The sequence below is a fragment of the Triticum urartu genome, chromosome 7A, assembly GCF_056163025.1.
Source record: "Triticum urartu cultivar PI428250 chromosome 7A, HENAU_Tu73, whole genome shotgun sequence".
NCBI lineage: Eukaryota > Viridiplantae > Streptophyta > Magnoliopsida > Poales > Poaceae > Triticum > Triticum urartu.
Window position 1 is genome coordinate 504,210,160 of NC_141879.1, and position 1,153,433 is coordinate 505,363,592.

A 1,153,433-nucleotide genomic window follows, 5' to 3' on the forward strand; every position below is an offset into this window, starting at 1 on the left:
AGCAAGTTTTAGTCCCTAGTAGTCCCTCCTGTTTGGTTAAAAAGTCTCTAAGAGGGACTTTTTCTAGTCCCTACACTAAAAAGTCCCTGGAAACAAACACCCCCTGCATAAAGTTGAGAAACTTATTTTGGAACGGAGGGAGTACATATTTGCTATGATCTTTCAATCATTGAGATGCAATAGCATGCATGTTAGTCTCCTTTGTATTTGATGAAGTGTTGCAACGGGCAACCTTGGACGCAACATACATGTAACTGAAGATGGAAGCTTCATCGCATTGTACTATCTCGCTCATAAATTACAGTACGTACTATACTATTACTTCCTCTGTTCCTAAATATAAGTCTTTCTAGAGATTTCACCATGAACCACATACAGATGTATATAGATGCATTTTAAGTGTAGATTCATTCATTTTGTTCTATATGTAGTCCACCAAGTGGAATCTCTACAAAGACTTATATTTAGGAACAGAGGGAGTACTATGTAAAGAGTTAGGTGTCACACGGTGTCTAGAAAATATGGTGATGGTGTGAGGTGGGCCATGTAATCACTAAGCCTGCGTGTTTTCACTGCTCTTGCACTCCTCCGCCGTAAGAATGGAGAAAATTGTAATCTAGCAGCACCTCCTTTTTCTGAAAGCGTGGGACATCCAGCAGTCCTACCACCTTAGTAATAATAAACAATTAGCCATCAAATCACATAGACCCAGCAGTAAGTTGGACGGACGAAGCAACCATCACTCTTGAATCCGCTTCTCCCTTCAACGCATGCGCTAGTGAGAGGTCGTGTCCGCTCAGCCCGAGCATGAATGCGGCACCAATTCTGTGGAGCTGCACTGACCATTTCAGGCAGGAAGCGCGCGCGGGCGATGGAGGGGCTTTGGGTGGGCCAGGCTCGTCAGGAGCAGGCGTGGCAGCTCTCCGCATGTCCCTACCGGACGCCCGGAAACGAGAGGATGCACCAACTCTTGCGGCTAAAATCGTACACTACACACCATCTCTCTGTAGGAGTAGGTCGATCTGTCGCTCTCTCTAACACACACATGCTGTTAAACACACACACATGCACACGCACACACAGGTTCATAGAATAGGAAAATCGTGCGCGTGCGAAGCCACAGGAAGTGAGATACAAATGGAGTACGTACAAGAAGCGAAGAGGTGACGAATATTCCATCAAACTTGGACTGAGGAGTAGTACTCTCTTCGTCTAGGTGTTAAGTCATCTTACGGAAATCAGATATTCCCAAAATGTTTAGGCGTCGTCCATTAACTTCGCATCTCAATCCCCTCCTGACCTTGTTTGCGTTGTTACTTAGGGAGTGTTTGGATCCTTAGCAAGAACAGCATATAGCATAGCCGGGCAAGGTTAGGCATTTGGAACTGTTAAAATATGTTAGATTTTGTGGGTCAGCTAGCTTGGGTGGGCTAGAAAAACCTTGCTAGCTCAGGACAGCCAGATCGTCTCGCTTTCGACGGCAAACTTCGCGTAGTACTAGTAACATAGACTAGTAACATATGCATATTACTAGTCTAAGTTACTCACCACTATGACTATCCTAATCAATGTAACCAAATGCTCCTTACTCTGCCTTGTTATCTCCCCTAGAAACCCAATGCACGGAGCGCAACTACGCGTTGATCAGTCAAGAAATCAAAGTCGGCTTGCATGCGAGTTAATACGTCGCCCTGCATGGTAGCTAAAACGGCATCTCTTAGTTGTTTGGATTAATTGTTGTGTTTAGAGACAAAAATCAGGGCTTTGATTGGAGGAATGGCCGGTCAAGTTTCTCCTTCTCCTCCAATCTGCTTGCACCTTGGTCCCGCTGCACCTTCTAACGTGACTTATTACACCTAGATGGCGGGATTCGTACAAGATACGGTGGCACACTGACGTAGGTCGAATACAAGTGCCCAAAATTGTGTGCATGTTATAATAAGGATTCACTTAAAATAGTACGTGAGCGAACAGAGGGACCAATTGGACAGTGTTCCCGAGCAGTAGCGAGATGTGTGAGGTAACATACACCGCTGGCGCTTTTAATTTTTCTTATTAGTTTGTTTGTTTCACCCTCTGACTGGTGGGACCCAACGTACTACATGGAGAGAGGTAATGTAGCGACCCGACCTCAAACCGTCAAGTCTCTGTGCTTCAGAGTCATCCCTGGATCGGTAATGCTGACACACACAGTACTCAAAGGATTTATAATAGAGTAGCAATCACACACTTATTACATCGAATGTCTCAAAAGAGAACTTATTACAATAAATATGGCTTATGGCCATCTAACACGATAACAACGAAAGGCTTGGAAGATAAAGTGAGTCCATCAACTCCAACGGCATAGCTGAGCTGCACGGCAACGACCTAACGAACCTTACTCCTCATGTGAAAAGTCTGCAACATAATACATTACGGCACAAAAACGGGTCAGCACATGGAATATGCTGGCAAAGTAGCACAGTAGAGCAAGAACAGAATAATGCTACCACTACATGCATTTTTGGCTGGTGGAAAGCACTATGGTTATAGTTTTTGCGAAAAGCCAATTTTTCCCTACAACAAAGGAATAGATTTTATTTAACTATCATGGTAGTTGAAACATCATTGAGAAGGTTCCTCCAACTCAATCCCCATTAAAAGTAATTATTAACCCAACAGTATTAATTTAGAGTGATGAGATACACATGATAATCCAAGTACTAGATACTCAAGATTGTCCATAACCGGGGACACGGCTAACCATGATTAGCTTTTACACTCTGCAGAGGTTTGCGCACTTTTCCCCACAAGACCCGATCTCCTCCATTGGATTTCTCGCATTGCCAGGTGTTTGAGAAACGGATGACCGAGACACAGTCTTTCAGAAGCATTAACTCCTTACTCCGGGCAGACCATACCAACCTACGTCCCTCTACCTGCTCATCCACCTCTTCAAGAGCTTCACGCAACTTACTCAACTATGCTAGAGCGCATAATAGCTTGTGGCTGCACACGGAAGTTTCTAGCATGAAATATCTTAGTTCCCTTTGAGCCTGGGTGGCGGACCTTAGGATTATCACACGGGTACTCCGGGATATCCTAGGATAACACTGGATTCTCCAGGTGCCCAACAAACAATCCACCCAGATGTGTATTTAAGTTTCCACCTTAAGTTGAACCATTAATTAATAATCTCACATCTGTCAAGGATTCACTCGCCCAAACCACATCTACAAGCATAGCATAGCAATATAAGCAATAAGTAGAAGTAACTCCCAAGGGTTTGATAATAACAGGGAAATAGGTTCTACCTCATCAACTACTTCCCATCCCACATGTTAATCACATCCTAATCATGCAATGTTTGAGGATTGGAGCAAATGCATAAAAACTGGGTATGAAAAGGGTATGATCAAAGTGTTACTTGCCTTGCTGATGATCCGCAAAACCTAGAGACTCGTAGTAGCACGCTTCGCACTCTGGGTGTTCTATCGCAAACAAACAATATCATACATAAGAAATCAAGCAAAGAAGCACGGGTAAAACTCAAATAAGAGACCTAACCAGAAATTTCAACTTAAGAACTCCGTTTTGCAAAAAGAATCAAATCAAACGGAGCAACGAAACTCAAACTGCGAAAGAAACAAGATCCGATTACTAATATGGACTAAAGTCAAATTTTACAGTACCAAAATCTTATTCAAGTTGGTTAAGCAGAAAGAGGGTTTCGAGACGAAGATCTAGGCGCTTGAATCACCTGATTCCGATAAACGAGTGAAAAGATAAACTAAAACGAAAATCGGATCAGAGATCGCGATCGAAAATAATCGTAGAAAAATCCGAGAAAAAGAAAAGTGACGAACAGACTAACGAACGAACGTCCGCTGTCTGCGGCTAACGGGTGAACACCGTTCTTTAAAACGAATGTACGGACGAACGTCCGCTAGATAAACTAAACCGAGAAAACCGACGAACCGATCTACTAAAAAAACAAACCTAGGGTTTTAAAAAAAACCAGATCGGTTTTTCTCTCAAAACCGACGGCGGCGTGGCGACTACCTTAGCGGGGCTCCGGCGGTCTCCACGGGGTCCAGGTGGTGCTGTGGCGCGGCGGCGGGGCAACGGCGGCAGCCGGCGGCGGCTGCAAGCGGCGGGCTCTAGGCGGCGGGGCGGCTCAGGTTGGGTGGCGGGGTGGGGGCGGCATTTATAAAGGAGGGGGGCTTGCTTGGGGGTGGGGGCAAGGCGGCGCAGGAGAGTCCCGGTCGGACTCGGCCTCGGGTGGCGGCGGCCTCCCAGTCTCCTGGAGGGAGACGAGGCGCGGGGAGGTGGGCCGGCTCGGCTGGGCTCCGGCCCAGTCGGGCACAGAAGAGATTTTTTAAAAAAAATTAATTTCACCAAAACTTAAATAAATCCTAGAAAAATAAATAAAAATAAAAAAAATTCACCGTCTAAATAAAATATTTAGAACGAGATGAACATTTTCTTGGGCGTAAAATGCAATTTTGAAAAACGTGCAATTTTTCTAATTCAAATAAAATAGCAATAAACTCCGAATAAATCCAAATATTTGACTTTAATATTTTTCTTCCAATATTTCATTTATTTTGGAGAAGTCATATTATCTCCTCTCATATATTTTAATATGAAATATTTTCGGAGAGAAAAATAATTAAAACCAAAAATCCTCGTTTCAATATTTGATAAAACTCAAATATGAACACGGTGAAATCCCAAACTCTCTCCGAGGGTCCTTGAGTTCCTTAGAATTTCGAGGATCGCGAAACGAAATGCAGCAAAATATGATATGCATGAATGATCTATGTATAACATTCCAAATTGGAAATTTGGGATGTGACTAAGGCTGCATTATTTCTGCACCGCTTTGGATAGTCTTACCACCAAAGCCACATGACACGATTATGATTTAAATCTCAATGACTCCCACAAAAAAACACGGCATGCTTGTCACTCGAATGTAGGAATGTATAAAAGGTTATTTTCCTCTCGTTAAACATAATGGGAGGGTTGTGTAGCTGGTCAGCATGTTCGCTCATCAAACTTGAGTCTCGGGTTCGATAACTACACTTGAGCATAATTTGTGCCAGGAGGATTCTTTGACTGCTCAAAATGGATGGATACGAAGCTATACGATCAGCTGCAGCCTCAACGCTTGTTTTCTTGGGTTTGCACTCTTCACACTCTCTCCAGTATATATATACACGCTGGAGCCTCAGCGCTTATAGTTGCCCTCTTCACACTCTCTCACCCTCTCCAGATCTAAACAAGACTTCGTTGGCCTCTCTCTCTCCCCTCACTGCTGGTATGCTTGTAGTTGCTCTCTTCACACTCTCCCACCCTCTCTAGATCTAAACAAGACTTCGTTGGCCTCTCTCTCTCCCTTCACTGCTAGTCAAAGAGCCGGCAGGATCCGTCTGCCGGGAAGGGAAGGAGGCTTAACATTGTCGCCGTCAGCAAGGGAGGGAATCCACTACCGGCGCAGCTGTTCACTTTCACCCAGCGGCGGCGCAGGAGGGCCTCCGACCCCTTCTTCTTCTCTGCCGTACATAGTGTGGGCCGAACGGTCTTCGGTCGCCCACCGAACCACACCCCAAGAACCTTAAGGTATAATTTACTTATTCCACATGCATTGCTCTAGCTGCTTGTGGGATTTTTCCACTTCTGCACTCAAATCTAGGTGTTGGATCAAACAGGAAAGTAGTGGGGAAAGTTGTATACCATGAATCTAGGACGTGGTTCAAAGATGAAAGGATTGGGGGAAAGTAGTGGGAAAAGTTGTATATCATGAATCTTGGACGTGGTTCAAAAAGGAAAGGAAGGGAGAAAGTAGTGGGGAAAGTTGTATCGCATGAATCTAAGACATGGTTCAAAGAGGAAAGGGGAATGGGGGAAAGTAGTGGGGAAAGTTGTATAGCATAAATATAGGACGTGGTTCAAAGAGGAAAGGAACGGGGGAAAGTACTAGTACAGACTGTCTATCCAGCACCTACATTGGTCAAAAAGGGAAAACAATGACAAACGTAGTACGCACATCTGTAACAAACTGATCTTTTGTTTTGGGGGACAAGGCTGTAGAGTTTGAGCAGGACTAGATTTGTTGCGCTCACATAGGGAAAGGTGTCTAAAGATAACAAAATTGGGACCAACACAAATATGCTCCTTGGTTGTTTGTTCTTTGTTGCAACAGACTATGCATCACCCCAGTACATCAGTAGATGCACATGGTGCTTGTGCATCCACTATCCCCGTGCAACTCTTTAATTGTTGTTAATCTAAGGCCATGTTTGGTTAAAAACTCCCTAGTCCCTACCTCCTTGGTTCCAGGGACTAAACATGGACTAGAGGTTATTAAATGACGTGCTAAAAGACGATGTTACCCCTAGTAATGAACTAATAGAGAGAAGGTGCGATGCGTGGCAGGGGAAACTGTTGCAAAAAGTCCCAAAAAGACTCTCCCTCGGGGTCTTCTTTCTTTAGTCCCAAATGCCCACTTTTAGTCCCTAAAAGTCCCTCCTGTTTGGTTTAGATGGGACTGACACGATGTTTTTTAGTCCCTCCACCAAAATGTACCTGTAAACAAACACCCTCTAATAATGTCACTCGAAAATTGATGCAATGCCACAGTTAAAAGCAAATTACATGTTTAACGAATTTTATTGTTAATATAATCTCTCTGTTAATATTAATCAATTCCACTATTTGAGAAATGCTACGGTCTTGCTTTCTTTCCCAGTTAGATAAGGTAGATGCATCTTCTTCTTGGCTTCTGTGTCATCCACCGTTATGGACCACTAGTTGTTTCCTTTGCACCTCTGTGTAAACAGGGTTATCTACTTCACCTCATTGCCATTGTGACCTTTTGTTGCACTTCACAAAACACTTTTTTTTAAGAGTGTTTTGTGCAGTTCTACCAAAATGTCACTCCGACGATGTTGCTTGATTGCTTGATCTTAGTGGAACTGTACAAGAGATCTTACTTCCTATCCGTGTTGGAAAATTTGGTTCAGATCTTCTTCTTGTGAGTTATTTGAATTTCGCGTCATGAGAGGTCAGTACTAGCCTTCTTTCACAAGATTCTACAGTGTGCTTTCATATGTTGTCCTACTTGTACGGTAATGTTGCTTGATTTTAGTGAACTGCACAAATGGAGACAAGACTTCCAATCTGTATGTGCACAGTAATATCCCATTGAGGTAACACAAGGATATTTCACAACTGTTGACCTGTATTTTGCCACTTTCATCAAAAAATTAATGTCATTGTTTAGTGCTATACTTGTGCAACCTAATTGACATGCCAAATCTTACATTGAAGGAGAAGCTTGTCTGTTATTGAATTAAGTGATGAAGGGGAAGAACAAGTGGAAGAAAAACAAAAATCAACTCCCGGTGTTGTAATGAAGCACTGGAACTGTGATGACACAAGTATTGATATAGTTTTGCATCTCAATTTATTGCTATGGCTGGAACGAGCAATTGTTTTGCCACTGATTTGATGCCTCTCTTAATGTAATACGTAATTATCTCTACTTGTTCAAATAGGGATCTTCTTTGAAGATACCATATATTTTAGTGGAACTGCACAAGAAGATGTTGGAAACATTAAACTAATCAAGGAGTATATAGTAAGCATGGCCACCACAGTAGATAGCAACAGATGGTTTCGGAGAAGTTCTTCATCTCTATGCTCTACACAATAAGCCTCCTGATAAAGATTGGTACTCGCCCACTGATTTCATCCATATGATTGAGCGTTGTCATCTCTATTGGTGTTGTGCTACTCTTTAGATACTGTCATCAAAAAGTGGTATTGTCCTTGAGAAGTGCTTCATCTGTGTTGTTTTAAATATTTCCTTTCCTTTTTTTCGAGCAAATAGGAATGCTAGCATTTAGTTGTTCTCTTGTCTTTTCACAACAGGATCATCCTCCTCTAAAGAAGAATATGGAGTACGTGAAGTGACTAGTTCCGATTATGCCAGGATGAGGAAGCCCTGTCTATCTTCTCATCAGAAGGAGCAGTTGAAGGATGGTTACATTACCCCCCACAAGACCAAACTAACTTCAGCTCAGAAGGACTGACAAATCTCCATTTTCTTGCTATGATGCACGAGTACAATGTTGTTCTAGGATTCTTTCCGGTGAGTTCCATTTTTCTAAAAGTGTGCTCTACATGGACCATGTAGGTGCCTGTTTAAACTGTCAATTCATAGTACAGTTTGCTTTATACTAATCACTTTTTTGTATTTGTGCAAACAGGGGTGCTCAGCTTGATTTCAATGAGAACTGCACAAAATGTTCATGAATACATCGAATCATTCACTTCCACCACAAGAAAGGAGGTGCCGCGCGAATTTGGTTGATTTTGGTGGAACTGCACAAGAAGAACAACTGGTTTATTTAGCACGAGGTGCCATGTCAATGTCCGAACTGATGGCAACCCCTGCCCATTCCACAATCGTAGGCATTTGATATTTTGGAATGGGACAACCTTGTCAAATTTTGCTAATTGATTTTAGCACGAAGACATGCGTTTGATATTTTCGAATGGGACGCCCTTTGCTATCAGCAATGTCAATACATTTTTTCTTTATTCTTTAGTTGTGAAGTAAATATTGGCTCTGACATGTGAATAGCTGAGATGCATAATCATCGATTGTTTTGAATGTTCTCTGTGAATTGCCAGGGTTGTGTATTTGATTGCAATGTACAGGAACGCTAAAAAGCTGCTCAAACTCTTTGTACTCCTTCTGTTCCTTTTTACTTCGCACATTGTGAAAGTGCATACTTTTTTCTATAAGATTGGTCAAACTAGAGATACTTTGACTGCAGACAAAAGTTGTATGCAGACTAGAAAGGACCAGAGGGAGTACATGTGAAACTGCTGCAAATGAGGTGATCACCCTAGGAATAATGCTAGTACGTATTGTTTTGCATGTTCATCCAATGCCAGTGATACAAGAATTCGAACTAATCGAAATATATTCATTCATACATGGTCGGATTTCATATAAACATGCCGAATTTCATTACATTTCATACATTCTTCAACTAAAAAGGGGTGCGCTGGAGGTATAATTAATTAACCAAAGCTACCCACTTGTGTCCGGCTGAGCCGAACAGAAGCTTCAATGACTTAACTGCAACTGTGGTTGCGTAACTGACATGTGGCCCAGATGCCTGTTGGGCCCACGCGTCAGTCAGCCAACTACACCAGCAGTTAAGTAGAAGCAGCGTCCTTCTCCAACATAGCTCTCCGACTCCACGTCGCCGCCAAGAAGCTAACCGGCCGTCAGTGGCCAACCCGCCTAGGTTGTCATAGCGATTAGGGAAACTAGGAGCCCAATGATCAGGATCCCCACATGACAAACACCTTTCTTCTTGTCATTCTTCTTCTTGAAGTTCGTGTGTTGCACATCCTTGTTCTTCCCATCAAACTTGCCCTTGTTCTTGAAATTGTGGGGCTGGAAGTTCTTCTTCTGTACCAGATTGGCACTAGATCCTCCCTCAATTCCTCGAGCACGTGTGTCCTTTGGTCTCGCCTTTTCTTCCACATTAAGAGTGCCAATGAGATCCATGAAGGAGGAAGCTTAGTGATGATACCTCCGGCAACAATCTTTTTTGGTAGCATACAACTAAAGTGCTCAAGTTCTCTAGCAAATGACTGTATCTCATGAGCTTTCTCAACCACGGAGCACTTGTCAATCATCCTGTAATCATAGAATTACTCCATGATGTACAGCTCAGTGCCAGCAACCAGAGGGTAGCAGCGGTGGCCTTACTTGGACCCGAGCAGCGGTGACCTACCGTGTTCTACTCTTCCTGGTTTTCTGTGTGGCGCGGCCTCGTTGGCAGCGGGGAAAGGCCTCGGCGGAGCCGGCGATGTCCTCTGTCTCGTTGTCGGCTGGCGGTGCCTTGGCAGAGCAAGGGAAATCCTCCCCCTCGTTGCCGGCAGGGTGGGGCCTCAGCGGAGCCGGCGGTGTCCTCTGCCTCGTTGTTGGCGCCACGGGGCCTCGGCGGAGTAGGGCCTCGTCGACGCCAGCGGAGCGGGGACTCGTCAGAGCCGGCATTGTCCTCTGCCTCGTCCTCGGTCTCGCCAAACAGTGCCTCGCCCTCTTTGTAGGCGGTCGCAGCCTCTGCCACCTGCATGTGGTACCGCCAGCGCTCGAGGCGGCCCTCGTGGGCGGAGCGGTACGAGTCGAGCAGCGCCTCCTGCTCCGCGGCAATCTGCTCCTCCGCCTGCAGGTGCTCCTGGAGGAGATGGTGGTTGTAGGCGGCGTTGGCCTGCGCCTCCCGGAACTGCTCCTCACGCTTCTGCCTCACTATGTCCATATATTGGGCACGGGCCTCGCGGATGGTCATGGTGCAATGCACCGGCGAGGATGGCGCGGAGGAGGGGGTTGGCGCCGGATCGTCGACTACCATGTTCTCCATTGGGACGTCATCGTCCTCCAGCTGCCTGTCGGCTAGCCAGTCGGAAGCAATGGCTGCCATCTCCTTGTGGTGCGTTGTCAGCCCGTCCCGAAGAGTGCTGGAGTGCGAGGAAGCCATGGTGGGCAATAGTGGTGTGGACAATAGAAAGGGAACAGATGCCCATGACTGCGGCTATGGCCGGCGCATCGGTTTATATAGAAATGGTGGGCGGCGGAGGGACGGACATGTGGCGCCGGAGTAGCCGCCTCGGCAACCGCGTATCATTAATGTGGGCGGCAGAAGGACAGACGGACGGCACTTGTTTCATTTAAAGGCGGAGCAATCGCCTGCACCGGGAAGCGGGGCGGGCGACGCTGACCATTTCGGGTGGAAAGAGCGCGCGGGCGAGGGAGGCGGTCTGGGTGGGCCAGGGCAGTCAGACTCGTGCTTGGCAGCGGGTCAGTCCAGCAGCTGAGCGACGACAATCAGACGATGGACGTAGCTTCCGACCAGGAGTCGGCGCCACTGTCCAAGCTGGTTCATGCCGTGTTCACCATAGAGCAGGTGCGGCCGCACTTCGACGCCCTAATGACAGAAGAGCTACCAGCATAGGAGGACCTGTGCTGCAACCTCTGTCTCCTCAACGAGCACCGGTGAACCAGCGAACAACAATGTTGTACGAACATGTGGCCCTATGATCCTGGCTTCCCGAATGAGCAGTGGGCGCTGTATCAGACCATCCGTAGGGCCCGCAAGACCCTCTCCGTTGTCCTTCGAGTTGTTGCGCTCGCCGTGGCGCCGCCGTCTCACGTTGTCAACATGGTCAACGGACATGAGGATGAGGAGATGAATTTACTTGGAGAGGATGATAGTGGGGACCCACCAGGGCCATAGCTGCACGTCTGCAAGTGCCTCCTTATTAGTATATAAAACTATAAAAAAAATTGCTTCCTCCTGGTTTCCTGACATCACGGTCCCACACCATTGTCAACCTATGTAGTCAATAAACGAGAGAATTGCACAAGAAGCGGCCGACACCTGGGACCAAGCAGCTCGAGCGGTATTTGTGTTTTTGAGGTGTGAGCACTTTAGAGTTTTTCTTGAATGATGTTTAGCCCAGATATTAATTTTTCTCCTCTAAAACACAACGAAAACATCGCTGCAGGTATTAACTGGGCGGGATGTGGCCCGTCTAGCCCAGGCCAGATATCCAGCCCAGATATTAAAATTTTCAAGCAGAAAATGGCTAGCCCAGCTATACTTTTTTTAGGAATACCCAGGCAAGGTCAAGTTGTCATTCTCTGCCCCGCTGGGCTGCAAATCTTTCCTAGGAGGGATGCATTAGGCTTAACAAGAAAATGGGCTTTAAGAAATAATAAATGGGATGCAATTATAAAAACTTGGCAGTAACTATAAAAAATGCACCAAACACGTAATTACTTTATAAAAATTATTTTTGGATATTTAAAATTTTAATTTCATTAATTTTTGCGAGCGCAACGTTTCATTTGATTTTTAAGTAATATAAATTTATATTGAAATTGTATTTAATCTGACTAGAAATTTTGGGATAAAAATATTTTTGATCCCATCAAAATGTGGGAAATTTTATTGAATTCTCTTTTGAACGGTTGGTTGAAATGGGCTGTACTTTTAACAAACTGTAAATGGGCTGTAGTAAATTCCATTAGAATTCAAAAATTGGCTGCACATTCTTACAAATCTCAAATGGGCTATAAGTTCTCTACCACATACTTGTGGCCTTACTAAGTTGACGCGTCCCCTAGAAAAAGAGAGTTGACGCGTATGCAAGGCTTTGTCAACTTATAATCAACACACGGTTCTAGCAGTAGTGGCCGTTGGGTGTCCATCCAATGGATGTCTTGCTTCTTCTTCAATCTCGGATATTCTAGCTTCACCCGCCCAAAAAATGATTCCTCCCCCTGACATCTAGGGCGCACCATTTCGGAAGCTGACCTGTGGGCCTACTAAGTTGACGCGTACCAAGGGCTTTATCAACTTAGTCAATATAAATGATTCTAGTTGTAGTAACCATACGATGTCCATCCAACGGCCATTGAGCTTCTTCAACCTCTGGTGTTCTTGCTCCAGCCACCCAAACCATCACCGGTCGTGCCGCCTGCTCCTGCCTCCCGTGGCTGACTTTGCTACCGCGGAGGCCTCACCACCCCCTACTACTCCCACCGCTGGACAGGCCCTCCCTCCACTCATCCACACCCCCTGTTATTCTGTGGCGACGTCAGCCTCACACCGCAGCCGAACAAGTGAACCCCCGTTCTCCTCTCTGCGTGGGTATCCACTGTCGCGTCTTCCCCGGCTCCGCGTCGTCCCCTTCCTAGGCCTCGCCGTCGTCCACCGCCGTGGTGCTCTCGGCGCGGCGTGGTCAATGTGGTCAACGACCGACTTCCATCGGAAGAGTACGGTACGTGGAGAGACTGACAGCTGGGTCCACGGCAGCCGCAAGGAAGTGCCTCCTTATTACGCGCAAAATAATTATTCCTCCTCCCGACAGCGGGGACCCACCGGACGAGCCCCCGTATTTCGCGAAAAAATGTTCCCCCTGACTGCTGGGACCCACCAGCTACATCTTCGCATGCAAGGAAGTGCGTCCGGTCAAAAAAAATGATTCGCCCCCCTGACTATTGTGACCCACCAGCTACATCTTCGCACGCAAGGAAGTGCCTGACAGTCGGGACCCACCTGGTCAAAGTGTATGTAGCATTGTCATTCTGGTCGCGAACGTGTACGTACATACTGTTCCAACATACTGGTCCATGTAGAGGCGCGCACGTGTTGTAGTAGAGGTGTGCACATAGCATGTACACGTACGTATAGCGGCCAGTGTGGAAGAAAGAAAATACGGCCACGTACGTACATATAGGTAGGGTCTAGAACGCCTACTTGCGCATACGTATGACCAGGGCTTGTGTACATGGCTGGGTCGGAACGGAGAAACATCGTCGTCGTCGTGTTCATGGGGAGCCAACCGGCTGGGTCGGAACGGAATGCGTCGTCGTGCTCATCGGGAGGGCTTGGATGGAACAGCCGATGGAAATGAGGCATGGCATACCGCACAACGGAGGAAACGGCCTTGTGTTCGACCGCAAAACGGGATCATGTTCATCGGGAGGGGTCTGGCGTACCGCAAAATGGAGGAAACGGACCTCCTATGGTCGAAACGGGGTCCTGTTGATCGGGACGGGTGTGGCGTACCGCAAAATGGAGAAACAGACTTGTGTTGGAGCGCTATGATCGAAACGGGGGTCTTGCTCATCGGGAGGAGTGTGGCGTACGGCAAAACAGGACTCCACGGGATACTGTTCATCTCCACTGTCGACCCCCTCCAGCCTCCATGGGCTACTGTTCATCCACCATCGACCTCCTCTAGCCTCCACCTGCGACTATTCATCCACGGGCTCCTGGTCATCCAGCCTCCACCGCGCGCTACTCCACCGGCTACTATTCAACCAACCCTCTCCACATGGGCTCCTGTTCAACCACCCCTCCACGGGCTACTGTTCATCCATCCCTCCAACGCCTACTGTTCATCCAGCCCTCCACTGTCTACTGTTCATCCAGCCCTCCACGGGGTCGTCCTATTCATCCAGCCCTCCATGGTGTCCTATTCATTCAGCCCCAACCTGCTCGATCGATCAGGGTCCTGTTCATCCAGAGGCAACACCACGGGGTCCTGTTCATCCACCCCCACCGGGAACTGTTCATCCAACCCCCCCCCAGCAACGCTCACTGTTCATCCAGAGGCAACATCAATTGGTTCAGTTAGCAGCAGTAGCGAAGGAATCGCTCGATCGGTTAACAGCCATCGATCGATCGCTCGGGTTCAGTAACGCGTAGCCTGCAGTGCAATCGCTCGGGTTCAGTAGGCGAACGCCTCACTCGGGTTCAGTTAGAGCCCAACGCCTCGCACCCACGTGCGTGCGTGTACGAGAGAAACGGGCAAACCTCTGTGCATCGCTCGGCCCCGACCACCCACTGTAACCAGGAACACCCTGATATTTTCCTCGCCCTCGCTTATACCATGGTTTTTTCTGTCATGGACGGCCCAAAGAATGTCATGCAGCTGCGTGTCTGGCCCAAAGGACGAAAAGCCCATTTTTTGTCATGATTTTTTGTGATAGAAGTAGGAGCCCACCACATCTATGATGATACCGGGTTTTGTCACAATTATCATCATAGAAGTGTCATAAATATGACAGAAAAAAATTCGTTCAGCCCAAAATGTCACGGATGTGTCTTTTTGTGTAGTGTAAGATGAGTTTCTTTAGGAAGCTTGCTTCCAAGAAGAACTCTAAGGGAGTCATTGGGGAATCATCGGATAGAGACCTCCATACTCAGACAATGGCGGAAGTGCGCACATACGAATGGCCGCACAACCCCTTCATGGATGGAGAAGGAATCCGTCAAGAGTTCGCACAATTTGCTGCTAATGTTAGCCTTACCGACTTCATCGCAGCTGAGTGTGAACAATACCATCTCCTTACAAATTCCTTTGTGCAATTCTTCCATTTTCTGAGTAGGAATAACCCTCCCGGGGTGTAGTTTAATTTATATGTTAAAACCCATTAGATATCACTTACTGAATTTTGTGATATATGCTTGATCCCTTCTAACGGGGAAATAAGAGAGCCTAGGCCTGCAGAGTTCAAGGACTTTTGTCATACTCTATCAGTGGGAGATGAGAGATCGGTGTGCACTATTTTGCTCTATTTATTGCGAAGTGTTTACTTGCTAGAGAGAAGGTTGGTGCACTTAGTGCTCCTGATTTCACCATCTTAAATGTTGCACTATACAGTGATAACACTTATAGCCTGGGAGCTATTGTTGCACATCGTCTACACCTTAACAGGACCAAGGGTAAAATTCATGGCGATATTTGTGCCACTCATTTAGCGAGTCACTTTAGCATTCAGATACGCGAACATGATTATCGCTTGCCCAAGGTTTACTTAGATCTCCAGGCTATGGCAGCTCATCAATTTATTGATGGCGAGAACACTACTATTCCTTTTCCTTACAATCTGGTTGTCAATGAGGATACCAGTGATATTAATCAGTTGCCTGCACCTGCTTTGTTTGATTCTATTGCCAGGAGCAGATACAGGATCATGCCAGATGACATCATTGCCTACCGGAACACCCAGGCAGTAGCAGAGGAGGAGCCCTAGGAGTGGGACGCTCAGGTACCTACTCCACAACACTTCAACATGGGACTGGATGCCTACTATGGGTGGTGATTACCAAGCTAGACCAAAAGCCTAAGATTGGGGGAGTATGTGTTTCCACCGACATTATATTCATGCTCATACATTTTATTCCATTTGTCGGTGTTCCCACTTTTTCATTGTACTATCCATTTTATATTTGTTTTTCTCGCTTTCTTCTTGTTTGTTTGAAAAAATTTGAGAAAAGCCAAAAATATTTCCTGCTTCTTTTGGGTTTTTCTTTCTAGTTTAATTAGTTGTAGTACTTAAAAGAAAACCCAAAATATTTCTTGATTCTTCTTTTGCTTATTGGGAGCTATCCAGTGTAAATAGTTTTTCTCGTTTTTGTTTTTCTTCCTTTCGATTTACCTTCTTCAAGAAAAACTAAAAACTCCAACAATATTTCAGTGTGTTTCTCTGAAATACTTTTATTTTTATTGAGTCATACCAAGGAGAAGACCACGATGAAAATGTTGAGTGGCTCTCATATGCATTATTGTTGATATAACAAAGAGCCCAAATTATCTTGTCTTCTCCTTTGAATAAAATATTTGCAGATTCCAGCTTAGTCCACGTCATTCTTGCACTATTATTATTTTTCCAATCATTCGGTCGTGCAAGTGAAAGGCAAAAATGACGATATTGGGTGAACTGGCTGTGGCAGAGAGAAACGGGTATGAACTCAACTTGTTCTGTTTTTGTAAATATGTTTAACCTAGTATCCATGACTCAGCATATTATGATCAAACATGTTTGCAATGACAATTAGAGATTATAGTTTCTCATGCCATGCTTAAGTAGCTAGGAGTGAATAATGATTTATCTTGGATGTCAACCTTGCGTTAATATGATTGTGATGTAGTATGATGATATGGTATCCTCCACCGAATGTTTCGAGTGGCTTGACTTGGCACATGCGCATGCATGTAGTTGAATCAAAACGAACATAGCCTCTATGATATTTATGTTCATGGTGTTCATATCCTACTCATGCTAGTATCCAATGTTCAGTATGCATAATGCATGCTCATGACCGTTTTCGCTCTCTAGCTGGCCGCTTCCCAACCTATTTCCTAGCCTTCGCCTGTACTAAGCGGAAATACTGCTTGTGCATGAAAATCCTAAAACCCTAGTTATTCTAGATGAGTCAACCATACGTACCTATATGCGGTATTACCCTACCATTCTAAGTAAATTTGCATGTGCCACCTCTAAAAACTTCAAATAAATATCCGTTTTGTGTGCCTAGATTGCTCATAAAATGACAAGAGGTAGTCGGTATCTTCCATGCTAAGCGCGTTATTCTGATGATGAGTGTTTATTCATTTGTGATTGCACAAGAGGGGTGTTAATAGGGATTCCCAGTCCCGAAATTAAATTACAAATACTTAAATAAAACTCCCCCGGGACAAATGTTGGTATGGACGATACCCGAGGATTTGGCTAGCTGTGGAGTGTGATTATTGGTGGAGGGGGAGTAAACTTTTAGTTTATCGCTTGGGAACCGCCACTAATGTGTTTAACATGGAAGATATCAATAACTAATGGTCGCGAAGTAAACAGGAAGGGTGCATTTCTCAAAATTTCATTTACCTCTGTTTCAAAAACTGAGCTCTGGCACCGCTGCAAATCCCTCCTTCCCTATGCGAACGGACTATCTGTCGGATCACGGGTTCCGGCAAACCCTTAAGGTTCGAACTCTGGGGTGCGCGTGAAGTTCTTTCTGTCCTACCGATCTACTCCCTAGCTCGCTAAAGTCTCGCGGACGAACTCGACGCACTTGCAACACAAAGACACAAGGTTTATACTGGTCCAGGCCCCCGTTGTGGTGCAATACCCTACTCAAGTGTGGTGGTGGTGGATTGCCTCTTGGGCTGGTGAAGAACAGTACAAGGGGAAGAACAGCCTCCTGAGGTTGAGGTGTTCTTGTGCTTGGTGTGGCAAGGTTCAGGTGAGATGCCTCTCCATCAGTTGTCCTCTACGGTGGTGGCTAGTCCTACTTATATAGGCCCTGGTCCTCTCCCCAAATATTGAGCTGGAATGGAGCCAACAACGGTGGCCAATTTGAAAGGGGACAGCTAGTACAAGCTATCCTGACAAAAGGCGGTCTTCACCTGCCAAAGGCTCTGGTGGTGACGCCGTCCTGGGCTCCATGGTGACCTCCGTCCTGTCGTCGTTCTGGTGTTGGTCTCGTTGCACCGATATGGAAACCTTTGCATGATGCCTCGGTACTCCGCACTTGCGCTTTCCCCCTTGGCACCAAAGAGGAAACAAGGAAGCTGTGCATGATGGCGCCCGCCTGGTGTCGATCGTCATGGCTCACGTCACGAGAGCCTCGTGAGGTTCGCCCCGCCTTGATATCTCCGGTGCTCGCGAGGCGGCCTGGTGAGGCGCTCTTGAGGAGGTCTTGCGTCGTCCGTCTCGCGAGGCTTGGCCCCTCGCGAGGGACTTGAATGCCTTGTTGATGATGATGGGCCATACAGACCTGTCAGCGCAGCCACACCATGGGCCGCAGGCAGGCAAGTCTGGGGACCCCCGTAACCAGAAAGCTGACACTATCTATTTGATTTTATGTTGAGTCATCACCTTCTCAAATAAGCGCCAGATGATGAGAGCACTATTGTCATCCTCATGTATTGTGTATAGTTAATGTTGGATGCATCATGAATGGATCTTTGCTACCATGAATTACAATGTTTAGTTGTTGCTTGAACTTTGGAGGTGCTCTACGGGCAAGGTTCAGGTGAGATGCCTCTCCATCAGTTGTCCTCTACGGTGGTGGCTAGTCCTACTTATATAGGCCCTGGTCCTCTCACCAAATATTGAGCGGGAAGGGAGCCAACAACGACGGCCAATTTGAAAGGGGACAGCTAGTACAAGCTATCCTGACAAAAGGCGGTCTTCGCCTGCCAAAGGCTCTGGTGGTGACACCGTCCTGGGCTCCATGGTGACCTCCGTCCTGCCATCCTTCTGGTCTTGGTCTCATTGCACCGATATGGAAACCTTTGCCTAATGCCTCGGTACTCCGCGCCTGCGCATGCCCCCTTGGCACCAAAGAGGAAACAAAGACGCTGCACCGCTGGCGCCCGCCTGGTGTCGATTGTCATGGATCACGTCACGAGAGGCTCGCGAGGTTCGCCCCGCCTTGATATCTCCGCTCCTCGCGAGGCAGCCTGGTGAGGCCGCTCCTGAGGAGGTCTTGCGTCGTCCGCCTCGCGAGGCTTGGCCCCTCGCGAGGGTCTTGAATGCCTTGTTGATGATGATGGGCCGTACAGACCTGCCAGCGCAGCCACGCCATGGGCCGCGGGCAGGCAAGTCTGGGGACCCCCATTCCTAGAACACCGACAGTAGCCCCTGGGCCCAAGGCACGCTCGGGCTTGGCTTCGAGGCGAAGCCAAAGGATCAAGCGCGTAGCGCCGCGGGCCCCAAAAGCCTGCGGCCTCGGTTGACGCGTGGCGGTTGATTAGATGTGGGCGTCTCTGCTTCCCCACGCTGCCTCGGCAACTGCCCGAATTGACAAGTCCCTGCAACATGCAAGGAAAATCATCATTACCTGTGATCGTGGGAGGCGCCGGTTGGCCTTCTTCCGCTATAAATGGAGAGGGGGGCGGAGCCCCCGTCGCCCATCTCTTCTTGCTTCACTTGCCTCTTCCTCCTTGCTCCACCGCTTACAGCAATGGCGCCCATCTGAAGGTTCTCCGCCGAAGAGAAAGGAAAGTCCCCCTGCGATGATCCAGAGCTGCTTCCGACGAAGAAGAGGTCGGTTCGCCATCGCGATGAAGCGACGATGCAGGTGGTGACGAGGCCTCCCGTGGCCTACTGTTGATGATGGCCTCCGCCTCGGGAGGGTGTATATAGGATTCCTCTTAGTTCTTGCTCTGGTTCCCTGCGAAGAATCATGAAGTACCCCGTTGGGGCGTGTAAAGGGTCTGTAATGTCTTTTGCATATATATGGTCCTTGTTATGGAATTGCGTGGGCGCATATCCTGCCGAGTCTCAACCTCCCCTTTCCAATCCTGCGGCGGCTTGATGCTCTACGCTGACAGGTCCCAGTCCCCAGGCAGGCTGCAGCCGTCGCTAGTATGCCAGGTCGCGATGTCGTGGTCAAGGCCAGGAGGTGAGTGGCCTGAGTACCAGTAAGAGCTCCTGAGGCGCGATGCTCAGGAGGTCCCCTTGAACGCTCAAGCGGCTGCCTTAGAATGGGAAAGGAAGAGAGTATCACCACAGCAGGGAAGCGAAAGGAGCAAGGCCCGCTTCGGCTCAGTATCCCCTTTCTATCCTCGTGACGGCTTGATTCTCTGTGCTGGCAGGTCCCGGTCCCCAGGCAGGCTGCAGCCGTCGCTGGTATGCCAGGTCGCGATGCCGTGGTCAAGGCCAGGAGGTGCGTGGCCCGAAGTACGGTAAGAGCTCCTGAGGCGCGATGCTCAGGATGTCCCCTTTAGCGCCCAAGCAACCGTGAAGAGGCAAGAAAGGGAGGCGACATTGCCGCAGCGGAGCCGCTGCGAAGGTCTGGTGTCGTGGTGATAGGTGGGTTTCATGTGTGAACTTATCTGGTCTGTCTGGAGTCTACTCCTCGTGGCACGTCCGGGCTCGTGCGTTGGTCAATGTAGCGTAGCCATGCCAGGCCCGTGCGGGTTTCCCCCTCCCCTCCATGCTCTTCTTGGTGCTCTGGGTCCTCAGGTCCCGGCCCTCGAGCGAGCTCAGCCGCCACTGGTATGCCAGGTCGCGATGCCGTGGTCAAGGCCATGGGGTGAGGGCTGGAGAGCCAGTAAGAGCTCCTAAGACGCGATGCTCAGGGGCCCCCCTTTTAACGCGCAAGCGAATCTCATGAGAGAAGAAGGAGAGTCTGCAGTACCGCCCGCCATGATCCTCAGGAAGCCCCTGCAAGTTGTCGTGAAGAAGGGCGTTGGACCGCTGGTTTGCTTCTGGAGCAGGCGAGGGGACTCCCTACTATGGCGAGCCCATGAGGCGTGTACAGCCCCACCCTGACACGTGGCTGGCACGGTAGGGTTTAGCGAGGTGTGCTTGGGCACTCTTGAGCTAGCGCAGGACTCACGAGGTCCTACCTCAAGGCGGGTTGCGCCTGGTCTCGACCCTAGTTTATTGTCTTGGTCCTGCGAGATGGTCAGACAATGCAAAAGGGGCCTTGAAGAGGGGTGCCAGCGCGCGGCCCCCGTAGTGGGCAACAATCAAGAAAGTGATAGCCATAGGTAGGTTAAGCATGGAAGGCAAATCAGCTTGGGTAAATGCAGAAAGATACGTGCCACTGAGTCAGGCCCGAGCGATTTGGGGATGATGCGGCCAGAGGGGTGCCCCCAACAAGGTAAACTAAAAGCATGAGCAAAACGGATACATGCCACAGGGACGGACCCACGTGGCCTGGGAATAATGCAGCCCGAGGGGCGCTCCCAGCTAAACGAACTTGGAAAATGTCACCTGGTTCTGTCGACGAAGGAGAGTTGGTGCAGCTGAAGGCACGTGGCGAAGGGGTCGTTCCTCATGAGCCTCCGGGGCCCTGAGCCTCAGGAGGCTCTAGGGGCTTAGGTGGTTCCCTGAGGGCCATCTCCATTTCTGCCAGGACGACGTGGTGCCTGGCTTCCTGAGCCGCCAGGACACGCTGCAGGTTGCGCTGATAGGCTGACGACACGCTCGGCAAGCATAAGGGCATGCGAATGTAGCTGTGTGGTAGACCCTCGCAACGGTCCACACGCGAAGGCCAGGAAGGCTCCTGAGATGCGGCCCTGTTGAGCCCTGGTACGTCGATGCAGACGCGCAGCCCGGCATCCTCGCCTGGATGGGGAGCTGCGCCTCGTGAGCGGCAGTCGCCGCACATGGCCCTTGCGTCTTGCAGTTCCTCAGTGGTCTTGGTGATGAACTCCTAAGAGGTGGGCGCTCCTTGCCCTGTGTTCTCCTGAGGGAATCGTGCCGCGAAGCACGCCTCCAAGTGGTGCCCGAGCGCCTCCCTTGTGATGTTGGCAAGGTCTGAGGCCCTCCAGAAGAGAGCCCTCGAGCCCTGCCCAAGGAGGGCGCTGGGCGCGCCTTCCTATGCGATGGAGGGAGGCGCCCCTGGAGCGGCGCTGATCCTGAAGAGATTCCAGCCGCGACGCTACACTCCTGAGGTCCGGCACGGCGCAACTACTTCTTCTTCTTGGGGATGGCCTCGGGAGGATCCTCGCTCTTGCTGTCGGGGTCGTCGATTGCTGCAGCTTGAAAGGCGCACTCGAGGGAGCACACCGCATCCCTCTCTTCGCACGGGACCATGATGATTCCGCCGCTTCCTGGCATCTTGAGGACATTATAACCGTGGTGTGTCACTGCCATGAACTTGCCCAGGGCTGGATACCCGAGCATGGCGTTGTATGGCAGACGGATGTGTGCAGCGTCAACATCGATGAGCTCGGTGCGGTAGTTCTTGCGTTCCCCAAAGGTGACAGGGAGGAGGACCTGCCCTATCGGTGTGGTGGAACCGTCAGTCACTCCTGAGAAAGGCTTGGTAGGCTGAAGCTGCTCGTATGGCACTTGGAGGTTGTCGAACGTGTCGACGGACAGGACGTTGAGCCCTGCGCCGCCGTCCATGAGGGTCTTGGTAACTTGCACGTTGCTGATGACTGGTGACCAAAGCATCGGGAGGGCGCCAGCGGTGGCTGTGCACTTGAGCTGATCTGCCGAGCTAAAGGTGATGGCGCACTGGGACCACCTAAGCGGGCGCGTGGCCTCGAGCTTGGGGAGGACTACATTCACCTCACGAGCGAACTGTTTGAAGCTATGCTGTGAGGATGGGGCATGTGCGCCGCCCAAGATGCAGGTGATTGCGTGCGGCTCTTGGAAGCCCCCAGCCCCCTCGTCTTGATGGTGGTCGTCATTCCTTCTTGGTGGTGGCGGTAGCGGGGGAAGACCGACGTTGCCCTGAGGACGATCCTCACGAGGCTGGTCCTTCCAGGCGCCCTCGCGAGGATGATCTTGCCATCGGTCCTCACGAGGCCTGTCGCGCCACTCCTGGCGCGGGCAACGGTCGTCCCAGCGTCCGCCTCCACTTCCTCCTCCTCGGTCGTAGCCCCGGTCGCTGCGCTCGGGGCGTCGACCGAAGCGTCCTTCACGAATGGCTCTGAGTTCTTGACAGTCGTTGGTGTTGTGGGTGTTCAGGTTGTGGAAGGCGCATAATGGTCGGCTGCCCTTGGATGACTCGGGCTGGCCCCTGCCTCACTTGGTGTCCAGCTCTTCTGCGAGCACAGCTGCTTCCTTGCGCTTCACGTCCTTGGCCTTGGCCTTCTTCTCCTCTACGCCCGCGGCTGGCAGCTCGAGGAGGGAGAGGCGCCCCTCCTCAGCTCTTGCGCACTTGCTCGCCAGGTTGAACAACTCCTGAGATGTGCATAGGTCTTTGTGGATAGAGAGCTCCTCCTTGATCTTGATGTCGCGGACGCCGTCAAAGAACGCGGAGATGATGGCCTCGTCCATAACCTTGGGGATCTTGAGGCGAGTGTTATTGAAGCGCTGGATGTACTTCTGGAGAGTCTCTCCTGGTTGTTGCTTGATGCGGCGCAGGTCACCAGCGGCCGGCAGGCGGTCGCGCGTGCCCTGGAAGTTGGCGACAAAGCGGTCACGCATCTCGTCCGAGGAGGAGATTGAGCCTTGCGACAGGTTTAGGAGCCAGGAGCGGGCACCATCCTTGAGAGCCATAGGAAACCAGTTCGCCATGACTTTCTCGTCGCCGTTGGCCGCTTCGATGCTCAGCTCGTAGAGCTGCAGGAACTCCGCGGGGTCGGCGGTGCCGTCATAGCAAGGAGGTAGCACTATAAAAAAATACACTTCCGTGATGATACGTGTTTGTCACAGTAGGTCGCATTTTTTGTCATGCATGTACATCCATGATGATTTTATGACAGAATCAATATAGTCATACCTGTGCTATCATAGAAGTGGTCCATGACATTACCTAAATTATCATCACGTAAGTGTCAACTTCCATGACGATAAATTGCGCGTCACAGAAGTGCTTTCATCAAGGGTTACCGACATGTGGCATCCACCGTAATGGAACGCCGTTAAGCTATCGGGTCGGATTTTGGATCCGATGACCCGTTAATAGCCCTAACCAATGGGAAATTTCCACGTGTAAAATTCTGATTGGCCGAAGGGAACACCTGTCAGCTCGTCAGTGGGCGAGCTGTCGCCCATCCATTGGAGGAGACATGCCTATGATACGTCGACACGTGGCTGGGCCCAATAGAGGCCCATATAGGTTAAAAAGGCCGGCCCAGTCAAAGGCCCGTAGAACTTAATCAGGTACTAGTGGGCCAGCCCAATAACGGCCTGCTTAATAAAGGCCCATTTACGGCCCGAAGCCAGATCTAGCCCGTTAATTGTTCGCCCAATATTTGGGCCCATTTATGGCCTGAAGCCAGATCTGGCCCGTTAATTGTTCGCCCAATATTTGGGCCCATTTGCGGCCCGACACCAGATCTGGCCCGTTAATTGTTCGTCGAATATTTGGGCCCAACTACAGCCCGGCGACTTTCGGCCTGTTAGAGGCCTGATGTAGACATGGGACCATTTCAGCCCAGTGTGACTTTCGGCCTGGGAATGACCCGTGCTGCCCATGGGCCATATATGGTCCGACGGGACATCGGGCCCACTAAGGGCCCATGCTAAAGGTGGCAACAGTTAAGCCCAATGTGACTTTGCGCCGGTTAAAGGCCTGTCGCGTAATTCGGCCCGTGGATGCCTGTGCTAAGCTTTCGGCCTCTTAAAGGCCCCTGATATCAGTGGGCCAACTAAGGCCCGAGATATGTTTCGGCCTGGTAATGGCCCGTGAGCTAACAGGGCCCAAAATGGCCTGGTCTACATTTCGGCCTGCTGAAGGCCCGTCGACGACTAGTGAAAATTGAGGCCCAACATGCATTTTGGCCTGCTAAAGGCCCGTGGTTTCATCTCGGCCGTAACAGGCCAGTACAATATTCAGCCTGTTAATGATCCTACACTACCTGGGCCAAACTAAGCGCTGGGTCGACAAAAGGCCCAACTAAAATATAGGCAGGTGTAAGTTTGGGCATGGCGCAATATGTGAAGGCCCCAATCATTCGGGCCCAAGAAAGATGCAGGCCGGCCCAATTGTGGCCCGCTAAAAACCTGGCCCGTTAGAGTCGAATGTTTCGATTCGGTCGACTACATCTGATTTTTTTCAGATAGCGAATGATGGCAGTAACTAGTAGGAATTAAGAACAAACCTACTCTATACAATAAAGAAATTACGGCCTAGTAACTAAGAATAAACCTACATTATACAATAAAGGATTTAAGGTATATTACATCCATTGGGCATCGAAATTCGCCACCAGTGATCATAAAGCGCAACGAAGAAATAGATTACAAAAAATGGGCACCATTGCAGCGTAACAAAATAATACTGAACCGAGACCACTTCCAAGACATTTCAAGAAAAGTTAGCCTTGCGGGGGAACTGCTGCGCAAGCTGCTGAGCAAGGCTGTGAGACCGGCCTAGCATGTCGGTCATAGCTTCCAAGTGTAGCTGTTTAGCGATGAGGTTCTCATTGGTGTTCTCCGCAATCTTTCTTAGAGATAGGACTTCAAGTCGAAGTTGAGTTGCAGAATGCCTTTCTGCTAGAACTTGGGACTGAAGAAGTCGAACTGATTCAGACAACGAATTCTGTGAGCTTGTCTGACTATTAGTCTCAAGTAACTTGAACACTGCATCAAGACAAGACTTTGGGGTTGTCTCGCTATCTTCAAGATGTTTTGCCTTCTTTGCTGCAATATATGTTGGGTTTGTCTCACAGCCTTCAGCAGACTTGTGCATGCCATCAGGCATATCACCCTAAAACAAAGCAGAGAGATGACAGGTTTTGCACATGTATAAACAAAGATGATAACAGTTATGTCAATTATATCCAATTTCAAATTATAAAATAAAGAGTAAGTTCAAAATATCAATAGCATAATTTGGCATTGTTCATAATGCAGGGAGCTTCACCACACTACTGGATTACCATGTCAACATAACAAGCATAGATGAAGGGCAAAGAAAATCATTGTATCTATTTTGGATAATGTGCATGGCATGTTGTACATATCATCAGCCACATCAGTAAGATAAAACAAGAGATGACATGGTGCAAACGTGGGCTACTTCACCACACACTTGATTATAGATCCACAAAAACAAGCATACATATAGGGAGTATTAAGTAATGTGCATGGTATGAATAAGGAATTTGGTTTTACAAGTAAAACTTAGAACTTACGGTTCTTATGAACATGCATTTTGGTAGAAACAACAAACTAAACAGCAGTAAACGATAGGGAGTATGAGCAAATTAAACAGCAATTGAGGATAAAGGCTTTAGAAGGACTGACTTACATTAACAGTTAACACCGGCTTAATAATGCCCTTCTCCATGTCAAGGGAAGGATAACTCAAGAATTTCAGCGCAGAATCTTCTTCATAAGCATTGCATGTACTCTACATTTTGTAGAGAGTAATTATAGATATGATAATACTGGAAGGGATAGAGGAAAATGAAGATAAGATGCAGATTGATGCTACATAATCAACTACCAATCCCTGGAAGTACAAGCATTACAGGACAAAATGTACTGACAAGAGCAATGGCCTACACTTCTGCACTGGCATTGTGTGTGTATTCTACTTGTTGGTAAGATTAAATATAGATCTAATCTTCTTTAGTAAATGGTGGGCGAGGGAGATAAGATGCAGAATGCTACAAAATGAACCAATCCCTCTTCCCATTATACCAGAGTGTTTTGAACACTGGTGTACTGTACAAAACGTTCTTATATTATGGGACGGAGGGAGTAGTTGTTAATGTAAGTACAGTGATAGACCACGTTCAGTCCTTACAAGAGGACTGCAGAGCTAAACCTCTTCAAAAGAATTGGGTTGATTCTAAATTTATGTATGAGTCCATACGGATCTTATAATGTCCACCAAATGGACGATTACGAGGCTAACATGTGCAGTGATGCTACATAATCAAACAGCTATGAAAGTAAGTATGGTCATACAGGGCAAGATGTACTCACAAGAGCAATGCAGTGTGCAGTATGTTCCTTGAGAACGAATGTTCTTCTGCTAATAGTTTTTGTACAAGTGAGACATTAAGGCAAATGCAGAATTTAGTTCAAATTGTGATGTGATATCATAGACAGTACCTTACGCTGCAGCCGAGACCAATGTGTAACAAGATTATTCCATTCACCGTCGGATAAATGTAGCACTAGAGACTTTACAGAAATTTCATTCAGAGGCTTGCCATCGATGTGCGCTTGCCTCAAGTAGGAACGATACTTCATCAATGAGTGCTTGAAAAGCGCAACCAACCCTTGCTCGTCATCACAATCCAGTTTGCTCCTTGCCTATTTAAAATAATGAAATCTTGTGTCTTCTGTCAGCAGAAACATATGCAGTAATGACCATGAATAACATTAGTACATTACTTACGCGTAAGTTGCGAGGAAGACTGGAAGTTGTTCTGGGTCTGCGGTATAATCTTTCCATGAAGGAAAGATGCGCACAAAGTTCCTGACAACAACATAAGCATCATCTTCTAAACTAGGAAGAAATGGAACAGGGGTCCTATTTGCTGCAATTGGGGCTCTCTCTGGTTCGAAAAGGGATTTGGCAACTAGATTTGGTGTACTCTTTGCTAGAATGGGGGTTTTGCATCGTAGAGCTGGTGCTATGTCAACTGGCATAATCATACTGTTTGCTGCAGTTGGGGTCTGTTGAGTTGGGGCATCAGAAATGACCAGTGTAGTAGGGCTAGAGTCTGCTAGAGTTAGGGTATTTTGTGGGTTAGGTGATATTGCGACTACAACTAATGGGCTATTTGATTTATCAGGTGCCACTACCTTTTCCAAATACTTTGCTTATGCTCCTCCACGATCAGCAATCGCCGTCTTCCTTTTGAACGTCTGATACACAAGAACAACATTTGAATGGATAAATATGGTATGATGACAGATGGAATATGTACTGAAAATGGATATGCAGGGCGTATTCACATACACGGTGTGTAAACTAAGCTAATGGCAGCTCAACAAAGTAGAAGCAATGCAATGCATCAGTTGCAACATATGTGCGAGCAATGTAACCTTGGAAAGTTACAGCAAGTACCTTGATGGGTGAATAAGATAGGGCATCTTCCTCTGACTCCTCCACTAGGGAGCTACATTGACTAAGGTCTCCCTCTAGCTCAGAATCACTGTTAGGATCATATCCTGAGCATGAATCTATAGGTGGAGAGCATTTGCATTGCATCCACACTTGATTTCAGTCCCTTAATGCCAAGTTTGAAAGCCATGGCATTGTTCTGCTTTATTCTTTTCATGCGCGCAAGCTCATAGTCATTATGATGTTGTTCAGAATCTGAGATTCGTGAAAAGATAAAAAGTAGTCAGATTATCTATGGAATGCATTGCGGATTCAACTCGGAGAGTGTCTCCCTATAAACCCCTGCACATGCAAAGTTCACCTCCCCAACCGTGCTGACCAGACCACACATAGAAATACAAACCCCTTATGTCTCTATAACAGGCAGGCACACATTTCAAAACTGAAGTAGGAACATTAGAATCATATGAAATTCGTATTTGAACAAATAAACTAAGCAATTATGAGTGGCATAATGTTTAGCTTCAAAGGTGGAGTGTTGGTAGTGCGACACAAAGCAAGTAGGCAGATTGTATTCCATGTAAAATATCAAAACCTATGTAAAAGCTAGAAATGACACTTTCTTTCTATACAATGCAGTGTTCATTACCCACACATGATGGAAGAGATCACATAGAGAAATACTATTCACTCATGTCTACGGTTCCAGTATTTAGAAACAGGGTGGTCCACCCTAAAAGAATATTGACAACAAATATGACAAGGCAAGCATAGATGTAGTGAATCAATCATTTACTTGTGAGCTTACTACGACAAGTATGCAGAATTGTAACTGCAGTAAGAGACCGTCCAAAATCTGAATGAAAAAGTTTGTCTAGCACTTATTGTTTGCAACTAATCGACGTGAACAATTGGATATTATATCAAATGAGTAAGAAAAACAAGTAAAATTGTCAACAAACCTGGCTTGCAGTAGTAATCTGGGTCAATGTCACTATGACCAACAATCCAAAATGACTAGTTTCTGTTCCACGGGCCGGAATTTTGAAAACCCTGTGAACTTTCGAGGTACTAAAGATTACCGAAATACATCTGAACCATTAAGTGTAGGTAGCACAGAGCACACAACAAACCCTAATGACAGTCCTGCCTAATGAGTAATGAATCAATTAGAAATGGGTGATGAGGAGTGGTTGCTGAGTGTTGAGGACGTATCTCAGGATAAATCAGGTTGGCTTGGTGGGTGCTGCAAGCCTGAGCCCTGAACGGACTGGGAAGGCAGGCACGGCGGCATGCCCGTGCAGCGGTGACGCTGTTGGGCAAGCGGCTCCTGGCCTCCTGTTAGTCCGGCGTCTCCTCCTAGAGTCATGCCGTCCGGGGACGGCAAGTCGCCGGTGAGGCAGGCAGCTGGAGGCGAATAGAGATCGGAAGCGCGCAGCAGAACAGAGGGGAATCGGGGCCTGGGACGACCCAAAATCCCAGGGTGGGCCGGCCCACCGTGGGCACCCTGTAGAGAGACACACCCGAGCAGCGAACATGCATTTTCAAAACTAATTTAGGAACATTTAGCTGACCAATTAAACAACTCTGTTTTAATAATATCATATTCGTATTTGAACAACTAAGCTTGTTTAGCTTGATGGGTGGAGCAGTGTTATTATGACACGAAGCACGTATTCTGATCGTATAGTGATCATAAAAGGGGGAAACTCTAAGCATATTTTTTTAGAAAAAGAGTGTTTCCCTTCCGATTTCTATTAAAGAAACCACCATGAAACCAACATGATCAATTAAACCCTAAGCATGATCAATTAAACTATATTATGGCTGTGCCATGGCAGATTTGAAGCTGCAAACCGGAGAAATGATATTTAGCATCCATTGTTTCCTTCGAACTAAGAACTAAATTCTAAGAGCTGAAATGCAAGTAGAATAACCAAGTTAAGATCTATTTTCTAGTTGAGATCAAAAAGTTGAGGAGATATGAAGTACCACCTCTCTTACGGCGCCGTGTAGGCATCGGGGGTGCGATGGCTGTCGGTGGCATTGAAGCAGATCTGCGACGGTAGACGGGTGCATCGGGGGATAAGTCTCGTTGCGGTGGAAGAGAAGGTCGTGTGAGCGGCCCCGGCAAAGAGGACGGCGACGCCGATGAAGCGAGAGGACGCGATGCAAGGCTATTGGTCTGTCACCGTGGATGAGAAACGTCCATCTCTAGCAGTGGACGACGCGGTCTTGGTAGGCGCTCCGTCATGGTGGAGGACGGTGGCGATGGATGTGGTGGAGGACGGCGGCGATGGATGGGATGGCGGACGGAGGCTGGTGTGGGGATGCGGTGTTCTAGCGCGAACGGTGTATGAATGGGAAAATGGAGGGAGAGGTACGGGGAACCATGTTTTTGGGACGGGCATGTCTGAAATATGGGAAAGTTACGAACTTAGCCCCCGTTTAAAATTTGGATGTCTCGTCGGTTGGGGATAGGACGGTAATCTCGCATCTTGCCAATATTTGCCCAGAGCGATTTTGGGCGAGGAGAGGGTGGTTGGCGCCCATGGTTGGCGCCCATGGTGTATGAACGGGGATGACAGGTAGGGCGGTTCTGTCACGTCTGAGTGAAGTTACAAACCTGCCCCCATTGAAAATATTTGCCTACATCGATTTCGGCCGAGTCGAGTTTCTTTTGTCGCCCACTATTCATCCACGGGCTCCTGGTTATCCAGCCTCCACCGCGCGCTACTCCACCGGCTACTGTTCAACCAACCCTCTCCACATGGGCTCCTGTTCAACCACCCCTCCATGGGCTACTGTTCATCCATCCCTCCATCGCCTACTGTTCATCCAGCCCTCCACTGTCTACTGTTCATCCAGCCCTCCACGGGGTCGTCCTGTTCATCCAGCCCTCCATGGTGTCCTGTTCATCCAGCCCCAACCCGCTCGATCGATCAGGGTCCTGTTCATCCAGAGGCAACACCACGGGGTCCTGTTCATCCACCCCCACCGGGAACTGTTCATCCAACCCCCCCCCCCCCCAGCAACGCTCACTGTTCATCCAGAGGCAACATCAATTGGTTCAGTTAGCAGCAGTAGCGAAGGAATCGCTCGATCGGTTAACAGCCATCGATCGATCGCTCGGGTTCAGTAACGCGTAGCCTGCAGTGCAATCGCTCGGGTTCAGTAGGCGAACGCCTCACTCGGGTTCAGTTAGAGCCCAACGCCTCGCACCCACGTGCGTGCGTGTACGAGAGAAACGGGCAAACCTCTGTGCATCGCTCGGCCCCGACCACCCACTGTAACCAGGAACACCCTGATATTTTCCTCGCCCTCGCTTATACCATGGTTTTTTCCGTCATGGACGGCCCAAAGAATGTCATGCAGCTGCGTGTCTGGCCCAAAGGACGAAAAGCCCATTTTTTGTCATGATTTTTTGTGATAGAAGTAGTTGCCCACCACATCTATGATGATACCGGGTTTTGTCACAATTATCATCATAGAAGTGTCATAAATATGACAGAAAAAAATTCGTTCAGCCCAAAATGTCACGGATGTGTCTTTTTGTGTAGTGTAAGATCAGTTTCTTTAGGAAGCTTGCTTCCAAGAAGAACTCTAAGGGAGTCATTGGGGAATCATCGGATAGAGACCTCCATACTCAGAGAATGGCGGAAGTGCGCACATACGAATGGCCGCACAACCCCTTCATGGATGGAGAAGGAATCCGTCAAGAGTTCGCACAATTTGCTGCTAATGTTAGCCTTACCGACTTCATCGCAGCTGAGTGTGAACAATACCATCTCCTTACAAATTCCTTTGTGCAATTCTTCCATTTTCTGAGTAGGAATAACCCTCCCGGGGTGTAGTTTAATTTATATGTTAAAACCCATTAGATATCACTTACTGAATTTTGTGATATATGCTTGATCCCTTCTAACGGGGAAATAAGAGAGCCTAGGCCTGCAGAGTTCGAGGACTTTTGTCATACTCTATCAGTGGGAGATGAGAGATCGGTGTGCACTATTTTGCTCTATTTATTGCAAAGTGTTTACTTGCTAGAGAGAAGGTTGGTGCACTTAGTGCTCCTGATTTCACCATCTTAAACGTTGCACTATACAGTGATAACACTTATAGCCTGGGAGCTATTGTTGCACATCGTCTACACCTTAACAGGACCAAGGGTAAAATTCATGGCGATATTTGTGCCACTCATTTAGCGAGTCACTTTAGCATTCAGATACGCGAACATGATTATCGCTTGCCCAAGGTTTACTTAGATCTCCAGGCTATGGCAGCTCATCAATTTATTGATGGCGAGAACACTACTATTCCTTTTCCTTACAATCTGGTTGTCAATGAGGATACCAGTGATATTAATCAGTTGCCTGCACCTGCTTTGTTTTATTCTATTGCCAGGAGCAGATACAGGATCATGCCAGATGACATCATTGCCTACCGGAACACCCAGGCAGTAGCAGAGGAGGAGCCCTAGGAGTGGGACGCTCAGGTACCTGCTCCACAACACTTCAACATGGGACTGGATGCCTACTATGGGTGGTGATTACCAAGCTAGACCAAAAGCCTAAGATTGGGGGAGTATGTGTTTCCACCGACATTATATTCATGCTCATACATTTTATTCCATTTGTCGGTGTTCATACTTTTTCATTGTACTATCCATTTTATATTTGTTTTTCTCGCTTTCTTCTTGTTTGTTTGAAAAAATTTGAGAAAAGCCAAAAATATTTCCTGCTTCTTTTGGGTTTTTCTTTCTAGTTTAATTAGTTGTAGTACTTAAAAGAAAACCCAAAATATTTCTTGATTCTTCTTTTGCTTATTGGGAGCTATCCAGTGTAAATAGTTTTTCTCGTTTTTGTTTTTCTTCCTTTCGATTTACCTTCTTCAAGAAAAACTAAAAACTCCAACAATATTTCAGTGTGTTTCTCTGAAATACTTTTATTTTTATTGAGTCATACCAAGGAGAAGACCACGATGAAAATGTTGAGTGGCTCTCATATGCATTATTGTTGATATAACAAAGAGCCCAAATTATCTTGTCTTCTCCTTTGAATAAAATATTTGCAGATTCCAGCTTAGTCCACGTCATTCTTGCACTATTATTATTTTCCAATCATTCGGTCGTGCAAGTGAAAGGCAAAAATGACGATATTGGGTGAACTGGCTGTGGCAGAGAGAAACCGGTATGAACTCAACTTGTTCTGTTTTTGTAAATATGTTTAACCTAGTATCCATGACTCAGCATATTATGATCAAACATGTTTGCAATGACAATTAGAGATTATAGTTTCTCATGCCATGCTTAAGTAGCTAGGAGTGAATAATGATTTATCTTGGATGTCAACCTTGCGTTAATATGATTGTGATGTAGTATGATGATATGGTATCCTCCACCGAATGTTTTCAGTGGCTTGACTTGGCACATGCGCATGCATGTAGTTGAATCAAAACGAACATAGCCTCTATGATATTTATGTTCATGGTGTTCATATCCTACTCATGCTAGTATCCAATGTTCAGTATGCATAATGCATGCTCATGACCGTTTTCGCTCTCTAGCTGGCCGCTTCCCAACCTATTTCCTAGCCTTCGCCTGTACTAAGCGGAAATACTGCTTGTGCATGAAAATCCTAAAACCCTAGTTATTCTAGATGAGTCAACCATACGTACCTATATGCGGTATTACCCTACCATTCTAAGTAAATTTGCATGTGCCACCTCTAAAAACTTCAAATAAATATCCGTTTTGTGTGCCTAGATTGCTCATAAAATGACAAGAGGTAGTCGGTATCTTCCATGCTAAGCGCGTTATTCTGATGATGAGTGTTTATTCATTTGTGATTGCACAAGAGGGGCGTTAATAGGGATTCCCAGTCCCTAAATTAAATTACAAATACTTAAATAAAACTCCCCCAGGACAAATATTGGTATGGACGATACCCGAGGATTTGGCTAGCTGTGGAGTGTGATTATTGGTGGAGGGGGAGTAAACTTTTAGTTTATCGCTTGGGAACTGCCACTAATGTGTTTAGCATGGAAGATATCAATAACTAATGGTCGCGAAGTAAACAGGAAGGGTGCATTTCTCAAAATTTCATTTACCTCTGTTTCAAAAACTGAGCTCTGGCACCGCTGCAAATCCCTCCATCCCTATGCGAAGGGACTATCTGTCGGATCACGGGTTCCGGCAAACCCTTAAGGTTCGAACTCTGGGGTGCGCGTGAAGTTCTTTCCGTCCTACCGATCTACTCCCTAGCTCGCTAAAGTCTCGCAGACGAACTCGACGCACTTGCAACACAAAGACACAAGGTTTATACTGGTCCGGGCCCCCGTTGTGGTGCAATACCCTACTCAAGTGTGGTGGTGGTGGATTGCCTCTTGGGCTGGTGAAGAACAGTACAAGGGGAAGAACAGCCTCCTGAGGTTGAGGTGTTCTTGTGCTTGGTGTGGCAAGATTCAGGTGAGATGCCTCTCCATCAGTTGTCCTCTACGGTGGTGGCTAGTCCTACTTATATAGGCCCTGGTCCTCTCCCCAAATATTGAGCTGGAATGGAGCCAACAACGGTGGCCAATTTGAAAGGGGACAGCTAGTACAATCTATCCTGACAAACGGCGGTCTTCACCTGCCAAAGGCTCTGGTGGTGACGCCGTCCTGGGCTCCATGGTGACCTCCGTCCTGTCGTCGTTCTGGTCTTGGTCTGGTTGCACCGATATGGAAACCTTTGCATGATGCCTCGGTACTCCGCACTTGCGCTTTCCCCCTTGGCACCAAAGAGGAAAAAAGGAAGCTGCGCATGATGGCGCCCGCCTGGTGTCGATCGTCATGGCTCACGTCACGAGAGCCTCGTGAGGTTCGCCCCGCCTTGATATCTCCGGTGCTCGCGAGGCGGCCTGGTGAGGCGCTCCTGAGGAGGTCTTGCATCGTCCGCCTCGCGAGGCTTGGCCCATCGCGAGGGACTTGAATGCCTTGTTGATGATGATGGGCCATACAGACCTGTCAGCGCAGCCACACCATGGGCCGCAGGCAGGCAAGTCTGGGGACCCCCGTAACCAGAAAGCCGACACTATCTATTTGATTTTATGTTGAGTCATCACCTTCTCAAATAAGCGCCAGATGATGAGAGCACTATTGTCATCCTCATGTATTGTGTATAGTTAATGTTGGATGCATCATGAATGGATCTTTGCTACCATGAATTACAATGTTTAGTTGTTGCTTGAACTTTGGAGGTGCTCTACGGGCAAGGTTCAGGTGAGATGCCTCTCCATCAGTTGTCCTCTACGGTGGTGGCTAGTCCTACTTATATAGGCCCTGGTCCTCTCACCAAATATTGAGCGGGAAGGGAGCCAACAACGACGGCCAATTTGAAAGGGGACAGCTAGTACAAGCTATCCTAACAAAAGGCGGTCTTCGCCTGCCAAAGGCTCTGGTGGTGACACCGTCCTTGGCTCCATGGTGACCTCCGTCCTGCCATCCTTCTGGTCTTGGTCTCGTTGCACCGATATGGAAACCTTTGCCTAATGCCTCGGTACTCCGCGCCTGCGCATGCCCCCTTGGCACCAAAGAGGAAACAAAGACGCTGCACCGCTGGCGCCCGCCTGGTGTCGATTGTCATGGATCACGTCACGAGAGGCTCGCGAGGTTCGCCCCGCCTTGATATCTCCGCTCCTCGCGAGGCAGCCTGGTGAGGCCGCTCCTGAGGAGGTCTTGCGTCGTCCGCCTCGCGAGGGTCTTGAATGCCTTGTTGATGATGATGGGCCGTACAGACCTGCCAGCGCGGCCACGCCATGGGCCGCGGGCAGGCAATTCTGGGGACCCCCATTCCCAGAACACCGACAGTAGCCCCTGGGCCCAAGGCGCGCTTGGGCTTGGCTTCGAGGCGAAGCCAAAGGATCAAGCGCGTAGCGCCGCGGGCCCCAAAAGCCTGCGGCCTCGGTTGACGCCTGGCGGTTGATTGGATGTGGGCGTCTCTGCTTCCCCACGCTGCCTCGGCAACTGCCCGAATTGACAAGTCCCTGCAACATGCAAGGAAAATCATCATTACCTGTGATCGTGGGAGGCGCCGGTTGGCCTTCTTCCACTATAAATGGAGAGGGGGGCGGAGCCCCCGTCGCCCATCTCTTCTTGCTTCACTTGCCTCTTCCTCCTTGCTCCACCGCTTACAGCAATGGCGCCCATCTGAAGGTTCTCCGCCGAAGAGAAAGGAAAGTCCCCCTGCGATGATCCAGAGCTGCTTCCGCCGAAGAAGAGGTCGGTTCGCCATCGCGACGAAGCGACGATGCAGGTGGTGACGAGGCCTCCCGTGGCCTACTGTTGATGATGGCCTCCGCCTCGGGAGGGTGTATATAGGATTCCTCTTAATTCTTTCTCTGGTTCCCTGCGAAGAATCATGAAGTACCCCGTTGGGGCGTGTAAAGGGTCTGTAATGTCTTTTGCATATATATGGTCCTTGTTATGGAATTGCGTGGGCGCATATCCTGCCGAGTCTCGACCTCCCCTTTCCAATCCTGCGGCGTCTTGATGCTCTACGCTGACAGGTCCCGGTCCCCAGGCAGGCTGTAGCCGTCGCTAGTATGCCAGGTCGCGATGTCGTGGTCAAGGCCAGGAGGTGAGCGGCCTGAGGTCCAGTAAGAGCTCCTGAGGCGCGATGCTCAGGAGGTCCCCTTTAACACTCAAGCGGCTGCCTTAGAATGGGAAAGGAAGAGAGTATCACCACAGCAGGGAAGCGGAAGGAGCAAGGCCCGCTTCGGCTCAGTATCCCCTTTCTATCCTCGTGACGGCTTGATACTCTGTGCTGGCAGGTCCCGGTCCCCAGGCAGGCTGCAGCCGTCGCTGGTATGCCAGGTCGCGATGCCGTGGTCAAGGCCAGGAGGTGCGTGGCCCGAAGTACGGTAAGAGCTCCTGAGGCACGATGCTCAGGATGTCCCCTTTAGCGCCCAAGCAACCGTGAAGAGGCAAGAAAGGGAGGCGACATTGCCGCAACGGAGCCGCTGCGAAGGTCTCGTGTCGTGGTGATAGGTGGGTTTCGTGTGTGAACTTATCTGGTCTGTCTGGAGTCTACTCCTCGTGGCACGTCCGGGCTCGTGCGTTGGTCAATGTAGCGTAGCCATGCCAGGCCCGTGCGGGTTTCCCCCTCCCCTCCATGCTCTTCTTGGTGCTCTGGGTCCTCAGGTCCCGGCCCTCGAGCGAGCTCAGCCGCCACTGGTATGCCAGGTCGCGATGCCGTGGTCAAGGCCATGGGGTGAGGGCTGGAGAGCCAGTAAGAGCTCCTAAGACGCGATGCTCAGGAGCCCCCCTTTTAACGCGCAAGCGAATCTCATGAGAGAAGAAGGAGAGTCTGCAGTACCGCCCGCCATGATCCTCAGGAAGCCCCTGCAAGTTGTCGCGAAGAAGGGCGTCGGACCGCTGGTTTGCTTCTGGAGCAGGAGAGGGGACTCCCTACTATGGCGAGCCCACGAGGCGTGTACAGCCCCACCCTGACACGTGGCTGGCACGGTAGGGTTTAGCGAGGTGTGCTTGGGCACTCTTGAGCCAGCGTAGGACTCACGAGGTCCTACCTCAAGGCGGGTTGCGCCTGGTCTCGACCCTAGTTTATTTTCTTGGTCCTGCGAGATGGTCAGACAATGCAAAAGGGGCCTTGAAGAGGGGTGCCAGCACGCGGCCCCCGTAGTGGGCAACAATCAAGCAAGTGATAGCCATAGGTAGGTTAAGCATGGAAGGCAAATCAGCTTGGGTAAATGCAGAAAGATACGTGCCACCGAGTCAGGCCCGAGTGATTTGGGGATGATGCGGCCAGAGGGGTGCCCCCAACAAGGTAAACTAAAAGCATGAGCAAAACGGATACATGCCACAGGGACGGACCCACGTGGCCTGGGAATAATGCAGCCCGAGGGGCGCTCCCAGCTAAACGAACTTGGAAAATGTCACCTGGTTCTGTCGACGAAGGAGAGTTGGTGCAGCTAAAGGCACGTGGCGAAGGGGTCGTTCCTCACGAGCCTCCGGGGCCCTGAGCCTCAGGAGGCTCTAGGGGCTTAGGTGGTTCCCTGAGGGCCATCTCCATTTCTGCCAGGACGATGTGGTGCCTGGCTTCCTGAGCCGCCAGGACACGCTGCAGGTTGCGCTGATAGGCTGACGACACGCTCGGCAAGCCGAAGGGCATGCGAACGTAGCTGTGTGGTAGACCCTCGCAACAGTCCACACGCGAAGGCCAGGAAGGCTCCTGAGATGCGGCCCTGTTGAGCCCTGGTACGTCAATGCAGACGCGCAGCCCGGCATCCTCGCCTGGATGGGGAGCTGCGCCTCGTGAGCGGCGGTCGCCGCACATGGCCCTTGCGTCTTGCAGTTCCTCAGTGGTCTTGGTGATGAACTCCTAAGAGGTGGGCGCTCCCTGCCCTGTGTTCTCCTGAGGGAATCGTGCCGCGAAGCACGCCTCCAAGTGGTGCCCGAGCGCCTCCCTTGTGATGTTGGCAAGGTCTGAGGCCCTCCAGAAGAGAGCCCTCGAGCCCTGCCCAAGGAGGGCGCTGGGCGCGCCTTCCTATGCGATGGAGGGAGGCACCCCTGGAGCGGCGCTGATCCTGAAGAGATTTCAGCCGCGACGCTACCCTCCTGAGGTCCGGCACGGCGCAACTACTTCTTCTTCTTGGGGATGGCCTCGGGAGGATCCTCGCTCTTGCTGTCGGGGTCGTCGATTGCTGCAGCTTGAAAGGCGCACTCGAGGGAGCACACCGCATCCCTCTCTTCGCACGGGACCATGATGATTCCGCCGCTTCCTGGCATCTTGAGGACATTATAACCGTGGTGTGTCACTGCCATGAACTTGCCCAGGGCTGGATACCCGAGCATGGCGTTGTATGGCAGACGGATGTGTGCAGCGTCAACATCGATGAGCTCGGTGCGGTAGTTCTTGCGTTCCCCAAAGGTGACAGGGAGGAGGACCTGCCCTATCGGTGTGGTGGAACCGTCAGTCACTCCTGAGAAAGGCTTGGTAGGCTGAAGCTGCTCGTATGGCACTTGGAGGTTGTCGAACGTGTCGACGGACAGGACGTTGAGCCCTGCGTCGCCGTCCATGAGGGTCTTGGTAACTTGCACGTTGTTGATGACTGGTGACCAAAGCATCGGGAGGGCGCCAGCGGTGGCTGTGCACTTGAGCTGATCTGCCGAGCTAAAGGTGATGGCGCACTGGGACCACCTGAGCGGGCGCGTGGCCTCGAGCTTGGGGAGGACTACATTCACCTCATGAGCGAACTGTTTGAAGCTATGCTGTGAAGATGGGGCATGTGCGCCGCCCAAGATGCAGGTGATTGCGTGCGGCTCTTGGAAGCCCCCAGCCCCCTCGTCTTGATGGTGGTCGTCATTCCTTCTTGGTGGTGGCGGTAGCAGGGGAAGACCGACGTTGCCCTGAGGACGATCTTCACGAGGCTGGTCCCTCCAGGCGCCCTCGCGAGGATGATCTTGCCATCGGTCCTCACGAGGCCTATCGCGCCACTCCTGGCGCGGGCAACGGTCGTCCCAGCGTCCGCCTCCACTTCCTCCTCCTCGGTCGTAGCCCCGGTCGCTGCACTCGGGGCGTCGACCGAAGCGTCCTTCACGAATGGCTCTGAGTTCTTGACAGTCGTTGGTGTTGTGGGTGTTCAGGTTGTGGAAGGCGCATAATGGTCGGCTGCCCTTGGATGACTCGGGATGGTCCCTGCCTCGCTTGGTGTCCAGCTCCGCTGCGAGCACAGCTGCTTCCTTGCGCTTCACGTCCTTGGCCTTGGCCTTCTTCTCCTCTGCGCCCGCGGCTGGCAGCTCGAGGAGGGAGAGGCGCCCCTCCTCAGCTCTTGCGCACTTGCTCGCCAGGTTGAACAACTCCTGAGATGTGCATAGGTCTTTGTGGATAGAGAGCTCCTCCTTGATCTTGATGTCGCAGACGCCGTCAGAGAACGCAGAGATGATGGCCTCGTCCATAACCTTGGGGATCATGAGGCGAGTGTTATTGAAGCGCTGGATGTACTTCTGGAGAGTCTCTCCTGGTTGTTGCTTGATGCGGCCCAGGTCACCAGCGGCCGGCAGGCGGTCGCGCGTGCCCTGGAAGTTGGCGACAAAGCGGTCGCGCATCTCGTCCGAGGAGGAGATTGAGCCTTGCGACAGGTTTAGGAGCCAGGAGCGGGCACCATCCTTGAGAGCCATAGGAAACCAGTTCGCCATGACTTTCTCGTCGCCGTTGGCCGCTTTGATGCTCAGCTCGTAGAGCTGCAGGAACTCCGCGGGGTCGGCGGTGCCGTCGTAGCAAGGAGGTAGCACTATAAAAAATACACTTCCGTGATGATACGTGTTTGTCACAGTAGGTCGCATTTTTTGTCATGCATGTACATCCATGATGATTTTATGACAGAATCAAGATAGTCATACCTGTGCTATCATAGAAGTGTTCCATGACATTACCTAAATTATCATCACGTAAGTGTCCACTTCCATGAGGATAAATTGCGCGTCACAGAAGTGCTTTCATCAAGGGTTACCGACATGTGGCATCCACCGTAATGGAACGCCGTTAAGCTATCGGGTCGGATTTTGGATCCGATGACCCGTTAACAGCCCTAACCAATGGGAAATTTCCACGTGTAAAATTCTGATTAGCCGAAGGGAACACCTGTCAGCTCGTCAGTGGGCGAGATGTCGCCCATCCATTGGAGGAGACATGCCTATGATACGTCGACACGTAGCTGGGCCCAATAGAGGCCCATATAGGTTAAAAAGGCCGGCCCAGTCAAAGGCCTGTAGAACTTAATCAGGTACTAGTGGGCCAGCCCAATAACGGCCTGCTTAATAAAGGCCCATTTACGGCCCGAAGCCAGATCTGGCCCGTTAATTATTCGCCCAATATTTGGGCCCATTTATGGCCTGAAGCCAGATCTGGCCCGTTAATTGTTCGCCCAATATTTGGGCCCATTTGCGGCCCGACACCAGATATGGCCCGTTAATTGTTCGCCGAATATTTGGGCCCAACTACAGCCCGGTGACTTTCGGCCTGTTAGAGGCCTGATGTAGACATGGGACCATTTTAGCCCGGTGTGACTTTCGGCCTGGGAATGGCCCGTGCTGCCCATGGGCCATATATGGTCCGACGGGACATCGGGCCCACTAAGGGCCCATGCTAAAGGTGGCAACAGTTAAGCCCAATGTGACTTTGCGCCGGTTAAAGGCCTGTCGCGTAATTCGGCCCGTTGATGCCTGTGCTAAGCTTTCGGCCTCTTAAAGGCCCCTGATATCAGTGGGCCAACTAAGGCCCGAGATATGTTTCGGCCTGGTAATGGCCCGTGAACTAACAAGGCCCAAAATGGCCCGGTCTACATTTCGGCCTGCTGAAGGCCCGTCGACAACTAGTGAAAATTGAGGCCCAACATGCATTTTGGCCTGCTAAAGGCCCGTGGTTTCATCTCGGCCGTAACAGGCCAGTACAATATTCAGCCTGTTAATGATCCTACACTACCTGGGCCAAACTAAGCGCTAGGTCAACAAAAGGCCCAACTAAAATATAGGCAGGTGTAAGTTTGGGCATGGCGCAATATGTGAAGGCCCCAATCATTCGGGCCCAAGAAAGATGCAGGCCGTCCCAATTGTGGCCCGCTAAAACCTGGCCCGTTAGAGTCGAATGTTTTGATTCGGTCGACTACATCTGATTTTTTTCAGATAGCGAATGATGGCAGTAACTAGTAGGAATTAAGAACAAACCTACTCTATACAATAAAGAAATTACGGCCTAGTAACTAAGAATAAACCTACATTATACAATAAAGGATTTAAGGTATATTACATCCATTGGGCATCGAAATTCTCCACCAGTGATCATAAAGCGCAACGAAGAAACAGATTACAAAAACTGGGCACCATTGCAGCGTAACAAAATAATACTGAACCGAGACCACTTCCAAGACATTTCAAGAAAAGTTAGCCTTGCGGGGGAACTGCTGCGCAAGCTGCTGAGCAAGGCTGTGAGACCGGCCTAGCATGTCGGTCATAGCTTCCAAGTGTAGCTGTTTAGCGATGAGGTTCTCATTGGTGTTCTCCGCAATCTTTCTTAGAGATAGGACTTCAAGTCGAAGTTGAGTTGCAGAATGCCTTTCTGCTAGAACTTGGGACTGAAGAAGTCGAACTGATTCAGACAACGAATTCTATGAGCTTGTCTGACTATTAGTCTCAAGTAACTTGAACACTGCATCAAGACAAGACTTTGGGGTTGTCTCGCTATCTTCAAGATGTTTTGCCTTCTTTGCTGCAATATATGTTGGGTTTGTCTCACAGCCTTCAGCAGACTTGTGCATGCCATCAGGCATATCACCCTGAAACAAAGCAGAGAGATGACAGGTTTTGCACATGTATAAACAAAGATGATAACGGTTATGTCAATTATATCCAATTTCAAATTATAAAATAAAGAGTAAGTTCAAAATATCAATAGCATAATTTGGCATTGTTCATAATGCAGGGAGCTTCACCACACTACTGGATTACCATGTCAACATAACAAGCATAGATGAAGGGCAAAGAAAATCATTGTATCTATTTTGGATAATGTGCATGGCATGTTGTACATATCATCAGCCACATCAGTAAGATAAAACAAGAGATGACATGGTGCAAACGTGGGCTGCTTCACCACACACTTGATTATAGATCCACAAAAACAAGCATACATATAGGGAGTATTAAGTAATGTGCATGGTATGAATAAGGAATTTGGTTTTACAAGTAAAACTTAGAACTTACGGTTCTTATGAACATGCATTTTGGTAGAAACAACAAACTAAACAGCAGTAAACGATAGGGAGTATGAGCAAATTAAACAGCAATTGAGGATAAAGGCTTTAGAAGGACTGACTTACATTAACAGTTAACACCGGCTTAATAATGCCCTTCTCCATGTCAAGGGAAGGATAACTCAAGAATTTCAGCGCAGAATCTTCTTCATAAGCATTGCATGTACTCTACATTTTGTAGAGAGTAATTATAGATATGATAATACTGGAAGGGATAGAGTAAAATGAAGATAAGATGCAGATTGATGCTACATAATCAACTACCAATCCCTGGAAGTACAAGCATTACAGGACAAAATGTACTGACAAGAGCAATGGCCTACACTTCTGTACTGGCATTGTGTGTGTATTCTACTTGTTGGTAAGATTAAATATAGATCTAATCTTTTTTAGTAAATGGTGGGCGAGGGAGATAAGATGCAGAATGCTACAAAATGAACCAATCCATCTTCCCATTATACCAGAGTGTTTTGAACACTGGTGTACTGTACAAAACGTTCTTATATTATGGGACGGAGGGAGTAGTTGTTAATGTAAGTACAGTGATAGACCACGTTCAGTCCTTACAAGAGGAATGCAGAGCTAAACCTCTTCAAAAGCATTGGGTTGATTCTAAATTTATGTATGAGTCCATACAGATCTTATAATGTCCACCAAATGGACGATTACGAGGCTAACATGTGCAGTGATGCTACATAATCAAACAGCTATGAAAGTAAGTATGGTCATACAGGGCAAGATGTACTCACAAGAGCAATGCAGTGTGCAGTATGTTCCTTGAGAACGAATGTTCTTCTGCTAACAGTTTTTGTACAAGTGAGACATTAAGGCAAATGCAGAATGTAGTTCAAATTGTGATGTGATATCATAGACAGTACCTTACGCTGCAGCCGAGACCAATGTGTAACAAGATTATTCCATTCACCGTCGGATAAATGTAGCACTAGAGACTTTACAGAAATTTCATTCAGAGGCTTGCCATCGATGTGCGCTTGCCTCAAGTAGGAACGATACTTCATCAATGAGTGCTTGAAAAGCGCAACCAACCCTTGCTCGTCATCACAATCCAGTTTGCTCCTCGCCTATTTAAAATAATGAAATCTTGTGTCTTCTATCAGCAGAAACATATGCAGTAATGACCATGAATAACATTAGTACATTACTTACGCGTAAGTTGCGGAGGAAGACTGGAAGTTGTTCTGGGTCTGCGGTATAATCTTTCCATGAAGGAAAGATGCGCACAAAGTTCCTGACAACAACATAAGCATCATCTTCTGAACTAGGAAGAAATGGAACAGGGGTCCTATTTGCTGCAATTGGGGCTCTCTCTGGTTCGAAAAGGGATTTGGCAACTAGATTTGGTGTACTCTTTGCTAGAATGGGGGTTTTGCATCGTACAGCTGGTGCTATGTCAACTGGCATAATCATACTGTTTGCTGCAGTTGGGGTCTGTTGAGTTGGGGCATCAGAAATGACCAGTGTAGTAGGGCTAGAGTCTGCTAGAGTTAGGGTATTTTGTGGGTTAGGTGATATTGCGACTACAACTAATGGGCTATTTGATTTATCAGGTGCCACTACCTTTTCCAAATACTTTGCTTGTGCTCCTCCACGATCAGCAATCGCCCTCTTCCTTTTGAACGTCTGATACACAAGAACAACATTTGAATGGATAAATATGGTATGATGACAGATGGAATATGTACTGAAAATGGATATGCAGGGCGTATTCACATACACGATGTGTAAACTAAGCTAATGGCAGCTCAACAAAGTAGAAGCAATGCAAAGCATCAGTTGCAACATATGTGCGAGCAATGTAACCTTGGAAAGTTACAGCAAGTACCTTGATGGGTGAATAAGATAGGGCATCTTCCTCTGACTCCTCCACTAGGGAGCTACATTGACTAAGGTCTCCCTCTAGCTTAGAATCACTGTTAGGATCATATCCTGAGCATGAATCTATAGGTGGAGAGCATTTGCATTGCATCCACACTTGATTTCAGTCCCTTAATGCCAAGTTTGAAAGCCATGGCATTGTTCTGCTTTATTCTTTTCATGCGCGCAAGCTCATAGTCATTATGATGTTGTTCAGAATCTGAGATTCATGAAAAGATAAAAAGTAGTCAGATTATCTATGGAATGCATTGCGGATTCAACTCGGAGAGTGTCTCCCTATAAATCCCTGCACATGCAAAGTTCACCTCCCCAACCGTGCTGACCAGACCACACACAGAAATACAAACCCCTTATGTCTCTATAACAGGCAGGCACACATTTCAAAACTGAAGTAGGAACATTAGAATCATATGAAATTCGTATTTGAACAAATAAACTAAGCAATTATGAGTGGCATAATGTTTAGCTTCAAAGGTGGAGTGTTGGTAGTGCGACACAAAGCAAGTAGGCAGATTGTATTCCATGTAAAATATCAAAACCTATGTAAAAGCTGGAAATGACACTTTCTTTCTATACAATGCAGTGTTCATTACCCACACATGATGGAAGAGATCACATAGAGAAATACTATTCACTCATGTCTACGGTTCCAGTATTTAGAAACAGGGTGGTCCACCCTAAAAGAATATTGACAACAAATATGACAAGGCAAGCATAGATGTAGTGAATCAATCATTTACTTGTGAGCTTACTACGACAAGTATGCAGAATTGTAACTGCAGTAAGAGACCATCCAAAATCTGAATGAAAAAGTTTGTCTAGCACTTATTGTTTGCAACTAATCGACGTGAACAATTGGATATTATATCAAATGAGTAAGAAAAACAAGTAAAATTGTCAACAAACCTGGCTTGCAGTAGTAATCTGGGTCAATGTCACTACGACCAACAATCCAAAATGACTAGTTTCTGTTCCACGGGCCGGAATTTTGAAAACCCTGTGAACTTTCGAGGTACTAAAGATTACTGAAATACATCTGAACCATTAAGTGTAGGTAGCACAGAGCACACAACAAACCCTAATGACAGTCCTGCCTAATGAGTAATGAATCAATTAGAAATGGGTGATGAGGAGTGGCTGCTGAGTGTTGAGGACGTATCTCAGGATAAATCAGGTTGGCTTGGTGGGTGCTGCACGCCTGAGCCCTGAACGGACTGGGAAGGCAGGCACGGCGGCATGCCCGTGCAGCGGTGACGCTGTTGGGCAAGCGGCTCCTGGCCTCCTGTTAGTCCGGCATCTCCTCCTAGAGTCATGCCGTCCGGGGACGGCAAGTCGCCGGTGAGGCAGGCAGCTGGAGGCGAATAGAGATCGGAAGCGCGCAGCAGAACAGAGGGGAATCGGGGCCTGGGACGACCCAAAATCCCAGGGTGGGCCGGCCCACCGTGGGCACCCTGTAGAGAGACACACCCGAGCAGCGAACATGCATTTTCAAAACTAATTTAGGAACATTTAGCTGACCAATTAAACAACTCTGTTTTAATAATATCATATTCGTATTTGAACAACTAAGATTGTTTAGCTTGATGGGTGGAGCAGTGTTATTATGACACGAAGCACGTATTCTGATCGTATAGTGATCATAAAAGGGGGAAACTCTAAGCATATTTTTTTAGAAAAAGAGGGTTTCCCTTCCGATTTCTATTAAAGAAACCACCATGAAACCAACATGATCAATTAAACCCTAAGCATGATCAATTAAACTGTATTATGGTTGTGCCATGGCAGATTTGAAGCTGCAAACCGGAGAAATGATATTTAGCATCCATTGTTTCCTTCGAACTAAGAACTAAATTCTAAGAGCTGAAATGCAAGTAGAATAACCAAGTTAAGATCTATTTTCTGGTTGAGATCAAAAAGTTGAGGAGATATGAAGTACCACCTCTCTTACGGCGCCGTGTAGGCATCGGGGGTGCGATGGCTGTCGGTGGCATTGAAGCAGATCTGCGACGGTAGACGGGTGCATCGGGGGATAAGTCTCGTTGCGGTGGAAGAGAAGGTCGTGTGAGCGGCCCCGGCAAAGAGGACGGCGGCGCCGATGAAGCGAGAGGACGCGATGCAAGGCTATTGGTCTGTCACCGTGGATGAGAAACGTCCATCTCTAGCAGTGGACGACGCGGTCTTGGTAGGCGCTCCGTCATGGTGGAGGACGGTGGCGATGGATGTGGTGGAGGACGGCGGTGATGGATGGGGTGGCGGGTGGAGGCTGGTGTGGGGATGGGGTGTTCTAGCGCGAACGGTGTATGAATGGGAAAATGGAGGGAGAGGTACGGGGAACCATGTTTTTGGGACGGGCATGTCTGAAATATGGGAAAGTTACGAACTTAGCCCCCGTTTAAAATTTGGATGTCTCGTCGGTTGGGGATAGGACGGTAATCTCGCATCTTGCCAATATTTGCCCAGAGCGATTTTGGGCGAGGAGAGGGTGGTTGGCGCCCATGGTTGGTGCCCACGGTGTATGAACGGGGATGACAGGTAGGGCGGTTGTGTCACGTCTGAGTGAAGTTACAAACCTGCCCCCATTGAAAATATTTTCCTACATCGATTTCGGCCGAGTCGAGTTTCTTTTGCCGCCCACCATGTATGAATGGGGAATGGAGGGAGAAACAGAGGTCTTTCGGATGAGCTTGAATCAAATGAGTTTTGCCGCCCATTTTTGACACCCACCGTGTCGGAATGGGCTTAGAGGCAGTCGTGTCACGTCTAATTGAAGTTACTAACCTAACCCTATTTAGAGCAGTGGAAATCGGGCCGATGGATTGTTCGTGTAATGGGTAGACAGTAATTTCCATCTCCCAAACACTTGGCTTCGGGCAGCCGACGTGGGAGTGGACATTTTGCTGCTTCTTTCGAATTTTGGGACAATAAGCATCCACGTTTACCCTGCCAACTAAATTCAAATCCATTTTGTATTCCTATATGAATCTTTATAAATCATTCCATGTGTTTTCATATATCTTCAAAAGGACGACAAAGATGTATTCTAGTGTCATATATGAATATGGTTTAAAAATGCCGATTCTCAAATTCAGAAACTAGAATCCAGTTTAAGGTGAATTCGAATATTTGGAACACTTCATGTCCAACTCAAATGTCACACGCAGCATACTATGTACTCCCATTTAGATATGTACACAAGTGATGTATCAAGATTCAAATACCGAGTCAATCAACCAAGAATGTATAGAACTAACAGACATATAAACACTTATAGAGTATATGGATCAATAATATCAACTAACATACATAAGCCAGGCCGCTGTACTTTTTTTTGGCTAGATCAGCATCCTTTTTTTAGTCAGCATCTTGGCCCTTTATGATGCATGCCACTTATGGTCCATCTATACTACTACTATTGTTGAATGCACATTCAGCCCGATTGGCATATTTGTAGGTCTGGCACAACAATCCAGATGAAATGTCTCCGAGTCTTATCAATTAATACAGACTTGTGCTCAAATAAAATTACAAACCAAAAAACAAAAAAATAATTATTACATGATCTCTAAAAAAATGGTTTGACTGATTACATGAACAGATAACACAAAGGTTATTCAACTATGGAAAGAACATTTCACATATGATTTACCAAGTAGGAATTTAATATCCTTTTTTCCTTCAGGACCTTAACAATCTGGTAAGTCTCAGCTTGCTTCGTTTTGAAATCCACCAAATATTTAATGGTTGTCTTGAGTACTGCTTGTGGTTGTGTTGTTTGCTTCCTCAACATGTCAACTTCATCTCTAAGTGCAGAAGCAGAATCTCTTTCTACCACTAGTTTAGCCTCTAGAGCATTAACAGTTGGCAATTCATAATGCACGATTGGGACGGTGCCACTGCTGTGGGATGATGCAACGTCCATGGGGACCTCGCTCTTTGATCTTGGGCTAACCTGTTTTGCCATTAAAGTTCCGATTGGATTCAGAAAAGTTGAAGTTAGCAAAACATCTCAACTGGGAGTTATAACAAAAAACCAGTTAAACAAACAAGGAATTAAAGAGTTTCAATTGGATGCTGAAAAGTAGTTATTAACATCATTCTAACCCGCTGTTGCAGCAACAAAGCAGTTAAACAAACAAGTAGATATTTAAGTTAAGGCAAACAAGTAATTCTTAACAGTAAGTATCAAACACATAGATAGGCGCAGTCTACAATATGATTAACAGGCTGTGCCATTATGTAATTAGTAGCAAACTAAATTAAGCCAAGCAACGTAATTGAACAATTTTGCAATAAGTGGCTAACTAAAATTCCAAGAAGCAAGTAACTGAACTTACGCTAGTTCTTTGTACAGGCACACTGCAACTTCTTTTTCACTGACAAGGTTGTACGAAGGAGTCCATGGCATCAATTGCTTGGATACGCAGTCCAAATACTTCTTTCTTCCCACACTGCATGGGTAAGTCGAATGGTTAATCTGGTAAGATGGTGCGTCCTTGATATGTTATATGAGGACGTGTAGTCAGACTAGTTGTAGCCAAACACATCACACTGGCTTTTACTGTATATTTCATGCGATTACTTTTGGCATATCGAGATCTAAGCAATCTACAATAGGATGAAAAGACTGGCATCCTTCACATTATTGGCGAACTCAGTTCATAGAAACAAGCAATTCAACCATTCTGTGGGTAAATCAAAAGCGCCACTGGAATATTTTTCACTATCCAATCATACACGCAAAAAGGGGCGACGCCACCATAGGGGCTGGTATGGGCGGCCGCCTCAGGTGGCTGGAAAATGTGCACCTAGTTTGAGTCATCCAGGTTGGCCCATGCTAGTTTTGTTCGTCCCAACGCACGAGCAGGCAATGTAAAAAATGAAGAAAAATTATTCAATTTGGATGGGCTAATAACATAAGTGCAAGGCAGGCCCTATAGCAGGCTCGCGGCCCAAACGAGCGCCTCCCATATCAATCGGCAGCAGGAAATATCCCAATTCATTCGCTCCAGCCTCCAATCTGGTTCGCTCCTAACCTAGCCGCCGCTGGACAGACCGACACAGCACTTCCTCGCGCCCTCGTTGGAGGGCGGTCGCCGGGCTTCAAGCGAACGGAAGGACAAGAAGATGAAGATCCAACCCTGGGTGTAGCCTGCGTGGGAGGCAGCGGCGGCAGCACGGGCATGGCATTGAGCTTGCGCAAACGGACAGTCGCAGCTTACAAGAGTAGCATGCGCAACGAGCAGGTACATCACATCCCTGATTATATCTAATTCAACTCTTCAATTTCTGGCCAATAGTTAAACCTGACGGTGTTGTAAAACGGCTTGTATGTAGGGAATCTAGGAGAAAATGAAACCAATTTCTACTTATTTTATAACTCCCCCAATCAATACTGAACTGACTGAATCTGATGTATCTAATCAAGTTTTCGGTGCAAACATACAAGCTCATGTTGTTCTTGAGCCTGAAGTGTCTAATGAATAGACTGCTAATGAAGGATTTGATGCAAACATTTTACATGCTCCTGGTTATGAACATATAGTGTCTAATGAGGGATCTAATGCAAGCATTTTGCAAGCTCATTGAAGGATTTAGTGTCTAATGATGATCTACTATGTTGAGAGAGACAGAGATTTGCAGGCATTGATGACAAGCAAATTATAGTGCATTTTCATAGCTTGAGGAAACGTCGAGGCCATCTACCAGAAACTCCCTGTACCATGACAATAGAGCATAAATACTTTTCTAATCTGTTGTTTGAAACTATTGGCATACTTGTGCAGGATAGATATATTTATATGCAGTTTGCGCACTGGTTATATGTGCAATTACACTTCGATATTTTCAGCCAGAGAACGAATAATTCAAGCAGGTACAGACCATGTTTGTAGTCCTTGTACACCATGTTGCATTTTGTGTTTTTTGGTGCTTGCATCATTTAGTGTTTATAATCTGAACTACTTTGGATCATTAGCTGGTTTTCAAAGTGCATGTAGCTTCACATTTCTCAAGTTGTGTTGATTTCCGGAGTGCAAGTGCCTTCGTATTTTTTAAGTTAAATGTTCGCCCCTGGTAACTTGAATTTTTGGATCAGCCACTGCACACAAATCATACACGAATGCCAGTACGAATTAAATGAAATGCAGGGATTACGCTAGCTCGTTGTACAGGCTCACTGCAGCTCTGCTTGCGCTTGGGATGTTCCATGTAGAAGTCCATGTTACCACTTGCTTGGATGTGCAGGCCTTGTGCTCCTTGCATCCCCCTCTGCATTTTTGATACGGCGAATGGTTGATCAGATAAGAGGAATCGACCTTGATGTTGTACCGGAGGACAGATACTTACAAGGTTATACGGGTGTGCAGGATGTGTACCAGATCCCGTAGCGCCGTCATGCTTTGCTAAAAAATGGATTTGCTTGTTTCAGATGATATCTCCAGAAGAAATAAGAGTTAAAGTCAGAGTTGCATAGGCATGTAAGCTAACAGAGCAGTGAAAGGATATCCAAACATCGTCGGAACAGTGCACAAGGGAGTGATGTGTGGATACCTAGTTTGGGCCGGCGTTTGGGCATGCTCGCCTAGCTAGAGTACGGGTCACTTAAGAGCCATTGAGTGTGATGCGCTAGCGTTGGCTGGCCACACACGGATGCAGATCTTGAGTGGCAATGGAGCACTACGATGCGGTGGACGAGACCGTTGGTGAAGCCCCAACGGCCTCGGGGGGCGGAGGTGCGACAATGTGCTTGGTGAAGTAGCCCTGGTGAGCTGGGAGACGGCGTCGGTGAAGCGCACCTGATGCGGTGGAACTCGGTGTCTGTGAGGCACGACGGTTGCGGCGGCCGACATTGTTGGTGGACCACCCGGTGCGGTGGACGAGGGCGTAGATGAGGTAGCTCCGGTGCGGTGGTGAAGCGCGACCGTCGTCTTCGTCGTCGTCGTCTGGCACAGAGGTGGGGAACGGTGGGGAAAGAGACGAGACAAGGGGCGATTCGAGGGTTGGCGGCCAATTAGGGATTTGAGCAAAATCTGGGCGCGGAAGGGGACGGTGGAGAAGAGAGATTTTGCAGGGCTGGAATTGGGGCCGCCAGATATTTCAATCCGAAACGTGGAAGCGCGAACTTATATTGTCGTCGTCCTTTATTTGGGGCGAGGGGGGCTGGGTGGCTGGGTACTACGCGTCCGTCCGACACATGCGACGACCGTGACAGGACTATGCTTCGGTGCCTTAAGGCACCTGCCTTTGTGTCCATGACAGGTGGGCCCAATAGGTGGCTGGCCCACATGTCAGTGACCCAAAGGCAGTTGCCTTTAAGGCACCGAAGCAGCATCCACCCCGACACGACCCTTGTCTGCCTGGTGCGCCTACATTTGAGAATGCAAACGAATCTTCTTTCATTTGCAAACGAATCTGTATGTATTACCATGCCCGTGTTTTCCTTGCAATAATTAGTCATTCGAAACGAGATACTCCATCCATTCACTTTTGTAAGTCGTTTCAGACAACTTAAAATGAACTATTTTGCACATTGTCTGAAATGTCTTCAAGGTCTTATAAAAGTGAACAGAGGGAGTACTATAAATTAATTAATGAGGAGTTATTTGAAAAAAATCAAAATGGTACCCACGCTAACATGGATTAGAGTGTGTGTCACATAATTAGTTATTTGAATTAGAGTGTGTGTCACGTAGTTAGTTATTTGAATTAGAGTGTGTGTCACGTAGCGATCTCCAATTCTAACGTGGATCTCGCATTTCACTGTATCCACGCTACTTTTTTAATACAAATTCATATGTATATGACGAACACCATGGTAGTGAGAAAACTTATGGATGGATTCAAACATATGACCTACAAAATAGCACAACAAACTGAGTCAATGTCAACTTTTCGAAACATAGTATGGCACGAATTCGAAATAATTGCCCGTATGCCTGGTCCTCGGTTCAAATCTTACAATGTACACCAAATTGAAACATCGATATTAAGTCTCGTACTATGTACATTCAAATGTTGTTTTTAGCCCCCCCCCCCCGCACAAACGCTACATACTTCCTGTATCGGTCAATATTCCTCTCCTAACCACCTTAGGAAGCTATCGGTTTCCAACACACGTTCATTCTTTCTCTCCATGTTTCGATATGTATGTCTCTCAACTACACAACCCCTTTTTCCACTCTGTTACCAAATGTATTTACCTCACACACCCGCCATTGCACCCCATGTCGACCTCTCTCTCTCTCTCTCTCTCTCTCCCCTCTCCCTCTCACCCTCTCGCGCTAAATACATGCATTGCCTATCTAGCCCCCCAACCTCTCGTGCGCACGCACGCACGTTGTATATCTAGGTCACTCCCTCGAGACTGTCTCACTCTTTCTTCCGCACAGTGGGCCACACTCGCTCAATCTCGCTCTCTTTATCTAAGTCTCGTTTAACCTCGTTTTCTTTCACACACAAATGATATATCTCCCTGTTCGGGCCTAATCGACACACTATACACTCTCACGCAAATTGTCTATCTAGGTCAGTCCATCCAAGCCGCCGCCACTCTTTCGACCTCATGGTGGGCCACGCTCACTCAATCTCTCTCTCTCTCTCTCCGTATGTCTCGATTGACCTCGCTCTTTCTCGGACAAAAACGATATATCACCATGTTTGAGCCCAATTCGACCTATTCACATTGTATACTCTCTCACGCACATCGTCTATCTAGGTCACTCTCTCCAACACGTCTCACTCTTTCGATCGCACGACGACCCTATGTGATCGGTTGACCTTGCTTCCTCCCACGCACAAAATATATCTACACGTCTGTGACTGGATCATCTCTCAAGCTCTATCTTACAACCCTCACCCTTGCCAAAAAGCTCAATCGGACAATATCTCTCCAGAGCATATATATTTGTTCAATGAATGTCGGACCACACTCCCTTTGTCTCTCTATCTATATGTCTCTCGATTGACCTCGCTTTCTCACACTGTATCTTCCACGCGTTGAAGCTACTACCTCTCCATCCCTCACAAAGCCGGAGCTATTTACATTGCGAGGGGCACTCCAACCTTGGAATAATTTGTGTAGGCATTTATTCCGGTCGGTTTAGATTATATTTTCATAGCATTCGGCCCACAACTACTCCAAACACCGTTGCAACTCATGCAACTCCCCTAGTTGATTTCCCTTTGGCTCGTTCATCGCTCTGTCGCACGTCCTTTCTCGCCTTCAACGTCGCACCATGGTATTATTGAAAAAACTATGTTGTTCTCTTTAATTATTATAAATAAGCTACAAAACTACACACCGATAGTCCACTTCGAATGGAACAAATTCCGACCCACAAATTAAAGTGCTACAAACTACAAACCGAGGGGCCCACTTGTCATGAAACAAATTTGGACCCATATACAAATTAAAAAATAAAGGACGAGGATCGAACATGCGATCGGGCCTTCAAGCCGCACGTCAACAGGCAACATACGTAGAATAGCAATGTTTGTTGTACCCCTTTTGTTCACATAATGTTTTTATATTACCACAGCCTGATTAGTGGATAACACATAATATTATTATTAGTACTATTCGCCTTCACTTACTGGTGGGTTCCATGTGTCCTCTCTCTCTCTCCTCCCCTTCCGCGTTTAGACACACGGGCAAACAGGAAGAACTCGCGGGCGATGTTGCCATTGACCATATCTGGACGCGTTCACAAGTCACGGCACCAGTTTCACGTACTAGCAGCACTAGTCAGTGTGTACGTACAATGCACGTTAATTTGGAAGTATATTAAGTGCATGCGGATATTAACTACTAGGATATTATTTGTGTGTTGTCATGTGATTAGCACTATTTTTGGCATGAAATTAACTGCACACTAAACGTGTTGAGCGCTCGACATTGAAGTAGTCTAGGTCGTTGGATGACAAGGAATACATGTGGCTTGATGACGTTTTATATTTAATTTGATATGGCTCTAGCAGAACATTCAATTGATCAAACCATGCATTTCGTTTAGTCTGACTCCGATTTTAAATTATACGACGATCGATATAAAATAAACGGAAATGATAAATGTTCAGATTTTAAGCATGGCAATCCGAACGTTTTTCATGGCAAATTTAGATTACGTGGCGGTGGCGGGAGCGTCTCGCGGTGGGAAGTGGCTCCGCTGCCGTGCTATGTGTGTCGTCGGGCCACTGACCGACGGCGACGGCGGCGTCTTGCGCTGTTGTTGGCGTACTCCTGGACGTTGGCCTAGCTTCAAGGAAGGCCAAAATGTTCTGGACTTCGGAGCAAGTCAACTGGCGGGAGGAGGCGACTGGCGTTGGTGCAAGGAAGCGGTCGACGGCGGCCATCCATGCCGCCGAGGGGGGCATTGGCACCCGCGCGGGGACAAGCGCTGTCAACGGCACGGCGGAGAAATTTGTGTGCACGGGTACCGGCACGGGCGCGCACGTCAATGCACACGCAGGCGCATGCACTGGCAGGTGCACGCGCAGGCGCATGCGCTGGCGGTGCACGGGAACGTGAAAGTCGGCGGGGACCTCATGGAACCCCGTGGGATCAAGCTCGTCGACAATGTGCGGCTCCCAGCCCATCAATGCCACGGGGATGGGCGCTGGCATAGTTGGGGCGACGAGAGCCGTAATGGGGGCGGGGACAGGCGCGGCGTCTTCCCGCAAGGCCGGTCCAAGCTCATCCCAAAGCGCCTTATGTTCTTGAGACTCCGGCTGGGTGTCTTCCTCAGGAAACTGGAACACTAAGGGCAGACCATCGTGATGCGGCATGGCGTACGTTTAGGTCAGGCTAGTTGGAGGTAGATGACAGGAGAATCGGAGAGGAAGAGAGAGGATTGTAGCGATACCGGGTAGTGCGGGGTTGATTTTAAACTGCGGCGCCACCGACATTAAAAGTGGGAGCAGTTGGGACGACGGTAGGTGGCGGAGCTTGGTCAAAGGGCTCGCCTCCCGGTGAGCCTGCAAAGCGGTCTGCTCACACGCCTCCCTGATAGCCGGCGCAGCGGTCTGCTCGCACGCCTCCCGTCGACTCACACGCTTGCTCGGAAGGCACCTGCCGATGAGAAGCGGGGACTCGTGGCGGCACGTAAACTCCCACTGTTTCAATAGTGAAAGTGTTCGCCTTAACATGACAGGTCTTTGTTCCAAAATACCTTGGCTCTTCATTTATGCAACTTGTCATAAGCAGCTTGTCTCAAATTGAAGAAAAAACTTACGAAGTAATATTTGTGCCATATCACATGACCATGCTTAGTTTCAAGAATTTATGCTCACTTTTGGATTTTCTAAAATTTAAGATCCAGGATTCGAAACAATATCATAACCTGCATCATGCAATAAATTTTCAAGCCGTACATCTGTCATGTTGTATTTCTTAAGAAAGGATTTGGTCAAACATTTTTCTTAGTTAGACTTCAGACAAGTTATATATGTAGAGTAAAAGGATAATACATCTATACCAGTGCATTGCCTGATATATTAACTCAAGTACTAGGCACGAACAAACGGGCTCAATTCTGTGCTCATCCTATGTAGTAGTAGTAGTACTAGGCAATGCAGTTGACGGGTGACCTTGACGAGCGGCGACCGAGGGAATTGAACCGTGCTCGGCACGGTAGGTAACGTTGTCTAGTTACTAAAGCATCCCTCCGTTGTTCATCGGTAGTCATTATGGACCGGGGACATCAGGGGAATTTCCTAGGGCTGGAATTCTGGCCGCCAGATATTTCGACTTGAAACGCTGAGGCTCGACTGGTTGGGGTTGCCTAATGTGCGTACCGCGCACGCCACCGAAGGACACGAGCCCGTTTTTTTAGGATCAACACGAGCCGAGGTCTGGTTGGTACGCCGTTGGGTCCTACCATTCGAGAATACGAAAGGAACCTTTTAAATTTCCAAACAAATCTATGTGTATTACAATACCCGTATTTTCCTTGCAAATACTAATCTCAACGTGGTAATTGATTTATGACGAGTTGTTGAATTAGAGTGAGTTTGTGATATAGTGATCTCAACGTGGATTTCACATTTCATGGTATCCCTAGTAAGTTTTCCAATGCAAATTCAAATTTAAAAGATGAACAATATGGAGGTGAGAAAACTTTGTATGTATCAAGCATATGACCACACACACACACAGACACACACGCACGAACATAACAACAATCCAATAAGTATAGTGCATCTATTTTTCCAAACCATGCATGTATGACACGAATTCAAAAATACTCCTTCTATTCCTAAATATTAGTCTTTTAGAGAGTTCAACAAGTGACTACATACGGAGAAAAATGAGTGAATCTAGACTCTAAAATATGTATATATATACATCCGTATGTGCCAGTCCATTTGAAGCCTCTAAAAAGACTAATATTTAGGAACGAAGGGAGTAAAATGTAAAATATCCATGGTCCTCAGTTCAATATTTAAAATGAACATGAAACTGAAACATGAATATTAGGTCTAGTACTAGAGTACATGCAAATGTTGTGTTTAGGCGGAGCTATGATTGTCGGGGGTCAACCCCTCGACCTTAGATAAAATTGTGGAGCTCTGTTTAGGGTTGTTTAGATTATATTTGTCCCCACCCTCCCAACCACCGATTGGTTGTGCACCCCCACCCCACCTCCTCGGGAGAATACCATGTGCCCCCATACCTTAGATGCTATATGTCGATACGAGTTGCTTGGAGCTTGTAGATCTGACATATAGCAGCTCACATGATGTGTCTTAATATTTTTGCAGGAAACCTTGATGAGTTTGAGAATTGCACACAATTTGTACAAAAACTACTTAGATGCCCTTTGTTCCCATATCCAACGACCTCAAAGCTTGTATCACCGTAGCATCTAAGATGAAGGAGGACATCATATTCTCCAGTATGTAAGAATATCATGTGGTACCACACCTTAGATGCTTTGGTGATACAAGCTCTTCGGAAGCGTTGGATTTGTGACCCAACACCTCCTCGGTGGTTCGAATGGTTTTTTGCAAAAATGCCCCAAAAGAGTTCGGCCACTACTTACAAGCACAAAGACTGCTTAGATGCCATTGGATCTCAGATCAAACGACCTCCAAGCTCGTATCACCGTAGCATCCAAGCTGCGATAGCACCTTATGTTTTCTCGCACGGGAGAGTATGAGGTGCTCCCGCATCGTAGATTCTATGGTGATACGAGTTCACTGAGATCTAATGGCCCACAGTAGGAGGTTTGAATGTTTTTGCAATATACGGCTAATAGAGTTTGGGAAATGCGCAGAAAGTACAAGTACTATGCATGTGCCATCTGATCACTGATCATACAACCTAGATGCTCATATCACCGTAGCGGGTAATTAAGCTACGGGGAGCACCTAATATGAGCACAGGGGAGCCGTTGGATCAAAGATGCAGCGGCACACACGAGGCCTGAATGTTTTATTTGCAAAAAAACCTTTGGAGAGTTTGGAAATTGTGCATAATTACAAAGACTACTCCCAAGCCATTGGATCTCACTTCCAACGGTGTAAAAACTCGTATCACCATAGTATCTAAGCTGCGGGGTGGATGTGATATTCTATGACGCTGTCATTTTTGTTCGTAAACTTGCAAAAAACGTGTAACTCGTGTCATTACTTGTCTAACCGCGCAAAGTATTTGTTCAAAAAAACCATCCTACACTGAAATATCGGAACAACACACGGGGGTCCCACTTGTCATTAATCAAATTTGGACCTAAAACTAACAAATCTGAAAGACGAGATTTGAACTGGCAACCTGGACTACAAAGTGTAAGTCGATAGCCTGAAAAAACGAACGGTTGTTGGCTTTGTCCCATAGATTGATTTTATACAGTACTTGTGTTGAGTAGAGTAGAGGGAGTACCTCGTCAACACGTGCATGACCGTTGTCTCACTTACTGGTGGGTCCCAGGTCTGCGATCTCAATCTCTCTTCTCTCCATCGTCTAACCTTTGCACGAGCACACACGAAGAGCGGCGCTAGCTTGCCATGGTGTTACTACAACAAAAAAAACTTGGAAAATAGAAGAATCGCCTAGAACAAGAGACGTTATGGCTGGTCGAGACGAAGTTAACCACATCTATCCTCCGTGCCATGTTTGCATGATGAAGCTGTGTGGCTAGTGGGGTGTTTTCGACCGACTTGCTGGGTCTCGAGGTCGAACCATAGGTACTACGTCTGATACAGTATATTTTTACACACATTTTTCCTCCGTGCCGAGACGTGGCACACCCTACCACGCGGTTTCGGGGTCCTCCCGGGTGGTGCACACATATATTCTTCCTGACGTGGGACGCCCTGCCGCGCGTTTTCTAGGTCCTCCTCGGTCGTAGCGCCGAAGCAAGTAAATGAGTCGTCAAATCACGAAAGACCACCTTTCGCGCCGAGTACATCAGTGAAGCACGGTGGCTAGCTAGTTGGGCTAGTTCGACCGATTAGCTAGGCCGCCGCCACATTTTTTTTTTCCACCCCTTTTTTATCTACTTGCCGGCAGGTAAATTTAAATATCCACCGCGGCATTGCTCTGGTGTTTGGGTGCGGCAGGATTTTTAATTTTTTGATTGACGGGAGTAGGCGTGGCATGATTTTTATTTTTTTGATTGACGCGAGCAGGCGGCGCAGCAATTAGTCACGATGACTCCGCCTGTAAAAACCCACTGCTCCCTGATGTGAGAAGTCGTCGACTGGTGTTTTACCGTGGTGAAAACCAAAATATTCCCCGCTCCCTCCGCCTTCCCATAGATTGCATTGCCTTTCAGCTGTTTCTCCCCCTTTGCTTCCTCTCCCCATTGCTTCTACCTAGTGCCATGGCGGCGCAGCAGATCACGGAGTCTGAGGTGAGGTGCCTGACACTGGCTCCCGTCGACCGGGAGCGGGCTCTGCGGGCGATTGCACCCTGCATCACCAATGTCGTGCGCCTCGAGAAGCAGAGGGACTTCGGTGGTGTTTAGACGCCCTCTGCATGGGCATGTCCATGTCTCGGCGCAACATGACCGTTGGATCAAACTCAGACGGTGTAGATCAGTCACTGTAGCACAAAGCGTGTGGGTGTGTTTGGTTGCATTCTCATCTCAATATAGTTGTTTCCTCTTCGTGTATTTTTGTCAACCTACTAGTGTGGACTCATTCACCCTTCATGCACTCTGCCAAACACCCAAAAGTGGGCCGAGAAGGGAACTTTTGCTCCCATCCCATGCACCCTTCATACACCCTGCCTAACACTATTCGTGCTTCATATGGTTCATGTTTCGTGGAGTACTGTAGCACCGTACTATCCGTGCGCTGTGGACCTAGTTCTGTTAACATTTATCTCACCGTTCATTCTTGACCGGACAGTCAAAAAAGCGGTACTATGTTACATATAGGAGTAGTTGACATGCGCACAACATCATTTGTTATCGTCATATATTACTACACTAGCAACAAGATTGTGTAGTACTGACGTATGAACCGCTGCACATGCCTAGTGGTAGGAGCACTGTGTATGTTCAAGTGGCCGCCGTGTTTCACACTCCTCCGTCGTAAGAGTGGAAATGCTTGTTGTAATCATTTTTTTCTCCAGAAAAAAAGTGGACACACTCTACCGTGCGGATCCTCCTCCAGCCATGCACTAAATTACTCACTTTCGCCGACATGTGGGACAGCCAGCACCTGGGTCCACCAGCCATGCACTAAATTACTCCGTAGTAGAGTGATGGTAGACTACCCCGATCGAACCGCCGTAGTAATGCCCAATGAGCCGTCAAATCCCAAAACCCCCTCCTTTCCAGCAGTAAGTTGGACGGACGAAGCAACCATCATTTCACTCTTCTCTCTCAGCTTCCTCTCTTGAAGAAAACCCCCACTCGCTTTGCTTCTCCCTCATCGTGTTCCTCCTTTCACTCTTCTCACTCAGCTTCCTCTCTTGGATGGATGCCGGAGCACCGGCCGACGTGATGTCTATGGCTCTGGCCAAAACCATCGAGGCTCATGGTACGAAGAAGTGCAAGCACCCCGCCAAGACTACCGCAGACAAGCTCAAAGCCATCGCCCTGTCCAAGCCCCCCTCTCCGGGATCCCTCATTAAGCAAGTCCAGGTAATGTCTCTTGTTGACGATCTTTTTCTCGATCTTGATCGTGTTTTTTCATCTAACACGCAGTACTAGTACTGGTAGTACAACTTTCTGGGTGATCTTGCATGTGATTTTAGTGTGCCAAATGACGGTTCTAAATTCCTCTTTTGACCAAAACATGCGAGAGGTTGACACTGATTTCTTATATATTACTTTCAACTACTCCCTCTGTCCCAAATTTCTTGTCTTAGATTTGTCTAGATACGGATGTATCAAGAAGACAAGAATTTCGGGATGGAGGGAGTACTTTATGAACATCAATGCTACCTTTTAAGAGGGTATATTTGCCTCAGTAACTTGTGTTATGGATATTGCATGTAATCCCTCTGCTCTCATGCCTTTGAAGACATGTTCTAATGTCTTTGTTCACTCATTTCTGTGCGTATATGTAGTCATATATGGAGTATAATATCGAAAATCATCTTATATTTCCCAATGGAGGTAGTAATAATATATGGTTTCTGTTTGAATTAGAACTAGGTCCGCAGTGGAGATGAAGTTCTCAAAGTCATGAAGTGTGAACTGGAAGACCTGATGATGAGTTCTACTGCTGAACTATCCAGCTGCTATGTCCTTGTCGCCACATGTCCTGAACTAGTGTTTTCCTCTAGCATTGTTGTCAAGCGTATTCTCAAGGCTGTACTTGACCACAACAATTTCCTGGTTGTGCCTTCGATTACAAAGGGTGTGGTTCTTGTAAAGCTTCCCAACAAATCTGATGCGGCCTGTCTTCATCATCATGTTTATGAGTGGAAAGACCACTCTGTTAGGTTCTCCAAGGTTAACAAGATGGTGATGGTGCATGTAGACATCTCACACGAAGTCCATGGCCTAGTCAGTTATGCGGGGTTCATCCCGTAGGTCTGTGGCAAGATATAGTCTGTAGATTTTAGTTAGTGCAACTTTGCTTGTCTGTAGTAAGTACTATTGTTCAGTACTTGATTTGTGTTTGTGAACCCTGTATTGTTTATTAGTACTGCCGCTTTTGGTGTGTGGTCAATCCTGAGAACGGTCTATGTTAATGTCTGTCCACTCAATTCAGTCTGTATATTTTGAAGTACCCAGATCATATTTTTTGTGAGGACGGTTTATCAATTATGGTTACACTCCAATATCTGTATGCATTGTAGGGTTTATCGCACCCACTAGGATTTCCAGTCCCATGGATGTTCGGTCCATATGATTTGTCATGACCTTTGGACTGTCCTGCTTGTGGAAAAGGCGGGGCCCCTGCATGCCATGTGTAGTTGGACGATCAATCTCCTGTTTAGTACTTCAAATAGTGATTTCCTAGTAAGGATTCACTCATGTCACATCAAGTAAATCTTATTGATTTACTGTCTAAATCTTATTGATTTAATGTCATGTTTTTTCTTTTCCTGTAATTTTACGATGCAGGTTTTGCCATGTGACATTCATCACAGAATAAACCGTTTGGTTTTCTGTACGATGGCTATTTTTGTAGGTTTCACTTCTTATGTCGTGTCAGTAACAAAGGCAATGTCCATCACTTATATTACTGAAAAAATTGGATCCGTCTGTTGTCTGAGTACAAGCTGAATCCCTATGATGAACTGCAGTTTGGTTTAACAAAAACGCCACAATTTGTCCTTCTCGTGTTTAAAAGAAATGAAGAAAAAAACTGGATCACGGTCACGGATCCTAGTCAAGTTAGAAAGCTGATCATAGCAGACCAGACACGATCATCACTGTCTCGCATAGATCGAGCACCGGCAGTTGCTCTAGCACTGACAACGGCAGCAGCTCAGTCTGATCCAGCTGAGGATTGGGCACCGACTGCGTCAGCGGATCAGTCTGATCTACCGGAGGTTCGGGCATCGACACCGGCACCTGCTCCGACACCGGCACCAGCTCTACAAGGAGCACCATCTCCGGCAGCAGCAGCGGCTTCGGCACCTGCACCAACACTTGCACTTGCATCTGCTCCGTCACGTGCAGTTGCACCGGCAACAGACTGGGCTATAGTTCGCACTTCATATACCAAAGTCCTTACAAAAACCGACATGTCCACCTTCTTGGTAAGCATTGGCCACCCAAGTGCTTCGTTCTTTTTTCTTTCCATGTTGTTTCACATGATTCACTGTGTTGATCTAACTGTTTGGGTATGTCTTCTTGTTTGCAAACAGAGAATTCCTAGAGCAACGGGGAGTCTCTCAACAATCCGGGCGACCACGGCCAAGTTTCTCTAACCATGCGCAGCCTTGGTGTGAATGAACCTGCTCAATATACCGTAAGTACAAAGGATGGTCGCATGATGATTGATGCTAAAGGATGGTCAAGGTTCAAATCTAAATCATATCTTGCGGTAGGGGATGATGTCAAAATCAAACTTTCTCGGCAAGGAGAGCTGGTCCAAATCAACTTTGAATTTCTTCAGTAGCAGCACACAACTGCCGAACTGATCTATCCTCTGAGAGATTTTGATGTAATAATCTGGCATGGTGAAACAAGTGTCCTGTGTGTATAAGTAGTACAACAGTATTATTTATCACATGGTATATCGTTGATAGAATTGCAACTCTGATTGCCGGTTAGGAATTTTCGTTCGATTTCATTCCAACAGCTGCCGTGCTTTATTCAATTTTGTGTATTCGCCTTGTGACAGCATCTAAAACCAGCACCGTACCGATCGCTTGCAATATGAAAAGTGCTGAGGTAGAACACATGGGCCCCCAAACATGCAGGGTCGGCCTGCGGCCCAAAGTCCAGAACCGTGAGCCTATCTGAGTATTATATTCTCAGCTGAACCCCCATAAAAAAAAGCTGACCCCCATAATGCCCGTGCGTTGCAGAGGGAGTATATTTCTCGGCAAGGTGAGCCTGTGATATAAAAGATTTGTATATTTCTTTACAGAGGGAGTATCTCTCTGTCAAATGCCCAATGAGCCTGGAATATATTTATGTGTAACTAGTTACTCATGTCTTTCTACTTCCTTTCGCTGATATGTGGGGCAACCGGCAACGGGGTCCACATGCCATATGCACAAATTAGAGTGCACAACTTCATGGTAGACACACCCCAGTCGTGGCGCCGCAGCAATGCCCAATGAGCCATCAAATCACAACCCCCCCTTTCCATCTTTAGCAGTAAGCTGGACGGACGAAGCGGCAATATTTCACTGGGAACGAATCCCCTTCTCCCTCGTCTGCTTGTTCAGAGAAAACCCCCTCTCGGCGATTGCATAGGGTTTTCTCATGGAGAACCAGGTACGAATTCTTCATCCATCCTCGATAAATCCAAGTCCCTTGGTCGCAGGTAATGCTAGGATGGCAGCCGCCGTCGTTGATGCATTTTTCTTCCTACTGAATCTAGTGTATTTCATTTGCAGTGCCCAAAGTGCGAGTACCCTACAGGTTTCTGCGCCCTCGGCGAGACGCCACACTTGTTCCTTCTCATCCTAACACAGCATTTTGAAACGCGCACAGTATGTTCCTAGAATCCTCTTTCCTATCCGGGAGGGTGGGGGTTTTTTGAACATGCTGTGTTCTCATATTATTTTTCCTGCAGTGTATTATTTGCTCTACCAGAACACATGTACTCAAGATGCTCGGCCTTGCCATAACTGAATACACTAGTTTAATGGTCACAGTGAAGACAAGGCATGGATATAAGTTTCGAGTTGGGTTCATGAACCAAGAAGATCGCTGCTTTTTTATGGCCGAACTTGGATAAACTTCCTCAAGTGTTACGGACTGAAAGTTGGCGCACGAATGTTGATGGAAATAGCAGAACCTGGTCTCATCTTCACTACGATCTTCCACCCCGACGTCGTTCCAATTGTTCATCCATGTTAGTTTTGTATCTGGTTCTTGCTTGTTGCCTCGATTACTTCTTAATCCACCAATTCTGTCTAACTAATCACAATTTAACTTTAGAAGTAGCAACGAATCTCTCACGAAGATGCTACTTCTAACTAATATTTTCTTATAATTGGTGGCACGTGTAGGTTTTTTCAGAGTTAAGCAGTCTGCTCGTTTGTTACTCTGTAATAACTCGGCTGTTACTAATGGCACTGAAGTTGACTGGATCGACATCCACAAGTTCCTACACTTTATTGATCGTCTTGAGGTCCTTGTGGGGCGTTTCAATGGTGGAAGGCCACATGGGATATGTGTGCCATTGCTGCACTCGTTGAACAGGTCCAACTGTGTCGAGAAACTTATGGTATGAGCTGTTTTCTGTTATATATGTTGTTCATAAACTATTGCTTATACACGGTTTTACAACTGTGATCTTCTTGAAACAGGAACTGCCGAGTTCTATTGTTCCTATACAGATGCCTGACCATGGTCGGGTCAGACTTGCGGTTGGTCACAACATGATGTTTATGTCGACCTACTCAATTCCCCTTGGAGGTGAAAAGATACTTATTCATGGGTGGTCTCAAATAATGAAGGCCCGTCCATCTTGGAGAATAGCACAGAAGATTATGTCCATGCTTTTCCATGGCTCTAAAGCGAATATCCTGTTTATTGACCACGTTGCAAGATGAAGCCCCTTTCAGAAGGTTGTGGATGCGTGGGGTGCCGCCTGGGCCTTGTCCTGGGGCTTGGCGGCCTCATCCTTGGTTAACTGTAGGAAAAGTAGCACTGTTCGAGGCGTGCTTTGTACGGTTGAACCTGTATAAGTACTCATACTACTTTCAGCTTTTGTTGTTAAGTGACCCTGCTAGTTTCAGTTATGGTTGTTAAGTACTCCTCCTGCTTTTACAGTCTGTCGTGTTTCTTCAGTCCTGTCTTCCTCCAGCCGCCAAAACCAAACCAGCGCCGACGGGGCCGCCTGCTTCAGCCTCCCATGGCTGGCTGCGCCTCAGCGCACGCATTGCCGCCCCACTGTCTCCTAAATCATTAACGCCGACGCCCTCCGCGCGCTTTGGTGCGCTCACCGCGGCGCTGCCCTCTCGCTTTGTCAACATGGTCAACAAACAACACGAATCGGCAGAAGTATGTGGAGAGGATGACAGTAGGGGCCCACCATGTCAGCGTATGGAAAAATAAAATGCTTCCTCCTGGTGTTTTCCTGACATCTGGGACCCACGACATTGTGAGCATATATAGTCAATAGACAAGGGAACAGCACAAGATCGGCTGACACCTAGGACGTAGCTACTCGAGCAGTATTTTTTTGTTTGGTATTGTTGAGACGGAGCAGGGTTTGAACTGGGCTGTAGCCCGTCTAGCCCAGGCTTATAATTTATGTTCACCATGTGACCAGCCCAGCTATTTTTTCTTTGTGAAAATGAGTCCAGTTTATTTTTTCTGAAGAATACCCAATCCAGGCCTACTTATTTTTCTACGCCCTGATGGGCTGCAACTCTTTCAAGACGCCTACAAATCTTGAAAGTAATATAAAATGGGTTGTAAATATAAAAATAGATGAAAAATTGGCAATTACTTTATAATTTCTGATTTTTTTCACATTTTCAGATTCCTATTTCACTGGGCATTAACCTAATTTAAATATATCTTCCAAGTACTTTAAATCTGGCTCGACATTTCGGTATTAAAAATAGTTTGGAACCCACAGAAATATGTGAAATTGGCCCTGGCCAACAAAAAACAACTGCAATAAATTGCATAAGAAGTTACCATGAGCTATATATAAATTATTAAAAAAAGAGGGAGTGGTCTGACTTGTGGGCCTGTTTAGTTGACGCGTATGCAAGATTTTTTTAGTTATTTTATACGTCAACAAACGATTCTAGCAGACGTAACCATTGGATGTCAATCCAACGGCTGTCATATTTCTTCAATCTCTGATCTTCTTGCTCCAGCTGCCAAAGCAGCGCCGGCGGGACCGCCTACTCCCGCCTCCCGTGGCCGGCTATGCTGCCGCGCAAGCCTTAGCGCCCCCTACTACTCCCATCGCTGGCCAGGGCATCCCTCTACGCACCCACACCCCCTGTTATTCTGCGGCGACGGCAGCCTCACACCGCAACCGAACCGGTGAACCCTCGTACTCCTCTCTGTGCGGGCTTCCACTGCCACGTCTTCCTCAACTCCTCGTCATCCCCTTCCTAGGCCTCGCCGTCGTCCACCGCCATGGTGCTCTCGGCGTGGCGTGGTCAATGTGGTCGACGACCGACTTCCATCGGAAGAGTATTGTACGTTGAGAGGCTGACAGCTGGGTCCACGGCAGCCGCAAGGAAGTGCCTCCTTATTATGCGGAAAATAATTATTCCTCCACCTGACAGCAGGGACCCATCGGACGGGCCACCAATATTTCGTGAAAAAAATGTTTCCCCCTGACTGCTGGGACCCACAGGACGGGCCATCGTATTTCGCGAAAAAAACGTTCCCCCCGATGTCAGCTCGGACCCACCGGAAGTGCCTCCTTATTACGCATAAAAAAATTAATACCCCTGCTAGATGGGACCCACCTTGGTGGGAGGCTGACTTGTGGGCCTACTAAGTTGACTGGGACAGAGGCCTTTGTCAACTTTAGTCAATATATGAACGATTCTAGCTCCAGTGACCGTATGATGTCCATCCAACGGCCGTAGTGCTTCTTCAACCTCTGGTCTTCTTGCTCCAGCCGCCCAAAGCAGCGCCGGTCGTGCCGCCTGCTCCTGCCGCCCGTGGCTGGCTGTGATGCCGCGGAGGCCTCACTGCCCCCTATTACTCCCACCGCTGGCCAGGCCATCCCTCTATGCACCCACACCCCCTGTTACTCTGCGGCGACGGCAGCCTCACACCGCAGCCGAACGAGTGAACCCTCATACTCCTTGAGGGAGTCCTGGATTAGGGGTTGTCCGGATAGCCGGACTATACCTTCGGCCGGACTCCTGGACTATGAAGATACAAGATTGAAGACTTCGTCCCGTGTCCGGAAGGTACTTTCCTTGGCGTGGAAGGCAAGCTTGGCGATACGGATATGTAGCTCTCCTACCATTGTAACCGACTCTGTGTAACCCTAGCCCTCTCCGTTCTCTATATAAACCGGAGAGTTTTAGTCCGTAGGACAGACAACAATCATACCATAGGCTAGCTTCTAGGGTTTAGCCTCCTTGATCTCGTGGTAGATCTACTCTTGTACTACCCATATCATCAATATTAATCAAGCAGGACGTAGGGTTTTACCTCCATCGAGAGGGCCCGAACCTGGGTAAAAACATCGTGTCCCTCGTCTCCTGTTACCATCCGCCTAGACGCACAGTTCGGGACCCCCTGCCCGAGATCCGCCGGTTTTGACACCGACATTGGTGCTTTCATTGAGAGTTCCTCTGTGTCGTCACTTTTAGGCCCGATGGCTCCTCCGATCATCAACGACGATGCGATCCAGGGTGAGACTTTTCTCCCCGGACAGATCTTCGTATTTGGCGGCTTTGCACTGCGGGCCAATTCGCTTGGCCATCTGGTGCAGATCGAAAGCTACGCCCCTGGCCATCAGGTCAGATTTGGAAGTGTAAACTACACAACGGACCTCCGCGGAGACTTGATCTTCGACGGATTCGAGCCGCAGCCAAGCGCACCGCACTGTCACGATGGGCATGATCTAGCTCTGCCGCCGAACAGTGCCCTGGAGGCCGCACCCGCATCAGCTCCGGCCCTTAATTCGGAGCCAACTGCGCCAATTGAGGATGGGTGGTTGGACACCGCCTCGGGGGCTGCAATCTCTACGGCGATCGAGCCGAGCACCAGCCCTATTCTCTGCGAAGCCCGTGACTCCAAGGAGCCAGACTCCTCTCCAAACTTCGAGCCCTCCGCGCCCCTACCGATCGAACCCGATTGGGCGCCGATCATGGAGTTCACCGCCGTGGGCATCTTTCAGCACTCGCCCTTCGGCGATATTCTGAATTCACTAAAGTCTCTCTCTTTATCAGGAGAGCCCTGGCCGGACTATGGTCAACAAGGTTGGGATGCGGATGATGAAGAAATTCAAAGCCCACCCACCACCCACTTCGTAGCCACTGTCGATAATTTAAACGACGTGCTCGACTTCGACTCCGAAGACATCGACGGTATGGACGACGATGTAGGAGATGAACATGAACCAACGCCTATAAGGCACTGGACAGCCACCTCATCTCATGATGTATACATGGGGACACACCCAAAGGAAGCGACGACGAGTAACACAGGGATGCAACGAGGGATCGTTCACTCGAAAAGCAATCAAAGCGGCGACGTAAGCGGCGCTCCAAGCCCCGCCTCGACAGAGACAGCAGCCATATAGACCCAGCCATAGAGCAGGACGAGCCGGCGGACAACGAACATGCCTTCGAGCAATCGTCCGAACAGGGCAACTTGGATAAACAAACCGAACACCCCGTCCCCAGCGAAAACAATAGTCCGGACGACATTACGCCGGATAGGCTCATGGAGCAGAAGAACCTCCACAAAAGGCTCGTCGCCACTGCGCGTAGCCTGAAAAAGCATAAGCGGAAGCTCAAAACTGCGGAAGATGCACTCAGCATCAGATGGAGCAAAGTACGCAACACCGCAGACAAATATGGCGGCAGTCGCCGCACAAAAAGCTATCCAAAGCGAAAGCTACTGCCTGAATTTGACGAGGAGGCCTTAGAACCCCCACTGTCAAAAAATAGGAAAGCCACCCGGTCGGATAGACGACCACATGGCCAGCATGGAGCAGCAAGCGGTGCCGCACACAAGCCGGCACGCGATCCACCAAAGGATCCGCATCAAAAAAAATGGCCCAGCTAGATCTATCTATGGGCCAAGAAAGCAAGCTCTAGTAAGCAGTGCAACACAATAAATATCCGAACATCATGGCACACCCAAATACAGGGGTGCCGCACACCCCCTATGTTTCACCGATGTGGTGCTGGACCATGAATTTCCAGTGGGATTCAAGCTCGTAAACATAGAGGCGTATGACGGAACAACAGACCCTGGGGTTTGGATCAAGGATTATATCCTCCACATACACATGGCTAGAGGAGATGACCTCCACGCCATAAAATACTTACCCCTCAAGCTTAAAGGGCCAGCCCGGCATTGGCTCAAAAGCCTTCCCGAAAACACCATTGGAAGTTGGGAAGAGCTTGAGGATGCTTTCTGGGCAAATTTTCAAGGGACCTATGTCCGCCCTCCGGATGCAGACGATCTCAGTCACATAACTCAACAGCCCGGAGAGTCGGCCCGGAAATTCTGGAACAGATTTCTTACTAAAAAGAATCAGATAGTCGACTATCCGGACGTCGAAGCCCTAGCAGCTTTTAAGCATAACGTTCGAGACGAATGGCTCGCCAGACACCTTGGCCAAGAAAAGCCAAGAACAATGGCCGCATTAACAAGCCTCATGACCCGCTTTTGCGCAGGAGAGGACAGCTGGTTGGCAAGATGTAGCACCAGCGAACCAAGTACATCCGAAGTTAGGGATGGAAACGGAAAACCCTGACGCAGCAAGGACCAGCGCCGAAATAAGGGAAACAGCCCAAAGAGCACGACGGTCAACGCCGGATTCAAAAGCTCGCGGCAGAATCAGAGAAAGCCGCCCCTCAAGGATAACAGGGACGAGCTATCAAACTTAAACAAAATCTTGGACAAGATATGTCAAATACACAGTACTCCCGGGAAGCCTGCGAACCATAGCCACAGAGATTGTTGGGTTTTCAAGCAATCCGGCAAACTCAATGCCGAACACAAGGGGCTCGACACACCAAGTGAGGACGATGACGAACCCCACAAGCAGAGCACCAGGAAACAAAAGGATTTCCCACAAGAAGTCAAAACAGTAAACTTACTTCACGTGACGAACAGAATGGAGCCAACAGAGATACGCGCCATACGGCCTATCCCAAAGGAGTCTCGCCAATGGTTGTTAAAACCGATCACCTTCGACCATCAGGATTACTCTAGGAGTATCTGGAACGCAGGCTGGACTGCCTTGGTATTAGATCCAATAATCGGCGGACTCCACTTTACAAATGTCCTGATGGACGGCGGCAGTGGTCTAAACCTGTTATACCAGGACACAATCCGCAACATGGGGATAGACCCAAAAAAAATTCGCCATAGCAAAACCTCCTTTCAAGGGGTAATGCCAGGCCCGGATGCCCGTTGCATGGGTTCTCTCCGGCTAGAAGTTATGTTCGGCTTCCCCGATAACTTCCATCGCGAATAGCTAACTTTCCACATCGCCCCATTCTCAAGTAGCTATCAAGCACTGCTGGGACGCGAAGCTTTCGCCCGCTTTAACGCAATACCGCATTATGCATCTCTTACGCTTAAGATGCCCGGTCCACGAGGCATCATCTCATTAAAGGGAAAACATTGAGTGTTCCTCCCGCGCGGAAGACAGTGCGGCTACCTTTGACAGCCCCACAATAAAGCGGCTTCATCAGCCAAAGCACCTAAACAGGTCGTCAAGACCACGGACACGGCTAGACGAGTCCGGCATAAACATACAATTGATAAAGGCTTAATAGCCGTATACCCCTATACTAGGGGCTCTGCGCATATAAAACAAGAGACAATAAAGCTCAGTTTTACCCATTTCGATTTATACTTTGTTTATTTAGTATAACTCATGTTCGGCATGATCTTTCTTTAACTAAGTTCCTCTCTTTTACAGATGAACACCGTGCTACGCCCGTCCAGGATACGGCACAATGAAGACATAGGCACAGACGTGCAGCAGGGACCTGTTCCAAGGATTCTTTTCAGATTAAGACCATGCGTAAACCTTTTGTATTGTATCTTGTTGATACACATCCCCTGGTTTCTTGGTATAACCAAGGAGGAGGCTGGCGTTTTGGCATGTGGCCACGTCAGAGTTTTTGCGCGTACCTGGACACTAGGGGCTTATTACTAAGGGCGTTATCCCGCCCGCCCTCATAAAGACCGAATACCTTAGGGAGTGTTCGGCGTCGCGAGTTTGGCCTTATATGCATCAGCTCTGAATCATGTCTTTGGTCAAATGTTGGGTTTGCCCGGCTCCTGTGTTTTTCTACCTTACGTTCCGCTCTAGCGGCTAAGGCGGCACCAGGAGAACTACTGCGATTGTGCCCCGGTTCGGCCAGGCGAGCACCTCAATAGAGAAAGCCGAAAACTGACTGTCATGATATAGCGTGAGACTGGTCAACCACTCGATGACTTACCAGAATCTTTAGGATTCCTCCGCATTAACGAAGGGCCGCTTCCCGGCTAAGCACATACGCGCCCCGAGTTCAGTGAGCGCAGGCGCCACCAGGGGCTATATAAGTAGCCTCACTGTCAAACTCCTATGGCTAAGTGAAAGTGATAAAGCATCATAGTCTGATTGCCTAGTTCGCTGTGCTATCACCTCCTTTGTAGGACCAAGACGTTGGATCAAGTGTGAAAATGCGCCTTCTGCGAACACCCCCGCATTATGTGCGTGGGGGCTGAAGCCGACGACTGCCATCTTTCAGATTATATATACATATATGTTAAACGGCCGCACAGGACGTATAATGATACTTGCAGGCACAAGTATAAAAAGCTTCTAGAATTTATCAAAATATTGTTTTACAGTAATATATGCTATTCGAATATAGTATCCTTCGAGAACTGCGTCTCTATTAAACGAGCGCCTTGCAGAACTTCCTAAAATAGTGCTCGGCAGGTACTCGGCTTCCATCCGAGTCTGGGGATGCAACAGCGGTGGCCTCCATTTCCGCCCAGTATGTCTTGACACGGGCAAGAGCCATCTGCGCACCCTCTATGCACGCTGACCTCTTCATCGCATTGATATGCGGCGCCGTACCGAGGAACTGCTACACCAAGTTGAAATAACTTTTCGGCTCTGGCCTCTCTGGCCACAGATGACTCATGACATACTTCATGGCGAGTCCGGACAACCTATTTAGCTCGGCCCATTCGGCCAAACGATCGGCTAATGACAGCGGACGCTCCGGATTGTGGAACTGTGACCAAAAGAGCTTTTCCACTTCACGATCTTCTTGATCTCGGAAGTGTTCGGCCGCATCTGCGGCACTCGCTGCCAAATCCAGATAGGTGTCTGCCGTACTCCACATCCGATCTAACGGAGCATGTTTAGGATCACAGAACTTCCTCCGCCGCATAAAGGGCTTTCCAGCCGCGATCTCTCTAACCTGACGCAGCTCCTCCTTCATAGCTCTCATCGTAGAGCGAGCATCCTTGGCATCGGCAACGGCCTTCTCCAGGTCCGTCTGTTCCGCCCGATCTTCTTTTTCAAGAAGCTTGCAACGGTCGGCAGCATTCTTCAGCTTCACGGCCATCTCGGCCATTTCCTTCTTGCTTCGGCAGTGAGCAGCCTGTTCGGCTTTCAGCTCTTCAATTGCCTTTCCGGCAGCCGCATCATTTTTCCTGGCTTGCTCCTTGGCTCGGGCAAGTTCCGCCCGAAGATTCTCCATGGCAGCAGCACCATCTGCATCAAGCGCACACATTGTAAGATACTGGCATAAAGCTCCTCTTACCAGGTGCCGCCGGAGGAATTACATACCTTGTGCCTCGTCAAGCCGCTTGTTGACAAGCGCGATGTCGGCATCTGCTACGTCAAGTTGGCGCTTTAGCTCAGCAAATTCATCAGTTCGGCTTGCCACCGGACACTTCGCCACCTACATATGAAGGCGGCATATCAGACCTGGGATTATGATCCTCTGTGCGTCGTCACTTCTGACAACGCACAGAGTCTCAGGGGCTACTATCTACACAGGGCGCATCTTATTTATGCGCAACTGTCCAAAAAAGGTGCATTATTTCGCGTACCTCAAAACCTGTCAGTAAACTCCTGACAGCCTTGTGCAATCCGCTCTCCGCGGATGAAATCCTCTCAATCACCGTACCCACCAATGCATGGTGCTCCTCTGAGATAGATGCTCGCCCTAGCAGATCCTCCAGCTCCTCCGACCGCGCACCAGACAGTGCCGGACTCGTTTGATGGCCCTTTTCGAAAGCCGGACGCGGAGGGCTTTGGGGGGCCATATGACCACCTTCTGGCCCTGCCGGATTCGGAGAAACCCTCCGCGATGATACCTCAGGATCGCCCGCCTCACAAGGCGGTACGGCAGGGGGAGGCATTCCGCTCTCCATCATCTCCGGAAGAAGATCCCCCGAAGATGAGCTCTGCTGAGAAGGGCTAAGGTCCGAGCTACAAGGTAAATTTTCGATTACTCTTCTCAGATATAACGCAAGGATTTCTCTCATTTCTTAAAAAGAAAAACTCCTCTCTACTTACGGCTCGGTGGAGGGCTGATCCCCTTGAGGGCATAATTCGGCCGAAGTATCCCCCGGCGCAGGACCCTCTGACGAAGATTTCTTCCCCCGCTTTGAGGCCATGGTCTCCGGGTCGTCAGAGGCGGTCCTCTTCTTCCCCTAAGGAGAGGAATTTTCGGTTCCTCCCTTCCGGACAACCTTCTTCGAGGAGGCTGTAGCTTCCTTGTCCCCTCCCTCACTTTCCTCCGAAGGCACAACCTCCAACATCCTGACTAGCACAGGACCCGGCGTGGTCTCGGGGAGGGGAGCCGGACACCTGATTAGCTTTGCTTTCGCTATCCACTCCTGTTTAAAGGATAGCTCTTTCAGGGGCAATTTTATGATAAATATACGGATAGCGAGTCCGGGCACAAGGCTACTTACTTGAGTATCCGGACGATTGCATCTCAGACCTGCATCCTCCGTAGAATCCGGACACACTACTTGTGGTCCTAAGAACAATTTGTACATCTCCACGGGCATCATGCCAAGAAAATGTTGGAGAACTCCTGGTCCCTCTGGGTTGAACTCCCATAGGCGGAGGGGGTGACGTTTGCAGGGCAGAACTCGACGAATTAACATAACCTGTGTCACCATGACCAGACTGGTGTCTCTTTCTAGGAGATCTCGGATGCGGCCCTGCAACAGGGGCACGTCCTTTGCCGACCCCCAGTCCAGCCCCTTATTGACCCATGACACCAGTCGTGGCGGGGGACCCGAGCGGAAAGTAGGCAGCGCCACCCACTTGGTGCTCCTGGGAGCTGTGATATAAAACCACTCTCGCTGCCATAAGCTGGAATCCTCTTGAAAAGAGCCCTCGGGCCACGGAGCACGGAGCACCAGCATTCTTGCTTATAAAAGCACCTCCGCACTCCGCGTGCCATCCCTCGATCATCTTCGGCTCTACTTTGAAGGTCTTGAGCCATACTCCGAAGTGAGGAGTAATACGGAGGAAGGCTTCACACACGACGATGAATGAGGAAATATGGAGGATGGACTACGGAGCTAAGTCGTGAAATTCCAACCCATAATAAAACATGAGCCCCCTCAAGAAGGGATCCATCGGGAAGCCTAGCCCCCGAAGGAAGTGAGACATGAACACCACACTCTCACCAGGCTTGGGAGTGGGAATGACCTGCCCTTGAGTAGGAAGCCTGTGCGAGATTTCGCTGGTCAAGAACCTGGCCTCTCTCAATTTCAGCACGTCCTCCTCTGTGACGGGGGAGGGCATCCATCGGCCTCGAAGGTCGGAACCGGACATTGTCGAAGGTCCGAAGCGCCTGAAATCTGGAGCCTTAGGTGTTGGAACTCGATGCGGAGGGCGAACTCGTTTGAGATTGAAAGAAAGGAGTAAGGCCTTGGTCTCTTTATAAGAGGTTGAGTACCAAGGGCCCTCCCCGTGACCGTTTGGGACTCGCCTTTGATCGAGAAAACATACCAACGGGTACGACTGGGTTACCCATGCCCGTATTGATGAGAATCCCGGAATAAGGGGACACGATCTCTGCTTTGACAGGACGTGCCAAGGAAACCGCCTCGCTAAACGCGCTGAGGTGGGACAGTAAAACGATTCGAATAAAGACTTGGCCGTGGTGTGATGTCACGCTACGGAATATGTCAGCGGATTAGATTTGTGTAAATATTATTCTCTCTATGGCAATATGTGGAAACTTATTTTGCAGAGCCGGACACTACCTTTGTGCTCAAAATCTTCTATGAAGTACTTGGAGGAGGAACCCGCCTTGCAATGCCGAAGACAATCTGCACGCCGGACTCGTCGTCATTGAAGCCTGGTTCAGGGGCTACTGAGGGAGTCCTGGATTAGGGGGTGTCCGGATAGCTGGACTATACCTTCGGCCGGACTCCTGGACTATGAAGATACAAGATTGAAGACTTCGTCTCGTGTCCGGAAGGGACTTTCCTTGGCGTGGAAGGCAAGCTTGGCGATATGGATATGTAGATCGCCTACCATTGTAACCGACTCTGTGTAACCCTAGCCCTCTCTGGTGTCTATATAAACCGGAGAATTTTAGTCCGTAGGACAGACAACAATCATACCATAGGCTAGCTTCTAGGGTTTAGCCTCCTTGATCTCGTGGTAGATCTACTCTTGTACTACCCATATCATCAATATTAATCAAGCAGGACGTAGGGTTTTACCTCCATCAAGAGGGCCCCAACCTGGGTAAAAACATCGTGTCCCTCGTCTCCTGTTACCATCCACCTAGACGCACAGTTCGGGACCCCCTACCCGAGATCCGCCAGTTTTGACACCGACACTCCTCTATGCATGGGCATCCACTGCCGTGTCTTCCCCGGCTCCGCGTCGTCCCCTTCCAAGGCCTCGCTGTTGTCCACCGCCCTGGTGCTCTCGGTGCGGCGTGGTCAACGTGGTCAAGGAATGGCTTCCATCGGAAGTGGATTGTACGTGGAGAGGCTGACAGCTGGGTCCACGGCCGCAGCAAGGAAGTGCCTCCTTATTACGCGCAAAATAATTATTCCTCCACCTGACACCAGGGACCCACCGGACGGGCCACCGTATTTCGCAAAAAAATGTTTCCCCCTGACTGCTGGGACCCAATAGCTACATCTTCACATGCAAGGAAGTGCGTCCGAAAAAAAATGATTCGCCCCCCGACTACTGGGACCCACCAGCTACATCTTCGCACGCAAGGAAATGCGTCCAAAAAAACGATTCGCCCCCCAGACTGCTGGGACCCACCAACTACATCTTCACATGCAAGGAAGTGCATCCAGGCAAAAAAAACAAAACGATTCCCCCCTGACTGCTGGGACCCAGCAGTTACACCTTCGCGCGCAAGGAAGTGCGTCCGGGCAAAAAACAAAAACAAAACGATTCGCCCCCCTGACTGTTGGGACCCACCAGCTACATCTTCGCAGGCAAGGAAGTGCCTAACAGTCAGGATCCACCTGGTCAAAGCGTACGTAGTGTTGTCATTCTGGTTGCGAACGTGTACGTACATATATACTGGTCGACGTAGAGGCACGCACGTGTCGTAGTAGAGGCGCGTACGTGTCGTAGTAAAGGCGCGCACGTAGCATGTACATGTACGTACAGCAGCCAGGGTGCAAGAAAGAAAATACGGCCACGTATGTACATACGGGTAGGGTCTCGAACGCCTACTCGCGTATACGTACGGCCAGGGCTCATGTACATGGCTGGGTCAGAACGGAGAAACAGCGTCGTCGTTGTGTTCATGAGGAGGCAACGAAATGCGTCATGTTCATGGAGAGGCAACGGAATGCATCGTGTTCATCGGGAGGCAACGGAATGCGTCGTGTTCATCGGGAGGCAACGGAACGCATGGGAGCCAACCGGCTGGGTCGGAACGGAATGCGTGGTCGTGTTCATCGGGAGGGCTTGGACGGAACAGTCGATGGAAAAGAGGCCTGGCGTACCGCAAAACGGAGGAAACGGCCTTGTGTTCGACCGTCCACGTTCGAAATGGGATCATGTTCATCAGGAGGGGTCTGGCGTACCGCACAACGGAGGAAACGGACCTCCTACGGTCAAAACGGGGGTCTTGTTGATCGAGAGGGGTGTGGCGTACCGCAAAACGGAGGAAACGGACTTGTGTTGGAGCGCTACGGTCGAAACGGGGGTCCTGTTGATCGGGAGGGGTGTGCCGTACCGCAAAACGGGACTCCACAGGATATTGTTCATCACCACCGTCGACCTCCTCCAGCCTCCACGGGCTACCGTCGACCTCCTCCAGCCTCCACGGGCAACTGTTCATCCAGCCTCCACCGCGCGCTACTCCACCGTGCCCTACTCCACCGGCTATTGTTCAACCACCCCTCCACGGGAACCCCTCCATCGTCTACTGTTCATCCAGCCCTCCACACCACGGGGTCCTGTTCAACCACCCATCCACGGGCACCCCTCCATCGTCTACTGTTCATCCAGTCCTCCACACCACGGGGTCCTGTTCATCCAGAGGCAACGCCACCGCTCACTGTAAATCCAACCCCCCCCCCCCCCCCGCGCGCGACGCTCACTGTTCATCCAATCGATCGGCTTCAGTTAGCAGCAGTAGAGAAGGAATCGCTCGATCGGGTTTAGTAAACAGGCATCAATCCATCGCTCGGGTTCAGTAACGTGTAGCCTGAAGTGCAATAGCTCGGGTTCAGTAACGTGTAGCCTGCAGTGCAATAGCTCGGGTTCAGTTAGAGCCCAACGCCTCGCTCGGGTTCAGTTAGAGCCAATGCCTCGCACACACGTGCGTACGTGTACGAGAGAAACGCGCATCGCTCGGCCCCCGCCCTCCCACCGTAACCGGGAACTCCCCGAAATTTTCCTCCCCTCGCTTCTACCACGGTTTTTCCGCCATGGACAGCCCAAAGAATGTCATGCAGCTGCGTCTCCGGCCCGCCCAGGACGAAAATCCCATTTTCTGTCATGATTTTTTATCATAGAAGTAGGAGCCCACCACATCTATGATGATACCGGGTTTTGTCACAATTATCGTCATAGAAGTGTCATATGTATGACAGAAAAAAAATTCGTTCGGCCCAAAATTTCACGGATGTGTCTTTTTTTGTAGTGCAGATCCGGCTTGAACATTCCTGACCAGGCGACGCTACGCCGCTCGGGTGTGAAAGCGCGGCAGCCAGCCGTGGTCGCCGGGGCCCGTCTCGGAGGTGGAGCTTGGACCTGATGAGGCCCGCGTGCCGCCACCGCGAGTAGCGCGCGGGCTTGGCATGGTGGCGCGTGGAGCGCAGGTGCAGCTTCTCGCGGCCGTGGAATCTCTTGGCAACTTCTCTATTCGCGCGCGGGCACCGGGCGTGGTGGATCGCGCCGTGGGGCCGTGCGCCTTGGCGCCAAGGCACCGTCTTGGGGCAGAGGTGGTGCAGGCGCTCCTCGAGCCACGTCGCCTGTGGCTGGAGGAGGGCAAGGCAAAGAGGGGGATGGCGCCGGGGAGCCCCCTGTGGCGCGAACGAGCTCGACGACGCGGTCGAGCCAGTCCTCGTAGGTATCGTCGATCGGGCGGTAGCGCAGGAGCTCGTTCGCCATGAGGAGCGCGGCCTGCGCGTCCATGGCAGCACGACGTGCGTGGGACAAGGAACCGGCCGGGGTCAGCGATGGGGTGGCGGTGCGGCCGTCCTGCTACACCGACGGGTGCAGCGAGGACGCTTGCTGCTTGTTCCCCGCCGGGCCGTTGGCGGCAGGTGACGGGGAACGACAAGGTGGCTCGCCGACGGGAGCCGTCTAGGCAACGCGGGCAGTGAGGGCAGCTAGGCGTTCAGCTCGAGCGCCGCGAGCGCCCGCCATGGAGACGACGGAGCGACGTAGCGCCGATCGACGGAAGGGAAGCTACGGCGCACCCCTACCTGGCGTGCCAAATGTCGGATCACGAGTTCCGGCAAACCCTTGGTTCGAACTCTGGGGTGCGTGCGAAGTTCATTCCCTCCTGCCGATCTACACCCTAGCCCGCTAAAGTCTCGCAGACGAACTTGACGCACTCGCAACACAAAGACACAAGGTTTATACTGGTTAGGTCCACCGTTGTGGTGCAATACCCTACTCCAGTGTGGTGGTGGTGGATTGCCTCTTGGGCTGGTGAAGAACAGTACAAGGGGAAGAACAGCCTCCTGAGGTTGAGGTGTTCTTGTGCTTGGTGTGGCAAGGTTCAGGTGAGATGCCTCCCATCAGTTGTCCTCTACGGTGGTGGCTAGTCCTACTTATATAGGCCCTGGTCCTCTCCCCAAATATTGAGCGGGAAGGGAACCAACAACGGTGGCCAATTTCAAAAGGGGACAGCTAGTACAAGCTATCCTGACAAAAGGCGGTCTTCGCCTGCGAAAGGCTCTGGTGGTGACGCCGTCCTGGGCTCCATGGTGACCTCCATCCTGCCGTCCTTCTGGTCTTGGTCTCGTTGCACCGATATGGAAACCTTTGCATGATGCCTCGGTACTCCGCACCTGCGCTTGCCCCGTTGGCACGAAAGAGGAAACAAGGACGCAGCACGCAATGGCGCTCGCCTGGTGTCGATCGTCATGGCTCACGTCACGAGAGCCTCGTGAGGTTCGCCCCGCCTTGATATCTCCGGTGCTCACGAGGCAGCCTGGTGAGGCGCTCCTGAGGAGGTCTTGCGTCGTCCACCTCGCGAGGCTTGGCCCCTCGCGAGGGTCTTGAATGCCTTGTTGATGATGATGGGCCGTACAGACCTGCCAGCGCAGCCACGCCATGAGCCGCAGGCAGGCAAGTCTGGGGACCCCCGTTCCCAGAACGCCGACACTATCTATTTAATTTTATGTTGAGTCATCATCTTCTCAAATAAGCGCCAGATTCTGAGAGCACTATTGTCATCCTCATGCATTGTGTGTAGTTAATGTTGGATGCATCATGACTCGATCTTTGCTACCATGAATTACAATGTTTAGTTGCTTCTTGAACTTTGGAGGTGCTCTGCGGGCTCAGAAAGGGCTAACGAGATACCACTGTTGTCATATTATATCATGATTGTTTTGACAAGGTGTTGTCACTTGAGATATTTCATTATTTCTCGCTAGTTGATTATGTCATTAATATGAGTCAATATAATTTTTAAGAGTTATTATTGACATGGTTAGTTATAATCTTTGCTGAAAACCTAGGTGCTACTTAAGCTTATTTGTGTAAACAAGAGCTAAAGAGTTCGTAAAAGTTTTTCTTTTCCACTTTCTGTTTATCAACTAAATTGCTTGAGGACAAGCAAAGTTTTAAGCTTGGGGAGTTGATATGTCTCCATTGTATCTACTTTTCCTAACGCTTTTCCTCTTGTTTTGGACTCTAATTTGCATGATTTGAATGAAAATAACCTGGACTGGCGCTGCTTTTAGCAGAACTACCATGGTGTTGTTTTTGTGCAAAAATAAAATTTCTCGGATTGGGACGAAACTTTGTGGAGAATTTTATGCAATAAAAGAAAAGTACTGGAGCCAAGAACCACCGGAGGGGGCCCTGGTTGAGCACTACCCACCAGCCCCCCCCCCCCCCCCCCCGCACGCGCGCGCAGGCACGCCCAGGTGGGTTGTGCCCAGCTGGTGGCCCCGCAGTACCTATTTTTCCAGAAAAAAATCAGGAAGGAAGAATTATCTCGTTTCGCGATACGGAGCCGCCGCCGCCTCATGTTCTTCATTGGGAGGCTAGATCTAGAGTCCATTTGGTGCTCCGGAGTGGGGGATCTTCAATCTTTGTCATCACCAACCCTTCCTCATCGCCAATTCCATGATGCTCCCCATCGGGAGTGAGTAATTCCTTGGTAGGCTCGCTGGTCGATGAGTAGTTGGATGAGATTCATCACGTAATCGAGTTAGTTTTGTTAGGGCTTGATCCCTAGTATCCATCATGTTCTGAGATTGATGTTGATATGACTTTTCCATGCTTAATTCTTGTCACTTTGGGCCCGGGTGCCATGATTTCAGATCTGAACCTTTTATGTTATCACCATTATATCTATGTTCTAGATTCAATCTTGCAAGTTATATTCACTTGTTACGTGTTATGATCCGTAAACCCCGGAGTGACAGTATTCGGGATATTTTTTGGTAATGACTGTAGTTTGAGGAGTTCATGTATTCACTATGTGTTACTGCTTTGTTTCGGTTCTCTATTAAAAGGAGGCCTTAATATCCCTTAGTTTCCATATGGACCCCGCTACCACGGGAGGGTAGGACAAAAGATGTCATGCAAGTTCTTTCCATAAGCATGTATGACTATTTACGGAATACATGCCTACATTACATTTATGAACTAGAGCTAGTTTTGTATCCCCTAGGTTATGACTATTATATGATGAATATCATCCAACGAATCCACCAATCCAATGCCTAGGATTTTCCTATATATTAATCTTGCTAAGTTACTACTACTGCTGTTATTGTTTCACTTACTACAAAATCTTTGCTACCACTGTTACCATTACTATTGTTGTTGCTACTAATATCAAAACAATCATACTACTTTTGCTACCTCATCACTTGGCTGTAGATAATTAATCTCCAGGTATGGATGAATTGACAACTCAGCTGCTAATACTCGCAAATATTCTTTGGCTCCCCTTGTGTCGAATTAATAAATTTGCGTTGAATACTCTACCCTCGAAAACTGTTGCGATCCCCTATACTTGTGGGTTATCAAGCTCCTCCTTGCACTCTTGGTCGCCTCGAGGAAGTTGCGCCACTATTTCCAGGGCCACCCCATAAAAGTCGTATCCGCATACCCCTTGGAGAGGATATTGCACAGCCCCAACGCCGCCGACAGGGTCACCGAATGGAACATTGAGCCGCAGGCCTTCCAGCTGGAATTCAGCATGACCAGAGTAATCAAGGGAGCGGCGCTCGCCGACTTCATGGAAGAGTTGACATATGCGTGCGATCAGGAGCTGCGCGAGGATCGGTCCTTGGTGCCGGTGAACGAGGCGCCTGACGGCTGGGTCATGCACTTTGATGGAGCCTTTGCGCGGCGAAGCACAGGGGCTGGGGTCATGCTCGTCTCCCCAACCAATGATAAGCTCTTCTATACCGTCCAGCTATGCTTTATACGCGGTGAGAAGGTCTCCAACAACATCGCGGAATATGAGGGCTTGATCACTAGGCTCAAAGCCGCAACCGCCCTGGGGATCAAGTGTCTCACCATCAAGGGCGACTCCCAGCTCCTGGTCAACTTCTCCAACAAGGAGTACAAATCCGAGGACGAGCGCATGGCGGCATACCTGGAGGAGGTATGTAAAATCGAGAAAAATTCTTGGGTTTGGAATTGCAGCATGTCCCGAGGGGCGCGAACAAGGAAGCAGGCGACATCGCCAAGCGGGCATCACGCCGTGAGCCCCAGAGCCCTGGCGTCTTCGAGGAAAGGCTCTTCAGGCAATCAGCCACGCCCCCGACATCAGGGACGATTATGCATCAGGAGGAGCTGCCCCTCGCGCCACCAGCGGGCACCCGGGCCTGTGGCCCGACCACGGGGGCCCGCCTGCTCCTGGCGATGGAGCCTCAGGAGGGTAGCTGGACCAAGGATTTTGAGGCGTACTTACTCCATGGCACTCTATCCGAATGGAGGGGGATGTGGAGCGTGCAGCCTACCAGGCCACCGCCTACTACCTGCGGGGTGGCAAGTTGTACCGGAGGTGCCCCAAAAACGTCTCGTTGAGGTGCATTTCGGAAGATCAAGGGCGTGAGCTACTGGCAGATATCCATGGGGGAGATTGCGGGCATCATTCATCGGCATGCACCCTTGTGGTGAAGGTGTTTCGCATCGGGTTTTACTAGCCTACGGTGCTCCACGATTCCACCAAGTTGGTCCAATCCTGCGAGGCCTGCCAGTTCCATGCCAAGCAGATCCATCAGCTGGCGCAGGGGCTCCAGACCATTCCACTCTCGTGGCCTTTCGTGGTCTGGGGGCTGGATATACTGGGCCCATTTCCCAGGGCGCCTGGGGGCTACCGCTACCTCTATGTCGCCACTGACAAGTTCATCAAGTGGGCGGAAGTGGAGCTGGTGCGCACCATCCCCGCCAAATCGACCGTCAAGTTCATCAAGGGCCTTGTGAGCCAGTTTGGTATCCCCAACCGCATCATCACTGACAATGGCTCGTAGTTCACGAGCAGTCTTTTCAGGTCATATTGTGCTAATCTTGGAACGCAGATATGCTACGCTTCGGTGGCCCACCCGAGGAGCAACGGCCAGGCCGAGCGTACCAACAAGGAGGTCCTGAGGGGCCTCAAGACCAGGAGTTTCAAGAATAAGCACGAGGCCTGCGGTAGTGGTTGGCTCGATGAGTTGCAATCTGTTTTGTGGTTGATAACCCACAAGTATAGGGGATCACAACAGTTTTTGAGGGTAGAGTATTCAACCCAAATTTGTTGATTCGACACAAGGGGAGCCAAAGAATATTCTCAAGTATTAGAAGATGAGTTTTCAATTCAACCACACCTGGAAACGTAATATCTGCAGCAAAGTATTTAGTAGCAAAGTAATATGATAGTAGTGGTAACGGTGGTAAAAGGTAACGATAGCAAAAGTAATGTTTTTGGTATTTTGTAGTGATGATAGCAATAGCAACGGAAAAGTAAATAAGCGAAGAACAATATATGGAAAGCTCGTAGGCAATGGATCGGTGATGGAGAATTATGCCGGATGCGGTTCATCATGTAACAGTCATAACCTAGGGTGACACAGAACTAGCTCCAGTTCATCAATGTAATGTAGGCATGTATTCCGAATATAGTCATACATGCTTATGTAAAAGAACTTGCATGACATCTTTTGTCCTACCCTCCCGTGGCAGCGGGGTCCTAGTGGAAACTAAGGGATATTAAGGCCTCCTTTTAATAGAGTACCGGAACAAAGCATTAACACATAGTGAATACATGAACTCCTCAAACTACGGTCATCACCGGTAAGTATCCCGATTATTGTCACTTCGCGGTTAACGGATCATAACACATAATAGGTGACTACAGACTTGCAAGATAGGATCAGGAACTCTCATATATTGATGAAAACATAATAGGTTCAGATCTGAAATCATGGCACTCGGGCCCTAGTGACAAGCATTAAGCATTGCAAAGTCATAGCAACATCAATCTCAGAACATCGTGGATACTAGGGATCAAACCCTAACAAAAATAACTCGATTACATGATAAATCTCATCCAACCCATCACCGTCCAGCAAACCTACGATGGATTTACTCACGCACGGCGGTGAGCATCATGGAATTCATGATGGAGGATGGTTGATGATGACGATGGCGACGGATTCCCCTCTCCGGAGCCCCGACCGGACTCCAGATCAGCCCTCCCAAGAGAGTTTAGGGCTTGGCGGCGGCTCCGTATCATAAAACACGATGAATCCTGCTCCTCTGGTTTTTTCTCCCCGAAAGTGAATATATAGAATCCAGGTTGAGGTTGGTGGAGCGTCAGGGGTCCACAAGGCAGGGGGCGCGCCCCCCACCCTCGTGGATAGGTGGGACACCCCCTGACGTGGATCTTCCTTCCAATATTCATTATATATTCCAAAATAATGCTCCTTTGATTTTCAGGACATTCCGAGAACTTTTATTTCTGCACAAAAATAACACCATGGCAATTCTGCTGAAAACAGCGTCAGTCCGGGTTAGCTCCATTCAAATCCTGCAAGTTAGAGTCCAAAACAAGGGCAAAAGTGTTTGGAAAAGTAGATACGACGGAGACGCATCAACTCCCCCAAGCTTAAACCTTTGATTGTCCTCAAGCAATTCAGTTGATAAACTGATAGTGATAAAGAAAAACTTTTACAAACTCTGTTTGCTCTTGTTGTTGTAAATATGTAAAGCCAACATTCAAGTTTTCAGCAAAGATTATGAACTAACCATATTCACAATAACATTTAGGTCTCATGTTTACTCATATCAATGGCATAATCAACTAGCAAGCAATAATAATAAATCTCGGATGACAACACTTTCTCAAAACAATCATGATATGATATAACAAGATGGTATCTCGCTAGCCCTTTCTGAGACCGCAAAACATAAATGCAGAGCACCTTTAAAGATCATGGACTGACTAGACATTGTAATTCATGGTAAAAGAGATCCAGTCAAGTCATACTCAATGTAAACTAACAGTAATGAATTCAAATGACAATGGTGCTCTCCAACTAGTGCTTTTTAATAAGAGGATGATGACTCAGCATAAAAGTAAATAGATAGGCCCTTCGCAGAGGGAAGCAGGGATTTGTAGAGGTGCCAGAGCTCGGTTTTGAAATAGATATGAATAATATTTTGAGCGGTATACTTTCATTGTCAACATAACAACCAAGAGACGGCGATATCTTCCATGCTACACACATTATAGGCGGTTCCCAAACAGAATGGTAAAGTTTATACTCCCCCTCCACCAACAAGCATCAATCCATGGCTTGCTTGAAACAATGAGTGCCTCCAACTAACAACAGTCCCAGGGGAGTTTTGTTTGCAATTATTTTGATTTGATTTGCATAAAGCATGGGACTGGGCATCCCGGTGACCAGCCATTTTCTCGTGAGTGAGAAGCGGAGTCCACTCCTCTTGATAATAACCCTCCTAACATGGAAGATACAGACAGCCCTAGTTTATACATGAGCTATTCGAGCATACAAAACAGAATGTTTATTTGAAGGTTTAGAGTTTGGCACATAGAAAATTACTTGGAACGGCAGGTAGATACCGTATATAGGTAGGTATGGTGGACTCATATGGAATAACTATGGGGTTTATGGAATTGGATGCATGAGCAGTATTCCCGCTTAGTACAGGTGAAGGATAGCAAAGGACTGGGAAGCGACCAGCTAGAGAGCGACAACAGTCATGAACATGCATTAAAATTAATCAACACCGAATGCAAGCATGAGTAGGATATAATGCACCATGAACATAAATATCGTAGAAGTTATGTTGATTTTGTTTCAACCACATGCATGAACATGTGCCAAGCCAGGCCACTCGAATCATTCAAAAGAGGATACCACCCTATCATACCACAGCACAACCATTTTAATAGCATGTTGGCATGCAAGGTAAACCATTATAAGTTCCTAGCTAATTAAGCATGGCATAAGCAACTATAATCTCTAATTGTCATTGCAAACATGTTTATTCATAATAGGCTGAATCAGGAACGATGAACTAATCATATTTACAAAAACAAGAGAGGTCGAGTTCATACCAGCTTTTCTCATCTCAATAAGTTCATCATATAGTCATCATTATTGCCTTTCACTTGCACGACCGAATAGTGTGAATAATAATAATAGTGCACGTGCATTGGACTAAGCTGGAATCTGCAAGCATTCAATTCAAGAGAGAAGACAAGGTAATATGGGCTCTTTGTCAGATCAACAATAACGGATATAGGAGCCACTTTAACATTTTAATTATGGTCTTCTCCTCTCGACCCCCAAAGAACAACAAAAGAAATAAAACTATTTACGCGGGAAAGCTCCCAACAAGCAAAAGAAGAACGGGAAATATTTTTGGGTTTTCTTTTTAATTACTACTACAACAGGCATGGAAAGTAAACTAATTAAAAGCTACAACTAATTTTTTGTTTTTCTTAAGGTTTATTAAACATACAAGAAGAAAGCATAAAAAAGGAAAATAAGCTAGCACGGATGATACAATGAAAAAGTATGAGCACCGACAACTAGCAATGAGTGTGTGAACATGAATGTAATGTCGGTGAGAAATACATACTACCCCAAGCTTAGGCTTTTGGCCTAAGTTGGTCTATGGCCACGGCTGGCCTGGCGGATATCCAAAGTAATAGTTGGGGTCATACTGTGAAGAAGCCTCGGATTGCCACTGGTTGGCAATCACCTCCAGATCCCACTGGTAATCAGACTGTCGTGGAGGATCAAATTGTGGTTCTGGCTCTAGCTCTGTAGCTGATGTAGGGTTCTAGTAGGTGTGAATGGCCTCCAACGGAACAAGGTACTTGCTTGCAGATAAATCAAACAAGGAAGGAGCAGGCAAGGTAATAGTCTCACGATGATTTTTACCAAATATTATTTGTACTTAAACTCCTTTTCCCTATTCTTAACAATAAAATCATGTGCTACCATACTCTTATAATCTAAATAAACAGGAGGCAGCAATTTTTCTTCTTCTCATAATGCCTAATAGGTATGTTAAAATGTGCAGCGAGGCGCGAGGCGAAGATGCCTCCAAGGACGGGGCCCTTAGTACGGTTAAGATTTAACCGCTTTGCAATAATAGCGCCCATGCTGAATGTATCATCACGAAATAAGGCATGGCACAAAATATCAATATCAGGGGTACTCAGGTTTCCATAGTTTCCGCGCCCAATTAAGCATCTACTAGCAAATATAGCAAAGTAACATAGAACGGGAAAGTGTATGCTAGTAATTCGTGCATCGGAAACCTTCCTCGTTTCCCCTACAGTAATGGTATCAATGAACCCATCCACATCGTCACGATGTGGTTCCTCTACGCTGCCCTCAAAAGGGAACAAACAAACCCGACAAAAGTCACGAAGTGACATCTCCTTATGCTCATCATATAAATAAAATTCCACCATATGTGGTGAGCTCCTAGCAAGGAAATGAAAATTTTGCACAAAGATATTGGTGAGTAAGAGATACTGTTCGCGTTGGTCGTGGAGGAAGGCGGTGAGGCCTGCATTCTCAGCCAACTCATAGAAATCACCATAAATCCCGGCCGCTCTCAGGAAATTATCACAAAGCCATTCACACGGCCGGACCTCCACGGTGCGAGGGAGATCATACTTGGGCCTCTTATCCTCCTCACTTTGCTTATCCTTCGAGCTTCGGCTCGATGAGCCCCTCAAAAATCTCTTCAGCTTGTTCTGAAATTTTTAGTAACTTTAAGATAAGAGTGAACCAAACTCAACAATTTTTAGCAACTACTCCTACAAACTTATCATGCATCAAAACTACTTTTGACCATATAAATTTGACATGCAATCTCAAGAACAGGGTCACCTAAGCTGCAAAAATATGAAATGAATGAAGCACTAGAACAAAAACTAATTGGACCATTGGAGGAGTCACATACCAAGGAACAATCCCCCAAAGCAGTTTTGTGAGAGCTGCTTTGAGCAAGGAGATCGAAAATGGCAGCAAAATGAGCTTGGGCTCGGGTTTGATCTGGTTAGTGGTGTTTGCTGGAGGAAGAAGGAGTGTGTGGTAGCTGGAATAAGTGGAGGGGAGCCACCGTGGGCCCACGAGGCAGGGGCGCGCCTAGGGGGTAGGGCGCACCCTCCACCCTCATGGCCAGGTGCTTGCTCCCCCTGCTGTGTTCTCAGTGCCAAATATTCTCAAATATTCCACAAAAAATCATATTTAATTTTCAGGGCATTTGGAGAACTTTTATTTTCGGGGTATTTTTTTATTGCATGGATAATCCGGAAAACAGACGGAAATTACTATTTTTTCTTTATTTAATATAAATAACAAAAAGTAAAAAAAAAGGGTACAGAGAGTTGTCTTTTCTAAATTCACCCATCTCATGCTCATCAAAAGGAATCCACTAACAAGGTTGATCAGGTCTTGTTAACAAACTCATGCCGAATAACATGGAACCGGAGAATTTTTGAATAACACTAAGTTACCTCAACGAGGATATGCACATCCCCAACAATAAGAATATCATATTTCTTCTTGACAGTAGGAAGAGGAGATTCAAAACCTCCAAAAATAATCGATGGAATTTTTCCAATAGAGTTTATACTATGAACTTGAGGTTGTTTCCTCGGAAAGTGTATTGTATGCTCATCACCACTAACATGAAAAGTGACATTGCCTTTGGTGCAATCAATAACAGCCCCTGCAGTATCCAAAAAGGGTCTTCCAAGAATAATAGACATACTATCGTCCTTGGGAATATCAAGGATAACAAAGTCTGTTAAAATAGTAACGTTTGCAACCACAACAGGCACATCCTCACAAATACCGACAGGTATAGCAGTTGATTTATTAGCCATTTGCAAAGATATTTCATTAGGTGTCAACTTATTCAAATAGAGTCTACGATATAAAGAGAAAGGCATAAAACTAACACCGGCTCCAAGGTCACATAAAGCAGTTTTAACAATGTTTCTTTTAATGGAGCATGGTATAGTGGGTACTCCGGGATCTCCTAGTTTCTTAGGTATTCCACCTTTAAAAGTATAATTAGCAAGCATGGTGGAAATTTCAGCTTCCGGTATCTTTCTTTTATTTGTAACAATTTCTTTCATATACATAGCATAAGGATTCATTTTGAGCATATCAGTCAAACGCATACGCAAGAAGATAGGTCTAATCATTTCAGCAAAGCGCTCAAAATCCTCATCATCCTTTTTCTTGGGTGGTTTAGGAGGAAAAGGCATGGGTTTCTGAACCCATGGTTCTCTTTCCCTACCGTGCTTCCTAGCAACAAAGTCTCTCTTATCATAACATTGATTCTTTGATTGTGGGTTATCAAGATCAACAGCAGGTTCAATCTCTACATCATTATTATTGCTAGGTTGAGCATCAACATGAACATCATCATTAACATTATTACTAGGTTCATGTTCATTACCAGATTGTGTTTCAGCAACAGAAATAGAGATATCATTAGGATTCTCAGGTGTGTCAATAACAGGTTCACTAGAAGCATGCAAAGTCCTATCATTTTTCTTTTTCTTCCTTTTAGAAGGACTAGGTGCATCAATATTATTTCTCTGAGAATCTTGCTCAATTCTCTTAGGATGGCCCTCAGGATACAATGGTTCCTGAGTCATTTTACCACCTCTAGTCATAACTCTAACAGCATTATCATTTTTCTTACTATTTAATTCATTGCGCAAATCATTCTGAGCTTTAAGTACTTGTTCTACTTGAGTGGTAACCATAGAAGCATGTTTACAAATAAGTTTAAGTTCACCTTTAACATTAGCCATATAATCACCCAAGTGTTGAAGCATATCAGCATTGCGTTTTAATTCTCTACCAAAATAAGAATTAAAGTTTTCTTGCTTAACCATAAAGTCATCAAACTCATCCAAACATGGGCTAGCAAACTTAGTAAATGGGACTTCAGCTTTATCATATGTATAGAGAGAGAATTTACCTTTACTACCTATGTCGGGTTATCAAGACCATGTATTTCTTCAACAGACGGTAAATTAAGACCATGTATTTCTTCAACAGGAGGTAAATTCTTAAATCTTCAGCTTTTATACCTTTTTATTTTATAGATTTCTTTGCCTCTTGCATATCTTAAGGACTGAGAAATAGAATACCCCTCTTCTTCGGAGTTGGCTTAGGAGTTGGTTCAGGAATTGGATCATTAGTCAACATATTATTCAATAGAATTTCAGCTTCATTTGGTGTTCTTTCCCTGAAAACACAACCAGCACAACTATCCATGTGGTCTCTGGAAGCATCGGTTAGTCCATTATAAAATATATCAAGTATTTCATTTTTCTTAAGAGGATGATTAGGCAAAGCATTAAGCAATTGGAGAAGCCTCCCCCAAGCTTGTGGGAGACTCTCTTATTCAATTTGCACAAAAATATATATTTCCCTTAAAGCAGCTTCTTTCTTATGAGCGGGGAAATATTTAGCAGAGAAGTAATAAATCATATCCTGGGGACTACGCACACAACCAGGATCAAGAGAATTAAACAATTTCTTAGCATCACCCTTTAATGAGAACGGAAACAATTTAAGGATATAATAGTAGCGAGTTTTCACATCATTAGTGAATAGGGTAGCTATATCATTTAATTTAGTGAGATGTGCCACAACAGTTTCAAATTCATAGCCATAGAAAGGATCAGATTCAACTAAAGTAATTATATCAGGGTCAACAGAGAATTCATAATCCTTATCAGTAACAAAGATAGGTGAAGTAGCATAAGCAGGATCATAATTCATTCTAGCATTCATAGTTTTTTGTTTCAGATTAGCTAATAATTTCTTAAGATCACTCCTATCATTGCAAGCAATAAAATTTCTAGCAGTTTCTTCATCCATAACATAGCCCTCAGGCACAACAGGTAATTCATATCTAGGGGGCGAATCTTCATCATCACTCTCATCAATATTATCAGTTTCAATAATTTCATTCTCTCTAGCCCTAGCAAGTTGTTCATCAATAAATTCACCAAGTGGCATAGTAGTATCGAGCATAGAAGTAGTTTAATCATAAGTATCATGCATATAGCAGAAGTGGCATCATCAATAACATGCGACATATCAGAATTAATAGCAGAAGCAGGTCTAGGTGTCGCAAGCTTACTCAAAACAGAAGATGAATCAAGTGCAGAGCTAGATGGCAGTTCCTTACCTCCCCTCGTAATTGAGGGATAAATCTTGGTTCTTGGATCTTTCAAGTTCTTCATAATGATAAGCAGATATAAATCCCAAGTGACTCAAAGAATAGAGCTATGCTCCCCGGCAACGGCGCCAGAAAATAGTCTTGATAACCCACAAGTATAGGGGATCGCAACAGTTTTCGAGGGTAGAGTATTCAACCCAAATTTGTTGATTAGACACAAGGGGAGCCAAAGAATATTCTCAAGTATTAGCAGCTGAGTTGTCAATTCAACCACACCTGGAAACTTAATATCTGCAACAAAGTATTTAGTAGCAAAGTAATATGATAGTAGTGGTAACGGTGGTAAAAGGTAACGATAGCAAAAGTAATGTTTTTGGTATTTTGTAGTGATGATAGCAATAGCAACAAAAAAGGTAAATAAGCGAAGAACAATATATGGAAAGCTCGTAGGCAATGGATCGGTGATGGAGAATTTTGCCGGATGTGGTTCATCATGTAACAGTCATAACCTAGGGTGACACAGAACTAGCTCCAGTTCATCAATGTAATGTAGGCATGTATTCCGAATATAGTCATACGTGCTTATGGAAAAGAACTTGCATGACATCTTTTGTCCTACCCTCCTGTGGCAGCGGGGTCCTAGCGGAAACTAAGTGATATTAAGGTCTCCTTTTAATATAGTACAGGAACAAAGCATTAAGACATAGTGAATACATGAACTCCTCAAACTACGGTCATCACCGGTAAGTATCCCAATTATTTTCACTTCGGGGTTAACGGATCATAACACATAATAGGTGACTAAAACTTGCAATATAGGATCAAGAACTCTCATATATTGATGAAAACATAATAGGTTCAGATCTGAAATCATGGCACTTGGGCCCTAGTGACAAGCATTAAGCATAGCAAAGTCATAGCAACATCAATCTCAGAACATAGTGGATAATAGGGATCAAAACCTAACAAAACTAACTCGATTACATGATAAATCTCATCCAACCCATCACCGTCCAGCAAGCCTACGATGGAATTACTCACGCACGGCGGTGAGCATCATGAAATTGGTGATGGAGGATGGTTGATGATGATGATGGCGACGGATTCCCCTCTCCGGAGCCCCGAATGGACTCCAGATCAGCCCTCCCGAGAGAGTTTAGGGCTTGGCGGCGGCTCCGTATCGTAAAACATGATGAATCCTTCTCCTTTGGGATTTTTCTCCCTGAAAGTGAATATATGGAGTCCAGGTTGAGGTCGGTGGAGCGTCAGGGGGGCCGCAAGGCAGGGGGCGCGCCCAGGGGGCAGGCGCGCCCCCCACCCTCGTGAACAGGTGGGACCCCCCTGACGTGGATCTTCCTTCCAATATTCATTATATATTCCAAAATAATGCTTCGTTGATTTTCAGGTCATTCCGAGAACTTTTATTTCTGCACAAAAATAACACCATGACAATTCTGCTGAAAACAGCGTCAGTCCGGGATAATTCCATTCAAATCATGCAAGTTAGAGTCCAAAACAAGGGCAAAAGTGTTTGGAAAAGTAGATACGACGGAGATGTATCAGTGGTCCGTTCGTACCACCGCAACTAAACCTACCGACGAGACCCCATTTTTCCTCGTCTACGGGGCCGAGGCAGTCCTTGCGCTCGAGATTAAGCATCCTTCCCCGCGGGTCTTGGCATTTGACGACGAGCGTCAGGATGCCTCATGGGGGATTGAACTTGTTCTCGTAGAGGAGGCCCGCTGCCAAGCCTCTCTCCGGGCCGCAAGGTACCAGCATGTATTACGGTGCTACCACTGCCACAACATCCGCTCCCGGACCCTCGAAGTTGGTGACCTCGTCCTGTGGCAGGTTCGGAGGGCTCATTCAGGGTCACCCGCATCTCCAGGCCTGGCGCCGCGCGCTTGGAGATGAAGCACGGGGTCCCCATCCAGAATGCCTGGAATATGCAGCATCTCCGCAAGTTCTACCCGTGACACTCTCATGGAATAATGAGTGGGATTGTACACGCCCCATAGTCTCTCGGTGCGTCGTTCCAAGGTCACACGGGAGCTCCCACCCACGCCCAAGTGGAAGCCCCTTGCTACGCGCTGGCAGACGAAATGGTCGAACAACGACTATGCCCACACCCAGTGGAGGCCCCATGCTCCGCGCTAGTGGGAAGACTAGCTTAGGCGCCGAACGCAGCTGTTCTTTCGTTCTCTCTTGTAACCAAATTTGCTACTTCTTGGAATGAAGTTTGAAGTTTTCACGTATTTTTTCGAAAGGGGTCGGATTTTTGCTTGCAATGTTTTCCTTCTTGAATCTCGCTTTTACAAGAAGTGACAGCTGCCAGTTGCTCCCTCCCGCGCATCTCGCGAGTGGGGGCTGGGTACAGTGTGTACGCTTAGGCCAGCCCGTGCGCACACCTCGCCAAGGCTTTGGCGCCTGAATCCTTGTGCGACGCTCTTGAGAGAGCCAACAAGCACCTGTTGCCTACGGCCCCTGGCCTCAGGGGCGCTCGCCTCTTGACCTTGTTGGGCATCATGAACCGACATACCAGCAAGATTAGACTCTTGCTCGATAGCTCTAGACGAAGGATGGGCGTCGAGGAAAGGTGGCCTGGGAAAACACAATCATAGGTCAGGCACATCATTAAGGAGTCCCTCGCCAAGAGTTCTTCATATCTGCACGAGGCTCGATGCCTGATGAAGGAACCTCCGGAGGCCCCGAATCCCTGCAAGACCATGAGAGGCTCACGGCTCGCTCTCGACTCCGGAGCCATCTGATCCGCGAGGCGGGAGCTCCCCCCCCCCTCGACAAGCTCCTTCGGCCGCCTCGGTGCTCTAGCAACATCACGCTGAGATGAGGGGCGTACATAGGACCAAAAGCTTCGGAGGAGCGCGCCTCCACGACGCAGGAACTTGCCAAGGGTCATGAGCGCGCCGAGCTAAGTTATTCTAATCATGCCAGGCATGAACCCTTCAATTAATGGCAATATAATACCAGAATATGAGCAAGAAACAGTAATGTAAAGGCGCAAGTGCCGCAGTTCATTACACGCCCCAGTGGGGCCCTTCGCGACTCTTGATGAAGGAAATAAAAAACAAGGCAAAATAAGCGGCCTCCCGGGGGCCACCGCTCCTGAAGCCCGGGCTCCGACGCCACCCACCCTTAGTCGGAGTCTTCCTCCTCCTTGACGGGGGCACGACAGTGTGGTGGCTCGTCGTCCTCCTGGACCCGGGCAAAGTGACGTGGCGGCTCATCGTAGTCGTCGTCGCTCGAGCTTCCCCCGGAGGAGGCGCCGCTGCTACTGGTGGTCTCGCAGCTGTCGCCAAGGGCAAGTTCACCGCCGAGGACGTCACTGCCGCTATGATCGTCATCATCGGAGGAGCAGTGGCCGCCGCCACTGTCACCCTCTAGGCAGCACCCTAGGCGCCCGTGATACGTCTCTGTCGTATCTATAACTTTTGATTCTTCCATGCCAATATTCTACAACTTTCATATACTTTTCGCAACTTTTTATATTATTTTTGGGACTGACATTGTCGGATTTCGGGTTCCGACAAAACCTGGGGTGCGCACGAAGATCTCTCCTTCCCCCTAGCTCACTCACTCACCACGATCTCAAAGCTCAGCTCGTCGAACTCGAAGAACAAGGGACACAAGAGTTTATACTGGTTCGGGCCACTGATGTGGTGTAATACCCTACTCCATTATGGTGTGGTGGATTGCCTTGTAGGCTGAGGATGAACAAGTACAAGGGAAGAACTGCCTCCTGAGGAGAGGTGTTCTTGAGCTCAGTGAGCTTGTGTGGTTCAGGATGATCCGAATGATCCGTCCCCTTCCTATGGTGGTGGCTAGTCCTATTTATAGAGGCCCCGGTCCTCTTCCCAAATATTAGGAGTGAAGGGATCCCACAATGGCCGATTTAAAGGGGGAAAGCTAGTACAAGCTATCCTGACAAAAGGTGGTCTTCGCCTGCCAAAGGCTTCGTGATGACCTCCGTCCTACCGTCCTACTGGTCTTGGTCTTGTTGTGCCGATATGGAAACCTTTGCCTGATGCCTTGGGACTCCTCACCTCTTCCTACTCCTTTAGCACCAAAGAGGAAACCAGTACTCTGCGCCCACTGGCGCCCGCTTGGCCTTGGTCGTCGTGGCTTACGTCACGGAAACCTCATGAGGTGCCCCTCGCCTTGATCTCTCCGCTCCTTGCGTGCCAGCCTAGCGAGGCTGCCCCTAAGGAGGTCTTGTGTCGTTCGCCTCGCGAGGGTCTTGAGTGTTTGCTGTTGAAGATGGGCCGTACCAGGCCGCTAGAGGAGCCACGCCGTGGGCCGCAGGCAGGCAAGTCTGGGGACCCCCGTTCCCAGAACACCGACAGACATATTGATCCAGTGCCCAGTGTTAGTTCCTATTTGTTTCATGTTTTTTGTTTCGCAGAATATCCATATCAAACAAAGTACAAACGCGATAAAAACATACGAAGATTTTTTTGGAATATATGTGATTTTTGGGAAAAAGAATCAACAAGAGACGATGCCCGAGGGGCCCACAAGGGTGAGGGGGGCGCCCTGGGCCCTTGTGGCCACCCCGTAAGGCGGTTGGTGCCCTTCTTTCTCCGCAAGAAAAGTAATATCTAGATAAAACCGTGTTAAAATTTCAGCCCAATCAGAGTTATGGATCTCTGAGAATTTAAGAAACGGTGAAAGGCCAGAATCTGGGAGCGCAGAAAAAGAAGGAAATAGTGAGAGAGATCCAATCTCGGAGGGGCTCCCGCCCCTCCTCCGCCATGGAGGCCATGAACGAGAGGGGAAACCCTTCTCCCATCTATGGGGGAGGTCAAGGAAGAAGAAGAAGAAGGAGGGGGCTCTCTCCCCTCTCTCCCAATGGCAACGGAATGCCGCCGAGGCAATCGTCGTGTGACAGCGATCTACACCAACGCCTCTGTCATCTTCCTCGACATCTTCATCACCTTCCCTCGCCTATATTCAGTGGTCCACTCTCCCGCATCCCGTTGTACCCTCTACTTGAACATGGTGCGTTATGCTTCATATTATTATCAAATGATGTGTTGCCATCCTATTATATCTGAGTAGATTTATGTTGTCCTATCGGTGATTGGTGAATTGCTATGATTGGTTTAATTTGCTTGTGGTTATGTTGCTATCCTTTGGTACCGATCATATGAGCACGTGTGTGGATCACACCATAGGGTTAGTTGTATGTTGATAGGACTATGTATTGGAGGGCAAGGGTGATAGCAGCTTCAACCTAGCATAGAAATTGATGCATACGGGATTGAAGGGGCACCAATATATCTTAAATGCTATGATTGGGTTTTACCTTAATGAACGTTAGTAGTTGCGGATGCTTGCTAATAGTCCCAATCATAAGTGCATAGAATTCCAAGTAAGGGATGGCATGCTAGCAGTGGCCTCTCCCACATAAAACTTGCTATCGGTCTAGTAACGTAGTCAATTTCTTAGGGACAATTCCACAACTCCTACCACCACTTTTCCACACTTGCTATACTAACTTAATTGTTTCCTTATCTAAACAGCCCCTAGTTTTTATTTACGTGCTCTTTATTATCTTGCAAACCTATCCTACAACACCTACAAAGTACCTCTAGTTTCATACTTGTTCTAGGTAAAGCGAACGTTAAGCGTGCCTAGAGTTGTATTGGTGGTCGATAGAACTTGAGGGTATATTTGTTCTACATTTAGCCCCTCGTTGGGTTCGACACTCTTACTTATGTAAATAGGCTACAACTGATCCCCTACACTTGTGGATTATCAGCCCGCCGTCCTCGCCAAAAATCCTGACGAAGAGCATCGCCGCCCCGTCGTACTTGAAGTGGAGGGTGTGCCTCACCGTCAAGACGCGGACACAGGCGAATGTCTGCCACCCACGGGTCAGGTATACCAGGCCCAAGGAGGTGACCTCAACCTCCGCCCACAAGGACCGGTTGCAGCAACCATCGGGTTGCAGCCACAGCCCGATGCGTCCTCCGGCCGTCAGCTCCTCGGCAAAGGAGCACGGGAGCTGGATCGAGGTGCCGGGCGGACCCTCCATCCACACCATGAACTCATGGGTTGTGTCGTCCGAGCGGGCCCGCGGGCGAGGTTGTCGGGCGGCCACCGCGTGCCTCCCACCTCGGCCTCGTCCAACACGGCTTCCATGGCCGCCCCCGCGGGAAGGACCCTTTCTACGAGTGCTGGAGCCGGCGCGGACCCCCAGCGGAGCGTGCTCGCGTCGAAGAGGGGCCGTCGCAGGCATTGCGGGCATCTTGCGAGGGCGGTCGTGCCCTCTCTTCGGCGGGGGAAGCTCCGGCTCCTCCTGTGGAGCCTTCCCCTTCTCGGCGGCAGAGAACCTTCTCACCGGCCCCATGGCTGTTATGGCGGAAGCGTGGAATGGAGGGACAAGAAGATGAAGATGGGCTAGGAGCTCTGCTTCCCTCTCCCTCTTATAGGCGATCAGAGGCGAACCGGCATCCACTCGAGCGATGATGGCCCGGCGGTGTGCACTTGTCTTTTGTCAGCCTGGGCAGTTATCGAGGCAACGTGGGGAAGTGGGGGTGTCCCCGTCCCATCACATGCCACGCGTGAAGGCTGGCCAACAGGTGGTTGGGGCATGCGTCGCTCCACCCTTCCTTCCTTGGCTTCGCCTCAAAGCTAGCCCGAGCACGCCTTGGGCCTGGGGGCTACTGTCGGAGTTCTGGGATCGGGGGTACCCAGACCTTCCTACCTGGGGCCTAGGGCGTGGCCCCCTCGCCGGCCTGGTACAACCGAGTTACAAGACCCCTAGGACAAGACCCTCGCGAGGACCCCCGGCCTCGTGAGGCGGACGATGCCAAGACCTCTTGAGGGACAGCTCCCCGAGCCTGCCTCCCGAGGAGCAGAAATTTCTATGCAGGTACCCAGCCTCACGAAGCTCTCGATGACGTGAGCCATGACAACCAAGGCCAGGCAGGCGTCAACGGACGCACAGGAGGACAGTTTCCTCTTTGGTGCTAAGGAGGCAAGGACATACGCAGGTTCCCAAGGAATCCCCCAAAGGTTTCTATTCTAGTGCAGCAAGACCAAGACCACGAGCTCGATAGGACAGATGTCATCGCCGAGCACACCTCTACGTCACGACCAGATGCTTTGCAGGCGAAGACCACCTTTCGTCAGGATAAGATGTACTACTTGTCCCCTTTCAAATTGGTCATTGTGGGATCCCTTCCCGCCTAAGCTATGAGGGAAGAGGACGAAGGCCACTATAAGTGTAGGCTAGTCTCCACCGTAGAGAGGGGATCGAATCCATTCCACCATCACTTCCAGAGCCCTCGCCTAGCAGCTCATCCACTGTACTAGTTCATCCATAACCTCCTCGTGAGGCCAATCCACCACAAAGCAAGAGTAGGGTTTTATACCGCAAGGTGGCCTGAACCTGGGTAAATTGTCGTATGTATCCTTCCCTGCTCGCACGAACTCGATGAGGCCAAGCCATGAGGTGATAAGCGTGGGACTAGAGCTTGGGTAGATCTTCGCACACGCCCTAGAGTTTGAACCTTGTTTGGGTCTGCGGAGCCCCGATTCCGAAACAAACACATAGAGGTCAAACTGCAGTATGAGAGTTGTCAGACATACCATGGTGGCGTGCGAGCCGAGGACGATGTCTATCGTGGTGAGCATAGATGGAAGGAGTGTTGTGCTAGTGTTGGCGATGCTGAGGCTGAAAACGACGGTAGAGTAAGGGTGGCAGCAGAGCCAGGAGATGACCGACACGGAGGAGAGAAGAGAGGACAGGAGCAAGTGAAATCAGGCGGCTCAGGGGAGGAGGGGCTCTAGTGGAATTTTTGTTGGGGTTAGGTTGTTAGGTCCGACGTGGCGGGCACTCCTGGTCGTGCCTGGGCCGCCCATGTTGGCCCCGGATTTGGGCTAGATATGAGGAGGCGGTCAACCCACGCGTTTGAGGCTGTTTTGATTGGCATGTTTGGAAGTTTTTTACCGAACACTAACTGAGTTGTCGGCCTAGGCATTTCAGGGGGGTTTGAGGTGCCCGACTATAGGTGCTCTTAGTTATCTAGCTAGCCAGTTAGGCCCTGCATTGATCTGGTCATCGTATGGCATGCCGCGGTGAGCGCACGCACCTGCCCACGTCGAGCATCATGGGATGGCGTGGCCAGAAACTCGGCTTAGGGCATCTCCAATGGCGACCATCAAACCGCCCGCATATGTTCGGATCATGCAGTCCAGACGAGTTATGCCATTCATCGTTGGCTTGTATCGGTCCGCCGGGCGGTCCAGAAGTACTTTATCCCACAAACCGAAGACAAATGGGGGCTTTTCTTGCGTCCGGACCGCTCCCAAGCCCTCAGCTGACCACCCTGGCCCACCCCAACACCCCACCCGCTTATCCTGCACTTTCCTTCCGATGCACGCACCGCTTACCGCGCCGCAGACGCACTGGCCGTAATTGATACCACGATGTGTTGTGACCAGAAGGTGGGCGGCGCTGACCTACATGACCTCTCGGGAGCCGTCGCTTCAATGCAGATGCAAAGGAACCAACTCCGACCGCTGTGCCGCATTGAAGCGGTTGACCGGCCGTTTGCATGGCCTAGCCGCGACTATTTAAGCCGCGCTCCGGCGCTATCCACATCACAATCTACCCACTCTTCTTCATCCTCCTCCTCCTCCTCCCCTGTCGCCGCCCATCTCCCTCCACAACTCCAGCGATGACAAGTTGTTGGTCTCGGCGTCGGCAGGCAGCGGTTCCGGGATGGGCTCCAGCGGATCATGGCGATGCCGCCCTCGAACTCCGGGGTTGTCGTCCTCATCAGTGCGCGGCTCCTTGACGAAGGCAGAGATCATCATATCCTCTGGCTACAAGGAGAACCAGCCGCAACGGTAGCAGTCCACGATGGCGGTGGCTGACTAGGTGTACGCCGCCACTGACGCAGAGTACGAGCAGCAGATGGAGTTGATGCTCCATCGCTTCGTGCTCCACCTGAACGGCCCAGCTCCGCCACTAGGGACGCTCCTCCCCGTGAAGACGGAGCCGGAATCCCCCCGCGCTCTCCGCCGCGCAACCACGGTGTACAAATCGGACGCCGCGTGAAGCAAGAGCGCCTCTCACCGCCGCCCCAGCGTGTGAAGGAGGAGCGTCTCTCACCGCCCCTGTCCAATGCGATCGCGACGAATGTGCGCGGTCGCATTCTCCACTACCCAACAGCGGCAGCGGCGGCTGTTCATCATCGCGGAGCGCCATGACGGCGCAGGAGTACGCCGACAGGGAGCAGCGCCGGCGTGACAGGCTCAAAGCACGCGCAGGTCCAAGTTCGCGGATTCCGACGTCTTGCCGCCGCACATCGCGGCGGACCTGGACCTGGTGTACGGCTGAGCCCTGGACCGCTCCGTGACGACGTCAGAGACGTCCAAGCGTCGTCTCCGCCACAATGACGGGGAGATGGTCAAGTACGGCGAGGAGTGGTCTCTCAGCGAGAACATCGTCGCGAACACCGCCTCTTTCAAGGCATGCCGCCCTAATCCCCTGCTCACATAGTCGGTGGCCGCGACCGCACTGCGCATGCCGCAGGAGGAAGTGGAGAGGATCATCCGCGAGCATCACGCGCCTGCCAGGAAGCCGTGCCGCGACCCCACCACCTTTCGCAGCTGGAACCTGATGATTCCGACTCCGACGTTGGATCGAGCGATGACCACGGAGACCGAGCCGTCGGCCAGCCCGACATGGCCTACGAGGTCGCCGTCAAGTATAGAGTAGTTTAGGGTTTTAGTTTTAATGTTTTGAGTTCACCGGACAAAATATCGTCCGGTTTTATGTAAAAATTATCCTAGTTTAAATGAACTTCATCTGGTTTATATGAATCCACCGTGTTTGCACGAATTTCGTCCGGTTTGTTCGAAAAGTTGTTGAAATGTAGGTGAATAGCGTTGGATAACGGTCTCCTGCATTTGTGTCCGCAGACAGGTCCTCCTGTCTGTGGACAGATGCGGGAGGAAATTTACGAGTCACCGTTGGAGATGCCCTTAGGCAGGTTTTACCTTCTGTAATTCCAAGTACAAATAAGAAAATGAGAAAGGAGAAAAGCAGCAAGTCTTACACTGCACATACTCCATGCTTTGCTCGTATGAATCTCTTGGTTCAAGTGGCTGGGTTACCATCCCCACTCGTGATCTGATGCATCCATTTGAGATCCAATGTATGAAAATCAGACATTTCAGATTTACCCCAGGAGTGTCTTCCAAAAAAAGATTTACCCCAGGAGAGAGTTTTCACGTGATACCCTTATATAAACTACCTTTCTTTCCTTTTTGCTTTAAAAAAACTTTCTTTCCTTTTCGATTCGGTGATGTTCATTTTATGGAGTTTGTCTGAAAGTTTCCTCCTCGAATCCTCCTCGCTATCTCCGCGTGTAACGTCGACCAACGAAAAATGTCCCGACGGCGGAAAGAGAGACTGACTTCGAGGATCCCAGGAACTAGCTAGCGGAGCGCACCAAACGCCGCGATCTTGTCGAGGTTTTCCTGTGAGACCGTTTGCAAAGCGCGATGGGACGAAGCACGTAAACGTAGTACATACGGACAAAATTAGTGTTCTGACCTATAGGGCTAACTAAATCCCGATTTGACCTCGTTTCAAAATAAATTTCGTTTCTGACCTTTTTCGGTGACGCCAAGATCCCTGGCGTCTGGGTTACGAAGCAGACGCCAGGGACCCTGGCGTCTGGCCCCTGGCCCGCACTGCCCGCGTGCCCGTTGACCTGCTGACGTGGCAAAGGGGCCAGACGCCAGGGACCCTGGCGTCTGGCCCTGGTAACAGAATAACCCTTGGGGAAAGTGTGTGGGACCCACCCCACACACTTTCCCCAATCCACAACCCGAGCTTGAAGAACACTTGGAGCTCTCACACTCTCTCCTACCCCTCAAGCTCCCCCTCAAATCCTCTCCAAAAGGTACATCCCTTAGGTGGATCTTTCCATCACTTTGTTGCTCTTGTTAATCTCCCCCAAATCATCCAATTATTTTTTGTCAAATCTTGTTATTTTGGTTGCATTTTATACATGTTGGTGGAACCCTAGTTCATGTTTTCTCCCTTATGTTAGTGTGAATGGCTTGGTTAACTTTGATAATATAGTGCTATGCATGGTGTGTAGTAGGAATATATGCTTGTTGAGTAGAAAGATTGGGGGTTAGGGTTAGTTAGTGATTAGGGTTAACTTTGCTTAGTGTGTGTTAATTAGTGATACTTTTGTGGACATCACCAATAATTTAGTCTTGATATGATTTGGATAGAATTAGATGTATTTGGATAAACACACCAATTCTCATTGAAGTCTTAAATCCATTCATGTTATTTTTAGATGGAGAGACTTGTTAATGTTCATTACATGGACAAGGAGGCATTCTTGAGTAACAATGCCGACACGGGTGAGGAACCATTGGTTTTTGATACAAGCCCTAGCTATGAGGATGTTGTTGCAAAAGTGAGACAAGTCTTAGAGTGGATGGACACCAATGTTGATGTTAAGTTAATAGGAAGGTATGATGTTGGAGTTGGAGCCAAATCTCGCTTGAAAAGTATGCCTATCACCTCGGATTTGCATTGGGATGTATACAAGGAAAAGGTATCCCAATCGGAAGACAAGTCACTTGAATTGTTTGCCACCAAGGTTGAATCTCCTCGGTTTACCATTGATTTGAACCGGCATGTCTCTTCCCCAATGGATGACATGAGCGAGAGGACAATGGTGCCACTTGTTGAGCATAGGGTTGTGGTTGATGCCCCCAATGTTTATCCCCCACCACGTCCCCGTGTACCATCTATCAGAGCAAATGAGGTTGAGTTGTATGCCCCCAATGCTTCTAGCCAACCACCAACTAGCCAAGCAAATGAAGTTGAGGTGATTGCTAGTGACGAAGTAATTCAAGAGGATGAAGATGTTTATGATGACGACGAAGAGCAAGAGGAAGGGTTTCATGGTAATGATGTTGGTGACTTGAATGCGTACATAGCGCAAAAGGACATGGATCGTGACTTGCCTTTTAGGCGTCAATATGCGTATGACTCGGATGACGAGGGTCCAGTTGAACAGTTGGACGAGGATGGATTCACAAAGGAGGAGAACCAAATCCACTTTCAGCTGACGGGCTTACAAAAAAGAACTCACTTGTTTAAAGATCTCAGCCTTGCCCATAAAGCTGTTGTTGACGGTGGAATGAGAATGACGGCGATTGAGCCAACACCATGCCCGGATCCAGGAGAACCAAGGGTGGAGAATGAGGACGAGAATGCTTATTTGAAGAAAGGATTGAAGTTTCTGAGCTTGCCTATGCTGAAGTTTTGGTTGGCTGACTATGCCATTCGAAACCATAGGCCAATTTATGTTGAGCACTCGGACATGAAGTTGCGTTACACCGTGGTGTGTGAGCAAAAGGAATGCACATGGAAGGTTCGTGCAAGAAAGCTTAAAGAAACCGAAGAATGGGTGTTGAAAAGTTGTGATACCACTCATAGATGCAAACCGCCATCGAAACGACTTAGAAAGACACACCGTCAACTCACATCTGAGTATCTCGGATACAAATGGATGAAAGACATAGCCTTTGATCCCACTGTGAAAGTGAGGTTTCTCATGCGGACGGTGAAAAAACAATTTGGTTATGAAGTCAAGTATGGGAAGGCATGGAAGGCAAAGGCAAATGCTATTAGGATGTTGTATGGTGGTTATGAAGAAGCATACAACCAGCTCCCAAGGTTGTTGGCCGCGATTGCACATAGGAACCCGGGCATGTTTCATGTGGTCGAGGATCACGAGGGAGTGTTCCACCGTGCCTTCTGGAGTTATGGACAATGTGTGGAGGCGTTTCAGCATTGTCGTTCGGTCTTGTCTATAGATGGCACGTTCTTGACCGGTAGATATAAGGGCACACTAATGGTAGCAATGGCGCACTCATCAAACGACAACGTGTTGCCGTGTGCATTTGCTTTGGTGCCTTCCGAGCACCAAGACAACTGGGAGTGGTTCATGGGTCATGTTAGGCACAACGTGATTGGGGCTAGGGAGGTATGCATCATATCGGACCGGCATCATGGCATACTCAAGGCAATGGACATTGTTATTCCAGGATTTCCAAAGCTTCACCAGAGATGGTGCATGAGGCATTTCGTGGCCAACTTTTACCAGGCATGTAAGAGCAAGGAGCTCAGCAAAGACCTTACCCATGTATGTGTGGCCTTCACCACGCAAGGTTTCGATGCTCGGTACAACAAACTCTTTGCAGCGGTGAACGAAGGGGGAAAAGAGTTCTTAACTAGGAATTTAAGCGAGAAGCACAAGTGGGCACGCGCTCATGACGATGGTGGTTGGCGATATGGCGACATGACAAGCAATCTCGTAGAATGTTTCAACAATGTGTTGAAGGGTGCTCGTGCATTCCCGGTGACTGCAATAGTGGAGTACACCTTCTTCAAGCTTAATGAGTACTTTCAGAGGCATTCTGAAGAGACTGCAAAATGGATAGGTGAAAAAAAGGATTATCCAGAAAAGGTTGATGAATGGTTGCAGTTACAAGCAAGCAAGTCTTCACGGCAAGAAGTTATCATATTCGATAGACTTGAAATGATCTATCAAATTGATGAGCCAGGTGGCACAACACGAGACGGTAGACAATATGATGGTGCTGCATTTGAGGTGAAACTGAAGACTCGGTGGTGCCAGTGCGAGAGGCCTAGTAAGTATCATTGGCCATGCTCGCATTTGATAACGGCGGCGAAGGCGAGAAACATACGTGTTAATGATGGAAAAACCGTGAGGATTCAAGAGTTCCATGTGGAAGCTACTAGGTTGACATGGGCGCCAAGATTTCACCCTTTCTTGGACCAATCACAGTGGCCTGAGTACCATGGCCCTCATATTAGGCCAGACCCTCTTCTGAAGGTGGAGACGAAGGGTAGAAGGAGAACTAAGAGGTTCAGGGGTGATATGGATGACCTGGCTGGATACACTGGCATGAAACAATTTGGTAGCGGTCATTTCATGGAGGCTCCTGACATTATCAACTGTGGGGTGTGTGGTGAAGGGGGACACAATGAGCGGACATGCAAGAATAAGAAAACCAAAAAAAAGAAAAACAAGTCGTGGAGGCGGCACCGATGGTGAACGAGGTGGAAGAGGTGACGGTGGTGGTGGTCGAGGAAGCACAAGTGTCAGAGGTGGTAGTGGTGGTCGTAGAGGGAGCACAAGTGCTAGAGGTGCTAGTGTTCGTAGAGGGAGTACAAGTGCTAGAGGTGGTGGTCGAGCTAGCACAAGTGCTAGAGGTGGTGGTCGAGCTAGCACAAGTGCTAGAGGTGGTGGTCGAGCTAGCACAAGTGCTAGAGGTGGTGGTCGAGCAGGCACAAGTGCTAGAGGTGGTGGTGGTCGGAGAGGAAGCACAAGTGCTAGAGGTGGTGGTGGTCGTAGAGGAATGGTTGATAATGGATCGGCCTTCGGTTATTTGCTTAATCCAGATGGTTGATCTAATAATAATGGTATATTATTTGTTCATACAATTCCTAGCATTTATTCATTTACTGTATTTACGCATTTACTCTCTTTATGTCTTGTGCTAACAATTGTTCTTTTTGTAGGCATGGCTTCATCTGGTTCCAGGACGAGGCCGGCGTGCGCGGACCAAGAGGACATGCCGAAGACGTGGATGGAGGCCAGTTTGGACAAGGAGAAGGAGAAGGATGTGCCCACACCACCATGTTGGTGTGGTGATGTTTGCAAGCTGAAGGTGTCCACTGACCGCAACGAGTCATGGACAGAAGGTAGAAGGTTTTTCGTGTGTCCCAACTATGCACATGATCATCGAAGGCCAACTAACGCATATGACATACCACCGGTATGTTAGGTGTACATACAAAAAACATCAACAAGTTGTCACTCATATGTCTAACAAAATCATGGTTTATATGTAGTCCCCTCCTCCACTTTGCAAGTACTTCACTTGGATAGATCATGAGGTACCAAAAGATGTCCAAGAGGACGAACGTCGAGATTGGTTACGGAGGCAGCGCCTATTCGAGGAGTCCTATGCACGGGGATTGGAGCGGGAGCGTCGTGAGAAGGAGGCTCATGAGCACAAGAAGCGTGAACAAGAGAGGGCACGCAAAGAGAAGGAGGCTCGTCAAGAAGAGAGGGCAAGAAAACTTGCAAGGGCTCGCGATGCACGAGAGGAGGACGAGGCACGTGACAAGAAGGGGAAGTGGCCCCGTACTACTCAGTAGACAAATGGAAAGGCACCGGCGTCGATGATGAACTGTCGAGACTTTGTTTAATGTATGAACTTGTTATTCGAGACCTTGTGTGGTCATGAACTACTTATGTCATTCGAGACATCGTGTGTGAACTTGTTATTCGAGACCTTGTGTGGTCATGAACTACTTATGTGCAAACTATGCTTTGTTCATATTTTTGTTTGATTTCCAATGTTTAAAAATGTGTGCAACAATTTTAAAAGAGAGCACTTTGCCTAGTTTGCAAATGTGCACACCCAGACGCCAGGGTTCCTGGCGTCTGGGTCCCTATCCAGAGAGCATTTTCCCAGTTTGCAAATGTGCACAACCAGACGCCAGGGTCCCTGGCGTCTGGCTGTGCACTTATGCAAACAGGAAAAAAGCTCTCTGGATAGGGACCCTGGCGTCTGGGTGTGCACACTTGCAAAATGCTCTCTGGATCGGGCATTAGACAGATCAGACAGGTGTCTGTTTACCTGCGCGAGCAAAATGATCCAGACGCCAGGGACCCTGGCGTCTGGGTCCCTATCCAGAGAGCTTTTTTCCTGTTTGCATAAGTGCACACCCAGACGCCAGGGTCCCTGGCGTCTGGATGTTTTGCTCGCGCGGGTAAACAGACACCTGTCTGATCTGTCTGATACCCGATCCAGAGAGCATTTTGCAAGTGTGCATAGCCAGACGCCAAAGACCCTGACGTCTGGGTCCTTATCCTATCCAGAGAGCAAATATCGTGTGGATAAGATTCTTTGGGCCCACCTCTACCCCTCTCATCCATTCATCTCCACCCCACCTCTACCCCTGTCATTCCTTTCATCTCCACTCACTCTCACTCTCACCTCTAGCCCTCTCGTCCACTCACTCTCATCCAGTACCATAACCCCCCTCAAATCTCTCACGAATCGGTCTAGTTTCACCGTTGGATCTTCAGGATTTCGAAACTAGAAGGTAAATCAACTACACCCCCACTTATTGGTTGGTTTTAGGATCTCCAGTATCATAGTTTTGTGTAAACCCTAGTTTGTTTGTTTTCCTCGTGGTTTAATGTATCATAGGTTAGGTACTAAGAGATTTGTGTGTTGTAGATGGCTAATGGTACTCAGTGGGTGCTTAGCCCTGTTGTTCATGTCCAAGGCTTTTCTCCATGTGTTGTGCAAGTTAGTGAAGTGGACCTTACTTTTGATTGGTTGAAGACTAAATTCATGTTGAAGCAAGGGTTGAAGGAAGAGGATTTTGTGTACTACGTCAGCAGGAAGCAGTCAGATGGCCCCGGAGAAAGAAAATTGGTTGACATAACTGATGATGACAAGATTCAAGAAGTGCTGCAAGAATGGAAATGGAAAAGGGTTATTGACTTGCATTGCTACAGGAAACCGAGTTATATGTGATGTTCATGTCGTTTCAACTATCGTGGACCATCGTGGTCATGAACTACTTATGTCATTCGAGACTATTTGTGTAATTTGAGATTATGTGATGAACTTCTCATTCGAGACTATTTGTGTAATTTGAGATTATGTGATAACTATGCTTGTCATTTGCTATTATGTGAACACTAATGTTTGTCATTCGATACTATAGGTGTTTGCTAGAACAAAATATCTATGTCATTCCATACTATAGGTGTTTGGGTGCTAGAACAAAATATGAACAAAATGAAAAAAGTACTACACCAGGTCCAGACGCCAAGGACCCTGGCGTCTGGGTGCCCTGTTTCTGCTGTCCAGGACTCTGCTTTTGCTTCCAGTTGACCCCCAGACGCCAGAGACTGTGGCGTCTGGTCCCCTGACTTGAAACCAGACGCCAAGGACCCTGGCGTCTGGGACCCTGTAGATTATTTTGAACTTGCTGTTTGACACAAGAAGATAGCACATATATATTCATATGATAGGTTCATACAACATAGAAGATAGCACATTTCACACAACTTTCACCATGACAAATGTACGCATACAAACGACAAGTTCATAGATTTTTCATCACAACAAATTCAAGCATACATAAGACACCAAGTGCATACATATGGTACCAAATGCATACATAAGACACCAAATTCAAGACAACCTAAGAAGTTTTTAGCACGACACCAAGTTCATGCATACAAACGCCACCTAGTTCATGCACTTCCAAACAAGAAGCTCACTTCCTCCTTCCTCTCTTCACAATGGTTGCAAGTGTAGGCTCCTCCTCTTCGCTAGCCTCCTCCTCCTCCTCGTTGTATGCCTCCTCCTCCGCCTCAATGTTGGCCTTATATCTTTGCATTCCTGTTGGGATAAGCTGATGAGGATACTCCGGACTATGGAATTGTGTATTCCATGTCTTCTTTCTACCTTTCTTGCCTGGTGTCTTAGCTATGGCTTTGCCTTTCCTAGAGCGAGCATTGCCTTGTGTCGGTTGTGTAACCTGTGATGGTTGTGGAGCATCAACATCATACTCATGATCCTCTTGATGTGTTGCATCATACTCATGCTCCTCATCTTGTGTTGGCTCCTCTTGATGTGATGGCTCCTCTTCATGGACCTCCTCCTCCATGTCCTCATCGTTCTGGATATAACGCCGTCTATTAGCTCTGGCGCGAGTACCAGGTGCATACACGTCACTGGACTGAGCACCATGGCAAGAAAGCATTGCTGCCATCTTATGGAACCGCTTCTTGAACTTCTGCAACAACACAAAATATGCTATGATATGAGATACAAATAAATAATCCGCGAAAAGAAACTTTTATAATATATTGATCACACCTCCATCGTGCTCCTAAGAGTCCTCTCAGATAATACACCACCAGGTGGATGACTCAGTGCAACATTGGCATCGTTGACGCACAGAAGCAACGATCTGCCCTGCAATTCATGAACAAACCAAACTTATGTATTTGAAAGAAGACAACATGATGCATGCAAGTTTGTTAGAATAGGTCAAACAGACTACCATTTCATCATGCATCAGTGCATAGTCAATGTGAGCCCCTCTGGTGTCTCTCACAGCCGTGTTGAAGGTATGATAACCTTCTGCAGTCTCCGGGTCTTCAGACACCAACTCCGACCACTCCTCGTGAGTCCAACCAGGCTTTAGCTTTAACCGATAACGATCCGCATACCACACTTGATACTTCTGATATGCTGACTGATTGTGAGGTCTATTCTCTGATTGCACTAGTGTGTCTCTTTGATTCTAAAATTCTATCCATGCACGGTGTTTGTTTGCCCAATCCGATATATCCTGATTGTTCTTTCGATCGAACCTACAAATGATGCACGGAACAAAGCATTAGCAAACATTGACTTATTCAATACTCTACTACATACTCAAGGCATGCTTGCTCACCGATGCAGAGATAGCATTTCCTCCTTGCTCTCCTCAATTGGAATATCTTGTCTTCTTCCAAATTGTCTTGCCACACGGTCTACAAAGTGCCACTCGACTGCGAAGAAGCATATCATTGGGCACCTCGCCCGCCAAAGATGGCTATCACGCGTGCACATCTCATTAAGATCAAAGTCACGATCTTCCGCATAAGGCAACCAATATACCTGCAAAACAAAGAGATACATTGTTAGCTACAAGTTTCATTCTTGACTAAATTTTATCTCATCGAACTTCTCAAAACCTGCTCAGCTGTCAAGGTGTCCAGCTCGTTCATATAGCACTTGTATCGCACATGCGAGCTTCCTGTGTAGACTGTCACTTGTTCCCAATAGTAAGCAAGCGTAGGGCGCCGATATGGATCATCATCATGCAACCCGTCATGATTACCCCGTGGGTTTGCCATGAGGGGGTTCTTGAATTCGGGTCGTCCAACCGGGATCCGCTCCCACATCCACACGGATAGGCTCCAAACAAAGCCAGACAATGAGGATGTATCTCCCTTCCTCCGACACGCCAAGTCAAGCTGCAATCAAACAAACATGTTAGATATGGAGGCGCATGACAAATGCAAGATAAATGGTTGCAAATATCTCTTACCTGACGATACAAATATGCTAGTGCGGCCGAACCCCAGCTATACTGGGTGTCCCAGTTATTGAGTAGCTCCAAGAACATCTAGAGGGCTGAGTTCCCGGTTTCATCTGAGAAGACTACCTTGGTTAGTACATACCAAAGATAGGCCCGCGCGTACTGCTGCACAACCACGTCATTGGCATCCTCAGGGCACGGATTGGTGTTTCCTCTGACCATTTTTAGCCAAGAATGCCTCACTTTCGTGGTATCGGCCTTGCCTTCCTGAGGGCCCTCGGGCTGAACGCCAATTAAATCGGCAGTCCGTTCTCGCCAATTACCCACGCTGACACGACCGGTAACAGCTTGTCCGTTGATAGGAAGGCCGCTTATCATAGCCATGTCCTGTAGGGTCATCCTCATCTCCCCACATGGAAGGTGGAACGAGTGAGTCTCCGGCCTCCAACGATCCACAAGTGCGGTCAGCGCCGCGTGGTTCACCGGCGGAGCGCGTCGCTTAAACTGCAACACGAATGGGAGAAGACCCAATCTCCGAATGTAAGCCTCATACCGCGGGTCGTAATCAAAGTCATCAGCGGAATGACCCCTCATGCGCATAGCAACTACTTGCTGCAAATAAAGTGATGTTTTAATAATCAATACAAGAACACAAATGAGAAACAACGAAAATTGACCCAGTCTTGCTTCTTACCTGTCCATTCTCAATGGCACGAGCACGATGCTCCTTATCCCACTCATCGATTAATCCGTCATACCAAGGACCATCACCATCCGCCATCCTACAAAACAAATCACAAACATCTATGAATACATGAACAATATCAAACAATTATGCCATATGAAAACACCATTCTTCTCAAACATAACCACATCATTTCTTTCTTCTACATATGCACACATATCATCTAGAGTACCAAATTTCACCATCAAATAAATTTCATAATCATCATCCGCCATTCTATTGAACAAATCATGTCACACACAATAATCAAATTTCATCATCTCTTTTGCATAAAAAAATTTGCCATCTATATATTCAACTATATTGTCATACCACTTCACATTTTTATCTTCTTCATATGCACACATAATTATTCTCAAACATACCAACATCATCTCAATCAAATAAATTTGTCAAATAATATGGTGTCACATATGCAAATACATATCATCTAGAGTACCAAATTTCACCATATCTTTTGCAAATATAGTATGCCAACAATAGGATTATCTACACATACACACATCATCTATCAAACCAAATATAGTATGCCAAAGTCTATTTTACATACACAAATCATATATTCATCACCCCTCTTAATTCAAAAAAAAAATCCTATGGACAACATATACACAAAACGGAATTGATTTTACCTACATGTTCAACTACACATCATCTACTCCCTACCTAATCATCTATCAACTACAAAAAATTTCCTAAAAAAAAGAAACCATCTACTCATCTAACATCACCTAGTGTTGAATAATGCATCCAACCAAAGAGGGGAAAACAAAAACAAATTGGAGGGAATGGGGGAGAATACCTCAAAGAAGTTTGGGGGGGTCAGATCTGTGAGTTTGAGGGGTTGATGGAGTAGATCAAGGGGGGTGGTGGTGGGAGGAAGAGAAGGGGCGACGAACTGCCCCTGTTCGTCGAACCAGACGCCAGAGAAGATGAGATTGGGATGGGTGGGCTGGCCCCGCGGCGTTATCCACTTACCGGGGCCAGACGCCACGGTCCCTGGCATCTGGCCCCTTTGCCACGTCAGCAGGTCAACGGGCACGCGGGCAGTGCGGGCCAGGGGCCAGACGCCAGGGTCTGCTTCGTAACCCAGACGCCATGGACCTTGGCGTCACCGAAAAAGGTCAAAAACGATTTTTTTTTTGAAACGAGGTCAAATCGAGATTTTCTTTGCACAATAGGTCAGAACAGTAATTTTATCCACTACATACTGCTGGAGTAGTGGTATCGGCGCGCGAGTTAACGCGGATGGGAGCAAAAGAGAGCGTAGGGCATAGCGAAGCTAGCTAGGGGGACAGAAGGGCTGTGTTGGAGCAGCGACTTGACGAGTCACCCGCCGGCCATGGACACGTCGAGTCGCCGGTCATATCAGCAATAAGAGGGGCCGATTAATCCCAGGTCTCAGCCATTGGCTGCCAGTGCCCGAGTCTTTATTCGGTCCGGGTATCCCTCTCCATCCATCTTGCACTACACCTGGCCCCGTACCTGTGCGTGTTTTGCGGGCCATGAAGTAGTCGCTGTTCATGACTTCGATGTCGATCAATTCATCAGGTATTCCATTTGTCGATCGGGACGTTTTTAAGAAATCATATAACCTGTAAACTCGCGCGCCGTCGATGCGCATGTGTTTGTCCAACTGCTCTCGTATTAGGGGTATCCGTTGTACAATTTTTTTGTACCGAGGGTTCGAATACCTCTCTTTCCGCTCCCTTGGATCATTTGGAACTTTCGAATTGAAAAGAATTTTGACCTCCGGATTTTCTCCTAGATAGATGTACGAAACAAATCAAATAAGAAAAAAAACTGAATTTTTACTCCTCGCGTCCAGGATTCCGTCCTGGGTCATTAGATAAGAATCCAAAGATAAAGAGTGAAACAAAAAATATCACTACTGTATAAACAAAAAGTTTGAGAGTAAGTATTATAACACTGAAACTTATAGAGCGTCCAAGTGATGGCCTTTGAAAACGAACCAACTCTTTCAGGTATTTCTAAATGATAGCTTCAAGAGTTTTCGCAAAGACTGGTTGCATCGACAGTGGGCCGAGTTTCAGTCGCTACAGTCACACGCCAACGAATCGACGGCAACTGCTGGACCAGCTAAGTGACAACCATCCTAAAAGGCGACAGAGATTTAGAGTAGTATCAAATTTCGTTTTTCCTCCCCTGAATCACACCTAACCAATCCCCTATCGGTGTTAAAGGAGGATATTTTTTACTTAGAGTCGCCCCGACTCTCAAATATACTCGGCTGCCCATCTGGGGAGTAAAAGTTTTGGCCTCCTACTCCGCACCTACGCATTCCTCACCCCGTGTTGCCTTGTTGCCGGCATTGCTTCTAGCAACCGCGGAACGCCTCAGCCGACACCTCGCTGCCTCCGCCACCCTTCTGCCCCACTCTGATACGCTCGCCAGTCACTATCGTCGTTGGAATCGAGCTTTATCGCCGTCGTCGTCGTGTGAATCCTGTCGCCGGTTGCACACACCAGATCTTCTACCTCGTAGCCTCTCCGTCGACTGTCGGCTGCTGAAGCCCCACCGCAACTTGGGCATCGGCTCAACGTCGACGACAGGACGTGACACCCCCGTCATCCTTCAAATGTTCGATGATTTGCCTAGGTGAGTTTTTTTTTTGTGTGCTTTTTCATCTTGTTTTTTCTTTTGGCAATTGAATTGAACCGAGTCAGTTCAAGTGATGAAGAGGTTGAGGGCGTTGATCTTCGGCGACTCTTCATGATCGGAGGAGGAAGAAGACGATGACGTCTTGAAAATAGCCGTTGGCATGATCTTCAACGAGGTTTTCCTGCGGCCAAGAGTAGGATCACAATTTGTTCGTATACACATCGATGAGACAAAGCAGAGAGCCAGAGAGTATAATACGCTGTTGTTTGGAAATGCGATATTAATAATACGGCAAAGAAAAACCTACTGACCAAAAGTGTCACTCATAAAAAAGTGTCAGATTGTACAAGTACTGTATAAGCAAGAATGCAGGATGGGTGGTGCCAGTTAAATCTTGCTGCAAGTAAAGATCAAAAGAGTTGAAGGACTTTGATTCATGGAATCATCATAGGTTGTCTGCCAGGAGATCCGATGTTGATGTTTCATGGTCTGCGCTTTGCAGAGTTTGTGATTGCATGCATAAAACTGCGCTAAACTCGAGTGAAGTGCTGCAGCTATTCCTCTACTACTAGCACGTAGACGTAGTACTCTAGCGAGTCGCCGTCGCTGGGCACCTGCCTAGCATGCAAAGCTGCGGCTTAGCTCAGTCTGCATGCGGCTGCACCGATCGAATCATCGATATCGCTGGCGAGATCACGGGCCAGTGCGGTGCAGTTAAACTCAGTTCCCCGTTCTTTTACATCCGCAGGCGTAGGCTACGTAAGATTGCGACACCCTAATTGCACCCAGGCATCATTGCTATGCATGCTATGCTCTGCCACGCCTGCCCTGCCCTGCCCTGCCTGCATGGCGCATGCGTATTCTTTCTCACTCAACAGAATAATACACGTATGAGATCCATTTTGTCCCTTTGTGCACTCACTCTCGCTCTCTCTCTCGTCTAATTCGAATGGGACCAGCAACAAAGCAGTAGCAACAGATGATCTTTTCCGTGCTGAAAATGCTGGGAAACCTCTCGTTAGAGATGGAACTCGATTTTCTTTTTCCGATAAAGCATTGAAATTATCGTGCTTTTGATGGTGGATGACGAACGGCTTCCGTCACTCGATCATGGTTTTACCGCGTTATCAATTTGTAGGTGCTCGGGTATTTTTCACTTCACGCGCGAGTGCATACCAGTTTTGTAGCCATCCGATTTCTTTCATTGCAAGGCGAAAGGATAACTGAGGTTGGCCCTCTTTCATTTTTGTTTCTTGGGGACGATGTTCTTGAACTCTGCCGACAAAAACAGGCGATAATATGGCGCGTCATCACATGCCCTGAAGATCGCCAATGCCAGCCCTCTTTCCACGACGATACTCCGAAACGGTCTGCCACATTACACATGCAGTAGTGAGTAGTCTATCTCCGCTGAGAGAGAAATCTACAGACGAGGAGGCGTCGACATTTACGGAGCACGAGGCGGACGTTGGGCATGCAGCTGGCGGCCATGGATGGAGCTGTTCCGCGGCGGGGGACTGATGGAGATGATCGATCGGGCGAGAGGCTATGTATTAAACCTGTATCCCCCGTCACGTACCACCCGTCCGTCCGTCCATCCATCCATCATCCCTCTCCTTCCCCTGGGATCCAGCAGGAGACGTCCACATCTCGTCGGCCCGCCCGTCACATAAAATATTACTCCGCCTATTACCACCACCCTTGTTAGCACTGGTACATTGTGGCAGAGGGAGGGGCATGGGCATGGAGAAGTGACGGCTGGAATGGACGGATGGATGGACGCATGCATGCAAAAGCGGGGCAGGGAATCATGCCGCGCCAGGGAAACGGCCGGGTGGACTTTTAACTCATCGGGTTACGGAACACCACCACTTCCGTTACGTGCATGTACTACGCACAGGCAGGCCGCTGTAGCTCGCTCGATCTTCCCGTCTTTGGCCGTCTCGCGTTGCCACTTGGCCAGCCGCAAGGATATCATCTTTCATCTACGTACGTCGATGAATGCGTCGACGCTGTTCAAATTCAATAACATATGCAGAAGCTTTAGTTAAGGTTTGCATGCACGTACGTGCTGCTATTTTCCTCTTGGTTTCATGTGCATAGCGTTTGTTTTCGAGATTACGGAAAAGAAGCTCTTCGAATCCACCAAATGTGCATTGTGTTTGTCGTAAATATGTGGCGAACGTTCATATGGTGATGGCATCACCACTTGATATATTCGACATACTAACTTTTTCACACACAACAACAGATGCTCTTGGTCGTCTAACCGACCGATCTACCACTGAGCTATTGAAGAATAACAGACTTAAGCTGACTCCAGTTCTTTGGACTAACCAACCACAGTGCATGAGATTTGGTGTGTGGTGGTAAGGGCGTCTCTAATCCTTCCCTATAATTTAACTCCCAAGAGGTGTTAATTCTTAAGAGTTAAGAGCATGGTTAATAATACAGCCAACAGTCGATAATTAGAGGTTCAAATATGTACTAGTTTATCGATAGTTGGCTCACCTTACATCCTTACAAAGCGTTTTCGGTCTCGTGTTGCAGCTGGCTACTAACTAAGAGCCCGCTTCTCTTCTTTCCTCCTTCTCTCTCCTCCAACTAAATAAAGATATATTATTCTACTTTTTGTAGCCTGCTTATGTCATCCTATTGTACTTGCTCTAAAAAATCCAGGACTTAAAAATTGCTCACCAAATCCTCACCTCAATCTTACCTCCTCAAATAAACTAGACCCAACATGAAAGACTCTCTCCCTCTCCTTTGTCCTTCTTCCTTCTCCCTTCTCCCTTCTCAGCAACCAACGAGGACTTCTAAACTGTAAATGTTTTCGAAGAGCTACCGAGGGCCTAGAGTATACAATCTGCAAAGGTAATTTGACATAGGCTCACCGAGCACGACTTGCGAGGAAGGGGGTCATCGCAAGCTGTGAAATTCATCCTCCGTGGACCACGATTTGGGCGATTCTTTGCCGAATGGGTTCCTCTCATCTTGGTTCTTCTTGTGGCACGATGTCATGGCCCGGTGATTCACCGAAATTGACGATGGCGGGCAGCAGCCATGTAATTTCTCATGTGTGCATGCTTTTCTCTTGCACATACTTTTTGTAGGTGTTGGTGTGCATGTGGTTGTGCTCTAATTGTAGCCAGGCACGGCAGGGAGGAGCGCAACCGTAGCCAAGGACAATGGGGGACGAGCATGGCAATGGCCAGGAATGACGGGGAAGACAAGAAATCGAATAATATCTCATCGGAAATGCCGAATGTTGGCGGTGTTGCACGCGAGGCCACGTACCTGCAGGGTGAGGCTTCGGCTTGGAGTCTCGCCATGGGGGAAACTGACGCTTGAGGAAGCAGACAGAGTCGCCCGAGGGAGATATTTTTAGGGAGAACTTGTTAGGCTGGTCAAATTTGAAGTGTCTTCGTGCGGAGTAGTTCTCCTTATATTATTGAGGAGTTAAGCATTTCGAGAGAAAATTTATATAGTGTCTAACTCCTCAAAACAGGTGGCGACGTGTCGTTTGTCATGCCACTTTCCTGCATCATTGAATCAGTAGGTACTAATATATTTCTTAGCGGTCATTATGTAATAATAGCCGACAACACTGGTTTGTTCAAGTCCTATAATTCAAGGTATCTAAACACAAATGATAAGTTATAGGATTTCAGGTGAAGGGTTAAAGATACTCTAAGAATGGTTAAATGGCAATGTGAACACATTGCAATCTTAGGCACGATAAAAAATCCCAGAGCCAATTTGTGACGAGAAGTGCTATGCGCACGACAAACTTCGGACGATGCACAAACGAGGATTAAATCTGGCCAGACATGTGTATGATTGAACAAGTCGCCGGCGGCTGGATTGTCATGTCGTCCATAAATCGTGCATATGTATCATGCATGGAGCAGTTTCGATTTGGGATAGAACGCGAGTCTGACAGAGTAGATGAAAAATGAGAAAGATTTTCGGCTCGTGGGTGCATCAGCACAAATGATTAAAAAGATTAGAAAAACTATTTTGCAGCAAACATTTTTAGTGTCCCACATACGTGCAAACTTTCATGTAAAAGAAATACTCATAAAGCTCCAGGCAAATAAAAAGCCAATGCTTCCAAAAAGTTTGTTTTAAAAGTATGTTGGAGGGTTGATTTTGTTTTAAAAGCGTGCAGCTCCAAACATGGCAGCTGCTATTTAAAAAAGCATGCAGCTCCCGCAAAAAAACATGGCAGCTGCTGGAAATGTGGGAGTAGTATTGTTTAGCACGCGAACATACGGCGCCGTGTCACGCTGCGCCACGGCCTGTGTGCGCCGTGTGCGATTGGCCGCGCGGGCGCGCGTGCTCTTTCACGGTGACGACTGACGACATGAGCTGACGATGGGAAGCATCAACGAATCAACCGAGTCCTGACCCGAATAATCTGAAATTTTAAGGGCTCCTTTGATTCAAGGGAATTCAATAGGATTTTTGGAGGATTGAAATCCTTTGAAAGTTTTCTTACGTTTGTCCTTTGATTCATATGATTGAATTTTATCGGATTTTTTTTAATGGAATCTTTTGTACTACATTTTATAGAAAATTTAACATTCATTCTAATTTTTTTTTGCAATTTCTTTGCTTTTCCCGTTAAATCAAACGCTCTTTTCCTATTTTTATGGATTCAAGTGGGCATGACACTCTAATCCTATACTTTTCCTATTCCTGTGTTTTCAAAATCCTGCGAATCAAAGAGGTCCTAAATATACTTACCCAATTAATTATCAATATGTGAATGTTATACTATATCTGCCTAATAGATGTGACTTATGCTTATTATTGTACTGGTTTGTTGGGGGTAGTATTTTCCTGCCCTAGTGTTTGAAGTGTGCTTAGCTTATTAATATTTGCTCATTATTTATGTATAATAATTTTAGCCCAGAAGCTCCCCTCTCTGTATTTACGGCGCGGATCTTTTGGTCTCAGGTGCCAATACACCTTAGTTGAGATTTTTCTTTAGAAATTGCTTAAAAAAATTAAATTTTCCTGAAACATTTTGGGAACAAACATGATCTACTATTACACTCGTGTGAAAAGTTTCGCTAAGGAATGACTCTTTTCTTTATCGTACACAGTAGGGTAAAACTCTAAGGAATGACTTTCATGGTATTCTGGGCAAAAGAAAACAAAGTCCACACTATGTAAAAATACTACACATTTTTGGAATTCATAATTTTTTTGGGTCCGAAGTCATTCCTTAATGAAACATTTCTTTATTCGAGTATAACACTAGATCATGTTTGTTTCTAAAATGTTCAGAAATTCACGACTTTTACAATTTCTAATTTTTTTCAATTCAGGTGCACATTGGGACTGAGACCCATTGGGGTATTTTCATTGATATATTTTCTATTTTCCCTACCAAAATGACTAATAGTTCACGCAGTTGAGTGAAAAATACTAATATACATTATTATTTTTCAGAGTTTAAAGCTTGGTAAGCTTGGAGTATCATTGTTAGTTTCATTAGCAAGCTTCAATTTTTATTTTATTTTTGCAAAAGAGTTTGAAGTTTGGTACCGAAACTACAATTGTATCATTGTTCATTTAGACTTGGAAGTTTGGTTATCCTGGTTTTTGCCATTCTATGCACTTGGTAAAGTAATTTAGTACTATTGGTAAAAGAGCACATTTAAAAAAGAGCACATTGATCATGTTGCTCTTAAATATTTACTACTAGAGTTACTCTAGCACCCAAGTCAACAAATGGGTTTTTCAATGAAATAGTGGCGTGGACAAGAAAAGCAAGCATGCATATGCTACTGCATCGTTCCCACGTGATAATAAAGATACACATACATTGATCTCAACTAACTAGTAGTCTCATACAGTGGAACCGGTACACATCTTGATGGACTTACTGATAGCTAGTCTGACACACCATACGACTAACAAATTAACAATACATGAACTAGGCATACATAGTCTGATACAACATACGACTAGCTAATAATCAACTATAAACTATAGGTAACTTAGCTAGTGATCCAGTACATGGCTCCTGAAGTCGTGTGTCCTGTTATTACAGTAGGAACACACGACGATCAGAGAGCATAAATAATCGAAACTTACTGCAGCTAGCATAATGATCGATATAGCTACGTGCTTAGCTAAGGACACATGCATCTAAGCAAAGTGATAAGCAGGCTAGAATGAGAGAGCATAATCAGCACACGATGAAAGGCATGCATGCATACTGCTCTAGAAGCCCCAGCCGTAGGCGCCGTCAAGCTGGCCAGGGCCCACGGCCATCTGCGGCGGCGCGCGGCTGCCCTCCAGCTTGATCTCGTAGCCGGAGGACGGCCAGTGCTGGAAGGCCCCTCCGCCGATGCCGAGCGGGGAGACGCCGGACTGCAGGCCGCCTGGGAGGAACATCGGCAGGCTGAGGTTGTCCGCCGCCTGCACCAGGCGGGGGGCCTGGAAGAAGGCCAACGGCTGCTCGACGGCGAGCGTAGCCGGTTCGTACTGCCCGATGCCGAGGAGGGTGGCATCCATGTGGGCGGTGGAGAAGCAGGGCACGAGCTCACGGCAGTTGCCGGCCGCGTTGTTGTTGTTGGCGGTGGCGCCGTAGGAGCTGCTCTCGCCGTCAGCGGCGGCTTGCGCCGCGGCCAACAGCGAGCTGGTATCCGGGAGGTGCTGGCGCGGCGCGGACGAGGCGGAGGCGCCGCCCCCGCCGCCGATGGAGACGGAGGTGGAGTCGGAGAAGCACGACGTGTCGCCTGCGCTGCTGAGTCCGTAGCGAGCCTTGCGGGAGGGGGGCACCGCGCCTGGCTTCACGAAGATCTTCGCGATCACCCACTCATCCTGGATATATACATCAACGCGTGAGCAAAAAGTGCTGAATATCTCACACCGTCGACGACGTCGTTGAATGCTACTACGAGCCTACGAGTTCTACATTCAGGTGCATGTTACTGGGAGTAGTATTATTTTTCTATTGTGAAAAAGGAACATCGTTCAAAAGTTAACTCTTTATTTAACCCAACATTTTCCAACCTCCACTTGTCCATTTATATTTTCATTGCCTATGATCAAATGTCACCACCTAGCATTTTTACATGACACCAGCGAAGAACATTAAAACAACAGCTATGAAGCAAGTAAGCCAGACTTCATCTCTGAGTAAAAAGAGAAGGTAAAAGAGAGAACTATCTGATGCATGAGATGAATGTAGAATGGGTTCAAGAGAACGCAGTAAAACACCCAAACATGGCATGCATTTACGCATCTGTAGGAATATAGTAAGCTGTGCATGCACTCGCAGCATGCGCGGGCAGTCACCGGCCAAGAAAAGATTCGTATACCTCTGCAGCAAATCTTTCACTGCACTTAAGCCCCTCGCTTACCATATCCACGCAATGCAATCTGCATTGCAACAGGCACACGTACGTACAGAGCCTGCTGCTCCAGCACCTCTAGTCTACTCGTCACTAGCTTAGCTTATCCTTCTAGCTCGTAGCCATGACTTCACACGAGAAACGTAAGCTCGCAGGTAGCAAAAATCTGCCCTAAAAACCCCCGTGACTTTACACCATTGCATCATTGCCGCCAGTACTACTACCACTACTTCCCCGGAGAAAAAACAGTAAAAATCAGGCGGCATAGGCGATGAAAAATGCAGATCAATGCTAGTGGAAAGGAAGATGAATGAGGTGATTGAAGATGGAATGTAGCTGACCCTTGTGGTGTTGTTGGGCAGGAAGTGGTAGGCGTAGACGCCCTCGAGGCGGAACTCGTGCATGACCCACTGGGTCTTCTGGCCCTTGGGGGCGCGGCCGCGGTAGAAGACGAGCGTCTTCTTCATGCCGACGAGCGCGCCGTTGCGGGCGCTGCGGATCTCGCGGTCCTTGCCGGTGGCCTTCCAGTAGCCGGCGCCGGTGGCGCGGTTGGTGCGCAGGCCCGTGGGGTACTTGCGGTCGCGGAGGCTGTAGAAGTACCACTCCTTCTCCGCGGTGGTCTTGCAGGCCTTGTCCGGCAGCTCCCACGGCTCGCACTTGTTGAGGTCGATCTCGGCGATGGCGCGGGCGCCGGAGAAGCCGCAGTCCACCACCTTGCGGAGGAGGTAGTAGGTGATGAGCTCCTCGTCCGTCGGGTGGAAGCGGAACCCCGGCGGCAGATCGCCGCCCCCGCCGTCCAGCCGCATGCCCAGAGCGCTGTACCGCTCCATCCCGGTGCCGGCCGCGCCCTCGCACTGACCTGCAAGCAAGCGTGCGCGCACCATTAATGCCGGAAGCTGCAGAACGAACGGACCCAGCTGGGCTGAGCGATCGAGCAGCGCAAGGGCCAAAGGAATGGGATGGAATGGAAGGATCAGGGCCAGTGGGAGCGTTTACCTGTGGCGAGAGAAGTGATCGAAGAGGGAGTGGTGGTGGGGAGGGAGCGGCTGTCTCGCTGGTAGCGGAGGCGCGCCCTTGTTTTATAGTGCCTGATGGCCGCGTGGTTGGGGGAGGTGGGTGAGGGGGAGTAAATGTGGGATTCGACGAATCGGGGAGGGTGTCAGCGGCAGAGGCTGCCCTTGGCCTAGGCGGGGCCCGGCCATGGGGGAGGGCTTGCTTCGTCGAGGGAGAAGTGGTGGTGCTGTGCTGCATGGAGCACTGTGGGACTGATGGAGCTGAAGCTGAGATCAGATGAGACGACGAGATGAGATGATCAGGGACAGAGAGATGCAGCTGCAGCTCCATCGATTGCTTCCAGCAATCCATCATATGCTCACGCGTCGCCCTCTGTCGCTCGGAGCTGCGCACGCGCCGTGCTCTCCTACTTGGCACGAGGTGGATAGCCTTGGTTGGGGTCGGGATTTTATGTGGAACGAACGAACAAGGCTAATCATGGGGGCGTGTTTGGTATGATGTCACCCATCGCTGGAAACAACGCCAACTCTAGTGAGGCACCGTCTTCGTTTCCTGCATATGCTAGCGCAAACTTCAGGCATCCGAGATAGGGAGCATCTAGAACTCATCTAGATGAGATATAATTTGGTTTTATTCACTTTGAAAACAAGAACAAATACAATCCACGTCAGCATAACACATCTTATAGCATCACATTCAATGGCTATAAAAGATGAATGAGACCAAATTATATCTCATCTTGATGAGTTCTAGCAAAACTGTCCGAGAAACCATTCAAAATGGGAATCGTAACATGGTCCACTGGTCCGAGGAAAGAGCTGAAGGGGTGTTTTTCTTAGGGGAACCTGCTGCATTTTACTCTATTTGTTATAAGTTCACTGAGAACCTCCGACGCAACAATATCATGAGTCCAGAGAATTTCAGAAACATGAAACCATGCTTCACAAAGCTTATTTAAGCAGCAACTAGTGTAGAACCCTACTAGGAAGACACACATATCGCACACTCTTGGACCGAACTATGTACGATCCATGCATCGCAAATGGTAGAAAATTAAACCGTTTGAAAGAAAAAGATATGTGTGCGAAGGCCGATCCACCAGGCACGACTCAGAAATGAGATGCGTGTGCGATATACAGTATACAGTTAAGTCAGCGGAACTATTACGATGAGCGAAAATAATGCAGACGATTCCCCAACTCAAGACGTGTGTGTTGTACGGCATACAGTTCACTCGACCGGACTGTTACGATGACTGAAAATAACACAGATGATTTCCCAGCACAAGTTGTTTGCCTTACGGGTAAACTGTAGCTAGGAAGAGATTGTCTACGATTGTGGGAATCATCACACACGTGTTCCTTAGTTGAACTGTTGGTGATGTGACTTGCTTTGTCCGCGGAATAACAATATATATACTTATAAAACATGATTGCATAACTGAACAAAACATCCATTGCATAAGTAACTAAACGTCACATTGCACACCTCAATGCATAATTACAAAAACTAGGAAACGATCATCGATCATCTACCACTTTTGACTTCTTGGCATGATTGCCACCACGGGTGCTATTACTGCCTGATCCCTAAGTGGCAAGGGGGAGGAGGCATGTCCTTATGTCAACGATCCGCCTATACATATCGTATCTTGTGTAGACATATTTGGCCGCGTAGGTGAGGTGGTCGAAGTCTAGTTTGTCCTTGCAGATCAAGTGCCAGACACGCTTGTTCTTGATGTCTTTCTTCATGATGACATTGAAGGGGTCAATGATGGCCGCGGCAAGGTAGGCCAGGGATCCTGCTTCTTTCCATTATCGATCATCTTTTTTTTTTGACTATATACTGCAAGGCAACAACCTCACATCTCTTTATTCAATTAAACAAAAGGAAACAAAAGTCCTGTACAAGTCCTTTACAACAAAAGAGGAAAAGAGAAAAGACTTACTTACAACCCAAACAGGGCAAGATAGAACTAACTAGGGGAGGTTAGAAATCCAAGTGAGAAGGCTATCCTTGAATTTACATTTTATCCTATGAGAGAGCAGAGTCATGTCATGAATAAAGTTGTGTCTCCAAGCTCTGAAGGTAGGCCTTTCATTCCTAAAAACCTTGCCATTCCTTAGAATCCAGATATTCCAAGCAGCTGTAAATACCACTTCAGTGAAGAAATTATACCCAAAATCCTTCCTAGCCTTTACTGCCATGTGATAAATAGTCATCCCAGGCTGAGGGTCCCAGTTTATCTACAAATAATTCCAAACTCTGAGGCTGAAGTTGCATGAGAAAAACAAGTGGGTAACATCCTTATGGATGAGGTATGGACATAGCACACAGGAATGATCTTCCACATGCCAGTGTCTCCTCTGAAGCATATCTCTAGTATTCAAACGATCTCTTAACATCAGCCATCCAAACATTTTAATTTTCAGAGTGCATGAACATTTCCAAATCCAGTGGAAAATAGGATCAACAACAATGTCTTGGTGCACATGCACATAAAAAGATTAGGTCTGAAGCACCCCTTATTGAAAGGCCAGATCCAGGAATCATGTTCCTGAGAGCAAGCATATCCATTCATCATTTGCTGCAGACATTCCAGCTCATTAAACGCTTGGGTAGACAAAGGAAGATGCAAGGCTGAGAGGAGCTCCTGGGAGAGAACATCAAAAAATGAAAGTTGTCCATCAATAAAAATGAAAAAATCCTGGGAAAATTTTGACTGATGGAGGAACCGTTACGCTCGACAACCCAACTATCAGTCCAAAACATTATAGACCTACCATCTCCCAACTTTGGAGATGCCAACTGACAGTATTTGTGTCCTAATTTGAACACATCACGCCACCAAAAGGACCCACATAGGCTGGTAGTATGGGGGACAGAGTCATCAAAATATGAATCTCGATGAGACCAATCCAGATTATCGATCATCTTAAATAGCTACTAGATGTTGAAGAGATTCAGGTAGGAAATGTCCGAAGTAAGGAGCACCTTTGCATTGTTGGCGGTGTCCACCATGGCGAATACGTAATCAGGGCTATTGACAAAAATTCCAAAACTTCGACAAAGCCTCGTGTGTTGGCAAACATAATAGAAACAAAAAAATTTGCCCTACGATCACCCGGGAACACTATGAAGATACATAAACAGTTTGGATCATGGTATTTACCCAATTTTCCCTCCACCTCTTGCCTTTTAAGGCCCGTTCATATTAAATTATATATAAAAACCTCCTAACAGTTACTAGAGCCTTTTATTATTAATTTAACATCATCAGCAACATTTTTCACATATATAATATTTATCGGTAATACCCGGTATTGCCCGATAAACTCTGAAACCCTTTCAGTTACCCCGAAATGCTTCTGGTTCCTCTCCGGACTATTTCTAATATTAATGAAACAATTCCACAAATAAAACCATGATAATCTTTTCCTACTAACACTCGGCGGAAAATGATCACATTAAGCTTGTGACCCTGTAGGTTTGGTAAAACATAGACATGAACAAAACCCCTTCGTTCAATGATCGATAGCTGAACCATGGACGTCCATATCGATCCCTATGATTACAAGAATGACATTCGAGTGAACCTATGGTCATCATGTTGATGTTCCCTTTGCTTCGTGATACTTTACAAAACCTAAGGCGAGATGTGTCGGTATCCTCTTGAGTCAAACACATGGTCACTATACTGGTCTTCCTGTTGCCTGTTTTGTTCTTCTTTCTCGTTGACATGTTCCGGCATCCCCGTGTCGTAGTCACCTATGTCTGCCAACACACCGTGAGGGCCCTAAGAATATCTCTCCATCGTAGGAGGAGCAAATTTCACTCTTTAGGTATCGAGTCTCTTGTCAAACTTTTCAATGAACCTGTACGTTCACTAGTAGGAAAAGGGCCTAATGTGAAGCACATTAGTCTCGGTTTGCAGCTGAATTGGCACTAATGTGACCATTAGTGCCGGTTCAAATGGCTAGACGGGCGGTGCTCATTAGTACCGGTTCGTGGAGAACCTTTAGTACCAGTTCGTGCCACGAACCGGTACTAAAGAGTCTGTGGCAAGCTGTTGGCAGGCTGTGGCCCCACCAGCCCCTTTAGTACCGGTTCATGCCACAAACCGGTACTAAAGTTTCGCCATGCAGTGGTTTTTTAGTCCCACCTCGCTCCCCTAACAGGGTTTTTACCACCTTAAATATGTTACTGCTCAAACTATCACAACCACTTGGTCTTCATTGAACTCTGTGTGTAGGATATGTGGCCGCAATAGGAATCTTTGCCGGTTCTTAAACCGGGGAAGATTCCTATTAACAATTCCGATTCTACACAAAAAGATCATTGATGATCAATGTATTTTTTATGTATATTTTTACATGTTTTTAAAACTCCAGATTTTTTTGTGTTCAGTATGCACCATTCAAAGCCACGTCATCAACTTTCAACCCTTTCTGCCTTCATTTTCTATTTTTCATGCATTTACTGATTTGTTTTGAGCTAAATGGTGCTGAAATTGAAAAGCACTACAAATGAACTCTGAAAAGGTTGAAACTTGGCATGGTATCATCATTTCACCCACATAGCATGTGCAAAAAAGTAGGAGGGTTACGGCAAAAACTGGATGCACTTCATGTACAAACTGGACAATCTCTTTCGAAGTATCAGGATTTCGGACGGAACTCTGTTACAAAGGCACTTCATTTTTTTTAAACTTATTACAACTCTAGACTTTTTTGCGTTCAATATGCACCATTGAAAGCCACGTCATCAACTTTCAACCCTTTCTGCCTTCATTTTCTATTTTTCATGCATTTACTGATTTGTTTTGAGCTAAATGACGCTGAAATTGAAAATCACTACAAATGAACTCTGAAAATGTTGAAACTTGGCATGATATCATCATTTCACCCACATAGGATGTGCAAAAAATTAAGAGGGTTACGACAAAAACTGGATGCACTTCGTGTACAAACTGGACAATCTCTTTCGAAGTATTAGGGTTTTGGACGAAAACTCATCTGTTATAAAGGCACTTCATTTTTTAAAACTTATTACAACTCCGGACTTTTTGCGTTCAGTATGCACCATTCAAAGCCACGTCATCAAATTTCAACCCTTTCTGCCTTCATTTTCTATTTATCATGCATTTACTGATTTGTTTTGAGCTAAATGACCCTGAAATTGAAAAGCACTACAAATGAACTCTGAAAAGGTTGAAACTTGGCATGGTATCATCATTTCACCCACATAGCGTGTGCAAACAAGTAGGAGGGTTACGGCAAAAACTGGATGCACTTCGTGTCCAAACTGGACAATCTCTTTCGAAGTATCAGAGTTTCGGACGAAAACTCATCTGTTACAAAGACACTTCTTTTATAAACTTATTACAACTCCAGACGTATTACCAATTTGAATATAATGATAAAACACACTAATATTAAACATAAGAAAAAAGAATCACTGAAAAATCTATTTTTAAAGTTAAGTTATTCACAAACTAGTGATTCAAACTAATTTCAAATAATTCAAATTTAAACTATTCAAATTTGAAAACTACTAGCACTAACAGAAAATTTGTAATTTTTTGTACCTAAAACAAAAATATTCACAAAGAAACTCTAAATACAGCAAAAAACTACTCAAAAATGAATAGAAGAAAATAAATAAAGCAGAAAAGAAAAAAAAATATTTGCACGTTGCCCAGTGGGCCTGCTTGGCCTTGGGCGTGGATATGCAGGCCCATGAGGCCCAACAGGCTAACAGGTGTAGCGACCCGACCTTAGACGGTCAAGTCTCTGTGCTTAAGTGTCATCCCTGGATCGGTATGCTGACACACACAGTACTCGAGGATTTATAACAGAGGTAAATCACATGTATAAAGTAACGTAAATACTATTACCTCAATCCAAATAGCGGAAGTAACAACAAGGTTGTGGATTCCCATCAATATCAACGGCAAAGTTGAGTATATAAATCGTAACTCTAACGTATCACTTACTCGTCGTAAGAAATCGTGCAACATGAGACGTTGCAGCCACAAAGGGTCAGTACATTGAATGTACTGGCAAATTCACACCATAGGATAATGATGAATAATAGCTATCACTATATGTATATTTGGCTGGTGGAAGCTCTATGGTTATAATGTTTTTGCGAAAAGCCAATTTTTTTCCTACAACAAAGGAATATACAGCAAAGCCAATCATGGTTAGCCGTGTCCCCGGGTATGGACATCTTGAGTATTTGGTTCTTGAATTATCATGTTGATCTCATCACTTTACTTAATTAATTTGTTGGGTTGTTAATTATTTTTTACTTGGGATTGAGATGGGGATTTACCATTCTCAATGTTTTTCAACTACCATGATAGTTAAATGAAATATATTCATTTGTTGTAGGGAAAAATTGGCTTTTCGCAAAAACATTATAACCATAGAGCTTCCACCAGCCAAATATGCATGTAGTGATAGCTATGATTCATCATTATCCTATGATGTGAATTTGCCCGTACATTTAATGTACTGACCCTTTGTGGCTGCAACGTCTCATGTTGCAGGATTTCTTACGACAAGTAAGTGATACGTTAGGGTTACGATTTCTACACTCAACTTTGCCGTTGATGTTGATGGGAATCCACAACCTTGTTGTTACTTCCGCTATTTGGATTGAGGTAATAGTATTTACGTTACTTTATATATGTGATTTACCTCTGTTATAAATCCTCGCATACGGTGTGTGTCAGCATACCGATCCAGGGATGACACTTAAGCACAGAGACTTGACCGTCTAAGGTCAGGTCGCTACAACAGGGCAACACGGCAAAGTTAGGCCAAGAAGCCTGCTTTAGAGAGGAGCTCGAAGGAGCAGCCGCGGCTGGGTTTATAAACCAGTGTGGCTGCCCTTCGCTCGGCAAGGTGGAACTAAACTTTGTGCACCGCAGGATGGGAGCGCACCCCTTTAGTACCGGGTCATGGCTCAACCAGTACTAAAGGGGGTCTTTAGTACCGGGTTCAGCCACGAACCGGTACTAAACGGGATCGCTTCCCGCCGTTCAGCCTGGCCAAATTTGACCTTTAGTACCAGTTGGTGGCTCCAACCGGTACTAAAGGTCCATCCTATATATACAACACTTCAAAAAAAATTTCAGTTTTATCTCCCACTTCTCCAATCTCTTTCAACATCGTCGCCGCCCGCCGCGCCCCCGTCCCGCGCCGTCGCCTGTCGCTGTCCCCATCGCCGCCCCCGCCGTGCGCCGTCGCCATCGACGTCCCCGTCGATGCCCCGGCCCGTCGTCGCCGTCCCCGTCATTGCCGTACGTCTCGCGCCGCCGCCCCATACGTCGTCGCCCCGTCACCGCGCGGTGTAAGACCCCTACGCGCGCCATGGCCCGCTCGTACACACACACACGTACACGCGCGCGCACACACACACACATTTTTTAAACTTATTTTCTGTTTTCTGGTTTTTAGATTAATGTCAAATTGTTAATGTCAAAGTTTTAGCTAGTTAAATGAATCAGATTAATGCATGCCAAATTGTTAATTAGATGATTGAAATTAGATGAATTAGCTAGATAATTAAGAATGTTAGATTAATGTCTAATGTTAGATGAATTAGAGAGAAAAGTTAGATATTAATGTCAAATGTTAGATGAATTAGATAGAACTAGTTTATTTTTACTTATAGTATAAGTGCTTAGTTGAACTATTTGACTTAATAGAACTAGTTTATTTTAGTAAGAAAATTTAGGTATATGAGATTTAATGATCTAATTAAAATTTTACTATAGAACTAACTAGTTTATTTTTAGTAAGAAAATTAATAGAACTAGTTTATTTTTAGTAAGTGCTTATTAGTTGAATTAGTTGAATTAATAGAACTAGTTGAATTAATTGAATTAATAGAATAGTAAGTGTTTATCAATTAATGTTTCAACTATGAACATAGGAAATGTCGTCTGACAACAAAAACGTTTTCGGTATGTGCGAATACTGCGAAGACGAGCGCGACCTGTGCGGCAGAAATTTCCTAGTTGATGATAGGCGCTTCAGCATCAAGCTGGATGAGACCTTCGAAGTGTGTTGGGGATATTACTACTGGAGGTAAACCGGCCTTCTATAGCCGGGTTAACTCCTTGAAGATTAGAAGCCCATGAAGATGTAAGGATGATGGCGCTTCACGAAGGCCCAAGGCCCAAAGGCGGGTTAAAGCCTGTAAATATAAACCGACCTAGTCATGTAACTTGTATTATAAGATAGGAAGGATAGAGACCAAACCGGATACATTTATGATCGGGCTTTGGGACTCTGTAGCCCGGCGGGCGTCAACCTATATATATAAAGGGACGACCCGGCCGCGGTTTAGGGACAGACAACAACTCGAGAGCCAGACAAAGCGGATTCGCTCCCTGGCCTTCGAAACCCTAGCAATACCAATCACAACTAGACGTAGGCTTTTACCTTCCTTGAAGGGGCCGAACTAATATAGAATCCCCGTGTCCCCTTGTCCGGTTTAACCCCTTTGAGCTAACCCGTAGCGATGGCTCCAACACTAAGTCCTTTCACAAGGACATCTGCCATGACAAACCCACGACAAAGTGGATACAGTAAGTCACAACGACAAGTCTTTTTTCGTAATTAAGCATGACTTATGCTTCATTTGCTTCAATTTATAATTTATAATTTTTACTATTCTACTAGCGTATCCCCTGCCATGCAAGAATTTTTGTCTTGGATAAGATAGGTTTCAGTCCAAACAAAACTATAGAGGTAAAGAGAGTTTACTTGAAGACCGAGCATGGTTATACCTTCGACATCAAATTATACAATGCAGACACCTACACCTATTTTGAATGCAAAACTTGGCAAGCACTATGCAAGGCTTATGCATTTGAGCCTGATGTGGTTATCACCTTTGATATTCATTCGGAAGATGATATTGAATGTAATAGAGACATTTGGGTCGATGTGCAGACGCCTCCATTTCTACCATTATGTGAGTTTCTCAACCATATTTATGCCTTCGATATTGTTTATTCAAAAATAGTTGACAACATATTTCTATTGACATCTTATTTCCATTCAAGCGAACATGTCCGACGCTTGGTAGACAGGACCGTCCGCTGTCCCGGGGCTGAACTAAACTGCGAGGACATAAGTCATTATGTTTCATGGCCTGAGCATCTTGATGCTATCAAGAGAAATTATTTTCCTGAACTTGAAAATCTTAGTACTCAAAACATGTGACCAATAGTGTTCGTATTGAACTATGGTCACATCTATTTAGGAAAGATGGTAAGGTTTTTGCTATTTGTCCTCACTATTTTTTAAGCTAAACTTCATTACTAAGTATGTTACTATACGATGCATGTTCTTCAACAGGTACTCCTGATGATAGTTCTGCCTTAGTGGATCGAGACTAAAGGTTGCATGCCAATGGTTAGATTACGGCCAAGACATCCTACATCGCACATGAGTGCATTCAGGATTTCTAAAACCGAGGAATTCTTAATAGTGAAAGACTTGAGCAAAATTATGAAGGATCGCAGAGAAGTACTAGGGGGCAGCAATGAGAAGCGCAGCCCACGATTAGGAGACAGGTTCATCTCCATGCTCCAATATGATGAATCAGGAGAGCTACACATGTCCTATGCTATTTTACCTAAGAGAGAGTAGCAGGAGTGATTAGCTTGTTCATGCTCTTAGTACTTGTCCTTTCATGTCCGTGTTCTTCATCCTGAACTTAATCTCAAAGTGATTTGCTTTTATGGTCTTACGAATGCTTATAATCTCATGACCATGTTGAACTCGATGATATCTTTGCTTCTGGTACAAGTGAATGTTTCTTCTTTAAGCTAGTGTTGGTGGTGATTAGATAGCGGTAATGACTATGATGATTAAATAGTGGTAATGACGACTATGATGATTATTAGCTAGCTAGTGTTGTTGGTGATGATATGATGCAAGTGTTTTTATATTAATATGATGATGATTATGATGAGTTATTTATATCATTTATGAAAGAAACCGCAGATTAGTTTGAAGTGGATATGGATCGTCCTAAGTGATCAAGTAATATATATGGATATGGCATATTACTTGATCACTCTTACAGCGATCAAGTAATATGCCATATCCATATATATGGATCGTCCTAAGTGATCAAGTAATATATATGGATATGGCATAATACTTGATCCATATCCACTTCGAACTAATCCGCGGTACTTTCACCTAGTGATTTAGCAACTCATTTTATAATGTAAAAGCAATCTCTAAATTAAATGGAAAACACAAAATTAAAGGAAAAATAAAAAATAAAACCAAAACCCCCCAACCTTTAGTACAGTTGGTGTTACCAACCGGTACTAAAGGTCTCCATGCCCCCGGCCCTGGCTTGTGCCACGTGGTGGCCCTTTAGTGGTGGTTCGTGCTGAACCAGTACTAAAGGGGGGACCTTTAGTCCCCACCCTTTAGTGCCGGTTACAGAACCAGCACTAAAGTCCCTTACGAACCGGTGCTAAAGCCAGGTTCTGCACTAGTGGTTGTTGTTATGATCACCGTGCTACAAATGACGTTTGAACAACCCCAAAGCTCACAGTACCGTAAGAAGTGACTTTCATACTCTCATGGTCTAAGGAACTAAAACACATGCTAACCCCCCGTGTTATAACAAATGACTTGTGACGATATCACCTCAAAGTATAACAAATAAGTATGGATCGATTCATTACTCTCAATGGTGTTTTAGGACTATCGTTGCACTTAACGACATCAAGATCCAGAAAACATGATCACTAACAACACTTGAGTCAGTCTTAGAGGCGAGATTAGGAATCTTATTTTGCCGTATACTGTTCTTGATACGTCTCAGTTGTATCTACTTTTCAAAACACGTTTTCTCTTGTTTTGGACTCTAATTTGCATGATTTGAATGAAACTAACCCGGACTGATGCTGTTTTCGCAGAACTACCATGGTGTTGTCTTTTGTGCAGAAATAAAAGTTCTCGAAATAGGATGAAACTTTTTGGAGATTTTCTTTGGAATAAATAAAAAATATTGGAGCAAAGACCCACTGGAGGGGGCTACCTGCTACCCATGAGGCACCAGGGCGCGCCCTGGTGGCTAGTGGGGCCCATAAGGCTCCCCTAACCCTAATCTTAGCACTATAAATTCCTATTTCCCAAGAAAAAAATAAAAGAGGAAGTTTCATCATGTTTTACTATACGGAGCCGCCGCCACCTCCTGTTCTTCATCAAGAGGCCATATCTGGAGTCCGTTCGGGGCTGCGGAGAGGGATATCCTTCGTCATCGTCATCATCAACCATCCTCCATCACCAATTTCATGATGCTCACCGCCGGGAGTGAGTAATTCCTTCGTAGGCTTGCTGGACGGTGATGGGTTGGATGAGATATATCATGTAATCGAGTTAGTTTTGTTAGGGCTTGATCCCTAGCATACAATATAGTATGTTCTCAGATTGATGTTTCTATGACTTTGATATGGTTAATGCTTGTCACTATAGGGCCCGAGTGCCATGATTCCAGATCTGAACCCTTTATGTTTTCATGAATATATTTGTGTTCATGATCCTATCTTGTAAGTTATACACACCTATTATGTGTTATGATCTGCATACCCCAAGGTGACAATACTTGGGATTCTTTCCGGTGATTATTGTAGTTTGAGGAGTTCATGTATTCACTATGTGTTAATGCTTTGTTCTGGTTCTCTATTAAAAGGAGGCGTTAATATCCTTTAGTTTCCCTATGGACCCCGCTGCCACAGGAGGGTAGGACAAAAGATGTCATGCAAGTTCTTATCATAAGCACGTATGACCATATACGAAATATATGCCTACATTACATTGATGAATTGGAGCTAGTTCTGTGTTGCCCTAGGTTATAACTGTTACATGATAGATGTTATCCAACATAATTATCCATCACTGATCCAATGCGTACGAGTTTTTCACATATTGATCTTGCTAAGTTACTACTGCTGCTGTTGCTATTGTCACAATTGCTACAAAACTATCACTGCTACTGTTACCCTTACTGTTGCTATCGCTACTACCGCTATCAAATTATCAATTTATTGAGCTACTGATCACTCTGCTACAGATATTTAGTCTCCGGGTGTGGTTGAATTGACAACTCAACTGCTAATACTTGTAAATATTCTTTGGCTCCCCTTGTGTCGAATCAAGTCTCCAGGTGTGGTTGAATTGACAACTCAACTGCTAATACTTATTCTTTGGCTCCCCTTGTGTCGAATCAATAAATTTGGGTTGAATAATCTACCCTCGAAATTTTTTGCAATCCCCTATACTTGTGGGTTATCAAGACCTTTTTCTGGGCCCATTGCCATCGAGCATAGCTTTATTTGTTGAGTCACTTGGGATTTATATCCGTCGATCACTATGAAGAATCTTAAGGATGATAGAACCAAGATCGTTCCCTCGAAGACGAGGGGAGGTAAGGAACTGCCATTTACCTCTACACTTGATTCACCTTCTATTTTAAGTAAGCTTGCAACACCGCCACCTGCTATTAATTCTGATATGTCGCAAGTAATTGATGATGCTACTTCTGCTATGAATGATGTTATTCATGATGCTAGTACATTGCTTGATGAAACTGTGCCACTAGGTAAATTTCTTGATGAACAACTTGCTCAAGCTAAATAATTTGAGAATGCTGAAACTGATGAAATTACTGAAACTCATGAAGTTACTGAAACTGAAAATTATGAAACACCCATTCGGCCAAGCTCTCTTAGATATGAATTGCCTAAGATGCCTGACGGTTATGTTATGGATGGAGAGATAGCTAGGGAATTTCTTGCTTGTAATGATAGAGATGTGATAACCCACAAGTATAGGGGATCGTAACAGTTTTCGAGGGTAGAGTATTCAACCCAAATTTATAGATTCGACACAAGGGGAGCCAAAGAATATATGAAGGTATTAGCAGATGAGTTGTCGATTCAACCACACCTGGAGATTAATTATCTACAACAAAGTGATCAGTAGCAAAGTAATATGATAATTTTGATAATAGTGGCAACAGTAACGGTAACGGTAACGGTGATAGCAATAGTTTTGTAGCAAGTGTAACAGTGATGATAGCAGTAGTAACTTAGCAAAAACAATATAAGGTAAATTCGTAGGCATTGGATCGGTGACTTGTTGGATGATATTCATCATGAGATAGTTATAACCTAGGGCGATACGACACTAGCTCCAGTTCCTCAATATAATGTAGGCATGTATTCCATAAATAGTCATACGTGCTTATGGAAAGAACTTGCATGACATCTTTTGTCCTACCCTCCCGTGGTAGCGGGGTCCATATTGGAAACTAAGGGATATTAAGGCCACTTTTTAATAGAGAACTGGAACAAAGCATTAACACATAGTGAATACATGAACAACTCAAACTACGGTCATCACCCGGAGTGGTCCCGATTATTGTCACTCCGGGGTTGCCGGATCATAACACGTAGTAGGTGACTATAACTTGCAAGATCGGATCTAGAACATGCATATAATGGTGATAACATAAACGGTTGAGATCTGAAATCATGGCACCCAGGCCCAAAGTGACAAGTATTAAGCATGGCAAAGTCATAGAAACATCAATCTTAGAACATAGTGGATACTAGGGATCAAGCCCTAACAAAACTAACTCGATTACATGATGAATCTCATCCAACTCCTCACCGACCAGCGATCCTACGAAGGAATTACTCACTCCTGGTGGGGAGCATCATGGAATTGACGATGGAGAAGGGTTGGTGATGACGAAGAACGAAGACCCCCCTCTCCGGAGCCCCAAACGGACTCCAGATCCGGCTTCCCGATGAAGAACAGGAGGTGACGGTGGCTCCGTCTCGTGGATCGTGATAATTATTTCTCCCTAATTTTTTTCTGGAAAAATAGGATTTAATAGTGTCGCTTTCAGGGTCTGCAGGGGCCACCAGGTAGGGACAACCCACCTGGGCGTGCGTGGTGAGGGGGCGCGCCTTGGTGGGTTGTGCCCACCCAGGTGCCCCCCTTCGGTAGGTCTTGGCTCCACAAATTCTTATATATTATATAAAAATTCCTCGCAAAGTTTCGTTCCATTCTGAGAACTTTTATTTCTGCACAAAAACAATACCATGGTAGTTTTGCTGAAAAGAACGTCAGTCCGGGGTTAGTTTCATTCAAATCATGCAAATTAGAGTCCAGAACAAGAGGAAAATCGTTAGGAAAAGTAGATACGTTGGAGACGTATCAACTCCCCCAAGCTTAAACCTTTGCTTGTCCTCAAGCAATTCAGTTGATAAACTGAAAGTGAAAAAGAAAAACTTCTACGAACTCTTTTCCTCTTGTTTGCATAAATAAGCTTAAACAACACCCAGGTTTTCAGCCAACATTATAACTAACCATGTCGACAATAACTCTTAAAGATTATATTAACTCATATCAATGACATAATCAGCTAGCGAGCAATAATAAGACATCTCAAATGGCAACACGTTGTCAAAACAACGATGATATAATTTTACAATAGTGGTATCTCGCTAGCCCTTTCTGAGACCGCAAAACATAAATGCAGAGCACCTCCAAAGTCCAAGCAGCGACTAAACATTGTAATTCATGGTAGAAAAGATCCATTCATGATGCACCCAACATTAGCTACACACAATGCATAAGTCATGACATCTGTGCTCTCAGGTTCTAGCACTTATTTTAGAAGGTGATGACACAACATAAAAGTAAATAGATAGTCCCTTCGCAGAGGGAAGCAGTGATTTGTAGAGGTGCCAGAGCTCAAGTTTTAAAACAGAGATAAATGATATTTTGAGACATGCACCCTTCTCATTCAATTCACGACCGTCAGTTATCAATATCTCCCATGCTAAACAAGCTAGTGGCGGTTCCCAAGCGATAAAAAGTAAAAGTTTTGACTCCATTGGGAGTTTTTGTTTGATTATTTGAGAGATTAACTCTTTTTGTGTTTGCAATTTGGGACTGGGCATCCCTATTACCGCCCTTTTTCTCGTGCGATGGCGAGTGAATAAATACTCGACCTGAGAATAACCCGCTTAGCATGGAAGCTACCGACCACCTCCTGTAGTTCCATGAACAATCTAGGCACACAAAAGGATAATTTTTTTAGAAGTTTTTAGAGGTGGCGCATGCAAATTTACTTACGATGGAAGGGTAATACTGCATATAGGTAGGTATGGTGGACTCATCTGGAATAACTTTGGGTTCAGGGTTTTTTATGTACAAGAAGAATTCCCACTTAGTACAGGCGAAGACTAGCAATTAGATTGAGAAGCGGCCAGCTAGAGAGGAACAACGATCATGATCATGCATTATGCATAAGTAACATTGGACACTAGCATGAGTTGGATATGATCACCATGAGCATAAATATCATAGAGGCTATGTTGGTTTTGATTCAACTACATGCATGAACATGTGCCAAGTCAAGCCACTCGAACATTTAGAGGAGGATACCATATCATCATAGTGCATCACAATCTTTTAATGCAATGTTGGTATCCAAGATGAATCATTCTTCACTCCCAGCTACTTATGCATGGCATGAGAAACTATAATCTCTAGTTGTCATTGCAAACATGTTTAATCATTAGGGGCTGAATCATGGATACTAGGTTAAACATATTTACACAAACAGAACAAGTGGAGCTCATACCAGTTTCTCTCTGCCACAGTTAGTTCATTGAATATCATCATTATTTCCTTTCACTTGCACGACCGAATGATATGAAAATAATAATAGTGCAAGAGTGCCATGGACTAAGCTAAAATCTGCAAAACATTTTATTCAATAGGAGAAGACAAGGTAAAATGGGCTCTTTATTAGTTCAAAAGTTATTCATATGAGAGCCACTCAACATTTTCATCGTGGTCTTCTCCTTGGTACAACTCGAATAAAAATAGAAATTTAGAGAAACACACTGAAATATTTTTGGAGTTTTTGGTTTTCTTGAACAAGCAAATAAAAGGGAAAAGCAAAAACGAGAAAAACTATTTACACGGAAAGCTCCCAACAAGCAAAAGAAGAACAAGGAAATCTTTTTGGGTTTTCTTTGTAATATTACAGCTAAGAGCATCTCTAGCCACGCCCCCAACAAGGACCCCCAGGCGAGTTTCGGTCGCCGGCGCCCAAAAATCGGCCCAGTCGCGCCCCCAAGGGCCTAATTTTCGCCGGCTTGGGCCGAAAGTGGCGCCGGCGGACCCAACCCGACCCCGGCGTGCTGGGGGGCGCTCGGGGGCGCCAGACGAATCTTTTTTGGCGCGAAAGAGCCGTGGGCCGTCCTTGCCAGCGACTCATCTCACTTCTCGCCGCCTCGTCGTCCTCATCGCCTCGTTTCCCGCGGCGAATCAATGCCGAACGCTTCCCAGGCGACGGCACGGCGGCGAACGGCTTCGGCCGCCGCCACCTTCACGAGAACAAAGCTCGGCTTCTCTTCGAGGCCGAGTACCCGGTCCCGCCGGACATGCGGGTGCCCAGGGCCTGGAGAATCAGCGCCCAGCAGGGTCCCGGTGCCGCCACCACCCACCGGGGCCGCGCGGCGTGCGGAGATCGCGCGTATCCGCTCCTCCCTGCCGCGGGGGGCGAGGGAGGGGCCACACTACTGTTGGGGAACGTAGCAATAATTCAAAATTTTCCTACGTGTCACCAAGATCAATCTATGGAGTCATCTAGCAACGAGGGAGGAGTGGATCTACATACCCTTGTAGATCGCGCGCGGAAGCGTTCAAGAGAACGGGGTTGATGGAGTTGTACTCGTCGTGATCCAAATCACCGATGATCCTAGCGCCGAACAGACGGCACCTCCACGTTCAACACGCGTACGGAGCGGCGACGTCTCCTCCTTCTTGATACAGCAAGGGGGAGGAGAGGTTGATGGAGATCCAGCAGCACGACGGCGTGGTGGTGGAAGTAGCGGGATTCCAACAGGGCTTCGCCAAGCGCTGCGGGAGGAGGGAGATGTGTCAAGGGAGGGAGAGGGAGGCGCCAGGGCTTAGGTGAGGCTGCCCTCCCTTCCCCCACTATATATAGGGCCAAGAGAGAGGGGGGGGGGCGCAGCCTTGGCCCTTCCTCCAAGGAAGGGTGCGGCCAGGGAGGAGTCCATCCTCCCCAAGGCACCTAGGAGGTGCCTTCCCCCTTTAGGACTCTTCCTTTCCCTTATCTCTTGGCGCATGGGCCTCTTGGGGCTGGCGCCCTTGGCCCATATAGACCAAGGCACACACCCCTACTGCCCATGTGGCCCCCTGGGGCAGGTGGACCCCTTGGTGGACCCCCGGACCCCTTTCGGCACTCCCGGTACAATACCGATAATGCGCGAAACTTTTCCGGCGACCAAAACAAGACTTCCCATATATAAATCTTTACCTCCGGACCATTCCGGAACTCCTCGTGACATCCGGGATCTCATCCGGGACTCCGAACAACTTTCGGGTTACCGCATACTAATATCTCTATAACCCTAGCGTCACCGAACCTTAAGTGTGTAGACCCTACGGGTTCGGGAACCATGCAGACATGACCGAGACGTTCTCCGATCAATAACCAACAGCGGGATCTGGATACCCATGTTGGCTCCCACATGTTCCACGATGATCTCATCGGATGAACCACGATGTCGAGGATTCGATCAATCCCGTATACAATTCCCTTTGTCTAGCGGTACGATAGTTGCCCGAGATTCGATCGTCGGTATCCCGATACCTTGTTCAATCTCGTTACCGGCAAGTCTCTTTACTCGTTCCGTAACACATCATCCCGTGATCAACTCCTTGATCACACTGTGCACATTATGATGATGTCCTACCGAGTGGGCCTAGAGATACCTCTCCGTCACACGGAGTGACAAATCCCAGTCTCGATTCGTGCCAACCCAACAGACACTTTTGGAGATACCCGTAGTGCACCTTTATAGTCACCCAGTTACGTTGTGACGTTTGGCACACCCAAAGTATTCCTACGATATCCGGGAGTTGCACAATCTCATGGTCTAAGGAAATGATACTTGACATTAGAAAAGCTTTAGTGAACGAACTACACGATCTTTGTGCTAGGCTTAGGATTGGGTCTTGTCCATCACATCATTCTCCTAATGATGTGATCCCGTTATCAACGACATCCAATGTCCATGGTCAGGAAACCGTAACCATCTATTGATTAACGAGCTAGTCAACTAGAGGCTTACTAGGGACATGGTGTTGTCTATGTATCCACACATGTATCTGAGTTTCCTATCAGTACAATTCTAGCATGGATAATAAACGATTATCATGAACAAGGAAATATAATAATAACCAATTTATTATTGCCTCTAGGGCATATTTCCAACAGTCTCCCACTTGCACTAGAGTCAATAATCCAGTTCACATCGCTATGTGACTAACACTCAAGGTCACATCCCCATGTGACTAACACCCAAAGAGTTTACTAGAGTCAATAATCTAGTTCACATTACCATGTGATTAACACTCGATGAGTTCTGGGTTTGATCATGTTATGCTTGTGAGAGATTTTATAGTCAACGGGTCTGAATCTTTCAGATCCGTATGTACTTCGCAAATTTCTATGTCATCTTGTAGATGCAACTACTACGCTACATTTGGAGCTATTCCAAATAACTGTTCTACTATACGAGTCCAGTTTACTACTCAGAATAATCTGGATTAGTGTCAAAGTTTGCATCGGCGTAACCCTTTACGACGAACTCTTTTACCACCTCCATAATCGAGAAAATTCCTTAGTCCACTAGTTACTAAGGATAACTTTGACCGCTGTCTTGTGATCCATTCTTGGATCACTCTTGTACCCCTTGACTGACTCATGGCAAGGCACACTTCAGGTGCGGTACACAGCATAGCATACTGTAGGGCCTATGTCTTAAGCATAGGGGACGACCTTCGTCCTTTCTCTCTATTCTGCCGTGGTCGAGCTTTAAGTCTTAACTTCATACCTTACAACTCAGGCAAGAAATCCTTCTTTGACTTGATCCATTTTGAACACCTTCAAGATCATGTCAAGGTATGTGCTCATTTGAAAGTACCATTAAGCGTTTTGATCTATCCTTATAGATCTTGATGCTCAATGTTCAAGTAGCTTAATCTAGGCTTTCCATTGAAAAACACTTTCCAAATAACCCTATATGCTTTCCAGAAATTCTACGTCATTTCTGATCAACAATATGTCAACATATATTCATCAGAAATTCTATAGTGCTCCCACTCACTTCTTTGGAAATACAAGTTTCTCATAAACTTTGTATAAACCCAAAATCTTTGATCATCATCAAAGCATACATTCCAACTCCGAGATGCTTACTCCAGTCCTAGAAGGATTGCTGGAGCTTTGCATACTTATTAGCATCTTTCAGGATTGACAAAACCTTCCGGTTTGTATCACATACAACCTTTCCTCAAAAAAACGTCGAGGAAACAATGTTTTGACATCCTATCTGCAAGATTTCATAAATAATGCAGTAATCGCTAATATAATTCCAACAGACTCTTAGCATCGCTACGAGTGAGAAAGTCTCATCGTAGTCAACTCCTTGAACTTGTCGGAAAACATCTTAACGACAAGTCGAGCTTTCTTAATGGTGACATTTACCATCATTGTCCGTCTTCCTTTTAAAATCCATCTGTACTCAACAGCCTCACGACCATCGAGCTATTCTGTCAAAGTCTACACTTTGTTTCCATACATGGATCCTCTCTCGGATTTTATGGCCTTGAGCCATTTATCGAAATCCGAGCCCACCATCGCTTCTCCATAGCTCGTAGGTTCATTGTTGTCTAGCAACATGACTTCCAAGACAGGATTACGTACCACTGTGAAGTAGTACGCATCCTTGTCATCCCACGAGGTTTGGTAGTGACTTGATCTGAAGTTTCATGATCACTATCATAAGCTTCCACTTCAATTGGTGTAGGTGCCACAGGAACAACTCCCTGTGCCCTGTCACACACTAGTTGAAGAGACGGTTCAATAACCTCATCAAGTCTCCACCATCCTCCCACTCAATTCTTTTGAGAGAAACTTTTCCTCGAGAAAGGACCCGATTCTAGAAACAATCCCTTATTGCTTTCGGATCTGAGACAGGAGGTATACCCAACTGTTTTGGGTGTCCTATGAAGATGCATTTATCCGCTTTGGGTTCGAGCTTATCAGCCTGAAACTTTTTCACATAAGTGTCGCAGCCCCAAACTTTTAAGAAATGACAGCTTAGGTTTCTCTAAACCATAGTTCATACGGTGTCATCTCATTGGAATTACGTGGTGCCCTATTTAAAGTGAATGTGGTTGTCTCTAATGCCTAACCCATAAACTATCGTGGTAATTCGATAAGAGACATGATGGTATGCATCATATCCAATAGGGTGCAGTTATGATGTTCGGACACACCATCACACTATGGTGTTCCAGGCTGTATTAGTTGTGGAACAATTTCCACAATGTCTTAATTCTGTGCCAAACTCGTAATTCAGATATTCATCTCTATGATCATATCATAGATATTTTATCCTCTTGTCACGACGATCTTTCAACTTCACCCTGAAATTACTTGAACCTTTCAATAATTCAGACTCGTGATTTATCAAGTAAATGTACTCAACATCTACTCAAATCATCTGTGAAGTAAGAACATAACAATATCCACTACACGCCTCAACACTCATTGGACTGCACACATCAAAATGTATTTCTTCCAACAAGTTGCTTTCTAGTTCCATTTTACTGAAAAACGAGGCTTTCAGTCATCTTCCCCATGTGGTATGATTTGCATGTCTCAAGTGATTCAAAATCAAGTGAGTCCAAATGGTCCATTTGCATGGAGTTTCTTCATGCATATACACCAATAGACATGGTTCGCATGCCTCAAACTTTTCAAAAACGAGTGAGCCCAAAGATCCATCAACATGGAGCTTCTTCATGCGTTTTATACCGATATGACTCACGTGGCAGTCCCACAAGTAGGTGGTACTATCATTACTATCTTTTGGCATGAACATGTGTATCACTACGATCGAGATTCAATAAACCATTCATTTTAGGTGCAAGACCATTGAAGGTATTATTCAAATAAACAGAGTAACCATTATTCTCCTTAAATGAATAACTATATTGCGATAGACGTAATCCAATCATGTCTATGCTCAACGCAAACATCAAATAACAATTATTTAGGTTTTAATACCAATCTCGATGGTAGAGGGAGCGTACGATATTTGATCAACCTTGGAAATACTTCCAACACATATCGTCATCTCACCTTTTAGCTAGTCTCCGTTTATTCCATAGCCTTTTGTTTCGAGTTACTAACACTTAGCAACCGAGCCAGTATCTAATACCCTGGTGCTACTAGGAGTACTAGCAAAGTACACATTAACACAATGTATATCCAATATACTTCTATCGACCTTGCCAGCCTTCTCATCTACCAAGTATCTAGGGTAATTCTGCTCCAGTGGCTGTTCCCCTTATTACAGAAGCACTTAGTCTCGGGTTTGGGCTCAACCTTGGGTTTCTTCACTAGAGCAGCAGCTGAATTGCCGTTTCATGAAGTATCCCTTCGTGCCCTTGCCCTTCTTGAAACTAGTGGTTTCACCAACCATCAACAATTGATGCTCCTTGATTTCTACTTTTGTGGTGTCAAACATCGCGAATATCTCAAGGATCATCATATATGTCCCTGATATATTATAGTTCATCACGAAGCTCTAGTAGCTTGGTGGTAATGACTTCGGAGAAACATCACTTTCTCATCTGGAAGATCAACTCCCACTCGATTCAAATGATTGTTGTACTCAGACAATCTGAGCACAAGCTCAACAATTGAGCTTTTCTCCCTTAGTTTGCAGGCTAAGAAAATCATCGGAGGTCTTATACCTCTTGACGTGGGCACGAGCCTGAAATCCCAATTTCAGCCCTCGAAACATCTCATATGTTTCGCGACGTTTCAAAACGTCTTCAGTGCCTCAACACTAAACCATTTAACTGAACTATCACGTAGTTATCAAAATGTGTATGTCAGATGTTCGCAACATCCACAGACAACGTTCGAGGTTCAGCACACTGAGCGGTGCATTAAGGACATAAGTCTTCTATGAAGCAATGAGGACAATCCTCAGTTTATGGACCTAGTCCGCATAATTGCTACTATCAACTTTCAACTAAATTTTCTCTAGGAACATAACTAAACAGTAGAACTGAAGCGCGAGCTACGACATAATTTGCGAAGACCTTTTGACTATGTTCAGGATAATTAAGTTCATCTTATGAACTCCCACTCAGATAGACATCCCTCTAGTCATCTAAGTGATTACATGATCCGAGTCAACTAGGCCGTGTCCGATCATCACGTGAGACGGACTAGTCAATCGGTGAACATCTTCATGTTGATCGTATCTTCTATACGACTCATGCTCGACCTTTCGGTCTCTTGTGTTCCGAGGCCATGTATGTACATGCTAGGCTCGTCAAGTTAACCTAAGTGTTTCGCATGTGTTCCGAGGCCATGTCTGTACATGCTAGGCTCGTCAACACCCGTTGTATTCGAACGTAAGAATCTATCACACCCGATCATCACGTGGTGCTTCGAAACGATGAACTTTCGCAACGGTGCACAGTTAGGGGGAACACCTTCTTGAAATTTTAGTGAGGGATCATCTTATTTACTACCGTCGTTCTAAGCAAATAAGATGTATAAACATGATAAACATCACATGCAATCAAATAGTGACATGATATGGCCAATATCATATTGCTCCTTTTGATCTTCATCTTCGGGGCTCCATGATCATAATCGTCACCGGCATGACACCATGATCTCCATCATCATGATCTCCATCATCATGTCTCCATGAAGTTGCCTCGCCAACTATTACTTCTACTACTACAGCTAACGGTTAGCAATAAAGTAAAGTAATTACATGACGTTTATGTTGACACGCAGGTCATAAATAAATTAAGACAACTCCTATGGCTCCTGCCGGTTGTCATACTCATCGACATGCAAGTCGTGATTCCTATTACAAGAACATGATCATCTCATACATCACATATATCATTCATCACATCCTTTGGCCATATCACATCACATAGCATACCCTGCAAAAACAAGTTAGACGTCCTCTAATTGTTGTTTGCAAGTTTTTTACGTGGCTGCTATAGGTTGCTAGCAAGAATGTTTCTTACCTACGCAAAGACCACAACTTGAATTGCCAATTTCTATTTACCCTTCATAAGGACCCTGTTCATCGAATCCGATCCGACTAAAATGGGAGAGACAGACACCCGCCAGCCACCTTATGCAACTAGTGCATGTCAGTCGGTGGAACCGGTCTCACGTAAGCGTACGTGTAAGGTTGGTCCGGGCCGCTTCATCCCACGATGCCGCCGAATCAAGATAAGACTAGTAACGGCAAGATAATTGACAATATCGACGCCCACAACTACTTTGTGTTCTACTCGTGCATAGTAACTATGCATAGACCTAGCTCATGATGCCACTGTTGGGGAACGTAGCAATAATTCAAAATTTTCCTACGTGTCACCAAGATCAATCTATGGAGTCATCTAGCAACGAGGGAGTAGTGGATCTACATACCCTTGTAGATCACGCGCGGAAGCGTTCAGAACGGGGTTGATGGAGTTGTACTCGTCGTGATCCAAATCACCGATGATCCTAGCGCCGAACGGATGGCACCTCCGCGTTCAACACACGTATGGAGCAGCGATGTCTCCTCCTTCTTGATCCAGCAAGGGGGAGGAGAGGTTGATGGAGATCCAGCAGCACGACGGCGTGGTGGTGGAAGTAGCGGGATTCCAACAGGGCTTCGCCAAGCGCTGCGGGAGGAGGGAGATGTGTCAAGGGAGGGAGAGGGAGGCGCCAGGGCTTAGGTGAGGCTGCCCTCCCTTCCCCCACTATATATAGGGCCAAGAGAGAGGGGGGGGGCAGCCTTGGCCCTTCCTCCAAGGAAGGGTGCGGCCAGGGAGGAGTCCATCCTCCCCAAGGCACCTAGGAGGTGCCTTCCCCCTTTAGGACTCTTCCTTTCCCTTATCTCTTGGCCCATGGGCCTCTTGGGGCTGGTGCCCTTGGCCCATATAGGCCAAGGAACACACCCCTACATCCCATGTGGCCCCCCGGGGCAGGTGGACCCCTTGGTGGACCCCCGGACCCCTTTCGGCACTCCCGGTACAATACCGATAATGCGCGAAACTTTTCCGGCGACCAAAACAAGACTTCCCATATATAAATCTTTACCTCCGGACCATTACGGAACTCCTCGTGACGTCCGGGATCTCATCCGGGACTCCGAACAACTTTCGGGTTACCGCATACTAATATCTCTATAACCCTAGCGTCACCGAACCTTAAGTGTGTAGACCCTACGGGTTCGGGAACCATGCAGACATGACCGAGACGTTCTCCGGTCAATAACCAACAGCGGGATCTGGATACCCATGTTGGCTCCCACATGTTCCACGATGATCTCATCGGATGAACCACGACGTCGAGGATTCAATCAATCCCGTATACAATTCCCTTTGTCTAGCGGTACGATAGTTGCCCGAGATTCGATCGTCGGTATCCCGATACCTTGTTCAATCTCGTTACCGGCAAGTCTCTTTACTCGTTCCGTAACACATCATCCCGTGATCAACTCCTTGATCACATTGTGCACATTATGATGATGTCCTACCGAGTGGGCCCAGAGATACCTCTCCGTCACACGGAGTGAAAAATCCCAGTCTCGATTCGTGCCAACCCAACAGACACTTTCGGAGATACCCGTAGTGCACCTTTATAGTCACCCAGTTACGTTGTGATGTTTGGCACACCCAAAGTATTCCTACGGTATCCGGGAGTTGCAAAATCTCATGGTCTAAGGAAATGATACTTGACATTAGAAAAGCTTTAGCGGACGAACTACACGATCTTTGTGCTAGGCTTAGGATTGGGTCTTGTCCATCACATCATTCTCCTAATGATGTGATCCCGTTATCAACGACATCCAATGTCCATGGTCAGGAAACCGTAACCATCTATTGATTAACGAGCTAGTCAACTAGAGGCTTACTAGGGACATGGTGTTGTCTATGTATCCACACATGTATCTGAGTTTCCTATCAGTACAATTCTAGCATGGATAATAAACGATTATCATGAACAAGGAAATATAATAATAACCAATTTATTATTGCCTCTAGGGCATATTTCCAACAGTCTCCCACTTGCACTAGAGTCAATAATCCAGTTCACATCGCTATGTGACTAACACTCAAGGTCACATCCCGACAACCCGCTCTGGAAGCCATACTTCCGCCGCCACCACGCCGAGCAGCTCGAGGCCACCAACGGCGTCGTTCCCTCCGGCAGGCTCAACTCCGAGGGGAGGCGTCGATGGTGGGGCGTGCCCGGCCGCACGCTGGAGGCCGTCCTCGAGTATATCGAGGGCGGCAACACGTCGAGGCTGGAGTACCCCTCCCCCCGTCCTTCTCTCACCGTCGTGGGAGGTCGTGGATGCCGAGGCGCATGGACCCCAGGGCGTCCTCCTCCTCGTCAGGTCGGTCGACCGGCTCTCCCTGCCTCCGCCCCGTCAAGCCGGAGCCCCAGGACACGCCTGTCAGTGCGCGCACCCGCAGCTTCGGCGTCCACATCGACGACTCTGCCCCCGCCTCTGGCCGCCTCGTCCTTGTCAGGCCGAAGCCGGAGCCCGGCCTCCCTGCGGAGTACGAGGAGATAGCCCGGCACAGCTTCTCCGACGAGGACGCCCTACGGTGGGCGCGTGACGAATACCTCCGTGATGAGGTGGTCCGGCAGCGCCGGGCCCTAGAGGAGATAGCCGCCCGCAAACGTCGTGGTCCTCGACAGCGACGATGACGACGCCCCCGGACCGTCCAACCCGCCGCGCCAACCGGGGGAGGGTTGCAGCAGGGACGGCGGCTGCGGCGGAGACGACGACGACGGCGGTGGCGATTACACGTGGTTCTACCGCCTCCTCGGCATGTAGATCTGCAAGGCGGCCGGCGGCGAGGAGCGGCGAGGGAGACGGCGAGGAGTAACCTAGTAGCTTTTTTTTTTCTTTTTGTAAAATATTTTAAATACGAACAAACTCGCTGAAGTTTGGTTGAATTTGCGCCGTGTTTGTGCCGTAATTTATATTTTCAAAAAAAACGTGGGCGCCGTGACTGGGGGCATCACGCCCCCAGCGCGTCGTTTATCGCTGGTGCGCCCCTAGGGGGCGATTTTTAGCGCCTCCTGGGGGGCCAACGGCTGGAGATGCTCTAAGTGTGCATAGAAAGTAAACTAACTAAAACTAATTTTTTTGTTCTTCTAAAGTTTTTCAAACACACAAGAAGAAAGCAAGAAAATAAATAAATTTAAGCATGGATGATACAATGAAAAAGTGTGAACACCGAAAAGATGCAAATAAGTGGACATGAATGTAATGTCAATGAGAAACATGTACTACCCCAAGCTTAGGCTTTTGGCCTCACTTGGTAATTGATCAGTAGCCTGGATAGTAATTGGGGTATTGAGGAGTGGGCATCCACTGATCCCACTGCGGAGGCTCCTCCACTGCCTCTACAACAACCTGAGCGTTTCGGTAGGCGATGATGTCCGCATGAATAATCCTATATCCACCCCTGGAAACAGAATCAAACAAAGTAGGAGCAAACAATGGAATAATATCATGAGTTTCGATGCTAAAAACCAGGTTATAAGGAATAGGAATGTCAGGGGATTTATCATTAGTAAAATGGTGGTGATCCATGGCAGCATGGTCTAGGTAAAACTTGGTCAAAGGGTAATCATGAGGGCGTATCTCAACCTCGAAGTGAGCCACCAAACGAGTAAAATAAATCCCACCATGGATTTTACCCTTGGATTTATTAACGTGGAGGCGACGAGCCACAATAGCTCCCAATCTATAAGTATTATCACTCTCTAATGCACGAGCAAAACAGTAAGGTCTGATGAGCTGAGCGCACCCACCTTATCCCTAGCAAGCAAGCATTTTGCAATGAAAATAGCAAAGTAATGAACACCAGGAAAATGTAAGCCAGCGGCAGTGATAGTTGACACCCCTCTCTCATCTCCCACTGACAAAGTATGATAAAAGGCCTCAAACTCAGCCGGCCCAGGCTCGGCTAAGCTCCCATCAGAAGGGATCATGCATATGTCACAAAATTCAGTAAGTGGCATCTGATGGTTTTCAACATATAAATCAAAGCTCATTTCAGGAGGATTATTCCTAGGAAAGAAAGTAAAGCTTTGAACAAATATTTTTGTGAGGATTTGGTGCTGTTCACACTCATCTGCGATGAAGTCGGTGAGGCCGGCATTAGCAGCATATTGTGCGAACTCTTGAAGGATCCCAGCTGAAGGAAATATGCCCTAGAGGCAATAATAAAGTTGTTATTTATATTTCCTTATATCATGATAAATGTTTATTATTCATGCTAGAATTGTATTAACTGGAAACTTAGTACATGTGTGAATACATAGACAAACAAAGTGTCACTAGTTTGCCTCTACTTGACTAGCTCGTTGAATCAAAGATGGTTAAGTTTCCTAGCCATAGACATGAGTTGTCATTTTATTAACGGGATCACATCATTAGAGAATGATGTGATTGACATGACCCATTCCGTTAGCTTAGCACAATGATCGTTTAGTTTGTTGCTACTGCTTTCTTCATGACTTATACATGTTCCTCTGACTATGAGATTATGCAACTCCCGAATACCGGAGGAACACTTTTTGTGTGCTACCAAACATCACAACGTAACTGGGTGATTATAAAGGTGCTCTACAGGTGTCTCCGATGGTACTTGTTGAGTTGGCATAGATCAAGATTAGGATTTGTCACTCAGATTGTCGGAGAGGTATCTCTGGGCCCTCTCGGTAATGCACATCACTATAAGACTTGCAAGCAATGTGACTAATGAGTTAGTTGCGGGATGATGCATTACGGAACGAGTAAAGAGACTTGCCAGTAACTAAACTGAACTAGGTATTGAGATATCGATGATCGAATGTCGGGCAAGTAACATACCGATCACAAAGGGAACAATGTATGCTGTTATGTGATTTGACCGATAAAGATCTTCGTAGAATATGTAGGAGCCAATATGAGCATCCAGGTTACCCTATTGGTTATTGACCGGAAATGAGTCTCGGTCATGTCTACATAGCTCTTGAACCCGTAGGGTCCGGACGCTTAACGTTCGATGACGATCGATATTATGAGTTTATGTGTTTTGATGTACTGAAGGTCGTTTGGAGTCCCGGATGAGATCGGGGACATTACGAGGAGTCTCGAAATGATCGAGTCGTAAAGATCGATATATTGGAAGGCTATATTCGGACATCAGAAAGGTTTTGAGTGATCCGGGTATTTTTCGGAGTACCAGGGGAGTTACAGGAATACGGGAGTACATATGGGCATTAGTGGGCTTTAAGGGAAAAAGAGAAGAAACCACGAGGGCTGGTCACGCGCCCCCCATGGGCCTAGTCCGAATTGGACTAGGGGAGAGGCTGCGCCCCCTCTTTCCTTCTCCTCCTCCTCCTCTCCTTCCTTTCCCCTCTTAGTAGGACTAGGAAAGGAGGAATCCTACTCCTACTAGGAGGAGGATTCCTTCCCCCCTTAAGCGCGCCTAGAGAGGTCGGCCGGCCTCCCCTCCCTCCTTTATATACGTGGGGAGGGGGCACCCTAGAAGACACACAAGTTGATCAGTTGATCTTTTAGCCGTGTGCGGTGCCCCCCTCCACCATAATCCACCTCGGTCATATCGTAGCGGTGCTTAGGTGAAGCCCTACGTCGGTAGCATCATCATCACCGTCATCACGTCATCGTGCTGACGGAGCTCTCCCTCGAAGCTCTGCTGGATCGGAGTTCGTGGGATGTCACCGAGATGAACGTGTGCTGAACTCGGAGGTGCCATATGTTCGATACTTAGATCGGTCGGATCGTGAAGACATACGACTACATCAACCACGTTCTCATAACGCTTTCGCTTACGGTCTACCAGGGTACATGGACGAAACTCTCCCCTCTTGTTGCTATGCATCACTGATAACCCACAAGTATAGGGGATCACAACAGTTTTCGATAAGTAAGAGTGTCGAACCCAACGAGGAGCTAAAGGTAGAACAAATATTCCCTCAAGTTCTATCGGCCGCCGATACAACTCTACGCACGCTTGACGTTCGCTTTACCTAGAACAAGTATGAAACTAGAAGTACTTTGTAGGTGTTGTTGGATAGGTTTGCAAGATAATAAAGATTACGTAAATAAAAAGTAGGGGCTGTTTAGATAAAGAAACAATAAAGTAAATATAGCGAGTGTGGAAAAGTGGTGGTAGGAGTTGCGGAATTGCCCCTAAGCAATTGACTACTTTACTAGACCGATAGCAAGTATTATGTGGGAGAGGCCACTGCTAGCATGTCATCCCTGACTTGGAATTCTATGCACTTATGATTGGAACTATTAGCAAGCATCCGCAACTACTAATGTTCATTAAGGTAAAACCCAACCATAGCATTAAGATATATTGGTCCCCCTTCAATCCCGTATGCATCAATTTATATGCTAGGTTGAAGCTTCTGTCACTCTTGCCCTCCAATACATAGTCCTATCAACATACAACTAACCCTAGGGTGTGATCCACGTGCGCAATCATATGATGGGCACCAAAGGACAGCAACATAACCACAAGAAAATTAAATCAATCATAGCAATTCATCAACCACCGATAGGACAACGAAAATCTACTCAGACATCATAGGATGGCAACACATCATTGGATAATAATAGGAAGCATAAAGCACCATGTTCAAGTAGAGGGTACAACGGGTTGCGGGTGAGTGGACCGCTGTAGATAGAGGGGGGAAGGTGATGGAGATTTTGGTGAAGATGGCGGAGGTGTTGGTGAAGATCGCGGTGATGATGATGATGGCCACGGCGGCGTTCCGGCGCCACCGGAGGAGAGGGGGAGAGGGGCCCCCTTCTTCCTCTTCTTCCTTGACCTCCTCCCTAGATGGGAGAAGGGTTTCCCCTCTGGTCCTTGGCCTCCATGGCATGGGAGGGGCGAGAGCACCTCCGAGATTGGATCTATCTCTCTGTTTCTCTCTGGTTCTGCATTCTCAGATTTTTCCCTTTCACCGTTTCTTATATTCCCGGAGATCCGTAACTCCAATTGGGCTGAAATTTTAACACGATCTCTATTCGGATATTAGCTTTCTTGCGGCGAAAGAAGGGCTCGAACTGCCTTACAGGGTGGCCACGAGGGTCAGGGGCGCGCCTGCCACCCTGGGGCGCGCCCCCCTACCTCGTGCCCCCCTCGGGCACCGTCTCGCGATGATTCCACTTCCCAAAATTTATAAATATTCCAAAATAAATATTCGTCAGTTTTTATTCCGTTTGGACTCCGTTTGGTATAGGTTTTCTGCGAAACAAAAAACATGCAACAAACATGAACTGGCACTGGGCACTGGATCAATATGTTAGTCCCAGAAATAGTATAAAAAGTTGCCAAAAGTATATGAAAGTTGTAGAATATTGGCATGGAACAATCAAAAATTATAGATACGACGGAGACGTATCAGCATCCCGAAGCTTAATTCCTGCTCATCCTCGAGTAGGTAAATGATAAAAAAGATAATTTTTGATGTGGAATGCTACCTAGCATAATCTTGATCATGTAATCTAATCATGGAATGAATATTAAGATACGAGTGATTCGAAGCAATAGTCTATCATTTGACATAAAAACAATAATACTTCAAGCCCACTAATAAAGCAATCATGTCTTTTCAAAACAACATGGCCAAAGAAAGTTATCCCTACAAAATCATATAGTCTGGCTATGCTCTATCTTCACCACACAAAATATTCAAATCATGCACAACCCCGATGACAAGCCAAGCAATTGTTTCATACTTTTGATGTTCTCAAACCTTTTCAACTTTCACGCAATACATGAGCGTGAGCCATGGACATAACACTATAGGTGGAATAGAATATGATGGTGGAGAAGACAAAAAGGAGAAGATTGTCTCACATCAACTAGGCGTACCAACGGGCTATGGAGATGCCCATCAATAGATATCAATGTGAGTGAGTAGGGATTGCCATGCAACAGATGCACTAGAGCTATAAGTATATGAAAGCTCTAACTGAAACTAAGTGGGTGTGCATCCAACTTGCTTGCTCATGAAGACCTAGGGCATTTGAGGAAGCCCATCATCGGAATATACAAGCCAAGTTCTATAATGTAAAATTCCCACTAGCATATGAAAGTGACAACATAGGAGACTCTCTATCATGAAGATCATAGTGCTACTTTGAAGCACAAGTGTGGTAAAAGGATAGTAGCATTTCCGTTCTCTCTTTTTCTCTCATTTTTTATTTGGGCCTTTTCCTCTTTTTTTATGGCCTCTTTTTTTTCTTTTTTTATTTTTCGTCCAGAGTCTCATCCCGACTTATGGGGGAATCATAGTCTCCATCATCCTTTCCTCACTGGGGCAATGCTCTAATAATGATGATCATCACACTTTTATTTACTTACAACGCGATATTACAACTCGATACTAGAACAAAGATATGACTCTATATGAGTGCCTCCAGCGGTGTACCGGGATGTGCAATGATCTAGCGTAGCAATGACATCAAAAAACGGGCAAGCCATGAAAACATCATGCTAGCTATCTTACGATCATGCAAAGCAATATGACAATGAATGCTCAAGTCATGTATATGATGATGATGGAAGTTGCATGGCAATATATCTCGGAATGGCTATGGAAATGCCATGATAGGTAGGTATGGTGGCTGTTTTGAGGAAGGTATATGGTGGGTTTATGGTACCGGCGAAAGTTGCGCGATACTAGAGAGGATAGCAATGGTGGAAGGGTGAGAGTGCGTATAATCCATGGACTCAACATTAGTCATAAAGAACTCGCATACTTATTGCAAAACTCTATTAGTCATCGAAAGAAAGTACTACGCGCATGCTCCTAGGGGGATAGATTGGTAGGAAAAGACCATCGCTCGTCCCCGACCGCCACTCATAAGGAAGACAATCAATAAATAAATCATGCTCCGACTTTGTTACATAACGGTTCACCATACGTGCATGCTACGGGAATCACAAACCTCAACACAAGTATTTCTACAATCCACAACTACCCACTAGCATGACTCTAATATCACCATCTTTATATCGCAAAACTATTGCAAGGAATCAAACATATCATATTCAGTGATCTACAAGTCTTATGTAGGATTTTATGACTAACCATGTGAATGACCAATTCCTGCCATCTCTCTAAATAGATATAAATGAAGCAAGAGAGTTTAGTTCTTTCTAAAAAAGATATACCCACGCTCTAAAAAATATAAGTTAAGCAAAAGAGCATTCTACAAATGGCGGTTTCCTATGTAAAGAGAAACATGCAATCCAAACTTCAAATGATATAAGTGAAGCACATGAAGCATTCTATAAAGCCATACTCAAAAGATATAAGTGAAGTGCATAGAGCATTCTATAAATCAACCAAGGACTATCTCTTACCATCATGGTGCATAAAAGAAAAATGAAAACTAAATGCAAAAGACGCTCCAAGATTGCACATATCACATGAACGAAACGAATCCGAAAACATACCGATACTTGTTGAAGAAAGAGGGGATGCCTCCCCAGCATCCCCAAGCTTAGACGCTTGAGTCTCCTTGAATATTTACTTGGGGTGCCTCGGGCATCCCCAAGCTTGAGCTCTTGCCTCTCTTCCTTCTTCTCACATCGAGACCTTCTCAATCATCGAACACTTCATCCACACAAAACTTCAACAGAAAAGTCGGTAAGATCCGTTAGTATAATAAAGCAAATCACTACTCTAAGTACTGTTGCAAAACAATTCATATTTTGTTTTTGAATTGTGTCTACTGTAGTATAACTTTTTCATGGCTTAATCCACTGATATAAATTGACAGTTTCATCAAAACAAGCAAACTATGCATCAAAAACAGAATCTGTCTAAAACAGAACAGTCTGTAATAATCTGAACATTCACCATACTTCTGATACTTGAAAAATTCTACAAAAATTAGGAAAAATAAACAATTTGTATAGAAAGACAGTGCAGAAAGAATCAGAACCATTTGACGTTCCAGCTAAAAATGTAAAATCGAGCACTACAGCCAAAGTTTCTGTCCTGCACCATACAAACCATCAAGCAAATGTGAACATCCTAAAGGCAAACCTTGGCACATTATTTTTATAATACAATGGAATTTTATAATGGGATAATTATTTTTATTGAAAAGTTTCTGTAATCAAGATTCACAAAGTTGCCGTGAGCATGAACAAAGTTCAAGGAGCTCTCCCACTTCAACAGTGCTTGTCTTTCTCACTTTCACTTTCCTTTTTGAAAAGTTTTGGGTTCCCCTCTTTATTTTTGTTGTTTTTAAACTATATGAAAGCACTCAACAGAAATACATGACTCTCTAAAACTTCCGGGTTGTCTCCTTAGCAGCGCTTTCTTTAAAGCCATTAAGCTAGGCATATAGTGCTCAAGTAGTGAATCCACCCGGATCCCAAGGTATATCAAAGCCAATTTTAATTAACAATGATTTTTAATTTAGTAGTGAGCACAAAGCAACATATATCAAGCAATGATGAAGTCTAACTCTCTTCCTATGCATCGGCATGTCATAAAAGAACAATTCATGCACACCTAGTAAAGGCCAATGCATAGTATAAACAGTTTCTTGCAATTTTATCATGTTGGAAACATAGAGAGGTGGAGATATAGTTCCTCTCTCATAATAATTGCAAGTAGGAGCAGCAAGCACATGCATATTATATTTATCGAAATCATCATGTGCAACGGTAAAAGGCAACCCATCAATATAATCCTTAATAAGTGCAAACTTCTCCAATATAGTGTAGTTGGGAGAATTCAAAAAGATAATAGGACTATCATGTGTGGGTGCAATAGCAACAATTTCATGTTTAACATAAGGAACTATAGCAAGTTCATCTCCATAAGCATAATTCATATTGGCATCTTGGCCACAAGCATAGCAAGCATCATCAAAAAGGGATATTTCAAAAGAATCGACGGGATCATAGCAATTATCATAATATTCATCCTTCGGTAAGCATGAAGGGGAATTAAACAATGTATGAGTTGAAGAGTTACTCTCATTAGAAGGTGGGCACGGGTGATCAATCCGCTCTTCCTCCTTTTGTTCTTCGCTCACCTCCTCATCTTTTTCATCCAATGAGCTCACAGTGTCATCAATTTCTTCTTCCATAGACTCCTGCAAAATATTAGTCTCTTCTTGGACAGCAGAGTATTCCTCAATATATTGTTTAACATAGGTATTAGAAGCATAATTATAATAGCAATATTTAAGTATAGCAAAATTTTCAGATTTGTGAAAAGTAGCATCATACTTTTCAATCAAAGAAGCAATTTCATAAGCACCCTCAAAAGCAACAAATTCTTCAATTTGTTGAACATCATAGTAACTATAAACACCTTTAGCATAAGAAGATAAGATTCCATTATCAATAAACTCACATTGGTAGGGAAGGTGTTTCTTAGGGTTTTCAGAACAACAAGTAAAATCATATAATTCACATAAATTCCAAGCATAGCATTCCAAACGTTGAATTTGACTCCATAATAATTTCCCTTTTTCAGATATACGGTGTCGCACATAACAAGCATGCTCATCTAAAGATTTGCCCTCAACTAAGCTAGTTGGGGTTTCGGCACGAGCACAAAGGGATCGAAGATGATCCAAGTAAAAAGCTTCAGCAGTGTGTTGAGTGGTTCTTCAACCATTGGTTCAGTAGGTACAACTAATTTTTTTTGGTATTTTGTGTTTCCTACCCATAACTAAAGGTATAAAACAACTAAGAACAGCAAATAAAAATTACTTAGTGATAAAGCAAACAAGCACACACGAGAATATTCACCCCACGCTATTGCTCCCCGGCAACGGCGCCAGAAAAAGGTCTTGATAACCCACAAGTATAGGGGATCGCAACATTTTTCGATAAGTAAGAGTGTCGAACCCAACGAGGAGCTAAAGGTAGAACAAATATTCCCTCAAGTTCTATCGACCACCGATACAACTCTACGCACGCTTGCCGTTCGCTTTACCTAGAACAAGTATGAAACTAGAAGTACTTTATAGGTGTTGTTGGATAGGTTTGCAAGATAATAAAGATTATGTCAATAAAAAGTAGGGGCTGTTTAGATAAAGAAACAATAAAGTAAATATAGCGAGTGTGGAAAAGTGGTGGTAGGAGTTGCGGAATTTCCCCTAAGCAATTGACTACTTTACTAGACAGATAGCAAGTATTATGTGGGAGAGGCCACTGCTAGCATGTCATCCCTGACTTGGAATTCTATGCACTTATGATTGGAACTATTAGCAAGCATCCGCAACTACTAATGTTCATTAAGGTAAAACACAACCATAGCATTAAGATATATTGGTCCCCCTTCAATACTGTATGCATCAATTTCTATGCTAGGTTGAAGCTTCTGTCACTCTTGCCCTCCAATACATAGTCCTATCAACATACAACTAACCCTAGGGTGTGATCCACGTGCGCAATCATATGATGGGCACCAAAGGACAGCAACATAACCACAAGCAAATTAAATCAATCATAGCAATTCATCAACCACCGATAGGACAACGAAAATCTACTCAGACATCATATGATGGCAACACATCATTGGATAATAATAGGAAGCATAAAGCACCATGTTCAAGTAGAGGGTACAACGGGTTGCGGGTGAGTGGACCGCTGTAGATAGAGGGGGGAAGGTGATGGAGATGTTGGTGAAGATGGCGGAGGTGTTGGTGAAGATCGCGATGATGATGATGATGGCCACGGCGGCGTTCCGGCGCCACCGGAGGAGAGGGGGAGAGGGCCCCCCTTCTTCCTCTTCTTCCTTGACCTCCTCCCTAGATGGGAGAAGGGTTTCCCCTCTGGCCTTGGCCTCCATGGCATGGGAGGGGCGAGAGCCCCTCTGAGATTGGATCTATCTCTCTGTTTCTCTCTGGTTCTGCGTTCTCAGATTCTTCCCTTTCACCGTTTCTTATATTCCCGGAGATTTGTAACTCCGATTGGGCTGAAATTTTAACATGATCTCTATCCGGATATTAGCTTTATTGCGGGGAAAGAAGGGCTCCAACCGCCTTACGGGGTGGCCACGAGGGTCAGGGGCGCGCCTGACACCCTCGGGCGCGCCCCCCTACCTCATGCCCCCCTCGGGCACCATCTCGCGATGATTCCACTTCCCAAAATTCATAAATATTCCAAAATAAATCTCCGTCAGTTTTTATTTCGTTTGGTATGGGTTTTCTGCGAAACAAAAAACATGCAACAAACAGGAACTAGCACTGGGCACTGGATCAATATGTTAGTCCTAAAAATAGTATAAAAAGTTGCCAAAAGTATATGAAAGTTGTAGAATATTGGCATGGAACAATCAAAAATTATAGATACGACGGAGACGTATCAATCACCATGATCTTGCATGTGCGTAAGAATTTTTGTGAAATTACTACGTTCCGCAACAGTGGCATCCGAGCCAGGTTTATGCGTAGTGTTATATGCACGAGTAGAACACAAATGAGTTGTGGGCGTGGGTATATACATATTGCTTGCCGTCACTAGTTGATTCGTTCAGCGGCATTGTTGGATGAAGCGGCCCAGACCGACATTACGCGTACGCTTAGGCGAGACTGGTTCTACCGACGTGCTTCGCACACAGGTGGCTAGTGGGTGTCCGTTTCTCCAACTTTAGTTGAATCAGATTCAATGAATAGGGTTCTTTCTGAAGATCAAAAAGCAATCACTATACCTTGTTGTGGTTTTTGATGCGTAGGTAAGAACGGTTCTTGCTCAGCCCATAGCAGCCACGTAAAACTTGCAACAACAAAGTAGAGGACGTCTAACTTGTTTCTGCAGGGCATGTTGTGATGTGATATGGTCAAGACGTGATGAGATATAAATTGTTGCATGAGATGATCATGTTTTGTTAAAGTTATCGGCAACTGACTAAAGCCTTATGGTTGTCTCTTTATTGCATAAGATGCAAGCATCATACAATTTGTCGGGTGGTTGGTGCGACATATGCCAATGGGTGGCTTATCGTTGTGGGAGCCAGTAAGACGTCGCCGGTGCCTGGAAGCGGGATGAGGCGAAGACATGCACGCCGGCGAATCTTACCCAGCTTCGGGGCTCTCCGTGGAGATAACACCCCTACTGCTGCTCTGCGGGGTCTCCGCATGATCACTAGATGAATGAGTGGCTACAAGATGCTCCTTGAGCTGCTTGGCGAGAGGAAGAAGAAGGGCACAGCTAGCTCTCCTCTCCTCTCTATGTGGTGTCTCATGCTAGCTCCGATCCACCCCTTGTATGGGTGCCCCGGGGGGTTTATATAGGCTCACCCCCGGGGGTAGAATGGTAATCCGGCTGGGCATGGGCCCCAACCGTCTGTGTCTACGCTCGCCGGCTTCTGCGCCGGCTGCTGGGGCCCGCCGGCTGGTGGGTCCCGCCGACTGCCGGCTCCTTGGTCGATAGGCAGGCCCCACTGTCCAGGGCCTTGCCGGTGGCTGGTTACTGTTGCCTCAACCTGGTGACGAGGGCTTCGCCGAGGTGGGCGTGGCTACAGTGCCGCCGCCCGGCGGGCGATCGCTGTACCCTCACTGCGTCTCGTCTCCTTAATGGGGCGTCTCCTTCGAGGGAGGGGGCAAGCCGGCTGCGGGGTGCCGGCCCCGTCTCGGGCCGACTGGGGGAGGCCTGGCCACCTTCGGGTGTCTCTCTGCCTGAAGGGGCCCACCGCCCGTGGGCCGCGCTGGCAGCCCGTCGTGGGTGACATCAGGGTCAACATGGCAACAGTGCCGCGCCGGACAGGTCATGGCCACCCCGTACGGCGCACTGTGCCAGGCGTGCTCCGGGATTCGGGAGTGGCAGGCTTTACTGTAGCCACGCCCCGTCACATCGCCGTTAGGTGGATGCAGACTTCGAGGGTACGATCTTGACCGCTTTGTGGGAGCCGGCCTCTTGAAGTCGGCCTTCTCATGGCCGGCTTCTTGGAGCCGGCCCTACCGCGGCTTTCTTCATGAGGGCTAAAGCCGGGTCGCCTTCCGATAGTCGGCCTGGGAGACAGTCGGCAAGGGGAAGGCGGCCCCATGTCTTGGATTCTTGAGGGCCGGATCGGCTCGTAATTTTTTCAGAAGGGCCAGGGGGAGCTGGCTAGGCTACCCGTGGTCATTTACTCTGACAGTAGTCCCCGAAGCTGATCGAGCTTCGAGGCTGACAAAGGGACAAGAAGCTTGGTCAGCTTCCTATCCTGAGGAGCCGGCTTTGCTTAAGCGCACCGTCTTCGGAAAGCTCCGTTTCTCGTAGGTGGGAACGTGGGTCGGCCTGCGAGCTGACCGCGCGCCATCCCGCGGGCCACGTGGCAAAGAAAACCTGCCAACGCACGCGCGCGATGGGACGCCGCCGCAGGCCCGGGCCCGCCACTCCTAGGCCTCGGCCCGAGCGAGGATCTTCTGCGGCCCATACGGACCGCTCGCCTCCCCGCGGCGGTTTTATTACGCCATCAGGGCGCAATAATCGCGGGACATGGGGGAGTGGGCGCAGTTGATCCCACGTTCCCCCGCACCATGCCTCCTCGGCTCCGCCGCGCGGGTCTATAAGTAGGGGGAGGAGGGGGAGCGGCAGAGGCTCGCACGCTCTCCCTTGCTCCGCCCCCTCTCACCTTCCTTCTTCTTCCCTTCGCCGCCGCAGCGACCCATTGCCGCGCCGCTCCGTCGTCGGACCTCTCGGTTCCTTCGGTCCCGCCGTAGCGGGGTCGTGCGTGTCTCCGCCGTCGCACCGTCTTGTTCCTCGCCGCGTCGTTCCCATGGCGTTGTCGAGCTCGTGGGATGGCTCCAACGTCCACGAGGACCAGGTTGAGTTCCTTCGCCGGACGCGGCGTTTGCCGGGCGAGAACTACATGCGGGTTCGTCAGGCGCCGGCGAGGGAGATTTCGCCGGCACCAGAGGAGGGCGAGAAGGTAATCTTCCGCTCGCACTGCCTGCGCGGCTTCGGCCTCCCGGCGAGCGGATTCCTTCGAGCTTTTCCTGAATTTTACCACCTCCAGCCGCATCACCTCACGCCCAACGCGGTGATGCTGCTGTCGGCTTTCGTCACCTTGTGCGAGGGCTTTCTCGGGGTTCTCCCCACTCTCGAGCTCTGGGGAGAATTCTTCCAGAGCAAGCTCAGCACTGTTGTCGCGGGCGTGCCCGCCCCTGCGGAGCCTTCATTGCCATGAGGCGGACGGGCGAGAACAATCCGTTCCCGCCCATCCCGCTGATCCAGTCGGTGAAGCTCTGGCAGAAGTCCTACTTTTACATGAAGAACGTCGCCCAGCAAGGCGACTATGTCAACCTGCCGGCTTACGTAGCCGACCCGCCGGCTGGGAGGCAACCCTCATGGAGCTACCGGGCCAGGTCGTTATCTCAGGACGGGAATGCAGCCATCTCCCGGCTCCGGGTGATGATCCAGTCGGAGGGCCTGACCGGAGCCGACCTGGTGGCCGCCTTCGTGGAGCGCCGAGTACTTCCGCTCCAAGGCCGGCCTCACATGATTTGCCAGATGAGTGGCCACTTCGACCCATGCCGGCTGAGCACCAGGGAGATGCCTCATGCCGAGGTGTCTTACATGGTGAACTACATCTCCAACTGCAAGCTCGCCGAGGATTGGCGATACGGCAAGGGGCCGTATTCTCGCGCCAACCCTCCGCCTGCCGTAAGTTTTTCTTCTTTTTTGTAGCCGGCCTCATGATGGCCGACTTCTGATCAATTTGTTTGCCCTTAGCAGAACCCTCTTCTTCCGTCGACGGCCGGGGCCGCAGGGGTAGAGCGCCAGCTCCTCCCCGACCGCACGGTGGACGACGGTGATGATCCGGACCTGGGAGTAGCCGCCATGGAAGATGCCATCATGGGGGAAGGCGACGAGGAAGGAGGTGCGGGGCTCGGGGCCGGCCTCGAGGACTGGGCGGACGATGACGAGGTCGAAGCCCCCCGCACCGCCAGCCGGCACTTGATCATCAAGGCGCGGGTCCGTCTGCCGCGCCGGCTGCCCGTGGCGGCGCGCAGAAACGCCGGGCCGCATCGACCTTCTTCGGCAGCCGGCCAAAGAAATCAAAGGGTTCCACGACGGCGATCAAGCGGGATGAGGCGGCCGTGAAGGCGGCCCGCTTCCGCAAGGCGGTGAAACAGCCGCAGGCGATTTCGGCGTAAGTCATCAAATGTTTTGTATATATATTTTTGTTGTCCTTTACGATTGAGGCTCTTCTAAACGTTTCTTTGCTCGCCGGGCAAGGCACCGCTTTCCCTCGAGCGAGGTCCTGGCGGCTCCGTAGTCGGGCCGACTGGAGGGTCCTCAGGTTCCCGCCGCGTGGATCCCCACGCCGACCTCATGGAGGCCACGGAGCGGAACGCACGGGAGGCGCGGGAGGAGCGGGAGGCGGCGGAGCGAAGGACCGCCCAGGCGGCGAAGGAGCAGGCCGACGTGGCGGCCAAGGCCCGGGCGGAGACGGCAGCCGCGGAGACGGAGGCGGAGGCCTCGCACAACCAGCCTCCGCTGCTCGTCGTTCCCCTCTGCGCCGTGGCCCCCGACATCCCCGTGCCCCCGTCGGAGGAGGTCGACCAAGACTCGCCGGTGATGGAGAGGAGGGAGGACCACGTGGTCTTCGTGGAGGAGGCGCCGTTAGAACGGGCCAAAGCGGCCAACCAGCCGCGGCGCCAGAGCAGCCGGACGGGGGCGAGCCGGGGGCAGGGGCCGGCCTCGAGGTGCAACCGGCATTTCGCCGGTGCACAGGGGGAGCTACCTCCGCGCCGGAAACGCACTGAGCTGCGGGCGCCAGCCAGACGGCGGAGGCCCTGGAGGCGGCCAGCGCCAGCACGTCCGAGTGGACGCCCAGCGGGGGGACAGCCGAGCTGAACACGACGGCCCAGGAGGTCCAGAGCCGGCTTCAAGCCCAGGCCGCCTCGCTGCAGCGGTATAACCAAGAGTTCCTCGCGACGCGGGCCATCATCCGGGTGAGCCCTCTGGCCTTGGTTGTTTTGCTTTTTTGATTTCTTCCATGGGGGCACGTCAGCGCACCCATTGGGTGTAGTCCCCGAGTTCCGAGCCGGCTGCTGAGCAGGCGGCTTGGAACTTACTAGGTCCTGACAGCTATCTTATTCTTGCATCCTGTCTGATCTTCCAGGAATACCATAACCTCCGCGCTGCTGCCTTCAACTCCCAGGCTCAGGAGCTGGGTCGGAGAACCGAGGACCTGACCAACAGCTGGAGTGCGTGCTTTGTCTCGTTCATCTCCTGTGGGGGCGCGTCAGCGCACCCACTGGGTGTAGTCCCCGAGATTCGGGCCGACTGCTGAGCAGTCGGGTCGGATCTTCCCTGACGACTTCTTCCTTATTGATTTTTCCTTTGTCTTCATGCTTGCAGGAGCCAATGCCGACTTGAGGGGGCAGCTCAGCGGGGCCCAGGCCGCCCTTCGTGCCAAGGAAGCCGAGTACAACGCCTTGGTCCTGGAGCGTGACCGCCTGGCCAAGAAGTTGGCCGACCAGGAGGAGAGCCACAAGGCGGCCCTGAAGAAGGCGCAGGACAGCGAGGACACCTTCAAAGCTGAGTTCGAGACCGAAGCGGCGGGCTGGGCTGAGGCAAAACAAGCGCTGAGCGAGGGCTTCAGCCGGATTGAGGATCTGATCGATGGTAAGCCGCCTTCCTCACTCCTTGCTTGCCCCTTGCCCCCTGATTTGTGTTCTGACTTGTGCTGCTTTTTTTTCTTTGTGCAGACTACTTCCCTGGCTACTCCGTCTTCGCCACCCAGACCATCGAGGCCCACCGCGAGCGTGCCGGCAGGTGGGGGCTGAAATCACGCCGAACGCGAGCCGGACGCTTGAGGAGCAACTCTTGGCGGTCCAAGCCCGGCTGCAGCCAGCTCACCGCATGCTCCGCCGCCTCCAGCGCGCCGGGGCGCAGGTGTTGGCCGCCCTCTGGCCAGGCGAGACAATTCCCCGCACCCCGAGTCGGACTGCCGACTGGCCGGAGGTTGCGGTTGGCCGCTTCGAGGCCTGGAAGGCATCAGCGGCCCGGCTTGGAGCTGGGCAGGCGCTGGAGTTCGTCCGAGCCTGGTATCCCGGGCTGAACCTGGACAGCTGCGCACCTGGCGGCTGGAGGCCGACGAGGAGATGGAGGAGGTACGGCCGGCTATCGCTCAACGTGCCTCGACGATCGCCGGGTGCACTGACATCAGCGTCCTTGCTCCTGAAATAAATGACAACGGCGTTGCCCAGCCGGAGGAGTGGTTTGGGCTGGACCCGGCAGCAGGTGAGGACTCGGCGGAGGAGATTGCTTCCAGCGATGAAGGTGAAGACGACGAAGGAGAGGAAGGCGAAGACGTCGAGCCGGCTGGTGAAGCGGCCAGCCAGCCCCAGCCTGATCGTGCCTCCAGCAATGAGGCGCATGCTAGCGCGCCCTCTGCCAGAGGTGGTGATCATGCCGAGGTTCGCCAGCCGGCCACTCCTCCAGCCAGCACTACCGTCTCTACCGACCTGCCCGACTCGCCAGTCGCTCCCTTGGCTTAGTCTGCCGTCCTTGCTTTTCCTGCTTGTTACTCTTTGAACAATTTTTGTTAAACTTGCAGAGTTCCACCCACTGGGGGTGTATTCAAACTATGTTGAATGCTGGCCTTTCGAAGGCCTTTTGTGTAAATATGATCGTGTATGTGTTTGGCTTCCATTCACGTATGCTTTTTATCTTTAGGCTGTTTTCTTTGCCTCCTTCCCCTAGCTGCTGCCTTCCCAACCGGCAGCTGCTCTGCAGCCTGCGGCTAAGGAAGAACTTGGCTATATTTATATTTTTTTATTGGGGAAGGCAAGTACTCGAGCTTTCTTAGATTGAAGCGAGGTGAATGGAAGCTGGCCGGCCGGCTACTCTGGTAGTCGGTCGGTGGTGGGAGAAAAACCAGCTTTTGTTATATTAGTCCGTTAGTCCCTAGCCGTTTTTCGTGTGGGCATCCTTTCCTGCCTTTAACTCTTGCCAGCCGGACAGCCGGTTCTTCGAACTACGACTTTTGGCAAGAGAAGGCTTGGGTGCCGGCACACTAGTCTGACCGCGGGTAGGACTTCTAATATAACTCAAGGCGGCCAGTCCCCGGGCCGACTAGTCGAACCCGGTGCCGGACGAAAAAAGTGAATGTAATGACATGATCATAAGCATGATACTCTTCATTTATAGATAAAAGATGGCAGTCCCCGAGCTCTCCTCGGGGGGCCTATTGTCTCGTACTTAGTACAAAAGTTAGCGTGATACATACTGTATTTCAACTATAAAATCTTCGGAGGAGTTTGGCGTTCCATGGTCGTTCCGACTCTTTGCCGGAGTCGTTTCTCTTTTGTGCCTTCGGCTTCTGTGCGTCGATCAGGTAGTAGGAGTCATTTCCCAGCGCTCTGCTGATGACGAAGGGGCCTTCCCAAGGGGCCGAGAGCTTGTGCTGGCCGGCTGTTCGCTGGATCAGCCGGAGCACGAGGTCGCCCTCTTGGAAAGATCTTGGTTTGACCTTCCAGCTGTGGTAGCGGCGCAAGCCCTGCTGGTAGATGGCGGACCGGCTGAGGGCTAACAGCCGGCTTTGTTCCAGCAGGTCGATGCCGTCTTCTCGTGCATCCTTGGCCTCCGCCTCTGTGTACATGATTACCCGAGGCGAGTCGAACTCGATGTCGGTTGGGATGACCGCCTCGGCACCATACACGAGGAATAAAGGAGTGAAGCCGGTTGACTTGTTTGGGGTAGTGCGCAGACTCCAGAGGACGGCCGGCAGCTCATCGAGCCAACAGCCGGCCGAAAATTCCAGTGGTACGACCAGTCGGGGCTTGATGCCGGAAAGGATGAGGCCGTTGGCTCGCTCGACTTGGCCGTTTGACTACGGGTGGGCAACGGACGCTAAGTCCAACCGGATGCCCTGCGTCGCGCAGAAATGTGCCAATGCTCCCTTGGCGAAATTCGTGCCGTTGTCGGTGATGATGCTGTGTGGCACGCCGTACCGAGTTGTTATATCTGCAATGAATGTCACGGCAGTCGGCCCATTCAGCTTCTTGATCGGCTTTGCCTCAATCCATTTGGTGAATTTGTCCACGGCGCCAAGCAGATGTGTCATGCCGCCGTGCGCCGTCTTGAATGGGCCCACCATGTCCAATCCCCAAATGGTGAAGGGCCAAGTGAGGGGAATGGTTTTGAGTGCCGAAGCCCGCATGTGTTTCTTGGAGCTGAAGAGTTGGCACCCTTTGCAATGTTTAACTAACTCCTTGGCGTCATCCAAAGCAGTCGGCCAAAAGAAACCATGGCGGAAAGCTTTGGCGACGAGTGATCTTCAGGCCGCATGGTGGCCGCACTCTCCTTGGTAGATGTCTCTGAGGATTGCAATGCCCTTCTCTTGCTCGACGCATCGCTGGAAGACTCCAGTGACACTGCGTTTGACGAGCTCTCTGTTGACGATTGTGTATGCTCCGGGTCGGCGTTGGACTTGTCTTGACTCTGTTTCGTCAGCCGGCAGATCTTGATTTATTAGGAAGTTGAGGATGGTCTGGGCCCATGATGGAGCTGCGACTTCTTCTATTGCCAACACGGCTACTGCAACCAGGGCAGGCGGGCTGGGTGGTGAAATGCTGGAGTCGGCTGCCGGCTGTTGTGTTGGTGCAGTCCCCGGGCCGACTACCGCAGTCCCCGAGCCGGGTGTGGCAGTCCCCGGGTCGGCCGTAACTACGGAAGTCCCCGAGCCGCCTACTGACGTCCCCGGGCCGACTATCGAAGTCCCCGGGTTACCTGCTTGGTTCTTCGAGCCGGACCCGGCCGCGTCGGGGTCAGGCGGCACGAAGATGGAATCGGACTCTGGAGATGGCTTGATAGACGGCTTGAGGAGGCATTGTAGAGAGACACCGATTGGTATTGCCTGCCGAGTGGAGCCTATTTGAGCCAGGGTATCCACTGGCTCGTTGTCGGCTCGCGGTACGTGGAGGAACTCGCATCTTTCAAAGTACCCGCTGATCTGCTGAACGAGGAAGCGATAGCTTGCCATATTTGCGTCCTTGGCGTCCCAGTCGCCGGATGACTGCTGGACTACCAAGTCCGAGTCGCCGTAACATAGGATCCGGCAAATGCCGAGTTCTTTGGCAAGCCGGAGCCCGTGTATGAGCGCCTCGTACTCGGCCATGTTGTTGGAGGCGGCAAAGTGAATTTGCAGCGTGTATCTGAGCTTGTCGCCTTTGGGAGAGGTGAGGATGACGCCGGCTCCCAAGCCGGTGCGCATCTTGGACCCGTCAAAGTGCATGTGCCAATGAGGGGAGTCGGGAGCTGGCGGTAGGTACTGGGTCTCGGCCCAGTCGATGAGGAAGTCGGCCAATGCTTGGGACTTGATGGCGGTGCGAGGCTGGTAGAAGATCGTGTAGGGGGCCAGCTCGATGGCCCATTTCGCCACCCGGCCGGATGCATCCCGGCTGCCTATGATCTCGGCAAGCGGGGCGGTGCATACGACCGTGATGGGGTGCTCTTGGAAGTAGGGCTTCAGCTTCTTGGCGGCAAAGTACACGCCATAGCACATCTTCTGGTAGTGCGGGTAGTTCTGCTTCGAGGTAGACAGCACCTCGCTCAAATAGTACACCGGCCTCTAGACCGGCTGGGCTCGGCCCTCTTCTGGGCGCTGGACTACGATGACGGTGCTGACCACCCGGCTGGTTGCGGCAACGTAGAGGAGCATGGGTTCTTTCTCAGTCGGCGCCGCCAGGACAGGCGGTGTGGCCAGCATCTTCTTCAGCTCGTGAAAAGCTTGGTCGGCTTGGTCGTTCCACTCGAAGTGAGTGGTCTTCTTCATGAGGCAGTAGAGGGGGAGAGCTTTCTCTCCGAGCTGGCTGATGAAGCGGTTCAGGGAGGCCAAGCACCCGGTGAACTTCTGGACGTCTCGAAGTTTGGTGGAAATCGCCATCCTCTCAATGGCCTTGATCTTTACTGGGTTGCATTCGATGCCGCGTTCGAAGACCAGGAAGCCTAGGAGCTGGCCGGCTGGCACTCCGAACACGCATTTCTTGGGGTTGAGCTTGATCTGGAACCGGCGCAGGTTCTCAAATGTTTCCTTGAGGTCTTCCAGCAAGGTGCCGCGCTTCTCCATCTTCACCACAATGTCGTCTACGTAGACGTGGGTATTTCTGCCGAGTTGCTTGAGGAGGCACTTCTGCATGCAACGCTGAAAAGTGGCACTGGCATTTCTTAAGCCGAATGTCATAGTCAGGTAGCAGAAAGCTCCGAATGGCGTGATGAAGGCGGTCTTTAGGCAGTCAGCCGGATCTAACTTTATCTGGTGGTATCCTGAGTAAGCATCCAAGAAACTCAATAGCTCGCATCCAGCCGTGGAGTCTATCACTTGATCAATCCTTGGCAGGGCAAAGGGATCTCTGGGGCAGGCCTTGTTGAGGCTCGTGTAGTCTATGCACATGCGCCACTTGTTGTTCTTCTTTAGCACGAGGACAGGGTTGGCGAGCCACTCTGGAAAGAAAACCTCCATAATGAAGCCGACCGCCAGAAGCCGGGCTATCTCTTCTCCTACAATCCTTCTTTTCTCCTCCGACAGTCGGCGGAGGGGTTGTTTGACTGGTTTTGCGTCTTCTCGGACATGTAGCTTGTGCTCAGCGAATTTCTTCGGAACACCCGACATGTCCTTGGGGGACCATGCAAAGATGTCCCGATTCTCACGGAGGAAATCGGCGAGCTCGCCTTCCTATTTGTTGTTTAGGTTTGCCCCGATTACGGCAAACCTTTCTGGATGCTCGGGGTCAAGAGGTATCTTCTTTGTCTCCTTGGCCGGCTAGAAAGATCCTTGGGCATCACACTCCTTGGGATCGGGGGACAGGGCCGGCTGTTTGCCGGCCATGGCCACGACTCGGTCCAACATCTTCTTTTCTTCGGCAATCACAAGGGACTCGGCCAGCCGGCTGCTGGCTGCCGCGCACTCGGAAGATTTCTTGTAATCGCCGGCTATGGTGATGATGCCCTTGGCGCTCGGCATCTTCATCTTGAGGTAAGCATAGTGGGGAACAGCCATGAACCTGGCCAAGGCAGGTCGGCCAAGCAATGCATGGTAGGGGCTCTCCAGGTCCACCACTTCAAACCAGATCGCTTCCCGGCAGAAATGATCCTTGTCCCCAAAGAGTACATCAATCTTGATCCTGCCAATGGGGGCGCAGGACAGGCCAGGTACAATGCCATGGAACACAGTCCGAGTAGGCATGAGTTGCTTCGTCTTGATGTTCAGCTTCTCCAGGGTGTCACGGTACAGGATGTTGATGCTGCTCCCGCCGTCTATCAGCATGCGGGAGAAACGGGCGGCGCGTCTGTCCGTTGCAAGGGTGGCATCCAAAACCAACGCATAAGAGCCGGGAGATGGCATCACCTCTGGGTGGTCGGCCCGGCTCCAGCTGACAGGTTTTTCTGACCAGTGCATGTGCTCGGCGGGGTTGGCAGCGACCATGTTGACTTCCTGGTCCTCTCGGCGTCTGCTACGCCGGTCTTCGGGCTGGCTCATAAAGACGACATAAGCGGCATGCTCGTCGGGGAACTCATCGTGCACGGCTCCGACTGCAGGCCGAGCGGTCGACGGCTGCGGAGCCGGAGGTGGCGGACCGGCAGGCGGAGGCGGCGCGAGCCCTTCGCCTTTGGAGATTCGGGTGAGCCAGTGGCACTTCCGGGTTGTGTGGTTGGATGGCTTCGCGCCGCTGTGGAACTTGCATGGGGCGTCGAGAGTTTGCTCGTAGGAGAAGGCCGGCTGCCAAGCCGGCTTGCCGCCCATTTGCTTCTTGGGTGCGGGCCGCCCTTCGGGCTGCTCGTCTTTGACTGTGGCCACCTGCTGACTGGTGGAGGGCGGCACGGGGTCCTTGCGCTTGTGGTCGTTCTGGTGTGGGCGTCGGCCGGAGTCCCCAGCCGGCGTCTTGGGCACCGGGTTGAGTACCTTCCCGGATGCGTCTACCCGGAGTTTGGTCTTCATTGAGGAGTCGGCGGTGGCGTACTTGTCCGCTATGACCAGAAGCTCGTCGAGGGTAGTCGGCTCGTCACAGAGGAGCTTGTGCTTGAGGAGGGTGCCTTCTCGGCACCCGGCAGTGAAGTATTCTATGGCTTGCACCTCGTGCACCCCTTCGCAAGAGTTGCGGAGCTCGGCCCAACGCGTGAGGTAGTCGCGAGTGGACTCGGCGGGGCCTTGTACGCACAAGGAGAGCTGTCTGGACTTGGGAGCCCGTTTGTAGGTGCTGGTGAAGTTGCGGACGAAGGCTTCTGTGAAGTCTAGCCAGCTGTTGATGCTGTATGGCTTGAGGCTGTTGAGCCAGGTCCGCGCCGTGCCTTGCAGCATGAGGGGCACGTACTTCACGGCAACGCGCCTGTTGGCGTTTGCTATGCTAACCGCCGTGGAGTAGTCGATCAACCAATCTTCCGGCTTCATGGAGCCGTTGTACTTGGGCGTGTCTCTTGGGAGGGAGAACCCTTTGGGGAAAGGCTCATCACGGATGCGGGGGCCGAAGCAAGGCGGGCCGACATCATCTTCTTCTTCTAGCACCAGGGATCGCGCTAGGCGGTCGATCCGATGGCGGGCGTCGTTCTCGCCGACTCCTTCATGGCGACCTAGTCGGCCGCTAAGAGTCGGATGCGTGACAGGCGGTGGGGTGGGATATCTCTCCCCACGAAGCGGAGGCGGAGGCAGGTCGCCCTGCCGCTCCACAGCCCGGGGATGGCCTTCTGCGTCTCGCTCGATGGAGGTCCGGGTTCGGCTTCGGCTGGCAGCGGCTCCTTCTCGTGTCACACGCGGGTTTTACCCGCAGTCGGCGTCCGGGACGTCGCGCCGTGCTCTCGGCGCGGGGAGGGCTTTTCGCGCGGGCGTCGGCTTCGTGCCGCTGTGCGGCTGCATCGATTAGCTGCTGGATGCGTCTGGTCATGTGGGGGAGTTCTTCGGCCCCTAGTCTGTCTAGCTCGTCTACGGCTGCCTGGGCGGCGCGCAGGTTCTCGAGTGGAGTGGCATGGACTGGGCGGTCAACTCCCAGCGTGTCGGCGAGGGCAGCGCCGCGCTGTCTGACAACGCCGGCCCGGCTTGGCCCGCCTGGGGGCGGTGTGCCAAAGGCGGCGCGGTCGGCTTCGCGCCGGTGGGCCTCAGTGAGGCGTCTCATGGAAGCCAACTTCCCGCCCTCCGCGAGGAGGGCGAGGCGGCGAGCCTCCAGTGCTTCGGCGTCGGCATCGGCCGGGAGGGGGATGGACAAGTCGTGGGCCGCCGCATGCGGGGCCTCGTGGGCGTTCTCGCCAGAAGCGCCGCCGTGGCCAATGACCATCACCTCGGTGGTGACGGCGTCGCAGCCATCGGCCCGGGGAAGCGGGTCGTTGTAGATCGCGACGTCGGTGGGGAAAGCGTCGAGCGAGGCCGTGTCGGAGTCGACCGACATCAGATCGGTGGAGCCAATAGACTCCAAGTCCACAGCAAGCTCGCCGGAGACGTGGAGCTTGGCGAGGATGTTGACGAGGTGGTCGGTGCCTGCGTCAGAGGCGAGCTCGTCGGAGATGAGGGTCTTGTCAAGGAGATCGGCGAGGCTCCTCGCTGCGTAGACGTTGGCGACGCCTTGCAGCGCGTCGTGGCAAGCACCATCGGGCGTGCCGGGCTGGCTACGCTCACTGGGGAGGAAGAGGGTTCCCGTCCAGAACAGGTCTCCGGACGACGGTGCACCTGGCCCCACGGTGGGCGCCAAATGTCGGGTGGTAGGTGCGACATATGCCAACGGGTGGCTTATCGTTGTGGGAGCCAGTAAGACGTCACCGGTGCCTGGAAGCGGGATGAGGCGAAGACATGCACGCCGGCGAATCTTACCCAGCTTCGGGGCTCTTCGTGGAGATAACACCCCTACTGCTGCTCTGCGGGGTCTCCGCATGATCACTAGATGAATGAGTGGCTACAAGATGCTCCTTGAGCTGCTTGGCGAGAGGAAGAAGAAGGGCATGGCTAGCTCTCCTCTCCTCTCTATGTGGTGTCTCATGCTAGCTCCGATCCACCCTTTGCATGGGTGCCCCGGGGGGTTTATATAGGCTCACCCCCCGGGGTACAATGGTAATCCGGCTGGGCATGGGCCCCAGCCGTCTGTGTCTACGCTCGCCGGCTTCTGCGCCGGCTGCTGGGGCCCGTCGGCTGGTGGGTCCCGCCGGCTGCCGGCTCCTTGGTCGATAGGCAGGCCCCACTGTCCAGGGCCTTGTCGGTGGCTGGTTACTGTTGCCTCAACCTGGTGACGAGGGCTTCGTCGAGGTGGGCGTGGCTACAGTGCCGCCGCCCGGCGGGCGATCGCTGTAGCCTCACCGCGTCTCATCTCCTTAGTGGGGCGTCTCCTTGGAGGGAGGGGGCAAGCTGGCTGTGGGGAGCCAGCCCCGTCTCGGGCTGACTGGGGGAGGCCTGGCCGCCTTCGGGTGTCTCTCTACCTGAAGGGGCCCACCGCCCGTGGGCCGCGCTGGCAGCCCGTCGTGGGTGACATCAGGGTCAACATGGTAACAGTGCCGCGCCGGACGGGTCATGGCCACCCCGTACGGCGCACTGTGCCAGGCGTGCTCCAGGATTCGGGAGTGGCAGGCTTTACTGTAGCCACGCCCCGTCACATCGCCGTTAGGTGGATGCAGACTTCGAGGGTACGATCTTGACCGCTTTGTGGGAGCCGGCCTCTTGAAGTCGGCCTTCTCGTGGCCGGCTTCTCGGAGCCGGCCCTACCGCGGCTTTCTTCATGAGGGCTAAAGCCGAGTCGCCTTCCGATAGTCGGCCTGGGAGACAGCCGGCAAGGGGAAGGCGGCCCCACATCTTGGATTCTTGAGGGCCGGATCGGCTCGTAATTTTTTCAGAAGGGCCAGGGGGAGCCGGCTAGGCTACCCGTGGTCATTTACTCCGACACAATTGCTTTACTTTATCGCTATGCGATAGAAATAGTTGCAAAAACAATAGTTGGCAAGACGACCATATGATGACACATTGATAGAGATCAAGATGATGGAGATCATGGTGTCATGCCGGTGACGATGGAGATCCTGACGGTACTTTGGAGATGGATATCAAAAGCACAAGATGATGATGGCCATATCATGTCACATATTTTGATTGTATAAGATGATCTCTCACTAAATTTCAAGGTATAAGTGTTCTCCCTGAGTATGCACCGTTGCAACCGTTCTGCATGCTGAGACACCACGTGATGATCGGGTGTGATAAACTCTACATTCACATACAACGGTAGCAAGCCAGTTTTGCACATGCGGAATACTTGGGTTAAACTTGACGAGCCTAGAATATGCAGATATGGCCTCCGAACACTGGAGACCGAAAGGTCGAGCGTGAATCATATAGTAGATATGATCAACATAGTGATGTTCACCATTGAAAACTACTCCATCTCACGTGGTGATCGGACATGGTTTAGTTGATATGGATCACGTGATCACTTAGATGATTAGAGGGATGTCTATCTAGGTGGGAGTTCTTAAATAACATGATTAATTGAACTTTAATTTATCACGAACTTAGTCCTGATAGTATTTGCATATCTATGTTGTAGATCAATAGCTTGCAATGTAGCTCCCCATTTATTTTTGATATGTTCCTAGAGAAAACTATGTTGAAAGATGTTAGTAGCAATGATGCGGACTAGCTCCGTGATCTGAGGATTATCCTCATTTCTACACAGAAGAATTATGTCCTTGATGCACCGCAAGGTGACAGACCTATCACAGGAGTAGATGCAGACATTATGAACGTTTGACAAGCTCGGAATGATGACTACTTGATAGTTTAGTGCACCATGCTTTACGGCTTAGAACCAGGACTTCAAAAATGTTTTGAACGCCACAGAGCATATAAGATGTTCTAAGAGTTGAAATTGGTATCTCATACTCATGCCCGTGTCAAGAGGTATGAGACCTCTGACAGTACTTTGCCTACAAGATGGAGGAGAATAGCTCAATGAGTGAGAATGTGCTCAGAATGTTTGAGTACTACAATCATTTGAATCAAGTGCGAGTTAATCTTCCCGATAAGATAGTGATTGACAACGTTCTCCAGTCACTATCACCAAGGTACTAGAACTTCGTGATGAACTGTAATATGCAAGGGATAACGGAAATGATTCCCAAAGCTCTTCGCGATGCTAAAATCAACGAAGGTATAAATCAAGAAAAAGCATCAAGTGTTGATGGTTGACAAGACCACTAGTTTCAAGTAAAAGGGCAAGGGAACTTCAAAAAGAATGGCAAGCAAGTTGCCACTCCCATGAAGAAGCCCAAAGCTAGACCCAAGGATGAAACTGAGTGCTTATACTCCAAAGGAAATGGTCACTGCAAGTGGAAATGCCCTAGATACTTGGCGGATAAGAAGAATGGCAAAGTGAACAAAGGTATATTTGATATACATGTTATTGATGTGTACATTACTAGTGTTTATAGCAAACCCCTCGGTATTTGATACTGGTTCAGTTGCTAAAAGTAGTAACACGAAACGAGAATTGCAAAATAAAGAAAGACTAGTTGAGGACGAGGTGACGATGTGTGTTGGAAGTAATTCCAAGGTTGATAAGATCACCATCACACACTCCCTTTACCTTCGGGATTAGTGTTGAACCTAAAATAAATGTTATTTGGTGTTTGCATTGAGCATAGTATGATTGGATCATGTTTATTGCAATACGGTTATTCATTTAAGTCAAAGAATAATTGTTATTCTATCTACATGAATAAAACCTTCTGTGGTCATACACCCAAGGTGAATGATTTATAGAATCTCGATCATAGTGATACACATATTTATAATATTGAAGCCAAAAGATGAAAAGTTAATAATGATAGTGCAACTTATTTGTGGCACTGTCGTTTAGGTCATATTGGTGTAAAGCGCATGAAGAAACTCCATGCCAATGGGCTTTTGGAATCACTTGATGCTTGCAAACCATGCCTCATGGGCAAGATGACTAAGACTCCATTCTCCGGAACAATGGAGCGAGCAACTGACTTATTGGAAATAATACATACTGATGTATGTGGTCTGATGAGTGTTGAGGCTCGCGGCGGGTATAGTTATTTTTTGACCTTCACAGATGATTTGAGCAGATATGTGTATATCTACTTGATGAAACATAAGTTTGAAACATTTGAAAAGTTCAAAGAATTTTAGAGTGAAGTGGAAAATCATCGTAACAAGAAAATAAAGTTTCTACGATCTGATCGTGGAGGAGAATATTTACGAGTTTGGTCTTTATTTGGAACAACGCAGAATAGTTTCGCAAATCACGCCACCTGGAACACCATAGCGTAATGGTGTGTCCGAACGTCGTAATCACACTTTACTAGATATGGTGCAATCTATGATGTCTCTTACCGATTTGCCACTATCGTTTTGGGGTTATGCATTAGAGACATATACATTCACATTAAATAGGGCACCGTCTAATCCGTTGAGATGACACCATATGAACTATGGTTTGGCTAGAAAGCTAAGCTGTCGTTTCTTAAAGTTTGGGGTTGTGATGCTTATGTGAAAAAGTTTCAGCCTAATAAGCACAATCTCAAATCGGAAAGTGCGTCTTCATAGGATACCCAAAAGAAACTGTTGGGTACACCTTCTATCATAGATCCAAAAGGCAATATCTTTGTTGCTAAGAATGGATCCTTTCTAGAGAAGGAGTTTCTCTCGAAAGAAGTGAGTGGGACGAAAGTAGAACTTGATGAGGTAATTGTACCTTCTCCCAAATTGGAAAGTAGTTCATCACAGAAATCAGTTCTAGTGATTCCTACACCAATTAGTGAGGAAGCTAATGATGATGATCATGAAACTTCAGATCAAGTTACTACCGAACCTTGTAGGTCAACCAGAGTACAGTCCGCACCAGAGTGGCATGGTAATCCTTTTCTGGAAGTCATGTTACTGGACCATGACGAACTACGAACTATGAGGAAGCGATGATGAGCCCAGATTCTGCAAAATGGCTTGAGGCCATGAAATCTGAGATGGGATCCATGTATGAGAACAAAGTATGGACTTTGATTGACTTGCCCGATGATCAGTGAGTCACTAATAATAAATGGATCTTCAAGAGGAAGACGGACGCCGATAGTAGTATTACTATCTAAAAAGCTAGACTTGTCAAAAAAGGTTTTTGACAAAGTTTAAGGTGTTGACTACGATGAGATTTTCTCACTCGTATCGATGCTTAAAAGTCTGTCCGAATCATGTTAGCAGTTGCCGCATTTTATGAAATGTGGCAAATGGATGTCAAAACTGCATTCCTTAATGGATTTCTTAAATAAGAATGGTATATGATGCAACCAGAAGGTTTTGTCAATCCTAAAGGTGCTAACAAAGTGAGCAAGCTCCAGCGATCCATCTATGGACTGGTGCAAGCATCTCGGAGTTGGAATATATGCTTTGGTAAAGTGATCAAAGCATATGGTTTTATACAGACTTGCGGTGAAGCCTGTATTTACAAGAAAGTGAGTGGGAGCACTACAACATTTCTGATAAGTATATGTGAATGACATATTGTTGATCGAAAATAATGTAGAATTTTCTGGAAAGCATAAAGGAGTGTTTGAAAGGAGTTTTTCAAAGAAATACCTCGGTGAAGCTACTTACATATTGAGCATCAAGATTTATAGAGATAGATCAAGACGCTTGATATATTTTCAATGAGTACATACTTTTACAAGATTTTGAAGTAGTTCAAACTGGAAAAGTCAAAGAAGGAGTTCTTGCCTGTGTTGCAAGGTGTGAAGTTGAGTAAAGACTCAAAACCCGACCACGACAGAAAATAGAAAGAGAATGAAAAGTCATTCCTTATGCCTCAGTCATAGGTTCTATAAAGTATGATATGATGTGTACCTCACCATAAGTTTGGCAAGAGGGTACAATAGTGATCCAGGAGTGGATCACTGGACAACGGTAAAAAATATCCTTAGTGGAATAAGGAAATGTTTCTCGATTATGGAGGTGACAAAGAGTTCATCGTAAAGAGTTACGTCGATGCAAGCTTTGACACCGATTTGGATGACTCTAAGTCTCGATCTAGATACATATCGAAAGTGGGAGAAATTAGCTAGAGTAGCTCCGTGCAAAGCATTGTAGACATAGAAAATTTGCAAAATACATACGGCTCTGAATGTGGCAGACCCATTGACTAAATTTCTCTCACAAGCAAAACATGATCACTCTTTGGGTGTTAATCACATAGCGATGTGAACTAGATTATTAACTCTAGTAAACCGTTTGGGTGTTAGACACATGGATATGTGAACTAATAACATAAAGATGTGAACTATTGGTGTTAAATCACATGACGATGTGAACTAGATTATTGACTCTAGTGCAAGTGGGAGACTGAAGGAAATATGCCCTAGAGGAAATAATAAAGTTGTTATTTATATTTCCTTATATCAAGATGAATGTTTACTATTCATGCTAGAATTGTATAAACTGGAAACTTAGTATATGTGTGAATACATAGACAAATAGAGCGTCACTAGTTTGCCTCTACTTGACTAGCTCGTTGAATCAAAGATGGTTAAGCTTCCTAGCCATAGACATGAGTTGTCATTTGATTAACGAGATCACATCATTAGAGAATGATGTGATTGACTTGACCCATTCCATTAGCTTAGCACAATGATCGTTTAGTTTGTTGCTACTGCTTTCTTCATGACTTATACATGTTCCTCTGATTATGAGATTATGCAACTCCCGAATACCGGAGGAACACTTTGTGTGCTACAAAACATCACAACGTAACTGGGTGATTATAAAGGTGCTCTACAGGTGTCTCCGATGGTACTTGTTGAGTTGTCATAGATCAAGATTAGGATTTGTCACTTCAATTGTCAGAGAGGTATCTCTGGGACCTCTCGGTAATGCACATCACTATAAGCCTTGCAAGCAATCTGACTAATGAGTTAGTTGCAGGATGATGCATTACGGAATGAGTAAAGAGACTTGCCGGTAATGAGATTGAACTAGGTATTGAGATACCGACGATCGAATCTCGGGCATGTAACATACCGATGGCAAAGGGAACAACGTATGTTGTTATGCGGTTTGACCGGTAAAATCTTCGTAGAATATGTAGGAGCCAATATGAGCATCCAGGTTCCGCTATTGGTTATTGACCGGAAATGAGTCTCGGTCATGTCTACATAGTTGTCGAACCCGAAGGGTCCGCATGCTTAACGTTCGGTGACGATCGATATTATGAGTGTCGGTTCAATATCCAGCGTATCTCGTAGTAGGGGTCCTAAGCTAGGTGTCTTGGAGTGATGGTAACATGGACGCAGGATTTTACCCAGGTTCGTGCCCTCCTGATGGAGGTAAAACCCTACATCCTGCTTTTGATTGTATTCATATGGGGTGTAGTACAGAGTACATGTGTCTACCACAAGATGATAATGAATATGAGATCTTGTCTATTGACTAGCCTGGCCTCGGTTTATATATGCACCGTAGGCCTAAGGTTTAGAGGAGTCCTTGTCTTGGGCGCCAAGTCTTGTGGAGTCTTCCTTGTATGCGACATGGGTTGTCCGAACTGGCCCATGAGTATGCGGCCATGGGGTCCTCGGCCCAATCTAACTGATCGGGAGACGACGTGGTGAGTCCCCCTAGTCCAGGACACCATCAGTAGCCCCCTGAACCGGTCTTCAAGTTGGGGACGCTCCTCGATTCTTCCGAACTGTTCTTCATCTTCGGTCGCCGGTCTTGAAAACTGGTTCAACAAATCTTCCCATCTTCGATCTTGAGGATCGCCAAAGTGCATCCGAAGAGTTTACACGTCGGGTACCCGAGGAGCCCCTTTAAGTTTCCGGCCTTTATCAATGCCTTGTTATTTTCATGCCCACCTCGGGTTTGAAGTTGTCCCCGTGCGCGGTGTCCTCTTGCATCTGAGATCCAACGCCGGACTGCATTTGAGGTATCTTTTGCAGCCAAGCACCAATGGCGGACTGTATCTGAGCTCCAATGCCGGACTGAATCCAAACTCCAACGCCGGAGAGTATCCGAGCTCCAACACCGGACTATATCCGAGGTGTCATAGATCACCTTGGCTCAAAAAGGTCGAAGGAGTTTAGCTGAGCTTAATGCCAGAGATGCCCTCTACGGAGCAAACCACTGGCGTCTGAGCTTTATGCCGGACTGCTTCCGAGGTGTCTATTGTAGTCGAGCACCAACGTCGGACTGTATCCGAGGTAGTACACCACCTCGTCCATGGGCTAATTTTTATGAATTTAATCTCGAATTGTGCAATGTAATCTCTGCTGAGATGTATAGCTAGTAGCCCTCAAGGTGTGTGTTGGCCTAATATCCGGGATGTACCTGAAGGAAAAAATCAAACCGCTGACCCTAATAGCCCCTGAGACTCAGCTCGATTCATAAAATCAGCCAAAGGATCAATTCCCAGCTCGGCAGCATATTTAGGAATAGAAACGCGGTGTGCAAAGTCCTCAAGACTCAGGTTGGGTGTGGCCGACCAACCTGAGGATAACAATCTCCTCGAAAACTATATTGTACTTTAAAATTTCTGCATTGGATTGTCAATGCAATAGCCCCCGAGGCACTGGTCGGGTGGCCAGACCAGATCAGGGGATCGATGTACCCCTTTAATATTTGTAAATAATAAGCACGAAGCCCAGTAGCCCCCGAGCCTTAATGTGGGCATGGGTGGCCGAATTAAGGATCGATATCCAAAGTAAAATCACAAATTATGTGTAATGATTCTATGTATCCAAATAGTTTTCATCATCAATGCTCGGATCCACATTGGACAAAACTTTGCTGACCGACCATCGGCTTCCACCTCCTTGGCCAGTAGCCGAGGAGTGTTTGTCCTACTTTATAAAGCCTTTACAAGGGCAAAGATTTACGACAAACAAGGCAATCCGGCCATACAGTTTTATAAACAAAGGTACGCAGAGTGATATGTTATATAACCTTTGGGTTGTCTTCCAAAGAAAAATAGTCCCGCTATCGGTTCCTTTCTTTGGGTTGTCATGCTAAGAATGATCATGAAACCTCAGCTCTAATGTAAGAGCAAAATATTGAGGATTTAGTTTGGGAGGCCAGTTACTAGCCCCCGGTAGTGTTCGGCGACACTCGAGGTCAAGCCGTAAACACTTCGGCCAATGTTATGAATGGCCCGTCATTTAACACAGTCATCGGATCGCTGACCAGTTTACGCTTATTGTGACAGTCAGTTTTCGGCTTTCTCCACTAAGGTGCTTAACCATGTGAGTTGGAAGCACAATCGCAGTGGTTCTCCCTTTGCACACCTAGCCGGACAAAGCAGAACGTAGGAGGCAAGCATAGGAGCCGGGCAACCCAACTATTGACCGAAGACACAATTCAAAACCGATGCATATATAGCAATATCCGAGAATGTCTTTGTCGAATCTATAAAGGTGTCCGGCATTGCACTATGAGACTTGTGCTGAAAACACACAAAAAGTTTGAAAGTGCCATAAGCTTGGAAAACCAAAAAATTCAGTAAAAACTTGACGTCCGAACAAGATCAAGTGTCTGGTGCCAATCCGAAAATTGGAAGAAAAAAATTGTGCTTCTGTCGTGCTTTAACATGACACATCCGATCTCAAGACTTCACGCGGGTCAGCCTACGGCTTCAAGCTCCTTATCCCAAAGGCGGAGTACTTCTCCAAGGTTAGTTTAGCAAACTAAACTCGACTGGCTTTCAGAGAGAAGATAGGATATCCGGCTATTGACCATAAACTCGAGTCGAAAAAAGAGCGGTAGAAAAAGACTTTGCAACGACCAAGAAGAAAACACATTTACTATAAAACAACTCATATAAGTTTTAAGAGCCCCCAAGTGACTTGGCTAAAGACTTTTATGTATAATGATTGTATGTACCGAAGTACTTATATCATATATGTGTTCACCCGAACTTTAAATGTGTCTTAACCGACCATCGGCTTCTCCCTCTTCGGCCAACGACCGAAAAGTTTCATGTACTCCACCTGTCGAGAGTATCGACGATGTTTCCGATGACCAGGCAATCAGGCCATAAGGCTGTAACAGACAAAGCGTGATCAGGAAACTTATGCTATATTACTGACGAAGTGTAAGAAGCATCTTCGAAGAAAATAGTACCCCCACCGATACCTTTCTTCGGTGCTCATTATTACTATGAGACTTGTGCAATATATTTTTTGTACTCATGAGTTCCATTGTGTGCCGACCATGATTGAAAACAATAAGAGCGCTAGCTTTCGGCTTCACCCAGTCTGAGGTCAGAGATCGGATGACCCGGTCGTGACAATTGCAGAGGTGCTCCCTTTACTCCCTAGCCGAACAATCGGGAACGTAGGGGTAAGCACAGGAGCTAGGCAACCCATCTTGCGAATCGCTTAGGTCAATATGGTGCATATTGTGGTGTAATACACGAACAAGGAATGAAGCCGTACAAGTATAATCATATGCAAGAGGAAAAGCTTCATAAAGGAAGCCCCCAAGTGAATGAGGTATTTGAATTTGTGCGTCACAAACAAAGTTTTGACAAGGAAGTTTTTCACATAAAACTTTTTACCAAAAAGGTATAATGCTTGGTCGAACCGAACAAAATTTAAAACTTTGAGCATGAAAGCGACTTAGCTGGTTAATGTGTTCGGCATTGATGACGCGGTCCGAGCTTGATGCGGGGCAAGGTTCCAGCCCCCAGGCTGGTCCCGAGGTGTCCGAGCAAAGAGTTTGGCACTCCGAAAAGGTGAAGCCCCTTGTCCAGTCACGGTGATGGAGCAGGTCGGCGGGTGACACCGGTGTCTCCGGCTGAGTATCTAGGTTGGCGAAGCGACGATGCGGGGTTGCCAACAAAGGGCAACGTGCCAAGGTGACAACACAATTTGGTCAACGGAGGCGACAGCGCGGCTCAGTCTAAGTCGATTGGCTGCAAAGATAAAATAGTGCCAACCAAAAGTAATGACAGATAATAATGTATATTAAAAAAATTCTTCTACTTAATTAATATAAGTGAAGTAAATAATGAAAGAGATATGGCCTGAGCGTCGAGGTCGGCCCGGTGAAGCGGTCGCGTGGTAATGCTGACAAAGGGATGTGCTCATGTGTTGGCGCGGTCCAACCTAAATAGATTGCCTGCACACACAAAGTAGTGCAACCAAGAAATAATAATAGTGAAAAAAGGGTGCATAATTAATTTATGCTAAGTGAAAAAAGTTTGGTAAATATGGCCTGAGCGCTGAGGCTATCTCGATGGTGCGATGGCGTCGTGGCATGGTGATGTCGACGAAGGTCGGCCTGCCCAGGCGACAGCGAGAGGCAGGTCGGACCGATGCCGGGTACAGACGTCGGTAGAATTTCTCTGCCAAGATAATGCAGTACACGCCAACAAAAAATATTTTGGGTATAATAATGATAAACGAATAATTTGGAGAAATAAAACCTGAACACCAGTAGCGACGACTGCCGACCGAAGCAAACGGACGAACTGATCTGTGCCGAACATGTGTGGTGTGCTACCATCGAGCCGTGTCAGAGGCGCGAGGTGCGCGACGATGTCTGCCGGACTATGGGCAAAGAGGACGGCTTGAATTTGCAATACGGTTGGGATCAGGTAGACTGCAAATGTCGTACACTCGTGTAACCGCCTGAAAATTTCCTGCGAAGAACAATACGGTGAAAGCCCCAGAAAAATACTTTAGAGCAATTTAGAGAACCACTCTTATTAAGGAAAAATATCACCTGAACGTTCGCGTGAAGCTGTAGTAATGTGTACCCAGAGTACTAATACTAGTTTTGAAGTGACAATACGAAGACGTCACTGTAGGTACGCGCGCTGAGGCGACGCCAACACTAGGTTGACACAGGCCGGACTGAAGACAGCTGCTCGCCGAAGTGGCGTAGTCGAGGTTGATCATATCATGCAGCACGTCTGATCGCCTTTAGAACTAGTGGACAAAAACTCCACACGCAGCACCACCCCTGACACTTTGAACTTCACGTGAGGTAGAACTCAGCCCGAATAGTGCTAGCACCATCAATGCTAGTCTTATGCATGCTTAAATTAGTGGTCCACTATCGACAGTGTTGATACTAGTAGATTAAAGAAAAAAGGGAAAGGAAAGAGAGTCTCCCTGTTGCTGCCAATTTGATCTTTAGTCAACATGCCCACCTACGCCGCATTACGTGGGCAGTACGGGCTGCACGCTTGCCTCGGCTAGGTCGCCGTAGCCCTGCAGCAAGTCTAATAACTGCGCCATTGCAACTCACCAGGGTCTTTATGGTATAGGAAGAGGGTTCCTGCGAAGGTGATGTGGTATGCTCCTATAATACCACGGTTGAAACGACTGTTCAGAAATAAAGAGCATGCCAAGTTTATGCGATGGCACAGTGAGGACCGTAAGAAAGACGGGAAGTTGACAGCACCCTGACGGGTTGCAGTGGAGAAAAATCGAGAGAAAGTACTGGGCTTAGTTTGCAGGTGACCCAAGGAACGTATGGTTTGGTTTAAGAGCGGATGGCATTAATCCTTTCAGGGAGCAGAGCAACAATCACATCACCTGGCCCATGACTCTATGTATGTATAACCTTCCTCCTTGGATGTGCATGAAGCGGAAGTTCATTATGATGCCAATTCTCATCCAAGGCCCTAAGCAACCCGGCAACGACATTGATGTGTACCTAAGGCCATTAGTTGAAGAACTTTTACAGCTGTGGAATGGAAACGGTGTACGTGCGTGGGATGAGCACAAACATGTGGAATTTAACCCGCATGCGTTGCTGTTTGTAACCATCAACGATTGGCCCGCTCTCAGTAACCTTTCAGGACAGACAAACAAGGGATACCATGATAACCCACAAGTATAGGGGATCGCAACAGTTTTCGAGGGTAGAGTATTCAACCCAAATTTATTGATTTGACACAAGGGGAGCCAAAGAATATTATCAAGTATTAGCAGCTGAGTTGTCAATTCAACCACACCTGGAAACTTAGTATCTGCAGCAAAGTGTTTAGTAGCAAAGTAATATGATAGTAGTGGTAACGGTAGCAAAAGGTAACAATAGCAAAAGTAGTGTTTTTGGTATTTTAATGATGATAGCAATAGCAACGGAAAAGTAAATAAGTGAAGAACGGTATATGGAAAGCTCGTAGGCAATGGATCAGTGATGGTGAATTATGCCAGATGTGGTTCATCATGTAACAGTCATAACCTAGGGTGACACAGAACTAGCTCCAGTTCATTGATGTAATGTAGGCATGTATTCCGAATATAGTCATACGTGCTTATGGAAAAGAACTTGCATGACATCTTTTGTCCTACCCTCCCGTGGCAGCGGGGTCCTTGCGGAAACTAAGGGATATTAAGGCCTCCTTTTAATAAAGTACCGGAACAAAGCATTAACACATAGTGAATACATGAACTCCTCAAACTATGGTCATCACCAGTAAGTATCCCGATTAGGTTAACGGATCATAACACATAATAGGTGACTATAGACTTGCAAGATAGGATCTAGAACTCTCATATATTGATGTAGTCGTACGTCTTCATGATCCGACCGATCTAAGTACCGAACGTATACGACACCTCCGAGTTCAGCACACGTTCAGCTCGATGACGTCCCACGAACTCCGATCTAGCAGAGCTTCGAGGGAGAGCTCCGTCAGCACGACGGTGTGATGAAGGTGATGATGATGCTACCGATGCAGGGCTTCGCCTAAGCACCGCTATGATATGACTGAGGTGGATTATGGTGGAGGGGGGCACCACACACGGCTAAAAGATCAAATGATCAACATGTGTGTCTTCTAGGGTGCCCCCTCCCCACGTATATAAAGGAGGGAGGGGAGGCTGGCCGGCCTCTCTAGGCGTGCCAAAGGGGGGAGGAATCCTCCTCCTAGTAGGAGTAGGATTCCTCCTTTCCTAGTCCTACTAGGAGGGGAAAGGAAGGAGACGGGGAGGAGAAGGATAAAGGGGGCGCAGCCCCTCCCCTAGTCCAATTCGGACTAGGCCCATGGGGGCGCGCGGCCAGCCCTCGTGGCTTCTCCTCTTTTTCCCTTAAAGCCCACTAAGGCCCATATGTACTCTCGTATTCCCGTACCTCCCCTGGTACTCTGAAAAATACCCGGATCACTCGAAACCTTTCTGATGTCCGAATATAGCCTTCCAATATATCGATCTTTACGGCTCAATCATTTCGAGACTCCTCGTCATGTCTCCGATCTCATTCGGGACTCCGAACAACCTTCGGTACGTCAAAACACATAAACTCATTAACAGTATCCTGGACTAGGGGGGACTCACCACATCGTCTCCCGATCAGTTAGATTGGGCCGAGGACCCCATGGCCGCATACTCATGGGCCAGTTCGGATAACCCCTTCCGCATACAAGGAAGACTCCACAAGACTTGGCGCCTAAGACAAGGACTCCTCTAAACCCTAGGCCTAGGGTGCATATATAAACCGAGGCCAGGCTAGTCAATAGACAAGATCTCATATTCATTATCATCTCGTGGTAGACACATGTACTCTGTACTACACCCCATATGAATACAATCAAAAGTAGGATGTAGGGTTTTACCTCCATCAGGAGGGCCCGAACCTGGGTAAAATCCTGCGTCCATGTTACCATCGCTCCAAGACGCCTAGCTTAGGACCCCTATTACGAGATACGCCAGATATTGAACCGGCATTGGTGCTTTCATTGAGAGCCTGGTGGGTGATCGCTGCGGATCGATGGATGATCAAGTGATATTTTTTCAGTCGGATCTATTCTATATAATTTCTCTCTCCTGCAAAGTCGTCGCTATCGTGTTGTGCTATTTATCTGCAGTTAGATTGGATCGAGAATTCCTTTAGCGTCAGCGACCGTATCCGCCGCATCCGAACTACCGTGTGCGGGGCTCGCCCTCAACATCACCAGGGTCATCTCGTCTGATCTTATACCGCAATGCACCGCATACCGGGCATGCATTCAAATCCTTGTACGCACTGTGGTACAGGATGCAGTCATTAGGGCATGCATGTATCTTCTCCACCTCCAATCCTAGAGGGCATACGACCTTCTTTGCTGCGTACGTACTATCGGGCAATTCGTTATCCTTTGGAAGCTTCTTCTTCAATATTTTCAATAGCTTCTCAAATCCTTTGTCAGGCACAGCATTCTCTGCCTTCCACTACATCAATTCCAGTACGGTACCGAGCTTTGTGTTGCCATCTTTGCAATTGGGGCACAACCCTTTTTGTGATCCTCTAACATGCGATCGAACTTCAGCTTCTCCTTTTCACTTTCGCAATTTTCCCTTGCATCAAGAATGACCCGATGGAGATCATCATCGGGCACATCCTCTGGTTCCTCTTGATCTTTAGCTTCCTCTTGATCTCCAGCTCCCCCCGTTGCAGCATCACTGTATTCAGGGGGCACATAGTTGTCATCGTCCTCTTCTTCTTCGCTGTCTTCCATCATAACCCCTATTTCTCTGTTCATCGTCCAAACATTATAGTGTGGCATGAAACCTTTATAAAGCAGGTGGGTGTGAATGATTTTCTTGTCAGAGTAAGACCTCGTATTCCCACAACCAGGGCATGGACAACACATAAAACCATTTTGCTTGTTTGCCTCAGCCACTTCGAGCAATTTACGCACGCCCTTAATGTACTCGGAGGTGTGCCTGTGAAAGGATTGAGAAGAGGTGTCTAGAGGGGGGGGGGGTGATTAGACACTAAGTACCAAAAGTTGCAGTCTTTAATTTCTTTAAGTTGAAGTGGAGTTTTGGCGCAAGTTTAACAAACACAATACATATCAAGCAAGCATGCAAAGAGTATATGAGCAGCGGAAAGTAAAGCATGCAACTTGCAAGAATGTAAAGGGAAGGGTTTGGAGAATTCAAACGCAATTGGAGACACGGATGTTATTGTCGTGGTTCCAATAGGTGGTGCTATCGTACATCCACGTTGATGGAGACTTCAACCCATGAAGGGTAATGGTTGCGCGAGTCCACGGCGGGCTCCACCCACGAAGGGTCCACGAAGAAACAACCTTGTCTATCCCATCATGGCCATCACCCACGAAGGACTTGCCTCACTAGTGGTAGATCTTCACGAAGTAGGCGATCTCCTTGCCCTTACAAACTCCTTAGTTCAATTCCACAATCTTTGTCAGAGGCTCCCAATTGACACCTAGCCAATCTAGGAGACACCACTCTCCAAGAAGTAACAAATGGTGTGTTGATGATGAACTCCTTGCTCTTGTGCTTCAAATGATAGTCTCCCCAACACTCAACTCTCTCTCACAGGATATGGATTTGGTGGAAAGAAGATTTGAGTGGAAAGCAGCTTGGGAAGGCTAGAGATCAAGATTCATATGGTGGGAATGGAATATCTTGGCCTCAACACATGAGTAGGTGGTTCTCTCTCAGAAAATGTGTATTGGAAGTGTAGGTATGTTCTGATGGCTCTCTCCACGAATGAAGAGTGGGTGGAGGGGTATATATAGCCTCCACACAAAATCCAACTGTTACACACTGTCGGCGTTCTGGGAACGGGGGTCCCCAGACTTGCCTGCCTGCGGCCTGCGGCGTGGCTCAAAAGGGGGGCCCAGCGTGGCCCATCTTCACCAACACAAACCCAAGACCCTCGTGAGGGGCCAAGCCTCGCGGGGCGGACGACGCGGAGCTTCCTCAGGCACAGCCTTGTCAGGCTGGCTCATGAGGAGGCGAAGAGATCAAGGCGGGGTACCTCAGGAGGTACCCGTGACGCAAGCCATGACGACCGAGGGCACCAGGCGGGTGCCAGCCCTTGCAGTGTCCTCCTTCCCTCTTTGGTGCAAGGGGGCAAGCACAGCCGCAGAGTACCGAGGAATCACCAGAGCTTTGCGCAGGCGAAGACTACTTTTGTCAGGGTAGCTTGTACTAGATGTCCCCCTTCAAATTAGCCCGCCATTGTTGGCTCCCTTCCCGCTCGATATTTGGGAAGAGGACCAGGGCCTCTATAAATAGGACCAGCCACCCACAGAGCAAAGGGGGCAAGGGAAAAGAGAAGCACGGACGACGACGACAACGACGACCACACGAACACATAGGGAGAGAGACCGAAGGGCAAAAGAGAGAGAGAGAGAGAGAGAGAGAGAGAGAGAGAGAGAGAGAGAGAGAGAGAGAGAGAGAGAGAGAAGGCTGACTGAGCTCCTCCCAACAGTTCATCGCCCCAGCCAAGAACAGACCCTCGCGAGGCTGTTCTTCCTTGTATTGTTCATCATCATCAGCCCAAGAGGCAATCCACCACACCACACACTAGAGTAGGGTATTACACCACAACGGTGGCCCGAACCAGTATAAACCCTGTGTCTCTTGTGTTGTTCTTTCCTTAGTTTAGATCCTAGCAAGGCGGAGGGGTGCAGGTAGGTAGGAGACGAAAGCTCCGCACGCACCCCAGTGTTTGAACCTCAAGGGTCTGCCGGAACCCGAAATCCGACATTTGGCGCGCCAGGTAGGGGTGCGCCGGGATTCGTCTTCCACCACCCCATTCTCCTCCGACCATCACGCCCATGTCTGACGCTCGTCGGGCCTGCGCCGAGCGCTGGGCCGCGCTCGCTTCCCGCGTCGCCCAGACGACCCCTGTCGGCGGGAGTCCTCGCCGTTCCCCGTCACCTGCCGTCAACGCCGCCAACGTCCCGGAGGGGGACGAGCGGCAAGCATCGTCCCAGCATCCGTCCGTGCGGCAAGACGGCCGCACCGCAACTCCCTCGCTCACCCCAGCTGGTTGTTCGTCCCACGCGCTCCGCGCGCCCATGGAGGCTCGAGCTGCACTCATCGCGGTGAACAAGCTCCTGCGCTACCGCCCCATCGACGACGACTACGAAGAATGGCTCGACTGCGTCGCTGAGCTCGTCCGCGCCGCAGGGGGCTCTCCTGCGCCATCCGTTCCACTGCACCGCACCCCGCCCAGCACGGGCAATGAAGCTCCGGCGGCACCCCGACCGCCTCCTCCTCAGGAAGGCGCCATGGATCCAAGGCACGTGGCCCCTGGGCGGAACCCGCTCCGTCAGGCACCAGCGCAGCAAGAGCAGAGCTGTCAAGAAGTCCCTCGCCCGCAAGAAGCTGCCAGGGCGCTCCCTGCTCCAGCACGTCGCGACCATGCTCCTGCTCCCGCGCATCAAGACCCCGCGCTGCTCCCAGCTGCAGCGCGTGGGGATATCCAAGACCAAGCTCCCCGGCATCCAAGACCTCCCGTGGCCACAACAGGCTGCCGCGCCTTCACCGCCGAGCTACGCAGCGTCGCGTGGCCCGGCAAGTTCAAGCCGGACTTGCCTCCTCGCTACGACGGCACGGCTGACCCTGCGGAGTTCCTCCAGCTCTACGAGCTAGGCTTCGAAGCTGCCAACGGAGACGAGAAGGTCATGGCGAACTGGTTCCCCATGGCACTCAAGGACGGGGCCCGCACCTGGCTCCTGAACCTGGCTCCAGGCACAATCTCCTCCTGGGACGAGATGTGCACCCGCTTCATCGCCAACTTCCAAGGCACTCGCGACCGGCCACCCGCCGTAAGGGACATGCGTCGCATCAAGCAATAGCCCGGGGAGACCCTGCAGAAGTACATCCAGCGCTTCAACAACGCATGCCTCAAGATTCCCAAGGTGACCAAGGAGGCCATCATCTCGGCCTTCTCCGACGGTGTGCGCGACGTCAAGATGAAGGAGGAGCTGGCGATGCATGAAGACCTGTGCACCTCCTTGGAGCTGTTCAACCTGGCAACCAAGTGCGCCAGGGCCGAGGAAGGGCGTCTCTCCCTCCTTGAGCTGCCTGCCGCGGACCCAGAAGAGAAGAAGCCCAAGGCCAAGGATGTGAAGCACAAGGGGGCTGCCGTGCTCGCGGCAGAACTAGACACCAAGCGAGGCAAAGATCAGCCCGAACCTTCCAAGGGCGGCCGGTACTGTGTGTACCACGACCTCCACACCCACAACACCAGCGAATGTCAAGAGCTCCGAGCCGTGCGAGAAGGAAGGATCGGTCATCGCCCTGACCGCAGTGACCGGGGCTACGACCGAGGAGGAGGAAGGAACGCAGGACGCCGGGAAAACCGTGGCCCGTGCCAAGGGTGGCGCGACCAACCTCGCGAGGATCGCTGGCAAGACCCGCCTCATGAGGGAGGCTGGAGGGATCAGCCTCGCGAGGGGGACTGGAGGGATCAGCCTCGCGAGGATCGCCCGCAAGGCAACGCAGGCCTCCCACCACTGCCGCCGCAGCCAAGAAGAAACGAAGACCGCCACCAGGACGAGGGGGCTGGGGGCTTCCAGGAGCCGCGCGCGATCGCCTGCATCTTGGGCGGGGCGCAAGCCCCAGCCTCTCAGCGCATCTTCAAGTAGTTCGCCCGCGAAGTGAACGCAGTCCTCCCTAAGCTCGAAGCCACGCGCCCTCTCAGGTGGTCGGCATGCGCCATCATGTTCAGCTCAGCAGATCAGCTCAAGTGTGCGGCTGCAGCCGGAGTCCTCCCGATGCTTTGTTCCCCAATCATCAGCAACGTGGTGGTCACCAAGACCCTCATCGATGGCGGGGCAGGGCTCAACGTCCTATCCGTGGAAACATTCAACAACCTCCAAGTGCCCTACAGCCAGCTTCAGCCAACCAGGCCTTTCTACGGTATCACCGATGGCTCCACGGTCCCGATTGGGCAGGTCTGCCTCCCTGTCACCTTCGGGGCACGCGACAACTACCGCACCGAGCTCATCGACTTCGACGTCGCTCACATTCGCCTACCGTACGACGCCATCCTTGGGTACCCAGCGCTGGCCAAGTTCATGGTTGTAACTCACCACGGCTACAACGTCCTCAAGATGCCAGGAAGTGGCGGAGTCATCACGGTGCCCTGTGAAGAGAAGGACGCGGTGTGTTCCCTGGAACGAGCCTTTCAGGCCGCATCACTGGAAGACCCGGATTGTGGAAGCACAAGGCCTCCCGATGCAGCCCCTAAGAAGAAGACATCGTCTGGCCCGACCACTCAGGAGACAGGCCCCTCTGGGCCCGCGCCTACCCAGGGGGAGCCTCCTTCCATTGCATAGGAAAGCGCGCTCGGCGCCCTCCTCAGGCAGGGCTCGGGGGCTCTCCCCTGGAGGGCCACCGACCTAGCTAGGGTCACGAGGGAGGTGCTTGGGCACCACATGGGGGCGTGTTTCGAAGCACGTTTCCCTCAAGAAGGAGCAAGGCAAGGAGATCCAGACCCTCAGGAGTTCATCAACAAGGCCATTCAGGAGCCACAGGAGTCAAGAGTCATGAAAGGTGGCCGCCGCCTGCCAGCAGTGGCTCCCCATCCAGGCGAGGATGGTGGGCTGCGCTTCTGCATCGATATACCAGGGCTCAACCGAGTCGCCTCTCTGGAGCGCCTCTGGCCCTCGCGAGTGGGGCGCTGCGGAGGCCCACCCCACAGCTACGTTCGCATGCCTTACGGCTTGCCGAGCGCGACTGACACGTACTAGCGCCTCATGAGGGGCATCACAGAGGCACGAGAGGCCAGGCGTTCCGCTGCCCTGGCGGGGATGGAGATGGCCCGCGAGGAGCCGCCAGCGCCTCCGGAGCCTCCCGAGGCCCCTGGGCCTGGGGGCTCGTGAGGATCGGCTCCCGCAGCCCACCGAGCCTGCTACATCAACGCTCCTTCGTCCTGAACATCATTAGGTGACACCTTTCTAGTTTTACTTCCAGCTGGGAGCGCCCCCCCAGGGCTGCATTATTCCCAGGCCGCGTGGGTCCGTCCCTGCGGCGTGGATCCCTTTTTATTCCATGTTGTTAGCTTACATTGTTGGGGGTGCCCCTTAGGCTGCATGATCCCCAAGCCGCTCGGGCCAGGCCCAGTGGCATGTATCCCATTTGCGTTTATTTCTGATTATGCGTTAGACCCACCATGCTTGATTATTTGATGCCGGTCCACGGCACCTCTTCTTCTCCATGCCGACCACTTGCACGTTAAAGGGGGGGGGGGTACCTGAGCATCGCGACTCAGGGCTCTTACTGGCTCTCCAGCCCTCACCCTCTGGCCTTGTCCATGGCATCGCGACCTGGCATACCAGCGACGGCTGAGACCAGCTCGAGGGTCGGGACCCGAGGACGTAGAGTGCCGACATCTAACCAAATTTGCAGGAACGCGTCACAAGATAAGGCCCAGTGCCAGGCGCAACCCTCCTAGAGGTAGGGCCTCGTGAGTCCCGCGCTGGCTCACGGGTGCCCAGATACACCTTGCCAGGCCCTACCGTGCCAGCCACATGTCAGGGCGGGGCTGTACACGCCCCGGGGGCTCCTCCCGGAGGGGGCCCCCGCCCACGTACCAGTGGAAGCACCATGCTCCACGCTGGCTGACGACACTGCCGAGGAGCGGCTATGCCCGTACACATACAGTAGCACTATGCTCCGCGCTGGTGATAAACAACTGAGGGTGGCCCCCGGGCCGCATCAACCTCAGGGAGCCCAGAGATCAGTGTCTAGCCTCATCGTAACGCCTCCCCTCGGGAGTGCCGCGTGAGGGGGCTGGGCACGGGGGTTGCGCCTCGGTCACACCCAGACGCACGCCGTCCAGCCAGGTCCCCCCGGGCCTGGTTCGTCGCGCGTCTCTCCCCGAGCGGAGCCAAGGTACGAAGGCCGTTTGAGCGTCAAGGGGGACTCCTGAGCATCGCGACTCAGGAGCCTAACTGGTCACGTAGCCCCTCACTCCGTGGCCCCATCTTGGTTTCCGGTCGGGACCAGCGCTGGGTGAGGCACGTGCGCGGCCGGGCTCTGCAGACGTAGAATGGTAGATCCACCCGCATCACACCTCCCTACTTGCTGTTCGTGCACCAAGGGGGACTCCTGAGCATCGCGACTCAGGAGCCTAACTTGTCACGTGGCCCCTCACTCCTTGGCCCCGTCCTGGTTTCCGGTCGGGACCAACGCTGGGTGAGGCATGTGCGGGGCCGGGCTCTGCCGGCGTAGAACATAAGCAAGTAGGAAGGAAAGGCGCAGATTTCAAGGAATTCAAAAGCAAATATTATAGTCCACACTGTTATCTCGAGCCAAATGCAAGTTTAAACGCCTCCCCGAGGCATGATACATGTGCAGGAATTAAAAGCAGGACATGAGCCGCGACGGAGTCACTTGTCGGCGGTGGAGCAGCGCGGATCGGGCACGCCTCACGGGGCGGTGGAGTCGACGGCGCCTTGCTTCGGCTTGGTGCCGAAGGCCCGGAACTTCCCCAGCAGGGCCTCTACGCAACCCTTCACGGCCTCGGCAGCGGCAGCGGCACGCTCGCCGCTCACTGGCTCCAGCAGGCTGTCGAGGTCGATACCGGGATCGCGAAGGTAGATGTGGGTGAGGACCCGCGTCAGTGCTGCAGAAGATAGGACACGTGCCTTGGCCTCGGCCGTGGGGCCAAGGCCAAGGGCGACATCTTCAAGAGCGTGAACCAGGAAGGGAAGCAGCTTGGCGGGGCCGTCCTCGGCGCCAGCCAGTGGGCTCTCCCGGCCGCTGTCGTAAAGCGTCCTCAGTGAGGAGCGAGCCTTCGCCTCCATCTCCGTGAAGGCCACGCGGTCCTCGGCAAGAACCAGGGCCTCGTCGTCCATCTTGGCCTTCCTCGCCCCCAACTCCTGCTCCAGCGTGCCTAGGCGGTCGCGGCGTTTCTTGAGCTTGACCTCCCTCTCCTCGAGAGCCGCCTCACGAGCCTTCACGCCTTCTTCCTGCTCTTGGCGAAGGCGGACCTCGTTCGCGAGCTGGCCCCGCAAATCTTGCAGCTCGCCCTCCAGCGCCTTGCAATGCCCACGGACGTCGACCACCTCCCCCAGGGCTGCGTCACGGGCAGCCTTCGCCTCAAGGACGGCCTGCTTCTCCTCGTCGCATGCCATTGAGGCCTGGACCAGCGCCGCCCGAATCGAAGCGTCAGAGCGAACCCATCCTGAAGCCAGCTCCAAGTGCCCGGCCACCAAGCGGGCGTCGGCGCCAAGAAGATCCTGCCGCAGTCGGTCCAGCTCAGCAACAACACGATCCAGAACGACAGAAGGAGTCGGAGAGACATCAGCCGGTGGAGTAGGAGGAGAAGGCGGCAGCGCGGCCGCAGCATCCTGAGGCGGAGTCTGCCGCACCCCGACAGCTGTGGTGGCGGCGGCAGGCGACAGCACTTTGGGAGCCACCTGGGCCGTGGGGGCTGAGCTCACCCCAGCCGGCTCAGCCAGGCCTCGCGAGGACGACTGGGCAGGAGAAGCCTGTGCGTCGCGGTCACCCTCCTTTGCAGGCAGAGGCGCTGCCACGGATGGAACCTCGGGAGCCCCCTTCGGCTTATTTGCTGCGGGCGCCAGCCTATCCAAGAGATGCGGACGTCAAGCCTCTGAAGCAGAGCAAGAGATAAAGACAGGAATCGAATGCTTACGGGTCGTCGCCAGCGAGCTCAAGCGGCCTCCGGCCAAATTTGAAGCCTGAAAGCCGGCTGGAAGGGTCAACCTCGGGAAGCTTGGAGGAGGAAGGTGCATCTGCGGTCCGCCCTGGGGCCGGGGCCGACCCTCAGGAGATCAGCCCGGTCCTGTCCTTCTTCGGGATCGGGGGTGAGCTCCCGCCGTCCTGCTCGTCATCGTCTTGATCGTCATCCTTGTCGTCATCTCTTGGGGAGAGGCGGAGAACGCGAGACCTACGCCGGGGATGGGAGCCCTCGACTCTCCGTCAGTCGCCTCAGAGTCAGGCCCTTTTCCCCGCTCCCCTCCTTCCTCCTCTTCGCTGGAGTCGTCGGAGGGCACGTCCACCGGTTCCTCTGGAGTTTCCATGGGCACAGGCCCATCCCCGTTGCAGACGGGCATGGACTCCACTACCTGCTCCCAGTCGTCGCGGAAGAACAAGGGCGTAGGAGCGCCCACCGACCTCGCCACATCGCCCCCGACCAGAGATTGGAGGACAGCAGCCAGATCTCCGTCGGCTAAGGCCGCGGGGCTCGGACGGGGCCTCCACATCGGAAGCGAATACTGCCGAAGCGGAGCCAGCTGGTGCTCCAGGAATTCCCTCAGCAGCGACGCGCCGATCAGCTTCGCCGCCGCCATATTGGCCGGCTTCAGATCCGCGTCCATCTTCTCCAACATCAGCTTCGCGCGGGGGTCCGTGAGCTCCGCTCGACCCCAATTGCTGGAGCTCGTGGGCTGCTCCGTTGGCAAGATCAGCCGAGGGTGGATGCACCCAACATCCACCAAGACCCACTTTCTCCTAAAGCCCTCAATCCTTTTCCCGGGGTTCGAAATGGCAATGGCGCCACCGTACACGATGAAGCTCACGCACGCGGAAGCAGTACCATGAGAGGTCCGGAGGTAAAAGTAGTGGCGCAGCAAGGCCACTGAGGGTTGCACCCCTACGTGAGCCTCGCAGTAATAGGCGAAGATTGCCAGGAGAAGGACGGAGTTGTGGTGGAGATGCAGGGCTTGCAGCTTATAGTGGCGGAGGACAGAGAAGAAGAACTCGGAGAAGGGAGGCACCAGGCCAGCAGCGATGGCACTTACGAAGAGCGGATAGAAGGTGCTCCCTTGACCCTCAGGGGTGGCGGAGCCGGCTTTAAACACCTTCGCCCCGTTGACGCCCCGCGCTGTCGCCATCCGGCGCAACCGAGCAAGGCTCGCCTCCGACACGTTTGGCGGGTCCAGGGCGGACGAGTACCAAGCTACAGCCGGGGGCTGGCGAGGCGCCATGGCTTCCTAGGTCACACGGTCGGAGCGGATCTAGAAATTTTGGAGGAAGGAAGGAGAGGCGCAAGAAAGGGGATCTGAGCAGCAACCGGGGAAAGGAAGGAGCGAAGCCTAGGTGGGTGCCGCTCCTTAATCAACTCGCACGGTTGCTAAGGCGCCCACGTCCAATCAACCGCCACGCGGCGCCCAAGGCCGCAGACTGTTAGGGCCCGCGGCGCTTCGCTCTTGCCCTTCCGCCTCCCTGCACGGCCAAGTCCCGGCGCGCCTTGGGCCCGGGGGCTACTGTCGGCGTTCTGGGAACGGGGGTCCCTAGACTTGCCTGCCTGCGGCCTGCGGCGTGGCTCAAAAGGGGGGCCCAGCGCGGCCCATCTTCACCAACACAAACCCAAGACCCTCGCGAGGGGCCAAGCCTCGCGGGGCGGACGACACAGAGCTTCCTCAGGCACGGCCTCGTCAGGCTGGCTCACGAGGAGGCGGAGAGATCAAGGCGGGGTACCTCACGAGGTGCCCGTGACGCAAGCCATGACGACCGAGGGCGCGAGGCGGGTGCCAGCCCGCGCAGTGTCCTCCTTCCGTCTTTGGTGCAAGGGGGGCAAGCGCAGCCGCAGAGTACCGAGGCATCAGGCAAAGGTTTCCATTTCGGTGCAACGAGACCAAGACCAAGAGGACTACGAGATGGAGGTCACCGTGGAGCCCAAGACGGCGTCATCACCAGAGCTTTGCGCAGGCGAAGACTACTTTTGTTAGGGTAGCTTGTACTAGCTGTCCCCCTTCAAATTAGCCCACCATTGTTGGCTCCCTTCCCGCTCGATATTTGGGAAGAGGACCAGGGCCTCTATAAATAGGACCAGCCACCCACAGAGCAAAGGGGGCAAGGGAAAAAGAGAAGGACGGACGACGACGACGACCACACGAACACACAGGGAGAGAGACCGAAGGGCAAAAGAAAGAAAGAAAGAGAGAGAGAGAGAGAGAGAGAGAGAGAGAGAAGGGTGACCGAGTTCCTCCCAGCAGTTCATCGCCCCAGCCAAGAACAGACCCTCGCGAGGCTGTTCTTCCTTGTATTGTTCATCATCATCAGCCCAAGAGGCAATCCACCACACCACACACTGGAGTAGGGTATTACACCACAACGGTGGCCCGAACCAGTATAAACCCTGTGTCTCTTGTGTTGTTCTTTCCTTAGTTTAGATCCTAGCAAGGCGGAGGGGTGCAGGTAGGTAGGAGACGAAAGCTCCGCGCGCACCCCAGTGTTCGAACCTCAAGGGTCTGCCGGAACCCGAAATCCGGCACACACAACTTGCCAATCTCGGTGGGACCGAATTGATAAACTCGGTCGGACCGATTCAAAAAATCTAGTGACCATTAGGGTTTTCGGTGGGACCGACTGAATCAACTCGGTAGGACCAATGTGCTAGGGTTAGGGTAAATCCAAAACTCGGTTTGACCGATTACTCAAACTCGGTGGGACCGATTTGGGTAATAAGAAAAACAGAGAGTTGGCCAAACAAAATAGGTGGGGCCGATTACATATCTCGGTGGGACCGAAAATATTGCAACAGGTAACAGAGAGTTTGCAAGCCCATCTCGGTGAGACCGAGATCCCATCGGTGAGACCGAACTGATTAGGGTTTCTGGAAGTGGCCATGACATCTGAACTCGGTGGCGCCAGATAGAAAGAATCGGTGGGGCCGAGTTTGACTTTTGGTTTAGGTCATATGTGGATGTGGGAAGGTAGTTGAGGGTTTTGGAGCATATCACTAAGCACTTTGAGCAAGCAAGCCATTAAGCAACACCTCATCCCTTCTTAATAGTATTGGCTTTCCTATAGACTCAATGTGATCTTGGATCACTAAAATAGAAAATGTAGAGTCTTGAGCTTGGAGCTTGAGCCAATCCTTTGTCCTTAGCATTTTGAAGGGGTTCCACATCCTCTAGTCCATGCCACTTCATTGTTGAACTTATCTGAAACATACTAGGTAAAAGTGTTAGTCCAACAAGAGATATGTTGTCATTAATTACCAAAATCACCCAGGGAGCACTTGTGCTTTCAATCTCCCCCTTTTTGGTAATTGATGGCAACATACATCAAAGCTTTAGATGAAGATATAGAGAATAGCAAGTAAAGCTTTGGAAAGACATGTAACAAGCATATGCTCCCCTTACATGTATGCAATCATGTGAATATGGAATATAGAAGCATGCGAGCATAACCATGACAGAGTAGCAATGTGTTACATGTATCTTGGCTATATGCATCAGAGCAAATGATGAAAAATGTACCTTCATGCTCATGAGTCCTTCTTGCAAACAGTATGTACATCAACAAGATTTCTCATACACATGACTATGATGCATATACTTACCTTGTGGTCTTGAGTTGGCTAGGATGGGATGAGCCTGCGTAAACAAGGTTAGATAACACAAATGCACCCACTAGCTAGAGCAAACAAAAGAAACCACAAAAGTACCAAGACTGGGATGACATGTAGAGTGAGTACAGAGTACCACGATAGATATTGACATGTTCCCAAAGAGAAAGATATGCAATGAATTTAATAATTTTCTTTCCTTGGATGTCTTGCTCCCCCTGAATCTAGCATGGGATACTGGGAGAAGATAGGGAACAGAAAAATAGAGATCAAAGAACCAAATGAACAGAGCTAATGCAAATAAGCACATATGAACATGTCTTTCCCCCAAGAAGACATGTGGCATCTCTCCTCTTGAACATCAAGCATCTGGGATCCTTGAAGATTACTCTTTCCTGGAGTATTCCCTCCCCCTAGAGATCTCTCCCCCTAGAGATATGATTAAGCTTTGATGTGATCTCTCTCTCCCCCTTTGACATCAATTTCCAAGAAGGGTCTTCTGGAATTTGTTGTGAATGGGTACAGTCCTTGAATCACAGTCAAAGCATTAAGGTAAATGTGATGCTTGCAGAGGACAAGATTCATTGAGTGGAGCCGGATCAAGAATAAAGCAGGAATAAATGGCAAAGTGTTTTTCCTGTAGTGAAATCGGTGTCACCGAGTTGTATGCTTCGGTTGCTCCGAAAATCTTCGGCTAGACCGGAGACATGAAACTGGTGGAACCGAGTTCATCATAGAGAAGAACACTTGTCACCTCAAGGCACTGGACAAATGAGATCTCACAAAGATTTGCAATGAATTGGATGCAGAAAAATGCGGAACAGAAAGTAAAGAAAAGAAACTAAAAGATCTCGATGAGGTTTTTTTTCAAAGGGGAAACAAATATGCATGAGAAAAATACAAGAACACAGAGAAGAACACAGGAGAACTTCATCTAGAGTTGGGCTGTGACAAAGTCACCTATGTTAGAGTACATTGACTTAGGAGTCAAGTGAGATCACTTGATCATAGGTCGTACTCATCGTTTAAGCTCAAAATGGGGTTACCATTTTTCGTTTAAGTATCTTGATGTATTCACATCTTGTCGAGTTGCTTTGACTCATGACTTGGAGTAAAGCTACTCTAAGATGGAATAACATACCTTGGGTGGCGGTGTTGATCTTGATCATGTAGTTGAACTTGTGTGGGTTGCTCAAGATTGATGTAGCCCATCAAGAGTTGGGAGCAACCTTTGGATTTTTGAGTTCATCTACCTACATGGGTTAGTTTTCGCAAGGAAGAGCACTTGTGTATCCAACATGAAAATCATGAAACTCAACACAGAATTTGTCAAAGGATATGTTTGAAAGGTTTCGTGCTTCCTTGTCATCAACCACCATTGTGTAGAGACTTGGTGATGTAGAGATTGCTCAAGATATGAGTGAGTTGCAATCTCATAGAATTAGATTCATCCAAGTACCTACAAGGGTTAGATAACATGCAAGATGCAAATTTTCAAGACATAAGATAATAATCATAGTTGAAATATCAAGTGATTAGTCGTAAGCTCAAGTCTTGCATGTATCCAATGGAGTTCCTACTCCAAGTTTGAAGCATCAATGATGTTCAATTCACCTCTTAACCTGCAAAACACTTTCTCATCAAGTGGTTTAGTGAGTATATCCGCTAATTGCTTATCGGTGCGAACATGCTTAAGGTTTATGTCACCCTTAGCAACGTGATCTCGAATGTAATAATGACGAACTTCAATATGCTTAGTTCGAGAGTGTTGCACAGGATTGTGAGAAATCTTGATAGCACTTTCATTGTCACAAAGTAATGGAACATGTTTCACATATATCCCATAATCTTTAAGAGTTTGGGTTATCCAGAGTAATTGAGCACAACATGAACCATCGGCAATGTATTCCGCTTCGGCGGTGGATAAGGATACCGAGTTTTGTTTCTTGGAAGACCAAGACACAAGAGATCTACCAAGGAATTGACAAGTACCCGAAGTGGACTTTCTATCAACCTTGTAACCGGCATAGTCCGAGTCGGAGTAGCCAACAAGATCAAAGGAAGCCCCCTTTGGATACCAAATGCCAAAATTTGGTGTATGTATTAAGTATCTCACTATCCTCTTCACGGCCTTAAGATGACATTCCTTAGGAGCAGCTTGATATCGTGCACACACGCACACACTTAGCTTGATATCAGGACGTGAAGCACATAGATATAATAATGAACCAATCATAGAGCGGTAAACTTTTTGATCAACCGATTCACCATCTTTGCTCAAATCAAGATGTCCACTAGTAGGCAAGGGTGTAGTCATACCTTTGCATTCTTGCATATTGAACTTCTTGAATAAGTCCTTGGTGTACTTCGTTTGAGAGACAAAGGTACCTTCCTTAGTTTGCTTGATTTGCAAACCAAGAAAGAATTTGAGTTCACTCATCATAGACATCTCAAACTTCTCTGACATTAGCTTCCCAAACTTTTCACTAAAATGAGGGTTAGTTGATCCAAATATAATATCATCAACATAAATTTGGCATATAAATAGTTCTCCATTAACCCTTTTAGTAAAAGAGTAGAATCTATTTTTCCAATTTCAAATCCTTTTTTAATAAGGAACTTGGTCAAGCATTTATACCATGCTCTAGGAGCTTGTTTAAGACCATAAAGGTCTTTGTGAAGTTTGTAGACATGATTAGGTTTCTTAGGATTGACAAAGCCGGGAGGTTGCTTAACATAAACTTCCTCCTCAATTTCACCATTTAGAAAAGCACTTTTAATATCCATTTAGTACAAAGTGATATCATGGTGATTAGCATAAGCAAGTAAGATCCGAATGGACTCAAGTCTAGCAAAGGGAGCATATGTCTCACCATAGTCCATACCTTCGACTTGTGTATAGCCTTGGGCGACGAGACGTGCTTTGTTGCGAACCACTTGTCCATCTTCATCTTGCTTGTTGCGAAACACCCATTTGGTACCGATGATGTTGTGGTTGTTGTCGGGCTTCTCGACCAATGTCCACACTTGATTTCTCTCAAAGTTGTGTAGCTCTTCATGCATAGCATTTATCCAGTCCGGATCCTCCAATGCTTCTTCAACCTTCATAGGTTCAATTCTAGAGATGAATGAGTAATGTTGACAAAAGTTAGCCAAACGAGTTTTAGAGCGAGTGATTCTCCCGGTTTGGATATCATTGTAGATTTGCTCCACGGGATGATCTTTAGCAATTCTTGCTCGAACTCGTGAAAGCTTTTGTTTGGGTCTTGGTTGAACGTCTTCTTCATCTTGTTCTTCTTCTTGGCCTTCTTCATTGTTAGCGTTGTCATTCTCTTGTCGTGGTGGAGAAGGAGGTTGTTGGCGTTCGTCTTGGTGCACTTCCTCGTTTTCTTCATCTTGGTGTGTCCCACTCATGGATGCTTCCGTATTAACTCTTGGTTCACCTTGTCATGAGGTAGAAGCTTCCACTTGGACGGATGAGGTACTCTCCTTTATATCCGTTGGATGAATCTTGCCAGTAGACAAGTCTTGGATTGCTTCTGAGGGATCTTTGTCTCCTACATCAATTGGCAATTGCTCTACTTGCGAGCCGTTAGATTCATCAAACTTCACATCTACCGTTTCTTCAACCTTTCAGGTGAAATTATTGTAGACACGGTATGTGTGAGAGTTTGAGCCATAACCAAGTAGGAAACCTTCATGAGACTTAGGAGCAAATTTAGAACGACGATGCTTATCAAGAATGTAGCACTTTGAGCCGAATACTTGAAAGTATCCAACTTGGGGTTTGTTACCGGTGAGGAGCTCGTATGTCGTCTTGCCGAGTAGCTTGTGAAGATACAAGCGATTTGTTGCATGACAAGCTGTCTCAACCGCTTCCGCCCAAAAGCGTTTTGGTGTCTTGTACTCATCAAGCATCGTTCTTGCCATCTCGATAAGAGTTCGATTCTTCCTCTCAATGACTCCATTTTGTTGAGGTGTGTACGTAGCCGAGAACTCATGTGTAATCCCTTCTTCGTCAAGAAAGGTGTCCACATTTGCGTTCTTGAACTCCGTTCCGTTGTCGCTCCGAACCTTCTTGATCTTCATGTCAAATTGATTTTGGGCCTTCCTAGCAAAGTTTTTGAAGATCTTTTGGACCTGCGATTTGTCATCAAGAAAGAACACCCACGTAAATCTTGAAAAATCATCAACTATGACTAGACCAAATGAGTTACGACCGAGACTCTTGTAGGCATTTGGACCAAAGAGATCCATGTGAAGTAGCTCGAGTGGTCTTCTTGTGGTCATGATGTTCTTAGCGCGATGACTTCCTCCAACTTGTTTCCCTGCTTGACAAGCACTACAAAGTCTATCCTTGTCAAATATGACATCGTTAACGCCAAGGATATGATTTCCTTTAATGAGTTTGTCAAGGTTTCACATGCCCACATGGCCTAGCCTTCTATGCCACAACTAGCCTTTAGAAGATTTAGCAATTAAGCAAGTTCTAGGTTGAGCCTTTTTAGTGAAATCAAAAATGTAAAGATCTCCTCTATGTATACCGGTAAAGACCATTTTATGATTATCTCTACGAAACACTTGGCAGTCTACTTCAGTAAATAGGACATTGAAACCGAAATCAGCAAGTCTAGATACTGAAAGTAAGTTGTAGCCAAGAGATTCAACGAGCATGACATTTTGTATGGAGCTATCATGTGAGATGGCCACCTTACCAAGGCCAACCACCTTACCCTTTGAGTTATCACCAAAGGTGACATATTTTCGAGGGTCGTCGTTTTTAGCAAGCTCACGGAACATATCTTTATCTCTGGTCATATGATCAGTACATCCACTATCAAGAACCCATTCCTTTCCTCCAGCCATGTAGCCACGAAGATTTGCCATAAGACCAAAGTGTCTCATCGCATCATCGAGATCATAATCACTATCATCATCCTCATCATAGTATCCATGTTCAACATCATCTTGTGATTGATCAATTCCTAGAGAGGGTAATTCATTAGATAAATTATCATTTCTATAGTTATCTTTATGAATTCTAATAGCTTTGGAAATGATATTGCTAATGATTCCAACATCTCCTTTGGCACTCGTAAGATTAGTAAGCTCAAATAAGCAGTCACCAAATTTGGGATCATTGGAACTCATCTTAATCAAGGCAATAGACTTTTGGAGGATTTCATCTAGATCTTTCAAGGAATAATTTGGAAAGATTTCCTCGAGAAATTTCCATATGGTGTAGGCACACTTAAGAGTAGGCAAACATCCAATCAAGTTTCTAGGCAAGCCTCTAGTGATAAGATTAACAGTTCTAAGATTGTGAATCATGTCAATTGACTCATCAAGGGTAGGATGCATGGGATCAACATGAGGTGCACAAGGGCTAGCAATATACTTGCTCAAATGATATTCATTGAAAATCTCAAGCATTTCATTTTTCCAATCATGAAAATATTCTCCATCAAGAATAGGCACTCTATGTCTAAGACTCCCCAAAGTAGACACATCCATCTTCCTCCAAAGGTGTTTAAACCAAGGCAATGGGGACCAATGCTCTGATACCAATTGAAAGGATCGAGAAGAGGTGTCTAGAGGGGGGGGGTGATTAGACACTAAGTACCAAAAGTTGCAGTTTTTAATTTCTTTAAGTTGAAGTGGAGTTTTGTCGCAAGTTTAACAAACACAATACATATCAAGAAAGCATGCAAAGAGTATATGAGCAGCGGAAAGTAAAGCATGCAACTTGCAAGAATGTAAAGGGAAGGGTTTGGAAAATTCAAACGCAATTGCAGACACGGATGTTTTTGTCGTGGTTCCGATAGGTGGTGCTATCGTACATCCACGTTGATGGAGACTTCAACCCATGAAGGGTAACGGTTGTGCGAGTCCATGGAGGGCTCCACCCACGAAGGGTCCATGAAGAAGCAACCTTGTCTATCCCATCATGGCCATCACCCACGAAGGACTTGCCTCACTAGCGGTAGATCTTCACGAAGTAGGCGATCTCCTTGCCCTTACAAACTCCTTGGTTCAACTCCACAATCTTTGTCGTAGGCTCCCAAGTGACACCTAGCCAATCTAGGAGACACCACTCTCCAAGAAGTAACAAATGGTGTGTTGATGATGAACTCATTTCTCTTGTGCTTCAAATGATAGTCTCCCCGACACTCAACTCTCTCTCACAGGATATGGATTTGGTGGAAAGAACATTTGAGTGGAAAACAACTTGGGAAGGCTAGATATCAAGATTCATATGGTGGGAATGGAACATCTTGGCCTCAACACATGAGTAGGTGGTTCTCTCTCAGAAAATGTGTATTGGAAGTGTAGGTATGTTCTGATGGCTCTCTCCGCGAATGAAGAGTGGGTGGAGGGGTATATATAGCCTCCACACAAAATCTAACTGTTACACACAACTTGCCAATCTCGGTGGGACCGAATTGATAAACTCGGTCGGACCGATTCAGCAAATCTAGTGACCGTTAGAGTTTTCGGTGGGACCGACTGGATCAACTAGGTAGGACCGATGTGCTAGGGTTAGGGTAAATCGAAAACTCAGTTTGACCGATTACTCAAACTCGGTGGGACTGATTTGGGTAATAAGCGAAACAGAGAGTTGGCCAAACAAACTCGGTGGGGCCGATTGCATATCTCGGTGGGACCGAAAATATTGCAACAGGTAACAGAGAGTTTGCAAGCCCATCTCGGTGAGACCGAGATCCCATCGGTAGATCGAACTGATTAGGGTTTCTGGCAGTGGCTATGACATCTGAACTCGGTGGCGCCAGATAGAAAGAATCGGTGGGGCCGAGTTTGACTTTTGGTTTAGGTCATATGTGGATGTGGGAAGGTAGCTGAGGGTTTTGGAGCATATCACTAAGCACTTTGAGCAAGCAAGCCATTAAGCAACACCTCATCCCTTCTTAATAGTATTGGCTTTCCTATAGACTCAATGTGATCTTGGATCACTAAAATAGAAAATGTAGAGTCTTGAGCTTGGAGCTTGAGCCAATCCTTTGTCCTTAGCATTTTGAAGGGGTTCCACATCCTCTAGTCCATGCCACTTCATTGTTGAACTTATCTGAAACATACTAGGTAAAAGTGTTAGTCCAACAAGAGATATGTTGTCATTAATTACCAAAATCACCTAGGGAGCACTTGTGCTTTCAGTCTGTCACCGTACATCCATTGTCGGTTCATCTGCGTGCATTATGTATAATTATTTGTGTCAAAAGTAAAAAAATTGGACAAGTATCTATCTAAAGTAAGATTTTTTCTTTCAGAAAGAAGATAAGAACAAGAGGCTCACCACGGTGCTGCCGGCGACGAGACCGCTAAACCTAGACAAATCTCGGAAAAAATGGAGCTCTGAGGTCGAGCTTCGAGAGGATAAATCTTAACTAATGTGGCTCGGGCATTTCATCAAACACCTCACATGCATAAGAGGTGAGCTAGAGCACCCAAATGCCCTTCCTCGCCGGCCAGCAAGAAAATAGAGCACTGTGGAGTGCTCTGCTCGCCGGCGATGGGGTATATATAGGAAGCTCATTTGTCCCGGTTCGTGGCTGGAACCGGGACTAAAGCCCAGCCTTCTGTCCCAGTTTGAGCCAAGAACCGGGACCAATGTTTGTGGGCCAGGAGCGAGGCCCATTGGTCCCGGTTCGTGCCTAGAACCGAGACAAATGGGTCCATACGAACCGGGACCAATGCCCACGAGGCCCCGACCGGCCCCCTGGGCTCATGAACCGGGACGAATGCATCCATTGGTCCCGATTCGTGGCAGAACCGGGACTAATGGGCTGGCCAGGCCCGAACGAAAGCCCCTTTTTCTACTAGTGAGTCTAATCATCATAATTTTTCAATATGTTATTCAATAATTCTTCAACTTGACCAATAGTTCATTCCTTGAAAACACAACCAGCACAACTATCTCGGAAGTCCCCAGAAGCATCGGTTAGTCCATTATAGAAGATATCACATATTTCATTTTTCTTAAGAGGATGATCAGGCAAAGCATCTAGTAATTGGCAAATACCCCCCAAGCTTGTGGGAGACTCTCTTCTTTAATTTGAACAAAATTAAATATTTCCTGTAAGGCAGCTTGTTTCCTATGAGCAGGAAAATATTTTTCAGAGAAGTAACAAATCATATCCTGGGGACTACGCACACAACCAGGAGCAAGAGTATTGTACCAAGCTTTAGCATCACCCTTTAGTGAGAACGGAAATAATTTGAGAATATAGTAATAGCGAGTTTTCTCATCATGAGTAAAAAGGGTGGCTATGTCATTCAACTTAGTAAGATGTGCCACAACAGTTTTAGTTTCATAACCATGGAAAGGATCAAATTCAACCAAATTAATTAACTCTGGGTCGACAGAGAATTCATAATCCTTATCATCAATAAAGATAGGTGAAGTAGCAAAATTAGGATCACATTTCATTCTAGTATTCAGAGATTTTTGTTTATACTTGCATAATAATTTCTCTAGATCATCTCTATCTCTGCAAGCAACAATATCTCTAGTTGTCTCCTCACTCATAACATAACCTTCCAGTACCTTAGGCAATTCATATCTAGGAGGGCTAGTTCTAGTAGGTGTTTCAGGTGTCTTAGTTCCAAGCTCATCATCAGATTCAACAACAGCATGTTGTATAACTCTAGCAATTTGTTTATCAAGAAAATCACCAAGTAGCACATCATCATTATAAAGCAAGGTACTAGCATCATCATAAGCATTATCCATAGTAGAAGTAGCATCATCAATAACTTGCAACATATCATAATTAATAGCATGTGGTGGTGTTGCATGTTTACTTATAACAGAAGGTGAATCTAAAGCAGAACTGGATGGCAGTTCCTTACCTCCCCTCATCTTTGAGGGAAATATCTTAGTCTTGGCATCCTTCAGATTCTTCATAGTGATAATATGATAATAATCCCAAGTGACTCAACAAATATAGCTATGCTCCCCGGCAACGGCGCCAGAAAAATGTCTTGATAACCCACAAGTATAGGGGATCGCAACAGTTTTCGAGGGTAGAGTATTGAACCCAAATTTATAGGTTCGACACAAGGGGAGCCAAAGAATATTTGAAGGTATTAGCAGTTGAGTTGTCGATTCAACCACACCTGGAGATTAATTATCAGCAGCAAAGTGATCAGTAGCAAAGTAGTATGATAGTTTTGATAATAGTAGCAACAGTAACAGTAACGGTAATGGTGATTGCAATAGTTTTGTAGCAAGTGTAACAGTGATGATAGCAGTAGTAACTTAGCAAAAACAATATAAGGTAAATTTATAGGCATTGGATCGGTGACTTGTTGGATGATATTCATCATGAAACAGTTATAACCTAGGGCGATATGGCACTAGCTCCAGTTCGTCAATATAATGTAGGCATGTATTCCGTAAATGGTCATACGTGCTTATGGAAAGAACTTGCATGACATTTTTTGTCCTACCCTCCCGTGGCAGTGGATTCCATATTGGAAACTAAGGGATATTAAGGCCTCCTTTTAATAGACACCGGAACAAAGCATTAACACATGGTGACTACATGAACTCCTCAAACTACGGTCATCACCGGGAGTGGTCCCGATTATTGTCACTCCGGGGTTGCCGGATCATAGCACGTAGTAGGTGACTATAACTTGCAAGATCACATCTAGAACATGGATATAATGGTGATAACATACACGGTTCAGATATGAAATCATGGCACCCGGGCCCAAAGTGACAAGCATTAAGCATGGCAAAGTCATAGGAACATCAATCTTAGAACAGAGTGGATACTAGGGATCAAGCCCTAAACAAACTAACTCGATTACATGATGAATCTCATACAACTCCTCACCGACCAGCGAGCCTACGAAGGAATTACTCACTCCCGGTGGGGAGCATCATGGAATTGGTGATGGAGAAGGGTTGGTGATGACGAAGAACGAAGATCTGCCTCAGGAGCCCCAAACGGACTCTAGATCTGGCCTCCCAATGAAGAACATGAGGTGATGGCGGTTCTGTCTCGTGGATCGTGATAATTCTTTCTCCCTGATTTTTTCTGGAAAAATAGGGTTTTATAGTGTCGGTTTCAGGGTCTGCGGGGCCACCAGGTGGGGACAACCCACCTGAGCGCGCCTGGTGAGGGGGGTGCGCCCTGGTGGGTTGTTCCCACTGAGGTGCCCCCTTCGGTAGGTGTTCGCTCCAAAAATTCTTATATATTATATAAAAATTCCTCGCAAAGTTTTGCTCCATTCTGAGAACTTTTATTTCTGCACGAAAACAACACCATGGTAGTTCTGCTAAAAACAACGTAAGTCTGGGGTTAGTTTCATTCAAATCATGCATATTAGAGTCCAAAACAAGAGGAAAAGCGTTAGGAAAAGTACATACGTTGGAGATGTATCAAGATGATCTTAAGAAATTACTATGTCAGCTGAAAGAAAAATATTTGAATGCTAGAATGAAATATGATCCTAAGTTTGTTTCTCCACCCATCTTTGTTTCTGGTAAGAATTGTGAATTCTCTGACGATCATGAGTTAATTACTTTGGTTGAATCTAATCCTTTCCATGGTTATGAAACTGAAACCATTATGGCACATCTTACTAAATTAAATGATATAGCCACCCTATTTTCTCATGAGGAAAAAGTTTGCTACTACTATATTCTTAAGTTGTTTCCCTTCTCGTTAAAGGATGATGCTAAGATATGGTTTAATACTCTTGCTCCTGATTGTGTGTGTAGTCCCCAGGATGTGATATATTACTTGTCTGATACTTCCCTGCTCATAAGAAACAACCTGCTTTACAGGAAATATTTAACATTGTTCTAATTGAAGAAGAGAATCTCCCTCAAGCTTGGGGGAGGCTTCTCCAGTTACTTAACGCTTTGCCTGATCACCCTCTTAAGAAAAATGAAATACTTGACATCTTTTATAATGGACTAACTGATGCTTCTAGGGATTACCTAGATAGTTGTGGTGTTTGTGTTTTCAGGGAACAAACTATTGAACAAGATGAAGAGCTATTAAATAATATATTGAAGAACAATAATGATTGGACACTTCCTGAACCACCACCTAAACCAACTCTGAAGAAGAGAGGTATTCTACATCTCAGTCCTGAAGATATGCAAGAGGAAAAGAAATCTATGAAAGAAAATGGTCATAAAGCCAAAGATGTTAAGAATTTACCACCTATTGAATAATACATGGTCTTGACACACCGACACATCTGGTAGAGGTAAATTCTCTTATAAAGTTTGAAGAAGGTGATATTCCTTACAATAAATCTCCTAGTCAATGCTTGTATGAATTTGATAATTACATTATTAAGCAAGATCATTTCAATGCAAATGTTATGAAACAATTGAAACATAATTCCTACATGATTAATCGCATGAGTCACTTGTTGTTTAGAATTGCTAATGATGTCAAAGGTGTAGGTAAACATGCATCTATGGTCCACACCCAGTTAGAACAAGTTGCTAAATCTCAAAATGATTTGCTTAATGTGATGAATAATAATATGAATGATCATGCTGTTAGATTAATGACTAGAGGGGGTAGAATGACTCAGGAGCCACGTTATCCTGAAGGTCACCCTAATAGAATTGAACAAGATTCTCAAAGATTTAATGTTGATACACCTAGTCCATCTAAGAAGAAAAATAAAAAGAAAAATCATAGGACTTTGCACACTTTTAGTGAAGCTGAAATAGAAAAACCTTTAGAAGATAGTAATGATGTTTCTATTTCTGATGCTGAGATACAATCTAGTAATGAACATTCACCTAGTGATAATGATAATGACAATTATGATGTTCATGTAGACGCTCAACTAGAGAATGATAAAGAACCTGATAATGATGTTGAAATAGAACATGTTATTGATCTTGATAACCCACCTCCTAAAAATAAACATTATGATAAAAGAGACTTTGTTGCTAGAAAACATGGTAAAGAAAGAGAACCATGGGTTTAGAAACCCATGCCTCTTCCTCCTAAACCATCTAAGAATAAAGATGAGTAAGAATTTAAACGCTTTGCTGAAATGCTTAGGCCACTCTTTTTGCGTACTCGTTTGACAGATATTTTGAAGATGGCCCCATATACTAAATATATGAAAGATATTGTCACTAATAAAAGGAAAACACCTGAAGCTGAAATCTCCACCATGCTTGCAGATTATACTTTTAAGAATGGGGTACCTAAGAAACTAGGAGATCCAGGAATACCAACTATACCATGCTCCATTTAAAGAAATTATGTCAAAACTGCTTTATGTGATTTAGGAGTCGGTGTTAGTGTTATGTATTTCTCTTTATGTAAAAGACTTAATTTGAATAAACTCACACCTACTGAAATGTCATTGTAAGTGGTTGACAAATCAACTGCCATATACCTATCGGTGTTTGTGAGGATGTGCCCATTGTAGTTGCAAATGTTACTATCTTAACATACTTTGTTATATGATATGCCCGAGGATGACAACATGTCGACTATCCTTGGTAGACCCTTTTTGAATACTATAGGGGCTGTTATTGATTGCAACAAAAGCAAGGTCACCTTTCATATCAATGGTAATGGCTATACAGTGCACTTTCCGAAGAAACAATTTCATGTAAATGGTATTCATGTTATTGAAGACTCTGAAAATTACTATTAGAAGTTTTCAACTCCCTCTTCCTACTGTCGAAAAGAAATATGAAACTCTTATAATTGGGGAGATGCATATCCCCGTTAAGGTAACCTATACGAAGATTCTTTGGTTTCATGTTAATCGAAAATAGTTTATTAATAAGACTTGATCAACCTTATTAATGGATTCTTTTCGAGAGACATTGCTACCTCTTGAGCACTGCGTTGGTTTTCCCCGAAGAGGAAGGGATGATGCAGCAAAGTAGCGTAAATATTTCCTTCAGTTTTTGAGAACCAAGGTATCAATCCAGTAGGAGGCTACGCGTGAGTCCCTCGTACCTGCACAAAACAAATAAATCCTCGCAACCAACGCAAATAGGGGTTGTCAATCCCTATAAGGCCATTTACGAGAGTGAGATCTGATAGATATGATAAGATAATATTTTTGGTATTTTTATGATAAAGATGCAAAGTAAAATAAAGGCAAAGTAAATAGCAAAGGAAATAACTAAGTAGTAGGAGATTAATATGATAAAGATAGACCCGGGGGCCATAAGTTTCAATAGTGGCTTCTCTCGAGAGCATAAGTATTCTATGGTGGGTGAACAAATTACTGTTGAGCAATTGACAGAATTGAGCATAGTTATGAGAATATCTAGGTATGATCATGTATATAGGCATCACGTCCGAGACAAGTAGACCGACTCCTGCCTGCATCTACTACTATTACTCCACTCATCGACCGCTATCCAGCATGCATCTAGAGTATTAAGTTAAAAACAGGGTAACGCCTTAAGCAAGATGACATGATGTAGAGGGATAGACTCATGCAATATGAAGAAAACCCCATCTTGTTATCCTTGATGGCAACAATACAATACGTGCCTTGTTGCCCCTACTGTCACTAGGAAAGGACACTGCAAGATTGAACCCAAAGCTAAGCACTTCTCCCATTGCAAGAAGGATCAATCTAGTAGGCCAAACCAAACTGATAATTCGAAGAGGCTTGCAAAGATAACCAATCATACATAAAAGAATTCAGAGAAGATTCAAATATTATTCATAGATAGACTTGATCATAAACCCACAATTCATCGGTCTCAACAAACACACCGCAAAAAGAAGATTACATCGAATAGTTCTCCACAAGAGAGGCGGAGAACATTGTATTGAGATGCAAAAAGAGAGAAGAAGCCATCTAGCTACTAACTACGGACCCGTAGGTCTGTGGTAAACTACTCACACTTCATCAGAGGGGCTATGGTGTTGATGTAGAAGCCCTCCGTGATCGATGCCCCCTCCGGCGGAGCTTCGGAACAGGCCCCAAGATGGGATCTCGTGGATACAGAAAGTTACGGCGGTGGAATTAGGGTTTTGGCTCTGTATCTGATCGTTTAGGGGTACATAGGTATATATTGGAGGAAGGAGTACGTCGGTGGAGCAACAGGGGGCCCACGAGGGTGGAGGGCGCACCTGGGGGGGGGGGGGGGGGGTAGGCGCGCCCCTACCTCGTGGCCTCCTATTTTCTTTCTTGACGTAGGGTCCAAGTCTTCCGGGTCTTGTTCGTTGAGAAAATCACGTTCCCGAAGGTTTCATTCCGTTTGGACTCCGTTTGATATTCCTTTTCTTCGAAACCCTAAAACAGGCAAAAAACAACAATTCTGGGTTGGGCCTCCGGTTAATAGATTAGTCCCAAAAATAATATAAAAGTGGATAATAAAGCCCAATAATGTCTAGAAAAGTAGATAATATAGCATGGAGCAATCAAAAATTATAGATACGTTGGAGACATATCAAGCATCCCCAAGCTTAATTCCTGCTCGTCCTCGAGTAGGTAAATGATAAAAACAAAATTTTTGATGCGGAGTGCTACTTGGCATAATTTTAATGTAATTCTTCTTCATTGTGGTATGAATATTCAGATCCGAAAGATTCAAGACAAAAGTTTATATTGACATAAAAATAATAATACTTCAAGCATACTAACTAAGCAATTATGTCTTCTCAAAATAACATGGGTAAAGAAAGTGATCATCCCTACAAAATCATATGGTTTAGTCATGTTTCATTTTCGTCACACAAGAATGCTCTCATCATGCACAACCCCGATGACAAGCCAAGCAATTGTTTCATACTTTAGTAATCTCAAACCTATAAACTTTCACGCAATATATGAGCGCGAGCCATGGACATAGCACTATGGGTGGAATAGAATATAATGAGAGGGGTTATGTGGAGAAGACAAAAAGGAGAAAGTCTCACATCAACGAGGCTAATCAATGGGCTATGGAGATGCCCACCGATTGATGTCAATGCAAGGAGTAGGGATTGCCATGCAACGGATGCACTAGAGCTATAAATGTATGAAAGCTCAACAAAAGAAACTAAGTGGGTGTGCATCCAACTTGCTTGCTCACGAAGACCTAGGGCACTTGAGGAGGCCCATTGTTGGAATATACAAGCCAAGTTCTATAATGAAAAATTCCCACTAGTATATGAAAGTGACAAAACAAGAGACTCTCTAACATGAAGATTAAGGTACTACTTTGAAGCACAAGTGTGGCAAAGGATAGTAACATTGCCCCTTCTCTCTTTTTCTCTCATTATTTTTTTGGGCCTTCTCTTTTTTATGGCCTTTCTCTTTTTTTATTTTTTATTTTTCCTCACCTGGGACAATGCTCTAGAAAATGATGATCATCACACTTCTATTTATTTACAACTCAATGATTACAACTCGATACTAGAACAAAAGATGACTCTATATGAATGCCTCCAATGGTGTACCGGGATATGAAATGGACCAAGAGTGACATGGATGAAAGAATTATGAATGGTGGCTTTGCTACAAATACTATGTCAACTACATGATCATGCTAAGCAATATGACAATAAAGAATGTGTCATGATGAACGGAATGATGGAAAGTTTCATGGCAATATATCTCGGAATGGCTATGGAAATGCCATAATAGGTAGGTATGGTGGCTGTTTTGAGGAAGATATAAGGAGGTTTATGTGTGAAAGAGCGTATCATATCACAGGGTTTGGATGCACCGGCGAAGTTTGCGCCAACTCTCAATGTGAGAAAGGGCAATGCACGGTACCGAAGAGGCTAGCAAGGATGGAAGGGTGAGAGTGCGTATAATACATGGACTCAACATTAGTCATAAAGAACTCACATACTTATTGCAAAAATCTACAAGTCATCAAAAACCTCGGTACTACACGCATGCTCCTAGGGGGATAGATTGGTAGGAAAAGACCATCGCTCGTCCCCGACCGCCACTCATAAGGAAGACAATCAAATAACACCTCATGTTTCAAATTTGTTGCATAACGTTTACCATACGTGCATGCTACGGGACTTGCAAACTTTAACACAAGTATTTCTCAATTTTACAACTACTCAACTAGCACGAATTTGATATTATTACCTCCATATCTCAAAACAATCATCAAGCATCAAACTTCTCTTAGTATTCAAAACGCTCTTAAGAATTTTTTTACTAACTTTGAATACCTAGCATATTAGGATTTTAAGCAAATTACCATGCTATTAAGAATCTCAAAATAATCTTAGTGAATCATGAGAGATCAATAGTTTCTATAAAATAAATCCACCACCGTGCTCTAAAAGATATAAGTGAAGTACTAGAGCAAAAATTATATAACTCAAAAGATATAAGCGAAGCACATAGAGTATTCTAACAAATTCCAAATCATGTATGGCTCTCTCAAAAGGTGTGTACAGCAAGGATTATTTTGGTAAATAACAAGAAAAGACTCAAATCATACAAGACGCTCCAAGCAAAACACATATCATGTGGCGAATAAAAATATAGCTCCAAGTAAAGTTACCGATAGAAGTAGATGAAAGAGGGGATGCCTTCTGGGGCATCCCCAAGCTTTGGCTTTTAGGTGTCCTTAGTTTATCTTGGGGGTGCCATGGGCATCCCCAAGCTTAGGCTCTTGCCACTCCTTGTTCCATAATCCATCAAATCTTTACCCAAAACTTGAAAACTTCACAACACAAAACTTAAAGTAGAAAATCTCGTGAGCTCCATTAGCGAAAGAAAATAAAAGACCACTTCAAGGTACTGTAATGAACTCATTCTTTATTTATATTGGTGTTATACCTACTGTATTCCAACTTCTCTATGGTTTATAAACTATTTTACTAGCCATAGATTCATCAAAATAAGCAAACAACACACGAAAAACAAAATCTGTCAAAAACAGAACAGTCTGTAGTAATCTGTATCTAGCGCAAGATCTGGAACCCCAAAAATTCTAAAATAAATTTCTGGACGTGAGGAATTTATCTATTAATCATCTGAAAAAAGAATTAACTAAATATCACTTTCCAAATAAAAATGACAGCAGTTCTCGTGAGTGCTAAAGTTTCTGTTTTTTACAGCAAGTTCAACAAGACTTTCCCCAAGTCTTCCCAACGGTTCTACTTCGCACAAACACTAATTAAACACAAAAAACACAACCAAAACAGAGGCTAGATAAATTATTTATTACTAAACAGGAGCAAAAAGCAAGGAATAAAAATAAAATTGGGTTGCCTCCCAACAAGCGCTATAGTTTAACGCCCCTAGCTAGGCATAACAAGCAAGAATAGATCTAGGTATTGCCATCTTTGGTAGGCAATTATTCAATTAGGCATCTACCATATTCAGGAATTTCTTTATTTTTATTGATTATCAAACTTCTAGGCACAAGATCAAAAAATTCATTTGTAGCAAATGGTTCCTTAATGATAGCAAAAAGATTGGGATGAATACTTATAGATTTGAGATCCGCATTTTCCTTACTCGAGGATTCACCCTTATTTTTAGGAACATACATAAGCTTGGCAACTTTGGTGGAAGGAATTGGAGTATTCTTTATGAAAGAAAAAGTGGTTCCCAAGTTGGTAATAATATCCTCAAGTTTATCGATCCTAGTAGAATTGTGATTTATTTTCTCATTAACTATGGGTTCCTTTCCTTTAATATTTTTCAAAGTAACTCCTACTTTAGATCCATATTGAGAGATTCAGCTATGGATCTTTTTTATCCAAATTTTCAATTAACTCTATGGTAGCAACCTTATTTTCAATAATTTCAAGCCTTTGCATTACATGCTCCAAAGTTAATACAGTTCCATTAACCAATAGAGGGGGTCAGCCAAATAAATCTATCGTAGCATTATAAGAATCAAAAGTATGGCTACCCAAGAAGTTCCCTCCGGTAATAATATCAAGAACATATCTGTGCCAAGGAGTAATGCCTACATAAAAATTGCGAAGGAGAATGGAAGTAGATTGCTTCCTAGTAGATCTATTTTGAGCATTGCAAATTCTATACCAAGCATCTTTTAGATTTTCTCCCTCCCTTTGCTTAAAATTTAGAATTTCATTCTCGGGAGACAACGGAGAAGATAAGGGACTAGCCATAACGACAAGCAAACAAACTAACACACAAGCAAATAGAAAGCAAGCGGGCAAAAAGAGGCAAATAGAGAAAGAGAGGGAAAATAAAACGGCAAGGGTGAAGTGGGGGAGAGGAAAACGAGAGGCAAATGGCAAATAATGTAATGCGGGAGATAAGGGTATGCGATGGGTACTTGGTATGTTGACTTTTGCGTAGACCTCCTCGGCAACGGCGCCAGAAATCCTTCTTGCTACCTCTTGAGCACTGCATTGGTTTTCCCCGAAGAGGAAGGGATGATGCAGCAAAGTAGCGTAAGTATTTCCCTCAGTTTTTGAGAACCAAGGTATCAATCCAGTAGGAGGCTACGCGCGTGTCCCTTGTACCTGCACAAAACAAATAAATCCTCGCAACCAATGCAAATAGGGGTTGTCAATCCCTATAAGGCCACTTACGAGAGTGAGATCTGATAGATATGATAAGATAATATTTTTGGTATTTTTATGATAAAGATGCAAAGTAAAATAAAGGAAAAGTAAATAGCAAAGGAAATAACTAAGTAGTAGGAGATTAATATGATAAAGATAGACCCGGGGGCCATAGGTTTCACTAGTGGCTTCTCTCGAGAGCATAAGTATTCTAAGGTGGGTGAACAAATTACTGTTGAGCAATTGACAGAATTGAGCATAGTTATGAGAATATCTAAGTATGATCATATATATAGGCATCACGTCCGAGACAAGTAGACCGACTCCTGCCTGCATCTACTACTATTACTCCACTCATCGACCGCTATCCAGCATGCATCTAGAGTATTAAGTTAAAAACAAAGTAACGCCTTAAGCAAGATGACATGATGTAGAGGGATAGACTCATGCAATATGAAGAAAACCCCATCTTGTTATCCTCGATGGCAACAATACAATACATGCCTTGCTGCCCCTACTGTCACTAGGAAAGGACACCGCAAGATTGAACCCAAAGCTAAGCACTTCTCCCATTGCAAGAAAGATCAATCTAGTAGGCCAAACCAGACTGATAATTCAAAGAGACTTGCAAAGATAACCAATCATACATAAAAGAATTCAGAGAAGATTCAAATATTATTCATAGATAGACTTGATCATAAACCCACAATTCATCGATCTCAACAAACACACCGCAAAAAGAAGATTACATCGAATAGTTCTCCACAAGAGAGGGGGAGAACATTGTATTGAGATCCAAAAAGAGAGAAGAAGCCATCTAGCTACTAACTATGGACCCGTAGGTTTGAGGTAAACTACTCACACTTCATCGGAGGGGCTATGGTGTTGATGTATAAGCCCTCCGTGATCGATGCCCCCTCCGGCGGAGCTCCGGAACAGGCCCCAAGATGGGATCTCGTGTATACAGAAAGTTACAGCGGTGGAATTAGGGTTTTGGCTCTATATCTGATCGTTTGGGGGTACGTAGGTATATATAGGAGGAAGGAGTACATCGGTGGAGCAATAGGGGGCCCACGAGCGTGGAGGGCGCGCCTGGGGGGGGGAGGGGTAGGCGCGCCCCTACCTCGTGGCCTCCTCTTTTCTTTCTTGACGTAGGGTCCAAGTCTCCCGGGTCTTGTTCGTTGAGAAAATCATGTTCCCGAAGGTTTCATTTCGTTTCGACTCCGTTTGATATTCCTTTTCTCCGAAACCCTAAAATAGACAAAAAAACAGCAATTCTGGGCTGGGCCTCCGGTTAATAGGTTAGTCCCAAAAATAATATAAAGGTGGATAATAAAGCCCAATAATGTCCAAAATAGTAGATAATATAGCATGGAGCAATAAAAAATTATAGATACGTTGGAGACGTATCAGACATGTGGTCAATGAATTTAGTAAGCACAACTTTCTATACTCGCTTTTTGTTTTCTATTATTTTTAGTTAAATGCAATAAAATTCCATGATTATCCTGTTTTTTGAATTATCCGTGCAGTAAAAAATAGCCCAAAATAAAAGTGCTCAAAATGATGTGAAAATTTTACATGATTTTTATAGAATATTTAAGAATTTATGGCACTGAAAACATCCCAGGGGTGTGCCCCAGGTGCCCACGAGGCACCAGGGCGTGCCCACCCCCGGGCATGCCCGGTAGCTGGTGGGCCCCACAAGGACCCCTCACTTATTCCATCAGCCCACTTCGTCTCTTACCTCTAGACAAAATTCTTGGTAGCTCTCTCTCTCTCTCTCATGTTCTTGCTCACAAACCTGAGATTTTCGATCTCTTTGCCCGGAGCTCCATTTCCGAAACTGTTTTGGGGGATTGCTACTTGGTGTGTGACTCCTCCATTGCTGCAATTAGTTTTTGCTCTAGTGGATTATATTTTTCATAATTAGCTGCTCTTGGTGCTACTGAGAATGAGCTTGCATGTTGAATTCTTTGTGTTCCAAGTAGTTTGAATGTTTGATATATCCTCTGGACATCCATATGAGTAGAGGCTATCAATCTTATGAAGTTTTGTTGATATCATTTTGTGGCCGAAAATTTTCAGAAATCTGTTCATAGGAAAAATGAATTTCTTCCAGAGGAGTTCCTCAAAGCGAAATACCAAGGGAGTCACTGGGGACTCCTTGGACATTGACCTCAACACTCCACATAGGACAAAGGTCCATCCATGCGAATCGCTACACAATGCCTTCATGAACGAAGCCAGATTCTACCAAGAGTTCACGCAATTCATTGCAAATGCTGGATTGACCGACTTCCTCATAGTTGAGTGTGATTAGCACCTCATCCTTATGAATTCCTTTGTGCAAAATTTTCATTTCCTGAATAGGCTTGAACCCCCCATGGATCATTTTGATTTATATGTTGAACATCATCAGATACCACTTGCCGAATTTTGTGAGATATGTTTCATTCCCTTTGATGGGGAAATAAGAGAGCCTTGACCGGAGGAGTTTAAGGGTTTTGTCCACACTTTAATGATGGGTGAGGAAAGGGGCGTGTCAAAAGCCCGAACCACTAGCTCACAATTTCCCGTTGTGCATTACTTTGCTTTATTCATAGGGAAATGCTTGACTGCTAGAGAGCAAGGTGGCACACTATGTGCCCCTGACTTCGCCATTTTATGCTGTCCACTTCATAATGACAAAACTTATAACCTTGGAGCTATCATTGAACGCCACGTTCACACTAATAGGACTAAGGGTAAAATTCATGGTGGTATTTATGCTACTCGCTTAGCGAGATGTTTCAATGTCAACATACGCCCTCATGATTACCTGTTGCCTACAGTTTACTTAGATCACCAGTTGATGCAGGACCACCACTTTATTGATGCTCCTGAGCCTCCTCACCACATTCATTATAACTTGGTTTTTAGTGAGGATACTCGTGATATTATTCCGTTGCCTTCACCTGCTTTGTTTGACTCTCATGCCAGGAACGGATACACCAACCTACCAGTAGACATCGTTGCTTACCAAAACGTGTTGGCAGCAGCAGAGGATGAGGCCCAGGATTGGGACGCAGGTAAAGCCGCCTCAGCACTTCCACATGGGACCAGATGGCTACTAAGGATGGTGATTACCAAGCTAGGCAGAAGCCTAAGCTTGGGGGAGTACGTATTTCTCACCGACATTACATTCATGTTCACACATTTCAATCTAGTTGTCGGTATTCATCCTATTTCATTATACAATCCATGTTAGTTTTATGTTCTCGCTTTCTTCTTATGTGTTCGATTTTTTTTGAGAAAATCCAAAAATATTTTTTGCTTATTTTCTACTTTTCTTTCTAGATTAGTTAGTTGTAGTAGTAATAGAAAACCCAAAAAAAAATTCTCGTTTCTTCTTTTGCTTGTTGGGTGCTTTCTCGTGTAAATAGTTTTTCTTGTTTTTCTTTTTCTTTTGTTAATTTGCTTCCTTCAAGAAAAATCAACAACTCCAAAAATATTTCAGTGTGTTTCTCTGAAATGCTTTTATTTTATTGAGTCATCGTAAGGAGAAGACAATGACGAAAATGTTGAATGGCTCTCATATGCATTATTGTTGATCTAACAAAGAACCCATATGACCTTGTCTTCTCCTTTAAATAAAATGTTTGCGTATTCTTGCTTAGTCCATGGCACACTTGCACTATTATTATGTTCATATAATTCGGTCGTGCAAGTGAAAGGCAATAATGACGACAATTTGCTGAAGTGATTGTGGCAAGGAAAATCGGGTATGAACTCAACTTGTTTTTGTTTTTGTAAATATGTTTAACTCGGTATCCATGATTCAGCATATTATACTTAAACATGTTTATGATGACAATTAGAGATTATAGTTTCTCATGCCATACTTAAGTAGCTAGGAGTGGATAATGATTTATCTTGGGTGTCAACATGCATTAAAATGATTGTGATGTAGTATGATGATATGGTATCCTCCTCTAGATGTTTTGAGTAGCTTTACTTGGCAAATGTTCACGCATGTAGTTGATTCAAAACCAACATAGCCTTCACGATATTTATGTTCATGGTGCCTATATCCTACTCATGCTAGTATTCAATGTTAATTATTCACAATACAAGATTATGAATGTTTTCGCTCTCTAGCTGGTCGCTTCTCAATCTATTTGCTAGCCTTCGCCTGTACTAAGCGGGAATACTGCTTGTGCATCCAAACCCTTAAACCCAACTTGTTTCATTTGAGTCCACTATATCTACCTGTGTGCGGTATTACTCAACCATTCGAAGTAAATTTGCATGTGACACCTCTAAATATTCAAATGAACATTTGTTTTGTGCGCCCGTACCACTCATCGAGCGATAGGGGGCGGTCAGTATCTTCCAAGCTAAGCAGGTTATTCTCATGATGCGTGTTTATTCACTTGTCCTTGCATGAGAGGGGATGGTAATCGGGATGCCCAGTCCCATGATTAAAATAGCAAATAATAAAACAAACTCACTTGGAAATTTGTTGCCATGGAGGCACCCGATGATTCGGCTAGCCATGGCTTGTGTTTTTTGGTGGAGGGGAGTACATTTCCGCTTTGGAACCGCCGCTAATATTTTGGCATGGAAGATATTGAAAGCTCTCGGTCATGACGTTGACAGGAAAGGCGTACCTCCCGAAATTATATTTATCTCTGATTTAAGCTTCGACCTCTGGCACCTGTGCAAATCCCTGCTTCCCTCTATGAAGGGCCTATCCATTTATGTTTATGTTGATTGATACGTCTCCAATGTATCTATAATTTTTGAATGTTCCTTGTTATTATATTATCAATCTTGGATATTTTTTAATCATTTTATATCATTTTTGGTACTAACCTATGGACATAGTGCCAAGTGCTAATTGTTGTTTTTTTCCATGTTTTTTACATCGCAGAAAATCAATACCAAACGGAGTCCAAATGCAACGAAACTTTACGAAGATTTTTTATGTACCAGAAGACACGTAATGGGCCCTGGCTGCCCCTGGGGTGCTCCGAGGAGAGGACAACCCACCAGGACGCGCCAGGAGGCCCAGGCGTGCCCTTGTGAGTTCTGCCTTCCTCGGGTACACCCCGAACCGCCTCTTTGCTCTACAAATACCCTAATATTCCCAAAACCCTAGGGGTGTCGACGAAATATTCATCCAGCCGTCGCAGAGTCCAGAACCACCAGATCCAATCTAGACACCATCTCGGATGGGGTTCACCACCTCCATTGGTGCCTCTCCCATGTTGCGTGAATAGTTCTTTGTAGACCTTCGGGTCCATAGTTAGTAGCTAGATGGCTTTCTCTCTCTCTCTCTCTTGATTCTCAATAGAATGGTCTCTTTGAGATCCATATGATGTAACTCTTTTGCGGTGTGTTTGTTGGGATCGATGAACTTTGAGTTTATGATTAGATCTACCTTTTTATATCCATGAAAGTATTTGAGTTTCTTTGATCTCTTTTATGCATGATCTCTTATAGCCTCGTATTTCTTCTCTCATATTTGGGTTTTGTTTAGCCAACTTGATCTATTTATCTTGCAATGGGAAGAGGTGCCTTGTAGTGGGTTCAATCTTACGGTGCTTGATCCCAGTGACAGAAAGGGAACCGACACGTATGTATCTTTGCTACTAAGGATAACATGATGGGGTCTATCACTACATAGATAGATCTTGTCTACATCATGTCATCGTTTTTATTGCATTACTCTGTTTCTCCATGAACTTAATACACTAGATGCATGCTGGATAGCGGTCGATGTGTGGAGTAATAGTAGTAGATGCAGGCAGGAGTCGGTCTACTAATCTTGGACGTGATGCCTATGTAATTATCATTGTCTGGATTTTTGGGGAACATAGCAATAATTCAAAAAAATTCCTACGTGTCACCAAGATCAATATAGGAGATGCTAGCAACGAGAGATAGGGAGTGCATCTTCATACCCTTGAACATCGCTAAGCGGAAGTGTTGCAAGAACGCGGTTGGCGGAGTCGTACACGCAGCGAATCAGATCACAGTCGATTATGATCTAAGCGCTGAATAACGGCGCCTCCAAGTTCAACAAACGTACAGCCTAGGGACGTCTCCTCCTTCTTGATCCAGCAAGGGGAGAGGAGAAGTTTAGGGAGAACTCTGACAGCACGACGACGTGGTGGTGATGGAGCTCGTGGTTCTCCGGCAGAGCTTTGCCAAGCGCGCCGGAGGAGGAGAAGGTGTTGGAGAGGGGGAGGGATGCGCCAGGGGAAGGGTATAGCTGCCCTCCCACCCCTTCCACTATATATAGGGGCAAGGGAGAGGGGGCCGGCCCCCTAGATGCATCTAGAGGGGGCGGCGGCCAAGGGGGAGGCTTGCCCCCAAGCTAGGTGGGGGCGCCCCCTCTAGGGTTTCCCTCAACCCTAGGCGCATGGGCCCTAGGGGGAGTTGGAGCCTAGTCCACCTAGGGGCTGGTTCCCCTCTATATTCAGCACATAGGGCCCTCCGAAGCAGGTGGACCCTCCCGGTGGACCCCCGGAACCCCTTCGGTGGTCCCGGTACAATACCGGTACCCCCCGAACACTTCCGGCGACCGAATAAGGACTTCCATATATAAATCTTCATCTTCGGACCATTCCAAAACTCCTCGTTACGTCCGGGATCTCATCCGGGACTCCGAACAACCTTCGGTAACCACATACTATTTCCCATAACAACTCTAGCGTCACTGAACCTTAAGTGTGTAGACCGTACGGGTTCGGGAACCATGCAGACATGACCGAGACATCTCTTCGGACAATAACCAACAGCGGGATCTAGATACCCATGTTGGCTCCCACATGTTCCACGATGATCTCATCGGATGAACCACAATGTCGGTGATTCAATCAATCATGTATACAATTTCCTTTGTCAATCGGTATGTTACTTGCCCGAGATTCGATCATCGATATCCCCATACCTCGTTCAATCTCGTTACCGACAGGTCCCTTTACTCGTTCCGTAACGCATGATCCCGTGGCTAACTCCTTAGTCACATTGAGCTTGTTATGATGATGCATTACCGAGTGGGCCCAGAGATACCTTTCCGTCATACGGAGTGACAAATCCCAGTCTCGATTCGTGCCAACCCAACAGATACTTTTGGAGATACCTGTAGTGCACCTTTATAGCCACCCAGTTACGTTGTGACGTTTGGTACACCCAAAGCATTCCTATGGTATCCGGGAGTTGCACAATCTCATGGTCTAAGGAAATGATACTTGACATTAGAAAGGCTTTAGCAAACGAACTACACGATCTTGTGCTACGCTTAGGATTGGGTCTTGTCCATTACATCGTTCTGCTAATGATGTGATCCCATTATCAATGACATCCAATGTCCATGGTCAGGAAACCATGACCGTCTATTGATCAACGAGCTACTCAACTAGCGGCTTACTAGGGACATATTACGATCTATGTATTCACACATGTATTACGGTTTCTGATTAATACAATTATAGCATGAACAATAGAAAATTATCATGAACATAGAAATATAATAATAACCACTCTATTATTGCCTCTAGGGCATATTTCCAAAAGTCTGCCAGTTGCACTAGATTCAATAATCTAGTTACATTGTGATGAATCAAACACCCATAGAGTTCTGGTGTTGATCATGTTTTGCTTGCCGAAGAGGTTTAGTCAATGGATCTGCGATATTCAGATCCGTATGCCCTTTAAAAATATCTTTGTCTCCATCCTGAATATATTCACGAATGGAGTTGAAGCGACGCTTGATATGCCTGGTCTTCTTGTGAAACCTGGGCTCCTTGGCATGGGCAATAGCTCCAGTGTTGTCACAGAAGAGAGTCACCGGGCCCGACGCATTGGGAATAACTCCTAGGTCGGTGATGAACTCCTTCATCCAGACTGCTTCCTGTGCTGCCTCAGAGGCTGCTATGTACTATGCTTCACATGTAGATCCCGCCATGATGCTTTTCTCACAACTGCACCAGCTAACTGCCCCACCATTCAAAATGTACACGTATCCGGTTTGTGACTTCGAGTCATCTAGATCTGTGTCGAAGCTAGCATTGACGTAACCCTTTACGACGAGCTCTACGTCACCTCCATAAACGAGAAACATATCCTTAGTCCTTTTCAGGTACTTTAGGATATTCGTGACCGCTGCCCAATGTTCCATGCCGGGATTACTTTGGTACCTCCCTAGCAAACTTACGACAAGGTTCACATCAGGTCTGGTACACAGCATGTGACGGTGTCCTGGACTAGGGGGTACTCACCACGTCATCTCCCGATCTATTAGATTGGGCCGAAGACCCCCATGGCCGTATACTCATGGGCCAGTTCAGACAGCTGCCGCATACAAGGAAAATTCCACAAGACTTGGCGATCAATACAAGGACTCTTCCCCACCAGCGTATTCGGCTAGGACTCTTGTTATCCTAGGCCTCTGGTGCATTATATAAACCGAGGCCAGGCTTGTCGATAGACCAGATACAACATACAATCATACCATAGGCTAGCTTCTAGGGTTTAGCCTCTCTGATCTCGTGGTAGATCTACTCTTGTACTACCCATATCATCAATATTAATCAAGCAGGACGTAGGGTTTTACCTCCATCAAGAGGGCCCGAACCTGGGTAAAACATTGTGTCCCCTGCCTCCTGTTACCATCCAGCCTAGACGCACAGTTTGGGGCCCCCTACCCGAGATCCGCCGTTTTTGACACCGACATTGGTGCTTTCATTGAGAGTTCTGTTGTGTGTTCGGCAAAAGGTGATGGCTCGCCTGCAGATCAACTGCGACTTCGGCATACTGGTCACCTTGGTTTGACCAAGGACTGCGCCCTACCTCCGATCGTCATGTTCAGATGAGGACCTTTATAAACATCAACTCTAATCTCTATCAAGATCATGAAGGAATCAGCCAGGGAGCCCGGGGGCTCAGCGTCAACATTGCCCTCGGGCGACCGTGCTGTTTTTCTGGACAACAAACTTGTGTCCGCCGCCACCGCCTCCTCAAGTGTCTTTTTAACGATCACTTTGGTGGAATTGTGCGGAATTGAGTCTACAACAACACTGGAAAATTTCGTCGAGTTCCGTTGAAGGAATCTCTGGCAATCAACGATATACCGGAGCCCTGTCAAATCTGGACGGCAATCGGGATGAGTTTAGGGCGTGGTGTTCAGATTCTAGCTCGGACGTCCTTTGGAATATCCAACCGTTGATCGGCTGCGGAATTCCTATATCTACCACCTCTCAAAATTTCAGCTCGATCCGACCGTCCAAACTCCGGGAACCTTCCAATTAGTGCATCACTTTTTGGATCTGTTTCTGCGCGAAAACGAATCCGACCCGAGTTCGTCTTTTTCATAAATAGGATTTTGGACATCCCTTTTGAAGAAAGTTTTGTATGGGGTATTGTGTTTTGTTTCCGAACACATCCCACTAACTTTAAGATCTTTTGAACATGATCTTCAACATCATGCTGGTGTCAAACCACTCCGGCAATATTGCTCCACAGCTGCCGACCTGCGCTAGACACGTCGTCACTTTGTTGAGTCGAGCTCAACTTCTTCGGATCATCATCTCGGCAAGCCGAACAAGAGTCCGACATCGAAGGATAAATCATCACCAACATCGCCGCCCCACGGATTACACAGAGCGGGCATACCGGCATCGCCGCACGGTCGCTTAATCAAGCTGGCATCGACCACGTCACGAGCTGCATCGGCAGGGCCGCGCTATTGCTTCTTCAAGCTGGTGTCCATCACGCCGACCTACTTCGACTCATCGGCTGACATCGAGGCTCCGTCACCTCGGCTAGACCGAGGACTTGGCTATTTCTTCATCAACATAATCCGGTGACTTCGGCATCACCAACCGACCAGCTTCATCACGTTAGCTGGACCGAGGGCTTCGCCTCGGCAAGCCAACCTTTGCCAGCATCACCGGGCCATCGCTTTATCGCCCATTAGGCAATGGGTGTGCGGATCGATTCCCGATTTTGGGAGTCGTTTTTCTTCGGAATGCTACAACAAATAAACCAGGTGCTATTAATCCTAACAATTTTTGGGTTTATTTTTCTTAAGGAATTATTACTCTGTTTTGTTTCATCATCTGTACACAGGTCTATCAAATGGCGGCCACATTAAAAACGGTCGCGTGGTGGTTCGGTCAGTTTTCATACATTGTTCGGCGAACGCCGCATGCGGAGCCCGGACCGCCCTGCAAATTCAGGCTTTGTCACGCCTTCACTGCGTCACGCCGACGCCCTGCATCAACATTGACTTTGGCGCCAGGCCATATTTCTTTTATTACTCATTTTGCATAAATTATTTACTATGCAATGATTTTTTTAATTATCATTATTACTATTATCTCCGGTTTGCACTATTTTTTGTGCACAGGAAAATGATCCGGGGACTTCGGCGTCACTCTGCCGGTCGGCATTGACCGTGCTATGTCACCACTTCGGCGTGTCGAGCTCTCCGCTCCACCACCTCGGGACCGGCTTGGGGGATGGAACCTTGTCCCGCATCAAGCTCGGACCGCGTCATCAATACCGAACACATTAACCAGCTAAGTCGCTTTCATGCTCAAAGCTTTAATTTCTAACTTGTGTTCGGTTTGACCAAGCATTATACTTTTTTGGAAAAAAGTTGCTTGTAAAAAATTTCCTTGTCCAAACTTAGTTTGTGACGCACAAATTCAAGGACCCAATTCACTTGGGGGCTTCCTTTATGATTTTTTCCTCTTGCATATGATTATACTTGTACGGCTTCGTTCCTTGTTCGTGTATTACGCCACAATATGCACCATATTGCCTTAAGCGATTTGCAAGCTGGGTTGCCTCGCTCCTGTGTTTACCCCTACGTTCCCGATTGTTCGGCTAGGGAGTAAAGGGAGCACCTCTGCGATTGTCACGATCGGGTCATCCGAGCCGGACCTTAGACTGGGTGAAGCCGAAAGCTAGCGCTCTTATAGTTTTCAATGATGGTCGGCACACAACGGAACTCATGAGTACAAAAAATCTATTGCACAAGTCTCATAATAACAATGAGCACCGAAGAAAGGTATCGGTGGGGGTACTATTTTCTTCGAAGATGCTTCTTACACTTCGCAGTAATATAACATAAGTTCCCTGAGCGCGCTTTGTCTGTTACAGCTTTATGGCCTGATTGCCTGGTTATTGGAAACACCGTCGATATTCTCGACAGATGGAGTACATAACACTTTTCGGTCCTTGACCGAAGAGGGAGAAGCCGATGGTCGGTTAAGACGCGTTTAAAGTTTGGTTGAACATAGATATGATATAAGTACTTCAGTACATGCAATCATTCTTTTACCCAAGTCAGTTGGGGGCTCTTAAATTTATTTGAGCTGTTTTATAATAAGTGTTCTTCTTCTGAGTCGTTGCAAAGTTTTATTATTATTATTATTATTATTATTATTATTATTATTTATCACTCCTTTTTTCGACACGAGTGTGTGGTCACTAGCCGGGGAGCCTAATTTCTCTCTCAAAGCCGCTAGAGTTTAGTTTGCTAAGCTGGCCTAACGAGAAGTACTCCGCCTTCGGGATAGGAGGTTGAAGCCGTAGGCTGACCCGCTTGAAGTCTTGAGATAGGATGTGTCATGTTAAAGCACGACAGAAGCACTTTTTTTTCTAAAGCCAATTTTCGGATTGGCACCGAACACTCGATCTTGTTCGGACGTCAAGTTTTTACTGACGTTTCTTGGTTTTCCAAGCTTGTGGCACCTTTAAACTATTTGTGTGTTTTCAGCACAAGTCTCGCAGTGCAACACCAGACACCTTTAGAGATTCGGCAAAAACATTCTCGGATATTGCTATATATGCATCGGTTTCGAATTGTGTCTTCGGTCAATAGTTGGGTTGCCCGGCTCCTGCGCTTGCCTCCTACGTTCCGCTTTGTTCGGCTAGGTGTGCAAAGGGGGAACCACTGCGATTGTGCTTCCAGCTCACATGGTTAAGCACCTCAGTGGAGAAAGCCGAAAACTGACTGTCACAATAAGCGTAAACTGGTCAGCGATCCGATGACGGTGTTAAATGACGGGCCATTCATAACAATGGCCGAAGTGTTTACGGCTTGACCTCGACTGTCGCCGAACACTACCGGGGGCTATTAACTGGCCTCCCAAACTAAATCCTCGATGTTTTGCTCTTACATTGGAGCTGAGGTTTCATGATCATGCTTAGCATGACAACCCAAAGAAAGGAACCGATAGTGGGACTATTTTATTGGGAAGACATTTCTTCTGTTAAACACTAATATAACATATCTCTCTGCGTACCTTTGTTTATAAAACCGTATGGCAAGATTGCCTTGTTTGTTGTAAATCTTTGCCCTCATAAAGGCTTTATAAAGTAGGACAAACACTCCTCGGCTATTGGCCGAGGAGGTGGAAGCCGATGGTCGGTTAACAAAGTTTTGTACAATGCAGATCCGAACATTAATGACGTAAAGTACTTGGATACATAGAGTCATTACACATAATTTGTGATTTTACTATGGATATCAATCCTTAATTCGGCAACCCGTGCCCGCATTAAGGCTCGGGGGCTACTGGGCTTCGGGCTTATTATTTACAAATATTAAAGGGGCACATCGATCCCCTGATCCGGTGTTGCCACCCGACCAGTGTCTCGGGGGCTACTGCATTGCCTGCCGAATGCAAAAAAAATTAAGTGTAATACAGTTTCCGAGGAGATTTTGATCCTCAGGTTGGTCGGCCGCACCCAACCTGAGTCTCGAGGACCGAGCACGCCGCTTTTTGTGTCCCGAAGTATTCTGCCGAGCTAGGACTTGATCCTCAGACCGATTTTGCAAATCTACCTGAGTCTCAGCGGCTACTGGGATCAGCGGTCTTATGTCATCCTTCATGTGCATCTCGGGTTTTAGACCGATACCCACCTTGAGGCTACTGGCTATATATCTCGGCAGAGAATAAATTGCACCAATCAAAAGTATTGACAAAAATCGGCCCACATTCGGGGTGGTGCACCACCTCGGAAGCAGTCCGGCATAAAGCTCGGGCGCTAGTGGCTGGCTCCATAAAGGGCATTTCCGGCATTGAGCTCGGCTAAACTCCTTCAAACTTCTTTGAACCAAGGTGATTTACGACACCTCGGATACAGTCCGGCGTTGGAGCTCGGATACAGTCCGGCGTTGGAGCTCGGATACATAGTCCGGCGTTGGAGCTCGGATACAGTCCGGCGTTGGAGCTCGGATACATAGTCCGGCGTTGGAGCTCGGATACATTCCGGCGTTAGAGCTGGGAAGCGGTCCGGCATTGTTGCTCGGCCGCAAAAGATACCTCGACTGCAGTCCGGCGTTGGAGCTCGGACGCAAGAGGACACTGCCTCCCGGGAACAACTTCAAACCCGAGGTGTGTCATAAAAATAACAAGGCATTGATAAAGGCCGGAAACTTAAAGGGGCTCCTCGGATACCCGATGTGTAAACCTGTCGAATGCATTTCGGCGATCCTCAAGATCGAAGATGAGAAGATTTGTTGAACCAGTTTTCAAGACCGACGACCGAAGATGAAGAATGGTTCGGAAGAATCGAGGAGCGTCCCTAACTTGAAGACCGGTTCAGGGGGCTACTGACGGTGTCCTGGACTAGGGGGTACTCACCACGTCATCTCCCGATCTGTTAGATTGGGCCGAAGACCCCCATGGCTGTATACTCATGGGCCAGTTCGGACAGTTGCCGCATACAAGGAAGATTCCACAAGACTTGGCGATCAAGACAAGGACTCCTCCCCACCGGCGTATTCGTCTAGGACTCTTGTTATCCTAGGCCTTTGGTGCATTATATAAACCGAGGCCAGGCTAGTCGATAGACCAGATACAACATACAATCATACCATAGGCTAGATTTTAGGGTTTAGCCTCTCTGATCTCATGGTAGATCTACTCTTGTACTACCCATATCATCAATATTAATCAAGCAGGACGTAGGGTTTTACCTCCATCAAGAGGGCCTGAACCTGGGTAAAACATTGTGTCCCCTGCCTCCGGTTACCATCCAGCCTAGACGCACAGTTCGGGGCCCCCTACCCGAGATCCGCCGGTTTTGATACCGACAGCATGGCATACATAATAGACCCTATGGCTGAGGCATAGGGGATGACACTCATCGTTTCTCTATCTTCTGCCGAGGTCGGGCATTCAGCCGTGCTCAATTTCACACCTTGCAATACAGGCAAGAACCCCTTCTTAGACTGAACCATATTGAACTTCTTCAATATCTTGTCAAGGTATGTGCTTTGTGAAAGACCAATGAGGCGTCTCGATCTATCTCTATAGATCCTGATGCCTAATATGTAAGCAGCTTCTCCAAGGTCCTTCATTGAAAAACACTTATTCAAGTAGGCCTTTATGCTTTCCAAAAATTCTATATCATTTCCCATCAATAGTATGTCATCCACATATAATATGAGAAATGCTACAGAGCTCCTACTCACTTTCTTGTAAACACAGGCTTCTACGTAAGTCTGAATAAACCCAAACGCTTTGATCATCTCATCAAAGTGAATGTTCCAACTCCGAGATGCTTGCACCAGCCCATAGATTGAGCGCTGGAGCTTGCATACCTTGTCAGCATTCTTAGGATCGACAAAACCTTCCGGCTGCATCATATACAATTCTTCCTTAAGGAAACCATTAAGGAATTTCTTTTTGACGTCCATTTGCCATATCTCATAATCATAGAATGTGGCAATTGCTAACATGATTCGGACAGACTTCAGCTTCGCTACGGGTGAGAAGGTCTCATCGTAGTCAACCCTTGAACTTGTCGATAACCCTTAGCGACAAGCCGAGCCTTATAGATGGTCATGTTACCATCCGCGTTAGTCTTCTTCTTAAAGATCCATTTATACTCTATGGCTTGCCGATCATCGGGCAAGTCTGTCAAAGTCCATACTTCATTTTCATACATGGATCCTATCTCGAATTTCATGGCTTCAAGCCATTTGTTGGAATCTAGGCCTGCCATCGCTTCTTCATAGTTTGAAGGTCCACTGTTGTCTAACAACATGATTTCCAGCACATGGTTGCCGTACCACTCTGGTGCAGAACGTGTCCTCGTGGACCTACGAAGTTCAATAGCAACTTGATCCGAAGTTTCATGATCATCATCATTAACTTCCTCTCTAGTCGGTGCAGGCACTACAGAAACATCTTCCCGAGCTGCGCTACTTTCCGGCTCAAGAGGCAGTACCTCATCAAGTTCTACTTTCCTCCCACTTACTTCTTCCAAGAGAAACTCTTTCTCTAGAAAGGATCCATTCTTGGCAACAAAGATCTTGCCTTCAGATCTGAGGTAGAAGGTATACCCGATTGTTTCCTTAGGGTATCATGTGAAGACGCATTTTTCCGACTTGGGATCGAGCTTTTCAGGTTGAAGTTTCTTGACATAAGCATCGCATACCCAAACTTTCAGAAACAACAGCTTAGGTTTCTTTCCAAACCATAATTCATACGGTGTCATCTCAACGGATTTCGATGGAGCCCTATTTAAAGTGAATGCGGTAGTATCTAAAGCATAACCCCAAAATGATAGTCGTAGATCAGTAAGAGACATCATAGACCGCACCATATCCAATAGAGTGCGATTACGACGTTCAGACACACCATTTCGCTGAGGTGTTCCAGGCGGCGTGAGTTGTGAAACAATTCCACATTTCCTTAAGTGCGTGCCAAACTCGTGACTCAATTATTCTTCTCCACGATATGATCGTAAGAGCTTTATTTTCCTGTCACATTGATTCTCTACCTCACTCTGAAATTCCTTGAACTTTTCAAAGGTCTCAGACTTGTGTTTCATTAAGAAAGACATACCCATATCTACTTAAGTCATTTGTGAGGGTGAGAACATAACGATAGACACCACGAGCCTCAACTCTCATTGGACCACACACATCAGTATGTATGATTTCCAATAAGTTGGTTGCTCGCTCCATTGTTCTGGAGAACTAAGTCTTGGTCATTTTTCCCATGAGGCATGGTTCGCACGTGTCAAATGATTCATAATCTAGAGACTCCAAAAGTCCATCTGCATGGTCATGTGTTTGACACCAATGTGACCAAGGCGGCAGTGCCACAAGTATGTGGGACTATCATTATCCACCTTACATCTTTTGGCATTCAAACTATGAATATGTGTAACATCACGTTCGAGATTAAACAAAAATAAACCATTGACCAGCGGGGCATGACAATAAAACATATCTCTCATATAAATAGAACAACCATTATTCTCGGATTTAAATGAGTAGCCATCTCGCATTAAACGAGATCCAAATACAATGTTCATGCTCAAAGCTGGTACTAAATAACAATTATTGAGGTTTAAAACTAATCACATAGGTAGATGTAGAGGGAGCGTGCCGACGACGATCACATCGACCTTGGAACCATTCCCGACGCGCATCGTCACCTCGTCCTTCGCCAGTATCCGCTTATTCTGCAGCTCCTGTTTTGAGTTACAAATATGAGCAACCGCACCAGTATCAAATACCCAGGAGCTACTACGAGCGCTGGTAAGGTACACATCAATAACATGTATATCACATATACCTTTGGCGTGCCGGCCTTCTTATCCACTAAGTACTTGGGGCAGTTCCGCTTCCAGTGACCATTTCCCTTACAATAAAAGCACTAAGTCTCGGGCTTGGGTCCATTCTTTGGCTTCTTCCTAGCAACTGATTTACCGGGCGCGGCAACTCCCTTGCCATCCTTCTTGAAGTTCTTCTTAGCCTTGCCTTTCTTGAAACTAGTGGTTTTATTCACCATCAACACTTGATGTTCCTTTTTTATTTCCATCTTCGCTGATTTCAGCATTGAATATAACTTAGGAATGGACTTCTCCATCCCTTGCATATTGTAGTTCATCACGAAGCTCTTGTAGCTAGGTGGAAGCGACTGGAGGATCGTGTCAATGACCGAGTCATCTGGAAGATTAACTCCCAAATGAGACAAGCGGTTCTGCAACCCAGACATTTTGAGTATATGCTCGCTGACAGAACTGTTTTCCTCCATCTTACAACTGTAGAAATTGTCGGAGACTTCATATCTCTCGACCCGGGCATGAGCTTGGAAAACCATTTTCAGCTCTTGGAACAGCTCATATGCTTCGTGCTGCTCAAAACGCTTTTGGAGCCTCGGTTCTAAGCTATAAAGCATGCTGCACTGAATCAGGGAGTAATCATCACTACGCCACTGCCAGGCGTTCATAACGTCTTGAGTTGCTGGGAAAATGGGTGCGTCACCTAGCGGTGCTTCAAGGACATATGCTTTCTTGGCAGCTATGAGGATGATCCTCAAGTTACGGTCCCAATGCGTATAGTTGCTACCATCGTCTTTCAGCTTGGTTTTCTCAGGAACGTGTTCAAGTTGAGGGAAACATTAGTGTGGGCCATTTGATCTACAAGACATATTGTAAAGACATTTTAGACTAAGTTCATGATAATTAAGTTCATATAATCAAATTATTTAATGAACTCCCACTCAGATAGACATCCCTCTAGTCATCCAAGTGATACATGATCCGAATCGACTAGGCCATGTCCGATCATCACGTGAGACAGACTAGTCATCAACGGTGAACATCTCCATCTTGATCGTATCTACTATACGACTCATGTTCGACCTTTCGGTCTCTCGTGTTCCGAGGCCATGTTTGTACATGTTAGGCTCGTCAAGTCAACCTAAGTGTTTTGCATGTGCAAATCTGGCTTACACCCGTTGTATGCAAACTATAGAATCTATCACACCCGATCATCACGTGGTGCTTTGAAACAACAAACCTTCACAACGGTGCACAGTTAGGGGGAACACTCTTCTTGAAATTTTAGTGAGGGGTCCTCTTATTTATGCTACCTTTGTTCTAAGCAAATAAGATGTAAACATGATAAACATCACATGCAAATCATAAAGTGACATGATATGGCCAATATCATCTTGCGCCTTTTGATCTCCATCTTCGCGGCGCGGCATGATCACCTTCATCACCGGCATGACACCATGATCTCCATCATCATGCCTTCATGAAGTTGTGTCGCCAACTATTACTTCTACTACTATTGCTAACGGTTAGCGATAAAGTAAAGTAATTACATGGCGATTTCATTGACACACAGGTCATACAATAAATTAAGACAACTCCTATGGCTCCTGCCGGTTGTCATACTCATCGACATGCAAGTCGTGATTTCTATTACAAGAACATGATCAATCTCATACATCACATATATCATTCATCACATCCTTTTGGCCATATCACATCACATAGCATATCCTGCAAAAACAAGTTAGAAGTCCTCAAATTATTGTTGCATGTTTTATGTGGCTGCTAAGGGTTTCTATCAAGAACGTTTCTTACCTACGCAAAACCACATCGGTGATATGCCAATTGCTATTTACCCTTCATAAGGATCCTTTTCATCGAATCCTATCCGACTAAAGTGGGAGAGAAAAACACCCGCTAGCCACCTTATGCATCAAGTGCATGTCAGTCGGTGGAACCTGTCTCACGTAAGCGTAGGTGTAAGGTCGGTCCGGGCCGCTTCATCCCACAACGTCGCCGAATCAAGATAAGACTAGTAACGGTAAGCAAATTGAACAAATCATCGCCCACAACTACTTTGTGTTCTACTCGTGCATAGAAACTACGCATAGACCTAACTGATGATGCCACTGTTGGGTAACGTAGCAATAATTCAAAAAAATTCCTACGTGTCACCAAGATCAATCTAGCAGATGCTAGCAATGAGATAGAGGGAGTGCATCTTCATACCCTTGAAGATCGCTAAGCGGAAGCGTTGCAAGAACGCGGTTGGTGGAGTCGTACACACAGCTATTCAGATCATGGTCGATTCCAAACTAAGCGCTGAACAACGACGCCTCCGTGTTCAACACACGTACAGCCCGGGGACGTCTCCTTCTTGATCCAGCAAGGGGAGAGGATAAGTTGAGGGAGAACTCTGACAGCACGATGGCATGGTGGTGATGGAGCGCGTGGTTCTCCGGTAGAGCTTCGCCAAGCGCGACAGAGGAGGAGGTGTTGGAGAGGGGGAGGGCTGCGCCCGGGGAAGGGTATAGCTGCCCTCCCACCCCCCGCTATATATAGGGGCAAGGGAGAGGGGGCCGCCCTAGATGCATCTAGAGGGGGGCGGTGGCCAAGGGGGAGGCTTGCCCCCAAGCTAGGTGGGGCGCCCCCTCTAGGGTTTCTCCCAACCCTAGGCGCATGGGCCCTAGGGGGAGTTGGCGCCCAGACCACCTAGGTGCTGGTTCCCCTCTATATTCAGCCCATAGGGCCCTCCGGGGCAGGTGGAACCTCTCGGTGGAGCCCCAGAACCCCTTTGGTGGTCCCAGTACAATACCGGTAACCCCTCGAACACTTCCGGCGACGGAATAAGGACTTCCCATATATAAATCTTCATCTCCAGACCATTCTGAAACTCCTCGTTACGTCCGGGATCTCATCCGGGACTCCAAACAACCTTCGGTAACCACATATTATTTCCCATAACAACTCTAGCGCCACCGAACCTTAAGTGTGTAGACCCTACGGGTTCGGGAACCATGCAGACATGACCGAGACATCTCTCCGGCCAATAACCAACAGCGGGATCTGGATACTGATGGCCCACAAGTATAGGGGATCTATCGTTATCCTTTCGATAAGTAAGAGTGTCGAACCCAACGAGGAGCAGAAGGAAATGATAAGCGGTTTCCAGCAAGGTATTCTCTGCAAGTACTGAAATAAGTGGTAACAGGTAGTTTTATGATAGGATAATTTGTAACGAGAACAAGTAACAAAAGTAAATAAAGTGAAGCAAGGTGGCCCAATCCTTTTTATAGAAAAGTACAAGCCTGGACAAACTCTTATATAGAGAAAAGCGCTCCTGAGGACACATGGGAATATCGTCAAGCTAGTTTTCATCACGCTCATATGATTCGCGTTCGGTACTTTGATAATTTGGTATGTGGGTGGACCAGTGCTTGGGTACCACCCTTACTTGGACAACCATCCCAATCAGCCCCTTACGAAGCAACGCATAAAACACATGGATCCAAATCAGCCCCTTACGAAGCAACGCATAAACTAGGGTTTAAGCTTCTGTCACTCTAGCAACCCATCATCTACTTATTACTTCCCAATGCCTTCCTCTAGGCCCAAACAATGGTGAAGTGTCATGTAGTCGACGTTCACATAACACCACTAGAGGAGAGACAACATACATCTCATCAAAATATCGAACAAATACCAAATTCACATGACTACTAATAGCAAGACTTCTCCCATGTCCTCAGGAACAAAAGTAACTACTCACAAAGCATAAACATGTTCATAATCAGAGGGGTATTAATATGCATATAGGATCTGAACATATGATCTTCCACCAATTAAACCAACTAGCATCAACTACAAGGAGTAATTAACACTACTAGCAACCTACTAGCACCAATCCCGGACTTGGAGACAAGAATTGGATACAAGAGATGAACTAGGGTTTTGAGAGGAGATGGTGCTGATGAAGATGTTGATGGAGATTGCCCTCTCCCGATGAGAGGAGCGTTGGTGATGACGATGACGATGATTTCCCCCTCCGAGAGGGAAGTTTCCCCGGCAGAACAGCTCCGCCAGAGCCCTAGATTGGTTCCGCCAAGGTTCCGCCTCGTGGCGGCAGAGTTTCATCCGAGAAGATGGCTTGTTATTTTTTTCCATCGAAAGACTTCATATAGCAGAAGATGGCCACCGGAGGGCCACCAGGGGCCCCACGAGGTAGGGGGCGCGCCCAGGGGGGTAGGGCGTGCCCCCACCCTCGTGGGCAGGGTGTGCCCCCCTGGTGAATCTCTTCCGCTGAGTATTTTTTATATATTCTGAAAACGTCTTCAGTGAAGTTTTAGGACTTTTGGAGCTATGCAGAATAGGTCTCTAATATTTGCTCCTTTTCCAGCCCAGAATCTCAGCTGCCGGTATTCTCCCTCCTCATGTAAACCTTGTAAAATAAGAGAGAATAGGCATAAGTATTGTGACATAATGTGTAATAACAACCCATAATGCAATAAATATCGATATAAAAGCATGATGCAAAATGGACGTATCAACTCCCCCAAGCTTAGACCTCGCTTGTCCTCAAGCGAAAGCCGAAATCGAAAAATATGTCCACATGTTTAGAGATAGAGGTGTCGATAAAAATAAAATACGGACATGAGGGCATCATGATCATTCTTAAAACAACAACTTACATAATTCTTGTCATATAATTTCTTATGCTAGAGTAATAATTCAATCAGAATTTCAAGTACGAATAGTAAAATTCATTGAAAACTAACAAACTATAATCTCAGTCATTGGAGCAATTGCAATTTATCATAACATAGGAAAGAGTCAATATATAAGAGCTTCTCAGCAAGTCCACATACTCAACTATCATATAGTCTTTCACAATTGCTGACACTCACGCAATACTTATGGGTATGGAGTTTTAATCGAACACAGAGAAAGATAGGGGCTTATAGTTTTGCCTCCCAACGTTTTACCTCAAGGGTAATGTCAATAGTAATAGTTCATGAAAACTAACATCTAATTAACCATATAGACCAGGATCTTTCCAACATACTGTGCTTGCCAAAGGATAAAATGTAAAAAGGAAGGGTGAAGATCACCATGACTCTTATGCAATGTAGGAGATAAAAGTAAAAGATAAGCCCTTCGCAGAGGGAAGCAGAGGTTGTCATGCGCTTTTATGGTTGGATGCACAAAATCTTAATGCGAAAGAACGTCACTTTATATTGCCACTTGTGATATGGACCTTTATTATGCAGTTTGTCGCTTTTATTTCTTCCATATCACACGATCGTATAAAGTTTATTTTCTCCCACACTAATAAGTCATACATATTTCGAGAACATTTTTTATTGCTTGCACCGATGACAACTTACTTAGAGGATCTTACTCAATCCATAGGTAGGTATGGTGGACTCTGATGGCAAAACTGGTTTAAGGGTATTTGGAAGCACAAATAGTATCTCTACTTGGTGCGATGAATTTGGCTAGCACGAGGGGGAAAGGCAAGCTCAACCATGTTGGATGATCCATGACAATATAATTTATCTCAGATGTAAGAAAACATAACCCATTACGCTGTCTTCCTTGTCCAATGTCAACTCTTTTAGCATGTCATATTTTAATGAGTGCTCACAATCATAAAAGATGTCTAAGATAGTATATCTATATGTGAAGACCTCTCTTTCTTTATTACTTCCTATTAATTGCAACGATGACCAAAACTATGTTTGTCAACCCTCAACAACTTTTTATTCATCATACTTTTTCTATGTGAGCTTATTACTCTCCATAAGACTCACATGATCTCTTTGTTTCTTTTTATTTCTTTCTCTTTTCTTTTATCCACTTAAGATCATGGCAAAATAATCAAGCCCTTAATTCAACACTAATCTTTATTATATAGCTCACGGACTCAATTACATAGAAGAATTATAAAGCAAAACTCACGACTAGATCATACTAAGAACTTTTATTCTACTAGATCAAGATATTACCAAAAGGATCGAACTAAGAAAAAACGGTAAAGATAAAAGTGATGGTGATACGATACCGGGGCACTCCCCAAAGCTTGGCAGTTGCCAAGGGTAGTGCCCATACCAGATACTCAATTCTTCTTTTTGGTGGAGACGGTGGTGATTTTGTTGATGGCGTAGGCTTGTCGTCCTTCTTCCAAGGCATAGGCTCACCATCATAGAAGGATGACCGAGTCTCCTGGAACCTCAAATCTGCAGCCAAACTCATCCTCTTGAATCTATATTCATACTCATAGTTTTGATTTTGCAGATCATAGATCTGGGCTTGGAGGTGCTCGTTTTTCTCATGAAGCTTGAAGATCGCCTCCCCAATGTCCTTGACGTCCAGCTTGTGCTTGTTGGTGAACTCCATGATCATGATGTGATTGGAATTGAGTCCACACTCCACCATCTCCTGACACTTGAAAACTTCTTGCTCCAATGCCTCGAGCCTTGCCTCCGTGCTTCCGGTCTTCCTTCGTCCCTCAGCATCGCGGATGTGCAACAACCCCTCACGCATCTCAATGGTTTGAGGGTGTTGCAGCACTTCTGCAAGGTAGGGGTTGATGACCTTCTCGAAGAACTAGTCCTTGGGGGCGCTTGAAGACGACATGACAACCTGGATCTGTCAGAAAAACAACTCGAAACAAAAATAGGAGATTTTTGCATGATACGGGAGTCAAAACCCCCGGGAGATTATATAATGAATTTTTACCGACCAAAATGCGTAACGTGTATGAAAACGGAGTCCGCAGAGCACACTTGGTGCCCACGAGGTAGGGGGGCGCGCCCAGTAGGGTAGGGCGTGCCCTCCACCCTCGTGGAGCCCTCGTGTCATTCCCGGACTGCTTCTTATTTTTCTATTTTTCTAAATATTCCAAAACAGAGAAATATTGCCTTAAAAACTGTTTTGGAGTCGGTTTACTTACCGTACCACATACCTATTCCTTTTCGGAGTCTGAAACATTCCGAAATGTATCCCTTATGTATTCGTCCGGGGTTACGGTTTCAATAACATTGGTTTCAACATTTATGGGATTACCTGAGATATAATGTTTGATTCTTTGACCGTTCACCACCTTTGGATTTGTGCCTTCGAAGTTGTTGATTTTTATGGCACCAGAACGATAGACCTCCTCGATAACGTAAGGACCTTCCCATTTAGAGAGAAGTTTTCCTGCAAAAAATCTTAAACGAGAGTTGTATAGCAATACATAATCACCTACATTAAACTCACGCTTTTGTATCCTTTTGTCATGCCATCTTTTAACTTTTTCTTTAAACAACTTGGCATTTTCATAAGCTTGGGTTCTCCATTCATCAAGTGAGCTAATATCAAACAACCTCTTCTCACCGGCAAGTTTGAAATCATAATTGAGTTCTTTAATAGCCCAATATGCCTTGTGTTCTAGTTCGAGAGGTAAGTGACATGCTTTTCCATAAACCATTCTATACGGAGAAAAACCCATAGGATTCTTATATGCAGTTCTATAGGCCCATAATGCATCATCAAGTTTCGTGGACCAATTTTTTCTAGATCTATTAACAGTCTTTTGCAAAATTAATTTGAGCTCTCTATTACTCAATTCTACTTGACCACTAGACTGAGGATGATAAGGAGATGTAATTCGATGATTAGCATCATATTTAGCAAGCATTTTACAGAAAGCACCATGAATAAAATGTGAACCACCATCAGTCATTAAATATCTAGGGACTCCAAATCTTGGAAAAATAACTTCCTTAAGCATTTTAATAGAAGTTTTATGATCAGCACTACTAGTTGGAACAACTTCTACCCACTTAGTAATGTAATCAACAACAACTAAAATACGTGTATATCAATTAGAGGAAGGAAAGGGTCCCATATAGTCAAAGCCCCAAACATCAAATGGTTCAATTACGAGTGAATAGTTCATAGGCATTTCTTGACGTCTACTAATATTACCAATTCTTTGACATTCATCACAAGATAAGACAAACTTATGGGCATCCTTGAAGAGAGTAGGCCAATAAAAACTAGATTGCAATACCTTATGTGCAGTTCTATCTCCAGCATGGTGTCCTCCATAAGCTTCGGAGTGACACTTGCGTAGGATATGTTCCTGTTCATGCTCAGGTACACAACGTCTAATAACACCATCTACTCCTTCTTTATAAAGATGTGGGTCATCCCAAAAGTAATGCCTCAAATCATAGAAGAACTTTTTCTTTTGCTGGTATGTGAAACTAGGTGGTATAAACTTAGCAACAATGCAATTAGCATAATCAACATACCATGGAGCAGTATGAGAAGCATTTATGACATTTAATTTCTCATCAGGAAAGCTATCATCAATAGGAAGTGGGTCATCAAGCACATTTTCTAACCTAGACAAGTTGTCTGCAACGGGGTTCTCAGCTCCCTTTCTATCAACAATATGCAAATCAAATTCTTGTAGCAAGAGAACCCATCTAATAAGTCTAGGTTTAGCATCTTTCTTTTCCATAAGATATTTAATAGCAGCATGATCAGTGTGAATAGTTACTTTAGAATCAACAATATAAGGTCTGAACTTATCACAAGCAAATACAACCGCTAAGAATTATTTTTCAGTAGTAGCATAATTTCTTTGAGCATTGTCTAGGGTTTTATTACCATATTGAATAACATTTAATTTATTATCAACTCTTTGTCCTAGAACAGCACCTACAGCATAATCACTAGCATCACACATAATTTCAAAGGGTAAATTCCAATCAGGTGGTTGAACAATAGGTGCAGAGATCAATGCTTTCTTAAGTATTTCAAATGCTTCTACACAATCATCATCAAAAACAAATGGTATATCTTTTTGTAATAAATTAGTCAGAGGCCGAGAAATTTTTGAGAAGTTCTTAATGAACCTCCTATAAAATCCGGCATGACCAAGGAAACTTCTTATACCTTTGATGTCCTTGGGACATGGCATCTTTTCAATAGAATCAACCTTGGCTTTATCAACCTCAATACCTCTTTCAGAAACTTTGTGCCCCAAGACAATACCTTCATTAACCATAAAGTGGCACTTTTCCCAATTCAAGACAAGATTAGTTTCTTCACATCTCTGCAAAACTCGATCAAGATTGCTCAAGAAATCATCAAAAGAAGATCCATAGACGGAGAAATCGTGCATGAAAACCTCACAAATCTTTTCACAAAAGTCAGAGAATATAGCCATCATGCATCTTTGAAAGGTAGCAGGGGCATTACATAAACCAAAAGGCATACGTCTATAAGAAAAAGTACCAAAAGGGCAAGTAAAAGTAGTCTTTGATTGATCTTTGGCTAACACAGGTATGTGAGAGAAACCAGAATAACCATCTAGAAAGAAAAAATGTGTATGTTTGGATAATCTTTCTAGCATTTGATCGATAAAAGGTAAGGGGTAATGATCCTTTTTAGTAGCCTTATTTAATTTGCGGAAATCAATTACCATCCTATAACCTGTAATAATTCTTTGAGGAATCAATACATCTTTATCATTAGGAACAACAGTAATACCTCCCTTCTTAGGGACACAATGGACAGGACTTACCCACTGACTATCAGCAACGAGATAGATTATACCTGCCTCAAGGAGCTTTAGTATTTCCTTTCTTACCACTCCTTTCATTTTAGGATTCAACCGTCGTTGATGATCATGAACCGGTTTAGCATCTTCTTCCAAATTTATTTTATATTGACATAGAGTGGGACTAATGCCCTTAAGATCATCAAGAGTATACCCAATAGCAGCATGGTGCTTCTTCAGAGTTTTCAATAATCTCTCTTCCTCATGCTCTGAAAGGTTAGCACTAATAATAACAGGATATATCTTTTTCTCATCAAGATAAGCATATTTAAGAGTATCAGGCAACAGTTTAAGCTCAAACACGGGATCACCCTTGGGTGGAGGAGGATCCCCTAAGGTTTCAACATGCAAATTGTGTTTCAGAATATGTTCCTATTTAAACAATACTTCATCTATTTCCCTTCTTTCATTCATAAACATATCATTTTCATGGTCTAGCAAATATTGTTCTAAAGGATCACTTGGAGGTACGACAATAGAGGCAAGAACAATAATTTCATCCTTACTAGGTAATTCTTCTTCACGGTGTTGTCTACTAAATTTAGAAAAATTAAATTCTTGAGTCATATCATCTAAACCGGTAGTAACAACATCCCTTTTGCAATCTATGGTAGCATTAACAGTGTTCAGGAAGGGTCTACCAAATATAATGGGACAAAAGCTATCTTGTGGGGAACCAAGAACAAGAAAATCAGCAGGATATTTAGTTTTCCCACACAAGACTTCAACATCTCCAACAATTCCCATTGGTGAAATAGTATCTCTGTTGGCAAGTTTAATTGTGACATCAATATCTTCTATCTCAGCAGGTGCAATATCATGCATAATTTCTTTGTATAAGGAATAAGGTATTGCACTAGCACTAGCACCCATGTCACATAAGCCATGATAGCAATGATCTCCTATTTTAACAGAAATAACAGGCATGCCTACCACCGGTCTGTTTTTATCTTTAGCATAAGGTTTAGCAATTCTAGCAGTCTCATCAAGGAAATGAATAACATGCCCATCAATATTATCAGACAAGAGATCTTTAACAATAGCAATATTAGGTTCAACTTTAACTTGCTCAGGAGGTGTATATGTTTTAATATTGCTTTTACGAACCACAGTTGAAGCTTTAGCGTGATCCTTTATCCTAACAGGGAAAGCTGGTTTCTCAACATAAGCAGTAGGAACAATAGGATCATTATAAGTGAAAATCTTTTCTTCAACTTTAATAGGTGCAGCTACTTTTACTTCTATGGGAGGATGATATTTAAACCACTTCTCCTTGGGGAGATCAACATAAGTAGCAAAAGATTCACAAAAAGATGCTACTATCTCAGAGTCAAGTCCATATTTAGTGCTAAATTTACGAAAAATATCGGTATCCATAAAAAATTTAACACAATCAAAACTAGGTGTCATACCTGACTCCTTACCTTTGCCAAGGTCCCAATCTTTAGAGTTGCGTTCAATTCTTCCCAATAAATCCCATTTGAATTCAATAGTCTTCATCATAAAAGAGCCAGCACAAGAAGTATCAAGCATGGTGCTATTACTATCAGAAAGCTGAGCATAAAATTTTTGAATAATCATTTCTCTTGAGAGCTCATGATTGGGGCATGAATATAACATTGATTTAAGCATCCCCCAAGCTTGAGCGATGCTTTCTCCTTCGCGAGGCCAAAAATTATATATATAATTGTGATCACGATGAACAAGATGCATAGGATAAAACTTCTGATGAAATTCCAATTTCAATCGTTTGTAATTCCAAGACCCCATATCATCACATAGCCTATACCATGTCGATGCATCTCCCTTCAAAGATAAAGGGAAGACTGTAAGTGCATCTAGTGCCACCCCTAGTTGGTTTTGGAGTATTGACGACAAACCTAGTTGAGGGACTAATGTGTTTGTGAGAATTGCAGGATAACACAGGTAGAAGTCCCTCATTGATTTGGTTTTCCTACCAGAGATGACTCCTAAAAATGTATGAAGACATTGAAGTCAAAGGTGGTATATGAAGATATTCACATTGAAGACTATGACAAGAGAAGACACCACATGAAGCCTATGGAGCTCGAAGACTTAGATCTTTCGTAGTTCTCTTTCTTCTGTGTTGAGTCACAGGAACCACCGTACTGTTAAGTGGGGTCCAAGAGAACCAGTCAGAATGACTGAAGTGATGCTTAAACAAAACCTATGTCTTCGAGTGAAGACTATGAGAGCGAATCTTGTCCAGAGTCAGACAAGTCAGCTTTGCTTGTAGCCCAAGTAAAGTTGCCGTGTGAGTTTGAAATCTGACCGTTGGAACACGTGTCAGTTCCTTAGTGACCCAGGGTCATTTCGGACAAATCAGGTCGGGTTGCCAAGTGGCTATAAATATCCCACCCCCTACAACCATAAACGGTTGGCTGCTCAGATTCAGAGTACGGCTTTTGTCGTTTGAGAGCAACCCACCTCGAAGCCTTTGAGAGAGAATTCCTTGCGAGGATAAAGCCCTAACCACCCAGAGCCAAAGAGAATTAGGCATCACTTAAGTCTTCTTGTCTGTGTGATCTGAAGACTTATTACACTTGAGGACTGTGCATCCTCCAGCCGGTTAGGCATCGCGTTCTGAGCATCCAAGAGACATTGTGGATTGCCGGTGAACGAAGTCTGTGAAGGTTTGGGAGTCTACCTTGAAGACTTACCAGAGTGATTGGGCGAGGTCTGTGTGACCTTAGCTCAAGGGGAATACGGTGAGGACTGGGTGTCCTAAGCTGCGTGTTCAGGACTGGGTGTCCGGGACTGTGTGTCCTAAGGTTTAAATACCTAGCCGCCCTAACCAGACGTACAGTTGTCACAACAACTGGAACTGGTCCAACATATCATTGTCTTCAGCGAGTCACTAGTTTCATCTTCCCTTCCCTTTACTTACTGTTACTCCTTGTGAAGTCATTGTATGTTCGAACTATCTTTTGTCTTCACTGAGTGACTGTGTGTTCTGTGTGGCTTCACAATATCTTCCTATCTGATCCTTACTACATTGCTTCTATTAGTCATTGTGCTTTCACTCTATTGAATACTTGACTATGGCTTGCCTAGTGTAGTCTACCTTCCGCTGCAGGGTAATAGGTTTATTTCTATCGTTTGTCTTCATAACATCCACGTTTTGAAGACTTCCATAAAAATCGCCTATTCACCCCCCCTTCTAGTCGATATAACGCACTTTCAAAGACCTTCTTCTTAACAACATCTTCGGGTACACGTGCAAGCTTAAATAATCCACAAACTTCATCCACATATATTAGATGCTCATCAGGATGTTTTGTTCCATCTCCTAAAAAGGGATTAGCTAGAAGTTTTTCTATCATACCCGAAGGAATTTCAAAGCAGACATTTTCATTTTCAGTAGGTTCAGTAGGTTGAGGAGAAACTCTTTGCTCTACTGGTCGGGGTGAAGATACCCCGAACAAGCCCCTCAGAGGATTACTTTCCATAGTAACAAGTTACAGTAAATTTCAGCACACTATATAAATTTTTCCTTACCAAATTCCACCTAGCAAAGGCGCTTCACTCCCCGGCAACGGCGCCAAAAAAGAGTCTTGATGACCCACAAGTATAGGGGATCTATCGTAGTCCTTTCGGTAAGTAAGAGTGTCGAACCCAACGAGGAGCAGAAGGAAATGATAAGCGGTTTCCGGCAAGGTATTCTCTGCAAGTACTGAAATAAGTGGTAACAGATAGTTTTGTGATAGGATAATTTGTAACGAGCAACAAGTAACAAAAGTAAATAAAGTGCAGCAAGGTGGCCCAATCCTTTTTGTAGCAAAGTACAAGCCTGGACAAACTCTTAGATAGAGAAAATCGCTCCCGAGGACAAATGGGAATATCGTCAAGCTAGTTTTCATCACGCTCATATGATTCGTGTTAGGTACTTTAATAATTTGGTATGTGGGTCGACCGGTGCTTGGGTACCACCCTTACTTGGATAACCATCCCACTTATGATTAACTTCTGTTGCAAGCATCCGCAACTACAACAAAAGTATTAAGGTAAACCTAACCATAGCATGAAACACATGGATCCAAATCAGCCCCTTACGAAGCAACGCATAAACTAGGGTTTAAGCTTCTGTCACTCTAGCAACCCATCATCTACTTATTACTTCCCAATGCCTTCCTCTAGGCCCAAACAATGGTGAAGTGTCATGTAGTCGACGTTCACATAACACCACTAGAGGAGAGACAACATACATCTCATCAAAATATCGAACAAATACCAAATTCACATGACTACTAATAGCAAGACTTCTCCCATGTCCTCAGGAACAAAAGTAACTACTCACAAAGCATAAACATGTTCATAATCAGAGGGGTATTAATATGCATATAGGATCTGAACATATGATCTTCCACCAATTAAACCAACTAGCATCAACTACAAGGAGTAATTAACACTACTAGCAACCTACTAGCACCAATCCCGGACTTGGAGACAAGAATTGGATACAAGAGATGAACTAGGGTTTTGAGAGGAGATGGTGCTGATGAAGATGTTGATGGAGATTGCCCTCTCCCGATGAGAGGAGCGTTGGTGATGACGATGACGATGATTTCCCCCTCCGAGAGGGAAGTTTCCCCGGCAGAACAGCTCCGCCAGAGCCCTAGATTGGTTCCGCCAAGGTTCCGCCTCGTGGCGGCAGAGTTTCATCCGAGAAGATGGCTTGTTATTTTTTTCCATCGAAAGACTTCATATAGCAGAAGATGGCCACCGGAGGGCCACCAGGGGCCCCACGAGGTAGGGGGGCGCGCCCAGGGGGGTAGGGCGTGCCCCCACCCTCGTGGGCAGGGTGTGCCCCCCTGGTGAATCTCTTCCGCTGAGTATTTTTTATATATTCTGAAAACGTCTTCAGTGAAGTTTTAGGACTTTTGGAGCTATGCAGAATAGGTCTCTAATATTTGCTCCTTTTCCAGCCCAGAATCCCAGCTGCCGGTATTCTCCCTCCTCATGTAAACCTTGTAAAATAAGAGAGAATAGGCATAAGTATTGTGACATAATGTGTAATAACAACCCATAATGCAATAAATATCGATATAAAAGCATGATGCAAAATGGACGTATGAGATACCCATGTTGGCTCCCACATGTTCCATGATGATCTTATCGTATGAACCACGATGTTGGGGATTCAATCAATCCTGTATACAATTCCCTTTGTCAATCGATATGTTACTTGCCCGAGATTCGATCGTCGGTATCCCCATACCTTGTTCAATCTCGTTACCGGCAAGTCTCTTTACTCGTTCCGTAACGCATGATCACGTGGCTAACTCCTTAGTCACATTGAGCTCGTTATGATGATGCATTACCGAGTGGGCCCAGAGATACTTCTCCGTCATACGGAGTGACAAATCCTAGTCTCGATTCGTGCCAACCCAACGGATACTTTCGGAGATACCTGTAGTGCACCTTTATAGCCACCCAGTCTCGATTGTGACATGTGGTACACCCAAAGCATTCCTACGGTATCCAGGAGTTGCACAATCTCATGGTCTAAGGAAATGATACTTGACATTAGAAAAGCTTTAGCAAACGAACTACACGATCTTGTGCTACGCTTAGGATTGGGTCTTGTCCATCATATCACTCTCCTAATGATGTGATCCCGTTATCAATGACATCCAATGTCCATGGTCAGGAAACCATGACCATCTATTGATCAACGAGCTAGTCAACTAGAGGCTTACTAGGGACATATTACGATATATATCTATTCACACATGTATTACGGTTTCCGGCTAATACAATTATAGCATGAACAATAGACAATTATCATGAACATAGAAATATAATAATAACCACTTTATTATTGCCTCTAGGGCATATTTCCAACACGGATATTGTCATGAGTATTTGAAGTTCTATCAATTTCTCAACAATAATTTGTTTACCCGTTGTTTTCAATTTTTCTCGAGAGAAGCCACTAGTGAAACCTAAGCCCCCCGGGTCTCGTTCTCATATTATTTGCCTTTGCGGTCTATTTTATTTGCCATTTATTTTCAGATCTAGAAAAATTAAATACAGAAATACCTTGCTGCAATTCATTTTATTTTGCGTTCGATCTGTCAATGTTTACAACTTTCTCCCGGCAACTCACCAATTTCTAGCACCGTTACCCAAAAGGGATTGACAACCCCTTTAACACGTCGGGTTGCGAGTATTTGTTATTTGTGTGCAGGGGTTGTTTACGTTGTGTTGCTTGGTTCTCCTACTAGTTCGATAACCTTGGTTTCATATCTGAGGGAAATACATACCGCCGTTGTGCTGCATCATCCCTTCCTCTTTGGGGAAATACCGACGTAGCTTCAAGCGACATCAAAAGGAATTTCTGGCACCGTTGCCGGGGTGGATCTTCAAAATATCCCAGGTTCCTAATCACAAATCTCATCTCCTCGCAATTTGCATTATTGGCCATTTGCCTCTCGTTTTCCTCTCCCCCACTTCACAAAAATTTGTCATTTTATTCGCTGCTCTTTTTTGTTCGTCGTTTTCTTGTCAGATCTATCCTTTGCTTGCAATCATGAGTGATTTCGGTATGGCACCAACATATGATGGCCTAACTCCTAAGATTGGACGTGCGTGCAATCTGGATGCTAAAACTTTTATCTTGGGGCAAGGGAACGTTATGAGAAAAGAATGTATCCAAGAATTTTTCAATTATGTGGGGAATCTAAGTCTTGATGATGCTCCTATACTTAAAACTACTAGATCTTATGCGGATGCTATTTCAGCACTAGTTCTGAGACTTGAAAGTAAATTTATTCGTACCCATCCTACTTTGCAAAGATTGTTTTTTGAGCTTCCCGTTATAAAGAAACCTAGGGCTAAAAAGTTATCCAATCTCGTTCTTATGAGTGAGTTTGACTACATAATAGGGGAAGCTAGGGAAATCTTTGATTTTTATTGTATGAATCGTGAGAAACCTGTGATAGATGAAATTCTTTACAACTGTGACTATGCTTTAAGACATTTTCTTGGGGATAATAAAATCTTTGATGAGAATCTTCAAAAGGAAGTCCTCGCTTTACATATAATCCAACAGGTTTTCAATAATGTTAATCAACATTACTCTTGGATTGTTGCGAGAATTCAAAAAGGTTATGATGAATACAAACTTAGGAATGCTAAGGTTTCTACGGATAATATGTTTTATGTTGTGTTTACAAAACCCCATGATGAAAATACCTATAAGAAAATTAAGAAGAAGGATGACAAAACTTAGATCCTTGCTTTATGCCTAGCTGCTAAGGGCGTAAAACTATAGTGCTTGTTGGGAGGCAACCCAATGAATAAAATTTATTTATTTTCTTTTTGCTTTCTGTTCTTGAGTGTTAGCACAATTATGCTACTATTATGTTTTGCGTTTTAGGATCTTCTTGGGTAATAGTTGTTTGATCTTGGTGGAAAAAACAGAAACTTTTGTGCTCACGAAAATAATTCTCATTTTTAACCAGAGAGCGATAAAATACCCAATCCTTTTGAAGTAGATCAAAATACAAATTTCTCAGGCCCTCCTAATTTTTTAGAATTGTTGGACTTACAGAAGTATTTGAAATAGTCAGATTGCTATAGACTGTTCTGTTTTGACAGATTCGGTTTTCTTTGCATTGTGTGCTTATTTTGATGGCTCCATGGTTTTCTTTGATGAGTTTTTGCCATAGAAAAGTTGGAATATGGTAGATATTATGTAGGAACAAAATATGAATTGGTTTGTTAGAGTACTTATAGTTATGATTTGCTTTCTTTTACTAACGGATCTCACGAAGGTTTTGTTGAGTTTTGTGTGATTGAAGTTTTCAAGTTTTGGGTTATATTACGATGGATGAAGGAATAAGGAGTAAGAAGAGCCTAAGCTTGGGGATGCCTGGCATCCCAAGCTATTATCCAAGAATGAGCAAACAACTAAGCTTGGGGATGCCCCCGAGTGGCATCCCCTGTTTCTTCTAACGACCATCAGTATTTTACTTGAAGCTATATTTTTATTCGTCACATACTATGTGTTTTGCTTGGAGCGTCTTGTATGATATGAGTCTTTGCTTGTTTTATTTTGTGTTTTAAGTCTTGATTCCTTGCTGGACACACCTATTTGAGAGAGCCAAAATTATGTCATGACTTGTTAGAATTGCTCTCTATGCTTCACTTAAAATATTTATGAGCTATGGGCTTGCTCTAGTGCTTCACTTATATCTTTTTGAGCACGGTGTGCTTTAGTATTGTTGAAGAAATGCTCTCCTGCTTCACTTAGATTTATTTGAGAGTTAGTAAAAGTTTCAAGATATTCTCTCTTGCTGCACTTAAATTAATTTGATAGAAAGAAAAAATTATGCTCATGATCTTCACTTATATTTGTTTGAGCTTGTCAAAAGCAACATATGAAGATTAGTTCCAAAGTGATAGATATCCAAGAAGGATATAATAAAAACTTTCATGAAGATCATTGGACAAAATAAACTTGATTCGTAGTAATAGTTTTGAGATATGATGATGTGATATGTGAGTTATGTTGATGAGTAATTATGCTTTAGTAAGAATATTGGTGTTAAGGTTTGTGATTCCCTATGCAACCACGAAATTCAATAATTATGCAATGAAATTATATCCTACTTGTGGTGCATTATTCGGTGTTAATTATGCTTAATGCTCGCTAATGAGATTATCCGTTTCTTGGTTGGTCGCTTCTTAATCTTTTGCTAGCCTTCATTTTGCACTAAGTATGATCTCTACTTGTGCATCCAAAAACCTTTAACCCATTTTTGCCACATGAGTCCACTATATCTAGCTATATGCAGTATTCCTTTGCCATTCTAAGCAGATTTGTATGTGCCATCTCTAATTTTACAAAATAAAATTATCTTTTGTGTGTTCGTTTCGCTCGCGGAGCGGTGAGGGGTGGCTAATATTTTCCATGCTAGATGTGTTATTCTCAAGATGAGTGTTTATTCACTTGTCATTGCACGAGAGTAAGGCAAAGGTATTAGGGATGCCCAGTCCCAAAATGAACAATGAATTTACTTTATGTTGTCAAATAATAAATTCCTTGGAAAGTGTTGGTATGGAGGGCAACTGTGGGTACGGCTAGCCATGAAAAGTGAAAGTATGGTTGAAAAAGGAATAAACTTTATTTTCTATTTGGGAACCGCCTATGATATATCTAAGCATGGAAAGTATTGGGAACTCTAAGTCATTTTCGTTGGTTGGAAGGATACACCTCCCAAAAAAATTTTAACTCTAAGTTTTTCGCTTTGAGCTCTGGCACCTCTACATATCCCTATTCCCTCTATGAAGGGCCTTTCTTTTACTTTATGCAATTTTTATTTTTGAATTTGAGTCTTCATCTTCTCTTATAAAAGCACCAACTAGGAGGCAATATATCGTACTTGAGCATTGCGTGTAGCTAATATGCGAGTGTGTTTCATGAATGGATCAATGACTGAGCATGATGGGCCGGGGATAACTTATTTTAGCGTTGATATTTTGAAAGACATGGTTGCTTGTTGATATGCTTGAGTATTTAAATTATCATGTCAAAGCTATACTATTATTTTGAATAATATAAAAGTCCAAATGCCCATGCTATAGAGAAAAGAAATATGATATGACATGATAGGCAGCATTCCACATCAAAAATTCTGTTTTTATCACTTACCTACTCGAGGACGAGTAGGAGTTAAGCTTGGGGATGTTGATACGTCTCCAACGTATCTATATTTTTTGATTGCTCCATGCTGTTATATTATCAATCTTGGATGTTTTATAATCATTTTATATCATTTTTTGGTACTAACCTATTGACATAGTGCCAAGTGCCAGTTGTTGTTTTTTTCCATGTTTTTTACATCGTAGAAAATCAATACCAAACAGAGTCCAAATGCCACGAAACTTTACGGAGATTTTTTATGGACCAGAATACACATAATGGGCCTTGGCTGCGGCTGGGGGGTGCTCCGAGGAGAGCACAACCCACCAGGGCGCGCCAGGAGGCACAGGCGCGCCCTGGTGGGCCCACCTCGGGTGCCCCCCGAACCGCCTCTTTGTTCAATAAATACCCCAATATTCCCAAAACCCCAGGGGAGTCGACAAAATATTCATCTAGCCGCCGCAGAGTCCAGAACCACTAGATCCAATCTAGACACCATCTCAGATGGGGTTCACCACCTCCATTGGTGCCTCTCCGATGATGCGTGAGTAGTTCTTTGTAGACTTTCTGTCGTGGGTTTGTCACGGCAGATGTCCTCGTGAAAGTACTTAGTCGTGGAGCCATCACAACGGGTTAGCTTAAAGGGGTTAAACCGGACACGGGGACATGGGAGTTTATACTAGTTCGGCCCCTTCGATGAAGGTAAAAGCCTACGTCTGTTGTGATTGGTATTGCTAGGGTTTTGAAGGCCAGGGAGCGAATCCGCTTTTTCTGACTCTCGAGTTGTTGTTGTCTGTCCCTAAACCGTGGCCGGGTCGTCCCTTTATATACATAGGTTGACGCCCGCCGGGCTGCAGAGTCTCGAAGCCGGATTATAAACGTATCCGGTTTGGCCTCTCTCTTTCTATATTACTATACAAGTTACATGACTAGGCCGGTTTACATTTACAGACTGTAACCCGCCTTTGGGCCCTCCGTAAAGCTCCATCATCTTTACATCTTCATGGGCTTCCAATCTTCAAAGAGTCAACCCGGCTACATAAGGCCGGTTTACCTCCAGTAGTAATATCCCCAACATTAGTCCCCAGATTGGTTTGAACTTGTTCATGTCAATCTTCCACACTTTAGAAAAAATCTTTTCTCTTATCTTCATTTTTGATCTTGTAAACCGTCGTGACGTCATACTTCAAAATTACGATAAACCGCCCTGACGTCATCCAACCGTTGATGTCGGAGATTTCCTTCATTTAATATATATCCAGTCATCGAGGCGACACCTTTATTAACTTATCCATTTTTGGGGCTCCTCGATTCCCGTACTTGCCATTTTATCAATTCACCTTATAAATAGGACCGAGGGGTCATTTTCACCATCTCCCCCTGTGCCTCTTCGCGTCGTCTTCCTCGCGCCGCTCAGCCTCTGGAGCTCCGCTGCCACCGTTGACCATCGCCTCTGCTCCGACTTTGGCCGCTCCATCACCCTGAATGTACCAAAATACTACGGCACTCTTCCGCTTCCTCACCAGCTCCGGTAAGTTCTCTGCTTTTTTCACCATAGATCTGTTCTAGGGCTTCGACATTCTTCGCAGTTCTTCCGAAGTTCATCAGTGCTATTCTTCCCTGTTCTTCCTTTAATAGATGGACACTTCATGCTTGATGCATCTCTTGCCGTAGCTTACCTACCATGGTCATCACAAATCCTTATGCGCAAAGAACCGATCTAGTCTGTCAAAAATTGCTTCAGTTCTGCACCCCTTCAAGATCCAATTATTTTTGCTTTTCTGTCTTATCTTTAGAACCAAAAGTTTTATAGGTCACTGTGAGATCTGTTTCTATGTTCCTGTGAGGTTTGTTTCTCCTCGCACCAATATAAGCGGTTTAACATGGTATAAATAGTCTATGCCATTAGCCCTCTGATAAACCGGAAGTTATGCTCCGGTTTAACAGTGTCTGATAAACCCTGTGCTAGCATTACCTTTCTCTCTCATTATACTAGTCTCTGGGTTGTACCATTTATCATATCAGCATGTTTCTTACTCCCTTGTCTTTTGTGTATAATCATGCGTAATTTATAAACCGGCCTTTTATTTTCAGTTTGTTCACTTTGCAATGGCCAAACAATTCACTGCCTGCAACTGGGCTCGTTCCCGGGTTACTGAGGCTCAATTGAATGAGATGGTTAGCATCGGCTCTCTGCCTAAGAAAACTGAGATCAAATGGCGAGTTTCAGGAACAGAGAATCCTCCAACCCCAAGACAAGGCGAGGTGATAATCTTTGTTGACCATATAGGCCGTGGTTTCAAACCGCCAGGGTCAAAATTTTATCAAGATGTGCTTGCCAACTTCCAACTACATCCACAAGATATTGGTCCCAACTCAGTCTCCAACTTATGCAATTTCCAAGTGTTCTGTGAAGTCTATTTACAAGAAGAACCAACTGCAGAATTGTTCCGGGATTTCTTTCACTTAAACCGACGCAAAGAGTTTGTGAATGGCCCGAACACAGATCTTGGTGGTGTCTCGATTCAAAAGCGGAAAGAAGTGGAATTTCCTCATGCCAAACACCATATCCACCCAAAGGAATGGAACCAAACATGGTTCTATTGCAGAGACACTTCGCCTGAGGATGAAAATCCCCTCCCCGGCTTCCGTGATCATAGATTATCCAATACTCACCCAATGCCACAACGCCCGAGCTCTTCAGAAAGGGCAAAATACGCTCCTCAAATCTCCAAGCTGCGGGCCTTTATGGCAAACGGTTTAACAGGCGTGGATTTTATGTGCTGTTGGATATCCTGGAGTATCTTGCCGCTAAGCCGGCGTCCCGGTTTAATGCGCGAATATACTGGTGAAGTTGACGATCCTCAACGCCACTGCAACATCCAATTATCTGAAGAAGAAGTTACTGAAGGTGTAAAGAAAATTCTGAATGAATCGGAACTGGTCTGTAGTCAAACCGGTCTAAGTCCCTTCTATACCAAGAACAAACGCCTGCTGTAAGCATTACACTTCCTCTTCATCTCTAATATCTTTAACTTATACAAGCTGTAACCCTTCTTCATTATATATATAGGGTGATGACCCTTTCTGGAAACAGAAATCCATAGAGAAAGCGGCAAAGCCAACTGGAGACAAAGTGGTCAAACCAACCCGCCCGAAGACCAAAGCTGTAAAACGGACGTCAAAGCGGAAAACGGCTGACCGGAATAATATGGAACTTGATGATGATACTGATGACCTAGAAGTTGAGGTAGAACTTGACTCACTTGGCTCTCTTTTTATGCATCTTGTTAACAATGATCTTCCTCAAGAGGAGGCAGAAGCTAGTCAGGCTGATGACGTAGAGGTAATTACCCTTTCCTCCGGTTCAGACTCTATGCCAACACAAAAAACTCGCCAAGCAATCCGGAAAGTAAGCTTTTCTCATCCTCTTGCTCACTTGGATCCAACATTTATTTTGAAGACTCAACAACATGAAGCTCGCCGGACAACCCGACACAGTGGCCAATAGGTCACCTCTACCGGTTTACCTGATACTTCGGTTTGGAAGCGCCGGTCTGGGGTCTCTCCTACTTCTGACCATTCTTACCCCAAGGCAGGTTATTTCAGACAGCCTCTTAATCCATCCGATTCAAATTATCAGGTGACACCTCCTTCCTCTTCTGGTGAATCGACAACAACTCAACTCCCCCCTTTGAAAACTTTGGCCGGGTGAGTTATGAAAAATCTTTCCTTTCAATGCGCCCTACATCTTTTGAACAGGATGTTAATCCTTTTTTATTCTGTTTGCAGGGCCAAAGCCAGACCTAGCAAGAAAGCTCGGGTCACCAATCCGCCAGAAGACCCTGTTGTCGAAGAAGAAGAACCAAGAGGTGAACCGGAGCAGACTGGTGAACCGGAAGGCCTCCATCCTGAAACGACTTTTGATGATTTGCCCCTTGACGGCCAACATACTGACGAACCAACAGATACTGAGCCTGCCGCCCCTGATACTGAACCGGCAGAACCAAACCGGGCTAATCCAGTGAAAGACACTAAAATTCCATCATCATCCACCAAAGATCCTGAAGGCCAAGGTGATGACGTTATTATTACTGGAATAGGCCACAGCTCTCCTGGTCATCCCGTCATTTTGGCTCAGCATAGTGCCAAAGAAGAGCAAATTGCCAGGGATAAAGGTAAATGGAGCAGCGACTTATCAAACTATGCTCATCTTAACACTGATGAACTTCATTTCGGCTTCTTGAACCGTCTGCACTCAAACCGGGATTATGAAGCCGGTTTGGTGAATTTGATGAAAGAACGATATGAGGTAAATGCTTCTCCCTTGTACATTGATTTATAGCTGAAATACTATTCCAAGTAGCCCCCAAGAGCTGTTTTATGATTGTCAATCATAAACCGGGTCTTTGTAACACTTCAAGCATCCCATCATTGATCCTTGCAAAGGCGTGTCCTCAATCATAGATAAGACTCATGTTTGAAAAAAAATTAGATAACGTTCTGCAGCATAGCCCCCAAAGGCCGGTTTAACTTGGCAAGTTTAATCCGGTTTTTAATCCACACCGCTGGTTTAGAACAAATGTACGTTAGCCCCCAAGTGTCAAGGATAATGCTTGCATTGTTCTGGAGACTTGTATAGAGGGTAGTATTTGAGAGCAAATAGGCATTAGCCCCCAAGTATGAAGTGGATAACTTGTTATATGCTTTATACTTAGTGCATAAATATGTTGTTTTGTTGAATATACCTTCAATGTTGCAGGTTGAACTGAGAAGCAAAGATTCCCAAAACTCTGACTTGCAAGAAAATGTGAGGTCTCAACAAGCCGAAGCTGCAAAAGCCAAAGAGGAGCTGACGCAGGCCCTGTCCGGAATGGAAAAATTGAAAGAATCCTTCAACCGAGATCGTGCTGAATGGGAAACCGAAAAAGCCGGTTTGACCAAAAGAGCTGTAGATGCCGAGGAAGCCCTAAAACCGGTGGTTGAAGAACTAGCCGGTTTGAAGCGCCAAATCAATGCTATGTATGTTGCACCAGTCAATGAATCTGAAAACTGACCAAAATGTTGATAAAATCTTTGGCAGGAACTCGGATCACTCATCTTGGTGCAGATATGCGGATGAAGCTCAAAGCGGCATATACATTGGTTGAGCAGCTATACTCTGGATCTCAGCGAGCCATTAGTACAGCGGCTTATAACAAACCGGCGCCAACGTTGATTAAGGAGACCCTTGAGAAGCTGGGCATGTTACCGGCGCGTATTGTCGAGTTGAAGAGAGCCGCTGCGAGAGCAGGAGCATTAACTGCCCTTATTCGAGCCAAGGCCTGGATTCCAGACCTTGAAGCGGAGGATATCATTAAAGGATATCCAGGCGTTAAAGAAGACGGTTCAAACTTTGACAATGATGATCTTCGGCGGCTGACCAAACAGATGCGGCCAGCGGCCAGCAAATTGGCTGAGGACACCGATTTGTCCCATTTTCAACCGTTTTATGATGCAGAAGGGAAAAGATAGTCGGCCGATATCCATGAAGTCAAAGAACTTGTGCCTCCGATTCGTAAGCACACTTATGCCCCTGATATTAACCCTTCTGATCTTATCCATGAGGAAGCAGTGTTCCAAGCTTTAACTGGAATCGATTGGTCAACGACTGATTTCCAGCGGCTGGGGAGGGATGAAGATGTGCCGACACCAACTGATCCGCAACCGTCAAACCGTCGTGATGAAGAGTCCTGATCTGGTCGCCGATTTATATGGCTACTGTGAAAAACAATGGCACTGTTTGAACCGCTTTGAAGCTTCATGTAATAGGATAGCTGAAACTTTGTTTATCTGCCATGCCATCGAGCATGTTTTATAACACTTTGTGACAATCTGTGCCGCCCTTCAGGATATATTTTATGCATAGCCTATGATGACTTGCCTTCCTGTGTCCAAAAAACTTAAAAATGTCTAGCGGTTTACCGCTAAACATGTCATAATATCCAAGAAGTATATAGTACTTCAGCTGAATAATCAATTGTTTGTACAAAAAATAATGTACAGAACATACCTCATTGATTGACCAAACGTGTATACAACAAAGGTGTTTAACACCAACCCGATACATTTGATAATTTCAACTTCATAATGCTGGTCTATCTATTAAACCGGACCGCTATAACTACCGGATTTTCTTTATAACACTGGTGATTTAGTCAAACCAGACCGGGTCAATGACCATCGGTTTATAATTGATCATGTGCCAACAACTGGTGTCGGCGTTCTGGGAACGGGGGTCCCCAGACTTGCCTGCCTGCGGCCTGCGGCGTGGCTCAAAGGGGGGCCCAGCACAGCCCATCTTCACCAACACAAACTCAAGACCCTCGCGAGGGCCCAAGCCTTGTGGGGCGGACGACACGGAGCTTCCTCAGGCACGGCCTCGTCAGGCTGGCTCATGAGGAGGAGGAGAGATCAAGGCGGGGTACCTCCCAAGGTGCCCGTGATGCAAGCCATGACGACTCAGGGCACCAGGCGGGTGCCAGCCCGCGCAACGTCCTCCTTTCCTCTTTGGTGCAAAGGGGGCAAGCGTAGCCGCAGAGTACCGAGGCATCAGGCAAAGGTTGCCATTTCGGTGCAACGAGACCAAGACCAGGAGGACTACGAGACGGAGGTCACCGTGGAGCCCAAGACGGCGTCATCACCAGAGCTTTGCGCAGGCGAAGACTACTTTTGTTAGGATAGTTGATACTTGTTGTCCCCTTTCAAATTAGCCCGCCATTGTCAGCTCCCTTCCCGCTCAATATTTGGGAAGAGGACCAGGGCCTCTATAAATAGGACCAGACACCCACATGGCAAAGGGGGTCAACCAGTTGGAAAGAGGGAGAGAGAGAGAAAGGTGGCTGAACTCCTCCCAGCAGTTCATCGCCCCAGCCAAGAACAGACCCTCGCAAGGCTGTTCTTCCTTGTACTGTTCATCATCATCAGCCCAAGAGGCAATCCACCACACCACACATTGGAGTAGGGTATTACACCACAACGGTGGCCCGAACCAGTATAAACCATGTGTCCCTTGTGTTGTTCTTTTCATAGCTTTGATCCTAGCGTGGCGGAGGGGTGCAGGAAGGTAGGAGGCGAAATCTCCACGCGCACCCCAGTGTTCGAACCTCAAGGGTCTGCCAGAACCCGAAATCCGACATTTGGCGCGCCAAGTAGGGGTGCGCCGGAATTCGTCTTCCACCGCTCCGCTCTCCTCCAACCATCACGCTCATGTCTGACGCACGTCGGGCCCGCGCGAAGTGCCGGGCCGCCCTCGCTTTCCGCGTCGCCCAGACAGCCCCTGTCGGCGGGCGTCCTCGCCGTTCCCCGTCACCTGCCGTCAACGCCGCCACCGGCCCGGCGGGGGACGAGCAGCAAGCATCGTCTCAGCATCCATCCGTGCGCCAAGACGGCCCCACCGCGACTCCCTCACTCGCCGCGGCTGGATCTTCGTCCCGCCTGCTTCGCGCGCCCATGGAGGCTCGGGCTGCACTCATCGCAGCAAACGAGCTCCTGCGCTACCGTCCCATCGACGACGTCTATGAAGAATGGCTCGACCGCGTCGTCGAACTCGTCCGCGCCACAGGGGGCTCCTCCGTTCCGTCCGCTGCGCTGCACCGCACCCCGCCCCGCGCGGGCGACGAGGCTCCGGCGGTGCCCCGGCCGCCTCCCCCTCAAGAAGACGCCATGGATCCAAGACGCGTGGCCCCTGGGCGGAACCCACTCCATCAGGTGCCCGCGCCGTAAGAGCAGAGCTGCCAAGAAGTCCCTCGCCCGCCAGAAGCTGCCCGGGCACTCCCTGCTCCAGCTCGTCGCGACCATCCTCCTGCTCCGGCGCGTGGGGACATGCAGGACCAGGCTCTCCATCACCCAAGGCCTCCCGTGGCTACAGCAGGCTACCGCGCCTACACCACCGAACTGCGCAGCGTCGCGTGGCCATGCAAGTTCAAGCCAAACCTGCCTCCTCGCTACGACGGCACGGCCGACCCAGCGGAGTTCCTCCATCTCTACGAGCTGGGCATCGAAGCTGCCAACGGAGACGAGAAGGTCATGGCGAGCTGGTTTCCCATGGCGCTCAAGGACGGGGCCCACACCTGGCTCCTGAACCTGGCTCCAGGCACAATCTCCTTCTGGGAAGAGATGCGCACCCGCTTCATCGCCAACTTCCAAGGTACTCGCGACCGGCCACCCGCCGTGAGCGACATGCGCCGCATCAAGCAACAACCCGGGGAGACCCTGCAGAAGTACATCCAGTGCTTCAACAACGCACGCCTCAAGATTCCCAAGGTGACTGAAGAGGCCATCATCTCAGCCTTCTCCGACGGCGTGCGCGACGTCAAGATGAAGGAGGAGCTGGCGATGCATGAAGACCTGTGCACTTCTTTGGAGCTGTTCAACTTGGCGAACAAGTGCGCCAGGGCTGAGGAAGGGCATCTCTCCCTCCTTGAGCTGCCTGTCGCAGACCCAGAAGAGAAGAAGCTCAAGGCCAAGGAAGTGAAGCGCAAGGGGGCTGCCGTGCTCGCGGCAGAACCAGACACCAAGCGGGGCAGAGATCAGCTCGAACCTCCCAAGGGCAGCCGGTACTGCGTGTACCACGACCTCCACACCCACAACACCAGCGAATGCCAAGAACTCCGAGCCGTGCGTGAAGGAAGTATCGGCCGTCGCCCTGACCGTGGTGACCGGGGATACGGCCGAGGAGGAGGAAGGAACGCAGGGCGCTGGGAAGACCATGGCCCATGCCAGGGGTGGCGCGACCAACCTCGTGAGGAACGCTGGCAAGACCCACCTCGCGAGGGAGGCTGGAGGGATCAGCCTCGCGAGGATCGCCCGCAAGGCAACGTAGGCCTCCCACCGCTGCCGCCGCAGCCAAGGAGGAACGAGGACCGCCACCAGGACGAGGAGGCTGGGGGCTTCTAGGAGCCTCACGCGATCGCCTGCATCCTGGGCGGAGCTCAGGCCCCGGCCTCTCAGCAAATCTTCAAGCAGTTCACCCGCGAAGTGAATGCAGCCCTTCCCAGGCTCGAAGCCACGCGCCCTCTCAGGTGGTCGGCGTGTGCCATCACCTTCAGCTCAGCAGATCAACTCAAGTGTGCGGCTACAGCCAGAGTCCTCCCGATGCTTTGTTCCCCAATCATCAGCAACGTGGTGGTTACCAAGACCCTCATCGATGGCGGGGCAGGGCTCAACGTCCTGTCCGTAGAGACGTTCAACAACCTCCAAGTGCCCTACAGCCAGCTTCAGCCAACCAAGCCCTTCTCCGGTATCACCGACGGCTCCACGGTCCCGATTGGGCAGGTCCGCCTCCCCGTCACCTTCGGGGCACGCGACAACTACCGCACTGAGCTCATCGACTTCGACGTCGCTCACATCCGCCTGCCGTATAACGCCATCCTCGGGTACCCGGCGCTGGCCAAGTTCATGGCCGTGACTCACCACGGCTACAATGTCCTCAAGATGCCAGGAAGCGGCGGAGTCATCACGGTGCCCTGTGAAGAGAAGGACGCAGTGTGTTCCCTGGAGCGAGCCTTTTAGGCCGCATCACTGGAAGACCCGGATCGCGGAAGCAGGAGGCTTCCCGAGGCCGCCCCCAAGAAAAAGAAGACATCGTCCGGCCTGGCCCCTCAGGAGGTAGGCCCCTCTGGGCCCGTGCCTGCCCAGGGGGAACCTCCTTCCATCGCATAGGAAAGCGCGCCCGGCGCCCTCCTCAGGCAGTGCTCGGGGGCTCTCCCCTGGAGGGCCACCGACCTAGCAAGGGTCACGAGGGAGGCGCTGGGGCACCACATGGAGGCGTGTTTCGAAGCACGTTTCCCTCAAGAAGGAGCAAGGCAAGGAGATCCAGACCCACAGGAGTTCATCAGCAAGGCCATTCAGGAGCTACAGGAGTCCAGAGTCATGAGAGGCGCCCGCCGCCTACCAGCAGTGGCTCCCCATCTAGGCGAGGATGGCGGGCTACGCGTCTGCGTCGATGTACCAGGGCTCAACCAAGTCGCCTCCCTGGAGCGCCTCTGGCCCTCGCGAGTGAGGCGCTGCGGAGGTCCACCCCACAGCTACATTCGCATGCCTTACGGCTTGCCGAGCGTGGCTGACGCGTGCCAGCGCCTCATGAGGGGCATCACGGAGGCACAAGAGGCCAGGTGCTCCGCAGCCCTGGCGGAGATGAAGATGGCCCGCGAGGAACCGCCAGCGCCTCCGGAGCCTCCCGAGGCCCCTGGGCCAGGGGGCTCATGAGGATCGGCCTCCGCAGCCCACCGAGCCGGCTACACCAACACCCCTTCGTCTTCAGCATCATCAGGTGACATCTTTCAAGTTTCACTTCCAGCTGGGAGCGCCCCCAGGGCTGCATTATTCCCAGGCCGCGTGGGTCCGTCCCTGCGGCGTGTATCCCTTTTATTTCGCGTCGTTAGCTTACCTTGTTGGGGGCGCCCCTTGGGCTGCATGATCCCCAAGCCGCTCGGGCCAGGCTCGGCGGCATGTACCCCATTTGCATTCATTTCCGGTTATGCGTTAGAACTGCCATGCTTGATTATTTGATGCCGGTGCGCGGCGCCTCCTCTTCTCCATGTTGACCACTTGCACGTTAAAGGGGGGGTACCTGAGCATCGCGACTCAGGGCTCTTACTGGCTCTCCAGCCCTCACCCTCTGGCCTTGACCACGGCATCGCGACCTGGCATACCAGCGACGGCTGAGACCAGCTCGAGGGCCGGGACCCGAGGATGTAGAGTGCATGCATCTAACCGAACTTGCAGGGACACAACACAAGATAAGGCCCAGTGCCAGGCACAACCCGCCTAGAGGTAGGGCCCCGTGAGTCCCGCGCTGGCTCACGGATGCCCAGATACACCTCACCAGGCCCTACCGTGCCAGCCACGTGTCAGGGTAGGGCTGTACACGCCCCGGGGGCTCCTCCCGGAGGGGGGCCCCCTCCCACGCACCAGTGGAAGCACCATGCTCCGCGCTGGCTGAGGACACTGCCGAGGAGCGGCTATGCCCGTACTCATACGGAAGCGCTATGCTCTGCGCTGGTGATAAACAACTGAGGGTGGCCTCTGGGCCGCATCAACCTCAGGGAGCCCAGTGCTCAGTGTCTAGCCTCATCGCAATGCCTCCCCTCGGGAGTGCCGCGCGAGGGGGCCGGGCACGGGGGCTGCGCCAGGGCCACACCCAGGCGCACGCCGCCCAGCCGGGTCCCCACGGGCCTGGTTCGTCGCGCGTCTCTCCCCGAGCGGAGCCATGGTATGAAGGTCGTTTGAGCGTCAAGGGGGACTCCTGAGCATCGGGACTCAGGAGCCTAACTGGTCACGTAGCCCCTCACTCCTTTGGTCCCGTCCTGGTTTCCGGTCGGGGCTATTGCTGGGTGAGGTACGCGCGTGGCCGGGCTCTGCAGACGTAGAACGGTGGATCCACCCACATCACACCTCCCTACTTGCTCTTCGTGTGCCAAGGGGGACTCCTGAGCATCGCGACTCAGGAGCCTAACTTGTCACGTAGCCCCTCACTCCTTGGTCCCATCCTGGTTTCCGGTCGGGGCTATTGCTGGGTGAGGTACGCGCGGGGCCGGGCTCTGCCGGCATAGAACGTAAGCAAGTAGGAAGGAAAAGCACAAATTTCAAAGGAATTCGAAAGCAAATATTACAGTCCACACTGTTATCCCAATATTAGGCGCAAGTTTAAACGCCTCCCCGAGGCATGATACATGTGCAGGAATCAAAAGCAGGACAGGAGCCACGATGGAGTCACTTGACGGCGGGGGAGCAGCGCGGCGTGGGTTCGCCTCACGGAGCAGCGGGGTCGACAGCGCCTTGCTCCGGCTTGGTGCTGAAGGCCCGGAACTTCCCCAGCAGAGCCTCTGCGCGACCCTTCACGGCCTCAGCAGCAGCCGCCACACGCTTGCCGCTCACGGGCTCCAGTAGGCTCTCAAGGTCGAACCCGGGATTGCGAAGGTGGATGTGGGTGAGAACCCGCGTCAGTGCTGCAGAAGACAGAACACGCGCCTCGAGCTCGGCCGTGGGGCCGAGGCCAAGGGCGACATCTTCAAGAGCGTGGACCAAGAAGGGAAGCAGCTTGGCGGGGCCGTCCTCGGCGCCGGCCAGCGGGCTCTCCAGGCCGCTGTCGTAAAGCGTCCTCGGCGAGGAGCGAGCCTTCGCCTCCAGCTCCGTGAAGGCCGCGCGGTCTTCGGTGAGGACCAGGGCCTTGCCGTCCAGCTCGGCCTTCCTTGCCCCCAATTCCTGCTCCAGCGCACCTAGGCGGTCGCGGAGTTTCTTGAGCTTGGCCTCCCGGCCCTCGACGGCCGCCTCGCGAGCCTTCACGCCTTCTTCCTGTTCTTGGCGAAGGCGAACCTCTTTCGCGAGCTGATCCCGCAGGCCCTGCAGCTCTTCCTCCAGCACCTTGCAGCGACCACGGACGTCGACCACCTCTCGCAGGGCTGCATCGCGAGCAGCCTTCATCTCAAGGACGGCCTGCTTCTCCTCGTCGCATGCCATCAAGGCCTGGACCAGCGCCGCCCGAATCGAAGCGTCGGAGCGAACCCATCCAGAAACCAGCTCCAAGCGCCCGGCCACCAGGCAAGGGTCGGCGCCGAGAAGATCCTTCCGCAGCCGGTCCATCTCAGCAACAGTGTGGTCCAGAACGGCGGAAGGAGTCGAGGAGATAGCAGCCGGTGGAGTAGGAGGAGAAGGCGGCAGCACGGCCGCAGCATCCTGAGGCGGAGTCTTCCACGCCCCGACAGCTGTAGCAGCGGCGGCAGACGGGAGTACCTCGGGAGCCACTTGGGCCGTGGGGGCTGAGCTCGCCCCAGCTGGCTCAGTTAGGCCCCGCGAGGATGACCGGGCAGGAGAAGCTTGTGTGTCGCGGTCACCTTCCTTCAGGGGCGCTGTCATGAACGGAACCTCAGGAGCCCCCTTTGACTTCTTTGCTGCGGGCGCCAACCTATCCAAAGATGCGGACGTCAAGCCTCAGAAGCAGAGCAAGAGATAAAGACAAGAATCGAATGCTTACGGGTCGTCGCCAGTGAGCTCAAGCGGCCTCCGGCCAAATTTGAAGCCTGAAAGCCGGCTGGAAGGGTCAACCTCGGGAAGCTTGGAGGCGGAAGGTGCGTCTGCGGTTCGCCCCGGGGCCGGGGGAGACCCGCAGGAGATCAGCCCGGTCCTATCCTTCTTCGGGATCGGGGGCGAGCTCCCGCCGTCCTGCTCGTCGTCGTCTTCGTCGTCATCGTTCGGAGAGAGGCGGAGAACGCGGGACCTGCACCGGGGGAGGGGAGCCCTTGACTCTCCGTCATTCGCCTCGGAGTCAGGCCCTTTTCCGCGCTCCCCTCCTTCTTCCTCTTCCCTGGAGTCGCCGGAGGGCACGTCCACCGGTCCCTCGGGAGCCTCTAGGGGCACGGGCCCTTCCCCGTTGAAGACGGGCATGGACTTCACTACCCACTCCCAGTCGTCGCGGAGGAACAAGGGCGTAGGAGCGCCCTCCAACCTCGCCACATTGCCCCCGACCAGAGATTGGAGAACCGCAGCCAAGTCTCCGTCGGCCCAGGCCGCGGGGCTCAGACGTCGCCTCCACATTGGAAGCGAGTACTGCCGAAGCGGAGCCAGCTGGTGCTCCAGGAACTCCCTCAGCAACGATGCGCCGGTCAGCTTCGCCGCCGCCATGTCAGCCGGCCTCAGATCCGCGTCCATCTTCTCCAACACCATCTTCGCGCGGAGATCCGTGAGCTCCGCTCGACCCCAGTTGCTGGAGCTCGTGGGCTGCTCGGTGGGCAAGATCAGCCGAGGGTGGATGCGCTCAGCATCCACCAAGACCCACTTGCTCCTGAAGCCCTCAATCCTCTTCCTAGATTTCGAGATGGCAATGGCGCCACCGTTCGCGACGAAGCTCGCGCACGCGGAAGCAGGACCGCGAGAGGTCCGGAGGGAGAAGTAGTGGCAAAGCAAGGCCACTAAGGGCTGCACCCCAACATGGGCCTCGCAATAATAAGCAAAGATCGCGAGGAGAAGGAAGGAGTTGGGATGGAGATGCAGAGCCTGCAGCTTGTAATGGCGGAGGACAGAGAAGAAGAACTCGGAGAAGGGAGGCACCAGGCCAGCAACAATGGCACTTACGAAGAGTGGATAGAAGGTGCTCCTCTGACACTCAGGGGTGGCGGAGCCGGCCTTGAACACCTTCTCCCCGTCGATGCCTCGCACCGTCGCTATCCGGCGCAACCGGGCCAGGCCTGCCTCCGACACGTTCCGCGGGTCCAGGGAAGACGACTACCAAGCTGCGGTCGGGGGCTGGCGAGGCGCCATGGCTTCCTGGGTCGCAAGGTCAGAGCAGATCTGGAGATTTCGGAGGAAGGAAGGAGAAGTGCAGGAAAGGGGATCTGAACAGCAACCAGGGGAAGCAAGAAGAAGGGCCTAGGCGGACGCCACTCCCTTATCAACTCGCGCGGCTGCTAAGGTGCCCACGTCCAATCAACCGCCACGCGGCGCCCAAGGCCGCAGGCTGTTAGGGCCCATGGCGCTTCGCTCTTGCCCTTCCGCCTACCTGCACGGCCAAGTCCGGGCGCGCCTTGGGCCCGGGGGCTACTGTCGGCGTTCTGGGAACGGGGGTCCCCAGACTTGCCTGCCTGTGGCCTACGGCGTGGCTCAAAGGGGGGGGCCAGCATGGCCCATCTTCACCAGCACAAACTCAAGACCCTCGCGAGGGGCCAAGCCTCGCGGGGCGGATGACACGGAGCTTCCTCAGGCACGGCCTCGTCAGGCTGGCTCACGAGGAGGCGGAGAGATCAAGGAGGGGTACCTCGCGAGGTGCCTGTGACGCAAGCCATGACGACTCAGGGCGCCAGGCGGGTGCCAGCCCGCGCAGCATCCTCCTTTCCTCTTTGGTGCAAAGGGGGCAAGCGCAGCCGCGGAGTACCGAGGCATCAGGCAAAGGTTGCCATTTCAGTGCAATGAGACCAAGACCAGGAGGACTACGAGATGGAGGTCACCGTGGAGCCCAAGACGGCGTCATCACCAGAGCTTTGCGCAGGCGAAGACTACTTTTGTCAGGATAGTTGATACTTGCTGTCCCCTTTCAAATTAGCCCGCCATTATTGGCTCCCTTCTCGCTCAATATTTGGGAAGAGGACCAGGGCCTCTATAAATAGGACCAGACACCCACATGGCAAAGGGGGTCGACCAGTTGGAAAGAGGGAGAGAGAGAGAAAGGTGGCTGAACTCCTCCCAGCAGTTCATCGCCCCAGCCAAGAACAGACCCTCGCGAGGCTGTTCTTCCTTGTACTGTTCATCATCATCAGCCCAAGAGGCAATCCACCACACCACACACTGGATTAGGGTATTACACCACAACGGTGGCCTGAACCAGTATAAACCCTGTGTCCCTTGTGTTGTTCTTTTCATAGCTTTGATCCTAGCATGGCGGAGGGGTGCAGGAAGGTAGGAGGCGAAATCTTCGCGCGCACCCCAGTGTTCGAACCTCAAGGGTCTGCCGGAACCCGAAATCCGACAACTGGTGGTTGGAAAGAAAGCCGAGTCAAGGACGCCGGTTTATCAAAAAACACTTATGATTGTCAACAAACAAAATTCAAATAGAAAAATATGCGAGGCTTTTTACGAGCCGCCAGGCTCCAAATCGAGGCTTTTCATGGGCTGCCAGGCCTCTGAGTTAAACCATTTAACAAAGCCTTTTAAGATGGGCCTCCAATTAACCAATCATCGTTTTAACTGTGACAAGTTCAGGGTCTGTAAAAGATTGACTTGTCAAACGTTCGATGGGTCATGCCAGGATTTCCTGGATAGGAGTGGCTTACTTGATGAAGGCAAGTTAACCCGGGGTTTTAGGTGAATACACCAGGCTTCCAAGCCATGGCTTGATAGCCAATTACGAGGGTCCTTTCAAACTCTTTTTTGTTTTGCAAAAAAGAGCACCCAAGTAACTTTGTGAGTGATGCTCAGCGTGTGCCTATGTTTGAGTTTGTACTGTGTACAATACTCTCTTTGGCTCCACAAAATTTTCCTTGTGCGGCTGAAATGCCTATCAAGAGGTGTAGCTGTGGTTCAAACATGACCAAGCCCCCTAGTGATTTTCTTTATCTTTATGCAGCTGCTAAAGCCGGTTTAACAAAGACGGTGCTTTGACCGTTAACTTGTAAAAGCACACATATTATATAAGAAAGAACAAATACCCCGCTTATAATGGAGGCTCCGGTTTATTATAGGTATATACACTGTCATAAATATGTACAGGTGAAGAGCCTATGGCTTCAAGTATAGTAAGGCCGAAGGAGAGCTATGTTCCATGGACGCTTTGTCTCCTCCTCTGATTGACATGAGTCTTCATGCTCTCGAACATCCATGGACGCTTTGTCTCCTCCTCTGATTGACATGAGTCTTCATGCTCTCGAACATCAATGTTCCATGGACGCTTTGTCTCCTCCTCTGATTGACATGAGTCTTCATGCTCTCGAACATCAATGAGGTAGTAGGATCCGTTGTGCAGATTTTTGCTGACCACAAACGGTCCTTCCCAAGGGGGGGATAACTTGTGCATATCAGTCTGATCCTGGATGATCCGGAGCACCAAATCACCTTCTTGAAAGGTTCTAGTTTTAACCCGGCGGCTGTGATAACGTCGAAGATCTTGTTGATAAATCGCCAAACGTGCTGCTGCAAGATCCCGCTCTTCATCCAATAGGTCCAAAGAATCCTGACGTGCCTTCTCATTATCAGCTTCAACATAAGCTGCCACACGGGGCGAATCGTGACGGATGTCACTAGGAAGAACCGCCTCCGCTCCATAAACCATGAAGAAAGGCGTGTAACCCGTAGACCTATTGGGTGTGGTGTTGATGCTCCATAACACCGAAGGTAGCTCCTCGACCCAACAACCCGGTGTCCTCTTTAAGGGGACCATAAGCCTTGGTTTGATACCCCGTAGAATTTCTTGATTTGCCCTTTCCGCTTGACCATTAGATTGGGGGTGAGCCACTGATGCTAGATCAAGCCGAATGTGCTCACGTTGACAGAATTCTTCCATCTCTCCTTTTGATAAGTTAGTACCATTATCTGTTATAATGCTATGTGGAAAGCCAAACCGGAATATCACCTTTTTGATGAATCGAACCGCCGTGGCTGCATCACACTTGCTGACTAGCTCTGCCTCTACCCATTTAGTGAATTTATCAACTGCTACTAACAGATGGGTCTTCTTGTCCTTGGAGCGCTTGAAGGGTCCAACCATATCCAGCCCCCAAGTTGCAAACAGCCACGTAATTGGAATCATCCGCAACTCTTGAGCCGGAACATGCGCACGGCGGGCAAACTTTTGACATCCATCACATCTTTTGACTAAATCCTTCGCATCAGCATGCGCTGTAAACCAGTAAAAACCGTGGCGAAAAGCTTTGGCAACCAATGACTTTGAACCGGCGTGGTGACCGCAATCCCCTTCATTAATTTCACGCAAAATCTCACAACCTTCTTGAGGAGAAACGCATCGCTGAATTGCTCCTGAAACACTGTAACGATGTAACTCCCCGTTGAGTATGGTCATGGACTTGGACCGCCGGATTACCTGTCGAGCCAACGTTTCCTCAGCTGGTAACTCACCCCGGTTCATGTAATCCAGATATGGGATTGTCCAATCCGGTATGGCATGCAGAGCTGCCACCAACTGAGCCTCCGGATCAGGAATAGCCAAATCTTCTTCGGTTGGTATTTTGACTGACGGATTGTGCAATACATCAAGAAAGACATTGGGCGGAATCGGTTTACGTTGGGAACCAAGACGACTTAAAGCATCCGCTGCTTCATTCTTCCGCCGGTCTATATGGTCCACCTGATAAGCTTTAAAGTGACCAGCCACTGCGTCCACCTCTCGCCGATATGCAGCCATGAGTGGGTCCTTAGAATCCCAAGTTCCAGACACTTGCTGAGTCACTAGATCTGAATCGCCGAAGCACTTAACCCAGCTCAAATTCATCTCTTTAGCCATCCGAAGACCGTGGAGTAAAGCCTCATATTCAGCTGCATTGTTAGTACAAGGGAACATTAAACGGAGGACATAACAAAACTTGTCACCTCGTGGGGAAGTTAATACGACTCCAGCCCCCGAACCCTCTAACTGTCTGGACCCATCAAAATGAATAGTCCAATATGTATTATCTGGTTTCTCCTCAAGTGCCTATAACTCCATCCAATCGTTGATGAAATCTATGAGTGCTTGGGACTTGCTGGCCGTGCGGGGTATATATTTGAGCCCGTGAGGTCCAAGCTCAATGGCCCACTTGGCAATCCGACCAGTTGCCTCTCTGTTTTGAATGATGTCGCCCAGAGGAGCTGAACTGACCACTGTGATAGGATGGCCCTGAAAATAGTGTTTGAGCTTCCGGCTTGCCATATACACCCCATACACCAGTTTCTGCCAATGTGGATACCTCTGCTTTGACTCAATGAGCACCTCACTGATATAATAAACCGACTGTTGAACCGGATACTCTTTGCCAGGCTCCTTGCGCTCTACCACAATGGCTACGCTGACAGCCCGGGCATTAGCAGCCACATATAATAATAATGGCTCTTTATTGATCGGTGCTGCCAGCACGGGCGGTTCCACTAGCTGCCCCTTCAGATCTTCAAACGCCTTATCAGCTGCTTCACTCCAGACAAAGTTATCTATTTTCTTGAGCATCTGATATAAGGGGATGGCCTTCTCTCCAAGGCGGCTGATAAACCGGCTCAAGGCTGTAATCCGGCCGGCCAGACGTTGCACATCGTTAATACACGCCGGTTTAGCCAAGGACGTAATTGCTGCAATCTTTTCCGGATTAGCCTCAATGCCTCTGTTTGAATCCAGAAAGACTAAGAGCTTGCCTGCCGGGACACCAAAAACACACTTCTCCGGATTGAGCATCATCTTGTAAATCTGGAGATTGTCAAAGGTTTCCTGTAGATCATCTATCAATGTCCCCTCCTTTCTGGATTTGACCACAATATCATCCACATAGGCATGAACATTGCGCCCAATTTGCTTATGAAGGCAATTCTGAACACATCGCTGGTAAGTTGCCTGGGCACTCTTGAGTCCAAAGGGCATGGAAACATAGCAGAAAACTCCAAAGGGAGTTATAAAGGCTGTCTTCTCCTGGTCCTTAACTGCCATTTTGATCTGATGATAACCAGAGTAAGCATCCAAAAAACACAAACGGTCACAACCCGCCGTAGCATCAATTATCTGATCAATGCGAGGGAGAGAAAAGGGGTCTGCAGGGCAAGCCTTGTTTAAATCTGTGTAGTCCACACACATGCGCCAAGTGTCGTTTTTCTTAAGAACCAGCACCGGATTGGCTAACCACTCTGGATGAAAAACTTCAACAATAAACCCTGCAGCCAATAAACGGGCTACCTCTTCACCTATAGCCTTGCGTCTTTCCTCATTGAAACGGCGGAGGAACTATCGGGCCGGTTTGAATTTAGGATCAATGTTGAGTGTGTGCTCAGCGAGTTCTCTCTGTACACCTGGCATGTCAGAAGGTTTCCATGCAAAGATGTCCCGATTCTGACGGATGAACTCGATGAGCGCGCTTTCCTATTTGGGATCCAGGTTAGCCCTGATGCTGAACTGTTTGGATGAATTGCGAGGGACAAAGTCAACCATTTTAGTGTCTGTAGCTGATTTGAACTTCAATGTTGGATCATGTTCCGTAGTTGGCTTTTTTAAGGAGGTTATGTCTGCTGGATCAACTTGCTCCTTATAGAATTTTAACTCCTCCGTGGCACAAACCGACTCAGCATAAGCTGCATCACCTTCTTCACACTCCAAAGCAATCTTTCTACTTCCATGTACTATGATAGTCCCCTTATGACCTGGCATTTTAAGCTATAGATAAACATAACATGGTCTTGCCATAAACTTAGCATAAACCAGCCGCCCAAACAAGGTGTGGTACGGACTTTTGATCTTTACCACCTCAAATGTCAATGTTTCTGACCTTGAATCGTAGTCATCTCCAAAAGCTACTTCCAAAGCTATCTTACCAACAGGATATGCAGACTTACCAGGCACCACACCATGAAATACCGTATTCGACGGTTTAAGATCCTTATCTGTCAACCCCATACGGCGAAATGTATCATAATACAAAATATTGATACTACTTCCCCCATCCATGAGCACTTTAGTGAACTTGTATCCCCAACTTGAGGGGCTACCACCAAGGCCAAATGACCTGGATTATCAACCCGGGGCGGGTGATCCTCTCTACTCCACAAAATAGGTTGCTCCGACCAGCGTAAATACTGAGGTACTGCCGGCTCAACAGAGTTGACTTCCCTTTTGTGAAGCTTCTAATCACGTTTGCACAAACTAGTAGTGAAGACATGATATTGCCTGCTGTTCAGCTGTTTGGGATTGCTCTGATAACCCGACTGCTGCTGCTGCTGACTCCCCTGATGGTTATAACCTCCCTGGTTGCCTTGGTGTCCTTGATTGACATGTCTGGTTTGATTTCCTGGAAACCCTGAACCGGAACCACCACCTTCGTAACCTGGCCCGTGGAAACCTCCTCCTGAACCGCCGGGCGGGCCGCTGTCATATTGGAACATATTGGAATTCTTGAAATCCCGCATGATATAACAATCTTTCCAGAGATGTGATGCCGGTTTCTCCTTCGATCCATGGTTTGGACAGGGCTGTTTAACAAACGCTCCAAACTGTTGCCTGGCCCTCCACCCCTCTGGGGCTGCTTGCCTTTATGGCGCTGGCCATTCTCCTGCGCGTTGGTATTTGCGACAAAGTCCAAACCACTGTCGGCCTTGCGCTTACTAGCGTTTACATGGCCTACCGGATTATGTTGTTGGCCTTTGGCATTGCCGTTCTTCTTACCCTTCTTTGGTTTGTCCTCCTCTGAATCCGGATCCTTGGTATTATCTGAATCGGCATATTTAACCAAAGCGGCCATGAGTGTTGTCATGTCGTTGCAGTGATGTTTGAGCCTTCCCAACTTCTGTTTTAACTGTTTGAAATGGCAATTGCCCTCTAATGTTAACACTGCGGTGTCTGCATTGATATGATCTGATGAATGCAAAATCGCCGAGACCCGTTTGACCCAATGGGTTGTGGATTCCCCTTCCTCTTGGACACAAGCAGCCAGATCTACAATTGACATTGGCTGCTTACACGTATCCTTGAAGTTCTGGATAAACCGGTGCTTCAGTTCGGCCCATGATCCAATAGAGTTGGTCGGCAAGCTCTTCAACCAAGTGCGAGTTGTTCCTTCCAACATCATGGTGAAATATTTGGCACACACCGCCTCGTCCACATCTAACATCTCCATTGCCATCTCATAGCTCTCCGCCCACGCCTCTGGCTGCAAATCGGCGGTGTAATTTGGTACCTTACGCGGTCCCTTGAAATCCTTGGGTAGTCGCACATTACGCAAAGCGGGAGTTAAACGCGGTACCCCTAAGGAATTGAACATCGCCCCTAGCTCCACGGAGGCGGTGGGGTGAACCGGAGTATGCTGTCGTGCTCCGTGTCGAGCTGTCAAGTCGGCCTCTCGACGTGCGCGGCCATGGTCCACAACATCTTGCGCATTAGCACCTCCCCCAGCCGGGTTGTTCCCTCATGGCGAATTTCGGTGACGTGCACTACTGGACACGACCGGTTCATCCTCCACATGCTTGCTATAACTCCGGCTTGGACGGGGAGTGGAATGAATCCTCTCACGGCTGTGTGAATATGCTTGCTGTTGATTTAGTGTTGTCTGAAGGAGATCCCTGGCCCGACGCGCTTCTACTGCAACTGGTGACTCGCCGTCGGTTGGGAGGGCCGCCAGGCGTGAAGCGGCAGCCACAATGTTGTCCAACGGGTTGGAATAATGCCCGGGCGGCATTGATAGTACAACGTTGTTCTGGCGAGGCAGGTCCGTCGTGCGCGGCTGAACCGGTGCTCCTGCTCCCTGCGCCCCACCCGGTTTAGCGTGGGCTGGTTACCAGCTCCTGCACCTGGCGTGTTGAAAAGATTCTGTGGCTCATAAACCGACGGGAGACGTGATCGGTACCTTCTTCTCATGACTTCCTCTAGAGCATTCTGATCCAGTCTAATCCAGTAAGCCTATGCTTCCAACTCGGCCCGCTCCGTAGCCATCCTGGCGTTCTTTGCTGCCAGGTCCGCTTTAGCCTGGGCTATCTGATCTTTCACTTTTACAATCTCCACATCGTGCTAATCCCTGGATGCTGCGTCTACCTCCGCGGACATCAATGTTGCCAGAGCATTGAACAAATCAGACAAGACTTGGGCCGGAGGTGGCGCCGAGCTTCCTACCCCTGCTGGTGTGGCCGTCGCTGAACCGGAGAGCATTGCTGCGGCAGTAGATGAATGAGGCACCGATTGTGTGCCGGGCATGAAGATGGCAGCCCGGTTTGGCAGACCGGGGGAATCCGGAATACTGTTGCCCTCAGATCCTCCCTCAATCCGGCCGTCCTGCAACTGGTAAAGCGATTCGGTTTCTCCAGAAGACTCGTCATCAGAGCAGACTACGGTTTCTCCATCGGACACCGGTACGTCCTTGTACCCCGATCCATGGACCACACCTACGAAAACATGCCTTGCCTCGGGCTGAACCGGCGAAGAACTTGCACGTCGAGCCATTTCGATGATGTCGGTGCAGATGTCCGGCTCGGGGGCCGGTTCGCCGATCTTGCCGATGAAGACGTGAATCCCACCAAAGGGGACCTGGTACCCGTATTCGATTGAATCGGCCTCGGGACCCCATCCCGCGTTGTCGATGTAGAGCTTGCCACGACGACTCTTCGTCATCGGGCCCACAGTGTATCCCTTGAGTCCATCGAAGCTACCCTTCAAGAACACAAAACCATCGTGCGATAGCCCCACGGTGGGCGCCAACTGTTGTGGGTTTGTCACGGCAGATGTCCTCATGAAAGGACTTAGTCGTGGAGCCATCACAACGGGTTAGCTTAAAGGGGTTAAACCGGACACGGGGACACGGGAGTTTATACTAGTTCGGCCCCTTCGATGAAGGTAAAAGCCTACGTCTAGTTGTGATTGTTATTGCTAGGGTTTCGAAGGCCAGGGAGCGAATCCGCTTTGTCTGACTCTCGAGTTGTTGTTGTCTGTCCCTAAACTGCGGCCGGGTCGTCCCTTTATATACATAGGTTGACGCCTGCCGGGCTACAGAGTGTCGAAGCCGGATTATAAACGTATCCGGTTTGGCCTCTCTCTTTCTATATTACTATACAAGTTACATGACTAGGCCGGTTTACATTTACAGACTGTAACCCGCCTTTGGGCCCTCCGTAAAGCACCATCATCTTTACATCTTCATGGGCTTCCAATCTTCAAAGAGTCAACCCGGCTACATAAGGCCGGTTTACCTACAGTAGTAATATCCCCAACACCTTCGGGTCCATAGTTAGTAGCTAGATGGCTTTCTCTCTCTCTCTCTCTTGATTCTCAATACAATGGTCTCTTGGAGATCCATATGATGTTGCGGTGTGTTTGTTGGAATCGATGAACTTTGAGTTTATGATCAGATCTACCTTTTTATATCCATGAAAATATTTGAGTTTCTTTGATATCTTTTATGCATGATCTCTTATAGCCTCGTATTTCTTCTCTGATATTTGGGTTTTGTTTGGCCAACTTGATCTATTTATCTTGTAATGGGAAGAGGTGCTTTGTAGTGGGTTCGATCTTACGGTGCTTGATCCCAGTGACAAAGGGAACCGACCTTTATGTATCGTTGCTACTAAGGATAAAACGATGGGGTCTATCTCTACATAGATAGATCTTGTCTACATCATGTCATCATTCTTATTGCATTACTCCGTTTCTCCATGAACTTAATACACTAGGAGCATGCTGGATAGCAGTTGATGTGTGGAGTAATAGTAGTAGATGCAGGCAGGAGTCGGTCTACTAATCTTGGACGTCATGCCTATGTAATGATCATTGCCTGGATATCGTCATGAGTATTTGAAGTTCTATCAATTGCTCAACAGTAATTTGTTTACCCGTCGTTTGCTATTTTTCTCGAGAGAAGCCACTAGTGAAACCTACGGCTCCCGGGGCTCTTTCTCATATTATTTGCCTTTGCGATCTATTTTATTTGCCTTTTATTTTCCGATCTAGTAAACTAGAAATACAAAAATACCTTGCTGCAATTTATTTTATTTTGCATTTGATCTATCAATATTTTCAACTTTGTCCCGTCAACGCACCAATTTCTAGCACCGTTACCCGAAAGGGATTGACAACCCCTTTAACATGTCGGTTTGCGAGTATTTGTTATTTGTGTGCAGGGGCTGTTTACTTGTGTTGCTTGGTTCTCCTACGGGTTCGATAACCTTGGTTTCATATCTGAGGGAAATACCTATCGCCGCTGTGTTGCATCCCTTCCTTTTTGGGGAAATACCGACGTAGCTTCAAGCGACATCATTGATCTACTTTTATTGTTGAGTGATCACCTTCTCAAACAAGCACCAGCCCTAAGAGCACTATTGTCATTCTTATGCATTGTGTATAGTTAATATTGTGTGCATCATGACTGGATCTCTTCTACCATGAACTGCAATGTTTAGTCGATGCTCGAACTTTGGAGGTGCTCTACATTTATGTTTTGCGGTCTCAGAAAGGGCTAGCGAGATACCATGTTGTCATATTATATCATGATTGTTTTGTCAAAGTGTTGGAATTTGAGATATTTTATTATTGCTCACTAGTTGATTATGCCATTGGTATGAGTTAATATAATTTCTAAGAGTTATTATTTGCATGGTTAGTTTTGATCTTTGCTGAAAACCTAGGTATTATTTAATCATATATATAGATACAAGAACAAAAGAATTCGTAAAAGTTTTTCTTTATCACTTTCAATTTGTCAACTGAATTGTTTGAGGACAATCCGTGAATTAAGCTTGGAGGAGTTGATACGTCTCCTCGTATCTACTTTTCCAAACACTTTTGCTCTTGATTTGGACTCTAATTTGCATGATTTGAATGAAACTTACCCGGACTGATGCTGTTTTCAATAGAACTACCATGGTGTTGTCTTTTGTGCAGAAATAAAAGTTCTCGAAATTGGACGAAACTTTTTGGAGATTTTTTTGGAATAAATAAAAAATACTGGAGCAAAGACCCATTGGAGGGGGCCACCTGCTGCCCACGAGGCACTAGGGCATGCCCACCCCCCTAGGCGCACCCTGGTGGCTGGTGGTGCCCACGAGGCTCCGCTGACGCTAATCTCAGCACTATAAATTCCTATTTCCTAAGAAAAAAAATAAGAGATGAAGTTTCATCATGTTTTACGATATGGAGCTGCCACCACCTCGTGTTCTTCATCAGGTGGCTAGATCTGGAGTCCGTTCGGGGCTCCGGAGAGGGGGATCCTTCGTCATCATCATCTTCAACCATCCTCCATCACAAATTTTATGATGCTCACCATTGGGAGTGAGTAATTCATTCATATGCTTTCTGGACGGTGATGGGTTGGATGAGATTTATCATCTGATTGAGTTAGTTTTGTTAAGGCTTGATCCCTAGTATCCACTATGTTATGAGATTGATGTTGTTATGGCTTTGCTATGCTTAATGCTTGTCATTAGGGTTCGAGTGCCATGATTTCAGATCTGAACCCTTTATGTTTTCATGAATATATTTGTGTTCTTGATCCTATCTTCCAAGTTATATGCACCTATTACATGTTATGATCCGCATACCCCAAGGTGACAATAATTGGGATTCTTTCCGGTGATTACCGTAGCTTGAGGAGTTCATGTATTCACTATTTGTTAATGCTTTATTCCGGTTCTCTATTAAAAGGAGGCCTTAATATCCCTTAGTTTCCTTATGGACCCCGCTACCACGGGATGGTAGGACAAAATATGTCATGCCAGTTCATATCATAAGCAGGTATGACTATATACGGAATACATGTCTACATTAATTGATGAATTGGAGCTAGTTCTGTGTTGCCCTAGGTTATAACTGTTACATGATGAATGTTATCCAACATAATTATCCATTACCGAGCCAATATGTCCGAGCTTTTCACTTATTGATCTTGCTAAGTTACTACTGTTGGGGAACGTTGCATGGGAAACAAAAAATTTCCTACACTCACCAAGATCAATCTAGGCGTTAAGAAACACGGTTGATGTAGTCGAATGTTTTCGTGATCCAATCACGATCCATCCCACAAACTCCCGATCCAAGTGCCAAACGGACGGCACCTCTGTGTTCAACACACGTATGGCTTGATGACGCCTTCACCTCCTCAATCCAGCAAGCGATGGTGAAGTAGTGGCTCGAGTCCTCCGGCAGCATGACGACGTGATGGCGGCGGTGGTGGTGAAATCTGATACGTGTCCAACGAATCTATAATTTTTTATTGTTCCATGCGATTATATTCTCTGTTTTGGATGTTCTATATGCATTAATATGCTATTTTATATTATTTTTGGGACTAACCTATTAACCTAGCGCCCAGTGCCAGTTTCTGTTTTTTCCTAGTTTAGCTTCGCGGAGAAGTAATACCAAACGGAATAAAACCTTCGTGATGACTTTTCTTGGACCAGAAGACACCCAGGAGACTTGGAGTGCAAGTCAGAAGAGCCACGAGGCGGCCACAAGGGTGGAGGGCATGCCCAGGGGGTAGGGCACGCCGCCCTACCTTGTGGTCCCCTTGCTGACCCCCTTGCCTAGATCATCCTATATATTCACATATATTCCCAAACCGCCAGAAGCATCCACGAAGACACTTTTCCACCGATGTACACACCTTTTGAGAGGGACATGCATGAATCAAGATTTTTTAGAATACTCTATGTGCTTCACTTATATCTTTTGAGCTAGGCAATTTTGCTCTAGTGCTTCACTTATATCTTTTTAGAGCACAGCGGTGGTTTTATTTTGTAGAAATTGTTGAACTCTTATGCTTCACTTATATTATTTTGAGAGTCTTTATAAACAACATGGTAATTTGCATTGGTTATGAATTTAGTCCTAAATATGAGAGGCATCCAAGAGGGATATAATGAAAAACTTTCGTATAAAGTGCATTGAATACTATGAGAAGTTTGATTCCTTATGATTGTTTTGAGTAATTGTGAATTGGATAAATATTTGTGTTAAGGTTTGTGATTCCCGTAGCTTGCACGTATGGTGAACTGTTATGTAACGAAGTTGGAGCATGAGGTATTTTTTGATTGTCTTCCTTATGAGTGGCGGTCGGGGACGAGCGATGGTATTTTCCTACCAATCTATCCCCCTAGGAGCATGAGCGTAGTACTTTGTTTCGATAACTAATAGATTTTTGCAATAAGTATGTGAGTTCTTTATGACTAATGTTGAGTCCATGGATTATACGTACTCTCACCCTTCCACCATTGCTAGCCTCTCTAGTGCCGTGCAAATTTCGCCAGTACCTTAAACCCACCATATACCTTCCTCAAAACGTCCACCATACCTACCTATTATGGCATTTCCATAGCCATTCCGATATACATTGCCATGCAACTTTCCACCATTCCATTTTATTATGACACATTCCATCATTGTCATATTGCTTTGCATGGTCATGTTGTTGACATCGTATTTGTGGCAAATCCACCTTTCATAATTCTTTCATACATGTCACTCTTGAATCATTGCACATCCCGGTACACCGCCGGAGGCATTCATATAGAGTCTTATTTTGTTCTAAGTATCAAGTTGTAATTTTTGAGTTGTAAGTAAATAAGAGTGTGATGATTTTAATTATTAGAGCATTGTCCCACGCGAGGAAAAAACTAAAAGGGAGGCCAAAGAAGCCAAACAAAAAATGAGAGAAAAAAAGAGAAGGGGCTATGTTACTATCCTTTTTCCACGCCTGTGCTTCAAAGTAGCACCATGATCTTCATGATAGAGAGTCTCCTATGTTGTCACTACCATATTCTAGTGGGAATTTTTCATTATAGAACTTGTCTTGTATATTCCAACGATGGGCTTCCTCAAATTGCCCTAGGTCTTCATGAGCAAGCAAGTTGGATGCACACCCACTTAGTTTTCTTTTGAGCTTTCATAAACTTATAGCTCTAGTGCCTCCGTTGCATGGCAATCCCTACTCACTCACATTGATATCTATTGATGGGCATCTCTATACCCTGTTAATATGCCTAGTTGATGTGAGACTATCTCCCTCTATTTTGTCTTCTCCACAACCACCATATTCTATTCCACCTATAGTGTTATGTCCATGGCTCACGCTCATGTATTGCCTGAAAGTTGAGAAGGTTTGAGGACACCAAAAGTATGAAACAATTGCTTGGCTTGTCATCGAGGTTGTGCATGATTTGAATATTTTGTGTGATGAAGATGGAGCATAGCCAGACTATATGATTTTGTAGGGATAAGCTTTCTTTGGCCATGTTATTTTGAGAAGACATGATTGCCTTGTTAGTTTGCTTGAAGTATTATTGTTTTTATGTCAATATTAAACTTTTGTTTTGAATCTTATGGATCTGAACATTCATGCCACAATAAAGAAAATTACATATATAAATATGTTAGGTAGCATTCCACATCAAAAATTCTGTTTTTAACATTTACCTACTCAAGGACGAGCAGGAATTAAGCTTGAGGATGCTTGATACGTCTCCAATGTATCTATAATTTTTTATTGGTCCATGCTATTATATTATCTCTTTTGGATGTTTTATATGCATTAATATGCTATTTTATATTATTTTTGGGACTAACCTATTAACCTAGAGCCCGGTGCCAGTTTCTGTTTTTCCTTGTTTTTTAGCTTCGCGGAGAAGGAATGCCAAACGGAGTCCAAATGGAATAAAACCTTCGTGATGATTTTTCTTAGACCAGAAGACACCCAGGAGACTTCGCGTGCAAGTAAAAAGAGCCACGAGATGGCCACAAGGGTGGAGGGCGCGCCCCCTACCTTGTGGGCTCCTCGGTGACCCCCTGACCTAGATCTTCCTCTGATATATTCACATATATCCCCGAACCTCCATAAGCATGCATGAAAACACTTTTCCGCCGCCACAACCTTCTATTCTTATGAGATCCCATCTTGTGGCCATTTCCGGCATCCTGTCGGAGGGGGATTCAATCATGGAGGGCTTCTACATCAACTCTATTACCCTTCCGATGAAGCGTGAGTAGTTTACAACAGACCTACGGGTCCATAGCTAGTAGCTAGATGGATTCTTCTCTCTCTTTGATTCTCAATACCATGTTCTCCTCGATGTTCTAGGAGATCTGTCCGATGCAATCTTCTTTTGCGGTGTGTTTGTCAAGATTCGATGAATTGTGGATTTATGACCAGCTTATCTATGAATATTATTTGAATCTTCTCTGAATTCTTTTATGCATGAATTGATATCTTTGTAATTCTCTTCAAACTATTGGTTTAGTTTGGCCAACTAGATTGATTTTTCTTGCAATGGGGGAAGTGCTTAGCTTTGGGTTCAATCTTGAGGTGTCCTCACCCAGTGACAGTAGGGGTAGCGAGGCATGTATTGTATTGTTGCCATCAAGGATAAAAAGATCATGTCATCTTACTTAAAGCATTACTCTGTTCTTCATGAACTTAATACTCTAGATGCAGGTAGGAGTCGGTCGATGTGTGGTGTAATAGTAGTAGATGCAGGCAAGAGTCGGTCTACTTGACACGAACGTGATGCCTATATTTCATAATCATTGCCTTAGATATCGTCATAAGTTTGCGCTTTTATAACATCCCAATTTTCAATTTGGATGTTGTACATAGGTCATCAAATGCATATCATATTTTATTTGCATTTTGGTTGTGATCCTAGAAATCTTAAGCAACTCAAGGACCCAAGGAGAGAGTTGGAGATTTCACAAATTTTCATATTTGAAAATTTCTCAAATTTGGAAAGAGGATCAAATTTGATTTTAATATTTTCTCTCCAATTGTTTCTAATAAAAGAGAGAAGATAAAACGACTTCTTCAAATGAAAGGAATATTGGAGAAGAAATTTTAAAATCAAATTAACTTTTTTTGGATTTTATTTGCTATTTTATTTGAATTGGGTAAAATATTCATTTTTTAAAATTGCATTTTTAGGCCAGAGAAATGTTCACCTTGTTCTAAATATTAGACTTAGACGGCAAAAACTGTTTCTGGTATTTTTAGAATTTTTTTTATATTTTATTAGGATTTTGTTTTTTGGGTGATTTTTTTTAAGTTTCGTCGCCGACAGGGCCGATGGCCCAGCCGAGTCAGGCCGGCCCACCTCACCCCGCCGCCTTCGTCCTCCAAGGAAGCCGCCGCCCCGCCACCTCCTTTAAAGTCGGAGCCCCCCTCTCTTTCCTCAACCGCCGCCGCCGCCCGCATCCCAAGCCGCGACGCGCCGCCGCCCGCACCATCCCGCGTCGCTCGCCGCTGCCCGCACCGCCGCCCCGTGCCGCGACCCACCGCCGCCGCCGCTGCCTCACCTCACCGGAGCCGCCAGAATTCCGCCGCCGTCGTTGACCGCCGCCGCCGTTTAACCGGTTTTAAACTGTCCAGGTTCGTTGGTTCTTTTTCGGGTTTTTTTCGGTTCTTCGGTTTTAGATCGGTTTTATTTTAGGGTTTGCTATTTAGTGAATGATCTCTGTTTAGTTCATTTTAACGAACGGATTCGTTCGTTAGCCTCTGTTAGCGGACGTTCATCCTGTAGATTTTCCTTTTTATTTTATTTTTATTTTTCGACCAAGGACCTATTCGCAAATACTTTTATCACAGATTAGTCCCTGATTTTCAAACCTTCGTTACTTTTTGCTCGTTTGTCCAAATCCAGTGAAACCAACGCCAAAATCTTAGTCTTGTTCCCCTCTTTCCAGTTAATCAACTTGAACATGATTTTGAAAATTTATAATTTTGGTTCCAAGAAGATTTGAATTTGAACTTCTTTTGATCGTAGTTTCATTTTCATAGCTCCGGTTCGATTGATTCTTTTTGCAAATCGAAGCTCTTCAGTTGAACTTTCAGTTTAGATATTTTCCCTTGAGTTTTACCCTTGCATCTTATGCTTGATTTCTTATGTATGGTATTGTTTGTTTACGATAGAGTGCGAAGCGTGCTACTACGAGTCGCTAGGGTTTTCAGATCGTTAGCAAGGCGAGTAACAGTTTGATCATATCCCTTATTACCCAGTTTTTATGCATTAGTTTCAATCCTCAAACATTGCATGAGTAGGATTTGTTTAACATGTGGGTTTTGGGAAGTAGTTGTTGAGGTAGAACCTATTGCCCTTTTATTCAAACCCTGGGAGTTACTACACTACGCTTATTATATTTTGCTATGCTATGCTCGTAGACGTGGTTTGGTTTGAGTGATTCATGACAACTGTGAGTATTATCATGAACTAAGGGATTACTTAAGGTGGCTTCTTTAACACACATCTGGGTGGATTGGTTTGTGGGCACCTGGGGAATCCAGTGTTGTCCAAAGGAGAATCCCGGGGTATCCGTGTGATTTTTCCTATGGTTCGCCACCCAGGCTCAAAGGGATCATTATGTTATTCATGCTGGAAACTTCCATGTGCAGCCACAAGCCATTTGTTGGAAATATGCCCTAGAGGCAATAATAAAATGGTTACTATTATATTTCTTTGTTCATGATAATTGTCTATTGTTCATGCTATAATTGTGTTATCCGGAAATCGTAATACATGTGTGAATACATAGACCACAACACGTCCCTAGTGAGCCTCTAGTTGACTAGCACGTTGATCAAAAGATAGTCATGGTTTCCTGACTATGGACATTGGATGTCATTGATAATGGGATCACATCATTTGGAGAATGATGTGATGGACAAGACCCAATCCTAAGCATAGCTCAAAGATCGTGTAGTTCGTTTGCTGTAGCTTTTCCGAATGTCAAGTATCATTTCCTTAGACCATGAGATTGTGCAACTCCCGGATACCGTAGGAGTGCCTTGGGTGTGCCAAACGTCACAACGTAACTCGGTGACTATAAAGGTACATTACAGGTATCCCCGAAAGCGTCTGTTGGGTTGGCACGAATCGAGACTGGGATTTGTCACTCCGTATGATGGAGAGGTATATCTCGGCCCACTCGGTAATGCATCATCATAATGAGCTCAATGTGACCAAGTGGTTGATCACGGGATCATGCATTACGGCACGAGTAAAGTGACTTGCCGGTAACGAGATTGAACAAGGTATTGGGATACTGACAATCGAGTCTTGGGCAAGTAACGTATTGATTAACAAAGGGAATTGTATACGGATTGATTGAATCCTTGACATCGTGGTTCATCCGATGAGATCATCGTGGAGCATGTGGGAGCCAACATGGGTATCCGGATCCCGCTGTTGGTTATTGACCGGAGAGGCATCTCGGTCATGTCTGCATGTCTCCCGAACCCGTAGGGTCTACACACTTAAGGTTCGGTGACGCTAGGGTTGTAGAGATATTAGTATGCAGTAACCTGAGAGTTGTTCGGAGTCCTGGATGAGATCACGGACGCCACGACGAGTTCCGGAATGGTCTGGAGGTAAAGATTTATATATGGGAAGTCATGTTTTGGCCATCGGGAATGTTTCGGGGGTTACCGGTACTTTACCGGGACCACCGGGTGGGGCCACCTATCCAGGAGGGCCCCATGGGCTGAATTGGGTGGGGAACCAGCCCCTAGTGGGCTGGTGCGCCCCCCCTTGGGCCTGCCCTGCACCTAGGGTTGGGAAACCCTAGGGATGGGGGCGCCCCCCACTTGGCTTGGGGGGAAGCCACCCTTGGCCACCGCCCCCTTGGAGATCCATCTCCCTAGGGCCGGCGCCCCCCAAGGCCCCTATATAAAGAGGGGGAGGGAGGGAAGCCGCACCCCTTGCTCTTGGCGCCTCCCTCTCCCTCCGTAACACCTCTCCTCCCCGCTTGCGCTTGGCGAAGCCCTGCCGGGATCCTGCTGCATCCACCACCACGCCGTCGTGCTGCTAGATCTTCATCAACCTCTACTTCCCCCTTGCTGGATCAAGGAGGAGGAGACGTCTTCCTAATCGTACGTGTGTTGAACGCGGAGGTGCCGTCCGTTCGGCACTAGGTCATCGGTGATTTGAATCACGTCGAGTACGACTCCATCAACCCCGTTCTCTTGAACGCTTCCGCGCGCGATCTACAAGGGTATGTAGATGCACTCCTCTCTCCCTCGTTGCTAGATGACTCCATAGATTGATCTTGGTGATGCGTAGAAAATTTTAAAATTCTTCTACGTTCCCCAACAGTGGCATCAAGAGCTAGGTCTATGCGTAGTTACTATGCACGAGTAGAACACAAAGCAGTTGTGGGCGTCGATATTGTCAATTTGCTTGCCGTTACTAGTATTATCTTGATTCGGCGGCATCGTGGGATGAAGCGGCCCGGACCGACCTTACACGTACGCTTACGTGAGATTGGTTCCACCGACTGACATGCACTAGTTGCATAAGGTGGCTGGCGGGTGTCTGTCTCTCCCACTTTAGTCGGATCGGATTCGATGAACAGGGTCCTTATGAAGGGTAAATAGAAATTGGCAATTCACGTTGTGGTTTTGGCGTAGGTAAGAAACGTTCTTGCTAGAAACCTATAGCAGCCACGTAAAAATTTGCAACAACAATTAGAGGACGTCTAACTTGTTTTTGCAGCAAGTGTTTTGTGATGTGATATGGCCAAAGGATGTGATGAATGATATATGTGATGTATGAGATGATCATGTTCTTGTAATAGGAATCATGACTTGCATGTCGATGAGTATGACAACCGGCAGGAGCCATAGGAGTTGTATTTATTTATTTATGACCTGCGTGTCAACATAAACATCATGTAATTACTTTACTTTATTGCTAAAGCGTTAGCCATAGTAGTAGCAGTAATAGATGACGAGACAACTTCAAGAAGACACGATGATGGAGATCATGGTGTCATGCCGGTGACAATGATGATCATGGAGCCCCGAAGATGGAGATCAAAAGGAGCAAATGATATTGGCCATATCATGTCACTATTTGATTGCATGTGATGTTTATCATGTTTTACATCTTATTTGCTTAGAACGACAGTAGCTTAAATAAGATGATCCCTCGCAATAATTTCAAGAAAGTGTTCCCCCAAACTGTGCAACGTTGCGAAGGTTCGATGTTTCGTAGCACCACGTGATGATCAGGTGTGATAGATTCTAACGTTCGAATACAACGGGTGTCAGTGTCAAAACCGGCGGATCTCGGGTTGGGGGTCCCGAACTGTGCGTCTAGGCCGGATGGTAACAGGAGGCAGGGGACACGAAGTTTTACCCAGGTTCGGGCCCTCTCGATGGAGGTAAAACCCTACGTCCTGCTTGATTGATATTGATGATATGGGTATTACAAGAGTTGATCTGCCACGAGATCAGAGAGGCTAAACCCTAGAAGCTAGCCTATGGTATGATTGTTGATGTGTATGTTGTCCTACGGACTAAAACCCTCCGGTTTATATAGACACCGGAGAGGGTTAGGGTTACATAAAGTCGGTTACAATGGTAGGAGATCTGAACATCCGTATCACCAAGCTTGCCTTTGCCAAGGAAAGTCCCTTCCGGACATGGGACGGAGTCTTCAATCTTGTATCTTCATAGTCCAGGAGTCCGGCTGAAGGTATAGTTCGGCTATCTAAACACCCCCTAATCTAGGACTCCCTTAGTAGCCCCTGAACCAGGCTTCAATGACGACAGGTCCGGCACGCAAATTGTCTTTGGCATTGCAAGGCGGGTTCCTCCTCCAAGTACTTCATAGAAGATATTAAACACAAAGATAGTGTCCGGCTCTGCAAAATAAGTTTCCACATACTTCCATAGAGAGAATAATATTTACACAAATCTAATCTGCTGACGTATCCCGTGGTGCGACACACCATGGCCGAGCCTTTATCCGAGTCGTTTAATTACCCACCTCAGCGTGGTATGAGAGGTGGTTCCCTTGGCACGTCTTGAAAAAATAGAGATCGTGTCCCCTTATTATGGGATTCTCATCAATACGGGCGTGGGTAACCCAACCACTTCTAGGACTCCTAGATCATAGGCAAGTCCAAACAGACACGGGGAGGACGCTTGATATCCACCCTCTTTATGAAGGGGCAAAGCTTTTACCTTTTCCCTCCCGTGCCCAATCGAATCCTTCCCCGCCTTAAGCTCAAACACCCAAAGCTCAGGTCAGGTGCTCCAAACCTTCAGTCATGTCCGGATCCAGCCTTCAAGGCCGATGGATTCCCTCCTCCGTCACGGAAGAAAACATCAAAAAGTTGAGGGAGGCCAGGTATCTGACCACCGAAATGTCGCATCGGCTGCCTCCCCGGGGGCAGGCCGTCCCCTCTCCCAAACCCAATGAGAGCGTCGTGTTTGTCTCCCACTTCCTCCGAGGTCTAGGTTTTGCTCTGGATCCTTTCGTCAAGGGCTTGATGTTTTATTACGGGCTAGATTTCCATGATCTAGCTCTGGACTCCTTCCTGCATATCACGACTTTTGTTGTCGTATGCGAGGCCTTCCTCCGGGTTACCCCCCACTTTGGCTTATGGCTCAAGACCTTTGAAGTAAATCCGACGATGATCGAAGGGCAACATGCAGAGTGTGGAGGCGCCTCAATACGCAAGATGACGGGAGCTCCGTGGCCCAAAGGTTCCATCCCAGAGGTGTCTGCATTGTGGCAATAGGAGTGGTTCTACATCACGACTCCTAGAAGCGCCAAGTGGGCGGCCGCCCTTGTTTTTCGCTTGGGCCCTCCACCACGACTGATGTCATGGATCAGCAGAGGACTGAGCTGGGGTCCAGCCAAGGACGTGCCTTTACTGCAGAGCCGCATTCGAGATCTCTTCAACGACGATCTCAGTTTGGTTGCGGTAATACAAGTTATGCTGGTTCGTCAAGTCCAGCCTTGCAAACGTCGGCCTCTTCACTTGTGGGAGTTCAATCCCAAGGGTCGGCGTGCCATTCAAAATTTTCTCGGCCTGACGCACGAGGATATGTATAAGTCATTCTTCGGACCTCAAGTAGAGTGTCCGGAAATCACCGAGGACATGGGCCTGAGGAGTAACCGCGCCGCCAAACAGGTAAGGAATCTTCCGGCCGAACATATTATATTTCCTTCGTTATGAAGTTATTTCTGAGAGTTTGCTTTTTCGACCAGGACTGGCTAACAAAGGCGAAGTTGATTTGGTGTTCGGCCCCCCTCCCTGAGGGTTTGGAGAATCCAATATTGGAAAAGATGCTCCAGACCGCACCTTGCTCGGATCCCTTGAAGGAAGATACTGTGGAGGGTAATGCGGGTGGACGCGGGCCCCCAACGCTGCCTATTCTAACCGAGGGAGCGAGCGTCTCCATGAAGGAAGACGACCGGAAGAGGAAAAGGACTGCGCCCGAGAATTCGGAAGCCGAAGCTTCCAAACGGGAGAAGAAATATTCCACCGGGGGCCCTACCTTGGGGGGCGCTGCTGCCGCACAAAGTCCGCGGGAGGATCAATTCTCCTGGGAGTCGTAAGTGACCCAAAAACTTTAATAGTACAGATATGCCATCCTTTTCTTCTGAGAAAATAACCACCGCATATATTTGTGCAATTCGGGCCTTAGCCCCTCTCAAATGAGCTCGTCTTCGGGGGATCTTCATCCAGAGATGATGGAGAGCGAGACGCCTCCTCCGGACTCCTCCGCTCCGGAAGCGGGCAACCCTGAAGTGTCGTCGCGGAGGGCCTCTCCGAGTGCGGAGAGGCCAGAAGGTGATCCAATTGATCCCCGAGGCTCCCAGTGTCCGGCTCCCGAAGAGAGTAGACAAAAGAGTCCGACGCCATCTAGTGTGCGATCGGACGTTCTGAGGGAGTTGGTGGGGCGAGCGGCCATCTCAGAGGATCACCGTGTGTTGATGAATATGGTGATGGAGAGCATATCGTCCGCCGAAAGCGGATTGCATGAAGCTTTTATGAGTCTACTAACAGGCTTTGAGGTACGTAAAAAGGAACATGTAATAGTCCTGCACATGTTAGGTGTGCCCTATGTAGATAGTAGCCCCTGAGACTCTGGTTGTCGTAGAAAACGATGACGAACGGAGGATCATACTCCCAGGTAATAACCATATTGCCTTTATGTGCAGGAGATGGAAGCTCCGGTGGCCAGCCGGACTAGCCAGTTTGCCCGTTTAGAACGGCAGTTGGATGCGGCAGATGCCGACATCGAGCTTGTTAACAGAAGGCTTGACGAGGCGCAGGGTAAGTATCCTTGTCTGGTAAACGCCACACAGGAAGAGTATGATGCCAGTGTTTTTAACATGTTATGACTACAGATGGAGCTGCCACTGTTGAAGCCTTGCGGGCGGAACTTGCCCGAGCCAAGGAACAAGCAAGATCGGGTAATGCGGCTGCTTTGAAGGCGGCCGAAGAGTTGCGAGCTGAGAAGGCTGCACATGGCGAGAGCCGGAAGAAGATGGCCAATATGGCCGTAGAATTAAAAGCCGCCGTAGACCGTTGCCGGGCTCTTGAAAAGGAAAACCAGGCGAAGGCATCGGACCTTGAGAAGGCTGCTGTAACAGGAAAAGACCTCCGCTCTGCTATGAGGGCAAAGAAGGAGGAGCTGCGGGAAGCCGGGGATATTGTAGCCGGGAAGTCCTTTATGCTGCAGAGGAAGTACGGAGATCCACGATATGCCCCTCTGAATCGGCTGTGGAGTTCGGAGGATGCGTATATGGATCTAGCGGTGAGCGCTGCCGATGCGGCCAAGTACTTCCAGAGTCAGACGGACCGTGAAGTAGACCAGCTATTTTGGAAGCAATTCCTTTCTCCCGAGCGTCTGTTTTCATTGACGGACCAATTAGCCGAATGGGCCGAACTAAATAGGTTGTCCAGACTCTCCATGAGGTCTGTTGTGGATCAACTATGGCCGGAAGGTCAAAACCGAGCAGCTATTTCGGCTTGGTGCAGCAGGTCCTCGATGTGGTGCCGTGCATAAATGCGATGAAGAGGTCTGCGTGCATAGAAGGCGCACGGATGGCCTTTGCCCGTGCTAAAGCATACTGGGCAGAGATGGATGCTACCACTGTTGCAGCGCAGGATTTGGCCATAGGTCGAAGGGCTGCTGAGCACTACTTTGAGGAAGTTCTTGAGGGTGCTCGTTTGATAGAGACCTAGTGATCAAAAAATATTATGTTTGAATGACATGTAATCTCATTGTAAGCGAAATGCTTTTTAAATTTTAATGAGGCTACTTTTATACTTTTGCCTGAAAGTAATGTGATGCCTCCTGGGCGGCCGTTTATGTATACATGTGTATAACCTGAAAGATTGCAGTCGTCGGCTTCAACCCCCACGCATATAATGCGGAGGTGTTCGCAGAAACACGCGTTCACACTTAACCCAACGTCTTGGTCCTATTAAGGAGGTGATAGCGGAGTGAGCGAGGCAACCGGACTATAATGCTTTAACACTTTCACTTAGCCATAGGAGTTTGACAGTGGGGCTACTAGATAGCCCCTGGTGGCTCCGCACTCTCCCGATCCCGGGGTGCGTATATGCCTGGTCGGAAAGCGGCCCTTCTTTAAGGCGGAGGAATTCTAACATTCCCATGGGTCATCGAGTGGTTGACCAGTCTCACGCTAGATCATGACAGTCAGTTTTCGGCTTTCTCTACTGAGGCGCTCATCCGGATGAACCAGGGCACAATCGCAGTAGTTCTCCTGGTGCTACCTTAGCCGGTAAAGCAGAACGTAAGGCACCAAAACACAGGAGCCGGGCAAACCCAACATTTGACCAAAGACAATGATTTGGAGCTGATGCATATAGGGCCAAACTCGCGACGCCGAACACTCCCTAAGGTATTCGGTCTTTGTGGTATAAACCGGGCCTGAAGAATGGCCTTTGTAAGAAGCCCCTTGTGTCCAGGTATGTGCATTGTTCTGGCGTGGGCACATGCCAAGACGTTAGCATCCTTCCCAACGGTGGATATGTATCAACAAGAGACAGTAAAAAAGGTTTACGCAGGGTCTTAATCTAAAAAGAATCCTTGGGTCGGGTCCCTGCTGCACGTCTGCGCCTGTGTCTCCGTTGTGCCGTATCCTGGACGGGTGTAGCACGATGATCATCTGTAAAAGAGAGGAATTTAGGTAAAAAGGTTGTCATGCAAAAGGATAGTTTTCTAAAGAAACCATGTATAATTCAAGATAAGAAGAAATCGCCACTCGTCTACGTGTGTTGAGCCCCTTGTACTTTTGAAAGATAGCGGTGTGATCGTTTATTCGATATGAGTAGCGGCACCGGACTTGATTAGTTGTGTCTGAGGTCTTGACGACCTATTGGATGCTTTTGCTGGTCCAGGCGCCTTTAGTGTGCGGCTGCCAAGGTAGCCTCACTCTCTTCGGCACGCAAAGATCGCTTGATACTTCCGTGCACTGAAATGATGCCACGTGGATCGGGCATATTGAGTGTTAGGGAGGCGTAGTGTGGTATTGCATTAAAGCGAGCGAAAGCTTCGCGTCCGACTAGTGCTTGATAGCCACTTTTAAACGGAGCGATGTGGAAAGTTAAATGGTCGCGACGGAAGTTATCGGGGGAGCCGAATATAACTTGTAGTAGGATGGAGCCCGTACAACGAGCCCCTAGGCCCGGCGTTACTCCTTTAAAGGTAGTATTGCTATGGCGAATTTGTGTTGGGTCTAACCCCATCCCGCGGATTGTATCCTGATATATTAGGTTTAGGCTACTGCCGCCATCCATTAAGACTCGTGTGAGGTGGTATCCGCCAATTACTGGGTCTAATACCAGTGCAGCCCATCCTGCGTGCCGGATACTTGATGCGTAATCACGATGGTCGAAGGTGATCGGTTGAGACGACCAGTGGCGGGACTTCGCGGTGACAGGCACTTGGGTATATTTTTCAGGGAGTGCCGCATTGTTTTTTCTCTTGATCACGTGTAACACGTTTACTATTTTGACTTCGGGTGGAAATTTCTTTTGTTCCCCCTTGTCTTTCTTGGGAGGTTCTTCCTCGTCTTCACTTGGTGTATCCTCCCCCTTGTGTATGGCGTTAAGCTTGCCGGACTGCTTGAAGACCCAACATTCTCTGTGGGTACGATTAGCAGGTTTGCTAGGTGTACTATGGATCTGACATACTTGGTCCAGAATTTTGTTGAGGCTCGACAGTTCATCCCTAGTGCCTTTGGAGGGCGGCTTTTGGTTTGGCCGAGGGACTTTGAATCCGGCATTTACTGTCGTGCCCTTCGTGCTTTCTTCTTTATTCCGGCGTTTGTTATTGTTGTTGCGCCGTGATTTCCTGTTTCCATCTCTAACTTCAGATGTACTGGGATCGCTGGTGCTGCATTTGGCTAGCCAGCTGTCCTCACCCGCGCAAAAGCGGGTCATGAGGTTTGTTAATGCGGCCATCGTTCTCGGCTTGTTTTGGCCGAGGTGTCTGGCGAGCCATTCGTCGCGGACGCTGTGCTTGAAAGCCGCTAAGGCTTCGGCATCCGGGCAGTCGACAATCTGGTTCTTTTTAGTAAGAAACCTATTCCAAAGCTTTCGGGCTGACTCTCCAGGCTGTTGAGTTATGTGACTCAGGTCGTCCGCATCCAGAGGTCGGACATAAGTCCCTTGAAAGTTTGCCCAAAAGGCGTCTTCGAGCTCTTCCCAACATCCAATGGAGCTTTCGGGGAGGCCTTTGAGCCAGTGACGAGCTGGCCCTTTGAGTTTGAGAGGTAAGTACTTGATGGCATGGAGATCATCCCCTCGAGCCATAGGTGTATGAAGGATATAGTCCTCAATCCAGACCCCAGGGTCTGTTGTTCCGTCGTATGCCTCTATGTTTACGGGCTTGAATCCCTCTGGAAATTCATGGTCCAGCACCTCATCGGTGAAACATAGGGGGTGTGCGGCACCCCTGTAGCTGGGTGTGCCGCGTTGTTCGGATGTTTGTTGTGTTGCATTGTATGCTGGGGCGCGCTTGCGTGGTCCATAGATGGATCTTGTTGCACCGTCCTTTGGGTGCGAGCCCTCGCATGGGTCGCGTGTTGCATTGTGAGCGGCGTTGAATGCCGTTATGTGGTGGTAGAGGGGTCGTCTATCCGACCAGGTGGCTGCTTTGATATTTGTTTGTGGGGGGTCTGAGGCCTCCTCATCGAATTCGGGTAGCAGCTTCCGCTTTGGGTAGCTCTTGGAGGGGCGATTGTCGCCGTACCTTGCTACAGTGTTGAGTATTTTGCTCCATCTGAATTGGAGCGTGTTTTGCGCGGCCTTGAGCCTCCGCTTCTGCTTTTTGAGGCTCCTTGCGGTGGCAACGAGCCTTTTACAGGCATTCTGCTGTTCCGAGTGCCTGTCCGGTGTTATGTCATCCTGACCATTATCATTGATAGGATTTGTTTGTTCGGTTTGATTATCCGGATTGTCGTTGTTTGGCAGCGGTTCGCCCTGCTCCAGCGCTGGATCAGTGTGATCGCTATTTCTGTCGAGGCGGGATTTGGGGCGGTGCTTGCGTCGCCGCTTTGACTGCTTTTCGAGGTAACAAACATTCGGTGCGTTCTTCCGCTCCGCGCCATCATCTTTGGCTGCGTCCACCATGTATACATCATATGACGAGGTGGCGTTCCAGGGCTCGATAGGCGCTGATTCTACATCGTCTCCTTCATCGGCGTCCATACCGTCAATGTCGTCGGAGTTGAAGTCGAGCATGTTGGTTAAATCGTCGACAGTGGCTAGCAAGTGGGTGGTGGGTGGGCTTTGAATTTCTTCATCGTCTGAATCCCAACCTTGCTGATCGTAGTCCGGCCAAGGTTCTCCTGATAAAGAGAGAGACTTCAGTGACTTCAGGATATCGCCGAAAGGTGAGTGCTGAAAGATGTCCGCGACCGTGAACTCCATGATCAGCGCCCAATCGGATTCGCTCGGCAGGGGCACAGAGAGTTCGGAGTCCGGAGAAGAATCCGGCTCCATGGAGTCACGAGTCTTGCAGAGTACGGGGCTGGTGTTCGGCTCAACCGCCGTTGGGATCGCAGCCCCCGAGGTGGCGTCCAACCGCCCATCTTCGATCGGCACGGTCGGCTCCGATCTAAGGGTCAGAGCTGATGCGGGTGCGGCCTCCAGGGCACTGTTCGGCGGCAGAGCTAGATCATGCTCGTCGTGACAGTGCTGCGCGCTCAGCAGTGGTTCGAATCCATCGAAGATCAAGTCCCCGCGGATGTCGGCCGTGTAGTTTAAACTTCCGAATCTGACCTGACAGCCAGGGGCGTAGCTTTCGATCTGCTCTAGATGGCCAAGTGAATTGGCCCGCAGTGCGAAGCCTCCAAAGATGAAGATCTGTCCGGGGAGGAAGGTCTCACCCTGGACTGCATCGCCATTGATGATCGTAGGAGCCATCGGGCCTGACGGCGACGGCATAGAGGAAGTCTCAATGAAAGCACCAATGTTGGTGTCAAAACCAGCGGATCTCGGGTAGGGGGTCCCGAACTGTGCGTCTAGGCCGGATGGTAACAGGAGGCAGGGGACACGAAGTTTTCCCCAGGTTCGGGCCCTCTCGATGGAGGTAAAACCCTACATCTTGCTTGATTGATATTGATGATATGGGTATTACAAGAGTTGATCTACCACGAGATCAGAGAGGCTAAACCCTAGAAGCTAGCTTATGGTATGATTGTTGATGTGTATGTTGTCCTACGGACTAAAACCCTCCGGTTTATATAGACACCGGAGAGGGTTAGGGTTACATAAAGTCGGTTACAATGGTAGGAGATCTGAACATCCGTATCGCCAAGCTTGCCTTCCACGCCAAGGAAAGTCCCTTCCGGACACGGGACGGAGTCTTCAATCTTGTATCTTCATAGTCCAGGAGTCCGGCTGAAGGTATAGTTCGGCTATCCGAACACCCCCTAATCCAGGACTCCCTCAACGGGTGTAAGCCACATTTACACACGCAATACACTTAGGTTGACTTGACGAGCCTAGCATGTATAGACATGGCCTCGGAACACGGAAGACCGAAAGGTCGAGCATGAGTCGTATAGAAGATACGATCAACATGAAGATGTTCACCGATGTTGGCTAGTCCATCTCACGTGATGATCGGACACGGCCTAGTTAACTCAAATCATGTTTCACTTAGATGACTGGAGGGATGTCTATCTGAGTGGGAGTTCATTGAGTAATTTGATTAGATGAACTTAATTATCATGAACTTAGTCTAAAATCTTTACAATATGTCTTGTAGATCAAATGGCCCACGTTGTCCTCAACTTCAACACGTTCCTAGAGAAAACCAAGCTGAAAGATGATGGCAGCAACTATACGGACTGGGTCCGGAACCTGAGGATCGTCCTCATAGCTGCCAAGAAAGATTATGTCCTAGAACCACCGCTAGGTGACGCACCTGTCCCACAGAACCAAGACGTTATGAATGCTTGGCAGTCACGTGCTGATGATTACTCCCTCGTTCAGTGCGGCATGCTTTACAGCTTAGAACCGGGGCTCCAAAAGCGTTTTGAGAGACACGGAGCATATGAGATGTTCGAAGAGCTGAAAATGGTTTTTCAAGCTCATGCCCGGGTCGAGAGATATGAAGTCTCCGACAAGTTCTTCAGCTGTAAGATGGAGGAAAATAGTTGTGTCAGTGAGCACATACTCAGAATGTCTGGGTTGCATAACTTCTTGACTCAGCTGGGAGTTAATCTCCCGGATGACGCGGTCATTGACAGAATCCTTCAGTCGCTTCCACCGAGCTACAAGAGCTTTGTGATGAACTTCAATATGCAGGGGATGGAAAAGACCATTCCTGAGGTGTATTCAATGCTGAAATCAGCAGAGGTGGAAATCAAAAAGGAACATCAAGTGTTGATAGTGAATAAAACCACTAAGTTCAAGAAAGGCAAGGGTAAGAAGAACTTCAAGAAGGACGGCAAGGGAGTTGCTGCGCCCGGTAAGCAAACTGCCAGGAAGAAGCCAAAGAATGGACCCAAGCCCGAGACTGAGTGTTTTTATTGCAAGGGAAGTGGTCACTGGAAGCAGAACTGCCCCAAATACTTAGCGGACAAGAAAGCCGGCAACACTAAAGGTATATGTGATATACATGTAATTGATGTGTACCTTACCAGTACTCATAGTAGCTCCTGGGTATTTGATACCGGTGCGGTTGCTCACATTTGTAACTCAAAGCAGGAGCTGCAGAATAAGCGGAGACTAGCGAAGGACGAGGTGACGATGCGCGTCGGGAATGGTTCCAAGGTCGATGTGATCGCCGTCGGCACGCTGCCTCTACATTTACCTAGGGGATTAGTTTTAAACCTCAATAATTGTTATTTAGTGCCAGCTTTAAAGCATGAACATTGTATCAGGATCTCGTTTAATTCGAGATGGCTACTCATTTAAATCCGAGAATAATGGTTATTCTATTTATATGAGAGATATGTTTTATGGTCATGCTCCGATGGTGAATGGTTTATTCTTAATGAATCTCGAGCGTAATGCTACACATATTCATAGTGTGAATACCAAAAGATGTAAGGTTGATAATGATAGTCCCACATACTTGTGGCACTGCCGCCTTGGTCACATAGGTGTCAAACGCATGAAGAAGCTCCATGCAGATGGACTTTTAGACTCTCTTGATTACGAATCATTTGACACGTGTGAACCATGCCTCATGGGTAAAATGACCAAGACTCCGTTCTCAGGAACAATGGAGCGAGCAACCAACTTATTGGAAATCATACATACTGATGTGTGCGGTCCAATGAGTGTTGAGGCTCGCGGTGGCTATCGTTATGTTCTCACCCTCACTGAGTAGATATGGGTATGTCTACTTAATGAAACACAAGTCTGAGACCTTTGAAAAGTTCAAGGAATTTCAGAATGAGGTTGAGAATCAACGTGACAAGAAAATCAAGTTCTTGCGATTAGATCGTGGGGGAGAATACTTGAGTCACGAATTTGGCACACACTTAAGAAAATGTGGAATAGTTCACAACTCGCGCCGCCTGGAACACCTCAGCGTAATGGTGTGTCCGAACGTCGTAATCGCACTCTATTGGATATGGTGCGATCTATGATGTCTCTTACCGATTTACCGCTGTCATTTTGGGGCTATGCCATAGAGACTGCCACATTCACTTTAAATAGGGCTCCGTCGAAATCCGTTGAGACGACCCCGTATGAATTATGGTTTGGGAAGAAACCTAAGCGGTCGTTTCTAAAAGTTTGGGGATGCGATGCTTATGTCAAGAAACTTCAACCTGAAAAGCTCGAACCCAAGTCGGAAAAATGCTTCTTCATAGGATACCCTAAAGAAACTGTTGGGTATACCTTATACCTCAGATCCGAAGGCAAGATCTTTGTTGCCAAGAATGGGTCCTTTCTAGAGAAAGAGTTTCTCTCGAAAGAAATAAGTGGGAGGAAGGTAGAACTTGATGAAGTATTACCTCTTTAACCGGTAAGTGGCGCAGCTCAAGAAAATGTTCCTGAGGTGCCTGCACCGACTAGAGAGGAAGTTAATGATGATGATCATGAAACTTCAGATCAAGTTACTACTGAACTTCGTAGGTCCACGAGGACACGTTCCGCACCAGAGTTGTACGACAACCCTGTCTTGGAAATCATGTTGTTAGACAACGGTGAACCTTCGAACTATGAAGAAGCGATGGCGGGCCCGGATTCCGACAAATGGCTGGAAGCCATGAAATCTGAGATAGGATCCATGTATGAAAACGAAGTATGGACTTTGAATGACTTGCCCGATGATTGGCGAGCCATAGAAAATAGATGGATCTTTAAGAAAAAGACAGACGCGGATGGTAATGTGACCATCTATAAAGCTCGGCTTGTCGCTAAGGGTTATCGACAAGTTCAAGGGGTTGACTACAATGAGACTTTCTCACCCGTAGCGAAGCTGAAGTCCGTCCGAATCATGTTAGCAATTGCCGCATTCTATGATTATGAGATATGGCAAATGGACGTCAAAACGGCATTCCTTAATGGTTTCCTTAAGGAAGAATTGTATATGATGCAGCCGGAAGGTTTCGTCGATCCTAAGAATGCTGACAAGGTGTGCAAGCTCCAACGCTCGATTTATGGGCTGGTGCAAGCATCTCGGAGTTGGGACATTCGTTTTGATGAGATGATCAAAGCGTTTGGGTTTACGCAGACTTATGGAGAAGCCTGCATTTACAAGAAAGTGAGTGGGAGCTCTGTAGAATTTCTCATATTGTATGTGCATGACATACTGTTGATGGGAAATGATATAGAATTCTTGGAAAGCATAAAGGCCTACTTGAACAAGTGTTTTTCAATGAAGGACCTTGGAGAAGCTGCTTATATATTAGGCATCAAGATCTATAGAGATAGATCGAGACGCCTCATTGGTCTTTCACAGAGTACGTACCTTGACAAGATATTGAAGAAGTTCAAAATGGATCAGTCAAAGAAGGGGTTCTTGCCTGTATTGCAAGGTACGAGATTGAGCACGGCTCAATGCCCGACCACGGCAGAAGATAGAGAAAAGATGAGTGTCGTCCCCTATGCCTCGGCCATAGGGTCTATCATGTATACTATGTTGTGTACCAGACCTGATGTAAACCTTGCCGTAAGTTTGGTAGGAAGGTACCAAAGTAATCCTGGCATGGAACACCAGACAGTGGTCAAGAATATCCTGAAGTACCTGAAAAGGACTAATGACATGTTTCTTGTGTATGGAGGTGACGAAGAGCTCGTCGTAAAGGGTTACGTCGACGCTAGGTTCGACCCAGATCTGGATGACTCTAAGTCACAAACCGGATACGTGTATATTTTGAATGGTGGGGCAGTAAGCTGGTGCAGTTGCAAGCAAAGTGTTGTGGCGGGATCTACATGTGAAGCGGTGTACATGGCTGCCTCGGAGGCAGCACAAAACGCAGTCTGGGTGAAGGAGTTCATTACCGACCTAGGAGTCATACCCAATGCGTTGGGCCCGATGACTCTCTTCTGTGACAACACTGGAGCTATTGCCCTTGCCAAGGAGCCCAGGTTTCACAGGAAGACCAGGCATATCAAGCGTCGCTTCAACTCCATTCGTGAAAGTGTTCAAAATGGAGACATAGAGATTTGTAAAGTACATACGAACCTGAATGTGGCAGATCCGTTGACTAAACCTCTCCCTAGAGCAAAATATGATCAACACCAGAATTGCATGGGTGTTCGATTCATCACAATGTAACTAGAATATTGACTCTAGTGCAAGTGGGAGACTGTTGGAAATATGCCCTAGAGGCAATAACAAAATGGTTATTATTATATTTCTTTGTTCATGATAATTGTCTATTGTTCATGCTATAATTGTGTTATCCAGAAATCGTAATACATGTGTGAATACATAGACCACAAAACGTCCCTAGTGAGCCTCTAGTTGACTAGCTCGTTGATCAAAAGATAGCCATGGTTTCCTGACTATGGACATTGGATGTCATTGATAACGGGATCACATCATTAGGAGAATGATGTGATGGACAAGACCCAATCCTAACCATAGCTCAAAGATCGTGTAGTTCGTTTGCTATAGCTTTTCCGAATGTCAAGTATCATTTCCTTAGACCATGAGATTGTGCAACTCCCGGATACCGTAGGAGTGCCTTGGGTGTGCCAAATGTCACAACGTAACTAGGTGACTATAAAGGTACATTATAGGTATCTCCGAAAGTATCTGTTGGGTTGGCACGAGAGGTATCTCTGGGCCCACTCGGTAATGCATCATCATAATGAGCTCAATGTGACCAAGTGGTTGATCACGGGATCATGCATTACGGCACGAGTAAAGTGACTTGCCGGTAACGAGATTGAACAAGGTATTGGGATACCGACGATCGAGTCTCGGGCAAGTAACGTACTGATTGACAAATAGAATTGTATACAGATTGATTGAATCCTCGACATCGTGGTTCATCCGATGAGATCATCGTGGAGCATGTGGGAGCCAACATGGGTATCCAGATCCCGTTATTGGTTATTGACCGGAGAGGCGTCCCAGTCATGTCTGCATGTCTCCTGAACCCGTAGGGTCTACACACTTAAGGTTCGGTGATGCTAACGTTGTACAGATATTAGTATTCAATAACCCAAAAGTTGTTCGAAGTCCCGGATGAGATCACGGACGTCACGAGGAGTTCTGGAATGGTCCGGAGGTAAAGATTTATATATGGGAAGTCAAGTTTTGGCCATCGGGAAGGTTTCGGGGGTTACCGGTATTGTACCGGCCGGGACCACCGGAAGTGTCCCGGGGGTTCACCGGGTGGGGCCACCTATCCAGGAGGGCCCCATGGGCTGAATTGGGTGGGGAACCAGCCCCTAGTGGGTTGGTGTGCCCCCCCCTTGGGCCTGCCTTGCGCCTAGGGTTGGGAAACCCTAGGGGTGGGGGCGCCCCCACTTGGCTTGGGGGGGAAGCCACCCTTGGCCGCCGCCCCCTTGGAGATCCATCTCCCTAGGGCCGGCGCCCCCCAAGGCCCCTATATAAAGAGGGGGGAGGGAGGGCAGCTGCACCCCTTGCTCTTGGCGCCTCCCTCTCCCTCCGTAACACCTCTCCTCCCCGCTTGCGCTTGGCGAAGCCCTGCCGGGATCCTGCTGCATCCACCACCACGCCGTCGTGCTGCTGGATCTTCATCAACCTCTCCTTCCCCCTTGCTGGATCAAGAAGGAGGAGACGTCTTCCTAATCGTACGTGTGTTGAACACGGAGGTGCCGTCCGTTCGGCACTAGGTCATCAGTGATTTGAATCACGTCGAGTACGACTCCATCAACCCCGTTCTCTTGAACGCTTCCGCGCGCGATCTACAAGGGTATGTAGATGCACTCCTCTCCCCCTCGTTGCTAGATGACTCCATAGATTGATCTTGGTGATGCGTAGAAAATTTTAAAATTCTGCTACATTCCCCAACACCATTATGGGCTCTGGCATAGTTGAGTAAGTTGTGGGAAACCTTTCCATGATGGGCTAGCAGATGTAGGGGATTGTAGGTGTACCATCCTATTTATCGGTGAAGGGGAATTCTTCAGAAAGACTGTGTCTTGGTCATCCGTTTCTCAAACACCAGGCAGTGCAAGAAATACAACGGAGGAGATCAAGTCTTGTGGGGAAAAGTGCGCAAACCACTGCAGAGTGTATAAACTAATCATGGTTAGCCGTGTCCCCGGTTATGGACATTTTGAGTATCTGGTGCTTGAATTAGTATGTTGATCTCATCACTTTACCTAATTAATCTGTGGGGTTATTGATTATTAATTTGGGATTGAGATGGGGTTACCATTCTCAATGTTTTTCAACAAACTTTGTAGTTAAATAAAATATATTCCTTTGTTGTAGGGAAAAATTGGCTTTACGCAAAAATGATAACCATAGAGCCTCCACCAGCCATATATGCATATAGTTATAGCTATTTCATGTTCATTGCTCTATAGTGTTATCTTGCCAGCATATTCCATGTGCTGACCTACACAGGCTGCAACGTGTTATGTTGCAGAATTTTCAGATGAAGAGTAAGGTGCGCTAGGTCGTTGTCATGCACTCAGCTATGCCGTTGGACTTGATGGACTCATTTACCTTCGAAGCTTCTGCGGTTATCTTATTTAGATGGCCTTCAGCCATATTATTGTAATAAGTACTCTCTTTGAGACATTCATTGTAATAAGTGTGTGATTGCACTCTGTTATAAATCCTCGAGTGCTGTGTCTATCAAAATTACCGATCCAGGATGACACTTATACACAGAGGATTGACCGTTTGAGGTCGGATCGCTACAACATGGTATCAGAGCACACGCTGACTGTAGCGCGCGACCACTAAGATGAACCATAGGACACTCTTCTCCACTTTCTACTCTATAGATGGCGGACCCAAGGAACAAGTTTGCTCAACCGGATGAAGACACCCCTTTTGGACGACACTTGAAGGAGGCCACTAAGTACCTGAGCATCGGAATACCAAGCTTCATGGGGACCTACACCGCCACTCTACCGGAAGAAGAGCGCTGGACAATTCGAGTACATGTTCCACGAAGGACATTCACACTAGTTACTGAGCCCATAGAGTTTTTATTTGATGCACCAACCTGGAGTCTAGGAAAGAGCATGGCAGCTCACATCGCCATGGGATGCATCAGCAAAGTATACCACAAGGATCTTAAGGACACCATTGATACGTCTCCAACGTATCTATAATTTTCGATTGCTCCATGCTATATTATCTACTGTTTTGGACTATATTGGGCTTTATTTTCCACTTTTATATTATTTTTGGGACTAACCTATTAACCGGAGGCCCAGCCCAGAATTGTTGTTTTTTTTGCCTATTTCAGTGTTTCGGATAAACAGAATATCAAACGGAGTCCAAACGGAATAAAATCTTTGGAAACGTGATTTTCTCACCGAACGTGATCCAGGAGACTTGGACCCTACTGCAAGGGATCAAAGAGGTGGTCACGAGGGTGGGGGGCGCCCCCCCTAGGACGCGCCCCCTGCCTCGTGGGCCCCTCGGTGCTCCACCGACGTACTCCTTCCTCCTATATATACACACGTACCCCCAAACGATCAGAACAGGAGCCAAAAACCTAATTCCACCGCCGCAACTTTCTGTATCCACGAGATCCCATCTTGGGGCCTGTTCCGGAGCTCCGCCAGAAGAGGGCCGTCATCATGGAGGGCTTCTACATCATCCTAGCCCCTCCGATGAAGTGTGAGTAGTTTACCTCAGACCTTCGGGTCCATAGTTAGTAGCTAGATGGCTTCTTCTCTCTCTTTGAATCTCAATACAAAGTTCTCCCCCTCTCTTGTGGAGATCTATTCGATGTAATCTTCTTTTTGCGGTGTGTTTGTTGAGACCGATGAATTGTGGGTTTATGATCAAGTCTATCTATGAATAATATTTGAATCTTCTCTGAATTCTTTTATGCATGATTGGTTATCTTTGCAAGTCTCTTCAAATTATCCATTTGGTTTGGCCAACTAGATTGGTAGTTCTTGCCATGGGAGAAGTGCTTGGCTTTGGGTTCGATCTTGCGGTGTCCTTACCCAGTGACAGAAGGGGCAGCAAGGCATGTATTGTATCATTTCCATCGAGGATAACAAGATGGGTTTTATTTCATATTGCATGAATTTATCTCTCTACATCATGTCATCTTGCTTAAGGCGTTACTCTGTTTTTAACTTAATACTCTAGATGCATGCTGGATAGCGGTCGATGAGTGGAGTAATAGTAGTAGATGCAGAATCGTTTCGATCTACTTGTCACGGACGTGATGCCTATATACATGATCATGCCTAGATACTCTCATAATTATGCACAATTCTATCAATTGCTCAATAGTAATTTGTTCACCCATCGTAGAATACTTATGCTCTTGAGAGAAGCCACTAGTGAAACCTATGGCCCCCGGGTCTATTCTCATCATATCAATCCCCATCGCTTTTATATTGTTTTGCTATTTACTTTGCCTTTACTTTTTACTTTGCATCTTTATATCAAAAATACCAAAAATATTCTATCTATCAGATCTCACTCTCGTAAGTGACCGTGAAGGGCTTGACAACCCCTAATCGCGTTGGTTGCGAGTAGCTATCGCTTTGTGCAGGTACGAGGGACTTGAGCGTGGGCTCCTAATGGATTGATACCTTGGTTCTCAAAAACTGAGGGAAATACTTACGCTACTCTGCTGCATCATCCCTTCCTCTTCGGGGAAAACCAACGCAAGCTCAAGACGTAGCAAGAAGGATTTCTGGCACCGTTGCCGGGGAGTCTACGCAAAAAGTCAATATACCAAGTACCCATCACAATCCCTATCTCTCGCATTACATTATTTGCCATTTGCCTCTCGTTTTACTCTCCCCCCAATTCACCCTTGCCGTTTTATTCGCCCTATCTCTCTATCCTCCCTCTCTATTTGCCTCTTTGTTTGCTTGTCGTCATGGCTAGTCCTCTTTCTGCTCCTATGTCCCCTGAGTTTGCAGTCCTTCACTTCAAACAAAAGCAAGGAGAAAATTTAAAGGATGCTTGGTTTAGAATGATGGAATCTTATCATAAATGCACCCTATAAGTAAATTTCATAATTTTGCGTCGCAACTTTTATGTTGGGCTTAATTTGTCTCATAGACAACTTTTAGATTGTGTTTCAAGGGCAATTTTATTGAAATTGATCCCAGTATCGCGCATGAAATTATAGAAGGTATAGTAGGAACTTTACCTCAACAAAAGGGGCTCCATCAGACCCAAGAGAAAACGCAAGTTTTTGAAAAAATTTGCGAGGTAACTAAGATTTTACAGAAATCTCTTGAACCTCTTAAGAGTGTTAGCTTAAATCTTCACCGCATGAATATGTTGATTACTCTTTGCAATAAGCGGTTGGATTCTTTAGATCTCAAGATCTCTGAATATGAAGGGAAACATAAGGAACCTCCTAGATTCGAGCATAACATCGCTAAAAAAATTAAGAATCAAGATGGCAATACTTAGATCCATTCTTGCTCGTTATGCCTAGCTAGGGGCGTTAAACGATAGCGCTTGTTGGGAGGCAACCAAATTTTATTTTTATTCCTTGCTTTTTGCTCCTGTTTAGTAATAAATAAATTATTTAGCCTCTGTTTTGGTTGTGTTTTTGGGTTTAATTAGTGTTTGTGCCAAGTAGAACCGTTGGGAAGACTTGGGGAAAGTCTTGTTGAACTTGCTGTAAAAAACAGAAACTTTAGCGCTCACGAGAACTGCTGTCATTTTTATTTGAAGAGTGCTATTTAGGTAATTCTTTTTGAAGATGATTAACAGATAAATTCGTCAAGTCCAGCAATTTATTTTAGAATTTTTTGGGTTCCATATCTTGCGCTAGCTACAGATTACTACAGACTGTTCTGTTTTTGACAGATTATGTTTTTCGTGTGTTGTTTGCATATTTTGATGAATCTATGGCTAGTAAAATAGTTTATAATCCATAGAGAAGTTGGAATACAGTAGGTTTAACACCAATATAAATTGTAACATCCCAAAATTCTAAATTTTGCAATGTTATAATAAATAGATAGATTTGATTAACTGTTTGATTGATTGACTCAAAGTGAGTGAAATTCGAAACTTTTCAAAGTTAAATGAGAGGGAATAAAAGGGCTTTCCCAAACTTTCACCTTTTTCTTTTGATCCCCAAGAATTCAAATTCTTTTCATCACAAAACCATGCAGAGAAGATGACATGACTCCTTTCATTTAATAAATGAAAAGGGTGTTTGAAAAATATTTGAATTCCATTAGAAAATATTTCCAATTCATAAACTTCATGCAGCTCAATGATTTTCAAGAGCGAAGATAAAATGACTTCTTCAAAACTTATGAAATATGAGTTGGGAGTTTCAAAGAAACTCAAATTTAAAATCCATTTGAAATAATTATTTTTCAATTTGGGTTATTTGAGTTTTATTCAAATTATTTTTCTCCAAAAACAAAATACATGGAAAATAGGGTAACATGATTCCCTACAATAGAAAATTGGAGAAAAAATAATTTGAAATCATTTTGGTATTTTTAAAATGATTTTTGTTGGATTTTAATAGGCCAGTAGCACTCTTTGAATTATCTGGATTTGTGTGTATTTTATTTGGCATTAGGAAAATGTTCATGTCGTAGAAAATCCTTTTCTGAAAATATTGATATATTATATGCCTATATAATATTTTAGTTATTTCGTTTTTATTATTTTATTTTTCTGGAAAATGTTTTTTTTAAAAGTTCCAACTGGGCCGGCTCAGCCGAAGCCAGGCCAAGGCCCAGCTCCGCGCCGCCTTCCCCGACGTGGCCGACCGGGACTCCACCGGAATCCGGCGCCGACACAGCTCCGGCCGGCCCCTCGCCCACGCCACAGAGCCGCCCCGCCCCCATATAAGCGCCGCCTCCGCCGCCTCTCTCTCCTCCTCGCCGCTCGCGCCGCCCTCGCGGATCCAGCACCGCCGCCGCCGCACTTCACCTGCATCGTCGCCGCCTGCTGTGCCGCTCAGCCGTCGCCGCACCGCGCCCGCGCCCCCGCCTCGCGCAGCCGCCGCTCGCCGCTCCCTCTCCTAAGCCGCACCACCGCTCGCCTTGCCCACGCGCCGCCGTCGCCGACGCCCGCCGCTGCAGGAAACCGCCGGAGTTGACCGGTCCGCTGCCGCCGGATCCGATCCGCCCCCGTCCGGTTTATTTATATTCTTATAGGTTTTCTCTGGTTTTCTTTTAAAGCCGGTTTTTGTTTAGGTTTATTTATTTAGAGAACGTTCTCTGGTTAGGTTTATAAAACGAACGTTCGTTATTTAGTCTTTTTCTTTTTCTGTTAGTTTTAGTCAGGGACTTCTTTGTAGATGTTTTATTTACAGATTGGCCCCCATTTTTTCAAACGATCACAACTTTTTGCTCGTTAGTCCAAATCCAAGAAAACCAACGCCCGCGTCTTCGTTATGATCTCCTCTATCCAGTAATCCAACTCAAACATATTTTTGAAACGTTTAAACTTTAAATTAGATCAGATTTGAATTCAAACTTCGTTTGATCATAACTTGAGTTTCGTAGCACCATTTGAGTTGATTCTTTTTGCAAATCGAAGCTCTTGACCTAAACTTTCTGATAAGGCCAAATTCACATAATTTTGGTACTGTTAGAAATTTTTTTATGTTGCAAGAGCTATTTGCTTGGTTTTGATGTTTTCCGAATCGACTTTTTCGATTTTCTGGTCTTTTGAGTGATTGCTTATGTGTGGTTACTATTGCTTGCCTACGATAGATTGACCGGAGTGTGACGAGTAGAACTATCAAGAGTTATGAGTGCGAATCATCTTCATCAACATTTCAGGCAAGTTCACACTTTGATCATACCTCTTTCATACCCAGTTTTTATTGCATTAGATCAAACCTCTAACATTGCATGTTAGGATCTAATTAAATTGGGGGATGGGAAGTAGTTGATGAGGTAGGAACCTATTGCCCTGCATCCAAACCTTGGGAGTTACTTTTACGTTATGCTTACATTGCCATGCTATGCTCGTAGACGTGGATTGGGTTTTGAGAGTATTCATGATAGATGTGAGATTCTTAATTAATGGTTTACTTAAGGTGGCAACTTAAACACACATCTGGGTGGATTGAGGCACCTGGTTATTCTAGGATTGCCTGTCTAGGCACCTAGGTAGACCAGGATTGCCTTTTTTTTTGGACCGCCACCCAGGCTCAAAGGGATCATGAGATTTTTCATACTAGAAATTTCCGTGTGCAGCCGCAAGCTATTATGGGCTCTAGCATAGTTGATTAAGTCGTGCGAACTCTTACAGGGTAGACTTGTAGATGTAGGGGAAAGTAGGTGTAATGGTCTATCCATCGTAAGGTGCTAGCGCTTCTGAACGACTATGTCTCGGTCATCCGTTTCTCAAACACCATGTAGTGCAAGAAACCAAATGAAGGCGATTGAGTCTTGTGGGGAAAAGTGCGCAAACCTCTACAGAGTGTATAAACTAATCATGGTTAGCCGTGTCCCCGGTTATGGACAACTTGAGTATCTAGTACTAGGATTATCATGTGAATCTCATCATGTTACTTTAAATTGAGTTTGTTGGGTTTAATGATGTTAATTAATTGGGATTGAGAATGATGTCAACCATTCTCAATGTTCAACAACCACCTTGATAGTTAAATAAAATTTATTCCTTTGCAGTAGGAAAAATCAGCTTTGCGCAAAAACTATAACCATAGAGCTTTTCCACCAGCCAAATATGCATGTAGTGATAGCCTTTATTCATCATTCTCTATGGTGTGAATTTGCCAGTACATTCAATGTACTAACCCTCTGTGGCTGCAACGTCTCATGTTGCAGGATTTCTTACGACGAGTAAGTGATACGTTAGGGTTATGATTTCTACACTCAACTTTGCCGTTGGTGTTGATGGGAATCCACAACCTTGTTACTTCCGCTATTTTGGATTGAGGTAATAGTATTTTACGTTACTTATACATGTGATTTACCTCTGTTATAAATCCTCGAGTATTGTGTGTGTCAGCATACCGATCCAGGGATGACACTTAAGCATCGAGACTTGATCCATTCGGGTCGGGTCGCTACAAGATGGTATCAGAGCACATGTTGACTGTAGGACGTGACCCTAGAAACTGGAAAGCCCATAGGAAAAGATTTTTCTCTAAAACTTTACTCTTCAAAAAGATCTTTTACCTCTCTTCTCTTCTGAGCTTATTCAAATATTCCCTTTTAGTGAGACCATACCCGTTTTCCCTTTTGACCACTCAAAGATTCGACGGATGAGACCACTCCAAGAAGTACAAGATATCGGACAACTAAGACCATTTGGAATGAAGAGGATTTTTCCATACATTATGATAATGGAAACTACAACGGTTGAAGACCGAAGATAAGGAGAATTTGAAGGCTCTAAAGAATTCCCAGATTTGTATGAACTAGGAAGGCTACCCTTATGGAACTTGGCAGACTATGGAAGTTGTCAATACCCGAGGTCAAGGTGTATCGGAGAAAGACCGGAGCATGTAGAACTCAAGGATTTCTCAAGTAAACCCTAAGGCAGGAGATATCAACTATGGAATGATAGCTCATGGAAATGACAAGAGCAAAAACACAGCTATCCATGAAGTTATCTCCCGCTTATGCTATTGTCACCGTGCTGAGTTAAGCATGTATATGCATGGAAGGATTGGATGGTAGAAAGCTGATAAAACACCTATCAGCAAAACGAAGTTTTAACCTTAGCTAGTGTATCACCAGGATCTGGAGTGTTACATCAAGAAGTTAAGATGGACCTTCAGGAAGCCGTATTTTGACAAGGAGCATTTCGTGGAGAACTTAGGTCCAAGAAGCTGATGTAGCCAAGCTGGAGGAGCAAAACCTCAAGATACCAGAGATTCATCAGGAACTAGACCATGGTTCATGCCAAGGATGTTGAAACCTAGAAGTTTGGAATGCAACTCCAGAAATATTAAAGGATGTCACGAGAGATTTCACGTCAACAGAGATGATCTGGCAAAAGAACTTGAGAAGACAAGCATGATCGGAAGAAGCCATTGGAGGCATGAACAAGACTTGATGGGTTTGATGACTTTTGAAGATTTATTGACCTTTAGAAGACCAAACCCCTGTGATACACCTACGTTAGATGCGATGATTGTGAGCTGTCATTTGTTTGATGTTTTCCGACAGCCACAATAAAATCTGTCTTTCCAAAACTTTTGTTTGTATTGTGTGTATCCCTCTCTATCTCTCTTATCTCACCCCAAACCCTTGGACCCAATAGAGGATGAATGGAGATGAGCTTGTATTTTCTAGACCGATGAGTCAATTGGAGACAGACCGATGGATTCAGAACATGGAGGATCACATGAAGAATAACCCTATAGTTGGAAAGGATATGATCCAGCATGCTCTTCAGTGCTTTGAAAGAGGTGTTGCTACTTGGTGGAGGATGTACCAAACCATCAATGGATGGCAAGGAGTAAGCACTTGGAAGGAATTTAAGTTGACTCTGCCAAAGTCTCGATTTGTGCCCCAGAAGTTGAAGCCTTATGGAAAGGATATGAAGAAACCTTGTGCATGCAAGATTTGTGGAGAAATAGGACACACCGGGAAAGAACACAAGGATGAATGCCCTAATTATGAAGGAAGTCACCCAGTTGAAGAATGCCCAATTAGGCAGATTACTTGTTTCTTGTGTGAAGGGACTACCCACTATCCTACTCAGTGTCACATTTACCCCATGGTACAACGAACCATCCGGCAGAAGAAAGAAGTAATGAAAGGAGCCCTCATGGAAATTTTAGAAGAACCCGTGATGAAGGAAGAGATGGAGGACACACCTAAAGAAGACCCGAGTAAACCCTGCACTAAGTCTTGCTATTCATGTGGAGAAGAAGGACACATCTGCCAAAATTGTTTGAATGGGGATCTAGTAGAAATCCCGACGGAGGAAGTAGAATATGACCCACAAGAAATAGAATCCATGATTGGCATGGAAAAGTCCAGGAAGAGAAACCGATTGGAGCCCAGAAGGGACCTGAGTCATATCACCTGTTACAGGTGCAAGGAGTCAGGGCACTACCTCAACAATTGCCCAAAAAGGAAACCTCGATACTTGTCAGAAGTAATATGTTTTAGTTGTAATGGAGCAGGGCACTTTGCCAGAGAATGCCCCAAGGAGAAGGAAACTTGTGCTAGATAGTTGAGTTTGCAACAAAAGAAATGGACTAGTAGAAGTGAGAACATTTTCTTTTATATTGAGGTGTTGAGTTGAGACATGTAATGGAAAAGCGAGAGATTGTAATCACTTGAGAATAAATAAAGTTAGCATCGTTGGTACTGATATGGATTTTATGAGTTGTTACTCTATGAAGAAGAATTTTGGCCATTCTGAGGATATGAGAAATATGGTCTATGGAAGATTTGTGCATTTTAAGGGTGGTAGTACCCTGTAAGAACCCTTGACCCCTGGAAAAGATAAGGATACTCCACTGATTGGATTTCGGACAAAATGAATACGAGTTTTGTCTCGATATGTGTGATACCCCAAGAGTGTGTGGGATGAAGTTGGAGACCGTCAGATGTTTGGACCAAATGTGATCAAGGAGTCAGAAGAGAATGTTAAGTTGATTCGAGATAGACTGAAGGTAGCCCAGTCCAGGCAGAAGAGTTAGGTAGACTCAAAAACTCAAGGAGGTAGTCTATGAAATTGGAGACAGAGCATGTCTTCGTGTGTCCCCTCTGCGAGGAGTTAAACGATTTGGAGTTAAGGGACAGTTAGCCCCGAGATTTGTAGGACATACCGAGTTTTGGAGCGTATGCGAGAAGTGGCCAACAAGTTGGAGTCACCCGAAGGACTGTCAGGAGTTCATGACGTGTTTCACGTTTCCCAGTTGAAGAAGTGCCATGCAGAGATGGCCAATATTCCCTTGTAATGACGCTTGAACCTGGAAAGGATAATGATGTTGCACGAAGTGGAATATGGACTCCATACGTATAAGTTTATATTTCGGTATGTGGGATAACCCACGAGGATGAAGAGATGAATTACTATTGGATATAAAGGAGGTATGATGTTGGGAATATGGATCAAGGGAAACTCCATGATGAGTCTGAGTAATCATGTCCTAGTTTGGTGCCAATAGAAGAAAGGAAGATAGTACAATTGGATGGATTTAAGAATACTAGGAAGTTGGAAGTTGGAATAATGATCAGTGGCCCGATGATAAGTTCAAGGACTACAAGTGATGAGATAGGCCATAACCCACAGGCCCCAGGACCTGCCAATAAGCAAGCACATTCTTGCTGAAGCAAAAACCCTGGAGGAAGATACGACGTTTATCGGCAGACGATTTTATAGGAGTAACGCAAAACCTGAGAGTTGTGAAGGAACGATAGATGTTTGTTTGGTTTGCAGAATCAATGGATTTATCCGAACCTTGGTTCGTCGACAAGAGAAATTCTGCAATGCTTGTGAGGATGACCGAGTGTTACAATGCGAGATTCGCTAAACTATATACATGGTAATGATTTGGGTGCGGGATGGATTGATCACCATACCGACTTACTCCTATTATTCGCCTTGCTATATGGGATGGTAAATCTGAGTGACTTACCTATAGTTGAGAGACGACGATCAAAACCTTGTTTAAGCCTTAGAATGGTATAGGTATTTTTCCCTTGTACAAGACAGCTTTTGCCAACCGTAGGTTATACGGTGAGGATCAACCCAGACCCATTTCCTGCAGGAGAAACCATAAATTTGTTGACCACCATGAGATATTGATTAGTTGTTTAGTACTGGCGCCAGACCTGTCAGGTAAGAAGACCCAGTCTCGGAATAACCTTACCAAGATGAAAGGACAAAAGAATTGAGGAAAAGGTTATGCCGTTACCAGAAGAGCCCAGAGAAAGGAATTATACTGAATATCTGAGAAGACCGGCCCTGTCAAGAATAAGGAAGGAGTATATGAGTATTGATGGGACCGTAACGATGATTTTAAGGGTGGTAGCACCCAGACCCCCTGTGATGATTGATGGATTTTGAGGAGACCCAAACCCTAACCTATTTCTTGCTAGCCTCTCTGAATCTCAAGGACGAGATTCATTTTAAGGGTGGTAGGTTTGTAACATCCCAAAATTCTAAATTATGGAATCTTATTATAAATAGATAGATTTGATTAACTGTTTGATTGATTGACTGAAAGTGAGTGAAATTCGAAACTTTTCAAAGTTAAATGAGAGGGAATAAAAGGACTTTCCCAAACTTTCACCTTTTTCTTTTGATCCCCGAGAATTCAAATTCTTTTCATCACAAAACCCTGGAGAGAAGATGACATGACTTCTTCCATTTAATAAATGAAAAGGGTGTTTGAAAAATATTTGAATTCCATTGGGAAATATTTCCAATTCATAAACTTCATGCAGCTCAATGATTTTCAAGAGCGAAGATAAAATGACTTCTTCAAAACTTATGAAATATGAGTTGGGAGTTTCAAAGAAACTCAAATTTAAAATCCATTTGAAATAATTATTTTTCAATTTGGGTTATTTGAGTTTTATTCAAATTATTTTTCTCCAAAAACAAAATACATGGAAAATAGGGTAACATGATTCCCTACAATAGAAAATTGGAGAAAAAATAATTTGAAATCATTTTGTTATTTTTAAAATGATTTTTGTTGGATTTTAATAGGCCAGTAGCACTCTTTGAATTATCTAGATTTGTGTGGATTTTATTTGGCATTAGGAAAATGTTCATGTCGTAGAAAATCCTTTTCTGAAAATTTTGATATATTATATGCCTATATAATATTTTAGTTATTTCGTTTTTATTATTTTATTTGTCTGGAAAATGTTTTTTTTTAAATTCCGATTGTGCCGGCCCAGCCGAAGCCAGGCCAAGGCCCAGCTCCGCGCCGCCTTCCCCGTCGTGGTCGACCGGGACTCCACCGGAGTCCGGCGCCGACACGGCTCCGGCCGGCCCCTCGCCCATGCCACGGAGCCGCCCCGCCCCCATATAAGCGCCGCCTCCACCACCTCTCTCTCCTCCTCGCCGCTCGCGCCGCCCTCGCGGATCCAGCACCGCCGCCGCCGCACTTCACCTGCATCGCCGTCGCCGCACTGCGCCGGCGCCCCCGCCTCGCGCCGCCGCCGCTCGCCGCTCCTCCTCCTGAGCCGCGCCACCGCTCGCCTTGCCCGCGCGCCGCCGTCGCCGCCGCCCGCCGCCTCGGGAAACCGCCGGAGTTGACCGGTCCGCCGCCGCCGGATCCGATCCGCCCCGAACCGGTATAAACCGCCCCGGTCCGGTTTATTTTATATTCTTATAGGTTTTCTCTGGTTTTCTTTTAAAGCCGGTTTTTGTTTAGGTTTATTTATTTAGAGAACATTCTCTGGTTAGGTTTATAAAACGAACGTTCATTATTTAGTCTTTTTCTTTTTCTGTTAGTTTTAGCCAGGGACTTCTTTGTAGATGTTTTATTTACAGATTGGCCCCTATTTTTTCAAACGATCACAACTTTTTGCTCGTTAGTCCAAATCCAACGAAACCAACGCCCGTGTCTTCGTTATGATCTCCTCCATCTAGTAATCCAACTCAAACATGTTTTTTAAAAGTTTAAAATTTAAATTAGATCAGATTTGAATTCAAACTTTGTTTGATCATAACTTGAGTTTCGTAGCTCCGTTTGAGTTGATTCTTTTTGCAAATCGAAGCTCTTGACCTAAACTTTCTGATAGGGCCAAATTCACATAATTTTGGTACTATTAGAAATTGTTTTATGTTGCAAGAGCTATTTGCTTAGTTTTGATGTTTTCCGAATCGACTTTGTCGATTTTCTGGTCTTTTGAGTGATTGCTTATGTGTGGTTACTATTACTTGCCTACGATAGATTGACCGGAGTGTGACGAGTAGAACTATCAAGAGTTATGAGTGCGAATCATCTTCATCAACATTGCAGGCAAGTTCACACTTTGATCATACCTCTTTCATACCCAGTTTTTATTGCATTAGATCAAACCTCCAACATTGCATGATTAGGATCTAATTAAATTGTGGGATGGGAAGTAGTTGATGAGGTAGGAACCTATTGACCTGCATCCAAACCTTGGGAGTTACTTTTACCTTATGCTTACATTGCCATGCTATGCTCGTAGACGTGGATTGGGTTTTGAGAGTATTCATGACAGATGTGAGATTGTTAATTAATGGTTTACTTAAGGTAGCAACTTAAACACACATCTGGGTGGATTGAGGCACCCGGTTATTCTAGGATTGCCTGTCTAGGCACCTGGGTAGACCAGGATTGCCTGTTTTTCTTGGACCGCCACCCAGGCTCAAAGGGATCATGAGATTTTTCATACTAGAAATTTCCGTGTGCAGCCACAAGCTATTATGGGCTCTAGCATAGTTGATTAAATCGTGCGAACTCTTACAGGGTAGACTAGCAAATGTAGGGGAAAGTAGGTGTAACGGTCTATCCATCGTAAGGTGCTAGCGCTTCTGAAAGACTATGTCTCGGTCATCCGTTTCTCAAACACCATGTAGTGCGAGAAACCAAACGGAGGCGATCGAGTCTTGTGGGGAAAAGTGTGCAAACCTCTGCAGAGTGTATAAACTAATCATTGTTAGCCGTGTCCCCGGTTATGGACAACTTGAGTATCTAGTACTTGGATTATCATGTGAATCTCATCATGTTACTTTAAATTGAGTTTGTTGGGTTTAATGATGTTACTTAATTGGGATTGAGAATGCTGTCAACCATTCTCAATGTTCAACAACCACCTTGATAGTTAAATAAAATTTATTCCTTTGCAGTAGGGAAAAATCAGCTTTACCGAAAAACTATAACCATAGAGCTTTTCCACCAGCCAAATATGCATGTAGTGATAGCCTTTATTCATCATTCTCTATGGTGTGAATTTGCCAGTACATTCAATGTACTGACCCTCTGTGGCTGCAACGTCTCATGTTGCAGGATTTCTTACGACGAGTAAGTGATACGTTAGGGTTATGATTTCTACACTCAACTTTGCCGTTGGTGTTGATGGGAATCCACAACCTTGTTACTTCCGCTATTTTGGATTGAGGTAATAGTGTTTTACATTACTTATACATGTGATTTACCTCTGTTATAAATCCTCGAGTACTGTGTGTGTCAGCATACCGATCCAGGGATGACACTTAAGCACAGAGACTTGATCCATTCGGGTCGGGTCGCTACATAAATAAATAATGAGTTCATTACAGTACCTTGAAGTGGTCTTTTGTTTTCTTTCGCTAACAGAGCTCACGAGTTTTCTATTTTGAGTTTTGTGTTGTGAAGTGTTCAAGTTTTGGGTGAATTCTTTTGATGGATCATGGAACAGGGAGTGGCAAGAGCCTAAGCTTGGGGATGCCCATGGCACCCCCAAGATAATCCAAGGACACCAAAAAGTCAAAGCTTGGGTATGCCCCCGGAAGGCATCCCCTCTTTCGTCCACTTCCATCGGTAATTTACTTGGAGCTACATTTTTATTCACCAACATGATATGTGTTTTGCTTGGAGCGTCTTGTGTTATTGGTGTCTTTGTTTATTAGTATGCCACAATCATCTTTACTGTACACACCTTTTGAGAGAGCCATACATGAATTAAAATTTGATAGAATACTCTATGTGCTTCACTTATATCTTTTGAGCTAGATAATTTTGCTCTACGTGCTTCACTTATATCTTTTGAGCTATATAATTTTTCTCTTTGTGCTTCACTTACATCTTTTAGAGCTAGATAATTTTTCTCTATGTGCTTCACTTAGATCTTTTAGAGCACGGTGGTGGATTCGCTTTAAAGAAACTATTGATCTCTCATGCTTCACTTAAATTATTTTGAGAGTCTCTTAATAGCATGGTAATTTGCCTAATAATAATATGCTTGGTATTCAATATTTGTGAAACTTTCTTTTGAGTGTGTTGAATACTAAGAAAAGATTAAAGCATGATAATTGTTTTGAGATATGGAGGTGATAATATTAAAGTCATGCTAGTTGAGTAGTTGTGAATTTAAAGAATACTTGTGTTAAGGTTTGTGATTCCCGTAGCATGCACCTATGGTGAACCGTTATGTAACGAAGTCGGAGCATGATTTATTTATTGATTGTCTTCCTTATGAGTGGTGGTCGGGGACAAGCGATGGTCTTTTCCTACCAATCTATCCCCCTAGGAGCATGCGCGTAATACTTTGCTTTGATAACTTCTAATTTTTTGCAATAAGTATATGAGTTCTTTATGACTAATGTTGAGTCCATGGATTATACACACTCCCACCCTTCCACCCTTACTAGCCTCTCTAATACCGTGCAACTTTCGCTGGTATCACACACCTACCATATACCTTCCTCAAAACAGCCACCATACCTACCTATTATGGCATTTCCATAGCCATTCTGAGATATATTGCCATGCAACTTCCCACCATCTAGTTCATCATGACATATCCATCATTGTCATATTGCTTAGCATGATCATGTAGTTGACATAGTAATTGTGGCAAAGCCACCGTTCATAATTCTTTCATACTTGTCACTCGTGATTCATTGCATATCCCGGTACACCGCCGGAGGCATTCATATAGAGTCATACTTTGTTTTAGTATCGAGTTGTAATCATTGAGTTGTAAGTAAATAGAAGTGTGATGATCATCATTCAGTAGAGCATTGTCCCAAAAAAAAGGTAAAAGGCCAAAGAAAAAAGAAAGAAGGCCCCAAAAATAAATAAATAAAAGGGGGCAATGCTACTATCCTTTTTTCCACACTTGTGCTTCAAAGTAGCACCATGATATAGCAAGTCTCATATATTGTGCTTCAAAGTAGCACCATGTTCTTCATATAGAGAGTCTCATATGTTGTCACTTTCATATACTATTGGGAATTTTACATTATAGAACTTGGCTTGTATATTCCAATGATGGGCTTCCTCAAATTTCCCTAGGTCTTCGTGAGCAAGCAAGTTGGATGCACACCCACTAGTTTCTTTTGTTGAGCTTTCATACATTTATAGCTCTAGTGCATCCGTTACATGGAAATCCCTACTCACTCACATTGATATCTATTGATGGTCATCTCCATAGCCCGTTGATACGCCTAGTCGATGTGAGACTATCTTCTCCTTTTTGTCTTCTCCACAACCATCATTCTATTCCACCTATAGTGCTATATCCATGGCTCACGCTCATGTATTGCGTGAAGATTGAAAAAGTTTTGAAAAAGTTAGAGTATGAAATAATTGCTTGGCTTGTCATCGGGGTTGTGCATGATTTAAATACTTTGTGTGGGGAAGATGGAGCATAGCCAGACTATATGATTTTGTAGGGATAAATTTCTTTGGCCATGTTATTTTGAGAAGACATAATTGCTTTGTTAGTATGCTTGAAGTATTATTATTTTCTATGTCAATATAAACTTTTGTCTTGAATATTTCTAATCTGAATATTCATACCACAGTTAAGAAGATTTGCATTGAAATTATGCCAAGTAGCACTCTGCATCAAAAATTCTCTTTTTATCATTTACCTACTCGAGGACGAGCAGGAATTAAGCTTGGGGATGCCTGATATGTCTCCAACGTATCTATAATTTTTGATTGCTCCATGCTATATTATCTACTATTTTGGACTATATTGGGCTTTATTTTCCACTTTTCTATTATTTTAGGGACTAACCTATTAACCGAAGGCCCAACCCAGAATTGATGTTTTTTGCCTATTTCAGTGTTTCGGATAAACAGAATATCAAATGGAGTCCAAACGGAATAAAATCTTCGGAAACGGGATTTTCTCACCGAACGTGATCTAGGAGACTTGGACCCTACTGCAAGGGATCAAAGAGGTGGTCACGAGGGTGGGCCCCCCCCCTAGGGCGCGCCCCCTGCCTTGTGGGCCCCTCGGTGCTCCACCGACGTACTCCTTCCTCCTATATATACACACGTACCCCCAAACGATCAGAACAGGAGCCAAAAACCTAATTCCACCGCCGCAACTTTTTGTATCCACGAGATCCCATCTTGGGGCCTGTTCCGGAGCTCCGCCGGAAGAGGGCCGTCATCACGGAGGGCTTCTACATCATCTTAGCCCCTCCGATGAAGTGTGAGTAGTTTACCTCAGACCTTCAGGTCCATAGTTAGTAGCTAGATGGCTTCTTCTCTCTCTTTGAATCTCAATACAAAGTTCTCCCCCTCTCTTGTGGATATCTATTCGATGTAATCTTCTTTTTGCGGTGTGTTTGTTGAGACCGATGAATTGTGGGTTTATGATCAAGTCTATCTATCAATAATATTTGAATCTTCTCTGGATTCTTTTATGCATGATTGGTTATCTTTGCAAGTCTCTTCGAATTATCCGTTTGGTTTGGCCAACTAGATTGGTAGTTCTTGCCATGGGAGAAGTGCTTAGCTTTGGGTTCGATCTTGCGGTGTCCTTACCCAGTGACAGAAGGGGCAGCAAGGCACGTATTGTATCGTTGCCATCGAGGATAACAAGATGGGGTTTATTTCATATTGCATGAATTTATCTCTCTACATCATCTCATCTTGCTTAAGGCGTTACTCTGTTTTTAACTTAATACTCTAGATGCATGCAGGATAGCAGTCGATGAATGGAGTAATAGTAGTAGATGCAGAATCGTTTCGATCTACTTGTCACAGACGTGATGCCTATATACATGATCATGCCTAGATATTCTCATAATTATGCACAATTCTATCAATTGCTCAACAGTAATTTGTTCACCCACCGTAGAATACTTATGCTCTTGAGAGAAGCCACTAGTGAAACCTATGGCCCCCGGGTCTATTCTCATCATATCAATCTCCATCACTTTTATATTGTTTTGCTATTTACTTTGCCTTTACTTTTTACTTTGCATCTTTATATCAAAAATACCAAAAATATTCTATCTATCAGATCTCACTCTCGTAAGTGACCGTGAAGGGCTTGGCAACCCCTAATCGCGTTGGTTGCGAGTAGTTATCGCTTTGTGCAGGTACGAGGGACTTGAGCGTGGGCTCCTAATGGATTGATACCTTGGTTCTCAAAAACTGAGGGAAATAGTTATGCTACTCTACTGCATCATCCCTTCCTCTTCGGGGAAAACCAACGCAAGCTCAAGACGTAGCAACCATCTACCAGATATGTGGACGCCGAGATGAGCACGGGGAGATGATTTGCACCAGGAGGGACAAGTCCATTGCAACCTACATCCAGGAGTTGAAACAACACATTCGTCGTCAGGAGAACCAGATGTGCGCCAACATGATAGACATGAAGAAGGTGATGACCCGGAACATGGAGCTAGAAGAGGAACTCAAATCTACAATCGATGGATATGAAGAGGAAATTGCAGTGTTACTAGAGAAGAATGAAGACCTGAAGAAGAAGCTAGGGATATTCATGGGATATCCCAAACTAGAGGAGGATAACCACCCCAAGGACTACATCATCATCGACGACACCGACTCCAACCCCGACAGTGATGATGATTATGAAGACAAAGCTAGAGCGGATATCATGGAGTCTTCTTCCGATCAAAATTTCTGGTTGACCACCATATTATCAATAGTAGTCCGAGCACATTGTAACGGTAGCTAGATTGATTATATGCCCTTGTTTGAATTGAGTGGTGTGATAATGAGTGTGTTTGTCTCATGTGCATATCGGTAGTGTTTTCCCTTTAGACCTCACTCTATTCTTTTCTCACCCCTCTAAACCTATCAGATGCCTCCGAGACGTGACCCCGGATTTGTCTTCCAACCAGAGCTCACTCTGTTGATCCAACAACAGAATGCCTTGATGCAGCTACTAGTCCAGAATCAAGGGAACAACAACAACAATAACAACCCACTGCCACCACCTCCAGTTGACAACTTAGCCCATTTTCTGAGGTTGAATCCGCCGGTGTTTTCCAGTAGCACCGAGCCGATTGTTGCTGATGACTGGCTCTGCAGGATTGGAAGGGAGCTGACTGCCGCAGGTTGCACAGATGCTGGGAAGGTGCGTGTCGGTGTCAAAACCGGCGGATCTCGGGTAGGGGGTCCCGAACTGTGCATCTAAGGCGGATGGTAACAGGAGGCATGGGACACGATGTTTTACCCAGGTTCGGGCCCTCTTGATGGAGGTAAAACCCTATGTCCTGCTTGATTATTCTTGATAATATGAGTAGTACAAGAGTTGATCTACCATGAGATCAGAGAGGCTAAACCCTAGAAGCTAGCCTATGGTATGATTGTATGTTGTCCTACGGACTAAAACCCTCCGGTTTATATAGACACCGGAGGGGGCTAGGGTTACACAAGGCCAGTTACAAAGGAGGAGATATACATATCCGTATTGCCTAGCTTGCCTTCCACGACAAGTAGAGTCCCATCCGGACACGGGATGAAGTCTTCAATCTTGTGTCTTCATAGTCCAACAGTCCGGCCAAAGGATATAGTCCGGCTGTCCTAAGACCCCCTAATCCAGGACTCCCTCAGTAGCCCCCGAACCAGGCTTCAATGACGTCAAGTTCGACACGCAGTATTGTCTTCGGCATTGCAAGGCGGGTTCTTCTCCAAATTTTGAATGTTTGTCAAGTAGTGTCCGGCACCAAAAATGTTGGACTTCTTGGCTTCTGCGCCCAATAAGGGCTATCTTCCACGCGTCGAATGAATACGAGGAGCCAGGGCATTTTTACATTCGTCCCCCTAGCCAGATAAATAAATTGTCTATTAAAGGGATGGGGATTCTTAGATCCAATCCATACCATCCTCCCCCAGCGAGAATCCATCGGAGCACGCTTCGGAAAAATCCACTCCAGCATGGCCGACCTCCGCAGCTCCTCCTCCCGTCCCCGTAGCCCTAAGCCCAGTGATTGGGAGAGGTGTTCTATCCCACACAGTCGATTAGTCGAACTGCAGACCAAGGGATTTCTCCCTCCAGCGTATATGGTTCCCGTCCGAGCCGGGCTCGCCACCTACAATGGTGGGGAGCAAGCGGAGAGATTCCCCAGCCCCTCTACGGGGGAGCGGGTATGCCTTGTTCCTTACTTATTAAGGGGACTTGGATGTCCAATTCATCCGTTCCTCCGCAGGCTCCTGGAGTTTTACGGCCTCCAACTACGTAATTTCACCCCTGCTTCCATATTACACATCGCCGGCTATGTTGCCCTCTGTGAGTTATTCCTGGGCTGCGAGGCTCATTTCAAGCTGTGGAAAAGCTTATTTTGCCTCGTCCCCCGCACACAGAAGGGGTCACTTTATCAAGTGGGCGGAGCCGAAATATGGCGCATTGCCGAAACCGGATACCTGTCCGGTACTACGAAGAAGACGTCCGAAGACTGGCCTTCGAAATGGTTTTATATGGAGGACGGCCCCCTTCTGGACCCTGTTCGGTGGGGTCTTCCTGAGTTCAACAATGCTCCTCTGAAGAAACGCCGAAGTTGGTGCCCACGGAGCCCCCAGGAGGAAGACAACGGAGAAGTCCTTTACCTGATGAACCGGACTAAAGCGCTGGCTCAAGCAGGATTGACAGTAATCGAGGTTATGTCAATATGCATAATGCGGGGAGTGCAGCTACTTCAATATCGAGGCCACCCCCTGTGGTGTTTTAACGGGGAAGATGATGCCACCTGTTGCGGGCGTAAGGGTCCGGACAACGCTGCTGCTTTAGCAAAAATTCTGTCTGAGTTGTTCAAGAGAGAGGAAGAGGAGTTCATCCGCATCAAGCCACAGGATGGATTCTCCATGTACAACCCTCCAAGCTGGGTGAGTTGTATCTCCTTACTCCCATTCTTCCCGCATTCTTTGTTGTAGGTACTCACTTTGCCATTTTCCGGCAGGAACTGTGAAAAGCAATAAGGGAGGTCAACAACGCATCTCCACAACCAGAGGATCCTGACCGGGCCCTCGGTCCCGGACTCGAAGAAGATCCGGACATAGTCATGGAGCTGATAGACCGACAGTTCTATCAATTAAGCTGTGATGACGCCATGGTGGCCATTATGGTCGACTATCCCGGACTGCTTCCTGCGTCGCACGTAAGAAAAACCAAAAATTCCAACTCCAAAAACTAGGATCCACTTTTAGACACTTCACCTACCATATGCACATGGTGTTTTACAGGGAAGGCATTTGGGACCGTGCCGAACCCGCAGCAACTCGCCAACCAGAGGCACCGAGGCCGGGCAGGCCAAAAAGTAAGGCGGTAATGACAGAGACGCCGGTGCAGAGGTATGACAAAAACCCCGCTCCGTGGTTGTCGTCTTTCTCAAAATGTAATGACGTCCATGTTTCTTTAACAGAAAAAACGCTCGGCGGAATATGTCCGGTGAGGCTGCCGATCACGCTTCCACCAGTCGGGCTCCAGGACCGGACATAGAGGCGGAAGCCGACATGGGGCGGACGCTAGATACTCCCCCTATAGAGGATGCGGATAGACTATCCGCTACAAATTCAGAAGTGGAGAGCGCCATGAATCATAGGCGTTGCCAGGCCGTACTCCGTGACGCTTGCTTCTCACCACAGGCATTTGATGCCTTCAATTCTGGAGAGGCGTACCTCCATGCTGCTCAAAATGGTCTAGCCAGAGCCACAGACCAGTATGTAAGGGATGTACGAGTAAGCAAATCTGACGATTATATGTATCAGTAGCCCCTGAGACTTGAAACAGTTAGCAGAACTGATTTAAGGATCATCTATTGTGCAGGTTCTTACAGAGAAGAATACTCGACTATCACAGGAGCTAGAGGAATGCAAGACCCAACTTCGGGCCGCTGTTGCCGCATTGAAGGAACCTAAAAAGTCCCCAGCTGGTAACATTTCTTTCAAAGAATGATAGGTACCATATAGTGTGCGACATGGCTGCAGATCTAACAATAGATGTTGCAGATGAATCCAAAGAGAATCCGGAGGACCAGCATGTCATACAACAGCTAAAGGCTGGCGAACGCATGCTGACTGAGGTCAGGCGGGAGAAAAACAATCTCCAAGACACCAATACCAAGCTGAGCGTGGAATTGAAAGATGTTCGAGTCCAGCTTGCGGACTCCGAGAAGGAGAATAAGCGGCTTCGACGCGGCATTTTCAGTAAGTGCTTGAACGAACCCTTAAAAAAGGGGGGCGGTGGAGAAGCCGGCTAATAGAGTTATGTCTGCAGGTATGCTGACGGGTCGTCCCGCGGAGGAGATGCCCGGGTCTGCGGGTGATCTTCTATCCGAGCTCTCACAACTGCACGAACAAGTTCGACAGGTGATGCAAGGTATTGCCCAGGCCTTGTGGCCATCCGTCTCCCTGCTAGAAGGCATTGGAGAGCTTGCAGAGAAGATCAAGGGAGCACGGCGGCGCTTCCGATTATGGAAGATATCGGCCTGCCGTCAAGGTGCCAGGGAAGCCTGGGCCATGGTGAAGACGCGGTATACCAAGGCTGACCCAAACCACATGGCCGAGGTCGGACCTGTGGGGCCCGATGGGAAAGAGATCCCCATTATCTTATTCTATGGGCATGTAGAATTATCCGCAAAGTATTCCCAACAGGATTGTAGGCTAGACCGCCTGTTGGACGGTATAGAAGAGGAATTTAGTCAGTCTACATGACTATGTAATTAAAGTGACATGTATAATGCCTTCTAGCTGGATTGTAAATCATTTGTCATGGCGGACCTTTTCGCTTCAACCTCGGGACCCGATAGTCTGGAGTGTGTCCGAATACCCACTCAGTTATATAAGAACCGGGTATGCGTGGAAACCAGGCGTAGGGGTCATTAGTGCCTGAACAGACAAGTACCCGACTAGTTATGTTATATTACATGGGTAGTAAGAAACATCTTCCTGGGAGAATAGTTTCGTTAGGGGTTCCTTTCCCTGGGTACGCATGCCCTAAAGCGCATGTCCGGACTGCGAGTGGAGACGCAGGCAAAAACATCTGGGGGCATATATGGAAAATAAATAAAAATCGTCTTTTGTTCGCCGACCGAATATTCCCTTAAGAACGCTAGCTTTCGGCTTCACCCAGTCTGAGGTACACATCCGGCTGATCCGGCAGTAACAATCACAGAGGTGCTCCCCTTATGCCCTAGCCGAATTAACGGGAATGTAGGGCATAAATACAAGAGCCAGGCAACCCAGCTTGGCCAAAACTTAACTCATATTGATGCATATAATGGCGAAGAAAGGGTACATGCGGAAGAATAACACATGTGCGGGGCATGAAGCCCAGATAGATAATTAAGCTTCTGTGTAAGAAGCCCCCAGGTATAATGAGCACGGTTAGCGCATCTATAGTGTGCAAGCGAGGCACAAGTTGGCATTTGAAGGCCTTGAGAAAGAATAAAAGAAAGAGAAAAAGACAGATAATGTATATGCAAAAAATGGACAAATAAAGGAGACGAACATAGAGTCTGGCGCTAGGCATAGAATCTTCGGAGCCTTGCTGCGTTCCATGGGTTCGGCTCAAGTCGATTATTCGATGCATCCCGCAGACGATATGCTCCACTGGTCAGAACTTGGTCAATAATGAAGGGAACTTACCATTTGGGCTCGAGCTTGGTCTTTTTATTCTCCGGCAAGCGTAGAACTAACTCGCCAACGTTATAAGTTTTGGCCCGTACTTCTCTGCTTTGGTATCTGCGAGCCTGTTGCTGATAGAATGCGGAACTGGCTTTTGCCACTTCGCGCTCCTCCTCCAGGGTGTCCAGACTGTCCTGCCGACCGAGCTCGGCTTCTCTTTCTTCGTACATGCGCACTCGAGGCGAGTCATGAATTATGTCGTAGGGCAGAACTGCCTCTGCGCCGTACACCATAAAGAAGGGTGTATATCTGGTAGTATGATTCGACGTGGTCCGCAACCCCTAGAGTACGGAGTGGAGCTCCTCTACCCAGTGCGTGTTAGACTCCTTTAAGGACCGCACTAATCTGGGTTTAATGCCGCTCATGATAAGACCATTTTCTCGCTCAACTTGGCCGTTGGTTTGTGGGTGATAGACGGAAGCATAATCGAGCTTGATGCCCATGTTGCTGCACCAGAGTTTTACCTCGTCGGCCGTGAAGTTCGTGCCGTTGTCAGTGATGATGCTGTGGGGGACGCCATAACGGTGTACAACCCCGGATATGAAGTGTATCACCCGTCCGGATTCGGCTGTTTTAACAAGTTTGGCTTCTATCCATTTGGTGAATTTATCCACCATGACCAATAAGTATTTTTTTTCTTATGGGTTCCCCCTTTAAGGGGTCCAACCATCTCAAGCCCCGAGAACGCGAAGGGCCAGGTAATGGGGATTGTTTGGAGGGCGGTGGGTGCAATGTGGCTTTGGTTTGCAAAAAGCTGGCAACCGACGCAGCGTTGGACCAAGTCCTGTGCGTCTGCCCGGGCCGTCGACCAATAAAACCCTGTACGGAAGGCCTTGCTTACAAGGGCCCGGGCTGCGGCGTGGTGGCCGCCGAGTCCGGCGTGAATTTCTGCCAAAAGCTTCCGCCCTTCCTCTTCGGAGATGCACCTTTGAAGGACTTAGGTAGTGCTTTTTTTATACAACTCTCCCTCATGGACCCTGTAGGCTTTAGATCGCCGCACTATGCAGCGTGCCTCATTTTGGTCCTCGGGAAGTTCCTGCCTAGTTAGGTAGGCCAGGAATGGTTCTGTCCACGGGGCAATGATGGCCATTATTACATGGGTTGAAGGTGTTATTTCGGTGGCAGAGCCTCCGATTATGTTAGAGTGTTCGGTATCGGGCATTTTGGCCGGGTCCGAACTATTGTTACCGGTGTCCCCTTCCCATACCACGGATGTCTTAAACAACCTCTCCAAAAAGATGTTGGGGAGGACCGCATCACGTTTTGCGCCGATGCGGGCAAGGATATCCGCCGCCTGATTGTTTTCTCGAGCCAATTGGTGAAATTCGAGCCCCTCGAACCGAGCTGACATCTTTAGGACGGTGTTTCGATAGGCCGCCATCTTCGGATCCTTGGCATTGAAGTCTCCATTTATTTGGGATATTGCGAGGTTCGAATCCCCACGCACCTCCAGGCGTTGAATGCCCATGGAAACTGCCATCCGAAGACCATGTAATAGGGCTTCGTATTCAGCTGCGTTGTTGGAGTCTGTATACAGTATCTGCAGTACGTATTGAACTGTATCTCCGGTTGGGGACGTCAGGACGACGCCAGCCCCCAGACCAGCCAGCATTTTGGAGCCGTCGAAGTGCATGATCCAATTGGAGTATGCGCCATACTCTTTAGGGAGTTCGGCTTCCGTCCATTCTGCGACAAAGTCGGCCAATACTTGCGATTTAATGGCTCATCAAGGTTTGTATGTTATGTCGAACGGGAGGAGCTCAATGGCCCATTTGGCAATCCGGCCTGTGGCATCGCGGTTGTTTATAATATCATTAAGTGGCACTTCCGAGGGTACTGTAATCGAACACTCTTGAAAGTAGTGTCGCAGCTTCCGGGATGCCATGAATACTGCATAGGCTATCTTTTGATAATGTGGGTACCGTGATTTGCATGGAGTGAGGATAGTGGATACATAATATACCGGCTTTTGAAGAGGGAATTTATGTCCGTCCGCTTCTCGTTTGACGACGAGCACTGCGCTTACAACCTGATGAGTTGCCGCAATGTACAACATCATTGGTTCGCCGATGTTTGGCACTGCCAGGATTGGGTTGGTTGCCAGTATGGCTTTTATTTCTTCCAATCTGGCTGTGGCAGCGTCCGTCCACTCGAAGTGTTCGGTGCACCGAAGGAGGCGATAAAGGGGTAATGCCTTTTCTCCTAAGCGGGAGATAAAACGGCTTGGAGCCGCCACACATCCAGTTAATTTCTGGATTTGTTTGAGGTCTGTTGGGATAGCCAACTGTGACAGAGCTCGGGTTTTGGCTGGATTAGCTTCAATTCCTCTACTGGAGACAATGAAGCCCGGGAGCTTTCCGGCTGGTACGCCGAAAACACATTTTTCCGGATTGAGCTTGATGTCGTATGTTCGGAGGTTGTCGAATGTGAGCCTCAAGTCGTCTATTAGAGAGTCAACGTGTTTGGTTTTAACGACCACATCATCTACGTATGCCTCTACTATTTTGCCGATCTGTTTCTCCAGACATGTCTGAATCATGCGCTGATATGTTGCGCCGGCATTTTTGAGCCCAAAAGGCATTGTGTTGAAACAGAAGGGGCCGTATGGTGTGATAAATGCCATTGCGGCTTGGTCGGACTCCGCCATCTTGATTTGGTGGTAGCCGGAGTATGCATCGAGGAAACACAATGACTCGTGTCCTGCGGTAGCATCGATAATTTGATCAATGCGGGAGAGGGGGAAGGGATCCTTTGGGCAAGCCTTGTTGAGGTCCTTGAAGTCGACACATAGGCGCCAGGATTTGTCCTTCTTTGGTACCATCACCAGGTTTGCTAGCCAGTCCGGGTGTTTTATTTCTCTAATGAATCCGGCCTCCAATAACTTGGCTAGTTCCTCTCCCATAGCTTGTCTCTTAGGTTCAGAGAAACTCCGAAGAGTCTGCTTGACCGGCTTGAATCCCTTTAGAATATTGAGGCTATGCTCGGCCAACCGGCGTGGGATTCCTGGCATGTCTGAGGGGTGCCAGGCGAATATGTCCCAATTCTCGCACAGGAACTCTCGTAGTGCGGCGTCCACGGCGGGGTTTAACTGTGCCTAGATGGAGGTTGTTTTTGTAGGGTCCGTTGGGTGGACTTGGAACTTGACTATTTCATCCGCTGGTTTAAAAGAGGTGGACTTGAATCTCTTGTCAAGTATCACGTCGTCCCTGTCCACTATGGAGTGTAGCGCGGTTAATTCCTTGGCCGAAAGGGCTTCGGATAATGCCTCGAGGGCCAATGCGGCTGTTTTGTTTTCGGAGCGGAGTGCTGTGTCCGGATCACTAGCGAGAGTGATGATTCCGTTGGGCCCGGGCATTTTGAGCTTCATGTACCCATAATGGGGTATGGCTTGCAAGATCGTGAACGCCTCTCATCCTAAAAGGGTGTGGTATCCACAACTGAACGGGGCCACTTGGAATGTAATTTCTTCAGACCTATAGTTCTCCGGCGTGCCGAATACCACATCTAGTGTGATTTTCCTAGCACAGCGTGCTTCCCGACTGGGGATGATTCCTCTGAAGGTTGTGCTGCTTTGCTCAATGCGGTTCTAGTCTATTTCCATTTTTTGAAGAGTTTCCTTATAGATGAGGTTCAATCCACTGCCGTCGTCCATGAGTACTTTGGTGAGTCGAAAGCCGTCCACAATTGGACTGAGGACCAGTGCAGCTGGTGCTCGGGCTGTCCGGAATTTAGGTTCGCCACTAGCATTGAAGGTAATAGCCGTGTCACTCCATGGATTCATTGCTGCCACGTGGCAGAGTTCGGGGAGGCTGCAGAGTGTTCGCTTGCGCCTATTATTTGATGCAAAGGTTTCAAAGACTATTAATACCGTATTGTTATCTTCGGGATGATGCTCTGTGGCATTTGGGATGAGAAGATCCTCACCACTTTTGGCCACCGGCCGGAGTATCCAACATGCTCTAAGGCTGTGTGTTGGTATGGTATCCGCTGTACTATGAATTTTGCAGGGTCCGTTAAGCCATCCCTCCAATACGGTTCCATGCCCTGTAGAGGGTTTTTGTTTCTTTTAACTAACTCGGGTGTCTTATGATAGTGCACCCTTTTACTTTGGAATGGGTGTATATTCCGAGCCGGATTATCCCAAAATTTCATTTCGGTTTTCCAGGCGCTTTCCATCGCACAGTACTTTCGTACTATGGACGCCAAGTCAGTGAAGCGTGATATGTCACGGCGACTTAAGGCGTTAAGGATTCCCTTGTCCGTGCAATTATTGCAGAAGAATGAGACTGCGTCTTCCTCGTGACAGTCCTTAACCTTGTTCATCACAAGGAGGAATCTGGCCCAATAATGATGTACTATTTCATGGGGCTCTTGCCTGATGTGGGAAAGATCGTTTATGTCTGGGTGGGTGGGTGGATTTGAGTCCGAACCCCTACCCGATCTGAGACCCAGGGCCCGAGGAGTTTCCAACCTTCGAAGTTCGGATTCTAGAGTGTTGCCCGATAAGTCTGGCCCGCTGCCTGACTCTAGGTTCAGGGCTTGGGTGATGTCCTCCAGTAAACGGGTATCCGGCTCGGAGAGCTCAGGAATCCGGACATAGTTAGTCCTCAAGATGGAGGAAGAATCGCCGCATTGTGCTTCCACCACCGCAATATGATGGGTGATCGGTGGAGAGTCAATCTCCCTTTGATCGGGTTTAAGCCCAATCCAATCGTAGTTTGTAGTGACTCCCAAGGCGGCGATATGATCCAAGAGCTCGTTTAGGGAAGAGAGCTCCATTGGATCCATCTACTCGGCGAATTTCGAGCCGGCGTGGAGGTTGTTTTTGATGACTCGAGAGGTCATCGTCGGTGCAGCGGCCGAACGGGCGGTCATGAAGAAACATCCAAGCTGGAGAGTTTGGCCGACAGCCAGGGCTCCCCCGGCGGTAATGTTGTTTCTAACAACAAGACGAGGCATCCTTCCTTACGGTGACGGCACAGTGGAACTCTCAATGAAAGCACCAATGTCGGTGTCAAAACTGGCGGATCTCGGTTAGGGGGTCCCGAACTGTGAGTCTAAGGCGGATGGTAACAGGAGACAGGGGACACGATGTTTTACCCAGGTTCGGGCCCTCTTGATGGAGGTAAAACCCTACATCCTGCTTGATTATTCCTGATAATATGAGTAGTACAAGAGTTGATCTACCACGAGATCAGAGAGGCTAAACCCTAGAAGCTAGCCTATGGTATGATTGTATGTTGTCCTATGGACTAAAACCCTCTGGTTTATATAGACATCGGAGGGGGCTAGGGTTACACAAGGTCGGTTACAAAGGAGGAGATATACATATCTGTATTGCCTAGCTTGCCTTCCACGCCAAGTAGAGTCCCATCCGGACACGGGACGAAGTCTTCAATCTTGTGTCTTCATAGTCCAACAGTCCGGCCAAAGGATATAGTCCGGCTGTCCGGAGACCCCCTAATCCAGGACTCCCTCAGTACGCTTTGCCGCACATTAATTGGATGGACCCGCAGTCTCATGGTGGGAGAATTACACGACCACTTTTCCCATAGACAATATCACATGGGATCAGTTTCAGCAAGCTTGCCGCACAGCCCATGTCTCAACTGGAGCAATGAGTATGAAGAAGCGTGAGTTTCGCAACTTACGCCAGGGAAATCGTACTATGGGGCAGTACTTGGATGAGTTTAGTAAGTTAGCTCGCTATGCCCCAGATGATGTGGCCAGAGATGCCACGAAGCAGGAGAAGTTTATGGAAGGGTTGAACGATGAGCTGACTATGCAGTTGATGGTGGTAACATTCACTAACTACCAGGAGTTGGTAGATAGGGCGCTTATGATTGAAGGCAAGCAACAATAGATAGAGAGCCGCAAAAGGAAGTATGGACAGGGGAAGTACAATTCTGGTGCTCAGCAGAAGCCTCGCGTTACCCCTAACTCGAGAGGTTACACCCATAACCATGGAGGCCATACTCATAACGGAGGAAGCACACATAACCACAGTGGCCCTAAGAATGGGAATGGGAATGGAGCAAGCAGCAACCAGAACCGTTCCAATCCAGCAACACCCGCTAAGAAGGACCTGAGTCATGTCACTTGTTACAAGTGTGGGAAGATTGGACACTATGCCAATGATTGCTCAGAGTTGAAGAGTGCTAATGGAAATGGAAACTCTGGGAAGAAGCCCAACCCTTTCACCAGAGGACAAGTGAACCACGTTAACGTGGAGGAGGTTGAAGAACAACCAGATGCAGTTACAGGTAAGTTTTTGAGTAAGTCATTTACTGCAATTGTTCTTTTTTATACTGGTGCATCGCATTCACACATATCGAGGGGACTTGTGGATAAGTATAAGCAGCCCACCACAGTTCTTAAGGCACCTATGTTAGTAAGCTCACCTGGAGCGGAGTATATGGCAAGCAGAGGATGTTTTCAGATGCCATTGACCATAGGTAGCCATGTTTTCCCCTCAGACCTAATAGTCTTGGAGTCACAAGGATTGGATGTGATACTAGTCATGGATTGACTATCAATGTATGGAGGAAATATCGATTGTGCTAGTAAGTCAATTCTACTCATCACCCTGGAGGGAAAAAGGATCAAGTATGTGTCTAGGCATGTGCCAAGGAGGACCCAAGTGAATTCCCTCTCGGGAATTGTTCAGGAAGAAGTTCCTATTGTGAAGGATTACCCAGATGTATTTCCAAAGGAACTACTGATACGTCTCCAACATAACTATAATTTTTTATTGCTCCATGCTATTATATTATCTGTTTTGGATGTTAACGGGCTTTATTTTACACTTTTATATCATTTTTGGGACTAACCTATTAATTGGAGGCCCAACCCAAATTGTCTTTTTTCCTATTTCAGTGTTTCGCAGAAAAGGAATATCAAATGGAGTCCAAACGGAATGAAACCGTAGTGCTCTGCGTGCCACGCGGTCCTGCCTGACGCGCCTACCGTGGGGTGGCAGCGCGGCTGTCCACTGGGGCCGTAGGTCGCATCGAGCCCTTCTTCTTCGCGGACCAGGAGCGGGGGTTGCGCTGGCACCGGTCCGGTGCTGACAACCTCGCTGGTGTTGGAGTAGCCTCGGATCCCGCGAGCGCACGCGGGGCCCCCGCGCGGGCCGCCCTGGGTTGGAGATGGGAGCTGGGTGCAAAAGGGGTGAGCCCACGAGGCGGTGAAGCCCAGGAGCTCTGCCACCCGCTCCAGCAGCACATCGCGGCCGCCCTCCAGCAGTCTGCACTGCAGCAGCTCTCGGGCCACCGTGAGCACGGCCCTCGAGTTCGCTTGCTCCCGGCGGGTGTACGGTGTCGTGGTCGCGGCATGATTGGAGGCCCTTGCTGCCGACCGCGCCTGCCGTGGTGTGAGAGCTGTCGAAGCCTGTCCGTGTCGCCCCCGACCCGCAGAGCCCTGCGGACCACGAGCTGCCTGGGGCACGGGGTCGCCTGAGGCGAGCGGCTCTGCGCGGGCAGGCCATGCCGCCCATGGATCTGGGTTGCCCTCCTGGTCGTCGAGCATGGTGATGACGACGCGACGGGGCACGGAGCGGTGGAAGACGAATTCCGGCGCACCCCTACCTGGCGCGCCAAATGTCGGATTTCGGTTTCCGGCAGACCCTTGAGGTTTGAACACTGGGGTGCGTGCGGAGATTTCGCCTCCTACCTACCTGCACCCCTCCGCCATGCTAGAATCTAAACTAAGGAAAGAACAACACCAGAGACACAGGGTTTATACTGGTTCGGGCCACCATTGTGGTGTAATACCCTACTCCAGTGTGTGGTGTGATGGATTTCCTCTTGGGCTGATGATGATGAACAATACAAGGAAGAACAGCCTCGCGAGGGTCTATTCTTGGCTGGGGCGATGAACTGCTCGGAGGAGTTCAGTCACCTTTCTCTCTCTCTCTCTCTCTCTCTCTCTCTCTCTGCTTTCCTCCAACTGACCTGATTTCGACCCCAGCTTGTTTCTGGGTTGGCTGGTTCTCGATCCTCTATACCCTGGGGGTGACTAGTCCTATTTATAGAGGCCCTGGTCCTCTCCCCAAATATTGAGCGGGAAGGGAGCCAAAAATGGCGGGCTAATTTGAAGGGGGACAGCAAGTATTAGCTATCCTGACAAAAGTAGTCTTCGCCTGTGCAAAGCTCTGGTGATGACGCCGTCTTGGGCTCCACGATGACCTCCGTCTCGTAGTCCCCCTGGTCTTGGTCTCGCTGCACCGAAATGGCAACCTTTGCCTGATGCCTCGGTACTCCGCGGCTGTGCTTGCCCCCTTTGCACCAAAGAGGGAAGGAGGACGCTGCGCGGGCCGGCACCCGCCTGGCACCCTGAATCGTCATGGCTTGCGTCACGGGCACCTCGTGAGGTACCCCGCCTTGATCTCTCCGCCCCCTCGTGAGCCAGCCTGATGAGGCCGTGTCTGAGGAAGCTTCGCGTCGTCCGCCCCGCGAGGCTTGGCCCCTTGCGAGGGTCTTGGGTTTGTGTTGGTGAAGACGGGCCGTGCTGCCCCCCCTTTGAGCCACACCGCAGGCCGCAGGCAGGCAAGTCTGGGGACCCCCATTCCCAGAACGCTGACAGTAGCCCCCGGGCCCAAGGCGCGCCCAGGCTTGGCCGTGTAGGGAGGCGGAAGGGCAAGAGTGAAGCGCCGCGGGCCCTAACAGCCTGCGGCCTTGGGCACCGCGTGGCGGTTGATTGGACGTGGGCGGCACTGTTCCCCCACGCCCTCCTTCTCTTGCGCCGTGCTTTCCCACTATCAGATCCACATGATGCATCTGGGTCCTGAATCCATCACCCTCCTTTCGGTCTTCGCCTTTGTTTGCGAAGCTATGGTGGGCATCCCTCCTTCAGTTGCCTTGCTGCGCCACTTCTTCTCGTTGCATCTTGTCGACCCTACCCAATGCTAGGCTTGCGTGAGCTTCGTTGCCATGCCTGAGACAGCGGCCTCTGGGATTGACTTGAAGCTCCCCCTTCCCGCGGTCGGGTTCCGCGAGCGGTGGTTGTATGTGGACGCAGGGGTTCCCACCCCCCTGCTATTGGAGCCGACCTCGCCTGCCGTCCCCAATTCGGGCCGGGGCCAGGAGACGCTTGATAGCCCCCGGCTCGTCTTTGTCTGGCGCCGCTTCGCGCTCTTGAGGTCGCTTGGCGTGACAACGCCCAAGGTGGTGAAGGAGTTCCTGCTATGCCGCGTTGCTCCTCTTCAATGCCACTCTCGCCGGATGTGGGCCTTCCATGGGCGCGAGGATCGTATGAGGCTCCAGGAAGAGGACCTGACTCCTGAGGTGCTGGGGACGGTGCTCTTGACCCTGGCTGGGGACCCCAACCCCGGCAGCGTCCGGCAGGGAGGGGCCTTGCTGTACCTCTGCCAGAGCAGGGGCAACTTTGTGAAGCAGATGCATGTCTTTAATGAGTGGGGGGCGCGCCCCGCCGGCCTTCAGGGGCCTCGCGAGAACCCAGTGGTGGTGACTGCCCTACCAGTCGGCCAAGGCGACTCATCCTCGAGTGGCGGAGCAGGGAGGCACGAGGCGCCCGAGGCCGAGGGGGCTCCCGGCGCGGTGACAGCGCCGGGCGAGGCTCATGAGGAAGCAACTCTTGGGGCCCGTGCCGCTGAGGCTGAGGGTGGCGAGCAGCTGCCCTCAGTGCCTGTGACTGGGGCCCTTGAGGCTCCAGCTGCGTCTCTTGGGGAGGCGATTGGCAGTGCACATCAGGCAGGCGCCTTTGCCGCAGATCGCCTTGACGCTCCATATTCGTCGAAGGTTGATCCATGCGCCCAACTCTTGGGCCGCTTCCGCGTGAACCTCGAGGCTCTTCGGAAGAGAAGGGAGGCCCTGGGCGATGATTACCCTTGTCGCCTGCTGAAGCGTAGGAAGTACTTCGCCACTGATGAGTAAGCCTTCTCCTTTCCTGGCTCCCGATCCTTCTGTTACTTGTACTGACCCTTGCTCCGCAGGCCCCTTCCAGCCGAGCTTGCGGAGACGGCTGAGGAGCCGTCCCCCTTGGCTTCGCCCCCTCCACCGTCCTTGAGTGCTCCGAGCAGCGGAGCCCTTGTGGTGAAGGCGATCGAAGAGGCGAACCATCCCGAGGCGCACCGTGGCCCCGCGCACCTCGCGATCCTTCGCGGGCCTTCTTGTGGCATAGCCAGCCTGCCATGGGCCTCTCGCCTGGTCGTGAACTGCGATTGGCTGAGGCGCTTCCTGCGCTCTTCTCCTGAGGACGGGCTGGCCCCAGGCCGGGCTTCTGACGCGGCGTGCCCGGCCGTCGCGAGGGTGCCAGCCCCCAACCCCCAGCCCGGAGGGGGAGTGCTGACTCGCGGCCCCCGGCGCTTGCTTGGGGCGGATAATGGTGTGGAAGACGTGCTCGAGCGCGCTCGGGAGCGTCGCGCCCTCCGCCAAGGATTCCTTCGAAGGGCGACTGACGCAGTGAGCCTGCTTGGTGAGGAGCTTCCTGATGAAGACGCGCGCCTTGAGGCCGAGGGCCTGCGCCTGGCTGCAGAGAGGCATGAGCTGGAGGGCGCCATCGACCTTGCGCGCCGTCAGCGTGATCTTGATGAACCAGAGGCCAAGGAATCGTTGGTGGCCTCTCGGGAGGCCCGGTCTCAGGCCGCTGAGGAGGCTCGGGAAGCTGACCGGCGGTGAACAGCTGCGGAGGAGCGGGCTCGGGAGCTTCTGTCCTGGTGCCACTCGATGGAGGAGCAGGTGGAGCTACACGAGGCAGCCCTCGCGTCGATGAAGGTGGCCTCTGGCGACTCAGCAGAGCTCCAGAAGCGTGAGGAGGCCTGACACTGGAAGCCGCCGAATGTACCTGCGAGTACGAGCGTCTGGAGACGAGGGAGCGCTTGGTGACGCAGGCGGAGGATGATGTTGCTGCACAGGGAGCCCGAGTCCTAGAGGAGGTCGGACGTCGAGTGGCGATGGTGCATTTGAACCTCGAGCACGAGTTCGAAGAGAAGCTGGGGTTGATCCGGGCCGAAGCTGAAGGCAGGACTGCCGCTTTGAGGGCCAAGCTGGAGGAGGTGGTGCGGTGGGCCGATGCTTCCCGGGCCGCCCTTGAGGTGGCGCGAGGTGAGTTAACCACATCCCAGGCTGAGGTGCTCCTTCTTCGCCAGCGGGTGGAGGAGGCTGAGGCTGTCGCGCGTCAGAATGCGGACGAGATACGTCAGTGGCGGATCTTGGAGCATGAGCACGGCCCCATGCTCACCACTCTCCGGGAGAGAGCCAACGCGGCCTTGGGCAACATCTGCGAGGAGGCCGTCGGCGAGCCACACGCAATCAACTACGCGGGCAATCTCCAGTTCTTCACTGATGTGGTGACGCAGCTGGAGGCGCGGTCGACCAGGGCTGACAGGTTGGTGGAGGAGAGGAGCCGCGCCCTGCTCAGGCGCGCCTTTTCCCACGTCTTCAGTCACCTCCGGAACATGGATCCCCATTTTGATTTTGATGCCGCCATTGCCCCAGTCCCCCAGGCTGTCCGAGGCGACCTGGCACACTGGGTGGAGGACAATGTGGACGCTCTTATCAGGGCCTTTACCTCAGACAACGATGATGCGATCGTGGCGGCCGATGAGGGCGGCGCGATGGGCGGACCTGACGCCGCTGGCGGCGACGCGGACAGCGATGGCGAGTTCAGCGGCGCCAGCAACGGCTCAAGTGGTGCTCCTGAGGACGCATTGGGGGATTCGTCCGACTGACTGTACATCGTTCCTGCTTCCTTACCCTGCATGAATAGAACTCAGGTTTTGGCTTGATGACTGTGAGAGCATTTTGGAGGGGGGGGCCTCATGTAAAACTTGTGTTTATCGTATTAGTAGAAGCTACATCACCCATGCGCCCACGCCAAGTGGCTGGCTTAAGCGACGCGCTGGTCGGCTTGTATACCTTTGTTCTGCGCTGGCCCTGAGGCAGCCCGCGTGGGTTGTGGTGTCCTGAGTGTCCCCTGATTGAATCCGTAGGATCTGCAGTAAAACACCCTCCTAAGAGGACGCGGCGGCGGCAGTCTGGGCTGCGCGCAAGCTAGGCCTGACCTGGCTCGCGAGGGGAGGCGGCTGAGGCGAAGTGGTAACCAAAACGCGAGAAATTGCTCGAACGAGACTAAGCACCCCTTCCCCGAACACACGCAAATCTCAAATTCGAATCCAACTTAAATCCAGCTGGGGAAAGCGACAACCAAGGGGAAGAGCAACGAAAGCAAACAAAAGGCCGTGTCCGGCACCTAGTCTAGTCTTGGATGTCTTCTCACCAGCGCGGAGCTAAGTGCTGCCACTGGGCGTGGGAGGGAGCCCCAGGGCCTGAGGCCGGCACCCCTGAGACTCCGGGGCGTGTACAGCCCCACTCATTATTACGTGAGAGTATCACGGGGCGGCGAGCTTCACAGGCACTGGGCCTTCTTCACAGGTATTGGCCTTGCTTCATATCGCCAGATGAGGGCCCCGCCTTGCGCCACACTCTAGTGCCATCAACGACGATCGGAAACCAGGACGCCATCGATGGGTAGAGCGGTCGCCAGCGGTTCCCCCAACGACCACGGGTCCTCCGCCGAGGGCAGGCCCTGGGGCACCTCCCCAGCGGAGGGCCTACCTCATGAGAACACCTTGCTCCGAACGCCGCGGTGGTGATGTCGAATCTCTCCCCTCTCCTGCAGCCCCCTGCGTCCTCCTCCCGAGGGGTAGGAGGCTGTGGGAGCGGGGCAGCTACCCGCTGTGGCAACCTGCACCTACTGCGATCCATGGTTAGCGTATACCGGCTGAAGAATTAGCGGTACCCGATAATCGTTGCTTCCAGCATGCCCAGTGGGACCGTCCCGAGACTCCTGGAAGGGCTCAGCTTCTGGCGCCTCGTCCCCCCGGCTTGGGCTGAGGAGCGAGCCTGGTTCGCCCTCGTGTGAGTGTCCTTGGTCCATCATGAGGGGCACGTATTCCTCTGGCGCCGCCACCCCGAAGGCCACGCCGTAGTGCTCTACGTGCCACGCGGTCCTGCCTGACGCGCCTACCGTGGGGTGGCAGCGCGGCTGTCCACTGGGGCCGCAGGTCGCGTCGAGCCCTTCTTCTTCACGGACCAGGAGCGGGGGCTGCGCTGGCGCCGGTCCGGTGCTGACAGCCTCGCTGGTGTTGGAGTAGCCTCGGAGCCCGCGGGCGCGCGCGGGGCCCCCGCGCGGGCCGCCCTGGGTTGGAGATGGGAGCTGGGTGCAGAAGGGGTGAGCCCCCGAGGCCGTGAAGCCCAGGAGCTCTGCCACCCGCTCCAGCAGCACGTCGCGGCCGCCCTCCAGCAGTCTGCACTGCAGCAGCTCTCGGGCCACCGTGAGCACGGCCCTCGAGTTCGCTTGCTCCCGGCGGGTGTACGGTGTCGTGGTCGTGGCATGATTGGAGGCCCTTGCTGCCGACCGCGCCTGCCGTGGTGTGAGAGCTGTCGAAGCCTGTCCGTGTCGCCCCCGGCCCGCAGAGCCCTGCGGACCACGAGCTGCCTGGGGCACGGGGTCGCCTGAGGCGAGCGGCTCTGCGCGGGCGGGCCATGCCGCCCATGGATCTGGGTTGCCCTCCTGGTCGCCGGGCATGGTGATGACGACGCGACGGGGCACGGAGCGGTGGAAGACGAATTCCGGCGCACCCCTACCTGGCGCGCCAAATGTCGGATTTCGGGTTCCGGGAGACCCTTGAGGTTTGAACACTGGGGTGCGCGCGGAGATTTCGCCTCCTACCTACCTGCACCCCTCCGCCATGCTAGAATCTAAACTAAGGAAAGAACAACACCAGAGACACAGGGTTTATATTGGTTCGGGCCACCATTGTGGTGTAATACCCTACTCCAGTGTGTGGTGTGATGGATTGCCTCTTGGGCTGATGATGACGAACAATACAAGGAAGAACAGCCTCGCGAGGGTCTATTCTTGGCTGGGGCAATGAACTGCTCGGAGGAGTTCAGTCACCTTTCTCTCTCTTTCTCTCTCTCTCTCTCTCTCTCTCTGCTTTCCTCCAACTGACCTGATTTCGACCCCAGCTTGTTTCTGGGTTGGCTGGTTCTCGATCCTCTATACCCTGGGGGTGACTAGTCCTATTTATAGAGGCCCTGGTCCTCTCCCCAAATATTGAGCGGGAAGGGAGCCAACAATGGCGGGCTAATTTGAAGGGGGACAGCAAGTATCAGCTATCCTGACAAAAGTAGTCTTCGCCTGTGCAAAGCTCTGGTGATGACGCCGTCTTGGGCTCCACGGTGACCTCCGTCTCGTGGTCCTCCTGGTCTTGGTCTCGTTGCACCGAAATGGCAACCTTTGCCTGATGCCTCGGTACTCCGCGGCTGCGCTTGCCCCGTTTGCACCAAAGAGGGAAGGAGGACGCTGCGCGGGCTGGCACCCGCCTGGCGCCCTGAATCGTCATGGCTTGCGTCACGGGCACCTCGTGAGGTACCCCGCCTTGATCTCTCCGCCCCCTCGTGAGCTAGCCTGATGAGGCCATGTCTAAGGAAGCTTCGCGTCGTCCGCCCCGCGAGGCATGGCCCCTGGCGAGGGTCTTGGGTTTGTGTTGGTGAAGACGGGCCGTGCTGGGCCCCCCCTTTGAGCCACGCCGCAGGCAGGCAAGTCTGGGGACCCCCGTTCCCAGAACGCCGACAGAGGCCACGAGGCAGGGGGCGCGCCTACCCCCCTGGGTGCGCCCTCCACTCTCGTGGGCCCCTCGTTGCTCCACCGACCTACTTCTTCCTCCTATATAAGTCCACGTACCCCGCAAACATCCAGGAGCACCACGAAAACCTAATTCCACCGCCACAACCTTCTGTACCCAAGAGATCCCATCTTGGGGCCTTTTTTGGAGCTCCACCGGAGGGGGCATTGATCACGGAGGGCCTTTACATCAACTCCATGGCCTCTCCGGTGACGTGTGAGTAGTTTACTTCAGACATTCGGGTCCATAGCTAGTAGCTAGATGGCTTCTTCTCTCTCTTTGGACCTCAATACAAAGTTCTCCTCGATTCTATTGGAGATCTATTCAATGTAATCTTCTTTTGCGGTGTGTTCTTATTTTGCAGTCTTTACTTTCATTCTATATCATGAAAATACCAAAAATACTTATCTTATTATTATCATCTCTATCAGATTGCAAAACCCCTTTATCGCGTTGGTTGCGAGGTTCTTATTTGTGTGTGTAGGTACGAGGTGACTCGCGCGTGGTCTCCTACTGGATTGATACCTTGGTTCTCAAAAACTGAGGGAAATACTTACGCTGCTTTACTACATCACCCTTTCCTCTTCAAGGGAAAACCAACGCAGTGCTCAAGAGGTAGCAACTACCAGGCATGCCACTAGATCGAGACATAGAATTTTTGATAGCGCTGTTGCCAGGCACCAGACCAATATTGAAGAGACAGTATCAGATGCCCGCAAATGATCTAGAGGAAATTAAGAAGCAGATTAAGGATTTATTGGAGAAAGGTTATATCCGACCAAGTTCATCACCATGGGGATCCCCAGTGCTCTTAGTTGAGAAGAAGGATGGATCTTTGAGAATGGTTGTTGATTATCGGTCTTTGAACGAAGTGACGATTAAGAACAAGTATCCACTACCGATGATCAATGATCTATTTGACCAACTGCAGGGAGCTAAAGTATTCTCCAAGATAGATCTTCGATCAGGATATCATCAGTTGAAGATCCGAGAACAGGATATACCTAAGACAGCTTTTACCACATGGTATGGGCTATATGAGTACACGGTCATGTCTTTTGGATTGACTAATGCCCCTGCCTATTTTATGAGTATGATGAATAAGGTGTTTATGGAGTTCTTGGATAAGTTTTTTGTTGTGTTCATTGATGATATTTTGGTGTACTCGAAGAATGAAGAGGAACACAAGGAACACTTGCGCTTAGTTCTCGAGAAGCTCAGGGAACATCATCTGTATGCCAAGTTTAGCAAGTGTGAGTTTTGGTTAAAGGAAGTTGGATTTCTTGGACATGTTATATCAGGAGAAGGTATAGCCGTGGACCCTACCAAGGTTCAGTCTGTCACTGAGTGGTTGGCACCCACCTCAGTTGGAGAGATCCGCGGTTTTCTGGGACTCGCAGGTTATTATAGGAGATTCACTGAGAATTTTTCCAAAATTGCGAAACCCATGATGGGGTTGTTGAAGAAGGACACCAAATTCAAATGGACCGAGGATTGTGAGGCCAGCTTTCAGGAATTGAAGAAACATTTGGTCACAGCCCCAGTGTTGATTCTTCCGGATATACGCAAGGATTTCCAAGTATATTGCGATGCTTCTCTCTTGGGACTTGGAGGTGTACTTATGCAAGACGGAAGAGTTGTTTCATATGCCTCGCGGCAGCTTCGACCTCATGAGTTGAATTATGCCACGCATGATTTGGAGTTAGCAGCCGTAGTGCATGCACTCAAGACCTGGAGACATTTTTTGATTGGAAACCGATGTGATGTGTACACGGATCACAAGAGTTTGAAGTATATCTTCACACAGAAGGAGTTGAATCTTAGGCAGAGGAAATGGTTGGAGCTCATAAAGGATCATGATATGAAGTTGCATTATCATCCAGGAAAGTCCAATGTCGTAGCAGACGCTTTCATTTGCAAGAGTTATGTCAATACCCTCGTAAGAGGAGGATTACCATAGGAGTTAGTCGATGATCTCAAGGAACTTCGTTTGGAGGTAGTCCCAAGAGGTTTTGTTGCAGCAATGCATGTTCAGTCCACATTATTGGGAAAGATTCAAGAAGCTCAGAAGGATGATAAGGAAATTGCTGAGATAAAGGAGAAAATAAGCAAAGGCAAAGCCAAGGGTTTTCGTGTGGATGAGCACAAAACCTTATGGTTTGAGGATCGTGTTTACGTGCCCAATAACACGGAGATGAGGAAGTTAATACTTCAGGAGGCTCGTGACTCACCGTACTCGATTCACCCTGGAGTAAGTTGATTCGTGATAAGTTGTGGGAAACCTTTCCATGATAGGCTAGCAGATGTAGGGGATTGTAGGTGTACCGGCCTATCTATCGGTTAAGGGGACTTCTTCAGAAAGACTGCGTCTCGGTCATCCATTTCTCAAACACCAGGCAGTCCGAGAAATACAACGGAGGAGATCGAGTCTTGTGGGGAAAAGTGCACAAACCTCTGCAGAGTGTATAAACTAATCATGGTTAGCCATGTCTGTTGGGGATATTACTACCAGTATAACCCGCCCCAGGAGGGGCCGTGTCAGCCCTAATGGCGGGTTACATAAGAAGCCCAATAAACATTCAAGATGATAGTTTACTAAACGTATAGAAGGCCCAAAGGCCTGGGGCCATCTTAAGGCCTGATATTGTGAAACGCCGTATGTAAGGAAAGACTTGTAAAGAAAGGCGTGCAAAGGAAGTCACCGAGCCGGACACGATTATGAGCCGGCCGGGACTCTGTAGGCCACCAGGCGTTAACCCATGTATATAAGGGGACGACCCGGTGGCGGCTTAGGGCAAGAAACAAGAGATCGATAACCAAGCCGACGAACTAGCCTCTTGGTGATCGAAACCCCAACAATATCAACACAACTAGACGTAGGCTTTTACCTTGATCGTAAGGGGCCAAACTAGTATAAAAACTCTCTCGTGTGTCCCTTGTCCCGATTAACCCCTTTAAGCTTCCTAGTGCGATGGCCCTACGACTAAGTCCTTGCTCTAGGACATCTGTCGTGTCAATTCCACGACAGTTGGCGCCCACCATGGGGCCAGCGCACGGTGGATTTGAGTTCTTTAAGGGCAACTTCGAAGGGCTCAAGGGATACACTGTGGGCCGGATGACCAAGAGTCGTCGCGGCAAACTCTACATCGACGACGTAGGCTAGGGCCCCGAGGCCGGCTCGATCGAGTACGGGTACCGGGTCCCCTTCAGCAGAATTCATGTTTTCATCGGCCAGATCGGCGAGTCAGGCCCTGAGCCGGACGTCCACACCGACCTCATCGAAACAGCTCAGCGCGCGAGGTCCACCCGTGTTCAATCTATCGTGAAACATGCCTTCGTAGGCTGCATCCATGGCGGTGAATACTCCGATCGATGTAAGATGGGGAGACGGCCATCTGCTCTGATACTGCATCATCGATAGGTGAGACGGACTCGTTGTACCAGCTACAAGACGGCATGCTTGGGGGTTGTTCTGATGGTAGCAGTATTCTGGACCCCCTTGAGCCACCGAATTGGGCCAGAGTCTTCACGGCGGGGACACGGCCTGGGCAGAACTCCACCGCAGCAGCAGCGGCAGCTACTGGGTCGGCAACATCCGGGTCAGGAGACCCCGCGCGCCCCCCAGCTCAGGTTCTAATGGACCTCATAGATAGGCTGACGATTTTGTTAAACGTTGTGGTAGAACTGGCAGATAAAACCCAGCACGACGCAAAAGTGGCACGCATGCGGGGGGTAGATGGTGCAAGCTAAGGAAAATCTAGCCGCGGAGGAAACCTGGATGGCAGCAGAACGAGCAGCTCTGGATGCTCGTGCTCAGCAGCTTCAAGCAGAAACTTTCCGGCTCTTGGTGGATCTTAATGCATCAAATGAGGTCATGAGGAGGAGGCATCAGAAAACTCAGTCGCGTCTGCCTCTAATGCTGGATCTGAGGAACCTGTTCCATACACCCGGGGCTGGGGGGAGCAACCCGCCGGAGGCAAACCGGGTCAGGACACTCGGTGCACCAGTTCAGCCACGCACCATGGAGCCACCTTGCATGAATACAGCTCCTCCTCGTTATGTATCAACACCTCCGGGTCACTTCTCCAACCCTATGGAAAATCTCATCACAGCGTCGGCCCGTTTGGCAGCTCTCCCAATGGAAGGTGACTCGCCAGTAGCAATTGAAACCCGGAGGGTAAGAGAACTACTTCAGATAGCTTTGGCCCAGCAGGATGCATACTCCTACAGTCGAGACAGGATTCATTCAACTCCTCGCCCAAGCCGGAGCCCGAGTTACAGTAGGCACATGGAGTCCGCAGAGATGTCAAGTAATGCTCAATGCCACAACCGGCCATATAGGCATGAGCTGGTGCAGGCCGGAGCCCGTAACTTGGCAGATCAAGAGAGGATTCGTCAAGATGCGGAACGAGCGGCTCAGATAGCGGCAGAGCAAGTGGCTCACCAAACCTTTCCAGCTTATCCAGCAACCTTGGTTGAGGCAGGATTGATAGATCGAACGCCAAATAAAATAAATAAGTGAAAATTGCAGCAAATTATTTTTGGGTTTTTGGTTTAGTAGATCTAAAAAAGCAAAGAAAAAGTTGATCGCAAAGGCAAATATATGAAAAAGAATACCCGAGGGCCGTAGGTTTCACTAGTGGCTTCTCTCGAGAAAAATGGCAAATGGTGGGTAAACAAACTACTGTTGGGCAATTGATAGAACCTCAAATAATTAGGATGATATCCAGGCAATGATCACATTATAGGCATCACATCTAAGATTAGTAGACCGACTCCTGCCTGCATCTACTACTATTACTCCACACATCGACCGCTATCCGGCATGCATCTAGTGTATTAAGTTCATGGAGAAACGGAGTAATGCAATAAGAATGATGACATGATGAAGACAAGATCTATCTATGTAGAGATAGACCCCATCGTTTTATCCTAGGTAGCAACGATACATACGTGTCGGTTTCCTTTCTATCACTGGGATCAAGCACCGTAAGATCGAACCCACTACAGAGCACCGCTTCCCATTGCAAGATAAATAAATCAAGTTGGCCAAATAAAACCCAAATATCGGAGAAGAAATACGAGGCTATAAGCAATCATGCATATAAGAGATCAAAGAAACTCAAATAACTTTCATGGATATAAAAAGATAGATCTGATCATAAACTCAAAGTTCATCGATCCGAACAAACACACCACAAAAGAGTTACATCATATGGATCTCCAAGAGACCATTGTGTTGAGAATAAAGAGAGAGAGAGAGAGAGAGAGATGAAGCCATCTAACTACTAACTACGGACCCGAAGGTCTACAAAGAACTACTCACGCATCATCGGAGAGGCACCAATGGAGGTGGTGAACCCCATCCGAGATGGTGTCTAGATTGGATATGGTGGTTCTGGACTCTGCGACGGCTGGATGAATATTATATCAAGTCTCCTAGGGTTCTAGAAATATTGGAGCATTTATAGAGCAAAGAGGCGGTCCCGGGGGCACCCGAGATGGGCACAACCCACCAGGGCGCGCCTGAGCCTCCTGGCGTGCCCTGGTGGGTTGTCCCCTCCTTGGGACTCCCCCAGGTGCAACTAGGGCCCAACATGTTCCTTATGGTCCATAAAAAATCTCCATAAAGTTTCGTGGCATTTGGACTCCCTCTGATATTGATTTTCTGCAATGTAAAAAACACAGAAAAAACAGGAACTGGCACTTGGCACTATGTCAATAGGTTAGTACCAAAAAATGATATAAAATGACTATAAAATGATTATAAAACATCCAAGATTGATAATATAACAACACGGAACAATAAAACATTATAGATACGTTGGAGATGTATCAGCATCCCCAAGCTTAACTCCTACTCGTCCTCGAGTAGGCAAGTGATAAAAACAGAATTTTTGATGTGGAATGTTGCCTATCATGTCATATCATATTCTTTTATTTATAGCATGGACAATTGGACTTTTAGTTGTTCAAAGCAATAGTCTAGTTTTTACATGATAAATTAGATACTCAGGCATATCAACAAACAACCATGTCTTTCAAAATATCAACGCTAAAATAAGTTATCCCTAGCCCATCATGCTCAAACATTGATCCATTCATGAAACACACTCGAATATTAGCTACACCCAATACTTAAGTATGATCATATTGCCTCCTAGTTGGTGATTTTTATAAGAGAAGATGGAGACTCAAAATAAAAACTGCATAAAGTAAAATAAAGGCACTTTGTAGAGGGAAGTAGAGATTTGTAGAGGTGCCAGAGCTCAAAGCGAAAAACTTAGAGATAAAAACATTTTGAGAGGTGTATCCATCCCACCAATGAAAACGACTTAGAGTTCACAATACTTTCCATGCATAGATATATCATAGGTGGTTTCCAAACAGAAAATAAAGTTTATTCCTTTTTCCACAGCAACTTTCACTTTCCATGGCTAACCGTATCCACTGGTGCCCTCCATACCAACACTTTCCAAGGAATTTATTATTTGACAACATAAAGTAAATTTAGTTTTTTTTTTCATTTCGGGACTGGGCATCCCTAATACCTTTGCCTTACTCTCATGCAATGATAAGTGAATAAACACTAATCTTGACAATAACACATCTAGCATGGAAAATATTAGCCACCCCTCACCGCTCCGCGAGCGGTACAAACACACAAAGAGAAGTTTATTTTGAAAATTAGAGATGGCCCATGCAAATTTGCTTAGAATGGCAAAATAATACCGCATATAGGTAGATATAGTGGACTCATGTGGCAAAACTGGGTTAAAGGTTTTTGGATGCACAAGTAGTGATTATACTTAGCGCAAAATGAAGGCTAGCAAAAGATTGGGAAGCGACCAACTAAGAAACAGATAATATCATAAGCAAGCATTAAGCATAAATAACACTAAATAATGCACCCCAAGTAGGATGTAATTTCATTGCATGACTATTGGCTTTCATACTTGCATAGGGAATAACAAAACTTAACACCAATATTCTTACTAAAGCATAATTACTCATCAAGATGACTCACATATCACATCATCATATCTCAAAACTATTACTAAGAATTAATTTTATTTTGTCCAATCATCTTCATGATAGTTTTTATTTAGCCTTCTTGGATATCTATCATTTTGGGACTAATTTTCATGTGTTGCTTTTCATAAACTCAAGCAAATATAAGTGAAGATCATGAGCATAATAATTTTTTCTTTCTCTCAAATTAATTTAAGTGAAGCAAAATAGAATTTCTTGAAAATTTTATTAACTCTCAAATAAATCTAAGTAAAGGAAGAGAGCATTTCTTGAAAAATACTAAAGCACACCATGCTCAAAAAGATATAAGTGAAGCACTAGAGAAAGTCCATTGCTCATAAAAATTTAAGTGAAGCATAGAGAGCAATTCTAACAAATCATCACATAATTCTGGCTCTCTCAAATAGGTGTGTCCAGCAAGGATTGATAACTTAAAACACAAAATAAAACAAGCAAAGACTCATACCATACAAGACGCTCCAAGCAAAACACATATCATGTGATGGATAAAAATATAGTTTTAAGTAAATACCGATGGTCATTGGAAGAAAGCGGGGACGCCACTTGGGGGCATCCCCAAGCTTAGTTGGTAGCTCATTTTTGGATAATAGCTTGGGATGTCGGGGCATCGCCAAGCTTAGGCTCTTCCATCCTTCCTTCATCCATCGTAAGATAACCCAAAACTTGAAAACTTCAATCACACAAAACTCAACAAAACCTTCGTGAGATCTGTTAGTATAAGAATAATAAATCACTACTATGAGTGTTGTATCAAACCAATTCATATTTTTTGCATTATATCTATTGTATTCCAACTTTTCCATGGCAAAAACTCATCAAAGAAAACCATAGAGCCATCAAAATAAGCACACACCACAAAGAAAATAGAATCTGTCAAAACAAAACAGTTTGTAGCAATCTGACTATTTCGAATACTTCTGTAATTCCAAAAATTCTTAAAAATTAGGACGGCATGAGAAAATTTGTGTATTGATCTACTGCAAGTGGAATGGGTATTTTACCGCTCTCTGGTAAGAAATGAAAATTAATTTCATGAGCATAAAAGTTTCTGTTTTTTCAGCAAGGTCAAACAACTATCCCCCAAGAAGATCCTAAAGGCTTTACTTGGCACAAAGACTAATTAAAACATAAAAAACAATCATAACAGTAGCATAATTGTGCTAACACACAAAAACAGGAAGCAAAAAGCGAAAATAAAATTTATTCATTGGGTTGCCTCCCAACAAGCGCTATAGTCTTATGCCCTTAGCTAGGCATAAAGAAAGGATCTGAGTTTTGTCATCCTTGTCCAACTCTTCAATCAAACACTTAGAATCCTTCAAATATTTAGCATAAAGATTTTCAATAACAAACTCCTAGGAATAAATTCAAAGATCTCCTTCTTGCAAAAAGGATCTCTTATCACTTCAACAAAATCCGGGTGAACACTAATCATCTTAAGATCTCCATTATTACTATTACTAGACGTTGCACCCTTGTTCTTGGATCTACCCCTCCTTACGGGAGTTTTCTTGATAGTTTTAGTGGGAGCAAAAGCCGTGTTTAGATTACTAAAGATTTCTTCTAATTTATCAATCCGAGACGGACTTTCTTCTATTCTTTCATGGATTAAGGTACCCTTCTCTTTTAACAACTTAAGAATATCTCCCACTTTTGACCCAATATTGGTAGAAAAATTATGAATCGTTTTATCTATAATTTCCATATGATCTTCAGTGAGCATTTTCTTTTCAATAGCATCTAGTCTTTTCATAACATGCTCAAGAGTCAAAGTTGTTTCATTAATCATAAGTGGTGGTGAGCCCACTAAATTTCCCATAGCATTAAAGGCATCAAGAGAAGGACACATCAAGAAATTTCCACCGGTAATCGTATCAAGGGCAAATCTATGCCAAGTGGTGATGCCAACATAAAACAACGAAGAAGAACAATGATGGATTGCTTACGGGTAGATCTTTTATGAGCATTGCAGATCCTATACCAAGCATCTTTTAAATTTTATGCTCCCCTTTGTTTAAAGTTGAGAACCTCGTTCTCAGGAGTGCAAGCAATAGAGGAAGAACTATCCATAATGATAATAATGGCAAATAAAATTGCACACAAAAACAGATCCGGCAAGAAAACGGCAAACGAAAAGAGGGGCGAATAAAACAAAAATTTTTTGGGAAGTGGGGGAGAGGAAAACGAGAGGCAAATGGCAAATAATGTAAATTGCTAGGAGATGAGATTTGTGATTAGGAACCTGGTATATGTTGAAGATCCTCCCCGGCAACAGCGCCAGAAATTCCTTTTGATGTGGCTTGAAGCTATGTCGGTATTTTCCCAAAGAGCAAGGGATGATGCAGCACAACGGCGGTAGGTATTTCCCTCAGATATGAAACCAAGGTTATCGAACTAGTAGGAGAACCAAGCAACACAACGTAAACAGCCCCTGTACACAGATAACAAATCCTCGCAACTCGACGTGTTAAAGGGGTTGTCATTCCCTTTCAGGGTACGGCGCCTCAAGATAGGCAAACGAACATGAGATAAATTCGTAGTAGATTGATAGATTGAACGCCAAATAAAATAAATAAGGGAAAATTGCAGCAAAGTATTTTTGGGTTTTTGTTTTAGTAGATCTGAAAAAGTAAATGAAAAGTAGATTGGAAAGGCAAATATATGAAAAAGAAGACTCGGGGACCGTAGGTTTCACTAGTGGCTTCTCTCGAGAAAAATAGCAAACGGTGGGTAATCAAATTACTGTTGGGCAATTGATAGAACCTCAAATAATTATGATGATATCCAGGCAATGATCATTATATAGGCATCACGTCCAAGATTAGTAGACAGACTCCTACCTTCATCTACTACAATTACTCCACACATCGACCACTATCCAGCATGCATCTACTATATTAAATTCATGGAGAAATGAAGTAATGCAATAAGAACGACGACATGATGTAGACAAGATTTATCTATGTAGAGATAGACCCCATCGTTTTACCTTAGTAGCAACGATACATATGTGTCAGTTCCCTTTCTGTCACTGGGATCAAGCACCGTAAGATCGAACCCACTACAAAGCACCTCTTCCCATTGCTAGATAAATAGATCAAGTTGGCCATACAAAACCCAAATATCGAAGAAGAAATACGAGGCTATAAGCAATCATGCATATAAGAGTGTTGGGGAACGCAGTATCCCAAAATTTTCCTATGATCACGCAAGATCTATCTAGGAGATGCATAGCAATGAGAGGGGAGAGTGTGGGTCTACGTACCCTCATAGACCGAAAGCGAAAGCATTAATTAAGTAACGCGGTTGATGTAGTCGAACGTCTTCGCGATCCAACCGATCAAGTACCGAACGAACGACACCTCCGTGATCTGCACACGTTCAGCTCAGTGATGTCCCTCGTACTCTTGATCCAGCTGAGGCCAAGGGTGAGTTCAGTCAGCACGATGGCGTGTTGACGGTGATGATGAAGTTACCGATGCAGGGCTTCGCTTAAGCACTACGACAATATGACCGAGGTGGAAAACTATGGAGGGGGACACCGCACACGGCTAAAGATCAACTTCTGTGTCTATGGGGTGCCCCCTCCCCCGTATATAAAGGAGAGAGGAGGGGAGGGCCGGCTGGCCCCTAGGGTGCGCCCCAAGAGGGGAATCCTACTCCTAGTAGGAGTAGGTCCCCCCCTTTCCTAGTCCTACTAGGAGAAGAAGGAAGGAGAGGGAGAGGGAAAGAGGGATCGCGCCCCCATCCCCTTGCCCTATTCAGACACCCCTTGGGGGGCGGCGCGCGCTACCTCCTGGCTGTGGCCCTCTCCCCTAAGGCCCACTAAGGCCCATAACTGCCCGGGGGGGGGGGTCCGGTAACCCTCCGACACTCCGGTTTTATCCGAAACTATCCGGAACACTTCCAATGTCCGAATAACATGGTCCAATATATCAATCTTTATGTCTCGACCATTTCGAGACTCCTCGTCATGTCCATGATCACATCCGAGACTCCGAACAACCTTCAGTACATCAAATCACATAACTCACAATACATATCATCATCGAACATTAAGCGTGCGGACCCTACGGGTTCAAGAACTATGTAGACATGACCGAGACATATCTTCGATCAATAACCAATAGCAGAACCTAGATGCTCACATTGGTTCCTACATATTCTATGAAGATCTTTATCGGTCAAACCGCAAAACAACATACGTTGTTCCCTTTCTCATCGGTATGTTACTTGCCCGAGATTCGATCGTCGGTATCATCATACCTAGTTCAATCTCGTCACCAGCAAGTCTATTTACTCGTTCCATAATGCATCATCCAGTGACTAAATCATTGGTCACATTGCTTGGAAGGCTCATAGTGATACGCATTACCAAGAGGGCCTAGAGATACCTCTCTGATACACGGAGTGACCAATCCTAATCTTAATCTATGCCAACTCAACAAACACCATTGGAGACACCTGTAGAGCATCTTTATAATCACCCAGTTACGTTGTGACGTTTGACAGCACACAAAGTGTTCCTCCGGTATTAGGGAGTTGCATAATCTCATAGTCATAGGAACATGTATAAGTCACGAAGAAAGAAATAGCAATAAACTAAACGATCATAATGCTAAGCTAACAGATGGGTCGAGTCCATCACATCATTCTCCAATGATGTGATCCCGTTCATCAAATGACAACACATGTTTGTCTATGTATTCACTAGGGACACTCTATTTGTCTATGTATTCACACATGTACTAAGTTTTCGGTTAATACAATTCTAGCATGAATAATAAACATTTACCATGATATAAGGAAATATAAATAACAACTTTATTATTGCCTCTAGGGCATATTTCCTTCAGTATCCCACTTGCACTAGAGTCAATAATCTAGATTACACAGTAACGATTCCAACACCCATGGAGTCTTGGTGCTGATCATATTTTGCTCATGAGAGAGGCTTAGTCAATGGGTCTGCAACATTCAGATCCGTATGTATCTTGCAAATCTCTATGTCTCCCTCCTTGACTTGATCATGGATGGAATTGAAGCGTCTCTTGATGTGCTTGGTTCTCTTGTGGAATCTGGATTCCTTTGCCAAGGCAATTGCACCAGTATTGTCACAAAAGATTTTCATTGGACCCAATGCACTAGGTATTACACCTAGATCGGATATGAACTCCTTCATCCAGACTCCTTCATTTCCTGCTTCTAAAGTAGCTATGTATTCTGCTTCACACGTAGATCCCGCCACGACGCTCTGCTTAGAACTGCACCAACTGACAGCTCCACCATTCAATAAAAATACGTATCCGGCTTGTGACTTAGAGTCATCCGGATCAGTGTCAAAGCTTGCATTGACGTAACCGTTTATGACGAGCTCTTTGTCACCTCCATAAACGAGAAACCTATCCTTAGTCCTTTTCAGGTATTTCAGGATGTTCTTGACCACTGTCTAGTGATCCACTCCTGGATTACTTTGGTACCTCCCTGCTAAACTAATAGCAAGGCACACATCAGGTCTGGTACACAACATTGCATACATGATACAACCTATGGCTGAGGCATACGGAATGACTTTCATTTTCTCTGCATCTTCTGCAGTGGTCGGGCATTGAGTCTGACTCAACTTCATACCTTGTTACACAGGCAACAACCCTTTCTTTGCTTGATCCATTTTGAACTTCTTCAAAACTTTATCAAGGTATGTGCTTTGTGAAAGTCCAATTAAGCGTCTTGATCTATCTCTATAGATCTTGATGCCCAATATATAAGCAGCTTCACTGAGTTCTTTCACTGAAAAATTCTTATTCAAGTATCCTTTTATGCTATTCAGAAATTCACTATTACTTCCAATCAATAATATTTCATCCACATATAATATCAAAAATGCTACAGAGCTCCCACTCACTTTCTTGTACATACAGGCTTCTCCAAAAGTTTGTATAAAACCATATACTTTGATCACACTATCAAAGCGTATACTCCAACTCCAAGATGCCTGCACCAGTCCATAAATGGATCGCTGGAACTTGCACACTTTGTTAGCACCTTTTGGATCGACAAAACCTTCTAGTTGCATCATATACAACTCTTCTTTAAGATATCCATTAAGGAATGCAGTTTTGACATCCATTTGCCAAATTTCATAATCATAAAATGCGGCAATTGTTAACGTGATTCGTACGGACTTAAGCATCTCTACGTGTGAGAAGGTCTCATCATAGTCAACTCCTTGAACTTGTTGAAACCCTTTTGCAACAAGTCGAGCTTTGGAGACAGTAACATTACCGTCAGTGTCAGTCTTCTTCTTGAAGATCCATTTATTCTCTATGGCTTGCCGATCATCGGGCAAGTCAACCAAAGTCCACACTTTGTTTTCTTACATGGATCCCATCTTAGATTTCATGGCCTCAAGCCATTTTGCGGAATCTGGGCTCATCATTGCTTCCTCATAGTTCGTAGGTTCGTCATGGTCAAGTAACATGACCTCCAGAACAGGATTACCGTACCACTCTGGTGCGGATCTTACTCTGGTTGACCTACAAGGTTCGGTAGTAACTTGATCTGAAGTTACATGATCATCATCATTAGCTTCATCATTAATTGGTGTAGGAGTCACAGGAACAGATTTCTGTGATGAACTACTTTCCAATAAGGGAGCAGGTATAGTTACCTCATCAAGTTCTACTTTCCTCACACTCACTTCTTTCGAGAGAAACTCCTTCTCTAGAAAGGATCCATTCTTAGCAACGAATATCTTGCCTTCGGATCTATGATAGAAGGTGTACCCAACAGTCTCCTTTGGGTATCCTATGAAGACACATTTCTCCGATTTGGGTTCGAGCATATTAGGTTGAAGCTTTTTCACATAAGCATCGCAGCCCCAAACTTTAAGAAACGACAACTTGGGTTTCTTGCCAAACCACAGTTCATAAGGTGTCATCTCGATGGATTTAGATGGTGCCCTATTTAATGTGAATGCAGCCGTCTCCAAGCGTAACCCCAGAACGATAGCGATAAATCGGTGAGAGAAATCATAGATCGCACCATATCTAGTAAAGTACGATTACGACGTTCGGACACACCATTATGATGTGGTGTTCCATGTGGCGTGAGTTGCGAAACTATTCCACATTGTTTCAAATGAAGACCAAACTCATAACTCAAATATTCACCTCCACGATTAGATCGTAGAAACTTAATTTTCTTGTTACGATGATTTTCCACTTCACTCTAAAATTCTTTGAACTTTTCGAATGTTTCAGACTTATGTTTCATCAAGTAGATATACCCATATGTGCTTAAATCATCTATGAAGGTCAGAAAATAATGATACCCGCCGTGACCATCAACACTCAACGGACCGCATACATCAGTATGTATTATTTCCAACAAGTCTGTTGCTCGCTCCATTGTTCTGGAGAACAGAGTCTTAGACATCTTGCCCATGAGGCATGGTTCGCAAGCATCAAGTGATTCATAATCAAGTGATTCCAAAAGCCCATCATCATGGAGTTTCTTCATGCACTTTACACCAATATGACCTAAACGGCAGTGCCTCAAATAAGTTGCACTATCATTATTAAACTTATATCTTTTGGCTTCAATACTATGAATATGAGTATCACTACTATCGAGATTCAATAAAAATAGACCACTCGTCAAGGGTGCATGACCATAAAAGATATTACTCATATAAATAGAACAACCATTATTCTCTTATTTAAATGAATAACCGTCTCGCATCAAATAAGAGCCAGATATAATGTTCATGCTTAATGCTGGCAACAAATAACAATTATTCAGGTCTAATTTTAATCCCGAAGGTAGATGTAGAGGTAGCGTGCCGACCGCGATCACATCGACTTTGGAACACTTTCCCACGCGCATCATCACCTCGTCCTTAGCCAATCTTCGCTTAATCCGTAGCCCCTGTTTCGAGTTGCAAATATGAGCAACAGAACTAGTATCAAATACCCAAGTGCTACTGCAAGCATTAGTAAGGTACACATCAATAACATGTATATCAAATATACCTTTCACTTTGCCATCCTTCTTATCCGCCAAATACTTGGGGTAGTTCCGCTTCAAGTGACCAATCCCTTTGTAGTAGAAGCACTCAGTTTCGGGCTTAGGTCCAGAATTGGGTTTCTTCACTTGAGCATCAACTTGCTTGCCGTTCTTCTTGAAGTTCCCCTTCTTCCCTTTGCCCTTCTTCTTAAAACTAGTGGTCTTGTTGACCATCAACACTTGATGCTCCTTCTTTACTTCTACCTCCGCAGCCTTTAGCATTGCGAAGAGCTCGGGAATTGTCTTATCCATCCCTTGCATATTATAGTTCATCACGAAGCTTTTGTAGCTTGGTGGCAGTGATTGAAGAACTCTGTCAATGACACTATCATCAGGAAGATTAACTCCCAGTTGAGTCAAGTGGTTGTGGTACCTAGACATTCTGAGTATATGTTAACTGACAGAACTATTCTCCTCCATCTTCCAGCTGTAGAACTTATTGGAGACTTCATATCTCTCAATTCGGGTATTTGCTTGAATTATTAACTTCAAATCCTAGAACATCTCATATGCTCCATGATGTTCAAAACGTTGTCGAAGTCCTGGTTCTAAGCCGTAAAGCATGGCACACTGAACTATCGAGTAGTCATCAGCTTTGCTCTGCCAGACGTTCTTAACGTCATCAGTAGCATCTGCAGCAGGCCTAGCACCTAGCGGTGCTTCCAGTACGTAATTCTTCTATGCGGCAATGAGGATAATCCTCAAGTTACGGACCCAGTCCGTGTAGTTGCTACCATCATCTTTCAACTTAGCTTTCTCTAGGAATGCATTAAAATTCAAAGGAACAGTAGCACGGGCCATTTATCTACAACAACATAGAAATGCAAAATACTATCAGGTACTAAGTTCATGATAAATTGAAGTTCAAATAATCATATTACTTCAGAACTCCCACTTAGATAGACATCCCTCTAGTCATCTAAATGATCACGTGATCCATATCAACTAAACCATCTCTGATCATCATGTGAGATGGAGAAGTTTTCAATGGTGAACATCACTAAGTTGATCATATCTACTATATGATTCACGCTCGACCTTTCGGTCTCAGTGTTCCGAGGCCATATCTGCATATGCTAGGCTCGTCAAGTTTAACCTGAGTATTCTCCTTGTGCAAAACTGGCTTGCACCCGTTGTATGTGAGTGTAGAGCTTATGACACCCGATCATCACATGGTGTCTCGGCACGATGAACTGTAGCAACAGGTGCACACTCAGGGAGAACACTTATACCTTGAAATTTAGTGAGAGATCATCTTATAAGGCCACCGCTGTACTAAGCAAAATAAGATGCATAAAGGATAAACATCACATGCAATCAATATAAGTGATATGTTATGGCCATCATCATCTTGTGCCTTTGATCTCCATCTCCAAAGCATCATCATGGTCACCATCATCACCGGCTTGACACCTTGATCTCCATCGTAGCATCATTGTCGTCTTGCCAACTATTGCTTCTACGACTATCGCTACCGCTCAGTGATAAAGTAAAGCAATTACATGCCGATTGCATTTCATACAATAAAGAGACAACCATATGGCTCCTGCCAGTTGCCGATAACTTTGTTACAAAACATGATCATCTCATACAACAATTTATATAATCACGTCTTGACCATATCACATCACAACAAGCCCTGCAAAAACAAGTTAGACGTCCTCTACTTTGTTGTTGCAAGTTTTACGTGGCTGCTACGGGCTTAGCAAGAACCGTTCTTACCTACGCATCAAAAACCACAATGATTTTTCGTCAAGTGTGTTGTTTTAATCTTCAACAAGGACCGGGCGTAGTCACACTCGATTCAACTAAAGTTGGAGAAACAGACACCCACTAGCCACCTGTGTGTGAAGCACGTCGGTAGAACCAGTCTCATGAACGCGGTCATGTAATGTTGGTTTGGGCCGCTTCATCCAACAATACCGCCGAATCAAAGTATGACATGTTGGTATGCAGTATGACTATTATCGCCCACAACTCTTTGTGTTCTACTCGTGCATATAACATCTACACATAACCTGGCTCGGATGCCACTGTTAGGGAACACAGTATTACAAAAAATTTCCTACGATCACGCAAGATCTATCTAGGAGATGCATAGCAACGAGAGGGAAGAGTGTGTCTATTTATCCTCGTAGGTCGAAAGCGGAAGCATTAAGTAACTCGGTTGATATAGTCAAACGTCTTCGCGATCCAACCGATCAAGTACCGAACGCACGGCACCTCCGCGATCTACACATGTTCAGCTCGGGGACGTCCCTCATACTCTTGATCCAGCTGAGGCCGAGGGTGAGCTCGGTCAGCATGACGGCGTGTTGACGGTGATGATGAAGTTACCGATGCAGGGCTTTGCCTAAGCACTACGACAATATGACCAAAGTGGAAAAATGTGGAGGGGGGCACCGCACACGGCTAAAGATCAACTTGTGTGTCTGTGGGGTGCCCGCTCCCCCGTATATAAAGGAGAGAGGAGGGGAGGGCCAGCCGGCCCCTAGGGAGCGCCCCAAGAGGGGAATCCTACTCCTAGTAGGAGTAGGTCCCCCGCTTTCCTAGTCCAACTAGGAGAAGAAGGAAGGAGAGGGAGAGGGAGAGGGAAAGAGGGACCGCGCCCCCTTCCCCTTGTCCTATTCGGACTCCCCTTAGGGGGGCGCGCGCCACCTCTTGGCCGTGCCATATTTCCTTCAAAGAGATTAAAGAAACTCAAATAGCTTTCATGGATATAAAAAGATAGATCTGATCATAAACTCAAAGTTCATCGATCCCAACAAACACACCGCAAACGAGTTACATCATATGGATCTCCAAGAGACCATTGTATTAAGAATCAAGAGAGAGAGATGGAGCCATCTAGCTACTAACTACAAACCTGATGGTCTACAAAGAACTACTCACGGATCATCGATGACTATAAAATGATTATAAAACATCCAAGATTGATAATATAACAGCATGGAACAGTCAAAAATTATAGATACGTTGGAGACGTATCAAAACTTTGTTTTGACATCCATCTACCAGATTTCGCAATTGAAAATGTAGCAACTGCTAAAATAATTCCAACAAAGTTTAGCATCGCTATGAGTGAGAAAGTCTCACCGTAATCAACTCCTTGAACTTGTTGGAAACTTCTTTGCGACAAGTTGAGCTTCATAAGTAGTGACATTACTATCAGCGTATGTCTTCTTCTTAAAGATCCATTTATTCTCCCGATCATTGGGAAGTCCACCAAAGTCCATACTTTGTTCTTGTACATGGATCCCATCTCAGATTTCATGGCTCCTAGCCATTTGTTGGAATCAAGGCCCACCATCGCTTCTCCATAGCTCATAGGTTCATCGTTGTCCAACAACATGACCTCCAAGATAGGGTTACCGTTGTCAGCGTTCTGGGAACGGGGGTCCCCAGACTTGCCTGCCTATGGCCCACGACGTGGCTCTGATAGCAGGCCTGTACGGCCCATCTTCATCAACAAGGAATCAAGACCCTCGCGAGGGACCAACCCTCGCGAGGCGGACGACACAAGACCTCCTCACGAGCGGCCTCACCAGGCTGGCTCGTAAGGGGTGGACAGTTCAAGGCCAGGCAAACCTCGCGAGGTTCTCGTGACGTAAGCCGTGACGATCCAGACCAGGCGGGCGCCAGCGCGCGCAGTGTCCTTGTTTCCTCTTTGGTGCTAAGGGGCCAGGCGCTGGCGCGGAGTACCGAGGCATCAAGCAAAGATTTCCATATTGGTGCAACGAGACCAAGACCAGAAAGTAGGCAAGATGGAGGTCACCGTGGAGCCCAAGACGGCGTCACCACCAGAGCCTTTGGCAGGCGAAGACTGCTTTTGTCAGGATAAGCTATACTAGATGTCCCCTTTCAAATTGGCCGTTGTTGGCTCCCTTCCTGCTCAATATTTGGGGAGAGGACCAGGGCCACTATAAATAGAACTAGCCACCACCGTAGCTAAGGGGGGAAAGGAGAGGAGATCCGATATTGGAGCCACCACATCCTTGGCGATAGACACAAGATCACCAAGCACAAGAAGACCTCAACCTCAGGAGGATGTTCTTCCACTTGTACTGTTCATCCTCAGCCCAAGAGGCAATCCACCACCACCACACTAGAGTAGGGTATTACACCACAACGGTGGCCCGAACCAGTATAAATCTCGTGTCCCTTGTGTTGCGAGTATGTCGAGCCAGTTCGTAAGATCTTAGCTAAGTTAGGACGTGGATCGATAGGGGGGAGATCTTCGCGCGCACCCGAGTGTTCGAACCTTAAGGGTTTTGCCGGAACCCGTGATCCGACATTTGGCGCGCCAGGTAGGGGTGCACCGAAGCTTCCTTTCCATCGCTCCGCGTCAAGCCACCTCATCGTCTCCATGGCGGACGCACACCGCGCCCGCGCTGAGCGCCGGGCTGCCCTCGCCACCCGCATTGCTCAGACAAACCCTGTCAGCGGGCCACCCCGTCGCTCTTCATCGCTTGCCGCCAATGCCGCCACTGGCCTGGCGGGGAACGAGGAGCAACCATCCTCGCTGCACCCCTCGGTGCGACAGGATGGTCATCTCACACTCGTCGCGTTCCCACGGACGCACGGGCCGCGCTCCTCATGGCGCACGAGCTCCCGCGCTACTGCCCGGTCGACGACCTCTACGAGGACTGGCTTGACCGCATCACCGAGCTTGTCCGTGCCCCAGGGGGCTCCCCTGCGTCCTCCCACTCTCTGCCTCGCCCTCAGCCAGCCATGGGCGACGCAGCTCACGAAGCACCTCCACCACCTCTGCACCAAGACGGCGCCCTAGCGCCAAGGCACGCGGCTCCACGGTGCGACCCACCGCGACCAGCGCCCGCGCGTGAAGAAAGAAGCTGTCAAGAAGTCCCTCGACCGCAAGCGAACGCTCCGCCACTCCTTGCACCGCCGCGCCAGGATCATTTGCTGCAGCAAGGCCCCGCGCCGCTTGCCGTGGTGGCGCGCGGGCGCCAAGACCAAGCTCCACCTCCAAGGCGGGCCCCGGTGACCACAGTCAGCTGCCGCGCCTTCACCCCCGAGCTGCGTAGCGTCGCCTGGCCGAGCAAGTTCAAGCCAGATCTGCCGCCTCGCTACGACGGCACCCGTAACCCCACAGAGTTCCTAGAGCTCTACGAGCTGAGCATCGAGGCGGCCAACAGCGACGAGAAAGTCATGGCGAACTGGTTTCCCATGGCACTGAAGGATGGCCCTCGCTCCTGGCTCCTAAACCTACCTCTAGGCTCGATTTCCTCCTAGGACGAGATGCGTAACCACTTCATCGCCAACTTCCACGGCACTCGCGACCACCCCTGGTCGCGGGTGACCTGCGCCGCATCAAGCAACAATCAGGAGAGACCCCGCAGAAGTACATCCAGCGCTTCAGCAATGCGCGAATCAAGATCCCCAAGGTGACCGACGAGGTCATCATCTCTGCGTTCTCCGATGGCGTCCACGATATCAGGGTGAAGGAGGATCTCGCCATCCATGAGGAGCTGTGCACGACCTTGGAGTTGTTCAACATCGCGACCAAGTGTGCAAGAGCTGAGGAGGGGCGCCTCTCCCTCCTCGAGCTCCCTGCCGCGGACCCGGAGGAGAAGAAAGCCAAGGCCAAGGACGTGAAGCGCAAGGGAGTTGCCGTGCTCATGGTAGAACCGGACACCAAGCACGGCAGAGACCAGCCCGAGTCATCCAAGGGCAGCCGACCGTTCTGCGCCTTCCACAACCCGCATACCCACAACACCAGTGACTGTCAAGAGCTCAGAGCCATTCGAGAAGTATGCTTCGGTCGACGCCTCGAGCGCAATGACCGGGGCTACGGCCGAGGAGGAGGACGTGGCGGCGGACGCTGATATGACCGTGGCCCGCGCCAGGAGTGGCACGACCGGCCTCGTGAGGACCACTGGCAGGATTAGCCTCGCGAGGGTGCCTGGAGGGACCAGCCTCGTGAGGCTCGTCCTCAAGGCAATGTTGGCCTTCCTCCACTACCGCCACCACCCAGAAGGAATGACGACCACCATCAAGATGAGGGGGTTGGGGGCTTCCAGGAGCCACACGCTATCTCCTGCATCTTGGGCGGATCTCAAGCCCCAGCCTCACAGCGCATCTTCAAAAAGTTTGCTCGCGAAGTGAATGCAGTTCTCCCCAAGCTCGAGGCCACACGCCCGCTCAGATAGTCCAGGTGCCCCATCACGTTCCGTTCGGCAGATCAGCTCAAGTGTGCGGCTACTGCAGGCGTCCTCCCAATGCTCTGTTCACAAGTCATCGGCAATGTGCAAGTTACCAAGACCCTCATTGACGGTGGCGCAGGGCTCAATGTCATGTCCGTCGACATGTTCGACAACCTCCAAGTGCCATATGACCAGCTTCAACCTACCAAGCCTTTCTCAGGAGTGAACGACGGCTCTACTACCCTGATCGGGTAGGTCCGCCTCCCCGTTACCTTCGGATAACGCAACAACTACCGCACCGAACTGATCGACTTTGATGTTGCCTACATCCACCTGCCATACAACGCCATCCTCGCGTATCCAGCCCTGGCCAAGTTCATGGCGGTGACCCATCACGGCTACAATGTCCTCAAGATGCCGGGAAGTGGCGGAATCATCACAGTCCTGTGCGAAGAAAGATACGCGGTGTGCTCCCTCGAGCATGCCTTGCAAGCTACAGAAATCGATGACCCCGACAGCCAGGGCGAGCACCCCCCCCCCCCCTAAGGCCACCCCAAGAAGAAGAAGAAGCAGTTGCGCCACGCAGGGCCTCTGGCAAGCGGCGCCTTGTCAGGATCGGAGCCCGCCCCTGGGGCGCCTCCCTCCATTGCATAGGAAAGCGCGCCCAGCGCCCCTCTCGGGCAGGGCTTGGGGGCTCTCTTCTGCAGTGCCTCAGACCTTGCCAGCATCAAGAGGGAGGCGCTTGGGCACCACTTGGAGGCGTGCTTCGCGGCACGTCTCCCTCAGGAGAACACAGGGAAGGAGTGCCCACCATTCAGGAGTTCATCACCAAGACCACTCAGAAACTGCAAGGCGCAAGGGCCATGCGCGGCGGCCGCTGCTCACCAGGCGCATCCAGGCGAGGATGCCGGGCTGCGTGTTAGCATCGACGTCCGAGGGCTCAACCGGGCCGCCTCTCAGGAGCTTTTCTGGCCTTCGTGTGTGGGGCTCTACGAGGGCCCACCTCACAGCTACGTTCGCATGCCTTTTGGCCTGTCGAGTGTGGCGACCGCCTATCAATGCAACCTGCGGAGCATCCTAGCGGCTCAGGAGGCCAGGCACCACGTCGTGCTGACGGAGATGAAGACGGTCCTCAAGGAACCCGCTGGACCCCCAGAGCCTCCCGAGGCTCAGGGCCCCGGTGGCTTGTGAGAAGTAGCCCCTTCGCTGCATACCTTCAGATACCCCAACTCTCCTTCATCAACAGAACCAGGTGACATTTTCCAAGTTCATTCAGCTGGGAGCGCCCCAGGGCTGCATCATTCCCAGGCCGCGTGGGTCCGTCCCTGTGGCATGTATCTTCCCTTTTTATGCCTTTAGCTTACCTTGTTGGGGGCGCCCCTCGGGTTGCATCATTCCCAAGCCGCTCGGGCCGGACCCAGTGGCATGCATCTTCCCTGCATTTACCTGAGCCAGTATGCTTTTCATGCTTAATCTACCTATGACTATCACCTGCTTGATTCTCGCCCACCATGGGAGCCGCGCGCCGGCCGTCTTTCTTCAGGGCCCTTCACGTTGTCTAACCATCTCGCAGGACCAAGACAGCAAACAAGAACCAAGACCAGGCGCAACCCGCCTTGAGGTAGGGCCTCGTGAGTCCCACGCTGGCTCACGAGTGCCCAGACACACCTCGTCTAGCCCTGTCGTCCAAGCCACGTGTCAGGTCAGGGCTGTACACACCCTGGGGGCTCTCCGCAGTAGGGGGTCCCCTCTCACGCGCGAGAAGAAAACCAGCAATCACCACGGCGACCAGTGCCCTTCCTCGCGCTAACTTGCAGGAACTTCCTGAGGGCCACAGCAGGCGGTACCGCAGACTCTCCTTCTTCTCTCATGTGATTCGCTTGCGCGTTAAAAGGGGGACAACTAAGCATCGCGCCTCAGGAGCTCTTACTGGCTCTCCAGCCCTCACTCCCTGGCCTTGACCATGGCACACGACCTGGCATACCAGCGGCAGCTGAGCTCGCTCGAGGGCCGGAACCTGAGGACGTAGAGCACCAAGAAGAACATGGAGGGGAGGGGGAGACCCGCACGGGCCTGACCTAGCTACATTACAGCGACCGACGTGCGAGTCCGGCACGACTCGAGGAGCCGACCCCAGACAGCCAAGATAAGTTCTCGCTCTGGATTCACCAGTCGCTATAGCACGAGACCCTCGCTCACTCCCTTCGCTGCCCTACTGCAGCAACGTTTCCTTCCTTTCCCATCCTAAGACAGCTGCTTGCACGCTAAAGGAGACCTCTTGAGCATCACGCCTCAGGAGCTCTTACTGGACCTCGGGCTGCTCACCTCCTGGACTTGACCACCACACGTGACCTGGCATACCAGCGACAGCTGCAACTTGCCTAGGGACCGGGACCTGTCAGTGTAGAGCACCAAGCTGCCGCAGGATTGGAAAGGGGAGGCCGAGCCTCGGCAGGATATGCACACACAAATCTTCATAATGAGGGCTATATTGACAAAAGGCATTACAGACGCTTTACACGCCCCCACGGGGTCCGTTTCTTGCTTCCTCGCAGGGAACAAAAGGGAAGGAATTCCTAGGGGTTCTATCTACGCGCACCAGATGTCGCCGACGCCATCATCAACAGTGGGCCACGTGAGGTCGGCGCCAACCCCATCCAGATCAGCGGTGACGGCGGCTGGACGCCGCAGCCCTGCTCCGGGCTCGGCGGGAGCTCGGGGGCATGTAGCTGTCATCGCTCGTCTCCGGAGACTCCAAGAGCTTAGGAGGGTCGCTCGACCACCAGGAGTCGCCGCTATCGCTAGAGGAGCTGCAGGCGAGACCGGTGGCGGGCCCCGTGCCCGCCGCAGCGTCGTCTTGACGACCTCCTTCAGGGCAGCACTCCAGGCGGCGGCCTTCCTCGTCGAAGACCTTGAAGAACAACACGGAGGCCCTGTCGTACTCAAAGTGGATCGCGAGGGCGCCCTCTGCGCAGCAGACTCGGGCAATCTCGCCCCAACTTCGTGTCATGAAGATCTTCCCGGAGGCAACGGTTCCAATCTCCGCTCCAGTCGCTGGGGCGTCGCAATCGGTGTGCTGCAGCCAAAGTTCGCGAAGGCCCCTCGGCGGCATCTCGGCGGCGAAGAACTGCGGGAGGTGTATCCAGGTGCTCGGGGGCATCGCCGCCCACATCACAAACTCACATGAAGAGTCTGCAGCGTGGACCCCTGGGGCGATGGCGTGCGCCTCCACGGCACAGCGACCACGACCCTGGTGTGGGCAGTGCCAATCACCGCCCCTCCCTCTGGAATCGTCGGCATGAGCGTACAAGGGCAGCGGGTACCCAGGAGGCGGCGTCTCATACCAAGGCCGAGACACCACCGGCCTCACGACCATCTCGCGCGCGATGATACCTCCTCTTCTTCGGCAGGAGCAGCTCGGGCTCGCTGAGGGGAGCCTTGCCCTTCTCTGCGGCTGAGAACCTCCAGATCGGCACCATGTCTGCACAAGCGAGGAGTGGAGCAAGAAAGGAGAAGAAGCGGGAGAGGTAGAGGAAAGATGGGCGACGGGGGCTCCGCCCCCTCCCATTTATATCGGAAGCGGCTCCACCCAGCACTAGAGTAGCAGCAGAATCTCGGAGGATCAGCGCCGACCTGCTCTTCGTCGGGATCACGGCAGGTTCCTCCTTCTCCTGGGAAGCGTCGGCCTCGTCATCGTCGGGGAAGGTGCGGGGGATGTCAGCCTTACTCAGGGGGGAGGTCTCCCCCATCCCTTCGGGGGTCACCTCCGAGTCTTCCACCTCCCCTTCTTCCTCACGGGACTCACCAGAAGACAGCTCCACCGGCGTTGGCGCCGCTGGGGCCCCGGTGAGCACCGTCGGCACCAGTCCACGCCCGTCAAAGGTCGGCTTGGAGGCCACGATCAGCGCATTGTCCTTGTGGCGGAACAAGGTAGTAAAGACATTCGGAGGATACTCCTGATCGTCCCCATATAGGAGGCGGAGGCCGCGGTCAGCTCCTCGCCGGACAAGGCCTCCGAGCTCAAGAGAACCTTGTCCTCTTCATCCCCAAGTTCCCACAAGGGGCGCGAGCGGGCTTGAAGCGGGGCCATGCTCAGCATCAGGAACTCCCTCAGGAGCATGGCCCCTGTAATCTTCGCCGCCTTTGCGTTGCCGGGCTTCAGGTCGGATTTCATCTGCTCCAGCACCAACGCCGCCCGCTTGTCGGTGAGCTTCGCGCAGGACCACGCCTTGTCGGCCTGGGGCCTCTCCGTCGGCAGCGCCAAGCGTGGGTGGACACGCTTGGCGCTCATCATGACCCATTTAGCCCTGAGGTTGTCAGCCTTCTTCCCGGTGTTTGAGATCGAGTTGGCCTTGCCGACAGCGATGAAATTGGCGCACCCGGAGATATGGCCCTCGCTAGTACGAAGGAAGAAGAAGTGGCATAGCAGAGCCACGGACGGCATCACGCCCAAATACGCCTCACAATTGTAGGCGAAGATGGACAATAGAAGGATGGAGTTGGGATGGAGATGCAGCGCTTGTAGTCCGAAGTGATCAAGGACCTCGTAAAAGAAGTCGGAGAAGGGGGGAACCAGCCCGACGGCCATGCTGCTCATGAAGAAGGGGTAGAAGGTGCTCCCCTCAGGCTCAGGCACGTCGGAGCCGACCCGGAGTCCAGTCTTCCCTTTCTCGTTGCTTTCCCACGCCGTCAGCAAGCGCGTGGCGGCGAGGCTCTTCTCCAAGACATTGGGCACACCAAGAGCCGGCTCGTACCAAGCCGGCGACGAGACGGGCTTGACCCTCCGGGGCGCCATTGGTCGCTGATGCGGGAAAGGATGGGAGCAGATCTGAAGATTTCGGAAGCGGGGAGCAAGAAAGAGGATCTGAGCAACGCGAAAGGAAACAGTGAAGGTGAGCGCTACCTACGCTAGCCTTTTGACAGTCGGGCAGTTACCGAGGCAGCGTGAGGAAGCGGAGACGCCCACGTCCAATCAACCACCACGCGTCGACCGAGGTCGCAGGCTATTGGGGCCCGCAGCGCTCCGCGCTTGACCTTTGGCTTTGCCTCGAAGCCAAGCCCGAGTGCGCCTTGGGCCCGGGGGCTACTGTCGGCGTTCTGGGAACATGGGTCCCCAGACTTGCCTGCTTGCGGCCCACGGCGTGGCTCTGCTAGCAGCATGTATGGCCCATCTTCATCAACAAGGAATCAAGACCCTCACGAGGGGCCGAGCCTCGCAAGGGGCCGAGCCTTGCGAGGCGGACGACACAACACCTCCTCAGGAGCGGCCTCACTAGGCTGGCTCATGAGGGGCAGAGAGTTCAAGGCTAGGCAAACCTCGCGAGGTTCTCGTGACGTAAGCCATGACGATCGATACCAGGCGGGTGCCAGCGCGCGCAGCGTCCTTGTTTCCTCTTTGGTGCTAAGGGGGCAGGCGCAGGCGCGGAGTACCGAGGCATGAAGCAAAGGTTTCCATATTGGTGCAACGAGACCAAGACCAGAAGGACGGCAAGACGGAGGTCACCATGGAGCCCAAGACGGCGTCACCACCAGAGCCTTTGGTAGGCGAAGACTACTTTTGTCAGGATAAGTTGTCCTAGTTGTCCCCTTTCAAATTGGGCGTTGTTGGCTCCCTTTCCTCTCGATATTTGGGGAGAGGACCAGGGCCACTATAAATAGAACTAGCCACCACCGTATCTAAGGGGGGAAAGGGGAGGAGATCCGAGATTGGAGCCACCACATCCTTGGCGATAGACACAAGTTCACCAAGCACAAGAACACCTCAACCTCAGGAGGCTGTTCTTCCACTTGTACTGTTCATCCTCAGCCCAAGAGGCAATCCACCACCACACCGGAGTAGGTGTCACACCCTAGCTAGTTCAAGCATTAGAGTGTGCATCATGTTTAAATTCCTTTTAAATTTGAAATGGGGATGACAGAACCCCCAGCACCCACCTAGAACAACTAGGGTTTACTAAAAACTTTTGCAATGAACCTAAATGCCCTTCTAAAAAGCCCACCTTTTTGTTTTGGGTTAAAACCTTTGACAAAAATGGTGCACATTTTTCTAGGACATCTAAGGTCATTGGATTAATCCTTATGGTATTTGCATTTGGGCATTTAAATGCTATAAAATATTTTAAATGCTCAAATAATCATAAACTAAAATGTTTGCTACTGGATATATTCTAAGCAGTGGCCATGATTAATTTTATGACTTATGGTAATGCCCTGGCATTTTTAATAAAGCCCTGAAGTTACAGAAATAATAAATAAATAAACAGAAAATGAGAGAAAGAACAGGGACTTACCTGGCGCATCCCACCAGCCCACCCGGCTCGGCCCAGTCCACTGGCTCATGCCAGTTGTCCTCCTCCTCTCGCCAGGAGGACGAGGAGCACGTGGCCGGCGCCCGCGGCCACACACCGGCCACCTCCTGCTTCCGCCGACGCCCTGGAGGCGTCTACGAGTGCCACGCCGACCCCCACGTCTCCCTCTTTTTCTTCCCACTCTCCTCGTGGCCTCTCCCCCTCTCTGGCTCTCTCCCCATCTCCCTGCCGAGCGCAGCCGTCGCCACTGACAAGCTGCATCGCAGCCACTACCGTCCATTCGTTGCATCATCATGCCAGGAAGCTCCGCCATCGTCGACTACATCAACTAGGCCGAGCCCCGAGCGCTCGCTCGCCCCGGAGACGCTGCACCGAGCTCGTCCTCAACTCCGGCCACCGGAGATCCCCTTCGCCGTCCCCGCCGCATCAGCTCATCCCCGACCTCTCCGACTGCCTCGACGAGACCCCCGTGAGCTCAGCCACCTCCCCACCCTCTCTGTTCTCTCTCTCGAGCCCCATAGCGACCGCACGTAGCTCACCCGCACGCACCGCCACGGAGCTCGTCGCCGACGAGGCTCCGGCCACCCAATTGCCGCCCCACCCTGTCCACTAGTCCTACCGCACCACCAGGAGCTCAACGCACCAATCCACGCGCCTCCCCGTGCCCCCTAGCGACTAGCTTGACCTCACCCGAGCTCCGGCCGCCGCCAAACTCGTCGTCGGCGACGTTTCCGGCCACCCCAGCTCCACCCACTGCCACCACTCGATGCGGCTTCCTCCCCGCATCACGTAGATAGTCTCCGCCATCCTTTTGGTCGCCGGAGTGCAAATCCCGCGCTGCTCCGCCGCGTCTGGCCTCGCCGACGGCTAGACGCCGGCGAGTTGACCCTGTTTGACCCTGTGTGGGCCCTGGTTGACCCCTCCCCCTGAGTCTATGACAGGTGGGGCCAGTCTGCTAATTAGTTTAGGATTAGTTTTAACTAATTTTAATTAGTTTAGTCACTGACATGTGGGCCCAGGCCCCACTGACAGCTAATTAGTCTTAATTTAATTCTGTTAATTAGCTGAGTCATTGACAGACAGGGCCCACCAGTCAGGTTTGACCTGGCCGACCCAGTTGACCCGCTGACGTCACACCTATGTCATGCTGGCGCATTAATTCAATTACGGGATTTATTCTTTAATAGGAAATTCCAGAAAATAGCCAAAACTTCTAAAAATCATAGAAAATCAACCATAGCTCCAAATGCAAAGATTTATATATGAAAAATCATCAGAAAAATTCAATTTATCCATCTGTAATGGTTTCATGCATGACAAAACAAGTTAACCTTGCTGTTTAAGCAGAATAAGATAATACACTAATAAGGCTATGTTTAATGAGCTAACATTTGAATCTTTGATTCAAATGAGTTCATCCCCTTCTGTTTTAGCTTGCATTAGGCCAAGACACTTTCATCTTGCCATGTCATAGCATGCATCATATTGTTGCATATTGCCATGTGTTGATTATGTTCGGTGTGTCTTTCGTGGTAGGTTCTGCCTCTGAGGATAACCCCGAGTATCCGTCTGAAGGGCAGTACCCTACTACCACTACAACAGGCAAGCAACCCATTAATCATTCCGATACAAACCCATGTTCTCACTTCTGCCCTTGTTTACTGCATTAAGACAACGCAATTCAAACTGCTGTGTGCTACGATAGTTGAACCCTTATCCTCTGCATGACCTGTCATTGCCATAGTAACTAGATGAAACCCACTAGCATGTGTAGGAGTTGATTGAGCCATGTATGTGATTCCTACCTTGCTATGCCTACTATGCTTAGAGTTGTGTCAGGTCTGGTTCATCTGGGTGATGGGCTAGAGTGAAATGATTATGTCGGTAATGTGAGGGATGTGTTGAACATGTTTTGGTAAAGGTATCGATGAGAGGCCATGTAGGAGTACATGGTGGGTTGTTTCATCAAGGCCGTCCATAAGAACTGAGATATGTATGTGTGATTTAAGATGCAGTTACTACCATGCATTGGGCCCGAAAACAATGGACCCTCTTGGCTTCTTAATCACCCTAGTACTCTGTCCAGGAGTTGCAAATAGTTTCTGGTGTTTGTAGGTTATGTGTTGGCGGCCGTGCGTAGCGCTGACCCTAGGGGTGGGCTATGTTGTGGTAGATACACCGTGGCACGGTGTACCGAGTCACCCATTTGGTGTCTCGGGAACCCTATTCGCATCGTTCGGGGCCGTATGTGGAAACCTCAGCCGGACTCCCTGCGGATGGAACCTGGATAGGCGATACACCTGGACTAGAGACTTGAGTGTTTGGGTAGGCCGTGGCCGACACCCTCGTTGGGCTTCCGCTTGAAGGTTGCCGAGTACATGTCATGTAAACGGTGGTAAGTGGTGAAAGCGTGTATGAAGAAGTACACCCCTGTAGGGTATAAACTATTCGAATAGCCACATCTGCGGTAAAGGACTACTTGGTTGCCTATACAGTTCATAGACAAGTTAATGGTTACTACTAAAAGACTCAAGATAAGTGTGAGTACCGAGGATGGCCCTCTCGTAGGATGACGAGGGAGGATCCCCGGTGGAGTATTGTGTTGGTGAGTAGTGGACTCGTGTGCGAAAACTATTTTACTAGTGGAGTTCTGTAGGATAGCCTAGCCAAGAGTCAAAGTTGGCTTGCTGCAATAACCCCACCACCTTCTTGAGAATGAGCATGTATAGTAGGTTCTGTTGTAAGACTTGCTGAGTACCTTTGTACTCATGTTTGCTTAATTAATGTTTTCAGACGACAACACCGCCCCTCTGATGGGTTCTATGTAGACCTTGATGTCGACGAGTGACTAGCCACCCAGGTGGTGATCCTGGCCATGGAGGGCCCTATGTAGATAGATAGGCTTCGAGAAGCCTTCTTTCTTTCTAGTGTCTGGACTCAGACTAGTTGCTTCCGCTTGTGCTTTTATGATTGTATGACTTGAGTGTCGGATCATGTGACCCCTACCTGTATGAACTTGTTATGTATGGCTCTCTGGAGCCTTTAAATAAAGTATTTGAGTTGTAGAGTTTTGTTGTGATGCCATGTTGTATGTACTCATATCGGGCATATTGTGTGTATGATTGAAAAGCTTGGTATGACTGGGATCCGACAATCTAGTTGTTTATCCTTGGAAGCCTTTCTTATGGGGAAATGTAGTCTAGTGTTCCACGAGCCATAGTAGTCCGCTACAACCCGGTTCACCGGAGTCCTGCTAGCCCAGCACTACTGCTCAGGACACTTGACTGGCCGGCATGTGTTTCACTTCGTTCCTATGTCTGTCCCTTCGGGGAAATGTCACGCGATGACATCCGGAGTCCTGTCTAGCCTGCTACAGCCCGGGTTCCCCAGAGTCCTGTTAGCCCAGTTCTACAGCCCGGATTCACTCGCTGGTGACCAACATGCTCGGTGTGATTCATGTATGCCCGTCTCCATAGGTCTGTGCCGCTTTGGGTTCACGACTAGCCATGTCGGCCCGGGTTCTCTGTCATATGGATGCTAGCGACACTATCATATACGTGAGCCAAAAGGCACAAACGGTCCTGGGCCATGGTAAGGCGACACCCGTGGGATACCGTGCGTGAGGCCGCAATGTGATATGAGTTGTTACTGGCTAGATCGATGCGACTTGGAATCGGGGTCCTGACAGCGTTGGTATCAGAGCCGGACAGCCTGTAGGTTCGTTGAGCCAAACTGGTCGATGTCGAGTCTAGAAATGCTTTAGTTATATGTAGGGGAATTGATTGTGGGAGGGAACGTAAGGCTCTTTTACTCCTTTACCTTATGCCCTCTGATCTGAGTCATTCTCTTCTCATTCAACGTGGTTTAAGGACTAGGCTCTCTTCTTCTGTCAGGTTCACGTGTTACTAATCCGTAGTAGCTTATAGGATTGTTGTTACAAGCCCCAGTTCAGTTTCTACTATTTCTAGTATGTTGCTAGTTGAATCAGAACCTTGATATGATGTTGTTGAGTGGTATTGCAAACTGTTGTGGATGTCTCAAATCTTTTTCTGAGCATTTACAGCTGTTATGCTGTCCAATTTTCCCTAGAAATTCTAATGTCTTTGCATTGTGGTTGTGCTTTTAGATGGCAAACCGTGCTCAAAACCAAGTGGTTCACCTGACCCGGTGCCTCAACGTGCCCGGTCATACTGCTATGTTAGTCCGGGTAATGATCGAGACGGGTTACCGTTGGTATCCCGAATACACCGTCGAAGAGCAATTCTGAGACTTTAATCAAAGCCAATATTTCTGCATGGTCAGGGTATTTCCTTCTTATCCTGGATCTACCGAGCCCCTTCACTGTTCCTATGAACTCGAGGTTACTGTTGAGATGGCCGTGCAGGATGCTGCCTATTCCATGATGACCATCATGCGAGTCAGGACTGGCCTGCTTCAGAACACCGACTTCCGTTACATGCCAGCTTCACTTCCAGGAGCGCAAGGGTATCTCCAGGCTATCTATGCTGACTCCACTCAGGAGGACTCACTAACTCGTACCACTGCCGAGATGCTCGAGGATAAAGACCGAGAGAATCGGGCCTTGAGGCTGGAGCTTTTCAACACCCGTGTTGATCATTGGGCCACATTGACTCAGTTTGCACCTGCGGTGCAAGATGGATGTATGGATACAAGGGATCTGTATCCTGTGAGATCTGCTCTGCCAGACATGGTGGATTGGCGTGATGTGGGAGGCATCACCCCACCCCGTGGTCCCCGCAGGACACCGTTTGTTGGTCCAAGACCTCATCCTAGCCCCTTTGGTCCACAAGCTCCTTAGGACCATCTGTTCCCAGATGATCACGTTGAACTTCCAGGCTATGGAGGTGACTTCTATGAGGACTACTACGGAGCTGTCTGAGTTAGTAGTAGTACCACTAGTATGTAATAGTTGTATCTTCACTGTCCTGCGTGACTTGTGGAATATGACTTTGTGTGTAATCAATTCCGGAGGTGTAGACAAATAATGTATAGGAGCTTGGAATGCCTCCAATGAGATGTAACGTCTTTCATCATAGTTGTACTGTAGCCTGGGCTTGTACTAAACTATGTATGGTGTGTATGACCGTTGGTATATATATGGCAGTTTTATATTACCATGACATACGGATGAACATCTTTGCATTCCGTGTTATCCATTACATTATGCACTTCCTTGCTAAGTTTGAGCCATCCTTACCTAAACCATTGTCTTGTTTTTCTCCTAGGATGGTCAACACCCGCAGCAACCCTGCTGCCCCGGAGCAGGGGGAAGCCAGTGCAGCTAGGGGTGAAAATCTGCCTCACCCGCCTTCTCTGGCCGAAGTGATGCTGGAGGCGGAAAGAAACAAGCATGAGACTAACCGCCTACTAGAGCGGATTAAGCAGAACACTGCATGCCATCAGCGAAATGACTTGGTGTCAATCAATGACTTTATCAAGTTGTACCCACCAAAGTTTAACCATTCTGTCAAGCCCCTCGACGCGGATGACTGGCTTCGCAGCATCACCCACAAGCTACGTTCTGCCAACGTAGCCGAAGCCGACAAGGTTACTTATGCTGCCTATCACCTCGAAGGCCCTGCTAGCCTTTGGTGGGAAAACTTTGAAGCTATGCGCCCGGCCGGTCAAATCACTACTTGGGCTGAATTTAGTGAGGCTTTCCGTGAGCATCACATTCCGGAAGGTCTCATGGATCGCAAGAGGGAGGAGTTCTGAAATTTCACCCAAGGAAGACTGACTGTGGATGCATATAGTGGTGAATTTGGGAATCTGGCACGATATGCTCCTGAAGAAGTATCTATCGACGCTAAGAAGCAGGCAAGGTTCCGCAAGGGACTTAGCCCTGAGCTTCGCCGCGATCTTCGTCTGCACGAGTGCACCTCCTTTCAGAAGTTGGTCAACAAAGCCATCAGTGCTGAGTCAGGTCAGTCTGACTATGACGCTTCACGCAAGCACTCACGTGATTTTGGCTCTTCATCCAGCTCTGGAGCTCAGAAGCGTCGGGTGTGGATCCCAAGAACGGCACTGCCACCCAGGTTCATTCCGAGGCCATCCTTTGAGGCGCCTCATCCCAACCAGCAGTTTGCACCGCCCAAGCCCTATGGTGGCCCCGCTGCTAATGCTGCTCCACATCCCAGTGTGGTGACGTGTTTCAAGTGTGGAGAGCCGGGTCACTATAGCTGAGAGTGTCCCCAGAACAACAACACCAATCAATCTGGAAAGTCCGTTGGCCGTGGTAAGCCAGCGGGAAAGACATTCTACGCCAAGCCGGTCACCACTGCACGTGGCCATGTCAACTATGTCTCAGCCGAGGATGCTCACGAGGATCCTAACGTCGTTCTTGGTACGCTGCTTGTTAACTGCCTTCCGGCATCTGTTCTTTTCGATACTGGAGCATCTCATTCATTCATATCCGAGAACTATGCTCGATTGCATAACACGACATTCTATGACATGCCCACTTCCATGGTAATTCAAACTCCGGGTTCCAAATGGAAAACTTCTAGAGTAAGCCATGGGAACGAAATTCTTGTCGATAGACTTGTCTTCCTTGCATCCTTAATAGCTCCCAAGTCCTCGGACATAAACATCATCTTGGGTATGGACTGGATGTTAGCTCATTATGCTAAGATTGATCGTGCCACTAGAACCGTTCAACTTACTCATTCATCGGGCAAGACAGTCAATGTCTTAACTCGAGTGGCCAAGCGCCAGCTTTACTCCCTAAATGCCAACCCCCTTCCAGACCTTGATGATGTTCCGGTAGTCCAAGACTTCCCGGATGTCTTTCCCGAGGAACTGCCAGGTGTTCCACCTGACAAGGATGTCGAGTTCGTAATAGACCTTGTTCCAGGAACCGTTCCAATTTCTATAAGACCCTACAAGATGGCACCCTTAGAACTAGCCGAGCTTAAGAACCAACTCGATGAGTCCTTGAAAAAGGGTTTCATCCGTCCTAGTTCCTCTCCGTGGGCTTGCCCCGTCCTCTTTGTTAAGAAGAAGGATGGAACGGATCGGATGGTTGTAGATTACCGACCTGTCAACTTGGTCACCATCAAGAACAAGTATCTGCTTCCTAGGATCAACGATCTGTATGATTAGCTCACTGTATCCTCAGTCTTTTCCAAGATGGACTTGAGGTTGGGCTACCATCAAATCAAAATCAGAAACGGGGACATTCCCAAAACGGCCTTTGTTACCCGTTATGGCCAATACGAGCACACCGTTATGTCCTTCGGTTCAACCAATGCCCCAGCCACCTTCTCCCGGTTAATGAACTCGGTCTTCATGGAGTATTTGGATAAATTCGTCGTAGTTTATCTCGATGACATACTCATCTACTCCAAGAATGAAGAGGAACATGCCGAACATCTAAGGCTGGTATTGATGAAACTTCGAGAGCATCGCCTTTATGCCAAATTCTCCAAGTGTGAATTTTGGTTTCCAGAAGTGACCTACCTAGGCCATGTAATCTCTGGTAAGGGTATTGCTGTCAATCCCGAGCGAGTTCAAGCCGTCCTTGATTGGACTCCACCTGAGACAGTCAAGCAAGTCCGGAGCTTCCTTGGCTTAGCGAGCTATTGCCGCCGCTTCGTCGAGAATTTCTCCAAGGTTGCTAAACCTCTAACTAAACTCCTCAAGGAAGATAAAAAGTTCAAGTGGACCCCACAGTGCGAGTTCAGCTTTCAGGAACTGAAAAGACGCCTGACATCTGCTCCCGTACTGGTACCACCAGATTTCTCCAAGGACTTTGTTATCTATTGCGACACCTCGCGACAAGGACTAGGTTGTATACTCATGCAGAATCATCAGGTAATTGCCTATGCTTCACGGCAATTACACCCACATGAGGAAAACTATCCCACACATGATCTAGAGCTTGCAGCTGTAGTCCATGCACTCAAAACTTGGCGACATTACCTCCTTGGTAATCGTTGCGAGATCTTCACCGATCACCAAAGTTTGAAATATATCTTCACCCAACCAGATTTGAATCTCAGGAAAAGACGTTGGGTCGAGTTGATCTCGCATTACGACTTAGGAATAACTTACACCCCGGGCAAAGCCAATGTCATGGCTGATGCGCTAAGTCGTAAATCTTATTGTAACAACCTGATGTTACACCAAAGTCAACCACTTCTCCATGAGGAATTTCGTAAACTCAATCTTCACATTGTTCCTCGAGGATTCCTATCCACACTGGTGGCGAAACCTACCCTTACGGATCAGATCATCAAGGCACAGAAGGTAGATCTGGGAATCTCCCGTATTAAGAGAAGCATTAAGAAAGGAGTCACGAATTGTTTCTTCGTTGATGATCAAGGTGTCATATACTTTGGAAACCGCTTAGTGGTTCCAAAGGCACGAAACCTGAGGCGGCTGATCCTTAAGGAAGCTCATGAATCCCCTCTCACCATTCATCCCGGTAGTACTAAAATGTATCAAGACCTATGCCAGAGGTTTTGGTGGACTAGGATGAAGAGAGAAATCGCTCAATACATTGCTAATTGCGACGTTTGTCATCGTGTTAAAGCAGAGCATCAACGGCCTGCTGGCACCCTTCAACCTTTGGCTATTCCCGAGTGGAAATGGGATAAAATTAGTATGGATTTCATCACTGGGTTTCCCAGGACCAAGAGAAGGAATAATGCCATCTTCGTCGTGATCGACCGTGTTTCCAAGGTAGCCCATTTCCTACCTGTTCATGAGAGTATCACCGCTAGCTAGCTAGCTGACTTGTACATCTCCCGAATAGTGTCTCTTCATGGTGTTCCATTGGAAATTAACTCAGACCGTGGGAGTCTCTTCACCTCTCGATTTTGGTAAAGTTTCCAAAATGCTATGGGAACTCGTCTCTCTTTTAGCACCGCCTTCCATCCTCAATCAAGTGGTCAAGTAGAACGAGTCAATCAAATTCTGGAAGATATGCTCCGAGCCTCTGTCATCTCGTACGGAATGGATTGGGAGAAATGCCTTCCATTCACGGAGTTTTCTTACAACAATAGTTATCAAGCTAGCTTGGGCAAGGCTCCTTTCGAAGTTCTCTATGGACGAAAATGTCGAACGCCTCTTAACTGGTCAGAAACCGGGGAAAGACAACTCTTTGGCCCGGATATGATTCAGGAAGCAGAAGAACAGGTTCGCATTATTCGTGAGAAATTGAAAACAGCCCAATCTCGTCAAAAGAGTCAATATGATCGTAAACATCAGCTTATGACATGAAGTCGGCGAGAAGGCTTACCTTCGGGTTACTCCGTTAAAGGGAACCCATTGTTTTGGTATCAAAGGCAAATTGGCTCCTCGTTACATTGGATCCTTTCGCATTCTCACCAAACGAGGAGAAGTTGCCTACCAATTGGAACTACCTTCACATCTTTCCATAGTTCACGATGTCTTCCACGTTTCTCAACTCAGGCGTTGCTTTGCGGATCCTATCCGTGGAGTGGACCACGAAACGCTTGATCTACAAGATAACCTCTCATATCGGGAATATCCCATTTGTATCCTTGATCAAGCCGAGCGTACCACTCGACGTCATAATATCAAGTTTCTCAAGGTTCAATGGTCACACCATTCCGAGAAAGAAGCCACTTGGGAAAGGGAGGATCATCTTCGACTCGAGTACCCCACCTTCTTTCCGGAGGATCCTAAATCTCGGGACGAGATTCTTTTGAGTGGGGTGAGTTGTCACACCCTAGCTAGTTCAAGCATTAGAGTGTGCATCATGTTTAAATTCCTTTTAAATTTGAAATGGGGATGACAGAACCCCCAGCACCCCCCTAGAACAACTAGGGTTTACAAAAACTTTTTCAATGAACCTGAAATGCCCTTCTAAAAAGCCCACCCTTTTTGTTTTGGGCTAAAACCTTTGACAAAAATGGTGCACATTTTTCTAGGACATCTAAGGTCATTGGATTAATCCTTATGGTATTTGCATTTGGGCATTTAAATGCTATAAAATATTTTAAATGCTCAAATAATCATAAACTAAAATGTTTGCTGCTGGATATATTCTAAGCAGTGGCCATGATTAATTTTATGATTTATGGTAATGCCCTGGCATTTTTAATAAAGCCCTGGAGTTACAGAAATAATAAATAAAAAACAGAAAAGGAGAGAAAGAACAGGGACTTACCTGGCGCAGCCCACCAGCCCACTCGGCTCGGCCCAGTCCACTGGCTCATGCCAGTCGTCCTCCTCCTCTCGCCAGGAGGACGAGGAGCGTGTGGCCGGCGCCCGCGGCCACACGCCGGCCACCTCCTGCTTCCGCCGACGCCCTGGAGGCGTCTACGAGTGCCACGCCGACCCCCACGTCTCCCTCTCTTTCTTCCCACTCTCCCCGTGGTCTCTCCCCCTCTCTGGCTCTTTCCCCATCTCCCTGCCGAGCGCAGCCGTCGCCGCCGACAAGCTCCACCGCAGCCACCGCCGTCCATTCGTTGCATCATCATGCTAGGAAGCTCCGCCGTCGTCGACTACATCAAGTAGGCCGAGCCCCGAGCACTCGCTCGCCCCAGAGACGCTGCACCGAGCTCGTCCTCAACTCCGGCCACCAGAGATCCCCTTCGTCGTCCCCGCCGCATCAGCTCATCCCCGACCTCTCCGACTGCCTCGACGAGACCCCCGTGAGCTCAGCCACCTCCCCACCCTCTCTGTTCTCTCTCGAGCCCCATAGCGACCACATGTAGCTCACCCGCACGCACCGCCGCGGAGCTCATCGTCAATGAGGCTCTGTCCACCCAATGGTCGCGCCACCCTGTCCACTAGTCCTACCGCACCTCCAGGAGCTCAATGCACCAATCCACGCGCCTCCCCGTGCCCCCTAGCGACTAGCTCGGCCTCACCCGAGCTCCAGCCACCGCCAAACTCATCGCCGGCGATGTTTCCGGCCACCCCAGCTCCACCCACTGCCACCACTCGACGCGGCTTCCTCCTCGCATCACATAGATAGTCTCCGCCATCCTTTTGGTCGCCAGAGTGCAAATCCCGCGCTGCTCCGCCACGTCTGGCCTCGCCGGCGGCTAGACGCCGACGAGTTGACCCTGTTTGACCCTGTGTGGGCCCTGGTTGACCCCTCCCCCTGAGTCTATGACAGGTGGGGCCGGTCTGCTAATTAGTTTAGGATTAGTTTTAACTAATTTTAATTAGTTTAGTCACTGACATGTGGGCCTAGGCCCCACTAACAGCTAATTAGTGTTAATTTAATTCTGTTAATTAGCTGAGTCACTGACAGACAGGGCCCACCAGTCAGGTTTGACCTGGCCGACCCAGTTGACCCGCTGATGTCACACCTATGTCATGCTGACGTATTAATTCAATTACTGGATTTATTCTTTAATAGGAAATTCCAGAAAATAGCCAAAACTTCTAAAAATCATAGAAAATCAACCATAGCTCCAAATGCAAAGATTTATATATGAAAAAACATCATAAAAGTTCAATCTATCCATCGGTAATGGTTTCATGCATGACAAAACAACTTAACCTTGCTATTTAAGCAGAATAAGATAATACACTAATAAGGCTATGTTTAATCAGCTAACATTTGAATCTTTGATTCAAATGAGTTCATCCCCTTCTGTTTTAGCTTGCATTAGGCCAAGACACTTTCATCTTGCCATGTCATAGCATGCATCATATTGTTGCATATTGCCATGTGTTGATTATGTTCGGTGTGTCTTTCGTGGTAGGTTCTGCCTCCGAGGATAACCCCGAGTATCCGTCTGAAGGGCAGTACCCTACTACCACTACAACAGGCAAGCAACCCATTAATCATTCCGATACAAACCCATGTTCTCACTTCTGCCCTTGTTTACTGCATTAAGACAACGTGATTCAAACTGCTGTGTGCTACGGTAGTTGAACCCTTATCCTCTGCATGACCTGCCATAGTAACTAGATGAAACCCACTAGCATGTGTAGGAGTTGATTGAGCCATGTATGTGATTCCTACCTTGCTATGCCTGCTATGCTTAGAGTTGTGTCAGGTCTGGTTCATCTGGGTGATGGGCTAGAGTGAAATGATTATGTCGGTAATGTGAGGGATGTGTTGAACATGTTTTGGTAAAGGTATCGATGAGAGGCCATGTAGGAGTACATGGTGGGTTGTTTCATCAAGGCCGTCCATAAGAACTGAGATCTGTATGTGTGATTTAAGATGCAGTTACTACCATACATTGGGCCCGAAACTAATGGACCCTCTCGGCTTCTTAATCACCCTAGTACTCTGTCCAGGAGTTGCAAATAGTTTCTGGTGTTTGTAGGTTATGTGTTGGCGGCCGTGCGTAGCGCTGACCCTAGGGGTGGGCTATGTTGTGGTAGATACACCGTGGCACGGTGTACCGAGTCACCCATTTGGTGTCTCGGGAACCCTGTTCACATCGTTCGGGGCCGTATGTGGAAACCTCGGCCGGACTCCCTGCGGATGGAACCTGGATAGGCGATACACCTGGACTAGAGACTTGAGCATTTGGGTAGGCCGTGGCCGACACCCTCGTTGGGCTTCCGCTTGAAGGTTGCCGAGTACATGTCATGTAAACGGTGGTAAGTGGTGAAAGCGTGTATGAAGAAGTACACCCCTGTAGGGTATAAACTATTCGAATAGCCGCATCCGCGGTAAAGGACTACTTGGTTGCCTATATAGTTCATAGACAAGTTAATGGTTACTACTAAAAGACTCAAGATAAGTGTGAGTACCGAGGATGGCCCTCTCGCAGGATGACGAGGGAGGATCCCCGATGGAGTATTGTGTTGGTGAGTAGTGGACTCATGTGTGAAAACTATTTTACTAGTGGAGTTCCATAGGATAGCCTAGCCAAGATCAAAGCTGGCTTGCTGCAATAACCCCACCACCTTCTTGAGAATGAGCATGTATAGTAGGTTCTGTTCTAAGACTTGCTGAGTACCTTTGTACTCATGTTTGCTTAATTACTGTTTTCAGACGACAACACCGCCCCCTCCGATGGGTTCTACGTAGACCTTGATGTCGACGAGTGACTAGCCACCCAGGTGGTGATCCTGGCCATGGAGGGGCCTATGTAGATAGACAGGCTTCGAGAAGCCTTCTTTCTTTCTAGTGTCTGTACTCAGACTATTTGCTTCCGCTTGTGCTTTTATGATTGTATGACTTGAGTGTTGGGTCATGTGACACCTACCTGTATGAACTTGTTATGTATGGCTCTCTGGAGCCTTTAAGTAAAGTATTTGAGTTGTAGAGTTTTGTTGTGATGCCATGTTGTATGTACTCATATCGGGCATATTGTGTGTATGATTGAAAAGCTTGGTATGAGTGGGATCCGACAATCTAGTTGTTTATCCTTGGCAGCCTTTCTTATGGGGAAATGTAGTCTAGTGTTCCTCGAGCCATAGTAGTCAGCTACAACCTGGTTCACCGGAGTCCTGCTAGCCCAGCACTACTGCTCAGGACACTTGACTGGCCGGCATGTGTTTCACTTTGTTCCTATGTCTGTCCCTTCGGGGAAATGTCACGCGATGACATCTGGAGTCCTGTCTAGCCTGCTACAGCCCGGGTTCCCCGGAGTCCTATTAGCCCAGTTCTACAGCCCGGATTCACTCGCTGGTGACCAACATGCTCGGTGTGATTCATGTATGCTCGTCTCCATAGGTCTGTGCCGCTTTGGGTTCATGACTAGCCATGTCGGCCCGGGTTCTCTGTCATATGGATGCTAGCGACACTATCATATACATGAGCCAAAAGGCACAAATGGTCCCGCGCCATGGTAAGGCGACACCCGTGGGATACCGTGCGTGAGGCCGCAATGTGATATGAGGTGTTACCGGCTAGATCGATGCGACTTGGAATCGGGGTCCTGACAGTAGGGTATTACACCACAACGGTGGCACGAACCAGTATAAATCTTGTGTCCCTTGTGTTGCGAGATCGTCGAGCCAGTTTGTAAGATCTTAGCTAAGTTAGGACGTGGATCGATAGGGGGGAGATCTTCACGCGTACCCCAGTGTTCGAACCTTAAGGGTTTTGCCGGAACCAGTGATCCGACAACGATACCACTCAGAAGTTGTACGTACCCTTGTCGACCTACGAGGTTCGACAGTAACTTGATCCGAAGCTTCATGATCATCATCATTAATTAGCTTCCTCTTCAACTGACGTAGGTGCCACAGAAACATCTTTCTATGCTACGCTACTCTCTGGTTGAAGTTAAGGTTCAACAACCTCATCAAGTTCTATCTTCCACTCAATTCTTTCGAGAGAAACTCTTTCTCGAGAAAGGACCCGTTCTTGGCGACAAACACTTTGCCCTCAAATCAGAAATAGAATGTATGCCCAACCGTCTCTTTTGGGTATCCTATGAAGACGCATTTGTCCGCTTTGAGTTCGAGCTTTTCGGCGGAAGCCTTTTGACATAAGCATCGCAGCCCCAAACCTTAAGAAATGAAAACTTAGGTTTCCTGCCAAACCACAGTTCATACAGTGTCGTCTCCACGGACTTTAGATGGTGCCCTATTTAAAGTGAATGTAGTTGTCTCTAATGCATAACCGCAAAACGATAGTGGTAAATCGGCAAGAGACATCATAGAACGCACCATATCCAATAAGGTACGATTACGATGTTCGGACACACCATTACGCTGTGGTGTTCCAGGTGGCGTCAACTGTGAAACAATTTCACATTGTCTTAAGTGATTGCCAAACTCATAACTCAGATATTCTCCCACTCGATCGGATCGTAGGAATTTAATCTTCTTGTTACGATGATTCTCAACTTCACTCTGAAATTGCTTGAACTTTTCAAATGTTTCAAACTTATGCTTTATTAAGTAAATATACCCATATCTACTCAAATGATATCCACCGCGCGCGTCAACACTCTTCGGACCGCACAGATCAGTATGTGTGATTTCCAACAAGTCACTTGCCCGTTCCATTGTACCGAAAATGAGGTTTTTAGTCACCTTGCCCACGAGGCATGGTTCTCATGTATCAAGTGATTCAAAATCAAGTGACTCCAAAAGTCCATTAGCATGGAGTTTCTTCATGCGCTTTACACCAATATGACCTAAGCGGCAGTGCCACAAGAAAGTGGTACTATCATTATCAACTCTACATCTTTTTGGCATCAATGTTATGAACATGTGTATCACCACAATCGAGATTCAATAAACCCATTCACGTTGGGAGCATGACCATAGAAGGTATTATTCATGTAAACAGAATAACCATTATTCTTTGACTTAAATGAATAACCGCATTACAATAAACATGATATCATCATGTTCATGCTCAACGCAGACACCAAATAACATTTATCTAGGTTTAACACTAATCCCGAAGGTAGAGGGAGCGTGCGATGGTGATCACATCAACCTTGGAAACACTTCCAACACACATCGTCACCTCACCCTTAGCTAGTCTCTGTTTCTTCTGCAGCTTTTGTTTCGAGTTACCAATATTAGCAACTGAACCGGTATCTAATACCCATGTGCTACTAGGAGTACTAGTAAGGTACACATCAGTAACACGTATATACTTTTGTTGAAGTTGTTAGCCTTCTTATCTACCAAGTATTTGGGGCAGTTCCGCTACCCGTTGTCGTTCCCCTTAGAATAGCAGCACTTAGTCTCGGGTTTGGGTTCAACCTTGAGTTTCTTCACTGGAGCGGCAGCTGGCTTGCCATTCATGAAGTATCCCTTCTTGCCCTTGCCCTTCTTGAAACCAGTGGTCTTGTTAACCATCAACACTTGATGCTCCTTCTTGATTTCGACCTTTGCGGTCTTAAGCACCGTGAACTGCTTCGGGGTCATCTCCATCCTAGCATGTTATAGTTCATCACAAAGCTCTAGTAGCTTGGTGATAGTGACTGAAGAACTCTATGAATCACTATCTTATCTAGAAGATTAACTCCCACTTGATTCAAGCGATTGTAGTGCCCAGACATTCTGAGCACATGCTCACTGGTTGAGCTATTCTCCTCCATCTTGTAGGCAAAGAACTTGTTAGAGGTCAATACCTCTCAACAAGGGAATGAGCCTGAAATACCAATTTCAGCTCTTGGAACATCTCATATTTTCCATGGTGTTCAAAATGTCTTTGGATCCCCGATTCTAAGTCGTAAAGCATGGGGCACTAAAATATCAAGTAGTCATCAGAACGTGTCTGCCAGACGTTCACAACATCCATAGACGACGCTAGAGGGGTTGGCACACCGAGCGGTGCAACAAGGACATAAGTCTTCTGTATAGCAGTGAGGACAATCCTCAGACTACCGACCTAGTCCGCATAATTGCTTACAATATCTTTCAACTTAGTCTTTCTCTAGGAACGTAATAAAATAGGGAGCTACAACGCGAGCTATTGATCTACAACATAATTTGAAAAGACAACTTAGACTATTGTTCATAATAATGAGTTCAATTAATCATAATACCTAAGAACTTCCACTCAAATCAACATCCTCCGGTTGTCCGAGTGTAACATGATCCAAATTCACTAACCCTAGTCCGATCATTACGTGAGGTGAGGTGGTCTCAATGGTGAACATCTACATGTTGATCATATCTACTATATGACTCATGCTCGACCTTTTGTCTCTTATGTTCCGAGGCCATGTCGGTACATGCTAGGCTCGTCAAGTTTAACCCAAGTGTTCTGCATGTGCAAAACTGGCTTGCACCCATTGTATGTGAACGTAGAGTCTACCACACCCGATCATCACATGGTGCTTCGAAACGACGAACTTTCGCAACGATGCACACTTGGGGAGAACATAATTTTATCTTGAAATTGTCGTGAGGGCCACCTTATAATGATACCATCGTCCTAAGCAAAATAAGATGCATAAAAGGATTAACATCACATGCAAATCATAAGTGACATGATATGGCCATCATCTTGTGCTTTTGATCTCCATCTCCAAAGCACCGACATGATCTCCATCGTCACCGGCATGACACCATCATCTCCATCATCGTGCCACCATCGGGGTTGTCACTCCAACCATGCTTCTACTACTATTAATACCGCTTAGCGATAAAGTAAAGCATTACATAGCACTTAATGATTGACACGCAGGTCATACAATAATTGAAGACAACCCTATGTCTCCTACCGGTTGTCGTATGCATCGACATGCAAGTCGATATAAACTATTACAAACATGATCATCTCATACATCAAATATATTTTATCATGTCTTTGGCCAAATCATATCACAACATACCCTGCAAAAACAAGTTAGACATCCTCTAATTGTTGTTGCATGTTTTACGTGGCTGCTATGGGTATCTAGCAAGAACAATTCTTACCTACGCGAAGCCACAACGAAGATATACAAGTTGCTATTTAACCTTCTACAATGACCGCCTTTGTCGAATCTGATTCAACTAAGGTGGGAGATACAGACACACGCCAGCCATCTTTATGCAACAAAGTCACATGTCTGTCGATGGAACCGGTCTCATGTACGTGGACATGTAAAGTTGGTCTGGGCTGCTTCATCCCACAATACCGCCAAACTACGAAAAGACCAAGGAAGGAAGCAATCTGAATATCAATGTGTACAAACTCCTTTGTGTTCTACTCGTGATGTCATCTACGCATAAACCTAGCTTTGATACCATTGTTGGGGAACGTTGCATGGGAAACAAAAAATTCCTACGCTCACCAAGATCAATCTAGGAGATGAACATCTATGAGAAGAGAGATTGCATCTACATACCCTTGTAGATCGTTAAGTGGAAGTGTTAAGAAATGTGGTTAATGTAGTAGACCGTCTTCGCGATCCAATCAAAACCGGTCCTGCAAACTCCCAATCCAAGTGCCGAACGGATGGCACCTCCGCGTTCAACACACATATGGCTTGATGACTCCTTCACCTCCTCGATCCAGCGAGCGATGGTGAAGTAGTAGCTCGAGTCCTATGGCAGCACGACGGTGTGATGGTGGTGGTGTTGGAATCTCGGCAGAGCTTCACTAAGCACTAAGGAGATGAAGAGGACTACGATGGAGAGGGAGGGCAGCACCATGGCATAGATGGGTGCGGCTTGAACTACGTCGGTATTTCCCCAAAGGGGAAGGGATGATGCGGCACAGCTACTGTAGGTATTTCCCTCACTGATGAGACCAAGGTTATTGAACCAGTAGGAGAACCACATAACACCACGTAAACAGCTCTTGCACACAAAGAACAAATACTTGCAACCCGACGTAAGAGAGGGGTTGTCAATCCTTCACCGGTAAAAAGATAGGTAAAATTGTAGTAGATTGGATAAATAGATCTTGACGGAACGCGAGATAAAATATATAAATAAATATTGCAGCAAGGTATTTTTATATTTTTGGATTAATAGATCTAAAAATAAAAGCAGATAAAAATAGATCACAAAGGCAAATATGATAAAGAAGAGACCCGAGGGCGTAGATTTCACTAGTGGCTTATTTCGAGAAAAATAGCATACGGTTGGTAAACAAATTACTATTGGGCAATTGATAGAACTTCAAATAATCATGACGATATCCAGGCAATGATCATTATATAGGCACCACATCCAAGATTAGTAGACCAACTCCTGCCTGCATATACTACTATTACTCCACACATCGACCGCTATCCAGCATGCATCTAGTGTATTAAGTTCAAGGAGAAACAGAGCAATGCAATAAGAACGATGACATGATGTAGACAAGATCTATTTATGTAGAAATAGACCCCACTTGTTATACTTAATAGCAACGATACATACGTGTCGGTTCCCCTTCTGTCACTGGGATCAAGCACCGTAAGATTGAACCCATCACAAAGCACCTCTTCCCATGGCAAGAAAAATCGATCTAGTTGGCCTAACTGAACCAAATATTCGAAGAAGAAATATGAGGCTATAAGTAATCATGCCTATAAGAGATCAAAAGACTCAAATAACTTTCATGGATAAAAACATAGATCCGATCATAAACTCAAAGGTCATCGAATCCCAACAAACACACTGCAACAAGAGTTACATCAAATAGATCTCCAAGAGACCATTGAATTGAGAATCAAAAGAGAGAGAGAGAGAGAGAGGAAGCCATCTAGCTACTATCTATGGACCCATAGGTCTACAATGAACTACACACGCATCATCGGAGAGGCACCAATGAGGATGATGAACCCCTCCGTGATGGTGTCTAGATTGGATCTGGTGGTTCTGGAACTTGCGGTGGCTGGAATTGATTTTCGTCGATTCCCTAGGGTTTCTGGAATATTGGGGTATTTATAGAGCAAATAGGCGGTGCGGGAGGCCACCGAGGTGGGCACAGCCCACCTGGGCACGCCTAGGGTCCCAAGCGTGCCCTGGTGGGTTGTGCCCCCCTCGGGGCACCCCTCAGGTGCTGCTCTGGCCCATCTGGTGTCTTCTGGTCCAAAAAAATCCACAAAAAGTTTTGTTGCATTTGGAATCCGTTTGGTATTGATTTTTTGCAAAGTAAAAAACAAGCAAAAAACAGCAACTGGCATTGGGCACTATGTCAATAGGTTAGTCCCAAAAAATGATAGAAATTTGCTATAAAATGATTATAAAACACCTAAGAATGATAATATAACAGCATGGAACAATCACAAATTATAGATACGTTGGAGACCTATCAGTATCCCCAAGCTTAATTCCTGCTCGTCCTCGAGTAGGTAAATGATAAAAACAGAACTTTTGATGTGGAATGCTGCCTAACATGTTCATCACATATTCTTTTCTTTGTAGCATGGACATTTGGACTTTTATATGATTCAAAACAATAGTCTAGTTTTGACATGAGGATTTCAATACTCAAGCATATCAACAAGCAACCATGTCTTTCAAAATATCAATGCTAAAGCAAGTTATCCCAAGTCCATTATGCTCAATCATTGACCTATTCATGAAACACACTCGAATATTAGCTACACCCAATGCTCAAGTACGATCATAGTGCCCCTTAGTTGGTGCTTTATAAGAGAAGGTGGAGACTCAAAAAATAAAAGTTGCATAAAGTAAAAGAAAGGCCCTTCGCGGAGGGAAGTAGGGATTTGTAGAGGTGCCAGAGCTCAAAGCAAAAAAGATAGAGATAAAACATTTTTGGTGGCATGCTTTTCCTGTCAACGAAAATGATCGAGTAGTTCCCAATACTTTCCATGCTAGATATATCATAGGTGGTTCCCAAACAGAAAATAAAGTTTATTCCTTTTCCACCATACTTTCACTTTCCATGGCTAACCATATCCACAGGTGCCTTCCATACCAACACTTTCCAAGGAATTTATTATTTGACAACATAAAATAAATTCATTTTTCATTTCGGGACTAGGCATCCCTAATACCTGTGTCGTACTCCCGTGCAATGAGAAGTGAATAAACACTCATCTTGATAATAACACATCTAGCATGGAAATATATTATCCACCCCCTACCGTTTCTTGAGCGGTACGAGCACACAAAAGAGAAATTTATTTTGAAAATTAGAGATGGAACATACATATTTGCTTAGAACAGCAAAAGAATACCGCATATAGGTAGGTATAGTGGACTCATGTGGCAAAAACTGGTTTTAATGATTTTGGATGCACAAGTAGTGATCATACTTAGTGCAAATGAAGGCTAGCAAAAGATTGAGAAGCATCCAACCAAGAAACGAAAAATCTCGTAAATGAGCATTAAGCATAACTAACACCGAATAATGCACAACAAGTAGGATGTAATTTCATTGCATAATTATTGACTTTCGTGCTTGCATAGGGAATCACAAACCTTAACACCAATATTCTTACTAAAGCATAATTACTCATCAACATGACTCACATATTATATCAACATATCACAAAACTATTACAAGGAATCAAGTTTATTTTGTCGAATGATCTTCATGAAAGTTTTTATTATATCCTTCTTGGATATCTATCACTTTGGGACTAGTTTCATATGTTGATTTTAATAAGCTCAAACAAATATAAGTGAAGAACATGATCATCATATTTCTTTCTCTCAAAATAATTTAAGTGAAGCAAGAGAGAATTTCTTAATTTTTTACGAACTCTCAAATAAATCTAAGTGAAGCATAAGAGCATTTCTTCAAAAATAACAAAGCAAACCATGCTCAAAAAGATATAAGTGAAGCACTAGAGCAATTCCATAGATCATAAAGATTTAAGTGAAGCGTATAGAGCAATTCTAACAAGTCATAGCATAATTTTCGCTCTCTCAAATAGGTGTGTCCAGCAAGGATTCATGACTAAAAATAAAAATCAAAACAAGCAAAGACTCATATCATACAAGACGCTCCAAGCAAAACTCATAATATGTGACGAATAAAAATATAGTTTCAAGTAAAATACCGATGGTTGTTAGAAGAAAGAGGGGATGCCACTCGAGGCATCCCCAAGCTTAGTTGCTTGATACTTCTTGAAAATTATCTTGGGGTGCCTCGGGCATCCCCAAGCTTAGCCTTTTACTAATCCTTATTCCTTCGTCCATCGTAATATCACCCAAAACCTTAAAACTTCAATCACACAAAACTCAACAAAACCTTCATGAGATCCGTTAGTATAAGAAAACAAATCACTACTATAAGTGTTGTGGCAAAACCATTCATATTTTATTTTTGCATTATATCTACTGTATTCCAACTTTTCTATGGCAAAAACTCTTCAAAGGAAACCATAGAATCATCAAAACAAGCACACCGTAAAGAAAATGGAATCTGTTAAAAACAGAACAGTCTGTAGCAATTTGGGTATTTGTCCAAAAATTCTAAAAAATTAGGACAGCGTGAGAAATTTGTATATTAATCTTCTTCAAAAAGAATCAGTATTTTATCACGCTTTTGTTAAAAACAAAAATTATTTTCCCGGGCACAAAAGTTTCTGTTTTTCAGCATGATCAGATCAACTATCACCCAACATGATCCCAAAGGCTTTGCTTGGTGCAAACACTAATTAAAACACAAAAAACACAATCATAACAGTAGCATAATTGTGCAAACACTAAAGAGCAGAAAGAAAAGGACAAAAATAATGAGCGCTATCGTTTTACACCCCTAGCTAGGCATAATGCGAAGATTCAAGTATTGTCATCTTTCTTCTTAATTTCCTTAGTGGTGTTTTTTCAGGGAGTTTTGCAAAAACAATGTAAAACACATTATCCATGGAAACTTTAGCACTATCAAGTTGCTTATCATCATGGCCCCTTTGATTTCCGGCAACAATCCAAGAATAATGTTGATTAACATCATTGAAAACTTATTGGATTATATATAAAACAATGACTTCCCTTTTAAGATTGTCATCAAAGATTTGATTACCCCTAAGAAAATGTCTTAACGCATAATCACTTTTATAAAGAATTTCGTCTATCATGGCTGTTTTCACGATTCATACAATAAAAATCAAAGATTTCCCTAGCTTCCCATATTATGTAGTCAAATTCATTCATAAGAACAAGAGTAGCCAACTTTTTAGCCTTGGGGTTCTTTATAACGGGAAACTCAAAAAACAATCTTTGCAAGGTAGGATGAGTACGGATAAAATTATTTTCAAATTTCAGAACTAGTGCCGAAATAGCTTATGCATAAGATTTAGTCCTCTTAAGTATAGGAACATCATCAAGACTTAAACTTCCAACGCAATTGAAAAATTCTTGGATACGTTCTTTTCCTATAACATTCCCTTGCCCCAAAACAAAAGTTTTAGCATCCAGATTGCCTGATCGTCCAATTTTAGGAGTTAGGACATCATCTGTTTCTGCCATACCAAAGTCACTCATGATTGCAAACAATTGATAGATCCAATAAGAAAAGGGCGAATAAAACGGCAAAATTTTGTGAAGTGGGGGAGAGGAAAACTAGAGGCAAATGGCAAATAATGTAAATTGTGAGGAAAATCACAAATCTCATACCCTCGCAATTTACATTATTTTCCATTTGCCTCTCGTTTTCCTCTCCCCCACTTCACAAAAATTTGCTGTTTTATCCGCCCTATTTTTCGTTCGCCGTTTTCTCGTCAGATATATCCTTTGCTTACAATCATGAGTGATTTCGGAATGGCAGCAACAGATGATGGCCGAACTCCTAAGATTGGATGTACGGGAAATATGGATGCTAAAACTTTTATCTTTGGGCAAGGGAATGTTTTGGGAAAACAATGTATCCAAGAATTTTTCAATTGTGTTGGAATCTAAGTCTTGTTGATGCTCCTATACTTAGAAATACTAGATCTTATGCGGATACTATTTCAGCGCTAGTTCTGAAAGTTGAAAGTAAATTTATCCGTACTCACCCTACTTTATAAAGATTGTTTTTTGAGATTCCCGAAATAAAGAATCCTAAGGCTAAAAAGTTAGCCACTCTCGTTCTTATGAATGAATTTGACTACATAATACGGGAAGCTAGGGAAATCTTTGATTTTTATGGTATGAATCGCGAAAAGCCTGTGATTGATGAAGTTTTTACAATAGTGATTATGAGTTAAGACATTTGCTTGGGGATAATAAAATCTTTGATGAGAATCTTAAAAATGAAGTCCCCATTCTAGATGTAATCCAACAAGTTTTCAATAATGTTAATCAACATTACTCTTGGATTGTTGCCGGAAATCAATGGGGTTATGATGATAAGCAACTTAATAGTGCTAAGGTTTCTATGGATAATATGTTTTATGTTGTTTTTACAAAACCTCATGACAAAACCCCCACTAAGGAAACTAAAAGTAAGGATGACAAAACTTAGTTCCTTGCTTTATGCCTAGCTAGGGGCGTGAAACAATAGCGCTTGTTGGGAGGCAACCCAATGAATAAAATTTATTTTTGCCGTTTGCTTCCTATTCTTGAGTGTTAGCAAAATTATGCTACTGTTATGATTTTTTTGTGTGTTTTAGTTAGTGTTTGTGCCACGTAAACCTTTAGGATCTTCTTGGGTGATAGTTGACTTGATCTTGCTGAAAAACAGAAACTTCTGAGCTCACGGAAATAATTTTCATTTTTTATAGGAGCGAGATAAAATAGCAATTATTTTTGAAGAAGATTAATATACAAATTACTCAGGTCGTCCTAATTTGTTAGAATTGTTTGAGTTACAAAAGTATTCAAAATAACCAGATTTCTAAAGATTGTACTGTTTTTGACAGATTCTGTTTTCTTTGCATTGTGTGCTTGTTTTCATGATTCTATGGTTTTATTTGAAGAGTTTTTGCCATACAAAAGTTGGAATACAATAGATATAATGCAAGAATAAAATATGAATTGGTTTGCAACAACGCTTATAGTAGTGATTTTTTTTCTTATACCGGATCTCATGAAGGTTTTGTTGAGTTTTCTGTGATTGATGTTTTCAAGTTTCGGGTTATCTTATGATGGATGAAGGAATAAGGAGTAAGAAGAGCCTAAGCTTGGGTATGCCCACGGCATCCCCTGATATTATCCAAATATAAGCAAGCAACTAAGCTTGGGGATGCCCCGAGTGGCATCCCCTCTTTCTTCTAATGACCATCGGTATTTTGCCCGAAGCTATATTTTTATTCGTCACATACTATGAGTTTTGTTTGGAGCGTCTTGCATGATATGGCTTTGCTTGTTTTGTTTTGTGTTTCAAGTCTTGAATCCTTGCTGGACACACCTATTTGAGAGAGCCAATATTATGCCATGACTTGTTAGAATTTCTCTCTATGCTTCACTTAAATCTTTATGAGCTATGGAATTGCTCTAGTGCTTCACTTATATCTTTTTGAGCATGGTGTGCTTTAGTATTTTTGAATAAAATGCTCTCATGCTTCACTTAGATTTATTTGAGAGTTGGTAAAATTTTAAGAAATTCTCTCTTGCTTCACTTAAATTAATTTGAGAGAAAAAAATATTATGCTCATGATCTTCACTTATATTTGTTTGAGCTTATTAAACTCAACACATGAAAATTAGTTCCAAAGTGATAGATATCCAAGAAGGATATAATAAAAACTTCATGAAGATCATTAGACAAAATAAACTTGATTCCTTATAATAGTTTTGAGATATGATGATGTGATATGTGAGTCATGTTGATGAGTAATTATGCTTTAGTAAAAACATTGGTGTTAAGGTTTGTGATTCCCTATGCAAGAAAGAAAGTCAATAGTTGTGCAATGAAATTACATTCTACTTGTGGTGCATTATTCGGCGTTAATTATGCTTAATACTCGCTTATGAGATTATTCGTTTCTTGGTTGGTCGCTTCTCAATCTTTTGCTAGCCTTCATTTTGCACTAAGTATGATCACTACTTGTGCATCCAAAATCCTTTAAACCAATTTTTCCATATGAGTCCACTATACCGACCTATATGCGGTATTCTTTTGCCGTTCTAAGAAAATTTGTATGTGTCATCTCTAATTTTCAAAGCAAATTTCTCTTTTGTGTGCTCGTATCGCTCGCAAGGCGTTGAGGGGTGGCCGATATTTTCCATGCTAGATGTGTTATTGTCATGATGAGTGTTTATTCACTTGGCATTGCATGAGAGTAAGGTAAAGGTATTAGGGATGGCCAGTCCCGGAATGAAAAATGAATTTACTTTATGTTTTCAAATAATAAATTCCTTGGAAAGTGTTGGTATGGAAGGCACCTGTGGATACGGCTAGCCATGAAAAGTGAAATTATGATGGAAAAAGTAATAACCTTTAATTTCTGTTTGGGAACCTCCTATGATATATCTAGCATGGAAAGTGTGGGGAACTCTAAGTCGTTTACGTTGGTGGGAGCTCTAAGTCGTTTTCGTTGCTTTGAGCTCCGGCACCTCTACAAATCCCTACTTACCTCCGCAAAGGGCCTTTCTTTTACTTTCTGCATTTTTTATTTTTTATTTGAGACTCCATCTTCTCTTATAAAGCACAAACTAGGGGGCACTATGATCATACTTGAGCATTGGGTATAGCTAATATGCGAGTGTGTTTCATGAATGGATCAATGATTGAGCTTGATGAGCTAGGGATAACTTATTTTAGCATTGATATTTTGAAAGACATGGTTGCTTGTTGATATGCTTGAGTATTTAAGTCTCATGTCAAAACTAGACTATTGCTTTGAATCATATAAAAGTCCAAATGTCCATGCTATGAAGAAAATGAGATGACATGTTAGGCAGCATTCCACATAAAAAATTCTGTTTTTATCATTTACCTACTCGAGGACGAGCAGGAATTAAGCTTGGGGATGCTGATATGTCTCCAACGTACTTTAATTTTTGATTGTTCCATGCTGTTATATTATCATTCTTGGATGTTTTATAGTCCTTTTATATCATTTTTTGGTACTAACCTATTGACATAGTGCCAAGTGCCAGTTGCTGTGTTTTGCATGTTTTTTACATCGCAGGAAATCAATATCAAATGGAGTCCAAGTGCAACAAAACTTTTTTGTGGATTTTTTTGGACCAATAGACATCCAATGGGCCGGAGAAGCTCCCGGGGGTGGTTCGAGCGGAGCACAACCCACCAGGGCGCGCCTGGAGGCCCAGGCGAACCCTGGTGGGTTGTACCCACCTCGGGTCCCCCCCGGCCGCCTCTTTACTCTATAAATACCCCAATATTCAAGAAACCCTAGGGGAGTCAATGAAAATCAATTCCAGCCGCCGCAAGTTCCAGAAACACTAGACCAATCTAGACACCATCACGGAGGGGTTCATCATGTCCATTGGTGCCTCTCTGATGATGCGTGAGTAGTCTTTTGTAGAACTTCAGGTCTGTTTTTTTGAACCTTTAGACCTTAGGCTCCGTAGTTAGTAGCTAGATGGCTTCCTCTCTCTCGTTTGATTCTCAATACAATGGTCTCTTAGAGATCCATATGATGTAATTCTTTCGCGGTGTGTTTGTTGGGATCCAATGAACTTTGAGTTTATGATCAGATCTATCTCTTTTTATCCATGAAAGTTATTTGAGTCTTCTTTGATCTCTTATATGCATGATTGCTTATAGCCTCGTATTTCTTCTCTGATATTTGGGTTTTGTTTGGCCAACTTGATCTATTTATCTTGCAATTGGAATAGGTGCTTTGTGATGGGTTCGATCTTACGGTGCTTGATCCTAGTGACAGAAGGGGGACTGACACGTATGTATCATTGCCATTAAGGATAACAAGATGGGGTCTATTTCTACATAAATAGGTCTTGTCTACATCATGTCATCGTTCTTATTGCATTACCCCATTTCCCCATGGACTTAATACATTAGATGCATACTGGATAGCGGTCGATGTGTGGAGTAATAGTAGTAGACGCAGGCAGGAGTCGGTCTACTAATATTGGATGTGATGCCTATATAATGATCATTGCTTGGATATCGTCATGATTACTTGAAGTTCTATGAATTGCCCAACAGTAATTTGTTTACCCACCATTTTCTATTTTTCTCGAGAGAAGCCACTAGTGAAAACTACAACCCCCGAGTCTCTTCCTTAATATATTTGCCTTTGTGATATATTTTCCTTTGCTTTTATTTTCAGATCTATTAAACCAAAAATACAAAAAAATACCTTCCTACAATTTATTCTATTCGAGATCTATTTATCCCATCTATCATATTTTTATCACGTCCGTTTGCCAATTTTTGGCGCCGCTACCCGAAAGGGATTGACAACCCCTTTAACATCTCGGGTTGCGAGTATTTGTTATTTGTGTGCAGGTGTTGTTTACATAGTGTTGCTTGGTTCTCCTACTGGTTCGATAACCTTGGTCTCATCACTGAGGGAAATACCTATTGTCGCTGTGCTGCATCATCCCTTCCTCTTTAGGAAAATACCGGCGTAGTCTAGCAGACATCAGTCTCCAATATCACCACTGCATAGTCGCCCAGTTGCTTGTTCGACAGAGGGCACCGTGGGGACGACGCGGTCCTCGGTCATGCGTGTGCGTATCGTGGACCTGTTGCGTGTACGCGGCTACGCGCACCACCTCCCCCTGTTGGGCCAACCACCCGCTCCGGCACCGCGGCCCGTAGATAGGAGGTGGCAGCCGTCGCTACCTAGGAGCTCGGCATTGACGCCCAGCTACCCTTTTCGGCAGTGTCAACCTGATACGTCTCAAACATATCTATAATCTTTGATTATTTCATGCTCTTTATAGAATTTTATATAATTTTTAGACTAACCTATTAATCTAGTGCTCAGTGTGAGTTGTTGTTTTCTGGATGCCTTTGAATTTTTAGAAAACCAACATCTACCAAGGTCAAAAAACCCTAAGGATTTAATACGATTTTTTGGGCAACGAAGGTCCCAGAAAGCACCGGAGGGAGGCATGGGACTGATAGGGCCTCCACGTGGTCTAGTGGTGTGCCCAGGCAGGGAGTGCCCCTTGGCCACATGGAACCCACGAGCACGGCCTTACGCCCATTCTTCCGCTTATAAATTGCTTAAATCAAGAAACCATCGGTACCATTTTCTCCAAAAAAAAATTGTGCCGCAAGTTTATGTCCTGATGAGATACAATAGGGATGCATGTTTTAGTACTCTACCATAGGGACAAACCATTGCCAGAGGCTTATTCATCATCCTTGCTGCCTCCATAAACATGTATATAGTAGTTCCCTTAGAATCTTATGGTCCACAGCAGTAGCTAGATAACTCTCTCTCTCTCTCTCTCGCCCTCTCTCTTTGATCTTTAGTACCAAGGTCCCGTGAGCTACCTCACATGATCGGAATCAATTCGATGTAACTCGTGGATGTGTTTCTTAGAATATGATGAATTCTCACTTTGTGATCATATTTTTCATTGAATTCAATTGAATGTTTTGAGGTTCACTTGTCATATAATTGAGTAAGTTTTTATGCCCTCCAATTTATGTATCTTCTTTGGCCAAGTCTGGTGGATTTATCTTCATATGGAGTTGTGCTTTGTAGTGAGCTCTAATCTTGCGTTTTCTGTATACCGGTGATAGAAAGAGACACAGAAGGTATTGTATTGTTGGCATTAAGGATAAAAACAACGGTGTCTCATCTTATTGGTTGATGTTTGACTGTCTACATTATGACATCGTGCTTATTGCAATGCTTCGTTTCTTGTAAACTTAATACTTCAGAATTCATGCTGGATAGCGGTCTTTGAGTGGAGCATTAGTAGTAGATGCATTTGGATAACGGTCTAGTTACCACAGACATAATGCTTACATGAGATTATACCATGAATGATTACATTCGTAATATAAATATTTTAATTTAATCGCTGCCCAACTGTAATTTGTTCACCACACCACACATGTATGCTCGAGAGAGATGCCACTAGTGGACCCTGATACGTCTCTGAAAGTGCGTTATATCGACTAGAGGGGGTAAATAGGCGATTTTTATGAATTTTTCACAGAGGAATTTCAGAGTGAGGAAATTCCTGAGCGAATAACTACTTGTAGAGGAATAAGTACTCAGAAGTAAACATAACAGTGCATGAGCATGATCTTCATGATGAAATGAAAACAAGCACAGAGTACGGAAAGCGTAAACACAGGATAACACAGAATGAAGACAAATAGGCTGAAGAATTTGGACTGAGGAAATTGTGAAAGTCTTAAGTCAAAGTCTTCAAACAGATATGAACAAGCACACAACACAGAAATGAGGAAATAAAAGGGTTGACGAAATGGAACCAGGTAGCTTGGTGAAGACAATGATTTGGTAGACCAGTTCCAACTACTGTGACAGTTGTACGTCTGGTTAGGGCGGCTAGGTATTTAAACCTGAGGACACACAGTCCCGGACACCCAGTCCTGAACACGCAGCTCAGGACACTCAGTCCTCACCGTATTCCCCTTGAGCTAAGGTCACACAGACCTCGCTTAATTACTCATGGTAAGTCTTCAGGTGACTTCCAAACCTTCACAGACTTGGTCACTCGGCGATCTACAATTTCCTCTTGGATGCTCTAGACCATGACGCCTAACCGTCTGGGAGATGCACAGTCTTCAAAGGTAACAAGCGTCGGATCCACGCATGATCAATCTCTTCAGTGATGCTCAATCACTTGGGGGTTTGTAGGTGTTTGGGTTTGGGTTTTCCTCACTTGATGACTTTCACTCAAAGTCCTCGGAGGATGGGATGCTCTCAAATGACAAGTGTCAGTTTCTCTCGAAGCAGCCAACCAGCTAGTGGTTGTAGGGGTGGCTATTTATAGCCTAGGGAGCAGCCCGACATGATAAGACATAAATGCCCTTCAATGATATGACCGTTAGGTGGGTAGATATTTTTGGGACAGCTGGCATATAGCACAGCAACGGTCAAAATTTTGAGTAGCAAAATCCTCAGGGATATCATGTTCCTCACTGTGTAGGTAATCCGCACTGGCGAATTCCTAACTCCTCAGTCAGAACAAATTCCTCAGAGAACAGAAGAACTTTGTCTCTGTCACTGAAGAATATGACTGAACTGTATGAGATTTCCAATGGCTCCACTCGAAGGGATTGGTAGGTGTAGGATTTGAGTTGAGCATCACTTGGAAATTTTTCCTTAGTATTTCCTCGACCCCCTTTAACAGTACGGTGTTTCCTATGACTCAAGAAAGAGAAAATGAAACTACGAAAACAAAAGTCATCACGCTTCATGTTCCTCGAATGAATACCAAGTCTTCAGGATTACACCAATTTCTTCACTTTCAAAGTCTTCGCAAAGTCTTCAGAAATACAAAGTCTTCACTTGAAGAACTTCATTTTTAGGGGTCGACTTTCTCTGTAAATATCAAACTCCTCATAGACTTATAGACCTGTGTACACTCACAAACGCAACAGTCCCTTAACCTATAAGTCTTCAATACACCAAAATCACTAAGGGGCACTAGACGCACTTACAATCTCCCCCATTTTGGTAATTGATGACAATATAGGTTAAGTTTTCAACGGGGATAAACATATGAAGTGTAAATACTGATATTGAGGAATTTGATTGCAAGATATAGAAGAACTCCCCCTGAAGATGTGCATAGTGAGGAATTTGCTTTTGAAGCAATGCACACTTGAAGAGTTGAATCATGGAGATCTCCCCCTATATCTTGTAATTCATACACGCATTTGACATATAACAGTGAAAAAATTGAAATGCATGATGAAATATGGTGACTGATGTAATTCAGCATGCGTGCATTAGCATATATGAGGAATAAGCATGCAGAAAAACATATCAAAAGTATCAGAGCACCATCGGGTTTAAGTTTACAACTCGATCCAATAAAGTCTCTGAAGAACGAGAGTTGCAACTTAACAAAAAAATGCCCATATAGAAAGACCCGCTTGAAGACTAACTCAAAATTGTCCCCCTTTATCATCAAATGACCAAAAGGATCGAATATGAGGACTAACGCCCTTGAAGAACATCAAGTTGATGAAGGAGCGCCAGCGTTGTTGGGGTCGTTTGTCGTAGTAGGGCCTGCCGCAGAGTCGTCCAAGTCTTCATTCTCATCAGTGTCGCGCAATGAAGAATATGAGCTGGCCACCAAGGAAGGAACCTTGACCTTCTTGAATTTCTTCGGTGGAGGTGCAGACCAGTCAAAATCTTCATTGAGACCCATTTTCTTCGCTGCATTGTGTGTGGCAGTCATGTTGTGAAGAAATGAACCAAACTGACGCTCAACCCAGTTATGATTTCGATCCACCTTCTGGTGAAGACAAAGAAGAAGCTCACGATCAGTCATCACACGAGGAGCAGTGGCTTGAGGAGGGGACTTGGGTGCATTGGCAGAGTCATGTGTGGCAGAGTCATCATTGGTGGAATAAGAGGCAGCTTTGCGAAACTGTCCATCCAATGGACGAATGCCTTCATCTATAACAGCTGGTGCCTTGCCCTTTTCATCAACTGAGGAATAGGTCCGCTTGAGGACTTCAATTGGGGGCAAGTAGCTGAGGTGATTCTGAAAATCAGCTTTGTAGTTGAGTGAATACCTTGTTCTGAGGAATCTCATAATCCAAGGTGCATAAGGCTTCAGCTCAAATGGAGACAGTGCAACATTTTCCAGAGTCCTCATGAAGAAATTGTGATAATTGATAGGAATTCCATGAACGATATTGAATACAAGATTCTTCATGATGCCAACAATTTCCTCATCAGATGAGTCGTGGCCTTTGATAGGACTCATTGTCCTCGTAAGAATACGATAGACAGTTCTGGGCACATAGAGTAATTCCTTCACGAGGAATTTGGTTTGTGGGGCCTGAACTGGCTTCAAAGGTTTCATCAGAACTTGCATGTAGTGATTTGTAAGCTCAGGTTCACTGTAGATGCAACGAGCTTCTTCAAGGGGAGGACTGAGTGGTAAGGCACGAAGCAATTCAGCAGCTGGTGCTGTGTAGTGAGTGTTCTCAGACATCCAATCCAGCACCCATGAATTCACATCTTCAGAATCTCCTGTGATGTGCAATGTTGCATAAAATTGAAGAATCAGTTCTTCATTCCAATCACAGATGTCAGAGAAAAAGTTCAACAGTCTAGCATCATGAAGAACACTGAGGACTGGCACAAAACACGGCAGAGATTCCATATCCACGTGAGGAATATGATCATGGTAGAAGATTTTCTCTTTGTTGAACAACACTGAGGAATAGAAATTTTCTTGATTAGCAGTCCAGAAAGCCTCTTCCTTATATGAGCAGAATCATATGGGTTGTAGTCTTCGAAGAATACGTGCTGGCCGAAGAAATCATCAGCCTTGAACTTTTGCTTGCGTGAGAATGGATCCTTTGGCTTGGGAAGAGGAGTGTCAATGAGTTGCATCACGACCTCAGGAATCACAATCTTAGGTTCTTCAGGCTGAGGAATTTCTGGTTCCTCTTCAGTGGCAGTCTGTGTCTTTGGATGTTCAGCAGCAGCAGTTTCTTCAGCACTAGTGGCTGGAATTTTCTCACATACAGATGAAGTGGGGTGAGTTTCTTCAGAGCCCATTTGAACAGTTTGTGCAGGGGACTGAGGTATTTGCTGCAAAGGTGTGAACATTGGAGAGTTTGGATGCTGACTTTCCCAGAATTCATCACTCATCACTGGTGTGGAGCAGCCAACGTCCACATCTCCATCTTCCATTTCTTCAACGCCAGCCTCTTCAGCTGTGAACTGAGGCACAGGCGAGGAGATAACAGGTGTTGAAGGGATCTCATCCACTTCAATTTCTTCATCCAACTGCTCTGACGAAGTAGCAGAATGATTTTCTTCATCAGATCCGCTTGGGATCTCGTATTCTTCATCGAAAGGAACAAGGTCCTTTGATGGCATGGTAGAGAGAGGAACAACATCAATGGGATTTTCAAACGAGCTGGTCAAAGGCTTCATCTTCTTCAGAGCTGAAGAATCTGAAGTAGCTGATGCTTTCCTTTTCTTCACTGCTGCACGCTCTGCAGCCTTGGCCTTCTTCACATCTGATGTAGATGGAAGGATCGGAGTTGGTGTTGGCGCAGGAGGAGCAGAGGAATTTGGTTGATTTTCTTCAGGCACAACTGATGCAGTTGCCCTGATTTCTTCAGTTTCTTCAGGCGCACCACTAGTGGATGCCCTGGTAATTTCTTCAGCGGCTGGAATGTAGTCATCAACCCTGGAACTCACATTTTATTCAGCAGCCTGATTTTCTTCAGCGGTGCTGGCATGTTCTTCAGTCGGCTGAGCAGATGCTTCAGCCTGAGGAATTTCCTATTGTGTTGGGGCAGCAACATTGGAAGTGAAGTTATCGGCAAGTCTTACAAAACGAACCTTGGCTCCAAGCCAATCAGCGCGGTATGCGTCAAATTCATCACTGAGTTTCTTGATCTCAGTTTGAACAACGACAAGTTCTTTAGTTGTCATAGAGACAACGTTTTTCTTCAGATAGCGCTCCTTGTTGTACTGCGCTTTCTTGATCTGCCTGGCCTTCTCAAATTTCCATTTTTCTTCTTGAATGAAGTGGGTCAGCATGTGACTTTGGCCAGGAGTCAGCTTGAAATCAGGCATGGGAGTGTTGGGGTCCTTGTGCCAAACATCAATGTATTCGAGGATCAACTTGGGATCCAAAAGGTCCCGTTGAGGAATTTGGTAGAGAAGGTCCCGTTGAGGAATTTGGTGCAGCTGAGGAACTAGCTGAAGCTCCTGAGGCAATTGAGACACATGTGGTCCTTTGGCACGTGGCGAGATGCACAGGTGCAGAGGACTTTGTCGGAGCGGCCGAAGACTTTGGCAGAGGAGCTAAGGACTTTTGAGGAGCAGGAGCAGCATGAGGAATTGGCTGTGAGGGCTTTGAGGATTCTGGCCGTGAGAGCATTGCTGAGGAACTTGGCCTTGAGGGCACTGTTGGTGAAGCACTTGGCTTGCGTGCAGGCTTCTTTGACATAGCCTTCTTCGGCTTGACAGCAGAGGCCTCAGCAGAGGCAGCAGCAGGAGCAGCAGAGTCTTCATTGAATTTCCTCACTGCTTCTCTGGCTTTCTTAGCCAACTTGGCTTGGCGCTTGGCCCATTCATTAGGATAGTCCTCACCGCGCTTGGCCCATTCATCAGGATAGCCCTCCACTCTCTTGCCCATCTCCTTTCTATCCTCTGTATGCGCACCTTGCGCTGATTTTTGTCCTCTTTTCCAAACTTGGCCTCATCAGGAGTGTAGTAATCCTTGTATATGTCATCAGGGATTTCAAATGCTGTGTTGACCTGAGCCCTCTGTCCTCCTTTCTGTGGCTTTTTATCGTCAGCCATTTTCTTCAGTTGAGGAATTTGAACAATTGAATTCTCTGAAGAAGTATGCAACTTTTCTTCGAGGAATGCTGCAAATGAGTTAAGTTGATGAGAATCTAGTGATTCAGCAGCTGACATGAGTACCTGTGAACAAATTATAGTTGCGAGGAATTTGGAGAGGTCATATGCGTTCTTGATATGTCTCCAACGTATCTATAATTTTTGATTGCTCCATGCTATATTATCTACTGTTTTGGACTATATTGGGCTTTATTTTCCACTTTTATATTATTTTTGGGACTAACCTATTAACCGGAGTCCCAGCCAAGAATTGTTGTTTTTTGCCTATTTCAGTGTTTCGGAGAAACAGAATATCAAACGGAGTCCAAACGGAATAAAATCTTTGGGAACGTGATTTTCTCACCGAACATGATCCAGGAGACTTGGACCCTACTCCAGGGGGTCAAAGAGGAGGTCACGAGGGTGGGGGCGCCCCCCCTAGGGCGCGCCCCCTGCCTCGTGGGCCCCTCGGTGCTCCACCGACGTACTCCTTCCTCCTATATATACCTACATACCCCCAAACGATCAGAATAGGAGCCAAAAACCTAATTCCACCGCCGCAACTTTCTGTATCCACGAGATCCCATCTTGGGGCCTGTTCCGGAGCTCCGCCGGAAGAGGGCCGTCATCACGGAGGGCTTCTACATCATCCTAGCCCCTCCAAGGAAGTGTGAGTAGTTTACCTCAGACCTTCGGGTCCATAGTTAGTAGCTAGATGGCTTCTTCTCTCTCTTTGAATCTCAATACAAAGTTCTCCCCCTCTCTTGTGGAGATCTATTCGATGTAATCTTCTTTTTGCGGTGTGTTTGTTGAGACCGATGAATTGTGGGTTTATGATCAAGTCTATCTATGAATAATATTTGAATCTTCTCTGAATTCTTTTATGTATGATTGGTTATCTTTGCAAGTCTCTTCGAATTATCCGTTTGGTTTGGCCAACTAGATTGGTAGTTCTTGCCATGGGAGAAGTGCTTAGCTTTGGGTTCAATCTTGCGGTGTCCTTACCCAGTGACAGAAGGGGCAGCAAGGCACGTATTGTATCGTTGCAATCGAGGATAACAAGATGGGGTTTATTTCATATTGCATGAATTTATCTCTCTACATCATGTCATCTTGCTTAAGGCATTACTCTATTTTTAACTTAATACTCTAGATGCATGCTGGATAGCGGTCGATGAGTGGAGTAATAGTAGTAGATGCAGAATCATTTCGATCTACTTGTCACGGACGTGATGCCTATATACATGATCATGCCTAGATATTCTCATAACTATGCTCAATTCTGTCAATTGCTCAACAGTAATTTGTTCACCCACCGTAGAATGCTTATGCTCTTGAGAGAAGCCACTAGTGAAACCTATGGCCCCCGGGTCTATTCTCATCATATCAATCTCCATTACTTTAATCTTTCTTTGCTTTTTACTTTGCTTTTACTTTTTACTTTGCATCTTTATACCAAAAATACCAAAAATATTATATCTATCAGATCTCACTCTCGTAAGTGACTGTGAAGGGATTGACAACCCCTAGTCGCGTTGGTTGTGAGTAGCTATCGTTTTGTGCAGGTACGAGGGACTTGAGCGTGGCCTCCTACTGGATTGATACCTTGGTTCTCAAAAATTGAGGGAAATACTTACGCTACTCTACTGCATCATCCCTTCCTCTTCGGGGAAAACCATTGCAAGCTCAAGACGTAGCAGTTCTCAGAAGGTTTTGCAAAAATTACAAGTTTGAGGAATTTGACCAGATGAGTCTTGAAGAATTTCACTAAGCGTTCTTTGTCTTAGGTTCCAGAGTTGTGTAGATCAAAAATCCACACATTTGAGGAATGTTGAACAAAAACATAGCTTAGAGAAACGAATCAAGAACAGATGATATGAGAGGTGTTTTAGTGTGTGAAGATATGAAGAAAAACACCTTTGAAGATTTTGTAGATAATCATTCGAATCAACGAGGGCAGTAAAAGTAACTTTTAATTACCCTAGATGAAGAACATGACGAACAGGGAGGTGGAGAGGTGAAGTTCGTCTGTGTAGATCTTCCATGCCCTAACTCGGCGGAGGAAGACGGCTACGACGGCGGCGGAGTGAATATTTCCGCGGCCGGCGCGAGTACGGCGGCGACGAGGTCGAGGCAGTGAAGCTCTTCCTCACCGGCGACGATGAAGTAGCGGCGGCGCTAGGGTTTGAGAAGCTCGAGCTGGAGAGAGGTCGAGCGGAGTGAAAGAAGTGAGGAAGGGGAAAGAGGGGTATTTATAGCAATGGTGAAAAACTGTTCACGCGAATAAATTTGACGAACGTGCCCCTGACCCTTCTCATTCGCTTGACATGTGTCACCCACATACTGAGAGGTGGAGATCGTGTGCGATCGTGGGTGAAAGGATAAGTGTATCGTGGGATGCGGAACGGTTTGAGCGGCAAAGCCGAAAATTTAGATAAGATAGGTTTTAAAGTTCCGTTCGCAATTTCTTCAGCTGACAAGGACACAGTGAAGATTTTGAATGAGTTTCAAATAGAACGCACATGAAGAATTTGTGAACAGATTGGGTTGAGTATAGCCTAGAGGGGGAAAGGGTCCGATCACATTCACTTAGCAAAAAAACAACTTGAAGAATTAGCAATAAGTGAATGTTGTAGAGGACATAAACTCATATAAATATATATAGCCAATGAAGAAAAACGACGGAAACAGTGAAGACAATGCAAAGCTGAAGAATATGAACAACTGAGGAATTTCAACTTTTGTTGGTGGTGTGACCCACCGTATAAGAATGATGATTTCAGACACCGCATACAATTATTGTAGGGTTCTGAGAACCAATTCTTCATTAATTTCTTCACACTTAGAGTGTTATTCTTCATTGATTGAAGAAAAACGTTTCTTCATGTGTTGCACATCTAAGTCATCAATTTTGCATAAGTGTTAGGATGAGTGTCCTTTTCAAAGAACATTCGAAGATTCTATGATATTTAGCTCACACCGCAACTTGCTAAATCTCTTCTCATCCAAGGGCTTTGTGACAATGTCGGCTAGCTGTTCTTCAGTCTTCACATGCTCAATAGAAATGTTGCCCTTCAACACATGATCACGAAGAAAATGATGACGAATCTGAATGTGCTTAGTCTTCGAGTGCTGAACTGGGTTGTGAGCAATCTTGATGGTACTCTCATTGTCACAAAAGAGAGGCACATTCTTCATGTTGACGCTGTAGTCCTTGAGAGTTTGCTTCATCCATAGCAATTGAGCACAGCAAAAACCGGCGGCAATGTACTCAGCTCCAGCAGTAGATAGTTATACACAGTTCTGTTTCTTCGAGGACCAACAGACCAAAGATTGTCCGAGGAAATGACATGTATCAGATGTTGACTTGCGGTCCACACGATCACCAGCATAGTCAGAGTCAGAATATCCAATGAGATCAAAACCGAGCCCTTGGGGTACCATAATCCAAGTGTTGGTGTGTGAGCTAGATATCGAAGAATATGCTTCACAGCCTTATGGTGTGATTCCTTCGGTGTAGCTTGAAATCGGGCACACATGCAAACACTAAGCATTATATCTGGCCTAGATGCACATAAGTACAATAAAGAACCAATCATGGAGCGGTATACCTTATGATCGAAGTCAATACCATTTTCATTAGTGCACAGATGGCCATTTGTGGGCATAGGAATTTTGACGCCTTTGCAATCTTGCACCGAATTTCCTCAGTACATCCTTGAGGTATTTCTCCTGAGATATGAATATGCCATTGTGTTGTTGACGAATTTGAAGACCTAAGAAGAATTTCAACTCTCCCATCATAGACATTTGATATTCTTCACTCATCATATAGGCAAATTCATCACTATAACGTTGGTCAGTACAGCCAAAGATAATATCATCAACATATATTTGGCACACAAACAATTCACCATCATTAGATTTAGTGAAAAGAGTAGGGTCGAGTGAACCGGGTTTGAAACCTTTCTTCATTAAGAATTCCTTCAAGGCGTCATACCACGCCCGTGGGGCCTGCTTGAGGCCATAGAGGGCCTTGTTGAGTCTGAAGACTTTGTCAGGATTCTTCTGATCTTCAAAACCTGGGGGTTGAGCAACATATACTTCTTCCTCAAGCTTACCATTGAGGAATGCACTTTTCACATCCATTTGATATAAAGTGATATCATGATGGTTAGCATAAGCAATTAATATGCGAATAGCCTCAAGTCTAGCAATAGGTGCAAAAGTCTCATCAAAGTCAATTCCTTCAACCTGTGTGAGCCTTGAGCTACGAGCCGTGCCTTATTCCTCACCACAAGGCCATTTTCATCTTGCTTGTTGCGGTAGATCCACTTTGTGCCAATGATATTGTGCTTGCAAGGATCTGGACGTTTGACCAGTTCCCAGACATTGTTGAGCTCGAAATGATGTAATTCTTCTTGCATGGCCTGAATCCACTCAGGCTCCAGAAATGCTTCATCTACCTTAGTGGGCTCTGTGATAGAGACAAAGGTATAGTTCCCACAAAAGTTTGATAAATGTGAAGCTTTTGAGCATGTGAGAGGACCTGGCGCTTTGATGTCATTGATTATCTTTTCAACTTGCACTTCTTTTGCAATGCGAGGATGAGCTGGTTGTTGTTGAGGAATTTGATCAGCATTCTCTTCAGCACCATTTTCTTCAGTATTTTCTTCAGGTGCATTAGCTTGACGTTCTTCTTGTTATGGAATGAATTCTTCAGCAGATTCTTCAGTAGGAATGACATCTTCAGTAGCCTTGAACTTGATAGTTTCCTCAGGTGTTGGTTCATCTATCACAGTAGGTAGGTGCTCTCTTTGCGAGCCATTAGTTTCATTGAACCGCACATCTACAGTTTCAACAACCTTGTGAAGAACGTTGTTGAAGACTCTGTAGGTGTGCGAGTCCTTTCCGTAACCAAGCATAAAACCTTCATGTGCTTTCGGTGCAAATTTTGAGTTGTGATGAGGATCTCTAATCCAACATTTAGCACCGAAGACATTGAAATAACTTACATTGGGTCTCTTATCAGTGAGGAGTTCATAGGCAGTCTTCTTGAAGAATTTGTGAAGATATACTCTGTCGATGATGTGGCACGCAGTATCAATTGCCTCAATCCAGAACCGACGAGGCGTTTTGTATTCATCAAGCATAGTGTGAGCCATCTCAGCAAGAGTCATGTTCTTGCACTCCACGACGCCGTTCTGCTTAGGAGTGTAAGGAGTAGATAACTCATGAATAATACCAAGTTCATCAAGATAGTCATCTAGACCAGAATTCTTGAACTCAGTTCCATTGTCACTTCTGATGTGCTTGATCTTCACACCGAAGTTGGTTGAAGCCCTTGAGGAAAATTGTTTGAAGACTTCCTGCACTTCATGTTTGTAAGTAACAATGTGTACCCATGTGTATCGAGAGTAATCATCAACAATAACAAAACCATATTGAGATGAGTCATTTGAAACAGCAGAATAATGGTTAGGACCGAAGAGATCCATGTGAAGCAATTCAAATGGACGAGTAGTGGTCATGATAGTCTTTGCTGGATGCTTGGCCTTTGTCATCTTCCCAGCTTCACAGGCTCCGCATAGGTGATCCTTGAGGAATTTGACATTCTAGATGCCGATGACATGCTTCTTCTTCGCAAGCGTGTGCAAATTCCTCATGCCTGCATGACCAAGTCGTCGATGCCAGAGCCAGCCTTCTGAAGCTTTTGCAAGTAGGCACACGGCTGGTTGTGGTCCTGTAGAGAAATCAGCAATATACAGGTCTCCTCTCCTAAAGCCTTCGAAGACTTTGGAATTGTCAGCTTCCATAACCACAACACAACGGTACTTGCCAAAGACAACAACCATATCAAGATCACAAAGCATTGAGACAGACATAAGGTTGTATCCTAAGGACTCAACAAGCATGACTTTGTCCATGTGTCGATCCTTTGTGATCGCAACCTTACCTAGACCCAATACCTGACTTTTGCCTTTGTCGGCAAAGATGATATGCTTCAGATGCGACGGAGATAATTGAGCATCCATCAATAGATTCTTGTCACCAGTCATGTGATTTGTACATCCACTATCGAGGACCCACTCAATGGCTTTGGGTTGATCATCCTTGGCACCCTTTGCCATGAAGCAATAGGTGGGAGCGTAGTCATCATCACCTTCATCAGCCTTGTTGGTGAGGTCATTTTCTTTAGTGTTGAAGATAGACTTGTTGACGAATGCAGTAGCGAGAGCTAGGCTCGCCACTCCGGATTCGGACTCCTTAGATGTCCCCTCTTCCTCATTTTCTTCAGATTCAGCCTCGGAGTCCATTTCCTTGCCAATGAATGCCCTAGCCTTCTTGGAGATGCTCTTCTTGTGATATGAAGACTTTGAGTATTTTGATGATGAAGATTTTGTGGATTTCTTCTTTTTCTTCGCATCATCAGAACTGTAATCCTTGTATTTCTTCTTCTTTGATTCCTTTTCCCACTGAGGACAATCTTGAATGTAATGTCCGGGATTCTTGCACTTGTGACAGAGCCTCCTCTTGTAGTCACTGGATGAGGAATCATTGCTCCTTGAGGGTCTTCCAAGGCGACCACGTCTTGAGAACTTTTGGAACTTATTCACGAGCAGAGCTAGATCATGGCTTAGTTCTTCAGGATCACCAAGGCTGCTACCAGAGTCTTCATCTTCGGACTCAGATACTGCCTTGGCCTTCAGTGCACGTGATCTGCCATAGCTCGAACCATAGAGATCTCTTCTTTCAGCAAGTTGGAACTCATGGGTATTTAGCCTCTCGAGAATATCAGCGGGATCAAGTGACTTGTAATCAGCACGTTCTTGTATCATCAATGCCAGAGTGTCAAATGAGTAATCAAGCGATCTCAGCAATTTTTTCACCACCTCATGGTCGGTGATGTCAGTGGCACCAAGTGCTTGAAGCTCATTTGAGATGTCAGTGAGGCGATCAAAGGTTTGTTGAACATTTTCATTGTCGAGTCTTTTGAAGTGGTTGAAGAGATTGCGAAGAACATCAACTCGAGAGTCACGCAGTGTTGAGACTCCTTCATTCACCTTGGACAGTCTATCCCAGATAAGCTTAGCAGTTTCCAAAGCACTCACTCTTCCATACTGTCCTTTGCTCAGATGGCCACATATGATATTCTTCGCTTGAGAATCGAGTTGCTTGAATCTCTTCACATCAGCAACATTCGGAGAAGGTGTGACAGAGGGAACACCATTTTCCACAACATACCAGAGATTGTTATCAATTGCCTCAAGATGCATTCGTATCTTATTCTTCCAATAGGGGTAGTCTGTCCCATCGAAGGTAGGACACCCAGCAGAGACCTTGATCATACCTACGGTCGACATAACTAAAACTCCAGGCAGTTAAACCAAAATCACACAGAACAAGGGAGTACCTTGCTTTGATACCAATTGAAAGTGCGTTATATCGACTAGAGGGGGTGAATAGGCGATTTTTATGAAATTCTTCACTGAGGAATTTGCCGGTGAGGAAATTCCTTAGCGAAGAACTACTAGCAGTGGAATAAATACTTAAAAGTAAACATAACAGAACACAAGCATAGTCATCATGATGAAATGAAGACAGGCACAGAGTATAGGAAGCGTAAGCACAGGATAACACAGGATGAAGACAAACAGACTGAAGAAATTGAACTGAGGAAATTGAGGAAGTCTTCAGTCAAAGTCTTCAAACACAGAAATGAACAAACACACCACACAGTTATGAGGAAATGAAGGAGTTGAGGAAATAGAACAAGTAAGCTTGTTGAAGACAATGATTTGGTAGACCAGTTCCAACTGATGTCTTAGTTGTACGTCTGGTTGGAGCGGCTGAGTATTTAAACTCGATGACACACAGTCCCGGACACCCAGTCCTGAACACGCAGCTCAGGACACCAAGTCCTCATCGTATTCTCCTTGAACTAAGGTCACACAGGCCTCATCCAATCACTCGTGGTAAGTCTTCAGGGGACTTCCGAACCTTCACAAACTTGGTCACTCGGTGATCAACAATTCCTTTTGGATGCTCTATACCATGACGCCTAACCGTCTGGAAGAAGCACAGTCTTCAAAGGTAACAAGCATCGGATCCATGCAGGATCAATCTCTTCAGTGATGCTCAATCACTTGGGGTTCGTAGGTGTTTGGGTTTGGGTTTTTGAAAGTGCGTTATATCGACTAGAGGGGGGTGAATATGCGATTTTTATGAAATTCTTCACTAAGGAATTTTCCGGTGAGGAAATTCCTTAGCGAAGAACTACTAGCAGCGGAATAAGTGCTCAACGGTAAACATAAAAGAACACAAGCATAGTCATCATGATGAAATGAAGACAGGCACAGAGTATAGGAAGCGTAAGCACAGGATGACACAGGATGAAGACAAACAGACTGAAGAAATTGAACTGAGGAAATTGAGAAAGTATTCAGTCAAAGTTTTCAAACACAGATATGAACAAGTACACAACTCAATTATGAGGAAATGGAAGAGTTGAGGAAATGGAACCACTAAGCTTGGTGAAGACAATGATTTGGTAGACCAGTTCCAACTGCTGTCTCAGTTGTACGTCTGGTTGGAGCGGCTGAGTATTTAAACTCGAGGACACACAGTCCCGGACACCCAGTCCTGAACGTGCAGCTCAGGACACCTAGTCCTCACCGTATTCTCCTTGAACTAAGGTCACACAGACCTCGCCCAATCACTCGTGGTAAGTCTTCAGGCGACTTCCAAACCTTCACAAACTTGGTGACTCGGCGATCCACAATTCCTCTTGGATGCTCTAGACCATGACGCCTAACCGTCTGGAAGAAGCACAGTCTTCAAAGGTAACAAGCGTTGGATCCACGCAGGATCAATCTCTTCAGTGATGCTCAATCACTTGCGGTTTGTAGGTGTTTGGGTTTTTCCTCACTTGATGATTTTCGCTCAAAGTCCTCGGAGGATGGGTTGCTCTCAAATGACAAGTGTCAGTTTCTCTCGGAGCAGCCAACCAGCTAGTGGTTGTAGGGGGTGGCTATTTATAGCCTAGGGAGCAGCCCGACATGATAAGACATAAATGCCCTTCAATGATATGACCGTTAGGTGGATAGATATTTTGGGACAGCTGGCACATAGCACAGCAACGGTCGGAATTTTGAGTAGCAAAATCCTCAGGGCTATCATGTTCCTCACTGTGTAGGCAATCTGCACTGGCGAATTCCTAACTCCTCAGTCAGGACAAATTCCTCAAAGACCAGAAGAACTTCGTCTCTGTCACTGAAGAAATTGACTGAACTGTATGAGATTTCCAATGGCTCCACTCGAAGGGATTGGTAGGTGTAGGATTTTGAGTTGAGCATCACATGGAAATTTTTCCTTAGTATTCCCTCGACCCCCTTTAATAGTACGGTGTTTCCTATGACTCAAGAAAGAGAAAATGAAACTACGAAAACAAAAGTCTTCACGCTTCATGTTCCTCGAATGAATACCAAGTCTTCACGGTCACACCAATTTCTTCACTTTCAAAGTCTTTAGAAAGTCTTCAGAGATACAAAGTCTTCAGTCGAAGAACTTCATTTTTAGGGGTCGACTTTCTCTGTAAATATCAAAATCCTCATAGACTTATAGACCTGTGTACACTCACAAACGCATTAGTCCCTTAACCTATAAGTCTTCAATACACCAAAATCACTAAGGGGCACTAGATGCACTTACAATCTCCCCTTTTTGGTGATTGATGACAATATAGGTTAAGTTTTCAACAGGGATAAACATATGAAGTGTAACTATTGATATTGAGGAATTTGATTGCAAGATATTGAAGAACTCCCCCTAAAGATGTGCATAGTGAGGAATTTGCTTTTGAAGCAATGCACACTTGAAGAGTTGAATCATGGAGATCTCCCCCTATATCTTGTAATTCATACACGCATTTGACATATAACAGAGAAGAATTTGAAATGCATGATGTAATATGGTGACTGATGTAATTCAGCATGCGTGCATTAGCATATATGAGGAATAAGCATGCAGCAAAACATATCAAAAGTATCAGTGCACCATTGGGTTTAAGTTTACAACTCGATCCAATAAAGTCTCTGAAGAACGAGAGTTGTAACTTAACAAAAAAACGCCCATATAGAAAGACCCGCTTGAAGACTAACTCAAAATTGTCCCCTTTTATCATCAAATGACCAAAAGGATCGAATATGAGGACTAACGCCCCTGAAGAATATCAAGTTGATGAAGGAGCGCCAGCGTTGTTGGGGTCGTTTGTCATAGTAGGGCCTGCCGCAGTGTCGTCCAAGTCTTCATTTTCATCAGTGTCGCGCGATGAAGAATATGAGATGGCCACCAGAGAAGGAACCTTGACCTTCTTGAATTTCTTCAGTGGAGGTGCAGACCAGTCAAAATCTTCATTGAGACCCATTTTCTTCAGATCTTCTTCACCATACAGATGTGACAGGATTGCCCAGGTGCGACCGAAGACTTGATGGAGGTAGTAATGGTTTTTCTTCACTGCATTGTGTGTGGTAGTCATGTTGTGGAGAAGTGAACCAAACTGACGCTTAACCCATTTTTGATTTCGATCCACCTTCTGGTGAAGACTAAGCAGAAGTTCATGGTCAGTCATCACGCGCGGAGCAGTGGCTTGAGGAGGGGACTTGGGTGCATTGGCAGAGTCATGTGTGGCAGAGTCATCATTGGTGGGATAAGATGCAGCTTTGCGAAACTGACCATCCAATGGACGAATGCCTTCATCTATTACAGCTGGTGCCTTGCCCTTTCCATCAACTGAGGAATATGTCTGCTTGAGGACTTCAATTGGGGGCAAGTAGCTGAGGTGATTCTGGAAATCAGTTTTGTAATTGAGTGAAGACCTTGTCCTGAGAAATTTCATAATCCAAGGTGCATAAGGCTTCAGCTGAAACGGAGACAGTGCAACATTTGGCATAGTCCTCATGAAGAAATCGTGATAATTGACAGGAATGCCATGAACGATGTTGAATACCAGATTCTTCATGATGCCAACTATCGGTGTCAAAACCGGCGGATCTCGGGTAGGGGGTCCCGAACTGTGCGTCAAGGCCGGATGGTAACAGGAGACAAGGGACACGATGTTCTTACCCAGGTTTGGGCCCTCTCGATGGAGGTAATACCCTACTCCTGCTTGATTAATATTGATGATATGGGTAGTACAAGAGTAGATCTACCACGAGATCAAGGAGGCTAAACCCTAAAAGCTAGCCTATGGTATGATTGTTGTATATGGAGTTGATGTCCTACGGACTACAACCCTCCGGTTTATATAGACACCGGATAGGGTTAGGGTTACACAGAGTCGGTTACAATGGTAGGAGATCTTGAATATCCGCATCGCCAAGCTTGCCTTCCACGCCAAGGAAAGTCCCATCCGGACACGGGATGAAGTCTTCAATCTTGTATCTTCATAGTCCTGGAGTCCGGCTGAAGGTATAGTCCGGCTACCCGAACACCCCCTAATCCAGGACTCCCTCAGTAGCCCCTGAACCAGGCTTCAATGACAACGAGTCCGGCGCGCAGATTGTCTTTGGCATTGCAAGGCGGGTTCCTCCTCCAAGTCCTTCATAGAAGATGGTAAACACCAAGAGTAGTGTCCGGCTCTGCAAAATAAGTTTCCACATATTTCCATAGAGAGAATAATATTAACACAAATCAAATCTGTTGACGTATTCCGCAGTGGGTCATCACACTACGGCCAAATCCTTTACTCGAATCGTTTTTACTTTTCCACCTCAGCACATTTTGCGAGGCGGTTTCCTTGGCATGTCTTATCAAAGCAGAGATCGTGTACCCCTTTTACGGGATTCTCATCAATATGGACGTGGGTAACCCAACCGCGCCATTTATCACGGCGCTTGGGAGGCAAGCGAGTTTTACTAGGATGGTGGGGACGCACAACCGCATCCGCCCATATAAGGGGATAAGGATCCACCTTTTTACCTACGCCTTCTTCCTCCTTTGCCTATCCATCTCCTGCGCACTCGAGCTCCAGCGCCCAAGCCTGCACTTCCCACCTCAACCTTCTCCAGCAATGTCCGGAGCGGGAGGCAAGTGGATGGTCTCCTCCGCCACGGAGGGCCAAGTCAAGAAGCTAAGGAAGGCCGGATACCTGTCTAAGGACATCGCGCACCGGCTTCCCGAAAAGGGGCAGCTTCTCCCCACCCCAAGGCCCCATGAGAGGGTAGTATTTCTTCCTCACTTCCTCCGCGGACTGGGTTTTCCACTCCACCCATTTGTCCGGGGCCTCATGTTCTACTACGGCCTGGATTTCCATGATCTGGCCCTGAACTTCATCCTCAACATCTCGGCGTTTATCGTCGTGTGCGAGGCTTTCCTCCGCGTCCGCCCTCATTTCGGCCTCTGGCTCAAGACCTTCAACGTCAAGCCCAAGGTGGTGCGCGGCAGCCAGGCGGAGTGCGGAGGCGCCATGGCAGGCAAGATGGCCAACGTCCTATGGTTCGAGGGCTCTTTTGTGGAGACCCTAAAGGGGTGGCAATCCGGGTGGTTTTACATCACCGAGCCACGCGATCCGAAATGGATCGCAGCCCCCGAGTTCCGATCCGGACCCCCCATGCGGCTAATGTCCTGGAAAGAGACGGGCCTGTCGTGGGGTGACGAAAAAGAGGTGACCGGATTGCAAACATGCATCCAGTCCCTGGTGAACAAGCCAATCCGGCTTGTTAATGTAATCCAGGTTATGCTCGTCCGCCGGGTCCTCCCGTGCCAACAACGGGATTTTAATCTGTGGGAGTTCGACCCGGCGCAGCACCAAACCCTTAGCAGGCTCTTCGACACGACGTACGAAGATGCCTGGAAGGTGCTATTCAAGGGCGCCGAGGCTCCCGCATCCGCTTCCGAGGACCGCGGATACAGCTCGCAGCGTCACGCTAGCGAGGTAAGCTATCTTCACCTTTTACAGGATGTTAAGCTTTTTTCATAGTTTGACTCTATGCGGGATCTAAACTCCCTTACCTTTGGCAGGCTTGGCAGGCGATATCCGGACCGATTAACTGTCCAGCTCCGCTGCCCGAAGACCCAGCCCCAGCTCTACTAGTGAAGCTGCTGGTTCCGGCGCCTTATGTGGTGCCGGAAAATAAGGCCAAGAAGAAGAAGACCACGGGGACTTGAAAGAGTGCCCGTAACGTGGTGGTGTCGGACTCGTTATCCGACGATTCCGAGACACCCTCTTCCCGTGAAAACGAGGAGGAGGAAGAAGAAAACTCTCCCCCCCAGCGGAGGGAGGAGAGAAGAGGAAGGCCGCCCCAACGGGGGAGGCCGAGGGGTCTAGGAAAAGGAAGACCCCTCCGCCGGACTACTCCCCCGACGCCGAAGAGGGCGAAGAGGAGTGGCCAAACAGGGCCAAGCGTCCGGCGAAATCGAAAGTTCGGATATCAGAGTAACTCATGTTGTTCCTTTGTCGCACAGCTTTCCCTAATGTCGAATGTAATTATGCAGCCCGCCCCGGGCCAAATTCAATGAATCATCGGGCGGCTCCCTGGACTCATCGGACGTGAACTCAGTTTCGCCCGCTGTCTCCCCCCGCACTGCAGACGACGCCGAAGTGGCGTCGCAACAAGCTCCGAGGCAGGAAGAGGTGGTCCCGGAGGAGCCGCAAGGCAACCTCCCGGACTCCAGGAGTGAAGGGGATAAGGCCCCCCAGGGCTCCAAGTCTGGCTTTGTGCCGGACACCGCGCCGGAATCTTCCACAGTTCCGGACCGCAGTAGGCGAACTCCTTCCAAGAGGAGCAAGCCTTCTGAACCGGCGGCCTCTGTCCAACCGGAGGTGCCGGACAATCTGCTGGAGGTGCTTGACGGCGCCTCCATCGACGAGGGGCACCGTACTATTATGAGTACGGTGATCCAGAAGGTTCAGTCCGCCAAGAGCGGACTGACTGAAGCTTGTGCTAGCCTTCTAACAGGCTTCGAGGTAAGTAAAAATATGTAAAAATATTACCGCATAGACAGTAGCCCCTGATGCTCTGTTTGGCGTTCGGAAAGAAAAGCCGAATAGAGGATCTATTAAATTTCGCAGGAGTCTAACAAAAAAAGAGTCAATATGCGTATGCAGGCTTCGCTGCTATCCACCGCCGCACTGACTGCGGAGGCGGGTGTCCTGAAGCAGGACCTCGAGCGGACCGAGCAAGAGCTCGGCCTTGCCAAGTGGCGGCTCGAGGAGAAAGAAGGTAAGAAATACCTTACAGAAAAAGTGCCTATAAAAAGGCGTGAGTGCAAAAAAATAACAGGATTGTACTGCTTATTGTAGGGGCCACGACTGAGGTGGCGACCCTTAAGCAAGCGCTGTCTGAGGCCGAAAAGAAAACGGCCGCGGAGTGCATCGAGCGAGACAGACTTGGGGCTCAGGTTGGCGAGGTGCAGCAAGAGCTTCAGGCTCTCATGAAAAAACATGAGAGTTTGGAGCTTGGGTCAAAGGCGCAAGCATCCGAGCTCGCGACGGCCCTTGAGACTACCAAGTCTGCCAAGGCCGAAGCCCAAAAGGCCCTCCAAGAGTTGGAGGAGATGAGGAAGATAGCAGCGGGTAAGGCATTCTTTATGCAAAGCAGAAATATAAAAGTAAACTACTTGTTACTTACCTGAATCCGGAGCTCTCCAGGGGCATTCGCAGATCTTCCCCGCAGCGTATCCGACGCCGCCGCATTCTACCGAGCTGAAGAGGGCAGCTCGACGGAGAAGGTGTTCTGGTCTCAGTATTCTGAGGCCATACACCCTGTGCCTTTGAGCGACCAGCTGAAACAGCTGGTCGAGCTCCACAAGGCGGCCGAACAGGCCATGAAGGGCTTCATAGTTCGGCTATGGCCCAGAAAGGCCCTGCCTGGGAGCTATTTCGGGCTGGTGCGGCGGCTGGTGGAGGCCTGTCCAAGGCTCGAGGTCATCAAGCGCTCCGTTTGCATCGAAGGTGCCCATCGGGCCCTTGCCCATGCAAAGGTGCACTGGGGTAAGCTGGACGGTGAGAATCTTGTGAAGGACGGGCCGCCGCTGGGGAAGGAGCATCGCAAGCCCGAGAACTACTACAAGGATGTTCTTGCAGGTGCCCGCCTTGTGGCGGATGAATGTACCAAGGATGTGTTTTTTGAATGAACTCGCTCATGTTTATCCTGTGCGCTGAAAACTTGTTCATATGCGCTAAGCAATGCTTATTGAATTTAAAATATTACTTTCTGTGCGGCCGTTTATAAAAAAATTGAGAGATGGCCAGTTGTCGGCTTCTGCCCCATGCCACTAGTGCTGGGGTGTTCGGGATAAACCTGAGTGCTCTTTTTCCCATAGTTGGGTCCTTCGAGGGAGGCGCTCAGCACAACGAACCAGGCAATCAGACTATAATGCTTGAACACTCTCACTTAGCCATAGAACTCTATAATTTTAAATTTCGGCGAAGCCCCTAGTTCGGAAGAACGACTTCGGGGCGCTATCCACGCCTTGGCCGGACAAAGCCAGCTCCTCGCTCGAAGCGGCATAAGTCTTTAGGGACTCGAAAAACCTCTCGAACAGCGACCGGTCTCTCGCCTCATCATGACAGTCAGTTTTAGCTTTCTCCACTGAGGTGCTTAACCCAGCTGAACCGGGGCACAATCGCAGTGGTTCTCCTAGTGCTACCTTAGCCGATATAGCGGAACGTAAGGCACCAAAACATAGGAGCCGGGCAAACCCAACTATTGACCCAAATCATGATTCGGAGCCGATGGATATAGTGCTATAAGTTCGGGGTGCCACACTTGTGAAAGTGTACGGACTTCTCACACCATAATGAGGGGTACTGAAGCCCCTGGCGTGTTTGTCGTACCATGGTGTGCGGGTGCAATCATGTCATTTAATAAACATATATGTGAAAAGAGGATAATGCAAAAAATAGACAAAAAGCTATGCATTGTTTATAGAGGGGCTATTTATCAAAGCCGAACGATACAAATAGTGCGATAAGCAAAAAGATATTGGACTATTTAACATGTCCTGACCAGGGGCAGGCCGCGGAATTGTATTCAAAACAGGTATACTGCTCATAACAGAGACCACCTAGGAGTTCCATAATGCGGCATGGCTTGTCTGCCTCCTTGGATCTTGCATCATTTGTGCGGCAGTTGAATTGCCGAACAGGTCGTCCGAAGTATGGAGTCCTGAAAGTAAGAAAAAATTAAATTAAAAAAAGAATCCGGCAGCCCCTAGTACATTTTAAGCCGTATTTTGGGCGTGCCGTTATTGTGCCCCTTCCCCTGTGCCCATGGTATTTCAAGGGCGTAGTTATGTACGCGAGGCACTGGTTTTGCTATGTCACGAGAGCTGGGGTTGGGGCCGCATTGCTACGCTTGCTCAGAGCATGCCAGGCGGTCCTGCTGTGGGTTACTCCGGGCGGGCTTGGCAGTGTCTGGCTTTTTAACGGCCGGACTGGAGAATTGCCTAAGAAGGCTACTTTGTACTTCCGTTGCGAGAGCCTCCGTGTGCTCCTCCGTACGGAGGGAGCGTTCGATGTTTCCGTTGACCGTGATTACTCCTCGAGGGCCTGGCATCTTGAGCTTGGGATATGCATAGTGCGGCACCGCGTTGAACTTTGCGAATGCGGTTCGTCCGTGCAGGGCGTGATAGCCACTGCAAAACGGGACTATATCGAAGATTAACTCTTCGCTTCGGAAATTGTCCGGGGATCCGAAGACCACGTCAAGTGTTACTGAGCCTGTACAGTTGGCTTCTACACCTGGTATAACGCCTTTAAAGGTCGTTTTTGTGGGCCTAATCCTTGAGGGATCTATGCCCATTTTCCGCACTGTATCCTGGTAAAGCAGGTTCAGGCTACTGCCGCCGTCCATGAGGACTCTTGTGAGATGAAATCCGTCGATGATTGGGTCGATAACCAATGCGGCGAAGCCACCATGACAGATGCTAGTGGGATGGTCCCTTCGATCAAAAGTGATCGGGCAGGAGGACCATGGGTTGAACTTTGGGGCGATTGGCTCCATCGCGTATACGTCCCGTAGCACACGCTTCCGCTCCCTCTTGGGAATGTGGGTTGCGTATATCATGTTCACCATCCGCACTTGTGGTGGAAAGCCCTTCTGTCCATTGTTGTTCGGCGGCCTGGGCTCCTCCTCGTCGTCGCTGTGCAGCCCCTTGTCTTTGTTTTCAGCTCTTAACTTGCCTGCCTGCTTGAACACCCAACAATCCCTGTTAGTGTGATTGGCTGGCCTTTCGGGGGTGCCATGTATCTGGCACAAGCGGTCGAGTATTCGGTCCAAACTGGACGGGCCCTGAGTATTCTTTTTGAATGGCTTTTTCCGCTGACCGGATTTATAGCCTCTGAATCCGGCATTGACTGCCGTGTCTTCATTGCTGTCACTGCTGACGCGGCGTTTTTGCTTATTCCGACGTGTCCTGCCACTTTTGTCCTTGGTATCCGAATTACCAGGGTTCTTTGATAAGTTGTTACTGCGAGCTAGCCAGCTGTCTTCTCCCGTGCAAAAGTGGGTCATGAGTGTCGTGAGGGCTTCCATAGATTTTGGCTTTTCCTGTCCCAGGTGCCGGGCAAGCCACTCGTCGCGGATGTTATGCTTGAAGGCTGCTAGGGCCTCTGCGTCCGGACAGTCGACTATCTGGTTTTTCTTTGTTAGGAACCGTGTCTAGAATTGCCTGGCCAATTCCTCTGGCTGCTGAATTATGTGGCTTAAGTCGTCGGCATCCGGTGGTCGCACGTAAGTGCCCTGGAAGTTGTCGAGGAATGCGGCTTCCAGGTCCTCCCAAGAACCGATTGAGTCTGCTGGCAAGCTGTTAAGCCAATGCCGGGCCGGTCCTTTAAGTTTGAGCGGGAGGTATTTGATGGCGTGTAGATCATCGCCACGTGCCATGTGGATGTGAAGGAGATAATCCTCGATCCATACCGCCAGATCTGTTGTGCCATCGTATGATTCGATGTTTACGGGTTTGAAACCCTCTGGGATTTTATGATCCATTACTTCATCCGTGAAGCATAGCGGGTGTGCGGCGCCTCTGTACTGGGCTATATCACGACGCAGCTCGGAAGAGCTATGTCTGTTGTGTTCGGCCCGGCCGGATTTGTTGTATCCGGAGTGAAGATCATCGTCACGTGCCGTAGGGCGCCTGCGTGATCCGTAGATCGATCGTCTTGCCTTATCCTCCAGTACTTCTCGCAGGTCTGGCGCATTTTCCTGTGCCTTAGTTGAGCAGCGTCGGGGCATGGCTTGGGTGGAGGGCCGAGAAGCCTCTCTGTCGCGGCCGCGAGGTGGCCGGTCTGCCATGTCATGCGCTGGTGATGTAGGTGCTTCCTCCTCTGATCGGGGTAGCGGCCTGCGCTTTGGGTAACTCTTGGAGGGGCGTTCGAGTTCATACTCTTCGGCCGCAAGGACTTCAGTCCATCTATCAGCTAGCAAATCTTGGTCAGCTCTAAGCTGTTGCTGCTTTTTCTTGAGGCTACTTGCCGTGGCTAAAAGCCTGCGTTGAAACGCTCTTGTTCGGCGGGGTCTGATGGTACGACGAATTCGTCGTCATCGAGGCTTGCCTCGTCTTCAGAGGGAGGCATATAGTTATTATCCTCGACCTCTCGGTTTGCCGCTCTCTCATGAGGGCTGGCTTCTCCATCTTCCTGTGCCGAATCTTGCTGGGGTGGGTGTTCTTCGGCGCTATCCGGGGTAGTATTATCTCCCGTGCCAGAATCACCGTTTTTGCTTTGGCGGGATTTAGAGCGGCGCCGCTGACGTCGGCGCTTTGGCTATTTCTTGGAGGTGCCATCCCCCGCTGTTCCATCGCCATCTCCATCTTTTGGAGTATCCACCATATATATGTCATATGACAAGGTGGCCTTCCAGCGCCCTACAGGTGCTGGTTCCTGTTCGCCTCCTACATCGTCGTCCATACCGTCGATGTCTTTGGAGCCGAAGTCAAGCATGTCGGTTAAATCGTCGACAGTGGCTACAAAGTGGGTGGTGGGTGGGCTTTGAACTTCTTCATCATCCGTATCCCATCCTCGCTGACCGTAATCCGGCCAGGGCTCTCCCGATAAAGAGAGAGACTTGAGAGAATTCAGGATGTTGCCAAAAGGCGAGTGCTGAAAGATGTCCGCGGCGGTGAACTCCATTATCGGCGCCCAACCGGATTCGATTGGCAAGGGCGCGGGGGGTTTGGAGTCCGAGGAGGAGTCCGGATCCTCAGAGTCACGGGTCATGCAGAGTGCGGGGCTGGCGCTCGGCTTGATCGCCTTTGAGATCGCAGCCCCCAAGGTGACGTCCAACCGCTCATCTTCGATTGGCACAATAGGCTCTGAATTAGGGGTCGGAAACGGTGCGTGTGCGGCCTCCAGGACACTGTCTGGAGGCAGAGCTAGATCATTCCCCTCGAGATAGTGCGGCGCGCTTGGCCATGGCTCGAACCCGTCGAAGATCAAGTCTCCGCGGATGTCAGTCGTGTAGTTTAAGCTTCCAAACCTGACTTGATGGCCAGGGGTGTAGCTTTCGATCTGCTCCAGGTGGCTAGGCGAATTGGCCCGCAGTGCGAAGCCGCCGAAGATGAAGATCTGTCCGGGGAGAAAAGTCTCACCCTGGACCGCATCGTTGTTGATGATCAAAGGAGCCATCAGGCCTGAGGGCGACGACACAGAGGAACTCTCAATGAAAGCACCAATGTCGGTATCAAAACCGGCGGATCTCGGGTAGGGGGTCCCGAACTGTGCGTCAAGGCCGGATGGTAACAGGAGACAAGGGACACAATGTTTTTACCAAGGTCGGGCCCTCTCGATGGAGGTAATACCCTACTCCTTCTTGATTAATATTGATTATATGGGTAGTACAAGAGTAGATCTACCACGAGATCAAGGAGGCTAAACCCTAGAAGCTAGCCTATGGTATGATTGTTGTATATGGAGTTGATGTCCTACGGACTACAACCCTCCGGTTTATATAGACACCGGATAGGGTTAGGGTTACACAGAGTCGGTTACAATGGTAGGAGATCTTAAATATCCGCATCGCCAAGATTGCCTTCCACGCCAAGGAAAGTCCCATCCGGACACGGGACAAAGTCTTCAATCTTGTATCTTCATAGTCCTGGAGTCCGGCTGAAGGTATAGTCCGGCTACCCGAACACCCCCTAATCCAGGACTCCCTCACCAACAATTTCCTCATCAGATGAGTCGTGGCCTTTGATAGGACTGATTGTCCTCGTAAGAATACGATAGACAGTTCTGGGCACGTACAGCAATTCCTTCAAGAGGAATTTGGTTCTTGGTGCTTGACCTGGCTTCAATGGTTTCATCAGCACCTGCATGTAATGGTGTGTGAGCTCAGGTTCACTGTAGATGCAGCGAGCATCTTCAAGGGGAGGACTGAGTGGTAGAGCACGAAGCAATTCAGAGGCTGGTGCAGTGTAGTGAGTGTTTTCAGACATCCAGTCCAGCACCCATGAATTCACATCTTCAGCATCTCCGGTGATGTGCAGCGTTGCATATAATTGAAGAATCAGTTCTTCATTCCAATCGCAGATGTTAGAGCAAAAGTTTAGCAGTCCAGCGTCGTGAAGGACACTGAGGACTGGTGCGAAGCACGGCAGAGATTCCATATCCACGTGAGGAATATGCTCATGGTAGAAGATTTTCTCCTTGTTGAACAGCACTAAGGAATAGAAATTGGCTTGACTAGCACTCCAGAAACGCCTCTTCCTAATGCGAGCAGAGTTATATGGGTTGTAATCTTCGAAGAATACGTGCTCGCCGAAGAAATCATCAGCCTTGAACTTTTGCTTGCGTGAGAATGGATCCTTTGGCTTCGGCAGAGGAGTGTCAGTGAGTTGCATCACGACCTCAGGAATCTCAATCGCAGGTTCTTCGGGCTGAGGAATTTCTGGTTCCTCCTCAGCGGCACTTCTGCGTCATTGGTTGTTCAGCAGCAGTAGTTTCTTCAGCGCTAGTGGCTAGAATTTCCTCATGGACAGATGCAGCGGGATGAGTTTCTTCAGAGACCATTTGAACAGTTTATGTGGGGGACTGAGGATTTTGTTGTAGAGGGGTGAACATTGGAGTGTTTGGATGCTTACTTTTCCCAGAATTCATCACTGATTACGGGTGTGGAGTAGCCAACGTCCACATCTTCATCTTCCATTTCTTCAACGCCAGCCTCTTCAGCTGTGAACTGAGGCATGGGCGAGGAGATGACAGGTGTTGAAGGGATCGCATCCACTTCAATTTCTTCATCAATCTACTCTGATGAAGCAGCAGAAGGAGTTTCTTCATCTGATCCGTTTGGGATCACATATTCTTCATCAAAATGAACAAGGTCCTTTGATGGCCTGGTTGAGACGGGAACAGCATCAATCGGATTAGCAAATAAACTTGTCATAGGCTTCATCTTCTTTGGAGCTGAAGAATCTGAAGGAGCTGATGCTTTCCTTTTCTTCACTACAGCACGCTCTGCAGCCTTGGTCTTCTTCACATCTGATGTAAATGGAAGGATTGGAGTTGAAGTTGGTGCAGGAGCAGTTGAGGAATCAGGTTGATTTTCTTCAGGCACAACTGATGCAGTTGCCCTGAGTTCTTCATTTTCTTCAGGCGCAGCACTAGTGGGTGCCCTGGCAATTTCTTCAGCGTCTGGAATGCAGTCATCAGCCCTGGAACTCACATTTTCTTCAGCAGCCTGATTGTCATCAGCGGTGCTGGCATTTTCTTCAGTAGGCTGAGCAGATGCTTCAGCCTGAGGAATTTCCTGTTGCGTTGGGGCTGCAACATTGGAAGTGAAGTTATCCGCAAGTTTCACAAAACGAACCTTGGCTCCAAGCCAATCAGCGCGATATGCGTCAAAGTCATCACTGAGTTTCTTGATCTCAGTCTAAATAGTGACAAGTTCTTCAGTTGTCATAGAGACAATGTTTTTCTTCAGATAGCTCTCTTTCTTGTACTGCGCTTTCTTGATCTGCCTGGCCTTCTCAAATTTCCACTTTTCTTCTTGAATGAAGTGGGTCAGCATGTGACTTTGGCCAGGAGTCAGCTTGAAGTCAGGCATGGGAGCGTTGGGGTCCTTGTGCCAAACATCAATGTAGTCGAGGATCAACTCGGGATCCAAAAGCAGTGGCACCCCTGTTCCTTTAGCTCTAGCAGCCCTGACTTGCCTGTCTCTAATGATTTCTGCAAGTTCATCATCATCAGCTTCGTCTTCTTCAGATGGCACTTGATAAGCGATTTGTTTCTTTTGAGGACTTGGGCGAGGACCTCGTCCAGCAGTGGCCTTTGTCTTCGGCAGTGAGGGGCCAGCTGAGGAACTTGGTGCAGCTGAGGAACTAGCTGAGACACCTGAAGCAATGGAAATGCCTGCAGTCCTTTGGCACGAGGCGAGATGCACAGGTGCTGAGGATTTAGTCGGAACAGCTGAGGGCTTAAGAGGACCTGAGGACTTTGGAGGAACAGGAGCAGCATGAGGAATTGGCCGTGAGGGTTTTGAGGATTCTGGCCATGAGGGCATTGCTGAGGAACTTGGCCTTGAGGGCATTGTTGGTGAAGCACTTGGCTTGCGCGCAGGCTTCTTTGACATAGCCTTCTTTGGCTTGACAGCAAAGGCCTCAGCAGAGGCAGCAGCAGCAGCAGAGTCTTCATTGAATTTCCTCACTGCTTCTTTGTCTTGCTTAGCCAACTTGGCTTGGCGCTTGGCCCATTCATCAGGATAGTCCTCACCATACTTGAGGCTGGTGGGATCAGCGATTTGGCCAGGTGCCAATGGAGCTCTTGGGCATGGAGGATTGAGTGCGAATTTCTTCATGTACTTTGGATTGACATACCTGTACTCCCTCCACTCTCATGCCCATCTTCTTTCTATTTTCTGAATGTGCACCTTGCGCTCATTCTTGGTTTCCTCAGTAGGTGTGCAGTACCCAGCATATATTTCATCAGGGATCTCAAACACTGTATTGACCTCAGGCCTCTTTCCTCCCTTCTATGGCTTCTTACCGTCAGCCATTTTCTTCAGTTGAGGAATTCGGACAATTGAATTCTCTGAAGAAGTATGAAACTTTTCTTCGAGGAACGCTGCAAATGAGTTAAGTTGATGAGAACCTAGTGATTCAGCAGCTGACATGTGTACCTGTGAACAGAGTATAGTTGCGAGGAATTTGGAGAGGTCATATGCGTTCTCAGAGGGTTTTTCAAAAAGAACAAGTTTGAGGAATTTAACCAGATGAGTCTTGAAGAATTTCACTAAGCGTTCTTTGTCTTAGGTTCCATAGTTGTATAGATCAAAGATCCACACAATTGAGGAATCTTGAAGAAAAATGATGCTTACAGAAACGAATCAAGAACAGATGACTTGTGAGGTGTTTAGTGTGTGAAGCTATGAAGAAAAACACCTTTGTAAATTTTGAAGATAATCATTCGAATCAATGAGGGCAGTAAAAGTAACTTTTAATTACCCTGGACGAAGAACATGACGAACTGGAGTGAGGAGATGTGAAGTTCGTCTGTGCAGATCTTCCACGCCCTAACTTGGCGGAGGAAGACGGCTACGGCGACGGCGGAGTGAAGATTTCCGCGGTAGGCGCGAGTACGTCGGCGACGAGGTCGAGGCAGTGAAGCTCTTCCTCATCGGCGGTGATGAAGTAGCGGCGGCGCTAGGGTTTGAGAAGCTCGAGCTGGAGAGAGAGGTCGAGCGGAGTAAAAGAAGTGAGGAAGGGGCGGAGGGGTATTTATAGCCACGGTGAAAAACTGCTCGCCCGAAGAAATTGGACGAACGTGCCCCTGACCCTTCTCATTCGCTTGACATGTGTCACCCACATACTGAGAGGTGGAGATCGTGTGCGATCGTGGGTGAGTGGATAAGTATAACGTGGGATGCGGAACGGTTTGAGCGGCAAAGCCGAAAATTTTGATAAGATAGGTTTTAAAGTTCCGTTCGCAATTTCTTCAACTGACAAGGACACAGTGAAGATTTTGAATGAGTTTCAAATAGAACGCTCATGAAGAATTTGTGAATAGATTGGGTTGAGTATAGCATAGAGGGGGAAGGGTCCGATCACATTCACTTAGCAGAAAAACCAACTTGAAGAATTAGCAATAAGTGAATGTTGTAGAGGACATAAACTTATATATATATATATATATATAGCCAATGAAGAAAAATGATGGAAGCAGTGAAGACAATGCAAAATTGAAGAATATGAATAATTGAGGAATTTCAAATTTTGGTGGTGGCATGACCCACCGTATAAGAATGATGATTTCAGACACCGCGTACAATTATCGTAGGGTTTAGAGAATCAAATTCTTCGTTAATTTCTTCACACTAAGAGTGTTGTTCTTCATTGAATTGAAGAAAAACGTTTCTTCATGTGTTGCACATCTAAGTCATCAATTTTGCATAAGTGTTAGGATGAGTGTCCTTTTCAAAGAACATTCGAAGATTCTAGGATATTTAGCTCACACCGCAACTTGCTAAATCTCTTCTCATCCAAGGGCTTTATGAAGATATCGGCTAGCTGTTCTTCAGTCTTCACATGCTCAATAGAAATGTCACCCTTCAACACATGATCATGAAGAAAATGATGACGAATCTGAATGTGCTTTGTCTTCGAGTGCTGAACTGGGTTGTGAGCAATCTTGATGGCACTCTCATTGTCACAGAAGAGAGGCACATTCTTCATGTTGATGTTGTAGTCCTTGAGAGTTTGCTTCATCCATAGCAGTTGAGCACAGCAAGAACCAGCGGCAATGTACTCAGCTTCAGCAGTAGATAGTGATACGCAGTTCTCTTTCTTCGAGGACCAACAGACCAAAGATCGTCCGAGGAAATGACATGTACTAGATGTTGACTTGCGGTTCACACGATCACCAGCATAGTCAGAGTCAGAATATCCGATGAGATCAAAAGCCGAGCCCTTGGGGTACCATAATCCAAGTGTTGGTGTGTGATCTAGATATCGAAGAATATGCTTCACAGCCTTATGGTGTGATTCCTTCGGTGTAGCTTGAAATCGGGCACATATGCAAACACTAAGCATTATATCTAGCCTAGATGCACATAAGTACAATAAAGAACCAATCATGGAGCGGTATACCTTATGATCGAAGTCAATACCATTTTCATCAGTGCACAGATGGCCATTTGTGGGCATAGGAATTTTGACGCCTTTGCAATCTTGCATGCTGAATTTCCTCAGTACATCCTTGAGGTATTTCTCCTGAGATATGAATATGCCATTGCGTTGTTGACGAATTTGAGACCTAAGAAGAATTTCAACTCTCCCATCATAGACATTTGGTATTCTTCACTCATCATATAGGCAAATTCATCACTATAACGTTGGTCAGTACAGCCAAAGATAATATCATCAACATATATTTGACACACAAACAATTCACCATCATAATATTTAGTGAAAAGAGTAGGGTCGAGTGAACTGGGTTTGAAGCCTTTCGACATGAGTAATTCCTTCAAAGTATCATACCACGCCCGTGGGGCCTGCTTGAGGCCATAGAGGGCCTTGTTGAGTCTGAAGACTTTGTCAGGATTCTTCTGATCTTCAAAACCTGGGGGTTGAGCAACATATACTTCTTCCTCAAGCTTACCATTGAGGAATGCAATTTTCACATCCATTTGATATAAAGTGATATCATGATGGTTAGCATGAGCAAGTAATATGCGAATAGCCTCAAGCCTAGCAACAGGTGCAAAAGTTTCATCGAAATAAATTCCTTCAACCTGTGTGTAGCCTTGAGCTACAAGCCGTGCCTTATTCCTCACCACAAGGCCATTTTCATCTTGCTTGTTGCGGTAGATCCACTTTGTGTCGACGATATTATGCTTGCGAGGATCTGGACGTTTGACCAGTTCCCAGACATTGTTGAGCTCGAACTGATGTAATTCTTCTTGCATGGCCTGAATCCACTCAAGCTCCAGAAATGCTTCATCTACCTTAGTGTGCTCTGTAATAGAGACAAAAGCATAGTGCCCACAAAAGTTAGACAAATGTGAGGCTTTTGAGCGTGTGAGAGGACCTGGCGCTTTGATGTCATTGATGATCTTCTCAACTTGCACGTCTTTTGCAATGCGAGGATGAGCTGGTTGCCGTTGAAGAATTTGATCAGCGTTTTCTTCAGCACCATTTTCTTCAGTATTTTCGTCAGGTGCATTAGCTCGACGTTCTTCTTGTTCTGGAATGAATTCTTCAGCAGATTCTTCAGTAGGAATGACATCTTCAGTAGCCTTGAACTTGATAGTTTCCTCAGGTGTTGGTTCATCTATCACAGTAGGTAGGTGCTCTCTTTGCGAGCCATTAGTTTCATCGAACCGCACATCTACAGTTTCAACAACCTTGTGAAGAACGTTGTTGAAGACTCTGTAGGTGTGCGAGTCCTTTCCGTAACCAAGCATAAAACCTTCATGTGCTTTCGGTGCAAATTTTGAGTTGTGATGAGGATCTCTAATCCAACATTTAGCGCCGAAGACTTTGAAATAACTTACATTGGGTGTCTTATCAGTGAGGAGTTCATAGGCAGTCTTCTTGAAGAATTTGTGAAGATATACTCTGTTGATGATGTGGCACGCAGTATCAATTGCCTCAATCCAGAACCGACGAGGCGTTTTGTATTCATCAAGCATAGTGTGAGCCATCTCAGCAAGAGTCCTGTTCTTGCACTCCACGACGCCGTTCTGCTGAGGAGTGTAAGGAGTAGATAACTCATGAATAATACCAAGTTCATCAAGATAGTCATCTAGACCAGAATTCTTGAACTCAGTTCCATTGTCACTTCTGATGTGCTTGATCTTCACACCAAAGTTGGTTGAAGCCCTCGAGGAAAATCGTTTGATGACTTCCTGCACTTCATGTTTGTAAGTAACAATGTGTACCCATGTGTATCGAGAGTAATCATCAACAATAACAAAGCCATATAGAGATGAGTCATTTGAAACAGCAGAATAATGGTTAGGACCAAAGAGATCCATGTGAAGCAATTCAAATGGACGAGTAGTGGTCATGATAGTCTTTGCTGGATGCTTGGCCTTTGTCATCTTCCCAGCTTCATAGGCTCCGCATAGGTGATCCTTGAGGAATTTGACATTCTAGATGCCGATGACATGCTTCTTCTTCGTAAGCGTGTGCAAATTCCTCATGCCTGCATGACCAAGTCCTCGATGCCAAAGCCAGCCTTCTGAAGCTTTTGCAAGTAGGCACACGGTTGGTTGTGGTCCTGTAGAGAAATCAACAATATACAGGTCTCCTCTCCTAAAGCCTTCGAAGACTTTGGAATTGTCAGCTTCCATAACCACAACACAACGGTACTTGCCAAAGACAACAACCATATCAAGATCACAAAGCATTGAGACAGACATAAGGTTGTATCCTAAGGACTCAACAAGCATGACTTTGTCCATGTGTCGATCCTTTGTGATCGCAACCTTACCTAGACCCAATACCTGACTTTTGCCTTTGTCGGCAAAGATGATATGCTTCAGATGCGATGGACATAATGGAGCATCCATCAATAGATTCTTGTCACCAGTCATGTGATTTGTACATCCACTATTGAGGACCCACTCAGTGGCTTTCGGTTGATCATCCATGGCACCCTTTGCCATGAAGCAATAGGTGGGAGCGTAGTCATCATCGCCTTCATCAGCCTTTTTGGTGAGGTCATTTTCTTTAGTGTTGAAGATAGACTTGCTGACGAATGCAGTAGCGAGAGCTAGGCTCGCCACTCCGCATTCGGACTCCTCAGATGTCTCCTCCTCCTCATTTTCTTCAGATTCAGCCTCAAAGTCCATTTCCTTGCCAATGAATGCCCTAGACTTCTTGGAGATGCTCTTCTTGTGATATGAAGACTTTGAGTATTTTGATGATGAAGATTTTGTGGATTTCTTCTTTTTCTTCGCATCATCAGAACTGTAATCCTTGTATTTCTTCTTCTTTGATTCCTTTTCCCACTGAGGACAATCTTGAATGTAATGTCCGGGATTCTTGAACTTGTGACAGAGCCTCCTCTTGTAGTCACTGGATGAGGAATCATTGCTCCTTGAGGGTCTTCCAAGGCGACCACGTCTTGAGAACTTCTGGAACTTATTCACGAGCAGAGCTAGATCATGGCTTAGTTCTTCAGGATCACCAAGGCTGCTACCAGAGTCTTCATCTTCGGACTCACATACTACCTTGGCCTTTAGTGCACGTGATCTGCCATAGCTCGAACCATAGAGATCTCTTTTTTCAGCAAGTTGGAACTCATGAGTATTTAGCCTCTCGAGAATATCAGCGGGATCAAGTGGCTTGTAATCAGCACGTTCTTGTATCATCAATGCCAGAGTGTCAAATGAGTAATCAAGCGATCTCAGCAATTTTTTCACCACCTCATGGTCGGTGATGTCAGTGGCACCAAGTGCTTGAAGCTCATTTGATATGTCAGTGAGGCGATAGAAGGTTTGTTGAACATTTTCATTGTCGAGTCTTTTGAAGCGGTTGAAGAGATTGCGAAGAACATCAACTCGAGAGTCACGCAGTGTTGAGACTCCTTCATTCACCTTGGACAGTCTATCCCAGATAAGCTTAGCAGTTTCAAAAGCACTCACTCTTCCATACTGTCATTTGCTCAGATGGCCACATATGATATTCTTCGCTTGAGAATCCAGTTGCTTGAATCTCTTCACAGCAGCAGCATTCAGAGAAGGTGTGACAGAGGGAACACCATTTTCCACAACATACTAGAGATCGTTATCAATTGCTTCAAGATGCATTCGTATCTTATTCTTCCAATAGGGGTAGTCCGTCCCATCGAAGGTAGGACACCCAGCAGAGACCTTGATCATACCTGCGGTCAACATAACAAAAACTCCAGGCGGTTAAACCAAAATCACACAGAACAAGGGAGTACCTTGCTCTGATACCAATTGAAAGTGCGTTATATCGACTAGAGGGGGTGAATAGGTGATTTTTATGAAATTCTTCACTGAGGAATTTGCCGGTGAGGAAATTCCTTAGCGAAGAACTACTAGTAGCAGAATAAATAATCAAAAGTAAACATAACAGAACACAAGCATAGTCATCATGATGAAATGAAGACAGGCACAGAGTATAGGAAGCGTAAGCACAGGATAACATAGGATGAAGTCAAACAGACTGACGAAATTGAACTGAGGAAATTGATAAAGTCTTCGGTCAAAGTCTTCAAACACAGAAATGAACAAACACACCACACAGTTATGAGGAAATGAAAGAGTTGAGGAAATAGAACCAGTAAGCTTGCTGAAGACAATGATTTGGTAGACCAGTTCCAACTGTTGTCTCAATTGTACGTCTGGTTGGAGCGGCGGAGTATTTAAACTCGATGACACACAGTCCCCGACACCCAGTCCTGAACACGTAGCTCAGGACACCAAGTCCTCACCGTATTCTCCTTATACTAAGGTCACACAGACCTCGTCCAATCACTCGTGGTAAGTCTTCAGGTGCCTTCCGAACCTTCACAAACTTGGTCACTCGGTGATCCACAATTCCTCTTGGATGCTCTATACCATGACGCCTAACCGTCTGGAAGAAGCACAGTCCTCAAAGGTAACAAGCGTCGGATCTACGCAGGATCAATCTCTTCAGTGATGCTCAATCACTTGGGGTTCGTAGGTGTTTGGGTTTGGGTTTTTGAAAGTGCGTTATATCGACTAGAGGGGGGGTGAATAGGCGATTTTTATGAAATTATTCACTGAGGAATTTGCCGGTGAGGAAATTCCTTTGCGAAGAACTACTAGCAGCGGAATACGTGCTCAACAGTAAACATAACAGAATACAAACATAGTCATCATGATGAACTGAAGACAGGCACAGAGTACAGGAAGCGTAAGCACAGGATAACACAGGATGAAGACAAACAGACTGAAGAAATTGAACTAAGGAAATTGAGAAAGTCTTCAGTCAAAGTCTTCAAACACAGATATGAACCAGTACACAACTCAATTATCAGGAAATGGAAGAGTTGAGGAAATGGACCAGTAAGCTTGGTGAAGACAATGATTTGGTAGACCAGTTCCAACTGCTGTCTCAGTTGTACGTCTGGTTGGAGCGGTTGAGTATTTAAACTCGAGGACACACAGTCCCGGACACCCAGTCCTGAACACGCAGATTAGGACACCCAGTCCTCACCGTATTCTCCTTGAACTAAGGTCACACAGACCTCGCCCAATCACTTGTGGTAAGTCTTCAGGCGACTTCCAAACCTTCACAAACTTGGTCACTCGGCGATCCACAATTCCTCTTGGATGCTCTAGACCATGAAGCCTAACCGTCCGGAAGAAGCACAGTCTTCAAAGGTAACAAGCGTTGGATCCACGCAGGATCAATCTCTTCAGTGATGCTCAATCACTTGGGGTTTGTAGGTGTTTAGGTTTTTCCTCACTTGATGATTTTCGCTCAAAGTCCTCGGAGGATGGGTTGCTCTCAAATGACAAGTGTCAGTTTCTCTCGGAGCAGCCAACCAGCTAGTGGTTGTAGGGGGCAGCTATTTATAGCCTAGGGAGCAGCCTGACATGATAAGACATAAATGCCCTTCAATGATATGACCGTTAGGTGGATAGATATTTTGGGACAGCTGGCACATAGCACAGCAACGGTCGGAATTTTGAGTTGCAAAATCATTAGGGCTATCATGTTCCTCACTGTGTAGGCAATCCGCACTGGCGAATTCCTAACTCCTCAGTCAGGACAAATTCCTCAGAGACCAGAAGAACTTCGTCTCTGTCACTGAAGAAATTGACTGAACTGTATGAGATTTCCAATGGCTTCACTCGAAGGGATTGGTAGGTGTAGGATTTTGAGTTGAGCATCACATGGAAATTTTTCCTTAGTATTTCCTTAACCCCCTTTAACAGTACGGTGTTTCCTATGACTCAAGAAAGAGAAAATGAAACTACGAAAACAAAAGTCTTCACGCTTCATGTTCCTCGAATGAATACCAAGTCTTCACGGTCACACCAATTTCTTCACTTTCAAAGTATTCAGAAAGTCTTTAGAGATACAAAGTCTTAAGTCAAAGAACTTCATTTTTAGGGGTCGACTTTCTCTGTAAATATCAAACTCCTCATAGACTTATAGACCTGTGTACACCCACAAACGCATTAGTGTCTTCAATACACCAAAATCACTAAGGGGCTCTAGATGCACTTACAATCTCCCCCTTTTTGGTGATTGATGACAATATAGGTTAAGTTTTCAACGGGGATAAACATATGAAGTGTAACTACTGATATTGAGGAATTTGATTGCAAGATATAGAAGAGCTCCCCCTGAAGATGTGCATAGTGAGGAATTAGCTTTTGAAGCAATACACACTTGAAGAGTTGAATCATGGAGATCTCCCCCTATATCTTGTAATTAATACACACATTTGACATATAACAGAGAAGAATTTGAAATGCATGATGAAATATGGTGACTGATGTAATTCAGCATGCGTGCATTAGCATATATGAGGAATAAGCATGCAGCAAAACATATCAAAAGTATCAGAGCACCATCGGGTTTAAGTTTACAACTCGATCCAATAAAGTCTCAGAAGAATGAGAGTTGTAACTTAACAAAAAAAACGCCCATATAGAAAGACCCGCTTGAAGACTAACTCAAAATTGTCCCCCTTTGTCATCAAATGACCAAAAGGATCGAATATGAGGACTAACGCCCCTGAAGAATATCAAGTTGATGACGGAGCGCCAGCGTTGTTGGGGTCGTTTGTCGTAGTAGGGCCTGCCGCAGTGTCGTCCAAGTCTTCATTTTCATCAGTGTCGCGCGATGAAGAGTATGAGCTGGCCACTAGAGAAGGAACCTTGACCTTCTTGAATTTCTTCAGTGGAGGTGCAGACCAGTCAAAATCTTCATTGAGACCCATTTTCTTCAGATCTTCTTCACCATACAGATGTGACAGGATTGCCCAGGTGCGACCGAAGACTTGATGGAGGTAGTAATGGTTTTTCTTCACTGCATTGTGTGTGGCAGTCATGTTGTGAAGAAGTGAACCAAACTGACGCTTAACCCATTTGTGATTTTGATCCACCTTCTGGTGAAGACTAAGCAGAAGTTCACGGTCAGTCATCACGCGCGGAGCGGTGGCTTGAGGATGGGACTTGGGTGCATTGGCAGAGAGTCATTGTCGGATTTCGGGTTCCGGCAGACCCTTGAGGTTCGAACACTGGGGTGCGCGCGGAGATTTCGCCTTCTACCTACCTGCACCCCTCCGCCTCGCTAAGATCTAAGCTATAGAAAGAACAGCACAAGAGACACAGGGTTTATACTGGTTCAGGCCACCGTTGTGGTGTAATACCCTACTCCAGTGTGTGGTGTGGTGGATTGCCTCTTGGGATGATGATGATGAGCAATACAAGGAAGAACAGCCTCGTGAGGGTCTATTCTTGGCTGGGGCGATGAACTGCTGGGAGGAGTTCAATCACCCTTCTCTCTGTGTGTGTGTGATGCTACTCGATCCGATCCCAGCTTGTTTCTGGGTTGGCCGATTCTAGATCACTCTACCCTGTGGGTGGCTAGTCCTATTTATAGGCAAAGGCCCTGGGCCTCTTCCCAAATATTGAGCGGGAAGGGCGCCAACAATTGGCCATTTTGAAGGGGAACATCCGGTACACTTATCCTGACTAAAGTTGGTCCTCGCCTGCCAAAGGCTCTGGTGGTGACCCTGGCTTGGGCTCCACAATGACTTCCTCCCTGCCGTTGGACTAGTCTTGGTCTCATTGCACCGAAATGGGTGCCTTTGCTTGATGCTCTCGCCTGCGCTTGCTCCCTTTGCACCAAAGAGGAAAGGAGGACAATGTGCAGCTGGCGCCCGCCTGGCGTCTTTGGTCGTCATGGCTTGCGTCACGGGCACCTCGTGAGGTACCCCGCCTTGATCTCTCTGCCTCCTCGCGAGCCATCCTGATGAGGCCGTGCCTGAGGAAGTTCCGTGTCGTCCGCCCCGCGAGGCTTGGCCGCTCGCGAGGGTCTTGGGTCTGTGTTGATGAAGATGGGCCGTGCTGGGGCCCCCTTTGAGCCACACCGCAGGCCGCAGGCAGGCAAGTCTAGGGACCCCCATTCCCAGAACGTCGACAGTAGCCCCCGGGCCCAAGGCGCGCCCGGACTTGGCCGTGCAGGGAGGCGAAAGGGCAAGAGCGAAGCGCCGCGGGCCCTAACAACCTACAGCCTTGGGCGACGTGTGGCAGTTGATTGGACGTGGGCATCTCCACTTCCCCACGGCGCCTCGGCAACTGCACGGATTGGACAAGTCCCTGCATGCAAAGCGGGTCATGATTACCTGCGATCGTGGAGGTCGGCGGTTGGCCTTCGCCGGCCATAAGTACGGAACGGCGCGCGCCCTTCCGGTCCATCCCTTCTTGCTTCTCCTTCTTCCTCATGGCCCCGTCGAGGAGGTTCTCGGCCGCAGAGAAGGGGAAGGCTCACCAGGTTGAGCCTGCCTCTCCCCCGCCCAAGCGCGGCCGAGGGCGCCCTCACAAACATCCTGTGGCCACCATGGCAGCTCCCCGCGACCGTGGAGACGATTTCCAGCACGGTGACGGGCGGACTGCTGCGGCCGAGGGGCGCGCTTTGGTTGCACGTTCCCCTAGGCCATGCTTTCGCGCCGCAGAGGTGCTGCCGGAGTTCTTTGTGTGGTCGGCGGAGCCGACTAGCACCCGGCTTCAACTTCCTCGCTTCCTCCTCGGCGAGCTCCCGGCCGGCGCCCCAGGCGGCCTCTGGCTTCAGGCAGACGGCTGCTGCAGCCGGGCCTCATGGGCTTCACTGGAGGTCTCCGCAGCCGGGAGCCTGGCCTTGACCCGCAGTTGGCAGACGTTTGCCCACACGCGTGGCCTGAGCCGTCGGTGCACCCTGCACTTCAAGTTTGACGGTGATGCCACCCTCTACGTGAGGGTGTTTGGGGAAGATGGTCGCCGCGCAGGGTGCTGCCTTGAGGACGACAATCGCAGTCGGGAACCCAGCCCCGGCGATGATGGAGCGGACAGCGCTCGCGTGATTGGCGGCGCTTAGGGTTCCCCAAGCTTCACCGGTTCTTCTTCAGGCGGCGACTCTTCTAGCGGTGGCCTCGGTCAGCCTCCATGCCGTCATACCTGCTTGGGAGGTGGTAGCGTGTCTGCCCGCCGTCGCGCCTCGATGAAGCGCGAGAGGGAGTCTGCCTGAGCCCCGGAGGCAGCTCGAGTCTTCCCTGTAGGCCGGTGTGAGGCGAGCTGCACCTGATTTGTTCTTTCTTTTCCTTTTTCCTGCGTAAAAAGACAGTAGCGTGGAGCCCCGCGCGGGCGTGTTTGGGTTATTGCTGTTAATCATCGCTTTGCTTCCGTTATCGTGCCTTCCGGCTACGTGCCCGCACGTGGATAGTTCCCGGCCCCAGCCGTGGGGGGCGACCGACCCAGGCCCTGTGTTCGTGTCGCGGTGCCCGTGGGGCACGGACTGGAGGGGTGCTCCTATAATGGACCCAGGTCGCGAAACCTTTGAACGGCTAGGACAGGAACACTCGCGAGGGCGCTCAGCTGCCCCCCTCGCGAGGCCTTGCATAAGAGAAATCGAGGCAGGAGAGTGAAAAGTCGAAGAACCACAAGCCAAAGATGGCAACAGCTTCAACAAAACATCGAATAAGAATGAACAAGCCAACTGCGGAAAGCAAATGAAAAAGCCGCGTCCGGCACCTAATCTAGTCTTCGACGTCTTCTCACCAGCGCGGAGCTAAGTGCTGCCACTGGGCGTGGGAGGGAGCCCCAGGGCCTGAGGCCAGCGCTCCTGAGACTCCGGGGCGTGTACAGCCCCAACTCATTATTACGTGAGAGTGTCACGGGCGGCGAGCTTCATAGGCGTTGGCCTTCTTCACAGGCTCCGGGCCTTTCTTGGGGGAAGCAGGCTTCATGGGCATTTGCCCTCTTCACAGGCTCCGGGCCCTTTCCAAAACGCGACAGCTTCACAGGCATTCGCCTTCTTCACAGGCTTTGGGCCTTTTCCAAAACGCGACAGCTTCACAAGCATTCGCCTTCTTTACAGGCTCTGGGCCTTTTCCAAAATGCGACAGCTTCACAGGCATTCACCTTCTTCACAGGCTCTGGGCCTTTTCCAAAAAGGATAATCTTCACAGGCATTCGCCTTCTTCACAGGCTCTGGGCCTTTTCCAAAAAGGATAATCTTCACAGGCATTCGCCTTCTTCACAGGCTCTGGGCCTTTTCCAAAAAGGATAATCTTCACAGGCATTCGCCTTCTTCACAGGCTCTGTGCTTCACAGGCTCTAGGCCTTTTTAGGGGTAGAACCTTCGGAGGTGCTGGATGTTCCATGCGTTCTGGACCGGCACCCCCTCCTGAGTCTCCAAGCGCGCGGAGCCGGGCCTGGAAACATGAACAACCTTGAATGGGCCCTCCCACATGGGAGAGAGCTTGTGCAGTCCCTCCCTGGAGAGAACCTGCCTGAGCATGAGGTCTCCTACCTCGAGAGTTCTGGGGCGGATGTTGCAGCAGTGATATCGTCACAGTGCTTGTTGGTACCTCGCCGCTCGCAGCGCGGCTTCTCGGCGACGTTCCTCCCCCAGCACGAGGTCCATCCCCCGCATGGCGTCCTGCTGCGCCTCGTCGAACGCCAGGACCTGCGCGGAGCGACGTCTGACCTCGTGAGGGAGGACCGCTTCGGATCCGTAGACCAGGAAGAACGGGGTCTCTCCAGTCGGCTTGGTCGCGGTTGTGCGGATGGACCACAACACGGACTGAAGCTCGTCGTACCAACCTATGCCACAGGCCTCCAGCTTCTTCTTGAACGTCCTGGTCTTGAGGCCCCTCAGGACCTCTGCGTTGGCTCGCTCGGCCTGGCCGTTGCTTCGGGGGTGCGCCACCGAAGCGTAGCATATCTGCGTTCCAAGGTTAGCACAGTATGTTTTGAAGAGGTTACTGGTGAACTGCGAACCGTTGTCTGTGATGATGCGGTTCGGCACCCCAAACCCGCTCACGATGCCCCTGATGAACTTGACCACGGAACCCGCGGGGATGGTGCGGACGGCCTCTACTTTAGCCCACTTGGTGAACTTGTCCACGGCGACGTAGAGGTAGCGGTAGCCCCCTGGCACCTGAGGAAACGGGCCCAGGATGTCCAGACCCCAGACTGCGAACGGCCACGAAAGGGGTATAGTCTGCAGGCCTCCTGCCGGCTGATGGATCTGCTTGGCGTGGAACTAGCAGGCCTCACAAGCTTTCACCAGTTCGACGGCGTCATTGAGTGCAGTGGGCCAATAAAACCCACTGTGGAACGCCTTGCCGACGAGGGTCCGTGATGATGAATGATGTCCACAGTCTCCGCCGTGTATATCTTCCAGTAGTTCCTTTCCTTGCTCCCTGGAGATGCAGCGCAGGGATACATCGTTTGGTCGCTTCCGGTAGAGCTCTCCATCCTTGATGAAGTATGCCGTGGCCTGCCGTGCCACACGCTCCGCTTCCTCCTCCTTCTCCGGTAGGGTCCCTTGTGTTAAGTAACTCCGGAGCTCCGTGATCCAGCACCCCTCCTGAGGTTCCATCGTCAGGAGCAGGCGTGCTCCTGAGGCCGGGCCACAGACCGGGGCTCCTGAGGCAGGTGGCTGGGGGAGCTCCTCCTGAGGCTGAGCTGTGTTTGACAATGACGGCAGGGCTGAGGGCTTGAAGAGCCGCTCCTCGAAGACGCCAGGCTCCTGAGGTAACCGCCTGGACGCCCGTTTGGCGATGTTGTCGGCCTCCTGATTGGTGCCACGGGGCACATGCTGCAACTCCAACCCCCAGAACTGCTTCTCCATCCTGTGGACCTCCGCAAGGTAGGCTTCCATGTGCTCATCTTTCGGCTCATACACCTTGTTGGAGAAATTGACAAGGAGCTGTGAATCGCCCTTGATGGTGAGGCGTTTCACCCCCAAGGCAGCTGCGGCCTTCAAGCCCGCTATTAGACCTTCATACTCCGCTATGTTGTTGGAGACCTTTTCACCTTGCTGGAAAGAGAGCTGTACAGCGTAGTAGAGCTTGTCCTGAGTGGGCGATATAAGCACCGCCCTAGCCCCAGCGCCATGCCTGGAGAACGCCCCATCGAAGTACATGACCCAGCCTTCTGGCGCCTCGCTTCCCAGGGAGAGGGACCGATCCTCGTCGGCCTTGAGGCCTGGTGCCTCCGTCCATTCTGCCACAAAATCCGCTAATGCTGCTCCCTTGATGACTCTGGTCGTGCTGAATTCGAGCTGAAACACTTGCAGTTCTATGTTCCACTCAGTGACCTTCCAGCTGAGTTAGGGCTCCTGAGCACTCTCTCCAGGGGGTATGACGAGACGACCTTGATGGGGTGACCCTGAAAATAGTGTCGCAGCTTGCGCGAGGCCACCAGTAGCGCGAGGAGGAGCTTCTGAGGCATGGGGTACCGTGCCCTCGCGTCCCGCAACACCGTGCTGAGGAAGTACACTGGGTGCTCAACGAGGTTGGGTGCGTCAGTGCCGGTGGCGCCCTCCGGAGACCATGGCGCCTCCTGAGGCGATGAGGCCTCCTGAGGCTGGCCATCTGGGAGAGGGGCCTCTTCCGCCTCCGGTGCACTCCTCTGCGGCAGCCGATCCTCCTCAGCCGCGATGGCGGTTTCTGTGGGCCTTCCTTGTTCCTGTTTTGCCTTGTCCCGGGCTGCTGCTATGGTTTTGATTCGATGCTCCTCCCTAACCGCCACCAGGGCTGCGCTGGCGGAGTAAGGAGTGGCGGCGAGGTAAAGCACCAGGGGCTCTTGAGGGCACAGAGCCACCATGACTGGAGGGCTGGTCAGGTATCTCTTGAGATCCTGGAACACCTTATCGGCCTCTTCAGTCCATTCAAAGGGCCCCTTTTTCTTCATTAGCTGGAAGAAGGGCAACGCTCACTCCCCCAACTTGGAGATGAAGCGCCCTAGCGCGGTCACGCGCCCAGTGAGCTTCTGCATTTCTCTGAGGGTCTTTGGCGGGCTCATGTCCTCGACAGCCTTGACCTTTTCCGGGTTAGCCTCGATGCCTTGGTGGGACACGAGGAAACCCAAGAGCTTGCCCGAGGGGACTCCGAACACACACTTCTCTGGGTTGAGCCGCAGGTTCACTGTGTTGAGGCTCGCGAAGGTTTCCTCCAGGTCTTGTATCAGGGTCCTGGCCTCCCGAGACTTCACCACAATGTCATCGATGTAAGCCTCAACATTCTTCCCGAGCTGGGGGGCCAAGGTGATGTGCATCAGCCGCTGAAAGGTCGCCCCTGCGTTACGCAGCCCGAATGGCATGCATGTGTAGCAGTACACCCCACACGGGGTTAGGAAGGCTGTCTTTTCGACGTCTTCTACCGCCATCTTGATCTGGTGATACCCAGAAAAGGCATCCAAGAAGCATAGCAGGTCGCATTCTGCGGTGGAATCGACGATCTGGTCGATGTGGGGGAGCGGGAATGGATCTTGTGGGCATGCCTTGTTGAGGTTGGTGAAGTCGACACACATGCGCTCCTTCCCTCCCTTCCTTGGCACAACGACAGGGTTGGCCAACCAATCCGGGCATCGGACCTCGCGAATGACCCCAGCGGCTTCTAGTTTGCGGGTCTCTTGGACGATGAAGGCCTGCTTTTCTGTGGACTACCGCCTTGCCTTCTGCTTTACAGGGCGCACATTGGGGCACACGTTGAGGTGATGCTCGATTACGCTCCTAGGGGTCCCCGCCAACTGGTCAGGCTCCCAAGCGAATACCTTCTTGTTTGCGCGCAGGAACCTGACCAGGGCCTCCTCCTGCTCGGGTTCGAGGTTGGCGCCTATGGTGAAAGTGGCGTTGGTGGACCCGTCCTCATCGACGGGTATCTGCTTGGTTTCTGCCTTGTCTTGGGTGAACAACTGTTTCTTCTTGGTGGGTGCAGCTCCCTTGGGCTCGGGGGTCTCCGAGTCGGCGGGCTGTGCCGACGCCGCCGTCTTGAAGGCGAGCTTGAGCACTCGCAGCGCGTCTCCGGTGTCCCCATGCACGGTGAGGACACCGCTGCTCCCGGGCATCTTCATGAGGTTGTACGCCGGGTGCGTCGCGGCCATGAACTGGGCCAGCGCTGGGTAGCTGAGGATGGCGTTGTAGGGGAGGCCGATGGGGGCGATGTCGAAGTCGACCAGCTCCGTGCGGAAGTTGTTGTAGGTGCCGAAGGTTACTGGGAGCCGGATCTATCCCAAGGAGCTGGATGATCCGCCCCCAGCACCTGAGAAGGGCCGGCTGGGTTGCAGCCGTTCCAGGGGTATGCAGAGGAGGTTGAAGTCCTCAACCGAGAGCACGCTGAGGCCCGCATCGCCATCGATGAGAGTTCTGGTGACGGCCACCTGGCAGATGGTGGGGGTGCACAGCATGGGGAGCGCACCCGAGCAGGCCAAGTTGGAGGGGTGGTCCTCCGAGCTGAAGGTCAGGCCGGCCTTGGGCGCCGCCCGGTCCGGGAGAGCCCCCTGCCGCATGGAAGCGGCGCTGACCCGGTGGATGAACGGCTTGACGTGGTGACTTGTAGGCGGCACCTGCGAGCCGCCCAGGAGGGCCGCGATGACTGGGGGTGTTGGTGTAGCGTGGTGGGCGGGGAAGAGGCTGCGGAGCTCTTCCCAAGAGGCCACGGAGGCTGCCAGCAGGTGGAGCAGCCATCCACGCGGAGCGCTGGTGAGGGCCATGGGGAGCCAGTTGGCCATGACCCTATCGTCACCTCCAGCTTCGAGGATGGCATGCTCGTACGCCAGCAAGAAGGCCAGCGGATCAGTCGTGCCGCCGTAGCGCGGCGGCATCATTGGCTTGAACTTGTCCGGCCACCATACCCATTGCAGGGCCGGGGCCAGGGCTCGGAGCCCCCTGGCCCCCGTGCTGGCGCCGGCGGCCGGAGCGGGCGACGCGCTACTCATCACGAGGCAGGTTGTGGCGGTGGCGGAACGGAAAACTCCGGTGCACCCCTACCTGGCGCGCCAAATGTCGGATTTCGGGTTCCGGCAGACCCTTGAGGTTCGAACACTGGGGTGCGCGCGGAGATTTCGCCTTCTACCTACCTGCACCCCTCCGCCTCGCTAAGATCTAAGCTATAGAAAGAACAGCACAAGAGACACAGGGTTTATACTGGTTCGGGCCACCGTTGTGGTGTAATACCCTACTCCAGTGTGTGGTGTGGTGGATTGCCTCTTGGGCTGATGATGATGAGCAATACAAGGAAGAACAGCCTCGCGAGGGTCTGTTCTTGGCTGGGGTGATGAACTGCTGGGAGGAGTTCAATCACCCTTCTCTCTCTATGTGTGATGCTACTCGATCCGATCCCAGCTTGTTTCTGGGTTGGCCGATTCTAGATCCCTCTACCCTATGGGTGGCTAGTCCTATTTATAGGCAAAGGCCCTGGGCCTCTTCCCAAATATTGAGCGGGAAGGGCGCCAACAATTGGCCATTTTGAAGGGGAACATCTGGTACACTTATCCTGACTAAAGTTGGTCCTCACCTGCCAAAGGCTCTGGTGGTGACCCTGGCTTGGGCTCCACAATGACTTCCTCCCTGCCGTTGGACTGGTCTTGGTCTCGTTGCACCGAAACTGGTGCCTTTGCTTGATACTCTCGCCTGCGCTTGCTCCCTTTGCACCAAAGATGAAAGGAGGACACTGTGCGGTTGGCGCCCGCCTAGCTCCTTTGGTCGTCATGGCTTGCGTCACGGGCACCTCGTGAGGTACCCCGCCTTGATCTCTCTGCCTCCTCGTGAGCCAGCCTGATGAGGCCGTGCCTGAGGAAGTTCCGTGTCGTCCGCCCCGCGAGGCTTGGCCCCTCGTGAGGGTCTTGGGTCTGTGTTGATGAAGATGGGCCGTGCTGGGCCCCCCTTTGAGCCACGCCGCAGGCCGCAGGCAGGCAAGTCTGGGGACCCCGGTTCCCAGAACGCCGATAGTCATCATTGGTGGGATAAGATGTAGCTTTGCGAAACTGACCATCCAATGGACGAATGCCTTCATCTATTACAGCTGGTGCCTTGCCCTTTCCATCAACTGAGGAATATGTCTGCTTGAGGACTTCAATTGGGGGCAAGTAGCTGAGGTGATTCTGGAAATCAGCTTTGTAGTTGAGTGAAGACCTTGTCCTGAGGAATTTCATAATCCAATGTGCATAAGGCTTCAGCTCAAACGGAGACAGTGCAACATTTTCCATAGTCCTCATGAAGAAATGGTGACAATTGACAGGAATGCCATGAACGATGTTGAATACCAGATTCTTCAAGATGCCAACAATGTCCTCATCACATGAGTCGTGGCCTTTGATAGGACTGATTGTCCTCGTAAGAATACGATAGACAGTTCTGGGCACGTACAGCAATTCCTTCAAGAGGAATTTGGTTCTTGGTGCTTGACCTGGCTTCAAAGGTTTCATCATCACCTGCATGTAATGATGTGTGAGCTCAGGTTCACTGTAGATGCAGCGAGCGTCTTCAAGGGGAGGACTGAGTGGTAGAGCACGAAGCAATTCAGAGGCTGGTGCAGTGTAGTGAGTGTTTTCAGACATCCAGTCCAGCACCCATGAATTCACATCTTCAGCATCTCCGGTGATGTGCAGCGTTGCATAGAATTGAAGAATCAGTTCTTCATTCCAATCGGAGATGTCAGAGCAAAAGTTTAGCAGTCCAGCGTCGTGAAGGACATTGAGGACTGGTGCGAAGCACGGCAGAGATTCCATATCCACGTGAGGAATATGCTCATGGTAGAAGATTTTCTCCTTGTTGAACAGCACTGAGGATTAGAAATTGGCTTGACTAGCAGTCCAGAAACGCCTCTTCCTAATGCGACCAGAGTTATATGGGTTGTAATCTTCAAAGAATACGTGCTCGCCGAAGAAATCATCAGCCTTGAACTTTTGCTTGTGTGAGAATGGATCCTTTGGCTTCGGCAGAGGAGTGTCAGTGAGTTGCATCACGACCTCAGGAATCTCAATCGCAGGTTCTTCAGGCTGAGGAATTTCCGGTTCCTCCTCAGTGGCAGTCTGCGTCGTTGGTTGTTCAGCAGCAGTAGTTTCTTCAGCGCTAGTGGCTAGAATTTCCTCATGGACTGATGCAGTGGGATGAGTTTCTTCAGAGACCATTTGAACAGTTTGTGTGGGGGACTGAGGAATTTGTTGTAGAGGGGTGAACATTGGAGAGTTTGGATGCTTACTTTTCCCAGAATTCATCACTGATTACGGGTGTGGAGCAGCCAACGTCCACATCTTCATCTTCCATTTCTTCAACGCCAGCCTCTTCAGCTGTGAACTGAGGCATGGGCGAGGAGATGACAGGTGTTGAAGGGATCGCATCCACTTCAATTTCTTCATCAATCTACTCTGATGAAGCAGCAGAAGGAGTTTCTTCATCTGATCCGTTGGGGATCACATATTCTTCATCAAAATGAACAAGGTCCTTTGATGGCCTGGTTGATACGGGAACAGCATCAATCGGATTAGCAAATAAACTTGTCATAGGCTTCATCTTCTTCGGAGCTGAAGAATCTGAAGGAGCTGATGCTTTCCTTTTCTTCACTACAGCACGCTCTACAGCCTTGGTCTTCTTCACATCTGATGTAAATGGAAGGATTGGAGTTGAAGTTGGTGCAGGAGCAGCTGAGGAATCAGGTTGATTTTCTTCAGGCACAACTGATGCAGTTGCCCTGAGTTCTTCATTTTCTTCAGGCGCAGCACTAGTGGGTGCCCTGGCAATTTCTTCAGCGTCTGGAATGCAGTCATCAGCCCTGGAACTCACATTTTCTTCAGCAGCCTGATTGTCATCAGCGGTGCTGGCATTTTCTTCAGTAGGCTGAGCAGATGCTTCAGCCTGAGGAATTTCCTGTTGCGTTGGGGCTGCAACATTGGAAGTGAAGTTATCCGCAAGTTTCACAAAACGAACCTTGGCTCCAAGCCAATCAGCGCGATATGCGTCAAAGTCATCACTGAGTTTCTTGATCTCAGTCTAAATAGTGACAAGTTCTTCAGTTGTCATAGAGACAATGTTTTTCTTCAGATAGCTCTCTTTCTTGTACTGCGCTTTCTTGATCTGCCTGGCCTTCTCAAATTTCCACTTTTCTTCTTGAATGAAGTGGGTCAGCATGTGACTTTGGCCAGGAGTCAGCTTGAAGTCAGGCATGGGAGCGTTGGGGTCCTTGTGCCAAACATCAATGTAGTCGAGGATCAACTCGGGATCCAAAAGCAGTGGCACCCCTGTTCCTTTAGCTCTAGCAGCCCTGACTTGCCTGTCTCTGATGATTTCTGCAAGTTCATCATCATCAGCTTCGTCTTCTTCAGACGGCACTTGGAAAGCGACTTGTTTATTTTGAGGACTTGGGCGAGGACCTCGTCCAGCAGTGGCCTTTGTCTTCAGCAGTGAGGGGCCACCTGAGGAACTTGGTGCAGCTGAGGAACTAGCTGAGACACCTGAGGCAATGGAAATGCCTGCAGTCCTTTGGCACGAGGCGAGATGCACAGGTGCTGAGGATTTAGTCGGAACAGCTGAGGGCTTAAGAGGAGCTGAGGACTTTGGAGGAACAGGAGCAGCATGAGGAATTGGCTGTGAGGGCTTTGAGGATTCTGGCCATGAGGGCATTGCTGAGGAACTTGGCCTTGAGGGCATTGTTGGTGAAGCACTTGCCTTGCGCGCAGGCTTCTTTGACATAGCCTTCTCTGGCTTGACAGCAAAGGCCTCAGCAGAGGCAGCAGCAGCAGAGTCTTCATTGAATTTCCTCACTGCTTCTTTGGCTTGCTTAGCCAACTTGGCTTGGCGCTTGGCCCATTCATCAGGATAGTCATCACCACACTTGAGGCAGGTGGAATCAGCAATTTGGCCAGGTGCCAATGGAGCTATTGGGCATGGAGGATTGAGTGCGAATTTCTTCATGTACTTTGGAGTGACATACCTGTACTCCCTCCACTCTCTTGCCCATCTCCTTTCTATTTTCTAAATGTGCACCTTGCGCTCATTCTTGGTTTCCTCAGTAGGTGTGCAGTACCCAGCATATATTTCATCAAGGGTCTCAAACGATGTATTGACCTCAGGCCTCTTTCCTCCCTTCTATGGCTTCTTACCGTCAGCCATTTTCTTCAGTTGAGGAATTCGAACAATTGAATTCTCTGAAGAAGTATGCAACTTTTCTTCGAGGAATGCTGCAAATGAGTTAAGTTGATGAGAACCTAGTGATTCAGCAGCTGACATGTGTACCTGTGAACAGAGTATAGTTGCGAGGAATTTAGAGAGGTCATATGCGTTCTCAGAGGGTTTTTCAAAAAGAACAAGTTTGAGGAATTTGACCAGATGAGTCTTGAAGAATTTCACTAAGCATTCTTTGTCTTAGGTTCCATAGTTGTATAGATCGAAGATCCACACAATTGAGGAATCTTGAAGAAAAATGATGCTTAGAGAAACGAATCAAGAACAGATGACTTGTGAGGTGTTTAGTGTATGAAGCTATGAAGAAAAACACCTTTGTAAATTTTGAAGATAATCATTCGAATCAATGAGGGCAGTAAAAGTAACTTTTAATTACCCTGGATGAAGAACACGATGAACTGGAGTGAGGAGATGTGAAGTTCGTCTATGCAGATCTTCCACGCCCTAACTTGGCGGAGGAAGACGGCTACGGCGACGGCAGAGTGAAGATTTCCGCGGTAGGCGCGAGTACGTCGGCGACGAGGTCGAGGCAGTGAAGCTCTTCCTCATCAGCGGTGATGAAGTAGCGGCGGCGCTAGGGTTTGAGAAGCTCGAGCTGGAGAGAGAGGTCGAGCGGAGTAAAAGAAGTGAGGAAGGGGCGGAGGGGTATTTATAGCCACGGTGAAAAACTGCTCGCCCGAAGAAATTGGACGAACGTGCCCCTGACCCTTCTCATTCGCTTGACATGTGTTACCCACATACTGAGAGGTGGAGATCGTGTGCGATCGTGGGTGAGTGGATAAGTATAACGTGGGATGAGGAACGGTTTGAGCAGCAAAGCCAAAATTTTTGATAAGATAGGTTTTAAAGTTCCGTTCGCAATTTCTTCAGCTGACAAGGGCACAGTGAAGATTTTGAACGAGTTTCAAATATAACGCACATGAAGAATTTGTGAATAGATTGGGTTGAGTATAGCATAGAGGGGGAAGGGTCCGATCACATTCACTTAGCAGAAAAACCAACTTGAATAATTAGCAATAAGTGAATGTTGTAGAGGACATAAACTTATATATATATAGCCAATGAAGAAAAACGACGGAAGCAGTGAAGACAATGCAAAATTGAAGAATATGAATAATTGAGGAATTTCAACTTTTGGTGGTGGCGTGACCCACCGTATAAGAATGATGATTTCAGACACCGCGTACAATTATCGTAGGGTTCTGAGAATCAAATTCTTCGTTAATTTCTTCACACTAAGAGTGTTGTTCTTCATTGAATTGAAGAAAAACGTTTCTTCATGTGTTGCACATCTAAGTCATCAATTTTGCATAAGTGTTAGGATGAGTGTCCTTTTCAAAGAACATTCGAAGATTCTAGGATATTTAGCTCACACCGCAACTTGCTAAATATCTTCTCATCCAAGGGCTTTGTGAAGATATCGGCTAGCTGTTCTTCAGTCTTCACATGCTCAATAGAAATGTCGCCCTTCAACACATGATCACGAAGAAAATGATGACGAATCTGAATGTGCTTTGTCTTTGAGTGCTGAACTGGGTTGTGAGCAATCTTGATGGCACTCTCATTGTCACAGAAGAGAGGCACATTCTTCATGTTGACGTCGTAGTCCTTGAGAGTTTGCTTCATCCATAGCAGTTGAGCACAGCAAGAACCAGCGGCAATGTACTCAGCTTCAGTAGTAGATAGTGATACACAGTTCTGTTTCTTCGAGGACCAACAGACCAAAGATCGTCCGTGGAAATGACATGTACCAGATGTTGACTTGCGGTCCACACGATCACCAGCATAGTCAGAGTCAGAATATCCAATGAGATCAAAAGCCGAGCCCTTGGGGTACCATAATCCAAGTGTTGGTGTGTGAGCTAGATATCGAAGAATATGCTTCACAGCCTAATGGTGTGATTCCTTCGGTGTAGCTTGAAATCGGGCACACATGCAAACACTAAGAATTATATCTTGTCTAGATGCACATAAGTACAATAAAGAACCAATCATGGAGCGGTATACCTTATGATCGAAGTCAATACCATTTTCATCAGTGCACAGATGGCCATTTGTGGGCATAGGAATTTTGATGCCTTTGCAATCTTGAGGAATTAGGTGATCCTTGAGGAACTTGACATTCCAGATGTCGATGACATGCTTCTTCTTTGCAAGTGTGTGCAAATCCCTCATGCTTGCATGACCAAGTCGTCGATGCCAGAGCCAGCCTTCTGAAGCTTTTGCAAGTAGGCACACTGCTGGTTGTGGTCTTGTAGAGAAATCAACAATATACAGGTCTCCTCTCCTAAAGCCTTCGAAGATTTTGGAATTGTCAGCTTCCATAACCACAGCACAACAGTACTTGCCAAAGACAACAACCATATCAAGATCACAAAGCATTGAGACAGACATAAGATTGTATCCTAAGGACTCAACAAGCATGACTTTGTCCATGTGTCGATCCTTTATGATTGCAACCTTACCTAGACCCAATACCTGACTTTTTCCTTTGTCAGCAAAGATGATATGCTTCAGATGCGACAGAGATAATGGAGCATCCATCAATAGATTCTTGTCACCAGTCATGTGGTTTGTACATCCACTATCGAGGACCCACTCAGTGTCTTTGGGTTGATCATCCTGCAAATGAATTTGTGCAGCTTACAAACTCATATACTTCATTAGTGAAGAATATGACATCAATTCATCAGATCAATTTCATCAAGCAAAAGAACAGATAAAGCAATATGAGGACATGAGAAATGAAAGTTTATTTCTTCATGATTAGCCTGCGTCCTATCAGGCATACTCAGGTCTCCAGCAAATTCTTCAGACGATTACGTACGTCTAGAGACCTGACCCTGCAGAAGAGATTAGTTCTTTTTATTCACCACCCACATCTGAAGGGGTGGCAAAGAGTTCATCATTTTGCGAGCTCCATACAAGAAGGATGGCATAGAAGCCAGTCCATTTCGTTTCACATAAGAGGGGTTAGAATAAGCATAAGAGTAAGCAGAGAAATTCTTCGAGGACTTATGGACATAATAATTTGAAGAATAATGCACATATCCATAATCCTTAGATCTTCCCTGCGAAACAGACGGGTTAGTACGATGATGTTCATATGAGGACTTTGATCCTTTTTGAGGAATATGATCCATGTGAGGAGTTTGGTCCGTATGAGGACTTGGATCCATATGAAGAATTGGGTCCATATGAAGAATTTGATCTGGGGTTCCTATTCTTCACAGGTGGTGTCATGATGACATTCACCTAAAGAGTTTCAAGGCATCTTTTGGGAACCCAGATTTTCTTCATAAGGGGACCGTTCCTGCAGTTAGTGCCAACATATCTAGCAAATACTTCACCATTCTGATTTTTGAACAGTTTGTAGTTGGAGTCAAATGACTCATCATCAGAATGAGGAGATTCACATGCATATCCAGATAGGTTAGATGGATCAACTGGAGGTCCCTTTGTAGCAACCCATGTAGTTTTGGGGTACTGCTCAGGCTTCCAATATGTACCATCAGCGTTGAGTTTCCTCTCAAAGGAAATACCCTCTTTCCTAGGGTTCCTGCTGAGGATCTGCTTTTTAAGAACATCACAAGGAGTCTGATGCCCTTTGAGGCTTTTGTACATGCCTGTCATGTACAATTCCTTCAGCCCTGCATCGTCAGTGATACTAGCAATGTCCTCACATGAGGAATTAGTGATAGCAGAGGCATGTGAAGAATTTGATACATTAGCAGCATTTGAACATTCAGGTGAAGAATTAGCAGATTCAGGTTCAATGCACTTCAAGCATGGAGGAACAAATTCTTCCTGAGAAGCGCTGATTTGTTGAGCAAGTAATGAATCGCGCTCCTTCTGAAGATCTTCATAACTCACTCTTAGCTTCTCAAGGTCTTGCTTTCTTTGAAGAAATTCATAAGAAAGCTTCTCATGATCCAATAAGAGAGTGTTATGATGACTTTGAAGTTCGTCAAGCTTGGACTGAAGTCTCTGAAGATTTTCAGTCAAAGTTTCAGTGCGATCCATTTCTTCACCCAACATATCATCACTTTTGTCTAGCATGTTTTGAACCTTTTCTAAAGCCCTTTGTTGTTTTACAGCAATCTTAGCAAGTTTAGAATAGCTGGTGTCGGTGTCAAAACCGGCGGATCTCGGGTAGGGGGTCCCGAACTATGCGTCTAGGCCGGACGGTAACAGGAGGCAGGGGACACGATGTTTTACCCAGGTTTGGGCCCTCTTGATGGAGGTAAAACCCTACGTCCTGCTTGATTAATATTGATGATATGGGTAGTACAAGAGTAGATCTACCACGAGATCAGAGAGGCTAAACCCTAGAAGCTAGCCTATGGTATGATTGTATGTTGTGATTGTTGTCCTACAGACTAAAACCCTTCGGTTTATATAGACACCGGAGAGGGTTAGGGTTACACAAGGTCGGTTACAAAGGAGGAGATATCCATATACGTATTGCATAGCTTGCCTTCCACGCCAAGTAGAGTCCCATCCGGACACGAGACGAAGTCTTCAATCTTGTATCTTCATAGTCTAACAGTCCGGCCAAAGGATATAGTCCGGCTGTCCGGAGACCCCCCAATCCAGGACTCCCTCAGTAGTCCCTGAACCAGTATTGTCTTCGGCATTGCAAGGCGGGTTCCTTCTCCGAATACATCACAGAATAACTTGAATACGAGGATAGTGTCCGACCCTGCAAAATAAATTCCACATTCCATCATAGAGAGAATAATATTTTCGCGGATCTAATCTGTTGGCTTGTTTTGGCAGCATGACGTTATGTCATGGCCCGGTGATTATTCGAACCGTTTCTTTTAACCAGCTCCGCACATAACGCGAGGCAGTTTTTCGACACGTCTTGTCAAAGCAGAGATTGTGTCCCCCTTATTACGGGATTCTCATCAATACGGGCGTGGGTAGCCCAACCGCGCCATCAATTGCGGCGCTTGGGGGATAAGCGAGTTTTACCAGGCAAGTGGGGACGCTCAGTTTCGTCCGCCCATATAAAGGGATAAGGATTCACCTTTCTATCCACGCCTTCTTCCTCCTTTGCTCATCCGTTTTTGCACACTCGAGCTCTAGCGCCCAAGCCCACACTTCCGCCTCAACCCTCTCCAACCATGTCCGGAGCGGGAGGCAAGTGGATGGTCTCCTCCGTCATGGAGGGAGACATCAGGAAACTGAGGAGAGCCGGATACCTGCCCGATGACATCGCGCACTGGCTCCCTGATGAGGGGCAGCTCATCCCCACCCCCAGGCCCCATGAGAGGGTACTATTTCTCACCCATTTCCTCCACGGACTGGGATTCCCTCTCCATCCCTTCGTCTGGGGGCTCATGTGTTATTACGTCCTAGACTTCCACGATCTGGCCCCGAACTTCATCCTCAACATCTCGGCGTTTATCATCGTGTGCGAGGCCTTTCTCCGCACCAAGCCCCACTTTGGCTTATGGCTGAAGACCTTCAACGTCAAGCCGAAGGTGGTGGGCGGCTGCTAGGCGGAGTGCGGAGGCGCCATGGTGGGCAAGATGCCCAACATAACATGGCTCGAGGGCTCCTTTGTGGAAACCATAAAGGGGTGGCAGTCGGGGTGGTTCTATATCACCGAGCCGCGTGACCCTGCATGGACAGCGGCCCCCGAGTTCCGATCTGGCATCCCCACGCGACTCACCTCCTGGAAAGAGAAGGGCCTGTCTTGGGGTAATTCAAAAGAGCTAACCGGACTCCAAACATGTATTCAAAACATGGTGGACAAGAAGCTCAAGCTTGTCAACATTGTCCAAGTCATGCTCATCCGTCGGATACTCCCGTGCCAACAACGGGAGTTCAACTTGTGGGAGTTCAATCCGGCGCAGCACCGAACTCTGAACAGGCTCTTCGACACGACTCATGAAGACGCCTGGAGGGTGTTGTTCAAAAGTGCCGAGGTCCCCCCCCCCCTATTACGGAGGATTGCGGATTCAGCGCCAAGCGCCAAGCCAGTGCGGTAAGCTGCTCTACCTTTCACAGGATACTTATTTTTTTCATATAGATTGACTCTATGCAGGATCTAAACTCCCATACCTTTGACAGGACTGGCAGAAGATGGCCGAACAGATCGACTGTCCGGCTCCTTTGCCCGAAGGCCCCGCAGATGCTCTTCTGGCGAAGATGTTGACTCCGGCCTCTTATAAGGTACCAGAGAAGACCAAGAAGGCCAAGGGAACTCGAAAGAGTTCCCGACGCCAGGTGTCGTCGGACTCACCGTCCGATGACTCTGTGGCGCACTCTTCTCCCGAAGACGAGGAAGAGGAAGAAGAAGATGCTCCCCCACCGACTGGGGAGACAAGAAAAGGAAGGCCGCCCCAACTGGGGAGGCCGGAGGGTCCAAGAAGGGAAGGACTCTCCTTCCGGACAGCTCCACCGCTGCCGACGAAGGCGAAGACGAGTGGTTGCCCAGGGCCAAGCCCCCGGGGAGATCGTAAGTATTCGGATACCAAAGTAACCCATAGGATTCCTTTGTCGCACTGTTTTCCCTAACACCGAACACAATTATGCAGGCCGCCCCGAGCCAGTATCGATGTATCGTCGGACGGCTCCTTGGGCTTGTCGGACATGGATAGCGATCCAGTCCCGACCGCCACCTCCCCTCATCCTGCCGACAACGCCGAGGTGTTGCCTCAAGAGGCACCGGATGGAGGGGAGACAGTCCCGGAGGCGCCCCAAGGCGACCTTCCGATCTCTGGGAGCCGAGGGGACGGGGCCCCCTAGAGCTCCGAGTTCGGCCCTCAGCCGAACACCGTGCCGGACCCTCCAGCGGTTCCGGGCTCGGGCAGGCGGACTCCTTCTAAGAGGGGCAAGACGCCTGTGCCGGTGACCTCTGTCCATCCAGAAGCACCGGACAATCTGATAGAAGCGCTTCGCAGTGCTTCCATCGACGAGGAGCACCGCACTATTATGAGTGCGGTGATCCAGAAGGTTCAGTCCGCCAAGAGCGGATTGACTGAAGCCTGTGCCAGTCTTTTAACAGGCTTCGAGGTAAGTGTTTTAAAATGTAGTAGATATATTACCGCATAGACAGTAGCCCCTGATGCTTTGTTCGGTGTTCACAAAGAAAAGCCGAACAAAGGATCAAATAGTATCGCAGGAGTCTAATATAGGTGTGTCAATATGCATATGCAGGCTTCGCTGCTGGCGTCCGCCGCACTGACTGCGGAGGTCGCCGTACTGAAGCAGGACCTCGAGGGGTCCAAGAAAGAGCTCGGCCTTGCCCAGAGTCAGCTCGAGGAGAACAAGGGTAAGTAATACCCCATCTATAGATATGTATATATAAAAAAGGATGCGATTGCAAAATGACAGGATCATTGTATGTTTGCCAGGGACCACGACTGAGGTGGCGACCCTGAAGCAAGCGCTGACCAAGGCCGAAGATACAGCGGCCAAGGAGCGCACCGAGCGAGAGAAGCATGAGGCTCGGGTGAGCGAGGTGCAGCAAGAGCTCCAGGCTCTCGTGGCGAAGCACGAGGCGTTGGAGCTTGACTCAAAGACGCGGGAGTCTGAGCTTGCCCCGGCCCTTGAGAGTGTAAAAAGTGCCAAGGCCGAAGCCCAAAAGGCCCTCCAAGAGATCGATGCGATGAAGAAGATAGCGGCGGGTAAGGCTTTCTATATGCAAAGCAAGCATGTAAAAGTAAATTACCGATTACTTACCCGGATCCGGAGCTCTTCAGGAGCATTCGCAGATTTGCCCCGCAGTGTGTCCGATGCCGCACAATTTTACCAGGCCGAGGACGGAAGCTCAACGGAGAAGCTGTTCTGGCCTCAGTATGCTGAGGCCAAACATTCGGTGCCAATGAGCGACCAGCTGAAGCAGATGGTCGAGCTACATAAGGCGGCCGATCAGGCCATGAAGGGCTTCATAGTCCGGCTGTGGCCTGGCGACGCCCTTCCGAACAGCTTCTTCGGCCTGGTGACGCGACTTGTGGATGCCTGCCCACGGCTGTAGGTCGTCAAGCGATCTGTTTGCATTGAAGGTGCACGCCGGGCTTTCGCCCGTGTGAAATTGCAGTGGGTCAAGCTAGACGTCGTGAAGCTGATCAAGGAGGGGCCGCCGGAGGGCAAGGAGCACCGCCACCCTGAGATGTACTACGAGGGTGTTCTGCCGGGTGCCCGTCTTATCGCGGATGAGTGTTCAAAAGATGTAATATTTGAGTAAACTCGCTCGTTTGATCCTGTATTTATGAAAACATGTTTCATATGCGCTATGCAACGCTTGTTTGAATTTAAAATATTACCTTCTGTTTGGCTGTTTATGCAATCTGAGAGATGGCTAGTCCTCAGCTTCTACCCCCATGCCACGAGTGATGGGGTGTTCGGGATAAACCTGAGCACTCTTGTTCCCATATTTGGGTCCTTCGAGGGAGGTGCTCAGCACAACGAACAAGGCAACTGGACTAATAATGCTTTATCACTCTCACTTAGCCATAGAATTCTATAATTTTAAATTTCGGCGAAGTCCCTGGTATTCGGAAGGCCGAATTCGGGGCGCGATACACGCCTGTAAGCCGGACAGGGCCGGCCCCTCGCCCTAAGCGGCATAAGTCTTTAGGGACTCAAAAAACCTGGTCGAACAGCGACCAGTCTCTCGCCTTATCATGACAGTCAGTTTTAGCTTTCTCTACTGAGGTGCTCAGCCCGGTAGAACCGGGGCACAATCACAGTAGTTCTCCTAGCGCTACCTTAGCCGATAGAACGGAACGTAAGGTACCAAAACATAAGAGCCGGGCAAACCCAACATTTGACCAAAGACATGATTCGGAGCTGATGCATATAATGCTATAAGTTCGGGGTGCCGCACTTGTGAAAGTGTTCGGACTTTTCACACCGCATTGTGAGGTACGTAAGCCCCTGGTGTATTGGCCGTACCAGAGTGTATAGTTGCAAGGCGTCATTAATGAACACATAGATATATATAGTGTTACTATTCATCACCTAGGGTGCAGAATAAGTTATTCTTCACCCGAGGTAATCTTATGATCATTTCATAATTAAATTACGTTTTGAATTCAAATAGTTACATTCCTATTGATTCACTACGTAAAATTTGACATGAAAAATAAAAATATAGGTCATAAGACAAAAAAATTACAGTTTATGTGTATTTTAGACTATGTTTTTACGTTTGTAATTTTACATAACATAAAATATTTTTTACGGTGATTATATATTTTCTTACGGTCCCTTTTTGCGTCGGAAATAAGACAAAACTTACGGAACATAAAATTACGATGCATTGATGGTAAAATAGAGGGGGTGAAGAATAACTATTCCTCAACCAGGATAACGAATAGCGTGACCCTATATATATATATATATATATATTGACATCAATGCACCCTATTTTTATGTTTCGTAAATTTTGTCTTATTTCATACATAAAAAGAGAACGTAAGAAAATATGTACTCACCGTAAAAAATATTTTATGTTACGTAAAATTATGAATCTAAAAACATAGTGTAAAACATACATAAAATGTGATTTTTCTGGTCTTATAACTATATTTTTATTTTTTTAAAACCAAATTTTACATATTGAATCAATCTGCACGTAACTATTTATATTCTAAACATAATTTATTTAGAAAGCGATCGTAAGATTACCTCGGGTGAAGAATAACTTATTCTGCATCCTGGGTGATGAATAGTAACACTATATATATATAACAAGAATGCAATAATAGTCGTAATGTCATGCATTGTTTATTGAAAAATTGCGTTAAAGCAGAGTGATACAGATAGTGCGATAAGCAAAGAGTAGGACTATGTCCCTCCCAAGGGCAAGCTGAGGAATGATATTAAATTGAATATTTCACTCGTTACTGTAATCAACCTGGGAATTCTGTGGTATAACGTAGCTGTCTGCCTCCTTGGTTGCTGCATCATGTGTTCGGCAACAGTGCTGCCGGACAGTGTTTCCAGAGATTAAGGTCCTGAAAGAAAAAGAAAAATAACCAAACAGGAAGCCCCTAGTGCGGTTTAGGCCGCGTTTTGGGGCGTGCCGCAGTTGTGCCCCCCTCCCCACCTGTGCCCATGGTATTTTTAATGCATAATTATGTATGCGCGGCATGAGTTTCGCCGCTGGGCTGGGATTGGGGTGGCCGCCGCATTGCTACGTGAGCTCAGATCGCGCCAGGCGGTCTACTTGCCGATTGCCCCGAGCGCGCTTGAAGGTGTCCGGGCTTTGAAGCGCCGAACTGGTTGATTGCCTTGAGAGGTTGCTTTTCGCTTCTGCTGCGAGGGCCGCGGTGTGCTCCTCTGTTCAGAGAGAGCGCTCTGTGTTTCCATGGACTGTGATAACTCCGCGAGGTCCTGGCATCTTGAGCTTGAGGTATGCATAATGCGGTACCGCATTGAATCTAGCGAATGTGGTTTGCCCGAGCAGCGTGTGATAACCACTGCGGAACGGGACTATATCGAAGATTAACTCTTCGCTTCAGAAATTATCTGGGGATCCGAAGACCACTTCCAGTGTAACTGATCCTGTGCAATGGGCCTCTACACCTGGAATGACGCCCTTAAAAGTCGTTTTTGTGGGTTTGATCCTTGAGGGGTCTATACCCATTTTGCGCACCGTGTCCTGATAAAGCAGGTTCAGGCTGCTGCCGCCGTCCATAAGGACTCGAGTGAGGTGAAATCCGTTGATGATTGGGTCAAGGACCAGTGTGGCGAATCCGCCATGACGGATACTAGTGGGGTGGTCCCTGTGATCGAAGGTGATCGGATAGGAGGACCAAGGGTTGAACTTTGGGGCGACTGGCTCCAACGCATATACGTCCCTGAGCGCACGCTTCCGCTCCCTCTTGGGGATGTGGGTTGCGTATATCATGTTCACCGTCCGCACTTGCGGGGGAAACCTCTTCTGTCCTCCAGTGTGCGGCTGCCGGGGCTCCTCGTCATCGCTATGCGGCCCCTTGTCCTTGTTTTCGGCAATTAACTTGCCGGCCTGCTTGAACACCCAACAATCCCTATTGGTGTGATTGGCTGGCTTGTCTGGGGTGCTGTGTATTTGACACGAGCGATCGAGTATACGGTCCAAGCTGGACAGACCCGGCGTACTTTGTTTGAATGGCTTCTTCCACTGACCGGGTTTAGAGCCTTTGAATCCGGCATTGACTGCCGTATCCTCAGTATTTTCGCTGTTAATGCGGCGCTTATGCTTGTTGCGACGTGACCTGCTATTGCCGTCCTTGGTATCTGAGGTACCATGGTTCTTTGATATGTTATTACTGCGAGCCATCCAGCTGTCTTCTCCCGCACAAAAGCGGGTCATGAGTGTCGTGAGAGCTGCCATAGATTTCGGCTTTTCCTGACCAAGGTGCCGGGCTAGCCACTCGTCTCGGATGTTGTGCTTGAAAGCCGCTAAGGCCTCCGCATCCGGACAGTCGACGATTTGATTTTTCTTTGTAAGGAACCGAGTCCATAATTGCCTGGCCGATTCTTCTGGTTGCTGAATTATGTGGCTCAAATCATCGGCGTCTGGTGGTCGCACATAAGTGCCCTGAAAGTTGTTGAGGAATGCGGCTTCCAGATCTTCCCAACAGCTAATGGAGTCCGCTGGCAAGCTGTTAAGCCAATGCCGCGCTGGTCCTTTGAGCTTTAGTGGGAGGTATTTGATGGCGTGTAAGTCATCGCCACGGGCCATGTGGATGTGGAGGAGGAAATCCTCAATCCATACTGCGGGATCTGTTGTGTCGTCGTACAATTCAATATTTACAGGTTTGAAACCTTCTGGGAATTGATGTTCCATTACTTCGTCTGTGAAGCATAAGGGGTGTGCGGCGCCTCTGCATTGGGATATATCACGACGCAGCTCGAATGGGTCTTGCTCGCTGTGTTCGGCCCTATCGGATTTGCTTTTACTGTATCTGGCGTGACGTTTGTCGTCTCGCAGAGTGGTGCGCCCCTCGTGATCCATAGATCGATCTTGAATGCTTTGCCTTGTCCTCCAATATGTCTCGCAGGTCTGGCGTATCTCCCCATGCCTTTTTATTTGAATGGCATTGGGGTGGAGGCTGAGCTTTTGGCTGGAATGCCTCTTTATCGCGGCCACGAGGTGGCCGATCATCCGTATTATACGCTTCTTCCTCCATTCGGGGTAGTAACCTGCGCCTTGGGTAGCTCTTGGAGGGGCGCTCGGGTTTATATTCCTCGGCCGCGAGGACTTCAGTCCATTTGTCAGCTAGCACATCTTGATCAGCTTGAAGCTGCTGCTACTTTTTTTAGGCTATTTGTCGTGGCCATAAGCCGGCGCTTGAAGCGCTCTTGTTCGACGGGATCCACTGGGACGGCGAATTCATCATCGCCGAGGCTTGCCTCGTCTTCAGAGGGGGGATGTAAGTGTCATCCTCCTCCTCTGCATCTGCAGCTCTCTCAGGAGAGCTGGCTCCTTCGTCCTCCTGCTCTAAATCTTGCTGGAGGGGATTGTTGTTGTCTTTGGCACTCTCCGGAGTATTATTATCTCCTGTGCCGGTATCACCACTTTTGCTTTGGCGGGACTTAGAGCGGCGCCGCTGACGTCGGCGCTTGGGTTGCTTCTTGGAGGGGTCATCCTCCACTATCTCATCGCCATTGCCTTCGTTGGGTGCATCCACCATGTATATGTCATATGACGAGGTGGCTTTCCAGTGCCCTATAGGTGCTGGTTCATGTTCGTCTCCTACATCGTCGTCCATACCGTCGATGTCTTCGGAGTCGAAGTCGAGCATGTCGGTTAAATCATCAACAGTGGCTACGAAGTGGGTGGTGGGTGGGCGTCGAATTTCTTCATCATCCGCATCCCAATCCTGTTGGCCATAATCCGGCCAGGGCTCTCCTGACAAAGAGAAAGACCTTAGTGAATTCAGAATGTCGTCGAAGGGCGAGTGCTGAAAGATATCCACGGCGGTGAATTCCATGATCGGTGCCCAATCGGATTCGATTGGCAGGGGCGCGGGCGGTTCGGAGTCAGAAAAAGAGTCCGGCACCTTGGAGTCATGGGCTGCGCAGAGGATTATGCTGGTGTTCGGCTCGATCGCCATTGAGACTGCAGCCCCTGAGGCGGTGTCTAACCACCCGTCCTCGATTGGCGCAGTTGGGTCAGAACTAAGGGTCGGGGCTGATGCGGGCGCGGCCTCTGGGGTACTGTTCGGCGGCAGAGCTAGGTCATACCCATCGCGACAGTGCGGCGCGCCCAGCTGTGGCTCGAATTCGTCGAAGATCAAGTCTCCGCGGATGTCGGTCGTGTAGTTCAAACTTCCAAATCTGACCTGATGGCCAGGGGCGTAGCTTTCAATCTGCTCCAGATGGCCAAGCGAATTAGCCCGCAGTGCAAAGCCGCCGAATACGAAGATTTGTCCGGGGAGAAAAGTCTCACCCTGGACCGCATCGCTATCGATGATAGTAGGAGCCATCAAGCCTAATGGCGACGACATAGAGGAACTCTCAATGAAAGCACCAATGTCGGTGTCAAAACTGGCAGATCTCGGGTAGGGGGTCTCGAACTGTGCGTCTAGGCCGGACGGTAACAGGAGGCAGGGGACACGATGTTTTACCCAGGTTCGGGCCCTCTTGATGGAGGTAAAACCCTACGTCCTGCTTGATTAATATTGATGATATGGGTAGTACAAGAGTAGATCTACCACGAGATCAGAGAGGCTAAACCCTAGAAGCTAGCCTATGGTATGATTGTATGTTGTGATTGTTGTCCTACGGACTAAAACCCTTTGGTTTATATAGACACCGGAGAGGGTTAGGGTTACACAAGGTCGGTTACAAAGGAGGAGATATCCATATACGTATTGCCTAGCTTGCCTTCCACGCCAAGTAGAGTCCCATCCGGACACGAGATGAAGTATTCAATCTTGTATCTTCATAGTCTAACAGTCCGGCCAAAGGATATAGTCCGGTTGTCCGGAGACCCCCCAATACAGGACTCCCTCAGCTGGGCTTAAGGTTTTCATCAGATTCATTCTCACTTGATTCAGAGGAGGTATATTTGAGTACCTTGGCACCCTTTGCCATGAAGCAATAGGTGGGAGCGTAGTCATCATCGCCTTCATCAGCCTTGTTGGTGAGGTCATTTTCTTCAGTGTTCAAGATAGACTTGCTGACGAATGCAGTAGTGAGAGCTAGGCTTGCCTCTTCAGATTCAGCCTCAGAGTCCATTTCCTTGCCAATGAATGCCCTAGCCTTCTTGGAGCTGTTCTTCTTGTGATATGAAGACTTTAAGGATTTTGATGATGAAGATTTTGTGGATTTCTTCTTTTTCTTCGCATCATGAGAACTGCAATCCTTGTATTTCTTCTTCATTGATTCCTTTTCCCACTGAGGACAATCTTGAATGAAATGTCCAGGTTTCTTGCACTTGTGACAGAGCCCCCTCTTGTAGTCACTGGGTGAGGAATCATTGCTCCTTGAGGATCTTCCAAGGCGACCACGTCTTGAGAACTTTTGGAACTTCTTCACAAGAAGAGCCAGATCATGGCTTAGTTCTTCAGGATCACCAAGGCTGCTACCAGAGTCTTCATCTTTGGACTCAGATACTGCCTTGGCCTTCAGTGCATGTGTTCTGCCATAGCTTGAACCATACAGATCTCTCTTTTCAGCAAGTTGTAACTCATGAGTATTTAGCTTTTCGAGAATATCAGTGGGATCAAGTGACTTGTAATCAGCACGTTCTTGTATCATCAATGCCAGAGTGTCAAATGAGGAATCAAGCGATCTCAGCAATTTCTTCACCACCTCATGGTCGGTGATGTCAGTGGCACCAAGTGCTTGAAGCTCATTTGAGATGTCAGTGAGGCGATCGAAGGTTTGTTGAACATTTTCATTGTCGAGTCTTTTGAAGCGGTTGAAGAGACTGCGAAGAACATCAACTCGAGAGTCATGCTGAGTTGAGACTCCTTCATTCACTTTGGACAACCTGTCCCAGATAAGCTTCGCTGTCTCCAAAGCACTCACTCTGCCATACTGTCCTTTGCTCAGATGGCCACATATGATATTCTTCGCTTGAGAGTCGAGTTGCTTGAATCTCTTCACATCAGCAGCATTCAGAGAAGGTGTGACTGAGGGAACACCATTTTCCACAACATACCAGAGATCGTTATCAATTGCTTCAAGATGCATTCGCATCTTATTCTTCCAGAAGGGGTAGTCCGTCCCATCGAAGGTAGGACACCCAGCAGAGACCTTGATCATACCTGCGGTCGACATAACTAAAACTCCAGGCGGTTAAACCAAAATCACACAGAACAAGGGAGTACCTCGCTCTGATACCAATTGAAAGTGCGTTATATCGACTAGAGGGGGTGAATATGCGATTTTTATGAAATTCTTCATTGAGGAATTTGCCGGTGAGGAAATTCCTTAGAGAAGAACTACTAGCAGCGGAATACGTGCTCAACGGTAAACATAACAGAATACAAACATAGTCATCATGATGAAATGAAGGTAGGCACAGAGTACAGGAAGCGTAAGCACAAGATAACACATGATGAAGACAAACAGACTGAAGAAATTGAACTGAGGAAATTGAGAAAGTCTTCAGTCAAAATCTTCAAACACAGATATGAACAAGTACACAACTCAATTATGAGGAAATGGAAGAGTTGAGGAAATGGAACCAGTAAGCTTGGTGAAGACAATGATTTGGTAGACCAGTTCCAATTACTGTCTCAGTTGTACGTCTGGTTGGAGCGGCGGAGTATTTAAACTCGAGGACACACAGTCCCGGACACCCAGTCCTAAACACGCAGCTCAGGACACCCAGTCCTCACCGTATTCTCCTTGAACTAAGGTCACACAGACCTCGCCCAATCACTTGTGGTAAGTCTTCAGGTGACTTCCAAACCTTCACAAACTTGGTCACTCGGTGATCCACAATTCCTCTTGGATGCTCTAGACCATGACGCCTAACCGTCTGGAAGAAGCACAGTCTTCAAAGGTAACAAGCATCAGATCCACGCAGGATCAATCTCTTCAGTGATGCTCAATCACTTGGGGTTTGTAGGTGTTTGGGTTTTGGGTTTTTCCTCGCTTGATGATTTTCGCTCAAAGTCCTCAGAGGATGGGTTGCTCTCAAATGACAAGTGTCAGTTTCTCTCAGAGCAGCCAACCAGCTAGTGGTTGTAGGGGGCGGCTATTTATAGCCTAGGGAGCAGCCCGACATGATAAGACATAAATGCCCTTCAATGATATGACCGTTAGGTGGATAGATATTTCGGGACAGCTGGCACATAGCACAGCAACGGTCGGAATTTTGAGTAGCAAAATCCTCAGGGCTATCATGTTCCTCACTATGTAGGCAATCCGCACTGGCGAATTCCTAACTCCTCAGTCAGGACAAATTCCTCAGAGACCAGAAGAACTTTGTCTCTGTCACTGAAGAAATTGACTAAACTGTATGAGATTTCCAATGGCTTCACTCGAAGGGATTGGTAGGTGTAGGATTTTGAGTTGATCATCACATGAAAAATTTTCCTTAGTATTTCCTCAACCCCCTTTAACAGTACGGTGTTTCCTATGACTCAAGAAAGAGAAAATGAAACTACAAAAACAAAAGTCTTCACGCTTCATGTTCCTCGAATGAATACCAAGTCTTCACGGTCACACCAATTTCTTCACTTTCAAAGTCTTCAGAAAGTCTTCAGAGATACAAAGTCTTCAGTCGAAGAACTTCATTTTTAGGGGTCGACTTTCTCTGTAAATATCAAACTCCTCATAGACTTATAGACCTGTGTACACTCACAAACGCATTAGTCCCTTAACCTATAAGTCTTCAATACACCAAAATCACTAAGGGGCACTAGATGCTCTTACAGTTTTTCCTCACTTGATGATTTTCTCTCAAAGTCCTAGGAGGATGGGTTGCTCTCAAATGACAAGTGTCAGTTTCTCTCAGAGCAGCCAACCAGCTAGTGGTTGTAGGGGGCGGCTATTTATAGCCTAGGGAGCAGCCCAACATGATAAGACATAAATGCCCTTCAATGATATGACCGTTAGGTGGATAGATATTTTGGGACAGCTGGCGCATAACACAGCAACGGGCGGAATTTTGAGTAGCAAAATCCTCAGGGCTATCATGTTCCTCACTGTGTAGGAAATCCGCACCGGCGAATTCCTAACTCCTCAGTCAGAACAAATTCCTCAGAGACCAGAAGAACTTCGTCTCTGTCACTGAAGAATATGACTGGACTGTATGAGATTTCCAAAGGCTTCACTCGAAGGGATTGTTAGGTGTAGGATTTTGAGTTGAGCATCACATGGAAATTTTTCCTTAGTATTTCCTCGAACCCCTTTAACAGTACGGTGTTTCCTATGATTCAAGAAAGAGAAAATGAAACTACGAAAACAAAAGTCTTCACGCTTCATGTTCCTCGAATGAATACCAAGTCTTCAAGGTCACACCAATTTCTTCACTTTCAAAGTCTTTTGAAATCCAAAGTCTTCAGTAGAAAAACTTCATTTTTAGGGGTCGAATTTCTCTGTAAATATCAAACTCCTCATAGACTTATAGACCTGTGTACACTCACAAACGCATTAGTCCCTTAACCTATAAGTCTTCAATACACCACAATCACTAAGGGGCACTAGATGCACTTACAACTCAGTCCTCACAGTATTCCCCTTGAGCTAAGGTCACACAGACCTCACCCAATTACTCGTGATAAGTCTTTAGGTGACTTCCAAACCTTCATAGACTTGGTCACTCTATGATGCATAATATCCTCTTGGATGCTCTAGACCATGACGCCTAACCGTCTGGAAGATGCACAGTCTTCAAAGGTAACAAGCGTCGGATCCACGCAAGATCAATCTCGTCAGTGATGCTCAATAACTTGGGGTTTGTAGGTGTTTGGGTTTGGGTTTTCCTCACTTGATGATTTTCACTCAAAGTCCTCGGAGGATGGGATGCTCTCAAATGACAAGTGTTAGTTTCTCTCGGAGCAGCCAACCAGCTAGTGGTTGTAGGGGGCAGCTATTTATAGCCTAGGGAGCAACCCGACATGATAAGACATAAATACCCTTCAATCACTACCGGACTCGCGGTCTATGCCTACGGCCAGGGGCCGTCGGCATAGGTCCTTTGCCGTCGGCATAGATCTATGCCTACGGCTGCCGTCGTCATAGACCCGTCGGCGTAGATATCGCCAGCGTAGTCTTGTCAGACCGTCGGCGTAGTATAGTCGTCGGCATAGGGCCCTATGCCGACGGCCGGGGTCAGCCATCGGCATAGTTTAGCCGTCGGCAGTGTTTTTCCGTCTGACGGCAACGGACGGCACCGTCAAAAGCGTTGACGAGTCATGGGACGCCACGTGGCAGTGGTACGCCGACGGCTTGGCCGTCGGCATAGGTAGAAATCTATGCCGACGGCCTAGCCGTTGGCGTACCTCTGCCACGGGGCGTCCCGTGGTGCTCCTAGTGGCAGTGCTATGCCTATGGCAAAGCCGTAGGCATAGATGGAATCTATGCCGATGGCTTTGCCGTAGGCATAGCCCTTTCATCTATGCCGACGGCATTGCCGTAGGCATAGATCTGCCACGTGGCAAGCCCTGGTAACTCCTGGGCTTATATATGCCGACGGCTTTGCCGTAGGCATAGTTTTTTTTTGTTTTTGTTTATTTTCCCTGTTTTCTCTTTTTCAATTCATTTGACAGCATTTCAAAGCAGAATAATATGGAATTATGCAGAAATATGACAGTTCATCATCTAAACATACTCAAGTTCATCATCATCTAAACATAGTCAAGTTCATCATCATCATCTAAAGATCATCACCGGCGGAAGTTCATGAACATAAAAGTAGTGCAAGACATGGAATATCATAAAATTAGCAACATGAAAGGCATGGCACGACGGCCACATGCACGGAATCATCATCGACATCAAGCAAGACCACCTCCGCCAAAACTACCACCACCAAGACCACCTCCTCCAAAACCACCACCACCAAGAACACCTCCGCCAAAACCACCACCGCGACCACCATCACTCTGCCAGATCAGAGTGACTGGGGTCGACGGAGCAGTAGTCGAGCCACCAGTCCCCTACATGTTTCAGAAAAGATTCTAACAGTAAATATTATATGATAGTGTTGAATGAACGAGAACTAGTTTGCCAGTAGTTAGGCAAATGTACTAACCAGACCATCACTGCCTAGTGCCACCCATTCATCGAACGTGGGCACGTGTGGGGGTTCTCCCACAGGTGGTGGTGGGGGTCCCATTTGTGGTGGGTCCGTGCGGTTACTCCAAGACGCCAACATAGCCTGAATGTTAGTTAAACAAGCAAACTAGAAGATCAGAAGGAATGAAAGTGCAAAAATTTAGCTTGGTTTTAAGAGGGCAAAACTAACCGTCATCATCTGACGGTTGTAATCATCATTTGCCTTCACTCGTTTCAAGTACTCCCGCACCTCGAGATTCCTATGCTCGACAAACTCCTTATATGCCTACATAATTTAGGTTGTTTCTAAGTGAGCAATGCTGAAAATAAACTGAGAATGCTAGATAGAAAAAGATAAAGAGGAAGTACTTACAGCATGCTGGCGGGCTAAGGGAGTCTGTGAACTCCCCGTACTCTCTAACTAGCTCGGGTTGGTAGCCCGAAGTTGTGAGTACGAGATCGAAGGAGTGATCAAGCCATTGAAACATGGATACCGGCCATTCTTCTTCCCCTGGATGGCCACCACTGCTGTGTCGTCGATCTGTGACTGGGCGATCTCAGCAACAGGAACATCCAGATGCAACTCCTGATAGTGATGAGTGTAAGACCCCAGGTGCTCCTCGGTCTTGTCGTAGTACTGGCTCTCGCCCTCCTTGTGATGACTCCGCTCGCGGGCCAGCTTCCACGACTCCATGTCTGAGAGCGGCCTCTTCAACTTGTCCTCCTACAACGTCAAACAGAAGTTAGCCATACATAAGAACATGACGGTAAAGAATAACAAAAATGCATCATGCATATAGATATACCTTCATGGCCTTGAAGCCCCAGTGGTTCCTGTTTCCTTGGCCGTGTGTCCCGTCGGCTCCACGGTTAGCCCGGGCCTTGATGCTCTTAGAAGCAAACTCTGCATCGGCGCCGAGCCACCTATCCACCAAACTCGCCCATCCGTCATGCCTTCCATAGCACCAACGAGGAACAACCTATGCAAATTTTGGAAGCATGACATGTGAGCACGAAACATATAGTTGACTGCTTGAAACAATGAAAAGTTAGTAATAGTTACCATCATGAACTGCTCCCTGTTCAAGGTAAGTCGTAGCTTCTGCGCTTGAGTTTTGGTCATCTTTTGGTGCAGGTAGTAGTGGTAGTACTGCGAGACGGCAACCCAGCGCACCTCGTACTGCAACTGACGAGCTTTCTTCTTCGCAGCCGCAAGCAAGACCACGTCGGCTCTGGCCTTGTGCTCATCAAGAACTCTATAGAGTTGCTGCAATCATGCATAAACCAGAAGCAAACAAGGCATGAGTTGAGTGATTCAATGATAGACTATGAACGAAACTGAAGACAAGTGATTCAGAAGAGAACTTACCCAAAATTTCGTGAGCACGGCCTTAGCGGCCGTCCCGTACTCCGCGTTGCTGCAAGCCTCGTAGTGGGCCCAGCTCGTGGCCAAAACCCGCAGCTGCGGGTCCCTGTCTGGCCGTAGGCAGAATAGGCCAGGCCAAAACTCCTTCAACAGGACAGTGATAAGGCCGTTTGGTTTACGGCCCTTTCCGCGAAGGATCCAGTTTCTGCAAAAGAATCAAATGATTGCCATGTGTACAATAAGAAAATGTTGTCATGTGTTGAAAATATGATTGAGAGGCACTTACTCTGTCCCCACAGGTTCAATGAGCCACTTGTGCTCCTCGATAGAAGGTGGTGTAGGTAGTCCAGCATTACCACGCAGCCACCCCTGCGGAGCACCCGGTGGCAAGTCACCCCACAACTCGGGATCAACCTCCCCTCCACCCTCCTCGCCCTCCTCCTCACCCTCCTCCTCGGCCTCCTCCTCCTCTCCCTCCTCCTCCTCGCCCTCCTCCTCCTCACCCTCCTCCTCCTCGCCATCAGGAACATACTCCTCCTCCTCAGACTTAGAAGGTGCCTCTGTATAGGAGGGCATCGAAGAAGACCCTCCTATTTCGGACACGGCCCGGAGTTTTTTGCCCCGGCTGCCTCTCCCCCCACCTCCTCCTCCTTTAGGGGCTCTCCCCCCACCGCCTCCTCCTCTAGGGTCTCCTCCCCCGACCCCTCCACCTCCCTGTGAGGTTTCATCCTCGCGTAGTCGGGAGGGAACCTTGTGGGCTCGTCCACTCCGAGTAAGTCCTTTGAATTTACTGAGGAAACTGGCGCCGCTGGACTTGCCCATGATTAGAAAACCTGCATTGAGAAGAGAATAAACAATTAGTAAGGATATCAATTAAACAAGCATATAGGAAAAACATTAATACCAGAAGAGCACATTAAGCATACTATTGTAATGATCATTAAAAGAACTTACATTTTCTAGAACCCATATGAATCATCACTATTGTAATCTATTTGTGGACCGGTCTCATCATCACTATCACGCATATCTTCTTCGTTCTCTGACGGAGGTGGAGGCTCTTCCTCATCGTCAGCATCTTCATTTAACTTTTCAAGCATAATTATGTCTCTTTGATTCACAACTACCTCACCATCAATCCGTGCGTCGTCGTTGTTTGGGTCCAGGTCAACATTACCCCATTCATCATCCTCGTTGTTTCGGACCACGTCATCATGTTCCTCTTGATAGAACACTCCCTCGTATGTCATGGGGTTTATGTTGTAGTAATCATCATCGTTCGGGTCCGGTAGCTTACCATGCGGCGACACCTTGAACACAACTTCCCAGCCCTTTAGGTACTCTTTCTGGCATGGGTAAGGCAGATAATATACTTGTGTGGCCTGGGTAGCGGCGATAAAGAGATCAGCTCCGGCATAGACGGTTGATGGTTTAACTTCAACTAAACCAACAGAAGGCGTATGTCTCAGACCCTTTTTGGGGTCGAACCATCGGCATTTGAACACAGTGAGACTTAGGTGTTCGCGGCCACGTTTGAATGTAAGCTCGTATATTTTTCCTACCCTTCCGTAGTAATCTACTTTATTATCTCCTTCAGTGAAGACTCTGGTATTTATGGTTTTGGGATCAGGCCGACTATTCTGGTGCTCCTCTGTATGGAAGCGATACCAATTCACATCATACTTTTGGCATGTCATGACGATAGGGTCAAAACCCATGGAAACCCATCTCAATTCTTCATCCATTGATTCGGTCGGATCATTTCCCTGCAAGTTTAATTGAAATTATAGGGTGCATGAGTTTAATTGAAATTATAGGGTGCATGAGTTTAATTGAAATAGGTAATAGGGAAGTGTGAAAAATTACTTTCTCCACGAACCACGCAACGAAATTTTTCCTTCCATCAGCACCCTTTCGGAGAAGAGCAAGTGCCTCTGCTTCGGTAGGAGGCAGCATTCCCGTCCATTCTTCTTCAACGAATCGACTACAATAAGAAAAGCGGTATAAGAACTAGGCAAAGTGAACATAACGAATTGACTAAAAGAATGGTGCAAAGTTATTACCTCATCCACTCATCCTCAACTTCCTTGATGTTGTGCAAGATATAGAACATGACATCCTCCCACTCATCTCGTGGCATGAGATAAGGTTTCGAGCATCCAGCCCTACCACCTTGCCCGATGAATAGAGGCAACTTGGGTTTATACTTGGGTTCTTTTGTATTGTATCGAGACACCTTATTGTGCAACGTGGGAACATGGTCCGGATAGTAGGATGTCCTGAGGTCTGCCACCTCCTCTAGGATAACTGCCTCAGCTATGGAAGCTTCAATCTTAGCTTTGTTTCCACATTTCTGTCTCAGATACTTGTTCTGTCTCTCAGGGCCGTACTGCCAACGATTCTGCACAGGGCCCCCCAACAATACCTCGTTCGGGAGGTGCAAAATGAGATGTGTCATTGGAGTAAACAAGCCTGGCGGGAAGATCTTCTCTAGCTTGCATATTAACTCCGGCGCCTTCTTATGCATTTCTTTTATCTTCTCAGGACATACTTCTTTAGCACAAAGCGTGCGGAAGAAATGGCTTAACTCTGCAAGCACACGCCAGACACGCTCGGGAACATAGCCCCGAACCATCACCGGCATAATCCGCTCAATCCATACATGATAGTCATGACTCTTGAGCCCGGTCACTCTGCCCGTTGAAAGATTGACCCCCTTACTTATATTCGACACATAACCATCAATGAACTTCACGATGTGTTTTAGCCACTTGAATGCCTCCATCTTATGATCCTTTTTAAGTACGAAGTCAGCATCTGGCTTGAACCAAGATTTTCGACTGCTTGTGGGAGGCTGCATGTGTAGACGTGGTCTATCACAAATATTCTGTTGCTCAACTCTAGCATTAACATTATCCTTTGTCTTATCAGGAATGTTGAGGATCATGCGAAAAAGGGACTCTGCGACATTCTTTTCGGTGTGCATCACGTCTATGTTGTATGGAAGTTTGAGGTCCTTAAAATAGGGAAGCTGCGTCCAGTTGTGCGTCTCACCATATCCTTTAAAAAAATTCCCTTTACCTTTTCCTTTGCCCTCACCCTCGTCTTCGCCTGTGGCTTTGCCTTTGCCTTTGCCTTTCCCTTCACCGGCAGGCTTAAGAGCTTTCAGCTGAGCAAGCACATCCGCACCAGAAAACGTTGGAATCTCGTTTACTTCATGGACAACTTTGCCTTTTGTGAAGTTCTTCTTGTCTTCCCTATCAGGATGGTCTGGAGGGAGGAACTGTCGACGCAGGTCAAATGCAACATACTTGCCACCCTTCTTCAGCCAAATGAAAATCAAGGCCTGCATGCACACTGGGCAAGGCATCTTTCCACTTGTACACCATCCGTGGAACAGGGCATAACCGGGAAAGTCATGCATGCAATATTGTAGCCAAACTTTCATCAAGAAATTTTTCTGCAGATGTCGGTCGTATGTCAACCTCGGGAAGTACCAAGAATGGTGCAAATCATCCACCAATGGCTGCATAAACACACTCAAATTCTTCCCCGGATATTCAGGCCCCGGAATTATAAGCGACAGGAACATGGTCTTGCGTTGCATTATGGTGCCAGGAGGGAGATTGAGCGGAATAACAAATATGGGCCAACAGTTGTATGGATTAGACGACATACCATATGGATTGAACCCATCACCTGTTATAGCAATTCTGACATTCCCAGCCTCGGCTGCTTCCTCCGGGTACTCTATATCGAATGACTTCCATGCTTCACCTTTTGATGGATGTACAATTTTTTTTGGATTGTACCTTTTCCCTTCCTTGTGCCACTTCATCATTTTGGCAGACTCCTCGGTGATGAAAAGGCGCTGCAGTATTTTTATAAAATCAACATACCGAAGAACCTTCACAAGGATTTTTAGCTGCTGCTTCTGACCATGCTTATCAACCACCTCAATATACCGAGAGGAACCGCACTTCCTACAGTACTTGTCATCCGCATACTCATGCCTAAACAAAAGGCAATTCTTTGGACAAACATGTATTTTCTCATAGTCCATGGAGAGCGCCTTCATGATTTTCTTTGTAGCGTACATGGCGGCAGTTCATGGCCCTTAGGCAGGCTGTTAGCCCATACTCCCAGAAATGCTTCGAAGCAACCTCGACTACAGTCGTACTCAGCCTTGACTGCCATCAGTTGCAAGATGGCATCTAGCACAGACAGCTTGGCACCCTCATAGAGAGGTTTCTTTGACGAGGCCAAGATTTCCAGGAAGGCCTTTGCGGTTTCCTCCGGTTCATTCACTGAATGTGACGGAGGTGTCAGCTGTGCAGCAAAGACATCATCTAGCATGTATCTAACCCCATTGTCCTCATAACCAGCGACACGTTGTCGTATCACATCCAATCTACCGTGGTCCCGCTGGGCAAAGTTTATCGTCATATTAAAGTTGGGCATAAATCCATGCGTGCGAAGGTGCTTAGTCATCTCACTCTTATCTCTGCGGATACGTCTCTTACATCTGGCACACGGGCATTCTGGCACCATCCTCATTGGACTACGGAATATCTCTTTCAAAAACACATCAGTTTTCTCAACCCACTCTGTTGTTACTTGATTCCGACAGAAAAACCCACTATACATCCACTGATTATCTGCCATCTCTGCTTTATTGGAAGCCACACAACAAAATTAAGGATTCATTTAAATTACTCACATCAATATTTTATTTTTTACAAGGTTGACGAGAAACGACATTTAATCCACCTACATCTCTAATAGGTAAAGATGGGTCCTAATCCCACCCGAGAATGTGTAGATTGAGTACGTTGTCCATGTTCTACCCCATTCCGAGACAAAATTTCGGCAGCACCTCCCCGCTGTTCTCCAAATACACGTCTCAGCAAAATGCCGAGAGAATGTGCATCCGGAGAACAACAGGGAGGCACCGCCGAAATCCTGTCTCGGAACGGGGTAGAGCATGAACAACGTACCCAATCTACACATCCTCGGGCTGTCCGTGGAAAGCGCTGGACAATCCGAAAGAGCTGCGGTGATAAATATGCAATTGAATGCATATTTATCGATGCAACCCTTTCGGGCGGGAGACCTAGGTTACGCGACTTGATGTGAAAATTTAATCTAGTTAAAAGAGGCTAGGAGGTGAAGGTGGATTCGTAGCTCACCCTCCGTTGTAGAGGAAGTAGTCGAGTGGCGGCAGGATCACGGACCAAACCCAGACAATGAAGGCTCCAGGGAGATGAATACCACAAAGCCTGTAAATTTTACCAAGTCAAAAAATTTGACGGCACCACATCACATAAAGCATTGACACTTCAAACTATAAAAAAATCATATTGCTAATGACATCTAGTCAAGGTTTTAGATCATCATGATACTTCAAATCCTAATTTTCATCAAGTGTCAAATTTTGTTCTTCAATTTTTTTAGCAAGATCATCATGATAAAATAACTACTCATCAGATACCAATTTTGTCAACATCACAAAATGAAACTATAGCTATTTGACAACATCTCAAATATACCAATTTCGTTCTTCAAATTTGAAAACATTTGACAACATCACTAAGTTGACCAAAGCTATAACTAACCAATATACATTAATCCATCCATTCATCCATACAACATGCATCTATCACATAACAAGCAGTAAAAAATGCAAAAAAATAATTAAAAAAAAGCTCACCGGGGCGGCCGCGGACGGTGAGGCAGGGGCGGAAGGGGACGGTGAGGCAGGGGCGGCCGGGGCAGCGGCGAGCAGGGGGCGACGGTGGAGGGCCGAGGCAGGGCGGCCGGGGACGGGTCGGGAGGGCAGGGGCGGCCGGGGACGGGTGGGCCGGGCGTGCGGGCCGGCAGGAGCCGCGGCCGGCGCGTGGTCGGGGGGAGGCCGGGGCGGTGTTGGGGTTAGGGGAGGCCGGGGCGACGCAGCGCGGTCGGGGGAGGCCGGGGCGACGGCGGGTGGAGACGGCGACGGGGGAGACAGGGGTGGAGACGGCGGGGACGGCGGGGAGACAGCAGGTGGAGACGGCAGCGGGGCTGGCAAGGGCGACGGCGGGTGGAGACGGCGATGGGGGAGGCAGGGGTGGAGTGGGCGGTGGCAGGCGGCGGGGCTGAATGCGGCGGCGGCGGATCGGGGTCGGGGGCGAGCTGGATCGGGATCGGGAAACGACTGGACAGGGCGCGCCCGGGGATGGATAAGGCGACCTATGCCGACGGCTTAGCCGGCGGCATATATTAATCATGCCACGTGGCATGTATGCCGACGGCTAAGCCGTAGGCATAGGTATATTTTCTTTTTCAAATACACGTTCTTGAATTTTTTTTTGAATGATACATGGTATATAATTATATTAAAAATGATACATGGTATACATATTTTTTACATGCATGAACATTATTTAAAATGTACCATACATTTTCTTTAATGGTTTGAAACATTATTTTTAATTACATGATCCTTTTTTTATATTGTACAACAATTTTCTAAAATATCACGTATATTTTTTTCTGAACCAGACCTTTTCTATGGTCAGCAACATTTCTTTATAATATAATTATTTGCTAAATTGTACTAACAAAAAATTTATATTGTGTTAAAATATTTCGAAATAAATTGAGGGGGCAACATTTCTTTATGATATAAATACTTTTTATGGTCTCGTGAAGGGTGATACATAGGAGAGCAACTGACTTAGGGGTACCGTTACCGAGTACCTGATCCGGTAACTATGCGAGTGCCTCATCCGTCTACTAGCGTGTCATCGTCGTCCGTGAGGGGGGGCCACGCCCCGGAGACGCGTGTCGTCTCTTCGGACATGCCACCACACCACCCCGCATGTATGAGGGCCCGGTGCGACGCTCCGGTGGCATTGCTACCAACCCAGGGCCCCCGTCCCGCCTAACCCTATAGCGTTTGACCACGGGATCTAGCCCTTTGACTTTGCACGGACGGGCTTTGACCAACGGACCTCCCCGCTCGGTTGTGTTAGGTTAGCCCATAGGAACACTTTGGAGCAACAACCGGGCCAGACCCACAGCAAGATCCCCTCCGTGTAGACCCGACGCGTCCGTTTCCCCCCTCTAGGTGCTGGTGGTGGCACTGTCCGTGAGGGGGGGCACACTCCGGACACGCGTGTCAGGCGTTTGCAACCGCCACAACACTTCCAGACTTGTGAGAGGCCGCCTACGCAAGATTTGGCGGCATGCTAGCCCCCGGAGGCCGCCGGCCACAGCTGTAGATGCGCGAAGGGCAATCCGCGTAGAGGGAATTTTTCGGATACTTCTCCATCACCAAAAATTATGAAAAAATACCATCGTTCCTATAGCACATGTGCCCACGTCGTGCAAAAAAACTCATGATTTTATCGCGCTCCGAGTATTTAATAATATTCACACCGCATCGTTACCGCAGAACGTCTACTACCGTGTCATCGCCGTCCGTGAGGGGGGGCCACGCCCCGGAGACGCGTGCCGCCTCTTCGGACATGCCACCACACCATCCCGCATGTATGAGGGCCCGGTGCGACACTCCGGTGGCAATGCTACCCCAGGGCCCCCGTCCCGCCTAACCCTGTAGCGTTTGACCACGGGATCTAGCCCTTTGACTTTGCACGGACGGGCTTTGACCAGCGGACCTCCCCGCCCGGTTGTGTTAGGTCAGCTCATAGGAACACTTTGGAGCAACAACCGGGCCAGACCCACAGCAAGATCCCCTCCGTGTAGACCCGACGCGTCTGTTTCCCCCCTCCAGGTGCCGGCGGCGGCACCGTCCGTGAGGGGGGGCACACCCCGGACACGCGTGCCGGGCGTTTGCAACCGCCACAACACTTCCAGACTTGTGAGAGGCCGCCTACGCAAGATTTGGCGGCATGCTAGCCCCCGGAGGCCGCCGGCTACAGCCATAGACGCGCGAAGGGCAATCCACGTAGAGGGAATTTTTCGGATACTTCTCCATCACCAAAAATTATGAAAAAATACCATCGTTCCTATAGCACATGTGCCCACGTCGTGCAAAAAAACTCATGATTTTATCGCGCTCCGAGTATTGAATAATATTCACGCCGCATCGTTACCGCAGAACGTCTACTACCATGTCATCGCCGTCTGTGAGGGGGGGCCACACCCCGGAGATTCGTGCCGCCTCTTCGGACATGCCACCACACCACCCCGCATGTATGAGGGCCCGGTGCGACGCTCCGGTGGCATTGCTACCCCCCAGGGCCCCCGTCTCGCCTAACCTTGTAGCGTTTGACCACGGGATCTAGCCCTTTGACTTTGCATGGACGGGCTTTGACCAGCGGACCTCCCCACCCGGTTGTGTTAGGTCAGCCCATAGGAACACTTTGGAGCAACAACCGGGCCAGACCCACAGCAAGATCCCCTCCGTGTAGACCCGACGCGTCCGTTTCCCCCCTCTAGGTGCCGGCGGCGGCGCCGTCCGTGAGGGGGGGCACACCACGGACACGCGTGCTGGGCGTTTGCAACCGCCACAACACTTCCAGACTTGTGAGAGGCCGCCTATGGAAGATTTGGCGGCATGCTAGCCCCCGGAGGCCGCCGGCCACAGCCGTAGACGCGCGAAGGGCAATCCGTGTAGATGGAATTTTTCGGATACTTCTCCATCACCAAAAATTATGAAAAAATACCATCGTTCCTATAGCACATGTTCCCACGTCGTGCAAAAAAACTCATGATTTTATCGCGCTCCGAGTATTTAATAATATTCACGCCGCATCGTTACCGCAGAACGTCTACTATCGTGTCATCGCCGTCCGTGAGGGGGGGGGCACGCCCCGGAGACGCGTGCCGCCTCTTCGGACATGCCACCACACCATCCCGCATGTATGAGGGCCCGGTGCGACGCTCCGGTGGCATTGCTACCCCCAGGGCCCCCGTCCCGCCTAACCCTGTAGCGTTTGACCACGGGATCTAGCCCTTTGACTTTGCACGGACGGGCTTTGACCAGCGGACCTCCCCACCAGGTTGTGTTAGGTCAGCCCATAGGAACACTTTGGAGCAACAACCGGGCCAGATCCACAGCAAGATCCCCTCCGTGTAGACCCGACGCGTCCGTTTCCCCCCTCCAGGTGCCGGCGGCGGCGCCGTCCGTGAGGGGGGGCACACCCCGGACACGCGTGCCGAGCGTTTGCAACCGCCACAACACTTCCAGACTTGTGAGAGGCCACCTACGCAAGATTTGGCGGCATGCTAGCCCCCGGAGGCCGCCGGCCACAGCCATAGACGCGCGAAGGGCAATCCGCGTAGAGGGAATTTTTTGGATACTTCTCCATCACCAAAAATTATGAAAAAATACCATCGTTCCTATAGCACATGTGCCCACGTCGTGCAAAAAAACTCATGATTTTATCGCGCTCCGAGTATTTAATAATATTCACGCCGCATCGTTACCGCAGAACGTCTACTACCATGTCATCGCCGTCCGTGAGGGGGGGCCACGCCCCGGAGATGCGTGCTGCCTCTTCGGACATGCCACCACACCACCCCGCATGTATGAGGGCCCGGTGCAACGCTCCGGTGGCATTGCTACCCCCCCCCCCCAGGGCCCCCGTCCCGCCTAACCCTGTAGCGTTTGACCACGGGATCTAGCCCTTTGACTTTGCACGGACGGGCTTTGACCCGCGGACCTCCCCGCCCGGTTGTGTTAGGTCAGCCCATAGGAACACTTTGGAGCAACAACCGGGCCAGACCCACAGCAAGATCCCCTCCGTGTACAACCAACGCGTCTGTTTCCCCCCTCCAGGTGCCGGCGGCGGCGCCGTCTGTGAGGGGGGCACACCCCGGACACGCGTGCCGGGCGTTTGCAACCGCCACAACACTTCCAAACTTGTGAGAGGCCGCCTACGCAAGATTTGGCGGCATGCTAGCCCCCGGAGGCCGTCGGCTGCAGCTGTAGACGCGCGAAGGGCAATCCGCGTAGAGGGAATTTTTCGGATACTTCTCCATCACCAAAAATTATGAAAAATTACCATCGTTCCTATAGCACATGTGCCCACGTCGTGCAAAAAAACTCATAATTTTATCGCGCTCCGAGTATTTAATAATATTCACGCCGCATCGTTACCGCAGAACGTCTACTACCGTGTCATCGCCGTCCGTGAGGGGGGGCCACGCCCCGGAGACGTGTGCCGCCTCTTCGGACATGCCACCACACCACCCTGCATGTATGAGGGCCCGGTGCGATGCTCCGGTGGCATTGCTACCCCCCAGGGCCCCAGTCCCGCCTAACCCTGTAGCGTTTGACCACGGGATCTAGCCCTTTGACTTTGCACGGACGGGCTTTGACCAGCGGACCTCCCCACCCGGTTGTGTTAGGTCAGCCCATAGGAACACTTTGGAGAAACAACCAGGCCAGACCCAAAGCAAGATCCCCTCCATGTAGACCCGACGCGTCCGTTTCCCCCCTCCAGGTGCCGGCGGCGACGCCGTCCATGAGGGGGGGCACACCCCGGACACGCGTGCGGGCGTTTGCAACCGCCACAACACTTCCAGACTTGTGAGAGGCCGCCTACGGAAGATTTGGTGGCATGCTAGCCCCCGGAGGCCGCCGGCCACAGCCGTAGACGCGCGAAGGGCAATCCGCGTAGAGGGAATTTTTCGGATACTTCTCCATCACCAAAAATTATGAAAAAATACCATCGTTCCTATAGCACATGTGCCCACGTCGTGCAAAATAACTCATGATTTTATCGCGCTCCGAGTATTTAATAATATTCACGCCGCATCGTTACCGCAGAACGTCTACTACCGTGTCATCGCCGTCCGTGAGGGGGGGGCCACCCTGGAGACGCGTGCCGCCTCTTCGGACATGCCATCACACCACCCCGCATGTATGAGGGCCGGTGCGATGCTCCGGTGGCATTGCTACCCCCCAGGGCCCTCGTCCCGCCTAACCCTGTAGCTAGCGTTTGTCCATGGGATCTAGCCCTTTGACTTTGCACGGACGGGCTTTGACCAGCGGACCTCTCCACCCGGTTGTGTTAGGTCAGCCCATAGGAATATTTTGGAGCAACAACCGGGCCAGACCCACAGCATGATCCCCTCCGTGTAGACCCGACGCGTCTGTTTCCCCCTCCAGGTGCCGGCGGCGGTGCCGTCCGTGGGGGGGCACACCCCGGAGACGCGTGCCGAGCGTTTGCAACCGCCACAACACTTCCAGACTTATGAGAGGCCGCCTACACATGATTTGGCGGCATGCTAGCCCCCGGAGGCCGCCGGCCATAGTCGTAGACGCGCGAAGAGCAATCCGCGTAGAGGGAATTGCTCGGATACTTCTCCATCACTAAAAATTATGAAAAAATTACCATCAGTCCTATAGCACATGTGCCCATGTCGTGTTTAAAACTCATGATTTTATCGCCCTTCGAGTATTTAATAATATTCACGCCGCATCGTTACCGCAGAACGTCTACTACCGTGTAATCGCCATACGTGAGGGGGGGGCACACCCCGGAGACGCATGCCACCTCTTCGGACATGCCATCACACCACCCCGCATGTATGAGGGCCCGGTGCGACGCTCCGGTGGCATTGCTACCCCTAGGGCCCCCGTCCCGCCTAACCCTGTAGCGTTTGACCACGGGATCTAGCCCTTTGACTTTGCACGGACGGGCTTTGACCAGTGGACCTCTGCACCCGGTTGTGTTAGGTCAGCCCATGGAACATTTTGGAGCAACATCCGGGCCAGACCCACAGCAAGATCCCCTCCGTGTAGACCCGACGCGTCCGTTTCCCCACTCCAGGTGCCGGCGGTGGCGCCGTCCGTGAGGGGGGCCAAACCCCGGACACGCGTGCCGCCTCTTCGGACATGCCACCACACCGCCCCGCATGTATGAGGGGCCAGTGCGATGCTCCGGTGGCATTGCTACCCCCTCAGGGCCCCCGTTCCGCCTAACCCTGGAGCGGTTGACCACGAGATCTAGCCCTTTGACTTTTCATGGACGGGCTTTGAACAGTGGACCTCTCCACCCGGTTGTGTTAGGTCAGCTCAGAGGGACACATGGGAGCAACATCCGGGCCAAACCGACAGCTACATCCCCTCTGTGTAGACCCAATGCGTCCGTTTTCGCCCTCCAGGTGCCAGCGGCGGCGGCGTCCGTTAGGGGGGGCATGCCCCGGAGATGCGTGCCGCCTCTTCGAACATGCCACAACACCACCCGGTTGTGGTAGGTCATCCCATAGAAACACTTGAGAGCAACGTCCCCTCCGTATAGACCCGATGCGGCTGTTTCCGCCCTCCAGATGCTGGCGGCGGCGCCGTCCGTGAGGGGGGCACACCGCGGACGTGAGGGGGTCACACTCCGGAGACGGGTGGCGGGCGTTTGCAACCGCCACTCAACTTCTATCGCATAGCTATTTTTGATTTTAATAAAATTTAAGGACCTATATTCAAAAGAACATGACAGCATATTATTAATGTGCTCGGAAAAAATACAAACTATATATATATATATATTCATAATCTATGGAAAAAATTACAAACTACATATATATTCATATAATACATAAAAAAGCATGAAAACATATTTTTTTTAAACATAAAAACATATGCAAAAAAACGTATGTAAAAAAAGCATTAAAACATATGCAAAAAAAGTATGTAAAAAATAGCTATGCCGACGGCAAAGCCGTCGGCATAGATACGGCAGGGTTCTGGTGGGCGCCGTGCCGCGGATCCGTGACATGGCAGATATGCCAACGGCTGCCGTCGGCATACCTACGCCATGGATCGGTGACGTGGCATGCGGAGATATGCCGACGGCCGCCCGTCCCGACCGTCGGCATAGGTTTGACGGCGTTAGCCGCTAGTCACGGGCGGGGTCGCCGGGCCCACAGTTATACCGACGGCTGATTTATGCCGACGGCTGCTGTCGGCATGTCTGCGGCTAGGTCGACGGCCGTTCTGTGCCGACGACGGCCGTCGGCATAGATCCCATGTAACCCGACGGCCAGTGTAAGCCGACAGCCAGGACTGGGCTGTCGGCATATCTCAAACTAGGCCGACGGCAACCGTAGGCATAGGTTTGGTCATCGGCGTATGCCCGTTTTCTGGTAGTGAATGATATGACCGTTAGGTGGGTAGATATTTTTGGGACAGCTGGCGCATAGCACAGCAACGGTCGGAATTTTGAGTAGCAAAATCCTCAGGGCTATCATGTTCCTCATTGTGTAGGCAATCCACACCGGCGAATTCCTAACTCCTCAGTCAGAACAAATTCCTCAGAGAACAGAAGAACTTCGTCTCTGTCACTGAATAATATGACTGAACTGTATGAGATTTCCAATGACTTCACTCGAAGGGATTGGTAGGTGTAGGATTTGAGTTGAGCATCACTTGGAAATTTTTCCTTAGTATTTCCTCGACCCCCTTTAACAGTACGGTGTTTCCTATGACTCAAGAAAGAGAAAATGAAACTACGAAAACAAAAGTCTTCACGCTTCATGTTCCTCGAATGAATACCAAATCTTCAGGATTACACCAATTTCTTCATTTTCAAAGTCTTCAGAAAGTCTTCAGAAATACAAAGTCTTCACTCGAAGGACTTCATTTTTAGGGGTCGACTTTCTCTGTAAATATCAAACTCCTCATAGACTTATTGACCTGTGTACACTCACAAACGCATCAGTCCCTTAACCTATAAGTCTTCAATACACCAAAATCACTAAGGGGCACTAGATGCACTTACAGTCTCCAACGTATCTATAATTTTTGATTGGTTCATGCTATTATATTATCAATCTTGGATGCTTTATATACATTTTTATGTAATTTTATATTATTTTTTGGGACTAACCTATTGACTCAGTGCCCGGTGCCAGTTCCTTTTGGATTTTTAGAAAATCAGTACCAAACGGAGTCTAAACACGATGATACTTTACGGTGATTTTTTCTGGACCAGAAGAGCTACGAGAGAGCCAGAAGCTCATAGGGCGCGCCCCTTGAGCTCGTGGGCCCCATGCAACCCCGTTTGACCTAATTCCACCTCTATAAATCCACAAATATTTCTGAACCAATAGAGAGCTACTCGAAATACTTTTTTCTCCGCCACAAGCTTCTGTTCTTCCGCGATCCCATGTGGAGGCCTTTTCCGGTACTCTGCTGGAGGGGGAATCGATGGAGGGTTTCTACTTCATCTTTCCTGCCTTTTGAGGATGCGTGAGTAGTTTACCACAGACCTACGGGTCCATAGCTAGTATCTAGATGGCTTCTTCTCTCTCTTTGATCTTCAATAGAATGTTCTCCTTGATCTTCTTGGAGTTCTATCTGATATAATCTTCTTATGCGGTGTGTTTGTTGGGATCTGATGAATTGTGGACTTATGATCAGATTAGTCATTCAAAGTAACGGAGTCTTTTCTGAACTTTATTATGCATGATTGCTATAGTTTTGTATTTCTCTCTGATCTATCTGTTTGGTTTGGCCAACTAGATTGATTTGTCTTCAATGGAGAGGTGCTTTGTAATGGGTTCAATCTTGCGATGTCCTCACCCAATGATAGAAGGGGTAGCGAGGCACATATTGTATTGTTCCTATTAAGGGTAAAATGATGGGGTTTATTCATATTGATTGGGTTTACTTTGTCTACATCAAGATGAAACGATGTAATATCATAGCGGTTGATTGGTGGAGTAATAGTAGTATATAATGCAGGCAGGAGTCGGTCTACTTGTCACAGATGTGATGCATATATACATGATCATTGCCATGAATAGGTCATGACTATGTGCTTTTCTATCATTTGCCCAACGGTAATTTGTTCACCCACCGCGTGCTATGTGTTCATGAGAGAAGCCTCTAGTGAAAATTATGGCCCCGGGGTCTACTTTTACCATATTATAAAAACAAAAAATACCTTGCTGCAATTTTATACTTTTTATTTTACTTTCCTTTTTATTATCTATCACTATCAGAATTAATCCTTGCAAATAACGAGTTCAATGGGATTGACAACCCTCTTGCCCGCGTTGGGTGCAAGTATTTGTTTTTGTGTGTGTAGGTGTTGTCGAAGGGAGTTTGCTTGGTTCTCCTATTGGTTTCATATCCTTGGTTCTCACCGAGGGAAATACTTATCTCTACTATACTGCTTCACCCCTCCTCTTTGGGAAAAATCCAAATACAGTTTACAAGTAGCAACCCAGGTCTATTCTCCTTTATTGAAATCTTTGCTACAATTACTGTCTTTGTTGCACCATATTATCTACCTGTCAACTATCATCATCGTGTGCAATTAATCTTGTAACTAGCAAGACAAGAAACTTAACAACCTTCTTGATGTGCTGGCAACAAGTTTGTTTTGTGTTGTTTGTGCAGGTACAAGTGACTTCTTTGCTGGGAGGATTCGTGCTAGTTCGATAAACTTTCGTTCTCTAATCGAGGGAAATACTTATTTCTAGTTTACATCACCTAACGCTTGAGGTATACCCAACCACTCTTACGAGAGAGCGAGCAAGATTTTTGGCGTCGTCGCCGGGGAGTTCTTCTCAAACAAACAGGTCCTTTGCACTATCGCACTACACTATTGTTATCTATCTTCCCTAGTTAATTTTATCCTTTTGCTTGCTAACAAAAATCTTCAAAATAGCTAAAATATATTTAGTTACTATTTATGTTCTAGTTGAAATCATGTCTACTGCTGAGAATACTAAGCTATGTGATTTTTTGTACTACTAATAATAATTTTATTAGTACTCCTATTGCTTCTTCCGTCAGAAGTGTGGGGTTACATGAAATTAAACCTGCTTTGCTAAATCTTGTCCTCTTTTCTCTAAGAGGTGGAGCTAAGGAGCAGTGCATCCTCCATGAAGAAGTGCTAGCATCAGTGCATTTGATTTCAGTGTCTCTTCCTGTTGCTCATGGGGTGTGCCACTGCATCGCCGTTCGGATGGCCGTAGTTTCCATCGTGCTCGTCTTTGTGCTCCATCGCCCCCAGCCTCCCATCGGAGCTGCCGTTTGTAGTAGCAAGGGCAACCTCGTCATCGTCATCCTTTGTGTCGGCGATGCGATCGTACGCCCCATGTGTGTCTAATGAAGTTGTGTTATATGAGAGTCGAGGCATGGAGATAAGATGCTTGAAACCATGCAGAAAAGTCGGTTTTTGAGTTGGCCTTAAAAGGCATGGAATGGAGCAAAAGCCATCTCGGCTGTGTGGTAGCAAGGGACAAACATTTACAGGTTGTATCAGGGTGGCATGAAGGAGGTGCTAAAATGGCGGGGTTCATACATGTAGACGGTTGCGTTATCAAGCAAGAGATGACATGTGACAAGTTCAAATATACGTACATTCATGGGCGGATATTGAAGCGAATTCGGACGGTGGACCTGATTGGCTTGTCCTCTGCCCTTGCTTTTACTATCATGGTCGTGATAGTTTGAAGCGTCTTCGCATCATAAATGATGGAAAGCAACTTCATATCTTCCAAGGAACCAGCGTATTCATATATCGGGTAACGCCCAGCCTAAAGGGGTTGTATACTCCTGCCTAGCCAAGTAACTATAATATCCATACATGTGATGTTGACATCGATAAGGTGTTGGCGGAGCCACTCAACGTCCTGCATCTCGGAAACGAAGTGGAAAGGGCAACGTCGAAGATCTTGATGCGACAAATCTAACGATAAAAACGCTTGGAAGAGATAAAACGTTTTGAACAAATGAATCTACGAAAAAAAGGAAAAACTCAGATTATGACAAGTGGCGAACATACAATGCACCTGCCGGGGTACTGATCCACGGGCACCTATGGGACCGGCGGACCGGGTCCCTTTCGGTTCGGCGGGGGCGGAGATCGTGCACAGAGCAAACCGAGGCGATACACGCGAGCGATTTACCCAGGTTCAGGCCGCACAGATGCGTAAAACCCTACTCCTGCTTTGTGGTTTGTATTGATTTCTTGCTCAGGAGCGCGAAGTGCTACAGTACACTTCAGCAGCTAACGAGACCGAGCGTGAGTGTTTTTCGAACCCCCCTCTACGTTGCACACGGGCCTCCTTTTATATGCTCAAGGGATCACCGACAGGTGGCAACGGAGGCAAAGGGTAAAAATGGAAAGGTGCTGCGGTAGGTATAGCTACCTGCTACAGTGTATCATACCTAACCCTGACGGCAGGGGACAAGGGCCTTAAATGCCCGTCTGTGTCGCCTAAACAGTGCAAAAAAGGACCGTCAGGGGCGCCACCGCTCGCCACGATGGCAAACTTGTCAGCGCCGCTTGCCACCGCGCACCGCAAGCTGCACAGCCTTCCGCCACGTACGCCTGGAGGGGTCCCAGAGCGACACGTTGGTGGATGTGCTGGAGCGCGGGCACAGTGGTGTCTTGCCGCGGCAAGCGCCTTGCCGCTGTCGTTGTCTTGTCGCGTCCGGGAGCTTGTCGCTCACCGGGCCTTGCCGGGACGCGTGGTGCGCCGCGGCAAGTTCCTTGAAATGCCTTGGATGGCCTTCCCGGCAAGCTCCTCTTGCTGGGGTCTTGAGGTGCCTTGGTTGGCCTTCCCGGCAAGCTCCTCTTGCCGGGGTCTTGTCTTCTTGGCTTAGACACTTCGTTCTTGAATGGCTCCAAAGGAACCACGGAGGACCTTGGCGGTCACCCGGCAAGCCTTGCCGCGGGATGCTGCGACTGCCCGTGCACAAGTTCGGGATACTAGGGTACCCCTACTCTAGTAAACCGACAGGAGCCCCCGGGCCTGGGCCATACACGGTGCCGAGCGCTGTTGGGCCAGGCCCAAAACAGGGCACGGGCACGCGTGGCCTAGGTTACGCCGTATCTCACTCCATATCCACCGCGCCCTCCCCGAACGGCACGCGCTGAATGCGGCATCATGGGAGAGATCGTGGGTGGTTTCTTTATTCGGAAATGCGGAACGTCCGCCCCCTCCCTCTTTATAAGCAGGGGAAACAGGGGCAGTTCGCCCACTTGCCCGTTGTCGTTCCAATCTCAGAAATCTCCGCCGCTCCCTCGCCTTCCCAAAGCTGAGAGAGAGAGAGCAGCGCTCCGCCCCCACATCGCCACCAGCAACACCAACACCGTCGACCTCCTCCACTGCTTCCGCCATGGCTCCAAAAGCCGACAAGGGGAAGGCCGTGAAGTCGACCGAGGCGCAGCGGCTCGCGGCGCTGCGGAAGGAGCGGGTCGTCTTCCCCCCGCAAGCTTGGCACGAAGGAGCTGAGGGAGAACTACTACCTTTTCTGGTCGGCGGAGACGTGAGCGCATCCGCGCACGAAGGTACTCCCCGCCGCTGCTTGGAAGAAGGCCCCAAATGGATACCCTTTCTTTGCTCTGTTCTTCTACTGCGGGCTCTGCCCGCCTTTCTCTGAATTCTTTTGCGACATCATGAATACCTACGGGTTCCACCTCCTTGAATTCACCCCCAATGCCGTTCTGACCATGGCAGTTTTCGCACATTTCTGCGAAAACTTTGTCGGAGTCCTTCCCAACGTAGCCCTCTTCCGCCACTTCTTCATACCTCGAGTAGAGATAGGAGAATCTTTATCCGGTGGAATCGCCTGGATCTCAAGGGCCGGCAAGAAGGAAACGTATCTGGAGGGAGAATTCCGCGGCAAGTGGGAGGAGTGGAGGGCAGATTGGTGCTGGATTGACGAGGAGAGCCCGCAGCCATTCACCACCCGGCGCCGAACCCCAGTAGCACGCGGTAGCGATTGGAGTGACGTGGCCCCGGAAGATGACAGGCTGAAGATTGCCGTCACCAGGATCCTGCGTCTCAGGCTTGCCGGGCTAACTGTAGGCGCTGTTGGCGCGGACTTTCTTCGCCGCCGCATCGCCCTCCTGCAGGAATGGGGGAGGCCCACTTGGGAGTTCAAGAATGCGACAGACATCATGAGGCTGCGGCCGGGCCTCAATTACAACTTCACAGTCTTGGAGCTCAACGCGATGCTTCAGGAGCTCTTCAAGTATGACCCCCAACATCCCGAGGTTTTCAGGTTGCCGAGGGGCGTCGTTCCGCTGTGCAACAATTCCTCGCTCGACCGCATCCGTGCAATGATGCCGGAGTGCGACTCGCATGGGATTGTGCCAATTTGGCAGGAGCCTGCAGATGACGTCGTGCAGCAGTTCTTCGATGACTTGGTGGAAGTGCCGATCTGCTCCGACGAGAAGGATGGCCTCACCCGCGACACCACCGACGCAGAGATGGCGCTCATCGCCACTAGGCTGGAGGAGGCAGCGGCAGCCGCAGCCGCGGGCGAGTTTGAGTTCATTGTGGAGGAGGCAGATGCAGCAGAGGCGGCAAGCCGTGCCGAGCGAGGGGAGCCCGCCGGCAAGAAGGAGCTTGCCGGGCGTGACACCGAGCCGAGCGAGCCCGCCAAGGACACAAGCGGCTCGTTGGAAATCATCTCCTCTTCCTCCTCATCTTCGGGCAGCTCGCCGCAAGCAGAGCCTCCATCCCCACCAAGAAGGCGTCTTCGCAAGGCCGGTGACGTGGCGGAGCAGCAAGCGGGTCAACAGTCGCCGCGCCGCGTGACACGCTCCACCGCGGCAAACACCGTTGCCTCGGGAGCGCCTCATGCTGCGACGGCAACTGGAGCGGAGTCTAGCCGGACCACCGCTTCAGATCCTGCCGCTGCTCACGCCGCGCCGACAGCCGGAGCGGGGTCGTCTCAGACCACCGGCACTGCTCCCGCCAAGCGGCCAAGGGAAGCTACCCCTCCGCCTCCTCGCGCCGGGCGCGCGCCATACTTCGACTTCTCCGCGTTCAGCTCCGACGAGGAAGAAGAAGAAGAGTAAGCTTCTCTTGCTATGCTTGTAGTTCTTCAGTTCTTGCTGTTTGTCTTGTATCTGACTTGCTTTTCTCTGAACTTGTTCCTCTTTAAGACTCTGGCCCAGAGAGCGGCAAAGAGAGTTAAGGTCCCGGTGATCGTCATCGAGGACGAGCCTACTGCGACAGCAGGTGGCGCGCCCGAGACAACCTTGCCGGACCCGGCGACTTTTCTCCAGGGCAGCCCCCAGCGTAAGTGTATGATTTGCTTTCCGCTGCGAGGCGCGCATGGGTAGTTGTCTTTGCTGATATCTGCTTGTGGACTTGTGTAGGAGCCGACCAGCCCCACCAGGAGCCAAGGGAGAATCCCCCGACAAGGGAGAATTCTCCGGCAAGGGAGGGCTTCCCGGTAAGGGAGAAGTCTCCGGCAAGGGAAGGTTCTCCGGCAAGGGACAGCACCAGCGGCCCCCCGACGGTGGAGACCACGACTGCAGAACCTGGTGCAGGTACTCCTCTTGCTCCAAAACTTCCCTTGGATTCTTCTTCTTTTGATCTTCTTGGGTTTTTGCTGGATTTTGCTTGACTCTTCTCCCCTTGCCGGTTGTCAGACCCATCTGCTGCGGAGCGGATGGAGACCGAGGTCGCCGCCGAAGACGTAGCCGGCGCTGGTGATGCCGCTGGCGCAGAGGCCGCCAAGGCCGCCGCCGCAGCAACTGGCGAAGGGTCTGGTGATCGCACTGACGGCCCTGAGGCCGCAAGAGCGCCAGGCGCTACACCGACCACCGACCCGTCCGCCGAGGCCGCAGCGCCAAGCTCCGAGGAGCCCCAGCCGGGCGTCTACTTGAAGGCCGGCGAAGGCGTCTTCATCAACCTCCCCTGGGCGTCAAGCTCCAGGGCACCGTTCGAGGGGGAGATCTTCGACGGAGAAGTGCTTGCCTCCGCGGGGTTGATGGTGGTTGACGCGCCAAGCAGCAGCAGCAACGAGTCTGAAGAGGAGCGGCTGCTGCGGAAGTTGCTGTCGCTCTACCGCGCGCGGCAAGCCAAGCTGGAATCCCGCGAGGCGCTTGTCGCGAAGGCGGGAGCAGACATTGAAAAGCGCGCGGAAGAGCTCGGGGGTTTCCACCGGGAAGCCCTCCGATCCCTGGCGGAGGAGCGGGAGCAGCTCGCTGAAGCGCAGAAGGCCTTCCTCCTCGAGAAGGCCGAAGTCGAAGAGCGGCAGCGACTTGCCGCTGTGAAGCTAGCCGCGGAGGAGGGCGAGCTGGCGCAGTGGAAGGTCAACCTCGACGCCCACGAGGAGGAGCTTGCCGTGCGCGAGGAAAAACTCGGGGGAGCCCTCAAGCAAGCAGAGGACGCTGCCGCCGCCGCCGAGGCCGCCAAGAAGGGGTTGGAGACGAAGGTGGCGCAGTTAGAAGCCGATCTTGCCGAGAAGGGCAAAGAGCTCAGCGCCGCCAAGGACTCCAATGCGGGTCTTGAGTCGAAGCTAACCACTTTGACCAAGACTCTGGACAGCGCCAAGAAGCGGGAGGCGACCTTGAAAGAAGAGATCAAGGCCGACAAGGCGCTGTTGGAGAGCATTGCCGCCACCCAAAATGCCTTCAGGAAAAATGTGGAGCACTGGACGGAGAGTCTTGTGGATGCTGCCACAGATATCGACAAGGAGCTGGCGCAGCTGGGGATGGAAGATCTCGGGTATCCCTTCGACGACAACCTCCAACCCAGTGCCAAGCTCGTCCTGTTCTTCAAGGGCGTGGCGACGGCCCTTCAGCGGCTCCGGGAAAGGATCCCCAAGCAGCTGGCCGACGAGTCGCGCAAGATCTGCGCGGGAGCTCTTCAGAAAGTGTTGATGAAGGTGGCCTTCTGCAATCCGGGCCTCCGCCTCACCAACGTCCTCAGGACCTTGCCGCCGGAAGCTGATCTGGAGGAGCTCAAGGCCCTTGTCGCACCCATTGTGGATAAGGTGAGCGGGATCAAGAGGGTCGAAGGCGATCGTCTAGATTAGGCCGCCCATTTCTTCTTTCCTTATCGCTGTTTAGCATGTCATGAAAACAATCTGTTAGAGCTGTGACAAGCTATCTTTGTAATATAACTTTTATTCTGGGCAATGATTGCACTGTTATTCCCTTTACTTGATTCCTCCCTTTGTATGTCTTTTTACCCTACGCTTTTAGGGAACTTGCCGGTGCAGGCACCAGAGCCGCGAGCGCTGAGTGCGGGACGTCAGCAGCCTGCTGGCGGTGCCGCTACCGACAAGAAACCTTGTCGCAACTAGTCGCAGCTCACATAAGTTGCTGAGCGGACTCGAAACAAAGTAAGGGCGCTAGCGGCTCACTTAAGTTGCTGAGCGGACTCGAAACAAAGTAAGGGCGCTAGCAGCTCACTTAAGTTGTTGAGCGGACTCGAAACAAAGTAAGGGCGCAACTAGCTACGAGTTGGTTCCTCCGCGCACAGGTTTTCCATACAAAGTGCGGTCGTTCAAGGGAGATAACTTAAAAAATTTAAAAATCTGATTGCTCAAACTTTGGCAACTTAGCTTTTCTGTTGTTTGCTTCCCGGCAAGGTGAAACTTTCTTGAACGACGCCTGGCCCATACCATCGTCTTCTCCTTTCCTCCCCGGCAAACTTGTGGGCGAGGGAACCTTCCTTTCTTGAGAAAAAAGAAGGGAGAGAAAATAGAGATATGGAGCTTTACGGCTCGTTATTGCTTACCGGGGTTTAGGTGCTGCACAAAGTGTCAGATCATATATGCCAAAAAATAAGAAGCATGAAATCGACAAAATGTGCGGAGCACATGAGCTTTACTTATGCACGGGGTCTGCGCCCGGCTTTGTACAAAGGATTACATGCAACGGCGGCAAGACTTGTACAAAATGTGGTTGCTGGAACAGGTCCCGGCAACTGCGCCTTACGGGTAAAACTTACGAAGATGCTCAATGTTCCAGGAGTTGCTCACCGGAATGCCATCTTTGGTCTCAAGGCGGACAGCGCCAGGCCTAGTGACTCGTTTCACCCGGTAAGGGCCTTCCCACTTCGGCGTCAACTTGTTGGAATTCTTGGCGGACTGAACTCGCCGAAGAACAAGGTCGCCTTCCTCGAGACTTCTGGCGTTAACTTTGCGGCTATGGTAGCGGCGCAAAGCTTGCTGGTAGCGAGCAGCTCGCACAGCAGCCTGAAGACGGTCTTCCTCAAGGAGCAGCGCGTCATCTTGTCGCAGCTACTCTTACTCGAGCTCATCATAAGCGAGCACTCGAGGTGACCCGTATACGAGTTCCGTGGGGATTGTTGGGGAACGTTGCAGAAAAAAAAAATTCCTACTCGTTTCACCAAGATCCATCTAGGAGTTCGTCTAGCAACGAGTCATCGGATGCATCTACATACCTTTGTAGATCATGCGCGGAAGCGTTCAAAGAACGGGGATGAGGAAGGCATACTCGACGTGATCCAAATCACCGATGACCAAGCGCCGAACGGACGGCACCTTCGCGTTCAACACACGTACGGGACGGGAGACGTCTCCTCCTTCTTGATCCAGCAAGGGGGAAGGAGAGGTTGATGAAGATCCAGCAGCACGACGGCGTGGTGGTGGATGCAGGGCGTCACAGTAGCAGGGCTTCGCCTATACTACGAGAGAGAGACGTAACGGGGAGAGAGGGAGGCGCCAGGGGCTGGTGTATCAAGTATCTCCTCTCCCCCACTATATATAGGAGGGCCAGGGGGGGTGGTGCGCAGCCTAGGAGATCTGATCTCCTAGGTGCGGCGGCCAGGGGGAGGATTCCCTCCCCCCCAAGGCACCTTAGAGGTGCCTTCCACCACTTGGACTCCTCCCCCATGGAAACCCTAGGCGCATGGGCCTAGTGGGGCTGGCGCCCTTGGCCCATGCATGCCAAGGCGCACCCCCTACAGCCCATGTGGCCCCCCGGGACAGGTGGCCCCACCCGGTGGGCCCCCGGGACCCCTCGGTGGTCCCGGTACAATACCGATAACCCCGAAACTTGTCCCGATGGCCGAAACAGCATTTCCTATATATAATTATTTACCTCCGGACCATTCCGGAACTCCTCGTGACGTCCGGGATCTCATCCGGGACTCCGAACAACATTCGGGTTTCTGCATATACATATCTTCACAACCCTAGCGTCACCGAACCTTAAGTGTGTAGACCCTACGGGTTCGGGAGACAAGCAGACATGACCGAGACGACTCTCCGGTCAATAACCAACAGCGGGATCTGGATACCCATGTTGGCTCCCACATGCTCCACGATGATTTCATCGGATGAACCACGATGTCGAGGATTCAATCAACCCCGTATGCAATTCCCTTTGTCAATCGATATGTTACTTGCCCGAGATTCAATCGTCGGTATCCCAATACCTCGTTCAATCTCGTTACCGGCAAGTCACTTTACTCGTACCGTAATGCATGATCCCGTGACCAGACACTTGGTCACTTTGAGCTCATTATGATGATGCATTACCGAGTGGGCCCAGTGATACCTCTCCGTCATACGGAGTGACAAATCCCAATCTTGATCCATGTCAACCCAACAGACACTTTCGGAGATACCCGTAGTATACCTTTATAGTCACCCAGTTACGTTGTGACGTTTGGTATACCCAAAGCACTCCTACAGTATCCGGGAGTTACACGATCTCATGGTCTAAGGAAAAGATACTTTGACATTGGAAAACTCCAGCAAACGAACTATACGATCTTGTGCTATGTTTAGGATTGGGTCTTGTCCATCACATCATTCTCCTAATGATGTGATCTCGTTATCAATGACATCCAATGTCCATAGTCAGGAAACCATGACTATCTGTTGATCAACGAGCTAGTTAACTAGAGGCTTACTAGGGACATGTTGGTGTCTGTTATTCACACATGTATTACGATTTCCGGATAACACAATTATAGCATGAATAAAGACAATTATCATGAAGAAGGAAATATAATAATAATGCTTTTATTATTGCCTCTAGGGCATATTTCCAACAGTCTCCCACTTGCACTAGAGTCAATAATCTAGTTACATTGTGATGAATCGAACACCCATGGAATTCTGGTGTTGATCATGTTTTGCCCTAGGGAGAGGTTTAGTCAACGGATCTGCTACATTCAGGTCTGTATGTACTTTACAAATCTCTATGTCTCCATTTTGAACATTTTCACGAATGGAGTTGAAGCAACGCTTGATGTGCCTTGTCTTCTTGTGAAATCTGGGCTCCTTGGCAAGTGCAATAGCTCCAGTGTTGTCACAAAAGAGTTTGATTGGCCCCGACGCATTGGGTACGACTCCTAGGTTGGTGATGAACTCCTTCACCCATATTGCTTCATGTGCTGCCTCCGAGGCTGCCATGTACTCCGCTTCACATGTAGATCCCGCCACGACGCTCTGCTTGCAGCTGCACCAGCTCACTGCTCCACCATTCAACATATACACGTATCCGGTTTGTGACTTAGAGTCATCCAGATCTGTGTCGAAGCTAGCGTCGACGTAACCCTTTACGACGAGCTCTTCGTCACCTCCATAAACGAGAAACATTTCCTTAGTCCTTTTCAGGTACTTCAGGATATTCTTGACCGCTATCCAGTGTTCCTTGCCGGGATTACTTTGGTACCTTCCTACCAAACTTACGGCAAGGTTTACATCAGGTCTGGTACACAGCATGGCACACATAATAGAACCTATGGCTGAGGCATAGGGGATGACACTCATCTCTTCTATTTCTTCTGCCGTGGTCGGACATTGAGCTGAGCTCAATTTCACACCTTGTAGCACAGGTAAGAACCCCTTCTTAGAATGATCCATATTGAACTTCTTCAACATCTTATCAAGGTATGTGCTTTGTGAAAGACCTATGAGGCGTCTCGATCTATCTCTATAGATTTTGATGCCTAATATATAAGCAGCTTCTCCAAGGTCCTTCATTGAAAAACTCTTATTCAAGTAGGCCTTAATGCTGTCCAAGAGTTCTATATCATTTCCCATCAATAGTATGTCATCTATATATAGTATGAGAAATGCTACAGAGCTCCCACTCACTTTCCTGTAAACGCAGGCTTCTCCATAAGTCTGCGTAAACCCAAACGCTTTGATCATCTCATCAAAGCGAATGTTCCAACTCCGAGATGCTTGCACCAGCCCATAAATCGAGCGTTGGAGCTTGCACACCTTGTCAGCATTCTTAGGATCGACAAAACCTTCCGGCTGCATCATATACAATTCTTCCTTAAGGAAACCATTAAGGAATGCCGTTTTGACGTCCATTTGCCATATCTCATAATCATAGAATGCGGCAATTGCTAACATGATTCGGACGGACTTTAGCTTCGCTACCGGTGAGAAAGTCTCATCGTAGTCAACCCCTTGAACTTGTCGATAAACCTTAGCGACAAGTCGAGCTTTATAGATGGTCACATTACCATCCGCGTCTGTCTTCTTCTTAAAGATCCATTTATTTTCTATGGCTCGCCGTTCAACGGGCAAGTCAGTCAAAGTCCATACTTCATTTTCATACATGGATCCTATCTCGGATTTCATGGCTTCTAGCCATTTGTAGAATCCGGGCCCGCCATCGCTTCTTCATAGTTCGAAGGTTCACCGTTGTCTAACAACATGATTTCCAAGACAGGGTTGCCGTACCACTCTGGTGCGGAACGTGTCCTTGTGGACCTTCGAATTTCAGTAGGAGCTTGATCAGAAGTATCTTGATCATTATCATTAACTTCCTCTCTAGTCGGTGCAGGCACCTCAGGAACATTTTCTTGAGTTGCGCCATTTTCCGGTTCAAGAGGTAATACTTCATCAAGCTCTACTTTCCTCCCACTTACTTCTTTCGAGAGAAACTCTTTCTCTAGAAAGAGTCCGTTCTTGGCAACAAAGATCTTGCCTCCGGATCTGAGGTAGAAGGTATACCCAATAGTTTCTTTAGGGTATCCTATGAAGACGCATTTTTCCGACTTGGGTTCGAGCTTCTCAGGTTGAAGTTTCTTGAAATAAGCATCGCATCCCCAAACTTTTAGAAACGACATCTTAGGTTTCTTCCCAAACCATAATTCATACGGTGTCGTCTCAACGGATTTCGACGGAGCCCTATTTAAAGTGAATCCGGCAGTCTCTAAAGCATAGCCCCAAAAAGATAGCGGTAAATCAGTAAGAGACATCATAGACCGCACCATATCCAATAGAGTGCGATTACAACGTTCGGACACACCGTTACGCTGAGGTGTTCCAGGCGGCGTGAGTTGTGAAACTATTCCACATTTTCTTAAGTGTGTGCCAAATTCGTGACTCAAGTATTCTCCTCCACGATCTGATCGTAGAAACTTGATTTTCCTGTCACGTTGATTCTCGACCTCACTCTGAAATTCCTTGAATTTTTCAAAGGTTTCAGACTTGTGTTTCATTAAGTAGACATACCCATATCTACTCAAGTCATCAGTGAGGGTGAGAACATAATGATAGCCACCGCGAGCCTCAACACTCATTGGACCGCACACATCAGTATGTATGATTTCCAATAAGTTGGTTGCTCGCTCCATTGTTCCTGAGAACGGAGTCTTGGTCATCTTACCCATGAGGCACGGTTCGCACGTGTCAAATGATTCATAATCAAGAGACTCCAAAAGTCCATCTGTATGGAGCTTCTTCATGCGTTTGACACCTATGTGACCAAGGCGGCAGTGCCACAAGTATGTGGTACTATCATTATCAACTTTACTCCTTTTGGTACTCACATTATGAACATGTGTAACATTACGTTCGAGATTCATAAAGAATAAACCATTCACCATCGGAGCATGACCATAAAACATATCTCTCATATAAATAGAACAACCATTATTCTCAGATTTAAATGAGTAGCCATCTCGAATTAAACGAGATCCTGATACAATGTTCATGCTCAAACTTGGCACTAAATAACAATTATTGAGGTTTATAACTAATCCCGTAGGTAAATGTAGAGGCAGCGTGCCGACGGCGATCACATCGACCTTGGAACCATTCCCGACGCGCATCGTCACCTCGTCCTTCGCCAGTCTCCGCTTATTCCGTAGCTCCTTTGGTGTTGCCGGCCTTCTTGTCCGCTAAGTATTTGGGGCAGTTCCGTTTCCAGTGACCCTTCCCTTTGCAATAAAAGCACTCAGTCTCGGGCTTGGGTCCATTCTTTGGCTTCTTCCCGGCAGCTTGCTTGCCAGGCGCGGCAACCTCCTTGCCGTCCTTCTTGAAGTTCTTTTTACCCTTGCCTTTCTTGAACTTAGTGGTTTTATTGACCATCAACACTTGATGTTCCTTCTTGACTTCTACCTCCGCTGATTTCAGCATTGAGAACAACTCAGGAATGGTCTTTTGCATCCCCTGCATGTTGAAGTTCATCACAAAGCTCTTGTAGCTTGGTGGAAGCGACTGGAGGATTCTGTCAATGACCGCATCATCCGGGAGATTAACTCCCAGCTGAGACAAGTGGTTGTGTAACCCAGACATAGTGAGTATGTGCTCACTGACAGAACTATTTTCCTCCATCTTACAGCTGAAGAACTTATCGGAGACTTCATATCTCTCGATCCGGGCATGAGCTTGAAAAACCATTTTCAGCTCTTCGAACATCTCATATGCTCCATGTCTCTCAAAATGCTTTTGGAACCCCGGCTCTAAGCTGTAAAGCATGCCGCACTGAACGAGGGAGTAGTCGTCAACACGTGTCTGCCAAGCGTTCATAACGTCTTGGTTCTGTGGGACGGGTGGATCACCTAGCGGTGCTTGTAGGACATAATCTTTCTTGGCAGCTATGAGGATGATCCTCAGGTTCCGGACCCAGTCCGTATAGTTGCTGCCATCGTCTTTCAGCTTGGTTTTCTCTAGGAACGCGTTGAAGTTGAGGACTACGTGGGCCATTTGATCTACAAGACATAGTGTAAAATATTTTTTAGACTAAGTTCATGATAATTAAGTTCATCTAATCAAATTATTAATGAACTCCCACTTAGATTAGACATCCCTCTAGTCATCTAAGTATTACATGATCCGAGTTAACTAGACCGTGTCTGATCATCACGTGAGACGGACTAGTCAACGTCGGTGAACATCTTCATGTTGATCGTATCTTCTATACGACTCATGCTCGACCTTTCGGTCTTCTGTGTTCCGAGGCCATGTCTGTACATGCTAGGCTCGTCAAGTTAACCCTAAGTGTTTTGCATGTGTAAAACTGTCTTACACCCGTTGTATGTGAACGTAAGGATCCATCACACCCGATCATCACGGCGTGCTTAGAAACGACGAACTTTAGCAACGGTGCACAGTTAGGGGAGAACACTTCTTGAAATTGTTATGAGGGATCATCTTATTTACTACCGTAGTTCTAAGTAAACAAGATGCAAAAACATGATAAACATCACATGCAATCAAATAATAGACATGACATGATATGGCCAATATCACATAGCTCCTTTGATCTCCATCTTGGGGCTCCATGATCATCTTGTCACCGGCTTGACACCATGATCTCCATCATCATGATCTCCATCATCGTGTCTCCATGAAGTTGCTCGCCAACTATTACTTCTACTACTATGGCTAACACGTTTAGCAATAAAGTAAAGTAATTTACATGGCGTTTCTCAATGACACACAGGTCATATAAAAGAATAAAGACAACTCCTATGGCTCCTGCCGGTTGTCATACTCATCGACATGCAAGTCGTGAATCCTATTACAATAGCATGAACATCTCATACATCACATATAGATCATTCATCATTCATCACAACTTTGGCCATATCATATCACAAACCATTTGCTGCAAAAACAAGTTAGACGTCCTCTAATTGTTGTTGCAAGTTTTACGTGGCTGAATTAGGGTTCTAGCAAGAACGTCTTCTTACCTACGTTAAAGCCACAACGTGATTTGTCAACTTCTATTTACCCTTCATAAGGACCCTGTTCATCGAATCCGCTCCAACTAAAGTGGGAGAGACAGACACCCGCCAGCCACCTTATGCAACTAGTGCATGTTAGTCGGTGGAACCGGTCTCACGTAAGCGTACGTGTAAGGTTGGTCCGGACCGCTTCATCCCACAATACCGCTGAAGCAAGATAAGACTAGTAGCGGCAAGAAAGTTGACAAATCTACGCCCACAACTAATTGTGTTCTACTCGCGCAAGAAGAACTACGCATAGACCTAGCTCTGATACCACTGTTGGGGAACGTTGCAGAAAACAAAAAATTTCCTACTCGTTTCACCAAGATCCATCTAGGAGTTCATCTAGCAACGAGTCATCGGATGCATCTACATACCTTTGTAGATCACGCGCGGAAGCGTTCAAAGAACGGGGATGAGGAAGGCGTACTCGACGTGATCCAAATCATCGATGACCAAGCGCCGAACGGACGGCACCTCCGCGTTCAACACACGTACGGAACGGGAGACGTCTCCTCCTTCTTGATCCAGCAAGGGGGAAGGAGAGGTTGATGAAGATCCAGCAGCACGACGGCGTGGTGGTGGATGCAGGGCGTCACAGTAGCAGGGCTTCGCCTATACTACGAGAGAGAGACGTAACGGGGAGAGAGGGAGGCGCCAGGGGCTGGTGTATCAAGTCTCTCCTCTCCCCCACTATATATAGGAGGGCCAAGGGGGGGTGGTGCGCAGCCTAGGAGATCTGATCTCCTAGGTGCGGCGGCCAGGGGGAGGATTCCCTCCCCCCCACCAAGGCACCTTAGAGGTGCCTTCCACCACTTGGACTCCTCCCCCATGGAAACCCTAGGCGCATGGGCCTAGTGGGGCTGGTGCCCTTGGCCCATGCAGGCCAAGGCGCACCCCCTACAGCCCATGTGGCCCCCCGGGACAGGTGGCCCCACCCGGTGGGCCCCCGGGACCCCTCCGGTGGTCCCGGTACAATACCGATAACCCCGAAACTTGTCCCGATGGCCGAAACAGCATTTCCTATATATAATTCTTTACCTCCGGACCATTCCGGAACTCCTCATGACGTCCGGGATCTCATCCGGGACTCCGAACAACATTCGGGTTTCTGCATATACATATCTTCACAACCCTAGCGTCACCGAACCTTAAGTGTGTAGACCCTACGGGTTCGGGAGACAAGCAGACATGACCGAGACGACTCTCCGGTCAATAACCAACAGCGGGATCTGGATACCCATGTTGGCTCCCACATGCTCCATGATGATTTCATCGGATGAACCACGATGTCGAGGATTCAATCAACCCCGTATGCAATTCCCTTTGTCAATCGATATGTTACTTGCCCGAGATTCGATCGTCGGTATCCCAATACCTCGTTCAATCTCGTTACCGGCAAGTCACTTTACTCGTACCGTAATGCATGATCCCGTGACCAGACACTTGGTCACTTTGAGCTCATTATGATGATGCATTACCGAGTGGGCCCAGTGATACCTCTCCGTCATACGGAGTGACAAATCCCAGTCTTGATCCATGTCAACCCAACAGACACTTTCGGAGATACCCGTAGTATACCTTTATAGTCACCCAGTTACGTTGTGAAGTTTGGTATACCCAAAGCACTCCTACGGTATCCGGGAGTTACATGATCTCATGGTCTAAGGAAAAGATACTTTGACATTGGAAAACTCTAGCAAACGAACTATACGATCTTGTGCTATGTTTAGGATTGGGTCTTGTCCATCACATCATTCTCCTAATGATGTGATCTCGTTATCAATGACATCCAATGTCCATAATCAGGAAACCATGACTATCTGTTGATCAACGAGCTAGTTAACTAGAGGCTTACTAGGGACATGTTGGTGTCTGTTATTCACACATGTATTACGATTTCCGGATAACACAATTATAGCATGAATAAAGACAATTATCATGAAGAAGGAAATATAATAATAATGCTTTTATTATTGCCTCTAGGGCATATTTCCAACAGGGATAACTGCCTCTGCTCCATAGACTAGAGCGAAAGGTGTCTGGCCAGTGGCTCGATTTGGCGTCGTTCTGATCGACCAAAGAACCACCGGCAGCTCCTCGATCCAGTTTCTTCCGCACTTGTGCAGCCTGTCGAAAGTTCTGGTCTTGAGCCCGCGCAGCACTTCAGCATTTTCCCTCTCCGCTTGACCGTTGCTTCTCGGGTGAGCAACAGAAGCGAAGCAGACCTTGGTGCCAAGGTCTTGGACGTATTGCATGAAGGTGCGGCTCGTAAATTGTGTACCGTTGTCGGTGATTATCCTGTTAGGGATCCTGAAGCGGCAAACAATCGACCTGAAGAACTTGACTGCTGACTGTGCTGTCACCTTCCTCACTGGTTCCACTTCCGGCCACTTTGTGAACTTGTCGATTGCAACGTACAAGTACTCAAAGCCCCCGATAGCTCGGGGAAAGGGGCCGATGATGTCGAGCCCCCAGACCGAAAATGGCCAGGATAAAGGGGTCGTCTGGAGAGCTTGAGCTGGTTGGTGTATCTGCTTGGAATGGAACTGGCACGCTTCACACTTGGTTACTTGTGCAGTTGCATCCTGGAAGGCTGTTGGCCAAAAGAAACCTTGCCGGAATGCTTTACCGACAAGTGCTCTTGCGCCAATGTGGTGACCACATATGCCTCCATGTATCTCTGCCAACAGCTTTTGTCCGTCTTCCCGGTGAATACACTTCAATTTCACACCGTTGAGTCTTCTTCTGTGCAGTGTCTTGTCGATAAACTGGTACATACTTGACTGCCGGGCTACTCTTTCCGCTTCTTCTTGCTCTTCGGGAAGTTCTCCTGTTTGAAGGAAACGGACAATCTGCTGCGCCCATGCTGGAGCTTGTGGCTCGACAACAAGGACTAAATGCAAATCTGCTGCTGCGGGAACATCCGCTTCAACGGCGAGAACCTGCGGCTCTGCCGGAGCTTGACGTTCCCCGGCAAGCTTGCCGGAGCAAAACTTGCCGGGAGCTTCTGCTTCAACGGGACAAACCCTGGGGTTTGCCGGAGCAGATTGCTCCTCAGCGCTCTTGGCGTTGATCTTGGGGACTGCTGCGGGAACATCCGCTTCTACGGCGAGAACCTGCGGCTCTGCCGGAGCGTGACGTTCCCCGGCAAGCTTGCCGGAGCAAAACTTGTCGGGAACTTCTGCTTCAATGGAACAAACCCTAGGGCTTGCCGGAGCAGAATGCTCCTCAGCGCTCTTGGCGTTGATCTTGGGGACCTTCTTGGCGGCGGCTTCGGGGACCTCTGCCAGCAAATAGTCACCAGAAATCAACTTCCTCTTTTTGCTCTGTCCAGTTGATGGCGTTACGGACGGTTGAGTTAGCTTGAGCACAAAGATTCCTGGTTCCACAGGTACCTTAAGTGCGGCGCACTTTGACAGGCCATCTGCAATGGCGTTCTGAGCTCTTGGAACATGTTCCATTTGTAGGCCGTCAAAGTGCTCTTCTAGCTTTCTCACTTCATCGACGTAATCTTCCATCAACGGACTCTGATAATTCTTGTTTACTTGGCGGATGACAAGTTGTGAGTCACCCCTGACAATGAGCTTCTTGATCCCAAGGTCTGCCGCGATCCTGAGACCGGCAAGCAAGCCCTCATACTCTGCAGTATTGTTTGTTGCTTGCTCCTTGGGAAAGTGCATCTGGACTACGTACTTGAGGTGCTCTCCGGTGGGTGCGACAAGCAGCACACCAGCGCCGGCGCCTTGCAGCGAAAAGGCACCATCAAAGTACATCAGCCACTCTTTGCTTGCTTGCTTGACGGGGATGCTCGTTTCTGAAATTTCTTCATCTGGTGTTGGCGTCCATTCTGCTATAAATTCTGCCAATGCTCTGCTCTGGATAGTTGAAGTACTTTCAAACTTGAGGCCAAAGCTTGACAGTTCCAGTGCCCACTCAACAATCCTGCCTGTCGCTTCTGGATTCTGCAGTATCCTCTTTAGCGGAAAGCGAGTGACAACCGTGATCTCATGTGCTTGGAAATAATGGCGCAGCTTTCTCGAGGCCATGAGAAGGCCGAAAAGCAACTTTTGCACGCCAGAGTACCTTGACCTAGCCCCCTGCAGAAGGGAACTGACAAAGTAAACTGGGCGCTGCACCATTTTCTTCTGTATCTCTTCTCGCATCTGTGCAGATCCATCTTTGCCGGGACCAGAGCTTGTCGGGGAAGCGCCCTGCTTGTCGCTGGATGTGCTTGCCGTGCCTGCGGGCTCGTCATCTGCCTCCCTCTCTGCTACTAACGCAGCACTAACCACTTGATTGGTTGCCGCTATGTACAGCAGCAACTTCTCTTGTGGCTTAGGTGCGACAAGTATTGGAGGGGAGGACAGGTATCTCTTCAAGTCTTGCAGCGCAGCCTCTGCTTCCGGAGTCCATCTCATTGGACCTGCCTTTTTCAATAATTTGAAAAATGGCAGGGCGCGCTCAGCAGACCTAGAGATAAACCTGCTGAGAGCAGCCACGCAACCGGCAAGTCTTTGTACATCCTTGACGCGCTTTGGTGCTTCAATCTGCTCAATGGCCTTGATCTTGTCGGGATTGGCTTCAATTCCCCGCTGAGACACAAAGAACCCGAGAAGCTTGCCGGAGGGGACTCCAAACACACACTTTTCTGGGTTGAGCTTGAGGCTGATCTTGCGCAGATTTGCGAAGGTTTCGTCTAAATCTTGGATCAAAGTTGCTCTGTCCTTGCTCTTGACCACTATGTCATCCATGTAGGCTTCCACATTTCTGTGTATTTGTGGCTCACGAGCAACATGGACCACTCTTGCAAATGTTGAACCAGCATTTTTTAATCCGAAAGGCATTCGTACGAAACAGTACGTGCCACATGGAGTAATAAATGCGGTCTTCTCCTCATCTTCTTCTGCCATGAAGATCTGATGATATCCTGAGTATGCGTCAAGAAATGAAAGCAGATCACATCCGGCTGTGGAGTCAACAATCTGGTCAATGCGCGGCAAAGGAAACGGGTCTTTGGGACAAGCTTTGTTAACATCGGTAAAATCGATACAAAGTCTCCATTTCCCGTTTGCCTTGCGCACGACTACAGGATTGGCCAACCACGTAGGATGGAGCACTCCTCTGACAAGGCCTGCTGCTTCCAGCTTCTTGATCTCTTCTGCTATGAATTCTTGGCGCTCCACTGCCTGCTTCCTGACCTTCTGCTTGACGGGCCGCGCATGAGGACAAACGGCAAGGTGGTGCTCAATTACTTTCCTGGGAACACCGGGGATGTCAGACGGTTGCCACGCAAACACGTCGACATTCGCCCGCAGGAAAGCAACGAGCGCGCTTTCCTATTTAGGGTCGAGAGTGGCGCTGATGGTGAAAGTACCACCAGTGCCGTCCTCCTTGGCGGACACCTTTTTCGTCTCTGGTGGAGCTGCCATCGTCTTCTTACACTTGCCGGTGGAGTTTGATGGTGCGTCCTCGACGGTAGCGCAGCACTCCGAAGAGGTGCGCTTGCCGGAGTGGGCATCGGAACTCTTGCCGGACTTGGTCTTCTTCCCCCCGGGAGCTTCAGCGGTAAGTGGCTCGCGATCTGCTGCAGCTGCTGCTTCCCGGTAGATCTTGTCGGCGCAGATAAGAGCAACCTTCTTGTCGCCAGGGACAGAGATGACGCTTATTGGGTCTGGCATCTTCAGCATGTTGTATGCGTAGTGAGAGGCTGCCATGAACTTGGCGAGTGCTGGACGGCCAAGTATCCCATTGTAAGGCAATGGAATATCGGCAACGTCAAATGTGACCCTCTCAGTCCTGAAGTTCAGCTCGCTGCCAAATGTTACTGGCAGCGTGACCTTCCCCTTCGGCTTGCTTCTTCCCGGGTTGATTCCTTGGAAAGTGCCGGTCTCTTCGAGATCGCTGTCGGGGATCTGGAGTTTCTGGAGTACAGCGGAGGAGATCAGGTTCAAGCCGGCCCCGCCGTCAACTAGCATCTTAGTGACCTTGAGGTTGCGTATAGTTGGTGAAACCAACATCGGCAAGCACCCGACCGCAGTTGTGCGATCAGGGTGGTCCTCAATGTCAAAGATGATAGGCGTGCTGGACCATTTCAGAAGCTTGCGCGATTCGATAGGTGGTTCTGCTGCATTGACTTCCCGCACCCACTGTTTGAGTTGGCGGTGCGAAGTATGCAGAGAAGCACCACCGTCAACGCACAAGACCTCTGTGGCTTTTTGGAACTCCTGCTCACTGGTCTCGACATCATCCATATCTTCGTCGTCATCGTTGTCTTCATCGTTGTCGCGGCCGCGGGGAGGTCTATCTCCTTGCCGCTGCTTGGCCTTGCCGCGGCTTCCTCCCCGGCTGGCGCACTTCTTGCCGGATTCTCCAACACCTCCTTGGGCCCTCTCCTTGTCGCGTCGCTCGTACTCAGCCTTTTGCTGCTGGACAAGCTGCTCGACCTTCTTGCAGCTCTGGAGGTCATGGCCCTTGGTGCGGTGAATCTTGCAGTACTGCTTGTCGGAGCCGTCCTGCTTGTCGGCGACCGCCACAGCCTGGCAGTTGGCGCACGCGGCAATCTCCTTGCCGGAGCTACCAACCTTTGCTTTGTTGGCGCCACCCTCGTTGCCGGACTGCTCAACAACTATCACATCTTTGCCTTTCTTCTTCCTGTTCCGCCGCCGGTTCTTCTTTGCCGGGGCAGCATCCTCGCTGTCAGATCCTCCTGCTCCTGCATTCTCTCCGGGGAGTCTCCTCCCTTCCTCAGCACGTGCACACTTGTCGGCCAGGGCGTATAGCTCACTGACGTCTCTGATCCTGCACATCGCCATCTCCTCCCGCATCCTGCGGTTACGCACGTTCTGATGAAACGCGCTGATGACCGCGGCGGGGTGGACGTCTGGGATGTTGTACTGTACACGGCTGAACCTCTGAATGTACTTGCGCAGGGGCTCTCCTTCCTTCTAGATGAGCAGATGAAGGTCACTCTCTTGGCCATGAGGTTTGTGGCCGCCTGTAAAGGCGCCGACAAACTGATGGCATAGGTCCGCCCAGGAGGATATGGAGTTGTCCGGCAAGTGCATGAGCCAGGACCTGACATTGGGCTTGAGCACCAACGGGAAGTAGTTGGCAAGGATCTTGTCATCCCGCCCCCCGGCAACCTGCACCGCGATGGTGTAGATGCTGAGGAACTCCGACGGATGCGTCTTGCCGCCGTACTTCTCTGGTACATCTGGTTTGAAATTCTTCATACTGGGCCACTGGACTTGCCGCAGCTCACGGGTGAACGCAGGGCAACCTACCGCGTACGGCAAGTCGCCTGGTTCCCCTGGCGCATGCATGTCGATAGAGGGCCCAGCGCGCTGGTCTGATTGACGTCGCGCTTCTCTTCGGCGCTCGATGCGAGTACGAGCGTCCTCTTGCTGCCGTTCTTGAAGAACTTGGCGCTGATCGCGACGAGCTCGCGGATCTGATGACGCGGTGGAGTCGCTGTCGAGGTGGATCCGGCGAGTCGGTGATCTTGGCCTTCGGGGTGGAGAGTGCACAGTGGTTGCACCCCCACCAGTCTTGTCGCCACCGGCTCGTGCCTGGCTGACTTGCCGCGGCTGCGACGTGCTCGGCTGCCGTTGAGTGTCGCCGTTGGCGAAGCCGATGAGACTCTGGATGGTGGCCCTCCAGTCGTCGATCTTGTCCGCCGTTGGAGGGTAATCTAGGAGCAGCTGAGCTCGTGCCAAAGCTTCTGCTGCAGTGGCGGATGGCGGTGGCGAACGGTGCGAGGAGCGGGATATGCTCGGACTTCTAACCACGTTAGAAGGAGCGGTATCCCGTCCAGGCGACCGTGTCCCGCTCGCGCCAGCATGTTGGTGTGCATGGTGGTCCTGAGCGCTCCGAGATCCACCAGCTCGATCTTGGTCTAGCAAACGCATGGTACCGTGAGTACCATGACGCTGCCGGTCCCGCGCCTCCTGAGATGGGCGCGGTGCATGTACGGACGCCGAGGTCTTGGAGTGCGCCCGGTCGTTGTGGGAGCCGGCTACGCCGCCGATGGGCAGCGCAGCCTTGTCCTTGGACCTGGCAGCACCGTGAGCTCCCTCGTCGACGCGCGTTCTTCCGCCGGCGCCTGCCCCATCAGCCGTTCGCTCCGGCGATGGTGGGTTCGGCGCGGACGGAGCAGCCGCCTCCGAAACCTTCTTCTTCGGTGGCATGTTGATGAAGATGATGAAGATCTAGCTCGCGAGAACGCCGGATCTGGTTCACACAACTTCGACGCCCCCTACCTGGCGCGCCAAAGATGCCGGGGTACTGATCCACGGGCACCTATGGGACCGGCGGACCGGGTCCCTTTCGGTTCGGCGGGGGCGGAGATCGTGCAAAGAGCAAATCGAGGCGATACACGCGAGCGATTTACCCAGATTCGGGCCGCACGGATGCGTAAAACCCTACTCCTGCTTTGTGGTTTGTATTGATTTCTTGCTCGGGAGCGCGAAGTGCTACAGTACACTTCAGCAGCTAACGAGACCGAGCGTGAGTGTTTTTCGAACCCCCCTCTATGTTGCACACGGGCCTCCTTTTATATGCTCAAGGGGTCACCGACAGATGGCAATGGAGGCAAAGGGTAAAAATGGAAAGGTGCTGCGGTAGGTACAGCTACCTGCTACAGTGTATCATACCTAACCCTGACGGCAGGGGACAAGGGCCTTAAATGCCCGTCTGTGTCGCCTAAATAGTGCAAAAAAGGACCGTCAGGGGCGCCACCGCTCGCCACGATGGCAAACTTGTCAGCGCCGCTTGCCACCACGCACCGCAAGCTGCACAGCCTTCTGCCATGTACGCCTGGAGGGGTCCCAGAGCGACACGTTGGTGGATGTGCTGGAGCGCGGGCACAGTGGTTTCTTGCCGCGGCAAGCGCCTTGCCGCTGTCGTTGTCTTGTCGCGTCTGGGAGCTTGTCGCTCACCGGGCCTTGCCGGGACGCGTGGTGCGTCGCGGCAAGTTCCTTGAAATGCCTTGGATGGCCTTCCCGGCAAGCTCCTCTTGTCGGGGTCTTGTCTTCTTGGCTTGGACACTTTGTTCTTGAATGGCTCCAAAGGAACCACGGAGGACCTTGGCGGTCACCCGGCAAGCCTTGCCGCGGGATGCTGCGACTGCCCGTGCACAAGTTCGGGATATTAGGGTACCCCTACTCTAGTACACCGACAGCACCACTTGACAGCGTATGAGAAGGTGGGAGTAATATTTGCAAGGGGTAATCTTCAACTAGAGGCACGCGTGTACCTCGCTCGACGTGAGTTCAGATTATGACAAGTGTTAAAGATCTTGATGCGACAAATCTAACGATAAAAATGCTTGGAAGAGATAAAACGTTTTGAACAAATGAATCTACGAAAAAAAGAAGAAACTCAGATTATGACAAGTGGCGAACATACAACGCACCACTTGCCAGCGTATGAGAAGGTGGGAGTAATCTTTGCAAGGGGTAATCTTCAACTAGAGGCACGTGTGTACCTCGCTCGACGTGAGTTCGATGCTAGACTCACCTGAAGTCATTTTGTTTTTCTATTTCTCGCTTTTTTGATTTATGATTCTTTGTTTACCATTTTTATACTTTCAAATATTCCAAGCATGTATATTACAAAAGTACTCTTTACATACATTTTTGAAAAATGTTAATCATGCATATGAAAAATGTTATATGTGTATCGACAAAATGTTTCCGATGTATATACAGAAAAAGTACTCTCTCCGATCCATACTATTTGTCGCTTAAACGGATGTATCTAGTTGAATGTGTCTACATACATCAGTTTGAGCAACAATTAATATAGATTGGAGGGCGTACAATGTGAATGGAAAAAAGTAAACATAATAAATAAATAAGTTTTTAAAAATGTTAATCTATCATTTGAAAAAATTTAAACATGTATATAAAAATGTATAATGTGTATGCAAAAAGTAGACATTAAAAAATATATGTTTTAAAAAATGCCAATCATTTATTTAAAAAATGTTAAATGTGTACAAAAATATATTTATGACACATACCAAAAAGTAGGACGTGTATTAAAAATGAACATAAAAACATAATTTATAAAATGTTGATCATGTATAAAAATTGTTAATCATATATTTCAAAAATTTAGAACATGTATTCAAAAAATTGAACATAAAAACATAACATTTTAAAAATGTTGATTGTGTATAAAAAATGCTAATCATATACTTCGAAAATGTTAATATGTATAAAAAAATGTTCCTGCTTTATACCAAAAAAGGTACAATATGTATGAAAAATGTAGTCATCAAACACAATTTATTTAAAATGTTAAAAATATATTTAAATATGTTAAATATGTACAATTCTTTTGCTCATATATAGGAAAAATTTAGAATGTGTATTAAAAATTTTAATACAAAAAGCATAATTTTTAAAATGTTGACTGTGTATATTTTTTAATAATATATTTAGAAATGTTAATCATGTATTAGAAATGTTCCTAGTATGTACTAAAAATGTATAATATGTATGAAAAACTTAGTTAGCAAAATTAATCTTGTATTTGGAAAATGTTAAACATATATAAAAAAAATATTTCCTGACGTATACATACAATGTACAAATGTATATGAAAAACTTAAACAAGTGTTGAAGAAAAAAGAAAAAAAATGAAGAAAAACAGTGAAAACCGAAGAAACAGAAGAAAGGAACAAGAATATACCTCAGAAACAAAGGAAAACGAAAAACCCAAACTGAACCATGAAAACCCATGAGGAAACAAAAAATACAAAACAAAACCCAAGAAAACTAAGATAAGAACAAAAACACCAAAGAAAATGAGGAAAATAGAAAAGAAAAGAAAAAACCAATAAAAACGGAGAAATGAACAAAAAGGGAAGAAAAAGAAAGGAAGAAAGAAAAGCCCAGTAAAAACCAGAGTAAAACGAAAAAGGTGAATAAATTTAAAAAATCCAAGAAAACTGAAACAAAGAAAACCAAAAGAAAAAAAAAGAAAACCGGATCCAAACCGATGAACAAGCAGGCAATCGAGCAACGAGAAGCTAGCGGCTGAAGAAACGCCGAAAATGAGCCGGCTCAGAACCAACCTGCACAGGTAAAACTTTGGCACCAGAGATGTTTCCATCTCGCTTGAAGCGTGATATAATATAGCTGTCACGTTTAACTAGTGATTTCCCTAAAATTGGTCAGCTATAGGGGATGCTCTAATAACCGAAAACGGGTTGAAAACTTCTGTTTGTTTGGGCTGTGCTGGGCCGAATGGCGTTTGAATGGCTGATGTCCGTTGGATTGCGTTTGAATGGCTGATCCATAGCCGCATGTTGCAGCCTGACTTGCCAAGTCACCTGATCTCTGTCCGGAGATGAGAGGAGTTTTAATGATGACCGTGAGCTGGGCGCCTTGTAAGCTTGTGTGACATGCGAGCAGAGCAGGCAGGGCAGGCCGGCCAGCGCTGCTCAGAGCGCGAGCGTGCATGCGGAGCTGTGCAGGTTGCCCTCCTGCCCCGCTCTCTCTCTCTCTCTCTCTACAGATGGAGAGAGAGAGAGAGGTAGACAGAGGCCGGCAGAGACAGGGGGAACAGATGGTAGTTTGCAAGAAAGGAGACGTCGATAGGGAGAGAAACACGGAGAGAGAGAATGGAGGGGAGGTTCATCAGCATCCGCGCCTGAGAGGTGATCTGCGGCCCAGTGCTGAAAAAAAGCCTGCCTCGTATCTCCACTCCTCAGACATCCCCCGCCATTAATCTAATCATGCGCCGGATTCCATCGCGCAGACATACCCCTTTCTCTCTCTCTACATTTTCTCCTTTCTTTACGTCTCCTTCTCTGCAGCTCTAGGCCCTTTGCCCTTGGCCTCTAGCTGGAACAGCACGTAGCAAAGCAGCAGGAGAGAGAAAGGGTGAGAGAGAGAGGGGGGGGGGGGGGCATGCAACTGCAGAAGCAGGCGCATGGGGATGGGGGCCATGGATCACTGTGGCAACTCTGGCCAGCACCCAGCAGGCCCAGAAACACTGGAGTACGCAGTACCACTCCTCCTGCTCATCAGATCGCTTGCATGGGTGGCTCCGTCCCGGATTTGCCCTTGCATGATCACATCAAACATTGGGTTTGCGCACTGATTTGTTTTCCACAGTTTATCATCGCCAGCATGCACGTTTCGCCTCGTGTCCGTGAATAAAGTGGCGCTGATTGCACCATTGAATGAGCGGTGACGACACGAGGAAGGAACGGCAGGGGCTCTCCATTTAAGAAAGACGCTTCCAAAAGGCCGAGACGCATTCCCTTCTCCGAGTGTGGGTGCTACAGTCGTCGTCGTACGCGCTCGCAGGACGGCAGGAGGAGCGGAGCGGAGCACGCACCGCTGGGTCGTCGGGGCATATGCACGGCGGATCCGCCGCTACAGTGGGTGAGATCGTGGGGTGCTCCGCGCATTGAATGCCCACCTGAGACTGGTGAGCTGCCCCGCCGGCCGGCCGTGCGCCGGATGGATGGGATAAACCCAGAAGGTGACAACGTTTCTTGTTCAAGCCAAGCCACGGCGCAATAATTGCCGGCAGCATCAACGTCGGCTTCGACGGGCTTCCTGGTACAGTGTGTGGAGTATCTCGTTGACAGGGACGCTTCTTCCATGCATTAAACTATGTGCTTGTGGAGATCGGGTCCAGAGATCCTCTCCTGACTCGCGCCGTGCCGTTGCCATGATTTCCGTCGCGCATCATGCGTGCGTAGTACTGGAAGAGTATATGGGCGAGTCATCTGCGTTTCGATTCGATTCATTTATTAATTCTGCCCGGCAGGATATGCATATTCTCTCGAGATTTTTTTTATCTTTTAAGATGCTCTCTAGTTTGTGTGTCGAGGAAATTGCACAAACCATCTATTTTTGGTGTTGATTTTGCATAGAACACCTACTTTGCAGGTTTGTTGCATAAAACACCATATTCCGAGGTAATTCGTTGCAGCCAAATCTAATCCATCAGTTGCATGTGTTGACACGATTCCTGACAAACGAGTCCAGTTTGTGAGTGTGCCGGTGGCAAAAAACCAGGCCACATCAGCTAGTAGATAGACTGAGCAAAGAACAAACAAAGTAAAAAAAACGTTTGAAGAAGTGGGCTGAAAGCCCAGGCGCATACGCGCGCAGAACCTGTTGGGGATCGTAGCAGAAATTAAAAAAATTCTACGCATCACCAAGATCAATCTATGGAGTATTCTAGCAACGAGGGGAATAGAAGTGTATCTATATACCCTTGTAGATCGCGAGCGGAAGCGTTCAAGTGAACGGGGATGATGGAGTCGTACTCGCCGTGATTCAAATCACCGATGACCAAGTGCCGAACGGACAGCACCTCCGCGTTCAACACACGTACGGTTGGGAAGACGTCTCCTCCTTCTTGATCCAGCAAGGGGAAGGAGAGGTTGATGAAGATCCAACAGCACGACGGCATGGTGGTGGATGCAGCAGGATCCCGGCAGGGCTTCGCCAAGCACAAGCGGGGAGGAGAGGTGTTACGAAGGGAGAGGGAGGCGCCAAGAGCAAGGTGCGGCTGACCTCCCTCCCTTCCACTATATATAGGGGCTAGGGGGCGCATGCCCCCTTGGAGATCCCATCTAAAGGGGGGGCGGCGGCCCCTGGGGGCAACGGCCCCCTTAGGGTTTCCAACCAGGGGCGCATGCCTCCTCGGGGGGCAACGGCCCCTAGGGCACTACTAGGAAAAGGGCTATAGATAGGATTGATACTAATGGCGCACCATGGAAGCAGTGCGCCACTACTATATACTAATGGCGCACCGGTTGGTGATGCGTCATTAGTGTGGAAGACACTAATGGCGCACCAGAAACAGGGTGCGCCACTAGTATTAATTGTTTTTCCATTTTTTCATACAAACTAATGGCGCATCAGGTCGAAGTGCGCCATTAGTAGTTCTAACTAGTAATGACGCACCAGACAGACAATTCGCCATTACTGTAAAAAAAAATTATTCTTTTTTTTGCAAAACTACTAATGGCGCACCGTTTCACAGTGCGCCATTACTAGTTTAAACTAGTAATGGCGCACTATTATCCGGTGCGCCATTAGTATATATATATATATATATATATATATATATATATATATATATATATATATATATATATATATATATATACTTTTTTGCAAAAACTACTAATGGCGCACCATCTGCAGGTGCGCCATTAGTAAACAGTGTTACTAATGGCGCATTTGCTGGTGATGCGCCATTAGTAACCTGGGACCCCAACAAGATATTTTGGACAGCCCCACACCTACCCACTCACTTTTCCCACTTCATTCCCTCCACCCCCTTCTCCAAGATTTCGGCTGCCTCCTCCTCCTCACCTCATTTCCACCATAGATTCATCAAAATTAAGTGGTGAAATTACCTTTTTTTGATAGGCAAGTAAGGGGAAAGCTATCTTCATGATGTAGATCTACTTCTTTTCTCCCTAGCTCGCTCCAACAACGTGCACATGCACTTTTTGTGGCCTAGCTAGATCTATGTATGTTTGTGGTGTTGCATGTGTTTGTGGTGTTGCATATATGTTTGTGTTTGAAGGTACCGGTATTTGAAATGCGATAGTTGCCAATATTTTGCCGGAATGTTTTGATTCATTTCCGTTTCGGCGAGAATTTTGGCACTATGCATTCTTTTTGGTCCTATTTTTAGGGAAGGTCATGCCAAATTTTTTCTTGGTTCTAAAATATCGTTTTGCTCTACCCCGCAGGCGACCATGGTCCGCACGATGACTGAAGGCATGGTGAATAGGTTTTTGAGCTCCGCGAAGGCCGAGACGGAGATAAGATGTCCGTGTCGAAGATGCAAGCTGAAGAGCCTTATTGCGGACCCGGATTCCGGGCAGGTGCGGGACCACCCGCTCTTGCGTGGTTTCATGGATGACTATCGGTGGCAAGGTGATGAAGATGACTATGAAGTCGTCCATGGGGGCCGGGCAAGAAATGAGGAAGGGCAAAAAGACAAGTACCACCACGGCGAGGGCGGGCGAGAAGACGAAGAATCTCCAGGACATGATCACGACGGTGATGCTGTACACAGTCATCATGTAGAAGATGTCATACATGATGATGAGGAAGACCAAGACGAAGGGCATGATCATGAAGATGATGCCGGAGCAGACGACGATGGAGGCTGGGTGCAGGACCCTCATATTCAAGAGCTGCTTCTCAAGCAGACGGATAACGCAAGAGCTGCCGCCTGAGAGAAAGCCAAGCTGGATCAATTGGAGATAGACGCGGTTACTCCATTGTATGAAGGATGCAGGCCCGAGGATACCCGCCTGAAAGTAACGCTCATGGCTCTGGAGATGAAGGTAAAACACAAAATGACCGACGCATGCTTCGACGAGAACATGTCATTCTGGCACAAACGTCTTCCCAAGGGGAACAAGTGCCCGACCAGTTTCGAGGAGGCAAAGAAAATCGTGTGTCCTCTGGATTTACCGCACGTGAAATACCATGTGTGCATGAACAATTGTATCATTTATCGGGACGAGCACGCGGAGTCTACCATATGTCCGGTGTGCGGCGTCACTCGATACAAGAAGAGGAAGAAAGCTCCTCGAAAATCGGTGTGGTACTTTCCGATCACTCCTCGTCTGCAGCGGTATTTCGCGGACCCTAAGGTAGCAAAGCTTCTGCGTTGGCACGCGGATAGGGAGGAGAAGAAGCGGGAAGATGACGGAAATGATCCGGAGATAAATAAAAAAGGTAAGATGCTGAGTCACCCTAAGGATGCGAGCCAGTGGCAAGCGTTGAACTTCGAATACCCAGAATTTGGGAAGGATCCAAGGAACATCGTGCTGGGTGCGAGCACCGATGGAGTCAATCCGTTTGGCAGCCAAAGAAGCACACATAGCACCTGGCCTGTGTTTGTGTGGATGTACAACCTTCCCCCTTGGTTGTGCATGAAGAGGAAGTACATTCACATGAGTATGCTAATTGAAGGGCCGAAACAATCAGGGAACGACATCAATCTGTATCTGGGGCTGCTGAAGGAGGAGCTAGACACGCTGTGGAAAACGCCAGCCAATACGTGGGACGCCGCAGAGAAAGAATATTTCCCTATGAGAGCCGCACTGCTCACGACGGTGCACGACTATCTCGGTTACGGATATCTCGCAGGGCAGGTAGTCCACGGATTTTCTGGATGCGTAAGGTGCATGGATGACACAACGTATCGCCAGCTAGATAGAGATCCTGGATCTTCGAAAACCGTGTTCATGGGACATCAAAGGTGGCTTCGCGATGATGACCCGTGGAGGAAACGCAAGGATCTGTTCGATGGTAAAACCGGACCCCGAAAACGCCCGTGTACGAGGAGCGGCGAGGAAATAGACGAGCTGTTGAAAAATTGGAAAGACTGCCCACTGCCGGGAAAGAAGCAAAAGGCGCCAGAGCCGGGAAAGAAGCGAAAGGCGCCAGAGCCGCTGCTGAAGGTATGGAAAACGAGGTCTGTTTTCTGGGACTTGCCGTACTGGAAGATCCACTGTGTGCCTCACAGCCTTGATGTCATGCATATCATGAAGAACGTGTGCGAGAGTGTGCTTGGTACCCTGCTCAACATGCCAGAGAGGACTAAAGATGGGCTGAAAGCAAGGGCAGACTTGAAATCAATGGGCATCAGGCAGGAGCTTCACGCTAATGATGATGATGAGGCGAAGCAGGACACAGAAAGTCGTCGCAAAGGCAAAAAGGCCAAGAAGACCGGAAATGACTACCCTCCCGCGTGCTTCACTCTAAGTCAGGAGGAGATCGAGCAGTTTTTCACCTGCCTCCTAGGAGTAAAACTTCCTTATGGTTACGCGGGGAAGATAAGCAGATACCTAGACTCAGCGAAGCAGAAGTTCAGCGGGATGAAGTCTCACAACTGTCACGTGCTGATGACGCAGATACTTCCAGTTGCAATCCGTGGGATCATGGACGCGCACGTCCGTGAAACGCTATTTAGCCTATGCAACTTTTTCGACGTTATCTCTCGGAAGTCGATTGGCGTGAGGCAACTCAGAAAGCTACAGGAAGAGATCGTGGTGATACTATGCGAGCTTGAGATGTACTTCCCGCCCGCATTCTTCAACGTTATGGTGCATCTGTTGGTCCATATCGTGGAGGATATCATCCAACTCGGGCCGACGTTCCTGCACAGCATGATGCCGTTCGAAAGGATGAATGGTGTCATCAAAGGATACGTTCGCAACATGTCACGTCCAGAGGGAAGTATAGCCAGGGGCTTTCTGACCGAAGAGTGCATCTCCTACTACACGAATTATCTAGGCATCGAGAACCCCGTTGGTCTGCCCGTCAACAGGCACCTCGGCAGGCTCGCTGGATGGGGCCACCGTGAGGGTCGCCGCGAAATGCATGTCGACTTCAAGGGTCGACTTGCCGACTTTGAAAGAGCAAACCTAGTCGCGCTACAACACATAGAAGTGGTCGATCCTTGGGTGGTAGGGCACAAAACCTTTATTGAGAAGACGTACAATGACCGAGGCCAACAGAGGACGGACGGAGATATACTCAAAGAGCACAACTCATGTTTCACGCGTTGGTTCAAGCAGAAGCTTCTGTCGTACCCTTTACATGAGGATTCTTCCGCGGAAGAACAACTCATATTCGCCTTGTCACAGGGTGCCGAGCACAACCTGATGACCTATGAGGCGTACGATATCAACGGCTACACATTCTACACCGAGGACAAGGACATGAAGAGCGATGGTTATCAGAACTTCGGGGTAACGATGGAATCCTACACCGGTAACGACAAGGACAGATACTACGGAAGGATCGAGGAGATCTGGGAGCTGAGCTACGCTGGAGAGAAGGTCCCGATGTTCCGTGTCAGATGGGCCAAGAGCGTTCTAAAAGAAGACCGGTATTTCACCACCATGGTTATACCCGAAGCTAAATCCAAGACCGCAGGCGCAAACGTCACCGCGAAAAATGAGCCATGGGTACTGGCTTCCCAAGTGGACCAATGCTTCTTCATTACCGACCCGTCAAAGCCCAGTCATGTTGTCGTGAGGAGAGGCAAAAGGAATACCATCGGAATGGATGGAGTAGCCAATGAGCAAGACTTCGACAAGTACAGCGACCCGAAGATCGAACATGACGACGACGATGAAGTAGCAGCACACACCACAAGAAGAAGCAGGACCACCCTACCTAAAGGACGTCCGTTCCACAGAAGAACTCCATTTGCGAAAAAGAAGGGCAAGAAGATTGTGAACAGATAGCTAGCTAAGATCGATTGTATTTAAATCGTAGTCTTCATTTCTCGATTGTATTTCATGGGCACTTTTTGATATCATGAATATTTTTAAATTTCATGGGCACTTTTTGAATTCATGAGGACACTTGATCTCGATCCCCCTCCATCTCGATCTCGATTCCCCCTCCATCTCGATCTCGATCCCCCTCCATCTCGATCCCACCCTCACCCTCCCCCGCTCCACCGTCACAAATGAATGCAACTAAAAATCCAAAAAACAAATTTGATTATAATTTCAAAAAACAAATTTGATGATATTTTCAAATAACAAATTTGATGATATTTTTTAAAAATTATTACTGTTTTTATAAAAATTTATTACTGTTTCATATTCATATGCATTTTCTAAAAAATTATTAGATGCAACAAAAAATAATAAAAAATTTACTTATGGCGCACCGCTGGCTGGTGCGCCATTGCTTTGCAAAAAAAAAGATTACTTATGGCGCACCGCTCGGGGGTGCGCCATTGCTATCAAAAAAACATTCTAATGGCGCACCGCCAGGGGGTGCGCCATTAGTAATGTCCCCCTAGCTAATTCGCCCGATCCCTTCGTCCCTCCCTCGCCAGATCCACTTCCCCCCTCACCACACCCTCACGCGCACCCCCTCCTTCCACCGCCCGCTCCATCGTCGCCGCCCTACCTCCTCGGGCTCCACCGTCGTCGCCCTGCCTCCTCGAGCCGGGCAGCCACATGCGCCCAGCCTCCGCGGCCCCGACTCCGGCACCACAGCACCTCCCTCCCTGTCCCCGGAGCAGCCGCCCCCACCCAGGAACGCCGCCGCCGAAGTTACGTCGGCGACCGGTCCATAGGCAGGTAGCCACCACCCCTCCTTCCTCCTCCCTCCCCCTCCCTCCTTCCCTATTGCATCCTATGCCCGCTCAAAATCCCCCCTAATTTCTGCACTGGATGAGCACATGCCTTGCTGCTGCCCGCCCTCGCCCCGCCTGCACCGGCCCCCGCCTCTGCTCTCGCCCCGCGCATCGCGCTCGGCCTACCGCCGGCTGAGCCCCGACCCCGCCCGCGCGACCCTGCTGCCGCTGCTCTGTCGTGGTTGCACGCCTGCGCCGCCGCGCTACTGTGCTGCTCTACATGCTGCTATTGCCGCCTCCTTTCCTCGTCCTTGCTGCTCCTCTCCCCTCGCCCCTAGTGCTGCTACTCCACTTCTCTAAATCCTTCTTGCTGCCGCTCTCTACTGCTTCTACTCCATCTTTATGCTATGAGAAATAACTGTCATCGAAATCTTGCTTTGTGATTGAGTAATCTGCTAGTATAATTGTGTGTTCACCTTGTTTACTAGTCCATGTACTAGTTATGTTTGTACGTGTTTGACTTTCAGTCCTTGCTCACTATTTGCTCATCTGCACGTCAAGGAGCTGGAGCTGCATCTGCACTCCAAGGAGCGGCTGGTTAGTAATGCTTGTTCTTGTACCCAGAGCAGTTGGTGATGTTGCAAATAGAAGTAGAGTATTGCTTGTTGTACTTGTGATCTTGCAAATAGGAGTTGGAGTAATTTAACTTAACTGGAGTAATTTGTTGCATCTGTTGTAGGTGGTCTAGTGCTGCCCATCTACTGCCCATTTCCTCTGGTACCAGAGTTGGAGTTTAGTGTACTGGACACTTTCATAGATTGCTAGGGTACTTCCTCTTCTTTCTCTCCTTTAGTGTACTAGAAACTTCCATAAATTTCAGAAACTTCATATAAAAAAATTTATTCACTGCTGCTGATGTACTACTTGTGATGCTGCTGCTGCACTACTTGTGATGCTGCTGCTACTTGTGATTTTGTCAACTTGTGATGCTGCTGCTACTTGTGATCTTCTGAAATGACCCCTTTCTCCTGAAATGTTGATTAATTTCCGTTTCGGTTGAGAATGGGGCACTCCTAGGTCAAGAAAATTAGCAAAGGTCATGCCCAATTTTCTTGACCTAGAAGGTGCCCGATTCTCAACTGAAACAAAAATTAATCAACATTTATAGTTTGACCTAGAAGATGCCCAATTTGTTAACTCTAGTTCAGGTGTTGAATGTTAATCTGAGTGTGTGTGATGGTGACTGAACAGATAAATCATGTCTCCCAACATTTTCAGCTAAGTGGACTCTCACACACACACTATCTAGCTTTACACTTAAGCAGTGGCGAGATCTGCTCCCTCCACACAATGTGCAACAAGCAAGCAGGTGGATCTAGGTAGCTTGGCTAGATTAGCTATGAGCCAATGTGGTCAAGTCAAAAGAGATGATGCAGATGGATGGATAGATGGATGGGGATGCAACACCACTCCACCACCTTCACTTGTCTAGCTTGTGGTTTACCCCTCACTCTCTCATGCACCAGAAGAATATGATACATACATCCACTTTGATAAGCTAAAACTAGTAAGAGAAGCAGGGCAAAAAATAATTTCTGTATTTATTTTAGATCACATACACAAAATAACCTACTAGCAATACAAATCTAGTTTCAGAAACATGTGATACATACATCCACTTTGATAAGCTAAAACTAGTAAGAGCAACAGGGCAAAAAATAAATCTATGTACGATATAGGGGTGCTACAGCTATATCCTCCATCCCGTCCCACCGGAGCAAGCAAACCTACAAGCTGCTCCTCATGTTTTTCGCTCTACTAGTAGACTGGAACTTCCCAATGCTGGCTAGTTTGCACCCTCTACAAGTTGCTACTGCTTCCGAATAACCTAACAGCCATCGAAATCTAGTTTGAATCAGAAAAATGTGAGAAAACCCATCGATTGAGGCGGACAACTAGTTGTAGATGAGGAAGGGCATTTGAGGCCCTATCGAGTCTATGAAGATGTGATGGGTCCTGATATATTGACTTGCGGATTTATTTTTTCCTAGACTGCCTCGGTGTCGACAAACCCTAAATGATGAGACCATGATCTTTTTCCTTGACAATAACCAACTTTTTGACCAAACTTTTTTCCTATTTAGAGCGAAACATGGCCCACAACGATGAGGCCGGCGGTTCAGGCGGCAAGCAATTCTGGGAGCTGTCCCAGGAGATGGAGGAAGAACCTCACCGCTATGAGGACGCCGCGGAAGACACCGATCCTGACTACACAACCCCTAATGGCGTCGGGGATGACACCACTGATGGTGCCGCTGAGAATGCCACCACAGATGATGGCGGCGCACACACAGATGGCAGCCAACCGAAGAAGCAAAGGAAGGACCGACACCCGAATGCGCTCCGCACCCTCAAGGAGGAATTCACTCAAGTGGACTCCGACAGGAATCCAACGGAGCCCAAACATATAGTCAAGGGGTACTCGGTTCAGCTCGGGTGCATTCTCCGGAGCACCGTCTCGATCAACACCGAGAACCTTAGGCATAAGGACCGAGGGAATTTGCGCAACCTCCTCTTCACAAAGCTGCACAAATGATACAAGTTCCCCGCCGAATTTGAAAACACATGCCTCTCAGGGAATAAAGTGAACAGTGCCGCCCTCACGAAGATGAGTACGGCCCTGTCTACTTGGAAAAGCGCGATGAAGAGAATGATTGATAAAGGTGATAGTTATGAGAAGATCAAGGCGAAATATCCTTTGATGAGCGAAGATGAGTACAAGGAGTTCAAGATCAAGTGCGAGAGCAGTGCAACCTCTGAATCAAGTCAGTGGGGGAAAGAAATGCGGGAGTTGAACTTAGGGGAACACAAACTCGGTCCCGGCGGTTATAGAGTGGCGGAGCCTATATGGGACAAGGAGGAAGCGGAGCGTGCCGAGCAAGGCCTACCGCCCCGCTTCGAGAAATACAGCGGTGACAAGTAGACCAGGAACTATGTCAGGGCCCGATACAAGGAGGACCCGATAACAAAGGAGCTTACCACGGATCCGAAGACCAGGGCGCTTGAGCTTCTTCTGGTAAGGAATACACCCCCGCGTAATTAGCTCCATATGGTTGCACTCTAATTAATCCCCAATATTTCTAAATGGTTCACGTTCCTTTCGCAGGACACTGAAAGCAGTAGCGCGGGGTCGTCTAAGAGCTCCCCTTTTGACACCCCTTTAAATAGGGCGTTGAACGTAATGAAAAACAAGGATAAGCTCACTAAGCCGACGTCAGCTGGTCGTGTGGCCGGCAAAGGCTTGTCCACAAAATGGGGGTCATACTATACCGCTGGTGTGCGGAAGGAGAAAAAGACCAGCTCGGAAAGCCAGACGCGCGAGGTTGAAGAACTCAAGGCACAAGTGGCGCGGATTCCGGAGCTTGTCCAAGAGCAAGTGCAACAACAACTTGGAACGACGCTCAACGCCATGGTGCCTACATTGATTCATGGGCTGACGACGTGGATTGCGGGAGGCCAACAGGGGCCTCCCCCGGTTCCCAGCTTCACGGCCAGCAACTCGCACAGCGCGCAGGTGGCGCCATTGGTGTCTCCGGCGGCGGCGCCATTGGTGTCTCCGGCGGAGGCGGTATTCGTGTCTCCGGCGCCGGCACGGGCATTGGAGCTTAATGCACCCGGGTGTACACCGGCCGGCACCTCGCCAACAAGCGCCCCCTCCGTCAGATGCATGCCCGCCGTTGGCGGTGCCTCGACATTAGCCGAGCTCGACGGCATCACGGTAACTAAGCCTCTCGGCTGATTACTTCATCTCCTTGCCTTTGACTGGACATCCCTGACGCCCTGTACATGTTTTCGCAGGGCACCGCCGACGTTCCTTGCACTCTTCTGCACTTCGTGGGCGCCGAGTTGGTCGATGTCGCCAAGGGCAGAATCATTCAACCGGGCAACCCCATGTTCGACGGTAATCCGATGCCACCCACAATGTATAGGGTTGAAGTGGTTCGGGTGCTGCCAGGATGCGACGAGCTGTTACCTCCGATTCGACCCGCTGGGGCCGACGAAGAAGATGAGATGACCCTCAGCGCCTGTGTAAACTGGCCCCTGCTTTGGCCGAAGAGCCAGATTCGTTTGGGGGCGGGGGACACCACCCCACAGACAAGACCGCCAGTCGTGCCGGCGCCAAGCCATGGAAAGAACGCCGCAACACTACCGGACCTGCCGGACATCCCTATGGCACAGGATCCGGACAGCCCTATGGCATAGGATCCGGACGGCGACGACAACGACGACGGTACATTTACCAACGTTGATAAGTACTTTGCCGAACATGGGTACGCTGACGAGTTCTGCGGGCCTCTTTCTCAAGAACCCAACCAAGACCACCGCGATCTAGCTGGTACGGCGGAGAATTCCAATTGCAACAGGTGTCGCCTGGCGTTCAGTTCTCAGGACACGCCTCCAGCTCCCGCCTTCACCGAGCCTCAGATACCTGAGGTGCGAAATATTATCAGCCCCAACACGCTCAAGAAGGCGGTCTGTGAGCAGAACTCGGTCCCATTATAGGAGATCAAGAAGAAGGGACGGAAACGAAAGACTAACAAGGACGCCGGTGCGAGCCAGCCGGCACCGAGTTCGATCCGTGCTCAGGACGGGCCACCTTCACCTAAGGATATCTCGAGGAGGGTGCATGTGGCGGGTAGGGAGATGCTACCACCAAATATGCTGAATGCTGCAACTGGTGCTATGCGGAGTCTGCACAACAGTGTTCTTTCTTTGGAGAAGCGGCGTCTCAGAGAGAAGGATGTGGCATACCCGGTTTTCGTGGCCAAGGTGCCAGAGGGCAAGGGCTTTGTGGATGGCGACATCGGGGTTACGATCGTCCTGCAGTTTGATGACATCTTTGCTATGTTTAACCTTCATCCGCTGCACTACACCTTCGTTCGGCTGTTTTCACTGAGTATGGAGATGCGGATCATTAGAGACAAGACCCCGGACATCGTGATAGTCGACCCCTTCTACATGCGTGCCAAGCACTTGAGCAGCGCTGGGGACCGCCAAGTTGCGAGTTCACACCTCGAAGGCGTCATTCTGGCAAACCCAAATAAGGATAACTTCCTTGTGGCTTACTTTCCCGAGTAAGTCATCCCTTAACCGCCCTGTAACATATGATTTCTTAGATTTCGATCGTTCTTTTTTTTCTAACATTCCGTGTTCTGTGCGGTGACACACATTGCACACTCATCCTCTTAAGCCCGAAATATTCCATGGCCATGTATTTCGACCCGAACCGTAACTCCAACATAGACTACACAAATGTCAAGAAAGTTCTTGATGATGTTCTCCCCGGCTACACCAAATCTAGAGGCACCTTCACCAGGGCAGTTCATAAGTACGGCAAGCACATGTTCTCACACAATACGAAGTTCTGCTGCGTCAAGCAGCCGCCTGGCGGTCAGAAGGATGCCTACTACGCCCTCCATCACATGCGGGCGATCGTAAGGGACCATCATCAACTTCTGCTACCAGATAATCTCAAAGATTGGGCCGCGAGCTTGTCGGCAGTCCAGGACGCGGACCTCATACAAGAATTCTTTCGCATCCAGTCGGAGTTTGCGGACATCATCCATCAAGATGTCCTTCATACCTCGGGGCAGTTCTTCCTCAGATATCAACCGTCCAACAGTGAGATAGATGAAACGCTACAAATGCAGGGTGACAACGACCGCGATTTCATGACCATCACGACAGACGACGGCTTCATCCACGTTCCTGTCCGATGAGGCGAGTCGAAAGTAGTGATGTGTAGTTCTAAAACATTGATTGGCTCATGTTGTAATTATACTTTAATGAATTCGTATGTCTCTATGGTTTGGACAGTCGTTCAACTTAGATGTAATCGATGCTATTTATTAGTAGGATCATGAATCGTGCTATTAATGTCTTGCTTTTCTCTTCCGATCCTTTTGTTGCATACTTACATATTGCTTATGTATTGTCTGTTGTTTGGCTTGTGCATAGAGATGCCGTCGTATGTCGTGTACAAGGGTAAGGTTTCCGGAGTCTACGACGACTGGGAGGAGTGTCGAAGACAGGTTCACCGTTTCAGCGGTAATAGTTACAAAGGGTACACCACTAGGGCGGAGGACGAATGTAGATACGCCCGCTATCTAGCGGGAGAGAGGAGGGAGCATTGGAGGAACCGGATGAAGACCAGTTTGATCGCGATGATGCTCATCGTGATGACCACAACTCTCTTCTATGTGATGGTAGTTTAGATGATCGATATGGACTTGTAATGTGAAGGCAAACTCGATACTCGCGGTCTTGAGACTTGTAATGTTTTATCTTTGTTCGGTCTTTTGAATTCGAAGACTAATATGATGAATTGTATTCGAAGACTAATCTTCTATTGTATTTGATGAATCTGATGTTGCTGTGTGCTGCTGTCTATATTCTGTCCAATAATATATTTTGTAACCTGTGCAAAAATCAGAAAAGCAAAAAAAACCTAATATTCATACTAATGGCGCACCACACAAGACACTAATGGCGCACTGTGATCATCACACTAATGGCGCATTAACTGCTGGTGCGCCATTAGAATGCCAAAGCACATGGGTACATATGCCCCCCTGGGAGGCATTCTAATAGCGCACTGCAGGCTATACTAATGGCGCACTACGTGGTGCGCCATTAGAACACCAGATACTAATGGCGCACCACTGGTGCACCATTAGAATTTAATTCTAATGGCGTGATGCCAGTGGCGCACCGGTAGTGCGCCATTAGAAGGCAAATTCGGTGCGCCACTAGCATGCCTTTTCCTAGTAGTGGGGTTTCCAACCCTAGGCGCCTTGGGCCCTTGGGTGGGGCGCACCAGCCCATCAGGGGCTGGTTCCCACGCCACTTCAGCCCATGGGGCCCTCCGGGATAGGTTGCCCCATCCGGTGGACCCCCGAGACCCTTCCGGTGGTCCCGGTACAATACCGGTAACCCCCGAAACCTTCCCGCTGGCCGAAACTGGACTTCCTATATATAAATCTTTACCTCCGGACCATTCCGGAACTCCTCGTGACGTCCGGATCTCATCCGGGACTCCGAACAACTTTTGGGTTACTGCATACTAATATCTCTACAACCCTAGCATCACCGAACCTTAAGTGTGTAGACCCTACGGGTTCGGGAGACACGCAGACATGACCGAGACGCCTCTCCGGTCAATAACCAATAGCGGGATCTGGATACCCATGTTGGCTCCCACATGCTCCTCGATGATCTCATCGGATGAACCACGATGTCGAGGACTTAATCCATCCCGTATTCAATTCCCTTTGTCAATCGGTACGTTACTTGCCCGAGACTCGATCGTCGGTATCCCAATACCTTGTTCAATCTCGTTACCGGCAAGTCACTTTACTCATACCATAATGCATGATCCCGTGACCAACCCCTTGGTCACATTGAGCTCATTATGATGATGCATTACCGAGTGGGCCCGGAGATACCTCTCCGTCATACGGAGTGACAAATCCCAGTCTCGATTCGTGCCAACCCAACATACACTTTCGGAGATACCCGTAGTGCACCTTTATAGCCACCCAGTTACGTTGTGACGTCTGATACACCCAAAGCACTGCTACGGTATCCGGGAGTTGCACAATCTCATGGTCTAAGGAAATGATACTTAACATTAGAAAAGCTCTCACAAAACGAATTTACACGATCTTTGTGCTATGCTTAGGTTTGGGTCTTGTCCATCACATCATTCTCCTAATGATGTAATCCCGTTATCAATGACATCCCCATGTCCATAGCCAGGAAACCATGACTATCTGTTGATCAACGAGCTAGTCAACTAGAGGCTCACTAGGGACACATTATGGTCTATGTATTCACACATGTATTACAATTTCTGGATAATACAATTATAGCATGAATAATAGACAATTATCATGAACAAGGAAATATAATAATCATTTTATTATTGCCTCTAGGGCATATTTCCAACAGTCTCCCACTTGCACTAGAGTCAATCATCTAGTTACATTGTGATGAATCGAACACCCATGGAATTCTGGTGTTGATCATGTTTTGCTCTAGGGAGAGGTTTAGTCAACGGATCTGCTACATTGAGGTCTGTATGTACTTTACAAATTTCTATGTCTCCATTTTGAACACTTTCACGAATGGAGTTGAAGCGACGCTTGATATGCCTGGTCTTCCTATGAAACCTGGGCTCCTTGGCAAGGGCAATAGCTCCAGTGTTGTCACAGAAGGGAGTCATCGGCCCCGACGCATTGGGTATGACTCCTAGGTCGGTGATGAACTCCTTCACCCAGATTGCTTCTTGTGCTGCCTCCGAGGCTGCCATGTATTCTGCTTCACATGTAGATCCCACCACGACGCTTTGCTTGCAACTGCACCAGCTTACTACCCCACCATTCAAAATATACACGTATCCGGTTTGTGACTTAGAGTCATCCAGATCTGTGTCGAAGCTAGCGTCGACGTAACCCTTTACGACGAGCTCTTCGCCACCTCCATAAACGAGAAACATATCCTTGGTCCTTTTCAGGTACTTCAGGATGTTTTTGGCCGCTGTCCAGTGTTCCTTGCCGGGATTACTTTGGTACCCACCTACCAAACTTACGGCAAGGTTTACATCAGGTCTGGTACACAGCATGGCATACATAATAGACCCTATGCCTGAGGCATAGGGGATGACACTCATCTCTTCTATATCTTCTGCCGTGGTCGGGCATTGAGCCGTGCTCAATCGCACACCTTGCAATATAGGCAAGAACCCCTTCTTGGACTGATCCATATTGAACTTCTTCAATATCTTGTCAAGGTACGTACTTTGTGAAAGACCGATCAGGCGTCTCGATCTATCTCTATAGATCTTGATGCCTAATATATAAGCAGCTTCTCCAAGGTCCTTCATTGAAAAACACTTGTTCAAATAGGCCTTTATGCTTTCCAAGAATTCTATATCATTTCCCATCAACAGTATGTCATCCACATATAATATGAGAAATGCTACAGAGCTCCCACTCACTTTCTTGTAAATGCAGGCTTCTCCATAAGTCTGCATAAACCCAAACGCTTTGATCATCTCTTCAAAGTGAATGTTCCAACTCCGAGATGCTTGCACCAGCCCATAGATTGAGCGTTGGAGCTTGCACACCTTGTTAGCATTTTTAGGATCGACAAAACCTTCCGACTGCATCATATACAATTCTTCCTTAAGAAAGCCGTTAAGGAATGCCGTTTTGACGTCCATTTGCCATATATCATAATCATAGAATGCGGCAATTGCTAACATGATTCGGACGGACTTCAGCTTCGCTACGGGTGAGAAAGTCTCATCGTAGTCAACCCCTTGAACTTGTCGATAACCCTTAGTGACAAGTCGAGCCTTATAGATGGTCACATTACAATCCGCGTCTGTCTTCTTCTTAAAGATCCATTTATTTTCTATGGCTCGCTGATCTTCGGGCAAGTCAGTCAAAGTCCATACTTTGTTTTCATACATGGATTATGTCTCGGATTTCATGGCTTCTAGCCATTTGTCGGAATCCGGGCCCGCCGTCGCTTCTTCATAGTTCGAAGGTTCACCGTTGTCTAACAACATGATTTCCAAGACAGGGTTGCCGTACCACTCTGGTGCGGAACGTGTCCTTGTGGACCTACGAAGTTCAGTAGCAACTTGATCTGAAGTTTCATGATCATCATCAACAACTTCCTCTCTAGTCGGTGCAGGCACCTCGGGAACATTTTCTTGAGCTGCACCACTTACCGGTTCAAGAGGTAATACTTCATCAAGTTCTACCTTCCTCCCACTTATTTCTTTCGAGAGAAACTCTTTCTATAGAAAGGACCCATTCTTGGCAACAAAGATCTTGCCTTCCGATCTGAGGTAGAAGGTATACCCAACAGTTTCTTTAGGGTATCCTATGAAGACGCATTTTTCCGACTTGGGTTCGAGCTTTTCAGGTTGAAGTTTCTTGACATAAGCATCGCATCCCCAAACTTTTAGAAACAATAGCTTAGGTTTCTTCCCAAACCATAATTCATACGGTGTCGTCTCAACGGATTTTGACGGAGCCCTATTTAAAGTGAATGCGGCAGTCTCTAAAGCATAGCCCCAAAATAATAGCGGTAAATCGGTAAGAGACATCATAGATCGCACCATATCTAATAGAGTTCGATTACGACGTTCGGACACACCATTACGCTGAGGTGTTCCAGGCGGCGTGAGTTGTGAAACTATTCCACATTTTCTTAAGTGTGTGCCAAATTCATGACTCAAGTATTCTCCCCCACGATCTGATCGCAAGAACTTGATTTTCCTATCACGTTGATTCTCAACCTCACTCTGAAATTCCTTAAACTTTTCAAAGGTCTCAGACTTGTGTTTCATTAAGTAGACATACCCATATCTACTCAAGTCATCAGTGAGGGTGAGAACATAACGATAGCCACCGCGAGCCTCAACACTCATTGGACCGCACACATCAGTATGTATGATTTCCAATAAGTTGGTTGCTCGCTCCGTTGTTCCTGAGAACGGAGTCTTGGTCATTTTACCCATGAGGCATGGTTCGCACGTGTCAAATGATTCGTAATCAAGAGACTCTAAAAGTCCATCTGCATGGAGCTTCTTCATGCGTTTGACACCTATGTGACCAAGGCGGCAGTGCCACAAGTATGTGGGACTATCATTATCAACCTTACATCTTTTGGTATTCACACTATGAATATGTGTAGCATTACGCTCGAGATTCATTAAGAATAAACCATTCACCATCGGAGCATGACCATAAAACATATCTCTCATATAAATAGAACAACCATTATTCTCGGATTTAAATGAGTAGCCATCTCGAATTAAACGAGATCCTGATACAATGTTCATGCTCAAAGCTGGCACTAAATAACAATTATTGAGGTTTAAAACTAACCCCGTAGGTAAATGTAGAGGTAGCGTGCCGACGGCGATCACATCGACCTTGGAACCATTCCTGACGCGCATCGTCACCTCGTCCTTCGCCAGTATCCGCTTATTCCGCAGCTCCTGCTTTGAGTTACAAATGTGAGCAACCGCACCGGTATCAAATACCCAGGAGCTACTACGAGTACTGGTAAGGTACACATCAATTACATGTATATCACATATACCTTTAGTGTTGCCGGCCTTCTTATCCGCTAAGTATTTGGGGCAGTTCCGCTTCCAGTGACCAGTTCCCTTGCAATAAAAACACTCAGTCTCAGGCTTGGGTCCATTCTTTGGCTTCTTCCCGGCAGCTTGCTTACCGGGCGCAGCAACTCCCTTGCCGTCCTTCTTGAAGTTCTTCTTACCCTTGCCTTTCTTGAACTTAGTGGTTTTATTCACCATCAACACTTGATGTTCCTTTTTTACTTCTACCTCTGCTGATTTCAGCATTGCAAATACTTCAGGAATGGTCTTTTCCATCCCCTGCATATTGAAGTTCATCACAAAGCTCTTGTAGCTCGGTGGAAGCGACTAAAGGATTCTGTCAATGACCGCGTCATTCGAGAGATTAACTCCCAGCTGAGTCAAGCGGTTATGCAACCCAGACATTTTGAGTATGTGCTCACTAACAGAACTATTTTCCTTCATCTTACAGCTGAAGAACTTGTCAGAGACTTCATATCTCTCGACCCGGGCATGAGCTTGAAAAACCATTTTCAGCTCTTCGAACATCTCATATGCTCCGTGTCTCTCAAAACGCTTTTGGAGCCCCGGTTCTAAGCTGTAAAGCATGCCGCACTGAACGAGGGAGAAATCATCAGCACGTGTCTGCCAAGCGTTCATAATGTCTTGGTTCTGTGGGACGAGTGCGTCACCTAGCGGTGCTTCTAGGACATAATCTTTCTTGGCAGCTATGAGGATGATCCTCGGGTTCCGGACCTAGTCCGTATAGTTGCTGCCATCGTCTTTCAGCTTGGTTTTCTCTAGGAACACGTTGAAGTTGAGGACAACGTTGGCCATTTGATCTACAAGACATATTGTAAAGATTTTAGACTAAGTTCATGATAATTAAGTTCATCTAATCAAATTATTCAATGAACTCCCACTCAGATAGACATCCCTCCAGTCATCTAAGTATAACATGATCCGAGTTAACTAGGCTGTGTCCGATCATCACGTGAGACGGACTAGTCAACATCGGTGAACATCTTCATGTTGATCGTATCTTCTATACGACTCATGATCGACCTTTCGGTCTTCTGTGTTCCGAGGCCATGTCTGTACATGCTAGGCTCGTCAAGTCAACCTAAGTGTATTGCGTGTGTAAATCTGTCTTACACCCGTTGTATTCGAACATTAGAATCTATCACACCCAATCATCACGTGGTGCTTCGAAACAACGAACCTTCGCAATGGTGCACAGTTAGGGGGAACACTTTCTTGAAATTTTACGAGGGATCATCTTATTTAAGCTACCATCGTTCTAAGCAAATAAGATGTAAAACATGATAAACATCACATGCAATCAAATAGTGACATGATATGGCCAATATCATTTGCTCCTTTGATCTCCATCTTCGGGGCTCCATGATCATCGTTGTCACCGGCATGACACCATGATCTCCATCGTCATGATCTCCATCATCGTGTCTTCTTGAAGTTGTCACGTCAACTATTACTTCTACTACTATGGCTAACGCTTTAGCAATAAAGTAAAGTAATTACATGACGTTTATATTGACACGCAGGTCATAAATAAATAAAGACAACTCCTATGGCTCCTGCCGGTTGTCATACTCATCGACATGCAAGTCGTGATTCCTATTACAAGAACATGATCATCTCATACATCACATATATCATTCATCACATCCTTTGGCCATATCACATCACAAAACACTTGCTGCAAAAACAAGTTAGACATCCTCTAATTGCTGTTGCAAGTTTTTTACGTGGCTGCTATAGGTTTCTAGCAAGAACGTTTCTTACCTACGCTAAAACCACAACGTGAATTGCCAATTTCTATTTACCCTTCATAAGGACCCTGTTCATCGAATCCGATCCGACTAAAGTGGGAGAGACAGACACCCGCCAGCCACCTTATGCAACTAGTGCATGTCAGTCGGTGGAACCGGTCTCACATAAGCATACGTGTAAGATTGGTCCGGGCCGCTTCATCCCACGATGCCACCGAATCAAGATAAGACTAGTAACGGCAAGCAAATTGACAATATCGACGCCCACAACTACTTTGTGTTCTACTCGTGCATAGTAACTACGCATAGACCTAGCTCATGATGCCACTGTTGGGGATCGTAGCAGAAATTAAAAAATTTCTACGCATCACCAAGATCAATCTATGGAGTATTATAGCAACGAGGGGAATAGGAGTGCATCTACATACCATTGTAGATCGCGAGCGGAAGCGTTCAAGTAAACGAGGATGATGGAGTCGTACTCGCCGTGATCCAAATCACCGATGACCAAGTGCCGAACGGACAGCACCTCCGCGTTCAACACACGTACGGTCGGGAAGACGTCTCCTCCTTCTTGATCTAGCAAGGGGAAGGAGAGGTTGATGAAGATCCAGCAGCACGACGGCGTGGTGGTGGATGCAGCAGGATCCCGGCAGGGCTTCGCCAAGCACAAGCGGGGAGGAGAGGTGTTACGGAGGGAGAGGGAGGCGCCAAGAGCAAGGTGCGGCTGACCTCCCTCCCTTTCACTATATATAGGGGCTAGGGGGGGCATTCCCCCTTGGAGATCCCATCTAAAAGGGGGGCCCTGGGGGCAACAGCCCCCTTAGGGTTCCCAACCAGGGGGGCGCATGCCCCCTCGGGGGGCAACGGCCCCCTAGGGTTTCCAACCCTAGGCGCCTTGGGCCCTTGGGTGGGGCGCACCAGCCCATCAGGGGCTGGTTCCCACGGCACTTCAGCCCATGGGGCCCTCCGGGATAGGTGGCCCCATCCGGTGGACCCTCGGGACCCTTCCGGTGCTCCCGGTACAATACCGGTAACCCTCGAAACCTTCCCTCTAGCCGAAACTGGACTTCCTATATATAAATCTTTACCTCCAGACCATTCCGGAACTCCTCGTGACGTCCGGGATCTCATCCGGGACTCCGAACAACTTTTGGGTTACTGCATACTAATATCTCTACAACCCTAGCGTCACCGAACCTTAAGTGTGTAGACCCTACGGGTTCGGGAGACACGCAGACATGACCGAGACGCCTCTCCGGTTAATAACCAACAGCGGGATCTGGATACCCATGTTGGCTCCCACATGCTCCTCGATGATCTCATCGGATGAACCACGATGTCGAGGACTTAATCAATCCCGTATTCAATTCCCTTTGTCAATCGGTACGTTACTTGCCCGAGACTCGATCGTCGGTATCCCAATACCTTGTTCAATCTCGTTACTGGCAAGTCACTTTACTCGTACTGTAATGCATGATCCCGTGACCAACCCCTTGGTCACATTGAGCTCATTATGATGATGCATTACCGAGTGGGCCCAGAGATACCTCTCTGTCATACGGAGTGACAAATCCCAGTCTCGATTCGTGCCAACCCAACAGACACTTTCGGAGATACCCGTAGTGCACCTTTATAGCCACCCAGTTACGTTGTGACGTTTGATACACCCAAAGCACTGCTACGGTATCCGGGAGTTGCACAATCTCATGGTCTAAGGAAATGATACTTGACATTAGAAAAGCTCTCACAAAACGAACTTACACGATCTTTGTGCTATGCTTAGGTTTGGGTCTTGTCCATCACATCATTCTCCTAATGATGTGATCCCGTTATCAATGACATCCCCATGTCCATAGCCAGGAAACCATGACTATCTGTTGATCAACGAGCTAGTCAACTAGAGGCTCACTAGGGACACATTGTGGTCTATGTATTCACACATGTATTACGATTTCCGGATAATACAATTATAGCATGAATAATAGACAATTATCATGAACAAGGAAATATAATAATCATTTTATTATTTCCTCTAGGGCATATTTCCAACAGAACCATCTCACCTCTCTTTCTCCTCAAACTCGAGTAGAGCCATGACCTCGCTTCGAAGAGCGGGCGGCGAGGGCCGTTCCTCCGCTGGCGAAGTGACTGTCGGTGATGAAAGCATGCCGTTTGTGCTATCTACAAAGCTAAAGAATTCATCTTCGGGGAGCCACCGCGAGGAGTAGGCTTGTATGTGGCCGGGCAATCTGTTTTGCCTGGGTCTTGAGCTTTCGCCCTTTCTTTTCTTTCCGGTCCTAGGACCCTCACCAGCTTGTTGTTTTCGTTGCTTCCTGCTATTATCAATGAAAAGCTAGCAATTGTTGGATCCAAAAAAAAGAATTCCCATAGGATTATGTTAGTGATTCTTTAAAAAACCCATGTACAAAGAGGCATACAAGAATCTCATATATCCATTGCCAGGACCCCTTGGATGGATAAGAACAAAAACACCTGATATAGACCCTCTTGAGTACGAAACAAAGTGTGGAATAAAACAGAAGAAAAGACACAAGGGGAAACATGAATCCTCCAAGTCGGTGTTCAAGAAAGAATGACCACAATCAAATTTCTATAGCAAGCTAATGTTATTTCACATGAAAGTTTGTCGTGTGGTACTAGCTAGATGTAACCAGTAATGCTGGAAAGTTTCAGCTGATTTGGATCACATTATAATGAGATATACACTGGATCATACATTTTATTTACTCAAAATACAAAAATTTCAAGAAAATGCAAAACAGTTTTAGTAAGTCACACATGTATCCAATACTATTCTGGGGACTTATTGAAACTGTTTTGCATTTTCAAAATTTTGGAGCAACAATTTGTGAGATATTTGCAATGTTAGTTGGCTTGTTCTTTTTTTTGGTTCAAAATTTAACATTTTCAAAAAATGTAAAAAAATCAAGTAAATCATACATGCACTAACTAATATTCCGGGCAAAATTCAGCTCAATTGGAGGAAAGGATTGTGAGATATTGACAGTCCTAGTTGGCTGCTGATGTGGCGGTTTTTTTCTTTTTTTGCCAACGATGCACTTAAAAATTGGACCCACTTGTTAGGAATCATGTCAACACACCCAGTTGATGGATTAGACCTAGTTGCAACGAATTACCCCAATATATTGTGTTTTGTGCAACAAACTTGGAAAGTGAGTGTTTTGTGTAACACTAGCACCAAAAGTAGGTGGTTTGTGCAATTTCCTCTTTGTGTGACACATCACAGTTTTTGCAAAACACGAAGTCCCCGAAAGTTCAGTATTCCCATGCCTAGACATGCTCCGATTTCCAATAACCGTGGTTTTTCTCGATCAGTAAAAGAAAATAGTTGAGACTTTTTTTTAGTACTATAAAAACACAATGTTGAAAATACTACAGCTTGTAAGAGGGTGATATTTTTTAGTGTAAAGGACATCGAAAGTTTTTTTTTGGGAAACACTGATTATAGTGTAGAGACGCACACTCATACCACCGCACGCACACACAACGCCTACTGAAGATCGGATCAGAGTCGCAGAGCTTTTGATTCTTGATGGGATAAAAAGCTTTGGTAGTAGTCTAAGCTAGCTTAAAATGTGCTATTGCATGGTAGAGAGATTTGTGTGCTTAGATCGAACGGATGCTAGTAGTCTAAGTTAGCTAATCTGACAACTATGACAACTTTGATGAGGATGCTAGTAGTTCAAGCTAGCAAACCCAAAAAAAAAAAAAAACTTTGATGAAGTAGAAGCACATGTGCGTGAAAAATAGTTACTACTCCTTTTGTAAATAAATATAAGACGTTTTATAGACTTGACATGTTCTTCCTCCGTATTGAAATATAAGAGTGTTTAGATCACTTTAAAAACTTCTAGCGAGGTTTGTCTTGGTAAGATATATAGGTGTGTTTTTCTTTCGGATTTCCGAACGCGTTGCAGTTCCATTTTACCGTCTCCTAGAAGGAAACAATTAACCTCGTCACCACCGGAACACTAGCTGTTGCATACACGATACATCCGTTGACGAACTGTTGTGCAGCCCAACAGTGTGCATCTCTGTTTCTCGCTAATCACGTCAGTCACTGCCACATGCATTACTTCCTGCCAAAGCTGTTGTCATTTAAAACAGAACAGTGTTCTCCTCGGAACATTCGCTGAGCATCATCCAACAACAAGTGATTTCTCGTGGAGCATTGCTATGCACACTACGTTGCGTGGACGATTTGCGCACGACAGCGTGGATCAACTTGTCCATTCATATCCCCGCAAAAAGAAAAGAAAACTTGTCCATTCATTCATATCACTAAGGCTGCGTTCGGTTCACAGAGAATTGAAGAGGTTTGGCAGGGATTGAGGAGGATTAGATCTCCTACAAGTCAAATCCCCTTCAAATCCCTTCCAATTCCTGTGGAAAGAGGTGTAACCGAACAAAGCTTAAAGGTGCAGCGACGGCTGGATTGGCTTCGTGCAAGTTTCGTCTAGGCTATTCGTCGTCCACAGAGCAGTTTCGTTTCGTTTCTCGCGAGCTCTGTAGCCCAGCAGGGGAAGACACAGTGTTGTATCTCCATACAGGATTCCATGACCCATAGAAAGCCCGTAGCGTCTGAACTTGGTAGCCCGCAACAGAATGTGTTGGCCTTAATATTTTGTCACAATCATCTTCATATATTGGAGTAATCAGCCTTTCTCAAAATAAAAATAAAAAATGGAGCAATCGGCCTTTGTAAAATACGAGACGGGGGGACTGAACTGAACCGAACTTTATGAAAAGTGTGTGTTAGCTCAGATTGCGTGCAGGTGGTGAACAATATCAAAACGAGAAACAAAAGGAATGGCTTTTGATCAGTCGACTGAAATTTTAAAGTTGTCAGTCGATTTCATTCCAACGTCAGATCAAGATCCAATGTCCAGGCATCATCTTCCACTTCTTTCTCTTCTTCCTCACCCAATCTCTCTCCAGCTGCCACCACGGACCACTGACCGGACCGCCGCCCCCCCCCCCCCCCCCCCAACGCCCCGCGGCCGGCGGCGCTTCCGCGCCGCCTCGCCGCCCCGCCCTCTCCAGAACCACCTCCCACCACCGGTCTCCCTCCGCCCCGGCCATTTCTCTAGGCCCCGCCGCACCGAGTTTTTTCTCCGGCGACTCCCCACACCATCGCCCCCCACCACTGCCCCACCCTGAACCCAAAGATAGACACCGGGGTAGCCTGCTGAACGAGCTTCTTCCTTCCATCCGACGAGTTTCTTCCTCCCATCTGGCTATTTCTCCTTTCGACAGAAATCGACCGTCCCAACTGTGAAAATTCAGTCGACTGAAATGCAGCTATTGCGGGAAACAAACTAACTGAACATGGAGCCGTGCTGAAAGTGGTTGAAACGAAGCAAACATTGATGCATTGGGTCTCGATCGACCACGGGCGTCAAGAGCATAATGGGATGCACATTCTTTAGTGAAGTAGGCGACCTCTGCATATCTTAACAGGAAAGCTTTTTTCCGTCAGTTTGTGAGAAACTCATGGCACCTTTAGGCTTTGGCGGTTTCGCTCGTCGGTAACGGATCAGATCATCAAACCAATGAGCTAGCAGTCCCAACTCTGAAAACACACACGGCTGTCACACGCATGTATGGCGCGCCGACTGCACGTGCATACGTCCCTGCATGTCTGATGGATTCGACACGTAAGTTGACTCGGCAGATTTGGACGGCGCGGCGCACGCACGCATGCATGCATGGATACCTGCATGGCATAGCGCTAGCGCGGGCCCTGCCGCGTCGGCCGCACGGCAACGATGCCCCGCCGTGCAAGCGAGCCCGATCGTGCGCACCGGCCGCTGTCGTGGTCGCCGTCGCCGTCCTCCCCAGGCGCCCAGCTGCATGCAGGCGTACCAGATCTAGAGACTAGAGGCACCTGAGCCGGCCGGCACGGAAGGCAGGAGCACCAGAGCGCAGGCGGCGCGGCATTGAATGCCCGCGCATGGGCGCCCACGCGCGCCCGTGCTGGCTTGCTACAGCGTGAAGCCGTCGTGTGCACTCTATATGCGTGCAAGGGGAAGATCGAGAACGACGGCCACGGCAGAAGCCCCAGTGGCCCTGCAGTTGGGTAGCGCACACGCGACCGTGGCAAAGGGGCCCTTCAGGCCAGTGCACAAAGCAAAAATGCTAGACATACGAGGTCCTACGGGCTATTAGAGCATCTACTACAATCATAAATTCACAGTTAGTTAGCCAATCCGAGTACGCAACGAGTCCGCGGACACAATGTGGGTACGTCCTTATTTGCCCTCCTCCACAACCATACTTCCCACATTTTCTCATATCGCGATACCTAAAATCAGGCACATCCATCGTATAACGCAAATTCATCACAAATTCAATGATGCAAAAACGAATGACAATTCATTACATGCTAGAATAAAATTAATGATTCACACATAGATAAGCGATACATGAATGAATCAATGACTTCAGTTGACGCAGCCATTGATCATCTTTTTCATGCGGACTAACCACTTCTTCTCTTCATCATCCAAGAGACTGATGTCCTGCAACATGACCCTTGACTCGCCCGCCTCTCTCGTAAGCCTCAACCTCCCTCCCTCTCTCTCTCTCTCTCTCTCTCTCTCTCTCTCTCTCAATTCCTTGCATTGTCACCGTTTGTTCAAGCTCCTGTTTTGTAACTTTCTATTGCTTCTCCAATTCTATTTTGTCCTTCTCCAAGATCAACCTCTCCCGGTCGAACTGCATCTTCTCCTTTGCACTTCGATGAACATCTTGCACCTTTCCTCCTTCGCCATCTTGGCAGAAAAATGCCCGTTCAAGTGGCGGACATTTTGCTTGCCGCACCTTCACGCGCCACCCTGTCCTTCTCCTACTTGTTCCCCATCACATGCCGGTTTCTCTTCGGCGCGGTTGCTTGCATGTCTGCCTCACCATTTTCTTCTTCTTCCTCATCCAATCCAATTGATTGAGCGGAGCTAGAGCCATCATTTCTTTCATCTTCTTCATGTTGTTTTAAATCTCCTCGAGGACGGTTTGCCACTTCGGTTTCCCATTCAACTTCATTCAAAACAATGTGAAAAAAGTGAATGCCTTCTTCTCCACTTGATGGTACAAAGTCGCCGCCAGAGTTGTGTGGGTTTGGATTCCGATACTGCTAAATTCCGGCCAACAACTTGTTTGAGATAACCAACAAATTTGCTCACGCCCTCTTGGAGAGAGCACGAGACACGATTGATAGAGATTGGGTGTGGCTTCACATAGTGTTTTTTCTCATGGTAAAGTTTGTGAATTTTTTAAGAATAATTCTTGCCTTTTTACTTGGTTCCACATATCGGATACATGCTGGTGTTAGACCAACTTTTGCACAAAAAAACATCTTCAAATTGTGTGAATGCAGAACCTCTTGGCTTCACTACTTTCACACCAACTTTCTTCTTTTTAGTGTGTGATATTTGCCCAAATTTTAACAACAGGGAATTGGTATCCCCATGGTAAATTGCAAAGACTCTTGACCATAATTTATCATGTCTTGCAATATTTATTCCTACAATATGCATCGCAATTTAACTATCGTCCTAAAAGTTTGATCATATGGTTTGTGCAACAAAAGAATCTATGAATGCAAGTGCGAAAGGGGGCAAAGATTGTACCGAGTCATGGTCGGGCTTTTCATCGAACAACGTGTGGGCATGTGTACGATCGGAAGTATATCTAGGGGGGGGTGAATAGATTACTTGACCAAATAAAAATCTAACACTTTCCCAATTTTAGTTGTGGGCAGATTTTCGCAAATCTAACAAGTCAAGTATCACCCTATACATGCAATTCTAAGAGTATAGCAGCAGAAAGTAAAACATTGCACATGTAAGTAAAGAGGGGTTTGGAGATTTCAAACTCAGTGAAGACAAGATGATTTTTGGCATGGTTCCGATAGGTGGTGCTATCATGCATCCACATTGATTGAGGCTTCAACCCATGGAGGGTAACGGTTGCGCAAGTCCACAGAGGGCTCCACCCACGAAGGGTCCACGAAGAAGCAACCTTGTCTATTCCACCATGGCTTCCGTCCATGAAGGACTAGCCTCACTCGGGTAGATCTTCACGAAGTAGGCAATCTCCTTGCCATTACAAACTCCTTGGTTCAACTCCACATGATCTTAGAGGCTCCCAAGTGACACCTAACCCATCTAGGAGACACCGCTCTCCAAAAGGTAATAGATGTTGTGTTGGTGATGAACTCCTTGCTCGTGTGCTTCAAATGATAAGTCTCCTCAACACTCTCTCTCACATATTTGGCTTGGGTAGGAGAAGGATGGAGTGGAAAGCAACTTGAAGAGGCTAGAAATCAAGGTTCAAATGGTAGGAATGGAATCTCTTGATCTCAACACATGAGTAGGTGGTTCTCTTCTCAGAAAATGAATGGTGCAAGTTGTGTTTCGATGTGATGGCTCTCTTTGAGAGTAAGTGGTGGTGGAGGGGTATAAATAGGTAGTACCAAAAATCCAACTGTTACAACCTTTGACCCAACTCGGTGGCACCGATATGATAATCTCTGTGAGACCGACTAGTGCAAAAGACTTAACCGTTAGGATTTTCATTGAGACTGATTGTACCAACTTAGTTGGACAAAAGTGCAATGGCTAGGGCAAAACCTCGTTTCGGTAATTCCGATCGACTCATCTCGGTGATTCCGAAATGAAGTGACTTCATTATAGAAGCTTGGCAAGGCTATCTCAGTGGGACCGAGAACCATTTCGGTTAGACCGTGTCAATAGAATGATCATCTCGGTGGGTTTGGAGTAGGAGATATGGGTGGGACCGAAATGATGAATTAGGGTTTGGAGAAATGTGTTTTGTGAAAGTGATGGAGGGTTTTTGGAACAATATCACTAAGCACTTTGAGCAAAAACCTCATCAACAATATCTCATCCCCTTTTAATAGTATTGGCTTTCCTAAGGGACTCGATGTGATCTTGGATCACTAAACCAAAAAATATAGTCTTGGGGTAGCCAATTCTTGTTCTTGACATTTTTAGGGGTCCACATCCATTAGTCCTTGCCATGCCAATCATTGATCTTTTCTGAAATATATCATCAATGTTCATTTCAATGACATATATGTTTTTTATTAATTACCAAAACCACCCAGGGATTAGCTGCACTTCCAATCTACCCATTTTTGGTAATTGATGACAACATATAGATCAAAGCTTTGAAAAATGATATAATGAATGAAGTACATCATCCCTTTGAGAAGTATGTCATAAACAAGAGCTCCCCCTAAATTATGTTGGGGAACGTAGTAATTTCAAAAAAAAATCCTACGCACACGCAGGATCATGGTGATGCATAGCAACGAGAGGGAAGAGTGTTGTCCACGTACCCTTGTAGACCGTTAAGCGGAAGAGTTATGACAATGCGGTTGATGTAGTCGTACATCTTCACGATCGACCAATCCTCAGTACTGAATGTATGACACCTCCGCGTTCAGCACACGTTCAACTCGGTGACGTCCCGCGAACTCACGGTCCAATAGAGCTCGGGGAAGAGTTTTGTCAGCACGACGGTGTGATGACAATGTTGATGAAGCTACCGTGACAGGGCTTCGCCTAAGCACCGCTACAGTATGACCGAGGTGGATTATGGTGGAGGGGGGTGTCGTGGTTCCAAGTCTGACAGTAGTGTAGGGGGGTAAGTATGGAGATGCAAGATCTTAGCTATGGAGAAGTTGTAAGCACGCAAGGTTTACGAGTTCAGGCCCTTCTCGGAGGAAGTAATAGCCCTACGTCTCGGAGCCCGGAGGTGGTCGACTGGATTATGCGTGTATGAATTACAGGGGTGCGAACCCTTTACACTGAGGAGGGGGATGGCTTATATAGAGTCCGCCAGACCCCTCCGGCCCTCAGTTATGCAGGGTTTTAAGTACATTAAGGTCGGGCGTTACTGGTAACGCCCCTAATAAAGTGCTATGATGACCATAAAAGCTACTTAATGACCGACCGTTAGCGTGCGGAGTGACTTTAGGTCTCCTGGCCGTCGGGTGGTTGGATCTTGGTCGAGTGGTTGCTTCTTGGTCGAGTGTCGTCTTCGAGTCCGTCGAGTGAAACACCGCCAAGTCGATTGAAATGTGATTTCTTCTGGAGGTGTCCTTGGGTAGGTCAGTTTGGACAGGTCCATGGCCCTACCCTAGGTACATAGCTTCATCATTAGCCCCCGAATGGATCGAGGTTTCAGTGGGAAAGGGTTTGAGCACATCTCCGACTCATTTTTCATGTCGTGAACATACTTTGTTTCGGATCAATGGACCAGAGTGATGACAACAACTTTCTTTCCAGTTGCCTTGATCCATTCTTAGGTTTTGTCGAGTGAGTTCTTATACTTGAAGAGTTCTGAGTGACGGTGTGGAGGAGATCTTCGGTCCGACGAGTTGTTCTGCAGCCCGCGGATTTCATGGGATCCAAATTTCGGGAAGCGCGCGGGACAGGAGAGGCCACAGTAAATGGATGGGATAGCGCGGAGTCGCCTTGATCCTCACGCCACCTTTTTTGCCATGTATCGCGCGCGCGATCGCCACGGGATTTGGCGGGGCCGTCCGGGCCTACCAGCAGCCACTCGGAAGCAGCCTCATATAAGGTGTTGGGCCGGGGCTCTGTTCCGCACGCCACCATTCTCTCTCTGTTTTCTCCCGATTTCTCCGCCACCCTTGCTCCCGTCTCGTCGCCGGATCTCCGCTCGAGCTCGAACTGCCACCATGGGGAAGGACAAGACGGCGATGTTGGAACGCGCGAAGAAGGCAACCGCGAAGTTGAAGGGCAAGCGGACCAACCGGGGCGGATCCTCGTCGAGGTCCGGCCTGCCGGCGGGCTGGATCCAGGGCGACTGGATCCGCTCAGCAATCACGCAGGACGACCTTGACGACCTGGTGGAAGGGGGATTTATCCCCCACAAGTCGGCTCGGCTCCCGGGAGACGAAACTGAGCCGCAACCCAGAGAGGGTGAGTGCGTCCTCTTAGCAACTCACATAGATCGTGGGTTCTCGCTGTCTCCCCACCCTTTCTTCCGGGGTTTTTTGAACTTCTTTGGGGCTCAGCTCCACCATTTTACTCCGAATACCATAGTCTATCTGGCCGCTTTCGTGTCTATGTGCGAAAACTTCTTGGGCTGTCGACCGCACTGGGGGCTCTTCAAACATATCTTCACTTGCCGTTCCCAGTCGGTCAAAAAGACCAAGTCGAGTGACGAGAGGACCCGGGTGATCCAGATGTGCGGTGGTCTGGGGATCCAGATGAATAGCAAAAGTACCTTCCCAGCGATGATCCTTCCCGACTCGGTCCAGGGCTGGCAGTCGACTTGGTTTTACTGCAAGGATCAGCCGACCCCTGGCCAGTCGACTGGGCTTCATCCTTTCTTCTTGGCTTGAGTGGAGAAGCCTGCTCCCCTGAAGATAGTTCCAGAAGAGAAGGTGCAGGTCAAGGAGCTGGTCGAACGGGTCGTCCAGCTCGTCCGCGAAGGAGTGACCGGGATGGATCTGCTGGAGGTCTTTCTCGGTCGACGCATCCAACCCCTTCAGGCGCGCGATCATCCGATGTGGATGTATTCTGGGCTCGAAGATACCACTCGGATCCACCCGGAGGAGGTCAGTGAGGATACCTTGGAGAGCTGGTTGAGAGGAATCACTGGCAACAAAGACAACCCTCGGGGATCCAGGAGGGTGATTCCATTCGACAACTCGCGTTAGCCGGAGCAGGTATGTTTCTATAAGTAACTTTCCGACTCTCCATGTGATGTCCCGTTTGCGGTCGACTGAATGTCTTTTGATTGTTATTTTTTCAGGCCCTCATTGAAATGTACTCGATGCCCAATGGAGAGCAAGGGCAAGACTTGGAAGGCGAGGCGAGCGGCGGCGACAGTGGCGAGTGGACTTCTGATGGTGAAGAGGATGGAGAAAGCGAAGACTCAAGCGACGAAGAAGAAGTTGAGTCGCCTCCTCGCAGGGAGAGGCGATCCAAACTTGCCCAAGAACGACCGAGCGTCCGTGAAAAGGCGACTGCTCAAGCTGGTCAATCTTCGAAGCGTCCTTGGATCTCTTCACCAACCCCGACCGAGAAAGCGCCCAAGCACCCCAAAGTTGTGGAGCCGAAAATCCGGAAGGCGTTGCCGAAGATTAAGATTGACATCCCCGTCGCTTCTACGTAAGTGTCTTCCTCTGTATACACTCGACGCTCAGCGCCGTTTGTTTTTCTTGTTTTAACCGGACGAACTTTGGAACCGTCAGCGCTGCCACTTCCGGGACCTCAGCTTACAGGGACGATGATGTGGTGATGGAGGATGCGGTCACTTCTAATCTAGGTATGATTTCTGCCATACTGTCTTTGTTCGGTCGATTCAACCACAATGTGCATCATTGGGTGACGTGATTTTGGCAATTGAACTTTGCACAGCTCCCAACATTATTGACCTCCTCGATGATGATGAAGAGCCCGAGAGGTCTTTGACGAGGAAGAATAGGCAAGCTCCTGCAAGCGAGGCGCTACAGTCGACGTCGAGGGCGGAACCAGTCGTTCAGGACACTAGCGACGCTAATCGGGGGTCTGTTACCTTCGCCGTGCCACTGTCGAGTGCCTTGCCTTCTTCGTCGACTGCTCAGGCCCCTGTCGACCCACCTTCAGTTTTTGCTAACCATCATGTCCCAGAAGATGAAGTGAATGCTACCAGGGAAGCTATACGCCAGGCGGGCGTCATGATGGAGAAGATGAAGATGGTGCGGGACGCCAGTCAGGCTGCCTATGACGCCAGCTCGGCTCTCCAAAGCAACGTTCAGGTTAGTTGGTCGCCGCTTGTTCTGTTAGGATATGATATCTGAAGACTCTTTCCGAAAATCTTTGCATCTGTACACCCACTGGGTGCGTCGATTGAAAATTTTGAACCGGTGGGGGCACGCTGAGTGCACCCACTGGGTGTAGTCCCTGAGACTACGGTGGACTGCTGGCAGTCGACTGTAGTCGTTGTATTTTTTCGAATGTATAAACCAAACTGGTGGTTTGTCTCTTCCACTCGGTCTGGTTGAGTGGGATCAAAACCGGTGGGGGCACGTAAAGTGCACCCACTAGGTGTAGTCCCTGAGACTATGGTGGACTGCTGGCAGTCGACTGTAGTCTGAGTTCTACTTTCTCTTTTTTTTTACTTCCTAGACTCGACTTCGGCGGGCCGGTCGAGTGGGATCAGAACCGGTGGGGGCACGCAAAGTGCACCCACTGGGTCTAGTCCCCGAGACTATGGTGGACTGCGGGCAGTCGACCGTGGTCTTAGTATTTATTGCCTTTGTTGTTTTTCGCTGTAAAATAACTTCTCCTCTTTGATTGCAGAAATCTTGTGATCTGGGAACTCGCTTTGCTGATTTGGAGAAACAGCAGATCCAACTGAACCTTGACTTGGAGCTGGCCAAGACAGAGCTGCAAAAGGCTAAGGATGGTGCCAATGGTAAGACGAGTTTGTCGACTGGTTTGCCTTGGGCTTGAGTACCCTTCTGCTCTTTCTAAATCAAGCACCATTTCTTTGCAGAAAAGCTGAGAGAAGCTCTGGCAAAGAAGGACCAGGATCTGGCTTCTGCCCGAAAGGAAGCTGACGACAGAGTCGCTCTGGACGAACAGAAGCTGGCTTCGGTCGGCCAGTTGGAAGAAGAGAATACCAGGCTGAAGTCTGCTCTGAATGACTCCAACAAGGAGTGCTCGCGCTGGAAGAAGGCGAATCTCGTTCAGGGTGAGAAAATGGAAAGCATTGCTCGCAGGAGGGATGATCTGGAGAGCTATTTGAGAAGTCTTGCCAAGAAGTTGTTCATCAAGCTTGAAGGTGCACATTCTGAATGAGAATTGACTTATCCTTGGATTGTGAATGCAGAGTTTTGCCAGAACTTTGAAGAGGAGACTGGGCGGATCGAACCAGGTTTGGATCCAATCAACTCTCCCATGAAAGATGAAACTGCCATGAATCTGCTCCGACTGGAATTTCGCATCGACGGTGCCATGGACTACTTGGCTCGACTGAAGGTCGCCATGTCACGGATCGACCCGGCACTTTGGCCAGAGGCCACACTCCAAAACGATCTCGAGTCTCTGATGACTCGACTTAACGGAATCTCTGACCGAGTGCAGGAGTGGAAGAAGTCTTCTGCTCGGTGTGGCGCTGATGTGGCTCTGTCTTTGGTTCGTGTCCACTGCAAGGAGGTGCGACAAGATAAGCTAGCCGCAATCAAGGTCGCCAACACCCAAAAGCACGACTTCCAAACTTTTATGGAGACTTTCATTGCTGCCGCCACCCGGATTGCCGATGGCGTCAACCTGGACGAGTTCGTCGAGCCTGCTAGCCCTCCTTCTGCGGAGTGAACAAACTTTTATGCCCCACCTTAAATTTGCCTCGGAATGCCGAGTGGTTTTTGTAACCGTTAAACTCTTTCGGGCTGAATGCCTGAGCACTTTGACCTGTGGTCCGGACCCTTTAGGATTTATCTGAACTCGGTTTATCGTTGAATATCTTTATGAATCCCCCGTCGAGTGGAAATAGTTCTTCTTTCGAGACAACTTTTTTGTACTTGTGGCGCGGCTCCGAAGGGGAAGGTAGCAGTCGACCTGCACCTCATTACTTCAGAGCAGGATGGAGTGCACGTTGTATTTGTGGCGAAGCTCTCCAAGGAGGAGGTGGCCGTCGATCTATAGCTTGTTACTGCAGAGCGGGATGTGTTTCGTACTTAGGCGAGTACCCGGCCGCAGCTAAGTCTTCAAACGAGAAAACTTAGGCAAGTACTGGACTGTAGCTAAGCCCCCGAGTGGGAGGACTGCTCTCTACTCAGTAGGATTTTTCAAACTTAGGCGAGTGCCTGACTGCAGCTAAGTCCTCAAGCGAGAGAACTTAGGCGAGTACTGGACTGCAGCTAAGCCTCCAAGTGGGAGGGCTGCTCTCCACTTGGTAGGATTTTTTGTTTTTCAAACTTAGGCGAGTGCCTGACTGCAGCTGAGTCTTCAAGAGAGAGAACTTAGGCGAGTACTGGACTGTAGCTAAGCCCCCGAGCGGGAGGGATGCTCTCCACTCGGTAGGATTTTTTCAAACTTAGGCGAGTGCCTGACTGCAGCGAAGTCTTCAAGAGAGAGAACTTAGGCGAGTATTGGACTGCAGCTAAGCCCCCAAGTGGGAGGGCTGCTCTCCACTCGGTAGGATTTTTTCAAACTTAGGCGAGTGCCTGACTGCAGCTAAGTCCTCAAGCGAGAGAACTTAGGCGAGTACTGGACTGCAGCTAAGCCTCCGAGTGGGAGGGCTGCTCTCCACTCGGTAGGATTTTTTTCAAACTTAGGCGAGTGCTTGACTGCAGCTAAGTCCTTAAGCGAGAGAACTTAGGCGAGTATTGGACTGCAGCTAAGCCCCCGAGTGGGAGGGCTGCTCTCCACTCGGTAGGATTTTTTCAAACTTAGGCGAGTGCCTGACTGCAGCTAAGTCCTCAAGCGAGAGAACTTAGGCGAGTACTGGACTGCAGCTAAGCCTCCGAGTGGGAGGGCTGCTCTCCACTCGGTAGGATTTTTTCAAACTTAGGCGAGTGCCTGACTGCAGCTAAGTCCTCAAGCGAGAGAACTTAGGCGAGTACTGGACTGCAGCTAAGCCCCTGAGTGGGAGGGCTGCTCTCCACTCGGTAGGATTTTTTTTTCAAACTTAGGCGAGTGCCTGACTGCAGCTGAGTCCTCAAGAGAGGGAACTTAGGCGAGTACTGGACTGCAGCTAAGCCCCCGAGTGGGAGGGATGCTCTCCACTCGGTAGGATTTTTTCAAACTTAGGCGAGTGCCTGACTGCAGCTAAGTCCTCAAGAGAGAGAACTTAGGCGAGTATTGGACTGCAGCTAAGCCTCTGAGTGGGAGGGCTGCTCTCCACTCCGTAGGATTTTTTCAAACTTAGGCGAGTGCCTGACTGCAGCTAAGTCCTCAAGCGAGAGAACTTAGGCGAGTACTGGACTGTAGCTAAGCCCCCGAGTGGGAGGGCTGCTCTCCACTCGGTAGGATTTTTTTTTCAAACTTAGGCGAAGCGGATTCGCAGCTAAGACTCCGAGTGGGAGACTGGCTCACCACTCGGTAGGAAACCGTTTTTATAAACTTAGGCGAAGCGGATTCGCAGCTAATCCACCCACTGGGGGATTTCTTACGTAAACAAAAACAATAATAATCACTGGGAAAATTATAATGCTCTTGTCTTTGATAAATAAACTACAGGAATTTTTTCTTATTACATCTTATCTGAATGATAACTCAAGTATAAAAGGGGGTGGAGTAGCTTCGCATTCCAGGCTCGTGGCTCATCAATCTGGCGATCGACATTGTAGAGGTGGTATGCTCCATTGTGGAGGACTCTGGTGACTATGAAGGGGCCTTCCCAAGTAGGAGCGAGCTTGTGTGGTTTTTGCTGATCCACTCGGAGGACTAAGTCTCCTTCTTGGAAGGCTCGACTCTTCACGTTTCTGGCATGGAATCGACGCAAGTCTTGCTGATAGATGGTCGATCGAATCAAGGCCATTTCTCTTTCTTCTTCTAGGTGGTCGACTACGTCCTGCCGGGCTTGTTCTGCTTCATCTTCAGAGTAGAGCTCGACTCGGGGAGCGTTGTGAAGCAGGTCACTCGGTAAGACTGCCTCGGCTCCGTAGACCAGAAAGAATGGGGTTCTTCCGGTCAATCGATTCGGGGTTGTTCTTAATCCCCAAAGGACCGATGGAAGCTCGTCGACCCATGCACCTGCTGCGTGCTTGAGATCGCGCATCAATCGGGGTTTCAGTCCTTTGAGAATCAGGCCGTTCGCCCTTTCTGCTTGCCCATTCGACTGGGGGTGAGCGACCAAAGCATAGTCGACTCGAGTGCCCTGAGAGGCGCAAAAGGCCCTGAATTTGTTGGAATCAAAGTTTGACCCGTTGTCGGTGATGATGCTGTGTGGAACTCCATATCTGAATATCAACTCTCTGATGAAACTGATAGCGGTGCAAGCATCAATATTCTTGATAGGCTTGGCTTCAATCCATTTGGTGAACTTGTCGACTGCTACCAGCACATGAGTGAAGCCGCTCCTGCCTGTTCTCAGTGGTCCAACCATGTCCAGCCCCCAAACAGCGAAGGGCTAGACGAGTGGAATGGTTTTCAGGGCTGACGCGGGCTTGTGCGGCATATTGGAGTAATACTGACATCCTTCACATTTGTCGACTATCTCTTTTGCCATCTCATTGGCTCTTGGCCAGTAGAACCCCGCTCGGTATGCTTTAGCCACAATGGTCCAAGAGGACGCATGATGACCACAGGTCCCCGAGTGGATATCGTTAAGGATCATCTGACCTTCTTCTGGTGTGATACACTTCTGGCCGACCCCAGTCACGCTTTCTCTATATAACTGTCCCTTTATGACTATAAAGGCCTTGGATCGACGGACGATCTGTCGAGCCTCTTCTTCGTCTTCAGGGAGTTATTTCCTTAGGATGTACGTGATGTACGGTTCTGTCCAGACGGGAGTGATAACCAAGACTTCCATGATCAGGTCGACCACAGCTGGAACTTCAACTTCAGTCGGATCCGTGGCACTTTTTGGCTGCGGGGCCTCTTCAGTGAAGGGATCCTCCTGGACTGATGGTGTGTGGATGTGTTCCAAAAACACATTGCTGGGAATGGCTTCTCTTTTGGAACCTATTTTTTCCAGATCATCAGCTGCTTGATTTTTCAGTCGGGGTATGTGATGAAGCTCTAACCCCTCGAATTTCTTCTCTAGCTTTCTCACTGCATTGCAATAACCAGTCATGGCTGGACTTCTGACGTCCCATTCCTTCATCACTTGATCAACCACCAAATCTGAGTCGCCATAGACCATGAGGCGACGGACGCCGAGTGAAATGGCCATGCGCAACTATAAAAGTGCTTCGTATTCTGCCTCGTTGTTAGAGGAATCAAAGTGGATTTGAAGAACATATCTGAGTTTATCTCCTCTGGGGGAGACCAACACCACTCCGACGCCAGAACCATTTAGCATCTCAGAACCGTCGAAGAACATGGTCCAATGCTCCGAGTGAACCTGAGTCGGCAGTTGCTGTTCAATCCACTCGGCGACGAAATCCGCGATTGCCTGGACTTGATAGCTTTCTTTGCCTCAAACTTGATATCTAGAGGAAGGAGTTCAATCGCCCATTTTGCCACTCGACCAGTTGCGTCCCTGTTATGCAAGATCTCTGACAACGGAGCGTCGCTGACGACTGTAATGGAATGATCAGAGAAGTAGTGGGCAACTTTCTTTGTGGTCATATAAATCCCATATACGAGCTTCTGATAATGAGGATATCTTTGCTTCGATGGGGTCAAGACTTTAGAAATATAATACACTGGGCGCTGAACTTTGAAGGTTTTCTCTTCTTCTTCCCGCTCGACCGTAAGTACCATACTGACGACTTGTCCTGTGGCTGCAATGTAAAGCAGCAAAGGCTCCTTGCTGATTGGGGCAGCAAGCACCGGCTGGGTGGAGAGCAGAGCTTTGAGCTCTGCGAACGCTGCGTCAACTTCAGGAGTCCACTCGAACTTGTCAGACTTCATCAATTAGTAAAGAGGCAATGCCTTTTCACCGAGACGAGATATGAATCGACTTAGGGCGGCCAAGCAACCAGTAAGCTTCTGAACATCGTGCACTCGCACAGGACTTTTCATTCGGAGTATAGTACCGACTTTTTCTGGATTGGCGTCGATTCCCCGTTCGGAAACGAGAAAACCGAGTAACTTCCCGCCAGGAACCCCGAATGTGCATTTTGATGGATTAAGCTTGATATCAAACCTTCTGAGGTTGGCAAAGGTTTCAGCAAGGTCAGTCAGCAGGTCGGAACCCTTCCATGACTTGACCACAATATCATCCATGTACGCCTCCACATTCCGACTGATTTGGGTGAGCAAACACTTCTGAATCATCCTCATGAATGTGGCTCCGGCATTCTTGAGGCCGAATGGCATGGTAACATAACAGAAGCACCTGAATGGAGTGATGAAAGCTGTTTTGATCTCGTCAGGTCCATACAGATGGATCTGATGGTACCCGGAATAGGCGTCTAAAAAAGACAGTTGCTCACATCCTGCAGTCGAGTCAACTATCTGGTCGATGCGGGGGAGAGGAAAATGATCTTTCGGGCATGCCCGATTGATATGTTTAAAGTCAATGCACATGCGAAGTGACTTGTCCTTCTTGGGGACCATGACAACATTAGCGAGCCACTCGGAGTGGTAGATTTCTTGGATGAACTCCGCCGCTAAGAGCCAAGCCACCTCTTCGCCAATGGCCTTTCTCTTCTGGACGGTGGACCGTCGGAGATGTTCCTTGACAGGATTTACTTTTGAGTCGACTCTTAGGTGGTGCTCAGCCAGCTCCCTGGGAACACCCGACATGTCAGAGGGCTTCCATGCAAAAGTGTCCCAGTTCTCACGGAGGAACTGGATGAGCGCTTCTTCCTATTTGGAGTCGAGTGTTGTCGAGATATGAGTTGGAGCAGCACTGGGGTCGGTCGGGTGGATGTGAGCTGTCTTCGTATCGCCAGTCGACTGAAAAGCTGACTCTGTAGCGGGCTTCTTGGCTCGCAACAAATCACTCGGGTCTGCAGTCTTTTGGTATTCCTGCAACTCCACCACTGCCATCTGAGCATCAGCGATCTTCGAACCTTTCTGAAAACATTCTTCCGCTTTCTTCCGATTGCCCGTAATAGCGATCACACCTTTGGGGCCAGGCATCTTCAATTTGAGGTACACGTAACATGGTCGGGCCATGAAGCGTGCATAAGCCGGCCTCCCCAAAATAGCGTGGTAGGCACTCTGGAAGTCTACAACTTCGAATGTCAACTTTTCTTTGTGGTAATATTTGGAATCACCAAAAACCACATCAAGAGCAATCTGGCCGAGTGATTCAGCCTTCTTCCTAGGAATGACTCCATGGAAACTCATGTTGCTGGCACTGAGTCTGGACATCGGAATGCCCATCCCTTTCAACGTCTCAGCATACAATATGTTCAAACCTCTGCCACCATCCATCAGGACTTTGGTCAGTCGAGTGCCTTCAACAACTGGGTCGACCACCAAAGCTTGCCTCCCAGGGGTGGCGATGTGCGTTGGGTGGTCGGACTGGTCGAATGCTATGGCAGTCTGAGACCATTTCAGGTAACTAGGTGTCGCCGGAGCGACCATATTCACCTCTCGGTTAATAACTTTCAGTTGACTTTTGCTTTCAACATCGGCAAAAATCATCAGAGTGGAATTGACCTGAGGGTATCCGTCGTCACTTTCTTCTTTGTCCTCGACCTTGTCCGACTCCTTTTCCTTACCTTTGGGCTGCTTGCCCTGGAACTGCTGGATCAAGAGTCGACACTGTCGAGTGGTATTTTCGGGTAAACGAAATTACCCTCTTCATCTTTCTTTGTGTGGACGAGACATGGTAAGTCCAACACATCATATCCATCCTGGTCTTTAACCTTTTTGGGGTTCCAAGGTCCTTTAGGTTTCCTTTTAAACTTTCCTTGGGTTAAAGCCAAGGCTTCCCCGGGAGCCGCTGGCTCGGCTTTCCGCTTCTGTTTCCGATTGGAATTTCCTCCGGTTTCTTGGGCGACTGACTTGAGCTTGCCACTCCTGAGTCGATCCTCATCTTCACCATTAGCGTACTTGGTGGCAATCTCCATCATCCGATTCAGGGACATATCTCCGGTTCGACCGAATTTCAAATTCAGTTCTCTGTACTTGACGCCTTCCTTGAAGGCACAAACTGCTTGGTGGTCAGGCACATTCTCCACCGAGTGATGTAACGTGATCCACCTCTGGATGTAATCCCTCAAAGTTTCATTCGGCTTCTGCACGCAAGACCGCAGTTCCGTCAGCCCTGCCGGTCGCTTGCATGTGCCTTCAAATGTGGTGACGAACACTCGGGAGAGATCTTCCCAAGTGTAAATGCTGCTAGGTGCTAAGTGGTTCAGCCACGCTCTGGCCGAGCCCTCCAACATGAGAGGCAGGTGCTTCATGGCCACTTCATCATTGCCGCTGCCAATCTGGACGGCCACTCGGTAGTCCTCAAGCCAAGTATCGGGCTTGGACTCACCAGTGAACTTACTGACTCCAGTCGCCAACCTGAAGTTGGAAGGAATCACAGCGGCCCTGATGGCTCTACTAAAGCACTCTGGCCCCGAAACATGTACTCTGCTGCTGGTAGGTGCATCTCTATCGTGACCTTCTCGGTGAGCCCTGTTCCTGTCGACCAAACCTTGGACGAGAATGGATCTCGCATCAAAGCCTGGCCCTCTGGGGTCGACTGGAATCCTTCGCCCACCACCATGAGGGCGCCTGTCATCCTACTGGCAAGGCACATACGACCCGCTCCTTGGGGGAGGCGTGGGCACTCGATGTCGACCGTCACGATCGACTCGGTGATCATACTGCTCATGGTTCCCATACTGGTCACGCCGGTCTCCACGTCCCTCACGCCTCGGGGCGATCTCGGGTTGTGAGCTGACTGGACTGTGTCCGCGGCAACGGATCTGCTGTGAATCCTGTTCCGCGACTGAGAAACAGCGGAATTCTGGTCTCCTGCTGCCCGGATAATGCTCTGATCTGCAGCAAGCCTCTGCCAGCCTCCGACTGGGAAGGCTGAATCGACTCCGCTATACGGGCCGCAGCTGCTAAATTCTGAATCGGAGTTCGATATACCTGCGGGGGCGGGAAGAGCTGACGTCGACTGGATTCGGGAACCCGTTGTCGCGCACGCTCGTCGAGTGCTCGCTGGAGGTTCTCCAGTCGAGTGCGCTCGACCAAGTTTGCCAGGTGCGCGTCTTCCAAGGCGCGAGCCTCGGGGGTTTCTCCAACGATAGGAGTGTGCAGTGAATTCACGTTCCGGTGGCGAAGTTCTTCTCTCTGCAGCGACGTGAGAGGCTCGGGAAGATACTCCTCATGGGGACGTGACGGGTCGCCTCCACCCGCGCCTCCGTCAATGCGGGGAAAATCGGGAGGACTAGGCGGTCCATCGACCATCAGAACCTCCGCCACTAGATTGCTGCTGTCGCACTCGGATGGGGTCTCTGTGGAGCCAGTCGACAGGTCGAACAGGCCGTAGAGGGATTCGTCGGGCTCGATCGCCACGACTTGCGGGGTGGCTGACTGACGTGCCACCGCGTGTCTCACCCACCGCTGAAGTCTCGACCGACCGGAGCGCTTGCGCCGGCGGGAAACGGGGAGGGAGGACAACACAGGAGCCGACCGGTAGGGGGTCGACGGTTGCCGCAGGAGAACGCCGCGGACACATGCGCTAAAGTGCGTTGCCCCATGAACAGGGAGTGCGTCCACGTCGAGCGGAGCCTCCTGGAGCTAAGCAGAGTCGTCGACGATGAACGTGAGCACACCGAGATGGATCTCGCGGCCCTCCACCAAAACTCCGCTGAAAACCATGATGATTCGGGTCAGAAAAGGTCGCAACTCCTCCAACGAACGCTAAAACACCTGCCCCACGGTGGGCGCCAACTGTCGTGGTTCCAAGTCTGACAGTAGTGTAGGGGGGTAAGTATGGAGAGGCAAGATCTTAGCTATGGAGAAGTTGTAAGCACGCAAGGTTTACGAGTTTAGGCCCTTCTCGGAGGAAGTAATAGCCCTACGTCTCGGAGCGCGGAGGCAGTCGACTGGATTATGCGTGTATGAATTACAGGGGTGCGAACCCTTTACACTGAGGAGGGGGGTGGCTTATATAGAGTCCGTCAGACCCCTCCGGCCCTCAGTTATGCAGGGTTTTAAGTACATTAAGGTCGGGCGTTACTGGTAACGCCCCTAATAAAGTGCTATGATGACCATAAAAGCTACTTAATGACCGACCGTTAGCGTGCGGAGTGACTTTAGGTCTCCTAGCCGTCGGGTGGTTGGATCTTGGTCGAGTGGTTGCTTCTTGGTCGAGTGTCTTCGAGTACGTCGAGTGAAACACCGCCAAGTCGATTGAAATGTGATTTCTTCTGGAGGTGTCCTTGGGTAGGTCAGTTTGGACAGGTCCATGGCCCTACCCTAGGTACATAGCTTCATCAGGGGGCACTGCACACGGCTGGGAGAGATCTTTGTGATCAACTTGTGTGTCAAGAGGTGCCCCCTGCCCCTGTATATAAAGGAGCAAGGGGGAGGCTGGCCGGCCCTTGTTGGTGCGCCAGGAGGAGGACTCCTCCTCCTAGTAGGAGTAGGATTCCCCTCTTTCCTACTCCTACTAGGAGGGGGAAAGGAAAGGAGAGAAAGAGAAGGAAAGGGGGGCGCCGCCCCCCTCTCCTAGTCCAATTCGGACAGAGGGGAGGGGACGCGCTGCCTGCCCTAGGCCGGCCCCTCTCTCTTTCCCTTATGGCCCAACAAGGCCCATTAGCCCTCGGGGGGGTTCCGGTAACCCCTCCGGTACTCCGGTAAAATCCCGATTTTACCCGGAACTCTTCTGATGTCCAAATGTAGGCTTCCAATATATAAATCTTCATGTCTCGACCATTTCAAGACTCCTCGTCATGTCCGTGATCATATCTGGGACTCCGAACTACCTTTGGTACATCAAAACATATAAACTCATAAAATCGATCGTCACAGAACTTTAAGCGTGCGGACACTACGGGTTTGAGAACTATGTAGACATGACCGAGACATGTCTCCGAATAACCAATAGCGGAACCTGGATGCTCATATTGGTTCCTACATATTTTACGAAGATCTTTGTTAGTCAAACCGCATAACACTATACGTTGTTCTCTTTGTCATCGGTATGTTACTTGCCCGAGATTCGATCGTCGGTATCCCAATACCTAGTTCAATCTCATTACCGACAAGTATCTTTACTCGTTTCGTAATGCACCATCCCTCCAACTAACTCATTAGTTGCATTGCTTGCAAGGCTTATAGTGATGTGCATTACCGAGAGGGCCCAGAGATACCTCTCTGACAATCGGAGTGACAAATCCTAATCTTGATCTATGCCAACTCAACAAGTACCATCGGAAACACCTGTAGAGCACCTTTATAATCACCCAGTTACGTTGTGACGTTTGGTAGCACACAAAGTGTTCCTCCGGTATTCGGGAGTTGCATAATCTCATAGTCATAAGAACATGTATAAGTCATGAAGAAAGCAATAGCAGTAAACAAAAACGATCAAGTGCTAAGCTAACGGAATGGGTCAAGTCAATCACATCATTCTCCTAATGATGTGATCCCATTGATCAAATAACAACTGGTTTGAAAACTTAACCATCTTTGATCAATGAGCTAGTCAAGTAGAGGCATACTAGTGACACTATGTTTGTCTATGTATTCACACATGTATTATGTTTCTGGTTAATACAATTCTAGAATGAATAATAAACATTTAATCATGATATAAGGAAATAAATAATAACTTTATTATTGCCTCTATGGCATATTTCCTTCAGTCTCCCACTTGCACTAGAGTTAATAATCTAGTTCACATCGTCATGTGATTTAACACCAATAGTTCACATCTTTATGTGATTAGTTCACATCTCCATGTGACTAACACCCAAAGGGTTTACTAGAGTCAATAATCTAGTTCACTTCGCTATGTGATTAACACCCAAAGAGTGATCATGTTTTGCTTGTGAGAGAAATTTAGTCAACGGGCCTGCCACATTCAGAGCCGTATGTATTTTGCAAATTTCTATGTCTACAATGCTCTGCACGGAGCTACTCTAGCTAATTGCTCCCACTTTCAATATGTATCCAGATCGAGACTTAGAGTCATCTAGATCGATGTAAAAAGCTTGCATCGATGTAACTCTTTACGACGAACTCTTTTTATCACCTCCATAACCGAGAAATATTTCCTTAGTCCTCTAAGGATAATTTTGACTGGTGTCCAGTGATCTACTCCTAGATCACTATTGTACTCCCTTGACAGAATTATGCTAAGGTATACAATAGGACTGGTAAACAGCATAGCATACTTTATAGAACCTATGACTGAGGCATAGGGAATGACTTTTCATTCTCTTTCTATTTTCTGCTATGGTCGGGTTTTGAGTCTTTACTCAACTTCACACCTTGCAACACAGGCAAGAACTCCTTTGACTATTCCATTTTGAACTACTTCAAAATCTTGTCAAGGTATGTACTCATTGAAAAAACTTATCAAGCGTCTTGATCTCTCTCTATAGATCTTGATGCTCAATGTGTAAGCAGCTTCATCGAGGTCTTTCTTTGAAAAACTCTTTTCAAACACTCCTTTATGCTTTCCAGAAAATTCTACATTATTTCCGATCAACAATATGTCATTCACATATACTTATCAGAAATGTTGTAGTGCTCCCACTCACTTTCTTGTAAATACAGGCTTCACCGCAAGTCTGTATAAAGCCATATGCTTTGATCACTTTATCAAAGCATATATTCCAACTCCGAGATGCTTGCACCAGTCCATAGATGGATCGCTGGAGCTTGCTCACTTTGTTAGCACCTTTAGGATCGACAAAACCTTCTGGTTGCATCATATACAACTCTTCTTTTAAGAAATCCATGAAGGAATATAGTTTTGACATCCATTTGCTAGATTTCATAAAATGCGGCAACTGCTAACATGATTCGGACAGACTTTTAAGCATCGATACGAGTGAGAAAATCTCATTGTAGTCAACACCTTGAACATGTCGAAAACATTTTGCGACAATTCGAGCTTTGTAGATAGTAACACTACTATCAGCGTCCATCTTCCTCTTGAAGATCCATTTATTCTTAATGACTCACCAATCATCAGGCAAGTTAATCAAAATCCATACTTTGTTCTCATACATGGATCCCATCTCAGATTTCATGGCCTCAAGCCATTTCGCGGAATCAGGGCTCATCATCGCTTCCTCATAGTTCGTAGGTTCGTCATGGTCAAGTAACATGACATCCAGAACATGATTACCGTACGACTCTGGTGGGCATCTCACTCTGGTTGACCTACAAGGTTCGGTAGTAACTTGATCTGAAGTTACATGATCATCATCATTAGCTTCCTCACTAATTGGTGTAGGAGTCACATGCACATATTTTTGTGATGAACTACTTTCCAATAAGGGAGCAGGTATAGTTACCTCATCAAGTTCTACTTTCCTCCCACTCACTTCTTTCAAGAGAAACTCCTTCTCTAGAAAGGATCCATTCTTAGCAATGAATGTCTTGCCTTCGGATCTGTGATAGAAGGTGTACCCAACTGTCTCCTTTGGGTATCCTATGAAGGCACATTTCTCCGATCTGGGTTTGTGCTTATCAGGATGAAACTTTTTCACATAAGCATCGCAACCCCAAACTTTAAGTAACGACAAATTTGGTTTCTTGCCAAACCACAGTTCATATGGCGTTGTCTCAACGGATTTAGATGGTGCCCTGTTTAACGTGAATGCAGCTGTCTCTAATGCATAACCCCAACATGATAGTGATAAATCGGTAAGAGACATCATAGATCGCACCATATCTAATAAAGTACGATTATGACGTTCGAACACTCCATTACACTGTGGTGTTCCAGGTGGCATGAGTTGAAACTATTCCACATTGTTTCAAATGAAGACCAAACTCGTAACTCAAATATTCTCCTCCACGATCAGATCATAGAAACTTTATTTTCTTGTTACGATGATTTCCACTTCACTCTGATATTCTTTGAACTTTTCAAACGTTTCAGACTTATGTTTCATTAAGTAGATATACCCATATCTGCTCAAATCATCTGTGAAGGTGAGAAAATAACGATAGCCGCCGCGAGCCTCAACACTCATCGGACTGCATACATCAGTATGTATTATTTCCAACAAGTCTGTTGCTAGCTCCATTGTTCCGGAGAATGGAGTCTTAGTCATCTTGCCCATGAGGCATGGTTCGCAACCATCAACTGATTCATAATAAAGTGATTCCAAAAGACCATCAGCATGGATTTTGTTCATGTGATTTACACCAATATGACCTAAACGGCAGTGCCACAAATAAGTTGCACTATGTGACGTCCCGAGACCGATGTGCCAGGTGTCTTCTAGTTATTCCCCGACGCTGCCATGTCGTTTGCTTGCGTGTTACATTTCATCATGTCATCATGTGCATTGCATCATCTGTTTTCAAAACTTGCATCCGTCCCGATCTCCTAGTTCTTTCCGTTGTCCGTTCTGAGCTCAGCCACACTCGCACGCGCCCGCGGCACCTCCGAAATAGTATTTTATAAGTGGCCGGAGAAATGTTCTCAGAATGGGTTGAATGTTGGCGTGCGGTCTAATTATAGTGTAGATAGACCACCTATAAAGTTTCATCGCATTTGGAGTCTGTTTGATGCCCCAACGGATAAATATAGCGGCATTATAGCAGGTCATACGTCGGACATTTTCGGTCTCCGGAAACGGTTGCCGGGTTGCTTTCCTCCTCTCTCTTCTCAGTATAACCACACACTTGACCCCGTTTGCCTAACCCCTCCTTGCATAGTGCATCGACCCCCTCGAGTGCATGTCCGGAGCTGTCCCGAACCCGACCCGAGCAGTCGTCACCGTTGAACTCGGTTCATCCCCTAACATCTATAAAACATCACTGTTTTCTTATTTGGACTCCCTAGCCTATTTTTCTCGACCGCCCGATTTCGATCGGAGGGTCCAACCTCAATTGTTTTTACATATATATAGTCCACCGCCTACTAAATCAGATCAAACCCTAGTCTAAACGTACCCCTAGACCCTCCCCTAACCTCTCAGCCGCCAGCCACCTACCCCACTCCTCAATTTCCGAAGCCACCCTCTCCCCGCAGCCACTTGGCGCCTCCTCCACCACCAGCCGCCGTGGCCCGTGAAGCCCATCCAGGGCCCGTCCAGGCCCGGGTCTCTCCACCATCGCCCGTATGCCGGATCGAGCTCCTCCCGCTCGATCTGGTACGTCCCCGCGCCGGTCGAACCTCCACCTCCTCCTCCTCCTTACCTCATCGCCGGCGAGCGCCGTCGTCGGACAAACCGACCAGGCCAGTACCCCGCCGCATTGCCCTTTTTGCTGGCCGTCTCCCTCTCCTCCTCCCTCTAACCTGTCTCTCTCCTGCCATGTTCAGGGTCCCCCATTGCTGCTGGATCTGGGTGCCGCCGTCGTCGTCCTGCACGTTTCCGGCCTCCCCTGCCTCTGTCTCGCCCGGATTAGGTGGATCCAGCGAGTTCTTCGCCGCCGCCGTCCGCATCAAGTTCCGGTTCGTTCCCTGCTTCAGGAACGAGAGGACGAGGCGCCCGTTCGTCCCGCGCCTCTGCTCGCTAGGTTGACCCGATCCGGCCTTGACAGGCCCAGCACCGCCCCCCTTCCAGACGAACCTCCCTCACCACCAATCTGGGCCAGGCCCACTGGGTGAGAACCCCCCCTGTGCACTTTGGGCCATCCAGACTCGGCCCAGAGTCTTTTTTTAGGCTCTGTGATTTTGCTTTTTATCCATACTTTACCAGTTTTACAGAAAAGCCCCTCTAGATCATGCATTTAATAAATCATCAACCGTGCATCGGATTAAAATGTTTTCAACATGTAACTTGCTTAGAATTTTGTGTAGATTAATAATTTCCAACTTTCATGCATGTTTAAATGTTTAAAATGTCGTTTTATTAATTTTGCACATATGCCATGCTAAAATGCCTTAATTCATAACTTAATAACCGTAGCTCGGTTTTTAATAAACTTTATATGTAAACGGGGTAGAAAAATGTCTAGTTTAACATGGTGGCTTTACTTTGCATGTTTAACAACTATACAATATGGTTTAGGGCAGAACAGTACCAAATCCATAAATATGCACATGAGGATTTTACGGACTTGTTGCTTGTTGTCTCGGCCTCATTTAAACTTGCCTAGATAGGTAGTTTTGTTGTGCTTCACCCCTTGCCATGCTAAACAACATTTAATATTGTTGAGTACATAAACAAGAGCTAACTAAATAATTGATGTGGTGTTCCGTCGATATGCAACTCGTTGCATATTGAGCTCGACTTAATTTGTAGAATTGCTTGTGCACTTTGCCATGCCGTGCTTCATTAAATCGGACATGCATCATACTTGGTTGTGCATCATGCCATGATTATGTGGTGGTTGTTTACTATGTGGTTTGCTTCTTTCTGGTGTTGCTTCTTCGGGTTGGTTCCGATAACGTCACGTTTGTGAGGATCCGTTCGACTACGTCCGTTTGTCTTCTTCATGGACTTGTTCTTCTTCCTTGCAGGATCTTAGGCAAGATGACCATACCCTCGAAATCACTTCTATCTTTGCTTGCTAGTTGTTCGCTCTTTTGCTATGCCGCGATACCTACCACTTGCTATATCATGCCTCCCATATTGCCATGTCAAGCCTCTAACCCACCTTTTCCTAGCAAACCGTTGTTTGGCTATGTTACCGCTTTGCTCAGCCCCTCTTTTAGCATTGCTAGTTGCAGGTGAAGATGAAGTTTGTTCCTTGTTGGAACATGGATATGTTTTGGGATATCACAATATATATCTTATTTAATTAATGCATCTATATACTTGGTAAAGGGTGGAAGGCTTGGCCTTATGCCTGGTGTTTTGTTCCACTCTTGTTGCCCTAGTTTCCGTCATACCGGTGTTATGTTCCTTGATTTTGCGTTCCTTACACGGTTGGGTGTTATGGGAACCCCGTGACAGTTCGCCTTGAATAAAACTCCTCCAGCAAGGCCCAACCTTGGTTTTACCATTTGCCTCACCACCACCTACTTTTCCCTTGGGAGTCGCGCTCCCGAGGGTCATCTTTATTTTAAGCCCCCCGGGCCAGTTCTTGTCTAAGTGTTGGTCCGAACTAGAGTCCTTTGCAACGCCACCTCGGGGAAACTTGAGGGTTGGTTTTAGTTGTACGGAGCGCTCATCCGGTGTTGCCCTGAGAACGAGATATGTGCAGCTCCTATCGGGATGTCGGCGCATCGGGCGGTCTTGCTGGTCTTGTTTTGCCATTGTCGAAATGTCTTGTAACCGGGATTCCGAGACTGATCGGGTCTTCTCGGGAGAAGGAATATCCTTCATTGACCGTGAGAGCTTGTGATGGGCTAAGTTGGGACACCCCTGCAGGGTTTGAACTTTCGAAAGCCGTGCCCGCAGTTATGGGCAGATGGGAATTTGTTAATATCCGGTTGTAGAAAACTTGACACATAACTTAATTAAAATGCATCAACCGCGTGTGTAGCCGTGATGGTCCCTTTCCGGCGGAGTCCGGGAAGTGAACACGGTTCTTGTGTTATGCTTGAACGTAAGTAGTTTTAGGATCACTTCTTGATCACTTCTAGTTTCTCGACCGTTGCATTGCTTCTCTTCTCGCTCTTATTTGCGTATGTTAGCCACCATATATGCTAGTGCTTGCTGCAGCTCCACCTTACTACCCTTTCCTACCCATAAGCTTAAATAGTCTTGATCTTGCGAGTGAGATTGCTGAGTCCTCGTGGCTCACAGATACTTCCAAACAGTTGCAGGTGCTGATGATACCAGTTCAGTTGACACAACCGAGCTCAAGGAGGAGCTCGATGAAGATCATGTTCGTTGTGTTGTTTCGTTTCCAGTTGATCAGTAGTGGAGCCCAGTCGGGGCGATCGGGGATCTAGCATTAGGGGTTGTCTTCCTTTATTAGGTTTTGTAGTCGGACCTTGATTGTATCTGGATGATGTAATGCTATATGTATGTTTTGTGTGAAGTGGCGATTATAAGCCAACTCTTTATCCCTCTCTTATTCAGTACATGGGATGTGTAAAGATTACCCCTCTTGCGACATGCCTACTATGCGGTTATGCCTCTAAGTCGTGCTCCGACCCGTGGGAGATATAGCCGCATCATGGGTGTTACACACTATCATTATTAACTTTGCATCTTTTGGCTTCAATATTATAAATATGTGTATCACTACGATCGAGATTCAATAAACCATTCACCTTGGGTGTATGACCACAGAAGGTTTTATTCATGTAAACAGAATAACAATTATTCTTTGACTTAAATGAATAAACGTATTGCAATAAACATGATCCAATCATACTATGCTCAACGCAAACACCAAATAACTTTTATTTTAGGTTCAACACTAATCCCGAAAGTATAGGGAGTGTGCGATGATGATCATATCAATCTTGGAACCACTTCCAACACACATCGCACTTCACCCTTAACTAGTCTCTGTTCATTCTGCAACTCCCATTTCGAGTTACTAATCTCAGCAACTGAACTAGTATCAAATACTGAGGGGTTGCTATAACACTAGTAAAGTACACATCAATAACATGTATATCGAATATACATTTGTTCACTTTGCCATCCTTCTTATCCACAAAATAGTTGGGGCAGTTCTGCTTCCAGTGACTAGTCCCTTTGCAGTAGAAGCACTTAGTCTCATGTTTAGGTCTAGACTTGGGCTTCTTCATTTGAGCAACAACTTGCTTGCCGTTCTTCTTGAAGTTCCCCTTCTTCCCTTTGCCCTTTTATTGAAACTAGTGGTCTTGCCAACCATCAACACTTGATGCTTTTCTTGATTTCTACCTTCGTCGATTTCAGCATCACGAAGAGCTTGGGAATCGTTTCCGTTATCCCTTGCATATTATAGTTTATCACGAAGTTCCACTAACTTGGTGATAGTGACTAGAGAACTCTGTCAATCACTATCTTATCTGGAAGATTAACTCCCACTTGATTCAAGTGATTGTAGTACTCAGACATTCTAAGAACATGCTCACTAGCTGAGCTATTCTCCTCCATCTTGTAGGCAAAGTACTTGTCAGAGGTCTCATACCTCTCGACTCGGGCATGAGTCCGAAATACCAATTTCAACTCTTAGAACATCTTATATGTTTCTTGGCGTTCAAAACATTTTGACGTCCTGGTTCTAAGCCGTAAAGCATGGTGTACTAAACTATCAAGTAGTCATCATACCGAGCTTTGTCAAACGTTCATAACGTCTGTATCTGCTCCTGCAATAGGTCCGTCACCTAGCGGTGCATCATGGACATAATACTTATGTGCAGCAATGAGGATAACCCTCAGATCATGGAGCTAGTCCACATCATTGCTACTAACATCTTTCAACTTATTTTTCTCTAGGAACATATCAAAAATAAAAGGGGAGCTAAATCGCAAGCTATTGATCTACAACATAGATATGCAAATACTATCAGGACTAAGTCATGATAAATTAAAGTCCAATTAATCATATTACTTAAGAACTCCGACTTAGATAGACATCCCTCCAGTCATCTAAATGATCACGTGATCCAAATCAACTAAACCATGTCCGATCATCACGTGAGATGGAGTAGTTTTCAATGGTGAACATCATTATGTTGATCATATCTACTATATGATTCACGCTCTATCTTTCGGTTTCAGTGTTCCGAGTCCATATCTGCATATGCTAGGCTCATCAAGTTTAACCCGAGTATTCTGCGTGTGCAAAACTGGCTTGCACCCGCTGTAGATGAACGTAGAGCTTATCACACCCGATCATCACGTGGTGTCTCAGCACGACGAACTTTGGCAACGGTGCATACTCAGGGAGAACACTTTTATCATCAAATTTAGTGAGAGATCATCTTATAATGCTACCGTCAATCAAAGCAAAATAAGATGCATAAAAGATAAACATCACATGCAATCCAAATATGTGACATGATATGGCCATCATCATATTGTGCTTTTGATCTCCATCTCCAAAGTACTGTCATGATCTCCATTGTTACCGGCATGACACCATGATCTCCATCATCTTGATCTTTTATCAACGTGTCGTCACATGGTCGTCTCACCAGCTATTGCTTTTGCAACTATTGCTATCGCATAGCGATAAAGTAAAGCAATTACATGGCACTTGCATCTTATGCAATAAAGAGACAACCATAAGGCTTCTGCCAGTTGCCAATAACTTCAACAAAACATGACCATCTCATACAACAACTTATATCTCATCACGTCTTGACCATATCACATCACAACATGCCCTGCAAAAACAAGTTAGACGTCCTCTACTTTGTTGTTGCAATTTTTACGTGGCTGCTACGGGCTGAGCAAGAACCGTTCTTACCAACGCATCAAAAACCACAACGATAGTTCGTCAAGTTAGTGCTGTTTTAACCTTCTCAAGGACCGGACGGAGCCACACTCCGTTCAACTAAAGTTGGAGAAACTGACACCCGAGAGCCACCTATGTGCAAAGCATGTCGGTAGAACCAGTCTCACGTAAGCGTACGCGTAATATCGATCCGGGCCGCTTCATCCAACAATACCGCCGAATCAAAGTGTGACATGCTGGTAAGCAGTATGACTTGTATCGCCCACAACTCACTTGTGTTCTACTCGTGCATATAACATCTACGCATAAAACCTGGCTCGGATGCCACTGTTAGGGAACGTAGTAATTTCAAAAAAATCCTACGCACACGCAGGATCATGGTGATGCATAGCAACGAGAGGGGGGAGTGTTGTCCACGTACCCTCATAGACTGTTAAGTGGAAGCGTTATGACAACGCGGTTGATGTAGTCGTACGTCTTCACGATCGACCGATCCTCAGTACCGAACGTACAGCACCTTCGCGTTCAGCTCGGTGACGTTCCGTGAACTCACGATCCAGTAGAGCTCGGGGACGAGTTTCATCAGCACGATGGCGTGATGACGATGTTGATGAAGCTACCATGACAGGGCTTCGTCTAAGCACCGCTACAGTATGACCGAGGTGGATTATGGTGGAGGGGGGCACCGCACACGGTTGGGAGAGATCTTTGTGATCAACTTGTGTGTCAAGAGGTGCCCCCTGCCCCTATATATAAAGGAGCAAGGGGGAGGCCGGCCGGCCCTTGTTGGTGCGCCAGGAGGAGGAATCCTCCTCCTAGTAGGAGTAGGATTCCGCTCTTTCCTACTCCTACTAGGAGGGGGAAAGGAAAGGAGAGAAAGAGAAGGAAAGGGGGGCGTCGCCCCCCTCTCCTAGTCCAATTCGGACAGAGGGGAGGGGGCGCGCTGCCTGCCCTAGGCCGGCCCCTCTCTCTTTCCCTTATGGCCCAACAAGGTCCATTAGCCCCCGAGGGGTTCCGGTAACCCCTCCTGTACTCCGGTAAAATCCTAATTTTACCCGGAACTCTTCCGATGTCCAAATGTAGGCTTCAATATATCAATCTTCATGTCTCGACCATTTAGAGATTCCTCGTCATGTCTGTGATCATATCCGGGACTCCGAACTACCTTCGGTACATCAAAACATATAAACTCATAAAACCGATCGTCACAGAACTTTAAGCGTGCGGACCCTACGGGTTCGAGAACTATGTAGAAATGATCGAGACATGTCTCCGGTCAATAACCAATAGCGGAACCTGGATGCTCCTATTGGTTCCTACATATTCTACGAAGATCTTTATCGGTCAAACCGCATAACACTATACGTTGTTCTCTTTGTCATTGGTATGTTACTTGCCTGAGATTCGATCGTCGGTATCCCAATACCTAGTTCAATCTCGTTACCGACAAGTCTCTTTACTCATTTTGTAATGCACTATCCCTGCAACTAACTCATTAGTTGCATTGCTTGCAAGGCTTATAGTGATGTGCATTACCGAGAGGGCCCAGAGATACCTCTTTGACAATTGGAGTGACAAATCCTAATCTTGATCTATGCCAACTCAACAAGTACCATCGGAGACACCTGTAGAGCACCTTTATAATCACCCAGTTACGTTGTGACGTTTGGTAGCACACAAAGTGTTCCTCCGGTATTCGGGAGTTGCATAATCTCATAGTCATAAGAACATGTATAAGTCATGAAGAAAGCAATAGCAGTAAACAAAAACGATCAAGTGCTAAGCTAACAGAATGGGTCAAGTCAATCACATCATTCTCCTAATGATGTGATCCCATTGATCAAATAACAACTCATGTCATCACATGGAATATGCTGGCAAGATAACACTACAGAGCAATGAACAAATAACAACTTCACTACATGCATATTTGGCTGGTGGAGGCTCTATGGTTATCATTTTGATAAAGCTATTTTTTCCCTACAAAAAGGAATATATTTTATTTAACTACCAAGTTTATGTCATTATTGAGAAGATTCCTCCAACTCAATCCCAAAATAATATTAGTTACCCAACAAATTCATTAAGTAAAGTGATGAGATCAATCAATAATTAAAATACCACATACTCAAGATGTCCATAACCAGGGACACGGCTAACCATGATTAGTTTATACACTCTGCAGAGGTTTGCACACTTTTCCCCACAAGACTCGACCACATCCATGTTTGGAAGATCGAGACATAGTCTTTCTGAAGCATTAACTCTTTACTCTGGGTAGGCAGTACCACCTACTTTCCTCTACATCTGCTAGCCTACCACTGAAAGAGGTCACACAACTTACTCAACTATGCTAGAGCCCATAATGGCTTGTGGCTGCACACGGAAGTTTCTAAGCAGGAATAATATTATGATCCCTTTAGTTTGGGTGGCATTCCATGGGATGATCACACGAGTACTCCGGGATATCTTAGGACAACACTAGATTGCTCCAGGAGCCCACAACCAATCCACCCAGATGTGTATTGAAGTAGTCACCTTAAGTTTCCCTTAGTTATATATTAACTCTCGCATCTTTAATGAATCTCACATACCAATCCCGTCTACGAGCATGGCTAAGCAATATGAGCATAACGTATAATTCCCGAGGTTGATAAAAAGGACAATAGGTTCCTACCTCATCAACTACTTCCCATATCCACATGTTCACAATCCTACTCGTGCAATGTTTGAGGGTTGAAACTAATGCATAAAACTGGGTAATAAAGGGTTATGATCAAAGTGTAACTTGCCTTGCTGACGATCAGAAAACCCTAGAGATTCATGGTAGCAAGCTTCGCACTCCAGGTACTCTATCGTAAACAAACAATAACATACATAAGCACTCCAGCATAAGATGCAAAGGTATAACCAAAAGAAAAGATGTAAACACAAAGTTCAAGTGAAGAGATTCAATTTGCAAAAAGAATCCATCAAATCGGAGATACGAAACTCAAACTACGATAAAAAAAGTTCAAATTCAAATATGCTTGAAACCAAATTTTAAATTTTCAAAATCATGTTCAAGTTGTTTATCTGGACAGAGGGGAACAAGACGAAGATTTTGGCGTTGGTTTCATTGGATTTGGATGAACAAGCAAAAAGTAGTGAGATTTTGAAAATTGGGGACTAATCTGCGATGAAAAATAATTAGGGATAGGTCCCTGGTCGAAAATTAAACTAAAAAGAAAAACCTAACGAACGAAAACTGTTCGCTACTGAATATTAACGGACGAACGTCCGCTAAATAACTATTCTAATAAAAATAAACCTAATCTAAAAGAAAAACAAAAAAACGGGTCGGTGATTCGGTTTATACCGGTTCGTCGGAGAAAACCGGCGGCAACGGCAACTCCGGCGAGAGCGGGGTGGTGCGGCAGTGGCGGGGTGACGACGAGGCGCGCGGCGGCGGCTAGCGGCATAGGGCGGCGACGCGGGTGGCGGGAGGCGGCGGCTTGCGGGCGGCGGGAGACGATGACTTGTGGGGAGGAGAGGCCTGGGGCGGTGCCTTATAAATGGGAGGGAGGGGGTGCTTGGAGGAGGGGAAAAGACGGGGCAGCGCAGAGTCCTAGCTGGACTCGGGCGGCGGCGAAGGCGTGCGGCAGCCGGACTCGGTCGGGGCGGCGCGCTGCTGGGCCGGCTAGGCTTCGGCCCAGTCGGCCCGAACTTTTTTTAAATAATAATTTCGCCACAGAGAAAAATCCAAAATAAAATAAAATAAAAATCCTAAAATTCCAAAAATAGTTTTCACGGTCCTCTCCTAATATTTAGGACAAAGTGAACATTTTTCTGGGCTAAAATGCAATTTTTTAAAAAGATTTTTTTTCCTTAATTTAACCGAATAAAATTTGAGAAAAGATCAAATAAACATAATTTTATTCAAAATTAAATTTCCAATATTTTCTAGCTGTTTTGAAGAAGTCATATTATCTTCTCTCATTTATTTAAATTGAAATATTGGAAAAATAATTTCAAATAAAAAATCACTTTGACCAAAATTACCAATTTTGAAAATTCAAAAATGGAATTTTATGAAGACCTCCAACTCTCTCAAATGGTCCTTGAGTTGCTTAAGGTTGCTAGGATCAAAATGTCCAAATAAATCAAATTCAAAAATGCTCAAATCATGGATGCATACGATGACCTAATGATTAACATCCAAATTGAAAATTGGGATGTTACAAACCTACCCCCTTTAATATGAATCTTCCCCTCGAGATACGGGTTGGCTAGCAAAAATGCATGGGCGGTCTTTCCATAGGTCTTCTTCTCGCTCGCAAGTGGCTTCTTCCTCGGTATGGTGACTCCACTGAACTTTACAAAACTTGATGACCTTGCTGCGTGTAACTCGGGTGGCAAACTCGAGAATCTTGACGGGTTTCTCATCGTAGGTTAGGTCACTCTCCAACTGAATTGCTTCCAGGGGCACTGTATCTCTCAGAGGAATATCAGCCATCTTTGCATGTCACTTCTTTAATTAGGAAACGTGAAACACATCATGAACTCCTGACAAACCTTCGGGTAACTCCAACTTGTAGGCAACTTCACCCATACGTTGCAAAACTTGGTATGGTCCTACAAATCATGGGGCTAGCTTTCCTTTGACTCCAAATCTTTTAACTCCTCGAAGTGGTGACACACGGAGATATTCTTTGTCTCCGTCTTCATAGGCTGCCTCCTTGCATTTAGTGTCAGCATAACTCTTTTGCCTGGACTGAGCTATCTTCAGTCTATCACGAATCAACTTAACCTTCTCTTAAGACTCTCTGATTAAATCTGGTCCGAACAATTGTCGGTCTCCAACTTCATCCCACATCAATGGTGTCCTGCACCTCCTTCCATACAAGGCTTCGAAAGGGGCCATCTTCAAACTAGCTTGGTAGCTGTTGTTGTACGAGAACTCTGCATAAGGAAAATTATCATCCCAACTAGATTCATAATTTAGCGCACAAGCTCTCAACATGTCTTCCAGAATCTGATTGACTCTCTCGGTCTATCCATCTGTCTGTGGATGAAAGGCTGTACTGAACTCTAGCCTGGTGCCCAAAGTCTGGTGTAATTGATTCCAAAACTTCCAGGTAAACTGTGTTCCTCTATCTGATACGATGGTTCTCGGAACTCCATGCAAACATATGATCCTGGTCATATATATCTTGGCCAACTTCATGCTCGTGTACGTGGTTTTCATGGGGGTAAAGTGAGCCACTTTGGTCAAGCGATCTACTACTACCCAAATGGAATCATATCCTGATCGTGTCCTGGGTAATCCGGTGATGAAATCCATGCCAAGATTAGCCCACTTCCATTCGGGTATCGGCAAAGGCTGAAGTAATCCTGCTGGCTTCTGGTGTTCTGCCTTAACTCTGTGACATACATCACATACGGCTACATACTCGGCAATATCCTTCTTCATACTTGTCCACCAGAAACGTTCCTTCAAATCCAAATACATCTTGGTGTTTCCTGGGTGAATCGAGTATGGCGAGTCATGAGCCTCCTGAAGGATTAACTTCCTGATCTCTGGGTCATTGGGCACATAAATACGATTCTCAAACCATTAAGTTTCGTGTTCATCTTCACGAAAACCTTTGGCCTTTCGTTTACTCATATTTTCCTTTATCTCTGCAATCTCCTTATCAGTTTTATGAGCTTCTCGAATCTTTCCCAACAATGTGGACTGAACTTCCATTGATGCAACAAAACCTCTCGGAACTATCTCCATTCAAAGTTCTCTGAGATCTTCGGCTAAATCCTGAGGTAATCCTCCGGTTATGAGGGTATTAACATAACTCTCGTAGCTCAACGCGTCTTCTACAACATTGGCGTTTCCTGGATGGTAATGTAGTTTCATGTCATAATCCTTTATGAGCTCCAATCATCTCCTCTGCCTGAGGTTCAACTCCTTTTGCATGAAGATGTACTTCAAACTCTTATGATCCGTGTATACATCACAACGGTTTTCAATAAGAAAATGTCTCTAGGTCTTGAGCGCATGCACTACGGCTGCTAACTCCAAATCATGTGTGGCATAATTCAACTCATGAGGTCGAAGCTGACGTGAGGCATATGAAACAACTCTTCCGTCTTGCATAAGTACGCCTCCAAGTCCCTGGCGAGAAGCATCACAATATATTTGGAAATCCTTGCGTGTATCCGGAAGGATTAGCACCGGGGTTGTAACTAAATGTTTCTTCAACTCCTGAAAACTGGCCTCACATTCTTCGTCCCATTTGAACTTGGTGTCCTTCTTCAATAACTCTGTCATGGGCTTCGCAATCTTGGAAAAATTCTCAATGAATCTCCGATAGTATCCTGCGAGTCCAAGGAAACTGCGTATCTCTCCAACTAAGATGGGTGCCAACCACTCGGTGATAGACTGAACCTTCATAGGGTCTACTGCTATACCTTCTCCAGATATAACATGTCCGAGAAATCCGACTTCTTTCAACCAAAACTCGCATTTGCTGAAGTTGGCATATAATTGATGTTCCCTGAGCTTCTCGAGAACCAAGCGGAAATGTTTCTTCTGTTCTTCTTCATTCTTCGAGTACACCAATATATCATCAATGAACACCACAACAGACTTATCCAAGAACTCCATGAACACCTTATTCATCATACTCATAAAGTAGGCAGGGGAGTTAGTCAAACCAAAAGACATGACCGCATATAACCCGTACCTTGTGGTAAAAGTTGTCTTAGGTATATCATGTTCTCGGATCTTTAGCTGGTGGTATCCTGATCGAAGATCAATCTTGGAGAATACTTTAGCTCCCTGCAGCTGGTCAAACAAATCATTGATCATTGGTAGTGGGTATTTGTTCTTGATTGTCACCTCATTCAATGCATGATAATCAACAACCATTCTCAAGGATCCATCCTTCTTCTCAACTAAGAGCACTGGGGCTCCCCACGGTGATGAACTTGGTCGAATATAACCTTTCTCCAATAACTCCTTAATTTATTTCTTAATCTCCTCCAGATCATTTGCGTGTTGGGGAACGCAGTAATTTCAAAAAAATTCCTACGCACACGCAAGATCATGGTGATGCATACCAATGAGAGGGAAGAGTGTCGTCCACGTACCCTCGTAGACCGTAAGCGGAAGCATTATGACAACGCAGTTGATGTATTCGTACGTCTTCACGATCGACCGATCCTAGTACCGAACATACGACACCTCCGCGATCTGCACACGTTCATCTCGGTGACGTCCCGCGAACTCACGATCCAGTAGAGCTTTGAGGGAAAGTTTCGTCAGCACGACGGCGTGATGATGGTGACGATGATGCTACCAGAACAGGGCTTCACCTAAGCACCACTACGATATAACCGAGGTGGATTATGGTGGAGGGGGCACTGCACATGGCTAAAAGATCAATGATCAACTTGTGTGTCTATGGGGTGCCCCCTCCTCCATATATAAAGGAGTGGGGGAGGGGGAGGATGCCGGCCTCCTAGGCGCCCCCCAAGGGGAGTCCTACTCCCACCAGGAGTAGGACTCCAACCCTTCCATGAGTAGGAGTAGGAGGGAAAGAAGGAGGAGAGAAGGGGGAGGAAAAAGGGGGGCGGCGCCCCCCCTTCCTTGTCCAATTCAGACTAGAGGGGTAGGGGGCACGCGGCCTGCCTTGGCCGCCCCTCCTCTACTCCACTAAGGCTCATGAGGCCCATTACACTCCCTGGGGGGTTCCGGTAACCCCCAGGTACTCCGGTATTCATCCGAACTTGCCCGGAACCCTTCCGAAGTCCAAACCTAGTCATCCAATATATCAATCTTTATGTCTCGACCATTTCGTGACTCCTCGTCATGTCCGTGATCATATCCGGGACTCCGAACTACCTCCGGTACATCAAAACACATAAACTCATATTACTGATCGTCACCGAACGTTAAGCGTGCGGACCCTACGGGTTCGAGAACTATGTAGACATGACTGAGACTCATCTCCGGTCAATAACCAATAGCAGAACCTAGATGCTCATATTGGCTCCTACATATTCTACGAAGATCTTTATAGGTCAAACCGCATAAAGGTATTGTAGGATCGAAAGTATGTCTAGAGGGGCGCGGGTGATTAGACTACTTGACGAAATAAAATCTAGCCTTTTCCCAATTTTAATTCTTGGTAGATTTTAGCAACTTAGCACAAGTCAAGCAATCAACCTACACATGCAATTCTAAGAGTATAGCCACGGAAAGTAAAACAATTGCATATGAAGTTAAAGGGAGGAGTTTGGAGGGAGCAAACACAATGTAGACACAGAGATTTTTGGCGTGGTTCCGATAGGTGGTGCTATCGTACATCCACGTTGATGGAGACTTCAACCCACTAAGGGTAACGGTTGACGAGTCCACGGAGGGCTCCACTCACGAAGGGTCCACAAAGAAGCAACCTTGTCTATCCCACCATGGCCGTCGCCCACGAAGGACTTGTTTCACTAAGGTAGATCTTCACGAAGTAGGCGATCTCCTTGCCCTTACAAACTCCTTGGTTCAACTCCACAATCTTGACGGAGGCTCCCAAGTGACACCTAACCAATCTAGGAGACACCACTCTCCAAGAGGTAACAAATGGTGTGTTGATGATGAACTCCTTGCTCTTGTGCTTCAAATGATAGTCTCCCCAACACTCAACTCTCATAGGATAGGATTTGGTGGAAAGATGATTTGAGTGGAAAGCAACTTGGGGAAGGGCTAGAGATCAAGATTTATGTGGTTGGAGTGGAATATTTTGGCTCAACACAAGTGTAGGTGGTTCTCTCTCAACTGAACTCGGTGGCGCCGGATAGACAGATTTGGTGGGGCCAAGTTTGACTTTTAGTTTGGGACATATGTGGATGTGAGAAAGTAGTAGAGGGTTTTTGGAGCATATCACTAAGCACTTTGAGCAAGAAGCTCATTAAGCAACACCTCACCCCCTCTTGATAGTATTGGCTTTTCCTATGGACTCAATGTGATCTTGGATCACTTAAAATGAAAAAATGTAGAGTCCTGAGCTTTGAGCTTGAGCCAATCCTTTGTCCTTAGCATTTTGAGGGGGGCACATTTCTCATCCATGCCAATGCCAATTATTGAGCTTTCCTGAAATGTTTATATTGAAGTAGCATTAGCTCAATGAGCTATATGTTCTTAGGAATTACCAAAACCACCCAGGGATAGTTGGACTTTCAATCTCCCCCTTTTTGGTAATTGATGACAACATATAGATCAAAGCTTCGACAAAAGATAATAAGATTGAAAAACATCGTTGCTTTGAGATGTATGTGATAAGCAAGAGCTCCCCCTAAATTTGTGCATTATTTACAATTTGCTTTTGAATGCAAATGCACAATTAATTAGGATCATGGGTTACTCTTCCATGTCACATACATCTTGGTGGAGCGCTCAAAATGGTAGATGTTAAAAACATGTACTCATCACCAAGCAAGTGAATGATCATATAGAGATATAAGAGATAATATCATCCAACAAGCATTAAGGGTAGCATATGATCAAACAAGTATCTCACAAGGACATAAAGTATCTCACACAAGGACGCAATATAGTTCAACCAAAATAGCAAGAGAGATAAAAAGCAACACTCTCTCTCGAAGCCTATCATCTATACATTTTTCTCCCCCTTTGGCAACAAGTTACCAAAAAGTTTGAAAATGCATAGTGCTATATGTCTCTCAGGCTTGATCTTCAGGAGGTGGTGTAGAGAGAACTCCAAGGACGAAGGCTTCCGATGAAGTAGTTGGAGCTGATGGAGTGGGTGCTGGAGGTGGCACTAGAGCTGTAGCTGCTGGTGCTGACACTGAAGCTCTAGTATCTGAGACTGGCACTGCAGCAGACCTTGGACCTTGTGGCACTCGCTTGAAAGCATCAGTGGTTGCTTTTCCTTTCCTCTCCTCTGCTTCCTCCTGATGCTGCTCAACTGCAGTCTGAATCCCAGTCACTTTGACATCAAGATCATAGAATTTCTGCTCAACGATCCTCTCCAAGCTCTCATGGTTTTGAGTCAGGGTGGCCAAGCCCTTCTCAATCCACAAGGTGGATTGGATCAGATATCCAAGCTGATCTTGCTTGGTCTTCAAGAATACTTGACATGCTTCTTCAATAGTTGGTATCTTTGCAGCTTTCTATGCCCTTGCCTTCTCTCTCTTCTCATGTGCTTGAGCTGATGATGGTTCATTTTCATTCATGAAAACAGTGTTGTTTTCAAATTCAGGGTAGATGTGCAGGTGCTCCTTATCCAATAGATATTTGCATGTGCCCATCTTGGAGTTGATGAGCTCCTGAATTTGTGGGGCATACCCACAACTTCTCTTCTGATCAGCTGCTGTCGTTTTGACTGTCTCCACAATCAGACTCATGACTTTGAACTTTTGAGGCACATCAAACAAATGGAGCAAAACGATAGCATGTCCTCTGATCATCTTCTGATCACCTGACTTGGGTAGCAATGTGTGACTTAGGATCTAGTTGATGGTAGGCAGACCAGACAACAAGAAGTGGACAAATCCAAACTTATGAGTATCCAATGCATCATCTGGGATCTCTTTGTACATGTTAGCCATAGAGTTATGGTCTTTCTTCTTTTCAACATAAACATCCAAGTCATCCTCACTTTCTTCTGGGGCATTGATCAACTGAGCCCATTCTTCAATGGTAGATTGGTACCTTGTACCTTCATACATCCGAATGATCTTCCCATCTGGGTAGAAGTGGGCAGTGGAGTAAAACTGCATGATCAACTCATCATTCCACTTGGTGAGCTTCTGGGCAACAAATGTATCGACTCCACATGCTTTGAAGCTGTCATATACACCTGGACAGTGATCTTCATTATCCTTGATGTACTCCCAGTCAACCCATCTCATGTCACACACTATGGGCTTCTTGTCAAGCAGAATTGTCTCATAGAAGTCTTGTTGTTCCTTAGTGTGAAACCTGTAATCCACAACAGTTCTCCTCCTGACAGCATATGGATCAGACTATCTCCATAATCCCAGTCCTGAATCCTTCCTGATTTTCATGTTTTCTGCAACAAGATGTGCATCATTGTGGTCAGGGATCTTGGGCTTGAGCTTCCTTAGCACTTGGGCTTCATCATATTCTTCACCAACAGTCTCAGGCACTCGGGCCTTGTTCTTTTCTGCAGCTGAAATGTGTCTAGTGCTTCTCTTTGGAGCAGACTTCTGAGCTGGAGCTTTGGGAGCAGACTTAGGCTTTGATGGTGCAGCCCCTGACTTGATTGCATCTCCCATAAGCTTCTGAGCCTTAGGAGCTGGTGCAGCATCCTCTTCCTCTTCATCTGAACCTCTCATTATGGATGATCTGCCAAGCACTCTGGCAGTGGTTTTCTTGACCCTTTCCTTCATTTCCTTCCCTTCTCTAACTGCCTCTTCAGTTGGCTTGGAGGTTTCAGCAGTGGATGCTCTAGCCTTAGACATAGGAACTCTCTTTACTGGAGCCTTATTATGCATCCCTGGCTTAACTGTAACAGCTGTGCCATACTCCTTTTTCAGCACCTTTTTCCTTGAAGTGGCCTCATCCTCAATGGCCACATAATCCTCATCCTCAGATTCTGAGGTTTTCTTCTTCCTGGGTCTGGTTGCTGCCTTAGGTAAGTTGCTTGGAGTGCTCCTGCTTCCATCATCAGAAGAGCTGGAGGGACTAGTGCCCTCACTCATCTGAACTGTTCTTCAAATTTGTTCTAGCTGTCACTTTGATCGGACATCTTGCAGGCAAACTGTCAGCAGACCCTGTGAATAGGTTGTAGATGAGGTAGAGTAGATGAGCATCACAAAGTACAGCAGTTTTGCAAAATAATTGAGTCAAAAAGCTTAGTTTTAGTTCTCTATAGAAGTGATCTCGGAGCTACCGAATTGACAAACTGGTGATACCGAAGCAACACTTGGAACCTAAACTAGTGAACTCAGTAGGGCCGAGTCACCGTTCGGTGGCACCGAGATTGCTAGGGTTTCACAGAATTTTGAACTCGGTCACACCGATTTGCACGTTTCGGTCAGACCGAAAAGCGCATGTGCAATGGCCAAGGCCGAATCGATGAGACCGATTTCTACAGTTTGGTCAGTCCGATATGAGTTCTGCGGAGAGCTAACCCTAAAAATTTGGAATCAATCTAGACCTAAGGGAGTTTTAGCTGGATGGATCAATCTCAGTCGTGGCAACAAACATGGCATTGTCCTTGTGCACGAAATCAGAGTGAAAAAGACAACACAAGGGTCGAACACTTACCCTAGGTCGGCGAGTGTTTGCTACGGCGGCAACAACGGAGAAGATTGCCATTGACGGCGGTGGAGACCAGCGGTGGGAGGTCGCTGGCGGCGAGAGGACAATCCAGAGACCCGAAGAGGCAGAGCAGGTTACGCGCGGGTGAAGGGTTTCGGAAGATTTTCCAAAATTTGACCTGTTAGTATATATAACCTAACCCTATCGGTGTGACCGAGTGGAACAACTTGGTGGCACTGAGATGCAGAACTGCAAGCGGTTACTGCAACTCGGTGTGACCGAAACGTTCTAATCGGTTGCACCGAGATTGAAAACCTAGATCAACTTAGTGATCTCGGTGTGACCGAAATGGATGACTCGGTCATACCAAAATGCACAAAGAGGTTTTGGAAGTTTAAGTCTATGATGAACCAGGGACTCCGAGTGCTCCTCACACAGTGGTTCGAATCTGACTTGATCAAACTTTGTGATGTAGCATGAATAGAGTTTGAGACGAGGAAAGCATAGATAGCTAGAGGGAGTTCTTAGGCATTCTTCTCCATCCATTTGGCAAAATAGAAAAAGCCAAACAATCAAAGCAACAAATGGATGTCCTCGAATGAGTAAAATATGCATCCAACATGCTCACACAATAAGATGGCAAATGAAATATGTGACAAAGTACGCACAATCACTCTAGCATCTATCAAGCAATTTGGCGATGACTAGGTCATCTATATATGAGTATATTTACTTAGGAGTCAAATGAGAACATTTGATCATAGGTCATACTCATCGTTTAAGCACAAGTGGGGTTGCCACTTTTACATAAAGCATTGTTGTGTTCACACCATTAGAGTTGCTTTAGCTCAATTGATTGGAGTAAAGCTCCCCCTAGATGTGATATCCCCCGTAAGAGAGATGAACTAACCTTGGGTTTTGTCGATGATGACTTCATGTAGGTGTTGAAGATGTAGATGCTCAATGTTGATGTAGATCTTTTGGAGCAATCCTTTGGAGTGAGTTGCACTTTCAATACCTACACGGGGTAGTCCCACAAGGAACAAACAAGGATATCCATAGACATAGAGTGATGTTCACATAGGATGATTTCCATGAAGGCATTTGGTTACCTTGTCCCTTGTCTTACCAGCAAGAGGGTTTGTGACTCCTTGAACTAGTGCAAGATATGGAAGTTGTTTGCACTTGTCCTCACCAAAATGATATGAGTGAAGTATGTTGGCAGAGTCACCCTCAGGAACTCTCTAGTTCTTCTTCTTCAGGATCCACACCATCTTGATGGGAATCCTTGGAGTTGTAGTTGTACTTGATGAAGTAGAACTTGATGTAGTCTTGGGAACCCACTTGACCAAGGCCTTAGGTGCTTCTTCAAATGCATCAATCTCCTCTTGAAGCATGTCCTTGCCTTTTAGCTTGTGGTCTTGTGGTGGAAGATCATCTTGAGCTTGTGTTCCTTGGAAAGAAGTAGGATCATACTTCTCTTGTTGAGGAACAAACTTCATCTTGGGGTATTGATCTTCTTCCCACTCAACTCCATTGGCATTGAACTTTCGTTCAAAACCTACACCTTGATTCTTCCGGTGTCTTCCTTGCTTGCATACAATTTCCTCGAATTTCTTACTCCCGGCAAGGCTCTTGTAAACACCTTTCTCTATAATTCCCTTCAATAAGCTGTTTTCTTGCTCAAGTGTAACTTGGCTAAGAGAATCATTAGTGGAATCAAGAGAACTACTAGAAGCAACAATATTGGATTTAGCATGATTGTTGTTACTACTTGAAGAAGAATCTTTCTTACTCTTGTTGCTAGTTTTAACTTGTGTCATGTAACTAGACAAGAGTAAACGCTTGGCAATGCAAGAAGAACTTTTCTTGCGAAGATCATCATTGATTGCTTTTAAGAATTCATGCTCTTGCTCAAGGTTGAGTTTTTCAAAGCATAGCTTCTCATGAGTCTTTAAAAGTTCTCGATGATCTTCCAAGGTAGTTTCATGAGCTAACTTAAGAGTATTTAGTTCTTTAGTTAGACGCTCAATCTTCTTCTTATCATCGTCATTCGTTTTATCTTGATTATTATGATTAATAGCAAGTTCATCATAGTTTTCAGAACTAGAGTTGTCAACAAGTAAATCATCATCTCCTAGCAAATCATCTTCATCACTATTGAAATCAACATACTCAGGGTGTGTTACCTTTGGACCTTTAGCCATGAAGCATCTTCCAATTCCTTCATTTGGTGAGTCAAATATGTCGTAGGAGTCTGTTGACACAAGTGCTAGACCGGCAACACCTTCATCTTGAGTATATCCGGAGTCGGAGTGATAGCTTCTTTTGGAGTGATTGTCGGAGTCGGAGCCGGATACCCATTCACCAACATGAGCTTGATGTCTCCTTTTTGTGTAGCTCTTTGATGATTTGTCCTTCCTCTCCGAATCCTTGCTTCTCCAAGAGGGTCTTCGTTCATAATGATCATCTCTACTCCTTCTCTCTCTTGGCGGTGATTCTTCTCTCCTACTTCTTCTTTTGGGAGAATCTTCTCTTCTTTTGTAAGGCGCCGTACACTCATTTGAATAGTGTCTGGGTCTTCCACAATTGTAGCAGTTACGCTCACGACTATAAGATCTTTTGTCATTGTAGGACCTTGACTTGGAACTTCTTTCCTTGATTATAATCTTGTAGAACTTGTTGAAGTTCTTCACCATTAGGCTCAATTCTTCATTAAAGGTTTGCTTCCCATTTGATGATGTGGGGGCATCACATGAGGCTTTGTAGGCACCACTTGACTTGTTGTGGAGCTCTTCCTTATCCTTGAGTGACATCTCATGAGCAACAATTCTTCCAATGACTTCCGTTAGCTTGAGATCTTTGTAGTTGGGCATCATTTGGATCAATGTGCACACGGTATCATATTTTACATCCAAGGCTCTTAGGATCTTCTTGATGATGAATCTATCAGTCATCTCTTCACTTCCTAAGCTGGCAATCTCATTTGTAATGAGAGCAAGCCTAAAGTACATTTCAGCGACACCTTCACCATCCTTCATTTTGAACTTGTCAAGTTGACTTTGAAGCACATCCAATTTGGATTCCTTGACGGAGTCGGTACCTTCGTGCATATCAATCAAAGTATCCCAAATTTCCTTTGCATTCTCAAGACAGCCGATTTTGTTGAATTCTTCGGGGCACAATCCGTTGAAGAGAATATCACAAGATTGAGCATTGTATTGCAGCATCTTCAACTCTTCCGCGTAGCTTCACGGTTCGGTTCTCTCCCATCAAATAATTCACCTTGCAAGCCAATACACACAATAGCCCAAACGGCGGGGTTATGTCCAAGAATATGCATTTTCATCTTATGCTTCCAACTAGCAAAATTAATACCATCAAAGTAAGGACCTCTACGGTGGTAATTTCCCTCGCTAGACGCCATACTCTCCCAGGTTGTGAAACCAAGGCTATGACCACCAAAAGCTATGGAAATCAAAGCAAATGGAGACCAAAGCTCTGATACCACTTGTAGGATCAAAAGTATGTCTAGAAGGGGGGTGATTAGACTACTTGACCAAATAAAATCTAGCCTTTTCCCAATTTTAATTCTTGGCAGATTTTAGCAACTTAGCACAAGTCAAGAGATCAACCTACACATGCAATTCTAAGAGTATAGCAGCGGAAAGTAAAACAATTTCATATGAAGGTAAAGGGAGGAGTTTGGAGGGAGCAAACGCAATGTAGACACAGAGATTTTTGGCGTGGTTCCGATAGGTGGTGCTATCGTACATCCATGTTGATGGAGACTTCAACCCACGAAGGGTAACGGTTGCGCGAGTCCACGGAGGGCTGCACCCACGAAGGGTCCATGAAGAAGCAACCTTGTCTATCCCACCATGGTCGTCGCCCACGAAGGACTTGCCTCACTAGGGTAGATCTTCATGAAGTAGGCGATCTCCTTGCCCTTACAAACTCCTTGGTCCAACTCCACAATCTTGACGGAGGCTCCCAAGTGACACCTAACCAATCTAGGAGACACCACTCCCCAAGAGGTAGCAAATGGTGTGTTGATGATGAACTCCATGCTCTTGTGCTTCAAATGATAGTCTCCCCAACACTCAATTCTCTCTCATAGGATAGGATTTGGTGGAAAGATGATTTGAATGGAAAGCAACATGGGGAAGGCTAGAGATCAAGATTTATGTGGTTGGAATGGAATATCTTGACCTCAACACAAGTTTAGGTGGTTCTTTCTCAGAAAATGTATGTTGGAAGTGTAGGCATGTTCTGATGGCTCTCTCCATGAATGAAGAGTGGGTGGATGGGTATATATAGCCTCCACACAAAATCTAACTGTTACACACAATTTACCAAACTCGGTGGGACCGAATCGTGAAACTCGGTCAGACCGATTTAGTTCATAATGTGACCGTTAGGATTTTTGGTGGGACCGACATGTCAACTCAGTGAGACCGATTTCGTTAGGGTTAGGGCATAACATAATATCGATGAGACCGATTACACAAACTCGGTGGGACCGATTTTGGTAATAGACAAACAGAGAGTTGGTTAGGCAAACTCGGTGGGACTGATTCACTCATCTCGGTTGTACCGAAACGTTACGAAAGGGAAACAGAGAGTTTGCATTGCAATCTCGGTGAGACCGATCGCTCATCTTGGTTTGACCGAAATGTTACGAAGGGAAACAGAGAGATTACAATCCCATCTCGATAAGACCGAAAAGACTAGGGTTTTTGGAAGTAGCTATGTCAACTAAACTCGGTGGCGCCGGATAGACAGATTCAGTGGGGCCGAGTTTGACTTTTGGTTTGGGACATATGTGGATTCGAGAAAGTAGTTGAGGATTTTTGGAGCATATCACTAAGAACTTTGAGCACGAAATTCATTAAGCAACACCTCACCCCCTCTTGATAGTATTGGCTTTTCCTATGGACTCAATGTGATCTTGGATCACTTAAAATGAAAAAATGTAGAGTCCTGAGCTTTGAGCTTGAGCCAATCCTTTGTCCTTAGTATTTTGAGGGGTCCACATTTCTCATCCATGCCATGCCAATCATTGAGCTTTCCTGAAATGTTTATCTTGAAGTAGCATTAGCTCAATGAGCTATATGTTGTTAGGAATTACCAAAACCACCCAGGGATAGTTGCACTTTCAGTCTCCCCCTTTTTGGTAATTGATGACAACATATAGATCAAGGCTTCGACAAAAGATAATAAGATTGAAAAACATCGTTGCTTTGAGAAGTATGTGATAAGCAAGAGCTCCCCCTAAATTTGTGCATTATTTAAAATTTGCTTTTGAATGCAAATGCACAATTGATTAGGATCATGGGTTACTCTTCCATGTCACATACATCTTGGTGGAGCGCTCAAAATGGTAGAAGTTAAAAACATGTACTCATCACCAAGCAAGTGAATGATCATATAGAGATATAAGAGATAATATCATCCAACAAGCATTAAGGGTAGCATATGATCAAACAAGTATCTCACAAGGACATAAAGTATCTCACACAAGGACGCAATATAGTTCAACCAAAATAGCAAGAGAGATAAAAAGCAACACTCTCTCTCGAAGCCTATGATCTATACATTTTCTCCCCCTCTGGCAACAAGTTACCAAAAAGTTTGAAAATGCATAGTGCTATACGTCTCTCAGGCTTGATCTTCGGGAGGTGGTGTAGAGAAAACTCCAAGGACGAAGGCTTCCGATGAATTAGTTGGAGCTGATGGAGTGGGTGCTGGAGGTGGCACTGGAGCTGTAGCTGCTGGTGCTGACACTGAAGCTCTAGTATCTGGGACTGGCACTGCAGTAGACCTTGGACCTCGTGGCACTCGCTTGAAAGCATCAGTGGTTGCTTTTCCTCTCCTCTCCTCTGCTTCCTCCTGAAGCTGCTCAACTGTAGTCTGAATCCCAGTCACTTTGACATCAAGATCATAGAATTTTTCTCAACGATCCTCTCCAAGCTCTCATGGTTTTGAGTCAGGGTGGCCAAGCCCTTCTCAATCCTCAAGGTGGATTGGATCAGATATCCAAGCTGATCTTGCTTGGTCTTCAAGAATACCTGACATGCCTCTTCAACAGTTGGCATCTTTGCAGCTTTCTATACCCTTGCCTTCTCTCTCTTCTCATGTGCTTGAGCTGATGATGGTTCATTTTCATTAATGAAAACAGTGTTGTTTTCAAATTCAGGGTAGATGTGCAGGTGCTCCTTATCCAATAGATATTTGCATGTGCCCATCTTGGAGTTGATGAGCTCCTGAATTTGTGGGGCATACCCACAACTTCTCTTCTGATCAGCTGCTGTCGTTTTGACTGTCTCCACAATCAGACTCATGACTTTGAACTTTTGAGGCACATCAAACAAATGGAGCAAAACGATAGCATGTCCTCTGATCATCTTCTGATCACCTGACTTGGGTAGCAATGTGTGACTTAGGATCTAGTTGATGGTAGGCAGACCAGACAACAAGAAGTGGACAAATCCAAACTTATGAGTATCCAATGCATCATCTGGGATCTCTTTGTACATGTTGGCCATAGAGTTATGGTCTTTCTTCTTTTCAATATAAACATCCAAGTCATCCTCACTTTGTTTTGGGGTATTGATCAACTGAGCCCATTCTTCAATGGTAGATTGGTACCTTGTACCTTCATACATCCGAATGATCTTCCCATCTGGGTAGAAGTGGGAAGTGGAGTAAAACTGCATGATCAGCTCATCATTCCACTTGGTGAGCTTCTGGGCAACAAATGTATCGACTCCACATGCTTTGAAGCTGTCATATACACCTGGACAGTGATCTTCATTCTCCTTGATGTACTCCCAGTCAACCCATCTCATGTCACACACTATGGGCTTCTTGTCAAGCAGAATTGTCTCATAGAAGTCTTGTTGTTCCTTAGTGTGAAACCTATAATCCACAACAGTTCTCCTCCTGACAGCATATGGATCAAACTATCTCCATAATCCCAGTCCTGAATCCTTCCTGATTTTCATGTTTTCTGCAACAAGATGTGCATCATTGTGGTCAGGGATCTTGGGCTTGAGATTCCTTAGCACTTGGGCTTCATCATCTTCTTCACCAACAGTCTCAGGCACTCGGGCCTTGTTCTTTTCTGCAGCTGAAATGTGTCTAGTGCTTCTCTTTGGAGCAGACTTCTGAGCTGGAGCTTTGGGAGCAGACTTAGGCTTTGATGGTGCAGCCCCTGACTTGATTGCATCTCCCATAAGCTTCTGAGCCTTAGGAGCTGGTGCAACATCCTCTTCCTCTTCATCTGAACCTCTCATTATGGATGATCTGCCAAGCACTCTGGCAGTGGTTTTCTTGACCCTTTCCTTCATTTCCTTCCCTTCTCTAACTGCCTCTTCAGTTGGCTTGGAGGTTTCAGCAGTGGATGCTCTAGCCTTAGACATAGGAACTCTCTTTACTGGAGCCTTATTATGCATCCCTGGCTTAACTGTAACAGCTGTGCCATACTCCTTTTTCAGCACCTTTTTCCTTGAAGTGGCCTCATCCTCAATGGCCACATAATCCTCATCCTCAGATTCTGAGGTTTTCTTCTTCCTAGGTCTGGTTGCTGCCTTAGGTAAGTTGCTTGGAGTGCTCCTGCTTCCATCATCAGAAGAGCTGGAGGGACTAGTGCCCTCACTCATCTGAACTGTTCTTCAAATTTGTTCTAGCTGTCACTTTGATCAGACATCTTGCAGGCAAACTGTCAGCAGACCCTGTGAATAGGTTGTAGATGAGGTAGAGTAGATGAGCATCACAAAGTACAGCAGTTTTGCAAAATAATTGAGTCAAAAAGCTTAGTTTTAGTTCTCTATAGAAGTGATCTCGGAGCTACCGAATTGACAAACTGGTGATATCGAAGCAACACTTGGAACCTAAACTAGTGAACTCAGTAGGGCCGAGTCACCGTTCGGTGGCACCGAGATTGCTAGGGTTTCACAGAATTTTGAACTCGGTCACACCGATTTGCACGTTTCGGTTAGACCGAAAAGCGCATGTGCAATGGCCAAGGCCGAATCGGTGAGACCGATTTCTACAGTTTGGTCAGTCAGAGATGAGTTCTGCGGAGAGCTAACCCTAAAAATTTGGAATCAATCTAGACCTAAGGGAGTTTTAGCTGGATGGATCAATCTCAATCGTGGCAAGAAACATGGCATTGTCCTTGTGCAAGGAATCAGAGTGAAAAAGACAACACAAGGGGTCGAACACTTACCCTAGGCCGGCGAGTGTTTGCTACTGAAAGTGCGTTATATCGACTAGAGGGGGGGTGAATAGGCGATTTTTATGAAAGTCTTCAAAACGTGAGAGTTATGAAGACAAACAGTGAAGATTATGCCTATTACTATGCAGCGGAAGTTAGATTACACTAGGCCAGCCATGGTCATGTATCCAATAGAATGAAAGCGCAATGACAAACAGCTTCAGTGTAATAAGGATCAGGTAGGAAGAAGTTATGAAGCCAAACAGATCATATATTCATGTTGTGAAGACAAAAGATAAAGCAAGCATGCAATGGCTTCACAATGAATAACTGTAAGTGAAAGGAAGTGAAGATGAAACCAGTGACACGTTGAAGACAATGATTTGTTGGACCAGTTCCAGTTGCTGTGACAACTGTACGTCTGGTTGGAGCGGCTAGGTATTTAAACCAAAGGACACACAGTCCCGGACACCCAGTCAAGGACACTTAGTCCAAGACACCCAGTCCTCACCGTTTTCTCCTTGAGCTAAGGTCACACCGACCTCGCGCAATCACTCAGGTAAGTCTTCAAGGTAGACTCCCAAACCTTCACAGACTTCGTTCACTGGCAATCCACAATTTCTCTTGGATGCTCAGAACGCGACGCCTAACCGTCTGGAGGATGCACAGTCCTCAAGTGTAATAAGTCTTCAAATCACACAGACACGAAGACTTAAGTGATGCCCAATTTACTCTGGCTCTGGGTGGTTAGGGCTTTTCTCCTCACTAGGAATTTTTCTTTCAAAGGCTTCGAGGTGGGTTGCTCTCAAACGACAAAAGCCGTGCACTGAAATCTGAGCAGCCAACCGTTTATGGTTGTGGGGGGTGGACTATTTATAGCCACTTGGCAACCCGACCTGATCTGTCCGAAATGACCCTGGGTCACTAAGGAACTGACACGTGTACCAACGGTCGAATTTTGAACTCACACGGCAACTTTACTTGGGCTACAAGTAGAGCTGACTTGTCTGACTCTGGACAAGATTTTCTCTCAAAGTCTTCGCTTGAAGACATGGGATTTGAATTAGGCATCACTTCAGTCATTCTGACTGGTTCTCTTGGACCCCACTTAATAGTACGGTGATTCCTATGACACAACATAAATGAAATAAAACTACGAAGGATCTAAGTCTTCGAGCTCCATAAGCTTCATAGGGAGTCTTCTCATGTCATTGTCTTCAATATGAATATCTTCATAAACCACCATTGTCTTCAATGTCTTCGTACATTTTTAGGGGTCATATCTGGTAATAAAACCGAATCAATGAGGGACTTCTACCTGTGTTTTCCTGCAATTCTCACAAACATGTTAGTCCCTCAACTAGGTTTGTCGTCAATACTCCAAAACCAACTAGGGGTGGCACTAGATGCACTTACAATCTCCCCCTTTTTGGTGATTGATGACAAACTAGTTGAAGTTTTCAACGGGGAACATAATTTGTGAGATAGTAAAGGAATTTGTCTTCATAAGTTGCAAGGGCTCCCCCTGAAGATGTGCATATAAGTAATTTGCCTTTTGAATGCAAATGCACATGGCAGGTTGTACTTGTGGAGATCCACTTCAACTTATGATGACAATCCACTATGCATGTGAAAGTATATGAAGATAATGACATGCATAATGGAAAATGGACGTCTGCAGTAAGAGATGAGTGCGGAATTTATCGTCGCACATGCGGAATTTATCTTCGCATAACGGAGTGACAAGCAGGTAGCAGACGGCCATCAAGGCTAAGTGTTACAACTCAAAGAAGCAAATGTAGCAAAAACGGGAGTTGTAAGCACGAAGCAAAATGTAGCAAAATATAGAGGCACCCGCCCAAAGTGACCCGCTTGAAGACTATAAACATCATGCTTCTCCCCCTTTTGTCAGTGATGACCAAAAAGGTTTGAAGACATAGAGTTTTCTACGCGTTCCCAGGCGCAGCAGGGTCGGTGGAGTTGTTTGGTGGCGGTGCAGATGAGCTTGGTGCAGATTCGACGTGTGTTGAAGTAGGTGGAGATGATGTCGCGTCGTCGTCTTCTTCAATAATCCGGGCAGACACGGTGGCAGCAGAAGAAGAGAATTCTGACTCTTCAAGTGATGGTGTGCTTCGCATCACAGCTCTTCTTGGAGGCGTGGAGTCAAATTGGAATCTCTCTCTGAAGCCATCCTCTTGCAGTTGAGCTTCATTGCTCATCATGGTGAGGCCTTTCCAAGTGCGGCGACAGGTCTCGTGTGCGACAAACGCATTCTTGGTTGCCAGATTTCTGATGCGATTGACGTCTTGCATGATGCTTCTCATCTGTCGTTTGAGCCAGTCGTGATGCCTATCTTGCTTTTGGTGAAGAGCCACAAGAAGCTCTCGGTCATTGAGTGCTCGAGCGCGCTTCTTGGGTCTCTTGGCAGCTGTGCTGTCAGTGGCTTCAGTTGATGCAGGGGCACGTGTGGTGCCAGCCATTGGATACACTCGGGAGAGAGCTTCAACACCTTCAATATTTTGAGTGAAGCTCTGGTGTTCTGCATTTTGAAGACTTAATGGTTGCTTGCCAGGCTCTGGATATATTGCTTCAGCAGATGTGTCCACATCTGGCAAAAATATCCTATGGTTGCGGGCTGAGGGTTGATAGGAGATTGCAGAGTGAAGCTTGATCAACCTCATAACCCAAGGAGCATAGAACTTTAATCCAAACAGTTCTGAGGCAGATGCTGCAAAGTGACGGATGAAGAGATCCTGTGCATTGAAGCATTTTCCATGAAGAATGCAGAAGATGAGAGTCTTCATTGCACCATCAATTGTTGCATATCGAGAGTGTCCCTTTACAGGCCATAGAGTCCGCCTTATGATGTGATATATTGTTCTGGGTAGGTACTCTAAGTCTTCAACGAAGAACCTAGTTGGATAGGGTGCATTAGGAGGCAGTGGCTTCATTATTGAGAGCATCGGACTCATATCTGGCTCAGGACGCTGAAATATGCTCTCAATTGCTTCAGCATGGAGTTGGCACCCTTCTTCAAAGAATTCGCCAGGAGTGGGAAGGCCGGTAAGCTCAATTAGGTCGAAAGCATTGGCTTCATGATGGATATTGCCCGTCATCCACTCCAGAATCCATGTCTTCGGATCTCTGTTATAGCCTTTGATATGCAAAGTGGCATAGAACTGGAGCAGAAGCTCTTCGTTCCAGTGCTCTTCATTAGTGATAAATGGCAGCAAACCCACTTGCTTGAAGCAATCCAGTGCTTCTTCCAGACCAGGCAGACCAGCAACAGCTTCAACCTCAAGGCGCTTGTGAGGAAAGATGCGGCCTTGGTTGTATAGGATGCATGAATAATAGCTGCGCTGTTGATGGCTCCAGAACCTATCTGATACAATCCGTTCCCTTGAATAAGGGTTCTTGGAGCGGTCGAAAAACGTGTTATCTGCCCTGAAGCCGTTGATGTTGAAGGAACCAGGAGCTGATGCAGGACCTGGGAACCTTGGCAGTCGTGGGATCGGCTTCTGGACCTAGGGTCTGTACGCAATATGATAGTTGAATTGTGGTCCGGCAGCAGACTCAGGCACAGAATGTTCAGGAGCAGTAGCTTCATTGTCTTCTGAAGCTATTGTTGGGTTGGGCTCCACATTGGCTTCGGCGTTGTTTGTGGCAACCTCAACATTTGCAGACTCAGGCACGTTCTCCTGGAGAACTGCTTCTTGTTGGCGTGGGGGAGTTGGAGCTTGTGGTATCTCTGCATGCTCTTCGGCTGATGCAGCCGGAATGTCGTCAGCAGCCTGAGCCCTTGGCCCTTTGCGAAGCCTACGGAATGTAGGCGCCGGTGGTGTTGTAGTGGGTTGGGGCTCATCTTCCTCCTGTGGGCGATCTGCCCACGATGTATCTTGTGTGATTGGCGTCAATGGACGACCAATACTGATCAGTTCGCTTGTCTCAAGCTGAGGAAGGGCTGCATCACCTTGCACATTGTCTTGAAGACCAATGTCTTCAGCAGCGTTGGGTTCGTCTGCTGGAATGTCTTCAGCGTTGGGTTCATGCACAATCAACTGACGATCTACGTCAGGATAGCGGACGGAGAGGGGTTCAACTGTCAAGGGCTCTGTGGGAGTAGCCTGAGATTTCTTGGTCTTGCGCTTCTTGATGATGGGTTCAGAAGAAGAGGCTTCAGAATGTTTTCTCTTTTTAGCTTCAGCCTCTGCAGTCCGTGTCTTCTTGTGCTGTGAGGCGGTTGATCGACTCTTTGGCTTCGAGCCAGTCGTTGCAGCGGGGAAGACAATCGGAGCAGTTTCTGACCTTGGCGCTTCAGGTTCAGGCACAGCAGCCTTCTTTTTCTTCTTCGCGGCCATCCTGGGGTCAATGCCGGGACGCCCAAGTGCCTTGCGCTTTTCTGCCTCATTGTAGGCTTGCACGCAGCGATCAGCCAAAGTCTTCATGCGTTCTCGCGAGCCTTGAGCTTCGGCACGCGTCTTCAGGAAGTTCTCTTTCAGCTCGTGCAACATGATCTTGAAGTTTTTCACTTCTTGCACACTGAGCTTGGCCACGTGCTTCTTGAATTGAGCCTTTTCATGATCAATTTTCTGCTTCAGTTCTACAATTCGCTGGGCTATTGCAAGTTCTGAAGCAATTGCACCTTGAAAGGCAACGCTGAGGCCTATGGGTAGCTGCAGATCATTGAAGCTTATGTCTGGTGTGTCAAACCATTCATCAATGAAGCTATGGATGACGGCGACATCAGACAGAGGCAGATTGTTGAAGATTTCAGCCTCCTCCTTGCTCTTGATGAGCTGCTCAAGTGCGTCATCTCCAAGATCTTCATCGCTTGATAGATCAATGTTTTCACAGCGCAGAACGGCAGCAGCTGTGAGCTCTTTGCCTGTGTGTGGCTGAGGCTTCTTGGCTTCTTGGGGCTTGGACACTCATGATAAGCCTTCTGACTGCATACTGGCTTCAGGAGGTGCAGTTGCTAAAGGCTTCACTCTTGCGATCTTGGGAGAAGCGGCTGGCTTTGAGCTTTTGGCTTCTTCTGCTTCGGCTTCGGCGCAGCAGGGGCGTCATCTGACTCAGTATCTGCTGGAGGGTCATTCACAGCAGTCCCTTGGACTAGGATGCGAGTGATGAGGCCTGCGAGATTTGCATACGGCCCGATGATATTGGGATCGGCGTCGCGTGTGCCATCTGCCCTTGGTGAGGAGGGACCAGGGTTGAAGTCAAGCCCAAATTTCTTCTTATTTATCTTCGCTGATTGTTGTGCAAACTGAAAGTTGCGCTTGAAGAGATTATCATCGCGGCACCAGAGAAGTGATGACGGATGTGCTTCAGCTGGCTGTGGTCCTCTCACCATGCATGGATAGAAGCCTTGAGCAATGGCTTCGACTCTGGACCTGGGTACGAGATTTTTGTATAGTACGTCTTCCCACGGTCTCTTGATGGCGCACTTCTCCGCATATTCCTGAGTGACGAAGCGGTAGTGGAACCATTGCTCTGCCCAATATCTTTGAATCCATTGGATTCGTGTCTTGCGCTGACCATAGCTTTCTTCAGGATCAGTTTTGTACATCTCTGCCAATTCATCAGGCAGATCTTTGGACGTTTCACCACGTCGCTGTCTGCCTCCCTTCCTTGCTGCTGTTTCTGAAGCCATGAATAACTTGGAAGGCTTCAAGATGTTCAAAGGCTTCAAAGGCTTCCTTTTGCAAGAACTGGCTTCAGGAGAGTTGATGTGATGCTGCAAGTACTCTGCAAATGAATGCAGACTATGAGAACCAAAGGATTCTCCCACGGACATGTACCTGTGACAGCATTAAGGTGCGAGGGAAGGGGAAGAGGTCATATGCATTCTCAGAAGATTTTGAAGATAAATCGGTTTAGAAGACATAGACCTCATTGTGCGAAGACATTCACTCACAGATAAGAAGTTGGTTCCAGATTTGTACGAACCCACAGATCAGTACAAGTGAGGAATCTAACTACCTTATGAAGCACAAGTGAATATACTAGGCATGTCATGAGATGTAGCAAGATAACTAACTGATGTGAAGAGAAACTCCTTATGGCAGAAAGTGACTGAACTATGGGATCAAAAGAGGCTATAAAAAGAGGTTTTATTTACCACACTTGGAACTGCTAGACGAAGTGAGAGTTGAGGTCGAGCAGTTCGATCCTCCGTGCCCTAACTTGGCGACGGAATACACCTACGGCGACGGTGGAGGGAGCGATGTCCGCTGTCGGCGTGAAAACGGCGTCGGAGAGGTTGCGGCAGTGAAGTGCTTCGTCGCCGGCGTCGTCGAGTGCTAGCGGTGGCGCTAGGGTTCGTGCGAGGGTGGAAGAAGGAGATAATGACCGCAGTGAATCGTGTATTTATAGGGATAGAGGCGGCACTGCGCTATTACGCAGGTACCCCAGGCGGTTCGCGTTTGAGGCACGCGTGGCCAGTTAGAGGAAGATTGGGATTTGTTCCATGTCCCACGCACGCCTAAATTGTCGGGCGGTCGTTCCTGCTTCTCCGGAGGAATGAGCATTAAAAACGGACTTTTATGGTTGTGACTATGTCTTCAGCTGACAAGGACACAGTGAAGACATTTGACAGTTTCAACAGAATGGATATGACTTGGAGAGATAGAGTTTGAGATAGAAAGCATAGAGAGGTTAGGGTCCGATCACATTCACTTAGTTCAAAAGATTCAACCAAGAAGACATAGCTATAAGTGAATGCTGTAGAGGATAGAACATCAGTACATATATATCCATATAATCAACGCAGTGAAGATAATCATGAAGACATATTGAGAATGAAGCCAAACCAAATGTGAAGACATTGAGAGGTAACGCCATGAGAGAAACACTTCAAAATGGAACGTTTGGTGGTGGCGTTACCCACCGTATAGGAAGTATTAGACCCAGACATGGCGCACAATTATCATGGCGCTCCGAAGTCAAATTCCACATTAATGTATTCACACTTAGAATGTATGTCTTCATTGTTTGAAGATATACGCTACTTCGTGTGTTTCACATCTAAGTCATCAACATGCTTAAGTGTTAGGATGTGTGCCTGATCACAGGACATTTGAGGATTCCAAGATATTTAGCTCACACCGTAACTTGCAAAATCTCTTCTCATCCAAGGGCTTGGTGAAGATATCTGCCAATTGCTCTTCAGTGTTGACGTGTATGATATCAATGTCTTCCTTCACAACATGATCTCTGAGAAAGTGATGACGAATTTCAATGTGCTTTGTCTTCGAGTGCTGAACTGGGTTGTTGGCAATCTTGATGGCGCTTTCATTGTCGCAGTAAAGTGGCACTTGCTTCAGATGAATGCCATAATCCTTGAGTGTTTGCTTCATCCACAGAAGCTGAGCGCAGCAAGATCCAGCAGCAATGTATTCAGATTCAGCAGTGGAGAGTGATACACAGTTCTGCTTCTTTGAAGACCAACATACAAGTGATCCTCCCAGAAAGTGACATGTGCCTGATGTAGACTTGCGATCAACCTTGTCACCAGCATAATCAACATCCGAAAATCCAACCAAATCAAACTCTGAGCCCTTTGGATACCATAATCCTAGAGTTGGGGTGTGAGCCAAATATCGAAGAATTCGCTTCACAGCTAAGTGATGCGACTCCTTTGGTGTCGCTTGAAATCGAGCACACATGCAAACACTAAGCATGATATCTGGCCTAGATGCACATAAATAAAGCAAAGACCCAATCATGGAGCGGTATACCTTTTGATCGAACTCTTTACCATTGTCGTCGGGACCCAGATAATGCTTGGCTGGCATTGGTGTTGTGAAGCCTTTGCAGTCTTGCATACCGAACTTCTTCAGGCACTCTTTAAGATATTTCTCTTGAGATATGAAGATGCCGTTGCGTTGTTGCCGTATTTGAAGACCGAGGAAGAACCTCAGCTCCCCCATCATGGACATCTGATATTGCTCTTGCATCATGTATCCAAACTCTTCACTATACTTCTGATTGATGCAGCCGAAGATAATGTCATCCACATATATTTGGCACACAAACAGTTCACCATCATATCTCTTCGTGAAAAGAGTGGGATCCAGGGAACCAGGTATGAAGCCTTTGCTTTTCAGAAAGTACTTGAGTGTATCATACCAGGCCCTAGGGGCTTGTTTGAGGCCATACAGTGCCTTGTTGAGCTTATATACCATATCAGGATGTTTTGGATTTTCAAAGCCAGGTGGTTGTGCAACATACACTTCTTCTTCAATCTTGCCATTGAGAAAGGCACTTTTCACATTCATCTGATAGAGAAGTATGTTATGATGATTTGCATAGGCCAGCAGTATGCATATGGCTTCAAGCCTAGCCACTGGAGCAAATGTTTCATCAAAGTCAATGCCCTCCACTTGAGTATATCCTTGAGCAACGAGACGAGCTTTGTTTCTGACAACTTGACCATGCTCATCTTGCTTGTTGCGGTATATCCATTTGGTGCCTATTATGTTGTGCTTCCGTGGATCAGGACGCTTAACCAGTTCCCATACATTATTCAGATCAAACTGTTGAAGCTCTTCTTGCATAGCTTGAATCCATTCAGGTTCCATGAAGGCTTCTTCAACTTTCTTGGGTTCTGATATTGAGACGAATGCGAAATGCCCACAGAAGTTTGTTAGCTGAGTTGCCCTTGCACGAGTGAGTGGACCAGGTGCATTGATGCTGTCAAGTATTTTGTCAATTTGTACTTCATTTGCAACACGAGGATGTATAGGGCGAAGACTTTGCTCTTGTTGATCTGTGTTGTCATTTGGAGGTATATCTTCAGGCTGAGCATTGTCTTCATGTGGATCAGGTGCTGAGATGATAAGTTCTTCTTCAGGATGAGCTTCAGAAGGTACAATTTCTCCAGTTCCCATAAGCTTGATTGATTCATTTGCTGGAACTTCATCTAGCACATTTGGCAATTGCTCTCTTTGTGATCCATTGGTTTCATCAAATCGCACATCCACTGTTTCAACCACTTTGTAGTGGAAGAGATTGAAGACTCTGTAGGAGTGCGAATCCTTTCCATATCCAAGCATGAAGCCTTCATGTGCTTTTGGTGCAAACTTTGAGGTGTGATGTGGGTCCTTGATCCAGCATTTTGCGCCAAATACTCTGAAACAACTGACATTCGGCTTCTTGCCAGTTAGGAGTTCATAAGATGTCTTGTTCAGAAGCTTGTGAAGATAAACACGATTGATTGTATGGCATGCAGTATCAATGGCTTCAGTCCAGAATTTTCTTGGAGTCTTGTATTCATCTAGCATTGTTCTGGCCATCTCAATGAGTGTTTTGTTCTTGCGTTCGACGACGCCATTCTGCTGTGGCGTGTATGGAGCTGAGAATTCATGTGTGATGCCCAAGGTATCCAGATATGTATCAAGGCCAGTGTTCTTGAATTCAGTGCCATTGTCACTTCTGATGTGCTTTATCTTGGCGCCAAAATTGTTCATAGCTCGATTTGCGAAGCGTCTGAAGACATCCTGCACTTCAGTCTTGTAAAGGATTATGTGCACCCAAGTATATCTAGAATAATCATCAACAATTATGAAGCCATAGAGGCAAGCAGAAGTAGTAAAAGTTGAGTAGTGAGTGGGAACGAAAAGATCCGTGTGAAGCAGTTCGAAGGGTTGAGTAGTGGTCATGATTGTCTTCGAAGGATGTTTTGCCCTTGTCATCTTCCCTGCTTCACAGGCACCGCATAAGTGATCTTTCTTGAACTTGACGCCCTCGATGCCTATGACGTGCTTTTTCTTCGCAAGGGTGTGGAGGTTCCTCATGCCAGCATGCCCGAGCCTTCGATGCCAAAGCCAGCATTCTGAAGCTTTTGCAAGAAGACATACTGCAAGTTGTGGTCCTGCTGAGAAATCTACCACATACAAATCACCTTTCCTATACCCTTCAAACACTAGAGATTTGTCAGATTCCATTAGCACCAGGCAGCGATATTTGCCAAACATTACAATCATATTCAAATCGCAAAGCATTGAGACAGACATTAAGTTGAAGCCAAGGGATTCAACAAGCATGACTTTATCCATGTGTTGATCCTTTGAGATTGCAACTCTACCTAGACCCAATACCTTACTTTTACCAGTGTCAGCGAATGTAATGTGGCTCTTGTCGGATGGACGTAAAGTTGAGTCCATAAGAAGGCTTCTTCTGCCAGTCATGTGATTTGTACACCCACTGTCAATAATCCATTCTGAAGACTTTGAAGTCGCTGGTGTCGTACCCTACAGTGCAGTTAGGGGGATAGGCTTCACGAAGAGTGTTGTGAAGCATAAACATTTGACGAACCAGTGGGTTATGAAAACTTAGATCCAGATTAGGACTAATGGGGAGAGTAGCATGCGATTCAGGAACGAAGTACATAATGATGCCATTTGGGCAGTTTATCTTGCTCCCCACAAGATTTTTATGGTCCCCAGCAATAGCATCAGAAGATTTTGTTTTTGTGCTGGAGACCTTTCCCTGCAAAAGAGAGTTAAGCTTTCTTAACCACCCACATCTTCAAGGGTGGCTTAGAAGCTATAAGTCTAAGTGCAGCATCTGAGAATTTTGGCTTTGAAGCCTTAGCAAACAGTCTAGCAGGGGGACAATAATACTCATAGGCATAAGCCGAATAATTTTTGGTCATATGAACATGACGGTTCGATGAACCGCTCTCATATTCATATGCCTGAGTATGGTTTCCCTGCAAAACATTTGCGTTAGTGTGACTTAGGTGAGTCCTCTGTCTGTATGAAGCCTTTGGACCGAGGTTTGTCTTCTTCAAGTGAGGTGTCATGAAGACATTCATAGGAAGATTTTCCAGACATGTTTTCGGAACCCAGATCTTCTTCATAGGCGGTCCATTCCTGCAGTTAGCACCAATGTACCTGGAAAACACTTCACCATTCTGATTCTTAAACAGTTTATAGTTTGCATCAAAGGATTCATCAATGATAATTGGGTTAGCACAAGTGAAGCCAGACAGATTGGATGGATCTACTGAGGATTCCTTTGCAGCAACCCATATGGTTTTGGGGTACTGCTCAGGTTTCCAGTAAGAGCCATCTGCATTAATTCTCCTCTCGAACCCAACACCCTCTTTCCTGGGGTTTCGGTTCAGAATCTGCTTCTTAAGGACATCACATAATGTTTGATGCCCTTTCAGACTTTTGTACATACCTGTTTCAAGCAATGTCTTCAACCTAGCATTCTCATCAGCAATAGCAGTGGTATCCTCAGCAGAGGGGTTAGTTGCCACATCAACAGTTGAAGATATTGAAACAGTAGTAGCAGTGGAACACTCAGCAACAGAATTAGCATTATTACGCTCAATGCATTTAAGACATGGTGGTTCAAATCCTTCCTGAGCGGGACTGATCTGTTCGACGCGAAGTGACTCGTTTTCCTTTTGGAGATCTTCATGAGCCACCCTCGATTTCTCAAGTTCTTGCTTCCTTTGAAGATAGTCATAGGAAAGCTTTTCATGAGTTGTTGAGAGAGTATCATGACGATCTTCAAGTTCCTGATACTTAATGTGAAGGTTTTTTATGTCTTCAATTAAGGATTCAGATCGGGTCATTTCAGCACCCAACAGATCATCGCTTCTGTCTAACAGTTTTTGAATATGTTCCATAGCTTTCTGTTGTTCAGTTGCAATTTTAGCAAGTGTTTTGTAGCTAGGTTTTGAATCACATTCAGAGTCATCGTCACTAGATGTTTCATAGCGAGTAGTGCGTGTGTTTACCTTGGCACCGTGTGCCATGAAGCAGTAGGTAGGAGTGGATTCGTTCTTGTCATTTGCGTCGGTGTCGGTGATGCAGTCATTGTCTTCAGTGTTGAAGATGGACTTGGCGACGTATGCTGTAGCCAGACTCGCAATGCCAGAATCAGACTCCTCCTCAGACTCCACCTCTGCCTCCTCAGATGCGGACTCCTCTTCTGAATCCATCTCCTTTCCAACAAACGCACGTGCCTTGCCAGATGAGCTCTTCTTGTGTGATGAAGACTTTGATGAAGACTTGGAAGAAGACTTTGAGTGTTTCTTCTTCTTCTTGTCGTCAGAATCATATTCCTTGCTCTTCTTCTTCCTTCTGTTCTCATTGTCCCACTGCGGACACTCAGAGATGAAGTGCCCAGTTTTCTTGCACTTGTGACATGTTTTCTTCTTGTAGTCATGAGCAGAAACTTCATCATTCCTTGAGCTTCATCGTGAAGATTTTCTGAAGCCTTTCTTCTTGGTGAATTTTTGGAACTTCTTCACTAGCATTGCAAGTTCTCTTCCAATGTCTTCAGGATCATCAGAACTGCAGTCAGATTCTTCTTCAGATGAGGAGACAACTTTTGCCTTCAAAGCACGAGTTCGCCCATAGTTTGGACCGTAGATATCTCTTTTCTCAGAAAGCTGAAACTCATGTGTGTTGAGCCTCTCAAGTATGTCAGACGGATCGAGTGTCTTGAAATTAGGACGTTCTTGAATCATCAGGGCCAGGATGTCAAACGAACTATCAAGTGATCTCAGCAGCGTCTTGACGATTTCATGTTTGGTGATCTCAATGGCGCCGAGGGCTTGAAGCTCGTTTGTGATGTCAGTAAGTCTGTCAAATGTGTGCTGGACATTCTCATTGTCATTTCGCTTGAAGCGGTTGAAGAGATTGCGAAGGACACTGATTCTTTGATCTCTTTGGGTTGACATGCCTTCATTAACTTTGGAGAGCCAGTCCCAGACCAGTTTGGATGTCTTCAAAGCACTCACACGGCCATACTGTCCTTTGGTCAGATGACCACAGATGATATTCTTAGCAGTAGAGTCCAGTTGAACGAATTTCTTGACATCAGCAGCAGTGACACCTTCTCCAGCCTTGGGAATGCCGTTCTCGATGACATACCATAGGTCGACATCAATGGCTTCAATATGCATGAGCATCTTATTCTTCCAGTAGGGATATTCAGTTCCACCGAAGACGGGGCAAGCAGCGGAGACTTTGATTATCCCTGCAGTCGACATAGCTAAAACTCCAGGTGGTTAAACCGAATCACACAGAACAAGGGAGCACCTGGCTCTGATACCAATTGAAAGTGCGTTATATCGACTAGAGGGGGGGTGAATAGGCGATTTTTATGAAAGTCTTCAAAACGTGAGAGTTATGAAGACAAACAGTGAAGATTATGCCTATTACTATGCAGCGGAAGTTAGATTACACTAGGCCAGCCATGGTCATGTATTCAATAGAATGAAAGCGCAATGACAAACAGCTTCAGTGTAATAAGGATCAGGTAGGAAGAAGTTATGAAGCCAAACAGATCATATATTCATGTTGTGAAGACAAAAGATAAAGCAAGCATGCAATGGCTTCACAATGAATAACTGTAAGTGAAAGGAAGTGAAGATGAAACCAGTGACATGTTGAAGACAATGATTTGTTGGACCAGTTCCAGTTGCTGTGACAACTGTACGTCTGGTTGGAGCGGCTAGGTATTTAAACCAAAGGACACACAGTCCCGGACACCCAGTCAAGGACACTTAGTCCAAGACACCCAGTCCTCACCGTTTTCTCCTTGAGCTAAGGTCACACAGACCTCGCGCAATCACTCAGGTAAGTCTTCAAGGTAGACTCCCAAACCTTCACAGACTTCGTTCACTGGCAATCCACAATTTCTCTTGGATGCTCAGAACGCGACGCCTAACCGTCTGGAGGATGCACAGTCCTCAAGTGTAATAAGTCTTCAAATCACACAGACACGAAGACTTAAGTGATGCCCAATTTACTCTGGCTCTGGGTGGTTAGGGCTTTTCTCCTCACTAGGAATTTTTCTTTCAAAGGCTTCGAGGTGGGTTGCTCTCAAACGACAAAAGCCGTGCACTGAAATCTGAGCAGCCAACCGTTTATGGTTGTGGGGGGTGGACTATTTATAGCCACTTGGCAACCCGACCTGATCTGTCCGAAATGACCCTGGGTCACTAAGGAACTGACACGTGTACCAACGGTCGAATTTTGAACTCACACGGCAACTTTACTAGGGCTACAAGTAGAGCTGACTTGTCTGACTCTGGACAAGATTTTCTCTCAAAGTCTTCGCTTGAAGACATAGGATTTGAATTAGGCATCACTTCAGTCATTCTGACTGGTTCTCTTGGACCCCACTTAACAGTACGGTGATTCCTATGACACAACATAAATGAAATAAAACTACGAAGGATCTAAGTCTTCGAGTTCCATAAGCTTCATAGGGAGTCTTCTCATGTCATTGTCTTCAATATGAATATCTTCATAAACCACCATTGTCTTCAATGTCTTCGTACATTTTTAGGGGTCATCTCTGGTAATAAAACCGAATCAATGAGGGACTTCTACCTGTGTTTTCCTGCAATTCTCACAAACACGTTAGTCCCTCAACTAGGTTTGTCGTCAATACTCCAAAACCAACTAGGGGTGGCACTAGATGCACTTACAGCTATGGCGGCAATAACGGAGCAGATTGCCGTTGACGGCGGCGGAGACCAGCGGTGGGAGGTCGCTGGCGGCGAGAGGACAATCCAGAGACCCGAAGAGGCAGAGCAGGTTACGCGCAGGTGAAGGGTTTCGGAACATTTTCCAAAATTTGACCCGTTAGTATATATAACCTGACCCTATCGGTGTGACCGAGTGGAACAACTCGGTGGCACTGAGATGCAGAACTGCAAGCGGTTACTGCAACTCGGTGTGACCGAAACGTTCTAATCGGTTGCACCGAGATTGAAAACCTAGATCAACTTAGTGATCTCGGTGTGACCGAAATGGATGACTCGGTCATACCGAAATGCACAAAGAGGTTTTGGAAGTTTAAGTCTATGATGAACCGGGGACTCCGAGTGCTCCTCACACAGTGGTTCGAATCTGACTTGATCAAACTTTGTGATGTAGCATGAATAGAGTTTGAGACGAGGAAAGCATAGATAGCTAGAGGGAGTTCTTAGGCATTCTTGTCCATCCATTTGGCAAAAGAGAAAAAGCCAAACAATCAAAGCAACAAATGGATGTCCTCGAATGAGTAAAATATGCATCCAACATGCTCACACAATAAGATGGCAAATGAAATATGTGACAAAGCACGCACAATCACTCTAGCATCTATCAAGCAATTTGGCGATGACTAGGTCATCTATATATGAGTATATTGACTTAGGAGTCAAATGAGAACATTTGATCGTAGGTCATACTCATCGTTTAAGCACAAGTGGGGTTGCCACTTTTACATAAAGCATTGTTGTGTTCACACCATTAGAGTTGCTTTAGCTCAATTGATTGGAGTAAAGCTCCCCCTAGATGTGATATCCCCCCTAAGAGAGATGAACTAACCTTGGGTTTTGTCGATGATGACTTCATGTAGGTGTTGAAGATGTAGATGCTCAATGTTGATGTAGATCTTTTGGAGCAATCCTTTGGAGTGAGTTACACTTTCAATACCTACACGGGGTAGTCCCACAAGGAACAAACAAGGATATCCATAGACATAGAGTGATGTTCATGTAGGATGATTTCCATGAAGGCATTTGGTTACCTTGTCCCTTGTCTTACCAACAAGAGGGTTTGTGACTCCTTGAACTAGTGCAAGATATGGAAGTTGTTTGCACTTGTCCTCACGAAAATGATATGAGTGAAGTATGTTGGCAGAGTCACCCTTAGGAACTCTCTAGTTCTTCTTCTTCAGGATCCACACCATCTTGATGGGAATCCTTGGAGTTGTAGTTGTACTTGATGAAGTAGAACTTGATGTAGTCTTGGGAACCCACTGGACCAAGGCCTTAGGTGCTTCTTCAAATGCATCAATCTCCTCTTGAAGCATGTCCTTGCCTTTTAGCTTGTGGTCTTGTGGTGGAAGATCATCTTGAGCTTGTGTTCCTTGGAAAGAAGTAGGATCATACTTCTCTTGTTGAGGAACAAACTTCATCTTGGGGTATTGATCTTCTTCCCACTCAACTCCATTGGCATTGAACTTTCGTTCAAAACCTACACCTTGATTCTTCCGGTGTCTTCCTTGCTTGCATACAATTTCCTCGAATTTCTTACTCCCGGCAAGGCTCTTGTAAACACCTTTCTCTATAATTCCCTTCAATAAGCTGTTTTCTTGCTCAAGTGTAACTTGGCTAAGAGAATCATTAGTGGAATCAAGAGAACTACTAGAAGCAACAATATTGGATTTAGCATGATTGTTGTTACTACTTGAAGAAGAATCTTTCTTACTCTTGTTGCTAGTTTTAACTTGTGGCATGTAACTAGACAAGAGTAAACGCTTGGCAATGCAAGAAGAACTTTTCTTGTGAAGATCTTCATTGATTGCTTTTAAGAATTCATGCTCTTGCTCAAGGTTGAGTTTTTCAAAGCGTAGCTTCTCATGAGTCTTTAAAAGTTCTCGATGATCTTCCAAGGTAGTTTCATGAGCTAACTTAAGAGTATTTAGTTCTTTAGTTAGACGCTCAATCTTCTTCTTATCATCGTCATTCGTTTTATCTTGATTATTATGATTAATAGCAAGTTCATCATAGTTTTCATAACTAGAGTTGTCAACAAGTAAATCATCATCTCCTAGCAAATCATCTTCATCACTATTGAAATCAACATACTCGGGGTGTGTTACCTTTGGACCTTTAGCCATGAAGCATCTTCCAATTCCTTCATTTGGTGAGTCAAATGTGTCGTAGGAGTCTGTTGACACAAGTGCTAGATCGGCAACACCTTCATCTTGAGTATATCCGGAGTCGGAGTGATAGCTTCTTTCGGAGTGATTGTCGGAGTCGGAGCCGGATACCCATTCACCAACATGAGCTTGATGTCTCCTTTTTGTGTAGCTCTTTGATGATTTGTCCTTCCTCTCCGAATCCTTGCTTCTCCAAGAGGATCTTCGTTCATAATGATCATCTCTACTCCTTCTCTCTCTTGGCGGTGATTCTTCTCTCCTTCTTCTTTTGGGAGAATCTTCTCTTCTTTTGTAAGGCGCCGTACACTCATTTGAATAGTGTCTGGGTCTTCCACAATTGTAGCAGTTACGCTCACGACTATAAGATCTTTTGTCATTGTAGGACCTTGACTTGGAACTTATTTCCTTGATTATACTCTTGTAGAACTTGTTGAAGTTCTTCACCATTAGGCTCAATTCTTCATTGAAGGTTTGCTTCTCATTTGATGATGTGGGGGCATCACATGAGGCTTTGTAGGCACCACTTGACTTGTTGTGGAGCTCTTCCTTATCCTTGAGTGACATCTCATGAGCAATAATTCTTCCAATGACTTCCGTTAGCTTGAGATCTTTGTAGTTGGGCATCATTTGGATCAATGTGCACACGGTATCATATTTTACATCCAAGGCTCTTAGGATCTTCTTGATGATGAATCTATCGGTTATCTCTTCACTTCCTAACCCGCAATCTCATTTGTAATGAGAGCAAGCCTAGAGTACATTTCAACGACACCTTCACCATCCTTCATTTTTAACTTGTCAAGTTGACTTTGAAGCACATCCAATTTGGATTCCTTGACCGAGTCGGTACCTTCGTGCATATCAGTCAAAGTATCCCAAATTTCCTTTGCATTCTCAAGACGGTCGATTTTGTGAATTCTTCGGGGCACAATCCGTTGAAGAGAATATCACAAGCTTGAGCATTGTATTGCAGCATCTTCAACTCTTCCGAGTAGCTTCACGATTCGGTTCTGTCCCATCAAATAATTCAACTTGCAAGCCAATACACATAATAGCCCAAACGGCGGGGTTATGTCCAAGAATATGCATTTTCATCTTATGCTTCCAACTAGCAAAATTAGTACCATCAAAGTAAGGACCTCTACGGTGGTAATTTCCCTTGCTAGACGCCATACTCTCCCAGGTTGTGAAACCAAGGCTATGACCACCAAAAGCTATGGAAATCAAAGCAAATGGAAACCAGAGCTCTGATACCACTTGTAGGATCAAAAGTATGTCTAGAAGGGGGTGATTAGACTACTTGACCAAATAGAATCTAGCCTTTTCCCAATTTTAATTCTTGGCAGATTTTAGCAACTTAGCACAAGTCAAGCAATCAACCTACACATGCAATTCTAAGAGTATAGCAGCGGAAAGTAAAACAATTGCATATGAAGGTAAAGGGAGGAGTTTGGAGGGAGCAAACGCAATGTAGACACAGAGATTTTTGGCGTGGTTTCGATAGGTGGTGCTATCGTACATCCACGTTGATGGAGACTTCAACCCACGAAGGGTAACGGTTGCGTGAGTCCACGGAGGGCTGCACCCACGAAGGGTCCATGAAGAAGCAACCTTGTCTATCCCACCATGGTCGTCGCCCACGAAGGACTTGCCTCACTAGGGTAGATCTTCACGAAGTAGGCGATCTCCTTGCCCTTACAAACTCCTTGGTTCAACTCCACAATCTTGACAGAGGCTCCCAAGTGACACCTAACCAATCTAGGAGACACCACTCCCCAAGAGGTAGCAAATGGTGTGTTGATGATGAACTCCATGCTCTTGTGCTTAAAATGATAGTCTCCCCAACACTCAACTCTCTCTCATAGGATAGGATTTGGTGGAAAGATGATTTGAATGGAAAGCAACTTGGGGAAGGCTAGAGATCAAGATTTATGTGGTTGGAATGGAATATCTTGACCTCAACACAAGTGTAGGTGGTTCTCTCTCAGAAAATGTATGTTGGAAGTGTAGGCATGTTCTGATGGCTCTCTCCACGAATGAAGAGTGGGTGGATTGGTATATATAGCCTCCACACAAAATCTAACTGTTACACACAATTTACCAAACTCGGTGGGACCAAATCGTGAAACTCGGCCAGACCGATTTAGTTCATAATGTGACCGTTAGGATTTTCGGTGGGACCGACATGTCAACTCAGTGAGACCGATTTCGTTAGGGTTAGGGCATAACATAATCTCGGTGAGACCGATTACACAAACTCGGCGGGACCGATTTTGGTAATAGACAAATAGAGAGTTGGTTAGGCAAACTCGGTGGGACCGATTCGCTCATCTCGGTTGTACCGAAATGTTACGAAAGGGAAACAGAGAGTTTGCATTGCAATATCGGTGAGACCGATCGCTCATCTCGGTTTCACCGAAACGTTACGAAGGGAAACAGAGAGATTACAGTCCCATCTCGATAAGACCGAAAAGACTAGGGTTTTTGGAAGTAGCTATGTCAACTGAACTCGGTGGCGCCGGATAGACAGATTCAATGGGGCCAAGTTTGACTTTTGGTTTGGGACATATGTGGATTCGAGAAAGTAGTTGAGGATTTTTGGAGCATACCACTAAGCACTTTGAGCAAGAAATTCATTAAGCAACACCTCACCCCCTCTTGATAGTATTGGCTTTTCCTATAGACTCAATGTGATCTTGGATCACTTAAAATGAAAAAATGTAGAGTCCTGAGCTTTGAGCTTGGGCCAATCCTTTGTCCTTAGTATTTTGAGGGGTCCACATTTCTCATCCATGCCATGCCAATCATTGAGCTTTCCTGAAATGTTTATCTTGAAGTAGCATTAGCTCAATGAGCTATATGTTGTTAGGAATTACCAAAACCACCCAGGGATAGTTGCACTTTCAGGTATACGTTGTTCCCTTTGTCATCGGTATGTTACTTGCCCGAGATTCGATCGTCGACATCTCAATACCTAGTTCAATCTTGTTACTGGCAAGTCTCTTTAATCGTTCCGTAATGCTACATCTCGTAACTAACTCATTAACTACATTGCTTGCAAGGCTTATTGTGGTGTACATTACCGAGAGGACCCAGAGATACCTCTCCGACAATCGGAGTGATAAATCCTAATCTTGATCCATGCCAACTCAACAAACACCATCGGAGACACCCGTAGAGCACCTTTATAATCACCCAGTTACGTTGTGACGTTTGGTAGCACACAAAGTGTTCCTCCGTTATTCGGGAGTTGCATGATCTCATAGTCATAGGAACATGTATAGTTATGGAGAAAGCAATAGCAACAAACTAAACGATCATCGTGCTAAGCTAACAGTTGGGTCAAGTCAATCACATTATTCTCTAATGATGTGATCCCGTTAATCAAATGACAACTCATGTCTATGGTTAGGAAACATAACCATCATTGATTCAACGAGCTAGTCAAGTAGAGGCAAACTAGTGACACTCTGTTTGTCTATGTATTCACACATGTACTAAGTTTCCGATTAATACAATTCTAACATGAATAATAAACATTTATCATGATACAAGTAAATATAAATAACAACTTTATTATTGCCTCTATGGCATATTTCCTTCATTGCGGGCATCCGATACGGTCTATTAGATATTGGTCCGGTGCGTGGTAACAGCTCGATCAAAAACTCTATGTCTCGGTCCGGTGGCATGCTTGGTAATTTCTCCAAAAATACATCGGGATAATCCTTCACAACTGGCACCTCCTCTTGAACAAATGCCAAGAGTGAATTTACCTGAGTCCTCCTTGGCGCATGCCTAGACACATACCTGATCCGTTTACCTTCTGGGGTGGTGAGGAGAATTGACTTACTAGCACAATCGATGTTTCCTCCATACTTCGATAGCCAATCCATGCCTAGTATTATATCCAATCCTTGTGATTCCAAAATAATAAGGTCTGAGGGGAAAACATGCTTACCAATGGTCAATGGCAACCGATCACACCATCGGCTGGCCATATACTCCGCTCCTGGTGAGCTTACTAACATGGGTGACCTAAGGGCTAATGTTGGCAATTTAAACTTGTCCACAAATCCCCTTGATATGTATGAATGCGATGCACCAGTGTCAAAAAGAACAAGGGAGGTAAATGGCTTAATCAAAAACTTACCAATCACTGTGTCAGGCTGCTCTTCAACTTCCTCCACGTTGATGTGGTTCACGTGACCTCAGGTGAAGGGATTTGGCTTCTTCCCTGAGCTTCCATTGCCATTTCCATTCTTTGCTCCAAGACACTCGGTGGCGTAGTGTCCAGTCTTCCCGCACTTGAAACAAGTAATGTGACTTAGATCCTCCTTGGCGGGTGTAGCAGGGTTGGAACGGTTCTGACTGGTGTTTCCTCCATTCCCATTACCATTCTTAGGGCCACTGTGGTTGTGTGAACTTCCTCCATTGTGAAAATGGCCTCCATGGTTATGATGGGTGTGTACTCCCAAGTATGGGGTAAAACGAGGCTTCTGCCGAGCTCCAGAGTTGTACTTCCTCTGTCCATACTTCCGTTTGCGATTCTCTATCTGCTGCTACTTGCCTTCAATCATGAGGGCCCTGTATACCAACTCCTGATAGTTGGTGAATTTTGCCACCATCATCTGCATACTCAGCTCATCATTCAACCCCTTAAGAAACTTCTCCTGCTTCGCGGCATCTATGGCCACATCATCTGGGGCGTAGCATGCTAACTTGTTGAACTCATCCACGTACTGCGCCATAGTACGATTCCCCTGATGTAAGTTGCGGAACTCACACTCATGGATCCAGTTAAGACATGTGCAGTGCGGAATGCTTGCTGAAACTGATCCCAAGTGACATTGGCCACGGGTAAACTGGCGGTGTAGTTCTCCCACCATGAGGCTGCGGGTCCATCCAGTTGATGTGCGGCAAAGTGCACCTTCTCAGCATCTGTGCAACCTACGGTGGTCAGCTCCCTTCCAATATTGCGGAGTCAGTCGTCAGCAACAATCGGCTCAGTGCTGCTAGAGAACACCGACGGATTCAACCTTAGAAAACGAGCTAAGTTGTCTACTGGGGGTAGCGGTGGTGGGTTGTTGTTGTTGTTGCCTTGGTTCTGGACTAGCAACTGCATCAAGGCATTCTGCTGTTGGATCAACTGAGTGAGCCCCGGTGGGAAAATGAATCCGGGGTCATGTCTCGGAGGCATCTGATAGGTTTAGAGAGGTGAGAATAGAATAGAGTAAGGTCTAAAGAGATATTTCACTGCCCATATGCACATGAGACAAACATATTCATTCCACACCACTCAATATCAAACAAGATTCATACAATCGATCTAAGCTATCATTACAAAATCTCATGGACTATTACTATGTACATGGAAGTACTCTAATGATAATATGGTGGTTGACTAGAAATTTTGATCGGTGGAAGACTCCATAATATCTGCTCCAGCTTCGTCTTCATAATTATCATCGTTGTCGGGGTCGGAGACTATGTTGTCTAGTATGATGTAATCTTTTGAACGGATGTCCAGTCCAGGTTCAGGATCCCCCATGAATATTCCTAGCTTCTTCTTCAGGTCTTCATTCTTCTCCAGTAGTACAACAATTTCTTCTTCATATCCATTGCGTGTAGACTTGAGTTCTTCCTCCAGCTCCATGTTCTGGGTCATCACCTTCTTCCTATCGATCATGTTAGCGCACATCTAGTTCTCGTAGCGTCGAATGTGCTGGTTCAACTCATGTATGTAGGCTGCAATGGATTTATCCTTCATGGTGCGAATCATCTCACATTGCTCATCTCGGCGTCCACATATCTGGTAGGTGGTGTCTTTAAGATCCTTGTTGTACACCTCTCCTATGCGTCCAATGTCGATGTGGGCGGCCATGCTTTTTCCTAAACTCCAGGTTGGTGCATTAAAAGAGAACTCGATGGGCTCGGTAATTGGTGCGAACGTCCTCCCTGGAACACGAACTTGAATCGTCCAGCGCTCCTCTTCTGGTAAAGTGGTGATGAAGGTTCCGGTGAAGCTTGGTATGCCGATATTCAGGTACCTAGTGACCTCCTTCAAGTGTCGTCCGAAAGGAGTGTTGTCATCCGGTTGAGTGGACTTGTTCCTTGGGTCCGCCATCTATAGAGTACAAATGGAGAAGAGTTAGAAATGAGTACAGAAGAGTATCTTGTGGGTTTTCCTAGTGGCCGCATCCTACAGTCAGCGTGTGCTCTGATACCATCTTGTAGTGACCTGACCCAAATGGATTGAAGTCTGTGTGCTTGCGTGTCATCCCTAGATCGGTATTGCTGACACACACAATACTCGAGGATTTATAACAGAGTTCAATCACAAACTTATTACATCGAGTGTCTCATAAAGAGTACTTATTACAGTAATATGGCTAAAGGCCATCTAAATAACTTGCGGAAGCATCGAAGATAAATGAGTCCATCCAACTCCATGGCAAAACTGAGTGCACGACAACGACCTATCGCACCTTACTCTTCGTCTGAAAATTCTGCAACATGATACGTTGCAGCCATGTAGGTCAGCACATGTAATATGCTGACAAGATAACACTATAGAGCAATGAACAAATAACAGCTATCATTACATGCATATTTGGCTGGTGGATGCTCTATGGTTATTGTTGGGGATATTACTACTGGGCATAAACCGGCCTACCTGGGCCGGATTAACTTCATCAGTAGATCAAAGGTGTTAAAGCCTAAAGAGGCAGATAAAGGCCCAGGGCCCGTAGTCGGTTTACAACCTGTAGCCGTACATCGACGTTTGTGCATATACTTGTACTGTAAGTTAGGAACAAGGAGGGACCAACTCGGATACGAGTACGAACCGGTGTTAGGACTCTCTGAACCGGCGGGTGTCACCCGTGTATATAAGGGGGCGACCTGGCGGCGGTTCAGGGACGACAAACAACAACTTGAGACATAGGCGAAGCTTGTTTGCTCCCTAGTCATCGAAACCCCATCAATTCCATCACAACTAGACGTAGGCTTTTACCTTCCTTGAAGGGGCCGAACTAGTATAAACTCTCTTGCGTCCTTGTGTCCGCTTTAACCCCTTCAAGCTAACCTATCGCAATGGCTCCAGGACTAAGTCCTTTTTTCTAGGACATCTACCGTGACAAAACCACGATAGTTGGCGCCCACCGTGGGGCTATCACACGATGGTTTCCGGTTCTTGGAGGGCCGCTTTGAAGGACTCGAGGGCTATGCTGTAGGACGGATGACTAAGAGTCGTCACGGCAGGCTCTACATCAACGACGCAGGCTGGGGCCCCGAGGCCGGCTCAGTTGAGTACGGGTACCGGGTCCCCTTTGGTAGCATTCACGTTTTCATTGGTAAGATCGGTGAACCGGGCCCTGAGCCGGACATCTGCACCGACCTCGTCGAGACGGCTCAGCGTGCGCAATCCGCCCGGGTTAAACCGGCCATGAAGCGTGCCTTCGTGGGAGTCATCCATGGAGGAAGTCATGAGGACGGATCGGGATTTCGTGAGGCGACTGTCATTTGTTCCGGTGACGAATCTTCGGCCGGAGAAACTGAATCTCTTTATCAGCTACAAGATGGCCGGATTGGGAGCTGTTCCGATGGCGACAGTATTCCGGACCCCTCTGATCTGCCCAACCGGGTTGGAATATTCATGGCCGGAACACAAGCAGCGCTTCATTCTTCGACAACTGCGGCAATGATTTCCGGTTCAGCAGCAGCGACGGCCGCTGGGGCAGGAGGCCCTGTGCGCCCGCCGGCTCAGGTTCTATCAGAGCTATTTGATGCGTGCTTATGTGCGCCCGCTGTGCTTATGGCGGAAGTTAATCCGCCAGATCAGGACGTTCACAATACGGAGATTGCAAGGGTAAAGGAACAGATCACCCAGGCCAAAGCGGATCTGGCGGCTGAGGACACCAGGATGGCCGCAGAGCGGGCTGCTTTAGACGCACATGCCTACAGGCTTATGTTAGACCAGAGCGCATCACATGAAGTCATGAGGAGGAAGCACCGATCCCGCCTACCTCCGGTTTTCAAGGCCAGAGACCTTTTCAACACTCCAGGGCCAAGAGCCGGCAATCCGCTGGAGGGGAACCAGGCAGAAGCCCCTGGGACCGGTGCACCGGTTCAGCCTCGTCAGATCGACCCGCCTCGTCAAAACACCATTGTACCTCAGGCTGCTTTAACACCCCCGGGTCACTACTCCAACCCAATGGACAATCTTGTTGCCGCTGCTGCACGGCTGGAGGCCATTCCAATTGAAGGTGACTCGTCGCAGGCAGTAGAGACACGACGGGTCAAGGAACTTCTGAGGACCGCTTTGGCCCAACAGGAAGCATACTCGTACAGCCGCGACCGGATGCACTCGACCCCTCGTCCAAGACGGAGCTATAACAAACATATGGATGAACCGGCAGTATCGAGTAATGAACGACGTGGGGCACCCCGGGACAACAACCCAGCGGGTGGTGCTGATGACGCTCAGGGAGTGGTGGACCGGGCCCGCACGCGCAGGGAGGCCGAGTTAGCCGCACAGCATCAGGCTCGGCAGCTCACACCAGTTCATCCAACCACCTTGACTGAACCTGGTGTTACTTCCAGTTCTTTGGGGGTGCCTTGCCTTATCCCCGCTTTACGTAACGTGCGCCTGCCCAAGGATTTCAATGGCCCGCGCAAGGTACCAAATTACACGGCGGATCAACCTCCAGAGACATGGGTGGAGAGCTACAAGATGGCCATGGAGATGCTCGATGTGGATGGCACGGGGTGTGCAAAATACTTCACCATGATGCTCGAAGGAACGGCCCGTACTTGGTTAAAAAGCTTACCGGCTAATTCTATCAGTTCATGGGCCCAATTACGGGCCCGGTTTATCAGCAATTTCAAAGATACCTGTAAACAGCCTATGTCGATAGTGGACTTAGCTGCATGCGTCCAGGAGGAAGGAGAATCAACGACTCATTGGGTGCGCCGGGTTTCACAAGTGTTGCACTCCTCAGACCGCATCAACGCTGACACCGCAGTATTAACCCTAGAGGGCAACTGCCGGTTTGGACCCCTGAAGCTGAAGTTGGGACGGATGAAGCGTCATTGCACCGACATGGGGACTCTCATGGCCGCTTTGGTGAAATATGCTGATTCTGATAGTACCAAGGATCCCGAATCTGATGATGACAAGACAGGGAAGGGAAAGAAGAACAACAGCTCCAAAGGTCAGCAGCATCATTGGGTAGGCAATGGCGGAGGAGGCAAGCGTAAAGCGGACGGTAACATGGACTTTGTGGCTAATACCAACGCACAGAACAATGGCCAGCGATGCAAGGGTAGGCCAAGAAATCATAGTGGGGCACCCAACCCTAACCCAAACCGCCTAAACTATCTGCTAAGCCAGCCCTGTCCAAAACATGGGACGAAGGAGGAACCAGCAAACCACCTTTGGAAGGATTGCTCTATTATGCAGGAGTTCAAGAATTCTAATAATTTCCGGTATGATCGCGAATCTGGCGATGGCTCAGGGTCCGGGCCGGGTTACGGTGGAGGAAGTTCCGGTTCAGGGTTTAATGGTAATCCGGGCGGAAATAATGGTTAAAATAATCGGAACAACCAGGGTGGTTACAACCAACAGCAGCAGCAGCAGCAGTCGGGTTACCAGAGCAACCCAAAGCAGTTGAGTGGTGGACAGTACCATGTCTTTACCACTAGCTTGGACAAGCGAGACCGGAAGGTTCAGAGGCGGGCAGTCAACTCTGGTGAACCGGCCATACCCCGTTACCTACGTTGGTCTGAACAGCCGATCATATGGAGCAGAGAAGATCACCCACCCCAGGTCGATAATCCGGGTCAGTTGGCTCTGGTGGTGGCGCCTCAGGTGGGAGGTTATAAGTTTACCAAGGTGCTCATGGATGGAGGGAGCAGTATTAACATCCTGTACTATGAGACCTTCCGACGTATGGGGCTAACAGATAAGAATCTCAAACCGTCTAATACAGTATTCCACGGTGTAGTGCCTAGCAGATCAGCATATCCCGTTGGTAAGATAGCTCTGGAAGTGGCCTTTGGGGATGATCATGATTCTAGGTCGGAGACATTGACGTTTGAGGTGGTGAAAATCCAATGTCCATATCATGCCCTGTTTGGGCGACCGGCATACGCCAAGTTTATGGCTCGGCCCTGTTATGTATATTTGCAGCTCAAGATGCCGGGTCACAACGGGACAATAACGGTTCATGGAAGCCGCAAAATCGCTTTGGAATGCGAGGAAGGAGATGCGGCTTATGCAGAGTCAGTTTGTGCCACCGAGGAGTTGAAGTACTATAAAGACAATGTTGATCCGGCGGACATGACTCCGTTGAAGAAGCCAACTACGGAGCATGATCCAGCCCTGAAGTTCAAATCGGCAGCAGAGACTAAGCTTGTTGATTTCGTACCTGGTGATTCGTCCAAGCAGTTCAGCATCAGTGCCAACTTGGATCCGAAATAGGAAGGCGCGCACATCGAGTTCATCCGTGAGAATCGGGAAATTTTCGCATGGAAACCTTCTGACATGCCAGGTGTACCGAGGCAACTCGCTGAGCACACACTTAATGTGGATCCTAAATACAAACCGGTGAAACAGTTCCTCCGCCGGTTTAACGAAGAAAGGCGCAAGGCGATTGGAGAAGAGGTAGCCAGGCTCTTAGCAGCTGGCTTTATTATTGAAGTTTTTCACCCTGAGTGGCTTGCCAATCCGGTGCTGGTCCTCAAGAAAAACGGCACCTGGCGCATGTGTGTGGATTACACAGATCTTAATAAGGCTTGTCCAGCAGATCCTTTTGCCCTCCCCCGTATTGATCAAATTATTGATGCTACGGTGGGTTGTGAGCGTCTAAGTTTTTTGGATGCGTATTCTGGCTATCATCAGATCAAAATGGCAGTTAAGGACCAGGAGAAGACAACATTTATAACTCCCTTTGGAGCCTTCTGCTATGTGTCTATGCCCTTCGGGCTCAAGAGTGCCCAGGCAACTTACCAACAGTGTGTACAAAATTGTCTTCACAAGCAGATTGGCCGTAATGTACATGCTTACGTGGATGATATCATGGTTAAATCCAGGGAGAAGGAGACTCTCATTGATGATTTGAAAGAAACCTTTGATAATCTAAGAACATAGAAGATGATGCTTAATCCGGACAAGTGTGTTTTTGGTGTACCGGCAGGCAAGCTATTGGGTTTTCTAGTGTCCAACAGGGGAATTAAGGCTAACCCGGAGAAGATCACAGCTATCACCTCCCTGGCTAAACCGAAGTGTATCAACGATGTTCAACGCCTGGCAGGCAGAATTGCTGCGCTAAGCCGGTTTATCAGTCGCCTGGGTGAGAAGGAAATCCCTTTGTATCAGATGTTGAAAAAGACGGATCAGTTTGTCTGGAGTTCTGCTGCTGATGAAGCGTTTGAGGACTTAAAGCGATAATTGGTCAATCCGCCTGTGCTCGCCGCTCCCGTTGACAAGGAGTCATTACTGCTATATGTTGCTGCTAATGTTCGGGAGGTCAGTGTAGCTATTGTGGCAGAGCGAAAGGAGGCAGGTAAGGAGCATCCGGTTCAACATCCGGTTTATTACATCAGCGAGGTGCTCATTGAGTCCAAGCAAAGGTATCCGCATTGGTAGAAGCTGGTGTATGGAGTCTTTATGGCAAGCCGTAAGCTTAAACAATATTTCCAAGGGCACTCAATTACGGTGGTCAGTTCTGCTCCTTTGGGAGATATCATCCAGAACCGGGAAGCAACTGGCCGGATTGCAAAGTGGGCCATAGAGCTGGGGCCATACGGTTTGAAGTATGTGCCTCGGACAGCGGTTAAGTCTCAAGCGCTTGTTGATTTCATCAATGATTGGACGAAAATTCAAGCACCTGAAGAAAAGCCGGATCATACGTATTGGACCATCCATTTTGACGGATCCAGGCAGCTGGAAGGCTCGGGGCTGGAGTCGTATTAACTTCCCCACGAGGTGATAAGTTTTGTTATGTTCTCCGTTTAATGTTCCCTTGTACTAACAATGCAGCTGAGTATGAAGCCGTGCTCCATGGTCTCCGGATGGCTAAGGAGATGAATCTAAGTCGAGTTAAGTGCTTCGGTGACTCGGACCTTGTGGCCCAGCAAGTGTCTGGCACTTGGGACTCCAAGGACCCACTCATGGCAGCATATCATCGTGAGGTGGATACTGTCGCATGTTATTTCAAAGGCTATCAGGTGGATCACGTGGACCGGCGGAAAAATGAAGCGGCAGACGCTTTAAGCCGGCTGGGCTCTCAGCGCAAACCGGTCCCACCCAATGTTTTTCTGGATGTGCTGCACAACCCGTCGGTCAAGATCCCTGGTGAAGAGGATTTGGCTATTCCTGATCCGAAGGCTCGATTGGTGGCGGCTCTTCATGTTATTCCGGATTGGACGCTTCCTTACCTGGCGTACAAGAACCAGGGTGAGTTGCCAGAGGATGAAATTCTAGCAAGGCAGATAATCCGGCGATCCAAGTCCATGGCTATCATCAACGGCGAGTTGCATCATTGCAGTATATCAGGGGCTTTCCAACGCTGTGTGTCTCCTGAAGAAGGCCGTGAAATTTTGCGTGAGATCCACGAAGGAGATTGTGGTCACCACGCCGGTTCAAAGTCTCTGGTGGCTAAAGCGTTTCGCCATGGTTTTTATTGGTTAACTGCTCATGCTGATGCGGAGGATCTGGTCAGACGGTGTGATGGTTGCCAAAGGTTTTCAAGGCGCGCTCATGTACTGGCTCAAGAATTGAGAATGATTCCGATTACTTGGCTGTTTGCGACTTGGGGGCTGGATATGGTTGGGCCTTTCAAAAGGTCCAAAGATAAGAAGACCCACCTCCTGGTGGTGGTTGACAAGTTTACAAAGTGGGTGGAGGTAGAACCTGTTAGCAAGTGTGATGCGGCCACGGCGGTTCAGTTCATCAAAAAGGTGATTTTCCGGTTTGGCTTTCCGCACAGTATTATCACAGATAATGGTACCAATTTATCCAAAGGTGCTATGAAGGAGTTCTGCGAACGAGAGCACATCCGGCTCGACGTTTCATCAGTGGCACATCCACAGTCCAATGGTCAAGCAGAAAGAGCTAATCAAGAGATCTTGAGAGGCATCAAGCCCCGGCTCATGGTTCCTTTGCAGAGAACGCCGGGTTGTTGGGTAGAAGAATTACCATCTGTGCTATGGAGTATCAATACAACACCCAACAGATCAACAGGATACACACCGTTCTTCATGGTTTATGGAGCGGAGGCGGTTCTCCCCAGTGATATCCGGCATGATTCACCTCGTGTCACAGCTTATATTGAAGCGGACAACGAGACAACACGGCAATATGCTTTGGACCGGTTGGATGAAGAGCGTGACATCGCAGCCGCCCGATCGGCGATTTACCAGCAAGATCTTTGTCGTTATCATAGTCGCCGGGTTAGAACCAGAACCTTTTAGGAAGGAGATTTGGTGCTTCGGCTCATCCAAGATCAGACTAACATGCATAAGCTATCCCCACCTTGGGAGGGGCCTTTCATGGTCAGCAAGAATCTGTACAATGGGTCGTACTATCTGATCGATATTCGAGAGCATAAGGACTCACGTACATCAAAGGAGGAGACTATCAGGCCGTGGAATATAGCTCATCTTCGGCCTTACTACACCTGAGCCATTGGCTATACTTATGTACATATTACGACAATGTATATATTATGATTAAATATCATAAACCGGAACCTCAGCTAAAGCGGGGTATCTGTTCTTTTACATCATGTGAGGTTACACGGAGTTGCTCTAAAGCAGCCTCCGGTTTACCCCTTGAGTTTGCTTTGCTAAAAGCATCGTGTTATATCACTTGGAGGATTGGTCGTGTCCGAACCAATACCATGCCTCTTGATAGGCGAAAGCCACCAGATCACTTGGGGACTTGGTCATGTCTGAACCAGTCATGCCTCTTGGTCGGCCTAAGGCCACAGAATCACTTGGGGGCTTGGTCGAACCCGAACCATGACCACGCCATTTGGTTGGCATAAATGCCACGGTTTCATCTGGGGACCTGGCTGATTAGAACCGTAGTTACACCTAACGGGAACTTGGTCGTGTTTAGCCATGGTAACGCCATTTGATCAGCTTAAATAAAACTTTTCTTTTGCTTCACACTTTTCTTTGAAGGGTTTTTTTGCTTTTCATTGTGTTTCTTAACCGACAATTTTTTTTCGATTGACGGAACACATATCACGTCAATCCGGAGGCTATTTGACCGGTTTGATCCGTGTTGTTAACATCCTCTTATGGAGTAACGCGGTGTTTATTATAACCCGGCACGGTTTACATGGTAAACCAACGTCATATATATATACAGGAGCTGTTATCTCCTCCAACAGTATGGGTTTGCAAAACTCCACTTCAATATTGGCCAAGCCAACTTCACGCTCAATGACGGCAGGTATCATGTATCTCAAAATTTGGTCATACTTAAAATTTTGTTTTCATATATGCAGACATCATATTCCGCCTGATGGTACAACCGCGGTGGCACTTGACGAATTTTTCATTTCAGAAAGTGTTTTGGAAAGTTCATTGCCACAGGAAGAACAAATTATGCACGAAGGCATATCAACATCAAAGGTATCAGCTAGCCTATTACAAGGAAACATGGTGCCCATAATAATATAATTGTTTTTTGCGAAGAAGAAGCAGTTTTAAACCGGCGTCCGGTTCAAGCTTGGTCATCAGCTTGGCCTGATGGTTGTGGGTCGTCCTACGCCGCTTCAGCCTCCGTATCCCTACCCAGTGGCTGGAAATCCACAGTTGTCCAGTCGATTCCCATTAATGCTTGAAAAACAGCTTCATCGTGGATCAGCAAGGACGGGTCAATATCGGGAGCGTAAGTATGCTTACGGATTGGAGGAATCAGATTTTCTGATTCATGGATTGGCGCAACTATTCGCTTGTTCTGACTATCATATTGCGCTTGATAACGAGACAAGTCAGCTTCCTCAGCCAACTGACAAGCTAGTGGACGCACCTCCCGGTTTATCGCTCGCAGATCTGCTTCACCGAATTCTGATCCGTTTTCCTTCAAGCTGGGATAGCCCTGAGCCGCTTCAACAGGATCAAAATCCGGCACCCAGGCTTTTGCCTAGATTAAAGCATTGATTGCGCCGGTTTGAGCAGCATATTTCTTTAGCTCTTCAATCCAGGCAGGAAGCACCGATAGTTTCATCAGAGTATCTTGAATCAAAGTAGGCGCCGGTTTGTTATGAGAGGCGGTACAGATGATCCGCTGGGCACCAGTATACAATTGTTCAACCAATGTATAGGCGGCTTTTAGCTTCTTCCGTACATCTGACCCCAAGTGACCAATGCGTGTCCCTGAAATACCATAAAGGGTTAATAAACCGGCAACTTTGTCAGAAGGCAGAGCCAATTTAGTAGGAAAACTGGCTTACCAAAGGTAGCAGCAGTCATGGCATGCACGTGCCGCTTTATGCTGGTCAGTTCATCTACCACTGGTTTTAGTGCAGCCTCAGCATCCTATGCTCGTTTGATCAAAGCGGATTTCTCAGTGGCCCAGTCCGCCCGTTTATTCTTGAAGTTCTCCTTAAGTTGTTCCATGGCGCTTAAAGCACTAGCCAATTCCTCTTTTGCTTTGGAGGTTTCAGCTTGTTGGGTTTTCAGGGCTTCTTGAAGATCGATGACTTGGTTCTCTTTCGTCTTCAGCTCCGCCTGCATGCATACAGATATATGCTTCAACAAATTGGTAGAAGGATTCAAGTACCAACCACATAACAAGTTATGCGCTTAGTACTTGGGGGCTAATGCATATTTGATCTAAAGCGGCCTCCGGCTTACCCCTTTCATCTTTCGATTGTTTACAAAGTCCCAAGATCAATACAAGTATTCAACTTGGCACTTGGGGGCTAATGGCTACTTGATCATATATATTCTGAAACGGCGGTTTCAATTACTTAAAGTACCGGTTTAACTACGCTAAAGTTGAACCGGACCTTGGGGGATACATCAGCAAATTTCAAAGCAACAAGATTCATATTATTTAAGTCCCGGTTTGAAAGAACATTCCAAACCGGCCCTTGGGGGCTAGGAGAGTCAGGAATGGAAGCATACAAGCAGGAAGGAGCATATGGAAATTACCTCATATTTGTCTTTCATCATGTTGACCAAACCAGCTTCATAGTCACGGCTGGTATACAGCTGGTTCAGATAGCCGGAATGGATATCTTGGGCGTTCAGAGCAGCGTAAGTCGTCAGATCAGCGTTCCACTTGCCTTTACCAAAGGCAGCAAGTTCTTCCTTGGCAGAATGTTTGGATAAAGCGACAGGATTGTTTGGCTCAGTATGGCCAGTACCAGTAATGACAACCTCATCATCTTTGGTACCGCCGGTTTGCATTGGAGCTGTTGGTTTGTCAGTAGGCTTTGCTGGACCGGTGGAGCTTTCAATCCGGATGGAACCTGTAGGCTGATGGGTAGGACCTGAGGTGTCAGTAGGTCTCTCTTCTGCAATAAGATCATCATCTTGCTGCGGTGGATCGTTGGGAATATCCTCAGGAATAGCCGTTTGAGCATTGGGTGTCTTGTTCGCTTCAAGAATGACATCCTCTTCGGCCGCTTTGTCCAGGTGGGCCTTCTTGCTTGGCCTAGGTTTGGCCCTGAGAAGGATAACAAAATCAAATACAGAATATGTTCTAAGGCAATGTACTGCAAACATCACAATAAGTATAGCTTACCCAAACACCGTTTTGAGCGGTGGGAGCTGAGTAGCCGATGACTCGCCAGAAGATGAGTGGGAAGTAACCTGATAATTGGAGTCAGATGGAGTAAGAGGTTGACGACAGCAGCCCGCTTTAGGACAAGCACTGACAAGCAAATTAGAGACCTCGGAATGGCGTTTCCGAACCGGACTGTTCGGTAAACCGGCGGAGGTAACTACCTGACCGCTGTGCCGGGTGGTGCGGCGAGCTTCGTGTTGTTGGGTCTTCATAAGAAGTTTAGGATCCAAATAAGCAAGAGGATGAGAAAATTTAACTTTCCGGTTTTCCTGACAGATTTTTTGTGAAGGCAAAGTTTCTGAATCGGAAGAGGGAATAATTACCTCGGCAACATCCGCGTGGCTGGCTTCGACATCATCTTGACAAATATCATCATCAATAAGACGCATGAAAAATAAACCAAGTGAGTCAAGCTCTACCACAAAGTCCGGGTTATCAACCTCATCGTGAGGAGCCGGATTAGAAGAGGCAGTGGTTCTTTTCCTATGGGCAGTCTTCTTCACAGCTTTAGTCTTTTGCCGGGTTGCTCTTTCTGGTTTGTCTGTTTCTTCTGGCTTCTCCTGCGGTAGTTTTTTGCTCCAAAACGGATCATCGCCCTGATTATGCAGACACTAATATTAAAAACAATGACCAGACATATCAATAACAGATTCAATAAAGGGAAAAGTCAAAGTCTTATAGCTGGCGGTTTGTTGGTGGCACAGAAGGGAAGCAGGCCGGTTCTGGCGCAGATGTGTTCCGGTTCATTCAGTATCTTACGCACAGCCTCTGTGATTTCTTCACCAGAGAGCTGGAGTCTTGAGTGTCGCAGTGGGTCATCAACACAGTCAGTATACTGGCACATCAAACCGGAGCGCAGACTAAGAGGCAGTATGCTCCATGAAATCCAACAGCGAGCAAGGTCGACCCCTGTTAAACCGTTGGCCATAAAAGCTCTGAGCTTTGATAGCTGAGGAGCGTATTTACTTCTCTCCTGTGCAGTCAATCTTTGTGGAGAAGGGTGTGTGTTGCTGAGCCGCTCCGGTCAAAAGCCAGGCAAGGGATTTTCACCAGCAGGGGAGGTGTCTATGCAGTAGAACCATGTCTGATTCCATTCTTTGGGGTGGCTATGCAGTTTTGCGTGAGGATATGTGACCTCTTTCCTTTTCTGAATCGCCACACCACCCAACTCCGTATTGGAGCCGTCAGTAAATTCAGTATGAAGATTTAGATGGAATAGGTCTCTGAACAGTTCCACTGTGGGCTCCTCTTGAAAGAACACTTCACAGAGCACTTGGAAGTGACACATATTTGTAACAGAGTTGGGGCCAGTATCTTGTGGATGGAGCTGGAAATCGGCTAAGACATCCCGGTAAAATTTAGAACCGGCCGGCTTAAAGCCCCGGGCTAAGTGATCTACGAAAACAAGAACCTCTCCTTCTCGAGGTGTGGGAGGGCATTCTTTGCCAGGATCCCTCCAATGGATTGTATCCTTACTGCCTAAAGCACCAATCAGGACTAAATCGTCCAGTTCAGCCTCTGTGACGCGAGAAGGAACCCAATTGCACTCATACACTTGCTTGGCCATGATGGAATCTACAAGGTAAAAGATCCCGGTTCAAAAATGCATTGATTAAAATGCACTGGTATGTACAATGTTAAACCGGAAACAACCCTATCTAAACCGGAGTTTCATGAAGCAACCTACATCTGGCAGTTCAACAAGGGGACTAATGGCATATACCGGTTTGGAAAATTTTCTATAAGGTTAGACCGCCTGACCTAAACATTGAAGCAATTGAGATTGTGGATGATTAAGTATGCAGAAACAGGTTTCACAATATCTTATTACGGCGTTGGATCTGAAGCAAGTTCAGAAAATAAGAAAAATAGTCGAAGACCGAAGCAGAACAGTATGGAATCAATGAGTAGAAGTATATGTGAGATCTATGGTTTTGGGCAGGAAACTAGCGGCAGATACTGAAAGTTACCGCTACAAAAAGCAAGGGTTCACATGTGCATCCAGGAGCTAGTACATGAGTATGAACAAATGATGAACACCGCAAGAACACGAAGCCCTAGATCAAATTTATGTTGAGAAGAACAGAAGACCTACCAGAGCTGAGGAAGACGCGGAAGGTCGCCGCGACTTTCTAGTGCGTTCAAGTTGATGCAGCAGCCAAGGGTGATGCAGAAGACGACGGCGGCGGCGGAGCTCTGAGACTGGCGACCCAAGGAAGACGAAGAAGAAGGGCACGAACGGAAGAAAAGAAATGACCCTTCGGGCCTATTTATAAGGCAAAGGACATGTGTCAGGCGCGGGAATCAAGGGACCGTAGATTTTGGAAGTGGGGCGGTCACCTCGGTTATTGCAAATCTATTAAACAAGAGGATATCATGGATGTTTTCTTTATGACAGATGATGTCACGCCGGTTTACAGCAAATAGAGAAGATGACGTCACGGCGGTTCAACAACTACAAGAAGATGTTGAAGACGAAGATTTTTGCTAAGGATTGACATGAACCTGTTCAAATCAATCTGGGGCCTAATGTTGGGGATATTACTACTGGGCATAAACCGGCCTACCTGGGCCGGATTAACTTCATCAGTAGATCAAAGGTGTTAAAGCCTAAAGAGGCAGATAAAGGCCCAGGGCCCGTAGTCGGTTTACAACCTGTAGCCGTACATCAATGTTTGTGCATATACTTGTACTGTAAGTTAGGAACAAGGAGGGACCAACCCGGATACGAGTACGAACCGGTGTTGGGACTCTCTGAACCGGCGGGCGTCACCCGTGTATATAAGGGGGCGACCTGGCGACGGTTCAGGGACGACAGACAACAACTCGAGACATAGGCGAAGCCTGTTTGCTCCCTAGTCATCGAAACCCCATCAATTCCATCACAACTAGACGTAGGCTTTTACCTTCCTTGAAGGGGCCGAACTAGTATAAACTCTCTTGCGTCCTTGTGTCCGCTTTAACCCCTTCAAGCTAACCCGTCGCGATGGCTCCACGACTAAGTCCTTTTTCTAGGACATCTGCCGTGACAAAACCACGACAGTTATCATTTGCATAAAGCTAATTTTTTTCCTACAACAAAGGAACAAATTTTATTTAACTACCAAGTTATGTCATTATTGAGAAGGTTCCTCCAACTCAATCCCAAAATAATATTAGTAACCTAACAAATTCATTAAGTAAAGTGATGAGATCAATCAATAATTCAAATACCAGATACTCAAGATGTCCATAACCGGGGATATGGCTAACCATGATTAGTTCATACACTCTGCAGAGGTTTGCGCACTTTTCCCAACAAGACTCGACCACATCCATGTTCGGAAGATCGAGACATAGTCTTTCTGAAGCATTAACTCTTTACTCTGGGTAGGCAGTACCACCTACTTTCCCCTACATCTGCTAGCCTACCACTGAAAGAGGTCACACAACTTACTCAACTATGCCAGAACCCATAATGGCTTGTGGCTGCACACGGAAGTTTCTGAGCATGAATAATATTATGATCCCTTTGAGTCTGGGTGGCATTGCATAGGATGATCACACAGATACTCAGGGATATCCTAGGACAACACTGGATTGCTCCAGGTCCCCACAACCAATCCATCAAGATGTGTATTAAAGTAGTCACCTTAAGTTTCCCTTAGTTTGAGGGTTGAAACTAATGCATAAAACTGGGTAATAATGGGATATGATCAAAGTGTAACTTGCCTTGCTGACGATCGAAAAACCCTAGAGATTCATAGTAGCAAGCTTCGCACTCCGGGCACTCTATCGTAAACAAAAAATAGTATACATAAGCACTCTAGCATAAGATGCAAAGGTAAAACCAAAAGAAAATATGTAAAAAGAAAGTTCAAGTGAAGAGCTTCAATTTGCAAAAAGAATCCATCAAATCAGAGATACGAAACTCAAACTACGATCAAAAGAAGTTCAAATTCAAATCTTCTTGAAACTAAATTTTAAATTATCAAAATCATGTTCAAGTTGTTTATCTAGACACAGATTTTGGCGTTGGATTCATTGGATTTGGATAAACGAGCAAAAAGTAGTGAGAGATTGAAAATCAGGGACTATTCTACGATGAAAAATAATTACGGATAGGTCGTTGGCCGAAAATTAAACTAAAAAGAAAAATCTAACGAACGAATGTTCGCTACCGAAACCTAACGGACGAAAACTGTTCGCTACTGAATATTAACGGACGAACGTCCGCTAAATATCTATCCTAATAAAAATAAACCGAATATAAAAGAACAACAAAAAACCGGGTCGGCGGTTTGGTTTATATTGGTTCGTCGGAGAAAATCGGCGGTGGCGGCAGCAACTCCGGCGAGGGCGGGGTGGTGCAGCAGTGGCGGGGTGGTGCGGGGCGACGGCGAGGCGGCGCGACGGCGGCGAGCGGGCGGCGGGAGGCGGCGAGTTGTGGGGAGGAGAGGCCCGGGGCGGCGCCTTATAAAGGGAAGGGAGGGGGTGCTTGGAGGAGGGGCAAAGGTGGCGGCGGCGCAGAGTCTTAGCCAGACTCGGGCGACGACGAAGGCGTGCGGTGGCCGGACTCGGTCGGGGCGGCGCGCTGCTGGGCCGGCTGGGCTTCAGCCCAGTCGGTCCGATCTTTTTTTAAATAATAATTTTACCACAGAGAAAAAACTAAAATAAAATGAAATAAAAATCCTAAAAGTCCAAAAATAATTTTCACGGTCCTCACCTAATATTTAGGACAAAGTGAACATTTTTTTGGGCTAAAATGCAATTTTTAAAAATGAAAATTTTCCCTAATTTAACCGAATAAAATTTTAGAAAAGATCAAATAAACATAATTTTATTCAAAATTAAATTTCCAATATTTTCTAGCTGTTTTGAAGAAGTCATATTATCTTCTCTCATTTATTTAAATTGAAATATTGGAAAAATAATTTCTAATAAAATATCACTTTGACCCAAATTAACTATTTTGAAAATTCGAAAATGGAATTTTATGAAAACCTCCAACTCTCTCGAATGGTCCTTGAGTTGCTTAAGGTCTCTAGGATCAAAATGTCAAAATAAATCAAATTAAAAAAAAGCTCAAATCATGGTTGCATATGATGACCTAATGATTAACATCCCAACTTGAAAATTGGGATGTTACAATCAAGCAAAAGTGACTCAAAGTAGCAAGAATCTCTCAAGGGAATCAAACAAACAAAAAGCAAAGAAAAATACTCTCTCGGAGCCTAATGATCTATATACTATTCTCTCCCTTTGGAAACAAGTACCAAAAAGTTCAAATAAGTATAGAGCTAAAAGTCGCTCTAAGCTTGATCTCCTGAAGCTCCTGGTGGTGAAGTCTTCTGACTTGCGGCGCTGGTGTGCGTCGATGTCGGAGTGGAGAGAAGTGCATCTACAAAAGCCTCAGACGAAGTTTGCTAAACTGGAGGAGTGGAGACGACATGAGACACTGAGGGGGTAACCGATGGTGTAGCTCCTGGAACTGAGACTGTAGCTCTGGAAGATACTGGTACTGCAACCGATCTAGGCATAGTCTAGAACTGAGTAGTCGTGGCAATGCCATCACCAGGGGTGTCGTCATCATCACTAGAAGCTCGTGACTTGGCTTCATCCACTTCACGCTTAAGGCTCTCAATAGTGGTCTTAACTTCTGTCACCTTGACATCTAGATCATGAAATTTAGTCTCAAAAATCCTCTCAAGACTCTTCTGGTTCTCTGCGAGGTTGGCCAGACTCTGCTCGATCCTCCGAGTAGCTTGAATGAGATATTGCATCTAGTTGGTCTTGGCCTTGAGCATTGGAGCTGAGGAAGCACTAGGTCCTGAAGCCCTTGCAGCCTCCGAGTATGCGATTGATCCATTGTCACGGTGTTATCCTCAAACTCAAGCCGAAGTGGTAAATGCTCATGATCCAGCAGAAAGTTCTTGTTTGCACCCTTAGAGTTGATAAGAATCTGAATGTGAGGGGCAAACCCACAAGACCTCTCCTGATCAGCAGTTGTCCTCTTGGTGGTTTCCACTATGAGATCCACGACCTTAAATTTCTCATGTTGGTCAATATGATGCAGCACGTTAATGGAGCGGCCTCGAATCATTCTCTCATCACCTGACTTGGGCATCAAAGTACTCCTCATGATAGTGATGGAGGTAGCAAGTCCTGCCAACAAATGGTAAACAAAGCCAAGCTTGTGATAGTCCTTGTACTTGTCAGGAATCTCTGTGTACATGTTAGCCATGGAATTGTGGTCCATCTTTGGCTTAGCATACACATCGATGTCATCTTCATTAGCTTCGGGCACACCAAGCAATGTGGCCCACTCAAGCATGCTAGACTGGTATCTGACTCCTTCGGTCATCCAAAGTATCCTTCCATTAGGATAGAAGTGAGCTGTTGAGTAAAATTGCATGATCATCTCATGGTTCCATGTAGTCAGCTTCTTCCCAATGAATGCATCACTCCTAAAGTCCTCATGAACATGGGGAAAGTTGTCCTCATGCATATCAATATACTTCCAGTCCACCCACTTCATGTCACTGACTATGGGCTTCTTTTCAACCAACACTATCTCATAGAAATCATGTTGTTCTTTGGTGTAGAAACAATAATCTACAACAATCCTCCTTCTGATGGAGTGGGGGTGAGAGTCTCTCCAATTCCTCAATCATTTGTCCTTCCTTTGATTCATATTCTCAGCAATTGGATGTGCGTCATTGTGTTTAGGCAGTCTGGGTCTGAGCTTCATAAGCACCGGGGCATCTTCTTCTTCTTCTTCTTCTTCTTCTTCTTCTTCTTCTCACTACAAAAAAATACACTTCCGTGATGATACGTGTTTGTCACAGTAGGTCGCGCTTTTTGTCATGCATGTACATCCATGACGATTTTATGACAGAATCAAGATAGTCATATCCGTGCTGTCGTAGAAGTGTTCCATGACATTACCAAAATTATCATCACGGAAGTGTCCACTTCCATGACGATAAATCGTGTGTCACGGAAGTTCTTTCGTCAAGGGTGACTGACACGTGGCATCCACCATAATGGAATGCCGTTAAGCTATTGGGTCCGGTTTTGGATCCGATAACCCGCTAACAGCCCCGACCAATGGGGATTTTCCATGTGTAAAATCATCAATGGCTGGAGGAAACACGTGTTGGCTCACTGTTGGGACAGATGTCATCCACTCATTGGACCGAAGGCACCTATGATACATGGACATGTGGCACGGCTGAACAGAGGCCCATTCCCGTGAAAAGGCCGGCCCGTTTGACTTGGTCAAAAGGTGGCGGGCCGGCCCACAGAAAGCCTGTTAACGGCCTGTTGGCATATAGCCCATTTACAACCCGCTAACCCAGCGTCATTTGGGCCGTCCAATATGATTCCAGCCCATTTTAAGTTCCGGCCCATGTATGGCCCATGATGTCTTTCAGTCCATATGAGGCCCTTTGTAACTCTTGGCCCATTAACGACCCATGGTGAAACTGGCCCGTAATGAATAGTGTATCACTTTATACCCATTAACGGCCCATTAATCCATTGGGCCATTTGCAGCCCATGTTATCTTTCGGCCTTCTCAGGGCCCATTTATTCTTGGGCTCATTTCCAGCATCCGGTTACTTATGGCCCATTACTGCCATTTTCTGCTTGTGGGCGAAATTCAGCCCGTGGTTACAGTCGGCTCGTTTGTGGCCCGTTAATATGTGGGGCCGTTTTCATTGCGTCATCAAATACGGCCTATTAACGACGACCCGTTATGGTCGGCCCATGAACGGACGACTCCAACTCTAGCTCGTTTACGGCCATAATGCGGTCTGCTTTTGGCCTATGTTTGGCCAATCGATCATACGGCCCGTATAAGGCCCACTGATGATACAGCCCGTAGAAGGCCCATTGTTTCTACGACCTGTAGAAGGCCCATTGTTTCTACGGACCGTAGAAGGCCCATTGTTTCTACAGTTCGTAGGAGGCCCAGTGTCACTACAGTAAATATGTAGCCCATGGCCTGTTAAAGGTGGGAAACTACTATAGGTTTAGACCTGCTAATGGCCCAAGATGATTATAGGCCCACGTTTTGGCCCATATGAGTAACGGGCCGGCCTGAAGACCGACAACACTGAGATCCACTGAACCTTCCGGCCTAAATTACAGTATACCGACCAAAGAATAAACCTAGACTATACAATAAAGAAATTATGTCATATTACATCCACTAGCAATCAAAGTTCGCCACCGGTGATAATAAAGCGCAACATCACCGCGGATTACATACACTGGGCATCAAAGATCGCCACCAGTGCATATAAACACGCAGACAAAAGAATATACAAAACTGAGAGCACTTCAGAAGGCAATAGACCTGGCAAGGTCGGGCCCCACAAGCAGCCGAACAAGGTGATGAGACCTCATTTGTGTCAACGATAGATGCTTCATCCCTAGCTGTATGGCACCATAGTGCGCAAGGAAGTCCCCTGACATCTTCATTACATCTTTGACTTCCAGTCGGAGCTGAGCTGAAGCAAGCCTTTTCGCTTTAAGTTGAGACTGAAGAAGTCGAACAGATTGAGGCAGCGACTGCACAGAGGTTGTCTCACACCTGCTGGTGAGTAGCTTCAACTCACTGTCTTCATCAAGACAGGGCCTTGGGGTCATCTCGCTGTCCTCAAGATGGTTTGGCTCACCATCTTTCCTAAAGTTCTGGCTGACATAAGAGATACGACTCTGAAAGAGAAACAAGGAGACACGTAACATGTTCACAATTATATAAGCAAATAAATGGATCTGTTCTGCATAAGGAACATGTTTTTACAACTAGAATTTAAAACTGGTAGTTGTTGCAAACATCCAATCAGATGTAAACAGCAGTGGAGGACATGATGCCTATCCAAATCTATACTAGAACAAATTTTGAAGGTTTGAGAAGGATGAACTTACATTACATGTTAACACGGGCTGGACAAAGCCCTTGTCCATGTTGATGGAAGGATAATTCAATAAATTCCCCAAAGAAAATTCTTTATAAGCGTTGCCATTATTCTACATTTTGCAAAGAGTAAATATAGATCAAATAATATTGGAAGAAATAGAGGATAATGAAGCTCAGGTGCAGACTGATGATACATAATCAAATAGCAATTAATTAAGTACAGCATTACAAGGCAAAAGGTGCTGACAAGAGGAATGCAGACATCAACATGTGCAGCGGCATTGGCTTTATTCAACATTTTGGTAAGAGTAAATGTAGATATGTTAATTTGGAGAAAGTGGCGGGCAGGGCAGATAAGATGCAGAGTAATGCTAGACAATCAACTATCTCGCGATGCACGTATAGTAATACCACCACCGTCCGTTATTACTTGTCGCTCAAATGGATGTATCTAGCACTATGAAGTTCTAAATACATCCAATTAATCAACAATTAATTCGATATAGAGGGAGTACATGACAACATGTACTTACATGAGCAATCCAAAACTTCATAACCATTGTGTTAATTCTACATTTATCTAAGATTAAATATAGATCTTATAATTTCCAGCAAAGGGAGGATAAATAAGCAAACATTTACAGTGATGCTGCATAATCAAACAACAATGAGTGTAAGTATGCTAACAAAGGGCAAGAGGTACTGACAAGAGCAATGCAGAGCCCAGTATTGTCGTGAGATCCTATTATCCTTTGAGCAAGGAGATTCATCTGAAATTAGTTTTCATACAAGAGGGAAGGTAAGGCACTTGGAGAAATTTAGGAGTTCAAATTTTGAATTGATATCATAGACAGTACCTGACGCTGGGCTCTCAGCAGTTCTAATAGGGGTTTGGCCACTAGAGTAGGGGCAAAGTCTGGTACAGTTAGGCCTGTGTTTTCTGTGGCTGCTAATCTATCTGATTTAACAGGTATCACTGCCTTTTCCAAATACCTAGTTTGTACTTCTTGGGGATCTGCACTCACCCTCTTCCTTTTGGACATCTATTACGAAAGAACAACATTTGACTGGAAAAACATAGTATGAAGACACATGGAATAGGTACAGAAAATGGATAGGTATGGCATATACTCATATATGATGCTTAAACTAAGCAGATGATGTAACAAAGTAGAAGTAATGCAAGAGGTCAGATGCAAAATATGTGCGACTAATACAACCTTGCCAAGTTAGAGCATGCACCTTGATGGGTGAATAAGATAGGCCATCCTCCACCATGTCAAGTTTGTTAGCCAGTGGATTGTTCCGCAATATTCCTCTCGTGCACCCATTCTCATATTCATTTTGATAATGTTCAATACCTGACATGCATGAAAACATAAAAACAAGTGAGATTATCTTTGTAATGCAGAAGTGATTCTAATCCAATACTTCCTCCCTGTAAACCCCTTTGTGCTATCTCTGCAATTCTTCTAAGAGGTGCCATGCATGCTATAATTTGGTGTGTGCATTAATATAATGTGGCCTACTACTCAAAATATGAGAGCTCCAGAAGTGATGATACTCCGCAGATGACAGCTTCAACATATAGTAAAGAAGAACAAGTCGACCTGACCTGACAGGTTCAAAATATACTAAGGGAAAATAACTCGACCTGACCAGTCGACCGCAAGAGAAGAGGATCATCTTAAAGAAGAGTAGAAGAGCAAGCAGATTGAAGATATTACAAGTCTTTCTATACAATGTCGGTTGGCCACCCATGATGAACCAGAGCGCACAGAGAAATACTATTCCTTCCAGTCCATCCATATGTGGCTCACATGCATTTCGAAACTAAAGTAGGAATATTTAGCTGACAATTAAACATCTCTCAGTTTTACTAATATCAGCATAATATCAGATTTGAATTTGTACAACTAAGCTTGTTTAGCTCGATGGGTGGAGCAGTGCTATTATCACACGAACCACGTAGGTTGATCGTGGTCATCATAAAATGGGGAAACCGTAAGCATGATGAGTATAGTGTTGACCGTGGTAGTGGGATGGCAGATCTGAAGCTGCAAACCGCGCAAAGGGTAGTTAGCAACCGATGTTTGCTTTGAAATAACAACTAAGATTTGGTATGGGCAAGAAAGTACAGTCAACAAGTGACAAAGAAATGCAATTCTGCTGTCTCTCTATATGTCGCGAGATGCATTTGGAAACTCAAGTGGGACCTTTAGCTAACCAATTAAATGTGTCTGTTAACTAATATCAGTATCATATCACAATCATATATGAACAACTAAGCTTTGGAATTTTGAGTGTTGTGTTGTTTAGCTTGAAGGGTGGAGTAATGCTAGTACGACAGAAAGCACCTACACAGATCATAGTAGAGTAGATAAAAGGGGAAAACCCTAAGCATCAAGAGTAAAATCAGGAAAGTGGAACTAGCTGGAGGAACGTTAGGTGACCAATTAAACGTCCTCTGTTTTAGTAATATGAGCATCATATCAGATTCGTATTTCAACATGTAAGCTTTGGAATTATGAGTGGCATGTTGTCTCGCTTGATGGGTTGAGGTCTTGAGGAGCAGTGCTAGAACGACATGAAGCAGTGAAGCACCTATGATGATGGTAGTGAATATAAAGGGGGGAAACCATAAGCTTTACGAGTATAGTGACCGTGACAAGGCGGATCTGAAGGTGCAAACCGGACAAAGCTACTTCGCAACCAATGTTTGCATTCAACTAGCCACTATGATATGTTACAGACAAGAAAAGTACGGTAAACAATTTAAGATCTATTTTCCGGGTGAGATCAATAACTTAAGCACATATGGAAGAGTACCACCTCTTTTGCGACGCCATGTAGGCCCCTGCTAATATGTTGAGGGTGTTGCAGGTGTGATGGCTGTCGGCGGCGGGGAAGAAGACTTTAGATGGCAGACGGCCGGGTCAGGGGATAAATCCTGTTGCGATGGACGAGGCGGTCGTAGGAGCAGCAACGGCAAGGTGGACGACGACGCCGATGAAGCGAGAAGATGCGATGAAAGGATCCTGGTCCGACACTGTGGATGAGAGACGTCCATCTCTTGCAGTGGATGATAGGGTAGGGGTAGCGGCTCCGACAAGGTGGAGGATGGGGTGGTGGACGGAGGAGGCTGGCCGCAGTGGGGAGGTTGTCGTGGCGTCAACGGTGTATGAATGGGGAAATGGAGGGGGAGGGGGGATCTCAAACTTTAGGACGCGCTTGTCTGAAATGTGGGAAAGTTACGGACTTATCCTCCGTTTAAAATTTCGGACATCACGTCGGTTGGGGATAGGACGATAATCTCGCATCTCCCAAATATTTGTCGGTAATGATTTTGGGCGAGGAGAGGGTGTTTTGCCGCCCATGGTTGGCGCCCATGATGTATGAACGGGGCTGACAGGTAGGGCGGTTGTGTCACGTCTGAGGGAAGTTACACATCTGCCCCTATTTAAAATATTAGCCTACATCGATTTCGGATGAGGAGAGTTTTTTTGCCGCCCACCGTGGATGAATGAGGAAATGGAGGGAGAGACACATGTGTTTCGGAAGAGCTTGAATCAAATGTGTTTTGCCGCCCACGTTTGGCACCCACCGTGTCTGAATGGGCTAAGAGGCCGTCGTGTCACGTCTGATTGAAGTTACTAGTCTACCCCTATCGGCAGCAGTGTAAATCTGGTCGATAAGGATGTCAAGTGTTAGGGGTAGACAGCAATTTCCATCTCGCAAACACTTGCTTCGAGCAGCCCACAAATGATAGTGGGTGTTTAGCCGCTTTGTTCCAAACTTGGGAGAATTAGCATTCACGTTTGCCCTGGGCCCTGGCAACCAATCCTAATCCAATTTTTATTCGATTACGAATATCCACAGATAATTCTACGTTTTGTTATTTATTTCTTCAAAACCATAACAAAGATTTATTCCACCTTTATATATGATTATTATTTAGAAATGCTGTGATCTTCGAATTCAGTAGGTTGGATACACTTTGAGTCAAATAGTTATTTCATCCAATACAATATGCTCACACGAAAAACAGTTCACCTTATGTCAATCATACAAGTACTGTGGATTACCTCGCCTAAAAAATTCGGATCATTACAACACATGGACAACATAGGGGGTCTTACAACATAAACCATTCAGAGACATGAAACAACATGCAAGTACAATAATCTAATGACAATTTCAACTGGTATCGAAAGAAGAACTGGGATTACCCTGGGCTTCAGATAGCAGAAGCAGCAGGACCTCCTCCGTCTTCAAATGCAACATTCTTACTTCCTCCAATTCTTGGGTTGCTTGCATAATGCGTGCAGCTAATTGCATAATTTCCAGCTTCAAGATCAAGATTACCTTATTCATGGCAGCCACACCATCTCTTTCTGCCTCTAGTAGAGCCTCAAGAACTATAATATTTGTGCTCAGACTGCTCTCCGGCGGTGTTGCCTCTGAACTGCTACCATATGGAAACATGGATGGCGCACTGCTTCCACAAATAGATTCTGGGGTTGTACTGTAACACCCTCGATGCGACTATATCTCCCACGTGTCGAGGCACGACTTAGAGGCATAATCGCATTGAAGGCATATGTCGCAAGTTAGGCAATCTTCACAACAACCCATGTAATATAGATAATAAAAGGGGAGATAACATAGTTGGCTTACACTCGCCACGTCAATCAAGTAAATAAATAACAATACATCATCCGACCACTCATGGCCCGACTACGGCGCCAAAATAAAAGATAACCCAACATGCGACACGGTCCCGATCAACCCCAACTGAGGCACCACTACTGATCATCAGGAAAGGAAACATAGTAACGTTGAGAGTCCTCGTCGAACTCCCACTTGAGCTCAAGCACGTCTCCTGGAGCGGAATCATCAGGCCCTGCATCTGGTGTAATAGTAATCTGTGAGCCACAGGGACTCAGCAATCTCGCACCCTCGCGATCAAGACTATATAAGCTTATAGGTAAGGCAAGGTAAATATGTGGAGCTGCAGCAAGCGACTAGCAAATATGGTGGCTATCCTGTTCGCAAAAGAGAGCGAGAAGAGGAAGCAAAGCGCGAGCGAGAAACTAGAGAGCAACCTGCGCAAACATTACTCCAACACCGTGTCCACTTCCCGGACTCCGCCGAGTAGAGGCCATCACGGAAACACAATCAGTTGATTCATTTTAGTTAAATTAAGGTTCAAGTTATCTACAACCGGACATTAACAAATTCCCATCTGCCCATAACCGCGGGCACGGCTTTTGAAAGTTCAAATCCCTGCAGGGGAGTCCCAACTTAGCCCATGACAAGCTCTCACGGTCAACGAAGGAATAGACCTCCTCCCGAGACGTTCCGATCAGACTTGGTATCTCAGTTATTCAATACACTTCGACAGGTTAAAACAAGACCAGCAACACCGCCCGAATGTGCTGACAAATCCCGATAGGAGCTGCACATATCTCTTTCTTAGGGCACAATCGGATAAGCAATCCGTACAACTAAAACTAGCCCTCGAGTTTCCCCGAGGTGGCGCTGCAAGGGGCTCTAGGGTGGACCAACACTCAGAGGAGCACTGACCCGGGGGGGGGGGGGTTTAAATAAGATGACCCTCGGGCTCCGGAAACCCAAGGGAAAAGAGGCTAGGTGGCAAATGGTAAAACCAAGGTTGGGCATTGCTGGAAAAACTTTAATCAAGGCGAACTATCAAGAGGTTCCCATTATAACCCAACCGCGTAAGGAACGCAAAATCCGGGAACATAACACCGATATGACGGAAACTAGGGCGGCAAGAGTGGAACAAAACACTAGGCGAGAGGCCGAGCCTTCCACCCTTTACCAAGTATATAGATGCATTAATATAACATGGCAATATAATGATATCCCAACAAGTAAATAATGTTCCAACAAGGAACGGTCTCCAATCTTCACCTGCAACTAGCAACGCTATAAGAGGGGCTGAGCAAAGCGGTATCGTAGCCAATCAACGGTTTGCTAGGACAAGGTGGGTTAGAGGTTTTGACATGGCAATTTGGGAGGCTTGAAAGCAAGTGGTAGGCATCGTAGCATTGACATAGCAAAAGAGCGAGCAATCTAGCATAGCAAAGATAGTAGTGATTTCGAGGGTATGATCATCTTGCCTGCAAAGTTGTCAGAGTTGACTGGATCCTCGAAAGCAAATCAACGGGCTCCTCGTTAGCGAACTCGTCTCCCGACTCTACCCAAACAAGACAAACAAGCAACAAGGACACAATCAACCACGTGCAAGGATCAAACAATATGATGCAAGGATGGTATGCTATGCGGGATGCGATGCGGGATGCATATGCAAGATCTGACAAAAGATGCATGAACCTGGCCTGAACTTGGGAATCCAAGTGTGCCACTGGAAAGATGAGATGAAATCGCTTGAAACCGATATAAAGAACGCCAGAACCGGAGTTACGGTTTGGAAATGGCAAGCAATTCAAATATGACACCGGTCTGCAATTTACGGCAAGTAGCCATCTAAATGCAATGAGATGAGCATGCTACAGCACCCAAACATGACAACACAATACATGGCAGGGATGCATTCATGATGCTTAACAAAAGTCTAGCACTGAGCTACGGCCAATTCATCCATTAACAGGTTCAAACAAGCATGGCAAAAATGCATATGGCAAACAGATCTCAGACTTAGTGAAATTAACACTTGTCTGGAATTTCAGATCAGGTAGCACTCTTCGGAGCAACAAAACTATATGCTACAGGACCTGAACATGGCTAAGTAAAGCATGGCATGGATCTACTCAAAGATCTTAACAAAAGTCCCTTAGTGACATTGAGCCAAAAGGGATCAGAAAATACAATTGCAAGCATGTGAACATAGCAAAAGCATAATCAGTTTTCAGACTTAGTGAAAACTGGAGCATGCTGAAAACAGATATCAAGTAGGCATGTTTACGAGCTCGATGCACTCACTACGGAGCAAGTCATGATAATCTAAGCATACACCCATCAAGAATACACAAAATACAAGCTAGACATGGCAAGATCAATAACATAGCATGCATGGATCAACTACAACATCATCGGCAAAATCGCTAACAAGTAGACAATCTGCCCAGATTCACAAAGTAGCAAAAGTAGAGCTCGATTGACTCAAGCTAGGGTGCTCCATAATTGCAAAAAAAGACATGGATGTATAGAGCACTACAAGACTAATAAAACATCCTTACTGATCATCCTCAAAAGAGGCACGGATCACTAGGAAACAACATGAACATATGGCCATATGAGATAAACAGCTCAAGGACTTAGTGGAAATGCTAAGTCCCTGAAATCAGAATTACCAAGTGCCTCTCTTTGCAAGCTCGTGCTAGTCACCACACACATCAAAAAAATACATGGGTTGTACCTCTGGAAAGATGAAAAAACCCTTAACAAAACATACGCAGAGCTCATGGGCATAACATGCACACAAAAATCATGGCAAAAATGTCAAATATCTAAATGGAGTAGCAGATCTGACAAATATCTCAAGTAGCACTCTTCTAACAGCATTTCGGGCATCAAGATGAACTCAAATGAAAATGATGCAATGGAATGAAATGATGTACTCTCTGAGATGAACATTTTGATATGCTATATGCCAAAAACGGAGTTACGGATGTGGAGATACGACACGATGAACAGGAGCATATGGATCTGGGATTTTTGGGACTTAGAAGAAAAACCACCTCCCAGATCTAGGGTTTGCACGTGCCCCGAGGTTCACCGGGGTCTTGCCGGCGTCGATGGCTGTGCGGCAGCCGGAGTAGAGGGAGGAAAAGGAGGCCGAGGGAGGAAAGGCCGGGGCGGCGCCGGTGGTGGCGGGCGGCGCGGGACCGGAGCGGTGGCCGGGCGGGGTGGCCACGGCGATGGTGGCGGCGGCCGGAGTCATGGAGCCGCGGCGGAGGTGGTGGAGCGCGGCGCCGGCTCGGGAGGAGAAGCGGAGCGGGCGCGGGCGGCGGTCGGCGGCAGTCTGCGCCGGGGAGGGCCTCCCGCGGGCTCAGGCGGGCCTCGGGCGGCGGCGGTGATGTGGGGCTCGCCCGGCCACGTGGCGAGCGCGGGTTGGCGGCGGCGGAAGCGTCCGGCCCGGATGGACGTGTCCGGCCGGCGCGGAGACGATTTTTTTAGGGTTTTGGACGAGGGGGATCCGGATTTTTCGAGGAGGACCTATTTATAGGCATAGAGGGAGCTGGGAGAGTCCAAATGAGGTGCGGTTTTCGGCCACGCGATCGTGATCGAACGATCTAGGTGATGGAGAAGGCTTAGGTGGGTTTTGGGCCAAATTGGAGGGGTGTTGGGCTGCAACGCACACGAGGCCTTTTCGATCCCTCGGTTAACCGTTGGAGTATCAAACGAAGTCCAAATGATACGAAACTTGACTGGCGGTCTACCGGTAGTAAACCAAGGCCGCTTGGCAAGTCTCGGTCCAATCCGGAAATGTTTAATTCCCACACACGAGAGAAAGGTAGAAATGACCACCGGAGGGGAACGAAGCGCCGGAATGCAAAACGGACAACGGGGAAAATGCTCAAATGCATGAGAAGAACACGTATGCAAATGCAATGCACATGATGACATGATATGAGATGCATGACAACGACCACAACACACGGAGACAAAGACCCGAACCCGAGAAAATATAATAACTTAACGCCGGAAACAGCAAGAGTTGGAGTACAAATTGGGAAAGTCATATCCGGGGTGTTACAACACTCCACCACTACGAAAGGATCTCGTCCCGAGATCTAGGACTGAAAGAATGCCGGATACTCAGAACGGAGGTGATCCTCATGTTCCCAGGTAGCTTCATGGTCCGAATGGTGTGACCACTTGACTTTGAGGAATTTGATCGACTTGTTGCGAGTCTTGCGTTCAGTCTCTTCGAGAATAGCAATGGGGTGCTCATGATAGGATAGATCTTCTTGGAGCTCAATGTCCTCGAAGTTGACGGTGCGGTCAGGAGTCTTGAAGCACTTTCGGAGCTGAGAGACATGGAACACATCATGAACATTTGGAAAGTTTGAAGGAAGGTCGAGTTGATAGGCGAGATCGCCTCTCTTGCTGACAATCTTGAAAGGTCCCACGTATCTGGGGGCAAGCTTCCCTTTGATACCGAAGCGACGAGTACCTTTCATAGGAGAGACGCGGAGATAAACATGATCTCCGATCTTGAAAGCCAAATCACGGTGCTTACTATCATAGTAACTCTTCTGGCGGGATTGGGCTGCTTTGAGGTTATCACGAATGACTTTGCACATTTCCTCTGCCTCTGTGATTAAGTCATTACCCAAAAGCTGACGTTCACCGGTTTCAGACCAGTTGAGAGGGGTACGACACTTCCTGCCATACAGAATTTCAAATGGGGTCTTGCCCGAACTTGCTTGAAAACTGTTGTTGTAGGAGAATTCAGCATAAGGAAGACAATCCTCCCACTTCATGCCAAAGGAGATCACACAAGCCCTGAGCATATCTTCAAGAATCTGGTTGACACGCTCGACTTGACCGCTAGTTTGGGGATGGAAAGCTGTGCTGAAGAGGATGTTAGTGCCCATGGCCTTCTGAAAAGAATCCCAAAACTTTGAGGTAAAGATGCTGCCACGGTCTGAAGAGATCACTTGTGGAATACCATGCAGAGAGACAATTTGAGAGGTATAGAGTTCCGCCAATTGGGCTGCAGTGATCGACTCTTTGATAGGCAGAAAGTGAGCCACTTTGGTGAGTTTATAGATGACAACAAATATAGCATCATTGCCACGCTTGGACTTTGGAAACCCAGTCACGAAGTCCATCTCAATGTGGTCAAACTTCCATTCTGGAATGGCAAGAGGTTGGAGGAGACCCGCTGGCCTTTGGTGTTCTGCCTTCACTCTTCTGCAGACATCACATTCATTCACGAATTGAGGAATCTCGCGCTTCATTCGAGTCCACCAATAAGCCTGTTTGAGGTCCTGATACATCTTCGTGCTCCCAGGGTGGATGGAGAGGAGAGAATTGTGAGCCTCATTCATGATCATTTCACGGAGGTCACCTTTGGGCACAACAATACGATCCTCGAAGAAGAGAGTATCCTTGTCGTCAAGGCGGTAGCACTTGTACTTGGGTTGACTCTTGGCAATCCCAATCTTTACATTTTTCACCATAGCATCAAGAAGCTGGGCTTGGCGAATTTGGTCTTCCAAGTTAGGAGAGACTTGAAGGTTGGCGAGGAAACCTTGAGGAACAACTTGCAGATTAAGTTTGCGGAAAGCTTCACAAAGCTTGGGTTGATAAGGTTGAGAATCAGACTGTTGCAATAAGCCTTTCTGCTCAATGCGTCAGCAATCACATTGGCCTTTCCTGGAGTATACTCGATACTCGGATTATACTCTTGAATCATTTTGACCCATCGAGTTTGCCTGAGGTTGAGATTAGGCTGAGTAAATATGTACTTGAGACTCTTGTGATCAGTGAAAATGTCCACTTTTCTTCCCAATAAGAGATGTCTCCAAGTCAAAAGAGCATGCACAACTGCCGCCAACTCGAGATCATGAGTGGGGTAGTTCTTCTCATTAGGCTTCAATTGGCGAGAGGTATAAGCAACAACTTTCTTCTCTTGCATCAATACTGCGCCAAGGCCTTGGAGAGAGGCATCACAAAAGACCTCGTACGGCTTGGATTCATCAGGAGGAGTTAGAACTGGAGCAGTGGTCAATTTCTCTTTCAAAGTGTTGAAAGTAATGTCACACTCCGGAGACCAAACGTACTTGACGTGCTTCTGGAGAAGATTTGAGAGAGGCCTCGCGATCTTAGAAAAGTTTTCAACGAATCTTCGACAGTAGCTTGCGAGACCGAGGAAGCTACGGAGTTGCTTCGCGTTCTGAGGAGGTTCCCAATTCACAATTGCAGACACCTTCTCAGGATTCACGGCAATGCCCTTGGCAGAGATGATATGACCAAGATAAAGAACCTCATCGAGCCAAAATTCACACTTGGAGAACTTGGCGTAGAACTGGTGTTCTCTGAGCTTATCAAGCACCAAACGCAAGTGTTTGGCATGATCTTCCTTGTTCTTTGAGAAAACCAGAATGTCGTTAAGATAGACCAAAACGAAGTCATTGGTGTAGGCGTTGAAGATGAAGTTCATCATGCGAGAGAACGTCGGAGGAGCGTTGACGAGGCCAAAAGACATGACAGTGTATTCATATGAACCATAGCTTGTCCTGAAAGCCGTCTTTGGAATATCTTGCTCACGGATTCGAATCTGGTGATAACCCATACGGAGATCAAGCTTGGAGAATACTTGGGCACCTTTGAGTTGTTCGAACAGCTTGTTGATGTTGGGAAGTGGGTATTTGTTCTTGATGGTCTTCTTGTTCAATGGACGGTAATCAACACAAAGTCAGTCCGTTCCATCCTTCTTCTTCACAAAAAGAACACCACAACCCCACGGAGAAGAACTAGGCCGGATGAGACCCATTTTCTCTTGAATATCGAGTTGCTTCTTCAGCTCCTTCAACTCTTCAGGTCCGAGCTTGTAAGGACGTTTGCACACAGGTTCCGTGCCAGGCTCAAGATCAATAACGAATTCAACTGGCCGGTGCGGAGGCATTCCTGGAAGCTCTTCTGGAAAGACGTCTTGATATTCGCAAACGACTGGAATTTGCGAGATGGCATTGAGTTCACCCTTCTCATTGAGAGAAAACAGACGGATAGTATCATCACAAGCGGCAAAGACAATTACATCCTCAAACGAATGAGTCAATTGAATCTGCCTGGCTACACAATCAAGTTGAGCCTTGTGCTTCGAAAGCCAATCCATTCTGAGAATAAGATCAATATCTGAGTCACCAAGAACATTTGGAGAGGACAAGAACTTATAGTCACCCAAAGTGATTGTAACATCCGGAACGCATACTCGAGATGTCATTTGACGGGCCGGAGAGACAATAGCCAACGGTTTTGGCAACACTTGAGTAACAAAATCATTCTTAGATGCAAAAGGTCTCGAGATGAAACAATGCGATGCACCAGTGTAAAAAAGAACTCTTGCGGGAATATCGTTAACAGGAAGGTTACCCATAATGACATCTGATGAGTCCTCTGCCTGAGCTGCATTCACCATATTGACCTTAGCATACTTGGTGTTATGCTTGACCACAGTTGTACTTGCCGATCTGACAGGAGGAGGAGGACGAAGACGCCTCTGGTTGAAACACTTGTTGGCATAGTGACCCTTCTGTTTGCACTTGTTGCACGTGACCTCTGAAAGCGGACGGTGATACGGAGCACTCGATCTTGGAGGTTGAGACGAAGTCTTGTTCTGAAAGCCAGGGTTGGGTGGGTGGGAAGAACCACTGCCACCTTTGCTCTTCTGCTGATATGGCTGACGGAACGGAGGAGGAGGAAGCCAATACTTCTGCTTCTTGGCCACTTGAGTAGAGGAAGAAGGAGTAACATCTTTGACTCGCTTCTTGGAAGCATCACATCTCAGTTGAGCAGCCTCTTGCTTCAATGCCATGTTGTAGAACTCATCGTACCTCAAGGGCTCAAAGAGGACAAGAGCTAGCTGAATTTCTTCTCTGAGACCACCCCTGAACTGATATATCATGCTCTTCTCATCAGGTACGTCCTGCTTGGCAAAGCGGGCGAGATTCTGGAACAACTTGTTGTAGTCATAGACAGACAAAGAGCCTTGCTTCAGGTTGCGGAATTCCTCACGCTTGCTTTCAACCACGCTCTGAGGAATATGATGAGCTCTGAAATCTCGACGGAATTCATCCCAAGTAATTACACGTCCACCTCTGGAATCCTTGTACTGCTGGAACCACTCTGCGGCTTGGTCTTTGAGTTGGAAGGAAGCGAACTTGACAAAGTCCTCAGGCCTGACATTACTGCACTCGAAATGCTTGCACAGATCCACAAGCCAATCGTCAGCATCGGTTGCCTCAACACAATTGCTGAAAGTCTTTGGCCCGTTAGCAAGGAACTGGTTGAGTGTAGCAAAATGATTCTGATTGTTGCCTTGGTTCCCTTGGTTGCCTTGATTGTGCTCTTGAAGAATTTGCATGATCAACTGTGTGTTTGCATTGGTTGCGGCCATCACAGCTTGCCATGCCTCCGGAGGAGGTGGAGGTGGTGGCGGATCAGGATTCGGAGTCGTGCGCGTTGGAGGAGCCATCCTGAAGAGGTTGACATCCATTAGCACATTGATAGACAAATATTGAAGCTGAATTCAACGGAATGAAAATTGCAACATATAGTCTTCACATCCGAACAAAATGAACGAATGCATTCCTCTTGAAATGGTCACATATCCATAAATTGAGAAGCCACTTAGAATTTAGGTAGAGAAATAAATCAACAAGGTGTGGATCAAGAACGAATACTTGGTAAGAAATCCCAATCTCAAACCAAATATCCTTGGAAGAAGAACTAGAGCTACTAGAATTCCCACCTATGAAACTCCCGAACCTTTCCGGTTATGCAATCAGGTGTTGGGGATACAGGGGAAGCATAATATCTCACCCAATTCTAGCAAATCCTACATCCAGCTGTATCCATCCTTCAACACATAACCAAGAAAAACTTCGGAAACCATCTACCTCAACCTTCGAAAACCATCCGTTATACAAGTTATGGCGATACTCCCGAACTCCCGCCCCAGTACTGGGTGGCGTCGAGGTTATCTCACCAACGAACTGCATAAAAGAGATTTTCGATGTCGGCGTACTAAACTCAGGTATTCAAGAACTGCAACGATAAAATTATGACGACAACACCTCAGAGCTCAACTCCCCGGGACACTTCCACAAAACCCCTGACATGAGGCACCAAGACAATGTTCTCATCATAAAACCATCGGAACGATTCCAAGATACCCGCGTGATCCTAAATTTCTTTTAGTGAAATTTGAGAAGAGAAGAGTCAAAACTCTACGTCAGGATGCCTTACCAGAGCGATGAGGAGACTGGGAAGTAAAAAGAATTCCTAAACTCTCCGATATATAATTCCTAAATGATTCAAAGCATTTTTTTTAGACACAACTCGGCCGCTAAAAACGATCAAGCAATGGGGCTCCTAAGGTCGGGGAAGGCTCTGATTACCAACTTGTAACACCCTCGATGCGACTATATCTCCCACGTGTCGAGGCACGACTTAGAGGCATAATCGCATTGAAGGCATATGTCGCAAGTTAGGCAATCTTCACAACAACCCATGTAATATAGATAATAAAAGGGGAGATAACATAGTTGGCTTACACTCGCCACGTCAATCAAGTACATAAATAACAATACATCATCCGAACACTCATGGCCCGACTACGGCGCCAAAATAAAAGATAACCCAACATGCGACACGGTCCCGATCAACCCCAACTGAGGCACAACTACTGATCATCAGGAAAGGAAACATAGTAACGTTGAGAGTCCTCGTCGAACTCCCACTTGAGCTCAAGCGCGTCTCCTGGAGCGGAATCATCAGGCCCTGCATCTGGTGTAATAGTAATCTGTGAGCCACATGGACTTAGCAATCTCGCACCCTCGTGATCAAGACTATATAAGCTTATAGGTAAGGCAAGGTAAATATGTGGAGCTGCAGCAAGCGACTAGCAAATATGGTGGCTATCCTGTTCGCAAAAGAGAGCGAGAAGAGGAAGCAAAGCGCGAGCGAGAAACTAGAGAGCAACCTGCGCAAACATTACTCCAACACCGTGTCCACTTCCCGGACTCCGCCGAGAAGAGGCCATCACGGTAACACACTCAGTTGATTCATTTTAGTTAAATTAAGGTTCAAGTTATCTACAACCGGACATTAACAAATTCCCATCTGCCCATAACTGCGGGCACGGCTTTTGAAAGTTCAAATCCCTGCAGGGGAGTCCCAACTTAGCCCATGACAAGCTCTCACGGTCAACGAAGGAATAGACCTCCTCCCGAGACGTTCCGATCAGACTCGGTATCTCGGTTCTTCAAGACACTTCGACAGGTTAAAACAAGACCAGCAACACCGCCCGAATGTGCCGACAAATCCCGATAGGAGCTGCACATATCTCTTTCTTAGGGCACAATCGGATAAGCAATCCGTACAACTAAAACTAGCCCTCGAGTTTCCCCGAGGTGGCGCTGCAAGGGGCTCTAGGGTGGACCAACACTCAGAGGAGCACTGGCCCGGGGGGGGGGGGGGTTTAAAATAAGATGACCCTCGGGCTCCGGAAACCCAAGGGAAAAAGAGGCTAGGTGGCAAATGGTAAAACCAAGGTTGGGCATTGCTGGAAAAGCTTTAATCAAGGAGAACTATCAAGGGGTTCCCATTATAACCCAACCGCGTAAGGAACGCAAAATCCGGGAACATAACACCGATATGACGGAAACTAGTGCGGCAAGAGTGGAACAAAACACTAGGCGAGAGGCCGAGCCTTCCACCCTTTACCAAGTATATAGATGCATTAAGATAACATGGCAATATAATGATATCCCAACAAGTAAATAATGTTCCAACAAGGAACGGTCTCCAATCTTCACCTGCAACTAGCAACGCTATAAGAGGGGCTGAGCAAAGCGGTATCGTAGCCAATCAACGGTTTGCTAGGACAAGGTGGGTTAGAGGTTTTGACATGGCAATTTGGGAGGCTTGAAAGCAAGTGGTAGGCATCGTAGCATTAACATAGCAAAAGAGCGAGCAATCTAGCATAGCAAAGATAGTAGTGATTTCGAGGGTATGATCATCTTGCCTGCAAAGTTGTCAGAGTTGACTGGATCCTCGAAAGCAAACTCAACGGGCTCCTTGTTAGCGAACTCGTCTCCCGGCTCTACCCAAACAAGACAAACAAGCAACAAGGACCCAATCAACCATGTGCAAGGATCAAACAATATGATGCAAGGATGGTATGCTATGCGGGATGCGATGCGGGATGCATATGCAAGATCTGACAAAGGATGCATGAACCTGGCCTGAACTTGGGAATCCAAGTGTGCCACTGGAAATATGAGATGAAATTGCTTGAAAACTATATAAAGAACGCCGGAATCGGAGTTACGGTTTGGAAATAGCAAGCAATTCAAATATGACACTGGTCTGCAATTTACATCAAGTAGCCATCTAAATGCAATGAGATGAGCATGCTACAGCACCCAAACATGACAACACAATACATGACAGAGATGCATTCATGATGCTTAACAAAAGTCTAGCACTGAGCTACGGCCAATTCATCCATTAACAGGTTCAAACAAGCATGGCAAAAATGCATATGGCAAACAGATCTCAGACTTTGTGAAATTAACACTTGTCTGGAATTTCAGATCAGGTAGCACTCTTCGGAGCAACAAAACTACATGCTACAGGACCTGAACATGGCAAAGTAAAGCATGGAATGGAGCTACTCAAAGAGCTTAACAAAAGTCCCTTAGTGACCTTGAGCCAAAAGGGATCAGAAAATACAATTGCAAGCATGTGAACATAGCAAAAGCATAATCAGTTTTTCAGACTTAGTGAAAACTGGAGCATGCTGAAAACATATATCAAGTAGGCATGTTTACGAGCTCGATGCACTCACTACGGAGCAAGTCATGATAATCTAAGCATACACCCATCAAGAATACACAAAATAAAAGCTAGACATGGCAAGATCAATAACATAGCATGCATGGATCAACTACAACATCATCGGCAAAATCGCTAACAAGTAGACAATCTGCCCAGATTCACAAAGTAGCAAAAGTAGAGCTCGATTGACTCAAGCTATGGTGCTCCATAATTGCAAAAAAAGACATGGATTTATAGAGCACTACAAGACTAATAAAACATCCTTACTGATCATCCTCAAAAGAGGCACGGATCACTAGGAAACAACATGAACATATGGCCATATGAGATAAACAACTCAATGACTTAGTGGAAATGCTAAGTCCCTGAAATTAGAATTACCAAGTGCCTCTCTTTGCAAGCTCGTGCTAGTCACCACACACATCACAAAAATACATGGGTTGCACCTCTGGAAATATGACAAAACCCTTAACAAAACATATGCAGTGCTCATGGGCATAACATGCACACAAAAATCATGGCAAAAATGTCAAATATCTAAATGGAGTAGCAGATCTGACAAATATCTCAAGTAGCACTCTTCTAACAGCATTTCGGGCATCAAGATGAACTCAAATGAAAATTATGCAATGGAATGAAATGATGTACTCTTTGAGATGAACATTTTGATATGCTATATGCCAAAAACGGAGTTACGGATGCGGAGATACGGCATGATGAACAGGAGCATATGGATCTGGGATTTTTGGGACTTAGAAGAAAAACCACCTCCCAGATCTAGGGTTTGCACGTGCCCCGAGGTTCACCGGGGTGTTGCCGGCGTCGATGGCCGTGCGGCGGCCGGAGTAGAGGGAGGAAGAGGAGGCCGAGGGGAGGAGAGGCCGGGGCGGCGCGGGTGGTGACGGGCGGCGCGGGACCGGAGCGGTGGCTGGGCGGGGCGGCCACGGCGATGGTGGCGGCGGCCGAAGTGGCGGAGCTGTGGCGGAGGCGGCGGAGCACGGCGCCGGCTCGGGAGGAGAAGCGGAACGGGCGCGGGCGGCGGTCGGCGGCAGTCTGGGCCGGGGAGGGCCTCCCGCGGGCTCGGGCGGGCCTCGGGCGGCGGCGGTGATGTGGGGCTCGCCCGGCCACGTGGCGAGCATGGGTTGGCGGCGGCGGAAGCGTCCAGCCAGGACGGACGTGTCCGGCCGGCGCGAGACGATTTTTTTAGGGTTTTGGACGAGGGGGATCCGGATTTTTCGAGGAGGACCTATTTATAGGCATAGAGGGAGCTAGGAGAGTCCAAATGAGGTGCGGTTTTCGGCCACGCGATCGTGATCGAACGATCTAGGTGATGGAGAAGGCTTAGGTGGGTTTTGGGCCAAATTGGAGGGGTGTTGGGCTGCAACACACATGAGGCCTTTTCGGTCCCTCGGTTAACCGTTGGAGTATCAAACGAAGTCCAAATGATACGAAACTTGACTGGCGGTCTACCGGTAGTAAACCAAGGCCGCTTGGCAAGTCTCGGTACAATCCAGAAATGTTTAGTTCCCACACACGAGAGAAAGGTAGAAATGACCACTGAAGGGGAACGAAGCGCCGGAATGCAAAACGGACAACGGGGAAAATGCTCGAATGCATGAGAAGAACACGTATGCAAATGCAATGCACATGATGACATGATATGAGATGCATGACAACGACCACAACACACGAAGACAAAGACCCGAACCCGACAAAATATAATAACTTAACGCCGGAAACGGCAAGAGTTGGAGTACAAATTGGGAAAGTCATATCCGGGGTGTTACATGTACATTGTGTCCTAGTGTGAACGACATCCCGAAAGGTTTCCGCTGGACATAAGTAAGAGATAGTTATCGCATGATCCAAGTAGTAAGCCTACATGGTAAACGACATACGAATTATTGCCGAGTATGGAAAGCTATATTTAAATGGTTCGAAGCAGCATTAGCCGAAAAGAAATTAAAATGGTAAGAAGAAACTAGGGATGTAAGTGGAAAATAAACGAAATCCACCAGTCCCATCTAGTTACTTTTCGCTAGCTCCCTGTTTCATTTTCCTCAAAAAACAAAAACTCTTTTGAACTATCATACCACTAGTGGACTTTAATTGGGATTAAACGGGACCCAGTTGACATCCCTAGTTGAAAGGGTGTGTACTACCGCTATATTTAAGTTGCCAAGGCATCTAAGCAGTTGAAATAATCTGAGAAAGCACTTAACAGTGTGGCCTCATATAAACTACGAAGACAATGTTGTGATGAACTTCAGAGGAAAATTAAGGACTCAAATGAACTAGGCATGCATTTCTTTATGATAGTACAGCAGGCACTGCTGACATATTGGCCAACTCAGGTATAGCGTAACAAGTAACAAACAAGCATTCGAATCAAGCAATACAGCAAAGCAGACAACTGAACTATTTGTTATTCTGCAGGATTACAGGTTGAGGGCACAAGCCAAGAAAGCAGCCCACACGCATTACATTTCACATGTACTAAAACATACTGGCTTACCATATGTTGCTGCGAAGCCTCACTGTTGTTGCAATGTTCTTTGAAGATATCGTCAGCATCCCGTGGTTGCAAATCTACTTGTTGTAGTTTATTCTGCACCCTCTATTTAGGTAAAATTAATTTTAATCACATGCACTAGTTCGAATTGATCATCAATGGTTCATCTAAACTAATGAAAGAAGGGTGTGTGCATACATGACAATATATCCGCTTCCCTCTATTTTTATGCTTGTTCGAGGTGCCAGCCCTAAAAGAACAAATATTTTGCTTGATGGGGTTGGCAGCTCCATAATTAATAGAATCATCAAATTATTCATGCAACTTGGGAAGATCAAGAACACACAAAAAAGTAATGAACAGAGGCTCGCAACAGTGATGTAATAGCTAGCATCACAAAATGTAGGGTAAAATGAACAAAAACCAGCGGAACCACATGCTAGTTTGCTGACGTGTAATTAAGCATAGAGAACATGAAGCAGTCTGATGGAACCAACTGGTGGCATCAGAACAACACCATCATCATAAATATAGCATGCAAGAAGTAAAATAGTAGGCAGTGATATCTAGGAAGTACAGTAATACTTAGGACAAAACTAAAGCATATTAACTATATGCACACTGGTATGTAACTTAGCAAATGTAACATGTTCACTCCCAGAAGTATGGCCCTACAGGTGCAAGAAGAATAACGCGTCTCATGAAAAACTGAATGATGCCCTGAAGAAATTCAAAGGTACGGTGCTTATGCTAAGAAAGTGAACGTAGGCACCGGCCGTTGGATAATAGTACCTGATTCTCGGTGGTGTATGGGTATCATTGGCATACTTGATAGCTAAGGATCGTCGATGGTGCTCATGTTGAGGTTGAGTTTGGGCCGGCTATTACCGTCGCTGAAGCGGCTCCGGTGCTACGGTTGCGGCGCCTGTCGACATACAAGAAAGCTCATCTATGGTAAGTGAACAGTTGCACGATAAAGAGAAAAACCGAAGGAGTACAAATCGAAATAACCTGATGAGGCTGCGGCGTTGGTAAAGCAGGGCCGGTGGAGTTGAATATGGTGTCCGTGGAGTGGGTCCGGTGCAGTGGACAAAGGCTTCGACGGGTGTGTTGTACGGTGCTTTCGGTAGGCGGATCTGTTGCAGCGGATGAGGGCTTGTATGAAGGGCCAGCGAAGGGACGGACAAGGAAGTTAGTGAAGGGCCTACACTATGACGGACGAGGGCGCTGGTTAAGCACATCCGGTGCGGTGGACCATGATGGCGGTCAAGGAGATCTGGAGCGGTGGACAAGCCAGTCGCTGAAGCGGCTCCGGTGAAGTGGTGAGTTGGCAGTTGGGGGTTCCAAGGTGCGAAAGGTAGATCCGTCGGGGTGTGAGGTCAACCGCTGCGGCGAAGGACAAGATTCGGTGGCTTGACGTGGTTGGGGGGTCGGGGAGGGGAAGGGGAGGGGCTCTGGGGAAGAATGTTGGGGGCAAAGAGGGGAAAACAATGGAGTTACCAAAGCAGCCCTTTTCTGTTCATGTGGTAGGGTTAAAACAGGAATATCGCAGGGCTAAACATTCGGGCGCGAGATATTTTGATGTGAGCGGGAAGTTTGAATGCTTTTGGCACCTGAAATTATATTCTGCTCTTGTACGGCCGACTATGATATCATGGCCGGGAATTTTTTTGTTTTGCATGCAAAAAAAGTGCAAGTTTTGAAAATCAATGTTTCCAACTCGAAACTTAGATTGTCCATTCAATTCAAATATGGATGATTGAGCTACTACAAGCAAATACCATCATACGGTCCAATTCAAATGAAATTCCAAATGTTTATCCTAAATATGATGACAAAAGCAATAATGTGTTTGTGTATGAATAAAGTGGATGATTATAAAGTTTGAACATGCCCGTATGTGTATATCTCTAGGTTTGATAGATGAATTTGAAATCACAAAATCCCGACTTAAAAAATGTACCTCCGTTTAAATGAATTACAAAAGCTAATGATGGAGTCGAATTCCAAAATTCCAATCTTAGGTTTGTAATTATGGTACATCAAGGTATATCACACATGTTCAAAAGTATCGTTATCTCATAGTCCAAACTATGAAACAAATTGATCAACCATGAGTGCACACACTATTGACCATGTATATCTCAATTATGCTAAAGTCCCTCAAATATAGACACCTCACTCTTTATCTGAAGCCAACCCCCCCCCCCTTGTCGCCCCCTCGTCGCCCACCCCCCTCGTCGCCGCCCCCCCCACACACAGAGATAAGTCGTTCTCTCCCCCCAAACACCAACAAACAAGCACATTAACACCCCTCTCTCTTCTAAAGTCCAGACCCCGATATAGGTCTCTATCACTTTGTCCCTTGGGAATGCACACATCTCTTCCCCAACTCTCTAGCTAGGTCTCCCAGCATCTCTCTTTCCCAAGCACACGCACTATGTAGAGTGTATCTTTCCCGTACACACAAAACGTCGCCCCCAAACGTCTATCTCCCTAGTTATGTGGTTCTCGCACACTCACCTCACACAGCACCCCACTGCAAACAAGCACACTTTGTCTCCTTGTGCACCACTCTCCTCTTTCTATCTCTCCCACATGCGGACCTGCCCCAGCTCCTCCTTGTATACATATATGTCGTGACTCTTTCCACAGCTCCCTAATGTATCATCGTTCTCGATCTCGCACATTGTTCTCTACACCATCTATTCTAGATCTCTCATGAAGTCCCTATCAGACACACGATGACTCGCTTCCCTTGCGTATCCGTACATAGGCCCATTTCAAACAACATCAACATTGTCTCCCTATCTATACGCCATTTATGGACACAAATGCCCCCTCTCTTGCAACTCGAAACAGGGGATACGGATTAAGCGAAGATTCGCTAAGGACGAGGTGACGATGCCCGTGGGAAATGGTTCCAAAGTCGACGTGATCGCCGTCGGCACGCTACCTCTACACCTACCTTCGGGATTAGTATTAGACCTAAATAATTGTTATTTGGTGCCAGCGTTGAGCATGAACATTATTTCTAGATCTTGTTTGATGCGAGACGGTTATTCATTTAAATCAGAGAATAATGGTTTTTCTATTTATATGAGTAATATCTTTTATGGTCATGCACCCCTGATGAGTGGTCTATTTTTACTAAATCTTGATAGTAGTGATACACATGTTCATAGTATTGAAACCAAAAGATGCAGAGTTGATAATGATAGTGCAACTTATTTGTGGCACTACCGTTTAGGTTATATTGGTGTAAAGCACATGAAGAAACTCCATTCTGATGGACTTCTGGAATCACTTGATTATGAATCACTTGGTACTTGCAAACCATGCCTCATGGGCAAGATGACTAAAACTCCGTTCTCCGGAACAATGGAGCAAGCAACAGAGTTATTGGAAATCATACATACTGATGTGTGTGGTCCAATGAACATTGAAGCTCGCGGCGGATATCGTTATTTTCTCACCTTCACAAAGGATTTGAGTAGATATGGGTATATCTATTTAATGAAACATAAGTATAAAACATTTGGAAAGTTCAAAGAATTTCAGAGTGAAGTGGAAAATCATCGTAACAAGAAAATCAAGTTTCTACGATCTGATCGTGGAGGCGAATATTTGAGTTATGAGTTTGGACTTCATTTGAAACAATGCGGAATAGTTTCACAACTCACGCCGCCTGGAACACCACAGCGTAATGGTGTGTCCGAACGTCGTAATCGTACTTTACTAGATATGGTGCGATCTATGATGTCCCTCACTGATTTACCGCTATCGTTTTGGGGTTACGCTTTAGAGACAGCTGCATTCACGTTAAATAGGGCACCATCTAAATCCGTTGAGACGACACCTTATGAACTATGGTTTGGCAAGAAACCCAAGTTGTCGTTTCTTAAAGTTTGGGGCTGCGATGCTTATGTGAAAAATCTTCAACCTGATAAGCTCGAGCCCAAATCAGAGAAATGTGTCTTCATAGGATACCCAAAGGAGACTGTTGGGTACACCTTCTATCATAGATCCAAAGGCAAGATACTCGTTGCTAAGAATGGATCCTTTCTAGAGAAGGAGTTTCTCTCGAAAGAAGTGAGTGGGAGGAAAGTAGAACTTGACGAGGCAATTGTACCTTCTCCCTTATTGGAAAGTAGTTCATCACTGAAATCAGTTCCAGTGATTCCTACACCAGTAAGTGAGGAAGCTAATGAAGATGATCATGAAACTTCTGATCAAGTTACTATAGAACCTCGTAGGTCAACCAGAGTAAGATCCGCACCAGAGTGGTACAGTAATCATGTTCTGGGAGTCAAGTTACTTGACCATGACGAACCTACGAACTATGAGGAAGCGATGATGTGCCCAGATTCCACAAAATGGCTTGAAGCCATGAAATCTGAGATGGGATCCATGTATGAGAACAAAGTATGGACTTTGGTTGACTTGCCCGATGATCGGCAGGCCATAGAGAATAAATGGGTCTTCAAGAATAACACTGACGCTGACAGTAATGTTACTATCTACAAAGCTCGACTTGTTGCGAAAGGTTTTCGAGAAGTTCAAGGAGTTGACTATGATGAGACCTTCTCACCCGTAGCGATGCTTAAGTCCATCCGAATCATGTTAGCAATTGCCACATTTTATGATTATGAAATTTGGCAAATGGATGTCAAAACTGCATTCCTTAATGGATATCTTAAAGAAGAGTTGTATATGATGCAACCAGAAGGTTTTTTCGATCCAAAAGTTGCTAACAAAGTGTGCAAGCTCCAGCGATCCATTTATGGACTGGTGCAAGCCTCTCGGAGTTGGAATATACGCTTTGATAGTGTGATCAAAGCATATGGTTTTATACAGACTTTTAGAGAAGCCTGTATTTACAAGAAAGTGAGTGGGAGCTCCGTAGCATTTCTGATATTATATGTAGATGCCATATTGTTAATTGGAAATGATACTGAATTTCTGAATAGCATAAAAGGATACTTGAATAAGAATTTTTCAATGAAAGACCTCGGTGAAGCTGCTTATATATTGGGAATCAAGATCTATAGAGATAGATCAAGACGCTTAATTGGACTTTCACAAAGCACATACCTTGATAAAGTCTTGAAGAAGTTCAAAATGGATCAGGCAAAGAAAGACTCAATGCCTGATTACAAGGTGTGAAGTTGAGTCAGACTCAATGCCCGACCACTATAGAAGATAGAGAGAAAATGAAAAGTGTTCCCTATGCTTCAGCCATAGGCTCTATCATGTACGCAATGCTGTGTACCAGACCTGATGTGTGCCTTGCTATAAGTTTAGCAGGGAGGTATCAAAGTAATCCAGGAGTGGATCACTGGAAAGCGGCCAAGAACATCCTGAAATACCTGAAAAGGACTAAGGATATGTTTCTCGTATATGGAGGTGACAAAGAGCTCGTCGTAAACGGTTACATCAATGCAAGCTTTGACACCGATCCGGATGACTCTAAGTCACAGACCGGATACGTGTTTTTATTAAATGGAGGAGCTGTCAGTTGGTGCAGTTCCAAGCAGAGCGTCGTGGCGGGATCTACATGTGAAGCGGAATACATAGCTGCTTTGGAAGCAGCAAATGAAGGAGTCTGGATGAAGGAGTTCATATCCGATCTAGGTGTCATACCTAGTGCATCGGGTCCAATGAAAATCTTTTGTGACAATCCTGGAGCAATTTCCTTGGCAAAGGAATCGAGATTTCACAAGAGAACCAAGCACATCAAGAGACGCTTCAATTCCATCCGCGATCAAGTCAAGGAGGGGGACATAGAGATTTGCAAGATACATACATATCTGAATGTTGCAGACCCGTTGACTAAGCCTCTCTCACAAGCAAAACATGATCAGCACCAAGACTCCATGGGTGTTAGAATCATTACAATGTAATCTAGATTATTGACTCTAGTGCAAGTGGGAGACTGAAGGAAATATGCCCTAGAGGCAATAATAAAGTTGTTATTTTTATTTCCTTATATCATGATAAATGTTTATTATTCATGCTAGAATTGTATTAACCGGAAACTTAGTACATGTGTGAATACATAGACAAACAGAGTGTCACTAGTTTGCCTCTACTTGACTAGCTCGTTGAATCAATGATGGTTATGTTCCCTAATCTGTCGTTAGAGAATGATGTGATTGACTTGACCCATCCGTTAGCTTAGCACGATGATCGTTTAGTTTGTTGCTATTGCTTTCTCCATAATTATACATGTTCCTATGACTACGAGATCATGCAACTCCCGAATACCGGAGGAACACTTTGTGTGCTACCAAACATCACAACGTAACTGGGTGATTATAAAGGTGCTCTACAGGTGTCTCCGATGGTGTTTTTTGAGTTCGGTAATAGGATCGGTCGATCGTGAAGACGTACGACTACATCAACCGCGTTGTCATAATGCTTCCGCTTACTGTCTATGAGGGTACGTGGACGACACTCTTCCCTCTCGTTGCTATGCATCACCATGATATTGTGTGTGCGTAGGATTGTTTTTGAAATTGCTGCATTCCCCAACAAATATCTGCCCGCATTGAGAGTTTTTCTGTTTCATAACACACGGTTGTTATCTCCGGACCGTGTGCGATGCACTATCATCAAAATTTTCAATAGCCCGACATTTCTCTCCCGTGTTTGACTCCCGCGTAGTAAAATTTTCAGTACCCGCATCATTTCCTCAAACACCCCGCCCCCCTCCACACACACACACACACACTGCAGCCGCAAGGCCTCCATTGTCAACATTTGCCGTTTTGCCCGTGCAGCTTACCCACCAATCTCCATACCCAGGCCGCCCTGAGTTTCTTAGATGACGCCTGCCAAATGCCCCATTTCCCACATATCCCCATCCCCCACTCCAGAGCATCGCAGCGTAAGCCCGGCTATGCTTCCCGTGGAGCTCAAGGAGTGACTGGCCCAAAAGAGGTGTATAGCGGTCTGTTCGCCCTACGTCGCCGAGGAAGCTGACGATCATTACTGGCGGCAGGCACTCAAGCAGCGGGCTAGAGTATGCGAGCATGTCTCAGCTGCCGGCTACGACATCGAGGTCGTCGACAACGACGGCCTGAGGCGGGCTATGTCACAGGTTAAGTGGCCCACCCCCAACCCCTTGGGTTCAACCGCCGTTGATCTCATCCATGGCCCCATCGCTGATCTCCTATGGCTCAATGTCAACAATTTGCATTCTACATCGCCATCGAGCCCCTTTTGTCATTTCTAAAGGACACATTCTACGACGGTGGCTTGGGGTCCACAGCTTCCAAGTCAGACCTCATCGACGGTGACCACAAGGAGGGCACCCTCTCCGGCTCTTCCAAGGGGAAAGAGCCCATCTGCTCTTCCAAGGGGAAAGCGCCCGTCTGCGACATCAGGGAGGGCACCCTACAACCGTTCTCTTCCAAGGGGAAGGAGCCCATCTGCGACAACATGGAGCGCATCCAGGGTTTGTGCTCTTCCCACGGGAACGAGTCCATCTGTGACAAGTGAGGAAACCCATGATTTATTTTGTCGTGCCTCTTCACAGGAGGAAACCCATGATTTATTTTGTCGAGTCCCTTTTGTAGTGTAGTGAGAATATGTCCAGTTTTAATTGCTATATCTGGTTGTTTGTAGTATGCCTTTTTTATTTCAGTTGTTCACAATGTGATGCTCTATATGTGCAATTATTTACAGTGCAGTACATTTCATCAATCCAGTTTTAAACATGCCGATAGGAATGCATATATTTGCTTGCTGTTAAGCCTATGATAGCTAGCATATGCCTCTTATAAAGATTTTTGATTGTTCGGTTGTTTGTAGTTAGCATATGTCCAGTTTCAAATGCTATCATTGGTTGTTCGTAGTATGCCTTGTTTATTCCAGTTATTCACAATGTGATGTTCTGTATGTGCAAGTATGAACTGTGCAGTTCAATTTCATCAATACCAGTTTCAACAGTACCACTATGAATGACTACATTTGGTTGTTGCATCTTGTAGTTAGCACGCCTTTCCATTTTTATTTAACAACAACTAGTGTACTTAGACCGGCCAATACCAGTTTGAATGACTATGTTTGCTTGTTGTTAAATGTTAGGCCTGTTGTAGTTAGCACACCTTTCCACTTGTTTTGCTTTACAAGCGTGCTTAAACCTGCACATTGAAGCTATCTTTTGGAGATTATTTTGTCTGCCATGGATAATTTTGGTTGAGGTTTAGCCTGTTGTGCTTAACATGCTTCTCGACATACCTACACAGGACAATTTTGGGAACGACGGTTGTTTTCCATTGAGGTTAGTTTCATCCCATGGCTTATATCTACTCACTGTTCAGGATATCAGTAGCTGGTACCATATAGGCCGGCGGCTGATAAGGGACTAATTGGTGAATCGGACTTTTAACTGAATATATCCGCAACCCATTTATCCTTAGGTTAACTAGGGCCATATGTAATATATCTGAGGCTACATAGCAACATGCACTGTACTTAATGTCTAAATATGCAATCCTAGGCTACATAGCAACAAGGAAGAGTGTTACATTAATGTTCTAATGATATCTAGATATACATAGAAGAGCAGCAGCAACAACAACAACACAACCCTGTTTGGATACTCAACTTAGCTAGAGGTTAGAATTAGTTTCTAGCTCATGACTAACCCTGACCTAACTCTATCGAAATAGTTGTTTGGATGGCAGGGTTAGATTGACAATAAATGCACTAGGAGAACTAGCTCCAATTAGCACCTCTTGGGTTGGATAGTTTTTTTGGGTGGGTTATAGATACAACTAGCTCAAACTATCCCTCATGTTTAGATATACTTTAGGGATATATCAGCCTGAACTAGCTCAAACTAACTATAACCCATGGATACGGCAACAATTAATCAGCCGATAATTTGTAAGAATGCACTAAACTCCTTCCGGACCATAATATAAGATGTTAATTCATCTAATATGTGAGTATATTGGATGTTATAAGATACTACCTCCGTTCCTAAATATTTGTCTTTTTAGAGATTTCAAATGGACTACCACATACGGATGTATATACACATATTATAAAAGAGTGTTGTACTACATCATTGTGCAATTGTTGTTTAGCTTCTAATATTAACTTGGTGCTTTTAGGTACATATGTCATTGGTAAAGATCCGCGCTTCGACCCTTTCTACGTATGGGGCAATGAGATATCGATGAACCAGCATCAAGTGAGGAAGCTGATAAAGATTGTTAGTAAAATGGGTCCAAAGATCGCAATTAAACTATTTGTTTACACTTTATCCAAGACGACAGCGAACTGCAAGATGGTAAGTAAGGACTCTGCAGCCTTCTTTCTACTGCCCATAATGAGTTGTGTTAGATGACAATGTCTGAATCTTTTTCCTTTACAGTGGTTGCCAAAGCAGTTTACTCAAGATTAATTCTCAAACTACATGATTGGTGGCATGCAAAGGTTAAAGTATTTCTACCAGAACACGATGATTATCTAGATGTTTTCATGAAGACCATGAAGGATGGGTGGTCGGCCATCAGAAGGGGTTAGACTAGAGTCGTGCGTGCCTTCTGCATGGAGGAGGGCACAATATGGGCATTCCGCTTCACCTTGTTCAACAACCAGAATATATTTTGCCTCTTTTTTACCATCTTTAGTAGTACAAGTATACAACTGTGGTTCATCATTCTTTATTTGGTTCTTATGTAATTCTTGAACATATGTACTATGAATCGAATAATGCATTTGTTGTTTGAACCTGATGGATATGATTAAAGCTGTAGCATACATTCAAATTCAAATCCAAATCCAAATCCGGTACAATTTGAAAAAGCAACAATCAAATTACGGTGAAATTACTCTCTCCAGGTTGTTACGGCACACACGGTTGGTAAAACACAAACATTTGCGATACGCGTCATAATCCGAGACGGTTCACAGAGAGGAAACGTGTGCAAGCATGCACAAAGTCGTCGTTTGCAAAGCGTGTGCAATGTCAGACAATATCACAAATGGTGCGGGCAAACTAAACGTTTGTGTTAGTTGCCTTATCATACACGATTCGCAACCATGAACTGTTTCTGATGAAGTATGCATCGTAAATGTTGCACCACAGAATAGTGTGTGCGATAGTTGTCGTGTACAACGATGTTACGGCGGTCCGACATTTCGTAATCCTGTCCGACACTCGTACGACGATTAGCTAATCTTCTTAACAATGAGCGTTTGTGATGGTCCACGCACCATACACGTTCTATAATAGTGAACCGTTTGGGATGGGCGCGCATCGTAAATGTAGCACCACAAAACACTGACTGCGATGGCAATGCGACCAGAAACGAGTAGGAGTACTGTAGGGGCCCTATCTCCGACGGTTTCTGGGTCGTGTGGGAAGGACCCCCTATCGCCCACACTCACTAGGCGACGGTTCCAAATGCCGTCACGGAAAGGGGTTAAAAACCATTTGTATAGCACCGACGTACACCAGTGCTTGTTCAATTCTATTAGGATGGCCTTCAGGATACAAGGGTTCCTGAGTCATTTTACCACCCCTAGTCACAACTCTAATAGCATGATCATTCATCTTATTGTTCATCTCATTAAGCAGATCATTTTGTGCTTTGAGAACTTCTTCTACTTGAGTTTTTATTATGGAAGCATGTTTACTAACAACCTTGAGATCACTAACATTTCTAAACATATAGTCACTCAAGCGTTCAATCATATAAGCATTTCGTTTCAATTGTCTACTAACATATGCATCGAAGTTTTCTTGTTTAACAATAAAGTTATCAAATTCATCCAAGCATTGACTAGCATATTTAGTATAAGATATATCACCTTCATCAAATCTATAGAGAGAATTTACCTCTACTACCTGTGTCGGGGTATTAAGACCGTGTATTTCTTCAATAGGTGATAAATTCTTAACATCTTCAGCTTTAATACCTTTTTATTTCATAGATTTTTTTTGCCTCTTGCATATCTTCACGATTGAGAAATAGAATACACCTTTTCTTCGGAGTTGGCTTGGGCGGTGGTTCGGGAGGAGTCCAATCATTATCATTACTCAATATAGTATTCAATAATACCTCGGCTTGTTCAAAAGTTCGTTCCCTGAAAACGCAAGCAACACAACTATCTAGGTGGTACCTAGAAGCATCAGTTAGTCCATGAAAAACCACAAGTATAGGGGATCACAACAGTTTTCGAGGGTAGAGTATTGAACCCAAATTTATAGATTCGACACAAGGGGAGCCAAAGAATATTTGCAAGTATTAGCAGCTGATGTCGCTTGAAGCTACGTCGGTTTTTTCCCCAAAGAGGAAGGGATGATGCAGCACAGTGGTGGTAGGTATTTCCCTCAGATATGAAACCAAGGTTATCGAACCAGTAGGAGAACCAAGCAACACAACATAAACCGCCCCTGCACACAAATTACAACACCTCACAACTCGACGTGTTAAAGGGGTTGTTAATCCCTTTCGGGTAACGGCGCCAGAAATGGCATGTGGACGGGGGATAGTTGTAAATATTGATAGATCGAATGCCAAATAAAATAAATTGCAGCAAGGTATTTTTGTGTCTTTGGTTTAATAGATCTGAAAATAAAAGGAAAATAAAATAGATCGTGAAGGCAAATATATGAGAAATAAGACTCGGGGGCCGTAGGTTTCACTAGTGGCTTCTCTCGAGAAAAATAGCAAACGGTGGGTGAACAAATTACTGTTGGGCAATTGATAGAACCTCAAATAATTATGATGATATCTAGGAATGATCATTACATAGGCATCACGTCCTAGATTAGTAGACTGACTCCTACCTGCATCTACTACTATTACTCCACACATCGACCGCTATCCAACATGCATCTAGTGTATTAAGTTCATGGAAAAACGGAGTAATGCAAGAAGAATGATGACATGATGTAGACAAGATCCGTTTATCTATATGGTGGTAGATATAGATCTCGTCTTTTTATCCTTAGTAGCAACGATACTTAAGTGTTGATTCCCTTTCTGTCACTGGGATCGAGCACCGTAAGATCAAACCCACTACCGGGCACCTCTTCCCATTGCAAGATAAATAGATCAAGTTGGCCAAAGAAAACCCAAATATCAGAGAAGAAATACGAGGCTATAAGATATCATGCATAAAAGAGATCAAGGAAACTCAAATACTTTCATGGATATAAAAAATATAGATCTGATCATAAACTCAAAGTTCATTGATCCCAACAAACACACCGCAAAAGAGTTACATCATATGGATATGCAAGAGACCATTGTATTGAGAATCAAGAGAGAGAGAGAGAGGGAGAGAGAGAGAGAGAGATGAAGCCATCTAGCTACTAACTACGGACCCGAAGGTCTACAAAGAACTACTCACGCATCATCGGAGAGGCACCAATGGAAGTGGTGAACCCCTGTATGATGGTGTCTAGATTGGATCTGGTGGTTCTGGACTCTGCGGCGGCTAGATAAATATTTCGTCGCTCCCCTAGGGCTTCTGGAATATTGGGGTGTTTATAGAGCAAAGAGGCGGTCCGGGGGCACCCGAGGTGGGCACAACCCACTAGGGCGCGCCGGGGCCTCCTGGCGCTCCCTGGTGGGTTGTGCCCCCCCTCAGGGCACCCCAGGTGCAACCAAGGCCCGTTGTTCCTTCTATCCCATAAAGAATCTCCGTAAAGTTTCGTGGCATTTGGACTCCGTTTGATATTGATTTTTGGCAATGTAAAAAACATGGAAAAACAGCAACTGCCACTTGGCACTATGTCAACAGGTTAGTACCAAAAAATGATATAAAATGATTATAAAACATCCAAGATTGATAATAAAACAGCATGGAACAATCAAAAATTATAGATACGTTGGAGATGTATCAGCATCCCCAAGCTTAACTCCTAATCGTCCTTGAGTAGGTAAGTGATAAAAACAGAATTTTTTGATGTGGAGTGTTGTTCATCATGTCATATCATATTCTTTTCTTTGTAGCATGGACATTTGGACTTTTATGTGATTCAAAGCAATAGTCTAGTTTTGACATAATAATTTAGGTACTCAAGCATATCAACAAGCAACCATGTCATTCAAAATATCAACGCTAAAATAAGTTATCCCTAGCCCATCATGCTCAAACATTGATCCATTCATGAAACACACTCGAATATTAACTACACCCAATACTTAAGTACGATCATATTACCTCCTAGTTGGTGCTTTTATAAGAGAAGATGGAGACTCAAATTCAAAAATAAAAATTGCATAAAGTAAAAGATAGGCCCTTTGCATAGGGAAGTGGGGATTGTAGAGGTGCCAGAGCTCAAAGTGAAAAACTTAGAGATAAAAACATTTTGAGAGGTGTATACATCCCACCAACGGAAATGAATTAGAGTTCCCAATACTTTCCATGCATAGATATATCATAGGCGGTTCCCAAACAGAAAATAAAGTTTATTCCTTTTTCCAGCATAACTTTCACTTTCTATTGCTAACCGTATCCACGGGTGCCCTCCATACCAACACTTTCCAAGGAATTTATTATTTGACAACATAAAGTAAATTCATTTGTTTTTGCATTTCGGGACTGGGCATCCCTAATACATTTGGCTTACTCTCGTGCAATGACAAGTGAATAAGCATTCATCTTGAGAATAACACATATAGCATGGAAAATATTAGCCACCCCTCACCGCTCTTCGAGCGAAACAAACACACAAAAGATAAGTTTATTTTGAAAATTAAAGATGGCACATGCAAATTTGCTTAGAAAGGCAAAAGAATACCGCATATAGGTAGATATAGTGGATTCATGTGGCAAAAGAGGGTTAAAGGTTTTTGGATGCGCAAGTAGAGGTCGTCCTTAGTGCAAAATGAAGGATAGCAAAAGATTGGGAAGCGACCAACCAAGAAACGAATAATCTCATAAGCAAGCATTAAGCATAATTAACACCGAATAATGCACCACAAGTAGGATATAATTTCATTGCATGATTATTGACTTTCGTGCATGCATAGGGATTCACAAACCTTAACGCCAATATTCTTTCTAAAGCATAATTACTCATCAAGATGACTCACATATCACATCATCATATCTCAAAACTATTACTAAGAATCAAGTTTATTTTGTCGTATGATCTTCATGACATTTTTTTCTTTTCTTTATCCTTCTTGGATATCTATCACTTTGGGACTAACTTTCATGTGTTGCTTTTCATAAGCTCAAACAAATATAAGTGAAGATCATGAGCATAACAAATTTTCTTTCTCTCAAAATAATGTAAGTGAAGCAAGAGAGAATTTCTTAAAAATTTCACTAACTCTCAAATAAATCAAAGTGAAGGAAGAGAGCATTTTCCAAAAAATAACAAAGCACACCATGCTCAAAAAGATATAAGTGAAGAACTAGAGCAAGTCCATTGCTCACAAAAGATTTAAGTGAAGCATAGAGAGCAATTCTAACAAGTAATAACATAATTTTGGCTCTCTCAAATAAGTGTGTCCAGCAAGGATTGATGACTTAAAACACAAAATAAAACAAGCAAAGATATGTATCATACAAGACACTCCAAGTAGAACACATATCATGTGACGAATAAAAATATAGTCTCGAGTAAAATACCGATAGTTGTTGGAAGAAAGCGGGGATGCCACTCGGGGGCATCCCCAAGCTTAGTTGGTTGCTCATTCTTGGATAATAGCTTTGGATGCCAGGGCATCCCCAAGCTTAGGCTCTTACATCCTTCCTTCATCCATCGTAAGATAACCCAAAACTTGAAAACTTCAATCACACAAAACTCAACAAAACCTTCATGAGATCCGTTAGTATAAGAATAATAAATTACTACTATAGGTGTTGTATCAAACCAATTCATATTTTGTTTTTGTATTATATCTACTATATTCCCACTTTTCTATGGAAAAAACTCATCAAAGAAAACCATAGAGCCATCAAAATAAGCACACAACACAAAGAAAACAAAATCTGTCAAAACAGAACAGTCTGTAGCAATCTGACCATTTTGAATACTTCTGTAACTCCAAAAATTCTAAAAAATTAGTACGACCTGAGAAATTTCTATATTGATCTACTGCAAGTGGAATGGGTATTTTAGCTGTCAAAACAGAAATTTCTATAAAAGTTTCTGTTTTTTCAGCAAGATCAAACAACTATTGCCCAAGAAGATCCTAAAGGCTTTACTTGGCACAAACACTCAAAAACAGGAAGCAAAAAATCAAAAATAAATTATATTCATTGGGTTGCCTCCCAACAAGCGCTATAGTTTTACGCCCTTAGCAAGGCATAAGGCAAGGATCTAAGTTTTGTCATCCTTGTTCCTGACTTTCTTAGAGGTATTTTCATCATGAGGCTTTGTAAACACAACATAAAACATGTTATCCATAGAGGCCTTTGCAATTCTAAGTTGGTTTTCATCATACCCCTTTTGATTTCCCGCAACAATCCAAGAGTAATGTTGATTAACATTATTGAAAACTTGTTGGATTATATCTAGAACTGGGACTTCCTTTTTAAGATTCTCATCAAAGATCTTATTGTCCCCAAGCAAATGCCTTAGTGCATAGTCACTATTGTAAAGAATTTCATCTATCACGGGGTTTTCACGATTCATACCATAAAAATCAAAGATTTCCCTAGCTTCCCGTATTATGTAGTCAAACTCATTCATAAGAACGAGAGTGGCCAACTTTTTAGCTCTAGGATTCTTTATAACGGGGAGCTCAAAAAACAATCTTTGCAAGGTCGGATGGGTACGAATAAATTTACTTTCAAGTTTCAGAACTAGTGCTGGAATAGCATCCGCATAATATCTAGTAGTTTTAAGTATAGGAGCATCATTAAGACTATGCTTCCCAACACAATTGAAAAATTCCTGGATACGTTCTTTTCCCATAATGTTCCCTTGCCCCAAGATAAAAGTTTTAGCATCCAGATTGCCCGTACGTCCTATTTTAGGAGTTAGTCCATCATCCGTTGGTGCCATACCGAAATCACTCATGATTTCAAGCAAATGATAGATCTGACGACGAAACGGTGAACGGAAAAGGAGAGGCGAATAAAACGGCAAATTTTTGTGAAGTGGGGGAGAGGAAAATGAGAGGCAAATGACAAATAATGTAAATTGCGAGGAGATGAGATTTGTGATTAGGAACCTGGTTATGATCAAGATCCTCCCCCGCAACGGCGCCAGAAATTGGCGAGTTGTCGGGAGCCTATCTTTACTTGATTCTCCTCGGCAACAGCGCCAGAAATTGGCGAGTTGTCGGGAGACTATCTTGACTTGATTCTCCCTGGCAACAATGCCAGAAATTTCTTTTGATGTCGCTTGAAGCTACGTCGGTTTTTCCCCAAAGAGGAAGGGATGATGCAGCACAGCGGCCGTAGGTATTTCCCTTAGATATGAGACCAATGTCATCGAACCAGTAGGAGAACCAAGCAACACAACGTAAACAGCCCCTGCACACAAATAACAACACCTCGCAACTCGACGTGTTAAAGGGGTTGTCAATCCCTTTCGGGTAACGGCGCTAGAAATGGCATGTGGACGGGGGATAGTTGTAAATATTGATAGATCGAACGCCAAATAAAATAAATTGCAGCAAGGTATTTTTGTATCTTTGGTTTAATTGATCTAAAAATAAAAGGAAAATAAAATAGATCGTGAAGGCAAATATATGGGAAATAAGACCCGGGGGCCGTAGGTTTCACTAGTGGCTTCTCTCGAGAAAAATAGCAAACGGTGGGTGAACAAATTACTGTTGGGCAATTGATAGAACCTCAAATAATTATGACGATATCTAGGCAATGATCATTACATAGGCATCACGTCCAAGAATAGTAGATTGACTCATGCCTGCATCTACTACTATTACTCCACACATCGACCGCTATCCAGCATGCATCTAGTGTATTAAGTTCATGGAAAAATGGAGTGATGCAACAAGAACGATGACATGATGTAGACAAGATCCGTTTATCTATATGGCGGTAGATATAGATCTCGTCTTTTTATCCTTAGTAGCAACGATACTTAAGTGTCGATTCCCTTTCTGTCACTAGGATCAAGCACCGTAAGATCGAACCCACTACCGGGCACCTCTTCCCATTGCAAGATAAATAGATCAAGTTGGTCAAACAAAACCTGTCGGGGTTCAAGAATGACACCTATGGGATCATAGGGAATCCCTACTACGGTTGACAGGCCGCGGGGCTGTGGAAAGAGCGGGTTTAGAAGATCAACGCGGGGGAATTTTACCCAGGTTTGGGCCGCAAGCGATGCGTAATACCCTAATCCTTCTTTGGTGTATATTTGGTGTTCTTGAGTTCTTGAACTAGCTGCGGTGCATCCTAGCCCAAAAAGTCTGAATCCTTTCTAGTATGCCTCGGGCCTCCTTTTATATGTCAAAGGGGCTGCCACAGCGGCACACAGGAGGTGGAAAGTGTCTATAGTGTACAAGTCTATCCTTGAGATCGTGGGACAAAATGCATTTAATGTGCTGCCGACATGTCCTCTTGCTTTATCGGGGACGGCAAGGAAGCTCGTCTTGTCTGTCGCCACCTCGCCTCGCTTCGACATGCGTCCAAGCTGACGAGGCATGTAGCGCCACACTGGCTGGCTATTGTACTGGTGCTGTGACAGAGTCTTCACGAAGATCTGCATGCCACCACGTAGGTGCTCACCTAATTGGCCTAGAAGCTACATGCTGCCATTGTAGGTGTGTGCCTAGTTGGCAGGCTAGCAGCTGTGTCGGAACGGCCATGGGGCAGCGGAGCCTTGGTAGGCATGGGCCTAGCTGTGGCCCTGTAGATATCCCCGGTAAGGGTCTTGCCGGGGTCCCGGCAAGGGTCTTGCCGGGTTTCTGTGGTCATCCCCGGCAAGGATCTTGCTGGGGGCCTTTGTCTTCTGGTTCTTACCCAGTCTTGCAGGCCTCTATTCATCACAAAGATCTGCATGCCACCATGCAGGCGCTCCCAAGCTTTGGTCTTGATGTTGTCGATGGCGTCATAATTCTCAGGCTCAAAGGTGGCGTTCTCAATGGTGTTAGGCAGGTTCCCCTGGCAAGGCTCTTGCCGGGGCGGCATAGGTCGTGCCCGGCAAGGCTCTTGCCGAGGGAAACCCATCTTGTCCCTTTGCTCTTCGTTCCTATGGCTTCAGCGCTGCTCGGGTAGTCTTGTATCTTCGCTCCATCTGCCCCGCCAAGCATGGTCGTAGGTGTGGCTACAACTGCCCATGCACAAGTAAAGGGGTACAGAAGGCCCCTACTCTTTTACACCAACAGGAGCCCCCGGGCCTGGGCCACACATATGCGCAGAGCGTTGTTGGGCCAGGCCCAGAACGGTGCACGGGCACGCGTGGCAGGGTTTTAACTGCGGTACCTCCTCCACCAGCTGCGCTTCCCCACGACCCATGTTGAATGCGTGACGTGCGGGTCGTGCGTGGAGCGGTTGCTGCCCGTTTGCATCACATCGTGGTAAATGGTAAAGAGGCGGTCCATGTCTTCCCCATAAAAAGGAAGAACTGCAGGGTGCTGCTCATTTACCCTGTGCGCCTTCTCCAATCTCGAAACCGCCATTCCCCTCTTCTTCTCCAAACGCAAGTCCAAGCTCTCGCCCCCGCTCGCCGCCGCCGCGCCCCCATTTCCTTTGACCCCTCATCCCCTCCCAGCTGCCATGGTGCCCAAGACCAGCAAGGGTAAGGGAGAGGCCAAAGACAACAGAGGGAAGGACGCACAGGAGAGAGAGTTAGTGGAGCTTCCGACGCAGCGCGCCTTCTTCACCTCGACGGTCATCACGCTCATCCTCTGGGACATGTTCGGGCCCCTGTGGGGAAGGGATACGTCGGGGCACCCCTGTCGGATGTGGGGTTCCGGCTAACCCTTAAGGTTCGAGCACTGGGGTGCGCGCGAAGTCTTTCCCTCCTACCGATCTACGCTCTAGCTCGCTAGATCTCACGGACGAACTCGACGAACTCGCAAGACAGAAATACACGGGGTTTATACTGGTTCAGGCCACCGTTGTGGTGTAATACCCTTCTCCAGTGTGCTGGTGGTGGATTGCCTCTTGGGCTGATGATGAACAGTACAAGGGGAAGAACCGCCTCCTGAGGTTGAGGTGTTCTTGTGCTTTCAGACTTGTGTGTCTCTCTAGGTCTGATGAGTCTCTCCCAGCTCAGCTCCCCTCTACTGTGGTGGCTAGTCCTATTTATAGAGGCCCTGGTCCTCTTCCCAAATATTGAGCGGGAAGGGAGCCAACTATGGCAGGCTAATTCAAAGGGGGGCAGCTAGTACGAGCCATCCTGACAAAAGTAGTCTTCGCCTATGAAAAGCTCTGGTGGTGACATCGTCTTGGGCTCCATGATGACCTCTGTCTTGGAGTTCATGGTCTTGGTCTTGGTGCACCAAAATGGCAACCTTTGCCTAAGGCCTCGGTACTCCGCGGCTGCGCTTGCCTCCTTTGCACCAAAGAGGAAACAAGGACGCTGCGCGCGTTGGCGCCCGCCTGGCGCCTGCCTGGTGTCGATCGTCATGGCTCATGTCACGAGAGTCTCGTGAGGTTCACCCCGCCTTGATATCTCCGCTCCTCGTGAGCCTGCCTGGCTCGGCAACTCCAGAGGAGGTCTTGCGTCATTGATGTCTACTACACAACCTTCTTCTTGTATACGTTGTTGGGCCTCCAAGTGCAGAGGTTTGTAGGACAGTAGAAAATTTCCCTCAAGTGGATGACCTATGGTTTATCAATCCGTAGGAGGCGTAGGATGAAGATGGTCTCTCTCAACCAACCCTGCAACCAAATAACAAAGGGTCTCTTGTGTCCCCAAGACACCCAATACAATGGTAAATTGTATAGGTGCACTAGTTCGGCGAAGAGATGGTGATACAAGTGCAATATGGATAGTAGATAATGGTTTTTGTAATCTGAAAAATATAAAACAGCAAGGTAACTAATGATAAAAGTGAGCAAAAACGGTATTGCAATGCTAGGAAACAAGGCCTAGGGTTCATACTTTCACTAGTGCAAGTTCTCTCAACAATTATAACTTAATTGGATCACATAACTATCCCTCAACATGCAGCAAAGAGTCACTCCAAAGTCACTAATGGCGGAGAACAAACAAAGAGATTATGGTAGGGTACGAAACCACCTCAAAGTTATTCTTTCCAATCAATCCATTGGGCTATTCCTATAAGTGTCACAAACAGCCCTAGAGTTCGTACTAGAATAACACCTTAAGACACAAATCAACCAAAACCCTAATGTCACCTAGATACTCCAATGTCACCTCAAGTATCCGCAGGTATGATTATACGATATGCATCACACAATCTCAGATTCATCTATTCAACCAACACATAGAACCTCAAAGAGTGCCCCAAAGTTTCTACCGGAGAATCACGACGAAAACGTGTGCCAACCCCTATGCATAGGTTCATGGGCGGAACCCGCAAGTTGATCACCAAAACATATATCAAGTGAATCACGTGATATCCCATTGTCACCACAGATACGCACGACAAGACATACATCAAGTGTTCTCAAATCTTTAAAGACTCAATTCGATAAGATAACTCCAAAGGGAAAACTCAATCCATTACAAGAGAGTAGAGGGGGAGAAACATCATAAGATCCAACTATAATAGCAGAGCTCGCGATACATCAAGATCATACCACCTCAAGAACACGAGAGAGAGAGATCAAACACATAGCTACTGGTACATACCCTCAGCCCCGAGGGAGAACTACTCCCTCCTCGTCATGGAGAGCACCAGGATGATGAAGATGGCCACCGGAGAGGGATTTCCCCCTCCGGTAGGGTGCCAGAAAGGGTCTAGATTGGTTTTCGGTGGCTACGGAGGCTTCTGGCGGCGGAACTCCCGATCTATTGTGCTCCCCGGTCGTTTTAGGGTATATGGAGATATATAGGCGGAAGAAGTACGTCAGGGGGGCCACGAGGGGCCCACGAGGGTGGAGGGCGCGCCCAGGGGGTGGGCGCGCCCCCTGCCTCATGGCTTCCTCGTTGATCCCCTGACGTGCACTCCAAGTCTCCTGTATTGCTTTCCTTCCAAAAATAAGTTCCGTGAAGTTTCAGGTCAATTGGACTCCGTTTGATTTTCCTTTTCTGCGATACTCTAAAACAAGGAAAAAACATAAACTGGCACTTGGCTCTAGGTTAATAGGTTAATCCCAAGAATCATATAAAATAACATATAAATGCATATAAAACATCCAAGGTTGATAATATAATAGCATGGAACAATCGAAAAATTTAGAAACGTTGGAGGCGTATCAGTCATCCGCCTCGCGAGGCTTGGACCCTCGCGAGGGTCCTGGGTGCCTTGTTGAGGAAGATGGGCCGTACGGCCTACTGCTTGGCCACACCGCGGGCCGCGGGCAGTCATGTCTGGGGACCCCCGTTCCCAGAACGCCGACAGTAGCCCCCGGGCCCAAGGTGCGCTCGGGCTTGGCTTTGCGGCGAAGCCAAGGGTCAAGTTCGGAGCACCGCGGGCCCCAAAAGCCTGCGACCTCGGTTGACGCGTGGCGGTTGATTGGACGTGGGCGTCTCCGCTTCCCCATGCTGCCTTTGAATCCGTCTGGCTATGCGGCCCCTGCAGCCTACACAGTTATTTTTTCCTTCGCCACGCCTGGTCCTTCCAATCTCCCTGCTTCCTCGACGTCCTTCTCCACCTTCCCAATCCAACTTGCGCTCCGCCGGCTTCACCGCCATGGTGCTGAAACAGACCGGGAAGGGGAAGAAACCCTTGTCCTCGCCAACTGCGCCTCCATCCTTTGAGCCGGCGCTCAGACGGCCTCGGGTGCTCAACGACGAGGCCATGGGCAAGGTGCGCCCCATGCTTGCCTCCAGCTTCAACGAGTGGGGAGAGACGCCAGCCTGGCCTGTGTCTCGCTCCAGCATGGCTCGGGCAGTCACCGAGGTTCCGATCTTCATTGACGCCCTCTGGGCTGGCCTGCTTCCTCCCTCCTCCGCCTTCTTTAATGTGGTGCTCGAGCATTATCAGATCCACATGCTCCATCTCGACCCTCAATCTGTGACCCTTCTTGCCGTCTTTGCTTTCGTGTGTGAGGCCATGGTGGGCATCACCCCCTCCGTGGCACTCCTCCACCACTTCTTCTCGCTGCATCTCATCGGTGCCCGGTAGAGCTCTGGGTGTGTGGGCTTCCAGGCCGTGGCTGCAACAGCAGGCATGGGGATCGACTTCGAGCTCCTTTCATCCACGAGCGAGTTCCGCACGCGATGGGTGTTTGTTGATGCCGGCGTGCTCAACCCTCTACTCCAAGCTCCGGTGGGGCCTGCCATTCCGAACTCCGGCTGGGGCCATCAGAAGCTCACGAGCTCATGCCTTGCCCCCGTCTGGGCTAGGCTGAGGTGGTTGAAGGACCTTGGCGTGACCGCGCCAATGGTGGTGAGGGAGTTCGTCAGGCATCGAGTTGCTCCGCTTCAGCGCCATTCTCGCCCGATGTGGGACTTGCTTAGCAGACTGGACAACTTGAGGGTTCAGGAGGAGGGGCTCCCTCTTGCTGCATGGCAAATGGTGCTCATGGTCCTATCTGGTGTCCCTCTGCCTAACGAGATGCGCAGGAAAAGCTGCATGTTGTACTGCTGCGAGAACAAGGTCACCTTTGCCGCGAACATGCCTTCCTTTGATGAGTGGGGGCTGCGCCCAATCGGCTTGGTGGGGCCCTGCGAGAATCCCGTCATCGTGGTCCCCGTCTTCACTGCCGGTGCCGAGCTCGCCCCAGGTGACGGTGCGGGGGAGCGTGCGGCGATGGTGGCCGGCTGCTCAGATGTTGAGGAGCACATGCCGAGCGGTGATCTGGGGGCGTCGTCCTCAGGAGCTTGCGACGCCCCTCCTGAGGCGCCGGTCGCTGATCAAATGCGGCATGCGGCTCCCGAGGCCGAGGCTCCAGGAGCCTTGGGAGATCGCAACGAGGAAGAGCCGGGCTGTTCGCCACAGCCGGGCTCCCCTGAGGCTATCCCTCTTGGTTCTTATTCGGCTCCGCCGCGCTCTGGCCGTCACGTCCAGCGCTTCAGTCGACTTTGTGTGGACTTCGAGGAGATTCGCAAGAGGAAAGGATCCCCTAGCAGCGGCAACATCTTCGGACCGTTGAAGCGACGGAAGTACATCGCTATCGATGAGTAAGTACCTCATCTTGGTGATCTTCTATGTGCCGCCTTCCTTTCCTGATGATTGTCCCCTCAGGTCCCCTTCTGCTAAGGTCATGAAATCTCCAGAGAAGCAGCTCCCTCTCATCCCATCGCACTCGCCAAGCTCCAGCGCTACAGGCTCGGATGCTGCTCACGGCGTGGGGTCAGCCACGGGAGTTGGTCCGTCATCAAGGCGCCCCGAGCTTGCGCCTTCTCCGTTCTTTCTTTGCGGCCTTGCTCGGAGCGCAGCAGGCGTGCCAATGGCTCCTCCCTTAGTCACGGTTGGTAGCTGGCTAGCCTCGATCCTGGAGTCTTCTTCAAGCAGCGGGCCTTGTTCGGTTCGGGCCCCTCGCGAGGGTCAGCTAGCGCCTGGGGCCGTGTCAGCCCCCAGCCCCCAACCGGGAGGTGGTGCGCCACTTGATGCTTCACCCATAGCCCCCGAGGTGGAGGACGAGGTGGGCCGAGCATTCGAGCTCGAGCGCAGGCGCAACATTTTCCGCCACGAGCTCTTCCAGGAGGCGATGGGCGCGATGAACCGCCTTGGTGAAGAGCTTGCTGGTGTCGACTTGTGTCTTGAGGCTGAAGGTCTTCGGTTGGTGGAGGAGCGGCACAAGCTGCGAGTGGCCATCAACCTTGGTCGTTACCATCTCGACCTTGAGAACACGAAGGCCGAGGCATCCCTCAAGATTTCCAATGAGGCCCGCTCGCAAGCTTTCGAAGAAGCTCACGAGGCCGATCGCCGCCGTGAGGCTGCGGAGGAGCGCGCGTGGGAGCTCCAGGCCTGGAGCGCGTCCCTTGAGCAGCAGGTCGAGGCGCGTAGGGCCGCCCTTGCGTCGATGAGGGGGACGCCTGCGGAGGAAGAGGAGGTCTGGCGGCGCGAGGAGACGCTGGCCCTGGAAGCCGTGGAGCGCAGCCTCGAGCTCAAGCGACTGGAGACAAGGGAGCGTCAAGTCGCTCAAGCTGAAGATGTCGTCGGGGCCCGCGGGGCAGAGTCGAGGAGGAGATCAATCGTCGGGTGGCCATGGTTCGCGCAGATCTAGAGGGCAGGTACGACTTGAAGCTGAAGCTCGCCGGTCAGGAGGGTGCGGGCAGGGCCGCCGCCCTCAGGCCCAAGTTGGACGAGGCCAAGAGGCGTGTGGAGGCCACAATCACCGCCCTGGTGATGGTGCAGGCGGACTTGGCCTCCGCCCGCGCCGAGCTGTTTCCCTCCGGAGACGAATTGACGATGTCGAGGCCGTCGCTCGGCAAAACAGGGAGGAAGTGCTTCAACACCGAACGCTGGAGCGCGAGCATGCTCCTATGCTTCAAGACCTTCGGAACAAGGCCAACGCCGCCTTGGGTTATATCTGCGTCGAGAACGCCCCGACCCCACACTCAAGTAACTACGCCGGCCACCTGACCTTCTTCACCGAGGTGGTGACACACCTGGAGGCTCAATCTGCCAGAGCTCGGTAGCTTGTGGAGGATAGGGGTCGTGGCCTGCTTTAGCGCGCCTTCTCCCATGTCTTCAGTCATCTTCTGAACGCCGACCCCAACTTCGACTTCGATGCCGCCATTGCCCCTGTACCCATGGCCGTCCGGGGCAACCTGGTGCGTTGGGCAGAGGACCATGTCGACGCGTTGGTCGGGGCCTTCACGTCGGAGAACGATGGGGTGGTGGTCGTCGCAGATGAAGGTGACATGGTCGACGACGGTGGTGGGGGCGTCGCTGATGGCGGCGATGATTCTGATGAAGATGATGATGATGATGCGAGTGACGCGTCCATGGATGATGCAGCGAGCGATATCTCTTGCTGATCCCATATCCTCCTGTTGTTTTATTCTGCACGCAAAACTCGGGCATGGCCCTTGGAAAACTTGTAAGAGCATTTTGGGAGGGGGAGCCCCTCGTGTAAGCAAATCACGGTTCTTAGTTTCCTATGCGATGTGGGTATGTGTCCTCGTGAGCTCATGAAGCTGGGGGTGAGTTTCCTGATGTGGTTACCTTAGTCAGCGCCAACTTAGGGCTGGGTCATGAGGCGACGAGTTCCTGAGAATCTCGCGGAGCTTATCGCCCTGTTGGAGGGGGCCCCGCAAGGGGTGAGCACCAGGCGTAGTGCTAGCGTGTGCTTTGCGCGGTCCGGCTCGCGAGGAGCTTTGCGAGGGAAAGGCGATGGATGTGAGTCCCAAACCAAACAAGATCCAGAAGGCGAGAAACAGCTCGAACAAGAAAAGGCACCCCCCCCCCCCGCGTGCATCGATAAAACTTCAGCTTCAACTTAAGTCTAGAATCAAAAAGCAAAGCCACAGAAAGAGAGATCCAAAGCAAAAGGCCGCGTCCGTCACCTAGTCTATTCTTCGGGTCTTCAAGTCTACTCACCAGCGCGGAGCTAAGTGCTGTCCACTAGGCATGGGAGGGAGCCCCAGGGCCTGAGGCCAGCGCTCCTGAGACTCCGGAGCGTGTACAGCCCCAACTCATTATTACGTGAGAGTGTCACGGGCGGCGAGCTTCACAGGCACCGGGCCTTCTTCACAGGTTCCGGCCTTGCTTCATATCACCAGACGAGGGCCCCGCCTTGCGCCACCCTTGACCTCTTTGAGCCGACTGGAGACCAGGATGACACAAAGGAGGGAAAGAGGATGCCAGCGGTTCCCTAGGCGACCACGGGTCCTCTATCGAGGGAAGGGTCGTTGAAGCCACCCCGGCAGAGGGCCTACCTCCGGGTGTCCCCTGGTTTCGCGTGCCTTGGGGAGGGGCCTTGCTCCTGGCTCCCTCCTAACGGCCCCCAGCGTGTCTCCCTTGTTGAAATGGGTGCCTCTGTGCCAGGGTCGCTGATCGATGCTGCGACCTGATTCATCTGCAGCCCATGGTTAGCATAATCATGTTCCTGAGAGGTTAGCGGTACCCTGTAGTTGTCATTGCCGGTGCGATCGTTGTGGTTCTCTGCTGGCTCTTGGAAGGCTTCGACTCCTAGCGCCCCTTCTCCCCAATCTTCTCCAATGAATGAGCCGATGTCGTCCTCTGGTGCGTACCCTTGGTCCATCATACGGGGCACGTAGGCTTCCGGGGCCGTCACCCCGAACACCTCGACGTGGTGCCCCATGCTCCATGTTGCTCTGCCCATGATGGCGTCCTGGGGATGATAATATGGCATCCGGCCGGGACCATGGGGGGTGATGCTTGCGCTCGTGCTTGTCGAGGGCGGCATGGGGGGGTTGGAGCCCCCTACGCCGCCAGCCGTGCTGATGTTGATGAAGCCCCCGGGCGTAGTCGATGGAGCGCAGATGTGGTGAGGCTCACCGCGCGACCCTGCAGTGGCCTGGGATGGGAGTTGATAGCAGAAGGGTGGCGCTCCCGACGCTGCTACATCCAGCAGCTCAGCAACACGCTCAAGCAGCGTGTCCCGGCCGCTCTCCATCAGCCTACATCGCAGCAGCTCCCTTGCCACTGTGAGTGCCGCCCGCATGTTCGCTTGCTCCCGCCGTGAGTGCGGCGGTGTTGCTACGGCGTGACTCGCTGCTCTCGCCGTGGCTCGTACTTGCCGCGGGGTGAGGGTGGATGATGCTTGGCCGCGCTGTCCACGCCCAACGGAGCTTGGTGGCGCCCGCGCCGCTTGGAGTGCGGGGTCGAGACCTTCATGGGCAGGCGGCGCCGTCCGGGCCGGCCAGGCTGCCCAGTGGTCGGATCCGGCCCTTGGGTCACCAGGCATTGTCGCCGGTGAACGTCTGAGAGCTGATTGGCGGAGAAGAAGCTCCGGCGCACCCCTACCTGGCGCGCCAAATGTCGGATGTGGGGTTCCGGCTAACCCTTAAGGTTCGAACACTGGGGTGCGCGCGAAGACTTTCCCTCCTACCGATCTACGCTCTAGCTCGCTAGATCTCGCAGACGAACTCGACGAACTCGCAACACAGAAAGACACGGGGTTTATACTAGTTCAGGCCACCATTGTGGTGTAATACCCTACTCCAGTGTGGTGGTGGTGGATTGCCTCTTGGGCTGATGATGAACAGTACAAGGGAAGAACCGCCTCCTGAGGTTGAGGTGTTCTTGTGCTTTCGGACTTGTGTGTCTCTCTGGGTCTGATGAGTCTCTCTCAGCTCAGCTCCCCTCTACTGTGGTGGCTAGTCCTATTTATAGAGGCCCTGGTCCTCTTCCCAAATATTGAGCGGGAAGGGAGCCAACTATGGCGGGCTAATTCGAAGTGGGACAGCTAGTACGAGCCATCCTGACAAAAGTAGTCTTCGCCTGCTAAAAGCTCTGGTGGTGACGTCGTCTTGGGCTCCACGAAGACCTCCGTCTTGCAGTTCATGGTCTTGGTCTTGCTGCACCGAAATGGAAACCTTTGCGTGAGGCCTCGGTACTCCATGGTTGTGCTTGCCTCCTTTAAACCAAAGAGGAAACAAGGACATTGCGTGCGCTGGTGCCTGCCTGGCGCCCGCCTGGTGTCGATCTTCATGGCTCACGTCACGAGAGTCTCGTGAGGTTCACCCCGCCTTGATATCTCCGCTCCTCGTGAGCTTGTCTGGCTCAGCAACTCTAGAGGAGATCTTGCATCGTCCGCCTTGCGAGGCTTGGACCCTCGCGAGGGTCCTGGGTGCCTTGTTGACGAAGATGGGCCATACGGCCTGCTGCTTGGCCACGCCACGGGCCGTAGGCAGGCAAGTCTGGGGACCCCCGTTCCCAGAACACTGACAACCCCGCCACATGTATCATCCCCGCTGCTTTTTCCAAGGATGGCCTGAATCGGTACCCCTTCTTCATTGAGTACTTCTCCTATGGGCTCTGCCCCCCTTTCTCTGATTTCTTTAACAACATCATGCATACCCCTACGGCTTTCACCTTCTTGACTTCACACTGAATGCCCTGGCGTGCATGGCCTTCTTCGCCCATCTTTGCAGGGTGCTCTTCCGCCACTACTTCTATCCTCGCATCTAGCCAGGGGGTGCCATCTTTGGCTGCGTCACCTGGATCCCGAGGACCCAGGGCAGGGGGACGTACCCGGAGGGTGCCTAGAAGGAGCAGTGGGAAGAGTGGCAGGGTTGGCGGTGCTGGATTGAGGAGGCAGATCCGCAGGAGTTCTGCTGGGTCCGTCGGGCGCCGCCGGTCCGTAGAAAAGACTAAGGTGATGTCGACGCCAACGACAGAAAACTCACGATGGCCACCACCAGGATCCATCACCTCACTTAAGCTGAGCTCACCCTCGAGATAATTGGGGCTGACTTCATCCACCGCCGGATTGCCCCACTGCACAACAAGGGGAGGCCGGCCTACGACTTCAGGAATGCGGCCCATGTCATGAGGCTCCGCCCTGGCTTGAAGCACAATTTCACGGTGCTGCAGCATGCCCACCTCTGCCAGGGGCTTTTTCAGCTCAAGGTCTATGAGACCAGCGGAGTCGAGAGGACTGGCAAGGCTGAGAAAGCCGGCAAGGTCGTCAAGGCCGGCGGGTCTTTGTTTGGGTTGCCAGCGGGGGTGGTCCCGTTGAGCAACAACTCTTGCCAGACCGCCATCATTGCTATGATGCAGGACTTTGACACACACGACCTTGATCCAAGATGAGCTGAGCCAGAAGCGGAGCGGGTTCAGGCCTTCTTTGACAATATGTCGGAGAGGTATGTCCGTGACGAGCCACTGCTCATCTGCGACACTACCAAGGCAGAGCTGGCGTATATTGCCGCCAGGGCGGAGGAGGCGGAACTCGCCAAGGAGGTCGGCAGCACCGGCATCATGGAGGACGAGGCTGACATGGCCGTAGCAGAGAAGGAGCTCGTCGAGTGGGCGGGGTGTGCCGGGGAGGCCAGCGGCACCGACACTGGGGCCCTCCTTGTTGAAGACAAGGCCGAGGAGTCGGCCGAAGAGGAGACCGAGGTGGATGACCCCCCGACCTCGGGAAGAAAACGTGTCATGTGGCGGGCTAGCTCCGGCGAGCCGGTCCGGCCCGGCAGGACCATGCAGCGATAACAGGCCCAGGCGCAGCCCGGGCACCAGACGAGGGCCATGGTAGCGAAGAAGGCAGTGGTCGCCGCCTCATCCTCGTCCAAGCGGCGCAGGACCCCATCCCCTTCTCCTTCCCCTTCGGACAGCGACCCGGAGGCTGATTTCAACCTCGGGTCCTTCAGCCCGAAGAGGAAGAGGAGACCATAGGAGGAGGAGGAGTAAGCACCTCGCCCTTCATCATCTTTAACCTTCAGCTCGTGCTATGTTTCCTACCATGATCTCATCTTTGCAGGGACATGGAGACGCTAGCCCAGAGGGCGGCAAAGAGGGCCAAGGCTTCGACGGGCGACAAGCCTTCGGCAAGCACTTCGCGCACGCCGACGGTGGTGGAGATCAGCCCGGACCCCGGCCCTCGATGCAGCCCCCAGCGTGAGTACATGACCCACTCCTCGTCGGCGGGTGCCGGGGCGGGGATTTTTGGTGCTGACCTTGCCGGGTTTTGCAGGAGGAGAGCGGCAGCAGGAGGAGCCGCTGAGGACCACCCCCGACATGCCGCCCCCATCGACCACGCCGCACGGAGGGGCGTCCCCAGCAAGGCGAACACCACCGACCCCACACGCGTGGAGGAGGAGGAGGAGACAGGCACGGGCGCCGGTGGTTCCGTCCAGCCAAAGGATGTGGGCGGGAAGGGAAACACTTCTCTGCAACTCGGCATGGGTAAGTGGCCTGCTTCCTGTCCCTATTTTTTCCCTTTGTTCTGAACCTTGTCGTTGGCCTTCTTTCGTCCTTCCTTTCTGGTTTCTAGACCCTCCCTCGATGGACCATGAGGACGTCGACACTGTCATTGGGGAGGTCGCCAAGGACGCCGAAGCTGAGGCCGCCAAGATCGCGGCTGAGGAAGCCGCCAAGTCTTCCACTAAGGAGGCCCGCAAGGGGCCTGCCGGGGAGACCGGTGGGACCACTGCCGGGGAGGCCTGCAAGGCTGCTGCCGAGGAGACTGGCGAGGCTGCTGCCGGGGAGGCCGCCGAGGGGCCTGCTGAGGAGGAGGTGGCCAACGACCAACCTTCCTCCCCTGCAGCCCCTGCCCCTGGCAAGTACCTGAGGGTGGGCGACGACCTGTTCGTCCACCTCCCAAGGACGGCGAGCACCAGAGCGCCAGCTGAAGGGGAGGTGTTCCATAATGAGGTGCTCACCACCGCTGGGCTCCAGGTTTTGTACGAACCGAGCACCGGCGACGGTGGTTCCAAGGAGGAGCAGCTTCTTCGGGCCATGAGCAACAACTTCCAGAAGCTCCAAGCACTCCACCGTGCCCGCCATGACAAGGTGAAGTCCAGGATGGAGGCGGTGGACAAGACAGAGGCAGATTTTGGGGAGCGCGTCACCTAAACGCAAGTCTGGTTCGCTAAGGCCCGGGAAGAGCCGAGGACTGCCCATGATGAGTTGGATGAGCGAGGGAGAGAGAGAGCTCATCCTGAAGCAGGCCGACATCGAGAAGGTCTAAGAGTCGGAGAGGGAGCAAGCCACCAAGGATGAAGCCGCGCGGCAGCGGCTAGCTCTGCTGGACAGCCAAGAGGAAGACCTCATTGTGCGTGAGCGGGCGCTTGCCACCACGCTCCGCGGCAAGGATGAGGAGATTGGGAAGATTGTTGTGCAGCGGACCGAGGAACTGGAGCAGAAGCACAAGGACACACTTAGTGCTCTGGCTCTGGATCACACCGGCAAGGTGAAGGAGCTGGAGTGGGAGGAGCTGAAGAAAAAGATCTTGGGGCTACCGGAGAAGAGGGTCACGGCCAACCGCACTCTGGCGGATGCGCAGGTCGCCATCTCCGACAAGGCCAAGCTGCTCTCCGAGGCCAACGACTCCATCAATGACCTGAAGCTGAAACTGGGCGGCTTGGAGGGGAAGCTTTCGGAGGCCGGGGCTCATGAGGAGACCCTGAACAAGGCCCTGGAGGACAAGAAGTGGCTGCGGAGCGATGACGCCGCTGAGCACAAGGATTACGCAAAGGGCGTAAACCTCTGGATTAGCCGCCTCGTCGACGTTGCTGGGAGGATCTCCGTGAAGCTGGCCGCCATGGGCATGCTGGATGGTACTCCCAGGAGCTGAACATGAGCCCCAGTGCCAGGTTGACCCTGTTCTTCGAGGGAGTCCTCGGCGCCCTAGAGCAGCTCAGCTCCAATCGAGCAGTTTATCTGGCAAATGAGTCCCGGAGGCTCTGCCGGGGCGCCCTGACCAAGGTGCTCACCAAGGTGGCATTCTAGAACCCCTGCGTCGACTTCGCCGACGCACTGGAGAGCTTGCCGGAGGGTATGGACCTCACGGTGCTCGAAGGGCATATCGAGCCCATCATCAGCTGCGTCGATGGAGTCAAGAGGGTGGAGGGCCAGCGCCAGGACTAGGCACCCCTTTTCTCATCGCCGTTGCGAGTTCATGACCAAGATAATTTTATGTTAAGTTAGAACCGCAACAACTATTGATGTAACATAACCCTGCAGTACTTTGAAATGAAGCATGCTATCTTCGTGTTCAATCTTTTCTTGTATGTACACACCCTACGCCTAGTTGGATAGGTTTGCTAGCGCGTAAACCCATGCACTACAAAAAAGACACTTCCGTGATGATACGTGTTTCTCACAGTAGGTCACGTTTTCTGTCATGCATGTACATCCATGACAATTTTATGACAGAATCAAGATAGTCATACCTATGCTGTCGTAGAAGTGTTCCATGACATTACCAAAATTATCATCATGGAACTGTCAACTTCCATGACGATAAATCACGCGTCATAGAAGTGCTTTCATCAAGGGTGACCGAGACGTGGCATCCACTGTAACGGGTCACCGTTACACTATTGGGTCCGGTTTTGGATCCGATAACCCATTAAGAGCCCAGACCAATGAGGATTTTCCACGTGTAAAATTCTCATTGGTCAGAGGAAACATGTGTTGGCTCACTGTTGGGACAGATGTCATCCATTCATTGGACAGGAGGCGCCTATGATACGTTGACACGTGGCACGGCCCAACAAAGGCCCATATAGGTTAAAAAGGCCGGCCCAGTCAAAGGCCCGTAGTACTTACTCAGGTACTAGTGGGCCAGCCCAATAATGGCCTATTTAATAAGGCCCATTTACGGCCTGAAGCCAGATCTGGACCGTTAATTGTTCATCAAATATTTGGGCCCAATTATGGCCCAGTGACTTTCGGCCTGCTAGAGGCCCGATGTAGACATGGGCCCATTTCAGCCTGGTGTGTCTTTCGGCCTGGGAATGGCCTGTGCTGCCCATGGGCCATATATGGTTCGACGCTACATCCGGCCCACTAACGGCCCGTGGTAACGGTGGCAACAGTTCAGCCCAACGTGACTTTGGGCCTGTTAAAGGCATGTCGTATAATTCGGCTCGTTGATGCATGTACTAAGCTTTCAGCCTCTTAAAGGCCCATGATATTAGTGGGCCAACTCAGGCCCGAAATATATTTCGTCTTGGTAACGGCCCATCATATAACTGGGCCTAAAAAGGCTCGGTCTACCTTTCAGCCTACTGAAGGCCCATCGACGACTAGTGAAAATTGAGGCCCAACATGAATTTCGGCCTGCTAAAGGCCCATGGTTTCTTCTGGGCCATAACAGGCCACCAGAATATTCAGCCTGTTAATGGCCCAAGGCTACATGGGCCAAACTAAGCGCTGGGTCCACAAAAGGCCCAACTAAAATTTGGGCTGAATATAGGCCGGAGTAAGTTGTGGGCCTGGCGCAAAGTGTGAAGCCCCCAATGGCCATTCAGGCCCAAGAAAGATGCAGGCCGGCCCAATTGTGGCCCGCTAAAAACGAGGACCGTTATAGGCGAATGTTTCGGCCCGGTCGACTACATCAGATTTTTTTCAGATAGCGAATGATGGCAGTAACTAGTAGGAATTAAGAACAAACCTACTCTATACAATAAATAAATTATGGCATGGTAACTTAGAATAAACCTACACAATACAATAAAGGATTTATGGTATATTACATCCACTAGGCATCAAAGTTCGCCACCAATGATCATAAAGCGCAACGAAGAAGCAGATTACAAAAATTGGGCACCATTGCAGCATAACAAAAATAATACTGAACCGAGACCACTTCCAAGACAGTTCAAGAAAGGTTAGCCTTGCGTGGGAACTGATGCACAAGCTGCTGAGTAAGGCTGTGAGACCGGCCTAGCATGTCAGTCATAGCTTCTAGGTGTAGTTGTTTAGCAATGAGGTTCTCATTGGTGTTCTTCGCAATCTTTCTTAGAGATAGGACTTCAAGTCGAAGTTGAGTTGGAGAATGACTTTCTGCTAGAACTTGGGACTGAAGAAGTCGAATTGATTCAGACAATGAATTCTGTGAGCTTGTCTGACTGCTAGTTTCAAGTAACTTGAACACTGCATCAAGACAAGACTTTGGGGTTGTCTCGCTATCTTCAAGATGTTTTGCCTTCTTTGCTGCAATATATGTTGGGTTTGTGTCACAGCCTTCAGCAGACTTGTGCATGCCATCAGGCATATCAGCCTGAAACAAGTAGAGAGATGACAGGTTTTGCACGTGTATAAACAAAGATGATAACTGTGTTGTCAATTCCATCCAATTTCAAATTAGAAAATAAAGAGTAAGTTCAAAATATCAATAGCATAATTTGGCATTGTTCATAATGCGGGGAGCTTCACCACACTACCGGATTACCGTGTCAACATGACAAGCATAGATGAAGGGCAAAGACAATCATTGTATCTATTTTGGTTAATGTGCATGGCATGCTGTTCACATCATCAGCCACGTCAGTAAGTCAAAACAGGAGATGACAAGGTGCAAACATGGGCTGCTTCACCACACACTGTATTATAGATCCACAAAGACAAGCATACATATAGGGAGTATTGAGTAATGTGCATGGTATGAATAAGGAATTTGGTTTTACAAGTAAAACTTGGAACTTACGGTTGTTGCGAATATGCATTTTGATAGAAACAACAAACTAAACAACAGTAAACGATATGGAGTATGAGCAAATTAAACAGCAGTTGAGGACAAAGGCTTTAGAAGGACTGACTTGCATTAACAATTAACACTGGCTTTATAATGCCCTTCTCCATGTCAAGGGAAGGATAACTCAAGAATTTCAGCATAGAATCTTCTTCATAAGCATTGCCTGTACTCTACATTTTGTAGAGAGTAATTATAGATATGATAATACTGGAAGGGATAGAGGATAATGAAGATAAGATGCAGATTGATGCTATATAATCAACTAGCAATCCCTGGAAGTACAAGCATTACAGGATAAAATGTACTGACAAGAGCAATGGGCTACACTTCTGCACTGGCATTGTCTGTGTATTCAACTTTTTGGTAAGATTAAATATAGATCTGATATGTTTTTAGTAAATAGTGGGCAAGGGAAATAAGATGCAGAATGCTACACAATGAACCAATTCCTCTTCCCATAATACGAGAGTGTTTTGAACACTAGTATACTGTACAAAACGTTCTTATATTATGGGACGGAGGGAGTAGTTGTTAATGAAAGTACAGTGATAGACGACGTTCAGTCCTTACAAGAGGACTGCAGAGCTAAACCTCTTCAAAAGCATTGGGTTGATTCTAAATTTATGTAACCGTCCATATGGATCTTACAATGTCCACCAAATGGACGATAACGAGGCTAACATGTGCAGTGACGCTACATAATCAAACAACTATGAAAGTAAGTATGGTCATACAGGGCAAGAGGTACTCACAAGAACAATGAAGTGTACAGTATAGTTGCAAGATTTTGTGGTCCCTTGAGAATGAATGTTCTTCTGCCAACAGTTTTCATAGAAGTGAGACGTTAAGGCAAATGCAGAAATGTAGTTCAAATTGTGATGTGATATCATAGACAGTACCTTACTGTCGGCGTTCTGGGAACGGGGGGCCCCAGACTTGCCTGCCAACGGCCCACGACGTGGCTCCACTAGCGGCCTGGTACGGCCCATCTTCACCAACAAGCACTCAAGACCCTCGTGAGGGGGACGACTCAATACCTCCTCAAGGGCAGCCTCGCTAGGCTGGCTCGCGACGAGCGGGGAGATCAAGGCGAGGGGCACCTCGTGAGGTTCCCGTGACGCGAGCCATGACAACCAAGGCCAGACGGGCGCTAGCCGGCGCAGAGCACCAGTTGCCTCTTTGGTGCTAAAGGAGCAGGCGCATACAAGGAGTCCCAAGGCATCAGGCAAAGGTTTCCATATCGGTGCAACAAGACCAAGACCGGTAGGATGGCAGGACGGAGGTCATCGCGGAGCCCACAGCGGCGTCATCACCACAGCCTTTGGCAGGCGAAGACCACCTTTTGTCAGGATGGCTTGTACTAGTTGTCCCCCTTCAAATTGGCCGTGTGGGATCCCTTCCCGCCTAATATTTGGGAAGAGTACCAGGGCCTCTATAAATAGGACTAGCCATCACCATAGGAAGGGGATCAGATCCATTCCACCCTCATACGCACCAGCTCACCAAGCTCAAGAACACCTCCCCTCAAGAGGCAGTTCTTCCCTTGTACTTGTTCATCCTCAGCCTACAAGGCAATCCACCACACCACATTGGAGTAGGGTACTACACCACATCGATGGCCCGAACTAGTATAAACTATTGTGTTCCTTATTCTTCGGGTTCGACGAGCCGAGCCTTGAGATCTTGGTGAGTGAGTGAGATAGGGGGAGGGAGAGATCTTCGTGCGCACCCCAGAGTTCGAACCTTGAGTGTTTTGCCGGAACCCGAAATTCGACATTTGCACGCGGCGAGGGCGGCCTGGCGCTCAGCACTCGATGCAGCTCCCCATCATGGCGAGGACGGCGGGCTGCGCATCTGCGTCGACATACCATGGCTCAATAGGGCCACGTCTCAGGAGCGCGTCTGGCCTTCGCGCACTGGCCGGTGCGAGGGCCCATCTCACAGCTACGTTCGCATGCCATTTGGCCTGCCGAACGCGATTGTTACCTACCAGCGTCTTCTATGGAGCATCCTGGCGGCTCAGGAGGCAAGGTACCACGCAGTCCTGGCGGAAATGGCGACGGTCCTCAAGGAACCACTCGACCTCCCAGAGCCTCCTAAGGCTCAGGGCCCTGGTGGATCGCGAGTAGCGACTCTTCGACACGCATCATCATCTACTCCAACACCACTCCGGCAGCGTTATCAGGTGACTCTTTCCAGTTCATTCAGTTGGGGGCGCCCCTCGGGCTAGATAATCCCCAAGTCATACGGGTCTTCCCCTGTGATGTGTATCCTTTTGCACCTCTAGCTTACCCTGCTGGGGGCGCCCCTCGGGCTGGATCATCCCTAGGACGCTCGGGTCCGTCCTAGTGGCATGTATCATTTTTACATCTATTTGAACTAGCTTATCTCCTTGCATGGTTCTTTTACGGCTATCGCTTGTTTGATTACATCTCGCGACATCCCTTGTTGCTGACCAATCTCCTTTCTACCCCATGGCGAAAACTCCACATACTGGCACAATGCTTGTGCTTGGGTCCATTCCTGCAACGCTGATAAATCTGAGAGATCGAGTTCTAGCTCGCGGCCCGCTCCGCACACGTCACCTCATTAGATCCTCAGTGTCGTTGTCTTCTTGTGGGGAAATCAGCAACTGGGTAACAATGCGACCATGGGCTATGCTCTCTCTCTCTGACTAACCTGCAGGAACCTCCCTAGGATAACAGCGGGCGGTACCGCGGGCTCCTTCCTTTCCCATACAATTCGCTTGCGCGTTAAAGGGGGGGCACCTGAGCATCGCGCCTCAGGAGCCCTTACTGGCTCTCCAGCCCTCACCCCCTGGCCTTGACCATGGCATCGTGACCTGGCATACCAGCGGCGACTGAGCTCGCTCAAGGGCCGGGACCCGAGGACATAGAGCACACGGAAGAGCGTGGTAGAGAAGGGAAAGCTCGCACGGACCTAACCCGGCTACACTGTGGCCATTGACGCGTGAGCCTGGCGTAGCTCGAGGAATCAACTCTGGACCGCTAAGATAAGTTTCGCACTCGGGTCAGCCAAGCGCCGTGGCATAGGATTCCCATCTCTTGCAGCCTTGCTACGGCGATACCGCCTAGCTTTCCTATCCTTAGGTAGCTGCTTGCGTGCTAAAGGGGACCTCTTGAGCATCGTGCCTCAGGAGCTCTTACTGGACCTCGGGCCGCTCACCTCCTGGACTTGACCACGGCATCGCGACCAGGCATACCAGCGACGGCTATAGCCTGCCTGGGGACCGGGACCTGTCGGCATAGAGCACCAAGCTACCGCAAGGTTGGAAAGGGGGGACTGAGCCAAAGCAAGACACGCAGTCGTACATCTTCATAATAAGGACAATATTAACCAAAGGGCAATACAGATCCTTTACACGCCCCCACGGGGTTCGTCTCGATTCCTCGCAGGGAACAAAAGAAGAAGGTTTCTAGGATCCCTATCTATGAGTGTCAACACCACCGACGCCATCATCAACAGTGGGCCACGGGAGGCCGACGCCAACCCCATCCAGATCACCGACGACTGCGGGCAGATGCCGCAGCTGCGCTCTAGGCACGGCGAGAGCTCGAGGGCACATAGCTGTTGTCGCTCGTCTCCGGAGTCTCGTAGGGCTCGGGAGAGTCGCTGGACTCCCAAGCACCATCGCTGTTACTGGAGGAACTTCTAGCTAGGCCAGCGGTCGGCCCGGCTCTTGCCGTTGTGCCATCCTAATGACCCCCTCTAGGGCAGCACTCCAGGCGGCGGCCTTCCTCATCAAAGACCTTGAAGAACATCATGGAGGCACCATCGTATTCGAAGTGGATGGCGAGGGCACCCTCTGCGCGGCAAACCCGGGTGACCTCGCCCCATCTGCGGGTCATGAAGATCTTGCCCGGGTAGACGGCCTCAACCTCCTCCCACGTCGCCGGGGCATCGCACTCAGCGTGATGCAGCCATAGCTCGAGTGGACCCCTCGGCGGCATTTCGGCGGAGAAGGACGAAGGGAACCGGATCCACGTACGCGGTGGCATCGCCGTCCACACCACAAGTTCACGCGAGGAGTCCTCGGCATGGGTTCGTGGGGCGGCGGCACGCGCCACCACAGCAGGGCAGTGCGGCCGTGACGCGAGGGGCGTCGGTCCCTACCTCCTCCTCCGGAGTCCGCTGCGTGGGCGTAGAAGGACAGCGGATAGCCGGGGGGAGGCCGTTCGTGCCAAGGCCTTGACACCTCCGGCCTTGCGACGACATCGTGAGAGCGGACAAGCCTCTTCTTCGGCAGGAGAGGCCGAAGCTCCTCATGAGGGGCTTTTCCCTTCTCAGTGGTGGAAAACCTCCGTATCGGTGCCATGGATGACGCATCGAAGCAGTGTAGCAAGGAACAAGAAGCAAGCGGGACGGATGAAGAGATGGGCAATGGGGACTCCTCCCCCTCCCCATTTATAGTGGGAGAAGGCCAACCGATGACCCCCACAATTGTAGGTAATGATGGCTTTTCTGCATGCACCAGGGACTCGTCAAGTCAGGCAGTTGTCGAGGCAATCTGGGGAAGCGGAGATGCCCACGCCCCGTCAGTCGTCACATGTCAATCAAGGCCACAGGCTATTGGGAATGCGGTGCTCCGCACTTTCCCCTTGGCTTCGCCTCGAAGCCAAGTCCGAGCGCGCCTTGGGCCCGGGGGCTACTGTCAGTGTTCTGGGAATGGGGGTCCCCATACGTGCCTGTCTGCGGCCCACGGCATGGCTCCTCTAGCGGCCCACGGTGTGGCTCCTCTAGCGGCCTGGTACGACCCATCTTCACCAGCAAGCACTCAAGACCCTCGCGAGGGGCCAAGCCTTGCGAGGCGGATGACTCAAGACCTCCTCAGGGGCAGCCTCGCTAGGCTGGCTCGCGAGGAGCGGAGAGATCAAGGCGAGGGGCACCTCGTGAGGTTCCCATGACGTGAGCCATGACGACCAAGGCCAGGCGGATGCCAGGCGGGCGCAGAGCACCAGTTGCCTCTTTGGTGCTAAAGGAGTAGGCGCAGACGAGGAGTCCCGAGGCATCAGGCAAAGGTTTCCATATCGGTGCAACAAGACCAAGACCGGCAGGACGGCAGGATGGAGGTCATCGCGGAGCCCACGACACTTACGCTGCAAACGAGACCAATGTGTAACAAGATTATTCCGGTCACTGTCTGATAAATGTAGCACCGGCGACTTTACAGAAATTTCATTTAATGGCTTGCCATCGAAGTGCGGTTGCCTCAGGTAGGAACGATACTTCATCAATGAGTCCTTGTAAAGTGCAATCAACCCTTGCTCATCTTGACAATCCAGTTTAGTCCTCACCTATTTAAAAGAATGAAATCTTGTGTCTTCTGTCAGCAGAAACATATGCAGTAATTACCATGAATAACATTAGTACATTACTTACGCGTAAGTTGCGGACGAAGACTGGAAATTGTTCTGTGTCTGTGGTATAATATTTCCATGAAGGAAAGATGCGCAGAAAGTTCCTAACAACAATATAAGCTTCAAATTATAAACTGGGAAGAAATGGAACAAGGGTCCTATTTGCTGCAATTGGGGCTCTCTCTGGCTCGAAAAGGGATTTCGCAACTAGATATGGTGTACTCTTTGCTGGAATGGGGGTTTTGCATCGTAGAGCTGGTGTTATGTCAACTGGCATCATCATACTGTTTGCTGCAGTTGGGGTCTGCTGAGTTGGGGCATCAGAAATGACCAGTGTAGTAGGGCTAGAGTCTGCTAGAGTTGGGGTGTTTTGGGGTCAGGTGATATTGCAACTACACCTAATGGGATATTTGATTTATCAGGTGTCACTACCTTTTCCAAATACTTTGCTCTCTTCCTTTTGAACGTCTGATACACAAGAACAACATTTGAATGGATAAATATGGTATGATGACAGATGGAATATGTACTGAAAATGGATAGGCAGGGCGTATTCCATACACGATGTGTAAACAAAGCTAATGGCAATGCAACAAAGTAGAAACAATGCAAAGCATCAGTTGCGAGATATGCGCGACCAATATAACCTTGGAAAGTTAGAGCAAGCACCTTGATGGGTGAATAAGATAGGGCATCTGCCTCTGACTCCTCCACTAGGGAGCTACATTGACTTAGGTCTCCCTCTAGCTCAGAATCAATGTTAGGATCATATTCTGAGCATGAATCTGTAGGTGGAGAGCGTTTGGATTGCATTGCATCCAGACTTGATTTCAGTCCCTTAATGCCAAGTTTGACAGCCATTGCATTGTTCTACTTTATTCTTTTCATGCGCGCAAGCTCATAATCATTATGAAGCTGTTCAGAACCTGAGATTCATGAAAACATAAAAAGTAGTCATATTATCTATGAAATGCATTGCGGATTCAACTCTAAGAGTGTCTCCCTATAAACCCCTGCATATGCAAAGTTCACCCCCAACCATGCTGACCAGACCACACACAGAAATACAAACCTCTTATGTCTCTATAACAGGCAGACACACATTTCAAAACTGAAGTAGGAACATTAGAATCATATCAAATTCGTATTTGAACAAATAAACTAAGGAATTATCAGTGGCATAATGTTTAGCTTCAAGGGTGGAGTGCTGGTAGTGCGACACAAAGCAAGTAGGCAGATTGTATTCCATGTAAAAGATCGTAGTCTATGTAAAAGCCGGAAATGACACTTTCTTTCTATACAAAGCAGTGCTCGTTGCCCACACATGATGGAAGAGATCACACAGAGAAATACTATTCACTCATGTCTACGGTTCCAGTATTTTGAAACAGGGTGGTCCACCCTAAAAGAATATTCACAACAAATATGACAAGGCAAGCATAGATGTAGTGAATCAATCATTTACTTGTGAGCTTACTAGGGCAGGTATTTATAATTGTAACTGCAGTAAGAGACCGTCCAAAATCTGAATCAAGAAGGTTGTCTAGCACTTATTGTTTGCAACTAATTGACGTGAATAATTGGACATCATATCGAATGAGTAATAAAGACAAGTAAAATTTTCAACAAACCTGGCCTGCAGTAGTAATCTGGGTCAATGTCACTAGACCAACGATCCAAAATGACTAGTGTCTGTTCCTAGGGCTAGAATTTTGAAACCCTGTGAACTTTACAAGTACTAAAGATTACTGAAATACATCTGAACCATTAAGTGTAGGTAGCACTCAGCACACAACAAACCCTAATGACAGTCCTGCCTAATGAGTAATGAATCAATTAGAAAATGGGTGATGAGGAGTGGCTGCTAAGAGTTGAGGACGTATCTCAGGATAAATCGGGTTGGCTTAGTGGGTGTTGCACGCCTGAGCCCTGAATGGACTGGGAAGGTAGGCACGGCGGTGCACCCAGGCAGCGGTGACACTGTTGGGCGAGTGTCTCCTGACCTCCTGTTAGTTCGGTGTCTCCTCCTAGAGTCATGCCATGCGGGGACGGCAAGTCGTCGGCGAGGCAGGTGGCTGGGGGAGAGTAGAGACCGGAAGCGCGCAGCAGAACAGAGGGGAATTGGGGCCTGGGCCGACCCAAAATCCCAGGGTGGGCCTCGGCCCACCGTGGGCACCCTGTAGAGATACACACCCGAGCGGAGAACATGCATTTTCGAAACTAAATTAGGAACATTTAGCTGACCAATTAACAACTCTGTTTTAATAATATCAGATTCGTATTCGAACAACTAAGCTTGTTTAGCTTGATGGGTGGAGCAGTGCTATTATGACACGTATAGTGATCATAAAAGTGGGAAACCCTAAGCATTTTTTTGAGCAAAAGAGGGTTTACCCTCCGACTTCTATTAAAGAAACCACCACGGAACCAACATGATCAATTAAACCCTAGGCATGATCAATTAAACCCTATTATGACTGTGCCATGGCAGATTTAAAGTTGCAAACCGAGGAAATGCTATTTAGCATCCATTGTTTGCTTCAAACTAAGAAGTAAATTCTAAGAGCTGAAAAGAAAGTACAGTGACCAAGTTATGATCTATTTTCTGGTTGAGATCAAAAAGTTGTGGAGATATGAAGTAACCCCTCTCTTGCGGCGTCGTGTAGGAATCAGGGGTGCGATGGTTGTTGGTGGCATTGAAGCAGGTCTGCGACGGTAGATGGGTGCATCGGGGGATAAGTCCCATTGCAGTGGAAGAGAAGGTCGTGTGAGCAGCCCCGGCAAAGAGGATGACCATGCTGATGAAGCGAGAGGACGCGATGCAAGGCTCTTGGTCTGTCGCTGTGGATGAGAAACGTCCATCTCTAGCAGTGGACGACGTGGTCTTGGTAGGCGCTCCGGCATGGTGGAGGACGGTGGCGATGGATGGGTGGAGGATGGCGGCGATGGATGGGGTGTAGGACAGCGGCGATGGATGGGGTGGCGGACGGAGGAGGCTGGTGTGGGGATGGTGTTCTAGAGCGGACGGTGTATGAATGGGAAAATGGAGAGAGAGGTACGGGGAACCATGTTTTTGGGACGCGCTTGTCTAAAATATGGGAAAGTTACGGAGTTAGCCCCCATTTAAAATTTGGACGTCTCATCGGTTGGGGATAGGACGGTAATCTCGCATCTCCCAAATATTTTCCTAGAGCGATTTCGGGCGAGGAGAGGGTGTTTTGGCGCCCATGGTTGGCGCCCATGGTGTATGAACGGGGCTGGCAGTTAGGGCGGTTGTGTCAACCTGCCCCAGTTGAAAATATTTGCCTACATCAATTTCGGCCGAGTCGAGTTTGTTTTGCCGCCCACCGTGTATGAACGGGGAAATGGAGGGAGAAACAGAGGTCTTCCAGACGAGCTTGAATTAGATTTGTTTTGCCGCCCATGTTTGGCGCCCACCGTGTCGGAATGGGCTCAGAGGCGGTCGTGTCACGTCTAGTTGAAGTTACTAACCTACCCCTATTGAGAGCAGTGGAAATCGGGCCGATGGATTGTTCGTGTAAGGGGTAGACAGTAATTTCCATCTCCCAAACACTTGGCTTCGGGCAGCGAAGTGGGAGTGGACATTTTGCCGCTTCATTAGAATTTTGGGACAATAAGCATCCATGTTTACCCCGGCAACTAAATTCGAATACATTTTGTATTCCTATACAAATCTTTATAAATCATTCTATGTGTTTTATATATCTTCAAAATCACGACAAAGATGTATTCCACTGTCATATATGAATATGATTTACAAATGCCGATACTCGAATTCAGAAGCTAGAATCCAGTTTAAGGTGAATTCGAATATTTGGAACACTTTATGTCCAACTCAAATGTCACACGCAACATAATGTGTACTCCCATTTAGATATGTACACAAGCGATGTATCAAGATTCAAATACCGAGTCAATCAACCAATAATGTACAAAACTAACACACATATAAACACTTATAGAGTATATGGATCAATAATATCAACTAGCATACATAAGCCAGGCCGTCGTACTCTTTTTTTTGCTAGAAGAGCATCCTTTTTTTAGCGAAGCTAGTACAACATCTTGGCCCTTTCCGATGCATGCCACTTATGGTCCATCTATACTACTATTATTGCTGAATGCACATTCAGCCTGATTGGCATATTTGTAGGTCTGGCATAGCAATCAAAATGAAATGTCTCTGAATCTTATCAATTAATACAGACTTGTGCTCAAATAAAATTACAAACCAAAAAACAAAAAACAATTATTACATGATCTCTAAAAAAATGGTTTGATCGATTACATGAACAAACAACACAAAGGTTATTCAATGATGGAAAGAAAACTTCACCTATGATTTACCAAGTGGGAATTTAATTTCCTTTTTTCCTTCAGGACCTTAACAATGCGGTCAGTCTTAGCTTCCTTTGTTTTGAAATCCACCAAATATTTAATGGTTGTCTTGAGTACTGCTTGTGATTGTGTTGTTTGCTTCCTCAACATGTCAACTTCATCTCTACGTGCAGAAGCAGAATCTCTTTCTACCACTAGTTTAGCCTCTGGAGCATGAGCAGTTGGCAATTCATGCTGCATGATTGGGCCGGTGCCACTGCTGTAGGATGATACAACGTCCATGGGGACCTCGCTCTTTGATCTTGGGCTAACCTGTTTTGCCATTAAAGTTCCGATTGGATTCCGAAAAGTTGAAGTTAGCAAAACATCTAAACTGGGAGTTATAACAGCAAACCAGTTAAACAAACAAGGAAATAAAGAGTTTCAATTGGATGCTGAAAAGTAGTTATTAACATCATTGTAACCGGTTGTTGCAGCAGCAACGTAGTTAAACAAACAAGTTTTGCAAAAGGTACCTATTGTGGCATTGGAGTTTCTCTTGGATCCTGAAAAGTTGAGTAGCCAGTAACGTGATTAGAGCAACTGGTTGCAGCAGCAAAGCAGTTAAACAAACAAGTTTTGCAAAAGGAACCTGTTGTGGCATTGGAGTTTCTCTTGGATCCTGAAAAGTTGAGTAGTTAGTAACTTGATTAGAGCAACAAGTTACAGCAGCAAACCTGTTACACAAATATATTTTTGAAAATGTACCTGCTGTGCAATTGGACTCCCAATTGGATCCTGAAAACTTGAAGTTGGTAAGATGATTACAGCAACAAGTTACAACAATAAACCAGGTAAACAAGGAAGTTTCTGAAAACATACCTATTGTGCCAACGCAGTTTCAGTTCGATCCTGCAAACTTGAATATTAGCAATCAATAAATAAAGTTTTGCAAAAGCCATAAGAAACTACCATCAAACTAGTAAAACTAACCAGTTTTGGCAACGTATTTAATTACACATGAACTAGTAAAACTATCAAGTTCTTGGCAACGTATTAAAATAACAAGTCAGTACCGTTTACCAGCAACACAGACATTTGTAAATTTGTTTGATGTAAGCAAAATGATTCCAAAACATATATAAGTTAAAAAGACGGTGTCCCTCATATAAACCTGACAGTTGTCTATCTATGAACATGCAAACATTACTAGTCCTACAAGTGATAACAGCAAACCATTTAAACAAATAGGGTATCAGAACGTAAATTACACTTGAATTCTGCTGCACCCTAGAAGTACATATAACCAGCTATCTATGTGCTTAAGTAGCTATTTAAGTTCAGGCAAACAGGTAATTCTTAACAGTAAGTATCAAACACATAGATAGGCCGAGTCTATAATAGGATTAATAGGCTATGGCATTATGTAATCAGTAGCAAACTAAGTTAAGCCAAGCAACGTAATTAAACAATTTTACAATAAGTGGCTAACTAAAATTCCGAGAAGCGGGTAAGTGAACTTACGCTAGCTCTTTGTACAGGCACACTGCAACTTCTTTTTCGCTTACAAGGTTCTGCGAATGAGTCCATGGCATCAATTGCTTGGATATGCAGTCCCAATACTTCTTTCTTTCCACACTGCATTGGTAAGTCAAATGATTAATCTAGTAAGATGGTGCGTCCTTGATATGTTATATGAGGACGTGTAGTCAGACTAGTTGTAGCCACACACATCACATTGGCTTTTACTGTATATTTCATGCGTTTACATTTGGCATACCGAGATCTAAGAAATCTACAATAGGATGAAAGACTGGCATCCTTCACATTATTGGTGAACTCAATTCATAGAAATAAGCAATTCAACCATTCTGTGGGTAAATCAAAAGCGCCACTGGAATATTTTTCACTACCCCAATCATACACGCAAAAAGGGGCGACGCCACTGTAGGAGCTGGTATGGGCGGCCGCCACGGGTGGCTGGAAAGTGTGCACCTATTTTGAGTCGTCTAGGTTGGCCCAGGCTAGATATGTTCGTCCCAACGCATGAGCAGGCAATGTAAAAAATGAAGAAAAACGTTTCAATTTGGATGGGAGAATAAGTAAGTGCAAGGCAGGCCCTATAGCAGGCTCGCGGCCCAAACAAGCACCTCCCATATCGATCGACAGCAGGAAAAATCCCAATTCGTTCCCTCCAGCCTCTAGTCTGGTTCGCTCCTAACCTAGCCGTCGCTGGACAGACCAACACAACACTTCCTCGCGCCCTCGTTGGAGGGCGATCATCGGGCTTCAAGCAAATGCAAGGACAAGAAGATGAAGATCCAGCCCTGGGTGTAGCCTGCGTGGGAGGCAGCGGCGGTAGCACGAGCATGGCATCGAGCTTGCGCAAACGGACAGTCGCAGCTTGCAAGAGCAGCATGCGCAATGAGCAGGTACATCACATCCCTGATTATATCTAATTCAACTGTTCAATTTCTGGTCAATAGTTAAACCTGACGATGTTGTGGAACTGCTTGTATGTAGGGAATCTATGAGAAAATGAAACCAATTTTTGCTTATTTTATAACTCCCCCAATCAATACTGAACTGACTGAATCTGATGTATCTAATCAAGTTTCCGGTGCAAACATACAAGCTCATGTTGTTCTTGAGCCTGAAGTGTCTAATGAACAGACTGCTAATGAAGGATTTGATGCAAACATTTCGCATGCTCCTGCTGATGAACATATAGTGTCTAATGAGGGATCTAATGCAAGCTTTTTGCAAGCTCCCACTGAAGAATTTAGTGTCTAATGATGATCTTCTATGTTGAGAGAGACATAGAGATTTGTAGGCATTGATGACAAGCAAATTATAGTACATTTTCATATACCAAAAAGTCCCTGTATTATGACAATGTAGCATAAATACTTTTCTAATCTGTTGTTTGAAACTATTGTCATACTTGTGCAGGATAAATATATTGATATGTAGTATGCGCACTGGTTATAGGTGCAATTACACTTTGATATTTTCAGCCAGAGAACGAATAATTCAAGCAGGTACAGACCATGTTAGTAGTCCTTGTACACCATGTTGCATTTTGTGTTTTTTGGTGCTTGCATCATTTAGTGTTTTATAATCTGAACTACTTTGGATCATTAGCTGGTTTTCAAAGTGTATGCAGCTTCACATTTCTCAAGTTATGTTGATTTCTGGAGTGCAAGTGCCTTCGTATTTTTTAAGTTAAATGTTTGCCCCTGTAACTTGAATTCGTAGATCCGCCACTTCACACAAATCATACACGCGGGCCAGTACGAATTAAATGAAATGCAGGGACTTATGCTAGCTCATTGTACAGGCTCACTGCAGCTCTGCTTGCACTTGGGATGTTCCATGTACCAGTCCATGTTACCACTTGCTTGGATGTGCAGGTCTTGTGCTCCTTGCATCCCCCTCTGCATTTTTGACATGGCGAATGGTTGATCAAATAAGAGGAATCGACCTTGCTGTTGTACCAGAGGACAGATACTTACAAGGTTATACGGGTGAGCAGGATGTGTACCAGATCCCGTAGTGCCGTCATGCTTTGCTAAAAAATGGTTTTGCTTGTTTCAGATGATATCTCCAGAAGAAAAAAGATTGCATAGGCGTGTAAGCTAAGAGAGCAATGAAAGGATATCCAAAAATCATTAGAACAGTGCATAAGGGAGTGATGTGTGGATACCTAGTTCAGGCCGTAGTTTGGGCATGATCGGCTAGCTAGAGAGCGGGTCACTTCAGAGCCGTTGAGGGTGATGTGCTGGCGTTGGCTGGCCGTGCACGGATGCAGATCTAGAGTGACATTGGAGCGCTACGATGCGGTGGACGAGACCGTTGGTGAAGCCCCAACGGCCTCGGGGGCGGAGGTGCGACGATGTGCTCGGTGAAGTAGGCCCGATGAGGTGGGAGACGGCGTCGGTGAAGCTCCCCTGATGCGGTGGAAGTCGGTGTCTATGAGGCACGTTGGTTGCGGTGGCCGACATTGTCGGTGGACCACCCGGTGCGGTGGACGAGGGCATAATGAGGTAGCTCCAGTGCGGTGGTGAAGCGCCACCGTCATCTTCGTTGTCGTCGTCCGGCACAGAGGTGGGGAAAGAGACAAGACGAGGGGTGATTCGAACTTTGCTTGGGTTGGCGGCAAATTAGGGATTTGAGCAATCTAGGCACGGAAGGGGACGGTGGAGAAGGGAGATTTTTCAGGGCTGGAATTGGGGCCGCCAGATATTTCAATCCGAAATGTGGAAGCGCGAACTTAATTTGTCGTCGTTTTTTTGGGGGGGAGGGGGGGAGGGAGGGGGTGGGTGGGTGCTAAGCGTCCGTACGGCACACGTGACCACCATGACACGGCCCTAGTCTGCCTGGTGCGCCTACATTTGAGAATGCAAACTAATCTTCTTTCATTTGCAAACGAATCTGTATGTATTACCATGCCCATGTTTTCCTTGAAAATAATTAGTCATTCGAAACGAGATACTATAAATTAATTAATGAGGAGTTATTTGAAAATAAAATCGAAATGGTATCCACGGTATCCACGCTAACGTGGATTAGAGTGTGTGTCACATAATTAGTTATTTGAATTAGAGTGTGTGTCACATAGCAGTCTCCAATTCTAACATGGATTTCGCATTTCACGGTATCCTTGCTACTTTTTTTAATACAAATTCATATGTATATGATGAACACCATGGTAGTGAGAAAACTTTGGGTGGATTCAAACATATGACCTACAAAATAGCACAATAATCGAGTCAATGTCAACTTTTCCAAACCTAATATGGCACGAATTCGAAATAATTACCCATATGCATGGTCCTTAGTTCAAATCTTACAATGTGCATAGAATTGAAACATCGATATTAAGTCTCGTACTATCTACATTCAAATGTTGTTTTTAGCCCCCCCCCCCTCGGCACACACGCTACATACTTCCTATATCGATCAATCTTCCTCTCCTAACCACCTTAGGAAGCTATCGGTTTTCGACACACGTTCATTCTTTCTCTCCATGTTTCGATCTCTAACTCTCAACTACACAACCCCCTTTCTCCACTTTGTTACCAAATGTATTTATCTCACACGCCTGCCATTGCACCCCATGTCGGGCTCTCTCTCTCTCTCTTTCCCTCCCACCCTCTCTCGCTAGATACATGCATTGCCTATGTAGCCCCCCAACCGCTCGTGTGCACGCATGCACGTTGTCTATCTAGATCACTACCTCGAGACTATCTCACTCTTTATTCCGCACGGTGAGCCACACTCACTCAATCTCGCTCTCTTTATCTTAGTCTTGATTAACCTCGTTTTCTTTCACACACAAATGATATATCTCCCTATTCGGGCCTCGATCGACACACTCTTTCGACCTCATGGCGGGCTACACTCTTTCGACCTCATGGCATCCAAGCTGCCCCCACTCTTTCGACCTCATGGCGGGCTACACTCGCTCAATCTCTCTCTCGCTCGCTCTCTCCCTCTCTCTCTCTCTCTTTGTATGTCTCGATTAACCTCGCTCTTTCTCGGACACAAACGATATATCTCCATGTGTGAGCCCAAATCGGCATATTCATATTGTATACTCTCTCATGCACATTGTCTATCTAGGTCACTCTCTCCAACCCGTCTCACTCTTTTGATCGCACGACGACCCACACTCGCTCAATCTCTCTCCCTTTATACATGTAATCCAATGACCTTGCTTCCTCCAATGCACAAAATATATCTGCATGTATGTGGCTGGATCAACTCTCAAGCTCCATCTTACAGCCCTCACCCTTCTCAAAATCTCAATCCGACAATATCTCTCCAGAGCATATATATCTTTTCAATGAATGTCAGACCACACTCACTCTGTCTCTCTATCTATATGTCTCTCGATTGACCTTGCTTTCTCACGCCATATCTTCCACACATTGAAGCTACCTCTCCATCCCTTGCAAAGCCGGAGATATTTACATTGTGAGGGGGACTCCAACCTTGGATTAATTTGTGTAGGTATTTATTCCGGTGGGTTTATATTATATTTTTGTAGCATTCGGCCCACAACTACTCCGAACACCGTTGCAACCCCCGCACCTCCCCCAATTGATTTCCCTCTGGCTCGGTCATCGCTCTCTCGCACGTCCTTTCTCGCCTTCAACGTTGCACCATGGTATTATTGCAAAAAACTCTATTGTTCTCTTTAATTATTACAAATAAGCTACAAAACTACACACCGATAGTCCACCTGGAATGGAACAAATTTCGACCCACAAATTAAAGTGCTACAAACTACACACCGAGCGGCCACCTGTCATGAAACAAATTTGGACCCATATACAAATTAAAAAAATAAAGGATGAGGATCGAACATGCGACCAGGGCCTTCAAGCCGCACGTCAATAGGCAACGTACGTAGAACAACAATGTTTGTTGTACCCCCCCCCCTTTGTTCATATAATGTTTTTATATTACCACATCCTATTTAATGGATAACATGTAATATTATTTTTAGTACATTAGTGGGACCGGCTCGTTAGCACGTAGTATTATTCGCCTTCACTTACTGGTGGGTTCCATGTGTGCTCTCTCTCTCTCTCCTCCCCTTCTGCGTTTAGACGCACGGGCAAACACAAAGAACTCGCGGGCGATGTTGTCGTTGACCATATCTGGACGCGTTCACAAGTTAGGGCACCAGTTTCACGGACTAGTAGTACTAGTCAATGTGTACATGCAATGCACGTCAATTTGGAAGTATATTAAGTGCATGCGGATATTAAGTAGGATATTATTTGCGTGTTATTATGTGATTAGCACTATTTTTGGCATGAAATTAACTGCACGCTAAATGTGTTGAGCGCTCGACATTGAAGCAATCTAGGTCGTTGGATGAGAAGGAATACATGTGGCTTCATGATGTTTTATATTTAATTTGATATGGCTCTAGGAGAACATTCAATCGGTCAAACAATAGATTTCATTCGGTCTGACTCCGACTTTACATTCATACGATGATTGATCTAAAATAAACGGAAATGATGAACATTCAGATTTTAAGCATGGCAATCCGAATGTTTTTCATGGCAAATTTAGATTATGCGACGGCGACGGGGACGTCTTGCGGTGGGAGGTGGCTCATCTGTCGTGCTCTACGTGTCATCGAGCCACTGACCGACGGCGATGGCGGCGTCTTGCGCCGTTGTTGGCGTACTCCTGGACGTTGTCCCTAGCTTCAAGGAAGGCCACAATGTTCTGGACTTCGGTCTCCAGGAGCGAGTCAACTGGCGGGAGGAGGCGACTGGCGTTGGTGCAAGGAAGCGGTCGATGGCGGCCATCCATGCCGCTGAGGGGGGCACCTGCACCCGCGCGGGGACAGGTGCTGGCAACGGCGCAACGGAGACATTCGTGTGCACGGGCACCGGCACGGGCGCGCACGTCAGTGCACACGCAGGCGCATGCGCTGGCAGGTGCATGGGCGCGTGAAAGTCGGCGGGGACCTCGTGGAACCCCGTGGCATCAAGCTCGGTGACAATGTGCGGCTCCCAGCCCATCAATGCCACGGGGATGGGCGCTGGCGCAGACGGGGCGACGGGAGGTGGAACGGGAGCGGGGACAGGCACGACGTCTTCCCACAAGGCCGGTTCAAGCTCGTCCCAAAGCGCCTTATGTTCTTGAGACTCCGGCTGGGTGTCTTCCTCAGGAAACTGGAAGACTAAGGGCAGACCATCGTGATGCGGCATGGCGTACAGTTAGGTTAGGTTGGTTGGAGGTAGACGACAGGAGAGGAAGAGAGGAAGAGAGAATATTGTAGCAATACCGGGTAGTGCGGGGTTGATTTTAAACTGTGGCGCCGACGACATTAAAAATGGGAGTAGTTGGGACGAAGGTGGGCGTCAGAGCCTGGTCAAAGGGCTCGCCTCCCGGTGAGCTTGAGCAGCGGTCTGCTCACACGCCTCCTATCAGCCGGCGCAACGGTCTGCTCGCACGCCTCCCGTCGACTCACACGCTTGCTCGTACGTCACCTGCCGATGAGAAGTGGGACTCGTGGCGGTACGTAAACGCCCACGGTTTCAATAAATACCTTGGCCCTTCATTTGTGCAACTTTGCATAAGCAGCCTGTCTCAAATTTAAGAAAAAATTACGTAGGAATATTTGTGCGATATCACGTGACCATGCTCAGTTTCATGAATTCCTGGTCAGTTTTGGATTTTCTGAAATTTAAAATCCAGGATCCGAAACAATATCATAACCTGCATCATGAAATAAATTTTCAAGCGATACATCTTTCCTGCTGTATTTCTTAAGAAAGGATTTGGTCAAACATTTTGCTTAGTTAGACTTCAGACAAGTTATATATGTAGAGTAAAAGGATAATCCCTCTGTACTAGTACATTACCTGATATATTAAGTCAAGTACTAGGCATGAACAAAAGGGCTCAATTATGTGCTCATCCTGGTATAGTACTACTATTAGTAGTACTAGGCAATGCAGTTGATGGGTGACCTTGGGTAGCGGCGACCGAGGGAATTGAACCGTGCTCCGCACGGTAGGTAACGTTGTCTAGTTACTAAAGCATCCCTCCATTGTTCATCGATAGTCACTATGAACCAGGGACATGAGGGGAATTTCCTAGGGCTGGAATTCTGGCCGCCAGATATTTCGACTTGAAACACGGAGGCTCGACTAGTTGGGGTTGGCTAATGTGTGTACCACGCACGCCACCAGAAGGACACGAGCCCGGTTTTTTTTGAGGATCAACACGAGCCCAGTTTTTTTTTAGGATCAACACCAGCCAAGGTCTGGCTAGTACGCCGTTGGATCCTACCATTCGAGTATACAAAATGAATCTTTCAAATTGCCGAACGAATCTATGTGTATTACAATGCTCATATTTTCCTTGCAAATAGTAATCTCAACGTGGTAATTGATTTATGATGAGTTCTTGAATTAGAGTGAGTTTGTGATATAGTGATATCAATGTGGATTTCACATTTCATGGTATCCCTAGTAAGTTTTTCATTGCAAATCCAAATTTAAAAGATGAAGGGTATGGTGGTGATAAAACTTTGTATGTATCAAGCATATGACCACACACACACATGAACACAACAACAATCCAATAAGTATAGTGCATCTATTTTTCCAAACCATGCATGTATGACATGAATTCAAAAATACTCCTTCTGTTCCTAAATATTAATCTTTTAGAGATTTCAACAAGTGACTACATATAGAGCAAAATGAGTGAATCTACACTCTAAAATATGTCTATATACATCCGTATGTGGCAGTCCATTTGAAATCTCTAAAAAGACTAATATTTAGGAATGAAGGGAGTAAAATGTAAGACATGCATGGTCCTCAATTCAATATTCAAAATGAACAGGAAACTGAAACATGAATATTAAGTCTAGTGCTACAGTACATGCAAATGTTGTGTTTAGGCGAAGTTATGTAGATTGTCGGGGGTTAAGCCCTCGACCTTAGATAAAATTGTGAAGCTATGTTTAGGATTCTTTAGATTATATTTGTCCCCACCCTCCCAAACACCGATTGGTTCTGCACCCCCTCCTCCCAGGGAGAATATCATGTGCCCCCACACCTTAGATGCTATATACTGATATGAGTTCCTTGGATCTTGTAGATCTGAGATATAGGAGCTCACGGGATGTCTTAATATTTTTACAGCAAAACTTGATGAGTTTGAGAATTACACACAATTTTTACAGAAACTACTCAGATGCTCTTGGATCCCATATCCAACGACCTCGAAGCTCGTATCACCGTAGCATCTAAGATGAAGGAGGACATCATATTCTCCTGTATGTAAGAATATCATGTGCTACCTGTAGCGACCCGACCTCAAACGGTCAAGTCTCTGTGCTTCGATGTCATCCCTGGATCGGTAATGCTGACACACACAACACTCGAAGGATTTATAACAGAGTGGCAATCACACACTTATTACATAGAATGTCTCAAGAGAGGACTTATTACAATAAATATGGCTTAAGGCCATCTAATACGATAACAGCGGAAGGCTTGGAAGATAAAGTGAGTCCATCAACTCCAATGGCATAGCTGAGTGCATGACAAACGACCTATCGCACCTTACTCCTCATCTAAAAAGTCTGCAACATGATATGTTGCAGCCTGAAAATGGGTCAGCACATGGAATATGCTGGCAATGTAACACATGAGAGTATTGAACAGATAAAAGCTATCACTATATGCATATGTGGCTGGTGGAGGCTGTATGGTTAATATGTTTTGCGTAAAGCCAATTTGTCCCTACAACAAAGGAATATATTTTATTTAACTATCATGGTAGTTGAACAATATTGAGAAGGTTCCTCCAACTCAATCCCAATTAAAAGTAATTATCAAACCAACAAATTATTTTAGAGTGATGAGATCCATATGATAATCCAAGAACCAGATACTAAAGATGTCCATAACCGGGGACACGGCTAACCATGACTAGTTTGTACACTCTGCAGAGGTTTGCGCACTTTTCCCCACAAGACTCGATCTCCTCCGTTGGATTTCTCGCACTATAGGGTGTTCGAGAAACGGATGACCGAGACACAATCTTTCAGAAGCATTTGCTCTCTACTCCGGGCGGACCGGTACACCTACAATACCCTACATCTGCTAGTCCACCACTTCAAGAACTCACACAACTTACTCAACTATGCTAGAGCCCATAATAGCTTGTGGCTGGACACGGAAGTTTCTAGCATGAATAGTATTATGATCCCTTTGAGCCTGGGTGGCGGACCGTAGGATGATCACACGGGTACTCCGGGATATCCTAGGACAACACTGGATTCTCCAGGTGCCCACAAGAAATCCACCCAGATGTGTATTAAAGTTGCCACCTTAAGTTGAACCATTAATTAACAACTCACATCTTTCATGGATACACTCAAACCCAAACCACGTCTACGAGCATAGCATGGCAATATAAGCATAATGTAGAAGTAACTCCCAAGGGTTTGATAACAAAACTGGTAATAGGTTCTACCTCATTATCTACTTCCCAGACCCACATGTTAAGAGATCCTACTCATGCAATGTGTGAAGGTTGAATCTAATGCATAAAAACTGGATGATAAAGGGGTATGATCAAAGTGTTACTTGCCTTGCTGACGATCTGCAAATCCTAAAGACTCGTAGTAGCACGCTTCGCACTCCAGGTGTTCTATCACAAACAAACAATAGCATACATAAGCAATCAAGAAAAGATGCACAAGTAAATCTCAAATAAGAAGATCTAACTAGAAAGTTCAACTGAAGAACTCCGATTTGCAAAAAGAATCAAATCAAACGGAGCAACGAAACTCAAACTGCGAGAGAAACAAGATCTGATTACTAATCTGGACTAAAGTCGAATTTTACAGTACCAAAATCTTGTTCAAGTTGGTTAAACATAAAGAGGGCTTCGAGACGACGATCTAGGTGCTTGAATCGCCCGATTCCGATAAATGAGCGAAAAGATAAACTAAAACGAAAAGCAGGGCAGAAATCGCAATCGAGAATAATCACAGAAAAACCCTGGAAAAAGAGAACTAATGAACAGGCTAATGAACGAACGTTCGCTGTCTGTGGGTAACGGGTGAAAACCGTTCGTTAAAACGAACGTACAAACGGGCGTTCGCTAAATAACTAAACCGGGGAAAAAACCGAACCGATCTATTACAAAAATGGATCTAGGGTTTTTACCGGAAAAACCAAACCGGCAAAGAAAATCGGTGGCGGCGAACTCCGGCGAACGGCGCAGGAGGCGCAGGGTGGCGGCGTGGCACGGCGGCGCAGCGGTGGGGCGGCAGCGGCGGCGGCGGCTGGTGCGGCGGCGGCGCTAGGGCGGCGGCGGCTTAGGGTTTCGGGCGGGCCGCTGGGCCGCTGGGGTCGGGCCTCCCGGCTTATAAAGGCCGGCTGGGCCAGGACTCCTAGGCGGACACGTCCCGGTTAGGTCGGTTACTTTTTAAAAAAATCCGTGCAGAAAAACAAAGAAAAGAAATACTAAACAGACTCTAAAAATCCTGAAATAAATTTTCCCCGTCCTCTAAAAATACGCCGGACAAGGTGAACATTTATTTGGGCCTCTAATGCAATTTTGAAAAACGCATATTTTTCCTAATTCAAATAAAATAGCGATAAAATCCCAAATAAAAATACAAATTGATTTTAATATTTTCCTCCAACATTTCATTTATTTTGGAGAAGTCATATTATCTCCTCTCATATAATTTTAATATGAAATATTTTTGGGGGAGAAAAATAATTAAAACCAAAGTGATCCTTGTTTCAATATTTGATAAAACTCAAATATGAGAACGAGGGAAAATCCCCAACTCTCTCTGAGGGTCCTTGAGTTGCTTAGGATTTCGAGGATCACAAGAACGAAATGCAATAAAATATGATATGCATGGATGACCTATGTATAACATTCCAAATTGAATATTTGGGATGTTACACTACCACACCTTAGATGCTTTGGTGATACAAGCTCTTCGGAGCCGTTGGATTTGTGACCCAACAACTCCTCGGTGGTTCGAATGTTTTTTTTGCAGAAAAGCCCCCAAAGAGTTTGTCCACTGCTTACAAGCACAAAGACTGCTCAGATGCCATTGGATCTCAGATCAAATGAACTTGAAGCTCGTATCACCGTAGCGTCCAAGCTGCGAGAGCACCTGATGTTTTCTCGCACAGGAGAATATGAGGTGCCCCGCACCGTAGATTCTATGGTGATACGAGTTCACAGAGATCTAACGGCTCACAGTAGGAGGTTTGAATGTTTTTGCAATATACGCCTGAGAGAGTTTTGGAATTGCGCAGAAAGTACAAGTACTACGCATGTGGCATCTGATCACAAATCATACGACCTAGATGCTTGTATCAGCTAATTAAGCTACGGGGAGCACCTAATATGAGCAACCGGGAGCCGTTGGATCCAAGATGCAGCGGCACACACGAGGCCTAAATGTTTTATTTGCAAAAAAACCCTTGGAGAGTTTGGAAATTGCGCATAATTACAGAGACTACTCCCAAGCCATTGAATCTCAGTCGCAACGATGTAAAAACTCGTATCACCATAGCATCTAAGCTATGGGGTGGATGTGATATTCTATGGCGCTGTCATTTTTTTGTAAACTTGCAAAATACGTGTAACTCGTGCCATTACTTGTCTAACCGCGCAAAGTGTTTGTTCAAAAAACCATCCTACACTGAAATATTGTAACAACACACGGGGATCCCACTTGTCATTGATCAAATATGGACCTAAAACTAACAAATCTGAAAGATGAGATTCGAACTGGCAACTTGGACTACAAAGCGTAAGTCGATAGCTTGAAACAACAATGGCCGTTGGCTTTGTCCCATAACTTGATTTTATACGGTATTACGTTGAGTAGAGTAGAGGGAGTGCCTCATCAACACACGCATGACCGTTGACTCACTTAATGGTGGGTCCCAGGTCTGCGATCTCTCTTTTATCTCCATCGTCTAACCTTTAGATGCACGGTCACACACGAAGATCGGCGCTAGCTTGCCGTGGTGTTATTATAACTAAAAAGCTTGGAAAATAGAAGAATCGCCTAGAACAAGAGATGTTGTTGCTGGTCGAGACAGAGCTAACCACACCTATCCTCTGTGCCACATTAGCATGATGAAGCTGTGTGGCTAGTGGGGTGTTTTCGACCGATTGGCTGGGTCGCGAGGTCAAACCATAGGTACTACTACGTCTGATACAGTATATTTTTACACGCACATTTTCCCTCCATGCCGAGATGTGGCACACCCTACCGTGCGGTTTCGGGGTCCTCTCGGGTGGTGCACGCATATATTCTTCTTTGCTGAGATGTGGGATGCCCTACCGCGCGTTTTTTGGGTCCTCCTCGGTCGTAGCGCCGAAGCAAGTAAATGAGTCGTCAAATCACGAAAGACCACCTTTCCCGCCGAGTACATCAGTGAAACACGGTGGCTAGCTAGTTGGGCTAGTGCGACCGATTAGCTAGGCCGCCGCCACATTAGTTTTTTCACCCTTTTTTATCTCCTTGCCGGCAGGTAAATTTAAATATCCACTGCGGCATTGCTCTAGTCTTTGGGTGCGGTAGGTGCGGCAGGATTTTTAATTTTTTGATTGACGGGAGCAGGTGCGGCAAGATTTTTAATTTTTTGCTTCCTCTCCCCATTTCTTCTACCTGGCGCCATGGCAGCGCAGCAGATCACGGAGTCTGAGGTGAGGCGCCTGACACAGGAGCTCAAGGCCAAGGATGCGGAGCTCAGGGCCAAGGACGTGGAGCTCCGTGAGCTCAAGGAGGAGAGGAGTGCCATGCTCCTCCGTTATGTGTGGGAGTTCACAAGGCTTCAAAAGCGGCATGCGTCCACCACAAGGATGCTCGAGGCATCGGCGGCATTGCTGCAGAAAGTGGGAGATACAATAGGCCGTCAGGGGATATGGCTGGAGCGCGAGCGGGCTGATCGTGACGAGGTCCAGGATCGCCTCAGCCACTTGGTGGACCAAGTTGCCATGCACATGTTGCGGCTGCGCGATGCCTACTGTCGTGCCAGCGCGACCATGTCGATCGTCGGGTTAAACCCATTCGACCACCCCATCGACTCCAACGAGCTGCGGCTTCCTGACCTGTTCTCCTTCTTCACCTATATCTCCGAGGAGCTGAGCCATCTCCGCGCGATGGTCGGGGTGGAGCTGGACAAGGAGGGGTTGCAGGCTGCCGTCGCCGTTGCCGGGCGAATCCTCTCAGGGCTCCGTCACCGGAATCCATTCGTGACATTGGACGCCGTCTTTGACGAGCTGGCTCCCGTCGACTGGGAGCGGGCTCTACGGGCTGTTGCACCCTGCATCACCAACGTCGTGTGCCTCGAGAAGCAGAGGGACTTCGGTGGTGTTTAGGCGTCCTCTGCATGGGCATGTCCATGTCTCGGCGCAACATGACCATTGGATCAAACTCAGACGGTGCAGATCAGTCACTATAGCACAAAGCGTGGGTGTGTTTGGTTGCATTCTCATCTCAATATAGTTGTTCCCTCTTCGTGTATTTGTGTTAACCTACTAGTGTGGACTCATGCACCCTTCATGCACTCTGCCAAACACCCAAAAGTGGGTCGAGAAGGAAACTTTTGCTCCCATCCCGTGCACCCTCCATACACCCTGCCTAACACTGAGTCGTCGTGCTTCATATGGTTCATGTTTCATGAAGTACTGTAGCATCGTACTATTCGTGCGCTGTAGACCTAGTTCTGCTAACATTGATCTCATCGTTCATTCTCGACCGGACAGTCGAAAAAGCGGTACTATGTTACATTATTGTTCATATAGTTGACATGCGCACACCATCATTTGTTATCGCCATATCTTACTACACTAGCAACAAAATTATGCAGTACTGGCGTATGAACTACTGCACATGCCTAGTAGTAGGATCATTGTGTATGTTCAAGTGGCTACCGTGTTTCGCACTCCTCCGTCGTAAGAGTGGAAACGCTTGCTGTAATCATTTTTTTTCTTCAGAAAAAATAGTGGACTCGCTCTACCATGGGGATCCTCCTTGACGGTCGTCGGGAACTTTGCTACTCACTTTCACCGACGTGTGGGACAGCCATCATCAGGGTCCACCAGCCATGCACTAAATTACTCCGTAGTAGAGTGTCCAACTGCACGCTAGACTACCCCGATCGAAGCAACGTAGTAATGCCCAATGAGCCATCAAATCACAAAACCCCTCCTTTACAGCAGTAAGTTGGATGGACGAAGCAACCATCATTTCACTCTTCTCTCTCAGCTTCCTCTCTACCCAACCCTCGCTTCTCCCTCATCTTGTTCCTCATTTCTACAAGAAAACCCCGACCTGCTTCTGTCATTGTTCTTCTCTCCCAAAGAAGGAAAGGTGAGCGCATCAATGGTGTTGATTCTGGCCAAGGCCCGGTCTTGCAACCCTAAGACTGATCCTATAACTCCCTCTCTGTTCTTCTTTTGGGTTTGTGATTATGGTTTCTTTTCTTTTATTTCTATTTGACAATTTCTTGATGGATGCTGGAGCACCCCGCCGAGACTACCACAGACAAGCTCAAAGCCATCGCCCTGTCCAAGCCCCCCTCTCCGGGATCCCTCATTAAGCAAGTCTAGGTAATATCTCTTCTTGACGATCTTTTTCTCGATCTTGATCGTGTTTTTTCATCTAACACGCAGTACTAGTACTAGTAGTACAACTTTCTGGGTAATCTTGCATGTGATTTTTGTGTTCCAAATAGTGGTTCTAAATTCCTCTTTTGACCAAAACATGCGAGAGGTTGACACTGATTTCTTATAGATTACTTTCAACTACTTTATGAACATCAATGCTACCTTTGAAGAGGGTATATTTGCATCAGTGACTTGTGTTATGGATATTGCAAGTAATCCCTCTGCTCTCATGCCTTTAAAGACATGTTCTAGTGTCTTTGTTCACTCTTATCTGTGCGTATATGTAGTCATATATGGAGTAAAATATCGAAAATCATCTTATATTTCTGAACGGAGGTAGTAATAAAATATTTGGTTTCTGTTTGAATTAGAACCAGGTCCGCGGTGGAGATGAAGTTCTCAAAGTCATGCCATGTGAACTAGAAGACCTGAGGATGAGTTCTACTACTAAACTATCCAACTTCTGTGTCCTTGTCGCCACATGTCCTGAACTAGTGTTTTCCTGTAGCATTGTTGTCAGGCGTGTTCTCGAGGCTGTACTTGACCACAACAATTTCCTGGTCGTGCCTTCGATTATGAAGGGTGTGCTTCTTGTAAAGCTACCCGAAAAATCTGATGCGACATGTCTTCATCGTCATGTTTATGAGTGGAAAGACCACTCTGTTAGGTTCTCCAATGTTGAGGAGATGGTGATGGTGTCGGTAGACATCTCTCACGAAGTCCATGGCCTAGTCAGTTATGCGGGGTTCATCCCGTAGGTCGGTGGCGAGAAATAGTCTATAGAGTTTAATTAGTGCAACTTTGCTTGTCTGTAGTAAGTACTATTGTTCAGTACTTGATTTGTGTTTGTGAACCCTGTATTGTTTAGTACTGCCGCTTTTGGTGTGTGGTGAGTCCTGAGAACAGTCTATGTTAATGTTTGTCCACTCAATTTAGTCTATGTATTTTGAAGTATCCAGATCATCTTTTTTGCGAGGAAAGTTTATCAATTATGATTACACTCCAATCTCTGTATGCATTGCAGGGTTTATCGCACCCACCAGGATTTCTAGTCCCATGGATGTTCGGTCCATACGATTTGTCACGACCTTTGGACTGTCCTGCTTGTCGGAGTAGGCGGGGGCCCTGCATGCCATGCGTAGTTGGACGACCAATCTTCTGTTTAGTACTTCAACATAGTGATTTCCTGGTAAGGATTCACTCGTCTCACATCAAGTAAATCTTATTGATTTATTGTCTAAATCTTATTGATTTAATGTCATGTTTTCTTTCTTTTGTTGCAATTTTACGATGCAGGTTTTGCCATGTGACATTCATCATAGAATAAACCATTTGGTTTGCTCTACGATAGATATTTTTGCAGGTTTCACTTCTTATGTCGTGTCAGTAACGAAGGCACTGTCCATCACTAATATTACTGTAAAAAAATTGGATCAGTCTGTTGTCTGAGTACAAGCTGAATCCCTATGATGAACTGCAGTTTGGTTTAACAAACATGCCACAATTAGTTCTTCTCGCGTTTAAAAGAAATGAAGAAAAAGATTGGATCACGGTCACGGAGCCTAGTCAAGTTAGAAAGCTGATCATAGCAGATCAGACACGATCGTCGCTGTCTCGCACATCAGTACCACCTTCAGTAACAGATCGAGCACCGGCAGTTGCTCTTGCACTGACAGCGGCAGCAGCTCAGTCTGATCCAGCTGAGGATTGGGCACCGATCGCATCAGCGGATCAGGCTGATCTACCAGAGGATCGGGCATCAACACCGGCACCTGCTCCGACACCGGCACCAGCTCTACAAGGAGCACCATCTCCGGCAGCAGCAGCGGCACTACCAGTCGCACCGGCACGGGCACCAGCAACGGCTTCGGCACCTGCACCAACAATTGCACTTGCATCTGCTCCGGCCCGTGCAGCGGCAACGGAGCCAGTAGTTGCACCGGTAACAGACTACGCTGCAGTTCGCAATTCATATACCAAAGTCCTTACAAAAACCGACATGTCCACCTTCTTGGTAAGCATTTGCCGCCCAAGTGCTTCATTCTTTTTTCTTTCCATGTTGTTTCACATGATTCACTGTGTTGATCTAACTGTTTGTGTATGTCTTCTTGTTCGCAAACGGAGAATTCCTAGAGCAACGAGGGAGTCGTTCAAGAATCCGGGTGACTGTGGCCAAGTTTCTCTTACCATGCGCAGCCATGGTGTGAATGAACCTGCTCAATATACCGTAAGCACAAAGGATGGTCGCATGATGATTGATGCTAAAGGATGGTCAAGGTTCAAATCTAAATCATATCTTGTGGTAGGGGATGATTTCAAAATCAAACTTTCTCGGCAAGGAGAGCGAGTCCAAATCAACTTTGAAATTCTTCAGTAGCAGCACGCAACTGCCGAACTGATCTATCCTTCGAGAGATTTTGATGTAATACTCTAGCATGGTGAAACAAGTGTCATGTGTGTATAAGTAGTACGATAGTATCGTTGATAGAATTGCAACTCTGATTGCTTGTTAGGAACTGTCGTTTGATTTCATTCCAACAGTTATCGTGTTTTATTCAATTTTGTGTATTCTCCTTGTGACAGCATCTAAAACTAGCATCGTACCAACCGCTTGCAATATGAAAAGCACTGAGGTAGAACACATGGGCCCCCAAACACGGGGGCCCACCGGCCTGTGGCCCAAAGTCCAGAACCGTGAGCCTGTCTGAGTATTTCTCAGCTGAACCCCCATAATGCCCGTGCGTTGCACGTAACATCAAGATGCATTTGTATGAGTATTTTATCTTGTGAGAGAAAAGGATGAACGAGGGAAGGCCTTATTTTCAAATGTGGAGAGGTGTGTGGGTACCTTTTTGCAAAATCGCCATAGTTTCCTTCCTATCCATCAAATATAAATCGGACGACCTATATTGTAGGATAGCAGGCACACCATCATCACCAACTCATCTATACCATGTTAAAAAAACTCTATTTTTATAATTATATATGTTATGTATATTCCCCTTGATTTTTCTTATGTATAAAGTTGTGATATAAAAGATCTTTATATTTCTTTACAGAGGGAGTAACTCTCTATCAAAAATATATTTATGTGTAACTAGTTACTCATGTCTTTCTACTTCCTTTCGCTGATATGTGGGGCATCCGACAATGGGGTCCATGTGCCATATGCACCAAATTAGAGTGCACAACTGCACGGTAGACACACCACAGTCGTAGCGCCGCATTAATGCCCGATGAGCCGTCAAATCACAAAAAACCCAGCTTTCCAGCTTTAGCAGTAAGCTGGACGGACGAAGCGGCAATATTTCACTGGGCCTGAATCCCCTTCTCCCTCGTCTGCTTGTTCAGAGAAAAGCCCCGCTCGGCGATTGCATAGGGTTTTCTCATGGAGAACCTGGTATGAATTCTTCATCCATCCCCGATAAATCCAAGTCCCTTGGTCGCGGGTACTCCTAGGATCACAGCCGCCGCCGTTGATGCATTTTTCTTCCTACTGAATCTAGTGTGTTTTATTTGCAGTGCCCAAAGTGCGAGGAACATATAGGTTTCTACGCCCTCAGCGAGACGCCACACTTGTTCCTTCTCATCCTAACATAGGATTTTAAAACGCGCATAGTATGTTCCTAGAATCCTCTTTTCTATCCGGGAGAGTGGGGTTTTTTGAACATGATGTCGACTAATTTGGAAATTTGGATTGCTATATTTGGATAAAAGGTACTAGTACCATGGTCAACACTAATGTGAAGGAGGAAATTATTTCTAGATTTGGATATAGGGAATACATTGTGTTCTCATATTATTTTTCCTGGAGTGCATTCCTTGCTCTGCCAGAACACATGTACTCAAGATGCTCGGCCTTGCCATAACTGAATATACCAGGTTAATGGTCACAGTGAAGACAAGCCATAGATATAAGTTTCAAGTTGGGTTCATGAACCAAGAAGATCGCTACTTGTTTTATGGCCGAACTTGGATAAACTTTCTCAAGTGGTATGGACTGAAAGTTGGCGCACGAATGTTGATGGAAATAGCAGAACCTGGTCTCATCTTCACTGCGATCTTCCACCCTGACATTGTTCCAATTGTTCATCCACGTTAGTTTTGTACCTGGTTCTTGCTTCTTGCCTCGATTACTTCTTAATCCACCTATTCTGTCTAACTAATCACAATTTAACTTTAGAAGTAGCAACAAATCTCTCACGAAGATGCTACTTCTAACTAATATTTTCTTATAATTGGTGGCACGTGTAGGTTTTTTTAGAGTTAAGCAGGCTACTCGTTTGTTATTCTATAAGAACTCGGCTGTTACTCATGGCACTGAAGTTTACTTGGACGACATCCACAAGTTCCTACACTTTATTGATCGTCTTGAGGTCCTTGTGGGGCGTTTCAATGGTGGAAGCCCACATGGGATATGTGTGCCACTGCTGCACACATTGAACAGGTCCAACTGTGTTGAGAAACTTATGGTACGAGATGTTTTCTGTTACATATGTTGTTCATAAACTCTTGCTTATGCACAATTTTACAATTGTGATCTTCTTGAAACAGGAATTGCCCAGGTCTATTGTTCCTATACAGATGCCTGACCATGGTCGGGTCAGACTTGCGCTTGGTCCAACATGATGTTTATGTCGACCTACTCCATTCCCCTTAGAGGTGAAAAGATACTTCTTCATGGGTGGTCTCAAATAATGAAGGCCCGTCCATCTTGGAGAATAGGACAGAAGATTATGTTCCTGCTTTTCCATGGCTCTAAAGCGAATATCCTGTTTATTGACCACATTGCGAGATCAAGCCTCTTTCAGAAGGTTGTGGATGCGCGAGGTGGCGCCTGGGGCTTGGCGGCCTCACCCTTTGGTTAATTGTAGGAAAAGTAGCACTGTTCGAGGCGTGCTTTGTACGGTTGAACCTGTATAAGTACTCATACGGCTTTCAGTTATGGTTGTTAAGTGCCCGTGCTGGTTTCAGTTAAGGTTGCTAAGTACTCCTGTTGCTTTTACAGTCTGTCGTGTTTCTTCAGTCCTGTCTTCCTCCAGCCGCCAAAACCAAACCAGCGCCGGCGGGGCCGCCTGCTTCCTCCTCCCAAGGCTAGTTGCGCCTCAGCGCACGCATTGCCGCCCCGCCGTCTCCTAAATCATTAACACCGACCTCCGAGGCCTCGCCATCGTCCTCCGCGCGCTTTGCTGCGCTCGCCGCGGCGCCGCCCTTTCGTGTTGTCAACATGGTCAACAAACAAGAGGAATCGGCAGAGGACTGTACGTGGAGAGGATGATAGTAGGGGCCCACCATGTCCATGGCCGGACACAAGGAAGTTCCTCATTTTTTGTTATATATATACCCCATTGTCAGTGTATGGAAAAATAAAATGCTTCCTGCTAGTGGTTTCCTGACATCTGGGACCCACGACATTGTCAGCGTATATATTCAATAGACAAGAGAACAGCACAAGATCAGCTGACACCTGGGACGTAGCTACTCAAGCAGTATTTTTTTTGTTATTGTTGAGATGGAGCAGGGTTTCAACTAGGTTGTGGCTCGTCTAGCCCACGCTTATATTTTATGTTCACCACATGACCAGCCTAGCTATTTTTTGTTTGTGAAAATGAGCCCAGTTTATTTTTTTCTGAAGAATACCCAATCCAGGCCTACTTATTTTTCTACGCCCTGATGGGCTGCAACTCTTTCAAGACACCTGCAAATCTTGAAAGTAATATGAAATGGGCTGTAAATATAAAAAACAGATGACAAATTAGCAATTACTTTATAATTTCTGATTTTTTTTTCACATTTTCACATTCCAATTTCACTGGGCTTTAACCTAATTGAAATATATATTCAAAGTACTTTAAATCTGGCTTGACATTTCGATATTAAAAATAGTTTGGAACCCACAGAAATATGCGAAATTTTGTTTAAATTTTTAACCCTGGCCCTGGCCAACAAAAAAATGGACTGCAATAAATTGCATAAGAAGTTGCAATGAGCTATATATAAATTATTAAAAAAATAGGGAATGGTCTGACTTGTGGGCCTATTAAGTACACGCGTATGCAAGATTTTTTTTTACTTATTATATGCGACAAAAAACGATTCTAGCAGACGTAACCGTTGGATGTCAATCCAACGGTCATCGTGTTTCTTCAATCTATGATCTTCTTGCTCTAACCGCCAAATCCAGCACCGGCAGGACCGCCTACTCCCGCCTCCAGTGGCCGGCTGTGCTGCCGCGCAGGCCTCACCACCCCCTAATACCCCCACCGCTAGCCAGGCCATCCCTCTACTCACCCACATCCCTCCATTGTTGTGGCTTCGCCACCTCCGAGACATTCCCTTCCTGGGTCTCGCCGTCGTCCATCGCGCTGGTGTTCTCGGCACGGCGTGGTCAACGTTGTCAACAGACAACAACATAGGAAGAGGGACGTACATGGAGAGGTTGACAGTTGGGACCCACATGATCCATGGCCGCGCGCAAGCAAGTACCTCCTTATTATGCCAAAAAGAATGAATACTCCCGCTGACAGCTCGGACCCACCAGATATATCTTCGCACGCAAGGAAGTGCCTCCTTATTACACACAAAAAAATGAATACACCCCCTGCTAGCTGGGACCCACCATAGTGGGAGGCTGACTTGTGGGCCTACTAAGTTGACGCGGATGGAGGGCTTTGTCAACTTAGTCAACAAATGATTCTATCACCAGTGACCGTTGGTTTGTTAACATCGAACGGTCGTCCTGCTTCTTAAACCTCTGATTTTCTTGCTCCAGCTGTCCAAACCACCGCGTGCTATTGCCTCCCATGGTCGGCTGTGCTACCGCGGAAGCCTCACCGCCCCCTACTACTCCCACCGCTGGCCAGGCCCTGCGGCGATGGCAGCCTCACACTGCAGCCGAACCAGTGAACCCTCGTACTCCTCTCCGCGTGGGCATCCACTGCCGCATCTTCCCCGGCTCCGCGTCGTTCCCTTCCTAGGCCTAGCTTCATCATCGTGTCATCATCGTGTTCATGGGGAGGCAACGGAATGCGTCGTGTTCATCGGGAGGCAACAGAATGCGTGCTGTTCATCGGGAGCCAACCGGCTTGGATGGAACAGCCAATGGAAACGAGGCCTGGAGTACCGCAGAACGGAGGAAACGGCCTTGTGTTCGACCGGCCACGGTGGAAACAGGATCTTGTTCATCGGGAGGGGTATGGCGTACCGCAAAATGGAGGAAACGGACCTCCTACAGTGGAAACGGGGTCCTGTTGATCTGGAGGGGTGTGGCATACCGCAAAACGGAGGAAACAGACTTGTGTTGGAGCGCTACGGTCGAAACGGGGGTCCTGTTCATCAGGAGGGGTGTGGCGTACCACAAAACGGGACTCCACGGGATACTGCTCATCTCCACCGTCGACCTCCTCCAGCCTCCGCGGGCTACTATTCATCCACCGTCGACCTCCTCCAGTCTCCACCTGCGAATGTTCATCCACGGGCTCCTGTTCATCCAACCTCCACCGAGCGCTCCTCCACCGGCTACTGTTGAACCAGCCCTCTCCAATGGGTCCTGTTCAACAACCCCTCCATGGGCTACTGTTCATCCAGCCCTCCACTGGCTACTGTTCAACCAGCCCTCCACCGGCTACTGTTCATCCAGCCCTCCACGGGGTCCTGTTCATCCACCGGCTCGATCGATCGGGGTCATGTTCATCCAGCGGCAACGGCCTCTACTACCATGCGGTCCTGTTCATCCAACCCCCCACCAGGAACTGTTCATCCAAACCCCCCAATAACACTCACTGTTGGTCAAGATGCAGCATCAATCGGCTTCAGTTAGCAGCAGTAGCGAAGGAATCACTCGGGTTTAGTTAACAGCAATGGATTGATCGATCGCTCGGGTTCAGTAACGCATAGCCTGCAGTGCAATCGCCCGGGTTCAGTTAGAGCGCAACGCCTCACACACAGGCCCGTACGTACGAGAGAAACGTGCATCGCTCGGCCCCCGACCACCCACCGTAACCGGGAACTCCCTCGATATTCTCCTCGCCCTCGCTTCTACCATGGTTTTCTCCATCATGGACAGCCCAAAGAATGTCATGCAGCTGAGTCTCAGGCCCGCCCAGGACGAAAAGCCCATTTTCTGTCATGATTTTTTTCATAGAAGTAGGACCCCACCACATCTATGATGATACCGGGTTTTGTCACAATTATCGTCATAGAAGTGTCATAAGCATGACAGCAAAAATTTCATTCGGCCCAAAATGTCACGGATGTGTCTTTTTTTTGTAGTGATCCTATGGCGCTTTGAAGGACGGATCCTTAGTAGCCAGCCGAGGGGCACTTGCTGCCAGGCAAGCCACCATGCCGTTCTCAGCGCAGCCGCTTGAACTGTTCGGCGGACTCGAAACAGAATGAGGGTGTTGCCAATGGCGGAAGGGTTCCATCGCGTACAGGTTTTCCATACAAGGGGCAAGATTTTTCGAGGAGAATAACCTTAGATTAAAAAGGAATTTCTCAAGGTTTTGCTTGACTTAGCTTTTCCGTTCGCGCGCGGATGGTTGTTGCGGCTGCGGACAACATTGCATCGCCTGGCTGATGGGGCCAGAGCATGGCTGATCGACGTAGCCTTCTTCTCTCGAGCCACCGCGACGAAGGAGTCGATGAGTTGACTTCAAAACCGGATTCCACTGCTTGCGCCCCCTACCTGGCGCGCCAAAATTGTCGGGGTTCAAGAACGACACCTATGGGATCACAGGGAATCCCTACTATCAGTGTCAAAACCAGCGGATCTCGGGTAGGGGGTCCTGAACTTTGTGTCTAAGGCGGATGGTAACAGGAGGAAGGGGACACGATGTTTACCCAGGTTCGGGCCCTCTCGATGGAGGTAATACCCTACGTCCTGCTTGATTGATCTTGATGAAATGAGTATTACAAGAGTTGATCTACCACGACATCGTAGAGGCTAAACCCTAGAAGCCAGCGTATGGTATGATTGTTGTTGTCCTACGGACTAAACCCTCCGGTTTATATAGATACCGGAGGGGGCTAGGGTTACACAAAGTCGGTTACAAGGGAGGAGATCTACACATCTGTATCACCAAGCTTGCCTTCCACGCCAAGGAGAGTCCCATCCGGACACGGGACGAAGTCTTCAATCTTGTATCTTCATAGTCCAACAGTCCGGCCAAAGGATATAGTCTGGCTGTCCGGAGACCCCCTAATCCAGGACTCCCTCAGTAGCCCATGAACCAGGCTTCAATGACGATGAGTCCGGCGCGCGGATTTGTCTTTGGCATTGCAAGGCGGGTTCTTCCTCTGGATACTCCATGGAAGATTTGGAACACAAGGATGGTGTCCCGCTCTGCAAAACAAGTTCCACAGACCCCCATAGAGAGAATAATATTTCCACAAATCTAATCTGCTGACACGTTTAGCAACATGACATCACGTCATGGCCCGGTCATTATTCGAACCTTTTTCTCAACCAGCGCTGAACATATTGCGAGGCGGTTTTCTTGACACGTCTTGTCGAAGCAGAGATCGTGTCCCCCTTATTACAGGATTCTCATCAATACGGACGTGGGTAACCCAATCGTGCCCGTTGGTATGACTCCTCGATTTTAGGAAAGTCCCAAACGGCCACGAGGAGGACGCTTGATATACAAGGACTCGAAGAGATGTACACCGCAAACTATTCAACACTTCCTCGGCATGACGCTCGAAGAGATGTACAAATTGTTCTTCGGACCACAAATAAAGTGTCCGGACACCACCGAGGATGCGGGTCTGAGCTGTAATCGCCCAGATACCCAAGTAAGTAATCCCGTGGCTGAACACGATGTCTTTTTATTTATCATAACATTATTCTGAAAAGTCGCTCCTTGACCAGGACTAGGTAACAAAGGCGAAGATGATCAGGTGTTCGGCCCCCCTTCCCGAAGGCTCAGCAAATCAAATACTAGCCAGAATGCTCGAGCCGGCGACTTATCAGGCACCCTCAGGGGAAGATAAAGGGGGGAATAAAGAGGCTGAAAGCAGGCCTCACTCGTTATTCATCCAAACTGGGGGAATTAGAGCCTTCGCGAAGGAGGATAACCAGGGAGAAGAATCTGAAATTCCCTCTCCCCAAGGAAGGAAGAGGACCGCCTCTGAAGACCCGGAAACAAAGGTTTCCAAACGGGGGAAGAAATCTTCGCCAGAGGGTCCTGCCTCGGAGGGTACTCTTGCCGCACAGCGCCCGCAGGGGGATCAGCCCTCTACCGAGCTGTAAGTACATAAAAAGTACTTAATAGTAACAATATCCTACATTACTTCTGAAGACAATAACCGAAGCATATGTCTTGTAGTTCGGGTCGTAGCCCTTCTCGACAGAGTTCATCTTCAGGGGATCTTCTTCCGGAGATGATGGAGAGCGAAACACCTCCCCCTGCCACCCCGCCTCATGAGGCGGGCGACCCTGAAGTGTCGTCGCGGAGGGTTTCTCCTGATCCGCCAAGGCCAGAGAGTATCCTTTGGCCACCCGAAGTCCTCAATATCCGTCTCCTAAAGAGAGCAACAGGAAGAGCCAGGAACCGTACAGTGTGTGGTCAGACGCACTGAAGGATCTTCTGGAGCAAGCGGCCATCTTAGAAGCGCATCGTACGCTAATGGGTACGGTGATTGAAAGGCTTTCATCCGTCGAAAGCGGGTTGCATGAAGCTTTTATGAGTCTGCTGAAAGGCTTTGAGGTACGTGAAATAGTGTATGTTTTTGACAGTACCGCACACGTTAGGTGTGCCCTATGTAGATAGTAGCCCCTGAGACTCTGGTTGCCATCGGGAACGGTGGCAAACAGAGCATCATAGTCCCAGTTAATAATCAGGCCGCCTTCATGTGCAGGTGGCTGAAGGTCCGGTGGCTAGCTGGACTGATGAGTTTTCCGAGCTCAAGCGGCAACTTGATGCGGCAGATACCGACATCATGCTTGTCAACAAGCAGCTTGACGAGGCACAGGGTATGTGATTTCTCCAGTGATCAACACATAGTAGGAGGAGCATGATGCCAGTATCTTTAATATGTTATGACTGCAGATGGAGCTGCCACCGTGGAGACCCTATGGGCGGAACTTGCCCGAGCCAAGGAACAAGCCAGGAATAGTGATGCGGCCGCTCTAAAGGCGGTCGAAGAGCTGAGGGCCGAAAAGGCCGTGCATTGCCAAAGCAAGGAAAGAATGGCCAAGATGGCCGTTGAGTTGAAGGATGCCGCCGACCGTTACCAGCTTCTTGAAAAAGAAAGCCGAGCGAAGGCGACGGACCTGGAGAAGGCCATGGTAGCAGCCAAGGAAGCCCGCTCCAAAATTAGAGCAGCGAAGGAGGAGTTGCGTCAAGCTAGAGATATCACGGTTGGGAAGCCCTTTTTGTTGCGGACTAAGTTCGGAGATCCTAAGTATGCCCCTCTTGATCAACTATGGAGTTCTACAGTTGCATACGTGGATTTGGAAGCAAGTGCTGCTGATGCGGCCGAGTACTTCAAGGATCAAAAAGATCGTGAAGTGGAAAAGTTGTTCTGGTCACAGTTCCATGCTCCAGTGAGTCTGCTGCTGTTGAATGAGCGAATGGCCGAGTGGGCCGAGCTCCATAGGTTGTCCAGACTTGCCATGAGGTCTGTTGTGGATCATCTGTGGCCGGAAGGGCCAAGGCCGAATAGTTACTTTAGTTTAGTGCAACAATTCCTTGGTGTTGTGCCGCACATCGACGCTATGAAGAGGTCGGCATGCATAGAGGGTGCGCGGATGGCACTTGCCCGTGTCAAGACATACTGGGCAGATATGGAGGCCACCACTATTGCAACACAGGGTTCGGCCGTGGGCCGAGTTGCTGCCGAGCACTACTTTGAAGAAGTCCTTGAAGGCACTCGTTCGATAGAGGCTCAGTGCTCGAAGAATATTATGTTCTAGTGACATGTGTTCCCATTGTAAAAACAATGTTTTATTGGATTATAAAGGCTGTGTTTATACTTTTGCCTGAAAGTATTACGATGCCTCCTGTGCGGCAATTTATGTATATATGTATATAACCTGAAAGTTTGCAGTTGTCGGCTTCAGCCCCCACGCATATAATGCGGGGGTGTTCGCAAAAAACGCATATTCACACTTGATCCAACGTCTTGGTCCATGAAGGAGGTGGTAGCGCAGCGAACGAGGCAATCGGACTATATTGCTTTAACACTTTCACTTAGCCATAGGAGTTTGACGGTGGGACTACTATATAGGCCCTGGTACTTCCGCGCTCGTCCGAATACTGGACGTGTACGTACATGACCGGGAAACGGCCCTTCGTTAATGCAGAGGAATCCCGAAGATTCCGCTAAGTCATCGAGTGGTTGACTAGTCTCGCGCTTTATCATGACAGTCAGTTTTCGGCTTTCTCTACTGAGGTGCTCATCCGGATGAACCAGGGCACAATCATAGTAGTTCTCCCGGTGCCGCCTTAGCTGATAGAGCGGAACGTAAGGTAGCAAAACACGGGAGCCGGTCAAACCCAACATTTGACCAAAGACATGATTCGGAGTTGATGCATATAAGGCCAAACTCGTGACGCCGAACACTCCCTAAGGTATTCGGTCTTTATAACATATGCCGGGCTAAACAACACCCTTAATAATAAACCCCGAGTGTCCAGGTACGTGCAATATCCTAACGTGGCCACATGCCAATAACGTCAGCATCCTTCTCGGTTGTATTGAGTATCCGGAGGATGTGAACAACAAGAGACAGTAAAAAAGGTTTACGCAGGGTCTAAATCTGAAAAGAAACCTTTGAGCGGGTCCCTGCCGCATGTCTACGCCTATGTCTCCGTTGTGCCGTGTCCTGGACGGGTGTAGCATGATTGTCATCTGTAAAAGAGAAGAACTTAGGTGAAAGTTGTCGTGCCCAAAAATTGGTTATTATCAATAAGCCATTAAAATTCAAGATAAGTCAAGTTGAGACGAACTAGCCCTGATTACACGCGGGAAGCCCCTAGTGTCGTCTATGAGGGTTTAACCATCAAACCAACCTCAGGTATATCTAGTGATGCGCCGGACTCGTCGAACCATGTCCACGGTCTTGACGACCTGTCATTTATTCTGGTTGGTGAGGCCGTCTAGTGCTCGGCTGTCAAAGCCGCCGCACGTTCTTCCGCGCGTAGAGAACGCTCAATATTTCCACTAACTGTAATGGTGCCACGAGGACCAGGCATCTTAATCTTAAGAGAAGTGTAGTGTGGTATCGCATTAAAACGAGCGAAAGTTGTTCTTCCGAGTAGTGCTTGATAGCCGCTTCGGAATGGAGCAATGTCGAAGTCTAACTTCTCACTTCGGTAGTTGTCGGGTGAACCGAATACAACCTCTAGTATTAGAGAGCCCGTGGAGCGGGCCTCCGGGCCTGGTATTACTCCCTTGAAGGTAGTATTACTGTGGCTGACTTTTGTCGAGTCTATCCCCATGTTACGGTTTGTGTCCTGATATATCAGATTTAGACCACTGCCGCCGTCCATAAGGACTCGTGTGAGATGGTATCCATTTATTATTGGGTCTAACACCAAGGCAGCCAATCCGTCATGCCGGATGCTTGTCGGGTGATCCCTGCGATCAAAAGTGATCGGGCAGGCCAACCAGGGGTTGAACTTAGGGGTGATGGGCTCTACGGCGCGTATGTCTCGGAGTGCATGTTTGCTTCTCCTCTTCGTCATGTGGATCATGTTTACTGTTTTAACCTCTGGTGGGAATTTTTTCTGTCATCCAGTGCTTTGCTGGCGAGGTTCGTCCTTGTCTTCGCTTGGTGTCTCCCTCCCCTTGTGTTCGGCGTTTAGCTTACCGGCCTGCTTGAAGACCCGGCATTCTCTGTGGGTGTGATTTGCAGGTTTATCGGGGGTGCCATGAATCTGACATAATTTGTCTAGAATCTTGTTTAGGCTGGATGGTCCATCTCTGCTACCTTTGAAAGGCTTTTTCCGCTGACCTGGTTGAGAGCCCTTGAATCCAGCGTTTACCGCCGTATTATCTGGGCTGTCTTCTTTATTTTGACGCTTGCTTTTACTTCGTCGTGGTTTTCCATTGCCATCCCTGACTTCGGATGTGTTTGGGTCGCTGGTGCTACTGCAGGTTAACCAGCTATCTTCGCCCGCGCAAAAGCGGGTCATGAGGCTTGTTAGGGCTGCCATTGTTCTCGGTTTTTCTTGGCCGAGGTGTCTGCCAAGCCATTCGTCTCGGACGCTGTGCTTGAAAGCTGCTAAGGCTTTAGCGTCCGGACAGTCGACGATTTGGTTCTTCTTAGTGAGAAACCTGTTCCAAAGCTTTCGGGATGACTCTCCAGGCTGTTGAATTATATGACTTAAATCATCTGCATTCGGAGGTCGGACATAGGTCCCTTGAAAATTAGCCTGAAAAGCATCCTCGAGCTCCTCCCAACTTCCAATTGAGTTTTCGGGGAGGCTTTTCAGCCAGTGCTGAGCTGGTCCTTTAAGCTTGAGGGGCAAGTACTTGATGGCGTGGAGATCGTCTCCGCGAGCCATATGGATATGGAGGATAAAGTCCTCAATCCAGACCCCAGGGTCTGTGGTCCCATCGTACGCCTCTATGTTCACTGGTTTGAATCTTCCTGGAAATTCATGGTCCAACCACTCATCGGTGAAACATAGGGGGTGTTTGGCACCCCTGTATTTGGATGCGTCATGGCATTCGGACGGTTGTAGTATTCGGTTTTGATTTTGTGCCGGAGCGTGCTTCCTAGATCCATAGATGGATCTGGTCATACTGGATTTTTGGCGCAAGTCCTCACGTAGATCATGTGTTGACTTATGTGAGGCCTTGTTAGCCGCTCTATCGCGGTCACAAGGTGGTTGATCCGGCCGGTTAGCCGTTTTATTTTTCGGCCGTGTGGGCTCTAAGGCCTCATCGTCGAATTCAGGTAATAGCTTGTGCTTTGGATAGCTCTTTGTGTGGTAACTTCCACCATACTTTTCTTCGTTGTCGAGCACTTTCTTCCACCAAATGTTGAGCATATTTTGTGTAGCCTTAAGCCTTTGCTTCTACTTCTTCAGACTCCTCACTGTGGCAATAAGCCTTCTGCGGAGGTTCTCTTGCTCCAAGTGCGTTTCCGGGATGATGTGTGCATCTTCGTCCGGACTGTTTTCCTCCCCAGAGGAGGTTTGATGAGGTTTATCCTCGGCGTCGCCATGTTCGGACATCGGATCCGTACTATGTTCGCCGTTTGCAGTTTCATCGTGCTCTGCCGCTGGGTCGATGTGGTCGTCGTTTCCTCTGGAGTCGACTGGAGTGTTATTTTCTCTTGCGCTATTATCGTTGTTTTTGCCGAGGCGGGATTTTGAGCGGTGCCTACGCCGACGCTTTGATTGCTTCTCGAGGGAGCTATTCTTCGCTGCATCCTGCCGTTCTTCGTCATTGTTTTCTTTGGGTGTATCCACCATGTATATGTCATGTGGTGAAGTGGTTGTCCAGCGCCCTGTGGGTACCAGTTTCTGTTCCTCTCCTGCATCGTCGTCCATACCGTCGATGTCTTCGGAGTCGAAGTCGAGCATGTCGGTTAAATCGTCGACAGTGGCTACTAAGTGGGTGGTGGGTGGGTAGCGAATTTCTTCGTCGTTCGCATCCCATTCTAGCCGGACATAGTTTGGCCAAGGTTCTCCTGACAAGGAGAGAGACCTTAATGAATTTAGCACGTCGCCGAAAGGTGAGTGCTGAAAGATATCTGCGGAGGTAAACTCCATGATCGGTGCCCAATCAGATTCGATAGGCACGGACGCAGGTGGCTCGGAGCCTATGGCCAGGGACGAATCCAATGGTTCGGCAACACGGCTCTTGCAAGGTGTGAAGTCAGTATTCGGCTCTATCGCCACTGAGAGTGCGGCCTCCATGGCGGGGTCAATCCGCCCGTCCTCGGATGGCGCGATTTGCTCCAGATTGAAGGCCGGAGTAGTTGCAGGTGTGATCTCCCGAACACTGTCCGATGGCAGAGCTAAATCATGCTCGTCGTGATCATGTGGCGCACCTGACATGGGCTCGAGTCCGTCGAAGATCAAGTCTCCGTGGATGTCGGCAGTGTAGTTTTAGTTTCTGAACCTAACCTGATGGCCAGGGGCATAGCTCTCGATCTGCTCTAGATGGCCAAGCGAGTTGGCCCGCAATGCGAGGCCGCCGAATACGAAGATCTGTCCGGGGAGGAAAACCTCACCCTGGACCGCATCGTTACCGATGATCGAAGGAGCCATCAAGCCTTACGGCGACGGCACAGTGGAACTCTCAATGAAAGCACCAATGTCGGTGTCAAAACCGGCGGATCTCAGGTAGGGGGTCCCAAACTGTGCGTCTAAGGCGGATGGTAATAGGAGGCAGGGGACACGATGTTTACCCAGGTTCAGGCCCTCTCGATGGAGGTAATACCCTACGTCCTGCTTGATTGATCTTGATTATATGAGTATTACAAGAGTTGATCTACCACGAGATCATAGAGGCTAAACCCTAGAAGCTAGCCTATGGTATGATTGTTGTTATCCTATGGACTAAACCCTCCGGTTTATATAGATACCGGAGGGGGCTAGGGTTACACAAAGTCGGTTACAAGGGAGGAGATCTACACATCCGTATCGCCAAGCTTGCCTTCCACGCCAACGGGAGTCCCATCCGGACACGGGACAAAGTCTTCAATCTTGTATCTTCATAGTCCAACAGTCCGGCCAAAGGATATAGTCCGGCTGTCCAGAGACCCCCTAATCCAGGACTCCCTCACCTACTGCGGTTGACGGGGCGCGGGGTTGTGGAAAGAGTGGGTTTAGAAGATCAACTCGGGGGAATTTTATCCAGGTTCGGGCTGTAAGCGATGCATAATACCCTAATTCTGCTTTGGTGTATATTTGGTGTTCTTGAGTTCTTGAACTAGCTGCGGTGCATCCTAGCCCAAAAAGTCTGAATCCTTTCTCAATATGCCTCGGGCCTCCTTTTATATGTCAAAGGGGCTGCCACAGCGGCACACAGGAGGTGGAAATGTCTACAGTGTACAAGTTTATCCCTGGCATCGTGGGACAAAACACATTTAATGTGCCGCCAACATGTCCTCTTACTTTATCAGGGACGGCAAGGAAGCTCATCTCGTCTGTCGCCGCCTCGCCTCTCTTCAACGCGCGTCCAAGCTGACGAGGCATGCAGCGCCACGCTGGCTGGCCGGCTGCTGTGCTGGTGCGGTGACAGAGTCTTCACGAAGATCTGCATGCCACCACGCCGGTGCTCACCTAGTTGGCCTAGAAGTTCATCGATCCCAACAAACACACCGCAAAAGAGTTACATCATATGGATCTCCCAGAGACCATTGTATTGAAAATCGAGAGAGAGAGAGAGAGAGAAGCCATCTAGTTACTAACTATGGACCTGAAGGTCTACAAAGAACTACTCACGCATCATCGGAGAGGCACCAATGGAAGTGGTGAACCCCTCTGTGATGGTGTCTAGATTGGATCTGGTGGTTCTGGACTCTGCGGCGGCTGGATGAATATTGCGTCGACTCCCCTAGGGCTTCTAGAATATTGGGGTATTTACAAAGCAAAGAGGCGGTCCGGGGGCACCCGAGGTGGGCACAACCCACCAGGGCGCGTCTGGGCCTCCTAGCACGCCCTAGTGGGTTGTGCCCCCTGAGGGAGTCCTGGGCTAAGGGGTCCTTGGGCGTCCGGCCTGTTGGACATGGGTCGGACTAATGGGCTGAGAAGATACAAGATCGAAGACTCTCTCTCCCGTGTCAGGATGGGACTCTCCTTGACGTGGAAGGCAAGCTTGGCGATCAAATATGAAGATTCCTTTCTCTGTAACCGACCTTGTACAACCCTAGTCCCCTCCGGTGTCTATATAAACCGGAGGGCTTAGTCCGGATCGGAAGATAGATAATCATAGTCAGACGGGCTAGACTTTAGGGTTTAGCCATTACGATCTTGTGGTAGATCAACTCTTGTAATACTCATATTCATCAAGATCAATCAAGTAGGAAGTAGGGTATTACCTCCATAGAGAGGGCCCGAACCTGGGTAAACATTGCGTCCCCTGTCTCCTGTTACCATCGATCCTAGACGCACAGTTCGGGACCCCCTACCCGAGATCCGCCGGTTTTGAAACCGACATTGGTGCTTTCATTGAGAGTTCCATTATGTCGTCGTCAAAAGGTTTGATGGCTACTTCAATCATCTACAATGACGCTGTCCAAGGGAAAGTCTTCCTCCCCAGACAAATCTTCCTATTCGGCAGCTTCGCACTACGGGCCAACTCGCTTGGCCATCTGGAGCGAATCAAAAGCTATGCCCCTGGCCACTAGGTCAGATTTGGATGCTTGAACTACGTCGCGGATATCCATGGAGACTTGATCTTCGATGGATTCGAGACCACGGCAGCCGCTCCCTGCCACCACGATGAACATGATGCAAATCTGTCATTGGTCCATACGTAGGAGATAGCACTTGTAGCTGCTCGGGCCCTAGATCCGGAGGAGCTCGCGCCATCCGAAGACGGGAAGCTTGACCCCGTCGCAGAAGCCGCAGACTCAGCGGCATTGGAGCCGCACACAGACTTAACTTCAAGTGACATCTATGTCACCGGAACCACGGACTTGTTCCCAGCTACAGGTTCCGAACCTTGTGCGTCCACGTACGTCGAGCTTGATCGGTCATCGATCGTCGAATTCAGCTCTGCGGACATCTTCCGACACTCGCCTTTGGGCGACGTGCTAAGCTCGTTAAGAGCACTATATTTAGTGGGGGCTCACAGCCGAATTGTATCCAATTCGAACCGGAGGCTGATGATGGAGAATTTCGCTTCCCACCCACCGCCCACTTCATAGCCACTGTCGAAGACTTAACTGACATGCTCCATTACTACTCCGACGACATCGACAGTATGGACGACGATGCCGGAGAAGAAGAGGCCCAGAACCCGTCGTTTACCGGACGCTGGACGGCCACTTCCTCGTATGATGTATACATGGTGGATGCACCAAAAGAGAATAGCGGTGATGACAAAGAAGATCTAGTTGAGGATAAACCTCCCGAGGTACAATCAAAGCGCCGGTGTCAGCGGTGCTGCTCCAAGTCACGCCGAAGCAAATACAGCAACACCAGCACAAGAGAAGATAACACTCTGGAAGGCGCCGAAGACAACGAAGACCCCGTTGATGCAACTGCCGAACAGGATGAACGGGAAGATGGGCAAGTTAGCCCTGGTAAACAGGCCATGCACGAAGACTCGAAGGACAGTAATTATCTTCCGCTCTTCGAGGATGAGGCGAGCCTCGGCACTGAGGATTTTATCATGCCTAAGGAACCTCTTGAGCAGGAGCGCTTCAAGCGCCAGCTAATAGCCACTGCAAGGAGCCTGAAAAAGAAGCAGCAGCAGCTTCAAGCTGACCAAGATCTTCTCAAGGATAAATGGACCAATGTCCTAGCAGCCGAAGAATACGGCCTTAAGCGCCCAGCGAAAAGCTACCCGAAGCGCAAATTGCTACCTTACTTCGCCGACGAGGCGCTGGAGCACATACCCCCATCACGTAATGCGGCTGACCGACCACCACGTGGTCAGGATAAAATGGAAACTCAAGCCGAACACCAGCCCTCCCAGCCTCATCGCAAAGGCAGAGGTACAACAGCTCGCGGTCATACATATGACCTTCGGCAGGACCTGAACAATAGAGCAGGAAACACCAGATCAATCTACGGATCATGAGGACGTGCCTCGACACGTGACGACGACCATCTATTTGGACGTGACAAACCTAGTCATGCGCGGGCCAAAAGCCGCAGACGGACTCCATCAGAGCTACGTCGCGATGCGGCCTGATATAAAGGCGTCGCACACCCTCTTTACTTCACGAACGAAGTCATGGAACATGAATTCCCAGAAGGGTTCAACCCCGTAAATATAGAATCATACGATGGGACCACAGACCCCGCGGTATGGATCGAAGACTTCATTCTCCATATTTGTATGGCCCACGGCAATGACCTTCACGCCATTAAATACCTCCCCCTAAAACTCTAAGGGCCAGCCCTGCACTGGCTGAACAGCCTGCCCAAAAATTCCATCGACAGCTGGGAGGACTTGGAAGAAGCCTTCCTTGACAACTTCCAAGGTACATATGTTCAACCTCCGGACGCTGATGACTTAAGCCATATAGTTCAACAGCCCGGAGAGTCTGCCAGGAAATTCTGGACTAAGTTCTTAACTAAAAAGAACCAAATCGTCGACTGTCCGGATGCCGAAGCCCTAGCAGCCTTTAAACACAGCATCCGCGATGAATGGCTCGCCCACCACCTCGGCCAAGAGAAGCCAAAGTCCATGTCAGCCCTCACGGCACTCATGACCTGCTTTTGTGCGGGTGAGGATAGTTGGCTGGCCCATAGCAACAACAATGGAAGCGATGCCGGCACCCCGGAAGCCAAAAATAGCAACGACAAGTCCCAACGCAACAGATACAATCGTCAAAACAACAATGACAACACCGATGATACGACGGTCAATGCCGGATTCAGTGGATCTAAGTCCGTTCAGCGGAAGAAGCCGTTCAAAAAGAACAATTCAGGCTCATCTAGCTTGGACCGCATACTTGATTGTCCATGCCAGATTCATGGAACCCTAGACAAGCCACCCAATCATACCAACAGAGATTGTTGGGTTTTTAAACAAGCTGGCAAGTTAAATGCCGAAATCAAGGAGAAGGGATCGCAAAGCGAAGATGACGACGAGGAGTCCTGGCCACCGAACACAGGGAACAAAAGAAGTTTCCCCCTTAGGTCAAAACGGTGATCCTGATATATGCTACGCACATCCCCAAGAGGGAGCGCAAGCGCACGCTCAGGGACGTCTACGTGATAGAGCCAGTCACCCCAAAATTTAATCCATGGTCGTCATGCCCGATCACTTTCGATCGCTAGGATCATCTGACCAGTATCCGTCATGGCGGTTCAGCTGCACTAGTCTTGGACCCAATAATTGATGGGTTCCACCTGAAGCGAGTCCTGATGGACGGTGGCAGCAGCCTCAACTTGCTCTATCAGGATACAGTGCGCAAAATGGGCATCAATCCATCACGGATCAAGCCCACAAAGACTACCTTTAAAGGAGTCATACCAGGTGTAGAGGCCCGTTGTATGGGCTCAATCACACTAGACGTTGTCTTCGGATCTCCGGACAACTTCCGAAGCGATGAGTTAATCTTCGATATCGTCCCCTTTCGCAGTGGCTACCATGCACTGCTCGGACGAACCACATTTGCTCGATTCAATGTGGTACTACAGTACGCTTATCTTAACCTCAAGATGCCTGGACCACAAGGCGTCATAACAGTTAGTGGAAACACGGAACGCTCCCTCCGCACCGAGGAGCATGTCAGATGTGGGGTTCTGGCAAACCCTTAAGGTTCAAATACTGGGGTCCGCGCGAAGTCTTTTCCTCCCACCGATCTACGCCCTAACTCGCTAAGATCTTGCGGACGAACTCGATAAACTCTCAACACAGAAAGACACAAGATTTATACCGGTTTGGGCCACCATTGTGGTGTAATACCCTACTCCAGTGTGGTGGTGGTGGATTGCCTTTCGGGCTGATGATGAACAATACAATGGGAAGAACAGCCTCCTGAGGTTGAGGCGTTCTTGCGCTTGGCTAACTTATGTGGGTGAGAGTGATCTCAGATCTGCTCCCTTTCTATGGTGGTGGCTAGTCCTACTTATAGAGCCCTGGTCCTCTTCCCAAATCTTGAGCGAGAAGGGAGCCAACAATGGCGGGCAAATTTGAAGGGGGCAGCTAGTACAAGCTATCCTGACAAAAGTGGTCTTCGTCTGCCAAAGGCTCTGGTGGTGACACCGTCTTGGGCTCCATGATGACCTCCATCTTGCCGTCCATCTGGTCTTGGTCTGGTTGCACCAAAATGGAAACCTTTGCCTGATGCCTCGGTACTCCTCGCATGCGTTGGTTCCCTTAGCACCAAATAGGAAACAAGGACGCTGCGCGCTGGCGCCCGCCTAGCGTCGATCGTCATGGCTCACGTCACGAGAGCCTCATGAGGTTCGCCTCGCCTTGATATCTCCACTCCTCATGAGCCTGTCTGACTAGGCCGCTCCAAAGGAGGCCTTGTGTCGTCTGCCTCGCGAGGCTTGGCCCCTCGCGAGGGTCTTGGATGCCTTGTTGATGAAGATGGGCCGTACGGCCTGCTGGCTTAGCCACACAGCGGGCTGCAGGCAGGCAAGTCTGGGGACCCCCATTCCTAGAACGCCGATAGTAGCCCCCGGGCCCAAGGTGCCCTCGGGCTTGGCTTCGCGGCGAAGCCAAGGGTCAACTACGGAGTACCGCGGGCCCCAAAAGCCTACGGCCTCGGTTGACGTGTGGCAGTTAATTGGACGTGGGCGTCTCCGCTTCCCCACACTGCCTCAGCAACTGCATGACCTGACGAGTCCAAGTGACATGCAAGGAAAACCATCATTACCTGCGATCGTGGGAGGTGTCGGTTGGCCTTCTCTTGCTATAAATGGGGAGGGGCGGAGCCCCCGTTGCCTATCTCTTCCCTGGTCGCTTGCTTCTTCCTCCTCGCTCCACTGCTAGCTTTTTATTCCTTGCTTCGTTGCTAGCACCAATGGTACCTATCAGAAGGTTCTCCGCCGAAGAAAAGGGGAAGGCCCCCGGGATGTCCAGGAGCAACTTCCACCGAAGAAGAGGTCGATCCATCACCGTGAAGAAGCGGCGATGCAGGTGGTGACGAGGCCTTGCTGTGAGCGGCCTCCCCCAGGGTATCTGCTACCCCTGTATGCCCAAGCCGAGGACTCAGGAAGGCGGAGCGACGAGCAGCACCGCCGGCGCCGCGCCCGGGGTCGCCACGCCGCGGCGACGCGCGCTGTCGCCCCAGGAATCCACGGCGCGGGCTCCTCGCGCGAGCTGGTGCTGTGGGCGCCGATGCCCCCAAGCTCTTGGATCCGCTTCCCACGGTTCTTCTCCGACGTGATGCCTCCGAGGGGGCCTCTCGAGCTCTGGTTGCAGCACGCCGACTGCGGCGCTCCGGCGATGGGAGCGGAGATTGAAGCGGTCCCCACCAGCAAGATCTTCATGACTCGCGGCTGGGGCGAGATCGCGCGGGTCTCCCGCACGAGGGGCGCCCTTGCGATCCATCTTGAATACGACGGCATCTCCACGCTCTTCTTCAAGGTCTTCGATGCCGAGGGCCGTCGCCTAGAGTGCTGCTCCAGAGAGGAGCGCGAGGCTGATGTGTGCTCCGCTTGCGACCACTCTAGCAGCAGCAGCCCTTGGGAGTCCAGCAGCTCTCCTAAGCTCTGCGAGACTCCAGAGACGAGCGACGACAGCTACGTGCCCCCGAGCTCTCGCCGCGCTCGGAGCAGTGCTGCCGTGTCCGGCCATCGCCGCCGCTGATCTGGATGGGCTTAGCGTCGGCCTCCCATGGCCCACTCTTGATGATGGCGTCTGCCACGGGGGGGGGGGTGTAGATAGGGTCCTCCTTAGTTTTAGCTTTTGTTTCCTGCGAAGAATCATGAAGCGCCCCGTGGGGGCATGTAAGGTTCTGTAATGTCTTTTGTGCTTATCTTCCCTTTTATGAAGATTTGATGAACGCGCGTCCCGTTAAGGCTCGGTCCCCCTTTCTTTCCTTGCGATAGCTTGTTGCTCTACGCCGACAGGTCCCGGTCCCAAGCAGGCTATAGCCATCGCTGGTATTCCAGTTCGCGTGTCGTGGTCAAGGCCAGGAGGTGTGCGGCCCGAGGTCCAGTAAGAGCCCCTGAGGCGCGATGCTCAGGAGGTCCACCTTAGCGCTCAAGCGGCCATGGTAAGGGAAGAAAGGGAGTTGACGTGGCCGCAACGGGATTGCGGCAAGGCGTGAGTATCCATAAGGCCCGGACATTTAGCCGATCCGAGGGCGAGACTTATCTTGTGAACTTCGTGGCGATTCCAGATGTTGCGATGGGGCTGCGCACCAACTTGTGCGGCACAGCCAGGCCGGCCCATACAAGTTTCCCTCCTCCCATGCTCTCCTTAGTGCTTTGCGTCCTCGGGTCCCGGCCCTCGAGCGAGCTCAGCCGCCGCTGGTATGCCAGGTCGCGATGCCGTGGTCAAGGCCAGGGGGTGAGGGCTGGAGAGCCAGTAAGAGCTCCTGAGTCGCGATGCTCAGGAGCCCCCCTTTTAACGCGCAAGCGAATTACACGAGAGAAAAGGAGAATCGCGGTGCCGCCTGCTATCCTCCCCGCGGGGTCCCTGTGAACAGGCACAAGAAGAACATGGTTTGCCATTACAGCCGTCAGCCTGCCGCTGGTTGGTCCGGATGAAGTGAAGGCACTGAGGGCCTGGTGAGGTCACGTGCGCGGAGCGTGCCACGAGCCAGAGCTCGACCGCTCAGATTTGTCGACGTGGCAGGAACGGACCCATGCACCAGCATCGTGCCTGTGAGGAGGCCCCGTGGGAGGCGATGATCGAGCAGGTGATAACCGTAGGCAGGTTAAGCAGGGAAGGCACATCAGCTTGGGTAAATGCAGGAAGATACATGCCACTGGGTCCAGCCCGAGCGGCTTGGGGATGATGCAACCCGAGGGGCGCCCCCAGTTAGGTAAGCTAAAGACATAAGCAAATGGTATACATGCCATAGGGACGGACCCACACGGCCTGGGAATAATGCAGCCCAAGGGGCGCTCCCAGCTTAAGGAGCTTGGAAGATGTCACCTGGTTCTGTAGATGAAGCAGAGTTAGTGCAACTGAAGGCGTGCATCGAAGAAAGGACTCCTCATGAGCCACCGGAGCCCTGAGCCTCGGGAGGCTCTGAGGGCTCAGGAGGCTCCCTGAAGACGGTCTCCATTCCCTCCAGGACGACGCGGTACCTGCCTCTCGAGCCGCCAGGTCGCGCCGCATGGCGCGCTGATAGGCCGACGCCACGCTCAGCAAGCCGAGGGGCAAGCGAATGTAGCTGTGTGGCGGGCCCTTGCAACGTCCCACACGCGAAGGCCAGAAGCACTCCTAAGACGCGGCCCTGTTGAGCCCTGGGACATTGATGCAGACACGCTCTGTGAGGGGCTGTCGCCGCGCATGGCTCTTGCGTCATGCAGTTCCTGTGTGGTCTTGGCGATGAGATCCTCAGCGGTGGGCACCCCTTGCCCTACGTTCTGCTGAGGAAAACGTGTCGCGTGGCACGCCTCCAAGCGGTGCCCAAGCGCCTCTCTCGTGAGGTTGGCAAGGCCTGAGACCCTCCAGAAGAGAGCCCTCGAGCCCTGCCTGAGGAGGGCACCGGGCGCGCCTTCCTATGCGATGGAAGGAGGCGCCCCTGCGACGGACGCTGATCCTGATGAGGCTCCTACCGCGATGCCATCCTCCTGAGGTCCTGTGCGGTGCAGCTGCTTCTTCTTGGGGATGGCCTCCGTAGGGCCTTCACTTCTGTTGTCGGGGTCGTCGATTGCTGCATCTTGGAAGGCGCGCTCGAGGGAGCACACCGCATCCCTTTCTTCACACGGGACCGTGATGACCCTACCACTTCTAGGCATCTTGAGTACGTTGTAGCCGTGGTGGGTGACCGCCATGAACTTTGCCAGGGCCAGATACCCGAGGATGGCGTTGTACGGTAGGCGGATGTGCACGACGTCGAAGTCGATGAGCTCGGTGCGGTAGTTGTCGCATGTGCCGAAGGTGACAGGCAGGTGGACCTGCCCTATCAGTATGGTGGAGCCGTCGGTCACTCCTGAGAAAGGTTTGGTAGGCTGGAACTGCTCATATGGCACTTGGAGGTTGTCGAAGGTGTCGATGGACAGGACGTTGAGCCCTGCACCGCCGTCGATCAGGGTCTTGGTAACCTGCACATTGCTGATGACTGGGGAACACAACATCGGGAGGACGCCGGCGGTGGCCGCGCACTTGAGCTGATCTGCCGAGTCGAAAGTGATGACGCACTGGGATCACTTGAGCGGGCGCGCGGCCTCAAGCTTGGGGAGCGCCGCGTTCACCTCGCGAGCGAACCGTTTGAAGATGCGCTGAGAAGCTGGGGCCTAGGCGCTGCCCAAGATGCAGGCGATTGCACGCAGCTCCTGGAAGCCCCCAGCCCCCTCGTCCTAATGATGGTCGTCGTCCCTTCTTGGTGGCGGCAGTGGAGGAAGACCGGTGTTGCCTTGGGGGCGATCCTCAAGAGGCTGGTCCCTCCAGGGCCCCTTGTGAGGATGGTCCTGCCAGCGGTCCTCACGAGGCCTGTCGCGCCATTCCTGGCGCGGGCCACGGTCGTCCCAGCGTCCGCCTCCTCGTCCTCCTCCACGGCCGTAGCCCCGGTCGCTGCGCTCGGGGTGTCAACCATAGCGTCCCTCGCGTAGGGCTCAGAGCTCTTGGCAGTCGCTGGTGTTGTGGGTCTTCAGGTTGTGGAAGGCGTAGAACGGTCGGCTGTTCTTGGATGACTCGGGCTGATCTCTGCCCCATTTGGTGTCGGGCTCCGCAGCTAGCACTACCGCTTCCTTGTGCTTCACATCCTTGGCCTTGGCTTTCTTCTCCTCTGTGCCTACGACTGGCAGCTCAAGGAGGGAAAGGCACCCCTCCTCAACTCTTGCGCACTTGGTCGCCAGGTTGAACAGCTCCTGAGACGTGCAAAGCTCCTCGTGGATAGCGAGCTCTTCCTTCATCTTGACGTCACAGACACCGTCGGAGAACGCGGAGATGATGGCCTCATCCGTGACCTTGGGGATCTTGAGGCGGGTGTTGTTGAAGCGCTAGATGTACTTCTGGAGGGTCTCCCCGAGTTGTTGCTTGATGCGGCGCAGGTCGTCGCGGCCGGTGGACGATCGCGAGTGCCCTGGAAGTTGGCGATGAAGCGGTCGCGCATCTCGTCCCAGGAGGAGATCGAGCCGTGCTGCAGGTTCAGGAGCCAAGTGCGGGCCCCATCCTTGAGAGCCATGGGAAACCAGTTCGCCATGACTTTCTCGTCGCCGTTGGCTGCTTCGATGCTCAGCTCATAGAGCTGTAGGAACTCCGCGGGGTCGGCGGTGCCGTCGTAGCGAGGAGGCACATCCAGTTTGAACTTGCCTGGCCAGGCGACGCTGCGAAGCTCGGGGGTGAAGGCGCGGCAGCCGGCCGTGGTTACCGGGGCCCGCCTTGGAGGTGGAGCTTGGTCTTTTCGAGGTCCGCGCGGCACTGCCGCAAGCGGCGCACGGTCTTGACAAGGCGGCGCGGGAAGTGCGGGTGCAGCTTCTTGCGGCAGTGGGATTTCTTGGCAGCTTCTCTCTTCGCGCGCGGGCATCGGGCGTGGCGGATCGCACCGCGGGGCCGCATGCCTTGGTGCCAAGGCGCCGTCTTTGGGCTGGGGTGGTGGAGGCGCACCTCGGGCCTCGTCTCCCGTGGCTGGCTAAGGGCGAGGCCGAGAGAGGGACGGCGTGGGGGAGCCCCCTGCGGCACGGACGAGCTCAGCGACGCGGTCAAGCCACTCCTCGTAGAGGTCGTCGACTGGGAAGTAGCGCAGGAGCTCGTTTGCGGCGAGGAGTGCGGCCTGCGCCTCCATGGGAGCGCGGTGTGCATGAGAAGAAGAGCAGGCTGGGGCCAGCAATGGAGTGGCGGTGCGGCCGTCCTGCCGCACCGAAGGATGCAGCGAAGACGCTTGTTGCTCGTTCCCCACCAGGCCGGTGGTAGCGTTGGCGGTGGGAGACGGAGAATGACGTGGTGGCCTGCCGATGGGAGCCGTCTGAGCAACGCGGGCGGTGAGGGCAGCCCGACGCTCAGCTCGAGCACGGCGAGCGTCCGCCATTGAGACGATGGGGCGACGGAGTGACGAACTGATGGAGGGAAAGCTACAGCGCACCCCTACCTGCCGCGCCAAATGTTGGATCTAGGGTTCGGGAAAACCCTTAAGGTTCGAACACTGGGGTGCGCGCGAAGTCTTTTCCTCCCACCGATCTACGCCCTAACTCGCTAAGATCTCGTGGACGAACTTGACGAACTCTCAACAGAAAGACCCAAGATTTATACTGGTTTGGGCCACCGTTGTGGTGTAATACCCTACTCCAGTGTGGTGGTGGTTGATTGCCTTTCGGGCTAATGATGAACAATACAATGGGAAGAACAGCCTCCTGAGGTTGAGGTGTTCTTGCGCTTGGCTAACTTATGTGGGTGAGAGTGATCTCAGATCTCCTCCCTTTCTATGGTGGTGGCTAGTCCTACTTATAGAGGCCCTAGTCCTATTCCCAAATCTTGAGCGGGAAGGGAGCCAACAATGGCGGGCAAATTTGAAGGGGGGCAGCTAGTACACGCTATCCTGACAAAAGTGGTCTTTGCCTGCCAAAGGCTCTGGTGGTGTTGCCGTCTTGGGCTCCACGATGACCTCCATCTTGCCGTCCTTCTGGTCTTGGTCTGGTTGCACCAAAATGGCAACCTTTGCCTGATGCCTCGGTACTCCTCGCCTGCGCTAGTTCCCTTAGCACCAAAGAGGAAACAAGGACGCTGCGCGCGCTGGCGCCCACCTGGCGCCCGCCTGGCGTCGATCGTCATGGCTCACGTCACGAGAGCCTCGTGAGGTTCGCCTCGCCTTCATATCTCCACTCCTCGTGAGCATGTCTGACTAGGCCGCTCCAGAGGAGGCCTTGTGTCGTCCGCCTCGAGGGTCTTGGATGCCTTGTTAATGAAGATGGGCTGTACGGCCTGCTAGCTTAGCCACGCAGCGGACCGCAGGCAGGCAAGTCTGGGGACCCCCATTCCTAGAATGCCGACAGAGCACACCGCTGCCTTAGCAGCAGAAGTACAGAGCGGCCTTTTCAAGCAGAACCTTAATTCGGCGGCCGATCCCCCGGACACTGTCAAGAGAGTCCGGACCATTCTGCAGCAGGACAGCTCGGCTCGTCAAGAGCTCGACTAGCAATTCGGCCTCCGTCCCAGTCCCGACCAAGTGGAGGCAATTGTACCGCGTGTACATAACTACGCACTAAAAATACCATGGGCACGGATGGAGGCATAACCAGCTTGTGATCCACAATACGTCTCGACCGCCCCGGACACACATACTTTCACTATTTCCTTTTCCCCCTTTTTTTAGGTTTCTTTTTCATAGGCCTTTCCTGACGGCTTGACCATCGATTCTTTTCGAAGGATAAAAACACCAAGACAACAAGAAGCATGGACGTACTGGGCAATTTTTAGGTGGTTTCTTTAATGATCCATTTACCTGTTTTCAGGACCCACACGCAGCTCTCCCTTAGTTAAGGCATAGTAAATAGCCTTCTGCTTATTGCACTACTTGTATAAATGCGCTTCAACGCACCAATGAAATTATAATGGAAACAGTTTGCAGCCCAAATTTTATGGCTCTAGCTTACTACCTTTTCTTCTTTTTCTTTTTTGATAACTTTATCAAATAGCACCCATACTCTCTGGTACGTTTCAATTTCCCAGGGGCTTCATAGCACCCCACAACATGGCAACAAAAGTCCGTACACTTCTACAGTATAGTTCGGCACCCTGAATTTAGCACTATATGCATTGGCTCTGAATCATGTCTTTGGTCAATAGTTGGGCTGCCCGGATCCTGTGCTTACTACCTTACGTTTCACTGTATCAGCTAGGGTAGTAAAGGGAGAACTACTGCGATTGTGCCCTGGTTTACCCGGATGAGCACCTCAGTAGAGAAAGCCGAAAACTGACTATCATGATGCGGCGAGAGCCGGTCAGCTCTTCGGAGGTCTCAAATCCTTAGAGATTTTTTCCACAATACGCGAGGGATTGGTACTTACCCGATCAAGTGTTTACAGTATCCTAGTTCGAATACTAGGGGTTGCGCCTATATTTCTATTGTCAAACTCCTATGGCTAAGTGAGGGTGCTAAAGCCGCATAGTCCGATTGCCTGGTTCGTCGCGCTAAACACCTCCTTCAAGGACCAAACAATTGGATCAAGAGTGTTTAGACTACATCCCGAACACCCCCGTATTTCCTACGTGGGGGCAGAAGCCGACGATTGGCCAACTCTCAGATTTCACATAACACGGCCGCACAAGAGGAGAAATTCTTTAAATAACAAAACATTATATTACATAGCGATTTTGTTTCATCATACAAGGCAAAGACAATGTGAATGTATTCATTCGAAAATAATGTCTTGCGCACATTGCGTTGCCACAATGCGAGACCCCTCCAGGACATCTGCAAAATACCACTCGGGCGTGCGGTGCTCCTTGCCCTCTGGCGGCCCCTCGGTCGTCATCTTGACGGCATCCATCTTCGCCCACCACACCTTGGCGCGGGCGAAGGCCGTGCGCGCCCCTTCAATGCAGGTCGATTGCTTGACAACGTCCAGCTGAGGACAGACGTTCACCAGCCGCTTCACGAGCCCGAAGTAGCTGCCGGGCATAGCTTCGGCAGGCCATAGCCGGATTATTAAATCCTTCATGGCCAGTTCGGCCACCCTATGCAGCTCGACCAACTATCTTAGCTTATCGGTGAAGGGCACTGGATGCTCTCGCGCAAGGTATTGTGACCAGAACAACTTCTCCGTTGAGCTCCCTTCTTCGGCTCGGAAGAACTCCGCAGCATCGGACACACTGCGCGGCAGATCTGCAAACGCCCCTGGAGAGCTCCGAATCCGGGTTAGTAAGAAATACTTCTTATTCACATACTCTCTTTGCATACTAAACGCCTTACCTGCCACGATCTTATTGGCCTCCTGGATCTCCTGGAGGGCACCCTGGGCTTCAACCCGGGCCACTTCCGCGCTTTGACGAGCCTTGGCGAGTTCGGTCTCTCAAGCCGACACATCGCCCTCCAAGGTTTCATACTTCTTCACAGCGTCCTGGAGCTCTTGCTGGACCTCGTTCAGCCTGGCCTTAAGCTTCTTACGAGAGGCCTGCTCCTTGACAGCTTTCCCCTTGGCTTCGGCCAGGGCCTTTTTAAGGGCCTCGACCTCGGTCGTTGCTCCCACACATATCATGACACTACGGTCAATATACATCATTTATTCTTTCTGAATATATAGCGAGTAATTACATACCTTGCTGGTCTTCCAGCTGCTTCCTCGCTTGGCCGAGCTCCTCCTCGGCCCGCTCCAGTCTCTGCTTTAGTCCGGAGACTTTGACAGTGTGTGAGGTCGCGGCCAGCAACGACGCCTGCTTATTCACATCAGACACATTTTAGTTAGTTTCCTGCAAAAATTAATTGATCCTATGCCCGGCTTTTCTTTCCGAACACCAGACAATGTCTCAGGGGCTACTGTCTATATTGGGATTTTCCTTGTTACGCCGCTTACCTCAAAACCTGTTAGCAGGCCGCTACAGGCTTCGACCAGTCTGCTCTTGATGGACTGAACCTTCTCAATCACCGTACCCATAAGGATACGGTGTTCTTCTACAATGGAAGCGCCTCGTAGCACTTCCAGTAGATTATCCAGTGCCTCCGGTTGGACAGAGGTCACCGGTGGAACAGGCACACCCCCTTCTTTCGAAGGAGGTTGCTCGCTGGATTCCAGAGCCATATAGGTCCCCGGACTTGTATTCGACTGGGGGCCAAATTGAGCAAGGCCCCCGTCCCCAGTCGCCATGGGGATCTCCCCCCCCCCCATGTGTCCGGAAGCCGAGGTCTTTGTCAGTGTCAAAACCGGCGGATCTCGGGTAGGGGGTCCCGAACTGTGCGTCTAGGATCAATGGTAACAGGAGACGGGGGACACGATGTTTATCTAGGTCCGGGCCCTCTCTATGGAGGTAATACCCTACGTCCTGCTTGATTGATCTTGATGAATATGGGTGTTACAAGAGTTCATCTACCATGAGATCATAATGGCTAAACCCTAAAAGTCTAACCTGTATGACTATGGTAATGAGTATATCCTTTCCGGACTAACCCCTCCGGTTTATATAGACCCTGGGGGGAATCTAGGGTTACATAGAGTCGGTTACATAAGAAGGAATCTTCATAGTCGGTCGCCAAGCTTGCCTTCCACGTCAAGGAGAGTCTAATCCGGACATGGGTATAGTTTTCGGCCTTCATGTCTTCACAGCTCATCAGTCCGGCCCATGGATAACAGGCCAGACGCCCGAGGACCCCTTAGTCCAGGACTCCCTCAGTAGCCCCTGAACCTGGCTTCAATGACGAGGAGTCCGGCGCGCAGATTGTCTTCGGTATTGCAAGGCGGGTTCCCTTCTAACCGAACTTCAAGATAGTCTTCAGATGCAATGATAGTATCCGGACTTATCACACACACCATTCATAACCGCAAAGAGAATATATATTTTTTTACACGAGTCTAATCTGCTGATGACCTCACGTCTGTCCGGTCATAATTTCGAACCGTTTTTCGTCTGCCGCTCCATGTTTCGAGACGCGGTTGCCATTGGCACGTCTTGTCGAAGCAGAGATCGTGTCCCCTTATTACGGGATTCTCATCAATACGAGTGTGGGTAACCCAACCATGTCGTTTATACAGCCCTTGGGAATAGGCAAATCTTAAGGCGAGTCAGGAGGCGTTCAATGTTCGCTGCCTTTATAAGGGGATAAGGATTCCCTCTTCCTCTCTCACGCTCTCTCTCTCTCTCTCTGTGTGTCTCTGCCTTTCCAACCTCGAGCTCCAGCGCCCAAGTTCTCATCTCCTTTCCACTCAAGCAACCATGTCCGGATCCGAAGGCCAAGGCAAGTGGATGGTCTCCTCCGCCAAGGAGGAGGACATTACTGAGCTCCGGGCGGCCGTATATTTGGCGAACGAGATCTCTCATCGCCTGCCAACCGAGGGACAAGTCGTCCCCATGCTGAAGCCCACCGAGAGGGTAGTGTTCATCCCCCATTTCTTCCGCAGGATAGGGTTTCCACTCCACCCTTTCGTCCGCGGGCTGATGTATTATTACGGGATAGATTTCCATGATCTGTCACCGAATTCCTTCTTCAACATCTCGGTGTTTATCGTCGTGTGTGAGGCCTTCCTCCGCATACAACCCCACTTCGGGCTGTGGCTCAAAGTCTTTAACGTGAAGCCGAAGGTGGTGGACGGCCAGCACGCGGAGTGCGGAGGACCTATGGTGAGCAAGCTGTCCAACGTCTCCTGGCCCAAAGGTACTTTTGTGGACATAGTAAAGGAGTGGCAGAAGAAGTGGTTCTACATCATAGAACCTCGCGGCACCACCTGGGCCGCAGCTGTAGAATTCTGCTCTGGCGCTCCCATGCGACTCACCTTCTGGGTCGAGAAGAGTCCGGACTGGGTTCCCCTGACGAGGTGATAGCGCTGCAGACGCGCGTTCAAAGCATGGCAACCAAGAAAGTTAAGCTCGTTGATGTGATCCAGGTGATGCTGGTTCGCCGGATCCTTCCGTGCCAGCGCCGAAGCCGTCCTCTGTGGGAGTTCAACCCGAAGAAGCATCAGACCCTGGTGAGGCTCTTCAAGACTACTCATGAAGGCGCATGGAAGTTGCTATTTAAGGGCAACGAGAAACCACCGACCACGGATTCAGACCGTGGTCATGATTATAAACACCTCGCCAGCGAGGTATGCTATTTTTTGATGTATTCCCAACTTAATCGTTTCAAGGATGATCTCTGAGCTTATCATTGCATTTCCAGGACTGGATGGAGAGGGCGAAGCGGATCTAGTGTCCGGCTCCGCTGCGTGAAGAACCGGTCATCCCACGTCTAGCGAAGATGCTGGTACCGGCGCCTTATAAGGCGCCGGAGAAGAAGGCCAAGGGGGCCAAGAGTGGCCCCCGTCACAAGGGCACTTCGGACGTGATGTCCGAAGACGACGAAGCTCATTCCTCTGTCCCTGAGGACAATGGCGAGGAAGAGGAGGAGGAGGAGGAGGAGGAGGAGGAGGAAAACAACCCTCCCCCTGAGGAGAGGGAGAAGAAGAGGGCGGCTTCGGCGCATCTGGAGGCGTAAACGCCCAAGAAGGGGAAGAGCGTCCCAGCGGTCAACACCGCGTGGGAAGTTGATAGCAGTCCGGAGAGACGCCCCCGCACTAAGCCCCAGGCCGCATCGTAAGTGACACGGCTCGCTCATGCGCACATCCGGCCCTTTCTCTTCATTATCTTGACATAGTTAATTGTGCTATTGCAGTCCGGCCCGCGACCTTATCAAGCGATCCTCATCTCGAGGTTCGTTGGCTCCGTCGGAGATGTCGAGCATGTCGCCACCGCCTGCTTATTCCCCCGGGGCCAGGTACGACACTGAAGTGTTATCCCAGAGGACCACGCCGAACCGGGAAGGAGCCCAGGACATTGTCCGGGAGGCGCCACAAGGCGAGACCTCCACTTCCGGACACATGGAGGAGCCGATCCCCATGGAGATTGGCGAAGAGGGCCGCATCCAGTTCGACCCTCAGCCAAATACGATTCCGGAGGCCCATATGGCTCCGGAGTCGGGCGAGCTACCCCCTTTGAAGGAGGGGGTGCGTTGCTTCCACCGGTGGCCCCTGTCCATCCAGGGGCACCAGATAACCTGATGGAGGCGCTTCGAGCACTACAAAAAAATACACTTTCGTGATGATACGTGTTTGTCACAGTAGGTCACATTTTCTGTCATGCATGTACATCCATGACGATTTTATGACAGAATCAAGATAGTCATACCTGTGTTGTCGTAGAAGTGTTCCATGAAATTACCAAAATTATCATCACGGAAGTGTCCACTTCCATGACGATAAATCCCGCATCACAGAAGTGCTTTCGTCAAGGGTGACCGACACATGGCATCCACCATAACAGAACGTCGTTAAGCTATCGGGTCGGGTTTTGGATCTGATAACCCGTTAACAGCCCCGACCAATGGGGATTTTCCACGTGTAAAATCATCATTGGCTGGAGGAAACATGTGTCGGCTCATCGTTGGGACAGATGTCATCCACTTATTGGACAGAAGGTGCCTATGATACGTCGACACGTGGCACGGCCCAACATAGGCCCATTCCTATGAAAAGGCCGGCCCGTTTGACTTGGTCAAAAGGTGGCGGGCCGGCCCATGTAAAGCCTGTTAACGGCCTATTCGCATATAGCCCATTTACAGCCCGCTAACCCAAGGCCCGTTACGCCCTATCCGAATTAGGCCCAGTAGCGTCATCTGGGCCACCCAATATGATTCCAGCCCGTTTTCACTTCCGGCCCATGTATGGCACATGACGTCTTTCGGCCCATATGAGGCCCTATGTAACTCTTGGCCTATTAACGGCCCGTGGTGAAACTGATCCGTAATGAACAGTGTATCACTTTACACCCATTAACGGCCCGTGGTGAAACTGGCCCGTAATGAACAGTGTATCACTTTATACCCATTAACGGCCCGTTATTCCGTTGGGTCATTTCCAGCCCATGTTATCTTTCGGCCTTCTCAGAGCCCATTTATTCTTAGGCTCATTTCCAGCATTCGTTTACTTACGGCCCGTTACTGTTATTTTCTGCTTGTGGGCCAAATTCAGCCCGTGGTTATAGTCGTCCCGTTTGTGGTCCGTAAATACGTTGGGCCGTTTTCATAGCATCATCAAATATGGCCTATTAACGATGGCCCGTTATGGTCGGCCCATGAACGGACGATTCCAACTCTAGCCCGTTTACGGGCATAATGCGGCCTGTTATTAGCCCATGTTTGGCCAATCGATCATACTGCCCGTATAAGGCCCGTTGATGATACGGCCCGTAGAAGGCCCATTGTTTCTACGGCCCGTAGAAGGCCCACTGTTTCTACGGCCCGTAGAAGGCCCACTGTTTCTACGGCCCGTAGGAGGCCCAGTGTCACTACAGTAAATATTAGCCATGGTTATTGTGGCCTAGTTTTAAAAAATAGGTTATTGCAGCCACTAGCAAACCACGGAAAAAGAACTGCAATGACTACAAGCAAACAAATAAACAAGACAACAAGGAAATAAATAAGCAAGCAACTTACGCTAGGCTATCACGACTATCACACATATTACATCCACTGGGCATCAAAGTTCGCCACCAGTGCAAATAAACACGCCGACAAAAGAATATACAAAACTGAGAGCACTTCAGAAGGCACTAGGCCTGGCCAGGTCGGGCCCCCAAAACAGCTGAAGAAGTTGAGTAGACCTCAGTTGTGTCAACGATAGATGCATCAACACTAGATTTAAGGCATGATGGTGCGCACGGCAGTCCTCTGACATCTTCATTGCATCTTTGACTTCAAGTCAGAGCTGAGCTGAAGCAAGACTTTCTGCTTTAAGTTGAGACTGAAGAAGTCGAACTGATTGAGGCAGTGACTGCATAGAGGTTGTCTCACACTTGCTGGTGAGTAGCTTCAACTCACTGTCTTCATCAAGACAGGACCTTGGGGTCATCTCGCTGTCCTTGAGATGGTTTGGCTCACTATCTTCCCTAAAGTTCTGCCTGGCGTAAGAGATACGAGTCTGAAAGAGAAACAAGGAGACACGTAACTGGTTTCACAATTATATAAGCAAATAAATGGATCTGTTCTGCATAGGGAACATGTTTTTACAACTACAATTTGAAACTGGTAGCTGTTGCAAACATCCAATCAGATGTAAATAGCAAAGCAAACAGCAGTGGAGGAAATGATGCCTATCCAAATCTATACTAGAACAAAGTTTGAAGGCTTGAGAAGGATGAACTTACATTACATGTTAACACGGGCTGGACAAAGCCCTTCTCCATGTTGATGGAAGGATAATTCAATAAATTCCCCAAAGAAAATTCTTTATAAGCGTTGCCATTATTCTAAATTTTGCAAAGAGTAAATATAGATCAAATAATATTGGAAGAAACAAAGGATAATGAAGCTCAGGTGCATACTGATGATACATAATCAAATAGAAATTAATTAACTACAGCGTCACAAGGCAAAAGGGAGAGAGGTACTGACAAGAGCAATGCAGATCCCATTATTGTTTTGAGATCGTATGATCCTTTGAGCAAGGAGATTCATCTGAAATTATTTTTCATACAAGAGAGAAGGTAAGGCACAAGCAGAAATTTAGGAGTTCAAATTTTGAATTGATATCATAGACAGTACCTGACGCTGGGCTCCCAGCAGTTCTAATAGGGGTTTGGCCACTGGAGTAGGGGTAAAGTGTGGTATAGTTGGGCCTGTGTTTTTTGTGGTTGTTGATCTATCTGATTTAACAGGTATCACTACCTTTTCCAAATACCTAGTTTGTACTCCTTGAGGATCTGCACTCACCCTCTTCCTTTTGGACATCTATTACGAAAGAACAACATTTGACTGAAAAACATAGTGTGACAACACATGGAATAGGTACAGAAAATGGATAGGTATGGCATATACTCATATATGATGCTTAAACTAAGCAGATGGTGTAACAAAGTAGAAGTAATGCAAGAGCTCAGATGCAAAATATGTGCGACCAATACAACTTTGCAAAGTTAGAGCAAGCACCTTGATGGGTGAATAAGATAGGCCATCCTCCACCATGCCAAGTTTGTTAGCCAGTGGATCGTTCCGCAATATTCCTCTCGTGCGCCCATTCTCATATTCATTTTGATAATATTCAATATCTGACATGCATGAAAACATAAAAACAAGTGAGATTTTCTTTGTAATGCAGAAGTGATTCTAATCCAGTACTGCCTCCCTGTAAACCCCTTTGTGCTATCTCTGCAATTCTTTTAAAAGATGCCATGCATGCTGTAATTTGTTGTGTGCATTAATATAATGTGGCCTACTACTCAAAATATGAGAGATCCAGAAGTGATGACACTTCACAGATGATAGCTTCAACATATAGTAAAGAAGAACAAGTCGACCTGACCTGACAGATTCAAAATATACTAAGGGAGAACAACTCGACCTGACCAGTCGACCGCAAGAGAAGAGTATCATCTTAAAGAAGAGCAGAAGAGCAAGCAGATTGAAGATATTACAAGTCTTTTAATACAATGTCGGTTGGCCACCCATGATGAGCTAGAGCGCACAGAGAAATACTATTCTTTCCGGTCTCTCCATATGTGGCTCACATGCATTTCGAAACTAAAGTAGGAACATTTAGCTAACCAATTAAACATCTCTCAGTTTTACTAATATCAGCAATAATATCATATATGAATTTGTACAACTAAACTTTTTTAGCTCGATGGGTGGAGCAGTGCTATTACGACACGAACCACGTAGGCTGATTGTGGTCATCATAAAATGGGGAAAACATAAGCATGATGAGTATAGTGTTGACCATGGCAGTGGGATGGCAGAGCTGAAGCTGCAAACCATGCAAAGGGTAGTTAGCAACCGATGTTTGCTTTGAAATAACAACTAAGGTTTGGTATGGACAAGAAAGTACGGTCAACAAGTGACAAAGAAATGCAATTATGTTGTCTCTCTACATGTCGCGACATGCATTTGGAAACTCAAGTGGGACCTTTAGCTAACCAATTAAATGTGTCGGTTAACTAATATCAGTATCATATCACAATCATATTTGAACAACTAAGCTTTCGAATTCTGAGTGTTGTGTTGTTTAGCTTGAAGGGTGGCGTAATGCTAGTATGACAGAAAGCACCTATGCAGATCATAGTAGAGTAGATAAAGGGGAAAACCCTAAGCATCAAGAGAGAAATCAGGAAAGTGGAACTAGCTGGACCAGTGGGTGGTGCACATGCTTTTTGAAACGAATATAGGAACATTAGGTGACCAATTAAACGTTCACTGTTTTAGTGATATGAGCATCATATCAGATTCGTATTTCAACACGTAAGCTTTGGGTTGAGGTCTTGAGGAGCAGTGCTAGCACGACACGAAGCACCTATGATGATGGTAGTGAATATAAAGGGGGGAAACCATAAGCTTTATGAGTATAGTGCCCGTGCCATGGCAGATCTGAAGGTGCAAACCGGACAAAGCTACTTCGCAACCAATGTTTGCTTTCAACTAGCCACTACGATTTGGTACGGACAAGAAAAGTACAGTAAACAAATTACGATCTATTTTCCGGGTGAGATCAATAACTTAAGAACATATGGAATACTGCCACCTCTCTTGCGACGCCGTGTAGGCCTATGCTGATACGTTGAGGGTGCTGCGGCAGCCTACGGATGTGATGGCTGTCGGCGGCGGGGAAGAAGACTTTAGACGGCAGACGGCCGGGTCGGGGGATATATCCTATTGCCGTGGACGAGGCGGTCGTAGGAGCGGCAACGGCAAGGTGGACGACGGCACCGATGAAGCGAGAGGAGGCGATGAAAGGATCCTGGTCCAGCGCTGTGGATGAGAGATGTCCATCTCTTGAAGTGGACGACGGGGTAGGGGTAGCGGCTCTGGCAAGGTGGAGGATGGGATGGCGGACGAAGGAGGCTGGCCGCAGTGCAGAGGTTGTCGTGCCGCCGACGGTGTATGAATGGGGAAATGGAGGGGAGGGGGGCTCTCAAACTTTGGGACGCGCTTCTCTGAAATGGGGGAAAGTTACGAACTTATCCCCCGTTTAAAATTTTGGACATCGCGTTGGTTGGGGATAGGACATTAATCTCGGATCTCCCAAATATTTGCCGGTAACTATTTCGGGCGAGGAGAGGGTGTTTTGTCGCCCACGGTTGGCGCCCATGGTGTATGAACGGGGCTGACAGGTAGGGCGGTTGTGTCACGTCTGATGGAAGTTACACATTTGCCCCTATTTAAAATATTAGCCTACATCAATTTCGGACGAGGTGAGTTTGTTTTGCCGCCCACCGTGTATGAATGGGGAAATGGAGGAAGAGACACATGTCTTTCAGACGAGCTTGAATCAAATGTGTTTTGCTCTGAATGGGCTCAGAGGCCGTCATGTCACGTCTGATTGAAGTTACTAGTCTACCCCTATCGATAGCAGTGTAAATCCGGTCGATAAGGATGTCAAGTGTCAGGGGTAGACAGTAATTTCCATCTCGCAAACACTTGCTTTGGGCAGCCCACAAATTATAGTGGGTGTTTAGCCGCTTCGTTCAAAACTTGGGAGAATTAGCATTCACATTTGCCCTGGGACCTAAACTAAATTCAAATCCAATTTGTATTTGATTACGAATATCCACAGATAATTATACGTTTTGTTATTTATTTCTTCAAAACCACAACAAAGATTTATTCCACCTTTATATATGATTATGATTTAGAAATGTTGTGATCTTTGAATTCAGTAAGTTGGATACACTCTGAGTCAAACAGTTATTTCATCCAATACAATATGCTCACACGAAAAACAGTTCACCTTATGTCAATCATACAAGTACTGAGGATTAGGTCGCCTAGAAAATTCGGATCATTACAACACATGGACAACATAGGGGGTCTTGCAACATAATCCATTCAGAGACATGACACAACATGCAAGTACAATAATCTAATGACAATTTCAACTCGTATCTAAAGAAGAACCGGGATTACCTTGGGCTTCAGATAGCAGAAATAGCAGGACCTCATCCGTCTTCAAATGCAACATTCTTACTTCCTCCAATTATTGGGTTGCTTGCATAATGCGTGACGCTAATTCCGTAATTTCTAGCCTCAAGATAAAGATTACCTCATTCATGGAAGCCACACCATCTCTTTCTGCCTCTAGTAGAGCCTCAAGCACTATAATATCTGTGCTCAGACTGCTCTCCGGTGGTGTTGCCTCTGAACTGCTACCATCTGGTAACATGGATGGCGCACTGCTTCCACAAATAGATTCTGGGGTTGTACATTGTGTCCTAGTGTGAACGGCATCCTGAAAGGTTTCCGCTGGACATCAGTAAGAGATAGTTATCGTATGATCCAGGCAGTAAGCTTACATGGTAAATGACGGACGAATTATTGCCAAGCATGGCAAACTATATTTAAATGGTTCAAAGCAGCATCAGCCGAAAAGAAATTAAAATGGTAAGATGAAACTATGGATGTAAGTGGCAAATAAACGACATCCGCCAGTCCCATCTAGTTAGTTTTTGCTACCTCCCTAGTTCATTTTCCTCAAAAAACAAAAACTCTTTTGAACTATCATACCACTAGTGGACTTTAATCGGGATTAAACGGGACCCAGTTGACATCCCTAGTTGAAAGGGAGTGTACAACTGCTATTTTTAAGTTGCCAAGGCATCTAAGCAGTTGAAATAATCTGAGAAAGCACTTAACAGTGTGGCCTCATATAAACTACGAAGACAGTCTTGTGATGAAGTTGAGAGGAAAAGTTAAGGACTCAAATGAAATAGGCATGCATTTCTTTACGATAGTACAGTAGGCACTGCTGACATATTGGCCAACTCAGGTATAGCGTAACAACAAATAAGCATTCGAATCAAGCAATACAGCAAAGCAGACAACTGAACTATTTGTAATTCGGTAGGATTACATGTTGAGGGCACAAGCCAAGAAAGCAGCCCACTCGCATTACATTTCACATGTACTAAAACACACTGGCTTACCATATGTTGCTGTGAAGCCTAGCTGTTGTTGCAATGTTCTTTGAAGATATCTCAACATCCCGTGGTTGCAAATCTAGTTGTTGTAGTTTATTCTGCACCATCTATTTAGGTAAAATTAATTTTAATCACATGCACTGGTCCGAATTGATCATCAATGGTTCATCTAAACTAATGAAAGAAGGGTGTGTGCATACACGACAATATATCTGCTTCCCTCTATTTTTATGCTTGTTCGAGGTGCCAGCCCCAAAAGAACAAATATTTTGCTTGATGGGGTTGGCAGCTCCATAATTAATAGAAGCATCAAATTAGTCATGCAACTTGGGAAGATTAAGAACACACAAACAAGTAATGAACAGAGGCTCGGAGCAGTGATGTAATAGCTAGCATCAGAAAATGTAGGGTAAAACGAACAAAAAGCAGCGAAACCACATGCTAGTTTGCTGATGTGTAATTAAGCATAGAGAACATTAAGCAGTCTGATGGAACCAACAGGTGGCATCAGAACAAAACTAAAGCATATTAACTATATGTGCACTGGTATGTAATTTAGCACATGTAACATGTTCACTGCCAGAAGTATGGCCCTACAGGTGCAAGCAGAATAACGCGTCTCATGAAAAACTGAATGATGCCCTGAAGAAATTCAAAGGTGCGGTGCTTATGCTAGGAAAGTGAACGTAGGCGCCGGCTGTTGGATAATAGTACCTGATTCTCGGCGGCGTATGGGTATCGTTGTCATACTTGGTAGCTAAGGATCGTCGATGGTGCTCGTGTTGCGGTTGAGTTTGGGCCGGCTGCCGCCGTCGCTGAAGCGGCCTCCGGTGCTACGGTTGCGGCGCCTGTAGACATACAAGAAAGCTCATCTGTGGTAAGTGAACAGTTGCACGATAAAGAGAAAAACCGAAGGAGTACAAATCGAAATAACCTGATGAGGCAGCGGCGTCGGTAAAGCAGGGCCGGTGGAGTTGAATATGGCGTCCATGGAGCGGGTCCGGTGCATTGGACGAAGGCTTCGGCGGGCGCGTTGTACTATGCTTTCGGTGAGGCAGATCTGTTGCGGCGGACGAGGGCTTGTATGAAGGGCTAGCGAAGGGGCGGACAAGGGAGTCAGTGAAGGGCCTACGTTGTGGTGGACGAGGGCGCCGGTTAAGCAGATCCGGTGCGGTGGACCATGATGGCGGTCAAGGAGATCTGGAGCGGTGGACAAGCCAGTCGCTGAAGCGGCTCCGGTGAAGTGGTGAGTTGGCACTTGGGGGTTCCAAGGTGCGGAAGGTAGATCCGGCGAGATGTGAGGTCCACTGCTGAGGCGGAGGACTAGATTCGGCGGCTTGCCGTGGTTGGGGGGTCGGGAGGGGAAGGGGAGGGGCTCTGGGGAAGAATGTTGGGGGCAAAGAGGGGAAAAATGGAGTTACCAAAGCAGCCCTTTTCTGTTCATGTGGCAGGGGTAAAACAGGAATATCGCAGGGCTAAACTTTCGGGCGCGTGATATTTCGATGTGAGCGGGAAGTTTGAAAGCTTTTGGCGCCTAAAATTATAAGTATTCTACTCTCATACGGCCGACTATGATATCATGGCCGACAATTTGTTTGTTTTGCACGCAAAAAAATGTGCAAGTTTTGAAAATCAATGTATCCAACTCGAAACTTAGATTGTCCATTCAATTCAAATATGGATCATTGAGCTACTACAAGCAAATACCATCATACGGTCCAATTCAAATGAAATTCCAAATGTGTTTATCCTAAATATGATGACAAAAGCAAAAATGTGTATGTGTATGAATAAAGTGGATGATTATAAAGTTTGAACATGCCCGTATGTGTATATCTCTAGGTTTGATATATGAATTTGAAATCATGAAATCCCGGCTTAAAAATGTACTCCCTCCGTTCCGAATTACTTGTCGCAGGTATGGATGTATCTAGATGTATTTTAGTTCTAGATACATCCATTTCTGCGACAAGTAATTTGGAACAGAGGGAGTACCTCCGTTTAAATGAATTACAAAAGGTAATTGTAGCGACCAGACCTCAAACAGTCTGATCTCTTTGCTCCGGTGTCATCCCTGGATCAGTAATGCTGACACCACACAGTACTCGGGGAATTTATAACAGAGTAGCAATCACACACTTATTACATCGAGTGTCTCAATAGAGAACTTATTACAATTAATATGGCTTAAGGCCATCTAATAACGATAATAGCGGAAAGCTTGGAAGATAAGTGAGTCCATCAACTCCAACGGCATCACTGAGTATAGAACCACGACCTAAAAACTCCTTAATCATCGTCTGAAAAGTCTGCAACATTAACGTTGCAGCCCGAAACAGGTCAGCACATGGAATATGCTGGCAAGGTAACACATAGAGGGTAATGGAATGAAACAGCTATACTATATGCATATTTGGCTGGTGGAAAGCTCTATGGTTACAGTTTTGCGTAAAGCCAATTTTTCCCTACTTCAAAGGAATAAATTTAATTACTATCATGGTAGTTGTTAAACATTGAGAATGGTTGACAGCATCCTCAATCCCAATTAAGCATCATCATTAAACAAAACCAACAAAATTAATTTAGAGTAACATGTTGAGATTCACATGATAATCCAGGTACTAGATACTCAAGATGTCCATAACCGGGGACACGGCTAACCATGATTAGTTTATTACACTCTGCAGAGGTTTGCGGACTTTTCCCCACAAGACTCGGTCGCCTCCGTTTGGTTTCTCGCACTACAAGGTGTTTGAGAAGACGGATGACCGAGACATAGTCTTTCAGAAGCGCTAGCAACTTACGATCGGGTAGACCGTACCACCTACATCCCCTACATCTGCTAGTCTATGTTGGGGAATGCAGTAATTTCAAAAAAATTCCTACGCACACGCAAAATCATGGTGATGCATAGCAACGAGAGGGGAGAGTGTTATCTACGTACCCACGCAGACCGACTGCGGAAGCGTTGACACAACGTAGAGGAAGTAGTCATACGTCTTCCCGATCCGACCGATCCAAGCACCGTTACTCCGGCACCTCCGAGTTCTTAGCACACGTACAGCTCGATGACGATCCCCGGGCTCCGATCCAGCAAAGCATCGGGGAGGAGTTCCGTCAGCACGACGGCGTGGTGACGATCTTGATGTTCTACCGTCACAGGGCTTCGCCTAAGCACTGCTACAATATAATCGAGGTGGAATATGGTGGTAGGGGGCACCGCACACGGCTAAGGAACGATCTCAATGATCAACTTGTGTGTCTAGGGGTGTCCCCTGCCTCCGTATATAAAGGAGCCAAGGGGAGGGGGCTGGCCGGCCAAGGAGGGCGCGCCAAGGGAGTCCTACTCCCTCTGGGAGTAGGACTCCTCCCCCCAATCCTAGTTGGAGTAGGATTCGCTGAGGGGGAAAGAGAGAGAGGGGGGCCGGCCACCTCTCCTTGTCCTAATAGGACTAGGGGAGGGGGAGGCGTGCGGCCCATCTAGGGCTGCCCCTTTCTCCTTTCCACTAAAGCCCATTAAGGCCCATACAGCTCCCGGGGGGTTCCGGTAACCTCCCCGTACTCCGTTAAAATACCGATTTCACCCGGAACACTTCCGATATCCAAACATAGGCTTCCAATATATCAATCTTTATGTCTCGACCATTTCGAGACTCCTTGTCATGTCCGTGATCACATCCGGGACTCCGAACTAACTTCGGTACATCAAAATGCATAAACTCATAATAACTGTCATCGTAACGTTAAGCGTGCGGACCCTACGGTTCGAGAATAATGCAGACATGACTGAGACACATCTCCGGTCAATAACCAATAGCGGGACCTGGATGCCCATATTGGCTCCTACATATTCTACGAAGATCTTTATCGGTCAGACCGCATAACGACATACGTTGTTCCCTTTGTCATCGGTATGTTACTTGCCCGAGATTCGATCGTCGGTATCCAATACCTAGTTTAATCTCGTTACCGGCAAGTCTCTTCACTCGTTCTGTAATACATCATCTTGCAACTAACTCATTAGCTGCAATGCTTGCAAGGCTTATGTGATGTGCATTACCGAGAGGGCCCAGAGATACCTCTCCGACAATCGGAGTGACAAATCCTAATCTCGAAATACGCCAACCCAACATCTACCTTTGGAGACACCTGTAGAGCTCCTTTATAATCACCCAGTTACGTTGTGACGTTTGGTAGCACACAAAGTGTTCCTCCGGTAAATGGGAGTTGCATAATCTCATAGTCATAGGAACATGTATAAGTCATGAAGAAAGCAATAGCAACATACTAAACGATCGGGTGCTAAGTTAATGAAATGGGTCATGTCAATCAGATCATTCAGCTAATGATGTGACCTCGTTAATCAAATAACAACACCTTGTTCATGGTTAGGAAACATAACCATCTTTGATTAACGAGCTAGTCAAGTAGAGGCATACTAGTGACACTAAGTTTGTCTATGTATTCACACATGTATTATGTTTTCGGTTAATACAATTCTAGCATGAATAATAAACATTTATCATGATATAAGGAAATAAATAATAACTTTATTATTGCCTCTAGGGCATATTTCCTTCAGTCTCCCACTTGCACTAGAGTCAATAATCTAGATTACACAGTAATGAATCTAACACCCATGGAGCCTTGGTGCTGATCATGTTTTTCTCGTGGAAGAGGCTTAGTCAACGGGTCTGCAACATTCAAATCCGTATGTATCTTGCAAATCTCTATGTCTCCCACCTGGACTAGATCCCGGATGGAATTGAAGCGTCTCTTGATGTGCTTGGTCCTCTTGTGAAATCTGGATTCCTTTGCCAAGGCAATTGCACCAGTATTGTCACAAAAGATTTTCATTGGACCCGATGCACTAGGTATGACACCTAGATCGGTTATGAACTCCTTCATCCAGACTCCTTCGTTCGCTGCTTCCGAAGCAGCTATGTACTCCGCTTCACATGTAGATCCCGCTACGACGCTTTGTTTAGAACTGCACCAACTGACAGCTCCACCGTTTAATGCAAACACATCCGGTTTGCGATTTAGAATCGTCCGGATCAGTGTCAAAGCTTGCATCAACGTAACCTTTTACGGTGAGCTCTTTGTCACCTCCATATACAAGAAACATATCCTTAGTCCTTTTCAGGTATTTTAGGATGTTCTTGACCGCTGTCCAGTGATCCACTCCTGGATTACTTTGGTACCTCCCTGCTAAACTTATAGCAAGGCACACATCAGGTCTGGTACACAGCATTGCATACATGATAGAGCCTATGGCTGAAGCATAGGGAACATCTTTCATTTTCTCTCTATCTTCTGCAGTGGTCGGGCATTGAGTCTGACTCAACTTCACACCTTGTAATACAGGCAAGAACCCTTTCTTTGCTTGATCCATTTTGAACTTCTTCAAAATCTTGTCAAGGTATGTGCTTTGTGAAAATCCAATTAAGCGTCTTGATCTATCTCTATAGATCTTTATGCCTAATATGTAAGCAGCTTCACCAAGGTCTTTCATTGAAAAACTCTTATTCAAGTATCCCTTTATGCTATCCAGAAATTCTATATCATTTCCAATCAGTAATATGTCATCCACATATAATATCAGAAATGCTACAGAGCTCCCACTCACTTTCTTGTAAATACAGGCTTCTCCAAAAGTCTGTATAAAACCAAATGCTTTGATCACACTATCAAAGCGTTTATTCCAACTCCGAGAGGCTTGCACCAGTCCATAAATGGATCGCTGGAGCTTGCACACTTTGTTAGCTCCCTTTGGATTGACAAAACCTTCTGGTTGTATCATATACAACTCTTCTTCCAGAAATCCATTCAGGAATGCAGTTTTGACATCCATCTGCCAAATTTCATAATCATAAAATGCGGCAATTGCTAACATGATTCGGATAGACTTAAGCATCGCTACGGGTGAGAAGGTCTCATCGTAGTCAACCCCTTGAACTTGTCGAAAACCTTTTGCGACAAGTCGAGCTTTGTAGACAGTAACATTACCATCAATGTCAGTCTTCTTCTTGAAGATCCATTTATTCTCAATTGCTTGCCGATCATCGGGCAAGTCAACCAAAGTCCATACTTTGTTCTCATACATGGATCCCATCTCAGATTTCATGGCTTCAAGCCACTTTGCGGAATCTGGGCTCACCATCACTTCTTCATAGTTCTTAGGTTCATCATGATCTAGCAGCATGATTTCCAGAACAGGATTACCGTACCACTCTGGTGCGGATCTCGCTCTGGTTGATCTACGAGGTTCAGTAGTATCTTGTCCTGAAGTTTCATGATCATCATCATTAGCTTCCTCACTAATTGGTATAGGTGTCGCAGAAATAGTTTTCTGTGATGTACTACTTTCCAATAAGGGAGCAGGTACAGTTACCTCGTCAAGTTCTACTTTCCTCCCACTCACTTCTTTCGAGAGAAACTCCTTCTCTAGAAAGGATCCATTCTTAGCAACGAATGTCTTGCCTTCGGATCTGTGATAGAAGGTGTACCCAACAATCTCCTTTGGGTATCCTATGAAGACACATTTCTCCGATTTGGGTTCGAGCTTATCAGGTTGAAGCTTTTTCACATAAGCATCGCAGCCCCAAACTTTAAGAAACGACAACTTCGGTTTCTTGCCAAACCATAGTTCATAAGGCGTCGTCTCAACGGATTTTGATGGTGCCCTATTTAACGTGAATGCGGCCGTCTCTAAAGCATAACCCCAAAACGATAGCGGCAAATCAGTAAGAGACATCATAGATCGCACCATATCTAGTAAAGTACGATTACGACGTTCGGAAACACCATTACGCTGTGGTGTTCTGGGTGGCATGAGTTGCGAAACTATTCCACAATTTTTCAAATGTACACCAAACTCGTAACTCAAATATTCTCCTCCACGATCAGATCGTAGAAACTTTATTTTCTTGTTACGATGATTTTCAACTTCACTCTGAAATTCTTTGAACTTTTCAAATGTTTCAGACTTATGTTTCATTAAGTAGATATACCCATATCTGCTTAAGTCATCTGTGAAGGTGAGAAAATAACGATATCCGCCACGAGCCTCAATATTCATTGGACCACATACATCTGTATGTATGATTTCCAACAAATTTGTTGCTCTCTCCATAGTACCGGAGAACGGTGTTTTAGTCATCTTGCCCATGAGGCACGGTTCGCAAGTACCAAGTGATTCATAATCAAGTGGTTCCAAAAGTCCATCAGTATGGAGTTTCTTCATGCGCTTTATACCGATATGACCTAAACGGCAGTGACACAAATAAGTTGCACTGTCATTATCAACTCTGCATCTTTTGGCTTCAACATTATGAATATGTGTGTTACTACTATCGAGATTCATCAAAAATAGACCACTTCTCAAAGGTGCATGACCATAAAAGATATTACTCATATAAATAGAACAACCATTATTCTCTGATTTAAATGAATAACCGTCTAGCATCAAACAAGATCCAAATATAATGTTCATGCTCAACGCTGGCACCAAATAACAATTATTTAGGTCTAATATCAATCCCGAAGGTAGATGTAGAGGTAGCGTGCCGACCGCGATCATATCGACTTTGGAACCGTTTCCCACGCGCATCGTCACCTCGTCCTTCGCCAGTGTTCGCTTAATCCGTAGTCCCTGTTTCGAGTTGCAAATATTAGCAACAGAACCAGTATCAAATACCCAGGTGCTACTGCGAGCTCTAGTAAGGTACACATCAATAACATGTATATCACATATACCTTTGTTCACCTTGCCATCCTTCTTATCCGCCAAATACTTGGGGCAGTTCCGCTTCCAGTGACCAGTCTGCTTGCAGTAGAAGCACTCAGTTTCAGGCTTAGGTCCAGACTTGGGTTTCTTCTCCTGAGCAGCAACTAGCTTGCCGTTCTTCTTGAATTTCCCCTTCTTCTTCCCTTTGCCCTTTTTCTTGAAACTAGTGGTCTTGTTAACCATCAACACTTGATGCTCCTTCTTGATTTCTACCTCCGCAGCTTTCAGCATTGCGAAGAGCTCGGGAATAGTCTTGTTCATCCCTTGCATATTATAATTCATCACGAAGCTCTTGTAGCTTGGTGGCAGTGATTGGAGAATTCTGTCAAGGACGCAATCATCTGGAAGATTAACTCCCATCTGAATCAAGTGATTATTATACCCAGACATTTTGAGTATATGCTCACTGACAGAACTGTTCTCCTCCATCTTGCAGCTATAGAACTTATTGGAGACTTCATATCTCTCAATCCGGGCATTTGCTTGAAATATTAACTTCAACTCCTGGAACATCTCATATGCTCCATGACGTTCAAAACGTCGTTGAAGTCCCGATTCTAAGCCGTAAAGCATGGCACACTGAACTATCGAGTAGTCATCAGCTTTGCTCCGCCAGACGTTCATAACATCTGGTGTTGCTCCAGCAGCAGGCCTGGCACCCAGCGGTGCTTCCAGGACGTAATTCTTCTGAGCAGGAATGAGGATAATCCTCAAGTTACGGACCCAGTCCGTGTAATTGCTACCATCATCTTTCAACTTTGCTTTCTCAAGGAACGCATTAAAATTCGACGGAACAACAGCATGAGCCATCTATCTACAATCAACATAAACAAGCAAGATACTATCAGGTACTAAGTTCATGATAAGTTTAAGTTCAATTAATCAAATTACTTAAGAACTCCCACTTAGATAGACATCCCTCTAATCCTCTAAGTGATCACGTGATCCAAATCAACTAAACCATAACCGATCATCACGTGAGATGGAGTAGTTTTCAATGGTGAACATCGTTATGTTGATCATATCTACTATATGATTCACGCTCGACCTTTCGGTCTCTGTGTTCCGAGGACATATCTGCATATGCTAGGCTCGTCAAGTTTAACCTGAGTATTCTGCGTGTGCAAAACTGGCTTGCACCCGTTGTAGATGGACGTAGAGCTTATCACACCCGATCATCACGTGGTGTCTGGGCACGACGAACTTTGGCAACGGTGCATACTCAGGGAGAACACTTCTTGATAATTTAGTGAGAGATCACCTTATAATGCTTCCGTCAATCAAAGCAAGATAAGATGCATAAAAAGAAAAACATCACATGCAATCAATATAAGTGATATGATATGGCCATCATCATCTTGTGCTTGTGATCTCCATCTCCGGAGCACCGTCATGATCACCATCATCACCGGTGCGACACCTTGATCTCCATCGTAGCATCGTTGTCATCTCGCCAATCTTATGCTTCCACGACTATCGCTACCGCTTAGTGATAAAGTAAAGCATTACATCGCGATTGCATTGCATACAATAAAGCGACGACCATATGGCTCCTGCCAGTTGCCGATAACTCGGTTACAAAACATGATCATCTCATACAATAAAATTCAGCATCATGCCTTGACCATATCACATCACAACATGCCCTGCAAAAACAAGTTAGACGTCCTCTACTTTGTTGTTGCAAGTTTTTACGTGGCTGCTACGGGCTTAAGCAAGAACCAATCTCACCTACGCATCAAAACCACAATGATAGTTTGTCAAATAGACTCCGTTTTAACCTTCGCAAGGACCGGGCGTAGCCACACTTGGTTCAACTAAAGTTGGAGAGACTGTCGCCCGCAAGCCACCTATGTGCAAAGCATGTCGGGAGAACCGGTCTCGCATAAGCGTACGCGTAATGTCGGTCCAGGTCGTCTCGTCCAACAATACCGCCGAACCAAAGTATGACATGCTGGTAGGCAGTATGACTTATATCGCCCACAACTCACTTGTGTTCTACTCGTGCATATAACATCAAACCATAAAACCTAGGCTCTGATACCACTGTTGGGGAACGCAGTAATTTCAAAAAAATTCCTACGCACACGGAAAATCATGGTGATGCATAGCAACGAGAGGGGAGAGTGTTGTCTACGTACCCACGCAGACCGACTGTGGAAGCGTTGACGCAACGTAGAGGAAGTAGTCGTACGTCTTCCCGACCCGACCGATCCAAGCACCGTTACTCCGGCACCTCCGAGTTCTTAGCACACGTACAGCTCGATGACGATCCCCGGGCTCTGATCCAGCAAAGCGTTGGGGAGGAGTTCCGTCAGCACGACGGCGTGGTGACGATCTTGATGTTCTACTATCACAGGGCTTCGCCTAAGCACTGCTACAATATAATCGAGGTGGAATATGGTGGCAGGGGGCACCGCACACGGCTAAGGAACGATCTCAATGATCAACTTGTGTGTCTAGGGGTGTCCCCTGCCTCCGTATATAAAGGAGCCAAGGGGAGGGGGCTGGCCGGCCAAGGAGGGCGCGCCAAGGGAGTCCTACTCCCTCTGGGAGTAGGATTCCTCCCCCCAATCCTAGTTGGAGTAGGATTCGCTGAGGGGGAAAGAGAGAGAGGGGGGCCGGCCACCTCTCCTTGTCCTAATAGGACTAGGGGAGGGGGGAGGGGGGAGGCGTGCGGCCCATCTAGGGCTGCCCCTTTCTCCTTTCCACTAAAGCCCATTAAGGCCCATACAACTCCCGGGGGGTTCCGGTAACCTCCCGCTACTCCGGTAAAATACCGATTTCACCCAGAACACTTCCGATATCCAAACATAGGCTTCCAATATATCAATCTTTATGTCTCGACCATTTCGAGACTCCTCGTCATGTCCGTGATCACATCCGGGACTCCGAACTAACTTCGGTACATCAAAATGCATAAACTCATAATAACTGTCATCGTAACGTTAAGTGTGCGGACCCTACGGTTCGAGAATAATGCAGACATGACTGAGACACATCTCCGGTCAATAACCAATAGCGGGACCTGGATGCCCATATTGGCTCCTACATATTCTACGAAGATCTTTATCGGTCAGACCGCATAACAACATGCGTTGTTCCCTTTGTCATCGGTATGTTACTTGCCCGAGATTCGATCGTCGGTATCCAATACCTAGTTTCATCTCGTTACCGGCAAGTCTCTTTACTCGTTCCGTAATACATCATCTTGCAACTAACTCATTGGCTGCAATGCTTGCAAGGCTTATGTGATGTGCATTACCGAGAGGGCCCAGAGATACCTCTCCAACAATCGGAGTGACAAATCCTAATCTCGAAATACGCCAACCCAACATCTACCTTTGGAGACACCTGTAGAGCTCCTTTATAATCACCCAGTTACGTTGTGACGTTTGGTAGCACACAAAGTGTTCCTCCAGTAAACGGGAGTTGCATAATCTCATAGTCATAGGAACATGTATAAGTCATGAAGAAAGCAATAGCAACATACTAAACGATCGGGTGCTAAGTTAATGAAATGGGTCATGTCAATCAGATCATTCAACTAATGATGTGACCTCGTTAATCAAATAACAACACCTTGTTCATGGTTAGGAAATATAACCATCTTTGATTAACGAGCTAGTCAAGTAGAGGCATACTAGTGACACTAAGTTTGTCTATGTATTCACACATGTATTATGTTTCCGGTTAATACAATTCTAGCATGAATAATAAACATTTATCATGATATAAGGAAATAAATAATAACTTTATTATTGCCTCTAGGGCATATTTCCTTCAGTCTACCACTGTAAGAGTTCGCACGACTTAGTCAACTATGCTAGAGCCCATAATAGCTTGTGGCTGCACACGGAAGTTTCTAGTATGAATAGTCTCATGATCCCTTTGAGCCTAGGTGGCGGTCCGAAAGAAAACAGGCAAGTCCTGGAATACCCAGGTGCCTCAATCCACCCAGATGTGTGTTTAAGTTGCCACCTTAGATAAACCATTAATTAACAAACTCACATCTGTCATGGATATCACTCACCCAATCCACGTCTACTAGCATAGCATGGCATAATAAGCAAACGCGGAAGTAACTCCCAAAGGTTTGATAATAAACAGGTAATAGGTACTACCTCAACTACTTCCCATCCCATAATTTAATTAGAATCCTAATCATGCAATGTGTGAGGATTTGATCTAATGCAATAAAACTGGGCAGTAGAAAAGGTATGATCAAAGTGTTACTTGCCTTGTTGATGATCCGCGGAACCTAGAGATTCGAAGTAACAAGCGGCGCACTCCGGGTACTCTATCGCAGACAAACAAACAAGCATACAATAAATACTCATCTAATGCACAGGTAAAACTCAAATAAGAGATCTAACCAGAAGGTTCAACTTAAGAACTCCGGTTTGCAAAAAGAATCAAATCGAACGAAACAACGAAAGTCAAACGGCGAAAGAAAACAACTTCATTCTAGAAATCTGGATCTAGGGCAAATTTTACAGTAGCAAAATCTTGTTTAAGTTGGTTAAACGGATAGAGGGTTTCGAGACGAAACTCCAGGCGCTTGAATCGCCTGATTCCGATAAACGAGCGAAAAGATATACTAAAACGAAAATCGGATCAGGAATCGCGATCAGAAAAATCGCGGATTTAATCCGAGAAAAAGAAAAAAACGACGAACGTTCGCTAGAGAGAACGAACGGACGAACGCTCGATATTTAAATAAACCGGAAAAACCGATCTATTTAAAAAAACCGAATGTAAAAAAACCGACGGAAAAACCGACGGAAAAACCGAACGGTTTTTCGAAAAAAATAAAAAAACCGGTGCGGAAATCGAGGCGGTGGCGGACCTCGGGTGGCGTGCGGTGGCGGCGGCGGGGGCTGGGGCGGCTTGGGGCTGGCTAGGGTTTCAGCTGGGCCTCCCCTAGCTATATATAGCCTAACGGGCCGGGAGTCCTAGTCGGACACGGCCCTAGGTCGGTGCGCGTTTTTTTAGGCGCAGAAGAAAAAAATAAAAAGAAATACTAAACAGACACCAAAAATTCTGAAATAAATTTTCAGAGGCTTCTAAAATCAAGCCTCACAAGGTGAACATTTATTTGGGGCCTAAATGAAATTTTGGAAAACGCACATTTTTCCTAAATTCAAAAAAAACCGAAAAACTCCGAAATAAAATCTTTGATTTTATTATTAAATCCACAATATTTCTTTATTTTGGGAAAGTCATTTTATTCCCTCTCTCATATTTTTGTAATAGAAATAATTGATGATAAAATAATTAAAATCAAATGATCCTATTCTCAAAATTTGAGAAAACTCAAATATGAAAATAACGAAATCCCCAACTCTCTCCGTGGGTCATTGAGTTGCGTAGAATTTCTAGGATCAACCAAAATGCAAAAAAAATAAAATATGATATGCAATGATGATCTACTGTATAACATTCCAAATTGAAAATTTGGGATGTTACAAACCTACCCCCCTTAAGATGAATCTCGCCCTCGAGATTCGGGTTAGCTAGGAAATAGGTGAGGGTGGTCCTTGAGCAATTCTTCCTCTCGTTCCCAGGTGGCTTCATCCTCTGTGTGGTGGCTCCACTGAACTTTGCAAAACTTGATAACCTTGCTGCGAGTGACTCGATTGGCAAACTCGAGAATCTTAATGGGTCTCTCCTCGTAGGTCAAGCCGTTCTCCAACTGAATAGTTTCCAAAGGCACTGTGTCTCTCAACGGTATGTCAGCCATCTCCGTGTGACACTTCTTCAACTGGGAAACGTGGAACACATCATGAACTCCTGACAATCCTTCAGGTAATTCCAACTTGTAGGCCACTTCTCCCATACGCTCCAAAACTCGATATGGTCCTACAAATCGTGGCACTAACTTCCCTTTAACTCCAAAACGCTTTGTTCCCCGAAGTGGAGATACTCGAAGATAAGCTCTATCTCCGACTTCGTAAACGGTCTCCTTGCGTTTAGAATCTGCATAACTCTTCTGTCTGGACTGGGCTACCTTGAGCCTATCGCGAATCAACTTCACCTCCTGTTCAGACTCTTTAATCAAGTCAGGTCCAAACAACTGGCGGTCTCCAACTTCGTCCCATGACAACGGTGTCCTGCACCTCCTTCCGTACAAGGCTTCGAAAGGGGCCATCTTTAAACTGGTTTGGTAACTGTTGTTGTAAGAGAACTCTGCATATGGCAAATTGCCGTCCCAACTAGATCCGTAATCTAGCGCACAAGCTCTTAGCATACCCTCCAAAATCTGATTGACTCTCTCGGTCTGTCCATCTGTCTGTGGATGAAAAGCTATACTGAATTCTAGCCTGGTACCCAAAGTTTTGTGCAACTGCTTCCAGAACTTTGAGGTAAACTGGGTTCCTCTATCTGATATGATACTCCTTGGAACTCCATGCAAACATACGATCCTGGTCATGTATATCTTTGCCAACTTAGCACTGGTGTAAGTGGTCTTTACTGGGATGAAATGAGCTACTTTCGTCAATCGATCAACTACAACCTAAATCGAGTTGTAGCCTGAACGAGTCCTGGGTAATCCCATGATAAAATCCATGCCTAACTTATCCCACTTCCATTTGGGTATCGGCAATGGTTGTAACAATCCTGCTGGCTTCTGATGCTCTGCCTTTACTCTCTGACATACATCACAAACTGCTACATACTCCGCAATATCCTTCTTCATTCTGGTCCACCAGAAAATATCCTTCAAATCCAAATACATCTTGGTATTTCCTGGGTGAATCGTGTGCCTCTTGCAGAATCAACTTTCTGATCTCCGGGTCATTGGGCACATAAACACGGTCTTGAAACCATAGGGTGTCGTGCTCATCCTCACGAAATCCTTTAGCTTTTCCTTTGCTCAGTTTCTCCTTTATAGCGGAATCTCTTTGTCAGTCTTCTAAGCTTCTCTGATTCTATCCATCAAGGTTGACTGAATCTCCAATGCTGCTACATAGCCTCTCGGAACTATTTTCAAACATAGTTCACGAAGATTTTCTGCTAACTCCTTGGGTATTTCTCCCGTCATTAATGTATTGACATGGCTCTTACGGCTTAAGGCGTCAGCTACTACATTAGCCTTTCCGGGATGGTATTGCAATCTCATATCATAATCCTTGATGAGTTCCAACCATCTCCTTTGTCTAAGATTCAACTCCTTCTGTGTGAAAATGTACTTCAAACTCTTATGATTTGTGTACACCTCACAATGGTTTCCAATGAGGAAATGCCTCCATGTTTTCAAAGCATGCACTACGGCTGCTAACTCCAAATCATGCGTGGCATAATTCAACTCATGAGGCTTCAGTTGTCTTGAGGCATATGAAACAACTCTCCCTTCCTGCATAAGCACTGCTCCAAGTCCTCGATGTGAAGCGTCGCAATACACCTCATAATCTTTGGTCTGGTCTGGCAAAATCAACACTGGTGAGGTAACCAAACGTTTCTTCAACTCCTGGAAACTAGCCTGACATTCCTCCGTCCATATGAACTTGGTATCTTTCTTTAATAACTTCGTCATAGGCTTCGCAATCTTTGAGAAATTCTCAATGAATCTCCGGTAGTATCCTGCTAGTCCAAGAAAACTCTGGATCTCTCCCACTGTAGTTGGTGCTTCCCACTTGGTCACGGTATATACTTTGGTAGGATCTACTGCTATACCTTCTCCAGATATAACGTGTCCGAGGAATCCTACTTCCTTCAACCAAAACTCACATTTGCTGAACTTGGCATATAATTGATGTTCTTTGAGCTTTCCAAGTACCAAACGCAAATGCTCCTTATGCTCCTCTTCATTCTTCGAATAAACCAGGATATCATCAATGAACACTACGACGAACTTATCCAAAAACTCCATAAATACTTTGTTCATCATGTTCATAAAATAGGCAGGTGTGTTAGTCAGACCAAATGACATAACGGTATACTCGTACAGCCCATACCTGGTGGTAAAAGCTGTCTTAGGAATATCCTGTTCTCGAATCTTCAACTGGTGGTATCCTGATCGCAGATCGATCTTGGAAAATACCTTAGCTCCTTGCAATCGATCAAACAGATCATTGATCATTGGTAGTGGGTACTTGTTCTTAATCGTTACTTCGTTCAATCCTCGATAATCAACAACCATCCTTAACAATCCATCCTTCTTCTCCACTAGAAGTACTGGCGATCCCCAAGGCGAAGAACTTGGGCGAATATATCCCTTATCCAGAAACTCCTTAATCTGCTTCTTAATTTCTACCAAATCCTTTGCTGGCATCCTATATGGTCTCTTTGATATTGGCCCGGTGCCTGGCAATAGCTCAATCAAAAATTCAATATCTCTATCAAGTGGCATGCCTGGCAACTCCTCTGGAAATACTTCAGGGAAATCCCTTACCACTGGTACTTCCTCCTGCACAACTCCTGTTAAGCAATTTACTTGAGTCCTCTTCGGCACATGTCGGGATACATACTTGATCCTTCTCCATTCTGGGGTGGTAAGCAAAATTGACTTACTAGCGCATTCAATATTTCCTTCATACTTTGATAACCAATCCATGCCTAATATCACATCCAATCCTTGAGATTCCAATACTATTAGGTCTCAGGGAAAAACATAGTTACCAATCCTTAATGGTAACCGATCACACCATAGACTAGCCACATACTCTGCTCCAGGCGAGGTTACTAACATGGGTGACCTAAGGGCTTGGGTTGGTAGGTTATACTTATCCACAAATCCCCTTGAGACGTATGAATGCGATGCACCAGTATCAAAAAGAACGAGTGCAGTAAATGACTTAACCATAAACTTACCTATTACTGCATCAGGCTGAGCTTCAACCTCCTCCACGCTAACGTGGTTCACCTGTCCCCTATTAAAAGGGTTCGGCTTCTTCCCAGAGCTTCCATTGCCATTTCCATTTTGTATCTCAGGGTATTCATTGGCATAATTTCCGGTCTTCGAACACTTAAAGCAAGTGACTTGGCTCAGGTCCTTCTTGGCTGGGGTTGATGGGTTGGTGCGATTCTGGCCATTGCTTCCTCCATTTCCATTTCCATTCCTGGTGCCATTGTGATTGTGTGAGCTACCTCCTCCATGGGTATGCTGAAAATGTCCTCCCGGTCTAGGGGTAAAACGTGGCTTCTGCTGAGCTCCTGAAGTGTACTTTCCTTGTCCATACTTCCTCTTGCGATTCTCAATTTGCTGCTACTTCCCTTCAATCATAAGAGCACGATCTACCAACTCCTGGTAGTTGTTGAAGGTTGCTACCATCAACTGCATGCTCAACTCATCATTCAGTCCTTCCAGAAACTTCTCCTTCTTAGCTGCATCCGTAGCGACGTCATCTGGGGCATAACGTGCTAACTTACTAAAGTCCTCCACATACTGGCCAACTGTCCGTCCTCCTTGGCGCAAGTTGTGAAACTCACGCTTCTTCATGGCCATAGCTCCTGCTAAAACATGCGCAGTACGAAAAGCCTGTTGAAACTGGTCCCATGTGACAGTGTCGACAGGGAAAGTGGCTGTGAAATTCTCCCACCATGATGCTGCTGGTCCTTCAAGTTGATGTGCGGCAAACTTCACCTTCTCCACATCTGTGCATCCTGCTGTGGTCAACTCTCTAGCTGTCTTGCGGAGCCAATCATCTGCTACTATTGGCTCGGTGCTACTAGAAAACACCGGCGGATTCAGCCTAAGAAAACGGGCTAAGTGATCAACAGGTGGTGGTGGTGGTGGGTTGTTGTTGTTGTTCCCCTGATTCTGATTCTGGACTAGCAACTGCATCAATGTGTTCTGCTGCTGGATCAACTGGGTGAGCTCCGGTGGAAGGGTAAATCCGGGGTCACGTCTCGGAGGCATCTAAGGATTTAGAAAAGATGAGATCTAAGAATAGAGGGGGTCTAAAGAGAAAACACTACCCATGCACATGAGGCAAAAACAAACAATTCACTTCATTCAATCAAACAAGGGCATACAGTCGATCTAACTATCGCAAAAGTGCTCGGACTACTATATTTACATGGTGGACTACTACTACTGATGAGGTGGTCTACTAGAAATATTCTTCGGTTGCAGACTCCATGATATCTGCTCCAGCTTCATCAACATAGTCATCATCGCTTCCGTCTGGATCCGAGTCGGTGTCGTCGATGATGATGTAGTCTTCTGGGCTAATCTCCTTGGGTTCTTTGTCTTCCTCTACTGGTGTAGGGCCTCCCATAATATTCCAATATTCTTGATTAGGTCATCATTTTTCTTCACCAATACTTCAATTTATTCTTCATAATCTTCACGTGTAGCCTTGAGTTCTTCCTCCAGTTCCTTGATTCTAGTCTTAGCCTTCTTCAGATCTATCATGTCGGCACACATCTGGTTCTCCTGTCGTCGAATGTGCTGGTTTAACTCCTGGATAAAAGCTGCAATTGATCTATCCTTCCTGGTGTTGATCATCTCCCAGTGTTCCTCTCGGCGCCCACAAATCTGGTAGATAGTATCTTTGAGGTCATTGCGGTAGACTTCTCCAATGCGTCCCATGGTGATGTGAGCTGCCATGCTCATTCCTAGACTCCAAGTTGGTGCATCAAAAGAAAACTCTATGGGCTCAGTGACTGGCATGAACGTCCTTCCTGGAACTTGAACTTGAATCATCCAGCGCTCTTCTTCAGGTAAAGTGGCGTTGTAGGTTCCGGTGAAGCTTGGTATTCCTATGTTCAGGTATCTAGTGACTTCCTTCAAGTGACGTCCAAAGGGTGTATCTTCATCTGGTTGCGTGAACTTGTTCCTTGCATCCGCCATCCTAAAGAGTAGAAAAGATGAGAGGTCAGAAGAGAAGAGAGTGAATAGTGATCTAGGTCTCTAACTTAGTGGTCATGTCCTACAGTCAGCGTGTGCTCTGATACCATCTCTGTAGCGACCAGACCTCAAACAGTCTGATCTCTGTGCTCCGATGTCATCCCTGGATCAGTAATGCTGACACCACACAGTACTCGGAGGATTTATAACAGAGTAGCAATCACACACTTATTACATCGAGTGTCTCAATAGAGAACTTATTGCAATTAATATGTCTTAAGGCCATCTAATAACGATAACAGCGGAAAGCTTGGAAGATAAGTGAGTCCATCAACTCCAACGGCATCACTGAGTATAGAACCACGACCTAAAAACTCCTTAATCGCCGTCTGAAAAGTCTGCAACATTAACGTTGCAGCCCGAAACGGGTCAGCACATGGAATATGCTGGCAAGGTAACACATAGAGGGTAATGGAATGAAACAGCTATACTATATGCATATTTGGCTGGTGGAAAGCTCTATGGTTACAGTTTTGTGTAAAGCCAATTTTTCCCTACTTCAAAGGAATAAATTTAATTACTATCATGGTAGTTGTTAAACATTGAGAATGGTTGACAGCATCCTCAATCCCAATTAAGCATCATCATTAAACAAAACCCAACAAAATTAATTTAGAGTAACATGTTGAGATTCACATGATAATCCAGGCACTAGATACTCAAGATGTCCATAACCGGGGACACGGCTAACCATGATTAGTTTATTACACTCTGCAGAGGTTTGCGCACTTTTCCCCACAAGACTCAATCGCCTCCGTTTGGTTTCTCGCACTACAAGGTGTTTGAGAAGACGGATGACCGAGACATAGTCTTTCAGAAGTGCTAGCACCTTATGATCGGGTAGACCGTACCACCTACATCCCCTACATCTGCTAGTCTACCACTGTAAGAGTTCGCACGACTTAGTCAACTATGCTAGAGCCCATAATAGCTTGTGGCTGCACACGGAAGTTTCTAGTATGAATAGTCTCATGATCCCTTTGAGCCTGGGTGGCGGTCCGAAAGAAAACAGGCAAGTCCTGGAATACCCAGGTGCCTCAATCCACCCAGATGTGTGTTTAAGTTGCCACCTTAGATAAACCATTAATTAACAAACTCACATCTGTCATGGATATCACTCACCCAATCCACGTCTACTAGCATAGCATGGCATAATAAGCAAACGCGGAAGTAACTCCCAAAGGTTTGATAATAAACAGGTAATAGGTACTACCTCAACTACTTCTCATCCCACAATTTAATTAGAATCCTAATCATGCAATGTGTGAGGATTTGATCTAATGCAATAAAACTGGGTAGTAGAAAAGGTATGATCAAAGTGTTACTTGCCTTGCTGATGATCCGCGAAACCTAGAGATTCGAAGTAACAAGCGGCGCACTACGGGTACTCTATCGCAGACAAACAAACAAGCATACAATAAATACTCATCTAATGCACGGGTAAAACTCAAATAAGAGATCTAACCAGAAGGTTCAACTTAAGAACTCTGGTCTGCAAAAAGAATCAAATCGAACGAAACAACGAAAGTCAAACGGCGAAAGAAAACAACTTCGTTCTAGAAATCTAGATCTAGGGCAAATTTTACGGTAGCAAAATCTTGTTTAAGTTGGTTAAACGGATAGAGGGTTTCGAGACGAAACTCCAGGCGCTTGAATCGCCTGATTCCGATAAACGAGCGAAAAGATATACTAAAATGAAAATCGGATCAGGAATCGCGATCAAAAAAATCGCGGATTTAATCCGAGAAAAAGAAAAAAACGAACGTTCGCTAGAATGAACGAACGGACGAACGCTCGCTATTTAAATAAACCGGAAAAACCGATCTATTTAAAAAAAGAATCTACAAAAACCGACGGAAAAACCGAACAGTTTTTCAAAAAAAATAAAAAAACAGCGTGGAAATCGAGGCAGCGGCGGACCTCGGGTGGCGTCCGGCGGCGGGGCGGGGCGGCGTGGTGGCGGGGGCGGCGGCGGCGGGGGGGCTGGGGCGGCTTGGGGCGGCTTGGGGCTGGCTAGGGTTTCGGCTGGGCCTCCCCCGGCTATATATAGCCTAACGGGCTGGGAGTCCTAGTCGGACACGGCCCTAGGTCGGTGCGCGTTTTTTTTACGCGCAGAAGAAAAAATAAAAAGAAATACTAAACGGACTCCAAAAATTCCAAAATAAATTTTCACGGGCTTCTAAAATCAAGCCTCACAAGGTGAACATTTATTTGGGGCCTAAATGCAATTTTGAAAAACGCACATTTTTCCTAAATTCAAAAAAAACACCGAAAAACTCCGAAATAAAATCTTATTTGATTTTATTATTAAATCCTCAATATTTCTTTATTTTGGGAAAGTCATTTTATTCCCTCTCTCATATTTTTGTAATAGAAATAATTGATGATAAAATAATTAAAATCAAATGATCCTATTCTCAAAATTTGAGAAAACTCAAATATGAAAATAATGAAATCCCCAACTCTCTCCGTGGGTCATTGAGTTGCGTAGAATTTCTAGGATCAACCAAAATGCAAAAAAAATAAAATATGATATGCAATGATGATCTAATGTATAACATTCCAAATTGAAAATTTGGGATGTTACAGTAATGATGGAGTCGAATTCCAAAATTCCAATCTTAGGTTTGTAATTCTGGTACATCAAGGTATATCACGCATGTTCAAAAGTATTGTTATCTCATAGTACAAACTGTGAAACAAATGATCAACCATGAGTGCACAATATCTCAATTACGCTAAAGTCCCTCAAATATAGACACCTCACTCTTTATCTGAAGTCAACCCCCCCCCACCACCACCACCACACACACACACATAGAGAAGTCGTTCTCTCCCCCAAACACCAACACATGAGCACATTAACACCCCTCTCTCTTGTAAAGTCCGGACCCCAACATAGGTCTCTATCACTTTGTCTCTCGGGAATGCACACATCTCTTCCCTCACTCTCTAGGTCTCCCGCTATCTCTCTTACCCAAGCACACGCACTATGTAGAGTGTATATTTCCCATACAACGTCGCCCCCAAACGTCTATCTCCCTAGTTATGTGGTTCTCGCGCACTCACATCACACACCACCCCCACTGCAAACAAGCACACTTTGTCTCCTTGTGCACCACTCTCCTCTTTCTATCTCTCCCACATGCGGACCCGCCCCAGCTCCTTCCCTATATACATATATGTCATGACTCTTTGCATAGCTCCCTAATGTATAATCGTTCTCGATTTCGCACATTGTTCTCTACACCATCTATTCTAGACCTCTCATGAAGTCCCTATCACACACACGATGACTCGCTTCCCTTGCGTCTCCGTTCATAGGCCAATTTCGGACAACGTCAACATTATCTCCCTGTCTATACGCCATTTATGGACACAAACGACCCCTCTCGCCCCCTCTCTTCCTCTCTCTCTCTCTCTCTCTCTCTCTCTCTCTCTCTCGCTCGCTCTCTCTCTCCGTCGCTAGCTCTCTCTTTCTCTCGCTCTCACACCCCTCTCCCACACACACACTCGATGTCTCTTCCAAATAGTCTGCTCCCCCTGCCCGCACCCGTGCTATCTCGCTACTACACATGTCACACCATTCCCGCTTCCCTTATGCTAGGTTTACATCATCAGTGGTCTCTCTACTCCACATACACTCTCTCCCTCTCACACACAAACGCGTGCACAAACACACACAGACACACACAAACACTCATTTATCTGGATCCTCATCTCTCCTCATGTCCGCATGTCTATCTCACACACTCACTCTCTAATTATGTATATGTGTATCCACGTTACACAACACAAAGCCCCATGTACATGTCTCTCTCTATCCTCCACACACATAGACACAAAGAATCTGTTATCATTGCCTCAGTATCTAACATATCACACACGCACTCTCTCTCTCTCTCTCACAAACACGCTCAACAAGGGTTTCCCCGTGAATAACTTACCGTCTATTCATCAACAATCGTGGCAGTACGGCGAACACGAGACGTGAAAAAGAATAAATCTACACGTGCTTAGACCACCTAGTATGACTACTAGGACTAGAGCAAGCCAAAAAGCGCGTCGCCGTCACCCCCTCCTTGTCGGCGACGGGAAAATCTTTGTTTTACACAGTCGAGAAGTCATTGTGCTAAGGCCCCACATGCCGAGGCGTTGAATATGATGTAGATGCTAGTTTACGGAAGCAAGTATCGATAATACGTTTGTATCTCCATACTTATATTTCTTCTCTTATAAAAAACCGAGTTGGTGATGATGGTACGTGTGCCATCTTGCAATATAGACCGTCCGATCTATATCCGACGGATGGAAATTAAACTAAAAGATACCCGCACCCCTCTCCACATTTGCAGACAAGGCCTTCCCTCGTTCATCCTTATCTCCAACAAACCTCATTGTTGAGCAATTAAGAAAGGAAGCCTCTGGAACAAACTGGCCTGGTGGCCGCTGCCGGCGTCGTCAATCCCCATGCCTCCGCTCAATCCGACCACCAACCACCACCACACCCCACTCCTATTCACCTTATCTCATATTTCTCGAGATATCATTAGTTTTTACACATGGGATTACTCCCGCAAGGGTCAATCACAACAAGTGTTTTATAAAAAATGCATGTTGATGTTTCGTGCAATGCACGGATCTTGCTAGTACTCCTACACAAGACTAAGTTGGTGATGCTGGTGTGTCTGCCATCTGTCATTTCTGACCATTAGATCTACATCTAACGATTGTGAGGTAAGTTGTTGCCTTTTCTCACCAACATCCCACTTGTCTACCAATTTGCAGAAAAACCCATAATTAGTATCTTAAAACCAACCACATCCTTCCCTGACCTCACCAAAATAGCCCAAGGAATATATTCTAATTGAAACATAATATATCTCTAGTGACATATGTATATCAAAATTAGAGTGTTTTGTACCAAGTTTGTGAATAAGTATTATTCTAATTATGATTCGTTGCAACGGACATGAAAATTGCTAGTATTTCCAACCATGCATTTTTTTCCTAGTATTCCATAGTTTCGAGCTTTCCATCAAGATATTAGTCACTCATGGTTGATATTTACTTTCAATCATGTACACATATGCACTATGTAACTAGCCTTGCTTATTGGCTTCTAAAGCTTAACTTTCACTCCTACTTACAATATGTAGAGTATTTAACAAAAAACTGCCACTTTCAACCAGCCCTAGGAAGAATCTATTGTACAAAAAATAGCAAAAACATACCCAAAATTTCTTAATCCACGCCAAAAACTACCTAGTGCTCCTACCGATTAGGTTCGTTTAAACCCATTTATGACAGGGTTGGCCCACACGTCTGTGCTGACGAGGCAGCTTAAACCAACACATTTAGTTTGACCGTTGACACAAGGGACCCACATCTGACCTTCTATCCTGTTATTCCCCCTCAAATCATTATTTTTCCTGAACATTACTTCAAACAGTATTGATGCGTGTTCGTCGGTGGCGCCGGTGATGAGCGAGTTGGTCGCCGCTCTGCCGAACGGGCCGGACACCGTGCTGGCCTCCGCACGGGTTGGCAGGCTGGCCCGAGCGTGACTCACGAGCGAGCAAGCTGCCACGCTGGCCTTAGCGTGGCGCGCGAGAGCAAGCCGCCGCGCTGCCGTGCCAATCTAGCTAGCAAACCTTGTAGACAAGCAGCTGGACGGAGCTATCTTGGCTAGCTAGCGGCCACGAGCGCCGGACGGAGCTGGCATTCGGGCTGCCACAACATGGGCTCTGCACCGCCGGCGGTTTTGACCTCGCCTTCTACCGGCGGCGGTAGCTGCGTCCCATGGCCTAGGATGACTAGGTGGACGGGCCGGAGGTAGGAGGTCACTCGAGGATTTTTGTTGGTAAGAGCATGTACAATGGTTGATAAGGTAGTCTTATCTTAAGTCTGCCACGTATGCAAGTGGTAGTAGTTTCTTGGCATTTTAGTGGTTTCTTGCATTATTAGAGCAAGTACAATAGAGCTGAGTCAACGGGCTATAAGAAATAAACTAGTATATTTCTGCTTAGTTGGAGGAAAGAGAAGAGGAGAGAGAAGGTAAGCGGGCTCTTCGTGAAGAGCCAGCTCTAGCACGTGCTCCTGGGCACTTTGTGAGAATGAGAAGTGGGACACATAATAAAAAAGTAGTACACTCTTTTGATCTATTATTGTACATGTTGGCTATAAGATTGGCTGTAGATGACATGGCACTGGCTTATAGCCAGCAGCTGGCTATACTATTAACCATGCTCTTATGGGTTTCTTGTAAGGAACAATGTACGTACTACTAGCGACAAAAGGCGATTCTAGGTTGCATTGTACTCCAACGAGTACTACTAGTGGTCGCGGGAGTGTATACTTCGTTTTGTGGGTTCGATCCCGGCCGAATGCACGGTAGCCTTTTTAAAAAAATAGTACTACTACACTTTGCTGCGAGCCAATATTTTACACGGGTAGTTTGAGTTTTGAAGTCAAACGGACGTGCGGCCCCACAATCTGGGTGCAGTGGACAGCCTAGCCACGTGAACGGGTTTTCCTTCCTAGCATCCCGTGGCTCGCGTGCTCGCCCTAGCCGCACCTTGCTTGCAGCTTCCTCATTAGCTAGTAGCATATTTAAACTAGTGCCTCCCAATTAAGCCTGAGGAGCCGGAAAAGCCTGGTGGGGCATTGGGAACTGTGCAATATGGCTCTATACGTAAAGTGCTCTACTACTACTTTGTAGCTTGTGGCGTTGCACGCATGGACTTCACTCCATTATCGGCTCTACTATAAAAGAAATTCCTCTTGACGTGTTTTTTAACGGAGGCAAAAGCTTTGCTTCATCTCATTCATAAAGAAGGAACTACTAATAAAGTTCGACGAGATCCATTACACCTCCACAAATGGAAGCGAAAAGCCTAGTCTCGCTGTATCAAATAACTCAAATGTTCTGCCCCCGCAGTAACCGTCGCTGATAAACATGCTGCTAGTGTGTGCGTGAGAGGAGCGGCTGAGTAGGCCAGCTACGTGAGAGGAGCGGCTAATAGAGCACTGAGAGTACCCACTAGGCCACTACACATGTGTACTTCCCCTGCATTGATAGTACAACGGTGGTTCTAGAGAACAGTAGTACCCTCCACTTCCAACTGTAGCTCATTGGCCCTGAGATTCAAGAGTTCAAAACTGGTGCACTAGACTAGACTAGACTAGAAGTACAGTACATTGCACTACTAGTTGAGAAAAGTAGTACTAGTACAGCTACAGTACGAGTACGTACTCCTCTGTCACATAATGTAAGACGTTTTTTGACACTAGTTGGCGTGTACAAAAAATGGCAAAAACATACCCAAAATTTCTTAATCCACACCAAAAACTACTACCTAGTGCCAAAAATTTCTTACTAGTGCTATTATTTACAGTATAATGCAATCCCATAACGTTCCATAATGCTAGTACTAGTAGTAAATAATAGACTCACCCCTTCGCTAAGGAACAATCTACAGTTGGAAGGGACAAGGCCCTGCGGTTACTACGCTCTTATCTCCTTCTCGCCAGTTCCCCTCCCCCAGAAGAGAAGGCAGTTCATCGCTGCTCCCATGGATTCGCCAGGCGGTTCTCCTCCTCGTCGGGGCTGGGAGACCTTGGATGACGATCCTCTGGGAGAAATCGCACGCAGCTCTGACGTCCTCACCGCCGCAAGACTCGGTGCTTCCTGCACCAACTTTTTCAAGATGCTGCTTAAACAGGCTTGGGAAAAGGCCATGCTTGTTGGTCTTCCATGCATCCTCGAGGAGAAGGTTCTTCTATGGGACAATCCTTCAAACAGTCCACCGCTCCCTGGCCATGGTTGCACGTTGACTCCGCTAGAGTTGCCGACATTGAGAGGTAGTCCGATTTTGTCCGATGAGCAGGTCAGTAATGGAGTTTGATCATGTAGTACTTAGTTATTCCATTTCCATCCCGTAATTTCTCCGCTGCCTACAGTCTTATATATAGGTCTGGGTCGGTGCCAACGAAGATTGGCTTGCATACCTCTGGCCGGATACCACCATCATTTTGCACAACATCCACGGCAGTGCGGCCGTTCCAGTAGACCCCTTCTCCACCATTGGGATTGGCCTTCCGGACTGGCTGGGCTTGAATACGTATGATGATGCCTACATGAGATTGAAGAATATAGCAATTGTGGACCCGCCGACAAAGCGACGCGGCTACGACGATTACTATCTCATCGCGGTATTCGACATAAGGATTGCCATCAATGCAAGAGGCAGTAACGGCAGAGGCTGGCGCATGTTGGCGGCGGCAGATTTGTACCCCTACACGTTCGAAGACGTCGTGCGCCATCGAGGCCGCATCTTTGCGGTGACAAGCCAGGGGACTTGTTTCATCTGGTTGCCATCCTACAGTACGGGATATTACAAATGGAATGCACAAACCATCATTTTCATCCCTAACGGTACTCCATTATTTTGCAGGGACCAGTCATCCCCCGATCAAAATAAGATCGCCGATCCTGAATGTGCATTTGCATCCGCGATTCGGTCTAACCTGGAACCTTGTAGCTGACTTTGGCATATTGGGATCAACTAACTTAGCAGTCGTTACCCATGGTACCACTGATGTGCAACATGGTCACACAATCTACCACGATCGGACCATCACCATCTACCCAGGTATTCCATTTTTTAACCCTCTCGCCTTCTCTTTCATTGTTGTACTAGTAGTATACTTTGTAGTACTAGTAGGAGTACTTTTTACCTTGGAGGACGCGTATAGCTAGCTAGGCCCTTGAAGACTTGAACCCACTAGTTTCCACCATTTTTGTTTTTCCATGTCTTACTATCTCATCCATGTAGGCAAGAGTGGCTATATATAATAAGCCGGTTATTTTACTTCCTCTATACCGGAGTAGTACTATTTGCCGCACAGTATTACTGACCGCCATATTTGAGCACAACATTATTATGCATGGACCTTGACTATGTATGTCACCATGTGTCCAGATCTGGGATGCTGCGTGTACCAGATGAATGGCGCCGAGTTCGACCCCCGTGATGCTACGTGGGTGCCGAGGAACACTCTTGGAGAGTACTCGCTTTTCATCGGGGACAGCTACCCCATTGTGAAGCGGATGCCACCTTCCATGCACGACACGGAAGGCCTGCCGTTCATGAAGCATGGTTGTGTCTTCAGTGTGCACCGCCGGATGAACGACATGCTGGGACACGCTATCCCTGATTTATGCCACTTCAGCTTGGATGAGTCTCCATCGTGTGGAACCGGACTAGAAAGCTGCGACAATGATTCCCGTTGCCCACCGCTATGGATCGTGTCATCCATGAAGAACACCTGGGACTGGAACCTGGAGGAGGACATGTAGCCCATCTATAACGTGTAAGTGGGGTACGGTAATTGTGAACGGTAGCGCTGTGAATATGTAGACTAGTCGTGCACAAATTTATCACATGAATTGGAGATGAACTTGTGTGGCATAGTGGCATTTGTCCTTTAGAATTTATTACTAGTAAATGTGTTATGTGTACGTGCAACTTGTGTGGTTGTTGCACGGGCTCCAACACGCTCTTTGAGAAAAAAAAAGGTGGCACATCTTTGGATATACGTGACGTGGCGGCATCATACAGTAGCATCATTCGCTATAGTTGTAGTACACTCCTACTAGGACGACAACTCCTATAAAACCTTGCGCTTGGCCCTTTGCCTCTTCGGGAGGTTCAACAGTTCATACTCGTGTGAACCTTGCACTTGGCTCTTCGCCTCTTCGGAAGGTCCAACAATGATGATACTACAGTACAATATGCTTCTGGCAATCTGACACTGATTGAACTGCTGCACGTCCACCGCGAGGGCGAGGGCGGGGGCGAGGGAGAGGGAGAGGGCGTTGTAGTCAAAACCCTCTCCTCGTCCTGCGAACCACCACGCGCGTGGGCGAGGGAGAGGCCTAGTAAGCAAGCTTCTCCTCGTTCGGCGAGTTGACGGGACACATCAAAGCAGTACTAGTACTAGTAGTAGTAGTCCATACTGCGTCCTTTCCGATTAATATGGCTTAATTTGAAACGAGAAAAATACACTGGCGATCAATGTATGTAACAATACGCTCTTTACGGTCACTATATATAGTTTTGCGGTGATTATACGATCACTAGCTCATCGTAGAGCACCGTATTGCACCCTACTGACCGGCCACATAGTCGACGTGGCACTTTGTTGACTGGTTAAATTGTCACCTGGTTTCTGGGTCCCACCTGTCAGTTGGCAGAGCAAAGAAATCAGTTAAACAAAACTTTACGCAAGCGCGACACGAGTCCAACCCTTGCGCGCGAACCGCCCTGGCTGTGTATGTGAGTGCATGCACGTGTCCTCCCTCGGTCTTCCAACAAAGAGTGTACATCGGCTATAAAACGAAGAGTGTAGTACATGATGTACATCTACACTTCCAATGCATTTAGCCTTTAATCTAAACCGATATTGATTGACTAATGCACCAACTTGTGCTGTAGGTATAGGTTACATGTCTATCCTTAATTACAGCATGCAACGGCCTTCATTTAATCTTCTTATCTCAATGGTCGCATGCACACATAAGTCTGCTACTTTTGGGCGTTAAATATGCCCTGGTCAATGTGTAAATCTCTAAATGTACAGTCTTTCACGGACGTAGGGAGTAGGTTGAGCACTTGAGCGTGAGCGTGTGTGTTGCGTCGTGTGCTTTGTGCCACATGGGTGCGTGAGTGTTGCATGCGTCCATGTGTACGTGTGAGTGTTGCATGTTGCATGCACGCATGCATGCATGGGGCTTACTCCCTCCCATTGACATGTTCATATTTCAAGCTTCCTCTGTTCCCTCCATATGGTGATACTCCCTCTGTTCCCAAATAGTACGGAGCAAAAGCCTCCCTCTGTTCCCAAATACGGAGTATTTGTCTTTCTACAGATTTCAACAAGTGACTAGGTATGGAGCAAAATGAGTGAAGTGAGCGTAGAGGCATAGGGATACTGTAGAAAGGAAGTCCTCGCGATCCATTATTCCCCATCTCGGTCAGAGAGAACTATTCAACTAGTCTTCACAGTGAAGTGACAATACACGCTGCAGTAGATGGGACACGTAATTAATAAGTTGAACCATCATGTTGGTGTTACTAAATCAGCCTTACCCAGTACTGCCATCTCTTCTTCTTCCTCCTCTCTTCTTCTTCCTCCTCTCTTCCCCATTGTCAGCCGCACACCATTTACCCCCACTCACTGCTCGCCCGCCCGCGCCATCTTCCTTGGTAGCTCGCGCGTACCATATCCCCCCGCTCACTGCTCGGCCACACGAGGAGAAGCTTCTTCGCTCGCCCACCGGAATCCACTTCCCCGCTGGCTCGCAGGCACCGAAAACCCTAATGGCAGAACCGACTGACACGCAGAGCCGCGATTGGAATTCCCTCCCCGATGTTCTCTTGGAGCAAATCCGTAGTCGTATGGACCTACTCAGCACCGTCCGTCTGGCCGCATGCTCGGTGTCTTTGTACCGTCTACTCATCTGCAACCGACTGGCTCTTTTCAAGACACCCTGCTTGCTGATGCCCGATCCTCGTAGGTGGCCCAGACACCGACTTGACGATCCTATGGAGGTTGCCATGGTGCCCCTCGACATGCTACCACTACCCGCCCACCTGTCCTTCATGCGCGGGCACTACTAGGCGGGCATGAAGGCCAACTGGATCATCCTCATCCACCACACCGGTAGTTTGTGGCGTCTCGTGGATATCTACACCCAGCGACAGATCACCCTTCCATCGTTGGATACCGCCGCCATCGAGCCTCGCGGCCCGCCGGACACTCCTACCTACTACGCACGAGACGCGTCAAGTTTTTGGTTCGACCTCTGTTTGCAGAAAGTTGTAATCTGTGAAGTGTCCACACCATCAGAAGACTACATGGATTACAAGCTCATTGCCTTGTTCAACATGGGATTAGTCTATCTGGAATCCGGTTGCCATACATGGTTATGGCTCATCATCAATCCTGTTGAGGCAACATTTATGTCTGATGCTATAGTGCACGATGGCATCGTTTACGCGGTCGACGCACAGATTGGCTACCTATACTGGTGGAATATATCGTCGTGTAATTGTTCTATCCCATCTCATCTTTACCTTATGAATACGACTGCCTGTTCATTTGTTACAAATTTAGAATGCATAGCATGTCTATAACCACATCATTGCTATATGTTCCTCTCATTTCCTAGATTTTTATGACCACACATGTTATTGTTAGAGTTGATATGAGAACAATTGGCATCTAATGATTGTTAGAATACATATTATGAGCATAACATCATGATTGCTATATGTTACTCTTGTTTACAAGATTTTTATAACAACGCATGTTATTGCTTAGAGTTGACATGAGAACAGTAGTAGTAAGTGCTATGGTAGAATATGAGTAGGCGTTGTCCTAGCTGTTTTCCTCTCATTGTTACATGATGTTTGAACCATGACATATTGCTAGAATATGAAAGCCATTGGCTTATCGAGCACCTTGAGGCCAAAGTGAGTGCTGACAGCGCGAGATTTTAGTCTCTCATCGATTTGTTCATACCAACCATCGACAGCGAGCATGGCATATGCTACACCCAACCTGAGAAACTTCCAGGTAAGACACCGATCGGCCATCTACTTGCACAAACATATTCGTTTATTTATAGCTCTATTTTTCTTTTTAGACACAGACTTGGTGAAGCAATTACAATTTGACAGTTAATAAAAAGTGAAAAAAGTGACTGCAACATGCCAAAGATGTTATGAAAATGCCAACTAGGTACACTAAAACCTGTATTCCACAATACTGCAGGTATCACACTGAGTGGCCTAAGGAAGCATTTCTTCCAGCGCAATTCTAGGGCGTTCAAAAGGGGCACGTGGACGCGTCGCAAGATACAATCGGAGTGTGGCATGCACGCGATGTGGCACAAGACCGGCAATACCTTGCCGGTGATGGTCAACGGCCGGCAGACGGGCAACAAAAAAGTTTCTGGTGCTACACACCAACAAGAACTTCGACCAGCAGAGGACCAACTGGGTGATGCACCAGTACCACCTCGGGGACCTGGAGCAAGAAAAGGAGCGGGAGCTGGTCCTCTGCAAGATTTTCTACCAGACGAACACTAGGACCAGGAGTAAAAAGATTATAAGTTAGTTTGGTATTGGTAGTTGTACTACCTTGTCGTCCGCAAGTTGGTATTGTTGTTAACAATCTTTTGGTATGAACTTGCATTTGCTTCCAACCATCATGCCGAGGGTCGACGTGGATATAAAGTTGAATCATTTGCTTCGAAACAAATTTTTAGGCACCTGATTTTTATTTGATGGGTAGCATAAGCACCTGCCGTTCGAATTCCCAGTTCTCCAATTTTTTCAAAACAAGTGCATGTACTTATTATCACGATAAAAGAACAATATCCGTGCTGCATCCCAGTTATCAGTTTGTACTTGCAGAATTCTCTCATTTATTGAGCACGTATATTGTTTTTTCAGGTTGAGCAAGTTTCAACTGGGATGTAGACTGCCCAGGGTTGGTTTTGTTTTTAACAGGCCCAGCCCATGACGACAACGGGGCACAAAGATCCAGCAGGTATCTACTAGCCTCTGGCCCGCCAGCATTAGTTATATTTTGTCTTACAACATCCGCAGGCAGTTTTTTTTACTGAATCAAACACACAGCCCAGTTCTATTTTCCTCTTGAAACGCATGTCCTACATCCGTTTTCTAATCTCTACCTATAGTTTTACTAGTTCATATACACGTATCATTATATTGAAAACACATAAAATTCCCTTTTCATATTTACATCCTTATTTTTGTTGTTTTTTCCCACCCAACGCTGATTTTTTTACCACTGGTTTTCCCTTAAACCAACTCAATTGTCCCACGTCTTATTTTCTTACAAAAACAAAATGATTTTTTTGGCAAATCAATAAGTTCTTAAAAATGCTTATCATTTCGGGATTACAACAGTTCGGACTCCACCGAAATATGCAAAATAAGGTTGAACTTTTTGACCATGGTCCTGGGCAGAAAATGGGCTGTAATAAATTACTTAAGAATTAGCAAATGGGCTGCAAATTATAAAAAATAGCAAATGGGATTTATGTTGTCTGCCACAGATTTGGATGCTGACTTGTGGGCCTACTAAGTTCATGCGTACACAAGGTTTCTCAAAAAATAAACTTAGTAAACAATCGACTCTACCAGCGTCAGACTGTTAGATGTCAATCTAACGGCAATCGTGCTTCTTCAGTCTCTGATCTTCCTGCCCCAGCCGCCCAAACCAGCGCCGTCGGAACCGCCTGCTCCCGCCTCCCGTGGCCGGTAGTACTACCGGGAAGGCCTCATGGCCCCATCATACTCGCATCCTTGGCCTGTCTATCCCTCTACTCACCCACACCTCCTGTTATTTTCCGGCGACGGCAGCCGAACCAGTCAACCCTCGTACTCTCCACCGCGTGGGCAGCCACTGCCGTGTCTTCCCTGTCTCCGTGTCGTTCCCTTCGTAGGCCTCGCCATCGTCCATCGCCCTAGTGCTCTCGGCGCGGCGTGGTCAACAATGTCCATCCAACGGCCGTAGTGCTTCTTCAACCTCTGGTCTTCTTGCCCCTGTCGCCCAAAGCAGCGCCGGTCGTGCTGAATGCTCCTGCCTCCCGTGGCCGGCTGTGCTGCCGCGGAGGCCTCACCGTCCCCATACTACTCCCACTGCTGGCCAGGCCATCCCTCCCCTCACCCACTCCCCCTGTTATTCTGCGGCGACGGCAGCCTCACACTACAGCCGAACCAATGAACCCTCGTACTCCTCTCCACGTGGGCATCCACTGTCGCGTCTCCCCCGTCTCCGTGTCGTCCCCTTCCTAGGCCTCGCCGTCATCCACCGTCGTGGTGCTCTCGGCGCGGCGTGGTCAATGTGGTCAACGACCGACTTCCATCGGAAGAGTACTGTACGTGGAGAGGCTGACAGCTGGGCCACGGCAGCCGCAAGGAAGTGCCTCCTTATTACGCGCAAAATAATTATTCCTCCACCTGACAGCAGGGACCCACCGGACAGCCCACCAGTATTTCGCGGAAAAAAGGTTTCCCCCCTGACTGCTGGGACCCATCGGACGGGCCACCGTATTTCCCAAAAAAAACGTTTGCCCCTGACTGTTGGGACCCACCGGACAGACCATCGTATTTCGTGAAAAAAACGTTCCCCCCGCTGTCAGCTCGGACCCACCGGAGTGCCTCCTTATTACGCACATAAAAATGAATATTCCCCCTGCTAGCTGGGACCCACCATGGTGGGAGGCTGACTTGTGGGCCTACTAAGTTGACGGGGACGGACGGCTTTGTCAACTTAGTCAATATGAACGATTCTAGTTCCAGTGACCGTACGATGTCCATCCAATGGCCGTCGTGCTTCTTCAATCTCTGCTCTTCCTGCTCCAGCCGCTCAAACAAGCGCCGGCGGGACTGCCTGCTCCCTCCTCCCCGCGGCCGGATCTGCTGCCACGCAGGCCTCACCGCCCCACCGTACTCCCATCGCTAGCCTAGACATCCCTCTACTCACCCACACCTGCTGTTATTCTTCGGCGACGGCAGGCGAACCAATAAACCCTCGTACAGTCGTACTCCCCTCCGCGTGGGAAACAACTACCGAGTCTTCCTTGCCTCCGTGTCGCTCCCTTCCTAGGCCTCGCTGTCGTCCACTGCCCTGGTGCTCTCGGCGCGGCCTGGTCAACGTGGTCAATGACCGACATCACTACAAAAAAAAAGACATATCCGTGACATTTTGGGCCGAACGAAAAAAAATTCTGTCATACATATGACACTTCTATGACGATAATTGTGACAAAACCCGGTATCATCATAGATGTGGTGGGCTCCTACTTCTATGACAAAAAATCATGATAGAAAATGGGCTTTTTGTCCTGGGCGGGCCGGAGACGCAGCTGCATGACATTCTTTGGGCCATCCATGACGGAAAAAACCGTAGTAGAAGCGAGGGGGAGGAAAATTTCGGGGAGTTCCCGGTTATGGTGGGAGGTCGGGGCCGAGCGATGCGCGTTTCTCTCGTACACGTACGCGTGTGTGTGCGAGGCGTTGGCTCTAACTGAACCCGAGCGAGGCGTTGGGCTCTAACTGAACCCGAGCGATTGCACTGCAGGCTACGCGTTACTGAACACGAGCGATCGATCGATGGCTTTTAACTGAAACCGATCGAGCGATTCCTTCGCTACTGCTGCTAACTGAAGCCAATCGATGGGATGAACAGTAGACGGTGGAGGGGTGCCCGTGGAGGGGTGGATGAACAGGACCCCGTGGTGTGGAGGGCTGGATGAACAGTAGACGGTGGAGGGGTGCCCGTGGAGGGTGGTTGAACAGGACCCCGTGGTGTGGAGGGCTGGATGAACAGTAGACGGTGGAGGGGTGGTTGAACAGTAGCCGGTGGAGTAGCGCGCGGTGGAGGCTGGATGAACAGGAGCCCGTGGACGCTGGAGGAGGTCGACGGTGGAGATGAACAGTATCCCGTGGAGTCCCGTTTTGCGGTATGCCACACCCCTCCCGATGAACAGGACCCCTGTTTCGACCATAGAGCTCCAACACAAGTCCGTTTCCTCCGTTTTGCGGTACGCCACACCCCTCCCGATCAACAGGACCCCCGTTTCGACCATAGGAGGTCCGTTTCCTCCGTTTTGCGGTACGCCACACCCCTCCCGATCAATAGGACCCCCATTTCGACCGTAGGAGGTCCGTTTCCTCCATTTTGCGGTACGCCACACCCCTCCCGATGAACAGGATCCCGTTTCGAACGTGGCTGGTCGAACACAAGGCCGTTTCCTCCGTTCTACGATACGCCAGGCCTCGTTTCCATCGCCTGTTCCGTCCAAGCCCTCCCGATGAACACAACGCATTCCGTTGCCTCCCCATGAACACGACGCATTCCGTTGCCTCCCCATGAACACGACGATGACGCTGTTTCTCCGTTCCGGGCCAGCCATGTACACGAGCCCTCGCCGTATGTATGCGCGAGTAGGCGTTCGAGACCCCGCCCGTATGTACACATACGTGGCCGTATTTTCTTTCTTGCACCCTGACCACTGTACGTACGTGTACATGCTACGTGCGCGCCTCTACTATGACACGTGTGCGCCTCTACATCGACCAGTATATATGTACGTACAAATTCGCGACCAGAATGACAATGCTACGTATGCTTCGACCAGGTGGGTCCCGACTGTCAGGCACTTCCTTGCGTGCGAAGATGTAGCTGGTGGGTCCCAGCAGTTAGGGGGGCGAATCGTTTTGTTTTTTTTTTGCCCGGATGCACTTCCTTGCGTGGGAAGGTGTAGCTGGTGGGTCCCAGCAGTCAGGGGGGAAACATTTTTTCACGAAATATGGTGGCCCGTCCGGTGGGTCCCCGCTGTCAGGTGGAGGAATAATTATTTTGCACGTAATAAGGAGGCACTTCCTTGCTACGGCCGTGGACCCAGCTGTCAGCCTATCCACGTACAGTCCATGTCCGATGGAAGTCGTTCCTTGACCACATTGACCACGCCGCGTCGAGAGCACCAGGGCGGTGGACGACGGCGAGGCCTAGGAAGGGGGCGATGGGGAGCCGGGGAAGACGCGGCAGTGGAAGCCCGCGCGGAGAGGAGTACGAGGGTTCACTAGTTCGGCTGCAGTGTGAGGCTGCCGTCGCCGCAGAGCCTGGCCAGCGGTGGGAATAGTAGGGGGCGGTGAGGCCTCCGCGGCAGCACAGCCGGCCACGGGAGGCAGGAGCATGCGGCACGACTGGCGCTGCTTTGGGCGGCTGGAGCAAGAAGACCAGAGGTTGAAGAAGCACTACGGCCGTTGGATGTACATCGTACGGTCACTGGAGCTAGAATCGTTCATATTGACTAAAGTTGACAAAGGCCCCCGTCCCAGTCAACTTAGTAGGCCCACAAGTCAGCCTCCCACCATGGTGGGTCCCAGCTAGTAGGGGGAGTATTTATTTTTTGTGCGTAATAAGGAGGCACTTCCGGTGGGTCCAAGCTGACAGCGGGGGGAACGTTTTTTTCGCGAAATACGCTGGCCCGTTCGGTGGGTCCGAGCAGTCAGGGGGAAACGTTGTTTTCGTGAAATAAGGTGGCCCGTCCAGTGGGTCCCTGCTGTAAGGTGGAGGAATAATTATTTTGCGCGTAATAAGGAGGCACTTCCTTGCGGCCACCTGGACCCAGCTGTCAGCCTCTCCATGTACAGTACTCTTCCGATGGAAGTCAGTCGTTGACCACGTTGACCACGCCGCGCCGAGAGCACCAGGGCGGTGGTCTGGACAACGGCGAGGCCTAGGAAGGAGACTACGCGGAGCCAGGGAAGACGCCATAGTGGAAGCCCGCACGGAGAGGAGTACGAGGGTTCACTGGTTCAGCTACGGTGTGAGGCTGTCGTCGCCGCAGAATAACAGGGGTGTGGGTGAGTGGAGGGATGGCCTGGCCAGCGGTGGGAGTAGTATGGGGGCGGTGAGGCCTCCGCGGCAGCACAGCCGGCCACGTGAGGCAGGAGCAGGCGGCACGACCGGCGCTGCTTTGGGCGGCTGGACCAAGAAGACCAGAGGTTGAAGAAGCACTACGGTCGTTGGATGGACATCATACGGTCACTGAAGCTAGAAACGTTTATTATTGACTAAGTTGACAAAGCCCTTGGTACGCTCCAACTTAGTAGGCCCACAGGTCAGCCTCCGAAACGGTGCGCCCCAGATGTCAGGGGGAGGAATCATTTTTTGGGCGGCCGAAGCTAAGAATATCTGAGATTGAAGAAGAAGCACGACATCCCTTGGATAGACATCCAATGGCCACTGCTGCTAGAGCCATGTGTTGACTATAATAAGTTGGCAAAGCCTTGCATACGCGTCAACATATTTTTTTAGGGGACGCGTCACTTAGTAGGCCCACAAGTGTGTGGCAGAGAACTTATAGCCCATTTGCGTTTTGTAAGAATGTACAGCCCATTTTGGAATTCTAATGGAATTTACAACAGCCCATTTATAGTTTGTTAAAAGTACAACCCATTTTCTAGCTAGGACAATGATTAATAATTTCAACCAACCGTTGAAGACAGAATTCAATAAAATTTCCCACATTTTGATGGGCTCCGAAATATTTTTATCCTGAAATTTCTAGTCAGATTAAATATAAATTTGTATTACGTAAAAATCCAATGAAACACTGCACGTGCAACAATGAAAATTTAAGATTTTCAAAATCCATAAATAATATTTTATAAACTAATTTCGTATTTGGTGCATTTTTTTATAGTTACTGCCCAGTTTTTATAATTACATCCCATTTATTATTTTTAAAGCCCATTTTCCTGTTAAGCCTAATGCATCCCTCCTAGGAAAGATTTGCAGCCCAGCGGGGCGGAGAATAACAAGTTGACCTTGCCTGGGTATTCCTCAAAAAGACGTATAGCTGGGCTAGCCATTTTCATCTTGAAAAAATTAGTATCTGGGCTGGATATCTGGCCTGGGCTAGACGGGCCACAGCCCGCCCAGTTAATACCCTGCTCTCCTCTGAACAACAACGAAATCATCGCCAAGAAAAACTCTGCAATGCTCATGCCTCAAAAACACAAATACTGCTCGAGCTGCTTGGTCCCAGCTGTCGGCCGCACCTTGTACAATGGTATGGGACCGTGATGTCAGGAAACCAGGAGAAAGCAAAAAAAATAGTTGTGCATAATAAGGAGGCACTTCCGTACGTACAGCTATGGCCCTAGTGGGTCCCTAGTGTCATCCAGTCAAAATAAAGTCATCTCCTGAATCCTCATGTTCGTTGACGATGTTAACAATGCTCGGCGCCACGGTGAGCGCAACAACTCGAAGGACAACGGAGAGAGCCTCGCGGGCCCTACGGATGGTCTGATACAGCACCCGCTACTCATTCAGGAAGCCAGGATCATCGGACACCTATGAGCACCTTCGAGAAACTGAGACGGCATGAAACGGTAAGGCCGCGCTTGGGAGCTCTGGTTTATTTCAAACCTGTATTAACATACAAGTGATATTTACTCGTCATCAAAAACAACACGTAAAATACAGGCGTAATGAAACCGAGGGCCTGAGGTCTGTAAGTAAAACTAGCGGGTTACGCGTGTAATTTGAGAGACCAGTGTATATTTTACGAGCACTACTACATGGACGACATTACCAGACATGCACAACGTGCGTATCATGCCATCCATGGGCAAGGCTGAAACAGCAGCTAACGGCTGGATTAGCAATCATCCGAGTGTCGTTCAGCGTTTTTATCGTGTGTCAAGTACTTCCGATATTTTACTAGTCGAAATCGACCAACCAAGCGCCTTCGCCCGAGACCATCTGCTTTAATTTACAAGCGTCAGTTTTACAAGAGGTTTTGGTTGGAAAACGACGATCCAATCACGGCCTAATATCATGAGTTGGTCGGAAGATCATATGGTTTCACGTCTAACCTACCCGACTTGTCGTATAGGCTATGAATGAAACATCAGACGATGAACTTCTTAAGCACGGAAACAACAGAAGAGGATGATCTTCTTAACAAGCAAATCACTGGCATTAGATCGACATGCAAAACAATACGAAGCATTATTCTCAGGAGGCACGGTGAACAGCTCGTGATGCTGCATGCCACAACATTCCAAGCTCAACTTTGCAATCAAACACAAGGCCTGGCATTACATAGACAATATTTAGAACAAACTCTTAACACAGGAATATCTCAGCAGAGTAACTATTTACTTCTAAACTGAACACAGGAATAGGAAAAAACACTCGACGCTGCTCACAGCAAGGGCGTCCCACTCAAAAATATCAAATGCATGTCTTTTGGCTAACATCAATGAGCAAATTTTGACAAGGTTTTCCAATTCCAATATATTAAACTAACATCTTCTTGCTAACATCAATGATTAAACTTTGACAAGCTTTTCCCATTCAAGATATGTAATGCCTATGATCGTGGAGTCCTGTCGCTTCTTGCTAACATCAATGATTAAACTTTGACAAGCTTTTCCCATTCAAAATATGTAATGCCTATGATCGTGGAGTCCTCTCGCTTCTTGTACTTGTTTGGGCACTTCTTGCCCGGGCACTCCACGTGTTTAAATTGCCAATGGTCTCTGCAGACTATTCATGTCACCGGTGTCTAATATTTATGGCACCGGCTATAGCAATGGAGGGATTCGGTGCCAAACTAAGAAAAGGTGAAATTGGCACCTCTTTTGGCCTACATAGTGGAAGGCCTGATACTCTGTAAAGCTTCTCGGTCATTCCTTCTGTAATGTAGCGCAAACAATGACTGCTTCTTTCTGCAAAGTGGAACGACCAACTGGACCCAGTAATGCAGCAGTTTGCCTTGGACACATTGGCTCCTTTTGTGCAGTTGAACTAAAATCAAAGTCGGACTAAGCCGAGCTTTAATTTTGATATCCCTGTAAGCAACAAAAGGTATAAGGGAAACAATTACTGAGAAATAACGGTTGATGACTTGTACTCCCAGAAGAAAAACATCTACTGATCTACGTTATCTTAATGGGAAACAAAGTAGGAGAGTAGCAATTCTCAATCAGTGTGATTCATTCATATTAACTGAGACATTATCTTAACAATGCCTTGTTTCAAGATGTATAAAGAACGAAAAAGCAGAAAAGTATCATTCCTAAAACAATGCGACTGATTCATTTTAACAGAGACATTATCTTAACAATACCTTGGTTAAACATGTAGAAAGAACTACAAAGCAGGATAGTACCATTTGTAAAACACTATAAGTCTGTAACTGATATATAATAACAGAGACATTATCTGAACAATACATTTCTTAAACATGTACTCCGGTCAATCCCTAACAGAAATGGTACTCCTGCCGATCCCTAACAAGTGTTTGCAGTTTTGAACTAAGATTCAGTTCCAGGGTAGAGTGGGCGCAACAACAGTATGTGCTTCCATCTACTTATAAAGGGGGTGATGCAGAGTTTGTTGTAACAAAGCAACAAGCATCATGTCTGGGTTGGTTCCATTTTTGTTCACTACTTAATGGGAAAAGACAGCAATACAATAGCTTCAATTCAACATTTATTTAAAACAGTACCAATACAAGTAGCACAACATCTCAAAGCACACTGCACAATCATGTGGATGAAGGCCTGTACTGACCTTTCATGAGACCGACAACGATAAAATACGAATCTGCCAACACGAATAGGAAATCCAATCTCGTTTTGTGCAGTTGCACTGAAATCAAGCAAAGTGTTTCACGTAACGAAGCAAAATGTCGCAATAGCAACAAGTTGAATAGATATCCCTGTATAAATAGAGGCAAAAAAGGAATCAATTACTGGCTAATAAAGGAGGATGAAACATGCGGCCACAAAAATGGTAATCCCGCCAATCCCTAACAAGTGTTGCAGTTCTGAAATAAGATTCGGTAGTTAATTCTAAGAGTGGCATCAATTACTGGCTTATAAAGGGGGTGATGCTGAATTTGTTGTAACAAAGCAACAAGCATCATGTCTGGGTTGGTCCCATTTTTGTTCACTACTTAATGGGAAAAGACAGCAATACAATAGCTTCAATTCATCATTTATTTAAAACAGTACCAATACAAGTAGCATAGCATCTCAAAACACACTGCACGATCATGTGGATGAAGGCAAGTACCAACCTGTCATGACGCACACAAGATCACGTACGAATCTGCCAACACGAATAGGAAATCCAATCTCGTTTTGTGCAGTTGCACTGAAATGAAGCAAAGTGTTTCGTGTAGCGAAGCAAAATGTCACAATGGCAACAAGTTGAATAGATACCCTTGTATAAACAGAGGCAAAAAAGGAATCAATTACTGGCTAATAAAGGAGGATGAAACATGCGACCACAAAAATGGTAATCCCACCAATCCCTAACAAGTGTTGTAGTTTTCAAATAAGATTCAGTAGTTAATTCTGAGAGTGGCATCAATTACTGGCTTATAAAGGGGGTGATGCTGAATTTGTTGTAACAAAGCAACAAGCATCATGTCTGGGTTGGTCCCATTTTTGTTCACTACTTAATGGGAAAAGACAGCAATACAATAGCTTCAATTCATCATTTATTTAAAACAGTACCAATACAAGTAGCACAGCATCTCAAAGCACACTGCACAATCATGTGGATGAAGGCCTGTACTGACCTTTCATGAGACGACCAACATAAAATACGAATCTACCAACACGAATAGGAAATCCAATCAAGTTTTGTGCAGTTGCACTGAAATCAAGCAAAGTTGCCGGTGTGACATTTAAGTTTTCTATAGCAACAAGTTGAATAGATATCCCTGTTTTAAGAGGCAAAAAAGAAAACAATTACTGGCCAATAGAGGAGGATGAAACATGCGGCCACAAAAAGAAGCATCTACCTTATCTTGATGGAAAACAAAATATAGGACAGTAGCATTTCTAAAACGGTTGCATTGATTCATATTAACAGATAAATTCTTTTAAAACAGATTAGTAGTTAATTCTGAGATTAACAACAGCAAAATAGCTGCATGGGACATGCCAGCACCATGTGCGTCCACACGTATAAATGGGTGATGCAGAGTATGTAGCCAAGCAGCATATATGCGCTGGTCCCATATTTGTTCTCTTTGAACCTTCTTCCTATGTGAGGGCAGCAAATCTAGTCGCGCACAAACTACCCAACCCCCCAGTTTCTTTCCCTTTTCAACAAAGAGACTGGTTCCTTACAGATGTGTGTACTGGGTTACCCCCTTTTTCCCTTTTCGACCTACAAAGCGGCTGGATAGCCAGTCTATAGTACTTTCCGCCCCTCCTTTCCTCATTGAACCACGTCCTAGATTCTTGCTCCAGCCCACAGCACCCTTCTTTCCTCTTTGAACCAAGACCTAGATTCGACTAGAGATCGAAAAAGATCCACATGCAGCTAGAGCAACGATGGTTTCAAAGAAACTTATACCTTAGGGTCGTCGGGATGTGGCAAGGCGTGCGGTGGGAGGCCTGATCTGCCCACACTACGTACGGCAGCGAGGAAGAAGGGGTCGGTGGCCCTCCCGCACAGGCACTGGGTGAAAGAGAACAGCGCAGCCGGCAGTGGATTGCCTCCCTCGCCAAAGGCGATAGAGTGAACGCTGCACCTCCTCCCCTCCCGGTGCGACGGGATACGGACGCCTCCTTCGCCAGCTGTGAGGGGGGAGAGAGAGACAAGAGGCCAACGCAGTCTTGTTATGATCTGGTGAAGAGAGGGTGAGAGACTGTGAATATAGCAAACCCTAGCGAATGAACGTTGAGCCTCCAGCGTGTAACATATATGTAGTGCGACGAGCGTGTGGAGAGTGCAAACCCTAGCGAACAAGCACTGAGGCTCCCGATTATATATATACTACTGTAGTATGGAGTGAGCTCCGGTGCCTTCACTGCACCTGCTTTTGGCTGTATGACAGGTGAGCCAGCCACATTTTGGGCCCACCTGTTGTAAAACCCTAGCGAAAATTGCACCAACGTGAAAGACGACTGCGTCTCCAACGCAACCAAGGTGAACTGACGAAGGATATCAACTTTGTGCGTAACAAGCAAAGAGCACTGATGGAAGACAGCTTGTTTTTTGTCGAAAATCGATCAGCTTCACCAGCCGACGCAACCATGAGGCGCAACCATGAGCATCGATAGGTCATCGTGGTGATGCATCATCCATTTGGCATCAAGTTTGGGTGAGGCACCTAAGAAGTTCGACAAATCCTCAGTGTGGTATGTTTCTTCTCAGTAATCAAGCTCGAGGAAGGAAGAACCACGTGGCAGAGGACAGTGAGGCGGAACAACAATGGCCATCCAATTTTGTGCAGTTCCACTAAAATTGAGGAAGACATGCCCGAGTATGGAGACACGCATCGCTGTTTCCAAAAATATAAAAAAGGGTTAGCAACGACATCTCAATTGTCAATAAGAATTAATGAAAAGTACACCAACAAATAGAAGCATCATAATTATCTTGATGGGAACTAAACCAGGATACCCGAGAAAAAAAGCATTTCTTCATTTAACTAGTGATAGTACTACCACCATATGGACAATGACCGCACAACCACCATGTACTTTTTGTCGAGACAACATGTATACCTCCACGAGGCATAAGCCAGGACAACTTTTTGAGTGGCATTTCCTCTATAATAGTACTAGTAGGTGATGTTGGACCAGCCGACGAACCCTAGCTACTATGCATGGGGAGCTGGGGAGTAGTCGCATAGAAGAAAACCCGCACGCAATGACCTGGGGGGCTGGACCAGTACAAGAAGTTATACCTCGGGTGGACGAGATGTTGTTTAGGCGGGCGGGCGGGATCTGCCCACACGACGGCAGCGAACAAGGGCGTGGAGGATCTTCGTCCGCGCCAGCGCCGGCTACGAGAGGACGGTGCGCATCGGCTTCCTCCATCGCCGACGGTGACAACGTCAACACTGCACCTCCTCGCCTCCCGCAGAGGACGGGATTCGGCCGGATCTGTGACCACCAGTGAGGAGAGAGATAGAGTGGACACTGTCATCTTGTTTTGATATGGAGAGGGTGAGAGAGCGAGACGCGAGAAACTCTATCAAACAAGAGGCTATAATGGAGTTAAAAAAATCTCTCCATAGCAGTGGTTTTAAATAGAATACGCGCGTTCCCAGAAAAAAGAAACGAAAACTGGCGGACAATTTTTTAAGGGTCTGTCTAGGACACATCTAGATGTGACATAGTTATGTCACATATAAGTTGGTGTCCACTCTTTTTGTGGTCTTTTGCTAGTTTTTTTGTTTCTTGTTGCTACATTATATACTTGTGGGAGCTTAGATGTGATATCCTTAAATAACATCTAGATGTGAATTAGACAAACTGATTTTCTAACGTACCAAGAAAGAAAACTCGATCAAAAACACGCCCCCGCTTCCAGGTCGCGAGAGTCGTCGCGCGCGCACACATAGACATAGATATGCATATCCGTGTTTACGTAAAATTCCATTTCCATCTCCATCTCCAATCATATTTGTCCAACTGGCACATTATTTACGTTGTTAATTATATACGCAGCAATATTAACGTACAACATCTCTTGTTTGCGCACGTCCGGACCGCTGCCACGGCCGGTCCTGACCAACCCGAACCCTCTTCATCACCCGCGCGTGCTTCCCGCCCAAAACGGTCAGTGCCGCATTCATGCCCGGCCAGAGCGGACGCGACCTCTCACTGGCGCCGACATTGAAGCGGCGCGCCGACCAAGAGAGTGTCGCCCGCGCCGCTTCTGAGTGCACGCAGCTGCTCCGCGTTCAAAGTTCGCAATAGCCGGCTACAACATGCGCGATCTCTTCCAGTAGTAGGAGCAAGTTCTTGGGAGTCCGTGCTACAACTAGCTGTCCTCCCCCAACTCGTTAATCTCTTCCAGTAGTGCTAGTACTCCATGGTGCGATCCATCGACAAGCAGGCGGGAAAGTTATGGTATACTACTCGGTTTGCGGTGAGTGGCATGCCGAGCGACCATGTGGGGTCGAGCCATGGAGGAGGGTGAGACACGAACACGACAGACGTGATTTAAACATTGGTTTTGCTCGATGGCGCGATCCAACGAAACGAAACGTTGGTTTCTCTCCGTTTCCATTTTTTCTCCGAAAAACGGAAACTTTTCCACTCCATTTTCATTCCTATTCCAAGGTTGCCCCGTTACAACATTCCATCAAACACAAAGGAAAACTAACACACATGCTGATGCATCTCAATGATTCACAGATCATAGCCAATATTTACTTCACAACTAAAGAAAAAAGTTGTGAGAGCGTGTACGATAGAAAAACTACTAATGGGGTCACTACGACTTAAACCCTAAACCCTAAACATGATTTAATTTCCTGGCCAGGTAGAACCTGTCGAAGGAAAGACGGCTGGCACCCTCGGATCCTATGATGCTTTTGTGCAGTTCCACTAAAATCGACCTGAGCATCCCTGATGACAAAGATATTGAAGAAGTGTGATTAGAATAATAGTACTGGCACCAGTTCATGAGACATAAACTCATCACAAGTAGAAGCCGGTAGAAGTAGAGAAAGATCGACATGGAGATGGAGCTACGGCAGTGGAGTAAGCCGGCTCCAAAAGGAAGATGGACTACCTGGGACGTCGGGCTGTAGCTAGAAGGGCGGTTGGGACGTGGCATCGGCCCATACCGCGGTGACCCCCGATTGGGACGCACCGACTGTGGGTTTTCTCCCTCGCCGATGTCGACCGCGTCTACGCAAAACATTGTTCCCTTCCCCCAGCTACGGGATCAGGCCCGTCGTTCTATGCTTGTGAAGAGACCAACCTAAGCAAGCAGGCTTGTAGCTTAGGCTCCTACTAGTGTATATATATTGGTTTTCTTTTTCTCTCCATATCAACCATTTTATATTACATACGTGTCATTCAAGAGTGAAATGATGGTTGCTTCTTCCGACTAACTTACTGTGTGATTTGACTGCTCCTTAGTGGCCCCTACACGTACTCCCCCTACGTGTATGCAACAGTCACACGTACACATGGACGCAAAAACGCGCGCGACGCCCTAATGCATGCATGTTCGAGCACACGACGGAACACACACGGTCATGCTCAAGTGCTCAACCTACACGTGCATGCACACACATACTCAGTCAGGGTGAGCTAGTGACCGTATGAACACAGGAAAATATATATATTGAGCGCACTGAGCGTATTATGAAGTCCATTGACCGTATTTTTACAAATATACAGTGACAGACAGTGTATTTATCTCGTTTGAAATTAAGCCATATTAACCGGAGAGGAGGCAGCATGGACTAGCATTACTTTGTTGTGTCCCATCAACTTGCCGAACGAGGAGAAGGTTGTAGGACGGGAGAAGCTTGCGCGCGGTGGCTCGCAGGACAAGGAGAAACTTTTGACTAATGCAAGCTCTCCCTCGCTCAAGCGGTGGACGTGCAACAGTTAATTCGGTGTCAGATTGCCAGAAGCATACACTATACTACTAGTGCTATTATAGTTCGACTTCCTGAACAGCCAAGCGCAAAGTTTACTAGTACTACTACTATAGTCCATAAAGGTACGTACTATACTAGTACTAGGAACCGAATGGAGGAGCGTCTACACTCTTATTATAATTTTAAAATGTGATAAAGCAATCTTCAACACATTTGGTTCTCTTCGAGGGTTCTCGCATGTGATAATGGAAGTTGATTGCATGGAACACTCGCCACAATTCTCGCTTAATTCTGGCTCATATCCTGTTACAAATAGTAGCGCTCAGTAATATTTCTTCTTTTTTTGTTATTCAACATGTAAACAGGTCGGCAAACCTTGCGGCGCATCTTCGTGCGAACCGTGCTTGCTGCAGTTTGAATGTGGCCGAGAGCTGGCTTGATGAAACACCTCGCTTCCTACTTCTTTTTTTGCGGGGTACCTCGCTTCCTAGTGACCAGTGTCTTGGCTGATCGTCCTAAGAATGCTTATATATGAATAAAGCTCTCTCATTTACCCGCAAAAAAGATTAAGCCATATTAACCGGAAAGGACGGAGTATGGACTAGCACTACTTTTTGGTGTGTCCCGTCAACTCGCAGAACGAGGAGAAGCTTGCAGGACAAGGTGAAGCTCGCTTACGCCTTTTGACTAATGCAACCTACCCTCGGTGGACATGCATCAGTCCATTCGGTGTCAGATTGTCAGAGGTGTACACTGTAGTACCCAACATGCGGAGTACCATCATTGTTCGACTTCACGAAGGGGTGAAGAGCCAAGCGCAGTAGTACACGTACTTGGTTTTGCACCTTCATACTACTCCACCCTCCGTCACAGTTTACAGGGCGCGCTTCATTATGATGCATTTCTCTCAATGCATTTCCACCACCAGAGAGACTTTAGACGCGTTTGGTTTAATGCTCAATTAATTAAGGCGTGGTAACCGCAATCAAGTCCACAATTTTCTCTCCATGTACTGTACTACTACGGAGTGCATGCATGTGTGTACCCGGGGTGGAAGCACTGCGTGCATGTGTGTACGCATTATTCCCTCTAGTAATAGACGTCGTGCTATAACTACCAATGCTATTTTTCAGGCCGATCGCTAGTCACCTTGGTCCCACAGATTTTTTTCTTTTTTCTGAAGCGCGCTGTATAAACAGTGACTGATGGAGTAGTATGAGCAGATTCAAAGAAGAGCGTATTGATGGTTGCTTCTTCAGAGCAACTTACAGTGGGAAAGGTGGGGCTTATGATTTGACTGCTCATTACTCACTATTAATGCGGCGCAACGACCGGGCTGAGTCTCCCATGCGGTTATGCACTACCCCCTTGGCTCTTAAATATACTCCGGAGTATTTGTCTTTCTAGAGATTTCAACGAGTGACTACTCAAATATTTGTCTTTTTAGAGATTTCAAATGGACTGGCACATGCGGATGTATATAGACATATTTTAGAGTGTAGATTCACTCATTTTGCTTCGTATGTAGAGCAAAATGAGTGAATCTACACTCTAAAATATGCCTGTTTGAAATTTGTAAAAAGACAAATATTTAGGAATGAAGGAGTATAATTTTGTGCATGGCACATGGACCCGGATGATGAAGAGGCTTCTGGCAATGCTATAAAGCTTCCATCATTTGTTTACATAATTGACGTACTATACAAATAATTTTCCAGCGACATGGAATTGTACAATGGTGTGAGCTTTCAGCTTTTGTTTCGCGTGTCTTGCCATCAATGCTCTTTCGGAAACAATAAAAAACTAACTTCCTTGCTAATGCATGTCAATTATTAGCAGATCAGAGCTAATAATTACATCACAAATGAAGACAAAGTTGTGAGGAGGTGTTAAATTAAAATTGATCCATGCTTTCATTGGCAGCAACGTCCCCCCAGCTCTGTCTAAATCAACAAGGCATGTTGGGAAAAAAGTAGCTGTCTGGAGCATGCAACATTCCGATCATTTTGTGCAGTTCCACTAAAATAGAGCTGAGCATCCCTGTTCCAAAGATATCAAGTGTGATTACGATAATAGAGGACTGCTGATGAAATAATAAACACACAAATAGAAGCCGGTCACCTTTGCAGTCTCTCTTGAGACTAACTAGTTGGAGAAGATTAGGCTCGGAGTTGGATGAGGAGGATAGAGCAAAACCAATCTCCGTTTGTGCAGTCGCACTGAAATGTAGAGACGTTGCCCGTGTGACATTTTAGTACAACTGCACAAAACACTCTTAAGAAAAAAGTGATTTGTGCAGTTCACCAAAAGGTCGCAATAGCAACGAGGTGAAATGGATAGCCCTGTTTGCAAAAAAGAGGTAGAAAGGAAACAATTACTGGCCAATAACTGTTGATGACACATGCGACAACAAAAAATAAGCATGTTCCTTGTCCTAAGGGAATATAACAACACGGTTGTGTTTGTCTAAAACGGTGTGAGGACGAGAATGCAATATGGAAAGTACGCCAGACGAGCTACGTTTTGGGCAAAGAACTATGGAAGATCCACATGCAGCGACGTGGGAAAACGGGAAGTGGAGCAAGGCCGGAGGGGATACGTGGAGGTCGTCGGGATGTAAATAGGTGAGCGGCGGCGGGCGGAATCTGCGAGCAGGTGGCGTAGGCCCTGCCGCGCCGGAGCTTGGTCAGAGAGAACGCCGTGTACCGCAGATCAGGACGTGCTGCCTCGGCGCCGTCGAACGGAGAAATGATGCACTTCCTCCCTTTCCCCTGGCGGACGGGATGCGGCCGGATCAGTGACCAATGGTGAGAGAGAGAGAGGCCACCGCACTCCCTTTCCCCCGGCGGACGGGATGCGACCGGATCAGTGACCAACGGTGAGATAGAGAGGCCACCGCACTCCCTTCCCCCGGCGGACGGGATGTGGCCTGATCAGTGACCAACGGTGAGAGAGAGAGAGAGGCCACCGGAGCCTTGTGTGAGATACTCTGAAGAGCGGACTACCTTTTCCTCCATAAAAATCGTTTTATATTATGTGTACGTGCCATTGAGCGCTATAACTTTACTTAAAAATAACGTGGCAACGCGTCAAGTCAAACTTTGTTTCGTGCACGCGTGGTACACGACCTCCCTAGGTAAACAACCGCTACATGCGTTCAAATTAGCACGTGGGCTACCATTTCGTAAAGAAATGAGCTCCACCGTGTACCCGCGCGGGTGTGGCTGGGCACAAAGCGTGAGTACGTGCACGGTGCACCTATTCTCTTCTTGTATACATACATCACCTACGTGGGGTTGTGTGAGAGAGATACAAACCTAGAGAGATATAGTGTGTGGGTTCTTGAGAGTTTTTTTGTGGGGGGTGAATCAAAATATTTAACATATGCAATGTGTGTGAAATAGAGTCCTGGATATAACATATATATAGAGGGGGCGATCCACGAGAAGAGAGTGGAGGTATCATCGGCTTGAGGTGTCCATACAATCGAAGAGAGGGATGATGTGTATGTGTGCGCGCGCGCGCGATCATAAAGAGTGCCATCGAATTTGTGTGTGCCCACATCAAAGATATAGAGTGGCTGGCCTACTGGAACGTGAGATGGGACATGTGCAGTTTGTCTCTGTGGCATGGATACCTACCTGCAGCGCTCGACTATCGGTGTGTGGTGGGGGAAGAGGGAGGCCCAATTAACTATAGAGGTACAATGGCTGGTATATGTGTGGAGGAGGAGAGAGGCCTACCTCATGTATTAAGGAGACCGATCTGCCTCATGTATTAAGGGAGATCGATCGGCATCCATGCATATGTGCAGGAGATGAATAAGGTTGGGAGAGAGACAGAGCTAGAGTGTTGGAGGGGGTGGTAGTGTAGTTGCTTCTAACAAATGGTGGGATAGGCTTGCTAGACAAACGGAGGGCACGCCCGCAATATCAATTAGAGAGGAGATGGTTGCTTGTTGTCTGTGCACGTGCGTGTGAGAGACGGGTCAAGAGGCATGCACGAATGATGAGGGGGGGACGATGTGGCTGTGGTAAGCAGACGTAACTACATATAGGAAGATCAATCGCCCTTTGTAAGAGAAAGGAGAGACATAACTTGTGAGGTACGTCGATCGATGGGGGGATAGTTAAAATCGATCTAGGTATATGTTGGGAGATCGATCGGTATACATGCATGTGTGTGTTAGAAGCAAATGAGGCACGAGGAGAAGGATAGAGAGAGAGGGATGCATGTAGGAGGTGGTACAAGAGGCATACTATATCGAGGGGGAGGAGTGTGCAAGTACGAGAACGATGAAAAGAGTGGTGGGAGTGAGGCATGGATGGTGACAAGAGAAGAGGGGAAGCTTGTGTTTGTGCTAGGCACACCTGGCTAGAGAGGCATATCGATCGATGTGTGCCATAAAGAAGGAGCTGGGGGGCCTACACACACCGTGGGTGAACGACTTAAAGTGAAAAGACGAATTTGCACGATGGAGCTAGAGAATGCTGAGGGAGGGTGAGAGGGATGCGGGCGTGTGCATGCACAAGAGAAAGTTAGCGCTAGCTACAAAGATAAGAGGGTTGTGTGGGTGTAAAAGATGAATAGAGATCATATATACTTCATTATAAAAAGCGAATTCAGATATTTGAAGAATTTATCATAGTATTTCAAACCGACGGATGTGTGAATATATATAACAGTGATACACATGGTGTGGTTATGAACATGGTATACTACATTTAATATATTTTATCTCTACTCTTATAAAAAAAAATGGAGTTGTTGATGATGGTGTGCCTGCCATCCTGCATTATAGGCCGTCTGATTTATATCTGGCGGATAGCAAGGAAACTATGATGGTTGAAGTTGGCAACAATCATGATTGTAGATTCTTATTGAAATAGAGAAACGAATTCAAATTTAGTTCGAATTGCAGCGGTAGTATAGACATTTGGAATGCACTAAAATGTTGGTATGAGTAGGTTACATGCATTATACAGCAAGCGAAAAAAATTAATCGGACATAACATGGATTCATACTCCCTCCTTCCATCTATATAGGGCGTAATGAGATTTTTAAGACCGCCTTTGACTATTGACAAGATTAATAGTACATGACATGCACAATGTGAAAATTATATCAATGAAAGAACCTTTCACAGATGAATTTAACGGTGTGCTTTGTGTAAGTTGCATGTCATATATCATTGCTCTAATATTTGGTCAAAGTTAGCATCGAAAAATGCATTAGGCCCTATATAGATGGAAGGAGGGAGTACTAGCTTTGAATAGCATTTGTATAGTAAAACGGGGCAAGACTCTCTCTCTCTCTCTCTCTTTGTGTGGTGTGAATAGTTTTATTTTTTTCGTTTTATTTTTGGTTGAGAGGGAAGTGCGAATTGATTTGGTACGTACAAGTACAATATTACTACACGTTAGGCTTGTCCCTAAAATTCAACCCACGTCTTGTTATATCCCGAAAATTCAGATATCATGCTCCCAAAACTGGCGCCTTCACAACCCGCGCCTTGCTATCCCAAAATTACAACGCGCGAGAAAACTCCCTCCAGCTGCCAAATCCCAACACGCGAAATCCCCCTTCTAACCCTGAGCCGAAAGGGCCGCTGGTTCAAATCGGTGGGGGGTACTTTTGTAACACACCCTACATTTTGGACAAGTGCGTTCCTAAGTCATGCTTCACCCCCTCCCATCGCCCCCTTTTCGCCATTCGAAATCCCAGGCCGCCATAACCTCTCCGCTCCAGCCACGAAACCCCACCCTCCTCCGTCCGCCACGTCACCGCTGCCCAGCCGGAGCCTCTTCCCCGACGGCGTCGTCCACCGCAACAGCCCGACATCCCTCGTCCACCTCCCCGGATGAGGATCCATCGTCCATCTCGTCGTCCCGCCGGTTCAGCTGCCCCGTCCTCCACCTCGAAGGAGCTGCTCCGACGATCGCCTCATCTATCGCGGCTACTCCAACCTCACAATGCTGCCTTAACCTGCTCCACCGGAACCGCAGCATCCTCACCGACTCCTCGGACGAAGCCGAGGCCTACTCGGCGCCACCAAAGAGGTTGTACACTCATCGCATCGACCTTCTCCTTAACTCGACCTCCCGGCGCCGACGGTGCTCCATCCCGCACCGCCATGGAGCGGCTACCTTGAAGCCGGTGCCGTGGGCGACATCTCCATGGTGGCTCTCCCCCAGTGCGAAGCCCCTTTGGCGGCGGCGTCCATACCAGCTGGATCTGCTGCTGCTGCTCCGGCTCTCGCTCAATCGCTCGCTCGCCCAGCTGCTGCTGCTGCTCTCCCCCTCGCTCGTGCTGCTACTCTGCTCCGATTAAGCCACACTTCAGTCGACTGAATCGACTTTTGGGTCAGTCGATTTTCAGGGGTTGGGGGGCTCGCCAGAGTTAAGGAAGAACCACCCGTAGCGGGGACGGGGGCTCGTCGGAGAGGTACCCCAGTATCTATCTTAGGGTTCAGGGTGGGGGCTGGGGGGGCCTAGAGGGCTGGCTGGGGCGGCGGTGGCGAGTTGTTTCAGGGCGGCGAGGCGGCGCTGGGGCCGGTGGTTCGGCCGGTGGTGGCTGGCGGCTTAGGGGGGTGCAGGTTGAAGATGAACTGCAGGCCCTCCCTAAACTACATGTCAAGTGCCTCTCTGCTACCATTGCGTTCAGTTTTGACAGTAGCATTCAGATTCCACAGTAAATTTCAGTTTTGATAGTTAAGTTCAGAGTCAACAGTTTTTACCTCATCTGTTGTAGTCAGGTGGTTTTTCGTGATGTTAATTTTACATCCATTTTACATCATCTATTGGAGATGCTATTAGAATCCCACTTGAGATTGATGATGTCTGTCTTGTGCTGCTTCAGCCTTGACGTCTTACGGCTCACCGGAGCTGCTCCAATGACAGAACGATCCATCACAATAGAGCAGTGCCCTGGACGCCGTCTACAGATTCCTCAGATCTTCCTCCACACCTCCGACAGCCACCTCTACCTCAACTGCTTCAGCGACCAACCCAATGATGTTGAGGTCGACACGGCTACGGCAAAGAGGTTGTACACTTGTTGCATCACTTATTACTATACATTCACGTCGATCCATTAGGGCTATTTTGGTTCAACGGAAAAACATCGATCCACTGGTTGTTACCATCACTCTAAATTGTTGCATGCTCTCCTTACATAATCTCACCATATTTTTTTGTATGCATGTCAGATATTGTACACAGTCATGCTGAACATGTAGAGAAAAAGAGAAGACTTTTGCGCGGCAACACAATGTCATGCAGACATCGCTGCATGGTGGGTTCAATGGCAAACCCTCCCCACCCCTCTCCAGATTGTAATCCAGAGGAAGATACCTGTTCTGAGGCGGATTCGGACGCCGCTGACCACTCCTATTTACCCCCCCCCCCCCAAGGTGTTTGCTCTACCTTGGCATGACGATGTTAGTCATATCATGCATATGTTGCCTTGCAGTGCCTACTTTTGACATCATATATGTCATCTACTTAGTTTAGACATGTTCTGTAATGCCACCTGTTTAGTTTCTATATCATATATGGGAATTATGCAGTCTCATGTCTTTTAGCCAGCCATAATATATGTGAAATGTGCAATGCCGTCTTGTTTAACCAGGCATCATATATTTGAATGATATCTTGCCCATCCTTTTCTTCATTACATTTCCATTTGTCGACAATGTTTGTACATTAAACTACTCTTCCTGTGAATCAGCCATTTGGGTGGGAGATGGAAAAATCTGGAGTGAAAACAAGGCCTTCAGAGCAGACAGTGCTACCTGTCGAAGCAGATCTCTTGTTGGGTCCCGATAGCTCCTCAGAGATGGATTCAGAGACAGATGACGTCCTATTCCCCCACTGAGGTGTATGCTCTAACTTGGCACGGTTATACTGCTCATATCATGCATACGGTGTCTTGCATTGCATAGTTTAGACATCATATACACAATATTCAACACCATGTTCTTAGTTCAGACATCATATCAAATGCCCTCTGTTTAGCATATAAATCACATATGTGAATTAAATGATGCGATCCTGATTACTTAGATAACATGTAGGTGAATTATGCCATGCGATCCTGTTTAGTTATTCATCATATCTTTGAATTATGTTATGCTATGCTATCCAGTTTACATAGACATCATATATGTGAAATTATGTCATGCTATCCGTTTTAGTTAAACAATATACATGTCAACTATTTCATGCCCTATTTTTTCCACACTATCTATTGCATCTGTCTCTCATACAATGTCTGTACATTCAACTATGTTGCCTGTTTATCAGCCATTCGAATTGGAGCGGGTGATGCCAGTATCTAGCGGACTAAAAACACGGTCTTCAAATAAAACAGTGCTACCTCTTGGTGGAGATAGCACCCTGGTTGTACATGCACAAGAACCAGCCCTACCACACATAACCCAAACTCTCGCAGATTGTACCCCTACTACGATGAACAGAGAACCAGCTTCACCCAATCTAACCCCAACCCCAGCCGATAGTAACCCAGTTCATGTTGACACAGCACCATCTCCACCACAGAGCTCCCAAACAAGAGCAGTTAGTAAGGCAGCTCCAATGCCCAAAGGGCCAATACTATCACGGCGAACCCCAACTCCACCAATTAGTACGCCTATTCCTGTGGAGGAAGCACAACCAGCTAGTCATAGTTTAGCATATATCGCATTTGATGTTGTTAAATCGTATGTGCGTATCTTCCCATCTTGGAAATATTATACTGAAGATGAAGGAAAATGCCAGTTGCAGGTGTTTGTCCAGGAGTTATGTGTAAGTAATGTTATTCATGGCAATTACTTTGCTTCATCCCATACATCCTACCTCCATGATGGTTATAATACAGCAAATTTTCCCATTTTTCTCTATAGAGAAGGACCGATTTGGAAACTTGGGATGAGGTAACCTGTGCTAATACCTCTGCTATCTTCAAGAATGCTTGGTGGCAGTATCGGAATTACCTGAAGAAAACGTACTTCACCGGCAAAGAAACTCATCAAATTCCCTTACGTTCTCCTGAGACACATTTACTGGACGATGACTGGGAACTCCTTGTTCTGTACTGGTCCCGAACCAAGAATGTGGTAAGGTCTATGAGCTCATTTTCTATTTTTTAAGTATTATATTATTGCGTCTTACTGTACTCTGTTCATGTAGAACAAGTGCCTAAACCTGAAGAACAACTGTTCTAATTTAAGATTCCATTGCTACCATAGGACATAGATATATGTTTGTTTGATGCTTTTATTATGTACTAGTACTTGGCAATAGAAGACTTGGTAGTTTAATCCTGTCCACCTTACTAATGAACTGTTTCACCGAAATGAGTTTCATATACTAGTACATGCTAAACTTGTTATGTGTCTGCTTGTTTCTTATTTTAGAATGCTGACAGAATATTGGGGAAGAGTGCCTTATTAAGCAACGGTAAAGGAAGTAATGCAGATAAGGTTCAGGATAGTGACACATCCTATCTTGGTTTAGTGTTGGAGTTACTGGCCACTACCGCTTGCACAAGCTATTCAAACTCACTGTCTGAATCAGTTCGGTTTCTTGAGTCTCAACTACAAGCTGAAAGACATCGATCAGCTGTGCTGCGACAAGAAGCGGAAGGACTGCAGAAGTCCCTGGAGCATTCAGATGCATACTTTCTGGTGCAACAGCAAGCATTGGAGGATTTTTAGCGCCAAACAGGACAAAGCTAATCAGCTTGCTAAGCTTATTGCTAGCATGGTGGATACCCAGGATAACGTTTCTTGAGCTCTTCTGAATTTGTTTCAGTTATGCTCTTGTTTTGCTGCCGCGTTTATTTGCACTGGTGGCCAATTTTGACGGCCAGCGTATATGATATGCTGCTTTGTTCCCTATATTTGCACTGGTGGCGAACTTTGATGCCCAGTGGATGTAATATGTGTAATAGCCGTGATAGCCTAGCGTTAGTTGCTTGCTTATTTATTTCCTTGTTGTCTTGTTTATTTGTTTGCTTGTAGTCATTGCAGTTCTTTTTCCGCGGTTAACTAGTGGCTGCAATAACCTATTTTTTAAAACTAGGCCACAATAACCATGGGCTAATATTTACTGTAGTGACACTGGGCCTCCTACGGGCCATAGAAACAGTGGGCCTTCTACCAGCCGTAGAAATAGTAGGCCTTCTACGGGCCGTAGAAACAATGGGCCTTCTACGGGTCGTATCATCAATGGGCCTTATACGGGCCGTATGATCGATTGGCCAAACATGGGCCAATAACAGGCCGCATTATGGTCGTAAACGGGCTAGAGTTGGAATCGTCCGTTCATGGGCCGACCGTAACGGGCCATCGTTAATAGGCCGTATTTGATGACGCTATGAAAATAGCCCAACGTATTAACAGACCACAAACGGGCCAACTGTAACCACGGGCTGAATTTGGCCCACAAGCAAAAAATGACAGTAATGGGCCGTAAGTAAACGAATGCTGGAAATGAGCCCAAGAATAGATGGGCTCTGAGAAGGCCGAAAGATAACATGGGCTGGAAACGGCCCAACGGAATAACGGGCCGTTAATGGGTGTAAAGTGATACACTGTTCATTACGGGCCAGTTTCACCATGGGCCGTTAATGGGTGTAAAGTGATACACTATTCATTACGGGCCAGTTTCACCATGGGCCGTTAATAGGCCAAGAGTTACATAGGGCCTCATATGGGCCGAAAGACGTCATGGGCCATACATGGGCCAGAAGTGAAAATGGGCTGGAATCATATTGGATGGCCCAGATGACGCTACTAGGCCTAATTCGGATAGGGCGTAACGGGCCTTGGGTTAGCGGGCTATAAATGGGCTATATGCGAACAGGCCGTTAACAGGCTTTCCATGGGCCGGCCCGCCACCTTTTGACCAAGTCAAACGGGCCGGCCTTTTCACAGGAATGGGCCTCTGTTGGGTCGTGCCACGTGTCGACGTATCATAGGCGCCTATCTGACCCACTGACGAGCTGACATGTGTTTCGTCCGGCCAATAAGAATTTTACACGTGGAAATTTCCCATTGGTCGGGGCTGTTAATGGGTTATCGGATCGAAAACCCGACCCGATAGCTTAACGGCGTTCCGTTACGGTGGATGCCACGTGTCAGTCACCCTTGACGAAAGCACTTCTGTGACGCATGATTTATTGTCATGGAAGTGGACACTTCCGTGATGATAATTTTAGTAATGTCATGGAACACTTCTACGACAGCATAGGTATGACTATCTTGATTCTGTCATAAATTTGTCATGGATGTACATGCATGACAAAAAAAAGCGACCTACTGTGACAAACACGTATCATCACGGAAGTGTATTTTTTTGTAGTGCATGCATCTGAAGTGGGCTGTACGTGGAGAGGTCGACAGCTGGGTCCATGGCCACACGCAAGGAAATGACTCCTTATTACGCACAAAATAATGATTCCTCCACCTGACATCAGGGACCCACCAAAAGGGCCTCTGTATTTCACGAAAAAAACATTACCGCCGCTGACAGCTCGGGCCCACCAGCTATATCTTCGCACGCAAGGAAGTGCCTCCTTATTACGCACAAAAAAAATGAATACTCCCCCTGTTATCTGGGACCCGGTATAGTAGCAGGCTGACTTGTGGGCCTACTAAGTTGACGGGGACGGAGGGCTTTGTCAACTTAGTCAATATGCACGATTCTAGCTCCAGTGACCGTACGATGTCCATCCAACGGCCGTAGTGCTTCTTCAACCTCTGGTCTTCTTGCTCCAGCCGCCCAAACCAGTGCCGGTCGTGCCTCGTGCTCCTGCCTCCCGTGGCCGACTGCGATGCAGCAGAGGCCTCACCGCCCCCTCCTACTCCCACCGCTGGCCAGGCCATCCCTCTACTCACCCACACCCCCTGTTATTCTGCGGCGATGGCAGCCTCACACTGCAGCGAACCAATGAACCCTCGTACTCCTCTACGCGTGGGCATCCACTGTCCCGTCTTCCCCGGCTCCGCGTCGTCACCTTCCTAGGCCTCGCCGTCGTCCACCGCCCTGGTGCTCTCGGCGCGGCGTGGTCAACATGGTCAAGGAACGGCTTCCATCGGACATGGACTGTACATGGAGAGGCTGACAGCTGGGTCCACGGCCGCAGCAAGGAAGTGCCTCCTTATTACGTGCAAAATAATTATTCCTCCACGTGACAGCGGGGACCCACCGGACAGGCCACCGTATTTCGCGAAAAAATGTTTCCCCCTGACTGCTGGGACCCACCAGCTACACCTTCGCATGCAAGGAAGTGCGTCTGGGCAAAAAAACGATTCGCCCCCTGACTTCTGGGACCCACCAGCTACATCTTCGCACGCAAGGAAGTGCCTGACAGTCGGGACCCACCTGGTTGAAGCGTATGTAGCGTTGTCATTCTGGTCGCGAACGTGTACGTACATACTGGTCGATGTAGAGGCACGCACGTGTCATAGTAGAGGCGCGCACGTGTCGTAGTAGAGGCACGCACGTAGCATGTACACATACATACAGCAGCCAGGGTGCAAGAAAGAAAATATGGCCACGTATGTGTACATACGGACGGGGTCTCGAACGCCTACTCGCGCATACATACGGCCAGGGCTCGTGTACATGGCTGGGTCGGAACAGAGAAACAGCGTCGTCGTCGTGTTCATGGGGAGGCAACGGAATGTGTCGTGTTCACAGGGAGGCAACGGAATGCGTCGTGTTCATGGGGAGGCAACGGAATGCGTCGTGTTCATGGGGAGGCAACGGAATGCGTCGTGTTCATCGGGAGGCAACGGAACGCGTGGGAGCGAACCGGCTGGGTCGGAACGGAATGCGTGGTCGTGTTCATCGGGAGGGCTTGGACGGAACAGGCGATGGAAATGAGGCCTGGCATACCGCAGAACGGAGGAAACAGACCTCCTACGGTCGAAACGGGGGTCCTGTTGATCGGGAGGGGTGTGGCGTACCGCAAAACAGACAAACGGACCTCCTACGGTCGAAACGGGGGTCCTGTTCATCGGGAGGGGTGTGGCGTACCGCAAAACGGGACTCCACGGGATATTGTTCATCTCCACCGTCGACCTCCTCCAGCCTCCACGGGCTACCATCGACCTCCTCCAGCCTCCACGGGCTCCTGTTCATCCAGCCTCCACCGCGCGCTACTCCACCGGCTACTGTTCAACCACCCCTCCACGGGCACCCCTCCACCGTCTACTGTTCATCCAGCCCTCCGCACCACGGGGTCCTGTTCAACCACCCCTCCACCGTCTACTGTTCATCCATCCCTCCACACCACGGGGTCCTGTTCATCCAGAGGCAACACCACCGCTCACTGTTCATCCACCCCCCCCCCCACAACGCTCACTGTTCATCCAATCGATCGGCTTCAGTTAGCAGCAGTAGCGAAGGAACCGCTCAATCGGGTTCAGTTAATAGCCATCGATCGATCGCTCGGGTTCAGTAACGCGTAGCCTCTAGTGCAATCACTCGGGTTCAGTTAGAGCCCAACGCCTCGCTCGGGTTCAGTTAGAGCCAACGCCTCGCACACACGCGCGTATGTGTATGAGAGAAACGCGCATCGCTCGGCCCCCGACCTCCCACCGTAACCGGGAACTCCCTGAAATTTTCCTCGCCCTCGCTTCTACCACAGTTTTTTCCGTCATGGACGGCCCAAAGAATGTCATGCAGTTGCGTCTCCGGCCCGCCCAGGACGAAAACCCATTTTCTGTCATGATTTTTTGTCATATAAGTAGGAGCCCACCACATCTATGGTGATACCGAGTTTTGTCACAATTATCGTCATAGAAGTGTCATATGTATGACAGAAAAAAAATTCGTTCGGCCCAAAATGTCACGGATGTGTCTTTTTTTTATAGTGGAGGCGCTTCCATCATGGACGAACACCGTGTCCTTATGGGTGCGGTGATCGAGAAGATTCAGTCCGCCAAGAGTGGACTGAATGAAGCCTGCAGCAACCTGTTGACAGGTTTCGAGGTAAGAAAGAGAAAAACCCCGTGTAGACAGTAGCCCCTGAGACACTGTCTGGTGTTTGGCGAGAAGAACCGGACAGAGGATCAATCTTTTGTTATGGGAGACTAACGTAATACATATGAATAAGTAGACGTCGTTGTTGGCTACAACCTCGCATGCTGCCGAAGTCTCTGAACTGAGGCAGAGGCTGGAGCGGACTGAGAACGAGCTCGACGAGGTTAAGGTTCAGCTCCAGGAGAAGCAAGGTGAGTGACGACTGGCTGTGTGTTCAGAAAGGATAGGCGCTGCATATTGACCGCAGTGTCGTGATATGTACAAGAGCCGTGACCGAGGTCGAGGCCCTAAGGAAGGCCCTGGGCGAGGCCGAGGAGAAGGTTGTCCAGCAGCAAGCCGCCCGTAAGAAGCTTAAGGCCCGGGTCAAAGAGGTCCAGCAGGAGCTCCAGGATGCGGTCAAGAAATGCGAAGCCTTGGAGCATGATGCGTCGGTTCAAGGGAACGAACTCGCCAAGGCTCGTCAGAGCGCGGAGACCGCACGGAATGAGGCCCAGGCCGCCTTCCAGGAGATCCAGGAGGCCGAGAAGATTACGGTGGGTAAGGCATTTAAGATGCAAAGCAAGTATGCGGAGAAGTAGTACCTTTTACTAACCCGGGTTCGGAGTTCCCTAGGGGCTTTTGCGGATTTACCACGCAGTGTATCAGACGCCACGGAGTTCTATCGAGCCAAAGGAAGGGGTTCTACAGAGAAGCTATTCTGGTCGCAGTATGCGGCGCCAGAGCATCCCGTGCCCTTCACCGATCAGCTGAACCAGCTGGTGGAGCTGCATAGGGTGGCCAAACTAGACATGAAGGATTTCATAATCCGGCTATGGCCAGCCGAAGCTATGCCAAGCAGCTACTTCAGACTCGTGAGGCGGATGGTGAACGCCTGTCCTCGGCTGGACGTCGTCAAGTGCTCGGCCTGCATTGAAGGTGCACCCATGGCCTTCGCCCATTGCAAGATATGGTGGGCCAAGATGGATGCCGTCGAGGTGACCAGAGGGCCACCAGAGGGCAAGGAGCACCGCACACCCGAACGGTATTTTGCGGATGTCCTGGAGGGGTCTCGTCTTGTGGCAGCACAATGTTCGCAGGACATTGTATTTGAATAGATGTATTCATGTTGCCTTTGCCTTGTATTATGAGAACAAAGCCTGTTTTGTAATGTAATTTTGTTATGCTTTGAATTGTTTCCTCCTGTGCGGCCGTGTTGTATGTAATCTGAGGGTTGGCCATTCGTCGGCTTGTGCCCTCACGTAGGTAGTACGGAGGTGTTTGGCATGGAATCTAAACAATCTTGATCCAATTATATGGTCCTTGAAGGAGTTGTTTAGCGCAACGAACAAGGCAATCAGACTGTACGGCTTAAACGCCCTTACTTAGCCATAGGAGTTTTATAATAAAGCGTAGGTGCATCCCCTGGTTTGAACCAGGGGGCTGTCAGCATCTGATCGGGAAGTGCCGATCTTTCGCATAATGCGGAAAAAATCTCCAACGATTTGTAACCCTCGAACAGCTGACTGGCTCTTGCCGTATCATGACAGTCAGTTTTCGGCTTTCTCTACTGAGGCTCTCATCTGGTCAAGGCCAGGGCACAATCATAGTAGTTCTCCCTTTACTACCCTAGCCGATTTAGCGGAATGTAGGGTAGCAAGCACAGGAGTCGGGCAACCCAACTATTGACCAAATACATGATTCGGAGCCAATGCATATAATGCTAAATTTGGGGTGCCAAACTTATCTTTAAGGATTGTTCGGACTTTGTAGCCGTATCGTGGGGCGATGGGGAGCCCCTAGGAAATATGAAACGTACCAGAGTGTACGGTTGCTAGTAAATAAGTAATATAAAGGAAAATAGAGGGAGAACAGAGATAGGATCTGGAGCCCTTGAACTTGGATCATGAATAGTTTCCATTATAGTTGGGTTAATGCGTCCAAGCACATTGGTACAAAATACTGCAATAAGCAACCGGCTATTTGACATGTCATACCCGAAGGCGGGCTGCGCGTGGGTCCTGAAAACGGTTAGCCTTTAGGGCTTCCCATGTATGCATGTGCTCCGTGTCAGTTCGGTGTGTTTATCCTTTGACGGTATCATTGATCAGTCCGTCGAAGGAGGCCCCCATAGGAGAAACCTGAAACAAAGGAAAAGGAGATAGTAAAGTTATATGTGTGTCCGGGATCGGTCTAGCCGAACCGTGGAGCTTGTGCCTCCATCGATGCCCATGGAATTTTGAGTGCGTAGTTATGGACGCGTGGTATGAATGCCACTACCTCATCGGGATTGGGACGGAGGCCGAATTGCTAATCGAGCTCTTGACGAGCCGCGCTGTCCTATTGCAGTGTAGTCTGGACCCTCTTAATGATGTCCAGGGGCTCTGCAGCCAGACTATGGTGCTGCTTGAGAAGGCCGCTTTGTACCTCTGCTGCTAGGGCGGCGGTGTGCTCCTCTGTCCGGAGGGAGCGTCCTGTGTTTCCGTTGACTGTTATGACGCCGCGCGGACCGGGCATCTTCAGCTTGAGATAAGCGTAGTGTGGTACCGCATTGAATCTAGCAAACGTGGTTCGTCTGAGTAGTGCGTGGTAGCTGCTGCAGAAGGGGACGATATCGAAGATTAACTCCTCGCTTCGGAAGTTGTCCGGGGAACCGAAGACCGCCTCCAGCATGATTGAGCCCGTGCAACGGGCCTCAATGCCTGGTATGACTCCTTTAAAGGTAGTCTTTGTGGCTTTGATTCGTGAGGGATTAATGCCCATCTTCCACACTGTATCCTGATAGAGTAGGTTGAGGCTGCTACCATCGTCCATTAGGACTCGTGTTAGGTGAAATCCGTCGATGATTGGGTCGAGGACTAGTGCGGCTGAACCGCCATGCCGGATACTAGTTGGGTGATCTCGATGATCGAAGGTGATCGGGAATGACGACCATGGGTTGAATTTCAGGGCGACTGGCTCTACCGCGTAGACGTCCTGAAGTGCTCGCTTGCGCTCCCTTTTGGTGATGTGTGTAGCGTAAATCATGTTCACCATTTTGACTTGAGGGGGAAATTTCTTCTTCCCTCCAGTGTTCGGTTGCCGAGGTTCTTCGTCCTTGTCCTCACTTCGTGATCCCTTTTCTTTGTTTTCGGCATTTAACTTGCCAGCCTGTTTGAAAACCCAACAGTCTCTGTTGGTGTGATTGGCTTGTTTATCTGGGGTACCATGTATCTGGCACGGACGATCAAGTATGCGATCCAGGCTGGATGGTCCCTCACTTTTCCTTTCGTAGGGCTTCTTTCACTGGCCAGACTTGGAGCCATTGAATCCGACGTTAACGGTGGTGTCATCGGTGTTGTCGCCATTGCTTCGGCGTTTGTGTCTGTTGCGTCGGAGCTTGCCGGAGCTGTTCTTGGCCTCGAAGGGGCCTGTCTCGCTGGCTGTGTTTTTGCTACGAGCCAGCCAGCTGTCCTCACCTGCGCAAAAGCGGGTCATGAGTGCCGTAAGGGCTGCCATGGACTTTGGCTTTTCTTGGCCGAGGTGGCATGCTAGCCATTCATCACGGATCCTGTGTTTAAAGGCCGCTAGGGCTTTGGCATCTGGACAGTCAACGATCTAGTTCTTTTTGGTTAGGAACCTAGTCCAGAATTTCCTGGCTGATTCTCCAGGTTGTTGAACTATGTGGCTTAAGTCATTGGCATCGGGTGGTCGGACATATGTACCTTGAAAGTTGTCAAGGAAGGCCTTTTCCAAGTCCTCCCAGCTGCCGATGGAATTCTCAGGCAGGCTATTCGGCCAGTGTCTGGCTGGCCCTTTGAGTTTCAGTGGGAGGTATTTGATGGCATGGAGGTCGTCTCCACGGGCCATGTGGATGTGGAGAATAAAGTCCTCAATCCATACTGCGGGGTCGGTTGTTCCGTCGTATGATTCAATGTTGACGGGCTTGAACCCTTCGGGGAATTCGTGATCCAGCACCTCATCTGTGAAGCAGAGAGGGTGTGCGGAGCCTCTATATCAGGTCGCATCACGGCGCACCTCTGATGGAGTCCGTCTACGGTTATCGGCCCGGGTGTGACTAGGTTTGTCACGCCCGAATAGGTAGCCGTCATCCCGAGTCAGGAAGCGTCCTCGCGATCCGTAGATTGATCTGATGTGTTATACTCTACTGTCCAGCTCCTGCCGAAGGTCGTATGTATGGTCCCGAGTTGTTCTGTCCCTGTGTTTTGTGAGGTGGTGGGGTGGGCTGTTGTTCGGCCTGAGTTGCCGCTTTATCCCGACCGCGGGGTGGTCGGTCCGCCGCACTATCCCAACCACGTGGTGGTCGGTCCGCATTGCGAGAGGGAGGTATGGGATCTTGTGCCTCCTCATCGAACTGAGGTAGCAGTCTGTGCTTTGGGTAACTCTTGGCTGGGTGCTTGAGGCCGTATTCTTCGACTGCCAGGACATTAGTCCACCTATCGATGAGCAGGTCTTGATCAGCTTGAAGCTGCTGCTGCTTCTTCTTCAGGCTTGTTGCAGTGGCTATTAGCTAGCGCTTGAAGCGCTCCTGCTCGAGGGGTGCCTCAGGCACGATGAAGTCCTCACTGCCGAGGCTCTCATCATCCTCGGAGACTGGACGCTGACTGTCATCATCTTGGTCATTGGGCATGGCCTGTTTATCAGGGTTATCTTGCCCGTTGTCTTGTTCCTCCTGTTCGGATGCAGCCCCGACGGGGTCTTCATTGTTTTCGGCGTCGCCCGGACTACTATTTTCTTCGGTGCCAATGGTGCCATCATTTGAGCGACGAGGCTTAGAGCGGCGTTTAGGGCGCCGGCGCTTGGACTGTGTCTCAGAAGGTTTATTCACAACTAGATCTCCTTTTTCATCGTCGCTAGCTTTTTTTAGGCATGTCGACCATGTATACATCATACGAAGAGGTGGCCATTCAACGTCCAGTAAATGGCGGGTTTTGGCCTTGCTCCTGGTCGGCATCGTCGTCCATGCCGGTGATGTCTTCGGAGCCATAATCGAGCACGTCGGTTAAGTCATCGACGGTGGCTATGAAGTGGGTGGCGGGTGGGAAACGAAATTTCCCATCATCAGCCTATGGCTCGAACCAAACATAGTTTGGTTGTGAGTCCTTCTCCAAGGACAAGTTCTTTAAAGAGTTTAGCACATCACCCAAAGGTGAGTGCTGGAAGATGTCTGCAGCGCTAAATTCAAAAATCGATAACCGATCCATCTCAGTGTCCGCAGGCGTACCCGGTCCGGGATTTGTAGCCGGAGACGAATCCGGAGTTCCATTGATGCAAATATTGCAGGGTGCCGAGTTCGTGTGCGGCTCCAACGCCGCGGGCTCTGTGGCCTCGGATGGCACGATCTGCTCCGGTTATAAGGCCGTTGCAACAACAGGGACCATCTCCTGGATGTGATCCGATGACAGATTTAAGTCATGTTCATCGGGGCGAGGGGGAGCTATCGCTACGGTCTCAAATCCATTGAAGATCAAGTCTCCACGGATATCCGCGACGTAGTTCAAGCTTCCAATCTGACCTGGTGGCCAGGGGCGTAGCTATCGATCTGCTCCAGATGGCCAAGCGAGTTGGCCCACAGTATGAAGCCGTCGAACACGAAAATCTGTCCAGGGAGGAAGGTTTCTCCTTGGACAGCGTCGCTATAGACGATTGAAGGGGCCATCGAACCTTTCGTCGACGGCACAATGGAACTCTCAATGAAAGCACGAATGTCGGTGTCAAAACCAGCGGATCTCGGGTAGGGGGTCCCAAACTGTGCGTCTAGGATTGATGGTAACAGGAGATGGGGGACACGATGTTTACCCAGGTTCGGGCCCTCTCTATGGAGGTAATACCCTACGTCCTGCTTGATTGATCCTGATGAATATGAGTGTTACAAGAGTTGATCTAGGACGAGATCGTAATGGCTAAACCCTAAAAGTCTAACCTGTATGACTATGATAATGAGTATATCCTTTCCATACTAACCCATCCAGTTTATATAGACCCCGGGGGGGTCTAGGGTTACATAGAGTCGGTTACATAAGAAGGAATCTTTATAGTCGGTCGCCAAGCTTGCCTTCCATGTCAAGGAGAGACCAATCCGGACACGGGTACAGTCTTCGGCCTTCATGTCTTCACAGCCCATCAGTCCGGCCCATGGATAACAGGTCGGATGCCCGAGGACCCCTTAGTCCAGGACTCCCTCGGTCTTGCCTCCTAGAGCCACCCCGGCAGCCTCCAGAACCTCTCCCTGGCCTGGGAAGGTCCTTTGGGACAACACCTCGTCGTCACCCTTGGCCGCGGGAGAGTGAGCGGCCGCCGGTGACTCACTAGCCATCGCCTTTGAATCCAACGAACCTCTTGATGAGGATCATTGGGAGCTGTCGTGGGCCGGACTGCAATGGCATAAATTAACATATTATATTATGAAGCAAGAGAGAACGGATTCATGGACATACGTGGGCTTAGGTACTTACGACGCGACCGGAGGCTTGTTTTGGGGGCTTCACTCCAGGCTGTTGTCGACGTCCCATGCGGAGTTATCCACGAGAGGGCCTTTCCCCCTCTCGGGCGCCTCCGCCTCCAAATTTGTGGAGGCCGCCCTCTTCTTCCTCCCCCCATCAGGGGGAGAGTCGCTCTCCTCCTCCTCCTCGTCGTCTTCGGCGGCGGAGGAGCGGGTCTTGTCTTCGGACGTCACGTCTGAAGTGCCCTTGCGGTGGGGGCCACTCTAGACCCCCTTGGCCTTCTTCTTGGCCTTCTTCTCCGGCGCCTTATAGGGCACCGGTACCAGCATCTTCGCCAGGCACGGGATGACTGGTTCCTCAGGTAGCGGAGCCAGACACCGAATCCGCTCCGCTCTCTTCGTCCATACCTGAAATAATAAAAGTTTAGATATCCTCCTTGAAACAAGCAAGTAGAGGATGCGTTAAAGGCTTACCCCGTTGGCGGGGTGGGTAATGTTGTGCCCGCGGTCCGAGTCTATGGCTGGCGGCGTCTCGTTGCCTTTAAAGAGCAACTTCCAGGCGTCTTTGTGAGTGGTTCCGAAGAGCCTTTCCAGAGTTTGGTGCTTCTTCGGATTGAATTCCCATAACGGGCGGCTTCGGCTTTGGCATGGGAGAATCCGGTGAACTAGCAGCACCTGGATTACATCGACGAGTTTAACATTTTTATCCACCATGCTTTGAATGCGCGTTTGCAGCGCTATCAGCTCGTCTGACGAAGACCAATTTGGGCCCTTCTCAATCCAGGAGGTGAGCCGCATTGGAGCTCCGGAGTTAAATTCGGCAACTGCGGCCCAGGTGGCGCCGCGGGGCTCTGTGATGTAGAACCACAGTTTCTACCACTCCTTGACAGTCTCCACGAAAGTACCTTTTGGCCAGGAGACAGTGGTCAGCTTGCTCACCATGGCTCCTTCGCACTCCGTGTGCTGGCCATCCACCACCTTCGCCTTCATGTTGAAGACCTTGAGCCACAGCCCGAAGTGGGGTTGGATGCGGAGGAAGGCCTGCTACCTCTTGAGCACTGCGTTGGTTTTCCCTTGAAGAGGAAAGGGTGATGCAGCAAAGTAGCGTAAGTATTTCCCTCAGTTTTTGAGAACCAAGGTATCAATCTAGTAGGAGGCTACGCGCGAGTCCCTTGCACCTACACAAAACAAATAAATCCTCGCAACCAACACGATAAGGGGTTGTCAATCCCTACACGGTCACTTACGAGAGTGAGATCTGATAGATATGATAAGTTAATATTTTTGGTATTTTTATGATAAAGATGCAAAGTAAAATAAAAGGCAATGAAAATAACTAAGTGTTGGAAGATTAATATGATGGAAGATAGACCCGGGGGCCATAGGTTTCACTAGTGGCTTCTCTCAAGAGCATAAGTATTTTACGGTGGGTGAACAAATTACTGGTGAGCAATTGACAGAATTGAGCATAATTATGAGAATATCTAGGTATGATCTTGTATATAGGCATCACGTCCGAGACAAGTAGACCGACTCCTGCCTGCATCTACTACTATTACTCCACACATCGACCACTATCCAGCATGCATCTAGAGTATTAAGTTCATAAGAACAGAGTAATGCCTTAAGCAAGATGACATGATGTAGAGGGATAAATTCATGCAATATGATAAAAAACCCATCTTGTTATCCTCGATGGCAACAATACAATACGTGCCTTGCTGCCCCTACTATCACTGGGAAAGGACACCACAAGATTGAACCCAAAGCTAAGCACTTCTCCCATTGCAAGAAAGATCAATCTAGTAGGCCAAACCATACTGATAATTCGAAGAGACTTGCAAAGATAACCAATCATACATAAAAGAATTCAGAGAAGATTCAAATATTGTTCATATATAAACTTGATCATAAACCCACAATTCATCGGTCTCAACAAACACACCGCAAAAGAAGATTACATCGAATAGATCTCCACGAGAGAGGGGGAGAACATTGTATTGAGATCCAAAAAGAGAGAAGAAGCCATCTAGCTAATAACTATGGACCCGAAGGTCTGAAGTAAACTACTCACACATCATCGGAGAGACTATGGTGTTGATGAAGAAGCCCTCCGTGATCGATACCCCCTCTGGCGGAGCTCCGGAACAGGCCCCAAGATGGGATCTCGTGGATACAGAAAGTTGCGGTGGTGTAATTAGGGTTTTGGCTCCGTATCTGATCGTTTGGGGGTACGTAGGTATATATAGGAGGAAGGAGTACGTCCGTGGAGCAACAGGGGGCCCACGAGGGTGGAGGGCGCGCCTGGGGGGTAGGCCTGCTCCCCTACCTCGTGGCTTCCCTGTTGGTTGCTTGACGTAGGGTCCAAGTCTCCTGGATCTTGTTCGTTCCAAAAATCACGTTCCCGAAGGTTTCATTCCGTTTGGACTCCGTTTGATATTCTTTTTCTACGGAACTCTGAAATAGGCAAAAAAAACAGCAATTCTGGGTTGGGCCTCCGGTTAATAGGTTAGTCCCAAAAATAACATAAAAGTGAATAATAAAGCCCAATAATGTCCAAAACAGAAGATAATATAGCATGGAGCAATCAAAAATTATAGATACGTTGGAGACGTATCAAGCATCCCCAAGCTTAATTCCTGCTCGTCCTCGAGTAGGTAAATGATAAAAACAGAATTTTTGATGCGGAATGCTACTAGGCATAATTTCAATGTAATTCTTCTTAATTGTGGTATGAATATTCAGATCCGAAAGATTCAAGACAAAAGTTTAATATTGACATAAAAAATAATAATACTTCAAGCATACTAACTAAGCAATTATGTCTTCTCAAAATAACATGGCCAAAGAAAGTTATCCCTACAAAATCATATAGTCTGGCTATGCTCTATCTTCACCACACAAAGTATTTAAATCATGCACAACCCCGATGACAAGCCAAGCAATTATTTCATACTTTTGACATTCTCAAACTTTTTCAATCTTCACGCAATACATGAGCGTGAGCCATGGACATAGCACTATATGTGGAATAGAATGGTGGTTGTGGAGAAGACAAAAAGGGAGAAGATAGTCTCACATCAACTAGGCATATCAAAGGGCTATGGAGATGCCCATCAATAGATATCAATGCGAGTGAGTAGGGATTGCCATGCAACGGATGCACTAGAGCTATAAGTATATGAAAGCTCAACAAAAGAAACTAAGTGGGTGTGCATCCAACTCGCTTGCTCACGAAGACCTAGGGCATTTTGAGGAAGCCCATCATTGGAATATACAAGCCAAGTTCTATAATGAAAAATTCCCACTAGTATATGAAAATGATATCATAGGAGACTCTCTATCATGAAGATCATGGTGCTACTTTGAAGCACAAGTGTGGTAAAAGGATAATAGCATTGTCCCTTCTCTCTTTTTCTCTCATTTTATTATTATTATATATTTTCTCTTTTTTATTTGGGCCTTTTCTCTTTTTTTATGACCTCTTTTTTTCGTCCTGAGTCTCATCCCGACTTGTGGGGGAATCATAGTCTCCATCATCCTTTCCTCACTCGGACAATGCTCTAATAATGATGATCATCACACTTTTATTTACTTACAACTCAAGAATTACAACTCGATACTTAGAACAAAATATGACTCTATATGAATGCCTCCGGCGGTGTACCGGGATGTGCAATGAATCAAGAGTGACATGTATGAAATAATTATGAACGGTGGCTTTGCCACAAATACGATGTCAACTACATGATTATGCAAAGCAATATGACAATGATGGAGCGTGTCATAATAATCGGAACGGTGGTAAGTTGCATGGCAATATATCTCGGAATGGCTATGGAAATGTCATGATAGGTAGGTATGGTGGCTGTTTTGAGGAAGGTATATGGTGGGTGTATGATACCGGCGAAAAGTGTGCGGTATTAGAGAGGCTAGCAATGGTGGAAGGAAGAAAAGTGCGTATAATCCATGGACTCAACATTAGTCATAAAGAACTCATATACTTATTGCAAAAATCTACAAGTTATCAAAGCAAAGTATTACGCACATGCTCCTAGGGGGATAGATTGGTAGGAAAAGACCATCGCTTGTCCCCGACCGCCACTCATAAGGAAGACAATCAATAAATAAATTATGCTCCGACTTCATCACATAACGGTTCACCATACGTGCATGCTACGGGAATCACAAACTTTAACACAAGTATCTCTCAAATTCACAACTACTCAACTAGCATGACTCTAATATCACCATCTTTATATCTCAAAACAATCACCAAGCATCAAACTTCTCTTAGTATTCAACACACTCATAAGAAAGTTTTTACTAATATTGTATACCTAGCATATTAGGATTATTTAAGAAAATTAACATGCTACTTAAGACTCTCAAAATAATCTAAGTGAAGCGTGAGAGATCAATAGTTTCTATAAAACAAATCCACCACCGTGCTCTAAAACATATAAGTGAAGTACTAGAGCAAAACTATATAACTCAAAAGATATAAGTGAAGCACATAGAGTATTCTAATAATTTATGAATCACGTGTGTCTCTCTCAAAAGGTGTGTACAGCAACGATGATTGTGGTAAACTAAAAAGAAAAGACTCAAATCATACAAGACGCTCCAAGTAAAACACATATCATGTGGTGAATAAAAATATAGCTCCAAGTAAAGTTACCGATAGAAGTAGACGAAAGAGGGGATGCCTTCCGGGGCATCCCCAAGCTTTGGCTTTTTGGTGTCCTTAGATTATATTGGGGGTGCCATGGTCATCCCCAAACTTAGGATCTTGCCACTCCTTGTTCCATGATCCATCAAATCCTTACCCAAAACTTGAAAACTTCACAACACAAAACTTAAAGTAGAAAATCTCGTGAGCTCCGTTAGCGAAAGAAAACAAAACACCACTTTAAGGTACTGTAATGAACTCATTATTTACTTATATTGGTGTTAAACCTACTGTATTCCAACTTCTTTATGGTTTATAAACTATTTTACTATCCATAGATTCATAAAAATAAGCAAACAACACACGAAAAACAGAATCTGTCAAAAACAGAACAGTCTGTAGTAATCTGTAGCTATCGCAAGATCTGGAACCCCAAAAATTCTAAAATAAATTTCTGGACGTGAGTAATTTATATATTAATCATCTGCAAAAAGAATTAACTAAATATCACTTTACAAATAAAAATGGCAGCAGTTCTCGTGAGCGCTAAAGTTTCTGTTTTTTACATCAAGATTAACAAGACTTTCCCCAAGTCTTCCCAACGGTTCTACTTGGCACAAACACTAATTAAACACAAAAAACACAACCAAAACAGAGGATAGATAAATTATTTATTTAATAACAGCAAGGAAAAATATTGGGTTATCTCCCAACAAGCGCTTTTCTTTAAATCCTTTTTAGCTAGGCATTGATAATTTTAACGATGCTCACATGAAAGACAAGAATTGAGGCACAAAGAGAGCATCATAAAACACGTGAAAAACACATCTAAGTCTAACATACTTCCTATGCATAGGCATCTTATAGGCAAACAAATTATAAAGGCAAAAAAAAACTAGCATATGCAAGGAAGCGGAAAGAAACAGTAGCAATCTCAACATAACGAGAGGTAATTTAGTAACATGAAAATTTCTACCACCATATTTTCCTCTCTCATAATAATTATATGTAGGATCATAAGCAAATTCAACAAAATAGCTATCACATAAAATATTTTAAACACGATCCACATGCATGCAAAGTTGACACTCTTCCAAAATAGTGGGATTAACATTAACTAAAGTCATGACCTCTTCAAACCCACTTTTATCAAAAACTTCATAAGATTGAACATTATCCAAATATGTGGGATCTAAAGTTGACACTCTTCCAAACCCACTTTCAGTATTATTGCAAACACTATTATCAATCTCATAATCATCATGGGGAGTAAATAAATTTTCAAGATCAAAAGAAGAATCACCCCAATCATGATCATTGCAACAAGTAGAGGACATAGCAAAACTAGCATCCCCAAGCTTAGGGTTTTGCATATTATTAGCACAATTTACATAAATAGAATTTATAATAAAATCATTGCAATCATGCTTTTTATTCAAAGATCTATCGTGAACCGCTTCATAAGGTAATTCATCACACTTTTCAAATTCACGAATTTCAAGCAAAACTTCATAAAGATAATCTAGTGCACAAAATTAACTAGCAATTGGTTCATCATAATTGGATCTCTTAAAAAGATTAGCAAGCGGATGAGGATCCATAGATCTTAGGTTCTCTGTTTAGTAATAAATAAACAACTATTCCAACCAAACGAGCAAACGAGCCAAGTAAGACATCAAAGCAAATGGAAAGACGAAGAGAAGAAGGGCGAATAAAACGGCAAGGGTGAAGTGGGGGAGAGGGAAACGAGAGGCAAATGGCAAATAATGTAATGCGGGAGATAAGGGTTTGTGATGGGTACTTGGTGTGTTGACTTTTGCGTAGACCTCCCCGGCAACGGCGCCAGAAATCCTTCTTGCTACCTCTTGAGCACTGCGTTGGTTTTCCCTTGAAGAGGAAAGGGTGATGCAGCAAGGTAGCGTAAGTATTTCCCTCAGTTTTTGAGAACCAAGGTATCAATCCAGTAAGAGGCTACGCGCAAGTCCCTTGCACCTACACAAAACAAATAAATCCTCACAACCAACGCGATAAGGGGTTGTCAATCCCTACACGGTCACTTACGAGAGTGAGATATGATAGATATGATAAGATAATATTTTTGGTATTTTTATGATAAAGATGCAAAGTAAAATAAAAGGCAATGAAAATAACTAAGTGTTGGAAGACTAATAAGATGGAAGATAGACCCGGGGGCCATAGGTTTCACTAGTGGCTTCTCTCAAGAGCATAAGTATTTTACGGTGGGTGAACAAATTACTGTTGAGCAATTGACAGAATTGAGCATAGTTATGAGAATGTATAGGTATGATCATGTATATAGGCATCACGTCCGAGACAAGAAGACCGACTCTTGCTTGCATCTACTACTATTACTCCACACATCGACCGCTATCCAGCATGCATCTAGAGTATTAAGTTCATAAGAACAGAGAAACGCCTTAAGCAAGATGACATGATGTAGAGGGATAAATTCATGCAATATGGTAAAAAACATCTTCTTATCCTTGATGGCAACAATACAATACGTGCCTTGCTGCCCCTACTGTCATTGGGAAAGGACACTGCAAGATTGAACCCAAAGCTAAGCACTTCTCCATTGCAAGAAATATCAATCTAGTAGGCCAAACCAAACTGATAATTCGAAGAGACTTGCAAAGATAACCAACCATACATAAAAGAATTCAGATAAGATTCAAATATTGTTCATAGATAAACTTGATCATAAACCCACAATTCATCGATCTCAACAAACACACCGCAAAAGAAGATTACATCGAATAGATCTCCATGAGAGAGGGGGAGAACATTGTATTGAGATCCAAAAAGAGAGAAGAAGCCATCTAGCTAATAACTATGGACCCGAAGGTCTGAAGTAAACTACTCACACATCATCGGAGAGGCTATGGTGTTGATGTAGAAGCCCTCCGTGATCGATGCCCCCTCCGGCGGAGCTCCGGAACAGGCCCCAAGATGGGATCTCGTGGATACAGAAAGTTATGGCGGTGGAATTAGGGTTTTAGCTCCGTATCTGATCGTTTTGGGGTACGTAGGTATGTATAGGAGGAAGGAGTACGTAGGTGGAGCAACAGGGGGGCCCACGAGGGTGGAGGGCGCGCCTGGGGGTAGGCGCGCCCCCTACCTCGTGGCTTCCCTGTTGGTTGCTTGACGTAGGGTCCAAGTCTCCTGGATCTTGTTCGTTCCAAAAATCACGTTCCCGAAGGTTTCATTCCGTTTGGACTCCGTTTGATATTCTTTTTCTGCGAAACTCTGAAATAGGCAAGAAAACAGCAATTCTGGGCTGGGCCTCCGGTTAATAGGTTAGTCCCAAAAATAATATAAAAGTGAATAATAAAGCCCAATAATGTCCAAAACAGAAGATAATATAGCATGGAGCAATCAAAAATTATAGATACGTTGGAGATGTATCAAGGCCTCACACACGACAATGAATGCCGAGATGTTGAGGAAAGAGTTCTGGGCTAGATCACGGAAGTCTAGACCATAATAGAACATCAGCCCACGGACGAAAGGGTGGAGTGGAAACCCTAGCCCGCGGATGAAATGAGGGATGAATATCACCCTCTCGTTGGGCTTCGGTGTAGGGACGACTTGCCCCTTCGTTGGAAGACGGTGGGCGATTTCCTTCGCCAGATACCCGGCCGCCTGAAGCTCAGTAATGTCCTTCTCCTTGATGGAGGAGGCCATCCACTTGCCTTGACCTCCGGATCCAGACATGGTTGAGTGCTTGATCGAGTGGGGAAAGATGAGAAATTGGGCGCCGAAGCTCAAGAATTGAAGGGCAGAGGAAGAGAGAAGGCGTGGGTGAAGAGAGGGAGTCCTTATCTCCTTATAAAGGCAGTAAATATTAAGCGCCTCCCCACTCGCCTTAAAACTTGCCTATTCCCAAGGGCCGTGTAAACGGCACAGTTATATTACCCACGCCCGTATTGATGAGAATCCCGCAATAAGGGCACACGGTCTCTGCTTTGACAAGATGTGCCAATGGAAACCGCATCTCGAAACACGGAATGGCACACAAAAACGGTTCGATATGATGACCGAACAGACATGATGTTATCTTGCAAAAAGTTGTCAGCATATAGGACTCGTGAAATATTATACTCCCTACAGCTGTGTGTGTGGTACTTGTGTTGCAGACCCGGACACATTCGTTTCATCCGAAGACTATCTTTGAGTATTCGGAAAGGGGAACCCGCCTTGTAATGTCGAAGACAATTTGCGCGTCGGACACCTCATCATTGAATCTTGGTTCAGGGGCTACTAAGGGAGTCCTGGACTAAGGGGTCCTTGGGTGTCCGGCCTGTTGGACATGGGCCGGACTAATGGGCTGAGAAGATACAAGACCAAAGACTCTCTCCCGTGTCCGGATGGGACTCTCCTGGACGTGGAAGGCAAGCCTGGCAATCAAATATGAAGATTCCTTTCTCTCTAACCGACCTTGTACAACCCTAGTCCCCTCCGGTGTCTATATAAACCAGAGGGCTTAGTCCGAATCGGAAGATGGACAATCATAGTCAGACATGCTAGACTTTTAGGGTTTAGCCATTACGATCTCGTGGTAGATCAACTCTTGTAATACTCATATTCATCAAGATCAATCAAGCAGGAAGTAGGGTATTACCTCCATAGAGAGGGCCCGAACCTGGGTAAACATTGTGTCCCCCATCTCCTGTTACCATCGATCCTAGACGCACAGTTCGGGACCCCCTACCCGAGATCCACCGATTTTGACACCGACACCCCCCTCGGGTCACCCCTAGGTGCAACCAGTGCCCGTTGTGTTCCTTTTGTCCCATAAAAAATCTCCGTAAAGTTTCATGGCATTTGGACTCCGTTTGATATTGATTTTCTGCGATGTAAAAAAATGGAAAAAACAGCAACTGGCACTATGTTAATAGGTTAGTACCAAAAAATGATATAAAATGACTATAAAATGATTATAAAACATCCAAGATTGATAATAAAACATCATGGAACAATAAAAAAATATAGATACGTTGGAGACGTATCAGCAGCTGAGTTTTCAATTCAACCACACCTGGAGATTAATTATCTGCAGCAAAGTGATCAGTAGCACAATAATATTATAGTTTTGATAATAGTGGTAGCAGCAATAGTAACGGTAACCATGATAGAACTAATTTTGTAGCAAGTGAAACAGTAACAACAATAGTAGTAACTTAGCAAGATCAATATGTAGGAAATTTGTAGGCATTGGATCGGTAGATTTGTCGGATGATATTCATCATATAACTGTCATAACCTAGGGTGATACAAAACTAGCTCTAGTTCATAAATATATCAAGTATTTCATTTTTCTTAAGTGGGTGATCAGGCAAAGCATTAAGCAATTGGAGAAGCCTCTCCCGAAGCTTGTGGGAGACTCTCTTCTTCAATTTGCAGAAAGTTAAATATTTCCTGTAAGGCAGCTTGTTTCCTATGAGCAAGAAAGTATTTTTCAGAGAAGTAATAAATCATATCCTGGGGACGACCACAGAACCAGGAGCAAGAATATTGTACCATATCTTAGCATCACCCTTTAATGAGAATGGAAATAATTTGAGAATATAATAGTAGCGAATTTTATCCTCATGAGCAAAAAGGGTGGCTATATCATTTAACTTGGTAAGGTGTGCCACAACAGTTTCAGTTTCATAGCCATGGAAAGAATCAGATTCAACCAAAGTAATTAACTCTGGGTCAACAGAGAATTCATAATCCTTATCATCAACAAAGATAGGTGAAGTAGCAAACTTAGGATCACATTTCATTCTAGCATTCAAAGATTTCTCTTTCAGTTTGCATAATAATTTCTTAAGATCATCCCTATCATTGCAAGCAAGAAAATCTCTAGTTGTCTCCTCATCCATAACATAACCTTCGGGTATCTTAGGCATTTCATATATAGGAGGGCTAGATCTAATATGTATTTCAAGATTTTCAGTTTCAAGTACTTCATCAGTTTCAATAATTTCATCAGTTTCAACATGCTCCATATCTTTAGCTCTAGCAATTTGTTCATCAAGAAATTCACCTAGTGAAATATTATCATCAAGCAAGGTACTAGCATCATCATGAGTAGCATTCATAGAAGTATGATAATCAATAACTTGCGACATATCGGGATTAATAGCATGTGGCGGTGTTGCAAGTCTACTCAAAATAGAAGGTGAATCAAGTGCAGAGCTACATGGTAGTTCCTTACCTCCCCTCATCTTAGAGGGAAATGTTTTAGACTTGGTATCTTTCAGATTCTTCATAATGATAAATAGATAATAATCCCAAGTGACTCAACAATATAGCTATGTTTCCCGGCAACAGCGCCAGAAAAAGGTCTTGATAACCCACAAGTATAGGGGATCACAACAGTTTTCGAGGGTAGAGTATTCAACCCGAATTTATAGATTCGACCAAGGGGAGCCAAAGAATATTTGCAGGTATTAGCAGCTGAGTTGTCAATTCAACCACACCTGGAGATTAATTATCTGTAGCAAAGTGATCAGTAGCACACTAATATGATAGTTTTGATAATAGTGGTAGCATCAATAGTAACGGTAACAGTGATAGCAGTGATTTTGTAGCAAGTGAAACAATAATAGCAGTAGTGGTAACTTAGCAAGATCAACATGTAGGAAATTCGTAGGCATTGGATCGGTAGATTCGTTGGATGATATTCATCATATAACAGCCATAACCTAGGGCGATACAAAACTAGCTCCAGTTCATAAATATAATGTAGGCATGCATTCCATAAATAGTCATACGTGCTTATGGAAAGAACTTGCATGGCATCTTTTGTCCTACCCTGCAACGGTGTCCATATGGAAACTAAGGGATATTAATGCCTCCTTTAAATAGAGAACCGGAACAAAGCACTAACACATAGTGAATACATGAACTCCTCAAACTACATTCATCACCGGAAAGTATCCCGACTATTGTCACTCCTGGGTTTACGGATCATAACACGTAGTAGGTGAATATGACTTGCAAGATTGGATCTAGAACATAGATATAATGGTGACAACATAAACGGTTCAGATATGAAATCATGGCACCTGGGCCCAGAGTGACAAGCATTAAGCATGGCAAAGTCATAACAACATCAATCTAATAACATAATGGATACTAGGGATCAAGCCCTAACAAAACTAACTCGATTACATGATGAATCTCATCCAACTCCTCACCGACCAACGGGCCTACGAAGGAATTACTCACTCTCGATCATCATGGAATTGGCGATGGAGAAGGGTCGGTGATGACGAAGATCGAAGATCACCCTCTCCGGAGCCTTGAACGGACTCCAGATCTAGCCTCCCGATAAGAACAGGAGGTGGCGGCGGCTCCATATCGTGAAACACGAGAATTCTTGCTCCCTGATTTTTTCTCTCCAAATATAGGTATTTATGGAGTCGGGATCAGGGTCTGCGGGGCTACCAGGTGGGCACAACCCACCTGGGCGCGCCTGGAGGGGGCGCCCTCGTGGGTTGTGCTCACCCAAGGCCCCCCCTCTGGTGGTTCTTGGCTCTAGTATTTTTTTTATTTTTTCTGAAATAATTCTCCAAAAAATTTCGTTCCAATCCGAGAACTTTTATTTCTGCAGAAAAACAACACCATGGTAGTTCTGCTGAAAACAACGTTAGTCCGGGTTAGTTTCATTCAAATAATGCAAATTAGAGTTCAAAATAAGAGGAAAAGCGTTAGAAAAAGTAGATACGACGGAGACTTATCAACTCCCTCAAGCTTAAACCTTTGCTTGTCCTTAAGCAATTCAGTTGACAAATTGAAAGTGAAAAAGAAAAACTTTTACGAACTCTTTTGCTCTTTTTTACATAAATATGCTTAAGTAGCACCGAGGTTTTCACCAAAGATCGTGACTAACCATGTCAACAATAAATCTTAAAAATTATATTAACTCATATCAATGGCATAATCAACTAGTGAGAAATAATAAGAGATCTCAAATGCCAACACTTTGTCAAAACAATCATGATATAATATGACAATAGTGGTATCTCGCTAGCCATTTCTGAGACCGCAAAACATAAATGCAGAGCACCTCCAAAGTTCAAGCAACGACTAAACATTGTAATTCATGGTAGAAAAGATCCATTCATGATGCACTCAACATTAACTATACACAATGCATGAGGATGACAATAGTTCTCTCAGATCCGGCGCTTATTTGAGAAGGTGATGACTCAACAGAAAAGTAAATAGATAGTCCATTCGCAGAGGGGAGCAGAGATTTGCAGTGGTGCCAGAGCTCAAAATTTTAAAATAGAGATAAATGAAATTTTGGGAAATGCACCCTTCATGTTTACTTCACGACAAAAAGTTATCAATATCTTCCATGCTACACATATTAGCGGCGGTTCCCAAGCGATAAAAGTAAAGGTTTACCCCCTCCACCAACAAACACACCCCACGGCTAGCTGAATCCACGGGTACCGTCCATACCAACATCAGTCCTGGGGGAGTTTTGTTTAAGTATTGGCAATTTTTATTTCAGGACTGGGCATCCCTATTACTGCCCCTCTCATGCAAGGACGAGTGCATAAACACTGATCATGAGAATAACCCGCTTAGCATGGAAGATACCAACTACCCCCTATTGTTCTATGAACAATCCAGGCACACAAAACAGATGTTTATTTGAATTTTTTAGAGGTGGCACATGCAAATTTACTTAGAACGCCAGGGTAATAGCACATATAGGTAGACATGGTGGACTCATCTAGAATAACTTGGGTTTCAGGATTTTGATGCACAAGCAGTATTCCCGCTTAGTACAGGCGAAGGCTAGCAAATAGGTTGAGAAGCGGCTAGCTAGAGAGTGAAAACGGTCATGAACATGCATTATGAATAATGAACATTGGATACTAGCATGAGTAGGATATGGACACCATGAACATAAATATCATAGATGCTATGTTGGTTTTGATTCAACTACATGCGTAAACATGTGCCAGGTCAAGCAACTTAAAACATTCAGAGGAGGATACCATATCATCATACCACGTCACAATCATTTTAACATAGTGTTGACATCCAAGATAAATCATTATCCACTCCTAGATACTTAAGTATGGCATGAGAAACTATAATCTCTAATTGTCATTGCAAGCATGTATGATCATAATAAGCTGAATCATGGATACTAGGTTAAACATATTTACAAAAATAGAACAAGCTGAGTTCATACCCGTTTCTCTCTGCCACAACCAGTTCATCAAATATCGTCATTATTGCCTTTCACTTGCACGACCGAATGATATGAAAATAATAATAGTGCAAGAGTGCCGTGGACTAAGCTAGAATCTGCAAACATTTTATTCAAAAGGAGAAGACAAGGTAATATGGTCTCTTTATTAGATCAACAATAACACATATGAGAGCCACTCAACATTTTCATCGTGGTCTTCTCCTTGGTACGACTCAATAAAAAGAAAAGAAATTCAAAGAAACACATTGAAATATTTTTGGAGTTTTTAGTTTTTCTAGAAGAAAGAGAAATTAAAGAAAGAAAAATAAAAATGAGAAAAACTATTTACATAGGAAAGCTCCCAACAAGCAAGAAGAAGAATCGAGAAATCTTTTTGGGTTTCCTTTTAATACTACAGCTAACTAAACTAGAAAGAAAAACCAAAAAAGAAACAAGAAACACACATTTTTTCGGGTTTTCTCAAAGTTTTTCAAACACACAAGAAGAAAGCGAGAAAATAAATCTAGCATCGATGATACAATGAAAAAGTGTGAACACCGACAACTGGACTAAAATGTGTGAGCATGAATATAATTCGGTGGAAACACGTACTCCCCCAAGATTAGGCTTTTGGCCTAGCTTGGTAATCACCACCCATAGTAGCCATCGGGTTCCCATGTCGAAGTGCTACGGTGGCGGCACTTGAGCATCCCACTCCTAGGGCTCCTCCTCTGCCACCGCCTAGGCGTTCCGGTAGGTAATGATGTCCTCAGGCATGATCCTGTATCCGCCCATGGCAATAGAATCAAACAAAGCAGGTGTAGGCAACAAAATAATATCACGGGTATCCACACTGAAAACCAGGTTGTAAGGAATATTATTAATAGAATCATTAATATCAGTAAACTGATGATCTTTCATCGCCTGGTGATCCAAATAAACCTTGGGTAAACGATAATCATGTTGGCGAATTTAAATGTTAAAGTGACTCGCTAAATGAGTAGCATAATTACCACCATGCATTTTGCCCTTGGCTCTGTTAAGGTGCAGACGGCGTGCAATAATGGCCCCTAGGCTATAGGTGTTATCGCTGTATAGTGTAGGGCATAAGATGGCGAAGTCAGGAGCACAAAGTGCACCGACTTTCTCTCTAGCAATTAAACACTTAGAAACGAGTAGAGCAAAAATAATGCACAACAGGAAACTGCAAACTAGTAGCAGTGACACTCGACACGCCTCTCTCATCTCCCACTGACAGAGTGCGATAAAAGTCCTCAAACTCTGCAGGCCTATGCTCTCTTATTTCCCCGTCAGAAGGGATCAAACATACATTGCAAAAATCAATGAGTGGCATCTGACGGGTTTCAGCATATAAATTAAACCACACCTTAGAGGAGTTATTCCTACTTAGAAAATGGAAGTTTTGCACAAAGGAATTTGTAAGTAGATGGTATTGTTCATACTCAGCTGTGATGAAGTCGGTAAGCCCAACATTAGCAGCAAATTGTGCGAACTCTTGACAAATCTCGGCCCCATCCATGAAGGGGTTATGCGGCCATTCGCACGGCCGCACCTCCGCCCTTCTCGAGCATGGAGGTCATTGTCCGATGATTCCCCAATGACTCCCTTAGAGCTTTTCTTGGAGGCAAACTTCCTGAAGAAACTCATCTTATTCCTATAAATAAAATTCTGAAAATTTTAGTCCACAAAATTGTTGTCAACAAAACTTCACAAGATTGATAGCAACTACTCATGGAGATGCATAGAGGCCATATCGAGCATTCAAACTACTTAGAACTCTAATAATTCAACGTGCAAGCTCATCTACAGCAGCACCAAGAGTAGGTAATTATTCAAAATATAATTCACTAAAGCAAAAACTAATTGGAGCAATGGAGGAGTCGCATACCAAGTAGCAATTGCCCAAAATAGTTTGAAACGGAGCTTCGAGCAAAGAGATCGAAATCCGCGGGTTTGAAAGAAAGAACACATGGGAGAGAACAATTGTGATTTTTTTCTAGAGGTAGGAGATGACATGGGCTGAAGAGATAAGCGAGGGGCCCCACGTGAGGACCACAACCCACCAAGGCGCACCTGGGGCTGCTAGTGCGCCCAGGTGGGTTGTGCCCACCTGGTGCACCCCCCTCTGATGTTATTTGTACTAAAAATTCAGAAATACTCAGAAAAATAGTATTAAATTTTCAGGGCATTCTGAGCACTTTTATTTTTGGGTCATTTTTTATTGCATGAAGAATCCAAAAAAAAGGATAAACATGGCATTTTATTTTATTTAACTAAGAAAAACAGAAAACAAAAGGTAAGGACGGAAGGTAGTGCCTACTAAATTCATCAACTTCATACCTCTCAAAAATGATCCATTAATAAGGTCGATCAAGTCTTATTAACAACCACCTTCGATTAGCATGAAACCAAAGAACTTTCATAAAACACTAAGTAACCTCAACGGGGATATGCATGTCCCCAACAATAAGTATATCATATTTCTTTTTGGCAGTAGGTAGAGGTAGTTAAAAACTTCCAATAGTGATTGTCGGAGATTTTTCAATAACATTAATACCATTCACTTGGAATTGTTTCTTCGGAAAGTGCATTGTATGCTCATTACCATTGATATGAAAAGTGACATTGTTTTTATTGCAATCAATAACAACCCCTACAGTATTCAAAAAGGGTCTACCAAGGATAATCGACATGTTGTCATCCTCGGGCATCTCAAGTATAACAAAGTCTGTTAATATAGTAACATTTGCAACAACAACGGGCACATCCTCACAAATACCGATAGGCATTGTAGTTGATTTATCAACCATTTGCAAAGATATTTCAGTAGGTGTGTGTTTATTCAAGTTAAGTCTTTTATATAAATAGAAAGGCATAACACTAAAACCACCTCCTAAATCACACAAAACAGTTTTAACATAGTTTCTTTTGATGGAGCAAGGTATAGTTGGTATCCCCAGATCTCCAAGTTTTTAGGCACTCCATCCTTAAAAGAATAATTTGCAAGCATGGTGGAGATTTCAGCTTCCAGTATTTTTCTCTTATAATTGATGATGTCTTTCATGTATTTTGCATAAGGAACCATCTTTAAAATATCAGTCAAGTGAGTGCGCAAAAAGACTAGCTTAAGCATTTCGGCACAACGTTCAAATTCTTCATCATCTTTCTTTTTAGTTGGTTTTGGTGGAAAAGGCATGGGTTTCTGAACCCATGATTCTCTTTCTTTACTATGTTTTCTAGCAACAAAGTCTCTTTCATAATATCTTTTGTTTTTAGGTTGTGGGTTATCAAGATCAACAATAGGTTCTATCTCAACATTATTATTTGGTTCTTTATCGTTATTTGGTTGAGTGTCTTCATGAACATCATCATTATCTTTTTCATTATCACTAGATGAATGTTGATTACCAGACTGAGTTTTGGCATATGAGATAGAGACATCATTATTATCTCCAGAAGGTTTTTCTATTTTAGGTTCACTGGAGGTATGCAAAGTCCTATCATTTTTCTTTTCTTTTTAGAAGGACTAGGTGCATCAGTGTTAATTCTTTGAGAGTCTTGTTCAATTCTTTTAGGGTGACCCTTAGGATAAAGTGGTTCCTGACTCATTCTACCTCCTCTAGTTACTACTCTAATAGCATGATCATTGATATTGTTGTTCATTTCATCAAGCAATTCTCTTTGAGATTTAGCAACTTGTTCTAACTAAGTGTGAACCATAAAAGCATGTTTTCCTACGCCTCTAACATCATTAGAGATTCTAAATAACAAACCACTCAAGCGAGCAATCATATCAGAGTTGTATTTCAATTGTTTCCTAACATTTTCATTGAAGTGATCTTGCTATCTAATATAATTATCAAACTCATAAAGGCACTGACTAGGATGCATATTATAAGGGTTATCCTTTTCATAAAATTTCATTAAAGAGTTTACCTCTACCACCTTGGGTGGTGGTGTATCAAGTCCATGTATTTCTTCAATAGAAGGTAAATTTTTAACATCCTCTGCTTTAATACCTTTTTTCTTTCATACTTTTCTTTGCCTCTTGCATATCTTCAGGACTGAGATATAAGATACCCCACTTCTTCGGAGTGGGTTTAAGCGATGGTTCAGGAAGAGTCCAATCATCATAATTCTTCAATATGATATTCACTAAGTCCTCAGCTTGTTCAACAATTCGTTCCCTGAAAACACAACCAGCACAATATCTAGGAAGTCCCTATAAGTATCGGTTAGTCCATTATAGAATATATCAAGTATTTCATTTTTCTTAAGTGGGTGATCAGGCAAAGCATTAAGCTATTGGAGAAGACTCTCCCGAAGCTTGTGGGAGACTCTCTTCTTCAATTTGCACAAAGTTAAATATTTCCTGTAAGGCAGCTTGTTTCTTATGAGCAGGAAAGTATTTTTCAGAGAAGTAATAAATCATATCCTGGGAAGTACCACAGAACCAAGAGCAAGAGTATTGTATCATATATTAGCATCACCCTTTAATGAGAATGGAAATAATTTGAGAATATAATAGTAGCGAATTTTATCCTCATGAGCAAAATGGGTGGCTATATCATTTAATTTGGTAAGGTGTGCCACAACAGTTTCAGTTTCATAGCCATGGAAATGATCGGATTCAAGCAAAGTAATTAACTCTGGGTCGACAGAGAATTCATAATCCTTATCATCAACAAATATAGGTGAAGTAGCAAACTTAGGATCACATTTCATTCTAGCATTCAAAGATTTCTCTTTAAGTTTGCATACTAATTTCTTAAGATCATCCCTATCATTGCAAGCAAGAAAATCTCTAGTTGTCTCCTCATCTATAACATAACCTTCAGGTATCTTAGGCATTTAATATCTAGGAGGGCTAGATCTAATATGTATTTCAAGATTTTCAGTTTCAAGTACTTCATCAGTTTCAATAATTTCATCAGTTTCAGCATGCTCCATATCTTTAACTCTAGCAATTTGTTCATCAAGAAATTCACCTAGTGGCATATTATCATCAAGCAAGGTACTAGCATCATCATGAGTAGCATTCATAGAAGTAACATAATCAATAACTTGCAACATATCGGGATTAATAGCATGTGGTGGTGTTGCAAGTCTACTCAAAATAGAAGGTGAATCAAGTGCAAAGATACATGACAGTTCCTTACCTCCCTCGTCTTAGAGGGAAAAATCTTAGACTTGGTATCTTTCAGATTCTTCATAATAATAAATAGATAATAATCCCAAGTGACTCAACAAATATAGCTATGTTCCCCGACAACGGCGCCAGAAAAAGGTCTTGATAACCCACAAATATAGGAGATCGCAACAGTTTTTGAGGGTAGAGTATTGAACCCAAATTTATAGATTCGACCCAAAAAGAGCCAAAGAATATTTGCAAGTATTAGCAGCTGAGTTGTCAATTCAACCACACCTGAAGATTAATTGTTTGCAGCAAAGTGATCCATTTTCCTCCCTGAAAGATATACTTGTTCAAGCATTCTTAAAAAAATTATAGACACACATCAATGTTTGATACACAACCTTAAAAAAATTCACTCCTAATTCAACTTACATAAAAAAGAAAAAGAAAGACAAAATTGAATGTGAATAGTGTCAAATTACTATTTTTTGCGAGGCAGTACTATTCACCTAACTTTCGAATTTGTCTTTTTTGAATCTATAAATGTACATCGAGTTTTAAGCTGATTTTTTCCAGAGCTGTAGATATACCTCACATGAATGTTGTGAAACAATTTTAGATTTTTTGTAAAATGTCTAAATATAATTTTTTGGGCTTGAATGCGTGCAAGTCTTCCCCGCATAGACCTGGCCATGGGCAGCCCGGCCCGGACGGCCTGACCCGACCCGACCCGAAAATCCTGGGTCGGGCTGAGCCCGAACATGCCATTGGACGGGGCTCGGGCCTGAAAATCAAGCCTGATGGGCAGATCGGTCCAGGCTCAGAACTGTGAAAAATGGATTTTTAGCCATGGTCGGGCCGGGCCGAACGGGCCGTGTCGGGCTTTTCCGGGCTCGGATCCGATTTAGTAGGCCCGGTGGTCGGGCCGGGCCGGGCTTGGGCCTGGGTTTTCAGCACCGGGCTTTTTTTGGCCCGGCCTGAGATATGCTAGGCCCAAACTCGGTAAGTCCTGCCCCGACTCTCTGTCCAGCTCCCGCTCTTATCCCCTCTCCGCCATCCCGCCACCCCCGCCCACCGGCCCGCGGCGCCGGCTGTGCTTGCTGGCCGCACCGCGCCCGAGCCCGAAGCCGCCACCGCTGCAACTAGTCCACGCCGCCACCGCTCGACGGCTGAATCGAGGCTCCAGCTCTAGGTCAGGGGACGCCGCCCCCCACCACTCCAGTCCGAGGTTTCCGGGGGACGCGCCGACGTCGCCCGATTTCAGGGCTTGGCGACGCCGCCATTGGCCGAGTCCAAGACTCCAGAGGTAGCCGCCGTTGTGCGTTGTCGGTCCCCATTTTTCTCATGCCTCCACCTATGAACTATGATGCTTTTGCTGTCCTGTACAGCTCTGTGGATATGGATATCCTGTCTGTTCACTTCCTCGATTACTAGTCGCCGAAGTATGACTGTATAAGGTTATTTTGCTAATTTGGTACTGAAATATTGATGCATCGATGCCTTCGTGCTTGCTGGCTACTTGGCTGTACGTGAGCCATATTTCTGTGCTTGTATGCTGGACGCAGGCATAGGCGCGTAGTTTTGTTTGTCAAACTGTCACTTGCTGCTACTGTTGGTTGGTGCTTGTTATTTTGGCAGTATGGTGTATTCTTTTGTACATATGTGCCATATTATTCGTTGAGATGCAAATACTGATTACTCTGCGATGTCTTTCTACATGTTTCTATCTATTGACTGCAGTATTTAGATTTATTGCTAAATACTCCCTCCATCCCATAATATAAGAGCGTTTTTTACACTAATATAATTCGTGTAAAAAACGCTCTTAATTAGTGTAAAAAACGCTCTTATATTATGGGTATATTAGTGTAAAAAACGCTCTTATATTATGGGATGGAGGGAGTATATATTATTTTATGGCTTAAAAACCAGACATTGAATCGGTGAAAACCTGAACCAAAGGCCTAACCGGTTTGATCACCGGTCAGGTTTTTAAAACTACGCCCAAACTTCTCCTCTGCCCGCTTCGAGGTGACAGAAGCGGTGGGCGGCAGGGACGGAGTGGACGGCGTTGGCGCAACCAAACTGGAGGAGACCTCCAGCCTCAAAGACCTGCCATGGAGCCGGGTTGAAACCCTAGCCTCCAAGCGCAAGGGCGATGACTCGACGCCTCCAAGCCAGGGAACCTTGTTCGGCCCCGTCTCCGGATGCCTCCGCCGGTGCCAGCGAAGGCGAAGTCAATGTCCGGCTTCGTCCACCCCCCATCTCCGGTGGGTCTCCGATCTGGGATTGCATTTACTCGTAGTGCATGAGTATGAAGTCCAGAATTGTTGTCCGACAGTTGGTTTGATGATGTACATCAGTACATGGTCAGCAGGTTGTTCAGGATAGCGATGCTGCATTTCCACAGTAGCTCAACCATAGTATTTATTTTTATGGTTTGATCATTGCTAGTATTTGTTTCTAGTAGTGTCTTTAGACTCTAAAAACTATTATGTCATTAATGTATGTTGAAACACTTAATTGCTGACATGCGTTGAATGCATGCTAATTATCCTCTTGAGGAGAGTTTGCTTTGCTGATATTGATCTCACGCATCTGTATCAATCTGATTGTTTGTATGTGCTCCTCGGATTGTAAGAATTTAGAAACCTTCATTCCATTATCTTGGTAGTCAAAAATCATTTACGTGATCACCATACCAAGTTGTCACACCCAATTTTTTGTTTTCTATTGTCCTAAGTAGCCCTGCACTTCCAAAATGCTTGGCTTCTGAATGTATTACTCATTTGGCCCCTTAATGAATTTAACAGATCCATTTGCTCATTTGGCTTTTTTGAATGAACTGTGTTGCTTTATAGAAGCCTCTCATGCTTGTTTAAGTTGAGACAATATTTTCATGCTGGGAATTTTACCTTTTTATTTATATGTGGTAAGTGATCACTTCCATTTCCAGATTCCCCACTTCAGGCCTACTGAATACAAAAGAGCAAGGTTGTCTAGGAACCACAGGGCTGTGAACCGTCCCTGTGGTGGAGTGCTCTCTGAAACTGCAGCGAGAGGAAGGTAAGTAAACCTATTGTTTATACAACATGGATTAATTGACCATGCCTAGAGATATGACTTATGAGAGAAAGGTAAGCAAACCTAGAGTTATGAGTTATCTAAGAGGAATATCACTTGTTATTGCTTCCTGCAAATAGAATTAGCTTCTTCTTCATACTTTAGTTATCAAATCTGAACTGGAGTGTGCTCTCTCTCTCTCTCTCTCTCTCTCTCTCTCTCTCACTCATAGTATCTATGATCTATCTACAACGCCTCATACTTTATCAAATCTGAACTGGAAGATATCATGTTGCAGTTTGTGTATCTAAAAGTCTAGCTAAATCCGCACTTCCTCTCCATTTTGCAGTCAGAAGGAGGGCATGTCCGCGAGGGTGCCGTAGCTTACATCAGTTTGCGTGTGCTTTACGGCGGAAAGGCTGCATATTTATTGGCTGCATTTTTTTCATCTCCAAACTCCAAATTCTAATGCTCTCAGCGTCTAAGCCTATTCTCGCCCCGACTTCCCTTACTGCCATGGCGATTCGGCTACCGCCACATGCACCAACCCATTATGCCCTGCCTCACCGGCGGACACCGCCATTCCGCTCCATCGCGCGAGCGGCTCCTTCTCCTTCCACCACCTCAACGGCAGTCTCGTTGCCGCCATCTCCCAAGAAGGTCTAGTCTCCACTTGTTACCTTTCTCTCTGACAGCGTCAAGAACCTGACTTTCTGTTTTTTACTGTGAAGGTTCTTGTGCCCATTGCCATGGGCACGGAAGAAATGGAGGCAGTCATCCTAGCCGGTGTCCTCAGGCGAGCGGGCGCTGACGTAACACTGGCCTCTGTGGAGGACGGCCTCGAGGTTGAGGCTTCCTATGGGACGCGCATCATCGCAGACAAGTCCATTGCAGCATGTGCCAACCAGGAGTTCGACCTTGTGGCTCTCCCGGTAACCCACCTCTCTTATTATTATTATTATTATTATTATTATTTTCGTTATGTTTATAAAAGGAGCAAGAGCTTCTTATTTTCATTGCTGAAAAACGACAAAACAGGAGATAGACAGTTTTGTTGGCACCAACATCGCTGTGCTGGTATCCTGAAATTTTGGCCTGATGCAACACCATTTTTGCCACTACTAATTGGCCCCAGCCAGCCTAAAAAACTAGAATCTTAGAACTCCCAACATAACGAGCAGGACAGCCTCAACATCTTACAGCCAAGTCAACGCGGCGACTCTTTCTGACAACCCACCAAATTTTTATTACAAAAAAATCTGCTCCAGCTTTTCAAGCTTCAGTGAAACGTCACCAACAATTTCAGACATTACCAATGTGCAGCACTGTAGGTCTCTACCCCCCCCCCCCCCCCCCCTCCTGGACTTTTATTAAAGACCACAGTTGTCGTGTGCGGTACCAGCGGATCTCCTCGCCATTGTTTATTTTGAAGAATTCGCTTCTGAAGAACAGCCCAATCCGACCATAGGTTAGCCATCATCAAAATAACTGGTTGGATCAGTGGGAGTAATACTATTGGAACTTGCACTGTTCGTACATTTCCATAAAGACCAAACTAAAGCCGAAATCTTAGAAGCAATAACCTGACGGTCCGTAATAGGACATTATCCAACTACAAAGTTTTTTTTCTTCGAATACACAGGAGGGCTGTGCATCATACTATCATTATATTAAGAAGAAAAAGAAGGGGTAAGAACCCTTACAAGATAGCCACCCACCTACAGACCTTAGGTTACATATGCGCTTTTCTTAAAACAAACACCGACCTCGGCCAGCCACTAGGACCCTCCTGGCGCACTGGCCACGAGGTAAGAAATACCATGGACCCTGGCTAAACCCCAAAGAAACATTGTCTTCCTTAGCAAGCAAAAGCACTCCAGCTACCCGCAAAAAAAGAGCGCTCCAACTAAGTTGGGGAGAAAACCATAAAAAACGCAGTGGTTCCAGTGCTTCCAAATGATCCACGCCTCCAGGTTAACGAGGGAATTGAGTCCTTTTTGAGCCTCAACATCAACAGCCTTACTTTACCTTGTCCACCAGTCATCAAAAGAAGGTGTCCTCCAGCTGCTGGGTAAGGACCTGCGGACCAACCGATCAAAGCCAGCCGGACCAGAAATGTCTGGCAAAGACACATGTAAGCAGCAGGTGCTGGATGGTTTCATCCTCCTGACCACAAAGTTGGCAACTGGTGGCGTGGGGTAAACCCTGTCATGCAAGACGGTGATCAGTCCAACACTTGCTGCATTAGCCACATGAAAAAATGACATCTGCCAGGTGCCCATGTCCTCCAGATGCGAGCCCAAGGTCCAAAAAGGTTAGCTCCCTGGAAAAAACCTCTAGGACGACCTAGCCAAATACTGTCCAGAGGCCGTGATTTCCAGGTATGGGAGCCCTCGAATCCTGGTTGCAGCACAATGTCTGATAGAAGATCCCAAAGCTCGAAATATTCTCCAATAACAGTAACCGCCAAACCACCTTGAATGTCTTATACCCAAGTATGATCAGTCAAGGCCTCCATGACTGTTCTCTTGTTGGCCCTTCGCTTGGGCACCAAACCAAATATATGTGGAGCGAGGTCAGCAATTCATTGCCCATGAACCCATGTATCCGTCCAGAACAAAGTGTGTGCTCCCCCGACCTCAGAAACCACCACTATAGAAAAGAAGGCTTGCAGAGATTGAGCAACATGAGTGGGGAAGACGGGGTCTGTTTTTCTTGTAACCAGAGCCATATCCTGAGAGCACACCCCAGGTACTGAAGATTAAATATACCGAGACCCCCCTAGCTCAAGAGGGCGACATGGCTTAGTCCACGCGACCAAACGATGGCCGCTGTTATCATCCTCCCCCCCTCCACAGAAAACCTCGTCGTATCTTGCCGAATCCAACTATAAAGATCATCAAAGCTACTAGGATACATGTTAGTATGGAAAGAACAATTAAAAATATTCCAACAATAATTAGCTAGAGAATGGTAGAAAAGAAGGTGGTTAACCGACTCAGATCTACCACAATACATACAGTTATCAGTCCTTTTCTTGCCCCTATGCAACAGATAATCCTTACTGAGTTTGCTATTACGAGAAGCCAGACCAAGGAAAACCTTGATCCTAGGAGGAATTTTACTGAACCACATTCTTTTTAAGGCCAAGAAACCTGAGCAGCTTTAAGTGTAAGTTAAAGGGAACGAACTGTAAACTTGCCATTCTTCTCCAAAGTCCAATGCCATCTATGCTCCTCCTCCAACAAAACCTCCGTACTACATAACTGACTTAAAGAACTCCAAAGAACAATCTTCTTTTCCCAAAGGTTTCTCCTAAATGTGATACAACCAAAAACCCTGAGTGAAAACTCCAACTACTGTCCAATTCGTACTAAAGGCAAGATTGTGCAACCGAGCAAACTGAACCGCTAATGGCTTATCTCCTATTCAGTGATCTTCCCCAAACCGAACAGCTTATTGCATTAAGCAGCAGAAACTTATGGAGCATTTAGAGCAACTCCAACACAGCGACCCAAACGGACACGCAATGTGTCCGTCTTTTGTCCGTTTGGGCCGGCTAGGCGGACACCAATGTCCGGTCGTGTCCACCGACCCATACTTGCGCCCGACGCGCCGGGATGTATTTTAGATTTTGGACGGATTTTCGTATTAAAAATATATACATTGCCGCAAAAGTCCAGTCGTACATTAAATTAAAACTAAAGAACATAAGCTTCAACCAAGATCTAGTAGCCGTCGCCGTTGTCCTCGTCGGTGAGGTCGATGAAGATCGGAGGCGACCATGGATAAGGCCACGGTACTGCCGCCGGCGCATGCGGTGGCGCAGCGGGCGCCTCCTCCTCCTCCTGCTGCTGCTGCACCTGTTGCTCCTGCTCCGCCTCCTGCTGCTGCGGACCTCCAGGTCCACGTCCACCCACTTGGGTGTGCACGGGACTGTGGCCGTCCACGACCACGACTGCCCCAGCAATGGCCTTGGCTCCTGCCCCGCCTCTTGCTCCGCCTCTGACTTGGGAGCGGGCGGGGGCATGGGCGGGGGCGCGGTGAGCCGGTGACCTGTACTCCGACGGATTCGGCCAGCGCTAGTGACAAGCCAGGCCACAAGGTGATTTCGTCGAGCTGGGAGTCCTCGAGGGCCTTCCTGTAGGCCTCGTCGGTCTCCTACTCCTGCTCGGCCGCCTCCTCCTTAACCGCCAACGATGACGGGGGACTAGGAGCACGCGCCCAAGCAGCGAAGAAAGACCGGTGACGCAGGTCCTGCTCATCGACGAACCAGGTGTCCAGAACGGCTAGTCGACAGCATACGCCGGGTCGTGACGGAGGTCGTCGGGGAGCTGAGGTCGGTGGCGGCTGCGGATCTCGGCCTTGCGTGCGCGGCCGGGCTTTGTAACGGCTGGCACTGGAACTCTCTCTGGGATCAGATGCCACATGCCAGCCGTTTGGTAGGTGGACGCCAGGCCATGGCATGCGGATGGCCCACTCCTAGTACCGTTGGAACTGCTCGACGGGCATGTAGACCCGTTCCCGCCCCTGGGGCGTCACAATGAACGTTGCCGCGCGGCGGCGCCGCCCCGAGGAGGAGCCGGCCTCATGGTCGTGCTTCCCGGCCCTCCTAGGGATCCACTTTCATGGCATTTTGCGCCGGCAAGCCAGGCGGTGGTGGCTATGGTTTGACGGTCGAGCGGCTGGGGGGCAGAGTGAGGGAAAAAGGACCTGCTTCTGGCTGTTGGTTGGTTGGCACGTGAGCCCGGGGCGGATACCGAGTGGATGGGTGGCGTGTGCTGTCCGTGTGGATGCAAACCGGTCCAAATTTGGGGCGGATTTGCGTCTGCATGGACAGCAGACGAACAAGAATTGGATTTGCGTCCATGCGTTGGGCCGTGATTTCTGCCCATGCGGACCCAAACGGACAAGAACGGACGAAATGCGTCCTTCCATTGGAGTTGCCCTTATAGCCTCTCTTTGGGAGAGCATTCAAATATTTCTCAACACTTCTCTTTGATACTGCAATGTTTCTAAACTGTTTCATCATATTTTTCCCTTTTCGTGCTGACTGCAACATGTCATCTCTTCGTTGACACTCACTTGACCTGTGTTGTTTTATCTGTGTTACAAACTGGCAGTATCTAAAATCTAATCTTCGATTGTTGGGGCGATGTGTTCAGGGAGGAATGCCTGGTTCAGTGCGGTTGAGAGATAACGAGATCCTTCAGAGAATTATGGTTAGACAAGCTGAAGAGAAAAGATTGTATGGTGCTATATGTGCTGCACCAGCTGTTGTTCTCATGCCCTGGGGTCTTCACAAGGGAAGAAAGGTGGCCATTTTGCTACATAACTAGATTTAGTCGATCAAGATCTGGCCTTCTTTAGTTGACATTGAACCCTTATTCCTTTTTTGCAAGATCACCTGTCACCCGTCGTTCATAGGAGATCTTCCAACATTCCGAGCTGTCGAGTCAAATGTTCAGGTTTCAGGAGAGCTCACTACTAGTCGTGGTCCTGGGACAGCATTTCAGTTCGCTTTATCATTTGTCGAGCAGTTGTTTGGGCCTCATGCTGTTGAAGATGTGCACAGTACTTTGGTTTGTCAAAATAAACTTTGCACATCTTTGTTTTGTATCATGCCTTTTAGCCGACTAGATTATTTCTTGTAAATTTAGTTCATGTATTGTTAAACTTTTATGAGTAGTGTACTAGTGTACCTGCAATTCTGATTGTTGTTTTTATTCTAGGAAGTGTATTTTATCCTTTAGTTGCTTATGCTAGCAAAAACAATTTAAGGAAGAATTCTAGCAAGTTTCTAGATTATGTTTTTTTGCTATAACTTTATGAGGTACAACTTCTTTCTTGCATTGTAACACCTGCTGACCACTCTGCGGTTGTTGTAAATTGCCCATGGATATCATAGATTGATGCCGGTCTTGAAAGAAGTACAGAAGTCAACAGAGTTGAGTGGCCTTTTGATCACAAACCTCAGGTCAGTTCATGTTTGATTATAATTTGTGCTAAATTATTAGCTCAAATAATGTGTTTTTTTACATGTAGAACCATCATTAACGTAAAATTTATGTCACAATAAATAGGATAATATGCTTATGCAAGTCTGATTTTTTTATTTTTCTGACAAAGGGTAACATGGCTTGCTTGACAAATGGATGCCTAAAGCATTTCTCGTAAAAACAATGGGATTGCGCGACACCAGAGTGAATACTTGCACTTTCTTTTGATCGTTATATTCAGCGATGCTTGCCTAAAGGTGCATGCTTGATTTAAGAAAGCTCAGTTTGGTTGTGTATGCCCTAGCATTCTATATGAATTATTATCTACCTATTGATTTCCCTTCATACACTGTCACTGTACGTGAAAACGCCCCATGCCATATTTCTATGCGAAACACATTCATGCTAGTCCATGTGAAAAATAAAGTTCATCTATCTGTCTAGTCATTACTTTCGGCTATGAGCATTGATGGGGAAAACGTTAGGAAAGGTGCAATCAGAGTGCAAGTTGCGTGGCATTGATTCTCGGATGGTTTGACTTCTGAAACAGGTTCTCATTCCAATTGCAAATGGGTCTGAGGAGATGGAGATCATAATGTTGGTGGATATTTTAAGACGGGCAAATATAAATGTGGTGTTGGCATCAGTTGACGAGTCCACAAATATTGTCGGGTCTCAAAGAATGAAGATTGTTGCTGATAAATGCATATTGGATGCTTCTGATTCAAAATATGATCTAATCATTATTCCTGTAAGCTGTTTTGCATTTCACGTTTTTATTTCCTATTCATAATGTAAGCTAATTTAGAGTTTGTGCTAGTAAAATATTTGTTTGACCATCAATATATATTGCAAACATTGACAATATTTGTGACATAGATAGCTACTAGAATACGAAAAAGTCCAGCTCAAGAAAAAATGGAAAAGAAATAAATTTACATGTGCATCTTTCATAGTATATATATGAGAATGTTGAGATCAAGACAGTTTGTAAAGAAATAAACTTACATGTACATTTTTCATAGTTATGCTTGCGCGTTTCTATGACAAATATGTGTGCTCTGCAACATGAAGTTATATATATGTTCATCATTCTTGTCTCATTCTTCTTAATTATGTCTTAAGGTGTAGCAAGTGTCCAGCTACCTATAATTCAGGTGTTCATGTGTGTGCATTTGCATGTTGCACTGTCCTTTTGCTTGCTTGCTCTGCTAATATGTTTTGGTTGTTTTTGTCCAATATTCTTTTTCTGCAATGTTTTATTCCTTGATATTGTCCAGGGGGGACCTGCCGGAGCTGAGCGTCTTCACAGGTGTACAACTCTTAAGAAGCTACTCAAGGAACAGAGGCAAGCAAGCAGGATGTATGGTGGGATCTGTTACTCTCCATTGATATTGCAGAAGCAAGGTTTACTCCAGGTGATTTTTCGGACTAAAAACTCGTAGCATCTTATACTTCACTGAAATGGAAGTAAATTGATGTTGGAATTGTGTTACTCAGGATAAAACAGTGACTGCTCATCCTTCCATAGTCAATCAGCTCACTTGCCAGGTTATTGACCGATCAAAGGTCGTGATTGACGGAAATTTGATTACTGGGAAGGGACTCGGAACAGTCATGGACTTTTCCCTGGCCATTGTAAGAAAATTCTTTGGCCATGGGCGAGCGAAAGGTGTGGCAAATGGAATGGTTTTTGACTACCCCAAGAGCTGAAACACCTAGCATTTCTGCTACTACAGAGGCGCTGAATGTTTGGTTATGGTCTATGGATCTTGCTATAGCGATGCTCAAAATTTGAGGTGACTGTCTCTTGCGGAGATAGCATAATTTTATTCTGTTGCCGCCTTACTGGATAGCTGCAGACTGCAGTGAAATGTCCACTAAATATGTTCTGCACCGATGCGGCATCCTGGGCCTCAAGGACCGCACGCTCCATGTCCGATGGTGCGCAGGACCTCCCCAGCGGGCGGATCCAAGTATGGCAGCAGCGTCATGTGAGGCCTGCAAACATGACGAGTGGGCGCTGGACCCGTCGCGGGATAGCATGCGACAACATATAGGAACTATGTGAACTTGACAGGTTTATTTCAAGTGAATTGCAGAAAACCACCGCATTGAAGCTTAGGGTTGCAAAAAAGACTCTTTTACATTTTTGTGCCAGAAAACACTGATTTCACGCATAATTATTTGCAGAAAACACCAAACCTTCTGTTGGGGCATTTTAAGCACTATTATGACAGGTGGGGCCTGATTTTGGGGATGTGGTGTCACGGCCACGAGCTCACGCCATCTAACGGCGTGGCGGTCGCTACTGCTCCACGTGTGGGTAAAAACAGGTTCGATCCAGCTCTCTCCTCACTCTCGCCTCTGCCCCGCCCTCTCCTCACTCTGTTCTTCCTCCCTGGCGCCGCCAGACCGCCGACCGTCGTTCTGTTGCTCCCCGGTGCCATGGTGTCGTGGAGCGACGAGACCAGTGAGGATTCAGTCCTGAACATCTCCTCCTGCGATGGCATCATCAAGGTCGGTTGGTTAGGTACCTAGAGCTAGGGTTAGGGTTAGTGAATTGGGGATTTTTTCACTGAGCTCGATCTGAACCTAGCCTTTTCTTTGCTTGCTCCCGCAACTTCCAGCTACGATGCACGATCCAAATTTCAATGGTACTGATGCAGATGTGAATGTCTTGTGTGAACACGGTGAGCCGGTCGAACGCTTTGTAGCATTTGAAGGGATGCACACGGGCAGGGGGTTTCTTGGATGTGCTAAGAAGGTATGATTCACATCCTGTATAAAGGAAGCTGTTTGCTTAATGCTTTGTTTATCAAGCTCTTAAGATTTTTTTAGCTTGGTCTTTGTTTAGCCTGTTATGACATGCCTTGTCATTAGTGGATTTTTTGAACTTGTTCTGACCACACATTGTTTATTTTGGTCAGTGCTTACTCCTTTGTTTATCAAGTTGTTAAGTTTGGTTAAGTGCTTTGTCTTTGTTTAATTTGCTTTAGCCACTATGTTGGAGTGTGTTCTCATTAGTGGATGGTAGTCATTGTTTATTATAGTCAGTGCTTAATGACTTGTTTATCAGTGGGCATTGTTAATTTGTCTGCTGTATGGTAAGGAACCTGTGAGTGCTTAGTGACTTGTTAATTTGTCTGTTTAACAGTGCACATATTAGATACATGAACCTGTTGGTTTGATGGTCTTAGACAATTATTTATTCTTTTATTGTTTATAATACAGGAAGGTATAAACTGTGGAGTAGTTCAATGGATTGATTTTGAATGGCCAGACTCAATGGAGAAGGCATTGGCCAAGCTATGGGATATGTATGGGGAGACTAAGTCAGCTAGGACCAATGACAATCTAGAGAGTTCCTTTGCAATTCACAACCTGACAGAAGAGAAGAAGAAACTACAGGAGAACTATGACAGTTTGTATGCTGATGTGAATGCTCTTTTGGATGCCCAGCAGGAGAGGGGTGTGGATTTAACCAATCAAAAGGAGCAGAAGCAACATCTTGAAGTGAAGATTGCTGAGCTTGAAACTGTAGTTGGCAACTTGAAGGCAGAGTTGTCAAAGAAAGAGGAGAAGAAGAAACTATAGGAGAACTATGACAGTTTGTACATTGATGTGAATTCTCTCTTGGATGCCCAGGAGCAGAGGGGTGTGGAGTTAAACAATCAGAAGGAGCAAAAGGAATATGTTGATGTGAAGATTGTTGAGCTTGAGACTGTAGTGGGGAACTTGAAGGCAGAGCTGTCAAAGACAGAGGAGGAGGAGAAGAAGATGCTGCTAAACTATGAAACTCTGAAGAACCTGACATGTGCTCAAGCCAATGTGATTAGGAACTTGAAGTTCAATCATTTGAAGGAGGAGAGGCTCACAGAAGAGAGGCTTAAACCGCAGTATCACATTTCTGAGCTTCAAAAGTCTGAGGAAAAGATAAAGTTGAAGCTTCAGGGTATGAAGGCCATCTTAGATGAGTAGGGTGCCTTCTAGTATGATAATCATCTATCAGTTTCTAGATGATAATAATCTTTTTTAGTACTTTAGTATGAACTTATGACCCAAGTACTTCAGTGATGAATTTGTGATCTATGGTGTTAGATCCAGCAGTGTTGTAATCTAGATGATAATCATCTATTAAGTACTTTAGTATCTATTTCTGAACCTTTGTCTATGTATTTTGTGAGATCAGGTGTTGGATCTAACCTTGATGAACCTTTATGAATGTGAGTGCACTTTGATTGTCATGTTCTAAGTTAGTAAATTCTGTCATCTAGATTCATGGATTAACCTTGAGGGTCATTTCATCGATATATGGACAAGTTAACCATAGTGTCATCTTGAGCCTCATCTTGTTGACATATCGATGATTTGACCCTAGGGGTCATCTTGAGCCTCATCTTGTCGATATTGTAAGTGCATCTAGTGCCACCCCTAATTGGTTTTGGAGTATTGACGACAAACCTAGTTGAGGGACTAATGTGTTTGTGAGAATTGCAGGATAACACAGGTAGAAGTCCCTCATTGATTCAGTTTTCCTACTAGAGATGACCCCTAAAAATGTATGAAGACATTGAAGTCAAAGGTGGTATATGAAGATATTCACATTGAAGACTATGACAAGAGAAGACACCACATGAAGCCTATGGAGCTCGAAGACTTAGATCTTTCATAGTTCTTTTTTCTTTTGTGTTGAGTCATAGGAACCACCGTACTGTTAAGTGGGGTCCAAGAGACATTGTGGATTGCCAGTGAAGAAGTCTGTGAAGGTTTGGGAGTCTACCTTGAAGACTTACCAGAGTGATTGGGCGAGGTCTGTGTGACCTTAGCTCAAGGGGAATACGGTGAGGACTGGGTGTCCCGAGCTGCGTGTTCAGGACTGGGTGTCCGGGACTGTGTGTCCTAAGGTTTAAATACCTAGCCGCCCTAACCAGACGTACAGTTGTCACAGCAACTAGAACTGGTCCAACAAATCATTGTCTTCAGCGAGTCACTGGTTTCATCTTCCCTTCCCTTTACTTACTGTTACTCCTTGTGAAGTCATTGTATGTTCGCACTATCTTTTGTCTTCACTGAGTGACTACGTGTTCTGTGTGGCTTCACAATATCTTCCTATCTGATCCTTACTACATTGCTGCTATTAGTCATTATGCTTTCATTCTATTGAATACTTGACTATGGCTTGTCTAGTGTAGTCTACCTTCCGCTGCAGGGTAATAGGTTTATTTCTATCGTTTGTCTTCATAACTTTCACATTTTGAAGACTTTCATAAAAATTGCCTATTTACCCCCCTCTAGTCGATATAACGCATTTTCAATTGGTATCAGAGTAAGGTGCTCCCTTGTTCTGTGTGATTCGGTTTAACCACCTGGAGTTTTAGCTATGTCGACTGCAGGGATAATTAAAGTCTCCGCTGCGTGCCCCGCCTTCGATGGAACTGAATATCCCTACTGGAAGAATAAGATGCGCATGCATCTTGAAGCCATTGACGTCGACCTATGGTATGTCGTCAAGAACGGCGTTCCCAAGGCTGGAGAAGGTGTCACTTCTGCTGATGTCAAGAAGTTCGTTCAACTGGACTCTATTGCCAAGAATATCATCTGTGGTCATCTGACCAAAGGACAGTATGGCCGTGTGAGTGCTTTGGAAACATCTAAACTGGTCTGGGACTGGCTCTTCAAGGTCAATGAAGGCGTCTCAACCCAGAGAGATCAGAGAATCAGTGTCCTTCACAACCTCTTCAACCGCTTCAAGCGAAATGACAATGAGAATGTCTAGCTCACATTTGACCAACTCACTGACATCACAAATGAGCTTCAAGCCCTCGGCGCTACTGAGATCATCAAACATGAAGTCGTCAAGACACTACTGAGATCACTTGATAGTTCGTTTGACACCCTAGCCCTGATGATTCAAGAACGTCCTGATTTCAAGACACTCGATCCGTCTGACATACTTGAGAGGCTCAACACACATGAGTTTCAGCTTTCTGAGAAAAGAGATATCTACGGTCCAAACTATGGGCGAACTCGTGCCTTGAAGGCAAAAGCTGTCTCCTCATCTGAAGAAGAATCTGACAGCAGTTCGGATGATCCTGAAGACATTGGAAGGGAACTTGCTATGCTTGTGAAGAAGTTCCAAAAATTCACCAAGAAGAAAGGTTTCAGAAAGTCTTCCCGATCAAGCTCAAGGAATGATGAAGTTTCTGCTCACGACTATAAGAAGAAAACATGTCACAAGTGCAAGAAACCTGGCCACTTCATCTCTGAGTGTCCACAGTGGGACAATGAGAACAAAAGGAAGAAGAAGAGCAAGGAATATGACTCTGACGACAAGAAGAAGAAGAAATACTCAAAGTCTTCTTCCAAGTCTTCCTCAAAGTCTTCATCACACAAGAAGAGCTCATCTGGCAAGGCACGTGCGTTTGTTGGCAAGGAAATGGATTCAGAGGAGGAGTCCGCTTCTGAGGAGGCGGAAGTGGAGTCTGAGGAGGAGTCCGATTCAGGCGTCGCAAGTATGGCTACAACATACGTTGCCAAGTCCATCTTCAACACTGAAGACAATGACTTCATCAGCGACACCGATGCAAATGACAAGGACTACTCCGCTTCTACCTACTGCTTCATGGCACGCGGTGTCAAGGTAAACACACGCACTACTCACTATCAAACATCTAGTGACGATGACTCTGATTGTGGTTCAAAACCCAGCTACAAAACACTTGCTAAAATTGCAACTGAACAACAGAAAGCTATGGAACATATTCAAAAACTGTTAGACAGAAGCGATGATCTGTTAGGTGCTGAAATGACTCGATCTGAATCCTTAATTGAAGACATAAAAAATCTTCACGTTAAGTATGAGAAACTTGAAAGTCGTCATGGAACTCTCTCAACAACTCATGAAAAGCTTTCCTATGATTATCTTCAAAGGAAGTAAGATCTTGAGAAATTGAGAGCGGCTCATGAAGATCTGCAAAAGGAAAACGAGTCACTTCGCGCCAAACAGATCAGTTCCGCTCAGGAAGGATTTGAACCACCATGTCTTAAATGCATTGAGCGTGATAATGCCACTTCTGTTGCTGAATATTCTACTGCTACTACTGTTGCAATATCTTCAACTGTTGATGTGGTAACTAACCCCTCTGCTGAGGATACCACTGCTATTGCTGATGAGAATGCTAGGTTGAAGACATTGCTTGAAACAGGGATGTACAAAAGTCTTAAAGGGCATCAGACACTATGTGATGTCCTCAAAAAGCAGATTCTGAACCAAAACCCAAGGAAAGAGGGTGTTGGGTTCGTAAGGAAAATGAATGCTGATGGCTCTTACTGGAAATCTGAGCAGTACCCCAAAACCACGTGGGTTGCTGCAAAGGAACCTTCAGCAGATCCATCCAATCTATCTGGCTTCACTTGTACTAACCCCGTTATCATTGATGAATCCCTTGATGCAAACTATAAACTGTTTAAGAATCAGAATGGTGAAGTGTTTGCCAGGTACATTGGTACTAACTGCAGGAATGGACCGCCTATGAAGAAGATCTGGGTTTCGAAAAGGTGTCTGGAGAATCTTCCTGTAAATGTCATCATGACACCTCACGTGAAGAAGACAAACCTCAGACCAAAGGCTTCATACGGTCCAAAGGCTTCATACAGACAGAGAACTCACCCGAGTCGCACTAACGCAAATGTTTTGCAGGGAAACCATACTCAGGCATATGAATATGAGAGCGGTTCATCAAACCGCCATGTTCATAAGACCAAGAACTATTCTGCTTATTCTTATGAGTACTATTGTCCGCCTGCAAGATTGTTTGCTAGGGCTCCAAAGCCAAAATTCTCAGATGCTGCACTTAGACTTATTGCTTCTCAGCCATCCTTGAAGATGTGGGTGGCTAAGAAAGCTTAACTCTCTTTTGCAGGGAAAGGTCTCCAGCAGAAAACCAAAATCGTCTGACGCCATTGCTAGGGACCTTAAACATCTTGTAGGGCACAAGATTAAATGCCCGAATGATCTTACTATGTACTTCGTTCCTGAATCGCTTGCTACTCTCCCTATTAGTCCTAACCTGGATCTAAGCTTTCATAACCCATTGGTTCGACAAATGTTTTTGCTTCATAATGCTCTTGGTGAAGCCTATCCCCCTAACTGCACTGTAGGTACGACACCAGCGTCTTCAGAATGGATTATTGATAGTGGGTGTACAAATCACATGACTGGCAAAAGAAGCCTTCTTATGGACTCAACCTTACGTCCATCCGACAAGAGCCACATCACATTTGCTGACACTGGTAAAAGTAAGGTATTGGGTCTAGGTAGAGTTGCAATCTCAAGGGATCAACACATGGATAAAGTCATGCTTGTTGAATCCCTTGGCTTCAACTTAATGCCTGTCTCAATGCTTTGCGATTTGATATTATCGTAATATTTGGAAAATATCGTTGCCTTGTACTAATGAAATCTGACAAGTCTCTAGTGTTTGAAGGGTATCGAAAAGATGATCTGTACGTAGTAGATTTCTCAGCAGGACCACAGCTTGCCGTATGTCTTCTAGCAAAAGCTTCAGAATGCTGGCTCTGGCATCGGAGGCTTGGGCATGCTGGCATGAGGAACCTCCACACCCTAGCAAAGAAGAAGCATGTCATAGGCATCGAGGGCATCAAGTTCAAGAAAGATCACTTATGCGGTGCCTGTGAAGCAGGGAAGATGACGAGGGCCAAACATCCCTCGAAGACAATCATGACCACTACTCGACCCTTCGAACTGCTTCACATGGATCTTTTCGGTCCCACTCATTACTCAACTCTTACTACTACTGCTTGCCTCTATGGCTTCGTTATTGTTGATGATTATTCTAGATATATACTTGGGTGCACATAATCCTTTACAAGACTGAAGTGCAGGATGTCTTCAGACGCTTCGCCAATCGAGCTATGAACAATTATGGCGTCAAGATAAAGCACATCAGAAGTGACAATGGCACTGAATTCAAGAACACTGGCCTTGATACATATCTTGATACCTTGGGCATCACACATGAATTCTCAGCCCCGTACACGCCATAGCAGAATGGCGTCGTCGAACGCAAGAACAGAACACTCATTGAGATGGCCAGAACGATGCTAGATGAATACAAGACCCTAAGAAAATTCTGGCCTGAAGCCATTGATACTGCATGCCATACAATCAATCGTGTTTATCTTCACAAGCTTCTGAACAAGACATCTTATGAGCTCCTTACTGGCAAGAAGCCAAATGTCAGTTACTTCAGAGTATTTGGCTTAAGGTGCTGGATCAAGGACCCACATCACACCTCAAAGTTTGCACCAAAAGCACATGAGGGTTTTATGCTTGGATACGGAAAGGATTCACTCTCCTACAGAGTCTTCAATCTCTTTCATTACAAAGTGGTTGAAACAGTGGATGTGCGGTTCGATGAGACCAATGGTTCACAAAGAGAGCAACTGCCAAATGTGCTAGATGAAGTTCCATCCAGTGAATCAATCAAGCTGATGGGAACTGGAGAAATTATACCTTCTGAAGCTCATCCTGAAGAAGAACTTATCATCTCAGCACCTAATCAACATGAAGACAATGCTCAGCCTGAAGACATTCCTTCTAACAACGACAATGATCAGCAAGAGCAAAGCCTTCGCCCTGTACATCCTCGCGTTGCCAATGAAGTGCAGATTGAAAGAATAATTGATAGCATCAATGCACCCGGTCCACTCACTCGTTCAAGGGCAACTCAGCTAGCAAATTTCTGTGGGCACTTCGCATTCGTCTCAATATCATAACCCAAGAAAGTTGAAGAAGCCTTCATGGAACCTGAATGGATTCAAGCTATGCAAGAAGAGCTTCAACAGTTTGAGCTGAATAATGTATGGGAACTAGTTAAGCGTCCTGATCCACGGAAGCACAATATAATAGGCACCAAATGGATATACCGCAACAAGCAAGATGAGCATGGTCAAGTTGTCAGAAACAAAGCTCGTCTCATTGCTCAAGGATATACTCAAGTGGAAGGCATTGACTTCGATGAAACATTTGCTCCTGTGGCTAGACTTGAAGCCATATGCATACTGCTGGCCTATGCAAATCATCATAACATACTTCTATATCAAATGGATGTGAAGAGTGCTTTTCTCAATGGCAAGATTGAAGAAGAAGTGTATGTTGCGCAACCGTCTGGCTTTGAAGATCCAAAACATCCTGACATGGTATACAAGCTCAACAAGGCACTGTATGGCCTCAAACAGGCCCCTCGGTCCTGGTATGACACACTCAAATACTTCCTGAAGAGCAAAGGCTTCATACCTGGTTCCCTAGACCACACTCTCTTGACGAAGACATATGATGGTGAACTGTTTGTGTGCCAAATATATGTGGATGACATTATCTTCGGCTGCACCAATCAGAAGTACAGTGAAGAGTTTGGATATATGATGCAAGAGCAATATCAGATGTCCATGATGGGAGAGCTGAAGTTCTTCCTCGGTCTTCAAATATGACAACAACGCAACGGCATCTTCATATCTCAAGAGAAGTATCTCAAAGATTGCCTGAAGAAGTTCGGTATGCAAGACTGCAAAGGCTTCACAACACCAATGCCAGCCAAACATCATCTGGGTCCCGACGACAATGGTAAAGAGTTCGAGCAAAAGGTATACCGCTCCATAATTGGTTCCTTACTTTATCTATGTGCATCTAGGTCAGATATTATGCTTAGTGTTTGCATGTGTGCTCGATTTCAAGCGGCACCAAAGGAGTCGCATCACTTAGCTGTGAAGCGAATTCTTCGATATTTGGCTCACACCCCAACTCTAGGATTATGGTATCCAAAGGGCTCAGAGTTTGATCTGGTTGGATTCTCGGATGCTGATTATGCTGGTGACAAAGTTGATCGCAAGTCTACATCAGGCACATGTCACTTTCTGGGACGATCACTTGTATGTTGGTCTTCAAAGAAGCAGAACTGTGTATCTCTCTCCACTGCTGAATCTGAATACATTGCTGCTGGATCTTGCTGCGCTCAGCTTCTGTGGATGAAGCAAACGCTCAAGGACTATGGCATTCATCTGAAGCAAGTACCACTTTACTACAACAACGAAAGCGCCATTAAGATCGCCAACAACCCAGTTCAACACTGGAAGACAAAGCACATTGAAATTCGTAATCACTTTCTCAGAGATCATGTTGTGAAGGAAGATATTGATATCATACACGTCAACACTGAAGAGCAATTGGCAGATATCTTCACCAAGCCCTTGGATGAGAAGAGATTTTGCAAGTTACGGTGTGAGCTAAATATCCTGGAATCCTCAAATGTCCTGTGATCAGGCACACATCCTAACCCTTATGCATATTGATGACTTAGATGTGCAACACACGAAGTAAAGTATATCTTCAATCAATGAAGACATACATTCTAAGTGTGAATACATTAATGTGGAATTTGACTTCGGAGCGCCACGATAATTGTGCGTCGTGTCTGGGTTTAATACTTCCTATACGGTGGGTAACGCCACCACCAGACGTTCTATTTTGAAGTGTTTCACTCATGGCGTTACATTTGCTATGTCTTCACATTTGGTTTGACTTCGATCTCAACATATCTTCATGATTAGCTTCACTATGTTGATTATATATATATATATATATTAGTGTTCTGTTCTCTACAGCATTCACTTATAGCTATGTCTTCATTGTTGAATCTTTTGAACTAAGTGAATGTGATCGGACCCTAACCTCTCTATGCTTTCTATCTCAAATTCTATCTCTCCAAATCATATGCATTCTATTGAAATTGTCGAATGTCTTCCCTGCGTACTTGTCAGCAGAAAATACAGAGACAACCATTAAGTCCGTTTTCAATGCTCATTCCTCCACATGAAACCCGGAGAAGTAGGAACGACCACCCGACAATCAAGGCGTGCGTGGGACGTGGAACAAACCCCAAAATTCCGCATAATGGCCACGTGTTTCTCAGATGCGAATCGCCAGGGGCACCTGTGTAATAGCGCAGTGCCGCCCATGTACCTATAAGTACACACTTCACCGCGGTCATTATCTCTTCTTCCACTCTCGCACGAACCCTAGCGCCACCGCTAGCCCTCGACGACGCCGGCGACGAAGCGCTTCGCTGTCGCAACCTCTCCGTCGCCGTCTTCACGCCGACCGCGGACATCGTCCTCTCCGCCGTCTCCGTAGGTGTCCTCCGTCGCCAAGTTAGGGCACGGAAGATCGAACTGCTCGGCCTCATCTTACACTTCGTCTAGCAGTTCTTAGTGTGGTAAATAAAACTTCCTTTTCACAGCACCGTTGATCCTATGGATTTGTCACTTTCTACCACAAGCAGTTTCTATTCACACAAGTTAGATCTCTCTCATACTACATCTCATAACATGCCTAGTATATTCACTTATGCTTCACAAAGTAGTTAGATTCCTCACTTGTACTGATCTGTGGATTCGTACAAATCTGGAACCAACCCCTTATCTATGAGTGAATGTCTTCGCACGATGAGGTCAATGTCTTCTAAACTGATTTATCTTCAAAATCTTCTGAGAATGCATATGACCTCTTCCCCTTCCCTCGCACCTTAATGCTGTCACAGGTACATGTCCGTGGGAGAATCCTTTGGTCCTCATAGTCTGCATTCATTTGCAGAATTCTTACAACATCACATTAATTCTCCCGAAGCCAGTTCCTGTTGGTCCAGCAAGCGAAAACCTTTGAAGCCTTTGAACGTGTTGAAGCCTTTCAAGTTAAAGTTTATGGCTTCAGAGAAAGCAGCAAGGAAGGGTGGCAGAAAGCGTCGTGGAGAAACATCCAGAGATCTGCCAGATGAACTCTTAGAACTGTACAAAACAGATCCTGAAGAGGATTACAATCAGCGCAAGACCCGAATCCAATGGATTCGAAGATATTGGGCAGAACAATGGTTCAAATACCGATTTGTAACCCAGGAATATGCTGAGAAAAATGCCATCAAGAGACCGTGGGGAGACATCCTATACAAGAATCTTCTACCCAGGTCCAGAGATGAAGCCATTGCTCAAGGCTTCTATCCCTGCATGGTCCGTGGGCCACAGCCTGCTGATGCACATCCATCGTCGCTACTATGGTGTCGTGACGACAATCTGTTCAAGCGCAACTTCCAGTTTGCCCAGAACTCAGCGAAGCAGAACAAGAAGACTTTGGGGTTAGACTTCAACCCTGGTCCCTCAGCACCAAGGGCAGATGGCACACGACATGCAGAACCCAATGTCATCGGTCCTTTCGACAACCTTGAAGGCCTCATCACCCGTATCTTGGTTCAAGGGACTGCAGTGAATGAGCCTGTAGCTGACGCTGAATCTGAAGAAGCGCCTGCAGCGCCGAAGACAAAGAAGCTGAAGAAGCCTAAAGCTTCAAAGCCTGCCCCCTCACCAAAAATCTCACGGGCGAAGCCACTGGCAACTGCACCTCCTGAAGATAGTGTGCAGTCCGAAGACTTATCTCGCATCTCCAAGCCCCAGAAGGTCAAGATGCCTCTGCCTCACACCGGACAAGAGCTAACTGCTGCTGCCATTCTGCGCAATGACGACATTGATCTGTCAAGTGATGAAGATCTAGCAGATGACGCTCTTGAGCAACTCATCAAGAGCAAAGAAGAAGCAGAAATCTTCAATGATCTGCCTCTCTTTGATGTGACCATCATCCACAACTTCATTGACGAGTGGTTTGACATGCCAAACATCAGCTTTGAAGATCTGCAGCTACCAATTGGCCTTACTGTCGCCTTCCAAGGCGCCATTGCTTCAGAACTCGCTATTGCCCAGCGCATTGTTGAACTGAAGCAAAAGATTGACTATGAAAAGGCTCAGTTCAAGAAGCATATGGCCAAGCTCAGCGTGCAGGAAGTGAAGAACTTCAAGAGTATGATGCATGAGCTCAAGGAAGCCTTTGTAAAGAAACGTGCAAAAACTCAGGGTTCGCGTGAGCGCATGAAGACTCTGGCTGACAGATGTGTGCAAGCCTACAATGAGGCTGAGAAGCGCAAGGCCCTTGGGCGTCCTGGCATCGACCCCAGGATGGCCGCAAAGAAGAAGAAGAAGCCTGCTACAGCTGAACCTGACGCACCAAGGCAGGAAGCAGTTCCGATTGTCTTCCCAACTAGACTGACTGGCTCGAAGCCAAAAAGCCGGTCAACCGCTTCAGAGCTCAAGAAGACAAGGACTGCTGAGGCTGAAGCCAGGAAGAGGAAACATTCTGAAGCCTCTCCAACTGCCCCCTCCAAGAAGAAGAGGAAGACCAAGAAAGATCGGGCTGCTCCCACAGAGCCCTTGATAGTTGAACCCATTTCTATGGTCTATCCTGAAGCTGAACGCCAACTGCCCATGAGCCTGCTTCCACAGAGGCTCATGAAGCTGAAGACCTTCCAGCAGCTGATCCCATCGCTGCTGAAGACATTGGTCAACATGACAATGTAGAATATGGTGCAGTCCTTCCTCAGCTTGAAAACAACGAACTCATCAGCATTGGTCGTCCACTGACGCCAATTACACAGGATGCTTCATGAGCAGATCGCCCACAAGAGGAAGAAGACTATGAGGCCCAGCCCACTCCAAATCAACAGGCGTCGCCTGCGTTGCGCAGGCTTCGTAAAGGTCCAAGGCCTCAAGTCTCTGCTGAAGACAATCCGGCTGCATCAGCCGCGGAAGATGAAGTCCCACAAGTTGCCACTCCATTGTCCCACCAAGAAGCAGTTCTCAAGGAGAACGTGCTTGAAATCTTGCGGCTGCCACAACCACCAATGAAGCTAATGTGGAGCCCTCCCCAACGAAAGAAGAAGACAGTGAAGCCACTGATCCCGTCACTTCTGTTCCTGAGTCTGCTGCCGGTCCCCAGTTCGACTATCATGTTGAGCACATGCCTCAGGTACAGAAGTCAATCCCAAGATTGCCAAGGTTCCCAGGTCCTGCATCAGCACCTGGCTCCTTCAATATCAATGGCTTCAGGGCAGACAACACATTCTTCGATAGCTCCAGGAACCCCTACTCAAGGGAAAGGATATCATCTGATCGGTTCTGGAGCTATCCTCAGTGAAGCTATTACTCATGCATTCTTTACAACCAAGGTCGCATCTTCCCACACAAGCGCCTTGACATTGAAGCCATAGCTGGTCTGCCCTGTCTGGAAGAAGCTTTGGATTGCTTCAAGGAAGTTGGACTGCTGCCGTTCGTTACTGACCAAGAGCATTGGAATGAAGAGCTGCTGCTCCAATTCTATGCCACACTTCACATCCGCGGGTGCAGCAGAGATCCGAAGACTTGGGTCCTGGAGTGGATGACCGGAAACGTTCATCATGAAGCCAATGCATTTGACATCATTGAGCTCACTGGTTTGCCCACTCCTGGCGATCTCTACGAGTATGGCTGTCAGCTGCATAGTGAAGCTATTGTGAGCATCTTTAAGAGGCCGGTACCTGATATGAGTCAGATGCTCAGCATGATGAAGCCATTGCCCCAAGATGCTGCTTATCCCATGGAGTTCTTCGTTGAAGACCTTGAGTATCTGCCAAGAACCATCTATCACATCATCAGGCGAACTCTCTGGCCCATCAAAGGGCACTCTCCAAATGCCAAGCATGAGGGTGCAATGAAGACTTTGGTCTTCTATATTCTTCATGGAAGATGCTTCAATGCATAGGACTTATTCATTCGCCAACTTGCTGCATCAGGCTCTGATCTGTTTGGCTTGAAATTCTACGCCCCATGGGTAATGCGGCTAATTAAACTTCACTCCGATATCTCATATCAGCCATCTGCTCGCAATCATAGGATTTTTCTGCCTGATGTGGATATCTCTACTGAAGCCATCTATCCTGAGCCTGCAAAGGAACCTCTCAGACTTCACAATGCAGAGGATCAGAGTTTCTCACAAAACATTGAAGGAGTTGAAGCAGTCACTCGGGTGTATCCTTTGGCTGGCACTACACGTGCACCACACCCTGCGCCTACTGAAGCCACTGATAGCACAACTGCTCCAAGACCCAAGAAGCGCACTCGTGTTCTCACCGACCGAGAGCTTCTTGTGGCTCTTCATCAGAAACAGGATAGGCATCATGACTGGCTGAAGCGTCAGATGAAAAGCCTCTTGGTGGATGTTAATCGCATTCGCAATCTTGCCACCAAGAATGCTTTCGTTGCCCATGAGACTTGTCGCCGCACATGGAAAGGGCTCACGATGATGTGTTCTGAAGCTGATCTTCAAGAGGATGGCTTCACTGAGCCATTCAAGTTTGACTCCACACCTCCTCGAAGGGCTGTGCTGCGAGGAACTCCATCCCTTGAAGACTCTGAGTTCTCTTCACATGCATAGTGGATTGTCATCATAAGTTGAAGTGGATCTCCACAAGTACAACCTGCCATGTGCATTTGCATTCCAAAAGCAAATTACTTATATTCACATCTTTAGGGGGAGCCCTTGCAACTTATGAAGACAATTCCTTATCCTTTACAATTTCACAGATTATATTCCCCGTTGAAAACTTCAACTAGTTTGTCATCAATCACCAAAAAGGGGGAGATTGTAAGTGCATCTAGTGCCACCCCTAGTTGGTTTTGGAGTATTGACGACAAACCTAGTTGAGGGACTAATGTGTTTATGAGAATTGCAGGATAACACAGGTAGAAGTCCCTCATTGATTCGGTATTCCTACCAGAGATGACCCCTAAAAATGTATGAAGACATTGAAGTCAAAGGTGGTATATGAAGATATTCACATTGAAGACTATGACAAGAGAAGACACCACATGAAGCCTATGGAGCTCGAAGACTTAGATCTTTCATAGTTCTTTTTTCTTTTGTGTTGAGTCATAGGAACCACCGTACTGTTAAGTGGGGTCCAAGAGAACCAGTCAGAATGACTAAAGTGATGCCTAACCAAAACCTATGTCTTCGAGTGAAGACTATGAGAGCGAATCTTGTCCAGAGTTGGACAAGTCAGCTTTGCTTGCAGCCCAAGTAAAGTTTCCGTGTGAGTTTGAAATCTGACGGTTGGAACACGTGTCAGTCCCTTAGTGACCCAGGGTCATTTCGGACAAATCAGGTCGGGTTGCCTAGTGGCTATAAATAGCCCACCCCCTACAACCATAAACGGTTGGCTGCTTAGATTGAGAGTACGGCTTTTGTCGTTTGAGAGCAACCCACCTTGAATCCTTTGAGAGAGAATTCCTTGCGAGGATAAAGCCCTAACCACCCAGAGCCAAAGAGAATTGGGCATCACTTAAGTCTTCTTGTCTGTGTGATCTGAAGACTTATTACACTTGAGGACTGTGCATCCTCCAGCCGGTTAGGCGTCGCGTTCTGAGCATCCAAGAGACATTGTGGATTGCCGGTGAACGAAGTCTGTGAAGGTTTGGGAGTCTACCTTGAAGACTTACCAGAGTGATTGGGCGAGGTTTGTGTGACCTTAGCTCAAGGGGAATACGGTGAGGACTGGGTGTCTTGAGCTGCGTGTTCAGGACTGGGTGTCCGGGACTGTGTGTCCTAAGGTTTAAATACCTAGCCGCCCTAACCAGACGTACAGTTGTCACAGCAACTGGAACTGGTCCAACAAATCATTGTCTTCAGCGTGTCACTGGTTTCATCTTCCCCTCCCTTTACTTACTGTTGCTCCTTGTGAAGTCATTGTATGTTTGCACTATCTTTTGTCTTCACTGAGTGACTGCATGTTCTGTATGGCTTCATAATATCTTCCTACCTGATCCTTACTACATTGCTGCTATTAAGTCATTATGCTTTCACTTTATTGAATACTTGACTATGGCTTGCCTAGTGTAGTCTACCTTCCGCTGCATGGTAATAGGTTTATTTCTATCGTTTGTCTTCATAACTTCCACGTTTTAAAGACTTTCATAAAAATCGCCTATTCACCCCCCTCTAGTCGATATAACGCACTTTCAGATATATCGATGATTTGACCCTAGGGTTTACCTTGAGCCTCATCTTGTCGACATATCGATGATTTGACCCTAGGGTTTACCTTGAGCCTCATCTTGTCGATATATCGATGATTTGACCCTAGGGTTTACCTTGAGCCTCATCTTTGTCGACATATCGATGATTTGACCCTAGGGGTCACCTTGAGCCTCATCTTGTCGATATATCGATGATTTGACCCTAGGGTTTACCTTGAGCCTCATCTTGTCGACATATCAATGATTTGACCCTAGGGGTCACCTTGAGTCTCATCTTGTCGATATATCGATGATTTGACCCTAGGGTTTACCTTGAGCCTCATCTTGTCGACATATCGATGATTTGACCCTAGGGGTCACCTTGAGCCTCATCTTGTCGATATATCGATGATTTGACCCTAGGGTTTACCTTGAGCCTCATCTTGTCGACATATTCATGATTTAACCCCAGGGGTCACCTTGAGCCTCATCTTGTCGATATATCGATGATTTGACCCTAGGGTTTACCTTGAGCCTCATCTTGTCGACATATCGATGATTTGACCCTAGGGTTTACCTTGAGCCTCATCTTGTCGATATATCGATGATTTGACCCTAGGGTTTACCTTGCGCCTCATCTTGTCGACATATCGATGATTTGACCCTAGGGTTTACCTTGAGCCTCATCTTGTCGATATATTGATGATTTGAACCTAGGGTTTACGTTGAGCCACATCTTGTCGATATATCGATGATTTGACCCTAGGTGTCACCTTGAGCCTCATCTTGTCGACATATCGACGATTTGACCCTAGGGGTCACCTTGAGCCTCATCTTGTTGATATATCGATGATTTGACCCTAGGTGTCACCTTGAGCCTCATCTTGTCGATATATCGATGATTTGACCCTAGGGTTTACCTTGAGCCTCATTTTGTCGACATATCGATGATTTGACCCTAGGGTTTACCTTGAGCCTCATCTTGTCGATATATCGATGATTTGACCCTAGGGTTTACCTTGAGCCTCATCTTGTCGACATATCGATGATTTGACCCTAGGGTTTACCTTGAGCCTCATCTTGTCGATATATCGATGATTTGACCCTAGGGTTTACCTTGAGCCACATCTTGTCGATATATCGATGATTTGACTCTAGGTGTCACCTTGAGCCTCATCTTGTCGACATATCGATGATTTGACCCTAGGGGTCACCTTGAGCCTCATCTTGTCGATATATCGATGATTTGACCCTAGGTGTCACCTTGAGCCTCATCTTGTCGACATATCGATGATTTGACCCTAGGGGTTACCTTGAGCCTCATCTTGTCGACATATCGATGATTTGACCCTAGGGTTTACCTTGAGCCTCATCTTGTCGACATATCGATGATTTGACCCTAGGGTTTACCTTGAGCCTAGGGCCATAATAACAATCCAACAAGCCAACTTGAACATTGTAATGGCCTAAACAATCAAACAAGCTAATAGTGCATCATATAACAATTACTAGTGAACATTGTAATGGCCATAATAACAAGCTAACTTGACAGAAATAGAGAGGCTTAAGTACATTGCATCATATAGATTCATAGGTTCATAGATTACAGTACCATATCACATCATCATGAAACCAGATCCAACATAGCAAATACTAGTTCAGCCAGATTACAGTACCACAAGTTGTTGCCAAAATAGATCTTAGCAATTACTAGTTTATCTAGATCGCATCATCATCAAGGTTCAACATCAGTTTCCAGAAGCATAGAAATAGTCTTTCAGCCTGCTGGGTTGCTTTCTCTGTCTTGGTGGCAAGAATGGTGCTGATGTGGATGCTGTAGCTATTGAACCTCTCCTACTTGCTGTAGCTGAAGAAGCTCTCCTGGCAGCAGTTGAGCTGGCTGCCTTGTTGCTGCACCTACAGTTGAAGAAGCTGCCCTTGGTGCTGGAGCTGTTGAAGAAGCCGCCCTTGGTGCTGGAGCTGTTGAAGAAGCTGCCCTTGGTGCTCCCCTTGGTGCTGCACTTGTTGATCCCCTTGGTGCCGTTGGTGCCCTGCTTCCTTGTGTGCTACCCTCCTCTGTGCTGTTAGACTACATATAAGAATTGTAGCAAGTTAATACATTCAAGTGTTAGAAAACAAAATCTGGCTGAACCTGGTGCTTGTACAAACCTGATGCTTGTTCTTTCTCAATGCTAACCCTGGTTTTAGAGTCTGTTTGCATGATGTGTATCTGTGACCTACAAGCTGGCAGTTGCTGCATGTAATTGAAGCCATCCTAGATGTATCTTTGGGTGCTGGTGGCTCAAACTGGCTCCTTCTCCTCTTGGTTTGCTTCTTCCCTGGCTTATCCTTGAACACTGGAGGTTCTATGTCTCTGCTATTGGTCTTGGGCCACAGATCTTGTCCTGGTACAAGGAATATGATGGGGTTGTATGCTGCCAGATACATTGGCTTTTTGAAAAAGTCATGTACAAAGTCTTCAGGCCTCAGTTTGGCTTTGGTGATATCTGATACTGCATGATTGCATGGGACAACAGTCATGTCCCATTTCCTGCACCCACATGTCCTATGCTGCAGGTTAACTGAATAAGTTCTCTCATTTCTTGTCACTTGGTAGATATTTGGCCCAGCCATCAATGCTTGACAGTTCCTAGATTTTTTCTTTTCTTCTTCAAGCAACTCAGCATATGTTGGGCATATATCCCACTTGGCTACCTCTGTCTTAGTCCTATTGCCTTTGAACCTAACCATCAACTTAGTCCTGATTCCATCTATCATGCTCTTTATTGGTTTGCCCCTCACATCTAATATCATCTTGTTAAAGACCTCACTAATATTGTTGACAACTAGGTCAGTTTTGCAATTGAAGTCCATTGCAAATCTAGCCCAAGTAGCTCTAGGAACTTTGTTAAGCCAAGCCCAAGCAGCCCTGCACTCATTTCTAAGAGCATCCATTGCAGAAAGATGGTCATGTTCAGTATAAGAGTAACTAGCTTTATCCATGTACTTCTTTAATTCTGACCCCCTAAAACCAGCAGTCTGGAAGTTTTGATAGATGTGTCTAAGGCAGAATCTATGTGGGCAGTTGGGGAATACATTGTTTGCAGCTTTAAGAAGGCCCTGTTTGGAGAAATCACCATAATCACAACTAAGCAATGTATATGACCAACAACTAATTAAGCAATTATGAACTATGCAATTGTGAACTATGCAATTATGAACTAAGCAATTGTGAACTATGCAATTATGAACTAAGCAATTATTAAGCAATGTATATTATAAAATACAACTAAACATGGGAATTACCTTCTGTCTATCAGAGATTATGGTGTAATAACCAAATCTCCCTGATTCTCCACCAATTGCTATCTTCAGTTCAGATAGAAACCAAGTCCAACTTTTTGTGTCTTCTTTGTCCACAACTGCAAAAGCAATGGGATATATGTTATTATTCCCATCCCTTCCTGTGGCAGCCAGGATTTGTTGGCCAATAGACAGCTTGATGAAGCATCCATCCACACCTGCATTGGCACACAACACAAGTCAGAAACAAGGCATTCAAACAAGGCAAAGTAAAGAAAATAAAGTAATCACCTATGATGGTCTACATCCATTCCGAAATCCTTCCTTGCAAGCATTCAAACAGATGAACTGAAAGTGCGTTATATCGACTAGAGCGGGGGGGGGGGGTGAATAGGCGATTTTTATGGAAGTCTTCAAAACGTGGAAGTTATGAAGACAAACGATAGAAATAAACCTATTACCCTGCAGCGGAAGGTAGACTACACTAGGCAAGCCATAGTCAAGTATTCAATAGAGTGAAAGCACAATGACTAATAGCAGCAATGTAGTAAGGATCAGGTAGGAAGATATTGTGAAGCCACACAAAACACGCAGTCACTCAGTGAAGACAAAAGATAGTGCGAACATACAATGACTTCACAAGGAGTAACAGTAAGTAAAGGGAAGGGAAGATGAAACCAGTGACTCGCTGAAGACAATGATTTGTTGGACCAGTTCCAGTTGCTGTGACAACTGTATGTATGGTTAGGGTGTCTAGGTATTTAAACCTTAGGACACACAGTCCCGGACACCCAGTCCTGAACACGCAGCTTAGGACACATAGTCCTCACTGTATTCCCCTTGAGCTAAGGTCACACAGACCTCGCCCAATCACTCTGGTAAATCTTCAAGGTAGACTCCCAAACCTTCACAGACTTTGTTCACCGGCAATCCACAATGTCTCTTGGATGCCCAGAACGCGACGCCTAACCGGCTGGAGGATGCACAGTCCTCAAGTGTAATAAGTCTTCAGATCACACAGACAAGAAGACTTAAGTGATGCCTAATTCTTTTTGGCTCTGGGTGGTTAGGGCTTTATCCTCGCAAGGAATTCTCTCTCAAAGGCTTCGAGGTGGGTTGCTCTCAAACGACAAAAGCCGTACTCTGAATCTGAGCAGCCAACCGTTTATGGTTGTAGGGGGTGGGCTATTTATAGCCACTTGGTAACCCGACCTGATTTGTCCGAAATGACCCTGGGTCACTAAGGAACTGACACGTGTTCCAACGGTCAGATTTCAAACTCACACGGCAACTTTACTTGGGCTTCAAGCAAAGCTGACGTGCCCGACTCTGGACAAGATTCGCTCTCAAAGTCTTCACTCGAAGACATATGTTTTGTTTAAGCATCACTTCAGTCATTCTGACTGGTTCTCTTGGACCCCACTTAACAGTACGGTGGTTCCTATGACTCAACACAGAAGAAAGAGAACTACGAAAGATCTAAGTCTTCGAGCTCCATAGGCTTCATGTGGTGTCTTCTCTTGTCATAGTCTTCAATGTGAATATCTTCATATACCACCTTTGACTTCAGTGTCTTCATACATTTTTAGGGGTCATCTCTGGTAGGAAAACCGAATCAATGAGGGACTTCTACCTGTGTTATCTTGCAATTCTCACAAACACATTAGTCCCTCAACTAGGTTTGTCGTCAATACTCCAAAACCAACTAGGGGTGGCACTAGATGCACTTACAATCTCCCCCTTTTTGGTGATTGATGACAAACTAGTTGAAGTTTTCAACGGGGAATATAATCTGTGAAATTGTAAAGGATAGGGAATTGTCTTCATAAGTTGCAAGGGCTCCCCCTGAAGATGTGCATATAAGTAATTTGCTTTTGGAATGCAAATGCACATGGCAGGTTGTACTTGTGGAGATCCACTTCAACTTATGATGACAATCCAATATGCATGTGAAAGTATATGAAGATAATGACATGCATAATGGAAAATGGACGTCTGCAGAATGATCTAAGTGCGGAATTTATCGTCGCACATGCGGAATTTATCATCGCAACACAAGGTGGCAGATAAGTAGCAGACAACCATCGAGTTTAAGTGTTACAACTCAAAGAACCAAATGTAGCAAAATGAGAGTTGTAAGCACGAAGCAAAATATAAAGCACCCGCCCATATGGACCCGCTTGAAGACTATCAACCTTATATGCTTCTCCCCCTTTTGTTAGTAAGGACCAAAAAGGTTTGAAGACATAGAGCATCTACTCGTTCCCATGAGGAGTAGGTGAAGCAGCAGGGTCGTGGGTGGTGTTTGGCGGTGCTGAAGAGCTTGGAGCAGAGTCGAAGCGTGCTGAAGGAGGTGGCGGTGAAGTTGCATCGTCTTCATCCTCGATCACTCTAGCATTCACAGTTGCAGCAGAGGAAGAGAACTGAGAGTCTTCAAGGGATGGAGTTCGTCGCAGCACTGCCCTTTGAGGAGGTGTGGAGTCAAACTTGAATCGCTCAGTGAAGCCATCCTCTTGAAGATCATTTTCAGAACACATCAGCGTTAGCCCTTTCCATGTGCGGCGAGAGGTTTCATGGGCAACAAAAGCATTCTTGTTGGCACGATTGCGAATGCGATTAACAGCCACCAAGAGGCTTTGCATCTGACGCTTCAGCCAGTCATGATGCTTATCCTGTTTCTGATGAAGAGCCACAAGAAGCTCTCGGTCGTTGAGAACACGAGTGCGCTTCTTGGGTCGTGGAGCAGTTGTACTGTCAGTGGCTTCAGTGAGAGCAGGATGCGGTGCACGTGTAGTGCCAGCCAAAGGATACACACGAGTTACGGCTTCCACGCCTTCAACGTTCTGAGTGAAACTTTGATGCTCTGCATTCTGAAGACTGAGAGGTTCCTTGGCAGGCTCAGGATAGATGGCTTCAATAGACATATCCACATCAGGCAAAAAGATACGATAGTTGCGGGCCGAGGGCTGATATGAGATAGCGGAGTGAAGTTTGATCAGCCGCATCACCCAAGGGGCGTAGAACTTCAAACCAAATAGATCAGAGCCAGATGCAGCAAATTGGCGAATGAAGAAATCCTGTGTATTGAAGCATTTTCCATGAAGAATGTAGAAGACCAAAGTCTTCATTGCACCTTCCAGCTTGGCATGGGGAGAATGTCCTTTGATTGGCCAGAGAGTTCGCCTTATGATGTGATAAATGGTTCTTGGCAGATACTCAAGGTCTTCAACGAAGAACTCCATGGGATAAGCAGCATCTTGGGGCAATGGCTTCATCATACGGAGCATCTGACTCATATTAGGTTCAGTCTTCTGAAAGATGCTCTCAATAGCTTCACTATGAAGCTGACAGCCATGCTCGTAGAGATCGCCAGGAGTGGGCAAACCAGTGAGCTCAATGATGTCAAAGGCTTTGGCTTCGTGATGAACGTTTCCTGTCATCCACTCTAGGACCCAAGTCTTCGGATCTCTGCTATACCCGCGGATGTGAAGTGTGGCATAGAATTGGAGCAGCAACTCTTCATTCCAATGCTCTTGGTCAGTGACGAACGGCAGCAGTCCAACCTCTTTGAAGCAATCCAGAGCTTCTTCCAGACAAGGCAGACCAGCTATTGCTTCAATGTCAAGGCGCTTGTGTGGGAAGATGCGACCTTGGTTGTAAAGAACGCATGAGTAATAGTTTCGCTGCGGATAACTCCAGAACCGATCAGATGATATTCTTTCCCTGGAGTAGGGGTTCCTGGAGCTGTTGAAGAATGTGTTGTCTGCTCTGAAGCCATTGATATTGAAGGAGCCAGGTGCTGATGCAGGACCTGGGAACCTTGGCAATCTTGGGATTGGCTTCTGTACCTGAGGCCTGTGCTCAACATGATAGTCGAACTGGGGACCGGCAGTAGACTCAGGAACAGAAGTGGCGGGTTCAGTGGCTTCGCTGACTTCTGGTGCTTTTGTTGGTGAGGGCTCCACATTAGCTTCAGCCATGACAACGCCAGTGGCTTCAGTGGTGTTGGTGGTGGCAGCCTCAAGATTTTCAACCTCCACTTGACGAGCTGGAGGGTCGGTCACAATCACGTTCTCCTCGAGAACCGCTTCTTGGTGGGACAGGGGAGTAGCAGCTTGTGGGACTTCTTCTTCATCGGCTGATGCAGCCGGAATGTCTTCAGCAGATTCAGCTTCAGACGCAGAGACTGGAGGCCTTGGTCCTTTGCGAAGCCTGCGCAACACAGGCGACGCCTGTGTAGTTGGAGTTGGCTGGGCCTCAAAGTCTTCTTCCTCTTGTGGGCGATCAGCCCATGAAGCATCCTGAGCGATTGGCGTCAGAGGACGACCAATGTTGATGAGTTCGCTGTGCTCGAGCTGAGGAAGGACTGCACCATCTTCTACATGGTCATGGTGACCAATGTCTTCAGCAGCGATGGGATCAGCTGCTAGAAAGTCTTCAGCTTCATGAGCCTCTGTGAAAGCAGGCTCATGGATTGTCAGTTGGCGTTCAACGTCAGGACGAACCATGGAAATGGGTTCAACAATCAAAGGCTCTGTGGGAGCAGCCCGTTCCTTCTTGGTCTTCCACTTCTTCTTGGAGGGAGCAGTAGCAGAGGCTTCAGGATGTTTCCTCTTTCTGGCTTCAGCCTCAGCAGTCCTCGTCTTCTTCAGTTCTGAAGCGGTTGACCTGTCCTTTGGCTTCGAGCCAGTCATGCTAGTTGGGAAGACAATGGGATCTGCTTCCTGCCTTGGTGCGTCGGGTTCGGCCATAGCGGGCTTCTTCTTCTTCTTTGCAGCCATCCCGGGGTCGATGCCAAGACGCCCAAGGGCCTTGCGCTTCTCAGCCTCATTGTAGGCTTGCACACACCTGTCAGCTAGGCTCTTCATGCGCTCATGAGAACCTTGAGCTTCTTGACGCTTCTTGAGAAAGGCTTCTTTAAGCTCGTGCAGCATGAGCTTGAAGTTCTTGACCTCTTGTACGCTGAGCTTGGCCATATGCTTCTTGAACTGAGCCTTTTCATAGTCAATCTTTTGCTTCAGTTCGACGATGCGCTGAGCGAGAGCTAGCTCGGAAGCAATGGCGCCATGGAAGGCGACACTGAGGCCAATGGGTAGTTGCAGATCTTCGAAGCTGATGTTTGGCGTGTCAAACCACTCGTCAATGAAGTTGTGGATGATGGTTACATCAAAGAGAGACAGATCATTGAAGATTTCTGCTTCTTCTTTGCTCTTGATGAGTTGCTCAAGAGCGTCATCTGCAAGATCTTCATCACTTGACAGATCAATGGCATCATTGCGCAGAATGGCAGCAGCTGTTAGCTCTTGGCCGATGTGTGGCAGAGGCATCTTGACCTTCTGGGGCTTGGAGATGCGTGATAAATCTTCGGACTGCACACTGTCTTCAGGAGGTGCAGTTGCTAGTGGCTTCGCCCATGAGATTTTTGGTGAAGGGGCAGGCTTTGAAGCTTTAGGCTTCTTCAACTTCTTTGGCTTCGGCGCTGCAGGCGCTTCATCTGATTCAGCGTCAGCTGCAGGCTCATTTACTGCAGTCCCTTGAACCAAGATATGGGTGATGAGGCCTTCAAGGTTGTAGAAAGGACCGACGACATTGGGTTCTGCATCTCGTGTGCCATCAGCCCTTGGAGCTGAGGGACCAGGGTTGAAGTCTAGTCCCAATGTCTTCTTGTTTTGCTTCGCTGAGTTCTGGGAAAACTGGAAGTTGCGCTTGAACAGAATGTCGTCACGACACCATAGTAGTGACGATGGGTGTGCATCAACAGGCTGTGGCCCACGGACCATGCAGGGATAGAAGCCTTGTTCAATGGCTTCATCTCTGGACCTGGGTTGAAGATTCTTGTATAGGATGTCTCCCCACGATCTCTTGATGGCATTTTTCTCAGCATATTCCTGGGTTACAAATCGGTATTTGAACCATTGTTCTGCCCAATATCTTCGAATCCATTGGATTCGGGTCTTGCGCTGATTGTAATCCTCTTAAGGATCTGTCTTGTACAGTTCTGAGAGGTCATCTGGCAGATCTCTAGATGTTTCTCCACGACGCTTTCTGCCACCCTTCCTTGCTGATTTCTCTGAAGCCATGAACTTTAAACTGAAAGGCTTCAACACGTTCAAAGGCTTCAAAGATTTTCGCTTGCTGGACAAACAGGAACTTGCTTCGGGAGAATTTATATGATGCTGTAAGAATTCTGCAAATGAATGCAGACTATGAGAACCAAGGGACTCTCCCACGGACATGTACCTGTGACAGCATTAAGGTGCGAGGGAAGGGGAAGAGGTCATATTGAAAGTGCGTTATATCGACTAGAGGGGGGGGGGGTGAATAGGCGATTTTTATGAAAGTTTTCAAAACATGGAAGTTATGAAGACAAACAGTAGAGATATGCCTATCACTATGCAGCGGAAGTTAGATTACATTAGGCAAGCCATGGTCAAGTATTCAATAGAGTGAAAGCACAATGACAAGTAGCTGCAGTGTAATAAGGATCAGGTAGGAAGAAGTTATGAAGCCAATCAAATCATACAGTTACGTTGTGAAGACAAAAGATATAGCAAGCATGCAATGGCTTCACAATGAGTAACAGTAAGTAAAAGGAAGTGAAGATGAAACCAGTGACTCGTTGAAGACAATGATGTGTTGGACCAGTTCCAGTTGCTGTGACAACTGTACGTCTGGTTGGAGCGGCTAGGTATTTAAACCTTAGGACACACAGTCCCGGACACCCAGTCCTGAACACGCAGCTCAGGACACCAAGTCCTCACCGTATTCTCCTTGAGCTAAGGTCACATAGTCCTCGCCCAATCACTCTGGTAAGTCTTCAAGGTAGACTCCCAAACCTTCACAGACTTCTTCACTGGCAATCCACAATGTCTCTTGGATGCTCTGAACGCGACGCCTAGCCGTCTGGAGGATGCACAGTCCTCAAGTGTAATAAGTCTTCAGATCACACAGACAAGAAGACTTAAGTGATGCCTAATTTACTCTGGCTCTGGGTGGTTAGGGCTTTCTCCTCGCTAGGAATTTTCTCTCAAAGGCTTCGAGGTGGGTTGCTCTCAAACGACAAAAGCCGTGCACTGAAATCTAAGCAGCCAACCGTTTATGGTTGTAGGGGGTGGGCTATTTATAGCCACTTGGCAACCCGACCTGATTTGTCCGAAATGACCCTGGGTCACTAAGGAACTGACACGTGTCTCAACGGTCAGATTTCAAACTCTCATGGCAACTTTAGTTGGGCTACAAGCAAAGCTGACTTGTCAGGCTCTGGACAAGATTCGCTCTCATTGTCTTCACTCGAAGACATAGGTTTTTGGTTTAGGCATCACTTCAGTCATTCTGACTGGTTCTCCTGGACCCCACTTAACAGTACGGTGGTTCCTATGACTCAGCACAAAAGAAAAAAGAACTACGAAAGATCTAAGTCTTCGAGTTCCATTGGCTTCATAATGTGTCTTCTTTTGTCATAGTCTTCAATGTGAATATCTTCATATACCACCTTTGACTTCAATGTCTTCATACATTTTTAGGGGTCATCTCTCGTAGGAAAACCCAATCAATGAGGGACTTCTACCTGTGTTATCCTGCAATTCTCACAAACACATTAGTCCCTCAACTAGGTTTGTCGTCAATACTCCAAAACCAACTAGGGGTGGCACTAGATGCACTTATAGTCTCCCCCTTTTTGGTGATTGATGACAAACTAGTTGAAGTTTTCAACGGGGAATATAGTCTGTGAAATTGTAAAGGATAAGGAATTGTCTTCATAAGTTGCAAGGGCTCCCCCTGAAGATGTGAATATAAGTTAATTTGCTTTTGGAATGCAAATGCACATGGCAGGTTGTACTTGTGGAGATCCACTTCAGCTTATGATGACAATCCACTATGCATGTGAAAGTATATGAAGATAATGACATGCATAATGGAAAATGGACGTCTGTAGAATGAGATAAGTGCGGAATTTATCGTCGCACATGAGGAATTTATCTTCGCATAACAGGGTGGCAAACAAGTAGCAGACGACCATCTGGTTTAAGTGTTACAACTCGTAAGAACCAAATGTAGCAAAAAAACGAGAGTTGTAAGCACGAAGCAAAATATAAGGCACCCGCCCATATGAACCCGCTTGAAGACTATCAATCTCATATGCTTCTCCGCCTTTTGTCAGTAATGACCAAAAAGGTTTGAAGACATAGAGCCTCTACTCGTTCCCTTGAGGAGTAGATGAAGTAGCAGGGTTGTTGGCGTTGTTTGGCGGTGCAGAAGAGCTTGGAGGTGCTGAAGCAGGTGGCGGTGAGGTAGCATCGTCTTCTTCATCAATGATTCTGGCAGTGACTATGGCAGCAGAGGAAGAAAACTCAGAGTCTTCAAGAGATGGAGTGCTTCGCATCACAGCCCTTCTAGGAGGTGTGGTGTCAAACTTGAATCGCTCAGTGAAGCCATCCTCTTCAAGTTCAGCTTTAGTACATATCATTGATAGCCCTTTCCATGTACGACGACAGGTTTCATGGGTAACGAAAGCATTCTTGGTGGCAAGATTTCGGATGCGATTTACATCCACCAAGAGGCTTTTCATCTGTCTCTTCAACCAGTCATGATGCCTATCCTGATTTTGATGAAGGGCCACAAGAAGCTCTCGGTCGTTGAGAACACGAGTGCGCTTCTTGGGTCTTGAAGCAGTTGCACTGCCAGTGGCTTCAGTTGAAGCAAGGTGTGGTGCACGTGTAGTGCCAGCCAAAGGATACACCCTGGAGATGGCTTCAACACCTTCAACGTTTTGAGTGAAGCTCTGGTGTTCTGCATTCTGAAGACTCAAAGGTTGCTTGGCAGGCTCAGGATATATAGCTTCAGCAGAGGTATCCACATCTGGCAAGAAGATCCGATGGTTGCGGGCTGAGGGCTGATATGAGATCGCAGAGTGAAGCTTGATCAGTCTCATTACCCAAGGAGCATAGAACTTAAAACCAAGTAAATCTGAGCCTGATGCAGCTAGTTGGCGTATGAAGAAATCCTGTGCGTTGAAGCATTTGCCATGAAGGATACAAAATATCAGAGTCTTCATTGCACCCTCGATCTTGGCATTTGGAGAGTGCCCTTTGATAGGCCAGAGAGTCCGCCGGATAATGTGATAGATGGTTCTGGGCAGGTACTCAAAGTCTTCAACGAAGAACTCTGTCGGATAAGGAGCATCGTGGGGCAATGGCTTCATCATGGAGAGCATCTGACTCGTATTCGGTTCAGGCCTCTGGAATATGCTCTCAAGAGCTTCAGTGTGTAGTGGACAGCCTTCCTCGAAGAATTCGCCAGGAGTGGGCAGGCCGGTGAGCTCAATGATATCAAATGCATTGGCTTCGTGATGGACATTGCCGGTCATCCAATCCAGGGCCCAAGTCTTCGGATCTCTGTTGTATCCTTTGATGTGGAGGGTGGCATAGAACTGCAGCAGAAGCTCTTCATTCCAGTGCTCTTCATCAGTTACAAACTGCAGCAGACCCACTTGCTTGAAGTAATCCAATGCCTCCTCTAAACAGGGTAGACCAGCAATGGCTTCAACATCAAGGCGCTTGTGCGGGAAGATGCGACCCTGGTTGTATAGGATGCATGAATAGTAGCTGCACTGAGGATAGCTCCAGAACCTATCTGATGAAATCCTTTCCCTTGAATAGGGGTTCTTGGAGCTGTTGAAGAACGTATTATCTGCCTTGAAGCTATTGATGTTAAAGGAGCCAGGTGCTGATGCAGGACCTGGGAACCTCGGCAGCCTTGGGACTGGCTTCTGGACATGAGGCCTGTGCTCAACATGGTAATCAAATTGAGGACTTGCAGCAGACTCAGGAATAGAAGTGTCTGGATCAGTAGCTTCGCTGTCTTCTGAAGCTTTTGATGGGGAGGGCTCCACATTGGCTTCAGTGTTGGTTGTGGCAGCCTCAATATTTTCAGCCTCCGCTTGACTAGCTGGAGGGTCGGTCACACGCACGTTCTCCTGGAGAACTGCTTCTTGGTGGAGCATAGGAGTGGGCTCTTGTGGTGCTTCTTCTGCGGCTGATGCAGCCGTAATGTCTTCAGCATAGACTTGAGGCCTTGGACCTTTGCGAAGCCTGCGGAATGCAGACGACGCCTGTGGGGTTGGAGTGGGCTGGGCCTCATTGTCTTCTTCCTCTTGAGGGTGATCCGCCCATGAAGCATCCTGTGCAATTGGCGTCAGTGGACGACCAATGCTGATGAGTTCGCTGTGTTCTAATTGAGGAAGGGCCGCATCATCTTCTACATTGTCACGATGACCAATGTCTTCAGCAGCGATGGGATCAGCTGCTGGAATGTCTTCAGGAACAGGAGCCTCTGTGGAAGCAGGCTCATGCACCGTCAGTTGACGTTCTGCGTCAGGGTGAACCATAGAAATAGGTTCAACTATCAAGGGCTCTGTGGGAGCAGCCCGAGATTTCTTGGTCTTTCTCTTTTTCTTGCTGGGGGCAGTAGGAGAGGCTTCAGAGCTTTTCCTCTTCCTGGCTTCAGCCTCAGCAGTTCTTGTCTTCTTGAGCTCTGAAGCTGTTGACCGGCTCCTTGGCTTCGAGCCAGTCGTTGAAGTTGGGAAGACAAGCGGAACTGCTTCCTGCCGTGGTGCCTCTTGTTCAGCTGGAACAGTCTTCTTCTTTTTCTTTGCGGCCATCTTGGGGTCGATGCCATGACGCCCAAGTGCCCTGCGCTTCTCAGCCTCATTGTAGGCCTGCACACATCTGTCTGCCAGAGTCTTCATCCGCTCACGTGAACCCTGAGCTTCTGCACGCTTCTTCAGAAAGTTTTCCTTTAGCTCATGCATCATTGTCTTGAAGTTCTTCACTTCCTGCACGTTGAGCTTGGCCATGTGCTTCTTGAACTGAGCCTTTTCATAGTCAATCTTCTGCTTCAGTTCAACAATGCGCTGGGCAATTGCAAGTTCTGAAGCAATGGCGCCTTGGAAGGCGACACTGAGGCCAATAGGTAGCTGCAGATCTTCAAAGCTGATGTTTGGCGTGTCAAACCACTCGTCAATGAAGTTGTGGATGATGGCGACATCAAAGAGAGGCAGATTATTGAAGATTTCTGCTTCTTCTTTGCTCTTGATGAGCTGCTCAAGAGCGTCATCTACAAGATCTTCATCACTTGACAGATCAATGGCTTCGCTGCGCAGAATGGCAGCAGCTGTGAGCTCTTTGCCGGTGTGTGGCTGAGGCATCTTGGCCTTCTGGGGCTTGGAGACGCGGGATATGTCTTCAGACTGCACACTGTCTTCAGGAGGTGCAGTTGACAATGGCTTCGCCCTTGAGATTTTTGGTGAAGGGGCCGGCTTTGAAGCTTTTGGCTTCTTCGACTGCTTTGGCTTCGGTACAGCAGGAGCTTCATCAGACTCAGAGTCAGCTGGAGGGTCATTCACGGCAGTCCCTTGGACTAAGATGCGGGTGATGAGGCCCTCAAGGTTGGCATACAGACCGATGATATTGGGTTCTGCGTCGCGTGTGCCATCTGCCCTTGGTGCGGAGGGACCAGGGTTGAAGTCTAACCCCAACTTCTTCTTGTTCTGCTTCGCTGAGTTCTGGGTAAACTAGAAGTTGCGCTTGAACAGATTGTCGTCACGACACCAGAGTAGTGACGACGGATGTGCTTCAGCAGGCTGTGGTCCTCGGACCATGCATGGGTAGAAGCCTTGAGCAATGGCTTCATCTCTGGTCCTGGGTACAAGGTTCTTGAATAAGATGTCTCCCCACGGTCTTTTGATGGCACTCTTCTCAGCATACTCTTGGGTTGTGAAGCGGTACTTGAACCATTGTTCTGCCCAATAGCGTCGAATCCATTGGATTCGGGTCTTGCGCTGACCATAATTCTCTTCAGGATCTGTTTTATACATTTCTGCCAGTTCATCAGGCAGATCTTTGGATGTTCCTCCACATCGCTGTCTGCCCCCCTTCCTTGCTGCTGTTTCTGAAGCCATAAACTTTAACTTGAAAGGCTTCAAGACGTTCAAAGGCTTCAAAGGCTTTTTCTTGCTGGACCAACAGGAACTGGCTTCAGGAGAATTTATGTGATGCTGTAAGAATTCTGCAAATGAATGCAGACTATGAGAACCAAAGGATTCTCCCACGGACATGTAACTGTGACAACATTAAGGTGCGAGGGAAGGGGAAGAGGTCATATGCATTCTCAGAAGATTTTGAAGATAAATCAGTTTAGAAGACATTGACCTCATCATGTGAAGACATTCACTCATAGAAAAGAAGTTGGTTCCAGATTTGTACGAACCCACAGATCAGTACAAGTGAGGAATCTAACTACCTCATGAAGCACAAGTGAATATACTAGGCATGTTATGAGATGCAGATTGAAAGATCTAACTTGTGTGAAGAGAAACTTCTTATGGTAGAAAGTGACAGAACCATGAGATCAACAGGGGCTGTAAAAAGAAGTTTTATTTACCACACTTGGAACTGCTAGACGGAGTGGGAGATGATGCCGAGCAGTTCAATCCTCCGTGCCCTAACTTGGCGACGGAAGACACCTACGGCGACGGCGGAGAGGACGATGTCCACGATCGGCGTGAAGACGCCGTCGGAGAGGTTGCGGCAGCGAAGCGCTTCGTCGCCGGCGTCGTCGAGAGCTAGCGGTGGCGCTAGGGTTCGTGCGAGGGTGGAAGAAGGAGATAATGACCGCGGTAAGTGTGAATTTATAGGCGCAGGGGCGGCGCTGCGCTATTACTCAGGTGCCCCTGGCGATTCGCATCTGAGTAGTACGTGGCCATCATGCGGTATTTTGGGGGCAGTTCCACATCCCACGCATGCCTGGATTGTTGGGCGGTCGTTCCTACTTCTCCGGATTTCTTGTGGATGAATGAGCATTGAAAACTGTTTTAAAGGTTGTCTCTGTGTCTTCTGCTGACAAGGACACAGAGAAGACATTCGACAGTTTCAATAGAATGCATATGACTTGGAGAGATAGAGTTTGAGATAAAGAGCATAGAGAGATTAGGGTCCGATCACATTCACTTAGTTCAAAAGATTCAACCAAGAAGACATAGCTATAAGTGAATGCCGTAGAGGACAGAACACTAGTATATATATATATCTATATAATCAACGTAGTGAAGATAATCATGAATATATGTTGAGTTCGAAGCCAAACCAAATTTGAAGACATTGCAAGGTAACGCCATGAGAGAAACACTTCAAAATAGAACGTTTGGTGGTGGCGTTACCCACCCTATAGGAAGTATTAGACCCAGACACGGCGCACAATTATCATGGCGCTCCGAAGTCAAATTCCACATTAATGTATTCACACTTAGAATGTATGTCTTCATTGATTGAAGATACACTTTACTTCATGTGTTGCACATCTAAGTCATCAATATGCATAAGGGTTAGGATGTGTGCCTGATCACAGGACATTTGAGGATTCCAGGATATTTAGCTCACACCGTAACTTGCAAAACCTCTTCTCATCCAAGGGCTTGGTGAAGATATCTGCCAATTGCTCTTCAGTGTTGACGTGTATGATATCAATGTCTTCCTTCACAACATGATCTCTGAGAAAGTGATGACGAATTTCAATGTGCTTTGTCTTCGAATGCTGAACTGGGTTGTTGGCAATCTTGATGGCGCTTTCGTTGTCGCAGTAAAGTGGCACTTGCTTCAGATGAATGCCATAGTCCATGAGTGTTTGCTTCATCCACAGAAGCTGAGCGCAGCAAGATCAAGCAGCAATGTATTCAGATTCAGCAGTGGAGAGAGATACACAGTTCTGCTTCTTTGAAGACCAACATACAAGTGATCATCCCAGAAAGTGACAAGTGCCTGATGTAGACTTGCGATCAACTTTGTCACCAGCATAATCAGCATCCGAGAATCCAACCAAATCAAACTCTGAGCCCTTTGGATACCATAATCCTAGAGTTGGGGTGTAAGCCAAATATCGAAGAATTCGCTTCACAGCTAAGTGATGCGATTCCTTTGGTGCCACTTGGAATCGAGCACACATGCAAACACTAAGCATAATATCTGGCCTACATGCACATAGATAAAGTAAGGAACCAATCATGGAGCGGTATACCTTTTGATCGAACTCTTTACCATTGTCGTCGGGACCCAGATGATGTTTGGCTGGCATTGGCGTCGTGAAACCTTTGCAGTCTTGCATACCAAACTTCTTCAGGCAATCTTTGAGATACTTCTCTTGAGATATAAAGATGCCATTGCGTTGCTGACGTATTTGAAGACCAAGGAAGAACTTCAGCTCACCCATCATGGACATCTGATATTGCTCTTGCATCATATATCCAAACTCTTCACTGTATTTCTGATTGGTGCAGCCGAAGATAATGTCATCCACATATATTTGGCACACAAACAGTTCACCATCATATGTCTTCGTGAAGAGAGTGGGGTCGAGGGAACCAGATTTGAAGCCTTTGCTCTTCAGGAAGTATTTGAGTGTGTCATACCAGGCCCTAGGGGCTTGTTTGAGGCCATACAGTGCCTTGTTGAGCTTGTATACCATGTCATTCAAAGCCAGGTGGTTGTGCAACATACACTTCTTCTTCAATCTTGCCATTGAGAAAGGCACTCTGCACATCCATTTGATATAGAAGTATGTTATGATGATTTGCGTAGGCCAGCAGTATGCGTATGGCTTCAAGCCTTGCCACAGGAGCGAATGTTTCATCGAAGTCAATGCCTTCCACTTGAGTATATCCTTGAGCAACGAGACGATCTTTGTTTCTAACAACTTGACCATGCTCATCTTGCTTGTTGCGATATATCCATTTGGTGCCTATTATGTTGTGCTTCCGTGGATTAGGACGCTTAACTAGTTCCCATACATTATTCAGCTCAAACCGTTGAAGCTCTTCTTGCATAGCTTGAATCCATTCAGGTTCCATGAAGGCTTCTTCAACTTTCTTGGGTTATGATATTGAGACGAATGCGAAGTGCCCACAAAAATTTGCTAGCTGAGTTGCCCTTGAACGAGTGAGCGGACCAGGTGCATTGATGCTATCAATTATTCTTTCAACCTGCATTTCATTGGCAACGCGAGGATGTACAGGGCGAAGACTTTTTTTTTGCTGTTCACTGTCGTTGTTGGAAGGAATGTCTTCAGGCTGAGCAATGTCTTCATGTTGATCAGGTGCTGAAATGATAAGTTCTTCTTCAGGATGAGCTTCAGAAGGTATAATCTCTCCAGTTCCCATTAGCTTGATTGATTCACTAGCTGGGATTTCATCTAGCACATTTGGCAGTTGCTCTCTTTGTGAACCATTTGTCTCATCGAATCGCACATCCACTGTTTCAACCACTTTGTAATGAAAGAGATTGAAGACTCTGTAGGAGTGCGAATCCTTTCCATATCCAAGCATAAAACCTTTATGTGCTTTTGGTGCAAACTTTGAGGTGTGGTGTGGGTCCTTGATCCAGCACCTTGCGCCAAATACTATGAAGTAACTGACATTTGGCTTCTTGCCAGTTAGGAGTTCATAAGATGTCTTGTTCAGAAGCTTGTGAAGATGAACACGATTGATTGTATGGCATGCAGTGTCAATGGCTTCAGTCCATAATTTTCTTGGAGTCTTGTATTCATCTAGCATCGTTCTGGCCATCTCAATAAGTGTTCTGTTCTTGCGTTCGACGACGCCATTCTGCTGTGGCGTGTACGGAGCTGAGAATTCATGTGTGATGCCCAAGGTATCAAGATATGTATCAAGGCCAGTGTTCTTGAATTCAGTGCCATTGTCACTTCTGATGTGCTTTATCTTGGCGCCGTAATTGTTCATAGCTCTATTGGCGAAGCGTCTGAAGACATCCTGCACTTCAGTCTTGTAAAGGATTATGTGCACCCAAGTATATCTAGAGTAATCATCAACAATGACAAAGCCATAGAGGCAAGCAGTAGTAGTAAAAGTTGAGTAGTGAGTGGGACCAAAAAGATCCATATGAAGCAGTTCGAAGGGTCGAGTAGTGGTCATGATTGTCTTTGAGGGATGTTTTGCCCTCGTCATCTTCCCTGCTTCACAGGCACCGCGTAAGTGATCTTTCTTGAACTTGACGCCCTCGATGCCTATGACATGTTTCTTCTTCGCAAGGGTGTGGAGGTTCCTCATGCCAGCATGCCCAAGCCTCCGATGCCATAGCCAACACTCTGAAGCCTTTGCTACAAGACATACTACAAGCTATGGTCCTGCTGAGAAATATACCACGTACAGATCATCTTTTCGGTACCCTTCAAACACTAGAGACTTGTCAGATTCCATTAGTACAAGGCAATGATATTTTCCAAACATTACGATCATGTTCAAATCGCAGAGCATTGAGACAGACATTAAGTTGAAGCCAAGGGATTCAGCAAGCATGACTTTATCCATGTGTTGATACCTTGAGATTGCAACTCTACCTAGACCCAATACCTTACTTTTACCAGTGTCAGCAAATGTGATGTGGCTCTTGTCGGATGGACGTAAAGTTGAGTCCATAAGAAGACTTCTTTTGCCAGTCATGTGATTTGTACATCCACTGTCAATAATCCATTCTGAAGACTTTGAAGACGCTGGTGTCGTACCCTACAGTGCAGTTAGGGGGATAGGCTTCACGAAGAGAATTGTGAAGCAAAAACATTTGACGAACCAGTGGGTTATGAAAACTTAGATCCAGATTAGGACTAATAGGGAGAGTAGCATGCGATTCAGGAACGAAGTACATAATGATGCCATTCGGGCATTTTATCTTGCGCCCTACAAGATTTTTAAGGTCCCCAGCAATAACGTTAGAAGATTTTGGTTTTCTGCTGGAGACCTTTCCCTGCAAAAGAGAGTTAAGCTTCTTTAACCACCCACATCTTCAAGGGTGGCTTAGAAGCAATAAGTCTAAGTGCAGCATCTGAGAATTTTGGCTTTGGAGCCCTAGCAAACAGTCTAGCAGGCGGACAATAGCGGACAATAGTACTCATAAGAATAGGCAGAATAGTTCTTGGTCATATGAACATGACGGTTTGATGAACGGCTCTCATATTCATATGCCTGAGTATGGTTTCCCTGCAAAACATTTGCGTTAGTGCGACTCAGGTGAGTCCTCTGTCTGTATGAAGCCTTTGGACCGTAAGATGCTTTTGGTCTGAGGTTTGTCTTCTTCATGTGAGGTGTCATGAAGACATTCACAGGAAGATTTTCCAGACACGTTTTCGGAACCCAGATCTTCTTCATAGGCAGTCCATTCCTGCAGTTAGTACCAATGTACCTGGCAAACACTTCATCATTTTGATTCTTAAACAGTTTATAGTTTGCATCAAAGGATTCATCAATGATAATGGGGTTAGCACAAGTGAAGCCAGATAAATTGGATGGATCTGCTGAAGGTTCCTTTGCAGCAACCCACTTGGTTTTGGGGTACTGCTCAGGTTTCCAGTAAGAGCCATCTGCATTTATTTTCCTTACGAACCCTACACCCTCTTTTCTAGGGTTTCAGTTCAGAATCTGCTTTTTCAGGACATCACATAGCGTCTGATGCCCTTTAAGGCTTTTGTACATCCCTGTTTCAAGCAATGTCTTCAACCTAGCATTCTCATCAGCAATAGCAGTGGTATCCTCAGCAGAGGGGTTAGTTACCACATCAACAGTTGAAGATATTGCAACAGCAGTAGCAGTGGAACATTCAGCAACAGAAGTAGCATTATCACGCTCAATGCATTTAAGACATGGTGGTTCAAACCCTTCCTGAGCGGAACTGATCTGTTCGATGCGAAGTGACTCGTTTTCCTTTTGAAGATCTTCATGAGCCGCTCTCAATTTCTCAAGTTCTTGCTTCCTTTGAAGATAATCATAGGAAAGCTTTTCATGAGTTGTTGAGAGAGTATCATGACGATCTTCGAGTTCCTGATACTTAACATGAAGATTTTTTATGTCTTCAATTAAGGATTCAGATCGAGTCATTTCAGCACCCAACAGATCATCGCTTCTGTCTAACAGTTTTTGAATATGTTCCATGGCTTTCTGTTGTTCAGTTGCAATTTTAGCAAGTGTTTTGTAACTGGGTTTTGAATCACAATCAGAGTCATCGTCACTAGATGTTTGATAGTGAGTAGAGCGTTTGTTTACCTTGGCACCGCGTGCCATGAAGCAGTAGGTAGGAGTGGAGTAGTCCTTGTCATTTGCATCGGTGTCGGTGATGAAGTCATTGTCTTCAGTGTTGAAGATGGACTTGGCGACGTATGCTGTAGCCAGACTTGCAATGCCAGAATCAGACTCCTCCTCAGACTCCACCTCTGCCTCCTCATAAGCGGACTCCTCCTCTGAATCCATTTCCTTGCCAACAAATGCACGTGCCTTGCCAGATGAGCTCTTCTTGTGTGATGAAGACTTTGAGGAAGACTTGGAAGAAGACTTTGTGTATTTCTTCTTCTTCTTCTTGTTGTCAGAGTCATATTCCTTGCTCTTCTTCTTCTTTCTGTTCTCATTGTCCCACTGTGGACACTCAGAGATGAAGTGTCCATTTTTCTTGCACTTGTGGCATGTTTTCTTCTTGTAGTCATGAGCAGAAGCTTCATTATTCCTTGAGCTTGATCATGAAGACTTTCTGAAGCCTTTCTTCTTGGTGAATTTTTGGAACTTCTTCACTAGCATTGCAAGTTCCCTTCCAATGTCTTCAGGATCATCAGAACTGCTGCCAGATTCTTCTTCAGATGAGGAAATAGCTTTTGCCTTCAAGGCACGAGTTCGCCCATAGTTTGGACCGTAGATATCTCTTTTCTCCGAAAGCTGAAACTCATGTGTATTGAGCCTCTCAAGTATGTCAGATGGATCGAGTGTCTTGAAATCAGGACGTTCTTGGATCATCAGGGCCAGGATGTCAAACGAACTATCAAGTGATCTCAGCAGCGTCTTGACGACTTCGTGTTTGGTAATCTCAGTGGCGCCGAGGGCTTGAAGCTCATTTGTGATGTCAGTGAGCCGATCAAATGTGTGCTGGACATTCTCATTGTCATTTCGCTTGAAGCGGTTGAAGAGGTTGTGAAGAACGCTGATTCTCTGATCTCTCTGGGTTGAGGTGCCTTCATTGACTTTGGAGAGCCAGTCCCAGACCAGCTTGGATGTCTTTAAAGCACTCACACGGCCATACTGTCCTTTGGTCAGATGACCACAGATGATGTTCTTGGCAGTAGAGTCCAGTTGAACGAATTTCTTGACATCAGCAGCAGTGACACCTTCTCCAGCCTTGGGAACGCCGTTCTCGACGACATACCATAGGTCGACGTCAATGGCTTCAAGATGCATACGCATCTTATTCTTCCAGTAGGGATATTCAGTTCCATCGAAGACGGGGCACGCAGCGGAGACTTTAATTATCCCTGCAGTCGACATAGCTAAAACTCCAGGTGGTTAAACCGAATCACACAGAACAAGGGAGCACCTAGTTCTGATACCAATTGAAAGTGCGTTATATCGACTAGAGGGGGGGTGAATAGGCAATTTTTATGAAAGTCTTCAAAACGTGGAAGTTATGAAGACAAACAGTAGAGATATGCCTATCACTATGCAGCGGAAGTTAGATTACACTAGGCAAGCCATGGTCAAGTATTCAATAGAGTGAAAGCACAATGACAAGTAGCTGCAGTGTAATAAGGATCAGGCAGGAAGAAGTTATGAAGCCAATCAAATCATACAGTTACGTTGTGAAGACAAAAGATATAGCAAGCATGCAATGGCTTCACAATGAGTAACAATAAGTAAAAGGAAGTGAAGATGAAACCAGTGACTCATTGAAGAGAATGATGTGCTGGACCAGTTCCAGTTGCTGTGACAACTGTACGTCTGGTTGGAGTGGCTAGGTATTTAAACCTTAGGACACACAGTCCCGGACACCCAGTCCTGAACACGCAGCTCAGGACACCAAGTCCTCACCGTATTCTCCTTGAGCTAAGGTCACATAGTCCTTGCCCAATCACTCTGGTAAGTCTTCAAGGTAGACTCCCAAACCTTCAAGACTTCGTTCACCGGCAATCCACAATGTCTCTTGGATGCTCTGAATGCGACGCCTAACCGTCTGGAGGATGCACAGTCCTCAAGTGTAATAAGTCTTCAGATCACACAGACAAGAAGACTTAAGTGATGCCCAATTTACTCTGGCTCTGGGTGGTTAGGGCTTTCTCCTCGCTAGGAATTTTCTCTCAAAGGCTTCGAGGTGGGTTGCTCTCAAACGACAAAAGCCGTGCACTAAAATCTGAGCAGCCAACCGTTTATGGTTGTAGGGGGTGGGCTATTTATAGCCACTTGGCAACCCGACCTGATTTGTCCGAAATGACCCTGGGTCACTAAGGAACTGACACGTGTCTCAACGGTCAGATTTCAAACTCTCATGGCAACTTTACTTGGGCTACAAGCAAAGCTGACTTGTCCGGCTCTGGACAAGATTCGCTCTCATTGTCTTCACTCGAAGACATAGGTTTTTGGTTTAGGCATCACTTCAGTCATTCTGACTGGCTCTCCTGGACCCCACTTAACAGTACGGTGGTTCCTACGACTCAACATAAAAGAAAAAAGAACTACGAAAGATCTAAGTCTTCGAGCTCCATTGGCTTCATAACGTGTCTTCTTTTGTCATAGTCTTCAATGTGAATATCTTCATATACCACCTTTGACTTCAATGTCTTCATACATTTTTAGGGGTCATCTCTGGTAGTAAAACCGAATCAATGAGGGACTTCTACCTGTGTTATCCTGCAATTCTCACAAACACATTAGTCCCTCAACTAGGTTTGTCGTCAATACTCCAAAACCAACTAGGGGTGGCACTAGATGCACTTACACATATGCATTCTCAGAAGATTTTGAATATAAATCAGTTTAGAAGACATTGACCTCATCGTGCGAAGACATTCACTCATAGTTAAGGAGTTGGTTCCAGATTTGTACGAATCCAGAGATCAGTACAAGTGAGGAATCTAACTACTTTGTGAAGCATAAGTGAATATACTAGGCATGTTATGAGATGCAGTATGAGAGAGATCTAACTTGTGTGAATAGAAACTGCTTGTGGTAGAAAGTGACAAAGCCATAGGATCAACGGTGCCGTAAAAAGGAAGTTTTATTTACCACACTAAGAACTGCTAGAGGGAGTGGAAGATGAGGCCGAGCAGTTTGATCTTCCGTGCCCTAACTTGGCGACGGAGGACACCTACGGCGACGGCGGAGAGGACGATGTCCGCGGTCGGCGTGAAGACGGCGTCGAAGAGGTTGCGGCAGCGAAGCGCTTCGTCGCCGGCGTCGTCGAGGGCTAGCGGTGGCGCTAGGGTTCGTGCGAGAGTGGAAGAAGAGATAATGACCGCCGTGAAGTGTGTATTTATAGGTACAGGGGCGGCACTGTGTTATTACATAGGTGCCCCTGGCGAGTCGCATCTGAGGAACACGTGGCCATTATGCAGAATTTTGGGGTTTGTTCCACGTCCCACGCACGCCTGGATTGTCGGGTGGTCATTCCTACTTCTCCGGGTTTCATGTGGAGGAATGAGCATTGAAAGTGGACTTAAGGTTTGTCTTTGTATCTTCTGCTGACAAGGACGCAGAGAAGACATTCGACAGTTTCAATAGAATGCATATGATTTGGAGAGATAGAGTTTGAGATAGATAGCATAGAGAGGTTAGGGTCCGATCACATTCACTTAGTTCAAAAGATTCAACAAGAAGACATAGCTATAAGTGAATGCTGTAGAGGACAGAACACTAGTATATATATATAATCAACATAGTGAAGCTAATCATGAAGATATGTTGAGATCGAAGTCAAACCAAATGTGAAGACATAGCAAATGTAACGCCATGAGTGAAACACTTCAAAATAGAACGTCTGGTGGTGGCGTTACCCACCGTATAGGAAGTATTAGACCCAGACACGGCGCACAATTATCGTGGCGCTCCGAAGTCAAATTCCACATTAATGTATTCACACTTAGAATGTATGTCTTCATTGATTGAAGATATACTTTACTTCGTGTGTTGCACATCTAAGTCATCAATATGCATGAGGGTTAGGATGTGTGCCTGATCACAAGACATTTGAGGATTCCAGGATATTTAGCTCACACCGTAACTTGCAAAATCTCTTCTCATCCAAGGGCTTGGTGAAGATATCTGCCAATTGCTCTTCAGTGTTGACGTGTATGATATCAATATCTTCCTTCACAACATGATCTCTGAGAAAGTGATGACGAATTTCAATGTGCTTTGTCTTCGAGTGCTGAACTGGGTTGTTGGCAATCTTGATGGCGCTTTCGTTGTCGCAGTAGAGTGGCACTTGCTTCAGATGAATGCCATAGTCTTTGAGCGTTTGCTTCATCCACAGAAGCTGAGCGCAGCAAGATCCAGCAGCAATGTATTCAGATTCAGCAGTGGAGAGAGATACACAGTTCTGCTTCTTTGAAGACCAACATACAAGTGATCGACCCAGAAAGTGACATGTGCCTGATGTAGACTTGTGATCAACTTTGTCACCAGCATAATCAGCACCCGAGAATCCAACCAGATCAAACTCTGAGCCCTTTGGATACCATAATCCTAGAGTTGGGGTGTGAGCCAAATATCGAAGAATTCGCTTCACAGCTAAGTGATGCGACTCCTTTGGTGTCGCTTGAAATCGAGCACACATGCAAACACTAAGCATAATATCTAGCCTAGATGCACATAGATAAAGTAAAGAACCAATCATGGAGTGGTATACCTTTTGATAGAACTCTTTACCATTGTCGTCAGGACCCGGATGATGCTTGGCTGGCATTGGCGTCGTGAAGCCTTTGCAGTCTTGCATACCGAACTTCTTCAGGCAATCTTTGAGATACTTCTCTTGAGATATGAAGATGTTGTTGCGTTGCTGTCGTATTTGAAGACCGAGAAAGAACTTCAGCTCTCCCATCATAGACATTTGATATTGCTCTTGCATCATATATCCAAACTCTTCACTGTACTTCTGATTGGTGCAGCCGAAGATAATGTCATCCACATATATTTGGCACACAAACAGTTCACCATCATATGTCTTCGTGAAGAGAGTGGGGTCGAGAGAACCAGGTATGAAGCCTTTGCTCTTCAGGAAGTATTTGAGTGTGTCATACCAGGCCCGAGGGGCTTGTTTGAGGCCATACAGTGCCTTGTTGAGCTTGTATACCATGTCAGTATGTTTTGGATCTTCAAAGCCAGGAGGTTGTGCAACATACACTTCTTCTTCAATCTTGCCATTGAGTAAGGCGCTCTTCACATCCATTTGATAAAGAAGTATGTTGTGATGATTTGCATAGGCGAGCAGTATGCGTATGGCTTCAAGTCTAGCCACAGGAGCAAATGTTTCATCGATGTCAGTGCCTTCCACTTGAGTATATCCTTGAGCAACGAGACGAGCTTTGTTTCTGACAACTTGACCATGCTCATCTTGCTTGTTGCGGTATATCCATTTGGTGCCTATTATGTTGTGCTTCCGAGGATCGGGATGCTTGACCAGTTCCCATACATTATTCAGCTCAAATTGTTGAAGCTCGTCTTGCATAGCTTGAATCCATTCAGGTTCCATGAAGGCTTCTTGAACTTTCTTGGGTTCTGTTATTGAGACGAATGCGAAGTGCCCACAGAAATTTGCTAGCTGAGTTGCCCTTGAACGAGTGAGTGGACCGGGTGCATTGATGCTATCAATTATTCTTTCAATCTGCACTTCATTGGCAACGCGAGGATGTACAGGGCGAAGATTTTGCTCTTGCTGATCATTGTTGTTGTTAGAAGGAATGTCTTCAGGCTGAGCATTGTCTTCATGTTGATCAGGTGCTGAGATGTAATGCCCTCGATGCGGCTATAGCTCCCACGTGTCGAGGCACGACTTAGAGACATAACCGCATTGAAAGCAATGTCGCAAGTCAGGCAATCATTACAACATCCCATGTAATATATAATAAAAGGGGGAGATACATAGTTGGCTTACACTCGCCATGTCACATCAGAGTACATAAATAACATCCATCACACAAACACTCATGGCCCGACTACGGCGCCAAAATAGAAGAAAACCCAACATGCGACAAGGCCCTGAATCAAACCCCAACTAGGCACCACTACTGATCGTCGGGAGATGAAACATAATAGCGCTGAGAGTCCTCGTCGAACTCCCACTTGAGCTCGTACTCGTCACCTGGAGCGGAATCACCTGGACCTGCATCTGGAGTTATAGTATCTGTGAGCCAGGGGGACTCAGCAATCTCGCACCCTCGCGATCAAAACTATTTAAGCTTATAGGAATGGATAAGGCAAATATATGTGGAGCTGCAGCAAGCGACTAGCATATGTGGTGGCTAACTTATCCGCAAAAGAGAGCGAGAAGAGGAGGCAAGGCGCGAGCGAGAAGCTATAAGAACAACCTGCGCAAGCATAACTCCAACACCGTGTCCACTTCCCGGACTCCGCCGAGAAGAGGCCATCATGGCAACACACTCAGTTGATTCATTTTAATTAATTAAGGTTTAAGTTATCTACAACCGGACATCAACAAATTCCCATCTGCCCATAACCGCGGGCACGGCTTTCGAAAGTTCAATCCCTGCAGGGGAGTCCCAACTTAGCCCATGACAAGCTCTCACGGTCAACGAAGGAATAGACCTCCTCCCAAGACGTTCTGATCAGACTCGGTATCTCGGTAACTCAAGACACTTCGACAGGTTAAAACAAGACCAGCAACACCACCCGCTGTGCCGACAAATCCCGATAGGAGCTGCACATATCTCGTTCTCAGGGCACACTGGATAAGCTAAGCATACGGGAGCCAACGTAACCCAAGTTGCCAAGGGACGGCCCCGCACGGTGCTCTAGTTTGGACCAACACTCAGAGGAGCACTGGCCCGAGGGGGGTAAAATAAGATGACCCTTGAGTCTGCAGAACCCAAGGGAAAAAAAAGGCTAGATGGCAAATGGTAAGACCAATGTTGGGCATTGCTGGAAAAGCTTTAATCAAGGCGAACTATCAAGGGGTTCCCATTATAACCCAACCGCGTAAGGAACGCAAATCCGGGAACATAACACCGATATGACGGAAACTAGGGCGGCAAGAGTGGAACAAAACACTAGGTGAGAGGCCGAGCCTTCCACCCTTTACCAAGTATATAGATGCATTAATATAACATGGCAATATAATGATATCCCAACAAGTAAATAAACGATGTTCCAACAAGGAACGACCTCCAATTTTCACCTGCAACTAGCAACGCTATAAGAGGGGCTGAGCAAAGCGGTAACATAGCCAATCAACGGTTTGCTAGGACATGGTGGGTTAGAGGTTGACATGGCAATTGGGAGGCTGACAAGCAAATGGTAGGCATCGTAGCATTGGCATAGCAAGAGCAAGCAAATTAGCATAGCAAAGATAGTAGTGATTTCGAGGGTATGATCATCTTGCCTGCACAGTTGTCAGAGTTGACTGGATCCTCACAAGCAAATTCAACGGGCTCCTCGGTAGCGAACTCGTCTCCCGGCTCTACCCAGCAAGACAAACAAGCAACAAGGATACAATCAACCACGTGCAAGACCAAGCAATATGAAGAAATGATGATATGCTATGCGGGATGCGATGCGGGATGCAAAATGCAAGATATGACAGGAAATGCATGAAACTGGCCCCAACTTGGAATTCCAAGGGTGCCACTGGAAAGATGAGATGAAATCTCTTGAAAACGGTATAAAGATCATTGGAAACGGAGTTACGGTTTGGAAATGGCAAGCGTATTAAGATATGACACCGGTCTGCGATTTACAGCAAGTAGGCATTTAAATGCAACGAAATGAACATGCTACAGCCACCAAACATGACAACACAATACATGGCAGGGATGCCCACAAGATGCTTAACAAAAGACTAGCACTGAGCCACGGCCAATTCATCCATTAAGAGGTTCAAACAAGCATGGCAAAAACGCAAATGCAAAACAGATTCCAGACTTAGTGAAATTAACACTAGTCTGAAATTTCAGATCACGAAGCCCTCTTCGGATCAGCAAAACAACATGATACATGACCTGAACATGACAAGTAAGAACATGGCATGGAGCTACTCAACAAGATTAACAAAAGACCCAAAGTGACCTGGGGCCAAAATGGTTCACAAAATATATTAACGGGCACACGAACATAGCTAAAACACAATCAGTTTTCAGACTTAGTGAAAACTGAGACATGCTGAAATATAACTCACGAAGGCATGTAAACGAGCTCGATGCACTCACCATGGTGCAATTCACAGCAAGGCAATCATACATATATTAAGAAGGCACAAAATACAAGCTAGGCATGGCAAGAACAATGGCATGGCATGCACGGATCAACTACAACAACGCCGGCAAAATCGCAAACGAGTTGACGATCTGCCCAGATTCACCACGAAGCAAAAGTAGAGCTTGGTTGACTCAAGCTATGGTGCTCCATAATTGCAAACAAAGACATGGATGGATAGATCATAACATGACTAACAAAACTCCTTTACTGATCATCCTCAAAAGAGGCACGGATCACTAGGAAACAAGCTGAACATATGGCATCATGAACTAAAACATCCCAGACTTAGTGAAAACAACTAAGTCCCTGAAAACAGATTTACCGGGTGCCTCACTTTGCAAGCTTGCACAAGTCACCACACACATCCTAAAAATGCATGGGTTGCACCTATGGAAAGAAGACAAAATGCTTAACAAAACATATGAAGGACTCACAGGCATATCATGCACACAATAATCATGGCAAAAATGACAAAAGTCTAAGATGAACTAGCAGATCTGGCAATTAACTCACGAAGCCTCCTTCTAACAGCATTTTGGGCACCAAGATGAACTCAAATGAAAATGATGCAATAGAATGAAATGATGTACTCGTCGAGGCGAAGATTTTGATATACTATATGTCCAAATCGGAGCTACGGATGCAAAGTTACGGGCGGTCAAAGTATGCATAAAAAACTAGGGTTAGGGACGAAAGTCAACCGAGATATTTTTGGATCTAGATCTAGATCGCACGGGAACCGAGGCCGCCGGAGTTACTGTAGCTTGAGGTCGCCGGAAATGGAGATCTTCGCCGGGGGACTTGCCGGAGCTCGGGGACGGCGGCGCCGGCCGGTTGAGGGGGCGGCGGAGCCGGCCGGAGCGAGGCGGCGGCCGTGCGTGGCGGAGCGGCGAGGTTCGGCTCGGCCGCCGGCGCGAAGGCCCGCGGTGGCGCGGTGACGAACTCCGGTAGGGGCGCGGCGGCCCGTGGCGGCGCCGGCCACCGGCGTCGGAGAAGGCGGCGGCGGACGAAGAAGGAGGCGGCGGGGAGTCTTCGGGCTCGCGGGGGCCCCTCCTGGGCCTCCCGGGCCGGGACGGCGGCGGCGGCGGCGGTGCCCACGTGGCAAGGCGGGATTGGCGGCGGAGGAATGTCCGGCCGGGTCGGACGTGTCCGGCTCGGCGCGGAGATGTTTTTTTTAGAACTAGGGTTCGAGGGGGAAGACGAGATCCGAAAATGGAGGGGGTATATATAGGCATAAGTAGAGCTAGGAGAGTCCAAATGAGGTGCGGTTTCCGGCCACGCGATCGTGATCGAACGCTCTAGGACGTGGAGCAGAGTTTGGTGGGTTTTGGGCCAAATTGGAGGGGTGTTGGGCTGCAACACACACGAGGCCTTTTCGGTCCCTCGGTTAACCGTCGGAGTATCAAACGAAGTCCAAATGATACGAAACTTGACAGGTGGTCTACCGGTAGTAAACCAAGGCCGCTTGGCAAGTCTCGGTCCAATCCGGAAATGTTTAATCCCCACACATGAAAGAAAGCTAGAAATGACCACCGGAGGAGAACGAAGCGCCGGAATGCAAAACGGACAACGGGAAAAATGCTCGGATGCATGAGACGAACACGTATGCCAATGCAATGCACATGATGACATGATATGAGATGCATGAAAACGAAAACAACACACGGAGACAAAACCCGAACCCGAGGAAATAAATATAACTTAATGCCGGAAACAGCAAGAGTTGGAGTACAAATTGGGAAAGTTACATCCGGGGTGTTACATGAGATGATAAGTTCTTCTTCAGGATGAGCTTCAGAAGGTATAATTTCTCCAGTTCCCATTAGCTTGATTGATTCACTGGATGGAACTTCATCTAGCACATTTGGCAGTTGCTCTCTTTTCGAACCGTTGGTTTCATCGAACCGCACATCCACTGTTTCAACCACTTTGTAATGAAAGAGATTGAAGACCCTGTAGGAGTGCGAATCCTTTCCATATCCAAGCATAAAACCCTCATGTGCTTTTGGTGCAAACTTTGAGGTGTGATGTGGGTCCTTGATCCAGCACCTGGCGCCAAATACTCTGAAGTAACTGACATTTGGCTTCTTGCCAGTAAGGAGCTCATAAGATGTCTTGTTCAGAAGCTTGTGAAGATAAACACGATTGATTGTATGGCATGCAGTATCAATGGCTTCAGGCCAGAATTTTCTTGGAGTCTTGTATTCATCTAGCATCGTTCTGGCCATCTCAATGAGTGTTCTGTTTTTGCGTTCGACGACCCCATTCTGCTGTGGCGTGTACGGGGCTGAGAATTCATGTGTGATGCCCAAGGTATCAAGATATGTATCAAGGCCAGTGTTCTTGAATTCAGTGCCATTGTCACTTCTGATATGCTTTATCTTGGCGCCATAGTTGTTCATTGCTCGATTGGCGAAGCGTCTGAAGACATCCTGCACTTCAGTCTTGTAAAGGATTATGTGCACCCAAGTATATCTAGAATAATCATCAACAATGACAAAGCCATAGAGACAAGCAGTAGTAGTAAGGGTTGAGTAATGAGTGGGACCGAAAAGATCCATGTGAAGCAGTTCGAAGGGTCGAGTAGTGGTCATGATTGTCTTTGAGGGATGTTTGGCCCTCGTCATCTTTCCTGCCTCACAGGCACCGCATAAGTGATCTTTCTTGAACTTGACGCCCTCGATGCCTATGACATGCTTCTTCTTTGCCAGGGTGTGGAGGTTCCTCATGCCAGCATGCCCAAGCCTCCGATGCTAGAGCCAGCATTCTGAAGCTTTTGCTAGAAGACATAAGGCAAGCTGTGGTCCTGCTGAGAAATCTACCACGTACAAATCATCTTTTCGATACCCTTCAAATACTAGAGACTTGTCAGATTCCATTAGAACAAGGCAACGATATTTTCCAAATATTACGATCATGTTTAAATCGCAAAGCATTGAGACAGACATTAAGTTAAAGCCAAGGGATTCAACAAGCATGACTTTATCCATGTGTTGATCCCTTGAGATTGCAACTCTACCTAGACCCAATACCTTACTTTTACCAGTGTCAGCAAATGTGATGTGGCTCTTGTCGGATGGACGTAAGGTTGAGTCCATAAGAAGGCTTTTTTTTCCAGTCATGTGATTTGTACACCCACTATCAATAATCCATTCTGAAGACGCTGGTGTCGAACCCTACAGTGCAGTTAGGGGGATAGGCTTCACGAAGAGCATTGTGAAGCAAAAACATTTGACGAACCAGTGGGTTATGAAAGCTTAGATCCAGATTAGGACTAATAGGGAGAGTAGCAAGTGATTCAGGAACGAAGTACATAGTAAGACCATTTGGGCATTTGATCTTGCGCCCTACAAGATGTTTAAGGTCCCCAGCAATAGCGTCAGACGATTTTGGTTTTCTGCTGGAGACCTTTCCCTGCAAAAGAGAGTTAAGCTTTCTCAGCCACCCACATCTTCAAGGGTGTCTTAGAAGCAATAAGTCTAAGTGTAGCATCTGAGAACTTTGGCTTTGGAGCCCTAGCAAACAGTCTTGCAGGCGGACAATAGTACTCATAAGAATAAGCAGAATAGTTCTTGGTCTTATGAACATGGCGGTTTGATGAACCGCTCTCATATTCATATGCCTGAGTATGGTTTCCCTACAAAACATTTGCGTTAGTGCGACTCAGATGAGTTCTCTGTCTGTATGAAGCCTTTGGACCGTATGAAGCCTTTGGTCTGAGGTTTGTCTTCTTCACGTGAGGTGTCATGATGACATTCACAGGAAGATTCTCCAGACACCTTTTCGGAACCCAGATCTTCTTCATAGGCGGTCCATTCCTGCAGTTAGTACCAATGTACCTGGCAAACACTTCACCATTCTGATTCTTAAACAGTTTATAGTTTGCATTAAGGGATTCATCAATGATAATGGGGTTAGCACAAGTGAAGCCAGATAGATTGGATGGATCTTCTGAAGGTTCCTTTGCAGCAACCCACGTGGTTTTGGGGTATTGCTCAGGTTTCCAGTAAGAGCCATCAGCATTCATTTTCCTTACGAACCCAACACCCTCTTTCCTTGGGTTTCAGTTCAGAATCTGCTTTTTGAGGACATCACATAGTGTCTGATGCCCTTTAAGACTTTTGTACATCCCTGTTTCAAGCAATGTCTTCAACCTAGCATTCTCATCAGCAATAGCAGTGGTATCCTCAGCAGAGGGGTTAGTTACCACATCAACAGTTGAAGATATTGCAACAGTAGTAGTAGAACATTCAGCAACAGAAGTGGCATTATCACGCTCAATGCATTTAAGACATGGTGGTTCAAATCCTTCCTGAGCAGAACTGATCTGTTTGGCGCGAAGTGACTCGTTTTCCTTTTGAAGATCTTCATGAGCCACTCTCAATTTCTCAAGATCTTTCTTCCTTTGAAGATAATCATAGGAAAGCTTTTCATGAGTTGTTGAGAGAGTTTCATGACGACTTTCAAGTTCCTCATACTTAACGTGAAGATTTTTTATGTCTTCAATTAAGGATTCAGATCGAGTCATTTCAACACCTAACAGATCATCGCTTTTGTCTAACAGTTTTTGAATATGTTCCATAGCTTTCTGTTGTTCAGTTGCAATTTTAGCAAGTGTTTTGTAGCTGGGTTTTGAACCACAATCAGAGTCATCGTCACTAGATGTTTGATAGTGAGTAGTGCGTGTGTTTACCTTGGCACCGCGTGCCATGAAGCAGTAGGTAGAAGCGGAGTAGTCCTTTTCATTTGCATCGGTGTCGGTGATGAAGTCATTGTCTTCAGTGTTGAAGATGGACTTGGCAACGTATGCTGTAGCCAGACTTGCGACGCCTGAATCGGACTCCTCCTCAGACTCCACCTCCGCCTCCTCAGAAGCGGACTCCTCCTCTGAATCCATTCCTTGCCAACAAACGCACGTGCCTTGCCAGATGAGCTCTTCTTGTGTGATGAAGACTTTGAGGAAGACTTGGAAGAAGACTTTGAGTATTTATTCTTCTTCTTGTCGTCAGAGTCATATTCCTTGCTCTTCTTCTTCTTTTTGTTCTCATTGTCCCACTGTGGACAGTCAGAGATGAAGTGGCCAGGTTTCTTGCACTTGTGACATGTTTTCTTCTTGTAGTCGTGAGCAGAAGCTTCATCATTCCTTGAGCTTGATCGGGAAGACTTTCTGAAACCTTTCTTCTTGGTGAATTTTTGGAACTTCTTCACAAGCATAGCAAGTTCCCTTCCAATGTCTTCAGGATCATCCGAACTGCTGTCAGATTCTTCTTCAGATGAGGAGACAGCTTTTGCCTTCAAGGCACGAGTTCGCCCATAGTTTGGACCGTAGATATCTCTTTCCTCAGAAAGCTGAAACTCATGTGTGTTGAGCCTCTCAAGTATGTCAGACGGATCGAGTGTCTTGAAATCAGGACGTTCTTGAATCATCACGGCTAGGGTGTCAAACGAACTATCAAGTGATCTCAGTAGTGTCTTGACGACTTCATGTTTGGTGATCTCAGTAGCGCCGAGGGCTTGAAGCTCATTTGTGATGTCAGTGAGTTGGTCAAATGTGAGCTAGACATTCTCATTGTCATTTTGCTTGAAGCGGTTGAAGAGTTGCGAAGGACACTGATTCTCTGATCTCTCTGGGATGAGACGCCTTCATTGACCTTGGAGAGCCAGTCCCAGACCAACTTAGATGTTTCCAAAGCACTCACACGGCCATACTGTCCTTTGGTCAGATGACCACAGATGATATTCTTGGCAGTAGAGTCCAGTTGAACGAACTTCTTGACATCAGTAGCAGTGACACCTTCTCCATCCTTGGGAACGCCGTTCTTGACGACATACCATAGGTCGACGTCAATGGCTTCAAGATGCATGCGCATATTATTCTTCCAGTAGGGATATTCAGTTCCATCGAAGACAGGGCACGCAGTGGAGACTTTAATTATCCCTGCAGTTAACATAGCTAAAACTCCAGGTGGTTAAACCGAATCACACAGAACAAGGGAGCACCTTGCTCTGATACCAATTGAAAGTGCGTTATATCGACTAGAGGGGGGGGGGGTGAATAGGCGATTTTTATGAAAGTCTTCAAAACATGGAAGTTATGAAGACAAATGATAGAAATAAACCTATTACCCTGCAGCGGAAGGTAGACTACACTAGGCAAGCCATAGTCAAGTATTCAATAGAGTGAAAGCATAATGACTAGTAGCAACAATGTAGTAAGGATCAGGTAGGAAGATATTGTGAAGCCACACAGAACACGTAGTCACTCAGTGAAGACAAAAGATAGTGCGAACATACAATGACTTCACAAGGAGTAACAGTAAGTAAAGGGAAGGGAAGATGAAACCAGTGACTCGCTGAAAACAATGATTTGTTGGACCAGTTCTAGTTGCTGTGACAACTGTACGTCTGGTTAGGGCGGCTAGGTATTTAAACCTTAGGACACACAGTCCCAGACACCCAGTCCTAAACACGTAGCTCAGGACACCCAGTCCTCACCGTATTCCCCTTGAGCTAAGGTCACACAGACCTCGCCCAATCACTCTGGTAAGTCTTCAAGGTAGACTCCCAAACCTTCACAGACTTCGTTCACCGGCAATCCACAATGTCTCTTGGATGCCCAGAACGCAACGCCTAACCGGCTGGAGGATGCACAGTCCTCAAGTGTAATAAGTCTTCAGATCACACAGACAAGAAGACTTAAGTGATGCCTAATTCTCTTTGGCTCTGGGTGGTTAGGGCTTTATCCTCGCAAGGAATTCTCTCTCAAAGGCTTCGAGGTGGGTTGCTCTCAAACGACAAAAGTCGTACTCTGAATCTGAGCAGCCAACCGTTTATGGTTGTAGGGGGTGGGCTATTTATAGCCACTTGGCAACCCGACCTGATTTGTCCGAAATGACCCTGGGTCACTAAGGAACTGACACGTGTTCCAACGGTCAGATTTCAAACTCACACGGCAACTTTACTTGGGCTTCAAGCAAAGCTGACTTGCCCGACTCTGGACAAGATTCGCTCTCAAAGTCTTCATTCGAAGACATAGGTTTTGTTTAAGCATCACTTCAGTCATTCTGACTGGTTCTCTTGGACCCCACTTAACAGTACGGTGGTTCCTATGACTCAACACAGAAGAAAGAGAACTACGAAAGATCTAAGTCTTCGAGCTCCATAGGCTTCATGTGGTGTCTTCTCTTGTCATAGTCTTCAATGTGAATATCTTCATATACCACCTTTGACTTCAATGTCTTCATACATTTTTAGGGGTCATCTCTAGTAGGAAAACCGAATCAATGAGGGACTTCTACCTGTGTTATCCTGCAATTCTCACAAACACATTAGTCCCTCAACTAGGTTCGTCGTCAATACTCCAAAACCAACTAGGGGTGGCACTAGATGCACTTACATGAACAAACCATGGAACCTTGGATTTTTGCTTGGATGCTCCTTTAAGAACTTAGTAGTGACAATGCACCTACTACCTGGATTTGTGTCCAAGACAGCCTGCAAGTAATCCCTGATTCTGGTATACTGACCCCTTTGATCTCCTTGCACCATCTCAACTGCTTTTTTCTTAGCCCTGTAGGCCATATGAGTGCTGATCTCAACTCCATACTTGCTCTTCAGATTTTGCATTATTGTAGTTATTGGTGTGTTCAAGTCTGTTCTTATTGCTTCTAACACCTGATGTGTGACCCACTTGGTAGTCACCTTGGTGCTCTCTGCTACAGCTGGACATGTGTGCAAAAAATTTGCCTTTCTAATGCAAAATGTTCTCTCATTTGCCAACACAGAAGCTGCAATGAAAAAAGGGCAATCTTCATGTTTGCAAATAGCTATGATTCTGTCATTGCAGTTCCTATGAAACACATAGTTTCTGTTTTGAGCTATGTGGAATGTGAGAAGTGCCCTTCTAAATTGGTAAACAGTTTCAAAACAAAGCTTCTTTACAAACTGCATCTCTGGGCTCTCTCTATCCTCATCATACAAGATTCTTGGTTTCGGTTTTTTGGCCCTACTCTTATTGCCAAGCACAAAAGCTAGGGGTACTGCCCCATCATCCTCCTCCTTCAAATCACCAGGATTTGGATCCTCATCAGATGATGGCACCCAAACATCCTCAAATTGTTGTTCCAAACTTGCATGTGATCTACTAGTTGGCCCCTTTCTTACTTTCAACTTCTTCTTGTTTTCCCCTTGTGGTACCACCCCTTCTTCAATTTCCTCATCCTCTCCATGTTCCTCATGCACTACCTCTTCTTCTAGCTCATAAGGTTCTTCAACATCAGTGTCACCTTCAAAGTGTAAAAATGGGTCCTGTCTTTGCCTCCTCATCTCAGCCATCCTAGCCATGAAATCCTCATCTTGCTCCAAGTCAGAGTAATCTTCAGTTAGTAAAACAGGAAGTTTTCTTTTAATTGCCTCCACTGTCTCAACACTCTTCTTATGCTTCTTATACCTCTGTATTTTATTCCTCCTCTTAAGCTCCATACTTCTTTCCAACTCCTCTTGCTCCAAATCAACATCTCCTGCATTTCCTTGATCCATATCTATATCTTTCTGCATAATCAGATGTGTGCTCTGCTCTCTGGAGTAAAACTGTATTGGATGTGCCTCCTGCTCATCAACTTGTGCAACTCTCCTTTTTTTTGGATGGTGACCCATACACCACACCTTCATCACTGACCTCATACACAGTCCTCTCTCCAACACTATCTATAGGGACCTGCTGCTCACAAACATGACCTATGTTTAAATCTCCAGGTCTGGGCTCACTACCCCTAACTACTGTCAGATTAACTATGGTCTGATCTCTGTTGGCAATGTGGTCTAGCATCTCATCAACCTTGTCATCATCACAGATCTCTTCCAAACCAGCTACTCCCAAGCCAGCATCCCTAACAAAGTACATGTAGTCATCCTCTCCATAGCCTGCTGTCTCTATTAGTGCTATTAGATTCAGAAATGTTATGTCTGAAACACACATGGTCCTTTCCAAATTGTCCCTGTCATGAAAGTGGAGCCTAACTTCCCACACATCATCACACAAACTACAAAGCAAAGAAGTGCATATTCAGTTAACTGAAATATTACAAATTACTAGGTGAAACTGACACATATTCAGTTAACTAAAATCTTTTGAACACTAAAAAATTCAGTTAAGTTCATACAGTGAAGCAAATCCATTTAACTTCATACACTACCCTAATCCAGTTAACTTCATACGCTGATAGAATTCAGTTAACTATTGACAGTAAACAATATTCAGTTAATGTCATACAGTGAAGCAAATCCATTTAACTTCATACACTACCCTAATCCAGTTAACTTCAGACGCTTCATACACAGGAGCAAATTTTGGGCCTTTACAAACTATTGACACTAAACAATATTCAGTCAACTGAAAAACTTGTGTACACTGAGAAAATTCAGTTAACTTCATACACAGGAGCAAGTTTCATCTAACTGATAGGATACATATGAGAGGTTAGACTACAAACAATAATGACCTACAGTTCATTCAAATCGAAGACTAACTATTGAACTATGAGAAATTGATCCCTAACCCTAACCCTAACCCTAGAAATTGATCCCTAACCCAGAAGGAGGGGGAGAACTTACTCAACGCCGCCAAATGCAGAAGCCCATTGATGGCTACCCATCGGAGTAGCATGCACAACACGGGCAAAAGCGCCGGCGGCGCGGTACTCAAGCAACGGCGACGGTGCTCTCCTCTTCGGGGGGTTTGAGCTGCCGCACACCTCCTCCACTTCGTTCGATTCGCCGCCGCGAAGCAACCCTCCGCTGCAGCCTCCATCCACTCCCCCGCCGGCGGCCCACTCCACCGCCGTCGTCAGGGCTCGCCGTCGCCATGGAGCACGGGGAGAAAGAGAGACAGAGGAGAGGAGTGGTGAAAGGGGGAGAATGAAGTGGATAAGGGACCCGTGCCGTTTTGACTGAGACGGCGCGTCCGTTCCCACTGTAGCACCGTTAGACGGCGTGAGCTCGCGGCCGTAACGCCATGTCCCCAAAATCGGGCCCCACCTGTCATAATAGTGCTTAAAATGCCCCAACAGAAGGTTTGGTGTTTTCTGCAAATGATTAGGTGTGAAATCAGTGTTTTCTGGCACAAAAACCGTAGAAGAGTCTTTTCTGCAACCCTAGGCTTCAATGTGGTGGTTTTCTGCAATTCACTTGTTTATTTCCAACTTCTGGGCAATCTGCTTGCGTACGCTTTCCTGAATATCGAGGTGCATGACCTGCAAACATGACGATACAACAAGCAAATTATAACTTTGCTTCGTGTCTGAACGAGTTTATGTTATGTTTGCTATCAGAATTTTGCAACGTCGATACTAGAACACTGCCAAAAATGTTAGTAATATTCAGAGGAAAAACGAAGATGACGAGAAAACACATTTCTTAATGCATCCCGTGTCAGTGTTTCTGCTTGCTACAATAGAACATACAGCAAAACCTTTGCAAAAAAGCGCATCAGCATTACCAAGTTTCTGTGCACTCTGGGGGACAGTATTGAGATTAGGTGACATGCCCATAGCATGTTACCAATGAACATCAACGGTAACATTTGTCCCTTTCTACACCATCGGATCAAGAATTTTCTGCACCATCAGATCAAGAATCAACAGATGGATTAATATGAACAGTAGGTGAAAACAGTACACTTGCTATAGTATTGTGTACAAAGACCGAAGAGCAGCACATCCCAATAGTGCGTGTCTATAGTGTTTTCTGCTACAGTAACAGACTTGAGTTCTTGGTTTCTGATCCAATGGCATGTTACCATGGGCATGTCACTAGATCTCTCCCGCCAGGATCCATGGCGGCACGATTCTGTCGGAGCACAAATGCAAGGCCTACTTCCCCATACCATCCGAGCCGCGACCTTCTTCGCCTGCTGCATCCTTCCCCATCGTTTGTCGTTGGCCAGTGGCAGTCGTTGCTCCTGTTGCTGGACCTCCAGGCGTGCTGCCCACTAGCCGCTGGTCCCTTCCACCCGCACACGTCGATCTCAATCACACACCTTGCGGAGCAGGCTGCTCCGATCACAACGGGGGTAGTGTGCTGAACCGGTGGAAAACAATAAATAAAAGGGAAAAGTATATTTTTCATCCCTCAACTTTATCAATAGTCTAAAATGACCCCTCAACTTCAAAACTAGAAAAACCTAGTCCCTCAATTGTTGAAACCACATATTTTTAGTCTCTCAAACTGCTTCATGTGGTTTTGTGCTGACATGGCATGATTTTGACCACTGACCTCACCACATGGCATAATTTCGATCAAGTTACTTTCTGCTTTTAATGTGTATGGCTGTTAATCAGAACTACTTACCTTTGTGCAAGATCCTTAGGAGCGAAGGAAGAGGCAGAGCAGCATGGAGGTGAGGCTGCCGGATGCGGCAGAGCAGATGTGCGGACAGGTGCTTTCATGGGCACAAAGAGAGGAAGAAGACAAATGTGAGGTGGACAATGATGTGGCTAGGTCAGCAGTCAAAAACCATGCCACGTCAGCACAAAACCACCTGCGGCAGTTTGAGGGACGAAAAATATCCGGCTTTGACAATTGAGGGACTAGGTTTTCCCGGGTTTTGAGTTGAGGGATCCTTTCTAAACTTTTGATAAAGTTGAGGGACGAAAACTATACTTTTCCCTAAATAAAATACCAGCAAAAACTGCCTCTTATCTGAATTACCAAATAAAACTCGGTTTTCGTTGGTAAGACAATAAATAATTACCAAATAACTATGAAATTCTATTTTTTTACACAATCACACCAATATGGTCAGGTAAATCACAAACTAATATAATACCGACTCCGATTCATAATAAGCGCCGTACTTTTGAACTTTCAAAACTACGACACTTATTTTGGATCAGAGGGAGTAGAACATTTATACCCCGTTGTAATGCACGGATAATTATCTAGTTTATATAGAAATGATTAAGAAGGACTATTACTATGTACTGCCAGTGTATTGGCAAAGGGAATCTCATGAAACTGAAGAAGGCGACTTTTAAGAAAAATGTAGCTCATTCAATATAGAAGCCACCAAAATGTATAGCTCACAAATAAGTGGTGCCCGGGTCTCATTGATTTCCATGAAGCCATCATATATTGACAAGTACTGCCTACTCTATATGAAGTTTTTCACAACCAGAAAAAAATGCGGCTCATTGCTCGATAAACAAAATTTAGGATATTTAAGGGTGCATCTATACAGGGAACACATACAAATGTAACAGTTTGAGAAGAAAAAACACTCAACACTCCAGTAGTGTGTAAGTGCATCTAGTGCCACCCCTAGTTGGTTTTGGAGTATTGACGACAAACCTAGTTGAGGGACTAATGTGTTTGTGAGAATTGCAGGATAACACAGGTAGAAGTCCCTCATTGATTCGGTTTTCCTACCAAAGATGACCCCTAAAAATGTATGAAGACATTGAAGTCAAAGGTGGTATGTGAAGACATTCACATTGAAGACTATGACAAGAGGAGACATCGCATGAAGACTATGGAGCTCGAAGACTTAGATCTTTCGTAGTTCTTTTTCTTCTTTGTTGAGTCATAGGAACCACCGTACTGTTAAGTGGGGTCCAAGAAAACCAGTCAGAATGACTGAAGTGATGCTTAACCAAAAATCCTATGTCTTCGAGTGAAGACTATGAGAGCGAATCTTGTTCAGAGTGGGACAAGTCAGCTTTGCTTGTAGCCCAAGTAAAGTTGCCGTGTGTGTATGAAATCTGACCGTTGGAACACGTGTCAGTTCCTTAGTGACCCAGGGTCATTTCGGACAAATCAGGTCGGGTTGCCTAGTGGCTATAAATAGCCCACCCCCTACAACCATAAACGGTTGGCTGCTCAGAGTTAAGGTACAGCTTTTGTCGTTTGAGAGCAACCCACCTCGAAGCCTTTGAGAGAGAATTCCTTGAGAGGATAAAGCCCTAATCACCCAGAGCCAAAGAGTGTTAGGCATCACTTAAGTCTTCTTGTCTGTGTGATCTGAAGACTTATTACACTTGAGGACTGTGAATCCTCCAGCCGGTTAGGCGTCGTGTTCTGAGCATCCAAGAGTCATTGTGGATCGCCGGTGAACGAAGTCTGTGAAGGTTTGGAAGTCTATCTTGAAGACTTACCAGAGTGATTGGGCGAGGACTGGGTGTCCTTAGCTCAAGGGGAATAAGGTGAAGATGAGGTCTTCTGAGTTGAATCTCAGCCTCCCTAACCAGACGTACAATTGTCATAGCAACTGGAACTGGTCCAACAAATCATTGTCTTCAACGAGTCACTGGTTTCATCCTTCCCTTCCCTTTACTTACTGTTGGTCCTTGTGAAGTCATTGTACGATTGCATCACCATTTGGCTTCACTGAGTGATTACTTGTTCTGATTGGCTTTACAATATCTTCCTACCTGATCCTTACTGCCTAGCTGCTATTAGTCATTGCGCTTTCACTTCATTGAATACTTGACTATGGTTTGCCTAGTGTAGTCTACCTTCCGCTACATGGTAATAGGTTTATTTCTATTGTTTGTTTTCGAAACTTCCATGTTTTGAAGACTTTCATAAAAATCGCCTATTCACCCCCCTCTAGTCGATCACTAGCACTTTCAATTGGTATCAGAGCAAGGTACTCCCTTGTTCTGTGTGATTTGGTTTAACCACCTGGAGTTTTAGCTATGTCGACTGCAGGGATAATTAAAGTCTCCGCTGCGTGCCCTGTCTTTGATGGAACTGAATATCCCTACTGGAAGAATAAGATGCGCATGCATCTTGAAGCCATTGATGTCGACCTATGGTATGTCGTCAAGAACGGCGTTCCCAAGGCTGGAGAAGATGTCACTGTTGCTGATGTCAAGAAGTTCATTCAACTAGACTCTACTGCCAAGAATATCATCTGTGGTCATCTGACCAAAGGATAGTATGGCCGCGTGAGTGCTTTGGAAACATCTAAGCTAGTCTGGGACTGGCTCTCCAAGGTCAACGAAGGCGTCTCAACCCAGAGAGATTAGAGAATCAGTGTCCTTCACAACCTCTTCAACCGCTTCAAGAGAAATGACAATGAGAATGTCCAGCTCACGTTTGATCGACTCACTGACATCACAAATGAGCTTCAAGCCCTCGGCGCTACTGAGATCACCAAGCATGAAGTCGTCAAGACACTCCTGAGATCACTTGACAGTTCGTTTGACACCCTAGCCCTGATGATTCAAGAACATCCTGATTTCAAGACAATCGATCCGTCTGACATACTTGAAAGACTCAACACACACGAGTTTCAGCTTTCTGAGAAAAGAGACATCTACGGTCCAAACTATGGGCGAACTCGTGCCTTGAAGGCAAAAGCTGTCTCCTCATCCGAAGAAGAGTCTGACAGCAGTTCTGATGATCCTGAAGACATTGGAAGGGAGCTTTCTATGCTTGTGAAGAAGTTCCAAAAATTCACCAAGAAGAAAGGCTTCAGAAAGTCTTCACGATCAAGCTCAAGGAATGATGAAGCTTCTGCTCATGACTACAAGAAGAGAACATGTCACAAGTGCAAGAAACCTGGTCACTACATCTCTGAGTGTCCACAGTGGGACAGTGAGAACAAGAAGAAGAAGAAAAGCAAGGAGTATGACTCTGACGACAAGAAGAAGAAGAAATACTCAAAATCTTCTTCCAAGTCTTCCTCCAAGTCTTCATCACACAAGAAGAGCTCATCTGGCAAGGCACGTGCGTTTGTTGGCAAGGAAATGGACTCTGAGGATGAGTCCGCTTCTGAGGAGGCGGAGGTGGAGTCTGAGGAGGAGTCCGATTCTGGCATTGCAAGTCTGGCTACAGCATACGTTGCCAAGTCCATCTTCAACAGTGAAGACAATGACTTCATCACCGACACCGATGCAAATGACAAGGACTACTCCGCTCCTTCCTACTGCTTCATGGCACGTGGTGCCAAGGTAAACACACGCACTACTCACTATCAAACATCTAGTGACGATGACTCTGATTGTGGTTCCAAACCCAGCTACAAAACACTTGCTAAAATTGCAACTGAACAATAGAAAACCATGAACACATTCAAAAACTGTTAGACAAAAGCGATGATCTGTTAGACGCTGAAATGACTCGATCTCAGTCCTTAATTGAAGACATAAAAAATCTTCACGTTAAGTATGAGGAACTTGAAAGTCGTCATGAAACGCTCTCAACAGCTCATGAAAGGCTTTCCTATGATTATCTTCAAAGGAAGCAAGATCTTGAGAAATTGGGAGCGGCCCATGAAGATCTTCAAAAGGAAAACGAGTCACTTCGCGCCGAACAGATCAGTTCAGCTCAGGAAGGATTTGAACCACCATGTCTTAAATGCATTGAGCGTGATAACGCTACTTCTGTTGCTGAATGCTCTACTGCTGCTACTGTTGCAATATCTTCAACTGTTGATGTGGAAACTAACCCCTCTGCTGAGGACACCACTGCTATTGCTGATGAGAATGCTAGGTTGAAGACACTGCTTGAAACAGGGATGTACAAAAGTCTCAAGGGGCATCTGACACTTTGTGATGTCCTCAAAAGGCAGATCCTGAACCGAAACCCTAGGAAAGAGGGTGTTGGGTTCGTAAGGAAAATGAATGCTGATGGCTCTTACTGGAAACCTGAGCAGTACCCCAAAACCACATGGGGTGCTACAAAGGAACCTTCAGCAGATCCATCCACTCTATCTGGCTTCACTTGTGCTAACCCCATTGTTATTGATGAATCCTTTGATGCAAACTATAAACTGTTTAAGAATCAGAATGGTGAAGTGTTTGCCAGGTACATTGGTACTAACTGCCTGAATGGACCGCCTATGAAGAAAATCTGGGTGCCGAAAAGGTGTTTGGAGAATCTTCCTATGAATTTTATCATGACACCACAGGTGAAGAAGACAAACCCCAGACCACAGGCTTCATACGGTCCAAAGGCTTCATACAGACAGAGGACTCACCGGAGTCAAACTAACGCAAATGTTTTGCAGGGAAGCCATACTCAGGCCTATGAATATGAGCGCGGTCCATTAAACCGCCATGTTCATAAGACCAAGAACTATTCCGCTTATTCTTATGAGTACTACTGTCCACCTGTAAGACTTTTTGCTAGGGCTCCAAAGCCAAAGTTCTCAGATGCTGCACTTAGACTCATTGCTTCGAAGCCACCCCTGAAGATGTGGGTGGCTAAGAAAGCTTAACTCTCTTTTGCAGGGAAAGGTCTCCAACCGAAAACCAAAATCGTCTGACACTATTGCTGGGGACCTTAAACATCTTGTAGGGCGCAAGATCAAATGCCCAAATGGTCTTACTATGTACTTTGTTTCTAAATCGCTTGCAACCTGGCCTATCATTCCTAATCTTGACCTAAGCTTTAATAATCCACTGGTTCGTCAAATGTTTTTGCTTCACAATTCTCTTCGTGAAGCCTATCCCCCTAACTGCACTATAGGGTACGAACCAGCTGCTTCAGAATGGATTATTGATAGTGGGTGTACAAATCACATGACTAGCAAGCGAAGCCTTCTCATGGACTCAACTTTACGTCCATCAGACAAAAGTCACATCACATTTGCCGACACTGGTAAAAGCAAGGTATTGGGTCTAGGTAGAGTTGCAATCTCAAAGGATCAACACATGGATAAAGTCATGCTTGTTGAATCCCTTGGTTTCAACTTAATGTCTGTCTGAATGCTTTGTGATTTAAACATGACTGTGATGTTTGGAAAATATCGTTGCCTTGTACTAATGTAATCTGACAAGTCTCTAGTGTTTGAAGGGTATCGAAAAGATGATTTGTATGTTGTAGATTTCTCAGCAGGACCACAACTTGCAGTATGTCTTCTAGCAAAAGCTTCGGAATGCTGGCTTTTGCATCGAAGGCTAGGGCATGCTGGCATGAGGAACCTCCACACTCTTGCAAGGAAGAAGCATGTCATAGGCATCGAGGGTGTCAAGTTCAAGAAGGATCACTTATGCGGTGCCTGTGAAGCAGGAAAGATGACGAGGGCCAAGCATCCCTCGAAGACAAGCATGACAACGACTCAACCCTTCGAACTGCTACACATGGATCTTTTCGGTCCCACTCATTACTCGACGCTTACTACTACTGCTTGTCTCTATGGCTTTGTCATTGTTGATGATTATTCAAGATATACTTAGGTGCATATAATCCTTTACAAGACTGAAGTGCAGGATGTCTTCAGCCGCTTCGCCAATCGAGCAATGAACAACTATGGCGCCAAGATAAAGCACATCAGAAGTGACAATGGCACTGAATTCAAGAACACTGGCCTTGATACATATCTTGATACTTTGGGCATCACACATGAGTTCTCAGCTCCATACACGCCACAGCAGAATGGCGTCGTCGAATGCAAGAACATAACACTTATTGAGATGGCTCGAACGATGCTTGATGAATACAAGACTCCAAGAAAATTTTGGCCTGAAGCCATTGACACTGCATGCCATATCATCAACCGTGTTTATCTTCACAAGCTTCTGAACAAGACATCCTATGAGCTCCTTACTGGCAAGAAGCCAAATGTCAGCTACTTCAGAGTATTTGGTGCCAAGTGCTGGATCAAGGATCCACATCACACTTCAAAGTTTGCACCAAAAGCACATGAGGGTTTTATGCTTGGATATGGAAAGGATTCTCACTCCTACAGAGTCTTCAATCTCTTTCATTACAAAGTGGTTGAAACAGTGGATGTGCGGTTCGATGAAACTAACGGCTCACAAAGAGAGCAACTGCCAAATGTGCTAGATGAAGTTCCATCCAGTGAATCAATCAAACTTATGGGAACTAGAGAAATCATACCTTCTGAAGCTCAACCCAAAGAAGAACTTATCATCTCCGCACCTGATCAACCTGAAGATAATGCTCAGCCTGAAGACAATCCCTCTAACAATAACAATGATCAGCAAGAGCAAAATCTTCGTCCTATACATCCTCGTGTTGCAAATGAAGTGCAGATTGAAAGAATAATTGATAGCATCAATGCACCCGGTCCACTCACTCGTTCAAGGGCAACTCAGCTAGCAAATTTCTGTGGGCACTTCGCATTCGTCTCAATATCATAACCCAAGAAAGTTGAAGAAGCCTTCATGGAACCTGAATGGATTCAAGCTATGCAAGAAGAGCTTCAACAGTTTGAGCTGAATAATGTATGGGAACTAGTTAAGCGTCCTGATCCACGGAAGCACAATATAATAGGCACTAAATGGATATACCGCAACAAGCAAGATGAGCATGGTCAAGTTGTCAGAAACAAAGCTCGTCTCATTGCTCAAGGATATACTCAAGTGGAAGGCATTGACTTCGATGAAACATTTGCTCCTGTGGCTAGACTTGAAGCCATATGCATACTGCTGGCCTATGCAAATCATCATAACATACTTCTATATCAAATGGATGTGAAGAGTGCTTTTCTCAATGGCAAGATTGAAGAAGAAGTGTATGTTGCGCAACCGTCTGGCTTTGAAGATCCAAAACATCCTGACATGGTATACAAGCTCAACAAGGCACTGTATGGCCTCAAACAGGCCCCTCGGTCCTGGTATGACACACTCAAATACTTCCTGAAGAGCAAAGGCTTCATACCTGGTTCCCTAGACCACACTCTCTTGACGAAGACATATGATGGTGAACTGTTTGTGTGCCAAATATATGTGGATGACATTATCTTCGGCTGCACCAATCAGAAGTACAGTGAAGAGTTTGGATATATGATGTAAGAGCAATATCAGATGTCCATGATGGGTGAGCTGAAGTTCTTCCTTGGTCTTCAAATACGTCAGCAACGCAATGGCATCTTTATATCTCAAGAGAAGTATCTCAAAGATTGCCTGAAGAAGTTTGGTATGCAAGACTGCAAAGGTTTCACGACACCAATGCCAGCCAAACATCATCTGGGTCCCGACGACAATGGTAAAGAGTTCGATCAAAAGGTATACCGCTCCATGATTGGTTCCTTACTTTATCTATGTGCATGTAGGCCAGATATTATGCTTAGTGTTTGCATGTGTGCTCGATTCCAAGTGGCACCAAAGGAATCGCATAACTTAGCTGTGAAGCGAATTCTTCGATATTTGGCTTACACCCCAACTCTAGGATTATGGTATCGAAAGGGCTCAGAGTTTGATCTGGTTGGATTCTCGGATGCTGATTATGCTGGTGACAAGGTGGATCGCAAGTCTACATCAGGCACATGTCATTTTCTGGGACAATCACTTGTATGTTGGTCTTCAAAGAAGCAGAACTGTGTATCTCTCTCTACTGCTGAATCTGAATACATTGTTGCTAGATCTTGCTACGCTCAGCTTCTGTGGATGAAGCAAACACTCAAAGACTATGGCATTCATCTGAAGCAAGTGCCACTCTACTGTGACAATGAAAGCGCCATCAAGATTGCCAACAACCCAGTTCAGCACTCGAAGACAAAGCACATTGAAATTCGTCATCACTTTCTCAGAGATCATGTTGTGAAGGAAGATATTGATATCATACACGTCAACACTGAAGAGCAATTGGCAGATATCTTCACCAAGCCCTTGGATGAGAAGAGATTTTGCAAGTTACGGTGTGAGCTAAATATCTTGGAATCCTCAAATGTCCTGTGATCAGGCACACATCCTAACACTTATGCATATTGATGACTTAGATGTGCAACACACGAAGTAAAGTATATCTTCAATCAATGAAGACATACATTCTAAGTGTGAATACATTAATGTGGAATTTGACTTCGGAGCGCCATGATAATTGTGCGCCGTGTCTGGGTCTAATACTTCCTATACGGTGGGTAACGCCACCACCAAATTCTTATGTTTGAAGTGTTTTACCCATGGCGTTACATTTGCTATGTATTCACATTTTGTTTGTCTTCATTATCAACTTGTCCTCATGATTATCTTCACTATGTTGGTTTGATTGTCTATTTCACATATATATATATACATAGTGTTTTGTCCTCTACAACATTCACTTATAGCTATGTCTTATTGTTGAAAGAACTAAGTGAGTGTGATCGGACCCTAACCTCTCTATGCTTTCTATCTCAAACTCTATCTCTCCAAATCATATGCATTCTATTGAAACTGTCGAATGTCTTCTCTGCGTCCTTGTCAGCAGAAGATACAGAGACAAACATTAAGTCCGTTTTCAATGCTAATTCCTTCACATGAAACCCGGAGAAGTGGGAACGACCACTCGACAATTCAGGCGTGCGTGGGAACGTGGAACAACCTCCGATAGGTTGCATGATGGCCACGTGTTCTTCAGATGTGAATCGCCAGGGGCACCTGTGTAATAACGTTGTGCCATCCCTGTCCCTATAAATACACGCCTCAACACAGTCATTATCCTCCTTCCACTCTCGCACGAACCCTAGCGCCACCGCTAGCCCTCGACGACGCCGGCGACGAAGCGCTTAGCTGCCGCGACCTCTCCGACGTCGTCTTCACGCCGGCCGCGGACATCGTCTTCTCCGCCGCCGCCGTAGGTGTCCTCCGTCGCCAAGTTAGGGCACGGACGATCGAACTGCTCAGCCTCCTCTTCCACTCTGTCTAGCAGTTCCTTGTGTGGTAAATAAAACTTCCTTTTTACGACCCCTTTGATCCTATAGATTCGTCACTTTCTACCATAAGCAGTTTCCGTTCACACATGTTGGATCCACTTCATACTGCATCTCATATTATGCCTAGTATGTTCACTTATGCTTCACAAAGTAGTTAGATTCCTTACTTGTACTGATCTGTGGATTCGTACAAATCTGGAACCAACTCCTTATCTATGAGTGAATGTCTTCGCACGATGAGGTCAATGTCTTCTAAACTGATTTATCTTCAAAATCTTCTGAGAATGCATATGACCTCTTCCCCTTCCCTCGCACCTTAATGCTGTCACAGGTACATGTCCGTGGGAGCATCCCTTGGTTCTCATAGTCTGCATTCATTTGCAGAATTCTTACAGCATCATATAAATTCTCCCGAAGCCAGTTCATGTTTGACTCACAGGCAGAAGCCTTTGAAACCTTTGAACGTATTGAAGCCATTCAGTTTGAAGTTCATGGCAACAGAGAAATCTGCAAGGAAGGGAGGCAGACAGCGTCGTGGGGGAACATCAAGAGATTTGCCTGATGACCTCTCAGAGCTCTACAAGACAGATCCAGAAGAGGATTATAATCAGCGCAAGACCCGAATCCAGTGGATTCGAAGATATTGGGCAGAACAGTGGTACAATTACAGATTCGTGACCAAGGAATATGCTGAGAAGAGTGCTATCAAAAGTCCTTGGGGTGATATTCTCTTCTGAGGCCTTCCACCCAAGAACAGAGCTGAAGCTATTGCTCATGATTTCTATCCGTTTATGGTCCGTGGACCTCAGCCTGAAGATGCTGACCCATCATCACTGCTATGGTGTCGTGACGATAATCTCTTCAAGCGCAACTTCCAGCACGCAAAGGCATCGGCCAAGGAAAACAAAAAGTCATTGGGACTAGACTTCAACCCTGGTCCTTCCGCTCCCCGGGCTGACGACACACGCGATGCAGAACCCAATGTCATCGGTCCTTTCTACAACCTTGATGGCCTCATCACTCACATCTCAGTTCAAGGTGCGGAAGTGGATCATTCTAATGATGATGCTGACACTGATGAAGCCCCAGCTCCTACTCCAAAGCCGCAGAAGCCAAAGAAGGCTAAGGCTTTAAGATCAGCTGCTCCACCAAAAATCTCACGGGCGAAGCCACTAGCTACTAGACCTCCTAAAGACAGTGTGCAGTCTGAAGATTTGTCACGCATCTCCAAGCCCTCAAGAGTCAAGATGCCTCTGCAACACACCAGCCAAGAACTAACTGCTGCTGCCATTCTGCGCAACGATGCCATTGATCTGTCCAGTGATGAAGATCTGGCAGATGACACTCTTGAGCAACTGATCAAGAGCAAAGAAGAAGCAGAAATCTTCAATAATTTGCCTCTCTTTGACGTGGCAATCATCCACGACTTCATCGATGAGTGGTTTGAAACGCCCAACCTCAGCTTTGAAGACCTGCAACTTCCCATTGGTCTCAGTGTCGCCTTCCATGGCGCCATTGCTTCAGACCTAGCTCTAGCTCAGCGCATCGTCGAACTGAAGCAGAAGATTGACTTTGAGAAAGCTCAGTTCAAGACGCATATGGCCACGCTCAGCGTGCAAGAGTTCAAGAACTTCAAGATCATGCTGCACGAGCTCAAGGAAGCCTTTCTCAAGAAACGTGCGGAAGCTCAAGGTTCTCGTGAATGCATGAAGAGCCTGGCTGACAAGTGTGTGTAAGTCTACAATGAGGCTGAGAAGCGCAAGGCCCTTGGGCGTCCTGGCATTGACCCCAGGATGGCTGCAAAGAAGAAGAAGAAGCCAGCTGTGGCCGCACCCGACGCACCAAGGCAGGAAGCACATCCCATTGTCTTCCCAGCCAGCATGACTGGCTCGAAGCCAAAAGCCAGGTCTACCGCTTCAGAACTAAAGAAGACGCGGACTGCTGAGGCTGAAGCCAGAAAGAGGAAACATCCTAAAGCCTCTGCTGCTGCTCCCTCCAAGAAGAAGCGCAAGACCAAGAAGGATCGGGCTGCTCCCATAGAGCCCTTAATTGTTGAACCTATCTCCATGGTTTGCCCTGCCGCTGAACATCAAGAGCGCCAACTGACTGTCCCTGAGCCTCCTTTCACAGAGGCTCATGAAGCTGAAGACATTGGTCACCATGACCAGGTTGAAGATGATGTAGTACTTCCTCAGATCGAGCACCAACAGGTATCATCGCCTGTGCTTACGCACAGCGAACTCATCAGCATTGGTCGTCCTCTGACGCCAATTGCTCAGGATGCAACATGGGCTGATCACCCACAACAACAACAAGTCACACCACCCTGGCAAGAATAAGAAGATGACCTTGAGGCCCAGCCAACTCCATCTCCAAAGGCGTCGCCTGCGTTACGCAGGCTTCGCAAAGGACCAAGGTCTCAAGTCTCCGAGTCTGAGGCTAAAACTGCTGAAGACATTCCGGCTGCATCAGCCGATGACACCCAAGAAGAAGAATGTGTTCCTACTCCCCCAACTACTGAAGAAGCTATTCTCGAGGAGAACGTGTTTGTGCCCGACCCTCTAGCTCATCAAGTGGAGGTAGAAAATCTTGAGGCTGCCACCACCAACACCAATGAAGCCACTGACGTTGTCATGGCTGAAGCAAATGTGGAGCCTACACCAACCCAAGAAGCCAATGATGCTACTGCTTCTGTTCCTGCGCCTGCTGCTGGTCCTCAATTTGACTATCATATTGAGCATAGGCCTCAGGTACAGAAGCCAATGCCAAGGTTGCCCAGGTTTCCAGGTCCTGCAACATCACCTGGATCCTTCAATGTCAACGGCTTCAAAGCAGACAACACCTTCTTCAATAGCTGCAAGAAGCCCTACTCAAGGGAACGAATATCTTCTGATCGGTTCTGGAGCTATCCGCAACGAAGCTATTACTCCTGCATTCTGTACAATCAAGGTCGCATCTTCCCACATATGCGTCTTGACACCAACGCAATAGCTGGTCTGCCCTGTCTGGAAGAAGCTCTGGACTGCTTCAAAGAGGTTTGATTGTTGCCTTTCGTCACTGACCAAGAGCACTGGAACGAAGAGTTGCTGCTCCAATTTTATGCCACACTTCACATACGTGGTTACAACAGAGATCCGAAGACTTGGGTCCTTGAGTGGATGACAGGAAATGTTCATCACGAAGCCAAAGCCTTTGATATTATTGAGCTCACTGGTCTGCCCACTCCTGGAGATCTCTATGAACCTGGATGTCAACTTCACAATGAAGCGATGGAAAGCATCTTTCAGAAACCTGAACCGAACATGAGTCAGATGCTTAGTATGATGAAGCCTCTGCCACAAGATGCTGCATATCCTAAGGAGTTCTTTGTCGAAGACCTTGAGTATCTGCCAAGGACTATCTATCACATCATAAGGCGAACTCTCTGGCCCATCAAAGGACATTCTCCACATGCAAATCTGGAAGGTGCAATGAAGACTTTGGTCTTCTATATTCTTCATGGCAAATGCTTCAATGCACAAGACTTCTTCATCCGCCAACTTGCTGCATCAGGATCTGATCTTTTTGGCTTGAAGTTCTTCGCTCCATGGATAATGTGGCTGATTAAACTCCACTCAGCTATCTCATATCAGCCATCTGCTCGCAATCATCGAATCTTTCTGCCTGATGTGTATATGTCCGTTGAAGACATTTATCCTGAGCCTGCCAAGGAACCTATTAGTCTTCAGAATGCGGAGCATCAAAGTTTCACTCAGAACATTGAAGGAGTTGAAGCAGTCACTCGTGTTTATCCTCTGGCTGGTACTACACGTGCACCTCATCGTGCTCTTACTGAAGCCACTGAAAGCACTATTGCCCAATGACCCAAGAAGCGATCTCGTGTTCTCAATGACCAAGAGCTTCTGGTTGCTCTTCATCAGAAACAGGATAGGCATCATGACTGGCTGAAGCGCCAAATGCAAAGCCTCTTGGTGGATGTCAACCGCATTCGCAATCTTGCCACCAAGAATGCCTTTGTTGCCCATGAAACTTGTCGGCGTACATGGAAAGGGCTGACACTTATGTGTCCTGAGGATGATCTTCAAGAGGATGGCTTCTCTGAACGTTTCAAGTTTGACTCCACACCTCCCTGAAGGGCTGTGCTGCGACGAACTCCATCTCTTGAAGACTCTGAGTTTTCTTCCTCTGCGGCAACTGTGAATGCGAGAGTGATCGAGGACGAAGATGATGCCACTTCACCACCCCCTACTTCTGCACGCCTCGACACTGCCCCAAGTTCTTCTGCACCGCCGAACACCACCGATGACCCTGCTGCTTCACCTACTCTTCGTGGGAACGAGCAGATGCTCTATGTCTTCAAACCTTTTTGGTCCTCACTGACAAAAGGGGGAGAAGCTTATGAGTTTGATAGTCTTCAAGCGGGTCCATATGGGCGGTTACTTTATGTTTGCCTAGTGTTTACAACTCTCGTTTTGATACATTTGGTTCTTTGAGTTGTAACACTTAAACTCGATGGTCGTGTGCTACTTATTTGCTATTTTGTGATGCGATGATAAATTCCGCATGTGCGACGATAAATTCCGCACTTAGATCATTTTGCAGACGTCCATTTTTCATTATGCATGTTCATTATCTTCACATACCTTTCATGCATGATGAATTGTCATCATAAGTTGAAGAGGATCTCCACAAGTACAACCTGCCATGTGCATTTGCATTCCAAAAGCAAATTACTTATATGCACATCTTCAGGGGGAGCCCTTGCAACTTATGAAGACAATTCCTTATCCTTTACAATTTCACATATTATATTCCCCGTTGAAAACTTCAACTAGTTTGTCATCAATCACCAAAAAGGGGGAGATTGTAAGTGCATCTAGTGCCACCCCTAGTTGGTTTTGGAGTATTGATGACAAACCTAGTTGAGGGACTAATGTGTTTGTGAGAATTGCAGGATAACACAGGTAGAAGTCCCTCATTGATTCGGTTTTCCTACCATAGATGACCCCTAAAAATGTATGAAGACATTGAAGTCAAAGGTGGTATGTGAAGACATTCACATTGAAGACTATGACAAGAGAAGACATCGCATGAAGACTATGGAGCGCGAAGACTTAGATCTTTCGTAGTTCTTTTTCTTGTTTGTTGAGTCATAGGAACCACCGTACTGTTAAGTGGGGTCCAAGAAAACCAGTCAGAATGACTGAAGTGATGCTTAACCAAAAATCCTATGTCTTCGAGTGAAGACTATGAGAGCGAATCTTGTTCAGAGTTGGAAAAGTCAGCTTTGCTTGTAGCCCAAGTAAAGTTGCCATGTGTGTTTGAAATCTGACAGTTGGAACACGTGTCAGTTCCTTAGTGACCCAGGGACATTTCGGACAAATCAGGTCGGGTTGCCTAGTGGCTATAAATAGCCCACCCCCTACAACCATAAATGGTTGGCTGCTCAGAGTTAAAGTACGACTTTTGTCGTTTGAGAGCAACCCACCTCGAAGCCTTTGAGAGAGAATTCCTTGAGAGGATAAAGCCCTAATCACCGAGAGCCAAAGAGTGTTAGGCATCACTTAAGTCTTCTTGTTTGTGTGATCTGAAGACTTATTACACTTGAGGACTGTGAATCCTCCAGCCGGTTAGGCGTCGCGTTCTGAGCATCCAAGAGTCATTGTGGATCGCCGGTGAACAAAGTCTATGAAGGTTTGGAAGTCTACCTTGAAGACTTACCAGAGTGATTGGGCGAGGACTGGGTGTCCTTAGCTCAAGGGGAATAAGGTGAAGACGAGGTCTTCTGAGTTGAATCTCAGCCTCCCTAACCAGACGTACAGTTGTCACAGCAACTGGAACTGGTCCAACAAATCATTGTCTTCAACGAGTAACTGGTGTCATCCTTCCCTTCCCTTTACTTACTGTTGGTCCTTGTGAAGTCATTGTACGATTGCATCACCATTTGGCTTCACTGAGTGATTACTTGTTCTGATTGGCTTTACAATATCTTCCTACCTGATCCTTACTGCCTAGCTGCTATTAGTCATTGCGCTTTCACTTCATTGAATACTTGACTATGGTTTGCCTAGTGTAGTCTACCTTCCGCTGCATGGTAATAGGTTTATTTCTATCGTTTGTTTTCGAAACTTCCATGTTTTGAAGACTTTCATAAAAATCGCCTATTCACCCCCCCTCTAGTCGATCACTAGCACTTCCATAGTGCATAAATATAGGTGTGCTAATGCACTTCCAAACTGAATGTAGCTGCGAGTAACTAGGAAAACAGAGTAATATTGACCAAGCAAAAAGAAAGTTCAGCACAATAGTGCAACTACACAGGCTACCCACATAACTTAGTTATTACAACATTCAGCGCCCACGAAAAAAGTATAATCATTATCTTGAGAGAAATTCTAGATGCAGAATCCTATGCATACTGCTACACGAGTGCTGAACAGTTGGATTGCCAGGAATGGCTGTGCTGCCCACATTCTAATTGAAACCAAGCAAATGGCAGGTAAATTCCATGGTCATCACTTGCTCACTTCCTCCTTGGTGAAGAGGAGGCTTTGGGGTCAATCCCATGGTCATCGTTCAAATGCCTCAGCAGACGAGAAGTCCTATGCGTTTTTGGGTCGGCTGCTTACTCCTTGTTGCAATAGTTGCAAATCGCTCACGCTCCATCCGTCCTTTTGAAGTGCTTCCATACTTTTGATCTTGGTGCATTTATCGGTTCTGTACAAGGATGGCATTAGACAACACTTATACTTGCTGCATCATTTTCAATATCCCCTCAAATCCTTTTGCTTCTGTAAAGCACCAAAGCTGATTCACAACGCCTACTTTCTGGATTATGGGCATCTTTCAAGAAGCAGAGCACGTTTGAGAGAAATGCGTCTCCAGAAACTCCCTGTCCCTTTTGCAGGTGATGCTCCACACATGCATCCCTAAATCCCCTCGTATGAGCATCGGCAATATGGAATGCCACATCACATGTTGAAATGCATACTCCGTGAATGTAACAACCATCAAAATGTAAGCATGTATTCTTGAGGCTACCACCATGGGGCATACCATTTCTTATTGCAACATGGAACCCAGGTTTGAGCCAAGGGCAGCTTGTGTCTTTCACAAATAATTGTGAGAATTTCCAATATATCAACCAGAGCAGATCGACGGCCATGATTTAGTATCTTGAAAGGTGAAAGGGACAACACCATTTATTATTAGAACAACAATACATCAGCTTGATGCTTTTTAAGGTAATAAAATCTTCCTTCGAAAAAACTTTGGAACACCAGTACACTTCCTAGACTATTTTCTTGATCAGAATGCTCACTTGGACACTTGGGGATGACATATAAGTGCTTCCGTGCTTAACTGCCTATTGACAGAACAAAATAACATGATAAGCCATTGCATGTAGCCAGCGGCAGAGGACAAAAAAGAGTAATGCAGGGCAAACTTTTAGCATGAAAAAGTTTGATGTAAAACCAAAAGTAGCCCACACCAATACTTCAATGGCATAAATGGTTTGACCCAAGCTTATTCATATTAAACCTCAAAACCAGTTTATCAAATCTGCAATTTACAACAGGAACATAAACTAAACTACATTGTAGATTGCCAAGCAATTAGATTGTTACTCTGACCGTCTGCTAAAAAAATCGCTACTCTGACCAAACATTTGTGTGAAGAACCACCTCAAGTGTTGTACACATCAGATCAGCCTCAGACTCCCAATTCATCTTATTTGCGATAATTATAAGTTCAATAGCAGCAACACATGACTTCGTATGTGGATCAAACATAGGCAACTGAGGCAAGGCAACAGTGATTGCAGAGAGCATGTGCAAACCTCTCCCCTAACAAACATCTTTGTTAATCTTTCTCGGAAATGGACATCTCTGTTACTCTTTATCGGAGATGGAACAACTTTATGATGAATATTCACACACCGCATCACCACAAACATGTGTAGAAAAAGGATATATATATATATATAACTAACTTAGCTGATACTCCGTATAATCGATCATGTACTTCCATATATATATATGGTCTAGATATTTATCGAAAAATATATGGTCTAGATAAGAGGTGTGCCTACATGACCAAACATGCACAACTTTCTCATACAATCATGCTTACACGCCTACTCTGAGGCCTCAAGAACAACATCAAGTGTCAGCATGTTGCTGGACAAGATTGGAAACCAAATAAATTAGCTGCCATCGTCACACCGCAAACATGTATACACACAAAAAAAATCACTAATTTACAATCACGTTCAGCAGCACAAGAGACTACAAGCTTAGCCATGCACGATGATCACAACTGAATCTCCCCTTCCTCTAAATCTTCTTGGAAGCTTTGATGCTGCCGCTGCTGCTTCAGATCGTCGTTGTCAACCTTGTCCTTGCGGAAGAGTCCCATCAGTCGCAACAAGTTGTTCGGCCTCGTTGTGTTGTACTTGAAGGAAATATGCTCTAGAGACAATAATAAAGTTGTTATTTATATTTCCTTCTATCATGATAAATATTTATTATTCATGCTAGAATTGTATTAACCGAAAACTTAGTACATGTGCGAATACATAGACAAACAGAGTGTCACTAGTATGCCTCTACTTGACTAGCTCATTGAACCAATGATGGTTATGTTTCCTGACCATAGACATGAGTTGTCATTTGATTAACAGGATCACATCATTAGATAATAATGTGATTGACTTGACCCATCCGTTAGCTTAGCACGTTGATCGTTTAGTTTGTTGCTGTTGCTTCCTCCATAACTTATACATGTTCCTATGACTATGAGATCATGTGATACGTCTCCGTCGTATCTATAATTTTTGATTGTTCCATGCCAATATTATACAACTTTCATATACTTTTGGCAACTTTTTATACTATTTTTGGGACTAACATATTGATCCAGTGCCCAGTGCCAGTTCCTGTTTGTTGCATGTTTTTGTTTCGCAGGAAATCCATATCAAATGGAGTCCAAATGGGATAAAAACTGATGAAGATTTTTTTGGAATATATGTGAATTTTGGGAAGTGAAATCAACGCGAGACGATGCTCGAGGGGCCCACGAGGCAAGGGGCGCACCCCAGGGGGGCAGGTGCGCCCTTGACCCTCGTGGACACCCCGTAAGGCGGTTGGTGCCCTTCCTTCCCCGCAAGAAAGCTAATATCCAGATAAAAATTGTGTCCAAATTTCAGCCCAATCGGAGTTACGGATCTCCAGGAATTTAAGAAACGGTGAAAGGGCAGAATCTGGAACACAGAAACAGAGAGAGACAGAGAGACAGATCCAATCTCGTAGGGGCTCTCATCCCACCCATGCCATGGAGACCAAGGACCATAGGGGAGACCCTTCTCCCATCTAGGGGGAAGGTCAAGGAAGAAGAAGGAGGGGGCCCTCCCCCCCTCTCTCCCGGTGGCACCGGAACGCCACCAGGGCCATCATCATCACCGCAATCTACACCAACAACTTCACCACCGCCATCACCAACTCTTCCCCCCTCTATGCAGCGGTGTAACCCCTCTTTTACCCGCTGTAATCTCTACTTAAACATGGTGCTTAATGCTATTTATTATTTCCTAATGATGTATGGCTATCCTATGATGTTTGAGTAGATCCGTTTTGTCCTATGGGTTAATTGATGAACGTGATTGGTTTGAGTTACATGTTTTATTATTGGTGCTGTCCTATGGTGCTCTCCGTGTCGCTCAAGCGTGAGGGATCCCCACTGTAGGGTTTGCAATATGTTCATGATTTGCTTATGGTGGGTGGCGTGAGTGATAGAAACACAGACCCAAGTAAGTAGGTTGTCGCTACCTCTTGAGCACTGCGTTGGCTTTCCCTTGAAGAGGAAAGGGTGATGCAGTAAAGTAGCGTAAGTATTTCCCTTAGTTTTTGAGAACCAAGGTACCAATCCAGTAGGAGATCACACTCGAGTCCCACGCACCTACACAAACAAATAAGAACCTCGCAACCAACGTGATAAAGGGGTTGTCAATCCCTTCACGATCACTTACGAGAGTGAGATCTGATAGATATGATAAGATAATATTTTTTGGTATTTTTATGATAAAGAGAAATAAAGATGCAAAGTAAAATAAATGGCAATAGGAATAACTAAGTGTTGGAAGATTAATACGATGGAAGATAGACCGGGGGCGATAGGTTTCACTAGTGGCTTCTCTCAAGATCATAAGTATTACGGTGGGTAAACGAATTACTGTCGGGCAATTGATAGAATTGAGCATAGTTATGAGAATATCTAGGTATGATCATGTATATAGGCATCACGTCCGCGACAAGTAGACCGAAACGATTCTGCATCTACTACTATTACTCCACACATCGACCGCTATCCAGCATGCATCTAGAGTATTAAGTTCATAAGAACAAAGTAATGCTTTAAGTAAGATGACATGATGTAGAGGGATAAACTCATGCAATATGATATAACCCCATCTTTTTATCCTCGATGGCAACAATACAATATGTGTTGGTTCTCTTTATGTCACTGGGATCGAGCACCGCAAGATTGAACCCAAAGCTAAGAACTTCTCCCATTGCAAGAAAGATCAATCTAGTAGGCCAAACCAAACTGATAATTCAAAGAGACTTGCAAAGATAAACCAACCATACATAAAAGAATTCAGAGGAGATTTGTGACGCCCCTGATTCAATCGTACACTAATCATACACGCAAACATGTACGATCAAGATCAGGGACTCACGGGAAGATATCACAACACAACTCTACAAATAAAATAAGTCATACAAGCATCATATTACAAGCCAGGGGCCTCGAGGGCTCGAATACAAGAGCTCGATCATAGACGAGTCAGCGGAAGCAACAATATCTGAGTACAGACATAAGTTAAACAAGTTCTCCTTAAGAAGGCTAGCACAAAATGGGATACAGATCGAAAGAGGCGCATGCCTCCTGCCTGGGATCCTCCTAAACTACCCCTGGCCGCCGTCAGCGGGCTGCACATAGTAGTAGGCACCTCCCGAGTAGTAGTAGTCGTCGTCGACGGTGGCGTCTGGCTCCTGGGCTCCAACATCTGGTTGCAGCAATCGGGTATAGGAAGGGGGAAAAGGGGGAGTAAAGCAACCATGAGTACTCATCCAAAGTACTCGCAAGCAAGGAGCTACACTACATATGTATGCATTGGTATCAAATGGATTAAGGGTATCATATGTGGACTGAACTGCAGAATGCCGGAATAAGAGGGGGATAGCTAGGCCTTTCGGAGACTACGCTTCTGGTAACCTCCATCTTGTAGCAGGAGAAGAGAGTAGAAGGTAAGTTCACCAAGTAACATCGCATAGCATAATCCTAACCGATGATCCTCTCCTCCTTGCCCTATTAGAGAGCGATCACCGGGTTGTATCTGGCACTTGGAAGGGTGTGTTTTATTAAGTATCCGGTTCTAGTTGTCATAAGGTCAAGGTACAACTCCAAGTCGTCCTGTTACCGAAGATCATGGCTATTCGAATAGATTAACTTCCCTGCAGGGGTGCACCACATTTCCCAACACGCTCGATCCCCTTTGTCCGGACACACTTTTTGGGTCATGCCCGGCCTCGGAAGATCAACATGTCGCAGCCCTACCTAGGAACAACAGAGAGGTCAGCACGCCGGTATAAATCCTATGGCGCAGGGGTCTGGGCCCATCGCCCATTGCACACCTGTACGTTGCATGGGCGGCCGGAGAGCAGACCTAGCAACCTCCATTACAAAGGAAGTTGCGTTACGCGGTCCAACCCGGCGCGCGCCGCTTAGTCGCTGACATCACGAAGGCTTCGACTGATACCACGACGTCGAGTGCCCATAATTGTCCCAACGTAGATGGTTAGTGCATATAGGCCAGTGGCCTGACTCAGATCAAATACCAAGATCTTGTTAAACGTGTTATCTTGAAATAACCGCGAACGCCGACCAGGGCCAGGCCCACCTCTCTCCTAGGTGGTCTCAACCTGCCCTGTCGCTTCACCACAAAGATCCACACAGAGGGCCGTTGGGACAAAGGTCCTTTCAGCCCCCAATTTGTGAATCACTCGCGGGTGCTCCACGAGCCTACCCGACTTTAGTCACCACATGTATCATGTATAAAGTATATAGTATAAACCCGTGATCACCTCCCGAGTGATCACGGCCCGATAGTATAGCATGGCAGACGGACAAGAATGTAGGGCCACTGATGATAAACTAGCATCCTATACTAAGCATTAGGATTGCAGGTAAAGGTAACAACATTAGTAGCAAGGACGGGCTATGCATCAGGATAGGATTAACGGAAAGCAGTAACATGTTACACTACTCTAATGCAAGCAGTAGAGAGTAGAGTAGGCGATATCTGGTGATCAAGGGGGGCTTGCCTGGTTGCTCTGGCAAGAGAGAGGGGTCGTCAACACCGTAGTCGTACTGGGTAGCAGCGGCGTCGGTCTCGGTGTCTAGCGAGAGAAGAGGGGGAAGAAACAATAAATATAATGCAAACAAAAGCATGACGATGCATGACATGACAAAGCGTGATGCTAGGTGTGCCGTAACGTGCTACGAGGTGGTACCGGTGAAGGGGGAAAACATCCGAGAAAGTATTCCCGGTGTTTCGCGTTTTCGGACAGATGAACCGGAGGCAGAAAGTTGCGTGTTTGCTATGCTAGGGATGCGTGGCGGACGAACGAGTTGCGTATCCGGATTCGTCTCGTCGTTCTAAGCAACTTTCATGTTGAAAATAATTTAATCCGAGTTACGGATTAAAAGATATGATTTTCTAAAGATTTTATTAATTTCTGGAATTTAATTAATTATTTAATTTAATTCGAAATTGGATTTATGACATCAACATGATGTCATGCTGACGTCAGCAGTCAACAAGGGTTGACTGGGTCAAACTGACACGTGGGTCCAGTGGGACCCACCTGTCATACTCTGTTAGGTTAATTAGGGTTTAGTTAATTGATTAGGTTAATCTAATCAGGATTAGTTAGTTTAATTAATTCTTTAATTGATTAATTAAGTTAATTAATTATTTAATCAACTAATTAATTATTAATTTTATTAATTATATTTTTAATTCTCCTTTTTTGACGTTCTGGGCGTGGGGGCCTCGTGACATAGGCCCAATGGCCTACAGTGGGTCGGGCGACGGGCGTTGGTGGTAACGGGCGCGCCCGACTAGGGGCGAGCCCAAGCGTTGGTTCGAGCGAGGCCATCGGCACGGCCGTCGGCGCCCATGACGCCGGCCAGGGGAAGCGACGAAGGAGTGGAACTGGAGCGGGAGGCCGACGCAGATGGCCGCGGTGGCCGGCGAGGTCGCCACGGGCGGTCTCGAGTAGAGACGGCGAGCGGGGCGACGTGCGCACGTGAGGAGACGCAGCGGGCAACTGGAAGCGAGGCGGAGGCAAGCCGCGGGTCCGGCGAACTGCAGCGGGACGACGCGGGGCGGTGGTGGTCGCGAGCGGGCGACATGGGGAACGGGGCGGCGCACTGGCCGTGGCCGGAACAAGCGCTGACTGGTCGGAGCGACGGCGACCAGTAGCGCGGACGGGGAGGCTCGGGTTGGCCGCGGCAGCAGCAGGAGCGGATGCGCGCGGGCAAGCAGGGGGCGAGGCGACGGTGGTGACGGCAGCGCGCAGCACGGCGGAGCAGCAGAGCAGAGTAGGGGAGGAGCGGCAGCAGCCACGACGTATGGCGCGGCATGGGCGCGTGCGGGGGCGTGCCAGGGAGCGTGAGGCAGCGCGAGCAGCAGTAGGGCGAGGCCATGGCCACGATGAGAGCAACAGCGAGTGGCTTCGGCAGTGTCCATGGGCAGCAGCCGCAGCTGTTGCAGCGAGGCAAGGCGAAGAGCGTCGCGACGGTGACCGCGGGGAAAGAAGGAGGGGGGGCTCACGGGGTGTTGTAGGGGCGGGGCAGTGGGGGTCGTGGAGGAGGACGGAGGCGCCGAGCGTAGGGGAGGCAGGCCGGCGAGGAGGTCCGGCGACGATGGACGGCGACGGGCGATCCGGGCGGCGGCGTTGACAGTCTCCTCCCTCGATCTCGATCCAATAGGGGGAGAGGGGGGAAGATATTTTGGGGGGAGTGGGGGGTGTCGGTGGTTGACTGAGAGGGGAGTGGGGGTTAAGGAGTGCGGGTGGGCCGGCCTGGTGGGTCATGGCCCAGTTGGGCCGGTGGCCTGCTGGGCCGGAGCCCAATGAGGGGGTTTGCCTTTTACTTTTCTTTGTTTTCGGTTTTGTATTTTCCTTTTCATTTATTTAACTTTCTGTTTTCTATTTAGTCCCAGCTATCAAATAAATTTTGTTGAATACAAAACTTGCGACATAAATATTAGGTCATATAATGGAGCTGCACGCAAAGTTTCAAAACATTTTGAAAAGGATAAATATTTGTTTATTTTTAAATGGTTAATTTAAATGTTGCTTGCTCCTGTTTTGAATATCGTAGAGGCCTATCAACATTCCCAATAATGTTGCTTGATGTTTTTTAATTGGTTAGTGAATACTTATAACCTTTTGAACATTTTTAATTCACTGTTTTATGAAATTATAATTTGACTTGTTATTTGAATTTGAATTTGATCTCAGTTTGAAACAAGTGAGGTTGATCAAAAGTTTAATTATGATGACCTGGCATGATTAGCAAGGGTTTACTGTAGCTTAATTACCCGGGCGTCACAATTCTCCTCCACTACAAGAAATCTCGTCCCGAGATTTAAGAGGTAGAGAAGGGATGAAAGGTCTAGTTACGGAATGCTAACGGATCTTCTCGGTCTTGGTTCCTCTTCTCGAAGTGGTCGATCCTTTATATTGATGTCTTCCTTTTTCTGCTTCAAGTCATCAAGATGAAGTCGGCATCCTTTCTTCGGGGGTTCCATCGTACTTACGAAAGAATAAGGGGGTATTCCGGGAGAACGAACCTGTACAGGGTTGACTATCTGGTTGATAACATCGGGGAAGGTGGCAGAAAGTAACTCTCGAATTGAAACTTAAGAAAATATCGAGAGCAAAGTAATGAGGTTTCATGGGATGTTTCGAGCGAGCAGGCAACCATTCGATGCCTGAAACCGGGCTCGAAAGGGGCTCAAAGCAATGGGAATAAGTATTGCGTCTGATACCAGAATAGATTACTAGGAAGGTGACTCATGAATTACATACGAGGCCATGTGTGAGGCACAACCTTGGGAATAGGGAGTGTACAGGAGAGTCATGTTTCGATCCTGTGGAACTGTGGGTTATGGGCCCACCATGTGGGTTAAAAGTAGGAAGGGCGATGACGTCTTGCACGATCATGTAAGCAAGGTATGTCAGAGCATAGCCTATCAGTTACGTCGGCAACAACATCAGTACCAAGGGCGAGGGACGAAGAGAACCGTTTTCCTGCTCGTTGAACGAGGCAGACCATTAGGCAAAGTTCGCGTCCATCGGTGGCTATTGAAATGTCATCAACAATAGTAACAGGGTCCTACTAACAGAGTTGCACAACCGAGGTGTTTACATAAGCAGGGAAATATTACTGCTTATATCATATAGATCACAAGAAAGGTTAAACAAAACAATGGAAAGGAAAATGTGATCATCAGATTAAATAGAACAATGGAAAAGAAAAATGTGTTTAAACACATTATTCAGGGGTATATCCTTCCCAAGGACAAACAGAGCATGATATCCACGACAGGATATATGTTGAAAACCCTTTAGGAAAGGGGGAAGAAATTTCATGACATTACCCATACAACGGTGTTTCGATAATTGAGCAAGAAACATTTGGCATTGGGATTCAATGTTCTTGTTGAAAATTGGTGTACCACAAACATGCTTCGAGAAAGTATTGACATGGTCTTCAAGCAAAGGTCAGACTTTGGATACAAAGGATCCATCGGTAACAACTTATAGTTTCCTCATGGAAGAATGGATAACCTTGCTAAAAAGGAATCTATAACAATAGGGCCTCCGGCCAGGTGTGCTAGGCACGACATCACCTTACCGGGTCTCCTAAAGACCATTGTTATAAGTCTTGGAAATATGTTCCAACCATCATATCTGACCGAGATTCAAATCTGATGGGTGTCAGGATAACTTAGACTCAGGATATCTGAGAAGAAAGGTGCAACACAAATTGTCGAGATGACATTGTAAGATTCTCGGGAATTGAACTATGGGAGCGAGTTCTGACACAAGAGTTCATCGTTAATCCAAGGAGAGGATGAGGAGGTGGCTAATGAACTCAGCGACAATTCATTGAGATTTTCAAAAGATGGATGTACACACTTATGTGAACAAGGAGATAACATTTGTCAGATCAAATGATATAACAAGGTATGTTCGAGGAAGACATACACAGTTAAACATTGGTTGAAAGGTGCACCCGAAATATGGGCTTAGGTAGCATGATCAATGTTTAGAATGGTGATTCAATAACCAATACACAAAGAATGAAACATCGACCATTAATCTTCAAAGCAATAGGGTTGCTAGAAGTGAACGGATATGGCAAGGAGTGAACGGATATGGCAAGAGGTATCACTTGTATCAAGCATTATTAAGAGGTGGTGAAATTCTCACGACATTCTTGACATAAAAGATGGTAATACTCCAAGGTAAAGAACAAATTCTGGATAGCAAGGAGCTCCATATCATGAACAAGTTTGTGTTGGACGGAAGGCAATAATGTTGTTCATGATAACACAAATCATCGAGGGCAAGGATGGTTTTTATCATCATGAATTCAATTGATATCCTGGAGAAGCTCGGAATACTGATGATGATCACGACACATTCGTCGAGAGATTTCATGAAGATGTAATCGATCGATGATGACATCAAGTCAAACGAATGATGAACTGAAAGGTTATTTGAACCATGGGTATGACACAAACTCGAAATCAAGTTTGCTGTTCAGGGAGAAATGATATGACGAGGAAGATCGACGTAAGATTAGCTCACTGTCGAAATTTGTGCTCCGGGAAAAAGGACCAGGTAGCACAGTTAAATTTTTAGCACAATAATGATATAGCCGGTCTGGCTAGGAATGACTTGAAGGATTATTAAACTCGTAAGCAACGAAAATTACTTAGAGTTATTGAATTGGAGTGTGGACCCGGTTCAGTTATCGGTGTCTTTGAGTGTTTAATAACTCAAAGCCCATGAAAAATTGTAATCAGTGAGAATGTAGTACTTGATGAAGAACTCATAGGAAGTTATGCAGTTCCAAGATAATCTCGAGATACCAGGGGGTAATACTCGAATACAGATCAAAGTAGAGGTTGGACTGGGGTATTGCTTTGCAGAAGACAAGTACTTCAACTTGTCCGAGAAATGGTATCCAAGAAGAACATATGGTCGGAACCACGATTGCAAAGGATCAATTCACCGATACCAAAGGATATTATATCAAGGAATTAGTTATTATTACAAGAAGCTGCCATGATAGGATCTACATTGTGTCCATGGGCATGAACACAAAGTTCAACGTCGACTCCCACTTCTCCAATGCATAACCTTTCATTCACTTCTCGCGTTCGATGAAGTAGTAGTGTTGAAATTTTATCTGGCAAAATACCAGAAGAGTATGACTCATGAAAACTTTCGAGTTCACACATATTAAGGAAGGCATAGGTTCAACCCATCGGGGCTTCTTAGAACATATACCATGAACTTTAGGAGAAAATAACACAAACTCAAAAGTAGAGCATGATTGTCAAAAGTAGAGGATACAATTTACCAAAGGCATTATGTATCAGGTAAAGAATCGCAAGAATTTAGGTCGTCAAGGATACTATTGGATAATAACCCGGCAATGGGTATGGCGGTCCACAACGGGGCTGATGTGAGTATCGGAACTCAATCAGAGGAAGAAGGAATGCCAAGGCATCAGATTATAGAAACAACTGACTAATTCAAAACTTAATGCACATATTTTTTTTGATTTCCAAATCAAGGGATCAGAAGCAATCGTTCTGATCGAAAATTAATAAGTTCAATAAACTTAAAAGCACAACCGATCAAGGCATTGATTGGTCAAGAACCAGCTCCTATCCAAATGACGTCTGAGCCGAAAGGATAATCCTAGGATTCGACTGATGATTGTGAACATTCACAACTTATTGAATCAATGGACTCAAGAATGATAGTGACAAGGGATACTAATGAATATTTCTAGACATATGGAACGCAACCATAATGCAAGCAGACAAGTATTTGCATAGCAATAGCTGGCAAAGAATTACCGAAAGACCGGATAGTATATCAATGTACTTTGTGGATCATATGATCAACTAGTAATGAACAGTTCCTCGATAAGGGTGAAGAATTGTTCATAGGGATATTCATGCGGCAAGGAACTGCGGGGTAGTAAGCATAAAGGATGCTTAGAACATCGGAGAGTATTTGAGGGCACCTTGTAATAACAAGGGCAACTGGGGAGGAAGGTATGAACGACAAAAGTATATAGTCATCCATAAAGATTTATCGTTGGTAAGGATCGCAACGGCGAAGGGCACAAGGGTCTCGGGAAAGCATCAGAGAGTGTCTTCCGAATCTTCTGGTGCAGCAGGCGATCATCTGGCCTGAAAGGCTCTCCGGGAGGAAGTATTTTCGAGAACCTAAAGTTAGATTTTAGCACAATCATTTAACCCGAGTAGAAGAGAGTTCAGAGTCCCAGAGTAAAGATCGAGGAGTAAAAGATCCTAATACCACCCAAATGGCGACGTGGGCCCGTAAGGCACACAACCATGTTAGTAAAAAAATTGTAATGTCTAGACTAGACTTCGACCAAGGAGTGTGGAAGGGGGATTCTTACAGGCAGTCGGCTCTGATACCAACTTGTGATGCCCCTGATTCAATCGTACACTAATCATACACGCAAACGTGTGCGATCAAGATCAGGGACTCACGGGAAGATATCACAACACAACTCTACAAATAAAATAAGTCATACAAGCATAATATTACAAGCCAGGGGCCTCGAGGGCTCGAATGCAAGAGCTCGATCATAGACGAGTCAGCGGAAGCAATAATATCTGAGTACAGACATAAGTTAAACAAGTTTGCCTTAAGAAGGCTAGCACAAACTGGGATACAGATCAAAAGAGGCGCATGCCTCCTGCCTGGGATCCTCCTAAACTACTCCTGGTCACCGTCAGCGGGCTGCACGTAGTAGTAGGCACCTCCTGAGTAGTAGTAGTCGTCATTGACAGTGGCGTCTGGCTCCTAGGCTCCAACATCTGGTCGCAGCAATCGGGTATAGGAAGGGGGAAAAGGGGGAGCAAAGCAACCGTGAGTACTCATCCAAAGTACTTGCAAGCAAGGAGCTACACTACATATGTATGCATTGGTATCAAATGGATTAAGGGTATCATATGTGGACTGAACTGTAGAATGCCGGAATAAGAGGGGGATAGCTAGGCCTTTCGAAGACTATGCTTCTGGTAACCTCCATCTTGTAGCAGGAGAAGAGAGTAGAAGGTAAGTTCACCAAGTAACATCGCATATCATAATCCTAACCGATGATCCTCTCCTTGTCGCCCTGTTAGAGAGCGATCACCGGGTTGTATCTGGCACTTGGAAGGGTGTGTTTTATTAAGTATCCGGTTCTAGTTGTCATAAGGTCAAGGTACAACTCCAAGTCGTCCTGTTACCGAAGATCATGGCTATTCGAATAGATTAACTTCCCTGCAGGGGTGCACCACATTTCCCAACACGCTCGATCCCCTTTGTCCGGACACACTTTTTTGGGTCATGCCCGGCCTCGGAAGATTAACACGTCGCAGCCCTACCTAGGCACAACAGAGAGGTCAACATGCCGGTATAAATCCTATGGCGCAGGGGTCTGGGCCCATCTCCCATTGCACACCTGCATGTTGCATGGGTGGCCGGAGAGCAGACCTAGCAACCTCCATTACAAAGGAAGTTGCGTTACGCGGTCCAACCCGGCGTGCGCCGCTTAGTCGCTGACGTCATGAAGGCTTCGACTGATACCACGACGTCGAGTGCCCATAGTTGTCCCAATGTAGATGGTTAGTGTGTATAGGCCAGTGGCCAGACTCAGATCAAATACCAAGATCTTGTTAAACATGTTATCTTGAAATAACCGCGAACGCCGACCAGGGCCAGGCCCACCTCTCTCCTAGGTGGTCTCAACCTGCCCTGTCGCTTCGCCACAGAGATCCACACAGAGGGCCGTTGGGACAAAGGTCCTTTCAGCCCCCAATCTGTGAATCACTCGCGGGTGCTCCACGAGCCTACCCGACTTTAGTCACCACATGTATCATGTATAAAGTATATAGTATAAACCCGTGATCACCTCCCGAGTGATCACGGCCCGATAGTATAGCATGGCAGACGGACAAGAATGTAGGGCCACTGATGATAAACTAGCATCCTATACTAAGCATTAGGATTGCAGGTAAAGGTAACAACAGTAGTAGCAAGGACAGGCTATGCATCAGGATAGGATTAACGGAAAGCAGTAACATGTTACACTACTCTAATGCAAGCAATAGAGAGTAGAGTGGGCGATATCTGGTGATCAAGGGGGGCTTGCCTGGTTGCTCTGGCAAGAGAGAGGGGTCGTCAACACCGTAGTCGTACTGGGTAGCAGCGGCGTCGGTCTCGGTGTCTAGCGAGAGAAGAGGGGAAAGAAACAATAAATATAATGCAAACAAAAGCATGACGATGCATGACATGACAAAGCGTGATGCTAGGTGTGCCGTAACGTGGTACGAGGTGGTACCGGTGAAGGGGGAAAACATCCAGGAAAGTATTCCCGGTGTTTCGCATTTTCGGACAGATGAACCGGAGGGGGAAAGTTGCGTGTTTGCTATGCTAGGGATGCGTGGCGGACGAACGGGCTGCGTATCCGGATTCGTCTCGTCGTTCTGAGCAACTTTCATGTTGAAAATAATTTAACCGAGTTACGGATTAAAAGATATGATTTTCTAAAGATTTTATTAATTTATGAAATTTAATTAATTATTTAATTTAATTCGAAATTGGATTTATGACATCAGCATGATGTCATGCTGACATCAGCAGTCAACAAGGGTTGACTGGGTCAAACTGACGCGTGGGTCCAGTGGGGTCAAACTGACGCGTGGGTCCAGTGGGACCCACCTGTCATACTCTGTTAGGTTAATTAGGGTTTAGTTAATTGATTAGGTTAATCTAATCAGGATTAGTTAGTTTAATTAATTCTTTAATTGATTAATTAAGATTTATTAAGTTAATTAATTATTAATTTTATTTATTATATTTTTTAATTCTCCTTTTTTTGACGTTCTGGGGCGTGGGGGCCTTGTGACAGAGGCCCAATGGCCTACAATGGGTCGGGCGACAGGCGTTGGTGGTAACGGGCGCGCCCGACTAGGGGCGAGCCCAAACGTTGGTTCGGGCGAGGCCATCGGCACGGCCGCCGGCGCCCATGATGCCGGTCAGGGGAAGCGGCGAAGGAGTGGAACTGGAGCGGGAGGCCGGCGCAGATCGCCGCGGTGGCCGGCGAGGTCGCCACGGGCGGTCTCGAGTAGAGACGGCGAGCAGGGCGACGTGCGCACGCGAGGAGCCACAGCGGGCAACTGGAAGCGAGGCGGAGGCAAGCCGCGGGTCCGACGAACTGCAGCGGGACGACGCTGGGCGGTGGTGGTCGCAAGCGGGCGACATGGGGAACGGGGCGGCGCGCTGGCCCTGGCCGGAACAAGCGCTGACTGGTCGGAGCGACGGCGGCCAGTGGCGCGGACGGGGAGGCTCGGGGTGGCCGCGGCAGCAGCAGGAGCGGATGCGCGCGGGCAAGCAGGGGGCGAGGCGATGGTGGTGACGGCAGCACGCAGCACGGCGGAGCAGCAGAGCAGAGTAGGGGAGGAGCGGCAGCAGCCATGGCGTACGGCGTGGCATGGGCGCGTGCGGGGGCGTGCCAGGGAGCGCGAGGCAGCGTGAGCAGTAGTAGGGCGAGGCCGTGGTTACGATGGGAGCAACGGCGAGTGGCTTCGGCAGTGTCCATGGGCAGCAGTCGCAGCTGTTGCAGCGAGGCAAGGCGAAGAGCGTCGCGGCGGTGACCGCGGGGAAATATGGAGGGGGGGCACACGGCGTGTTGTAGGGGCGGGACAGTGGGGGTCGTGGAGGAGGACGGAGACGCCGAGCGTAGGGGAGGCAGGCCGGCGAGGAGGTCTAGCGACGATGGACGGCGACGGGCGATCCGGGCGGTGGCGTCAACGGTCTCCTCCCTCGATCCCGATCCAATCGGGGGAGAGGGGGGGAAGATATTTTGGGGGGAGTGGGGGGGTGTCGGTGGTTGACTGGGAGGGGAGTGGGGGTTAAGGAGTGCGGGTGGGCCGGCCTGGTGGGTCATGGCCCAGTTGGGCCAGTGGCCTGCTGGGCCGGAGCTCAGTGAGGGGGTTTTCCTTTTCCTTTTCTTTGTTTTCGGTTTTGTATTTTCCTTTTCATTTATTTAACTTTCTGTTTTCTATTTAGTCCCAGCTATCAAATAAATTTTGTTGAATACAAAACTTGCGACATAAATATTAGGTCATATAATGGAGCTGCACGCAAAGTTTCAAAACATTTTGAAAAGGATAAATATTTGTTTATTTTTAAATGGTTAATTTAAATGTTGCTTGCTCCTATTTTGAATATCGTAGAGGCCTATCAACATTCCCAATAATGTTGCTTGATGTTTGTTAATTGGTTAGTGAATACTTACAACCTTTTGAACATTTTTAATTCACTGTTTCATGAAATTATAATTTGACTTGTTATTTGAATTTGAATTTGATCTCAGTTTGAAACAAGTGAGGTTGATCAAAAGTTTAATTATGATGACCTGGCATGATTAGCAAGGGTTTACTGTAGCTTAATTACCCGGGCGTCACAAGATTCAAATATTGTTCATAGATAAACTTGATCATAAACCCACAATTCATCGGATCTCGATAAACACACCGCAAAAGAAGATTACATCGAATAGGTCTCCAAGAAAATCGAGGAGAACTTTGTATTGAGATCCAAAGAGAGAGAAGAAGCCATCTAGCTAATAACTATGGACCCGTAGGTCTAAAGTAAACTACTCACACATCACCGGAGAGGCCATGGTGTTGATGTAGAAGCCCTCCATGATCAATTCCCCCTCTGATGGAGCTCCGGAAAAGGCCCCAAGATGGGATCTCTCGGGTATAGAAGGTTGCGGCGGTGGAATTAGGTTTTCATGGTGCTCCTGGATGTTTGGGGGTACATGGATATATATAGGAGGAAGAAGTAGGTCGGTGGAGCAACGAGGGGCCCACGAGGGTGGAGGGCGCGCCCAGGGGGGTAGGCGCGCCCCCTGCCTCGTGGCCTCCTCGATTGTTTCTTGATGCCCACTCCAAGTCTCCTGGATCACGTTTGTTGGGAAAATCATGTTCCTGAAGGTTTCATTCCGTTTGGACTCCTTTTGATATTCCTTTTCGGCGAAACCCTAAAATAGGCAAAAAAACAGCAATTTGGGTTGGGCCTCCGGTTAGTAGGTTAGTCCAAAAAATGATATAAAAGTGTAAAATAAAGCCCATTGACATCCAAAATAGATAATATAATAGCATGGAGCAATCAAAAATTATAGATACGTTGGAGATGTATCAGTTGTTTGCGTATGGGAATAAAGAGGACTTGATGCCTTATAATGCTATGGTTGGGTTTTACCTTAATGATCTTTAGTAGTTGCGGATGCTTGCTAGAGTTCTAATCATAAGTGCATATGATCCAAGAAGAGAAAGTATGTTAGCTTATGCCTCTCCCACAAATAAAGTTGCAATATTACCGGTCTAGTTATCGATTGCCTAGGGACAAATAACTTTCTCATGACAAAAAGCTCAACTAAAACTAACTTAGTTGTGTCTTCATCTAAACAACCCCTAATTTTTATTTACGCACTCTTTATTATCTTGCAAACCTATCCAACAACACCTACAAAGTACTTCTAGTTTCATACTTGTTCTAGGTAAAGCGAACGTTAAGCGTGCGTAGAGTTGTATCGGTGGTTGATAGAACTTGAGGGAATATTTGTTCTACCTTTAGCTCCTCGTTGGGTTTGACACTCTTACTTATCGAAAGAGGCTACAATTGATCCCCTATACTTGTGGGTTATCATCATGCAACTCCCGAATATCGGAGGAACACTTGGTGTGCTATCAAACGTCACAATGTAACTGGGTGACTATAAAGATGCTCTACAGGTGTCTCTGATGGTGTTTGTTGAGTTCGCATAGATCAAGATTAGGATTTGTCACTCCGAGTATCGGAGAGGTATCTCTGGGCCCTCACGGTAATGCACATCACTATAAGCCTTGCAAGCAATATGACTAATGAGTTAGTTACGGGATGATGCATTATGGAACGAGTAAAGAGACTTGCCGGTAACGAGATTGAACTAGGTATTGAGATACCGACGATCGAATCTCGGGCAAGTAACATACCGATGACAAAGGGAACAACGTATATCGTTATGCGGCTTGACCGATAAAGATCTTCGTAGAATATGTGGGAGCCAATATGAACATCCAGGTTCCGCTATTGGTTATTGACCGGAGACGTGTCTCGGTCATGTCTACATAGTTCTCGAACCCGTAGGGTCCGCACGCTTAACGTTCGGTGATGATCAGCATTATGAGTTTTGATGTACCGAAGGTAGTTTGGAGTCCCAGATGTGATCACGGACATGACGAGGAGTCTCAAAATGGTTGAGGCATAAAGATTGATATATTGGGTGACTATATTCGGGCACCGGATGAGTTCCGGGTTATCGGAACCCCCGGGGGAACTAATGGGCCAACATGAGCCTTGTGAGAGAGAGAGGAGGGGACATAGGGCTGGCCGCGCCCCCCCTTGGGAGTCCGAATTGGACAAGGAGGGAGGGGCGGCGCCCCCTCTTTCCCTCTCCCTCTCTTTCCTCCCCCTCCTTCTTCCTAGTTGGACTAGGAAAGGGGGAGTCCTACTCCTACTAGGAGGTGGACTCCTCCCTCTCCTTGGCGCGCCCCAAGGCCGGCCGGCCTCCCCCTTGCTCCTTTATATACGGGGGCAGGGGGCACCCTAGAACACACAAGTTGATTGTTTCCAGCCCTATGCGGTGCCCCCTGCACCATAATCCACCTCGGTCATATCGTAGCGGTGCTTAGGTGAAGCCCTATTCTAGTAGCATCATCATCACCCTCATCACGCCTTCGTGCTGACGAAGCTCTCCCTCGACACTCTACTGGATTGTGAGTTCATGGGACGTCACCGAGTCGAACGTGTGCAAATCGCGGAGGTGCCGTACTTTCGGTGCTAGGATCGGTCAATCATGAAGACGTACGACTACATCAACCGCGTTGTCATAACGGTTCCTCTTACGGTCTACGAGGGTACGTGGACAACACTCTCCCCACTCGTTGCTATGCATCACCCTGATCTTGCGTGTGCGTAGGATTTTTTTTGAAATTACTGCTTTCCCCAACATTGGCATCCGAGCCAGGTTTATGCGTTGATGTTGTATGCATGAGTAGAACACAAAGGAGTTGTGGGCATTGGTATATACATATTGCTTGCCGTCACTAGTTGTTTCTTGATTCGACGGTATTGTTGGATGAAGCAGCCCAGACCGACATTACGCGTACGCTTAAGAGAGACTGGTTCTACGACGTGCTTCGCACACAGGTGGCTGGTGGGTGTCAGTTTCTCCCACTTTAGTTGAATCGGATTCAATGAATAGGGTTCTTTCTAAAGATCAAAAAGCAATCACTATACCGCGTTGTGGTTTTTGATGCGTAGGTAAGAACGGTTCTTGCTGAGCCCACAGCAGCCACGTAAAACTTGCAACAACAAAGTAGAGGACGTCTAACTTGTTTTTGCAGGGCATGTTGTGATGTGATATGGTCAAGACATGATGCTAAATTTTATTGTATGAAATGATCATGTTTTGTAACAGAGTTATCGGCAACTGGCAGGAGCCATATGGTTGTTGCTTTATTGTATGAAATGCAATCGCCATGTAATTGCTTTACTTTATCACTAAGCGGTAGCGATAGTCGTAGAAGCAATAGTTGGCGAGACGACAACGATGCTTAGATGGAGATCAAGGTGTCAAGCCGGTGACGATGGTGATCATGACGATGCTTTGGAGATGGAGATCAAAGGCACAAGATGATGATGGCCATATCATATCACTTATATTGATTGCATGTGATGTTTATCCTTTATGCATCATATTTTGCTTAGTTCGGCGGTAGCATTATAAGGTGATCTCTCACTAAATTTCAAGGTATAAGTGTTCTCCCTGAGTATGCACCGTTGCTATAGTTCATCGTGCCAAGACACCACGTAATGACCGGGTGTGATAAGCTCTACGTTCACATACAACGGGTGCAAGCCAGTTTTGCACATGCAGAATACTCAGGTTAAACTTGACGAGCCTAGCATATGCAAATATGGCCTCGGAACACTAAGAACGAAAGGTCGAGCGTGAATCATATAGTAGATATGATCAACATAGTGATGTTCACCATTGAAAACTACTCCATCTCACGTGATGGTCGGACATGGTTTAGTTGATATGGATCACGTGATCACTTAGAAGATTAGAGAGATGTCTATCTAAGTGGGAGTTCTTAAGTAATTTGATTAACTGACCTTTAATTTATCATGAACTTAGTACCTGATAGTATTTTGCATGTCTATGTTGTTGTAGATAGATGGCCTGTGTTGTTGTTCCATTGAATTTTAATGCGTTCCTAGAGAAAGCTAAGTTGAAAGATGATGGTAGGAACTACACGGACTGGGTCCGTAACTTGAGGATTATCCTCATTGCTGCACAGAAGAATTACATCCTGGAAGAACCACTAGGTGACAAACCCGCTGCAGGAGCAATGCCAGATGTTGTGAACACCTAGCAGAGCAAAGCTGATGACTACTCGATAGTTCAGTGTGCCATGGTTTACGGCTTAGAACCGGGACTTCAACGACGTTTTGAACGTCATGGAGCATATGCGATGTTTCAGGAGTTGAAGTTAATATTTCAAGAAAATGCCCGGATTGAGAGATATGAAGTCTCCAATAAGTTCTACAGCTGCAAGATGGAGGAGAATAGTTCTGTCAGTGAACATATACTCAGAATGTCTGGGTACCACAACCACTTGACTCAACTGGGAGTTAATCTTCCTGATGATAGTGTCATTGACAGAGTTCTTCAATCACTGCCACCAAGCTACAAGAGCTTCGTGATGAACTATAATATGCAAGGGATAGATAAGACGATTCCTGAGCTCTTCGCAATGCTAAAGGTTGCGGAGGTAGAAATCAAGAAGGAGCATCAAGTGTTGATGGTCAACAAGACCACCAGTTTCGAGAAAAAGGGTAAAGGGAAGTGTCGGTGTCAAAACCGGCGGATCTTGGGTAGGGGGTCCCGAACTGTGCGTCTAAGGCGGATGGTAACAGGAGGTAGGGAACATGATGTTTTACCCAGGTTCGGGCCCTCTTGATGGAGGTAAAACCCTACGTCCTGCTTGATTTATTCTTGATGATATAGGTATTATAAGAGTCGATCTACCACGAGATCGGAGAGGCTAAACCCTAGAAGCTAGCCTATGGTATGATTGTATGTCTTTTGTTATGTCATACGGACTAAAACCCTCCGGTTTATATAGACACAGGAGAGGGTTAGGGTTACACAAGGTCGGTTACAAAGGAGGAGATATCCATATCCGTACTGCCTAGCTTGCCTTCCACGCCAAGTAGAGTCCCATCCGGACACGAGACGAAGTCTTCAATCTTGTATCTTCATAGTCCAATAGTCCGGCTGTCTGGCGACCCCCTAATCCAGGACTCCCTCAGTAGCCCCTGAACCAGGCTTCAATGACGATGAGTCCGGCGCGCAGTATTGTCTTCGGCATTGCAAGGCGGGTTCCTCCTCTGAATACACCATGGAAGAATTTGAATACAAGGATAGTGTCCGACCCTGCAAAATAAGTTCCACATTCCACCGTAGAGAGAATAATATTTCCACAAATCTAATCTGCTGACTTGCCTTGGCAATATGACGTTAGGCCATGGCCCGGTGATTATTCGAACCGTTTCCTTTAACTAGCCCCGCACATAACGCGAGGCAGTTTTTTGACACGTCTTGTCAAAGCAGAGATCGTGCTCCCCTTATTACGGGATTCTCATCAATACGGGCGTGGGTAACCCAACTGCGCCATCGATTACAGCGCTTGGGGGACAAGCGAGTTTTACCAGGCTAGTGGGGGCGCATAGTTTCGTTAGCCCATATAAAGGGATAAGGATTCACCTTTTCATCCACACCTTCTTCCTCCTTTGCTCATCCATTTTCGCACACTCGAGCTCCAGCGCCCAAGTCCGCATTTCCCACCTCGACCTTGTCCAACCATGTCCGGAGCGGGAGGCAGGTGGATGGTCTCCTCCGTCACAGAGGGACACATCAAGAAGCTGAGGAGAGCCGGATACCTGCCCGACGACATCGCGCACCGGCTCCCAGATGAGGGGCAACTCATCCCCACCCCCAGGCCCCATGAGAGGGTAGTGTTCCTTACCCATTTCCTCCATGGACTGGGATTCCCTCTCCACCCATTCGTCCAGATGCTCATGTTCTACTACGGCCTGGATTTCCACGATCTGGCCCCGAACTTCATCCTCAACATCTCGGCGTTTATCGTCGTGTGCGAGGCCTTCCTCCGCATCAAGCCCCACTTTGGCTTATGGCTGAAGACCTTCAATGTCAAGCCGAAGGTAGTGAGCGGCCGCCAGGCGGAGTGCGAAGGCGCCATGGTGGGTAAAATGCCCAACGCCACATGGCTCGAGGGCTCCTTCATGGAAACCATAAAGGGGTGGCAATCGGGGTGGTTCTACATCACCGAGCCGCGTGACCCTAATTGGGCAGCGGCCCCCGAGTTCCGATCTGGCTTCCCCACGCGGCTCACCTCCTGGCAAGGGAAGGGCCTGTCCTGGGGTAGTTCGGGAGAGTTGACCGGACTCCAAACATGTATTCAAAACATGGTGAACAAGAAGCTCAAACTCGTCAACGTAGTCCAGGTCATGCTCATCCGCCGGATCCTCCCGTGCCAACAACGGGCTTTCAACTTGTGGGAGTTCGACCCGGCCCAGCACCGAACTCTGAACAGCCTCTTCGACACAACTCATGAAGTTGCCTGGAAGGTGTTATTCAAGAGTGCCGAGGTTCCCCCTCCCACTACCGAGGACCGCGGATTCTGCGCGAAGCGCCAAGCGAGCGTGGTAAGCTGTTTTACCTCTCACAGGATAATTGTTTTTCATAGTTTGACTCTATGCGGGATCTAAGCTCCCGTACCTTTGATAGGACTGGCAGGAGACGGCCGGACAGATCGACTGTCCGGCTCCTTTGCCCGAAGGCCCAGCAAACGCTCTCCTGGCGAAGATGCTGACTCCGGCTCCTTACACGGTGCCGAAGAAGACCAAGAAGGCCAAGGGAACCCGAAAGAGTTCCCAACGCCAGGCGTCATCAGACTCACCATCCGATGACTCTGCGGCACACTCCTCCCCCGAAGACGAGGAGGAAGAATAAGATGCTCCCCCCTTCAGTTGGGGGAGACAAGAAAAGGAAGGCCGCCCCAACTGGGGAGGCCAGAGGGTCCAAGAAGGGAAGGACTCTCCTTCCGGACAGTCCCACCACCGCCGCTGAAGGCGAAGACGAGTGGTTACCCAGGGCTAAGCCCTTGGGGAGGTCGTAAGTATTCGGATACCAGAGTAACTCATAGTATCCTTTTGCGCACTGCTTCCCCTAACGCTGAATATGATTATGCAGGCCGCCACGAGCCCGTATCGATGTATCATCGGACGGCTCCCTGGGCTCGTCGGATATGGATAGCGATCCACTTCCGACCGCCACCTCTCCTTGCCCTGCAGACGACGCCGAGGTATTGTCTCAAGAGGCACCGGGTCGAGGGGAGACAGTCCCGGAGGCGCCTCAAGGCGAATTTCTGGACTTCAAGAACATAGGGGACAAGGCCCCTGAAGGCTCCGAGTTCGGCCCTCAGCCGAAACCGCGCCGGATCCTCCAGTGGTTCCAGACTCGGGCATGCGGCCTCCTTCCAAGAGGGGCAAGACACCTGTGCCGGTGATCTCTGTCCATCTAGAGGCGCCGGACAATCTGCTGGAAGCGCTTCGCAGCGCTTCCATCAACGAGGAGCACCGTACTATTATGAGTGCGGTGGTCCAGAAGGTTCAGTCCGCCAAGAGCGGATTGACTGAAGCCTGTGCTAGCCTTCTAATAGGCTTTGAGTTAAGTGTTTAAAATATAGGAAAAATATTACCGCATAGACAGTAGCCCCTGATGCTCTGTTCGGTGTTCACAAAGAAAAGCTGAACAGAGGATCAAATAATATCGCAGGAGTCTAATATAAGTATGTCAATATGCGTATGCAGGCTTCGCTGCTGGCCTCAGTCGCACTGACTGCGGAGGTCGCCACACTGAAGCAGGACCTCGAGGGGTCCAAGAAAGAGCTCGGCCTTTCCAAGAGGCAGCTCGAGGAGAACAAGGGTAAGTAATACCCTGTCTATAGATATGCATATATAAAAGAAGATGCGATTGCAAAATGACAGGACCATCGTATATTTGCCAGGGGCCACGACCGAAGTGGCGACCCTAAAGCAAGCGCTGTCCAAGGCCGAATATAAAGCGGCCAAGGAGCGCACCGAGCGGGAAAGGCAAGAGGCTCGGGTGGGCGAGGTGCAGCAAGAGCTCCAGGCTCTCGTGATGAAGCACGAGGCGTTGGAGCTTGACTCGAAGACGCGAGAGTTTGAGCTTGCCGCAGCCCTCGAGAGCGCAAAGAGTGCCAAGGCCGAAGCCCAAAAGGCCCTTCAGGAGATTGACGCGATGAAGAAAATAGCAGCGGGTAAGGCATTCTATATGCAAAGCAAGCATGTGAAAGTAAATTACCTATTACTTACCCGAATCCGGAGCTCTCCAGGAGCATTCGCAGATTTGCCCCGCAGCGTGTCGGATGCCGCACAGTTTTACCAGGCCGAGGAGGGAAGCTCAACGGAGAAGCTGTTCTGGTCTCAGTATACTGGGACCGAACACCTGGTGCCTATGAGCGACCAGTTGAAGCAGCTGGTCGAGCTACACAAGGTGGCCGAACAGGCCATGAAGGGCTTTATAGTCCGGCTGTGGCCTGGCGACGCCCTTCCGAATAGCTACTTTGGCCTGGTGAGGCGGCTTGTAGATGCCTGCCCACGGCTGGAAGTCGTCAAGCGGTCCGTCTGCATCGAAGGTGCACGCCGGGCTTTCGCCCGTGTGAAGGTGCAGTGGGCCAAGCTAGACGCCGTGAAGCTGATCAAGGAAGGACCGCCGCAGGGCAAGGAGCATCGCACCCCCGAAATTTATTATGAGGGTGTCCTGAAGGGTGCCCGTCTTGTAGAGGACGAATGTTCGAAGGATGTAATATTTGAGTAGACTTGCTTGTGTGATTCTGTATGATGAAAACTTGTGTCATATGCGCTACGCAACGCTTGTTTGAATTTAAAATATTACCTTCTATTTGGTTGTTTATCCAATTTGAGAGATGGCTAGTCCTTGGCTTCTGCCCCCATGCCGCGAGTGCTAGGGTGTTCGGGATAAACCTGAGCACTCTTGTTCCCATTTTTGGGTCCTTCGAGGGAGGTGCTCAGCACGGCGAACAAGGCAACCGGACTAATAATGCTTTATCACTCTCACTTAGCCATAGAATTCTATAATTTTAAATTTCGGCGAAGCCCCTGGTATTCGGAAGGCCGGCGTGATACACGCCTTTAAGCCGGACAGGACCGGCTCCTCGCTCTAAGCGGCATAAGTCTTTAGGGACTCAAAACCTCGCCGAACAGCGACCAGTCTCTCGCCTTATCATGACAGTCAGTTTTAGCTTTCTCTACTGAGGTGCTTAGCCCAGCAGAACCGGGGCACAATCGCAGTAGTTCTCCTAGTGCTACCTTAGCCGATAGAGCGGAACGTAAGGTACCAAAACATAGGAGCCGGGCAAACCCAACATTTGAACAAAGACATGATTCGGAGCTGATGCATATAATGCTATAAGTTCGGGGTGCCGCACTTGTGAAAGTGTTCGGACTTCTCACACCATATTGTGGGGTACTTAAGCCCCTGGTGTATTGGTCGTACCAAAGTGTACGGTTGCAAGGCGTCATTAATGAACAGACATATATATAAAAAAAGAGAATGCAATAATAGTCTTAATGCTATGCATTGTTTATTCAAAAAGGTGCATTTAAAGCAGAATGATACAGATAGTGCGATAAGAAAAAAGTAGGACTATGTCCCTTCCAAGGGCAAGCTGAGGAATAGTATTAAAGCAAATATTTCACTCGTTATCGTAATCCACCTGGGAGTTCCATGGTGTGATGTAGCTTTCTGCCTCCTTGGTTGCTGCATCATGTGTTCGACAATCATGCTGCCGGACAGGGTTTCCAGAGATTAAAGTCCTAAAAGAGAAAATTAACAAAGCGGGAAGCCCCTAGTGCGGTTTAGGCCGCGTATTGGGGCGTGTCGTAGTTGTTCCCCCCTCCCTGCCCGTGCCCATGGTATTTTTAATGTGTAATTATATACGCATGGCACGAATTTCGCCGTTTGGCTGGGACTGGGGTGGGGGCCGCATTGCTACGCGAGCTCCGGTCATGCCAGGCGGTCAAGTTGCCGATTACTCCGAGCGCGCTTGAAGGTGTACGGGTCTTGAAACACCGAACTAGTGGATTGCCTTGAAAGTCTACTTTGCGCTTCTGTTGCGAGGACCGTAGTGTGCTCCTCCATGCGGAGAGAGCGCTCTGTGTTTCCATTAACTGTGATGACCCCCCGAGGTCCTGGCATCTTGAGCTTGAGGTATGCATAATGCGGTACCGCATTGACTCTCGCAAATGCGGTTCGCCCGAGCAGTGCGTGATAGCCACTGCGGAAGGGACTATATCGAAGATTAATTCTTCGCTTCGGATGTTATCCGGGGATCCGAAGACCACTTCCAGTGTAATTGAGCCTATGCAATGGGCCTCTACACCTGGAATGATGCCTTTAAAGGTCGTTTTTGTGGGTTTGATCCTTGAGGGGTCTATACCCATTTTGCGCATTGTGTCCTGATAAAGCAGGTTCAGGCTCCTGCCTCCATCCATAAGGACTCGAGTGAGGTGAAATCCGTCGATCATTGGGTCTAGGACTAGTGCAGCAAATCCGCCATGACGGATACTAGTAGGGTGGTCCCTGCGATCGAAGGTGATCGGACAGGAGGACCATGGGTTGAACTTTGGGGCGACTGGCTCCAATGCATATACGTCCCTGAGCGCACGCTTCCGCTCCCTCTTGGGGATGTGGGTTGCGTATATCATGTTCACCGTCCGCACTTGTGGGGGGAACCTCTTCTGTCCTCCGGTGTTCGGCTGTGGGGGCTCTTCCTCGTCATTGCTATGTGGCCCCTTATCTTTGTTTTCAGCAATTAACTTGTCGGCCTGCTTGAATACCCAACAATCCCTATTGGTGTGGTTGTCTGGCTTGTCGGGGGTGCCGTGTATTTGGCACGAGCGATCGAGTATGCGGTCCAAACTGGACGGGCCCGGAGTGCTTCTTTTAAATGGCTTTTTCCGCTGACCGGGTTTAGAGGCTTTGAATCCGGCATTGACTGCCGTATCCTTGGTATTGTTGCTGTTAATGCGGCGCTTATGTTTATTTCGACGTGACCTGCCATTGCCGTCCTTGGTATCCGAAGTACCATGGTTCTTTGATATGTTATTACTGCGAGCCAGCCAACTGTCTTCTCCTGCACAAAAGCGGGTCATGAGTGTCGTGAGGGCTGCCATAGATTTCGGCTTTTCCTGTCCAAGGTGCCGGGCTAGCCACTCGTCGCACATGCTAGGGCCTATGCATCCGGACAGTCGACAATTTGATTTTTCTTTGTTAGGAACCGAGTCCAGAATTGCCTGGCCGATTCTTCTGGCTGCTGAATTATGTGGCTCAAGTCATCGGCATCTGGTGGTCGCACATAAGTGCCCTGAAAGTTGTCGAGGAATGCGGCCTCCAGATCTTCCCAATAGCTAATGGACTTTGCTGGCAAGCTGTTAAGCCAATGCCACACTGGTCCTTTGAGCTTTAGTGGGAGGTATTTGATGGCGTGTAAGTCATCGCCGCGAGCCATGTGGATGTGGAGGAGGAAATCCTCGATCCATACGGCAGGATCTGTTGTGCCGTCGTATGATTCTATATTTACGGGTTTGAAATCCTCTAGGATTTGATGATCCATGACTTCGTCTGTGAAGCATAAGGGGTGTGCGGCGCCTCTGTATTGGGCTATATCGCGACGTAGCTCGAATGGGTCTTGCCCGCTGTGTTTGGCCCGGACGGATTTACTTTTACTATATCCGGCGTGACGTTTATCGTCTTGCATAGTGGCGCGCCCTCGTGATCCGTAGATCGATCTTGCATGTTTTGCTTTGTCCTCCAATACGTCTCGCAGGTCTGGCGTATTTCCCCATGCCTTTTTATGGCGTCAGGGTGCAGGCTGAGTTTTTGGCTGGAATGCCTCTCTATCGCGGCCACGAGGTGGCCGATCAGCCGCGTCATATGCTTCTTCCTCTAGTCGGGGTAGCAACTTGCATTTTGGGTAACTCTTGGAGGGGCGTTCGAGTTTATATTCCTCAGCCGCGAGGACTTCAGTCCATCTGTCAGCTAGCAGATCTTGATCAGCTTGCAGCTGCTGCTGCTTTTTCTTGAGGCTATTTGCCGTGGCCATAAGCCGGCGCTTGAAGCGCTCTTGTTCGACGGGATCCTCTGGCACGGCGAATTCGTCATCGCCGAGGCTTGCCTCGTCTTCGGAGGGGGGCATGTAATTATCATCCTTCGCCTCTCCATCTACCGCTCTCTCAGGAGGGCTGGCTCCTCCATCCTCCTGCTCTAAATCTTGATGGAGGGGATTGTTGTTGTCTTCGGCACTATCCGGAGTGTTATTATCTCCTGTGCCGGTATCACCACTTTTGCTTTGGCGGGACTTAGAGCGGCGCTGCTGACGTCGGCGCTTGGGTTGCTTCTTGGAGGGGTCATCCTCCGCTGTCTCGTCGCCATTGCCTTCTTTGGGTGTGTCCACCATGTATATATCGTATGATGAGGTGGCTGTCCGGTGCCCTATCGGCAGTGGTTCCTCTTCGTCTCCCGTATCTTCGTCCATACCTTCGATGTCTTCGGATTCGAAGTCGAGCATGTCGGTTAAGTCATCGATAGTGGCTACTAAGTGGGTGGTGGGTGGGCCGCGAATTTCTTCATCGTTCGTATCCCAGTCCTGCCGGACATAGTTCGGCCAGGATCCTCCTGACAAGGAGAGAGACCTTAATGAGTTCAGTATGTCGCCGAAGGGCGAGTGCTGAAAAATATCCGCGGAGGTAAACTCCATGATCGGCGCCCAATCAGATTCGCTAGGAACGGGCGTAGGCGGTTCGGAGTCCGTGGCCGAAGAAGGATCCGACAGTTTGACAACACGGCTCTCGTGCAGGGTAAGGTCGATTTTCGGCTCGATCGCCGCTGAGGGTAAGTCCTCTGTGGTGGGGTCCATCCACCCGTCCATGGACGGCGCAACTGGCTCCGAATTGGGGGTCGGAGCGGCTGCCGGTGCGATCTCTTGAACACTGTCTGATGGTAGAGCTAAATCATACTCATCGTGACCGCGTGGCACACAAGGCAGAGGCTCGAATCCGTCGAAGATCAAGTCTCCACGGATATCGGCCGTGTAGTTTAAGCTTCCAAACCTGACCTGGTGGCCAGGGGCGTAACTTTCGATCTGCTCCAGATGGACAAGAGAGTTGGCCGGCAGTACGAAGCCGCCAAACACAAAGATCTGTCCGGGGAGAAAAGTCTCACCCTAGACTGCATCACTATCGATGATTGTAGGAGCCATCAAGCCTAACGGCGATGACACAGAGGAACTCTCAATGAAAGCACCAATGTCGGTGTCAAAACCGGCGGATCTCGGGTAGGGGGTCCCGTACTGTGCGTCTAAGGCGGATGGTAACAGGAGGCAGGGAACACGATGTTTTACCCAGGTTCGGGCCCTCTTGATGGAGGTAAAACCCTACGTCCTGCTTGATTTATTCTTGATGATATAGGTATTACAAGAGTTGATCTACCACGAGATCAGAGAGGCTAAACCCTAGAAGCTAGCCTATGGTATGATCGTATGTCTTTTGTTATGTCCTACGGACTAAAACCCTCCGGTTTATATAGACACCGGAGAGGGTTAGGGTTACACAAGGTCGGTGACAAAGGAGGAGATATCCATATCCGTACTGCCTAGCTTGCCTTCCATGCCAAGTAGAGTCCCATCCGGACACGAGACGAAGTCTTCAATCTTGTATCTTCATAGTCCAACAGTCCGGCCAAAGGATATAGTCCGGCTGTCCGAAGACCCCCTAATCCAGGACTCCCTCAGGAAGAAGGGGAACTTCAAGAAGAACAGCAAGCCAGTTGCTGCTCAAGTGAAGAAAACCAAGTCTGGACCTAAGCCTCAGACTGAGTGCTTCTACTGCAAAGGAACTGGTCACTGGAAGCGGAACTGCCCAAGTATTTGGCGGAGAAGAAGGATGGCAAAGTGAAAGGTATATTTGATATACATGTTATTGATGTGTACCTTACTAATGCTCGCAGTAGTGCCTGGGTATTTGATACTGGTTCAGTTGCTAACATTTGCAACTCGAAACAGGGGCTACAGATAAAGCGAAGATTGGCTAAGGACGAGGTGACGATGCGCGTGGGAAATGGTTCCAAAGTCGATGTGATCGCCGTTGGCACGCTACCTCTACATCTACCTTCGGGATTAGTTTTAGATGTAAATAATTGTTATTTGGTGCCAGCGTTGAGCATGAACATTATATCTGGATCTGGTTTGACGCGATACGGTTATTCATTTAAATCATAGAATAATGGTTGTTCTATTTATATGAGTAATATCTTTTATGGTCATGCACCCTTGACGAGTGGTCTATTTTTACTAAATCTTGATAGTAGTGATACACATGTTCATAGTATTGAAGCCAAAAGATGCAAAGTTGATAATGATAGTGCAACTTATTTGTGGCACTGCCGTTTAGGTCATATTGGTGTAAAGCGCATGAAGAAACTCCATTCTGATGGACTTTTGGAATCACTTGATTATGAATCACTTGGTACTTGCGAACCATGCCTCATGGGCAAGATGACTAAAACTCCGTTCTCCGGAACAATGGAGCGAGCAACAGAGTTATTGGAAATCATACATACTGATGTATGTGGTCCAATGAACATTGAAGCTCGCGGCAGATATCGTTATTTTCTCACCTTCATAGATAATTTGAGCAGATATGGGTATATCTACTTAATGAAACATAAGTCTAAAACATTTGAAAAGTTCAAAGAATTTCAGAGTGAAGTAGAAAATCATCATAACAAGAAAATCAAGCTACTGCGATCTGATCGTGGAGGTGAATATCTGAGTTATGAGTTTGGACTTCATTTGAAACAATGCGGAATAGTTTCGCAACTCACGCCACCTGGAACACCACAACGTAATGGTGTGTCCGAACGTCGTAACCACACTTTATTAGATATGGTGCGATCTATGATGTCTCTCACTGATTTACCGCTATCGTTTTGGGGTTATGCTTTAGAGGCGGCTGCATTCACGTTAAATAGGGCACCATCTAAATCCGTTGAGACGACACCTTATGAACTGTGGTTTGGCAAGAAACCCAAGTTGTCGTTTCTTAAAGATTGGGGCTGCGATGCTTATGTGAAGAAACTTCAACCTGATAAGCTCGAACCCAAATAGGAGAAATGTGTCTTCATAGGATACCCAAAGGAGACTATTGGGTACATGTTCTATCACAAATCCGAAGGCAAGATATTCGTTGCTAAGAATGGATCCTTTCTAGAGAAGGAGTTTCTCTCAAAAGAAGTGAGTGGGAGAAAAGTAGAACTTGATGAGGTAATTGTACCTTCTCCCTTAATGGAAAGTAGTTCATCACTTAAAATAGTTCCAGTGATTCCTACACCAGTATGTGAGGAAGCTAACGATGATGATCATGAAACTTCTGATCAAGTTACTATCGAACCTCATAGGTCAACTAGAGTAAGATCCGCACCAGAGTGGTACGGTAATCCCGTTCTGGAAGTCATGTTACTTGACCATGATAAACCTACGAATTATGAGGAAGCGATGATGAGCCCAGATTACGCAAAATGGCTTGAGGCCATGAAATCTGAGATGGGATCCATGTATGAGAACAAAGTGTGGACTTTGGTTGACTTGCACGATGATCGACATGCCATAGAGAATAAATGGATCTTCAAGAAGAAGACTGACGATGATGGTAATATTACTGTCTACAAAGCTCGACTTGTTGCAAAAGGTTTTCGACAAGTTCAAGGAGTTGACTACGATGAGACCTTGTCACCCGTAGCGATGCTTAAGTCTGTCCGAATCATGTTAGCAATTGCCGCATTTTATGATTATGAAATCTGGCAAATGGATGTCAAAACTTCATTCCTTAATGGATATCCTAAAGAAGAGTTGTATATGATGCAACTAGAAGGTTTTGTCGATCCAAAAGGTGCTAACAAAGTGTGCAAGCTCCAGCGATCCATTTATGGACTGGTGCAAGCCTCTCGAAGTTGGAATATACGCTTTGATAGTGTGATCAAAGCATATGGTTTTATACAGACTTTGGAGAAGCCTGTATTTACAAGAAAGTGAGTGGGAGCTCTGTAGCATTTCTGATATTATATGTAGATGGCATATTCTTGATCGGAAATGATACTGAATTTCTGAATAGCATAAAAGGATACTTGAATAAGAATTTTTCAATGAAAGACCTCGGTGAAGTTGCTTGTATTTTAGGCATGAAGATCTATAGAGATAGATCAAGATGCTTAATTGGACTTCCACAAATCACATACCTTGATAAAGTTTTGAAGAAGTTCAAAATGGATCAAGCAAAGAAAGGGTTCTTGCTTGTGTTACAAGGTGTGAAGTTGAGTCAGACTCAATACCTGACCACTGCAGAAGATAGAGAGAAAATGAAAGGTGTTCACTATGCTTCAGCCATAGGCTCTATCATGTATGCAATGTTGTGTACCAGACCAGATGTGTGCCTTGCTATTAGTTTAGCAGGGAGGTACCAAAGTAATCCAGGAGTGGATCACTGGACAGCGGTCAAGAACATCCTGAAATACCTGAAAAGGACTAAGGATATGTTTCTCGTATATGGAGGTGACAAAGAGCTCGTCATAAATGGTTACGTCGATGCAAGCTTTGACACTAATCCAGGTGACTCTAAGTCACAAACCAGATACGTGTTTTTATTAAATGGTGGAGCTGTCAGTTGGTGCAGTTCCAAGCAGAGCATTGTGGCGGGATCTACATGTGAAGCGGACTACATAGCTGCTTCGGAAGCAGCAAATGAAGGAGTCTGGATGGAGTTCATAGCCGATCTAGGTGTCATACCTAGTACATCGGGTCCAATGAAAATCTTTTGTGACAATACTGGTGCAATTGCCTTGGCAAAGGAATCCAGATTTCACAAGAGAACCAAGCACATCAAGAGACGCTTCAATTCCATCCACGATCAAGTCAAGACATAGAGATTTGCAAGATACATACGGATCTGAATGTTGTAGACCCATTGACTAAGCCTCTCTCACGAGCAAAACATGATCATCACCAAGACTCCATGGGTGTTAGAATCATTACAATGTAATCTAGATTATTGACTCTAGTGCAAGTGGGAGACTGAAGGAAATATGCCCTAGAGGCGATAATAAAGTTGTTATTTATATTTCCTTATATCATGATAAATGTTTATTATTCATGCTAGAATTGTATTAACCGGAAACTTAGTACATGTGTGAATACATAGACAAACAGAGTGTCACTAGTATGCCTATACTTGACTAGCTCGTTGAATCAATGATGGTTATGTTTCCTGACCATAGACATGAGTTGTCATTTGATTAACGGGATCACATCATTAAAGAATGATGTGATTGACTTGACCCATCCGTTAGCTTAGCACGATGATCGTTTAGTTTGTTGCTGTTGCTTTCTCCATAACTTATACATGTTCCTATGACTATGAGATCATGCAACTCCCGAATACCGGAGGAACACTTTGTGTGCTATCAAACATCACAACATAAATGGGTGACTATAGAGATGCTCTACAGGTGTCTCCGATGGTGTTTGTTGAGTTGGCATAGATCGAGATTACGATTTGTCACTCCGAGTATCGGAGAGGTATCTCTGGGCCCTCTCGGTAATGCACATCACTATAAGCCTTGCAAGCAATGTGACTAATGAGTTAGTTACGGGATGATGCATTGCGGAACGAGTAAAGAGACTTGCCGGTAACGAGATTGAACTAGGTATTGAGATACCGACGATCGAATCTCGGGCCAGTAACATACCAATGACAAAGGGAACAACGTATATCGTTATGCGGCTTGACCGATAAAGATCTTCGTAGAATATGTGGGAGCCAATATGAACATCCAGGTTCCTCTATTGGTTATTGACCAGAGACGTGTCTCGGTCATGTCTACATAGTTCTCGAACCCGTAGGGTCCGCATGCTTAACGTTCGGTGACGATCGGTATTATGAGTTTATGTGTTTTGATGTACCGAAGGTAGTTCGATGTTCCAGATGTGATCACGGACATGACGAGGAATCTCGAAATGGTCGAGACATAAAGATTGATATATTGGATGACTATTTTCGGACATCGGATAATTGTCGGAGTGGCGGGGGGTTATCGGAACCCCCGGGGGAACTAATGGGCCAACATGGGCCTTGGGAGAGAGAGAGGAGGGGCCATAAGGCTGGCCACGCCCCCCTTGGGAGTTCGAATTGGACAAGGAGGGAGGTGCGGCACCCCCTCTTTCCCTCCCTCTCTCCCTCTCTTTCCTCCCCCGTCCTTCTGCCTAGTTGGACTAGGAAAAGGGGAGTCCTACTCCTACTAGGAGGAGGACTCCTCCCTCTCCTTGGCGCGCCCAAGGCCGGCCGGCCTCCCCCCTTGCTCCTTTATATACGGGGCAGGGGCACCCTAGAACACACAAGTTGATTGTTACCAGCCGTGTGCGGTGCCCCCCTCCACCATAATCCACCTCGGTCATATCGTAGCGGTGCTTAGGCAAAGCCATGTTCCGGTAGCATCATCATCACCGTCATCATGCCGTCGTGCTAACGAAGCTCTCCCTCGACACTCTGCTGGATCATGAGTTCGTGGGATGTCACCGAGCCGAACATGTGCAGATCTCTAAGGTGTCGTACTTTCGGTGCTAGGATCGGTTGATCGTGAAGACGTACGACTACATCAACCACGTTGTCATAACGCTTCCGCTTATGGTCTACGAGGGTACGTGGACAACACTCTCCCGTCTCGCTGCTATGCATCACCATGATCTTGCGTGTGCATAGGATTTTTTTGAAATTACTGCATTCCCCAACAGTACTGATCAATGCCGTGGGCCTTCATGTCCTCGTCTAGGGTCTCGTTGAACACTGCCGTCCTCTCCGTCTCGAGCACTTCCTAACGGGCCTTCTCCCTCCCTCAGGATGTCGCCTCATTTCGCCGCCTTTCCAAAATCTCGTTGGCACGGGCGATCAGGTCGCGTGTTGGAGGCATAGTGTTGGCGGCGCGCTCTGTCGGAGCTGGACTATCGACGCTCTGGTGAGAAGAATCAGAAACCGACCCGCTGCTGCCGCTGAGGGTTGCATCTTCATCCTCTTCGACGACCTGCACGGGTGTCGGCCTAACCGGCAAAGGGGAGACGCCGTCGAGAGTAAATTGCAGAAAACCACAACTTTGAGGGCTAGGTTTTTAGAAAACACTAGGTTACAGTTTCTTGACAAATTGCACCATCTCTTGTATAATCTTTTTGCAAAAACCACTAATCGGCGGATCTGGCTCGGTTAAGTGCGTTTATGACAGATGGGGCCCCTATTTCGCTGATGTGGCATACCGTTTTACCAAATACAACATTAGATGGGTAAAAAGCAAAAACAACCCAACACTTTTGTCAAAAAGTGAAAACACCCTCCCCGATTCAGATCGGGGTCTGTCTCTCTAATGCGTCTCCAATGTATCTATAATTTTTGATTGCTCCATGCTATATTATCTACTGTTTTGTACTATATTGGGCTTTATTTTCCACTTTTATATTACTTTTGGGACTAACCAATTAACTGGAGGCCCAACCCAGAATTGCTGTTTTTGCCTATTTTACTGTTTCGAAGAAACGGAATATCAAACGGACTCCAAACGAAATGAAACCTTCGGGAACGTGATTTTCTCACCGAACGTGATCCAGGAGACTTGGACACTACGCCAAGGCATCAGAGAGGCGGTCACGAGGGTGGGGGGCGCCCCCCCTAGGGCGCGCCCCCTGCCTCGTGGGCCCCTTGATGCTCAACCGACGTACTTCTTCCTCCTATATATACATACGTACCCCCAAACGACCAGAGACGGAGCTAAAAACCTAATTCCACCACCGCAACTTTCTGTATCCATGAGATCCCATCTTGGGGCCTGTTCCGGAGCTCCGCCGGAGAGGGCCGTCATCACGGAGGGCTTCTACATCATCATAGCCTCTTCGATGAAGTGTGAGTAGTTTACCTCAGACCTTCGGGTCCATAGTTATTAGCTAGATGGCTTCTTCTCTCTTTTTGGCTCTCAATACAAAGTTCTCCCCCTTTCTTGTGGAGATCTATTCGATGTAATCTTCTTTTTGCGGTGTGTTTGTTGAGACCGATGAATTGTGGGTTTATGATCAAGTCTATCTATGAATAATATTTGAATCTTCTCTGAATTCTTTTATGTATGATTGGTTATCTTTGCAAGTCTCTTCGAATTATCCGTTTGGTTTGGCCAACTAGATTGGTAGTTCTTGCCATGGGAGAAGTGCTTAGCTTTGGGTTCGATCTCGCGGTGTCCTTTCCCAGTGACAGAAGGGGCAGCAAGGCACGTATTGCATCGTTGCCATCGAGGATAACAAGATGGGGTTTATTTCATATTGCATGAATTTATCTCTCTACATCATGTCATCTTGCTTAAGGCGTTACTTTGTTATTAACTTAATACTCTAGATGCATGTTGGATAGCGGTCGATGAGTGGAGTAATTGTAGTAGATGCAGAATCGTTTCGGTCTACTTGTCACAGACGTGATGCCTATATACATGATCATGCCTAGATATTCTCATAACTATGCTCAATTCTGTCAATTGCTCAACATTAATTTGTTCACCTACCGTAGAACACTTATGCTCTTGAGAGAAGCCACTAGTGAAAGCTATGGCCCCCGGGTCTATTCTCATCATATCAATCTCCATCACTTTAATCTTGCTTTGCTTTTTTACTTTGCCTTTACTTTTTACTTTGCATCTTTATACCAAAAATATTATATCTATCAGATCTCACTCTCGTAAGTGACCGTGAAGGGATTGACAACCCCTAATCGCGTTGGTTGCGAGTAGCTATCGTTTTGTGTAGGTACGAGGGACTTGAGAGTGGCCTCCTACTGGATTGATACCTTGGTTCTCAAAAACTGAGGGAAATACTTATGCTACTTTGCTGCATCATCCCTTCCTCTTCGGGGAAAACCAACGCAAGCTCAAGAGGTAGCAAGAAGGATTTCTGGCGCCGTTGCCGGGGAGTCTACGCAAAAAGTCAACATACCAAGTACCCACCACAATCCCTATCTCTCGCATTACATTATTTGCCATTTGCCTCTCGTTTTCCTCTCCCCCACTTCACCCTTGCTGTTTTATTCGCCCTCTCAATCCTCCCACTCTATTTGCCTCTTTTGCCCACTTGCCTTTTTGTTTGCTCGTGTGTTAGATTGCTTGTTTGTCGCAATGGCTCAAGATAATACTAATTGTGTGACTTCACCAATACCAACAACAATTTTATTAGCACTCTGATTTCTCCTCTTACCGATGCTGAATCTTGTGAAATTAATACTGCTTTGTTGAATCTTGTTATGAAAGATCAATTTTCCGGCCTTCCTAGTGAAGATGCCGCTACTCATCTGAATAGCTTCGTTGATTTATGTGATATGCAAAAGAAAAAATATGTCGATAATGATGTCATTAAATTGAAGCTATTTCCTTTTTCGCTTAGAGATCGTGCTAAAGCTTGGTTTTCGTCTTTGCCTAAAAATAGTATTGATTCTTGGAACAAGTGCAAATATGCTTTTATCTCTAAGTATTTCCCTCCCGCTAAGATCATCTCTCTTAGAAACGATATTATGAACTTTAAGCAACTTGATCATGAACATGTTGCACAAGCTTGGGAGAGAATGAAATTAATGATACGTAATTGCCCTACTCATGGTTTGAATTTGTGGATGATTATACAAAAAATTTATGCCGGATTAAATTTTGCTTCTAGAAATCTTTTAGATTCAGCCCCGGGAGGCACTTTTATGGAAATCACTGTAGGAGATGCTACTAAACTCCTAGATAATATTATGGTTAATTATTCTCAATGGCATACTGAAAGATCTTCTAATAAAAAAGTACATGCGATAGAAGAAATCAATGTTTTGAGTGGAAAGATGGATGAACTTATGAAATTATTTGCTACTAAGAGTGTTTCTTCTGATCCTAATGATATGCCTTTGTCTACTTTGATTAAGAATAACAATGAATATATGGATGTGATGTTTGTTGGTAGGAATAATTTTGGTAACAACGCTTATAGAGGGAATTTTAATCCTAGGCCATATCCTAGTAATCCTTCTAATAGTTATGGGAATTCCTACAACAACTCTTATGGAAATTATAATAAGATGCCCTCTTAATTTGAGAATAGTGTTAAAGAGTTTATGAATTCACAAAAGAATTTTAATGCTTTGCTTGAAGAGAAATTGCTTAAAGTTGATGATTTGGCTAGGAACGTTGATAGAATTTCTCTTGAGATTGATTCTTTAAAGATTAGATCTATTACTCCTAAGCATGATATCAATGAGTCTCTCAAAGCCATGAGAATTTCCATTAATTAGTGCAAGGAAAGAACCACTAGGATGCGTGCTTCCAAAGATGCCTTTATTAAAGCGTGTTCTTCCAATTCCTATGAAAATCAAGATGAAGATCTAAAAGTTATTGATGTGTCACCTATTAAATCTTTGTTTTGCAATATGAATCTTGATGAAACTGAATATGATCTTCCTTTACCTAGAAGGCATTCTAAAAATTCGGAGTATTTAGATCTTTATGATGGAATTGATGAAAGTGGGATTGAAAGAAATAAAAATCTAGATGTTGCTAAACCCACTATATTGGATTTCAAGGAATTTAATTATGAAAGTTGCTCTTTAATTGATTGTATTTCCTTGTTGCAATCCGTGCTAAATTCTCCACATGCTTATAGTCAACATAAAGCCTTCACCGAACATATTGTTGATGCTTTGATGCAATCTTATGAAGAAAAACTTGAGTTGAAAGTTTCTATCCCTAGAAAACTCTATGATGAGTGGGAACCAAGTATTAAAATTAAAATTAAAGATCATGAGTTTTATGCTTTGTGTGATTTGGGTGCTAGTGTCTCTACTATTCCCAAGACTTTGTGTGATTTGCTAGATTTTCGTAATTTTGATGATTGCTCTCTAAACTTGCATCTTGCGGATTCCACTATTAAGAAACCTATGGGAAGGATTAATGATGTTCTTATTGTTGAAAATAGAAATTATGTGCCCGTAGATTTCATTGTTCTTGATATAGATCGCAATCCTTCTTGCCCTATTGTTCTTGGTAGACCTTTCCTTAGAACGGTTGGTGTGATTATTGATATGAAGGAAGGGAATATTAGATTTCAATTTCCATTAAAAAAGGGCATGTAACACTTTCCAATAAAGAAAATAAAATTGCCATATGAAACTATCATGAGAGCCACTTATGGATTGCCTACCAAAGATGGCAATACCTAGATCTATCCTCGCTTTTATGCCTAGCTAGGGGCGTTAAACGATAGCGCTTGTTAGGAGGCAACCCAATTTTATTTTTATTCCTTGATTTTTGCTCCTTCTTAGTAATAAATAAATTATCTAGCCTCTGTTTTGGTTGTGTTTTTTGTGTTTAAATTAGTGTTTGTGCCAAGTAGAACCGTTGGGAAGACTTGGGGAAAGTCTTGTTGAACTTGCTGTAAAAAACAGAAACTTTAGCGCTCACAAGAACTGCTGTAATTTTTATATAAAGAGTTCTATTTAGTTAATTATTTTTGCAGATGATTAATAGATAAATTCCTCACGTCCAGAAATTTATTTTAGAATTTTTGGGGTTCCAGATCTTGCGCTAGCTACAGATTACTACAGACTGTTCTGTTTTTGACAGATTCTGTTTTTCGTGTGTTGATTGCTTATTTTGATGAATCTATGGTTAGTAAAATAGTTTATAATCCATAGAGAAGTTGGAATACAGTAGTTTTAACACCAATATAAATAAATAATGAGTTCATTACAGTACCTTGAAGTGGTATTTTGTTTTCTTTCGCTAACGGAGCTCACGAGTTTTCTACTTTAAGTTTTGTGTTGTGAAGTTTTCAAGTTTTGGGTGAATTCTTTTGATGGATTATGGAACAAGGAGTGGAAAGAGCCTAAGCTTGGGTATGCCCATGGCACCCCCAATATAATCCAAGGACACCAAAAATTCAAAGCTTGGGGATGCCCCAGAAGGCATCCCCTCTTTCGTCCACTTCCATCGGTAATTTACTTGGAACTATATTTTTATTCACCAACATGATATGTGTTTTGCTTGGAGCGTCTTGTATTATTTGTGTCTTTGTGTCTTAGTATGCCACAATCATCCTTGCTGTACACACCTTTTGAGAGAGCCATACATGAATTAAAATTTGATAGAATACTCTATGTCCTTCACTTATATCTTTTGAGCATTATAATTCTGCTCTATGTGCTTCACTTATATCTTTTGAGCTAAGTAGTTTTGCTCTATGTGCTTCACTTAGATCTTTTAGAGCACGGTGGTGGATTTGTTTTAAACAAACTATTGATCTCTCATGCTTCGCTTAAATTATTTTGAGAGTCTCTTAATAGCAAGGTAATTTGCTTAACAATAATATGCTTGGTATTCAAGATTTGTGAAACTTTCTTTTGAGTGTATTGAATACTAAGAAAAGATTGAAGCATGATAATTGTTTTGAGATATGGAGGTGATAATATTAAAGTCATGCTAGTTGAGTAGTTGTGAATTTAAAGAATACTTGTGTTAAAGTTTGTGATTCTCGTAGCATGCACGTATGGTGAACCATTATGTGATGAAGCCGGAGCATGATTTATTTATTGATTGTCTTCCTTATGAGTGGCAGTCAGGGACGAGCGATGGTCTTTTCCTACCAATCTATCTCCTAGGAGCATGCGCGTAATACTTTGCTTTGATAACTTCTAGATTTTTGCAATAAGTATATGAGTTCTTTATGACTAATGTTGAGTCCATGGATTATACGCACTCTCACCCTTCCACCTTTGCTAGCCTCTCTAATATCGCGCACTTTTCGCCGGTATCATACACCTACCATATACCTTCCTCAAAACAGCCACCATACCTACCTATTATGGCATTTCCATAGCCATTCCGAGATATATTGCCATGCAACTTTCCACCGTTCCGTTTATTATGACACACTCCATCATTGTCATATTGCATATTCCGGTACACCGCCAGAGGCATTCATATAGAGTCATTTTGTTCTAAGTATTGAGTTGTAATTGTTGAGTTGTAAGAAAAATAAAAGTGTGATGATCATCATTATTAGAGCATTATCCCAGTGAGGAAAGAATGATGGAGACTATGATTCCCCCATAAGTCGGGATGAGACTCCGGACGAAAAATAAAATAAATATAAAAAAAGAGGACAAAGAAGCCCAAATAAAAAGAGGCCATAAAAAGAGAAAAGGCCCAAATAAAAAATGAGAGAAAAAGAGAGAAGGGACAATGTTACTATCCTTTTACCACACTTGTGCTTCAAAGTAGCACCATGATGTTCATAGTAGAGAGTCTCTCATGTTATCACTTTCATATACTAGTGAGAATTTTACATTATAGAACTTGGCTTGTATATTCCAATGATGGGCTTCCTCCAATTGCCCAAGGTCTTCATGAGCAAGCAAGTTGGATGCACACCCACTTAGTTTCTTTTTGAGCTTTCATATACTTATAGCTCTAGTGCATCCGTTGCATGGCAATCCCTACTCACTCACATTGATATCTATTGATGGGCATCTCCATAGCCCGTTGATACGCCTAGTTGATGTGAGACTATCTTCTCCTTTTTGTCTTCTCCACAACCACCATTCTATTCGACCTATAGTGCTATATCCATGGCTCACGCTCATGTATTGCGTGAAGATTGAAAAAGTTTTGAAAAAGTTAGAGTATGAAACAATTGCTTGGCTTGTCATCGGGGTTGTGCATGATTTAAATACTTTGTGTGGTGAAGATAGAGCATAGCCAGACTATATGATTTTGTAGGGATAACTTTCTTTGGCCATGTTATTTTGAGAAGACATAATTGCTTTGTTAGTATGCTTGAAGTATTATTATTTTTATGTCAACATAAACTTTTGTCTTGAATATTTCGAATCTGAATATTCATATCACAATTAAGAAGATTTGCATTGAAATTATGCCAAGTAGCACTCCGCATCAAAAATTCTCTTTTTATCATTTACCTACTCGAGGACGAGCAGGAATTAAGCTTGGGGATGCCTGATACGTCTCCAATGTATCTATAATTTTTGATTGCTCCATGCTATATTATCTACTGTTTTGGACTATATTGGGATTTATTTTCCACTTTTATATTATTTTTGGGACTAACCTATTAACCGGAGGCCCAGCCCAGAATTGCTGTTTTTGCCTATTTCAGTGTTTCGAAGAAACGGAATATCAAACGGAGTCCAAACGGAATGAAACCTTCGGGAACATGATTTTCTCACCGAACGTGATCCAGGAGACTTGGACCCTACGCCAAGGCATCAGAGAGGCGGTCACGAGGGTGGGGGGCGCCCCCCCTAGGGCGCGCCCCCTGCCTCGTGGGCCCCTCGATGCTCCACCGACGTACTTCTTCCTCCTATATATACATACGTACCCCCAAACGACTAGAGACGGAGCTAAAAACCTAATTCCACCGCCGCAACTTTCTGTATCCACGAGATCCCATCTTGGGGCCTGTTCCGGAGCTCCGCCGGAGAGGGCCGTCATCACGGAGGGCTTCTACATCATCATAGCCTCTTCGATGAAGTGTGAGTAGTTTATCTCAGACCTTCGGGTCCATAGTTATTAGCTAGATGGCTTCTTCTCTCTTTTTGGATCTCAATACAAAGTTCTCCCCCTCTCTTGTGGAGATCTATTCGATGTAATCTTCTTTTTGCGGTGTGTTTGTTGAGACCGATGAATTGTGGGTTTATGATCAAGTCTATCTATGAATAATATTTGAATCTTCTCTGAATTCTTTTATGTATGATTGGTTATCTTTGCAAGTCTCTTCGAATTATCCGTTTGGTTTGGCCAACTAGATTGGTAGTTCTTGCCATGGGAGAAGTGCTTAGCTTTGGGTTCGATCTTGCGGTGTCCTTTCCCAGTGACAGAAGGGGCAACAAGGCACGTATTGCATCGTTGCCATCGAGGATAACAAGATGGGGTTTATTTCATATTGCATGAATTTATCTCTCTACATCATGTCATCTTGCTTAAGGCCTTACTCTGTTTTTAACTTAATACTCTAAATGCATGCTGGATAGCGGTCGATGAGTGGAGTAATAGTAGTAGATGCAGAATCGTTTCGGTCTACTTGTCACGGACGTGATGCCTATATACATGATCATGCCTAGATATTCTCATAACTATGCTCAATTCTGTCAATTGCTCAACATTAATTTTTTCACCCACCGTAGAATACTTATGCTCTTGAGAGAATCCACTAGTGAAACCTATGGCCCCTGGGTCTATTCTCATCATATCAATCTCCATCACTTTAATCTTGCCTTGCTTTTTTAATTTGCCTTTACTTTTTTACTTTGCATCTTTATACCAAAAATACCAAAATTATTATATCTATTAGATCTCACTCTCGTAAGTGACCGTGAAGGGATTGACAACCCCTAATTGCGTTGGTTGCGAGTAGCTATCGTTTTGTGCAGGTACGAGGTACTTGAGTGTGGCCTCCTACTGGATTGATACCTTGGTTCTCAAAAACTCAGGGAAATACTTATGCCACTTTGCTGCATCATCCCTTCCTCTTCGGGGAAAACCAACGCAAGCTCAAGAGGTAGCAAGAAGGATTTCTGGCGCCGTTGCCAGGGAGTCTACGCAAAGTTCAACATACCAAGTACCCATCACAATACCTATCTCTCGCATTACATTATTTGCCATTTGCCTCTCGTTTTCCTCTCCCCCACTTCACCCTTGCCGTTTTATTCGCCCTCTCTATCCTCCCTCTCTATTTGCCTCTTTTGCCCGCTTGCCTTTTTGTTTGCTCGTGTGTTAGATTGCTTGTTTGTCGCAATGGCTCAAGATAATACTAAATTGTGTGACTTCACCAATACCAACAACAATTTTATTATCACTCCGATTTCTCCTCTTACCGATGCTGAATCTTGTTAAATTAATACTGCTTTGTTGAATCTTATTATGAAAGATCAATTTTCCGGCCTTCCTAGTGAAGATGTAGCCAGTCACCTGAATAGCTTCGTTGATTTATGTGATATGCAAAAGAAAAAAGATGTCGATAATGATGTCATTAAATTGAAGCTATTTCCTTTTTCGCTTAGAGATCGTGCTAAAGCTTGGTTTTCGTCTTTGCCTAAAAATAGTATTGATTCTTGGAACAAGTGCAAAGATGCTTTTATCTCTAAGTATTTCCCTCCCGCTAAGATCATCTCTCTTAGAAACGATATTATGAACTTTAAGCAACTTGATCATGAACATGTTGCACAAGCTTGGGAGAGAATGAAATTAATGATACGTAATTGCCCTACTCATGGTTTGAATTTGTGGATGATTATACAAAAAATTTATGCCGGATTAAATTTTGCTTCTAGAAATCTTTTAGATTCGGCCGCGGGAGGCACTTTTATGGAAATCACTGTAGGAGATGCTACTAAACTCCTAGATAATATTATGGTTAATTATTCTCAATGGCATACTGAAAGATCTTCTAATAAAAAAGTACATGCGATAGAAGAAATCAATGTTTTGAGTGGAAAGATGGATGAACTTATGAAATTATTTGCTACTAAGAGTGTTTCTTCTGATCCTAATGATATGCCTTTGTATACTTTGATTGAGAATAACAATGAATCTATGGATGTGAATTTTGTTGGTAGGAATAATTTTGGTAACAACGCTTATAGAGGGAATTTTAATCCTAGGCCATATCCTAGTAATCCTTCTAATAATTATGGGAATTCCTACAACAACTCTTATGGAAATTATAATAAGATGCCCTCTGAATTTGAGAATAGTGTTAAAGAGTTTATGAATTCACAAAAGAATTTTAATGCTTTGCTTGAAGAGAAATTGCTTAAAGTTGATGATTTGGCTAGGAACGTTGATAGAATTTCTCTTGAGATTGATTCTTTAAAGATTAGATCTATTACTCCTAAGCATGATATCAATGAGTCTCTCAAAGCCATGAGAATTTCCATTGATGAGTGCAAGGAAAGAACTGCTAGGATGCGTGCTTCCAAAGATGCCTTTATTAAAGCATGTTCTTCCAATTCCTATGAAAATCAAGATGAAGATCTAAAAGTTATTGATGTGTCACCTATTAAATCTTTGTTTTGCAATATGAATCTTGATGAAACTGAATATGATCTTCATTTACCTAGAAGCCGTTCTAAAAATTCGGAGTATTTAGATCTTTATGATGGAATTGATGAAAGTGGGATTGAAAGAAATAAAAATCTAGATGTTGCTAAACCCACTATATTGGATTTCAAGGAATTTAATTATGAAAGTTGCTCTTTAATTGATTGTATTTGCTTGTTGCCTATATACATGATCATACCTAGACATTCTCATAACTATGCTCAATTCTGTCAATTGCTCAACAGTAATTTGTTCACCCACCGTAGAATACTTATGCTCTTGAGAGAAGCCACTAGTGAAACCTATGGCCCCCGGGTCTATTCTCATCATATTAATCTCCATCCCTTTAATCTTGCTTTGCTTTTTTACTTTGCCTTTACTTTTTACTTTGCATCTTTATACCAAAAATACCAAAAATATTATATCTATCAGATCTCACTCTCGTAAGTGACCATGAAGGGATTGACAACCCCTAATCGCGTTGGTTGCGAGTAGCTATCGTTTTGTGTAGGTACAAGGGACTTGAGCGTGGCCTCCTACTGGATTGATACCTTGGTTCTCAAAAACTGAGGGAAATACTTACGCTACTTTGTTGCATCATCCCTTCCTCTTCGGGGAAAACCAACGCAAGCTCAAGAGGTAGCACTCTCCCGCACACCATCGTCGTCCTCCTTCCAGCTCCTTGGATGCCCTGCAGGCCTGCCCGGTGGATGCCCTTCTCCTTATATCTCTATATTTCTCCGGCGGATGCCCCGGCGTGCTCGCTGGCCTCGAGGGCCTCGGACGCCGCGAAGAACGCAGCGGCAAGCTTGACCACCCTGACCCCCCCGCTGGTGCCCCTTCCCAGCTTGAGCTGTGCGCGCCGCATGAGCTACACGCCGCACTCGCCGCTTTGGTCAGCGAGACGGAGGACAGGAGGTCGCGTCGGTCTGGCCATGTCCTGCGCTGTGGTGCTCGAGCAGGACACATCCTCCCTCGTGGCCAAGAGTAAAAGCGGCGTGGCATCATGGTGCAGAGAGAGCATGCTAGAGCCAGCGGGCGACCAGCCGCCAGGCCGTCCTCACCTTCCTCCGCCAGTGCAGCCGTGCTTCTCGAGTAAGTACGACGGCAGCGTAATGGCCGACCCGCCACGCGACCGCCGCTCTGCTCCATCGGCGCCATCGCCACTTTGCTCGCTCGGTGCCGCCGTGCTCCATGAAGGGAGGATAGAGGAGTTTGTGCTCCGCAGCCACTGAGGACGGAGAAGGAGAGAGGAGCCTGCAGCATCTCAGGTGAGGGAGTGGCTGCCCGGCCTCCTATGCATCGGTGCCGAGCGGAGGATCTAGCGCCAAAGGGAGAGATGGGGATCGAAGGGAGAGAAGGGATCGAAGGGAGTGGGGGCTAATTGCATTTTGTCTTTTTGATTCAAGGGGGTCTATGTAAAATGTATGGAGTAGTTTGTAAATTCAAATTAGAATTGATCTAGGACAAAATGTTACGCCATGTAGACAAAAAAGGGCCCCACCTGTCATAAGCGTGCTCAAATGAGGCTTATCCGCTGATCGGTGGTTTTCACAAAATGTTTACGAGAGACATGGTGCAATTTGTCAAGAAACTGTAACCTAGTGTTTTCTGAAAACCTAGCCCTCAAAGTGGTGGTTTTGTGCAATTTACTCCATCGCCGACGATGTCAACATCTTCGTCCTCCTCTTGGTCCATCGTCTTCTTTTCGTGTTGACGCGTCGACGGATTCGCCCACTCTCGAACGAATTTGTCCAGCTGCTTCTATATCTCAACAAGGGCTGCATCTTGGATGGCGTGCATCTCGATCTCGATGTAGTCGTTGCAGATGCCACTACAGATCTGCTTCTTCAACAGCTCCAGGATGTGAGCAGGGAGCACATGAGATTCAGATAGCTTCGCTAGCTTCGCGAGGTCCACGTAGAGTTGGCTCTGCTCCTTGGACGTCATCTTCTTCACGGGAATGACATGTGACGCCTTCCTCTTCTTGGCCGGCGGCTCCTCGGCTGGACAACTATCCTTGATGTGCACGGCGGGGGGCCGACGGGGACGAGGCGGGAAGCACGGCGGCTGCCTCGTCGAGGAGGCGGCGGACCGCGGCGAGCTCTGACTGGAACCGCTGGCGGAGGATCTCCAGCGGGCCCTTCTGGCCGGACATGATGCTGAAGGGCTCCCAGTGTGCAATCTCCATTTGGAACATTGGACGCCGGTCGCTGGGGTAAGAGCCGAAAGATGCGATAGGATGCGGTGGAGGAGAGGAGAGGATGGGAAAGATTGGAAGGGCGCCGGAGAAGACACGGGGCAAGGCCTTTTAACTAGTGTAGTGATCTGCAATGGGATCGAAGCCGTGTTCTGCTGTGATCCGTGAAGAAATCGGACTGCACTCCGAGTCAGTACAAGCTTCGCATTTGGGTGCTTGCATCTCAAGCTTAGCTTGTTCATCATGGCCATGGCTTCAATTTTTTCCCAGTTCATCCTGCTCGCTGTCTCTCTCCCACACCTTTCAGGATGCGGAACCGAGTACTCTCCTGTCACGGTGTTCGGCTCCGCTCCTACTCTGCTCACCGCTGTCTCTCTGACGCCTGGTTTTATGAAGTTGGATCGTTTGGCTCCCAGTTATTCTTGGACGCCGATATCCATCACACGTGTGACATGCTAGACATCCGCCCACACACCGTGTGTGGTGTGAGCAGGAGGCAGCCCAAACGGATTGTGTGTGGGCGAACATTAGAATTGCCCACACGTGTGGGCGCACCTACTTCATGCCACACGTCCAATCATCTTCACCCCGCACATGTGGCATGAAGCAAAAATTCCCACACGCCCTGGCACAACTACGTTAGGTACCCGCGGGATGACGATTTAGTTGCCATCCAGGATGACAGATACAATTATCTGGGATGGCAAATGTAGTTGTAAAAGCATGACAACTTCTATCTGTTTTGGTTAACTATAGTTGCCATGTCTAATTTATGGTAGTTGCCACGTGTTATCAAACCGTAGTTGCCGTGTGTGATTAACTACTTGCCACATATGATCAAACAGTAGTTCCCATGTGCGTTTATCTAGTTGCCACGTGCGGTCCAACCATACTTGTCATGTATGGTTAATCACAATTGCCATGCGTGTTTATTTGGTTGCCACGTACGTGCAACTGCAGTTGCCGTCTAGCAACAAATCATAGTTGCCATGTCTGTTTACCTAGTTTCCACGTACGCGTAACTGCAGTTGCCATCCAACAACACACAAGTGTCGTGTGGGCGAAAAGCAGTTCGCCCATACGCGCTTAGACTAGGTGGTGGCTGTGTGGGCAGAAACTAGTTCGCCCACACAACGCAGCTGGCAAACCGCATGCTGCGGGGCGTGTGGGCGAACTCTCTAACGCCCACACACCAACCCCGTCCTACGTGGCATGCAAATTCTGCCTCAATGTGTTAAGATTCGTGCAAACTTGACTGGACGCTGATCCACGTGTGTGGGCGAGTTGCAAAATTGCCACACGTGTGGGCGTTAGTATTTTCGTTATTTTTTACAATGCTTTCTAAAAAACACTATTCACTTTTTTATAGCAAAAAAAACTATTCACTACAATTAATTTAATTCTACAATCATATGGAGGAAATTCTAAGTCCTTTATTACCTTACTTGAAACTGGTAGGGACAACTTTACTTCGCAGTTTCTAAGTACTGTGTCTAGCGGCGTAGATTTCGACTGGCATTGTCTCCCAGCAAGGGGAAGATCCAGCGGGATCTTACTTGGGGTCAAGTGCGAAACCCTGAAAGTGATAAATGTCATACCTGGGGCCTTTGCCATTAAATTTCGGGTGCACTCGAAAGTAGATGGTTTCAGATGGTCATTAGTTGCCACATATGGGTTGACGCAACCGGAGTTTGAACCGAATTTTCTGGCGGACCGTGTGTGGGTTTGCTGGGTTGAGAGATTACCTATATTGGTATGACCAGGAGGAGAGGGGGAGAAAAATAACGACAACTTTGACAGAAGATGGTCATTCATGTTTAACACTATAATAGAAAATCTTGACCTGAGGGAGATTGATCTCACTGGAAGGCAATACACCTAGGCGAACAATTTGTAGAATCCAACTTACGAGAAGTTGGATCGAGTTCTTATCAGTGTAGAGTGGGAACATAAGTTTCCTCTGGTAACAGTGCAAGCGTTACAAATGGGAATTTCGGACCATACTCCTTTAATTACTAGTTGACTCAGGGGATGCGAGCCATGTAGCACTACTAGGGAAAAGGCTAGCAGCACCGCGGGTTTTAGGTTTATCAGTAGCGCGGGGACCGGCGCTACTAATAAGGCGTTACAACTAACACGTAGTAGGAGCGCGTGCTCACCAGCGCTACTGCTACACAAGTGTAGCAGCAGCGGGCTTAATGGAAGCTCGCTACTGCTAATAGCTATAGTGCGCTTCTCTTGTGCGCGCTACTGCTACTACCGCGCTGCTGCTAACTTTTCTCCACTCGCTACTGCTAATTTTAGTAGTTTTTTGTTTTTTTCGGCATATTTTTTTTGTATTTGAACAGGCTTTATAGAAGAATCTTTAGCACATACAAATGTCATCATGATACACATACAAATGCCTGCGAGACCACAAATGTAATCATAGCATATACATACAAATAGTCTCATCATAATCATCATCCAACACAAAGTGGTATATTGTCATCATCTCGAAAATAGTGATACATTCAAGTCTCGAATACTTGCAACTACAACATCATCCATCTAAACAAAGGTATACGCGAGAAGAGCTATCACTATGAGTGAGAGCGGAACTATGCAGTACATGAGGTGGCGGTTACGAGTCCTCTCTTGCGCTAGCGTGAACCTCAAGTAACTAGCTTCTCCTTCTTGTCTGCTTTTGAAGCCTTTATGGCTGGCGCCCGAGAACCCATTCACTTGCGCCTGGCACTCATATTGCGGCCGTCTCCAGTGCCGTCTCCAGCGCCGTGCACACGACCATATTGCGGCCGCTGGCCCAAAGGGAGTCCCTTAAGTTCGTTCAAGGCCCGGTTGAGAGGGGTGTCCCACTTGGGCCTCGTCGGAGAAGTAGGGATTTCGGCTGCAAGCTAGTGATGCTTCTCCACTAGTCTAATCAATTTCCTCGTGATCTGGTCCGTGTAAAAACCTTTTTCTCCTTGTCCCACTTGTAGCGGGCCCTGATGAAGTCACGCTCCAAGGGGTTGGTGAACTTCGTGAAGGGGTCTGGGAGACCTGCGGCTTCACATTCCGCATCCTCCTTATCCCATATGGGCCTTTTACCGAGGTAGCCACGGCTTCCGAGGCGATGCTTCCCCGTGTTCCTTTGCTGAAGGCTCTTGAATTTCACAGCCTTAGCCTTGGCTGCCTTAGTAGCGCAAGTGTCCTTGAACTTTTCGAACTCCTCTTCTGTAAGTGTCGGATTTTCCTCTAGAATCTTGGACAGGGGTTCGTCAGCCTCAATAGCTCGTTTCACCCTCCCTTTCTAGGAGGCCAAATCATTGCTAAACATGCCCATGGCGTGATTGTTAATCTTTTTCATCTTCGGATCATCCCACGGTTGTTCTATGTTATCATCCCGGTCGGGGAACTTGAATCTCTTGTGCAACTTCGTTAGGAGCAACTGTGTCAAATGTTCTTTACTCCTTAAGTCATCGTCGTTGATGCTCACGCATTCCCATAGGGTGCATCCTAATTGGTTCCCATAGCACTTGCGAGGTTCTTCCGACTCTAATGGCTCAAACTTGCCAGGTGCCATCTTTGTGATCACAAGTCATCCAATCCCTAGTTTGTTAGGTTTTCGTATCCTCTGCTTCTTATGCTTCCTCTTTTTGGTAGCGGCATCGACGCCGGTACCTTTCCCGCCGATACCTTCCCCGCCGGTCTCGGCGCCGCCATCGGTGCCGGCGCCGTCGGTGTCGATGCCGGCGTCAGTACCATCATCGAGGCCGACCTGCAAACCTTGCTTAGCAGTCAAATAGTCGAGGTACTCTTGTTCACCCTCATAATCCATCTCGTCTGCATCTTGGTCAGAAGGCCCAATTTCTTCGTTGTTCGACATGTTTCCTATGATTAAGTGTCCTCGTTTATTTCTAAAAGTATGAATAAATGAGAAATGACATAAAAAAGAAATCTATATGCCAGCACTCGATATGCCAACTATGTAGCACAAATCATGCCTTTATTTACGGCAAATTTCGGCATGACCTTTGCTAAAAAAAATGGACATATCGAGCACCTGAAATTCACTGGAACGGAAATGAATCAACATTCCGGCGTAACATAGGGCACTCGGATCATTTACCAAAATTGAACCGAAACATCACATGTCCAAATGACATGTTCAAATTCCAAACATGACATTTCCAAAACATGACATATCCACATATCACATGTCCAGTTCAAATTTGCATATAAATTTAGCCTACCTAAATTTGCTTTAACAATGGATGTTGATTTGGACAATTTCTTAAATGCTAGCTTTTCTTTTAAGTACAATTGCTTAACCCTAAATTTATGTCCTATTTTAAAACCTAGCTAAATTCATAACTAAATAGATAACCTAATTAACCTACTGCCCTAACTAAAACCTAAGTAAATTAACCGAAGAACCCTAGCTAGCAGAGAGAGAGGGGGGGTTTACAGAGGGTGCAGGGGCGAGGAGGCAGGCCCGACGACGGCCGAGGTTGGGAGGGGAGGAAGCAGAGGAGGGAGGCGAGGGCTGACGGGTCGGGGGTGAGTGCGCCAGGGTCGGGGGCGAGCGCCGGGGCGCGGCGGTGCGACGGGGGAAGAGAGAGTGGGGATTTGGGGGGGAAAGAGGCAGGATGAAGCAGGGAGAGTGAGAATTTTGGGTTAAGTGGATGTAGTAGTAGTGCGTTTAGACAAAACGCGCTGCTACTACCTTCACTAGCTGTAGCGGTTTAGATAAAACGCGCTGCTACTACCTTCACTAGCTGTAGCCCATCTGACACGGAACATCGTCGTGTTGTGCAGTCCAGAGTAGTCAAGCTCCCAGATCTCCTCGACCCTTCCATAAAATCGTTCAGTTGCACCGTTGTCACTGCCAGTCATGCATTCCATCGTCACCCCTGAGTTCTGATCATCACTGTCCATATCTTTGGCCTCCGTGTAGAACATGTATCCGTTGATATCATATGCCTGATAGGTTACGAGGTTGGACGAGGGGCCATGTGCTAAGGCGTATATGAGCAATCCATCCTTAGAACCCTCCTCCGGGGGATTAGCAATAATATGCTCTTTGAACCAATGCAGGAAAGTGGAGTTGTGCCCTCTAGTAACTTTGGCGTCCGTCCTGCATACCCCCCGGTCACGATACTTCTTTTTGATAATTTCTTTGTGCAGTGCCACGAAAGGATCTACCTCGTTTAGGTGTTGTAGCACTACCAAGTTTGCTCTGGCAAAGTCGTTGCGTCGATCTGAGTATGCCACGTGCAGTTCCCTACGACAGTTGCAGTGACCTTCTCCTTCGAGCCTCCCATCGTGCTTGTTAACGGGCAAACCAACACTAACACCAGGCGGCTGGTCTGCGCCATATAGAAAATTCTCACAGAAAGAGATGCACTCTTGTGTCACATAGCCCTGGACGATGCTTCCATCCGGACGAGACATGTTACGAACGAATCCTTTGATGATCCCATTCATCCTCTCAAACGGCATCATGTTGTGCAGGAAAGACGGCCCCGGGTCTATTATGTCATCCACAATATGGACACACAGATGCATCATCATGTCAAAGAACGCGGGCGGGAAGTACATCTCAAGCTCATTCAGTATCACAACGATCTCTTCCTGTAGCCTTCGGAGCTGCTTCACACTGATCGACTTTCAAGAGATGACGTTGAAAAAGTTGCAGAGACCAATAAGCGTGTCACGGACGTGCTTGTCCATTATCCCTCTAAGGGCAACAGGTAGTAGCTGCATCATCATCACATGACAGTCATGGGACTTCATCCCGCTGAACCTTTTCTTGTCCGTGTCTAGATATCTGTTTATCTTGCCACAATAACCTGAACTAACTTTGACTCCGGTAAGGCACTTAAAGAATTGATCGATCTCAGCTTGACTTAAGGTGAAGCAAGAAGGGGGGCAATAATCCTCTTTCTTTATATTCTTGCCCTTCTTCTCCCGTGCCTCTGTCTCCGTCTCTGTCTCGTCTGACATTTTACGGGGCGGCATGTGCAGATCTTCCCTGATTTTCAAATCTTGCAAGTCTTTTCTTGCCTTCGGCCCATCCTTGGTCTTATCCGGCATGTTCATCAGTGTTGCGAGCAAGCTCTCAAGGACATTCTTACATATATGCATTTGATCAAGGCAGTGAGGTGTATCGAGTTTGTGCCAGTACTCCAAGTCGCAGAACACAGACCTCGTCTTCCATACCTTCAGCAGTGGCCCCGGCGCATTTCTCATCGTCTTTCCCGGCGCGGGGCACTCCTTCCAGTTTTTCAACAGCTCATCGATTTCGGCACCGCTCCGCTTACGTGGAGGTCCTCGATGCTCAACGTGACCATTGAATAGATCTCCATAGTTTCTCCATGGGTCGTCCTGTTCGAGCCATCTTCGATGCCCCATGTACATGATTTTCCGAGACCCGCCATCTTTCCTTGACGTTAGCTGCTGAGACGTCGTATCATCCATGCACCGCGTGCATCCGCAATATCCATGGCACACCTAGCCTGCCACATATCCGTAACCGAGATAGTCCTGCACTGTCGTGATCAGCGTGACTCTCATGTTGAAATACTCGCCTTTGCTGGCGTCCCATGTCTTGGCCGGTGTTTTCCATAACGTGTCTAACTCCTCTTGAAGTAGCCCCAGATACAAATTAATATTATTCCCTGGTTGTTTCGGCCCTTGTATAAGCATGCTCATGTGAATGTACTTCGATTTCATGCACAACCAGGGGGGAGGTTGTACATCCATACAAACACGGGACATGTGCTATGGTTGGTGTTCTGGTTGCCAAACGGGTTCATGCCATCAGTACACGCGCCGAGCACGATGTTCCTTGCATCACATTCAAAATACCGATAGAAGTTGTTCAACGCTCTCCACTGGCTTCCATCCTTGATGTGTCTCAGCTTCAGATCATCTCCATCGTCGAGCTTCTTCCTCTCTGCGTGCCAGCACATTAGCTTTGCTTCCTTGGGATCTACAAAATACCTCTGGAGACGGGGAGTGATCGGTCAGTACCATACCACTTTCTGGGGACATTTCTTCCCGGCCTTCTTGTATCGAGAAGCATTGCACACCGGACAACTTGTTTTTTCCGCGTGCTCCTTCCGATAAATTATGCAATCGTTGATGCATGCATGGTATCTAACGTGTGGCAGATCAAGAGGGCACGCGATCTTCTTGGCCTCATCAACACTACTAGGACATAGATTACCCGCGGGATGAACATCCTTTAGGTACTTGAGATGCTCATCGAGGCTAGTGTCGGTCCATTTGTTTTTAGCCTTCGTCTTCAGGAGTTGGAGTGTGAAACTCAAGCGGGTCACCTCAGGATTGCAACCATCATACAATGGAGTGTTCGAGTCTACCACCAGTTGCTCCAGCTTAGCCTCCTCTCTAGAAGCAGCTCTCTTAGTACTCGTCTCCTTGCGAAGCAATGCTTGAACATGAGGGTCCCGCACGATTGAACTTAGTACCGACGAACTCTGCTACGTGGAGTCCATGTCGTTCTCTCTGCCGCCAGGTCCGGCCCCTTCTCCACCGCCATGTCATGTCCGGCCCCTTCTCCGCCGCCATGTCCGGCCTCTTCCCCGCCGCCATTATCGATCATCTCTTCGTCTTGCCCCGTGTCATCATTGCCTGCCCCGTCGGCATCCTCAACATCGTCATCCTCATCTTCAATTATCCACCAAGTATAGCCATCCATGAAACCAGTCATGAGCAGGTGCGCTTCGACACGACCATCGTCATGGGGGTCGAGCCAAACTATTCCTTTGCATTTTCGACACGACATAAAACCTCTGTCCGGTTATTTTCTTTCATGTCCTGCACCACTGACCGCAACCACCTGTCCACCATCGTTCCATTGACCATCGTCAACTCTACACGGTAATAATAAACAAATTGATTATAAAAATGCGTGCATGCATCAAAGTCATACAAAAATTCGGCATGACCTTCCTTAAAAATAGGACATATATAGATCTAGAGTTTGCCCGGAATTCGCCGAAACGGAAATAAATTGACATTTCGGCAAAACATAGGCAACTCAAAACCACAATTTGGCATCAACTCATGCCACACACACAATTTCCATAAACATATCACACACACATAAACATATTTCCATTTTGCAAAAGCATGAAATTTTAATCACCTATATCTCGAGATCGAGCACACGGTGGAGATGATGATGTAGGGAGATCAAAAGTGCACAAAGCTCTTCTTGACAAAGATAGATCTAGTTTGGGGGAAAATAGGTCACTTAACTAAATACTACATCTACCTAGCTACCTAATTTGGGAGGAGACAACTTCAACTAGTGGAGGGGGAAGGAAAAAGAGAAAGGAGATGCATTAATGGAGGTGTTGTAGTTAGGTAGGAGTAATGAAGAGAGAGAAAGGTAGGAAGAAGAGGGAGAGTAATGGGGGAGAAGTATTGAGGAAGAAGAAGAGTGAGAGTGGGAGAGGTAGGGGAAAGGGAGAGGAGGGGCAGGGGGAGGGCGGGTGGGGAAAGGTGGTGGGTGCGGATTAGCAGTAGCGCGGGACGTAAAACGCACTGCTGCTAAGATCGTAGCAGCAGCGTGCTTTCGGTACAAGTGCTACTGCTAACCGGGACCAAAAGTGTGCCCGGTTTGAAAATTAGCAGCAGCGACCTCAGAAAAAACCGCGCTACTGCTACAGCTATAGCAGTAGCGCGGCTCGCGGCACCGCGCTGTTGCTAAATGGAGTTGGGTGGGCACTGTCGGTCCATATTTGTAGCAGTGCGGGTTACGCCGAGCGCGCTACTGCTAAGCACTTGTCAGTAGCGGGTTTTCCACACCCGCGCTACTGCTAATTAGCAGCAGCGCTCCTTTTTGAGCCGCGCTACTGCTAAGATTCTGTGTATAGGGTTTTCCCTAGTAGTGTAGGCAACAAGAATATCTTCTCTTTTTAACTATCATGGTGAGAGAGAGAGAGAGAGCTTCATAGACCCTTTAGTTCGAGAATGGGTTAAGGAGACCAGAGGACATTCGAACATATAAACATGGCAATACAAGATTAGACATTTACATCAGTTTTTAGGGGTTGGGCAAAAATTGGAAGCGGTAATTATAAAATGAAAAAAAGAAAGGCTTCTCCAACTTATAAATGAGTTAGATTTAAAGGCCGAATCTAACTTAATAGATGCAAATGGTTGGGCTTCTAAGACAGAAGCCGAGGAGAAGCTACGAATCCTTCTCAAGAAGAAGAGATGAAATGGACACTTAGAGCTAAAGTGCGGTAGGTAGTTGAGGGTGATAACAACACACAATTTTTCCATATGATTGCGAATGAAAAAGACAGAAATAAGAAAATTATTCAGTTGGAACATGATGAGGGTAAAATTGTAGGACACGAGAACCTAAAATTGTATATATCTAACATCTATAAAAACCTTTTTGGAGTGCCAGAGGAGAATTTTGTGTCGATCGATGAGCATGTGGTTGGGGATCTACCTCAACTTGAGACTGACGAGAATGAGATTCTGTCCATGCTCTTCACACAGAAAGAGGTGTTTCAGGCGATAACATAAATGAAGAATAAGAGGCCACCGGGACCGAATGGTTTCCCAACGGAGTTTTATAAGAGATGATGGAATATTATAAAGGGATACCTTATGCCCATATTCCATGATCTGTTTAATGGACAACTTTACTTATCCACCTAAACTTTGGAACGATAACGTTGTTGCCAAAGAAGGAGGAGGCGGTTCGTATTGACCAGTTTAGACCGATTTGTCTGCTTAATGTGAGCTTCATTTTTCTACACAAGTTGATATGAATCGTCTGATGTGGATTACACACAGTGTGGTATAACCGACTCAGCACATACTAGAGGGTGCGGTTGTCCTACATGAAACCTTACATGAAATCCACTTGAAGAAACTGGATGGAGTGGTCTTCAAAGTGGACTTCGAGAAGGCGTATGATAAGGTTAAATGGTCGTTCCTACTATTGGGGAACGCGGTATTTCAAAAAATTTCCTACAAACACGCAAGATCTATCTAGGAGATGCATAGAAACGAGACGGGGAGAGTGTGTCCACGTACCCTCGTAGACCGAAAGCGGAAGCGTTTAGTAACGCGGTTGATGTAGTCGAATGTCTTCACGATCCAACCGATCCAAGTACCGAATGTACGGCACCTCCGTGTTCAGCACACGCTTAGCACGATGAAGTCCCTTGAGCTCTTGATCCAGTTGAGGACGAGGGAGAGTTCCGTCAGCACGACGGCGTGACAACGGTGATGATGAAGTTACCGGCGTAGGGCTTCACCTAAGCACTACGACGATACGACCGAGGTGTTGAACTGTGGAGGGGGGCACCGCACACGGCTAAGAGATTGTATGTTGTGCTTTGGGGTGCCCCTGCCCACATATATAAAGGAGGGGGAGGAGGAGGCCGGCCAAGGGGGGGCATAGGGGAGTCCAACTAGGATTCCCAATTCTAGTTGGAGTCCCCTTCCTTTTCCAAGAGGGGGAGAGAGGGAAGGAGGAAGAGAGGGAGAAGGAAAGAGGGGGGGGGGCGCCCCCTCCCAAGTCCAATTCAGACTTGCCATGGGGGGGCCACCCCTTGTGGCCCTTCTCTCCTTTCCACTAAAGCCCATTAAGGCCCATTACTTCCCCCGGGGTGGGGGGGGGGGTTCCGGTAACCTCCCGGTACTCCGAAAAATACCCGAATCACTTCGGAACCATTCCGGCGTCCGAATATAACCTTCCAATATATTGATCTTTACGGATCGACCATTTCGAGACTCCTCGTCATGTCCGTGGTCTTATCCGGGACTCCAAACAAACTTTGGTCATCAAATCACATAACTCATAATACAAATCGTCATCGAACGTTAAGCGTGCGGACCCTACGGGTTTGAGAACTATGTAGACATGACCGAAACACATCTCTGGTCAATAACCAATAGCGGAACCTAGATGCTCATATTGGCTCCTACATATTCTACGAAGATCTTTATCGGTCAAACCGCATAACAACATACGTCGTTCCCTTTGTCATCGGCATGTTACTTGCCCGAGATTAGATCGTCGGTATCATCATACCTAGTTCAATCTCATAATCGGCAAGTCTCTTTACTCATTCCATAATGCAACATCCCACAACTAACTCATTAGTCACATTGCTTGCAAGGCTCATAGTGACGTGCATTACGAGAGGGCCCATAGATACCTCTCCGATATACGGAGTGACAAATCATAATCTTGATCTATGTCAACTCAACAAACACCATCGGAGACACCTGTAGAGCATCTCTATAATCACCCAGTTATGTTTTGACGTTTGATAGCACACAAGGTGTTCCTCCGGTATTCGGGAGTTGCATAATCTCATAGTCAGAGAACATGTATAATCATGATGAAAGCAATAGAAATAAAACTAAACGATCATTATGCTAAGCTAACGGATGGGTCTTGTCCATCACATCATTCTCTAATGATGTGATCCCGTTCATCAAATGACAACACATGTATATGGTTAGGAAACTTAACCATCTTTGATTAACGAGCTAGTCAAGTAGAGGCATACTAGGGACACTCTATTTGTCTACGTATTCACACATGTACTAAGTTTCGGTTAATAAAATTCTAGCATGAATAATAAACATTTATCATGATATAAGGAAATACAAATAACAACTTTATTATTGCCTCTAGGGCATATTTTCTTCAGTCTCCCACTTGCACTAGAGTCAATAATCTAGATTACATAGTAATGATTCTAACACCCATGGAGTCTTGGTGCTCATCATGTTTTGCTCGTGAGAGAGGCTTAGTCAACGGGTCTGCAACATTCAGATCCGTATGTATCTTGCAAATATCTATGTCTCCCTCCTCGACTTGATCATGGATGGAATTGAAGCGTCTCTTGTTGTGTTTGGTTCTCTTGTGAAATCCGGATTCCTTCGCCAAGGCAATCGCTCCAGTATTGTCACAAAATATTTTCATTGGACCCGATGCACTAGGTATTACACCTAGATCGGATATGAACTCCTTCATCCAGACTCCTTCATTTGCTGCTTTCGAAGCAGCTATGTACTCCGCTTCACACGTAGATCCCGCCACGACACTCTGCTTGGAACTGCACCAACTGACAGCTCCACCATTCAATATAAATACGTACCCGTTTGTGACTTAGAGTCATCTGGATCAGTGTCAAAGCTTGCATCGACGTAACCATTTACGACAAGCTCTTTGTCACCCCCATAAACGAGAAACATTCCTTAGTCTTTTCCAGGTATTTCAGGATGCTCTTGACCGCTGTCCAGTGATCCACTCCTGGATTACTTTGGTACCTCCCTGCTAAACTTATAGCAAGGCACACATCAGGTCTGGTACACATCATTGCATACATGATAGAACCTATGGCTAAGGCACAGGGAATGACTTTCATTTTCTCTCTATCTTCTGCAGTGGTCGGGCATTGAGTCTTACTCAACTTCACACCTTGTAACATAGGCAAGAACCCTTTCTTTGACTGATCCGTTTTGAACTTCTTCAAAACTTTATCAAGGCATGTGCTTTGTGAAAGTCCAATTAAGCGTCTTGATCTATCTCTATAGATCTTGATGCCCAATATATAAGCAACTTCACCGAGGTCTTTCATTGAAAAATTCCTATCCAAGTATCCTTTTATGCTATCCAGAAATTCTGTATTATTTCCAATTAACAATATGTCATCCACATATAATATTAGAAATGCTACAGAGCTCCCACTCACTTTCTTGTAAATATAGGCTTCCCCAAAAGTCTGTATAAAACCATATGCTTTGATCACACTATCAAAGCGTATATTCCAACTCCGAGAGGCTTGCACTAGTCCATAAATGGATCGCTAGAGCTTGCACACTTTGTTAGCACCTTTTGGATCGACAAAACCTTCTGGTTGCATCATATACAACTCTTCTTTAAGATATCCATTAAGGAATGCAGTTTTGACATCCATTTGCCAAATTTCATAATCATAAAATGTGGCAATTGCTAACATGATTCAGACAGACTTAAGCATCGCTACAGATGAGAAGGTCTCATCGTAGTCAACTCCTTGAACTTGTCGAAAACCTTCCGCAACAAGTCGAGCTTTGTAGATAGTAACATTACCGTCAGCATCTGTCAGTGTTCTGGAAACGGGGGTCCCCAGACTTGCCTGCCTGTGGCCCGCAACGTGGCTCCTCCAGCGGCCCCGTACGGCCCATCTTCACCAGCAAACATTCAAGACCCTCGCGAGGGGCAAAGCCTCACGAGGCGGATGATGCAAGACCTCCTTAGGGGCGGCCTCACCAGGCTGGCTCGCGAGGGGCGGAGAGATCAAGGCAAGGTGAACCTCACGAGGTTCCAATGATGTAAGCCATGACGATCAAGACCAGGCGGGCGCCACGCGGGCGCCACGCGGGCACAATGTCCTCGTTCCCTCTTTGGTGTTAAGGAGGCAAGCGCAGGCGAGGAGTTCCAAGGCATCAGGCAAAGGTTTCCATATCGGTGCAACAAGACCAAGACCAGCACGACGGCAGGACGGAGGTCACCATGGAGCCCAAGACGGCGTCACCACCAGAGCCTTTGGCTGGCGAAGACTACTTTTGTCAGGATAGCTTGTGCTAGCTATCCCCCTTCAAAATTGGCCGTTGTGGGATCCCTTCCCGCTCAATATTTGGGAAGAGGACCAGGGCCTCTATAAATAGGATTAGCCACCACCATAGCTAGAGGGAGGACCCCGAACCACACAAGCTGACCAAGCACAAGAACACCTCGCCTCAGGAGTCTGTTCTTCCATTGTAACTGTTCATCCTCAGCCCAAGAGGCAATCCACCACACCACACTGGAGTAGGGTATTACACCACAATGGTGGCCCGAACCAGTATAAATCTTGTGTCTCATGTTCTTTGGGTCCATCAAGCTAGGCCGTGAGATCGTTGAGCGTGCGAGCTAGAGAGGGGGGAGATCTTCGTGCGCACCCCAGTGTTCGAACCTCAAGGGTTTTGCCGGAACCCGAAATCCGACATTTGGCGCGGCAGGTAGGGGTGCGCCGAAGCTTTCTTCTTCGTCGATCCACGCTTCGTCACTCCACCAAGCACATGGCCGATGCTCACCGGACTCGCGCGGAGCGCTGGGCTGCTCTCGCCACCCGTGTTGCTCAGACGACCCCGGTAGGTGGGCCTCCCCTTCGCTCTCCGTCACCCGCCACCAACGCCGCCACCGGTCTAGTGGCAAACAACAGCAAACCTCTTCACTGCATCTCTCCGAGCGCCGTGACGGCCACACCACTACTCCGTCGTTGACTCCGACTGGCTCGTCATCTCACGCTCGCCGCGCACCCACGGATGCGCAGGCCGCGCTACTCATGGCACGCGAGCTCCTGCGCTACCGTCCAGTCGACGACCTCTAGGAGGACTGGCTGGACCGCATCGTCGAGCTCGTCAGCGCCAAGGGAGTCTCTCATGCACCATCCCTCTCGCTGCCTTGTCCCCCCAGCTACGGGCGATGTGTCTCACGGAGCGCCTCCGCCTCCCCCACGACAGGATGGGTCCCTCGCTCCAAGGTGTGCGGCCCGGCGACGCGACCCACCGCGCCACATGCCCGCGCATGAAGAAAGAAGCTGCCAAGAGATTCCTTGTCCACAAGGAAACACTCCGTCACTCCCAGCTCTGCTGCACCAGGATTGCTTGCTGCGGCAGGGCCATGCGCCGCGTGCCGTGGCAGCACAGGGGCACCACGACCAAGCTCTACCTCCACGAAGGGCCCCGGTGCCCACGGCGGGCTGTCGCGCCTTCACTCCTGAGTTGCGCAGCGTCGTCTGGCCGGGCAAGTTCAAGCCAGATCTGCCTCTTTCCTACGACGGCACCCCCGATCCTGCGGAGTTTCTGCAGCTCTACGAGCTAAGCATTGAAGCGGCCAACGGCGATGAAAAGGTCATGGCGAACTAGTTTCCCATGGCTCTCAAGGACGACGCCCGCTCATGGCTCTTGAACCTGCCCCCAGGCTCGATTTCCTCCTGGGACGAGATGCGCAGCCGCTTCATCACCAACTTCCAGGGCACTCGCGATCGCCCCCCGGTCGCGGGTGACCTACGCCGCATCAAGCAACGACCAGGAGAAACCCTGCAGAAGTACATCCAGTGCTTCAATAGCGCGTGAATCAAGATCCCTAAGGTAACAGACGAGGCCATCATCTCAGCGTTCTCCGACAGCGTCCGCGACATCAAGATGAAGGAGGAGCTCGCCATCCATGAAGAGTTGTGCATGACCTTGGAGCTGTTCAACATTGCGACCAAGTGTGCAAGAGATGAGGAGGGGCGTCTCTTCCTCCTCGAGCTCCCTGCTGCGGATCCAGAGGAGAAGAAGGCCAAGGACGTGAAGCGCAAAGGAGTGGCCATGCTCACGGCAGAACCAGACACCAAGCACGACCGAGATCTTCCCGAGTTGTCCAAGGGCAGCCGCACGTTCTGCGCCTTCCACAACATGCGCACGCACAACACTAATGACTGCCAAGAGCTCAGGGCCATTCGAGATGGACGCTTTGGTCAACGCCCCAAGCGCAATGACCGGGGCTACGGCCGAGGAGGTGGACATGGTGGAGGACGCTGGGACGACCGTGGGCCTCGCCAAGAGTGGGGCGACCAACCTTGCGAGGACCGTTGGCAAGACCATCCTCGTGAGGGTGCCTGGAGGGACCAGCCTCGTGAGGACCGTCCTCAGGGAAACCCTGGTCTCCCTCCGCTGCCTCCGCCAAGAAGGAATGACGACCATCAATAGGATGAGGGGGCTGGGGGCTTCCAAGAGCCGCGAGCTGTCGCCTGCATCTGGGCGGAGCTCAAACCCCAGCCTCTCAACGAGTCTTCAAGTAGTTTGCTCGTGAGGTGAACGTAGTCCTCCCCTGGCTCGAGGCCACACGCTCGCTCAGATGGTCTAAGTACGTCATCACCTTTAGCTCGGCGGACCAGCTCAAGTGCGCGGCAACGGTCGGCGTTCTCCTGATGCTCTGTTCACCTGTCATCAGCAATGTCCAAGTCACCAAGACCCTCATGGATGGCGGCGCAGGGCTCAATGTCCTGTTCGTTGAGACCTTCGGCAGCCTTCAAGTGCCATACGATCAGCTCCAGCCTACCAAGCCTTTCTCAGGAGTGACCGACAGCTCTACCACCCCGATAGGGCAAGTTCATCTCCCTGTCACCTTCGGTCAATGCGACAACTACCACACCAATCTCATCGACTTCGACGTCGCCCACATCCGTCTGCCGTGCAATGCCATCCTCGGGTACCTAGCACTGGTCAAATTCATGGCAGTCGCCCACCATGGCTACAACGTCCTCAAGATGCCCGCAAGCGGCGGAATCATCACCATCACCTACGAAGAAAGAGACGCGGTGTGCTCCCTCGAGCATGCCTTCTAAGCTACATCACTCGAAGACCCCAACAGCAACGCATTGCAGTACCCTCCTGAGGCCAACCCCAAGAAGAAGAAGCAGCTGCTCCACACTGGGCCTCAAGGGAGTGGCACCTCCGGCAGAACTACTTCAGGATCTATGTTCGCACCTGGGGCGCCTCTCTCCCTCGCATAGGGAGGCGCGCCCGGCGCCATCCTTGGGTAGGGCTCGGGGGCTCTCTTCTGGAGGGCCTCAGACCTGGCTAGCATCGTGAGGGAGGTGCTCGGGCACCATGTGGAGGCATGCTTTGCGGCACGTTTCCCTCAGGAGGGCACCAGGCGAAGAGCGCCTAGCGCTTAGGAGTTCGTCGACAAGGCATGTTAGGAGCTTCAGGAAGAAAGGGCAATACGCGGCGACCGCCGCCCATCCGGCGTTGCTCCCCACCCAGGCGAGGGTGGTGAGCTGCGCGTCTGCATCGACATCCCAGGGCTCAACCGAGCCGCATCTCGGGAGCGCTTCTAGCCTTCGCGTGTTGGACGCTACGAGGGTCCACCTCACAGCTACGTTCGCATGTCGTTCAGCCTACCGAGCGTTGCTGCTGCCTTCTAGCGCAACCTGCAGAGCGTCATGACAGGTCAGGAGGGCAGGCATCATGCAGTCCTGGCGGAGATGGAGACGGTCCTCCAGAGGCCACCCGAGCCTCCAGAGTCTCCCGAGGCTCAGGCCTTGGCAGCTCGTGAGGGGCGACTCCTTCGCTACGCGTCTTCAGCTACCCCAACACCCCTTCGGCAACCAAACCAGGTGACATGTTTCCAAGTTCATTTAGTTGGGAGCGCCCCCTGGGATGCATCATCCGCAGGCCGCGTGGGTCCGTCCCTGCGGCATGTGTCTGCTTGCATCTTCAGTTCACTCAGCTGGGAGCGCCCCTCGGGCAGCATCATTCCCAGGCCGCTCGGGTCCGACCCAGTGGCATGTATCGTTCTTGCATTTATCTGAGCCAGTTTGCTTCTCATGCATAATCTATCTATGGTTATCACCTTCTTGATTGTCACCTACCATGGGAGCCGCACGCCAATTGTATTTCTTCAGGATCCTTTGCATTAGAAGGCTAGGAACGACGTCTGTGCTCGGGCCCGTCCCTGCAGCATCGATAAATCCAACGGTTGAGCTCTGTCTGGCGGGCCGACCCCGTTCATGTCACCTCCTGGGGTTGTTGGTGCTTGGCCTTCTCGTGCGGTAGCCTCAGGAAATCCACTCGGCGCGGGTTGTCTAACCATCTCGCAGGACCGCCACAGCTATCAAGAACCAAGACCAAGCGCAACACGCCTTGAGGTAGGGCCCCGTGAGTCCCGCGCTGGCTCATGAGTGCCCAGATACACCTCCTCAAGCCCTACCGTGCAAGCCACGTGTCAGGGCGGGGCTGTACACGCCCTGGGGGCTCTTCGCAGTAGGGTCCCCTACCACATACCAGTGGAAGCACCATGCTCCGTGCTGGCAGTCGACACTGCCGAGGAGCGGCTATGCCCATGCAAGTGCCGAAGCGCTATGGTTCGTCCTGGTGATAAACAACTGAGGGCGGCCTCACGGCCGTACCAACCTCAGGGAGCCTCCGGGCTCGGTGTCTGGCCTCATCGCAACACCTCCCCTCGGGAGAGTCGCGCGAGGGGGCTGGTATAACGCCCTCGATGCGGTTATATCTCCCACGTGTCGAAGCACGACTTAGAGGCATAACCGCATTGAAAGCAATGTCGCAAGTGAGGTAAACTTCACACAACCCATGTAATACATAAGGGAAAGAGATACATAGTTGGCTTACAATCGCCACTTCACACAATACATGAATAAAGCATTACATCATCCAAATACAATCAGGGCCCGACTACGGAGCCAAAATAAAAGAAGAATACCCCAAAAGTGACACGGTCCCCGATCGACCCCAACTAGGCTCCACTACTGATCAACTATAACGAAACAACACAAAGGACAAGATCTTCATCGAGCTCCTCCTTGAGCTTGGTTGCATCATCTGCATGGTTCAACGGCACCTGCAAGCTGGTTTAGGAAGTATCTGTGAGTCACGGGGACTCAGCAATCTCACACCCTCGCGATCAAGACTATTTAAGCTTATAGGTAAGGCAAGGTAAATATGTGGAGCTGCAGCAAGCGACTAGCATGTATGGTGGCTAACCTGTTCGCAAATAAGAGCGAGAAGAGAAGGCAATGCACGAACGAATAACTAGAGAGCAACCTGCGCAAACATTACTCCAACACCGTGTTCACTTCCCGGACTCCGCCGAGAAGAGACCATCACGGTAACACACTCAGTTGATTCATTTTAATTAAGTCAAGGTTCAAGTTATCTACAACCGGACATTAACAAATTCCCATCTGCCCATAACCGTGGGCACGGCTTTCGAAAGTTCAAATCCCTGCAGGGGAGTCCCAACTTGGCCCATGACAAGCTCTCACGGTCAACGAAGGATATACCTTCTCCCGAGACATTCCGATCAGACTCGGTATCCCGGTTCTACAAGACACTTCGACAAGTTAAAACAAATCCAGCAACACCGCCCGAATGTGCCGACAAATCCCGATAGAAGCTGCACATATCTCGTTCTCAGGGCACACTCGGATAAGCAATCCGTACAACTAAAACCAGCCCTCGAGTTTCCCCGAGGTGGCGCTGTAAGGGGCTCTAGGTTGGACCAACACTCAGAGGAGCACTGGCCTGGGGGGGTTTAAATAAGATGACCCTTGGGCTCCGGAAACCCAAGGGAAAAAGAGGCTAGGTGGCAAATGGTAAAACCAAGGTTGGGCATTGCTGGAGGAGCTTTATTCAAGGCAAACTGTCAAGGGGTTCCCATTATCACCCAACCGCGTAAGGAACGCAAAATCCGGGAACATAACACCGATATGACAGAAACTAGGGCGGCAAGAGTGGAAAAAACACTAGGCTAGAAGGCTGAGCCTTCCACCCTTTACCAAGTATATAGATGCATTAAGATAACAAGATAATATAGTGATATCCCAACAAGTAAATAATGTTCCAACAAGGAACGGTCTCGAATCTTCACCTGCAACTAGCAACGCTATAAGAGGGGCTGAGCAAAGCGGTAACATAGCCAATCAATGGTTTGCTAGGACATGGTGGGTTAGAGGTTTGACATGGCAATTTGGGAGGCATGATAAGCAAGTGGTAGGCATCATAGCATAGGCATAGCAAAAGAGTGAGCATCTAGCAAAGCAAAGATAGAAGTGATTTCGAGGGTATGATCATCTTGCCTGCAAAGTTGTCAGAGTTGACTGGAACCTCGAAATCAAACTCAACGGGCTCCGCGTTAGCGAACTCGTCTCCCGGCTCTACCCAAACAAGACAAACAAGCAAGAGGAACACAATCAACCACGTGCAAAACTCGACAACATGATGCAAACATGGTATGCTATGCGGGATGCGAAATGTGATGCATATGCAAGGTTTGGCAAGGAATGAATGAACCTGGCCTCAACTTGGAAATCCAAGTGTGCCACTGGAAAGGTGAGGTGATTTCGGTTGAAATCGATATAAATAACTCCGGAATCGGATGCACGGTTTGGAAATGGCAAGCAATTCAAATGACAACGGTCTCCGATATACACCAAGTAGCCATCTAAATGCAACAAGACAAACATGCTACAACACTCAAACATGGCAACAAAATACATGGAAGGGATCCATTCATGATGCTTAACAAAAGATGAACACTGAGCTACGGCCAATTCATCCATTAACAGGTTCAAACAAGCATGGCAAAAGTGCAAATTGGTAAACAGATTTCAGACAGTGAAATTAAGACTTGTCTGGAATTTCAGATCAGGTAGCACACTTTGGAGCATGAAAACTATATTCTACAGTGCCTGAACATGGCAAAGTAAAGCACGGCATGGAGCTACTCAAAGAGCTTAACAAAAGTCCCTTAGTTACCTTGAGCCAAAAGGGATCAGAAAATACAATTGCAAGCATGTGAACATGGCAAAAACATAATCAGATCACATACTTAGTGAAAAACTGGAGCATGCAAATCTGTTAACTAGTAGTCATGTTTGCGAGCTCGATGCACTCACTACAGAACAAGGCATGACAATCTAAGCATACATCCATCAAGAATACATGTTATATAAGCTAGACATGGCAAGAACAACAACATAGCATGCACGGATCAACAACAACATCCTCGGCAAAATCGCTAATAAGTAGACAATCTGCCAGGAATTACAAAATAGTGAAAGTAGAGCTCGATTGACTCAAGCTAGGTTGCTCCACAAATGCAAACAAGGACATGGGTGGATAGAGCACCACAATATAAACAAAACATCCTTACTGATCATCCTCAAAAGAGGCACGGATCACTAGGAAACAACATGAACATATGGCATAATGATAAAAACAGATCAAGGACTTGGTGAAATTACTAAGTCCCTGAAATCAGCATTAACGAATGCACTACTTTGCAAGCTTGTGCTAGTCACCACACACATCACAAAAATACATGGATAGCATCTCTGGAAAGATGGCATGGCATATAACAAAAACTCATGTAGAGCTTAGGAGCATATCATGCACACATTAATTATGGCAAAAAATGACAAATAGCTATTTGGTGCAGCAGATCTGACAAATATCTCAAATAGCTCTCTTCCAACAGCATTTCGGGCATTAAGATGAGCTCAAATGAAAATGATGCAATGAGATGAAATGATGTACTCTCTGAGACGAACATGTATGCAAAATAAATGCACATGATGACATGATATGCAATGCATGACACGCAAGCAAAGACAAGGCAACAACAGCGAATAACTGGACGACACCTGGCACATCGGTCTCAGGGCGTTACAGCTGGGCATGGGGGCTGCACGAGGGTCACACCCAAGCGTACGCCACCCCGCCAGGTCCCTCGGACCTGGTCGTTGCGCACCCTCCCAAGCAGAGCTATGGTACGAAGGTCGTTTGAACGTCAAGGGGGACTCCTGAGCATCGCGACTCAGGAGCCTAACTGACCACGTAGCCCCTCACTCCTTGGTCCATCTTGGTGATCCGGTCGGCCCAATGGCGGCTGAGGTATGCGTGGGGTCGGGCCCTGCCGACGTAGAACACTAGACCTACCCTTGCATCTCCTTTCCACAAGATGTTTGCGCGTCAAGGGGGACTCCTGAGCATCGCGACTCAGGAGCCTAACTGACCACGTGGCCCCTCACTCCTTGGTCCGTCCTGGTGATCCGGTCGGCCCAACGGCGGCTGAGGAATGCGCGGGGTCAGGCTCTGCCGACGTAGAACATAAAGCAAATGGGAAGGAAATCATGAAATCTCAAAGCAAATATTACAAGACATATTGTTCTCCGAGTATCAAACACAAGTTTAAACGCCTCCACGAGGCACGCTACATGCTGAAGGAGTTTGAACAGGAAAGGAGCCGCAAGCCAGTCATCCCTGGACACCGCCGACACCCACAAGAGGCACCCCCTCCTTGGTGGTGTTGCCTTCACCTGTACTGCCGGCCGAAGGCGCGGAACTTCTGCATCAGGGCCTCCACTTGACCCTTCACGGCTGCAGCGGCAACTGCGTAGCGCTCGTCGTCCACAGGCTCCAGCAGCTCGTCAAGGCGGGCAGCAGGATCGCAAAGATGGAGGTGGCTGAAGACGCGCGTCAGCGCGGCTGAAGAAAGGACCAGAGCCTCTTCCTCTGCCATGGGGCCGATGCCGCTCACGACTTCCTCAAGCGCCGCGACCAAGTAGGGAAGCAACTGGGTGGGGCCGTCCTCATCGTTGGCTAGCGGCTTCTCTAGGCCCTTCTCATAAAGTGTCTTCAAAGCCTTGTGAGACGTCTTCTTGAGGAGCGCGAAGGACGCGCAGTCCTCGGCCAGAACCTTCGCCTTGGCGTCAAGTTCGGCTTTCTCCGCCTGCACCTTTCGCTCCAGCTCCACCAGTCGGCCGCGTTCAGCGGCCTGCGCCTGCGCCAATTGCTCCAGCTCGGCGTCGCGACCCTTGATGGCATCCTCCCGGGCCTTCATCCTCTCTTCCTCCGCCTTATGGCCACGAGCATCTTCTGCACGCTCTTCACGCAGGGTCTTCAGCTCGGCCTCCAGCACCCGGCAGCGACCTTGGGCGGCCTCGACATCTTTTAGCGCCGCCTCACGAGCAACTGCTGCCTGAGCAGCAGCTCGCTTCTCCCCCTCGGAGGTCACTGCAGCCCGGCTCAGTGTCGCCCGAACGGACACGTCAGAATGAAGCTAGCCAGACACCAGCTCTAGGCGCCAGCCGACAGGAGGGGTTCGACCCCCTGAAGATCTTCTCGCAACCGGGTCATCTCAGAAAGGGCATGCTCCAAGACATCAGGGGTAGCGGAAGAACCTGGAACCAGCGACACAACTGGAGAAGGAAGAGGCAGCGACGTCACCATGGCCTGAGAGGCCGGAGGCTCCTGAACTCTGGGGACCTCAGCAGCCGCGCCGGACATCAGCGCCTCCGGAGCCAGCAGGGTCATGGGGGCTGACTCCTCACGAGGACACCCTTCCGGGCCTCATGGAGATGACCGGGCTGGGGAGGCGCGAGCACCGTCGCTCCCCTTCCCCGCGGAGGGAGCTGTGGCCGCCCCGGGCGGAACGGCCCCGGGCAGTGTCACCGTGTCCTCCTTCCTCTTCTTTGCCGCAGACGGCGGCCTAGCCAACCAACAACGAACGTCGAAGATCAGCAGCATAATCCAAAACAAGATGGAGCACGAACACTTACTGGTCAATCACGGCATAGTCCACCTTCCTCTTGGTAAGCTAGAAGCCCGAGAGCCTCACAGCCTGGGGCGTGGGCGCACGGGCTCCGAGAGTAGAAGAACGAGCAGCAGATGGGCCGGACGTGGCTCTAGGTGGCGCTGGAACAACAGCAGCATCTCGCGAGATCAGCGCCGACCTGTTCTTTGTCGGAACCATGGGCGGCTCCCCCTTCTCCGGGAGGTTATCGTCCTCGCCATCATCGTCGGGCAGGAGGCGGAGGATGTCGGCCTTGCGCAAAGGGGAGTGAAAGTGCGTTATATCGACTAGAGGGGGGGTGAATAGGCGATTTTTATGAAAGTCTTCAAAACTTGGGAGTTATGAAGACAAACAGTGAAGATTATGCCTATTACTACGCAGCGGAAGTTAGATTACACAAGGCAAGCCATGGTCAAGTATTCAGTATAGTGAAAGCACAGTGACAACAGCTTTAGTGTAATAAGGATCAGGTAGGAAGAAGTTATGAAGCCAAACAGATCATACATTCACGTTGTGAAGACAAAAGATAAAGCAAGCATGCAATGGCTTCACAATGAATAACTGTAAGTAAAAGGAAGTGAAGATGAAACCAGAGACACGTTGAAGACAATGATTTGTTGGACCAGTTCCAGTTGCTGTGACAACTGTACGTCTGGTTGGAGCGGCTAGGTATTTAAACCAAAGGACACACAGTCCCGGACACCCAGTCAAGGACACTTAGTCCAAGACACCCAGTCCTCACCGTTTTCTCCTTGAGCTAAGGTCACACAGACCTTGCCCAATCACTCTGGTAAGTCTTCAAGGTAGACTCCCAAACCTTCACAGACTTCGTTCACTGGCAATCCACAATGTCTCTTGGATGCTCTGAACGCGATGCCTAACCGTCAGGAGGATGCACAGTCCTCAAGTGTAATAAGTCTTCAGATCACTCAGACACGAAGACTTAAGTGATGCCCAATTTACTCTGGCTCTGGGTGGTTAGGGCTTTTCTCCTCGCTAGGAATTTTCTCTCAAAGGCTTCGAGGTGGGTTGCTCTCAAACGACAAAAGCCGTGCACTGAAATCTGAGCAGCCAACCGTTTATGGTTGTGGGGGTGGGCTATTTATAGCCACTTGGCAACCCGACCTGATTTGTCCGAAATGACCCTGGGTCACTAAGGAACTGACACGTGTACCAACGGTCGGATTTCGAACTCACACGGCAACTTTACTTGGGCTACAAGTAAAGCTGACTTGTCTGACTCTGGACAAGATTTGCTCTCATAGTCTTCGCTCGAAGACATAGGATTTGAATTAGGCATCACTTCAGTCATTCTGACTGGTTCTCTTGGACCCCACTTAACAGTACGGTGGTTCCTATGACACAACATAAATGAAATGAAACTATGAAGGATCTAAGTCTTCGAGTTCCATAAGCTTCATAGGGAGTCTTCTCATGTCATTGTCTTCAATATGAATATCTTCATAAACCACCATTGTCTTCAATGTCTTTGTACATTTTTAGGGGTCATCTCTGGTAGTAAAACCGAATCAATGAGGGACTTCTACCTGTGTTTTCCTGCAATTCTCACAAACACATTAGTCCCTCAACTAGGTTTGTCGTCAATACTCCAAAACCAACTAGGGGTGGCACTAGATGCACTTACATGGAGGTCTCCCCCATCTCCTCGGGGGCTACCTCTAGGTCACACTCCTCGTCCTCCCCTCTCCTCCTCTCCATCCCTGCGGGATTCACCAAAAGATACGTCCACCATCGCTGTCGCCACAGGGACCTCAGGAGGCGCCGGCGGCACCAGGCCGTGCCCGTCAAAGGTGGGCATGGCGGCCACGACCTGCGCCCCGTCCTTCCGGAGGAACAAGGGAGCGTGGGGATTCAGCAGATACTCTTGGTTGTCTCCGACCAGGAGACGGAGGACCACGGCCAGCTCCTCGTCGGACAAGGCTTTCGAGCTCAGGCGGAGCTTGTCTTCCCCATCCACAAGCGTCCATAGGGGGCGCGTGCGCGCCTGGAGAGGAGCCACCCGCTACGCCAAGAATTCCTTCAGGAGCATGGCCCCCATCAGATTCGCCGCCTTCGCGCTGCCCGGACTCAGGTCGGCGTTCATCTTCTCCAGCACCAGCTTAGCCCGCTCATCAGTAAGCTTCGCGCAGGACCACCCCTCATCAGGCCGGGGCATCCCCGTCGGCAACTTTAGCCGTGGATGGACACACTTGGCATCCATCATAACCCACTTGCTCCTGAAGCCATCAACCTTCTTCCTGGTCTTCGAAATTGCGTTGGCCTTCCCGACTGCGATGAAGTTGGCGCACCCCGTGGTGTGGCCTTCGTTGATCCAGAGGTAGAAGAAGTGGCGCACCAAGGCCACGGACGGCATCACCCTGATGTACGCCTCGCAGTAGAAGGCGAAGATGGACAAGAGAACAACGGAGTTGGGATGGAGATGAAGGGCCTGTAACCCATAGTGCCGGAGGACCGCGCAGAAGAAGTCAGAGAAGGGGGGAACGAGGCCGGCGGCGATGCTTCTCATGAAGAAGGGGTAGAAGGAGCTCTTCGGAGCTTCAGGCATGGCGGAGCCAGCCCGGAGCGCAGTCTTCCCCTTCTCGTTGTTCTCCCCCGCCATCAGCAGCTGCGTGACGGCAAGGTTTTTCGCCGAGACATTGGGCGCCTCCAGGCCCGACTCATACCAGGCGGGAGGCGAGTCAACCTTGGTCTTTCGAGGTGCCATTGGACGGAAGCTTGGAAGGAGATCAGAGCATATCTGGAGGTTTCGGAAGCAAGGGGCGAGAAAGGGGATCTGGAGCAAGGCGGAGGAAAGCAATGAAGGCGAGCGTAGCCCGCGCCAGCCTTTTGTCAGGCGGGCAGTTGTCGAGGCAACGTGGGGAAGCGGAGACGCCCACATCCAATCCATCGCCACATGTTGCCCAAGGCCGCAGGCTGTTGGAGCCTACGGTGCTCCGCACTTTCCCTTTGGCTTCCCCTTGAAGCCAAGCCCGAGAGCGCCTTGGGCCCGGGGGCTACTGTCGGTGTTCTAGGAATGGGGGTCCCCAAACTTGCCTGCCAGTGGCCCGCAGCGTGGCTCCTCCAGCGGCCCCGTACGACCCATCTTCACCAGCTAACTTTCAAGACCCTCGGGAGGGTCCAAGCCTCGCGAGGCGGATGACGCAAGACCTCCTCAGGGGCGGCCTCACCAGGTTGGCTCGCGAGGGGCAGAGAGATCAAGGCAAGGTGAACCTCGCGAGGTTCCAATGACGTTAGCCATGACGATCAAGACCAGGCGGGCGCCAGGAGGGCGCCAGCGAGCACAATGTCCTCGTTCCCTCTTTGGTGTTAAGGAGGCAAGCACATGCAGGAGTTCCAAGGCATCAGGCAAAGGTTTCCATATTGGTGCAACAAGACCAAGACCAGCAGGACGGTAGGACGGAGATCACCGTGGAGCCCAAGACGGCGTCACCACCAGAGCCTTTGACAGGCGAAGACTACTTTTGTCAGGATAGCTTGTACTAGCTGTCCCCCTTCAAAATTGGCCGTTGTGGGATCCCTTCCCACTCAATATTTGGGAAGAGGACCAAGGCCTCTATAAATAGGATTAGCCACCACCATAGCTAGAGGGAGGACCCCGAACCACACAAGTTGACCAAGCACAAGAACACCTCGCCTTAGGAGGCTGTTCTTCCAGTGTAACTATTCATCCTCAGCCTAAGAGGCAATCCACCACACCACACTGGAGTAGGGTATTACACCACAACGGTGGCCCGAACCAGTATAAATCTTGTGTCTCGTATTCTTTGGGTCCGTCAAGATAGGCCATGAGATCGTTGAGCGTGCGAGCTAGAGAGGGGGGAGATCTTCGTGCGCACCCTAGTGTTCGAACCTCAAGGGTTTTGCCGAACCTGAAATCCGACAGCGCCAGTCTTCTTCTTGAAGATCCATTTATTCTCTATTGCTTGCTGATCATCGGGCAAGTCAACCAAAGTCCATACTTTGTTTTCATAAATGGATCCCATCTCAGATTTCATGGCCTCAAGCCATTTTGTGGAATCTGGGCTCATCATCGCTTCCTCATAGTTCGTAGGTTCGTCATGGTCAAGTAACATGACCTCCAGAACAAGATTACCGTACCACTCTGGTGCGGATCGTACTTTGGTTGACCTACGAGGTTCGGTAGTAACTTGATCTGAAGTTTCATGATCATCATCATTAGCTTCCTCATTGATTGGTGTAGGAATCACTGGAACTGATTTCTGTGATGAACTACTTTCAAATTTAGGAGAAGGTACACTTACCTCATCAAGTTCTACTTTCCTCCCACTCACTTCTTTTGAGAGAAACTCCTTCTCTAGAAAGGATCCATTCTTAGCAACAAATATCTTGCCTTCGGATCTGTGATAGAAGGTGTTCCCAACAGTCTCCTTTGGTATCCTATGAAGACACATTTCTCCGATTTGGGTTCGAGCTTATCAGGTTGAAGATTTTTCACATAAGCATCGCAGCCCCAAACTTTAAGAAACGACAGCTTTGGTTTCTTTCCAGACCATAGTTCATATGGTGTCGTCTCAACGGATTTAGATGGTTCCCTATTTAACGTGAATGCAGACGTCTCTAAAGCATAACCCCAAAACGATAGCGGTATATCAGTAAGAGACATCATAGATTGCACCATATCTAATAAAGTACGGTTACGGCGTTCGAACACACCATTACGCTGTGGTGTTCCAGGTGGCGTGAGTTGCGAAACTATTCCACATTATTTCAAATGAAGACCAAACTCATAACTCAAATATTCACCTCCATGATCAGATCGTAGAAACTTTATTTTCTTGTTACGACGATTTTCCACTTCACTCAGGGAGAACACTTGTACCTTGAAATTTAGTGAGGGATCATCTTATAATGCTACCGCAGTACTAAGCAAAATAAGATGCATAAAGGATAAACATCACATGCAATCAAAATATGTGACATGATATGGCCATCATCATGTTGTGCCTTTGATCTCCATCTCCAAAGCACCGTCATGATCTCCATCATCACCGGCTTGACACCTTTGATACGTCTCCGTCGTATCTACTTTTCCAAACACTTTTGCCCTTGTTTTGGACTCTAACTTGCATGATTTGAATGGAACTAACCCGGACTGACATTGTTTTCAGCAGAATTGCCATGTGTTATTTTTGTGCAGAAATAAAAGTTCTCGGAATGACCTGAAAATCAATGGAGATTATTTTTGGAATATATAAAAAATATTGGATGAAGAACCGACGCCAGGGGGCCCACACCCTACCCACGAGGGTAGGGGCGCGCCCCCATGCCTCGTGGGCCCGCTGACGCTCCACTGACCTCAACTCCAACTCCATATATTTGTGTTCGGGGAGAAAAAAATCAGAGAGAAGGATTCATCGCGTTTACAATACGAAGCCGCCGCCAAGCCCTAAACTCTCTCGGGAGCGCTGATCTTGAGTCCGTTCGGGGCTCCGGAGAGGGGAATCCGTCGCCATCGTCATCATCAACCTTCCTCCATCACCAATTTCATGGTGCTCACCGCCGTGCGTGAGTAATTCCATCGTAGGCTTGCTGGACGGTGATGGGATGGATGAGATTTATCATGTAATCGAGTTAGTTTTGTTAGGGTTTGATCCCTAGTATCCACTATGTTTTGAGATTGATGTTGCTATGACTTTGCTATGCTTAATGCTTGTCACTAGGGCCCGAGTGCCATGATTTCAGATCTGAACCTATTATGTTTTCATGAATATATGTGAGTTCTTGATCCTATCTTGCAATTCTATAGTCACCTACTATTTGTTATGATCCGGCAACCCCGAAGTGACAATAATCGGGACCACTCCCGGTGATGACTGTAGTTTGAGGAGTTCATGTATTCACTATGTGTTAATGCTTTGGTCTGGTACTCTATTAAAAGGAGGCCTTAATATCCCTTAGTTTCCAATAGGACCCCGCTGCCACGGGAGGATAGGACAAAATATGTCATGCAAGTTCTTTTCCATAAGCACGTATGACTAAATTCGGAATACATGCCTACATTACATTAACGAATTGGAGCTAGTTCTATGTCACCCTATGTTATAACTATTGCATGAATAATCGCATCCGGCATAATTCTCCATCACCGATCTAATGCCTACGAGCTTTTCATATATTGTTCTTCGCTTATTTACTTTTCCATTGCTAGTGTCACAATCACTACAAAACCCAAAAAAATTACTTTTGCTACCGTTACTTTTGCCACCGTTACCTCTACTATCATATTACTTTGCTACTAAACACTTTGCTGCAGATATTAAGTTTCCAGGTGTGGTTGAATTGACAACTCAGCTGCTAATACTTGAGAATATTCTTTGGCTCCCCTTGTGTCGAATCAATAAATTTGGGTTGAATGCTCTACCCTCGAAAACTGTTGTGATCCCCTATACTTGTGGGTTATCAAGAACATTTTCTGGTGCCGTTACCGGGGAGCATAGCTCTATTCCTTAAGTCACTTGGGATTTATATCTGCTTATCATTAGGAAGAACTTTAAAGATCAAAGAACCAAGATTTTTCCCTCAACTACGAGGGGAGGTAAGGAACTACCATCTAGCTCTGCACTTGATTCACCTTCTGTTATGAGTAAACTTGCGACACCTACACATGTTATTGATTCTGATAGGTCGCATTTTATTGATGATGCCACTTCTGCTTTGCATGATACTTATGATGAAACTACTTCTATGCTTAATACTACTGTGCCACTTGGTGAATTTCTTGATGAACAACTTGCTAGGGCTAGAGAGAATGAAATTATTGAAACTGATAATATTGATGAAAGTGATGATGAAGATTCTCCCCCTAGATATGAATTGCTTGTTGTTCCTGAGGGTTATGTTATGGATGAAGAAACTGCTAGAGACTTTCTTGCCTGCAATGATAGAAGTGATCTTAAGAAACTATTAGCTAAGCTGAAAGAAAAATCTCTGAATGCTAGAATGAAATATGATCCTGCTTATGCTACTTCACCTATCTTTATTACTGATAAGGATTATGATTTCTTAGTTGATCCTGATATAATTACTTTGGTTGAATCTGATCCTTTCTATGGCTATGAATCTGAAACAGTTGTGGCACATCTTACTAAATTAAATGATATAGCTACCATGTTCACTAATGATGAGAAAACTCGCTACTATTATATCCTTAAATTATTTCTATTCTCATTAAAGGGTGATGCTAAGATATGGTTTAATTCTCTTGATCCTGGTTTTGTGCGTAGTTCCTAGGATATGATTTACTACTTCTCTGCTAAATATTTCCCCGCTCATAAGAAACAAGCTGCTTTAAGGGAAATATATAATTTTGTGCAAATTGAAGTAGAGAGTCTCCCACAAGCTTGGGGGAGGCTTCTCCAATTACTTAATGCTTTGCCTGATCATCCTCTCAAGAAAAATGAAATACTTGATATCTTTTATAATGGACTAACCGATGCTTCTAGAGACCACCTGGATAGTTGTGCTGGTTGTGTTTTCAGGGAAAGAACAGTTGATCAAGCTGAAATTCTATTGAATAATATGTTGACCAATGAAAATAATTGGACACTTCCAGAACCAACTCCTAAGCCAACTCCAAAGAAAAGGGGTATTCTATTTCTCAGTCCTGAAGATATGCAAGAGGCAAAGAAATCTATGAAAGAAAAAAGTATAAAAGCTGAAGATGTTAAGAATTTACCTCCTGTTGAAGAAATATATGGTCTTAATTCATCACCTATTGAAGAATCACATGATCTCGATAACCCGACACAGGTAGTAAAGGTAAACTCTCTCTATAGATATGATAAAGCTGAAATCCCTCCTACTAAGTTTGCTAGCCAATGTTTGGATGAATTTGATAACTTTATGGTTAAGCAAGAAGATTTTAATGCTTATTTTGGTAGACAACTGAAACGCAATGCTTATATGATTGAACACTTGGGTGATTATATGTCTAGAGTTAAAGGTGAACTTAAACTCGTTAGTAAACATGCTTCTATGGTTACCACTCAAGTAGAACAAGTACTTAAAGCTCAGAATGATTTGCTCAATGAATTGAATAGTAAGAATAATGACTTTGCTGTTAGAGTTGCAACTAGAGGAGGTAAAGTGACTCAGGAACCTTTGTATCCTGAGGGCCACCCTAAGAGAATTGAGCAGGATTCTCAGAGAAATAACATTGATGCACCTAGTCCTTCTAAGAGGAAGAAAAAGAAAAATGATAGGACTTTGCATGCTTCTAGTGAACCTGTTGTAGACACACCTGAGAATCCTAATGATATTTCTATCTCTAATGCTCAAACACATTCTGGTAATGAACATGAACCTAGTGATAATGTTAATGATGATGTTCATGTTGATGCTCAACCTAGCAATAATAATGATGTAAAATTGAACCTGCTGTTGATCTTGATGACCCACAATCAAAGAATCAACATTATGATAAGAGAGACTTTTTTTCTAGGAAGCACGGTAAAGAAAGAGAACCATGGGTTCAGAAACCCATGCCTTTTCCTCCTAAACCATCCAAGAAAAATGATGATGAGGATTTTGAGCGCTTTGCTGAAATGATTAGACCTATGTTTTTGTGTATGCGTTTGACTGATATGCTGAAAAATGAATCATTATGCTAAGTATATGAAAGATATTGTTACAAATAAGAGAAAGATACCGGAAGCTGAAATTTCCACCATGCTTGCTAATTATAATTTTAAGGGTGGAATACCAAAGAAACTTGGAGATCTAGGAGTACCAACTATACCATGCTCCATTAAAAGAAATTATGTTAAAACTACTTTATGTGATCTTGGAGCCGGTGTTAGTGTTATGCCTCTCTCTTTATACCATAGACTTGATTTGAATAAGTTGACACCTACTGAAATATCTTTGCAAATGGCTGATAAATCAACTGCTATACCCGTCGGTATTTGTGAGGATGTGCTTGTTGTGGTTGCAAACGTTACTATTTTTACGGACTTTGTTTTTCTTGATATTCCCGAGGACGATAGTATGTTTATTATTCTTGGAAGACCCTTTTTGAATACTACAGGGGCTGTTATTGATTGCACCAAAGGCAATGTCACTTTTCATGTTAATGGTAATGAGCATACGATACACTTTCCGAGGAAACAACCTCAAGTCCACAGTATCAATTCTATTGGAAAATTTTCAACAATCACTATTGGAGGTTTTGAATTCCCTCTTCCTACTGTCAAGAAGAAATATGATATTCTTATTGTTGGGGATATGCATATCCCCGTTGAGGTAACCTAGTGTTATTCGAAAATTCTCCGGTTTCATGTTATTCGGAATGAGTTTGTTAACAAGACCTGATCAACCTTGTTAGTGGATTCCTTTTGATGAGCATGAGATGGGTGAATTTAGAAAACGCAACTCTCTGTACCCTCTTTTAACTTTCTGTTATTTATATTAAATAAAGCAAAAATAGTAATTTCTGTCAGTTTTCTGAATTATCCGTGCAATAAAAAATACCTAGAAAAAAAAGTTCTCCAAATGCCCTGAAATTTGAATATGATTTTTTCTGGAATATTTGAGAATATCTGGCACTGAGAACACATCAGGGGGAGCCAACACCTGGCCACGAGGGACAAGGAACACCTGCCCATCCGTCCAGATTTTGAGGACAATCAAGTTGTCATGACTGAGAACGAGCCATCATCTACCCAAGCATACGCAAAGAAGGAGAAGGCAAGGAAGGAGAAAGCTGCCAAGATGCCAACTCAAGAGGAGGCATCTGAATATTTCTTGAAGACCAAACAAGAGCAGCTTGGTTACCTGATTGCATCCACCCTGCGGATTGAGCAATGACTAGCCACCCTAACTCAAAACCAGGCAAGCCTAGAGAGAATCATGGAACAAAAGTTCTATGACTTGGATGTCAAGGTAACGGAGATTCAGTCTGTAGTGGAGCAGCTCCAAGATGATATGCAGGAGAGGAGAGGCAAGATTACCACTCATGCCTTTGCCAGAGTACCACGAGGTCAGAGGTCGTCTGCCGTGCCAGTTGCTGACACAAGAGCCACCACCTCAGCACCAGCTACAGCTTCAGTTCCACCAGCTCCAGCATCTACTTCAGCTCCAACTCCAGCGTCTACTTCAGCATCTACAGAAGCCTTTGTCCTTGGAGTGATCCGGACTCCACCACCACCAGAAGATCAAGCCTGAGCGTCGATCTAGCACTATGCATTTTCTAGGAACTTTTTGGTAACTTGTTGCCAAAGGGGGAGAAAAATGTATAGATCATAGGCTTCGAGAGAGAGAGTGTTGCTTTTCTCTCTTGCTTTATTTGGTGGTTTTTCAAACTTGTTTGCTTTTGAGTGCTTGAGTTACTACGTCATTATTTGTGAGACATTGATGATCATGTGTTTGATCATAAGCTACACTTAATGCTTGCTTAATGCTATTATCTTATCTATCTTATGTGATCTTTCACTATTCTTGGTGATGAGTGCATGTATTTCATTCTTATCATTTTAAGCGCTCCACCAAGATGTATGTGACATGGAAGAGTAACCCATGACTCTAACTCCTTGTGCATTTGCAGTCCAAAGCAAATTTTAAATATGCACAAATTTAGGGGGAGCTCTTACTTATCACATATTTCTCAAAGCGACGATATATTTCACGATTATTATCATTTGTCGAAGCTTTGATCTATATGTTGTCATCAATTACCAAAAAGGGGGAGATTGAAAGTGCAACTATCCCTAGGTGGTTTTGGTAATTCATAACAACATATAGCTCATTGAGCTAATGCTATTCCAAGATGATTATTTCAGGAAAGCTCAATGATTGGCATGGCATGGATGTGAAAGTGGAACCCTCAAAATGCTAAGGAAAAAGGATTGGCTCAAGCTCAAAAGCTCAAGACTCTTCATTTTATATTTTAGTGATCCAAGATCACATTGAGTCTTTAGGAAAAGCCAATACTATCAAGGAGGGATGAGGTGTTGCTTAATGAGCCTCTTGCTTCATGTGCTTAGTGATATGCTCCAAAAACCCTCAACTACTTTCCCATATCCACATTTTACCTAAACCCTAAGCCAAACTCGGTCCTACCGATTCTTCCTATCCGGCGCCACCGAGTTTCACTTGTCATTAGCCACTGCCAAACCCTAGCAATTCGGTTCTACCGATAGGGATCTCGGTCTCACCGAGATGGGATTGCAAACTCTCTGTTTCCCTTTCGTAACTTTTCGGTCTCACCGAAAGAGCGAATCGGTCCCACCGAGATTGCAATGTAAATTCAGTGTTTCCCCTTTGTAACTTTTCAGTCCCACCGAGTTTGCCTGACCAACTCTCTGGTTAGCTAATTACCAAATTCGGTCTCACCGAGTTTGTGTAATCGGTCTCACCGAGATTACGTTATGCCCAAACCCTAACCATATCGGTCCTACCGAGTTGCATGTCAGTCCTACCGAAAATCTCTAACGGTCCCTAGGTTTACATTTTCGGTCCAACCGAGTTTGTTGATTCGGTCCCACCGAGATTGGAAAACTGTGTGTAACGGTTGGATTTTGTGTGGAGGCTATATATACCCCTCCACCTCCTCTTCATTTGAAGAGAGAGCTATCAGAACACATACACCATTCCAACTCATATGTTCTGAGAGAGAACCACCTACTCATGTGTTGAGACCAAGATATTCCATTCCTACCATATGAATCTTGATCTCTAGCCTTCCCAAGTTGCTTTCCACTCAAATCTTCTTTCCACCAAATCCAAATCCTATGAGAGAGAGTTGAGTGTTGGGGAGACTATCATTTGAAGCACAAGAGCAAGGAGTTCATTACCTACACACCATTTGTTACTTGTTGGAGAGTGGTGTCTCCTAGATTGGCTAGGTGCCACTTGGGAGCCTCCGACAAGATTGTGGAGTTGAACCAAGGAGTTTGTAAGGGCAAGGAGATCGCCTACTTCGTGAAGATCTACCGCTAGTGAGGCAAGTCCTGTGTGGGCGATGGCCATGGTGGGATAGACAAGGTTGCTTCTTCGTGGACCCTTTGTGGGTGGTTGCTTCTTCGTGGACCCTTCGTGGGTGGAGCCCTGTGTGGACTCGCGCAACCGTTACCCTTTGTGGGTGGAGCCCTCCGTGGACTCTCGCAACCGTTACCCTTTGTGGGTTGAAGTCTCCATCAACGTGGATGTAGGATAGCACCACCTATCCGAACCACGGGAAAAACATCCGTGTCTCCAATTGCGTTTGAATTCTCCAAACCCTTCCCTTTACATTCTTGGAAGTTGCATGCTTTTCTTTCCGCTGCCAATATACTCTTTGCATGCTTGCTTGAATCGTATGATGACTGCTTGACTTGTCCTAGAATAGCTAAAATCTGCCAAGAACTAAAATTGGGAAAAGGTTAAGCTTTTATTTGGTCAAGTAGTCTAATCACCCCCCCTCTAGACATACTTTCGATCCTACAAGTGGTATCAGAGCTTTGGTCTCCATTTTCTTTGATCCATAGCTTTGGTGGTCATAGCCTTGGTTTCACAACCTAGGAGAGTATGGCGTCTAGCGAGGGAAATTACCACCGTAGAGGTCCCTACTTTGATGGTACTAATTTTGCTAGTTGGAAGCATAAAATGAAAATGCATATTCTTGGACATAACCCCGCCGTTTGGGCTATTGTGTGTGTTGGTTTGCAAGGTGACTTCTTTGATGGGAGAGAACCAAACCGTGAAGCTACCGCGGATGAGTTGAAGATGTTGCAATACAATGCTCAAGCTTGTGATATTCTCTTCAACGGATTGTGCCCCGAAGAATTCAACAAAATCAGCCGTCTTGAGAATGCGAAGGAAATTTGGGACACTTTGATTGATATGCACGAAGGTACCGACTCCATCAAGGAATCCAAGTTGGATGTGCTTCAAAGACAACTTGACAAGTTCAAGATGAAGGATGGTGAAAGTGTCGTTGAAATGTACTCTAGGCTTGCTCTCATCACAAATGAGATTGCCGGCTTAGGAAGTGAAGAGATGACCGACAGATTCATCATCAAGAAGATTCTAAGAGCCTTGGATGGAAAATATGATACCGTGTGCACATTGATCCAAATGATGCCCAATTACAAAGATCTCAAGCCAACGGAGGTGATTGGAAGAATTGTTGCTCATGAGATGTCACTTAAGGATAAAGAGGAACTTCACAACAAATCAAGTGGTGCCTATAAAGCCTCATGTGAAGCCCCTACATCATCAAGTGAGAAACAAGACTTCAATGAAGAATTGAGCTTAATGGTGAAGAACTTCAACAAGTTCTACAAGAGTAGAAGCAAAGATAGAAGCTTCAAGTCAAGGTCCTACAATGACAAAAGATCTTCTAGTCGAGAGCGAAACTGCTACAGTTGTGGAAGACCCGGACACTATTCCAATGAGTGTATGGCTCCCTACAAGAGAAGAGAAGATTCTCCAAAAAGAAGAAGCAAAGAATCACCACCAAGAGAGAGAAGGAGTAGAGATGATCGTTATGAATGAAGATACTCACGGAGAAGCAAGGATTCGAAAAGGAAGGAAAAATCATCAAGGTGCTACATAAGACGAAGACATCAAGCTCATGTTGGTGAATGGATATCCGGCTCCGACTCTGACAGCCACTCCGAGAGAAGTTATCACTCCGACTCCGAAGGTACTCAAGATGAAGGTGTTGCCGGTCTAGCACTTGTGTCAACCAACTCCTACGACATATTTGACTCACCAAATGAAGGAATTGGAAGATGCTTCATGGCCAAAGGTCCTAAGGTAACACACCCCGAGTATGTTGATTTCAATAGTGATGAAGATGACTTGTTAGGTGATGATTTGCTTGTTGACAACTCTAGTGATGAATACTATGATGAAACGTCAATTAAACATGCTAATCAAGATAAAACGAATGACAATGATAAGGAGAAGATTGAGGCTCTAACTAAAGAACTAAACACTCTTAAGTTAGCTCATGAAACTATCTTCGAAGATCATCGAGAACTTTTAAGAGCTCATGAGAAACTACGCTTTGAAAAGCTCAATCTTGAGCAAGAGCAAGAGTTCTTAAAAGAAATCAATGATGATCTCCGCAAGAAAAGCTCTTCTTACATTGCCAAGCATTTACTCTTATCCACTTACATGCCTCAAGTCAAGTCTAGTAACAAGAACAAGAAAGATTCTTCCTCTAGCAGTAACAATGATCGTGCTAAATCCAATATTGTTGCTTCTAGTAGTTCTCTTGATTCCACTAATGATTCTCTTAGCCAAGTTACATTTGAGCAAGAAAATAGTTTATTGAAGGGAATTATAGAGAAAGGAGTGTACAAAAGCCTTGCCGGGAGTAAGCAATTCGAGGAAATTGTGCGCAAGCAAGGAATGCACCGGAAGAATCAAGGTGTTGGTTTTGAACGAAAGTTCAATGCCAATGGAGTTGAGTGGGAAGAAGATCAATACCCCAAGACAAATTTTGTTCCTCAACAAGAGAAGTATGATACTTCTTTCAAGGGGACACAAGCTCAAGATGATCTTCCACCACAAGACTACAAGCAAAAAGGCAAGGACAGGCATCAAGAGGAAATTGATGCATTTGAAGAAGCTCCTAAGACCTTAGTCAACCGGATTCCCAAGACTACTTCAAGTTCCACTTCATCAAGTACGACTACAACTCCAAGGATTCCCATCAAGATGGTGTGGGTCCAAAAGAAGAAGAATTAGAGAGTTCTTGAGGGTGACTCCGCCAACATACTTCACTCTTATCATTTTGGCAAGAACAAGTGCAATCAACTTCCACATCTTGCACTAGTTCAAGGAGTCACAAACCCTCTTGTTGGTAAGACAAGGGACAAGGTAACCTAAAATTTTTCATGGACATCATCTTCTATGTCTATGGATATCCTTGTTTGTTCCTTGTGGGACTAACCCATGTAGGTATTGAAAGTGCAATTCACTCAAATGGATAGCTCCAAGTGATCTACATCAACATTGAGCATCCACATCTTCAACATCTACATGAAGTCATTATCGACAAAACCCAAGGTTAGTTCATCCCTCTCAGGGGGGATATCACATCTAGGGGGAGCTTTACTCTAAGACTTGAGCTAAAGCAACTCTAAAGATGTGAACACAACAATGCTTTATGTAAAAGTGGTAACCCCACTTGAGCTTAAACGATGAGTATGACCTATGATCAAGTGCTCTCACTTGACTCCTAAGTCAATATACTCATATATAGATGACCCTGTCATCGCAAATTGCTTGATAGATGCTAGAATTGGTTGTGCATGCCTTGCCACATATTTCATTTGCCATCTTATTGTGTGAGCATGCTGGTTGCATATTTTACTCATTCAAGGACATCCACTTGTTGTTTTGATTGTTTGGTTTTATTTTCTTTTGCCAAGTGGATGGACAAGAATGCCTAAGTACCTCCTCTAGCTATCTATGCTTTTCTCGTCTCAAACTCTATTCATGCCGCATCACAAAATTTGATCAAGTCAGATTCGAACCACTCTGTGTGAGGAGCGCTCGAAGTCCCCGATTCGTCATAGACTTAAACTTCCAAAACCTCTTTATGATTCTCGGTCTGACCGATACCCCACTTTCGGTCCTACTGAGATCATTAAGTTGATCTAGGTTTTTGATCTCGGTGCAACCGATTTGAACATTTCGGTCCCATCGAGTTTCAGTAACTGCCTGCAGTTATGAATCTCGGTGCCACCGAGTTGTTCCACTCGGTCACACCGACAGGGTCGGGCTATATATAGTCACGGGCAAAATTTGGAAATTTCTCCGAACCCCTTCGCCCGCGCGATAGCCTGCTCTGCCAACGTGGTCTCCGGATCGTCTTCTCGCCGCCAGCCGCCTCCAGTCGCTGGTCTCCGTCGCCGTCAATGGGAATTCTGCCCCACCGTTGCCGCCGTAGCGAGTCTCCGCCGAACTAGGGTATGGAATCGATCACAGTGCTATTCCCCGTCCGATTCCTAGCACATTGTGTTCTTCATGATTCTTGCCACGATTGAAACACTCCTATCCAGTCAATACGCCCGTAGATTAGCTTTGATTCGAAAATTTTAGGGTTAGGTTTCCACCGAAACCATCTCGGACCCACCGAGTTGAAAAACTCGGTCCCACCGATTTGGCTTATGCCATTGCACAAGTGAGACTTGGTCTGACCGAGAATTACTTATCGGTGTGACCGATTTTGGAACTCTGTGAAACCCTAGCAGTCTCGGTGCCACCGAACTATGACTCGGTCCTACCGAGTTCACTAGTTTAGGTTCCAAAACTGCTTCGGTATCACCGAGTTTGAAAATCGGTAGATCCGAGATGATTTCAGTGGGAAACTAAAACTAAGTTTTTGGATCATTCTTTTTGCAAAAATCTCTGCATTTTGTGATGCTCATCTTTTCTACCTCATCTATAAACTGTTCACAGGGTCAGCAGTCAGAGTTTGCAGCATGTCTGATCAAAGTGACAGCCAGAACATGTCAGAGCAGCAGGTGCACATGAGTGAGGGCACTAGTCCCTCCAGCTCTTCAGATGAGGGCAGCAGGAGTACCCCAAGCAATCTGCCAAAAGCTGCCACCAGACAGAAGAAGAAGAGAACTTCAGACTCCGAAGATGAAGATTATGTGGCAGAGGAAGAGGCCACATCAAAGAGAGTTGAGCCAGCTCAAGGGACAAAGCCAGGGCTGAAAATCAAAAGGCCAGCAGGCAGGTAGCCCATGTCAAAGGCAAGAGCTTCAATTGAGAAGCCTGCACCCAAAGAGCCAGTTGCTGCTGAGGGAAAGAAAAGAAAGGAAAGGGTCAAGAAGACCGTAGCCAGAGTGCTAGGAAAGGCTTCCATCATGGAAGAGGAAGAGGAAGAAGAGGTAGCTGCACCAGCACCCAAGGCACCCAAGCTGATGGGTGATGCCATAAAATCAGGGGCTACTGCATCTAAGCCCAAAGCTGCCTCCAAGCCAAAACCAAAGAGGAATACAAGGAGCATTCCTGCAACTGAGAAGAACAAGGCCCCAGTGCCTGAGACTGTTGCTGAAGAAGAGGATGAAGAGCAAGTTCTTAGAAAGCTCAAGCCCAAGATCCCAGACCACAACGATGCGCATCCTGTGGCTGAGGACATGAAGTTCAGGAGAGATTCAGGGCTGAGGAAGTGGAGAGAAGCAGACCCGTATGCTTCAAGGAGGAGGACTGCTGTTGACTACAGGTTCCACACTAAGGAACAGCAGGACTTCTATAAGACAGTACTGCTTGATAAGAAGCCAATAGTCTGTGATATGAGAGGGGTTGACTGACAGTACATCAAGGACAATGAGGAGCACTATCCTGGAGTGCAAGATAGCTTCATAGCTTGTGGAGTAGCTGACTTTGTTGGGCAGAAGCTCACAAAGTGGAATGAGGAGCTTATAATGCAGTTCTACTCCACAGCACATTTTTATTCAGATGGGAGGATCACATGGATGTCTGAGGGTACAAGGTACCAATCCACAGTTGATGAGTGGGAACAGATCATTAATGCCCCAGAAGAGCATGATGATGATTTGGACATATATGCCAAGAAGAAGATGGACCATAACTCTATGTCCAATATGTACAAGGAAATTCCAAATGAAGCACTTGACACGTTCAAATTTGGGTCTGTGCATTACCTTCTGTCAGGGCTGCCAACTATCAATTGGATCTTGAGGCACACCTTATTGCCCAAGTCTGGAGATCACAAGATGATCAGAGGCCATGCTATCAACTTGCTACATGTATTTGATGTGCCTCAGAAGTTCAAGGTGATGAGCCTCATAGTGGAAACTATCAAAAGGACTGTAGCAGATCAGAAGAGGAGTTGCGGATATGCCCCTCAGATCCAGGAGCTCATTAACTCCAAGATGGGCACGGGCATATATTTATTGGACAAGGAACACCTGCCCATCCGTCCAGATTTTGAGGACAATCAAGTTGTCATGACTGAGAACGAGCCATCATCTACCCAAGCATACGCAAAGAAGGAGAAGGCAAGGAAGGAGAAAGCTGCCAAGATGCCAACTCAAGAGGAGGCATCTGAGTATTTCTTGAAGACCAAACAAGAGCAGCTTGGTTACCTGATTGCATCCACCCTGCGGATTGAGCAAGGACTAGCCACCCTAACTCAAAACCAGGCAAGCCTAGAGAGAATCATGGAACAAAAGTTCTATGACTTGGATGTCAAGGTAACGGAGATTCAGTCTGTAGTGGAGCAGCTCCAAGATGATATGCAGGAGAGGAGAGGCAAGATTACCACTCATGCCTTTGCCAGAGTACCACGAGGTCAGAGGTCGTCTGCCGTGCCAGTTGCTGACACGAGAGCCACCACCTCAGCACCAGCTACAGCTTCAGTTCCACCAGCTCCAGCATCTACTTCAGCTCCAACTCCAGCGTCTACTTCAGCATCTACAGAAGCCTTTGTCCTTGGAGTGATCCGGACTCCACCACCACCAGAAGATCAAGCCTGAGCGTCGATCTAGCACTATGCATTTTCTAGGAACTTTTTGGTAACTTGTTGCCAAAGGGGGAGAAAAATGTATAGATCATAGGCTTCGAGAGAGAGAGTGTTGCTTTTCTCTCTTGCTTTATTTGGTGGTTTTTCAAACTTGTTTGCTTTTGAGTGCTTGAGTTACTACGTCATTATTTGTGAGACATTGATGATCATGTGTTTGATCATAAGCTACACTTAATGCTTGCTTAATGCTATTATCTTATCTATCTTATGTGATCTTTCACTATTCTTGGTGATGAGTGCATGTATTTCATTCTTATCATTTTAAGCGCTCCACCAAGATGTATGTGACATGGAAGAGTAACCCATGACTCTAACTCCTTGTGCATTTGCAGTCCAAAGCAAATTTTAAATATGCACAAATTTAGGGGGAGCTCTTACTTATCACATATTTCTCAAAGCGACGATATATTTCATGATTATTATCATTTGTCGAAGCTTTGATCTATATGTTGTCATCAATTACCAAAAAGGGGGAGATTGAAAGTGCAACTATCCCTAGGTGGTTTTGGTAATTCATAACAACATATAGCTCATTGAGCTAATGCTATTCCAAGATGATTATTTCAGGAAAGCTCAATGATTGGCATGGCATGGATGTGAAAGTGGAACCCTCAAAATGCTAAGGAAAAAGGATTGGCTCAAGCTCAAAAGCTCAAGACTCTTCATTTTATATTTTAGTGATCCAAGATCACATTGAGTCTTTAGGAAAAGCCAATACTATCAAGGAGGGATGAGGTGTTGCTTAATGAGCCTCTTGCTTCATGTGCTTAGTGATATGCTCCAAAAACCCTCAACTACTTTCCCATATCCACATTTTACCTAAACCCTAAGCCAAACTCGGTCCTACCGATTCTTCCTATCCGGCGCCACCGAGTTTCACTTGTCATTAGCCACTGCCAAACCCTAGCAATTCGGTTCTACCGATAGGGATCTCGGTCTCACCGAGATGGGATTGCAAACTCTCTGTTTCCCTTTCGTAACTTTTCGGTCTCACCGAAAGAGCGAATCGGTCCCACCGAGATTGCAATGTAAATTCAGTGTTTCCCCTTTGTAACTTTTCAGTCCCACCGAGTTTGCCTGACCAACTCTCTGGTTAGCTAATTACCAAATTCGGTCTCACCGAGTTTGTGTAATCGGTCTCACCGAGATTACGTTATGCCCAAACCCTAACCATATCGGTCCTACCGAGTTGCATGTCAGTCCTACCGAAAATCTCTAACGGTCCCTAGGTTTACATTTTCGGTCCGACCGAGTTTGTTGATTCGGTCCCACCGAGATTGGAAAACTGTGTGTAACGGTTGGATTTTGTGTGGAGGCTATATATACCCCTCCACCTCCTCTTCATTTGAAGAGAGAGCTATCAGAACACATACACCATTCCAACTCATATGTTCTGAGAGAGAACCACCTACTCATGTGTTGAGACCAAGATATTCCATTCCTACCATATGAATCTTGATCTCTAGCCTTCCCAAGTTGCTTTCCACTCAAATCTTCTTTCCACCAAATCCAAATCCTATGAGAGAGAGTTGAGTGTTGGGGAGACTATCATTTGAAGCACAAGAGCAAGGAGTTCATTACCTACACACCATTTGTTACTTGTTGGAGAGTGGTGTCTCCTAGATTGGCTAGGTGCCACTTGGGAGCCTCCGACAAGATTGTGGAGTTGAACCAAGGAGTTTGTAAGGGCAAGGAGATCGCCTACTTCGTGAAGATCTACCGCTAGTGAGGCAAGTCCTGTGTGGGCGATGGCCATGGTGGGATAGACAAGGTTGCTTCTTCGTGGACCCTTTGTGGGTGGTTGCTTCTTCGTGGACCCTTCGTGGGTGGAGCCCTGTGTGGACTCGCGCAACCGTTACCCTTTGTGGGTGGAGCCCTCCGTGGACTCTCGCAACCGTTACCCTTTGTGGGTTGAAGTCTCCATCAACGTGGATGTAGGATAGCACCACCTATCCGAACCACGGGAAAAACATCCGTGTCTCCAATTGCGTTTGAATTCTCCAAACCCTTCCCTTTACATTCTTGGAAGTTGCATGCTTTTCTTTCCGCTGCCAATATACTCTTTGCATGCTTGCTTGAATCGTATGATGACTGCTTGACTTGTCCTAGAATAGCTAAAATCTGCCAAGAACTAAAATTGGGAAAAGGTTAAGCTTTTATTTGGTCAAGTAGTCTAATCACCCCCCCTCTAGACATACTTTCGATCCTACAAGTGGTATCAGAGCTTTGGTCTCCATTTTCTTTGATCCATAGCTTTGGTGGTCATAGCCTTGGTTTCACAACCTAGGAGAGTATGGCGTCTAGCGAGGGAAATTACCACCGTAGAGGTCCCTACTTTGATGGTACTAATTTTGCTAGTTGGAAGCATAAAATGAAAATGCATATTCTTGGACATAACCCCGCCGTTTGGGCTATTGTGTGTGTTGGTTTGCAAGGTGACTTCTTTGATGGGAGAGAACCAAACCGTGAAGCTACCGCGGATGAGTTGAAGATGTTGCAATACAATGCTCAAGCTTGTGATATTCTCTTCAACGGATTGTGCCCCGAAGAATTCAACAAAATCAGCCGTCTTGAGAATGCGAAGGAAATTTGGGACACTTTGATTGATATGCACGAAGGTACCGACTCCATCAAGGAATCCAAGTTGGATGTGCTTCAAAGACAACTTGACAAGTTCAAGATGAAGGATGGTGAAAGTGTCGTTGAAATGTACTCTAGGCTTGCTCTCATCACAAATGAGATTGCCGGCTTAGGAAGTGAAGAGATGACCGACAGATTCATCATCAAGAAGATTCTAAGAGCCTTGGATGGAAAATATGATACCGTGTGCACATTGATCCAAATGATGCCCAATTACAAAGATCTCAAGCCAACGGAGGTGATTGGAAGAATTGTTGCTCATGAGATGTCACTTAAGGATAAAGAGGAACTTCACAACAAATCAAGTGGTGCCTATAAAGCCTCATGTGAAGCCCCTACATCATCAAGTGAGAAACAAGACTTCAATGAAGAATTGAGCTTAATGGTGAAGAACTTCAACAAGTTCTACAAGAGTAGAAGCAAAGATAGAAGCTTCAAGTCAAGGTCCTACAATGACAAAAGATCTTCTAGTCGAGAGCGAAACTGCTACAGTTGTGGAAGACCCGGACACTATTCCAATGAGTGTATGGCTCCCTACAAGAGAAGAGAAGATTCTCCAAAAAGAAGAAGCAAAGAATCACCACCAAGAGAGAGAAGGAGTAGAGATGATCGTTATGAATGAAGATACTCACGGAGAAGCAAGGATTCGGAAAGGAAGGAAAAATCATCAAGGTGCTACACAAGACGAAGACATCAAGCTCATGTTGGTGAATGGATATCCGGCTCCGACTCTGACAGCCACTCCGAGAGAAGTTATCACTCCGACTCCGAAGGTACTCAAGATGAAGGTGTTGCCGGTCTAGCACTTGTGTCAACCAACTCCTACGACATATTTGACTCACCAAATGAAGGAATTGGAAGATGCTTCATGGCCAAAGGTCCTAAGGTAACACACCCCGAGTATGTTGATTTCAATAGTGATGAAGATGACTTGTTAGGTGATGATTTGCTTGTTGACAACTCTAGTGATGAATACTATGATGAAACGTCAATTAAACATGCTAATCAAGATAAAACGAATGACAATGATAAGGAGAAGATTGAGGCTCTAACTAAAGAACTAAACACTCTTAAGTTAGCTCATGAAACTATCTTCGAAGATCATCGAGAACTTTTAAGAGCTCATGAGAAACTACGCTTTGAAAAGCTCAATCTTGAGCAAGAGCAAGAGTTCTTAAAAGAAATCAATGATGATCTCCGCAAGAAAAGCTCTTCTTACATTGCCAAGCATTTACTCTTATCCACTTACATGCCTCAAGTCAAGTCTAGTAACAAGAACAAGAAAGATTCTTCCTCTAGCAGTAACAATGATCGTGCTAAATCCAATATTGTTGCTTCTAGTAGTTCTCTTGATTCCACTAATGATTCTCTTAGCCAAGTTACATTTGAGCAAGAAAATAGTTTATTGAAGGGAATTATAGAGAAAGGAGTGTACAAAAGCCTTGCCGGGAGTAAGCAATTCGAGGAAATTGTGCGCAAGCAAGGAATGCACCGGAAGAATCAAGGTGTTGGTTTTGAACGAAAGTTCAATGCCAATGGAGTTGAGTGGGAAGAAGATCAATACCCCAAGACAAATTTTGTTCCTCAACAAGAGAAGTATGATACTTCTTTCAAGGGGACACAAGCTCAAGATGATCTTCCACCACAAGACTACAAGCAAAAAGGCAAGGACAGGCATCAAGAGGAAATTGATGCATTTGAAGAAGCTCCTAAGACCTTAGTCAACCGGATTCCCAAGACTACTTCAAGTTCCACTTCATCAAGTACGACTACAACTCCAAGGATTCCCATCAAGATGGTGTGGGTCCAAAAGAAGAAGAACTAGAGAGTTCTTGAGGGTGACTCCGCCAACATACTTCACTCTTATCATTTTGGCAAGAACAAGTGCAATCAACTTCCACATCTTGCACTAGTTCAAGGAGTCACAAACCCTCTTGTTGGTAAGACAAGGGACAAGGTAACCTAAAATTTTTCATGGACATCATCTTCTATGTCTATGGATATCCTTGTTTGTTCCTTGTGGGACTAACCCATGTAGGTATTGAAAGTGCAATTCACTCAAATGGATAGCTCCAAGTGATCTACATCAACATTGAGCATCCACATCTTCAACATCTACATGAAGTCATTATCGACAAAACCCAAGGTTAGTTCATCCCTCTCAGGGGGGATATCACATCTAGGGGGAGCTTTACTCTAAGACTTGAGCTAAAGCAACTCTAAAGATGTGAACACAACAATGCTTTATGTAAAAGTGGTAACCCCACTTGAGCTTAAACGATGAGTATGACCTATGATCAAGTGCTCTCACTTGACTCCTAAGTCAATATACTCATATATAGATGACCCTGTCATCGCAAATTGCTTGATAGATGCTAGAATTGGTTGTGCATGCCTTGCCACATATTTCATTTGCCATCTTATTGTGTGAGCATGCTGGTTGCATATTTTACTCATTCAAGGACATCCACTTGTTGTTTTGATTGTTTGGTTTTATTTTCTTTTGCCAAGTGGATGGACAAGAATGCCTAAGTACCTCCTCTAGCTATCTATGCTTTTCTCGTCTCAAACTCTATTCATGCCGCATCACAAAATTTGATCAAGTCAGATTCGAACCACTCTGTGTGAGGAGCGCTCGAAGTCCCCGATTCGTCATAGACTTAAACTTCCAAAACCTCTTTATGATTCTCGGTCTGACCGATACCCCACTTTCGGTCCTACTGAGATCATTAAGTTGATCTAGGTTTTTGATCTCGGTGCAACCGATTTGAACATTTCGGTCCCACCGAGTTTCAGTAACTGCCTGCAGTTATGAATCTCGGTGCCACCGAGTTGTTCCACTCGGTCACACCGACAGGGTCGGGCTATATATAGTCACGGGCAAAATTTGGAAATTTCTCCGAACCCCTTCGCCCGCGCGATAGCCTGCTCTGCCAACGTGGTCTCCGGATCGTCTTCTCGCCGCCAGCCGCCTCCAGTCGCTGGTCTCCGTCGCCGTCAACGGGAATTCTGCCCCACCGTTGCCGCCGTAGCGAGTCTCCGCCGAACTAGGGTATGGAATCGATCACAGTGCTATTCCCCGTCCGATTCCTAGCACATTGTGTTCTTCATGATTCTTGCCACGATTGAAACACTCCTATCCAGTCAATACGCCCGTAGATTAGCTTTGATTCGAAAATTTTAGGGTTAGGTTTCCACCGAAACCATCTCGGACCCACCGAGTTGAAAAACTCGGTCCCACCGATTTGGCTTATGCCATTGCACAAGTGAGACTTGGTCTGACCGAGAATTACTTATCGGTGTGACCGATTTTGGAACTCTGTGAAACCCTAGCAGTCTCGGTGCCACCGAACTATGACTCGGTCCTACCGAGTTCACTAGTTTAGGTTCCAAAACTGCTTCGGTATCACCGAGTTTGAAAATCGGTAGATCCGAGATGATTTCAGTGGGAAACTAAAACTAAGTTTTTGGATCATTCTTTTTGCAAAAATCTCTGCATTTTGTGATGCTCATCTTTTCTACCTCATCTATAAACTGTTCACAGGGTCAGCAGTCAGAGTTTGCAGCATGTCTGATCAAAGTGACAGCCAGAACATGTCAGAGCAGCAGGTGCACATGAGTGAGGGCACTAGTCCCTCCAGCTCTTCAGATGAGGGCAGCAGGAGTACCCCAAGCAATCTGCCAAAAGCTGCCACCAGACAGAAGAAGAAGAGAACTTCAGACTCCGAAGATGAAGATTATGTGGCAGAGGAAGAGGCCACATCAAAGAGAGTTGAGCCAGCTCAAGGGACAAAGCCAGGGCTGAAAATCAAAAGGCCAGCAGGCAGGTAGCCCATGTCAAAGGCAAGAGCTTCAATTGAGAAGCCTGCACCCAAAGAGCCAGTTGCTGCTGAGGGAAAGAAAAGAAAGGAAAGGGTCAAGAAGACCGTAGCCAGAGTGCTAGGAAAGGCTTCCATCATGGAAGAGGAAGAGGAAGAAGAGGTAGCTGCACCAGCACCCAAGGCACCCAAGCTGATGGGTGATGCCATAAAATCAGGGGCTACTGCATCTAAGCCCAAAGCTGCCTCCAAGCCAAAACCAAAGAGGAATACAAGGAGCATTCCTGCAACTGAGAAGAACAAGGCCCCAGTGCCTGAGACTGTTGCTGAAGAAGAGGATGAAGAGCAAGTTCTTAGAAAGCTCAAGCCCAAGATCCCAGACCACAACGATGCGCATCCTGTGGCTGAGGACATGAAGTTCAGGAGAGATTCAGGGCTGAGGAAGTGGAGAGAAGCAGACCCGTATGCTTCAAGGAGGAGGACTGCTGTTGACTACAGGTTCCACACTAAGGAACAGCAGGACTTCTATAAGACAGTACTGCTTGATAAGAAGCCAATAGTCTGTGATATGAGAGGGGTTGACTGACAGTACATCAAGGACAATGAGGAGCACTATCCTGGAGTGCAAGATAGCTTCATAGCTTGTGGAGTAGCTGACTTTGTTGGGCAGAAGCTCACAAAGTGGAATGAGGAGCTTATAATGCAGTTCTACTCCACAGCACATTTTTATTCAGATGGGAGGATCACATGGATGTCTGAGGGTACAAGGTACCAATCCACAGTTGATGAGTGGGAACAGATCATTAATGCCCCAGAAGAGCATGATGATGATTTGGACATATATGCCAAGAAGAAGATGGACCATAACTCTATGTCCAATATGTACAAGGAAATTCCAAATGAAGCACTTGACACGTTCAAATTTGGGTCTGTGCATTACCTTCTGTCAGGGCTGCCAACTATCAATTGGATCTTGAGGCACACCTTATTGCCCAAGTCTGGAGATCACAAGATGATCAGAGGCCATGCTATCAACTTGCTACATGTATTTGATGTGCCTTAGAAGTTCAAGGTGATGAGCCTCATAGTGGAAACTATCAAAAGGACTGTAGCAGATCAAAAGAGGAGTTGCGGATATGCCCCTCAGATCCAGGAGCTCATTAACTCCAAGATGGGCACGGGCATATATTTATTGGACAAGGAACACCTGCCCATCCGTCCAGATTTTGAGGACAATCAAGTTGTCATGACTGAGAATGAGCCATCATCTACCCAAGCATACGCAAAGAAGGAGAAGGCAAGGAAGGAGAAAGCTGCCAAGATGCCAACTCAAGAGGAGGCATCTGAGTATTTCTTGAAGACCAAACAAGAGCAGCTTGGTTACCTGATTGCATCCACCCTGCGGATTGAGCAAGGACTAGCCACCCTAACTCAAAACCAGGCAAGCCTAGAGAGAATCATGGAACAAAAGTTCTATAACTTGGATGTCAAGGTAACGGAGATTCAGTCTGTAGTGGAGCAGCTCCAAGATGATATGCAGGAGAGGAGAGGCAAGATTACCACTCATGCCTTTGCCAGAGTACCACGAGGTCAGAGGTCGTCTGCCGTGCCAGTTGCTGACACAAGAGCCACCACCTCAGCACCAGCTACAGCTTCAGTTCCACCAGCTCCAGCATCTACTTCAGCTCCAACTCCAGCGTCTACTTCAGCATCTACAGAAGCCTTTGTCCTTGGAGTGATCCGGACTCCACCACCACCAGAAGATCAAGCCTGAGCGTCGATCTAGCACTATGCATTTTCTAGGAACTTTTTGGTAACTTGTTGCCAAAGGGGGAGAAAAATGTATAGATCATAGGCTTCGAGAGAGAGAGTGTTGCTTTTCTCTCTTGCTTTATTTGGTGGTTTTTCAAACTTGTTTGCTTTTGAGTGCTTGAGTTACTACGTCATTATTTGTGAGACATTGATGATCATGTGTTTGATCATAAGCTACACTTAATGCTTGCTTAATGCTATTATCTTATCTATCTTATGTGATCTTTCACTATTCTTGGTGATGAGTGCATGTATTTCATTCTTATCATTTTAAGCGCTCCACCAAGATGTATGTGACATGGAAGAGTAACCCATGACTCTAACTCCTTGTGCATTTGCAGTCCAAAGCAAATTTTAAATATGCACAAATTTAGGGGGAGCTCTTACTTATCACATATTTCTCAAAGCGACGATATATTTCATGATTATTATCATTTGTCGAAGCTTTGATCTATATGTTGTCATCAATTACCAAAAAGGGGGAGATTGAAAGTGCAACTATCCCTAGGTGGTTTTGGTAATTCATAACAACATATAGCTCATTGAGCTAATGCTATTCCAAGATGATTATTTCAGGAAAGCTCAATGATTGGCATGGCATGGATGTGAAAGTGGAACCCTCAAAATGCTAAGGAAAAAGGATTGGCTCAAGCTCAAAAGCTCAAGACTCTTCATTTTATATTTTAGTGATCCAAGATCACATTGAGTCTTTAGGAAAAGCCAATACTATCAAGGAGGGATGAGGTGTTGCTTAATGAGCCTCTTGCTTCATGTGCTTAGTGATATGCTCCAAAAACCCTCAACTACTTTCCCATATCCACATTTTACCTAAACCCTAAGCCAAACTCGGTCCTACCGATTCTTCCTATCCGGCGCCACCGAGTTTCACTTGTCATTAGCCACTGCCAAACCCTAGCAATTCGGTTCTACCGATAGGGATCTCGGTCTCACCGAGATGGGATTGCAAACTCTCTGTTTCCCTTTCGTAACTTTTCGGTCTCACCGAAAGAGCGAATCGGTCCCACCGAGATTGCAATGTAAATTCAGTGTTTCCCCTTTGTAACTTTTCAGTCCCACCGAGTTTGCCTGACCAACTCTCTGGTTAGCTAATTACCAAATTCGGTCTCACCGAGTTTGTGTAATCAGTCTCACCGAGATTACGTTATGCCCAAACCCTAACCATATCGGTCCTACCGAGTTGCATGTCAGTCCTACCGAAAATCTCTAACGGTCCCTAGGTTTACATTTTCGGTCCGACCGAGTTTGTTGATTCGGTCCCACCGAGATTGGAAAACTGTGTGTAACGGTTGGATTTTGTGTGGAGGCTATATATACCCCTCCACCTCCTCTTCATTTGAAGAGAGAGCTATCAGAACACATACACCATTCCAACTCATATGTTCTGAGAGAGAACCACCTACTCATGTGTTGAGACCAAGATATTCCATTCCTACCATATGAATCTTGATCTCTAGCCTTCCCAAGTTGCTTTCCACTCAAATCTTCTTTCCACCAAATCCAAATCCTATGAGAGAGAGTTGAGTGTTGGGGAGACTATCATTTGAAGCACAAGAGCAAGGAGTTCATTACCTACACACCATTTGTTACTTGTTGGAGAGTGGTGTCTCCTAGATTGGCTAGGTGCCACTTGGGAGCCTCCGACAAGATTGTGGAGTTGAACCAAGGAGTTTGTAAGGGCAAGGAGATCGCCTACTTCGTGAAGATCTACCGCTAGTGAGGCAAGTCCTGTGTGGGCGATGGCCATGGTGGGATAGACAAGGTTGCTTCTTCGTGGACCCTTTGTGGGTGGTTGCTTCTTCGTGGACCCTTCGTGGGTGGAGCCCTGTGTGGACTCGCGCAACCGTTACCCTTTGTGGGTGGAGCCCTCCGTGGACTCTCGCAACCGTTACCCTTTGTGGGTTGAAGTCTCCATCAACGTGGATGTAGGATAGCACCACCTATCCGAACCACGGGAAAAACATCCGTGTCTCCAATTGCGTTTGAATTCTCCAAACCCTTCCCTTTACATTCTTGGAAGTTGCATGCTTTTCTTTCCGCTGCCAATATACTCTTTGCATGCTTGCTTGAATCGTATGATGACTGCTTGACTTGTCCTAGAATAGCTAAAATCTGCCAAGAACTAAAATTGGGAAAAGGTTAAGCTTTTATTTGGTCAAGTAGTCTAATCACCCCCCCTCTAGACATACTTTCGATCCTACAAGTGGTATCAGAGCTTTGGTCTCCATTTTCTTTGATCCATAGCTTTGGTGGTCATAGCCTTGGTTTCACAACCTAGGAGAGTATGGCGTCTAGCGAGGGAAATTACCACCGTAGAGGTCCCTACTTTGATGGTACTAATTTTGCTAGTTGGAAGCATAAAATGAAAATGCATATTCTTGGACATAACCCCGCCGTTTGGGCTATTGTGTGTGTTGGTTTGCAAGGTGACTTCTTTGATGGGAGAGAACCAAACCGTGAAGCTACCGCGGATGAGTTGAAGATGTTGCAATACAATGCTCAAGCTTGTGATATTCTCTTCAACGGATTGTGCCCCGAAGAATTCAACAAAATCAGCCGTCTTGAGAATGCGAAGGAAATTTGGGACACTTTGATTGATATGCACGAAGGTACCGACTCCATCAAGGAATCCAAGTTGGATGTGCTTCAAAGACAACTTGACAAGTTCAAGATGAAGGATGGTGAAAGTGTCGTTGAAATGTACTCTAGGCTTGCTCTCATCACAAATGAGATTGCCGGCTTAGGAAGTGAAGAGATGACCGACAGATTCATCATCAAGAAGATTCTAAGAGCCTTGGATGGAAAATATGATACCGTGTGCACATTGATCCAAATGATGCCCAATTACAAAGATCTCAAGCCAACGGAGGTGATTGGAAGAATTGTTGCTCATGAGATGTCACTTAAGGATAAAGAGGAACTTCACAACAAATCAAGTGGTGCCTATAAAGCCTCATGTGAAGCCCCTACATCATCAAGTGAGAAACAAGACTTCAATGAAGAATTGAGCTTAATGGTGAAGAACTTCAACAAGTTCTACAAGAGTAGAAGCAAAGATAGAAGCTTCAAGTCAAGGTCCTACAATGACAAAAGATCTTCTAGTCGAGAGCGAAACTGCTACAGTTGTGGAAGACCCGGACACTATTCCAATGAGTGTATGGCTCCCTACAAGAGAAGAGAAGATTCTCCAAAAAGAAGAAGCAAAGAATCACCACCAAGAGAGAGAAGGAGTAGAGATGATCGTTATGAATGAAGATACTCACGGAGAAGCAAGGATTCGGAAAGGAAGGAAAAATCATCAAGGTGCTACACAAGACGAAGACATCAAGCTCATGTTGGTGAATGGATATCCGGCTCCGACTCTGACAGCCACTCCGAGAGAAGTTATCACTCCGACTCCGAAGGTACTCAAGATGAAGGTGTTGCCGGTCTAGCACTTGTGTCAACCAACTCCTACGACATATTTGACTCACCAAATGAAGGAATTGGAAGATGCTTCATGGCCAAAGGTCCTAAGGTAACACACCCCGAGTATGTTGATTTCAATAGTGATGAAGATGACTTGTTAGGTGATGATTTGCTTGTTGACAACTCTAGTGATGAATACTATGATGAAACGTCAATTAAACATGCTAATCAAGATAAAACGAATGACAATGATAAGGAGAAGATTGAGGCTCTAACTAAAGAACTAAACACTCTTAAGTTAGCTCATGAAACTATCTTCGAAGATCATCGAGAACTTTTAAGAGCTCATGAGAAACTACGCTTTGAAAAGCTCAATCTTGAGCAAGAGCAAGAGTTCTTAAAAGAAATCAATGATGATCTCCGCAAGAAAAGCTCTTCTTACATTGCCAAGCATTTACTCTTATCCACTTACATGCCTCAAGTCAAGTCTAGTAACAAGAACAAGAAAGATTCTTCCTCTAGCAGTAACAATGATCGTGCTAAATCCAATATTGTTGCTTCTAGTAGTTCTCTTGATTCCACTAATGATTCTCTTAGCCAAGTTACATTTGAGCAAGAAAATAGTTTATTGAAGGGAATTATAGAGAAAGGAGTGTACAAAAGCCTTGCCGGGAGTAAGCAATTCGAGGAAATTGTGCGCAAGCAAGGAATGCACCGGAAGAATCAAGGTGTTGGTTTTGAACGAAAGTTCAATGCCAATGGAGTTGAGTGGGAAGAAGATCAATACCCCAAGACAAATTTTGTTCCTCAACAAGAGAAGTATGATACTTCTTTCAAGGGGACACAAGCTCAAGATGATCTTCCACCACAAGACTACAAGCAAAAAGGCAAGGACAGGCATCAAGAGGAAATTGATGCATTTGAAGAAGCTCCTAAGACCTTAGTCAACCGGATTCCCAAGACTACTTCAAGTTCCACTTCATCAAGTACGACTACAACTCCAAGGATTCCCATCAAGATGGTGTGGGTCCAAAAGAAGAAGAACTAGAGAGTTCTTGAGGGTGACTCCGCCAACATACTTCACTCTTATCATTTTGGCAAGAACAAGTGCAATCAACTTCCACATCTTGCACTAGTTCAAGGAGTCACAAACCCTCTTGTTGGTAAGACAAGGGACAAGGTAACCTAAAATTTTTCATGGACATCATCTTCTATGTCTATGGATATCCTTGTTTGTTCCTTGTGGGACTAACCCATGTAGGTATTGAAAGTGCAATTCACTCAAATGGATAGCTCCAAGTGATCTACATCAACATTGAGCATCCACATCTTCAACATCTACATGAAGTCATTATCGACAAAACCCAAGGTTAGTTCATCCCTCTCAGGGGGGATATCACATCTAGGGGGAGCTTTACTCTAAGACTTGAGCTAAAGCAACTCTAAAGATGTGAACACAACAATGCTTTATGTAAAAGTGGTAACCCCACTTGAGCTTAAACGATGAGTATGACCTATGATCAAGTGCTCTCACTTGACTCCTAAGTCAATATACTCATATATAGATGACCCTGTCATCGCAAATTGCTTGATAGATGCTAGAATTGGTTGTGCATGCCTTGCCACATATTTCATTTGCCATCTTATTGTGTGAGCATGCTGGTTGCATATTTTACTCATTCAAGGACATCCACTTGTTGTTTTGATTGTTTGGTTTTATTTTCTTTTGCCAAGTGGATGGACAAGAATGCCTAAGTACCTCCTCTAGCTATCTATGCTTTTCTCGTCTCAAACTCTATTCATGCCGCATCACAAAATTTGATCAAGTCAGATTCGAACCACTCTGTGTGAGGAGCGCTCGAAGTCCCCGATTCGTCATAGACTTAAACTTCCAAAACCTCTTTATGATTCTCGGTCTGACCGATACCCCACTTTCGGTCCTACTGAGATCATTAAGTTGATCTAGGTTTTTGATCTCGGTGCAACCGATTTGAACATTTCGGTCCCACCGAGTTTCAGTAACTGCCTGCAGTTATGAATCTCGGTGCCACCGAGTTGTTCCACTCGGTCACACCGACAGGGTCGGGCTATATATAGTCACGGGCAAAATTTGGAAATTTCTCCGAACCCCTTCGCCCGCGCGATAGCCTGCTCTGCCAACGTGGTCTCCGGATCGTCTTCTCGCCGCCAGCCGCCTCCAGTCGCTGGTCTCCGTCGCCGTCAACGGGAATTCTGCCCCACCGTTGCCGCCGTAGCGAGTCTCCGCCGAACTAGGGTATGGAATCGATCACAGTGCTATTCCCCGTCCGATTCCTAGCACATTGTGTTCTTCATGATTCTTGCCACGATTGAAACACTCCTATCCAGTCAATACGCCCGTAGATTAGCTTTGATTCGAAAATTTTAGGGTTAGGTTTCCACCGAAACCATCTCGGACCCACCGAGTTGAAAAACTCGGTCCCACCGATTTGGCTTATGCCATTGCACAAGTGAGACTTGGTCTGACCGAGAATTACTTATCGGTGTGACCGATTTTGGAACTCTGTGAAACCCTAGCAGTCTCGGTGCCACCGAACTATGACTCGGTCCTACCGAGTTCACTAGTTTAGGTTCCAAAACTGCTTCGGTATCACCGAGTTTGAAAATCGGTAGATCCGAGATGATTTCAGTGGGAAACTAAAACTAAGTTTTTGGATCATTCTTTTTGCAAAAATCTCTGCATTTTGTGATGCTCATCTTTTCTACCTCATCTATAAACTGTTCACAGGGTCAGCAGTCAGAGTTTGCAGCATGTCTGATCAAAGTGACAGCCAGAACATGTCAGAGCAGCAGGTGCACATGAGTGAGGGCACTAGTCCCTCCAGCTCTTCAGATGAGGGCAGCAGGAGTACCCCAAGCAATCTGCCAAAAGCTGCCACCAGACAGAAGAAGAAGAGAACTTCAGACTCCGAAGATGAAGATTATGTGGCAGAGGAAGAGGCCACATCAAAGAGAGTTGAGCCAGCTCAAGGGACAAAGCCAGGGCTGAAAATCAAAAGGCCAGCAGGCAGGTAGCCCATGTCAAAGGCAAGAGCTTCAATTGAGAAGCCTGCACCCAAAGAGCCAGTTGCTGCTGAGGGAAAGAAAAGAAAGGAAAGGGTCAAGAAGACCGTAGCCAGAGTGCTAGGAAAGGCTTCCATCATGGAAGAGGAAGAGGAAGAAGAGGTAGCTGCACCAGCACCCAAGGCACCCAAGCTGATGGGTGATGCCATAAAATCAGGGGCTACTGCATCTAAGCCCAAAGCTGCCTCCAAGCCAAAACCAAAGAGGAATACAAGGAGCATTCCTGCAACTGAGAAGAACAAGGCCCCAGTGCCTGAGACTGTTGCTGAAGAAGAGGATGAAGAGCAAGTTCTTAGAAAGCTCAAGCCCAAGATCCCAGACCACAACGATGCGCATCCTGTGGCTGAGGACATGAAGTTCAGGAGAGATTCAGGGCTGAGGAAGTGGAGAGAAGCAGACCCGTATGCTTCAAGGAGGAGGACTGCTGTTGACTACAGGTTCCACACTAAGGAACAGCAGGACTTCTATAAGACAGTACTGCTTGATAAGAAGCCAATAGTCTGTGATATGAGAGGGGTTGACTGACAGTACATCAAGGACAATGAGGAGCACTATCCTGGAGTGCAAGATAGCTTCATAGCTTGTGGAGTAGCTGACTTTGTTGGGCAGAAGCTCACAAAGTGGAATGAGGAGCTTATAATGCAGTTCTACTCCACAGCACATTTTTATTCAGATGGGAGGATCACATGGATGTCTGAGGGTACAAGGTACCAATCCACAGTTGATGAGTGGGAACAGATCATTAATGCCCCAGAAGAGCATGATGATGATTTGGACATATATGCCAAGAAGAAGATGGACCATAACTCTATGTCCAATATGTACAAGGAAATTCCAAATGAAGCACTTGACACGTTCAAATTTGGGTCTGTGCATTACCTTCTGTCAGGGCTGCCAACTATCAATTGGATCTTGAGGCACACCTTATTGCCCAAGTCTGGAGATCACAAGATGATCAGAGGCCATGCTATCAACTTGCTACATGTATTTGATGTGCCTCAGAAGTTCAAGGTGATGAGCCTCATAGTGGAAACTATCAAAAGGACTGTAGCAGATCAGAAGAGGAGTTGCGGATATGCCCCTCAGATCCAGGAGCTCATTAACTCCAAGATGGGCACGGGCATATATTTATTGGACAAGGAACACCTGCCCATCCGTCCAGATTTTGAGGACAATCAAGTTGTCATGACTGAGAACGAGCCATCATCTACCCAAGCATACGCAAAGAAGGAGAAGGCAAGGAAGGAGAAAGCTGCCAAGATGCCAACTCAAGAGGAGGCATCTGAGTATTTCTTGAAGACCAAACAAGAGCAGCTTGGTTACCTGATTGCATCCACCCTGCGGATTGAGCAAGGACTAGCCACCCTAACTCAAAACCAGGCAAGCCTAGAGAGAATCATGGAACAAAAGTTCTATGACTTGGATGTCAAGGTAACGGAGATTCAGTCTGTAGTGGAGCAGCTCCAAGATGATATGCAGGAGAGGAGAGGCAAGATTACCACTCATGCCTTTGCCAGAGTACCACGAGGTCAGAGGTCGTCTGCCGTGCCAGTTGCTGACACGAGAGCCACCACCTCAGCACCAGCTACAGCTTCAGTTCCACCAGCTCCAGCATCTACTTCAGCTCCAACTCCAGCGTCTACTTCAGCATCTACAGAAGCCTTTGTCCTTGGAGTGATCCGGACTCCACCACCACCAGAAGATCAAGCCTGAGCGTCGATCTAGCACTATGCATTTTCTAGGAACTTTTTGGTAACTTGTTGCCAAAGGGGGAGAAAAATGTATAGATCATAGGCTTCGAGAGAGAGAGTGTTGCTTTTCTCTCTTGCTTTATTTGGTGGTTTTTCAAACTTGTTTGCTTTTGAGTGCTTGAGTTACTACGTCATTATTTGTGAGACATTGATGATCATGTGTTTGATCATAAGCTACACTTAATGCTTGCTTAATGCTATTATCTTATCTATCTTATGTGATCTTTCACTATTCTTGGTGATGAGTGCATGTATTTCATTCTTATCATTTTAAGCGCTCCACCAAGATGTATGTGACATGGAAGAGTAACCCATGACTCTAACTCCTTGTGCATTTGCAGTCCAAAGCAAATTTTAAATATGCACAAATTTAGGGGGAGCTCTTACTTATCACATATTTCTCAAAGCGACGATATATTTCATGATTATTATCATTTGTCGAAGCTTTGATCTATATGTTGTCATCAATTACCAAAAAGGGGGAGATTGAAAGTGCAACTATCCCTAGGTGGTTTTGGTAATTCATAACAACATATAGCTCATTGAGCTAATGCTATTCCAAGATGATTATTTCAGGAAAGCTCAATGATTGGCATGGCATGGATGTGAAAGTGGAACCCTCAAAATGCTAAGGAAAAAGGATTGGCTCAAGCTCAAAAGCTCAAGACTCTTCATTTTATATTTTAGTGATCCAAGATCACATTGAGTCTTTAGGAAAAGCCAATACTATCAAGGAGGGATGAGGTGTTGCTTAATGAGCCTCTTGCTTCATGTGCTTAGTGATATGCTCCAAAAACCCTCAACTACTTTCCCATATCCACATTTTACCTAAACCCTAAGCCAAACTCGGTCCTACCGATTCTTCCTATCCGGCGCCACCGAGTTTCACTTGTCATTAGCCACTGCCAAACCCTAGCAATTCGGTTCTACCGATAGGGATCTCGGTCTCACCGAGATGGGATTGCAAACTCTCTGTTTCCCTTTCGTAACTTTTCGGTCTCACCGAAAGAGCGAATCGGTCCCACCGAGATTGCAATGTAAATTCAGTGTTTCCCCTTTGTAACTTTTTAGTCCCACCGAGTTTGCCTGACCAACTCTCTGGTTAGCTAATTACCAAATTCGGTCTCACCAAGTTTGTGTAATCGGTCTCACCGAGATTACGTTATGCCCAAACCCTAACCATATCGGTCCTACCGAGTTGCATGTCAGTCCTACCGAAAATCTCTAACGGTCACTAGGTTTACATTTTCGGTCCGACCGAGTTTGTTGATTCGGTCCCACCGAGATTGGAAAACTGTGTGTAACGGTTGGATTTTGTGTGGAGGCTATATATACCCCTCCACCTCCTCTTCATTTGAAGAGAGAGCTATCAGAACACATACACCATTCCAACTCGTATGTTCTGAGAGAGAACCACCTACTCATGTGTTGAGACCAAGATATTCCATTCCTACCATATGAATCTTGATCTCTAGCCTTCCCAAGTTGCTTTCCACTCAAATCTTCTTTCCACCAAATCCAAATCCTATGAGAGAGAGTTGAGTGTTGGGGAGACTATCATTTGAAGCACAAGAGCAAGGAGTTCATTACCTACACACCATTTGTTACTTCTTGGAGAGTGGTGTCTCCTAGATTGGCTAGGTGTCACTTGGGAGCCTCCGACAAGATTGTGGAGTTGAACCAAGGAGTTTGTAAGGGCAAGGAGATCGCCTACTTCGTGAAGATCTACCGCTAGTGAGGCAAGTCCTGTGTGGGCGATGGCCATGGTGGGATAGACAAGGTTGCTTCTTCGTGGACCCTTTGTGGGTGGTTGCTTCTTCGTGGACCCTTCGTGGGTGGAGCCCTGTGTGGACTCGCGCAACCTTTACCCTTTGTGGGTGGAGCCCTCCGTGGACTCTCGCAACCGTTACCCTTTGTGGGTTGAAGTCTCCATCAACGTGGATGTAGGATAGCACCACCTATCCGAACCACAGGAAAAACATCCGTGTCTCCAATTGCGTTTGAATTCTCCAAACCCTTCCCTTTACATTCTTGCAAGTTGCATGCTTTACTTTCCGCTGCCAATATACTCTTTGCATGCTTGCTTGAATCGTATGATGACTGCTTGACTTGTCCTAAAATAGCTAAAATCTGCCAAGAACTAAAATTGGGAAAAGGTTAAGCTTTTATTTGGTCAAGTAGTCTAATCACCGCCCTCTAGACATACTTTCGATCCTACAATAAGACCATAAGGAAAATATTGAGTGGCTCTCATATGCATTATTGTTGATCTAACAAAGAGCCCATATTACCTTGTCTTCTCTCTTGAATTGAATGCTTGTAGATTCTAGCTTAGTCCAACGCACGTGCACTATTATTATTATCCACATTGTTCGGTCGTGCAAGTGAAAGGCAATAATGATGATTATGTGATGAACTTATTGAGATGAGGAAAGCTGGTATGAACTCGACCTCTCTTGTTTTTGTAAATATGATTAGTTCATCATTCCTGATTCAGCCTATTATGAAAGAAACATATTTGCAATGACAATTAGAGATTTTAGTTGCTTATCCCATGCTTAATTAGCTAGGAGTTTATAATGGTTTACCTTGCGTGCCAACATGCTATTAAAATGATTGTGATGTGGTATGATAGGGTGGTATACTCCTTTGAACGATTCGAGTGGCTTGACTTGGCTCATGTTCACGCATGTAGTTGAAACAAAATCAACATAACCTCTACGCTATTTATGTTCATGGTGCATTATATCCTACGCATGCTTGCATTTGGTGTTGATTAATTTTAATGCATGTTCATGACTGTTGTCGCTCTCTAGCTGGTCGCTTCCCAGTCTTTTTCTAGCCTTCACTTGTACTAAGCGGGAATACTGCTTGTGCATCCAACTCCATAAACCCCAAAGTTGTTCCATATGAGTCCACCATACCTACCTATATACGGTATCTACCTGCCATTCCAAGTAAATTTGTATGTGCCAAACTCTAAACCTTCAAATAAACATTCTGTTTTGTATGCTCGAATAGCTCATGTATCAACTAGGGCTGTCTGTATCCTCCATGCTAGGCGGGTTATTCTCAAGAGGAGTGTACTCCGCTCCTCACTCACGAGAAAATGGCTGGTCACTGGGTTTCCCAGTCCCATGCTTTAAGCAAATCAAATCAAAATAATTGCAAACAAAACTCCCCCAGGATTGTTGTTAGTTGGAGGCACCCATTGTTTCGGGCAACCATGGATTGATGCTTGTTGGTGGTGGGGGAGTATAAACTTTAGCATTCTATTTGAGAACCGCCTATAATGTGTGTAGCATGGAAGATATCGAGATCTCTCGGTTGTTATGTTGACAATGAAAGTATACCACTCAAAATATTATTCATATCCATTTCAAAATCGAGCTCTGGCACCTCTACAAATCCCTGCTTCCCTCTGTGAAGGGCCTATCCATTTACTTTTATGTTGAGTCATCATCCTCTTATTAAAAAGCACCAGTTGGAGAGCACCGCTGTCATTTGCATCCATTATTGTTAGTTTCCATTGAGTATGACTTGACTGGATCTCTTTTACCATGAATTACAATGTCTAGTCACTCCTTGATCTTTAAAGGTGCTCTGCATTTATGTTTTGCGGTCTCGGAAAGGGATAGCGAGATACCATCTTGTCATATCATATCATGATTGTTTTGAGAAAGTGTTGTCATCCAAGATTTATTATTATTGCTCGCTAGTTGATTATGTCATTGATATGAGTAAACATGGGACCTAAGTGTTATTGTGAATATGGTTAGTTCATAATCTTTGCTAAAAACCTGAATGCGGGCTTTACATATTTACAATAACAAGAGCAAACAGAGTTTGTAAAAGTTTTTCTTTATCACTTTCAGTTTATCAACTGAATTGCTTGAGGACAAGCAAAGGTTTAAGCTTGGGGGAGTTGATACGTCTCCGTCGTATCTACTTTTCCAAACACTTTTGCCCTTGTTTTGGACTCTAACTTGCATGATTTGAATGGAACTAACCCGGACTGACGATGTTTTCAGCAGAATTGCCATGGTGTTATTTTTGTGCAGAAATAAAAGTTCTCGGAATGACCTGAAAATCAACGGAGAATTATTTTGGAATATATAAAAAATACTGGAAGAAAGATCCACGTCAGGGGCCCACACCCTGTCCATGAGGGTGGGGGCGTGCCCTACCCCCCTGGGCGCCCCCCTGCCTCATGGGCCCCTTGACTCCATATATTCACTTTCGGTGAGAAAAAAATCAGGGAGAAGGATTCATCGCATTTTACGATACGGAGCCGCCGCCAAGCCCTAAACTCTCTTGGGAGGGCTGATCTGGAGTCCATTCGGGGCTCCGGAGAGGGGAATCCGTCGCCATCGTCATCATCAACCTTCCTCCATCACCAATTTCATGATGCTCACCGCCGTGCGTGAGTAATTCCATCGTAGGCTTGCTGGACGGTGATGGGTTGGATGAGATTTATCATGTAATCGAGTTAGTTTTGTTAGGGTTTGATCCCTAGTATCCACTATGTTCTGAGATTGATGTTGCTATGACTTTGCTATGCTTAATGCTTGTCACTAGGGCCCGAGTGCCATGATTTCAGATCTGAACCTATTATGTTTTCATGAATATATGTGAGTTCTTGAACCAATCTTGCAAGTCTATAGTCACCTACTATGTGTTATGATCTGGCAACCCCGAAGTAACAATAATCTGGTATTCACTATGTGTTAATGCTTTGGTCTGGTACTCTATTAAAAGGGGACCTTAATATCCCTTAGTTTCCAATAGGACCCCGCTGCCACGGGAGGGTAGGAAAAAAGATGTCATGCAAGTTCTTTTCCATAAGCACGTATGACTATATTCGGAAATACTTGCCTACATTACATTGATGAATTGGAGCTAGTTCTGTGTCACCCTATGTTATAACTGTTGCATGAATAATCGCATCCATCATAATTCTCCATCACCGATCCAATGCCTACGAGCTTTTCATATATTGTTTTTCGCTTATTTACTTTTCCATTGCTACTGTCACAATCACTACAAAACCCAAAAAAATTACTTTTGCTACCGTTACTTTTGCCACCGTTACCACTACTATCATATTACTTTGCTAGTAAACACTTTGCTGCGGATATTAAGTTTCCAGGTGTGGTTGAATTGAAAACTCAACTGCTAATACTTGAGAATATTCTTTGGCTCCCCTTGTGTCGAATCAATAAATTTGGGTTGAATACTCTACCCTCGAAAACTGTTGCGATCCCCTATACTTGTGGGTTATCAACCTTGATCTCCATCGTAGCATCGTTGTCGTCTCGCCAACTATTTCTTCTACGACTATCGCTACCACTTAGTGATAAAGTAAAGCAATTACATGGTGATTTCATTTCATACAATAAAGCGACAACCATAAGGCTCCTGCCAGTTGCCGATAACTTTTACAAAACATGATCATCTCATACAACAATTTATATCTCATCAGGTCTTGACCATATCACATCACAACATGCCCTGCAAAAACAAGTTAGACATCCTCTACTTTGTTGTTGCAAGTTTTACGTGGCTGCTCCTACAGCAGCCCCACTGAAAGGATCGATATGGTTGACTAGAGGGGGGGGTGAATAGGCAACTACCAATTTTTTAGCTTTTCTTTACCAAATTAAACTTTGCATCAAAGTAGGTTGTCTAGATGTGCAACTAGGTGAGCAACCTCTATGATGCAATAACAACAAGCGTACAAGCAAGCAAGGGTAGAAACAATAAAGAGCTTGCACAAGTAAAGGTAAGAGATAACCAAGAGAGGATCCGGTGGAGACGAGGATGTGTTACCGAAGTTCCTTCCTTTTGAGGGGAAGTACGTCTCCGTTCGAGCGGTGTGGAGGCACAATGCTCCCCAAGAAGCCACTAGGGCCACCGTATTCTCCTCACGCCCTCACACAATGCGAGATGCCGTGATTCCACTATTGGTGCCCTTGAAGGCGACGACCGAACCTTTACAAACAAGGTTGGGGCAATCTCCACAACTTAATCGGAGGCTCCCAACAATACCATGAAGCTTCACCACAATGGAATATGGCTCCGAGGTGACCTCAACCGTCTAGAGTGCTCAAACACCCAAGAGTAACAAGATCCGCTAGGGATGAGTGGGGGAATCGAAAATCCCTTGGTGGAAGTGTAGATCGGGGCCTTCTCAACCACTCCCGAGCAAATCAACAAATTTGATTGGCTAGAGAGATAGATCGGGCGGAAATGAAGCTTGGAGTATTTAATGGAGCTTGAGCAATAAATGGAGCTTGGGGGAGGAAGAGGTAAGTGAGAAGGAAGAAGGGGACTCCCTTTTATAGTGGGGGCAACAATCCCGTTGCCCCCCACCAACCAGCCCCGCACAGGGCGGTACTACCGCTGAGAGGGGGCGGTACTACCGCCAGGCGACGGTACTGCCGCGCCAACCAGCGGTACTGCCGCGCTGAGGAGACTTAGTAGGGAACGGACCCAAATGCGGTACTACCGCGGTGGTAGGGCGGTACTACCGCTCCTGGAATGGTACTACCGCCACTACAACTATGACTAGTGCCGCAAAACCCGACACGAGAAAAAGACCTCTCGAATCGAGGCGGTAGGAGCCAGACTACCCAGCGGTACTACGGCAGTGGGGTCAAGGGCGGTAGTACCGCTGTGGAGCGGTACTGCCGCTTGTGACCCTTCGGCCGTAGTACCGCAGGCAGTGTGGTACTACCGCTGGGGCGCGCGCTAGAGAGAAGGGATCTCTCAAAAATGCTGAGGACACGGCGGATGTGCCAGGCCCCCAGCGGTACTACTGTTGTGGAGCCACAGCGGTACTACCGCTGCGAAGCGGTACTGCCGCTTGTGGCTTCTCAGCGGTACTACCGCTGGGTACGCGGTACTGCCGCATAGACCTAGATAGAACAAGAAGGAGAGGAGAGATCTCTTCAATGGACAGGAAAAGCTCGGAGGGTGAGAAGCTGATGTGTACGTGATGATTCCACCCATGCAAAACCCCAGCGGACCCCCTCTTGATAGTACGGTTCCCTCTACGCAACTAGTCCACCGAGAAAGAAACGAAAGAGCTACACCGTCTTGAAATACACTCTGAGGGGCAGAAAGCGTCTCGTGCCAGGGGAGAATCTGTGAATAATTCAACACACAAGATTAGTCCGCAAACATGTTGTCATCAATCACCAAAACTACCTTGAGAGAGATATGCCGTAACAAACCATGGATGATCTCTTCAGGAGCTCTCCGCCATGGCCGTTGATAGGGGTCACGTTCCCGCGTCCAGATGCTCCGCCGCCGCCTTAATCCGTCCTCTCCGTCCCCTCTGCCGGTGAGCAGTACCCGCAGCACGTCAAGCCTCACCGGTGTTCCTCCATGATGTCGGTAGGAAGCCCCTATTCTGCCGTCTCTCTCTGCTTCCTTCCCTTGTTCCCTCTCTAAATCTCTCTCTCCCTCCTTTCTGCAGGTAACATCAGTTGCCAGTGCCTCTGTGGAGCTCCCACGCAGGTCCTCGCCGTCGTTCCGCGCCAGATCCAACCAGGGGCCGCTGGATCTCGCTGCCTCCGCCATGAACCCGTCCATCCCCAACCTCCTGTGCGCGTCGCCACTTCCCTGCACCGCCTAAAGCCCGCCCCGCGTCTCGCCTCCTCTGTCTGCTTCCTTTGCATCGAGTGAGACCAGCGCCAACGCAACGGGTCAAGCCCCCGTTGACTCCCTAGTCGCCTTCACCTATCGGGCCTTGGCCCATGGGTGAGCTCCCTGCAGCCCCTCCTCTCTGTTGGCCCAGTCTGTGAAGATTCGGCCCGTGTCTTTTTTTCTCTCTCTTGCTAATTTGGACATTATCCAGGGTTTTACAGATTTGCAGAAAAACCCTCATACTTCATGCATTTAATATCTCACAAACCGTACATCGGATTAAAATGTTTTATATATGTAAAATGCTTAAAATTTCATCTAGTTTCATAATATGCTGCTTTAATCCAGGTTTAAAATGTCTAAAATGTTGTTTGCATTTAATTTGCTAAATGACTTGTTAAAATGCTTTATTTCATAACTTCACTGTAGCTTCGAATTTCTACCCCATTTACATATAAATTTTAACAAGAAAGAGAGGGGCAGATCCAAACAATCACATCCATCCATCATCAAAATCTAATGGCCTTTAATCATTATGTGTTTAACGCTACCAACCACGCAATAAGCCACAGTCGATCGACAGCTAATCTGCCCCGCAGTAAAAAATAAAGAAAACCGCCCGCCCGCACGACCTCCTCCTTCTCCCGCATGACCTCCTCCTCCTCCCACGTCGTTCGCCTCCCGCAGCCGCACCCTTCACCGCCTCCTCGCGCCACCGGAGCCACGGGAAGCGGCCGCGGGTCGCCGGGAGCCTTCCCAGCCGCCGGAGTCGCCCTGCTGCGCCCTTCGCCACCCCTCACCCTCGGCGGCGAGAGGCACGCAGGAGCCGCCGCCGCCAGGGACGTGGACGCGCGTGGGCCAACAACCGGTGTACGAGGCCGCGCCTGAGCCTGCGGCGCGGCGGCACGGAGCCCTCCGCCGCCAGTTCCTTGCCGGTTCGAGATCGCGACCAGTCCCCTCCGTGCCGTCATCGTCCTTCCTGCTACCAGCTCCGTCCTCCGCCCTATCTCTGCGGCAATGTTCTGCTCCATCCATTGGTAAGTAGCGACCATGTCTTCTCTCTTCAGTTCAATCCCAATAGTATTTTCCCATGATGTTTCTTATCGATGCTGAAACTCAGGCGACTATGACCACTGTGTTTCTTTTTCCTGAATGACCATGATTTTCATTAGCTGTAACTGGTAAAGTAAGGCGTGGCTATGTGCTTCGGCCAAATCCAGCTCCATTATCAAATGAAATGTTAGGAGAAAGTAAGTTGGTAGCACTTCTCTTTTTCCAGAAGAGCTGGGTCTGTCTAGGACACATCTAGATGTGACATAGTTATGTCACATCTAAGCTGATGTCCACTCTGTTTGTGATCTATTTTTTGTCCTAATTTTTTTTGTTTCTTGTTGCTACATTATATACTTGTGGGAGCTTAGATGTGACATCCTTAAAAACATCTAGATGTGAATTAGACAAACTGAAATGTATTCAGCTGTATAATACTCATATGGTCAGACTGCTTTCTTCTGTCTTATATTCTAAGTTTTCTGAAGACATCCAACGGCCTTTGTACTGATTTATGTAGTTGTTGTTGCTAATGTTGTTGTACATACTACGTAATGTTATAATGGTGTTAAATTCTGAAATTCAAGCCTCCCATTGTATGTGGCTGAAGTGCTAAATTATCTCTTTCTCTTCTTACTATTCCAAGCGCAAACAACCTATAGAGTCAAGGAGTAGAATACCAAAATACGAGCTGCAAAAGTGACTCAAATTCCTCTTCCCTCACAAGTAACTACACTGGTAATAGTCCATGTGTGCATCTGGTTGACATGACTATATTTTTCATGTTTGCCATTCAATTTTAACTACAATATTGTTTCTAGATAAGATATTGTTTTATGTATTATCATGGGTGCATTTTGTTAAGTTTCGTGCACAAGTTGTTGATATTTACACAATACTGTGTGTCCTATGAATACATGGTTGTGGCTATCATTAAGATTATTCTGCTTCTGAAGTATTATTTTTCTTCTACGTTAGTGTTTTGATTCTTGGGAGTTATACAATTTCAGAGGTGGAGGCTGGCCTGCAGCTTGTGTGCGCGGAGGCTCATGCGCGCGGAGGAGAAGCATGCTTCACTGACAAGTTGTTCCCGCTATCCTCGCTGCCTCTGCCAGTGACGTAACTTGGTGGTGAGCCTCTTCTCGCCCCCTCTCAGTTCTTCCCTTTTGATCTGGATGATCTTTGTTCATGTTGTTAGTGTTTAAAAATATCTTTCTTTGTTCTAGCTGATAATCTTGTTGGTCTCAGTGTGGTGCATAGACACCTAGGCTTTTAAGTTGTTGTGATTTTCCTAGAAAATGTTGTTGAGGGCATGGAACTAAAATTGACATCAGAAATAGACTTGTTAAGTTTTTGTGTTGCCACCAAACAAAGCAGGTATGTAATCTACAAACCAGCATAGTCGACCAGTGTGATTTCATAAATATGTATACTTCTACAAAATGGAGTAGGAACATGCAGCTAAATTTATGATCATCAATTTTTCAGTTCTTTATAACTTGTGTTCTGAAGCAGTTTGTTTTCTTCAATTACATGATTTAGTAAAATAACATATGGCTAGTTCATTCCAAGTGTTGTTGATTGTAGCATATTTCGGCCTTATCTTCTAACATACTTCATGGTTTCATTAGTGGACAACATGTTGGAAAGAGAGTGTTCATCCCTATGATCCCTTTGGCGCCCTCGGAGGACATTTCGCTTCCTTTCAAGTTGAAGAGGAAAAAGTTCCCTGGATCGATCCTGGAGAGCCCCTTCCGTAACCAAGTCCCCTCCCCACTCGGAGTCCTCCGCCACTGACGTACAGGTAAGCGCAAGAGCTGCGGTGCATCCACGCGGTTCAACGAGCTGCCGCTGTCGTAGATAACCAAGACGTACACGGAGATAAGCAAGATTCAGTGCGCTGCCCTGCCCCCACGCGCTCTGAGCGTACGATGTCCCCGGCGTGTCCAAGATAAGGTCCAGGAAGACCCTCGCCTTCGTTATCCTGGTAAAGTTTTGCTGTTATTTTACTCCCCCTATTCCACTTACAGGGGAACAAAGAGTAAGAGTAATCCTGGGGATAATGGTATTTTAATTTGTGCTTCTAATTGATAGTATTACTATCAGCTCCATCCTTAGAGCAATTGACGAAATGACTATATCACCTAGATTGATAGACAATAATTATGCACAAACAGGACAATGTCCACAAAACAACTGCCGCTGCATTGCTAAGATGCAGCTTGATTTGGCCTCAATATTTTGATTTTTGAGTATTACTTTCTTCCACTCCTCTGCAAAATACTCCTATGTTCTAGCTTCTCAAGCCTCTACTCTCAACCAGTCCAGTTGTCCAGGTGTTTTTTTTGATAAATATTGATTTTGTTTCCTTTATCTATCGGTTTCAATTCTGTATCCGCCGTTTTCAGGATAACTGTGTGATGTTTCCATGGGATCCAAAATAACTATTTTTTTACTGAAGCTATAGACTTAAGCAGTTTCTACCATGTGTACTGTATTTTGAGTTAAACCTAAACGGCTTTCGTCGTATGATACACCACAGTGCTTTCATGTTTTTAGGAGGGTAGTTCTTCCCTGTGTTACGAATATGATTACTATGGTGTCGATGTACATTTCTTATATGGTTAGTTCTTAATTTTCTTCATTATTCCAAACATGTGTACCCACTAGGATTTCATTTTTTATTATTTACCTTCAAGCAGTATATATTACTGTTGTTTGTTGTCCACCTTGATCCTTTGCTGATATTTTTCCTAGGCAACTTCACATGGAATTAGGATCAGTTAATAAGATTCTGGTATATTCTCAAATTTTCTTGCTTTATGCATGAACCTACCATCAAGATTTGGATCTCTTATATGTGCCTTTGCTGCTGTAGATTTGTTGGTGTTGATTTGTAGTAAGAGGAAATGTACTATTGTTCTCATCAATTTCTTTCATACCATGTGTATGGTTAGTTCTTAATATTCTTCATTATTCAAAATACTTGTACCCACTAGGATTCATTTATTATTTTTACCGTCAAGCACTATATATATTATTGTTGTTTGTTGTATACCTTGATCCTTTGCTGATGTTTTTCCTAGGCAACTTCACATGGAATTAGGATCACTTGATAAGATTCTCCTATATTCTGCAAATTTTCTTGCTTTATGCATGAACCTATCATCAAGATTTGGATCTCTTATATGTGCATGTGCTGTTGTATATTGGTTGGGTGTTGATTTGCAGTAAGAGGAAATGCACTATTGTTCTCATCAATTTCTTTCATATAATCTTATAGGAATATGTTGTTTAAATATGAAGAGGTGGATAAGTTTCTGGGTTTAGTTACTGAATATCTAGATCCGGCTTGCTTCTCAGCCATGGCCTACATTTAGAAGAAATATGTTGTTTAAATATGAAGAGGTGGATAAGTTTCTGGCTTTAGTTACTGAATATCCAGATCCGGCTTGCTTCTCAACCATGGCCTACATTTAGAGAAGACATGTTCATATGTAAGAGATTTAAGGTCAATGATCTCCCCCTATTGTAATGCTCATCATCTTAATTCAGACATTGCTATATATATGCACCATGGTTCATGACTGTACTTTTTTCTTACGTGTTTATGAAGTTTTTCAGTATTATTATGCAGAGATAACCTATCATGGTTCTACATTGATGTGTTCTTTCATTTGTCAATTTCTTTTGCTTTGAAGCAATGTTGATTGCCTCAAAGAATGGTTCCACGTGGCTTACACGCTTATACCTACTTGAATGTTAAATTTTATTAGCAAATCCATCGAGAACAATGTCAACATTTTACGTCTTGCTACATGAAGCTATGTACTGCAGGGTACAACAGTGTTAACATTTTCGGTGCCCATTGACAATAAGATTGAAGATGTATTTTCTTGAATGGAAATATTATACCTCAAATTTAATTCAATTGTGGATACAATGACAACTTTATGCCCTGAATAACAAGTGATTATGTGAGTGTAGGAATTAGGACTGGTGACAACATGTGGAGTGGCACAACAAGTGGTGTTGTGGAGTACCGAAGCAAGGGTAGTCAGGTAAATCCAACGACGTGCACATTCCGATCGCTGACTGCGATCGCCCTATTTGGATAAGGGGCACATTGCTTCATGAAACAATCAACACGTCTTTATGACTCGGAGTTATGAATTCTACGCACTTTGCATCTATTTAAATTTGAATTATGATAGAAATATTTATGTTTCATAGTCAAGACGTGTGTTACACGTACATGCTTACTAGTTAAATAAAATTTCTATGTAAATGGGGTAGAAAAATGCATAGCTTAACATGGTGCACTTACTTTTGCTATTTAACAACTCTAAAATATGGTTTTATGCAGAACAGTACCAAATTTGCAATATGCATATGAGGATTTTACGGAATTGTTGTTTGTTGTTTCCGGCCTCATTTAAACTTGCCTAGGTAGGTAGTTTTATTATGCTTCGCCTCTTGCCATGTTAACCAACATTTAATATTATTGGGTAAATAAACAGGAGTGAACTAAGTAATTGAATGTGGTGTTTCGTCAATATGCAACTCATTGCATATTGAGCTCCACTTAATTTGTAGTATTGTTTGTTGCACTTTACCATGCTATGAATCATTAAACTGGACATGCATCATACTTGGTTGCGCATCATGCCATGTTTATATGATGGTTGTTTACCATGTCGTTTGCTTCTTTCTGGTTGCACTTCACCTTGATAGTTCCGGTTACATTGCGATTGTGAGGATTCGTTCGACTATGTTCGTTCGTCTTCTTCATGGATCCAGTCTTCTTCCTAACAGGATGTTAGGCAAGATGACCGTCACCTTGGATATCACTACTATCTTTGCTATGCTAGTTGTCTCGATGCTATCGCTATGTCGCGCTACCCACCACTTGTTTATCAAGCCTCCCAATATGTCATGGAACAACCTCTAACATTTTACATCATCCCAGCAAACCGTTGTTTGGCTATGTTACCGCTTTGCTCAGCCCCTCTTATAGCATTTCTAGTTGCAGGTGCAGTTGCAGGTTGTTCCATGTTGGGACATCGATATCATGGATATCTTGGGGTATCACAATATCTCTTATTTAATTAATGCATCTATATACTTGGTACAGGGTGGAAGGCTTGGCCTTTTGCCCGGTGTTTTGTTCCACTCTTGTTGCCTTAGTTTCTGTCATACCGGTGTTATGTTCCTTGATTTTGCGTCCCTAACACGATGAGGGTTTATGGGCCCCTCTTGACAGTTCACTTTGAATAAAACTCTTCCAGCAAGACCCAACATTGGTTTTACCATTTTCCTAATAACAACTAAAACTTGCATAGGGACCTGCCAGCCCCCGAGGTCTCTTAATCAACCCCCCGGGCCAATGCTTCTCACGAGTGTTGGTCCAAACTTGGCAATGTCCGACGCCCCCTGGGCAACCAGGGTCTCAGCCAACCCCACGCCTGGCCCATCCGGTGTACCCTGAGAACGAGATACGTGCGACTCCTATCAGGCTAGGTCGGTGCATCAGGAGGTCTTGCTGGTTTTGTTTTACCATTGTCGAAATGTCTTGTGCACCGGGATCACGAGTCTGATCGGATGTCCCGAGATGCAGGATTGTCTCCGCGGATCGTGAGCTTGTCATGGGATAAGTTGGGACACCCCTGCAGGGTTTAAACTTTCGAGAGCCGTGCCCGCGGTTATGTGGCAGATGGGAATTTTTTAATATATGGTTGTAGTGGACTTGAACTAAAGTCAACTAAAATACACCAACCGTGTGCGTAACCATGACTATCTCTTTTCGGGTGCGTTCAAGAAGAGAAAACGGTTGGGTTATGTTTGAACGTAAGTAGCTCAGGATCACTTCTTGATCACTACTAGTTTGCGACCGTTGTGTAGTTTCTCATCTTATTCTTTTACTCGTAAGTTAGCCACCATACAATGCTTAGTCGCTTGCTGCAACCTCGCCACTTATCCATTCCATACCCATTAAGCTTCGCTAGTCTTGATACCCATGGTAATGGGATTGCTGAGTCCTCGTGGCTCACAGTTTACTACAACAACAACTGCAGGTACAGGTAATGCAATGATCATGACATGAGAGCGATGCTTGCTTGCTTTTGGAGTTCTTCTTCTTCGATCGAGGGATAGGTTCCAGGTCGGGGAGCCTAGGATTAGCAGGGTGGATGTCGTTCTTCTTTTTCGTTTGATTTCATCCGTAGTCGGATCCTACTATTCTGTATGATTATTGCTATGTATTGATGAACTGTTGTATTGATGTTGTAACTTGTGGCAAGACTAAGCCATTATCTTGTATTCTCATCTATTCAATACATGGTATGTTGTAATGATATCCACCTTGCTATGCGCTCGAAATGCGATTATGCCCCGATCATGAATTCATCATGTGATTGGGATAGAATCGCATCTTGGGCGCTACATGACCGAGACAAATCTCCAGTCAATAACCAATAGCAAAACCTGGATGCTCATATTGGCTCCGACATATTCTACGAAGATCTTTATCGGTCAAACTGCATAACAACATAAGTCATTCCCTTTGTCATCGGTATGTTACTTGCCCGAGATTCGATCATTGGTACCATCATACCTAGTTCAATCTCGTCACCGGCAAGTCTCTTTACTCGTTCCGTAATGCAACATCCCGCAACTAACTCATTAGTCACATTGCTTGCAAGGCTCATAGTGATGTGCATTACCGAGAGGGCCCAAAGATACCTCTCCGATATACGGAGTGACAAATCCTATTCTTGATCTATGCCAACTCAACAAACACCATCAGAGACAGCTGTAGAGCATCTTTCTAATCACACAATTACGTTGTGACATTTGATAGCACACAAGGTGTTCCTCCGGTATTCGGGAGTTGCATAATCTCATAGTCAGAGGAACATGTATAAGTCATGATGAAAGCAATAGCAATAAAACTAAACGATCATTATGCTAAGCTAACGGATGGGTCTTGTCCATCACATCATTCTCTAATGATGTGATCCCGTTCATCAAATGACAATACATGTCTATGGTTAGGAAACTTAACCATCTTTGACTAACGAGCTAGTCAACTAGAGGCATACTATGGGCACTCTATTTGTCTATGTATTCACACATTTACTAAGTTTCCGGTTGATACAATTCTAGCACGAATAATAAGCATTTATCATGATATAAGGAGATATAAATAACAATTTTATTATTGCATCTAGGGCATATTTCCTTCACCTACAATAGACCTTACGTATGGAGGGTTTCGATGATTCCTGTAGGAAGCGGGTCGAATTCTTCATCCAAAAAGGCAGCGTTGGATCAAGGTAATTGATAAGACATGTCACTTTTCCAGATGCAAAAGGGCCTAAGACAAGGGGACCCGATGTCTCCTATATTGTTCAACGTAGTGGCAGATATGTTGGCCATTCTTATTGGTAGGATCAAAGAGGACGATCAGGTGAGCGGGCATTACCAAGTTTCTATATCATGGACACTCTAGGGACAATATTGAGATCATGTTACATGCCTAGAGCATGTTACCAATGGATAGTAACAGTAGCATTCACCCCTCTCTGCACTATTAGATCAAGAATCAACGGATGGATTAATATGAACAGTACACATGCTATAGTATTTGTCTACAGGGACCAAAGAACAGTACATGCCAACAGTGCACTTCTATAGTGTTTTCTGCTACAGTAGCAGATCTCTAGGTTGTTGGTTTCTGATCCAACGGCATGTTACCATGGTGACATGTCATGGGCATGTCACTGGACCCCCCGGGGGATCACTAGGATGCTTCCAGGGCCTCCAGGGCCTCCCGAAACACTGTGAAGAGATGCCCAACCTATGTGTCAGTTGGGCGTTATCATGTGCGAGTGATCTCTCTTGAGCTGTGTCACGTACATGTACTAAATTAGCGACACTTATTTTGGGGCAGATAAAGTATGCGTTTACTGGTTTAGTTATTCTATATTCTTTCATCCCAAAGCATGTTTTGGCAAGCTCACTTGGTGTAGAAGTTTGTAATTTGCATGATACTTTAGAACATTACAAGTTGCTTTTATGTCTCATAGCTCCAACTGATAAATGCGACAACCCGGTTTTTTCCTCATTGTTGCAAACATGTGAGATCAGCTCAACGGATGAGCTAAATTCGAGAGAGTTTATGTTCAATGGTGCTTTGAACTAAGGACATGGACTATGGGTAACTCCAACACATGACCCTATCTGGTTCACGCGTGTTTGTTTGGGTCGAGACAGACAAAAATCATGGCCCAACGCGATGACCTAAACAGTCGGGCGTCCATTTTTTGTCCCACCGCGACCTATTTCAGGCCCAAATTTTGGCACGGTATGCATCCACGCGAACACAGATCGGGCTCACGCGACGCTCTCCGTATCCCCCTGGTTCGCCCATTGGTCCCTCGTGGGCTATTCTCCTCCCCCTCCATGCTCGACACCTCTCCGTCCCTAGCTGCCCTCACCGTCGCCACCCAATTTCTGGTCGCTTTGGCACCGCCCCAGGCCGCCGCCCGCAACCACACACTCCCCCACCTTACCGCGTCTAAGGCAATTATTATTGTCATTCATGGCCTCTTCTCGCCGTCGCCGGTCCACGAGGAAACCATGGACGTCGAAACCGCCCATCTCCTGCAGTACCACCAGCCTCACGCTCCACGGTCACCTGCCGTCCTCGTCTCCACTTCGCCTTGCCTGCTGCATGCCGCCTCGCACTCCGGTGACTCTTCACCGTCCGCATCTCCGTCAAGACCGCAAGGTGTTTGAGGCTTTTCCCGCAAGATACAATGGATAGTGGGGATGAGTATTTTTTTTCAATAATTTCATTTGTTCATCAGACGATTCCTCGTCAGATGATGAGGGGCTTATGGTTGCGGCTTTGATCGACAATGATCACATTGCTAGGCAGTGGCCGAGGTTTAGGGATCAATCTCGGGTCATGCTCTAGCATTGAAAACCGCAATAGAGAGAGTGGCTAAAAGATACATGAGACGTACGTCACTATGAGACGCACAAGACATGAGGTGAGTCATTTTTTCTCGGGCACATGCAACTAGAAACCTAGCTGCACCACTGTGAGACACATAGGACACGAAGCGAGTCATTTTTCTATCGGATATAGGCGACTAGAAATGTAGTTGCACTGCTGTGAGACACACAGGACACAAGGCGAGTCATTTTTCTCTCGGGCACATGTGACAAGAAACCTAGCCACGCCGCCAGGAGAGTTCTTCCGCCGCCTTCCTCCTCCGATGGCTCCCCTCCGTTGACGAACACAGTTGTCGGTGTGACTGGGTCGCTCGATCTATGCGTGTGTGATGGCCCACAAGTATAGGGGATCTATAATAGTCCTTTTGATAAGAGTGTCGAACCCAACGAGGAGCAGAAGGAAATGATAAGTGGTTTTCAGCAAGGTATTCTCTGCAAGCATTGAAATTATCGGTAACAGATAGTTTTGTGATAAGATAATTCGTAACGGGTAACAAGTAAATAAAGTAACTACGGTGTAGCAAGGTGGCCCAATCCTTTTCGTAGCAAAGGACAAGCCTGGACGAACTCTTATATAAAGCAAAGCGCTCCCGAGGACACGTGGTAATTATTGTCAAGTTAGTTTTCATCGTGCTCATATGATTCGCGTTCGTTACTTTGATAATTTGATATGTGGGTGGACCGGTGCTTGGGTGCTGCCCTTCCTTGGACAAGCCTCCCACTTATGATTAACCCCTCTCGCAAGCATCTGCAACTACGAAAGAAGAATTATGGTAAACCTAACCATATCATGAAACATATGGATCCAAATCAGCCCCTTACGAAGCAACGCATAAACTAGGGTTTAAGCTTCTGTCACTCTAGCAACCGATCATCTACTTATTACTTCCCAATGCCTTCCCCTAGGCCCAAATAATGGTGAAGTCTCATGTAGTCTACGTTCACATAACACCACTAGAGGAGAGACAACATACATCTCATCAAAATATCGAACGAATACCAAATTCACATGATTACTTATAACACGACTTCTCCCATGTCCTCAGTAACAAATGTAACTACTCACAAAGCATATTCATAATCAAGATCAGAGGAGTATTAATTATCATTAAGAATCTAAAAATATAATCTTCCACCGGATAAACCAACTAGCATCAACTACAAGGAGTAACCAACACTACTAGCAACCCACAGGTACCAATCGGAGGTTTTGGGACCAAGATCGAATACAAGAGATGAACTAGGGTTTGAGAGGAGATGGTGCTGGTGAAGATGTTGATGGATATTGACCCCCTCTCAATGAGAGGATCGATGGTGATGACGATGGAGATGATTTCCCCCTCCCCGGGGATGTTTCCCCGGCCGAACAACTTCGTCGGAGCCCTAGATTGGTAATGCCCAGGTTCCGCCTTGAGACGGCAACGCTTCATCCCGAAAGCTTCCCTCTGATTTTTTCTAGGGCAAAACACACCATATAGCCAAAGATGGGCCCCAGAGGCCTGCTAGGGGGCCCACAAGGTCGGGGCGCGCCCTCCACCCTTGTGGCTGGCTGGTGGCCCCCCTCTGGTATTTTCTTCGCCCAATATTTTTTATATATTCCAAAAATAAGCTCCGTGAAGTTTCAGGACTTTTGGAGTTGTGCAGAATAGGTCTCTAATATTTGCTCCTTTTCCAGTCCAGAATTCCAGCTGCCGGCATTCTCCCACTTCAGGTAAACCTTATAAAATAGGAGAGAATAGGCATAAGTATTGTGATATAATGTGTAATAACATCCCATAATGCAATAAATATCAATATAAAAGCATGATGCAAAATGGACGTATCAACTCCCCCAAGCTTAGACCTCGCTTGTCCTCAAGCGAAAGCCGACATTGATAAATATGTCCACATGTTTAGAGATAGAGGTGTCGATAAAATAAAATACGGACATGGGGGCATCATGATCATCTTTAGAATAGCAACATATATATTGCATATAATTCCTTATGTTAAAGTAGCAATTCGTTTACAAAGCAAAGTATGAATCAGAAACTTTATTGAAAACATACAAACTATGATCTCAGTCATTAAGCAATTGCAATTTATCATAACATCGGATAGAGTCAATTAAAGATCTTTTCAGCAAGTCCACATACTCAACTATCATATAATGTTTCACAATTGCTAACACTCACGCAATACTTATAGGTTCAAAGTTTCAATCGGACACACAGAAAGATAGGGGCTTATAGTTTTGCCTCCAACCTTTTACCTCAAGGGTAATGTCAACAATAATACTTTATGAAAACATACATCCAAGTGTATATATATTATTTTGTTTCACGTAATAGAATATTATTCTGTTTCGCAACTTGAACTGACAGTTTCAGGTGGCTGTACTGATGAAAATTGAGGCGTCGAACTTGTCCTCCTCGATTTTTTTTCGTCAGAACAGGGCGTGTAATATATAATTGGAAAGCTCTTGACATCAAGATTAAAATAATATAGAACTTTTTTTGCAAAATCATCATGGTTTAAGAGCAGTTTAAAAAAAACCATTTTCTTCAAATCCATTTTGAAAAATATATATCCGGATCTCTCCAACACATAGAGCTTGCCAAAGGAAAAAGTGTAAAAAGGAAAGGTGATGATCACCATGACTCTTGTATAAGGGTGTAACGCCCTGAGACCGATGTGCCAGGTGTCCTCCAGTTATTTGCTGTTGTGCCTTGTCATTGCTTGCGTGTCATGCATTGCATATCATGTCATCATGTGCATTTCATTTGCATACATGTTCGTCTCATGCATCCGAGCCTTTTCCTTGTTGTCCGTTTTGCACTCCGGCGCTCCGTTCTCCTCCGGTGGTCATTTCTACCTTCTTCTCGTGTGTGGGGATTAAACATTTCCGGATTGGACCGAAACTTGCCAAGCGGCCTTGGTGTACTACCGGTAGACCGCCTGTCAAGTTTCGTACCATTTGGACTTCGTTTGATACTCCAATGGTTAACCGAGGGACCGAAAAGGCCTCGTGTGTGTTGCAGCCCAACACCCCTCCAAAATGGCCCAAAACCCACCTAAACCTTCTCCATCATCTCGGTCGTTCGATCACGATCGCGTCGCTGAAAACCGCACCCCATTTGGACTCTCCTAGCTCCCTCTACCTATAAATATGTGATCCCCTCCGAAATATTCGCGGTAAAAACCCTAACCTTTGTCCTCCTTGCGCCGCCGGACATGTCCGCCCGGCGGCCGGACATGTCCACCCCGCCCGGCCACCTCACTCCGACCAATGGGGAGCCGCCACGTCACCGCCGCCACCGCCCTCACCCAATCGGACGCCGCCACCTCGCCCGCGCCTCTCTCTCCTCCGCCGCGGCCCGTGGGGCCCGAGTCAGGCCCGCCCAGGCCCAAAGGCGCCCGCCGCCCCTCTTGCGCGCCCAGGCCGCGCCGGACCTCATCGCGGGGCTGCGCCCGACGCCGCTGCTCGCCGCTGTATGCCTCGTCGCCGCCGCCATGCTCGCCGGTGTCCTGCCCCGCCGCCTCGGTCGCCGGACCACCCCGCGCCACCTCGCCTCGCCGGCCCCGCGCGCCTCGCCGGAGCGCGCACCACCGCCGCCCTTGCCGCGGATCCGGTCGGGCCGGACCGGATCCGGCCGTCCCCGAGCGCCCCGGCCATCCTCCGGCGCCGTCCCGCCGCCCCATCGCCGGAGAGGCCACCGGCATCGTCGTTGACCTCAGAACCCAAGATCTAGATCTGGAGGTGATATTCCACCAAGTCCCAAATTTCCTGATTCAGATGCTCTTGTTCATCATGCCATAACTCATCATCCGTAACTCCGATTTGAGCATATGGCATATCAAAATGTTCGTCTCAGAGAGTACATCATTTCATCTCATTGCATCATTTTCATTTGAGTTCATCTTGATGCTCGAAATGCTGTTAGAAGAGTGCTACTTGAGATAATTGTCAGATCTGTTGCTCCATTTAGATATTTGTCATTTTTGCCATGATTATTGTGTGCATGATATGCCCATGAGCTCTACATATGTTTTGTTAAGGGTTTTGCCATCTTTCCAGAGGTGCAACCCATGTATTTTTGTGATGTGTGTGGTGAATAGCACAAGCTTGCAAAGTGAGGCACTTGGTAATGCTGATTTCAGGGACTTAGCATTTCCACTAAGTCCTTGAGCTGTCTATCTCATATGGCCATATGTTCATGTTGTTTCCTAGTGATCCATGCCTCTTTTGAGGATGATCAGTAAGGATGTTTTGTTAATCTTGTAGTGGTCTATCCATCCATGTCTTTGTTTGTAATTATGGAGCACCCTAGCTTGAGTCAATCGAGCTCTACTTTTGTCATTTCATGAATCTGGGCAGATTGTCTACTTGTTAGCGATTTTGCCAATGATGTTGTAGTTGATTCGTGCATGCTATGCTATTGTTCTTGCCATGTCTAGCTTTCATTTTGTGTATTCTTGATGGGTGTATGCTTATATTGTCATGACTTGCTCCGTAGTGAGTGCATCGAGCTCGTAAACATGCCTACTTGATATCTGTTTTTAGCATGATCCAGTTTTCACTAAGTCTGAGAACTGATTATGTTTTTGCTATGTTCACATGCTTGCAATTGTGTTTTCTGATCCCTTTTGACTCAAGGTCACTAAGGGACTTTTGTTAAGCGCTTTGAGTAGCTCCATGCCATGCTTTACTTTGCCATGTTCAGGTCCTGTAGCATATAGTTTTCATTCTCCGAAAAGTGCTACCTGATCTGAGATTCCAGACAAGTGTTAATTTCACTAAGTCTGAAATCTGTTTACCATATGCATTTTTGCCATGCTTGTTTGAATCTGTTAATGGATTCATTGGCCGTAGCTCCGTGCTAGACTTTTGTTAAGCATCATGAATGCATCCCTGCCATGTATTTTGTTGTCATGTTTGGGTGATGTAGCTTGTTCATCTCTTTGCATTTAGATGGCTACTTGCTGTAAATCGCAGACCGGTGTCATATTTGAATTGCTTGCCATTTCCAAACCGTAACTCCGATTCCGGCGTTCTTTATATCGTTTTCAAGCGATTTCATCTCACTTTCCAGTGGCACACTTGGTTTTCCATGTTGAGGCCAGGTTCATGCATTCCTCATCACATCTTGCATATGCATCCCGCATCGCATCCTGCATAGCATATCATCTTTTCATCATATTGTTTGAGCTTTGCACGTGGTTGATTGTGTTCCGTTTGCTTGTTTGTCTTGTTTGGGTAGAGCCGGGAGACGAGTTCGCTAACGAGGAGCCCGTTGAGTTTGCTTTCGAGGATCCAGTCAACTCTGACAACTTTGCAGGCAAGATGATCATACCCTCGAAATCACTACTATCTTTGCTTTGCTAGATGCTCGCTCTTTTGCTATGCCTATGCTACGATGCCTACCACTTGCTTTCAAGCCTCCCAAATTGCCATGTCAAACCTCTAACCCACCATGTCCTAGCAAACCGTTGATTGGCTATGTTACCACTTTGCTCAGCCCCTCTTATAGCGTTGTTAATTGCAGGTGAAGATTGAAGTTTATTCCTTGTTGGAACATGGAGATGTTGTTCCTTGTTGGAACATGTTTACTTGTTGGGATATCACAATATATCTTATTTTAATTAATGCATCTATATACTTGGTAAAGGGTGGAAGGCTCGTCCTTATGCCTGGTGTTTTGTTCCACTCTTGCCGCCCTAGTTTCCGTCATATCGGTGTTATGTTCCCGGATTTTGTGTTCCTTACGCGGTTGGGCTATTATGGGAACCCCTTGACAGTTCGCCTTGAGTAAAACTCCTCCAGCAATGCCCAACATTGGTTTTACCATTTGCCACCTAGCCTTTTCTTTTCCCTTGGGAGTCGTGCTCCTGAGGGTCATCATTATTTTACCCCCCCCCCGGGCCAGTGCTCCTCTGAGTGTTGGTCCAACCTGTCAGCTGCCGGTGACCACCAGGGGCAACTCTGGGCTGGCCTACCCGTACCTAGGACAATCTGAGTGTGCCCTGAGAAAGAGATATGTGCAGCTCCTATCGGGATTTGTCGGCACATTCGGGCGGTGTTGCGGGTTTAGTTTTACCCTGTCGAAATGCCTTGTAGAACCGGGATACCGAGTCTGATCGGAATGTCTCGGGAGGAGGTCTATTCCTTCGTTGACCATGAGAGCTTGTGATGGGCTAAGTTGGGACACCCCTGCAGGGATTTGAACTTTTGAAAGCCGTGCCCGCGGTTATGGGTAGAGATGTGAATTTTTTAATGTCCGGTTGTAGAAAACCTGAAGTTGACCTTAATTAAAATACATCAACCGCTTGTGTTACCGTGATGGTCTCTTTCCGGCGGAGTCCGGGAAGTGAACACGGTGTTGGAGTTATGCTTGACGTAGGTTGTTCTAGGATCACTTCTTGATCATAGTTTATCGATCGTGCCTTGCCTTCTCTTCTCGCTCTCTTTTACGTATGTTAGCCACCATATATGCTAGTCGCTTGCTGCAGCTCCACCTCATACCTTTTACCTTACCCATAAGCTTAAATAGTCTTGATCGCGACGGTGCGAGATTGCTGAGTCCCTGTGGCTCACAGATACTTCCAAAACCAGTTTGCAGGTGCCGATGTTACAGAGCAGGTGACGCAACCAAGCTCAAGGAGGAGCTCGATGAAGATCTTGTCCTTTATGATGTTTCGTTCTAGTTGATCAGTAGTGGAGCCCAGTTGGGGTCGATCGGGGACCTTTGTCGCTTTTGGGGTTCTTCTTTTATTTTGGTTCCGTAGTCGGACCATGAGTGTATTTGGATGATGTAATGTTTTATTCATGTAATTGTGTGAAGTGGCGATTGTAAGCCAACTATGTATCTTTTTCCCCTATTGTATTAGTTGGGTTGTGTGAAGATTACCTCACTTGCGACATTGCTTTCAATGCGGTTATGCCTCTAAGTCGTGCTTCGACATGTGGGAGATATAGCCGCATCAAGGGCGTTACAAGTTGGTAATTAGAGCCCTCCCCGACCTTAGGAGCCCCATTGCTTGAGCGTTATTAGCGGCCGAGTTGTGTCTAGAAAAATGTTTTGAGTCTTTTAGGAATTATATATCGGAGAGTTTAGGAATTCTTTTTACTTCCCAGTCTCCTCATCGCTCTAGTAAGGCATCCTGACCTAGAGTTTTGACTCTTCTCTTCTCAAATTTCACTAAAAAAAATTAGGATCACGTGGGTATCTTGGAATCGTTCCGATGGTTTTATGACGAGAACATTGTCTTGGTGCCTCCTGTCAGGGGTTTTTTGGAAGTGTCCTGGGGAGTTGAGCTCTGAGGTGTTGTCGCCATAATTTTATCGTTGTAGTTCTGGAATACCTGAGTTTAGTACGCTGACATCGAAAATCTCTTTTATGCAGTTCTTTGGTGAGATAACCTCGACGCCACCCAGTACTGGGGCGGGAGTTCGGGTGTATCGCTATAACTTGTATAACAGATGCTTTTCGAAGGTTGAGGTAGATGATTTCCGAAGGTTTCTTGGTTATGTGTTGAAGGATGGATACAACTGGATGTAGGATTGGCTAGATTTGGGTGAGATATTATGCTTCCCCTGTATCCCCAACACCTGATTGCATAACCGGAAAATTTCGTGAGTTTATAAGTGGGAAAGATCTTAGGATATCTTTCCGACAGATGTATGATTTGAAATTGGGGTTCGACGTCTAGTGGTCTGCCTATTCACGGTCGGTTTTACAGTGGTCTCATTGTGTCTTAAAGAGTCCTTGGCTATGCTGACTCGGGGATGCTTCATATGTCATGTGCACTGCCTTGTACATGATGGTGCTGTACGATCGAGCCCGTGTAGGACCCACCACGAAAACTTCGGATGAAATCTCTATCATATGTTTGTTCTGGCTTATTCTGCAAGCCAACCCTTTGTTTTTGTGTTGAGTTGTGGTATTCGAGTTGCTTCAATGTCAAGTGTTGATTCCATACCTTCCCCAAATGGTGTTCTCATATTCCTATGTGAATACTAGTCCTTCTCGATCATCAAGTTTGTCATGTCAATTCTTTTCAACCGGTGTGCTTCTCTTCTAGTGGATCCGAACATTTCAACATCCGCAAGATCCAATCTCAGCTTTCTTAACGGTGTTTGTTTCATCCGTCTCCAAGTTGCCTTTGTTTTTCCCTCCCACCCACCCTTTTTTCTTCAAGGATTCGGATTTCTTATTCAACTATCATGTTATTGATGGGAAGTCTCTCCATTCTTTTCCGTCAATCTTCTTATCCGGTGATGCTCATGAAGATACTAATGGAGCTTCAAGTTCGTCAACCTTCACTCATTTTTCTTCTCCGGTGGTTTAAATTCAAGCGTTATTGATCATATCTTTCTCCTCGTTTCAATGCCTTCTCATACCGGTGCACCTCATAATAATTCACTTCTCACTATTCATCTGTTCCAGCGTGCTCAAGCTTTCTCAAAAGGCTTGTCTTGTCATTCAAGGTCCGTTTAACCTATTTTGAGGTTGTTATCTCATTCTAGCCATTTAATTCAAACGGTGCATTCTCTCTTTTAAATTGTTCTACGGTATATCTTTTGAGTGGGCCCATAACCCACAGGTCTTTTCCCAGGATCTTACCTGACTCTTCTTATTTTCCCGGCGTTACTCTCAAATTCTTTTCCAAGTTTGACGTACGAATGAGTTATCATCAGTCAAATGCCTTTCTCCTAGATCTTCCAAATTCTTTTCATCATTGGCTCAACCTCTTTGTTTTGATTCTTCCGGGGTGTCTAAACAATTCATGGTGGTGTTCCTCATCGTCATTCTCTGCGTTTGAAGACCGAATAAGAATTTTACCTCCATATCTTATCCGTTCTCTCAGAGATTTGTGGTTCTAGTTCGAGGCCATCCTCTCTTAATTGTTTTGATTGTGTAAATTCTTTTCACCTATCCGGAGTAATTCAAGAGTCTTCTCAGTTTGTTATCCGGAGATCCATATAAATCATTACAAGGTTTCACATTGTGTTTCCAACTTCTCTTTCTTTTCGTTATCCTTTTGTTTACCGAAGTACTTCATCAAGGTGCTACATGATGGTTCATCAAGGAAATAATTCCTTTCTTCAAGTGTTCATTGAGATTCTTTTCAAAGGAGCTCAAGTATTCTTTATCTTGCATTTTAAAGTGCAATTCTTTCAACCGTATCATTCGAGGTGGTGTTATGTCATTCTTGATAATTTGAGTTTTGGTTTCATGATTCAAATGTTGTTAAGAATGAGATATTTTAAATCCATCAACCTCTTCGTCGGAGGTATCTTGGGTTATTTTTCACCTAAAGCCTTCCCTAAGGATTGTTGCTAATTATGGTGCTTATAAAGGACCCAAGTTCTTCTTTATCCTCCCGGTGAAATAGTTTCTCCTCTCTTTGTTCTTATCCAATCTTGTTCTCGTTAGTGGCGAGTTGTCACCTCATAATTTTGAGATGTCTTCTATAAGTCCATATCAAGCTTTTCCTTTCATTGGTGGTTTTCCAACAACTCCACTCGATCCTTCTCCTAAAGATGCCTTTTCAAGCTCTTTTGTGGTAGATGTTGGCATTTTCTTCTCCATTCTCCTATTTCAATTATCTATCTTCTATTTCTTTCGTTCCGGAAGCTTGGTGATGTTCCTCTTCTCAACCCATCATCCCATTCGTCAAAGGTCAGGTTCTTTTCATGATTATCCATTTAACTGGAGTGTCGTGCCCTCTTTTCAAGTTCTATCACCTTATCAAGTTCTTATTCAATTCCTTTCTTTTAATCGGAGTGCTGCCCGAAGTTGTTCTTCCTCGTTCCTCTTTTCTAACAGAGTGTTTTCAACCTCGTTCATCTTTGTTGTATTCTTTCTTTCAATTTGTTCAACCTCTCAAGGTTCTTTGGTTTCATTCGTTTGTCAAAGAAGCAACTTAGTTTTACCTCTTCTTTTTCTCTTTTGTTGTCCCTCCGGTGCCATTCTAGATCTCGGGACGAGATCCTCTCGTAGTGGTGGAGTGTTGTAATGCCTCGAGACCAATGTGCCAGGTGTCCTCCAGTTATTCGCTGTTGTGCCTTGTCATTGCTTGCATGTCATGCATTGCATATCATGTCATCATGTGTATTTCATTTGCATACATGTTCGTCTCATGCATCCGAGCCTTTTCCCCATTGTTCGTTTTGCATTCCGGCACTCCGTTCTCCTCCGGTGGTCATTTCTACCTTCTTCTCGTGTGTGGGGATTAAACATTTCTGGATTGGACCGAGACTTGCCAAGCGGCCTTGGTGTACTACCGGTAGACCGCCTGTCAAGTTTCGTACCATTTGGACTTCGTTTGATACTCCAACGGTTAACCGAGGGACCGAAAAGGCCTCGTGTGTCTTGCAGCCCAACACCCCTCCAAAGTGGCCCAAAACCCACCTAAACCTTCTCCATCATCTCGGTCGTTCGATCACGATCGCATGGCCGAAAACCGCACCCCATTTGGACTCTCCTAGCTCCCTCTACCTATAAATATGTGATCCCCTCCGAAATATTCGCGGTACAAACCCTAACCTTCGTCCTCCTTGCGCCGCCGGACACGTCCGCCCGGCGGCCGGACATGTCCACCCCGCCCGGCCACCTCACTCCGACCAATGGGGAGCCTCCATGTCACCGCCGCCACCGCCCTCACCCAATCGGACGCCGCCACCTCGCCCGCGCCTCTCTCTCCTCCACCGCGGCCCGTGGGGCCCGAGTCAGGCCCGCCCGGGCCCGAAGGCGCCCGCCGCCGCTCTTGCGCGCCCAGGCCGCGCCGGACCTCATCGCCGGGCCGCGCCCGACGCCGCTGCTCGCCGCTGTATGCCTCGCCACCGCCGCCATGCTCGCCGGCGTCCTGCCCCGCCGCCTCGGTCGCCGGACCACCCCGCGCCACCTCGCCTCGCCTCGCCGGCCCCGCGCGCCTCGCCGGAGCGCGAGCCACCGCCGCCCTTGCCGCGGATCCGGTCTGGCCAGACCGGATCCGGCCGTCCCCGAGCGCCCGGGCCATCCTCCGGCGCCGTCCCGCCGCCCCATCGCCAGAGAGGCCACCGGCATCGTCGTTGACCTCGGCACCCTAGATCTAGATCTGGAGGTGATATTTCCACTAAGTCCCAAATTTTCTGATTCAGATGCTCTTGTTCATCATGCCATAACTCATCATCTGTAACTCCGATTTGAGCATATAGCATATCAAAATGTTTGTCTCATAGAGTACATCATTTCATCTCATTACATCATTTTCATTTGAGTTCATCTTGATGCCCGAAATGCTGTTAGAAGAGTGCTACTTGAGATAATTGTCAGATCTGTTACTCCATTTAGATATTTGTCATTTTTGCCATGATTATTGTGTGCATGATATGCCCATGAGCTCTACATATGTTTTGTTAAGGGTTTTGCCATCTTTCCAGAGGTGCAACCCATGTATTTTTGTGATGTGTGTGGTGACTAGCACAAGCTTGCAAAGTGAGGCACTTGGTAATGCTGATTTCAGGGACTTAGCATTTCCACTAAGTCCTTGAGCTGTCTATCTCATATGGCCATATGTTCATGTTGTTTCCTGGTGATCCGTGCCTCTTTTGAGGATGATCAGTAAGGATGTTTTGTTAATCTTGTAGTGGTATATCCATCCATGTCTTTGTTTGTAATTATGGAGCACCCTAGCTTGAGTCAATCGAGCTCTACTTTTGTCATTTCGTGAATCTAGGCAGATTGTCTACTTGTTAGCGATTTTGCCGATGATGTTGTAGTTGATCCGTGAATGTTATGCTATTGTTCATGCCATGTCTAGCTTGCATTTTGTGTATTCTTGATGGGTGTATGCTTATATTGTCATGACTTGCTCCGTAGTGAGTGCATCGAGCTCGTAAACATGCCTACTTGATATCTGTTTTCAGCATGCTCCAGTTTTCACTAAGTCTGAGAACTGATTATATTTTTGCTATGTTCACATGCTTGCAATTGTGTTTTCTGATCCCTTTTGACTCAAGGTCACTAAGGACTTTTGTTAAGCTCTTTGAGTAGCTCCATGCCATGCTTTACTTTTCCATATTCAGGTCTTGTAGCATATAGTTTTCATGCTCCGAAGAGTGCTACCTGATCTAAGATTCCAGACAAGTGTTAATTTCACTATGTCTAAAATCTGTTTACCATATGCATTTTTGCCATGCTTGTTTGAACCTATTAATGGATGAATTGGCCGTAGCTCCGTCCTAGACTTTTTTTAAGCATCATGAATGCATCCTTGCCATGTATTTTGTTGTCATGTTTGGGTGCTGTAGCTTGTTCATCTCTTTGCATTTAGATGGCTACTTGCTGTAAATCGCAGACCGGTGTCATATTTGAATTGCTTGCCATTTCCAAACCGTAACTCCGATTCCGGCGTTCTTTATATCGTTTTCAAGAGATTTCATCTCATCTTTCCAGTGGCACACTTGGTTTTCCAAGTTGAGGCCAGGTTCATGCATTCCTCGTCACATCTTGCGTATGCATCCCGCATCGCATCCCGCATAGCATATCATCTTTTCATCATATTGTTTGAGCTTTGCACGTAGTTGATTGTGTTCCGCATAGCATATCATCTTTTCATCATATTGTTTGAGCTTTGCACGTGGTTGATTGTGTTCCGTTTGCTTGTTTGTCTTGTTTGGGTAGAGCCGGGAGACGAGTTCGCTAACGAGGAGCCCGTTGAGTTTGCTTTCGAGGATCCAGTCAACTCTGACAACTTTGCAGGCAAGATGATCATACCCTCGAAATCACTACTATCTTTGCTTTGCTAGATGCTCGCTCTTTTGCTATGCCTATGCTACGATGCCTACCACTTGCTTTCAAGCCTCCCAAATTGCCATGTCAAACCTCTAACCCACCATGTCCTAGCAAACCGTTGATTGGCTATGTTACCACTTTGCTCAACCCCTCTTATAGCATTGTTAATTGCAGGTGAAGATTGAAGTTTATTCCTTGTTGGAACATGGAGATGTTGTTCCTTGTTGGAACATGTTTACTTTTTGGGATATCACAATATATCTTATTTTAATTAATGCATCTATATACTTGGTAAAGGGTGGAAGGCTCGTCCTTATGCCTGGTGTTTTGTTCCACTCTTGCCGCCCTAGTTTCCGTCATATCGGTGTTATGTTCCCGGATTTTGCGTTCCTTACGCGGTTGGGCTATTATGGGAACCCCTTGACAGTTCGCCTTGAGTAAAACTCCTCCAGCAATGCCCAACATTGGTTTTACCATTTGCCACCTAGCCTTTTCTTTTCCCTTGGGAGTCGCGCTCCTGAGGGTCATCATTATTTTACCCCCCCCCCCCGGGCCAGTGCTCCTCTGAGTGTTGGTCCAACCTGTCAGCTGCCGGTGACCACCAGGGGCAACTCTGGGCTGGCCTACCCGTACCTAGGACAATCTGAGTGTGCCCTGAGAAAGAGATATGTGCAGCTCCTATCGGGATTTGTCGGCACATTCGGGCGGTGTTGCGGGTTTAGTTTTACCCTGTCGAAATGCCTTGTAGAACCGGGATACCGAGTCTGATCGGAATGTCTCGGGAGGAGGTCTATTCCTTCGTTGACCATGAGAGCTTGTGATGGGCTAAGTTGGGACACCCCTGCAGGGATTTGAACTTTTGAAAGCCGTGCCCGCGGTTATGGGTAGAGATGTGAATTTTTTAATGTCCGGTTGTAGAAAACCTGAAGTTGACCTTAATTAAAATACATCAACCGCTTGTGTTACCGTGATGGTCTCTTTCCGGCGGAGTCCGGGAAGTGAACACGGTGTTGGAGTTATGCTTGACGTAGGTTGTTCTAGGATCACTTCTTGATCATAGTTTATCGATCGTGCCTTGCCTTCTCTTCTCGCTCTCTTTTACGTATGTTAGCCACCATATATGCTAGTCGCTTGCTGCAGCTCCACCTCATACCTTTTACCTTACCCATAAGCTTAAATAGTCTTGATCGCGACGGTGCGAGATTGCTGAGTCCCTGTGGCTCACAGATACTTCCAAAACCAGTTTGCATGTGCCGATGTTACAGAGCAGGTGACGCAACCAAGCTCAAGGAGGAGCTCGATGAAGATCTTGTCCTTTATGATGTTTCGTTCTAGTTGATCAGTAGTGGAGCCCAGTTGGGGTCGATCGGGGACCTTTGTCGCTTTTGGGGTTCTTCTTTTATTTTGGTTCCGTAGTCGGACCATGAGTGTATTTGGATGATGTAATGTTTTATTCATGTAATTGTGTGAAGTGGCGATTGTAAGCCAACTATGTATCTTTTTCCCCTATTGTATTACTTGGGTTGTGTGAAGATTACCTCACTTGCGACATTGCTTTCAATGCGGTTATGACTCTAAGTCGTGCTTCGACACGTGGGAGATATAGCCGCATCGAGGGCGTTACAAAGGGTAGGAGATAAAAGTAAAAGATAGGACCTTCGCAGAAGAAAGAAGAGGTTGTCATGCACTTTTATGGTTGGATGCACAAAATCCTAATGTGAAAGAACGTCACTTTATATTTCCGCTTGTGATAAAAACCTTTATTATGCAGTCCGTCGCTTTTATTGCTGATGCGGCTTGAAGCTACGTCGGTATTTCCCCAAAGAGGAAGGGATGATGCAGCACATCAGCGGTAGGTATTTCCCTCAGATATGAAACCAAGGTTATCGAACCAGTAGTAGGACTATGCAACACAACATAAACAGACCATGCACATAAATAACAAATACTCGCAACCCAATGTGTAAAAGGGGTTGTCAATCCCTTCCGGGTAGCGGCGACCCAAGATAGGCAAACATGCATGAAATAAATTGTAGTAGATTGATATATCGAATGCCAAATAAAATAAATAAGAATAAAACGCAGCAAAATATTTTTGTATTTTTGGTTTAATATATCTGAAGATAAAAGGCAAATAAAATAGATCGCAAAGGCAAATAATATGAGAAAGAGACCTGGGGGCCGTAGGTTTCACTAGTGGCTTCTCTCGAGAAAAATAGCAAACAGTGGGGTAAACAAATTACTGTTGGGTAGTTGATAAAACTTCAAATAATCATGACGATATCCATAAAATGATCATTACATAGGCATGACAATCATAGACCGACTCCTGCCTACACCTACTACTATTACTCCACACATCGATCGCTATCCAGCATGCATCTAGTGTATTAAGTTCATGGGGAAACAGAGTAATGCAATAAGAATGAAGACATGATGTAGACAAGATCTATCTATGTAGAGATAGACCCCATCGTTTTATCCTTAGTAGCAATGATACATACGTGTCGGTTCCCCTTCTGTCACTAGGATCAAGCACCGTAAGATCAAACCCGCTACAAAGCACCTCTTCCCATTGCAAGATAAATAGATCAAGTTGGCCAAACAAAACCCAAATATCAAAGAATAAATACGAGGCTATAAGCAATCATGCATATAAGAGATCAAAGAAACTCAAATAACTTTCATGGATAAAAAGAGATAGATCTGATCATAAACTCAAAGTTCATCGGATCCCAACAAACACACCGCAAAAGAGTTACATCATATGGATCTCCACGAGACCATTGTTTTAAGAATCAAACGAGAGAGAGGAAGCCATATAGCTACTAACTACGGACCCGAAGGTCTACAAAGAACTACTCACGCACCATCGGAGAGGCACCAATGGAAGTGGTGAACCCCTTCGTGATGGTGTCTAGATTGGATCTGGTGGTTCTGGACTCTGCGGCGGCTGGAATTGATTTTCGTCGACTCCCCTAGGGTTTCTAGAATATTGGGGTATTTATAGAGAAAAGAGGCGGTCCGGGGGGCACCCGAGGTGGGCACAACCCACCAGGGCATGCCTGGGCCTCCTGGCACGCCCTGGTGGGTTGTGGTCCCCTCGGAGCACCCCCTAGGCGCTGCCTTGGCCCGTTGGGTGTCTTCTGGTCCATAATAAATCTCCGTAAAGTTTCGTTGTATTTGGACTCCGTTTGGTATTGATTTCCTGCGATGTAGAAAAACATGCAGAGAACAACAACTGGCACTTGGCACTATGTCGATAGGTTAGTACCAAAAAATGATATAAAACGACTATAAAATGATTATAAAACATCCAAGATTGATAATATAACAACATGGAACAATAAAAAATTATAGATACGTTGGAGACGTATCAGCATCCCCAAGCTTAACTCCTGCTCGTCCTCGAGTAGGTGAGTGATAAAAATAGAATTTTTGATGTGGAATGCTGCCTAACATGTCATATAATATTCTTTTCTTTATAGCATAGACATTTGGACTTTTATATTGTTCAAAGCTCTCAAGCATATCAATAAGCAACCATGTCTTTCAAAATATCAACGCTAAAACAAGCTATCCCTAGCCCATTATTCTCAATCATTGATCCATTCATGAAACACACTCGCATATAAACTACACCCAATACTCAGGTACGGTCATAGTGCCTCCTAGTTGGTGCTTTATAAGAGAAGATGGAGACTCAAATTCAAAAATGAAAATTGCATAAAGTAAAAGAAAGGCTCTTCGCAGAGGGAAGTAGGGATTTGTAGAGGTGCCAGAGCTCAAAGCGAAAAACTTAGAGGTAAAAACATTTTGGGAGGTGTGCCTTTCCCACCAACGAAAACGACTTAGAGTTCTCAACACTTTCCATGCTAGATATATCATAGGTGGTTCCCAAACAGAAATTAAAGTTTATTCCTTTTTCCACCATACTTTCGTTTTCCATGGCTAACCGTATCCACGGGTGACTTCCATACCAACACTTTCCAAGGAATTTATTATTTGACAACATAAAGTAAATTCATTTTTCATTTTGGGACTAGGCATCCCTAATACCTTTGCCTTACTCTCGTGCAATGGCAAGTGAATAAACACTCATCGTGCGAATAACACATCTAGCATGGAAAATATTAGCCACCCCTCACCGCCTTGTTAGCGGTACGAGCACACAAAAGAGAAATTTATTTTGAATATTAGAGATGGCACATACAAATTTGCTTAGAACAGTAAAAGAATACCGCATATAGGTAGGTATAGTGGACTCATGTGGCAAAACTGGTTTAAAGGTTTTTGGATGCACAAGTAGTGATCATACTTAGTGCAAAATGAAGGCTAGCAAAAGATTGAGAAGCGACCAACCAAGAAACGAATAATCTCATAAGCGAGCATTAAGCATAATTAACACCGAATAATGCACCACAAGTAGGATATAATTTCATTGCATGACTATTGACTTTCGTGCTTGCATAGGGAATCACAAACCTTAACACCAATATTCTTACTAAAGCATAATTACTCATCAAGACGACTCACATATCACATCATCATATCTCAAAACTATTACTAAGAAACAAGTTTATTTTGTCCAATGATCTTCATGCAAGTTTTTATTATATCATTCTTGGATATCTATCACTTTGGGACTAATTTTCATGTGTTGCTTTTGATAAGCTCAAACAAATATAAGTGAAGATCATGAGCATAATATTTCTTCTCTCGAATTAATTTAAGTGAAGCAAGAGAGAATTTCTTGAAAATTTTACTAACTCTCAAATAAATCTAAGTGAAGCAAGAGAGCATTTCTTCAAAAATACTAAAGCACGCCATGCTCAAAAAGATATAAGTGAAGCACTAGAGCAAATCCATAGCTCATAAAAATTTAAGTGAAGCATAGAGAGGAATTCTAAAAAGTCATGGCATAATTTTGGCTCTCTCAAATAGGTGTGTCCAGCAAGGGATCAAGACTTAAAACACAAAATAAAACAATAAAAGACTCATATCATACAAGACGCTCCAAGAAAAACACATAGTATGTGACGAATAAAAATATAGTTTCGAGTAAAATACCGATGGTCGTTAGAAGAAATAGGGGATGCCACTCGGGGGCATCCCCAAGCTTAGTTGCTTGCTCTCTTTTGGATAATAGCTTGGCATGTCGGGGCATCCCCAAGATTAGTTTCTTCTTACTCCTTATTCCTTCATCCATCGTAAGATAACCCAAAACTTGAAAACTTCAATCACACAAAACTCAACAAAAGCCTTCGTGAGATCCGTTAGTATAAGAAAACATATCACTACTATAAGTAGTATAGAAAAGCAATTCATATTTTGTTCTTTCATTATATATACTATATTCCAAATTTTCTATGGCAAAAACTCATGAAATAAAACCATAGAGCCATCAAAACAAGCACACAACGCAAAGAAAACAGAATCTGTCAAAAAACAGAACAGTCTGTAGCAATATGGATATTTCGAATACTTATGTAACTCCAAAAACTTTGAAAAATTATTACAACCTGGGAAATTTGTATATTAATCTAATTCAAAAGGAATTTTTATTTTATCGTTCTCTGGTTAAAAATGAAAATTATTTTTGTGAGCGCATAAGTTTCTGTTTTTTCAGCAAGATCAAACAACTATCACCCAAGAAGATCCTAAAGGCTTTACTTGGCACAAACACTAATTAAAACACAAAAAACACAATCATAACAGTAGCATAATTGTTATAACACTCAACAACAGAAAGAAAAAGGCAAAAATAAATTTTATTCATTGGGTTGTCTCCCAACAAGCGCTATAGTTTTACGCCCTTAGCTAGGCATAAAGCAAGGATCTTAGTTTTGCCATCTTTGTTTCGAGATCCATAAGATGCCCTCATGATTGATTCATATGGTGGCCTAATTCTTGTTCTAGGGAAGTGTTCCGTACCCTTCCTCAAAGGAAATTGGAACTTAATATTGCCTTCTTTCATATCAATCACGACACCGATAGTGCGTAAAAATGGTCTACCAAGAATAATTGGACAAGACGGATTGCAATCAATATCAAGAACAATAAAATCTATGGGAACATAATTCCTATTTGCAAGAATAAAAACATCATTAATTCTTCCCATAGGCTTTTAATAGTAGAATCCACCAAGTGCAAATTTAAAGAGCATTCTTTAATATCGATAAGACCAAGCACATCACATAAAGATTTCGGAATTGTAGAAACACTAGCACCCAAGTCACACAAAGCAAAACACTCATAACTTTTAATATTGACTTTGATAGTAGGTTCCCATTCATCATGCAATTTTCTAGGAATTGAAACTTCTCATTCCAACTTTTCTTCCAAAGCTATCATCATAGCATCAACAATATGTTTAGTAAAGGCTTTATTTTGTTCATAAGCATGGGGTGAATTTATCATGGATTGCAACGAAGAAATACAATCAATCAAAGAGAAACTATCATAATTAAAGTCTTTGTAATCCAAAAGAGTGGGCATATCACTAGTTAAAAGTTTTGACCTCTTCAAACCCACTTTTATCAATTTTCTCAACAAGATTTTCACCCTCCGAATAATAGAGACGCCTTCTAACTAAAGTTGACTCTTCTCCAGACCCTTTTTCATCAATCTTAATTTTACGACACAAGGAATCAATAAAAGAAACACCAATCATTTTAAGCTCTTCATCACTTTTGCGAAAGTAATCACTAGAAAATGCCTTTTCTAAAAATTCTCTTTTAGCTCTAAGTATAGCGGTTCTTTTTTTATTTTCATCCATAGAAACATAGAGAGCTTTAATAGATTCCTCAACTTTAGGAACAAAAAATTTCATTTTGATATTTTCTACATCATGAGCAATTCTATCAACACTTCTAGACAAATCATCAATCTTATTCAACTTTTCTTCTATGGTAGTGTTGAAAAGTTTTTGCGTGTTGATAAATTCTTTAATATTATTCTCAAGATCAGAGGTGTTACTATTATTATTATAAGAAGGATTTCCATAGGAATTACCATAATTATTAGAGGAATTACTAGGAAAAGGCCTATGATTAAAATTACCTCTATAAGCATTGTTGTTGAAATTATTTTGAGAGATAAAATTCACATCTACGGCATCACTAGTTTGCTCAATTAAAGTAGACAAAGGCATACCATTAAAATCAATAGGAGCACTTTTACTAGCAACCAATTTAAGAGCATCAACATTTTCACTCAAAGAAGAAATTTCTTAAACCGAATTAACTTTTTTATCTAGTGGGAGCTCTTTCGGTATGCCATTATGCATAATTTTCCATGATATTATCATGAAATTTGGTGGCTTCACCCAAAGTAATTTCCATCAAAGTACCACCCGTGGTGGAATCTAAAAGGTTATGAGAAACAAAATTCAATCCCGCATAAAAATTTGTATGCGCATCCAAAGATTTAACCCATGAGTTGGGCAATTCCTTAGCATCATTTTCATCCTTTCCCAAGATTGTGCAACATGCTCATGTTCAAGTTGCTTGAAATTCATGATCTGGGTTCTAAGGGAAATAATTTTTGCGGGCGGAAAATACTTAGTGATAAAAGCATCTTTGCACTTATTCGAAGAATCGATACTATTTCGAGGCAAAGAAGAAAACCAATTTTTTGCATAATCACGCAAAAAACGGAAATAATTTCATCTTCACAACATCATTGTCCACATCTTTTTTATTTTGCATATCGCATAATTCCACGAAGGTATTAAGATGGGACGCGACATCATCAATAGGAGTACCGGAGAATTGATCTTTCATAACAAGATTCAGCAAAGCAGTATTAATATCACAAGACTCCGCACTAGTGGCGGGAGGAGAAATCGGAGTTCCAATAAAATCATTGTTGTTGGTATTTGAGAAATCACACAACTTGGTGTTCTCTTGAGTCATGATGACTATGCAACAAGATTGCACTCAAAAATAGATCCGGCAAGAAGACGGCGAATGAAAAAGAGGGCGAATGAAAACGGCAAATTTTTGTGAAGTGGGGGAGAGGAAAACGAGAGGAAAATGGAAAATAATGTAAATTGCGAGGAGATGAGATTTGTGATTAGGAACCTGGTATGTGTTGAAGATCCTCGCCGGCAACGGTGCCAGAAATTCCTTTTGATGCGGCTTGAAGCAACGCCAGTATTTCCCCAAAGAGGAAGGGATGATTCAGCACATCAGTGGTAGGTATTTCCCTCAGATATGAAACCAATGTTATCGAACTAGTAGGAGGACCAAGCAACACAATGTAAACAACCCCTGCACACAAATAACAAATACTCCTAACCCGGCGTGTAAAAGGGGTTGTCAATCCCTTTCGGGTAGCGTCACCCCAAGATAGGCAAACAGACATGAAATAAATTGTAGTAGATTGATAGATTGAATGCCAAATAAAATAAATAAGAATAAAATGCAGCAAAGTATTTTTGATTTAATAGATCTGAAGATAAAAGGCAAATAAAACAGATTGCAAAGGCAAATAATATGAGAAAGACACCTGGGGCCGTAGGTTTCACTAGTGGCTTCTCTCGAGAAAAATAGCAAACGGTGGGTAAATAAATTACTGTTGGGAAATTGTTAGAACTTCAAATAAGCATTATGATATCCTGGCAATGATCATTACATAGGCATCGAGTCCAAGATTACTAGACCGACTCCTACCTGCATCTACTACTATTACTCCACACATCGACCGCTATCCAGCATGCATCTAGTGTATTAAGTTCATGGGGAAATGGAGTAATGCAATAAGAACGAAGACATGATGTAGACAAGATCTATATATGTAGAGATAGACCCCATCATTTTATCCTTAGTAGCAATGATACATACATGTCGGTTCCCCTTCTGTCACTCGGATCAAGCACCGTAAGATCGAACCCACTACAAAGCACCTCTTCCCATTGCAAGATAAATATATCAAGTTGGCCAAACAAAACCCAAATATTGGAGAAGAAATACGAGGCTATAAGCAATCATGCATATAAGAGATCAAAGAAACTCAAATAACTTCCATGGATAAAAGGAGATAGATCTGATCATAAACTCAAAGTTCATCGGATCCTAACAAACACACCGCAAAAGAGTTACATCATATGGATCTCCAAGAGACCATTGTGTTGAGAATCAAACGAGAGAGAGGAAGCCATCTAGCTACCAACTACGGACCCGAAGGCCTACAAAGAACTACTCACACATCTGTTGGGGAACGTTGCAGAAAACAAAAAATTTCCTACGGTTTCACCAAGATCCATCTAGGAGTTCATCTAGCAACGAGTGATCGGATTGCATCTACATACCTTTGTAGATCACGCGCGGAAGCGTTCAAAGAACGGGGATGAGGAAGGCGTACTCGACGTGATCCAAATCACCGGAGATCCTAGCGCCGAACGGACGGTACCTCCGCGTTCAAAACACGTACGGTCAGCGTGACGTCTCCTCCTTCTTGATCCAGCAAGGGAGAGGAGAGGTTGAGGAAGATGGCTCCAGCAGCAGCACGACGGCGTGGTGATGATGGAGCTGCAGTACTCCGGCAGGGCTTCGCCAAGCACTATGGAGGAGGAGGATGTGTTGGAGAGGGAGAAGGAGGCACCAAAGGCGTGGCTTGAGAGGCCCTCCTTCCCCCACTATATATAGGGAGCCTAGGGGGGGCGCCGGCCCTAGGAGATGCAATCTCCTAGGGGGGCGGCGGCCAAGGGAGGGATCCCTCCTCCCCAAGGCACCTAGGAGGTGCCTTCCCCCTTTGGGACTCTTCCCTTTTTTATCTCTTGGCGCATGGGCCTCTTGGGGCTGGTGCCCTTGGCCCATATAGGCCAAGGCGCACCCCCTACAGCCCATGTGGCCCCCCGGGGCAGGTGGCCCCACCAGGGGGACCCCCGGGACCCTTCCGGTGATCCCGATACAATACCGGTGACCCCAAAACTTGTCCCGATGGCCGAAATAGCACTTCCTATATATAATTCTTTACCTCCGGACCATTCCGGAACTCCTCGTGACGTCCGGGATCTCATCCGGGATTCCGAACAACATTCGGGTTACTGCATATACATATCCCTACAACCCTAGCATCACCGAACCTTAAGTGTGTAGACCCTACGGGTTCGGGAGACATGCAGACATGACCGAGATCGCTTTCCGGTCAATAACCAACAGCGGGATTTGGATACCCATGTTGGCTCCCACATGCTCCTCGATGATCTCATCGGATGAACCACGATGTCGAGGATTCAAGCAACCCCGTATACAATTCCCTTTGTCAATCGGTATGTTACTTGCCCGAGATTCGATCGTCAGTATCCCAATACCTCGTTCAATCTTGTTACTGGCAAGTCACTTTACTCGTACCATAATGCATGATCCCGTGACCAGACACTTGGTCACTTTGAGCTCATTATGATGATGCATTACCGAGTGGGCCCAGTGATACCTCTCCGTCATACGGAGTGACAAATCCCAGTCTTGATCCATGTCAACCCAACAGACACTTTCGGAGATACCCGTAGTATACCTTTATAGTCACCCAGTTATGTTGTGATGTTTGGTACACCCAAAGCACTCGTACGGTATCCGGGAGTTACACGATCTCATGGTCTAAGGAAAGGATACTTGACATTGGAAAAACTCTAGCAAACGAACTATACGATCTTGTGCTATGTTTAGGATTGGGTCTTGTCCATCACATCATTCTCCTAATGATGTGATCTTGTTATCAATGACATCCAATGTCCATAGTCACGAAACCATGACTATCTGTTGATCAACGAGCCAGTCAACTAGAGGCTTACTAGGGACATGTTGGTGTCTATTATTCACACATGTATTACGATTTCCGGATAACACAATTATAGCATGAATAAAGACAATTATCATGAACAAGGAAATATAATAATAATGCTTTTATTATTGCCTCTAGGGCATATTTCCAACAGTCTCCCACTTGCACTAGAGTCAATAATCTAGTTACATTGTGATGAATCGAACACCCATGGAATTCTGGTGTTGATCATGTTTTGCTCTAGGGAGAGGTTTAGTCAACGGATCTGCTACATTTAGGTCTGTATGAACTCTACAAATATCTATGTCTGCATCTTGAACATTTTCACGAATGGAGTTGAAGCGACGCTTGATGTGCCTGGTCTTCTTGTGAAACCTGGGCTCCTTGGCAAGTGCAATAGCTCCAGTGTTGTCACAGAAGAGTTTGATTGGCCCTGACGCATTGGGTATGACTCCTAGGTCGGTGATGAACTCCTTCACCCAAATTGCTTCATGTGCTGCCTCCGAGGCTGCCATGTACTCCTATTCACATGTAGATCCCGCCACGACGCTTTGCTTGCAACTGCACCAGCTTACTGCCCCACCATTCAAAATATACACGTATCCGGTTTGTGACTTAGAGTCATCCAGATCTGTGTCGAAGCTAGCGTCGACGTAACCTTTTACAATGAGCTCTTTGTCACCTCCATAAACGAGAAACATTTCCTTAGTCCTTTTCAGGTACTTCAGGATATTCTTGACCGCTGTCCAGTGTTCCTTGCCGGGATTACTTTGGTACCTTCCTACCAAACTTACGACAAGGTTTACATCAGGTCTGGTACACAGCATAGCATACATAATAGAACCTATGGCTGAGGCATAGGGGATGACACTCATCTCTTCTATATCTTCTGCCGTGGTCGAACATTGAGCTGAGCTCAATTTCACACCTTGCAACACAGGCAAGAACCCCTTCTTAGACTGATCCATATTGAACTTCTTCAATATCTTATCAAGGTATGTGCTTTGTGAAAGACCTATGAGGCGTCTTGATCTATCTCTGTAGTTCTTGATGCCTAATATATAAGCAGCTTCTCCAAGATCCTTCATTGAAAAACTCTTATTCAAGTAGGCCTTAATGCTGTCCAAGAGTTCTATATCATTTCCCATCAAAAGTATGTCATCTACATATAATATGAGAAATGCTACAGAGCTCCCACTCACTTTCTTGTAAACGCAGGCTTCTCCATAAGTCTGTGTAAACCCAAACGCTTTGATCATCTCATCAAAGTGAATGTTCCAACTCCGAGATGCTTGCACCAGCCCATAAATCGAGCGTTGGAGCTTGCACACCTTGTCAGCATTCTTAGGATCGACAAAACCTTCCGGCTGCATCATATACAACTCTTCCTTAAGGAAACCATTAAGGAATGCCGTTTTGACATCCATTTGCCATATCTCATAATCATAGAATGCGGCAATTGCTAACATGATTCGGACGGACTTTAGCTTCGCTACCAGTGAGAAAGTCTCATCGTAGTCAACCCCTTGAACTTGTCAATAACCCTTAGCGACAAGCCGAGCTTTATAGATGGTCACATTACCATCCGTGTCTGTCTTCTTCTTAAAGATCCATTTATTTTCTATGGCTCGCCGCTCAACAGGCAAGTCAGTCAAAGTCCATACTTCATTTTCATACATGGATCCTATCTCGGATTTCATGGCTTCTAGCCATTTGTCGGAATCCGGGCCCGCCATCGCTTCTTCATAGTTCGAAGGTTCACCGTTGTCTAACAACATGATTTCTAAGACAGGGTTGCCGTACCACTCTTGTGCGGAACGTGTCCTTGTGGACCTATGAATTTCAGTAGGAGCTTGATCAGAAGTATCTTGATCATCATCATTAACTTCCTCTCTAGTTGGTGCAGGCACCTCAGGAACATTTTCTTGAGTTGCGCCTTTTTCTGGATCAAGTGGTAATACTTCATCAAGTTCTACTTTCCTCCCACTTACTTCTTTCGAGAGAAACTCTTTCTCTAGAAAGGATCCATTCTTGGCAACAAAGATCTTGCCTTCGGATCTGAGGTAGAAGGTATACCCAATAGTTTCTTTAGGTATCCTATGAAGACGCATTTTTCCGACTTGGGTTCGAGCTTTTCAGGTTGAAGTTTCTTGACATAAGCATCGCATCCCCAAACTTTTAGAAACGACAGCTTAGGTTTCTTCCCAAACCATAATTCATACGGTGTCGTCTCAACGGATTTCGACGGAGCCCTATTTAAAGTGAATGCGGCAGTCTCTAAAGCATAGCCCCAAAAGGATAGCGGTAAATCGGTAAGAGACATCATAGATCGCACCATATCTAATAGTGTGCGATTACGACGTTCGGACACACCATTACGCTGAGGTGTTCCAGGCGGCGTGAGTTGTGAAACTATTCCACATTTTCTTAAGTGTGTGACAAATTCGTGACTCAAGTATTCTCCTCCATGATCTGATCGCAGGAACTTGATTTTCCTGTCACGTTGATTCTCAACCTCACTCTGAAATTCTCTGAACTTTTCAAAGGTTTCAGACTTGTGTTTCATTAAGTAGACATATCCATATCTACTCAAGTCATCAGTGAGGGTGAGAACATAACGATAGCCACCGCGAGCCTCAACACTCATTGGACCGCACACATCAGTATGTATCATTTCCAATAAGTTGGTTGCTCGCTCCATTGTTCCTGAGAACGGAGTCTTGGTCATTTTACCCATGAGGCATGCTTCGCACGTGTCAAATGATTCGTAATCAAGAGACTCTAAAAGTCCATTAGCATGGAGCTTCTTCATGCGTTTGACACCTATGTGACCAAGGCGGCAGTGCCACAAGTATGTGGTACTATCATTATCAATCTTACATCTTTTGGTACTCACACTATGAACATGTGTAGCATTACGCTCGAGATTCATTAAGAATAAACCATTCACCATCGGAGCATGACCATAAAACATATCTCTCATATAAATAGAACAACCATTATTCTCAGATTTAAATGAGTAGCCATCTCGTATTAAACGAGATCCTGATACAATGTTCATGCTCAAACTTGGCACTAAATAACAATTATTGAGGTTCAAAACTAATCCCGTAGGTAAATGTAGAGGTAGCGTGCCGACGGCGATCACATCGACCTTGGAACCATTCCCGACGCGCATCATCACCTCGTCCTTCGCCAGTCTCCGCTTATTCCGCAGCTCCTGCTTTGAGTTACAAATGTGAGCAACTGCACCGGTATCAAACACCCAGGAGCTACTACGAGTACTGGTAAGGTACACATCAATTACATGTATATCACATATACCTTTCGTTTTGCCGGCCTTCTTGTCCGCTAAGTATTTGGGGCAGTTCCGCTTCCAGTGACCACTTTCCTTGCAATAAAAGCACTCAGTCTCGGGCTTGGGTCCATTCTTTGGCTTCTTCCCGGCAGCTTGCTTACCGGGCGCGACAACTCCCTTGCCGTCCTTTTTGAAGTTCTTCTTACCCTTGCCTTTCTTGAACTTAGTGGTTTTATTCACCATCAACACTTGATGTTCCTTTTTGACTTCTACCTCTGCTGATTTCAGCATTGCAAATACCTCAGGAATGGTCTTTTCCATCCCCTGCATATTGAAGTTCATCACAAAGCTCTTGTAGCTCGATGGAAGCGACTGGAGGATTCTGTCAATGACCGCGTCATCCGGGAGATTAACTCCCAGCTGAGTCAAGCGGTTATGTAACCCAGACATAGTGAGTATGTGCTCACTGACTGAACTGTTTTCCTCCATCTTACAGCTGAAGAACTTGTCGGAGACTTGATATCTCTCGACCTGGGCATGAGCTTGGAAAACCATTTTCAGCTCCTCGAACATCTCATATGCTCCGTGTCTCTCAAAACGCTTTTGGAGCCCCGGCTCTAAGCTGTAAAGCATGCCGCACTGAACGAGGGAGTAGTCATCGGTACGTGCCTGCCAAGCGTTCATAACGTCTTGTTCTGCAGGGAGAACAGGTGCGTCACCCAGCGGTGCTTGTAGGACATAATCTTTCTTGGCAGCTATGAGGATGATCCTCAGGTTCCGGACCCAGTCCGTGTAGTTTCTGCCATCGTCTTTCAGCTTGGTTTTCTCTAGGAACGCGTTGAAGTTGAGGACTATGTTGGCCATTTGATCTACAAGACATATTGTAAAATTTTAGACTAAGTTCATGATAATTAAGTTCATCTAATCAAATTATTCAATGAACTCCCACTTAGATAGACATCCCTCCTGTAATCTAAGTATAACATGATCCGAGTTAACTAGGCCGTGTCCGATCATCACGTGAGACGGACAAGTCAACATCGGTGAACATCTTCATGTTGATCGTATCTTCTATACGACTCATGCTCGACCTTTCGGTCTTCTGTGTTCCGAGGCCATGTCTGTACATGCTAGGCTCGTCAAGTCAACCTAAGTGTTTGCATGTGTAAATCTGTCTTACACCCGTTGTATGTGAACGTTGGAATCTATCACACCCGATCATCATGTGGTGCTTCGAAACAACGAACTGTCGCAACGGTGCATAGTTAGGGGGAACACTTTCTTGAAATTATTATGAGGGATCATCTTATTTACTACCGTCGTTCTAAGCAAACAAGATGCAAAACATGATAAACATCACATGCAATCAAATAATAAAAGTGACATGATATGGCCAATATCACATAGCTCCTTTGATCTCCATCTTGGGGCTCCATGATCATCTTGTCACCGGCATGACACCATGATCTCCATCATCATGATCTCCATCATCGTGTCTCCATGAAGTTGCTCGCCAACTATTACTTCTACTACTATGGCTAACGCGTTTAGCAATAAAGTAAAGTAATTTACATGGCGTTTCTCAATGACACGCAGGTCATACAAAAAATAAAGACAACTCCTATGGCTCCTGCCGGTTGTCATACTCATCGACATGCAAGTCGTGATTCCTATTACAATAGCATGAACATCTCATACATCACATATATATCATTCATCATTCATCACAACTTTGGCCATATCATATCACAAAGCACTTGCTGCAAAAACAAGTTAGACGTCCTCTAATTGTTGTTGCAAGTTTTTACGTGGCTGAAATAGGGTTCTAGCAAGAACGTTTTATTACCTACGTTAAAGCCACAACGTGATTTGTCAACTTCTATTTACCCTTCATAAGGACCCTTTTTATCGAATCTGCTCCAACTAAAGTGGGAGAGACAGACACCCGCCAGCCACCTTATGCAACTAGTGCATGTTAGTCGGTGGAACCGGACTCACGTAAGCGTACGTGTAAGGTTGGTCCGGGCCGCTTCATCCCACAATACCGTTGAAGCAAGATAAGACTAGTAGCGGCAAGAAAGTTGACAACATCAACGCCCACAACAAATTGTGTTCTACTTGTGCAAGAGAACTACGCATAGACCTAGCTCATGATGCCACTGTTGGGGAACGTTGCAGAAAACAAAAATTTTCCTACGGTTTCACCAAGATTCATCTAGGAGTTCATCTAGCAACGAGTGATCGGATTGCATCTACATACCTCTGTAGATCACGCGCGGAAGCGTTCAAAGAACGGGGATGAGGAAGGCGTACTCGACGTGATCCAAATCATCGGAGATCCTAGCGCCGAACGGACGGCACCTCCACGTTCAACACACGTACGGTCAGCGTGACGTCTCCTCCTTCTTGATCCAGCAAGGGGAGGAGAGGTTGAGGAAGATGGCTCCAGCAGCAGCACGACGGCGTGGTGATGATGGAGCTGCAGTACTCCGGCAGGGCTTCGCCAAGCACTATGGAGGAGGAGGATGTGTTGGAGAGGGAGAGGGAGGCACCAAAGGCGTGGCTTGAGAGGACCTCCTTCCCCCACTATATATAGGGAGCCTAGGGGGGGTGCCGGCCCTAGGAGATGCAATCTCCTAGGGGGGCGGCGGCCAAGGGAGGAATCCCTCCTCCCCAAGGCACCTAGGAGGTGCCTTCCCCCTTTGGGACTCTTCCCTTTTTTATCTCTTGGCGCATGGGCCTCTTGGGGCTGGTGTCCTTGGCCCATATAGGCCAAGGCGCACCCCCTACAGCCCATGTGGCCCCCCGGGGTAGGTGGCCCCACCCGGTGGACCCCCGGGACCCTTCCGGTGGTCCCGGTACAATACCGGTAACCCCGAAACTTGTCCCGATGGCCGAAATAGCACTTCCTATATATAATTTTTACCTCCGAACCATTCCGGAACTCCTCGTGACGTCCGGGATCTCATCCGGGACTCCGAACAACATTCGGGTTACTGCATATACATATCCCTACAACCCTAGCGTCACCGAACCTTAAGTGTGTAGACCCTACGGGTTCGGGAGACATGTAGACATGACCGAGATCGCTCTCCGGTCAATAACCAACAGCGGGATCTGGATACCCATGTTGGCTCCCACATGCTCCTCGATGATCTCATCGGATGAACCACGATGTCGAGGATTCAAGCAACCCTGTATACAATTCCCTTTGTCAATCGGTATGTTACTTGCCCGAGATTCGATCATCGGTATCCCAATACCTCGTTCAATCTCGTTACTGGCAAGTCACTTTACTCGTACCGTAATGCATGATCCCGTGACCAGACACTTGGTCACTTTGAGCTTATTATGATGATGCTTTACCGAGTGGGCCCAGTGATACCTCTCCGTCATACGGAGTGACAAATCCCAGTCTTGATCCATGTCAACCCAACAGACACTTTCGGAGATACCCGTAGTATACCTTTATAGTCACCCAGTTACGTTGTGACGTTTGGTACACCCAAAGCACTCCTACGGTATTCCGGAGTTACACGATCTCATGGTCTAAGGAAAGGATACTTGACATTGGAAAAACTCTAGCAAACGAACTATACGATCTTGTGCTATGTTTAGGATTGGGTCTTGTCCATCACATCATTCTCCTAATGATGTGATCTCGTTATCAGTGACATCCAATGTCCATAGTCACGAAACCATGACTATCTGTTGATCAACGAGCTAGTCAACTAGAGGCTTACTAGGGACATGTTGGTGTCTATTATTCACACATGTATTACGATTTCCGGATAACACAATTATAGCATGAATAAAGACAATTATCATGAACAAGGAAATATAATAATAATGCTTTTATTATTGCCTCTAGGGCATATTTCCAACAACATCATCGAAGAGGCACCAATGGAAGCGGTGAACCCCTCCGTGATGGTGTCTAGATTGGATCTGGTGGTTCTGGACTCTACGATGGATGTAATTGATTTTCGTCGACTCCCCTAGGATTTCTGGAATATAGGGGTATTTATAGAGCAAAGTGGCGTTCTAGGGGGCACCTGAAAATGCAACTATCCCTGGGTGGTTTTGGTAATTACTAACAACATGTAGCTCATTGAACTAATGCTATTTCAAGATGATCATTAACGAAAGTTCAATGATTGGCATGGCATGGATTAGGAATGTGTACCCCTCAAAATGCTAAGGACACATATTGGCTCAAGCTCAAGACTCTGCATTTTTGTTTCAGTGATCCAAGATCACATTGAGTCCATAGGAAAGCCAATACTATTAAAAGGGGATGAGGTGTTGCTTAATGGCTTGCTTGCTCAAAATGCTTAGTGATATGCTCCAAAAGCCCCCAACCACTTTCTCATATCCACATATGTCCCAAACCAAAAGTCAAACTCGTCCCTACCGATTTGATCTATCCGACACCACCGAGTTCACTTGACATAGCCACTTCCAGAAACCCTACTCACTTCGGTCTCACCGATACGGATCTCGGTCTCACCAAGATGGGATTGAAAACTCTCTGTTTCCCTTCGTAATGTTTTGGTCCAATAAAGATGAGCGATCGGTCCCACCGAGTTTGCAATGCAAACTCTCTGTTTCCCCTTCGTAACGTTTCGGTCTCACCGAAATTAGCGATTCGGTCCCACCGAGTTTGCCTGATCAACTCTCTGGTTAGCTTGTTACCAAAATCGGTCCCGCCGAGTTTGTGTAACCAGTCTCACCGAGATTACGCTATGCCCTAACCCTAATGAAATCGGTCCCACCGAAAAGCCTAACGTTCACATTTTGAACTAAATCGGTCTAACCGAGTTTCATGATTCGGTCCCATCAAGTTTGGTGATTTGTGTGTAACGGTTAGATTTTGTGTGGAGGCTATATATACCCCTGCACCCTTCCTTCATTAGTAAGGAGAGCCATCAGAACGTGCCTACACTTCCAACATGCATTTTCTGAGAGAGAACCACCTACTCATGTGTTGAGAGCAAGATATTCCATTCCAACCATATGAATCTTGATCTCTAGCCTTCCCCAAGTTGCTTTCCACTCAAATCATCTTTCCACCAAATCCATATCCATGAGAGAGAATTGAGTGTTGGGGAGACTATCATTTGAAGCACAAGAGCAAGGAGTTCATCATCAACACACCATCTATTACCTTTTGGAGAGTGGTGTCTCCTAGATTGGTTAGGTGTCACTTGGGAGCCTCCGACAAGATTGTGGAGTTGAACCAATGAGTTTGTACGGGCAAGGAGATTGCCTACTTCGTGAAGATCTACCCTAGTGAGGCAAGTCCTTCGTGGGCGATGGCCATGGTGGGATAGACTAGGTAACTTCTTCGTGGACCCTTCATGGGTGGAGCCCTCCATGGACTCGCACAACCGTTACCCTTCGTGGGTTGAAGTCTCATCAATGTGGATGTACGATAGCACCACCTATCGGAACCACGCCAAAAAATCTCTGTGTCTACATTGCGTTTGCTCCCTCCAAACTCCCCCTTTACCTTCATATGCAAATGTTTTACATTCCGCTGCTATACTCTTAGACTTGCATGTGTAGGTTGATTGCTTGACTTGTGCTAAGTTGTTAAAATCTGCCAAGACTTAAAATTGGGAAAAGGATAGATTTTATTTGGTCAAGTAGTCTAATCACCCCCTAGACATACTTTCGATCCTACAAGTGGTATCAGAGCTTTGGTCTCCACTTGCCTTGATTTCCATAGCTTTTGGTGATCATAGCCTTGGTTTCAGAACCTAGGAGAGTATGGCATCTAGCGAGGGAAATTACCATCGTAGAGGTCCTTACTTTGATGGTACTAATTTTGCTATATAGAAGCATAAGATGAAAATGCATATTCTTGGACATAACCCCGCTGTTTGGGCTATTGTGTGTATTGGCTTGCAAGGTGAATTCTTTGATGGGAGAGTACTGAACCGTGAAGCTAGCGCGGAAGAGTTGAAGATGCTGCAATACAATGCTCAAGCTTGCGATATCCTCTTCAACAGATTGTGCCCCGAAGAATTCAACGAAATCAGCCGTCTTGAGAATGCAAAGGAAATTTGGGATGCTTTGATTGATATGCACGAGGGTACCGACTCCGTCAAGGAATCCAAATTGGATGTTCTTTAAAGTCAACTTGACAAGTTCAAAATGAAGGATGGTGAAGGTGTCGCTGAAATGTACTCTAGGCTTGCTCTCATCACAAATGAGATTGTCGGCTTAGGAAGTGAGGAGATGACCGATAGATTCATCATCAAGAAGATCCTAAGAGCCTTGGATGGAAAATATGATACCGTGTGCACATTGATCCAAATTAATGATGCCCAATTACAAAGATCTCAAGCCAACAAAAGTCATTGGAAGAATTGTTGCTCATGAGATGTCACTCAAGGATAAGGAAGAGCTTCACAACAAATCTAGTGGTGCTTACAAAGCCTCATGTGATGCTCCTATATCATCAAGTGAGAAGCAAGCCTTCAATGAAGAATTGAGCCTAATGGTGAAGAACTTCAACAAGTTCTACAAGAAATAGAAGCAAGGAAAGAAGTTCCAAGTCAAGGTCCTACAATGATAAAAGATCTTCGAGTCGTGAAAGTAATTGCTACAATTGTGGAAGACCTAGACACTACTCCAATGAGTGTATGGCTCCCTACAAACGAAGATAAGATTCACCCAAAAAGAGAAGTAGAAGAGAAGACTCACCACCAAGAGAAAGAAGGAGTAGAGATGATCGTTATAAACGAAGAACATCACAGAGAAGTAAGGATTTGGAAAGGAGGGGCAAGTCATCAAGGAGATACACAAAACAAAGACATCAAGCTCATGTTGGTGAATGGGTATCCGGCTCCGACTCCAACAACCACTCCGACAGAAGTTATCACTTCGACTCCGAATATACTCAAGATGAAGGTGTTACCGGTCTAGCACTTGTGTCAACCAACTCCTACAACATATTTGACACACCAAATGAAGGAATTGGAAGATGCTTCATGGCTAAAGGCCCAAAGGTATCACACCCCGAGTATGTTGATTTCAATAGTGATGAAGATGATTTGCTAGGTGATGATGATTTACTTGTTGACAACTCTAATGATGAAAACTATGATGGTGATAAGAAGGAGATTGTGCATCTAACTAAAGAACTAAACACTCTTAAGTTAGATCATTAAACTACCTTGGAAAATCATCGAGAGCTTTTAAAGACTCATGAGAAGTTACACTTTGAAAAGCTTAACCTTGAGCAAGAGCATTGGTTCTTAAAATCAATCAATGATGATCTTCGCAAGAAAAGTTCTCCTTACATTGCCAAGCGTTTACTCTTGTCTACTTACATGCCACAAGTAAAATCTAGCAACAATAGTAAGAAAGATTCTTCTTCTAGTAGTAAAAATAATCATGTCAAATCCAATGTTGTTGCTTCTAGTAGTTCTCTTGATTCCACTAATGGTTCTCATACCCAAGTTACACTTGAGAAAGAAAATAGCTTATTGAAGGGAATTATAGAGAAAGGTGTTTACAAGAGCCTTGCTGGGAGTAAGCAATTTGAGGAAATTTTACGCAAGCAAGGAAGACACCGGAAGAATCAAGGTGTTGGTTTTGAACGAAAGTTCAATGCCAATGGAGTTGAGTGGGATGAATATTAATACCCCAAGACGAAGTTTGTTCCTCAACAAGAGAAGTATGATCCTACTTCTTTCCAAGGGACACAAGCTCAAGATGATCTTCCACCACAAGACCAAAAGCAAAAGGGCAAGGACAAGCTTCAAGAGGAGATTGATGCAGTTGAAGAAGCTCCTAAGGCCTTGGTCAAGTGGGTTACCAAGACTACATCAAGTTCTACTTCATCAAGTACGACTACAACTCCAAGGATTCCCATCAAGATGATGTGGATCCCGAAGAAGAAGAACCAGAGAGTTCTTGAGGGTGACTCCGCCAACATACTACACTCATATCATCTTGGCAAGGACAAGTGCAAACAACTTCCACATCTTGCACTAGTTCAAGGAGTCACAAACCCTCTTGTTGGTAAGACAAGAGACAAGGTCACCTAATGCTTTCATGGACATCATCTATGTGTACATCACTCTATGTCTATGTATATTCTTGTGTGTTCCTTGTGGGACTAACCCGTGTAGGTATTGAAAGTGCAACTCACTCCAATGGATTTCTCCAAATGATCTACATCAACATTGAGCATCCACATCTTCAACATCTACATGAAGTCATCATCGACAAAACCCAAGGTTAGTTCATCCCTCTTAGGGGGGATATCACATCTAGGGGGAGCTTTACTCTAATCAATTGAGCTAAAGCAACTCTAATGGTGTGAACACAACACTGCTTTATGTAAAAGTGGTAACCCCACTTGTGCTTAAAAAATGAGTATGACCTACGATCCAATGTTTTCATTTGACTCTTTAGTCAATATACTCATATATAGATGACCTAGTCATCGCAAATTTCTTGATGGATCCTAGAGTGTTTGTGGATGCTTTGCCACATATTTCATTTGCCATTTTATTGTGTGAGCATGTTGATTGCATATTTTACTCATTCGAGGACATCCACTTGTTGTTTTGATTGTTTGGCTCTTTCTCTTTTGCCAACTAGATGGACAAGAATGCCTAAGAACTTCCTCTAGCTATCTATGCTTTTCTCGTCTCAAACTCTATTCATGCTACATCACAAAGTTTGATCAAGTCAGATTCGAACAACTCTGTGTGAGGAGCACTCGGAGTCCCCGATTCGTCATAGACTTAAACTTCCAAAACCTCTCTGTGCATTTCGGTCTGACTGATCCATCCTCTTCTGTAACGACTAGACCTCAAACGGTCCAATCTTTGTGCTCTGGTGTCATCCCTGGATCAGTAATGCAGACACCACACAGTACTTGAAGGATTTATAGCAGAGTAGCAATCACACACTTATTACATTGAGTGTCTCAAAAGAGAACTTATTACAATAAATATGACTTAAGGCCATCTAATAACGATAACAGCGGAAGGCTTGGAAGATAAGTGAGTCCATCAACTCCAACGGCATCACTGAGTATAGAACCACAACCTAAAACTCCTTAATCACCGTCTGAAAAGTCTGCAACATTAACGTTGCAGCCCGAAATGGGTCATCACATGGAATATGCTGGCAATGTAACACATAGAGAGTAATGGAATGAAACCGCTATTATATATGCATATTTGGCTGGTGGAAAGCTCTATTGTTACAGTTCTGCGTAAAGCCAATTTTTCCCTACAACAACGGAATAGATTTTAGTTTACTATCATGGTGGTTGAAACATCATTGAGAAGGTATCCCCAACTCAATCCCAATTAAAGTGAATTAACATCCCAACAGTATTAATTAAGCATGGTGAGATACATGTGATAACCCAAGTACTAGATACTCTAGAATTGTCCATAACTGGGGACACGACTAACCATGATTAGATTGTACACTCTGCAGAGGTTTGCGCACTTTTCCCCACAAGACTCGATCGCCTCCGTTGGATTTCCTCGCACTACATGGTGTTTGAGAAACGGATGACCGAGACACAGTCTTTCAGAAACGTTAACTCTCTACTCCGGGTAGACCATACCAAACCTACAAAACCCACTACCTGCTGATCTACCTCTTCAAGAGCTTCAGTAACTTACTCAACTATGCTAGAGCCCATAATAGCTTGTGGCTGCACACGGAAGTTTCTAGCATGAATCATCTCAGTTCCCTTTGAGCCTGGCTGGCGGTCCATAGGAAGATCACACGGTTACCCCGGGATTTCCAAAAAAACAGACAACACTGGGTTCCCCAGGTGCCTCAATCCACCCAGTTGTTTGATTAAGTTGCCACCTTAAGTTGAACCATTAATTAACAATCTCACATCTGACATGAATTTCACTCAAACCCAAACCACGTAGCATAGCAATAAGCAATACGTAGAACTAACTCCCAAGGGTTTGAATGTAACATGTCAATAGGTTCTACCTCAGCAACTACTTCCCAACCCACAAGTTAATGACATCCTAATCATGTAATGTTTGAGGATTGGAACTAATGCATAAAAACTGGGTAATAATGGGATATGATCAAAGTGTTACTTGCCTTGCTGACGATCCGCGAATCCTAGAGACTCGTAGTAACACGCTTCACACTCCGGGAATTCTATCGCAAACAAACAATAACATACATAAGTAACAAGCAACGATGCACAAAAAAACTCAAATAAGAGAGGTTGACCAGAAATTTCAAATTAAGAACTCCGGTTCGCAAAAAGAATCAAAACAAACGGAGCAACGAAACTCAAACGGCGAAAGAAAGAAGCTTCGTTTACTAATCTGAAACTAGGTCAAATTTTACAGTAGCAAAAACTTGTTTGAGTTGGTTAAACGGAAAGAGAGTTTCGAGACGAAACTCCAGGCGCTTGAATCGCCTGATTCCGATAAACGAGCGAAAAGTTAGACTAAAACGAAAATCGGATCAGAAATCGCGATCAGAAAAATCATGGATTTAATCCGAGAAAAAGAAAAACGACGAACAGTTTAACGAATGAACGTTCGTTAACTAAATCTAAACGAAGAACGCGTTCGTTAAAATGAACGAACGAGCGAACACTCGCTAAGTAGCCTAAACCAGAAAAAAAACGAAACTAAAAAAAATCGACGGAAAAACCGAATGGTTTTTCTAATAAAAACAACAGCGGGATCGAGGTAAACCTCGGGCGGCGGGTTGGGTTTGGGGCGCGGGTTGGGCTGGCTCGGGCCCCGGGGCAGCGGCTTATAAAGCCCCGGCCAGGCGGAGTCGTGGCCGGTTACGACCCAGGGTCGGTTCGGACTTTTTTTTAAATACTTACGCTCGGAAAAAAACAAAAGGACTACTAAACGGACTCCAAAAATCCCGAAATAAATTTTCCCCGGCTTCTTCAAATAATATAGCAAATAAAACCAAATAAACTCTTATTTGATTTTTTTTTATTAAATCCCCAATTTTGGGAAAGTCATTTTATTCCCTCTCTCATAATTTTTATAATAGAAATAATTGAGGATAAAATAAATAAAATCAAATGATCGTATTTTCAAAATTTGAGACAACTCAAATATGAAAATAATGAAATCCCCAACTCTCTCTGAGGGTCATTGGGTTGTGTGAAATTTCTAGGATCAACCGAAATGCAAAAATTATGGTATGCAATGATGATTTAGTGTATAACATTCTAAATTGAAAATTTGGGATGTTACAAACCTACCCCCCTTAAGATGAATCTCGCCCTCGAGATTCGGGTTGGCTAGAAAATAGGTGAGGGTGGTCTTTCAGCAAATCTTCCTCTCGTTCCCAGGTGGCTTCATCCTCCGTGTGGTGGCTCCACTGAACCTTGCAAAACTTGATAACCTTGCTGCGGGTGACTCGACTGGCATATTCTAGAATCTTAACTGGCTTCTCCTCATAAGTCAAATCACTGTCCAACTAAATCGCCTCCAAGGGGACTGTATCTCTTAATGGTATTTCCGCCATCTCAGCATGACACTTCTTCAGCTGTGAAACATGGAACACATCGTGGACTCCTGACAATCCCTCAGGTAACTCCAACTTGTAGGCGACTTCTCCCATCCGTTCCAAAATGTGATACGGTCCTACAAATCTCGGGGCTAACTTTCCTTTAACTCTAAAACGTTTCACTCCTCGCAAGGGCGATACTCGCAGATATGCTCTATCTCCAATTTCGTAGGTTACCTCCTGGCGTTTTGAGTCCGCATAACTCTTCTGCCTGGACTGAGCAATCTTCACTCGGTCTCGGATTAGTTTTACCTTCTCCTTAGATTCTTTAATCAAGTCTGGTCCAAACAACTGTCAGTCTCCTACCTCATCCCACATCAACGGTGTTCTGCATGTGCGTCCATACAGGGCTTCAAACGGTGCCATCTTCAAGCTGGCTTGGTAGCTATTATTGTATGAGAACTCTGCATACGGCAAATTGTCATCCCAACTGGATCCATAATCTAGCGCACAGGCTCTCAACATGTCCTCCAAAATTTGATTGACTCTCTCAGTCTGTCCATCTATCTACGGGTGAAATGTTGTACTGAACTCCAATCTCATTCCCAAAGTCTGGTGTAACTGATGCCAAAACTTTTAAGTAAACTGTGTTCCTCGATCCGATACGATGGTCCTCGGAACTCCATGCATACATACGATCCTGGACATATAGATCTTGGCCAACTTTGCACTTGTATAGGTGGTTTTCACTGGGATGAAGTGAGCTACTTTGGTCAAACGATCAACTACTACCCATATGGAATCATATCCTGCTTTAGTCCTGGGTAATCCGGTGATAAAGTCCATGCCAAGTTTATCCCACTTCCATTCGGGTATCGGCATAGGCTGTAACAGTCCTGCTGGCTTCTGATGTTCTGCCTTAACTCTCTGACATACATCACATATGGCTACATACTCGGCAATATCCTTCTTCATACCAGTCCACCAGAAACGTTCCTTCAAATCCAAATACATCTTGGTGTTTCCGGGGTGTATCGAGTATGGTGAGTCATGGGCCTCTTGAAGTATTAACTTCCTGATCTCCTGGTTGTTGGGCACATAAACTCAGTCCTCAAACCATAGGGTATCGTGTTCATCCTCACAAAAACCTTTGGCCTTTCCTTTGCCCATCTTCTCCTTTATCTCGGCAATCTCTTTATCATCTTTCTGAGCTTCCCGAATCTTGTCCAGCAATGTCGACTGAACCTCCATTGTGGCAATGAACCTTCTAAGTACAGACTCTAACCGAAGTTCCATGATGTCCTTTGTTAATTCCTTCGACAGTCCTTTACTTTCAAGGATATTAGCATAACTCTTCCAACTCAATGCGTCTGCTACGACATTGGCCTTACCTGGATGATAGTGTAGCTTCATGTCATAATCCTTTATAAGCTCCAACCATCTCCTCTGCCTAAGGTTCAGCTCCTTCTGGGTGAAGATGTACTTCAAACTCTTGTGATCCGTGTACACATCACAACAGTTTCCAATAAGGTAATGTCTCCAAGTCTTCAACGCATGCACTACGGCTACTAGCTCCAAATCATGCATTGCATAATTCAACTCATGAGGTTTTAGTTGTCGTGAGGCATACGAAACAACTCTTCCGTCCTGCATAAGCACACATCCAAGTCCTAAGCGAGAGGCGTCGCAATACACTTGGAACTCCTTATGTATATCTGGCAGTACTAGCACTGGGGCTGTAGTCAAACGTTTCTTCAACTCCTGGAAACTTGCTTCACAATATTCTGTCCATTTAAACTTGGTATCCTTCTTCAATAGTTCAGTCATTGGTTTTGCAATCTTGGAAAAATTCTCAATGAATCTCCGGTAGTATCCTGCGAGTCCAAGAAAACTGCGGATCTCGCTAACTGAGGTGGGTGCCAACCATTCAGTGACTGACTGAACCTTGCTGGGGTCTACTGCTATACCTTCTCCTGATATAACATGTCCAAGGAATCCGACTTCCTTCAGCGAAAACTCGCATTTGCTAAACTTAGCATACAACTGGTGTTCCCTGAGCTTCTCGAGAACTAAACACAAATGCTCTTTGTGCTCCTCCTCATTCTTCTAGTATACCATGATATCATCAATAAACACCACAACAAACTTGTCCAAATACTCCATGAACACCTTGTTCATCATTCTCATGAAATAGTCAGGGGCGTTAGTCAGTCCAAACGACATGACCGTGTACTCGTATAATCCATATCGCGTTGTGAACGCCGTCTTTGGTATGTCCTTCTCTCATATCTTCAACTGATGATACCCCGATCGCAAATCGATCTTCGAAAACACTTTAGCTCCTTGCAACTGATCAAATAGATCGTTGATCATCGGCAGTGGGTACTTGTTCTTAATCATCACTTCATTCAATGCTCGATAATCAACAACCATCCTCAGGGATTTATCCTTCTTCTCAACCAAAAGTACTGGGGCTCCCCAAGGTGATGAACTTCTTCGGATATATCCTTTCTCCAGTAACTCCTTGATCTGTTTCTTAATTTCTTCCAGATCATTTGCGGGCATCCGATAGGGTCTCTTGGATATTGGTCCTATTCCTGGCAACAGCTCTATCAAAAACTCAATATCTCTGTCCGGTGGCATGCCTGGTAACTCCTCTGGGAAAACATCCGGGTAATCATTCACTACAGGCATTTCCTCCTGAACAACTCCTGTAAGGGCATTCACTTGACTCCTCCTAGGCACATGCTTAGATACATACTTAATCCTTTCTCCTTCCGGGGTGGTGAGATAAATCGACTTACTAGCACAGTCAATGCTTCCTCCAAACTTTGACATCCAATCCGTACCCAATATCACATCCAATCCTTGTGACTCCAAGATAATTAGGTCGGACGGAAAAACATGTGTACCAATGGTTAAGGGTATCTGGTCACACCATCGGCTAGCCATATACTCTGCTCCGGGTGAACTCACTAAAAGAGGGGTCCTAAGGGTTTGGGTTGGTAGTTTAAACTTATCCACGAATCCCCTTGATATGTATGAATGTGATGCACCAGTATCGAAAAGAACGAGTGCAGTAAATGACTTAACCAAAAACTTACCGATTACTACATCCGGCTGCTCTTCAACCTCCTCCACGTTAACGTGGTTCACCTATCCCCTGTTGAAATGGTTCGACTTCTTCCCAGAGCTTCCATTGCCATTTCCATTCTGGGATTCAGGACATTCACTGGCATAATGTCCGGTCTTCTGGCACTTAAAACAAGTGACTTGGCTCAGGTCTTTCTTGGCTAGGGTTGATGGGTTGGTGCGGTTCTGGCTGTTGCTTCCTCCATTCCCATTACCATTCCTGGGGCCATTGTGATTGTGCGAGCTTCCTCCTCCATGGGTATGCTAAAAATGTCCTCCCAGCCTAGGGGTAAATCGTGGCTTCTGCTGAGCTCCTGAATTGTACTTTCCTTGTGCATACTTCCTCTTGCGATTCTCAATTTGCTGTTGTTTCCCTTCAATCATAAGAGCACGATCTACCAACTCCTGGTAGTTGTTGAAGGTTTCTACCATCAACTGCATGCTCGACTCATCATTCAGTCCTTCCAGAAACTTCTCCTGCTTTGTTGCATCCGTAGCAACGTCATTTGGGGCATAACGTGCTAATTTACTAAAGTCCTCCACATACTGGCCAACTTTCCGTCCTCCTTGGCGCAAGTTGCGAAACTCTCACTTCTTCATGGCCATAGCTCCTGCTGAGACATGGACAGTACGAAAAGCCTGCTGAAACTGCTCCCATGTGATAGTATCGACAGGGAAAGTGGCTGTGAAATTTTCCCACCATGAGGCTGCGGGTCCTTCAAGCTGATGTGCGGCAAACTTCACCTTCTCCACATCCGTGCATCCTGCTGTGGTCAACTCTCTAGCTGTCTTGTGGAGCCAATCATCTGCTACTATTGGCTCGGTGCTACTAGAAAACACCGGCGGATTCAGCCTAAGAAAACAGGCTAAGTGATCAATAGGTGGTGGTGGTGGTGGGTTGTTGTTGTTGTTGTTGTTGTTCCCTTGGTTCTGATTCTGGACTAGTAACTGCATCAATGTTTTCTGCTGCTGGATCAACTGGGTGAGCTCCGGTGGAAAGGTAAATCCGGGGTCTCGTCTCGGAGGCATCTGAGGGTTTAGAAAAGATGAGATTTAAGAATAGAGGGGGGGTATAAAGAGAAAACACTACCCATATGCACATGAGGCAAAAGCAAACAATTCACTTCATTCAATCAATCAAACAAGGGCATACAATCGATCTAACTATCGCAAAAGTGCTCGGACTACTATATTTACATGGTGGACTACTACTACTGTTGGGGTGGTCTACTAGAAATATTCTTCGGTTGCAGACTCCATGATATCTGCTCCAGCTTCATCAACATAGTCATCATCGCTATCATCTGGATCCGAGTCGGTGTCGTCGATGATGATGTAGTCTTCCGGGCAAATCTCCTTGGGTTCTTTGTCTTCTTCTACTGGTGTAGGGCCTCCCATAAATATTCCAATCTTCTTGATCAGATCGTCATTCTTTTCCACTAATACTTCAATTTCTTCTTCAAAATCTTCACATGTAGCCTTGAGTTCTTCCTCCAGTTCCTTGATCCTTGTCTTTGCCTTCTTCAGCTCTATCATGTCGGCGCACATCTGGTTCTCCTGACGTCGAATGTGCTGGTTTAACTCCTGGATAAAAGCTGCAATGGATCTATCCTTTCTGGTGCTGATCATCTCCCAGTGCTCATCTCGGCGCCCACAAATCTGGTAGATAGTATCCTTGAGATCATTGCGGTAGACTTCTCCAATGCGTCCCATGGCGATGTGAGCTGCCATGCTCTTTCCTAGATTCCAAGTTGGTGCATCGAAAGAAAACTCTATGGGCTCAGTGACTGGCATGAACGTCCTTCCTGGAACTTGAACTTGAATCATCCATCGCTCTTCTTCAGGTAGAGTGGCGTTGTAGGTTCCGGTGAAGCTTGGTACTCCTATGTTCAGGTATCTAGTGACTTCCTTCAAGTGACGTCCAAAGGGTGTATCTTCATCCGGTTGAGTGAACTTGTTCCTTGCATCTGCCATCCTAAATGAGTAGAAAGATGAGAGGTCAGAAGAGCAGAGAGTGAGTAGTGATCTAGGTCTTTAGCTTAGTGGTCGTGTCATACAGTTAGCGTGTGCTCTGATACCATCTTGTAGCGACCAGACCTCAAACGGTCCAATCTCTGTGCTCCGGTGTCATCCCTGGATCAGTAAGGCTGACACCACACAGTACTTGAAGGATTTATAGCAGAGTAGCAATCACACACTTATTACATTGAGTGTCTCAAAAGAGAACTTATTACAATAAATATGACTTAAGGCCATCTAATAACGATAACAGCGGAAGGCTTGGAAGATAAGTGAGTCCATCAACTCCAACGGCATCACTGAGTATAGAACCACGACCTAAAACTCCTTAATCATCGTCTGAAAAGTCTGCAACATTAACGTTGCAGCCCGAAACGGGTCAGCACATGGAATATGCTGGCAATGTAACACATAGAGAGTAATGGAATGAAACAGCTATTCTATATGCATATTTGGCTGGTGGAAAGCTCTATGGTTACAGTTTTGCGTAAAGCCAATTTTTCCCTACAACAGCGGAATAGATTTTAATTTACTATCATGGTGGTTGAAACATCATTGAGAAGGTATCCCCAACTCAATCCGAATTAAAGTGAATTAACATCCCAACAGTATTAATTAAGCATGGTGAGATACATGTGATAACCCAAGTACTAGATACTCAAGAATTGTCCATAACCGGGGACACGGCTAACCATGATTAGATTGTACACTCTGCAGAGGTTTGCACACTTTTCCCCACAAGACTCGATCACCTCCGTTGGATTTCCTCACACTACATGGTGTTTAAGAAATGGATGACCGAGACACAGTCTTTCAGAAACGTTAACTCTCTACTCCGGGTAGACCATACCAAACCTACAAAACCCACTACCTGCTGATCTACCTCTTCAAGAGCTTCACGTAACTTACTCAACTATGCTAGAGCCTATAATAGCTTGTGGCTGCACACGAAAGTTTCTAGCATGAATCATCTCAGTTCCCTTTGAGCCTAGGTGGCGGTCCATAAGAAGATCACACGGTTACCCCGGGATTTCAAAAAAACAGACAACACTGGGTTCCCCAGGTGCCTCAATCCACCCAGTTGTTTGATTAAGTTGCCACCTTAAGTTGAACCATTAATTAACAATCTCACATCTGACATGAATTTCACTCAAACCCAAACCACGTCTACGAGCATAGCATAGCAATAAGCAATACGTAGAAGTAACTCCCAAGGGTTTGAATGTAACAGGGCAATAGGTTCTACGTCAGCAACTACTTCCCAACCCACAAGTTAATGACATCCTAATCATGCAATGTTTGAGGATTGGAACTAATGCATAAAAACTGGGTAATAATGGGATATGATCAAAGTGTTACTTGCCTTGCTGACGATCCGCGAATCCTAGAGACTCGTAGTAACATGCTTCGCACTCCAGGAATTCTATCGCAAGCAAACAATAACATACATAAGTAACAAGCAACAATGCACAAGTAAAACTCAAATAAGAGAGGTTGACTAGAAAGTTCAAATTAAGAACTCCGGTTCGCAAAAAGAATCAAAACAAACGGAGCAACGAAACTCAAACGGCGAAAGAAAGAAGCTTCGTTTACTAATCTAAAACTAGGTCAAATTTTACAGTAGCAAAAACTTGTTTGAGTTGGTTAAACGGAAAGAGGGTTTCGAGACGAAACTCCAGGCGCTTGAATCGGATCCGCCGATAAACGAGCGAAAAGTTAGACTAAAACGAAAATCGGATCAGAAATCGCGATCAGAAAAATCATGGATTTAATCCAAGAAAAAGAAAAACAACGAACAGTTTAACGAACGAACGTTCGTTAACTGAATCTAAATGAAGAACGCGTTCGTTAAAACGAACGAACGAGCGAACGCTCGCTAATTAGCCTAAACCGGGAAAAACCCGATCTAAGAAAGACGAAACTAAAAAAACCGACGGAAAAACCAAACGGTTTTTCTAATAAAAACGGCGGCGAGATCGAGGTAAACCTCGGTCGGCGGGTCCGGCGGCGGCGGCAGCAGCAGCGGGTGGCGGCAGCGGGCGGCGGCGCGGCGCGGATCGGGCGGCGGTGCGGGTGGCGGCGCGGCGCGGATCGGGCGCGGCTAGGGTTTGGGGCGCGGGCTGGGCTGGCTCGGGCCCCGGGGCGGCGGCTTATAGAGCCCCGGCCAGGCGGAGTCCTGGCCGGTTACGACCCAGGGTCGGTTCGGACTTTTTTTTAAATACTTACGCCTGGAAAAAAATATAAGGACTACTAAACGGACTCCAAAAATCCCGAAATAAATTTTCCCCGGCTTCTAAAATCAAGCCGCATAGGATGAACATTTATTTAGGGCCTAAATGCAATTTTGAAAAACACGCATTTTTCCTAAATTCTAATAAGATAGCAAATAAAACCAAATAAACTCTTATTTGATTTTTTTATTAAATCCTCAACATTTCTTTATTTTGGGAAAGTCATTTTATTCCCTCTCTCATAATTTTTATAATAGAAATAATTCAAGATAAAATAAATAAAATCAAATGATCCTATTTTCAAAATTTGAGACAACTCAAATATGAAAATAACGAAATCCCCATCTCTCTCCGAGGGTCCTTGAGTTGTGTGAAATTTCTAGGATCAACCGAAATGCAAAAATTATGGTATGCAATGATGATCTAGTGTATAACATTCCAAATTGAAAATTTGGGATGTTACATCTTCGGTCTGACCGAGTTCACTGAGTTGATCTAGGTTTTCAATCTCTGTGCAACCGATTTGAACTTTTCAGTCACACAGAGTTGAGTAACCGCTTACGATTCTGTATCTCGGTGCCACTGAGTTGTTCCACTCGGTCACACCGACAGGGTCAGGATATATATACCCACGGGTGAGATTTTAGAAATTTCTTCAAAACCCTCCATCCCGCGCGTGCCCTGCTCTGCTGTCGCAGGTCTCCGGGTCGTCTCCTCGTTGCCAGCGACCTCCTGCCACTGGTTTCTGTCGCCGTCAACGGGATTCAACGCCACCGTTGCTGCCATAGCGAACTCACCGCCGAACTAGGGTATGAGTTCGATCTTTTGTGCTAATTCCTTACTCCAATTCTTAGCACAATGCAATGCCATGTTCTTTACCACGTATGAAGTCAATCTATCCAGAGAAAACGTTCCTTAGATTAGGTTTGATTTGAAAATTTAGGGTTAGGTTTCCGACGAACTCATCTCAGACTGACCGAGTTGTAGAAATCGGTCTCACCGATTTGGCTTAGGCCATTGCACTTGCACTTTTCGGTCTGACCGAAAGTTGTAAATCTATGCGACCGAGTTCGACTCTCTATGAAACCCTAGCAATCTCGGAGCCACCGAACCGTGACTCGGTCTGATCGAGTTCACTAGTTTAGACTCCAAAAGTTGCTTCGGTGTCACCGAGTTTAACAAATCGGTAGCTCCGAAATGCTTTCCGTGGAGAACTAAAACTAAGTTTTGACTCATCTGTTTTGCAAAAACTCTGCACTTTGTGATGCTCATCTACTCTACCTCATCTATATCTATTCACAGGGTCTGTTGTCAGTTTGCTTGCAAGAATGTCTGACCAGAGTGACAGCCAGAACAAATCAGAAGAGCAAGTGCACATGAGTGAGGGCACTAGTCCCTCAAGCAGCTATGATGAGGGCAGCAGGAGCACTCCAAGCAATTTGCCCAAGGCAGCCACCAGATCAAGGAAGAAGAAAACCTCGGGTTCTGAGGATGAGGACTATGTGGCTGTTCAGGAAGAAGTGAGCTCCAAAAAGAAAGTACTAAAGAAAGAATATGGTACTGATGCTGCAATAAAACCTGGAATGCACTAGAAGGCACCTGCCAAGAGGATTCCTATGTCAAAGGCCAGGGTCTCAACTCCTGAAACCTCTAAGCCAATTGAAGAGGCTTCTGGAGAGAGTAAGAAAAGGAAAGAGTGGGTCAAGAAGACCACTTCTAGAGTCATTGGTAGATCCTCTATAATGAGATATCCAGATGAAGAAGATGAAGAGTAAGAGGATGCTGCACCAGCATCCAAGTCCCAGAAGCTTATGGGGGATGCCATTAAGTCAGGGGCTGCCACTTCAAAGCCCAAAACTGCCCCCAAAGCTGCTGCTCAAGCTCAAAAGACTTCTAAGCCCAAGAGAACCACCAGGAACATTCCGGCTGAATAGAAAAACAAGGCCCCAGTGCCTGAGATGGAAGAAGAAGATGATGAAGCCCAAGTGCTTAGAAAGCTTAAACCAAAGATTCCAGATCACAATGACACTCATCCACTGGCAGAGGATATGAACATTAGGAAGGATGCCGGTCTGAGATTTTGGAGACAGTCTGATCCCTATGCTGTGAGAAGGAGGGCCGCAGTGGACTATAGGCTCCACACCAAAGAACAACAAGATTTCTATGAGACTATTTTGCTTGACAAGAAGCCTATAGTGTGTGATATGAAATGGGTTGATTGGGAATTCATTGATGAGAATGAAGACTATTTTCCCGGTGTACATGAGAGCTTCAAATCATGTGGTGTTGACAAATTTGTGGGTCAAGAGCTGACAAAATGGAATGATGAACTCATCATGCAATTCTACTCCACTCCTCATTTTTATCCAGATGGTAGGATTGTGTGGATGTCCGAGGGTACAAGGTACCAGTCAACTATTGATGAGTGGGCCAAGCTGATAAATGCCCCTAAAGAGCATGAGGATGATTTGGATGTGTATGCCAAGAAGAAGAAAGACCACAACTCTATGGCCAACATGTACAAAGAGATCCCAGACAAAGATTTGGAAACACACAAGCTTGGATCTGTACATTACTTGTTGTCTGGTCTAGCAACAATCAACACTATATTGAGGGATACATTGTTTCCCAAATCTTGAGATCACAAGATGATCAGAGGCCATTCAATCAACTTGCTACAGATATTTGATGTGCCTTAGAAATTCAAGGTCATGAGTCTGATTGTTGAAACAATCAAAAGGACAGGTGCTGATCAAAAGAGATCTTGTGGGTATGCTCCACACATTCAGGTGCTCATCAACTCCAAGATAGGCACAGGCACTTACTTGTTGGACAAGGAGCACTTACCCTTGAGACCATAATTTGAGGATAACACAGTTGTGATGAATGAGGATGATCCCACATCAGTGCAGGCACAAGAGAAGAGAGCAAAAGCAAAGGCTGAGATGGCTGCAAAATGCTAAGTGTCGAGGAGGCCTCTCAAGTTTTTCTGAAGTCAAAGCAAGATCAGCTTGCATATCTAATTCAAGCAACTTTGAGGATTGATAAGGGCTTGGCCACCCTGAACAAGAATCAGGAGAGCTTGGAGAGGATCATAGAGACCAAATTTTATGATCTTGATCTTAAGGTAACTGAGATGCAGTCAGCTGTTGAGCAGCTCCAAGAGGAAGCAGAGGAGAGGAAAGGGCAGGCTACTACAGATGCTTTTCGGAGAGTGCCCAGAGGTCAGAGATTTGCTGCAGTGCCAGTGCCTGACACTAGAGCAACTACTTCAGCACCAGCAGCAACAGCTTCAGTTCCACCTCCAGTTGCCACTCCACCAGCTCCAACAACGTCTACTATGCCTTCGTCCTTGGAGTCCTCTCTACACCACCTCTCAAAGATCAAGCCTAGAGAGACGCATAGCACTATGCATTTTCAAACTTTTTGGTAACTTGTTGCCAAAGGGGGAGAAATGTATAGATCATAGGCTTCGAGAGAGAGTGTTGTGCTTCTTTCTCTCTCTTGCTATTTGGTTTGATACTTTTGTGTGTGCTTGTTTGATACTCTTTATGTCTGTGTGTGAGATACTTGTATGATCACGTGCTTGATCATATTCAACTTTAATGCTTGCTTGGATGATATTATCTTTGCTATCTCATATATGATCATTCACTTTGCTTGGTGATGAGTGCATTTTTTAATTCCTATCATCTTGAGCGCTCCACCAAGATGTATGTGACATGGAAGAGTAACCCATGATCCTAATTGATTGTGCGTTTGCATTCAAATGCAAATTTCAAATAATGCACAAATTTAGGGGGAGCTATTGCTTGTCACATACTTCTCAAAACGATGATGTATTTCAATCTTATTATCATTTGTCGAAGCTTTGATCTATATGTCAATTACCAAAAAGGGGGAGATTGAAAGTGCAACTATCCCTGGGTGGTTTTGGTAATTACTAACAACATATAGCTCATTGAACTAATGCTATTTAAAGATGATCATTTCGGAAAGTTCAATGATTGGCATGGCATGGATTATGAATGTGGACCCCTCAAAATGCTAAGGACACATATTGGCTCAAGCTCAAGACTCTGCATTTTCGTTTCAGGGATCCAAGATCACATTGAGTCCATAGGAAAGCCAATACTATTAAAAGGGGATGAGGTGTTGCTTAATGGCTTGCTTGCTCAAAATTCTTAGTGATATGCTCCAAAAGCCCTCAACCACTTTCTCATATCCACATATGTCCCAAACCAAAAGTCAAAATCGGCCCTACTGATTTGATCTATCCGGCGCCACCGAGTTCACTTGACATAGCCACTGCCGGAAACCCTAGTCACTTCGGTCTCACCGATACGGATCTCGGTCTCACCGAGATGGGATTGCAAACTCTCTGTTTCCCTTCGTAACGTTTCGGTCCAACCGAGATGAGCGATCGATCCCACCGAGTTCGCAATGCAAACTCTCTGCTTCCCCTTCGTAATGTTTCGGTCTCACCAAAATGAGCGATTTGGTCCCAGCGAGTTTGCCTGACCAACTCTCTGGTTAGCTTATTACCAAAAATCAGTCCCACCGAGTTTGTGTAATCGGTCTCACCGAGATTACCTTATGCTCTAACCCTAATGAAATCGGTCCCACCGAGTTGACATGTCGATCCCACCGAAAAGCCTAACATTCACATTTTGAACTAAATCGGTCTGACCGAGTTTCATGATTCGGTCCCACCGAGTTTGGTGATTTGTGTGTAATGGTTAGATTTTGTGTGGAGGCTATATATACCCCTCCACCCTTCCTTCATTAGTTAGGAAAGCCATCATAACGTGCCTACACTTCCAACATACATTTTCTAAGAGAGAACCACCTACTCATGTGTTGAGAGCAAGATATTCCATTCCAACCATATGAATCTTGATCTCTAGCCTTCCCCAAGTTGCTTTCCACTCAAATCATCTTTCCACCAAATCCATATCCATGAGAGAGAATTGAGTGTTGGGGAGACTATCATTTGAAGCACAAGAGCAAGGAGTTCATCATCAACACACCATCTGTCACTTGGGAGCCTCCGACAAGATTGTGGAGTTGAACCAAGGCGTTTGTATGGGCAAGGAGATATCCTACTTCGTGAAGATCTACCCTAGTGAGGCAAGTCCTTCATGGGCGATGGCCATGGTGGGATAGACAAGGTTGCTTCTTCGTGGACCCTTCGTGTGTGGAGCCCTCCGTAGACTCGCGCAACTGTTACCCTTCGTGGGTTGAAGTCACCATCAACGTGGATGTACGATAGCTTCACCTATTGGAACCACGCCAAAAATCTCCGTGTCTACATTGCGTTTGCTCCCTCCAAACTCCTCGCTTTACCTTCATATGCAAATGTTTTACATTCTGCTGCTATACTTTTAGACTTGCGTGTGTAGGTTGATTGCTTGACTTATGCTAAGTTGTTAAAATCTACCAAGACTTAAAAGTGGGAAAAGGCTAGATTTTATTTGGTCAAGTAGTCTAATCACCCCCCCCATCTAGACATACTTTCGATCCTACATCACTCTAGGTGGGCACAAACAACCAGGGCGCGCTTGGGCCTCCTGGCACGCCCTGGTGGGTTGTGCTCCCCTCAGAGCACCCCCAGGCGCTGCCTTGCCCCATTGGGTGTCTTTTGGTCCATAAAAAATCTCCGTAAAGTTTCGTTGTATTTGGACTCCGATTGGTATTAATTTCCTGCGATGTAAAAAAACAAGCAGAAAACAACAACATTCGTTAGGCACTATGTCAATAGGTTAGTACCAAAAAATGATATAAAATGACTATAAAATGATTATAAAACATCCAAGATTGATAATATAACAGCATGGAACAATAAAAAATTATAGATACGTTGGAGACATATCAATTTCTTCCATATCACAAGTTTGTATAAAGCTTATTTTCTTCATGCTAATAGATCATGCATATTTATAGGAGCAATTTTTATTGCTTGCACCGATGACAACTTTCTTGAAGGATCTTACTCATTCCATAGATAGGTATGGTGGACTCTCATGGGAAAACTTGGTTTAGGGATGTTTGTAAGCACAAGTAGTATCTCTACTTGGTGCAAAGAATTTGGCTAGCATGAGTGGGAAAAGCAAGCTCAACATGTTGGATGATCCATGACAATATAACTTCTATTCGGATATAAGAAAACATAACCCATTATGTTGTCTTCCTTGTCCAACATCAACTTTTTAGCATGTCATATGTTAATGAGTGCTCACAATTACAAAAGATGTCCAAGATAGTATATTTATATGTGAAACCTCTCTTTCTTTATTACTTCCTATTAATTGCAACAATGACTAAAACTATGTTTGTCAACTCTCAACAACTTTTATTCATCATAATCTTTATATGTGAAGTCATTACTCTCCATAAGATCAATATATGATCTTTTTATTTATTCCTTTTATTTAACTCCCTCAAGATCATAGCAAGAAATCAAAGCCCTTAACTCAAAACTACTCTTTATTATATATATCACGGACTCGATTACATAGAGGGAACATAAAGCAAAACTCAAAGCTAGATCATACTAAAACTTTATTCTACTAGATCAAGATGTAACCAGAAGGATTGAACTAAGTAAAACGATAAAGATAGAGGTGTGATGGTGATACGATACCGGGGCACTCCCCCAAGCTTGGCAATTGCCAAGGGGAGTGCCCATACCCATGTATTTAGATCTCTTTCTTCGGGGGTGGTGATGAAGGAGTTGTTGATGAAGTAGGCTTGTCATCCATCTTCCAAGGCATAGGCTCACCATCATAGAAAGATGAAAGAGTCTCCGGGATCGTCAAATCTACAGCCAAACTCATCCTATTAAATATGTATTCATACTCACAGTTTTGGTTTTGCAGGTCATAGAACTGAGCTTGGAGATGCTTGATTTTCTTGTGAAGCTTGACGATGGTCTCCCCAATGTTCTTGGCATCCAGCTTGTGATTGTTGGTAAACTCCATGATCATCATGTGATTGGCGTTAAGTCCACGCTCCACCATCCCTTGACACTTGAAAACTTGCTGCTCCATTGCTTCGAGTCTTGTCTCCACGCTTCCGGTCTTCTTCGACCCCTCAACATTGCGGATGTGCAGCACCCCCTCACGCACCTCAATGGCTTGAGGGTGTCGCAACACCTCCGCAAGGTAGGGGTTGATGACCTTCTCGGAAAACTTGTCATTGGGGGCGCTTGGAGACGTCATGGTGATCTAGATATGTCAAAAAAATAGCTCAAAACAAGACCAGGAGATATTTGCGTGGTACGGTGGTCAGAAACTTCGGGAGATTATATAATGAATTTTTACCGATCATAAGAAGTATCACGCAAGAAAACAGAGTCCAGAGGGAAAATGAGGTGGCCACAAGGACGGGGGGCGTGCCCTCCAACCTTGTGGTGGCATCGTTTCTCTTTCGGACTATTTTTAAATTTCCTAATTTTTTTAAATATTACAAAACGGAGAAAATTTATCATTGGAAACATTTTGGAGTCGGATTACTTACCATACCACATATCTATTCCTTTTCGTAGCCTGAAACATTCTGGGAGGTGTCCCTTATGTACTCCTCCGGTGTTACGGTATTAATTATATTGGTCTCAACATTTATGGGAGTACCTGAGATGTAATGTTTGATTCTTTGACCGTTTACCACCTTCGGCGTTGTTGATTTTTATGGCATCGGAACGATAGACCTCCTCGATAATATAAGGACCTTCCCATTTAGAGAGAAGCTTTCCTACAAAAAATCTCAAATGAGATTTGTATAGCAAAACATGATCACCTACATTAAACTCACGCTTTTGTATCCTTTTATCATGCCATCTTTTAACTTTTTCTTTAAATAACTTGGCATTCTCATATGCTTGGGTTCTCCATTCATCAAGTGAGCTAATGTCAAATAACCTCTTCTCACTGGCAAGTTTGAAATCATAATTGAGCTCTTTAATAGCCCAATATGCCTTATGTTCTAGCTCAAGAGGCAAGTGACATGCTTTTCCATAAACCATTTTATACGGAGACATACCCATGGGATTCTTATAGCAGTTCTATAAGCCCACAATGCATCATCACGTTTTTTAGACCAATTCTTTCTAGATCTATTAACAGTCTTTTGCAAAATTAATTTGATCTCTCTATTGATCAATTCTACTTGACCACTAGACTAAGGATGGTATGGAGATGCAATTCTATGATTAACATCATACTTAGCAAGCATTTTACGGAAAGCACCATGAAGAAAATGTGAACCACCATCAGTCATTAAATATCTAGGGACTCCAAACCTCGGAAAAATGACTTCTTTAAGCATCTTAATAGAAGTGTTATGATTAGCACTACTAGTTGGAATGGCTTCTACCCACTTACTAACGTAATCAACAACAACTAAAATATGTGTATACCCATTAGAGGAAGGAAAATGTCCCATATAATCAAAGCCCCAAACATCAAATGGTTCAATAACAAGTGAATAGTTCATAGGCATTTCCTGTCGTCTACTAATATTACCAATTCTCTGACATTGATCACAAGACAAAACAAACTTACAAGCATCCTTGAAGAGAGTAGTAGGCCAATAGAAACTGGATTGCAATACCTTATGTGCGGTTCTATCTCCAGCGTGGTGTCCTCCGTAAGACTCAGAGTGGCACTTGTGTAGGATCTGTTCCTGTTCATGCTCAGGTACACAATGTCTAATAACACCATCTACTCCTTCTTTATAAAGGTGTGGGTCATTGATGCGGCTTGAAGCCACATCGATATTTCCCCAAAGAGGAAGGGATGATGCAGCACAACAACGGTAGGTATTTCCCTAAGTGATGAAACCAAGGTTATCGAACCAGTAGGAGAACAAAGAAACAACACGTAAACGGCACATGCACACAAATAACAAATACTCACAACCCGACATATTAAAGGGGTTGTCAATCCCTTTCGGGTAGCGGCGCCAGAAATTGGCAAACGAATGTGAATAAATTGTAGTAGATTGATAGATCGAACGCCAAATAAAATAAATAAGAATAAATTGTAGCAAGGTATTTTTGGGTTTAATAGATCTGAAAATAAAAGGCAAATAAAATAGATCGCAAAGGCAAATAATATGAGAAAGAGACCCGAGGGCCGTAGGTTTCACTAGTGTGTTCTCTCAGGGAAAATAGAAAACGGTGGGGTAAACGAATTACTGTTGGCAATTGATAGAACTTCAAATAATCATGACGATATCCAGGCAATGATCATTATATAGGTATCACATCCAAGATTAGTAGACCGACTCCTGCCTGCATCTACTACTATTACTCCACACATCGACCGCTATCCAGCATGCATCTAGTGTATTAAGTTCATGGAGAAACGGAGTAATGATATAAGAATGATGACATGATGTAGACAAGATCTATCTTACATTCTTAAGAAGTTGGTCCCAATTCTCTCAACATGCAAGGTGTCCACCTCAATGTCCCACTAAGCTTCATATATCCTATCCACCTAGGCAATTTATCCACGTTAGCAATCCACTCACAAGTAAATGAATCATTGATGCAAAAAAAATTAATGCAAATTTTCTCTCTTTCATGAGTAGCCATCCACTGGTCACCGAAGCGAGTTGTCGCTTCCTTCTGCCTTCCACTGAAGACGTACGTTGTTATCACTCGTGAACCATAAAGATCCACTAGCACCAGCCTGAGCCCATTGCCCCTCACCACGGCGAGCCATAAAAGTACACCAGCACTTCCTGAACTGTCTTCATTCCCCACTCGTCTCTTGGTCCCTCCATCTTCATCTCTTCTGATCTTGCTGGCGGCTACCATGCGGCGCAATACGACTCCGCCCTCACCTCATATTGTCCATGTGTGCCTTGCTGTCGGGTTAGTGGTTTCCTACGATCTACCGCTGCGTCATGCTATCACCTACGGCTGCAGAGCGGATTCTGTGCACGCGGCCACGCCTTGCCCGGAGAAGTCGATGTCGTCCCCTCTCCATTGCTCGCGTGGAAGATGGGAGGAGCCCCGAGCTCCAAAAGGTGGGAGGTTAGATTTGTATTTTTGATTTTTTGCCTTCAGGACGGAGTTCCAGTTTAACAGGTGAATCTTGAATCTTAATTCCTTTCAGTGAATCTTGCGGTTGGTGTCTATGATGTTCTGTTCCGTAATAAAATTACTCAACATCAGATTGTATATCACACCCCAACTCACCAATCACCACTAGTGGTCGCGCCCAAGAATAAACCATCCCCGAGGGCGTTGAGGCGCTGGAGGAAGCAGGCGACGCACCAGGAGGCGTGACCAATGGAGAATAGGCGGGTTCACACATTCCTTCTGTACTGGCAGGGTGTTCCTCATGGCTGCAGCAACTACCTGCCCATGCAAAGTATCGTTACCACTACCAGCGTGAAGTCCAGGTTATGACAGATGACCATCGTCTCCATGGACTCTCCCTTCCCCATCACAATCTTTTGTAGTACTACTTATGGAGATGTAACTTTTGAATAAAAATTGTGTCCTGCAGTATTGTACAACATGTTTTGATGTGCTTTCACCAATATGTTGAATTAATTTCACCAATTATGGCTATATCAACATGTATCACAATTTTCTGCTGGGTACTCACCATATATTTTTATGCAGCACTAGAGACAAGAAATTAGAAAACCTTCCAGGACAAGGGGAGTAATCTCAATACGAATAATATATATCGAGGTACTATGCATTGATACGTCTCCAACGTATCTATAATTTTTGATTGTTCCATGCTATTATTTATTCTGTTTTGGATGTTTAATGGGCTTTATTTTACACTTTTATATTATTTTTGGGACTAACCTATTAACCGGAGGCCCAACCCAAATTGTTGTTTTTTTTGCCTATTTCAGTGTTTCGCAGAAAAGGAATATCAAACGGAGTCCAAACGGAATGAAACCTTCGGGAGCATGATTTTTGGAACAAACGTGATCCAAAGGACTTGGAGTGAACGTCAAGCAACCAACGAGGAGGCCACGAGGCAGGGGGCGCGCCCTCCACCCTCGTGGGCCCCTCGTGGCTCCACCGACCTACTTCTTCCTCCTATATATACCTGCGTACCCTGAAAACATCCAGGAGCACCACGAAACCCTACTTCCACCGCCGCAACCTTCTGTACCCAAGAGATCCCATCTTGGGGCCTTTTCTGGAGCTCCACCGGAGGGGGCATTGATCATGGAGGGCCTCTACATCAACTCCATGGCCCCTCCGATGATGTGTGAGTAGTTTACCTCAGACCTTCGGGTCCATGGTTATTAGCTAGATGGCTTCTTCTCTCTCTTTGGATCTCAATACAAAGTTCTCCTCGATTCTCTTGGAGATCTATTCGATGTAATCTTCTTTTGCGGTGTGTTTGTCGAGATCCGATGAATTGTGGGTTTATGATCAAGATTATCTATGAACAATATTTGAATCTTCTCTGAATTCTTTTATGTATGATTGGTTATATTTGCAAGTCTCTTCGAATTATCAGTTTGGTTTGGCCTACTAGATTGATCTTTCTTGCAATGGGAGAAGTGCTTAGCTTTGGGTTCAATCTTGTGGGGCTTTATCCCAGTGACAGTAGGGGAAACAACACGTATTGTATTGTTGCCATCGAGGATAAAAAGATGGGGTTTATATCATATTGCATGAGTTTATCCCTCTACATCATGTCATCTTGCTTAAAGTCTTACTCCGTTCTTATGAACTTCATACTCTAGATGCATGCTGGATAGCGGTTGATGTGTGGAGTAATAGTAGTAGGTGCAGGCAGGAGTCGGTCTACTTGTCATGGACGTGATGCCTATATACATGATCATACCTAGATATTCTCATAATTGTTCGCTTTTCTATCAATTTCTCGACGGTAATTTGTTCACCCACCGTAATACTTATGCTATCTTAAGAGAAGCCACTAGTGAAACCTATGGCCCCCGGGTCTATTTTCCATCATACAAGTTTCCAATCTATTTTATTTTGCAATCTTTACTTTCAATCTATATCATAAAAATACCAAAAATATTTATCTTATTATTATTATCTCTATCAGATCTCACCCTTGCAAGTGGCTGAGAAGGGATTGACAACCCCTTTATCGTGTTGGTTGCAAGGTTCTTATTTGTTTGTGTAGGTACGAGGTGACTCGCGCGTGGTCTCCTACTGGATTGATACCTTGGTTCTCAAAAACTGAGGGAAATACTTACGCTGCTTTGCTGCATCACCCTTTCCTCTTCAAGGGAAAACCAACGCATGTTCAAGAGGTAGCAAGAAGGATTTCTGGCGCCATTGTCGGGGAGATCTACGCCAAGTTAAGACATACCAAGTACCCATCACAACTCTTATCCTTCGCACTACATTATTTGCCATTTGCCTCTCGTTTTCCTCTCCGCCACTTCACCCTTGTCGTTTTATTCGCCCTCTTTTTCTGTTCGCTTTTTCCTCGCTTGTTTGCTTGTGTGTTGGATTGCTTGCTTGTCACGATGGCTCAAGATAATACTAAATTGTGTGACTTTGCCAATACCAACAATAATGATTTTATTAGCAATCCGATTGCTCCTCTTACCGATGCTGAATCTTGTGAGATTAATACTGCTATGCTGAATCTTTTCATGATAGATCCATTTTCTGGCCTTCCTAGTGAAGATGCCGCTACCCATCTAAACAACTTCGTTGATTTGTGTGATATGCAAGAGAAGGAAGATGTGGATAATGATATTGTTAAACTTAAGCTATTTCCGTTTTCGCTTAGAGATCGTGCTAAAGCTTGGTTTTCGTCTTTTCCTAAAAATAGTATTGATTCATGGAATAAGTGCAAAGATGCTTTTATCTCTAAGTATTTTCCTCCCGCTAAGATCATCTCTCTTAGAAACGATATTATGAATTTTAAGAAACTTGATCATGAGCATGTTGCACAATCTTGGGAGAGGATGAAATTAATGATACGAAATTGCCCTACACATGGTTTGAATTTATGGATGATTATACAAAATTTTATGCCGGATTGAATTTTGCTTCTAGAAATCTTTTAGATTTGGCCATGGGAGGCACTTTTATGGAAATCACTTTAGGATAAGCTACCAAACTCCTAGATAATATTATGGTTAATTATTCTCAATGGCACACAGAAAGATCTACTAGTAAAAAGGTGAATGCAATTGAAGAGATTAATGTTTTGAGTGGAAAGATGGATGAACTTATGAAATTGTTTGCTAATAAGAGTACTCCTACTGATCCCAATGATATGCCTTTGTCTACTTTGACTGAGAATAATAATGAATCTATGGATATGAATTTTGTTGGTAGGAACAATTTTAGTAACAATGCGTATAGAGGTAATTTTAATTCTAGGCCGTTTACTAGTAATTCCTCTAATAATTATGGTAATTCCTACAACAATTCTTATGAAAATTATAATAATATGCCATCTGATTTTGAATCTAGTATTAAAGAATTTATTACTTTGCAAAAGAGTTCCAATGCTTTGATTGAAGAAAAATTGCTTAAGATTGATGAGTTGGCTAGGAACGTGGCTAGAATTTCTCTTGATGTTCATTATTTGAAACTTAGATCTATTCCACCTAAGCATGATATCAATGAGTCTCTCAAAGCTATGAGAATTTCCATTGATGAGTGCAAAGAAAGAACCGCTAGGATGCGTGCTAAGACAGATTGCTTTGTGAAAGCGTGTTCTTCTAGTTTCCATGATAATAATGATGAAGATCTAAAAGTTATTGATGTGTCCCCTATTAAATCTTTGTTTTGCAATATGAATCTTGATAATGATGGGACTGGAGATGAGTCAAGTTTAGTTAGAAGGCGTCCCAATGATTCAGAGTTTTTAGATCTTGATGCAAAAATTGATAAAAGTGGGATTGGAGAGGTCGGAACTTTAAATAGCAATGAAACCACTATCTTGGATTTCAAGGAATTTAATTATGATAATTGCTCTTTGATATATTGTATTTCCTTGTTGCAATCAATGCTAAATTCTCCTCATGCTTATAGTCAAAATAAAGCTTTTACTAAACATATTGTTGATGCTTTAATGCAATCTTACGAAGAAAAACTTGAGTTGGAAGTTTCTATCCCTAGAAAACTTTATGATGAGTGGGAACCTACAATAAAAATAAAAAATAAAGATCATGAATGCTATGCTTTGTGTGATTTGGGTGCTAGTGTTTCCACGATCCCAAAAACTTTGTGTGATTTGCTAGGTTTCCGTAAATTTGATGATTGTTCTTTAAACTTGCACCTTGCGGATTCCACCATTAAGAAACCTATGGGAAGAATTAATGATGTTATTATTGTTGCAAATAGGAATTATGTGCCCATATATTTCATTGTTCTTGATATAGATTGCAATCCTTCATGTCCCATTATTCTTGGTAGACCTTTCCTTAGAACGATTGGTGCAATTATTTATGAAGGGAATATTAGATTCCAATTTCCGTTAAGGAAGGGCATGGAACACTTCCCTAGAAATGAAATTAAATTACCATATGAATATATTATGAGATCCACTTATGGATTGCGTACCAAAGATGGTAATACCTAGATCTGTCCTCGCTTTTATGCCTAGCTAGGGGCTTTAAACGATAGCGCTTGTTGGGAGGCAACCCAATTTTATTTTTGTTTCTTGCTTTTTGATTCTGTTTAGTAATAAATAATTTATTTAGCCACTGTTTTGGTTGCATTTTTTATGTTTAATTAGTGTTTGTGCCAAGTAGAACCGTTGGGAAGACTTGGGGAAAGTCTTTTTGATCTCACTGTAAAAAACAGAAACTTTAGCGCTCACGAGAATTGCTACCATTTTTTACTGGAGAGTGCTATTTAGTTAATTCTTTTTGAAGATGATTAATAGATAAATTCCTCACGTCCAGAAATTTATTTTAGAATTTGTGGGGTTCCATAAGTATTCTAAACCTGCAGATTACTACAGACTGTTCTGTTTTTGACAGGTTCTGTTTTTTCGTGTGTTTTTTGCTTATTTTGATGAATCTATGGCTAGTAATAGAGTTTATAAACCATAGAAAAGTTGGAATGCAGTAGGTTTAACACAAATATAAATAAATAATGAGTTCATTACAGTACCTTGAAGTGGTGGTTTGTTTTCTTTTACTAACGGAGCTCACGGAGATTTTCTTTTAAGTTTTGTGTTGTGAAGTTTTCAAGTTTTGGGTAAAGATTTGATGGATTATGGAACAAGGAGTGGAAAGATCCTAAGCTTAGGGATGCCCAAGGCACCTCAAGGTAAAATCCAAGGACAACCAAAAGCCTAAGCTTGGGGATGCCCTGGAAGGCATCCCCTCTTTCGTCTTCGTCCATCAGTAACTTTACTTGGAGCTATATTTTTATTCGCCACATGATATGTGTTTTGCTTGGAGCGTCTTGTATGATTTGAGTCCTTGCCTTTTAGTTTACCACAATCATCTTTGCTGTACACACCTTTTGGTATAGACACACATGAATTGGATTTTATTAGAATACTCTATGTGCTTCACTTATATCTTTTGAGTTGGATAATTTTTGCTCTAGTGCTTCGCTTATATCTTTTAGAGCACGACGGTGGTTCTATTTTATAGAAATAATTGATCTCTCATGCTTCACTTATATAATTTTGAGAGTCCTTTATAACAGCATGGTAATTCACTTTGGTTATAAATTTTAAATGCTAAGAGAAGTTGGATGCTTGATAGATTGTTTTGAGATATAAAGGTGGTAATATTAGAGGTGTGCTAGTTGAGTAATTGTGAAATTGATAAATACTTGTGTTGAAGTTGGCAAGTCCCATAGCATGCACGTATGGTAAACGTTCTGTGACAAATTTGAAGCATGGGGTGTTCTTTGATTGCTTTCCTTATGAGTGGCGGTCGGGGACGAGCGATGGTCTTTTCCTACCAATCTATCCCCCTAGGAGCATGCGCGTAGTGCTTGGTTTTGATGACTTGTAGATTTTTGCAATAAGTATGTGAGTTCTTTATGACTAATGTTGAGTCCATAGATTATATGCACTCTCACCCTTCCATCATTGCTAGCCTCTTCGATACCGTGCATTTCCCTTTCTCACCTTGAGAGTTGGTGCAAACTTCGCCGGTGCATCCAAACCCTGTGATATGATACGCTCTATCACACATAAGCCTCCTTATATCTTCCTCAAAACAGCCACCATACCTACCTATTATGGCATTTCCATAGCCATTCCGAGTACTCAGCAATCTCACACCCGCGAGATCAAGACTATTTAAGCTTACAGGTATGATAAGGTAATGAGGTGGAGCTGCAGCAAGCGCTAAGCAAATATGGTGGCTAACATACGCAAATAAGAGCGAGAAGAGAAGCAACGCAACGGTCGAAAAGCTATAAGTGATCAAGAAGTGATCTTGAAACTACTTATGTTGAAACATAATCCAAGACCGTGTTCACTTCCCGGACTCCGCCGAAAAGAGACCACCATGGCTACACACACGGTTGATGCATTTTAATTAAGTCAAGTGTCAAGTTATCTACAATCGGATATTAACAAATTCCCATCTGCCACATAACCGTGGGCACGGCTTTCGAAAGTTTAAACCCTGCAGGGTTGTCCCAACTTAGCCCATCACAAGCTCTCACGGTCAACGAAGGATATTCCTTCTCCCGGAAAGACCCGATCAGTCTCGGAATCCCGGTTACAAGGCATTTCGACAATGGTAAAACAAGACCAACAAAGTTGCCCGATGTGCCGACAATCCCGATAGGAGTCGCATGTATCTCGTTCTCAGGGCACACCGGATAGGTCAAGCTACGAGTAAAACCATCCCTCATGTTGCCCCGAGGTGGCCCCGCAGGTTGCCCGGTTCGGACCAACACTTAGAGAAGCACTGGCCCGGGGGGGTTAAAATAAAGATGACCCTCGGGTTGGCCGACCCAAGGGAAGGGTAATAGGTTGTTAGGAAAATGTAAAACCAAGGTTGGGCCTTGCTGGAGGTGTTTTATTCAAGGCTAACTGTCAAGGGGTTCCCATAACACCCAACCGCGTAAGGAACGCAAAATCAAGGAACATAACGCCGGTATGACGGAAACTAAGGCGGCAAGAGTGGAACAAAACACCAAGCATAAGGCCGAGCCTTCCACCCTTTACCAAGTATATAGATGCATTAATTAAAATAAGAGATATTGTGATATCCCAACATATCCATGTTCCAACATGGAACAAACTTCAACTTCACCTGCAACTAGCAACGCTATAAGAGGGGCTGAGCAAAAGCGGTAACATAGTCAAACAACGGTTTGCTAGGAAGGTGGGTTAGAGACTTGACATGGCAAAAATGGGAGGGATGATATAACAAGTGATAGGTAGCGCGACATAGCGATAGAACGAACAACTAGCAAGCAAAGATAGAAGTGATTTCGAGGGTATGGTCATCTTGCCTGAGATCCCGCAAGGAAGAAGAATGAGTCCAAGAAGTAGATGGACCAACGTAGTCGAACAATCCACACAACTCCGGAACGAAACCGAAGCTAACGAGAGAAACAACCCGGAAAGAAGCAAGCAACATGGTAAAACAACAAGCATAAACATGGCATGATGCACAAGCAAGTATGATGCATGTCCAGTTGCAGAGGCATGGCATGGCAAGACAAAGTGCAACAAACAATACTACAAGTTAAGTGGAGCTCAATATGCAACGAGTTGCATATTGACGAAACACCACATGACTTATTTAGTTCACTCCCGGTTAGGTACTCAACAATGTTAAATGTTGTTAAACATGCAAGAGGTGAAGCATATGAAAACTACCTATCTAGACAAGTTTAAATGAGGCCGGATATAACAAACAACAATTCCGGAAAATCCCCATGTGCATATTTTGAATTTGGTACTGTTCTGCCCTAAACCATATTTTTAGAGTTGTTAAACATGCAAAGTAATGCCACCATGTTAAACTAGGCATTTTCTACCCCATTTACATATAAAGATTATTTAAAATGGAGCTATGGTTATTTAGTTATGAAATAAATCATTTTAGCATATTATTTAAGAAAAATTAAACAAACAACATTTTAAACATAGATGAAAGTTGCAAATTATTAAACTAGATGAAAAACCAAGCATTTATGTATATATGGCATGTTCTAATTCGATGCATGGACCTATAGTTATTGACAATTGAAAATGAGGGCATTTATGTGAATATGTAGAAAAAATGAATAAATGCTAAATCACATGGGACAGGAAAAAAAACATACACGGGCCGGATTGCAGCAACCTGCAACGGCCCAGGAGGGCTTGGCCCGAGTGAGCGCTGAGTGTGTGTGTGCAGGCAAAAGAAAAAAAGAAATCAGAGGGAAAAAGGGGAGAGTTGGGGTCTCGAACATGCATCATACTTGCTGGATGTAAGAGCGAGTGGCTAACCAGCCAAGCTGCTCTTGGGTTTGTACTAAACTAAAGGGAATGGCTCTACTTTAACCGAAGGTAAAGGCAGCGCCTTAGAATCACCATGGACGCACGGTGATTGCCGGAGATGGCAGCGAGCAAGCACGGCGGCGCTAGCAGCAGCAGGATAGTGGCGGGCATGCGGAATCATGTGTGGTGCGCGCGTGCATGGTAGATATGTGGAGTGTGGAGGAAAGAGGCCGGAGCTCGAGCATCGAGATGGAGCTCGTCTCGGCTGCGGCGCACAGCGATGCAGAGGTGAACATGGCGCGGCGAACGAGCAGCAAGCCGACGCAACAAGCCGACAGGGTGCGCGGGGGTGCATATGTGAAATAAACAGAGGAGCAGAGCAACCTCGCCGATGACCAAAATGATGGCGGAGGTCTCGCCGGAATTACCTCCCGACATGCTCGAGATGCAAGGGTGCGGGGCGCGTGTTGTGCTCAGCGCGTGAACATGAGGGGATGCGGAGCCAGGTGTGTGTGCAAATGCAACATTGGCAAGAGCGCAGGTCATGAGCTTGAGCTCGCTGCCATGGTGGACATGGCGGTCATGGCCTCAGGCACAAAGGGATCGACTACGACGACCGAAGCTACGGGAAAGAAGATGGGGAGGTGTGGATCATCACCATGGGGCAGCTGCTGGAGTCATACGAGGTCGTCGTACACCGGATAGGGCGAGGAGACGTGCTGATCGGGCGGAGGCGTCCGGTTCCGACCGTGAAGAAGATGAAGTCGAGGACGTCGAGGAGGGAGCTCCCGGGCCGTGCGGACGATGGCGTGGAGGAAGAGGAAGGCAGAGATGGTCAAGGTGCTTCTCATAGAAGAAGACGGGTGGTTGCGGGCTGCTTCACGCCGGAGAAGAGCTCGGTCTCCTCTCGGCCATGGCGTCGGCGTGTGGTGGGCGACCTACCTGGTGGCGGCGGCAAGGAGAGGGTAAATGGACAGAGGAGAGGCTAAGGTAGGGTTTGGATAGGTTTTATAGGGGGCTAGGTGGGTCTTCGGTCGTCAAATCAAGAAGCGTCGACGTGGCGGTGTTGGATGCACTGCCATACAGGAAAGAAGAAGAAGAAGAAGAACAGGGGCGCTGGTGCTTGTGGGTTCGGTGGGCTGAAAGTGAACAGGTAAGTGGCAAGTGGGCTTTCTCTCTCTCCCCCAATTCTCTTCTTTTTCTTTTCTTCAAACAGAAAATTGGAAGAAAAGAAAGGCGAGAGTAGATATGGAATTTGGCAGAGATGAAGATATTTATGGAGTCCTGGTAATATGCACAATTTGATTAAAATGTTTTGGACATTTTAGAGATAGAAAAATAATTCAAGTTTGAATTAAATTCAAACTTGAGCCATTTTTGAACCCAACCAAAACAAGTCCAATTGAGATAAGAATTTACAGAGAGGGTGTAGGCATGTTGCATGATTTATAGGAAAAGTATGAACATTTTCCTAGACAGGAAAATGTTACATGAAAAATTAATTGGTATAAAGAGGAAAGGCGCAGTTGAATGGGTTTGCATTAGACCATGGCTTGGTTTGGGTGTTGAGGTGAATTGGGACCAGGAAAACAAACCTTTGAAAGAGGGGAGATGGGATGCACACAATATCACATGAACATACAAATGCAACCACAAGATGACCATAATGCAATACAATGAAATGGCAAGAGGCACAATGCAATGCAAGTAATAATGATCATGAAGCAAGGAGCAAAATATGACAAGGAGGAATGAAAGATGCAAAATAATTATGATAATGCAACAAACAATATAAACACACGACAACAACTAAATTAAATGGAAGGCATCTGGGGCATCGATCTCGGGCCGTCACAACATCTTTCTCCAATTTAATTTTGTGCTGACATAGAGTGGGACTAATGCCCTTAAGATTATCAAAAGTATATCCAATAGCGGCACGGTGCTTCTTTAGGGTTTTCAATAATTTCTTTTCTTCATGTTCTGAAAGGTTAGCACTAATAATAACATGATATATCTTCTTTTCATCAAGATAATCATATTTTAGAGTATTAGGTAATTGTTTAATCTCAAACACGGGATCACCCTTGGGTGGAGGAGGATCTCGAAGGAATTAAACAGGCAAATTGTGTTTCAAAATAGGTTCTTGATTAAAGAATAATTCATCTATTTACCTTGTTTCATTCATAAACATATCATTTTCATGGTCTAGCAAATATTGTTCTAAAGGATCATTAGGAGGCACGGCAAAGTAACAGACCTCACCTAAAGTTGGATCGCAATACTTCGTTGCAGGATGGCTCTCCGCTCGAGAGCACCTTCCTCACCCACCCCGCCCTCCTTCTTCAATGCGTCGACGGCGAGATCCAGCGCAGTTTCGAGCCCCTTGCCCTTCGTGGATCAGGTCTCTGGCTGCATCCTACCTTGCGTGGCGCTCCGGGACTCGGTTGGCGACCCGCCCGCGGAGTTCGTGGACCGTATCTCCGGGAGGATCTTCCCATGTGTGCGCTTGATTGCGGTGGAGGAGGTGGCCACCAACCAGGTAAGCTCTATTCCCCTCCCTCCTTCCCTTCTGAGGCAGTTGCCGCTTGCACAGCCGGGGAGCGCACACGCCCGCCCACCTTCTTGGGCGGCGGTGGCCGGGGCGAGCAAGCCTACTCTAAGGTCCATTATTATGGCGCCTGCAATGGTGCTCTCCTCTGTGCCGGCCTTTGGAGATGGGCAGGCACGCACGCCTGTGACCTGCCATGGACGGCGTCCACAGGAGGTGGCTGTCAATTGGGCTTTAGCCCAAGGAGAAAAGGAGGGATTGGAGTGGGAGATCACTTGCTCTTGACACACTCGGCGCCTGGCGCAGCGTCAGGCGGATCACCGCCCGCAGCGCCGAAAAGATCTGCGGATTCACAACGATCCTCCTCGGTCTGCAGTTGCTTAGGCATTCAAGCTGCATTTTGGCAATTGCTGCTTCCGTTGTCTCGCTGCTGGCCACAAGGCCATTGAATGCCGGGATCCCCAAATCTGCTACACATGCAAACGGACCGGCCACCTTGAGCGTGCTTTCCCGGTTCGTCTGACTAAGAGGAAGGCCGCGTGCTCTAGCTCCGTCACCACACCACTCCCGCCCCAATCCCAGCGTGTGCTCCCCCCTCGTGCCCACCACCCCCAGCCGCCACCCCCAACCCTCCAACACCATCCCGCCCGCACCGCAGCCTGCTGTGGCCACGATGAGCTACATCCCGGGCACGCCCTCGCAGCGCTCAGCCATGTCGAACTTCACGGTCATTAGCACCCCATCGATGGAGGAGGAGGCGTTCCGGCTGCGAACGCTGTCGCTGCTGCTCACTGCGACGAGCGACTGCTCGGCCATCACGCTAGACATGGTGGAGAGAGTGGTGGAGCACGACCACGGTTTCCCCTCACGGGACATCATGGTGGCATCGTGTTTCCCTGAAGACTACATCATCACCCTGGCTGACCGCGCCCAACACAACCTGGTCTATGAGAGACACCACGTCGAGGTGGCCGGAGTGAAGTTCCAGCTCCGACCTTGGTTCCCCCCTCCGGGCGGTAACAAGGTGTGGCGGTTTTATTGCTGTGTAGCCATCGACTGCCTCCCGCTCAATGCATGGGACTGGACATTGTTCAAGAGGTGATCGGAAAAGACTGTCGGCTGGATCTCATCGAGCGCAAGTCCAGAACGAAGAGGAATCGGCGGTGCTATTTGCATGGCTCTGGACATGGAACCCTGACAAGATCCCCCGAGCCTCTGACTTCAATGTGCTGCACCTCCCCGAAATTGTTAGGCCGAGGGAGTTCCTTGCCGAAGGGACTCCAGCAGAGGAGGGAAAGGAAGGCCCTCACTTCCTGGTCCTCATTCACCTGGACATCGTCAAGGACTACACACCGTTGTCACCATGAACTAGTCCAGGGGAGGAGTGGCCACGAGTCCATGCATTCAGAACTGGAGGATGGGAACCAAAGATGGCGAAGGTCGGGTTAGGGCGGGAGCATATGAAAGTTCCTTCCATGCTGGCCGTCGCTCTGATGATGACCGTGATGATGGCAATGGTGGTGGCCGTAGGAAGAGAGGCAAGAGGGGACGTGCGCGCAAGGGGTTCTGCCAAGGTGTGCACGAGCATGCGAACTACCGGGACACGGCGGCTCACGCCCTGTTGCCTCACCGGCGCCGGCACCATGGAGAGGGTATGGGCGGGGAGCCGATGGACCAAGCTACCGCCATGCCATTGTCGGCTCAAGACAGATCGGACAACCATCGGCAGGAGCTTGTGCGAGGACGGACCTTCATCACACCAACTTTGCTGGTGGTCCAAGAGAACCAGTCAACAGGGTCAAGGGAACCAATCGACCAACAGAGCTCTGGGGATGAGCTGAGTGATGCCCATAGCAGAACTGAGATGATGATTGAGCAGGCTCCCAACCATACCGACAACATGCTGTCACAGCTGCTGCCTCCAGCGGACCTAGTTGATCATGCTTGGGTGGGCTCTAGCTTTGCAGATGGGGAGGGGGCTGCTGATGCGCTGAACTGGGAACCCTCCTTTGGAGGGCTGATGCAACTCTACTCCCCACCCCGACAGATGCCACTCCCATCACGGCCCTACTTGGGTACTGCAGAGGCTGCCTCGCCAGGACAACTATCCCTCCCCTTCGGCTCTGCACCATGGATCAGCCACGAGAGATCTGATGCAGCTCACATCACCGTTGCAGGTGTTGCCTCCTTCTTCGCCCAAGGTCACAACAGCTACGAGCTGCCGCCCTTGCCACCATCGCTGGGGCCATGCTTGGTGACAGATTGGATGCCAACTTCCCCAATCATGTCGCAGTGGATGCAGTCTTGGGACATGCCTGTGGTTGCTCATGGACCATGCTGGCTGCCAAACTGGGAGGAAGCCCAAGCTGCTATGTCATAGGTTGAACCCAACAGGGCCTCAGGCCCCGAGGTTGTTTTTTGGCCTGGCGCCTCTCTCAACCTGCAAGATCATCTGGCCCAGGACTCTTTCAGTCAACTACAACAACAGCAATCTGTCGAGGAAATTCGTGCTAGGCGCGCACTGGCAGAGGCCAACCTGACCGGCCCAGGTCTGGTTTCAGCAATTACTGAGATGGTTGTTCGCTTGCACATCGATGAACAACATGCCTTCATCAGCAAGATCGTTGCCCTGTTGTCGAACTCCATCTTAGGCACGCCACCAACTGCAACTCCATCGCCTTGCCCCTTGAAGCAGAGGATTCTGGGTGTGGTCAGAGCACCGAGACAGAGCTCTCGGCTCCAGTGACTCCACTCGAACTTCTCCTCTTCAAGGCATACACAAGTGGCAATCTCCGTCAAGCTTGGCTTCATCAAGTGCCTAGAGGAGTTCAATGATGACACACTACTGAACTACTTGCAGTTCTTTCGTGCCCCGATGCCACCGGAGAATGTGGCCAAGTAAGTTGACATTGCAGGCCTATCCTCCCCGGCGCAGCTACAGCTGCCCGACGCGGAGCTGCACGCCATCCTAGAGGAGCTTGCAGGCGGCGCAGCTTGAACGCCCGCCTATGTCCGTGCTACTGCATTCGTTGGCTTAATTTTCCTATGTTTAGCTGCTATCTAAATTCTAATGTCCTGTGCTATTGGGCTAATGCAGCAAGCCTTCCTCAATGAGTTGGCTGATATCCATAACGCTATCGCGAGTCCATGGCTTGTGATTGGAGATTTCAACCTAATCATTGATCCCCAAGACAAGAACAATGATAGAATCAGCCGCAATTGGATGATCAAATTTCTTAGATCGCTGAATAGATCATGTTTGCATGAGCTGCCTCTCATCGGCAGGCGTTTTACGTGGAACAATGAACATGCCTCGCCCACCCTTGTGCATCTGGATAGGGCTTTCTGTAACGTGGGCTGGGAGCTGCTGTTTCCAGCAGCTAAACTACTACCCGGTCATCTTCAGTCTCGGATCATTGCCCTTTGCTCCTGGTGAATGACTCGATCATCAAGACCAATAGACACTTCCGTTTCGAAGCTTACTGGCAATTCATCTCAGGCTATAAGGAACTCGTAGGACAGTCCTGGACAGCCCCACTCGGCAACGGCTGCTCTCTATCCACCTTAAACACAAAACTGTGGCGCTTGAGCAAGGCTCTAAGGGCTTGCAGCAAAAATATGGTAGGAGACATCCAGAAACAGCTTGTTGTGGTAAATGAGCTAATCCTGCAACTTGACACGGCCCAAGATTTCAGGCAGCTAACGGAGGAGGAACAAGAGCTGCAGGTTAAACTTAAATCTAGGTCCACGGGACTAGCAGTTCTTCTAAAAATTAAATTGAGGCAGAGGAGTCGGGTGCTTTGGTTCAGGGAAACAGACACAAATACCAAATTCTTCCAAAGAAAGGCGAATGCGAGGCACAAGAGCAATACGATCCACTTCTTACACGGTCCAGCTGGGGCCGTGTCAAATTCTGCTGCCATGGCGGAGCTGGCACACGACCACTTCCGGAATATTTTTAGAACTGAGTAGAACACATCATCCACCCTTAACTGGGATGAGCTTGATCTGGATCAGGTGGACCCAGATGGCATGGAGGCAGGGTTCACCATGCAAGAGGTAAAGGATGCGATCGATGACATGCTGGTTGACAAGGCACCCAGACCGGACGGTTTCTCAGGTGGTTTCTTCAAATCCTGTTGGGAGATCGTCAAGTGGGATATTGTGGCGGCCCTACATCAGCTCTACCTGTCGGCGTTCTAGGAACGGGGGTCCCCAGACTTGCCTGCCTGCGGCCTGCGGCGTGGCTCAGGTGGGGGCCCAGCGCGGCCCATTTTCATCAGCCCAAGCTCAAGACCCTCATGAGGAGCCAAGCCTCGTGGGGTGGACGACAGGAAGCTTCCTCAAGAGCGGCCTCATCAAGAAGGCTCGTGAGGAGGCGGAGAGATCAATGCAAGGGTACCTCGCGAGGATCCCATGACGCAAGCCATGACGATCAAGGCCAGGCGGGCGCCGGCCTGCGCAGGGTCCTTGTTTCCCCTTTGGTGCAAAGGGGACAAGCACAGGCCAAGGTATCAGGCAAAGGTTACCATTCCGGTGCAACGAGACCAAGACCAGCCGGACGGAGGTCACCGTGGAGCCCAAGACGGCGTCATCACCAGTGCTTTTGGCAGCCGAAGACCACCTTTGGTCAGGATAACTTGTACTAGATGTTCCCCTTCAAAATGGCCAATTGTTGGCGCCCTTCCTGCTCAATTATTCGGGGAGAGGCCCAGGGCCTCTACAAATAGAGCTAGCCTCCACAAAGGGAGAAAGAGAAGGGAGGAGGAGAGAAAACCTAGTAGAGACTAAGTAGAACACACCGCACCAGCTCAAGAACACCCCTCGCGAGGTTGTTCTTCCCTTGTACTGTCCATCATCAGCCCCAGAGGCAATCCACCACACCACACACTGGAGTAGGGTATTACACCACAACGGTGGCCCGAACCAGTATAAACCTCGTGTCTCTTGTGTTGTTCATCATTTTCATCTTAGTTCACACGAGAGGATCGGACGTAGATTGGTAGGGGAGAGGTCTCTACGCACACCCCAGTGTTCGAACCTCAAGGGTCTGCCGGAACCCGAAATCCGACATTTGGCGCGCTAGGTAGGGGTGCGCCAGAATCTTTCTTCCGCTGTTTGCATGTGATCTTCCGTCGTGTCCATGGCTGACGCTCGTCGGGCTCGCGCCGAGCGCCGGGCTGCTCGCGCCACTCGCGTCGCCCAGACGGTGCCCGTAGGCGGCCCCCTCGTCGTTCCCCGTCGCCCGCCGCCACCGGTCCGGCGGGGAACGAGCAGCAGGCCTCGTCCCAGCATCCTTCAGTGTGGCGGGATGGCCGCACCGCCACCCCGTCGCTGACTCCAGCTGGCTCGTCGTCCCACGCCCGTCGCGCACCCATGGATGCGCACGCCTCACTGCTCTTGGCGCGGGAAATCCTGCACTATCGCCCCGTCGATGACCTCTACAAGGACTGGCTCGCCCGCATCACTGAGCTCGTTAGTGCCACAGGGGGCTCCCCCTTGCGGTCCCTCTCGCTGCCTCGCCCTCCGTCCCATTCAGGGGGCGAGGATCAGGAGGCGCCTCCGCCACCTCCTCCCCAAGAAGGTGCCTTGGCTCCAAGGCGCGCAGCCCCAGGGCGGGACCCTCCATGTCCGGCGCCTGTGCAACAAGAAGGGAGCTGCCAAGAGATCCCACGTCCCCGGGAAGGTGCTCGCGCTCCTAGCGCCGGCGCGCCAAGATCGCGCCCCAGCGCCTCCACGACAAGACCCCGCGCTGCTCCCAGTGGCGGCGCATGGTGACCCACAAGAACAAGTCCAGCACCAGGAAAGGGCGCCGGTGGCCACGGCGGGCTGCCTCGCCTTCACCCCCGAGCTGCGCGGCGTCACATGGCCAGGCAAGTTCAAGCCTGACCTCCCTCCCCGCTACGATGGCACAGCAGATCCCGCGGAGTTCCTGCAGCTCTACGAGCTGGGCATCGTAGCCACCAACAGAGATGAAAAGGTCATGGCGAATTGGTTCCCCATGGCGCTCAAGGACGGCGCCCGCACCTGGCTCCCGGCACAATCTCCTCCTGGAGCGAGACGCGCACCCGCTTCATCACCAACTTCCAGGGCACTCGCGACCGGCCCCCGGCCGTGAGCGACCTGCGCCACATCAAGCAACAGCCAAGAGAAACCCTGCAGAAGTACATCCAGCGCTTCAACTACGCTCACCTCAAGATCCCCAAGGTAACTGAAGAAGCTATCATCTCAGCCTTCTCCGACGGCGTGCGCGACGTCAAGATGAAGGAAGAGCTAGCAATCCATGAAGACTTGTGCACATCCCTGGAGCTGTTCAGCTTGACGACCAAGTGCGCCAGGGCTGAGGAAGGGCGTCTCTCCCTCCTCGAGCTCCCGGCAGCGGACCCGGAAGAAAAGAAGCTCAAGGCCAAAGACGTGAAGCGCAAGGGGGCTGCCGTGCTAGCAGCGGAACCGGACACCAAGCGAGGCAGGGATCATCCTGAGTCATCCAAGGGCGGACGGTACTGCGTGTACCACGACGTCCACACCCACAATGCCAACGAATGTCAAGAGCTCAGAGCCGTGCGAGATGGGCAAATCGGCCCACGCCTAGAGCGCAACGACAGGGGCTATGGCCGAGGAGGAGGAAGAGGTGGCGGACGATGGGAAGACCGTGGCCTTCGCCAGGGATGGCGTGACCGCCCTCGCGAGGACCGCTGGCAGGACCAGCCTCGCGAGGGAGGCTGGAGGGACCGGCCTCGTGAGGGCCACCCGCACGGCAACGCAGGCCTCCCTCCTCTGCCGCCTCCACCAAGGAGGAACGAAGACCAACACCAAGACGATGGGGCTGGGGGCTTCCAAGAGCTGCGTGCAATTGCTTGCATCTTGGGTGGTGCCCAGGCCCTAGCCTCACAGCGCATCTTCAAGCAGTTTGCTCGCGAGGTGAATGCAGTCCTTCCCAAGCTTGAGGCCACGCGCCCTCTCAGGTGGTCTATATGCGCGATCACGTTCAGTTCCGCAGACCAGCTCAAGTGTGCGGCAACGACCGGAATCCTCCCGATGCTTTGCTCCCCAGTCATCAGCAACGTGCAGGTCACCAGGACCCTCATCGATGGCGGGGCAGGACTCAACGTCCTGTCCGTCGAGACGTTCGACAATCTCCAAGTGCCATACGACCAGCTTCAGCCGACCAAGCCTTTCTCAGGAGTCACCAATGGTTCCACTGTTCCAATTGGGCAGGTTCGCCTTCCGGTCACCTTCGAGCAACGCAACAACTACCGCACCGAGCTCATCGACTTCGACGTTGCTCACATCCGCCTACCGTACAACGCCATCCTTGGGTACCCAGCCCTAGCCAAGTTTATGGCAGTGACTCACCATGGTTACAATGTCCTCAAGATGCCAGGAAGCAGTGGAGTCATCACCGTACCCTGTGAAGAAAGGGACGCAGTGTGCTCGCTTGAGCGTGCGTTCCAAGCCACAGCAATCGAAGACCCAGATCACAGGAGCGGGAGGCCTCCCGAGGCAACCCTCAAGAAGAAGAAGACCTCACCTGGCCCGAGCCACAAGGAGGCAGGCACCTCCGGAGGTATTGCGTCAGGATTCGCGCCCGATCAGGGAGCGCCACCCTCTCACACATAGGAAGGCACGCCCGACGCCCTCCTCAGGCAGGGCTCGGGGGCTCTCTCTTGGAGAGCCGCTGACCTTGCCAAGGTCGCGGGGGAGGCGCTCGGGCACCACTTGGAGGGGTGCTTTCAAGCACGCTTCCCTCACGAAGGTACAAGTCAAAGGAGACCAAACCCTCAGGAGTTCATCGCAAGGAACACCCATGAGCTACGAGAGTCCAGAGACATGCGCGGCAGCTGCCGCTTACCTACCGTTGCCCCACATCCAGGCGAGGATGGAGGACTGCGCATCTGCGTCGACGTACCAGGGCTTAACCGAGCTGCGTCCCAGGAGCGCCTATGGCCTTCGGCTGTAGGGCGCTGCGAGGGACCACCTCACAGCTACGTTCGCATGCCCTTTGGCCTGCCGAGCGCGGTCGCCGCACATCAGCGCCTGTTGAGGAGCATTCTGGAGGCTCAAGAGATCAGGCATCGCGCGGTCCTGGCGGAGGTGGCGATGGTCCCTGAAGACCTGCACGTGCCACCGGAGCCTCCCGAGGCTCCTAGGCCTGGGGGCTCATGAGGGCCAACGTCTTCACCATGCATCGCTCACTTCCTCAGCATCACTTCATCTTCAACAGCACCAGGTGACATCTTTCAGAGTTCTACTTTCAGCTGGGAGCGCCCACAGGGCTGCACCATTCCCACGCCGCGTGGGTCCGTCCCCGCGGCATGTATCCATTTTGGTTATGCTCTTTATTTACCTTGTTGGGGGCGCCCCTCGGGCTGCATCATCCCCACGTCGCTCGGGCCTGACCCAGCGGTAGTTGCTTTTCCAGCATTTACCTTAGGATGAAGTTATTCTTTCACGCTTAATCTGATTCCCATAATTATCACCTACTGCTTGTCGTCATGCAAAGCGCTTGCACGTTAAAAGGGCCGGGACCTGTCATACCAGCGGCGGCTGAGCTCGCTCGAGGGCCGGGACCTGAGGACGTAGAGCATTTGCATTCTAACAACCCTGCAGGAACACACCAATTGATAAAGGCCCAGAGCCAGGCGCAACCCACCTCGAGGTAGGGCCTCGTGAGTCCCGCGCTGGCTCACGGGTGCCTAGATACACCTCTCCTAGCCCTACCATGCCAGCCATGTGTCAGGGCGGGGCTGTACACGCCCCGGGGGCTCCTCCTGGAGGGGAGCCCCCTCCCACGCACTAGTGGAAGCACCATGCTCCGCGCTGGCTGACGACACTGCCGAGGAGCGGCTATGCCCGTACACATACGGAAGCGCTATGCTCCGCGCTGGTGATAAACAACTGAGGGCGGCCCACGGCCGTACCAACCTCAGGGAGCCCAGAGCTTAGTGTCCGGCACCATCACAACGCCTCCCCTCGGGAGTGCCACACAAGGGGGCTGGACACGGGGGCTATGCCCGGGCCTCGCCCGAGCACACGCCACCCAGCCAGGTCCCTTGGACCTGGTCGTCGCGCGCCACTCCCCGAGCGGAGCCAAGGTACGAAACCTGTTTGAGCGTCAAGGGGGACTCCTGAGCATCGTGACTCAGGAGCCTAACTTGCCACGTAGCCCCTCACTCCTTAGTCCCGTCCATGGTTTCCGGTCGAGGCTAACGCTGGGTGAGGTACGCGTGGGGCCGGGCCCTGCCAACGTAGAACGATCAATCCACTCCTCGATTCCCCCTTCCCTACTTGTTGCTCGCGCGTCAAGGGGGACTCCTGAGCATCGCGACTCGGGAGCTTAACTTGCCACGTAGCCCCTCACTCCTTAGTCCCGTCCATGGTTTCCGGTCGGGGCTAACGCTGGGTGAGGTACGCGCAGGGCCGGGCCCTGCCGACGTAGAACAATCAATCCACTCCTCGCTTCCCCCTTCCCTACTTGTTGCTCGCGCGTCAAGGGGGACTCCTGAGCATCGCGACTCAGGAGCCTAACTTGCCACGTAGCCCCTCACTCCTTAGTCCAGTCCATGGTTTCCGGTCGGGGCTAACGCTGGGTGAGGTACGCGCAGGGCCGGGCCCTGCCGATGCAGAGCGTAAGCAAGTAGGAGAGGAAAATGCAAATTCCAGGAAATTCAAAGCAAATATTACAAGCCATAAGATTGTTCCACAACGCCAAACACAAGTTTAAACGCCTCCGCAAGGCATGGTGCATGTGCAAGAATAAAACAGGATGGATGTCGCGAAGGGATCACTCCCCAGTAACGCCGTCACCGGTGGTGGAGTCACGCTGGACGGCTTCGCCTCTCGAGGTCGCGAGGCCGGCGGCACCGCCCCCGGGCAGGACGCTGGGGGAGCGGAACTTCCCCAGCAAAACCTCGGCTCGGCCTCTCATGGCCTCAAGGGCGGCAGCGGCACGGTCGCCGCTCACGGGCTCCAGCAGGCTGTCGAAGTCGACGTTGGGGTCGCGCAGGTAGACATGGCTGAGGACATGCGTCAGCGCCGTAGAAGACAGGGCACGCGCCTCGTCCTCGACCGTGGGGCCAAGGCTATCTGCGACGTCCTCAAGCGCATCAACCAGGAAGAGGAGTAGCTTGGCGGGGCCGTCCTCCACACCAGCCAATGGCTCCTCCAGGCCGCTCTCATACAGCGTCTTCAGTATGCCACGAGCCTTCTTCTCCAGCTTCGCGAAGGCCACCCGGTCCTCCGTCAGGACCTTCGCCTTGGCGTCCAGCTCGGTCCTCTCCGCCTTCAGCGACCGCTCCAGCGTCTCCAGCCGGCTGTGGCGGTCATCAAGCTTGGCGTCCCGGTCCTTGGCGGCGGCCTCCCTAGCCTTCATCTCCTTCTCCTTCTCCTGGCGGTTGTGCACCTCCTTGGCGAGCTCGTCGTGCAGGCCTTGCAGCTCGGCCTCAAGCATCTTGCAACGGCCCTGGGCAGTTGAGGCGTTGCCCAAGGCAGCGTTGCGAGCGGCCTTGGCTTGGTTAGCGGCCCGCTTCTCCTCGTCGGAGCATGACACGGCCTGGCTCAGCACCGCTCGGACGGAAGCAGCAGAACGGGCCCAGCCAGAGGCCAACTCCAGGCGCCCGGCCACCAGATGAGGGTCCGTGCTCAGGAGATCCTCCCGCGGTTGGCTCAGCTCATTGGCAACCTAGTCCAGGATAGCGGCGGAGGGAGCAGAAGAGACGAGAACCTGTGGAGCAGGCAGAGAAGATGGCAGCGTGACCATGGCTTGGCAGGAAGGGACCTCCTAAGCCTTGGCCGCCACGGCCGCAGCATCGGGCACAGTCGACTCCAGGTCCAGCGGGGCCACGGGGGCTGACTCCTCACCGGGGTGCCCCAGTTGGCCTCGCGAGGACGGTTGGGTCAGAGAGGCATGGGCCTCACCGTCCTCTCCCCCAACAGCAGAAGGTGTCGCCCTGGCAGACGGGTTCGCCCCAAGCAGGGCCGCAGAAGCCTCTTTCAACCTCTTGGACGCAGATGCCGGCCTGGTAAAAGAGCGCAAACGTCAAGCCTCAGCGGCAGAAACCAAGCAGAGCAAGAATCGAGCACTTACTGGACATCGTCCGTGGACTCAAGCAACCTCCGGCCAAACTTGAAGCCCGAGAGCCTGCAGCGGGGGTCAGCCTTGGGGGGCTCGGAAGCAGAAGGCGTGTCAGGAGGGACGGAGCTGGCCCTGGATCCCCCAGGGACCAGAGCAGACCCTAGGGGAACCAGGCTCGACCTGCCCTTCCTCGTGATCGAGGAAGAGCCCTCCCTTCCTCGCCTGGTGCTGGCCTCGTCGTCGTCTGGCATGGAGCGGAGGGCCTGGGACCTGCACCGAGGGAAGGACTCCCCCCAATCCTCGCTAGTCCCCTCCGAGTCGGACACTTCCTCCTCCGCCTCTTCTTCCCCCTTTCCCCCGCTGGAGCTGCCGGAGGACAAGTTCACCGTCGCCAGGACCGCCAGATCTTCGGGAGCTGCCGCAGGCACCAGCCCCTCACCGTTGAAGGTGGGCATGCCATTCACCACCTGCTCCTAGTCGTCACAAAGGAACAGGGGGACGGGGGCACCCACCGGGCTCGCCATGTCTCCCCCAACCAAGGAATGGAGGGCCACAGTCAGATCCTCGTCGGTCAGGGCCTCGGAGCTCAGGCGCAGGGCGGCGTCTGCTCCTCCAAGCCTCCACAGTGGGAGCGAGTGCTCCTGGAGCGGAGCCACCCGGTGCACCAAGAACTCCCTTAGGAGAGTGGCCCTGGTCAGCTTCACCACCCTCAAGTTGCTTGGCCTCAGGTCCGCGTTCATCCTCCTCAACACCGCCTTCGCGCGAGGGTCGATGAGCTCCGCATGGGACCATGCGTCAACAGACTTAGGTTGCCCCGTGGGCAATACCAGACGAGGGTGGAGGCGCCTGACATATATCATGACCCACTTGCTTCGGTAGCCTTCGGTCCTCTTCCCAGGCTTTGAGATGGCGTTGGAGCTGGAATATGCAATGAAGCTCGCGCATGCGAAGACCTGAGCGCCAGAAACCCAGAGGGAGAAAAAGTGGCGTAGCAAGGCCACCGAGGGCTTCACACCAACATGAGCCTCGCAATAGTAGGCGAAAATCGCCAGGAGAAAGATAGAGTTGGGGTGGAGATGCAGGGCCTGCAAGTTGTATTGGCAGAGAACGGCATGGAAGAAATCAGAGAAAGGAGGCACCAGACCGGCGACAATGGCGCTCACGAAGAACGGGTAGAAGGTGATCCCCTTGCCCTCAGGATGGTCAGAGCCGACCTTGAGCACAGTCGCCCCCTCGCTGCCCTGCGCCACCTACATCAGGCGCGCGAGGGCGAGGTTCTTCTCTGACAAATTCGGGGAATCCAGGGCCGGCGAGTACCAAGCATCAGCCGGGGACTTGCGAGTCACCATGGCGTGCCGGATGCGAAGGATTGAGACAAATCTGGAGGATTTCGGGAGCAAGAGGGAGGAAAGTGAGAAAGGGGATCTAGGGCAAGACGGACGAGAGCAGGGCAAGTAAGCCTGGCCCGGGCACCCCCTTTTGTCAGTCGTGCAGTTGCTGAGGCGTTGTGGGAAGTGCAGACTCCCACGTCCAATCAACCGCCATGCGGCGCCCAAGGTCGCAGGCTGTTAGGGCCCGCGGCGCTTTGTGCTTGCCCCTTCGCTTCTCTGCTAAGCCAAGCCCGCGCGCGCCTTGGGCCCGGGGGCTACTGTCGGTGTTCTGGGAACGGGGGTCCCCAGACTTGCCTGCCTGCGGCCTGCAGCGTGGCTCAGGTGGGGGCCCAGCGCGGCCCATCTTCATCAGCCCAAGCTCAAGACCCTTGCGAGGAGCCAAGCCTCGCGGGGCAGACGACAAGAAGCTTCCTCAAGAGGGGCCTCATCAGGCAGGCTCACGAGGAGGCGGAGAGATCAATGCAAGGGTACCTCGCGAGGATCCCATCACGCAAGCCATGATGATCAAGGCCAGGCGGGCGCCGGCCTGTGCAGGGTCCTTGTTTCCCCTTTGGTGCAAAGGGGGTAAGCACGGGCCAAGGTATTAGGCAAAGGTTACCATTCCGGTGCAACGAGACCAAGACCAGCCGGACGGCCGGACGAAGGTCACCGTGGAGCCCAAGACGGCGTCATCACCAGTACTTTTGGCAGCCGAAGACCACCTTTGGTTAGGATAACTTGTACTAGATGATCCCCTTCAAAATGGCCAATTGTTGGCGCCCTTCCCGCTCAATTATTCGGGGAGAGGCCCAGGCCTCTATAAATAGAGCTAGCCTCCACAAAGGGAGAAAGAGAAGGGAGGAGGAGAGAAAACCCGGTAGAGACTAAGTAGAACACACCACACCAGCTCAAGAACACCCCTCGCGAGGCTGTTCTTCCCTTGTACTGTCCATCATCAGCCCAGAGGCAATCCACCACACCACACACTGGAGTAGGGTATTACACCACAACGGTGGCCCGAACCTTTATAAACCTCGTGTCTCTTGTGTTGTTCATCATTTTCATCTTAGTTCACACGAGAGGATCGGACGTAGATCGGTAGGGGGAGGTCTCCGCGTGCACCCCAGTGTTCGAACCTCAAGGGTCTGCAGGAACCCGAAATCCGACACTACCATATGATAGTAGGGGCTTGGCACTGGTGAATAAGGCCATCATCGTGCTAATCGCAAAAACGCATGGGGCCACCAATCTCCAAGAGTTCAGACCAATCTCTTTATTGCATAGTGTGATCAAGATCTTCACAAAGCTTCTCGCGTGGCGTCGGGCGCCTAAATTGCAAGGGATAATTGATCATTGCCAAAGTGCTTTCTTAAAGAAACGGAGCATACAGGAGAACCTTCTTTATGTCCAAAACATGACCAGATTTTTGCACAAGATGAAGAAGGGTGCCATCCTTCTTAAACTAGACTTTTTGAAGGCTTTCGACTCAGTTTCTTGGAGCTACATCATTGACATGCTGCAGGCACGGGGTTTCAGCCCCCGTTGGCGTGAATGGATCATCATGCTCCTTCGATCCTCCTCATCACCTATCCTTGTTAATGGCCAACTTTCAGAATCTGTCCAACACAGGAAGGGGCTGAGACAAGGCGACCCCATCTCTCCCTTCCTCTTCATCTTGGCTATGGATCCCCTCCAGAGGATGATAACCATGGCCACGGAAGCGGGTGTGCTCTCACGGCTACCGGGCCATCGACGCATGATGAGGTGCTCGTTCTATGCAGATGATGTGGCGGTATTCATGAACCCCTCAGAGAGCAATGCTAATATGATCGGTCTACTGCTCAACTGTTTTTCCATGACCTCGGGTCTTCGCATAAATAATTGCAAGAGCTCGGCACTCCCCATTCGATGTGCATCACTCAATGTGGCCCGCATCCTCACACCTCTTGCTATCCCAGCAAAGCAGTTTCAGACAACTTATCTTGGGATGCCGCTCTCGCTGCAAAACCTTACCAAAATAGAACTGGAGCCTTTAATCATCAGATTTGGAAACAGGATGGCAGGATGGAAAGGGGGTCTGATGGCAGAAAGTGGTCGGCTTATCCTGCTAAAACCGAACCTCATCCCACTGGCCATTTACATGATGATTGTGCACCGGCTTCCTGCCTGGGTTCTAAAACGACTCGTGCAGATTTGCCACGCATGGCTTTGGAACAAAGAATCAATGTGCAACGGCGGCCAATCCCGAGTGGCCTGGAGCCTAATATGCAAACCTAAGTGCCTTGGTGGCCTTGGGGTCCTGAACCTAGCCAAATTCGGCACTGCGTTACGTCTCAGGTGGCTGCGGTTTGGATGGCAATCGCCGTTGCGGGCTTGGACACATGGACCTCTACCTTGTGACGAGGACGAACGAATGTTGTTCTCCATGGCTACGGAGATCACAGTAGGCGATGGTGGCCTGACAAGGTTTTGGCATGATCGTTGGCTGCATGGCCAATGCCCAAAGGTTATTGCACCAAGTCTCTTCACGATTTCAACCCGCAAGAACAGATTCGTCCAAGATGCCATTCGAAACAAGACATGGCTGATGGACCTCGCAAGAGGGCTGGAGGGGCATATGTTTGCTGAACTCTCCAAGCTCGCGGACATGCTGGATGGTATTTAATTGAGTGAGGAGCAACCTGATATAATTAAGTGGAGGTTCACATCGGATGGCACATATTCGGCACGATCGGCCTATATGCTTCAGTTCGAGGGCTCACTCCCCATGGACGGATACAAGATGATCTGGTCAGCATGGGCGCCCGGAAAATGCCGTTTCTTCATGTGGACGGCGGTACTGGGAAAGATCATCACCGCCGATGTGCTGCTTCGTAGACAATGGGAGCACAACTATTTCTGCCCCCTCTGTATGCGAAATCTAGAGACACCGTCACATCTGTTGTTTGAATGCCCTAGATCCAAAATGGTATGGGGGCCATTGCCTCGCTAGCTAACTACCCATCGTTGAACCTACCAGCCTGGAATGCCGTGGTGACCATCAAGGATTGGTTGAGCACCTGTGTCTCTCTAGCACCCAAAGAGAATAAAAAAGGCACCCTTCTCTGGTTCACCTGATCGCATGGGAGATTTGGAACAAAAGGAATAGGCGCATCTTCAAACTAGAATCGCTGGATACCAATCGGCTGGTTTAGAAGATTAGAGAGGAAATTCATTTGTGGAACTTGGTCGGAGCCGGAATTCCTTTTGACCCTGGCTGAGTAGGATTTTAGCCACTTCTTATTTTTCTTCTTCTCCTTTTGCACCTCCTTTTTTGCTGGTGCTTGCCTTTCTGGGCACTCTTGTACTTTGGTCCCAGTTCTTCTCCTCTGATCAATGAATTTGGTAGCAACTGCCAACATTCAAAAAATAAGGAGGCACGACAATAGAAGCAAGACCAATAATTTCATCTTTACTAGGCAATTCTTTATCATGGGATTGTCTATGAAATTTAGAGAAATTCAAATCATGAGACATATCCCCTAAACCAACAGTAACAATATCTTTCTCGCAGTCTATCTTAGCATTAACAGTATTCAAGAAAGGTCTACCAAATATAATGGGAAAAAATTATCTTGTGGGGAACCAAGATCAAGAAAATTAGTAGGGTATTTTATTTTCCCACACAAGACTTCAACATCTCTAGCAATCCCAATTGGTGATATAGTATCTCTATTAGAAAGCTTAATAGTAACATCAATATCTTCTATCTCAGCAGGTGCAATATCATTCATGATTTCATTATATAAGGTATAAGGAATTGCACTCACACTATCACCCACATCACATAAGCCATGATAGCAATGATCTCCTATTTTAACAGAAACAACATGCATGCCAACAACAGGTATATGTTTATCTTTCATATCGGGTTGGGCAATTATAGCAGCCTCATCACAGAAATAAATAGCATGCCCACCAATATTATCAACCAAGAGATCTTTAAACATAGCAATACTAGGTTCAACTTTAATTTTCTCAGAGGGTGTAGGTGTTTTAGTATAACTCTTACGAACCATAGTTGAAGCTTTAGAATGATCCTTTATTCTAACAGGGAATGGTGGTTTCTTGATATAAGCAGTCAGAATAGTAGGATCAACATTATAAGTAATAGTTTCTTCTTCAACTTTAATACGTTCTACTACTTTAACTTCAATGGGAGGATGATATTTAAACCACTTCTCCTTGGGGAGATCAACATGAGTAGCAAAAGATTCACAAAAAGAAGCTACTATCTCAGAGTCAAGTCCATATTTAGTGTTAAAATCACGAAAAGCATCGGTATCCATAAAAGATTTAACACAATCAAACTTAAGGTTTATACCTGACTCTTTACCTTCGTCGAGTTCCCAATCTTCAGAGTTGCATTTAATTATTTTCAATAAATCCCATTTGAATTCAATATATTTCTTCATATAGGAACCAGTATAAGAAGTATCGAGCATGGATCGATCATTATGAGAAAGCCAAGCATAAAAATTTTAAATAATAATTTCTCTTGAGAGCTCATGATTGGGGCATGAATATAACATTGACTTAAGCCTCCACCAAGCTTGAGTGATACTTTCTCCTTGATGAGGCCAAAAATTATATATATAATTCCGATCACGATGAACCAGATGCATAGGATAAAACTTCTGATGAAATTCCAATTTCAATCGATTGTAGTTCCACGATCCAATATCACCCAATAGCCTATATCATGTCAATGCCTTTCACTTACAAGATAAAGGGAAGACCTTCTTCTTGACAACATCCTCAGGCATACCTGCAAGCTTAAATAGTCCACAAACTTCATCCACATAGATTAGGTGCATATCGGGATGTAATGTTCCATCTCCTGCATAAGGATTAGCTCGCAGTTTCTCTATCATACCCGAAGGAATTTCATAATAAATATTTTCAGTGGGTGCAGTAGGTTGAGGAGTAACTAATTGTGGTTCCGATCGAGGTGAAGATACCCCGAACAAACCCTCAAAGGATTATTTTCCATAGTAACAAGTGATAGTAAATTTCAGCACACTATATAAATGTTTCCTTACCAAATTCCACTTACCAAAGGCGCTTCAATCCCCAGCAACGGCGTTAGAAAAGAGTCTTGATGACCCACGAGTATAGGGGATCTATCGTAGTCACTACAAAAAAAAGACACATCCGTGACATTTTGGGCCGAATGAAAAAATTTCTGTCATACTTATGACACTTTTATGACGATAATTGTATCATCATAGATGTGGTGGGCTCCTACTTCTATGACAAAAAATCATGACAGAAAATGGGCTTTTCGTCTTGGGCGGGCCGGAGATGCAGCTGCATGACATTCTTTGTGCCGTCCATGACGGAAAAAACCGTGGCAGAAGCGAGGGCGAGGAAAATATCGGGGTGTTCCCGGTTACGGTGAGTGGTCGGGGTAGAGCGATGCACAAAGGTTTGCACGTTTCTCTCATACACGCATGTGCGTGGGTGCGAGGCCTTGGGCTCTAACTGAACCCGAGCGAGGCGTTCGCCTACTGAACCCGAGTGATTGCACTGCAGGCTACGCGTTACTGAACCCGAGCGATCGATCAATGGCTGTTAACTGAACCAGATCGAGCGATTCCTTCGCTACTACTGCTAACTAAAGCCGATCCATGCTCCCTCTAGATGAACAGTGAGCGTTGCTGGGGGGGTTGGATGCAGTTCCCAGTGGGGGTGGACGAACAGGACCCCGTGGTGTTGCCTCTGGATGAACAGGACCCTGATCGATCGAGTCGGTTGTGGCTGGATGAACAGGACCCCGTGGAGGGCTGGATGAACAGGGCCACCCCGTGGAGGACTGGATGAATAGTAGACGGTGGAGGGCTAGATGAACAGTAGCCTGTGGACAGGTGGTTGGACAGGATCCCGTGTGGAGAGGGCTGGTTGAACAGTAGCCGGTGGAGTAGCGCGCGGTGGAGGCTGGATGAACAGGAGCCCATGGATGAACAGTCGCAGGTGGAGGCTGGAGGAGGTCGACGGTGGATGAACAGTAGCCCGTGGAGGCTGGAGGGGTCGACGGTGGAGATGAACAGTATCCCGTGGAGTCCCGTTTTGCGGTACGCCACGCCCCTCCCAATGAACACGACCCCCGTTTCGACTGTAGCGCTCCAACACAAGTCCGTTTCCTCCGTTTTGCGGTATGCCACACCCCTCCCGATGAACAGGACCCCCGTTTCGACCGTAGGAGGCCCATTTCCTCCGTTTTGCCGTACGCCAGACCCCTCCCGATGAACAGGATCCCGTTTCGACCGTGGTCGGTCGAACACAAGGTCGTTTCCTCCGTTCTGCGGTACGCCAGGCCTCGTTTCCATCGACTGTTCCATCCAAGCCCTCCCGGTGAACATGACAGCGCATTCCGTTCCGACCCAGCCGGTTGGCTCCCCATGAACACGATGACGACGATGTTTCTCCGTTCCGACCCAGCCATGTACACGAGCCCTAGTCGTACGTACGCGCGAGTAGGCGTTCGAGACCCCGCCCGTATGTACATACATGGTCGTATTTACTTTCTTGCACCCTGGCCGTTGTACGTACATGTACATGCTACGTGCGCGCCTCTACACGTTCGTGAACAGAATGACAACACTACATACGCTTCGACCAGGTGGGTCCCGACTGTCAGGCACTTCCTTGCGTGCGAAGATGTAGCTGGTGGGTCCCAGTAGTCAGGGGGGCGAATCGTTTTTTTGCCCGAACGCACTTCCTTGCGTGCGAAGATGTAGCTGGTAGGTCCCAACAGTCAGGGGGAAATGTTTTTTTTGCGAAATATGCTTGCCCGTCTGGTGGGTCCCTGCTGTCAGGTGGAGGAATCATTATTTTCCGCGTAATAAGGAGGCACTTCCTTGCTGCGGCTGTGGACCCAGCTGTCAGCCTCTCCACGTACAGTCCACGTTCGATGGAAGCCGTTCCTTGACGGTGGACGACGGTGAGGCCTAGGAAGGGGAAGACGCGATAGTGGATGCCCACGCGTAGAGGAGTATGAGGGTTCAGTGGTTCGGCTGCGGTGTGAGGTTGTCATCGCCGCAGAATAACAGGGGGTGTGGGTGAGTAGAGGGATGGTCTGGCCAGCGGTGGGAGTAGTAGGGGGCGGTGAGGCCTCCGTGGCATCATAGCCGGCCACGGGAGGCAGGAGCACGCGGCACGACCGGCACTGGTTTGGGCGGCTGGAGCAAGAAGACCAGAGGTTGAAGAAGCACTACGGCCGTTGGATGGACATCGTACGGTCAGTGTAGCTAGAATCGTTCATATTAACTAAGTTGACAAAGCCCTCCATCCCCGTCAACTTAGTAGGCCCACAAGTCAGCCTCCCACCAAGGTGGGTCCCAACTAGCAGGGAGAGTATTCATTTTTTTCTGCGTAATAAGGAGGCACTTCCGGTGGGTCCGAGCTGATAGCGGGGGGAACTTTTTTTTTGCAAAATACGGTGACCCGTCCGGTGGGTCCCAGCAGTCAGGGGGGAAACATTTTTTCGCAAAATATGGTGGCCCGTCCGGTGGGTCCCTGCTGTCAGGTGGAGGAATCATTATTTTCCGCGTAATGAGGCACTTCCTTGCTGCGGCCATGGACCCAGCTGTCAGCCTCTCCACGTACAGTACACTTCCGATGGAAGTCGTTCCTTGACCATGTTGACCACGCCGCATTCTGTTGCATGCATGCGTCCATGGGCGTGGTGTGTCCCCACTGTCAGCCTCTCGCATACAGTCATCTTCCGATGACTCTCGGTTGTTCACCACGTTGACCACACCGTGTCGAGCGCACCAAGGCCGGTGGACGACAGCGAGGTCCCAGACTGGAACGACCCGAATATGGGGAAGACAGGGCGGTGGAGTCGCAGATGGAGAGGAGTGGGAAACTCGACTAGTTTGGGTGCACGGCAGCACAGCCGCGGTGCCGCCCACGGGAGACAGGAGCAAGAACACCGGTTGAAGAAGGAGCATGTCTGTTGGATTAACATCCAACGGTCCAGCTGCTAGAATCATTTGTTGATTAAGTTGACAAAGCCCTACATACACGTCCGCTTAGTAGGCCCACAAGTTAGCCACCAAACCTGACGGGTCCCAGCTGTCAACGGGAGGAATAATTTTCTTCGCATAATAAGGAGGCACTTCCTTCCGTGCGAAGATACAGCCGGTGGGTCCCAGCTGTCAGGTGGAGGAAACATTTTTTCAGCTTAATAAGGAGGAACTGTCCATGCGTGTGACCATGGATCTCATGGGTCCCAGTCGTTAGGATCTCCACGTACAGTCCTCTTCCGATGACTCTCGTTTGTTGACCACGCCGCACCGAGCGCAGTGAGGCGGTGGACGACTGCGAGGCCCCGGACGGGAACGACTCAGAGATGGGAAGACGTGGCAGTGGAGTCACAGATTGAGAGGAGGAGAAGGGTTATAACTAGTTCTGGTGGGGCGTGGGGCTGTAGTTGGTGGAGAATAACAGGAGGTGTGGAGGGATAGCCTGGCCGGCGGTGGGGTAGCGCTTCGCAGCGATGTGTGCTAAGCAGAGCCGCTAGCCACTGGAGGCCGGACCAGGCGGTCCCGACGATGCTGGAGTAAGAAGACGAGAGATTGAAGGTGCATGCCGGCCGTTGGATATAAATCCAATGGCTGTGGATGTCATAATCATTTGTTGACCAAGTTGACAACGCCCTGCGTAGGCTTCGACCTATTGGCCCACATGTCAGCCTGCAAAAATGTGGCATATATTTAACCCATGTTTTCTAGAATGTACAGTCCATTTGCTGGGCTGGGTGAACAAATAATTTCGCATCAATGCGGCCCATTTATATTTTCTAAGGAATCCCAGCCCATTTGCACTTCCTTCAAATACACGAATTAGCTGGGCTCGTTATATATATAATGTTATGTTAGAAGGAGCAATTAATATCAAAAAATAAAGCAGAGAGGCACATTTTTTATTTACATAATTAACAAATTAGCGAGTTATTGCTCAAAATAAAAATGAGCGCGTTATTATTACATTGGTCCTTAAAATCTTCGCAAGCTTTTGTACGCAATCACCAGGATTTTCCTTGCTGTGAGTCAAAAACAACCAGGATTTTCCTTGCCAACTTCTGTTAAACATTTACTTTTATAAGTTAATAACATGTGGGATGTTTTCATAATGTATATATAAGTCTCTATAAAATATACAAAATAGTAATAATATAAATATATATAATGTGGTTAAAAAATACATTGGGTTGCCGATCTTTAAGAAAAAGCCCATAGGCCGGTATGGACCTCAAAAAATAAGTTGAAACCACTGTCATCGTATGTCGTGGGCTACGCATGTTAAAATACAAAACCTAGGCCTAGCTGATACTTGTTCGCCCTCTGGAAAAAATGATACCAGATCCCGAGCGAACTGGATTAAAGAGGGGGCCGGCGACACGACTGAAGAAGCACATCAGGAGCGATTTTTTTTCTGCAGTGGATGGCTCTAGATGGCGTTTTTTTACTTGCCTCTACACCATACAACTTGTATTTTTAGCCTCCCAGTCCGTGGTGGACCAGCAACACATTTGCTGGGCGGGCCAACCAACAGAAACCAGCACTCGATTTTTCATCAAGCCCTAAAAACAACGCAGTACTATGTTTTGTTTTGAGGCCGAAAACATTACGGTAGGGGTTGAGCAGCGGAGGGGGCAAGACAGAGCAAAAAGATTAAAAAGAGCTGATGCGCCGTTGCTACCCTAACAAAGCAGGTGCAATTCTTCTCGGGAAGAAGGTGTGCCGTTGACACCCACACGTCACATACCCCATAGTAGGCATACTAACAAGTTCACACACAAGTAGAACAGAAAAGGTAAACATTCGTATCAAACTCAGGTTCACAGGACACGTTCATATTCATAGCCAACATTCACTATCAACAACTCAAAAGATTCATATATACACAAGTTCAGCATGTCTATGGATCCAAATGATTGATAGATCACACAACAATATTCATAGATAATTCACAAAAAGATTCAGATATACACATGTTCAGTATGTTTATGCATCCAAATGATTGAGATCACAACCAATATGATCCATGGACAAACTTTAATTACCTAGGGTACAGACTGGTAAATGGTGTTTAGTCGGAGGTACTTCTTGCTAAAATTAATGCTTGTACGAGTAAACTTTCGAGTACATAAGAGGCAGCACAGACAATCTAAACTTTGCTTGTAGGTTTATCCTCAAATAGTGGCTTCGTGCCGAGGGAGGTTTGAGAAACTTGGCCACTACTTTCATCCAACTACTTTACTGGCTCATCTTGGTCCTGTAGCTCGCCAAAATTCTACATTGCAGACTGGTAAATGGTGTTCAGTCGGAGGTACTTCTTGCTAAAATTAATGCTTGTACGAGTAAACTTTCGAGTACGTAAGAGGCAGCACAAACAATCTAAACTTTGCTTGTAGGTTTATCCTCAAATAGTGGCCTCGTGCCGAGAGAGGTTTGAGCAACTTGGCAACTACTTTCATCCAACTAGTTTACTGGCTCATCTTGGTCATGTAGCTTGATACGTCACCAACGTATCTATAATTTTTGATTGTTCCATGCTATTATATTATCTGTTTTGGATGTTTATGGGCTTTATTATACACTTTTATATTATCTTTGGGACAAACCTATTAACCCAGAGCCCAGTGTCAGTTTCTGTTTTTCCTTGTTTCAGTGTTTCACAGAAAAGGAATATCAAACGGAGTCCAAATGGAATGAAACCTTCGGGAGAGTTATTTTTGGAACGGAAGCAATCTAGGAGACTTGGAGTATACGTCAGGCAATCAACGAGGCTGCCACGAGGCAGGGGGCGCGCCGACCCCCCTGGGTGCGCCCTCCACCCTCGTGGGCCCCTCGTTGCTCCATCGACGTACTTCTTTCGCCTATATATGTCCATATACCCTAAAAACACCAGGGAGCATAATAGATCGGGAGCTCCGCCGCCAGAAGCCTCCGTAGCCACTGAAAACCAATCTAGACCCGTTCCGGCACCCTGCCGGAGGGGGAATCCCTCTCCGGTGGCCATCTTCATCATCCCCGTGCTCTCCATGACGAGGAGGGAGTAGTTCTCCCTCGGGACTGAGGGTATGTACCAGTAACTATGTGTTTGATCTCTCTCTCTCTCATGTTCTTGAGGTGATACGGTCTTGATGTATCGCGAGCTTTGCTATTATAGTTGTATCTTATGATGTTTCTCCCCCTCTACTCTCTTGTAATGGATTGAGTTTTCCCTTTGAAGTTGTCTTATCGAATTGAGTCTTTAAGGGTTTGAGAACACTTGATGTATGTCTTGCACGTGCTTATCTGTGGTGACAATGGGATATCATGTGATCCACTTGATGTATGTTTTGGTGATCAACTTGCGAGTTCCGTGACCACGTGAACTTATGCATAGGGGTTGGCACACGTTTTCGTCTTGACTCTCAGGTAGAAACTTTGTGGCATTCTTTGAAGTTCTTTTTGTGTTGGTTGAATAGATGAATCTGAGATTGTGTGATGCATATCGTATAATCATACCCAAGGATACTTGAGGTGATATTGGAGTATCTAGGTGACATTAGGGTTTTGGTTGATTTGTGTCTTAAGGTGTTATTCTAGTACGAACTCTATGGTAGATTGAATGGAAAGAATAGCTTCATGTCATTTTACTACGGACTCTTGAATAGATCGATCAGAAAGGATAACTTTGAGGTGCTTTTGTACCCTACAATAATCTCTTCGTTTGTTCTCTGCTATTAGTGACTTTGGAGTGACTCTTTGTTGCATGTTGAGGGATAGTTATCTGATCCAATTATGTTATTATTGTTGAGAGAACTTGCACTAGTGAAAGTATGAACCCTAGGCCTTGTTTCAACGCATTGCAATACCATTTGTGCTCACTTTCAGCATTAGTTACCTTGCTGTTTTTATATTTTCAGATTACAAAAACCTATATCTACTATCCATATTGCACTTGTATCACCATCTCTTCGCCGAACTAGTGCACCTATACAATTTACCATTGTATTGGGTGTTTTGGGGACACAAGAGAGTCTTTGTTATTTGGTTGCAGGGTTGTTTGAGAGAGACCATCTTCATCCTACGCCTCCCACGGATTGATAAACCTTAGGTCATCCACTTGAGGGAAATTTGCTACTGTCCTACAAAGCTCTGCACTTGGAGGCCCAACAACCTCTACAAGAAGAAGGTTGTGTAGTAGACATCAAGCTCTTTTCTGGCGTCGTTGCCGGGGAGGTGAGTGCTTGAAGGTATATCTTTAGATCTTGCAATCAAATCTTTTAGTTTCTTGTTTTATCACTAGTTTAGTTTATAAAAGAAAACTACAAAAAATGGAATTGAATTTGCCTCATATGCTTCATCTTTTTAATATGTTTCGTGAGAATGATGGAAAGGAAAATTGTGCTCAAGTGCTAGAAGAAGAAGTCTATAGAATGTTTGGCACTAAATCTTTGAATGATGAGCATGATTGCAATGTTATTAGTATGAACTCTTTGAATATCCATAGTACTAATGATCATTGCACTAGTTATGATGAAAATATCTCTTATAAGCATGTCGATTTTTGTGGAGTGCATAGAGTTTGGAAGTACATGCCAAACAGGGAAGATAGACTTTGCAAGAGGCATAAGTATTTGGAAACTAAATGGTTGCAAGAGAGGCTAGATGTTAGTGCTGAAAATTTAAAATATCTTAGCCATACTTGTGAACTTTGCAATGAACATGGTCATTTAAATATCAAATGCAAATTGTTTCATGATCGAATCGTGTCCAAAAATTGTGATGACTTGATTTCCCTTGCACATCATAATGAACTTAGTTTTCTTTTGGGTTATGAAGAAATGAAACGTCAAACTAAGCATATTCCAGAATATAACCTTGAGAAATCCCTCGATATTGATCTAGAAGAAATTTATATGTATTGTGCGGTGAATTGCACTGAAAATCCTTATATTGCCAATTACATAAAGAAAAGAAAATAAATAGAAGATGAAGAGAATACTAACGAAAGGGAAGAGACTTCCCAATATTCTCCTATTATTTCTTATGATGAATCAGGTAACGAGGAGGAGCCTTCTATTCAACCAATCTCATTAATAAGGAGCTCCAAAAAGAGGATTGAACCCACACATGATGTGAAGAAGAAAAAGGAAAGATGGAGAAGTAAAGGTAGAAAGGTATCTCTCCCAAATGATGTTGCTCCTATTTCTCATTGTGATGATGATAATTGCTATACTATTGGTGCTATCCATACTATTAATGATGAGAGTGATTATGCTTATGATATGAAAAGGCACAAGCTTGGGGATGCTATGTTTGATGAAGATGATCTTTTTGAGAATATATTTGCTGCAATTAATGTTTGTCCCAAGCTTGGGGATGCTATGTTTAATGAAGATGCTATTTTTAGTCTCCCAAGTTTTGATATGCAAATTTATAATGATGATAGCATGCCTCCAACTTATGATGATTATATTGATGAAAGTGGGTTTGGAAGAGTGTCAACTTTAGGAAGTAATGATCCCACTATTTTGGAGGATGTTGAATCTTATTATGATAATTATGAAAGTGGATTTGGATAGGCCATGACTTTATTTAGTGATGATTCCACTATCTTGGAAGAGGTTTCAATCGATTATGATGAGAACAAAGTTGCTACTTATGATAATTATTGTGATGATACATATGCTATAAAAAGTAGTGATGATTATATTTATAAAACTTTTCATGATTATGATTACCATTTTTCTGAACATTACTCTTTTAATGTGGAAACAATTTATAGTATTCGAGTCTCTTATGATACTCCCACTATTCTGATTGAGAAGAATTTTGCTTATGTAGAGAGTAGTAAGTTTTCTATGCTTATAGATCATGAAAATAATGCTTTAGGTGCTGGTTATATTGTTGTATTCACATGATGCTACTGAAAATTATTATGAGGGAGGAATATATGCTTGTAGGAATTGCAATAATATCAAGTTTCCTCTCTATGTGCTTAAAGTTTTGAAGTTATGCTTGTTTTGCCCTCCTATGCTAGTTGATTATGGTTCCCATAAATTGTTTGATCACAAAATCCCTATGCATAGGAAGTGGGTTAGAATTAAATGTGCTAGTCATATTCTTCATGATGCTCTCTTTATGTTTCAATTGTTATCTCTTATGTGAGCATCATTGAAATCATCATGCCTACCTAGGGCCGTTAAACGATAGCGCTTGTTGGGAGGCAACCCAATCTTATTTTTGTTCCTTGCTTTTTGCTCCTTTTTAGTAATAAATTAATCATCTATCCTCTGTTATGATTGTGTTTTTTATGTTTTAATTAGTTTTTGTGCCAAGTAAAGCCTTTAGGATCTTCTTGGGTGATTGTTACTTGATCTTGCTGTAAAAAACACAAAGTATGCGCTCACGAGAATAATTTTCATTTTTTACCAGAGAGCGATAAAATACCAATTCCACTTGAAATATATTAATAAACAAATTTCCTAGTACTTACTAATTTGTCAGGATTTTTGGAGTAACATAAGTATTAGAAACCTACAGATTACTACAGACTGTTCTATTTTTGACAGATTCTGTTCTCTATGTGTTGTTTGCTTATTTTAGTGAATCTATGAGTAGTATCGGAGGGTATGAACCATAAAGAAGTTGGAATAGAGTAGATATTACACCAATATGAATTTAGAATGAGTTAACAATAGTACTTAAGTGATGATTTATTTTCTTATACTAACGGAGCTTACGAGTTTTCTGTTAAGTTTTGTATTGTGAAGTTTTCAAGTTTTGGATGAAGATTCGATGGACTAAGGAATAAGGAGTGGCAAAAGCCTGAGAATGGGGATGCCCAAGGCACCCCAAGGTAAAATACAAGGACACCAAAAAGCCTAAGCTTTGGGATGCCCCGGAAGGCATCCCCTCTTTCGTCTTCGTTCATCGGTAACTTTACTTGGAGCTATATTTTTATTCACCACATGATATGTGTTTTGCTTGGAGCGTAATTTTATTTTATTTTGTTTTTTTGCTGTTTGAATAAAATACCAAGATATGAAATTCTTAAATGTTAGAGAGTCTTCATATAGTTGCATAATTATTCGACTACTCATTGATCTTCACTTATATCTTTCGGAGTAGTTTGGTGTTGCTCTAGTGCTTCACTTATATCTTTTTAGAGCACGGTGGTGGTTTTATTTTATAGAAATAGATGAACTCTCATGCGTCACTTATATTATTTTGAGAGTCCTAAACAGCATGGTAATTTTCTTTGGTTATGAATTTAGTCCTAATATGATGGGCATCCAAGAGGGATATAATAAAAACTTTCATATAAAGTGCATCGAATACTATGAGAAGTTTGATACTTGATGATTGTTTTGAGATATGAGGATGGTAATATTAGAGTCATGCTAGTGAGTGGTTCTGAATTTGAGAAATTCTTGTGTTAAAGTTTGTGATTCCCGTAGCATGCACGTATGGTGAACCGTTATGTGATGAAGTCGGAGCATGATTTATTTATTGATTGTCTTCCTTATGAGTGGCGGTCAGGGACGAGCAATGGTCCTTTCCTACCAATCTATCCCCCTAGGAGCATGTGCGTAATACTTTGTTTTGATAACTAATAGATTTTTTCAATAAGTATGTGAGTTCTTTATGACTAATGTTCAATCCATGGATTATACACACTCTCACCCTTCCAGCATTGCTAGCCTCTCTAGTACCGCGAAACTTTCGCCGGTACCATAAACCCACCATATACCTTCCTCAAAACAGCCACCATACCTACCTATTATGGCATTTCCATAGCCATTCCGAGATATATTGCCACGCAACTTTCCACCATTCCGTTATTATGACACGCTTCATCATTGTCATATTGCTTGCATGATCATGAAGTAGACATCGTATTTGTGGCAAAGCCACCGTTCATAATTCTTTCATACATGTCACTCATGAGTCATTGCACATCCCGGTACACCACCGGAGGCATTCATATAGAGTCATATCTTGTTCTAAGTATTGATTTGTAATTCTTGAGTTGTAAGTAAATAAAAGTGTGATGATCATCATTATTAGAGCATTGTCCCAAGTGAGGAAAGGATGGTGGAGACTATGATTCCGCCACAAGTCGGGATGAGACTCCGGACGAAAAAAAAGAAAAAGAAAAAAAGAAAGGCCAAAAAACAAGAGAAGGCCAAAAAAAGAGAAGGCCAAAAAATGAGAGAAAAAGAGAGAAGGGGCAATGCTACTATCCTTTTACCACACTTGTGCTTCAAAGTGTCACCATGATCTTCATGATAGAGAGTCTCCTATGTTGTCACTTTCATATACTAGTGGGAATCTTTTATTATAGAACTTGGCTTGTATATTCCAATGACGGGCTTCCTCAAAATGCCCTAGGTCTTCGTGAGCAAGCGAGTTGGATGCACACCCACTTAGTTTCTTTTTGACCTTTCATACACTTATAGCTCTAGTGCATCCGTTGCATGGCAATCCCTACTCACTCACATTGATATCTATTGATGGGCATCTCCATAGCCCATTTATACGCCTAGTTGATGTGAGACTATCTTCTCATTTTTTGTCTTCTCCACAACCACTATTCTATTCCACCTATAAGTGATATGTCCATGGCTCATGCTCATGTATTGCGTGAAGATTGAAAAAGTTTGAGAACATCAAAAGTATGAAAAAATTGCTTGGCTTGTCATCGGGGTTGTGCATGATTTAAATATTTTGTGTGATGAAGATAGAGCATAGCCAGACTATATGATTTTGTAGGGATAGCTTTCTTTGGCCATGTTATTTTGAGAACACATGATTGCTTGGTTAGTATGCTTGAAGTATTATTATTTTTTATGTCAATATTAAAGTTTCGTCTTGAATCTCATGGATCTGAATATTCTTGCCACAATAAAGAGAATTACATGGATAAATATGTTAGGTAGCATTCCACATAAAAAATTATGTTTTTATCATTTACCTACTCGAGGACGAGCGGGAATTAAGCTTGGGGATGCTGATACGTCTCCAATGTATCTATAATTTTTTATTGTTCCATGCTATTATATTATATGTGTTGGATGTTTATGGGCTTTATTATACAATTTTATATTATTATTGGGACTAACCTATTAACCCAGAGCCCAGTGTCAGTTTCTGTTTTTTCCTTGTTTAAGTGTTTCGCAGAAAAGGAATATCAAACGGAGTCCGAACGGAATGAAACCTTCGGGAGAGTTGTTTTTGGAACGGAAGCAATCCAGGAGACTTGGAGTATACGTCAGGCAATCAACGAGGCTGCCATGAGGCAGGGGGCGCGCCCTCCACCCTCGTGGGCCCCTCGTTGCTCCACCAACGTGCTTCTTTCACCTATATATGTCCATATACCCTAAAAACACCAGGGAGCATAATAGATCGGGAGTTCCGCCGCCAGAAGCCTCCGTAGCCACCGAAAACCAATCTAGACCCGTTCTGGCACCCTGCCGAAGGTGGAATCCCTCTCCGGTGGCCATCTTCATCATCCCGGTGCTCTCCATGATGAGGAGGGAGTAGTTCTCCCTCGAGGCTGAGGGTATGTACCAGTAGCTATGTGTTTGATCTCTCTCTCTCTCTCGTGTTCTTGAGGTGATACGATCTTGATGTATCGCGAGCTTTGCTATTATAGTTGGATCTTATGATGTTTCTCCCCCTCTACTCTCTTGTAATGGATTGAGTTTTCCCTTTGAAGTTGTCTTATCGGATTGAGTCTTTAAGGATTTGAGAACACTTGATGTATGTCTTGCACGTGCTTATCTGTGGTGACAATGGGATATCATGTGATCCACTTGATGTATGTTTTGGTGATCAACTTGCGAGTTCCATGAACACGATAACTTATGCATAGGGGTTGGCACACGTTTTCATCTTGACTCTCCGGTATAAACTTTGGGGAACTCTTTGAAGTTCTTTGTGTTGGTTGAATAGATGAATCTGAGATTGTGTGATGCATATCGTATAATCATACCAACAGATACTTGAGGTGACATTGGAGTATCTAGGTGACATTAGGGTTTTGGTTGATTTGTGTCTTAAGGTGTTATTCTAGTACGAACTCTATGATAGATTGAACGGAAAGAATAGCTTCATGTTATTTTACTACGGACTCTTGAATAGATCGATCAGAAAGGATAACTTTGAGGTGGTTTTGTACCCTACAATAATCTCTTCGTTTGTTCTCCGCTATTAGTGACTTTGGAGTGACTCTTTGTTGCATGTTGAGGGATAGTTATCTGATCCAATTATGTTATTATTGTTGAGAGAACTTGCACTAGTGAAAGTATGAACCCTAGGCCTTGTTTCAACGCATTGCAATACCGTTTGTGCTCACTTTTATCATTAGTTACCTTGCTGTTTTTATATTTTCAGATTACAAAAACCTATATCTACTATCCATATTGCACTTGTATCACCATCTCTTCGCCGAACTAGTGCACCTATACAATTTACCATTGTATTGGGTGTGTTGGGGACACAAGAGACTCTTTGTTATTTGGTTGCAGGGTTGTTTGAGAGAGACCATCTTCATCCTACGCCTCCCATGGATTGATAAACCTTAGGTCATCCACTTGAGGGAAATTTGCTACTGTCCTACAAACCTCTGCACTTGGAGGCCCAACAACGTCTACAATAAGAAGGTTGTGTAGTAGACATCATAGCTCGCCAAAATTCTACATTGCAGACGGGAAAGGAGGCGGTTGAGAAAATGAACCACCCAAATTTTTTGTGCAGTTCAACTGAAATGGAGCATCCCTGGCATGCAGACTGATTAAGTGCCAGATGAATATACACATCAACTAACTTGTCTAGAATCTTTAGACTCCATGCCATACAGTTCGCTACCATATCTGCCGATAACCAAAAGGCACAAGTTGGGACCAAAGACTGGACTGCGTTTTTCTGGGCTATGCGCCAAGCAATATTTTTGGCGTTCACTCTCCTAATACTTGGAGATTGAAAACTGGTTGACGCCGGTTGATATGCGAATGAATATAGGCACTTCTTCTTGTCAACAACGATGCTTGTTTGAGTGAACTTTGGAGTACATAGCAGCAGCATAAGTACATGTACATCTGATCTTTTTGTGCAGTTCTACTGAAATCACCCAATGTAATGATTTGCCTGCGAGTTCAAGCTCCAAGTTACTCATTTATGAAATCGGCAAACGGTAGCACAATACCAAATTACCAATACATATGACAAGCATAATAATCAGGATAAAGACCAGTACCAACCTGTGTGAGGTAGCATATCAATTACTATTTCCTTTGACTGGAAGCCGAGATAAGCCAAGCGACTGATAGCAAAGGAAGAATGCAAGCCCAGATTAGCGACTGACAGGAAAGGAAGGAAGCTATCGAGGCAATGAAACACCCAAAGTTTTTGTGCAGTTCCACCAAAATCGAGCATCCCTGTTGGCACATATATTGAGAGAGTGAGATTACTGTAATAGTGGGACTAGTTGATGAAACATACACTAACAAATAGAAGCACCCTCGTTATCTTAATGGGTAAAGTTAGCAACATAGTAGTCTTGCTTAAGGAGAGGTATTTGTTTATTTAATCAGTGCCAATTAGCTCAACACTCGAAGCATTTCCATGTATCATAGGTTGCAAAACTTTAACGTGCAAAGATAACTGAGTTTCTCATGACAGTAGCATGATACAAATAGAGATGACAACAAACTAATATGGATGAAGGCCTTAGGACGATACAAACCTGAGGAAAAAAAGCTTATTCATGTAGTCCCATAAGAGATGATAAAGCACTCACTGGAATCACTCAATAGTGTATATTTTTGTGCACTTCAAATGTGTGGTTGAAACCACTCTTGTTTACCAGTGTTGAGATTATATTGAAAGATTACCAAGAACTTCCAGCAGAGTTAAAGCACTGGCTGGGATACAGTTCATTGTATTGTCTTGTGTAGTTCCACTAAAATGTATGATTGGCACAACATGACCCCTGTTTGCACAGGATCGTCTCACATGTAAGGTAGACGTTGTCGGAGCCCTTGAATGGCCTCGACTGAGGCCTCTGGCTTCAGCAAGATCACCTTGGCACTCTTTATTCTTCTTCCTCCTCCTCTTCATCATATGTTTCTCTTTCTCCTCACCAGTTGGTGAAACCAAGTACATGATTGGCCTTCTATTTCTGAATTGGTTTTGTCAGTGAGGGAGTACAAGTGTACTAGTAAACAATAGCATTATTTTCTCATGGGAGTCGCAAAATAGAGATGAACACATGCATTAAATATCATTCTTACCTAAAGGAAGGTTATGGCGTCAATATGGATGATGGGGATTGGAACACATATCTCCCTTTGTGCAGTTCCATCGAAATGAATCAACTATTCCATTCTGACATTCCAGTTAAACAACACAAAAGTCACTTCTTTTAAGAAGTGTTTTGTGCAGTGCACCAAAAGGTCACAATAGCAACCTAGTGAAATGGATATCCTTGTTTGCACAAAAAGCTACAATGGAAACAGTCAAAGTCCCAAACAATTACAAGAAAAAACATTTGGCTAAACTTGTCATGGATTATAATAGTGGCATGGCTTCATTTTACCAGGGGCATTAGATTAAGAACAGCTAAATATTTGGTATAAGGGCATGGGACACTAGGTGCACCAGTAGTCCAGCACCATGTACTAAACATGGGCATAGTGGTGATTCCGAGTTTGTTGCCCCGAGAAACAAACATCCAAGAAACATATCTGGGTTGGTCCCATTTTTGTTCACTCTAACCACCTACTCCTATGTGTGGATAGCAAATCTAGTCCTGGTCATACCACTGTGTACAGCGTTACCCCGATATTTCCCTTTTCGACCAAGAGACCAGTTGGATGACCAGTCTGTACTAATTTCACCCCCTTTCCTTCCTATTTGTACCAAGTCCGATGTACATACTAAATTCCCCCACCCCACTTTATTTCTTGTTTGAACCAAGTACAAGATTCGACTCCATGAAGTAGCTTTACCTCTAACAATAGAAAAAAAAAGGTGACGTTGGACCATCCGATCGAGAGGGGCTGAGAGTTAGAAAATGATGCACATGCAGCAACGTAGCGAGCTGGGGAAGTAGAGCTAAGGTGGTTTCGAAGGAATATATACCTGAAGGTCGTCGGGATGTGGATAGGTGGGCGGCGGGAGGCCGGATCCGCCCACACTAGGGCAACGACGAAGGGATCGGAGGACCTCCCGTGCCGGCGCTCGGCCAGGGATAACGGTGCGGCCGGCAGTGGGTCTCCTCCCTCGCTGGCGACGACGGCCTAAACGCTGCCACTCCTCCCCTTCATCGGAGGAGGGGGATACGTTCGGATCTGTAACCAGCGATGAGGATAGAAAGACGGTGTTTTTTGAAGGGAGAAATACAGTGTTACCACCCCTATCTTGTTTAGATCTGGAGAGGATGAGAGTGTGTCAATAGAGCAACCCTAGCAAGCAAGCACGGAGGCTGCGGCCTATATATACGTAGTGGGGTAGTTTTCCTTTTTCACTCCATCAAAACAATCGTTTAAAATTGTGTACTACGTGCCAGGTCGCCGTTTTTTAGTTGTTGATTGTTTTTTGAGATAGCTACCCACTTGTTCCAAGTGGTGTTACGGTGTGCCAGGTCGCACTTTGTATCGTTCAAGTCTGGTACAAGTCCCTCCATTAAATGAACAACCACCCCCTCGTAAAAATTGTGAACAAGCCCACGACTAAAATTATCAGAAATGTGGGTTTCCCCAACATGCATTATTATTTATATTTTCTACTCCCTCCGTTCCTAAATATAAGTCTTTTTTATTAGTCACCCCTAAGACAAGAATTTTTTTATTAGCAGTGAACCCCACATGTCATAGACACTAAAAGTGTGCCAAGATTCCCTTAGGCAAGCCAAAGTGTGTCTAACAATTTGAGCAACTCAAGTTAGGCAAGTGTGGCAATTGTGGGAAAAATAATGTGGCAACATAAGACAAACATAGTCACAATCCAAACAGCCCCATAATTTTTTGTGACATGCATGAAAATTTGGTTAGTTAAATTAATAGTCAAAATTTGGCAAGGTGCATCAAATCAACACATGCAAGTATCAAAAGGGAAGTCACGGCATGCGCTGTACTCCCTCCGTTTCCAAATATAAGTCTTTTTAGAGATTGCAACAAGTGACTACATATGAAGCAAAATATGTCTACATACATACGTATGTTGTAGTCCATTTGAAATGTGTAAAAAGACTTATATCGAGTGCAGTGCTTTGATGTGTCGTGTCAACTCGTACAAGACCGAGAAGTTTGATTACTACAACGCCCTCTCCCTCACAGACTAAGCTCCGGTGCCTTAACTGCACCTGCCTTTGGCTGCATGACAGGTGGGCCAACCACCTGTTGGGCCCACCTATCATAGACACAAAGGCAGGAGCAGTAAGTCAATGAAGCTGCGTCCCTCCCTCATGCATGAGTGTGGTGGCTGGCAGGACTAGTAGGAGCTTTCGCTACATGCTATCCCTCCCGCACGAGCTGGACGGACATGCAGTAGTGGATTCGATACTGTAGAAGTAGGAGTAACATCATTGTTCTTCTTCTCGAAGAGGCGAAGAGCCAAGCGCAACCCGAACGTGGCAGTTGCGAACGCTCATGTGGTGTGGTTCCTTGGAGCACGCATATAGCCAGGCTCTTGCATGAGACGAAATTGCTATTTGAGCCCACTATTGTAGTACTAGTACTTGCTAGTATAGCCCTGTAAACCGGAAAGGAGTATTTGCCTTTCTAGAGATTTCAACAAGTGACTAGACTACACCCCATGCAGTACTCCCTCCCTTCCGGTTTAGAGCAAGTACAATAGAGCTGAGTCAGCGGGCTATAAGGATTAAACTAGTATATTTCTGCTTAGTTGGAGGAAAGAGAAGAGGAGAGAGAATGTGTAACACCCACGATGCGGCTATATCTCCCATGTGTCGAAGCACGACTTAGAGGCATAACCGCATTGTAGGTATGTCGCAAGAAGGGTAATCTTTACACATCCCGTGTACTGAATAAGAAAGAGGTACAGAGTTGGCTTACAATCGCCACTTCACACAATACATAAATATAGCATTACATCATCCAGATACAATCAAGGTCCGACTACGGAACCAAAATAAAACAACCCCAAATGCAAAGATCCCCAATCGCGCCAACTGGGCTCCACTACTGATCGTCTGGAAAGGAAATGTAGTAACGTCCTGAGTCCTCATCGAACTCCCAATTGAGTTCAGTCGCATCCCCTGGAATGGTATCATCGGCACCTGCATATGGTTTTGGAAGTAATTTGTGAGTCACGAGGACTCAGCAATCTCACACCCTCGCGATCAAGACTATTTAAGCTTATGGCTAGGGAAAAGTAGTGAGGTGGAGCTACAGCAAGCACTAGCATATATGGTGGCTAACATACGCAAAATGAGAGCGAGAAGAGAAGGCAAAGCACGGTCGAGAATCTATGATCAAGAAGTGATCCTAGAACTACTTACGTTCAAGCATAACACGAGACCATGTTCTCTTCCCAGACTCCGTCGAAAAGGGACCATCATGGCTACACACGTTGTTGATCCATTTTAATTAAGTTAAGTGACAAGTTTTCTACAATCGGACATTAACAAATTCCCATATGCCCATAACCGCGGGCACGGCTTTCGAAAGTTCAAAACCCTGCAGGGGTGTCCCAACTTAGCCCATCACAAGCTCTCGCGGTCAACGAAGGATATTCCTTCTCCCAGGACGGCCCGATCAGACTCGGAATCCCGGTTACAAGACGTCTCGACAATGGTAAAACAAGACCAGCAAAGCCACCCGAATGTGCCGACAAATCCCGATAGGAGCTGCACATATCTCGTTCTCAGGGCACACCGGATTGTCCAAACATCCGGTAGGCCAACCCAGAGTTGCCCCTGGTGGCCACCGGCGGCTGACAAGTTGGACCAACACTCAGAGGAGCACTGGCCCGGGGGTTTAAAATAAAGATGACCCTTGAGTTCGTGAAACCCAAGGGAAAAAGGCTAGGTGGCAAATGGTAAAACCAAGGTTGGGCCTTGCTGGAGGAGTTTTATTCAAGGCGAACTGTTAAGGGGTTCCCATTATAACCCAACCGCGTAAGGAACGCAAAATCAAGGAACATAACACCGGTATGAGGGAAACTAGGGCGGCAAGAGTGGAACAAAACACCAGGCATAAGGCAGAGCCTTCCACCCTTTACCAAGTATATAGGTGCATTAAAGTAAACAAGTTATATTAATGATATCCCAACAATAAACATGTTCCAACAAGGAACAAACTCCAATCTTCACCCGCAACTAGCAACGCTATAAGAGGGGCTGAGCAAAGCGGTAACATAGCCAAACAACGGTTTGCTAGGACAAGGTGGGTTGGAGGTTTGACATGGCAATACGGTAGGCATGATAAAGAAAGTGGTAGGTATCGCGGCATAGGCATAGCAATAGAGCGAGCAACTAGCAAGCAAAGATAGAAGTGATTTCGAGGGTATGGTCATCTTGCCTGCAAAGTTCTCCGAGTTGACGTAAGCTTGATCCTCGTAAGCGTACTCAACGGGTTCCTCAATCACGTACTCATCTCCCGTCTCTAACCCAAGGCAAGAACACAAGCAAGGGAAACACAATCAACCACGGTGCAATGCGCAAGCGACATGATGCAAAACATGTCATGATATGCGGGATGTGATATGCAATGCATATGCATGCTCCGGAAGGAAAAGATTGAACCAGGCCTCAACTTGGCAAACCAAGTGCGCCGCTGGAAAGATGAGTTTATTTCGGTCGAAATCGATATAAAGATCACTGGAATCGGATGCACGGTTTGCAAATGGCAAGCAAAACAATAATGGCACTATTCTGCGATTAACAGCACGATGCCACCTAGAATGCAACAAGAAACTAAGCTACTGCACTCTAACATAGCAACAAAGCACATGGCAGTGATCCACTCAAGATGCTTGACAAAAGATGAACACCGAGCTACAGCTAAATCACATAATAGCAGGTTCAAACAAGCATGGTAAAAGTGCAAAAGATATCAGGTTCACAGACTTAGTGAAAATAACAACATGCCAGGAATTAACATCAGGAAGCAATGTTTAGAGCAAGATAACAACATGCTACAGGAACATATCATGGCAAAGCAAGGCATGGCATAAAACTACTCAAAGCATATAACAAAAGTCCCTTACTGACCATAAGCCAAAAAGGATCAGAAAATATGATGGCACCCATGTAAACATAGCAAGTTTTGTTAACAGATTCAGACTTAGCAGAAAACTGGGCATGGCATAAACAGAGTTACGTAGGCATGTTTGCGAGCTCGATGCACTCACCACAAGGCATTGCATGACAAACTAAGCATACACCCAGCAAGAAGACATGATCAAGTAGCTAACCATGGCAAGAACCAACTCATATCATGCATGAATCAACTACAACAACCTTGGCAAAATTGATTAACACGTAAACAATCTGCCAGGAACATTTTATAGCAAAAGTAGAGCAAGATTGAGTCATGCTAGGGTACTCCATAATTGAAAACAAAGACATGGATGGATATAACATAACAATATCTCAAAATCATCCTTACTGAACATTCTCAAAAGAGGCATGGATCACTCTGTAGCAACATGAATACATGGCATAAAAATAACATCAGGGAAAAGACTTGGAAGAATTCTAAGTCCCTGAAATCAGCAACATCACGAGAGCTACTTTGCATGCTTGTTCTAGTCACCACATTGATCACAAAAATACATGGCATACACCCCTGTAAAGATGGCATGGCATTGCCCAAAACACATGTAGGGCTCAAGTTCATAGGAGGCACACAACAATCATGGGAAAAAATGACAAATGTCCATAATCTGTTAAGAAACGGAAACTAACATTTTATAGCACTCTTGCAACAGCGTTTTAGGCATCAAGATGGACTCAAACAAGCATAGTGCAATGGAATGAAATGAAGAGCACATCTAGACGAACAATTCGATATATCATACGCACAAAACAGAGCTACGAATGCGGAGTTATGATGCGATGAACATAGCTAAAAAAATATGCAGGGAAAATGGCTTAGACAAAATCGACCCAGGGTTTGCCCGATCTAGATCTCGCACGGTTTTCGATGTCCTCCGGAGTCTCGCCGGAGTTGGGCATGGAGGAGGCCGGAGATGGTCGGGAGGTGCCGGCGGGGTCGGGCCGGACCGGATCTGGCCGGACCCGGCCGGAGCTGGAGCGGGCGGCGGCGGATGTCGACGACAGCGGCGCTGGAGGCGGATGAGGCGGCGGCGGACGACACTGGGGCGGCTCGGCGGGACAGCAGCGAGCGGGGCGGCGGAGGCCAGCGAGCGGCGCGGGGCTCGGGCGCCCGCGGGGCGGCGGCGGCGGCGACCCGGGCCGAGAGGGCCGGTCGTGGGCTCGCGGCCCCGCGCACGGTGGCGGCTGGTGGCAGGGACAGGTGGCGGGCGCTGAGTGGGCGCGGGCGGCGGCGCGGGCTTTGTCCGGTTTAACCGGACGTGTCCGGCGACGGAGGAGGGGCTAGGCTAGGGTTAGGGTGGATTTGATCCGTGATTTGGACGGGGGAAGGCCTTTATATAGGTAGAGGGAGCTAGGAGAGTCCAAATGAGGTGCGGTTTTCAACCACGCGATCGTGATCGAACAACCGAGAGGATGGAGGGGTTTTAGCTAGGTTTGGGGCCACTTTGGAGGGGTGTTGGGTTGCAACACACATGAGGCCTTTACGGTTCCTCGGCTAACCGTTGGAGTATCAAACGAACTCCAAATGGCACGAAACTTGACAGGCGGTCTACCGGTGGTGAACCAAGGCCGCTTGGCAAGTCTCGGTCCAATCCGAGAACTTTTAACACTCACACACGAAAAGAGGCAAAAGGGGGACGCCGGAGGACATAGGAGTGTCGAAATACAAAACGGACAACGGGGAAAATGCTCGGATGCATGAGATGAACATGTATGCAAATGCAATGCACATGATGACATGATATGAGATGCATGACATGGACAAAAGCAAAACGAAGACAAACCCAACCACGAGGTAATATCATAACTTAGTGCCGAAAATGGCAAGAGTTGGAATACAAATATGGTGAGTTACATACGGGGCGTTACAGAATGTAAGTGGGCTCTTCGTGAAGAGCCATCTCTAGCACGTGCTCCTAGGCACTTTGTGAGAATGAAAGGTGGGCCACATAATAAAAAAGTAGTACACTCTTTTGATCTACTATTGTACATGTTGGCTATAAGATGGGTTGTAGATGACATGGTACTGGCTTATAGCCAGCATCTGGCTATACTATTAACCATGCTCTTATAGGGCTCAAATCTCATCAACCAAGGCATTTTGCGATTGGAGGAATGTATCTCGTACTTTACAAAACTACCCTAATTAAACTCATGCATTAATTACGTAGTTCTCTCGTTTTCCTCTCCGCCATGGTCCCAGCGCACAATATTGAGCACTCATATATGACTAGCCGCTCTATCTACATGCGGGACATCAAAGCATCCGGGCCCGCGTGCCATCCACCAAATCACAGCGAGGTGCTACAGTCGAAACTCACCGGTCACCCCGGTGTGGCCATCATGACCCGTCATATCACAAAACCCACACCTTTACCAGCAGTGGTAAAGTGGCCTCGAAGTTGGACTGGACGAAGCAACCATCATTTCACTCGAACGCTCGTTGAAGCCCTTTCTCCCCTTCCTTGAAGAAAACCTCACTCCAGGCTACTCACTTCTGCCATTTTTCTTCTCTACCCATGAAGGAAAGGTGGGCGAATCAGTGATGCTGCTATATTTTCATTCCAAGAATCTTCTTTTTGCGAAGCACCGACCGATTCTCACAGCCTATCCTTTTCCCGTTTTCATTGCGATTGTGGTTTCCTTTCGATTGCTTTTTGTTTGTCAGTTCATTGATGGATCCTGGAGCACTAGGCAAAGAGTTGCTGGCGGACAACCCACTGGAGACAGCGATCCCCAGGAAGCGAGCACCGACCAACGAGTTGACCATGTTGGCAGGCCAACCCATGGAGACGAAGAACTCCAAGAAACAAGCACTGGCCAAAGAGTTGACGACGTTGGCGGACGAACTCCTCAAAGAAAGTTGGAAGAATAGCAAGGGCCCCACCGTGCCTACCCCAAAAACTATGATGGCCACCTATGCGAGGCTCAAGGCCGAGTTTGAGGAGATAGTCGCCGTTGAGAAGCAATATTCCCCTGGCAAGGTGATGGCCCCATCGAGGACGAGGAGATGGCCCCCGGAGGGATGGGATCCCCCGGTGAGCTGCACAAGGTAAAAGCTTATTACCATAGTTGTGGTTTTTGATTATTTGCAATGTGCTTGCTAATATGTTAGGGTTGTGCAGGTGCCGGTGTACGTCATTGATGATTCCGATGTTGCTACCTGTCCCATGGACAACGCCCGAGAGATCGTTTTCAATGACGCGGTCCGTCCTGTTGGCATCGCCCCGGAGATCGATTCTGGTGCCGCTGTCCATCCTGTGGACATCACCCCAGAGATCGACTCCGATGTCGCGGTCAGTCCTATGGACATCGCCCCAGAGATCGATTCCCATGCCGCTGTCCATGCTGTGGTCATTGCCCGAGAGATCGATGACAAGAAATAGTTGGTCGCGCTAATCCTTCAGGGTAGTTTGCATTGCCCTGTGTTTAATTACCAGAACGATGTGTGTTATCAAACCATCTTAGGGCTAGTGCACTGTCTTGTGTGGGTGGTACTTGCTACTTTTGTTTGATAGTGAATCATGTGAACCCTCTCCGAGTTATGGAAACAGATGTATCCTCACCAGCTTTTGATGTAATATATGGCATGCTTAGATGTAAGTTTGAACTATTTATCATATCGGCGGGGCTTGTTTGATGATTCTTGGTGTTAGTAGGCTAGCTACTGTGCAAGTTATAGTACTTGCAAAACACTCACCAAAGAGAAACGTTGGGGTTGATGAGCTCGTGGTACACTTATACTTATCCATTGTCAATCGGCCAATAGCCCAAGCTCCTAAAATTGTAGGCTTAGTTGACACGGATACATTCAGGCCTCATTTGGTTCGTAGGGTAGGAAAATCGTAGCAAAAGTACAGAGACGTACAACAAAAAATCATAGCAGTATAGAGACGTACTCCCTCCGTTCCAAAATAGATGACCTATAGGCGGGCTAGTTTGGCCTAGTGTTTTTTTAGGATGTCCTAGTGGGTTTCAGTGATATGACGTGGTACAGTGCCGTCTAGTCTTTCGCGTGTGGTAGCAGTATTGCGAGTACAGTAAGTTTTCTTGAAGAAGCGGATTTCAACGAAGTCATGATGGTTCCTTCGTCCGACCAACTTACAGTGGGAAAGGTTGGGCCTGCGACACGAGTGGGGTAGACCAGGATAATTTTTTCAAAAAAAAGTATCACTGTTGATTTATATTTATTTTTTATTTCCGATGAATGCTAGCGTTTCAACTCTTACGACGAAGAGTGCCAAACACGGCACGTGCTAGATGTCCCACACGTCAGCAAAAGGAGTGGGACATGAACAGCGTGGTAGAGCCCAGCGCAAAAAAAACAGCGTGGTAGAGCGTCTCCACTTCTTCCACTTTTGGGTCGGAGACCACACGTAGTAGTACTAGTGGTATGAATGATACAAAGTGTAACCTGGAGAGAAAGACACATCTAGTTGGAAGGTCTCGAGGCATACACGTAAACAAATATAAAAGCTAATATGTGCCTCCAACTAATATAGTAGTAGTAGAGTACTTAGGCACGTACTCCATAACATCACCGTGCATTGCACGTACAACATTTAGTGGTACTCCCTCCGTTTCAAATTACTCGTCGTGGTTTTAGTTCAAATTTGAGCTAAAACCACGATGAGTAATTTGGAACGGAGGGAGTACGTAGTAAGAGACAAATGTCACCCAAGAGTTCCCTTCTCGACCCACTTTTGGGTGTTTGGTGGAGTGTATGGAGAGTGCATGAGTCCACACTAGTTTAGCACAAATACACTAGAAGCATGCATGAAGAGGGGTGTTGAGTTGAGCATGCATGAAGAGGGAACAACTATGCGGAGACGAGAACGCAACCAAACACACCCTATATGCCACGCATGTTCATACCATTTGTGCCTTTCTACTTTACTTACTCCGGATTCCCCCATGGCCCACCTCACATTATCACCATATATATTTCTTGGAGTCTGTGCGCGGTGGGAGGGTGATCTCTTCTCCCTCCCCCGTCTCTCTCTTCTCAGCCGACGCCCGCCGAGCGATTAGATTTCGGCTATCGACGGTTTATTCAATTAAAGTCCCACATGTTAGTGAAAATGCGAGACAACGCGTGTCCCCTCTGGTGAGCGGCGTGCGAGCCAGACTGTCGAGGGTGCGATGCGTACGAGTCGTAAGTGTGCCGCCTTTTCCTTTTGAACCTGCAAAGAGTAACATTTTCGTGCGATCGATCATAGAAATCCAGAACAAAATGACGAGGGCGGTGCTTTCCCGCGTGTTAGGCGGGCTAGTTTGAGTGATATGACATCCTACAGTGCCGTCCACTGGCTCCATTTTTATGTAAGCAAGAGTCTACACTCTTACGTGGGAGGAGTGCGAAACACGGCGGATCTAATTTTGATCGAGGGAAAATTGTTCCCTGCGAAATAATGGAACACTCTTAGCGATTATAGCATGATACTTAGGGCATCTCCAGCGCTGGCCCTCAAATTTACACCGACATCTGTCCGAGGACACTGATGGATGCCATCCAATGCTGCCTGCATACCTTTCGACAACTATATGAACTAACGGGACGAAATTCGTGCAAACAAAGCAAATTTCAAATTAACCAGATGAAATTCATTACATTTCGAAAACTTTTCCTATAAACTGGACGAAATTCATTACATATTTCGCACAAATCATACTAAAACCTATTGTAAACCTAATCTAAACGATCACCAGCGCCCGACCACCATGTCCGGCCATGAACCTGAGAAAGCCGGCTATTGCATTTGCCTCCTCCTCATCCGCCTCGATAACCTCCTCCTCCGTGGCACAAGGTTCTGAAGATTTCCGCCTCCACGTCACCGTCAAGCGCCTAATCGGATGCCGATGTTTATCCTACCAAGCTTGGCGTCGATGAGGAGTGGTGGCCTTCCTGGGAATAGAGCGGCGGCGACCTACTATGTACTACTCTTCCTCGCTTTCGGCTACGCCTGCACACACGCGCCGGCTTCGTGGTCGTGGCAGCGGAGGGCGGCTGGGGGGGAGCCGGCGATCTCCTTCGTCTGCTCCTGCGACAGTACGTCCAAGAGAGCTTTGGAGAGCCAGGAGGCCATGGTTGGAGTGGTGTCGACAAAAGGAAGGGACCGGAGGAGAATGAGTGTGGGTCTTTGGCTATGGCTAGGAGCTGGGGCTCGAGTTAATATAGCGAGCGAATGGCAATGAGCTGCAACAGACGGATGGATAGCCGTGGTGTCGTTAATGTGGAATAGTCACTTGCACCAGGATGCCGCGCAGGTGGCGCTCTCTCAACTGTCGCGCTGCTGCAATGCCGGCGCTAGTGAGAGGTCGCATGAATGTGGACGCTGCTTTAGTGACTTAACCGCGGGTGCGTTGTATCACTGACATGTGGGCCCAACGGGCATCTGCCCCGCATGTTAGTGACACACCAATTGCACCTGCACTTAAGGCTGGTGAATGCGGCATTGACTTTCTGGAGAGACGGTGATCGTTTCAGACGGGAAGCGCACGCTAGCGATGGAAGGGATTTCGGTAGGCCAGGGCGGTCAGACGCTAGCGTGGTCGTAAAATGTGAACTCATGGATGACGAGCCTTTGAAGCGTATGCGGCACGTATTGACAACCAGGCGTCAATGCAACCGCTCTTGTCGCCAGCTAGCCTTCGACGACCAACAGAGCTGTCACCAAGCGTCGTTCATGCTACCGCGCCGCACACTAACCGGTAAGGAAGCGATGGCATCCTGCCACGCCGAGTTCCTCGCTGCCCACGACCGAACACAGAATGGTAGGGAAGCGGTGGCATCCCGCCGTGCCGAGTTCATCGCCGCTCGCGACCTCACACCTATCTGGGCGGAATTTGAAGCTGCCAAGGCCGAATGGACGGTAGAGCAAGAGGCGGCCAAAGCCGCACAGAGGGAGCAGAAAAGTCAGAAAGCACTCAAGAAAAGAGAGGCCCGCCGCCACAAGAAAGAAGAGGACGCACGCGCTGCTATGGAGAGGTCGGCGGAGATCCAAGCACGATGGGGTGTCGCCGACAAAGCCGGGAAGGAGAACGACGGCGTCTGGCTAGCATGTGAGAAGTAGTAGTACTAGTAGTTAGTGTGTGTGTCTCTGTGTCGCCCGTACGTTTGTTTAATTAATTATGAGCATGTACCAGTACTACTAGTTACTACTGTAGTTTTTAGAGCAAATTACTAGTACATTAGCCTAGACTCAATGGAAAAATTCCTATCCTATGCATCAAATGGCATCTCTTTCTCTATAGGAATTGAGATGCATGTCATCTCACTTCCTATGATTTTCATATTCCTACAAAATTCCTATCCTATGAACCAAAGGAGGCCTCTGCTGGAGTAACTACTGTAGCTAGCAGTACTGTTGGTACAGTAGTTTTCTTCAAGAAGCGGAATTCAATGAAGTCATGATGGTTCCTTCGTCCGAGCAACTTCACAGTGGGTAAGGTTGGGCCTGTGATTTGATAGCTCATTAGTAATTACTACGGCGTGACGACTGGGGTGACTCTCCCTTGGAGTTCTGCGGGCATGGCAAGTGGACCAGGATGATCGACGTCCCACATGCCGGCGAGCAAAAGTATTCTTTCCGATATCGAGGAGCAAGGAAATCACATGGTATAGTATCACTAGTGATTTATATTTATTTTTTATTTCTGATGAATGCTAGCGTTTCAACTCTTATGATGAAGGAGTGCCAAACACACGGCACGTGCTGGATGTCCCACACATCAGCGAAAGGAGTGGGACATGAACAACATGGTAGAGCGTCTCCACTTCTGGGTCGGAGACCACACGTAGTAGTACTACTGTACTAGTGTTATGAACGATACTAAGTGCGACCCGGAGAGAAAGACATGTCTAGTTGGAAGGTCTCGGGGCATACACATAAACAAATATAAAACCTAATATGTGCCTCCAATTAATATACTAGTAGTAGAGTACTTAGTCACGTACTCCATAACATCACCGGGCATTGCACGTACAACATTTAGTGGTAGTAAGAGACAAATGCCTATATGCCACACATGTTCATACTATTTGTGCCTTTCTACTTCACTTACTGCGCTACATTACACAGGTTCACACGCCCACTCCTGGGTACATGTCCATCTCGTAGTTCCAATCCCACATGTTCTTCATATAAATGGAATGATCCTTGCATGACACGTGCACCTTGATGCTAGATGTCTCGTGTGTTGGCAAAAGGATGAACAAAGCTCACATTAAAAAAATAGAGTGGAAGAACATAGATTCCCGACGAACGAGAAGGAGCAAGGAACCTCGTGGTGGAGCGTCTGCACTCATAATATTTTATATTATTCAACGATATAAAATCAACCAATCATCTCCACAGTGGACTGGAAGAGTACGAAACACGGCAGCCTAGTGTAGTTACATCATACTAGTACATGGCCAACCCACGCTATCACCATATTTCTTGGCTTCCATGCGACACCTATCTCTAGTAATCCAGCAGCCCGTATCGCTTCTCCCTCCTCGTCTCTCCCAAAGTGCGGCAGGCTGTCATTGTTGCCGTTTATTGAGGTCAGTTAACTCATCACATGTTAGCGACATGCCAAGAGCATTCTAAAAAAATCCTTTCACGTTCCGTTTTCAAAAAGAAAAATCCTTTCACGTACGAATTTGACTGTATGCTTTGAGCAACTTGCATGTCCTCTACTGCTCCTATTTGGATACTCTAACTTAGCTAGAGGTTAGACTAACTCATGACTAACCCTGAACTAACTGTAGATAGAGAGGTGTTTGGGTGACAGGGTTAGATTGACAATAAATGCACTTGATGGAGAGAGAAAAGTGATTTTTAAGTGGTCCCAATGAGAACTATCTCCAGTTAGCACCTCTTGGGTGGGATAGTTTTTTTTGGTGGGTTCGGTGCAACTTGCTCCAATTTAAACCCTCATGCTTGGATACTTTAGGGCTATTTGAGCCCCAACTAGCTCAAACTAACCCTAACCCATGGATCCAAACAGGGCCTATGGCTAGCCTCGACGCGGAGCAGTCGCGTGCACCGTGAAACGGCGCTCTCTCGGTCGTCGCGCAGCTTCAAAGTCGGCGCCAGTGAGAGGTCGCCTCCGCTCTGGCCGGTCATTAATGCGGTACTGACGCTCCAGGGCGATGCTGACCGTTTCACGCGGGAAGCGCGCGCTGGCAAGGGAGTATAGGTTTCGAACCGTTTCAGGTGTAGTACTGGTAGTTTGCAAAACTACTCAATTATTGCACTCAGATTCCTAAGAAATTGTGGTAAAAAACGTTACTCCACAGCCCGCTTACCTTCTCCTTCCTCTTCCACCGCCCGCGCATGTCCACGGGAAGCGACCGGTCAACCCTTATATAGGAGTGCTACAAAAAGATGCATGCATGACCACTAAAATTTCCAGATTAAAACGCCGCTCCGGCAGGAGTATGGCATATGTTGTTACCTTCAGCCGGGCCATGGCTACCGGGCGACGGCGACTAGAGAAGAGGCGGTGGGAGGGGAATGAATGCAGCTACTGTTTGGGTTGGCCGTCCGGCTTAAATAAATGCGCAGCATCACGTGTACCCGTGGGTGCACAAATTGTAACATACATGTCTGCTTAAGTGGGCGTCACATAACTGGTGTGTGTGTGAGAGAGAGAGAGAGAAAGAGATTCTGAGAGGCAGAGTGCGTGTGTGTGACTCTACTCTTCGGACATGTACTCAACCTTTTGCATCAGGATATAAGTACAATGTTATTTACTTTAGCTAGTGATTTACATGGCCATGTTAACATGGTTGTGTAAAAAAAAATGTCACTTCCTGCTCGTGATTTGCGTTATATAATTACAAGCAAGATGCTCGTGCATTGCACGGAACATCAATATGCATTTTTTTACAAAACACCTGTTGTGATTTGCCCATGCAGGAGTAATCCCATGTGTAAAAACTAATGATATTTCGAGAATTTTATCGGAAAACTGGTATCTCGAGAATGTCATCAAAAAAATGAAAGATGGGTGATAAGGTGAGGAGTGGAGCATGGTGGTGACTGGTGGTCAGAATGGGCGGAGGCATGGGGATGGACGGCGCCGACAGGCGGCAGCGGCCACCATGCTAGATTGTTCCAGAGACTTTCTTTT

At 46.9% G+C, this 1,153,433-nt stretch overlaps 5 protein-coding genes and 1 pseudogene across 8 annotated transcripts; 5 read left to right on the forward strand and 1 right to left on the reverse strand.

Annotated features, from left to right (window-relative positions):
• The first annotated feature begins 78,867 nt into the window (after positions 1–78,867).
• Positions 78,868–83,407, forward strand: LOC147960160 (uncharacterized). The gene is made up of 4 exons (XM_087533190.1): positions 78,868–78,989; positions 82,059–82,536; positions 82,578–82,922; positions 83,081–83,407. Exons 1-4 carry the CDS (start codon positions 78,868–78,870, stop codon positions 83,405–83,407), a joined length of 1,272 nt encoding a protein of 423 aa, XP_087389316.1.
• A 22,831-nt stretch (positions 83,408–106,238) lies between these two features.
• LOC147960161 (uncharacterized) lies at positions 106,239–106,878 on the forward strand. Its single transcript, XM_087531518.1, has 2 exons — positions 106,239–106,493; positions 106,570–106,878. Exons 1-2 carry the CDS (start codon positions 106,239–106,241, stop codon positions 106,876–106,878), a joined length of 564 nt encoding a protein of 187 aa, XP_087387644.1.
• A 13,166-nt stretch (positions 106,879–120,044) lies between these two features.
• LOC125521614 (protein CUP-SHAPED COTYLEDON 1-like) lies at positions 120,045–122,692 on the reverse strand. Of its 2 annotated transcripts, XM_048686672.2 has the most exons (3): positions 122,578–122,692; positions 121,923–122,440; positions 120,046–121,048 (listed from the first exon to the last, which is right to left on the reverse strand). In XM_048686672.2, exons 2-3 carry the CDS (start codon positions 122,409–122,411, stop codon positions 120,446–120,448), a joined length of 1,092 nt encoding a protein of 363 aa, XP_048542629.1. In that variant the 5' UTR covers positions 122,412–122,440; positions 122,578–122,692; the 3' UTR covers positions 120,046–120,445. The 2 variants fall into 2 exon arrangements, with proteins under 2 accessions (XP_087390804.1, XP_048542629.1); XM_087534678.1 differs by lacking the exon at positions 122,578–122,692 and having other exon boundaries at positions 120,045–121,048; positions 121,923–122,465.
• Positions 122,693–832,662: 709,970 nt separating this feature from the next.
• LOC125525495 (protein DJ-1 homolog C) lies at positions 832,663–842,483 on the forward strand. 2 transcript variants are annotated; one of them, XM_048690494.2, is made up of 11 exons: positions 832,663–832,928; positions 833,611–833,892; positions 834,579–834,688; positions 835,035–835,345; positions 835,417–835,617; positions 839,851–840,000; positions 840,088–840,267; positions 840,594–840,662; positions 841,235–841,435; positions 841,965–842,102; positions 842,185–842,483. In XM_048690494.2, the coding sequence occupies exons 4-11, from the start codon at positions 835,154–835,156 to the stop codon at positions 842,395–842,397; spliced, it is 1,344 nt and encodes a 447-aa protein (XP_048546451.1). In that variant the 5' UTR covers positions 832,663–832,928; positions 833,611–833,892; positions 834,579–834,688; positions 835,035–835,153; the 3' UTR covers positions 842,398–842,483. The 2 variants fall into 2 exon arrangements, with proteins under 2 accessions (XP_048546451.1, XP_048546452.1); XM_048690495.2 differs by lacking the exon at positions 833,611–833,892.
• An 83-nt stretch (positions 842,484–842,566) lies between these two features.
• Positions 842,567–844,858, forward strand: LOC147960162 (uncharacterized). 2 transcript variants are annotated; one of them, XM_087531407.1, is made up of 5 exons: positions 842,567–842,764; positions 842,878–843,020; positions 843,099–843,204; positions 843,308–843,451; positions 843,919–844,858. In XM_087531407.1, exons 2-5 carry the CDS (start codon positions 842,944–842,946, stop codon positions 844,279–844,281), a joined length of 690 nt encoding a protein of 229 aa, XP_087387533.1. In that variant the 5' UTR covers positions 842,567–842,764; positions 842,878–842,943; the 3' UTR covers positions 844,282–844,858. The 2 variants fall into 2 exon arrangements, with proteins under 2 accessions (XP_087387533.1, XP_087387534.1); XM_087531408.1 differs by lacking the exons at positions 842,567–842,764; positions 842,878–843,020 and having other exon boundaries at positions 843,093–843,204; positions 843,315–843,451.
• A 261,335-nt stretch (positions 844,859–1,106,193) lies between these two features.
• On the forward strand, positions 1,106,194–1,107,900 carry LOC147960163 (uncharacterized; annotated as a pseudogene).
• The last annotated feature ends 45,533 nt before the right edge of the window (positions 1,107,901–1,153,433 follow it).

Bases quoted from the DNA above. Each gene is read 5' to 3' on its own strand.
- LOC147960162 (XM_087531407.1), top strand. From the start codon at position 842,944: ATGTGGTGTCACGGCCACGAGCTCACGCCATCTAACGGCGTGGCGGTC. The intron at 843,205-843,307 runs GTCGGTTGGTTA...TTGCTCCCGCAA, and splicing joins CCTGCGATGGCATCATCAAG to CTTCCAGCTACGATGCACGA. The intron at 843,452-843,918 runs GTATGATTCACA...TTTATAATACAG, and splicing joins TTCTTGGATGTGCTAAGAAG to GAAGGTATAAACTGTGGAGT.
- LOC147960161 (XM_087531518.1), top strand. From the start codon at position 106,239: ATGGCTTCATCTGGTTCCAGGACGAGGCCGGCGTGCGCGGACCAAGAG. The intron at 106,494-106,569 runs GTATGTTAGGTG...GTTTATATGTAG, and splicing joins ACGCATATGACATACCACCG to TCCCCTCCTCCACTTTGCAA.
- LOC125521614 (XM_087534678.1), bottom strand. From the start codon at position 122,465: ATGGTGCGCGCACGCTTGCTTGCAGGTCAGTGCGAGGGCGCGGCCGGC. The intron at 121,049-121,922 runs GTCAGCTACATT...GTATATATCCAG, and splicing joins TGCCCAACAACACCACAAGG to GATGAGTGGGTGATCGCGAA.
- LOC147960160 (XM_087533190.1), top strand. From the start codon at position 78,868: ATGGCAGCACGACGTGCGTGGGACAAGGAACCGGCCGGGGTCAGCGAT. The intron at 78,990-82,058 runs GTTGGCGGCAGG...GATATTGCACAG, and splicing joins TGCTTGTTCCCCGCCGGGCC to CCCCAACGCCGCCGACAGGG. The intron at 82,537-82,577 runs GTATGTAAAATC...TTGGAATTGCAG, and splicing joins TGGCGGCATACCTGGAGGAG to CATGTCCCGAGGGGCGCGAA.
- LOC125525495 (XM_048690494.2), top strand. From the start codon at position 835,154: ATGCTCTCAGCGTCTAAGCCTATTCTCGCCCCGACTTCCCTTACTGCC. The intron at 840,663-841,234 runs GTCAGTTCATGT...CTTCTGAAACAG, and splicing joins CTTTTGATCACAAACCTCAG to GTTCTCATTCCAATTGCAAA. The intron at 841,436-841,964 runs GTAAGCTGTTTT...GATATTGTCCAG, and splicing joins ATGATCTAATCATTATTCCT to GGGGGACCTGCCGGAGCTGA.